The following is a 1,153,433-nucleotide window of genomic DNA, read 5'->3' as shown; positions in this document are numbered from 1 at the left end:
TTTCTAAGAATTTTGTGCATTTTATAGTTGTTTTAATGGAATCTATCTTTCTTACAGGCTTAAGATTTATGTGAGATTATTTTATATCTTGCACCTTTGCTCAGAAAATTCTTCTAGCCTACTATTCCCCAATCACGTGCTTGTAGGATGGAAAGTTTCAGAGCCATTTAGAAGCACAAAGTAAAGGCAATGAAGTTAATACTCAAATTTAAAAATGTAAAATGTTCAACTTTTATCAAAAATCAAAAATCTTGGAAATGTTCTTTTGATGCAGGTGAATTAAAACATGAAGATGCCTCCTCATCCCTAACCTATTTCCATATATAACTCTATAGTAGGAGATACTTAGGAAATACTTATTTTCATGATTGTAAATGTTAGAATACTCTTTCTCTTTGATGGCTGTTCTCCATTGCTTTCTTCATTCTTACTCTATACTTATCTCATACAAGTTAAGTAATCAAAGCAAGTTAGATAATTAAACTGAACAATCATAAAAGGCAACTAAAACCCCTAAGTAAAGTAATATACAGCCCAGAAGATCTTTGATATCAGTCCTATAAGAAATATTTGTCAAATTAACTGCAATTGGGAAAGAGCTATCATAACAGGTTTCTTACTGCTGTAATTCTTAGGTCAATCTTATATGATCATGTTAACTAATAAGTTGAACTATATCAGAGGTTCCTATTTTGTGTGTGTGTGTTTTTTGTGAACCCCTTTCAACAACAACAAAAAAAAATAATTGTGAATCTTCAGGTTGCTTACAATACACTGATGTTGTACTCCAAAAACTTCAAATTTAAATTTATATTATATAATGTCATAAAATACAAAATTTTATTCTATCTGCAATTATGGAAACTAAATATAAAATAAACTATAAAATATATGTAGTTATTTTATATGGGATGTTCTGTAAAAATTAGTTTCTTGTTTAGTCACAAAAATAAAAAAAATTATATATAATGTGTGAGATCCATACAAAAAAATAAATATAAGATCAACAAGATTTAGCAACTGATTAGGTATGTATAATTAATGAGAATGAGCAGTTGAGAATGACATTGTAGTTGTGAACCTGGAATGGAAGTTAAGAGTAAGAGAAAAGATCAGCAAAAGAATGATTTAAGAAGGGGAAGGGAGATGATAAAGTATGATTTCCATGGTTCCTATTCCTGCCTTCTCAAAAAAACAATCAAACTCAAACCCAGATTATTCAAAACAGAAATCACCATCTCCCTTTTGAAATCCCATCCATTTATTCTGCCAGAGAAAGTCTTCACATACTTGGGGTAGACATCCCCCCAACTCACTAGGTAACTATTATTCTCATCAGCCTAGTATAGTGGAAAGAATGCTAATTTTGGAATCAAAAGGTTTTAGCTAGACTACTAGTTCTTTCCCTCACTCTCTGTGTAACTTTACACAAATCATTGAATCTCTGAGGACCTCAGTTTTCTCATCTGCAAAGCAAGGAGTTGGACTAAATGATAATCTAAAAGTATTTATTAAGCAGGATTAAATTACATAATTCTATAAGAAGCCAAGAAAGGAGATGGATAGAAGGGCAAAGACAAGAAATATTATCTCATTTGTCTTATTATATTCATTCCATTTATTATTAATTTCTGGACCTACATTTTTGTTCAACCCAGAAGAGTTATAAATATAATTATCCATTTTACTTCACTATGTTGAGCTAATGAGTAAAAATAAAAGCAGAATATAAAGCATTCATCCATATGGAATAAATTACTTCTTGTAGGCTACCAAAAGCAATTTGTTTTTTAAAGTGGATGGGGAAGAATTCATGCAATTATTAGTCACATTTTTTAAATTTAAAAAGGTATTCACTTGCTTGAGTTTTCATTACCTAAAATTATTCATTTATCATGTTTTATTCACTTTTTATCTCTGTGGGATCTTTCCCTAAATGCTTAGGACCTTAGCAGCTAAATGAGAATTAAAACTGATGAATTTTTATGAGATTTTGATGTTGAAAATTCATGCTTTAAAGTATCTCTGTAATATTATAATTTTTTTCTTTTAAAAACTCTCTTAAAAAGGAAGAAAGCAATTAAAAACATCAACTATGCTTCTTGGCAGAAATTAACTATAATCAATTCTAGAGTATCTATGGAAAATTCTTAATCCCAAATTTGTTTCTCCCTAACACCCACTTTCTTCCTCTGACTGTTGCTGTGTACTATAGAAATGAGTGTTGATTTTTATATTTGCCCAAGAAAATCATAATTAAAACAAGAAGTTGGAACTAAATGTATTTTTTAAAAATACTGGAGATCTTTTTTAAAAGTCCTTTTGCTTTCTAATACTTTAGATACTATAATCTGGATGAAAGTCACATGACTTTCAATTAGACCATGTGTTAGTGCAGACATAAATAAATACTGAGGAAGAAAAATATTCATAAGGATTCCCTAAAAAGCAGCTTTAAAAATGTTGCTATGCACAGCTGTAGAACTCTTAAGGACTATGTTTACAACTATTATACATTATTTCTTTTCTATTTCAAGAGCTGGATTGGGAATGAGAGATTGGATTGAATTATCTGTCTGCCACTTATTACCTGAGGGACTTCAGACAAGCTTTCTGTTTTTCTCTTTTATAAAATTATATAGGCTCAACAACTCTAAATCTATTATCCCATGACAAGTAGCCTACCTGTAACTGATCTTTAATCCAAATGCTTTTGTCCTATTTATAGTTCAACTCTATTAGAAATAAATTTTCTAAATAATTTAAAAGAACTAAATGTATAATGATAGACATTACAATCTGTTCTTTGCTTGATGTTCCCTTTGCTTTAGGGTAGAGAACTCTTACCATTAGCTCCTCTAATCCCTTTAATTTATATCTGCTCTTCAATTTGGGGAAAACCCTCCCCCCTATTTTTTCTTTCTACTCTTTCATATTTATCTTGCTCATATTTTCCTCTCCTTAATGCTTACCCACTTTGTCTTCTGGAATTCTAGTGTTTTTGTTTGTTTTTCAATTAATAATAAAAATTTTAAAATAATAATAATAATAAAATTTTATTTTCTCTTCCACTTGAAAAAAGAAAAAGAAAAACAAAACCCTTGTAACAAATATTCATAGTCAAACATAATAATTTTCCTTATTGGCCAAGTTCATAAATATTCTGTACCTTGAATCTATCATCTCTTTTTTAGGAGTTGAGTAAGATGCCTCATCATCTCTTTTAGAATTGTGCTTCATCATTGTATTGATCAGAGTTTTTAAAAATGTCAAAGTTTTTATTGGAAAAAATTGTTCTCTTGCTTCTTTGTACTTTATTCTGCATCATTTTCAAACTTTCGTTTTCTTGAGAATGTTTTTTGGTCTATATTTTATTTCACAACATGACTAATATGGAAACCTTTTGCAAGTATACACATATAACCTATATCAAATTGCTTACCTTGGCAAAGAAGATTGGGGAGAGAGGAAAAGAGAGAATTTGAAACAAAGTTTTAAAAATGAATGCTAAAAATTGTTTTTACATGTAATTGTGGAAGAATACTGTACTAAATAAAGCTAACAACTACTATAGCTGTCATTCATAGGGGTGGTCCCACCTTGCTTTTATCATCCCTTGAAACTTCTCCACCTTCTAGAAGCTGAACTTTTAAATTCTGAACTTTGAGCCCAATCTCCTGTTCTCGAGCCTCTCCCGCTGCCACTTAAACCAGTTCTTCATGCTCCCCTAAATCTTTCATGTCTTTTAATCCCTCCCTGTTCTCCCAGTTCATCTCCAAGTTCTGACCTCACTTCTCATTCTTCAATGACTTTACCCCAAGTCAAAATAGATTTCTCCACCCTTGAACCTGTTTGCTTTTGCGGGTGTTTACACCCTTGATGACCCTTTACCTTAGTCCCGGCATCTACACTCTCTACCCAAATTCTCGAGCCATTCTGCAATATTGAAGGAGTAACTCATTCAGATTAGTTTAATTCTCACTTTTAAAAATCAACTGAACCATTACTGACCCTTTTATGCATTATGTATGTATGACTACACTTAGAAAAAAAAGTTCTCTTCTTCTTTACTACTCATCTATCTCTTCCTAAACTCTATACTCTAACTTCACTTCTCCATTGTATCCTTCATCACGTGCCCCTAAGTCCCCTACCCTCCCAACATTTCCAACACATTAGATTTGCCGCCATTCCCTTCTTCTTCCATCACTTTCCATTTACTGGCTCCTTCACGCTGCTTACAAATGTGCCCATCTCTCCCATCGTTAAAAATCCTCCCATGATCCTCCTGTCCCTGATAGGACTTCTTCCCTACTCTCCGTTCCCATCATAGCCAAAGTCCGTGAAAAGGCAAGTTAGTCTGTTTGATGTCTGGCTCTCCTGTCTCTAGCGCGGTTTGTGGATTCCATCTCCCCTAAATTGGAAGCCAGTTCCATCCGGTTAACCTTAATTGGTGTCAGAACTGGGATTGGGCAGGGAGTTGGGTCACTGGACTCTGTACCTGCGGGAACAGTTTAGGACCCACCCGAGATTTATTTATCAGGAGTCCAACACATACACACACACACACACACACACATCTAGTGAGTCCTCTGCCCTTGTCCCTGCTCCCATCCTCAGACCTGCCTTGGGTGAACTTGACATGTTGTGTAAGGAAATGTCCAGGACCCCTCCTGTAATCTGGTTCATCCTAGATCACTCTGGTAAGGATATTCTTTCTTAACTTTATACTTCTAAGGGCAGCTAGGTGGCGCAGTGGATCGAGCACCAGCCCTGAAGTCAGGAGCACCTGAGTTCAAGTGTGATCTCAGACACAACACTTCCTGGCGGTGTGACCCTGGGCAAGTCACTTAACCCCAATTGCCCCTGCCAAAAAACAAACAAACAAACAACTTTATACTTCTGTTCATTTGCCTTTCTGAACATATTTTTAAAATTGCAACTAATTGCATGTCTCAATAACTTGTGTGTCTCAACCAAACTGGTTAAAATAAGAATCACAACTGCATTCTGTTAGAATTCTTTGTATGTATTGTTTTATCATTTTGTCTGTAAAATGTAAAATGTCTGCTTCCGTTTTGTATTGTGAGATAGTTTCTGTGACCTTTAAATATTTAAATTAAATTAAATTTATATAAATAGAATTAAATAGATAAAATATATGTATATATATAATAAAAATAAATATAAAATTAAATATTCTGCAGCTAGTCAGAAAAACTTCTAAGGGTTGCAGCCATAGACTTTAAGCAATGGGAAAGATTAATGAACTCCCCTGTTTTAAGTAATTGTCCCAGTAAGCAAAACTACCTACCATTTCAGGGTTTCCATGGGAGATTAGATTAAAAGAAAAGATGGGAAAAAGTTTGCAGGACACATTTCAGCTTTGGCTTTGTTGGAATTACAGAAATAAAGTCAGATATTCAGTTTGTGGAACTACTAAAAACATTTTAACAGATTAAGGAGTTTGAAGGATTTAAGAGTGAAGGAGAAAATTCTTGAGACTTTGAGTAATTCCAAAAACTAACTCTCTTCTGAAATGTACCACTCTGTAGAATGTAAGGAAAAAGAAGGATTAAATTTTATAAAAGTTAAATGTAGTTGGCATTTAAAGATTTAAAGATTAATAGTTTCATTCTTCCAGAACAATCAAAGAAGGCAGCTAGTTTAGAAGTAATTCCAAAGTGAAGGGGGAAAAATATAAATGGTTTGCCCCTTAAGGCAACCTCATTTTAACCCTTTCTTGACATTTCTGGCCATGAAAAGAGAAAAGACTTTAAACCAGAGACTCCTATGACTCCCCCATTGAGACCGTCTCCCTGTAAAATCCTCTCAACCCATTCAATCTCATTGAAATCCAGATCAGAATCCCAAATACAGATGTTAAAAAAATATGAAAAAGTGTAAGGTAACTTGTATGATATTCTGCCCTTTCGGCCACACAGTTCATTGCTCAGGGCCAGCTGGTGGAGAGAAGGCAGTAGCCAGACCCCCATTGCTCCAGTAGCCCTATCCTTCTGAGCAGTCTGTAGCCTGTCCTTCTAGGTGAGCCTGAGAGCATCACCCAGGTACAGTACATACTGCCCACTCTGCTCTAGCATCTGGCCTTAGCAGCTATTGGGGCTGGGAAGGAATGGTTCAGTTTCCATGGCCAGCATCTGCTTTGCCCTGCCACTACCACCAAGGAGAAGGTCCCAGCACCAAGTACTCTAACCCTAGGATTCCCACTCTGCAGTCTGTGCCTTCTGCCACACATACCCCAAAATGCAGTCAGTGTCTCCAAGGCAGGGTCAGCCCTCAGGAAGACTACCCAGCTTCTTCTGTAGCCTGAAAACTGCCCCAATGTGGAAGTATGGGGGAGAACAGCCAGTCTCTGCCCTTGGTTTGCAGACATTTTTTAGCTAAGTAATCTTAAGGAAGTAATCTTATCTCTGCCCCAGTTTTCTGATCTGTAAAAAGAAATATAATAATGGTACCCATTTTCCCATGGCTGTTATGAGGATCAAAATAATGTAATGCTTGTAAAGTGCTTACCCCAGGGACTGGTTTATGCTAAGCACTACATTATTATTTCTTTAATTGAGTGTAATTGTTCCATATTGATAATTCCAAAGTAGTCTGAAGATATCAAAAGTAATGATATTAATGATTTTTATGTTAATTTAGAAATACAATTGATGTTATCTGAAACTTATTTGTGCTATTATTGTATTACTAAATTTTCTTATATTGTGAAATTTGAGACACCATTGTAACAAAAATACTATAAAACAAAACAACTTTTTAATTTGAATGCTATTAGATATGAATTGGGCTTTTAAAAGGAAGGATGTGATAAAAATAGGTTATTTGAAAACTTATTCAATGAAGTATATTTTGTAATAAAACTGATAACAGTAATAATGTTTACTATAACAGTGAATTTTCATTTGAAAATCTTGACTATATGAAAATATGTAGGATGGTTTAAAGATGTAGCTTCAACATATGAATGATGAGTCAACTATCAAGTATGCTGTTATGCCTGAATCTCCAAAATATGAGTTTTAACTTATAAGTGAAAGATAAATGAAATGCTAACTCTTAGGGAAACATCATCTCGGTCCCAGAAAAATCCCAGAATTGTTTCTAGTCAGGAAGCCCTGCTATGATTAAACTTTTTTGCTGTTACCTTTCATTGTTATGGCTATTGCTAACCGTGCAGCCATTGGTATAAATATTGAAATCTCCTCGCGCTAAAGTGAGTATATAACATAATAATATAACATAATATATATAATATAATAATCACATACAGTGAATCCCTCCACTCAGAGCAAGGGTCCAACTCATATGTCTTTCTTTCAAGCCATCTGAAATAAAACTTCTGTTTGATTCCTGACTCTCCTGTCTCTGTTCGACTCCAGCTACAAGTCAGGGGCCAGTTCTGTCTGAGACTTCTAAATCCTGTTAATGATTTTCAATCCCATCATTCAGCTAAAACTGCCTTCTACAAATTATCAAATTATCAAATCTAATTCTTATAGCATCTGACACTGTTGAGCATGACTTTCTAGAAACTGTCCCATCACTAGATTTTCACAGCACTATTTACTCTTGATTTTTTTCCTCCTTTGCTCGTCAAACTTCTCTGTCAGTTCTTCATGCATGTTACCTCTACTCTGTGTGAGTATACCCTAAGGCTGAGGTTTCTTTCTGCTTCTGTATTTTCTTGCTTTGTATCTCATCAGTTTAATCCTTAATTTCTACAGAGATCATTATCAGATCTATATATCTAGCCTTATTCTCTCTTCTTAGCTCTACCTTTTAGAATATTAAATTCAGCATATCTCAAACAGACAAATTAGCATTCCTTCCAAATCTTTCTTTCTTCCTAACATCCCATATTACTGTCAAGTGCACCACCTTCTTCCAGGCTCAGAACTTGGTGGACTCTTCACTTTTACTCATGAAACACAGCCAATTTATTGCCAACTCTTCTCACTTCTATCTTCAGATGCCTTATATGAATGAAAGCAGAATAAAGTAAGCAGAACCAGAAATTTATTATGGAGTCAGATTATATATATATATATATATAGTCTAACCTCTTCACTCTTTGCAAAACTATTATTATAAATTAGAAGCAGCAAACATGTAATCTGTATTGCCTTTGGCCTACAACACTCCTGAGTATAGCCTGGATCAGATTAAAATGTAATTGGGAAATATTTAACAAAATAAATAAAAATACATAGACAAAACATAGATATTATGTGATTTTCTAAGTCAATATTCAGATAGCAGTGAATTATGTACTATTTCTATTTGAGTTTGACATCACTGCTTAAATGGAAATAACATAAAAGGGACTTCCGGTTAAGATGGCGGAGAGGAGGCTCACAGTTGCATAAGCTCCGCGCTTTCTCTCACTATCCACTTCATTACAAGCCTCTGAATCAATGCTTGACTGAAAAAAACCCACAAATAGTTACCAAGAGAAGCCATCCTTGAGATCCGCCAAGAAAGGTCTGTCTTTACTGGAGGGCTGGGGCGGTTTTAGATCGGGCGCAGGCGGCGGGCAGCGGCAGTGAGAGCACGGGAGCAGACTGGAGAGGGGGTGGGGAGTGATCGCAGCTGTCTCTGCGGGGAGAGCTTCGCTACAGGTTTGGAACCTGCAGCAAGTCAACAGCCCAGCAGAGAAGCTAAAAACACCGGGGCTGAAGAATACAACTGCAAACAGCTGGAGTCTCTCAGGACCTGGCCGCCCCCCCCTTCCCCCCCCTCAGTGACTCAGCACGCTTTGGGATCTCAGAGCGCAGGCGCAGCACAGTCCTGCTAGTGCCTCACTGCTGCCCCCTGCAGTCTGTAGAGGAAGCTCGATAACACACCCAGCCCCCCCCCCCCCAAAGAAAGACTCCAGTTTTTTCTGTTTTTCTTTGGTAGTTTGTCTCTGATTAATAGACAGAATGAGCAAGAAGCTGAAGAGGACTTTAACCCTAGACAGCTTCTACACAGATAGAGAGCAGACTCTAAATCCTGAGGAGACTAAAAACAGGCAGTCCCCAGGTGATTCCCCAAAGGAGGAGATCGTCTGTTCCTCAGCACAGATGAACCTCATAGAAGTGATTAAAAAGGCTCTCACAAGGGAGCTAGAAGAAAAATGGGGAAAGCAGAGTGAGGCTTGGCAAAAGGAGAAGGAAGCTTGGGAAAAGGAGAGGGAGGCTTGGCAAAAGAGCCAGGAGAAGTCAGTTAAAGAGAGAGTGGATAAAGAAGTAAAATCCTTGAAAAATAGGATTAGTGAACTGGAAAACAAAATTGGCGAAATGGAAAAAAATTCCACAGAACAAAAGAACTCAATTGGACAATTAGAGAAAGATTTTAAAAAAGTGAGTGAAGAGAATACTTCACTGAAAATCAGAATTGAACAAGTGGAATTGAATGACTCGAGGAGACAAGAAGAATCAGTCAAGCAAATCCAAAAAAATCAAACAATGGAGAAAAATGTGAAATACCTTCTGGGGAAGACAACAGACCTGGAAAACAGATCCAGGAGAGACAATCTGAGAATCATTGGACTCCCAGAAAAACATGATGAAAAAAAGAGCCTGGACACTGTCTTCCAGGAAATTATCAAAGAGAACTGCCCAGAAGTCATAGAAACAGAGGAAAAAATAAACATTGAAAGGATTCATCGATCACCCACTGAAAGGGATCCTAAAATCAAAACACCAAGGAATATAGTGGCCAAATGCCAGAACCCTCAGATGAAAGAAAAAATATTGCAAGCGGCTAGAAAAACCCAATTCAAGTATCAAGGAGCCACAATAAGGATCACCCAGGATCTGGCAGCATCCACATTAAAAGATCGAAGGGCCTGGAATATGATATTCCGAAAGGCTAAGGAACTTGGTATGCAACCAAAAATAACTTACCCAGCGAGAATGAGCATCTTTTTCCAGGGAAGAAGATGGACATTCAACGAAGTAAGCGAATTTCATCTATTTCTGATGAAAAAACCAGAACTTAACAAAAAGTTTGATCTACAAATATAGAACTCAAGAGAAATCTAAAAAGGTAAAGATTAATCTTGGGAACTATATTTTGACTATATAGATGCATAAAGAATACATGTATACCTTGTTCTAGAAATTGATGTGGAAAGGACATTGTACCAGAAAAAGGATAAAGTGGGGGTAGTACATCTCATGAAGAGGCATAGGAAACCTATTATATCTGAGAGAAAGAATGGAGGGGGATGAATATAGTGGGTATCTTACTGCCTTCAGAATTGGCTTTAAGTGAAAAATCTTAAGACATATTCAATCTATGGTGAAACTTCTCCCATCTCATTGAAAAGTGAGAAGGGAAAAGTGGAAAGGGAAGGAATAAGCTAAGCGGAAGGGAATACGGGAACTGGGAGGGAAAGGGGTAAGATAGGGGGAGGAACTCTAAGGCGGGGGGAGGGACACTAAAAAGGGAGGGCTGTGAGAAACAAGGGGTGCTCACAAGCTTAATACTTGGAAGGGGGGAAAGGGGAAAGAAGGGAGGAAAGCATAAACCGGGGTTAACAAGATGGCAAGTAATACAGAATTGGTCATTCTAACCATAAATGTGAACGGGGTAAACTCCCCCATAAAGAGGAAGCGGTTAGCAGAATGGATTAAAAGCCAGAATCCTACAATATGTTGTTTACAGGAAACACACCTGAAGCGGGGAGATACATGCAGGTTAAAGGTAAAAGGTTGGAGCAAAATCTACTATGCTTCAGGTGAAGTCAAAAAAGCAGGGGTAGCCATCCTGATCTCAGATCAAGCTAAAGCAAAAATTGACCTAATTAAAAGAGATAAGGAAGGACACTATATCTTGCTAAAGGGTAGCATGGATAATGAAGCACTATCTATATTAAACATATATGCACCAAGTGGGGTAGCATCTAAATTCTTAAAAGAGAAACTAAGAGAGCTGCAAGAAGAAATAGACAGTAAAACTATAATAGTGGGAGATCTTAACCTTGCACTCTCAGAATTAGATAAATCAAACCAGAAAATAAATAAGAAAGAAGTCAAAGAGGTAAACAGAATACTAGAAAAGCTAGATATGATAGATCTCTGGAGAAAATGTAATGGAGACAGAAAGGAATACACTTTCTTTTCAGCAGTTCATGGAACCTATACAAAAATTGACCATATATTAGGACATAAAAACCTCAAACTCAAATGTAGTAAGGCAGAAATAGTAAATGCATCCTTTTCAGACCACGATGCAATGAAAATTACATTCAACAAAAAAGCAGGGGGAAGTAGACCAAAAAATAATTGGAAACTAAATAATCTCATACTAAAGAATGATTGGGTAAAACAGCAAATCATAGACATAATTAATAACTTCACCCAAGAAAACGATAATAATGAGACATCATACCAAAATGTATGGGATGCAGCCAAAGCGGTAATAAGGGGAAATTTCATATCTCTAGAGGCCTATTTGTATAAAATAGAGAAAGAGAAGGTCAATGAATTGGGTTTGCAATTAAAAATGCTAGAAAAGGAACAAATTAAAAACCCCCAGTCAAACACTAAACTTGAAATTCTAAAAGTAAAAGGTGAGATCAATAAAATTGAAAGTAAAAAAACTATTGAATTGATTAATAAAACTAAGAGTTGGTTCTATGAAAAAACCAACAAAATAGACAAACCCTTAGTAAATCTGATTAAAAAAAGGAAAGAGGAAAATCAAATTGTTAGTCTTAAAAATGAAAAGGGAGAACTCACCACTAACGAAGAGGAAATTAGAGCAATAATTAGGAGTTACTTTGCCCAACTTTATGCCAATAAATTCGACAACTTAAATGAAATAGAAAAATACCTCCAAAAATACAGCTTGCCCAAACTAACAGAGGAAGAAGTAAATATCCTAAACAGTCCCATCTCAGAAAAAGAAATAGAACAAACTATCAATCAACTCTCTAAGAAAAAATCCCCAGGACCAGATGGATTTACATGTGAATTCTACCAAACATTTAAAGAACAATTAACTCCAATGTTATATAAACTATTTGAAAAAATAGGAATTGAAGGAGTCCTACCAAACTCCTTTTATGACACAGATATGGTACTGATACCTAAACCAGGTAGGCTGAAAACAGAGAAAGAAAATTATAGACCAATCTCCCTAATGAATATTGATGCTAAAATCTTAAATAAAATATTAGCAAAAAGATTACAGAAAATTGTCACCAGGATAATACACTATGACCAAGTAGGATTTATACCAGGAATGCAGGGCTGGTTCAATATTAGGAAAACTATTAGCATAATTGACTATATCAATAACCAAACAAACAAAAACCACATGATCATCTCAATAGATGCAGAAAAAGCATTTGATAAAATCCAACATCCATTCCTAATAAAAACACTTGAGAGCATAGGAATAAATGGACTTTTCCTTAAAATAGTCAGGAGCATATATTTAAAACCATCAGTAAGCATCATATGCAATGGGGAAAAACTGGAACCTTTCCCAGTAAGATCTGGAGTGAAGCAAGGTTGCCCACTATCACCATTATTATTTAATATCGTATTAGAAACACTAGCCTCGGCAATAAGAGTCGAGAAAGATATAAAAGGAATTAGAGTAGGCAATGAGGAAACCAAACTATCACTCTTTGCAGATGATATGATGGTATACCTAGAGAACCCCAGAGATTCTACCAAAAAGCTATTGGAAATAATTCATAATTTTAGCAAAGTAGCTGGCTACAAAATAAATCCCCATAAATCCTCAGCATTTTTATACATCACCAACAAAACCCAACAGCAAGAGATACAAAGAGAAATTCCATTCAGAATAACTGTTGATACCATAAAATATTTGGGAATCTATCTACCAAAGGAAAGTCAGGAATTATATGAGCAAAATTATAAAAAAGTCTCCACACAAATAAAGTCAGACTTAAATAATTGGAAAAATATTAAGTGCTCTTGGATTGGCCGAGCGAACATAATAAAGATGACAATACTCCCTAAACTAATCTATTTATTTAGTGCTATACCAATCAGACTTCCAAGAAAATATTTTATTGATCTAGAAAAAATAACAACAAAATTCATATGGAACAATAAAAAGTCGAGAATCTCAAGGGAATTAATGAAAAAAAAATCAAATGAAGGTGGCCTAGCTGTACCTGATCTAAAATTATATTATAAAGCAGCAGTCACCAAAACCATTTGGTATTGGCTAAGAAATAGATTAGTGGATCAGTGGAAAAGGCTAGGTTCACAAGACAGAATAGTCAATTATAGCAATCTAGTGTTTGACAAACCCAAAGCCCCTAACTTCTGGGAAAAGAATTCAATATTTGATAAAAACTGCTGGGATAATTGGAAATTAGTATGGCAGAAATTAGGCATGGACCCACACTTAACACCATATACCAAGATAAGATCAAAATGGGTCTATGACCTAGGCATAAAGAACGAGACTATAAATAAATTAGAGGAACATAGAATAGTTTATCTCTCAGACTTGTGGAGGAGAAAGAAATTTGTGACCAAAGATGAACTAGAGACCATTACTGATCACAGAATAGAAAATTTCGATTACATCAAATTAAAAAGCCTTTGTACAAATAAAACTAATGCAAACAAGATTAGAAGGGAAGCAACAAACTGGGAAAACATTTTCACAGTTAAAGGTTCTGATAAAGGCCTCATTTCCAAAATATATAGAGAACTGACTCAAATTTATAAGAAATCAAGCCATTCTCCAATTGATAAATGGTCAAAGGATATGAACAGACAATTTTCAGAGGATGAGATTGAAACTATTACCACTCATATGAAAGAGTGTTCCAAATCATTATTGATCAGAGAAATGCAAATTAAGACAACTCTGAGATACCACTACACACCTGTCAGATTGGCTAAGATGACAGGAAAAAATAATGATGAATGTTGGAGGGGATGCGGGAAAACTGGGACACTAATGCATTGTTGGTGGAGTTGTGAACGAATCCAACCATTCTGGAGAGCAATCTGGAATTATGCCCAAAAAATTATCAAAATGTGCATATCCTTTGATCCAGCAGTGTTTCTATTGGGCTTATATCCCAAAGAAATACTAAAGAAGGAAAGGGACCTGTATGTGCCAAAATGTTTGTAGCAGCCCTGTTTGTAGTGGCTAGAAACTGGAAAATGAATGGATGCCCATCAATTGGAGAATGGCTGGGTAAATTGTGGTATATGAATGTTATGGAATATTATTGTTCTGTAAGAAATGACCAGCAGGATGAATACAGAGAGGCTTGGAGAGACCTTCATGAACTGATGCTAAGTGAAATGAGCAGAACCAGGAGATCATTATACACTTCGACAACGATATTGTATGAGGACATATTTTGATGGAAGTGGATTTCTTTGACAAAGAGACCTGAGTTTCAATTGATAAATGACGGACAAAAGCAGCTACACCCAAAGAAAGAACACTGGGAAACGAATGTGAACTATCTGCATTTTTGTTTTTTTTCCCGGATTATTTATACCTTCTGAATCCAATTCTCCCTACGCAACAAGAGAACTGTTCCGTTCTGCAAACATATATTGTATCTAGGATATACTGCAACATATCCAACATATAAAGGACTGCTTGCCATCTAGGGGAGGGGGTGGAGGGAGGGAGGGGAAAAAAATCGGAACAGAAATGAGTGTCAATATAATGTAATTATTAAATAAAAAAACTTAAAAAAAAAAAAAAAAAAGAAATAACATAAAAAACCCAAACTGAATACTGTTAAATTATAATGACCAAGTTTGGTCCCAGAGAAGAGATGGGGAGACACATCTCCCTCCCTTCTTTGCAGAAACAGACAACTAAGGATATGAAACATCAAGTATACTGACAAATTCAGTAAAAGCATTGTTCACTTTTGATGAACTATGTTTTTTCTCCCTCTTTCTTTTTTCTTCTTTGTTATAAAGGATGAGTCACTGGGCAGAGGAGAAAGAAGAGATATATTCAGAAATGGAAATAATGTAAAACCTAAAATTAAAGAAAACTTATAATGTTACATAAACCTGAGTTATTATTCATCTCCACTCACTACCCCCACAAAGGAAAAATAAGAATTTCCTTTTTTTCTTAACATCCCTAATGTTGTCAGTGATACAACCTTTCTTCTCAACATGTTGGCTAAAATCTTCAAGTCATTTCTTTTTCCTTTCTTCCTACCTGTCCCTTTCTCACTGAACGACTACAATGGGCCTCCCTGAAATCCATCCTTCACATAGCTGCCAAAGGAGCAAATTTGATCAGGTCTTTATTGTTTAAAAAAAAAAAAAACACCTTCATTGGTTCTCTAATGTCTATCAACTAAAATCTAATTTCCTTAGCATGGCATTGAAGCTTTTTTTTTAATCTGACTCCAAACACCTCTCCAAGTCTATTTCACACTACTTCCCTTTATATATTTTATTCCCCAAATGATATGGATCACTAATTGTTCCTTCAATGTATCATGCCATATCTTGCCTTTCTATTACTTGTCCCTCCATGACCAGAATACAATCTTCCAACTTTTTAGAAATTCTTCTCTTCAAGATTCTGTAAAACTTCTGAACATTCCAACTGGAAGTATTGCTTCCCTCTACAAATTTTCCTAGAACACTTTTTATAGAATTCTTTCATCTCTATCACATCCCACATTTTATCATACTTATTGATGCATGTGGGCAGCCAGGTGGTTCAGTGGATAGAGCATCAGGTCAAATCCAGCCTTAAAACCTTAACATCTGTGTGACCTGGAAAAAGTTACTTAACCCTACTTGCCTCAATTTCCTCATCTGTAAAATGAGCAGAAGGAAATGATAAATTCCAGTATCTTTGCCAAAAAAAAAAACCCAAATGAAGTCACAGTCAGACATAACTGAAAAAACAACAAACAATAATAATGTTATGTGTTGCACATTACCCCTGCCCTATATTAGCATTTAAGCTTCTTGAAGGGACTCTATATTCATATTTTTATACTTCCAAACCTAGCAGAATACTTTCCATATTGTAGTCACTGTTTATTGAATGAATGAATGAATTCCAGCTATTTTCAGAGAAGCCTTTATGGTAATCATTTTCCAGATCATGCAACTGCCATGATCTCAGAATAAGCGAGTCCTATAGTCCAATAAACTTATTGTCCACTTTCTTTCCATCCCCCACATATTGAGATCCAAACCAGAAGTTTATTCTCATCTGTTATCATATCCTAAAAAGTTGTTATCCACTACCTGACATAAATATATGCATGACTTTGTTATGTCTTTTTGAACAAAATATCAAGGCTGAAGTTATTTTGTATGCTACCACTAAGTCCACATTATGATGTATTGATCTAGGCATTCCTTTTATGACATAGTAAACATTTTCATGGCCAGAAATTCATTTTAGCTGTTATATTGAAGATCATATCTTATTTACTTTTTACCCAAAGCTAAAAAGTCTAACCTAGACAATCCCATAACAAAAGTGTAGAGAACAGTAGATAAGATACAATAAAAAAACAATATAAGTAACTCCAAAATAAAGAATATATTTCATAATATAACAAAAATGGCTTTTAAGTTATCAACTGCTTTGGACTATCTTTATGGCTGCAGTATGATTGAGAGAAGAAATTTTACAGACCCAAACACTTGTTCTAATCATTATCCTGGATATACATAGCACCAAGTACAATTTTCTAAATCGTACACACCAAAAACTTCTGTTTAGTGGTTGAATTAGCTGAATTTGTCATCTCTAATGAACAGAAAGGACCTTAATAGTGAGTGCCCAGAGGTAGCCTAACAAAATAGTTTCTGATCTCAAATTCCAATGTAATGAAGACTAGTAGGAAAAAATTCGAGAAGTTTAGCCTAGAGGATAGAAGACATAGGGAAATTTGGTATCTGTCTCTTAAGTATTAGAAGGGTTTCTATGTACAAGAGGGATTAGATTCATTCTATTGTCCATAGAGGGCAGAACTAGAAGTAAGACTAGGAAGCTCAAAAGAAATAAATTTAAGTTTGAAGGAGAGGAAAACAATTAGAGCCATCCAAAAATGTTCCTGGGTTTCATCAAAAAGTACAGGAATCTTTCCTTAAGACTAGATAATCATGATCTTAAAGGATTTCTTTTCAGGTATGAATTGAACTCTAAAGCCAATAAGATCCCTTGTAATTCTGAAATTCTGTGATCCTAATTTTGTGAAATAGACCAGGCAATTGTCACATCATCCATTCACTTTCATGATGACCGTGTGTCACTGAAATTTTTATAAACTTCAAATTTAAGATGCTCTTTATAACTAAAGATAATACTGGTTGAGGTTCGGTTAGTGCTGCAGAATTTAAAAGAACATGTTCTAATAATGGATTTGCCTTGATTCATTCAGAGTTTCTCACCTAACTGTCCTTGCCTTCAAGGGCATTTATTTAAAAGAATGCGTTCTAAGATTAGAAGAGCAGTCTAGATCCTTACATGGGAGAAAAAAAGTGAAGCTAACTGAAGTAAGTGAAAATTAGGTCTATGACCCTTACTTCATAAATATCCACTGAACTAATTAGTCCATATAGGGAATTAGATCCCTTTAAGCTAAGTGAACATATAAAAAAGCCAAATTGATAAATTAGATAAATTAAGGAGTGATTATGTGCCTTACAAAGAAATTTTTTTTTTCCTTCAATAAAAGTCTAATTCATGATGATACTCCTTTAAATGTACCTAATATAATTAAAACTAGATTCAGGTTTTTAAGTGATCTCTACTTATCTTTCAGAAAAACACAGTATGCATGTGCTTCCTCTTTTTTGATTTAAAAACAAAAGTCTTTAATAATGAAAATAAAATGTTTTTAACTTAGGAAATAATTATCATTACTTAAGTCAAGGTAGTAGGCATTTATTAAGCACTTCCTAAGTGCTTGTGCTAATCATTGGGATGCAAATGCAAGCCAGTAAGGTAGTCTTTATACTATGGGGAAAAAAATAACACATAAAAGAGAACTGAAAATTGGGGGAGGGGAAGGAGAGGGAAATGTTAATGTACTGAAGTGAGAGAATAATGGTAAAGTTCAAGTAATGAAGAACAACTAATCTAAAACCTTCCTCCATATGGAACCTCCATATGAGGAAGAACTCATGAACAAGAAAAGGGGCCTTGGACTTGTGTACTTAGTACTGGTTCAAATTTCAAGTATCCACTTCTTCTCTTTCTAGTTAAACTAGGTCTGTATCTTCGCCCAAATCTTCTAGAGGATCCGCCCATTTTCCTCTAAATAGTTTAATATATTTTTTTAAACTAAGAAAGTACCTATTCCGTACTCAAGCTATTAATGTTATCTGCTTTTCTCATTATATTACTGGTCCAACTTCTCTTCAATAATACATTTCTTGAATACTATTTTGTAGCTTATTATTTCTATAGCAAGGGTCAATAATTTATGTGTTATATTAGCACAATAATTTTCATTAATCAACCTTCCATCTAGTGATGTATTAAATTTTTGGTAATTTAAAAAGCTATTTTACATTTGAATGCAATATTTCTGAAACTAGTAAGGGCATCAGAAAGGATCTGGTAGGTTTTTAATATTGTGTACATCTTTACTATCATATCACTGACTAAAAAGTGTAGAAGATACAAAGATCCCAGTATAATTTTTGTTTGTTGATTTTAGAAAACCATTTGATTCAATAGAGGTAATTTTACTCTAATGACTATCTTCCTACAGAGTGTCTACCATGCATATGTCAAGATTGTAAAAGATTTCTTGAAAGATAGTAACCTTGTATGATGACCCTCTGGTAATAAATGTCAGTTGTAGCATAAAATTTGGTGATACTCATCAAAGGTTTTTGTCACTTTCTTGGAGTAAGGTCCAAGGGCTGAATCTAAGTCAAGGAGGAATTGTCTATGGATGATAAATTCCTCCACATGTTCCTAATGGCAGATTATATTGTATTGAAAGCATAAAATTCTGGAACCTTGAAGAAACTCTTAAATGAGTTCCCCAATCCTTCTAAAAAGTTATACATACTTTTGATGTAGGAAAAATAAAGTGAATTATCTTTGTCCAAGTTGGTCCCTTTTATAATGTAAATACTGATGGATTGTTAAATGCATTGTGGGGGGGTGGGGTACAATGGGAGGAGAAATATATCAATACTGATAAAATTGTAGCTCTATTTATTTATTTATTTTTGTTTGTTTTTGAAATATCTATATTTCTTAGTATGGAGTGAATAAGATCCCAGCAAAAGACATATCCCTGCTATCAAATTTGTTTCTAGGTGGGCCATAGGGAGGTGTGTTGATCAAAGAAAGCTTTTTGTCGAATTTAAGTTGGCCTTTGTTGCAGTGAGCCCTACCTAGTTGAATTCTCCAGCTACTCCCCAAGGTAAACAGAAAGAAGCATTGACAAGAATATCCTGTGATTCCTTGTTCAATTCCTAGCATTGACAAACTTATCATGATCCCACAATTACTGTATCCAATTAGGACCAGTGTGATGTGAACTTCTGAGATTATTTTTCTCCTATAAAGGAATTTACCTTTACTCCACTTCATTCATAAAAGCTAATTTCTTTAGGGTTAGTCTGCATACTAAACATTACAGAAGCTAGTTCATAGAAATTTAGCCTGACTTAAAGATATCCTTTCTTTGCTTATGGAATTCCAGTAGGGGATTCAGCCCTCCTCTTTTTGTTAGTTGCTAGAATTCCCTTTTGAAACTTAAGCCTGTTAGTCAATGGCCTAATAATAAACACCTTGCTTCTTGATTTGGAGAAAGTATAAGCCTTACAAATTCTTTTGATATACCTCGTGACACTAACATGAAACCCTAATATACTTTTGGGGTTCAACCCCTGCTCATCAACATTTGGTCGCCTGAGTAGGGAGAATCCTAAAGCTCCAATATATTTTGGAGAGTTAAGTGCTTTTGCATTGCTCCTCATCCCATCAGTACCATGTAAAATACTAAAAAACTAATTTTTAATATTAAGAATGTGCATACAAAATGTGATATACTGTGTTTTTACATGAAAATGAAACTATATATTTGTCATAAGGAATATACATTTTTTCCAAAATAAGGTGTTAAAGAAAGAAAATAGATTTCAGTTTATTTTAAAAGTAAAATAATTTCAAAAATAAATGTTGCAATAAATCACTGTCTTAAAAGATTCTTCAGTACATATAATTCCATGAGGCAGTGTGATATAATTCAGTGGAAAGTGCTGAATTTAGATTCCAACAGATCAGAGTTTGAATCCTGGCTTAGTCATTTACCACCTGGGTCACTGACCTTTGCAAGCCATTTAATACATTGGGCTTTGGTTTCTTCATCTACAAACTGAGAAGGTACTAACAGATGGCCTCTAATCCTTTCCAGATTTGTAGCAATGGTTTTATAATTTTATATTCTTTTCAAAGAGAAGGAATTGGATTTATCTGATTTGCATATGTTTGATTACCATGTCATTCTTTCAGAAGTATAGGTAGTCATTAAAGAATAGGAATTATTTGGCTGTATTTTAGCTTGAAAACAAGAGGCATGTGATGCTATTATTAAGAAATGTGCTATATATGGTGGTTTGTTGTTTTCCCCCTTACATTAAGTTGGACTTCTTGGTATGTAATAACAATTTTACTTCATCATAATTCTTTGAAATAATTCATTGTAATAATTGTACTTTAAAAGCTCAAATTTCATTGTTTTAAAAGATCTATACAGAGAAGACCTCAAGCCTAGTGGCTTGTAGAGATAAGATAAAGAATAGTCTACTGGACTGGTGATTTTACTGTTGTCAAACTCAAATAGTAATGGGGGCCAGTAAATTATCATAAGGATCACAGATTAATTTAGAAAACCACACATTATTATTATTGTTTTTATTTTTATTTATTTTATTTAATGTTCCCCTGTTACATTTTAATTTATTTCAGTGACACTCAGGAATGTGGCAGGACTTGAGTATATGTTTTATACTTCTGCCATAAGGAACTCTGGAACAGAAATTCCCTGTAGAAATGTATGCCATATCTTCTTTCTTTTCCGACATAAAGAGTAGCCCAGAGTGCATAAAGAAGTTAAGTACTTGATTTACTCAAGGCCACATGACCCTTACAGTGCAGAGACAAAACTTAAACTAAGATTTTCCTGGCTTCAAAGTCAGCTTTCTATCATGGCCTTTTTACACTTCTCCAATGAGACAACTGAAGCTGCAATTCATGCCATACAACATAATTCAATTAAGAATTTAATTCTCCTGCTAAAGTATAGAAAGCTTGCTGTCTGAACCTATAGAATATAAATTATCCATACTAATGAAATCAAATCTATTTTAAGGAATAGCAGTAAAAAGAAGGAACTACAGTGTCTGACTGACCCTAGAAAATAAAGACTAGCTCCTTTTTCATGGGAATGTTATATTACTTCAATCTTGCAGGTGGGACAAGATACATACCCTTATCCAAAAATAAATCTGTGTTTTATTTTCAGTAGGCTATTTAAAATCTGTCCATTATGGTATTGGGTGATGAAAATGAATGTATTCTCTGCAACCTCTTTGTTGACCTATGAAGATACTTTCCCTTTTTTATTCCTTAAATGTCTCTTCATAAAAATAAAAATAAGCAATGGGACTATTTTAAAGTACTGCTCAGTTTCCTTCTTTCTCCTTTCAACTTCAAAGCACTTCTTAGGTAGTGGGGTGGGCATCAGGTTTTATTCTGCTGCTAACTAACTATAAACTCACTTCCCTTGTTATCTCAACTATAAAGTGTGGAAATACTATATAAAGCACTTAATGTTTTATATATAGGATTAATTTATACATAATTTATAAAATCAACCTTTAAAAATAATTTTTATCTTTATCTTTGTTCCTTCCCTTCCTCCTGCCTCTGTCATTCCTTACAACAAAAGTAGAGGAAAAAGTTCAGCAAAACTAATCTACTAACTAAAGGCTAACATAATATGTTCTGTACTTCTGATTCTGATCCTATATGAGATGCCTTCTAGTGTTGTCTTCTTCTTCTTCTTCTTCTCTCTCTTTCTCTCTCTCTCTCTCTCTTTCTCTCTCTCTCTCTCTCCAGTTAAGTGATTTGCCCAAGATCACACAACCAGGAAGTGTTAAGTGTTTGAGGTCACATTTGAACTCAGGTCTTCCTGACTTCAGGGCTATAGCCACCTAGCTGCCCCAGTATATTCTTCAGTAGCAAGCTTAGTCATTGTAATTTTAAACTTACTCACCAACTACATTTGATGAGCAACTAGACTCAAGTCTCTGGGAAATAATAGCAACCTCCACACTACTGGCTCAATCCATAAACTTTATAAAGTAACTATAACATGCCAGGCACTGTCCTAAGCACAAAAGATACAAATACAAGAAAAGAAAGTCCCTGTCCCAAGGAACTTACAATATAATGGGGAGAGGCCACACACAAAGGATGCTGAGAGGGAAAGGAAGAGGGAAGAAGGAAGGTCCTGGGCAGCCATCACTGCAAGAGAACAATCACTGTATAGATGAGGTCTTCCTATCTTTCCACTACTAATACCAACTGCTAACCAACTGCCAGTGACCGACAAGTAAGTCTGAGTGCTGAAGGCGGCCACACCCCTCAGTTCTGGAAGCTATCATCCCAAAACAACCAGCAGGGAGTGTGACCTGACAACAGATTCTGCAAGCGCCATCTTGGGGAGCAGAGTACTTGCCACCAAAGTGCTTGGCTCTGTCAAATGATTCAACCTCATAAGTTATTATGATTTTGTCAGGAAAATGGATGTTAAAAATAAAATTATCTTTTGTTTCACTGCTGTATCCTAAGGGTGATGGGACTTTTTCATTCAACTTCGAGCTCCTCCTTCTTAAATGTTGTTTTTACCCTTTTTAATGAAAGCTTGAGAGGAGACACTGTCTTCCCTATTTGTCACCTCATTTTTTTTTTTTTGCATAATATAAGCACTTAATAAAATCTTTTTCATTCACTCATTCATGGTTTTTTCCATTTACATTGTTGTAGTCACAATATATGTTGTTTTTCTGCTTTCCATTTTCCACATTATCAGTTAATACAAGTCCTCCCACACCACTTTGTAATTTATCATTTTTGTTTACATTTTTTCCTAACATCTTTATTTAAACTTTGAATTCCAAATTCTATGCTTCCCCCTTCTCCTATCCCTGCCCTGAGATAGTAATCAATCAGATATAGGTTATACATGTGCAATTATGTAAAACATTTTCATATTAATAATTTTGTATGACTTGAATAAAAAAAGTGAAAGAAAGAAAATGAAAAATATCATGCTTCAGTCTCTATTCAATCAATATCAGTTCTTTCTCTGAAGATAGATAGTAAGCTTCATCATTAGTCCTTTGGGATTGTTTTGGATCATTTTATTGTTGAGAATAGTCATATCATTCACAATTCTTCATTGGAAAATATTGCTGTTACTGTCCACTTCACTATGCATCAATTCATGTAAGTCTTTGCAGGTTTTTCTGAAACCATCCTACTTGTTATTTCTTATAACACAATAATATTCTGTCCCAATATTTTAGCTTTTAGCCATTCCCCAATTAATGGGCATCCCTTTGATTTCCAATTCTTAGACAAAAAAAGAGGATATAAATACCTTTGTACAATAATATTCGCTTTGGGGGGATTTCTTTGGGATATAGACCTATCAGTGGTATTACTGAATCAAAGAATATGCTCAATTTTACAACCCTTTAGGCATAGTTCCAAAATCCTCTGCAGAGTGGTTGAATCAGTTCACAACTTCACCAACAGTGCATTAATATTCCAGTTTTCCCACATCTTTTCCAACATTTATAATTTGACTTTTCTGTATTTTAGTCAATTTGATAGGTATGATGTGGTATCTCAGAGTTAACTGGCATTTCTCCAATCAATACTGATTTAAAATATTTTTTCATATGACTATATATACCTTTGATTTTTGTTTGAAAACTGCCTGTTCACATATATCCTTTGACCATTTATCAACAGAGTAATTACTTGTTGTTTTTTAATATAAATTTGATTTAGTTCTCTATACATTTGAGAAATTAAGCCTTTATTAGAAACACTTTTGTAACTTTTCCCCAGTTTTCTGCTTTCCTTATAATTTTTGTTACATCAATCTTGTTTATGCAAAAAACTTTTTAAGTTTATGTAATCAAAATTATCTATTTTACATTTTATAATTCTCTATATATCTTTTTTGGTCCTAAATTCTTCCCTTATCCATAAATCAGATTGAAAAACTGTTTCATGCTCTCTTAGTTATTATCCTTTATGTATAAATCATGTACCCAATTTGACCTTATCTTGATATATCATGTGAGATGCTGGTCTATACTCAGTTTCTGCCATACTGTTTTCCAGTTTTCCCAGAAGTTTTTGTCAAAGAATGAGTTTTTGCTCCAAAGCTTAGATATTTGGGTTTATCACATTACTAGATTACTACAGCCATTTATTGTAATGTACATTGTACTTAATCTATTCCATTAATTCACCACTCTGTTTCTTAGCCAGTACCAGATTGTTTTGATAATTACCACTTTTATAATGCAGTTTGAGATCTGATACAATTAAATTATTTTTCCACATCTTTTTTTTCCACTGATTCCCTTAATATACTTGAGCTTTTATTCTTCCAGATGAATTTTGTTATGATTTTTCTAGCTTCATAAAATAATTTTTGGATAATTTACTTGGTATGGCCCTGAATAGATTTAGGTGGAATTGTCATTTTTATTATATTGGCTCACCCTAACTATGAGCAATTAATATTTCTGAGCTAATTAGATCTGACTTTATTTGTGTCTGAAGTGTTTTATAGTCATGTTCATATAGTTCCTGGTTTGTCTTGGGAGGTAGACTCCCCAGTATTTTATATTGTCTATAATTATTTTAAATGGAATTTCTATTTCTCACTACTGAATTATGTTGGTAATGTATTAGAAATGCTGATGATTTATGTGAGTTTATTTTGTATCCTGCAACATTGTTAAAGTTGTTAATAATTGCAAGTAGTTTTTTAAGTTGATCCTCTAAATTATAACATTATATAATCTGCAAAGAGTGAAAGCTTTATTTTCTTATTGTCTATCTTTAATTTCTTTTTTCTCTTACTTCTATAATTAATATTTCTAGTACAATAATACTAGAGGTAATAATAGGCATCCTTGATTCAATCACCGCTGATTTTAGTGGTAAGGCTTCTACTTTATCCCCATTACAGATAATGCTTGCTGATGGTTTTAGATAAATACTCCTTGGCATTTTAAGGAAAACTCATTTATTCTTGTGCTTTGTGGTGTTTTTTAAAAGGAAAAGGTACTTTTTCCTCAAAGGCTTTTTCTGCACCTGTTGTGATGATCATATGATTTCTGTTGGTATTGCTATTAATAAGGTTAATTGTGCTGATAATTTTTCCAATACTGAACCAGCCCTGCATTGTTGGTATAAACCTCAGTTATAGTGTATGATCTTTGTGATATATAGCTGTAGTCTTTTTGCTAGTATTTTATTTAAAATGTTTGTGTCATTAAGGAAATTGGGATATAATTTTCTGTCTCTGTTTTGGCTCTTTCTAGTTTGGGTAGCTGCACTACATTTGTGTTGTAAAAAGAATTTGATAGGCTTCCTTCTTCATCTGTTTTTCCAAATGCTTTATATAGTACTGGGATTATTTGTTCTTTAAATGTTTGGTAGAATTTGCTTGTGAATTTATTTGGTTCTGGGGAATTTTTTCTTAGGAAGGTCATTAATAGCTTGTTAAATTTCTTTTTCTAAAATACTGAAGTATTTTATTCCATCTGTTAATCTGGGTAATTTATATTTTTTCAGATATTGATACATTTCAATTGGATTGTGAAATTTATTAGCATATAATTGGGCAAAATAGCTCTGAACAATTGTCTTATTTTCCTCTTCATTGTTGGTGAGTTCACCATCTTTTAAAAATTGAGATCTGGTATAATTAAATGATCTTTTTTCCACATCTTTTTTCCCACTGATTCCCTTAATATACTTGAGCTTTTATTCTTCCAGATGAATTTTGTTATGATTTTTCTAGCTTTTAAAATTTTTGTTATTTTTATTTATTACCTCAACGTCTTTCTTACTTTTAATTTTATTCTCTCCATTTAATTTTCAAGATTTATAACTTGCCATTTAATTGCATGTTCTTAATTTATTTTTCTAGTTTTTTAGTTGTATGTCCAATTCATTGATCTTCTTTTCTCCTATTTTACTGTAAGCAATTAAAGATATAAATTTTCTCCTAAGTACTTCTTTGGCTACATCTCATAAATTCTCATATGTTGTCTCATTTTCTTCAATGAAAATTTTGATTGTTTCTATAATTTTTGACCTACTTGTTTTTTAGAATTAGATTATTTAATTTTTAATTATTGTTTAATCTCTCTTTTCATTGTCCATTATTGAATGCAATTTTTTATTGCATTATGATCTGCAAAGGATATATTTTACTATTTCTGCTTTTTCTGCATTTGGTTATGAGGTTTTTATATCTTAATATAAAGTCAGTTTTGGTGTAAGTGCCACATACTGCTGAAGAAAAAAAAGTATATTTCTTTCTATTTCCATTTAATTTCCCCAGAGATCTATCATATCTATTTTTTTTTCAGAATTTGATTCCTTCCTTAACTTTTTAAAAAATTTATCTTGTTCTAAGATGGGAAATAAAAAATAGCATGAAGGAAAATATAGTTAAGTATCATTATCTATTTCCTTCTGTAAAAATACTTAAATAATCCCATCTTAGAAAAAGAAACAATCCCAATACTACATAAATTATTTGGAAAAACAGATGGAGTTCTACCAAATTCCTTTTACCATATATAGTGTGATATCCAAACCAGGAAGAATTAAAACAGAGATAGAAAATTATAATAATTAAATAATGCCTCAAATGTGTTTCTTCTGAGTATTAGCCTTGATGTCAGGAGGACCTGAGTTCAAATCTAACCTCAGATATTTAGTACTTATTAACTGTGACCCTAGATAAGTCACTTAAACCCAATTGCCTCACCAAAAAACAACAAAGAAACAAACAAACATGTTTCTTATAAAGATTCTGGTTTTCAATCCATTCTGCTATCTATTTCTATTTTATGGGTGAAATTATCCCATTGACATTAACAATTATGATACCTGTATATTTTCCTTCATGCTGTTTTTTTTTTATTTATCCCCCTCTCTTACTCCCCTATTCTTTTCCTCCTCATAACTATTTTACTTCTGATTACCTTCCCCATTATACTCTTCCTTTTAATCATTCCACCCTTCTACTATCCTCATTTTTTACTTATAGGGTAAGGTAGGTTTCTATATCCAAGTACTTCCATTTCTATTTGGCTAATTGTATTTTTTAGGAGATGTTTTCCTCAGTAAAATTTTGTTCATGATTCTCTTGCATTTCCTCATTTCCCCAATTTTTCTTTTCTTCTCTAATTGCTTTTTTAAAATCCCTTTTAAGATATTTCAGGAATTATTTTGGGACCTGAAACCAAATTACATTTTTCTTTGATACTTCACATGTAGTGATATTACTGTCCTCTTATAAGTTTATGCCTTGATCCTCTTTACCACCATTGTAACTTTTGATATGAAGTTCTTTGGGTTATTGTTACTTACTTTTTGCTCATTTTTTCTACCTTTTTTGTGACTTGGTATTTTTATGTAAGAGTTGAGGCCTGGTCTTGCACTGTCCCAAACTTTTTGTATTGGAGCTCTGGGTCTTACTGCAGGCTTTCACTAAGCTTCAGGGCTTGACTGTTGCTTTCCCTGAAATATAGACTTCCCTTCTGGTTTATAGCTGGGAATGGGGGAGGTGGAGAGACACAACGCCTCCCTGTTGACTTCCCTTGAGTTTAGCTGCAGAATGCTCTAGGGGTTGTGTCTTGCAGCTAGACTGCTATGATAACAAAATCTTTCCTGTGGCAAGTCCTGGAGGAGAGCTCTTGTTGCTACCCTCTGCCCCAGGGGTGGGACTTTGAGGCCATTTTGCTATGGAAACAGGGTCTCTGCTGGTAGGCCCCACAGGCAGGTATTGCTGTTGGGAGGGGGATAGGGTGCACTTCACTGCAGATCAGCAATGCGATTAAAGCTTTACCTGGTGGCTTATGCTGGAGGTGGGATCACTGGGTAGGGTCCTGTTGTGCTACATAACCTGCTCACTTGCCTAGAGGGCTGCTACTTGTATCCATCATTTCTTACAGCACAATAACATGTCATTAGCTTCATGACAAGATTGATTATTCCTATTTAGAGAGGCATTCACTTTGTGTCCAGTTTTTATTATAAACAGTACTGCTATAAATATTTACTCTTTATGGGACCTTTCTGACCTTTTTGGGGTATATTCTAGCTAGCGCTAGAATCCTTTGGATAAAGCTACTTTGTTTATTACTAGAAAAATTGGACCCATTCACATCTCCATCAGCAGTGCATTAATGCATCTGTGTAAAATAATTTCATTTACCGTTTTGTATGTGTACAACTAAGTAAACATAAGGTAACCTCCTAAAAAGAGAGAGGCTATCTTGTTTTTGTTAATTTTCCTATTGGCCCCTAGCAGAGTTTGGCACCAAGTAGGACTTAAAAAATACTTGTAAAATGGAGTGACTCATAATATACTGGATAACTTATTAAAAAATATCTTTCTCCATTTCCTCGCTCTCCCCCCACCCCAATTTCTTTTAGCATCTTAGTATCTAGTTCTCTAGTATTTCTTCCACCTGGCCCAGCCAAATGCAGGTCTGAAAATCGTCTCTGGAGGGCTTGGGTTCTTCCTTCCCGTCCCCCTTTCAGTCTCTCTCCGTGTCTCTGTCTGTCTCTGTGTTTCTCTCTCATCTCTCATCCATACTAGGGAAGGAACAGAGAGGCCCAGTGAAACTTCTCCGTAGCCTAGTCAGCGAAGCGCCCAGGAGTCAAGTCGGGGCACCCTCCCCTCCCTCCAGCAAGCAGCTAAGGAGCCTTTGGCACACCAGCCGGAGAGCTGCGGTGGCCCGGCTCGGGCATTAGGAGGAGCAGTGAGATGACTTCGCTTTCTTTCCCCTTTCCTCCCTCCCACTCCTCCCTAGCTGGCTCTCCGCTTGGTTGTCTGGCGGTAGCGACACACACAAGCACACTACACACGCACACACGCGCACACACACACACACGCACACACGCGCGCACACGCACACACACACACACACACACCTCGGTGTGTCAAAGCCCACGTGTTTCCAGCCGGAGAGAGCTAGCGAGCCAGCGAGAGACCAGGCAGACGCACGCACCGAGCCGGTGGAGGAGGTGGAGGAGGTGGTGATGATGGTGGCGGCGGCGGGGGGGTCCCCAGCTCGCAAAAGAGAAACCTCCGGGCCCCAGGCGCTGGAGGCTCCCGGGCCCAGCCCTCCCGGGGCGGCAGCGGCGGAGGCGGCGGCACAGGCAGCTCGGTGACAGCGGCCAGAGGTGCTCGGCGCGGGACCCGCAGCTTCCAGCAGCTGCAGCGACGCCCGAGCCGAGAGAGCCCCCCACGTATCCCCGCGGAGGAAGAGGAGGTGGAAGAGGAGGAGGAGGAGAAAGAGAGAAAGAGAGGAGGAGGACGAGGAGGGAGAGGAGAGAGAGGAAGGCGGCCCTGGCCGGCCCCAGCTCCGGGCCGGGGCTGGCTTGTTTTTGTTTGCGCCCCACATTTCCTCTGCGTGGTGGCGGTGGAGCCTCGTGCACGCGGTTATTTATTTATTTCCGGGCCCCAGAGCTCTTATAATGGAGAAGCTGTCAGCAGAAATTGCTGCTGGTGGTGGGGGTGCCGCCGCCGCCGCCGCCGCCGCTGTCCCTCCTCTTTTTTTCCCGGCAGATCATTGTTGTGTGGGAGGGCAGCGGGGATGGACTTGATCTTTTGGATTTCTTGCTAGAACAACACCAGGCGGCCCAGAGCGGGGAGCAGCAGAGGAGAGCTGCCCCTCGGCGCTGCTTCATCTCCTGAGCTCAGATCCTCTCCACCCATCCTCTCTCGCTCGCTCTCTCTCTTCGTCCTCCCTTTTATTTATTTACTACTACTATTATTATATATCTTTTGCTCTCCTGTTTTTCATTTCCTCCTCTTCCCTCACCTTCCTGCAGAGTCTCTTTGCTGCGGCAGATGTGTGTGGGGTCACCACACAGCTGGGACTATGGTGAAATTTCCAGCGCTCACTCACTACTGGCCCCTTATCCGGTTCCTGGTACCTCTGGGCATCACCAACATAGCCATCGACTTCGGGGAGCAGGTAAACTCACAGCGAGCAGCGCGGCCCCTTCTCCCTCATTCCCCTCAGATAAATGCAACCCTCCGCTCGAATATATAAGTAGGATAATATATCTAAACGCTGCTTCTTGAGCTGTCTTTTGAGATCCATACAAGCTCCAAGGCACGCAGGTTCAGGTAGTACACCGCCACCCCACCTCCCACCCACCCCTCTTTCCCCTTCCTCAGAAATTGGACAGTCCCAGGTGGCACACCTGTTTTGCATTTGGTCCTCTTTTAGCAGTCTTTGCCCTTGGGGATTTATTTCTTAATTCAGATATACAGATCTGAGTTTGCCTATAGTTAGTAGAGAGCCTGAAAAGAGATATTTACAAAGAGAAAACTAAGGAAGATTCAATATAACACAGGTATATTCACAAACTCATACTTAGCGGATAGTTACCATGCAAATTTTCATTTGTTGGAGCAAAGACCTTTCTCCCTGTTTTGTGTCTTTTTAACCTGGATGTTATGTGATTGATTTTGTTACTCACTTAAAAAGGATGATCTTGTTTACTGTCCTTTAAAAAATATTATTATTATTCATTAGACTTTTTCAATTCTCCGATGAATGTCGAACACTTAATATATAAAGGGAAAGGTTTTCAGTGCACAGGAAGATTATGTAATTTATGGTTATATAACCCACTGATCTGTATCTTAATTAAAAACTAGTTTTCAAAGGCTAATACTGTTGTATTTGTATTTATCTAAGGGTGATAGGGACAGCTTTCTGTTGTAATTTTGCAAGTTAATATCCCAAGTGGAACTGATATTTTTTAAGTAGGAAAGGATTACTTATAGCCAAGATAGGTACTGCTTAAGTTTACCTTTGGTCACTTTTTGCGTCGTAGTAGTGGGATGCAGAATTCCTATCTTTGTTTTTTCTGCTCCTCTTAAAATAATTTCGCTTTTTTTTTTCACCCATTCCTCTTTTCTCCATGTGGCGTCATTGCAAATATAGTGCTGCAGCCTCCTCAGCAGCCAGTGGATGGGTACCTGCGCCCGTTGGAACCCCTGATAGGGAACCAACTTATTCTGCTGAGTCTAATGCTAGATAGAATTTTGTGAGTTGAAGTAGCGAGGGGCTTTTTGATTCTTGAAATGCTATTTCATTCAAAGAATTCTTTTTTAAATGTCAGCTTTACTACAAATAGGACTCTTAGTGGTCATTTTATTAAAATATATTTCCTAAAGAATACTTGTTTTATCTGGACACCTAAAACGTGTGGATGCACTTTGTATTAAGAAGTGCACTCGTTTTCAGAACACTTAAGGTGAAACCTAAGGCTCAAGTGTTAACCTTCAAACGATAGCAGGCTGCTTGCATTAGCTTCCCAGTTTTCACAATACTTTTGATTCATTGCATCTGCATAAAGCTGTAGACTTTCAGTGATGCGGCCCAAGGGAAAATTTGCTTCAGTTTCCTCTTTGGAAGGCATTTACATTTAAAACATCAAATGCTCCTGGACCCAACCTGCCTTAGCAGTTAAAGTTTATAGATGGAAATTTTGAGATTTATTTTAAAAATTTATTCTAATTATGCTTTTATTCTATGGTCTCTTTACTTGTATATGATAGAGGAGTATAGGGAACAGCTGCTATTTTGTTTGGTAAATCATTGTTTTTCTCTTCTTTCCAGATCCCTTCCCTCATCTTCTGGCTCATTCTCATAAAATATTTATTGGCTTCTTTGATAATTAATTGACACCTTTGTCTATTTCTTATGTTTTTGTCAGTTATTAAACCCTAAATTTAGAGCGTTATAACCTTGGCAGAATTGTATATTGTTTATTTACCTGGAATTTTTATTCTCTTAGCTTCTCTTCTGAGTTTTTCAAACATGCTAAAGCTCAAACTACAATTTTTAATATTTTTAAAAAATATATTCCTTATAATTTCCCTAGGAGCACTAAGTGATTTTTTAAAGAGGCAGTATAGTAGAATAAAATTAGTTGAAGCATGATACTGTCTTTGCCTCATGACTACCTTAATCTAATAAAAGGCTGTTCTAACATGTGAGAAGTGATCTTCCTAAGACCAAAGGACTAAGGAAGATCAGCATAGGCCAGATATAAGCCAATTGTGTAAGTGTCTTATCTGAATAAGAATTATAATACAAATTCATTATTAAAATTCTAGCAATCTGAAGACAGGCCTATACTTGGGTAATAAGGAGAACTTCCAGAAAAACAGGCAGCTGCTATAATCAAATGTTGGTTTGGGATGATTGCAACTTAAACTCTGGTGTGCTCAAGAAAAGAATTACTTTGTTCTGATGATATTATCGCAGAGATAGGAGTTCAGGCAGGAAAGGAAAATCATTAGGTTTACAAAAACGTGATTTGCCTTTTGGTGTCAGTTGATAATTGTTTTTGCAAAATGGGGGATGAAGGAGCAATGAAGGGGAAGGGAGGTACATTGCTACTCCATTGTCAAGGGGAAGTGGGACAACTGCAGAGTAGCCATATGGATAACTAGGAGAACATTTTACAATTATTTAAAGCATTCTAAGACAGACTAAAATCAGGACCATCATAATCTTCACTATCTACCCCTTGCTTTCAGAGGGGAAATTGGAGCTATTTCAAACTGCCTATTTTTAAATGACATCTGCAAATGCACAGCTACTTCTATCATCAAGTTCTAAGCTGATTGACAAACATAAATATTAACTAAAAATGGGTCGATGTAGAAGAGTGGGCATGGGGAGAATCATATAAGTGTAATGATGCGTATTTCAAATTAATTCATGTTCAAAGTGTGGACTTCTACTCCACATTCTTCTTGACCCTGCATTGTGACCACAAATGCTTTAATGCTGATCAGGAAATGCAAAATCATAACTAACAATAAAATATTTTATTGGCTTATTTAAGCCTATGACTTAATGAGAATACATAGGCTACTTAAAATGTTTTTTTTTAAAATTTTCTTAAGGCTTTGAAAAAATATTACTAAGAACTTTTTTGGCTGCTGCAGATTATATATGAGTTGGACTTTAAAAATATAAATCAATTTACATGTAATACTATTGTGATCAGGGCAAGTTGTATTCATGTGACTTTGTAAAGGACCTATAAATAATTATTGTAAGTGTATTAATGGTATATCTGGGCCAAGAAGAAATACCTAATAGTAAATATGCATATATTTCTTAATCTCTTATGTAAGCATTAATAATAAAGGGAGTATATATCTCAAATTAATACTATGGAAATAACTATAGTATAATTTAGGAGAAAATAAAAATATCATGGGACTGGTATTGAACCCTTTCTTTAACCTTTCTTTTATTATTATATTTCACATTGTACATAACAATACAATATTGATTTTAAAAAAATATTACTAATATTAAAATTTTAAACTTTTCCCCCAAAATGTTTGAATAAGATGATCATCTGAATTAAAAATATTTAAAATAAGTATACTAATATATGAGATTGCATATATATTGTTTTCAGATGTGTCTGATTTTGTGATGCCATTTGGGGTTTTCTTGGCAAAAACATGAATGACTTGCCATTTCCTTCTCCAACTCATTTTACAGGTGAGAAAATTGAGATTTAAGGGACTTACCCAGTTCCTTTTAACTAGTAAAAAAAACTCAAGATAATTCTGATTGTATGCTAATGCTCTATCTAGTGTGCTTGTTAGCTAAACAGTTAAATTATTGAATATCAGATTTGGAAAAAGACCTTCGTTAAGTCTTAGGTCATAAATCAATTTTTAAAACAAATAATCCCTGACCTTTAAGGAACTTAAAATCTAGCAAAGGGAATAAAGTTTGTGCACAAATTACAATTACATAAAGCAGAATGTGTGTGTAGGAGAAGGACCAGATATTATAAGTGAGCTGACAATGAGAAAAATATTTCCATTAGGAGCCTCATAATAACCTAATGACATTTTGTTTATCTCTTAGTTGCTCAACAACTCTTATAGCAATTATAGAAATCATGTAGGAAGCAGTTAGTGTTTTTGTCCTCATTTTCTAGATCGAGGCATCATGAAGCTATGATTAGCTACAATTTATCTCACATCTGTGTACATATGTGTATGTATATGTACATATACCCAAATATACATACATATACTACACACACATATATAAATGTATTTATGTGTGTATACACATACACATATATATTTGTACATAGTTCTTTTCATGTTGTCTCTCTTGCTAAATTGTGAATTCATTGAAAGGAGACACTGTCATTTGCCTTTCTTCATCACATCCCTGGTACACAGCACTGGGCCTAGTAGGCACTTAATAAGCATTTACTGACTGACCATGGCCTAGCCAAGATCCATTTTAAATCTAGAGTTGTCTCTGAGACTTCTTGATTCCCGGTCCAGTTACAAATCTAATAGACTTCACTATTTTGAATCCAAAGGATTCAGCAGGTTCAGGAGAATCCTGGGAAGGCTTTTGTAGGACAAAATATTTGTTGGAAAAGAGCCCATGACAGGACATCTATTTTTACCAACTAAATTATCCTCCTAATTGCATCTTTTTAGTTTTATTTTAAAATTTGGTAACTACAGACTTTGATTAGGGTAAGAATAAAAGCAAAACATGTGAAGTGATAAAAAATGAATATTTCTTATAGTGAAATAATTTCAAAGTCATATGGAATTATAAGTTGAACATAGCTAATAATAGCTAAGAAGATAACTAGGTGGCACAGTAGGTAGAATGCTGGTTCTGGAATCAGGAACACTAGAATTCAAGTCTATTCTCTGGCACAGAAACTTACTGGACCAAGTTACTGAATTTTTGTTTACTTCAGTTTCTGCAAATAAAAAATTTGGATAATAGTACCTATCTCCCAGAATTGTTTGAGGATCAAATGAGTAATATTTATTTATGAAACACTTAGCACAAAGCTTGGCACATACCTGCTAAATATTATTATTATTGTTGATATGGTGCTGATATAGAAAAGTGTTCACATGTGAAATGATTTTCTGAAAATATCTTTATGCAATGTCCTTTCCCTAAATTTTAGTACCAATTAAAACCAAGCAAAGTTTTAAAGAAGGCAGTATAATGTATTTATACATTAAGAGCATATAGGATGCAGTATATAAGCAGATGACCTATGTTAGGTCACTTAATCTCTCCAAGTTGTCATTTCTTTATAAGATGAGGGAAAGAGCATAGCAGGACTTATACTACTCAGGTCACAAGGTGATTTTGTAAACAAATTAGAAAAAAAACATAATGCAAATGCCTATCACAATTTTAAAGCAAGCAAAATAGACAAAGGAATAATTTAAAAGATAACTGCAGAACAAGGAAAATTTCTACTTTTCTGGGGTGACTTTGGAAGAAATAAGGTGTAGGCCTCTTGATTTCTTGATAAAGGGTACTCTTAGATAAGGAAACTTCCTTTAGCCATTGCATTTCCTCTGCCATGGATAAGCTTATTGAGTTGCTCAGAACTGAGATTATATAATTTGTATGGGGTCTCAGAATAATTTGTGTTCATGGTGGGTCATGAAACCATGGCCCTTTGTCTCCAAGGCCAACTCTTTCACTTTGCCACATTGTCTCTAGAAAAGTTCAAAGAGTAGTTTATGAGAGAAAAATGAAGATATTTTCTACTTGGGTATTAATTTGCCCTGGTAACTTAAATCAAGGAAAACTGTGGCAATTATGTTATTAGTTATCTTTGAGAATATGTTAATATTTCTATTGCTTTGGGTAATTCTAAATGATTCCTTGAATTTGGGCAGGGCTAATTTGACATTTTGAAAATTATGCTTATTAGTATGTGGGTGGCTTGTGTAATTGTATTCTGACACATATAGATGTATATAATCAACAAAGACTATAATGTCTTTTCTGTTATAATCTTTAATAGTGAAGTTATATTATATATAACATATTATATTGTTATTATCTTATTAAAGTGCCATTGGTTTTTCACAATTTAAGAAGGATCTTGGAGAAAAAGTTAAGGCACAATGTAGTGTGGCTAAAGAAACACTTCTTCTGAAGTATAAAGCTGTAGGTTCAAATCTTGCCTTTGGCAGTGACTACTTGGGTGGCTTTGGATACTTCATTCCTTCTCCCTGGTTGTCAATTTTCTTCTTTCTGAAATGACAGAGTTGGATTGGATGACCTTTTAATTTTGTAAAATAAATTCTAAGGAACACATGTCACCAGAAGGGGAGATGACTAAAAAGTGGCCATTAACAAAATGTCTTAAAGGATTTGAAAAAAATGTTTAGTATAAGAGGGACTTATTGTACTTCTTCATGGAAGACAGAATTAAAAAGGGAGGAGAGTGGAAAGGTTCATTTGAAGTAGGAGATTGATGCTATCAAGCAAAATTCCCTGGTAGTATGGGACTAACCATAACCAACTAGCTGAGGGTCTCTCAGAAAAGTTGTGAGCTGCCCCCAACCCTTAGCAGAGTTCTGGCACCTACAGTCAAATCTCATTGTATGCTTGTTGATTTGATTTGGGGTATGTCAAGCACTGAAATAAAATTCAATTAAGATGTCCTCTCTTGTCCTAGGTTCCTACAGTTCCCTTCTTTAGTCATGGAGGGAATATCGAGTAGGATATAACATACCTCGTGATACATCTGTTGGCAGTTCTACAGATCAGTGACTTTTTTGCCCTTTTAAATTCACTCCTTTTACTCTGTAAGAACTTCTATTACTAAAAAAATCTTTGGCTATCCCCCAGACTTGGTGGGTTGGAGAGGAATGCAATGTCAGGACTTCCTTGATAACCAGTTAGAACTATATATAGAATAGGACTGGGGAATAGAAGAAAAATAGTGGGTTCTTCTGTTCTTTACCTGAATAATGCTGTCCTGTTATTCTAAACACCAAACACTGGTCAGGCTTGTGTTTTCTCCTTGTGTTCAAAGACCACTTTTCACCAGTGAATACTTTTACTGTTCTTCCAACCTAACAACTCAAAAAGACCAGTTCAGTTGCCATTTTTCTACCACATATTTTTCAAAAATGCTTTGTATGTGTGTTTGTGTGTATGTTTGTCTGCAGATATACCTGTTTTACTTCTCTGGATTCTACAATAGAGGGATTCCAAGGGCTGTGGTATCACAGACCCAGAATAATGAATAGGTTGGCTCTTCCTTACCCAATGCCTGGACTTCCAATAAAAAGAATAAAGAATAGTAGGAATTCCATTCACATGCAATAATAATAATAATAATAATAATAATAATAATAAGCTCCCTGGTTTATTTCCTCATTCATGAAAACTGGTGAAAAGAAATGAGGTCATACTTTTCTTTGAGGCCCATATTTTAACAAGTACATTTGCAACAGTGTTTATCAGATAAAAACTAAGCTTAATATTGGGTCTTTCTATTTTTCTGTAAATAGACTGATGGGTATAAAGATAGCTGAAGTAATAGACTATTTTTAAGTGTCATTTGCTTTGGAAATAGAAAGTTATTTGAAGATTAACTTTAGCCTTATTTCCTCAAAATACTACTTTTTTTTAAGCATATTTTTTCAAGAAAATATTTTGAAAATTTGAATTACTATTGAAATATAGTCTTACCAGTGTCTAATGTTCTGTCAATAATTTTAATTTTTGGTGAAACAAATTTTTTTTCAGGACAGTGTGATATAATTTATGGCACTGTGTTCAGATAGGGAGATATGTCTAGTTTTGTGCTATTTGAAAATTATTTGGCTACTTCTCTGATTAGGAAAAAGGCTGCCCGTTCATTTTGGCCTGAAAAATCTACTTCTTTCGAGTGTTTAAAAGCACATACTTGGCCTGAAAGAGTTAATGTGCCTTATTAACATATATAATATATATTATGCTAATACATACAGGGGTCCTCAAACTATGGCCCACGGGCCAGATGTGGCAACTGAGGACATTTATCCCCCTCACCCAGAGCTATGAAGTTTCTTTACTTAAAGGCCCACAAAATAAAGTTTTTGTTTTTACTATAGTCCCGCCCTCCAACAGTCTGAGGGACAATGAACTGGCCCCCTATTTAAAAAGTTTGAGGACCCCTGTATAACATATTGGGGAGTAATTAAGGCTCTATCTTCATGAAGCATCTGAAGTAAAAATGAAAAAAAATCATCAGGTATTAATTTAATACCTGTTTTGTGCCTGACATTGTGCTAAGTGTGATGGGGACAAAAACATTCTAGGAAGACATTCTTTATTGTTCATCTATATGAAAATTTTTAAATTTATTTTATTTACTCTTTCTTTTTTATGCTAAAGTCATTTCTTGATATACTGCCTTATTCTCATACTTGTCCCTTAAAACAAAGCAAAGCAACTTCCAAAAGCAACTGCTGTTATCAGTAACTTTTGGCATCTCTAACCTCCTGGGAAAAAGGAGAGGATGTTTTTAATTTTTTTTAGGTAGTTGAAAATACCTCTTTTAAAATACCACAATCAATTTGTCTTAATAATTTTAATAGGAATTTTCAAAGGATTATAGAATCTGAACTGAAAAGGACTTTAGAGGCCTTAGATGTCTCTCAGAATATTATTCCAGCTGAGGAAACTGAGGCATAAAGAAGTTAAATGTATTTTTCCAGAGTAACTTCTAAGAAGTGTCTTTCTGAGGTAGGGTTGTAATTGACATTCTTGACTTCAAGTGCAGCACTCTCTCCACTATGCCATGTTGCTTCTTCCTAAGTTATACTGCATATTTTTCCTACAACCTGAAAACTATATATTTATATCTGTAAAGCTACAGAACATAATTTAAATGTTCCTGATGACTTAGATTCATCAGTGTGAATATGCTGTGCTCTCAGGCCCAGCGCTATTGAGGTATGTTTTTCTCTGCATGAGATGGACTATTATGTTTGAAGATATGCTTTTTATAGTTGTCTCCTTTCTTGATATAAGAGCTGTATTATTTCTTGTTACTTCCTTTATTTTCAACTTCCTTCTTATAATCTACTATGCCTAAGGATTGAGATAACCAAAATTATTAGAACTATATCTAAATAGTTGATAATTCGTGTTTAGCTCCTCTATAACTAATGCTATAGATTTTTTTTTGACATACTGGGGTTTTTATAGTACATTCTGGCTTTTTGAGTTCTTAACTTTGGTTGGTGTATAAGGCACTGTGTGTGCTCACAAAAGACTAATAATCTTGTTGAGGAGAAATACATGAATGATTGAGACAATAAAGTATACAGTAAACTATTTGATTATGCATTGTTTTAATAGCTCATAAAAATGCTATTGTATTTGGGTAGCAAAGACAAGTGCTGCTGAAAGTTTAGGGCTATAGAAAGGAAATAACTAAATGATGGATTAGTTTTCTCACTTTTAAAATCTGGATGTTTTGAAAGCAGATTAAAGGTTTTTATTTTTCTCAAAGTTCTTATCACTGATGGAAACATATAAGCAAGGTGAGAAAATATATCCCATGAATCTGAAATCACATTCGTCAATCTTATACCAAAACAAAATCTAGCAAATGGACTTTAAATTATAAGTGCAATGATTTTGGATTTGTCAGTCATCTGTAAGAGTTAAAAGTTATTTATTATTATTTAATCATTTTTCAATCATGTCTGACTCTTCATATCTCCTTTGGGGGTTTTCTTGGCAAAGATACTGAAGTGGTTTGTCATTTTCTTCTCCATCTCGTTTTTCAAATGAGGAACCTGAGGTAAACAGGGTTAAATGAATTGCCCCGGCTCACACAACTAGTAAGTATCTGAGACCATATTTGAACTTAGAAAGAGGAGTCTTATTTACTCCAGGCCTGGCATGCTATGCATTTTACCTTCTAGCTGCCCTAAAAGTTAGAAACTAGAATTCAACTATATTTCCAATATTTGGAAACAGTACATCAAATACTTTTGTAAATTACTGACTTGCCCGAGAAAGGTTATAATTATATTTTCAGACCCAAAAGGATATATATTTCTAAATAAGAACAGAAGTAGGTCTTGTGAATTAAATAGCTTTTTGCAATCATAAAACTGGCAATATCTCTGTATCTTGTTATAGGAAGGACACAAGTTAGCTAATGACTAGCTGTCTAGCTTTGCTTCTAATGAGCTGAGCTTGCACATTTTGTATTTAAGCTAGTTAGCAGTAGGTCAAGGTTGCTTAGTGAATTTCTATAGTATTTTGTTAGCATGTGTAAGGCAAGACATTTGACAGCCCTGCAGATTTAAACATTGACACAGCTTATCCTTTTTTATGAAAGCCACAGAAAAAATTATTGCCCCTAGAATCAATGGATGCCTTAGCCATTAATTTTACCACCACCACCATCATCAGAACATGTGTTAAACAACTAATCATGCATTTCTTTGTTAAAGGACCATAGAGACAAATATCTAGTGAGGACATCTGTTATGAGATCAGTCGGTGAAGGAGCTTGAATGTTTTCTGTACTCAATTAATTTTGACATATAAATTTTAAATTGTCATGTATGAGACATGTTTGGAGAAGCAGTTGGAGATACTTAAAATGTTCCCTGTCCTCAAGAAACTTACATTCTATTCTCTAGTGATATGGTCCTGAACAAAATGACTTACTAAGCCTATTTCCTCATTTACAAATTGAAAGGGATGGAGCAGCTGGTCTCAGAGCTCCCATCCAGCTCTGCAGTGTTAATTTTGGAAGCTGACAGAGGAAAACAGAATTGCTTCTACCAGCTGATCCTGAAACCTTAACTCACAGAACTCCAAGTTCTTTGGCCACCACCATTCCCACCTGCTTTAATCACAGTACTCTCTATGGTTCCTTGTGATTTCTAATAGCTCTATCAGATACCATCAGTGGCCCTTGTTTAGATCTCTCCCTGGCATCTCTGCCACCCTCCTGTGTCATGAATCAAAAGATTTAAGGGAAAGAAACGTAGCTCTTCCTCATGGAGTGATGAGACTCAGGTTTTAGAATTGGAGTAATAGCGAAAATGAATCTCTGCAAACCAGAAACTCGGGGAAACTATGGGGGAGAATTGATGGATAGAATGGACAAATTGAGGGAAATGAGCCATGAACTAAGAGCAATAAAAATCAACTATTCTTCCTCTGTTGTTGATTATTAACTCATGTTATCATATCAGAAACTCATACGTGAGCATTGGGTTCTATAAGGGACCTAGAAAGAAACATTTGGATGAAGAAAGATTGGCATTTCTTACATAAAATAAGACCAGGTCATCATCTAACTGGAACAAATTATTCACCCATGGTGATTGTTTTTTCCCCTTGAGTTAGTAGCTAATAAGAAGTAAAAGTATCCATATTGTCAAAAGTTTAAACATTTCAGAAATGCTGCATAAAATTTAATAAATTTAGTAATAAACATGTAGGAGAATACTTGTGGTTTTTGTGTTAGATTGTTTGGCCCAAGTGAAGTCATTTTACAATTGGAAACCTACATGTGAGTAAAACAAAACATTAGGATGTTCTTTAATCTTGCTTTCAAAGCAAAGCAACCCAATAACTTTTTTTAAAAAGGAAAAATGCAAGGTAAAAGAGGGGAATGGTATTAGTGTAAAATTAAAGTAACAGATAAAAAAACTATATCTGTAATGATATTTAGTTGGGAAACTTATATTAAGGCTGTGCAATATGTGACAGTGGGAGGGGGAAAGGCGGGGGCGGGGGAGGAGAGAGAGAGAAAGAGAGGGGGGGGGGAGAGAGAGAGAGAGAGAGAGAAATACCAACAAAGAACTAAAAAAAAAGAGGTTAAAAAGGAAGATGGACTTTCTGCCTCTTTTCATATCCAGTCAGTGTTAATGTCCCAGTAAGTAGAAAGACATTTTGATCTTCAGTGATGAATAATATTCCCTTCCCAACTGTTTCCCAAAGCTTATTATTTTGTTCCTTTAGAACATTAGGCTTTTCTGTCCATGAAGTACCTTCATCTGAAGTTCAAAGCCCTTGATATAACACTCTTAAATTCTTTAGCATTCCAAAGAAACATGGAACAAGTGTTTATTCTTCTCCTTTATTCGTATAGGTTGCATCACCTGGGAGGATACCTGTCATGTTACCTAGCTTGGAATGAAGTGTACCTCATTTTTCCTCCCACATAGAGTTATGCAGCTATTAGCTGTATTACACCCAAATAGGGATGAAAGGCTCATCCTAGCATTGCAGATGGTCACCCCATAAAACAAAGCTTAGAACTTTTCCCTAGACCTTCTCATACACACTGGGATCTTAGCAATGAAACTTGAGACTGGTAACTGATCTGCAGAGTATACTTTTTATCCTTTAATTAAACTTTTTTTTTTAATTTCCCCATAACCTGTTTTCTTTTTGGTTGAAACTGTTTTCTTTAAGGGTCCCCACTGGTAAACAAAGCTTTGCCAATTTTTCAGACACAGAAACATTCCATGTATGTAACTCATTTTTGGGTAAGTGTAAGAATTATGTACTACTTAAGAAAGATAATGCCCATTCTTTTCCCATCTGCCAAATATCACCTATTCTTTTGTTTTTGTTCTTTTCAGGGAAATATAGGAAGCTGGGTATGATTCATTTCTTACATTAAAAGTATTTCTTGCTTTTATCATACTTGAGATATATTATGATTATGGCAATTTTAATTCTGATTCGGACCTCAATCATGCTAATTACACCATTGCACTAATAAGTTAATTGAGAACAAACAATGTAAATGTGTTTGAACAAATATAAGTTCAACTAGTGGAACAGATAGCTTCTCTGGATGAGATCTGCCTCCCTCCTTAATATCTTTATGGTATTATTCAGCACTGCAAACGAGACTGCTCTAAACCATGGAGGAGTGAAATCCTTCTGTAGTTTCGTTTTTTAAAAATTTAATGCATGATTATGCAGAGATCAATGACCTTTTCTATAATGTAATTCCTTTAAGCTGTTTGAAAATTGTAATTCATTTCTATGGACAAATATCCACAGACCACATATTTTCCATAGATTTGGTGTGAAGAGAAGAAAAGAATTGTATTATATTCACAGAAAATATCTGCTATTACATATTCTTAGGCATAGAAAGAACTCTGAATGAACTATCTACCTTTAGTATAACTCCTTGTGTGTGTGTGTGTGTGTGTGTGTGTGCGTGTGTGTGTGTGTGTGTGTGTGTGTGTGTGTGTGTGTTTATGTGTTTATTAGGGAAAGGCAGAGATGACGGTATTGAGGGGGGAAAGAACCTAGAATGGTTTTTCTGTCTATCTCCTAACATCCTAAATCTGATTCCTGATCAGCTTCCTCATCTTACATGAGTTAGAGAAGAAGAAGAAAGAGAAAAGACAAGGGAAAAGATGGTTGTTTATTTATTTATTTTTTTAAAAGAGATTCTCAAGGATTAAGAACAAAATGACTCCAGTAAAGTGTTATCTAACATTGAAGCTTTAATCTCCTCTCCTCATCCTCAAGTAGGTACTGAATTCAAAAAGTAAATTCCTGCCAGAGTACTTCGTGCTTATAGCACTAAGATTTGGGAAAACAATGGAGCCCAGCCCTGATTTTACTATTTATTTGTCTTGTGACTTTAAACAAACTATCTTGACTTCTAGTTTTCTGATCTGCTGAATCAATGTCAATGTTTAGCCCATCTAGTTCATGGGATTATTTTGTGGATTAAATCAAGTAAATGATATGAAGCACTATTAAAAATCATATTCAGTACTTTAATTTAAATATAGATAATGCTACCTTACATAGAATAAAAGATGTAAGACATTTCATATAATGTTTCATATTATATAAAGGTAAGAGAATATTATTTATTAATAACCATAAATAATAATGATGCCATCCAGAGGATCTTTTGTATCCATCCTTGTCAAACATCTCCATTGGCTGATCAACATAAGAGACTCCTTATATGTACTTAAGCCAGGAAAAGGAAAAGTTCTGGTTTACAGAAGGAAGGCATGTTATTTACAGGAACAGAGAGTTGGCAATGCTCCCATATCTGAATCCACCCTCCCCTACAGCTGGGAAAGTATTGAATTTAGGCTTTTCCCATTGCTTTTACTGTGTATCCAGGTATAAGTCTAGATTGATTAAACACCCATTACATTAATTACCATTTGTGGATTCTTCACAGAAAACAATTACTAACTAATTTGCCCAATTAGATCTTCTGCTGGATTATATATCCTTCCTAGTAAGTGGAATACTCAGATTCTCTCTGCGTATCATACCTAATGACCCGCTGCATCAAGTCACTTGTCCCTTCTAAGTGAGGGGCAGTTTGCTTTTTGTTCTTACTTTTCATTGGGACAAGTAGCTTCAGTGCACATGCTTGTTTGTTTGCATGCTCAAATAGCTGACTTTTCATGCTCTGCAATAGCTTGGTGTTTAGCATAAAAGATGTTTCCTAAAACTAGACCCAGCTGGGTTAGGTATGGGCAGAAGCATGTCAAATACCAGATGCCAAGAACATTTGGGCTTGGACTGGGTAGAAATATTGTTTTTGTCCCTTTTTCACTTTTGGGAAAACACATCTACTTGTGGTTTTAACCATTATTGACTTTTCCTCCTCACCCCTAACCCCCACCAGTTGCTAGGATTTTAAGTAGTGCCATGCATAGTGAAATTGCAGCTGGCAGTGTTTTGCTTCCAGTTTAGGTTGTGATTTCTCACCTGAGGCGCCATCCTATTCTGCTCCCTGCTTCCTTGACTTTAGATACAGAGTGGGTGACAGTACATCTACTCATGCTGACAATTACCATAGTAGTGTATGTAACATGGCAACAGTATAAAAGGTGATGATGATCCAAAAGCTTAAATATATTTCCAGTATAATTTATTGTCAGAGAGTAATTCAAGATTTCAATAATAGGAGGAATAAAGCAAAATGGTAAAAACTGAAGAATGAGACTGCTAAAATTTCTCACGTTCATAAGAAAAAAGAAATTGAATGAACTGGAATGGTAGAACATAAGTATGTAAAGCTGTTGATTTCTATGCACTATTTTGTTTTTTGTTTTCCAACTATTTTAATAAGGTTGACAGAATGACAGTTTTTAGAGACTTGACTTTAAAGTCAGGAAGATTTGAATTTAAGGCATATTTTGAGTACATGCTAGCTATAAGACAATAGTCAAACCACTTAATCAATCAATGTTTAGCCTCTAAGCAGCTTCTTTCTTCATCTTCTTCTTCCTCTATTTCTTCTTCCTTCCTCTTCTTCTTTCTCTTCCTCTTCTTCCTCTTTCTTCCCCTTCCTCTCTTTTCTTCTTCTCTTCTGTTCCTCTTCTCCTTCTCCCTTTTCTTGTTTTCCCCTCCTCTACCTCCTTTTCTTCCTTCTCCCTCTTCTCCCTTTTCTTCTTCCTCTTCTTTTTCTTCCTCCTTTTCCTCTTTCTGCTCTTCCTCTCCATCATCATCATCTTTGTTTTCCTCTGTTTTCTTCTGCTTCTTCAATGTGTTTCTTTTAAAAACATATATATTAATATATATATATCAGTTTTTTACATATGGCTTATTTGGTCCTTTTTTAGGGTAGAAAATATTTTGTTTTCTTTGTTCTCTGTGGCATATTTTTTACTTTATTTTTTTTCCCCCTTTCCTCTCCTCCCCTCCCACCAAGCAGGCTGCAATTAAGCACAGATATATATATATACTATATATACCTACACAAATATATATGTATATGCATACATACATATATCTTCACACACATATACATATGCATGTACATTTAAATCTATATTAATATGACTGACATATAATGTAGATTTTTCTCTTGTTTGAATCTTTAAGTTAGACTTTGAGATGAATGATTACTATCCCTACTCTTTTTCTAATAAATTCTACTTCTGATTATTGTTATGTTTATGTATATCTCTTATTTCCTATCCCTGCCAACTTCTCTTCTGTTAATTTGCCTTGTTATTGCTTAATCTCCCCAACCTTCAATCCCTTATCTTCTCCCTTTACTTTCTTTCCTTCTTTTATCCCATTTCTATTCATCGGCTTTCCTTATCCCACTCCTATTGATTTACACACACTTCTTTCTGTACCCCATCTTATCCTATTCCCTCCCATCTTGTTATCGTTTCTTACTATCACAATTCATACATATAGTATAATTACTGTTTTGACCTTTTCTTAGAAGTTTTGCTTTTTAGAGTGACATCATACTTAACTCTACCCAATCTTTCTTTTGGACTATCCAGTTACTAATTGTAATCTTCTCTAAAATATAAAGTTCTCTGAGAGCAGGTTTCTTGGGGGGCTTCTGGAGGCAGCCTTAGTTTCAGTTCAGAGTAATAATCACCTCAAATTCAGCCAAGAGTTAAAGTCCAAATCCTTTATTGTTTTCTTTTAAGTCTTGTCTCCTTCCTTGGGCTGGTTAGTTTTCTTAGAGGCCTGTCTCTCTCCTTGGTTGCTGCCACTAGTCCTTTGCCTCTGCCAGCTTCAGCCTCTAGCTCCCTCCAAATCTCCAGCCAGCACAGGGGTAGAAAATGGAATGAATCTGTCTCTTCCTCCAAGAGAGGGTTTGTCTCTTAGTAGGCATGTCCTTTAGTGGGCTCGTCCTTTAATGGGCTCCTCTTTATACATGCTCTCTTAAAAGTGTGAATCTTGTGGAACTCTAGTAAGTACTAAGTATATCTGGAGAACTGTTAAACAATCTTTGTCTCTATTAATTCCATTGATTTAGCATAGCACTTTGTAACAATTCTAACAATTAATGTCAATCTCAGACATATGGTTTACATTTCCTGTAAGACTTTCAAAAAATACTTAATCTGCAACCTTATTATATTCTGCTTAGAATAAAATTCAGTTGGTATGTGTTCCCTGAGTACATATCGATTGATCAACAGAGAATATAACCCAAATGTTTGTTAGCCACAAGAGCAAGCCAGCCAGGAAACCAAATTTGGTTTTGAAGTATATATACTATTATATATGAAATGTATTACACTTTCACTAATCAGGTACCTATTTTGGACAAGGCCAGGGGCTATGTATAAGAGTGTATAAGTCCTTTAATAACAAGTAACGGGCTATTATCACAAAGTTTCTTATCTATGATGTCATATAGAATGTCATCCTTCAGATTTTATGTTCATCAACTTTCTAAGAAAATATTTTTCTCATAACATCATTGTGCTTGGGTTCCATAATAGCTCAGAGAGGCTAATTTAACCTAAAATACCATATATTCACAAAATGTGCAATCAATCTGTAGACATTTATTAAACTTCTGCTGTGTGCCAGATTCTGGGGATAAAAGGACGGAGAATGAAATAATGTATACTCTCAAATGAAAAGAACCTTTGAAGTCTGTCATCATAATGCTTTCATTTCCCAAAGTAGGTAGTTATATTTAATAGTTGGAGTACCATTAATTTTTTAATTGTCTAGATAACAGGTCCTTGTGAAAGAACCAGTTTCATTCTAAAAAGATGTTGAGACAAATGGAGGTTAGAGATTATGATATGGACTTGGGGGAATTTTGAAGACTTTGAAAGCTTACAATCTAATTTTATCAAATTTGAACCTAAGATACTAATTTTTTCCTGATGCAGCTAAAACTCAGAGCTCCTGACTCAGAAGTCCAGAATTCTGTCCACTAAGCCCTATTACCTCTAAGTAAGCAGCTCTTGCCTTATAGCATTCATCTATAAGCATCAATTTTTGGCTTACTAGTAGAGAGGGGGGGGGAATTTATTGAGATAATTGAAATGTTTACCATATTTACTGCACTATCCTATATAGAATACTTTTCTAGGTCCTGTGGAGATGAGTAAGACCCAGTTCTTGCATGCAAGAAACACACCTCAAGGAGTTAAGTATAAAAGTTATTTTATTTTCCTTGTAATATATAATGAAATGCCATAAAAAATAAAAACAAAAAAAATTGAAAGAAAAAACACATGTGAATACAGGGAATTTAGAGAATTGAGCAAAGATTTCACAAAGTATGTAGCATTTGAGAAGGGCTTTGGAGGATGAATAAGATTTGTAAAAGTGGAGATGGGAAGAGACATAAGGAGAGGCAAGAGTAATAACATATGCATCACGCATAAAAATGGCTTTAAATGTACAAAATGCCTCTCCCACAGTAATAATATGAAATAAGTACTTCAAGTAGTATTATCTCCATTTTACCAGTTTTGAAAGTGAAGCTTTGAAAATGTTATTCTTAAAAGCTTCACTTTTTCCCAAAGTACCTGAAGTAGGATTAAAACTCATGGCCCCACTCTCCCACTGCTATCATACAAATCCATTTTTCCCCCCACCTCTAGCAAAGTGAAGAAATGGGACTGTGTGACCTCTCAGTTCCTTAAATTATAAATCTATGGTCCTAGTCATGCTGCTCACTTAGAGGCAATGGAGCTTAGTGGACAGAATTCTGACTTGGAGTCAAGGAGCCTTGAGTTTTAATCCTACTTCAGGTATTTTGATTGGGAGAGGCATTTTGTAAATTTAAAACCATTTTGTTCACAGCAATGAACCAGAGCAAAATGCCTTTCCCACAGTAATAATATGAAATAAGTACTTCAAGTAGTATTATCTCCATTTTACCAGTTTTCTCACACACGCACACACACACACACACACACACACACACACACACACTCTGACCAGTGGAGATAAAGTAGAAATTACTTTGGATGAAGAGAGATATCAGAGCTGTTTTGGGGGAAGGTAAATATGGTAGTTGTGTATAAGAGGGACTGAGACCTGGGGTGGGGAGAGACCCACGATTATGTGCTAGATTTGAACCCTGTTTGCAATACTTTAAATGAAAGGTATTGAAACACTTAACTAGAGGGTAGTAGTGGGAATGGAAAGGAAGAGAAGAATGTGAATAACATGTGAGAGAAAGAGGTGACTAGAGGGTAAAATTCATTGAATTGGAAGAAATCAAAAATATAACAATGCGAGAAAAAGGGTGATAATGAATGGTTACCTTAAAGGAAGAAGAAGGGATGTGGTGTAGATGAGACATGGGGTGTCTTCATTTCATTGAACTTGCATAAAGAAAAAGTATTTTATCTTTAATTTTCTTGTGATTTTAGCAGTTTTCCTTCAAAAGTTCATATTTTAACTAAATTTTGTTCATAAAAATAATTTTTCCTGCTAGGTAAGCTTCAGTAACCTAATTATTATTTACATCCAAAAAATCATATATATGTATATTTGTATAGATATGTGCATATATTTGTATGTATGAGTGAAAGTACATTGGACTTGAAGTCAGAAGACCTGGGTTCAAGTACTTGGAACTTGCCATATCATCTTTGATTTATTCATATTTTATGCTGAATGAAAATAACTATTAGGCTTAATCATATAAGGTAGGATTTAGAATAACAATTGACAGTTAATCCAACAGCCTCATCTTACATATAGAAAACTGAGGCCCAGAAAGACTTTCTCAGGATTACTCAACCACTGAATGATTAAGGGTTAAGCACCAGATTCTTCCCACTCCCAATCCAGTACTCTATATCACCCATGGGTACATTACCCTTTTTTCACTTGCTTTGGGCCCATTGGGTATTCAGGACTACACCACTTGGGAAGAGGGTGAAGATAGTGTGAAAGGTAAGCTAAGTGATTGTGATACTATTTTTAATATTGGTTTTGTAGAGAAAAAATACATTTTGAAGTGAAAAAAAAAAGCACAAGTTTTTCCCTGCCAGGCTGAATTATGGCTTCTGCCCTCTGCATCTAAGATAGTCTTTAGCTAGTAAGAGAATTCTTTTTTTGTGTGAGAAAGAAAAGACATCCTTCTTGCACCTTAGAAATTAAAAAAGAGGACCACAGAACAGAATGACTTCTTCAGGGACACTGTAAGTAATGGAACTACAGTGAAACACAATCCCAGCAATAGTTGCCAGAGCAAACCATTAGCTAGCATCTTCTTTTCCTTATTTCCTAGTCTAGAGTTACAGTTTGACTCTTCCCTGTTTACTTAAATAGACCATGTACTTCATTAATTAGGAGGACCAAATAGATCCTCTTAGGAGCTCAGCTCTGGCTTAGTGCTGTTTCAGTGCACAATTTAAATATTCAGCCCAGTCCCTGCTGAAGTAACCATTATTATTCATATTTCCCCCAAAAATACATAATAGACTTTTAGATTTATTGAAACTTTAGTTTCTTGTATCCTACAAACAATATTCCCAGTTTTCCTTTTTCTGTGTGGCTGTCAGATCTACTTTCTTCAAATCTAATCAGTGGGAAAATCTCAGCTATATGCTCTATAGTCATAAATCCGCTCTCTCCTCAAAGATATTACCTATTTCTTTATTTTTCATTACCTTTTCATAGCCATCAAGTGATAGAACCTGCTCTTTGGTGGTTTTCTTTAAAAAATACGTCAATTTCACAGTGTTGCCTTTGTAGATTTCTGTAAAATATCTGTTATTTCTAAATCCTTGTATTTCTGTTATAGATCTACTAACTTTTCTCATTAATTCATGTAACTTCTGCATAGGGTTATTAGGATAGGGAACTAGAGATAAGGGTAGAGAAATTCGAAAAGATGAATTGCTTTGCTCAAGCAAGGTCAGTAATCAAAACAGTGAATCTAGATTGTCTAAATACTCTTCCCCTTTATCCTTTTAACTATACCAAATGCTCTAAAACTATAGAGTTTATTTGGAATTGCAAGTAATGAAGAACCAACAAAAGGGTCCCTAAAAACGGTCCACATTGCATGAATTTCGCCCTGTTTTTACTAATGAGGAAGAAGATAATATTTTAATATACAGCTTAATAGAGCCATGTTAGAAACTGTTAACTTCTTTTTGCTCCTCTGATATTAAATCTATAACAGTTTCAGGCTCAGTAAATTTTATTAAACAATGGAGTGCTATAATGCATCAAGACTGATGGTTTTGGTAAACTGGATGGTAAACTGGAAAAGAAAAGTGTCTTTGTTTTATTTTTTTGGTAGAAAATCACTTTAAAATGAAACTTTGTCTAATGTGTGAGAGTATTTTAAGCTTTGTCTTTCAAGTTAGGTCTTGTCATCTGAAGCAAAGGACATTTCCTCTCTGAGTCCATGGAAAATGTTCCGAGGTTAGGACTTGCTAAGATGTTATCATAGAATCTCAGGCCTGGAAAGGCCCTTGAGTTCCACAACCACTCTTGATATTTTCCAGTGTCTAACAGCCCTCCCATTAACTTTTTGGAATGTTTGGGAGCCTCAGGGCCAAGAAACAAAGAATTCTGTAGAAATTGTAGAGAAAACCTTGAAAGCAAATATCCCTTGGTTGTTTTCCTCCAGTGTCACTAATGGCCTGCCTGACTTTTGGTTCTCTTGTTTCATAGATAATATGAGGTCACTGGGCTTGAAGGACTACATTGAACAAATTTCACACTAGAATGGAACCTAAGGAACCATCCAGTTAAAGGGATCATGAGTGTGGAGCCTGTTAGCCATTACAAAATAATATGTCCTTTTGAGCCAAAGAGTAAGATGATTGTTAGCTTTGTGAGTTGTGAGCTTCTCAGGTGCTGATACTCCTTACAATTTTATTTCTTGAGCATAAGGTAATAACAAAATTTAGGGGTAAAAATAAACCATTCATCTTAGGGAGTCTAAATTTGGTACATTGCTAAGTCACATGAAGAAAATGAGGTCAAAAACAATGCAAAAGGGAATCCTCCTTTTATGTGAAGAATATGGGGAAAGTAAGTAATAGGAAAAATAGGCTTGGGGTTCAACTATAATGATTAGTTAGAAGAAAACTTTCTGGTTATCAATATAGATCTTTTTAAAAATGGAGCTGGGGATAAAGATTAACAGGGCAAAAACAAACAGTGGTATGATTTTAAAATATATTATACTATCTTGCAAATTTTAATGCTGGCTTGTTTATCCTGTACAAATCCTACTTGTTCATGTTTGGAAATTTTTTTTAAATCAAAGATTTCTTCTTTGGAGTTACTTGATTATAGATGCTGATCCTTAACAAATATGCTATTTTAAAAAATATTTTCTTCAAAGTAATATAAAATCTTTTCAAATTGATTTAAATAAGATAAATATAATCATCAGAATTTACAATTTTTAATGAACAACAGAAGGCATTACCACCACATTAATATTCTGATATCTTGGCTTTTTAAAAAAGAATTTCTAAATTAGACAATAGTAGTCATAATCTTTTAAAAAGTAGTTTATCTATGATAGTCTTTTTTGTATTTTAAATTCATTAGTTAGTTTACATTATTTAATTTCATTTTTATTAAGAAAATGTAGGGGAAAAAACTTCACTTCCAGGAATGGACAGCTCCTGAGTAATGAAGCCTTATTTATTTTTCCCTTCTTTCCAAAATTTCCTTCTTTTTTGGGGGGATGAGAGGGGAAGAGCAGCAGGGAGGATACAGGGTGGAAGAAAGTTAATATAATGCTCTAACAAGCCCTTCACAGTGTGATTTAAAATTTTTTTGTTTTATTTTTGTCAAGAAACCTAGAACTATAAAAAATACTTTTTTGCATTGATGACAGGTTGCCAGGTTTCATAAATACACGCACAAAATAGATTCTAAATCTATTCACCCAATCTATTTGGCCATAGGTATTTGATATAGTTTTTGAATATTTAGTTACAGCTGAAATAAAAGGATTCACCTTGCCCTCATCTGGTTCCTAGAAGTGTAGATATAACCCATGATGGACCATCATTGTTCTTTTTCCCTCCAATCCTAATGTTCTCTCAGCAGATCTGTTTACTCACCCTTCTTCCTACTCTATTTACTGAAGCAGTAATGTCCCCAAAGGATTCATTTTACTCTCTGGGTCTCCTAGTGCACAGCTGTTTGCTAGGAACAACACATCATTGGCGCAGACATCAAAGGCCCTTTTAGTATCCAAAAAAGAGATCATTCCTAGTGATCTTCATGCTTTCATTATCAACAACCTATGAATTTGTTTTTCTTTTTTAATTTTTTTCTCTGTTTCTTTTCTGAAAATGAAATGGAAATAAGGAAAGGAGGTATTTCTCAATGTGTGTCCCTTAATATGGAATCTTTTGTGGTTTATTTATTGCTAATGCATTAAATCTAATTAGGGATGATACATTTTTTTGTACAACTTCTAAGATCACAGCTTGAGGAGATGCTGAGTTTGGGTTCTGTTCTTAGGATGTACTCTCAAGCAGTGTGCCAAAATAAGACTTCTAGAAGCAGAGGAAATGTATGCATATCATATTTTCCCAATAGTTAGACATTCCTTGAGGCCCCCCAAATTGTTTAATTCTGTCTTTGTATCCCCAATTTCTAGTACCCTTAGTAGGCACTTAACAAATGCTTTCAAAACTTAGTGACATTTCATTTAATACAAATTAAATAATCCAGGCCACATATCAATCCTGAAAAACACTTAAAAATCATAATCTCACATTTAAGGATTTCTATCAAAAAAATAAAAGACAAGCATTTAAAAACACTAACTTTAAAAGGTCACTAGCAAAGCCTCTGAATCCACCTTTCCCTTCAAATAAATAAATACCTGTTCATTTTTTTAGATAGAGTACAAATGTGGAAAACTCAGGCTTTGACTAGTAAGTACATCCCAACAAAATTTGGATCTTACAATATGTAGTAATTACATAAATTAATGAAATGCTAGCACCACAATTACTGCAAATGACAACATGTAAATTCTGGCATATTAGAAAAACAAAATTCTGTCAGTATCAAAAAAATTGGTAGTATGAAATCTTATATTAACTAAAAGCTTCTTTTGGACTTTGTTTTAAGGGAAGTGAAAAATTTAAACAAACAAAAAAAAAAGTGGTAGCCACCTAGATCAATGGATATATAGGTGAGTGGTGGTTGGAGAAGCTGATACCATCATAGGTTTGGCAGGTAAAGCCCTACCCAAGGGGAAAATAACTTTAAGCAGAAAACTGACACCAAGTTTTATTGCTAAAATCTTACCCCAAGAAAAAACTAAGAAGCAGTATCATCAAATTTCTCGGGTTTAGACAAAGAACTCATTATATAGACAGCAAAAGGGAAAAAAATTGAACACTCCCCAGCCCAAAAAAACCACCAAAAACCCTTAAAGTGACAGCATGCCAACAAACAAATCTTCCTAAACTAACATCACTTTTAATTGTGAAGGAAATTTTTTAAAAATACAAGGTCTATAAGATGCTAGTTTTTCAACAATACCCTGGCACCCAACCAACTGAGCTTTGCTTTATGACCTAAAGCTTTAGATTTTCATTGTCACTGACATGTATTATTTCTTTCCTTTTTCTCCTGAATACCCAATCTTCATCAGTAATACTGAGATACAGAGGACCTTTAGAAAAGAAAAAGAAAGACTGAATAGTTAACTGGCTTATTATTATCCTTAATAAAATTTGAATTATACTTAGTTGATGCATTATAGGGAAAAGTGCAATTAGCTAAGCACTGCCAACAAAAGGCTTATAGGGCAATTCCAAAGTGCCTAGGCAGGGTGAGAGTCAAAGTTATTATAGAAATAATGTTTATCCTTATTCCCTGACTAAATAAGATTTTAAGTTACAGCTATTTTATGTTATTTTTTGAGCTGGTAGTGAAGTTATTCAAGCTTAGTACAAAAATATGACACATTTCTGAAAATACTGAAAGAGAAGATGAATTACCATTCTCAGAAAAATCTTTCCTGTTTATCTTTCCTGGGAGAAAGAGTAGGCTGTCACACAAGGGTGAATAAAGGTGCCTTAAGATTTTTTAGGCTAGAGGGGATAGAGAGGCCAGGAAAACATCAGCTCAGGGTGTGGCAGGAGATGGAGCTAGGAAAATAAATTTAATGTTCATATGCCTTACTGGAAGGGGGTGTATTGAGAAAGCAGGCATTATGATAGGAAAGAAAATACAATCCCTGTGTTCAGAGCACTTACATTCTAACAGGGAAAACACTTAAATGCACATACATATATACCAAAATTTAAATCCTGCCTCAACTAATTATTAGCTGTGTCATCCTGAGCAAATAAAGGAATCTCTCAGGCTATTTCCTCCATCTGCAAAATGGGTATAATAATAATCCCTATATCACAAGACTGTTATGGGGATCAAATGAGATGACATAAGTCAAGCTCTTTGCAAATTTCAAAGTGTTTTACAAATACTAGATATTACTAAAACTTTTTCTTTATATCCCTAATTCTTAGCCCTTAGATTAATAAAATATGTTGCTAGATTGATTTAAAAGAAGGAAATACTAGCTAAAAAGAATAAAGACAGGCTTTTAGTAGAAGCCTCAGCATGAAATAAACTGTGAATGACTCTTAGAATTCTAAGAGGAGGGTGAAGAAGGAGGATGTCCCAGACATATTAGGAGGTGGTAACCCAGACAGAAGCTGGAAATAGAATCCTGAATACTGCATACTACAACTGAATCCTAGACTATATTAAAGGTAATGATTAAAAAATAGTCTAGAGCAGTAGGTAGTTAAATCTAGATTGTGAAAGGTTTTAAATGACAAAGTGAGGAACCATTTTGTCTTAAAGGCCTTTAGAACCATTGAGGATGCTTGAGTTGTGAGTTGTGTGTATTTACAAAAGATTTATATTAAATGTGTATGTTCCATATAAAAGGTTCAGACCTTGTCTAGCAATTTTCTGTTGAAAACTAGAACTCAAGGTGGTGATTTTATTTTCCTCTGCTACAATTCATTTTGGAGTTGAGCCTTTAGCAATGATAAGGGTACCCGCTATCATAACTAGAGCCACCCTTGAGAAGGAATTAAGAGTTGTCTTCATAGGAGGATGTAAGCTCCTTGATAACAGGGCTTTATATTCCTAGTATCTAATTCAGGCCTCTCTTTGTAGAAGGCATTGAATAAATTTACTGAATTTTTTTTCCTTTTTTTTTGCTCTTTCTCCTGTTTTACTTTTATTGATTTGGCCATGGTCTTATCAACCTTCCATTTGCTCAGCTCTGTTTTATCTTCCAATTTTCTAGTCCCTCTTTGTGCAGTTTACTTGCTCAGTTACATCAGATTGGTCTTTTTCTCATCTCCCTGATACCACAGATTGTTTCATTGAAGCCCTCATTTCCCAGGGTCAAGTACATTATAAGGAGGCTGGATCTATATCAGTCAGCAGTGTCCCATTAATGGCTACTGTGTGGCCCAAAAAATTCTGGGTAGCTGCTGCTTAGGTGTGGTAATTAATATCCTCATGAAGTAATATCCGTGAATATGCTAATCACCCCAAGGGCAGCAAGCTACATCATAGAGAACAGTGGCTTCTCTGGTGATGCTTTCAAAATAAGCTTTTCTGTGTTATGGCAGAACCACAGCAAGAGTAGAGCATACCAAAAACATGAGATAATTGTGATGGGCAGGTTTTCTTTACAGGAATTTTTTTGCCTAGTATGCTCTGTTCTGCCATGCAGATCTAGGAAGAACATTCTGCTCTAATTGAATAGATGATGCTGTCCCCAATCAATTTATTTTCCAATTAACTCCAATTTAATAGGATTATGCTCATCAAGACTCTTCCCTTATCCACCCTATGATATTTATCTAAAACTGATCTGATAGTTTTACATAGTCTTAATATTAAATGTTAATTTAATTAATTAAATATTAATATTAAATATTTTGTACTTCTCACAGGAATAGGCCCCATGTATAAGTTAGCCATTTCTTCTTTCTGGAGGTCATTAAGCACTCATACCAAGAAAATGTAGCCTGTGTCATGGAAGCTTAAGCTGTCCTGAGGAATGTTCTGTTCTCCTTCCATACTGACTAGATTTCACAGAATTGTAGCATGTTAGAACTGGAGCGAAGTTTAGAAAATAATTCCCCTCCTTTTTATTAGAGTTAAGGAAGCTGAAAGTTTGAGAAGCTGTGACTTACCATTAGTAAATAGCCAAATTAGAACTCAAATCTATTTTTTTACTATTCCACACATGAGTTTCCTAGTGGGCATAATCTAATATTACCCGATTCTGCCCTAAGTTGACATTTTTTTTTTAAATTTAATTTTATTTAATAATAATTTTGTATTGACAGAATCCATGACAGGATAATTTTTACACATCATTATCCCTTGCAATCATTTATGTTTCGTTTTTTCCCCTCCCTCCCTCCCCCCCCCCCAAGATGGCAAGCAGTCCTATATATGTTAAATATGTTGCAGCATATCCTAGATACAATACATATTTGCAGAACCGAACAGTTCTCCCGCTGCACAGGGAGAATTGGATTCAGAAAGTAAAAATAACTCGGGAAGAAAATCAAAAATCAAATAGTTCACATTCATTTCCCAGTATTCCTTCTTTGGGTGTAGCTGTTTCTGTCCATCATTTATCCAATGATACTCAGTTAAGTTTCTTTGTCAGAGTAATCCACTTCCATCAGAATACATCCTCATACAATATCGTTGTCGAAGTGTATATAAGTTGACAAATTTTGAGAGAGTGTGTGTGAATGTTCTGTGTTATCATGAGTGATCATGGAGTCAGACTTGGAACTGAAACCCTATCATTCTGTGGACAAAGAATTCAGTTAAAATGATATGCCAAAAATACATAGGGAATAAAGGAAGAGAGCTTGGATTCAGATTCAGGTCTTCCATTTAGTATAATTTTCCAGTGTAACCTGTTGCCTTCAGTTGGGATCTCAGATCAGGTTGTTACTACTAACCACCATCAAATTACTAGAAACGAAAGATAGCTCAACAAAATTGGCTTGGGTTACCATCAGATTCTTTGCTTACCCCATAGATTAACCTTAACACACACACACACAATATTCATGTATACACATTCTTTCACATATGTGTATATATATATATATGTATGTATATATATATATATGTATAGTGGTTTTCCCACATCCATTACATAGCATGGCTCTAAATGATCTTTTTTTGGCCACCCCTCAAAGGTGACATGATATAATTATTACATTATTAAAGTTTTCAAGTATATTGAATATAGACAGATGATTATATCCACTTTGGGGAGGTAACAAATTAATTGGGACTAAAATATATAAAATTAAAACTATTAAAGAAATTCTTAATAATATAAGTCCTCCTTTATAGTTCTATACCGAAGAATTTTCCTACCCATATGATACATATTCATATTTTCCTCCTGGATCAACTCTTGGGATAAGATTTTCTTTTATATTTGGGAGGAAGAAGGTATGAATTTTCATAAATTTATTATTTTAGTAGAAACTAATACTTCTTTTTGTTCTAAAACTACATTGTTCAAACTTCAGTCTTGCCCACAAAAGTCCAGATTTTCTAGGAATTTGGGAACAAGTTTCTGTTCACCCTATTCACGCCCTTCCTAATTTTATATAGCCACCAAACCCACTATTCTACTTGTCATGTCAATGTTAAATGTCAAATGTTACCTGAGGAAAGCTATCAGGACAACTAGTTTTGGGTGGAGAATGAAAGTGTTCTGACTTGTGAACAATCCTGTCAGGTTGGAAAATACGGAAACTGATTGGGGACAGAGTTGAGATCTTTATCTGATATTATACTGAAAAGTTGCTTGTTTCTTATCTGATTTCCTATTTTACATACAATTAGACATGTTTTTAGTCACTTACCACACATCTGGACTGTCAGATTTGATCTATTGTGTACGACTAATCTTACCAAGCTGAACAACCACTGAGAAATTTACAGAATTAACATTAGGCTAATATAGATCTAGAATTGCTAATCCTTGGATGATATATAAACTTATGTCCTTTTCATTCTTCTCTTCTTGCCATTTGCCACATTAATATCTGTTGAAACACTTTTCTTCTTTCAAGGTCTACCTTAGGAGGCCCAACCTTATATGAATAGCCACAAAGATGATAATTGTGAATCAGACTTATGTGTTCTACCTTCTAATTTGAAAACAAAAATCAACCTTGAAATTTGCTGCTCTAAGCTCACCTTGAGAACAGCTACCCAAAATCCAGGAAATACCAAGCTCAGTTCATTGTGGATCCTATTCAGAATTTCCCTGCTAGGTCACTTAAGCAAGAAGTGAAGTCATTGGGATTTACCTTTATTTCCAGGAAATGTTGAGTATGCTTTGTAATACTTTGATCAACATGTTTAATTTTAATTCCTAAAAAAAATGGCAGCGAGAGCAGCTAGCATATGTAGACTTTGTGTACAGACATAGCAGGCAGTGGGGAACAGATTGGTCACTGAGAACCATGGCAGAAGTATAGCCTTAATCCTGTTCCTTGGGGAGAAATCTTAAGCTAAAGCTTAGAGAAGCAAAAGGAGAGTAGGAAAAGGGAGAAGAAAAGATGGCATGTTAAAAATAGAAAATGTTTGCTACATAACAAAAATATCCTATGTCAATATTCAGTTCTTAATATTTTTTCAGTATTAATTAGTAATTCAGCAACTTCAAAAATTTAGTGATATAGTAATATAACTGAAAACACACATACACATAAAAACATACAACATGGTCAGATGAAGTATAGGATAACATAATGGTGGTCATATTTAGTTCTATCTTGCTGTAGTTAATTCAGAGAAACTGTCTTGTATTGAAAATGTTGAAATGATCCCTAGAACATGACAAAACCAGCATCTGTGTGTTTTATCTGTATCCCATATCACATCCATTGTATTAATTCAACTGAATGGATATTTATTAATCACCTACTATGTGTAACATATTGTTGCTTAAAAGAACATGCTCTGAGGCAGGTCCTGTCTAATGTCTGATAGGTCCAGACAAAGCTCTAAGAGAGATTTAAGCTTTTTCAAAAATTGGATGAGGTAAAATCTCTTTTCAACAGATGTTAATGTAGAAGAAGGAGATTTCAGGGAGAGTTGAGATTATAGAGAACCAGAAAAGGCAGGAAAGAATTGGGGGAACAAATAGTAGTAGTCCACTTAGGTTAAAATGTTGTACGTACAGTAGGTTTTTAAACTCAAAACTTTAAAATAAAATTGGAAAGATAGGCTGTAGCCAATTTGTGGAATACCTTAAATGCAAGGCCCAAGAGTTCATATCCTTGGAGAACCATGAAAAAATAATATCACAGAAGCCTATAGAGGAAAAGAAAAAAGGAATGATTGTGAAATGGCATGGAAGGGTGGAAGCAAACACTAAAAGGAAACATATTAAAAATTATCTTGATATGTAATTGTGGAAAATATTACATTAAAAATTTTTTAACACTAAAGGGGGGGTATACCTCCTATTTTTCCCACCTATTTTTCTTCTTAAACTTATATTGGAAACTTTGATATGGAAGTTGTCTCAACCCCATTTTATCTTTGAATAGTAGAGATGCCAGAACAGCCCCTGCAGCATTTTTTTCCTAATTAAATGAGAAAACTTGGGCATATGGATGCTTGTACAGTTTTAGATGTCAAATGGAAAGACCCCCTGGTCTTCCAGAAAGAAGATACCCAGTATTCATCCATGTTTAAAGTGGCTTAAAGAACTGCTTCTCTTAAATCTGACATTTCCACACAAGCCTAAGAATGAAAAAAAAGATTTCTTTTGGAATGAGAAAGGGAAAAAAAATGTCTGCTAGATATTTCGCCAAAATAATTGCTTTTGTTGAATATGGGAACATACATTAAAAGAGGTTTCTACGGTCTTTACATATGTCTTGGAGCCTACATTTTCCCTTGTGGAATATATCTCTGGAGAGGAAAAGAAAGAAAAGAAGGGTTTTCTCTTCAGGAAATCTGTAAGTCAATAGAAATACATTTTGGCATACAGTAACATTAACATATGCACTGGAAGATTGTCTAATGTAAAGAGCTACTGATCTCCTGTGATATATTAGTGACTGAAGGACATTTCAAAATTGGAAAAAGCAGGGCATCATCCCACAAATCAGCAAGATATTTTCACTGTTGTCATCCTTACAATGATGTCTCCAATAGCAGTTAGCATGAGGATCCTGAAGTACTGTGGGTCTAGTTTTCTTAAAACAATATAATTCTAATTTGTCTTTGTCTTATTTCTTCCCAACCTTACAGAGTATTAGGCACAATGCTTTTTTGTTTGACTTCACTAAATGACTCTAAGAGGTTTCTCATGGGAAAAGAAAATTATTAGAACATTATGTCACTGGTTGTATTTTTTGGTTCAGTAAATCTAAGAAGCCACAAGAGAACAGAGGGAGGTCCATTGAAGTCCATTCTAGTCTCAATCCTGGAGCAGCTCTTCCACTCTCAGGAAAGATGTGGAGTTTGATCAGGGGAAGATACAGATACCACTAAAGAACTTGAGGAGTGACTTCTGAAAGGACCACTTCAAAGAATGGAAACTGTGCATAATTAATTTTAATATAATATGCTCTCCACTGAAAGTACTTTAAATCTGATTTGCTTTTGACTTTCATTCTGGCTCAAATTGTGAATATTTTTGATGCTCTGGGGAAGAGTTTGATGGTGACCCTTAATGTGAAGCAATTCTGGAGTTCATTAGGAAATATCTAAGATAGTAAAAAAGTTAAAACATGTTAGCAATCATCTAGTCTGACTTCATCAGTTTGATAGTGTGGAATTGTAAAGTCACAAAGTGACTTTGAAAAATCATCTCTTCTTACACCACTTTATAGATGATACAGAATTTAATATTTTTTGGTCAAAATCAAATATGACATCTATGAAGTGGTCAATTGGGAACATGAACATTTAAGGAATACTCTAATTGGCTAAAAGGAAAGCAAGTAGGCAGATTCATTTACTTAAGGAAAAGAAACAGCATTTCTGGATTAAGAGAAGACTTTTGCACATGTCATGGATGGCATTAAATTTGATATTTGGGAAAAATCAAAATCTTAACATGGAGTGATTCTGTAGTCCCTGTGAATTTACCATAGATGCTCATTATTATCAGAGAGGCACAGCCCATCTGCATAGACAATTTCTTATCAAATTGGACTAAAGGTGAACTGAAGACCTTTGTTGCCTACAAAGATTTCGCCTTGCATGAGTCTCCATGACCCATTTCTGTTAATGTTTTTTTAACTAAGTTGAAAGAGATTTCAGGTTCAACGTAGAGAAAAACTCTTAAGACTGAATTTCAGTAAAGGTGGACAGAAAATTTTTATAACTATCAGAGATCTCATCTTATATGAGTCTCCATGTCTTGGTATATTGCATCTGTTACTTGTTGGCATTTTTGAACTAAGATAAAATGGACTTCAAACTCATCCTAGGGAAGAACTCTTAAAATTGAAATACAGTAATCATGAACATCAGACTTATAAATTGTCATAAATTTCACATGGCATGTGTCATTGTATATTGCACCTGCTACTCCTGCTGACAGTTTTTAACTGAGGTTGAAAGGGTCTTCAGACTATATTAGAAAAAAAAAGTTGTGTTTCCAGCTGATTGTCACCAGAATCATATTCAGGAAAGATGGGAACCAGCTGAACTTCAGGGATATTTCTTTAGTTACTTCTGTTTTGTGGTATTGATCTTGAGGGATTATGTTGTTTCTCTAACCTCTGATTCATTGCTGAAATACACCACTAAGGTTCATTCTGGGACTAAGGAGATAATTGCAGTTCCTGATATAGGGTTGTGACAAATTTTAGATTTTGAAATTCAAATTTATAGATATTTAATATAATTTCTCTTCAATAGTATCAGCCTGGCTGAAATACTAGAAGCACTGTGTATACAGTGAAATGAGGATAAATGAAAAGGGATTAAGGAAAATGAAAAGGAAAAAGGGGAAGAATGAGAGTTGTCCAGTGATTCGGGAAAAAAAAAATGAGTGCAACAGCAATTTTATATCTATATCTATCAGCAATTACATAGCGGGCTCTCTCTCTCTCTCTCTCTCTCTCTCTCTCTATATATATATATATATATATATATGTATATATATATATATATTATACACATATAAAATGTGGGTGTATACATACACACACATACACAGACATATATATATATATCCTCAGTAAAACATAAGAGTTTCGTTGCAGTTGCTATAAAGAAGCTATATATTGCTATTATTGAAGGGGAATAATTTTTGAATTTATTATATTATCAGATGTACAGAACCATATGGTCACCTCACCATACAGAAATAGCCATTGGTTTATATGTTGGACAAAGAGAGGGAGGCTCAGGGAGTGGGGAGGTAGTCTTGAATTCCCTGGAGTGGGAAGTATGGCATTCTAGGAATTTCAAATGTCTGAATAGCATTTGCCCAAGACATTAAACTGAAAATGAGAGCAAAGTAGAATGAGGAAAGTGCTTCCTTAGTATGCCAAGGACAGGTTTATTTTTTTGGGAGAAGGGGTTCTGAGATGAAGGATTAAATATATGGTAAGTTATATAGATTGTAGCTTCTTTCATGTTTTCTCTTGTAAAAATTGAACTCAGTTACTATTTATGATTGTTGCTCTGTCCAAAAGGATAAAGAGGTGGTTCAAAAGAAACTACTGCTAAAAGGACATCCCTGTAATATTCAAAGAAGAAAAGAATATAGCTATTTAGCAATATAGCAGCCTCTTGCTAGGCAACGAAAGTGAAGATTACAAGAAAAATTCTGCAGTTTAAGTGTTAATGAAATAAAACATGATTCAATCCTTAAGAGAGAGAGAGAGAGAGAATTTCTAAGTATTTTAAGAACTACTTACAGTGGAGAGAAGGCCAGGCCTGGAGTCAGGAAGACTCATCTTCCTGTATTCTTTGGCCTCAGACACTTACTACCTTTGAGCCCGTGGGCAAGTCACTTTACTCTGTTTGCCTCGGTTTCCTCATCTGTAAAAATGAATTAGAGAAGGACATGGCAAACCATCTGGTATTTTTGGCAAGAAAACCCTAACTGTGGTCACAAAGGATTGGATGTGACTGAAAAAAACACACTAAAAAACACCATATATGATGAGATTTATTTTCAAAAACATGTTTTTGAAAGATCATATCACTTCATAAGTGAGAAAACTAAAGCACGTTTTCTGTCAGTCAGTGGCTGAGCTGACATGATAGTTCATAAAAGTCTTGTGGATGCCAATCTCCACTCTTGCTACTATCTTAATTAGATGTCTGGAAAGTGCTTTGAGCATTTTGGAGCAAAGCCTTATATCAATACAATGTATCATTATTGCTGTAAAATTTAGGAGTGGCTAAATGCCTCTACAGTGGGGAGTTAATTTTCCTCCTTTGCCCCTGGAAATTTAATCTATTTCTGGTGGGTAATATTTTGGCAAGAACAGCCTATCTCTTGCCTCAGATATTTTTCATCTCAAGTGAAAATTAGATTAGATTAGTAAAAATTAAACCTTAGGTTCCTTTGTGTGTAAAAGTAAAGTCCAGATCCCATTGAAAACCATGACATAGGAAGTATTTTGGCTACAAAATGAGAATTTTGAGTCTGCTCAACCAAAAGAGGACAACTCTGATAAACCTTTTTTCTCTTTTCCACTTTTACTTTCTTCTAAGAAAAAAAAAAAAATCCCGGGCTTGATATTTTTTGAGTCTTGGTAAAATTTACAGTTCAAGGAAAATGCATTTGTAGAATGATCAAAATCTAAGCTGCATTTAAAACATTATATATATATATATACTTTATTCTATACTAAGAAAAAAAGAATGCCTCTGGGTATGTTTTGGACTTTTAAACATTTAAAAAAGAAAAACAGCTTTTAAACACCTTAGATTAGAGCATGTACCTTGGCAAAATACCACTATATATATCCCTTTGTTAGAAGGTAAATTTATTTTTAATTAAATAAGCTTTCTAAATTAAATACTGAGTCTGAGAACTTATGTGTTTAATATAGACAATTATAAATGTAGATATAGAAAGCTATAGTACCTCATTTATTTCTTATCTTTTTCTTCTTGTTGGGCTGGGACTCAGGAGGATATAGTTATAGTCTTAGTATATGTATACTAATTGGTCTTCTTTTGGGGGGTCAATAGACTGTAGAAATCATTTTATATCATTTAGAGGTGTCAGGTACCATAGAGATCTTCTAAATCAAATCCCTTATTTCCTATAAGAAAATTGAGATCTGAAAATTTAGCGACATCTTGGTCATCTTGGTCATACAGATAGTAAGTAGCAGTATAGAGATTCTAATTGAATTTTATCCATAATGTCATAGTCAGTTAACCTGTCAGGACCTCAGTTTCCATATCTATAAAATAAGACTCATCCTAAAGTTTTCTATTCTGAAATAATAGGCTTACCTGCATAAAGGCAAAATAACCAATATGGATATTGCAATAACTAAATCAACACACTCTAAGATGCTAGCTTTATAATAATAAATAATAGTTTTGTTTTCCAGTTATTAAAAAGCCATTTGCTTAACACCCACCCAAAGCCCCACTGTCCAAAGCCCTCAGTGTGGTCTTCTTTCCTATGGATAGATTTCCTGTTCTTCAGCCAACCCATAAGCACCTGGAATGTGTACACTGGCAGAAAAAAAGTCACACTAAGGAGTGTTTTGTTTTGCTCATTAAGTGATTTGTTGAAAAAACAAACTGCTTTTAAGCAATCATTTATCAGAAAGTATTCAAAGAATTGTCTGCCAAATAAAATAGTTCATTTGGAATTAAACAACTATCCCTCCAGGGACCAGTTGTTGATATGAATGCTTCTTCTGGGTTCTGCTATCTTCCCACCCCATCAGATCTGCAAGAGGAATGACTAAAATGGTTCTTCTGTGATGTAGGCTTCTCCCCCAGCTGCTGCTGTTTGCATTTTGCACAGTAGGAATTTCTTATTTCCATCCAGTGCCTAGAAAATCTTAACTCCTGAAAGCACTACATAGTCTTAGTGAAGGTAGATAATTGTCCCAAATATTAGATCATACCATCAGGAGACATAAAATTGTTGAACAATAATGCAAGTCAAAATAAGAGATCATGAAGCAACAATATCATAAGCTCTAAACTTATATATCATCTTAACCATATGGAGTCAATGTGGAGAGCTCACTGGCTTTGTCGTCGGTTATAAGATCACAAGTCTGGAAAGCTATGCAGTTCAATCTCTTCATTTTATAGATGAGTAAACTGAGTCCATAACAGACAATGGTTGAGTGGCATTCAAGTCATACAGGGAATAAATGATAGAAACAGGATTTGAATCCATTTGTCTCTTACTCTTTGTGATCTGATTTGGGATTTTCTTGGCAAAGAAATTTGCCATTTGCTTTTCCAACTCATTTTATAGATGAGTGAAGTGAGGCAAATAGGGTTAAATGACTTATCCAGAATAACAGAACTGATGTCTGAGGCTACATTTGAATTCAGATCTCCGTCCTAAATCTATGATCCTATGATCTCTATTTTTGAAAATACCAAAAGAATCAAAATTCTTAAAATTAAATGAAATCTACTGTTTAATAGAGTAGAGGTAATCATGGTCCATTCCTGTCCCAACTTTCACTGAAATACTTTCTTTAAAAAATTGTCAAAATTATTTGGGGTTGTCCACTTGTGCTAAAAAGTGATTTAGTCTTCTTCTTTTAATGTAATTTGAACCTGCCTCAGTGGTATGGGTTAATTTTGGGGGAGATAAAACTGTAGTCAGAAGGTTAATGATGTTGAAAACCTAGCCCCTGTGGCTGTACGTACAAATAAATAAACTTGGTGTTCTGGCTTCTGGTTTGATTTTGTCTGTTTGCCTAGTGGAGTCAATTCCAAGTCCTCTGTGTGGCTCTTGGAAGTGTTGCTGTGATAATACAAATTCAATAGGATTAAAAGACTTATTTGAGGTATTTGAACAGGGCATAGCAAAGTCCCCTGCACAGTGGTATGCTCAATAAAGAGTTCTTGAAGAAGGAATCGGATTATGTATAACATAGCGTGATGTGGTTAAGGTTTTATTTCTTGGTTTTATCAGAAGGTTGTCCATGCTTAATATTATTGGACTCCATTATTTTCATGAGGCAGCAGCATGGGATAATAGTCAAAGCCTAGAGGCATAAGGTTGAGTTTTAGCACAACACATATTAGTGAGGCTTACTACACTGTGTAAAAATGGATAGAATCATATTTGAACTATTTTCCTCACAGGATTCCTGTGAGGAAAACACTTTGCAAATTGCTAAATACTATCATTTTGAATTGTTCTTAGTATCAGCGTGGTACAGTGGGGAGAATGCTGCTGGAGTGAGAAGAGTTGATTTAGCTCCTGCCAGGCACTAGCAAGTTTGTACTTTAGAGCATTTCTCCAGATGGGGCTTACAGTATGTCACAGTATCATTGTGAGGATCCTATGAAATAATGTATATCAGCATTTTGTAACTCCCAAGACACTATATAAATGTTTATTGTTTGTTGGTAATATCAGAATCATAGATGATTATCTTAGAGACCAATTCTTTTTTTTTTTTTTTTTTTTGTTAAGACTGCTCTTAAATCACCCTATAAAAGTGAAACATGGTCTGTGTTATTTATAAAGATCTCTATTGTATTCTCCAACTCTCTAAGCATGGTGAAGAGCCTTAACAGTTATGGGAACTTAATGAAATCCTTATCCCTGTTGCCCTTCATTTGGAAGTACTCCCTCTTCTATTGGCCTTCTGTGATCCTCCTCATTGACTTCTGATTACACACTGTAATGATGCATGCAATTTTTACAGCCTAATGAAGAACAAGAGTATATCAGCCACCTGCAAAAAATATGTTCATTGGCTTCTATCCTAAATGTCCTTTGCATATAAAAAATAATTCTTCCTCTTTTAATTTCTTTTAATTTTCATCATTCTTCCTTATCTTTTCCCCTTAATTTTTTCCATTAATATAAGAATCTTCTTATTCTTTAGATTCTACTGTTTATGTTTTTTTAATCATTTCTTCCTGTGGATTTTTTTCTTCTAATCTAGCTTTTCCTACTTTCACTTTGTAATAGTTTGATGATACCTCCTCTCCCTATTACCTTTATAGAAAAGTACTGTATTTTTATTTATATTGTTAAATTGTTCCAAAATTAACTTTAGGTTTTAGATTTTTTTAAATTTCATGGCATCTAGAAATTTGGAAGCAAATTGTGTCTCAAGAGCAAAAAATTATAATGACTGCTCTAAACTGTACTTTTCAAGGTATTTTTTCCCCATCAGATGGTAGATTTTGAATTTAAAGGGATCTTAGAGGCCATTAAAATCAACCTTCTGATCCTACAGATGAAGAAATTGAGTCAGAGAAGTGAATTGACTCTAGTCACAACTATTATGTTTCCAAAGTCCAGATTTGAATTCTGGTCTTCTTTACTCCAAGATCAGAATGTTTTATACAATATCAATCTTTCCTTTCTTATTTAATCGATAATTACAACACAGATGCTGCTGAATGAACTAAACTTGCAGATAACGTTATGCTGATGGCATTGAGCCCTAGAATGCTATGCAGCCTCCAGAATGATAACCATGGCAATTCCAGTGATAATCTGTTGAGCCATCTACATCAGGAAGAAAAATACAGATAATACATAGTTGGATTAGTTTATTAGTATGTATATCTTAGACTCTACAGAAGTACTCTAAGCTGAGCTCAGAACTGAACAGGAAGAAGAAATTTAGGTTGATTTGCATTGGAGAAATTATACAGCTCTTTCAATGATCCAAACTAGTCACTGTTGCTGAAACTTATCTTTTTTGCAATTATTTTCCAAAAAATGCCATATTGATATGAATCATAGAATGCCATGATCTTAGAAAAGGTTAAATTGTAAGTGAACCAAAAATGAATGTTTAGTATAAATTGGCTGCCATATATTATTAGTGATGACTTGCACGTGAAACATGTACACTGAGAAAATAAGGCAGATTGCTTAAAGGATCAGAATGAAAGGTAATAGCTAGATGTCCAAGCAGTAGAGTAATCTCCATAATATTTTAAAAGAATGAGAGGAAAGCCTCTAACATGTTGTATGGAGGGTTTTGTTTTTTTTTGTTTTTTTTTGTTTTTGGAGAAAATACAGAAATAATGCAAAGAATCTCACAAAATGAAATGATATGGATAAGAAATTACCACTTCTTCCAAGTAAGGAAGTTCCTATGCCAGTGGAACCATAGATTTATTGAATTATTAGATTCTAAATTTAAGTTTCTTAAAGATAGGATTGACTACCTCTTATCTACTGTTGTAATGATTATGTAGAATCTATGTACATCTATGTAGGTATACATAATAGGTGCTTCATTGTGTTTTTTGTTGCTGCTGAATAATAGCCTTTGTGGCTAAAAAAAAAAGATTACATAAGCTTAAAATGAATAAAACTGGTAATTTTCACTATCTTGGGAATGGGGGAAGATAACTTCTTACTTAAATTTTATCATATATTAAACTTCTGAAACAGTGTGTCTTAGTTTCTGTCCCCTCTTCCCCCCTCATGGTAACAGATTTCAACTGTATCTAGAAATAGACTATCTAGAATTTAGAACAAGATAGGCTCAATTTGAATACCCCATTTCTCCATCTTGAAAAGATAGGTAAACTTTACATTAGCTTTGAATGAAGCCAATTTATTTTAGAATGAAAAGTGTACATGAAATTCTTTAGGACATTAAAGGCCTTACATGTAAACAGTATATGATGCAAATGTTACCATATGATTGATAGATTTTTATCATTGAATGGTTTTCTGTTATAAATTTACATTGGTACTAGGAAGTTATTTCTCTTAGACTACTAATGAAAATATTTTTTAATCATATCATTGGGAAGCTAATAGAAGTTTTTAAAAATATTTTTATAGTTATCCTTTCAAAAATTGAATATTATAGATTCATTTTCAATTTGAACAAATGCAACAAAGAAATGTACAATTTCCCTAAGTTATTTAATTCATTAATTTAACTAGCCTTTAAGTACAGAGCTTGTTATGTACAGTTTATTATGCTTTTGTTAAATGAAATAGTCTGTTGTTATCAAGGAGCTTATGATATAATTGAGAGGATAAGAGATCCAGATATTAAATTTGCATTTATCTTACCTATTATCCATATTTATTCCATTACATTACTTTTTTTTGAAGCTTTCCTTCCAACTTTTAGTTCTTGATACAAAATTGGTTGAATTTTTAAGAGCTTTAAAAAAAAGATTTCTGTGTTGTTAACAGATGCTTAGGAGGGGAAAAAAATCTGTTCACAAAGTCAGTGTTTTAAGTTACAAGCCAATGTGTATTTTTTCCCAGTGTTGTATAATAAGTCTCTGAAAACAGAAACTATAGTGGAAGCTTTCTTCTAGCATCATGTCCATCTGCAATTTGATATAGTTTTGGTCTCACGGATAAAAAGTTTGATAATAAATTTTTGCTCTTTTTCTACTTAAACATAGGTTGCTTCTTTTAAAAAGTAATAGCTCAATTAAGCAAAAAGTATATAAAAGTAAACTCCTTGTAAAGGAAAACACAAAAATCCCCAAAGCAGTTTTGAAAAGACATAACTTTCTTGAATGTATTGAGAAACAGAGAGAGAAAGAGAGAGACAGAGAGAGACAGAGAGAGAAAGTGTGTGTGTGTGTGTGTGTGTGTGTGTGTGTGTGTGTGTGTGTGTGAGAGAGAGAGAGAGAGAGAGAGAGAGAGAGAGAGAGAGAGAAACAGAGAGACAGAGAGAGAGTGAGTTAGTTCTGTAATGCTTACTTGATTTCTTCCATGTAAATAGTGAGAGAGATAGTATGATATAGGGGCAAGTACAATGAAGTGATTTAAAAAAACTACATTCTATTCCTGACCCTGAAACTTACTAGCTTGTAGAAACCTAGGGATAAAACTTAACTTCTCTGTTACTTTTTTCAATTGCAAAATGAGAATTTAATACTTATCTATCTCTCAAGATTTGTTTGAGAAAAGCATCTTGTAAACTTAAAAGCACTGTATAATTATAAATTGCTATTTTTGTCAAAGTAATGAAAAATTAATATGATCTTAAATGTCAGAAGAATAAAGTATCTATAATAAAGGATTACTACTATAGAACTCATAGGAACAAACCCCTAGTCAAGGTTCCATTTGGGAATCCATTGGTGCTTTTTCTTAATTTTGAAAATTTGTACTTTTATTTTGAACTTAAACATTAAATAAATTGTTTATATCCATATACATTGTAGAACCAAAAGTACTTCACATGAAATGGCAGGTTTGTATTCTGTAGAGTTAACTTTTCAAGTGGGTAATATGTTCAGCCTGTAGCTTTCAAAGCTGTCCTGCTTTTTTCTGTTTCTTCCTGATTTTCCTTCCTTTTTTCCCTCTGCAATTAAAAAAAAAGATATAGTAATGATCTTTTATTTATTTTTAAAAACATTTTTCAATCAGCAAAAATCTGCCTTCTGATTATCTTACCTGAATCCACAATCCTGATTGAGAACAAAAGAAAAACAGTAGAAATTACATATACTCAACATTACAATTATGTATTGCAAATATGTAAAGTCACCAAAATGGAGAGTTCCACACTGGCCATGTCCAAAAAATAGTTCTTTTATTCTGCACCCTTATGCATGCATAATCCTTCATCTGTCTAGCAGGAAGAAGGGTAGCATATTTCAGCACTATTCTTCTAGAATCATTTTTATTTGTTACACTAATGCTTCCTAATTTTTTCAAAGTTGTTTGTCTTTTTCATATTGAAGTAACAATGTGAATTTTTCTCTTGGTTCTATTCACATCATTCTCCATCAGTTCATATATATCTTCTCAGGTTTCTTTGAAGCTATATCCTTCATCATTTCTTTCAGTACTCATATTCCATCATATTTATATGCCATAATTTGTTCATCCATTTCCCAATTTATGGGCATTCAGTTTTCCATATTTGCCATCAAAAACAGATATAAGTATTTTTATATATCCTTAGACTTTGTTTACTTAAAAATAATCCTTCTCTTAATTTATTCTCCTTTCTGTTCTTCCACTTTCTTCTTCTTTTTCCCTCCTATTTACATGAATGAGATGTACTTCTTTATCCAGCTTCTTGTGTGTGCTCTTATTCTTTCCTCCTTTGAACTGTTCAGATTAGAGTGAGGTCCAAGTATCAGCTCCTTCCCCTAGTCATACCTGCTTTTTTGTCTATTTGTACAACCAGATAAGAAATATAATTTTCCCTAACCTGCTTTTCTCTTTTCCTCTTCCCAGGATTCTTCTTGCCTTTTCTTTGCCTTCTTTAAAGATCATCACACCATAATAGAACCGCTCCCAGTCTCTCTGTGTAATTAGATTACCTCTGATGACCACTGATTATGATAGAGTTCTGAGAGGATAAATGTATCATCTCTCTCATAAAAAAAATGTAAACAGTTTATTCTTTATTAATCCCTTATGATTACCCACTCATAGTCACTGTTTTATGCTTCTCTTCTCCTTTGTTTGATCTTCAAAGTTTCTGTGCAACTCTAGTCTTTTAATCAGGAAGGCTTAGAAGTTCTTTATTTTATTAAAGGTTCATCTATTTCTCCTCTAGTATTTATTATACTCAGTTTTTCTGAGAACGGTTATTTTCTTAATAGGGTTTTCTGAGTAAATTATTTTTGACTATAAGCTTATATATCCATAGACCAGGAAAATTATATTTGAAGTTCTGTGGATCTTTATTAGTGGTAGTTGCTAAATCATTTCTGATTATGACTGAAGAATTCTTTCTGATTTCTTGCTGTATTTTTTCCTTCTAGCCAGAAAACTTCATATCTTGAATGCTTTGTAATGTTCATGGGAGTTTTCATTTGGGGTTTCTTTGAAGAGGTAGAGATCCATGTTTTAGGGGGACAGTAATGATTTAGAATCCTTCCAGGGAAAGCCAAACAAAATTGTTAGAGAACTTGAAAGGATTTCTTCTTATGATTAAAATGGGAATGTTTAGCCTACAGAAGAGAAGACTTAGAAGAGCAAGATCATCACCTAAGTATTTTAAGAATTGTTATGTAGAAGAGGGATCAAAGCCTCAAAGGAAGAAATGATGGGGAATCAAATATTGGTTTAAAAAGAATCCATCTAATAATGATAACATGATCATGAAATTATCAATTTTGTTGCTCAGTTGTTATTTATTCCATTTTGAATAAAACAGGATCAAAACAGAAGGTGAGACGGTTGGAAAAATTTCTTAACAATTAGAATGAGTGGGTGAAATTCTTAGGACTGATGAGAAAGCAGAGGCTAATTGACTTTTTAAGGGGAAGAGTAGATGGGATTAATAGTTTACCCTTTGAACTAGATTCTTTGTCTTCTGTTTTTTCCATATTGTTTTTTTAACAGTTCTAATTGATATCCAAATAAAGGCTTAGACTTGTTTTCCCCATATTTAGGAAGCACACTAACCTATAGTGACCAAGTAATAAAATTAATTCGGTGAATTCTTTTATATAACCTTCAGATCATTTCCTTTTAAAAGGACAGCTAACTCTCCTCAGTAACTCTAAATACTGCCGTATCCCACATCCTTATCAGTACATTACCCTACAGAGTAGTAAAACCTTGTAAGAAGGTTAAGCTAATCTTAAAAATACTATGCAAATTATTTTCTAAAAGGAAACATTAAAATGTATTGAAAATAGCACTAATTTTAATTTCTTAAAAAAAATAATTAAATGCAAAGCAATTGAATACTATCCCAGTTACTATAACTTTGTACTTTCTGATGCTTTCTTCAAAAAATCTCATCATTCTCACAGTTTCTATTATTACCTCTGTCTGAAAATTCCTAGATCTCTATCTCCAACCTTATTTTCTCACTGGAGTTCCAATCTGTATCTCCAACTATCTCCTGAACATTCAAGTTGACTAAAACCACATTTGCCCCTTTGGGGTAACTTTTCCAGCTTTTCTGTTTCCGTCAATAGCATTGCATTTCTACTGATTATCTAGACTTGAAATCAACAAGTCATCTTTGAGCCTTTTCCTTCTAGCCTCCTACCCTTTTCCTCTTAAACTATCTCTCTTGCTTATCAAGCTTTACTTTCTAAAACGAAACATTAGAATGTATTGAGAATAACACTCATTTTAATTTCCTTAAAAAATTAAATGCAAAGCAATTGAATACTATGTCATCCACTATAATCTTGTACTTTCTAATGCTTTTTTCAAAAGATCTCATTCTCAGTTTCTGTTATCACATCTATACTGAAGTTTCCCAGATCTCCAACTCCCAACTCTTGTTTTCTCACTGGAGTTCCAATCTGTATCTCCAACTATCTCCTGAACATTCAAGTTTCCAGTTTGTGACTCTTGACATTTTTAAATACCTTTTTTCTCCTCCCTTTGTTCAGTGCACAGACATTAGGAATCAATCCTATGTATTCTTCACCAGGAGAGGGAACAATGAAAGAAATGCCCTCATCCTTTTTTTCTCTGCTGTAATAAATGAAAGAGGTTCAAACAGATAAACCAGGATTCTGGTCACATAGCAGACTTCACATACTGCTTGTTTTTATATCATAGCTGTTTTTTCCTATAACCTCTTTACTCCCTTTGTAACAAATAAAAACATTTCAGAAAAGCAGCCAGTAGTGACCTTAACTGGCTGTGTGCATACTGCATTTCACATCTGGAACCAAATCTTTCTTGAGAAAAGAGAGGTATATATTTGTGTCTGAGATTGTTCAATCCATCAACAAGGATTTATTATTAAGCACTTATTCTTCTGGGTATTGCATTAGACATGAGTGGAAGGGGATACAGATACAAAAAAATGAAACTCTTCTAGAAGCTTGCATTCCACTAGGGAAGATAACATTAAATATCTAAGTATATGGGCCCCTTGATGGTGCAATGGAAACAATGCTTAGCCAGGAGGCAGATTCTTCTTGAGTTCAGATCTCTCATCAGACACTCAATGGCGTATGACCCAGGGCAAATCACTTAACCCTGTTTGCTTCAGTTTCCTAATCTGCAAAATGAGCTGGAAAAGGATGTAGAAAACCACTCCATTATCTTTGCCAAGAAAACCTCAAAATGGAGTAAAAAAGAGTTGGACAGAAAATGAACTGAATAACAATGTTAAAAATAAATAGAGTAGAATAAATACAAATGAGTTAAATACATAGTAATTTAGAAGGGAAGGTCCTAACAGAATCAGGGAAGACTTCTTATAGAAGGGGGTGTTTGACCTGCTAAGGGAAGTGGAGGGATTGTTAGAGTATATGTCAGACTTGAGGGTAAATGGTACAAAAGCACACCAATGGGAGTTGAAGTGTTGGGTAAGGAACAGAGAAGTCAGTCTATTTGATTTAAGAGAGTAGATGAGGGAAGTAATGTCCAATGAGTCTAGAAAGATGGGGCCAATGTTGTTAAGGACTCCACAGGAATTTGTATTTTGCCCTAGAAATAGTATGGAGCCACTGATGTTTATTGAATTGTGTGATGACATCGTTAAGATCTGCACTTAAGTACAATTAAGGAAAATCCCCTTAAGGAAAAAAGACAAAGCCAGGAAATAAATTAGGAAACTATTTCAATGACTAGATAAGAAGTGATAGGAAATGAATATTAACCCCCCCCAAAAAAAAAAAATGGGGAAGGGCACTGTGATTAATTTGAGAGAAAAAAATTGTCACCAGGCATTTTAATCAGCTTTATTGTCATGCTCCTTTGCCTACTTACCTGAAAAGAGCTCTGATTTCCCTTTCTGATTCAATAGAAAGAAAGGTTGTTTGAAATTTTTATGAATTGGTAACCTTTCTTTTGTTTAGGCTTATTTTAACCTCTCTTGTATTGGTACCTGGACTGCTCTGTACTCCCTATCTTGGTATATATTTCTTCATTAAATCCCTTCATTATGTTTATAATTAGAAGCAAGTATTTTCTCCATTTTATAGGTTAACTAAGATTAGAAATATCGATAACAAAACAAAGGTTAAAAAACTGAAATTCTTAACAGAAATGAGATCCAGTCCCTGAATCTGCTTCAAAACTTTTAAGGGTATCATGGAAAAACATAATCATAAATATTACAAACTAAGAATTTATTTCTTTTCCAGATGCCTTGCACAATTAAATATTTCTTTAGTTGATTTTTCCTCATTCATTTTTTGGGTCATTAAATATAAATTGATAATTGCCATAAATGAACAGTTTTGAACAGTTCTTGCTTGTTGAAAATCTGTCATGTTTCCTTCCCTGCTATCCTCTCATTTTACCTTACAGTAAACCCTAAAAGTGAAACTGACATTTATTTATACAATGGAAAGCTATTGAAATTTTAAATATTTGAAATATTTGATTAACTTATTAAATTAAAAATATATTAGTAAACTAATGTCATATTTTAGTTTAGTTTATATATAGTTTATATTGGAAATAAATTAGATGCCAGTTGTTTCTGGGATTGGTGGTTTGTGGGATTTGTAATATATGGATATAATAGGATATTACTGTACTGTAAGAATGATGAATATGATACAGAGAAATTAGAAAGTTTTATATGAATTATTACAAAGTGAAATAAACAGAACCAGAAAAATAGCATACACCATCACTACAAAAATAAAGATAAAAAAAAAATACAATACTATCAAAACTAAATGATGTGTATTTATAATGACCAATTGTGACTTGAAAGAGAAATAAACTTCTCCCTTAGCATATTTCATATGCTATATTGGTTAATTTTGCTGAACTGCATTTTATTTCTTTTTGTTACAAAGATTGTGGGGGAAGAATATATTTAGAAATAAAAATAAGATAAAACATAAGCCTATTAACTGATTTTGTAATTGAAACAGCCCAGGCAATAAAATTCAAGACAGCCACAATGAGGAAGATTTAGAATTTATTTGGTACCGAGCTCGGGCCGGAGTTCTAATCGAATTCCATGCTTTACAGAACTAAAAACAGCCTTATAAGCATTTCTGTTTGGCTTGTTACATTTAATTTGTGATTTGCATTTTACAACAGGAGGATAGGGGGTTTTACAGGATAAGAGGAGAATCCCACCAGGGCATTATCAGAGATAGATAGTTTCGGGTACCACCATCTCGGTACCACCCTCCCGGAACAGATATCCTAAAGAGCATTGTTGAGCCGGCCTTTTGAAATACAAAACAAATCCCCAATCTAGCTGAGCAAACTTTCTTCTGCTGGCCGGAGGCGGAAAGGAGGGATTTGTCCATTTCAGTAATGTTTTAAAATTACATTAGAAATTTTATTGGAATGACTACTTTTTCTTAAAGTGGATTTTTAATCAGGAAATACTTTCTTTTAGATTATTGACTACTCTCTCATATCTCTGCTTCAAAAACAGAACACTTTCCTGGATCTCCCCTTTTCTCTAGTTATTTTGCTTCTTACTTCCTGGGTCCCTTATTCTCTTTCTAAACCCTTCCCCCACAAAATCCTGGCCTGTCTTGTACTTTCTGTCTATACCTTTTCTGGTAGTTTCATTCATATGTAGAGCTTCAACAACTACCTTTCTTTGAGATGACTCTCAGATTTGAATCCTGACTCCTGACCTCTCCTGAGCTCAAAATCTACCTCTCCAGCTAAGTTTTCTCCATCTGACTGTCTCACCAGTATCTCAAATCCTACATGTCCAAAGCATGGCTGATCTTTGCCTTGAGACCTCTCCTTCCTTCTTGACTCTACTACTTCTGTCTACAATACTACCATTGCCCTGTCTACTAAGGTAAGTTTGACCTTGACTTTCAATTTTTCTTTTCCCTTTTCTTCAATATCTCCCCAGGTCCTGGAGATTTCATATCCACATTTTGTTTTTCTCTTCTCTAATCTTCCTACCTGGACAGGTGTAAAAACTTCCTAACAGTTCTTCTCTTCTCAAGCCATTCTTCTTAGTAGGACTAGTATAATCCTCCTTATTAGCTAGATCTCACAGTGTCACTCTACTACTCAAAATCAAACAAAACAAATTTCAGTATTTCTTTCCTATTGTTAATTTATTAAAATAAAATCTAAACCACTCTGCCTGACTTTTACGACTCAGCACAACCTACTACCATCCTGTCTTACCAACTTCATCTCATATTATTTATTTTAATGTTTTTAGAAAAAAAATTGATATCCATTAAAAAAAAAAAATCAGTCATTTCCCAAAGCCTCTCCTTTTCCCTTCCGTTCTCTAGTGCAGTTCAATGTACTCAATAGATATATAATAAATGCTCTTTGTTTTGAATTGAAATCCTCATTTTAAAAAATATTGTTCTACATGCGCTGTTCTAAAGGTTTTGTCTTTTAAGGAAACTTCATTGTAATTTTGTTAAATGAGCCATCTTAGTAGATATGTGATGAAGGGGGTAAAATAGGCTGTTTTCATAGATGGTGGTAGGTCTTTAAAAGCTAAAATCTTATGGATGCTATTTGACTAAGAGTCATCACTTCTTTCTATTTTTCAAACATTGATTTTCCAAGTAAGTTTTTTTTTTTTATTTCAAGACTCAGAAAGAAACAGTTAAAACTATTTGTACTTTACACATAGTTGATCAGATGTTTTAGTAGCTAAATTTGAATTCAGATATCCCTCTTCATTGCTCCCTGGAACTGAATCATTTTTTATAACAAAGAAAAACAGCTAAACCAAAACATCTATTGTATAAACATTCTCTTTCAATAGTCCCAGAACTACCTCTATGCCAAGAGCATGGAGGTATGTTTCAATTTATTTGGTGGCATCAAGTTTATTTATTATAGTCATGCAGAGATTAGATTCCTTTTAGTTTTCTTTTCAGTTACATTATTATAATGATTGGATGTCTTTTTTTGCTCCTGCTTATATGATAATGTACCAATTCATACCATTCATCCCTTTCTTTGAATTTCTCATATTCATCATTTCTTATTATGCAGTAATATTCAGTACTTTGAGATGAACTGGTTTACTATTACAAAAGGAATGAATTTAATTTAATGATATTTTATTTTTCCCTAATTCTTTGTCATCATAAAACTCTCAAGTTTATTTGATATTTGCCTTCCAGTAACCTTGAGAAGTAGTCCTATAATAATAATGACCATTCCCAGTTTATAACTCTTTGAACCTCAATGTCTTTGGGTGACTTGACAAAGGTCTGTGAGCCCATTCAGGGTTTTTTTGTTTGTTTGTTTGCTTTTTGTCTTTTACTTAAATTCTTGGCAATTTTCTACTATACTGCTTCTTGTGTGCCTTTTATTATAGAATGTCCTTTGAATTTAAAAATACTTCTAATTGAATTCTCTCCCTTTTTCTAAGGGGGAAAAAAGAAAAAAATTAAAGACAGCCTCATAAATACACACACATTTATTGTTTTAAATTAAGTACAATTTTGCTACCAACCTAGATTTGTGACCTTGATAAAGTCACTTTATCACTTATATTTCCTTTACCACCTTTGTTTCCTCTTCTATGAAATGAAATGAGAGTATTGAATTAGATGATCTCAAAAGTTCTTTGTGTCCCTTTTATGCCCTAGGTGTCAGTTCTCTAAAAATAAGAATGCTGAAAAAGACTTAACTGATTGACTAGAGATTAAAATTAAGCACTTCATTAATACGCAGCAGCTTTAAGATATTTATAGAAAATTGGTCTCAAGAGAGCAATAAGATCTAAAAACTACAGAAAAGATACATTGAGGGAATTTCCTCATAAATCTAGGTAATAACAGATGTGGTAGCAAAATTGTATTTAATTTAAAATAGTAAATGTGTGCGTGTGTGTTTATGAAGTTGTATTTAAATAATTTTCTTTTTCCCCCTTAGAAAAAGGGAGAGAATTCAATCAGAATTACTTTTTAAATTCAAAGGACATCCTATAATAAATAGGAGTTGCTTCCTATGCTGATAAAATGACAGGTCTCAACCACAGTCTCCCTCAAAAAAGAAAAGCTTCTCAACTTGAATTCCTTTCTAGGCTTCATGTAATCATCTCAAGGCTGCTAATTGAGAAAGAGATCTTTATATTACTAGCTTCCTTCTAATGTAAGGACTTCAATAGCTAACTCAATTCAATTCAAATTCATTATACTCTTAGTCTTTGCAAAGTATTAGGCCAAGTGTTGGGATTGTCCTTGGAGAGTTTGGAATCTAGTAGAGGAAAATGAGACATATACTGAAGAAACACAATTACAAAGTGGAGTATCAAAGTATATGAAAAAAATTAAAATCCCATGATCTTCTAAGAAGGCAAATCATTTTTGACTGTAGAGATAAAGGAAAAGTAATATTGAAAGGTACATGGGATTTTAAGTAACTCTTTTTAACTTGTTTAGGATTTGTCACAAAGAGTATATCTCAATTACAACCAAGCTTGTTTTTCTCTTTTTTGTTGTTATTTTTTTCCAAAAGAAAAAAAATATGCAAACCCACAACATGGAAAATGTTTTAGACCAAAATATTCAGGGACATATTTGGAAGCCACTTCCTTTCCTCTACTAGTGGTTTGTTTGATTTGGCCTCCCACTTCACCAGAAAAGACTGAATTTCCCTCTCTATGTCATTCCAAAAGATTTGAGGAGTTTATGTGGGTGTGGATAATTGGATGAGGGACAGAACACAGCTCTTGGGGCCTTCTGGCATAAAATAATTACCCTACCTTGTATTCCTTTGTTATAGGTATGATAGCCCAGTAAACCTATCTAGCAGTGAAATGTGCCTGTTGTTGAAACTGCTGTCTCAGACAACCTAGGAAAAACATTTGTGTGTTTGTATGTGTATGTACATGCATAGAAAGAAAACATGATTCTTCAGATATTTGAAGCCATATAAAATATACTACATATTCTTTTTGTCAAAATGATTCTAACATATCATTTAATTGAATTGCTTTTCAACTTAAAATACTGTCAATAGGATCAAAGGTGAATCCATATTTTGTTCTAATAGTAAAATTTCCCTTCACATTTACATTAAAGGAATGCTTAAAATTACATGTAATTTACAATTTTCCCTCTCCTGTCCTATTATTCCAACCAAACTATTAGCTCCTTGAAGACAATGACTGAAATATACATTTCCTGATGTTTCTCACTATGCCCTTTTTGTACATAATTAATTACTAATTAAAAACTTGTTGATTTGATTCTCTGAGATTTCTCCCCCCTTGCCAAGATTTCTAAGATACAAATATCATGCAGTAACACATATTATACATTTTAGCATGCACCTATCTAACATAACATGCAGTATCATCTCACCAGTAAAGAATTTTCAATTTTTGTTTACTTGCTATTTAGAATTTCAAGCCTGAAAAGTTCTTAGAAATTGTAAGATTAAAAGATTTAGAATTAGAAGAATGAATCTAGAGATAATCTGATCACCCCCTCTCATTTTGTATTTAACCAGGTCTTCACTTTATCATTCAAAGAGAAATATGAGACCTAGAAAAATTTGTGACTTTCTCAGAACCACACAGGTAATGAGAGATAGAACTGAGGTTGGATCCAAGGTCCTTCAGCTCCTGATGCCAATCTCTGCGCTTTTCATGACAACAAATGAATTGCCTAACCATATTTCTTGCTTTCCTAAGGTAATATGTTATGTATAAACTAGAGGATATGATACTTCTCACACTTGACACTGAGTGTTTTGATATTTGCAGAGTAATGTGACATGTACTAGAGGCAGCTCTCAAAAGAATATCAACACAGTTAACTCTTTCTTACCTTTGAGAAGATTAGTCTCAGTAATTTATAGCACCTTCTAGATAAATTCTCAGGCTGAGGAACAAGGTATTTGTCATAAAAAGGACTTAATTGTATGAGTGCTTTGGGTGCTTAGATAGGATTCTGATTATTCAAAGCTAAATATAAAAAAAATTAGATTATCTGATCTTTGTTATTCTTTGTTTCTTTTCTCATTTAAAATGACCAGGAACTACCAATATGTAAAAGAATTCTTAATAAATGGGAAGTTTACTCTAGTATAAGTGCCAGGGTTTGTTTCATGGATACACTTGATAGGCAAATTCTAATGTGACTTCATAATTCTGTAGCTAAATCCTTTTGTATGGGGTCTAAGAAAGATCTGCCTTATATTGAATAGCTAAGTGCTATAGTGAATCATTTCCTTGCATAGCCTAATTCAGATTGGAAGTAGTCTACAGTAAAGGTCTCAAACATACAGCCTTAGCATTGTGACATATAACGTCCCTGAATGTGGAGGAGCTGTATTAAAATAGCATTGGAAAATGTTTAGCAAAATAAATAAAAATATAATAGAACATGTATAGTTTTCTAAGTCAATATGAGCCCCAAAGGCATCCTTATGTAAGGTTGAGTGGCTCCCATTTCTATTTAATTGATACCACTGGTATAAAGCAGAGGGGTCAAACTTTTAACCCACAGTCCCCAAGAGTTTTCCTATAAGGGTGACTCCAGAACTAAATTAATTTGTCATTGGGAAATATTTCACAAAATAAATAAAAATATACCATAAGAATATATAATATATATATATATATAATAATATTATATATAATAATATATAATAACCATAATGTTACTTTATGATTTTTGAAGAGACTATGTATCCAGTAAGATATGTTTCTGAGTTTAGAATTACTGGTCTGGAGTAACTTTCAGAGAAGATGAATGGTAATTTACCCAGGATTATTTATCTAGTGTCACAGGTAGGGCTAGAACCCAGATTTGTCTGCTCCTGATTTGGAGAGTCAGTGCTCTTTTCATTCGGCTATCTTTTTCATTAGTTTATACTTTTATTTTTAGATATCAATATGTGAAAAAGTTAAGTGATTCTCTTTTGTTATAAACCATACTGTGCCATTGTGAAAAATTTGTTTAAAGCAATAAATCAGATTAATCAACATTAGCTTAAGAAGTAAACTTAGAAGTCATATACTCCTATATCATTATTTTTATATTTTTATATATATATATATATGTTGATTGATGCTATGACTTCACTAGGGTTACATAGGTTAAAAACAGTAATAAGTGACAAAACAAGGGTTTGAACATGGGTCTAAATTCTGACTATAGCTCCAACTTTTTTTTCCATGTGTGCAAAAACACTATAAACAGTAACCTAAGGAAATTGTTATCTTTTCAGGTTCATGTTGTGCACAGATGGCTATAAATGCATAAGCAAACCTTTGCACCAACAGTACTTCCAGTTTTGAAAGAGCAGGTTTAGTTACAGTCAAGAATAGCAGGTCATTAATGGAGAAAAGACTGATCCATTCCAGGTTGTTCACCTTAACTGATGCAGCTCACATTAATTTGTGATGAACTAAATGGTTTGTCCAGGATCCTCAATATGCACACACTTGGAAAAAACCTCTCATTGTGCGCTCAGTCTTCTAGCTCTCTGGGGCATGTTTTAATTTATTGATTTTATCAAACATGTCTGTCACAAGTATTAGCTATGCAGATGCTGCATGAGTCTATATGGTAGGAACCATATAGAGGAACCCCGGCCCTCTATGGCAGTTGAATAGCTTCCTAGAAATCCAACATTTGCTTATGACTTCTTCATTTGCATTGAAACTTATTTAATATTCTAGTATTGCTATTTAAAAGCCTAATTCCCTCTTATATAATTAGAACTGAAGGGCATAAAAAGATAAAATCCTGGATTTTTAAATGTATAATCATTTTTAGTAGAGTAATATAAAGCACAGGAAAATGAAAAACCAGATTCTGTTAAAAAAAAAAAAAAGTATTTAGTAAGGCAGTATATTCAGTGCTGAAGATGCAGACAGATAAGGATTTATCCTCAAGAAAGCTTAAATTTTACCAAGATTGGAATGAGACTGTAGTGTATACGCATATGTGTACATATAAGTATATATTAGTGTAAAAGCAGTAAAAATTTAAAACTCCATTTTATATCCCCATACAAAATATAATAATAAAACTTGAGAGAAAATTAAGGACTTCAAGGTGAACACAAAGTACTTTGGACATGTCCAAGAAAACACTAATCACTGGAGTAGGAAAAGGGATCAAGGAAGATTCCATGGAAGAAGTAGTACTTCAGGAGAGCCTTGAAGAAAGATAAGAAATTTCAGAAGTAAAAATATAGAAGTAATATATTTCGGCATTAGGTGACAACCTACAAAGAGGAACAGGCAGTTAAATGGCACAATGGATAGAGTGTGCATGTACTAATTGTGTGACGCCAGGCGAATCACTTAACCTCAATTGCCTTGCCAAAAAGAAAAAGAAAAAAAGAAAATTGGAGAATTTTAAAAATGTGAATTACTTCATTAGAAAATAGTTGTTCTAACTATATTCTATAGTCTAATTATAACTATAGTTTTGAAGCCAAAGTTGTATGTAAGTAGATTTTTATACTCATCTTTGATTTGTTCAATCTTTTATTTTTCTAACTGACTTGGGTATAATCAATTGCTTTTGTTTGTTTTTTAAAATAAAGCTAATTTTCCCTTTTATCAATTCCATAAAATTTATTACATACTTTTCTATATAATTACAGAGATTTGTATAATATATTTTATTAATTAAAGCATATTGGAAAGCAAAAAACTTGAGTGTGATAGTAATAGTATTTGTAATAGTAAAAGATGAAGAGGGAAGAGAACAAATTTTTTTTTAGTTTCTCAGTAATATTTTATTTTTTCCCAATTGAAAGTAGATGGTTTTAACATTTTTTTGTTGTTTTTCACAATTTTCACAATTCTAAATTCTTTCCCTCTCTTCTTTACAAATTCCCTCCCTGATATGATTTGATGTAGGTCCAAATGTGAAGTAATGCAAAACATATTTCTATATTAGTCATGTTGTGAAAGAATATACAGACCCTCCCCCCAAAAAAGTGAAAAATAATATTCTTCAATTTGCATTCAGACTCCATTAGCATTTTTTCTCTGGATATGGTTAACATTTTTCATGAGTCCTTTGGAATTGTCTTGGATCATTGTATTGAAGAGAATAGCTAAATCATTGATGTGAATAGCTAAATCATTCACAGTTGATTATGTTATTATCATATTGCTGTTATTATGTACAATGGAACAGGCAGTTATTAAGCACCTACTATGTTCTAGGCACTGTGCTAAATGCTTGAAAAATATTATCTTATTTGCAAGCCTGGTAAACATAGGACCATGAGATTTATAATTAGAAAGGAATATAGAAATCACCTGCTTTGAATTTGTTTGTTCCAACCTGTATAGTTAAATTAAGTTAAAACAACACTAGAACAATCATTCATCTAGTAGATGATGGACTAATTTACATGTCAGTAATGGAAGAGAGAATACCTGTAAATGGAGACTTGAGAAAATCTGATATAGTAGAGAAAGCATTGGCTCAATAACTAGCCTAAGCACAAAGCTTATTCTTCTGTTTTTTGTGTAGCACCTGTATAAAGTCCTTAGTCTAAAATTTTAATCTATCCCTCTTTTGCTCCCTTGCTAAAATGGGCAAGATAAATTTAATGAAGCTTAGGTTATTACAATGCCCTATCAAAATCAAGTGAGAAAAAGCTGCAGATAGGACCCAGTAATTGACAAATGACTTAAAAAAAAAAAATACCAGTCAGAAAGTCACAACTCTTTTAAGAATCTTCATTGTAAGATTGTTTCTGATATTTTTAATATCTTTAACTATGAGAGATGGCCAAAAAATCAGAAAGCCTTGAATTCAAGTTTCATCTGTGTTGTGTATTCTATGATTCAGATTGAGTCTTTTAGCATCTCCCTGCCAAAAAAGAATATTTGGGGATTTACAATTCGGAGCTAGAGTTCTATGAAGCCCTTCATATAAAGTATCTAAAAACCTGTTTTTCATCTCTTCCTTTATCTTTCTTGTTTTTTTTTTTTTTAACTGTGTAAATTTTTTTTATTGATAGGCTTAATACCAACAAGTCTCTCCTAGGACAAAATTGTGGCTTTTTCTCATGTCCAAGTTCAACTACACTATCAATTTTTTTAAATTATTAATCTTATTTTTTATTTATCTTAAAAATTCCTTCCCATGGGAAAAAAAAGATAACCAATATGGGAATTTGTTTTGCCCTTATAGTTCCTTTACTCTCCTCATGGTGTCTCTCTGAAACCTGGATGTTGGTAGAATGAAGGTTATTTTGATTTTTAGCTTTGTGGAGGTGGAAAGTAATGGATTTTTTTTTTCTTTAACTGAGGCTGTCTGAGGATTTTGCAGACAGTCAGTGTGGGATGTTTTTGCACACACCTACTTGTTCAGTGGGTTTCTGTCTGCTGCCTGTTTATCTGGGCTGTGATACCACAGGAAGAAAAGAATTTTTTTTTAAGTGGAAATGACTTCTTCTGCGTCAGAGGATATGAACTTGAAAGTGATTGCTCGTGTGCATCACCAATTTGGTTGGAAAAAAAGCCACCTCTTCCCAGTCATCCTACCATTTATTGAGTCAGGCTAGGAGTGTCTGCCATGCAGACTTGTTGTCATGCTTGCTCCCTTGCCATAACAAAATAGTAAATGAAGATTGTGCCTTCCACAGTGAATCATTCATTTTATAGACATACCATCCTACTTTTTCCTCCTCTTCATCTTTTTTTTAGAAGTGTAAATATTTTACTTCCAGAATTAATTTTACCACTTCCCCCCAATGTCCTGGTAAACTGGTAAATTGACAACTCTACTAACACTACACTAACTATACTTAGGTTAGAGAAATCAGTTTCACAAAAAAATAAGTTTTATTGTGTCTGAGTGCTGAAATCCACATAGGAATAGATATCAGATAGCTGAGGCAGGAATGGGGTAAATATTACCTCTAATCTCTGAATGTCTCTCTGTGCCCTTTGAAATACTCTCATGAAATGGATATTGGTCCAGGGTTACAAAACTATTTCCTGGTGTTTGTTTTGAAACACAAACCATACCTGCTGTTAGTAATATTTTAATGGCAAGTATGCATTGGTCACAGTATTGGAGCGAGAGTGGTTTATGTGTTATTCATGATTGAAACATTGCTACCACACTTACATTATGTAAAAGGAGGCTTTCAGACCTTGACATTAGTAAGTTGCATCTGAATTGATGGCCTGGCTATCAGTTGATCAAACTAGAAAGGAGTTAGAAGGCCTGGATTTGAGTCCTAAGGCTAACGCTAACCATGTGGTTATGCACTTGTCTTTCATCATCTATAAAATAGGAATAACATTAGCACTACCTCCTTTCCTACTTTAAGAGTGTTGCTATGAGGGAAGTGCTTTGTAATGTATAAAGTGCTAGGTAAATGGGAACTGCTATTATTTAAATCAAAAGTAGTAGCCTCATTAGGGAGTCAATGATTACATGTCTGCCAAAGAGGTATTTATGAAGTGTATAATAATCCTTCTATTCAGGTGATTTTTAAGAAGCACAGCTGTAACCCACATTCATTAGAAATTAAGTAAATCATACAGTGGATTTTGTTGAATTTAAATATGTGTGCCTGTGGGTATGTGTATTTTTTTCTTATTTTCAAGAAGAAAAAGATCGTTCAACAAATCAGCTCCAGAGAGCACAAGTAGAAACAGTGATTAGAGGTTTTAGACTGCATACAAGGCAAAACTTCCAAACAATTACATCTTTCCAAAAGTGGAATGGGCCCTCTTAAAAAGGGGATGTTTGTTCTCTATTACCAGCAGTCCACAAGGAAAAGTTGAATAGCTACTACGAGGGAAGGTTGAATTTCTATTCAGGTAGAGGTTGGAGGAGTGAGATTCTAAGATCCTTCCCAGTTCTGGGAATGTGTTTCTCTCCATTGAATCTGCTTTTATGCCCAAATATGTGTGATAGTAAGAGAAGAGTTGGGATTAGAAATTTTAGAGGTAACAAATAATTTAAATACTATTGGACTTCAAAATAAAATATTGGTCAGACTATTGAGATCTTGACTTCATTGGGGGAAAAAAATTTTTTTGTTTGTTTTTTGCTGAGGCAGTTGGGGTTAAGTGACTTGCCCAGGGTCACACAAACAGGAAGTATTAAGTGTCTGAGGTCAAATTTGAACTCGGGTCCTCCTGACTTCAGGGCTAGTGCTTTATTCACTGTACCACCTAGCTGCCCATCCCCACCCCCTCAAAAAAAATTATCTTTTAAAGTGGAAAGTATAGAATGGTATACTATGTGGGATGGCACTTGATCAGAAAAATTTTACTTCAAATCTTAGCTTTGTCACTTTTCACTATACATTTATGAGCAGTCACCCAAAATGCAAAGTAAATTGATAAAGGAGAGAGGGCTAACAAGTAATGGAGACCAGGGAAGGCTTAACAGAGGAGGCAGCAACTGAGCTGAGTCTGAAGTGTAAGACAAGATATCTTGAGAGGTGAAAACAGAGTGGGAGGATCCTCAATGATGGACAGCAAATGCAAATGTATATAGGCAAGACATGTATCAAGTTCGGGAACACCTGATAGTTCAGTTGTGAAAGAACATAAAGGTCATCAAGAGCCTTATGCCAAAATAGGCAATTTATGTCCCAACCTTTAGATGAGGGGTTCTCATTCAAGGTATGTGTGGAGAGTTTAAGCTGTGAATGTGAACTGTTCAGACTTCTGTTTCTCCCAAATTCCCCCCAAATTCCCATTTAATTTCTTATGCTAATTGATGATAAATCAGAACCAAAGTGGGGAAAGTCACGATGTGGAAGGGGGGGATAACTATATTTCAATTTCATTATTTGATCCAGAAAATAACATCTTCCTCCCAGAGTGGTAATGAGGATCAATGAGATAGCATATATGAACTGCTTTGCAAACTTTAAAGTGCTATTTTAAAATTAGCTCTAATTATTGGTTTGGATGTTATTGTTATTCTTGACAGAGATAGATGTTCATGGTTATTACTTTCACTTGTCCTTTAAAGAAGAAAGTTTCTCTACAGAGTACTTCAGGTTGAATTTAAATGATTTTGTTATCTTTATTATGTCAGGAAGAATTTTTTTTTCATTTAAAAAGTTAGAGATTTTCAGTTAAGTGATATATATTAGGATTTTATTAGCCTGCGTGTTTCTCTGTGTGGTAGAGGTAGGGGTAATATATATACCCCTTATTCCTTCTTTAAGACTAATTAAGACATGAGCTAATACATTGGTGTTAAATAGTTATTAGCACTATTAGTCCTAGCAAACTGATCCTTTTTTTCCAACTCTTTTTTTGTGGATGCTTGTATTATTATTATTATTTAAGCTTTTTATTTTTCAAAACATGCATAAACAATTCTTCAACATTAGGCTTTAGAAAACCCTGTCTTCCAATTCTTTCCCCATTCCCCCACACCTTCTCCTAGATGGCAAGTAGTACAATATACGTTAAACATGGTAAACATATATGTTAAATCCAATATATGTATACATATTTATACAATTATCATGCCTCACAAGAAAAAAAGAGAAGCAAAATAAAATGCAAGCAAACAACAACAAGAGTGAAAATGCTATGTTGTGGTCCATATTCAGTTCCCATAGTCCTCTCTCTGGGTGTACGTGGCTCTCTTCGTTACTGAACAATTGGAACTAGTTTGAATCATTTCTTTGTTGAAGAGAGCCATCCTGCTGATGAATGCTATGGAATACTATTGTTTGGTAAGAAATGATCAGCAGGATAATTTCAGAAAGGCCTGGAGAAACTTAAACGAAATGATGCTGAGTGAAATGAGCAGGACCAGGAGATCATTATATACTTCAACAACAATACTATATAATGATCAATTCTGATGGACATGGCCATCTCCAGCAATGAGATGAACCAAATCAATTCCAATAGAACAGTAATGAATGGAACCAGCTACACCCAGAAAAAGAACTCTGGGAGATGGCTATGAACAATTACCTAGAATTCCCAATCCCTATATTTATGTCCACCTGCATTTTTTGATTCCCTTCACAGGCTAATAGTACACTATTTCAAAGTCTGATTCTTTTTGTAAAGAGAAATATCTGTTAGGACATGTGTACTTATATTGTATTTAATTTATACTTTAACATATTTAACATGTATTGGTCAATTTGCCATCTGGGGGAGGGAATGGGGGAAAGGAGGGGAAAAATTGGAACAAAAGGTTTAGCAATTGTCAATGCTGTAAAATTAGCCATGCATATAACTTGTAAAGAAAAAGAAAAAAAAAGATGCAATGGGAAAAAAAAAAAAAAGAAATCATCCTGCTGGTTGGTTGTTACAGAATAATGATATTCTATAACATTCATATACCATAATTTATTCGGCTATTCTTCATTTTGATGGGCATCCATTCAGTTTCCATTTTTTGCCACTACAAAAAGGGCTGCCATGAATATTTTTGCACATGTGGGTCTCTTTCCCTCCTTTAAGATCTCTTTGGGATATAAGCCCAGTAGCAACACTGCTGGATCAAAGGGTATACATAGTTTTTTTTTTTTTTTTAACTTTTTGAGCATAGTTCCAAATTAGCAAACTGATCTTGTTGAGTTTGTAGCAGGAAAAGTTTATTTAACAGTCAACCTAAGTGATTTCACTCACCCACCCCCAGCCAACCCTTGAAAAATCATCATCTCTGATTCTCCAAATCTCAAAATTCTTCACAAGAGTTATTCTGGGTCAAGCACTGAGACATTAGCAATGAGTCACTACAAAACTATAGGGGGAAATAAATCCATCAATAGCAGCTAATGATAATTGAACAGTTGAGTAAGACTGAACAAAATGGAGTTGAGATGTTGTTTTATCAATAATAACTACTGAGTCTGTAAACAGTTGTGTTTTAGGTTTTTAGAGGACCATTATAGAAGTAAATCTTGAAATCTTTTGTGATGATGATGAAGACAATGAAACTGGTGACAAAGCTTAACCATGTTCCAACCACAGAATTTCATTTTATTGTTTTCTATTCCTTGCAGTGCAATTGAACTTCCAGATAGAATACCCTAGACAATTTTTAATCTTGGGATGGCCCAGAGATGTGGCAAGCCAGAAATCTTGCCTAATTGATTCTCCAAGCTAACTTATTTGTTCATTACTGTGAGATTAAAAAAAAGATTTTTTTTTGCTTCTCATGGTTTTGAAATTAGTACACAGAAAATAGTTTCTAGTTCAGTGTTTCATTTTTCATTCAGTCTGCCCTACCCATCAAAATAAAACTTTCAACAATTTGCAAGTGCGTCTTGAAATTTTCAATTGAAAGTAAACAAGAACTTTTGGGTCTTATTCAGTCTAGTTATATATCTCATAGAGATCCATGCACTGCTTGAAACTCACTTCCTAATACATCCTCAGCTTTCTATGTGATATACATGTACCTTTCTTTCCAAAGAGTTGAAATCAAAGATGTACAATGATAGAAGGCCCTCCATTGTGAATTTAATCTTACTACTGAAAATGAGGGGAAGAGCAGAGAAAAAGAATTTCTAGGCAGTTTAAACTCTGGAGTGAAAACTAGAGCTACTAAGAAAGAAAATTTAGAGTTGACCAGAAGGGAAGTAAGAGAAATCATGCAGAAAATGAAGAAAAAAGCTAGAGATACTCTTAACCTTTTATGAGTAGGAGAACCATTTTATACTGTCAGATGTAGCTGTGATAGCAGTTGTGATTGAAAAAATACATAATAAACTACTATGAATTTGGTCATTTTGTAAATTAATTTGTACTTTATTAATCATAATGTCATTTATATACATTAGAAAATTAGCAATATATTTGTATAAAAAATATTATTTTATAGATAGTATTTTTGCTTATTTTTGGTTTTACATATGGATTCATGAACCAAGCTCAACAACTCTGTAGTCTCACCAGGAACTCACAGCCCACATATTGAGAACCATTGCTCTAATGCATATTCCTAAAGCAGTGACAAAGGACTTCAGAATTGGAATGGTTCCCAAAAATTTGGCTACCTTGGACCTGAACAAAACTTCTCTCTTCAGTAAACCAAGCAAGTGGTCTTCCAGTTTTTACTGAAAGATCTCTAGTGAGGGGAGTTACACTGCCTCTGGAAGCAGTCTCTTTTACATTGGACAGCTCCACTAGTTTTTCTTCATATGCAACCTAACTTCCCCCTGTAGTTTGTCCTCTTTTCCATAACAACCTCTCAAATATTTAGACAGCTATCATGTACCCTGACCCCAATTTTACTTTTCTTCAAACTAGATATCTCCAGTTGTTTCAACCTATTGTTCTGTGGCTTGTTGTCAAGGCTCTCTGTCCATTCTACTTACCCTCCTTTAGATCTCATCTAGTTTATCAACATTCTTCCTAAAATATAATGTTCCAAACTGAACCCAACATTCCATACTGGCTTTATCAGTCAGAGTGCTTTGGAAACATCACTTTCTTGATCCCAGATGCCCTGTCTCAATGCAGCTTAAAATCACAGTAGCTATATTTGGCTAAAATGTCACATTCTTGATTCATAGGACCTTCAGACCCCTAATTTATTTTTTGAAATGAACTATTATCTAATCATGTTTCCCTTATAGCTTTGATCATTTTAACCCATTTAAGCTTTATATTTACTGTGATAAGATTATCTTATTTTATTTGATCCAAAAGTAAAACAAGAGAGAAATTTTAAAGTAAATTCTGTAGGGGAAAGATACTAGAATGGAGCCACTGACTATACATCTTTGTTAGATCAAGAGAGTTATAGGAAATAGTGAGGTTTATGGTAACTTTAGAGATGTAAATACCATTTGCCAAGATGAGGATTCCAAATGTGACATGTGAAACTTGTATAATTCAAGAAAAAAGTTCGTGTCATTACAGAATATTTTTTGCTTAGCAGACTCAAAGAATCCAAAGAGTATAAAACATCCATCATTCAAACGTGTGTGTGTGTGTGTGTGTGTGTGTGTGTGTGTGTACTTAGACACAGCAAATTCTGGTTTGCTGTACTTGACCATTCATATTTGCTATAAATGGGTTTTTTTGGCTTACTTTTTTTTTCTTTTTCAGTAGAGAGGAAAAGTGGGAAAGAGTTAAGATAAATTTTTGTTAATTTACTATGATTTTTAAAGCTTAAATTAAAAGTTAATTTGAAAAAAAAAGTCTCCATAGTTTGGTTAGTTAACATTGCCTGTGCTAATATCAATGTTGAATTTGAGTAATTCTTTAACAGTGAAACAATATTGCCTTGTTTGTATATTAAATCTATTGGTTTTGGGGGTGGGACAATGTAAAGTTAATCTTTTTTCTGAGATTTTGAACTAGCAACTAGCAAGTAAGGTTAGTTAAACCATTTATCCAACTTCTTGGTCTATTTTAATTCTTTATAAAAACTCATCCCTATGGAGTGGGAAGTGGTGGACATTCACATCAATATGCCATTTTGAGGGTTTTTAGGAAACTCTATATATGGACATCATGGTACACAGAAGTCACTTTGTAGGCCTAGGAGACTGTACTTCACTTTCCTGCTATTCCCTGGAAACCACAATCTTGCGTGTGTGGGTGTGAAGTACTTAGATGCTACTCCAATTGAGCAAAATGAAGGCGTCTTATTTGAAATTGTGTGGGACCTTATGAAAATAAAACACAATTTGGAAAGCTGCCGGGACACAAGTGATCTGAATTAACCAAAACCACTTTTTAAAATACAGGGAAACAGAACAATAACAGTGGAAAGTTACAGAGTACCAGACTTCTGAGATGATCAAAATACAAATATAGCAATTATACATGGCTGAGAGACACCTGGAGGTTAAGTTCTGTAGTTTTTCAACTTGATTAGTGTGTTAAAGAAGAGAATAAATATTTTAAGGGGTTGAGATTGGCAAAGGTTAAGGGGATGAGAAGAAAGATTCTCTCTTCACTTATATTCAAAATGAGAAGATTAAAACAATGGTAATGTTTTAGGATTACTGAAATTACAGATCAAGTCTTCTTCCTGTTGAATGGATTAGATTATATTATGTAGACTTCTTCCATGCAAGACAGAATCATTGCTTATCACTTACGTATTCCACTAAATTGCTGGATCCAGGAGGAATCAAGTGAAGAAAACATTCATCTTCAAGTAAAAGACTGTCAAAATGATATACATTAATTTTTTGATACATCAAGGAACAATTTCAATTAAAGTTTCAGTGTATCACTGTATCACTTAGTTTCCCCAAGTTTCTTTTCTTTTTTAAAAAAAAACTCATTTTCCCATAAGAAAATATTTTTATTTCCTTCCCCCTCCTTTTTTTTATATTACATGGCAATTTTTGCAAGTTTGAAATCAAGATTTGGCCCTTTTCACTTCCTCCTGAGTGGTGTGGTTGTCTCCTTGAATTTTTTTTTTTTTTTTTTTGCACATTCAAGGACCCTTCTTTCTCATCTTGTACTTTGCTTGCACTAAGCAATTTGGACATAGAGACCTCATCTGTCATGGTCAGCCAGCAATCTACACATATACTCTCAAGAGCTGTACACTCTCAAGAAGAGCTCTTATAACAATGGTCCTTTCTATAAAAGTGTTTATTCTTCATTTCTCATAGTGGCAACTTCTGTCACAAGATTTTAAACCTTTTAAAGGAATAACAATATTTTTTTAGAATCTAAATAGACATCCCAGTGTCCATATAGATATTCCAAATGAATGAAAACAAATGTATATCTGCTTAAGTTTTACCTTGAAAACATTTATTACTCTAATTGTCAATCAATGAATATTTATTAACTGGGTTTTTCATGTGCCCAGGAGTTGAAATTTTATGTAGACATGGCTGCCCCTGAATAGTCTAGAACAGGTAAAATAACTATTGAAGACATAACTTCATATAATTATATTGTATGTTGTTGCCTCCTCTATGCCTTAATTTCCCCATCAGTAAAAATAATTATAATACCTCTTTACCTCATAGGGATTTTGGAAAAAAGAATGAAAAATATATGTAAATTTCATAATAGAAAAAAAAGGAAATACATGGTTTTTTATTGTTGTCATTTTGTATATATGTATGCAAAATAAGCTTTTATAAATCGAACCTTACAGTTCATAGTATCACATAGCTAGAGACCATGATATCCAAGCCCTCTCATTTTATAGACAGGGATACTGAGGCATAATGAGGATAAGTGACTTGCCAGGCTCACGCAACTTGGAAATGCCTGAAGTAATATTTGAACTCAGATCTTACTGACTTACTGAGAATTGTTCTTTTCGTCTGAACTACCAGGCCGAAATTATGAGAGATTACCCAAGAGACAGGAATTAAAGTAATTCGATGTGCAGGAGAAACATGTAGGATATGAATGTGTAGGTTATGATGTGTGAGATAAAAAATTTTTTCTTCTTGAGTTTACTTAGTGTTATCACATTCCCCATTCACCCTACTCTGGTTTTCATTCCTCATTTCTTCTCTGATTAAAACAACTTCTGACTTAAAAGCCAGCTAACTCCTCCTTTTTGTAACTTATCTATGCTTTGAATGTGTTCCATTCTGTCAATATTATCTGTAAAAATTGTACCTGCCCCTTGCTTTGCTATGAGTCCTAGAAAATTCTCTAAATTAGTAAGTCCTAATGTACTATGAAAAGATAATTTCCTAGGCAAAATATTACTGAAGCTCCCATAGACACACACATACTTAGCTCACACTGGATGAGAACCCTTCCCTTCTGCAATGTCTCCCCTTAGAAACAAATTGCCTCTCACACATTTATTTCCCTGATCACAGTAGGCACTTGGGTATCACCTGCTACTGTTCACAGATCAACCCAAGATATTTACATGGTGATAGGTGGTGGAAGTTGCAGTAATGACTTTTAGAAGGGAATAATAACTGAAACTTTTTGACAACTGTGGCAGGTAATACTGTCAATTTGAAAATAAAATTTAAGCCCCCCCCCCCCACTAAAAAAATATTAAAATCCCAGCCCTACCATAGGAAAGGAGTAGAACCTACAACTCTAGAGGAGAAAAACTCAGGGAGAAACGCTATGGTAAAGCCAGGAATCTATGTTAAACAATAATGCTTAGAGATTTCATAGCATAAGTGTAAGTCTATACTAGGCCAACTCTGAATAAGGACAGTCAGACATATTTGTGGATCATACTAATATAATTTTTTAAAGTTTGGGGTGACTTAGAATCATCTAATTTAGAGCTAGAAGGAACAGTATGGATAAGTAAAACTTCTATAATTTCTAGATGAGATGATAACAAGTTAAGGCTTATCACCAAAATTATACAGGAAATAAGTAGATCCAAGATAATTCCTACTCTGAAGCATAGGATTTTGGTAACATAAGAATATTATTTTAAATAGTCCTATTTAGACACTGAAATCCTTTTTTGAATCATAGAATTGATGATACTAATCTTTTTTCTTTTTTTAAAAAAATTATTAATTTTTGACATTTATTTTTATGAGATACTGATTTCCATTTTTTCTCCTTTCTTTCTCTCACCCCTTCCCAAGATGGCAGTCAGGCCATTATAGGTTAATACAATCATATTAAACATTAGTCATGTTATGAAAAAGGAATCAGAACAAAAGGGAAAAGCTATGAGAAAAACAACCAAAAAAAAGTAAAAATGGTGTATTTCAATCTGTAATTATATTCCATAGGTCTTTCGCTGAATATGGATATAGCATTTTCCATCATGAATCTTTTAGAATTGTCTAAGATCATTGTATTGCTGAGAAGAGCTAAGTCTAAGTCTATCAAAGTTGAATGATATTATATTTTCTTTTCTTTCTTTTTTCTTTCTTTCTTTGTTTTCTTTCTTGCTTGCTTGCTTGCTTGCAATTGGGATTAAGTGACTTGCCCAGGGTCACACACCTAGGAAGTGTTAAGTTGTCTGAAGCCAGATTTGAACTTGGGGCTGGTGCTCTATCCACTGCACCATCTAGCTAGCCCATGATACTATATTTTCAAAAAATAAGATAGTATAAAATTTTGTAGCCATTTCATAAAAGTCTCCATTTGACATCTAACATTCTGTACAGTTTTATAACCATTAAAAAAAAGCCACAAGTCACTGAATGTTAACTATAAATCAGGTCACTAATTCAAGGTATGTCTTAGGGACTCTCCTTTGAAGCTGATTGACCACGCATATATTACTAAGTCATTTAACATTTAAAAACCTCCCACTGGGTAGCTAATACTATACTGAATTATGAGGATTACCATTTCTCCATCTCTTCTTTGAAAGCAGGAGTGTGATGTAATTGATTATGTACATCTTTACAATCTTTTGAGTCATTTGAAATCATTTTTAACAAACCTAAACTTTTTTTTATTTTATATGACTTTTATTTCTAAATATATTCCGTTTCTACCCAGTAAGTCATTCATTGTTCCAAATTACTATTTACTTTAAAGTGTACTTACTTTCAAAAGAACATGGAAATAATAGAGAATTATCCATAAGCTTCAAATTGCTTTGTATTTTTTTTAAATATAACACGTTAGGGCAGAATTACCAACCACACACTGTTAATTTTGAAAACATCTATGGCCTCTTCTTTTATATAGTAATTCCAAAACATCTCTTCCCTTTTTCAAGATAATAGCAGCTTTTCTTTTGCTTTTCCCTAAAAATTTAAGAGTGATTGAATTGTTTTCCTCATTATCAAACATTTAATTTCAATTTGAATCCATTCTCAATGGATGATCCAGTATTTGATTTCTCTGTGTATTTTAGATATATTTCATTAGCTATGTAATATTTCCCCATTATATTATTATTTTGTGTGATTTCTAAACAACATATGAAACTGCCTTTACTATGAAAATAGATCATAAAATCCTTGAGTCATGTACTGTCAGATATTCATTTTATTATCCTACACAGTACTTCCCAGTTTCTCAATTTGCAGAGTACTATTTTGTCCCAATTATAGTCTGCTGTACAGTACTAAATTCCTATCAAAATTAGCTGACTTTTCTTTCCTATTGATCTTTTTAAAAAATTAACAAAGATATACCCATCTGAAAATCCAGCTGCCATTTTGTGTTCAGTGAACTAATTCATATACTGAATTTAAGGCCTATCTTGAAACCCCCTAGTAATATAGATGATTCATATAAATCAGACCGCTCTGTCAAAAGTTATCTTGGAGGAGAAAAATGCAAATACAAAATGGCAGGCTGTCAATTTGAAACTGCGACCTCACTTCTTTCAATAAATTATTTTCTACTTATAGCACATCATCTATGTCAGCACCACCTAAGAAATTAGAATAAGGCTGTACATTTGCCTAGTGCATTTGCAAGTTGAACCTGACAATAAATGAACCATAAATGGAGTGAAAGATTAAGGGGACCGGGGAAGTAACTGTCTATTTGTCAGTAATGTTCAGAGAATAGCATAGCATTCCATTATACACAGGAAAATGTATTATTGGGTTTGTCTTTTTAAAAATATTACAACTTAGCCTACATTTTTATTATTTTTAAAACATCTGGCTATTAAAGCAATCTTCCTGAGTAAACTTCTAAGTCAAAAAACAAATCTTGGTCCGATTTACTCAGTTATGCTGCTAAATATTGCAGGTCAGGGTTTAATTGCTTAAGGAAATGTGAAATTAAGTGACTTTTTATTAATATTCATTTTTAGCAGTTATCTTGCATGTACTTGACAATCATTAGTAAAAGAAAAAGCATAGATGAATTTATATAATTTAATCTTTTCCTATCCTGGCTTTCTTATTTGTCCATCATCCTTTGAATGTTATTTGTCACTTATAGGGTAAGGTACCAGGTGAAAGAAAAAAGATTGGACAGGGAGGCTCAGGAGACTGGGGTTCTAGTCATGGATTTGCCACTAATTGGTTATGAGACATTGCCTTTGTCACATAAACTTTGAGGTAGACTAGGTTCTGGTAGCCATGGGTCATTATGGTAGAACCAGAAGTTAGCCAGTTCAGGCACTTAGTAGCTGTGCACCCCTAGGTAAAGCCAAAGTTTTAATTTCCTTGTCAATAAAAAATGAGGAATACATGTACTAATATCGTTGACAAGGGGTAGGGGGAAAACAGCTCTGAACCCAAGGGTATTAGGAGTTCCTTCCTGATGAAAACACCCAAGATTTGCCAAGAAGTTATTCTGGAGGGTAATGGAATAAAATGTGGTATTCCTCAGGCCTGATATGTCATCACAGGATTGTTTCAGAAGTGGTTGATCTGTGAAAGTAATACTGATCCTGACTGTCTCTCTCCAATGGAGAATAATGGATTATGTCAAAGATATGAACAGATGCACCTGGCTCTTCTTAGAAGCTTTGTGCTTCATCAAAATCTTTTTTGTCCCTTCCACCCCCGTGTTTTTTGGTGCTTAGTCTGGGCAGCTTGACACTGGTAGTCTCCATGCATGGATAACCCTAAAAGGTCAGAAACTTGGACAGAATGGAGGCAGGAAAGATAAAAACAAATACGTTTCATATGTTTTATCACTGCAGAAATGCTGTAGTATGTAGTCGTTGTCCCTTGGAGCACCAGCAGGTATTTGTCCTTTCTGATATGTATTCTGTAAACCACAGAATACAAAAAAGAAAAGAAATGATTGGGATCTCTAATTTTGGATAGTAATAAGGACGCATCCCTAATATCCTTTTGTTTAAAAAAGGACATTTTATCATTAAAATGTCTCATATTTATATAGTATTTTATAATTTAAAACATTTTTTCTATGTCAAAACAGCAAATCTCAGAGGAAAATAGTACAAATACTAATTTTTTTTCATTTCATAGATGAGGTAAAACAGCACAGGTTAAACAATTTGTATGGGGTCATGCAGCTAATAAATACTGAAACTGACCCTCAAAATTTTATCTTTCTAACCACTGCATAAAGGATGGATTTAGGCATTTAAAGCAAAAACTCCGTAAAAGAAGTCATTTAAACATCAAACATATTTTTTAAAAGAAGCATTTTAGGATCTTTCTGCTATTTAATTTTCAATTATAAGTTTATTTAGGATGACTAGATGTCACAGTGGACAGAGTGCAGGACTTGGAGTGAGGAAGACCTGTATTTAAATGCTCTGTGACTTCAAACAAATCACATAACCCTGTTTGCCTCAGTTTCCTTGTTTGTAAAATGAACTAGAAAAGGAAATAAACTACACCATTGTCTTTGCCAGTAAACCCCTCTTCCCCAAAAGAATCAAAAAGAGTTAGACATGATTGAAAATGACTGAATAACAAAAATCTACTTGTTTTCTGGACATATTCAGAACTCATGTTTAATTGGAAATGTTGATGGGGATGATTTGCTGCATCAGGGTTCATTGGGCAGGGAAGAAAAGTGGTATTGGGGAGAACCCAGTGCTTCTTAATTGCTTCCTAAAATGAATACTTATTTTGATGCTTTGCCCCATTAATTCATAAGCATGATTATAATGCAGATTGTAAGTGTCATGTGTGATTCTTATCCACATCTTTCTACAAATCCTTTTTGCAATATCTATATAAATGTACTGTTACTTTGAATATTTCAGAAATTCCAATGTACCATGAGTTACTTCTTTGCAATACATGAAAAAAGATGGGTCACACTTGTCCTTGATAATATTAATTTTTATGCCATTTCTCAGGTGCAAGTTATTGTTCATGTGTCATACTCGACTCAAGTCCATCACTCTTCTTTTCTTTGTTCTTTGTAATTTGGATTGTTCAGAGATTGGAATATTATCTCATTCTCAATCATATTGCATCTCTTTTCTGATCTCACTCACCCAATTGCTAGGGACTTTTCTTCTAATTATCCTATATCTTCCATATTTATTCTGAATATACTTAGATTTATACTTGTTCTCTCCCCTAAAAAAAGGTAAGCTTCTTAAGAAGAGGTATTCTTTCATTCTTGTATTTATAGCCACAGCCCCCTAGCACATAGCACTGCTTATTGGATTATGGGTTGACTAATAGGAAAAAGAAGCTTAGAGCTTAAAGTTGTGAAAAATGTCTTTAGTGCATTCTTACTCCTCATTTTTCAGGATTTTGTGGTACAGTTTGTTGGGAGGAAAATGGAATAAAGGAGTTGAATATGGCTTTATAGCCACATCATTATGGCTAGTTAGTTTTACACAAAAATCTTGCTCGCTTATCCATTAAGTATCCTGTAGTCTGTGTTGACCATACACTTAAAGCTCAATATAGTGGAGAAGGCACCTGTTTTTGGTCACAAGAGCTGAGTTTAAGTGTCAGTTTTCTATATTCCTCTATTCTGGGCCTATTTGCAAATTGGCCCACCTCTCTGAGCCTGAATTTTCTCATCTTATAAAATGAAAGTAAGAGAATTTGTTCTGACCTCCCTGGTTCTCAGATTCTGTAAAATGAGGTAGTTGGACTAGATGACTTCAAAAGTCCCCAACAATTCTGAATCTGTGATTCTAAATTATAGAAGTGATGTGAGGAAATATTTTTATAAATCATAAAGCAGTAGACATGTAAACTATGGTGAACAATAATAAGATGACATGACTTCATTTTCCCCACATTTAACTTTATTTAACCATGGTTACACAAAAAACTGTAAATTTGTTGTGATTATAAAAGTTAGATCTAATCATTTTCAGTATCTCACTTAAGAAAGAAATCTTAGCATCTTTTCTTCCCAGATTAAACAATATTTGTATTTTAAAATTAGTTAAATATTTAACCATAAAACACTCCACTAGGATATTGGAGCAAGGTTTACTCTATATGTAATTTAGCCACAAATCATTTCTCTTTTTCTCCTCTCCTTCTTTTTCCCTTCTCCCCATAGCATTCACATGCAGAAAAATTCCTCAAACTATGGTACAAGACACTAAGTGATTCTCTTCTGAGCATAATCTGATAGTACTGTCCCATACAAAGAAGCTATGATATTGCAGTCATTGAGTCAGCTGAAATTTTTTCAGACTTGGCCTCTTAATCAAACCTTATTAATATATATCTTGCTTTCCTGTCCATTTGCCTCCTTGGGATCAACCATGGATCATCAATAGAAATAGAAAATGGAAAATTATGTTAACAAATACCCTTAGGTAAGGTCAATTTGTATCATTTTGTCAAGGAATAGACCTCCCAAATTGCCAGTATGAAGTCTAACACTACAGTATTTAAATATGCTAATATGTTTTATGGAAGTATTCTAAATAATTCATCTACCTTTTGTGGAAATCAACACCTTGGGAAGGGATGCATCAAAAAACGAATCATATGGCCTTAAGAAGAAAAAAATCACTGAATGACTGAATGTTAGAGATGGAAGAGGACCTTAAAGTTAATGTCATCTTACATATTGGGAAATTGACACCCAGAGAAGAACAATAATTGACTTGAGAACTAGATCCTAGTTTGGTTACTTTGAAGATATCATAAACACATGCAATATTATAAGTAATTATAAAATTATCTCATCATGCTGACACTCTTGCCAGTATGAAAATAAATAGGATGCCATTTTTCATATTTTGCCTGTAAGCAATAGATGATATGCACAAAAGTGGATAAAGGGATTACAGCCAGAATTATGAAAGGCTGGGAACAAAATGTTCATGGGTGTGTGGGTTTTGTTCTGAACTAGATGTAATTGGACGTACAACAGCAAATTAAATTGATGGGCTTTCAAATCCTATAGGTATGTTTTGATGCATAACCAGAATCAGCCCACTCTCCAATCTTTCCCTTGCTTTATATAAATGTTGTCATCAGAGCTCCTGAGTTTTAAGATTTATTTTAGAGTGACTAGACATAAGAGGATCTTTGGTGAAGTGCAAAATAATTCATTTAACAAAGTGTTTCATGACAACTTATGTGTTATTTAAGAAATGGAGATAAGAGTCTTCTAACAGTTTTTAAGCTATTACTTTAAGGAAATTAAAGAAAACTGGAAGTAAAAATGAACATACCACATTAGCATTCTGAATAGCTTTGTCTATAAGATGGTACTGAATTGCAGTAGCTTCCCAGAATTCTTACTTTTGATTGTTCTGAGCGTATCTTGCAAGCATTATTCCTCTATAAATATATTTATTCTTTGGGATACTTGTGTATAATTCTTTTTCTTGTCAGTGGATTGCTCCTCATTAAATGCAGTGAATAAAGATACTCTCCCAAGAAAATTGGAATCTTTTTGATTCAAATAAAATATTTGTTGATCTCCTGCTCTATATGCAGGTCACTGCTCTAAGGAATGAGGTATGTTCAAAGGTTAGATTATATGTACTCACTTCCTCTGGGAGCTTTTTGGTTCCAAAATGCTCCACCTGTTGCAAATTGTGTACTAAAAATTGTATATAAGCAAAATCACATATTTTTAGGTCTCAACTCAATGTTTATGGATGGTCTCTGAAATTGAGGTTAGTCTTACAAATAAATATGTAGAAATAGTTTATCACTATGGGCTAGGTTAACTCTTTTAATAAGGTTATAAATTGTTATACATTTCTCTGAGAGCAAACAATTAAATCCTGTTATATCTGAAACATTCTGTTACAGGATAATTTGTTGACGTACTTAGGAAGAAGTTCATCCCTTTTATCTATGACTTTCTCCAATTTATAATCTTAAAGAGTTGGCTAGAGAAATAAGAGGTTCAGTGAGTTGCCTGGGATTTACATAGCCAATATACGTATCAGAGAATGATTTAAACCCAAGACTTCCTAATGGCTAGGTTGTCTTTCTATTGACCACACTATCCAGCTTCTAAGATACATAACTAGTATTGGTACAACACATGCAAAAAAGCAATAAAATGTAGTAAAGAACTGCAGGTTGATTTTTATTAAATTTCACCTAAGTTACCTGAAGAACACTGATTTTGAAAAAGAGACTAAGGAAAAGAATTTATTTTTTTCTTTTGAATTTAAATAAAAGATATTGGGATTGTAATAGATTTCTATATAAGGAATGATAGTTGGGAAACATAATTTCAAAAGAAAGATTCCCTAGAGAAAGCATCACTGTGAGCTCAGGATAGTGTCCTTTTCAGTAGTTGCACATCGTTCAGAACAAGAATCCTGGCCCACTAATCATTGCACACAGCAACAACAGGATTATGTGATGATCAATTCTAATGGACAATGAGATGATGCAGGCCAGTTCCAATGATCTTGTGATGAAGAGAGCCATCTACACCCAGAAAGGACTGTGGAAACTGAGTGTGGCTCACAACATATCATTTTCACTCTTTTTGTTGTTTGCTTGCATTTTATTTTCTTTCTCATTTTTTTCCCTTTTTGATCTGATTTTTTTTGTGCAGCAAGATAATTGTATAAATATGTATACATATATTTGATTTAACATGTTTTAACATATATTGGATTACTTGCCATTTAGAGGAGGGGGGTGGAGGGAAGAGGGGAAAAATTTGGGATACAAGGTGAAAACTCATCCATGCATATGTTTTGAAAATAAAAAGCTTTAATAATAATAATTTTCAAAAAAGAATCCTGGCTCACTGATGTCTGAATTTTGGGTCAGAGGATTTGTCTTTTAAAATCACGTCACATATTTTAAAATGATCATTTCATCCAAAGATATAATTTGATGGCTCTATGGGACAAAATTTTCCAAACATATTAGAATTTTCCAAGTTTGAAATTTCATGCCAAGAACAAGAGCTTAGTCAATTCAGTACTGGAACAAGCTGTTGTTAGTCAACAAGTAAACAAGCTGTTTACTCTTAGGAGACTTGGGCTTGTTTCTTAATCTAATACTTTCTCTTAATTTTAATGGTTATGGAACCAAATCTATGATTTTCAACAATGGAGGGAATTCTTGGAGTGTTACTCCTCTCCAAAAGTTCAAATCAGCAACTTGGACACTAAGCTGGTCCAGTATCTTCCAGACAAAGATAATCAGGTTGCTACTGTAGGTGTTCATTTTTACCTCCAATTTTCTTGAAAGAGCTTCACATATGGGCATAGCAATGGACATTAATTCTCCTGTCTGAAGACTAACCTTGGAGGCTCCTCACAATTTTGGCTGATCTATGCTGGACTTTTGGCCCTAGCAACTCCTAAAAACTATATTAAAGAGTAGAGGAGTTGAATTCTGAGCCAGTAGCAGAAATGCATGTCAATGAAATCATACATCTTTGAAATCTTAAAGAATGTAATTGATCAAATTAAAATTGAGATTCACAGGGTGGTAGTGTGTGATCCTAATTGTTTCTATAAGAACATTTAAATGTTTTTTTAATATTTATTTTATATTTTATTTATATTTATATTATTGTATTATATGTTATATAATTTTAATATTTAAATTTTATTTTAAAAATTGAATTTCCTTTGAATACAAATTATATATCTAAACCTATTATTAACTTTTGGTTTTCTTTATTTTTTTCCCCTTAACTTTACAGGCCTTGAACCGAGGTATTGCTGCTGTAAAGGAAGATGCAGTCGAAATGCTGGCCAGCTATGGACTGGCCTATTCTCTGATGAAATTCTTCACAGGCCCCATGAGTGACTTTAAGAATGTGGGTCTGGTATTTGTGAACAGCAAACGAGACAGGACCAAAGCTGTTTTGTGCATGGTGGTAGCCGGAGCTATAGCTGCTGTTTTTCATACTTTGATAGGTAAGATGCCACTGATTTACTTCACAATCCATTTAATGCCTAAGGATCCTCTTTCCCTAAACTTTGTCTTAAGATACTTCTAGTACATGCATAATTTAATTTAATTTAATATACAAGCAATAAATATTTCACATGATAAATAGCAATAAATATAAATAAAGTAATGCATATCCTATGTCTCCCATGTAAATTTAATTGCCAACAGAAAATGCATTTATCTTCAAAGTTACCCCATAGCTCCAGAATCAAAAACCCCCTTTTTTCCTCTGGAAACCTGTGATTCCTTTTCAGTTTTTACTGATCTTAGTAAGATAGTAAGTACCTCTGTGACTTTATTCATATTCATCCTCAATTAAGATTGACTGTATTTGATATTAACACAATCACAATTTCTTTTGTTTGAGGTACTGGTAATTGGTTAAAAATAAGTGTGCTCTGTTACACTCATATTTGAATTTGGAACAAATTTAATCATGTACAAATTTTTTTTTTTTTTTTTTGCTTAAGGTAGTGATCATAACTGTATGAGAATTATCACGGATACATTTATTTGGATCTATTAAAACTTAACTTTCAGTAGATTATCATAACACTGTGCTGGTGGCCTATAAGCTCAGTATGAATAGTGCAGCAGAGCAATTTTGTGTTGTATTAAGAGAGGCATGGAATTCTGACCATAGTAAGAAATAGTCCTTCTGTGTTTTTGAATTAATTTCTGAACAATTTAAGGAAAGATACTGAGGAGCTGAATAACACCCACAGGAGGGTTGCCAGTTTGGTTAGGGACTTCATCAAGCTATAAGAGAAAGAGTTGGAAGAATTGATTAATTTAATTAGTTGAAGAGAATAACAGTTGAAATTTGAGGGGAGCAATTTTGTTACACTGGAATACTGAAGTGCTGTCATATGGGAGAAAAGTTAGATTTTTGTGAGTTTGACCTTAGAGGAGAGGAATAGGACTGAATTGATAGGCAGGTTTTAGGGAAACAGATGGAGCTCAATGTAAAGAAATAATTAAGAACAATTAGAGCTAAGAGTATTAAAAGGCTATCTTAAAGGAAGATGGGTTCCCCTTCACTTGAAATCTGAACACTAAGACTTGATATTTATCTGTTATGATCTGAAGAGAATTCTTTGTCAGGTATGGATTATAATAAGTGTCTCTGGAAAACTTTTCCAACTCTGAGGTCATGGGACAAACAGTCCTCCTATAGTCTTTGCATAACATTATACATCATTGTGTATACATGATTGTTCTGCAATTTAACCAAATCCTAGGTCTATCAAGGTCTTTAGATAGGAGTTTTACTCTAGCTGGCTTCTTGGGAGGTGATAAAACCGGTAAAGACATGATTACTGAAATCCTTGGCTTTAATCCGGCTCCATTCATTCATTCATTCAACATAGAAATTGATTGGCACATTTATAAAACCCCATTGACCACAAAGACCTGTGACTAACACTTTACCAATCCATTGTTTACTTCAAAATTGGCATTGATTTATGCAGGAACTATGAATATGAATTATAACTAAAGGAGACAGCGGTTTCCCCTAATCCATTTACAATGTATTATGAGTAGTGTATGTAACAGCATACAATGTCACTTCTTATGGAAGATCTCTCTTCTTATTTTTGTTTAATGTGTCATAGCTCCCATGTCAGGGACAGAATGCAAGACAGCATGCAGCCTTTCATCTTGCTTAGCAAATATCCAGTCCAGTTTCTAGTGCTAACTATTTGCACTCACAAAGGTCTTGGCAGAAAAGTTGCCTGCTTCTTTGGACCTGTGCCCAAGGCTCTGTATATATGTCCTAAATGTTCACTGGAATCATTGTTTACACATATATGTGCAACTTCAGTGATTTAGTGATATCTAAGTATTTGCATATCAGTTTCTTCAGCTAATGTTATCTTGGGCCTTTTCCCAAAAAATGTTTAAATTTCAGACCATTCCATGTTTAATATACAACAAAGGGGTTTCTATACTAGTTAAAAGAACCCCTTTTGTTTTTGAATGCTTTTTAAAGTTTGACTTCTGAAATAAATGTATCAATTACTCTCTTCTATCTTTTTTCAAAAAAATGTGTGGAATGGATTCAGAGGTCAGAAGTCTGAGCCTGTTTAACAAGAAATCATAGAAGAAGAAGAAATTTGAGGTGCTATCCCACTGAAGCTTAAGAAATCTTTTGCCTTTCAAGAAGTCATTTCTATAAAATTATCATATTTTATATATTAAAATTGGATTCTATTTTCAAGCATATTATTTATGAGAAGATAACTTAATCATATAATTGAAAGATAGTAGGGGATGGGCTAGACCCTTTTCCCAAATTAATTAATCAGAGACATCTTCAGGTACAAAGAGAAAGTATTTATTTAGTCCTGGCTGGGAGAGACCCAGCACACCCAGGAGGCATCCCAGCTCCCACCATGTGCTCGACCTGACCAGCAGGAAGTAGAAGACCCAGTTAAAACCCAAGCCTTTTCATTGTATAGACTAAAAGAAAGTAACCATCATAGATTAGTGGTCATTAATGTTATTTGTTTCCTATGGGTCACATCACTTCCTGTGGGTCATATCACTTCTTGTCACTGACTTGGGTCTAACCTTTAAAGACCTTGGCTCAGAGATCATGTGACATCCTGAAACCTGAGGCCCAAGACCTCAACTTGCTACTCTGGGTATAGGGATCATATAACTTAGTCCTAGCCTCATAAACTAGTCTCATAAATTGAGAAAACAGTCCCATTCAATATTCTGCATATTAGAGGATATTCCATGGATTTGTTTTTATCATAAAAAGAAACTTTCAACTTTTTCTGATCATGGCAATTACTTAAAATTAATATATATACAAATTTTTTTATGTATATTCTATGCTGTACTCTCTGGACATTTCTTCTCCTGAATCTGTTATTGCTTTATGTATTTGAGTATTTCTGTTGATATAAATAGTCTTTATCACTAAAATCCCTAAAAATGATTTATTTATTCTTTTTCATGTTCCCTTTTATGAGACTTGACAAGTTTTCTTATAACCAAAATTTGCTCTCTTCTAATCTCAGCAAATTGATTGTAGTTACTGTGTTTTCCCAATTCAACAAACATTTATTAATTGCTGTGGTAGGCACTGGGAAGTACAAAAACAAAATAAAAGACAAAAAAGAGCCAACTTTCTATTAACTATGTGAGTGCAAGAGAACTGAGGACTAATACAAAAGAGTGGATAACTTAAAATATACTTATATTTAATTAAATATTACATCAGTTGATGAGGTTACTCATATTTACTGTTATAATTACACTTTGCTTGGGCCAAAGGAGTTTGCATTCTCTTGGCACCACTTTTTCGGTGATCCATACAAGGGAAAAGGCTAATGTTTGAAAAATTCTTCATTAAATAATCAACTAACCAAAACATAAAAAGTATCCACTAAGATAGTCACATTAGCATACTTGAAAAATACCATCAAGTTCTCACAAGAGGATATATACTTCGGATTCTCTTATTCAGGCTAATCTGTTTTAATTCCTTTTTTTTTTTCCCTTAAAAAAAGAGGCTCAACACATATGATTTTACCTGTGTGAAAGATTCCCAGGGTAGAAGCCCTGTCCCCTACAGATCAACAGCTGGTTTCCAGTATAACCTTAGTCATTGTTCGTGGACATCAAAATGTTGAAGTCCATCTCCAGTGAATATCAAGAATGTGAATGAATATCCAAGGCCAGGTAGAAGATAAGGTTTGCAATCTCCATTTATCAATCAGAGCCAGCATTTATGTATCTTTTAGGCTAGTGTTACTTTATTACTAGCTAACTTAAGGTGTCATCATATATCTTTCAGGGTTAATGCACAAACCATACTTTGACATTTCAGTTTCTACCTTAACTATTAATAACAAGGTACTTATCAATACAGAATTATAAAATAGCATAGTTGTGATGCTCATCAATACCAACAGAATTGTAAATAGTGTGATATTTATCAATACCAAAGTATTGGTCAAAACAGTATTAAATGGAAGAAATTATCATACTAATGTATTTACCTCAAGTATGTCCTTAATTCATTGTTAAGGAGTAAACAGTATAGCTGAAATCCCTTGTTCCTATCTTATGCATTCTCCATCAAGATTATCCTAAATTTATCTCAAGGATATCTTTAAAATTTTTGGGAGGGGAGATGGTGAGCCAATTATTTGAATAGCTTTCTCTAACAGAGAGCAGGTCTCAGGTAATATCTGGTTCGGACTCTTGCTGTTCATGGAGAGGGTCAGTACTGGCCCTGTACATCAAAAAATGAAGGGAATTGTCAATATTCACAAAACTAGAGAGTGTGGAGGTAGTTAAGTGGTACAGTGGATAGAGCGCCATCCCTAAAGTCAGAAGGACCTGAGTTCAAATGTGGCCTCAGACACTTCCTAGCTGTGTGACCCTGGGCAAGTCACTTAACCCCAATTTCCTCAGCAAAAAACAACAACAACAACTAGAGAATGTGTGTCCTTGTTCTAAGGCTGACCACCTCCCCAACACTATAATGTGCCACTGTTCCTGATTTCGATCTTTCTTTATAGGATTTTGTTCCAACCTTTTGTGTAATTTTTAAAGATTCCCCATGTAAATTTTATAATATGTAGCATTGAGCAATGTTTCCCTTGCTTCTTTCTAATTTTTCATATTTTTCTATAATAAAAGAATACAGAATTCTGCTCAGTACTTCAATAGAATTTAGTATTTTCAAATGAAATGATATGCTGAAAGAAAAGTTTTTCCCTACTATGTTCCTCATGGTTCAAATTGCTAGCATTGTTTTTTAAGGATATACAGAACCATCTTTCTATCTAACTCTTTCACTTCAGGAAATAGTCACTCACCTGTATCCCTTATTTCTGCTTTCCCATCAATTCTCTACATTTCTCTACTTTTTACTTACCCTCTGGATTCTAGGTGAACTTTGCCAAATTGATGCCCTTTGGAAGATGTGAGATTTTTTTTTCCATTGAAATCTTCCAAATTATAGTCATAATATTACCATATGCTGATTAAGTACATGACAAAGATAAATCCATAAAAACACTAAACCATAATTAAAAGGAAGGCAACAAGTATTTACCTATTTGTTTTTATTATTTAAGTGCCTACTATGTATCAAACACTATGCTGAATCCATTACTACCACATACTTCTGGAGTGGCCCCTAAACACATCATCTTACCAATCAATGTCCTTGATAGCTCTCTAACTATGAGTTACAGAACAGTTGCTGATCTGTATTAATAGATAAAATATCTTCATCCAGAGTCCTCAATACAGATGAAATTACAGATCTAGACTAAAAAATAATAATAATAACATTTATTATAGCTATAATACATCCATTTGCTAGGATGTCTGGAGCATCTTACCTATAATTGGTAACAGTGATTTGAAGTCACACCAAAGTGTAAATGACTTACAACTTCTTTTCCCCAACCCTAACATTCCTTCTTATTCTTCTTACCATCTTTACCTGCTTTCTTATCATTCCCTGATAGTCTATCTTTTCCTCTTTATCCTCCTAAAACTACTTTGAGAGTTCTCTGATAAACCTCTAAAAACAATGGAAGATAATTAACCAGACCCTCTCTATATTCAGGAAACCTTTGGACTGGGTATTATTAGTGCCCCAATTAACAGATTTGCCTATGCTTATATACTTGGGATAGATAAGTGGAATAGTGAATAGAGTACTGGGACTCATATTCATGAGTTCAAATCTGGCTTCAGACACTAGCTGGGCAAGTCACTGAAGCCTGAAAATGGAAAACTGCTGTAGTGTCTATCTCTTTAGTATCTTTGCCAAGAAAACCCTAAATGAGCCCATGAAGACATGACTGAGACAACTCTACAGCAACAAATATATTGGGAAGTAGAAGAGAAAAGAGCTGATGCTTGAAAGTACTCCCCTTCATTTTATACCTTTCAGAATATCTATCTTTTCACCAGTTGGTTTGAGGAATGGTGATTAAAAACAGAATTTTGTTTGAATTTAAAGAATATAAATTCTAATTTTGCTGTTTGTTATCTATATGATCTTGTACAAATGATTTCTTTTTTGGGTATCTTTCTTTGTAAAGTAGAGATTAGATGATCTCCAAGTTCTCTTGTCACCTCTGAATTCTGAAGTCATAAGAACATAGAGTTTATTTGGTTGGATTGTATTCAAGTGCTTGTATTCAAGTGCTTACAATTTCTATCTAACTGTCAATACAAGAACAATTGCATATAACAACTGTGTCAGTTGGAAGTGCTATTTGTTCCCATTACATATCCTCTTGAGTCTTCAGAGTGTTCACATAGCATGGCTGTTTGCTTATAACTTGACAAAGGATTAGAAGGAATATTGATAGGAAATCATATGGTTTGTCTGGTTAGACTTGCTTTTGGTTAGGAAAGGTGCACTGAGGGGAAAGATGGAAGTTTTGTACCAGTAAGCAGTACCAGCTGAGTCTCATTTCTCAGGACTAGTAAAAATATAGAATGTAAGCTCCTTGTGAGCAGAGACTATTTCTAGATGTCTGCAGGCCCTAGTTCAGTGTTTTGTATGCAGTAAACATCAGTAAAAGATGAATTGGTTATCCAGGAACCTAATGTTTACCTGTACAAGACAAGGCTGTCAAGTCTTAAAATGCTTTTTGAATCATGTTGGGGGAAATGAAAGAACCAATTAGTAAGAGAGACAGGCAAAGTCCCAGAGTTGTTTTCTAAAACCTTATTAGCATTCCTCTAACATCCCTGGAGATTTTAAAACCTAAGAAAAAACCCAGGAGCCTTTGCTGACTAAAGCTGTTTGGTTTTTTTTTTTTTTTTTTTAATCTAACTTATAAAGGAAGGTGATGTTGACTTCTTGAAGACTATAGCAAACCAGAAAGGACTTGTAAGTCTGTAGCCCATGGGTTGGGTGAACTCAGAAAGGTTTATTGATAGTTTGGTCGCCACAGGGTAGGAAATTTTGTAATTTCATGCATTTTTCTGAGTTTCTACTAAGTTAGAGAGAGACAGTGATCTATAGTAATCTATCCAAAAATGCTAAATGCTAGAGATGCCAAAAAAAAAGGTCCTGCCCTCAAGGAGCTGGGACATGTTTGTGTGTGTATTTTATATAAGTGTGCATATACTATATATATATATATATATATACACAGTGGATATGTGTGTGTATGTATCTATATACAGTGTGTATGTGTATATATATAATATATATATATATATATATACAGTGTATATGTGCATATATATAGTGTATGTATATATCTATATACAGCATATGTATATATGTGTAATGTGTATGCATATATATACAGTATACGTGTGTATGTATATGTGTATATTTATATATAGTATACATGGATATGTATATATCTATATACAGCATATGTGTGTGTATGTATATATGTATAATGTGTGCATATGTTTATATACAGTATATATGTATGTGTATATATACAGTGTACGTGTATGCATATACATATATGTGTATGTGTGCATGTACAGTATATGTGTGTATGTATATATATAATATATTGTGTATTTATATATAAATGTATATACATATACAGTATATTGTGTATGTATATAGCTCTCTATATATAGTATGTGTGTTATGTATATATCTATATACAGTGTGCGTATATACATATACACACACATATACATATACAATATATGTATCTACAGTGTATGCATATGAACATATATATAGTATATGTGTGTGTATATATGTATATAGTGTGTGCATATATTATATATGTGTATATATGTATAATGTGTATATATGTACAGTATGAATGCATATGTGTGTATATATACACAATATTTGTGTATATTTATCTTTATAATATATATATGTACAGTATGTGTGTATATCCATATACAGTCCAAGTGCATGTGTGTATGTACAGTACGTGTATATCTTATATAGCCCATGTGTATATATATCTATATATAGTGTGTGGGTGTATTATATATGTTTTTTGTTTGTTTTTGCTGAGGCAATTGGAGTTAAGTGACTTGCCCAGGGTCACATAGCTAGGAAGTGTTAAGTTTTTAGATTCAAAACTCTATTATATGCTATATCTGCTGCGCCACCCAGCTGTCCCATATATGTTCATGTAGTTTACATGAAATATGTTCTTCTAAATACGGTAAGCAATCTACCCTTATTTAGATTAGTGGTCTAGATATAGGTGCCATTACCCTTGTTTAATGTGTTATATATATAAATGCTATCAGTGACAGAAGCTTCCTGACCTAGTATTTAATTTAATGGAAGAAATTCAGTCCATCTTTGCTTTTTTAAATGCAATTATTCTGTATTGAGATTTAACCCCCTTTCTTGCTTTGAGAAACTATATTGTAAAACATTATGTGAAAAAAATCAGTGTTCAATTAATACTCAATTCATGCTGTCTATCCATTTCCAGCTATTTGCTTTTATACTGTAACAGTTTTTACTCATTGCTTATAAAACATATACCAAAACCATTTACAGGACTAATTGCACAATTTGGCATAATTTAATCTAACTGGGTAAGGAAACTGAATTTAAAAGCTTCTGGATGATTCCTAAGATGGGAATTAAAGAATAAATTTAGCACCTGTGTAAAATATTACTTCACTTATTTCATAATTGGCTAACCAGCACATTGCATAAAGATAATGTCCTGTTTTTATAGTACTAATAAAAATATTTTTCTGGAAGATTTTTAAGTTTTTTCTTGCTGCAATTATATGATATGACCTTCTATTATATCTGAGGAGTATCTGAATGAAATTGCTCCTGGTGAAATAATTGTACATCTAGAAGGTATTTTCAATAAAAATTAAATTTTACCTATAACAAAGACCTGATTAATATTATATAGAGAATTATGGTGGTTTTTTTTCTTTGCTTTTTACACATTGTAAGACCATAAATGTCAGCCAATACTTGCTTCAATTGGACATTTGTGGTTTTTTCTTATAGTTATATTACAAGGAGCAGCTAGGTGGCCCAGGGGATAGAGCACCAGCCCTGAAGTCAGGAGAACTTGAGTTCAAATGTGGCCTCAGACACTTAACACTTCATAGCTGGTGTGACCCTGGGCAAGTCACTTAACCCCAATTGCCTCACCAAAAATAAATAAATAAATGAATGAATGAATAAAAGTTATATTATAACTCCCAAATATTTGATCTCAGACCTTTATCTATATTACTAACATTGTTCTCTACATCTTCCTAAGAATTTTGATTATACCCAATTAATCCAAGATCATTTTTTACATTCCTATTCTTACCCCCAGCACTAGCTGTATGACCATGGATGAATACTAAAAAACTAAATACATCAAGGTGTTAAATGCTAAATAATTAAATGTCATTTCTTCATCAATCAAAGGTCTTATTCTGTTTTAAAAAGCCATTTTTTAGCTTAGTTGTTCTAGAACTGTTATATAACATTTAGTGAGGGCTTTCTTATATTCTCTTGACCTCTTGGCTTTATATCCACACTAATCTAAGATATATTAGTCATATGTTAAAGTCCTTGGGACAGAGACTTTTGTTTTAAATTTTCACCTCCAATTCCTTACTAACTAACTTCTTTGCATATTTTTGAATTGTTGAAGTATTAATTGAGTTGATTGGCTTGAATTTTGTTCTTCATAAAAATGGCATCATATGACACAGTAGAAAAACTTGGCTTTACCCCTTCATGGACTCAGCTTTAAAAGGGTTAGATAACAGTGATTTTATTTTGTTTCTTTAAAGATACTTAAATTTTAGCTCCAATTTTCTATAAGTCCCATGTTCTTTCATTGTGCTGTTTTAAAATATATCCTGGCAGGCTAAGCATTTGGATAGTGTAACATGCAGATGAATTATGGTGTGTGCACATGTCCCATTTCACAAGTAAAAAAACCAGCTCATTCAGTGTGAGGAGCTGTCAGCCCTGCTCCAAGTATGGTGCCAGTAATTTTTTTAAAGAAATACATTTGCAATACATATATGAAATCATCACCATTTATCTTGCCCAGACATAAAAAGGAAAATGATGGAAGAGCTCTAAGAGCTTTGTTTTTTGACTAGATAGTGACTGAAAAGTTTGTTCTGAGTTAGACAAATAAAGAACATGGTTAGTTAACATGTTAGACTAACATTATTTTCTTGCTTGCCTAAAGTCAAAGCTAACAATCCTAATGGGTTCGAATAACCTTAAAGTTCTCTTCCTATTAAGGATCATAAGATCATAAACTTAAGATAGAAAGGTATCTTAGAAATGTAGTCTAACTTCATTCCCATTTTATAGGTATTGGAAACATGGACCTGGAGCACTAAGCAGAGTCAGGAAGATGAGTTCAGTCTTGGATATTTTACTTGTGATCATTGGCAAATCATTTATTCTCTGGTCTGCCTTAGTTTACTCATGCATAAAATGGAAATGATAATATCATGAGGATAGAATGAGGTAATATTTATAAAGTGCTTCACCAATCTTGAAGCATTCTATAAACACTAACAATTGTGTTACTAGTACATGGTTATACATATAACAGCTGACACAACCAGGATTAGAAGTAAAATCCTCCAGGCTTTGAAGCCATCACTGATCTCTTTGAGAAGTTCACTTACATTTAGTCAAGTTTATCTGCAAATAGGTTAATTGTGGACTATGTCATGGAACCAATTTAAATTTGTTTTTTAAAACTTTATTCAACTTTCATTAAAAATCTTTTAATTTCTAAGATATGCAGATTCAGGAAGTAGTTACTGAAGAACTGTTTTACTGAGAAAGGATTGTAGATAAGTTATTGCTAAGGTAGCCTAGCTGAGAACTTGTTAAATAAGTTCTGTATACAGATTAGTTTTAACAATTTACACCTTGCTAATTTCTCACACTAGAAATAAGTAATGGGTGGGAAGAAACAAAAAAAAATCATAAAATACTGTTATGCAACATTATGTTTCTCTGTTTTTACTACTTTGGTCTCTCTTAAGATGGCTATTTGCAAGACATCTAAACGACTCAATGGATAAGCACTGGGCCTGGGAAAGATCTGAGTTCAAATATGTCCTATCTGTGTAAACCTGGGAAAGTCACTTAACTCCTGTTTGCCTTAGTTCTTAGTGAGGATACAATAGAGAAGGAAATTGCAAACCTATTTCAGTATCTTTGCCCAGAAAAACTCATGGATGAGTCCATGGGATAACATAAAGTCAGATACAACTGAATGACAAGGAAAATGCTATTTTCAGGAGCAGTATAAATGTGAATCAATCAGAAGGTTTAAATAAAGGTACCTTCATTTTATTTTTTTCTACTGTAATATTGTTAGAATGTTTACATCATTATATTAGGAAGTGCTAACCTGTTAGAAAATCATCACATCTTAGAAATAAAAGAATCCTAAGAGCTCCTTTACTTTTTTGAACAGAACTTACCTAAACCTGTCCACAAAAAATAAAGATATAAGTAGGTAGGTACGTAAGTAGAGAGATGGAGAGAGAAGGAGGGAGCAAAGAAAGGAGGGAAGAGGGGAGGAAACAGGGAAGGAATAAAGGAGGGAAAAAAGGAAAATGTAAGAAGCCAGACTAATCTATACCATGAAAAAGAAATTGTGATATTATAGAAAAGAACATTTATATTTCTCTGAAAGTTACCTGTATCTACAAATCTAGTTAGTGAGAGGAGTAGTCAGTAAAGCACTCATGTTGTAGTCAGGAAGACTTCAGTTTGAGTCCCACTTCCTAAATTTGCTAATTGTATGCCCCTCAGCAACTCCTAGCCTCACTCTAAACAGGAGTAATATTAGCACTTATCTCATGGAGTTTTTATGAGGGTGAGGGTGACATGTGTGAAACATTTTGCCAACCTTAAAGCACTTCAAAATTGTGAACTGCTCCAGGCATTAATAATAACTTTGTCTTATATTCTTGCAGCTTACAGTGACTTAGGCTACTACATTATTAATAAACTGCACCATGTGGATGAGTCAGTGGGAAATAAAACTCGAAGAGCTTTTCTTTATCTTGCTGCCTTCCCTTTTATGGATGCCATGGTGAGTGAAGAAAACATTTCACTTTTAACCAAGCTTTCATAATCCTTCATTTTATGCTTTGCAACTCATATGTTAGTAAAAGAATTTTTTAAAAAATATATTTTTTCTAGTTCTGAGCGTATGTGCAAGCAGCCAGAAAGAGCTATTCAAATATTCTTAGGTTCAAAGGATCAGAGATGAATCTTCTAATGTGATTAAACATATATAGTATTATTTTAGCTTAGGAAATCACTCGCAGCTAAGGTGAACTGGTGAAGATGCTATTGCTTCAGTAATTAGCTTTACTATATTTAGTTCAGTGCTCATCATCTTGACAGCCCAAGCTTTCCATGTCATCATACAGGCAAGTGTTCCCATGAAATTTTATGCTTAGACTTATAGATTATACATAGATAGACACAAAATATTACAGATAGCACAGAATCATGAGAAAAGAAAAGCCACTGAAAATTATTTCCAGGACTAAAAAATAAACCCTTCTTTTAGATTGCAACTTAATTCATATCAGTCTTAGAGATTATTTTTAAAAATCACAAAGTCTAAGAATCTAAAAAAATTTGTACTAACCCCCATGATATTCACCCTGTCATCTTAAAATTCTTATTACTCTGAATTGGTTATAAGTGTTTATCACTTGTAAAGGACTGTTGTCCTTTTTACATTTCAGAAAAATCTTCAATTTGAGGTCAAAAAGAGTATCTCTGATTGTTCTACATCATTATATCTAAATATTTCTGCTTCTTGGGCACATTTACTTCAATTGTATGTAGCCTTTAAGGCTTTTCAATGGAAGATAAAACCTCTGCTATAAGAATTACTGCATCTAAATGTATGTTTTTATGTGAATTTTCAAATGCATCCATTTCAATAGTTTATGTATTTTCATCAAACATTGAACTGAATTCACAGAGCTGAGTTCTCCCAAGCATCTAAATTTATTTAGTGCAAAAACACTTCAGAGCACTGAAATACCACCACTAGCATTCATTAAGTGTATCCTTTTGTGGCCTTCAAAGAGTTAACACCTTTCACTGGTAACACTGGGGGGGAAAGAGTAATAAAATTCTAATGAATATCATCAAATCCACATTTGAAATGAAGGCTTCTTACTCATAAATGAAATGCAGTACACTATCCAATGAATTCAAACCTATTGAGACAATTTGTTCACAAAAGTACATTTGAAAATCTTAATTATCCAACCTTCTGATTCTCTCTGCCTGTTTTTCTCAGCCATAAGAGTGTATTTCTAAGGAAAAGTACATAACAACAAAACCATAATTGTATGATATTTTTTCTATCTTTATATACACATGCTCAGGAGAATATAACACAGCTGAGCAAAGCTGCTATTAATAGCATCTTAAAAAAAAAAAAAAACTACAAAAAGTGCAATGAACTTGTTCCCCCATGGCTCTGATATATTTGTTGAGGAGCCAATATTTGAAAAACCACAAAATTTATTAATCATACTGATAGCTTTTAAGCCACCAGGCAGACCACAAGATGCTATTCATAGATGTGGATACTGTGAGCATTTCTTTTAACATGTGTAATTCTACAAACCTGCATGTTTCAAGATAGGGCTAAAGAAAAAACAAAATGATTAGAATAGACAATTATACCCAGGAAACCCTAAGAACTCAGGAAATGGGTGTCAAATATGTAATAATTTTCAACTTGCTTAGCTGTGAAGATCTTCTGTCTCTTAAGTATAGGTTCAAATCCCCAGCCACTAAGTCTAAAGGGAGTCCAGTACTACAGAGAACTGAAGCCCTTCACCAACTTTCACACATAAAGTTTTGGTTTTATATAGTGCCTCAGTCCTACTTTCCCTTGAAGATGCTGGCAGTCAGATGTAGTCAGGTTGTGCCCAAACTTGTAGCCAAGAGACTAGAAGACTCCCCACTAATCAGTAAATAAGAATGTATAAGAATTATAATTATAATGAACTAAATTAAAGAGTCTTGATTATAGCATAGTTTCATATAAAATTTAAATTCTTACTCTTAATATGCTCTTATATAAAAAAATCAGGCTGCTTATAAGTCACTCTTACCTAGGAATAGTGATCATAACTCCTTTCTTTGTAAGCATTTCCTCATAAAAATGTTTAATATTTCAGAGTACACAATTGCATTATTGGATTAAATAAGTAGCATTGGTTGCTGGGTCCTTATGAGTCACTTAGTCAGGAAAGACCATCGACCAGCATACTCACCAAAGCATAAAAAGCCAGAAATTCTGCATTGCCCTAGCAGCTTCAATGCTGATTCATTGGCCATCTGTTCACTAAGAAACTGAAGGTGTCAGTCACCTAGTTAATTCTTCTTAAAATATGCTTTCATTTGGAATACATAAGTAATTGAGGTAGAAATATGATATTAATTTCATTGAGTTTATAACCTCTTCAAGGAAGGAAAAATCTGCCTTTTCTACTTCATTTGTATTCTCCCCCAGTCCTTTCTACCCATACACATTCACATGTTGAGCAACTACTTGTGTCCTAGATATAAATGTCTTTCAGCAGCTGTCTCAGTTTTTCAACTTTTAGTACTTCTGTATACTGAAGATCTGGCCATTTTATAAGACTTGATAAATTCTCTAATCTGCTGACACCTAAATACTGCTTATTGTATTAAAATGATAATTTGATAAGTAAGAATATTTGTAAACCATAAATTAAATATAAAAGTAACTTATTATAGATTCATTTTTCCAGGAAGTAGGAGGAATATAGAAATAGAATATAGGATAGAGTGCTAAATTTAGCCTTAGGAAAACCTGGACTCAAATTCTGCATTTGACACTAACTATATGACTATGTGTGACAACCTCTCTGTTTCCAAGATAACTTCCTAATAGACATCTCTCAAACCAGAGATAAGTTAAATTGATAAAAGAAATTCCTATACTAGAGTTCCCTATCCTGATGAAATCACAGATCATTCACATAGTCACAGATTCTGAAGAAATAGAAAATTATTTTAAAAAATAACACATAATTAAATAAACATGAAGATGTCTTTTCAGTTAGATATGTTCACTTTATTTTTTTCTTTTGTGACAGGCATGGACCCATGCTGGCATTCTCTTGAAACATAAATACAGTTTTCTAGTGGGATGTGCCTCAATTTCAGATGTCATAGCTCAGGTAAGAAAGTCATCAATCTGTTCCTCTCTTTATATTTATCTTATTTGATGTGATTAAAGGAACATTCCTAATGAAGGCCATTTCTGATGTTCCAGAATAGCCACAGTTCTGAATATGTTCCATATTTCCTTATATAGGTGTATGATGAAAGTATTCTTAATCATGGGCTAAATCATCTGAGATTTGAAGCAGCTGAAATTTAAGAACTTTATTTTTAAAGATGTGACTGTAATATGAAGTCTTATTATAAAATAATGTGGTTGATCCTATAAGTCCCATACATCAATTTGATTTATTTAGTTTCAACTGCAAGCATCTTCCATGAGTAAAAGTTAAAAAGCATGTATTTGGTTTGAGTTCTTACCAAATCTTAACTATAGATCTTCTACAGGATGAAAAATAGGCCTAATCTTTTAAAAGAGTGAACTTGTTACAGAATAGTAAAAAACAACAACAACAAAAAAACAAAACAAAAAAAAAAACACCTTATTTCTCCTCTTAATACATGTTTATGAAAGAAAGGGTAATTTTAGTGAATGAAATTAGGAAACAATTTTTATTTACCCTTTTGTGATCTTGAGAATTGATCATACTACCTTGGAAAAACTGAAAACTTGCAGACTCTCATAAATAGCTCTGAAAACATCTACACAAAAAACCTGAAGTTTGGCACAGTGCCTCCTCCACCCTGAAAGCAGAACCTAACTTTAACATCAAACTAAAAGTCTAGTAATAGGCTCAAAAAACAAACACAAATATCCTGACCATATAAAGTTACTATGGTGACAGGAAAGCTCAAAACAAAATTTAGAAGACAACAAAGTCAAACTGCATATCCAAAGTCTCAAAGGAAAATGGGCATTAATTTCATGACCAAAATAATTCCTCAAAAAGGATTTTTGAAAATCAGTTAAGAGAGGTCAAGTAAACATTGGGGAAAATGAGAGTGATATCAGAAAATTATGAAAAAAAAAGACACCAACAGCTTGGTAAAGAAGGCACAAAAATTATGAAGAAAATAACTCCTTAAAAACAGAATAGACCAAATGGTAAAATAAGCACAAAAATCCACAGAAGAGAAGAACTTCATAAAAAGCAGAATTGGCTCCATGGAAAAAAGATGTACAAAAATTCACTGATAAGAATTTCTTCAAAGCAGAATTGGCCAAAGGCCCACTGAAGAAAATAATTCCTTAAAAATTGAACAAGGGGAAGCTAATAACTCCATGAGACATCAAGAAACAATAAAAATCAAAAGAAGAAAAAAATAGAAGAAAATATGAACTATCCAGTGACCTAGAAGTAGATCAAGAAGAGATAATTTAAGAATTATTGGACTGCTTGAAAGCCATGATCAAAAAAATAGCCTGGGTGTCTTATTTCAAGAAATTACCAAAGAAAATCATGCTGATAGTTTAGAATCAGAGTTATTAACTAAATCTATAGATCACCTCCTAAAAGAGATCCCAAAATGAAATGAAATGAAATAAAGACTCAGGATTATTATAGCCAAATTCCAGATGAAGGTCAGGAACAAAATACTGCAAGCAGCCAGAAAGAAACTTTTCAACTATCATGGTGCTACAATCAGAATAACATAAGATTATCAGTTTTTACACTAAATCAGTGTTTGGAATATGCTATTTTGGTAGGCAAAGGAGCTAGGATTATAACCAAGAATCACCTACGTAGTAAAACTGATAATCTTTCAAGAATAAAAATGGATATTCAAGAAAATAGAAAACTTCCTGATGAAAAACTAGATATGAATAGAAAATTTTACTTTCAAATAAAACACTCAAGAGAAGCATAAAAAGGCAAACAGAAAATGGAAATCATAAGGATACAATAAAGTTGCCTTAAGATTAAATAAGGTTACATTCTTACATGGGAAGATAATGCTTATAACTTGTGGTATATGATTGTGATGGAATTCTATTGTACTATAAGAAATGATAAGTAGGATGCTTTTAGAAAAACCTGGATTGATTTAGATGAACTGAGTCAAAGTGAAGTAAGAAGAACCAGGAAAACATTATACACAGTCTAAAGGCAATATTTGTACAATGATGAACTATGAATGACTATTCTCAGTGGAGATAAGACAGTTCTAAAGGACTTATGATGAAAGATGTTATCCATCTTCAGAGAAAGTACTGATGGAGTTTGAATGCAGATTAAGGCATACTTTTTAAAAACTTTCTACGTCTTGTGTTATTTTTGTCTTTGATTTGTTCCCCCCCAACAATATGACTAATGTGATGGCACATATATAACCTGTCTCAAATTGCCTGTCTTCTCAGTGGAAGGGAGGATAGAATTAAGAACTCAAAATTTTTTTTAAATTAATATCAAAAATTGTTTTTACATGTAATTGGGGGAAACAGCGCATATATATATATATATATACACACACACACATACAAATATCTACAAATATATATGTATGTATTTAATAATTGTCTTCATCTTAAAGTAATACCGTTTTTCCTCTACTTTTCTTTTTCTGCTTTTCTTCATCTTCTCTCCCATAATCATAAAAGCTCCAGATCCAGGTTGTCAGCACAATATCATAACAGATACCTTCATGACAGAAAATCAGAGAGATCATTAACTGCCTTAATTATTTTCCTCCCAAAAGTTGTAATGAGTTGACTGTCCATGATATTTATTTATTGGAAAAAATGGATTAATTGGCATCTTCTAGCTCTTAAGACTCAGTGAGTTTTTTTTGACGCTTCTAGCTTTCCTCAATATGTACTCTAGCCTTTCATCCCTTCAACAAGATCATCTATTGTTGAATATTTATTTCTTCCTTAAAAATTCAGAGTTAGCATTCTACATGCACTGTATAAATTCTATAAAACACTACTTTCAAATTACTGATCCTGACACCTTTTCCATGTGCTTAAATAATAGATGATGTATTTGTTTTTATTGTACTCTACTCTTATTTATTAGCTAAGAAATTTTTTCCCCTTAGTCTTCCCTGTTTTTTAAATTTTGCATTACAAGCCTCATCTAAACTGTCTTGACTACTCTTATAACAGCTTTATTTGACGCAAATAATTTACACTCTTAATAAATTGACATTAAAACTCAGAAAAGCCAAAAAGAAATTAAATTTGCATATGCTAAATATATTTCACATACCAAATAAAGAGAAAATGTATGGTATTGAAAAATACCATTATTTTCCTCCTTAAATTTAAGGTCCTGCTCAATGTGGCAAGGACACTAATGGGAATGGTTCGAGTAGATATCAGATGTCATTTGCCTTTAGACTTTGTGAATTTAATTTTGTTATTGCTGAGGATTTGAAAAAGACAATTATATATGCTCTGACAATGAAATTCCTCTTAAAATTGATTTTAATATAGCATTTCTATCCATTAGATTATTTTAAGCCTTGTCCTTTGTGTTTATTCAACTTGGTGGAATACATTTTTTGTTGACCATTAATCCCACTCTCTACCACAACTTCTGTGTTTGTACATGCTCATGTGTGTGCTTACACACACACACACACACACACACACACACACACATACACACACACATTATACTCTTTTATTATACAGTGACAATTTTGCTTTTGTGATGTGCCTGATTTTTAACTGGTCAGGTTAGTTTACTATTCACTGTTTAGCTATTTAGGAAGTTCACATTGATGTAAAACTCATTCATGGTTGAATACTAAACATATAACATCTAAATAGGTGTTTTAACATCTTTTAAGTTTTTTCAGAACTTTAAAACTTTGGGTCCCCACTTTTCGCTCTTAATCAAGAACTCTCCTGAATTAGTGTAAGAGATGTAATATTTCAGTTAGATAATACTTTACAAAGTTGCTATTTTTATTATAACATTTATATGTCCTCAGTTGGTCATATATTGACTTTACCAAGGAATTGTAGAAAATACTTCTTTTTCTTATTTCCCTGCAGTCTAGAATTTTTAGATCTCCTATTTCATGCTGGCAAAATGGCATCTCTCTAATTGCTATAGTTTCTTTATAAAGTCCACTATTCACAAGGGTCACACACACACACACACAATGAAACTTTGAACATTAAACAGGAGGTAAGAAGCAGGTGTTGTAATTGGGGTTTTGTTCTTAAGTTTTTACAGTGACTTAAGTGAAACCATTGAGCAGGTTTAAAGATTGGATTTTACAAAGAATATAAATTATATCTTATAATAGGTCATTGAAGCTAATTTGGGAAATAAGGGTAGGATGCATTGTATTGAGTATAGAACAGTCATAATATGTCAGTTTGCTTTGTTCAATGACCTCTCTCATTTTTTTTTTTTGGCCCTAATTCAGCTAAAACTTTGAAGAATTTATAACTGCCTACTTTTTTTGTCTCACAATATTACTTTTTTTATGTGTCTCTAATCATTCCATTTATGTCTCAAAATTATACCATGTATAGGATCATGTATGAGAACCAGAGTAGACCAGTTTTCAGTTCATTTATTAGAGCTTATGATTCTATTGAGAAATCTAATCTTTCAGAAAAAAATATTGTTTTAATTACAGTTCTTAGTATTTTAATAATGCATTTCAATTTCCTCAGTTATGTTAGTATTATGTTAGTATTTTCCTATCTAAAATCGAGGAATAGTATTGTTTATAAGCTTTCACATTACTATCTTTTAAAATAGAAAAGCATAAACAAAACTCTGATCCATTAATTTACTATTATTGCCTTACTATAGACAATTCAGATATGATCTATCTTGATAATGTCCATATTAGACTCATTTTGGTTCAACAAATGATCACATTATTATAATAGATTGTTTTCTTTGGGGAAAATAGAATGTATAGCCCTTATGGGATACCTTATAATGTTCTTAAACAACTTTTAAAATGTAGCTAGAACTAGGGCTGTCCTCTGGGTTCTAAGTTGGCATAGGCCAAAAAGCAAACAAATTAAAAAGGCAATTTTCTTATTGTAGTGCTTAGGTAAAACTCCTATATAAATTATTGTGAGCACATACATGTTATAATAATATGGGTTTGTCTGCTGGATTCATCAACAATGACCTACTCTTCAGAAATGGTTTGTTCAGTAAGATGGCAAGAGTTCACCTTTTCCATATTTCCAATCTTAAAATTTATGCTTTTTGCCTTAGTTAGTAAGGGACTAGCCTAGTTCTCTTATTTCCTTATAGAATTTTTTTCCAAATCATTACTTTAAGCTTATCACATTATATGATAATTATTTATATTTGAATCATATCTGCCCCTGGTATTTTGTTCCCTGACTACTTTGGGAATAGCAACTATGTTGATTCTTTTGTATTTGTAACCCCAGCAGCTAGAACAATCATTCTTCAGCCAATCCTGTACTTTTTTGAGATGAAAATTAAGGTATGGGAAATACATCGAGAAAAGAAACCAGCTTGGTCTCAGTGTAATATTGAATCTTCTTTGTGTGATCACATTATTTGAATTCATACTGCATATTTCTACTGGACTGGAACCAATAACTATATTTTATATAACTGCAACTTCAAATAATGCAAATTCAAATACATACAAGTTCTTCAAGGGTTTTCTAATTAAAACTAATTGTGATCTATGTTATTTATTGTACAAGCATGGTGAGAGAAAATTGGAGTTAAAGTGTACTTTTTAAAAAACTTTCCCCTAGAGCGCAATTTGGAACTATGCTCAAAAAGTTATCAAACTGTGCATACCCTTTGATCCAGCAGTGTTTCTACTGGGCTTATACCCCAAAGAGATATTAAAGAAGGGAAAGGGACCTGTATGTGCCAAAATGTTTGTGGTAGCCCTCTTTGTAGTGGCTAGAAGCTGGAAAATGAATGGATGCCCATCAATTGGAGAATGGTTGGGGAAATTGTGGTATATGAATGTTATGGAATATTATTGTTCTGTAAGAAATGACCAGCAGGATGAATACAGAGAGGCTTGGAGAGACCTACATGGACTGATGCTAAGTGAAATGAGCAGAACCAGGATATCACTATATACCTCAACAACAATACTGGATGAGGATGTATTCTGATGGAAGTGGATTCCTTTGACAAAGAGAAGATCTAACTCAGTTTCAATTGATCAAGGATGGACAGAAGCAGCTATACCCAGAGAAGGAACACTGGGAAATGAATGTAAACTGTTTGCATTTTTGTTTTTCTTCCCGGGTTATTTTTACCTTCTGAATCCAATTCTTCCTGTACAACAAGAGAACTGTTCAGTTCTGCACATATATATTGTATCTAGGATATATTGTGACATATTTAACATGTATAGGACTGCTTGCCATCTGGGAGAGGGGGTGGAAGGAAGGAGGGGAAAACTTGGAACAGAAGTGAGTGCAAGAGATAATATTGTAAAAAAATTATCCAGGCATGGGTTCTGTCAATAAAAAGTTATAATAAAATAAAATAAAATACCCAAAAAATATAAATAAATAAATAAAAACTTTCCCTCAGTTCTTACAATATAAGTACAAAAAGCAGTAGCTTCATCCTGTCTTCTGCTCCAAGATGCTTATAGGTACTCATGCCCCTTTTCCATCACTCCCCTTTTTTTGCCATAGCTGACCCCTCTTTTAATTTTCTACTTTCAGGCTTTTCTTTTTCAATTCTAAGCCTCTGATTTCTTCAGAATTGGCTCATTGAGTCTTATATGGTGTTGAGGATGTTATCTCTCATTGCTGTTACCTGGTTCTTGAATTCCTTACTCTTTCCCCTTTCTGTTTCTCACGGGTTATGTTTGTCCTTTTAAAATTTGTGTGTGATTCAAGTCTACCTTCCAGTTTAAAATCTTGATAGTCTCTTTAGTCTAGTCCAAGAGGGAATATTTGTTCCTCTCAAGTACAAATCTCAGTGTACTAGTCAGTTTTCAAATTCCTATTATAGTAGAATGTTAAAGATATCTTAAAGGTAAAGCAGAAAAGGCATAGAAGACAGTTTATAAGATTATTCATGGAAGCGAGAAATAAAACATGAAGTTTAATAAACAGTCCAGTTAGGCTGGATTAGAAAGGATGGAAAGGGAGAATTACATGAAATAGCCTAGAAAGGCAAGTCAAGGAGATATTGTAGTTGTCCTTAAATTATAGCCTGAATGGGTTTTTAAATATATTTTAGCACCTTTATCCTAGAGCAATAGTTAGTTGGTAGAGATTTTTGAGCAAAGGAGTTAACATGACCAGTCTTCTATCTAAGGAAATTATCTTGGCAGCCATGTGTGTATTGAACTGGGGAAAAGGTTGAAAGCAGATTTAACAACTAAGCAGTTATTACAGTAATTCATATGACAAGTGATAACAGCCTGAACAAAGGTATTAATTGTGTGAGTGAAAAAAAAAAAGATCACCTAAAAAAGAGAGGAGAAGAAAGTTTAGGGCAGAAACTTAGGCATAAGTTTCTATGCTTACTTAGGGTGAGAGAGAAGGATGATTAGTGATTGATGAGTCAGGAAAGGACACCAAGAAGGAGAATCAGAGAAATGGAAGGAGAACCAGAAAAAAGTAGAGTCATAGAAACCATTGCTAGGCAAAAATAGTTTGGAGCTTCAGAATTCATTTGTCAGGTATTTTTTAAGTTGTCTTAGTATTAGTTACTAGACTACTTAGTCTAGTATTTTTAGTTGTCTTTTTCTCTGTTGTGTATAATATACATTATACTATTACTTTTATACACTTGTATATATAAAAACATTATAAATGTCCCAGAAATTTAATAATATGAACTCAGTGCTATCAACTCCTAGAACTTAACACAGGTTCAGGTTTTTTGAGTGACCCAGTAAATGATCAAATGAACAGATTTTATTAGAGAAGTATGTATTGGAGATAAAAGACAAATAATGCATTTTGTATATCCAGTGGAAGTCCTTCAGAAAGGTTTTTATCTAAGTGCTTTGTGGTTTGCAATTCATATTTTATGATTCATTTCCACTTGAATGCCACAAATATGAGAGAAATTGGTAGGTTTTATTATGTTCAATGGTAAAATGGAGCATTGCTCAGTGTGTAAGTTCTCCTCTGCTGTTGTATATAGTCAGTGTCTGTCCTGGAACCTTTTTCTATAACCACTATGCTATAGTGGTGCCTTTGTCCTTTCCTTTAGGGCATCTGTGGCTAGTTTGATCCCATTCATGGGTCTCAGAAAAGCGATACTGGTGCCAAACTCTGTCCAGAATGCAGATAAATTAAGTAGCATTTATTATCATTATTTCTTTGAGAAGTACTTAGATAAGATGTATTTTCTATGTCTATTTGATTTCTTGATTTTTTTCTTTGGTTTCTTCATGGCTGCAAATGTCCTACTATCACAAACCATACTTGTTCATAAAGTTCCTTTTGTTTAGCTTTTAGTTGCAATGTGTTTATGGTAACTGGGATTAATGTGTATTTTGGCCTTATGGTCAGCATTACCAGATTTTCCAGTACTTCTATTTTATGGACCCTTTTTTAAAAATTAGCATTTTTCAAGTTGAGGTGCCCTTTCTTGATTATGCCTGCTATTGTCACATTTTTGGCATGCCATGGCCTCGTGGCATTCATTCAGTACATTTATTGAATGCTAATTTTGTTCATGGCATTGCAAAGAATTTTGTAAACCCTAAAGTATATTTAAATGTTAGCTATTATTTTCTGACTATCATTATTTATGAACTAAAAAAAGTTCATATTCTACTGGTTTGCTACTCATCTCTACCAGTATTTCACCTTTCAGTATTTCACAGCAGATTTGATTACTAATTTTGGCTTTGTTTTCATATGATAATTTTAGCAAGCTCCATCTGTTTGTCTCTTATATAAATAATAATGTCTTATTATTGTTGTTATTAATTATTATTATTATGCCTATAGTCTCATTAATGGGAATTATTTAACTTTCTTTCTGGAAAGTTTCCCAGATTTGGCCTTCCTATGATATTATGCATTTGTTCTAAATGGTCATTAGTCCTGATGGGATGGGGGATCTAGGGTTGGGAAGAACATGTTGTATTTTTGATCAGTTAAAGCTTCTGAAAAAATCTTAAGCAGAGACAATTTATAATATTTATTATGTTGACAAATCACAGTTTTTCCAGATTTCACATTAATGAGGATGATTGCATGCTGCTTGTAGACAGAAAAATGATCCTTTGCCATATACCTTGAATTTTAACTCAATCTGCAGACTTGCCTTGAGATGGTTTCAACGTTGTATGTAGCACAGAAACTGATATATTCCTGCTTTATATCCTACTCATTTAACCCTAAATTACAGAGGGATCTTATCTTGGAAAACATTCTAAAACAAAACTCCCTAAAACAAGATTATAGAACAGTTCTATTTGTATCAAAGTTTTCTTTCAATGAAACATGTTTTAAAATCAAGTAGAAACTGTTTCTTTTAATTTTTTCCCTTTGACTTATTTTTTCCCCAAAATTTCTCAGGTTGTTTTTGTAGCCATTTTGCTTCATAGTCACCTGGAATGCAGAGAGCCGCTTCTCATTCCTATCCTTTCTTTGTACATGGGAGCACTTGTTCGCTGTACCACCCTCTGCCTCGGTTATTACAGGAACATTCACGACATCATCCCAGATAGCAGTGGACCTGAATTAGGGGTATGTTTTGATGAGCATATGCTGTGATGACTTATAACTTCAATATCTCATGCTGTAACAAATTAATAGTTGTTTTAATTCCATCTCTGTAGAAATGAAGAATTTGGGCAACAAGCTTATGTCTCGATCACCATAAAAAGAACATTTAGTATTATTATCATAGTTCATGTTTACATAGTGCTTTGAGGTTTGTTTTTTGTTTTATCAGTGACAAGTAAGAAATAAATAGTAAAGACTATGTAAATATGAGATTGACAGATAATCAATAAAAGAATTTATGAGCATCTTCAAAAAAAAGCAAGGATAATTCCATATATTGAACAGTGTCAAGAATATGATGATAAAATATGCATGTTGACTGACCAATTGAACTCTCTGTGGCAAACTTAAGGAAAAATGTAGGTAAGAATCACACAAGTTATACAATTATGGATAGGCTATGATCTACATCATTGGAGCAAATACCCACCTTAATAAGCTCACATACAGAACCACATCAAATATGAGAATATTTAAGGGTGATAAAGTGCTCTCTTCAGTCAGTCAGTTAATAAGAATTTAATAAATTCTTACTCAGGGCCAAGCACTGTACTAAGCTCTAGGGATACAAAGAAAGGCAAAAAAAAATTCTCTGCTCTCAATATTATGACCCACATAAGTCATAGCCAAAAGCCAAATGCTGAGTGATATTCACATGACAGAATAAATAGTAGCATTAGCAATTAGCATCCTCTTTATGCTTCCATTTTCAAGATTAATTTTGTATTTGAAGAAGTAAAATATGGCATCATTTAAGTTGTTTGTACCTACAGGTAAGTCGTGTTTTTGTATTCATAAGTAGATTGAAATGAATTTCTCAGCAGGAATACATGGTCTTCTATTTGCAATTTGTTTATTAGCTACTGTGTGTCAAGCACTATACCAAGTACTGTAGGAGTTACAGAGGAGGGAGTTATGGTCTCTGCCCTCAAGAAATTTAAAATTCCTGGATTAGTAGTTCAAGATTAATATTATGAAATAATTAAAGGACAAATCTAGACAAAACTTGGTGAAATTTTAAATTGTATGCCCTATTAAGGAGATAATCGAGATGAGTTGTCAAGGAAAGTTCAGTGAATGAAGTGAGATATGAACTGATTTTTGAAGGTTGGGTAGAATGTAATCACATTGTAGAGCAATAAATATATCAGCAAATAATGGGTCTTCTCAGTTGAAACATAAATAGAATGCCACTTTCTGAGTTTGGTAATTCATAGTTTGGATTAAACATGCTAGATTCATAGAATAGCTTTAATACTACGAAAAAACTTATGTAATATTTCATAAAACATTACATCTACTATATCTATGGTATACCATACCACAAAGCATGGAAGGCCATAACTTAATAATTAATGATACCATTTGAACATCAATAAAGAAAGTGTTGACAGCATCATATCAGTCATTCTTATCAGGATAACCAAATTAAAATGACTTTCCAGTAATCAGTCCATTACTGTCACTCACCTAGAAAGATAAAAGATAATTATTCTTAAATTGTTTGATATAGAGTAGTCCCTATATCATTTATGCTCTGGGGAAAGCAAGCAAGAAGCTACATAAAAACTGGGCATCATAGAACAATGGGAGCTTCTTATTTTGAGATACTTTAGCTATCTCATAGTTATGAACACTTTACAAAGTTGTTTTGCATTCAACTTGCCTTCTCTTTGATTCTAATACTAACTACTCCTATTAGGTATTTGAAATTGGAAATCTGTCTTATTTCCCTGTACTTTCCATAATCAGGTTAAGATTTAAGTTCTTTGGCACTAAATATAAAATAAATCCCAAATATCCTTTATCATTGTTACTGGCCAGACAGTTCCATCATTAAATAGAGACCAATTTCAAATTTATCCTTCATCACAAGCTGGAAACGAGATGCTGGGCTTGTTAAGAAACATGTTTCCTGCATGGAAAACAGGGTTTTGGATCCACTTAGTTTGATGTTTGTGCCTTGCCAACTATATGAGTTAATTTCCCATAATATTCTATGTTTGTTGGCTCACCTAAGGAGATTTTTCTTCCCTCTATAAATTGTAAGGGTTAGTAATGAATTGATTTGATTGATGCTTTAGAACCATAGGAAGAAAAGATTTTAGCTGAACTTTTAGTTCTTTTCCATAGATAAAGTTGAATAAACTTATGTTCTTACCTCTTGATACAGGGAGATGCTACAGTAAGGAAGATGCTGAGCTTCTGGTGGCCTTTGGCTTTAATTCTGGCAACTCAGAGAATCAGCCGACCTATTGTCAACCTTTTTGTCTCCCGTGATCTTGGGGGCAGTTCTGCAGCCACTGAGGTAGGTTCATCTCTGGGAATTGGGACTTACTTCCATCGAATAGTAAATTTAAGGATTTACAAATGTATTTGTAGTAGTCAACCTACTTTTTAATTAGAAACTAGTGGAAACTTCCTTCTGGAAGATTTCAAAGTATCACTTAAGACTTTTAAGAGGTAGAAGGAACCTTAGAAATAATGTAGTCCCATCCTCCCTTTGCTTTAAAGGTAAGAAAGCTGAAATCCAAAAAAAGCTAGTTTTTCCAAGTTCACTCAGCTACTTTGGGAAATTAATCCAATGATTTTTTCCACTGCACCATACAGTGAGTTCATCACTTTTTTACTCTGGCTGCCAAATTCATAACATTTGCCATAAAATTGCTCTTTAAGGTAACATCAAAGGAAGCTTGGGTTGAAGCTGTTCCTTCTCATTTCATCACATTGTACCATTCCTCAAACTTTGTTCTTCATGGACAGTGTCTTTTTTTAGTGATATCAGGTCTCTCCCAAATCTGTTTACCTTCTAGATTCATCTAACCCAATGCTGAAAAAATATAATTCAAAACAGAGAACAGAACCATTTTCTTCCAAGTGACTAAACAGCATTACTTCATTTCTTCTCCAGTACTAAATTCTGAGGCATTAATTCTGTCCTCTTTAACTAGAGTTCTTTAAGAAAAGAAGTTGGCTGCCTGAATGTTTTAGAAATTACTATTTCTGGATCTGTTGCTTTTGAAAAGGAAGGGGCAGGACTGAGCACTGAAACGCCTTGTCAGCATGTATCCTGTCCCATGTATCCTGCCAGTTTCCATGAACTGGGAAGCATCTCACTATTGGCATGGGAGGAAAACAACTTCACAAATCAAGAGCATATTAGCCTTTATGCCCCAGTTGGTTCTTGGATTTTATTTTAAAACCATGGTTCTCATCTTGGGTGGTTTCTGCAATAGCAGCTTTCCCGAAAGCACATTTCAAGTTGCCCATAAAGAAAAATGTGACAGCCAGCCTTTGCCCAGGAATTGGAATTCCATCATCTCTTGAAAAGAAAATCTGGAGCATAATTAAATATTAAAGCAATTTCTAAATTAGCCCAGAGGGAATCCAGGCCACATAATGAGATGAGAAAGAATGTGATATAAAAATGGAAGATTTGTTTTTTTTATTTATTTTATTATGTTTTTAATCATTGTAAGAGAGCTAGTTGCTTCCAAAGGTTATAAAGTCTGTAATACTTTGTATATTCATACTAAAGTTGTCTACTCAGTTATCACTTCAAAAAGACACTATGATTAGGCAAAAAATTATATCCTACAGCAAAAACTCATGGAGTAATTTTTCTATAACTTAATTAAAACACAATGGCATTTCAACATGCAAGAATCCAGAATTGAAAGCTACAAAAGCCATATCCTGAAGCTTATATAGGCAAGCTCCATAATCTCTCTTTTGACTTCTGTTTTTATTGTCAATTTAAACATCTGGCTTCCTATCACATTAACAAATGGAGAAAACTTACAAACAAAGCAGCAAAAAAAAAAAAAAAAGATTTAACAGCCTGAAAACAACAAAGGACAGGGTGAAAAGAGGACAGGGAAAAACCAGATAAACAACCTAATAGTCTAAAAGTTTAAAAACCTAATACTATGGGCTATGAAATATAACATCATGCACCTCTACATATTACAACCATTGTGAAACATGAATTTATGAAAGCACAGAAAAAAAATTGATGACCATGATATAGTTTTGAGTCATCAATAAAAAATTATGTAGAATGATAAAGTCATTCATTCATTCAAAACATTTTTGAGCAGTTATGGAAGGTAAACAATAACATCTGATTTCAAATTCAGTATTCTTTTAAACATTCAAGACAAAAAAGTATTAATGGACTTTTAATTTTATAATTAAATGATTAGCATGTAAAAAATAGTTACTATTTTAAAAATTAGCTAGATACAAATGAGTTGCAATTATCTAGAAATTTCGTTTTTCTGGAAAACGTTCCCCAGATAAATAGAATACTATTATGATATATGATTAAATTATTAATGTTGTCCTATTCATTTAATTACTCTTACTGTCATATAATAACCCAGTAAATAGGTAAGAATCAGCTCAAGCATGGGTCATTTTGGGAATTTTGTTGTTGTTCCTTAAGTTATTAACATAAGGCAATGTAGTGCAATGGAAAACATCATATTTGGTATCAGTTTCTACATTCAAATATTAGTTTTCCTGCCACATGACCTTGAACAGTCAGTTAACCCTTCTGGACCTTAAATCCTCAACTCTAAAATAAGAAGGAAGCTCTAAGTCTATGATCCTATGATGAAAAACAACTTCATTTTCATAGAGATGAGATAACAATTTTCTGGTGGAAATTTTTTAAATTTCTAATGCACTTTAGAAATGTTCTACATTCAACAGGTTGTCTGTGACTGCAAAGTAATGGTCAAATATTCACTATTTCCACCAGTATATCCATTCTAGTCAACAGAGTAACATCAAGGTAAAATTAGCTGGCAGTAGAACTTTAAGGATGGTTTTATTTTTTTTCCCCTGCCCTGGGCTTAGGTCAGGGCTTAGATTATATTTTACCAGGACAGATTGCCAGATGTCTTAAATAAATGGAATAGATTGTGGGAAAAGTCATATTGTAAACTGCCTATTGGACCCAATTCAGATAAATGAGTAGAAGAGTTCCAAAAGCTGCTGCTGCTTCAGAGATCCATTTTTAGAGGTGCTATCATTCTGGGTTTTTTTACATAATTATCTTACATAAAAAGATCAAGTAAACTAAATTGCTTAAGAAATTATTATTTTCCTTAGTACAGGATTCCTATTAAAATTATAATGAAAGCAAAGATTTTGCGTTGGCCTTGCTGGCAAGATATTCTAAGATAATTTTAATAGATGAATGCAAAAGCAATTATTTTTTATTTCTCTCTTAGAACCTGATGTTCTGAAGTCCAGGTTAGCTAGCATAGAGACTGTACCTAATCTTTTCTTGCATTTTGTACTTTTAAAAAGCAGTCTGGGCATTTCTTTTCTGTGGAGAACAGAAATTCTGCTCTTTCTGTTTGTGAAGAGTTAATCTCCCAGTGAGGTATGATGTCTCAAAATTGCTAAACCTGAAACATTCATTTGGTACCATCTCAGAGGGCAGCTTCTGAAGGCACCCTTGCTGATGCCAGACTAAGTCTGCTAACTCTTCCTGTCTAGGCGGTGGCGATTCTGACAGCTACATACCCTGTGGGTCACATGCCATATGGTTGGCTGACTGAAATTCGAGCCGTCTATCCTGCTTTTGACAAGGTGAGCGCCTGTGGTGTAGAGTATCTCTCGAGGTCCCTCCCTCACTCTCTCTCTCCCTCCCCCTTATTCCATCATCCCTCACTTCTCTCTTCCCCTCCCCCCCTTTACTCTTTACTGGGTTCTACTCTCTCTCCCACCAGCCTCATCCTTTCAATTTCACCTTCAGTATCAAAGTTATTACAGTATTTTGGTAATTTTACAATTTTCTAATCCAGAGACTCAGACTTGGTTTCTGGGTAACTGAGAAGGATTTTTCTTCAGGAAACATAAAGCATCCTAATAGTGCAGTTATCCCTGTAGCTCTCTATTAAATCACTTTAGCATCACCCTATTAGAAAACTAACATATACTCAAAAGTCTAGGGGAGGGGGATTTAATATTGAAATTCCACTTGATTGTAGCCTACCTACATAACTATCTAGAGATTGGCAGAGATACCATAGAGATTAAATGAGATGATATATGCAAAGCACTATATAAAAGTCAGCTATCTCTATTACTATCTAAATCATGTGCTTCCTTGATCTTACATTGCACAGGGAAGAGTAAAAGCCACAGATTAAATTTAGAAATAGAGCTTCAACATACATTTGATTCTTGGGTTGTGAGAATGCATGTGAGGGAGTCTGCTTTTAATTTGTATGTCCAAGACTTTTTGGATCTTGACCCAATGAGGTTAGTAGTGATATTCATTTGCCCTTTGTTCAGCTGTCATAGAAATGAGGCATATCCTACTTTTGGACTCTTCCCATTGTTGAATTGGCTAGATTTTAGAAGAATTCTGTGTAGACACAAATAATCTATTTTGATATAGCATGAAACGGGCACCTAAAATGAACAGATTCCCAACTACTACACATATAAATGGGGGACAATGGAACCTTGATTTTTGTGCAGTGTTTTATAGTAAGAATTTAAAACAGAGATTTACATAATTATTCATAACCTCACCTTGCTTCTGTGAAGTAAAATGTGATTGTGTGTCACAAATTGTTCCAGGTGAAAAAGATCTCTCCAGTCTGGCTCACCTGTGTCAAAGCAAAAAGTCAGTCTCTAACATCTCTGGCAAGTCTTCATTCAGCCTTTGTGTAAAGAACTCCACGGTGATATTCACCCTGTTTTTTTTAAACAGCTTATTTCATTTTGGAATACCCATAATCATAAGGAAGTTTTTCCCAGCACCAAATCTAAATTCATGTCTTTGCAGCTCCCACATGTGGCTCCTTGATCTTCCCTTTGGGCCTAAGCAGAGCATGTTAAATTCTTCTTTCCAATGGAAACCGTTCAGCTCCTTGAAGACAGCTATCATGGCCTCTTCAGAACTTCTGTTCTCCAGACTTAATGTCTTCAATTATTCAATATTCAAATATTCAATATCTCCAGACCTCAATATCTTCAGTTCATCTTCATATGTCATACTCTTCAGGAAAATTTTATCATTCTTATTACCTACTTCTCAATGTTCTCCAGCTTAGCAATGATGTTCTTCCAAAACTATGACATCCACAATTGAATCCAGACATCCAGACCTAGTCTGATTAGGGAGAAAGACAGCAGTAAGGCTGTCATCTCCCTGGTCCTGGATAGTAGGCCTCTATACAAATAAACAAAGGGCATTTGCTGTTGAACTGTTTATCTTATTTCTAACTCAATAATTTATGCCAGGAGTTAGTTCCCAAGATGTCATTTGTGATTGTAAAAGAGATATCAGTGGTGAGTTAGTTGATCCCAGAGCCATAAACTCCAACCATACTTTCAAATCTTTGTAGGTTGTGGATCTAGAAATAAAATTTAAAATGGGACCAGAACAAGAGCAGCCAGCAGCCCTTGCCTCTTCATGCATTTATATTTAAAAAGAGTAGCAAATTACACATAATAGATCTGCAGTTTTCATGTCCAATCATCTTTTTTTTTTTTTTTCCTATTCTGCTATTTTGGAAATGCTGACTCTGTTAAGTTTAAAATAAAAAAAAAAAAAAATTCAAGATCCCTGGAATTGCCTACAGGACTTAAAATTAGCAAACTTCAGACTGGCCCATCTAGATTATCATAAATTATTGATAACTGAGTTATCTTTCATGTTGCCCCTATAAAATAAAGATAATATGAAAGGCCTCAGGAAGCTTCTGAAAAGGAATAATGGTCTGAAGAGATTCTTCTGTAGAGGGATGTCTACAGAAGTAGAATTTTTATTATTTGTAATAATAAGGAAGAAATAATAGAGGATAGAAAGTGCACTTTAGGATTAGAAAGACATGGCCTCAAGTCCTACCGTAATACATACTGACTCTGTGACCCTAGGCAAGTCACAGAAACTGGCTTAGATGCCAAGATTTAGGGGGGAAAGGAGCCCATTTGCATGGTCAGGGAGAACTTTTTCATCCTGAGTTTCCTGTGCTACCTCCAAACTCATTTCCACTTATAGCAATAGTAATACACAGAGAGGGCAATGAGAAAGTGATTTGAGTGAAAGTTACAACTTAAGAAAGAATTCTTAAAAAAGTATTCTAAACAGGCTGGGTTAAAATGCATAATCTGATAAAATTTACATGTTTATAGAATAATTATATAAGTGAATAAAGTTAGATGATCTATTCCCTGGCAAAAAATAATTTCACAACAGAAAATGTATGTGCAGAATAAAGACTTAGAAAACCAAAAAGAGAAGTGGAGGAGTTAGAGGCTTGGGTAGAGGAGTGCATAGAATCTCATACTGTTAAGTAAATCCATCAGAATAAAGATTTCATTTCTACCTTTCAGAGAATATTAGATGACAACTAAACCTGCTGAGATAGAAAGTACTAAAATGTCAGAGCCTCCTAACTGTGAATGTTTCATTTTAAATGGTTTTTGGCTACTATGAAATAATAAAACTGAACAATACACACACTGTAGGGTTTTGATCAATGGATCCAAGAAAAATATTGTTTTATTCATGATATTGTGTCACTCACTTTTAAGCCTAGAAGATGAAAGCTTTGAAAAATCCTTTTAACAAGCACAGCTCCAGCCAGAAACTCTTGTTATTTAGAATCCCTCTAAAACCCCACCCATTGTTTCCAAATATCCCAGTAAGCTGTAACCAGTTCCATATATGTGAACACTGCTGCTTATTCACCATAACGGATATTATCGCTAATGCATTTGCAGCTCCAATCTTTGATTTACTCTCATATTAGAGAATGAGAGTTCTCATAATTTCACCAAATTCAGCTAAATGCACATTGAGAAGACATTTTTAGCTAGTGTTAACTCTATAGGGATTACCTATGCTTATTGTTTATTGATACAAAGCAGAATTTCTTTTTAAATAGAACTAACAATTTAGGGATGGAATAGGTCTGGAGCGATGATTTCCTTAGTATAACAAGCACCCAGGTGAAGAAACTCCATCCAGGGTAGTTTGGCACCTTGCCATATTGTCTTATTCATTAGATCATCTATTGGAGGACAAATACCGGGTATTTTTGCCATTCTTTGTTGCCCCAGCACTTAGCACAGTGCCTGGAACATAATAAGCATTTAATAAATGCTTGTTGACTGACTGGCTTAACTTACAGCCTTAGAAAGTTTCACACAGTCTTGAGAGGTTGTGATGTATCAGAGATGGAATGGGGCTTAAAAGTGAGTGACACAGTATCATGAATAAAACAATGTTTTTTCTTGGATCCATTGATCAGAACCGATAACCCTCAGTCAGAACAGTGCCTGACACATAATAAGAAAGCACTTCAATGCTCAATGACTTGACTTAAGCACATCAAAAAAAAATAGTACTAGTGCATCTGACTGACCATAATGACTAAATCATTAGACTCTCTTTTGTCTCAGAAATGTAGTATTACTTAGAATGAAGATCGACCATTCTTCACCTATTATTATGGAACATAGAACTAAAATGTGGGGGATTCTAGTTTACCCTAAATTAAAGCTTTCTGGAGGGGCATATTTTACATGGGAACCTTAGCCAGGCCATCTTTTGCCACAGTACTGGCTCCTACTTGCTAAGATGAGTTTAAAACTTCCATGATATGAGATAAACTCATTTCTATATCAGCCACCTGATTTATTCCAGTTACAGATTTGATCCTAATTTAAAATGGAGATGGAAATATCCTACCCCTTAAACTATTCTCTGACACACTATAGTGGCTCTATTCTTTAGAAGAACAGATATGTCTCAGTTAAGAATCTAATTGTGATCATTTTCACATTCAAACTATTGGGATGGGTAATGGGAAGAAAGAGGAAAGGCAATTATCTTAGTTTTTGATTTTCCTTTAATACACAGCCTATATCCAAAATGGAACAACTAACAGCCCTGATTGTGTATACTTCATTAGGTTGAATTAGTGGAGCCAGATGTTCCAAAGGGTTTGTTTATATTAGCCATTTATGTGACTAATTTTATCCAGGATGAGCTTGGGTAGATATACATATTTACACACACACACATATTAATATATACATATTTATATGTCTATGTATATGTGTTGTATATATGTGTGTGTTTATATATACATATGTATATGTATTTACGTATATATGCACACATACATGTATAAAAATTACTTTTGTGGCAAGAGGTCTTCTTAGGCATTCATTCAACTGCCACCAATAGAAAAGTAAGCCTAAGAGCCCAATAGCAGTGGTTCCCACAATCCAGTCCCCCATCTAGCTTGGCCTTGAAGCCATTATCCAAGGGAACAATCCCTCTGGAAAGGCAGTCCCCCATCCAATCTCACAATACCAACTGACACTGATAGGAATCAAGCCAACCTAGCCAAATTAGCTTATGCCAGAAAAGGCAAGCTACTTCCACTGCTTTGGCTACCATCTTTTTCTGACTGACATGGGAACAGTCTAGGACCCCAAGCCCAGGAATCCTGGGAATAGTAGGACTTATTCTCTCTGTCTCTCCCATTTCTCACCCTTCTCCCCCCCCCCCCTCGTCAGTCCTGCTTCCAGCCCAAGTATCATCCAGGAAGCATGGGGATATACCCCAACAACTGCCTCCTCAGGAGCTACAAGGAATGAAGCCTTGGTTCTCGTTCTAGCTGTCTCATTGGTGTTCCATCAGAAACAGATAGTCTTATAGATGGGAATAATGTTAAAGAAGCAACCCTACTTTTTGAACCTAAGATTTTTCCATTTGACTTGCATCTGAACCCTCCTCTATTCTCTGTTAGAACATAAACTCTTCTAGAACAGGAACTGCCTTACTTTTTCCAGTGCTTTCTTAACACAGTGCTTTACACATAATGAAAACATAATAAATGCTTTTACCCCATCCCCATTCTTTCATTCATATGCAAGATGACTGAATATTAATAGAATAGAATATTAATACCTTTCTCATAGGAACTAATATAACTCAGAACATCTTACTCTTCTAGCTAGACTCTACTTATCTATTCTTCCTCACATCTGATGATCCAAAAACAAGGAGTTTGCAATTTACTGTGCAGATGCAACATATGCACCTATTAAATATGAAACCGAAATATGAGGAGGGAAAAAGTATATTGCCAGGTGGCTGCCTGGCAGGAGCATGAAAGGAGAAGTGAGGAGGGCCTGCTGGTCCCACCCAAGTATTAAGATTCTAAATTATGTCACCCTTAAATCAAGCAGCAGATATCCCAGGATGCAGAGGAGCATTGTCAGAGCTGTACCACACACGTAGTTGATATTGTGAGAATAAAATAGAGACATCCAGAAATCAAATGCTTGATCACTGATATTTTTAGCACTGATTCTCTTTTTCTCTCCTAGAATAATCCTAGCAATAAACTGGTGAGCACTACCAACACGGTGACGGCAACACATATAAAGAAGTTCACCTTTGTCTGCATGGCCTTGTCCTTGACGGTAAGATGTCTATGTGTTTATGGTGTACAAAGCAGAAAATTATTTTATCTATCAGTAATAACATATCCCATAATTCAACATTTTGTAGTAAGATGATTGATAATAACTTTTCGGTTTTTTTTCTCTTGAAATAGTAACTTAATAGTGTTGTCTTTTTTTTTTTTTTTTTTTAATTTTTGGAGAGGTAGTTGGGGTTAAGTGACTTGCACAGCTAGTAAGTGTTGAGTGTCCAAGACCAGATTTGAATTCAGGCCCTCCTGATTCCGGAGCTGGTACTCTATCTACTGCACCACCTAGCTACCCTAACAGTCTTGTCTTTGAAGAAAAGAGAGACTATGGGAACAGTACATTGTGAATAATTAAGGATGTTCATTTGTAGACTTTTTCAGTCACTTCTTAGTCTCCTAAGAAAAGGAGACTTCACCTTCACCTTGTTTCATACCATTCCCATGCAAGGTACAGCTATTGTGTGATTAGTGCATATGATTTTATTAGTCCAAATAATTGTTCAAATTCACACTGCATGTTTCCATGTGTTAGAATAAATGACCATATGTTGCATTATGATAACTTCAAATCATATAAACTCTAACACATAGGATCACTTCACAGGTTTTTTATTTGTTCATGGCTGTATATCATTGGTATAGAGATATCTCCCTGGAAAAAAATTCTTCTACCAATGTAGATCAACAGCTTTTGTGAAACTTGGCTTTTTAGAGCATTATCTAAAGCTTACTTACTCAGGATCATATAGCTGGTAATGGGCAAAGAGCTAGAATGCAGGTTTTCCTGACTTTGGAGCCAACTTTATATCCACTGCACTATCCTGCCCCTTTGATAGCTTAAATTATCATCCAGGCTTAAACCTACAAAGGTTATTTTATGACTTTCCACATTCCTTTTCCAAATTTTGTGGGGTTATTTGAGTTTCTGTAGTAGAACTTTCCTGTCTTCCTGACTCCACTTGTCCTGATGTAGCTGATCTCTGTTTCTAAATACAGAAACAGATTATGTTCCCTAGCTAGAAAAAGATGGCATACTAGACTAAAAATCAGCAGATTACATTCACAGACCATAAGACCAATTCATTACCTGGCTGTAGATAATCATTTAGCCTTTCTGTACCTTCATATTCTCGTCTGTGAATGAAGATGTCATTTTCTCTTATCTAAACGCAGGAATCATATAAAAATGAATAAGATGATATTAAAAAAGCAGGTATTGGCTTTCAGAAAAATCAGTCAAAATGTTTTTTTTTTTTTTTTAAAAAAAAAACATCTAAACATTTACCAAGTGTCTATTATACACAAGACATTGTACTGGATACAAAAAATAAAAGTATGAACAATAGTCCATTAACCTTTGGGAGCTTACAGTTTCTTGGGGAGGAAGATTGGAGGGTTGATGTGTGTGCATTTATGGATGTGCATGTACATATACACACATAACTGTATATGGCATATTAGAATGAGATAAGTGCATAAAGGCACGAGTATTGGTGGAGAAATAATTCAATAAGTTGGGGGAGAGCATCAAAAATGGAGTTGGGGAAGATTTTATTTCATGGAGACATTTTTTGAACTGGACCTTGAAGGAAGAGATTTTCACCAGATAGAAATGGTAAAGGATACCCAAGGCAAATTTGGGGAATGGTATGTAAAAGTAGGGAATTAGGAGCAGGGGGGATGGAATTAAGTAATGTGGAACACTGAGCTTAAGCTCTGAGGGAAATAAGATGTTTACATAGGACAAAGCTCCTAGTTTCTCAGAGAAATAACAATCTTACAGATAGATTTGTAAGTTTGAAGGTAAGGATACTAGTTAGAAGCTTTTGCAATAGTTCAAGGCTGGAGAAGGAAATGGCAAAACATGCCTGTGTCTTTGACAAGAAAACCTCAAATGAGATCACGAATAGATGATTATGACTGAAGCAACAGAGCAACAACAGACCAAGATAAGAGTAGGAACATCAACAGAGACGCGAAAATTCAAGGTGGAAGGAAAAAAGGGCATGTGCATATGCACACACATACTCTCCTATCTTGGCAGCTGATAAAAGAATGTAAATGTGAAAATTTGCAAGATTTTTAAGGCATCCAGATAAAGATGTCCCCTAAGGAGTTGGAAATTTAAGACTCAAAACTCAAGAAGAGGTCAAAAATAGAGATACCAATTTGAAAGTCATATGCTTAGAAGTGACAAAGTCATGAGAATGAATGATTATCTATGAAAAGAATATGCAGAGAGAAGAGAATAGGGTGTCCATGCAAAACCCAAATGAAGGAGGCCAAGGAAGCATGATCAGAGAGAAGATTAGAACCAGGAACCAAGAACTAAGAATATCAAGACATTTGGGCAGTTGGCTTTCAAATTTTGTAGAAGAGTCAAAGAAGGGAAGAAAAAATGATTTACTTTGAAGATTAGGAGGACACTTGTCTGAGATATATATGGTATTTATAATTATGAAGCAAATTAAATAATTTTTTTCTTTTACATCAGTAAACAAGCTTTTATTAATTGTTTATTCCATGCTAGTAACTGTCAGGCTGTAGAGATAAAAAAAGACAAAAATCCCTGCTTTCAAGAAGCTTACATTCTATTGAAGCAAAATTTAGTTTTGAATCCATTTTCATTTATGCATGAGTTTAACACATAGCATTTAACGATTCTTTGTGTCTTCACATATCCAGATTTCCTATTCATTTCCTGTGAAAGATTACACTTTGATTCACTAGAAAGCATTTGTTTAAAATAGATTTAGTGAGTGGTTATATTTTTAATGTATTCTCTGCAGACATCAGATCTAATTTATAATAAATATTAAAATGCTGAAACAGATTCCTTTCAAATTTTCAATCATTGCCTAAAAGAACACAGTGTATAATTAGATCCATGGTTACTGTTTTCAGATGACACTAGTTGCATATGCATGTGACAACTTTTAAAAATAATACCCATTTTTCTCTCCCAATTCTGTTACTAACACTCCCCATGTTTCTCTGTATCAAAACAAGTACACTCTTTAACTCGGGATCCTTTTGGCAATGGATGAGGAAACATTTGGCAGCCTGAACACCACTGAATAAAAAGACAATTTTGATGGGGTGGGGAGCAGAATTTAGTGATGACCAGTGAGCACATGGATTTATTGTGGAAGAGGAGACTTTTTTTCTCAGTATAAACATACATATGATCACAAGCATTTTTATAAATTGCAAGTGTAATTCCTAATGGTAATCCAAAGAATATTAAGACAAAAAAGTCTTTATAAAAATAGGATGGTACTGAACTACCCTTCCTAGGATCCAGTTGCACCTATTTTGCCATGAAGATATAAGAAGTCCCAAATTCAGAGAAGAAAAAGAAAGGTAACAGAGAGGTAGAAAAAAGAGAAAAATAAAGAAGAGGGAAGAGAGAAATTTAAATGTAAAAAATTAATTAAGAGACCTAAAGTATTAGTAGCATGAGTAGAGAGAAGTAAAATTAATAAGTCTTAGCCACTGATTGAATATCTGAGGAAAGGGAGAATGAAAATTCAAGAATAACATCAAGGTTATGAACTTGGCTGATGAAAAAGAATGGTGCCCTTGACAGAAATAGAAGAACAAAAAAGACATGCATTTGAGGGAAGGATAATAATGAGTTTAGGACATATTGACTTTAAGATTTGAGATGCCTAGATTTAAGCTTAAGAGATAATTAAGATCATAGATACAGAAGTGGAAGAGACCTTGAAGGTCATCTTGTTTTACGGATGAGGAAACTGAGTCTCATTGGAATTTGAACTGAAGTTCAACTCTAAATTTGGTGTTCTTAATACTACCCTGAAGCTTAATCTAGTCCCATGGCTCATTGAAGCCTATTTATGTGAGATTTATTGTTCTGACAGAAGCTCGTCCAGAAGGAGGCAAGTTATTATGCAGTGCCCATTCCATAGAGCCAGAAAATATGGAGGTGTCAGTTGACAATTATGATATTGCCAAGCATATCTAGTGAAGCAGGCAGGTTCCTAACCGAATTTCTGTCATTGCCATCGTGTGAGTTATTTAATATGTTAGGAAGGCCCTTCAAAACCTAGACCCTACATAAACAAAGTTAGTTACACATATTTTTTTTGTCTCTGTAATGCACTTTAAAAGAAGAAAAAAAAAGCCAGCCTAAAGTTATTTATCAAAATAGACAAAGCATATGAATGTCTTAAATTTGCTATTTAGTTCTATTTAATATTATTTATTTCATTACCAGTTCACATTCTGCCCTTCCCCCCTTCCACTTTCACTGACTCACATGTGTACAGTGTTGTCTGTACATATTAGAATGCTGTGTCATGGAAGAAACTTAATATTGTGTCTGTCTGAGTCAGCACCTGTTACCCCAGGCGACCTTCAGGTCTCCGCCCCATCCCCTACTGCTTTCCTGTTTTGTTTTTTTGCTCTCTGCAGTATTTAAGGAGAGAGAGGAAAAAAAGAATCCAATGATACCAAACTGTTTAAAAATAGTTCTATAAAGTAAGTTTGGGCAAAACATTAAAAATCTTGAAGAGACTATAGGATTAAAAAAACAACTAGAAACCCTTCTGTTCCATGACCTTGGAAGACTGTTAAATGACAGGAGAGGTAAAGTTGAATCTTTCTGTGTACTTTCGTGACTTAACTCCCATTAGATCAAGTCAACATGCATTTATTAAATGCTTGCTCTTCTAGGTACTGTACTAACAGCCCACAAAGTGAGTCTCATAGAACTCATCAGTTTTCCACTCACATTTTCTACTATGTGCTTTCCTTGGTCTCCATCCCAACTCTTTTCCAAAAGAAAAATCATATTTTAAGGGGAAAATACACTGCAATACATTTGAATTTTAAAGTGATTTTAATACAAATATAATATTTTAATATAACTTCAAAATGAATATAAATAAATTATCAGATAAATTTAAGATATTTTTAATATAAACATAAAATATTCCAGTAGTTTCTGTTTAGGTACTTTTTAAAAATCCAACATAGACAATCAAATGTGTTGCTATGGGGGAGAGAAGCCCTTCACCATGGAAGCAAAAAACAAATAATTTTAGCACAAGAAAGAACCTTAAGTATTATTTGGTACTTAACATCCTGATTTATGTTTCCATAAGAGACTTCATTTTTTTTATTTGCAAAATAAGGAAATTGAATTCGATTATAGAATCATAAAGAGAAAAGGAATCTTTAAGGCTGTCTAATGCAATTTAATTTACAGGTGTGAAAATTGAGGCTTTTAAGAAGCTAAAAATCGTGCCCAGGATCATATATTAAATTGATTTCAGCTCAGTCTACACTCCTTCAAGAGGTCTTTCAGGGTACCTATTTCCTCCATCGCAAAATTTTTTATATAAGTTGTCATTGTGGCACACATAGGACAAAATATACGTAACCATAATACCAGGTGGCTAGTGTTCTATATAAATAGTATAATAGCAAAGCAAGTGTATTCCTTCAAGATCTTTAGCCGTCCCTTAATATCAGTGTTCAATGAATGTTAACACTTAAATCCTTAAGCTGTCTCCATGCTCATACAAATTGGACAGTTCTGCACCATGACTTGGCTTAGAATGCTATTTCCTTAGTTGCTTCCTTCTCGAAAGTCTTCACTATAACTTTGTAACTTTGATTCTTGGAAACAGGTGTGGATTTGTGTTTTATTTATTTATTGATTGATAAGAACTTAACAAGCCTTTGAACTGCAAAGAAGTAGGTTGAAAGTTTGGGGTAGACAGGACAAACAGTATAGTTGGAGCAGACATATTAGAGTCTTATGACCTTCTCTTCTTGATTGTGAAAGGAGACAGCAGCAGTGAAGGTATTCATACATCGTATTTGCTTTGTTCTTTCCCCATCCTGTTATAAAAACCATTTTCTCGTCTCTCCAATCACCTTTTTGTTCTTTTTTATTTTCCTGATGTTTCTTGATCACTGTTCTATCTTGCTTTCTTTTCTAGGTATTGTCCAATTTAACCCAAAAGGCATTTATTCTAAGTGGAAAGAATACCAGGCTTAGGAAACACTGGACTGGGTACTATGGTCCAACAACATCCCATTCCCCCACCCCCTTACTATGTAAATCTGGGAAACTCACTTAGCTTTTCTAAGCCTTTTTCTCTATCTGTAAAAGAAGAGAGACTAGATAATTTCCAAGATTTTTTCTAACTCTTCTACTTTGTAATTCTGTTAACCATAATGTTCTCTGAAAGCTATTCATAACTAAAATTAATCACATAAAGTGTGAGATGTCTCGCTATGTCATAGAGTTTCTTAAGGTACAATCATAAAATTTTGCTAAGAATTAAAGGTAAGCTCATTGGCCCATAGTTTTCAGACTCTCCATTCTTACCTCTTTTAAAATTTAAAATTTCCTCCCATTTCCCAAGACCTTTTGAAAGTCACTGACTGTAGCTTAGAAATTATATTTTCCAGTTCTTTCAGTATCCAAGAATATAGTTCATCTGGGCCTGGTGAATTCAAAATGTAAAATGATTCCTCTTTATACTTAAATACAATATATTCAACCACTTTTCTCCTTTTTGAATACATAAGCCAGAAGACTAGTTCTAATTTAAAATTTATGGCCCTCTCTCAAAATCCTTTCATTTGTTATAATTTCCACCCAGATTGTTTTTACTTCCATTTAAGTTCTGCCATGTTTCCTGATAATATGGAGGAACCTAGGTTCTTGGAGATCATACCAATGGCACTCCAACTCTAGAAGGCCTCAGCAAGTTGGAAAGGATTCAATTATGCACCTCACAATGACTGGTGCATATTTTTGTGAGGACCAAAGTAAGGTGGAGAAATTCTTCACCTGAAGGTGAATAACAAAATGTTTTGGCCACAAGTCACAAAGACTAAAGAGATAGGGTTTGTTTTGTTTTTTTTTTTGGGGGGGGGTGGAGGGGTTGGCATGGGGGGAGAATGGAGGGAATGGGAAAGAGAATCACTAGATTTGTAGTCAAAATGGCCTAGTTTCAAATCCTAATTCTTAAATTACCAGCAATTTGACTATGAATTTTGCCCCTCTGAGACATCTATAAAATGTGCATGTTTTGTGCCATTTACTAACTTCTAGTTTTAAGAAAAGTGCTTCTTAAATGTTAAAAATATATATATATATATAAATATAATGTAAAATTTTTTGATTGTTGACCTGAAAACCAAGAACATCTGAGTCAAGCCTTATCTCTGACGTATACTGGCCTATGACCTTGGACAAGTTCTTACTGATCTTGGCAGTTCTCTGAGCTGCAGAGAAAATGCCAACCTGCGTTAGTAGAGGAGGTTTCCTCACCCAGGGGAGTTGTAGTTCCAGATCTTATTCTTATATAAATATAAGCTGTTATTACAATTATTATTATTACATGATAAGGATGCTGATCTCAGTGGAGAGGGGGCCTACATAGAGAACACTAAGTTCAAGAAATCATTTATTTAATGCTGTGTTTTCTAAACTTGAAAGACTTTTAGAATGGAAGTGGATTCATCACCAGAATTAAAAATGACTTATTTCCACATATTATTTTATCAATATACGTCACAAACTAAGTGTTATCAGAAACTTGGTGAGAAAGAAGCTCCTGGTCCATTGCCCTAATTTGCTTACTCCTTGCTCTGAATGAGAGCTTACTGCTCTGGGAGAAGACTCCAAATCTTAAAATAAAATGCCCAAAATGCTTCTGAGGCATTCAGGATTTTCTAAAATATAAATTCCATAAATTGTTTTTTTTAATTCCTTACTGAAATTGTACTTTAAAAGTATATAAAAAGTTAAGTAATCCATTTTAAAAAGATATTCATACAAAAAATTTAAGATTAAATTTTGGATTTCTCTTTTCTTCTCCCCATTAATGCATTTCTCTCATTTTGAGAAGTAGAAGGGAAAGTTGGGAGGGGTAAGAGGGTCTCATGTGAAAACATTTTTTCATCCTTAAAATGTGTTTGTTTTGAGAAGTTGCAATAATGTGTAGTAGCAGCAATCTAAAAGATATTCTCACAGGAGTCTTTCCAGAAATTCTTTCACCTTGTTGTAGGAAACAATGCAAGAGGCTTAAATTATTTTCTTGTCTTCTCCTTGTGACATTTTTAGCCATTTGTACTTTCTACCCTCTCTCCCACACAAATCCCAAGCTTTTTTCAGTAATGCAAATTTTCTCTCAGTGAAGTTCAGTGCCAGCACTTCTAGTCTCTCTGCCCTTGATGCCCTTCTCTGACCTGTCAGCTTTAAACTGACCCGTCAACTTTAAACTGATCCTGTAGTGATCTAGAAGGCTGCTGCTGCTATCTGCTAACTGTGTACTTGGAAAAGTAATGTTATAGTTCACAGAGAATTGCTACATTTTTAAAACTACTGAGTGTTTTTGATGGACCTGTTTTCCCTTCCTTTCCTGAAATTATCATCTCAAGTTATTATTAATGTTGAGGGTCAGCAGAAATAAGGGCAAAATTGGTGACTGCCTTATTTTGCTTTTTTTCTTTATATTTAGTTACTTCTAAAATAGGAAAAAAGCATAAAAAGATTAAAAAACTGAAAAAAATTAATTTATAAAAATGTTTTATGAATAGCAGATAGAATTTTAGCTAAATGAATTGATAGCTATTTTTATTAGCTATATAATGTTAATTTAGGCATCTCTTTTTTATTTGAGGGGCTCATGCTCTATAAACATGCATAAAAAATCCTAATATATGTTTTTCAGATTTTGTAAGGTCCTACATAAGTGTTAAGAATATATTTACATATTTCCTACAAAGCCTATATATAGAATATACATTAAGAACTTTTATTACCACTATATAGTCACAATTTCTCTAAATGTCAGTTTGGGGCATTTTTTGAGCAGACATAATAGACCCTAATATATGACTTACTAAAATGAAAATTCTGCAAAAGGCTTTTGATTTCTTATAAGAATTATACTGGAGTCAGCATGTAAAAAAGTAATTCCATCATATATTACAATTGAGCTTCTTTCTGACAAATGGAGGCATGGAAAAGGAAAAAAAAAAAAAAGAAACCATTCTATGAAACTCCTTTGTTCTGCATAATAATATCTTATGACATCAGAAAACAGTGAATTTTACTGTTTGGCGATCTAGTTCTGTTTTTATTAAGCCTTTCACTCAAGCTTTGATCTTTCTGGATGTGAGTCTTGAAATAAATGGGTGGGGAGGAAGGAAGCACATACAACATACACTGCTCTTCCCCAAAAGCAACAAATTAGCAGTGGGAGTTCTGGGAAAATATGTGTATATTTATTTTTTGTTGCAATAAATTGACCTGATGGAATTTCTAAAGAATATTTCACTGTTGCACTAAGTCTTCAATGCATTCTATGCATATCTGATGTGATCTAGGAAATGTTTCTGGAAAGAAAGCACCTACTGATCAGCATTAGAATCAGTGACTGATCAAGGAACCTTTAGCTAACCCATCTCTCTCTGTGTGTCTCTGTTTCTCTCTGTGTGTCTCTCTCTGTCTCTGTCTCTCTCTCTCCATCCTCCTTTACTGTCTGTTATAGTGTTTACTTTCTAGTTTTACTGTTTTATTTACATGGCTTCACATTCGTCAGTGGGTTCTAGTGGATTTTTGTGATCAGTGTCTGAGTACACTCAGTAGGCGCACCTTGGTGTATTTTGGTAGTTTATGGGGTCACAGCGTGCCTCTGAAAAATGCCACAACAGGATTGTGGTATGTTTTTCATTTAATTGAATATTCACATACAGTGAAAGCCTTTCATTGATGTCTCTTGGAATCAAGTTATTGTGTAACATTTTGGAAATTAGGCACAGACCATTTGAAAATGTAAGCCACAAGAACAGAATCTAATTTCCAAAAGGCTATTTCTAGTTTAATAAAGATGTGGGTCTTCACAAGCCCCTTACACAAGTGTAAAAGCAGGTTTAGAGTTAGCAGGACATCAGCTTTCTTGTTCTGCTTTCACATGACAGGATAGGTAGGTAGTAGTTTTCTAAGTATCCGTGTCTAGTATTCCAGAAACATTTCCCTATTACTTCAAAAAAAATTACATTCATTAGAAACAGCTTACATAGTTGAAAAGTCCATTATCTAACAGGTTAAGTCAATCTTACTGATTTATATTTTCCTTTTCCTTGGGATACATTACATAGGTGTGTCAAAACCCAAGAAAATAACAGAGTTCTGTGGTAATTGGGCTGAGCTTTGCAGAGTGGGATTTAACTGAACTAATCAGCTTTGTTTCATAATCCATAAGACATTGTATAGGAAACAAAGGCTACACTGTTCAGGATTTCTCTTTGTTTTCTTTGTTTCTGTACCTGTTCAGATTCTCCTAAGAACTTCTTGCTGTGAATGTTTTATTTAATGTTTTATTTAAGCCTCTAAGAATATGGTCTTGTTACTAACAGAATGCTGGTAGGCCAGAAAAATGCCCATTTAGAAGCAGGAGCAGATGCCTCCAAAAGTCATGGATGGATAGATATTTCACCCTAAATAGAGACATGTGTTTAATATAGCATAGATTATGGAAAAATATGAAATATGGCCCCAAATTTGGGACTTGAAAATGAAGGACTTAATCACAAACTGCTAGTTTTTCTATTTATGATTGAGAATAAAGAAGGGAGGCAGGAGAATCATTGATCAAAGCAATTTATTTTGCTGCAGAGATATGGAACAGTTTACCTTTCCATAATAGCTTAGAAAGGTACAGAGTCCTATTCCACAGACATATTCTAAAAGATAATAAATGCTTGCCTAGGTACTAACAGTTTAATTTTTTTTCCCTGCAGACATGCATCTACTTTTATGTTCCCATCTGCCATGAGGTTAAGTGTATTTAAAAAGTGATCAGAAAAAGCCATTTTAACTATTAGATGATTCTTGCTTGGTTGTCTATATTTTTTATTTGTAAAAAGTTCATGATTGCATTCCAAGCTGTGCTTCTAATTAGCACCTTCTTCAGTCACGGCTATAGTAAACGTTTTTAAATGGTGGCATAAATGAGTGAGCAAGCAGTTCTTTTCACTGCTTCTGTCTGTTCACAGCTGCAAATCATAAAGAACGGATGCGAGGGAAAGTGTGGGGTGGGGAATGGTGCCACATGAACATAATCACCATTAATCAGGTATGGGGTTACTTTCAACGCTGTTTCAACCTGTGCAGTAATCCTGGTTAAGAGACAAGCCTTAATGGATATGGCAGGAAAAATAAATTGGCTCTTACAATTAAAAGAAGTTTCCTTTAGAGATAACAGTGAGCACATCAATACTTGTGCTTCAGAAATCCTCCCATGAATCACCTTGACCAAATCCAATGGAAGCTGCAGATTTAGGGGAAGATATTGCAACACTGTCTACCCACCGAGGCCTGGGTGGAGATGGGTGGAGGGAAAAGCCTGAATATTCTCTCCAATTTCAAGGTGATTAAACATAATTAATTATATAATCAGTTATGCTGGGCATATTTCCAAATCATATAAGTAGAGGAGTTGAGGGAAACAATGAGTGTAGCCAAATAAAAACTTATTGCTAAAATTTGTGGCCTAGCAAAAGGGAGCCTAACTCAAGAGCCAAGAAGACATGATTTTGAGTTTGGTCTTTGATGCAGAGAGTATTGTCTAGGGGAGTCCTGACCTACCCTTTAACTTCTTGGAGCCCCAAACAGCTTTCTAAGATTCAGATGGCACAGAAAATGATCCATATCAGCAAAGGAGTTTCTCATCAGAACATCCAATGAAAGCACAAGTTCAGATCTTTCTCTTTCTTTCACGCTTCCATTCTTCCCCCCAAAAAAAAATTATAGGGAAATAAAACTGTAGGTCTGAAATTTTCTAACAATTTTTTTTAATTTAAGAGTTAATTGTCACTTAACCCCAATTGCCTCAGGAAAAAAAAAGAATTAATTATTGGAAGTTGGAGGACTTTGTTAAAAATATTATCTTAACAGTTTTTCTATCTGTCTTTTAATGAGATGGAATAATTGTCTGTCTCATCAAATCTCATTATTTGTCATCTGTTTAAAAAAAAGTTATATAATGATATAACTTTCATATATAAAAAACGTAGTGAGACATAGTAGCGTTCACCTGTAAACAGTTGTTGGAAGCAACATTTAAGCTTCTTCTTTACTGGATAATCCTTGAAGGCAAGGACCATATTTTATTTGTTCCTGTATCCTCTGTGGCATCTGGCACACAGATGCTCTTCTGCTGAATGAGGTGAATGAAGAAGTCCCTGGTCTCAGTCTAGGAACTTTAAAAAAAAACAACAAAAAGAAACAGTACCTTTAGAATCTAAGGAAAAACTTATTTGTCATTTTGGGTGAAAAGAAAAATAATATGACACATTATCATTCTTTAGGTTATGTTTTGTAAGTCATTTGAATGCTACATTAGTTTTTCAGTGTTTATTTGTACATTTCCTTGCAAATGCTAAATAGTCTCACTTCCATATCCATCAGTCATCTGGGGAAATACCTCAAGTCCTCATTCCAAAGTAACAGGCACACAGTAAGCCCTTACTATAAAGGCTTATTAACTTGTTTAATAAGTTGTGAAGATAAAGATAATTGACAGTGCCTTAAGTTTACTAAGTGCATGATGTATTTTAATTCATAATTATTTCTCTTGTAGAAGAGATAAAAAATACAAATACAAAATTTTACCCCCTTTTTACAGATGAGGAAAGTAAGAATTGGGTTAAGCAGTTTGCCATGGTCATACAGACTCCTAGTCAAGCATTCTCACTATATCTTGTGGTTTTATTCACCTTTGTCAGTTTGAACCAGAAAAGAGGAGGTGGTAATAACCAAAGTTATGAGAGTTGGAATATAAAATAGGGTGGCTAGATGTTTTATGTTTGAAGGTGAAAGAATTCACAAGTATATGATTGACTAAAGAATATTGGGAAATGCAGGTTAAACTGTATTGGGGGAGGGGAGGATTACAATTCATTAAATGGCTTTATTCAAAACATTACTCATTAATTTAACAATTTTTCCTCAGTACTTACTATGTGAAAGGCACTCTGCTGGAAGATACCTAAAAAGGAATTTAAAAATGAATGACAAAGTCCATGCCCTCAAGAAGTTTATCATCTTGTAGGGGAGATAAGGCATGTAAGCCAATAACTTCTACACTTAGTCTTTCACTTTTAATATCCCTTACTCTACCACTCCTGAGATCGTGATGATCCTTTTCATGTGTTTGAGCACGATTTTCTCAGTTTTATCATGTAGTAGATGATGAGAGTGAAAATATGTTAATTATATCAACCATACAGACCAAAAGAAAAAAAGATTTACATTCTAAATTGCCTCTGCAAATTGAAAGGGTAAATCTAGAGAGCAAAGTTCAAAATAGATACATGCAGGTTAGCATATATAATAGAATCTAGTACAATGACCATAAGTATATATTTAAAGGGTGTGTGTGTGTGTAAGTGTAAGTGTGTAACAGAACTAGAGGTTCCAGAGTAAACATAAAAAGCACATTAAAAAGACACATACATAAAGAGAAATATAATATAAAGTAATTAATTTAGAACTAGAAGGGATTTTAGAAATGAACAGTCTAGCTCAATCCCTTTGTTTTACAGATGAGAAAACTGATTCCAGAAAATAATTCTTACAGAGAGTAAACAGATGAGAAAGGATTCAAAGCTAAATCCTCTAACTCCAAATCCAGGATGTTTACTCCTAGATTACACTCTCTCTACCTTATTTATATTCCTTGTAGTGAGCAGTGCCCCATCCTAATTCCACAATGCAACTTTGTTAAACTTTCAAACATAAACTGAGAGTCTAGCTCATATTTGGAAGAACACTACTGCAAATACCTAACGTGCAAGAAGGTATCCTGCCAAGTTAGACAGTTGAGTTTGCTGTGGAGAGTTATAGAGAAATAGTAAGAGAGTAATGGAGAGTGAAGTTTAGAAAATGAGACTGAAGAAAGACTGGAGCATTTGCATTTATTTAGGTCAAAGAAAATACTGATAAAAGCCTCCATGAAGAGCATCAATCTCATCATGAATAATTTTTTGCAAAATAGAGTGATCAGAATAAAATAAGAAATGTCTCATTTCCCTTGAGAATAAAATAAGAAATGAATTTTAATTGTAGAACATGGAAATTCAAATAGGTATAATGAAAAATTTCTTGTCAGTAAAGACTATTACAATTGGTTGTTAAGGAAAATTACAGAAATTCCTTCCATGATGGTTTTGAAAACAACAAGATGAACACACACCTTCATGGTAAAGATAATTTATTTGATGGTAAGAACAGAGGCTAGTGACCAGACCTGAAAATTCATTGTCAGAGGGAACTCTCAGAGGAAAAAAATTTTTACTACCAATCCAATCCAAGTTAGCACCTTTCCTACAATTTAGGACAGTTGCTTTGAATACTGAGAGGTGAAGGGATTTACTCTGGGTCAGATAGCCAGGATGGACTGGAATCTAGGCCTTCCTAGTTTCAGGACCAAATGTCTATGCTCTAACATACTGTCACTTAATGACATCTACCATTGTTTGCCTATGGATTTATCTAGGGTGGAAATAGTTATCTGGGAAGATCTTTGACAGAAATGTCCCTGTGGGGCTTTGTTATCTATTCTTACATTTCGGGCCTTTCTGTAGTTAAAAAAAAAAAAGAAAGAAAGAAAGAAAGTTATCATAAAGTCAGATATTAAGGTAGATTGTAAAGAGTTTGCAAATGGCTCTGGAGTTACAGAATCTGGGTTCAAAGTTCATCCCTGATGCTTTGTGATCTTAGGCAAATCAGTTACCTCCCCTGGACCTCACTGTACTGAACTTCCGTAGTTACATACACATATACTGAATCAGATACATGTAGACAGACAGACAGGAGCAGATACATACATAAGAAAACAGAAGATATGCCCTCTGAGATATTTTCTAGATCTGTGATCCTATTATTAAGAGACTTTCCATGTGCCATTTTGCCACCCCTATAGTTTCATTCATGGAAAGGATCTGTTAAAACTTCACAGAATGGAAGGAAAACTAAAATTGCAATGTCAGAAAGGGTAACAAAGAGAATGAGAGGATTTGGAAAGCATATCTCTGCTTTAGGGAAATAGTCCTATCTTTCTTCTGTGAAATTTGAATTTTCAAGTTTTTCAAATGCTATTCTAATGAACTAAAGTTTTAGGGAGCCTACAGCCAGTGCCAAACAAGAATACTCTTCCTCTGAGGTGTGACCTCTTGCAGCCACCACCTTTCCACATGCTCTCCCCTGAAAATAAATCAAACACATGCACAACTACCTTTGAACTGGCAGCAGGGTTGCTTGCATGCTAAGGTATTTATAGTGCAGTTATTCCAAATATAACCTTTGGCTCTGGGCCATCTCTTCTTGTGTGAAAGCTCTTGGAGGACACCACCAATAGTTAAAAGTAGATCCTTTTGAAGAGCTTTGCATGGTAGGTACTTCATTACAAACTGATTTTCTGTGAGTCTAACCCTGCTCCCTTTCATTGTCCGGGAATCCAAGGACAGTGGCCACCATACCTGGCTGGTAAGGGCACTGGTTTCCTTGGTTATACTGGCCTAGAACTGGACAAACAAACAGTTTCATTTTTATTTTCAGTTAAGCCAAGATTGGAATGTTTTAAGTGGAACTTTACTAGGAAACAAGAGGAAACAAAAACAAAAAAAAAAAAAATTGGAAAGCATTGAAATAAATGAGTTTAGAGCACATGGGATCCTTAAACTAGGTTAATTAGAGTCTAGCCCCAGGTTGACTTGGCTGGCACAGCTCATGAGATGCTTAGCCCCCATTCCTATTCCTTCTGCTGCCTGAAGAACCTTTATTGAGAAAGATTCTTCCCAATCTGTTTTATTAAGTTCCTTCCCCTGCTTCAGATTATCCTCTACTGACCTTAGATCTGGAAACATCAATAGCTCCTGCCCCTGGATTCAGTCTTGGACCATTTTTGACCTGTTTTTCTCTGTCTGGATCAGTTTGCCTGCAGCATGCTCACTAGCTAGTTATTAAGGTTGGGTCTACCCTTAGATGAAGCTTTGCTTCTTCACCCATTATTTTGGAATAAAACGTGCTGTCATTCCTGTATTTTGTCCACATAGAGATAAAAAGAGATTAATATCTTTCCCAATTCAAATCCATATTCCCTTTTGGACCTCTCACTAAGTTTCTATGTCCATTCTCAGATGGAGACAGATGCCTCAGAAGTAAACCATCTCAACCCTAAGTGATTTAATCTTTCCTACCTCATGTTACCAGTCCCACTTCCCCTAGCTTCCCATTCAGGTTCCTCTGTCTATACTCCCAATCTCTGCCCCCATTAAAGAAGTGGCTTTTCCTGAATCCTGCCATTTCATGTTTATAATTGAAGATTCTTTATAAATGTAACAGTAATAACTTATAGTTTTCACCAATAAGAAAAGAAAGATCTTTTTCTCACACACTGACTAAAATTGCATGAATCTTCATTTTTATATATTTTTAAAATGGTGATCAATTTAACATGAGATTTTTTAAACATTCAATTATGTGTTTGTCTTGGATCAAATAATATTGTTAGTGTTGGCAAATTTACAATGGTCATTAAAGTCACTTGCTGTCACGGCAATATTTGTTTTATCTCTCCTATGTATACAACATGCAGCATCTTAAGCCCAAATACTTGAACTGTTTTCTATTTGTCTTCCATCATAGATCCTCCCTCATGTGCTGTTTCATGAGATCATGGACTTAAAGCAGAAAGGGACTTGGGAGGTCACCTATTCTAGCTGAGTTGCTTCCCAGTTTGTAAATGAGGAAACTTAAGGCTGAAGTGTTCTGGCCAATATCACACAAGTAGTAAATGGCAAAGCTACATATTGAATATCCACTGATCCACCTGAGAACTTTCTATTCATAACTTCATCCTGTTGCTCCAAGCTTGTTTTAGGGTGCAATCTAAGCTAAGAAGCAGTGGAAATGTCTATCTAAGAGAGGTTTGTTACTTCAGAAGTCAAAAGTTCAAGTCATAACTGGGCCCCAGCCTCCTTTCTGGGTTGCTGACTTCAGCTGAAGCCTTAGCTTTTATTCATCCATCTCTAGAGCCAAATACTAGTGGCCATTGTACCCTGGTAACCATTTGTCTCTGAACAAGGCCGTTTTTGAGGATTTGGTTTTTTGCCCTTATGAGGTAAAGACCACTTACTGCCTCATTGTTCCGTATTAGCCAGTATAAGAAAATGATTCTCTTGTGCATGGAGGGAAAAGGAATGAAAGGAAAAGAATAGATTCTGTATTTTCAATATTGGTGTCCTAGAATATTTCCAAGGGTTTGGGCTGGGAAAACTTAAGTAACACCAGCATTTATTTGGTCACTGAATCACTAAAAACTTGTTTAATGCAAAAAAAAAAAAAAAAAAAATTAGAAATGGAGTATACAAAATAGCTTGTTTAAACTTTCATTATGATATCCCAGGAGAAAATGGTCCTATGGCACCCCAAATTTCTTAGTAAATGCACTGGGCCCTCAAACCTGCCTGTCTGAAAGCAGAACTGGCAGCCCTAATCAGGTAGAGATTAGAGAGACTTTAGCATTCAGGAATTAAAGTAACTAGCTAAACAGCAGCTGTAGCCTCCGACCCTCTGTAGATGTTTCTGACTGTGTAAGGATTACTTCTGCAGGGCCGTGCTAGGAATACATGTGAATCAGGCCTTGCATGAGCCAGCCTCCCTTTGGAGATGTCAGCTCTGGCCAAGGATGCCTTCAGCCTGAGCGTAGGGTTCCCCCTGCTGTTCACAAAGTTCTCTTCTTTGTTTTCATGTACACAGGTTACATGGATTCCTTTATTCCTCAAGCATTTATTAACAGTTCATCTTGGCACTATGCTAGGCACTGGGCATGGAAAGATGGAAACAAAAATCTCTGGCCTCTCTCAGGGAGCTCACACAGACAAATAAATACAAAATGTACAAAATTACTGGCTTGGTAGTCAGAGGATTTGAGTTTCAATGCCCTATCTGTTAATTAGGGCCTCTCTCAGTTTGGCCAAGGTACTAAATAACCATAATATCTATGAGCTTCAGTTTCCTAAGCTGTAGATTAAGAGGGTTGGTACCTTCTAGCTCCAAATCTATGATACTGTGATTCTAAATGCAAAGTAATTTCTGGAGATTGATTGGGGAAGACACGAGTATCTAAGGAAACTCAGGATAGACTTCAAGTAGGAGGTGACAATTGAGCTGAATCTTAAAGGAAATTAAAAATGACAGGGCAAAAGTGAAGAAGCAGACTATTGCAAGCATGGAGTCTGAGTTGGGGTATGGAAATATTCACTAATGATTACGATCGGATGGTAGATGAGAAAACTGTTCCATGAGAGCAACTTCAGGAAGAAACTTCCCATTTCTGACTCTTGTGACCCTTCAGCAGAAGCTTCTATTCTTGTCACTATTTAAAGTAGGTCAAGGTTAGGATTTTCAGTTTTTCAGTTTCCTACTTGGAACTCCCAAATTTACTTTCCCCACAGGAACAATGGAAACTTATAGGCTAGGTCATACTATACTTTAGCTATATTATGGACTAAATTGGCTTCTTGGGTTGGTTTGGCAATCTAAATACAATAGTACTATTTATAACAGTTTCCAGGATCAAATATGCTACTTCTAAATGATCTCTTGGTCTTGGAGCATATCCTACTCATAAGTTGGAGACTTCCTATATTGTTAAACTATCAAAATTTGGGGAAGCTCTAGTTAAAAGGAGTTTTACAAAATAATAACCTTCCAGAAATAAAATGTCACCTCTACCAATTGATTCAAGCAAAGAAAGCACTTTGGGTGAGAGAGCAGAGGCAGCTAAATAATATAAATTATTTATAAGAATTACAAAGAATCTCTTTTTAGAGGATTAAAGGGATTAAACTTTGATTCTAAAGAAATATAGGGGGGCAGCTAGATGGTGCAGTGATAAAGTACCAGCCCTGAAATCAGGAGAACCTGAGTTTAAATCTGACCTCAGATATTTAACCCTTCCTGGCTGTGTGACCCTGGGTAAGTCACTTAACCCCAATTGTCTCAGCAGAAAAAAAAAAGGAAGAAAGAAATATAGGCAAGATTTTGCCTCCCAGTTTTGCACTTGAGCTTAACTCTGCAAAGCACAACTTTCAAAAAATGTTATGCCCCTTTAATCACTTGTTAAAGGACCAAGTTTCCTTTCAGCCAGGTCTTTAGAAGCTCTGGATCATGCAGGATTCTTAAGTCCCTTACTGACAGAGACTCTTAATGGGTTTTTGCTGCCTTAAATCCATCATCTCAAGGGAAAGACAAATGCGATAAACTAATTCTATTTCCTTTCAGGAAGACCCCAGCCCTCCAAATGCCCCTCCCCAAATAGTAATTCTTGTCCCTGAATATTTTAATTGCTGTTTTCATATCTACCCTCAACCACAAATACATTGGCTCTCACCCATGTTATGGGTTATTATTCACAGCACTAGAACTTATTAAATCAAAGAGAACAAGATTACTTATGCCTTCTTTTGAGGGATAATACAACAGCAACCTTGCTACTTGGGCTCCAGAAAACTGAATGTTGCCACACCTCTGTGGAATTAAATATATTTATTGGTGGTGGTTGATTAGGTTTTTATTTTAGGCAGGAAAATGATAATGTCATTGAATCCTAGCAGCATTTGAAGACTAGAGTCATTCTAGTGAAATTTCTGCAGCATTTCTCATAGGGTTTAATCATACATTTAACCAATATTTACTAAGTACCTAATGAGTGCCAGGCATTGTGCTTAGATGAAAACCTGAACTGACCTTTTGCTGGGGAAACTAGTGGTTGTCTGATCACTGTCTAATGAGAATGACTTTCTAAAGACCCCAGTTTCCTTGGATGTTATGTTTTAAAATGAGGTAGTATTAGCTTAACTCAAAGCCACAAAAACCTTGATTCAAGACATATTCTTCATGTGTGGGCCTTGCAAAGTTATTTAATTTTTCTAAGGCAAAGGTTGTTTCCCTGGGATCCACAAACCTCAAAAAAAAAAAAAATCCATAAGTTTTAGGAGTTGTATGAACTTCAATAGGAAAAAATTCATATTAGTCTGTGAAATTTATCATTTGCTTCAGTTGTTTAAAAACAATATTCTGAGCTGGGATCCACAGGCTTCATCAGACTTCCAAAAGAATCCCTGCTGTAACACTATAAATTGCAGAAAAGGAAATCAACAAGTGTTTATTAAGCACCTATTATATTCCAAGTATTGTGTAAAGTCCTAGAGATACAAAGCAAGGCAAAGAAATAGTCCCTCCTTTCAGGAAACTCACAGTCTGATGATGTGCAATGATGATTGCACAACATGCAAACAAGATACATCCAAGATATATAAAAAGAGAAACTGGACATCATCACAGAAAACAAAGCATTGAGCTTAATGAGGAACGGGAAATGCTTCTTGAAGAAGGTAGAATTTTAGCAGGAAGCCAGGGAAACTAAAAGGCAGAAAGGAGGAGAAAGAGAATTAAAAGTTTGGGGGATAATCACTGATAATACCTAGTTAAGAGATGTAATATTGGTTCATATCACTAGTTTTTAAGAGCACATTAGTGTGAGTTAAGGGTCAGAAAATGGAAAAAATAGGAAGAAGCCAGTTTATGAAGGACCTTAAAAGCCAAAAAGGGGTTTTTTATATGTGATTCTGGAAGTAAGAGGAGCCACTGAAGTTGATCAAATGGGGGATGGACATCATTAATAGCTGAATCAGGGTGGACTGGAGTAAAGAGATATTTAAGGCAGGGAGACGAACTAGCAGGCTATGGCTGTAGTTTAAGTGTGAGATGATAAATCCCATACCAGGTCCAGTGATGATGTTGGAGGAGAAAAGGGGGCATATGTGAGAGAGGTTAGGAAGATAGAATTGGATTAAATATGAGGGGGCAGTGAGTGAAAAGCCAAGGACCGTATCTCTTTTGGCAGAGACAATTTCCTCAAGTTCCCTGTATCAATGAAATCAATACCTAGTCCCAGTTGTGAATATATTTAAACATGTGGAAATCAGGACTCTGTTAGCAGATAATCTTTTGGTGTAATGGTTTTAATTGGACTTAAGTAGTTTATTTTTCACTAAAAAAAAAAAGCTATGTATTCTTCTCTGAGAGTTTTTAAAAACAGGGAACTATACTTCTTTGGTAAAACTGCAAAATTTATTTAAAAAAGATATTTGTAATTATAATTTTATAATGATAAAAGCCAGTGTATTACCACAAAATCCAGGAGTCAAATTAAAGAGGTAGAGTTTTTTTTTTTTTTTTTTTAAGTTTGGTTTGTATTTTTACATTAATTTTTTTTTCAGCGTGGGCTTTCTTCCTAAAGCAGATTCTTTTTTCAGGTTCTCTAATAATAAAATCGTAACAACTCTAGCTGTACTTTGGAATTGTGTTGATGAGGACTCAGAGTACATATCTCTGAGGCACAAATTCATGATTGGGCCAATCGGGTTACCTTCTGAGAACTTAGCTAGTAATGACCTGGGTGTAACAACCTAGTGCTTACTATGGGACAAAGGCATGGGATTGTGTGAATGGAACACTGAGCAACAGGGCCAAACCAGCCCCGTTCAGCTGCCCCATAACCCTGACCATGAGTCACACCGTGTTTCCCTGAGCCAAGTGCTGAGATTATCATTGAAATTCTCCAACTGTATGTCTAGAGCAGCATGTCTAACATGTTACAATCAAGATCTTACTGGTAGTTATTTTTAAGATTCCTTTTCTGAAGCCCCCTTTTTTTTTTGGCCTTTTAATTTCTAAAAAATATTTTTAGCTCTGTGTTGTTAGTAGTATTATCACTGTATCATGCTAATCAAGGTCAAGATTGTCCAAATCCTGTAATTCATAGAATCTGAGTATCTAATGGATCCAATCTCTGGGACAATTCTCACCTGTCTGGAATACTTTAGAGGATCATTAATCTATGAAAATATTTTGGATTAACCAAAAGCAATGTTGGAGAGGTCTTAGTCCTTGCCAGAATGGAATCTGGCTGCACAAATGCTGTGCTGTAATTGCTTCAGCATTGTCAGAGAATATCATTAGCCATAGGGTATGACCAGTGACACAGTCCCACACATATAGATGATAAAGTCCTTGTGCTAATTTGCTAGAGTTGTAGAAGTGCTTTTCTTTTCATGTCAAAGATGTGATTTGAGTACTTACATCCAGCATGAGTGTTAAATTACCCTCATTTGTCACTTTTGAATATCAATGTGACATCCTTCCCAGGTATTTAAAAAAAAAGAAAGAAAGAAAACTGTCACCCATTTTGGGTGTAATTTAGATAAAACAGTTTTTTTTAAAAACAATAATTTCAGTGATATAATTCTTGTTAAGACACCTAAATCCTTTCAAAATAAAATTAATTTTTTTAAGTATTTAATATTTTGCTTGTGTCTGGGTAAGACAAAATAACCAGAAAAGATATTTCCACTTATTTAACAATATTTGTTTATGCTTCCTTAGTTTTCCTTTTTTTTCCTTTTTTTTTCCCTCTCCAAACCATTTGAAAGTGCTTGAATTTTCTTCTTTGTTCATATTTTTTTATTGCCAGAATACTTCAGAAGCACACAAGTAGCATACAGGGAAAAGACAAAAAAGTCCATGCAGGGACCAGCAAACTTTGTAATAAAAATGGGAAACTTAAAGTATTAGGCAAAGGAATCATTTACCCAAGAGTAAGTCAAAGGAAAAAGTGGTAAGCTACTTTCTTAGTTAACTTTGCCTTATTGTTAGTGGAAAGGTTCTTGTGTGGCCTTCCTTCTCACTAGAAGTTAGGTAGATATATTGCCAAGAGGGAAGTCAGGAGAGAAGATGCAAGTTAGCCAGGAGCCATGGTTTCATTTCCTCCACCACTGTTGGGCGGTCCCCAGAAGGTCCCCTTTAGTATAATGTGGTTAAAGAGGAAGGTCCCCTGTTATTGAGGAACCAGAAATTTTTAGAACAGAGTGGGTGGAGTAACAATGAACTGGGCCCTTTTGGCCCAGAGTAGTTAATAAGGAAGAAAAATATATTAGACCAATGAGTACACTAGCAGTGATATGGGTACTGCCCAAGGGCCAGGTTGGTACAGTGTTTGGATAAACTGGGGAGAGGGAAATCTCTTTACTTTATTCTACTTTATACTTATAACTATACTATTAATGTGTGTAAACAAGCATTTTTCTACAATACTATTTTGCACACAGGATATATCTAGTTAAGGAACTGTCAATTTGCAGTATCAGACATCATAAATATAGATTTCCTTTAAAGATGTTTGCTTTCATAGTTTTTTTTTTAATGAAATACCACAACATCCCTATGTAATCTGTCAGTCAACAATCAATCAGCAAATATTTATGTGTCAGTCACTGTGCTAAGTGCTGGAGGCAGCTAATGTTAATAACCATATTTCCCCAGTAAGAAGCCTGAAGTCTGAAGAAATCATGATCTGGAAAAGTCTGACCATCCACAGCTTGATCTAGGAGTAGACCATGTATCTCCTGGCTTCCAGATTAATAAACAGAGAATTATTCTAATCTCTAACAAATTGCCTTGTCTTCTCTGCCTTTTATAATCAGCCTCTGGAAGCCCACAGAAGCAATCATTGTTGATGCACCAGAACTATTTCACTAATCACATGCTTGACTTTGTGCTTTCCTACTTGGTTTCATGATTTCAGTGAGAGAGAGTGTAAAATAAATTGAGAAGTATAAACTATAATATATGCCTAAATATTATTATGACATCCATTGAATAGCTTTAAATGTAGGACTTGTTTTTTCTTCCCTGAAGGCTTCAGGATAAAAATGTGATTTTTAAATTTATGTCAATTTAGTATAACTGTAAAGAAAAAAGTGATACTTAAAAAGATAGTAAAAACTCCAAACTTCCCTCATTCATTCTATTAACAAGCATTTTAATGTTGATCTGGGAAATCCTTTTAAAATGCAGTGAGGTTTTTAACAAGAACATGTTGTCATTCCCACCCTCCCATATTTTATTAATAGTACCTTCGATTTGAACTACAATCTACACTTTGTAGAGACAACTGGAAGATAGGGTTAATAATACTTGTGCCACTTACAGTGTAAGGCACAAGTATTATTAACTCTATCTTCCAGTTGTCTAGTTTAGACTCACAAGAGTTAAGTGACTTGGCCAGGATCACCCTGTTAATAAGTGATCAGCACTTTCTCCAATTGATCCTGCTGCCTCCTTACTGACCACAACTCTCTTAAGTTTTTCCCATATCTGCTGTGCTCTCCAAGTTCCTTGCAGGCTGAGGTACCACCAAAGGGATACAAGTCAATGAAAAGTACTGCACTTGCTTTAATAAAGAATTCTAAGTGATTCATAAATTTTAGAAGACTCAATTGGTCCTCCTGCAACTCATTATGGGAAAGTAGAATGATGATGGCAGCTATATAGATAGCACTTTCTTTGCACGTTCTGCTATTCACCATATTCATTGATTCATTCAGTCATTCATTAGGTGTTCTTGTGCATGCTGGTGATACAGTGATAAACAGAACATTCCTTCCCTAAAAGAAGCTTTTGTTATATTCTATTTGTTATGGCTCGTAGCTTTATAGAACAAGTTGAAAGAGACCTCAGTGGTTACCTACATCAAATAGAATCATTTTGTTTCAGATAGGTACGGTGGTATAGTGGAATGAGCAATCGACTTGAAGTCAGAAGGCTGGGTCCAAATTCCACATCTGACACTTAATGCTTGTTTTCCTCATTTGTAAAGCAAAGGTTTGATTTTCTGGAGTCTATCAATCAATGTATTTTTCTTTACATTACTGAGATCATCTTATACATTGCTCTGGGTCTTCTTCCTTTGTTCAATTTTAATTCATTCAAGCCTTTTCAAATTTCTATGGATAACTACTTTTCAAGGTTCTTATGAGGAACAACAGTAATATTTGTAAATTATTAAGCTCATTAATAAGCATATATTCACTTTGCTGACTTCCCTTTTTTTCCATTCTTTTGCTACTACCAAAATGGAAAAAAAAAACAATGCACTTATACTTATATATGGGATTTTTTCACTCTGTGTATGACCTCCTTGTGATAAATTCCTAGTTTTGAAATGTTGTGTCAAAGAATATATGCAGTTTAGTGGGAATTTTTTTAGTGTGACTTCAAATTGTTTCCCAGAAAAATTGGATCAATTCAGAGATCTGCCAACAGCACATTCAGAGTGTCTTTCTTCTTACAGCTTCCTCTGATGTTTACCATTTTCATTGTTGCCATTTCTGCTGATATAATTGTGAAATATAATCTCATTTATTTTAATGTATATCTCATTAATGATTTGGAACCTGTTTTCATAAAATTTTTAATAGCTTTCATTTCTTTATAGCTCTGTTTTGTGATGTTTTGGACCCCCAATGTTTCAGAGAAGATTTTAATTGACATCATTGGAGTGGACTTTGCCTTTGCAGAACTCTGTGTTATTCCTTTGCGCATTTTTTCCTTCTTCCCAGTTCCAGGTAAAGCTTTGTAATTCCCTTTCCTTTTAGCTTTCTTACTTTGGGAGTAAATATCAGTACTACATTTTTGCAGGAGATTTTATAGAAGAAAGAAAAAAAATTAAAAATAAAAAAACTACTACTACTACTAATAATATAACATTTTAAGTACTTTGCATGTATTATGTCATTTGAGACAAACACAGGTGGCAGTTTAAGAGAAAACAGAGGCAATAAAATGGGAATCAAATAGCAAGACTAGGGAAGAAATCTGAGGTTGTGACTTGGAATACTAGGAAAGAAAATAATGATAGTTTAAAATAATTATCAAATCAGTACACTGAGATGACCAGAAGACAGCAAAAAAGCTGTGGATTAAAAATATTCAAAAGTGATTAGAAAAATACAGCATGCATTTAGTTATTACTTGCCTTTAGTATATAAGATCAGAATAAAGGAGTTGAGAAAGAATCTCTAAGTTGTGATCATTTTTAGATTCGGTGACATTTTAGAACTTAGCTATAAGCTTCTACACATGCTGTTGCTTTCATTTTCTTGGACATCAGCAGAAACTGTCAAATGAAAAGCTAAATGCAACTTAATAGAAGAACCAAACACTTATGGACTGTTGCTCACTGGACAGTGATTGAACAGAACAAAATATTGAATTGTTTAGTACACAGAAGTGAGGACTAGCTGTATTGTCAGGAAATAAGACTTGTCCTGACCTTGTTTGCTCAAATAGATTTGTAAAGAAGGCCCAGTGTTCAGATTAAGAACATTGTAGTCACTAATTTCAACTGTAATGAGGCATCTGTGTGTCTGCAATTTAAAAGCATATTTCTTGTCTAAAAACAGGAATTGTATCTTTCTGGGCTTTGGTTTTCTCTTCCCTAAAATGAAGGGGATTGAATTAGGTGATTTTTAAGGTCCCTTGTAGCTGTGAAATTCTGTTTCCTTCCTTATGTTGTGGCTAATCAAGCGAACATGTGGTTTGTCATATATCACACTTGTCATATTAACCAGATAAAATAATGTTCCGGTATTGGAAAAAGTAAAATGAGCTTTAAAACTGGTCTGTCCATTGGGAAGTTATTGTACATGGATACGTTCAGCCCAGCAGTGAGCACTCTTTCTCCACTGTGTATTTGCTTGATGCTGACTCAGCAGAGGCTCAGGCCTATTGTCAATTGTTTAACCATAGCTGGTTGCTACTTTTGAAAAGATATAAGTCTACTGTGGCCTTTAAGTCCTCAAGATTCAAAAATGTAAGGCGGTTCCACATGGAATAAACAAATTTTCTGAGCTTTCCTAACTAAGAAAAATCAACTCTGTCTTTCACAAGCAAGAATCCCTTGTGCAACACTCTGTGTATTTTTTGAGTTCCTAACTTATACCTACAGTCTATGAGAGAGATCTAAAAAAAGCATAATGCATGACCCTTGCCTCTATGTGGAGCTTAGGATCTAATTAGGGTGATAAGATCAGCACACAGGAAATACACTGTACAAAGAAGCATGTTAGCAAGAATCCCTTGTGCAACACTCAGTGTGTATTTTTTGAGTACCTAATTCATACTTAGACAGTCTATGAGAGATCCTAAAGAAGCTTAACACATGATCCCTGGCCCTACCTGGAACTTAGGGTCTAATTAGGGTGATAAGATCAGCACACAGGAAACATACCCTACAAAGAAGCATGTTATTTAGGACCAAAGAAAGCTCTGCGGACAATGTGTTATAGATCTTCAGAGAAAAGAATACTGACATAGAAGGAAATGGGTCAAAGGAGCTTTGGGCAGAGGAAGAATAGGACCTTATGGATCATGGGGAGGGAGGGAAGACTGAATAGGCTAATGGGAAAGAAAAAGAGGGGCACTGGAACAGAGCAGAGATGAGATGAAATGGAGCTTGATTTTAATCTGACGGTGATAAAGTCTGAAGGTCTTGTAGGACAATAAGAAGAATTCAAATGGAACATAAGACTGGATAAGTAGAATATGCAATGAAAAGGACAAGGTAGTACTAAGCAAAGTGTTTTATTAAAATTTTATTATTACTATTTTATTACAATAGGTCCCTATTAATCCCTTTAGTGAACCTAAAAAAGGAAATTAAGCAGCATTGGGCCAGGAAATCAAGCAGAGAATATGGGATAGACCTTAAGGTTTAACTACCCCTTTGTCTCAGCTTAGAAGCCTTCATAAATAATCCATTAGGAAAGAAAATATCCTCCAAATATTTAGTAATCTGTACTTGTCTGTAAGTGGAGGATCCTTAGCAGAAATGGGGGCAATGGAGTTCTCAAAAGGCAATTGCTGATGTCATCCCCCATTGTCTCCAAACAGTCACGGTGAGAGCACACTTGACCGGTTGGCTAATGACCCTGAAGAAGACATTCGTATTGGCCCCCAGCTCTGTGCTTCGGATCATTGTCCTCATCACTAGTCTTGTTGTCTTGCCTTATATGGGGTAAGTAGCTTTTCCAACTTCTATTCCAGGTGCATCAGGGCCATCATCCTCATTTCCTTCATAAGTGTAACATCCAGACTTAAGCTCTGCATTTTCATGTATAAGTCTCCAGTGTATCTGGATTTAGAACTCTATCTTTGAGCTAGCAAATCTGATCAAAGGAGGTTTACAGTCATTTCTGATCAATGAGGATAACAATCACTAATTACCAAGTGACAAAGTCTGCACAATTCTGTTCCCCTGTAATGAGAAACCCCATGGATAGGAAATGGAAAATCCCATCACAAGGGAGTTTTAGAATGTGAACTCTGTCATTAAATATCAGGACTCTTTACATTCTCAACTTTAACCTTAGATGGTTTAAAATATTTGCTACAATATTTATTTTATGCTGACTATATCTTTTATTTGCATCATGTTTTGGGGTTATATTTTTAAGGATACATTTTTCTCTTATTTTCAGGGTTCATGGAGCTACCCTAGGAGTAGGGTCACTCCTAGCTGGTTTCGTGGGAGAATCTACCATGGTTGCAATAGCAGCTTGCTATGTCTATAGAAAACAGGTAAGATGTTGATTAATCTCAGCAGAGAGCTGCTCCATGTATAACCAGCCAACAAATATTTATTAAGATAGATGCTAGGAATACAAAGCCAATAAGAGAACCAGGTATACACCATAGCTCATGCTAAATTAAGACTATGTTCTGAGAGACTTTTCAAGCCCACTTTGCAGTCACCTTTAGGAAATCAATATCATTAGAAAATCCTTAGGGAAAATTACTAATTGCTCTTTAAAATCCTCCTTCTCACACCCTCTATCTTCGAGCTAAATTAGCTTACATGAAATGTCCTTTCATATCTCTGCCTGCCTCATACCTGGAATTTTCTTCTTCCTCTCTTCTGTGTCTTGGAACCCCTAAATAACTTCCAGGCTCAGCTCAAGTACTTACTATTTCTTGAGAGAGCTTTACTATTCCCCTAATTATTTCTGGTGATATCACTGGTGATATTTTGAAGTGTCTCTGACAATTCTTAAGTGACTTAAGTGATGTAGAATTGTACGAAGTCATTAACCTCACTTTCTCTTCAAACTCTAGTAGCAGAACAAAAGTCAAGACAGCTGGTTATGGTCCAGGATGCCAGGATGAATGGGGTTTCCAGTGCCTGACCAGGCTCTGAGCACTCCACAGCTGCCTCTGTGACCTCTGAACAATGTTTTCATTTACCCATTCTACCACTGTTAGTACATAGGCACATGGGCCAAAAGGACACTAGCATTTTAAAGTACCTCCTGTGTGCCATACACTATGCTAAGTGCTTTACTTGCTCTTTGATCCTTATACTAGTCCTGGGAGGTAGATAATAAGTGTCTAAGGACAAATTTGAACTCAGGTCTTCCTGACTGGGCTCACTCCAGTGTGCCGCCTAACTACTTAGTATCACCCACCCCCAATTTTTTTTCTTAACCTTGTATTTACCTATCCATGAACATGCATCCCACAAGTTAAATACAAACTCTTTGAGGACTTGCATTTACATCCTCAGTTGCCAAGCACAATTTCCGAAACAAAGTGTGTGCTTAATAAATGCGTATTGATTGATTGCTTGATTCCCCACCTAACTCTCCCTCTATTTGACTTCCTTACCACAAAAGCAAATCCACTTAATCATATTTGAAAATAATTTCTAAAGTCATAACATCATTTGATGTTTAGGTCTTAATAATAGAAAAATAGTTCTCTGCCCAAAACAAAATAAACAGGACCAGAAATGTGTACATAATGCATTATAACTGTTTACTTCTTTTCTTTAGAGGAAACATTTTAAACAGATTTCTACAGTCTTGCTATTCTTGCCACAACAGACTGAAATCATAGAACATAAATAACAGAATATAAATTCTCTTAAGTTTTCATTTTGTCTTTTTTTCTTTACATATTTTTGTTATTTTTATTAAAGCTTTTTACTTTTAAAACATATGCAAAGATAATTTTTCACCATTGATCCTTGAAAAACCTTATGTTCCAATTTCTGCCCCCCTTCTCCCCACTCTCTCCCCTAAGTGGCAATTAATTTTGCCTTTGTAACCCTAGCACATTTAATAGTGCTTCATCCTCAATATATTTTTAATAGATCCTTATTGGATTAGGTTGAGGAAATCCTGAAGAAATAATTCTTTTGGGATTCTTCTTTTCAACTTGACTAGAGAACTTTGCCTTTAAAGGATGTCACCATAAAAGGTGTGTATATTTATGTGCGTATAATAAACCATTTGCCATCTTCCAAAGTGAAGCACAATGCACTTTCTAAATTTTTTCCAACAGCTGCCTGCTTCCTGAACTTCCTATGACCACTTATTTTTACGTAGATCTTGTCACTTAGAAATGCCCCGTCATAGATTGTCCTCTAATCACTTGATGGTTATATATTTAACCTAACAAAATTGTAATATTCTTAAGAGGAGCCCATGTCTACTGTATAGCCCTCACTGCATGTAACCACAGTATAGATAAACAGTATTTAATAAATATTTAATGCGTTGAACTTAATTTTTGGCCAAATTGATATTTATACCTTCAGTATCGAGAGACAAGTGGATAACATTCTGTCTCATGAACTGTCGTTGTTCCATGGCTAACTTGCATTGGCCCCTTGGCTCTGCCTTGTATTGATGAATTCTTCTTTGATCTAGAAAAAGAAGACTGAAAATGAGTCCGCCACCGAAGGTGAAGACTCCGCCATGACTGACATGCCTCCAACAGAAGAAATTACAGACATCGTAGAAATGAGAGAAGAGAATGAATAAAGACACAAGATGACATGACTGACCCCCGTGCCGCAGAGACCGTTGGAATACTACTTCAGCATCTTTTCTTCTTTCATCCTGGTTTTTTTTTTTTTTGTTTGTGTGTGTGTGTGTTTTTTTAATGAAAGAGGCCTTGATTTAAAAGGTTTCAGATAAATTCTCTAGCATACTGGGTATGCTCACGTTGATGTGGGACCTAAAGAGAGGTCTTTTCTTTTTCTCTCTTTTTTTTAATGGAATTCATTTTTCTGCACCATTAAAAACTAAAAGACACGGCTGCGTCATGGTACAAGTTGTCTCCATTGTTGAAGCCTTCACTTCCATTGGACAATCTGCATTTGTCTACCAAAGGACTGCTGTGTCTCTGTGCCATTGGCTACAAGGCCACCCGTGCCCTCCGGCCACAAACTCAACTCCAGTTGTTTTTTTTTTTTTCCTTTCCTCCTTTTTAGGATCACAAGGTTGAAAACAGTATCTAAACATTGTTTTCTTTTACTTGCTTGACAATAACTTGGCTGTACAAACAGATATAACCCTTGTGGCCTAATATATTCCTCTTGCCCATGGAGTTAAAAACTGCCTGCTATTAAAATTCAGAGGGTCAAGAGGCTAAATTCAGGAAGAGTCAAAGCCTATTCAAAGGAAAAGATTGTGAATGGACGTCATTGAAATATGGAAATAGTTTTTTTTTCCTGGTCTGAGACATCATTGGGGTAGCAAAACTATTTCATTTTACATAGGAGGATTCCAGTTTTGTTTTGTCTCTTTAATATCCTGCTATATACGTCAGTGTTTTTTAGTCATCTCATAGCACCAAATTTCAAGTTTTTTGCATGCCATTACCTGCTTTTCATTCTCCTATCCTGAAGGTGGCACTACAGGTAGCCGAATGGAGCGCTCTAACTTTTTTTTTTTTTTTGGTTTTGGTTTCTTCAAGACAACTGAAAGCTTTATCAAAGTCATAATCTAGCGATCTTGTGCTGGATTGGGGTATTAATAATTTTTTAGGTATAGTTTATTGTATCATTCTGCCATTCTTATAACTTTGTGGTACCTATAACTCATGGAATGCACTAGGATATAGCCCTTTCATGCCATACAATAAAAAGAAGACACTTTATAAAATTACTAAAAATCACTATGTGATCTTCCCTAAAATTAGGCATTTGGAATCAATTTAGTAAAGTATATTTTTCTAAGTTTCAAATATTTTTTTTCTTTTTGAATTTTGGACATATTTAGTTTACTAAATTCTTGGCTTAGTCAAAACACTTGAAAACTGACAAAACCTAAATAAAATATTATTTTAAATATATATATACTGTATAGGTTATGTAATTTATTTTAAGCTACAATACATTTCCTATTTTTGCATTTTCAACGAGATGTCTTTAATGCAATATGTTGGTTGCCTGTATGCAAATATGATTAGTTAAAACATATTGTATCAGTGAGCATTGTGTCTTAGTTGCAGTAGTTGTACTTGGTTCATTACTTGTACAAAAGCAATTAAGATTGAGTAAATTTCAGGAGGAATATTTTTCAGTGTGAGTGAATGGGGTCTAATTAATTGGTCAGCCTAAGCAGAAAACATTGGGAACAAAATGGTAACAATACTAGATAGGCAAGGAATACAAAGCCCTCTGGCTGGAGTTTTTAATTTTGTTTTCAATGTTGTACTTAGATTATTCCTCATAATAAATTAACTAAGATGAATAAAGTCAACCTTGTATAGGAATAGTGTTGACATTTAACTCTCTGGATACATAATATCCCTTGGGCATGCCTACATTGTATAGAGGCCTATGTACTTCCTAGAGACCTGACCTGTTGTCATTTTTTTTTCTTATCCCACATAGTGAGAATTAAGATGTACAGCTTTATGACAACAGTAGGGGCAAAATTCAGGAGTGAAGGATGGGGGAGGAAACGAATGGGGACAGAGATCTTATATTTTTGTTTTAGGGACATGGCTAGAAATTTAAGTAGCAATATATTTTATTTGTGAGTGTTTGGTGCTTGTGGAATTGAAGCTAGATTTTTTTAAATTAAAAAAGTAAATTCATCCCTAAAAATCAGGTGATTAAAGTTTCATTATTTTGAGTTATGCAGAATTGTTGAGTTGTTAAAACTGAACTTCAGCAATCCCCTTTCAAATGTGACCATTCTTGTTAAAATAACCAAAAATACAAAAGAGCAACAATGAATCCAAAGTGGGAGAAATGATTCCAGTGCTTTCTTGGAATGCTACATACCTTTCCCAGGGGGATGCATCTTGAAGAAGACTTCCTGTACTCCCGTCAAAGGAATGGATTTAACACAGACTTGAGTTCAAAGTTGAAAGTCTATGACAGATGTCATCTTCTATTGTGAACGAAGGCTTCACAGAAAGAAAAAAAGAATATGAAAGTGAGGAATGGGGATCTAGTAGGACTAGGGATAGGCAAAGTAGACAACAACTGGGCACACTGCTTAATCTTTTATTAAAATGTCCATTTTATGTCAGAAAATCTTAATCTCTGTGAAATACAGGTATTTATCTTGTTATAAATTAAGCCACATATCCCCTCCCCCACTAAAAATGTTCTTAAGCCTCTGGTGGAGAAGTAGCCCGTGTAATTTTTCATTTCTTATTTAGGGCACCAATGTTTTGTCTAATTTTAGGTGCAACATGTTTGCACATTTTCCTCCCAAATTGTTGAGAGAGTTGATTCCAGTCCTCGGGCATATTGTCACTAAGTATACTTAACGTGAAAGTCAAATAACTGAGAGAGTGATTAAATAGATTATCTCCCTAGTGAAATAAGAGCAAGAGCTATGGAGATGATAGGATTGGCTCTCTATTATTGGCTCTTTTCAACGTTTAAAAAAAAAATAAAAATAAAAAAGCCTGAAGGATATTTTCATTTGAAAATTTAAACGTTAGCATCTCTGACAGATAATTATCCTGAGCTAGAGAATCTTCCTGTTTCGCATTTTTTTTTTTCTGGCTAGTGGAGGAGGAAGTTATTTTTTATTTGGTTGCCTTCAGTATTTTTTTTATTAAGCTGATACAAGGAAATAATCCTGCTTAAAGGAGGAACTTGTGTCTCCTGGCACACAAATCTTGCTGTAGAAAGGAAATGGACCTCTAATAAGATATGGACATGCCAGCCAAATATCTCAGGGATTGTTGAGAAATTTATTAGCAGGAAACCCATGACTTACCATTTTATAAACTTGGGGATGCAAAGTATCTGTTTTGCTTTGCTATGGATCATTCACCCAGCTCTCCTCTGTTTTCTGGGCTTGAATCTGAGATGATAGAATGTACAGACATAATAAAATGAGATAAATTCGTTCATTTATTTTTCAACTTAATTCAACACCTTACTATTATGCTATGCATTGAAATGTTATATAGATCAGTAGTTTTCCAGAGATAGAAGGGCAGAAAACCTGTCTCATATATATTGGCTCTGTGTCCACGGACAGGTCATTTAACAGAGCCCACACACAAGTCAAAGACAAAGTTCCAAATAAGCTGCTGATCTATATTAGAGGAGAATTTCCACACTAGGTGTGTGGATGAATGAAGTCACAGGTCTGGACCAAAAATTTAAAAAAAAAATTCTCATTTGTATAGAAAGCATATTGTTTGTTTTTGTTATCATACCAGATCTTCAAAAGAGATTTGTGAAGTGATAACTTAGGCATTTATCCTCATTTGATGAGGAAGCTGAGTCTTGGCAGAGGTAACTGGTTTGTCCAGTTTTATGACTTATACAGTAAGTTAGAAGTGAAGGTAGGACCTAGACCTCAATCACTGAGCCCCATTGGGGGTTTGTCTGTAAACTCCTCTGCATTTAAAACAGGAGCTGTGTGACCTTGCCTTGGTCCTCTGACTCCCACTCTGGCTTCCTCAGTAGTTTGCCTATAAACAGCAGAGAGGTAATATAAATTCACATTTATGTACAGAAGGACTGACATTAAATTCCTAAAATACTGGGGAAGGAAATCGCTTGTTATGAATACTTTTCCAAACTTTTTTGCTTTTTATTTCTTCTTTTCTCTGAACTGAAGATTCCTCTCAATTTCTAATTTAGTTAGTTTTTCTTCTGAGGGGAAAGTGGAATTTGCATGTCAATTGATTGTCTGGAAATACCTTGATTTTAAAAATTAAATAGCTCTCTGGATCGTTTTTTTTTTTCCTTATCATTAAAGTAGTAGGATGAGAATATATTTAAAAAACAAAAGGGCAAACTATATTTATATAATTGTAATTAAAGCTATTCATTTTAGAAATATTTGTATTATATTTTAAAAAATCTTTCCATTTTAATGAACTTTAAGCCAATACTTAGGTTAAACTTTATTGGTTAAGATTAGAACTAGCCATGGAATTAGAGCTAGCTATCTTCATCTAGGGGTGAGCTGGTCTCTGAGCTTGGAGTGGGATGCAGCTTGTAACAGGACCATAAATTTCTATAAACCAGAAAAAGAAAGGGTTTCAAAGGCTAGCATGTGTATATGTGTCTGTGTGTGTCTGTGTGTCTGTAGTACACCTTTCTTGAGGAGTGTAATTATGGCTTTAAAAAACATAGAGACTCATAGGTATGGTAATACCTGCAATGCACTTTCAGTTAGTATCACAAAAATTGAAAATAATGGTTACCTTCAGAAATCAGTGACTTTCACCATTGCCCTCTCTTACACACACACACACACACACACACACACACACACACACACACACACGCTCTCTCACATTAGAAGAATTTAGCCCTAGATCCTCCCTGTTAAAGGCATGCTTCTTGTAAATGTATTAACAAGGTTTTTCTGTGTGTGGTTATTCTGAATCTCTATTTCTGTAATTTGAAGCATCAAAGATATCATGTGACAGATCAGATGATCTAACCACTTAAGAAACAGGATGTATAGCAAATCTGGAGAAAATATTTCTTTAAAAATATGGTCATTCCTTGTTCCTTATTTTTTCCAACAAAATAAAGGTTTTAAAGTTATTTAGAAGCATCAAAATATAAGTGAGATGTTCTTTTTATGCTTGCAATATTACTTCATAAAGTAGGAAGAGCATAAAAATTAAGTTAATCATTTGATCTCAAAGAAGAAAGGGAATAATATGACCTTATTTTTCAAGAGGTTCACTTTTCTTCTCTTAGGGAAGATCAGGCAAGGTTAGGCTTGTTCTGCTGCTATATTCTTTCTCTAAGAACTACACCAAAGGAAGAACTTCTGGATCAGTTTAAAAAAACAAATAAATAAACCTCTTTTAAGTCCTAGTGGCTCTGGGGGAACTATAGCCAGTAACTTCAATAATAATTTTTTCTTTTTATATTTTTCTGCCTCATTTACAATCAACCAGGCTCTACAAAAGACTACATATATGCATTTTTCTAAAATGCTTTCAACACTAGGTAGAGTCAACAACTTTGTTTTAATATGATACCTGGTTTTAGCTTAGGTGATGTAGGTAAAAGTGCACTTTGCTAAAATGAGACGACCTCAGCCAGTGGCAGTATGTGTATTTCAAGGAAAACTAGAACTATGATCTCCTATATAACAAGTGGTTTCTTAATTTTTTTCCTTAAAAGAATGAACCAGCTAAAAGTAAATCCATTTGTTTTTACCCTTGCACTCTATGGGAAATTATTTAGAAAATATAATTTTTTTCCTAGGAAAATTTAAGAGACAGGCTCCTAACTTTGGTCCTGGGGGGTAGTAATGGTGCCTTGGGGAAAAAAAAATGAAAATTTCTATAGGAGGGCCAATTCCTAGAGCCTAAACATTTCTAAGGAACCTAAAAGTTCATGTAAAGGACAGCCAAATGAGTTATGAGTTTGTTACTAAAAACAGTATTGGTGCTTCAATAGCGTACAAGTGTCACTACCTGCACATCCTACGAAGTCATGTGACCTTCAAGAAATGGTTATTGTACAAAGGAGAAATAAATAACAAGTAAATATATTGTTGTAGAACTCTACATGAATATTATTGGGTTTTCTTAACCATCTTCCAAGGTAAATGAGACTAAAGTCTAAAATTAGTAAGAACGAAGAATTGGATATAAGAGTTAGAATGGAATAAATCCATGAAGATAGGAGGTTTTTCTGTGTAAATTGAGTGTCAGTTTCTTCCAAATGATGAAGCTTAATTATTTTTGAGAAAAATTTCCAAAGACTCAAGGGCCCATAGCTAAAGGATTTGAGTCCCCACAGGATTTAGAGTGTGGCACAATGAGACTAAAATTGGGGAGCAAGAGGAAGGGGTAAGAAGAGCATGGGAAATGGGAATTTTACCTCGTTCATCATTTTATATCTAAGAAGAGATTCAGTTGTGTTGTGTGTTTAAAAAACTTTTTTAAAGGTACATTGGGAATCGTGTATGTGTGCTTTAGCTGTCAGTTTATACACTTATTTCACATCAAAACTGGGTTTAATATAAACCATTGAAATCACTCACATTAAAATATTTGTGCAGCCTTTTGATTTAAAAAATGACTGCAGAGGTCAGTACAAAGTATGTATTGCATTAATGAGTGCTGTTTATGTATTTAATAGAGAGAGATGTAAGTTTTTGCATTGTTAAGAAATTTATCTATGCTTTTCTCCCTTTTTTTGGATTTGTGCTCAGATATTGTCAAGTAGCTTTCATAATCTAATTTACTTTAAGTAAAGCTCAACAAGTTTGCATATGATTGAAATTGTTTTCAGTTTTTTCATTCTGATATTCTAATCACTTGTTCACTGCCTCATTACTAGCAATTACTGAGTGCTTAGCTATACAACCAAATTTAAGCTTAATCACAGTTTCCTCCAATTTTAAAAACTACAGTAAAATTCCATTTCTTTCCATTGGTAAATCTTCCAAAATTTAAAAACAACAAGTTCTGTCTAGTATATTTTTTAATTCATGTCCATTTCATATAGATCTGTCTCCTGTGGAAATGACTTTATTCCCTATATTTTTAAGAATCTACATTAACTCTGGAGATATAAATAGAATAATAGTCTTCTAACACATTAGCTTTTCAGTCAAGGATTTATGGGAAAACACAGACAAAGGGAATCAAGTAAAATGGGGATCAGATTGTACAATCTGGATTGTCAGAGAAAGAACCCACACAGAGAAAGTTCAAAAATCATCCACTTGGTTTTTGAGATTTTTCTATGATTCATGATTTTAAAATATTCTTATCTGTTGCCCACTTTTGTAATTTCTGTGAGCATTTCCTTCAATTATTAATTTTAAAATAAATTCAGAGATTCACCAGATTGCCTAAAAAAACCAAGATACAAAAAAGATTAAGAACTATTGCCTCTACGATTAGAGCTGTCAAACATTGAAATGAAATGGACTGTCTAGTAAATGTCTCCATTACTAGAACTTTTGCATGTTTATAACATCTCAATAGAATGTAAGATCCTTGAGGTCAGGGACTGTTTTCCACTGTTGCCTTTTTTTTTAATTCCCTACATTGGTACCTTATACTAACCGGATACTTAAAACTTATTGGATTAGCTAACATAGATATAATTAATTAGAATAATATTCCTATTAGATAAGTAGAGAAAAGAAATTTCTCCCGTTACATGGAGGAGGAAAGATAAGAGAGCAGTGCATATAGGTATGGAATACCATGTATAAATTAGATGTCATCATAAATACCTTTTTTTTTTTAAATATGAGCTCCTGAATGAGCAAGAAACCATACAAAGTCACTTTTTTAAAAAGCGATCCAAACACCCAAACATATATTGTAATTGTTTTCTAAGAATGCAAAGGTTTTGTCTACATATAGTACATGGGACCTGAAATCCAATTTAGTTCAAGATTTTTGTTGTTCAGTGATATCTAACTCTTTGTGACCCCATTTGGGGTTTTCTTTGTACAGATGTTAGAATGTTTGGCCATTTCCTACTCCAGCTCATTTGCCACATGAAGAATTAAGAAAAAAGAGTGTTAAGTGACGTGCTCAGGGTCACACAGCTAATAAGTGTCTGAGGCCAGTTTTGAACTCAGGAATATGAGTTTTTATCACTCCAGGCATTGTACCCACTTCACCACCTATCTGCCCCAGTCAGAGATAAGAACTGTTTTTTATAATGCATTTAAAAACAAGAACAACATTCTCAGCTTTCAGGATATACAAAAAAAAGGCATAATTTGCTGATTTGCTCTGGATACACTCTATAGCATCCACACTTGAATGCAGTACTCCAGGGCACAACAAACCAGTACTATCTTCTCTATCTAGACATATTTTCCTGTTAATGAAGTAGATATTCACACAGAGCATTTTGGTTCTCATACCATTCTGCTGATTTCTATGATGCCTTTAGTTCACTCAAACCCCCAGATTTCTTTCTGATAAAACTGCAATCTAGCTACACCTTCTCTGCTTTGTGCTTATGGAGCTGAGTTTAACTTTAATATGAGGCTTTAATAAAATGAAAATTAATAGCAATAAATATAAATTCAGCTCAGTGCATATGCATAATTTCCTGCAGAGGGTGAGTTTCTCCTGATACTTCTGTTTATAATGACAATGACATTATGCTGATTATATCAAGCCCCATAATATTGCAAAGATTCCTAAATAAGATTAATACTTACTCAAAGGTGTTAGGCACCATTATCCACAAATAAAAAGGGATGACTCATTTCCACTTAATGATCTCCAGTTGGATGATCAGCCTCTTAAAAAAAAATCATTTCAGCTGAATGTACCAACATATCAATCACATCTGACTGCAATATTCCATATCCATAGTCCTCCATATCTTGAAGTTTGGAGATATATTTTCTCAGTGCTTCTCCAGATCAGTATAATTATAAAACATTCCGTTTTGTTTTTGTTTTTCTATTTATGTGTATTTTTACATTCACTATGTATATATTTTCCCAGTTCTATTTCACTCTGTATTATGGAATAAACAGAACTAGAAAAACACCACATAAACATATACACATATTTTCTTATTTCTCTTAATTCTTAATTTTTGTGACTTCTTAAGGTGCATAACATTCTTTTACATTTAGATAGCACAATTTATTCATCCATTGCCCAATCAACTTGTACTTACTTTGTCCTTAGTTCTTTGGGGTATATATGGGATTTTTCTACCCTCAACCTTCGTGAGGCATATGTGTGTGTATCAGTAATACTTTTGCATCAAAAGTTAAAGACATCTTAGTGACCTTTTGTTAACATAATTTCAAGCTACTTTTCAGAATCTTGTCTTTTTTAATTAAAAAAATATTGTTTTAATAATGCAAAGTCTATCTTTTCATCCTCCACCCCAGCCTTCTCCCAAATTGAGAATACAAGAAGAACAAAAAACAATGCAAACATCAATTAAATTAAATCAATTAAAACAAATTTCTACATTGACCATGTTGAAAATTTTTTTTCTCATTTTTCATTCTGAGTCCTTAAATTCTATCATGAGGTAGATAACATGTTTTATTATTGGTCCTCTGGAATTGTGGTTAGATCATTATGCTATTAAAAGATCAGAAAAATAGTATTTTATCTCATTTGATATGTCATAAATCATCCATCTATTCCCCAATTGATGTACATTCCTTCAGATTCCCATTCTTTGCCACTTCAAAGAACTACAATATTTTCTACATTTTTAAAGTTTGTTTTGCTTAGGATTAATCCTTCCCTTAATCTACCCTCTTTCAAATTTCTCTTTCTCCATTTTCCCCTTTCCATCTGATTTCCCTGCTGAATGAAATATATTTCCCTGCTCATCCCTTCTTTTGATAAATTCAGAGAGAGAAGTTTAAGTGTCAGTTGTACTCCTTTACTTTTCCCCTTCTTATATGAGTAGATATTTATTTGTGCACTCTAATTATATGATAATTTCCCTCAATCTTCCTTTCTCTTCTCCTTAAATCTCTGTAATCCCCTTTCCTCTCTTTCCATTCTTTTAAGATCACTATGACTTAGCCTTTGATCTAACAATACCAACAATATCTCTAAGAAATCATTAGAAGAGGGAGAGGACTGACATACAAAAATATTGATAGCAACTCTTCTTGTGGTGGCAAAAAACTGGAAACTGAGAGGATACCTGGAAATGGCTGAACAAGTTGTGGCAAATGAATGTAATGGAATTCTATTGTACTATAAGAAATGACAAGCAGTCAAATTTCAGGAAAATCTGGAAAGATTTACATGAACTCATTGCAAAATGAAGTAGGAAGAACCAGGAGAATATTGTACACAACAACAACAACAATTATTATTGATTTAGTTCTCAGCAATGTAATCAATGATCCAAGACAATTCTAAAGGCTTCATGCTAGAAGATGCTACCTAAGTCCAGAAAAAAAAAAAAAAAAACTGATGGTGCGTGAATAAAGATTGGAGCTTATAGTATTTTTATTTTATCTTTTTTATGGACTTTTTTCTTTTTTTTTCTTTAACAATATGGAAATATGGAATAACAACATGGACTAATATGCTCACCATATAAGGAGAGTGAAAAGGAGGGAAGAAAGGAAAAAATTTAAAACTCAGACTTTAAAATGAATGTTATAATTTGGCTTTACATATATCTGGAAAAAATTAAATACTATTTTTTAAAAAATCACTAACTATAACTTATCAGAACCACTTCCACAGCTTGTCTAATTGGACTCCTGTAACCTTTGGTGATAAGATTCCAAGGGAACACACATATAATTTTCCTATATTAATATGTGAGTAGTTTTTTCTTGTTTAATACTTTATCATTATTTATTCTTTGTTTTTGTTGTTTCTCTTGACTTTGTATTTGAACTTCAAAATTTCTAGTTACCTTTTGTTTTTGCATCATGAATTCTTGAAAGTCTTCTATTTCATCAAAAATCTATTCTCTCTCATCAGCATTATACTCAGTTTTGCTGGGTAAGCTATTCTTGAATGTAAGCTCGTATCCTTTACCTTCTGAAATATTCTCTTCTAAGTTTTCCATTCCTTTATAATGATGACTACTAAATCATATGTGATCCTGACTTGAACCCTTCAGTAATTGAATTCTTTCTTTTGGCTACTTTTTTTGATCATTGATTGTCCAATGATTCTTAATTTTTTTTTCCTTCTCTCTGTTTCCAGGTCAGTTATTTTTCCTATATGATAACCTTACCTTTTCTTCTATTTTTCCAGTCTTTTGATTGTGTTTAGTATTTCTTCTTGCCTCATTGAGCCACTATATTCTATTTGGTCTATTCTTCTTTTCAGGTAGTTTGTGAGTTGGGCAAAGTTTTGTACTTCTTGCACCAAACTGCCAATTCTCTCTCCAATTCCTTCTTCCATTGTTCTCATTTTTTTTCAATTATTTCTCTCAAATGCTCTCATTTCATTTATGAAAACATTAAACACTTAAAAAAAAAAAACTCTTTTTTCATTTCTTCCAAGAATTCTAAGTGAATTTTTGCCCACACTTTTTCTCTGAAGATTTCTTGTAGATTTCTTTTGGGGAATCATTTTCTTCTTCTAAGTTTGTGGTTTAAGCTTCCCTACCACTACATTAGCTCTTTATAGTGAGATTATTTTCTTGCTTGATCAGTCTTTCAGCTTATTTCCTAACTCCTAACCTGATATTAGGGCTAGGTGCTGTTGCATTTCTAGAGGGAAGGTCTGATCTGATCTTGTTTTTGCTTTCTTGGGAGTATGCCGATCTCAAGAATAGTCTAGGAGTGTATACGTTTAGGGCTTGCCCTCAGAGTGGTCTAATCAGCAAAGTCTGATTGCTGAGTCCTGGTCTGAGCTCTGCAAGTTCCTGATCTGTCTTGAGTCTAAGAAAGAGTAGATATCAGCCCCTATCAGCCAGTAGGACAGTTCTTTTGCTTCAGAATGGCAGAATTGTTGATTCTCCTTTGGTTTGAAATCCCTGCCCTGACTATTCCTCTGCAGGCTGGGCTAAATGCTGGGAATGAAACTCTGCTTTGTGCCTGCGGGTCTGAGTCACATCAATGCTGTTGCTACTACTGTCTTTTGGTACTACTATACCTTTGTTGGTAAATCACCCAAGGCCTCCCGACTCAGTAATGCCATTTGTGCAGAGGTTACCCTTTCACTTTTCCTTGGGTTTATAACTTGAAATTGGCTAGTTGCCACCTGTTCCTGCTAGTGCCCCAGCAAAGGTCTGGTGGCTCTTCAGTATAGGTTTGTGTCTTGCTATGCTGAGCTAAGCTAGTTAAAAGCATATTGCGACCTTTACTGCATTTCCCAATCAAATCTGGTCAGGTATATTTTCTAGATTTGTTTGGAGGGATTTTATGGAGATTTCAGCCATACAGGTTTCCTACCATTTTAAACATCTTGGCTCTACCTTCCTTTTCAAAATCTTTAAAATTGATTCCTAATTCTATCAAAAATGTTCATTTTCCTGGCTTAACTATTTTTGTCAACTTTGTCAATTTTTTTTGATATTTGTATTTCTCTTTCTGCTGTCTACTTAACCAACTGTTCACATTGCAAATTTTCTGTTCTCTTCTGAGGCTTTTGCCTTCAATCAATGAAAACACCACCTGGATTCCTGTGGTCTTCAGTTTCTAACTCAAGATTTTGTAATCTTTGGCAACACATTCTAGGTTCCTTCTGGCAGTTTCATTTATAACATTATACATTGCCAGTGGGCAGAAGTCATCTGGTTTTGACAGGTCTTGGGAAGATCTCTGTCATTTGCTTGGAATATGTTTCAGAAAGATAACAGATCTCTCTTTTGTCCTTACCAGGCTGACAAATAGCTGCTTCAATATTCCTCAGCAGAGTCCCAAAACAGACAAACAACAATAAACAACAATGAGTCTCTTCTCCCTCTGATCCTACCTGGATGGATAATCTCTTGCTGACACAACATGTGTATTCCCATTATCAGTATTTGAAGCATGACCATCTCCTTATTCCCTAGGAGGTTCATTCCTTCCTCTAATTGGAAAACTTTATGCTAGTTCACTATTTCCAAGTCTTTTGTCCTCTTTCTTTGCCTATTCTTCCCTTTTTAAAACCTTCTTCTTCCACCCTTCAGTCAAGATAGCCCTCTATCTTACCAGATATTTTCATATTAAAGCCCTATATTTATTTTTTTCGTTTTTCCCCAATGTCTCATTTATTTCTAACTCAAATGCAAAAAGAAAAAAGAAAAATCCATAGATAGAGCAGAATACAAAAAGAGGATTCAATATGAAATCAAGAATCTCTTCATTTCACAATATTTACTTTTTTTGAAAAACCATGTAATAAAACTATATTTTCCCAAAGATACCCTCCTTTTCTGCATTTCACTTTGAGATTTCTTTTTTATCTAATCTGCACTTTTTTCTCTCCCCTTTCTTCCCCAAACTAAAGGCCAGCATTAGATATAGATATGTATGTGTATGTGTATACACACACACATATAAATGTATGTCTATATAAATACCTATATACATATAAAATCATATTATACAGGTTTCTATTTATCAGTTTTATTCTCTTTCTCTTCTACTCAACACCATCACATACATAGTTTCCCATTCTAAATCTACTCATTTCTTTCACTGTGCTCTCTGGTTTGTCTGCTACATGAGTAATTAATTAATCTAACATTTATTAAGTTCCCACTCTTTTAAGAATATTTCTCTCCCCCACCCCACCTCATTATCTGCCTCAGTCTCTAATATTTTTTTTCCAGCTTCTCTCTACCTCTTGGTTTCTTTCTCTGTTAACTGCCTCAGTCAGTTTTTATTGCTTCTTGTCTTTTATGACTTGTTGACTATTTCCCATTCCATATTTATTTTCAACTTTTTTTCCTGCTGTCTTTCTCCTGGATCTTCTTTCCAATCTCCATCTCTACTTGTAAAGAAAGCCAGATGGGAGCCAAGATAGCAGAGAATATATAGGACTTTACCTGTGCACCTTCCTGGATTCCCTCAGAATCAACACTAGATCAAGCCTTTGAACAGATTTTGCAGTGACAGAACTCACAAATATTTGAAGTGTAATAAATTTCCAGCATACGATAACTTGGAAGGATTTCAGCAAAGGTCTGTATCCATTGGAAAGGGGGAGGGATGCAGCCCAGCACAGGCTTAGCAAAGGAAAGCCCAGAGTGGAGAGCCCCTGCATGGGAAAATAGCCAAAATACAGCAGTATTAGCTACTCTGCCTGGGTTCAGAAGGCCAATGGATCAGTAGACTAGCTGTGAGACCTTAACACAATGACAAAAGGCAAATGGTAAGCCTCTAAATCCTAGTATAACAGGCAGAACTTGGCCAAGCCCACCCAGCAAGGGGGAAAGCCTGGAGCACTACCTGCCTAGGGCAGTGAGAAGCCCCTGTCATCCTGTGGGACAGGACTTCCTCTTATAGAGGAAGCTAGGGACAATCTCCTCTGTGTCCTAGGAACAGAAGTCAATCTTTAAAAATGATCAAAAAAGCAAAACGAGCTTTGGCTACAGATAGCTATTATGAAGACAGAGAAGAACAGAACTTGAGACACTAGAGGCAAAATGCCTCCAGATGAAGATTTGAAGGGGAATATGAACTGATCTCCAACTTAAAAGGCTCTCTTAGAAGAATTCAATAAGTATCTTAAAAGAGAATTAGAAGAAAACTGGAAAAAGGAAATGAGAGCTCTGGAAAAGGGAATAGAAATAGAAGAAAACAACTTTTAAAAAATGGTAAAATAACAAAAGAAAACACCATGAAAAATAGAATTGGTGAAATGGAAAATGAGAACAAATCCTTTAAAAAAAGAATTTTTGAAATTGGAAAAAAATCCAATGAACAAAACAACTCCATTATTTTTTAATAATAGTTTTTTTATTTTCAAAATATATGCTATGATAGTTTTCAACATTCATCCTTGCAAAATCAAAAATGTTCCAAATTTATTCCCTCCCTTCCTCCCACCCTCTCCTCTAAATGGCAAGTAATCTAATATATGTTAAATGTGCAATTTCTTTCATGTATACTTCCACAATCATCATACTGCACAAGAAAAATCGGATCAAAAAGGGAAAAAAAAATGCGAGCGAGCAAACAAAAAAGATGAAAATACTATGTTGTGACCCATATTCAGTCTGCATGGTCCTTTTTCTGAAGCAGATGGCCCTCTCCATTACAAGTCTATTAGAACTGGCTTGAATCACCTCAGTATTGAAAGGAGTCATGTCTATCAGAGTTGATATTCATATAATCTTGTTACTGTGTACAACATTCTCTTAGTTCTACTCACTTCATGTAAGTCTCTCCAGGCCTCTCTGAAATCACCTTGCTGATTGTTTCTTACAGAACAATAATATTCCAAAACATTCATATGCCATAATTTATTCAGCCATTCTCCAACTGATGGGCATTCACTCAGTTTACAGCTTCTTCCTACCACCAAAAGGGCTGCCACAAACATTTTTGCACATGTGGGTCCCTTTCCCTCTTCTAAGATCTCTTTGGAATATAAGCCCAGTAAATAGATAAAGGCCTAATTTCTTAAAATTATAGAGAATTGACTTAAATTTATAAGAATACAATTCCTTCTCCAACTGATAAATGGTCAAAAGATATGAAAAGACAATTTCCAGGTGAAGAAATTAAAGCTGGGCTGGTACGATTTGGCCCGATCCAGGCAGAGGTTACCCTTCTGTAGAAGAGGATGAGCCTGACACTGGCAGCTGGGCCCTCTCTGGGGTGGAGCCCTCATCTTATCTGGAAAGGAGAGAAATGGGACCAAAAAAGGGTTTGTATGGACTACCCTTTCACTGTCCTGGCCACTAATGGAGCTAGATTTGTGGCCAAAGGTTCCCAATAAGAAGAAATAAGCTAATTGTCTATAAGACCAAAAACTTTAAAAGGGTATCAAATTAAGTGATGAGGGATAAAAAAAGTAGGGGATAAAAGAGAGTCCCCACCTTTAAGAAGTTCACAATTTAATGGGAGAAGACAATGAACAAACAAAGGAAACTTTATACAAAAGAAATAGGAAAGTATATAACCTAGGAAGACACTGGAATCAAGAGAGGTTGAGAAAAGGCTTCCTGTAGGTGGAATTTTAGTTGGGCTTAAAAGAAACCAGAAAAACCAGTAGGCTAAGAATACCTAACCCTTTCCTACCTTGCCAGTCTTCTTACTCCTTACCCTATCTTCTTCCCACACAATTTTTGATCAGTGACACTAGCCTTCTTGCTGGTCCAGGAAGATGCTCCACTTCTTAGTTGCAGGAATTTTTTGTCCACCATGGCTGGAATGCATCTCAGCCTACAATCTCTCAGGTTTGAAGCTTAGATGTTGCCAGTGACTCGCACTTTCTCTCAGCTCCTGTATTCAATCTGTGACCTTTTGATTTTACTTCTGCAACATCTATCACTCATCCATCTCTGATGCCATCACCTTAATGCAGGACTTCATCATTTCACACCTGAACTATTGAAATAGCCTGTAGGTGGATCTATCTGCCACAAGTCTCTCTCCACTCCAATCCATCCTCCATTCAACCACTAAAGTAATTTTCCTGAAGACCAGGTTCGACTGGGATTTTCTTTCCTTTTTTTGCTCCAATTTCTTTTTTATTATTATTATTATAGCTTTTTATTTACAAAACACATGCATGTGTAATTTTTCCAATATTGACCCTTGCAAAACCTTTTGTTCCAAATTTTCTCTACAAAGTCTCTCCAGGACTCTCTAAAATCATCCTCCTGATCATTTTTTACAAAACAATAGTATTCCATAATATTCATATACCATAATTTTTTTCAGCCATTCTCCAATTGATGGATATCCATTCAGTTTCCAGTTTCTAGCCACTACAAAAAGGGCTGCCATAAACATTTTGGCACATGTGGGTCCCTTTCCCACCTTTAAGATCTCGTTGAGATATAAGCTAAATAGTAACACTGCTGGATCAAAGGGTATGCACAGTTTGATAACTCTTAGAACATAGTTTCAAATTGTTCTCCAGAATGGTTGATCCATTCACAGTCCTACCAATAATATATCAGTGACCCATCAACTGGGATTTTCTATTTGATACTAGAGGTGATAGCTTCTGGTGTTTACTGAGTAGGGGAGTGACATAAGAACTTCTGGTAAAAATAGCAAGTAGTTTGAATGAAATTGGGTTTAGACCAACACCTTGCACCATATACTGTATCAAGTTCCAAATAGATATATGACCAAATATTTTTCAAATCACTTCATAAAAAAACTTTAAGAGAACCAAAGGGGTTAAGATGCCCGGTGGAGTTGATAGCTAGGAGGAATTCTTATCAAAGGATAGAAGTGATTATAAACGACAACATAGACCATTTTGATTACATAAAACTAAAACACAAATGTCTGAACTAAATCAATGCAGCTACAGACTAGATGATTGCATGAAAGGATGGGGTAGGGGGACCTTTGTATCACATAGGACTGGAATATGTAAGATATATACATAAATATATAAGACCATTTCTTAGTAGCTAATAGTCAAATTCTATTAACAGTTTTCAAAAGAATTGCAAAATGTTAGCCATCATGTGAAAGACTGCTTCAAATTAATAATAAGTAAAATGAAAAATAAAATGAAGTTTTACTTCATATCTCAATTAGTAGAGATGATAAAAGATAGACATTGTCTGAGAAGTTGCAGGAAAATAGACACATTATTATTAGTAGCATTATGAATTGTTCCAACAATTCAGGAAAACAACTATAAGAATATGGGAGAGATATATAAAAATGTTTACAGCTGCAAGGAACTGGAAACTGAGTGGATACCCATCAATTGGGGAATGGCTGAATAAATTATGGAATATGAATGTTACGGAATAGTATTGTTCTATAAGAAACGATGAGCAGGATGATTTCAAAAAGGCCTGGAGAGACTTTTATGAACTGATGCTAAGTGAAATGAGGAGAACCAAGAGGACATTGTACACAGAAACAAGAAGACTATATGATGATCAATTCTGATGGACTTGACTTCTTTCAACACTGAGATGATTCGGGCCAATTCCAATAGTCTTGCGGTGAAGAAAGCCATCTTCACACAGAAAAGGGACCGTGTAGACTGAGTATGGATCACAACATAGTATTTTCATCTTTTTTATTGTTTGCTTGTTTTTGTTTTCTTAATTTTTCCCTTTTGATCTGATTTTTCTTGTGCAGAATGATAATTGTGGAAATATGTATAGAAAAATTGCACATGTTTAACATATATGGGATTACTTGCTGTCTGAGGGAAAGGATGGGGAAAGGCAGGGAGAAAAAATTTCAACAAGGTTAAAAACACACATTGATAATTTTTAACATTCACCCTTGCAAATCTTGTATTCCAAAATTCTTTTCTCCCTCCCTTCTCCCTCACCCTCTCCCCTAGACAATAAATAATCCCATATATGTTAAACATGTGCAATTCTTCTATAGGTATTTCCACATTTACCAAGCTGCACAAGAAAAATCAGATCAAAAAAGAAAAAATGCAAGCAAACAACAACAAAAAGAGTGAAAATACTATGTCATGATCTACACTCAATCGCCACAGTCTTCTCTCTGGGTGTAGATGACTCTCTTCATCACAAAATCATTGGAACCAGCCTTAATCATCTCATTGTTAAAAAGAGCCATGTCCATCAGAATTGATAATCATTTAATTTTTATGTATATCTTTTTTATATATTTTATTTTATTTTATAATAACTTTATATTGACAGAATCCATGCCAGGGTAATTTTTTTACAACATTATCCCTTGCACTCACTTCTGTTCCGATTTTTCCCCTCCCTCCATCCACCCCCTCCCCTAGATGGCAAGCAGTCCTATATATGTTAGATATGTTGCAGTATATCCTAGATACAATATATGTTTGCAGAACCGAACAGTTCTCTTGATGCACAGGGAGAATTGGATTCAGAAGGTATAAATAACCCGGGAAGAAAAACAAAAATGCAAATAGTTCACATTCATTTCCCAGTGTTCTTTCTTTGGATGTAGCTGCTTCTGTCCATCATTTATCAATTGAAACTGAATTAGGTCTCTTTGTCAAAGAAATCCACTTCCATCAGAATACATCCTCATACCATATCGTTGTTGAAGTGTATAATAATCTCCTGGTTCTGCTCATTTCACTTAGCATCAGTTCATGTAAGTCTCTCCAAGCCTCTCTGTATTTCTTACAGAACAATAATATTCCATAACATTCATATACCATGATTTACCCAGCCATTCTCCAATTGATGGGCATCCATTCAATTTCCAGTTTCTAGCCACTACAAACAGGGCTGCCACAAACATTTTGGCACATCGGGAAGGTTACCTTCCCTACTTTAAGATCTCTTTAGGAGATAAACCCAGTAGAAACACTGCTGGATCAAATGGTATGCACAGTTTGATAACTTTTTGGGCATAATTCCAGATTTCTCTCCAGAATGGTTGGATTCGTTCACAACTCCACCAACAATGCATCAGTGTCCCAGTTTTCCCACATCCCCTCCAAAATTCATCATTATTTTTTCCTGTCATCTTAGCCAATCTGACAGGTGTGTAGTGGTATCTCAGAGTTGTCTTAATTTGCATTTCTCTGATCAATAGTGATTTGGAACACTCTTTCATATGAGTGGTAATAGTTTCAATTTCATCATCTGAAAATTGTCTGTTCATATCAATTGGAGAATGGCTTGATTTCTTATAGAGTCAGTTCTCTATATATTTTGGAAATGAGGCCTTTATCAGAACCTTTAACTTGAAGATGTTTTCCCAGTTTGTTGCTTCCCTTCTAATCTTGTTTCCATTAGTTTTATTTGTACAAAGGCTTTTTAATTTGATATAATCAAAATTTTCTATTTTGTGATTGGTAATGGTCTCTAGTTCATCTTTGGTCACAAATTTCTTTCTCCTCCACAAGTCTGAGAGATAAACTATCCTATGTTCCTCTAATTTATTTATAATCTCCTTCTTTATGCCTAGATTATGGATCCATTTTGATCTTATCTTGGTATATGGTGTTAAGTGTGGGTCCATGCCTAATTTCTGCCATGCTAATTTCCAGTTATCCCAGAAGTTTTTTATCAAATAATGAATTCTTATCCCAAAAGTTAGGATTTTTGGGTTTGTCAAACACTAGATTGCTATAGTTGACTATTCTGTCTTGTGAACCTAATCTTTTCCACTGATCAACTAATCTATTTCTTAAGCCAATACCAAATGGTTTTGGTGACTGCTGCTTTATAATATAATTTTAGATCAGGTACAGCTAGGCCACCTTCATTTGATTTTTTTTTCATTAATTCCCTTGAGATTCTTGACTTTTTATTGTTCCATATGAATTTTGTTGTTATTTTTTCTAGATCATTAAAATATTTTCTTGGAAGTCTGATTGGTATAGCACTAAATAAATAGATTAGTTTAGGGAGTATTGTCATCTTTATTATATTTGCTCGGCCTATCCAAGAGCACTTAATATTTTTCCAATTATTTAAGTCTGACTTTATTTGTGTGGAAAGTATGTATATCTTTTTAAAATAAAAAGCTAAAAAAAAAAGAATTACGGGAGAAAAGTCACTCAACTGTCCATAATTTTTGACCCAGAAATCTATTAAATAAACAGCCCAACTCAAGTTCAAAATCAGAAAAGGGCCTGTGTGTTTCAAATTACCTAGAGTAGTACTTTTTATCTTAGGGAAAAATAATAATCTGGAAACAAAGTGGTTATTCTTCAATCATGGAATAGCTCAACAAATTTTTGCGTATAATTGTAATGAAATATGATTCTGTAATGACAAATGTTAAGAATTAGAGAAAACATAAGAAGACTTAAATGATCTGTTAAAGAGCAAAATAAACCTAACAAAATATATTGACTACAATAATATAAACAAAAATATTACCAAACGGCAGATTAGGTCTGATGCAGTACAATTGCTAGGCTCAGTAATGGAAAACAGCTCATTAAAAATTCCTTTCTTCTCAGTAGAGTGGTGACAGACTAGAGACATGGAATGTAATATATGTTGTCAGATACAATAAGTATATGGTTCGTTTTGCTGAAATGTTCTTTTTTGTTACAAGTGAGGATTCACTGGTGAAGACAGTATTAAGGGGAAATGAATGTGGTACCAAAAGAAGCCATCCATAATTTTTCTTCATTAAAAACAAAGCAAACAAAAACACTAGAAAAGGATGGAATGAAAATAAGACCTTTTGTCCTGCATTACTGTAGCTACATCCAATTCTTATTCTCTGCTTATTGACAAAGAGCAGTGTTTTAGATTTCTGCTTCTGGTCAGGATTAGCATCTTACAATACTCCTTAGGATTCCACTTTCTCCTGTGTCCTTTGACTATCAGAGACAGAGGAAAGGGAAATGAGAGCTTTGGGCTTTTTTATTTAGATTTACTTATGTTTAAATTTTTTTCTTTATGATAGAAATATTTAATTTCTCATTAAGTATGAGAAAGGGAAATGTTTCCATGGAATTCTTTGATAAGAGATACCTGATGATAACTACTGGGATACACAGGACATCAAAAAATTCTGATGCTTTCTCTAAATTATTAAGCATAAGAATTAAAAGAGACTTTAGACAACATGTAGTTCAACCTCCTTTTATAGATGAAGAAACTGATTTTCAGACACATTCATTAAGGCAGCAAGAGTCTAGCAAATCTAGTGTTCTAATCACTGCATTCTTCCTACCAAAATAATATCACACAAAACAATGATGAATCTCAACCTAAAACTAATCAATGCCCAGATTTCAAATGGGATTTTCAATTATTTTAGTGGAACTGTAGTTTCAATGATAAAGGTACACATCACAATCTACCCATACTTTCTAATAAGATTTTTGTTTATGCCTTTCTATAAATTTGTTATAGTTTATCTACCCAATTCTCTGAAGGTCTTTCTCTATAGTCTCTATATTTTCTGACATTATATATAGTTTTGCTACAGAACCAGCCCATCTCCTTTTCTGATTATACATCTCATGGATGATTATTTTTCCTAACACTTCTTGTACCCATGCTTCTCTCCATTGTCCTTAGAATGAGCTATAATTTTGATTATTCTGAGATTATGGTGTTCCATAATTTACCATTACAGAGTGTAACTAGAAGAATATTTGGTATTTTAAACATGTAACTTTAATCCAAGGGAGTATGTTGGGAGCATTAAAAACATTGTGCCATCTCCAAGACACAACTCATCCTACTATCTTCCTCTCCCTCCATTCTGGACTCAGTTCACTGTCAATCTACAGCACCCCTACTGATGAACCAACTCACTTCATCGCCTGTCTGGAGAAGAAGCATTTTTTAATCCCTTTTTTGGGGGGGGTGAGGGGGTGGTGTGGATTATTTCCTTTAGAGGCCATAGATCTCTCTGGAGAATGTTCTATAACATTGTGGGACTTGATATAAGTAGCCCAATATCATTCACAAAGAAGGAACATCTAGCGGACCCCCCCATCTATATAGCAAGGATCTTCACTGTGTTGTTTTTTTGACATCCTCTGGCAATCTGGTAGAGTGGATGGATCACTTCTAAAAATAATGTTTTAATGCATTACATATATAAGATTCCAAAGAAAACCAATCCTACTGATGGATATGGCTCTTTTCAACAATGAGATGATTGCGGCTAGTTCCAATGATCTTATGATGAAGAGAGCCGTCTTACATCCAGAGAGGACTGTGGAAACTGAATGTGGATCACAACATAACATTTTCACTCTTTTTTGTTGTTTGCTTGCTTTTTTTTTTCTTTCTCATTTTTCTTTCCTTTTTTGATCGGATTTTTCTTGTGCAGCAAGATAATTGTATAAATTATATATATTGGATTTAACATATATTGGATTACATGCCATCTAGGGAAGGGAGTGGAGATGGGGGGGAAATCTGGACCACAAAGTTTTGCAAAGGTCAATGTTGAAAAATATCCATGCGTATGTTTTGAAAATAAAAAGCTTTAATTAAAAAAAGAAAGAAAGCCAATCATACTGAAGTAGTTATCAACATTTTTTTTTTTATATTTACAGACTCTGATTAAGAACCCCTTTGTATCATGAAACATGGCAGTGGCAAATACCTTTGATGGAAAAATTCCAGTTTTATGTCCCCCTTAGTATAGCAAAGTCATGTACATTGTACAAATATGGCATGAACTTAACTTTTCAGAGGAGACACTTTGATGGAGAGTAGTTGCATTTTGTTTAACCAAAATAAATTATGCTTTATGATCAACAAACAATAAACATAGTGAAACCTTATATACGCTAAACAATGATTATAATGTCTAGTCTGCTAAAGGAAATATTTTCTAAAAGCCTGACTTTTCCAACCCATATTATGAGCAAGGATACTACCTTCAATACATCAGATATCCCTTTATCATCCCTTTAACTTCATAAGCTTCTATAAAGGTTCAATTGTTAATATCAGACATTAGGAAAATTAGTTCAAACAGAAATTAATATGTATTCTCAGAGTCCAGCCAAGTAATTCCTGGGTCATTCTATGTTACAGGGAACCTAGTAAGGGCAATTTGAGACTCTTGCTAAAAGATAGATTCCAATTCTCATGATTTTCCCAATTAGCAGCATCTTCATCATCCGAATTATGTAAAATTCTATTTTTTTAAACTTAGCCATTGATAAAATTTCTAGAAGCCCCCAGATCCAAGTAAATTAAAAAAACAAAAAAAGGAATTAACAAGTTACACTGTTTTCAAATCCAATGTTGCATCATCTGTCTACTTTTCATGTGTCTTGGATATACCAAGAGAGGTGCATATGTTTATATGAGCATAGTGAGTGCAGGAACTATTTTCATTTTTGTCTCTGAATCCCAGTTCTTAATATATAGGAAGCGTTAATGTTGTTTTTTCATCTCAGTCATAGCCAACTCTTTGTGATCTCATTTGGGGATTTCTTGGTTAAAATACTGGAGTAGTTTTGTCATTTCCTTCTCTAGTTCATTTGACAGATGAGCAAACTGAGACAAAGTTTGGTGACTTAGCCAAGGTCACACAGCTAGTAAGTATCTATGTTCAGATTTGAACTCAGGAGTATGATCTTTCTGACTCTAGGCCCAGCACTCCAAACACTGTGTCACCTTGTTGTACACTTAATACTTACTGATTTATTACTCAATCAGTTCAAATCTGTCTGCTTACACCTTACCCCAATGTACCCTGCCATTCATTTAACAATACTGGCTTTTTTTGCTGTTCCTTGAATAAGACAACCCATCTTCAATTTATGGACACTTTCATGGGCTTTCCCTTGCGCCTGTAATGCTCTGCCTTCTTATTTCTGCCTCCTACTTTCCTTTTAGTCCAATCTAAAATCTCACCTTTTACAAGCTTTTCTTGATAGCCCTAAATTCTAGTATCTTCTCTTTGTTGATTATCTCCAATTTATCCCATATATATTTTGTTCACAAATAGTTCTTTCATGGTGTCCTCTCTCACTAAAATATGAACTTCTTGAGAGCAGGGACTATCTTTTGTCATTCAATGTATCCCTAGCACCAAGTAGTTCCTAGCACACTACAGATGTTCAATAAATACTGGTTTACTGATTAATTTAATAGGTGAGGGGGTGGTTCAAGGTTGACTGTCAACAAGCTGTAGAAGGGAGGAAGATTTCCCCAGAGTAAGAAGGTAATTGGTGAGAGAAAGAAAAGGCAGAAGAATTTAGTCAAGAGATTAATAAGAGGCCTGGGAATTCTTGGCAGTTTTAAAACTCCTAGTGCAATTCATTTCCTCCATTATCAATAAAATGCTGTTATTGGCCCTTTACAAAATTGTATGTGAAATCCTGTCAAAAGAAGAGTTATGTGTACAGAAGAATGGAATACCATAGCTAACTGTATACACTTGGATTTTACCTCCCTAAAGTGTTTGCTCATTTAAGGACATGGATTTGACACATTTCCAAGGTCCCAGCTCACCAGTCCTAGTCAATTCAATTTCACAAACATTTATTAAGACTAATTCAAACATGGCAATGGATTACTAAAAAGCAAAATGGCAAAACCAAACTAAACAAAAACAAAAGCCAAAAAAAAAAAAAAAAAGAAAAAGAAAAAAGAAAATTGAAGGTTATTATCAGTATCCCTATCCTCAAGAAACTTCTCTAAAGGAGTTTTAATAGAGACTTTGGAAATAATGGGCTACCTTCCCACTCTCTTCCTGGATACAAAGTTGCCCTGGCCCTACTACAAGAAGACTCATAATCAGGGCCATCCTGAATTATGAACCCCAATCAGCAGGTCTCTCAGGTTATGGAAACATGACAGCCCATCCCCAATTGTGGTAGAAGTAGTGCATGATTTGTCCTGATCTTTTGTCCTACCATTGTGAGCTCCAATGTTTTCTCATTTGAAAAATGAGGTACACTACACACCTCTCAGCTTGTCTTAAGATGACAGGAAAAGATTATGATGACTGTTGGAGGGGATGTGGGAAAACTGGGACATTGATACATTGCTGGTGGAACTGTGAAATGATCCACCCATTCTGAAGCAATTTGAATCTATCTTCAAAGGATTATCAAACTGTGCATACCCTTTGATCCAGCAATGTTATGACTGGGTCTGTATCTCAAAGAGGGAAGGGACCCACATGTGCAAACCTGTTTATGGCAGCCCTGTTTGTAGTGGCTAGGAACTAGAAACTGAACAGGTTGTCCATCAGTTGGAGAATGGCTGAGTAAGTTATGGTATATGAATGTTATGGAATATTATTGCTCTATAAGAAATGATGAGCAGGATGATTCGAGAGAGACTAGAGAGACTTACATGAACTGATGCTGATTGTACATGGCAACAAGATTATGGGATGACCAATTCTGATGGATGTGGCTCTTTTCAACAAGGAGGTGATTCAGGACAAAATAAAATCTCTGGGTCAAAAGAGAAAAAAAAAAAAAAAAGGCAGGCTGGTGTGTCCCCCCAGGAAAGGGCATGATCCCATGCCAATCTGGGCTTGGTTACCCAGAGGTTACCCTTCTGTAGAAGAGGACAAGCCTGGCACTGGCAACTGGGCCCTCCCTGGGGTGGAGCCCTCATCTTAACTGGGAAATATATTTATAATTGCACATGTTTAATTAACCTATGTTGGATTACTTACTGTCTAGGGAAGAGGGTTGAAAGGAAGGGAGTGAGAAAATCCTGGAACACAGGGTTTTGCAAGCCTGCATGTCGAAAATTATCTTTTGCATGCATTCTAAAAAAAACAAAAAGCTATTATTAAAAAATTTTAAAGAAAAAAAAAAAGAAAAATGAAGGTTAGTATCAGCATCCCTATCCTCAAGGAAGAAAGTGCAGGGCAAACTGAGATGTACTACATAAATAAAGGTAAGTTATTATATCCAGGGAGAGAACAGCTGGTAGAATCACTTGATTATTTTATATTCAAGACTGTAACAGAAGTCTCACTAAAACACCACTATTCAGGCAAAAAAATACACATTTTATATATTCACTAAGAAACCATAGTCCTAAACTAACTAGAATTCTAATTTAAATGTTTTTTATCTGCTAGCAAGATATTACCAAGTTTCTTGAAATAATGCTATTTAAACATGAAATATTTGGAACTTTCATATCAGTACTTCAAAATCTTGTGCTTCACCAGTACAAGTACTACAATTGTCAACACAGATTGAAAACCCTCCTGAATGTAACTCATGAATTTCTATGGACAAGAAAAAAGAGACAGAAATTTAAAAAGTTATTAGCTGGTGGTCAACAATCTGGTGATGAGTCTCTCTTCTTAGGCTGGCCAATACTCAAAAATTTGTAAAATCTGTCATTTACTATCTTACCCAAATAGACTGCAATATCAAATTTTAAAAAACAATTAATCAGCATGAATTCCAAGAGATTAAAAAAAAATAGTAAAAGGACCTGTAGGTAAAAAAAAGAAAAAAAAAAAACTATAGCAGCTCTTTTCTCAGGGCAAAGAACTGGAAACTGAGGGAATGTCCAACAATTGGGGAATAGATGAATAAATTGTGCTATGTGATTACAATGGAGTATTACTGTTACATGAGAAATGATGAACAGGATGCTCTCAGAAAAACCTGGCCAACATTCCAGGATGATCAGCTGTGAACGACTTTGCTGTTCTCAGCAATACAATGATCCAAGACTACTCTGAAGAACTTATGATGAAAAACTCTATCCATGGCCAGAGAAAGAATTGATTGTGTCTAAATGCAGCCTGAAGCATACTTTTTATTTTTTAATTTATTATTCTTGAGGGGGATTTAAGGAAGAGAGAGATATTTGTTTTCTTTCTCAACATGGCTTTTGCATACTTTCACATGTGCCTTCTCATTTAGGGAGGATGGGGAGAAAAGCAGAAAATCTGAAACTCAAAAGTTTTAAACCCAAATATAAAAAAATATCTGACATTTAACTGAGGAAAAGAAAAACATTAAAAAAAAAAGAAAAACTACTTAAGATCTTTCATAAGTAAGAAAGCACTATATAAGTCCTACCACACCACACTATTCAATCAATAAGGATTTATTAAACACTTACATGTATAAAATACTGTGCTAATGGCTGATAGAAAGTTATTTTATTTCATGAATTTTTTTTTATTTAAATACCAGATCATACTTAGCACTAGCAAAAATATTAGGGATCTGACCATTCTTTTTACAGGCAAGAAAAGTAAGGCCCCACAAAACAAAGAGGATTACCCAAATTAACACAGGTAGTATACAGTAGGAGGACTCAAACCGAGGTCCTGATACCAAATCCTGGATCTAGCCACTATGCCATATTAAACATGCAGTCTTCTAATTTCATTTTATTTAAAACACCAAGAATTCAGACTAAATAACTTCCTTTGCTTTTTCACCAAGAAAAGGAGCTAAGTTAATAGAGGGAATACTCCAAAGATAAAATCATGCAGACTCTGAGGAAAAAATTCAGAATTTTTGATGTCTAAATAGGGACATTTAGAAAAATTTATTAATATTTGATAGAAGAGAAATTATTTTAAATTCCAGAAAACACATTGACTAAAGGATGTAAATGATTATTGAGTAGATGAGGTAGGTACATGAACAACAATTGAATTATAACTTTACTAAAGATTAAAAGAAAAATAGTTCCTTAGGATATGTTTATAATAAATCCCACCCTTATCTGAGTCTGCTTCTCTTAATGTATTATGGAAAATGTATATTTTAAGAGTGAATATTCAAAATAATTTAGGACTTCAATGATAATTTAACTAGCATAAAATTCAAGGCACTTAGATCTGCCTCTTCATGAAAAATGTATAGGAAGATATGAATAAGAATCACACAGGATAAAATGTTATGGTTGTGTTGCAACACAGGAAGTAAGCTTCAGAGCAGAGACTGTTTTCATTTTTGGGTCTTCAACTATTCACAGTGTTTAGAATATGGTAGTGGACAAGCAAGTTCCTTAACTGATTACTTAAGTGGTTGTTGAATCTACATCCAAAGGAATACCTACATTGATGAGATAATAGCTCCACTGAAGTATTTTTTAACATAGAATTTAAATAAAAGCATTATTTTTTTTTATAACTATCAGATTTTTCTAAATAGTTCACATTTTTCAAAATAATCTTTGGCTTCCAAATGGCAACAAAAAACTAATACATATATAAACTACCTTATTTTTTGGCATTAAAAATATAAATATTTTGCACCAGAGAAAACAACTCAAATCTGTGTAACTCCTGTATGTATAAGTTTAATAAAAGATGATGCTTGGTTTTTAAATGCAGATGAAACACAGAAATTCACTAATATTATCCACATGTACAAAACTAGAATACTAACACATTTGCTATAAAAAAAATAGCACCTTTTTAGCTAATGGGACTAAAAAGCCCTTAAAAAGTGTAGCCAGCACATTAGATTACAAACACTGTTTATTCCCACAGTAAAGTTAGTTTTTTTATTACACAGAGAGCCTGAGATTTTACCTGCTAAATTATATAAGCGGGAATTAAAAGGATCCCAAAGCCCATGCCTTGATAATATAAAATGCCAGTCATAAAATGAACGAAAGAAAGGTTTCAACAATCATACATTTTTGGGGAAAAAAAAGATTAATGAGATTTGAAAAGCATTTCCAGATATTACATGCACACTAATATTGATTTTCCTATGGATGAACTTCAAAGCATTATTTTGTATTCTAGATACCTGAGGTTGATAACTCGAAGTAAGAAACTATGTAACAATAGCTTCTTTCTCCCATTTGCACTGTACTGATCTTCCTTCTGTATGAGTGAAACCAGTAGGTGGTCGATGCACAAAAGTATAAGATTAGGAGGGGAGAAGGAAACATGCTGATACAAAGGTCATCAGAGTATGGCATATCAGGCACCAAGCTGCTATTGATTAAAATGTAGTTTACAGTGAGACAAAATGTTCATTGACAACATTGTACAAGGCACAGAGATTCTTTCAGCAGCTCAATTGCTTATGTGAATACCTCTGACCTTTGCAGTCAACTTTGGGGTAGTGAGTCAGTGTGTTGAGAGTTCCCACCATCTGTTCCTCTTACATAACAGTGATCACTGTAAATAGAAAAGCTTTCCAGGTATGCCTGGGTCTTTATCCAATTTCAATTGTGTTATTGTAACTCAATTTACCAAAAAACCTGCTCTCCCTCCTCCCCAAATAAAAAAGACCAGCTCATAGGTTATGACTCACAAGAGGGCAATCAGGAAATGAATTTCAATTAAAAAAAAAAAAGTGATTTACTCAGTATTCCCCCAAATCATTACCCTCTTAACAAGCATCTTCTGTCATCTTCTCCTTATCTCTTCTACTTATTTCAACTTCTGAAGTGACAAAGTTTACAAATGTCTGGGACGATTGCCAGCCAAAAGTATATAGAAGAGCATAACAGATTTACTCTTTTGAATATTTTCCATCTTTGATCTACATAAGAATGGGATTTCTACATTTTATTATTTAGATTTTTCACACACACATTAAAACATGGGACAAAAGGGGGAAGATAAAGAAAACAATTATAGTAGTAAAATCTGGTGGCTCCAGTTCAAACATGAAGTCTAGCATTTGGGAGAAAAAAGCAGTTCATGGCTTCAGAATATTCAACCTCATTACCAAAAGGTACCAAAAGGTATCACAGGATGCTACCCCGTATGCCAAAATACATTTAGGCCTGAGCATCCTACATGCTTGCCACCTCAAATATCATCCATTCTATTAGAATTCCTGGGCCAGAGGGGCATATTAAGAATTCTTTTGTATGGATAAGATAAAAACATTAAAAGGGAACCCAAACCAAAAATTCAGTATAACTATTCTCATAAGGCTTTCATTCACAACACTACTATATACCGAGTGAGAGGAAAAAAATGTACAGATCTGGTCCCAGCCTCTGCAGCTCAGTCCAGTTCAATGGAAGATGTTGGCATTATCTAGGAAACAGAATTTGAGTCAAAGGGTTTTAACTATAAAGTAAACATGGTAGCAGAATCAAGCAGTGACTGCATTGCAGTAGGCAACATCTAAGCAGACTAAAGTCATATAGTAGAGTTTGCATAGTTAATATGTTTAAAGTTCTCTCCTTAACCAAGAACCTCAAATGTTAAGTATTAGATATATTACTTAAATAATAAATTTAAACCAACCTCTCCACCTTAAAAGGGATCATCCAAAATCAAATTATTTACCTATATCTAATAACAGACAAAATAATTATGAGAGAAGAGTGAATCCCTCCAATCACATTCCTACTGGGTCAATACATTCATTTGGACTGTGTCGATAAAGCCATAAAAGTGCAGTGGATTCTCTCATTCCTCTGATGAATACCCCAACTGAGATAGTTCAAAATACCACAGATAGGTTTCCTAATTTCACTTCTTCCTTCTAGGCCTATACAAATAGCCACCATAAGTTGTCATTCACAATCTGAGATAGTCTGTCATGCTTCCCACTAAACCAGCTTAACTATCACCAGCAAATCCACAAATTTGCCTAGCTTCAAACAGGTGTTGCTGTACAACATTGCTCTATTTTTCAAATTAACATGAAAGTAGTATATAACATTATTCCTAGGTAAAATTATAACACTCAGCTTTGAAAACTGGATTTGATTTATTTTCTCATCCCAAGGGAAAAAAAAAATTTGGCAGGAGGAGCTTCCAACATGAGATACATTGAGTGTCCCCACTGGCTATAACAAAATCAAGTTGAGAAAGATCATCTAGTTCAAATCTCCTTTTAAAATATAAGAAAACTGACGTTAAAAGATTTGAGTAGGGTCACATTTAGGGTCACTGATGTAAAGCTGGAAGGGATTTCAGAGGACAGTTAGTCTAAACCTCTAATTTTAGAGAAGGAAACTGAGATGGCTATATTTAGCTTTCGAATAGAGATCTTTATGCACATGTTTACTATCTTCCATATCTATCCTCCCTTTTTCTACTTGGTGGCAGCAAAGAGCGAGTCCAACAATTACAATAACTTAGCCAATCAAGAGTTGTGATTTACCCCAAGTCCACAGTTTGAAAGTCAGAGCTGAGACTTGCCCCTTGTCTTGTTTTTATGACCACACAGCTCTAGAGATCTAAATTAAGTAACAAGTATCTTTCTTCTCAGATTGCCTTCCATTTGTACTGTCTTTTGTGTATACATTTTTTTGCATGTTATCTCCCCGATTAGAATGGAAGTTTCCTGAAGTCAAGGACCATGTTTTTGCCTTCTTTGTATCATCAGCACTTAAAGACACAGTGCCTAGAACAGAGTATAAAAATGAATGTTTGTTGATGGATGTGTTTGAGGAGACTTTGAATGAACAGTAACCCCAAAGAAGGAGGTTACATATCCTAGTAACAATTCCTATGATATTTTCTCCTCCAAAAGAACTTTCTAAAATGCTTTTAATACACCCATTTAAATCTAGTTCTTAAACTTCTATGCTGGGGATTTTGTTTTGGTCCAGAACTGAGAAACCATCATTGTGGAGAACTGCTAATAATGAAGGTCCCTCTACCAATGTAGATCAGCAATTTGTCATTAAGAGTCTTGGAGAGATGCCTGAAAGGGCTGAGATGTTAAGTGACTTGTTCTTTCAAACGGTTAATATGTGTCCAAGGCAAGATTTGAATATGGGTCTTCTGACTTTGAGATCAACACACTTTTCTTATACCATGCTGCCTCTTCTGTTACAGATTGTTTCAAAATACCTTTAAGAAATTTTTCAACCCAATTTTATTCCCTCTGCATTATGTAGAAGAAAATGCCAGCAGTGTAACAAGACTAGGCAGAAAGAGACTTATTTCCAACATCCCAACATTGCATAGACAGGTTACTTCAAAGACTCATTACTAAAAGAAAATTATTTACTCTCTCCTTAAAAAACAAATTACCAATTTATCATGACAAGGGATTTGACTTTGGGATTCTTCCAAATTAATTCCATGATGGCACAATATAAAATATTTTCCTTTTTTGAGAACATAGTTTTACACCAACAGGTGTATTACTCTGAAGGCCTCTGAAATTTATTGCCTTAGAAGGAAGGGGGGAAAAAGCTTATATACAATGTTATTCCTGATAGCAAATATTTAAGTCTTTAGGATATCCCTTTGAGATGTCAAATTCAGCTCAAAGAGGATAAAGATGTCTCTAAGCCACATTTCAAGCCATAAGCCTAACAAGTCTCTCTCTCTCTTTATCACAAACTTGTCTCCTCACATACTCTGACAGGGATATTATAATGCCTGTCATCCTCAGCAATCAGAGTCACCACAGGCCAGTCCTTGGGTGGATCCGTAGGATAAGATGTGATGAATTCCTCAGTGTTATACTTCGATAGTCGATAAACTTGTATGGTGTGATGTACTGCATAGGCAAGAAGAAACATTTCAACCTAGGGTAAAGAGGAAAGAATATTTTTTATAGTAAATTTATAGAATGGAATCTTGAAGCTTAGTGATCAATTATTTCAAACAAATGAAGAAAACAGAAAACCAAAACACCAATCTCTAAATAGCTATATTTGGCTTGGAATATAGCCCTTTATGCTCATATGTTTACTATCTTCCATATCTATCCTCCCTTTTTCTACTTGGTGGCAGCAAAGAGTCCAAAATTACAATAATTTAGTCAATCAAGAGTTGATCATAAATGTGGAAATATGATTAGAAGAACTGCACATGTTTATATTGGATTATTTGCTATCTGGGGGGGGAATGGGGGAAGAGAGCAAAAAAATTGGAACACAAAGTTTTGCAAGAGTGAATGCTGAATGAGGTGACTGATTCATGGCAATCCCCATAGATTTATGACAAAGAGAGCCATCTTTATGCAAAGAGAAGACCATGGGGACTGAATGTGAACCACAACATAGTATTTTTACCTTTGTTGTTGTTTGCTTGCTTGCTTTTTTTTTCTCTCATTTTTTTTTCCTTTTTGATCTGATTTTTCTGATGCAACTTGATAAAAGTGGAAATATGTTTAGAAGAATTGCACATATTTAACATATATTGGATTTCTTGCTGTCTAGAGAAGGAAGGAGGGGGGAAGGAAGGAAAAAAACTTGGAACATAAGATTTTTTGCAAGAGTTAATGTTGTGGAGGAGAAAGAAATTTGTGACCAAAGATGAACTAGAGACCATTACTGATCACAGAATAGAAAATTTCGATTACATCAAATTAAAAAGCCTTTGTACAAATAAAACTAATGCAAACAAGATTAGAAGGGAAGCAACAAACTGGGAAAACATTTTCACAGTTAAAGGTTCTGATAAAGGCCTCATTTCCAAAATATATAGAGAACTGACTCAAATTTATAAGAAATCAAGCCATTCTCCAATCGATAAATGGTCAAAGGATATGAACAGACAATTTTCAGAGGATGAGATTGAAACTATTACCACTCATATGAAAGAGTGTTCCAAATCATTATTGATCAGAGAAATGCAAATTAAGACAACTCTGAGATACCACTACACACCTGTCAGATTGGCTAAGATGACAGGAAAAAATAATGATGAATGTTGGAGGGGATGCGGGAAAACTGGGACACTAATGCATTGTTGGTGGAGTTGTGAACGAATCCAACCATTCTGGAGAGCAATCTGGAATTATGCCCAAAAAATTATCAAAATGTGCATATCCTTTGATCCAGCAGTGTTTCTATTGGGCTTATATCCCAAAGAAATACTAAAGAAGGGAAAGGGACCTGTATGTGCCAAAATGTTTGTAGCAGCCCTGTTTGTAGTGGCTAGAAACTGGAAAATGAATGGATGCCCATCAATTGGAGAATGGCTGGGTAAATTGTGGTATATGAATGTTATGGAATATTATTGTTCTGTAAGAAATGACCAGCAGGATGAATACAGAGAGGCTTGGAGAGACCTTCATGAACTGATGCTAAGTGAAATGAGCAGAACCAGGAGATCATTATACACTTCGACAACGATATTGTATGAGGACATATTTTGATGGAAGTGGATTTCTTTGACAAAGAGACCTGAGTTTCAATTGATAAATGACGGACAAAAGCAGCTACGCCCAAAGAAAGAACACTGGGAAACGAATGTGAACTATCTGCATTTTTGTTTTTCTTCCCGGATTATTTATACCTTCTGAATCCAATTCTCCCTACGCAACAAGAGAACTGTTCGGTTCTGCAAACATATATTGTATCTAGGATATACTGCAACATATCCAACATATAAAGGACTGCCTGCCATCTAGGGGAGGGGGTGGAGGGAGGGAGGGGAAAAAAATCGGAACAGAAATGAGTGTCAATATAATGTAATTATTAAATAAAAAAACTTAAATTAAAAATAAATAAATAAATAAATAAATGAAAAATAAAAAAAATAAAAACAAAAACACAAAAAAAAAAAAAAAGAGTTAATGTTGAAAACTATCTTTGCATGTATTTTGAAAAATAAAAAGCTATTACTATTTAAATAAAAAAGAGTCAATCATTCAAAATCTGTCAAAATTCTAACGGAAGCTTCTCTCCTCAGAAAATACTTAAAAGCTTCCTCCTTTAAAAAAAAAAAAAAAAAGTTCCCCAAGTCCAGCCTACCTTCCAAAGCATTGTAATAGGAGGAAAAAAAATCTGATTGAATTAAATGATACTTGTAGATTAATAAAGAGTTTTCCATATCTGAATTTTTTAAAGAAGAGGATATTTATAAAACTTAAATGAACTACTTAATAAAATGTCAGGCAGAGGTATCAAAAAGAAGTGAAAAATTTCAAACATGATAGAAGAAAATTTTGGGAGTATGTCAGTCTTTCTGGTACTCTAACCCTTGGATCAAAACTATTATGTGTATCTTCTTTTTACAATAATTTCTCTTGTTCTACTTCTAAAGTAAGAGAACATATAAAACCTCCAAGTTTTTTTCAGGACCAGTCCTTTGTGAGCATTAACAGGGTTTATAGAAAGAGGAGGAATGGTCATCATGTCATGGGCAGCTAGGTGGTTCAGTGGATAGAGTGCCAGGATTATAATCAAGAAAACTCATCTTCCTGAGTTCAAATTTAGCCTCAGATACTTCCAAGCTATGTGATCCTGAGAAGTCACTTAATCCAGTTTGCCTTGGTTTCTCATCTTTAAAATGAGCTGAAGAAAGAAACAACAGACCATCCCAGGATTTTGGCCAGGAAAACTCCAAATGGGTCATGAAGAATAGAGTAGAACATGACTAAACAATAAAAGTCATGAGTCTGTATATTTGGTTATTATTAAGGATTGCTCATATTTGGCTGCTGTACAATAAGAAATCATGTTAAACAGAAGCATTATGTGTTTGCCATTAGTGAAGGAAAAGTCTAAAGCTTTACTCAAAACATCTTATAGTAATAATGTTGCTCTTACATTTTTAAAAATTGGTATACTACTTTTGGATTTACTAAATCATTCCATTACTGTCTACACTGAGTTAAAGATATCATCAAATACCAGAAATCAAAAAGTGGTCTAAAAGGATCATGGCAATGTGAGAGGGTGAGTTTGGAGAGATTTTGAACAAACAAGTATGCTTCTTCCGTTCCCAAGTTTTAATTTTAAAGTATGAAAACAATGCCAAAATAGCATATAGTTTTTATAAGCTCTCCTCTCCACTTTACGCCACCCCCAAAAATGTCTAACATCCAGAGGAAGAAATGTATTTTTATTTTAAAAACCAGAGATAATTCATATGAATACCGTTATTTGTGTGCTGATGCTAAACATTGTTTTGTCTAAGCAACAAAACAGAAATGTGTCCTTTTTTTCCCTACTAGCAAGGAATGGTAGTGTGAGAGGTAGTTGTCACCTAAAATGGCAAGCATGAAAACCACCATTCACTCTAGCCACAGTAATGCCCAACACTATCCTGCCATTCAGACTTTTTTCTAGCCAAATACATTTCAATGGGTTTGTGGAGTTCAATGGGTTTGATTACAGGTTTGAACTAAAGATCACTTTATTGGGGTTTTGAATAAATGTCTGACTACCTTTTAAAACAACTGTATTTTCTCAGTATTGCAAACTTATTTTTCTGAATGATAGAAGATAGCTTTTTAAGTTTGCTGATGAGTAATGGTTTATGCCATATCTTGATGTGGTGTGTAGGGCAAAAGATCTGGCAAAAGGATATAAGTGTATTTGGTTTCCGATTAAAGAAGCCAACTTAGCAGAGCAATAAAAAGCTTTTGTGGCCTGCAAGGTGGTGGGGGGGAAAAAACACTACCAGAAGAGGATCAAAATAACCTAAGGTTACATGATCCCAGTTCTTAAAAACAATTTTGACCAGAGAAGATTAAGATATGTATTTCAAGGGCTAAATTTTTATTTGCAACCTGACACTGTCTAATCTATTGATTTTAGAAATACACTAAGAAGCCCATGGTCTGAGATTTTCCAGGGTGATGACAGCTTACCTGCTCCAGGCCACCAGAATGACCCACTTGATTCAAGTGATTTCTCAGCAGCTGAGCAGGGTCGCCTGAGGTGTCCCGAGCAAATAGAAGCACAGAGAAGAAGGGTACTTCCTTTCCCTTCTCTTTATCATCGTATAGTTGAATGGCCTTGCTCAGCATCAGAAATTTCACAGCTTCATAGAGGCTATATTCTTCCTCTTCATTTCGGAAAAGTTCATCACAAGCCACCTGCCTCTCTTCTGCAGTTCTCATTGCAGTCAAACTTGCCCACTACAGGAGAACATAATCACAAGTGAGTCAAGAAACTTCACAGAAATCTACAAACATTCAACATGAGAGGATGGGATCATCATCCTCAGATTCTGATGACAATAAGTGACAAATGAGATGCAGTTAAAAAAGGATATCACCACAAGTTCATAACATCAAGTCAGCATTAAAGCTAGAGCTGATTTTCAGACTGAAAAATTCCAAATGCCAGATGCTGCATTTGGTTGAAACAGGACATTAATGAGAGGAAGTAATAGCAAGCTAATTGAGTCTAAGTAACACTGCTCAGAATCACTGAGACAGCTAGGTGGAGCTCTGAGTCTAGAGTCAAGAAGATCTGAGAGCTCAAATCTGGCTCTGACCTTTATAAGCTTATATGACCTTGAACAAGTATCATTTAGTCTGTGTTCCAGATACCTCAACTATAAAATGGTTGTGAAGACCAAATTAGATATTATTTGTAAAAAGCTCAACACAATGCTTAGCACATAGTAGGTACTTAATAAATTTTTCTTTCCCACTTTTCCTTTTTTTTTTATCTCCTTTCTTTCTAATGCAACAAGACTGAACCAGTCCTACAAATATTTACTAAGCAAACAGAGATACAGAGTACTGTGCTAGATATAGCTAGGGGCATACTCAAGAAAGGTAAGAGAGGATTCAGAGCTCAGAAATATAAACAGGCTCTGAAATACTAGTGACTTGCACATTTAGGCAAAGGAGGATTGAAAGGTCTTTTCCAAAAGTAATTTTTTCATTTTAATTTTCTGGCCTTTGATTAAGTATGAATTAGACAAACAATAACTAAATCTTTATTGAGCACTTACTATACACAAGGCATTCCACTAGGTATTAGATAAAATTCAAGATTTGTTCCTTTGAACTTTTAATAAATAAAAATATTTCTCTAGATTAACATGCTTCAATCAGCGAAGAAGTAAGATGTGTGCATATCTGCTATTAGAAAAAGACTTTGGCATGTATTTGTCTCAAAAATTAAATGAAAATAATAATGGGAGGATATTATAAAGTTGTTTCCCCATCTCTCTGAGAGTAATTCTATATGTTGGCCAGTAACAGGCTCATTTCTTCTCCTCTATTCCCTACCTTACGAGTACATTAAGAGCTTGGCTGTGGCTACTATAGAAACCCTTTGCATGATTGCACATGTATAATCTATATCAAACTGCCTGCATTCTCTAGGAGGTAGAGGAAGGGAGATAATTTGGAATTCAATTTTTTTAAATGCATGTTAACAATTTTTGTTTACCATGTAACTGCAGACAAAATAAAATAATAATTAAATGATTTTTTTTTTTAAATAGGCTGGTCCATAGACAATAAACATGCAATATGTTACTAGATCCGTGCTCAAAGTCTTTTTAAACTGTAGGAGTCTGCTGGAGCTTAGGCTCAGTCAGCAGACTTTGAAAAGTCAAGGTCACTTTCAATGGAGGAATTATTAAGTATCAGAGAAGACAGATACTTCATGTTATTTAACTACGTATGTCTGACCAAGGTTACGTGTATAGGTAGGAAGGTAGGATTGATGAACAGACAGATCTCATTTGGTTCAAGAAATGTTTACATTGGTCTGGATCTATAATTCCATTGTGGTAGGGAACTCCTTGGAGAGGACACTCTTTGTATCAATAACTGCTCTGCAGCCTGGGACACACATATTAAGTGACTGAGTTACAGAGTAAATATGTACCAGAGGCAGGCCCTGCGGGTTCTTCTTTAATTAGGTGATGCCAATTTCTCATTTGGTTCAAGAAAAGTTTATGTTAAAAATAAATAAATTAGTACATTCTACAAATTGAAAATTTAAGTCATTCATAAGGAACAAAAGTTTACTTACAGCAGGCAATTCCAAGAAACAAATATCAAGTTCACAAAAGCTAAAAGGGGTTGAGGAGACAGGAAGTAAAGACAAATTCCACAGACCATATAAAATTGAAGCTTCACATGAACTAAATGGTACATGGGATACTGTCCTCAAACTCTTCTACTACTTATATCTGTCAGATAATACCTCCGTGTTTTATGGAAATTTGTCTCCTTCCAGCATGCAAAAATATAACCCACTCTTCCCCCACCCCCTTAATATCAGAGAAAAGCTACAACTTGTGAAATGATATAATACTGGCAGTTAGGTGGAGCAGTGGATCGAGCACCAGCCCTGAAGTCAGGAGGACCTGAGTCCAAATCTGGCCTCAAGACTCTTAACACCTCCTGATTATGTGACCCTGGGCAAGTCACTTGATCCCAATTGCCTCAGGGGGAAAAAAAAAGAAGAAAGAAATGATATAATACAATACATAATATATACACTATTCACTTTTATATAAATAAATGTATATGTAAATTGATATATAAATAAGCATTTATTAAGGGCTTGCTATGTTACATGGCAGGCACTTTGCTTGTCTCTTAAGACAAAAAAAAAAAAAAAAAAAAACCGATTCTGATAATCAAGGACCTTATAATGGAACAGGGAAAATAATATGCAAAAATGCACATGAATGCACATATTTGTGTATATTTATGCAAAACAGATACAAGGTAACATTGAGCAGGAAGGTATTAAGCATTTAGTTGAATCTTGAAGAAAATTAGGGATTACCAGGGATAAAGCTAAAGAAAATTATGTAGAATAAAACCAATCTGTTTGATTATGAAAAATGGGAAGGGAATTAATATAAACAAAGTCTAGAAAGGAAACTTGGGGGCCAACTTGTGAAGGGCTTTAAATATTAATAGGAGTTAATATTTTATTCTAGAGGCAAAAGAGGAAGGGTTCTAAATCTATGGTTCATGAACTTTTATTTTTAATATTTCAGTACATATTTCAATATAATTAGTTTCCCTTGTAATCTTACATGTTTTATTTTATGCATTGAAAAACATTTAAAAAGGGACTTGGACGCCTTACCAGACTGTTAAAGGAATCCATAACACAAAAAGAGAAAAGAACCTCTACAATAGAGGGTGACATAGTCAGAACTGCACGCTAGGAAAAACAATTTGGCAATCAAAACAGGAAGAGACAAGAGAAGAATTTATGCTTATATTTAATCTATCTAACTCAAGCTTTAAGAACCTAGAAGATAAAGATCATGTATTGAACTTTATTGTGTATTCCTCAGTGCCTAGTATAGTGCCTTTTTCCACTCCTCCAGCCTAAAACAGCTTATTTGTTGATGTATCAATATTACCATTGCTTAAAAGAAAGCAACCTCATGATTAAAGGTTTAAGAGTATACTCTGACGAAATAAAGAAAACAGATGGTAGATAATGAAAGTTATTTAGAAGCTAAGCAAACTTTAGAAAGTCAAGCTTTACTTTACAATTCCATAAATTCAACTAAATTCCATATTTCAATTCAATAGATTTATAGATACTATTAATTTCTTCTAATGGTAAAAATCACGATCCAATCATTCATGATGCTTTTCTCAACCTGTGATTCTTAAAGGTATTCTAACTCAATTTCATAAATTCAATAAAACTTAAAATGTTTCTCAAAGGACAAGTTGCCAGATATTCTATAATAAAGCAAATGTTAGAAAATGGAAATGGAATTTTCACTCAAAAGAAACTTAAAATCTTAATGTAATATATAGGAACTCCCCAGATATAGGAAGTTTATTTTTTACTTCATATCATTTGGAAAGACTGCTAGTAGTGCAGGCTGATGAAATAATGATTATAGATTTTCCCAAATTTCCTTTTGAACTTTCCTTTGTCTTGTAAGTAACTCATTTTACAATTAGCAGGGTACTTTATATGCCATTTGGTCTTAAATTGCATCTCTTAATTTTATAAACAGTTTAAAGGACAACTTTTTGAATTCATATAAAATAATTTGCTAATTCTTGGACTACTAAAAGTAATACCTATGTTTTGTTTTTACAGATATCAGATAGAAAAAAGAAATGAAAGACTTAAGAGGTAACCAAATGGAAAAAAAATCATAAAACTAAATGATGAAAATATGTTTCAAACCTTCTTCCTTAGTAGAGATAAGGAGTCTTTGATTTTATCTCCCAGATCCTCTCCCTTTCCATCAAATTTCAATCCAAGCTTCCACTGCTTGATCCAGTTATATCTGCTTATTAGTTCCTCTGGCAACTATAGTATCAAGAAAACAGAAAAATAAAGGTGTTAACATTCAGAGGTTCATTAACTACCTACCACAAAAAGAAAAAAAATCATAATATTTTCTTGATCTCTTTAATAAATTCAAATTCATCAAGGAATACCTAAATCTCATATGCCACCATATTCCACCCTTTCTTCCTTGAATTAAAATTTGGGGAGGGAATATTACAGAGATTTCAGATGAGACACAAATATGAAGTCCTATATGACTATTCTAATAATCATTTGGGATACTTAATTACAATTGGCTGAAATAAACCCAGTCTGGGGCCAACAGTCTCTCTTTCAGTGAGGTGCCTTTATAAAGATCATCCAAAGGCTTGAGAGATACAGGAATGGGGGTAGATAGAATATTAATTGCAGGTGTTTAAGGATATGTGGAATGTTACATTATTAAAAATGAGCTTCTTGCTTATGGTTAGGAAATGTACTATTCCTAACCAAGAAATTATATTTTTTCTTCCTAACTGGAAAAATTATGTTGCTGTATTATATTAGCAGGCTCAGGTCTTCCCCTTGAAATAATGTATCTATGAATCTATCACATCATTCAATCTATTAATTTTAAAAGCACTTACTATATTCTAGGCACTGTATTAAGAGTATTAGAAATATAGAGACAAAAATCATACAGTCTCTGCCCACAATAGAACTTATATTCTATATAAAGAGATAACACATAAATATGTGAATATAAATAAAATGCATACAAAGTAAATACAATAGAAATATATTAGGAGAGAAGGTCAAGAAAGATTTCACAAAGAAGTTGGACCTTGAACAAAGTTTGTATGTACTCCATCTTAAGGAGATGGAGTGACTTGCTCAAAGTTACAGAGCTAAATAAACGCTGAAAGCCAGATCTGAATTCTGTTCTTCCTGACTCCAGGTTCAGTAGTCTATTCACTGCACCACCAGCTATTTCTAAAAAATTTGCAAGATTCACTTCTAAATTGAGAACCCCCCCAATTCTTTAGTTTTTGAAGAATTCATTTAAATCTCTCTAGATCCAATTTTTAATACTATATTCCATTTTACCTTTTTAGTATATAACAATGTTAAAGTGATTTAATATGTCCATAAAAACAAAACACAAGGATGTTAATGACATTTCAATCTTTTCCAAAATAATCACATATAAGCCAAACAAAATAAATATATAATGTGTTTTTTGAAATACCCACCACAAAAAGCATTCTATTAAAACAGTAATCACTAAGAAAAGGAAAAAAATCCAAGTTTTCCATTTCATTTAAAAAATTAAACATTTAAGTCATAAAAATGCATAACAGAGTTTAAGGCCAAAAGAATCAATTTATTACACTAGGTAGACTTCTGTCTCTATGTCTCTTTTTTTATCTTAATGATGTTTTAATAGTTTTATCACAAACATATTATGATTCATTTTCATTTTAGCTCTTAAATTATGAACTGCTATAGCCATCAAGTGGCAAGAATATGAAATCACAAGTTAAATAAATGTATAAAAATCTTTGAGGATGTACCTATTAAACTAGGCACAGAAATGATTCTGAATCTGAAGTTGAATATAAATCTCAAAGCAATGAGTAAACAAGGAATAATAAATGAAACACATAATTCTATTGCTTAAAAAAGTAAATATGACATCAGAAAGTGCAAAAAAGATACTATGACTCCCTATTATCCCAAAAAAGATGAAACCCTTACTAATGAGTGACTAATTAGAAGGCTATTACAGTAGCTAGATGAGAGCTCAAACTAGCATTAGGGCTGTATGAAGAGAAGAAAGAAGACAGATATGAGAGTGGTTGTAAGGATGGAAATAGTAAGAATCTGGATGTGTAGAATGAGAAGTTATGGTTTTGAGACTGGAAAGACTGGAATTGAATAATTTGGAATAGGTTTTGGGGAAAAGATATTAAGTTCAATTTGGGACCTGCTTGTTAGGATTCTTATAAGGTGCTAAGTTGGTTGCCTAATTTAGCATGGTACTTAACAGTTCTCTAGTTCAGAGTTCACACCTTTAAGAGATCATATATAAGGAGCTCCCACAAGCCCACTCTCTCGGAGGAGGAGTCAGATCCATTAGATATTCTACCATTGTGCTGGCTGGAGGCTTTGGAGTTGAGAGTTGAGCTAGAGGCAGAAGCTGGAAAAGCAAAAGGACTAGCAACAAAAGCTCTTGGAACCAAGGAGAGAAAGAGGCCTCTAAGAAAGCTAATCAGGCTATTTTGGAACAGACAATAAAAGACTGGATTTTAACTCTTGGCTGATTATTACTCTAAACTGAAACTAAGGCTGCTTCCAGAAGTCCCCCAAGAAACCTGCTCCCAGAGAATGAATATATTTTAGAGAAAAGAAAATTATACCTGCTATGCTTGAAATGCTTATGCAAGACTCAATACAAAACATCCAATAGACACTTGATAAAGAAACTTTAGCTCAAGATTGGGAAAGAACCTAGGGCTAGGTATATACGCATACATACATCTTTGAATCAGATTCATAAACAAAAATTATTTAATTCATGGGAGCTAATAAACTCCCATAGTGAGAAAATAGAGGAAAAAGAAGAGGGAACAACACAGATCTCATACCCATCAGTTAGTAGGCATGATATGGATAAATACCCAGCAAAGGAGACAGAGAAGGACTGATCAATTAGGAAGAGAACCAATTAGGAAGAGATCAATTAGGAAGAGCAGTATCACAAGAAATCCAATATACTCAACTGTGTCAAACACTATGAAGTAGAAATGAAGGTCAACAATTGGAAGACAAAAGGCCATTAAATTTGGCAATTAAGAAAACATTGGTAACTTTGGAGAAGGAAATTTTAACTGAAGGATATTATAGGAAGTCAGGCTGTAGAGAGTTTAGAAAAGTGGTATCAAATTCAAATAAAAACAAGGATCCCTGTGTGTAGCACAATAACTTAGAAAACTACACATTAACATTATCTAGACTCTACTGCAGCTTAATTTACTTCATTAAATATTTCCCATCTATATTTTACTCTGGTCACTTTTGAGTGTTACCAATAGCCAATCATATATTTATTTGAATGTCCAATTTAGAAGGTGGTAAAGTAGAAGCACTGAACAGTTTAGCTAAATGTATGGAAATTCACTTCTTAAGAAAGGGAAAAGAGATATAGGATAGCAGCCAGTAAGAGGCTCTAGTGAAAGAGTTTTTTAAGGAATAGGAGAACTAGGTTGTGTTGGTGGCCAGAAAGATATAGAGAAAGGAAGTTGAATAGAGGAGGCAATTTTCTGGGCAGGAGGAAAAGGGGGTGGGGGGAAGAAAAAGAAAGGAAAGGGAAGGAGGGAAAAGGAGAAAAGAGGGAGAGAGACATTTTAGAATAGAGTCCTAGATAAGACCCACACATGGGAGCCATACAGGCGTGACAGAGCAGTGACACAAAAAATGAACAGAAACAAAGGGTGATGTATCAAATGGAGATCAAGAAGGATGAGAATTGAGAAAAGACCATTGAATTTAGCAATTAAAAGAACCTTGATAACCTCAGAAAAAATATCAATCAAGAATAGAGAAATAAATAATGTCCCTCCCTTCCTCTGAATTCATATAGCATTATTAATGATATACTTATATTTGTTATGCATTGTTATATGCATTATTGTCTATCAGTTACCTATTTTTACATCTTACTCCATTACCCATTATCTCTATAACTTCCATTAGAGAAAGAATTGTGTCTAAATTAAAAATTGTATCTCTAACATAATGCTCTGCCAATAATATTTAAATGTCAGTTAAAATGAACAGAAAAAAAAGACAATAAAAGTAAATCTTTTTCTTTACATCATCTCCATTACCACAAGAATACCATATTGTAAGCCTCATCCACACTGAACATGTAAAAGAATATGTTAGGCAGGTGTATACAGCAATACACCTTTATATGCCCCAAATAGACATCCACTGTCAGGGGACGAGATGTGACTCCTTTCTGTTCAATTAGATGAATATCTAATTATTAATGTGTGGAGAATACCATCCTAGATGTTGGAAACAGAAAGCATAGATATGGTCTGACTCTAGTAGAACCACTATTTTAAGTTAAGCAAAGTCAAGATATTCATCCAAGGGTCAAAAATGACAAACCAAATTTTCAAGTCATGGAGTGAAACAAGGCCAAGTTACAAGGTCAGGGCCTGAAACACAGTGATTAAAGTATAATAATGTCAATGAAGAAGCCACAGCAACAAATTAGAACCAAGGTTAGGATAAAAGGAGTTTGAGAAGGAAAGGTAGGGAATTCAGGAAATCAATAAGGCTGATTCCACATCAGATTAAAAAATAACAGGTTCCAAAGAGGTATACAATCAAAAACCAAAAGCACATTAAAGATTTTAAAGTCCTACTTATGCTAAGTCTGGGGTTAATTTACCTTTACCATTTCCCAATAGGATCTTGACATATATATGAATACACAAAGAGATACTGTATACATCATACATTTTGACTTTACAAAATGAAGTTGATACATCTAACACGGATGATTAACAGTGATCAGAGGGAATTATTTACATACCTACTGCAAAAGCAAAGCAATTAAGAATTTCATAAGACCATTTCATTATTTAAAAAGTGGAAAATGATGAAGGGAATTGCCATTTAGGACATAATTTTGACAAAAAGGAACTTGTTGCTAGAGTAGGAAAAATAGGAGCTTTAGAAAAAGAGGGCCATTCCATCTAGGAATCTATGACAGATAAGAGGAAAATGGGCATAATCTGCTATGTACCTGGTTTGGATAAGCAAAAAAAGATTTTAAAAGAATATAGAGAAATGATGGGTAAGATCTTATTTTTAAAAAATCTGAGAAAATAAGTAAAGATAGGAATTAAGAATTTTTTCTTTTTTTTCCTTTTAAATTTTCAATAGTATTTTATTTTCCAAATACATGTAAAGATAATTTTCAGCATTCATTTTTGTAAGATTTGTGTTCCAGATTTTTCTTCCTCCCTACTTTACCACTACCCTCTCCAAGACAGCAAGCAATCTGATAACAGGTTAAATATGTACAAAAGAATTAAATTTTATAGGCAAAGGCAAAATCTAGGGCAAGTATGAAAGCAGGACAGAGTCTAAGTATCAGAAACACTAGAATTCAGAATGTATAGTAGGGTAAAAGTAATGCTAAGAACAACAAAAAAGGCTTTTCAATATAATTTTAATTTATTTAATAATTTTCCCAGTTACATTCAAAACAAATTTCTTTTACGTTTGCTTTTTAAAATTTTTAGTATATCGCTCTCCCTTATTCCCACCCACAATTAAGAAACCACATGTGAGGTTATGCAAAACATTTCCATAAAAGTCAAGCTGTGAAAGAAAACACAGATCTCCCACCATAATGAAAATAAAAAACCCTTAAGAAAAATTAAGTTAAAAAGAAAAAGATAGAAAATAGTGAATACTTCAACATGTATTCAGACAATATGTACTCCTTCTCTGAGTATGGATAGGATTTTTCATCATAAGTCCTTCAGAGTAGTTGTGGATGATTGTATTACTGAGAACAGAAAAGTCATTCACAACTAGTCATCCCAGAATATTGCTATTACTTTGTATACTATTATTTTGTACACAGTACATTTCACTTTGCTTGAATTCAAATTGAATTGAATGAATGGATTTTCCAGGTTTTTTTTTTTCTTTGAGTGTTCTGCTGATCATTACCTACAGAACACTAATATTCCAAAACAAACATTACCAGTTTATTGAGTCAATCCCTAATTGATGGGCATCCTCTCAATTTCTAAATTTTTTTTGTCCTGAGGAGGGCTATGAATATTCCAAAAGAGCTTTTTAAAAGAAGCTATATGGGCAGTGGAATAAAAAAGGATGGGATAGAAAGAAGAGGGAACTTAACTTTATTTCTCTTCTGTTTATTCTGCCAAAGAAAAATCCTACTACAAATGATAACAGATGTGAGACTTCACAAATCGTCAAACTCTCACCTATGCAGGGTGGCATCTTTCCTGCAACTGATAATTCTACAGATGGGCTCTTAAAAGTATTTGTCCAAGATCATAAGTAGAATTTGAATCTGGCTCCAAAGCTAGATCTCAGTATTCTAGATCCCACTGCTAGGAAGAACAAGGGAGGAAAAAAAGGCTTAAAAATTAGGAATCTAGGTGCTCACTTAAGTTCATATCACCAGGCACAGGTGACTTACATTATCAGCAACTGTAATAAATGGAGTGAGTGCTGAGTTAATGAACTTTGAAAGATTGTGAGACAGTGCTCCTAACTAATTGATTGACAATGGTGAAAACAGCAGCAGTTATATTTGAGTTTGTCCTTCATTTCTGAAGAAGACTAAAGACATAACAAGGTGATGTCTTTGCCTCATTTAAATCAAATTTACTTGTGAGTCAAGTAATACAAAGTCACCAGTCTCACCCTTTCTTCCATAGTCACTGAAGTCCAATAGTAAGGCAAAAGTCAAAACACCCAGCAGTGGCTCAGGATGCAGATGACCTTGGCATCTTCATTGTCTGACTGAACACTAAGAGCTCCATAATTTCTGCTTTAGCCACCTTCATGGCCATTGGAACAAAATGTTCTTATCCACCACTTTCCTAGAGGAAGTCTTCACAGCAGCATTTATATAGTGCTTTAGGGTTTGCAAAGTGTTTTCTTTACATGTTATCCTGTTTGATCCTCACAACAATCCTGTGAGATGCTATTATTACCATCATACCACTTTCCCCTCCCAAAAAGAGAGAGAACAGTATCTATTAATTACTAACAATTAAAATAACAATGTAAAAGAAAAGACCACTAAAAGAAAGTCCTGGAGAACAGACAATAAAACATACTTCTCTTTCCTCATGTCGAATGAAGGACCATTAAGCCAGAATATTTTTACACTGTCATACATGGCTTGTGTCCTGGGTTTTATTTTTTTCTTTATCCTAAGATAGGCTCATTCTGAAGACAGGAGAAGTATAAATGAGTATCAGATTAAAATATCAAACATGTTTTTTAATTAAGAGGCAAATGTGAAAAGTCAAGAAACAAGGTAAAACCATTCTGACCATGAGAACTGGAAATTTAATGGTATCACTTTACATTAACAAGACTTTGTTTATACTATTTATGTGCATGCAATAGAGATAGACAAAAATTTCCATTATAACTGCCACAAGTGAGACAATGTCATTCAATATTTTTAAAAGCACTTCACTAAACTTTCTCACTGATAAAAACTTAAGCAGAGAGAAGCACAGCCAAGATGGCATAGAGGGAATATCTTTTTCTGAACTGTCCCCATAGCCCTCAAATTAACAGCAAATTTAATCTCTCGACTGATTTTGGAGTGACAGAATGCATAAATATTTGGAGGGTAACAAATTTCCAGCAGAAGATAATTTGGAAGATCTTCAGAAAAGGTCTGTTTCAATCAGGCACATCTCGTGCTGAGTGGGAGGAATCTACAGCAGTGTTGGCTACTCTGTCCTGGTTGTAAACTAGCAGATTATCCATAAGACATCCAATACAAATACAAAGGGCAAATAGCGAGACCCTAAACTCCAGAATGTGGACACCTGGCCATACCTACCCAGTATTGGAAGTTAGTTAGCACTGACCCAGTGCAGCCACTATCGCCTGCAGAGGAAGCTTTAGTCAATCTTCCCTTTGCCCTAAAAGCTGACTTCAACTTAAAAAACAAAAATGAGCAAAAAAGCAAAAAGAATTCTGACCATAGATAGTGTTTTTTTTTTTTTTTTAATGGAGAAAGAGAAGAGATTTCAAACCCAGAGGACACTAAAAGCACATTATCTCCAGATGAAACCCTAAGGATGACATGAATTGGTCCCCATCTCACAAGGCTCTCTTGGAAGAATTCAAAAAGGATCTTAAAAGACAGTTAGAAGAAGGAAAGAGAACTTTGCAAGAGGGTTTGGAAAAGTAAACAGAAATTATCTGAAGAAAACTTCTCACAAAATAGATTTAGTGAAATGGAAAAAGCATATAACTCCTTACAAAACAGATTTGACAAAATGGAAAAAGAAAACAACTCCTTGAAAAATGGAACTTGTGAAATGGAAAAAAAAAATACACAGAACAAAACTCATTTAAAAATTCAATTGGCCAAATACAAAAGCTAAAAAAGAAAACTGAAGAAATTTTTCAGAAAAGAAGATCGACACTCAATGATAAAGGTGAATTTTATTTATTTCTGATAAAAAGACCAGAGCTGAATAAAAAAATTTGATCCCCAAATAGAGAGTGCAGGTATAATTTCATTTTACTGTGATAATATAAAAAAGAAATTAGAGCTGGAAAAGGGATAGTAATGGAAAAAAGAGGAAAATGGAAGTAAAATGAGGTTAATTACATCTCCTGAAGAGGCAAAGAAGTCTTATTATAAGTGAGGGAAAGCAGAGAGGGGAATGAACATTGTGTGAATCCTACTTTCATCAGAGTTGGCTCAAAGAGAGAATATTAGACGTATTTAGTATCACAGAGAAACTTGTCTCACTTTATAGGGATGTGGGGAAAGAAAGAGGAGGACGGAAAAGGGGAAGTTGATAAAAGGAAAAACAGAAGTAGTAAGGGAAAGATATAAGAAAGGGGGAAGGTCTATAAAGGAGGAGGGCTATTTAAGCGAGGTAGTGATCAGAAGCAAAATACTAAGGAGAGAAAGGGGGAAAGTAAAGAGAAAAGCAAAACTTGGGGTAAATAAGATGTCAGGAAATACAGAATTAGTCATTTTAACTGTGAATGTTAATAGGATGAATTCTCACATAAAACAGAAGCAGATAGAAGACTGGATTAAATGCCAGAATCCTACAATATGTTGGTTACAAAAACCACATTTAAAGCAGAGGGATACATTTAGACTAAAGGTAAAAGGCTGGAACAGAATCTATTATGCTTCAGGTCAAGTTAAAAAAAAACAGGGCTAGTGATCCCAATCTTAGATCAAGCAAAAGCAAAAATAGATCTAATTAAAAGAGATAAGGAAGGAAACTATAGTTTGCTAAAGAGTACCATAGATAACAAAGCAATATCAATATAAATATATATGCACCAATTGGTATAGAATCCAAATTCCTAGAGAAGTTAAGAGAGCTGCAAAAAGAAATAGACAATAAAACTATACTAGTGGGTGATCTCAATAAATCAAATCACAAAAAAAAAAAAAAATTAGAAAGAAGTTAAGGAGGTAAATAGAACTTTAGAAAAGTTAGGTATGAAAGCTCTTTGGAGAAAATTGAATGGAGACAGAAAGGAGCACATTTTTTTCCTGGAACCTATAAAAAAATTGACCATATATTAGGGCATAAAGATCTCAAAATGAAATGCAGAAAAGCATAAATAGTAAATACATTTTTTCAGATCACCATGAAATAAAAATTACATGCAATAAAGCCAGAGGAAAAATAGAACAAAAATTTATTGAAAACTAAATAATCTCATTCTACAGAATGAATGGGTGAAACAACAAATCATAGATCCAATCAATAATTTTATCTAAGAGAATGACAATAATGAGACAACATACCAAATTTATTAGGGAAAATTTTATATCTCTAGATGCTTACTTGCATAAAACAGGAAGAAAATATCAAGGAGTTGGGCTTACAACTAAAAAAGCTAAAAAAAGAGCAAATTAAAACCCTCCAATTAAATACCAAATTTGAAATTCTGAAAAGGGGAGATTAATAAAATTGAAAGTAATAAAACTATTGATTTAATAAATAAAACTAAGTTGGTTTTAGGAAAAAAACAACAAAATAGATAAACCTTTAGTTAATTTGATTTAAAAAAGGAAAGAAGAAAATCTCTCGAACAAAAATTAGAAGTTATTTTGATAATCTAAAGAAAATGGAGAAATATCTACAAAAATAGATTAACAGAAGATGAAATAAGTTATTTAAATAGTCCCCTTTTAGAAAAAGAAAGAGAACAAGCTATTAATCAATTCCCTAAGAAAAAAATCTCCAAGGCCAGATGGCTTTACATATGAATGCTACCAAACATTTAAAGAACAATTAATTTCAATACTATACAATTACTTGAAAAAAAATAGGGAGAGGAGGAGTCCTACCAAATTTCTTTTATGAAACATGGATATGGTGCTGATACCTAAAACCAGATAAGATGAAAACAGAGAAAGAAAATTATAGGCCAATTGCTAATATTAGCAATATCAAGAGTTCAAGGGTAGGCCAAGCGAATATAACAAAAATGACAATACTACCTCAATTAGTCTACTTATTCAATGGCATACCAATCAAATTCCCAAGAAATTATTTTACAGATCTAGAAAAAATGATAACAAAGTTCATCTGAAATAAGAAAAGGTAAAGATTTCAAGGGAAATAATGGGAAAAAAAATGCCAATGAAAGTGTCCTGACCTGTGCCTGACCTAAAACTCTATTATAAAGCAGCAGTTATCAAAACCATTTGGTACTGGCTAAGAAACAAAGTAGTCAATCAATGGAAAGGTTAAGTTCATGGGACAAAATAATCAATGACTATAGCAATCTAGTGTTTGACAAACCCAAAGACCCCAGCTTTTGGGATAAGAACTCACTATTTGATAAAAACTGCTGGGAAAATTGGAAAATAGTATAGCAGAAACTAGACATTGACCCATACCTAATACCATATACCAAGATAAGATTGAAATGTATTAATAATTTAGACATCAAAAGTGATATTATAAATAAATTAGAAAAACATAGGATAGTTTATCTCTCAGATCTGTGGAGAAGGAATTTGTGACCAAAGAAGAACTGAAGATGGTCATTAGTGATCACAAAATAGATAATTTTGATATATTAAGTTAAAAAAAGTTTTTTTTTTCTTTACAAACAAAATGAAGACAGAAAATATTAGAATGGAAGTAATAAATTGGGAAGATATTTTTCCATTCAAGGGTTCTGATAAAGGCCTCATTTCGAAAATATATAGAGAACTGATTCAAATTTATAAGAATTCAAGCCATTCTACAATTGATAAATGGTCAAAGGATATGAAGAGACAATTTTCAGATGAAGAAATTGAGACCATCTCTAGATCATTATTGATCAGAGAAATGCAAATTAAGACAACCATGAGATACCACTATACACCTGTCAGATTGGCTAAGATGACAGGAAAAGATGATGAATGTTGGTGGGGATGTGGGAAAACATGGGCACTAATACATTGTTGGTAGAATTGTGTGGATCCAGTTATTCTAGAGAGCAATTTAGGACTATCTCAAATTGTACATACCCTTTGATCCAGCAGTGTTTTGTTTTTTTTAATTATAACTTTTTATTGACAGAGCCCATGCCTGGGTAATTTTTTTACAGCATTATCCCTTGCACTCACTTCTGTTCTGATTTTTCCCCTCCCTCCCTTCACTCCCTCCCCCAGACGACAAGCAGTCCTATACATGTTAAATGTCACAGTATATCCTAGATACAATATATGTGTGCAGAACCGAACAGTTCTCTTGTTGCACAGGAAGAATTGGATTTCGAAGGTAAAAAAAACCTGGGAAGAAAAACAAAAATGCAAGCAGTTTACAATCATTTCCTAGTGTTCTTTCTTTGGGTGTAGCTGCTTCTGTCCATCCTTGATCAATTGAAACTGAATTAGATCTCTTTATTGAAGAGATCCACTTCCATCAGAATACGTCCTCATACAGTATCATTGTTGATGTATATAATGATCTCCTGATTCTGCTCATTTCACTTAGCATCAATTCATGCAAGTCTCTCCAACCCTCTCTGTATTCATCCTGCTGGTCATTTCTTACAGAACAATAATATTCCATAACATTCATATACCACAATTTACCCAACCAGTCTCCAATTGGTGGGCATCCATTCATTTTCCAGTTTCTAGTCACTACAAAGAGGGATACCACAAACATTTTGGCACATACAGGTCTCTTTCTCTTCTTTACTATCTCCCAAAGAGATCTTAAAGGAGGAAAAGGAACCCACATGTGCAAAAATATGTGTAACAGCCTTTTTTGTAGTGGCAAGAAACTAGAAATTGAGTGGCTGCCTATCAGTTGGACAATGGCTGAATAAGTTATGATATAAGAATGTTATGAAATATTATTATTCTATAATATTCTATTCTATTAGCAGGATGATTTCAGAAAGACCTGGAAAGACTCACAGGAATTGATCTAAGTGAAATGAGCAGAGCTAGGAGATCATTGTAAATGGCAACAGCAAGATTACACAATGATCAGTTCTGATGGATGTGGCCCTTCCAAACAATGAGATGATTCAGGGTAGTTCCAATTGTCTTGCGATAAAGAGAGCTATCTCCACCTGGAGAAAGGACTGTGGGAACTGAATGTGGATCACAACATAGATCCTTTTCACTTCTTTTTTTGTTTTTTCCGTGAATCTTCTTTTCTTTCTCATTTTATTTCCTTTTTGATCTGATTTTTTTCTTGTGCAACAAGATAATTGCATAAATATGTATGCCTACATTCAATTTACATATATTTTTATCATATTTATCATATCTTGGAGTACTCCCCTAGGTGGGAAGGGTGTGGGAAGAAAAAAGAGGAAACTTGGAACACAAAGTTTTACAAGGGTCAATGTTGAAAAATTATCTTTGCATATGTTTTCAAAACAAAAAGCTTCATTAAAAATAATAATAATAATAATCCACATCCAAAAAAAAGAAAATTGTCCAAAAAAATACACAATTTTTAGTTCCCAAAATCATACATTACTGATTAGATGTATAGTATCCAATAACACTATTACCTTAATTTCATAGCAATGCAAAAAGTTGCCATTCTTAGTTGTTAACCTGAAACCTGATGCAGTGTCTTAAGGTACCATGTGTGAAAATGGAAGCTAACAATTGCTTTATTTTGCATGCTATATTATTAGGGATTCTAATGTGTTATGTTTCAATCACTATGTGTTGATTCACTATAACAACACTGATGTAATGGAACTGATTTACATTGAAGACAAAAAAATAAGAAAGAAAAGACAAAATGAAAATTTAAAAATATATATAAATATATATAAAGTATGGAGTGAATAAGAAAAGGTTCCATGGCACTAGAGAAGTGCTCCTTCAAAAAAGGACAAGGCAGTCATCAAAATAAAAGCCTGTAAATTTGGCTCTGATTCTGGTAAAACTCTACATCATGTGGTCAAAGGGATGATAATGTGTAGAACTAGAAATGGAAGTAGTGATCACACAGAACCCGCATAACTTCATCAAGTAAACATAATGCCAAATTAACTTCCTTTCTTTTTTTTTTTGACAAATCATCAGACACCTAATAGATTAAGAGAATGAAACAAATATAGTTTAGTTAAATTTGAACAAAGTATTTCAAAGTCTCTAATAATATTTCTGAAGGAAAAATAAAGAAATGTGTCCCAGATTAACAGTACAATTAGATTAATTTGGAAGTAATTGAATAGCTGGACTGAAAGAGAAGTTATTAAAATATGGCAGTGTCTATATATAGAGGGAAGTCTCTAGCTGTCTGTACCAATATAAAGCTGTTCAATATTTATCATCAGGAACTTAGTTAATGGTATAATGACATGCTTATCAAATATTAAAAAAAAAAAAGCTTGAGGAATATGTTAATATGTTGAATGAGAGAAATTAAAGAAAAAAAATCTAACCAGCTAGAATGTTAGACCAAAATCAATAAGATGATATTCAATTGGCATAAACATAAAATATTATAACATTCAAAAAAAAAAATGAACTTCACAAGTATAAGATGGGGAAGACATGGAGATAGCAGTTCTTTAAAAAATATTAAACAGTTTTAGTGGAATTCAAACTCAATTTGATATGACACCACAAAAATTACTGCATTTTAGGCTACAATACATTATGAGCAATGTTCAGAAAGAAAGTGACATAACCACTCTATTCTATCTTAGTCACACCATGTCTTCTCCGTTTTATTCTGATATCCATATTTTAATGAAGATTGATGAATTGGTGAGTATCAGAAGATAAGAGTAGTAAAAATGGCATAAAGTGACATAAAACATTACATATGCGGATCAACTGAAAATACTTGGAATGTTTGGCTTGAAGAGGAAACTTAAAGAAAGACATAATAAACTTCTTCAAGTACCTGAACAGTCACCACATAGAATGGATTTATACCTATGCCCAAAGGGTAGAACTAAAAACAATGAGTGAAAGGAACAAAGAAGCAGATTTAGGTGTGATTAGGGAAAAAAACTCTTAACATTAAAGCTCTCCAACAATGGGTAAGTTTCATGAAGAATGTATTCTCCATATTGGAGATCTTCCAAGCAAAGACTGAATAAGAATATTTAGTAGTGATGTTTTGTAGGGAATGCTTGGTTAAGTTTAGTTTAGATCAAGTTTTATCACTTAAGGCTACTTATAGTTTATTAACAGATATGGATTCACCAAGGCATTCCTCATAAATAGTTATACAAGTGATGATGAACTAAACAGAAATCAGTCATCTCCAGAGAGTTTCCAGATTGATTACTGAATCACCATTTCTATTCAACAGCCCAGCTTTGCTCCAGGATCTAGCTACCTTGCTGTTATCTTGGATTATGGGAGGGAAGATTAACATATATGCCGATATCAAAGGGATTTCCAATACATTTGGGAGTATTCAAGCCTCAGAAAGATATCTTGTTTGGTCCAGCTAATGTTGCTCTAGGATTCCTAAGGGAAAAAAGCTAAAGACTCAATGCTCTGGAATGATTATTCCAACAAAAGTCAATGAAAGAAAAAGAGTGTTTACAAAGAATTAGGTCAAAAAGGATGAAGTTAATTATGATGTATCAACCTCTTCATTAATTGCAAAAATAAGCATTTATTACTTATTTATCAAGTGCTAGAAAATTATACAAACACACATAGAGAGTTAACTTCAGAGGAAGGCATTAGCAAACTGGAGACAGGAAGTGAGGTTAGTATGCAAGTTAAGTTTTCAAGGAAACCAGTGACTTTCAGAGGTTGAGATGAAAAATGTGTGCATTCCTGACATGAGCAACAGCTAGTACAAAAAAATAAAAATAAAAAATGGAAAGTCATATATGAAGAAGAAGGAGGATAGTTTGACTAGACTAATAGTATATGAAAAGTAACATATATATACCAAGGGGATAGGTAGACATGTTGTGAAAAAGCTTTTCAAAGTTGTGAAAGGCTTTAAAACATTAGTGGAGCTTGGATGTGACCTTAAAGGAAACAGAGTCATTGGCATTTATTGAGCAGGGGAGAAGCGTGGTCAATCAAACTTGTGGAAAATCACCTGGGCAGCTGTAAAAATAAATGGAGACAGGAAAAAAATTAGGACAGAGAATCCAACCAGGAGACTACTATAATTAATGTGCAAGCAAGAAGTATTAAGGACTTGAACTGGGATACGAGCCATGTGAGTGAATAATAGTATTTACAATTCATGCCACGCTTTATTAAAGGATATGAAAAATATAGTGGAGGCAGATTTAATACTACTCCACAACCAACTATATATGTACAGGAAGAATGAGGTATCAAGAATTTTTCTAAGTTTGTTGAAATTGAGTAACTGGGAAGACAATGGCATCCTCAAAAGAAATAGGAAAATTTAGAAAAAGAGGTGGATTTTAGAGAAAGTTCTATTTTGGACATGTTGAGTTCCAGATGCTTTTGTAAAATACACAGAACAATGAAGATTGCTTGTCATTAATATTTAATATGTGTTGTCAAGAGAAAAGATGGAAATTTTATTTCATTTTTTTTTAGCATTATAATGTTTCGCTACACCCAAAGAAAGAGCACTGGGAAATGAATGTAAACTGTTTGCATTTTAGTTTTTCTTCCCGGGTTATTTTTACCTTTTGAATCCAATTCTTCCTGTGCAACAAGAGAACTGTTCGGTTCTGCACACATATATTGTATCTCAGATATATTTGACATATTTAACATGTATAGGACTGCTTGCCATCTAGGGGACGGGGTGGAGGGAGGGAGGGGAAAAGTTGGAACAGAAGTGAATGCAAGGGATAATGTTGTAAAAAATTACCCAGGCATGGGCTCTGTCAATAAAAAGTTATAATTATTAAAAAATAAAAAGAATTATAATACTTCAACATTTGATATATATGTTACAACATTAAACATTATCACTCCTTTTTTTTTTTAAAAAGAGCACACTAATCCCATACTAGATTAGCTTTTGCTGTCTCCCTTTGCCTTCTCCCCTGACCCTATCCCATTTCAGAAACTCTTCATTTTTCTTACTTGTATTCTCAACAGTTAGCTTAACACTTGATATATAGTAAGCATTAAATGTGTTTTTCCATTCATTCATAAATATACAATTATTCCCAGGTTGCAACAATTTATCTTTTGAAGGGATGTTATTCCTATAAGGTAAAGGAGATTAAAAATAGAATGAGATTTTCAAAACAACATATCATGACTTATATACCATGTATAAGGCTTATAATTCACTCCCACAAACTTTTTAAAACAAATGTTTCTTTTACCCCACATATGAAAATAGGACAACTCCAAATTATACTATAATGTTAACTATGTTAGGTGAGTAAATATTAAGTGATAAAAATAACTGATATTTTATAATATTTTAAAATTTACAAAGTACTTTACAGATTACTATCTGACAAATCTTTTTATTAATTTTGGGAGTTAGTACAAGCATTATCAGCTTCATTTTGTAGATGAGCACCAAGAAAGTCAAGTAACTTGCTCAACAAGGCAGGATTTAAAATGTTATCAAGATCAGTATTCTGTTCACTATACTATACTGTCTATGACATGAGTAGATAATTAGTGGCTGATATTCTATAGAATCCAATCACTCTAATGAAAATGATAAGCAAAGTAACACACATCTTTCTAAAAGCAAACATCAGCCTAAATGACCAGCTTCAATCCTACTTACTCTGTCATGCCATACTTTTCATAGTCTAAGATGCCCCCTACTAGAGTAATGACAAGGGAATCTGGCATGGTTCTAAGGACAATTTAGAGAAATAAGTTCTCTGAAGGAAGGGGATTCAGTGGAGGACAGAACTGGTTAAAGTATAATGATAGATCTAAAATGGAATGAAGAGCTGAATGGTGATGAGAATCAGTTACAAAAAAAATTTCAATAAAACTATTTAAAGTTAGTGTTTTCATTATTCTTCTATGCAATTTTCCTTTGATTATATTCTGTGGGGTAAACTTGTCTGCAGAACCACTCAAAAAATTTTAGAGAAAATATCTGTTAGCATCACCATATCATTATAAACACTTTCATGAGGAAAGAAAATAAGAGAATGATATGTCTTTCAGTCAAATGAGAAGTAGAAAAGGATGGTATTATTTCTTCAATCATCACTTAGCATAAAACTTAAAAATCCTAGAAAACAAACCTATAGGTAGGTATTATAATATTTGTTCTCTTTCTTGATGCTCAATGAAGAGTTTAAGATATTGATAACATAAAATTACCAATTAATTAGATAATTTCTAGGAGCCTTAATGAGATTTTGAGAAAATATATTCAAACTATGAGTACAAGAGTGGTACGCTGAAAGATTTTCATTATATTCAAGTTAAGTCATTACCTATACATGATGCTCCCAAAGTCTTAATGTGGCTTTAAGTTAGAGACTACACTTTTTTTGTTTTTAAGGATGGGTGACCTTGACTAAATCAATTAAAATTAGATTATTATATTTTACTTTCACAATTATTTATTTTTTGAAAACCATATTGTGTTTGATACAATGAGAATTTAACTTTACTAAATGAGAAATTGAAACTCAATATTTTGATTATCTTCCAAATATTAAGCTAAGTGTATTTATAGCTCAGTATATTACACTATCAAATACCTAACAGATGGAGGGCACAGGCAAAGGAAAAATACTAAAAGAAAGCTTTTTTTTTTTTTTTTTTTTTTAGTAATTTTAATTGATTTAGTAATCAAATGAAAAACACATTCAAAGGAAAATCAAAGAGTCAGAGTAAAAGATTGCTCAAGTCCTTTCCAGGTCTTAGTATATTATAGTTAAAATACATTACAGATACACATATACACATACAAATTTTCAAGACTACATTTATATCCTGTACAATAGAATATCCACTAAATAAAACAGTAGCCTTCTATTCAAACCTCAATGTAATAAAACTGCAAAGGTCATCATACAGCAAAAAGGTAAATAAGTAAATCAAAATCTAAAAAGAATCAAGTGGCATGGGAAATTTCCATCACTCTTATTTACTTAATAGATAAGTTCAACAAACTCAGAATCATAGACACTTAAAACTGAAAGGGACTTGAGATCATCTAGTCTAGAAATAGCTTCTAAAAATGACTTCAGAGGTAAGTTTTAGTGCCTCATCCAGCCACTAAGTACTTCCTTATATTGAAGTCTGTCTCTCTATAATTTCTATTGGAAATACTCCTGTCCTCTAGAGCTTCACAAAACCAGTGTTGACTATATTATCCCTAAAATGCCTTCTAACTCTAATTATCCTAATGAATTCTTTTTGAATCTATGTTCTAGAATTTACCTTTGTCCCAATTAAATTTCATCTTTTTCTTTTTTGACCTAATATTTCAGCTTGTTAATACTTCTACCATTCACTACATCCCTCCCTAAAAAAAGAAAAGGGAACAAGAATTGTTTAAGTCTTCTACTAAGTGTCAGGCACCATGTTAAATGCTTTTCAAATATTATCAACTGATCTTCATAAAAACCTTCTAATAGTTGAGAAAAGAGATGATACAGGCTGATTAAAGGCCTAGACTCTATCCACTGACCCATATGGGGCCTCAAAGATAAAATCAAAGATAGAAAGAGAAATTCCCATTTAAAATAACCTATGAAATACTTGGGACTGTCTAACTAGAACTCCAAAACATTTTTTTGTACAAATAAAGATAATTAACTAGAAAAATATTCATGGGCCATGGACAGAATGAGCTAATACAATAAAAAGTCCATTACTATCAAAATTAAATTATCCCAAACATATTTTATTGAGACTTTTTTTTTTAAATCAACTGGAAGAACAAGGAAATAATGAAAAACAAATAGGAAGGAAAGGAGACTTAGAATTACCAGTTCTCAGAGTATACAAGAAAGCAGTAAAAATCCAAACAATGTGGTACTGAGTCAAAACAGAAAAGTCATTTAATGGAATGTGTACAGAGAAGCAAGTAAGTACAGTATCCCAGTAGTTGATAAATTCAGATTCTAGTAGCTGGAGTCAAGAACTCATGATTTGACAGAAATTGGTGGGGAATCTAGAACACAGTCTGGCAGAAAACTGAAAAAGGACACATGATTTGCATTTAAAAGATAAAATCATAAATAAATTAGAAGAACAAGGAAGAGATTACCTGTAAGATCTCTGGATAGTATAAAGAAGATCCCCAAGGAATAGAGATGTTCACAAAAGTAAAATGGATAATTGTGATTATACAGAATTTTTAAAAAATTTAATCAACTAATGTAACTAAAAGAGAAGATGAATGGAAAAAAATTTTTGCACCAAGGTTCTTTGATAAAGGTCTCAATTTTAAAATTTATAGAGAATTGATTCAAATTGATTAAGAATAAGATCTTCTCAGGGCAGCTATATGGAGTAGTAGATAGAATACCAGCCCTGAAGTCAGGAAGACCTGAATTCAAATCTGACCTCAGGCACTTAACATTTCCTAGCTGTGTGACCCTGGGCAAGTCACTTAACTCCAATTGCCTCAGGGGGAAAAAAAACCCCACACTATTTTGTAGTCTTAAGCCACTATCTGGTACCCAAAATAACTAATTAGAAAAATACAAAGGTTTCACCTCATACCTACTGAATTCAAATCTGGCCTCATACACTTATTACTATGTGACACTGGGCAAATCACTTAACCCTGTTTGCCTCAGTTTCCTCATCCACAAAATTAGACAGAAAAAGAAATGGCAAAGCACTCCAGTTTCTTTGGCAAGAAAACCCTAAATGGGGTCACAAAGACTCAACATTCTTTGACTGAGCAATAATCCTTAGTCATCAGATTGGCTAAGGCAACAGAAAAGGAAAATGACAAAGGTTGTAAGGGCTGTAGGAAAACTTTAATGTACTACTATGAAGCTGTGAACTTGGTACAACTAGTCTGGAAAGCAATTTAGAACTATGTCCAAAAAGCTATTAAATTGTTCAAGTATCATTTTGACCTAGCAATACTGCTATTAGATCAATATAGACAAAATTAATCAGATGAAGGGATCCAAATGTGCAAAAATAATTATAGCAACTCTTATTTGTATAGGAAGAAAAAAAAAGGAAACTGAAAGGATACCTATCAATTGGGGAAAGGCTGAATAAATTATGGCCTATGAAAATAATGGAATACTATTATGCTTTAAGAAATAATTAAGAAATTATGCTTTAAGAATGGGAATGGTTTTAGAGAAAAATGGGAAGATTTGATGAACTAATGCTGAGAGAAGTTAGCAGAGACAGAACAATTTATATAATAAAAACGGTATTGTAAATACAAAATTTATAAAGACTTTAGAAGGCTCACCTATACAATGACCAACTAAGATTCCAGAAAATTCAGAGAAGAAAGACTGGCTAATTAAAAAAATTAATTTAATTTTAAAATAAATTTAGAACAGCAGAAGAAAAAGATATTCTGAAAAGAAGTATTTTAAAATATTTACTCTTTTAAAGTATTTCAATTTTTAGATATGTAACATTTCAAAACATTTATGTTTTTATAAAAGCAAATTTTAAACATACCAGCGTTATATCCTGATTCTTGAGCCAGTTAGGAAGATCAGTTGATTGGCTCATTGCCTGGAACAAGGTTGCCCTGAGAGCACAGTAATTATCACCTCGGACTCTCCTTATAGAGGTAAATTTCTGAGAAACTTCTTCATAGCCCTGTGTGAAATTGTTAAAGAAACCAACACAGTCACTACTAAATTCAGGTGGCTTAGAAAGTTTTACTCACATAGGAAAAATTCACTCCAGGTCTCAAAATTTACAGCTATTCTTTAAATAAACAAAGATCTCTCAAAAAAGGAGGGAAGAGAAGATGTAGGGAACCTCTGATCTCCCTACAGAGAATTCAAACACTTTTATCAAAAAACTAAAAGTAATTTTTTCTCCAATTCAACAAACATTTTTAAGCATTTTTCATATGTATCTTACAGTGTAAAAAAGGGACAAGAAACAATGACAATTACAATATGTACTATTAGGATAACCATTAAGTAGTTTCCAAAACAAAAAGCTACATATGTTAGGGCAGTGAAAGAAGGTTGTTTGTTACCAGCACTAGAGAGGAGAAAGGGAAGGTTTCATGGCAAAATGATATTTAAATTGGCATTGTAATGGATAAACAGTGTGTTACCATGCAAGGATAACTTGAGTTTCTTGCTGGCTTAACATGGTTTTCAACATATGATCAAAGGAAGCAAACAAATTCACCTGTAGAAATAAATTATTTCTAAGAACTAAATTCAATGATAATTTTTTTCTTGAGTTCTCATAATTAAAAAACAAAAAACAAAAAACTGGGGAGCAGGTGTAGAAAATATCTTCACCCATGGTTTGCAAAAAACTGTATCCAAATGAACATTTCATCTATCAGGCAGCCTGATGAAAAAGAAATAGCATCTACCTAGGAGTCAAGAGACCTAAATTCTAATACTGGATTGATTATTAAAAATCTGGGTGACTGGGCAAGTCACTTCTCCAAACTTCATTTTCCTCCTCTGTGAAATAAAGGTGGAGGACCAGATGTTGGCCGTATAGTGCCTCAGGCTCCAACATTTTCTGGCCTCTACAGAGTTAAAGGATATGGCATCAGACCAGAACTCAGCAAAGCTGTTTATTTCTCCAAAGAGCTAAAATAATACAGAAGAGATATTGCTTTCTGATTATCTAATTTCATGCAGTGAAAACTCAGAAAACCCTTTTAAATGGCCATTTTATATGTCTATCAAGCTGCCTTTCTCAAATATCAGTTTCTCAATTGCATCTCTGGCAGATCACAGTCTGCACAAAACTATTCTCTAACAAGTCCCTATGGTGCAGATATTTATGCTATTGATTAAACTTAGTCATAGGTTTTAAGTATGCAGGTGTGCAGTAAGAAAAAAAAATTCTCCATCTGCTCTGAACATTTAAGAGTTAGATTTGTATTCTTGCCCAGAGGGAAAAACCAACTCACTTCAGCTGAATGTGGGCAGCAGGGGTGCCTCAGATAAAGCCAAAATTTTCTCTCATAAAAAAGGGCTTTGAATCTTCTTAAACATAAAGCACAGATACATGTACTTTTGGATAAATTCCCAGAGTTCTAGTATGGATGAAAATATTTTAGCCAGAAAAAAATATTAGAGCAGATGTTTGCAACTGGTTATCATATCTGGAAGGTACCTTCAAATGGCCCATGCAGGATGTTCCATTTTTAAAAGAATCCTGATGAGTTAGATTCAAAAAACATTCTGCCTCTGAATCAAGAGGGTAAATGAACTCTTCTGTCAGAAAGAGTCATTTAAGACTCCACTTGAATGGTCAAAGAAAACTGCCAAATAGAACTAATTTTGTTTTCACATAAGGGATACTGAACTGCATCGTTTAACAAAAAGTAACAAGGAAAAAGGTGTGCCAAGAGTTTCTCAAGACAAATAGTAATTTGTGCTAGCAATCAATGGCTTTTCTCTAATGATGAGTGAGATATGGAGCAGTCCTACTATATGGCACCCAACCAGATCACAAGCTCTTTTGAGGGTAAGGGATTATGTTCTATACTCTTTTTGTATGCTCCACAGAAGCTGGTGCTAGGCACACAGAAAATGTCCAGTCAATACTTATTCAACTGAAATTGAAGCCATTAAAACAATCCCAGAAAACAGGGATTACCTGCTCACCCATACCCTACAATTCCGATAAGAGTCTAAGAAGTAGTTCATATGACTGACAGTCATAAGAGATATACTTTTGGCTTAAGCCACTGTTTTTCTTTGAGGAATAATTAACTTTCAAAAGAAGATGGGAGGATCTAAACCTCCCTAATCCTTGTTCCAAGTTATTCTAAGAAAGGACCTGAGGGATCTAGTTCAGGAACATGGACTACAGAGTAGATCCTTGAGGAGAAAAGCAAGTGCTTTATTCCAGGGAATCCCTGGATTTTTAGGACTAATAAGTAAACAGTCCTCTCAAAATTCCATAACTTTCTCAAGGTCCAATAACATAAATCAGGAGCCAGCAAAAATCCTTTAATATTATAATAGAAGGGTACCCTTCTCTCGATAGATCCCGAACCATGGAGAAAAGCAGTGTCCTCAAATTAGTTTAATCTAAATCTAACCTAAAGTGAAAAGTTTCAATACAATAACAATTAACTTATAAACTAGAAGCAGCTGGATAATTTACTAAACATATATATTCAGGATCCAAATATGAACAAGTTCCTCATATATGATTGGACTCTTGTTTCCTCACCCATAAAATCAGAAACAACCTAATAACTATACCTTAAAAATTTTCTGTAAACAAGAGTTGCAGGACCATCACTGGAAGAAGACACAAAAGCACACACAGAGTACATGCATAAGCACACATGTATACATGCATGAACATATACTTAGTTTTTAATCACACCTTTTTCATCCGTTTTGCCATTTGGGTATTTCCTCTCCATTCTTTTTTACAATAGTCCATGATGTCCATTTCAGGAGCTACACTTAACTTCGGCTCTGTTAAGTAACAAATACAAAACAATAATAATCAAGGAAATATAAAATAAAATAGCAATCTCATAAGAAAGGCAACAATCTACTCTTTCAATAAAATGGGGATGTTCTCCTTATCCCAGGAAATACTTCCCTGCTTTACAGTCTCATCTTGTATAGATGGTCCACAAAAGCAAAGTAATGTGTCACACTGCAACAAAGAGATTTATATGTCTCATTATAGCAGGTTGTTTGTAGCATATCAAGAGCTACAGGGATATGACAGACCTAAGGAGGCAAAACAAGGCTACCAATTCCTCAGACCCTTCCCCAAGCCACAAAGCTGGTCAAAACATCCACAAATAAGTGGTTTTCCTTCTACTTTTTCATATGGTTCTTGTCACCATCTACTGTTGCTTCTAGAATGCTGACGATTCCCAGAAGCAGTACCTGCCCAGCACTCTAATACTCTCTGTATACCTAAAGCCAATGAGTAGGAACTAACCACTTCATTATATCCACTGGAAGGCTCATCCAGTGATTACAGAAAAAGTAGTGGTTTGGAATACCATGATTGAGAAAACAAGTTTGGATCCATGTTTTAGAGATTAAGATTGGACTTATTATTTAAATAAAATCATCGAACAATAAATGGTAATATTGCATCATACATCTCATGCACAAAAGACTTTTTTTTTGGAAATTTCTCAATTTTTTTTTTAAAAGCATGTACAAATAAGCATACTAAACCAAGTCTTTGAAACAAGATGTTTAAAACACATTTGAAACAATATACTTTTTTTCTTCTACTAAGAGATCAAATAAAATACATAATTGAGAAAATTTGCATTCAATTGATGATAAATGATGTCAATTTAAGGAATTTAGAAAATATGCTTAGAATCCAAATTAATTTTTTTAAAGCCAAAAAGTAAGATTATTTAGAAGTTGCAAACAAAATGAAGAGATAAAATAGGCACAAGGAGTGGCAAATAAAGAAGTGCATTGGGAAAGCAATAGGGTTACCAAGGAAAGGAATTTGGAAGAATCCATTTAAAGAATATGCCATGAGGCCTGGGCATGCCATTGACATCCATAGGAAGTTAGCAAACTAACCGAAATTAAAATTTCTTAGGGAAGCACTGTATTCCTTCATATCTTTCAAATGCTTAAACTAATTCAAATGTCATAATAATAAAAGCAAGATGAAAAATGTGACATTTATGAATGCATAGAAGTTAGAAAATGGCACAATGAATAAAGTGCTTGATTGGAATTCAGGAAAAATGGAGTTCAAATAAAACCTCAGACAATTACAAGTTTTGTAAATCAAAGGCAAATCAATTAATCTCTCTCAGCCTTAATTTCCTTATCTGTAAAATGGAGAGAATAATAGTCTTAATTCCCTAAACTATTGTGGGGGCAAAATGAGATATTTCAAGTACTGTGAAAATCTTAAAGCATTATGAAAATCTTAGCTATTATTGTTATAGTTGTTCAGTCAGTCAAGAAACATTTATTAAGCATCTATTATGTGTCAGGCACAGTTAGGAATACAAAGAAAAAGAAATTCCTGCTCACAAGCAGCTTAAATTCAATGAAATTTTATACATATAAATGTATCAGTATTTTGTGAAACTAGCTGTGAATTTTATTATAATTTGTCCTGTAAATATGAAGTACCACACATCAACAAAATCTCAAACATACCTGATAACCCTCTTTCCCGTACCAGTAATTCTTTCTCTTTTTCTATTTCATCTTCAGCACGATACATGTCCTCCTCCCTGAAAGAGCATATAAGGCATTTCAAATACTTTTTCTTTTTATGCTTATGTATGTGTATGTATGCACACACACACACACACTTTTTAAAAAAATACATTAAAATTTTTCTAGTTTCTATATTTTATCTTAAGTGATATTATTGAAGGCAGCTAACTAGTAGAGCAGAAAATGTCCTGGGCAATTCTTATACTCTAATAATATCTCAAAATATCTATTGATACCTTTCCCAATATTCAACAAACAATAATAGTAAGCTCCTTGAGGACAATAATTTTCAGTCATGTTTGATTTTGTGACCCTGTTTAGGGTTTTCTTGGTATACATACTTAAGTGATTTGCCAATTCCTTCTCCAGCTCAGTTTACAAATGAAGAAACTGAGATTAAAAGGACTGACTTCCCAGCATCTTACAACTCACAAGTGTCTGAAGCCAGATTTGAATTCAAGGAAATGAATCTTCCTGACTCCAGGCCTAATACTTTGCCTACCTAAGCTGTCCACAAAGATAGTAATTGCATATTAGTAAAATTATATATCTTTCCCAGTGCCCAAATTTTTCTACACAGAATTCAGAATTCAACAATATTTTTTAAATGTTCATGTGCCAGGTACTGAGAATACTAAGACAAAAATAGAACAGCCCCTGTCCTAAAGTTTATAGTCTGCTGAAGAAAGGCAACATTTCACAGAAATAGATTCAAAATACATACACAAAACAAGTGAAGTTTTTAGAAGAGTAAGCAAGAGGGGAATACCAGCAATTGAGGGGAGAGAATCAGAAAAGATCTACTATGCTACAGGAGGTAGCATTTGAAATGAATCTTGAGGGAACTAGGGATTCCAGAAAACAGAAGTGGAGGAAAAAAAACATTTCAGATAAGGCATACAACCCAATCACAAAGGCACAGAGAGAGGAGATAAAATTATTAGTCAGGAAGTAGAAAATAGGTCCATTTAGTTAAATTACAGGATATGTGAACACAAATTCTTAATTATGAAAGTTTTTAAATACCAAACAGAGGAAAGTTTGTATTTTAGAATAGAGAGCATAGGGAACTACTGAAACTTCTTGAGCAAGGTTAAAAAAAAATCAATTATGTTCTTTAGGTACATACTTTAGAAGTTAGGAGGAGAGAGTGAGGAGACAGATAAGTTAAGAGATACGGATACAAATTAGAAGGCCATGGAAGCAATCCAGGGAATAAGGGTAGAGAATCTGTACAATCTGTAGTTATGGAGTAAATAACAGGGTGTGGATAAGAGAGATGTTGAGGAACTAGAACTGATGATATTTGGCAAAAGACTGGATGATTATGATACATGAAGAATAAAGAGGTAAGGATGATTTCAGAATTGTGGACGTGAAAGACTAGGACGATAGTGGTCTAAATAGTAATAGAAAAATAAAAATAGGGGAAAAAAAAGGAATACATTAAGGAGGGTGGGAAAGAGGGCCTTGAGAATAGATGAATTCCATTTTGGACATGTTGACTTAATAAAACTTATGGAGCATCATGATGGAAATACCTAGCAAGCAGCTGGTGATATAGAACTGGAGCTGAGAAGACAGATACGTGGCTCCAGAAAGTAGAAATAGAAACAATGGGTAAAAGAGAGTTTTAGGCTCAATGTAAGGGAAAAAACTGAAAATGGTAGCTTCCCCTCACTGGAATGACTATTTGAAACTTAAGTTAGAGAAGATTCTTGCTCTGACATGAGCAGAACTGAAAGCTTCTAAGGTCCCTTCCAACTTTGAGATCCTCTGACATTAAACAAATGCAGACAAAGACAACGTCTTGCTGACCAGGAAAGTACACCTAGAGATAAAGATACTAGGAAAGGGAACTAAATTTCCTGATACAGGCTGTAATTTTTTTTACAGTGATCTTTTTGAATTCCCTGTTTTTTCATTTTAATAAAATAAATAAAATGCATTTACATTATTTTATTAATCAAATACTTTGATAGGTTACCATGACTACATATCCACTAATCAAATGCTTCATCTAATGAATGAATGTGACTACGGTCTCTCAAAGGCCTTGACAGTAAATTGTGGTAAGTCTTTCTAATCTATTAAGTCTCTGAGTCGGACTCAGCATGCCTGTCAGAGGACTAGCCTTGCTAAGTCAGGAAAAGTTCCTTATTAGGTTGACTGCAGAATGATCAATTTTTGTCCAGTAACTCATAAAGAACCCTTATACAGTGGTAAGTGCTGTGGTTTACATTACAGAAGAGAATGCCACACAGGTAAAATGATGGATCTCTGAAGTATAGTTAAGTTTAGGTCTTATCCAACTAACCAAGAAATTAGCATACAGTCACCAGCATATTAGATGCTCAATTAAATATTAGTTACATTACAATTAATGAATCTGTCATTAGTGTAAGTTGTCCTATTCAGTGAAACAGAACAGGAAAGGGACCTTTTGCCAACCCACCCTTTTTTAACTGCCTCTGAGTAAAAGTCACTTTTCACTTTCATAACTTATTAAGAGATATTAAAGAACACCATTTATGTTGGGAAAGAGGCAAGGGGAAAAAGGGTACTTTCCAAGAACATTGGCTTTGGTAAGATTTTAAGTATAAGGTGTGATGTTGCCTCCTGAGTCTATGCCAAAGTCAAAGCAAACAGAAACTAGATAGTCATAGGGGACTGGTGCATCAAAACTTAAAATAAAAACTGACCTATATGTCAGCCCCTCCCTTACTTAAAAGTGATTCTCAGAAGACACAATTTAGTTTTACAAAAAAGACAAAACAATTCTTATTATGAAAAACAGGCTTTTATTATGTTTCATAAAGGTATAGAATACCACTGCAGAATCATCTTTCTTTCATAATGATTAGAGATTCCACTCCAAAAGAATTTTGTAGTTATCTGGTGATGTGTTCTTTAAAATTAGGACCAAATGAACCAAAGTTCATTTCTTAGGATCACTAGGTTGAGTGACTAAATGTAAATAAGTTTCTACCACTACACAAACACTCATGAATCCATGAAAACCTATTTAAAAGGAGTAAAGATAAACTACATGGAATGGTGGAAAGCAATCCATATTCTTATGTAAGGAAAATGAGAATGGAGAATATTAAATATGGGGGGGGGGGGAAGAAAGCAGTTAATGGGTAGAAAAGACAGAGTTCATTGAAAATTCTCAAAGCAACTAATGTATTTCTCTTAGATCTAAGGCATACACTAATTCTCATGCCCACCAAATAGTGTAAGAAAATTTTTACATAACCTTTATGTCTGCATTTAAAATGACCCCAAAGCTATATATTTACCAGGAGAAGGGTGTGATTTGAGTTGAATTACAATTGAATAACACAATTAGTCAGTAAAATACACACACACATAGACACACACACACACACACAAGTGTAAAATCTTAATATGTATGAACTTAGGAGAAAATAAGTATTTCTATATTTCAAAATATATAATAATATAAATATAAATATAAATATTTCTATATTTCAAAAGTTAAAATAATAAACTCAACTAAAAAAGCATAAGGGAAAAGGGGAGGAAGGAAATAATTCTACCACTGAAAATGGGTATAATTTTTTGAATTGAAAACATTTTCTTTGCTTAGCCTGGCTGCCAATTTTAGTTTGGAGTTTGGTTTTTTTGGTTTTGTTTTGTTTTTGTTGAAAAGGTAGCAGAATGGGGGCGAACAGTTTGGGTAGAGTTTAAGGAAAAATTCATTCTACAGCATAAAATAAAACCAGGCAGATCTAGGACTAGAAAATCTTGCACTAATCTAGAAAAGCTTCTTAGACCTTCATATAACAGACACCAATTACCTCCAAAGCTCCCTACTAACATGCCTATCAAACTCAACTCCTTTCTTTCAACAAGTTGGAAAGCAGAAAAGTAATTTTCTACAGATTAATAAAGATGCTAAACTCCATCTTGTGGGTATCTTTGCGACAGTAAAATGTGATATATGAATGAACTATGGGAACAAAAATTCAAAAGGAATAATAAATTTGCAAAAGGAACAGTGAAACAGCTTTACATTGCAAAAGAATATACCTGAGAAAAACCACGAACTGAAAAGATAAATATGATGTATAGCACTTGTGGGAAAAGGATAAACAAGAGTTATGTTATAGTAAAATAAGCTATACAGACCACCAAGCCAGAAGAACAAAATGAATTACTTTATAAAATAGACAGCAAACTCTGCAAAGAGATGGAAGACTTCAACTATCTGGACATATATTAGAGTTTTCTTGCAGCTAAAAGGAAAGCAGCAAAATTTTTACATGTTTTAATAATAATTTCATTTTTTAAAAAGGTAGAGGAAGTGATGCAGGGAACTACTATTCTAGACTTGACTTACCGCAAAGAAGGAACTGTTTACTGAAGTAGAAATCACAGGAGCCATGAGAGGAAGTAGCCATAGCACTATAATTCATGACAGATTAGGAGGAAACATTAAACTTACTTTGAACACTCTAGATTTTAAGATAGGAGATTTAAAAATTCAAAGTAGAATATGTAGAATCCATTTTCCTAAAAATCCCACAAGAACAGTTGGTCTCAAAAGGGAATGCTTTTAATTTAAACAGCACAAACATAAAACAACTACAGTAAGTAAAAACTGATCAAGTAAAGTGAGCAGAACAAGAAGTATAATTTATAATATAACACCAACACTGTAAAGACAATGAATTTTGAAAAATTTAGGAAATCTGACTAACCACAATCCCACAGGATAAAATGTGGAAGAATGCTTTCCACAGGATAGATTATAGAGGAATGCTATCCACATCTGGACAGAAAGATAATGGGCTCAATATACAGAATGAAACATATATGTAGAATGAAACACATATTTGGATACAGACAATGCAGACATTTCTTTTACTGAACTAATGTATAATTGTTATAAGGGTTTTATTTTTCATTTTTTTCTCATTCCCCTTCCTATGGGTAGGCAAGTGGAAGACAGAAAAAATAAATGCTTAAATGAAAAATAAACCTGCAAATTAAAAAGAAGAATAATAATAATGAAAGAATTAATATGGAAGTACGGGGAACTCATAACTCAACTTAAAATTTTTTTAAAATCATACAAAGAAAATAGAAGGGCTTGTAACTAGTGATGAAATAGCTGATCAATGGAATAATAAACAACTAATCCAAAATAATGAAGATGGAACACACTATTCACCTTCTGACAACTGATAGGCATGAACTTAAAATACAGAGACATATTAACAGACATGACCAATGTGAGAATTTGTTTTGTATAACTATGTAACTATACATGTTAAGGACTTTATTTTTCAGGATTTTTTTTTTTCGGGGGGTAAATTTTATTGTGAGGGAAAGGAGGACAGATAGATAGTTTTAAAATAGGATGATAGAGTAGCGCAGTTCCATTAACAATAGTATCAGAAGAATAGCTCAAATCAGAATGAGTTGATGCTATCAATGAATACAAAGAATAATAAAAAGGACATTTTTTTTTTTTGGTTCCTTCTGTTAAAAGTTACATTTGGGGGGCAAGAAAAAACAAAAAGAAATGAGTCATGCCCAGGATGAATAGGTTGATGATCCTAGATGATAAAGACTGGACAGAGACACTCAATTCTAATTGTGCTTCTGAGTCCTCTTTCCAGGAAAAAAAATCTTTAGACTGGAAAAGAACAACAAAAGTAAATAAAAGGGAATTAAAACCTAAGGTAAACAAATTAGTTGGCAAGAGAAAAAAGTTGCTAGCTGCTGTCAATTCACCAAACTCAAACTATCCTGAGGTACTGAGATAGAAAATAGAATTCCTGAGCTGTTGTCAGGGATTTCTTTCCAAACTTCAGGGAACAGGAGAAAAGTTACAACTGGAGATGGGCAAATGTTCCAGTGTTCAAAAAGGGGCAGAAAATTCTTGAAACTAAAGCTTCTTTTCAGTTTTTGAATACTGGAATGTGGCGACTTAAAAAGGAAAATGGTGATCACTAAGAATAAACAGAAAGCTTACTAAGAACAATCCAAATTGACCTTATTTCATTTGTGACAAGGTTATGAGATTGAACAACTAGCGGAATGTTGTATATACAATTTACCTTGACTTTAGCAAAATTTTTGTTGTGGACAAGGAAGAGAGATTAAACTAGATGACAGTATATAAACAAGACAAATGGCCTGATACAATGTATATTCACTTTGTGTATGCCAACTGGAAGGAGTAGAGTACCTCACTCTATTTTTATGTTTCCCACTTGGCACTATAAACATTTTTATCAATGATTTGTGTAAGAGCATACATGGCATATATGTCAAATTTGAAAAATGACACAAGGGTTAGGGCTAGTTCCTTATCAAGTTAAAAGGCTGAGCCAGATCCAGCAAGGTGAAATTTAATGAGGATAAATAAAGTCCTGCATTTGGGTTCATAAAAATAATTTCACATCTACAAGATAGGCAAAATGTGGCACAGATCACATGAAAAAGATGGGGGAGGATAGAGTTTGAAGAGTTCAATGAATTGTTTACCACACAGAGCACATTAAAGAAAACACAATATCCAGATCATCATCCTGCTCTGGGCAGCCCATATCTACAATATTCTATTCAATTCTGGGGGGAGATCACAATGTAAAAAGATTACTAATAAGCTGGGTCACATCTAATGGAATATAAGTAGTAAATGTAGAAGAAAACATGTCATACAGAAGAAACTGGAAAAATAATCTATAGCAGAGAAGATCTAAGATGAACAACACAACTGCCTCATATATTAGAACTGTTCAGATACTATAAGGCATCACTATCTGAACAGTTCTAATATACAAGTATTGGATTTGTTCCAATTTAACTTAGCTTACCCACAAAGAGAAGAACTAGGAACAATACAAAGAAATGAATAAAAAGACAAATTTCACCTAGATACCAAGTAAACTCTTTCTAGCAATAAAATTTGCTCCAAAGTTCAATGGACTGTCTTGGTAGGGAATGATTTCCTTATCATAAATCTTTAAGCATATAATGGATAACTACAAGTCAGCCAAGTTTTAGGAGTTTCAGAGATAAACTCTTGAGGTTTTGTCATTGTATGATTCACAAATCACCTACAAAATTCCTATCCCCATACAATTTTTAAAAAATAGAAAGGTTTAACCCAAGATCCTTATGAAAAATACATAAAAACTGAAAAAGTAAAAAATTAAGTTAAATATGAATTAATTCAGAGTATTTTAATGTGGGACGTGCTATTTTGCAACTTTGAGTTAAACATTACTTTTTAAAATCATGAAACAAAAGAAATAACTCTTGATTCATAAATATATAATTCATCTCTTCTATAAAAGAAAAAATGTTATTTTAGAAATTTGATTAATTTTTTCACATTATTTTAACATCTATATAAAGTTAACTTATATTTAGAAATATTTACATGTCTCCATTAAGTTAGGGATGAGATTCATAATAAATTCATAATACTGAATAAGTTAATACATAAATCTATATAAATTACCTAAAAGGAAAAACAAAACAACAAATCCCTAAGTACAGACAAGGTTCCACCTCTATTTAAAACCAAGTGAAATAATAAAGGCTACCAGCATTGTAATAAAGAATTTTTCCCCACCATATTATTTTAGTTGTAGAAAATATACCCAATTCTTTGTATTCTGGCTTCTGTTCCTACTATTCTATTAATTATGATCTTTCAAAAATAATTAAGGGCCTTCTTATATGATAACCTGTCATCATTCCTTATCTTTCTTCAGCTTTCTTCAATGTTTGGGACCACAAAATTCTATTCCTAGTTTTTTATATTCTTTTTTAGACTAAGTTCTTTAAAAAAAAAAAACAAAAAACAAAAAACAAAACATGATCACTTTGTGATCAATGCTAACAAAGACAATCACAATCTGTACCCAATAAAGACTTATTGATTTAAATTCTTTCAGTCTCCCTAGGTATCCTTAGACACGTTTATGGTAAAATATTTCTGCGGATAAATCCTAAATAATCCTGAGCTCCAGAGCATTTCCAATTGCATACTGGATATCTCCACCAAGATGTCCCAGAATTAATATTAAGGACTTACTTATGGGCCACCTATGGATACAAATACAAAGACTGCAACAACTTCTATTTGCAAATACTTTACATAGGACAAAAAGTCAATACAAATACACAGCCTATAAAGAGGATTCAAACTAACACCAAGTCATTAAATACAATGTAGTTTAGAAGAAAGGGTTGAGGGAATCAAGAAAGCCTATATGTAGATTCTTGAGATACATCTTGAAAGAAGAGAGGAATTGAAATAGAGGTGAGGAAAGCATGCATTTTCAGGCACGGGGTATAGTCAGTACAAAAGTACAGAGTGTTCCTGGTGAAGAATATAAAGGCCAATTTGCCTGGTTTTAAAAGCACAACATCCAATGACATTGCAAAGTTATGTATACACTGTTTTTAAAAACTAAACAGTTTAACAATTATCAAACAGAAGTCACTCTAGTTGATTGAGTAAAGGAATAATCATGATCCTATTTGCTTTTAAAGAAAATCACTTAGACAACAGTAGGATGAGATAGTCAACAAGCATTTATGAAGCACCTACTATGTACCAGTTATTTATTGTTCAGCCACACTTGACTGTGACCCAGTGAACCACAGCATGCCATTACTGTCCATGGGGTTTTCTTGGCAAAGATACTAAAGTGGTTTCCTTCTCCAGTGGATTAAGGCAGAGGTTAAATGACTTGCCCAGAATCTAGTTGGTGAGGCTGCTTGGAACTCCAGGTCCAGTGCACTATTCACTGAGATACCTAGCTGCCTCCTCCATGTGCTAAGTGTTGTGCTAAGGAACAGGGATACAAAGAAAGGCAAAAACAAACTAACAAGTGAAAAACAATCCTTGATGCCCATCAATTGGAGAATGATTGAGTAAATTGTGGTATATGAACGTTATGGAATATTATTGTTCTGTAAGGAATGACCAGCAGGATGAATACAGGGAGGACTGGCTAAGAGACTTACATGAACTGATGCTAAGTGAAATGAGCAGAACCAGGAGATCATTATATATCTCAACAACGATATGTTTGAGGATGTATTTTGATGGAAGTGGATCTCTTCGATAAAGAGAGCTAATTCAGTTTCAATTGATCAAGGATGGACAGAAGCAGCTACACCCAAAGAAAGAACCCTGGGAAATGAATATAAACTGCTTGCATTTTTGTTTTTCTTCCCAGATTATTTATACCTTCTGAATCCAATTCTCCCTGTGCAACAAGAAAACTGTTCAGTTCTGCACACATATATTGTATCTAGGATATTCTGTAACCTATTCAACAGGTAAAGGACTGCTTGACATCTGGGGGAGGGGTGGAGGGAGGGAGGGGAAAAATCAGAACAGAAATGAGTGCAAGGAATAATGCTGTAAATTACCCTGGCATGGGTTCTGTCAATCAAAAAGTTATTTTAAAAAATAAATAAATAAATGAAATTTAAAAAAAAAAAAAAGAAAGAAAAAGAAAAACAATCCTTGATCTGGAGGAACTCACAGTCTGCTTGAGGAGACATGAAAACTATTTACAAACAAGCAATATATGGGATAAACTGGAAATAACCAAGAGAAGAAAGGCACTAGCCTTAAGGGTAATTGAGAAAGTTATCTTGTAGAAGGTAGGATTTGAAGGACTTAAAGAAAGTGAAGAAGAGAGAGGGACAGAAAGGAGGAAATCTGGCCTTTGGACACTAGATTTTGTAATTGGTTCTAAAAATGATAGGAGCCACTAAAGTTTACTGGCATAGAAACCAATTAGAAAACTACTGCCGTCATCTAGGTAAAAAGTGACAAAGGTCAGAACCAAGGTACTATCTGTATGTATTGGTGGAGAGGAATTGGATGTGAGGAGGGATGTTGTAGAGCTAGGAATAGCAAGAAGTGGCAACTCATTACATGTATTCAAAACCAAACTTATCTTCCACATTACCCAACTGATTCCTCCTGATTTTACTACCTCTTCTGTCATTCATAACACCATTTACCCAGTAACATATAGTCACAATTTCTCTGCTTGCTTTTTATTTTTCTTTAACCAGTTACCAAGTCATATCCATTGAATCTCCATAGCCTTGCATACATCATTACCATACCGTTTCAGTCCCTCATTGCCCCCTTGGAACTAGAACAACAATTTAATAGATCTACTAATCTCTAGTCACTTCCCACTTCATAAACTGCCAGATATGTGCAGATATAATTGTGCCATTCCTGTCCCACAAATCTTTCAAAAGCTCCCTTCTACTTACTAAATGAAGTCTGGATTCCTTAGCCTAGCATTCTGAGACTTCATAGTCTGTTGCCTCACTTTTTTAGTCTTATCTGAAATTTCTCCCTTTTACCAGTCCTGTAAGGGGCTGTTATCCACATAAATCCAAAACTTTCCTGTCTCTGTAATTTTGTTCCCCTTCATGCTTAAAATAACTACCCCTGCTTCATCTCCATCTTGGAAAATGCTACTCTATCTGTTATGGGCCAGAACTCTGAACTTGAAACAAAGGATTCTTACAAAGTACTAAGTCAATGGAATTGATAGAGACAATAGTTATCTAATTTAGCATGGTTCAGTATGATTGATCTGATCCTACAAGGAGAAGTTATGGGCCAGAACTTCAAACAAGGTACTAAGTGGAATTGAGGAGAAAATGGTTAAATATAGTTTAGCATTGATTTAATCCTACAACAAATAATGGTTTCCTAGTGATATAATGATCGGTTTGTACTCAGTGTACAGCATATAAGCAAGAAGCTCTCAGGGCCAGAAGGGACAAGCGCACTAGAAGTTCTCCGAGGCTGAGACAGATTCATTCCATCATCCATCTTTGTGGTGACTGCAGGCTGAAGCACAAACCTTTGGATTTGGGGAGCTTCAGAAGCCAGAGAAGGAAGGCAGGTGGGAGCTCAAGCCCATGGAAGCAAGGAGAGAGATAGGCCTCTAAGAAGGAAAAGAGACAAGACTTTGAAAGAGACAATAAAGGATTTGGACTTTAACCCCTGGCTATTCCTGTGGTGATTACTGAACTGAAACGAAGCTGGCTCCCAGAGATCCCAAGAAAACCTCAACAGAGAACATTACATTTTAAAGAGAATATTACACCTATCATTTAAAATCTAGTTCAAAAGTCCATTGTCTATGAAAAGTTTCCTGAGCCCATCAGCTGGATTTTTTCATTTCTAATGTCAAAGAGCAACTTGTGCATCACTATCTGTATAATGTGGCAGTTTTATTCATTACATTTCCCAGATAGGAGACTATATAATAAGGACTAAATTTTAATAATCTTTTTTTCTTACACAGTCCCTAAAACACAGTAATTTATACGAGTGATTACTTAAAGAATGAATAAACATTAACAAAACAAGGTAACCTAAGGACAATATATCTGTTGTGTGGAAAAGAAAAACTTCTTTGTGGACAACATTCCATTTTGGCACAATTTTGGCACTTAGTATTTTAAGATATCAATTATATAGCTCATGTAAACACTACATATATTTATATATATATTTTAGTTTTTCTCTAGTCCAAATTTTTTTTATCTAATTAAGAGGCAATGTGGAATAGTGAGGAAAGCACTGAACTAAAACCAAAAGACTTGGATTACAATACAGGCTTTCCTATTTATTAACTGTGTGGCGATAGGCATATCAAAAAATATTTCTAAGCTTCAACCTCTTCATATATAAAATGGGAATCACACTTAAGATTACCTGGCTCATGGGGTAAAGAGAATAGCGTTCTACAAAGTACATAGCTCTTTATAAAGGTGAGCTGATGTTAACATATCTACTAATCTGGCTCAAGTTTATTCTTGCAATTTTAAATACAGCAACAAAAATTTCAGGTATGATTCTGTTACTGTATTTCCTGAAATTACCAGAGATCCAAGTTAGTAGCAAGAGCTCATTAAGGTACCAGCAGTGAAATGCTCAAAGAACACTAAGGTGTGAACCACAGACCAATGCCCCTCCTGAATGTCTTTTTTCTCCAACCTCCTTTCCAGACAGGGCTGAAACACTGCATAGACTACACATTGGAGGACAGACAGTTGGAGAGATATTCAAAATTCTGGAAAGTACCAAAATTCCTTTCCTCTTCTAAGAATAGTTTTATTTTATTCATGACCTTCAAATTAAGACAAATCACAGAAAAATCATATAGAACAAGAAAAAGAGAAGACAATCTTATCGCTCTGTTACAACAAGTCAATTTGATTCTCTATGGGGATTTCTTGGGTGCTGGGCCAAGCCTGCCTTCCTTCCGTAGAGGGGATGATGATAAACTGAAAGTTCTCTTTTGCAAGACAGAAAGGAAAGGGGGAAGCAAATGGAAGTGGCTGCTATCACTAAGTCATTCTAAGCAGCACAAGGCTCCCAGCTAAAAACCATCAGGTAGTTAGGATTGTTCCTGTCCCTGATTCAAGGATATCAAAAAAAGGCAGGGTTGCAGGTTTTTCTCTCATCCACACACACAAGGCACTTCTCTTTAAACTAATATCTGTCACGACATGGCAATTCATTCACCACTACTCAAACAAATTAAAGTCAAATACATCAGGGCTTTTTAAAAGGGCTTCTTTTCCACTCACATCCTCTTTTTGCCAAGAAATTTTCACATATCCTCAGGAATATAAACATATTAAGTGGATATACAAATCAAACATTTCCTGATAATAAATTCTAATTCTGTGACCCCTACACCAAGTCATGCAACCCCATTTGGGGTTGTGAACCACAAGTTAAGTTTTGAATTTTACCACCTGCCATTCCACCACTTTGGCTTAGCTGTTTTGAATCTAGACTCCCCCATCTTCAAGTTCCTCAAATGTGGAATTCAAATTTTCCTGTGAAAGATAACTTAAAATTTAAACACCTAACAACTTAGCAAAGACTAATAGCTAGTAATCAAAGTCAGCCATGAGAATAAGAACAAGACAGATTAGATGTGGGAAAATAAAACCAAAGAAATAAATTGAAAACAATTATTATGCTGTGGTTCAATTCTGACAGTTCCTCTACCTCTCAAACTCATACCTTTCACTATTTATAACATAGGATGTTAAATAACTCCTGATAACAGGATAATCAAACTTGTCAAAATAATATCACAAAATAGTTTTGCTCATATGGTTCTTGATTATACTTTTATCTAGTAATATGTGATAACAGAAAAAGTTTTAGGAACTTGGAAAACCTTTCATTAAACTCTTACATGAATCCTCTCTATCTACTAATTAAAGAAATTAGAAAAGCTATGATACTGAAACTCCTAGTGAGCAAAATGTCCTAAACACACAATTAATTATTCTAAAAATGCAGAATTATCACATGTATAATTTGCGCATATAGCTACATAAACTACCAATGCCAATTGTATAAATTTAAGGATAAAATCACAAGACATTACAAATACTTAACATTTATTTTTGAAACTTTGTTACTTATTATTTAACTGAATTCTTTTGTATATCAGGCCAATAAAACCTATTTTCACAGTAAAGGAAAAAGTCTTACATACAATGACATAAAAAATTATAAACAATTCATTTAGACAGAAAACTTTTAAAACTTATCTTAAATTTGCTGAATTACATATATCTGCAAATATAAAAACTGACATGTATTATTTACTTTAATAATATAATCTAGCAGAATAACAAAGTGTATACTAAAAAATAATACCATCACAGGAAAGGGGAAAAAGGAACAGTCCAGTATGCCTAAAATGTCTGATGTGATCATTAGATATCAGGTTCTGAAAGTTCAATATTAAATTCCATTTTCTTTGTAAGAGTAAGAAACAAAATGACCAAAAGTATTTCAAAGAAAAAATGAACTCAGCTCCTAAATAACCCACAAACTAAACTAGAAAAATTTGTAGTGGGAGAAAAAAAAAATCAAGATTTTTGCTACATCTCTAGATAACTTATCCAGATCTCATTAAGTTCCTGACTATTACTCATTCAATGTGATAGGGTTTATAGTGGAAAGGGCACTGGGCTTAGTCTCAAATCAGGGTTCTAAGTTCTAGATTCTGATGTTATTTGACCAATATGATCTTCCATAAATTATTTCATTTTCCTAGCCTCATTCTCCTCATCTGCAAAATAAGGATGTTGGTTTAGATGACTAAGATTCTAAGGGATATTCCTGAATCAAGAAGTCCTGGACTGCCGGTCAGAGCATCCGAGTTCAAGTTGTAGCTCTGCCATTGACTATTGATTAGACTTAGACAAGTCACTTCAGTACCCCATTTGTTCATTCTCTTTCTAAATGAAAAAAGTCTACTATACAATCTTTAAGATACCTAAAAATTCATTAAATTGTGAACTTCTTAAGAGCAGGGACCAGTTTGGAGTTTTCCATTTTTTTTTGTTTTTTATTTGTTTGTTTTGCCTTTCTTTATATCCACAGACTTTAGCACAATGCCCAGTATATAGCAGATATGTAAATGCTGGCTGACTATGGATAATTTCTAATCCTTGCACTTTTTAGTACCATGAGATACTTTCCCCCCTCTAGCCAATGGAAAAGAAACAATGTAGGCTATATCTGAAGTGCTACTAAGGCCTAAGAAATCTGAGCATCTTAACTGCTACTGTATAATACAGAAGAGTAACAAACAATAGCACCCAAATGCAACAATAGCAAGTAAGTGGCTGATGCTCATTTAGTCTTATCAGGACAAAGATTTGACTCACATTGTAATAGAGTCTCAAGAATTCTCACTCGAGATTTTTTTTCCTACCAAGGAAACCACTAGAAAAGATTATACTGAAGCTCACGGCATTGTAAATTTAGGTTGTGTCCGAAGCTAATCTACCTCAACTTCATAGACTGCTGGTTCAATCAACTGATCAAATCTATTTAGCTGCTCTGGTTGGTTTGTTTATAGATGTATGTGCATACATATATACAAATACATACATATTCACATACATGCCTAAATGCAGACAATATGTATAAGAATGAGGATGTATGCATATCTATATTTACATATGCATCTTGAAAAGGTCTGTAGCCCATGGCAACAATATTATGTGACAATCAATTCTGATGGACATGACTCTTTCCAACAATGAGATGACTGAAGCCAGTTTCAATGATCTTGTGATGAAGAGAACCATTAACACCCAGAGAGAGCACTGTGGGAACTGAGTGTGGATCACAACATAACATTCTCACTCTTTTTGTTGTTCTTCGCTTGCATTTTGTTTTCTTATTCATTTTCTTTCTTTTTTGATCTGATTTTTCTTGTGCAGCAAAATAATTTTATATATATATATATATATATACATATATATATATATATATAGGATTTAACATATATTTTAACATATATAACATATTGGATTGCTGGCCATCTAGGGGAGGAGGTGGGGGAAGTAGGAGAAAATCTGGAACACAGGCTATGCAAGGGTCAATGGTAAAAAAATTATCCGTGCATGTTTTGAAAATAAAAAGCTTTAATAAAAAAAAAAATTAAAGAAAAGGAAAAAAGTCTGTACCCTACATATAGAATTGAGAGTTGGAGATGGTACTAATCCATTCCAAAGCTGAAAAGACATCAAAACCATTTATAGTATCAGAGATTTTGAGGACAAGAGTCCTTTGAGATCAGATATATATATCCAATCCTTCATTTGCCTACCTGAGGTTTCAGAAATAAAAGCAGATTTTCTGACTATCACACCATATTCTTTTCAATTAAATTAAATTTAGTCTTTATCATGGATCCAATCTTAGTTCACACATTCATAGATTTTGCATTGGAAGGAACCTTATGGAGCCATCATTTCAGATTCTCCAATTACAAATGAGGAAATGGTTCAAAGAGGTAAAGATATTTGCTCAAGGTAATAAGTTGCAGAGTCTGGATGAAGATCGTTCCTTGGCTTTCACTTAACAAGTAAAGTTCCTAGCACTGGGCAAAAACCGTAATTTCTTTTGAACAAAGGTGTCCAAATCTAGCACTTTTCCGATCTCATCTATTTAACACAGTCTTACACAGCAGGAAAATGCTGACTGCACAACCTGTTGATGGATACTATCCTGAGATTAGATCTGGAAATGTGTATCTGTCCCATTGCTCACAAGCACTAACTTGCAAGCGCAGGCACATCGCTCGCACGGACCATTTAAGCACGGATTTGATTATTCCTGCCTATTGGGTCAGGTGCATCCGTGTTTCAAGTTAGGAGAAATTTCTCTAAAATGTTTTCCAAAAAGTCGGTGAATTTTTTATCTTGTGACATTGCAGATAGAAGAAACCCAGTTTGCCAGAATCTGTAGAAAGAACACTATGTCTTTAAAGAAGTATAATAAATACTTTCAAAACTGTGTCGTTTAAAACTTTAGGGCTCATTAGGATTTTCGAAGTAGGAAGCACCCCCAAGTTCTCGTCACCGGGGACTGCATCTCTTTCCCCGACCCTCCCGAAGCCGGACCGGGCAGGGCTGAGGACCAGTTCCCGAGAAGCCCCGCCATCAGGCGGAGAAGCCGCCTCGGCATGTTCGCTCTTCCCCCCCACCCCTCTTCTTCCCGCCCCGACCCCGAGCAATGTACTTACTGCTCTCCCGAATAGCTCCGGAGGGGACAGGAGCCTGGCTCCCCCGGTGCGGCCGGCCCCACTGGCGAGTCCTCCTTCTCCACTCCTTTCCCACGGCCTAAGGAGGCGGGCTCTGCCTCCAAGTTGGGCCCCTCTGGGCCGCCTGCCCCCGGCCACCTCCCGGGCTGGGGCATCGCTCCCTGACTCATAAGGAGTCGCGAAATGAGCCGGGAGTCTCCGGCAGGAACGGAGACCGGGCTCCACCGGCGCGATCAGCTGCCCAGCGACGAAGCGAAGCTGCCATAAGCGCCGCCCGCGCAGCCGTGGCGCGGAAGGGGTTAACCCCGCTCGGCCCGGACCCCTCCCGCCCCGGCAAGAGCTCCGGACCTCGGCTGCCGCTCAGCTGAAGTGGCCCCAGCAAACGACTCTGCCGGCACTTCCGTGCCACGGCACGTTACGTCACTGCACGAAACGATAGTCCCGCCCCAGAGCCTCTGACCCGGAGGGGGCGGTGGAGGGAAGGACTCTATGCCTGCGTTCCCTTCAGTGCACGCGCTTCCGGTTTACACTCCCGAGCCGGACTACAAGCTGTTGGGCGCATGCTCGTGAAACTCCACGGGAGTTTCCACAGGGCACAGTACTTTCTTTGGCTTAAGAAGAGCGGGAGGGAGGCGATGCGGGACCTTGGGGTAATAGAGGGTTGATACAGTCTGCTGCGCACGCGTTTTCTCCGTTTGGGAGATTAGACAGGTGGAAAGTCACTGTACTCCTTTTCACAGAAAATAAGCATGCTTTGGTACTGGCAGTAAGAGACACAAAATCAGGGAACAGAGTTTTTGGCTGAGGATCAAGCATATGGTGCCCTTTCCTTCTCTAGAACTGCCTATTTACTTTTACACTGTTGAAATATTTACGCAATTCTAGTTGAAAATGCTTAGGAATGGAGTCAGACTAGATATGAACTCCAACTGTATCTGAGATAGCTATTTAGTGCTGGGATTTCCAGTATAAGTTTTGCAACCTACCTTTGTACTTGTGAGATATTTGGCAGTGGTAAAAAGTATCTAAATGCTCTATGATATTCCATCAAGATTTAATTCTTTATGTAAAAATCAACAAGCACGATCCATCTCATTAATATGCAGATGTACTTTTGTCTTTAATAAATGGTAAAATTATATGTACACCAAAGAATTGTCTTAAAATAAATGTATGATTTATTATCAGTAAAGTTTAATTTTCATATCTTTTATATAGCTATATATCCAGGGTTACACAAAAATTTCTTAGTCTAAAAGAGGTCACAAGTGGAAAAAGTTTAAGAAGCCCTGCTCTACACAGTTCTCTTAAGACTAAGTTGCAGAGAATTCTAAAAAAAAAAAAAAAAAAAAAAAAGACTAAGTTGCAGAAAAAATGTCAATCTGTTTGGTAATGTGAGTTCCTTACCTGAAGTTCCTATATTAATGAAATCTTAGGTCTAGTCTCTCTTCCTAATTGCATGTTTTAATGTAAAAGTCCTTTAATTGAACCTGGTGATGCTTTTGGAAGATTTGGATCTACAAGAAGCATTTGGAATTAAAACAGATAGTACCAAACATGGAATTCCTGCTTTGCTTTCAAAGGGTTTAACCAAATGAGATTGCAAACCAAATGAGGGATTGCAAAATAGTAGGGTATTTTTGTTTTGTTTTGTTTTGTTTTTACACTTTTTTCCCCTTTAAACATCCTTACTACAGTATTAAAGATGGTTCAAATATTATAGAATTTCAGAAGTATCTAGAAAATATCTCCAAGAAAAGCAAAAGCAGATTAAAAATCTTTCTCATGCCACTGAGAACTTGATAAAGTTATTTTTATAATAGAATTTTCTTACATCACAATATGAGATGATACTTTTCACATTTAATTCTCATTCAGTCTCTATGTAGCTCTTAGCTCTTTATAATTACCTTCATTGTTAGTTATTGTTTTTTAATCCAATTATACCCCTGCAGGTGCTTTCCCTATGTTGTCTTCACTAAATAGAAACTAATTCAGAAAACTTTTCCTGAGTCTTAAAAAGGATTTGTTTGCATTTTCTTTCAAAAAATGAAAGTATTTTCTGAGATATTTGCCTTTGGGAATTGCCACTAAGGAAGTAGGTGGCTATGTAAGTATAACTGCTGTGAGTTAATTTCGACTTCTGCAAAGAATGTTTTATGTCATTTCACACAAGACAGAATTGTGATTATTAGCATTTCTATTTTGATTACTAACCTCCTGTATACAGTAACATACTCTTTTCTGTGAATGTTTATCTAACCAGTAATGGAAAGATTATTTCTAAAAGGCTGAGAAATTGAATTTATTTTCTGTGACTGGTCCATTATTTATTGATGTTTCATCAACTTTCCAAATAAATATTCCTATACCAATTGTGAATTACTCATTATTCCTTTTTTTTTTTCTGTCTTTACACATTTGCTTACACTACAAGTTCCTTATATCTATAACTTCTTCACATTTCTTTTCTACCTTTTAAAACCCCAGGCAAAATACCATCTCACCTAGGAAATTTTTCCTGATCTCCCCCATTGAAAATACTTTCCTCTTTACTTGGCATTGTCGCATCTTATTTTACTCTATGAGAGTAATCACCCAATCCCCAATTAAAGTAACTACTCTTGTATAATTTCACACTTATCTGATTGGCCAAGATGTCTGGAAAAAATTAATGATGAATGTTGGAGGGCATGTGAGAAAACTGAGACATTAATGCATCATTGGTGGAGTGGGTAGGGTTGGTGAATCTATATTCAAAAGAGATAAAAGAGGGGAAAGAACCCACATATGCAAAAATGTTTATAGCAGCTCTTTTTTGTAGACAAAGAATTAGAAATTGAATGGATGCCCATCAATTAAGGAATGGCTAAATAAGTTATGGTATATGAGTATAATGGAATATTATTGTTCTATAAGAAATGATGAATAGGCTGATTTCAGAAAAACCTGGAAAGACATAAAAGAATTGAGGCTGAGTGAAGCAAGCAGAACCAGGAGAATATTATACACAGTAACAGCAAGATTAGGTGATACTCAACTCTGATAGACTTAGCTCTTCTCAGCAATGTAGTGATTTAAGACATCTCGATAGAATTGGGATAGAAAATGCCATCTGCATCCAGAGAAAGAATTATGTCAACTGAATGAGGATAGAAACAAAATATTTTCACCTTTTTTTTGTTTGTTTTTGTTTTTGTTTTTGTTTTCTGATTGTTTTCAATGCTTTTTCTTTCTTATGTTTTTCTCTTCCATTTGGTCTGATTTTTTCTGACATAAAATGGCAAATATGGAAATATGTTTGAAAGTGTTATACATGTGTTTATCAGATTGTTTACTGTCCTGGGGAGGAGGGAGGAAAGGGAGGGAATAAGAAAAATATTGGAACATAAAATCTTACAAAAATGAATATTGAAAACTATCTTTACATGCATTTGAAAAAAAATTGAATACTATTTTGAAAAAGGTAATTAGTAAATGAATAAATAAATCAACTACCTTTGTCAGGAGAGAATAACTCCATCAGTCTATCATCAATCAGAGGGATGAACTAATGGAACAAGGCCTAGAAATCTTGATTCATTTAATTAGTCAACTAATTTAATTAGACAACTAATATTAGTTGTCAAAGGTGCATGAAAGCTAATAAAATGAAATGGAATAACAGATATTATAGAACTGTACCAAAAAAATTGTATTTGGATTGACTCAAGAAAATCAGTAATTCCTCTCTTGTTTTATATAAAACACCAGACCAATGTAGAATCAGAATATCTGAGCTGCACTATTTCATCAAACCCCTTAAGGAGGAATTTGTTGGTTGGAGGGGTAAGGGAAGAGAAGAGAAGATCCTCTGTCTCCTTAACTCTCCTCCTTCTTACCTTATAAATTTCAGAGGCTTGAGGGATTTAGGCCTCTCATCTTAGCCCTAGCAAGGGTACCATAGGAGTAGTAGTAGCCATATTCTGTCCATCAAATTTGCCAAGGGAGGGAATAGTTGCCCCAGAATATTTGCTAGACGTTTTGCACTTATAATTTTCTCATTTGTGTGATATGTGTGTGTGTGTGTGTGTGTGGACATTTTATTTCCCTTTGTTAGATAGAAACTCTTTGAAGCCAGAGTCTGTGTCTTCTTTATGTCTCCCCTAACAATTAACATCTTATCTTTCTTGTGTAGTAGATACTTTAATAGTTTGTAGAATGCAATGTTATTCCTTTAATGTTTATTCTGGCTTATGGGATATAGTAGTAATCAGGTACATGCTCCCCACCTTTTATAGATTATAAACATATTTCTCAGCAAAGATAAGATGTGCTATGTTTTCCCCTTTATGGAATTCCCCACTGTTACAATAACAAATGAAATAGATAGCAGGTATATTCTGAATATGTATTTCTAAAGCACTTTGTCATGCATTATTCATCCCATATATGTATTCAAACATTACAGTGACATAGGGGAATTGTTAACCACTCTAGGAAGATCCAAATGCTACCTGGATAGCCTTTCACTTCCAGGTGAAAAATTTTTCAATTTGAATTTCATTATTCTTCCCCAAATAGAATGAGACCCAACTTCCCCAATGGAGTTCTGAGGTTAAGAGGAACAACTTTGAAGAAGATGATTAGGTCAAATCAAATAGAGAGGAAATTTTGGCTCATGTAGCAATTACTTATATGTGCCAGAAACTCCCCAAAATTGCCCCCAAATTTTAAAATTATTAAAATAGGTTATGGGTCATAATGAAACCTGTTACTATGAAAATGAAAGCATTTGGTTCCATGAAAGAAAGGATAATGCAAAAAATTAGTTGATCTGAAAGTTATCTGATTCTTCCTAAAAGTGTTATCTGACACTCTTCTATCCTAGTTGTATAGGATTAAAAGAATAAAAACAATCCAGAACAAATGACTTACTTAAATATTTTCAGAAAAGAAAGCTGTTTACTTCAATCACTCATTCCTGATATCTCTTCAGTGGCTTCCTAATGCAAAGATTCAAATTCTACAACTCATACTTAGTACTTATATTACTGGAAAAATGTCACTGGGCAGCTGGATGGCACAGTGACAGAATTCCTGGCCTGAAACCAGGAAGTCTCATCTTTCTGAGTTCAAATCTGGCTTTACACACAAATCTGTGTGACCTTAAGCAAGTCCCTTAACCTTGTTTGCCTTAGTTTCCTCACCTGCAAAATGAGCCAGAGAAGAAAATAGGAAACTACTCCATTATCTTTGTCCAAAAAAAAAAAAAATCTCACATCTTATATTGTGAAGAGTGAAACATGATTGAACAAAACAAGTCATTCAGTCTCTGTGAACCTTATTTGTAAAATGAGGAAGTTGGACTAATTGACTTCCAAGGTGTCTTCCAGCTCTCATTCTATGATCCTATGATTATGATTCTGTTTAATCTCCATGATGAGGGTATTTTCCTTTTTCCCTATTCATTCACATTCGAGAAATTACCCAAAGGACCAGGAGAAGAAAGCAATTGAAATAGGCATGTCAGAGGGTTCTTTCTCCATTAGGTTACTAAATCTATTTTGATAGAGCATCAGGAAATCTCTACCTCATGTCCACAGGGATTCTCTACTAAGTTGTCAAATTGATCTTTCTAAAGTGTAGGTTTCACCATGTCATTTCCTGAGTTAAGAAATTCTACTCCTCAGCTAGGAAATGGCTAAATAAGTTATGGTATATGAATGTAATGGGATATTATTGTTCTATAAGAAATGATGAACACACTGATTTCAGAGAAGTCTGAAAAGGTTTACATGAACTCGTGGTAAATGGAGTTAGCAGAACCAAGAAAAAATTGTATACAGTAATGACAAGATTATGCAATGATTATCTGGTATAGATTTGGCTCTTTTCAACAATGAGGTGATTTAAGGCAGTTCCAATAGAAAATGCCATCTGCATCCAGAGAACTATGAAGATTGAATATGATGTAAATGATGTCTCCTTTAATCTTGGGGGGAGGGTCAGAAAGGAATCTTTGAGGGAAGGGTGATTTGGGGTCTCAAACCCTCTCAACCTTTAGGAGGGGCACACCCTGGGAGGGAAACTCCCAAGATAAATAATCTCATTCAACTTTGAATTGAATTGAATTGAAAATCAGTCTCTCAGATTTATCTGGAGATTGGCCTGGGCATTGGGCCAAAGATCAAAGAACCCCAAACCTCAGAAGACTAATAAAAGACGACTCTGAACCCCAAATCTTTGCTAAATGCCCTTCTGGACTTAGCCCACTGAATCTTTATCAGTGTAAACCTTTGCAAAAATAATCCTAACAGGATTCCTTGACCACTAAGAAACCTGTATTCTTAGTGTAAATAAATTCCTTTTTGCCACAAACTTTGGGATTGTGAATTCTTTCACAAAGAATCTGTGACATCAACCAGAGGAGATCTCTTACCCTCAATTCTCACACCTCAACAAATATGGATAGTATAGCATAGCTATATACTATAGCATAGTATTTTCACCTTTTTGTTGTTGTTTGTTTACTTGTTTTTCTCATTTTTTGTTCTCTTTTGATGTGATTTTTTTTAGCATAGCATGAATATAAAACTGTTTAGAATAATTGCATGTTTAACCTATAACAAATTGCTTGCTATCTTGGGGCAAGAGAGGAAGGGAAGAGAGAGAAAAACTTGGGATACAAGATTTTAAAAAGGTAAATGGTGAAAACTATCTTTGCACATATTGGGAAAATTAAATTCCATTTTAAAAAAAGAAAGAAAGAAATTCCAGTGGTTTCCTATCACCTTCAAGGTCAATTATTGAAGACCCAGAAAATAAAGTTCTTTTCACTTGGCATTATGAAGTAGTTCAATATCAGGAAACCAATTTGATTTTGTCAGTGGAAATAACATTAGAGAAGAGGCAATTTAAAACAATAAAGGTACTTGACATTATATCCTAGGGTCATGGGATTTTCCCATCTAACTGACAACTGAAACCTTCCATATATGTTGTCTTCCCTATTAGATTGTAAACATTCCAAAAGATAAGACTATCTCAGATATCTAATTGACATCTTTACTTCTGTTTGTTCAGACATTCTGACTCTAGCCTCCTAGTAAGAATTTAGAGTTCTTCCCACCACCCTGCTAGAACCGAATTTATGGTCCATCCCTGAAACTTCCGCTGCTTGCTTCCTGCCTTTGTTTCTCTTCTTACTAGAGTCCTATTTTAAAAACCTGGGAGTCTCACATTCACCACTGGATACTTTGAGATGAGAGTCCTGTCCAGTCAATCAATTAAGCTCTCCAATAAATAAACTATTAAAACTCTCTAATCTCTATCTTGCCTCAGATTCTCCAGCATTACATTATTCTCCCTATTTTACAGATAAGGAAACTGAGGTAGATGAAATTAAGTGACTTACCCTACACAGTTAGTACTTGTCTGAGGCAGAATGTAAACTCAGGTAATCATGTAGGACTTCAGACAACTCTCTACCTTCCCCATTACACCACCTCACTACCAATCACTATGTTTATTGTTTAGTGGAAATTATTTCATCTGGGAGGACCAAATGCTTCCTTAAACGCTCTTCTCTAATATCTTCCATACATTTATTCAAATTACACAAAATATCTTGAAAGGTATAACAAAAAGGATGGAGAAAACGATAAATTTATTTGAAAACTCTCTGAACATGCATGCAAAGCAAGAAATAAAACAAGGAGATATGTTCTAAATATTAATATCAATGGACCTAAGGACCATATACCTGAAGTCTCTTACCACCTGACATTATATATACCTGAAACTATATATTTTTTGTGCCCCCCCCCTTTCATTAGCATTAAATTCCTAATATGGTAAAGAATGTGTCATTAGCTGGTATTCTTTGTTTTTGTGGTAGATTTTTAGTCTCCGGGTAAATTTGTGGTTATAATGTAAGCCTGGATTCCTTCAGGAAATGAGATCATAGGTCAGAAGGGAGGGAGGCTTTCTTGTTAGGTCTATATAATCCTGTATTTTCAGCTTCTGCTATGTACTGCTCTACTGAGGACACCTTTCTTGTGAGATCGTAATAAATCCTTTTTGCTTTTTATCTTGAGGGTCTCTTAAGTTTAATTCAGGTAAGGGCTATTGTCCCACACAAGGATGATTTCAGAAAAACCTGAAAGGATTTACATGAGCTGATACATAGTGAAATGAACAGAACCAGAAGAATATTATAAATAATAATGTCAATATTTTTCAATGACAGCTATTTTTAGCAATACAATGTTTCAACATGATTCCAAAGGACTAATGAAGAAGCATATTATCCTTCTCCAGAGAAATAACTGATATTGACTGAATACACTGAAGCATGCTATTTTCATTTTCATTTTTTTCTTTTATTCTAGTTATCTTGTACAAAATGACTACTATGGAAATATTTTATATGATTGCACATGTAGGACCTATATCTGACTGCTTACCATCTCAAAGAGTGGGAAGAGGGAAAAAGGAAGGAAGGATAAAATTTGGAACTCAAAACTTTAAATAAAAATGTTTTTAAAATTGGGGGAAAAAACCACTACTAAAAAGATTATCTGACAAAATTTGGACTACTACTAATATATTTCCTGAAGATCTTTCTTTTCTTATCCCTCAAATGACGTTGTGGATTTTCCTCAAAATCCCTTCTACATCTTCCAAATATTAGGTCCAGAACTACTGTCTTCTATTATGAATTTGACTAGAGTTGATTTATCTTTTCTTAGATATTATAATTCTGCCTATGCATAAGGCCAGGTGACTTTATGATGAAGAAATGTACTATGGCTGATATCAAGGAAGATTTATGGATTTCCCATGTCCTGGAAACAGTGGAGACTGGAAATAAATCCTCTAGCACTGGTGAAAAGTCACTCTAATAATATCTAGAGTAAGGTGGGAGGTGGGGGAAGAAGAGTCTCATTTCTCTTTAACTGGCTTAAATATTGGCATAAATTTATAACTTTATAATGCCAGAGAAACTGAGGCAAGACAGAGTTTAGAGATTTTTTAATAGTGGAGAATTGGACTGGTGAAGCTATATTAGCCAGCTGGCTTGGATGGCTCTCTTGTCTCAAAGCATCCAGCAATGAACGAGTAATTCCAGAAACTTTTATAGGGCTTCAGTAATGAGGGAAACAAAGATGGGAGGAGGGGAGAAGCAGAGCACTGGTGAGTGGAAATCCCAGGAAGGACCATAACATTTTAATTCTGACAGGATGGGGATGAAGAAGGAAGGATCATAAAATCTGATAAGTTGGGAGCAAAGAAGCTAGGAGGCAGGAAGTCTGGGCCCAGGAGATGCCCAAACATTTGAGATGAGCCATCTGGATTTTGACTCTGAAATGCTAGAGTGGCCAGAGTTCCAAAGCCCTAATTATCTCAGTCCTAATGGCCAGGAATCCCTTCTTGGGAGGGAGAGGGGGAGATTGTCATCAGAGAAACTGAGGCAGAACAACTCAGGGAAACTGAGGTAGGGAAAATGAGGCATAACAACTTCATGTTTTTATCCTTTATATATCTGAAATGCATACATTTTTTCCACTACAACATTTTTTTTTTTTGCCCAAGAATTTTTTATATACCCTTGGCATATATATATAAAATATGTGTACAAACCAAACATGTGCCCACAACAAGCCATGATTTTGTAACACCCACATTCAATTATATGACCCCAGATAGAGTCTTGACTCAATTTTAAGAAATTTGGGGCTATAGTTATATCGTTACTTACCTTTTTTTTTTTTTTAATTCAGCAAATCATATTCAACAAACATTTGTCTGCATCTACTGCACAAATGGCATTGCTTTTGCAAAGCCTATCACTCCTCAATTATCAGACATAAATCAGAGAAATAGAATTCATTTTAATTTATCTAATTGTTAGAAAATGAAGTTCAGCTGCTGCTTAAAAAAAAAAAAACCCTCAGTTTTTGTGTTTAGTTCCTCTCTCACTAGCCTATTTCAAAAGAATTCCTTCTTTCACTTCTGTCACCAGAATATTCATCTGGCTTCCTCTTGGTTCATCACATCAGTATTCAGTTTTCAAATATCAAAAATTAGGTAGCTCACTATTCTTTATTACTTTTACCCACCTAGAACTAGATAGCTTCTGAAGTTTCTTCCAGTGCTTGAGATGCTGTGATTTCCTACAGGGAAGGAACAAGCTTAATGCTTTCTCTAAAATAAGTAGATAATAGACTTTCAGCAATTCAAATAGTAGCTCATATTAAACTTCCACCTACCAGTTTTCTGCCCCTAAAAATAGTTTCTATGGTCTGAGGCTGAGACTGGATCTCAGTTCCTCACCTCACAGTAAAAGGTGAGGATAAGAAGAGAGGGTGGGGAGGGCAATAAGGAACAAACACTGGGGAGATAAAGAATCTTTTCTTAATACTTTTGAAAAGCATAATGAAAAAGTACAGTAGAAATCAGATAAGGTTTACTTTACAAGAGAAAGTAAGTGGAGTATTGATTGGATTTGGAAGGGATTTTACTTTTGACCTATCCTTCTCATTTTACAGGTGTTATAATTAGGTTCAAGAAGTTAAATGACTTGGCCATGGTCATATCGGTATTAAGGGATAGACTTCAAATTTGGATCCAGTTTCTTTTATTCTAAGGCCACTGCTTTGTTTACTCTATCATATTTGAAAGGGACCATACTATTAAGGTTGGGAAAGGAACCCCAAAAGGTTGGGGTCACAGACCACTATCACAAAGTATCTCAAAAGAATTTGCAGGCTTGAACCCATTTCTTAAGTCAATGGGAGACATTTATTATAATTGTAAAGCCATTACAAGTAGTCTAAATTCCAAGAGAATTTAGCAAAGAAAAAAAGCAAAGAGACACATTTATCTAGTTCTTCATGTTATAGATATGCTAATTTTATGGCCAGAGGTAGGACCAAGTAGTGGTCTCTGGAATTTGGTTCTCTTGGACCAACAGATTATGTGATAGTCAACAATGAACTGAGGAGTACTCTATTCACTATCGTCTCAGGAATTTCATCCATGGGACTATTCTGAGGCCACAAAACTTCAGAATAAGACAGATTGTTATTCTTAGATTGGGTTTAGGAGTCCCCTGGGCCAGACTCCAAAGCCAGAGGACTTAGAATTATTGACTTGTTGTTAGAACAAAAGCCCCCTACGGTCAGGGGACCTTAAAATCATTGCTGTCTCCCCTAGAAGCTATATTACATCAATACCAAAAAGGAATATAAAATTCCTTTCCTTCCCAACTCTGAGAACTCTTCCTTTCCAAAACCAGTATTACCATTAAATTTACTATGTGCACTCGGTTTCAGGCAAAGAGGAGTGAAAAGTACAAAGGAGTCTCTACAAAGGTGATCTTTTGTATGTAACTCAGGAATATTTGTCTGTCTTGAGAGACCCAGTGTCCTGAAAGAAAGAGGAGTGAGTCCCACTGCACTAGTTAACCCTGCTCAGATCACATTTGAATATTATTTTCTGTTGTGAGTGGCACATTTAAGTAAGGGAATTGAAAAGATTCTAGGGGAGAGCATTCAGAGCAAAGCAAGAAGCATGGAGTAAAATTTTAAGACCAAGACGATAGGTTGAAGCAACTGAAGAAGACCAAGTATGTACTCAGTCATTTATAAAGTGCTTACTTTATGCCAGGCATTATGCTAAGTGTTGTGGATATAAAGAAAGACAATTAACCAATTATGCGTTCTAATGAGGAGACAGAATGTAAATAACTAGGTATACATAAAATATAATATAGATGAAGATAATCTGAAAGGGAAAGACGTTAGCATTTGGAGGAACCAGAAAAGACTTCATGCAGAAGGTAAGATTTAAACTGAAGTAGGAAAATTAAGAGGCAGAGATTGTAGAGATACAGAACTCTGGATAAGTATACTTGAAACAAGGATACTTACAACCAGGTGTTAACTCAGTGGAATTGATGATAAAGAAATGCTAGTTTTGTGACCCAGGACCAATAACATAACTGTTTGCCTCAGTTTCCTCTTTGTAAATTGAACTGGAGAAGAAAACGGCAAACTACTCCAGTATCTTTGTCATATTGTTGTTCAGTTATATCTGACTTTCTGTGACTTCATTTGGGATTTTCTTGTCAAAGTTACCTCAAAATGGTATCACCTCAATGGGCTCATGGAGAGTCAGACACTAATGAACAGCAACATGCCAAAGGTACTGAAACAGTTTGCCATTTTCTTCCCCAACTAATTTGTTATAGATGAAGAATTGAGGCAAATAGGATTAAGTTAACTTGTTCAAGGTCACACAGCTTGTAAGTGTCTGAGGCCAGATTTTAATTTAGCAAGAAGAGGAATCTTCCTAATTTCAGAGCCAGCACTCTATCCATTGTATTACTTAGTTGCCAAGAAAATCCCAGAATGGAGTCACAAAAAGTTGAACATGACTGAAAAGATCAAATAGAAGCAAGTCTTTTTTTTTTTTAATAATAGCTTTTTATTTTTCAAAATATATGCAAAGATAGTTTTCAACATTCACCCTTGCAAAACTTTATGTTCCAAAATTCTATCTCTTTCCCCACCTCCCACCTCCCCTAGAAAGCAAGTAATCCAATATAAGTTAAACATGTGCAATTTTCCTAAATATATTTTCATATTTATCATGCTGCACACACACACACACACACACACACACACACACAATCAGATCAAAAAGGGAATAAATGAGAACGAAGAAAACAAGTAAGCAAACAACAACAACAACAACAAACATAAAATTACTATGTTGTGATCCACATTCAGTCCCCACAGTCCTCTCATTGGATACAAATGATTCTCTCCATCACAAGTCTATTGGAATTAACCTGAATCATCTCTTTGTTGAAAAGAACCAAGTCCATCACAGTTTGTTTCTGTGTACAGTGTTCTCTTGGTTCTACTCACTTCACTTAGCATCAGTTCATATAAGTCTTTCCAGAGCTTTCTGAAATCATTCTGCTGATTGTTTCTAATAGAACAATAAATAGAACAATATATATTCATATACCATAACTTATTCAGTCATTCCCCAAATGATAGTCATCCACTCAGTTTCCAGTTCCTTGCCACTACAAAAAGGGCTAAATAGCCAATCTTACCAAGGAAAGGAGCTGCCTCTTAATTTGAGACTAGAGGAGATAGTAGAGGGAAATATTTAAGTTATGAGGAGAGAACTTGGGGGGGGGGAATTCAATTTTTTCAACAAAGTTTGAATCAATCACATCTGTGTTAAGGGTGAGGGGGAAGAAGGATATGGAACATTTAAGGAGATCTAAAACTCTCTACAACTGCAGTATAGAGTGAAATATCAGATCAATTAAGAAAGAATAGAATATTTGCCTTGCTGAAGTAAGAACCCAGTTAAGAACAGATAATGAAAATTTGTAGTATGCTTAGTTAGTATAGTTTCATATTTTCCTCCAGCTTCTTTCAGCAGCAAGGGAGATGTATAATAAGACAATAATTCAGCTGTTTTCCAGTTTCTGGAAAATAGTCTTTTGCAGTAGAGAGATTGACTTGTTTTCCTGAACCCCAGGGGGCAGAACTAAGCGTAATAGGGTGAAGTTTCAGAGTCAAATATAGGCCACATATAAGTGTAACCTGCTTTTAGTTCCACCAGATTCTGTGATGACACAGGAGACAGAAAGAGGCTTGCTATCTGACAAGAAAGTTTACCCAATATTTCCCAAATTTCATGGGACTTGAGTGACTTTAGGAAAAAAAGAAAGAAGATGAAAAGAAAATGCCATTTCCAGTATGAACCAAAAGAAACTATGATAATACAGCTACTAAGGAGTCATCAAAACTAACTGAGGACCTAGAAAAAAATAACAACAAAGTTCATATGGAAAAACAAAAGGTCAAGAATTTCAAGGGAATTAATGAAAAAAAATGAAATGAAAGTGGCCTAGCTGTACCAGATCTAAAATTATATTATAAAGCAGCAGTTACCAAAACCATTTGGTATTGACTAAGAAATAGACTAGTTGATCAGTGGGACAGGTTAGGTTCAAAGTACAAAACAGTCAATAACTTTAATAATCTAGTGTTTGACAAACCCAAAGACCCCAGCTTTTGGGATAAGAGCTCACTGTTTGACAAAAATTGCTGGGAAAATTGGAAATTAGTATGTCAGAAACTAGGGGTAACCTACACTTAACAACCACACACCAAGATAAGATCAAAATGGGTTCATGACCTAGGCATAAAGAATGAGATTATAAATAAATTAGAAAAACATAGGATAGTTTACTTCTCAGAGATCATTATTGATCACAAAATAGAAAATTTTGATTATATCAAATTGAAAAGTTTTTATACAAATAAAACTAATGCAGACAAGATTAGAAGGGATGCAATAAACTGGGAAAACATTTTTACAGTCAAAGATTCTGATAAAGGCCTCATTTCCAAAATATATAGTAGAATTGACTCTGATTTATAAGAAATCAAGCCATTCTCCAATTGATAAATGGTCAAAGGATATGAATAGACAATTCTCAGATGAAGAAATTGAAACTATTTCTAGCCATATGAAAAGATGCTCCAAGTCATTATTAATCAGAGAAATGCAAATTAAGACAACTATGAGATACCACTACACAGCTGTCAGATTGGCTAGAATGACAGGGAAAGATAATGTGGGAATATTGGAGGGGATATGGGGAAACTGGGACACTGATACATTGTTAGTGGAATTGTGAATACATCCAAACATTCTGGAGAGCAATTTGGAACTATGCTCAAAAAGTTATCAAACTGCATACCCTTTGATCCAGCAGTGTTACTATTGGGCTTATATCCCAAAGAGATTTTAAAGAAGGGAAAGGGACCTGTATGTGCAAGAATGCTTATGGCAGCCCTCTTTGTAGTGGCTAGAAATTGGAAACTGAATGGATGCCCATCAATTAGAGAATGGCTGAATAAATTGTAGCATATGAATATTATGGAACATTATTGCTCTGTAAGAAATGACCAACAGGATGATTTCAGAAAGACATGGAGAGACTTACATGAACTGATGATGTGAAATGAACTGGACCAGGAGATCATTATATACTTCTACAACAATACTATATGATGATCAATTCTGATGGATGTGGCCCTCTTTAACAACGAGATGAACCAAATCAGTTCCAATAGAGCAGTAATGAGTTGAACCAGCATTATCCAGCGAAAGAACTCTGGGAGATGACTATGAACCACTATATAGAATTCCCAATCCCTCTATTTTTGTCTGCCTGCATTTTTGATTTCCTTTACAGGCTAATCGTACACTATTTCAAAGTCCGATTCTTTTTGTACAGCAAAATAATTGTATGGACATGTATACATATATTGTATTTGACTTATACCTTAACATATTTAACATATTTAACCTGCCATCTGGGGGAAGGCGTGGGGGGAAGGAGGGGAAAAATTGGAACAAAAGGTTTTGCAACTGTCAATGCTGAAAAATTACCCATGTATATATCTTATAAATTAAAAGCTATATTTAAAAAAGGTTTTAAAAAACTATTTGCGGTATTTAGACCAGTGTTTCTTAAATTTTTTCCTCCTTTTTGCCCAATAAATTTTTATGCTACCTCAGGTATAGAGGTATACAAAATAAGTATCCAAATCAATTATAAAGAAAATTGTTTTAAAACAATTATTTGGTACACATATAATTTTACATTTATTAAAATTAAAGCAAATACTTATGAAAAGGATGTTCTTGTTTATTTTTACATAAAGAATTAAATTTTGGAGGAATATTTGATAACTTTTGCTGTTGCCAAATTTTTTTGCAATGCACACATTCAATTAAAGTTTAAGAAATTTAAGAAGCTTTGGTTTAAAGCATGGTGCAAAATGTGAGGTAGGTGCACAAGATAGTGACTTGCAGCCATAGTGGTTAAAGACCTCAACCTCAATCCAGCTAATAATTTCTTCCTGCCCCTATGTTTTTCACCCAGGGAAAAGAATATTCTGCTGCAAGAAAAAAAAAAACACTTTCCTATTTTGCTTTGTTCTGTTTCCAGAGACAAGAAAAGTTGGAGCAGTCAAGGAGAGAGAAAGGTTTTAATTTCTAGAACTGTTTTGCTTTCATTATCCATGTTATTTAAAATGTTAATGTAATACTGTTTCAAAAGCCTTTTCCACTGAGGCTCTGAAAACTGTTACTGTATCTTTAAACAAAGAAACTAGGGGAAAGTAAATTGTATAAGAGGATGTTCTCAGAAGTGAAAAGAAGTGATCTGCAATGGCTTTGAAGGTTTGAGATAACTAGCTGTGCTCTTTCTCATAGTTTAAATATTGTAAATAATTATTTTTGATTTTATAATTAAGATTTCATTGTTGATAAATAGTATATCCAGTGACTAACATTTATTTAATCTTAGGACATCCCACACCCACTCCAACGTTTATCATTTTCTTCTTTTGTCATATTAACCAATCTGATAGGTATGAGATGGTAAGGGCTTCTTAAGGGCTTAATCATTGCCTGAATAACCCAGATTCAGAGAATTTCTGAAATGGCATTTACTTCAAAGGCCACATAATCTAATTCATGATTGACTAAGCAGTTCTTTTACATCACTTGGGACAAGTGGTCATTCAGTTTATATTAAAAAATTTCCAAGAAGCAAGAGTTCTTTCTCTACTAACCATGGGAGCAAAATTTACTTCTGTACAGTTCTAATCATTGTTTTCCTTATACAATCACCAAGGAGAGCTTGTGGGTGATTTTGGTCACTGGTAACCATCACTATAGTAGCTTAACTATACATGTTCCATAGTTTTTGGTCTTCTTTTCACCCTTTAGGATTTTATTTTGAACTATCTGTGGGAAAGCATGCTATCTAAGTTTCTAAAACTTAGGCAACAGTGGCCTTTTCTCTTTACAATGCCCTGTTTTTAAGTTAGCTGTCTTTAAGAACAAAACAAAGCAAAACAAGAAATGTAAAGGGGATGTGGGAGGGAAGCAGATTTATTTCTTCAAGACTTATAGAAGATAGACCCTCTGCTTCTTTAGCTCAAACCTGCAGCTCAGCTTTGCCAAACCAATTGTCTCCATTTTTGAAAAGAGAAGCCTGTTCTCACTTTTTGACAAATTAGGTATATAAAAAGCATCTGAAAGCAGTATTAATGATCATTAAGATTTGTAATGGGCTGAGGCTTGAGTTGATACACTGAGGTCCCAAGCACATGAGGCTAAATATGAGACCATACTCTATTAATATATAAGCTTGGAGAAAGAATGGCCCCCACCCATTCTTTGTACAAGTCCTGATGTGTTGTATAGGAAATGACGATTTTGGTGGATGGAGGTAGGGGAGCGGAAAAGGAAGGGAAAGGAGAGACTGCTTGCATTGTCAGTGTGACGGCTTTTCAGCTCATATCCTCCTCTGTTAGCTGGCTTCCTGTCGCAGCTGCCCATATTGCTATCGCAATCTTTCTTGCCCATATTGCTATTGCAATCCTTATTCACCTCTTCACTTCAATAAAGATTGAAGATTTTCCCCTTAACCTGAATTCCTGACTCCAGCTGATTTTAAATACGCGGTCATTACAAGGATTTATGTAGCAGGGTTAGAAGGACACTCCCTATGTGAAAGTGTGCTTCATGGATCACTACCCTTATGGGCATTTTACAAGTCAGTCCTTGGCTACTTAATTAGTTTTTTCCCAAATGTAAACCTAATCTCATGGACTCTAGGGCAATCCAGGAATGTATTTGCATTTTAAAAAATTAATTAATACAATTTAACTATTTCTTTTAACTAATCATCTAAGTTCAGGATCTTCATTGCAATCCATGAAATGTTTATTTAATAAATTGGAGAAATACATTTTCCCATGAGAAAGTATTCATACCTTTTTCTACATTATATTCTCTATATTCCTTATTGCATAAGGAAAATAATATTACAATTGTACAAAATTCAATTTTACTCCCATTAGTAGAGAGTTCTTGTTCCTTGGAATTTTTAAAATATAGATTGAATGACCACTTGTCCCAAGTTGTTATGTCATGGGAGCTAACTGACAGTGGCTGCTGGAGATCCAATCCAGACCTGCAGAATGGATGTCCTCATGTGAGAGGATGATATAAGGAGACTGAGGCATTTGCTGTTCTCGGACTTCTCTGACTGAAAGGTCATAGCATTGTCTGATCTCTCCTCTCTTCCCTCTGCCTCCAATTTATCTCATTCCCAGGCCACAACATCTGTGTCAGCAAAGGCTACCCTGCAACTCCTTCAGATATTATGATCCACAGTTGGGGAGGCTCTCAGATAAGTGACCTGTCCCTTAACACCAAGTGATGTAAAAGTACTGCTTAGTAAATTATGAGTTCAATTATATAAACTTTTAAGTAAATGCCGTTTCTGAAATTCTCTGAATCTGTGTAATTTAGGCAATAATTAAGCCTTCAAGAAGAGTTATATCTCACCACTTCATACCTACAAGATTGATTAATATCACAGAAAAAGAAAATGATAAATATCAGAGTGGATGTGGGAAAACTAGGTCACTAATCCACTGCTGGTAGACTTGTGAACTGATCCAAATATTCTGGAAATCAATTGAAAACTATGCCCAAGGAGCTACAAAACTATGCATACCCTTTAATCCAATAATACTACTACTAGATCTATATTTCTTTTTTTTTCTTTTTTTAATTTATTTTTATTTTATTTTATAATAACTTTTTATTGACAGAACCCATGCCAGGATAATTTTTTTTACAACATTATCCCTTGCACTTGCTTCTGTTCCAATTTTTCCCCTCTCTCCCTCTACTCCCTCCCCTAGATGGCAAGCAGTCCTATATATATTAAATATGTTGCAGTGTTAGATCTATATTTCAAAGAGATAATAAAAAAGGAAAAAAACTCACACGTACAAAAAATAACACCTCTTTTTTGTGGTGACAAAAAATGGAAATTGAGGGGATGTCCATTGATTGGGGAATGACTAAACAAGTTATGATATATGAATGTAACAGAATATTATTGTGCTATAAGAAATGATGAGCAGGCAGATTTCAGAAAATCTGGAAAGACTTACATGAACTGATATTGGGTGAAGTAAGCAGAACCAGGAGAACATTTTACACTGTAACAGCAACACTATACAATGATCAACTTTGATAGACTTAGTCCTATTCAGCAATGCAATAATAAAAAGACAATTCTAAAAGATCCATGATAGAAAATACTCTTTATATCCAGAAAAACAACTATGGATCCTGAATGGAGATGAAGCATATTATTTTCACTTTTTCTGTTTTTTCTTTCTTTTGGTTTCTCCCTTTATTCTGAGTATTCCTTCACAACATAACTAATGTGGAAATATGTTTCATAGGATTGCACATGTATAACCTATATCAGATTGCTTGTTATCTTGGGGAAGTAATGAGGAAAGAACAGAGAGAGAGAATGTGGAACTCAAAATTTCATAAAAGAAAATGTTGAAAACTATCTTTACATGTAAATAGAAAAAATAAAGTACTATTTAAAAAGAATAGCCATACTTGAATCATCTTTCACCTCACACCTCAATTAGAACCTAATAACTTGATTGGCTTTAACAGGAATACTAGTGGCAGGGAAATCATTATGGCAGCGTTCATCTCATTTGGGATGGAAGGTAAGCACATTTAATAGGGTCCTTAGAAGGTACCACTGATCATCAAATCCTGTATTACCTTTGACATGTATACCATATGTGGTAAACTTGTCACAGAAAAATCTGACCATATGTTATAAACCATGCAACAAAGCAGTTTCAATTTTTATTCATCATCTTATGAAGTTTTTTCTAGAGTTACATGAGAAATCATGGATTTTAGACTATAGAACCTTTAAAGTGATCTAGTTTATAAACCTGTCGAATTCTGTCAACATCAAGACAAGAAGCCATCTAGTCTTTGTTCAAACATTCACAGGAACAAGTTATTCATTGCTGATGGAAATAGCTCTTTCCATTTTGAAGTGATTAGAAAGTTTCTTCTTATATTAAATTCAAATCTGCCTTTGTTGAAACTACCACTCATTGCTTCCAATGCTTCCTTCTGGACCTATGCAGATTAAATGTAGGCCCTCTTCTCCAGGACACTTTTATATATGTAAAGTTAATACATCAATTATCTTTTAGCTTTTCTCTTCTTCAAGCTGAATATTACCACTTCATTTAACCAATTAGAATGTGTGTTTAGTTTTTTTTTGTGTGTGTGTGGCCCTCCTTTGAATTAGAATAATTGCTATGTAAGTGTCTTTTAAAGAATTTATTTTTGTAGTTTTCTCTAATACAGTGTTTCAAAAGTCTCAGTGCAGTTTCAAGCTATTAACGAGCTAAAATTTTTGGAACACCCTTATGTTTACTTTTGTTCCAAGAAAACAAAATAAAAATGTAGCTCAAAAGAAACATTAAAACTATAATATTAATTCCCCCATACAATAGAACTTTAGAAACAAAAGGACCCTTATGGATCTGAGCTCTTATTTTACAGGTGAAGAAACTGAGATACCCAAAGAGAAGCTGATTTGCCCAAAGTCATAATCAATCATTAGATATGCAGCTTTTTTTTTATCTTCTCAGAAGAGCAAAGTGACACTCTCATCAGAGCACGATTGATAATATTCATATACAAGGAAGTGAGATGTCATCTCTCTTGATTTATTATTGTTGTTGTTGTTATTGTTACTTTAGCCAAAGCAAAGCTATAGCCTCTGTAGCCAGGAAGACCTGGGATCAATTCCTGCCTTTAGTGGTTATTTGAAACTGAACAAATTATTTAATCTTTCTATGCCCAGTTGCCCCAGAATTGATAGGAGTATTTTCCTTGGGAATTTCCTACATAATAAAAAGCAGAGTACTGACCATCTAAGCCAGGGGTCCTCAAACTACGGCTGCAGGCCATATGCAGCCCACTGAGGACATTTATGCAGCCCGCCGGATTATGGCAAAATCAGACCAGAAGTGACGTTTGACCTAAACTCGGGTTAACAACGCACACTTCTAGCACTGGGCTGAGACAGCAGAGACAGAGTGTGAGGCAATACTGAGGTGAGGTGAGTTCCCAGGCTGGGATGTGTGGTGTGGGGAAGGGAGAGAGATGCAGAAGATGGAGAACTGACAGCCCACAGCCTTGTACTGTAATGGCAGCCACCACAACAGACAGGCACGGGGATGTACAGTCCATGCCGCGCATGTCACGGCTCTGCAGGGGGAATTCACTGCAGCAGTGAAGGTCAGAAGCGGGAGCACGAAGAGCAGGAGAGAGAGTACAGGAAACAGAGGCATCACAGAGCATCACAGAGGCAGCTTAGAGGAAGTTGGGCATTGCAATCTGTATGTCTCTGTGGGGGCAAAGTTATTGCTGGTATATTGTTTTTGTAGTGCTGTATGCATATACTGGTATTTTACTAATAGCAATTTGGAATCCCTAGGAAATAATGATGTCAAGAAAAAGAAAAATTGAATATAGGATATTCAAAGAACAGTGGATTTATGATTACTTTTTCATGCAGTGCAAAGAAAGAACTGTGTGTCTGATATGCCAGACACTATATTCTGTGTTCAAAGAATATAATTTGCGTTGACACTATGAAACTCAACATAAAGATAAATATGATTGTTTGGTTGGAGAAGTAAGAAAGATAAAATATTAAAACTGAAAAATACATTGACAACTCAGCAAAATACTTTTGTGAAGCAGAAGTAGCTAAATATTTCATCACTGCGAGCAAGTTTTCAAGTTGCCAAGCTAATAGCACACATTGGCAGACCATTCGTGGAGGGAGAATTTGTTAAAGAATGCCTTCTTTCTGTTGCCAAAGAGATGTGTCCAGAGAAGGCCGATTTATTTAGTACAGTGAGTCTCTCAGGACCTACAATTACACGGAGGAGGGAAGAAATGGGAGACAATCTGCATCAGCATTTGCAAAACTCCATAACAAAAATTTCATATTTTTCCTTGGCACTTGACAAAAGCAATGATGTTCATGATTCTGCACATCTTCTAATTTTTATTCGTGGGACGAATGATTATTTTGAAGTCATAGAAGAGCTTGCTGCACTGCAAAGCATCAAAGGAACAACTACAGGAGAGGATATCTATGAAAACATTTGCCAAACTATGAATGGTTTGGAACTGGACTGGGCTAAATTAGCCAGCGTGACAATTGATGGTGCTCCTAGCAGGGTGGGGTCTAAGAAAGGAGCTCGCATTAACCAAGAGATGGACAAACATAATCATTCTCATCCAATAGCCATATACTGCCTCATCCACCAACAAGCGCTGTATAGTAAATTACTGAAGTGGGACTGTTATAAAAATTATGGTATCTTGTATGTTAACTTCACTAGATCTAATGCACTAAATCACAGACAATTTCAGCAATTTCTGTCTAAGCTAAATGTTGAGTATGAAGATGTTCTATGTCACACAGAAGTCCATTGGCTGAGTCGAGGGAGAGTTTTGAAATGTTTCTCTGACTTACTTCCACAGATTACAACTTTTCTGCTTTCAAAAAACAAAGAAGTACCAGAGCTCAATGATTCAGAATGGAAATGGCACCTTGCCTTTCTGACAGATGTAACAGAGCTACTCAACAATTTCAATATGCAACTTCAAGGAAAGGGGAAGCTCATCTGTGATATGCAATCACATGTCAAAGCATTTGAAGTAAAATTAGGCCTCCTCATCAAACAAGTGAAGGAGGAGAACTTCTGCCATCTCCCCACAACTCAAAATCTGTTAGCAGAAAAACCACTGATTGCATTCCCAAACAAAACATGTGTGGATTCACTGGAAAAATTGCAAAAGGAGTTCCAATTTAGATTTGAAGAGCTTCATCTCCATGAATAGGACATACAGCTTTTCTGCAACCCATTTTCTATTGACATTGAAAATGTGGATACAATTTACCAAATGGAACTGGCTGAACTGCAGAATTGTGACTCTCTGAAAGACGCATTCAAGTCAAGCAGCCTTCATAATTTCTATGCATCTCTCCCCTCTGAGACATATCCTCATCTCAGGGACCATGCGTTTAAAATGGCAACCATCTTTGGCATCACTTATGTCTGTGAACAGACTTTTTCTAGAATGAAACATTTGAAATCTCCAACCAGATCAAGATAACGGATGCACACGTGCATCATTGTTATGACTAGCAGTGACAAATATGGAACCAGACATTGACCATCTCATTAGCCAAAAGCAGGCCCCTAGTTCCCATTGAAATACTGGTAAGTTTGTTGATTTAACCTTGCTTCATTTTAAATATTGTATTTGTTCCCATTTTGTTTCTTCATTTCAAAATAAGATATATGTAGCATGCATAGGAATTTTTTCATAGTTTTTCTTTTTACTATAGTTTGGCCCTTCAACAGTCTGAGGGACAGTGAACTGGCCCCCTATTTAAAAAGTTTGAGAACCCCTGATCTAAGCAATAGAAAACTTAGGAGCAATCTGACTGAAATCTTCAAAGATATAAAACCCTCCCTCTTGACAAAGGATCCAATAAACCTTGGACACCTCTAGACTTTGATGGTTTGTTTGCCCCCATCTAAGTGGAACCTGGGAATGTTAATACTCTACACTCTTTACACTAGTACAATGCCACACTCTCAGTAGAGGCAATCTGGCATAGGAGGGTACTAGAGATCTAGAGTAGAACGCATAGCTCTAAATCCCAGTGTCTTGGAATAAGACAGTTAGGTGACACATTGAGAAAGTGGAAGCCTGAATTTGAAATCTATTTAAGATTCTTACTAGCTTTGTGACCCTACACAAATCAATTGATCTCTCTTAGCCTCAGTTTCATCCTCTGTAAAATAGGGAGAATATTAGCAGCTTTCTGAACACATTGTTGTGAGAATCAAATGATATGCTATATGTGTATAATTCTCTGCAAACTTTAAAGTGTATGCATATATATGTATATGTATATATATATATAAAACATAAAATATACATGCTATTTGTATTATACATATATGAGTACACATACACACACACACACATACTATATAAATGCTAACAATGATTATTATTCCAGTCTCAGCTCTTCCTTTAACTAGCTATATGATCTTGATCATAACATAGTCTTTCAAGGTCAGAAATGAATTATAAGAAGTTGAAATGAATATATCATATAGAGTAAAAGAGAAGTTAACAGGAAGCAACCACTGTTATTTCTCTGTTTTTTAGAAACTTTATGCAATACTGACCTAAGAAAACATAGTGCTTTTTTTAGGACTTCTATTATAAAATTAACTTATAAAATATTTTTAAAAATCTTGTTTTCTCAAGTATTACTGATGCATATGTAAACTAGATTGAAAATAAATTATGAGAAGATTGGATTCATTTCTTTACCTCTTTGATATTGCAGCAAGTTTACAATTGAAATCAAAGCAAATTTCCTTTGCTGATATGTAATTGAAAAGAATATGCCTACAAGCTAACAAATCTTTTATTCAGATGATTTTTTTAACCCAATGCAATCAGTCATATACAGTATTCTTTAACAAGAAGAGATTTGGGGGCAGCTAGGCGGCACAGTGGATCTGGCCTCAGACACCACTTCCTAGTTGTTTGACCCTGGGCAAGTCACTTAACTCCAATTGCCTCAGCAAACAAACAAACAAAGAATAAAACAAGAAGAGTTTTTTTTTTCTTTAATTCAAACATGCCAGATATTTATATTTGCATTCTCATGGTCTAAAATAAGTATTTTAAGAATGAAGATTTAAGAGATTGATACTTCCTTATAAAGATGTTTCATAGTTTAAAATCAGCATTTTACTCCAGACTGAAACATATCTAAATTAGGAGTATTAAGCTCATTTTTGGAAATTAATTCAGTAATTACTGGTCACTGGTTTAAATGCATTGGAAAAAATGAACGCATACACACACACACACACACAGAGCTTCCTATAAATGATCAAAATTAGACTAGTTTAACCAGTGCTCTATACATAGCAGGTGCTTAATAAATGTTTGCTGAATTGAATTACAGTCATAGCTTACTATCTGTTTGTAGTAAATGGACTTTATATTTGAAAGGGAATTTGTGGAAATTCTTCATATATTTGACTTCATCATTCCTAGCAGTCCAATTAATTCTGTATTTGGTGTTTAAAATGAAGTCTTAAATTATGAGTCCTGTTTTGGAGATAAACATATTGTTGGTTTAAAGACCAGCATTGGGGTGGATATGATTTAGAAAATTCATAAATGTATATAAACACTTGCATCACACCGGTCAGCCTCTTTTTAAAAGTCAGTTGATGTTAATATTTTTGTATCTTGTTGCTGTATTTTTTTTTTTTTTGTATTTCAGCACATCAAGTTACAATAAAGTTATTACTTATGCAGAAAAAAAAAAAGAAACTCTATGCAAGACTGTGGAGCTGAGATATAGAATGAGAGTTTGAACTTCAGAACGTTCCCTGCCATCTCTAATCCATCTGCCCTTATTTAATGACTAATAACATTTAATAGGAATATCTAAATGGTGTAGGGGTAAAGTTACAGGTCTGGAATCAGAAAGGCCTAAGTTCAAATTCAAACCCAGACACTGGCTATCTGATTCTGGACAAATTATTTAACCTTGTTTTCCTCAGTTTCTTCATCTGTAAAAATAAGCTAGAGAAGAAAATAGGAAACTATTTTAGTATTTTTTTGCCAAGAAAACCCCAAATGGTGTCACAAAGACCCAAACATAACTGAAATGACTAAACAACAACATCCAATAGAAGTGCTCCTGAGCCAACAAAAACTACAGCCCTGAAGTCTATACCATGTCATACAATTTCTGTGGAACGATGAGATAATATTTGTTTGAGAAATGTTTCAGTTACTTGGTTCCCTTAGAAATGGTTTTTACTTCCCCTTTAATTAAGATTTAAAAAAAATTTATTTTAACACTCCAGAAAATTCTTAACTATGGTCACTAGGTGGCAACATAACAACTTTTTTTGCATTGCTTTGTGGCTTCAAATAGCTCAGCAGGAGAATAAATGGCTTTTCCATTTAGGGCATTTGCCTTTCTTTTATTGTACAAGAAGTATAAATTAAAAATACTTTTCTTTGTCACTGATTGACTTCCTACAGTGAGTAAAATGTGGCCCTTCTTAACAAGGCTAATTCTTGAATTTATGTCCTTAATCTTATTCCTCCCTTTCAATAATTTTTTCTCTTTTATACTGTTTTATTGAGTTTCTCTCTCTCTCTCTCTCTCTCTCTCTCTCTCTCTCTCTCTCTCTCTCTCTCTCTCTCTCTCTCTCTCTTTCTCTCTTTGTGGTTAGGCAAGCGGGTTTAAGTGACTTGCCCAGAGTCACACAGCTAGGAAGTATTAAGTGTCTGAAGTCATATTTGAACTCATGTTCTCCTGACTTCAGGGCAGGTACTTTATCCACTGTGCCATCTAGCTGCCCCAGTTTTTCCTTTCTATTTATTCTTTCTTTTCTACCTCATGCTCAGATTTCTTCCATGCTTAAACAAAGCCAAAATAAAACCAAAAAGTTTAACTTTACCTCAGGTTATCAGCCTATATTCCTTTTTCCTTTCACAAACTCTGAAAAATTCTATATTCCCTCCCTTTCTTTCTTCACCCTGGCCTCTGATAAATGAATTTCCTGCTATTCTACCCCGAACCAGGCCATCACAACACTTGAGGCCAAATTAAACCTTCCAATTCCAGCTCTCCTACTTATGAGTAAAACTCCTTGAAAGTACAGATTATCTTATGGATTGCATTTGTATACCCATCAGTTAACATACTTCTTGGCACATAATAATAACAAAAAATACTTTTTTTATTCATTCATTTGTTTTTCAAACTCCAGCAATTTCTCTTCTGATCTTAGACTATTGAAACAGCACACTCAAAGATTTTTTTAAAAATATCTCCCAATATCTAAATCTGATTTTTGTCTTGGTCTTTATTCTCATTGAATTTTTGCAATGTTTAACTGTATTGGTTGTTCTTGTCCTCCTGAAGAATCTCTTTTCCCTTGGCTAATTTAATATTTCAATAGTATCCACAGCACCATCTCCCCATACTCTTCCCCTTTGTCCCCCAAGGTACTCAACGTTCAAGGTATTATATGTGTCTAAATTTATTAAAAAGCATAGCTCATGAGCCCAAAGTAATATTCTTTATATACTAGTAGCCAGAGGAAAATATTGTTCAAAGCAAATGTATTTAATAAAACAAAGTAATAAGTAGCAGTAGGTCCTTCTTATGTGAAGCTGGGCACATTCTCCCACAAATAAACACATAAACACTCAAATGCATACACACAGATATACACACACTTTTAGTTAGAAAAGTGGTATTGTTGTATGAGTGAGGGATGGCCAAACCTATAGAGAAGATGTATATCTAATATATAAGCAGGGAATAGGACACGGAAGTAAAAATACACATTTTGCAGTGCCCCTGATGTCTTCTGTCATTGCAGCTCTACTAACCTTGCTTTCTATGGGCATCCCATTTCTCCTGCTCTCCCTCCCACTCTCCTTGGGCAACACTCACATCCCCAAGACTCCTGGTCTCAATCTCTCTATTTTTCTGCTCTCCCTGCTTCCATTTACTGCCCAATCCTCTATTGAGGTGGGATTGGTTGATCTCTGGTTCAGTACTCTATGGCACACATCTAATTTCTGCTGTTACCTTAAATAATAACATATTTTCTAGGAAATTAAATTTCAAATTCTTTGCTTTGGTCACTTCTGAAGGCCTTCATCATGCCATTGCCTCAACCAATGTCATTCATGTGAGATTAGGTGGGAAAGTGAGGTGGTAAAATAGATGGAACATTGGAAGTTGAATCAAGAAGACTTAAGTTCAAATCTAGTCTCAGATACCTACTGATTTTATGATTTAAGCAAGTTATTTATTCTCTGTCTGTGTTAGTTTCTCCATCTGGTGACTAGGGATAATAATAGAACCCACTCAGAAGTAGATGATATTTGAAAAAAAATTTTTTTTCAAACCTCAAAGTGCTATATAAATGCCCGTTATTGTTTCCTCTTCCCTCCTCCCACATGCCTTTGCATGTGACACATGAGCAGTATACATGTGTGAAACTCGAAGCATATGTGATATATGTCAATATATTTGTATATATACATATATATGTATATACACACACACACACACACACACACACATATATATACATATATATACTTATATTTTGTGTAAAACCCTGCCAGAAAAAGAACATATGCATATACACATGCATAAATCCTTTTCTAGCAGGTTTTTTTGTTGTGATTTTTATGGGGCAGACCAGTTGTTCTATGACGAGTCACTTAAGCTCTTGGTCCCAATTTCCATGTCTTTAAAATGAAGGGCTTGGACTAAGATGGCCTCTAAAGTCATTTTCAATTCAAATGGTTATATAATGATTAATTATATTAATGATATATAGTGATTATCCATCTCCTTTTGAATATAGGTTCTACCAAAAAACTACCCAAGGTTCAAGATATCCTTGGGTTCTGCATTCATGCAAAACTATAGTTTATGAAAACTAATGTTTTCTTTTGCTAAAGGATGAAATTAGTTAAACAAAGATGTTTAATGGATGAAATTAGTTTTAAAAAATGTATCTAATGGAATAGGATAATAACAAATGCAGCAATAGAATGTTCTCACATGAATCTGAGGTATATTCTCACAGAAATACAAATACCATCAACAGAAAGAATAGACATACATAGATATTGATGAGGTCCTCGGTAGCTAGGTGGGGTTAACAGAGAAAGCCTGAAGTACTGGTAAGATTACAGTACTTCCCAAATCAAGCAGGAAAAGGCACTGATGGAATCAGTTCCCACCTATGGTGAAGGTCTTGGGAAATCCCACCTAATTGTACCCAATCAGAATGCCAAGTGATTATGTCAAACTCCCAAGGCTAAATTTCCCCTATAAATCTGCCCTTGGCCTAGACCATTTTTTGCTAAATTTCTTTTAAGGTTAGCCAGCTATGGCATTCTTCCTCATGATACCTTTCTCCTTGTAATAGCTAACTGACTGTTAGGCTGCTAAACTCTTCTATGGATTGAGCATGCTATTAACTGGCATACCCCCACCTCATGGAGTATTTTCCTTTTCTCCGGGTTAACTGTGAGTTCCACTAGCAACTTGCCTTTTCCCTTGTTAATTATGAAAACCCCTTTCCTTCCTAATTATATGCTTTCCTGAATTCATTTTATATTTACCTCTTCGATTTGTCTGTAACCTCTTCTTGTAAATAAAAGATACCCTTTGGCAAAGGGAATGCCATTGTGAATTCTTCACATGTGTCTTGTACCTCATACTTTGAATTAGGAATTGCTACCCTGACCTCATTACATGTATGGATTGAAACTCATGTAGGAAAGATATATTACCAGGGCACATATTTGGAGGGGCAGATAGGCATAGAAGGGAAATACATATAAGAAATACATGTGGCTTATAAGGAATATATATGGTCAGTACCTATGCCTTTAGCATCTTTTGGGAATATTACCATGTTCCTTTACTGGGCCTGTTCCATGATAGCTTCCTATTTGTCTAAATCTCTGCTGATATTTCAGCAAATACTGTTCTAAATTATTTGTTTCACTTACAAATATGTCCAGCAACAAACAGACCTCCTTGGCATTCAACCCCTTTTATAGTCTTTTCTATTTCTCCTACTAACCCATCTGACCATTCCTCTACAGATCTCCATCGATAGATTTATCATCCATCTTCTGTCCCACTATGTGTAATCTCCAAAGATTTTGTCCTAGCCTTCTTTCTCTTCATTCTTCTCTCTCCTTCAGTCATCTGATCTTGGATTCAGTTGTTTATTTCTTTGCAAATGATTCACAGATCTATAATAAAAAGCCCAGTCTTTCCCCCAAAAGCCATTTTTGCATCTCCAGCTTCCTGCTGGCCACCTCCTTCTGTACATTTCACAAGCATTTCATGCCCCAAATTGTATTTGTTGTATTTTATAAACTAGAACCTCCCACTACTATTTTCTCTTTCCCTTCTAATAACAAGAGTATTCTCAGCAGATAGAATATTGGATTTGGAGTCAGGAAGACCTGAGTTTGAATTTTGCCTCAGATGCTTCCTGTGTGACCATGCGTAAGTCACACTTTCCACCTCAATTTCCTCATCTGTAAACTGGACATCATAATATCATCTACCTCTCAGGGTTGTTGTGGGGAGCAAATGAGATAATATATGTAAAGCACTTTGCAAACCTTAAGTAAAAGGAGAGAATATACATTTAATAAGTCCTTACTACATGTCAGGCACTGTATTAAGCATTTTACAAATATTTTCACAAAGTCCTCACAGCAAAATCCTAGAAGATAAATGCTATTGTGATTTCCATGTGTGTGTCAGGAAAATGAGACAAATAGTAATTAAATGTCTTCCCTAGGCTTTACAAAGCTGGTATTTGAAGTCAAATGTGAACTCAGGTCTTCTTGACTCAAGCTCAGCCTTCCTGAGCACTGCACCACCTAGATGCCATTTATATAGCTGCTATCTAAAGATTTTTGGCTTGTCCCTCTCCATCATCTTACACATATAATCTGTTTCCAAGTTCTAATATTCTATGATTTTTACCTGCCAAATATCTCTCTTGTTCCTGCTTTTCTAATCTTTTCCTCTTTTGGGGACTTTGTTATTATTGCTCAGGTAGTTTTGCTTCCTCCTGTTTCTTCTCTAATCCATGCTTGACTCCACTCCCCAAGAAAACTTTGAATACATTTTTCAGATCCTATCATTGTTCTCCCCCCAAATCTTCAATGTCCTCCCAAATAATGTATCCTCTGCTGACAATGACATTAAAGGCCCTCCACAATCTGACTCTATTTTACCCTTCCAGCCTTATCTCATATTTCTCCCCTCCATGTGTTCCTCATTCTCTCCAAACTGAACTACTCTCCATGTTCTTACCATCTCCCAAAGGCTTACTTCTGTTCACACAGTCTCTCAGACCTAGAACAGACTTCCTAGATGTCCATCTCATTCTTTTCAGTGTAGATACTCCCTTCTATATTCAGATTGCTCCCCACCAGCCCATCCACCCTAGTCCTTTGTTCCCAGTTACTATAAACGCTCCCTCTCCAAATTTCTTGGCATTGTCCCTCTCTTTTATTTCATCTTCTTAGTGATTTATATCCAATTCCAATAAAGAAATTGGAAAAAACTTTGAAAGCAGGACCCAATCCCACCTCTTTGTATTGTCAATTCTTAGCATATGTTAGACATAGTAAAAGCTTATTAAATGTTTTCTGAGTTAATAGAATTAAATTTAATAAAGTGATTTTATTTTTTAAAAAAGCAAAACACTTAACTTTTTTCTAGCATATTATATACTTCATAAGCCCTTAATAAATGATGAAATAGAACATTCTGAAGGTGTGTTTTAACCAGTCTGTTGAATTAATTTTTCAAGTCTGTTGATAAAATCAAATTGAAGAACAACTATAAAATCAACATGTAAATCATTACAATATAAATCAATTTCTTTCTAGATACATACAGATTTTTATTTTCTATATTTTCAAAGGAGTAGATATTGACTTTGCCCATATTGGTCCATTATTTGTGATTTCAAAAGAAATCAATATGTCAATCAACCAATCAACCAAGAATTTATTAAATACCTATTATGTGTAGGGAACAACTAAGTGGCTCATTGGATAGAATGCCAAACCTGTAAGTAGGAAGACTCAGATTCCTGAGTTCAAATCTGGGGTCAGACACTTATTAACTGTATGATCCTGGACAAATCACTTAATTTTGTTTGCCATGGTTTCTTCAGCTATAAAATGAACTAAAGAGGAAACTGGCAAAGTACTCCAGTACCTTTGTCAAGAAAACCCCAAATAGGCACAGAAAGAGTCAGAAAGGACTGAAATGACAGAACAGCCAATATTACATATTAGTAATTAGTAATCTGTGATTAGTGCTGTTTCAAATAATGAAGCAATCCTTACTCCCAACAAATTTATATGCTAACTGGAGAAAACAAAAACTCAATAGACATGTACATAGAATAAAGATAAAGAGCATAAACATAAATAAATACAAGGTAATTTTGAAAGATGTCATTAGTATTTGGTGAGCACTAGTAAAAGTTTCATTTAAAAGGCTTTTAATGCCAAAATCCAAAGTTGTCCGAGTGAGTATCTCAAAGGAAGAAAGAAATTCTTTGGGGTAGAAATGAAGAGAGAGAGCTTTCCATGAATTGAGTTTTGTCAGTGCAAGTATTTGTCAATATGTATTGCTGAATCTTTTGTGTTTTAAATATTGTTATAGAATTTATATAATGAAGATTTTTCCATAAGGAAACCTTTCATTTCTCTTAGGGAAGACATAGACATGAAACATAAATGAACCTAATTTTTAGAGAATTTCCCTGGAATTTTGAGAGTAGGGAAATAATACAAAGAATGCAAGAAAAGTGTGATCTTGAGGGACTTAACTTGATCAACATGAGTCAACAGTTAGACTTCTTTTTCTAGGAAGGGAACTTCTGGGCCAGGAGAAACATTTTTACCTTTTTTAAAAATTCTCAGAATTGTCCTTATGACTACTGTTAAGTCCCCAGGAATCTCACTGGATATCTTCATCTTCTTTCAGAAGTAGTAATATTCATATGCTATCTCTTTTCCAGTTCTCAAATCTTCTTTTAGCCACATGGTTTTTTTCTTCCTCTACTTAATAGTACTTTTTTCCAAATACTTGTAAAAATAGTTTTCATCATTCACTTTCATAAAATTTTAATTTCCACTTTTTTCCTTCCCTTCCCTAAGATAGCAAACAATCTGATATAGAATATAAATGTACAATCATATTAAAACTATTATCACATTAGTTGTGTTGTTAAAGGAGAATGAGAACAAAAGGGAAAAACCATGAGAAAGAAAATATACACAAAAAAGGCAAATAATATGCTTCTATTTGCATTCAGGCTCCAAAATTCTTTTTCTGGATGTGGAAAGCATTTTCCATCACAAGTTTTTTTTTTTAATTGTCTTAGATCATTATATTGCTGACAAGAGCTAAGTCCTTCAAAGCTGATCATCACACAATGCTGTTATTACTGTGTACAATGTTGTCCTATTTCTTTAGTCATATACTTGTAAAGATGATTTTTGTTATCCAGATGATTGTACATAAATTTCATCTTGTTATCTTCATGTTATTATCTTGTTTCATTTGCTCAACATTGTATAGATTATTGAGATATTTTTGGATTTTGTCATCAATCATGTTAAGTATCCCTCTCTCCTCTGAAATTTTGTCTGAATTACAAGTTTGATAAGGAAATCATCTATATCTTTACCCAAGTCACTAAAAAAAAAAAAGTACACAAAACCAATCCCTGAAGTATTCCACAAGTCATTCTTCTAAGATGATAGTAAGTTAATTATGACATTTTTTGGCTCTGACTAGTCAACCATTTCTGAATCAACTTAACTGTAAATGAGGTATTTCACATCTCTCTATGTTGTCTACAAGAATAGCATTTGGCACAAGAGATTGCCAAATAATTGCCTAAAAATCTAAGCAAACCTTTCCTTCCTTCTACAGCATTTCCTTAATCAATCAGTTTAGTCAAATTGTCAAAAAAAAAAAAATAAGGGCAACTTGGCATGACCTTTTGTTAATGATGCTATGTAGCCTCTTTGTGAATATCCTTCCTTTTCTCAATAATATGTTGAAGTCAAGCTCACAGAACACTCCACTTTCCCTCTTCCTTTTTTTAAAAATTGGGATAACAGTTGCCTTTCTTTAAGTCATATAGCACTAGTCTTTACATTACTTAGCTGGAAAACTGTCTTGATGATTCTGGTCCTCGGTTTCCCCAATTATAAAATAAGGAAGTGGGACATGGAAACCATCTTAATAATGTTTTTACATAAAGCATTTAATGGTTGACAAAAAATACATTATTTGATTTGATCTACAAAATATCTCTGTGAAGTACTTAACACAAATATTGTTATCTTTATTGTATAATTGGAGTCCTGGGGTTTAGAGAGGTTAAATGACATTTCCCAGTGTCATAAAGGATAGAAAGAGAAGAAGAGCCAAGACTCAAAGTAGATGTTTGGATTTCAATCTAGTGTTCCTTCCAATCGACCACATTACTATTCTTAGACCCTTCTAATTCTAAGATTGGATGAATCAGGTACATACACACTGATAAACACAGATAATTATGGCAACTTCAAGTCTATGTGGGGAACAGAAGGTTGAATGGGAAATAAATGATTAATTTGAAAACCCAAAGCAGTTTCCATGAAATGGATTCTGATTGCTTCTGTAATTTTAAAATCATTTCAAGTTATTTATTTATTTTTTTGTGAGGCAATTGGGATTTAGTGACTTACCCAGGATCACAGAGCTAGAACATGTGAAGTATCTGAGTCTGAATTTGAACTCAGGTCTTCCTGACACCAGGGATAGTGCTCTATCTTCTGTACCATCTAGCTGCCTTTCATGTTACTCATTCATTAAAAGGCCTTGTTTTATAATAACTAATATTTAAAGCCAGTGGAGCTAGATAATTCACAGCAGGAAAGTTCTTTGTTATTTTATTAAACAATAGTTAATATTCTTTCTTTCTTTAAAATTATTTTCTATCACCCCTGGAAAGTAGAAAAGGGAAAATAACCTTTAGAATATTCACTGCCTTTGAAATGGAAAGATATCACGTGACTATTTGAATTGTGGCATGGTCCAGGAAAACTAGAACTGGCCATGTGACTAACTAGAACAATAACAAAATTTTGTCACCCCAGGCTTCTATTTCCTAGTACTCTTGTATTCCAGTCATTCAAGTATTAGAAGTACCAGAGAATGAAATAATCTGGAAAGCACTAGAAAGATTTGTAGGAAGTAATTTATGAGAGTGCTAGTTTCCCTTCCTGGAAACTTCATATCCTTTTTGCTATTATTTCACAAAGGAGTGGCTTTCTTCTGTCCAAGATTTGGCATCTGGAAATGGAAATGATTTTTCTTTCTTATTGTAGCTTTCTTTTCTTATAACATGAAAGCCATAGAATTTTAGAGCTGGAAATTATTTTAGAGCTTATCTAGTGCACTCTTTCATTTTTAAGAAAAAGAAATTGGGAACCAGAGAGATTAATTGACTTGTCCAGAGTTAGACAATTAATCATTGTTAGGGAAAGGATTTAAACCTACTTCTGAATTCCATATTTCCTAAATATAAGTCCAATATTTTCTATATACTGATTGTCCTTTATTTAAAAGAAAATTGTACCTTCTTATGACATAATCTATTCATTTACAAATGAATTAGAAAGCCAGGTACCCAATTCATGAAAGAAGAAGTTTATGTACTTCTTGAGTATGCATGAACTATTCCAGGAAAAAAAAGGACAACAAAAAAAGGAAAATCTAATATTTCTACTCTGGCCCTACATAAATGGTCCATTTCTTTATGTTGGTGCTGTTTGTCAGGCACTTTTATAGTTTTTAAGTATTCTCCTATTTCTTAAATTTAGGAATTGATTCCTAAATCCTTCAGCTTCAGGTATAATCACAAAAAAGAAGAGATGGTTAATGAGGAATTAAACTAAATTTTAAAATGTTCTGCAGTTTACTGTCTTAGTTACCTGGGATATTAAGATGTGACTCTCTAAGTCATTTCAAGGGCATCTCTTAGGGTTCCATAGCCAGTATATGTGTGACTTCCAGGTTTTTGTGACTCTAAGCTTAGCTCTTTATCCACTATGTCTCATTGACTTTCAAGGCATTCAGTTATCCAGTTTTATAAAGAGTATTCTATTAGGTTATAAAAAGAGCTTACCATACATTCAATCAAATTCTGTTATTTTACATATTCTCTTTTACATAAAAAGAGAAACTTTCTATCTGCCACCTAGAATGCCCAGAACAGGTCCCACCGAAGTGAATCTTAATGTTTAATATGAAACAATCTGGGCAAGAGGAAAGAATACTGGAGTTTGGTTTTCAGTCAGAAGATCCAGATTCAATTTTAGCTGTTGTCAGTGGTCTAAAATTTCTACAACTGTAAAATAACTGTACTATCTACCTAATAGGATTCTAAAGGGAAAGGTTCTATGGTAAGAAAGACCTGATGGATCAGTCCCTTGGTAGTTTAGATATGATATTCAATAGAAATAAAACTCTCACAGAAGATCTGATTGAAAGGCCATTTCCTTAGTCATTTTAGAGGAAGTTCAACAAGCATATTCAGCAGGATTCTAATGATTCAGCTAAGCATAATTCCCATCTTTCTTGTGATGACCACTGGATAAGCATCAGAGAGGAAGTCCAGAGTCTTTAGTCACCTGAGGCATTTAAATCTCAAGGACAATTTCAATACATTTTAAGGAAAAGATCTAGCTCACATATAAATGTAAACGGTCATTATCACCATCAATGTCATCATCATCATTGTTATTATCATTATTATTTTCACTGTTATTCTTACATGGCATTCTATCACTAATCTCCAATTTTCTTTAAATTTTTTTCCCTCCCTTAATAGTATTTTATTTTTAAAGATAGTTTTCAGCATTCATTTTTGTAGAATTTTGAGTACCAACTTTTTTCTCCCTTCTCCCTTCCTTCATTTCTCCTCAAGACAGCAAACAATATGATATAGGTTATACATGTACAATAATTTTAAACGTATTTCCATATTAGTCATGTTGTGAAAGAAAAACCAGAACAAAAGGGGAAAATACAAGAAAGAAAAAGCAAACAAAAAAACTGAAAATAGTATGCTTTGATCTATATTCAGTCTCCATAGTTCTCTCTCTGCATACATATGGGATTTTTTATTCCAAATCTACTGGAATTGTCTTGGATTGCTGAATTTTTGAGAAGAACTAAGTTTATCATAGATGATCATTATATAACCTTGTTAATGTGTACAATGATCTTTTGGTTTTGCTTGCTTCATTCAGCATCAGTACGTATAAGTCTTTCTAGGCTTCTCTGAAATCAGCCTGCTTATCATTTCTTATAGAACAATAATATCTCATTACATTCACATACCATAACTTATTCAGCCATTTCCCAATTCATGGGCATCCACTCAATTTTCAATTCCTTGCCAACACAAAAAGAGCTGCTATGTTTTTGCATATGTGGGTCCTTTTCCATCTTATATGGTGTCTTTGGGACATGGACCCCATAACAAAGGATATGAATAGTTTTAAAAACCCTTTGGGCATAGTTCCAAATTGCTCTCCAGAAAGGCTGGATCAGTTCACAACTCTACCAATAATGCATGTGCTCCAGTTTTCCCACATCCCCTCCAACATTTATCCTTATCTTTTCCTGTCATCTTAGCCAATCTGAGATATATGAGGTGGTACCTCAGAGTTGTTTTTATGTGCATTTTGCTAATCAATGTGATTTAGAACATTTTTTTCCATAGGACTATAGATGACTTTAATTCCTCATCTGAAAATTGTCTGTTTATATCCTTTGATCATTTATCAATTAGAGAATGATATACTTTTCTTATAAATTTGACCCAGTTCTCTACATATTTTAGGAATGAAGCCTTTATCAGAAACATTGGCTGTAAAAATTGTTTTCCATTTTTCTGCTTCCCTTCTAACCTTGGCTGAATTGATTTTGTTTGTTCAGAATCTTTTTAATTTAATGTAATCAAAATTATCCATTTTGTATTTCATAATATTCTCTATTTATTGTTGGTTTATAAATCCTTCTCTTCTCCAAAAATCTGGCAGATAAACTATCCTTTAATCTTCTAATATACGTATAGTATCACCCTATATGCCTAAATAAAGAGCTCATTTTGACATTATCTTACTATAGGGTATGAATTTAATCTCCATGAATTAGAGGGAATGAAACACAGTGCAGGAGCTGACTAAGGATTTCAACTCCCTAGTGTATGTAGCCACTATGACCAATGGGATGGAGAAGGGAAAGAAGGGAAAGAAAAAATCTTGCTGGAAGTCCAAGAAATAGTTTTTTTGAATCCCACCTTCCCCACTTCAACAGTCAACTCAAGAACTGTCCTCTTTTATTATGCTTTCTGACACATTTGTTCCATAGGTAACAAATAAACTCTTACATTTAAAGACTTTTTAGGTTTCTTACTCCTACCAAACTCACTAAAATCTAGCTCTTTTCTAAAGACATAGCCTCCATGGTCAACCTTCCACTTGTGGCTTTATTGCTCATATCCTACAACTCAATAGTGATAGAATTGGAATGAGCCTTTTTTTTTATTTCCATGTTCAACCATTATTCAGTCATCTTTTCTGATTTAAATCTCATTTTCATTTGAGCAGGAGAGTTACATAGCCAGGACCATACTTAAATCATATTAATTTTGCAATTGAATGGAAGATATATTAGAGAGGGTGAAGGCATAAGGCAGAGAGACCAATTTGAAGATTATTGCAGTTGTTCAAATAGGAGGTGATGAGGGCCAGAGCTAGGATGTTAAGTGTACTTCTTTTCTCCCCCATTAGATTATAAACTTCTTGCCAGAAGGGATTATTTCATTCTATACAAAATATATAGATATTTTAAATATCTACAGATATTAGAATATGTATATATAATAGGTATACAAATCAAACCTTAATTGATAATAAATCATAATTTCTCAACACTTTCATTCACTTACAATTTGTATATCTATTTTATATACCTATATAACTGAGGTCATATAAAAATTTCATGGGCAAAAAGGGGTCACAAGTAGAAAAAGTTTAAGAAGTCCTGCTCTAATCAAAGGATATCATTTATCTTTTTGGTTCTTCCTTTACAAATTGTCAGACTGATCTCTTTTGAAAGTCCATGGATTTCATTGACACCAGTAGTTTATTTGTGTGTGTAGACATATTACACAACAACTTGTCCATCTTTCCTTCATGGTCTCTAATCATATTTGGTACTAATATCTTTAACATCTGTATCAAGAACTCCATTCTCAAGGCTTGGCTGGGGCTTCTCTGTGAATAGTTCCATGTCTAGATGACTATAGATTTAGGCATATACATGAAAGAGTAGTGACAACTTTTAGTAGTATTTTCACTTACAAACTGGGAAAGGCAGAGATACTTGTTGAATTCATTAAAAGCACAATATTAAATAAAAATGCTTATTAGTTTGTCAGGATAATCTAGGTTTATTTAAGCTGACCTTGGCTAATTTAATTGATTAGCATTATATTTCTTAGGAAGGAAGCTATAGTATAATATAGAGAGTGTAAGACTGGATACCTTGGATTCCAGTTATTATTCTGCTATAGTTTCTGGAAAATATCCTGGAAATAGAAAAAGAGGATTTCAGATCTGGGAGGATTGGTTTATTGTTTGGGCCTATCTGAAAGAAGTGAGGCTGTATTTGATCACTGATTAACTCTCCCATGTACCAAGAAATCCCCATGTGCTCAATGCTGGTTTAATTAGTTGTACTTAGAAGATGAATGCGGCAACAAGAAGACTATACAATGATCAATTCTAATGAACATAGCTTTCTTTAACAATGAGATGATTCAAATCAGTTCTAATTGTTCAGTGATGAAGAAAGAGAGAGACCCATGGGAACTGAGTGTGGACCACAACATAGCATTTTCACACTTTCTATTGATGTTTGCTTCCATTTTGTTTTCCTTCTCAGGTTTTTTTCCTTTCTAGATCTAATTTTTCTTATGCATCAAGATAGCTATATAAAAATATGTATACACACACACACACATATATTGTATTTAACATATTTTAAGATATTTAACATGTATTAGACTACCTGCCATCTAGGGGAGGAAGTGGGGAAAGGTGGGAAAAATTTGGGACAGAAAATTTTGCAAGGGTCAATATTGAAAAATTGCTATGCATATGTTTTGTAAATAAAAAGCTTTCATAAAAAAATAAGATGAATGCAAGGTTCTATTGATCATAATCAGTTTAGCAAACTTCCTCTAATCCAAGCATGCAAAAACCAACTATGTTGTGCTAAGCAATAAGGGATACACATAAGAAAAAGAAAAACAGTCTGCCCTCAAGATGCTTACAATCTTTTGGAGAATGACAACACACACACACACACAAAGCTGAAAAGTGAGGAATAGGCAAGGGATAACTGGTCCTGGAGATTTGGGGGAAGAGCTCTTCACTTTACCTTTCAGTTAGAGAAGCTGTTTGGCAGAGCATACTTATGAGGTATAAATATTAAGGCTGATACAATTTTGGATTCCTGAGGTAGGGCATAATGGGGAGAAAGCCAAAGGAGTGTAGCTAGCTGGGAAATAAGAAACGTTTAAAGAATTTCTTTACTCCTTCATCCTAATTCTCACAGAAGTAAAATTTTTTAAAAATTCTTTTAAGTAGCCTTGTTGCAGCACTAATGAATTCATCATGATACTAATTCACCAAAAAAAGCATTATTGATGGTAAACATGAGATTACAACTTCTCACATCTAGTCAAATACCAATTCAATGTACCTACCACAATTTCTAAATCCAAGATATTTTAGGTATCTCCATGAAATCTAATGAGCTACTAGATTGATGTGGGAATAGATTGAATTAAACATGAAACTTAAAAGTCTGGGTATCACACAGGTTATAGAATTTCCCTGTAACCACTGTCATCCATGGCTTCTTTTTTTAAAATGCTAAATGTGTTAATGGTGCAATAAAATTTTTTTCATCAAGAATATAGATATACAATAGCAGTGATAATGATAAGAATATTTTACTTCTGTGAGAATTGGGAAGAGCAACTAATAATAACTACAGAAATAGTCTAATGAAGAAAGCTCTATAGATTATAGGGCTAACTTGGAAATGGAAGCTTGAGAAGAGAAGAAAATATTTGGAACAATTGTTCTTTGAAATGAAATATGTGATGAATTATGTAAAAAGTGTCAAGGAATAGTGAAAATCTATTATATGATATGATTATGTCATATTATATGTTATATATTATGATATGAATTTGAGAAAAAAGGTTTTGTGATTTTTCTATAGAAGCCCTTAGCAACCCTATTGTGGGTAGCAATGGCAAAGTTAAAGTGAGGCCCTGTTCTCTAGAACAGTGGTTCCAGCATATGAGTTATATTCCATAGAGGAGAGAGGAGGCCACAGAATTATTTCAAGGAATCAGTAAAGATACCTACTGTAAATCGAATTTATATCTTGCACACACACCCCCACACACATATTACTATTTTCAAATGTTATAAATACCTTGTAATTAATAACAAGCAATTTTTTCTTTTTTTATTATATATTATATATTAATTATATATTCTAATCATAATTATATTATAATTATAATTAATATATAATTATAATAATTAATTAATATATTAATATTATATATTATTACAAAACATATGCATGGGTAATTTTTCACCTTTGACCCTTGTAAAGCATTCTGTTCCAAATTTTCCTCTCTTTCCTCCCACTCCTTCCCCCAGATGGCAGATAGTGCAATACATGTTAAATATGTCAAAACATATGTTAAATCCAAAATATGTATACATATTTATACAGTTATCTTGTTGCACAAGAAAAATCAGATCTTGAAAGAAAGAAAAAAATACCTGTGATGGAAACAAAAATGCAAGCCAACAATAATAGAAAGAGTGAAAATGTTATAACAAGCAATTTAAAAAAATCTTTAGACAATAATAGTTTAAGTACATTATTTTATGAGTTTTCATCTTTTTAAATGTTAAAATAGAGTTCTAATACTCAAGAAGATTGGAAACCTTTAGCCTAAATGTCAAAAAAATCCTATGACCTCCTAGAGTTTATAAAGCAATGAAGAAAGACTTCTTGGAATCTTTCCTCCTCCTAGGCCATTTCCTAAAATCAAGGAAATTTCTAGTGATAATCAAAAGGTATAAGTAAGAAACTTCAGAATCAAAGGTGAAGTCTCCTTTGTATCAATTCTATTGACTTTCTGATCACAGAAAAGGAGGTCAATCTCAACATTTTTACTATTTGGAATATGTGGAAGAAGAGGATATGTGTCAAGCCACTAATGTGTTCTTTTCAAAAATTTGCAGGAATGTAAAAGTTAATTTAAAATTTTAACCATTTAGAGTTTTCTACATTGCTCTTTCCCTGGATTATCATTTTTGTATGCAGAGTTCATTTGAATTGCTCTATTAGTACTTGGTCTTGAATGGGACTAAGTCATATGTTGAATCTTATTACTTTGATTCAAAATAAGGTGATGAAAAAATAGAATGCCCATGAAACCTCAAATGGAAATCCATTCAGGTGAGAAGACAAAGGGTAAAGCAGTGAAAACTGGACACATGAGAAATGGAATTCTGTTCCTGTATCTATTTTAAAATGTCATTTTAGAAAGGGTATATTACTCCTTCCTTTCTTCCAAACCACAAATTGTGATTTGTTCACCCCCCACAGCAAGATATTTAATGGCTCATTTTATTGCTATCTTACTCTTTAATAGATCTTGAATATTTGTCCCCACTTCTTTCTTTTTTAAAAGGCCTTTTTTAATCCTCATCATAATTGCTTTTACAAGATTCTGAATGAATGAGATCTGCACATTTTAACTACTAGCTGAATTTTGGTGAGGCTTTCCATAGCTGATCAAGAAAACAAAATTTTAAAATCTGTAGCTGACACATGAAAAGATAATATGTTTGACCCTTTAAAAAGCTATAGTTTTAAAAAGCTAGTTTGGAGGTAAGATAAAAATCAGAACTTTTCTTTAATAGTTAAAAAAAAAAAAACCCTAGAACTTATTTAGGGGTAAAACAACAGCTAATCATAGTAAACATAAAATTGGACTAAGATAAAGTTATTGTGAATTATCTACATAAACTCAACTAATCAAATGTAGGAGAAGAAAGAACCAATTTTCCATTGCTGTACAAAAATGTAATACCTGAAATTAGAAACTGTCAAATGAAAAACAATACATATAGGAAGTCGTCATGGAGCTTGGAGGAAAGAGACAATGATAAAATTAAATAATAGTAAATGTTGAGGCATAAAACTTTTGAAAACATGATTGGTCAACAGATTGAGAAAGATCATGATATAATAGAAAACATGCTGGACTTAGAGTCAGGGTTTGGGGCCAAGATTAATAATAGCTTTATGATTATAGTGAAGAAACGTGACCTCTCCAGACTTGGTTTTTCCATCTCAAAAATAAATGTTATAGTATTCAAACTACATTCCTCACTCACACTCTTGTAATGAAAGCACTTTTCAAACATCAAAATGCCAAAAAAGTAATAAAATTATTACTTAGAGATGTACCTTATTCTGTTAAAACCTGCGAGAGTGAATAAAAGAAAGTTTTAGAATACTTAGAATACTGGGTAACCTCTGGATTCAACATCCCAGAGCAAGGTCAGCTACATTTCCTTCTTAAAATTCTTGGGATTCAAGCTCCCATTTTAAAATGATACTATTAAAAGCTAGTAACTAACACCCCAGTGCTATTTAACCAATTAGCATTAACAAACTTTTTATTTTTTATTTTTAAAAAATTTTAATAGCTTTTTATTTACAAGTTATATGCATGGGAAATTTTACAGCATTGACAATTATCAAACCTTTTGTTCCAATTTTTCCCGTCCTTCCCTCCAACCCCTCTCCTAGATGGCAGGATACTAATACGTGTTAAATATATTAGAGTATAAATTAAATTATTCTCAATTTTATTCACATAAGTATATACAAATATAAAGTTCCCCTAAGAACTGCTTTAGCTGCATCCCATAAAATTTTTTTTCATTATTATCATTCTCTTTGATGAAATTATTGTTTCTATGATTTATTATTTAACCCACTCATTCCTTAGGATTAGATTATTTAGTTTCTAATAATTTTGGGTCTATTTTCCCCTGACTCTTTATGACATAATTTTTATTGCATCATGAATTGGAAAATATGCATTTACTGTTTCTGCCTTTTTTGCATTTGATTGTGAGGTTTTTATGCTCACATATATGGTCAATTTTTATGTAGATGCCATGTACTGCTGAGGAAAAAGTATATTCCTTTTTATCCATATTGAAATTTCTCCAAAGGTCTATCATACCTAACTTTTCTAAAATTCTGTTCATCTCCTTAACTTTCTTTCTTGTTTACTTTGTGGTTAGCTGTATCTTGTTCTGATAAAAGGAAGTTGAGCTCCTCTACTATTTAGTTTTTTTTTTTTTTTTTGTTATTTTTTTTTCACCTCATTTAACTTCTCCTCTAGGAATTTGGATAATTTAGCAGTTGATACATATATGTTTGTTATGGCTATTACTTCATTATCTATGGTACCTTTTAGTAAGATGTAGTTTCCTTCCTTATTTCTTTTAATTAGATGTTTGGGCTTTTACTTGATCTGAGATCAGAATTGCTACCTGTGCTTTATTTTTTTTTAAATTTTAGCTAAAGCATAATAGATTCTGCTCCAGTTTTTGACTTTTACTTTATGTATTTCTCTTTTTCAAATGTGTTTCTTATAAATAACATACTATAGGATTTTGGAATCCTATAATACATTCTGCTACCCATCTCTGTTTTATAGGAGAGTTCATCCCATTTGTATTCATAGTTAAGATTACTAACTCTGTATCACCTGCCATCCTATTTTTCCTAAGTTATACTTTTCTCTCTCCTTTTACCCTTTCCCTCCCATTTTGTTTTTGATCACTAACTCATTTAATCTGCCCTCCCTTTTTTTCAGCCTTCCCTTTCTTATTCCTTTTTCCTTCTACTTCTGCCCTCTCTTCTATTATCATCCCTCTTTCCTTTCTCCTTTTCCCTCCTACTACCCTGTAGGGTGAGACAAATTTTATAACAAACATAAGTATGTATATTATTCCCTCTTTGAGCCAAATCTGATGAGATTAAGGTTCAAAAATGCTCATCCCCCCTCCCTTTGTTCCCTCAGTTGAATTAGGTCTTTTATGCCTCTTCATGTGATGTAGTTTACCCTATTTTACCTTACTTTTTTTCCTCTTCTCCCAGTATTATCTCTTTTCCATGTATCATTTTCCCATTTAGGAATGTACACATTTTAACCTTTAAAAACAGGTTTTTTTCCCCTTCTGTTTATCTTTTTGTGTGTGTGTGATTCTCTTAAGCCTTGTATTTAGAGATCAAATTTTCTGTCCAGCTCTGGTCTTTCCCTCAGAAATGATTGAACATACCCTATTTCATTGAATGTCCATCTTTCCCCCTCAAAGATAATGGTTAATTTTGCTGTGTACTTGATTCTTTGTTGTAATTCAAGTTCATTTGCCTTCCAGAATATCTTATTTCAGGCCTTTTGATCCTTTAATGTGGAAACTTCTAAGTCTTGAGTAATCCTGATTGTGGCTCCTTGATATTTAATTTTTTCTTTCTGGCTACAAGCAGCCAAAAATACAAGAATACAAGTAGTATTTTCTTCTTGATTTGATAATTGAATTTGGCTACAATATTTCTTGGACTTTTCATTTCTTTCAGGAGGTGATTAGTGGATTCTTTCAATGGTTATTTTACCCTATGATTCTTTTTTTTTTTTTTTTTTTTGCTGAGGCAATTGGGGTTAACTGACTTGCCCAGGATCACACAGCTAGGAAGTGTTAAGTGTTTGAGGCCAGATTTGAACTCAGGTCCTCCTGTTGGCAGGGCATGGATTAGTTAGGAAATGACCTTGAGAGTGGAAAGGCTGGGAGGAAGTGCTGCCAGTATGCTGTGGGAAGAAAAGATGTCTGATTCCAACTGAGGAAAAAGTGCTACGGGGGCATCTAAAATGCAGTGAGAGCTATTGGGGATGAGGAGAAGGGTATGACTTTAGCAGAGCAAGAGAACTAAGTTAAAGGAGAGGGAAGACAGGAAGACTCAGTGAGACCCACCATCACTCTAAGCAGACACAATAATGACAAAGGGGACCCTTTGACCCCAGCCACCTGCTCAAGAAAAAGTCCTGTTGTAGTTTGTCATAATACTCCAACTCCATGGAAATAAACCCATAACTGTATGTATGTGACTATAGTGGGAGGGAAGCACATCTCTTAGAAAAGGCTGTACTGAAGTTCTTAAATTCCTGGGCATAGATAGGTCCTACCTATGCTCTTCATGGGACAGCAACTGGATCATCAATGAACTCAATCCTATTGTGAAAAATCTTTATGTTGTGGCTGTAGTGGTTTCCCTTGGTTTTGAGTTGACATGTAGGTAGACTTATTTTCCCCACAAGGCCTAGGGTTTTTTAATGCATAGTACAGTGACTTTTAGGAATGCATAAATCAAATCAGAACCATCTAGAGAGATCTCAGGCAAAATCCTTATGAAAGAATCCATTCATCTAACTTATTAAATACCTATTATATGCAACCAAGTGGGGATAAATAAAACATTTAAATAAGATAGTCTTTGCCCAAAAGAAGCATACAGTCAGACTAAATGTGTATAACAAATGGCGATAGAGGAGGAGTCAATCAATCAATAAGCATAGGAATGGACCTGTGTTTTTATTGAAACAGAAAAATCATGGCTGAGGAAACTCCCTCTGCAAGTACAGGTCATCATCTTCTTTGCAACATAGAGACTTACAGTTATTTGAGCACAAAAAGTTAAATGACTTTTTCCCTTGATTCACACAGCCAAGAAGTATCAAAAGTAGGATTTGAACTCTGATCTTCCTGGCTCTAATTTAAGATCAGTTCTCTATCTACTCTATCCAGTATACCACTGCTGCATCTAAGTGTGTACAACACTATGAGTAAAATATAAATTATCTATAAGAATAACTAACATTTATATAGTATTTTATAGTATTTGAGATGCTGTACATATCTCATCTGTGCCTTATAACTCTGAAAGGCAGATATCATAGGATGAATTCTATTTTGTATATGAGGCCACTGAAGATGAGCACTTGTCTATTAAATATCCAGTAAATGTCAAAATAAAATTTGAACTCTTCTTCTTTTTCCTCTAAACCCTCTTTTCTTGGTGGCTGAGGGCACTCACAGTCACCCAGGCTTAGAACTTCAGTGTGATCCCATCCTATACATTAGGTTTATTGTCAAGTTTAGTCATTTCTACCTTCACAACATCATTTTATCTTCTCTCCGCTCTCACAGAGGCCATCTTTAATACTGGCCCTTACCACCTCACACACCTAGTTTATTGCTGAAGAGTCTTAAGCCTATAAAAGTGCCCTAAGTCTGGAAAAGTAGAGAGGAAGTGGGATTTTCCATAAAGATTAGTTGTTTTCATTGTTCATGGATTCCAGGACAACTCTCTCTCTCTCTCTCTCTCTCTCTCTTTTTTTTGTTTTTTTGCATATTTTTGTCATCAAGTTAAATAAAGTATGACCTATGTATTTATATTGGAGCTTGGGGTGCTTTTCCCTTTGTTTGTAGAGACTTAAATATGAGATAAATTCTACCAACCTTAAGGACTACTCAGAATAGGGGTACAATGATGAAACTTCTGAGAGTCCCAGGTGCAAGAGCCAAAGAGACTTTTGAGAGATCATTCCAAAACTGAATCCAATCTTTATAAACCTAGAGCTCTGGGCCAATGTAGGGATAATTTGGCTAATGAGAGATATATTAAGCACAAAGAAGTATGAAATCGAACAACCACAAAAATTCCTATAATGATATGCTTTTTCTAATCCTTGAAAAACAGAATTCTAATGAACAACTATTGCCTTCAAAATGTCCTATCTGTCACATTTTGTCTTTAAAAGGCACGTCTCCATTGGGGGGTGGTGGTGATGTTTGCCTATAAAATCCAGGCACTGAGATGATAAGGCAATCCTAGGACAGAGCTCTCTGACTGCCACTGAACTGAAGATCATTCTTTGTCCATGAAGCTGACTTGTGGAGGTAGAATAAGCAATCAAACAGGAGAAGAAATCCTTCCAGGCAACCAGTCTCTCTCCTTTTCTCACTATTGCTTAAAAGAACCTGGTCACCTTGTAAGTATGTAAGACTACATACAGGAGAATTTGTGCTATCCTTGTTCTTGTAGCATGTGCTTTCTCTTATTCTCTGCTGTCCATCAGCTTGGTCCATAAAGATTCAAAAACTATTTCCTAATTTTTTTATTTTGAGTCAGAGAAGCATTCCAAGGACCTGGCAGATCTATGAATAATTGGGGAAAATGCTTGAGAAGCCCTAGATAAGGACTCCTCTAATTAAGTACATTTGTTAGAAACTTTCATCAACATATTTACTTTAATTAGAAATTTCATAGGATTTTTTCAATTTAAAAACAGTACCCTAAAACAGTCTACCATTACTGCTTATTATCTATTTGTCATCTTCCATATTATACCTTTCTAATTAATAAGATGAAAATTATTTTAAAATTCCATGTTTATATGTGCTGATAGTCCTAGTGGAACAAGCCAAAAAGATTTTGTGAGATGGTTCCCAAGACTGAATCTAATCCTTGCAAATTTGGAGCTCTGGGCATGAGTTATTGAAGGATACCTTAAGCACAAAGAAGTATGAAACCAAATGTAATTTCAAAAATGATACATTTGATGACATTGTAATGTCATTACAAAAAAAAATTCCTGTAAATTATGAACAAATAGTACCTCACAAAACATATCCTCTATTAATGAATATAAATATATTTTATTTTAATGAAAAAATATTTCTAAATTTCAAATTACAACATGCTTCCCAAGGACATGTACTGTTCTAAATAAGGGATTATCTGTTTTTTAAAGACTTTCGTAGCACATTGACTATAAATATTAGGATGAATTTTTATTGATATCTGATATCTTAAGTACCTGATAGCAGATACTTAAAAACATTTAAAGAATAACCTTAGTTAAACAAGACTCTTTTAATGCTACCAGATATAGAAAATAATGTTTGCACAAATGTATGTGACCAGGTTATAAATCTTTTAGGATAATTTATCATCTAACAACTGTATCTATATATTAATAAATGATAAAACTATGCCTCAATGACACATTTAATAAGTGGCACAATAAATAGAACATCAGACTTGGACTTAAGGAGACCTCTGTTCAAATTCTGATTCATACACTTATTAGCTATGCAACTATGGCAAGTACCTAACCTGTTGCCTGTTTCCTTATTTGTAAGAATGGGAGGGGGGGTGGGAGATTGGACTCAGCCTCTTCAGGTCCATACTCTAAATCTAGCATCCCCACAGGGATGTTTTCCTTCTATCATGAGTAGCTAAAAAATAATAAAATAAAAAAAAACACAAGTGAAAAAAAGTTCCTACCATAAGGTATGCATAAATAGGTGGGGTTGATAAGGGGGAACGAAAGAAAGGAAATGAGGGAGGCAAAAGGTGCTATATGGTATTAGAGGTGGCAGCCTGGGAAGATACCTGCATGATATGGTACTTGGAATCACATGAAATCTGGATCTTAGTTCTGATTCTGGCATTTAATAGATGTAGGAAGGGAAAAAGGGGAAGGAACAAGAATGTATTAATGCTTTACAAATATTATCTCATTTAATTCTCACAATAATTCTGTGAAGTAGATGCTGTTATCCCCCTTTTTTTGCAATTGAGGAACATGAAGAAGAATCATGAAAGGACTTTGCTAGGGTCACAGAGCTAATAACTACCTGTCTGAGACTGGATTTGAACTCAAGAATTCCTGATTCAAGATCCAGTGCTCTATCCATTGTATTATTTAGCAGGCTTATATAAGGAAAACACTATCTGATCTGCTACAAAAGTATTCCTAATAAGTAGTATCTCACTGAAATCTAGTATCAAGAAACACAAAGTTTTTTTTTTTAAATAAAGTATGTTCTAAGGTTAAAGAACAGAAATGAAGTCTCTGAACAAATGATCCAATTTATTCAAAAGTGAGATGTAGAAGCTGATAAGGACAGAATCTAAAAAAGGTCCTTTCTGGACCTTCATTCAACTTTCAATCCTATAAACTAACTTTAGCTACAGGGTAGGGCAAAGGATCTGGCCTACAATCCAGATATACTGCCTCCACTCTATAAATGCACCTAGAAGTCAAGCCCAGAATATGACTTTGTTCCAGATATATGGACCTAGAGATCTGATTTGGTTCAATACCACAGACTTACTTTGAATTAGCCAAGCGAAGCATTAGATTGCAAAGGATTTAAGGAGCTACTTTGGACTGGACTTTGGAACTGGAATAGGCTATTATTAATAATAACTCACATTTATCATACTACTTTAAAGATTTCTAAGTCTTTTGCAGATATTAGCTCATTTGAACCTCATGACTTCGGTAAGCTAGGTACTAAAAATATTGTTATCTCCATTTCACAGGTGAGGAAATTGAAACTAAAAGGTTAAATGCCTTACTTGCCCAGGGTCACACTGTTAATCAGAATCAGAAGTGGATTATGAGCCCAGGCTTTTTCAATTCTAAGTCCCATACTTTATCAACATAAAATGAATATAGGCACTAGTTAGGGAATTAAACAAATCTCAGAGTGGAAAGAATATTTTGAATATGCATTCACAGGAATTTTCATTTGTACAAGAATATGAATTAAGATTAAAAATAATCTTGATATATTACATATAAAATTTTACACAGTGTTAAAGCAAAGACTGTGAAAGAAAGACATTCAGATGTTGTTAAAATAAAGGAGGTTAAGATTTTCCCCTAATTCATATTCAGTAGTAATAGAGTTAACAAACCATACCAGTCAATTAAATCTGGTTAACTGAATTTATTAATTACAAATTAAAGGCAAGAGTTTAATTTTTGATGTTTTGGCTTTCCCAAATATATTCAACTTTGTAAAAGGTCATTTGGTTAATACCTGATGTTTCATACTTTCAGAACTCAGATGCTTTTCCCTTCCCCCTCCCTGACAATTCTATCTCGAGTCTTTTTTCTCCAAATCATAAGTATGAAAAAGACATGTTGGGATTAAAGATTTTGAGATGGAATCTTAGAAATCATAAAATTCAATATCTATATTTTACAGATAAGGTAACTGAAGCTGTGATGACCGTGTATTTAAAATCAGCCTGAGTCAGGAATTCAGGTTAAGGGAAAAATCTTCAATCTTTATTCTCAGTAGAGGTGAAGAAGGATTGTGATAGCAATATGGGCAGCTGCAACAGGAAGCCAGCTAGCAGAGGGGGATCGGAGGTGACAGGCGGTCACGATAGCAATGTGAGACACCAGCCAGCAGTCTCTCTTTCTGCTTCCCTTTCCGCTTCCCTGCCCATCAAAACCATCATTTCCTATACAACACATCAGGACTTGCACAAAGAGTGTGCGGGGGCCATTCTTTCTCCAAGCATATATATTAATAGATAATGGTCCAATTACTATTTGGCCTCATGTGCTTGGGACCTCAGTGCATCAACTCAAGCCTCAGCCCATTACATGAAGCCAAGAGAGTCTAAGTAAGTTGCTCAGGCTTACTCAGCTAGGGTTCGAGATAGGATTAGAAACTTATGTCTTCCAGACACTTGAGTGTAGCACTTTGACTTACACACCACTCAGCCTCTCATTTGACTTTCAGTTTTCTGGTCCCAAATTTCAAACTGATGTGTCACATGTAACTAGTAATATGTAAATTTTGAGGGCTTGACAAAGGGAAAAATATTTCTTTTCTTTCATGAGGCAATTGGGGTTAAGTGACTTGCCCAGGATCACACAGCTAGAAAGTGGCTAAAGCTGGATGTGAACTCAAGTCCTCCTGATTTCAGGGCTGGGGCGCTATTCACTGTAAGATCAAACTACCCTGTTAAAAAATGTTTCTTAATGAGAGCACCCCCACCCCCACCACGAGGGGGCACTATAGAAAGCATGCTTAAGTTGATCAAGGGACAAGGCTTAATTATAACTTGGTTGCAGATTGCTAGACTCTTGGGTACACTAGAACGCATGTCAACTTGGTTCTTAAAGGAAGAAGAGATGGGGTTACATAATTGGAAGCTGGTAGGAGAGCAACTATGTGACTACTACAATACTTTCCAGAGGGTGGAAGGCACCAAATAAAATGTTCATATATTTTTTGGTTCTAGGGCTGGATTTGGGAGGACTTGTAATTTCAAAAGTGGTTCTGTCTCATGAATAAATAGTAAAAGGCATAGTGGTCAAGATGATAACTTGTTTACAAGCAGAAAAGAGAGTGACAATTAATGGTACTCAGAGAGTCTAGTTGACTGGTTCTATTGGCAAAGGAGAATGTTCCACTTGGACTTTTGTTTTTGAAAATCTGTGTATCCAGAGAAGGGGAGAAGAAGGAAATAGAGGAGAAGGAAAGGAGACAATACAATTTAATTTCAGTTTTGCCACATATACCACTCTCCACAATCCTGGGAGCCACTCCATGGAGTATGTTCAAAGTTGCCCTTCCTAGTTCTACTCGACCAAGTAGAGGGGTTTATGAGCCTTCTTCCAGTCGTGTGGTATTTTACTATTATGTATTAAAACTTTAGTTGTCCCTTGGTCCTCTTTTTATCCCATGACCATGGCAGGGGCACTGAGTACTATAGCAATGAAAAGAAAAGACAATTTTCAGCTCAATATGTTTTGCATCGAGTACTCCATATGGCAAGTATTGGGCTTTCTCTCTAGATTCTCTATGGTGCAGTGACGAGAATAAATTGTTATTTCCCTCTAACCCCTCACTGTTTCTCTGTGAAGATGGGCTCAAATAAGAGACTTTATATCCAGTCCCCTCTTTTCCTTTTATAATTTGTGCTTATTTTCTCAAGTAGATGATAGAATATCAATGTTGAGATGGACATACCCAGGTTTGGAGATGTATTTATGACTTCATAAAGTCCTGAGGTACTTCCTTGGTCCAGGAATAGCCGATGGCAGGAAAAATTTTGTCATTAGTGAAAATGATCATTAACATGAGTATTGGCTCAAACCTGTACTGGTAAAATTTTTATATGCTACAGATAAGAAGTGAAATGTAAAATGCTTAATCATCAGCCCTGAAAACTGCTTCATGTTCTGATAAACTTTATAAATAGCACTCTCCCAGTAGATGACAATACTATTGTGTAGAAAAAAAAAATACCTGTCCTATATCTAATTCACATTATAGACAAAGCTGAGTCAAAGCACTGATGTTGGTTTGAGTACTTAGGGCTAATTACCAATTGGACAATACTCTATGGGCATGTGCTTGGGAAATGGCCCTTCCCACTATCCTGTGCTGGTTCAATAATTGGTGTATACAGAGAATTGTAGGAGAGACTAGAGGGTGAAATAAGACTAGGTAGGGTCACTTTGGTGGTAAACAAGGAGAAGGAAGCTCACAGAGATTCTGCTTCTATCCAATTCAATCTTACCTCTAAAGACCAAGAATAAAGACCAAGGACTTTTGCTTATTCTGACTCCAACTGATTCTAAGGTACCCAGGGTGCTAACGTGGTCATCACAGTTGGTGCCCAATGTGCGGACCAAGGACCCTAATTTCACTGAAGAAGTCTCTGGTGACCAGGAAATAGGGCAAGTATTTTAATAGACAAACAGGGAACTTACTTTGTTAAGGGCTAAATTAGTAACCTTTTGTAGCTGAACTGGGACAGATATTGGGAAAAGATTCTCCCCTAGCCCCACCCCCACCCCACCCCTGACCCAAGGGGGCGCTATAGAAAGCATACTTAAGTTGATCAAGGGACAAAGCTTAATTATAACTTGGGTACATTAGAACACACTCCCCTTGGTTCTTAAAGGAAGAAGAGATAGGGCTAGATAATTGGAAACTGGTAGGAGAGCAACTATGTGAATACTACAATGATAAAGGTCCTCATCCAATTTCCAAGGAAACATTCTATATATACAACATAATACAACTGGCCTTAAAGAATCTTGCAAGTTATAGAAAAAAAGAAAAATTTTCAGAACAGCCAAATGAGGAAGTGTGAGGGAAAAGAGGAGGACAAAGAACGGATTAAAAGCAATATCACTGGAGGGCATGAGGAGTTAAGTGAGGATGAAGGGCGTGGTGAAGGGTGTGATGATTCTCACTCTCACAAGGCAGCTTCAACCCTGCCTAAACAGGAACTGGTCCTTGCCACGCCCCTATCAACTCCATCTTCAGGGATGGAGGGAGGAGGAGTAGTGAGAGAGGCAGTGACACCACCAGCACCTCCCCCTCCCCCCAAAAAAATCACCCCCTCCTATGAGTAGATTGCAAAAGACAGTACTTAAAGCCACAGAGGAAGGGAAGGATATAGCTGAGCTGGAACTAGAAATGTATCCTGTGATTGAACAGTTTAACTTTTCAGTCAAGAAAGTAGAAGAAATACTCCTTTTGATATAGAAATCCTCAAAGACCTGAAAAAGGCCTGTACTCTTTATGGTGCTACATCAGCTTATGTTAAGATGTTATTACAGAATTTGGCTTATGAAGTCTTAACCCCTAGGGATGGAAAACTATACCAAGGACATGCTTAGAACCTGGACAAAACTTGTGGCTTTCTGAATATAGTGAGTTCTGTAGGATACAAACCCAACTAAACAGTCATACTGGAGTTAATCCTCCAAACACCTATGACCAACTAACAGGTGTAGGTTCTTATGCAAAAATTTCAGTACAGATGAATTACTCCATAGCAGCATATGAGCAAATTGCTGCTGTTGCTATCAAAGCATGGGCTTCTCTCCCCAATAAAAATGACAAGGGTAAAGCCTTCACAAAAATAACACAAAGGCCAAATGAACCCTTTGCTGATTTTGTGGGATGTTTGCAGACAGCTATAGTACAAACTAATGATAAAAATGCAGTAACAGACATTATGATAAGGCAACTTGCTAAAGAAAATGCTAATAAGTTTGTAGAAGAATTATATACTAGGACTATGCAAAAATGCTCCTTTAGAGGAGATCATAAGACACTGTGCCTCAGTGGGCACAAATACCTTTTATAGCCAGGCTATGATGCAGGCTCCCCAAGATCCAAACATGGGAAGACAGGGTCCCAGAGAGACTCGTTAACGCTTTCAACGTGGGTAAAGTAGGCATCTGAAAGTTCAATGTTGGCATAGAGACAGAGTGAGAAAACAAAGTGGGAGAAGAAGACCAATACCCCATGTCTAAAATGTAACAGAGGCTTCCATTGGGCATCAGAATGTAGACAGATTCAGGGAAACGGAATGAGGGGCCCAGCCCCAGGGCCCAAGACAAAAAATACATGGGGCATGATGGCAGCTGATGCTATACCCAGAGAGTATCTAGAAGTTCAGTATTCAGACATGACCAATCAGCCAGGAAGCAATTTGATGGGAGAAAGGTATTACAACTGGGGAGAATAGAGTTGTATGCAGCTAAGACAACTGAGATACCCCTGGAGAGGTGAAATCTGTTCCTCTCCAGCCTATGGATCCCTTGCCTCCAGGCACAGTAGGCTTAACCATTTCATCTCCTGAGAGTATGTACAAAACAGTGTCCATCCATACACTGATGTGGGAAACTGGGGAATGTGTAAATAATATCCCAGTCACTAATATAGGTAGACAATGTGTGACTTATCAACCAGGAGAAGTAGTAGCATCAGGTTTACTGATACAGACTACTAGTCTGGTGATAGTCGCCCAGATTCTGACTCCGAGCAACAAAATCCAGGAATATACTGGACAGTACTTCAGTTTTTAGGCAGGACTGCTGTTGAAGGCCTGTCAACACTTTCACCTGTTCCTATCCAATGAAAAACTGATACACCAGTGTGGATAGAAGAGTGGGCCTTAGGTAGCAATAAAATTCAGGCCTTATTAGATGACCAAGGACACTTACAACCTTCTGTAAGTCCTGTAATTCCTTGGAATTTGTGTAAGAAAGAAATCTGGAAAATGGAGGATGTTGACTGATTTAAAAAAAGTAAATGAACAGATGGAAACTATGGGAACTCTTCAGCCTGGACTTCCATCTCCTACTCAATTGCCTAGAGAATGGCCTCTTTGGGTTGTAGACATTAAGGATTGTTTCTATTCTATCCCTCTAGATAAGGAGAATATGAAAAGATTTGCCTTTCAGTGCCCAGCATTAAGTTAGCTGAGCCTTATAAAAGATATGAATGGACAGTTTTGCCACAGAGAATGAAAAACAGCCCTACTGTGTGTCAAATGCATGTTGCTGCTGCTCGTGCTCTAGTAAGAAAAGCATTTCCAAAAGTTATGTTATTACATTATATGGATGATATATTGGGATGTGCAATCTGAGGAACAAATGTTAGAAGCCTGTCTACAAAAGACCATGGAAATACTAAGGTACTACAAATTGCACATAACTCCAGAAAAAATTCAAAGACATGCTTCTTTTCAATATTTAGGATATGAAGTATGTCCTAAGGTGCTTACAGCACAAAAACTTTCCTTAAGAACAGAGAAGCTAAACATCTTAAATGACTTTCAGAAATTGATAGGAGATATCCAATGGATGTGTCCAGTGTTAGGCTTGACTACCTATCAATTACAACCATTATATGACATTTTAAGGGGAGACAGTGCTTTAAACTTACCATGCCAGTTTACAAAAGAAACTCAAGAGGCTTTGAGAGAAGTTGAACTGGCTTTATCCAATGTGGTTGAGTCACTCAAAAACCCTTGGAAATATCAGTTTTTACTACACAAGAGGCACCCCATAGCAGTCCTTCATCAAAGAGATAGTGTGATAGAGTAGGTGAACCTCCTGGCACAACCTGAACAAAACCTTACTCCTTACCCAGTGCTTGTGACTAGAATTTTGTTAAAAGCCATTAAGTGAGCAGTACAATTATCTGGGAAAAGACCTGACAAGATATACATCTTTTATACTAATACACAAATTAATGTATGCTGTGAAACCATCCCAGAGTGGCAAATTTTATTAGCCATGGCTCCAAATTTTACATATGGGTCTCCATTAAAGATAACCAGACTAATACATAATTGGCGATGGATTCTTGAAGAAAAGATTTCTAAAGTTCCTCTTAAAGGAACAACTATCTTTACAGATGCATCCAAACATAATATTTGCACTGTATACTCTCATGACTTAACTATAAAGAGAGTAGTCAGAACTCCTTTTCAGTCCATTCAGCAGAATGAATTAATTGTATGCAATCATTCTGGCTCTTGCTTATTATCCAAGAGATATAAATATAATATCTGATTTGGCCTATTCAGTAGGTGTGGTACAAAGAATTGCCACAACCCAAAATAAATTTGTAGCCTCTAATATATATCAGCTCTTTAAGAAACTTCAAGAGCAAGTGAGAAAGCATCCAAGTAAGATATATCTTGCATGTCCACTCTTATACTGGACTTCCAGGTCCTATTTTTGCTGGTAATTCAAAGGCACGTAGCCTTCTAACCATGTTGGTCAATACTCCTTTATTTCAGGAAGCCTAAGAATCTCATTTTAAATATCATCAGACTGATCGAGCTTTACGTTTACAATTGGGAATAACAAGAGAGGAAGCAAGGAGCATAGTAAAACCCTGGACAGCTTGCATTCCTTTCCATGCTCCTACACTACCTTCAGAGAAGAACCCTCATGGTTTGAGACCCATTGAAATTTGGCAAATGGATATGACCCATTATAAATCTTTTGGTCATCTGTCTTTTATCCATGTTGTGGTAGACACTTTTTCAGGATTCACTTTTGTAATATCAGCAGCAAAAGAGACAGTCCAAATGGTCACTGAATTTCTTATACAAGCATTTGCAATTATGGGTGTTCCACAAGCAATAAAAACAGACAATGGACCTGCATATACTTCTAAACATTTTGCACACTTTTGTGCCACAGTATAAGATTTTACATACCACTGGCAGACCTTTTAATCCTCAAGGACAGGTAATAGTAGAGAGGAGAGACAGAAACATTAAGATGCTGCTCCAAAAACAAAAGAAAGGGGGAGACACAAGTAATCCTAGAGAACTTCTAAATCTAGCTCTTTATACTATTAACTTCTTGATTTTTGAAAAGATGCACTGGCTCTGGCACTCAGGTTTTATAATCCACCAGCAGGGCAGTGTCCAGTGCAAACAGCTCCACTATCTTTAGATAATTGCCAGGTAATGTGGAAAGATCCAGAAAGCGGTGAATGGAAGGGACCAGATAGATTAACTGCTTGGGGGAGAGGGTTTGCTTGTATCTCCATAGATGGAGAAGGAATCAGATGGGGGCCAACGAGCCGTATTCGCCTTGTCTATCAAAGAGAGATGCAGCAGACCCTTGAAACGAAGGAGAAGATCCAAGAAATATTGGGGGGTTTTGTTCCTGACTGTGACCACCACAGAAAGAGCCTGGCAGTTATAGTGTTTGATTCAGGGACATCAAAAATTGTTGGAGTTCAAAACCCTCAGGAATCATTGGATTCTCTGAGATATGATAAGACTGTTGTAGTACTTGAAAACCCTCAGGAATCACTGCATTTTCTGAGAAATGATAAGACTGTTACAGGACTTCAAAATCTGCTGGAATCATTGGATTCCATAACACATAAAAAGACAGTTGCAGGACTTCAAAAACTTGAGGGGATCATTGGATTCCCTGACACATGAAACAATGAACAATAGATTGGTTTTGGACTATCTCTTGGCTGCTGAAGAAGGTGTATGTGTGACTTCTGTTTACATACCCTCCTTCTAGGACTTCTGGAAATCTTTTACAACACCATGTTGATTTATATTGTTTGTTATATCACTACTTGCATGTACAATTCATGTTTATTACACTACATTGAGCCTGCACTGGCTGTGGGAAGAGTTACCACTAATAGCCTGTGTGTTATTGCTATGTGCTTGTGTAATACCTCCCATGCTGATGGATTTGTGCATATCTGTTTCTAATAAGACCCTTCAGCCCAGAAACCCACTAGCAATCCCAACTTCCCTTTGGTGCTTTTCATCTCCCTTCCTGAGATGTCAGGGAGGGCATGATCATCTCCTTTTTAGTGCTTTCCCTCCTTTCCTGAGAAGTCAGGGATGGCGTGACCACCTGTGTTCTAAAACAAAAGAAAGTGGGAGATGTAAAGGGATGAAGCTCGTGAATCGATGTACTGAGATCGGTTCGAGCACTTAAGGTTAAATACCAATTGAACAATTCTCTATGGGCATGTGCTTTGGGAATGGCCCTTCCCACTATCCTGTGCTGGCTCGATAATTGGCATATACAGAGAATTGTAGGAGGGACTAGGGGGTAGAGTAAGACTAGCCAGGGTCACTTTGGTTGACTTTTGCTTATCCTGACTCCAGCTGATTATAAGCTATCCAGGGTGCTAACGTGGTCATCACACAAAGCAACTTGTAAACTCCCCCCTTTTGGAAAAATCCTAGGCATGAGCCTACATTTAAGCTTTCTATAATTAATCTCCGAGATACCATGGTGGTGGTAGTGGTGGTTAAAATTGGAAGTTAGGTTCCCATAGGACTGAATATAGTCTAGTATTTGTGTCTGGGCTCAGAGCAAATGGATTCTTTAAAAAGATGAGCGCAAATATAGTTCACCATGGACCTAGAAACAGTTCATTAATATTAGATCAGAAAACATTATTTGGGATACTACTTTCAGAATGAGAGATGCTGATCCCTGTGGTAAGATTTTGTCTTTTCAGTAGTATGTAGGTGCTGGAATAATTGAAGTGAAGACTAATACAAACCCAGGAGTAACTTAAAAATTCTGAATTCCTAGTTTTAAAACCTTAACAGAATGTTTTGCCACTACTTTTAAAATAATGAGCAGTACTGCTATGTATACCAGAGAATAGCTAATAACTTACTGTCTCAGTCAATACCCAAAGATAAAAAAGCATAGATTTAGTAAAGTCAGCCAATTATATCACACTAATATACATTTCAAAATGACTTTTTAGTAGAAAGAATTTTAAAAGTTATTAATCAGAATCAAAGAAGATATGAGCAGCCTTAGAGATCACAAAGTTAATAAAATCCAATCCCATGGATTCTATATATTGAACTGGATTATATGAAATATAAGGAATACAAATCTTCTTGATTTGAACTTTCTATTGTTAAGCTAGGAAACAAAAAACTACACAACAACTTATGAAATATCTCTCATAAGTCTTAGTTTTTTTGAAAATATTATATTAAGGTTCTTTTAATTGTGGATGTGACTTCCATGCACCATAGCATTTGTTAACATATTCTTTTTCTTACATGTCACAGTAGCTATTCCTCACTATATCTAAGGAGGAATAACTATGTTGAATCCTCATACCTTTCATTAAGTGAACAACTTTGAAGTAGCAAATGTTTGGTAGGTTTAACTTAAAAATTTATATTTTTGAGCATAATAATGATATTTGATATAGATGGCAGAGAAAAATGGTATCATTCAAAATAACATTAAATACAAAGAGAAACTTCAAAAAGCATGTAATTCCCCATTAAAATTCATATGATGTATAACAGCTTGACATTTCAGAAACAGTACAGTATCTGTATCATGTTTGCTTCAAACTATGGAATATTTAATAGAAACATTCATTTTTGCACACATAATGTTAAATCAATTAGATCCAGCCACAAAAGTTGAAAATAATATAAAAAAGATTCATACAACATAGCATAAAAGTAGTTTCCCCACTTGCATGCTCTTTTTTTTCTAAAAAGTCAAGAAAATGATTGTAGAAAACCAAAGTACCATGGAGATTCCTGATGGATGGAGATGATAATGCTAAGGTCAAATCAATAATAAGCAATGGAAAGATTCCCAAGTAATATTTTTCTTTTACTGAGGTTATGCTTAACAATGTCCCAATATTTTTAGCTTGTATACTTGTAAAAAGTCAGTTTTTCTACATTAACTGTAGACTCATTTTTTTGATCAACATTCTGTGCCATTCAAAGGCATTTTGAACAGCCAGATCCCTTATGAACTAGGTCAAAAAATTCCAATAAATCCTAGTTCTCAGTGTCCTTTTGAAGAAACCATACACCCAAAATAATAACAAAGGTATTATCCATCACAACCTATAACACCAGAAGGGGAAAGAAAAGCATTCAGTTCCTTTAGTGGCCAGACATAAGCTTTGGTTTTCATGCAACACTTTATTTTAAGCATGTTCATTGCTATTGTAGACAATAGTACCAATTCTATCTCATACTTGGAAGACAGGAATATGGTAGTGGCGGTCATTTTCAGTCAGAAGGCAGATCTCAGGCCATTCTCTGTGGCGTTCTTCTGGATAGTAGACTTGAAAGTCTCTGGTATTAAACTTAGACAGTCTAAACACTTTTATTCTGACTTCAAGAGAGTGTCCAAGAATCAACATGTCAATCTGGTAGAAAGATGAGAGAAAGATCACAAATGTACAATATTATCCAATTCCTGTTCTTACCACAGAGGAGGAAAACACTTTAACAAAGCAATCTTTTTATAGTCCTGTACATAAGACTAGGAGTAAATCAAGAATTAGGAGCAAGTATCCAGAATTTATCTTAAACTAAGAGTGAAAATTATAAGAATAACTCTACATAACATGAAGAGATCATATCTTTTTTGTAAGAAGGAATAGTGTATGGAATAAGGATAAACAAGCAGTGTGGAAGATGTACACAAAAGATGAACCGTCTTCCAATTAGTTTTAGGTCAACTTATAAACAATTAATATAGGAAAAAAAGATTTCTAAGCTTTCTAAAGGGGAAAAAAGAGTCAAAGAGGAGTGAAGGGAAAGAACAAAGCAATAAATTTTTAAAATTTGAAAATAAATAATAATACAAAGCAAACAACAAAATCAAACTAATTTTGAGTATTACAAAGGAAAACAATTAATATTTGGTCAGTTTCTGTTATGAGAATATAATATTTCATTTGATAAAAAACATTAGAGATTTTTGAGAGACTCCTTTGTGAAGGATCACAGATGAAGCACCCTGTGGTTATAGATCTGAGTAAAAATTTAACTGTCATGAGATAGCAAGATAAAGTATCTTTTGTCTTTTATTATGAAATCTTTAAAATCATGAATATCTTTAACAAAGCCTTACATATAACAGTAGCTAAATAAAGATTTGTGGACATGATCAATATGAAACTTTGCTTTGTCTGACTAGGCATATTTGTCACATATTGTGATATTTTTTCTTTTTATACAATGCAAAATGCAAAAGAAAAAAAATTATGTTAATTGAAAAAATTGGTTTAAGAATAAATATTTATTGAATTGAATTGAACTCCATGCTATCTTAAATACTACTAGTACCTTCCTCTGACATTGCTTGATATTTACCTGTTGTAATCCACATGTATCACCTATAAAATTCAGGTGATTCATCATGAAACTTAAAGGATCTGAGGATGTTTCCCTGGAAAACAGGAGGCGATAGAGACTGGGAATGGCCTTTTCACTCTTCACTTGTTCATATACTTCAATCACTTGATATAACATGATGAATTTTAAAGCTTCATATAGCTTGTATTCTAGGCTCTCATCAGAAAAAAGGCTGTTACACATGTTCCCTCTCTTGTGCTGGTCCTTAATACCATTAAACTCTGTCCACTGCAAAAGAAATTTTAAAATAAGCTTAAGAAGGATTACAAATACTATTAGAAAGACTAGACTATCATCAGCAGTCCTTAAATATCACCTAAGTACTCTGTCAAGTCATGTACTCAAAGAGTTGAACAGACCTGACCTCAAGGAGTTTATGGTATAAGTCAACATTCCCAAATCACTCAAGCTTAGTTCATAAAACAACTTAATTTACAAAACAACACCCATTGTTATGTAAAGGATTATAGGGATCTGATCCTTTTCACTATTATTCAAAAGAAGAGAAAACTCTCAATGAAAGCATGTTTTCATGGTTCTCACGTCAAATTTCATGTTCTCAAATCATTGAATGTTGCCACATAAATTTAATTGTGTCCAACCGTCCAGAATTGAATGCTACTAGAGGCAAGTGGAATATGAGTAGGATAGGTCTTAGTGAAAAGATTACAAAGCAAAATTTGAGGGGACCAAAAGCCCATTTGATGAGAAATATTTCCCTCTTCCAGATTCCCCATCATCCTGCCTTGGAGCCCAGACCCCTCTTGCACTTGTTTTTAAGTTTCTATTCATATCACTAATGAGCTAGATCAAAATTGTGGGACCCCACTTTCCTAAAAGTAATAGCTAAGATGCACACAAGTACTTATTACTTGGATAGATTATTTAGTTTTGGCACATTCCTCCCTAATGGTTTTTCTTCAAAATGAGGAGGGAGAAATAGGCAATTTCTATATTTCCATCTAATCCTAAAGTCTATGATTCAAAGGAGAGAAATATGATAGATAAATCACATAACTATTTTTAAAAAAAGGCAGTAGGAGGATAGACTGGAAAGCTAATAAATTTCATTTAATTTATAACCTTGATTTTGACTATTGGAAATAGAACCAGCCCATGTCACTATAATTTGTAAGATTATTGCTCTATGGATTGTGATATGTTCTATATTATCTGGGATTGTCCCAATGTCAAATTAATTGTCTTTGCAAGACAATATTTCCCAATTTGAGGTTTAAAAAATATAGTCAATGTATTCATGAGGCACACTTTACTTAAGTACACCCCCCCAACCCTGTATGTTAGGCTATTTTTTCCTTAAAAGTTCTGGAAACTATTTGAGAGAATTGAGTTGCTCAGGGCACAAAGGCTTAGGGCCACTGCTATAGTTTCCTGGTTACTTAGGTACAAAACAGTCAGGATATAAGAAGCTAGTGTTCCTTTCTGGGGCTTCAGATCACAGATCAACAGCCTGAACAAGACTGGAATGCTGTGAAAAATTGAATCTCTGCTTTATCCTGGATGAATATCTCTTCCTTGCCCTGAGCATCATCCCCCTGATATAGCTAAATAAGTCTCCTTTTGTTAGCTGTTAGATTAGATTATGAGTGTTTTATTCAATTCCAATTTTGGACCTAAAGTAGCAAGAGATCAGCTTGAGTCAGGCCCAGTCTAGTACAACATAAAAGAGAGACAAAGCTACCTAAAGTCAAATAATCTTACATTCTTTGTAGTCTGTTCTGCTCATGTATACTATGAGAAACTTAACAGGAATTATCAGAACATACATTACAGAGTGAAATAATTAAATCAATACAAAATATACAAATCTAGTATCAGTTGAACTCAAAGAGTTGAACAGACCTGACCTCAAGGAGTTTATGGTATAAGTCAACATTCCCAAATCACTCAAGCTTAGTTCATAAAACAACTTAATTTACAAAACAACACCCATTGTTATGTAAAGGATTATAGGGATCTGATCCTTTTCACTATTATTCAAAAGAAGAGAAAACTCTCAATGAAAGCATGTTTTCATGGTTCTCACGTCAAATTTCATGTTCTCAAATCATTGAATGTTGCCACATAAATTTAATTGTGTCCAACCGTCCAGAATTGAATGCTACTAGAGGCAAGTGGAATATGAGTAGGATAGGTCTTAGTGAAAAGATTACAAAGCAAAATTTGAGGGGACCAAAAGCCCATTTGATGAGAAATATTTCCCTCTTCCAGATTCCCCATCATCCTGCCTTGGAGCCCAGACCCCTCTTGCACTTGTTTTTAAGTTTCTATTCATATCACTAATGAGCTAGATCAAAATTGTGGGACCCCACTTTCCTAAAAGTAATAGCTAAGATGCACACAAGTACTTATTACTTGGATAGATTATTTAGTTTTGGCACATTCCTCCCTAATGGTTTTTCTTCAAAATGAGGAGGGAGAAATAGGCAATTTCTATATTTCCATCTAATCCTAAAGTCTATGATTCAAAGGAGAGAAATATGATAGATAAATCACATAACTATTTTTAAAAAAAGGCAGTAGGAGGATAGACTGGAAAGCTAATAAATTTCATTTAATTTATAACCTTGATTTTGACTATTGGAAATAGAACCAGCCCATGTCACTATAATTTGTAAGATTATTGCTCTATGGATTGTGATATGTTCTATATTATCTGGGATTGTCCCAATGTCAAATTAATTGTCTTTGCAAGACAATATTTCCCAATTTGAGGTTTAAAAAATATAGTCAATGTATTCATGAGGCACACTTTACTTAAGTACACCCCCCCAACCCTGTATGTTAGGCTATTTTTTCCTTAAAAGTTCTGGAAACTATTTGAGAGAATTGAGTTGCTCAGGGCACAAAGGCTTAGGGCCACTGCTATAGTTTCCTGGTTACTTAGGTACAAAACAGTCAGGATATAAGAAGCTAGTGTTCCTTTCTGGGGCTTCAGATCACAGATCAACAGCCTGAACAAGACTGGAATGCTGTGAAAAATTGAATCTCTGCTTTATCCTGGATGAATATCTCTTCCTTGCCCTGAGCATCATCCCCCTGATATAGCTAAATAAGTCTCCTTTTGTTAGCTGTTAGATTAGATTATGAGTGTTTTATTCAATTCCAATTTTGGACCTAAAGTAGCAAGAGATCAGCTTGAGTCAGGCCCAGTCTAGTACAACATAAAAGAGAGACAAAGCTACCTCAAGTCAAATAATCTTACATTCTTTGTAGTCTGTTCTGCTCATGTATACTATGAGAAACTTAACAGGAATTATCAGAACATACATTACAGAGTGAAATGATTAAATCAATAGAAAATATACAAATCTAGTATCAGTTGAACTAAAAAAAAATGTACAATTAAGTATTTATATAAAATAACAAACATAGAAATCTATCAAAAATCATCTCCATATAACAGAAAATGGAATCATTGTTAATAATCTTAAAATTATGAGACAATTATCTAAAGAAAGAAATTCATAATGCAGTCAACAAATATTTATTTACAATTTTTCTTAAACTGAGAGAGATGGGAGAAGTATGGACAGGAGAAGGAGGAGAGGAAGAGGAAGAGGAAAACAGAGAGAATGGAAGACAACGGAGATGGCAATAGGTAGAGCCAGAGGGAGAGTACCCAAAACAGGACTGGTGAACTAGATAAAGAGACAAACAAAGATAGAGAAAGAGATACTCAAGACAGACAGATACACCCCACCCTCCACCTCCCCCCACACAGAAAAGTCTGTAAGATAGGTTTTTTTTCCCCCACCTGCACATTGGAGCAGAAAAATGACAAATAAAAAATCAGCTGCATAATACTCTGAATACCTGCCAGAAGGAAATAGCTCTGACCTTCTGGGCTATTCTCTCTCAACTACTTGAAAGAAAGGGAGGAAATACAAGAGCAATACTAGAAGACTATTCTTGTCAAGATACTATCTAGAAGGGAAGAGATCTGTTCAACTTCTTTTGTGGAAGCAGTAAAACCTTGCAGGTGTTCACACTTGGTAGGAGGAAGAGATGTGAACCTAGACAGGAAGATAATAATGGATAGAGGAAACACTTTCTTTTCTACTCCTTTAAATGCAACATAAATTAACGTGCCTGAGATCAGGAACAAAGACAATGAAAGTGATGACAGAACTGAGACATTACTACTTCTGAATGTATTTTCCTCTTCTTAGTCTGTTTCCAAGCACTTACCTGACTCTTTAATAATTCAACACATTTACGTAATTTCCCAAACACATTTGGGCCTGTATATTTCTCAGGGCCAAAGCTGTATTGTTGAATCCAATTACAACCTTGCGAAAAGAGTAGCTTTTCAGGAAGCTTGGGAGGGAAAAAGTTATAAATGCTATGAAAAAATCAGTATTTTGTCACAAATAAAAGACACAACAAATACAAACTAGAAATGATAATATCCAACTATAGTTAGCCAAATTAAATAACTGGCTGTAACTCAAAGATATAGATAGAACATTATTAAAAAAAAAAAAAACTAAACAACTTTTTATAATTCTGTATAAGACATTCTTATTTAAAATTTTTACAAGTTCTAACAGTTCAAATATAACAAACAAAAAATGTATAGGTGACAGATCAAATTCCTTTCATTAAAATAGCTTTAATAAAAGCTATGGAATGATTCATGTTAACCAAGCAATTTTAAAATAAACAGTAATTTTAAGTGAGTAACTTTAGACATGATACAATACTTTTTCTCACATATTCTCTATCCTTAAACATCTTAGTTTTAGTTCAGCTAAACAAATGGGTATTAGAAAAAGGAATACTTTTTAAATGGATTCTAAGAAGAATTTAGAAAAATTTTGCCATTTTAAGGGTTATGAGAAATAGTGTGTGTGTGTGTGTGTGTGTAAAAGAAACCACATATAAAATCAATCAATTATCTAATTATGGATTTTAAGGAAAAACCCAAGCAAGATCTTTCTGGAATAGTTTGAATATAGTTTTACATAACAGCCCAGGAAATGGATTAAGTAGAATCTCTCAAGGTTCCTTTTAAACTCTGATCATTTTTTTTTTATAAAAAATATGGTAGTTGAAGATGTTTGTGCTACAAAATTTCATTTCACAGAGGGCTATACTAGAAATATTTTTTGACTTAAAACATGACATCCTACCTTTACAATGTCTTTTTCTTTCATCCAGGATGGAAGAGAGAGGCCCTGGCTGAGTATCTGAAATAGGACTGATCTTAATGCATCATAATTATCTCCTTTGACTTGCCGAATACATTTAATATGATGACGCCAAAAGAGTTCCTCATAAGCCTATTAGGAAGAAAATATATTTCTGTAATTCTGAAGGAGAAAAATCTAAAGAAAGGAAATAAAGTCAAATTTAACCATGAGATCCAAATAGAAATAGAAAAACTTCTTCTAAAAGTCAAGCTATTTCACATTTGTATTGTTTCATATTTCAATGTGAAGGGATATTATTTTTGTTGTTGCTCATCTGTGTCTGACTCTTCTTGACCACATTTGGGATTATTTTGGCGAAAAAAACTGGAGGAGTTTGCCATTTTTTTGTTCAGCTTATTTTTACAGATAAAAAAAAAAAAACTGAGGAAAACAGTTAAATGGCTGCCCAGCATCACACAATATTTGAGGCTAGATTTGAAGTCTTGAGTTTTCTTGATTCCAGATCCATTTGATTAGATTCCTTTTCATGTAATATTAGAAAGAAAGTAGACAGCAGAGACCATGAAGTATAATCTATATATAATAATGAGAACCAAGATACAGTTGCCTATATGTTAAAAAACAAAAAGAGTAATCAGAAAAAAGTTTAGAGCAAAAGTAGGTAAGCACATTACCATGAATATCAATGTTACATTCAAGTGATTTGACCTAATATAAAAAAGGAAATGAAACAACTGGAATGAAAATTAATTTGGGAGGTAAAAAAGAAAATGTTAAGAAGAGGTTTAAAATCTCTTCAGAGAATTCTCCCTGCCCTGATTTAAAAAAGCCCACCCACTATACTCTATATGTCATTGGGCTGTTAATGGCATCTAGCTAAGCTAGTTTTGCTAAAATGTTAATTTAGCATGACTTCCACATTCATTATGAGATAAGGAGACCCCTCTACATAGATGCTAATAATAATCAATGCTAATAATTGAATTGCTTTGCCTGGTTGGAAGGAGAGGATTATTTCTGGATGTTAATTATGTCAATTTTTGAAAGCAAAACACATTTTCTATAGCTTCACTGGTCAGTAGGACAGATTTTAGTCAAAATGCCCAAGTGCTTCATTCTTTTATATCTACTGAAAAATCTGTTTGGTTATAGGCTACCATTGTAACCACTTGAACATTTATCCTCCATTACCTCAATTTCTTTTACCAAAGGACTTATGTTCACTACACATTATATATATTTCAAACAGATCATAAACCAACATATTTTACTTTATACAAAGTAAAAAAAAAAGGCTTTTTTCTCATCTTAGTTTTAGAAATTATAAGAAAGTGCTTCATTTACAAAAACCCAACAACTAAGGTTCTTTGTATACAATAACCTTGTATTAAGAATTATATCCATATTCTCTAGCACCTACAAAAAAATGAAAGAGGCTCAGTTCAAGGGCTCAGAAATTTAATTTTAATTAGATTAAATGAAATTGCATTTATTTAGGACCTGTTAGGTATGTGTAATGGAAGTTGAAAATAGGAAGATAAAAATGAAAGAATCTCTGCAACAACCTACTGGAATAAGGAAGGGGGTTATAATATTTACTCAGCAAATATCTAATATTAACTTCTCCTTGTACTATGACATTTCATCTCCCAACTTTCCAATTCTACTCAGCTGGTCACTAGGCCTGGGATGTACTTCCTCCTCATCCCTACCTTACAGAATCCCTGATTTTCTTCCAAGTAGACTTTGAATGCTCCTACCTAAATGAGACTTTTCTAGATCACTTCAAACTCTTTCTCCCCTCTTACTTTGTATGTACTTCTCTGCTTATGTGTATTATATCGCTCCCTTTGCCCAATGTAATTTTCTAGAAGGCAGGGACTGTTTTGTTTTGCCTCTGTGTCCTCAACATCTAGTAGTATGTGATAAATGTCCACTGAATTATAATGAATTTAGCAAACATCTGTTAACATTGGAATTTCCTGAATTATGGAACCTAATTTAAATGGATTATTCTTAACAGCAACCATACCAAAGTAATAGTTTTAGAATATGTTAGAATGAATTGACAACATATGACTCAAGGAGTTTTAATGAACAAAATAGCAAATATTTTTAAGTACTCTTTGGGCTTGACAATAAATAAAGTTGGATGGAGTTTGTTTCTTCCCTGCTTTTAAAAATAGCGATACCTTCCTCATCAGCTTGGCTCGGCTTGTTTCTCCTTTCCATTCTCTTGCACAATAACCAAGGAGATCAACTTCTGCCTCCACACTGAGGTTTTCTAAATCAAATTGAACATAAAAAGCTATTAATTTTCCTTTTCTTCTTCCCTCAACTTCCCCCTTCTTTCCCTTCCATAACAGGAACAGCAGAACTGTGAAAAGCATATTTACTTTTGAATTTTCTCTGCAGGTATCCACTCCACCTGAAATGTTAAAAAAAAAATAATGTCAGATGATGATTTGTGAAAAGTATCTGCTTAAAAAAAAGGCATTTAAAAAATAGATAAAATGGCAAAAGAACATACCATTTCAACCGGTGTCCTAAATATAAAAATAGACTTCTGAAGTAGCAGAGGGTGGCAGCGAGAAATGATATGCCCAACATCACTGGTCCCTTTACTGTTCTCCATGCAACATCTAAAGCTTGGTTTGTAACTGCTGTCCAAGGTTGAATTTTATGGTTCCCTATAATTAAATAATAGATAGATGGATGGGTGGATATAAATAGAAATATATGATTTAGTCTTTATGTTTCATTTTTCAAGAGACCATAAACTTCTCTTCTATAGTATAATAATTACTCGGAGGAACAGTAGGTAGAGTACTGTGCCTGAAGTCAGAAAGATCCATCTTCCTGAGTTGAAATCTGGCCTCAGACACTTACTAGTGATAATGATCTTGATCAAATTACTTAACTCAATTTACTTCAGTTTCCTCATCTGTAAAATGGAGAAGGAAATGACAAACAATTCTAGTATTTTTGTAAAAATCAAAAACAAAAACAACCAAATGGAATCATGAGTTAGACATGACCAAAACTACTGAACAAAAACACTAAAAAAAATTTTAATGAGATTCAGAACTTTTGATAAAAACATGCCTTATATGTACTGTTGGTTTTTGAAATCTCACATGTATTAGCATCTTCATTCAGAAAATGTCACAGTCCAAATTACAAAGGAAGCATTTTTCCTGCTGCTTTGCTCTCTAGAATAATTTCTTTGTATATGTTTGAATTAATATAGGCCACTTTATAGGCAACTTTAAAGTAAGTAAGAAAATACACCAACAACTAACATTCAGATAGTTTCCTCACACTTAGTCCAAGTAAGAAAAATGAGCAGTAATACTGGTCTTTATATAATGCTCAATATGCAACTTAACAATGACAACAACATCAGTAGCAATAATAACAATGGGTACATCTGATTAGACTTGGCTCCTTTCCTCAGTGGTAGGAGGGGAACATGCAGAGAGAAATGGCTATTGTGATTTAATGAGTCCACTAAATGAAACCCCTTAAACCAAAGGAATTCTACCCACCTGTCTAGAACCCAAATACCCTAGTTTAATATTTGTAAAGGGCTTCAATTCCATTTTTCTATCATGCACATGTACAGCATACATGCATGTGCATTATGTATAATTACATTGTACATATATGATACACACATATATGTCCTTCTATGTAAAGTATTATATGTAAATAAGTGTGTGTGTATAGGTATATAATTATACTATACATGCATAGCACACACAAACACATACATATAACCTTATATGTATGTATGTTTACACAATTACATTCTACATATACAAATAAAATATATACATATACACACAGAGATTCATATACACAAAGGCATGATTTTTTTTCTTTTTTCCAATGAGATGAGGAACTATGCTTTGGAGGCAAAATAGTCTCACATAACAGCCACACTAATAATAGCTTGTATTCATAGAGTATTTCATAAAAATAATTTTTTAAAAAGCAGATAAAATACAGCTTTGTAGTCTCAATCAGGGAAAGAGCAAAGACTTTTCCCTCTCTTTGTTTCTTCTTTTCTTCAGTTATCCATTCAGTACCACAGAGGGAACATATTCATTGCTTTACCATTCTTAAGGTCAGCAAGATTATAAGCTTCAAAACTGTATGGGGTGGATTCAGGCACTGGAGGTACTATCATCAGAAATGTCAAACAAACTGCATACCACATGCTCTCCCTGATAACATATTAAACAAGAACTTTGATGTCTATCACCCATGACTGGGGATTTAAAGCTAACTTGGTTGGGTTATATACATGTCAAGCAAATTAATAACTTTTAAAATGTAATTCTAAAATAGTAATACAATTTCTTTTTAAAAAATATTTACAAATCCTTTACCCCTACTACCTTTAAAAATATATGGTTTAATTAAAGCTGGCATCTGCCAAGTGATTTTAAACATGCTGAAGTTTACATATAAAATAATAACATTTTGCATTATATTTTATTATGTGCAGACCATGTTATTCTAGAAGGCATAATGTATCAGTGTGAAAAATAACAGGATCATGGAACTGGCTAAAGTCAAAATGAGGAAGAAACCTTTGGAATAAGGATGGGCTCTTTCTTCCAGTTAGTTACATAATAATTTCCTCTATTCCATTTGATTCAGTAACAAGTAAGTGATACAAGAACAACAAAATCCACATTAATTTTGATTGTAGGTATGTAAAATTCATGGTATTGTACAAACTGGTTTACTTTCAGTGTAATGACCAACAAAAAGCTGGCTAAACAAACTGAGAGCAGAAACAAGATTTCTGGGAGGTTTTAAAACTTACTAAAAGGATTTCCCACCCCTGCAAACATTTAAAAGAGTTCATTTACTTGTAAGATTTAATTACCTAATTACAAAACATTCTTATGTATCCATTTCTTCACAGCATTTAGTAAGCTGCAATTTAGTAAACTAGTTACAATTACTCTATGTAACTAAAGATAATAAAACCACACTTCCTCTAACTCTGTAACTCAGGCTACTGTGGCAATTAGTCTGAATTAGAGAGGTTTCATTCTATGTTTTTAAAATGACACATTTACTATTCATATATATAGAGGAAAAAAAATTAAAGCTTTAAAAAAAAACCATCTGGTATTTATTGGTGTTTTTTCTTAATATTTTTTATGTAGTCTGTTCATCTCCAAATACCTTCTCTTCTGACGTCAATAAATATTGAAACAAATAGTTTTTTAAAATTTCACAATGAAAAACATCAGTTTCATAACTATATATTTATATCATTTGCCTATTGTGTGAAAAATATTCTATCAATAAAAGCATTACTATAACCATACTAAAAACAGTCTTTCAGATTTAAAAAAAATTATTTTAAAGTCTATTTTAAAAATATAAAAGCAGATGTTGGATATCTGCAGGTATTTCTTTTAGGGCTGTAAGACATCATCACGGAACTGAGACTGGTAGAAAATATACCTATAATCATCTTAATTTTTGGAGAAGAATACAAGTTCAAGAAAGAAAATTTAATATCCTAAAGTCAATTTCATTTATTATTTGATTATAAGTATGACATTAATCCCTGCAAAAATCTGAGAACATGTTATTAACAGGTGATATGTGATTATTTAGAAAGGAAAATATGATGATTATCATGTATCAGGAAGGAACATAGGTTCACTAAAAATTTATATAATGCCAGTCTTATTTCCTTTTTTAAAATTTTAATAAGATTAATAGACTGGTAGATTAGGAGACTGCTATAGAAATAATTTATCCATTTCAGAGAATGACATAATGTGGCGACTGATGCAGTAAACTGTATCTGTTTCTATCACTGTCTTGTTATGTGATAGCAAGTCCCTTGATACTTCTAAGTCTTTCCATATGGGCAAAATAAGGGGGGATCAAATAATTCCTAAAGACAGCTATAACATTATGTGATTCCAAAAATTTAGTTTCACCACTTTATAATATCCCCCATGGCGTTTCCATGTAGGTATTCTCATGATTTTCTCATCTTGTAAAGATTTTTACTCAAGCATAGAGCCTCCTGCATGGTCCCTGAGCTACCATTTGTAATCTGTGAATGTGATAGAAAGAAATGCATAAATACAGATTTTTCTTTATAGAAGAAAAGTGAAAGACAAAGTGAAAATTTTCTGAACTGTAATCCAAAGAATCAGGTTAAAGAATTACATTCCAGAGTCAGGGTTTATTTATAGTTAGTTCATTGTCCAGTTTTATGTGTATAAAGCTATTTCCTGGCATGCATTAATGCTTATTTATTTATTAGGGTCAGGTAATGAACTGGTATCTAAACAAAAAAGCCTGGCCACTATTTTTAATGTTGTAGTTAAACTCAAACAATAAACCATTCTAAGTCACAGGAGGGAAGGAGGGGATTATTGCTAGGGTCTCATTCCCAAATTCCAACTTAACATATTGTTCTCCATGCCTTAGCTATACAACCAATCATGTTGTCATCACCCTATGACATCACCAAGCATATACCAACTGTATTATTTCCCTATCTACTCTGCTCTATTCTTTGTTCTAATCTTATAAAATGAAACTGAGTTCTCATCTCAAGGTCTTTGGCTTAAATTGAGACAAATCATTGAGCCCTTTATTATGAAATTCATGTCCTGTCAATAAGTGTTATGTTACTCAGAGAAAGCATGCCACAGTCTACTTTCATTGAATTTTATTTGTGAGGATCTCTGTAGGCCACATATTAACTTCATTAAAAAACATAATGTAATATATGTTTTACTGTATTTTTACTCATTTTGTTAAATAATTTCCAATTGCATTTTTATCTGTTTCCAGCTGCCCTCAGGAATATTGGTGCATGACATATGTTTGACAACTCTATACCATTCTGCCTAAGCAAAGCCTAAGTGAAAAGCTAAATATTTTTAATTCTAATTTGGTATTCCTTGAACTGTTGGATGCTATTCTTATGCATAACTTTTCATTATTTAATGTCTTGACCACATCTAGTTTAAAATTATATTTTAAAATGAATATTGAAACACTCAGTAGGCATTAAAGCTGAACTAGCATTAAAGGTAGCAAGTAAAAAGAGACCAAAGTGACAGGTGTTAAAGCCAATTCACTTCTCATTCCTAGAAACACAAATAGCTTGGTTTTACATATTGCTAAGTCCCCATTTTCCACAAATACTGTTACTCACAAGAGCTTTTCACTGTCATTGTATTTATCTTCTCTAAAATAAAAGATAGCTATTGTATTACATTTTAAAATATCATCTCTAGAGCTTGGGTCCAAGTGGCATTTCCTACATTTTGCTATTATCTATTCTTTTCTGTAATTTATAAAGATTCAAAGAAAAAGAAATGTGCTATAATACTCAGATTTTTATTATTTCAAATACTCTTCAACAACAAAATAACCCTACAGGGGAAGTTGGCAACATTGTGTTTTGACATGGCATGGCATTTGTCTTAAGTTATAATGAGTTGATCTTATTTTTCTTTAAACTATCTTCTATGTTTTACTCAAAAGTAAAAAAAAAATGAGCTTCCCTTCAAAAATAATGAATTATGTCATAATTATTGATATCATTTGCCTGAATGATATTCCAGTCAATAGATTCCTATACCCACAAGGAGCCAATAATAACATTTTAAAATTAATAAGGGTTTTCCAGTAGCACAGAAGAGTTTAAATGGGATCCATAGTTCTTGTCACAGATAATATAGCATACATAACATATTTACTCTATCTCACCCCTTACCTTGAGAATCATAACATATCACCCTTTCCCAGTTTTGAAAAGTAGATGTGGTTTCTTTTTTCCCCCTTTATAAACAGGTTGCTGTGATTTTTGGAAGATTTCCATAAAAAACATTTGAAAATACAGAAATGATTTTTTAAAAAGCAAAATGAAGCACTGTTCATATCACTTCAACTCCTCTCATTTTATCTACATTTCCACTTCAATAATCATTGAGTAATCCCTTAGGTATGCAGGCACTAGTTCTAGGTACTAGAGTACAGAGCTCCAGGTACAGAGCACAGTTTTCTAGGTACTAGAGGAATTTTTTAAAAGCCTGACTTCCTACAGTTCACAAAATAATAGTATATAAAACATGTAGACAAATAATTATAACACAATGATAAAGCATGATAATTAAATAGGAAATGTACAAATGTTAAATGGAGTCCTTTAGAAGATTAACGGGACAAGTATAAAAATTGCAAAGATTGAGGAAAGTTATGGTTGGGAGAGCTTCATGGCAGGGGTGGAGATGGACATTTGTATTAATAAAAGCACAGATTCAGGGAAATAACAAAATCCAAATTTCTTTGGACAACAAATAAATCAATGATTTAGGTAATTGTTGTAGCTTGCTGTGATATCAGGTCCTGATGAAGTCATTCAATATGTTATTTACATTTCCTATCTTTGTATCATTTGTGAATTTAATAAGCATGACATTTATTTCTTTATTCAAGCCACTGATAAAAATGTTGAACCTCAGTGGATGAGCTGGAATTCAATATGGAATATGATTAGAAAATGTAAGTAGTATATAATAGAAAAAGTACTGATTTGCATTCGGAAGATGAGTTTGAGTCTATTCTGTCACTTAGTATTCAATTGTCTAGACCCCCATTTCTTTAGATATAAAATGAGATTATCAGACTAGAATCTAGGATCTCCTAGTTGCCACACCATCCCTAAGGTCTTTTTTAGTTCTAAATCTTATGATTCTAAATGAACTTAGGAGTCAGAAGGCCAGAACCTGTTTTGCTAATTATTACTTTTTTTTGGTCCTAAGATTTTGAAAGACACAGTCTCTGAGTCGCAGTTTCCCTATCTGTAAAATGGGAATACTGATACTTACATGCATATTTTACATCAAGTTATAAAAATCAAATTAATGAGTTTTTTTTTTTTGTTATAAAACATTTATAAACAGAACTATTCTCAGTATTCTGACTCCCATTGTCCTTTCCACCACCATACCCACCCAATTGTATTAAATTGCCAAAGCTTTTTCTGGAGACAATCTCTCAGTCTTATTGATGAAGTTTAGATTTGGGGAACCCAAATGAAATTAGGTTTTTGGTGGTCAGTGAGTTAAATGAGGTCTAGTGGCAGGTTCGGGGTTCAGGGAATCAAATGGAAGGGTTTGTCTCTCCTGCAACCCCTTGGAATTCGGCACAAGTATAGGTTCTCTGTAAAGGAATTTACAGACCCAAAAACCTGGATTGATAAAAGAGGTTTATTATGGGAATTGGAAGTAAGGCTAAAATCTGATTAAGGAAATAGGTGAGGGTAAAGAGAAGAGGGCAATGGAAAAGAGTATTCCAGTGGGCAGAAACTCCTTGGAGTGCCAAGCATGCTATGGCTGGCATGTTTGGAACCTCTGCAAAGAGAGGGTTTTAGTTTGACTCTTTTATAATAGGGGACTTTGGCTACAAGCTGAAGGGGGCTGGTGGGTGGAGTCCCAAGTTGGCTCCTAGCTGGGTTTCAGCTTTGAGGTCGAACTTGAATTGAATTCAGTGGGTTTCAGGACTGAGTCGACTCCACCTAGATAACAAAGATGAAACTGTGCTTCAGAGTGGAGTCCCCTCACTGAGGCAGAGTTGAAGGAGATTTTCTCTTTTAAGGATTTTCAGAGTTTTGGGTCCCCTCTTCATTATCCCTTGAGCTTTGGGGTCTAAACCGAAGCAATCATTTTGGCCAGATAGAAATGAGAATTGTTGATAGGCTTTGCAGTGTATTATATGGAATTATAGTATTTGGAAGAAAGCTGGATCTGCTGGGTGAAATACTCTTTGTTAAGTATAAAGACAATTCATCTATTTCTTCCTTTAAATATTTCTTAGTTGTTAATCTTTATATGGCACTAATAGCAATGATTCCATTGCATAAAAGGAATGGTTTGACAAAATAAAGTGTATGAAAGGTGTAATATTTTGCAACAAATCACTTCCTTTCTCTGGGCCTCAAGATTCTCATCTGTAAAGTGATGACATGAAAAAAATGATCCTTGAAGTCCTCCTCTGAAGAGAATAAAAGCCTTATGAAGTAAACTTTCTACTCAGTTTCACTAATAAAAAGAATTAGGAAAAAAAGTTATCTTCTCTAATTTCATCCTGTTTCAGACTATCCCAAAACAGAAAAATTCCATCTTTAAGCATCCTAATGATGCTGTCCTGATACATGGGATTTCATTACATTATGAATAAAAATCATATTTCCCCACAAATGTTTAGGCATTTAAATTTAAAAAGTGAAAGCCTGTTTCATAGTCAATAACATTGATTAACAAGTTCAAATAATAGCAGTAATAACAAATATTTACAAAAGTCCTAGATTTTACAAGTAGAAGAGATATAAAGATCATTGAGAGTCAATTGAAACTCAAAAAAAGTAGTTAAGGGGATTTGTACTTGGTCACATGTTAGAATCCTAAGATAAGATCTGAACCCAGATTTTCCCAGCTCCAAGTCCAGAACTCTATCTACAATACCGCAACACTTTAGGATTTAAAAATTACACAGGGAATCAATTATATTAAAAAACAGTCTCAAAATAATAAGTAAGTTCATAGACTCCAGATTTAGAACTGTTGTCTTAATTTCTCAATTAAATTATTTGTCCAGGGTGACAGTGGTGGACTTGAATACAGATCTTTCCTGACAGTTTTCTAGCCAGTAGGAAACATTGTTTTTATGATTTAAAATAAATGTATCATGTAAGATTTTCAACTGAATAGAAAGTAATGTTGACCACTCTTATCCAAAAAGCTGTTTTGAATTTTTTTCCACTTTCTAAACTCTACAAAGCTGAAATGAATACCGAACATTAAACAGGAAACCTCCTCTTCCAAAAAAGAAAAAAAGAAAGCAAAACGAAAAGACACTTAAATCAGGAAGTCATGTGATTCTTCAGGCTGTAGTTGTAAAAATCCTCCTAAGCATATTCTAGTCCCCAATTCATTTCATTTTCTTCCTCTTGCTTCTCCTTTGAAGTTTCCAAACACATTTGGTGCAATATTTCTTACAATCTTTTTTTTTTTTTTTTTTTACAATACATACTGCCCAGGTAGTCTTCAGATATTCTAACTTCTATTCCAAGCCCAGCCTCATTCTTAGTCTCAGTTTCTGCTAGCACAATTTTCTTATCTCCAACTACCATAAACAAAGTGAAAATGTATCATTTTTTTTCTTCTACTTAGAGTGGTGCACCTTTTTCCTATTTGTGACCACAAATCCAGAAGGGAGAACAATGTTTAATCAAAGGTTACAAGGAAATAAAAAGAAACTTAATTTACATGAGTTTTTATGTCTTTTTTTTCCTAAGATAGAGACTCAACAAATTAACCCCAATTTAAATATTTTAGCAAGGTTCATAAAACTATAGAACAATAATAATAACTTTTGCTAAATATGTGCCAATTTTTCTTTACGCTTAAGGAAGGGAGAGAAAAAGGAATAGAAGATGTCTCTTCTTTGGGCCTCAGTTTGCTCATGTGGGAAATTAAGGGTTAAATTAGTTGCAATCTCTAAAGTCCCATCCACTTCTATGAGAATTTGAGGAATTAGGGAAGGAAAGGGAAAGAAATTTAATTGGAGAGAGAAGATGAGGAAGCAGAAAGAAAACCACATAAAGCTATGCATAGAAAAACAGAAGATAGAACAAGAAGAAAGGATAGTGGGAAAGAGGAAGGAGTAAAAGGTGTATAGAGGGGCCCCAGAAGTAGTAGGTAAGGTGTTTGCCACATCCTGAGCTGTGTAACAAAAGAGTTATCTTTTGTCAAGATTATTGTGGACTGAGGACAACTCAAGACTAAGAGTTGGGAGGTTTTTATTACAAGTGATAGAGGGCTATCTATCACTATCATCTGAGAGAAAAAAATATTCTCTTAATGTAAGGCAAAGGGGCTTATGGGATAAATGTCCCTTAATATGCTTATATGTGTTCACACATCCTCTAAAGGGGAAATTATGTCAAAGGGATATGGGCCCAAACTGAAAAGGAAACTATCCCTTTACTTAATCAAAGTGGACTAATTGGTGGGTCAGATTTTAGTCCAGTCATACAGGAATAAAGAAAAAACCTAATTGACTACCTTGCCAAGGATTGGAAAACTTTCTGAGGAAATTTCTTAGAAGTTAGAATTGCAAGGAACCTCAGGGATTATTTTTGCCCACACCTTCATTTTATAGGGAAAAATAGATTCTGAAAAAAATTTTTTCAGTGTTATACAGATAATAAATGGAAGAACTAGGCACTAACATTCAGTTCTCCAATCCTAAAAACCATCTTTTCTGCTAGATCTTGTTTTCCTCCAAGACAACATGAAGATTGAAGCTTATCCCCTCCACCATGTTAATTGGTGAAGCTGTTCAGAAAGGACTTTTTATTAATATACAAGAGAATGGAACTTGAAACTAAGTGTTATTGGCTCTTACCACTCATATATGTAGCCATTTAGCAACTGCTCCCAAATTTTCAACTGTATTTATGGGGTGAGAGACAGGAGAGAGAAGTTTAGGAGAGCATATTCTGAGCTCCAAAGCAAAGACAGTGGACAATGGAAACCAGATGTAATCATTCTTCATTTTGAACCTGGCCTCTAAACTACAGTTTTTTAAAATTTGTCCTATAAACCTGCTCATTTGTTTTGTGTATGGAATTTGCTGTTTAGTCATTTCAGTTGGGTCCAATTCTTTGTGACCCAATTTGGAATTTTTTGGAAAAGATACTAAAGTGGTTTTTGATTTCCTTCCCCAAATCATCTTACAGATGAGGAATTGAGGCAAACAGGGTTAAGTGACTTGTCCAGGGTTACACAACTAGAAAGTATCTGAAGCCTGATTTGAATTCAGGAAAATAAATCTTTCTGACTCCAGGGCCAGCACTCTATCCACTGTGCCATCTAGGTGACCTATATATGGAATAATCAGAATTATAATTAATCATTAGCAATTATATAACCCATAAATAAGTTTGGAGGAAGGTGAACAGAGTAAACTAAAGGAGCCCATCTCAATAGGTGGAAGAAGTTTAACTTTATTAATTAATAAAGATATGATTTTTTTTCTCATAAAAGTCAAAAAATCTCATAAAAAAGTCAAAAGTCTCATAAAAGTCAAAAGCCTATGGATCTCTTCTCAGAAGAATGCATAAATTAAAATGTAAAGAAACCAATTATATTGAATAAAGATAGAATTTTCTCTCATCAAAGTTCACGGACCTCTTTGAAATCTATCCATGAACGGGCCCTAGATTAGGAACCTCTTGCTAACTAAGTGCTGAGCTCAATGGTTTCAAAGTGCCTGAAGGTCCGAAAATGTTCTCAAAACTTTTTAAATCTGAGAGCACTAGGAAAAAATCCTCTTTACCAAACCAGTTCTAATCATGGGATTAATTATAGTTTTGCTTAATGTTATTAAGCAATCATTTGGATAGTTAGTTCATTGAGTACTGATATCAAAAACATAAATCTGGGACAAGCTCTGTAGATGAAAAATAAATGGGGGCCAAACTTGAACAAAGAAGGAAAGATGGAGCTGAACTGCCCTAGAGAATTTGCTCATCTTTTTAATACAAATATCTTTGGAACAATGGCATGGAATTGAGAATTTTGGACCACCAGAATATACACATAATCAAAATGGTGGGTGACTCAGAGATGAGTGAAAAGACAAATATTGATCAAACAAGAATCAGCATATATCCAATAATGACAATAGTAAAAGAGTAATGAAGACATCATTGTGGAATTGTATGATCAAGAAAAGGAGAGAGTCAGTCAAGTAGCAAGACTGAAGGATAATATACATCCCAAGTGCTACATGGATATCCCTTAAATATTAAATAAAGACTAGAAAAGAGATTCCTAATCTAGGGCCCACTGATGGATAGATTTCAAAAAGGTCCGTGAACTTTGATGAGAGAAAATTCTATCTTTATTCAATATAATTGGTTTCTTTACATTTTAATTTATGCATTATTCTGAGAAGAGATTCATAGGCTTAATCAAAGTGTTAGAGGAGTCCATGAGACCAAAGGAGGCTCAGAAGCCCTGACCTAGAGAAAAGCCTCTAATTGCTTGTGTAGAGCCTATAAAATTCAATAAAAAAGAAATACCAACATTACCAGGGTTGACAAACATGGATATCTTGTCATGTAAGGAATATCTCCATCTTGAACTTATATATCACTTGAAATATTGGCATAATTCTAGTATCCACTGTTGTGATAACTCAAACCATGTTTTTGTTTTGTTTTATTTTTTTAATCTACTGTTCAAAATCTTGAGATGTTTATTTCCTTTCTTTGGCCATATCTACCAGATCCTCTCTTAAAAAACAAAATGGAAAAAAATTCTCTCTGTGTACTTAAAAAGCCCTTTATTCACCCTCTAGTCTTTAGTCCATTATACTTTGCTTTTCTCTAAAAGGCACACACTTGCACGCACACACACACACACACACACACACACACACACTTACTCTCTCTCTCTCTCTCTCTCTCTCTCTCTCTCTCTCTCTCTCTCTCCCCACACACAATGGCAGGATCATAAGTTCTCTGAGAAGACAAATGAAAGCTTAAAACTCAAGCACTGGATAAAAAAAAAAAAGCCTTTTCTCTTCCTTTCTCCTAGTCCCTCAATTTACCTTAGGGGATTGGCAACCTTGCCTACACACTTGCTTTCTAAGCACATTTTCTTTAACAATTGAGGAAGGGCCCTGAAAATTGGATTAAAATTCCTCTAAGTGTGAGGTACCCTAATGCCAATGCATCCTTAAATACTTAAAAATGTTCTTCAGTCAAAGAAGTCTAGGAATTATTGATGTCTCATGGCAAATGCCATTTGTCCCCCATTTATTCTCCTATTCACCTATCTCCAAAAGGAAAGCTTTAAAATAGAAATAACCTTTTTAGATCTTAAGACTACAGGAAGAAAAGGTTTGGGCAATTGGGCAATTTTGGGCAAATCTCTTAACTTAAAGATTCACAAAAATTTCAGGAATGTCATTCAAAAATAGTATCAAACAACTGAAGGGATTTAAGTTATTAAAAGACACAACAAATGTTTTGAGGTCATGAAGCTGCAAATAGTTGGAAGAGAAATTACTTAGTACTAACCTAACTTTCTGGACTTTGCCTCCTCTCCAGCAACATTTCTCCTTCAGGCACCCTCTGTCTTCACCTTCCCTTCTTTTCCATTCCCCATTAATTAATTTTAATCTAATTTCTAATTAACTTTACTAATATAATTTCTCCCATTAGAATGCAATAGCTTCCTGAGGTCAGGAACTGGCTTTTTTGCTTGTATTTGTATTCCCAATGTTTAACCCTTAGTACCTGGACCATAAGTGGTGAATATTCTTTATCTGTCTAAGAATAAAGACAAAGAGAATAGTATAATTATGATCAAATTAGCCACCTTTCCATCTTCTGGAAATACCTTGAAACAAAATGAATAGGAAATTTTTTTCTGCAGAAAAATTCATGAATGTTCTAAAAATTGGAAAACATGACAATACTACAAGACAAAATTTTTTTCATAGTTTTATGTTAGAGTAGGATCACAAATCCAAAGATTTAGTGGTAGGAGCAACTTCATGTCTTTAGACATGAAGAAAAAGAGGTACAGAAAGATGATGAGATTTTACTGCAATCTCACAGGTGAACAGAAGAGATGGTATATGGCTAGATGGTGCTGTGAACAGAGCCTGGACTCAGGAAGACTCATCTTCCTGTTCTCAATTATTAGCTATGTTACTCCGGCAAATTACTTAACCCTATTTGCCTCGGTTTTCTCATCTGTAAAATGAGTTAGAGAAGGAAAGGGCAAACCATACCAGCATCTTTGCCAAGAAAACGCCAAATGGGTTATGAAGAATCAGGTATGACTGAAATGACTAAACAATAAAATAGTCCCTACTTCCCAAAATTGTTGTGAAAATCAAATAAGATAATAATTGTAAAATACTTAGCACAGTGCCTGGCACATAGTAAGTACTACATATATGTTAACTATTAAATGTAAAATCATGTACTCTCACTATTAAGGTTGCTTGTAGTAGGTACTCTTAAATTGAGTCATATTCTGTCACCTGGTAGTATCTTTGCATTAAAATGTTTAAAAAGTTCCAATTACTCAGTAATTATATCTTGAAATTAAAATACTTTTATCTTGGAAAGAATGACCAGTAAGATGTTCAGTAGCAAGTTCTATCATGAACCTACTGCAGATATTAGTAGTCTGATTACAGGAATCAGCATGTTTTATCTGACATTCATGTGAAACCAAGACCAAGAGAATCAAGTTAATGAATAGAATAGGGATCTGCTCCTTGACAAAAGAAATTGAGAGGATTTTTTTTTAAAACAACCTTATAAGTCCAATATTTCCATTACCCTTTTGCTGAAAACACATCCTGAAGCCATTCAATTCAGCCTATCATATTTTGAAAAAAAAACTTGATTTTTTTTCTCATTCCTTTACCAGTGGTCTTAAAACTAGGGTGCAGAATGTCTTAAAACTTCTGTTTACCAAATGGTAAGTGAGGTAGACTGCTCATTGCTGGTGATTTCTAATTTCTTTACCATTATTTGATACAAGAAAGATACAGACAAAAAGTAATTCTAAAATTTCTTTGGTCTTGGAAAGATAGCACACCAATAAGTATTATAAGTTAAAAAAAAAACTAAATTAAACATTTTATAACCTCAACTGCAAAGAGAAAATCTAGGGAGAGTAATGAAAATGAAGAAAAAGTGGTAGCTAAGAAAATCCATCATATAAATCTGTTTAAAATTTGGTGGAGTCTGAAAACTTTGTTTCGTAAGCCTCTGCTTTCTCAATTTTGAAAGTACATTCTTAGGGTCAATATTTCCTCTTATTTATTCAGATTTTGTAACCAGAATAGATCTTACATTCTGATATCCCCATTTTAGAGGTGAGGAAACCAAAACTTGCTAAGATGTATATGTGGCTTATACACATACTTGTGGCTTGCGAACAAACATTTGTCAGGGTAATGGTGGCTATTTATTGCTCAAAAAGGTTTCCCTTGCAGTGGTTTCTTTCCCAGATTTGCCTGGGGTTTTGATTAAAGCATCCTGTTACATGAAACTCAAATTTCATTGGTTCAGTTGACTCACTTTAAGGAACCTTATAGCAAAGACAGCAATGATAGGGTGTGTGTGTGTTTGTGAAAGAGAGAAAGAGAATGCAGACAAATATCTTTCCTTCTTCAAGTAAATAACCATAATTAAAAGTCATAACTGCATAAAGCAACAATACTGCATGATAACAAGCCATGTCATAAATTATTTCTATCCTATGGGAACACCAGAGGTCTACAATTTCTGGATTAAAATATACATACCCATGTGTGAACATATGCATATATGTAACTTTAATACAAATAGATGAAATTATAGACATAAACCCATATGTACCTATATTTCTCTTGGGCAAATCATTTAGTTCTCTGGGCCTAAATTTCTCCATCTGGAATATAGGAATTCCAATCTTGAAGGATATGAGGCAAATGCTTTGTAAATTATAAAGTGCTAGGTGATACACACACACACACACACACACACACACACACACACACACACACACACAATGTGTTCCAAAAGTTTTAGTCCTATTTTAAGCTTTACTAAGATTTTTGTAAGTATATGTATATCCATATTTTTTACCATGACAACCAGGGGGAAGGGAGCTATGAAAAGCAAAAAGGTAAATTTAGTTTTCTCATCAGGTCTTTGCTTAAGTTCAGGCAAGAAATCCAAGATCATACATAATCACAATTTCTATATCAGACAGACACACACAGCTTTAATTGTTAAAAATCTAGTATTCACATTAAATATTAATTTGAAAATAAGTAAAAAGATAGTTTTTGGAATTTATACTTGTAGCACACATAAGTAGCTTTGTTGAAATGTTTAGCTTCTTCTTCCTTTTTTTTCATCCCAAATTACAATTTATTTTTCTAGATTTGGTTTTCTTTCCATTTTTAGAGGCTCAAATTCACAGTATTATCACCTTAACTTTTCACCCTAAACACAGTTTAAGAAGGTACCAAGATTTTTTAAAGAGAGGATAGGACAGGCAGAGTGAAAGCCAGCCCCAGTCAGGAAGACCTGGGATTAAGACCCTCTGATAGACACTGGCCATGTGGCCCTGGTCAACCCCCTTCCCTTCTCTCTCTCTCTCTCTCTCTCTCTCTCTCTCTCTCTCTCTCTCTCTCTCTCTCTCTTTCTCTCTTTTTAATAACTTTCTATTAACAGAACCCATGCCAGAGTAATTTTTTACATTATCCCTTGCACTCACTTCTGTTCTGATTTTTCCCCTCCCTCCCTCCACTTCCTCCCCCAGATGGCAAGCAGTCCTATACATGTTAAATAGGTTACAATATATCCTAGATACAATATATGTTTGCAGAACCAAACAGTTCTCTTGTTGCACAGGGAGAATTGGATTCAGAAGGTATAAATAACACGGGAAGAAAAACAAAAATGCAAACAGTTTATATTCATTTCCCAGTGTTCTTTCTTTGGGTGTAGCTGCTTCTGTCCATCCTTGATTAATTGAAACTGAATTAGCTCTCTTTATTGAAGAGATCCACTTCCATCAGAATACATCCTCATACAGTATCGTTGTTGAGGTATATAATGATCTCCTGGTTCTGCTCATTTCACTTAGCATAAGTTCATGTAAGTCTCTCCAAGCCTCTCTGTATTCATCCCGCTGGTCGAAATGTTTCACTTCTTAAAAATGATAATAAACTGTTAGTGGAATTGTGAACACATCCAGCCATTCTGGAGAGCAATTTGGAACTATGCTCAAAAAGTTATCAAACTGTGCATACCCTTTGATCTAGCAGTGTTTCTACTGGGCTTATATCCCAAAGAGATACTAAAGAAGGGAAAGGGACCTGTATGTGCCAAAATGTTTGTGGCAGCCCTGTTTGTAGTGGCTAGAAGCTGGAAAATGAATGGATGCCCATCAATTGGAGAATGGCTGGGTAAATTGTGGTATATGAACGTTATGGAATATTATTGTTCTGTAAGGAATGACCAGCAGGATGAATACAGTGAGGACTGTCGAGACTTACATGAACTGATGCTAAGTGAAATGAGCAGAACCAGGAGATCATTATATACCTCAACAATAATACTGTTTGAGGATGTATTCTGATGGAAGTGGATCTCTTCAATAAAGAGATCTAATTCAGTTTCAATTGATCGAGAATGGACAGAAGCAGCTACACCCAAAGAAAGAACACTGGGAAATTAATATAAACTGCTTGCATTTTTGTTGTTCTTCCCGGGTTATTTATACCTTCTGAATCCAATGCTCCCTGTGCAACAAGAGAATTGTTCGGTTCTGCACACATATATTGTATCTAGGATATACTGTAACCTATTTAACATGTATAGGACTGCTTGCCATCTGGGGGAGGGAGTGGGGGAAAGGAGGGGAAAAATCGGAACAGAAGTGAGTGCAAGGGATAATGCTGTAAAAAATTACCCTGGCATGGGTTCTGTCAATAAAAAGTTATTTAAAAAAAAGAAAAAAAATGATAATAAACAATAATAAAACAAATAATATGTTTTCAATTACCATTAGCAAACACCAATTCTTCAGAAGTAACTATGAATCATAAAAATATATACTGTATTTAATGTTAGTAAGTTTCTTTTTTTCTTTTTTTGCTCATGCAAAGCTGTGATTTCCTTGATATAAAGCACTCTCAGGGAGGAAACTCCCTTTATTAAAGCAGACCTACACCTGTTTGCCACATAAAGAGTTGCTGAGTTCATTGAGAAGTTACAATATCACACAGCCAACACTAAGGCTGAACTTGAATTCAGGTATATTGAATTGAGGGAATCAGCTTTGTATATGTTATGCCACGCTGTCTCTCAATAAATTAAAGATAATTTCAAAATCTGTTCTATATAAAATACAGAAATACTTTTGTGGTTTATGTTCTATAGCCACATAAATTCAAGACAAGGTAAGAGATAATATAGTGGTTGCTGAGGGGTTGGTCTGCTCCAAAGTATAAGAGGCAACTGGTGGAGTCATGTATGGAGCTCTAGCCCTAGAGTCAGGAAGACTTGAATTAAAATCCAGGCTCTGACACTTATTAGTTGGGTAAGTCACTTAATCCTCAATTGTAAAATGAGGATAATAACAGCATCTACCTTCCAGAATTTCAGTGAGAATGAAATGAGATAATATTTATAAAAAGTGCTTAGCACAGTGCCTGGTACACAGTCAATCTTCTATAAATGCTTATTCCCTTCTTTTCCCTAATATCATGGGCAATGGGCAAGGTGTAAGGAACTTAGACTCTAATCCTTGTTTGATCTGGTTAGTGATTTGCACAATGTCATTTCTTTCTGGACTTTAGCTTATTCATCTCTAAAAATATATTTTAGAACTGGATGATTCCTAAAATCTTTGGCCCTAAAATTTGGTAATTTCCCATAAACCATCCAAATTTCACATCATTCAGTAGACTATTTAAGGAATGATGACATATATGTACTTTATGATTCTAAACTATTGCAAAATAACTCTAAAATTCAACTAAAGCCAAAACAATGAGTCAAAGACTGTAACAGGAAAGATCTTCTCAGCTGTTTCCAGAAGATTTATTGTGTGTTGACCCAAATCACACAAAATTTAGTAGCATCATACTTAAATCACATATTGTTAGTATTCTCGGTCTTTTAAATCAAGGAGTTCCCAAAGGCGTTTCATTGCATAATATTTCCTAAAAATCAAGTCCTACAATGGCAGAAAACAATGTTTTTTTATTGTTACAAGAGCAGTTCAATGAAGGGAAGAGAGAAAGATAGCTTTGTCTATCTTTTCAGAAATGACTTTGAAATAAAAACAAAAGGCATCAAGAAAATTCATTTTTAAAAATTAATGTTTTAAAAATACCTAAAATTGACCAGAAAATAAAAACAAAAGTGAGCATAGGATAATAGATGGTAGGAATGCTAATGTAGTGTCAAAATAAGACAGCACAAGAACATAAATTCTGTTCCTGCCAGAGCATATAACTGAACAGCTAAAAAGAAATTAGTAATCATTTTGAAATGGAAACAACAAACTGAGTAGAACTAAGCTGATTATTCTCTCTCACACATTTTAATTGATTTTTCACTTTGTTTTGGTTTTAATGAAGCAACCAATAAGACAAACTTTGTATCATTTGTGTCGGCATTTCAAAAACATGATCCTTGGTTTTATGTTTATATTGTTCTGGTTTCAGTTTCAAATTGGGTAGCCAGCTTGAAGTTTAGTTTGGAGGGAAGAATTAAACTCACTTTTAAATATGCCAAATCAAATGTAGTCCAGCTCTTCTTGTCTGTTGAAATCATTGCAATCTGGAGTTTCATTTTTAGAAAGCAACTAATTAATTTCAGTTTAAAGTAGTGACTTTCAAGCTTTTCCAGTTCTGAATCAGCCCATTTTCCTCCCTAAGCATTTCCATCACTTTAAATAAACCATTCTGGAGAAACAGTGACACTCCATTCTTCCACTTACACCAGGGAGGATGAAATGAAATGGAATTCCTATCCGTGCCCTCCTGGGCTCTCTACTCCTAGCATAAAGCAAAATCAGCCAGTTTTTCTTAACCAGAGGAGACTGTTAATAGAACCCAAGGAGAATTTCCTAAAGCATGTTGCGTCTACTTCTAACTTGCTTCCTCAAGCTATTCAAGATTGATTTTTGTAGACTAAAGCCACGGAAGGAGAAAATGCATATAGCAATGCAATGTCACTAATTGAATTGTTTGTGTTAGTCTTTATTGATCTACTGAATATAAAGTTCTTGAGAATAGTGACTCTCTTTTACTGTTGTTTGTATACAACAGTGCACAACCCAGTGTCTGGCACTTAGTATTGCTTAATAAATATTTATTGACTAATGATTAGATAATAAGCTTCATGAGGGCAGGAGAGTTTACTTTCAAATCTCTATATCTTTCTCAGATTATTATCTAACCTACTATACAAAAAGCATAGATATAAGCTTGCTGTTGTAGAAAAAAGAGCATCAGAGGAGGTCAAAAGATATGGGTTCAAGTTCTAACACCAGAAACTTATTACTTGTGTGCTGTTAGGCAAGTTCCTTAACTCCATGAGCCTCAGTTCCCTCATATGTAAAATTAGGGGGTTAGACTAGATAGTTCCCAAATTGCTTTCCTGTTCTCAATCTATTTTCTTAAACTCAATATATCTAAAACAAAATTAATCATTGTTCTGTAAGAAATAATCAAAAGGATGATTTCAGAGAGGCCTGGAGAAGTGATGCTAAGTGAAACAAGCAGAACCAGGAGATCATTGTACATGGTAACAAGACTATACAATGATCAATTCTGATGGAAGTGGCTCTCTTCAACAATGAATTGATTCAGACCAATTCCAATTATTCAGTAATGAAGAAAGCCATCTACACCCAGGGAGAGGATTGTGGGAACTAAGTGTGGGAACACAACATAGCATTCCCACTCTTTCTGTTGTTGTTTGCTTGCATGTTTGTTTTCCTTCTCAGGTTTATTTTTTTTCTTTCTAGATTCGATTTTTCTTGTGCAGCAACATAACTGTATGGATATATATATACATACGTTGGATTTAACATATTTTTTAACATGTATTGGAATACCTGCTATTTAGGGGAGGGGGTAGGAGAAGGAGGGGAAAATTTGGAGCAGAAGGTTTTGCAAGGGTCAGTGTTGAAAAATGTACAAAAAATTTGTAAATAAAAAGTTATAATAAAATAAAAAAAAAACAAAATTCATTATCTTCCCCCCAAATCCTTCTCTCATTCTATCTTTTTTTTAATTCTGTAGAAATCACTACCATCTTTGTTTTTACCCACATTCAAAAAGAGTCATTTAGAAAGCCTTCTTCTTCCTTACAACTTGTATCCAATCAATTGCTAAGTACTGTTGATTCCACTTCTTCAATATATGTCATATTCTGCTTGTCTTCAGTTGTTTTAGTCATGTTGGATTCTTTGTGATCCCATTTGGGGAGTTCTTGGGAAAGGTACTGGAATAATTTGCCATTTTCTTTCCTAGCTCATTTTTCAGATGTTGAAATTGAGGCATAACTTGTCCAGGATCACAAAGCTAGTAAATCATCTGAGGCTAGATTTGAATTTAGGAAGACGAGTGTTCCTGACTCCTATCAACTATACTACCTAGCTGCCTCCCTCCATATTCTCTTTACCCATTCCCTAATTCAGCAATTTGTCACCTCTCACCTGGATAATTACAACAACCTCCTAACTGTTCTATCTACCTGAAGTCTCTTTCCTTTCCATCTATCCTCCATTCTAGTGCTAAATTGATATTATGAAGCCATAGGTCTAGTTATGTCACTTCTCTGTCTAAAGAGCTCCAATGGGTTTTTCTTGCCTTGATGATCAAAATCAAACTTCTTTGTGTCACATATAAAGCCTTTCAAAATCTGGTCCCAACTAACATTCTAGTTTTATTATACATATTCTTAGTCATTGGCACACTCCAATCACACTGGTATTTTTGCTGTTTTTCTATTTCTGTGCTTTTATATATGCTACCTGTCATATCAGGACTCCATCCTTATTATGCTTTAAGTTTCTTCTAAAGTTCAGCTTAAATGCTCATCCTATAGGAATTCTATTTTGATCTACCCAAGTTGCTATCATTCTCCTTCCAGAAATATTTTGGACTTATTTCTTTTTCTCTATTTGTGTTCTTGTATAGACTATAATTTTCTAGGGGCCAGAAACTGTTTCTAATTGGCTTAATATTCCCAGATTGCAACACAGAGCCTGACACACAGTAAAAATATAATAAATGATTGCTGAATTCAATCGTTGTCCACTCAACCAATCACTAAACACTTGACTGTTCTTATACTATATTCCCTTTGCTAGAAGAAACGTTCTAAAATTCATACCATTTTACTTGCTTCTAATTGTGTTTCTCCATGAAAATATCCAGAACCAACATCCTCAGAGAATAAGGCTAATGGATTTTTAAAATTTTATTTTATTTTATAATAATTTTTTATTGACAGAACCCATACCAGGGTAATTTTTTTTACAACATTATCCCTTGCACTCGCTTCTGTTCCAATTTTTCCCCTCCCTCCCTCTACCCTCCCCTAGATGGCAAGCAGTCCTATATATGTTAAATATATTGCAGTATATTCTAGATACAATATATGTTTGCAGAACCAAACAGTTCTCTTGTTAAGGCTAATGGATTAATAAGGAATAGTCAGCCTCCAAAATTCAAAACTTATACTGAAGTTTCTATAGAAACTTTTTAAAAAATGAATGGTTCAAAAGCATTTTTGCATGGAGAAAGGATTATTTGCAAATTTTTTAATTAACAGATTACAATGCGAACAAACACAATATTCTATATGATAACAAAACACTAGAAATTCATATCCTCTAATGATGAATCTCAGTAATAGCACTTTTAGACTATTGTCTACAGTACCCTAGAAGTGAAAATAAACAAAATTTTATTATTCTCCTAGCTTAAACCTATTCATTTTAGCAGCTAATCAAATAGAAAGATAGAAAAGGGAACTAAGGAAGGAATAAAATGTTTCTAGAAAGCTAGAGTCCTTTTTAAAGCATATGGAAAGTTGCTTTTTCAATCTGTTGTGCAGCTGCATTAAAATTTTCCATGAAATAAGCAGCTAGTTGGATAAAAGTCCAAAAGATCATCTTTAATAATTAACCACTTCACAGATCTCCATTCTGTCATCTAACATTGCTAGAGAACTTTATGGAGAGAAAGTGCCTGAACCAATCATTCTTTTTATTTAAGTAGCTTCTCTGAAAAGGTAAGTTGAAAGTTAAAGCTAGGAGAGACTTCAATTTTTTTTCTTGATAGTACTTCTGTTCCAGAATCATAAACAGCTGAGAATTGTTAGCTATAATGCCAGCTATATAAAACAAGAATAGTCAAATTTTTGCTTTTAAAAGCTAAACTGGGGCCTATGAATGTAATGGAATCTAACTATTGGGCAATTAAAAATGATGAGCAGGCAGATTTCAGAAAAACTAATAAAGACTCATTCATAATGGTGCAAAGTGAAATGAACAGAACCAGAAGAACACTGTACACAGTAACAACAGTGAGTGATGATAATAACTTGATTCTTCTTGCCAATACAATGATAAAAGACAATTACATGGGATTCATGATTGAACATGCTATCCACATCCAAAGAAACAACTGATGGACTCTAAATGCAGATCGAAGCATATTATTTTCACTTCTTTGTTTTCTTCTTTTTGATCTATTCCTTCTTTCATAATTGTGATTAATATGGAAATACAATTTACCTTATTGCATACAGATAACCTATATCAACTTGCATTAGGGAAGGACAGAGGGAGAAACATTTGAACTTCAAAATTTTCTAAAAAGTAATGTTAAAATTGTTTTTACATATAATTAGAAAAAGTAAAATATTATTTAAAAAAAATAAACGACATGCTATAACATTGATCTTTGAAATTGGATAAGTTTCTCCAGAAATTGCTGCATAACTTATTTCTCTTCAAATTCCCCTTATAAATCCTAATATAAAACTCTGGGCAAAAAAATCATCTCTTACATATGGCTTTTTCTTTTTCTACAATGCCACTGCCTTAGTACAAATTTTCACAATCCATTAGTCTCATGGGTTTTTCTTTCTGACATTCTATCAATTTTTTGATGGGACAGCCAATATAATCTTTTCTGTGTAAAACTCTCTGTCCAAGACACATCCTTCCTCCCCTTAAAAATCTTGAGTGCTTTTTAGTCTGTACCAAATAAGTGCCAACACACACACACACACACACACACACACACACGCACACACGCACGCACACACATACACACCCTTAACCAATTAATTTCAGACTTCTCTATCTGTATCTGTAATAGTACTTACAAGTAGCCTGGCTTGTATACTTACAGCCAGTATACTATATGACAAACTGCTGAGCATAGCATTTCTTTGAGTATCACTAAGAAACCATTTTTTTAAATTCCTAGATGAATGATAGCAGAGTCCCTGTAAAGATAAAATGCACTATTTTTTAATTCCTTTTTTTTTTAAAAAGGAATTAACTCATATGTATCATGAAATGAATGACTTGGATGCAAGGAAAGAGCAGAAAATCAAAAGTAATATTAAAGAGAAGAGCAGAAAATCACTCAATCACTACAAATACCTTTATTTTAAAAAAGGGGAAAGAGATTCAATTATAATAATTACAAAAATGACTTTCAGATCTATATATCCAACCTTCATTTCTCTCCTAAGCAACATGCCCATGTCTTCAGCTTTGTGGTAGACATTTCCATCTTGATGCTCCATAGGCATCTCAAACTCAATCTGTCCAAAACAGACATGATCTCTCTCCTGAAATTCACCACCTCCTCATAATTTGACTATTCCTGTTGGATGCACTAATCTTTCAGTAATATAGGTTTTAAACCCTAAGTCATCTTCTACTTTTCCCCCTCACTTTCCCTTTATCTAATCATTTATTTGGCAACTTTTATCGAAAACTAATGTTTGTCAGGATTTCAGAAAGCCTGGAAAAACTGACATAAACTGATGCTAAGTGAAGTGAGTAGAACCAAGAGAACATTGTACATAGAAACAACAAGATTATATGATGTTAAATTTGGTGGACTGAGCTCTTTTCAACAGTAAGATGATTCAGGTCAGTTCCAATGATCTTGTGTTGGAGAGAGCCATTTGCACCTAGAGAAAGTACTGGGGGTACTGAGTGTGGATCACATAGTATTTTCACTTTTTTGTTGTTGTTTGCTTGCATTTTGTTTTCCTTCTCATTTTTTTTCTTTTTGAGCTGATTTTTCTTGTCCAGCATGATAATTGTGGAAATATATATGCAAGAATTAAACATATTTAACATATATTGGATTGCTTGCTGTCTAGGGGAGAGAGTGGGAGGGGAATGGAGGAAGAAAAAATTTGGAACATTTTGGGTTTTGAAAAGTGAATGTTGAAAACTATCTATGCATATGTTTTGAAAATTAAAAGCTTTAAAAAAAAAGAATGAGATTAGTCTTAAGGATCTTCCAAGAAAAAAAAAATCAATGTTTGTTTTACCTCCAAAATCTGTCTTGAATTTGTCTCCTCATTTATACCAAAATCAATTTCATTAAGACCTTCATTACCTCCTAACTGATCTTTCTCTAATCTCTTCCCAGTCTAAAACATCCTCCAGAGAGCTGTCAAATTAATATTTCAAAAGTATAGACCTGACTACATCCCTCCTGTATTCAAAGGTTTGTTTTTTTTTAATCTCTAAATAAAAAATAGATCTCTGTCATTTAAAGTCCTTTGCAGTCTGGAGTTAATCTAAGTTTTATGTGTGATTTCACAGTGTTTCCTCTCATGCACTAAAATGAACTGTTATTTCCTGGGTGCTACACCCAATCTCTAATTTCCATGCCTTTATATTGGCTGTCTCTTAGGCCTAGAACCCTTTCCCTCCTCACCTCTGCCTATCAGAAGCCCTGCTCTACTCAAGGCTCAGTTCAATTGAAACCTCTTACATGATCTCTAAAAGATTTTCTTGTCTTAGCATCCCACCTCCACTGTATAATTATTTTCTATCTTTATCTTTCATATATTTTGGATTTACTTATATAACTCTTGCCCCAGAGTCAGATAGTATAAGAGTCTTTCCTCACTGGTGGAAATGAATAGCCTGCACTGCATGAGGAGTTGGGTGGAGATGGGGAGAAAAGTAGGGCTTTAGTCTAAATCCTCTTTTAGATTCTTGAAGGGCAATTCTCTTTAAGAATTTTCAAGTACCACTCCTCTCTAGGACTCTTCAAGCTTTAGGATTTTCCAGTCACTTTGAATACTTCGGGTCTTCCAGCTTTAAGGAAGAACAGTTCAGACTGTGGATGGAAATGCCCCAGGGAAGAGATGAAAGAGATGATCAGACATTCTCCATCATGTCCCCATATCCATCTGGTTATGCTAGAGAATTTGGGGAATTTTCTCTTGGATAAGATTTAGGATTTTCTATCTTTGTTGAGTTGAATTATCTTTTTCCACACGGAGAGCTCATTCATTCAGTATTGTCTAGTATATATTCTCCTAGGTATACTTCCTATAGTTTCTATTTTGCTATGATTTGGATAAAGGGTTTTTTTTGTTATTCTTTCTGCATATCCAATGTGGAAAGGGTGTTTGGTGAGAAAGGGTTTGTCTCAGATACACAACTTGTAATCCTTCTTCCCCTCAAATAACAAAGCAATCAGAAATTACTTTGAACTTGATATATTCCTTATACTAATAATATTTAAGGGAGAAAATAAACACAATTATATCCTAGTACCCTCTCTTTCTGAGAGCAGAATGGCCTCCAATCCTAACTTTCAAGCTTTAGGACTCTAATTTTCCTGTCACTTGGAGTACTTCTGACTTCTACATTGAGAAAAAAAAATGGAAGAAGCCAACCCCACTTCAGACTACTGACAAAAATGTCCTGGGAAGAGATGAAAGGTGCAGGTATTATCCATCATGTCCCTCTGAGAAGAAATGAGTCTTCCTTGGAGAAGAGTGGAGGGAGAAGAGGTTAAAGATATCTATTTTGTATCCCTTTAAGCCACACAGTGACAGTTCTTGGTACACGTAGGCCCTCCCTACATATAGGGCAGGAACTGTTTTCATTTTTGTCTTTATATTCCAAGCCAAGTACTTGGACAAGTAGTTGTTTCATAAATGATTGTTGAATTGATTTAAATTGATTTTTAAAAGTTCAGTGTTTTCATAAGATCTCATATTAATTTCTAAAGGAAAGAGCATTGCAAATAGCCCAGTGAGGAGTCCTTATCCTTATCCCCAAATGTTATAACAATAAATATGTTTATGTGTGAATTACTTAGGACAAGCAATAATTCCAGTATAGCTTCTTTTGTGAGTGACAGCAGTGATTATAGGTGTGAGCTTCTAGTGAAGTTAGCTCAACTTATGACATTTGACCTTACTAGATAGAACTATATTGAGATGATTTTTCCCACCTCTAATTAAGTATCTATTAATTGAATGTAAGATTTTGGGGCATACATATATTTCAGTGCTCCCTTTTTCTGCATTTTTAAATTCTGTGGTTTTTACTTTTTAAAAAAATGCAAAGTTTGTGGCTCTTAAAAAAAACATATTTCATTGACAAAGATATTGTAGTGTCTATTTATTCAGGGAAATCAAATATCTCAAGGATCATTTGTGCCTACAATAAAACTGCATCAATGATATAAAGTGTAAAGAAAAGGTGAAAAACAAATAGAAATACCAAGAACTGAAAAACCATTGCAATAAAACAGTTTAATTAATCTTCAGGGAAAAGTTGCTATTAATTCCATTATGATTAAAGTTTGAAGACATTGAAAAGATTAAGGGGGAAAAATTGCTAACTGAAGCAATGAAGGGAAAAATGTCTTGGGAAAACAACCTGAGTATTAAGTATTATAAAAAAGTAATTTTTCTTGATGAAACTCATTTTTTTTTATGTCAGGCTATCTTGAAATCATCATCAAAAGTTCAGATGAGCCTTAGAGATATGGACATCTTTATCAGATTGTAAAATAACCACTCCAAAATAATATTTCAGCAATTTTTAGAATCTGGGAGGAACAGAAAGTAACAAGCATTTATAAAACACCTACTGTGTGCCAGGTACTATGTTAAGCACTTTACAAATCACTTATGTGATCTTCACTTACCTGAAAGGTATGTGCTATTATTAACTTCATTTTGCATATGAGAAAACTGAGGCAGACAAAGGTTAAATGACTTGCCTAGGATCACACAGCTACTAAATAATCTGAACCTGGATTTGAACTCAGGTCTTTCTAACTCGAGGCCCAGAATTTTCTCTCCTGAACCACCCACTGGCTTTTTGTGCTTGGAAGTCTTCTGATTTCCCCTTGATAAAAATATTGATATAATCTAAAAAAGTATGTAACATACTTACAGAAATTCCCAAATGGTGCTAGAATACTACAATATGAACTTGTATCATGACACATGTCACAAAAGGTTAAGAAATAGATTAGAGAAGATAATGAATATGCTTCAATAGCCTGGGGAACTTGTCTACTTTAATGAAAAACTTAAAGGCTATAATGAAGGATAGACTCAGGAAATGAACTTCATCAAAGGCATGTTTAATATTTAATATATAAATGTTTCATGAAGAATAATTAAAGAATGTGGCAAAATTTTGTTAACTCAATTCCAAATAACTTAAAACAAATGACTGAAACAAAAGGGGGGCATATTATATATTGATTTTTTCTAAGATGTAAAAATTGATTATTGTATAAGTCAATAAATTTAATTATTTAGTTTTATTCTGGTTAATTTACATTACCCTGTACTTGTTCCCTGTCCATAACATTCCATGCCCCACTTCTACATTTAGCATTGATGTTGTCCTTTGCCTGGAATGTTTGCCTTTTTCACCACTTCCTCTTGGAATCTAGCCTTTTTCAGGTCTCAGCTAAAGTGTCACATTTTCCATAGATCCCTTTCTGATTCCTCCAATTAAAATTGTCTTCTCAAAGTTCCCTCTTGCTCTATGTTTGTGTATGTATGTAACATACACACACATGCATATATGATAAAAAAAGTTAAAATGCTAGATTCTGAATCAGAGAAATGGATTCAAATCCTACCTCCCACACTTAATAGCTATATAAGCCAAGAAAGTTACTTAACCTCTGAGTTTTGGTTTCCTCATTTGTAAAAAGGAATAATAGCAGCAGGATTGTTGTGTGACTCAAATAAGATAATGTGTATACATCACTTTTTAAACTCTAAAGTATTATTTAATTATGAGATTATTATTGACTCATCTAGCATATGTTGTCTCAGGTTGTTTGAAGGTAGAAACAATTCTGATTTTGTCTTTGCTGCCCTACCCCCTAGTGCAACGTCTGATATGCAGTAGATTCTTAATTTGTCTAATATAATAGATTAATGAATCAATTCTTCTTTGCTCCAAGGAGACTGAGGCAAAAGGAAAGATTTCCAGAGAGTATGCCCCAACCCAAGTCACTTACTTTTCAAATATTCATTGTAGCTAGTCACAAATGAGGCCATTTTGAGCAATAAGAATAGATTGCTACAAATCTATTATTTCTCAAAAAATTTCAATAAGCAGATGTTATTAAGAAAGGATCAAGAGGGGCAGTTAGTTGGCACAATGGATAGAGCACAGCCCTGAAGTCAGGAGGACCTGAGTTCAAATTTGGTCTCAGACACTTAACACTTCCTAGCTGTGTGACCCTAGGCAAGTCACTTAACCCCAATTGCCTCAGGGGAAAAAAAATTGATCAAGAATACTTTAACAACCTATAGTTGTTATTCTATATTCTATAGTCACCCACTTCTGCAGTTATGTAATTAAAGACTTTTCACTTAAAAACATACTTTAACATCACCCAATTTCCACTATATACTCTGGATATCTTTAAATATATAAATTTATGGTATTTCATAAAAATACACCAAGTAATTAGAAATGTGATCTCAAGCAAAGCCACTTAACTACACTGCTCAGTTTCTTCATCTGTATACAGGAATTAGATTTTAGTTCTAAAGTCTTTTTGGACTCTTTCTGATTCTAAGATTCTCTTTAGGGAGGGGGAAGAAGGAGAATACAGCTACACAAAAATCTTTCTTATCCAAAGAGCTTTTATAGTTAGGATTTTTATTGTTAAAATAATCTAGGGTTAGCATTATCAAAAAATTGAGCCTTGGTTCTTTTCTAATTAAAAAAAAAACTGTTTAAGGATAAGTAAAAGTTTCTCCTCCCACCCATAGATTAGCAGCCAATTTTAAAACATACTTGATGCCAAACACAACCAGCAAAGCAAAGAAAGTATGCTTCCAGGTCCTTAGGGCTCAAAGTTTTAGGACCTAGTGTGGAAAAGTTTTCCATAACCTGTTTCTAAAATCAATTTTCCACTCTTTCACTTCAACTTCAAACACCACAATGTGAAAAACAAATAATACTTTTGCTGGCATTCTTGTGACCAAGTAGGGAAAGGAAAAAGTCCCTGTTTGTTGGAGTAGTTATGTCCAACTAGAAATCTTTCCTCTTTCCAAAATGTCTTTCTCTGGCTATATCCATACTCTTTTCATCTCTCCTTTCTCTGCCAAAATAAGATGGAAAAGAAAGAAGTACATAATAAAAAATTCAAATAAATACACCCACAGGGAAATATTTGGCAAATACTATAATACCATAAGGTACAGAAGGGATGGGCAAACCTAATTTGTTCCCAATTTTTTTAAAGAAGTAAGAAATATGAAAAAATATAGAATGTTAAAACAGGGAGAGGTCTTGGAGATCATCTAATCTTTTCCATTCATTTTTCAGATAAGCAAACTGAGGTCCAATTAACCAAGGTTAATCAAGTTCAACCCAACAGGAACTAGAATCCAGGTCTTTTGACTTCTAGAAGCATGAGGAAAATAGAACAAGCACTTTTAGAGTACTTACTATGAATCAAGCATTGTACCGAGCACTTTATAAGTATTATCACATATGATCCTCACAACAGCTCTTTGAGAAAGATGCTAATATAGGGCTGTTTTCACTACCCCGTCCTGTAGGATATCATGAACCAAGAACACCAATAATTTTAAACTGCAGCTAATAAGCATAGCCCTATCCACTGATAGGGCTCCATAGTCTTCAGTATACAGTGGGCCAAATTTTAAGTGATTGTAAATAAAGCATTTAACTAAAGTAAAGATGCCTTTAATGGTTTGGTTATCTGTGACAAGACTATAGATAAATAAGATTCCAGTCTCTATCTTCCTCTCTCTCTCCAGGCACAGTGCCTGGTTCATAGTAAATACTTAAAAAATGCTTGTTTCACTTCCTCCTTCCCTTTTTCTTTCCTTCCCCTCTTTCTTCCTTATTTGCCTCCTTACTTCCCCTCTCACTCCCTCCAGCAATCTCATTCTTTTTGTACCTAGAATCACAGCACTGTAGTAGAAAAGATAGGTGAAAAACTTACCTATTAGGTCCTATACTCAAGAGCTAGACAACAGTTCCGAGAAAGAGAATTGAAATTTTTAGAAAACCACAAATTTAATAACATTCAAAAGTAAGTCATGGCAGCCCCAAAATGTAGTGCAGTCTTAGGATGAATTGAGAGATATAGTGTTTTATAGATATAGCTTTTTCTCCCCTTGAGGAAATTGGAATTAAGTGACTTGCCCAGGATCATACAACTAGGATGTATTAAGTGGCTGAGACCAGATTTAAACTCAGGTCCTCCTGACTTCTGGGTTGGTGCTCTATCCACTGCACTACCTAACTGCCCCAAAGGCAGAATCCTGCTGTACTCTGCCTTGGTAAGATGCTAGAATACTATGGGGACATGTGCACCCCCGCATACACACACGTGTGCACACACACACAAACAACAAAATTGTTCAGATTATGAATATGAACAGGTTAGTAAAAGGCCATATTATGAGAGCCAGAAACTATGTCTATTTAGCCTACAGAAGAGAAAGTGGTCAATAAACACCTGATGGATTGAAATGAATTGGAGAAGGCAGAGGAGAAGGGAATGCAGTAATTGACATAACTTTCTTAGTCCCAGAGAACAGAATTCAGAACAAAAGATGGACGCTGAACCCAGACTGAAACTCCACATTAAAAAAAAAAAAAAAAAAAAAAAAAAAGACTACCTAACAACTAGAACTATCCAAAAGTAGAACTGATTGTCTTGGGAGATAGGGGTTTCCCTTTTTCACTAAATAAAGGTCTTCAAGCAAAAAAGTAGATGATCAATAACCATTTGCTTTGATGTAATGGAGGGGATTCCGATGGCTAGATTAAACAGCCTTTGAGATCCCACCCAATTCTGTGATTCTGTTTTCAAATGTGTATAGCTTTATTCTCTGTAGGGAAACTTTGATTCAGGGGTGTGGTTTTAAATAAAAGTCAGTCTTGTTATACTGCAGATTTTTTTTTATTCCTTCAAGGGAGGAGATTTTGTGCCTGGGCGTGGGGAAGGGGTGGATTTTAGGAACAGCCACAAAACAGAGCAAACAGAAGAGTTCTAAAACCATTTTCCTTTAACTAATTTTCCAATAGTCTGTAGAGTGTTGAAGGCACCTTCCTCCTTCCTCCTCCAGGCTGCCAGCTCATTATCATAGATTTACCGGACCTCAAAAGCCATCTAATCCAACCCACTTTAAATGAGGAAGCTAAGCCCCAGGAAGAATCAAGATTGATTTAAGGTCTGGACGGCTATTAAGTATCTTAGATCTCTAAGATTTCTAAGATCTACTTTCTCTAAGATCAGTGTTTTATATATATATATATATATATATATATATATATATATATATATATATATATATATATATATATATATATATATATATGCCTCTGATTATTACAGTACCTCTAGTACAAAGAACAGTCATCTTCCCAATAAAAACAAATTCTCTTTTTGTTGGGAAAGTAACTTCTCTAGGATTGGAGAAGTGGTAACTCACCCATCACAACCTAAGCCCGAAACAGTTCAAATAGTATGAACATCCAAGAGTTTTGTTAAGTAAATACTTTCTTAGGCTTTCTCATTATTAGTCAACCTACTCATTGGCTCCTGAGAATGTTTTAGAGGCTCCATCGATATTGCTGTCTCTTGGCTACTGATAGCATTTCTTTTTTCTATTTCTCTTTCAAGGTCCTGCTCTGCCACTGCTACCAAAAAGGTAGGTAGCAGAAGGATCTAAGGATTCTGCCAGCAAACTTCTCAGGATTTCAGAGCAAGTTTGACGTGCACTCTCCCTATTCCCTCTACCCTCAGGACAGTCAGTCAATAAGTATTTACTGAGTGTCTATTAGGTACCAAGCGCTGCGATAATACTCTGTCAAAGATAAAGCCTAAGAAACTGAGGATTTAGGCACTGCCGCTGCAACTATCGGACTCTGCTGTCTCTCACAGCCACTACTGCTGTCACTTCAGTCTCCTTCCCTCCCACCCACGGCCGCTGCCTCTCCGGAGACAACTTTCCACAATCCACAAAGAAGCTAGGCTGACTTGGGACGAGGGGGAGGAGGGGGGCGCAACTAGTTAGCAAACGCTTCAGCAGCAGAGATGCAGAGACCCCGGAACCGGGAGCAGCAGCAGAATCCCATCCTCGCGTATCCAGGCTACCATCAGCCTCCCTCACCCCACCAAATGAATAAATAAATAAATGAAAATTCGCTCCCAGCCTCCTACGGAAAGTCAATTCCTGGAAGGAGAGGGGGAAGCCAGAGATCCCAAGCATCTCTTTCTCCTTTCCTTACACCCTCAAACCCGGCCCCCCATCCCAACTCCCCGGGGAAGAGGCACGGAACGAACAGGAGATTTTGCAAAGTCCGAAGAGAACGTCACCTGCTGCAGGAGGAAGCTGGTACTTCTCCCGGGCCGAGTGGTGGTTCTTTCGGGCTGCCATCCCAGGCTACTGGAGGACGGGCGAGCGCCTTCTTAGAGCCAACTCGGGGAGCAGCCTCCTATCACCGCCGCCTCTCTGCCTCCCATCCCTGCGGGGGCCGCCCGCCGCAAGGGGACAGCGGCGGCCACCTTGGGGATCTCCTCCCCGCTCCTCTAGCAGCCTCCGCTAGCTTCGGGCCGCTGCTCTTCCCTCCAGTACGCTTGGTGCGCCGCCCTTCCTGGCCTCTCACTTACTCAAACAGACTGGAAAATCAGCCAATCAGACCCCTCCTTTTGGAAGAGAGAAAGAGGTTGGGTGTGTCTTAGAGCAGCACCTTGTGCTCTTTTGTTGGGGTGGTGGTGCTTCTGAGGGTGTTTTCCTGCCTCGCCCAGAGGTAGGGCAACGTTTCCAACCACTTAGAATACTTGCTCTACTCCAAATTGAAGAAGCCCATATATCCTCTTGCATGAGGAAATGTCTCGTGAATCCGCAGCCTCCTCGTAGGTAGAACAGACCAGACCTGCTCAGTCTTATCTGGCCCAACAGAGACTGCCCCCATGGGTGTTTCCTTGTTAACTTTTCTCCCACGTCCATCACTTTTTCTGAATGACTGGTGTGGTGTTGGGTGCCTAGTCTTGGGGTACAGTGAAACGAGCCCTGACTTTTCTATCAGTGGACGAATGTTCAATCCCCATCTTCGACAACTTTCTTTCTACCTGTGTAATTTTGTACAAGTTTTGTACAGCTACAATTTGTAGCTTCCTCGGCTATTAATTTCCTTAAGGAAGAGGTCTGATCAAGCTGGTTTTTAAAGTCCTCTAACTCTGATCCCATGGGCTTTCTAAATGGAAAACTCCTGGGATTCTCCTCAGAAAGCTCTTGAATTTTTGTAATGTTCTCTTCCCTGTTACTTATGTTCAATTAAACTAATCTGAAATTCCCAGGGCTATAGTAGAAGGCAAAAACCAAGACTGTGTTCTTTCCATGAAATTAGACTCCACATTCAAATTTCTCTTTGTTATTTTCCACTAGATCAGCAGAAAAGAGTAGTTTTAGTAATGTGTACAGCAATCACCTTTGTAATCTGAAATTCCCTTTGTGTGGGGGTATATGAAGCACCTAGCTTTCTCTGAGGCAAGAAAAGCATTACTTAAAAATAAACCCCATGGTACACTGCTTTAGAAAAAGAACCACGGATGACAGAAAATCAAATTATTTAGCACATTCAATCATCAAAAAAAGTTGAAACAAATAACCTTCGTCTTTCTCTCTTCAGACAAATGGTATTCTCGATAAAAGACAGATGGAAGAAAAAAAAAGTCCTAGTATCATATCTGCATTCTCTCTCACAATTTCACAACATAAAGAGAAAAAGAACAAAAAAAGGACCCGATTTTTGGCATCTACTGAAACATTTCATAATTTAAAGAAGATTTGTTCATTTCTTTGAATTTTTACAATTAAAGGCAAAGTTTTGAGTCAATCTCTTCCTTGTGACACAGAGAGCTAAGTGGCATACAGGGTGATGTTCACTTTGTTGTAGTCTTTGTTGTTGAATGAAAGAAAATGAAAATATAGTCAAGCTCTACTTTGTGTTTAGGGAAAAAAAAATCCTACCACCCAATGAGGATTTAAGGTCATCAGAATAGTTTTCAGTTTCCATAAACCATGAGTTGCATGCATGAAGCCACGTAGCCAAAACAAAATAGATATGCCTTAAAGATACTGTTTCTAATTAAATCTAAACAGAGATGTTAGTAATGAGATTCTAAAGTTCATTTGAGAAGTGGAAAAAAAAACCTAATACTAATTTCTCTTTGTTATAATAAAATAAAATTTACTTACATCCTGTGATGGCAGAACTAATAACTCTAATTGGCCAGTTTTTCTCTTCTACAGATGATATTTATTAGTCCATTTGCTTATAATTTATCTGACACCAGTGCACTTAACTTAATCTTTCATGGTTAAAAGAAGTTTTTATTGTGCTGATTGAGGCCTAATTTTTTTTTGTTACTACTATGTTTATCAAAATTTTTATACATAAATACAATATAATAGGACATTTGTTGCATCCTAAAATTTATGAAAACAATTCAAAAAAGTAACCAAAAAGACTATTAAAATTTCAATATTCTATGTAATGATAAAAACAGATTTTAGAGCAATGAATTTGTTCCATTGTTCTTAAGCCTTTGAAGAAAATTTCCAAAGAATAAAAGTATTCTGGAAAAAGATAACTTTTCAACCTATTTCTATAACTGAAAACTTAAGTGAACCATTAATGAGAATGGGACAATTAAAAAAATAAAGTTTTCTTTTGTTTTTGTCCTTTCCTTGTTTGATTTTCCTAGACTCTATGTTCTTCTTTCTTACATTATGCTAACATTTCCATAGTAAACAGTTACTTCTGTTGGCAGGTTGCAATGTAGGTATGTAGTGGAGTTATATTGTCTGGAAAAGTGGCAAACTAGATACACTTTATTGGAGCTGACCGTGATGCGAATTGAATTTAGGGATCAGGTAGACTCTTTCATTTGACAGATGAAGAAACATAAGCCATATTATCCAAAGTCTCAGAAGTAGTATGTTACAGAACCAATATTGCAGAACCTAGACCTCTCTATGCCTACCCATCTGTAGTTCATATTCATTAAAAACTTCTGTGGCTCCTGATAAGTACTGAAATAGCACAGGATAAAAAGAAACCCCCTCCTCCAATTATGGCATTTACTAAAACTTCAAATTTACAATAATATAATTCAAAAAAGAAAAGTCATAGCATTGGATTATATCAACAAGTTAGTCCAAATCAGGAAATTCAATGAGTTCTATCAGAGTGGGCACAACTAAAACATATTCTATTCCAGGTATAACATTAGCGCAGCCATTATTTTAAAAATCAAGATTACAAAAGCATCAGAAATTATAAGAGTTGAACAATTTATATTGGATTTTTAGTTAGGAGATTTGGATTCAAATCCTACCTCTGACCTGTATGACCTTGAATAAGATATTTTACTTCTCTGAACCTCAGTTGTTACACCTTAGAGTTCCCTTCTAGCTCCAAATCTATTTTATGTTCTTCTGGACAACTCAAGACTCTTAAGTTACTTTGAACATCTTAAATAATTGTGGAATGCAAATTTTACTTCCTATGATTTTCAATTATAGGAAAATCCTTCTGTTCTACAATGTTTTAAAGTTTACAATGGGCTTTCTTCATGGCATCCCCACCCAAGAATCTTTTTTGTTATTTTAGAAATATTCTATAATTAGGCAAACTTGCAGGTAAATATAACTGGTGGTGTACTAATAGTGATTAATCTTTTAAACTATCTGAAGTATTGTTGTTTAGTCATTTCAGATATGTGCCACTCTTCCTGACCCTGTTTGGGGTTTTCTTGGCAAAGATATTGGAGTGGTTTGTCATTATAATTTTGAAAATGACTTCAAAGAAGTGCATTTTCTGGCTGCAATGATCTATCAGTTAAAGGCTCACCTGGAATCTTAAAACCCATGATTTATGGAGGAGGGAGGAGACTAAACCAGTGATTTTATGGGTCTAGAAAACTCCCAGTGGGGGGGGGGGAATATTACATCCAGGGGTTCTAATAAAAGCCTCACTAAAATATATAGAAAATTGACTCAAATTTATATGAATAAAAACCATTCTCCAACTGATAAAACGTCAAAGAATATGAATAGATAATTTTCAGATAAAGAAATTAAAGCCATTTCTAGTCATGTGAAAAAAAAAGTCTAAATCACTATTGATTAGAAAAATCCAAATTAAAACATCTTGGAGGTATCACTTCATACCTCTCAGATTGACTAAAATGACAGGAAAAGATAATGATAAATGCTGGAGGGGATGTGATAAAACTGGGATACTAATACATTGTTGGTGGAGTTGTAAACTGATCCAACCATTCTGGAGAGCAATTTGGAACTCTGCCCAAAGGGCTATCAAACTGTGCATACCCTTTAACCCAGTGGTATCTCTACTGATTCTGTATTCCAAAGAGATCATAAAAAAGGGGAAAGGACACACATATGCAAAAAATGTTTGTAGTAGCTCTTTTTATATTGGCAAGGAACTGAAAACTGAGTGGATGCCCATCAATTGGAGAATAAGTTATGGTATATGAATGTTATGAAATGTTTTTGTTTTATAAAAACAATTAGCAGGATGATTTCAGAAAGGCCTGGAGAGAATTACATAAACTGATGCTGAGTAAAGTGAGTATAATCAGGACATCATTGTACATGGCTACAAGATATATAATTACCAATTCTGATGAACATGGCTCTTTTCAACAGAGAGGTGATTCAGGCCAGTTCCAAAGGTTTTGTGATGGAGAGAGCCATCTGTATCCAGACAGAGGACTGTAGGGACTGAGTGTGGATCACAACATAGCATTTTCACTTTTTTGTTATTGTTTGCTTGCTTTTTGTTTTCTTTCTCATTTTTTTTCCCATTTTGGTTTGTATTTTCTTATGCAGCATGTTAATTGTGGGAAAATGTATAAAGGAATTGTACTTGTTTAACATATATTGGATTCCTTGCAATCTGGAAGAGGATAGGGAAAGGAAGGGAGAAAAAATTTGGAACACAAGGTTTTGTAAGGGTGAATGTTGAAAATTATCTATGTATGCATTTTGAAAAGTAAAAAGCTATTGTTGTTTTTTTAAATCACCTATCAGAGCAAATCGCCACCTGATTTTTCAGTTTATAGTTTATAAAATGTGCCTAGGATCAAATGATCTGCCCAGATATATAGTCACTATTTGTCATGTTAGAAGAAGAATTGTTTATTTCTAAATACATAAATAAAATAGCCATTAATATATAGATTAAAGAAGAATCAGAGAGATGCTTTGTTTAATACTCCATCATTCATTCCTAAAAATATCTCAGTGAATTACTTTACATGAAACCCTGTGAATTATTTTAGCTTTAGATTTTGATAGCAAAATTCCAAAGAGACAGCCACTTGAGATAGTTGGCTAGAGACAACCTCTCTGCATTCTCTTCTCATTTTCAAAGATGCTTAATCCCCATTACTAGGGATTCATTCTTTGGTTTAAGATTTGGTCTTTTAGGGCCTCAGATTCCAGAACTTGAATTCAATTTCTGCCTCTGACAAATACTAACTATGTGAATTAATGTCTTAATGCTCCAGATACTCTGCTAAATTATAAATTGCAAAGACTTGTTGATCTGTACTGATAGGGAGAGTTTTCTGAGCAGGGAAGACTTATACAAAACAAATTATAGGGAGGGACCTCTTCCCCCTCATCAAAACAAAAGCAAATATTCCTGGGAATATTAAATCTTATCTGTAATTGGAATGACTTTTCCATGTCCCTTCTTAAGAGCAAAATAGGGTTTGATAAAGGGAAGTAGGGAACCTTGGGGTCTGTTAAGAAGGAAGGAGGAAGTACTATGGAGGAGGGGAAAGGGAACAGAAAGAAGAGGTATGTGGTGAAGGGGGCAGGGAAGTCCTATGGAAACAAACTGCCTACTTTACAATTTTCCATATGGCCAGCACCAAATTCACCAATGCTTTTCTTTGACAAGAGGCTAATTCCTATTCTCTCCCCAACACACTACAAACTATTTTATAACTCTTAAAAAATTCACAATCCAAGTTCATCTTCATATCCTCCTTTGGTAGATGAGTCTCCAAAATCCATGGATGTCCTGTCTTTTCATCTAGTGTCTGAGTAGTGAGACAGAACTGACCTTTTTTTGAGAGAATAACCAAATGGAGAAAGATTGTACTTCCTGTTTCACCTCGGGTAGGCTTTTAAAAGTTTTTCTTGAGGCCGCAAAAGTTTCTCCAAACAGAATCCATGGAAAGAAAAGGAAAAGTTTACAACCTAAACTGGCAAAAAAAAAAAAAAAAAAAAAAAAAAAAAAAAAAAAAGTTAAGGAAGAATCTATCACCATCTTCAAAGACTGAATATGAAAGACCACAAATCAAATGTGATTTCTATTGCTGCCTATGATTTTTTAAAATGTTTGTTATATTCTCTCTATAATAAAAATGGATACATTTTCTTATAGTTTGTGTGTGTGTGTGTGTGTGTGTGTGTATGTGTGTGTGTGTGTGACTGGATTTGTAATTTGCTTGGGTAAAAGAAACTCCCTCTACCAAATACATGTTGATACTCAACAACAGTCTTAAAGAACTGCCTACAACACCAGCATTGAGAAGTTTAATAATTTGCCCAATGTCATATGTCAGAGGCATTTTAGAACAGTTTTCTATATATTACATCATGATGCCTCTTTTCTGATGATTCACTTTAAAAATTAATATATAGATCACCAATACAGTTAGAATGAATAAGTAAAAAAAAAAAATTAACAAATACTTACTATGTCTCAAATACTGTGCTAAGCACCAAGGAGAAAAATAAAAAGTCAAGAAGTCCTCAATATCCAGGAGCTCACATCTCAATTAAGGGGGCACAGCCCTTCCAACTGACTTCATCTTCAAGGCAAATGGAAAGACTAATGGTTTTTAGAGTTCAGTGGTACAGTTAATGACAAGGCCCAGGAAGCCTTAGAATACAATAAGTTATAAGGCAATGCAATTTATTGAGTTTATTGTTGTGTTTGGTTTGAAGTTTGGATCCAAATCCTTTTTTTTTGGCCATCAGCCATCCGATTTTCCAGCAATCCTTACTAAATGATGATTCTATTTTCCTGGTTTTTTGGTGCAGGGACACATAGTTTATATTTAGTGAAAAACAATCCCTTTGCCTTTATTAATAAAGTATATTTAGGAGAGTCCAACCCAAGTTGCTTTTTAAAAATGACTCATTTCTTTCTGAAGAGCATTAAGTTATGCCCCACATTAGATTATTGGTTTGACAACATAGACATCCTGCTTTATTAATGACCTAAAGCAATTATTTTAAAATTTTATTTTGCTATTCTAAACTTGGTGAAAACCAACATGAATATTTTCATATCTAAAGAACAGAAAAAAGAGAACTATATATGAAACTATAACTCTATTACATACAGCTTATTTTTTAAATATATAAGTTCATTAATTTCAAAGCTGTTCTTGTCTATCTCCCTTTGGACATTTTTTGTCCTCTTCTGTATATTTTTAAAAAATGCTTTGTTGGTGAACTATTATTTCTTTTCCCTTTTAGTATCACTATCATTAACTGTTTTCCTCTCTTAAATTTTCTGCTGACACACAACAATTAAAAAAAAAAACTTCTCTTTTTCCAAATTACCTTTCATTATTTCTTTTATCTCTTTGGAATATTAAAATGGGGATGCTTGAGAAAAAGTAAATATGCTAAACTAAAAAGAACACTGAATTATAATGTGACTTCATAACTGAAACTCTGAAATCACAGTTCTGCAACTGACTAGTTGGAGGACACTGGTCAAGTCACTTCCCTTTCTGAGATTCAGTTTCCCCATAAACAAAATGCAGAGTTTTCATCAATTGATTTCTGAAGTCCCTTCTAGATCTTATAATCTTTATATAAATTAAAAAAACCTATCAAGTTTTAATTTGGCTTTTCCCATATGTATATATGTATAGCTATGCATTCTACTGTGAAAATATATTATTTGCATTGACCTTGGAGCAAGAACTCCATCATTGTTCTTTCCCCAGATTGTTTAATATAAAGAGATTAGGAAGATGGCAGAGAATGGACTAAATTTATTGGAAAGAGGAGAGTTTTTATTTTTTTATTTTTTGAGCTAAGAAGTTTCTTATCTCCAGTGTGTTCTTACTAAACTCCCTACAGCATATAGAGAAAATAAATACTCAGAAAGTGCACATCTTCTCTTTATAGACTTTACAGACTCTTTACAGACAATTTTGAATAAGCAAAAAACCTATAATGCTAATGTGAAAATATGCCCTAACAGTTGACGATTTTACTCTGAATCACCAAAACTGGTAGGAGGCTGAAAGTGGGGTAGTGAAATAGATGGGGGATAGGGACGTATTCTTAATCTTTTTTGTGTCATGCATCTTTTTTGACAATCTGTCAAAGACTCTGGGCCCCTGTTCAAAATACTACTTTTAAATTCATAAAATAAGATAGAATTCCAAAGAACATTAATTACATTAAAATATAGTTATTTTTTAAAATTCATATACCCCAGGTTAGGATTCCCCTGCCAAGGATCCTGGTTACTTTGCTTTGATCAGAAGGAACAATATCATCCTCCTCCTGGTTTATAATCTATTTAACACATTTTCTCTGTACAGTTATGATATCCAAGACATGCATTAGGATATGGTTCAGGGCTTTCTTCTATATACTTTTTTCTTTTTTTATATCATTCCATCAAAGTCAATTTTTATCTGCACCCTCTGTCTATGTATATTCCTTCTAACTGATATACTAGAAGTACAGTTCCCAATAATTATAATAAACACCACCTTCATGTATAGGGATACCAGGAGTTTTCCTTGTTAATTTGTTGAACGATGATATCCAGGCTCTTTTTCTGATCATGGCTTTCAGGTAGTCCAATAATTCTTAAATTATCTCTCCCACATCTCTTTTCCATTTAAGTTGTTTTTCCAATGAGATATTTTACATTTTCTTTTATTTTTTTCATTCTTTCAATTTTGATTGATTAATTTTTGATGTTCCATGAAGTCATTAACTGCTACTTGCCAATTTTAATTTTTAAGGAATTATTTTCTTCTGTTAGCTTTTGCTTCTCCTTTCCCATCTGACCACTTCTACTTTTTAAGAAGTTGTTTTCTTCAGTAAATTTTTATAGATCTTTCTCCCCTCATTTTTTGAGCTTCTTTTCCTAAGACATTGACTCTGTTTTTATGATTCCCTTGCATAATTCTCATTTCTTTCCCCAAATTTTCTTTTACTCTTCTTATTTGATTTTTAGAATCCTCTTTGAGTTCTTTCTAGCTTTTTTTTCTGGGGGTAGGGAATGACCTGAGACCAACTTATATTTCTTTTTGAGGCTTCACATGTAGGTGTTTTGACACTGTTATTTTCTTCTGAGTTTGTGTTTTGATCTTTTTTGTCACCATAGTAACTTTCTGTAGTCAGGCTTTTTTTCTTCTTCTCAATTTCCAACCTATTTCATGACTTTTAAAGGTGAGTTCTACCCCTGGTGTACAAGGGGCATAGATCCAAATTTCTTGTGCCTAGGGCAAGGGGCCTGGCTGCTCTCCTGTTCTGATGGGACTAAGGACCTCCCACTGGCTTGCCTAGACACTGCCTGCACTGGACTGCACTCCCCTCTTACCCAAATAAAATAGAGCTTTCCTGAAGTCCTGAACTGAAAAGTTGTGTCATCCAATTTCTTTATGGATTCTGCCTCTCCAGAATTCATTAGAAACCTTAGGCAAGTTCTTTCCTTTTCTCTCCCATCTTGACTCCTTGTCTTCTGCATAATGACTTATTAAAAATAAGTTTTTTATTGATAATGTTTATTTTTTAATATCACCATGGTTATTCCAAGCATCCCTTCCCCTCCCAGAGAGCCATATATGTGATATATGATAAATAGTACTTCTTAGAGAGGAAAACAGCTCAACTGTTTCATACATTCATACATTGAGAAGATACAATATTTAACACCTGTAGATCTCCCACCTCTATGAAAGGTTAGGATGGGAATGTTTTGTCAAATAGCATTAGTTGAATCTTACTTGATCTTCATAATTTTGTCATATTTACTTTTGATTCTTTAGTGTGTCATTGTTCTTTCCGTTTATATTATTATAATCACTAAATTTAATGTTTCCTTAGCCCTCCTTACTTCACTCTGCATCACTTCAAAAAGATTTTTCCATGCTCTCTGTATTCATTAGAGACATCATTTCTTACAGAATAGTAGAATTCTATTACATTAATATACTAGGATTTGTTTAGCCATTTCTCAATTATTAGATACTGACTTTGCTTTTAATTTTTAGCTATCACACAAAGTGCTGTTATAAATATTTTGGAATAGAGACTTTTTTTTTTCCCTGATGAGTCCAGTAATGGAGTCTGATTCAAAGTATACGTACATTTTAGTAACTTTATGTGTATAATTCCAAATTACTTCCTAAAATTGTTAAAGCAATTCACATCTCCACCAATAATGTATTAGTGTATTAGTGTGCTTATCTTTTCAAAACTCCTCCAATGTTGATTATTACCATATTTTGGTAATTGGGGGAGGGGCAACAATTTACAAGGTGTGAAGTGAAACCATAGAGTTGTTTCTGATGTGCAGTTTTCTTATTATTAGTGATATGGAACATTTTTTTTAATGTGGTTATGATATTTTACACTTCTTTTTAAGAACTCTTTGTTCATATTCTTTGATCAGCTAATGGGCAATTGTGTGTGTGTGTGTGTGTGTGTGTGTGTACACAGATATATACTTGGATACCAACTTTTATCAAAAAAGTTTGATACATAGAGATTTTTTCCAATCAACCACTTTCCTTGTTATTCTTGATGTATTAATGTTGTCTGTGCAGAAGCTTTTTACTTTCAAGTAATCAAGGTTATCTATTTAATCATTTACAATTGCCTCTATCTCTTGTTTGCTTACATAGGTGTGAAAGGTATATGGCCTGTTTCTCTTTTAATTTTTTTATAATGTGATTTATAATATTAAGGTCACATATCCAATTAGAATATATTTTCCAAATATTTACTTTAAGGAATCCTGCCCTTCTTGCCCTTTTCAGCAATCTACCATTCCCAAACTTTCTTTGCTCTTCTAGCTTCTTTGGGGAAATTATTCTTAGGAATGGCTTTCAGCCATCTCAACACATGTAGAATGTTGAATTATGTTTCTACTGCTTGCGTATGGGCTCTTTCCTTTATTAAGGGGAATAGGGAAGCTTCCTAAAAAACACATACATGTGTTTCTCCACTTACCCCTCATCTTCAGCCAGCCAGATCTTTCAAAAAGGGCTCTCTGAACCCTCCTGAGCTGCATGTCTTTGAACTGTATTTGTAGGGGACTGAAAAGGAAACTAAGTTCCTACAGCTAGTTGACCTATTCCTAGCTAGGCTGAAATCTCTATCAAGTTCTAGTTTTCTAGTTGGAAGATTTAGTTTAGCAAAAGAATTAAGTGCTTTGGTGCTTTTAGAAACTGGTGCACCCTGAGCTCAATCAATGAAAACTAGGAATCCTACAGATATTTTTAGCATTATTTCTATTTTTCTAAGGGTAATATAAAATCCAGAATAAGAAATGCATTTTAATGTGGTTTGCATGGGAATTTATTTTCTTTACCATACTTACGTGTTACAAAAATTTTTCCTTCTTTCCTTCCTTCCTTCCTTCCTTCCTTCCTTCCTTCCTTCCTTCCTTCCTTCCTTCCTTCCTTCCTTCTTAGTGAGGGAGGTGAAAAGTAGAGGAAAAAAACTGGTAAATTGAAAAAAAAGTAAAAAATTATTAAAAAAAAAAAAGCAGGAGAACTAATGAAGGTATGTAAGCATATATAATGCCCTGTGGTGGAGTGAGTGGAGTCTTTTTTCTAGACTCTATGGCTTGTGGCAATATAATTCAACAAATATTTATTAAGAGAAAGGCTCTGTGAAAACCAGAATAATCTTTCTCTTTAAAGAGCTTACAATCTACTGAAATATAATCTAGAGTAGAAAAAAAAAGGAAATTTCTGAGTAAAAAACCTTTCTACTTTTTTTTTTGATAACTACCAGAACATGAAACCAAGCTCTGAGCAGATTCTGGAATGAAAGAACCTACAAAGAGAGGGAATGGCACACTTTCCCAGTTCAAGATAGCTTGGAAGGACTTCAGAAAAGCTCTTTCTTACTTGAGTGAAAGGGGAGCATAGTTCAGCATAGCTGATGTCCTGGAAAGCCAGTGGGAGGATCTTAGTCAAAGCATAGAGCAGCAACTGAAACCTCTCAGTCCTGACTCAGTAGAACAGTAGCACAGTAGACCAGTGGTAGAGCCTCTATTCCTAGCATGGAAGGCAAACTGATATCCTTGGAGGTCAGGAAACAACAGACAAGATTAGGTCAGGCTAATTGCAGTGCCAAAGGGCCCCTGTGCTCAAAACTAAAATTCAAAGTTGTACAACTGTGCTCCCTGTGCCCAGGATTGGATCCTGAATTTAAAAACCATGAAGTAGGGGGCAGCTAGGTGGTATAGTGGATAGAGCACCAGCTCTGAAATCAGGAGGACCTGAGTTCAAATCTGACTTCAAACACCTAACACTTCATAGCTGTGTGACCCTGGGCAAGTCATTTAACCCCAATTGCCTCAGCAAAAAAAAAAAAAAAAAACCATGAAGTAGAGAAAGAAAGAAAAAGGAAGGAAAAAAGGAAGGAGGGAGGAAGGAAAAGAAGAGGGAGGGAGGGAGGGAGGGAGAGAATTGGTGTTGAGCCCAAACAGCCTTCTTGGAAAAACTCATAAAGGATTTTAAAAGTCAAATAAGAAAGGAAAAAATTGGGGAAAGAAATGAGAGGTATACAAAAGAGAATCAACAATTTGGAAAAAAAAGGACAAAAATTGACTAAAGACAGCACCACTTTTAAAAGTATACTTATTCAAATGGAAAAAGAGGCACAAAAGCTAACTGAAGAAAGTCATACATTAAAAACTTGAATAAAGCAAATGGAAGCTAATGACTCTATGAGATAGCAAGAATAGTGAAACAGACTAAAAAGAATGAAAAATAGAAGAAAATACCTCATTGGAAAAATAAGCAATCTGTAAAATAGATACAGGAGAGACAATTTAAGAATTATTATACTACCTGAATGCCATGATCAAAAAAAAAAAAAAAAGAGCCTGGACATCATCTTTCATGAAATCACTAAAGAAAACTGCCTTAATACACTAGAATAAGAGGAAAAAATAGTGAGTGAAAGAATCTATCCATCATTTCCTGAAAGAGATTCCACAAAGAAAAATCCAAGAAAAAAATGTAACAATTCCAGAATTATAAAGTCAAAGAGAAAATATTAGAAGCTGCCAGAAAGAAACAATTCAAGTATTGAGGAACCATATTCAGGATTATCCAAGATTTAGCAGCTTTTAAAATAAAGGATAGGAGGATCTGGAATACCATATTCCAGAGAGCAAAGGAAATTGGATTACAACCAGGAATCAACTACCAAGCAAGACTGAACATATTCTTTCAGGGAAAGAGATGGGCTTTCATTGAAGTAGGAGACTTTCAATCATTTCTAATGAAAAGACCAGAACTAAACAAAAACAAATAAGCTTTCTGACTCTACTCCTTCCTACTAGTATGACTGGTACAACTTTTTTTTAGGGTCTCAGTTTCTTCATCCATAAATGACAGAATCAGCCTTAAGCGTCTCTGATCTCTTCAAGTTCTAAGTTACATAAATGTCTATTATAAAAGTCAAGAACAACTAATACTTCATCTTCTTTATGGTGAAGGATTCCAAATAGCATCAGAATAAGGGAGAGAACTAGGTTTGGGTCAATCTTTTAAAATTATTTTGACCTGCAAACTTAAATGCATCATAGTAACAGTTGTATTTGTAAAATCAGGCCAGAAAAAAGGCTGGAAAGAATACCAATCAATGAGATAGAAAATTTTCCCATTTTCCTATTCATTTCTGCAGCTGATACTAAGAGTTTGTTAGGGAGATGCACTGAACCTCTGTTAGTCACCATTTTGTATAATGCCTTCTTTTACCTTCTCTCTCCTCCCCCTGCAGGGAAAGGAATTAGAAAGATGTGAGATTTTCAGTTAGATAGTTGATGATTTCAGGTGAAGTACAGGTTCAATGGTTCCACATAATGAATTTCAATTTTACTGTAAGAAAGCTAAATTAAAATTACTTGTGGGGGAAAAATAAATCAGGTACAAAAAGGAACTTTTAATAAATTTCTGAAGGTGTCACAAAAAGAATAAAGAAAAGAAGAATTAAGAGAAAAAATACCTGACAGAAAAAAATTCAGTTGCTTCTGAAATGCTACTAATATGGGCAGAACATTTTACTCTAAGAATAAGTCAATTATCTGACTGCACAAAAATGAGTCAGAAAGCAAACACAAGCTCCTAGATACACATGCCTTCTCAAATACACTCACTCTCTTGAAATGCAGTAAAATTCAATGACTTAGAGGGGTAGAAAGCTAGGAACAAAGAGGGTTTCATTAAAAGCAACCTGTTTATAACAAAATGGCTACAGAAAAACAGAAGAAAGGATTTTAATCCTCCAAATAAATGAAGTACCAGAGCTATAATTTCCAGTGTAATAGGAAGGAAGTTTGGAAGAAGCCAGCACTAGCCAAGGGCCAAGTCTCCAGCACAGCATGTTTATGAGGCAGGGCAGAGAGCTGGGATCATAAAGTATACAAATGCCATGATCATAAATTTGGAAATGGAAGGAACTTCAACCCCTTAATTTTCACAGATTAGGAATGGTGAAAGTGGGGGACAGGAGAGATTTCTAAAGAAACTTAAAATGATATGATAAGACATCAAGAAAATGAATATAGATCATTTTTTAATAGGGCTGGCCCTAAATGGAACAAGAATAGATTTAAGAATTTACTTAATGTACCCATACTTTATGATAAGAAACTTATTTACTCAAGCAAGGATAACTTTTCCCCCAAGAATGTGTCATGTTGATCTTGAGTGCTGAATACCCTGTAATTCTACCAAACAACTAGTATTTTTCACCTGGCACATTGGTTCAAATATTACTCTAATTCATCATCCAGCCTCACTCTTTCCAAAATGACAATATATTTCACATCAGCTATAGCCATCCACCTATAGATCCATCTAGTTCTGCCTTCCTCTGGGAATACAAATAAGTAACAAGATGATCAAGTGGGTAACAGGATTTCTTAAGATATTTAAAAGTTATATCCTAGCTAATAGGACTAATGATATAATGTCCCAGGAAGATAGAACAATTTAATTCAACATCTGCTATTTCTTAGGTAATGATCACTCAGCAAATTCATTGAGTCCTATTTATACTTCTGTTGGTACCTAAATAATGTATCTATTTGAATAATGTTCACCTGTCTTCACTAAATATCAGTAACTATCAGTATCTCATATAGTTTAAATTTACAAATTTATCTCTGTTCAATTCCTTTAGCTTTATTCCAGCTAGGTCAATACTTAAGAGTGATATATTTGTGATAGGACATCTACCTTTTCTCCCTTTTTATCTCTCTCCAGGTTTAGTGAGGTTTAGCATCTTACTATGTCAATATTGGCTATGTCTATATTAAAAGATATTTCAAGACTATCATTTCCTCATTGTGAGAACTCCATTCCTGATACCTCTAGAAATTTTGGGGGGCATAGTTTTATTTATTTTTTAAAAAGATGATTACACATGAAAATGAAATTTATTATGTACAATTTGCTATTCTTTTAAAAAAAATAATAGCTTTTTATTATCAAAATATATGCAAAGATAGTTTTCAACCTTCACCCTTGCAAAACCTTGTGTTTCAGATTTTTTCCCTCCCTTTCTCCAATCCTCTCCCCTAGACAGCAAGCAATAGAATCAGTTTTAGAACTGGAAAAAGATCTTAGACGTCTAGTTTAATGCCATATATATATGTATGTATATATACATATCTATATATATGCATACACACACACACACACACACACACACACACACACACACACACACATTTACAATGAGGAAATGAGGCCCAGTAAAATTAAATGAATTATCTGCATTCACACAGGAAAATAACAGAATTGTAATTTAAATTTAGATTCTCTGATTTTAAGCCTATTGCTTATTCTATTACATGAACTTTGCTGTCATTGTAGGATAGTCCCATTGGTTTTGTATTAATTTAATTAGGAGTCAATAATCATTTGTTAAGTGCCTTCTATATCCCAGACACTATATAATTACAAAGAAAAGCAGAATTCAGTCCAGCTCACAATCTAATGAGGGAAAACAACAAATGAAGTTGAAAAAAAGGTAGAGAGAGAAGGAGAGAGCAGAAGAAGTCCAGAGGAGTATAGCAGGATGGGAAATGGTGAGGTGAATGGATATCTTGGACAGCCTCTTTAAATGGATGATCTGGGAGGAGTTCTCTACTGATCATCCTTTACATTCTCCAATCAGAGTGAGGAAGAGAACCCAAGAACAGAGGGTACTGATGTAATGTCAGTTTCAACATTGATATTGCAGAATATTGAGGTTCCTGGGGGTATGATGGGGATCATAGAAGTGTATCTGGGTAGGAATGAAGTACCTTCTGTCCTGGGCACCTCCCTTAAATTGAAAATCTGAGAATAAATGCAAAAAATACATAGAAACCTCTAAGGCTTTATCAGTCAGAACATTTGCAAATGAGAGAAGAGATCTATACTGAAAAACAATCTAGGTAAAATGGCAGGATAAGACAGTGCAAAGAATACTGAGCAGAGTTTCAGTCCTAATTGGGCCATTTACTACCTGTGTGACTGTAGACAATCAATTAATCAGAAAGTGCTTATTAAGCACCTTCTGTGCCAGGTAATGTGTTTGACATTGAGACTACAAAAACAAAAGATGAAAACATTTCCATTCCCAAGAAACTTAAGTCACTCAAGCTCCATGGAAGTTTCCTTATCTTTAAAATAAGAGGGTGGGACTAGGTGATCTCTTGCTATTATAGAACTGTATAAAATTAAGTGGTACTATAGTTAAAACTAAAAAGCAAATCCAGTCAATGCTTTCAGGAAGGGAACAATTAGTGAAACCATAAATTATCATTCTGTTTATACATCCATTCCAAAAGCTAGTTGTTAGTTTAAGTAAAACATTGTGTATGTTGCTAACAAGGCCAAGAACATGAGCTTCACTCCTATGTTAATCCATTGGCTTTGCTCTGATCCATGGCCAAATTCATGCCTAACTGTGATTAGGCTCTTAAAAATGAAAACAATTGGTCACAAATGGAGCTGAGAAAGAGAGTACTTCCATACACAACAGCAAATTCTGTTGGAAAAACAATTCATCGCATATGTGTGGTGAATCAGTAGTTCCATGATCACAAGTCCTAAACTTTGAATAAACTCTAAATATTCCTTAACTTTCATCGGCATTGATTGCTGTTGAAAATTTCAGGAATTAACTTAGTTTTCAGGTTAAGTCGATGGTTAAGATATATGTGTATATGTGTATGTAGGAATTGTTTTCTAACAGAATATCAGGGAGAATGGGGGACACTGAGAAGAAAGAAGGCATAAGTAGCATGTGGGAAATTCACGGGGGAAACTCCCTGGGAACAGATAACTGGAGTGTAGGTTGAATGGCACTTGTAACTCTGCCAGAGTATGTAGGTGAGTCAAATAGTGGGAAGGCAGAGAGTGTGTCATTGATCAGACTGGTCTATGTTTGATGGTAAGAGTGAGCAGAATGAATGCAGGGGAAATACTGGTTTTGGTTGGGAGGTGCAGGGCAGCTATGGTGGTGATGTTGTGTCTAGCATCTTTGGGTCCTCCTTGTTATGAGTGGGGGTGTTTATAGGAATCTATGCTGTTCCAGGCTTGCTTCAGAGTCCAAACACAATGTACTGTAGATTTCCTGAATGTAAAAATAATAATAGTTAACATTAAATAGCATTTACTATGTGCCAGGCACTGTGCTATGCACGTAACAAATATTATCATATTTGAACTTTACAATAATCCTGTGACATAGTTGTTTTTATTGTCCCCATTTTACAGATGAAGAAACTGAGGCAAACAGATGTGAAATGAGTTGCCCAGGGTGAATTCAAATTTTCCTGACTGACTGCACAATGCTCTATGCACTGCATATAATATTATCTTGTGGTGGCAATGATGCCTGAGGAAGTCAGAGCAAAGGAAAAGACTTGTATGAACAGAATCTAATGGACAATATACACAAGAACAATAATAATATAAAGGAAAATAAAACTAAAAGCAAAATTTGTGATATGTGGGCTGAGAAAGGATTATTTTTTTTTTCAGACCACAAATTTACGTCAAGATTAGGTCAGATTAAGGGTTTTAGTTTTTCTTCTTTAATAACCAGTTGTATTTCAAATCATCACAATAGATACATAATTGCATTATTGTGACCATTGTGTGAACTGTTCTAGTTCTGCTTATTTTTCTTCAGTTTATATAAATCTTCTAGTGTTTCTCCAAATCCTTCATAATCATTGAGTTTTATGGCAATATACATTCATATGCTATAATTTTTACAGTCATTACTCATTAAAAAGGTTCTCAATCAATTACTTTCTGTTTTCTTAATACAAAATGTTTTGCTGTGAATGTTTTGATACATACAGGGCTATTCTTTTTTCATTTAATCTCCTTAGTACCCTAAAGTACATGCCCAGTAATGGGAATACTGGTTTGAAGAGTATAAGTTTTTAGATATTTTTACTCTGAGATCAAAATGAAATAAGATCTCATAATTCATCAATTAATTAACAAAAAAGAAATTTATTTAGTCCTATAAGGGGAAGGATATTCAAACAGGATAAAGTACAGATTCAGATTAACATAGCTTTCTAGTCTTGTTCATGTTGCTTGTCTATGGTATGATACTTCAAATCTAGAGGTTTAGACCTTTATGTTCTAGGTGTTTTGTGTCCAGATGATTAAAAAGCTACACCAATGATCTGAGCCGTAATCCATTGAGATAATCAAATCTTAATGACAATTTTAATTCTTTTTAATGAAAAAACTAGCCTAACTTGCATATTAGTAGGCTGTTCCTCCCACTAATGTAATTGAGCAGGAAGTGAAGTTCAGTAAAAAGAGTGCTGTGAAGTCTAAGGATCCAGATTGAAATTCCTGCTTTGTCACTTATTACCTATGTAACCATGGGCAAATCATTTAATCTATCTGGGATTCTAGGTCCTGTTTTGATAAAATGAGGGTGTTGGACAGCCTGTAAGTTGCCTCCTATCTCTCAGTCTATAATCCAATGATGTGTTATGGAAATTGATAATTGGGAAGATTTGGTGCTCTGTAATCTATTGGTGGCAATGCCATATCAAGTAAAAATTTCAACATAATTGATATTTTTAAAATGAAAATTATATAATATGGGAGAATTATATTGGATTCTACAGTGACAGAGCTCAATTGATGTTAAAACAGAACACAATTCTACACAAAGTTCTACTTTAAAAGTGGCTCCTTGCCCAGTTAGAGCACATTATCTGCATCATACTCACTTGAATTGAAAAACATGAAAAACTACATATGGTTTTTCAATTTGTATAGGAACAGTCAACTTTATTTTTAAAATAGTTCATTAAGATGAAAACTGTTTGCATAATTTTGTGACAATATAGTGGCAGAACTTAGGACATTATTATATTATAAAACAAGATAGTTTTTTTGTGTAAAAGTATTTGTTTGAGGTAGAAAAAAATTGTCATATGTCCTAGTTGAAATAAGAAAGATTAAATGCATTAATTTTATATCATAAAATTTGTGTATTGATGGATATTTTGGAAAGATGATTAAATAAATCAATACAATGTTCTCAAATTCATATTCTGACTAAAAGAGATAAAATTATTGCTCTAATGAATACATTAGAGCTATGGATAATATATCTTTAAAATATTTTGGTAGGTTTTTCTATTTTAATTTTTAGCTTTTCTGCTAATAAAATAGAAATAAAAATCTGCATGTTAACTATTTGTACAATCTATAGAAATAATTCTCACTTTATTTTAAACACTGATATTTCTCTAAACATTAATACATAAGGAACCTATTTTTCATGGACAAAAAATCATTTGTTGTCATTTTATCTGATCAAGAAAGGTCTGTAAGACTTGTTTAGTGAAAATATGTTGAAAAGTATTTGAACCTAAAAATCTTATATTTTAACAACAGGTAAATAAAAAGTTCTCTGGCTTATCAAGTAAAGCAACATAAATTTTATTAACATTTCTAACATCTTTGTGTGAAATTGGACTTTCTGCTGTATTTGTTGTAAAGACATAATTATTAAACTGGATTAATGATTGAAAAATAATTATAAGTAGCTATATCATTAACACAATGCTTTTTGAAAAATTTTGGGCAGAAAAACAAGCCTTTCCATCATATTAATAGTAACATTATTCCAATTATTATTTTTATAAGTTTTAAATATGAAAATTATAAAGGATTTTAAAATATTTATATTTATTATGTTTAAAATTTGTCATGTAGACCCACACCATCATATACCAAGATAAGATCAAAATGGGTCCATGATTTAGGCAAAAAGAATGAGATTATAAATAAATTAGAGGAACATAGGATAGTTTACTTCTCAGACTTGTGGAGGAGGAAGGAATTTGTGACCAAAGAAGAACTAGAGATCATTATTGATCACAAAATAGAAAATTTTGATTCCATCAAATTAAAAAGCCTTTGTACAAACAAAACTAATGCAAACAAGATTAGAAGGGAAGCAACAAACTGGGAAAACATTTTTACAGTTAAAGTTTCTGATAAAGGCCTCATTTCCAAAATATATAGAGAATTGACTCTAATTTATAAGAAATCAAGCCATTCTCCAATTGACAAATGGTCAAAGGATATAAACAGACAATTTTCACATGATGAAATTGAAACTATTTCCACTCATATGAAAGAGTGTTCCAAATCACTATTATCAGAGAAATGCAAACTAAGACAACTCAGATATCACTATACACCTGTCAGATTGGCTAAGATGACAGGAAAAAATAATGATGAAAAATTCTGAATCTAGAGTGAATTTATAATATTGATTATGTATGGATTTTCTTAAGGGAGCTTTCTTAAGCCTATGATCCTCCATTACTAGTTTCTCTCAAACTTTTGGGACTTGTGAATATTTTTACTTTAATGCATACAACATTGACACATTTGTTAATATTAGCTAAAAATTGAATTTTTGGGACATGTTTATCATGTTTGAGAATGGAAGAGAGGAGAGCTCTTCAAACTTTGAGTCTCCTTAGATATCTTCAGGCTTTGAGGGCTGTAACTACTTTGGAAGCTTCTAGGTTTCCAGTTTTGGAAGAAAAGATGGAAGAAGCCAAGCTAATTTCAAGTTATTGAAGGAAAAGATCATAGGAAGAACCTAGCATATCATAACTCAACATGGGGCAATTTTGTGGTTATAAGAATAAGAATATATAAGAATGTGGAATACTTCAGGGAGTTAGCCTGAAAAGATAGCAGATGAGGTGCAGAAAAGGGAGAGAAACAGAGAGAAAGAGAGAGAGAGAGAGAAACAGAGAGAGAGAGAAACAGAGAGAGAGAGAGAGTAGGAAGGGAGGAAAAGAGAGATTAAAAAACTTTCAAGAGAAGGCACAAGTCCCAGAGAAGATATTTTTCTAGATTGTTCTGTTTGAGATTAAGGAAATTGTGACAATTGTTCAGTAATGAGTACTGAGAATCATTTTTGAATTTTTCAAAATTTAAATTCTAATGTAATTAAATAGTTTACTATTTCACTGTATGATTTCTGCCTAGTCTATTAGTAAGGTACAAGCTAACTTCAGGAATTTCAAGAAAACTGGTGTGGAACTCAAGTAATTTCCTTTGTTGTGCCACAGTTTCCTTTTATTGTCCCTCCTCAGTTTTCCTAAATCATCCTGCCTCAGTTTCCCTAAGTGATCCTGCCTCAGCTTCCCTAAATTGTCCTACCTCAGTTTCCCTGAATTGTTCTGCCTCAGTTCCTTGAATTGTCCTGCCTCAATCCCCCTGGTTGTAAACCCCCTTCCTGACCATTAGAACTGAGATAATTAGGGCTGGGAGCCCTGACCATTAGCATATCCAGGCAGATAAATTACTAAGAGATATGCTTACATATCTCTAAGTTCCAGACTTTCTGTCTCTAGTGAATACCTCCTAAACTCCCAAGTTATCAGAATTTATGGTTCTACCTCCACCTGTATGAACCGAATTGATGGTCTCTGCCTAGAAATTCCTGCGCTCACCAGTGTTGGACAGCACCCGTTGTCTTTGTCTCCCCTGATCACTTGGAATCATAGATAAATCATTGGAATCTCACATTTGATGCTGGATTCTTTGAGACGAAAGTCCAATTCAAGCCTGGAGGCAGAATGGATTCTGCTCTGCCTCCAGACTATTTCTCTCTCTCAGAAACCCAAATAAAACATTAAAAACTCTCTAATCTCTATCTTGCCTCAATTTCTCCAGCAATAATATAAACTATTATAGTAAGAGTTATGGTTTATTACTTAACTGAATAATTAAAAAAGACTTTCTACATACAGATATGCAGATATGTTTATATAGAAAAAAAACCTGCTAGATTTAGATGAAAAGATAGTCCAGAGAAACTGAGACAAGACAGAGATTGTTTTTTAATCTTTTAATGTGAAGAGTTTTAGGCTAGCTGACCAAATGAAACTCATGTTCAAAATCATTCAGCCCTGAGGAAGTGAGGCAGGGAACTTTTATAGGGTTTTAGCTAAAACAAGGATACATAACCTGAGTATATAATCTTATGGGAGAAACAAAGGCAAATAAAGAGAGCAAGGACCCTGGGTAGGTATATAAGCCATAATTCCAGGAAAGGATCATAACTTAATCCTGACAGGATAAGGGTCAAGATAATAAGGTTGAGGGCAGGAAACATAGAGGTGAGGGACAATAATCAAAAGGAGGGATAATTATCCCAGGTAGGATTGAGATAAAGCACCTGGAGTTTATGATTCAATGATATGTCAAGATTTTTCTTGACTCAATTCTCTCAGTTCTAATGACAAGGGAGGGAGTTGGCCATAATAATTTTATTCAGGACATAACAATTCAGGGCATAACAATAGATTGATTGATTGATAGATCATATATAGAAGGTGCACTTAAATAGCTATTTAAAGATCATAATGCTTGAGCCCCTTTTTCAGCTCGACCACTTCTCAGGAACAGCATGTGGGAATCCATGCTTCAATAACTTAGTCTTGTTGTGTCACAGTTCCCTTTTATTGTCTTGCCTCAATTTCCCTGGTTGTAACCCTCCTTTTCTGCCCATAAGAACTGAGATAATTGGGGCTGTTGAGATCTGACATTCCAGAAGATAAGACTCCAGATGTCCTATTTCAGATACCTAATTGGCATTGTTTATAACTCTAAGTCCAGACTTCCTGACTCTAAGCTGGACACCTCCTTAACTCTCAGTTTGTAAGAATTTATGGTCCTACCCCCCAATCTGTCAGAACCAGATTGATGGTCCCTGCCTGGAGATTCTTCAGTGTTTGGACTCCACCCCCTCCCTTTGTTTAGCTACCTGAGCTAAGAGCTATAAATATGTCATTAAGAACTTACAGAGCTGGATGCTTTGGACATCAGCCCTGGGGCCATCATGCCCCCAGCACAATCTCTCCCTCTCAGAAATCCAAATAAAATATTAAAAACTCTCTAATCTCTCTCTTGCCTCAGTGTAATGGGCCAGAACTCTATACTTGAAACAAGATTCTTACAAGGTGCTAACTCAGTGGAATCGATAAAACAATGGTTATCTAGTTTTAATAGTTCTCTAGTTCAGTATTATTGAATTAATCTAACAATAAATAATGGTTCCCTAGTGATATAATAATTGACTTATACTCAGTATGATAAATGGATTTAACTGTAATAGAGCATATAAACTGGGACAAACTCAGCTACAGACATTCATTCCATCTCCCCCCTTTGTGGTGGCTAGAGGCTGGAGCACAAGCCCTCGCACTCAGAAAGATGTTCCATCTTTGGTCAGGCTTCTGGTGGCTCTCCTTCACTTTTCCACTGAAACCAAGTCCTGTCTGAAGGCCCTCCAGAAAGCTAGCCAGGCCCCAAGTGAAGGAGACAGACTTTGAAGGAGATAATAAAGAATTTGGACTTTATCCCTGGCTATTCTCGTGGTGAATACTCAGCTGAAACAAAGGCTGGTCCAAAGACCTACAGAACACCAACCAGAACCTACACCTCAGTTTTTCCGACAATACAGTCTAGACAATTTTGGAGGTGCCTTCCAACTTTGAAATTCTATTTTGAAAAGGGCAATATGACAATTGATTAGAGCATTGCTTCCTATGATTTCTGTAATTATATAAGACACATTGATTTGGACCAAGAGAATAATTTGAGTTGTTACCAGCATGATTTGAAAGTTCTCTTTGCATAAATCTGTTGTGATTTTCAAAAAAGTTTCCTGTTTTTCAAGAAAATATTTATGGTGAGATTTTAAGGTATTTTCTCCCTTTGCCTCAACCTGGCAGGTATTTTGTTTAGAGACTGCAACAAAAAAATTAAAAATCAAGATGAATTGAATGCCTAAGAGTTATGCAAAATCAATTAAATATTTCATGAAAGTGTCAAAATATCCATAGATTTAGGGCATTTTGTAAAAAAATCTAATAAAGCTTGTTGATCTCTTCTCAAAATAATGTTCATAAATGTATAAAAATATACAAGGTTGCAAAGAACCAATTATGTTGACATAAAAATGTAATTTATTTCCCTTTCAAGTTCATTGATCACCTAAGATATATCCAGGGATTCCCCTTGGGTTTAAGATGGATCTCAGGTTAAGAAGTTTTGTTCTAGATTATTATTTTTTTTTGAATGAAGAGTTCAGAGACTACAGAGAAACTTTTAAAAAAAACTTTCATTTCTTCAGGGTAATTGGAGAGTGTATTTGTGGAAGGGGAAATTAGGGGGGAAATTGAGTCTTGGAAAGAAATTTCAATTATAAAGTAGAGGTGGAAGAAAGGAGTTCAGCGAAAACTAATTATCTTTGTCCAAAATCACACCCTGTAGGAAGAATTAGTTCATCTAGTTTCTTGAAAACAGGTGGAAAACTGGGAGCCAGAGATATTAAGGCACCTGTCCAATTCAATGGCCAGAGCACTAAGCTTGGAATCAGGAAAACTCAATTCTGATTCAAATCTGGCCTCGGACATTTACTAGTTCAGTGACCCTGGGCACATCCCTTAATCTTTGCCTCAATTTCCTCATCTTTGAATGAGAATAATAATAGCGTATACATTGCAGAATTGGTGTAGAGATCAAATGAGATATTAATTATAAAGTACTTAGCACAGTCCCTGGAATATAATAGGCACTTAATAAATACTTACATTCTTCCTTCCTAAGCAGGTATCTATTGGCATTGGGAGTTTCCTCACTAGGAGGGTCACTTAACAGCTCCATCAACAAGGTAAAAAAATACCATGCAAGTTTTCCTATAAATTATTCAAAATTATTCTTCCATTTTAAAATCACCTTTTACAATTTGCATGGTGTAAAAAAAACCTTCAAAAGTTTTTTTAAATTTACATCTCTCTTGAAATTAGCTATTTAAAGCCTATTTTCACGTAGTTGGTTATAGTATGCAATTGTTTGCTCATTTGTGTCAATTCTCCATGTATTTTTAATTTTAGATTTTTATTGATGATATTGGAAGCAGACATTATTTTCTTTTCTACTATTTCATTTTTAATTCAGTCATACAAAAGCTTGTAATTTCTATGTTGTTAAAATTAGCCATGTTATCTTTTATAATCTGTACTGTCCTTTATTTGGTTCAAAGTCTTCTTTCTCTAAACCCTCCTCCAGCTACATTGTGAAAAGTCTCTTTTTCTTTTCATTCTCTTCTAATTATGATGTGACCTCAGGTCACATATTTGTTTTGAGCTAAATACGGTTTATATGTTGGAAAATAAAATGGTTTTTCAAAGTGCTTCACAAACATTATTATTGAGATATAAACAACAATTACAACTAGGTTTTATTATAAACATAGGCTCAGGTCTCAGACAAAAAAATTGTGAATGAAGATTAATATTCTAACAAGGCTTCTTATAGACAAAATCATATCAGAGTGACAGAGAAATAATTTTTTACATATCACAATCTTGTACATTCTTTTTAAACTATAAAAATTAAAGGCAAATTTATAATCCCATGCTTCTTTCAATATCATAAAAGTTGAACAAACAGTTAAATAGTCATAATCTCATATATCTCTTTAAGAAACAAATTTAGTTAAACAGACTCTGTAGGGAAACTAAGTCAGATTGTAGATTAAATACTGAATTTACAAAATTCAATGTTTACAAAACTGTAAGGCTATATTTCAAAGAAGTGAGCTGATGGGGACTAATGGGTTTGCCTGTCACAATGAAAGCATTAGGGAAATTCTTCCACAAATAAAATATTTTTTAAATGTTTTAAAGATCGTATATTGCCTTCTTCCTCTCAGTTTCTTATCTCAGGAATGAAAAGTCTTTTTTCAACACTATTATTCCACGAGTTGAATTTTAGTCAGGTAAGATTAATATTAACAGAAGACAGGCTTTCTTAATCAAAAGTTGCAGAAGGAATGACCCAAATAATAAAAACTAACCAAAAAAAAAATACAAATTCTAATTAAAAGGCCTTTGCATGCACACCAAATTCTGGCTCAGCAGTCAAAAAAACTTCTCTTTAAGACATGGTTGGTTGGTTGGTTGCTTGATTGTTGTTCTTTGTTCTTGAAGAGGACCAAAATGATATTACTATCTTAAATTCAATTTACTGTGTCGGATTGTGGCTGAACAGACCAATATGAGCTTAGAATGCTCTGCCACAGGTTGGATATAAATAGTCCTATGAACATTTTGGTAGATTCTCTAACTTTGTGCATCTTGCATTTCTTTTAAGCTAATTCAATTACATTTTTTAGTGTTTTAATTGCAGGTGGGATCTCTGGCTGCCACAGTAATCAGGCAGTGGGGTAAATTACAATTTTTAGGGCCTTTCTAATTTCTTCTTCACACCTAAAGATAAGCAATATAATCCTTAAAAAGTTGGTTAGACACTCAGGGGGCTGCTGAATCTCACCGTTGCTTCTTGTGAGATGATCGTATAATATCTGGGGTTACTTATGCATAGGGTTGTGACTACAGCTCCTAATGTATCTACACTTGCTGCTTCATTATTGGCCCATTGGCACAGGACTTAGAGATAGATGAGAAATGGTAAATGGTATAGTGATATCTTTTCATCAAAGATTTCCTGTGTAATTAGTACTAGTAAAAAAAGCATTCTATTCAGTGAGAATATGAGTCCATTGTAATATTTTAAAATATAATTTATGACATGATTTTTTTTCCTTTTCATCACATTGACAAAGAAAATGTGAATATTTCATGCACTTAATTTTAAACCCCAAATCCCCACTGTTGATACTTAAAAATGAATTTCTATGTATGTGAACATAACAGTGTACTAGTTATTTGTCCTGCATATCTTTTCAATTCCTCTTTCTTTACTGATCTCATTATCTCAATGACATTATAAGTACAAGCTAGAAAGAAGTTTTTTAGAAGAGTGCTGTTTCTTCTTCAAACTTGCACAAAATAATGAAGAATGAAATAAAAGAACCAAGAAAAAACTGTATAGAGTAACAGCAATATTGTTTTAAGAATGATTTTGAGTGATTAAACAATTTTTACTATTATAAGTACCCCAAAGAACTATAAAGGACATACGAAGTAAGATACTATCTATACCCAGAGAACGAACTGATAAATAAAAGTATGTCTAGAAAATTTTTACATATAACAAACATACACATACATACATATGTGTATGTGTGCCTATATATACCTCTCTCTCTCTCTCTCTCTTTCTTTTTTTCTCTCTTTCTCACTCACATCCATACACATACAATAGGGTGGGGGAAGAGGGAAGAAAGAAAAGAAATTTATATAAAAAATTTGTTATATATTTTAAAAGAATAGCAAGTTGTATGTGGCAGATTTGTAAGAGGCTCATTGGAAGCCTATTTTTTGTACTTTAAACTTCAGAGAATAATGTTATGTGTAGTGTATTGACCAAAGAATTTGACTGGTTTTGCTTTGTAAAAATAATGTTTGCTAGATGTTCATAATCACTGTTAATTAATTGAATTTTAACAACATATTAAAATGCAGGCCTCTAATATCTTGAAGGACCAACAGTATCACCTATATATATGTACAAAGTATCCAACATTTGATAGGTGATGGGTTAAGTTGACATCACTTTTATCCTTCAGTAAACATTTAACCTCGACACGAATAAACATATGAAAAAGGTCAAATAAACACACAAACATTGTTGCTTATTCAGAACTTCTGGTAAAATCTTGCTTAATTTCTCTGCCCTTTTTCTCATTTAATTGCTGTAAGTTAATATGGAACAGATGATATCTTACAGTTTTATTAGGCTAGCTAGAGCTAGCGTGACAGACATTTTAGGATCTGGAAGTCAGACAATGAAAAAAAAAAAGTTTCATTAGTACTTGTGTCTGGGTCTTTCAGGCTTCTCCAGTAGAGTCAGGAATGGAGATATGGAACAACATTCACAAGGGGATGTGGAAATGATTCTGAGTTTCATGTATTCTTGCAAATTTCCTTGTGGCAGCAGCCCTAAGTAAAATGGTAGGTGAGAAGGTGGAAAAAAGGAAAAATTGTTGCACATCTGTTGGAATCCTTACTAACTACTAACTAATTAGAGTTGATCTAATCTTACAAGAAGATGTTTTGGGCAGAACCTGAAACAAGCTACTAAGTAGAACTAATTAATACAAGGCTTGTGTTCACACCTTTACTCATTGGAGTTCAATGAGTTCATACCTCCCTTGAAGCTCTTTGGGCCAGAAAGCACTAGCATAAATAGAGCTTCAATGGGCCAGTCAAGGAAGTTCTTCAGAGTGAAGAAGCTACAAATCGGGATTTCAGCAGAATTACGCCAGAAGCCCTCTCTTCAAGGCAAGACAGATTCAACTTGGTACTGGCTCTGGAGGCTGAAGAAAGCAGAGGCAGAAGCAAAGGACAAAAGCGACAAGAGCTCTTGGAACCAAGCAGAGAGATAGGCCTCTAAGCTAACCGGGCTATATTGGAGATAATAAAAGATCTGGCGCCCTGAACGTGGGGCTAACAGACCCCCTCAGTGGATTTCAGTGGAAAAGCTACGATCCTGATTCAAGTGGAAAAGCCTCTGATCCTGATCCAGTGGAAAAGACTCTTCAACCCAGAAATTAGGGTGAGTGCAACAAAGAAATTTTGTTAGAAGAGTTAAAGTAGAATTTCATCTAAGATGGGACAGATATTTAGAAAACAGCCTGTTTCTGTTCAAGGAAAATGTTTAGACAGCATTGTCAAAGTTATGGAAAGCCAAGGTTTAATTATAATTTTGGAGCAGATCACTGAACTTTTAGAAATTGTTAAGTACATATGTCCTTGGTTTTCTACAGAAAAGGAATTAGATTTAGACGAATGGAAATTAATCAGAGAAAAACTGGGTGAATGCTACAGATCTAATTCAAACTCAATGCAGTGGACATTAGAAAGAGAGGATCTTTTTTATAATAGAAATGGACCTGACTCAATTTCCAAAGACATAATTAATACATATAATGTAATACAATTGGCTATAAGAAGTTATTTAAGTGATAGAATGATGAAAAGGAAAGTACAGGAGGAAGAAGTACCAACTTTACTAGGTGAAAAGGAGGACGAATCAGATGAGAATGGAGTTAATTACAATTCTGAGTATGATACTTCACAGCAGGAGGAATTAGGTGATTCCACATCTCCTGACCCTCCCCCCGCAATTAACCCTTCATGGGTGGAACAAGGGGGAGGGAGAGAGACAGAAACACAGTCAGCTTCTCCTGTAAAGCAGAATTTGACAAGATTAGAAAAAGCATTAATTAAAGCAAAAAATGAAGGAGAAGATATGTCTGATTTTATAAAAGCATATCCTGTGATTGAAGAGCTCAACTCCTCAGGTCAAAAAGAGAGAAAATACACTCCTTTTAATTTGGGAAAAATTAAAGATTTGAAAAAGGGTTGCACTCTTTATGGGGCTACATCATCTTATGTGAAGATGTTACTGGATAATTTGTCTTATGAAATCTTAACCCCGAATGACTGAAAATCCATCGCTAAAACATGTCTTGAACAGGGACAAAATTTATTGTGGCTTTCAGAGTTTCATGAATTATGTAGGATTCAAGCCCAACGCAATAGGCAAACAGGAGCTATTGTACAAGTTGCTTTTGACCAACTAGCTGGTGAAGGTCAGTATGCAGAGAGTTCAGAACAAATTTATTATCCCATAACAGTGTATGAGCAAATTTCTAAGGCTGCAATAAAAGCTTGGAATTCTCTCCCTGGACAGAAAGATGGAAATAATGCTTTCACAAAAATAGAGCAAGGTCCCAATGAACCTTTTGCAGATTTTGTGGGACGTTTACAAACAGCTGTAATAAGAACCATTGGAGATAATGCAGCAACAGAAATAATGACTAGACATTTGGCTAAGGAAAATGCCAATGAGGTTTGCAAAAGAATTATATGGGGGCTAGACAAAGATGCTCCTTTGGAGGAGATCATAAGACTCTGTGCCACAGTGGGCACAAATGCTTATTATACCCAAACTATGATGAATATGGGAAGAAAAGGTCCTTCTTGGCAGAGGGATTCTAGAGAGACTTGTAGATGCTTTCAGTGTGGAAAAGTTGGACATCTAAGAGCCCAATGTAGAAATGGAGATAGAGTGAAAAGACAGGGTGAGAGAAAACCCAAAATCCCATGTCCAAAATGTAACCGAGGCTTTCACTGGGCCTCTAAATGTATATTGACCCAGAGGAAGGAGAGGCAAGGCCCAGCTCCAAAGTATCAATCAAAGGACAGGTGGGGCATGATAGCAGCTGAGGTTACACCCAGAGAGACTTTAGAAATTCAGAACTCTGATGTCATCAACCAACAGAAAAGCAATCAGGATTACAGTTGGGAAGAATACAGGCCTTTTAAGACAACAAGGCAATATCCAGTGCAAATGGCTCCAATGTAATTACCAGATGATGAGGAGAAATCCCAAATTTAGTAAATAGAAGGGAATTAGGTTAATTGCTTGGGGAAGAGGATCTGCTTATATTTCCACAGGTGGAAAAGGCTAACAATGAGACTGTCAAAAGAACTTTAAAATCTTCAGCTTTTAATTCCTGAAAAACCAGCAAGAATCATTGGGTTCCCTGAGATGAAAAATTGTTGATGAGACCTTTTGCAGTACTTCAGAGCTTACAAGAATTATTAGATTCCTGGCACATGAACTAATGGACAATGGAATCCTATTGAACTGTTTCTAGGACTTATGGACATGTGTAAATTTTCAGGATGATTCATGTTATTTGTTACATTACTACTAGCCTGTGTTATATTGCTATGTGCTTATGTAAATTATGTATAATGCCTCCCATATTGATGGATTTATGTATACCATGTATATCTGTTACAAAGTTCTGGCCCATATTGATGGATTTATGTGTACCCCCTCAGAAACCCCCTATGTTTTAAAACAAAAAAAGGGGGAGATGTTGGAATCCTTACTAACTGCTAACTAATTAGAGTTGATCTAATCTTACAAGAAGATGTTTTGGGCAGAACCTGAAACAAGCTACTAAGTAGAACTAATTAATACAAGGCTTGTGTTCACACCTTTACTCATTGGAGTTCAATGAGTTCACACCTCCCTTGAAGCTCTTTGGGCCAGAGAGCACTAGCATAAATAGAGCTTCAATGGGCCAGTCAAGGAAGTTCTTCAGAGTGAAGAAGCTACAAGTTGGGATTTCAGCAGAATTATGCCAGAAGCCCTCTCTTCAAGGCAAGACAGATTCAACTTGGTACTGGCTCTGGAGGCTAAAGAAAGCAGAGGCAGAAGCAAAGGACAAAAGCGGCAAGAGCTCTTGGAACCAAGCAGAGAGATAGGCCTCTAAGCTAACCGGGCTATATTGGAGATAATAAAAGATCTGAACTTTTACAAACTGTAAAGGAGTTTTGAGAAGAAAAAGCTCACAACATTTTGGCGCCCGAACAGGGACCGATTCAGATCCATCTGAACCAGATCACAACACACATCTGTCCTCTTTTGTCCCCCAGGCCATGAAATCATAAATCACAACTCTGTCCATCACTGATCCTCCACATTCTATATTATATATTCTCTATTTACCTACTCTAGTTACTTTTTTATGGCTGATCCTAATAAAAAGTGACATTTATAGGATACTTTAAGATTTGCAAAATGTTTTACAAATATTATTTTTGTTCTTCCACAAAAAAACTGTGAGCTTAATACACTGCCAGTAGTTGTATTCACATTCTATAGATGAGGTGAGATTAAGAGATATTAAGAAACTTGAAAATTAGTTTCTGAGATAAGATGTGTCCCCCAATTTTTTTCTGCTCTATATCTACCTTCTGTCTATTATCCCACACTGCAAATGCTGTAGTTTCTAGGTTGATAACGATGATCATTTGATCTCAGAACCTTTATCATCTTCAAATCCATTAGGACAGCTTGACTATCATCTTCCAAAATGTTGAGAATAATCAAGGCAAAGAGAAGATAACCTATTTCATAGAGGAAAATGATATTTCTCCTATTATTCCAAAGTCATAACTTCCCTATATCTTTTCTCCTTTGACCCTTGCACAAATGGAAATCTTGATTAATCTTTTTAGGGAGAGTTGTTTTTTTGTTTGTTTGTTTGTTTTTTGTTTTTTGTTTTGTTGCTTCTATCCATGAAGGACAAAACTTAAAAGTGCATGGAAATAGAAATGAAAATGAAAGAAAAGGGGAAAAATTGAAAATATCACAGAGGTGATAATTAAAACTAAGAGCTTTTTAAAAAGAAAAATGAAGGGAAGTAGTCAATTTGTTGTTCCTGAAGAAGAGGAAAAAGCTATATTACCAAAATTTTAAAAAGGAGAAAGAATTTATAATGAATGAGTAAAAAGGAAATTATTAGAAACTGTCTTACCTTGTTAAACAACAAACTGACAATGAAGATGAAATGGATGAATGTTTATAAAAATGGAAATTATCTAGATAAACAGAATAGGAAGAAGGGAAATTAAATAGCCCAAGTACAAAACAAAATTTAATAAACTGTCCATACAGTCTTAAAGAAAGAAAAAACAACAGATATTGGATTTATAGGACAATTCCATTGAACATTTAGTGAACAATTAACCACTATGCATAAAAATAGAGAAAAAAGAAAGTACCTCATTAAACTCGCTCTAGAAGATAAATATAGTTGCAAAGCTAAAAACGGGGAAAGAGAAAGAATAGAGAAAGAAAATTAAACATTGATATTACCAGCAAATATTGATGTGAAAAAATGAATAAAATATAGCTTAAGGAGTTATTATAATACATCAAAAATTATTCATTATGTTTAAGCTGACTTTATACTAGAAATGGTTACACATTAGAAAAACTAGAAATATAACAAAATCATATTAAAAACAAATATAATAAAAAAACAAAATAAAAATGAAAAATCAATTTATCTCACCTCAGAATTTTTTCCTAACTTGAAAGATATTACAGCTCAGTTAGACCATCCCACTTCATTTCATAAGAGAAAAAATTCAATTCTACAGAAGATAAGTGTTTTAAGATATTAAATAGTTAGATTGCTACTATTATATTTCTGGGCAACTAGGTAGTGCAGTGGATAGAGTGCTAGGCCTAAAGTATGAAAGACTCATCTTTCTCAGTCCAAATCTGGCCTCAGATATTTACTACCTGTGTGATTCTGGCCAAGTCACTTAACTTTGTTAAGTGCCTTGGTTCCTCATCTGTAAAATGAGCTGGACAAGGAAATGGCAAACTACTCCAATCTCTTTGCCAAGAAAACCCCAAATGGAATCACAAAGAGTCAAGCATGAGTAAAGAATACATTTTATCTCGAGATATCTAGATGTTATATAGTTAATAATGCGATTGGTTAGTGAAGACTATTATACCAAATGAAGAGACTTAGGAATGATTTCCATGTCCAAATCTAGTTCATCTGCATTTCCCATTTCTGGATCTATTTGGAGTCTTTTGTTGACTTTTCTTGAAATTTTTTTCACTTCAATTCAGTTCTATTTGACTGATTAAAGCACTGATTAAATGCCTGTCTTATACAGGCATAAATAATGTTAAGCTCTGGAAATCCAAAGACATATGAAAAAATTGTTTCCTGTCCTCAGAGAATGTAGAATGTAAATTCTATAGGGGAATTCAACATAGGTAAGTAAATGAAGGAGAGAATGTACTATTGATTACAGGAATTCCAATAGGGAAGTAGGAAATGACACCTGATTTGAATCTTGGAGGGTGAAGCTTCTGAGAGGCAGAGATGGGAAGAAGGTACTGTCTAGAACACTAGACACTAGAAAGAGCTGATTCAAAGATCTGAATGCAAAGTTTGACAAGTAGCAAGTGGATCACTTTGGGTGGACCCACTAAAGTGGAAGAAGCCCAAAAACTTCAGCTGGAGCCAGATTGAAAAGAATTTTCAATGGTAAGATGAGAAGTTTGCATTTTAGCCTATTAGAACTCTATTATACTCTAGACTCACACTGCAGTAGTTCTCAAACCTTTGTTCTCAGTATCTTCATGTTGTTAAAAAAAAACTATCGAGGATCTGTTCAAAGAGTTTTTGCTCACATGGGTTATATTTATAGCTATTTACTATATTAGAAATAAAAAATAATTTTGAATTTGTAGACCCTCTGAAAGGGTTTCAGAGACCCCAACAATTCTTTGGACTACACTTTGAGGACCACTGCAGAGCAATGGAGAGATGCATGTGAGAGGAAAATCACTGATCTGTCATAGGACTGACCTGTTCATTATCCTTGAAGCAGGAGCTTCCATGAAGCCTACATTCATCAGTGATTGAGGAATTTTCTGTTTAAAGTAACAGTCCTTTGTCAAGAAGGAAATTTGGAGAGATAAAACATGCAAAAAATTGACTTGAAAAGAACAAGTCAAAAATGTTTTATTTCAGATTGATTTTGTGAAGGTGTGAACGCTCATAAGAGGGAATTAAGGGAAAAGTATTTTTTCCCTCCTTACACATTTGAGGACCAAGTAGGAATCCAAAGAGAAACAAATCTTAGCAAATTAGCAGGTGTAAACTAGAGACAGTTCAAACTAGCTTGGGAAAGTAGATTGTTCAATTTTCAAGGTAAGCATTTATACCCCAGAAATTGGAAAACACTATTAATTATGGTTTGATTTCTTGTTTTATTGATTATCTAGGCTTAAGAAAATGATGGAAAATTGTTCATAAATGTAAAAGTATGTCATGGCTACTTTTTTTCCTCAGAGAATAAATTGTTAACCTTTTACCAGAATACCACTGCCATATAAATAGCTATAATATTTGATTTATAGCATGGATAAGGTGTTGCTCAGAATGCTACCAATCAGCTAAGAGGAAAGATATCATTTTTGGAAAGAGAAAAATCTGCAGTCTCTAATTAACTCAGTCATCCTTAAGGTCAAACAAATAGTGTCTGTTGAGTAACCAGAAAGGAAACCTTGTGGCAGAAAGTAATTCAGCTTTGCTGTTCTGGGATGGTTTGGAGCTTCCTTTGGGCAAAGCAGTCATGTATCTCCCTGTAGTTGAGCTTCAAGTGGCTTAGGCTTATTGTAAAAGAAAACAAAAGCATAAGTAGCAGTGTCTATGGGAGAAAATAAATCTGAAGCACTTTTCCTAAGGCCTAAGGAACATGGGGGTTAGAAAATTAGAATTATCTTGAGCACTGTGCAGTGTGAGCTGAAAATTTACTAGTGGCAATTCACCTGTTGTGCAAAAGGGCATAGCTAACTTCCTTAATTTGCAGACTCTATCACGGTAATGGAGGAAGTCAACACGTTGCAATATTTTCCATCGTGGTTGACCTTTCCACAGGACAACCACATAGATACAGACTTCAGAGGGAGCATGTCCTGCCTTCGTGTGTGTGTGTGTGTGTGTGTGTGTGTGTGTGTTGGTGAGGAGACAGTGAAGATGCAAAGATAATGCTGTGTATCACCACATCCATTTTGTATAGGTGAAATAAGTTTTAAATGACCATTAACAGTAGCCTTAAAACAGAAGTGGGACACCTTTTTTTCTACCAAGGTTCAATTTGGATATTTATAACACCATTTGAGGATCATACAAAATTATCAACTTAGAGAATTCAAGAAGTGGGAGGTATTTAGCTTATAGCTCATCATCTTGGCAGGGCCAGACCATATGATTTGGGGGGCCTTATACCACTAGTGAGCCAGATGTTCCCTACCTGTCCCTTAAAGGGAAGTTACAAGAAGGTATATTGTGGGGTAATTATGAACAAGGAGAGAAGAGCCCCATTTCTTTATCCTGGAGAAGAAAGATAATTTATTAGCTGACTATATTTAAGGTAATATAAGATAATTTTAAAATATATCAATTACTAATGATATTTTAGGTTAAGTGTTCTGAATTGTTTGAGGAGTATGTGTGTGTGTGTGTGTGTGTGTGTGTGTGTGTGTGATTCTCTCTGGAAGTCTGATGAAATGTATGAACCCCCTTAGAATAATGTTTTAAAATACTTTCAATAAAATACATAGGAAGCCAATTATGTTGAAAGGCAGTAATCACAAAATACATATTTTAAAACGATTTCATCCCAGATTAAGAGCCACTCTATCATTAATAAAGAGTAGAAGCAAGAAAATTAGTGGCATAGGAATACTTACTGGAATATAACTCTAAAAAGGTGTGCAGAAGGAACAGAACAAAGAGAATTGAAAAGAAGGTAGCATTAAGAAGTCAACAAGCATTTATTCAGTACGTGGTCTACAATACACTAAGCACTGAAGATATTAAAAAAGGCAAAACAAAAATGCCCAGAAACTCTCTGATCTCAAGGACTTCACAGTCTAGTGGGGGAGAGAAAGTGTATATAATTATGTGCAAACAAGATATATAGAGGTTGAACTGAAGATAATCACTAAAGGAAAGGTACTAGCATTAATGGGGTATTTTGCATAATGTGGGTTTTTAACTTAGACTTGAAGAAAGTCAGGGAAGTCATGAAATTGATATAAGGAATAAGAGCATTCCAGGCATGGGGGATATAGCCAGTAAAAATGCACAGAATTAAGGAATAGAGTGTCCAGCAAGATGGTCAGTGTAGTCATGACAGAGTACATGGAGGGGCATGAAGTAGAAATGACTGGAAAGGTAGGAAAGATCATAAAAAAGTTTCAGATTGAAACAAGATTTTATATTTTATCCTGGAAATAAAAGAGAGTCCCTGGGATTTATTGAATAAGGGAATGACATGGTCATACCCGTGCTTCAGGAAAATCATGGTGATTGATGGCTGAGTGGAAGATGGTTCAGAGTGGAGAAAGACTGAAAGACTTGAGGCTGAAAGACCAATTAGAAAGCTGTTCTAATAGTTCAGGGTGTGTGGGACAAAGACCATTGACTCAAATAAATTAAATAAATTAAAGAGATTTCTCAAGGCAAAAGCAGAAAGGAATTTTATTACAATCTCGTGAGGAGAAAGGACATCTCCCTTCCCACAAGCAGTTAGGCAAGCAGAGGCAAGGCCCAGTTAACAGACAAGAATTATATAGGGGCCTGGGCTAACACTCCCTATAGGCTGGATCTTTGCCCTGATTAGCCAGGACAAATAACCTCACATTCTAAGTCATCAATGAGGAAAAACTTTCAACCTAACCACATCTTTAGGATGACTACATTACCTTATATGGGAGTTTCAATATCAAGGTGGCCCCAACTTAGTCTCACAAAGAAAAGATCCCACTCCTTGTAAACCATGTTATCTCTGGAGAAAGAAATCTGGACCTGAGGTTTACTCAATTTTTACAACACTGTCCATCTTGTAAGACAGCTTTCACTGTTCACTTCATTCAAGGATGATGGAAATGTCAGAGGAGAAGAAAGATGTTGAGAAATGTTACAAAAGTTCAACTAATTGGTTCAACCAACAGATTGAATCAAATGGGAGAGAGATTGGAGTCAAAGATAACACCTAAATTGTGTGCCTGAAGGGTGATGCCCTGCATAGTAATAGAAAAAAAAGGAAAAGGGCAAGGCTTGGGGGGGGGGGGAAGATAATGAGTTCAATTTTGAACATATTGAATTTAACACGTCCTTGGGGTAGCCAGTTTGAGATGTCTAATAGGCTGTTAGAGATATGAAAACAGATGTGAGAGAAGACCAACTTGTGAGAAAAAAGGGCATTTTAGTACAGTTCTCTTCCTTTCTACTCCCCTTTCTTCCCTTTCTCTCCCTCCTCCCTCATACATTTTCTGACTTCAGGCATCAAAAAGACATAAGTGTAAGTTGGGATAGCTTTAGGGAATAATGAAAAAAAAAAAGGGCAGCTGTCAAAGATCCCATGTAGTTTTATTCTGGTAGGACTTCAAAAAAGGATAGAAGCATCCTTTGGGGCTAATGCTCTCTCCTGCTTCAAGTACAAGACAGCTATACATCTAGACCTTGTTTTTTTACCTAGGGCTGAAAAACAGTTAAACAGAGGAGAGTGGGGAAGGAAGAAGAAAAAGCATGGACAGCAACAACCTCTCCAAAACAAATCCCAAAACAAAACACCCAAATGAAGAAATTCAGAAAGGAGAGGAGGGAGTTAAAATAGAGATCATCTGGTTGATCAACGAAGGGAGATATGCTACATATATATACATATACATAACATACTACATTAGGCAACATTAAAAGAAGCAATCAAATCCAGAATGAGGGAGGTCTCAAAACCATAATAGCATTATAAATCTAGAACTGGATAGAAGCTTTAAGGCAATCTGGTCTGACCTCATTTCATAGAATAAGAAAACTGAACTCTGGAAGGATAAACCTAATGTCACACAGGTTGTAATTATTGAGGTAAGAATTGAACTCAGGTCTCCTTACTAGGGGCAGTTAGTGACACAGTGGATAGAGCACTGGGGCTAAAATCAGGAAGAATGATCCTAGATTCAGATCTGATCTCACATACTTATTAGCTGTGTGACCCTGGACGAGTTATTTAAATCTGTTGTCCTCATCTGTAAAGATGAGCTGGAGAAGGAAATGGTATCTTTGCCAAGAAAACCCCAAATGGGATCATAAAGAGTGATCTTGACATGGTGGAAATGACTGAAAAAACAACAATTCCTGAGTCTGGCATCAGTGTTCTTCCCACTGGGCTATGCTCATTGATTGTCTTGTTCTAACTTATGATGGTCAGACTTGATTCAAAGTATTTTGTTCTTGGTATTGTATTTTAGGAAGGATATTGATAAACTAAGGAATGGACAAATTAGGATAACCGTGAAGGCAAAAGGCCCTAAGATTGTGCAAAACTGGTGTTTTACTTATCATAGAGAAGTTTTAGGAGACCAAATACTATCTAACTTCAAAATTTTATATGGTTATGACATGGAAAAAGAGAAAAATGTTTTCTGTTTAGCCTCTGAGCTAAAAGCAATAGAGTTGTAGAGATGCAGATTCTCAGATTCTTTGTCAAATATTTCTTCATCTTAAGAAATCGCTAACCATATACATATTTTAGAGGAAATTAGTGTGGAGTCATTTTTAAATTATGTAATCTAAAATTATCTTAAATCATGAATTCTTAAATTTGGGGTTTGTGAACTTAATTGTATAAAAATATTTTGATCACAATATTTTAGTTTAATTGGTTTCCTTTGTAATTTTCTGCCAGATAGCCAAAGGGATCTCTGAGGCCAGAAAGGTTAAAGAATACCCCTCTTTTTTTTTTCTTTTTTTTAAGAACAAATACTCTTCCTTGCAAGATATTTTTAATTTCCTCGTCTAGAAAACATGAATCATATTCATCCTAAAAAATGAAACAAGTTAAAACCTGAATAAATTGCCATTCTCTAGACTAGTTTTGTCATATTAAAAGATCTGTTGAGTGGAAAATCAAATTAAACTGTTAATGAGCTCTTTTGAGCAAGTCAAGATTTCTGATGTAAGTCTTATGAGTCAAATTGACAACATTAAGAAATTTTACATCACCAGTAATATATTTAATTTAGGAGGTAATTTAGGAACCAGTGAAATTCAAAATATCAATCAAGTCAATCAATTTATTAAATGCTTCCATATGCCAGTATTGAAGTTGGGTATACTTTTTATGCACACACATATTTTGTTGATGCTCTTTTATAGACCACTGTTGCTACTCTATCCTATGATAAATACCCCTTGCAATAAAAATACAGTTAATAAAAGCAAATTAATGCACTGGCCATAGCCAATAGCATAAACCATTTTTCCTATATTCTGGAGTTTGTTGGAGCCAACTTGTACCAACTCATGAAAGATGATTGTTAAATTTTCATTGTGAGCATTTATACCTCAGAAATCAGCAAATGCTACAAACTGGGGCTTGGTTATTGTTTTGGTGATTGTTTGGACTTAAGAAAGCAATGGACAAAATGTTAATGGTGAAGATTAAAATTTTTCAATGAGTCAAGTGTATATTTTTTCCTTTGAGAACCAGTAGATAAACATTTCATAGTTTACCACTTTATTCTTCTATAGTTTGCATCTTTCTACTGAAAAGGGGAGGCACACTTCAGAGTCATACCAGATGTTTCCAAGATGTAAGTAATTAGTCATGTAATCATTTCCTCCAAGATCACAAATTATTCCTCAAAATTGGAATTGAACTTCTGAATATTTTCCCTAAACATTTAAATCTATAAGTCTCAGGTTTGTATTATACAACAAAGAAGACATTTTGAGAGAAAAATTTTTATTTTTTTAGGATGTCATATCTGGGAGTTATTTTTCAAAAAACAATAGGTAAGAGTAGAGTTATAAAGGATAGTTGAAGTCAAGTTTTTGGGGAGTGATGTGTGAAGAATGTAGACTTTGAAGTACTGCCAACAAGAGATGTTAGCAGACCTACTTAGTTAGCAAAACACAAAAAAATATTTCAAGGCTATTTTGTAGAAAGAAACTGCAGAAGAGAAGAGTGAAAAAATCAAAGTATATGTTAAAAACTGTGCTAAATGCTGTTCCTGTTGAAATCATTAACATTAAAAAATAGTCAAAATTTGAGTATTTTTATAAATCTAAAACAAATCACTTTACATCTATGGACAAGAATTTCTTAAAACAAATATAATTGAAAAAGATACAAGATCCCCTATTGGCCAAAAGTCCTTTTCACTTCTAAAGGAACCATGTTTGGGGCCCAAGGAGAGTTTGATCATTTTAGCATTTTTAAAAAATATTAATACTTTCTTTTTCCTTAACCTAATGAGTTTGGTATTTTGCAAACTTTTCATAGAAACATATCATAGAAAATATATATTCTAAGTGACCACAAAAAGACTTTGCAACTTGAAATTTAAATATAGTTGATGATATCCAAAAGTGTGATGGGTTGCTTCAGGAGACAGTGACTCCTTCCACAAATGTCCTATTCTGATATCTTTTCATAGCATGGAGGTGATTCTAGGTTTGTAGAGGTTGACAATGGAGCCTATGGACTTTTAGTACGCTCCTAGTGCATGTGGTGTCTGGTATCTGAAGAAGAGCCTAGTTAAATATGGAGCCTTATTCATCAAGTAATGAGCATTCAGTTGGTAATGAATCACTTTACCCAAGCAACTCATGAAACAAACAAAAAGAATCTAGCTCTTCTACTTTTTTTAGCTTGTTTATTTATTTTGGGGTTAAGTGACTTGCTCAGGGTCACACAACTAGTAAGTGTCAAGTATCCAAGGCCAGCCTCTTCTACTTTTACAATGAAGTGAATAAAAGCTCATGGATTGCACAAAAACCTCTCCTCTTCCCCTTCCCCCCCATATTAAATACTAGCATATTTTAAAGAAAAAAAGTTCCCCTCTATGCTATCAAACTGTGCATACCCTTTGACCCATTAGCATTTTACTGGGATTATATTCTAAAGAGAAATTAAAGGAGGGAAAAGGACCCATGTGTGCAAAAATATTTGCGACAGCCCTTTTTGTAGTGACTAGAAACTGGAAAATAAGTGGATGCCCATCAATTGGAGAATGGCTGGGTAAAATGTGGTATATGAATGTTATGGAATATTATTGTTCTGTAAGAAATGACCAACAGGATGAATACAGAGAGGTTTGGAGAGACTTACATGAACTGATGCTAAGTGAAATGAGCAGAACCAGGAGATCATTATACACTTCAACAACGATACTGTATGAGGATGTATTCTGATGGACATGACTCTCTTCAACAATGAGAGGAATCAAACCAGTTCCACTTGCACAATGATGAAGAGAGCCATCTACACCCAGAGAGAGAACCATGGGAACAGAGTAGCCTGTTCCCATGAGTACAGCATAGCCTTCTCATTCTTTGTGTTGTTATTTGCTTGCATTTTTTTTTCAGTTTTTCTTTTTCTTCCTTCTTGATCTGATTTTTCTTGTGCAACTAGATAACAATATAAATATACATGCACATATTGGATCTAACATGTATTTCAACATATTTAACATGTATTGGACAGCTGGGGAGGTAGGTGGGAGGGGAAAAAGGGGAAAATTTGTAACAAAAGGTTATGCAAGAGTCAATGTTGAAAAAATTACCCATGCATATGCTTTGTAAATAAAAAGCTTTAATAATTTTTTTTAAAGAAAGAAAAAAGGTTCCCAATCACTAATAAGGGAAATTCAAATTAAAGCACTCTGGTTTCACTTTTACATGATGATAAAGACAAAAAAGGAAATAGTATTCAAAAAGTTATGAAAAATAGTGTACATCAACAATGTGTTATTTACTTTAGAAAAGCACTTTACAAAAGTTAAAATACTATGTAAATGTTAATCATTATTAGAAGCAGAATGGTGTAAAGGGTAGAAATCTAACCTCAAAGGCAGAAAGAGGAGATTCAAATACCACTACACTTTTGACACATCCTGGCAGTGTGACTTGGGGAATACTTTCCTCAGTGATACAGGCCTGGGCTTCTTAAACTTTTTCCTCTAGTGAACCTTTTTTAGTCAAGAAATTTTTAGGCAACCCTGGTGTAGGTATATAAAATAGGTATATAAATCAAATATTTACTGATAATAAATCATACATTTATTTTAAAACAATTTTTGATACATATATAATTTTACATTTATTATAGATCAAAGCAAATTTGTGTGCTAAGAAATATGTTAGTTTATTTTTACATAAAGAATTAAATTTTGGTGGAATATTTGATTCTTTAGGGCATAGTTCATCCAGAAACCTTTTACTATTACCAAATTCTTCATGATCCACACAGTCAGTTATGAGATCCCTATAGGGTCAAGAACCACAGTTTAAAGAGCTTTGGTCCAGGCCAGAAGTATCAAACATGACTCACAATACTCCTAAGTGTGACTTGAACCAAATTAAAATGTGGTTCCCATTTGTTTTTAATGTGATGGTGTATTAATAAAAAGATATAAAAATGTGTGGTTTTCTAAGTCAATATACAGCCCACTGGAATCCTTATCTCTGGTTTACTAGTCCCTGTTTTTGACTGAGTTTGATAGCTTTGCTGTAGGCAACTCTGTAAGTCTATAAATTATAGAGAATTTGGCCACTTGCATTTCTATAGGGGTTTTCCTCACTTGGAATTTCCTTTTACTAGTGGAAACACAGGTCCAATTCCTATCCCTATTACTATTATCTATGGCTTTAACTTGTAATGTAAAGCAGCATAAAGTAAGCAAGGATTTCTTAGGACATTCACTCTGCAGGAGATCTGCCAAGCTGACTTGGAACCATTAACAAGAATCTTTGAGACAGGTCATTCATCTGCTTCTGAACTCCTCTAATTGTATTATAATTTGCCATCTTTTACTTTTTTTTCCCAAAAGAGTGGCATAAATTAACTTATGGAATGCTCTCCTAAAAAACCTAGATGATTTATATTTATAGTAATCCTTTGATCTACTAGGCTGTCAGAGATATCTAAGAAGTGAAGAGAAGAAAGTGTGAAACATGGGATTAAGAAGATCTGAGTCTGAATCCTACCTCAGACACTAACCTTGTGACCCCAGGCAAGTCACTTCACTTTTGTTATCCTCAGTTTTTCCATCTACAAAATAAGAATAATAGTAGCACCTGTCTCACAGTGTCATTGTGAGGATCAAATGATACAAAGCATGTTGAAAGAACTTGGCAAATCTAAAAGTACTAAGGAGATATTAATTATTCTTATTATTGGTTGGTTCGTCCTATTTGTAAAAAAAAAAAAAAGTAATTCAGGTTTACAAAACAAGGTTTGTTCTTAATGAAACTGCACTGGCTCTTTATAATCACTACTTCTTTTTCTAGATTTTCACTGACTATTTCTTTAATGAATATTTTAAGAAAGATCAAGATTTCGGGAATCAGAGTTAAGCTTACTGGTCTATGCTTTGCCTTTTCTGCTCTCTTTCCACTTAAAAAAAAAAAAAATGAAACACTTGCCCCTTTTCAGTCCTTTCTTGTTTTCCCAGTCTTTCAAATGTTTCTGATAGTGGCCCCACAATCCCACTTGCCGATTCTTTCAGGTTGTTCTATAAGAAGCTCAGTTGGTTTAGGTGATTTGAATTCACCTAAGGTATTTAGGCACTCCCTTATTAAAACTTTACTTCTTTGGGGCATCAATTCTCTATTAGCTGGTTTTTTGTCTGTCATTTCCAGTTCAAAGGTCATTGTCCTTAACAGAGAAAGCAAAATCATATTCAAGAAATTTTGATACCTCTCTGTAGTTAGTTATCATTGTTGTATTCACCCTAAGTAGTTATACAATCCCCTTTTAAATACTCTCATTTCCTCTAACATGACTTTAAAAAAAAAACTTTTTTTTTTGGTTAATCTTAGTTTCCCTCACCAGCCTCAGCTCACTCTGAACATTGGCTTTCCTACCCTATTTTTTTTCAGGTCCATTTTGCATCTGTTTCCTTCTATCTTCTCCACAATTTTAAAAAATCTAACATTATTTTTTTTCCAGACAACAATTGTTCTTCCTCATTGAAATTGTTTCCTTTTTTCTGTCTTCAAAATTTTATTTTTGAGAATTTCAGATCCTTTATGTGCTAACTTCCCTTGTAGGCTGTTTTTAGTTCATAGAATCTGGCCTATCCTTCCTGTGAACAATTTGAAATCTGCTTTCTTAAAATCTAGAGTTCATGTCAGACTTTATCTGGTTTTCTTCTTCTCCACCACAGATTTTAGAAGAAATTGGCCTCTTCCTCCCAAGGTTTCTGTCATTTCTACCTCAGGAACCAGTTCCTCCCTATTAGTGAAAAATCAGATCCAGAAGAGAATTTCTCCCTTGTTGGTTGGTTGGCTATTTATTTATTTCTTTGTTTATTCATTCATTTATCTATTTTATTATTGTTTTTGCTGAGACAATTGGGATTAAGTAACTTGCCCAGGGTCACACAACTAGGAAGTTAAGTATCTGAGGTCAAATTTGAACTCAGGTCTTCTTGACTTCAGGGCTAGTTCTCTATCAACTGCACCACCTAGCTTCCCTTCTTCTTGGTTATTCTAACTGTAGTTCTGCAATTTTTCTTTCTTCACAATTTCCCCTCATGTGGCTTATTTATGAAAAATAAACTTAGTAAGAAGAAAACATGTTTAAGCACTCTTCAGATCTCTTTATTATCCTTACTGATGATTTAAAGGAAGATAAAAGACACACCCAGTGACCTTTGCTCAGCCAGAAATATTTATTCTCATGACTCCAGAGCTCTATCCTTGATGTTGTTTCAAGTATAAGACATCTGTTTAAAAAAAGGTTGTGGGGGAGAGGACAAAAATGCAAGCAAATATTCTCCTCCCATAAAGGGATGATTAAAGTTGGTAATTTTTTTCCATGACCTGTCAAACAATTTTTTTCCTCAAGTGAATTTATTTAAACACAATTTGTACAAACTTTATGCTTGTTCCCAAAAGACTGTGGAGATTTGTTGTTGTTGCAAAATTGATTCAAATGTCATATGATAGTGGATGTCTAGGGTCAATTCTTTTGTAAAGAAAATAAATAGTTCGTGAACTATGGACTTTATAAATTCAAATTTTCATATATTGGATTTATTCAAATCCATTACAGGATTATTTATCCTTTTAACTTCAAACATATTTTAACACCTGAAGATATACACATTAACTTTATCTTTTTGAAAACTCAATGCAAGTTGGTTTTTGTTTTTCTTAAATGGAATTAGTGGCTTTCACTTCTAGTATGTGGATATTCTATTACTTATAGTAAAAGCAGTTTACTGAAGTGAAAACAAAATGGCTAGCAAGAAAAAAATAAACAGGGAAGCTTAACTGGTTAAACAGGTTAACAAAAGGATATAAAAAAAAAAAAGTGGAAAGCCTAAAGAAAAATAGCAAGATATAATGAAAAGAGTTCTAAATTGGAAGTTCTAGGATCTTCATTCAAATACTGGCTTAAGTACTTATTACTCATACAGGTGACAATGGGAATCATTGTTTATATCCAAAAAGAGAAAGAGCACTGAATTTTGGCCTGTAGGTCAGGGGCCCACAACACTCTGGAGTATTGTGAACTAGATTAAAATGTGATCAGTAAATATTTAAGAAAACAAATATATAAATTAAAAAAGAAATCTATAAACAGGTGTGGTTTTCTAAATCAGTATGGCCCACAGAGATGTCTAGGTACAGTTTAGTAATCCATGTTTCTATCTGATTTTGATACCACTGGGCTGGATGATTTGGGCACTACATCTGTAATCCTTAAAAGAAAAAAAGGAATTCTGGAAGGCCCAGTAAATTAGCAAAGCACATTTAAGAATTCTGTAAAAGCTATAGAGTATTTGTGTTTCCAAATGTGAAGAAACAAATGTTACATTAAAAAACGACTTGTTTATTCTAATGAATAGTGGAAAGTCAAGGCCTGTCTATGGGGGAAATATTAATAGTCAAATGCTGTAATTAAGGCAATCTGTTTACTTTTGGACTTGGCTCATAATATAGGGCCCTTTTCTTCCTTTTTTAATAACTGAAGGTTACTTACTTATTTAAGAAATATAAATATTGTTAAAGCTCATTAGGGAAAATAAAGGAAGTCTCTAGTTTATAAATAGGTCCTATTTCAAAAGTTCATTTTTAAGTTGATCATTTGGAACATGGAGCAAGTTGTCCCATGGAAACAATGTTATAAATGTATTTGGGTCCCCAGGATAACCCCCAAATATCTATTTTCATCATATTTCCAGACAGTGTTGTGAAATGGCCAGCATTTTCTATGTCCTTAGGGGCAAAGATTGAAGTTGGAAACAGAAAGAGAAGATAATGGGGATGGGAAAACAATGCAGGGGAAAAAGGAGCATCCCTTTGGGTTACATTAAGATTTAAGAAGTAAGGACTTTGAAATTAAAAATCTTGAGGACCAGTAAAAATGTCCCATGACTGATTTATGATTTAATCCATAATATAACTGAAATCATAATGTATATACATTTATAATGAAAAAATGATAGAAAGCAATGCCATTTTTAATGCCTCATTATTTTGGTATAACTGAATCTCAACAGTAGGACTATTCCCTCCATTTTTGTAGATCACAACTCTTCCATATTTTCTTATACTATGAAATTCCTGTTCACATTCTCCCAATTAGTTTCCACAAATGATCTATCCACTTTTACTGAAGGTCTTTTAGCTTCTGTTTTTGTATTAGATTTGAGAATACTAGAGTATTACTTAGGCTGTATGTATTTTATCTTTCATTCTTAATCCATGATTGTATGTGTGCATATATATGTATATGCATGTATATATTATAATTATACAAACATATATACATGTATTTTATATATTTATATTCACATATATTATTACTTCTATAATATGTATATTATGTGTTTATATTTATATTAATAGATAACCATTAATGTTTATCATGTTCACATATTTATATATAAATTACATATTTACATTTACAGTCACACATAAATATATAATATTTTATAACATTTATATTATGTGTGTTCATATACATACACACATATATTACATAGGCTCATATATTTACATTATAATTACCCATACACCTATGTATGCATGTTACATGTGTGAACATTTATAATCATTCACATAAACATACTGCACTTATCTGTATATTTATAATATAATCATTTTCATGCACTGTGTGTTTACACACACGTGCTACACATATGTTCCTATATCTAAGTTATAATTGCTTGTGTATATATGTACATGGATGCTACATGCAGGTTTATATTGCGTCATATTATATTGTACATATATTCATGTGTATACATATGAATATAGGTTTATATGGCCACACCATACTTATATATGCTCACATGTGTGTATATATAAATGTATGCACACTTATTACATACATGTGTTATAATTGTACATGAATGCATTACATGTATTGTGTATATTTGTATCATACTTATATATACACCTACATATATACACACATGTATGTGCATATATAAATATGTAAATGGTTATATATTTGTGTTGTAATTATATATACCTATATAGATAAATGCATTTATACTACAGATGTTTGTATTTTTATAGTATAATAATATATACACATATGTAATGTTTGGGATAGCTTTCTGGAGGTCCTTCAGAAGGGCCTTAGTCTCAGCAGGATAGACACCATGAGAATGGTAAAGAATAGAGTTTAGATTCTTTATTCTGGCCCAGAATTGATCTTAGTGGAGGAGGCATGAGAGCCACCAAGAGGCTGGTCAAAGATAAAATGTCTTTCTTCCAGTCCTTGTTGACCTTTATACACCTTTTATTGTAATTACATCATTACAGCATACTGATTATTGTGAACTTAGAGAACCGTTACATCACCATACTAAGTATTAAGTGTATATGTGAACTAGAGAATCATTATCCCATCAATTCCACTGAGTTAACACCTTGTTTCAAGCATACTTCTCCAGAGTTTCAGCCCTCTACACACATATATGTATATAGATGCATACATATACTACAAATGTTTATATTATAATTATAGATATACACATGTGTGTATATATGTATATATACATATATATACTACCATGATATTTATATATTCATATTATAATTATATATACACATATATACATACATATACTACCATGATGTTTGTATATTTATATTATAATTATATATATGCATATGTGTGCATATATCCATATACACTTATATCTGTATCTATCTATATATGCTTACTTAGTGTTTCTCCTCAATAGACTGTAAGCTCCTCAAGAGCCTGGCTGTCTTTTGCCTCTTTTTATATCTACAATGCTTAATTCAGTGCCTGATTCATAATAAGTGTTTAGCATCTTCAGAAAAATAACCACATTAAAATATGGATTTTTGTGCCAATGAACCTCATGGAATCATTGAAAATATAGCACATCTTCCCAAGTGAAATCCAACCTACTTTCTTCCTAATTGATTCTGAACTATTTATTCCATTGATAGTGTTTTCTGATGTGCAAACATAATATTCTAGGCTATTTAACTGCCTGAGCAACTAGGTGATGCCATAGTGTATAGAGTGCTGGAGTAGGAGTCAAAAGGCTCATGCTCCTGAGATCAAATTTGGCCTACAACACTATTCTAGCTATATAACCCTGAGATAAGCCTGTTTCTCTCAGATTCTCATCTGTAAAATGAGCTGGAGAAGGAAAAGACAAACCACTCCAGTATCTTTGCCAAGAAAATCCCAAATGGGATCAAGAAGAGTCAGACATTACTGAAAATGAACTGAACAGCAAATTTAATTGCTTGCCATTATCTGTATAAAATATTTTTTCATTGAATTCCATTTTTATGTGAATCATTACATTGATCTCATTGGGATACCTTATAATATTTTAGGATTTTATGCAGTCAGTGTCAGTTGATGTAAACAGAAGCATCTGGAGGACCTCACCACTTATATGTATTCTTTTTCCATTTTGACTTGCAATAGTTATCATCCATTGTAGTGGCAAACACCTTTGGCTAACATATTATTCTTGCTGTATGTCTTACTTGGTATAATGGTGGCCATCAAACATTGTGCTCTCTATGGTTTAATTTATCATGGTAAATTCTATAATCTTAAAACATACATGTTAAACTCCTTAATAAAAGAAATCCTATTAAAAAGACTTATTATTCAATTGAGTCAAATAGCTGTATTAATCATCAAACAATAAACTCAATAAAATTTAGAATTTTTTGTATCTTTTAGTCAGTTGTATTAACTGCAACAATATAGTCTGCTATGGAAATAATTTGTAAAAAACCTGAACCTTCTCATATTAAAAAAAAAAAAAAAAAGAGTTTTATTGCTGTCTTTTGTTTTTTATACCGGTTATTTCCTGACATTCTACCCTGCCTTGAACCTTCCTTTGTAATATATTATGTTATGCTTGAAGGATTTCCTGATTCCCCCCACTGCTCATGCCCTTCCTCCTTAAACTATTTGGTATTTATTTTGTATGTACTCTCTGTAAATATATCTGACATGTTATGTTACCTGTGGAATATAAGGACTGTCATTTTTAATCATTGAATCCTAGTTCCTAGTATAGGGTCTGACATACAGTGAGCACTCTAGATTGATCATGTTATATGTATGTATGTATGTGTATGTATATATATATATGTGCGTGTGTGTGTGTGTGTATGTTATATGGAGACTTATGGATTGATATGTTATATTCTGTTATAAAAAACAAATCAATAAAATGAGCTTATATAGGATTTTGCATCTGAAGTTGGGAGTTCTCTATTCAACAAAGAGAAAGTTTGTTTCATTACAGGTTTCCTAGAAACAAGGTCGGTCATCACCATGAATCTTTGGTCAATTATCTTTTAGTGTTACTTCTATTTATATTATCAAATGAGATAATTTTCATTAAAAGCACCTGGCACATTGTAGGTATTCTATAAATACTGATTCCCTTTCCTTACTGTAATAAGTGTACATAGTTTTCCTGTCTGTGCCTATTTCTCTCTATATTAGTTCATGTACTTCTTTTAATTCCTCCTCTTCATTAATTCTTACAAGAGTATTCCAGAACATTTGTACATAGACATTAGTATCCTATCATATTGGTTCAACATAATTTGTTCAGCTGTTTCCTACTTATATTTTCATTAACGATACTTTTAATATCTGTATAGATCATTTTCATAAAGCTTTTTCAGGGATGAAAAATTAGGCATATGGGCTGGCAGCGTTTGCTGTTCTCGCAATTGGAATTTAGGGCAATAATGCTTTCTATGATTTCCCCCCAATCTACTGATATCTCCTCCTCTCTGAGATAAAAGGTCCTTCAATGTTTTCAAGACTAGGCCAAGTAAATGATCCATTTTCTTGTGTCTCCAGACCTTCAAAGACTTTTTGATTCAATGACATTGGCCTACATGCCATTCCTTGAACAAGATACTCCATCTCTAGGTTCTGGGCATTTTGACTGGTCCTCCCCGACTCCTAGAAAGGTCTCTCTTCATCTCTACTTTCTAACTACTCTGACTTCCTTCAAATCTCAATTAATTCTCAATCTCAGTAATTTTGCTTGAAGCTTTTTTCATTTCTCCTTAACCTTAGTGCTTTTCCTAAGTTGATTATTTTCAATTTATCCTCTATATAGTCTGTCTGCACATAATAATTTACATGTTATCTCCTCCATCAAACTATTCACTACATGAGAGCAGGGGCTATTTTTTGCTTTTTTTTTTTTTTTTTTTGTATTCCAAGTGCTTAATCCTATATTTGGAACAAAGCAGGTGCTTAATAAATATTTATTAACTGAATGACTGACTCAGATTATATGATTTTGTCCAAATACCTGTATTATTAAGTATCATTTCAACTTATCGTTGCAATACTAGTTTTTAAAAAGAAAAACAATAAAATTCCATTAAAATAATTCTTGAAATTGTTTTGAATTCCGATTTTGAAGGAAAAGGAGAATGAAGACATTGATGAAAAATTTCATGTCACGTCTTGTTAGTTTAAAGGGTTTTATAAGATGATTTTACTGGTTATTAAATATATAATTTCTCTGGAAAAATCATGACTTTCTTTCCTTGATACAGGTATATAATTAGAACTATTCTAATGCTTATTAGTCATGATTATGCTCTTTTTTTTGGCTCACAAATTGAACAAACAGGGAAAGAAAGAAGGAAAGACAGTAAAGTAAGCTATGTTCTGAGTTTCTGTGAAGAATTCCTATTGATGGTGAAATTTTCTTCACATTTCCCTTTAAAGATGATTTTGTACAGAGCCCCAGAACATTTCAAGGTTCTCTCATTGGGACCAGATATCTATTAGAAGATGCGTCCTTGGTCATATACATTGAAAAAAACAATGTTCTCCTTTAGTGGATCTGTGATCTAAGGAACATGACCAGGTAAGTGTTACCTACATTAAAAGTGGTGCAAAGGGAGTCTGGTCCTCCTTCCAGAAAAGAAAGTAAATTCCCAAAACTTGTCAAACCAGAATAGTAGTTCTCTTTGTTGTTTTGTCCACCTTTTGAAGTCTGGAATTATTATTAAGGTGAACAAAGAAATTACTAGTTTCTCTGCTTTTGGAGAAAGAGAGAGGTCAAATAGATGTACAAATATTTGAAGTCTGCCATCATTTAATGAAATTACTAGCATGGGGGAGGGGCAATTCCCCAACTATTATTACTTGATTGTCTACTGCAACCCTATGTATATTGGAATACTAGGATTCCTGTAATATTTTGACTTGGCTCTTAGCAAACCAGCAAAACAGAACCAACAATATAACTACATAGTTTTGCTTTAGAAAGATAAATACTTAACAGAGATTTTCAGGTAATTTTTAGATCAGCAATAAATATGCTAATCTAACATAAATTGAACTACCAAGCACATATTCCAAGGAATATTAGGGAGCTAACATTTTACTGGAGGAAACAGTTATGTGATATTGAGCAAATCACTTAACTGCTCTATAGGATTCCCCATCTAGATTGTACTGAATTTGAACTTTATAATCTCTAATGATCTGGCAACTCTGGCTTTTTCTGGCCATACTATTAATTTCCCCCCCTGTGTATGTGTATGCCTAGTGTTTATTCCTCAAAGAATGAATTAGTCTGTGTTTGATGGAATAAGTTCTCTGCACATCTGCAACAAGAAGAACATTACATTTTTACAGAGATTCATCATAATTAAAGCTGACAGAATGAACTCTGGTAAGGTAATGACTTATTCTCTTACCACTGTGGGGGCCCTAATCATGAAGTTGAAGGAAGGCAGAATCTTTAGGAATGTGAAGCTTGACACTCAAACTGGGAAACAAACAATAGGAAGATATTGATATGACACATTTGCTAAGAAATTATGTTCTGTATTTCAAAGCTGGAACTGCTTTCCTACCCATTGGTGTTTTTACTCCTCAAGGCCACATGAATTATCCTTGTTCTGTATATAACAAGGGAAATAAGTTGACTCCAAGTCTTCTCACTAAAAACAGGAAGCATTTTAGAAGGCAGAGGAAGTTCATTTAGCTGCCTTTCCAGAATGAGAGTGCACAAAAACAAAATCATTAAAAAAAAAAACTCTCCATTAGTATAACTTTAAGTACAAGGAAGTAGCAAATTAGACAGGCTGGTGGATGTGACATGAGACAACGATTGCTTCTTTTCTAAAAAGCCTGTGGTTCAGATTTTGTCTAGTTAGGTTGAATAATAGCCCTGAAGTATTAACTTATAGTTTCAATGCATCTAAACATTCAAAATCAGTGATTAATTTTATTTGAGTGATCAAGACTGGATTAAATACTGAACTTACTTCTCTGCTGCACTTTTTGATACTTGGTTGGGAATGATGTTCTTGGTGTGTTCAATGGCCCAAGTTGCATAGGCTCATTTGCTAATTTTTATACACAATAATTACAGAAATGTAAATGAAAACAAAACTGAAAGGCAGCTGATCACACTTGTGCTTGGAGAATAGATGGTAAAATACCTTCTCTTTTGTGGAAGTAAACAGGAGAATGTTGATGTGGAATACTGAATACTCCTAGAGACAGAATCACAGTAGTTAGTGGTTGGTTTGGTAAATTTTTTTCCCCCTTTTATTAGGAAGGGCTCAAGGGGTGGGGGAAGGGAATACATTCTAGGGGATGGGAATTTTAAATATTTAATTAGGACAGTGGATCAAAAACCACATATTGAGTACTTCCTATATATGAGAGACATTGCTAAGCACTGGGGTACAAAGAAAAGCAAAACCAGTCCCTATATTTGGTGTAAAAGCAAAAAAAAAATTATTGTACAGTCATTTTTTCAGTGATGTTTGATTCTTTGTGACCCTGTGGGAGTTTTCTTGGCAAAGATACTGGAGTAGTTTACGACTTCCTTTTCTAGCTCATTTTACAGATAAGGAAATGGAGAAAAGGGGGGTAAAAATTACTTGTCCATTTAACATAGTAAGTGTTTGAGGCCAGATTTGAACTCAGGAAGATGAGTCTTCCTGATTTCAGGCCTCATGTTCTATCTACTGTACTACCTAGCAAAAGGTACAGTACTTAAAAAAATCGTGAGGAAGATCACCAGTTATATTGGGTGGGAAACCCTGTGGAAGATTTATAGAAAGACACAGAAGAAAATGACACCCAATGAGAATGTGTGGATGGGTTGCAGATGGCAACCCATTAAAGTATCCATCCATAGAAGACAGATCCATTAAAGTATTCAAGAAACACACAAAGTAACTCATGCTTGAAGGCTGGTATTATATCCTGGCATAGAGGCCAGCTTAAATGTTTTCTTAGTCCATCTTTCTTGTAAAATGTAATATAAACAAAATCAATGAGACCATTCCCCATATCACCCACTACTCATCTTGAGCACACTGTTCTTAAAAGATTATTTGAGGATCTTTGAATTATGAGTAGCCATAGAAATTGTAAATTTCTTTTCTCTTCTTTCCCCCCATTAATTCAGAAAACTTATCTTTTAATTGACCTTGAGGGTTTTTTTGGTAAATGGGAGAAAAGACAGGGGTGATGAGGTAATAGAGATGTCTTTGTTCAGGATCTATTTAATCTTGTGTTTTGGAGTTTGTGCTTTGCTCTCCTCTATTGACACTTCATTTGTTGGTAGTTGCTCTTTCTCCAAAGATCATAATAAATTCTTTTTTGTCTTTTTTTTTTAAGAGTCTCTGATTTTAATTTGGGTAAGAGTCACTGTCTCACATATTGTTTATGAGGATAAAATGAGATAATATTTGTAAAATGAACTGCAAATCATGAAGAAGTTTATAAATAGCTGAATTCCTCACATGACAGGACTGGGCAAGGTAACAAATTTTTATTGTGATAAATATGTGTCATGCATTTTGTTAATCACAGAGTATTTGAACACAAATAAAAAGCAAGTTTTTTGAAGACTTTACATACTAATGAGGAAGACAAAAAACCAAAAGGGGTTTGAAATCTGAAAATCAGGAGAAGTAAGAGTAAATGAGGTTATCATTGAAGTCCTAAAAGTCAGTGGCAGAGTCATGTGGAAAATGAAGATTGGCTTGCCTGAGACTTTCCCCAAAATGGAGGCCTCCAGAAAAAACTCACTCCTTGTACTGAGGAAAATGGTGGGACAGTGGAGAGAGAACTAGGGCATGGTGGCAAAGTCGAAAAAGTTAGAAGCATAGCCAGGAAGCCCACTACATCTAAGCAGTCTCCAGCCAGACATTACTAATTATCTAATCACTTGATATCTTTCTGCTATGGATTTAGCCATGGATTACCTCTCATCTTTTTTTTGTTTCTAAAAACTATGATCAAATCAATACTGCCATTGTTAGTCAAAAGATTTTAGTAGTTTACCTCTCTAAACTTTATATATTCTTATAACTTTCTAAACCATAATATCCCTTGTTGGAAATGTGTTACAAGGATAAAAAAGATTCAGGAGTGTATGGAATAAGTTTATTTCTTGCAAGCCAGAGATCCATCAAAGGGGTAATCCCTGGGTGGATCAATCCTTACAGCTAGGAGAATGAGCCTTTTATTTCTGAAGTACAAGATCCCTCTCTTGTTATTCCATTGATTGGGGAATAATGAAGTATACAGACTTCCTATTGTATGTTCCTCCTTGATATGTTCTCCCTCCCTTATCAAACAATCTATGTTCCAAAAAATGGCAGAAAACTCCTCCTTTGGGGAGGAGAAGTTAATATTAATTAACTCATTAAGCATGCATAGTCAGTGTTTGCAATTACCTTTCACCCACTTCTTGTTTTGGTTGGTTTTATTAGTTCAGTGGCTCAGTATCTTGTTTTGTATAACTAAGTAGGTCAGTTTATGTGGTTTTTCTCTAAGTCTTTGTCCCTATATGGAAATATAATTCTATAGGGTTCTCACACCCCATCTTGGATACCACTCTCCTATTTAATACCACTCTCCTATTTGTCTTCCCCATTTAAAATGTAAGCTTTTTCAAGGCAAGAATTATCTTTCTTTTGGTTTTATGTGTCCAGCATTTGGCACAGTCGTTAACTGGTACTTGATAGGTGGTTAACAAATGCTTTTCCACTCATTTATTCATATAGTCAGAATTTTTAATTTTATCTTCTTTGACCTACTCTATCACTTGTTTAGTTAAGAATTTACTTCCAATAAAAGGTAATTGATTTTATTCTTGCAAATTTGTCTTTTATGGTACCATCTTTTAAATTTAGGTATTAGGTCATTTTAAGTTTATTGTAGCATGTGGTAAAGATGGTGGCCTAAATATAATTTCCATTGAACTGATTTCCATTGTTTCAACAATTCTTGCCAGGAAAGGAATCCTTCCCTTGGTATTTCTTATTCTAGATTTATCAAACACAGTATTACTTTGCTTTGATTGCTTTTGTTTCTTCCTTAATTGATTCTATTGATCTATTTACTCTTTTTTTTAAACCTACTACCAAATATTTCTCATGACTGGTTTTATATACTATAGTTTGAGATTTGGTAAAGCGATGTCTTTTTCATTTGTATTTTTCTTATTTTTTTTGGAGATTCTAGAGGTATTGTTTTTTTGAATGAATTTTTTAAATTTCTTGTCTAGTTCTATAACATATCTTCTTGGTAATTTCATTGGTATAGCAACACATCTCTTATTTATGTACTATTATTTTTTTTATTATGACCTAAGAATGAACCATGAATGCCTCCATATACTTTTGTTATTTATATAATGTTTTGTAGTCACACTTATGTTGTTAGAATAACTCCACAATATATTAAGCATATATTTTTATTATTTATTTATTTAAATATTATTTATTTACCATTTATTTTATTTATTATTTTTGTTAATACAATTTCACCTATTTTCATTTATTCTTGGATTTTGTTAGTGTTATACAGATGTTCCTGATTTCATTGGGTTTACTTAATATATTTTTACCTTGGCAAAGCTATGACAATTATTTTCTTTGATGATTCCCAGATACCTTCTAAGTATACCAGAATGTCATCTACAAATAGCAACAACTTCACCTTTTCTTAGATAATATGTATACTTTTAATTTTGTTCTCTTGTTTTATTTTTGTAGATATATATATTTTTTAATGCCAAAGAATAATGAGGAGAGGGCTTATCTTACTTTTACTTCTTTTTGTATTAGGAAAGCTTATAGAGTGTCTCTGTTGAAAATAAAGTCAGTATTTAGTCTTTGTAGTTTGTTTTGCTTACATTAATCTGATTTGGTCTCTCCTCTTCAATTCCTCTGCTGCACTTTACCCTGTGCAACTCTAGACTCCTTGTTTTTATTTTAATTGTTATTCTTTTTTTTTTTTTTTTTTTTTTTTTTTTACTTTTCCTTTTAGAAAAAGTTATTTTATGTTGTGATCTAGTTCAGATGGATCTGAATCGGTCCCTGTTCGGGTGCCAAAATGTGGTGAGCTTTTTCTTCTCAAAGCGCAGCCAGGTGATCAAAGTTCAGATCTTTTATTATCTCCAATATAGCCCGGTTAGCTTAGAGGCCTAACTCTCTGCTTGGTTCCAAGAGCTCTTGCCGCTTTGTCCTTTGCTTCTGCCTCTGCTTTCTTCAGCCTCCAGAGCTAGTACCAAGTTGAATCTGTCTTGCCTTGAAGAGAGGGCTTCTGGCGTAATTCTGCTGAAATCCCGACTTGTAGCGTCTTCACTCTGAAGAACTTCTTCGACTGGCCCATTTGCCTATTTATGCTCCTTCCAGAGAGAGGGATTATGGGTTTTCTCCCATAGTGCTCTCTGGCCCAAAGAGCTTCAAGGGAGGTATGAACTCATTGAACTCCAATGAGTAAAGGTGTGAACACAAGCCTTATATTAATTAGCTCTACTTAGTACCTTGTTTCAGGTTCTGCCCAAAACATCTTCTTGTAAGATTAGATCAACTCTAATTAGTTAGCAGTTAGTAAGGATTCCAACAATTTTATTTTTTTATTTTATAAGCATTTATTTTCCTGCTCCATATCCATAATTTTATTTGATTTTATTTTTTATTTTTAATTAAAGCTTTTTATTTACAAAATATATACATGGGTAATTTTTCGACAGTGACCCTTGCAAAATCTTCTATTCCAAATTTTCCCCTCTTCCCCCCCCCACCCTCTCTCCTAGATAGCAGGTAGTCCAATACATGATAAATATGTTAAAATATATATTAAATCCAATTCAGTTATCTTGCTGCACCAGAAAAAAAAATCTGAGAAAGAAAACAAAATGCAAGCAAAAAACAAAAGAAAGAGTGAAAATGCTATGGTGTAGTCCACATTCAGTTTCCACAGTCCTCTCTCTGGGTATAGATGACTTTCTTCATCACTGAACAATTGGAACTGGTTTGAATCATCTCATTGTTGAAGAGAGCCACGTCCATCAGAATTGATCATTGTATAGTCTTGTTGTTGCCATGTATAATGATCTCCTGGTTCTACTCATTTAATTTATCATCAGTTCATGGAAGTCTCCCCAGGCCTCTCTGAAATCATCCTGTTGGTCATTTCTCATAGAACAATAATATTTGATAACATTTATATACCATAATTTATTCAGCCATTCTCCAATTGATGAGCATTCACTCAGTTTCCAGTTTCTTGCCATTATAAAAAGGGCTGCCACAAACATTTTTGCACATACAGGTCCCTTTCCCTTCTTTAAAATCTCTTTGGGATATAATCCAGTAGAAACAATGCTGGATCAAAGGGTGTGCACAGTTTAGTAACTTTTTGAGCATACTTCCAAATTGCTCTTCAGAATGGATGGATGCGTTCATAGTTCCAACAACAATGCATCAGTGTCCCAGTTTTCCCACATCCCCTCCAACATTAGTCATAATCTTTTCCTGTCATCTTAGCCAATCTGACAGGTGTTTCGTGATAACTCGGAGTTGTCTTAATTTGCATTTCTCAGATCAATAGTGATTTAGAACACCTTTTTAAATGACTATAAGTAGTTGCAATTTCGTCATCTGAAAATTGTCTGTTCATATTCTTGGACCATATATCAATTGGAGAATGGTTGGAATTCTTATAAATTGAATCAATTATCTATATATTTTAGAAATGAGGCCTTCATCAGAACCTTTGAATGTAGAAATGTTTTCCTAGTTTATTGCTTCCCTTCTAGTCTTGTCTGCATTAGTTTTGTTTGTACAAAACTTTTTAAATTTAATATAATCAAAATTATCTATTTTGTGAGCAATAATGATCTGTAGTTCTTTTTTTGTTACAAATTCCTTACTCCTCCACAGATCTGAGAGTTAAACTATCCTAGTTCTTCTAATTTGTTTATAATATCATTCTTTATGTCTAGATCATGAACTCATTTTGACCTTATCTTGGTATAAGATATTAGGTATGGGTCAATGCCTAATTTCTGCTATACTAGTTTCCAATTTTCCCAGCAGATTTTGTCAAATAGTGAATTCTAATCCCCAAAACTGGAGTCTTTGGATTTGTCAAACACTATATTGTTAGAGTTTTTGACTTTTTTGTCCTGTAAAGCTAACCTATTCCACTGATCAACTAGCCTATTTACCAATACCAAATGGTTTTGATGACTGTTGCTTTATAATATAGTTTTAGATCTGGTACAGCGAGGCCACCTTCTTTTACTTTTTTTTTCATTAATTCCCTTGAAATTCTTGACCTTTTGTTGTTCCAAAAGAATTTTGTTGTTATTTTTTCTAATACAGTAAAATAGTTCCTTGGGAGTTTGACTGGTATAGCCCTAAATAAATAGGTTAGTTTAGGTAGTATCGTCATCTTTATTATATTTGCTTGACCTATCCAAGAGCACTTGATATTTTTCCAATTGCTTAAATCTGACTTTATTTGTATGGAAAGAGTTTTGTAGTTTTAGTCATATAGTTCCTGACTTTCCCTTGGCAGATAGATTCCCAAATATTTTATACTATTGACAGTTATTTTAAATGGAATTTCTCTTTGTAGCTCTTGCTATTGGATTTTATTAGTGATAAAAATGCTGATGATTTATGTGAATTGATTTTATATCCTGCAATTTTGCTAAAGTTGTGGATTATTTCTAATAGTTTTTTGGTTGATTCTCTAAGGTTCTTTAAATGTACCATCATGTCATCTGCAAAGAGTGATAATTTGGTTTCCTCATTACCTACTCTAATTTCTTTAATCTCTTTTCTTCTTTTATTGTCAAAGCTAGCACATCTAATACAATATTGAATAGTAATGGTGATAGTGGGCAACTGTTTCACTCCTGATCTTATTAGGAATGGTTCTAGTTTATCCCCATTGCCTATGATGCTTGCTGATGGTTTTAAATAGCTGCTTCTGACTATTTTAAGGAAAAGTCCATTTATTCCTATACTCTTTAGTGTATGGATGTTGGATTTTATCAAATGCTTTTTCTGCATCTATTGAGATAATCATATCATTTTTATTAATTTGGTTATTGATACAGTCAATTATGCTAATAGCTTTCCTAATATTGAACCAACCTTGCATTCCTGGTATAAGTCCTACTTGATCATGGTGTATTATCCAGGAGATAATTTTCTTTAATCTCTTTACTAATATTGTATTTAAGATTTTTGCATTAATATTCATTAGGAAGATTGGTCGATAGTTTTCTTTCTCTGTTTTCTTCCTACCTGGTTTAGGTATCAGTACTATGTCTATGTCATAAAAGGAATTTAGTAGGAGTCCTTCATTCCCTATATTTTCAAATAGTTTATATAGTATTAGAATTAATTGTTCTTTATATGTTTGGTAGAATTTACATGTAAATCCATCTGGCCTTGGAGATTTTTTCTTAGATAGTTGATTAATAGCTTATTCTATTTCTTTTTTCTAAAATGGGACTATTTAAGTAATTTATTTCCTTTTCTTTTAATCTGGGCAATCTATATTTTTGTGGGTATTCCTCCATTTTGCTTAGGTTATACAATTTATTGGCATAAATTTGAGCATAATAACTCCTAATTATTTCTCTAATTTCCTCTTCATTTGGTGGAAAGTTTTCCCTTTTCATTTTTGAGACTAACAATTTGATTTTCCTCTTTCCTTTTTCTAATTAAATTAACTAAAGGTTAATCTATTTTGTTTTTTCCCCTTAAAATCAACTCTTAGTTTTATTTATTAATTCAATAATTTTTTACTTTCAGTTTTATTAATTTCTCCTTTTATTTTCAGAATTTCAAGTTTGGTGTTTGATTGGGGTTTTTTAATTTGCTTGTTTTCTAGCTTTTTTAGTTGCAAGCCCAATTCATTGATCTTCTCGTTCTCTATTTTATGCAAGTAAGCATCTAGAGATAAAAATTTCCCCTTATTACCTCTTTGGCTGTATCCCACAAATTTTAGTATGTTTGTCTCATTGTCATTCTCTTAGATGAAATTATTAATTGTGTCTATGATTTGTTGTTTCACCCATTCATTCTTTAGTATATGATTATTTAGTTTTCAATTACTTTTTGGTCTATTTTCCCCTTTTTATTGAATGTAATTGTTTTTGCATTGTGGTCTGAAAAAATGCATTTACTATTTCTGCCTTTCTTCACTTGATTCTAAGGTTTTTTATGTCCTAATGTATGGCCAATTTTTGTATAGAACTACTGAAAAAAGTAAACTCTTCTTTTTCCATTCAATTTTCTTCAAATATCTATCATACTTATCAAAAGATCTATTTCTAGTCTTCTGTTTATCTCTTTAACTCCTTTATTATTTATTTTGTGGTTTGATTTATCTAGTTCTGAGAGAGCAATGCTGAGATCTCCCACTCTTATAGTTTTGCTGTCTGTTTCTTCTTGTAGCTCTCTTAACTTCTCCTTTAGGAATTTCCATGCTATACCATTTGGTGCATGCATGTTTAGTATTGATTCATTATCTGTAGTACCCTTTAGCAAGATATAGTTTCCTTCCTTAACTCTGTTGGAATCCTTACTAACTGCTAACTAATTAGAGTTGATCTAATCTTACAAGAAGATTTTGGCCAGAACCTGAAACAAGGTACTAAGTAGAACTAATTAATACAAGGCTTGTGTTCACACCTTTACTCATTGGAGTCCACAAGTATGCTAGCTTCACAAAGTACACTTTCTAACTTCAAGGGAGTCCACACCTCCCTTAAAGCTCTTTGGGCCAGAGAGCACTATGGATGAAAACCCATAATCCCATTCTCTCAGAAGATTCACATATAAGGCGAGACAGCCATTCCAGAATACATTTTTTCCTCTTGACTGGCTGATGGCAGACGAAGAGTTTACAGAGGAAGAAGCTACGAGTGGAGAGTTCAGTGGACAACCAGATTCATCTTCATCTCACACCACTGTAGTTGGTGCCTGGGCTCCCCAGAAGGATACAAGAGAGACATTCCATCTCTGTGTTGGTTGGAGGCTGAAGAAAGCAGAGACAGAGGCTGAAGGACACAACCTTTGGATTTGGAGATATTCGGAGGGCTCTAAGCCTCTAAACCGGCTGTGTTTTGAGAAGAACAAGAACTCCAACATTTGAACTCATAACATAACTCTTTTAATTAGATCAATTTTTGCTTTTGCTTGATCTGAAATCAGGATGGCTGCTCCTTCTTTTTTTACTTCACTTGAAGCATAATAGATTCTGCTCCGGCCTTTAAACTTTACTCTGTATGTATCGCCCTGCTTTAAATGTGTTTCTTGTAAACAACATATTGTAGGATTCTGGCTTTCAATCCAGTCTGCTATCTGCTTCTATTTTATGGGAGAGTTCACCCCATTCATATTCCAGTTAAAACTACTAATTTTTTATTTCCTGCCATCTTATTAATCCCAAATTATACTTTTCTCTTTCCTTTTCCTCTTTCCCTCCTCCCCAGTATTTTTCTTATGAGCACCATTTGCCTCAAGCAGCCCTCCTCCTTTAAAGTCCCTCCCCCTTTCTTATACCTTTCCCCTATTTCTGTTTTCCCTTCTATTTATTCTATCCCTTCCCTTTTTGCCTTTCCCCTCCCACTTTTTATAAGGTGAGAGAAGTTTTTTTGTGATACCAAACTTGTCTAATATTTTCTCTTTGAGTCAAATCTGATGGGAATAAGATTCACACAATGTTCCTCCTCCTCCTTTCTTTCCCTCAATTATAATAGATTTTCTTTACCTCTTCCTGAAATGTAATTTCCCTCATTTTACTTCCATTTTCCCTTTTTTCCAGTACAATGCCCTTTCCAGCTCTAGTGTCTTTTTTATATTATAACAGTAAAATCAAATTATCCATGCACTCTCTATGTATACCCATAATAAAAATACAGTTCTCAAGAGTTCTTTTCTTTTTACTTTTTTTAATGCTTCTCTTGGGTCCTATATTTGGAGGTCAAGTATTTTGTTTAGCTCTGGTCTTTTCATCAGAAATGAAAGGAATTCACCTGTTTCATTGAATATCCATCTTCCCTGAAAGGAAATGCTCAGTTTTGTGTGGTAGTTTATTCTTGGCTGCATTCCAAGTTCCTTTGTCTTTTGGAATATCAGATTTCAGGCCCTTTGATGCTTTAAGGTAGAAGGCGCTAGGTAATCCCTATTGTGGCTCTTCGATATCTGAATTGTGTTTTTTCTGATTGCTTGTAATATTTTTTTCTTAGTTTAATAATTCTGAAATTTAGCCACAATATTCTTTGGAGTTTTAATTTTAGGGTCTCTTTCAATAGGTGTTTGCTGAATTCTTTCAATGGCTATTTTATCTTCTGATTATATGACATCTGGGCAGTTCTCGTTGATGATTTCCTGGGAAAAAAGTGTATAGGCTCTTTTTTTCATCATGGTTTTCTGGAAGTCCATAATCCTTAGATTGTCTGTCCTAGATCTATTTTCCACATCAGTTGTTTTTGCAAGTAGGTATTTTACATTTTTTCCTATTTTTTCTTTTTTCTTTTTTGGTTTTGCTTGACTGATTCTTTATATCGCATTAAGTTATTCATTTCCATTTGTTCAGTTCTGATTCTTAGTAAATTGTCTTCTTCATTCACTTTTTTAAACTTCTTTTTGTATTTCTCCAATTGAATTTTTAAATGAGTTGTTTTGTTCTATGGATTTTTTCCCTATTTCATAAATTCTGTTTTTTAAACAGTTATTTTCTTTTTCCATTTCACAAATTCTGTTTTTTAAGGAATTATTTTCTTTTTCTATTTCACAGATTCTGTTTTTCAGGGGGTTGTTGTCTTTTTCCATTTTACAAAGTCTGTTTTTCAGAGAGTTGTTTTCTTTTTCCATTTTGTCAAATCTATTTTTTGTAAAGTTATATGATTTTTCCATTTTAATATTTTGTAGTGAATTTTCTTCAGATAATTTCTGTGTTGCCTTTTCCAAATCCTCTTTTAAATTCTCATTTCCTTTCCCATTTTTCTTTCAACTCTCTTTAAAGATCTTTTATAGTTTCTTCTAGGAGAGTCTTGTGTGATGGGGACCAATTTATATCACCCTTTGGGACTTTATCTGGAGACGATTTGCTTTCAGTCTCCTCGAGATTTAAAATCTGTTCTCCTCTTTCACCATAAAATCTATTTATGGTCAGAGTTCTTTTTGCTTTTTTATTCATTAAAAAAAAAATTGAGATCTGTTTTTAGGGAAACAGGTTGTCCAAGCTTCCTCTCTGGCTGTGTTGACTCAATGCTGATTCATTCCCTATGCTAGGTGAGCGTGGCCAAGTCCTGTGAGTTTCTGAAAGAATTTCCTTGAGGTGAGTCCTTTCACTTTCCTATTAGGGTTGACATTTCCACATTTAGGGGGTGCTTAAAATAATATTTTGTGGAGTGGAAGAAGGATTTACCCCAATATACTTCTTATTCCATCATCTTCCCAGAACATTGCACATTAAGCTTAATCAGATTTTGACTGTATGAAAACGTTAGGGATTGAGAACAGACCTAGACCTCACACTTCTCTATATATGCTCTTCCTCATTGGGATGGTTCTACAAAGGGGTCCATCCTCCCTATGAGCAGACAGCTTCACAGATGGATTATGGACTGAGAGAAATTGGTAACCCCTGCCCAAGTTAATTGCTTTCTCCTTGTTGAACAAAAATGAGTTGAAATAAAAAAGCTTATATCATCTGTGTGTGGAAATAGAAACATTTTTTTCCCCTCAGAATTTTCATAGGTTTATAGGTTCATAGATTTAGAGTAGAAAATGATATTAGAGGCAATGTTGTACAATTCCCTCATTTTACAGATGAAGAAACTGAAATTCAAGGGTGATGAAGTGGCTTGAACAAAATTGCCCTGGTAGTAAAAAGAGGCAGGATTCATATTTTATGTTCTATGACTTTTTTCAGATTCTTTAAAGAGAAAAAAATAGGAAAATGTTACTTAAAGTGGCTTCCTCTGAGGATACCACATTAATTTTGTTTTTATAATATTATTTAGCAAGGTCCTAAATCCCAAAATGTTGTAGTCTATTTTAATCCTTCTCAAAAAATTGCTTGACTGGAAAACTGGAAGTCCTGGTTCTTAAATATACTGGTTGTGATGTCGATGAATAAGCCACTTAACTCCTAACTTTCCTCAATTATAAAACAGGATAATTTTATTTGCATTCTGCTACAAGATTTTTGTCAGGAAGATTCTAGGTAAATTATAAAGAATTATGTAAATTAGTTACAGGCAAATTCTTAATTTGCATCAGTAAAGGAAATTTCCATGCTGGACATTCCCTATGCCAGTAAAATTCTGGGCCAAAAGGGAAAAAAAATACATCACACCAGATACATAATCGGGAGCCATATTTTGAAGTCACAATGATGACATTTTCCGGTGAGTAAAAGATGGATAGCTACAGGGTTAACATTTCTAACCATATATTTCTTTTTAATTATCATCCATTGCACTAGGCTCAAATTCACTTCCAGCTTGTTATTATAATATATTGTCAAAAATTCCTTCCTCCTCCCAGGATATTGGTGCTCACCGTCCAAGTGTTCTTGACTTGTTTATAGTTTAGAACTAACAAAATATGATATGTTTATTTCACTGGAACAAACATGACTGCTATAAAACAAAGAATAAATGAATGGTTCAGATGTGACCTCCCAGTTCATCAGTGGTTCCATAAACTGCAAGTTTCCATTAAATTTAACCCTCTATTCCCTTCAAAAAATCCCAATAAACTCAAATACTCCAAATGCGCCAGTGGTGGACTCTTTCATGTCTCTTTCAACTTTAAATCTATGATTTCTACTCTTATTATGATTTCTTACCCTTGTTTGTATTTTCTTAAAACAACATTGGCTTATACTGTTTCTTTTTATCTATTGAGTCCTGCCCTTTAAAGTTATTCATATATGCTAAGATTCTGGGGTCTATAAACTTATTTTTAAAAATATTTTAATAACTATTTCAATATAATTGTTTTTCTCTGTTATTTTATGCATTTATTTTCATTTAAAACAATAGTCTGAGAAGATTCTATAGGCTTCACCAGACATAAAAAGACAAGAATCCCTTCACTGAGGAAATAAGTTTTTTTTTATAATATGGTTATTCATTCAAACATTGCGTTCTAAAGGCTAGAATATATAAGAAATAATGCAGGTGCAGGCATAAAGGACAAATTTTCTAACTTCATTTTCATAGGATGCTCAGTCTGAAGTTAATGTTTATATTTAAAGTACTTCCTGTACTTTGAAGGACTTTAAGAAAAGCTCAAGGAGTCCCTGAAGTGACTTTCATTGCTTTGTATGAATGAATGATTAGTCCATAAATACTGACTGACTCAGTTTTCTGAGAGATGTTATAACAACCCATAATATTTACAAAAATAGTTCACATTTAGACATTAGCCCCATTTTATAGATGAGGATGGTAAGATTCAGAAGGATAGGAAAATTCATGCATCTATTAAGTTGCAGAGAATGAACTCAAAGTAAGGTGTTTCAAGTCCCCTATTTTTTTCATTAGGACATGCTTGCTTTTCTTCTAGTTCCAATATATGTAACAAGTATAAGAATATTATCCCCAGCTACTTGGTCAGATATCCCTTTGGTAAATTATGTTTTAACTGTATATAAATTATCCTTATACTCTTGGGGCCTGAACTCTAGTTCACTTCCTTGATTTAGCTTAACTGAAACTTAGGTGGTTTGGCTGTTAAGTTAGAGTTACTCTTTAAAATAACAAGACCATGGCATTTTTGTGCTAGAAAGGCTTGTAAAGGTCATAGTCCAACCTGCATGAGGAAGCTGAGCCCAAAGATGAGGAAGCTGAGCCCCAAAGAGACTCAGCTCTGTCTATATATCTGAACCAAGATTTGAGGTAGGGAAAATTGGAACTAGAACTCTTTTGTGCTGCGCCCCCTTCCTATATGCTTCTCTTCTCTCTTCCCTTCTCCCTCCCATTGCCTTTAGCTTTCAGGAAGAAAAGAGGACAAAAGAGAGAAAAGGAAGGTAGCAGGAAAGGCAGAGAAGCAGCCTTGAGCAGCTTTTGTTGCTGCCAGTTTGAGGGAGTACAGATAAAATGGCAAGATCTGCTTTTCCATCACCCCTCCTGATCTCAAGCCCAGGCATCTGTATATTTACAGAAGTAAAAAATAGTTAGGCCTCCTCCTATCTGTTTTATCTTAACTTGAAGCTGATATTAAAAGCTTGATAGAACTGGCCCAGTGCCTTGCTATTTGGATTTTTAAATTCCACATGATGCTAGATTTGTGGCAAAGGGCTTTCTTTCCATTTAAAAAAAAATGCTTTGACAAAAGGGTATTTCCTGAGAAAATACAGCAAGTATTGAAGCACAAAACCATCTTCTGAGATAGGGATATACTCTCCTGTTCTATACATCACTCCCTAAAGAGAAAGGGCTCAAAATATAGGAGATTGATGCAAAATGTTTCTCATGCCACTCTAGCATCCAGGCAAGGTGTAACTTATGAGTACATCTCACCCATATTTGTAGGACATGGTGTCTCAATTGTCTGGAAATTCCACTGCTGGGTTAGATTGATCAGATCAGTCAGTCCTCACTGGTCTTGGCAGATGGCAGATTCTACTAGGACTCCCAGTTCTTGGACCTCTGATAGTTCTTTGGATGTCTTGAAACTTATAAGGTAATGGCAAAATCTATTCTATCTTTATTTATTCACATTTATTTCACAATGAAATATAGAGACAGAAAAATAGCCATACCTTGCATTCTTGGTTTCATGGTGAACTAGGGAAAGGGTGACCTAGGGAAAGAGCATCCAAGGCTCCTCTTTCCAACCCAGGGGTCCACTGCACTTCATTTTGCTCCTTCAAAGCTGCCAGTGAAAGTTTAAAAAACTCTTTCTTTCCCCTCCATCCACTTCTGCTTAATCATTTGCCCGTTTTTTTCAGACTACAATGAATGCTCTCTTAGTCTGCTGGCAGAGGTAATCTGTTGTGATAGATAATTGAAATCAAGGATGAATCAGAACTAAAACTGTTTAAAAAATGACTAAGTAGTCACCCAGAAGAGGGATACTTTCCTTTAGACCATGCTTGGCCAGTATCATGTGGAAACAGTCCTTTAGCAAGTACTGTTGACAGGAAAATTGATGACTTTTATTTATATTTATTTATAACTCAAGCAAATTATAAAGATATGTAGATATATTCTTTTCATAAGGAGATTTCATAAGGAGATTTTCATAAGGAGATTCAATGTCCTTCAGTGTCTCAGTACATTTCTTTGTGTTCCCCAGGTAGAACAATAGGTCTAAGAGAAGGAAGTGATCATAGTCCGTGTGTTGGGCAAAAAAGGAGCTCTTTAGGTAAGGAGCCTCTGTATTTGAAACTCAGAAAGACTGCTCTCTCTCTCTTGTCGCTCTCTCTCTCCATTCCCACATCTAAATCAACTGCTAAATCTTGTCTATTCTATCTTTATTCTTGTCAACTGACAAGTTGACAACTTTTGAACCAGTCTCTAATATGTGGGTGGCTGGAGCTGAACAGAGCACGCTAGAGACAGGAGAGTCAGGAAACAAACAGAACTTGAATTTTGAAACAAGGGTAGTAGCTTGCAAGCAAGGAGGGCTCTAGACACATGTGCCAGGTCCCTACCTCTTCTGGGGGGGTGGGGGGAGAAGCAGACAGTGTGAGGAGATTTCAATAGTTAAATAGTTGTTCAATGAGCAGTATCACTCATCCTGACAATGAGTGATAATAGCAACAATGTGACAAGTTGGATTCAATGTGACAAGTTGGTTTCATGACCAGAACTTGCTTGAACTCAGAAAACACCTGGTGCTGGTCAAAGCAATACAATAATTATGTGATTTTGCCAGAGGGTAAGATCATCCAGGATGAGTACAAAGGTTTGTTATGTCAAGATCAGGGCACAGCTTGCTTACTGGGCCTTAGTTCTGGAAAACGATGTGTCTCCTAATATCTTGACACTGCCTACACATCTCTACCACTGACAGAGTCACTACTCTATTTCATATGCTTATTTCTCACCCAGACTATAAAAAGAGCCTCCTAATTGATTTTCCTGCCTCCAGGTTCTTCTCTGTAAAGGCAGCTGGATGCACTGTGGTTAAAGAGCTGCTCCTGGTCTTAGGAACAGAAGTTTAAATGTAGCCTTAAACACTAGCTAAGTGATTGTGGGCCAATCATTTAACTCCTGACTCAGTTTCCCCAACTGTGAAGTGGGAATAATAATAGCACCTATCAAGCAGAATTATTTTGAGGATCAAATGTAAAACAGTTTTAAAGTACTTAAAACTTATATAGTAGGTACTTAATGTTTTCTTTCTTCCCTGCCTCTTAAATCCATCAATCATAGTCCCATCCTTGTTCAAGAAATGGCTTCCTGTTTTCTTTAGAAAACTGCTTTTCATTTAAAGCCCTTTGCAATATTATTCCAACATATCCAAACTAATTTTCTATTATGTTCCCTCACACATTACATGTTCCCCAAAAACTGGCTTCCTGCCTATTCCCTGAATATGAAATTCCATCTCCAGCCTCTGTGCTTTTGCATCTTATTCTCCAACTTTGACCTTCTTTCTTTCTCCCTTGCTGTTTGAACAAAGTAAATTTCCTTCCTTCAATGACTCATGAGTGCCTTACTCCCTCCCTCCAACATTAAGCCTGAATTTAGAGAATACTAAGGTTAGAGCTGGACCTATAACAAGAGTCAATCTTTTTAACCTTTTTTGGCTTGTTAAGATCCCCCTTCTGAAGTACAATTTCAGTGGAAAATCAATAAAACAAAACTTAATTTATCTTTCCTATCTAGAGTCTCCCCAAAAGAGTACTCAGTGTATAAAACAGCTATAAGGTATGAGACAGTGACTTGTCTCTTCTACCAAAAGAAAATTTTTGAAACACAAGAGACCCCTCTGTTGTGGGTTCTCTTCTGTTTTTCTTTTTTATTATTTCACATGATGATCTCATTGCTTGCATGGATTCAACCATTCTCTCTATGCCAATGATTCTCAAATATGCTTATCCAACCCTAATCTCTCTGTTAACCTCCAGTCTTAAATCTCCAATTGCCTATTGGACATTTCCAATTGGATGCCCTGTAGACATCTCAAATTCAACTGAAATCATTATCTTTCCCCTGTCCCAACCCTCCTCTCTTTCTAACTTCCTTATTATTGTCGAGGACACCAATTTCTGTCTCCTAAGCTCCCAATCTAGGTATCATCTTCATCTCTTTATTTTCTTACTTCCCCCATATCTAATTTATTGCCAAGGTCTATCAATTTATCTACATAATAATATCTCTCACATAAATCTCTTCTTTCCTCTGACACTACCATTACTCTGGTGCAAATTTTTATCATCTTATACTTTGACTATTTAAATAGTTTCTTCAATGGTCACCTTGCCAACCATTGGAAAGATATTTCCACTCCAGTCTATCCTCCACTCATCTTCTTAAAGTATAAATCTGACCATGACCTTTCCCTACTCCCAATGCACTCCCCAACACCACCTTTATCAAAAAATCCTCTCTTTGATGTTCAAAGCTCTTCATAACCTGCCCCATCTCCAACTTTCTAATCTTGTATTTTATACTAACTCCCACATTCAATTCTACAATTTAGTGGCTCTGACCTCCTAGCTGTTCCTCAAATAAGACACTCCATTTTCTGACGCCCAAACATTTTTACATGGCTGTTCCCCTGCCTGGAATGCTTTCCTTGCACACCTTCATCTCCTGGATGTGAAATCTCAGCTAAAATCCTATCTTCTACAAGCAGTAGTTGCAAACTCAGCTAGAAATGGAATTCTGTGGTGACATATTGACTTTGAAAACCACAACCTAACATTATCTATGTTTTATTGTGTGTGTGTGTGTGTGTGTGTGTATAATTTTGTTAAACATTGTTTGAATTGTTTAAAATGTTTAACATTTGTTTGATATAGTTTGAACACATTCAGGTGTTTTACAGGCTTTATGTGACCAACAGGCTGATATTTCTCTCTTACAGAAAGACTTTCCCTATCCCCTTAATTCTAATTTCTTTCTTCTGTTTATTATTTCCAATTTATCATATATATGTATTTATACATCTTTGTTTCAATGTAGCTGCTTATATGTTATCAATTATCCTGGGGGTTCCTTGAAAAGGAGAAACCATCTTCTGGCCTTCCTTGGTATCACCAGGACAACACAATGCTCATTGTTGGTGTTTAATAAGTGTTTATTGACTGATTACTAGACTGTGATTACTAGACTGAATACTTAACCAGAAAACAATTAGCCATAACACTTATTGTGCTGTCTCTAAAATGCTAAAGCCCTTTGTGAGACTTCATTTCTGCCTTAGGCAGTTGTATAAGCAATTTTTACAAATTCCAAATAAACTGGCCACCCAGGGACTCCTCTTTAAGCCTCCGGGTTCAGGGTTATCTTGTTATTCTTTTTGGAAAAGAATCACCTCCCATTAGACAGCCAACACCTGACTCTGGAATCCTCAACCTTTTAAACTCATAAGATTAGCAACAGAGTTATGCTCTGTTGATCAGTTCTTCAGAATTGCTGTTTGCTGACTTGTGCTCAGGAGGCAGTCAGGGCCTTTAGGTTCAGCCTCAGTTTAACTTCAGCAAGAGTAGTTCCCCCTACCAAGTGCTTGTCCCATCCAATGCTACTTGGGGGAATAAGGAAGGCCCTTCCAAAAACACTGGATGATTTCAAAGTAGCAGTGCATGGACATTCTTTTATAACCCCTATACCCCAAATGATCAGCACTTCCTAGTTTAGCCATTCTTTGTCTTAATCCCAGTCAAGGGGAACCAAAGGTCCAATCTGTAATTGTAATATCCATGCTTTGTAGCATTTGAGCAAGATGTCAGAGCACATGGCCTACAGAAAGGGGCCAGAATACATATCCAATTCCCTGAGAAGTGCCTCAGTCCACCCTGCCAACCTTTGTTTTTAATTCTCTTTAATACCCCTCTCCCCAAAATCTAAGATCTTTGAGATCACGTAGTTTTTTGTTTCTATCTCCCCAAAGTCATGCACAGTGCAAAAATATCATAGCAGATGTTTATTAAGTTGTCTCTTGAATTGACTAATAGCCCACAGACTGACCATCATACCCAGCATCAAGCTCGGAATGCACAAAGAGTTTTTGCTTCCAACTTGCAGATGGAATTTAGGAATAGGATTATAGCTTCTTTGGTAAGAGGAAGGTTTATTTTATTCTCTGACTAGACTGAAAGAAGTAGAAATAATATAAGAATATGTGAAGACTTTCTCTATCTTTGATTGCTTGCTAGACCAATGAGCTCATCACCTGTCTCTTTCTTTCTGTTTTTCTCCCTCTTTACTCTCTTCCTCTCATACTCCTTTTTTTGTCCTCAAACAGCACTTACTTCACCAGGTTTTTTGTGAAGGCAAAATAAAAGAATCTATGAAGTGACTGGCAAATCTGAAAGGACTTTAAAAAGATTAGTTACTATTATTAATCTTATCAATCCCTTCTCTCCTTCAGGAGGAATGAAGAATTATCTTTAGGATTATCATAAAAAAAATTATGCCCTCTATTTCTATTATTTTGAATGAACATGCATCTTTGGATGGCACTAGAAAATTTCCACTTTAAACGGTTTCAATACAGTTTCGGGCCATCCATTTAGGTCCATGTACCACAGAGGCCAGGGTTCTCTGAGGAGTAGGATCCATCGCTCTCATTTCCCCTACTCCTCCTTATGGCTCTACATGATGGATTCTTTCTTTTTTCCAAGAGTTTTCAAAGCTACTTTCAAAAAGTCCTTGCTCTTGTGACCCAAAGATCACACTTTGATAGACTATGAGTTCTTATGATATTTTTCATTGTTAGGGTTACCTATTCAAATTGAGCCTTTTAAGATTCAGGATGTACTATAAGGTTAGTAAAAATGTAGTTTACATAAACTAAGACATGAAGAAGGGGTAGTCTTGTGATTTCATTTTATATTAGAAAATATAAGGGCACTTCCTCTGCTGATATTGGTTGGTACCTTGTCTGAAAGGTATAGACTTAGAGAATTGCCTAAAACAAATTTGTCAAGCTTATCCTTGAATGCTCCCAAGAAACTATATTAAAATATAATCAGGAAAGAGTGCATCCTTTTTGAATATTTTTGGCCTGCTGTAGCTAAATAAACCACTGTTGTTAACTGTGGAGTAATCTGTGAAGTCATATTTCATTCTAACTGAACATGAAACCACCAAGTGACCCGCCTGAATTAAGCCCAGGTCCAAACAAAAGCCAATGGCACTCTGATTATACTTGATAATTAATTACAAGCAGAATGCAAACTCATGTCTTAGTTCATTGTACTTCCTTGTTGTCAAGACAGTGAAATTTTTGCTTCAGCTTTCATTCATCATGCTTTGAACTTAGCATTGCTCAGTACTTATACGTTAATGCTTTAATGATCTCTTAATTTATAGATGTAGGTCTTCCTTCCCCCAGTGCCAATAGTAACTTGGCCAAGTCTTACTTGGTTCAATATAGCAGGTGGTTCAATGAGTTACAGTTGAAAAACTTCAACACTTGGTGTTTGACTTTTAAGTAATGAGCCTCTCTAAACTTGATAAAGTTGGTTTTCTTACCATCATTCAGAGTTGGCTACCAGGCTGCACCTGAAGCATTTCTAGATTGATTAAGATCTTCTGGGACCTGTGCTCTATGGCCATACCTTTTGAAAACCCAAGATTATCTTAGTGACCAAAAAAAGCCTGAGTGGAACTCAGGCTTAATGCACAGAAAATAAAAGTAATTAGGCTTTGAAAGATGAATGTATCACCAGGTTACCTCCATCCCAACTTTCTGTCAGGCAACCAAATAAAGGAGCTAACATTTTACCAAGTTACCTAACTAAGGTTCTGAAAAGCAGTACTTAAAATAGAATTTATTTTATTGGACCTTTGTAAAGAGACATTTAGAAACCATTATTAAAATATTACATTATTATTTTTCTTATTAGTAGCCTGTCAAAATGTCTTTATTAAATACTCACTATGTGACATACACACTGGTGATACAAAACAATTCCCACCCAGAAGAAGCTCACATTCTAAAACTCTGGTCTTCAGTTCTAGATTAGACTGCTCTGTGTTGGTGGCCAAAATAATTTGTTGGTTTTTTCTTCTTTCCATTTAACTCAGTCTAACCTATGTTCAGCCTCAACTGAGATACATATTATATTGAGCAATTCTTGGTATTAGAACAGGAAGAAGAGAAAAGAAACTGTTTAGTAGGGTAAAGGTTAACAAATAGTTCCTATGAAAGATGAATAAATAAAGGGATCCCACAGAGGCAGTCAGAAATAATACTTCTCAAATGATTTGATAATTGTTAACCCACCTAGATAGTTTTTACTGAATACACAAGGAAATTCATATACAAAGAAACCATTAATATTGTTTTTCTAGGAATCCCAGATATTTATAATGACCTGGGGATCTGGGGATCATCCTATTTTCTGACTTGCACTCCACCCAGGTATACTGTGGTTCATTTTATATTATGTGTCTGACTCATTTTGCTTTTCCAAAACATCCCTACAGCCTTAACAAGAACTCTAAACATAGAAAAGGTTTTATTTACATGGCAAAAATACAGAAAGGACTCATACCCATTAATCAAGAAAACTTTCTCACTTTTCAGAGAAACTTACAGTTCTTATGACTTATTGAACTATCTTCTGTGATTTAGGTTACTGAGAAAGGACATCCCCCACCCCCCACCCCCCACACACCTTTTCCTGCACAATCTACACAACTCACAGTATCATCAGAGGGCAAAGTCCAGGTTGTTTTACCACAACAGAGTTTTATGCTTTGTTGCTTTTCCTGGGTTTTAGCTATTCTTCTGGAATATGATTTCCAAAATTCCTTTCTTTCAATGCTCTGTTACTTTGCTGCCACTTCAACATCCTATGGAATCAGTTATAAGATATGGGAGACACTGGCATAGGACCATGTATCATGGCGTCCCTGCATTGTACTCTATAGGGCAAAGCAGAATTATAATGGTTCAAAAGAAACATGACATGTGCAAATTTAGAGCTATCTCCACTCCAAATGTTTATGTGATCTATTTGTGTTCAGCCAATGGTAGAGTTATTAATTTGTATTAATTTGGTCAGTCACAGTTGGACACACTATATCTTGACCTTAAGTTAGGAAAGTCATTTGAGTCCTTTTTGAGCATGAAGGACAACCAACTTTGACATCCTCTCTGTTATCAGCTGTTTTGTTGTAGGGACCACAAGGATTAAGTAGACTTCAGAATAGACCTTTGTTCACCGGTAGCTGTCTTTCTAAACCAGGAAGACTCTAGGATCTTGAGAAATAAAAGCATCTAAATTATAATATGAACTTGAGGCTTGAGAAGTTTCTAAGAGTAGTATTTTACAGGAAGAATAGATATTTAAAATGCACAAATAAATTTGACTAGCCATACATATGCAAATTAGGTTTAAATAACTGCCTTACATAATATAATAACCTGCTAACTAGCCATTCCCAGACTTGTGGTTAATATTTTGAAAACATGTATTTGATAAAGAAACAGTTCTTAATTATATGCATTAACTGGAATAAGAAGAGAAGCCAACAGCTTAATTACCATACAGCACCCCAGTCTTGTTTCAATTCTATGATACAATTAAAAAATATTTTTTCTGTATTCCAGATGGTGTTTCTTTAGGGAGCAGCTAGTACAATGCTTGAAAGTTCTTAGATTTCATTTATAAAAGTTTGCTTCATATTATGTTCTTAACCATATTTTATCAGTTCCTTGTACATAATGGACATTTAATAAGGTATCTTGCATTGAGCTTTATCAGTTAAGCTATGAATGAACTTTCTTTAAGGATTTGTTCCCTTTCCAAAAAAACCCTGCCCCAAATGGAAGGGAGAGGCTATGTCAAAGTCTATTTGTGATATGCCTTTAAATTTTTTCCCTGGGAAGTTTAGATAATAACGTAAACATTTTCCTACTATAAAATGCTCTTATTGATCGCCCCCTGGTGGTTACAGACAACCAGTGTTATATATTTGAAATATTCTTTTTTTCCATAGAGGGAGTAGGAGGGAGAAAAAATAGATTTCTGCTAAAAAATTTTAAATACAGAAGTGAGGGTGTTACAGAACTGAAATCTTGCTTGAATTTTTAGATGAGGTCATTGTGTTATTAATTTTGCTTAACTATCTTGTTAAAAGGATGGAAATATAGTGTAGAAAATTTTGGTTCAAATCTTCATACTGGTAGAACTATCTAAAAATGGATTGGACAGTCTTATAAGATCATGGATTCCCCACCAATAAATTTATTTAAGCAGAAGGATGTTTTAGAAAAGAATGTCCACTTGGTAAAGAAGTTTGAACTAGATGACTTATAAGGTTCCTTCATATTATAAACTTACATGATGGTCGAAGCTGAAAGTACTTACCAAAAAAACCTTTTCCACCTTCATTAAATCCTTTCAATTATCTCATTAAACGTACATAAATAACCCCTCAGAAGTGAATTTCAGATCCTATAATTGTGACTACAGATTCTTGCGGATCTGATTTTTGCAATTCTTAAAGGGTATCTATCAGGTTCCTTGTCACCTTTCTAGCCACCTTGGTTTACCTGCTCCAATCAGAATTACTAAAATTATATTTTATTCCTTTTCTTTGTATTCCTCTTCTTAAATAATTTTAAGTCTTTGAATTTGTTTTGGAACTTAATTTTCAATGAGTTAACAAAATTATGTCTTATTATCTTGTATCCTAAACCCTTCCTATTTCTTATCTTCCTTTTTACTGTAGGGCAATATCATCTTTTCAGTCCCTCAGGTTTGAAATCTAGAAACCATCCTTAACTTTTCACTCCCTCTCACCCACATCTCCACCCCCATATCCTCTGCTACTATTACTAAGACCTGTTAAATTTCACTTTTGCAAAATTTCTCCAACATACCACTTCTCTCTTCTGACACTGCATCTACTCCAGTGCAGGTCCTCATCATCCCATGTCTGGCATATTAGAATAGTCTGTTTTGCATTCCTCAAGCTTCTCCATTCCAATCTACCATCCATTTAACCATTAAAGTAATTTTCCTGAAAAGTAAGTTTGATTTTGTTACACTGTCCCCAATCCCCAATAAATTCTACTGCCTCCCAATCACCTCCAAAATCAAATACAAAATTCTCTGTTTTGCATTGAAAATTTTTTGTAGCTTAGTTCCTTCCTACCTTTCCATTCTTCTTACCCCCTGTTCAGGGGCATCTAAGTGGCACAGTTGACAAATTACCAGACTTGGAGTTAGAGAGACTCTTCTTCCTGAATTCAAATCTGACTTCAGATTTGCTAGCTAAATGATCTGGGTAGGTCACTTATAATGTCAGAACTAGCTCCCTGGATACCTCAGGATCAGCCTGAATCAGGATAAATCAAAATCATGGGTCTTTAAGGGGAGAAGTAAAGGAGGCAGGCAAGCTGCCAAGAGGCTTGACAAAGATGTATCCTAGAGTCTGAAGTCTCCAGCCTCTTTCTTCCTCATTCTGCTGCCAAGTGCTTCTGCTTCTCTCCCCCAGCCCTCCAATCCTTCCTATAATTACCTCACTACTGTCCCATTGAGCAGACCCCAAACATGAGGAGAGCCATCATTTAAATATATGCTAATAGTCATTATCTTAACATCAACTAGGTAATTAACCTTAAGTGCTCTCTTGTCTGATTCAAGCACACTTTTTTTTTTTTTTTTTTTAGCGTTTCAGCCCTCTACAATCACTTAATTCTGTTTAATGAACCTCTAGTGTGGGAGCTGCTTTCCACATGAATTTTCCACACTGCTTTTCCACACATAATGTTTTTAGGCATGATCCTAGAGAGATGGACTGAATACTTCCATGATATTCTCTTTTTTTATTGGAGTAAGTTTATTTCTTTTTAATATAAATTGCTTTATGAATCATGTTGGGAGAGAAAAATCAGAACAAAAGGGAAAAATCATGGGAGAGAGAAAAAAAAAAACAGAAAAAAGAAGTGAACATAGCATGTGTTGATATACATTCAGTCTCCATAGTTTTTTTTTTTTTTTTTCTAGATGCAGATGGCATTTTCTGCCCAAAGTCCATTGGAACTGCGTAGGATCACTGAACCACTGAGAAGAAGCAAGCCTTTCATAGATGGTCATCACACATTCTTGCTGTTACAGTGTACAATGTATTCCTGGTTCTGCTTGTTTCGCTCATCATCAATTCATGTAACTCTTTCCAGGCTTTTCTAAAATCAGCTTGTTCATCATTTTTTATAGAACAATAATATTCTATTACCTTCATGTACCACAACTTGTTGAGCCATTCCCCCATTGATGGGCATCCACTTCTTTTCCAATTCTTTGCTACTGCAAAAAAAAAAAAAAAAGTTGCTACAACATTTATGAAAATGTGAGTCCTTTCCCCTTTATGATTTCCTTGAGATACAGACGTAGTAATGGCACTTTTGGGTAAAAGAGTATGCAGTTTTATAGCCCTTTGGGCATAGTTACAATTTGCTCTCCAGAATGGTTGGATCATTTCATAACTCTATTAACAATGCATTAGTATCCCAGTTTTCCCATATCTCCTCCAACATTTATCATTATCTTTTCCTGTCATCTTAGCCAATCTGATAGATGTGAGGTGGTACCTTCGAGTTGTTTTAATTTGCATTTCTCTAATCAATAGTGATTTAGAACATTTTTTCATATAAATACAAATGGCTTTAATTTCATCATCTAAAAATTGTTCATATCTTTTGACCATTTATCAATTAGGAAATGACTTGTATTCTTATACATTTGACATAGTTCTTTATATATTTTAGAAATGAAATGTTTATCAGAAATACTGGCTGTAAAGATTTTTTTCCTACCTTTGTATTTCCCTTTTAATCTTGTTTCTATTGGTTTTGTTTGTGCGAAACCTTTTTAATTTAATGTAATCAAAGTTGTCCATTTTGTCTTTGATAATATTCTCTAGTTCTTCTTTGGTCATAAATTCCTCCCTTCTCCAAAAACCTAATAGGTAAATTATCTCTTGTTCTCCTAATTTACTTATGGTATCATCCTTTATGCCCAAATTATGTATCCATTTTGATCTTATTTTAGTATAGAGTATGAGATGTAGATCTATGCTGAGTTTCTGACATTATTTTCCAGTTTTCCCAGCAATTTTTGTCAAATAGTTTATTCCAGAAATTGGTGTTTAGGGATTTATCAAATACTACTTTGCTGTAGACCTCAATTATTGTGTCACAGTTATCTAATTTATTCCACTGATCCACCACTCTATTTCTTAGCCAGTACCAAATGGTTTTGATGACTGCTGTTTTATAATATAGTCTTGGGTTTGGTACTGCTAAGCCACCATTCTTTGTATTTTTTTTCATTAATTCCCTTGATATTCTTGACATTTTGTTCTTTCAGATGAATTTTGTTATTATTATTTCTAGTTCTATAAAATAATGTTTTGGCGGTTTGATTGGTATGGCATTAAATAAGCAGACCAATTAAGGCAGAATTGTCATTTTTATCACATTAGCTCGGCCTAGCCATGAACAATTGATATTTTTCAATTGTTTAGATCTGATTTTATTTGTGTGAGAAGTATTTTGTAATTGTGTTCATGTAGTTTTTACTGAGATCCTTCAATGGCAGTGGAATAAGATATCAATGCCATGGCAATGAGGAGGCCAAAAAGATCCTGGGGATTAAGAGAAAGATTTGATTTCTTTACAGTATTACAAAATATGTTTAAGAAGGGAAAAAACAACAAACAGCCCTGACCTTCTGGCCTACCAGCAGCAACTTGCTCGTGAGTTTGAGCTCCAGGATCTATAGGAGGCCTGAATATAGCTAGGTGGTGGTATATGAGGACAGGGGTCAAGAATCTTTGTTTATGACTGGTGTTGAGAAAACTTCAGGGCTCCCCCAAACCCTGATACTTTTCAAGAAGCAGCTGAGTCTGAAGGGCATATTGCATATGCCCAGTGAGACTAGGACCTAAGTAGATAGTACAGTGAAGCTAGTCATCAATCTGTGGCCAAGAGAAAAACAAAAACTCCCATGTTCTTCCATGTAAAACAACCAAAACAACCAAAGCAACATGACTGATTAACTGCAAAGCCTCAAATCAAAACTATTGTCCTTAAAAATTTTGCTAAGATTTGAAGTGTAGGGAAGTAGTTCAGTTTTTATTTCTTCTTCCCATTTTTAGCCTGTCAAGTGTTTTTTCCATTGTGGAAGGATATTTCTAACTGCAAGGCAGAAAATGTCTGTTGTGAAATAATATTTTATTTTGTCTACAGAAATTTTAAATGGAATTTCTCTTTTTATTTTTTGCTGATGGAATTTGTCAGTAATGGATAGAAATGCTGATTATTTATCTGGGTTTATTTTATAGTCTGCAATTTTGCTAAATTTATTGTTTCCAGTAGATTTTTGGATAATTTTCTAGGATTCTCTAAGTATATCATCTGCAAAGAGTGATAATTTTATTTCCTCATTGCCTATTCTAATTCCTTTAATTTATTTTTCTTTTCTTATTACTAAAGCCAACATTTCTAGGACAATGTTGAATAATAATGCTGATAATGGGCATCCTTGTTTCACCCCTAATCTTATTGGGAATGCATCCAGCTTATCTCCATTACAAATGTAATGATGAAGCCTTGTTATAGGTTTTACATAGATACTGCTTATTATTTTATGGAAAGCTCCCTTTATCCCTATGCTTTCTGTGTTTTTAATAGGAATGGGGTGTTGTATTTTGTCAAAAGCTTTTTCCTGTATCTATTGAGATTATCATATGATTTCTGTTGGTTTTGCTATTAATATGGTTGATTATGGTAGTAGTTTTCCTGATATTGAACCAGCCTTGCATTCCTGATATAAAGCTTACTTGGTCATAGTGTATAATCCTGCTGATAAGTTGCTGTATTCTTTTTGCAAATATTTTATTTAAAATTTGTGCATCAATATTTATTAGGGAGATTGGTCAGTAATTTTCTTTCTGTTTTGGCCATTTCTGGTTTAGGTATCAGTAACATATTTGTGTCATAAAAAGAATTTGGCAGAACTCTTTCTTTACCTATTTTTCCAAATAGTTTACACAGTAAATTGGAATTAATTGTTCTTTAAATATTTGGTAGAATTCACTTGTGAATCCATCTGGCCCTGGAAATTTTTTCTTAGGTAGTTCATTAATGACTTGTTCGATTTCTATTTCTAAAGTGGGACTATTTAAGTACTTCATTTCCTCTTCTCTTAACCTGATCAATTTATATTTTTATAAACATTCATCCATTTTAGTTAGGTTGTCAGACTTGCTGCCTTAGAGTTGGGCAAAGTAGCTCTTAATTATTGCTTTAATTTCTTTTTTCATTGATGGTAAGTTTACTCCTTTCATTTTTGACACTGGTGATTTTTTTTCTTTCCTTTTTCCGATAAAATTAACCAAAGGTTTATCTATTTTGTTAGTTTTTTTTTTTTTTTTTTTTTTTTTTGCAAAACCAACTTTTAGTTTTACTTGTTAGTTCAACAGTTTTCTTAGTTTCTATTTTATTATTCTCTTTTTTGAGTTTAAAAATTTCTTATTTGGTATTTAATTGGTTTTTTAAAATTTGTACTTTTTCTAGCTTTTTTAGCTTCATGCCTAATTCATTGATCTCTTTCTACATTTTATTTATGTAGCTATTTAGAGATATAAAATTTCCCCTAAGAACAGGTTTGGCTGTATCCTATAGGTTTTGGTATATTGTCTTATTATTGTCATTTTCTTGGAAGAAATTATGGATTGCTTTTGTGATTTGTTGTTTGACCCACTCATTCTTTAGAATTAGATTATTTAATTTCCAACTGGTTTTTTAGTCTATCTTTCCTTGGTTTTTTATTGAATATAATTTTTTATTACATTGTAGTCTGAAGAGGAAGCATTTATTATTTCTGCCTTTTTGCATTTGATTGTGAGGTTTTTATGCCCTAATAAATGGTAAATTTTTGTGTAGGTACCATGTACTACTGAGAAAAAAGTGTATTTTTTTTCTGTCCCTATTCAGTTTTCTCTAGAGGTCTATCATATCTAGGTTTTCTAGGATCCTATTAACCTCCCTAGTTTCTTCCTTGTTTATTTTGTAGTTAGATTTGTCTGATTCTGAGAAAAGGTTGAGGTCCTTCACTAGAATAGTTTTGCTGTCTATTTCTTCATGTAACTGGCTTAAAATCTTTATTAGGAATTTGCCTATTCTACCACTTGGTGTATACACATTTATCAATTCTACTTCATTATTTATGGTACCCTTTCTCAAAATGTACTTGCCCTCCTTATCTCTTTTAATAAGAGCTATTTTTACTTTTGCTTTACCTGAGATCAGAATTGCTACCCCTGCTTTTTCTTTTTTATTTCAGCTGAAGCATAATACATTCTATTCCAGCCTTTTACTTTGATTCTGTATGTCAGATGTGTTTCTTGCAAACAATATATTGTAGGATTCTGTTTTTTTAATCCACTCTGTTATTTGATTCTGTTTTATGGAAGATTTCATCTCATTCACATTAATAGTTATAATTACCTTCTATAGTATTCTCAAAAGACCATTGTAATGTCTGGGCTAGCTTTCTGGAGGATCTTTGGATGGGCCTTGGTCTTTAGGTAGAGAAGTGATGAAGATAGGGAGAGCTACCATGAGGCTGGTCAAAGATGGAGTCCTGAATCTGGAGTCTGAAGTCTTCTCTGTGTCTGTGATTGAGACTCTCTCATCCCAGGCCTCTCAGCCTTTAAATAATTCAGTACGATTACATCACTACAGCAACTGAGTATGTGCCAACTGTAGAACCATTACATCACTATATTACACTAAGTATATGCCAACTAGAGTGATTAAATCATTACATCACATTAAGTATATGTTTAACCATTATCCCATCAATCATACTGAATAGGTGCTTAACTATAAGCAACCTGCTGTCCTTGATTCAAGTATACCTTTCCAGAGTTCCGGTCCTCTATATCTCCTGCTTTCTTTTGTTTTAGAATGTAGGTGGTCATGTCCTCCCTGACTTCTCAAGAAGGGAGGGGAAAACAACAAAAAAGGAGGTGATCACCCCCTCCTTGACTTCTCAGAAAGAGAGATGAGAACACCAAAAGGAAATGGGATGTCAAAACAGATATTGTTAGCAGGTTTCCTCTGTGCTGAAGGGTCTTACTTGAAACAGGATTTATACATAAATCCATCAGCAAGGGAGGTATTACACAAGCACAAAGTAACATAACAGACTAGTAGTGATGTAACAAACAACATTAATCAACATGAGGAATTATACATGTCTATAAGTCCTAGAAGAAGGGTATATAAATAACAATTACACATACACATCCTTAAGCAGCCAAGAGATAGTCCAAAAGCAATCTGTTGTCCATTACTTCATGAGCCAGAAAATCCAATGATTCCTGCAAGTTTTGAAATCCTTCAACAATCTCATCATGTATCAGAGAATCCAATGATACCTGCAGATTTTGAAATCCTCCATCAGTCTCATCAACAATTTTTGATGTTCATGAGTCAATTGCCATACACATAGGTCAGTCTCTTTCAGTGACACACGTTGTCAGAGATAGAACATATGATATTTCTTGGGTCTTCTCCTTTGTTTCAAAGGTCTTTTCCATTTCTCTCCTATGAGCAAGGCAAATATGGCTCGTTGGCACCCATTTGATTCCTTCTCCATCTGAAGAGATACAAGCAAACCCCCTCCTCAAAGCAGTTAATCTATCTGGTCCCTTCCATTCACTACTTTCTGGATCTCTCCACATCACCTGTCAATTATTTAAAGATAGTGAAGCTGCTCATACTGGACACTGCCCTTTTGGTGTGTTATAAAACTTGTCTACCAGAACCAGTGCATCTTTATCAAAAATCAAAAAAATTAATAGTATAAAAAACTAAATTTAAAAGTTCTCTAAGGTTACTTGTGGCTCCCCCTTTCTTTTGTTTTTGGAGGAGCATCTTGATGTCTCTATTTCTCCTCTCTACTATTGCCTGTCCTTGAGGATTAAAAGGTATGCCAGTGGTGTGTAAAAAATGATACTGTACACAAAAGTGTAAAAAATGTTTAGAAGTATATGCAGATCCATTATCTGTTTTTATTGCTTATGGCACACCCATGATTGCAAAAGTTTGTATAAAGAATTCGGTGACCACTTTTGCTGTAGGTATTGCAAAAGTAAATCCTGAAAAGGTGTCTACTACAACATGGATAAAAGACAGATGACCAAAAGAGTTATAATAGGTCACATTCATTTGCCAAATTTCATTGGGTCTCAAACCATGAAGGTTCTTGCCTGGAGGGAGCATAGGAGCATGAAAAGGAAAGCAAGCTACACAGGCTTTTACTATTATTTTAGCTTCCTCTTTTGTTATCCCAAATTGCAGACATAAAGCTTGAGCAGCCTGATGATATTTAGAATGAGAGTCTTGGACTGCCTTAAATAAAGGAGTATAGGCTAACATGGTTAGAAGGCTATCTGCCTTTGTATTTCCATCAAAAATAGGACCTGGGAGTCCACTATGAGCATGGACATGAAAGATATAAATCTTACCTGGATGCTTTCTCACTTACTCTTGAAGTTCCTTAAAGAGCTGATATATATTAGAAGCTACAAATTTTATTTGGGCTGTGAGCAATTCTTTGTACCGCACCTACTGAATAGGCTGAATCAGATATATTTACATCTAGATAATAAGTAAGAGCTAGCATGATTGTATACAATTCATTCTGCTGAGTGGACTGAAAAGGAGTTCTGACTACTCTCTTTATAATTAAGTCATGAGAGTATACAACACAAATGTTATATTTGGATGCATCTGTAAAAATAGTTGGTCCTTTAAGAGGAACCTTAGAAGCTTTTTCTTCAAAAATGATCTTTTAAAAACTGTACAGTATACATCTCCTTGGTTCTTTAAGAAAAAAGAACTGGATCCAAATGAGTGGAAATTAGTAGGAAAGCAACTATGTCAATTCTACAATGAAAATGGACCTGACTCAATTTCCAAAGACACACTTAATACATTTAATTTAATACAATTGGCTTTAAGAAATTATATAAGTGTTAGAACAAGGAAAAAGAAGAAAGAGCAGGAGGGAGAGGAGCCAACTAAACTAGGTGAAAAGAATGAAGAATCAGATAAGAATGGAGTTAAGTACAATTTTGAGTGTGATACTTCACAGCAGGAGAAATTAGGTCTTTCCACATCCCCTGACCTACTTCCCTCAATTAACCCTTCATGGGTGAAGGGAGGAGAAGGGGGAGAGGCAGTGACGCAAACAGAAACACCTATTAAGCAGCCTATGACAAGATTACAAAAAGCACTGGTTAAGGCAAAAAATGAAGGACAGGATGTATCTGATTTAATACATGCATATCCTGTGATTGAAGAGTTTGACTCTTCAGATCAAAAAAGGAGAAGATACATTCCTTTTGATCTGGAAAAAATTAAGGATTTGAAAAAGGGTTGCATTCTTTATAGGGCTACATCGTCTTATGTTAAGCTGTTACTACATAGTTTGGCTTATGAAATCCTACCCCCCCAGTGATTGGAAATTCACAGCAAGGACATGTTTAGAATCTGGACAAAACTTGTTGTGACTTTCGGAGTATCATGAATTATGTAGGATTCAAGCCAGATGCAATAGGCAAATAGGATTTAATGTACAAATCACTTTTGACCAAGTGCCGGTCAAGCTGGTAAAGGTCAATATGGAGAGAATTCAGAACAGATTAATTAACTAATGCCTTTTGTAATCTTGTCATTGAGGGTGAGTTAAATAAACTCACATAGGGCAAGCCCAGTATGGCATGCCTTCATTAGAGAAGGTGGTATTGTCTATGCGCAAAGCAGAATCAAAGTAGCTCAAAAGAGATAGGAAAATCCAACTCTAATGTTCACATCGACAATTTGTGCCTAATCTGTGGTAGAGCATTCTGAGCTCATATTGATCTGATCAGTCCTAGCATTAAGGTGTGAGAATTGAGGGTTGAGAGATCCTTCTGATTGATGTCCAATTCTTTGCCAAAGAATTTGCAAACCCAAGTTTGTGTCAAAAGAAGAGCACTAAGAAGACAGCTTTCTTAGTGGGCAAAATCCTGTTAGGATATTTTTGCAAAGGTTTACACTAAGAATGACCCAGTGGGCTAAGTCCAGAAGGGCATTAGCCAAGATCCGGGGTTCAGAATCATCTTTTTATTAGCCTTCTGACGTTTAAGGCTGAGGTTAGAGGCTGGGGAGATTAAGAGCTAATTTTTGATCCAATAGAGGGTGATAATTATTCCCCAAGCCAAGATCTCCAATTGAATTGTAGGTAGAGATTCCATCTGGGAATTTCCCTATGAACAGGGGGTCCTCCCAGAGGCCAGAAGGGGTCCCAATTCAGGCCTTTCTAACTCAGATTCACCCTTCCCCCATGAATAAGGGAGACACACTTTACATCAGGGCCTTTCTATTCCTTCCCCCACAAAGATTAAAGTGGACACAGTTTACATCAACAGTTGGACACACTGTAACTTGATTGTAACATAATGATGTCATTTTGATACTCTTTGAGAATGAAGGATAACAACCAATACTTTATTCCCTTACACTGTACTCTTTTATCTAGTGACACTGGACTCCTGGCCACAAATAAGACACTCCATCTCTCTGCTCCAGGAATTTTCTATTTTTGTTTGTTATGCCTAGAATGCTTTCCCTCTTCAACTCAGTCTTCTGATTTTCTTGGCTTTGTTTAAATGTCAAATAAAATCCCATTTTCCACAGAAAGCTTTCCTCTACTCCTCTTAGTTCTAATGTCTTGTCTTTGTCAATTATTTTCTACCTATACTATATATATAGGTTGCTTTTTATATGTTTATTTGCATGCTCCCCCATAAAATTGTGGACTCTTTGAGGGCAGGGATTTTTTTTTTTTAATTTCAAGAGCTGAGCACAGTGACTGGTGCTTAGTAAATGCTTACCAAATGTTTATTGATTGTCTGAATAATTAATGTAACTTGACTCATTTTAAACTAAAAACTCTTACCCAGATCTTTTGTTTTTTGCTGAATGATTAATTAGGTTTTCGATGTGTTTAAGATTTAAAAAAAAAAATTCCCTCACGTTTGGAATGCCTTGGGATAGGATTTTACTGCTTTTATATTGTTCTCAAGAAAGCTAGGATGCTTAATTGGTTTTGATACAGTGCTAGTAGTAGTGGAGAGGTGTGAGAATTGAGATGGGGAATCTCCTCTGGTCAGTGCAGGTCCTATGTGAAAGAATTTACAAACCTGAAATCTGAGGCGAAAGGAAATTTTATTGGCACTGAGAAGCTAGCTTTGCTAGGAAGACAGACTTCTTAGTGCCAAGGTCCTGTCAGGGTAAATAACAAAGGTTAACACTGAGATGGAGGTAAGAATCCTGGTAGGCAGCTGTGCTAAGAAGAGAGCTTCTTGGCAAAGCATAATCCAGTTATGACTTCTGCAGAAATTTGGAGTTCAGCATTATCTTTTATAAGTGATCTGAGATTCGGCTTCCATTCAAAATTGAATGAGAATCCCTCAATGTTGTCAATGCCCCCAGGCCTAGATCACTAGATGAAAAGAGATTACTTAGTTTCAAGTCACTCAATAGGAATATCAGGTCCAGATCTCCAAATGAATGAGACCACTTAACTGGGAGTTTGATCTACTGGGAGTGGTCCCAGGCTAATCTTCAACTCAATAGAGGGTGTGACCACATCTCTGGCCAGATTTCCAATTGAATGAGACCACTTAACTGCCCTGAAGGATGGGTCTCTGTCAGAGAAGAGTTTCAGGGTTCACCCCTATCATTTGGAAAGTTTTTGGGTTCACTAGCATCAGTTTTGTATTTAAATTTCTTTCTTTCCTCTCCATTATATGTATGGAAACTTTTTTTGAAATCCCTTATGCTCAGTATTGCTTCACTGAAGGGATAGCAGAGTAAGTCCTTAATAAATTTTTGTTGATAATTGATGTTAACAGCTACTGAAGATTGCTCTGTCTATATAAACCAAAAAGTGGTAGCCAAACCTTGAGTAATGCAAGATCATTTAACTGAGCATATATAAGAGCACATATTCACTTCAAGCTTTTCCCAAAGCCTCAGATTTTACATTAATCTAAGGGCATGGATTAGTTCTTCAATAAATTAGGGTTATTCAAAGCATATTCTACACACAGTTTTCTTTTATTGTCCTGACTCAGTTTCCCTAATTATCCTGATTCAGTCCTGCCTCGGTTTCACTGCTTCTCAGTTCTGCAAAAGCTCCCTTCCCTCTTTATCAGAATACTTGATAAGGATAAAAGATCTTATGTTTTAGAATATCACAATGCCTTTTCCCATCCCAAGTTATCAGATACTGTCTTATCAAGATACCTCTTCCCATGTCCGGAGTGCCTCCTTCTGATTATGTCATCCCCTCTCCCAGTGGCTCATCCCACTCTGTCAGAGCCCTGTCACTGCCCTCAGTACCCTGACTCCACCCTGCCTCAGTCTATCCCCTGTATCTGAGACATGTGTATGTATATGTCATTGAGAACTCTGATTGTTTGCTGGATTCTTGGAGACTATAGTCTCACTCAGTTCTGGTACCAAACATGGCTCCATTTGATCCCAGTGTATCTCTCCATTTAATAAATTATTAAATGCTCTCTAATCTCTATCTTGCTCAGGTTCTCAGGCTTTACAACTTGAATATCAACACAACCCCCAAGTACTCACTCAATGTTTTGTTAAATGAAAACAAAAGTAAACACTTGTCAAGTTTACATCTGAATGGAGTGAATAAGATGCTACAGTTTCTTAGGAAGTCTGAACTCACTCCTCCCACAACCTTTTCCCCTCCCTAGTGTTCTACATCCTGCCTCTTTGTTATTGTAGATCGGGGCAGAAACATCCAAAGAACACATTGCCAAGGATTTTTGATCTCAAGGTGAGAGAGGAGTAGTGGTTTATCATATTCTTCTTCCAAAGAATTACTGTTCCTTGAGACTACATTAGCTCTTGGCTGGCTGGCTGGCAAGTGAAACCAGTAATTAGATATTTCCACAGACAAGTTTTAAGTAAATTATTATCTTCTTTTCACCCCCTCTCACCAAACTCCTCAGGCTAGCCTCAGGGTCAATTTCTTTCTTTGCTTTTTTCTTCTCAATGCATTGTAGACACTAGAAGCCAGAGAATGAATACCATCACTATTCTGCAGTGCCTTTGTTAAAAGTTTCATTAGAATTCCAATTTGACAATTTCCATTTATTATTCCCTGAAGCTCTTCCAACTGTACCCTTCAATTTCTCTTTGAAACCTAAAATTTTTACCACAAAACAGCAAACTCCTTCACTTAGAATTCTAGAGTGTTAGGGCTGGAAGAGATCTTAGAGGTCATCTCCTATAGGTCCTTTATTTTATAGATAAAGAAATTTTGACTTTGAACATTAAATATCTTTAGTTTTTGCTTTAAAAAAAAACAAAATTTTCTTGTATGTATGTATCTATGTGGGTCATGTAACAGCAGAGGGAGGACACTAGCTTTAAAGGGCATCAAAAATGACTTCTTGTAAAGAGTGAAACTTTGATTGAGATTTGAAGGAAGCAGCAATCAGGACACAAGAAGGGAAAAAAATTCTAGATATGGGGAAGAGTCAGTGAAAATGCTTGAAGTCAGAAGATAGAGTATCTTGTATGGGGAATGTATCTATAAAGTATGTGGAATAGCAATAGAGATGTTCAGAAATTTATAGGATATATAATCTCTTCTTCCCTCCCCCCCCCCCAAAAAAAAAGAAGGCAGCAATAATGCCCCATGATTTCATTTGACAAATTACAAAGACAAAATAAGAGTAAGAAATAAAACTAGAGATCCTATTATGAGGTAGTAAATTTGATTTTAAGTGTCACTGAGACTTGTCTTTGTAAGAAAACACAGGACTGTGATTCTGAAAGAGCATAGCTTATTCAGAAAAAATAAGATAAATAAAAGCGAGATGAAGATGAGATTGGAGCAGAATTGGGGATTAAGAATATTGAATGAATGACTGATTTTTTTTTGAAAGGCATCAATAATTAAAAAAAAAAGATAAACTCACAAATAAATACAGATACTACTAGTAGAAAGTAGGGTCAAAAATCATTTGAGGAAGGTAGAATCAGAATGATATTAGCAACAGAATTTACTATAGATCTCCTGGACAGATAAAAGAAAGGTGAGTTCTCAGAATCACAAGGAAAGGTAGAGTCATAGCAATTTCAAAGGAGATGGCAAACTTCAAATATACAAATACCTACTTAAGTTCTCTGTCTCTCTCTCCATGTTCTTTCTCTCTCTTCCATCTTTGCACCAAAATAAAATAGCCATTAATTTTTGGCTTGATTAATGTTAATTCCAACTGATATAATAGGACTCTGTCCCTTGGATCTTTGTAAAGGGGGGGCCACCTGGCCTGGGGAAATTCCTAAAAATGATCCCAACCAAAACTCAACCCTTCCCCATCCTCCTACCACCTCCAATTGATCTGGGAATCACCTTGGTCTGGGAAACAATCACCACCCTTATTGATTTGGAAATTAGCCCCTAACCCCAAACTAGCTCCCTAGCTCCAAACCATAGAAGGCTAAATAAAAATTAAGACTCTGTGTCCCAAACTTTACTATCTTCCTAATCAGGAAGTGGCCCAGCTGCTCAGTGAAAATAAATCCATTTTCGCCAAACCTCAACGAGGCGGGAAAGATTCCTTTCTTTGTGATTCCCAACTCCCCCCTCCCCCCCAGTTAATGAATGTAATTACCCTTTAACTCACAAATCTTGGTCCCTTTGTATTCCGATAGAAGATCTGGACCTGATTGGGATCTGAGCCAACTTTGGGGCTACACCCAAAAGCCCCTCTAGCTAAATCTCCCATTATAAAAGGGACACGCTGGGACCCCCTCTTTGCAGAGGTCCCAAACATGCTAGCCATGTCAGGATTTTCTGTCCACTGGACCCTCTGTCTGGTGTCCTTCTTATCTCTACCTTCATCTATGCTTTAACCTTTCTTCCAAAACCAATAATAAACCTCTTTTATCAATCTAGCTTTCTGGCCGATAAATGCCTTTATTGGGTACTCGTGCTGCTACTAGACCTCATTTACTGCCATATCCTTGCACCGAATCCAAGGGGATTGCAGGGGAGCTCTGTTTGACTCTCTGTACCCCAAACCTGCCACTAGACCTCAACTAAACCCTAATTTCATTTAGGTACCCCAAATCTAGACTTCATCATTGGAATTGCGAATTCTTTTACAAAACCGGTGATACCAGCCTGGGGACCCCTATTGCTGTTAGGATATCTCTCACTCCTCCACACAACCTTCAGAAATAAGGAGAAGAATTGTTTCTAGATAAAATGCATACCAGCAAGTTAGAACTGGTCATTGACATAGAAATGATGATACTTCCTCCCTCATTTCTTGAGAATTTAATCTTAGGATTTATGGTGGAAAAAAAATCATCTGACAAGCATTCTAGATTTTGGGAAATAATGCTTCAAAAAAATTCAGAAAAGACAAATACAGGATTCTATACATTAAATTTCTCCATGAGAACTGAGCTCCAAAAGGATAGGTCGCTCAAGAATACAATTCTGAAAACACAAAGAAGGAGCAATTCCAACGAGGAATAGGAAGTCATAGGAAGCACATACATTTATCAATCATGTGTATGCAGAGGAAAATCATCAACCAATTTAGACTTTAAGAAGACATAAAAGTTACTAGAAAATGAGCACAAATAGAGAATGAGTACAAATGTGTAGCTTGGCTATATAATAATAGTATCAGGAGTGTTAAGACTCAGAATAAGGTCAAGTGGAGAGGAATATTGAGTTACAAAATGTCTTTTGTTGTTTTAATCTTTAAAGGAGGAAAAGATTGTGAAAAAAGAATTAGAAATCTTACTTGGGATAGATAGTGTTGTGCTGAAACAGATACGAGATAAAACACAATAGGAATTTGATTTAGAGGTTTATTATTATTGAATTATTATTAAAACTCAGAGGTGTGCTGCAAGGGGGATCCGAGCAAGTCTTAATAGAAGGAGCATCTACTTTATAAGGAGTAAGAACTAAGAGGTTAGCTATAGTTGTACAGAAGCAAAAAGCCAGCTATTAGTTCCTTATCTGGGAATTACCAGAATGCCCTTAGGCCTCATGCTGCCCAACACTTTCCAGGGAGTTAACAAAGGAGAGGGCTTATTGAAAAACAACTTCTTGAGGTCTAAAAGAAGGGGAAGCTTTCTGCAGGGGAGCCAATCAGTGTACCTTCAGGGGGATTGGGCACAGAAATTTGTGCTTATCCATTGTGCACAAGGGGTTCATGAGGAATAGAGACCTATGGGGTTTTTTGCACAGAGCCAGGAGGATGTCTCCTGTTGTCCTTGAGGACAGGTAAGTTAAGTCATGTGGGCTACGGTGAAATAGCAGATTTCTTTTCAGGGTCCTAGGGGTGTCACTGTAAATTATCCAAACTTCCAGAGTTAGGCAAGGGTTAATTTAAATGTTTGCAAGGCACTTAAATAAGATAATGATAATTAACAATAGAAAGAAGTTTGGGCCACTGAACTTTTCTTTTTCTTTCTTTTTCTTTTTTTCTTTTTTTGCCAAGAGAACAAAAGCAACAATGATTGGGAGGAAAAAAAAAACCCAAAAAACAAATCAATGATTAATAGGCAGTTGGCACCCAAAATAGACAGGGAAATGATAAAAAAGCACCACCCTGCCCTTGATAAGGTCAATACATTTAACTGAAAAAAGCTGCCTCCCAAGATACAGGCATAACTATAAGGTTTTATTGCTGAGGTACTAGTCAGATATTTGAAAACTCCTGGAGAATAGTAAAGGTGTTCCACAAATAGAGAAAGACAAATATTGTCTAGAATTTCAAAACAAGAGAAGAAATTGGACATTTGAAAAAAGCATGGTGATTTTAATTTGAATTCCTTGAAAAATTCTAGCTCATTATAAAAGGGCTGGTCAGCAAATATACAGAAAAGAAAGCAATCATCACAGAGAGTTAGCTTCCCTTTTTCTCAAGAATAGATCATGCCAGACTAACATCATTTCCTTTCCTTAATAGCACAACTAGATTGGTAGAGTGAGGAAATGCTGTAGATAACATTTATCTCCCAAAGCATCTGCCACAATTTTTCATGCTAAATTTGTGTACAAAATAAAGAGATGTGGAATTTGATAATAGTACCATTAGGCAGAGTTAAAACTGCTTGAATTGTCAGATTTTACCATTGTTCTTCAGTCACACAGTTTCACAGTCTGCTATCCTAGACTTAATAAATTTCTTCACTCCCTATATCTGGACACCTGCCAAGACTTGTCTATTTGGCTTCCACAAGATCACTTACATATTTTTTTCTGTCCACTCAAAGCACAGCCCTCTAATTCAATCTCTTATCACTTCTCACCCACACTATTGCAAGAATCTTGGGTTTGGTCTTTTTTTTTACAATCTCCCTTCTAACCAATAGAATTTCCACATAGTTATCATATTTTTGTCCTAAAAAAAATTATAAGACTACTTGCCACTATTCTTTCTAACAAGGTCCAGAAGATCTTTATTGTCATTTTGGTGCAAAATAACTCCAAGGTAGTTCAATTCAGAATAGTTAGGGACAAAAAAAATTCTGGTGGAAAATAATGTTTGAGCTGCATCTTGAAGTAAGAGAAAGATTTTATGTGACAGAAATTAGTAAATAAAATATTATTGTTGTTTGTCATTTTAGAAGAGGACCATGACATTAGGGAGATGGTACCATGATGTACCAATGATTTGGATTTAGGTGAGGGAGGATATTGCCACAATGGAGGATGATCATTGTAAATGCATGCAGATGGGAATAGAGTACTTTGTATGAGTAATGTAGAAAAAGTCAAGTCTGAGAACAGGAATAATTTGCAGGGGGACTGGATAGAAAGCTCTAGATTGAGTGGCTTTAAAAATCAAAGTGAGAAGTTTAAATGTTATCCTTGAGGCAGTGGGGAGCCATGGGAGTTTATTGTCTAGGGAGGTGACAAGGTCACATCTGTGCTCAAGGAAAATCATTTTAGCAGCTGTGTGGAGGATGAACTGGAGAAGTAAAATGCTTGAGGTTGCAAGACCAATAAGGAATCCATTACAATAATACTGGCTTGAGGTGATAAAAGCATGAACTAACATGTGAGAAGATAAAAAAGGAGAGAAAAGAAGTCAAATATGAGAGGTGTTGTAGAAGTAGAAATGACAAGATTTGGTAAATAGATGTATGTTTAGAATGATTATACATATATATACATAGCTGGGTCTAATAGTAGCGAGAAAGAAAAAAAGAAAAAAGAAATTTACATGATATCACATATTTAAAAGGACTAGCAAGTTGTACATAATAGATTTGTGGTTTTGGTACAATTATCTTTATAAAATTTATACTATGTTATAGAAGTGCTTGTTTTATTCCACAAATTAAAAATAAAATAAATAAATAAAAATTAAAAAGATTTGGCATCTAACTGAAGATAAGGTGAAGTTAAGACAAAGTGATATTTCCTTGTGACAGTCCAAGTTCCGAAGGGCAAGAAGATTTTTTTCTCATAGTTTTAATGCAGAATATTGTAGAAATTATACTGTAGAAATAATATTGGCTACAAATCAGAGAAATCAGGTTCAAACTTACCTCTTGTCTCCAACATATATGACCTTGAGGACATTATTTAATCTTGTGAGCCTCAATTTCCTCATCTGTAAGATAAGTGTTTTGGATTGGATGACTTGTGTTCCCACTCTCAAGCTTTGATTCTATGTTTTTGTCCTATGAGGTACTGCGAGTGATGTCAAGAAATGCCTCATGACTCTAGCCATCCTCCTCAGTGAGTCTCTTCTAGGTGTGTTCTCAGATTGGCTGAGTAGAAGAGACAATGGTCATCTGGAACATCCATTATAAAATTTAGAGAGTAAACAGGAAATTATACAGTAGCTACAGTCTCTGGAGGGAAACTTTCCTTCCTCCTCTGGGAGCTTTTTGGACTACAGAGAAGGTTGTAGTCACTATGAAACTCTTGCTTGCTAAAAATCTTTTAGGCCAGAAGTAGCAACACGTCTTATTGGGGGAGTACTAGCAGAGACTAACATTCAAATACATAAATAAAAACCATCAGAATAATGGAGCAATGAAATTAGCTCAGTAAGTTTGGGGTTAAACATCCTGACTGACCCAAAGAATTTGTCTGTAATGATTTTGCTTTTCCTTTATGTCTATGCTTAGTTTTTGACCTCAAGGGACAAGCATTTAGATTGTAAGTTATGTCTCCTGCCCTCCATGGCACAAGATAAAATGCTTTATAAAGTTAATGGTGAGGCTGGATGAATTATCCCTTTAAGCATAAAACAAATTAAGAGTCCATCTGCATGTTGTACAGTGCTAAGTACTGCACAAAGTGAATTTAACAGAGCTGGTTGCCTGCTGCCCTCTAAGGTAGAGATTCATTTCAATTAATTCAACAAATATTTTAAAAGCTCCTATTAAGTGTTAGGCATTGTGCTAGAGGCTGAAGAAATGAAGAGCAGTCCTTGTCTCCTCTCCTCTCCCCATCTCAGTTATCTCCTCTCTCCATTCCAGTTAAGATATTTTTTCCTTGAGATGATGAAGCTGTCCCAGAACATAGTGAGCCCAAGGACTAAGATTCAATCTTCGTATGTCTTCTCACAGTCTTCTGATAGTCTCTAGCAATATTAATGTAGCTTACTTCTCATTGAAGGGCATAAAAAAGGGCTCAATCACACAAAGCTAGCACTCTTTGGACTTGACAGATGATCCAATTGTTTATCCTGTATAGGTATGAAACAAGCATTTATCCTTTTTCGTTTCTTTATCCTGGATTATACTTTCAACCTTCTTCTTCTAAGCCTGCTTTTGCATTGGAATCATTGAACATTCATATGTGTCCATTTAATTTAGATGATCTTCGTAGAACTTTTTTCTTTTTTATTCCCTGTATTACATGTAGTCATATGAACTTCAAAGTTCTTTTTGCAACAATAACATCTTCTTGTTATTATATCCATTTGTTATTTGCATTTACAATTTACATTTTAAAATACATTTACAGTGTAATTTTAAATTATATCCATTGTAATTTCTTGGTATAGTGAAAAGAGTCCTGGATGAGGAACTAGAGAACCAGGGTCTGAATCACAGCTCTGTTGTACTTGCTGTGTGACTTTGGGCGGGCTACTGTGTGGGATGGGTGCTAGATCCCCTTTCCCAAATTAACTAAACAGAAACATCTTCAGGTACAAAGAGAAAGCATTTATTTAGTCCCTCAGGGAGAGACCCAAGCAAACTGGGGAGGCATCTCAGTTCCCAACATGTGTCGGCCCTAACAAGCCAGAAATAGTAAAGATGGTTAAATAGAAAAAGACCCAAGTCTTTTCATTGGATGGACTAAAAAGGAAGTAACCTTTATTGACCAATGGTCACCAATGTTATCTGCTTCCTGTGAATCACACCACTTCCTGTCACTTCCTAAAGCTGACTTAGAGGGTGACCTTTGGAGACTTTGAGGCTTTGAGATCATGTGACTTCCTGTAACCCGCAGACTTTTGGGAATAGGGATCACGTGACTTAGGTCTAAGGTCTGATCTACTTCATCTCATAGATTTTTCTGGAAAACTTCACCTGGTCTCACTCACTACTTAATCTCTCTGTACAATGAATAATCACATGACCTGTGGAATCTTTCACAGCTGTGATGTTATCACTTCCACAATGTACTTTTTGCCTATATTCAGCATGAGCACCAAAAGGCCAGCTTCAACAGGAAATAGCTCCTCCACTAAAATCTTTTCCTCCTTTCTCTTGGTCTAATCTCTTTCTTTTAAATGAGCTGGAGAAGGAAGTGGGCAAACTTCTGGCATCTTTGCCAAAAAAACCCTACCTGGGGCCAGGAAGAGTCAGACAGGATTAAACAACAAGAGGTTGGGACCAAGAGATAAGGCGGGAGCAAAATAAAGGATGGTAATTAGATTTAAAGGAAGAAATACTCCAATTATAGTTAGAATTATTACTTGTTCGCCTTCACCTGAAGCATTTAGAGTTGGATCATTATCAGCCAAAAGCAGTACCCTCTTTCCCATTTTCTGAAGGAATTAGCGTTATTGATCTTTTTTAATTACATCTGGTCATTTATGACAAGAAAGATAGAATACCCTTGAGGGGAATAATCACTGAGGGATTGAGTATTTTTAGCACAATGACTTTCTAGGGACTGCTAGAAGGATTGTAACTATTGTTCTATTTGATAAAGTAAAATGTTAATCCTGAGCTGTTATTATGTTTTATCATAGTGTGAAATTTTCTCATTTTCAAGAATCCTATAAATTCAGGGGTCCTCAAACTATGGCCGCAGGCCAGATGTGGCAGCTGAGGACGATTATCCCCCTCACCCAAGGCTATGAAGTTTCTTTATTTAAAGGCCATAAAATAAAGTTTTTGTTTTTACTATAGTCCGGCCCTCCAACAGTCTGAGGGACAGTGAACTGGCCCCCTATTTAAAAAATTTGAGGACTCCTGTGAAATATTATTTTAAAATCTTTGAAGGAAAGATGTCTGAGAGAATGAGGGAAGTCTATCAGTTTTAATATTTCTCAAGCAAAAAATGCTTGCATTTAGGATAAGGGTAAATTAATAAATTAGTAAAAATGTTTCTGGCAGGCTTGTGCTTCAACACAGAGTACAATGTTATTATTATTACTAGCAATAGTCATATATAGTTTAAATATGGTGGGATTTTTAATGCTTTCTTCTTTCTTTTTTCGGACACTTACCAGCATTGAACAGGAAGAGGGTTACACAGCACTGAGAACTTTTTGCAGTTTTCTTTATTTACTGGGTTGCCATGGCCAAAGAATTCATCAGTTAATGGAGTGCCAAAGGCAGTCTTTACTAGCTCAGTGTGAGCATTTATACCCTAGAAATGGGCAAATACTACAAATCAGAGAAGGGGAAATGAATGAGCATTTGTTAAGTGCCTAGAAAGTTCCAGGCATCATACTGAGGGCTTTAAAAATACTGTTTCATGATCTGCATTTGCACTACTCAAAACTATCAGGAGAAATGTTTAAATTTCTACTTTATGAAGAAAAGAACCAGATTATTAGTTCTGCTTTTAAAACAATTATCAGTTTACATAAACAGGATGCATCATAAGTTTTAACTTTGTTTCATGTATTAAAATTTTATGCATCATTTTAAAAATACCCAAGGAATTATTTTTTTGCTTTGAATGGTACATGAATGGAAGTAATGCTAGTTGGCAGTATTTGATTCCAAGAAATCAATAAAAATAATTGTTTTATTAAAAAAAATGAAAATATTATCTCATTTGCTCCTTGTGACAACTCTGGAAGATAGATGCTACTATACTAATTTTTTAGTTGAATAAATTGAGGCTGACAGAGGTTGTGACTTTCCCAGGATCACACTGCTAATAAGTATCATAGTCTGTATTTGAACTCAGTTCTTCCTGATTCCAAGCCCTTTAAGAATGAACTTGAACTACTTGTTATAGGAAAAACTCTCTGGATAGGGTAGGGCAAAGGATTCTGGGGAAAATTATGGTGATATAATAATAAAGGTATTAGCAAACACTTATTTAATAAAAAAGGATCAGCTCAAATGCCATCTTTTAGGCCAGGCCGCTCTTAATCCTTACTTTTTAGTTGAGACCTTTGCTGATCCCTGCAATTGCTAGAAATCCTCCAAATTATTTTGAATTTATGTGCTTATTTTCAACTTCTTTTTTACATATTTATATGCACATCTTGTCCAGACAATAATACAATATTTTTGGATCAGATTTTTTCTCTTTTTTATTAGTGCCTGGCATATATTAAGTATTTAATACTTGTTAATTGATTAATTGATTCATCATAATGGACAGTGCTTAGTACAGTTCCTGGTGCATAGAAAGAGCTTAATAAATGTTTATTGACTGACTATGGACTGAAGTTTAAAACCTTACTGAAATGATCATTGAATCATAGGATCTAGAAATGGAAGAGACCTTAGAACTTATCTAGTACATCTCCTTCATTTTACAGATGGGAAAATTGAGGCCCAAACAAATTCAGTGATTTGATCAAGAAGCCCAAGAATCAAAAAAAAACCAAGAAACAAAATAAAGTAAGTGGGTGCTGCAGCAGGTTGAGGATCTTGATCTAAGGCTTAAAGACTGAGCCGGGATAGTGAGATAAATTGAATTTGAATTCCTTGGGTTCTTCTCATGGCCAAGAAAATTCTCATAACAATTTATCATAATTCAAAGATGAACTTGGGAAAAGATTATAGTTGTCTTGAGGACTCCAAACTAAAGGCTTTGGGTCCAACTTTCTCTTTGAATCTTCTATTGTTCTTGTGAGCAGGAGGGTTGGATAAGATGTACTCGGGGTCCGGTGAAATCCAAAAGACTTTATTAAGGAGAATTAGTCATTTAAAAATCTGCCTAGGAACTCCACTTGGGAAACATCTCTAGTGTTACAGTTATGAAGTTGCTCTTTATTCATTCATTTAATTGAAATGATTACTTATTGAAAGTCAGTCCTCTGTGCAAAGTACTGGATTAGAGACTGAGGAATATAAGGAGATTTTAAAAAAGTCATGAGGACTCTTCCTAGCTTTAAATCTGTAACACATGTCCTTTGTGGGGCTTACCATCTAGAAAGGGATAAGCTGTAACTTCAAGAATCTGTCATGATGAATAAAAGCCTGAAGTTATGAGAATACAAAGTACATTTGGGAGACAAGGAAGGGAAGGGAATAAGCATTTATAGATCACTTACTATGTGCCAGTAGTCTCAGTTCTAAAAAAGGGCAGTGCCAAAGAATTTTCAAATTACTCAGTAATTGCACTCATTTCACATACTAGCAAGATTACACTTAGGATTCTGCAAGCTAGGTTTCAGCATATTGCAAATTGAGAATACCTGAAGAAGAGGCTAATTTTTAAAGAGGCAGAAGAACCAGAGACCAAATTGTCAACATTTTCTGAATTATGAAGAAAGCAAGAAAGTTACAGGAAAACATCTACTTCTGCTTCATTGGCTATATCAAAGTCTTTGACTCTACAGATCACAACAAAATATGGAAAATTCCCAGAGATGGGAGTACCAGTTCATCTTTTTTGTCTCCTGGAGTACCTATATGTGGGTCAAAAAGCAGCATTCAGAACTGAACATGAAACAACTGATTGGTTTCAGATTAAAAAAGGAGAATGATAAGGCTCTAGGTTATTATTTATTTAAATTATATAAAAAGTACAATATTTGAAATGTTAGGCTAGATGAATCAAAAGCTGGAATTAATGTTTTGGGGAAAAGATCAGCAATCTTAGATATACACATTAAATGACTGTAGGTAGAAAGTGAAGAGGAATTAGTAAGTCTCATGATGAGAATAAAAGAAGAGAGTCTAAAACCTGTTTTGAGACAATATTAAAAAGCAAACCAAAAAAAAAAAAAAAAAACTAAGATCTCGGCAATTGGTCTCATTACTTTTTGGGAGGAGAAATGGAAGCAGTATCAGATTCTTGGTCTCAAAGATTACTGGGGACAGAAACTGCAGCTACGAAATTAAAAGATGCTTGTTCCTTGAAAGCAAAGCTATGGAAAATCTGGACAGCATACTAAAAAGCAGAGACATCACCTACCCCACGAAGGTCTTATAGTCAAAGTCTTAGTTACTGAAGTGACATGGTATGGCTGTGAGAGCTGGATTGTAAGAAAAGTTGAACACTGCATTACCGACACTTTTGAATTGTGGTGCTTTTTATATATACATAGCTAGTATTTGAGGTCATATTTGAATGCAGGTCTTCCTGATTCCAAGTCCAATGTTCATTCCACTGCATCACCAGCTGCTTGCTAAGACTGAGATTGAGCTAGTTTGCTTGGAGCAGAGTATACAAAGAGGAATATTTTAAGATAGAACTAGAAAGATGAGTAGATATCACATTGTGATGGCTTTCAATTTTGGACAAAGGAATTTGAATTTGACATGGTATAAGAAACTATTAAGATTAATGATTAGAGGAATGCCATGGGTAGCTCTGTATCAGTCATTTAATATCTAATTATGTGCTACAATTAAACCTTAGTTATGTGCCATGTCCTGTGCTGAGGGCTGAGGATACAGAGACAAAAGTGAAAAGGGCTCTGCTCTCCAGCAATTTATATCCCAATGGGAGAAAAAGCATGCACATATCTAAGTATAAGAGGAATAGAATGAATACATTAAAAATAAACACAAGGTAGTTTGGGGAAAGAAGGCACTAGTAGTTTGAGAGGTCAGGAAAGGTTGTATAAAGTTAGTGCTTAGAGAGAATCTTTCAGGAAGTCTTCCAAGAGATGAGGGAGTGTAGTCTAGGATTGGAGTATAGATAATGCAAAGACAGAAATTGGAAATATAGGGTGTGTGTGTGTGTGTGTGTGAGCGCGCTGTAAAATAGCAAACAGGTCAGTAATCTTGGATTGTAAAGTTATATGGAAGGGATTAATGAATAAGAAGATTGGAAAAGGAAGAGGGGTCCATGTAGTGAAGAATTTTAAATGCCATTTGGAGAGTTTATATTCACTTGATCCAAGAGGTAATAAGGAATCACCAAAGCTTATTAAATGGGTGTGGTGATAATGAGATAATCACTGTTTCCTATCTTTAAGGAAGGTAATTTTAGCAATTGTGTGGAAGACAGATTGGCATAGGGTAAGATTTGGAGTGAGAACACCAAATAGGAGTAATGTCAAGCTTGAACTAAGGTAGTGGCTATGTGAGTCCAGAGAAGTGTTTGTAAGAGTTGTTAAATATATGGGGTTATAGTGAGGAGTTGATGATGACATCATATGCCAGTACTTAGCACAGTACCTGGCACATAGTTGAAGCTTAATAAATGTATATTAAATGAATTGAATAACACTAAGTTGTGGGTTGGGGTGGCTGGGAGTAGGGATGGTGGTGCTTTTTAGAGGACCAGTAAAGTTCAGAAGAGGTATTGATTTAGAAGAATTTTTAGAATTTTGATATATAGATGTTAAATATGAGATCAAAGGTCATGGATATGGGAGATGGAAAGGTAAGGAGACAGAGTAGGAGAAGAAAGAAAGTGAATTCAAAGGAAGACTTTTAGAGTGGGGAAAACCTGAGTATGTTTTTAGGCAGAAAGTCTTCAAGTGGTAAGACTAAAAGTGGGAGGAGGCAGGAGGAATGATTAATGGAGCAAAGACCTTTAAAAGATAGAAGAAAGTTATGGAGAAGAGGAGAATGGGCTTGTTTTGAGAAGGCACAGGGATACTTCCACCTCTGAGGTCAAAGATAAGTAGTAAAAGATTTTTGGTTGTTGAGATGAAGGTCTTCTAGTAGGATGGTTTCAGTCTTTTCATTAGTGGCAGGGTCATCTGTTATGAACCCTGGAAGCTACAGTACAAGGGCTTCTGTGGAATAGTTGGGACCTGGCTAACATCTGTAGGCATATATATATATATTTCCTTCTATCTATCTATAAATATATCTTATATATATATATGTATGGATATATATATATATATATATATATATATATATATATATGTGTATTTTTTTTTTTCCTAGCCTTGTCTCTACAGCATCTTTGCTAGTAAATTATTTGCATGCATGTGGACTTAAATTAATATTCATATTAAGGTCCTGCTCATAAAAGGCCCAAATAATTGGTTTAATGTTTTATCTGCTCCTTATTGTACATAGCTATATATTAAGCAAGCATTCAGTCAGAGTAAGTTGATCGTCTCATTTCGGGAGTGTGAAGAGCAAGAGATTCATTCAAAATCATATTAGTATTGGCTCTTAATTTTGTCTTCATTGCTAAGCCTCCTGGGCCTTGCTACTTTGATATGAATAAGTCAATTCTCCATTTCCTGAGTTTAGGCATTTACTCTATATAAGAGAAGGGTTTCAGTTGAAACAGAAATATCTCACCTTAGGATTTCAGCCCATAAAAGGAGGAAAAAAAGCCTGAAGACCCCTCACGAAAGTTGGTACCTGACAATGCAGATTATTTATTCTTATAATTTAATGTCTTAAGACTTGTTTTGAATATGCATAATTCCTCATTTGTAGAGTATCTTACATTTTTGTACCTCTCCAAGAGCTATGCTGAGATGTTACTGTGTGATCTAAAATATTTTAGGACTCTTTGAATGTGCAAAAGAAGAATTTTTAAAAAGACAACTGAAAAAAAGTGATGTCTCCTTTTGCTTATTTGGTCTTCATTTTAATAAGGCAAGTGGATTTTATTAGACCTGAGAATCTTCTAGAATAGACTTAAATAAAAACTGTTCTTCTGAGTAGTTTTCACAACTTTGTATATAGTATAAAAGTAATTAATCAATATTTACTGGTGATACTAAAGAGAATATTAACCATTGGAGGTAAGCTGGGTAGTGCAGTAATTAGACCACTGAACCTAGAGTTCAAATATGGCTTCAGACACTTATTAGCTGGATGAACTTGGGCTAGTCACAAATTATTCTTACCTAAGTTTCTTTAATTGTAAAATGGGGAAAATAATAGCACTTACCTCCCAAGGTTGTCCTGAGGATCAAGTAAGATAATATTTATTTATAAAGTGCTTAGCACAGTGCCTGGAACATGGTATGCACTTTATAAATGCTTTCCTTTTCCCTTTCTTAAAGATAATATCAATAATTTGAAATGCTTTCAGAAATGGAGTGAGGAAAGAGGATTTGATAAACTGAGTTGATTTGGTCTTCAAAGGAGAGTTCATACATTATTCCCAAAAAGTACTCAAAAGATGACTATGGATCAAAAGGTCAGTGCTGGTTGAGAATGGTTGGGAATGTTTAGTCCAGTGTAATTTTAATGAAATAAAGCTGAATAAAAGGCCTAACACAAAAATCAGGCAAATATGTCAAATATGTTTAATCTTTTAAAATAACTGATGGCAAAATAAAATATTTACATCACATCATACTGTGTAAACACGTCTCTGTACAAAGAAATATACATGCAAAATAATGTAAAAATTTAACTGAAATAATAAAAGAAATAATACACAAATAAAAGTTATGAGGTTACGAATACACATCCAGTTTTGAATTCATTTTTTCTCTTAAAAAGTTTCTGTACAATTTTACAAAGAAGAAACAAAAAACCCAACAAAACTAATAAATAAAATACATTGGAAGTTGCAAAGCTAACTAAGTTGGTTTATGGCTCAAGACCCAGATGTCTAACTGGCTTGGGGATGCAGGCTGGTTTCCTATTTATTGTACTTCACACAGTCACAGATAAAAAGACATCCAGGAAAATCCAAAGTAGCCCAGAAGCACATCCCTCTTCATTGAAAATACCTCCAACATCACCATTACCTTGGCCACAGTGACATAGGCATTGGATTCTGGCCTCATGATGGCTGACTCTTGATTGGCTTTCTTAACCAAAGAACACAAAATTCAGCCAATTATTGTACAGAAAGTAAACAGATTCAAAAATATTAAAAAATACTAAATGTCAAGATTGATTTTGGGAAAAATAATACTTTGGCATTTTGAATAATAGTATAATAAATTTTAAAATGTTACCCTATTATCCAGTTTTAGATTTGGAATATGAAATCACTTTTTACAGTCCTCAAAACTGACAAGAATTTTTGCTATGTGTTAACTATCTTAAAAACTAATGGCACAGTGATACAATCCCTTCGCCCACCCCCACCCCCAAAAAAAACCCCTTTAGTCACACACACAAAACCATAAAGCTCACCGTACTAAGTATGTGCTTTTTCTATATATTTATTACAGTTACAACAGAGGTCCTCATAAATAGTTGCATAAAATGTTAAAGCCACAACATTGCACATGATATGAAATCAAACAGAAAAATCCCAATGAGTGCATTTACAGTATTTTCATCTGGCTGTATACTGCTCAACAATCTGATTGATGGGTTTGGTAGGATATGGGAAGCGGTGGGGGGAGACAGGAGTTGGATCTGCCCTTGGAGTCCTTTTTCTGATGGGCTAGTAAACTTTGACCCCCAACTGAAGGGCCTAAATAGTGGTATATCACTATTTAGGATGTTGAGGGGGTAGGATAAGTTGAGAGGGAGAATTACAGACTGAAGGCAGGAACAGTCTATATACAAGTAAGGCCTACATTTTATCAGAGCAAAACGATTCATTCTATTTGTATGCAAAAGTTTGAGGTTGGATGCACTCAAAAGACAAATCTGGTCTCAGTGCATTGCTATGCAAGATACAGATAGACGAGGCAACTGGACAAGCTCTATGACCCGGTTGAAACCAAGTTGCAAATGGAAAGCCAAATTAATGGATAACCATTTGGGTGAGTCTTCTCCAGATAATGTGTCTTTGTTTTGTTCATTAATACCAGTGGTTTGAACATAGGCATTTATTTTTCTTGAATAAATCTTGAAAATGTTAATTTTGCAAAATTCTATTCCTGTTCATTTTTAAAAAAAGTATCTTTTTTTTTTTTTTTTTTTTTTTGCAGAAACCTGAATAAAATACTGTGATACAGCAATGCTCTATCTGCCTTTTTGCAGAGTATAATGTTAAAGTCCTCCACCCCAGCATAGCTTGCATCTATAAGTCCCAAGTACTGTTACTCACAGCTTACTTGGAATGCAATTTCACACGATGAACATACTAGCAGCTGATTGGCTGTTTTTTTTTTTTTCCTCCTCAAAATTCAAATTAACAGTTGATTGGCAGGTGAAAGAGAATGAGAAAGAACTTCAAGATAGGTCAAACCCTAGGCAAGAGCCTGCTCTGTAAGAAGTTTTTGATGCTACGAATGGGTCGAACATCATTCTGGTGTTTTCGCCGCTCTATGAAAGAAGTCAGTCTTGATATATCAAGGCTATCAGCACTGTTGTTAGTGCCCAGCTGCAGCCACTGATCCTGGAGGGAGAGTGCAGCAGAAGGACGCTGAGCAGGGTCATCTCGTAGTAAGAAACATACAAAATCTTTGGCCTTCTGGCTAACTCCTTTAAAGTAGTCATCTGGGAAACTAAAGTCTAAGCGGCAAATGTTTAGGCACGTTTCTTCTACACTGTCATCCAGGAAAGGAGATACACCACTAAGAAGGACGTACGTGAGCACTCCAATACTCCAAGTATCTGAGGTAAGGGAGACAGGATTCCCAAGGATGATTTCGGGAGCTGCAAATTCTGGGTTCCCCAGTAACTGGTGGATATAATAAGTTGTGTTGAGTTGGACTGCATCTCCAAAATCAGCCAATTTTATTGTTGGCTTAGCCAAGCTCTGATCCACCAGAATGTTTTCAGGCTAGAAAATACAAGAAGGAAACTATTACTTGAAAAGTCAACCATCCACTCCTCCATCCTCCTCCACTGCCATTACCAAATAGTTAGCATTTAGATGTTGCTTTAAAGTTTGCAAAGTATTCTACAAATATTAACTTGCTTGAGCTTCACAACAATTCTGGAAGGTGGATGATATTATTATCCCTATTTTGCAGATGAAGTTAATGAAGGCAGATAGATGTTAAGTTACGTGCTGAGGATCACAGAGCTAGTAAATGTCTGAGGTCAAAATTAACTTCAGGTTTTCCTGACTCCAAGTACTATGCTTTAGTTACTGTGCTAAAAAATTCTCCACTTTCCTCATGCCCATCTAGGTTAATTTTATTATAACTCAATTCAATTTAATAAATTATGTGTATCAGGCACAACAGGAGATAGAAAGTTAAGATAGATGCTACTACAGTTGAGAGGTAGAAGAATAATCAAAACCATTTACTTAAAGAGGAGGGTAAAAGTCTTTCTTCCTATTCAGCACAGAAGCCCCTAACATTGCCAAGGAGAGGAAGAGTTCCAATGTGAGTGAATTTTTTTGAAAAACCTGAAGCATCTATGCCATAACTACCATGGATTATTTATATGCCTGTGAATATACACTTGCAATGGAGAGATAGAGTGTAGTTTTTGATATTGACATCATACTATGATATCATAGTAGACACATAGTTATAATATCAATATCTATCTATATGTACCTTGCCTACATTACCAAAAAATTATAATCCTAGACAAGGGAATGTGAATTGTATGGGCATTGAAAAGCATATTATGTTTTATCCTTATCAATGTATTACCATATTCTGTATTACTCTTATATCAATGAGATCACAGGACTGATCAACTGAAATACAGTGCATGCCAAAAGTCTTAGTGTAGTTTTAAGCTAACTTCTCCAGGATTTTTCCTCAGTTTCTCAAAGGAAAATTCCCTTGTTTTAATATTCCCTCTATTTGTGGCAAATCCAAAATTACCTTTTACATTTAGGATCTCTCATTCATTTGATGGAAAGCTTAGCTTTCAGCAGCTTATTGACTATAGGATGTTTGTACTGGGGGAGAAATACCACAAATATGTATCCAAATGAAGGACAAAGATGTTTTGCTTTCTAACTAACAATAAAATCTGTCTATCTATGTCTGTCATACTGGAACCCTGAAATAATACTATTTATCTTTGAGTAGAATTCAGCATATCACAGGTTCCTCTTAAAATCTACTTTAGGTAGTTTATGAATTAAAATGTCAAAAGGCTTGAAATGATGTGGCTTGATCACTAAGCCAGTCCCAGAAAATGGTTTTCAGCATACACAGGGAGGATCCATTGTTCCTAGTCTACAAAATTACTGTGTTCAAGAGAAAGTGTATATTTTTTGTAATGTAGGCAAGGTACATATAGATATTGATATTATAACTATGTGTCTACTATGATATCATAGTATGATGTCAATATCAAAAACTACACTCTATCTCTCCATTGCAAGTGTATATTCACAGGCACATAAATAATCCATGGTAGTTATGGCATAGATGCTTCAAGTTTTTCAACCTTGCTCTCTGTGATTTAATAAGAACTAAATTTTTATCCCAAGTCACCAGAACATTGTATTTCACTAACCTTTAGGTCCAGATGTACTATTCTGCAGTTATGAAGGTACTGCACAGCTTCCAGAATCTCTCCAAGATACATTCTAATCTTCCCTTCAGTGAGGTTCCCCCATCGCACAACACAGTCTAGAAGACGGCCTTGATCAGCCCTAGATGTATAAAAACATCTGCTATGACACTGTTCCTATGTACAATTCTTTATTTGGATTATGAAAAAAAAAGTATATCCTGGATTTTTTGGGTCTCCCTTACAACTTTTCGTGATTAGGCCTTCCTGCCTACAGTCCGTACTGTTGATCAATCAATTAATAAATATTAAGTATTTACTATGTACCAGTCACTGGGGATACAAGGACAAAGAATGAGCCTGTCTCTTTCTGCAAAGAGCTTTCATTTAAATGGAGATAAGTACATACAGAAATATGTGCATCACTAATATAAAATGCATACATATGAATATGTACAAAGTAGTTAATAACAAAGGAGTTTGGGAGGGAGGGTATTAGCAGTTGAGGGAATCAAGAAAGGTTTCATACAGAAGATAGTGCAGGCAGTAAGGCAATGGAGAATAGAATCCTAGGAGGAGTATATCAGACATATGGGAAGAATAATGCAGAGGCATGGAGATGGGAGATAGAAGTGTTATATATGAGAACAGGGAAAAGACAGCTTGGTTGGATTGCAAAGTGTGTGGGGAGAATGAAGCTGGAAACAGAGTATGGTGTCAGGTTGTAAAGGATTTTAAATAATGTGGGATTTGTGTGAATGGAAATTAAGATTGGATGAGAGAAATATGGAGATAGAAATGACAAGCCACGGTCCAGGATAATGTTGAATTATGAACCAGGAGACTGCCAACACTAGATTTTGTTAAATGTACAGAGAAATGGAAAGACAGGAGTAGCTAGTAACTAAAGTGCTGGATATTCTTTACCAACTGAAGCTCTTTCTCTTTGAGAAAGCCAACATTTAAGAAAAATAATGGAAAAATTGTCTTAAGAAGTTGATTCTGGGGCTCAAGTACAGTTAGATCTTATATTTGAGATAAGACATGAAACCAACTGGACCGTAGAACATTTTGAGATTATCAAATTCAGGGGTGTTTCTCATAGCAATAATTCAGGGGTGAGTTACCTTTCCAGGGTCCCTCTGAACTCAAGCCTGCTTAGAACCACCTGGATTCAGGCTTGTGTCACCAGGATGGTGGGGAACCAGTCTATAATGGCTGCAGAGGGTGTGTGACAACAGAATTTGTTAGATACATATGGTCCTTGGTCAAACTGTTCATAAGATTTTTTGTTTATGTTTTAGGAAAGCTCTAAACCTCATTTTTATTTCCAAGTTATATATTTAAGGAATTCTGTTGAGTCTTGAAAGAGTCTATTTTTTTTTCTTCCCATCATTTATGAGGAAAAAAAATCAAGAAAACATTAAAAGCAAAGTGTTAGAAAGTGGTAAAGAATATCAGGTCATACGTACATCTCTAAGACCAGGACATAACTGGTGGAAGTTTCAAACGTATCAAGGAGGCTAATTAGCAGGGGATGCTGGAGATTCTGCATCACTCCAAGTTCATGGGTAACTTGGTCTCTTTTCATCAACTTCTTGTTCACAAACTTAGTGGCTACTGATCGCTTGGTTCCTTTCTGATCACATTTCTTAACAACAGAGAACCTGCCCCTAAGAAAAAGTTTCAATGACAGAAAAGATTATTTTAGGGCATTTGCTATGGGAAACTTCTTACTCTCTAAGATTTGATTATATTAACCCATTTATTTATAATTATAACACAAGTCAACATGCAAAAACATTTTGGGGCTGTTCAGAGGTTATATTATTGAAACATATATTATTGAAAATGATAATAAGTTTAATTTAAAATATACTACAACATAATTAATAGTTGATTGTAGGATAGTGTAGAATATTACATTTAGGTTAAGCCAAATAAGTGGCTTGATTTGCTAAATTTTACAGAATGTTTCTTGTATTTCAGGAAGTTCTTATATCATACCTGCCAAGCTCAGCCACTTCACTGTAGAGGGAATCAAAGTTGTCTTTCCAAATTACCATGATCCCATCACTTCCTGGACCTAAAAATAAAAGGAATATATTCATTATTCTTTATGTAGTACGAAAGCTTCAAATCCTGTCAATTCCTAATTATTCCTGTCTCACATCATCATCTGACTGGGGAATGAGGTGGCCTGGTATAGTGTTGCTCTCTAATGCAATGAGTAATTGTTAATAGTTCATTTATCTTTGTAGCTTTTTATCCAATTAATCAGATGGAACCACCAATACTGTAGATCCTAATGCAATTTTATTATGTGATTAATTTTAACTGAACTTTCTCTCCTAAGTACTGCCATATGAAATACTTTAAAAATATAATAATTTTCTTTCAGTTCAAAAAACATTTATTAAGCCCTTTTTGGGTGCCAGGCATTGAAGATAAAAATAAAAAAATGAAACTATTCTGGTCTTCAAGGAATTTACATTTTATTGGGAGAAGAGGGAAAAAAATCAGAGGCATTCTAATTCTTAGTTTGTGTATAATGAGGGCTTTTAACAGAATCATAGCTTAGGGTTTTGGAGTGTTAGTGCCTCCATACTGGGGGTTACTGAAAGGATGGTGGTTCTTTCAACAGATATCGAAAAGTTGTTTTCTTGGAGAAATATATGCATGATTTGAATCTTTGATGTCTGTGGCACATCCAGTTGGAAATGTCTATTAGACAATTGGTGATGTGAGAAAAATTCTATTTAGAGAGTGGGGATAGATACACAGATTTGAACCCAAGAAAGCTGATTTATCATCATGCAAGTTTCTATAGAGAGAGAATATAGCTTCTATCCTGCAGTATACCAATAAATAAAGTGACATTTCAGCCAAGGAGATCATAGCAATGGATGATCTGGCTACATAATCATGCAGGTAGCTAAATGTCTTCTTAAAAAAAAGAAAAAGAAAGGAAAGGAAAGAAAAACCAAGATGCTGAGAGTGATGAACATGGTAGTTTTTTTTGTTTGTTTGCTTTTTGTTTTGCTGAAGCAATTGGGGTTAAGTGACTAGTTCAGGGTTACTTAGCTAGAGTAGGTTTTTTTTTTGTTTGTTTTTTTTTTTTTTTTTTTTTTTTTTTTTTGTTTTGTTTTGTTTTGTTTTGTTTTGTTTTTTTGTTTTGGTATAAGACATTTTATAAAATGGGAAAAATACCTCAAACCAACTTGTAGCAGCTCGAGGTTCAGTTAGGTATCTCTTCCACACATACATGTGCTTGCCTAAAACCATCTTTCTGCATTGCTTAGATTTATAGAATTTAAATTATCTAGGTGAAAGGCACTTAGAGCCATTCCATTTCTTTAATTTGTGTCTGAATGAAGGCCCTTCCCAGAATCATAACTGAGGGGTGTGTGGAGTATTAATACCCCCAAATTTGCATTTTATTTTAGTTTTTTGTTGGAAGTTACCATTTGTGCCACTTACAGGCCATTAAGAATACTGGTTCTCTTGTAAACAATTGGCTCCCTTAGACCTAAAACAGGCCAGATATATCTATCAAATGAGAGCTTTCAGTTTCATAGACAAGGTGTACCAAAAGTTCCAGGGCAGTTTGGAAATTTAAGTAGCTTAAAGTTTTAATAGATTAAAAGTGCTGGAAGACTTTTGGGACACCCCTTATAAGACAGACTAGAACAACTATATAATAAATATGATACACACTATAGAATAAGTACTATTTTTATTCAGTGTTTCTTTTTCCAAGGGATCCCAACTTTCTATGGTTCTTCTTGCTGGGTCCCACCCACCATTATTTAGGCTTTTTCACTGCCAAATTTCACAGCCCATTATGCTACTGAAACCAACAAATATCTTACACCTTTTGATCCATGGTTTATTAGTTAATGTGAAAAAGTAATATACTAATACTTTTTTTGAGGACAGGAACATATCTTATTAAGAATGTAAGCATCCTGAAGGCAAGTACTATCTTACTTTTGTCTCTGTATTCCTAGCATTTCATAGTGCTTAGCCCATACAGAATTGATAGATGTTAAATAAAGGCTTTTGATTTGTTCATTCATCTGTCTTTCTTTTAAGACTTATCAAACACCTGTTAATTTAACCTTAATAACAGAAAAAAGACTGGGTTAAGAGTGGTATATTTTAACAGTGGCATTATAGAGATAAAACCTCTGCCTTTGTTGTTCTAATCCAAGGATCATTAATCTAGACTCCTGGTTCCCTCTAAGCATGTCACTTTCTCCACATCCATCTCTCCACTACTTGGGACAGTAGCCACCCAGCTGTTTCATTGGGCCCACCATCCCCAAGATTTTGTAAGAACAGGAAAAGCCACTTTATTTTATTTTATTTTTATTTTTGCTGAGGCAATTGGGGTAAAGTGACTTGCCCAGGGTCACACAGCTAGGAAGTGTGAAGTGTCTGAGATCAGATTTGAACTCGGGTTCTCCAGACTTCAGGACTGGTGCTCTATCCACTGCTCTACAGATCACCTTGAAGCAGCTAAATGGTACAGTGGATAGAGTACTGATCCTGGAGTCAAGAGGACCTGAATTCAAATCCAGTCTCAGACACTTACTACTTATGCACTGTGTCCCTGGGCAAATCACCTGACCCCAATTGCCTTTCAAAGAAAAATAAAAACAAAAACCCCAAAACCCACAAATCAAAAAAAAAAAAAAAAAAAAAAAAAGAAATTGCCTAACCTTCTTCTAGTCCTTTCATGACTTCATTTTGTGAATTTTCAGGCAATTAGTTATCTTTCCAGACAAACAGGACATTATTGTATTTCTTTAATTAAACCACACAAGTGACTAGCCAGGCTTATAATGTAGGCTGGCCTACTTGTATAGAGAGAGAATGGCAAACATCTTCACTCTGAAAAACCTAAAAAAGCTTCAGAAATTCTAGCCAACATTTGTGTAGCTTACCTAGAACTCTCAGACTGGCTGATGATGATACTGAACCCATGTCATTCACAGCTATACAAGTGTAGATACCATCATCTTCTGTGGTCACACCGATTATTTTCAGAGTGGCCTCTCCTAAATCACTGCCAAACACAGCAATGCACATATTAGAATTTTTGTCACGAAGCAGACACTGGAAACCCTGTAACTCATCCTTATTTTTCCTCCATGTCCATTTGAGATCATCAGAAAATCAGTACAGGTTGTGAGTGTATGTGTGTACATGGGTGCACACAAACACACACAGATGCACCACCCAAATGGAGGGGCAGTGAGCTCTGATGGAGAGTTTGCCCCCCAGTTTGGGAAGACTGGTCTCAAATCCTGCCACTTATTAGCTAAATGATTATGGGCAAGTGACTGAACTTCTCAGGCATTGGGCAACTAACTGCTACTTCTATAGATCCTTCCTATAATCAGATAAATACAGTGAACACAGGTATTTTTTTTTCTTATTCATATTCTATCACACATTTCCCTTACTAAGTGAAGCTAACATGAGATTAAGAATTGCATACCTGTATGAGATGCTGTAGCGTCCATTACTGCTCAATGTGTTGTGTTCGGGGCCCTTCCAAATTATTGAAGCTTTGGGGCGACCACAAACTCTACATCTAAGAACAACGGTCTCTCCTGTCTCACACGTTACCTCACTCAATGGTATTATAAATTCTGGGGGAACTGAAAAGCAGAAAGAACAAACTGATTACCAGTGAACTACCTAGTTATTCCATATTCTCCTTATGACTCCCCTGCCCCGAAGCAAAAGAATGAGGATATTTAATTCAAATAACTATGCATGTCCTAAATTCCAGAAAAGAAAATACCCTTTTAGGACACTTCAATGATCCAGAAACTCTCTTCCCATCAAATATAATGAATTCTAGAAATGAACAATGCAACTTACCATCATAAATGTAGTTGGGATTAAGAAGCTGAAACAGAAAACAAAACAAAACAATTTTAATTCAAAGAATGGATTATTTTAAGGACCATTGATTTCAGTTCCTATACTATAATTATTTCCTATAGACATAAAAATGAGGAATTTGACCTAGAAATAAAAATGTTTTTGATTATTTTAAAACATAATGTGGAAGTTTAATGCTACACAAATGTTATATTTTGTTTTTGCAGGGTTTTTGTTTCACCTCAAGCAGAAAAGTGATCCTTAACTTAATAAGCGTGTTTTTTTTTTTTTTAAATGTACTATTATTATGGTATAAATTATTTTCCATTTACTAATTTTACTCTGTATCAGTTCAAATAAGTCTCCTTTTAAATTGTTCTTTTCATAATTTCTTAGGACACAACAATACTTTATTATACACATATACTGTAATTTGTTCAACTATTCCCTAGCTGATGGCATCTTCTTAGTTGTCAGTTTGGACATGAATAATGTAGATATTTGTTTTCTCTGATTATATGCACATAGTAATGAGGATTACTATCTATAACCTATTCATAAAAGGGTGGCCAGCAGTATTTCTCACACATATCTATATCTATATATATCCACATATGTAAAAAATTATACACATACATTATATATACATACATACACATGTGTGTGTACATTTGTGTGTGTGTGTGTGTGTATAAAAATACTGTGGAAAAGCTAAAGCAACACCAATGGCAAAGCTTAAGGCATAGGAAGGAAAAAAGAAAAAAGGGGAGAAGGAAGGTAATGGAAAGATGGAAGGAGGAGTAAAGGAAGAAGATAAAGTAGCAGACTAGACCTTATGGAATAGACTGTAGTTTTTCTGACAATGGCATCTGGTGAAAATTCGAAAGGGTTATGGTTGCTACAATGCAGCTAATTTATCAACTGTATATTCTTAGCTGTCTTTTGCTTGACTTGATTAATCTCTTAAATTAAATGTTGAGTATGCATTTGGAAGAACATTCAGAACTTCCCCAAGATATTTTCACTGACCTTCACAGAAACTTTGTTGGTAAGTCCTTCTCGTGATTTGCGGTAACCATTTTCTAATTTGCCTTCCCTTTTGCCGTCTTTATCTTTTTTCTCAGATTTTTTCCTTAAACGGAGTGCTGTGTGCCAAGATGTTGACTTCCTAGAAGAAAATAAAATGTTCTGTTAAATACTGTTTCCTTTTTAAACATGTTAAAGATTCCAAAGAATCTTTGACTAAGAGAAACAATTGTAGAAGAAAAATATTAAACTGACAAGTAAGAACTAAGCAAAAAGCACTCAATTAAATAATTTTTCTCTAATAGAAAAACAGCAAAATTTCAAGAATTCCACATTATCAGTCTCATATTCAAAAAGCATATAAAATAGAAGTTGAAATTTTAAAAATTAAGATGCAAAAAGGCCTACGAATGGAATTATTTTCCTTTTGGGAAAATAAAAATGATAAAAATAAAAAAAAATATGATCATAGACTGAAAAAATTATGCTGATCAAAATAAAAGATAAAGCAGCTCACAGAAACCTAGGAATGTTGTGGGACAAAAGAACAAGTTTTGTGACATATTTAACATGTATAGGACTGCTTGCCATCTGGGGGAGAGGGTGGAGGGAGGGAAGGGAAAAGTTGGAACAGAAGTGAGTGTAAGGGATAACGTTGTAAAAAATTACCCTGGCATGGGTTCTGTCAATAAAAAGTTATTAAAAAAAAAAGAAATACTATAGTATTATGACAATAGTCCAAACTGTATGGAAGCATGACTGCATTTAGTTGGTAACATAATTGCAATGAACACTGTAGAGACTGATCATTTAAAAAGTCTGTTCATTTATCTATTAGAAGATGATTGTTTTTTCATCTTTAAAGACCTATTTATGCTTATATTTTATGGGACCAAGCAAGAAATTCCACATGGCTAATTCTCTACAGTGGCATAGTGCTTCAGAGAAAGTTGGGAAAGAAAGAGGTTTCATTATTGCTATAATGAAGCCAGAGACCAAAGTTCCTTTTTTGCTTAAAATTATAGTTACCATAGCCATTGATAGATTTCCAAATGTCTAATTATTGAGATTGACCAAGGTGGCTTATTTTCATGAATAAATTGTAGACCCAGTATCTTTACCGTAGTCATCCATCAAACATCACCTCCTCAGACTTGTTATATAACATTAGAACATGCATTAACATTTTTAATGGCACTGGACGGAGTAATTTTCTTCTAGGATAAAATGAAAACTGTTTGCTCTTCCCCATATAGTGTGTCTTGGTATTAGGCTGTTGCTCATGCCTGAAATACATTCTTTCTCTTCTCACATGTATATGCCTTCCAGAATCCCCAAACATCTTCAAGTTTCAGCTCAAATTCAACCTCCTAACAGCAAAAAGGTTTTTTTTTTTTTTTTTTTTGGGCTGAGGCAATTGGGGGTTGCTCAGAATCACACAGCTAGAATATGTTAAGTGTCTGAGGCCAGATTTGAACTCAGGTTCTTCTGATGTCACATGCTCTATCCACTGTACCATCTAGCTGCCCCCCAAAAGGCCTGTCCCAATCCTCTTTCCACAAGATGGTACTTTGTGTTTTATATTATCTGCATTTGTGCTGTTTTTCATGAAGAGAACAAGAATAGTGGTTGGCACATATTAAAAGCTTAATCAATGCTTGTTGAATGAATGAAGACTGTGATCTGAAACTTTTTTTTTTGGATGAAATGAAAAATCTATTCACTTCTGAATGCAGAGTAAGTATTTTCTAGTAGACAGATCAATTTTTTGGGACAAATACACTGATTCTTGAGTTATGAACATTAAATTTGAACCAGGATGTGATATTTATTAACTGTGTGATCATAGATAGATCATTTAACTTATGTGAAACTCAATTTCCTCATCTATAAAATGAAAATAATATTTGCATTCCTGACTCCATAGTTGTTCCAAGAGAAGTGCTTCACCAACGTGAAAGTGCTATCGATGTAAATTATTAACATCACCTCTGCAGAGACTGTATGCTGTTTCCCAAATTATATATCACAATTAGAATTTTATCTTGTACTAACAGACCCCCAGTTCCCCCCCCCCCCCAATGTAATTCCTATTAACTGTGTAATCACAGGTCATTTAACTTATGTGAAACTCAATTTCCTCATTTATAAAATGACTATAATATTTGCTTCTTGACTCCATAGAGTTGTTCCAAGAGAAGTGCTTCACCAACCTGAAGATGCTGTAGACCTCTACAGACTTTCACTATTTTCCAGACTATATATCACAATGAGAAGTGTATCTTGCACTAACAAGCAAATTTTTTTCAAATGTAATTCCTACTTTGTCAGTAACCTCACTGGCTTCCTATGCTCCTATTTTCCTTCCACCCCCCTTTTACGGGATTAGAAAGATACTCACTTCATAGTGCCATCAGGATTCTCTATGATGACTGCACTGGTATGCCCCAGGACATAGCCGGGAATCCAGCCCTCTGCTGCGGGACATTGGTCAGTGGCGGCTCGGAACACCAAAAACATGTTCTGTTGGTTGCTGGCTAGAATTTGCACGACCTCTCCTTGATAGACATTGATCTCATCCTCCTTCACTGCCGTGTAATCGTGTGTCACCAGCATGGTGGAGATATTGCTACTGCTGCTACTTTCACTCTACAAAAGGAGAGGGGACAAGATGTGATGCTGACCAGGAGGAAGTCAGTTGTTAGTCTGCACCATGGCTACCACGACCTAGAGTCATACACAGATATTCAGAGAACGGAGTCTGGCTTTTCCTTCAGACCTCCGTTACTCATCTCAGTCACCTTTTTCAACAATAGCAGCACAACAACAAGTCCGTACAGCTTTAGAATGGTGTTTAAGAAGCCTTAAAAATGGTTCCATTACTAGTCTTTGGTTCATTCTGAAAGATTTATTGATGGCACAGGCTTATCTTCTTTTTTTTTTTCTCTGACAGAACATTGTTCTTCTGGAGACTGATATTAGAAAGCTAAGGACAACATGATTTTGAGGAATTCTAGAAAAAATATGACTGTAGTTGATTGTGTGTATGGGTGTGTGTTTATCTAAAAAAACGATTATTTCATGATTTTAAAAGCGATGGCTGATATTCCATTGAGTGCAATAGAGGTATCTAAATCTAAAAGCAGTTCTAAGAAAGTATGGGATGGGTACCAAATGACTTAATTTCTTGATGTGCTGTTAATACTTTAAAAAATATTTTTTCTGTGTCTATTCCTTGGCAAACAACATCTGGAAATCCATTGCTTACCATTTTGTTTTCATACAAGGTTTGTGGTTTACCTAATAGGCTCCCAGAGTCCCAAGATGCTATATGTGCACTGGCAGCAGATATATATCATGCAGCATAGCACTGTTGGCACGTGGTGGCAGCCAATGCTGCAAGATAAGCTTATCTCACTAGGTATATAATACAAAAGACAGAAAACATTATGCTGAGTCCTTCCCCTTTATTTCTCTTAAAAAAAATAACCCATGGTAGGAGAAAAAAAAGCCAGTATACTTTTGACAGGAATAGAATATATTACATATAACTTTGTAAAAATTAAGTCTTGGAGCATAGATACCCAAGGGATAAAATTACCATCCTTCTTCAGCCATACTAGCTGGATCTTTGCCAAAGGGCTGTCATCATAATATCCCTAAAGTTCTTACTGATTGTGTGTATGGGCTTGTATTTCTGTCCCACACTTTACAGTGGAATGGGTCTAAGTTTCTGAGTGGAGGAAAGGAGTGGAAAAATGTCCATCATTTTTCTATTTCCTTTTGCAAATGCATTTCTAGTCTGAGGGGCAAGAGGGCTGTACCGAAGTCGACAGACCTTGATTCAATCCTGTTTGTGGTATTTCCTAGCTGTGAAATCATGAAGTCACTCAGATTTAGCTTCCTCATCTATGAAAAATGCACATATTATTCACTTCTCAGGTTGCTATGCAAGTAAATGGAATAATGTATGTGAAGTTTTTTGTAAACCTTAAAGCAACATATAGCTATTATTATTAGAAAAGATATGGGAGGGAGGAGGAAGCAGAAATTAGTGGCTCTTAAAATATATCTTGACTGATGCTTCTTTCACCTTTCATCATTGCCATGGAATCATGTACTACCATTATATACATAATGGTAGTACTTCCCCTTCAATAACTGAATTGCTGTAGAAATGATGATGATGTAGAAATTCCTTATCCACAGAAATCAAATTTCTTTGCTTCTGATATCCTACCAGTGATCCTCTGAGTACAAGATTTGTTCAAGATTTTGTGGTTTCACAAAATTGTCTTTTAAGGCCCTGGATATAAGATCATTTAAAAAAATAGTTCACTTGGATCTGTTGGAAATTTACTAGTAACAACATTCTAAAAATGTGTAAGCTAGGATCATTTGTCCCCTGAATTCAAACATAGTATTAAAAAGATTTTGGTTTTGTATTATTAAACTTCAATCTGAGAAAAACTTTCCTACCCTGTTTTCTTACCCTGAAACTATTTAAAATCCTATCACCTCCCTCTTCTAATGTGTTTTAAAAGCTAATGTATAAATGAAGAACTGAATGAGAGACTGATATCCCTACCTCAAAGCCTCAAGAGGATAACATAACATAGGCACTGAGGATATTGTAAAAGTTCCCCAAATATGTCTAATAAGAGTTGAGGTTCAGAAAATAGCCATTAGGGGATACTTTTATGATCTTCAACTATCAATGTGGAGTATGACATCTAAGAGTATTGGTAGGGATCGGTCAGTGTATTGACAATAATGTATTCAATTTTACTTAAAATTATGGGACCCTGGTATCCTGATTACAAAATTCATTTACTTTTAACTAATTTTGGTCTACCATTAAAGACAGATTTGTAAATGATTGAATATCAGGGTTAGAAAAGATCTTAGAGATCTAGCTACTCCTACTTCCTTTTAGAGATGAGGAATGAAGTTCCAGACAGATTTAGCAACTTGCTAACAGTTACCCAGAAAGTTAATGGTAGAACCTGGGTTAGAACCTAGGTTTTCTGTCAGCTCAAAGTTCTTTCCATTACATCATGCTTTTTAAATGTGCTCCATTGCTATAATTAACTTAATTGTTGCTGGAGATTTCCCCAAAAAACATGTCTTTAGAAAAATTTTCTAGGAAAAAAATAAAATATATAATTCGATTGTAGCAAAAATATGTAAGATATCATGTTGGCATAATTTTTGTTATGCTTTTATAAAAATGGAACCATAGAACAGTTTATAATTGTAAAACTAAACTAGATTTTCTTTTAAAAACATTCACATTTTATTTACATCTTCTGGTTTTATTTTATAGTGTTCTAATCTAATCTTCAAGCAAGTGTATAACAATGGGATATGTAAAGGGGTAAATATTTAGAAGAGAACTGAAGTTAGAAGACTTGAGTTCAAATTTCAGTTCTTGTACCTACTGGCTTGTATGAAATTTGGAGATTAGTCTCACCTGTCTATGCCTTCATTTCGTGACTGCAAAAAGAGGGCACTGCACTAGATGCTCTGTAAAGTTTCTTCAGTTATATAAAACTCTGAATTTTAAGGCACAATTTTCTCTATTATTAAAATATATCAGCTTCTGTAGGATATGTAGTTGTAGTTATGTATACAACACAACATATGTATCTAATACACATACCTATAAATAATGAAACTATATGTGTTATGTATGTATATATGAGTATGTTGACAGGTGTAGAGAAATTTATATATGCATTCTGTGTTTATATACATATCATGTATGTATGTATATAAAAGTTGATCCAGTACACAGGCCTATATTCACTTTATAGATTAACTCTTGCTTTCTTACTGTTTTTTGGACATATTTTTCCTAATGTATTGCTTAAATATTGGGAAGTGATTACCAAAATTCCCAGGCTATCCACTGAAAGTTAAATGGAATAATTAATGGATTAAGGATTTAGGAGGAGAAAGTTATTTTTAGCCTTAATGTGTAAAGGACTAAAACATTTAAAAGTTGATATATGCCGTGATATGTGGTAGAGTTTCTTTAATTTTTCCACCCATTTCCCCTTTGTGTCTAAGAAATTTTTCCACGAAACCATATATATAGGTATTTAAAACAGCTATGCAAATAATTTTTACTGATAATAAATCATAATTTCACAACCCCCATATTCAGTTATGCAACCCCATATGAGGTCCTGACCCACAATTTAAGAAACATTGATATATGCTACTTACAACACTAAAAGGATAATTAGTTGTCTTAGGTTTTCCATTTTTGTTAGAGGAATCTTAAGTACTTTCCCCAAACACTTACTTCATTAATGAGGTTTTAGGATAGGCAATTTTACCTCCACTAAATAACTTTTTTGATAATTGCCCCTTCTCTTGCCATAACCAAATGAAAAAATCACAATTATGAGAAAATGCAAAATAAAGGAGCAGGTAAACCTTAAAAATGAGGTTCCTTTTACTCCCATCCCTATCTCATTGATCTAAATAAGCCTGTGTGATTTCTGTATTAATAGGCTGTGCTTGACATGTAGTCTGCTTTACCTGAGAATGTAAATTCCTAAAAAGAAGAGGAATGTTGTGAATATCAAGCTGAACAAGCTTAGTAAGAATCCAACTAGCACCAAGCAGAAAATGATGATCTATTAGGTCAGAGATTATGCTTTTCATCCTCTAAAACTTACACTATAATACTGTGGAAAATCCTTCTTTAATATTTTTATTTTTAGATAATGAGAAAGTGTCGAACTTAGGGTAGGTGTTGGTCCCTATCTCTTTCACAAGGGATAGTATTAAGGGATAGTTTAAGAATAGAAGCAGTTTTTGGACAAGGCTACATACACCTTTGCAAGCCTGGACAATTCATCTCAAATTTTCATTAGTTTTTATATGTGTGATATGGTTAACTATCTTCCCATTTAACATGCTATTTAAAATAATTTACCATGTATGAAGTATCTTGAAGATTTTTTTTAAGGGCTATAAAAGCTAAATAATTTTTGCTATTCCCCAAAGTGAAAAAAAAGTTGATTCTATTAATAGATATTAAGACTACATTGTAATATAAGCTCTAAGGACCAAATTCTTAATTTTTTGACCAGTTCAATCTAAAAATTGATTTAAATGATATTTTTAAAAGAAAAAAAAAGAAAAGACCAAGTTAATCTAAATGAACCTTCAACAGAAGACCAGAAGGAAAAGAGAATACATGCAAAGCAAGGTTGATTTTTTTCCCCCAGGTAGAAATACCATTTTTTTTAAAAAAAGGAAACATACATAAGAAATTTAAAAAAGAAATCAGAACATCTACTCATTAAAACAGTTCTTTCAGGTGCATGCTTTTAGAAAAGTGTTACAGGCTAAGTGACAGTCACTGAAACTGAGAAGGAGCTGTGCAAGATAGTAAGGAAATCCCCAAAATGAAGGAAAAAAATCCCAACATATCAACCAACCAATCGACCAATCAATCAACCAACCAACTTGCAAACACAACACTGAAGTGAGGGGTGAACAAGGACTTCAAGGCACCAGAACATTCCTCTCACATAGGAAGGGGTGCCCCCACCAGGTAACCGGCTGGGTGGGTCACTGGGCATTAAAATTGCCATAGGCCCCCTGGTGGTAGTTGCTGTTTCACAGGGGAGTGAGGAAGGGGCATGTCACCCAGAGTCTCTTGATAATCCTGCTTTGCCCTCTCCCCCTACAAAAATATGCAGATGGTTGAATCTCCAGATGCCCTCAAACAGACTCTCTCTCTTCTGGAGTGAAACTTTGGGTGGAGAAAATATTTTCACTTGACAGATTATTTTTTTTTGGCAGCAATTCCACTCCCCCCACCCATTTTGTCTCAGTTTACTTTGCTCTGAGTTGTTAGTTGGAAGTTTTCTTGAGTTTTTGTTTTTTAAAAATTCTCTCAGCAGATGAGTCAAAAAAAAAAAAATGCTGCAAAATCAATTAGGGTTGAAGGGAGCAAAACCAAGCAGAGTAGCAAGTGTAAAGTACAGGTCTCATATAAATAAAGGAACAAGTGTAAAAATAATTTCCCTTCCCCTTCAAAAAAAAAAAAAATGTGAGGAAGGGAGGTAGAGGGGAAACAAAAAAAAAAAAACCCCAACACAGTTTGCTAGCTGGAAATATAAGATTTAATGACGGCACATTCAGGAGGTTAATTATTTGCCTTCTCTAATTAGGAAGACGAAAATAGAGCAAGGAGAGCAGTTAGTAGAAATCAGAGCTAGTGATTTATGTTTTCAGCAGAGGCAAGGACTCACAACTACGGTTAGAAGGCTTTTGTATTCCTGTGTCTGTATACATACGGCTCAGGTTTGGGGTTTATGTATACACACACACACACATACATAGAAGCTATATATGTGTCTAATGTATCAAGGTACAGGAGGTACTGCGACAGTTGATTATTTCAGAGCAGGGCAGCACTGGAGAGCCAGAAGTTAGTATGAAGGAGAGTGACGGGAACACGGGAAGGTTTTAGAAGAGCTCGCAGGACAGAAGTGCTCCGCGCTCTTACCCCATTACTCTGGGTGGAGTGCACTGACTGCTCGCTGGTCGAGGAGCACGTGCTCATGCGGTCTGTGTCCTTGCTGTGTGACGAGTGGCGATGGACCTGCCTCTGGAGGGAGTCACTGTCCCCGGGAAAAGTGAAGGAGCCCGGGCGGCTGGCAGGAGATGCTGGGATGGAGCTCCAAAAGGAGCCCCCCTTCTGAAGGGGGCTGCTGGGTGGAAATAACTCTTTGCCAAAAGGAGAAGGAAAAGTTGTGGAGAGGGGAGAGTTCAGCGGGGAGACGGCTCCGGCTCTCGGCTTCCCCAGCGTCAAGGATCCTATGCTGCTCCTTGAGCGGTTGTCCTCCACGCTCCCTCGAGTTTCCTTGTGGGGTCCATCCTGATTTGGGCTGGAAACATTCCCAGGGGTCTTCCGGGGACTCTCAATGACTTTCATCTTGGGAATTTTCTCCGCTTCTCTCTCTGGACCCTCTGGCTCTCCACTGGGAGGATGCCTGTTTGGCTGGCTGAGGCCAGTTTCTAAGGAGGTGTTGCTGTGAGATGGCAGGGGAGGATTGGGAATGGACATACCTGACATCTTGTCTGCCTCTGCCTGGGCTGAGGCTGCAGAGGAGACCAGGACGGGGGAGTGGTGTCTGACAGGCTGCGGGATCCGGGACGGCCTGCTGCGGCTGGAGCTGGGGATTCCGCTGCAGCTGCCGGGGCCGCCGCTGTGGTTGCTGCTGCTGGGACCAGGGCTGCTGCTGCCACCGCTGCCTCCGCTGTGGTTCCTCTGATACTCAATGGGTGAAGTCAAGGCTGCGGCAAGGGCGAGAGGGAGACGAGAAGATTAAGCATGGGGCCAAAGTCAGTCCCAGGACACTCATTTCAACTTATCGCCTAGAGATATGAAAAAGGAAAAGTCACTGCTGGTGGAATAATGAATACACCTCAGGAAGACCACTAACAGCGGCTAAAATTTATATAGTGTTTTCTCTGAGCCAAGCACTGTGTAAGAGCTTCACAATGATTATCTCATCTGATCCTCACAACCACCCTGGGAGGGGAATGCTTTTATTACCCCATTTTACAGATGAGGAAAATATAGCTAATATTTGGATGTCATTTAACCTCTGCCTGCCTCAGTTTCCTCAATTGTAAAAATGGGATATTGATGAATCTACTTCCCAGGGTTGTCAAGAGGATCAAATGAAGTAATGTTTATAAAAGTACATGCTATAGAAATGCTTATTTCCTTTCTTTTAAAAATTTTTTATTTATGACTACAAAAGAACTTTAGGAAAAAATGATGTTAAATTGGCAGTCTGGACATGATATTTGGGTTAACACAAATCTTATTACAAGTACCACTCAAAGATGATAAATGACCTTTATATTTTGCTGAGTGATTATTTACCACACTTTTATATAAGATACAAAGTGTGGAGGCGGTGTTATTATGACAGTGAACACTTAAAACAGCACTGTTAGTTTCGGGTGTATTCATAAAACATAGGAACAAAATGTTCTGCCAATCAATCATCTTCCACACTGTGGGCTTAAGACAAAATGTTTTAGAAAAGCCTTCTGTCTATGTCTTCAACAAAGATTCAGGAAAAAAAGACAATTGTAGCCTGCTGCAAAGGAAGGGAAGTCAGTTGTAAGTCTAGGACACTCAAATCATAGCCAAAACTAGGGCCACATCAGGGTTTCATAGGATCCATTTTTCTTTCTAGTTGTTTTGTAATTCTTTTGTGATAACTCATTTCATAAGAATGACAATACCAGCTCTTGTTTCTTAACAGAGGGGGTGTGGGTTGGAAACACAATTTAGTGGTTGGAATGCAAAACTCTCCAGATCCATTTCCAAATCTGTAAATGTTTTCCACCCCCAACATGAACTGTGGCCAGTTTCTTTTATTTCCTTAAAATGTTCATGTACCTAGCAACACAGACTCTTCTCTAGATTACAATACTATCACAAGGTGAGTAGAATTACCAAATAGTTTTTTTTTAATTATTAGAAATGGAAACCCAATAGAGAGTTTCACTTTACTTAAGATATCTGAGCAACTAAAAACTAGGATGGAAAAATTCTCTAAGAGACACCAGAAAGAAGAAAATGGGGTGAATTGGTGGTGAGGAGGGAAAGATATAGCTATCTTAAGACAGCAAGTATAAATAATCGCTTTACCATTTAAAAAGTTGCGCTGGTTTTCCAAAATTTGGTTAATTTCATGGATCCATGTTTGCCGGACCCCTGGACTGGAGGAATGTAAGACAAAGGTCTCCACGACATCCCCAGTTCTTGACGTCAGTGCAAATTTACAAGGATCATTGTCCACATTTTCCTCCAAGCAAAGACAACTCACCTGCAAATAAAAAATTGGTTTTTTACAAATTAATTCCAGTGCAAAAGTGGCTATTCTTCATTTCCAAGAGTATTTTAAACAAAAATTAAATATGAAGTAACTTTTTCTTATTGAGCCACAATCTAATATTTCCAGATTTGAGTTTCAAGCCACTGTCACGGATTGGTGTTTTATTTTTATTTTTTCAGGTACTGGGGGAAGGAATCAGTAATTTCATCTGTGGAAGGAATTTCTTCCACTAATATAGGTCAACAGCTCTTTTTCAACTTGAAATTTGCAGCCATAACAAAAGTGGGCAATGAGAGGTTAAGTCACTTGTTCCTGGTTATGAAGCCAATATAGATTGGGTATGAGACTTGAACCCAGGCTGCTTTCTGTTCATTATGTCATAATGGTCCTCTGAAGTAAAGACATGGTTTAAATGTAACTTAATTAGTGGCTTAGGCAAATGTACTAGAAATGGTATTGTAGGGTACAAAATATAGCATCCAGAGTGATGGAGATGATAGTTCTACTATATACTCTGCTTTGATCAGATCATGTTTAGGCTCCTATATTTAATCCTAGGTACCATATTTTAGGAGATTTTGATAAACTGGAATATTTCTACGGAAAGGAAAAAATACTGATGGGACTTGAAAGCAAGCCAAAGGAAGTAATTAGGGTTGAAGTAATAAGGGATTTTTAGCTTGAATTAGAAAAGATGGGGGTGAAGGGGGTGTAACCATTAATGCTTTCTTCATGTTCGAAAGGCTATTATGTAGAAGGATTATATTTATTCTGGTTGACCTTACAGAGCAAAATGAGGATGAAAGGGTGATATGTATTAGGTAAAGTGGTTTTGGCTCAATAGAAGACCTTTTAATTAGTATAGCTATAAAGAAAACAATGTTCTCTCAAAAAGAGAATACTGAATTCCTGAGGTTTTCAAGCTAATGCCGAATCAACAATTGTTGGGGATATCAAAGAAGACATTCATAAAATAAGCAAGAGGCTGGATTAAATCTCTAAGTTCACAAGAACTGGAAAGGTCCTACGAGGCCACTGAGTTCAAACTCCTGTTTTGTAGATGAGAAATTGAGGTCAAGAAAGGTTTGAATCACACAGTTAGTGACTGAGAAAGAATTTGAAGCCAGTTTTTTTGTTTTTAATCCAGTACACTATCCACTATATCATGCTACCTCTCCTTTACTCTTTTAGAATGCAATAATTATGTGAAAGTCAGAGAATAGAACACTAATTAAAAAAAACACACAAACACCAAAACTTGCTGAGTGCAGTTGTTATATTAAGGGAAAGAGAAAGAAAAATTTGAAATGGTCCCTTTTTTTTTTTTTTTTAAAGAATTCTGAATATATTTCCTCAAGTCCCATTCTGGTACTTATTTAGAGTGGACGTGACCTCAGGTTCTAGAAGGGAGATTTCTCCAAGTTTCTACTGGATTGTAAAAGTTTTAAGCAGGATCATGGAAATATTCTAAACATGTACTTTAAGGACAGCTAGGTAGCACAGTAGAAGGGTGGGAGGTAGTATAGGGAGCACCTGGCCTGGAATCAGGAACAGCTAAGTTCAAATCTGGCTCCAGATGCTTACTAGCGTGTGACCCTGAACAAGTCTTAACCTACTATTTGCCTCAGTTTCCTTATCTATTAAAACTCCTTATCTGTAAAAATCTATAAAATGTAAAATTGTTTCAGTTTCCTTATCTGCAAAAAATAGTCCCAATCTTCCAGGGTTGTTGTAAGGATCAAATGAGATAATAATATCTGGCAAATATTAAGTGTATATAAATGCTAGTTATATTATTATTACATAAGCACATATTCCTGCCTACAATTCTGTCATATGCACATGTTCTTTACATGACACTTAAGGGGCGAGATCACAAATATGATTTAAAATCAAGTATTCTCATGATGGCAAAAGGACTGGAAATCTCAGACTAATGATTATATATATCAGTCACCTGTTTAGACAATAAGTAGAGTTGAAAGAAATGAGAAAAAATTCTAAAGTTACTGACATAATTATGAGTATAATTGGTTGTTTAAATTATATGCATAATTATAATACAGGCATAGGCAAAAGGAAGTACTTTAAATGTGTCATCAAAGTTCAAAGGTAACAGCAAAAAGAAAAAAAAGAAATACGTTATATTATGCAAAGTACATTTTATAGTGCTTGTGGATGCAAATGCATGTAGAACTCCCCCCTCCCTGATACACATGCAAGCACACATTTACCTTGATGCTATTTTTAAACAAGAATCCTGGCATGGAGAAACCTTTTTTTTTGTCAAGTGGCTCACTGAATATAACGATTTGCTCAAAGAGAAAAACACGTCTCTCTTTGCAGCGAGGCAGAAGACCTGCATCCTGGTCTGTGACCAAGAATGTGTCCTGTAGAAGCAGCTTACCCTGGGCTACAATTTTACCCTGAAACAAGAAATTACCAGTTAAGATTTCCTCAAGCTTTGATTAGACTTTCTCAAATCAAAACAATGTTCCTTCTCTACTGATGACAAAAATTAATTTGCAGATCTTTTCAGAATAGCAAGATGCTCAAATTAAAGACGTATCTATTCCAAAAATAACTGTCCTCAAAATCACTACCTTTATCTGTAACAGAAATTCATATTATGATACTAAAAAATCCTAACACACAGAATTCTTGAGAAATTCAAATAAATACTTATCTATAACAATAACAACAAACAACAAGTTTGAGTTGTTTAAGAATTCTGGGGCAGAGATTGAGTTAATTGGTTAAGCTGTCTGGACGAGAAATTTGTAGGACTTAAGATGAATCAAGAGTCCAACAGGTCAGTCGAAATAATTGCTGTTAACTATAAAAGGGGCTAGTTAGCAGATGGGTTGGATAATTAGAAATAAAAATGCCTGAAGACAGTCCACTTTCGGTTCACATGATACTGGGCATTAAATACTAGGAATTAAAAATACAGTCCTGCAACAGCAGAGGGCCCCAGATTCATATTTGCCCAGTTTGAAGAGGGAAGATTTCACAGAGGAATGGGAAAGGCTATCTTTTGACTTTCTTTGTATTGCCAAATACAAGGCACTTTATACATGCTTGCAAATTGAATGATAACATCAAATGAATAGAAAAAAAGTCAAAAGAAAACTGTTAAGAGAAAGGTAAAACAGAACCCTGGAATAAAAGATCATTTTGGCACTAATCTAAGTAAAAAGGAAAGTCACAGAAATCAGAGATGGAGTTCTTATAAAAATATCAGCATTACATCAAATCCTTGTAGGCGACCAACATTCATCATGTCGTTGCACCGCTTTGGGACTATACACATGACTTCTACAGCTCTCTGTTGGGAGTGGGGAGAAAAACAAAGGTTGATTTTTTTTTTCAAGAGTCATACAACAATTAATAATTAAATATACAGTAAATAAATAGCAATAAAAATACAACCCAAGTGTCATTCCCCTATTTACCTTCCCACCTCTACACCTCCACCCAATGTGCAAGAGATAAGGAACCACAGGAGAACAATTCAATTAGTAACCCATCCTCTGCTGGATGGTCCACAAACTAGTCTATGTGCTGAGAAGTAAGCAAACCTAGGGGGAAAAAAAAGGCATACCTCTAACTCTGTTGTGTCCAGACTAGCTTTTTTGGAGTATTTGAGGAAATCCTATAAAGCAAAAGGAAAGTTATTTGGACTTAGGGCTGCAGTGTTTCAAGTTAAAAGCAGATAACATCACCACCACCACCATCATCATCGCTAATATTTACATAGCGCCTACTGTGTATCTGGCATTGTTCTAAACCTTTTACAGACATTATTTCATTTGATCTTCACAACAACCTGGGAGGTAGGTGCTATTATTCTTTCCATTTTATAATTGAGGAAACTGAGCTAACTAAGATTAAATGATTTGCTCCAAGTCACATGTCTACTAAGTATCTAGGACCTGATTAACTCAGATCTTCATGATGTTAGGCTTAGTGCTCAATGTATGACATTGTCTAGATGCCTAAAATGAAGTTTGCTCTTTCTATGCTTCAAAAGCATTAAAATGAGAGACAACAATAGATAACTGTACTTATTTTAACCTAGAATGACTATGTATTCCTTATGACAACTATTTCTCCTATTATGGCTAAATTCCAAATATCATACCACAAGAATGAGGGAGGAAAATCTATGTCTATAGAACCCTATATGCAAATATCTCTCTATAATATATATATATGTATATGTATATATATATATATATAATGCAAATCTCTATATAATAGTGCCCTTACTCACACTTTAGATTTTAAAATTATTTTAAGTTTACCATCAAAAAGGAAATGGCAGGAGTTAGAAGCTGTCAAAGACTCTAAAAGTCTAGAGACAAAAAGATGAAGAAAAATATATTTAAAGTAGGTAGAATAACTTCTTACAATTATAGGACACCTTTCATTTACACTGTATTGCTTTTATATGTGTAGAGTTGTTTACATCTTGTCTCCCTCATTAGAATATGAGTTTCTTGAGGGCAACAACTAAGTTTTTTCTTTCCTTGTATCCCAAACCCTTGGTATACAGAATAAATATCTTTTGACTACTGATAGTTTACAAAGAAAATAAAACATTGTGTTATTTCCAACTGCTTTCATTCTTTCTTTTGTTCCTTCCTTCCTTTTACTCATTGGCACATTTTTGATTTGGGAGCCAGGAAAATATGAATTCAAATCCTGTCTCACTTAACTGTGTTACCCTGGGCAAATCACTTAAAATCTCTGCATCTCAGTAGTTTCATCTATAAAGTGGAAATAAAAATGACACATATTCATAGAATTGCTGTAAGAATGAATGACATAACATCTGAAAAGTGCTTTGTAAATGTTTAATTGCAATATAAGTGCCAGTTATTCTTCTTCCAGTGTTGGTCACTACTATCTTACAAAGTGAGTTCTTTAAATCCTAAAAATATCCTTAGAAGATACCTAATGTGATCTCTCACCTTCAGTAACAGTTGGTATTTCATAATTCTTTGCACTGGTTTTATTAGCAGATCTGTGAGTTGTAATCTATGGCCCAGTCGTTGCTTTAAATCCTATGGGTGAAAAAACAAAAAGGGCTTTAGCTTAAATTTGTTCTCCCTGCCACTCCCAGTTAACAGTATTTAATTTTTTCAATTACATGTAAAGATAGTTTCCAATATTTATTTTCATAAAATTTTGAGTTTCAAATTTGTCTCCCTCCATATCCTGTTCCCCCTCAAAACAGCAAGCAATCTGATATAGATTACACTTGTATAATCATACATTAGCTATCTTGTGAAAGAAGATTCAGAACAAAAGGGGGAAAAAACAACAGAAAAATGAAAATAAAATGCCTCAATCTTCAGAGTCCATTGTTCTTTTTCTAGATGTGGTCAGCACTTTTCATCATGAATCTTTTGTAATTGTCAAAGAATACTGTATTGCTGAGAAGAGCTAAGCTTAAGCTGATAATCATACAATGTGGCAGTTACTATGTACAAAGCTTTCTTGGTTCTGCTCACTTCACTCAGCATCAGTTCATGTAAGTCTTAAATGTTTTTTAATGGCCTATCCTACCTTAGTTATCCTGTCATTACAACTTCAAAACAGGCAACAAATCTAATCTTCAAGGATCTGAAGCCCCACTCTTTGCTTGAATATAAACTCCTTTTTGGATCACTTTAAATTCAACTTAGTGTAATTTTAACTTCTCAGAATTCCCAAAGTTCCATGTTTTACACTTTTTGAAGTTGTTGTTTAAACTCAGGCTTAGTTGATTTTTTTGGTAACAGATTTCTTTTTTGCTGGAAATGAACCAGTTTTATATGAACTGTAGAATGGGGTTAAAAGCCAGAAATGATGCTGTTTTGAGTTCATGGTAAGAAAAAAAGCCTTCAGCTAAAGACTGGCTGTAGCTCCAGTTTTAACTATGCTTTCTGAAAGCAAGCCGTTATGGTTTACATTTACATTTGGATTTCCTGTTATAGGAATGTCAGGTGCAAGATTCATATCACTTGATCTGAAACCTAGAATTCTGAGGTTTAACTAAACCTCTAGCGAGAAAAACACTAATTAGTTTTGGAATACAAATGTGTCCAAAAGCCCACGCTTTTGTCTGTTCCATGTGACTTACCTCAAAAAATGTATCAATGTATTCTGAGACAATGTGCTCAGACTTTGGTTTATTTTGGCAATAAACTATGTACATGTGCAACCGTCTCTCCTGTGAATTAAATTTAAGAAAAGTAAACAAGTCAGCTTAAAAGGCAGGAAATTTTAGGGAGAATATTCACATTTTAAAAAGGAATAATTTAAAAAATAAAGTTCTGTATTAATAAAGCTCTAGAAATACTTCAGATGTACAAATAACTAGCATATTCATTGTGTGCATGTAGTAGGTACTGCAAGAGTATATCAATTGTCTGATGTCACACAGTATAAGACTGAGGGTGGAAAGAGACTTCTTTTTTGGGATGATACAGGAGAAAAACTATTCTTATAGTTCACAGAGCTCTTACAACTTCTCAATTTTGGAAAAATATGTTTCAGTATCTTTAAGAATTAGAATGTGGAGATGAAAAATCAGGGAATAAGTAAATAAGCCCCAAGACAGGAACAAGAACATTTTCCCATTGTTAAATCATATAACTAGATGACATGTGTGAACAGCCAAACTATTAATGCTTCCCACATGTTATTCTTCTAAAGATCCGATGTGATACTCAGTTCTGCTATTTCCCCTTAGTTACAAATTTTCTATTCAATTAATCAGACTCCTTTCAAAAAATAATAGAGTATTTTACAATAGGAAGTAACCAAAATTTCATTTTCCTGAAGCAGAAATGGCCAGAGATATTCCAATATATCAGGTAAAAGAATGGATAATCAACTTGATCATTTGTGCTAATGGAGATAAAAAAAGGCCAAATCAAAAAAAAAAAATTAGTAGAGCATTTGCATTTGATATTGGAAGACATCAATATGAGACATCCAACTGGATTCACACATTCATACTGATTTAGATGGGAACTTGATATAAATTAGTCAGGGACCCAGTTGGAAATAGACAATTAAGACAGTGGTTCCTAATTTTTTTTTCCCTTTAGAGCAGTATTTCTGGTCATGGGGTGCTGTAGGACACTGAAAATTTTATTTGGCAACAATATGAGAGAGTTCAAAGATTCATATGTATAGTTTACCTTGAAAACAAAGTCAGTTCTTTATTTTTAAAAGCTCTGCTATTTCAGGATCTGACATGTTTAGGATTTTTTGTATTCAGGGTAAAGGCAAGTTTTGTTTATTTTGGGGATAGTTATTACCATATTACATATGCCAAATGAGAAAAATTTTAAATTAGAAATCACCTATAAATTTTTGTTGATCTATCATAACATTATATTCAAATTTTTGCATCATACCTAGAGAAGCTTATGGCATGCTTTTTGTGAACTACAGGTCTTCAACAGAAATAAGCCACTTTTGACAACTGCTGGTTGATGCTATTGATAACTCAATGACTTAAATGTATATTTAATTTTAAAATGATTACAAACAATAGTGAACATCAATAAAATAAATTTAATTTGTTTTGCAAATATTTGTTAAATGAATCAAAACATTAAATCCATAGTATTAACTTAAACTGAATTTTCAACATATTGTTTTTATTCCCTACTTGATCTTGTCACTAATTTGTTAAAATGATTAAGCATTACTTATGTTACTTGAACAAAATAATGAAAATCAACAGAAATACAGTACTTACATGCTTAACAAAAAGGGATCCCAGTTTTTCTGGATCTTCAAGGCACTTTTCCAATTCTCCCAAAAAGAAGCTGAAACAGAAGGGAAACTATGCTTATTGACTAGCTCTGGCCAAAGAAGGCTATTAAAATGGATCACAGATACAGCAGTAGAAGGATGCTTATCAAGTATCTGGTCCAACCTCCTCATCTTTCTGATAAGGAAACTAGGCCTAGAGAGGTGAAGTGATTCAGGTAGTAAAAGGCAGAGGCAGGATTTTCATGCAGATTGTCTAATGCTAGATTCAATGTTCTTCCCATGACATGATAATTCTCAAGAAAATTGAAGCTGGTGGAGATGGAAGGGATGGTCACTCAGATCTTCTTGATTTTCAATTAGCACTTTATATATTAGGTTACATTATGGCTATTCCAATTTTCTGTTTTCCTATTCACCTTATCCAAAGAAGTTTTTGATTAATATATATTTTTAAAATTGCCTACTTTTGCCAAGAACAAGAATGGGCAATGTAAAATGGAATGAATCCTGAATACACTTCTCCATTCCATTCTCTTTATTTCCATTGTAACTTAATAAATAGAAAACATTCTGATTCTCTCTTTCTCTCTCCATAATATACAATATAAAAGTTACATTATATATAAATAATATTATACATATATAATATATACATATACATATATATATATATATACATATACACATATATAAATTACCTATATTACAATGCAAAGCAGGTAGCAAAATAAAGTAAATCAGCATTTATCTGAAGTAAAACAAACATGCACTCATCAAGTAACTTAATTTAATTAGAAATTAAATTTACTTAATTAAAATTGAAATTGATTATGCTATACATACTCTCTGTGCCAATCATAAATCTGATGGATGTTGCCAAATACAATCTTATCTTTTCCTTTCATGTCATCAGGGACACCATCTTCTTTCATAAGTGCCATATATCCCTGTAATTGGAGATTTCTTTTTAAAACTCATTTTCAGTCTATGACATGACTCAATAATACAACAAAATTCTTTCCCCTCATAAAAACTAAACAAAATCCCCAACTCTATAGTTGCTTCCTTATAAAAATTTATTTAACTGTATCGATTTCAAGACCAAGATATATACTTCTTTTCTTATCACCATTTCATTTAAAATAAAAGCAACAATGAAATGTAGCTATAACTCATACTAGAAAGGTATAATGAGATTAGTTAATACTATTATTCCTGATTCAAAGTTCATCTAAGGAACTTATGAAGTTTTACAAATTTGAAACAACTCAAAGACAAATTCCCTTATTATTATGTGAAGGAGCAAACATTATATACTAAGATATATGTGTGTGTATCTACACATACACATATGTATAGATACACATACATATATGCATGTATATGTATCTATCTATATGATTACATACATATATAGTCACCTCAAATAAACCATATTTCTCATTTTACATAATTAATATAATGAGGATTTAAAAACATACACTGTGGTCTTGTGGGTACAAAAAAGAGGTGGCAAACCCAATTACTCTTTAGAGTTCAATAAAAACAAAAATATACAGCTCAGACATGGTCTTAAAATGAACTTAGTGAGAACTCAATGCAAAAATTATTTTTAAGTTCACACTATTTCATTTTAATAAGTTAAAAATGTGCTAAAAGGCAAAGCGTGTATTTAACTTGGCATGATTTCGTGTGTGTATGTGTGTGTGTGTGTGTGTGTGTGCGCAAAATCTTTATATATCTATATCTTACTACATAGCCTAAGTCTATATATAGAAAAGCTTCTAATATTATATGATCAGTTTTACTAAACTAATGGCTGGGATAGAATATATACCTAAATACTGCCCAGTAATAGGCAAATTTTCAAAGCTGAAATTATATTAATAATATACTATAAAATAGCACATTTTAAACAAAATGGGCCAAAATAGTTATGATACAATCATAGATATTTATAAAACCAATGGACTTGGGCTTTAGACTCATTTTAGAAATAGCTCTTCATCTAAATTAGAATGTTATTTCTGGTTAAATCAACAAAAGTAGGTATCAGCTACAGGAAGTACTGAGTAACTGTTCTCATGTAATGATATATTATTTGTTCTGTTCTCAACTATCATCAAATTGCTTGAGAGTCTCAAAAGCTATTTTTTGAACAAAGTCTCCTGAATACAAGGATTAAGTTAAAGATGGAATAAGATCTATAGCTGTGGCATACTTTGGCTCAGAGGAATTAAAAACATTGTCACTTTAGCTTTATGAAAAACATTTGCAAAGGGGATAATTAAAAGGCAAGTCTCTAATGTGACAAGCACTTAGCCCAGCACATAACAGATGCTTAATAAAAGTTTATTGACTGATGCCTCAATTATGGCAATAGATGCCACAATTCAAATATTGACAAAAATTAGACAAATAATAAAGAAAGAGTAACTGTTAAGATTAAATAAGAGAATTTTAAATTCTGCTTTCTAAGTTAAAGGGCTACAACCTGTTTGTTCTTCTGATGAATAATAATACTTTTAGAAACCTATGGAAAGTACCAATGTTAAATTTTTTTTTAAACACAATTACCTTTAAACACAGTTACCTTTGGGTAACTAAGGAAAAAAAAACACTCAGATGACTACGATAACATGTTTGAAATACTGATGAAATATATATACCTCAACTACATAGCCTAGGTCCCGTACATAGTCCCGCTCTGTTTCCACTAATTCCTGTAGAACATAGCTGTAAAAAAGGAAAAAAATAAGTTTACCAATAACAATTATTTATAGACTGAGAAATATAATGTTTAATGGGAGTTCTGTATCTTGGCTATAATAAGTTTTGAAAATGGGTGTTTACAGTTTCTTGTGCATTGAATAATGTACAAGTTTGAATAGCTAACCTAAAGGAGTCACTATGATAAATACTAAGAAAACTTTTAATGAAATTGAAATCACAGAAACACATTCTAATTGTATTCCACTAAAATCCAGATTCATTGCCATAAGGCAGAAAACAAAATTGGATTGGAATATATCTTTTCAAATTGTCATGTTAAAAGGAAACACCAAAGTCATTATTTTCTTAACAGTCTAGTGATACTAAGTTTTCACAGGAAACAGAAAATGAGAGCAAATTTTCGACATATATGATGCTACGATTCTAACTATACCATTTGGAATAAAATGAGATATTATTTGTAAAGTACCTATTACAAAGCTTGGCACATGGTAGACACTCATTAAGTGTGTGTTCCTTCCCTTTCCTCTCTGGAAGCGCATCCTTAGTGAAATTTATTAACTCTATAAGATCACTTAAATGAAATAACTTATTTCATGCTAAATGGAATTCTGAAAAAGCTAGTGAGTGTCCATAAATGAAGAATTTTACTTAATTTCTAAGAAAGATTTAGATCCTATATTTATATATGTAAATAAAATAAGTACATTTTAATATATTAGATTTTATATTTTTGAAGTTTTTTTTAATAGTAGTTGCTATCTTATGATAAATGATTGGCTATTATTATAAAATATTTTTATGCAAATCCTCTAGGATTGCAAAAAATTTATAGGTAAAGGTAGAATCAACATATCCCTGGAACTAATGGAAGGCTATTTCTAAGTAAAAAAATAAAAACCAAGTATCACACTCATGCTTCAAGCTTTGATTCCTGATGAAAAACTTTATGACTTCTAATGACATTAATTCAAAATGGTAGCAATCACTAAGGTTGCAGTTTAAGAAATAAAAACAAAAACATTTTAAAGGAAAGTCAGTCTTACTGTCGTCTTTTTAAAGAGCTGGATTTTCTTTCTTCCATCTCATCAATGGGTGAAGAGGAAGACAAGAGAGAATTATCTGAAGGGTTGAAAGATGGACTACTACTATCACCTTGATCTACTAAGAGTGAGCTGGGACGATCTTCCAGTGCCTAAACCCAAAAGATAAAATGACAAAGGATATTTATTACTAGCAATGCCATTTTCTTTTATATTGACTGGTACAAGTAAATTCATTAGGTCAGAAATTATATAACATATGTAACAATAATTATTGTATAATAATATATTAATATTAGTACAATATTAATTGATATTATATAGCATTTGTACTTAAATATATTTTTAAATAAAAGCTGAACAATTGAAAGTAGGTAGAGAAGAAAGAAGGAGGGAACATAAAGACATCTAAACATAGGCAAATCAATATAGTTTGCACTGTAATAAATAATGCAAATTATAATAGCTTCAGTTAGTTCTTGTACCTTTCTGATATTTATTACTTTTAGATTCATACAATATTTATCAATTTTAGTTAATTCTTTACAGATGTATCTCTGACAAATGAGAACTTAACTTATTAATTTGAGATATGTGCAGTGTTCCATACTTCTGAGTTTTAACGGGAATTTTTCTGATAGCAATTATCTTCCCTAAAATATATTTGGCCACAGATTAAATTAATTCATAGGGATCATAGGATTCATACATCAAAGAATTAATATCTTTTTAAACAGTTATGTTATAGATGGAGAAAGTGAGTACTAGAGATGTTAAATGTTAACCTAAAGTAACCTAGATAAAAGGCACAGTTCATAGTGGATTAGATTAGCTGCAAATGCATTGCCTTGCTGTACTATAATCACTCATTTAAAAATTCTGAAAGCTATTATTTCATTCTATAGTAGTGATATATATTTACAAAGGTTAGACTAAGCCAACTAATACTCAAGACGACCTTTTCCTCCTAACTACCAATGCACTACAAGTAGGACCTCCGAGTTTAGTATATGATACTTTTCTCATTGTTTCATGTATGTTAGTTTTGTCTCCCTTAAAGGAAAATTTCTCTTCTACTTTTCTTTACAATGATCACAATTTTCTGTAGGCCCAGAGTAGGTATTCAGTAATTACTTGTTGATCGTGTGGATGAATTATAAAAGTGCAGAAGATGGACACAGTCATTCTTGTGATACATTCCTCTTGGACAGAATGCTTCATATAAACTAAAGGAAAAGTTGTTATGACTATTATGTTTGCTTAGGCTTTTAATATAAATTGGATGCTTATATCCTAGAAAAGCCAACAGTACAAATTTTTATTCTTGCATCTCTCAATCACAGCTATGGTTTTCTGAACAAAAAAGGAAAACACAGCAAAATCTTATTCATATGAAAATAACAGAAGTAAAAGCAACTAGGTTTATATTATGTGTTGTTTTAGCTGAAGAAGATTAGTCTAATCTAGTCAGTTGGGGAAATAATGTTTTCTTCAGATTTAAAAATATTTTGAATAAACAGATCTTGGCTTATACTATAGGAAGAGTATCCTAAATAACAAATCTTGACTCACGTGGTCCATGTCTTATGAATTCTTTGAGAGGACAACTACCAAGGTCTGGAACAGTAAGTGGGAGAATATTTTGGTCTTTTAAGATTGTCTGGAGTTACAGAGAAACAGCTGAAGTTCATTAGGATGATTGTCCACTTGAAAAGAAAAACAACAATCTGGCAAAAGTGCCAAACCCACCCCTAAATACAGAGGAAGAAGCTAGAATGACTCCACTAGGGACAATCATTGAATTCACTCATGCTAATTATAGTCCCCGAGGGGGAAAAGTCTGAATAGAGATGGTGGCAGAAGATGGCTCTGTGGAAAGTTTCCTGTCATGAGAGATTTTGATCAGAAAAAAAAAAAAAAAAAAGCCACTGATAATAGAAACTGTAAGGTTTAACTTCCTCTTCAAAAAAAAAAAAGTTTATTTCACATACAGGAAGTTTTCTGAAACTATCCTTCTATGTCTTGTCTCTTTACCAAGCAGGGAATCCAGAGGCCTAGTTGGGATGAGACTACAAAGTTCCTGAATGAATTTTAACATCCTATTAGTGATAGCCTTAGAAAAGGGGCAAACCTGAAACATGCCAGTAAACATTTAGTTACTAAATGCAACTGTATTTTCTGTCCAATGGGTCATGTACTGCATAAAACTTGTATTTGTGATTTCTTATATGCAAGGTAATCTAACTGACAATTAATGTCATTAATTACACCCTGGGCTTGAATTCAGAAAGAGCCCTGTTTATAAATTCACATTCCTGAGTCTCACACACTAAATAGGTGTGTGATTCTGGGCAAGTCACTTAACCCTGCTTGCCTCAGTTTCCTTATCTGTAAAATGAGCTAGAGAGGGAAATGACAAACCACTCCAGAATCTCTGCCAAGAAAACCCCAAAATAGGGTCATGAAGAGTAGGACACGACTGAAAATGGCTGGACAAAGCTACACACCTAACTATTTCACCTTTATAGACATCTTTTCTGTAGTTGTCCCCTATTTCTAGGAGATTTTCTTTTCTTATCTCTTGCTCTTAGAATCCTAGATTTTCTTCCTACCTTTCCCAGTTCCCCTAACCTGCTGCTAGTTCCTTTCCTGTCTGTTTTGTATGTTTTATCTGTGCCTGTATGTGCACAGACATATATAGTCTTAGTGGACAGAACACTGAAGGAAGAACTGATTTCAAATCTTGTCTCAGATACCACTAGCTCTATATGCCTTTGTTTCCATTATTTATAGCTCAGCTTGAATGCTAACTTCTTAGAAGACATTCCCATTCTTGGACCTTAGGGTCCTTTTTGCTCCTCTTCAGCTTTCAATCTCTGATCCTAATTAGTCTCTCCTATTAGAATACAAACTCCTTTTAGCAGATATCATTTGTAAGACACTGCACCAGGTGCTATGCTATAGAGAAACAGCAGAGAAGACAGTCTCTCATTTCATGGAATTCAGACTGGTAGGAGGATGTAGCACCGACAAATATATTACAAAGTAATAGAGGTCAGTTCATTAGAGAAATACAAATAAATGCTGTAGGAGTTATGACTGGGAAGAGGAGGGAAAGTCTCCTGAAGAAGGCAGCATTCAAGCTGAGCTATAAATAATGGACACAAATTCAACAGACTCTTGAGTGGTGGGAGGAAGGGAGTAGGCAATAAAATAATTGTGTGGTTATAGGATACTGATTTATCTATCCTGCTTGGTTGGAGTGTAAACTACAGTGGAAAGGAATAATAATGACATGATCCTCAAAAGGCAGGGTGGTACCAGATTGGGGAGGATTCTGAGTGCTAAATAAAGCTGCCTGAACTTTATTGGGTCGTCCATGGAGATCCACTAAAGGATTTGGAAGAGCCAGAGACAGAGTTATGTATAAGAAAGAGCACTTTGAATTAATGGTATTAAGATTTGTATTGGGAAGATTGTAAGGAAGGTTATTTCAATAATCAAGATAATGAATGCCTTACAATATAAAAGAGAGGAGAGATGACAGCTTTACTCTGGAGAAAGAATTAAATAATGCAGTGTCATCAACAGGCACTACAGCTACATAGTATTTACACTTGCCATTCTAAAGTGCTCAGTCATACCACATATCTCTAGTCAAGTATATGGAGGTTGTCAGTTTATGAATTTCTAAAATAGTTATTGTTTAGTTGCTGAAAATGTTGCCATTGATATGATGTTAAGCTATCCATTTTCTCCAAAAATAAAATTAACTAATGAGATAAAAACATTCAAAATATTGTAAACATTGCATAATGGTCTGATGATTATGTAGATCAAATACTATTACTGCTGATTGAACTGAATGCCATTTGCACTGGAAGAACATGATGTCAACATTTAGATTTTAATGTTCAAAACACTTAAGCCTAACATATATTTAAGTAATTCCCATCAACAAAATTTTTAAATGTCATTAAGCTTCAATCACCATTATTGAAATAATTGGTCATCTCTATCTTAAGAGATGAATATTGGGATGTTGATTAATAGTCACTAGAATCTAGCAATGTCAGGACTAAAAAAGAAATTGAACCCCTTTCATGATTTAGTTATTTGAACATGATCTTGTGCATTTGAACGGAAAAAACAAACACTTTATGTAACTATTGGATTGGAAATTATGGCCTCAAAATTAATTTGATATGTATCATGTGAAATAATTTCATGACAAATCTGAAGAAATAAAAATAAATTAATTTTAAAACTTTTAAAAAAAGAATATGGAAGTAGGATGGGGCTAGTGGATAGACCACCAGCTCTAGCATCAGGAGATCCTGAGTTCAAATCCAGGTTCAGATATTTCCTAGCTATCTTAACCATATCATTTAACCCTGATTGCCTTCAAAAAAAAAAAAAAAAAAGAATTTGGAAGTTAAGGACACTAGAAATGTAAGCATTTGGATTCAGCCAAGTGACACAATGGACAGAATGCTGCAATTGGAGTAAGAAAGACCTGGATTCAAATTTATCCTCAGATACCAACTAGCTATATGATCATAGGCAAAACACATAACTTCTCTGTGTCTCAATTTCCTAAACTTTAAAATGCAGATAATAATAGCACCTATCTTCCCAGGGGTGTAGTAAGCACAAAGCAAACTATGATATAATGATGATGGTGGTGATAATAATAATGAAAATAAATAATACAAAGAACACTGAACTTAGGAGTCAGAATAAATGAATTGGAATTCTGGCCCTGTCATTTACTTAGGTTTTTGAATACTTTGATCAAGTTATTTAAGTATATCAGTTTCCTCTTCTGTAAAATGAAAAGGTTGAACTAGAATCTAATATTCTTTCCAGTGCTAACGTTTTGTGAAATGGCAGGAAACCAATACTTTCCTGGGACAAACTGACATACAGTATGAATCTTGGCTGCTAAATTTGGAGTTTGAGTTTCCTTGAATGTTGGCTATTTGGTAAATGAACCACACCCCATGATATCATAGACAACATTTTATAGGACATACTTATTTAGTCGACCTAATAAAAAAGATATGGTTACACTGCAAATGACCTCCTAGGAGATCAGCCAGAAGAAAATGAACAAGAGTGATTTGGGATTTGTGGCAAGAAGCTCACCACAAGGGAATATGTACAGCAATGATTCAGACTCATAGGATATGGGTATATCCTGTGAACGTTACAATGAGTCATAAGCACTGGAAGTTTTCATTTATGAAAACCTGTTGTTTGGAATTAACCCACATTTGGTCCGTGTTTCTTTCATTAAAAAAAGGGAGGTCAGAATACAAATGACTCTCTTCAAGAGAGTAGTCCCAGATAAAGTAAATATTCAACAAGTTAAATGTTCATTTACTATTTTGCTTAAAGTTCTTAGAAAACTGAAAAGTGATTGGAAGATGACTTAAAGAAAACAGAAAAATTAACTTCAATATTTTATTTCAACTAAAAATGAAGGAAATGACTTGGTTAAGATCATATGAATTTCCAAATTGAGAAGATCTTAAAAATTATTTATTCCAATCCACTGTTTTTAAATAAAATGTAAGATTGCTATTACCTTCTTAAAACTGACTCTACAGCATTTTAAAAAGGAGGCACCAATATAATAAAATTTAAGGCCTGTCAGAATTAGACAAAGCATTAAAGAAAAATTTTAAGATAGGTAATTTTAACACATTCATGTACATTAAAAAGTTGCAGTGGTGACACACATAGAAATCTTATGGATTTCCTTAAATAAATAGATAAGGATGATTCTAATGACCACATAATTTTTTGTAGATGACTACTCCTAAAATGTTTAAGGGATTTTGATATCATTTCAAATTAAATATCAAATGAAAAAATGAAATTTAATTTGTTCTAGCAATCCCTTTTTTTTAAGGATAGCACCAGAATAAATTTTAGCTTAGACCTTTCTGAAGTAGCACAGATTTCTTAATCAGTAGAATCAATTTTTGAGTAATCTATTTAATATTACAATTACACTTTTATCATCAAGATAAAACAATTTATAAGACTGTGCAAAAGAGATATTTTAAAGAAAAAGGAATTGAATGAGTAAAATTAACTTTGAGTATGGATGTGGAAATTAAGTTTCAGCGTCATGTCCTGTTTTGGACCTTTACGGATCTTGGAAATCATTCTTTCCCTCTTTGAAAAAAAAAATCCACCAGGGCTCATTAATTTCTGAAAGGGAACTACTTTTATTAATTGTTGGCCTATACAATTTTGCCAATTAGTTGTTCATTTCTTTCTCAAATCCATTTTGATTCCTCCCTTGCCCACCTCACTCCCTATTCTTGTAGTTATGCTTACCTGTGTACACACTGGATTTGCTAAGCAAAAGGAAGGGATCATTTTTTTTTTTTTTGTCTTTATATCCTTAACTCCTAGCACAATGACTTTCATAGAGTTGATGTTTAAGGAAAGCTTACTGAATTGATTTCATTATCCCATAAGCAACTCTTTGGATACAGAAGGTTTCTGCTAAAACTTATAATATACCTGCTATTTAAATTGACCCTGACTTGATGGAATATGATTTTCTTAACCTTAAAATTAACTTTTTAATTTTTAAAATATGGAACATAGGTACACCATTGCTGAATATAAGTATGTAGCACTAATATTTCTATCTTATTGGGTTTTTGAACTAGATATGCCAAATTCAACATGTTCAAAAGAGAACTTATTGTATCTTCTCCCAATCCTTCTCTTCCAAATTCCTTATTTGTATGGGTCTCTTTCATTCTTTTATCTACATAGGTTCATAACCTCAGAGACAGCCTTGAATTTTCACTCTTCCCTCATATCACATAGATCTAATCAGTTTCTACTCCCATAGACTTTCTTGCCTCTTTCTCCATTACCTCTACTCTAGATCAGATCCTCACTGCTTCCTTCCTGCCTGGACTGGTAAGTGGTGTTTCTGACTCAAATCTCCCCCTTCTCTAAATCATCCTTCATTCAGAAGCCAAAGTAAAATTTCCAAAGTACAGATCTGACATATCATTCCTTTCCTTAGGAAGTTTCAGTGGCTCCCAAACACACATAGATAAAAAAAGCCTAATTTCTCTCTCTAATGTCACACTTTAAGAACTTTGTTATAGTTTAACTTTCGAGGTATATTACACATCATTTTCAGTCACATATTCTATAGTTCATCAAAATCTGCCTTGTTGCTATTCCTCTCTTAAATGAAATTTCATTTTTCTTCATGTCTTTGCAATCATAGTCTGTTTACCACACAAAGAATAAATTATTTCCTCACCTCTGCTGTTTAGAATTCCTAGTATTTTTCAAAACTAGCCCAAATAATGCCTTCTATCTGAGGGTCTTGTTAACTCTTTTAATTTACTTTGAAGATATTTTTATAAGCTTATACATGCATGTTATTTCCCTTGATTGAATATAAACTCCTTTAGGACAAGGATTATTTAATTTTGGTGTCTGTAATCTTAGCACTTAATGTAGCCCCGGACTAAAAATAATAATAATAATAACAATAACATTTATATAGTGCTGTGTGCTAGATACTTTACAATTATTATTTCATTTGAGCCTCACAAAAAACCTAAGAGATAAGTGCTAATATTTTTTCCATGTTATCTCCATTTTATCATTATTTCTGAGGTCATTAGTAAGTATCTAAGGCTGGATTTGACTTCAAATGATCCAGACTCCAGGCCTGGTGCTTTGTGTACCGTGTCACCTAACTGCTTGTGCTAGGTGCTTAATAAAGGTTGATAATACTGATTTGTAGGTAGAAAAACTAAAGAAACACTAAGATATTAATTGATTTCGATACACTCAGAAAAGAAAGGCTTTTTAAACTGGATTGAAAAATATCTGTAACAGATGAAGAAGGCATAAACTATCTGAGAGTAACAGAGATGGCATATGGTTTTCAAGTAACTACAGGCTCTAACATAGTGTCTCTCCAAATATTTATGGGACCTGCTCAAATGGCAGTCATTTTTAGAAATAAAAGATGGTAGCATCGTATGGATGCATTTCCTGGTAAATAAGTATGGCAGATTAGAAGGAATCTGAATTTGGGCACATTACCCCACAGTTAAGACATCTGCTCTGCTGTAGCACTTGCACTTAGGCTTACTTACCATTTTACTTTTCACAAGCTCTTCGATGGCGCTGACAAGTTCTGCTGCGCTGGGTGTTTCGGAGCTGGTAGGACGGACCAATAACCGGGATGATGTCTGTGGAAAAACATAAGGGAAGAAAAAGGGAAGGAGAGGGAGGAAATGCTTCCAGTTTAGTCACTCAACACAAAATGATTCCTTCTGCAAACGTCTCTTTTTAAAAGTAATTCCAGACAGAAAATCCACAAGTTTTATTATTTTTTTATTTATTTAAAATCATCCTTTCCAATTTACAATATTCAGACATGAAATATTAAATGAATCCTGATCTGGAATACATGTGGAAAGCAGACCACGTCTGTTTTAAATGGACAATCTAAATTCATAATATTTTTCAAAGAAGTGATTGGGCATGGGAATAGTCTTAGTCTAGTTTTCTCAAATGATTCCTGCATAACATATAAGAGGAAAAATGTACAATACCTGATAAGTTAATAGAATAGAGACTTAAAAACATTCTAAAGTGCAAATCCTTGAAAAACCAGAAAAAGAAAAAATGACCACAAAGTGCATTTACTGTAATTCTTCAAAATAAATAGATAAATACAAGGAAGAAAAGGAGCTGGGGCACACTGACCAACCAGACTGGGAAGAGAGGGGGGAACAAGCTCACCATTTTCTGTGCCATCCATTTTCCCCAGTGATTATTGCAGAGTACAGAAGATCTCTGGCCTCACAAGCTATAAATAAGATGCCAATTTATGGCTAGAACTGAGGGTAAAAGGAGTTGACAGCAAAGGAGTCTGGGTAAGGGGCCATTAAGTTCAGTTTCAGTAATTAGCAAACATGGTGGGTTTGCAGATTACTTGTATCATTAAATAACTTGAAACTAGAAAAGGGTATATAATATGAACCTCACTTCATATTAAGGACAGCACAGATGCATGCAACAGAGGTTAAAGCTGTCCCAACAATATGTTCCTGGACAAAATGGACACATACAAATTTATACATTTACAATGATGCTTTAAAATATATAAATCAAAACATGCTCTTTGGATGACAAAAAGTTGGTTCATTCTAATGAAAGAGGAATATGGAATGAAGGAAAGGAAAATATTTCAAATGGAAAGGTAAGGAAATTGAGCCAAAGCAGACACAGAACACAAATCAACATAGTGCTGCAGTGAGTTTACAAAAAAAAGAGAAAACAGAACAAAACAAAAAATTAGTCACATGGTAATATATTAGCTGTCTAGAAACATCACTATACTTTTATTTAAAAAAATAAGGTTCTATCAAATTCACTCAATGAAATACAATAACCAATAAATGATTCTACCAAAGAGAAGAGTAATGATGTTTTAAATGGAGAAAAAAAAAAGTGATCTGATTAGGTATATAAGAAAATGCTGCCTGGCAATTACTGGTTTTAAAAAACCACAGAAATTTAAAAAGACATTTTTCTCCTTTTAAAATAGAAGTTACCTATAATGTTAACGAAGATGGTTATTAGCTTGGAGGTAGACAGAGAGACAACATGGGCCCAACTTCATGTTTAGTTATATTATGTGTAAATGGCTACATGGTGTCTTGCCTCAGTTCCTCCTACTTCCTTTTCACCCAACACACAGATATGTGTGTGTGCTTGCACACACTCAAGACATGCACAAAAAAGTCAAAGGAATCAAACCCAAACTAAGTCCTTTAACTTACAATGGTTTTTTTCTCCCTAAGATGTGTAGCTCTCCTAACTTGTAAGTTTAAAAAGAAGGGGAATAGTGAGGGAGAAAAAGAATTCCAAAAGAAATGTGGCTAAAAAATCCTTCTAATTTGGATTGATTGGCTCAATTTGGTCTCAGCAATTGTTCCTTGGAGATGTAGTTGTCAGTGACTGGATTGTGATAGGTCTTAGTTCAGCAAACATGCAGGAAATTGATCTAGGCACAGTACAGCAAAAGATGTGGCAATCCAGCAACTGACTACTTCAGTGATGATGACAATCATTGGGGGAAAAAGGATAGAAAAGAAAGAAGGGGGAAAAAAAACATAGCTATTGAAAACATCTGCTTTACTCAGAAATATTAATTACTGCCACCATCCCCCCTCAACCCATTTGGGGAAAAAAAAATCACTAGTAGTGACTTCATACTGCAGTTTTCAACACTTGAAAATTTTAAGCAGCACAATGGGAATTCAAGTGGGAAAGGACATTCAAATTGTATTTATCAAGTTTCCATTTTGATGTGCTTTGTTTTAGGGCTTTGTAATTACTACAGTATTTGAAAAATATCCCTTTGGATATACCCCCTGAATCATTCCAGGTAAAGATTAAGAGGTTTAGTTTACATTTCTGTATTCTTATAGCAATCTCTCAAAATGAACATTTGGACGTAGTATGTTGTATACATACTGAAGACTTTTGACATGTGGGGGCAAAAACTAATTAAACAAATACTACCACAATTTCATTTTAGAACTATAAAGCTAAACATTAGCATTATCCAAATCTCAAAAAGAATTGAACTAAAATGTGAAAAAATATATTTGGGGGTTTGAATTATCTGCTGTTTATACAAGTTTCACATAAAACTCAATTTATTCTATTAAAGACTACATCACTGCACTGGATAAATGAACTGACATTAGTAAATCAAAAATCTATAAAAATCCTTAATTTGTCTACAGTGTAACAATCTGTCTCTATAAGAGACCAGTAGAAACATAAGGGAAAGATGATTTTAAATTTCTATATATATAGGGAAAGAGAATTTAATTAGTTTACTCTACAAGGCAAGCATCTGTACCTGAAATTTGAAAAATAGATAATCTATAGAGGTCAGCATTGAAAGTGCATATGCTGCTTCCTATTTCAAATGTGAACTTTTCATAGGTATATAATTAGTGTTTATTTCTCAATAAATTATGCATGTCTAGAATAGCTGCAATTTGCATGGATTTCTTTCATGCACTGCCCTATCTAGTCTTTTGTCTGACTGAGTGACTTTACCCACAACCCCTATGCAAAGTAAACCCTACCCCTACTCAGCTATAATGGTCCTAAACCTGACTGCCTGGGTAGCACCCTTTCATTTTTTACCTTATCATCCTGGGAGTCTGGCTGAAGGAGGCTGTGCTGCTGAATTGCCATTGGTGGTGGAAGGGGAACTGAATCTGCACCTTCTTCCCCTTCTTCTTCCCCACAACTCTGCATTCCTGAAGAGGAGGACTTGGAGAGTGTACCACTGCTTAGCCCCTCATTCCGACCTCTCTGCAAGAAAATGGGAAAAAAGCTTCATGACCTTTTGGGCCAATTCTGTCATCATCAGTTAATCCCTGATGAATGCCTAAGAATCACATGGAAAGAGTGGAATAAGGCAGAAAGTCAGAGAAAAGAAATCTAGAAGAAATGCAGCGACAGAATCTCGATAGTAACTTTTTGTCTTCTTCTTTCAAGCCAGTGTCTTGTTTTAGTGTCCTGTTCACCCTCTTAGAAAAGAGAAGAAGCAATCAAGTGGTCTCGAGCCCTTTCTTTTTTAGTACATATTGCTTGGTCTTATCAGTCAATTTCCCCAAATTCTGCTCTTGCCTGCAAATAATATATTGCCATAAAAAAAAATCTATTAAGCAAAATCACTTGATATAACAATCAAATGGTCTCACTGGGTTTTTCATAACATGTATAACAAAGTCCAAAGATCATTCTTATTAGGACAAAATTTCATGGAAATACTGCTCTTGGCTGGAGAGGAGAAAAATACAGTCAAGGTTACATAGTAAGAATATGAATTATGTATCACAATCTTTATCACTGTTTTAAACTTAGCAAAATTAGAACTTTAGAGGCTACTAAGCAGACATAATTGGTAAGTGAATTTATAAGACACACATGTATTTAAAGAAACACAAGCACTATTCAAAGTCAATGATGTAATTACACACAGAGGAAAAATCTACAGCAGAAAGTACATATGTACAAAAGAAATTAAATGATACATCCCTTATATCCTTTCCTCTTCATTAAAGCTTATGAGGGATTTGGGAAACCACATATAATAATTATTATCCTTTTGTCCATGACAACATTTCCCAAGGCAGGGAGTACTGATGCCACCAATGCTGAGGATGGCAGGGCTAGATTAAATAGGTATTAACTGTTCTTTCCTGTGGAGTTTCCTGGTTTTCAGGAGGAAGGGAAATGAGAAATCTCCTGACTTACTTAAGTATGTTTATTTCTCATGAAGGGGAATGATGTAGTGTTTGCAATTGGGCTAGCATAGAAAACTAATCTGATATTTCTCTTCATAGGCTAGTATATAAATTGAAGGAAAAAAAAAAACAGGAAGAAGAAAAAACACTCCATACATCCTTTCCACTAAAACTGAAAAAACAAAGCAAACGAAACCTAGTACTTTATTTGAAAAGTTCTGGAAGCATGTAGTAGTGCTATGTGGAATCCAGAAACATGATAAATGCTAAAGGAATGACAAACATTCTACAAGATTGAGTGGCAATTTCTAGCACCGTCTGTGTGCTAAATACAATGGACAAAAGGGCCTGAAATATACCAATATTTAATATGATTACTTAGGTAGACATATGGTGGCTGCTCAGTCTCTCTGATTGTCAGCAAAAATCATGTAAATGGTTGTGAACATGCTGAACTGCTCTGATGCTCTTTGTTATTCTGCACTAGCCTACTTTTCTAAGCAAAAATCAGTAGGAATAAGGGATTTGGGCACTATTATGTAAAGGGGAAGAAAATCAAATTAATTTAACCATGAGGCAAGCATTTGAATCTGAAATTTTACATAAAAATCTAAGGACACAGGCCTTTTAATTTTCTTAATGTTGGGGGTAAATCTGAGTTTGTAGCTCAAAGGAGGATACTGACCTCTTCTATTGTCTCATCCTGCGGAGTAGCAGCACTATCATCCGAATCTTTCTGAGAGCCAGCATCTGCACTCTTTCGGACTTCTCTGCTCTTCTTATGCTTATGGGCAAGCTTTTTCACATGCCCATCTGCCTTCCCACTGCTGAGACGCCTCACAGGGCTGGTGAGCCATTTCCTCAGGGTGTTACCTGGACGCTTGGGACCTGGAGAACTTTGTGCCCCAATCATATGAGGCTGAAGGGATGTGACAGAAGCAGGAGGGCTGGCGTCATTACTGGAGACAGAAAGAGAATCTGAAAGGGTAAAAAAAAAAAAGTCGGGGTTTTAGTGAAACATCTAGATCATGGTGCAACAAAGTCTTAGAAAGAAAAAAAAAAGTTCAAACCAAATACTATTTGAGAAGAAAACATTATAAGGACAAACAAGATTATTTTTCACATAATTAAAAAAAAAAAGACATTCTAAGAAACTTGTCTTTTTCCTAACTTAAAAGTGTGAACAACAAAAGAATATATATTCTTGATAATCACAGGGATATTACGAGCCCATTTATTATACCCTGGGTCTGCCTAGTTTCATTACAACATGTAGTAATTAAAAGATAGTAGTTATAAAAAAAAATGGTCACAAACAATACACAGTCCACTTTGACTTGATTGAAGAAAAGATTTTTCTTGAATTAAAGATTTTAGTAGCTAAGTGACTCATCATCAATATGGCACACTTACCTTCAATAAGAAGTAGGGTTAGGAGTGGGATTTGATTTATTCTATTAGACTCAGTTTCCTTTGGGACCAATAGAATTTTTAAAATTACTAAATAATTAAGTTTTAGCAGCCAATGTCTATGAAACAAAGGGAAGCTAAATGGCTTGGCTTTATTAATTAACCCTATGTTCTGATGAAACTAATCTGTATTGTATAGGTTCAATACATATAACATAGAATCACAGGTTTATGGGACAACTCTAATTTTACAGTTAAAAACACTGAGGCTCAGGAATATTAAGTGGTTTGTCCAAATTCGCATATGTAGTATCAAAGGTGACATTTAACCCCAAGTCTTCCAAATCCAGAGATAGATAAGATAGTGTGCTCTTTCCTCTGTACCATAGTGCCTTTGTTTTAATTCATGTCAGAGTTTGTAGAAAGTAAGAAAAAAATCTTGTGAAACCAACATCTCAGCAATGAAAAATACCCTTCTCAAAAATGCTACCATTCCTCAAAAAACAAAAGCACAAAACCAAGAAAATAAATAAAAAAACTTGTGAAAACAAGAAGTCATTAGATAATTTACCCTTGGTACAAGAATATTATCTCATAGCAAATATTCTCACCTTAAGTTAATTGTGGTCTGAGTTTTCAGCTAGAGAAATTCCCCAAATGTATCTGATACAACACAAAGTCAGTGAGGTTCTACATGGTTGGTTTGTAATTTGGAAATAAGAAGCTCAAAATGGCTCTTTCACTAATTAATGGCTGTGGGTTTTAGCCACAGTTTAAATAGAATAAAATATTTTGCTTTATTGGTCTTAAGCAGTGAAGAAGAATAAAAATCATTACCTATATTTCCTCTTTAATCTTTTCTAAATCTTAAAAAAAAAAAAAAAAAAGTAGATACATTTAACGGTCTTTTAAAGTAGTCCTTTACACCAATACTTGGATTAGATGTATTTACTTCTGCTGCACTGGAGGCCTTTTTCTTCTTCAATGAAAAAAGCAAGAGAGTTAATCCTTCTCCAATCTAGTGATTACATGTACATAGAACCAACAGCATTTTCCCACCAACATTCCAGACACTGGGACTACACAATGGTTCCTCCTTTTTGCGCAATCTATGAAGTATCAGGTAGTGAAGTATTCATCAGCAAAGAGTATAATTTTCTATAAACAGATGATGTATTTTAAGGATGATTACCATTAAGCTTAAAAATCTAGCTTTTTCCCAGACTCCATTAACAATTCATGTAGAGATTCTATTCATTTTCTAAGAAAATGAATAACTGAAAGCCAGGGATTTCAAGACCCCTGTCATGTTTAGACAAGCTGCAACTTTTCACCATTAAACAGAAAAGTCAGATCTTACAAAAATATTCCAACATCTAGAAATTTGTTTTATCAAATGCAATGACAATTAAAATGGGGGTGGGGAAGTGGGGGGAGAGAAGTATTTCAATGATCTAAATAGTAAACTGAACATTCATTCATTAATTTATTCAAAGAGCATTTACAGAGAAGACCAGGTAAAAAGCACTGGTAAACACAAAAATAACTGTACCAGGCAGAATGTGAAAAATGTCATATTAAAAGTCAAATATGTATATTCAGAGAAAGAAAGGATCCCATCTTTTTTTTTTTTTTTTTTTTAACGGGAAGATAGTCAAAAAAGGAGATGGCGATTGAGCTGAGTCTCAAAGGAACTGGAAATGAAATAAACAAAAGTTAGCTAAAAATAAACCATTTATGCATCAGTGTATCTGGCTTTCAACTTATGTCAAAATAATTGTTATTCATGCATTCTTTTCAGAACATATTTAATCATCTGAATGCTATGTTACTTGATATTTCAACAAACATTTTCTAAACATCTATTAAGTGTAAAGTACAGTTGTGCTAGGCATTATTCAGATAAGAAAAAAGAAATGAAACAGTCTCTTTCTCAAGGGGTTTACATGCTACTGGAGGGCGGGAAGGAGACACAGTATGCACACAAGTTAATTAATGAAAATTTTATTTATAAATACAAAGTGATTTCAACATGAACAGTTGGGAGTGAGGGAAAATCTAGAAAGGTTCTGTGTGGCAACTAAGCTGTGCTTTTAAGGAAGATAAATGAAGCTAGGAAATAAAAGAGAAGTCCATTTCACAAATGGAGTACAGACTATGCAAATCATGGAGGTGGGAGATTGGATATTTTGCCTAGGAAGCGAAAGTAGGCATTTTGTTTGGAATAAAAACCGCATAAAAAGGGTAAAAAAAGGAGAGTTAGAGGAAATGAATGGAAAGTAATCAGATTTTGTGAAACTTGAAAAACTGGAATACAAATTTTCATATTTTGTCCTAGAAGCAGTAAAGAATACCGAAGATTTGCAAATAGACGAATTGAGTTATTTAGATATCATTATATGTTATATAATGACATTAAATAATATAGCACCTACTATATGCCAGGAATTGTACTAAGTGCTCTACAATTATTATGTCATTTGATCCTCACAAGAATCATGTGAAATAAGAGCTATTATTATCTCTTAATTATAAATAATAATAAATATAATATATTAATAATATATAAAAATTATATACATAAGTAAATGGGGGATTAATAATAGCTCTAGCCTTACAAGATTATTGTTAGTTTCAAAGGAGATAATAAATGTAAAGGACTTTGAAAATCTTAAAATGCTACATTTAGCTCCTATTATATCATAGTATCTGGCACACAGGAAGCACTTAATAAATGCTTATTCCCTTCCCTTTTCCTTATGCTCTGCCATATACTTTCAGGAACCTTAGTTTACCTACATTCCATGGAGAAGTACTGGAATAAATTCTTAATGAAAGCCATCCCAATTGTCTGATTAAATAATGAAAAAGCTAACTATAATCTTATGATGACTATTTATATAGTTTATAAAACTATAATAATAACTACTACCTCTAATTAAGTTTGAAACCAATGCCAAATATTAATTTTCAATGTGCCATTCATTAAATTCATGTTTTTTTGGTGGTCAGAACAGAATTCTATAGAACTTCAATAATAGAGATAAAGTTGACTATATATGACCTCAACATGGACATAAAACCATTTTCAACAGTCAGACTTTGCAGGTGGAGAGAAGAGTGGGGAAGTTCTTTGGAACAAAGAATGAATTATGATTCTGCTTCTTTGTCAGGACCCATAATCATCTTACCCTAATTCCAAATGTGCTTATATCATTCTGCAGTCAATTTGGATGTAGATACAATACAGAATGAAGAACAAGATAAATTCTTACAGAAGTCTTTAGCCTAGCCTTATTTGGGAAGGGTGCCGATATGGCTTATTTCAATTGGTACATTAACTAAAAGAAATTAATACACATTCCTTCTCAGTTGTGTATACTTTTGTTCTCTGACCTTCAGGAGGTATGTTTCTGAGACATTTCCTCTTCATCTGGCAGGTCAAGTATAGTAAACATATTCATGGCCTTAAATGTTTTACCACATTACTAGAAATGGCACTGTTCTATTCAAGGTCAGTGGTTCACTAGAGCTGTTGACTGAACATATGTGATCAGGGGGCATTGTAATGCTAAATGAAATGTTTTGCTGTTTTGGTTCCCATGTGGTACTTTTTAAATTAAATTACAATAAGTGGACATACTACATCAGTTTACTTTATTGGTATACTTATGGTTAAGAAAGAAGCTATCAGCTATGGATAATTACAAAGTTGGGATGAGATTAAAAGTTAAAATTGTTTCCTCATTTTTTTTTCTTCTTGAGAAAAATTCAATGTTACATAAAGGGAAAAATATGCAGAACTTGGAACGAGGATAATTTGGCATAGGAAGTAAACATTTCTTTTCTTAGCTTTCAATCTAATATGCCACAATTTGACAGTTGACTACCACAAGACAGGGCTATTCCCTATGGCTATTTCAGTTCTTCAGCCATGTGACTCTTCATGACCTCATGGACTACAACAAGCCAAATACTGGCTATACAGTTTTCTTGGCACAGACACTGGAGTGATTTGCTATTTCCTTCAGGGTCACACGGATATTAAAGATTTGAAGCCAAATTTAAATTCAGGTCTACCTGATTTCAGAACCTCCAGTGTTCTATCTATTGTGCCGTCTTGCTGCCTCTAAGCTGGTACAAGGCACTATATACATGTTTAGGATTAATATGACAAAGATGCTTACAAGCTAGAAAACAAGATACCAATCAAAGTGTTAATTTGTGTCAATTCAAATATTTCCATCTAGGATGAGAAATTTTTTTTCCACTTAAAACGAAAACTCAAGATTATATACGAGACAAGTTCTTCTACTCTCCCCTTCTCCCCAGCTTCTCTTCCCTGTCTTTAAACTCTGTTGCATGGGGTTCTGGGAAATAGGAATTGGGCAGTATGGTTTAATAGGCTGGGCATAAAACCTAGATTTTATTTTTGATTCTTTAGAGAGCTGTGTAAGCTCATTTGCATTATATACCTTAAATTCATTAAGCATGCTCACAGAAGACTCAGACATTAGTTAGGCAATCACAATTATGAATATTCACTCAGTTTTCATCCTTTCCATTTTAAATGTACAGGTTCTACAAGCTGGTTTCCTTTGAGTATGAGAGAGAGAAAGAGAGAGAGAGAGAGAGAGAGAGAGAGAGAATTTAAGGTAAAACAAAAAATTAACCACCAATATTGCATTCCATTGATCTCAAAAATAGAAAGAGGAAAGGTACAATTTAGACTAATTTCAAAACTTGGCAGAATTTTTTGAGAAGCAGGATGTTTGAGTTTGAGTCATTATTGATTCACCTCTCCTAAATCATCATTCTGACTAATAATTTTAAGTTATGTCCCATATGAATGACAAAATAAATCTCAGAATTCCATCCTTGTTTCTAAAATTACCCAGGTGTGCACATGAGAAAGTAATTTTATTCCAAAATGCTGATCTACTTGAAATCTCAAGAGCTTTAGTTAAAATCCACACTATCTTTACATGAAGTAAAGCCAAACAGACCATTTTTAGAGTTCACAGGGAGACTATGCTAGGATTCTACTATAAAAAGAAAGAAAGAGGAAAAGAATAAGGAAAAAGGACAAGCAGCAGGGATCCCTGCCCTTCTAGCCCTGAAGGATAAGATTTCAGAGAATGTACACAAAAATTCTTAAGCTATTGGAGGAAGGGAGATTTTTTTTTCCCTATTCCCAGCCCCTACTTCCCAAGTCTTCAACATCTGTGATTAATAACAAAGCCTTTTTTTTTAATTAAAAAAAATAAATTTACCATATCCTGTTAGTTGATGGCTAGGAAGACTTTTAGCTTCACATTAACCCTATCCTAAGAGTTTTCAACTTTAAGATGTTTTAAAGAAGGCTATAAGGCAACAAAATAGGGAGGAAAAGATAATTACATGTAATAAATTAATAGTGATAATATTTTAATTTTCATTAATAGTGACCTGGATATAATCTAGTCCTAAACCTAAGAACAATTTAACTGCATTTTTCTATTTTTTCTTTGCAACAATGAAACATATGTTTCAATACATGGGAAAGGTCAACAGAAAAAGGCAGGGAAAAAAAACCTATCAAAAGGTTGGTTGAAAGATAAATAGCCTTTCACTGACTGATAGCCTAAAGGAATAGCCAGAAACAATCGAAGTTCACTCTAGGGAATGGTTGCTGAGAGTGACCCTATCTACCTTATAAATAAGCATGCTATGACAGGGATCGTTCATAAAATGTCAGCCAAATTCACACATGCGGGAGTAATACAAATAGCAATGTCATCTTTGATTATGGAATGTCATCATACAGATTTATGCATTAAAAGCTGGAGGATTTTTCCAATAAGTATCTGTCTCAAGTTCTAATTCTAATCTGGCCATTATTTTTTGAGATGTCTCATAACTTAGTTTCTAGTTAGTCAGATTTAAGGAAAAAACATCCTCAATAAGATGTCTTGCTGATTTCTCTACTTCAAACAAGATAAGCAATATATAGAAACCAATTCAATTCAATGTAACAAATATTTGAGTGTTTACCATGTATAAGATACAAACTTGCAAGGCAGAGGACTAATGTAAAATCCTAGTTGTTAAGTATTGAAAGCAATGTTCATCTATAGCAATAGCTCTTTGCTAAAGAATTTTAATTATTCTAATGTCAGAAAAATATTTCTGTGAAACCAAACTTATAAAGCAATAATTTTATTGTACAGGTAGGGCCTGATTAGTGTGAATGATGAATCTAATAAGTAGATTATTAGAATTCTTACTGCATAGGTCCATTTGGCTAGAACCAATTTTTAATTTTTTTTTTACATAATTGGATCTTTGATTAATATGAATTTGAATTCATATGACTCTATCAGAGGATTCTTATTCAAACCAGACAGATCTAGGCTACTGGATGTATATTAGGGTTCAGATGCAGAATGACTAAATAAGTGTATGTCTGCCAGCATTTCTGATAATTGGAAAGATGATCTTTATATGTTGATGTTTCTTGATGGAAAGTAAGCCCAATCCATTTTTAGATAGCTTTCGTTTTAGAAAAATGTTCCTACATTTGCTTCTTTGCAATTTTTATTTATTGCTTAATGGTTCTGACTTCTAAGACAAAAGAAAAAGAAAGAAAGAAAAGAAAAACAAATTTTAATCCTTCTTCCATGTGTCAGTCCTTCTAATACTTGAAGATGTTATAAACTATTTAATCTTCAACACTGTGCCTCTATTAATGTAGCCTAAGATTGCATTACTAGCTATCATACCACATTATTGATTCATACTGTAAAGTCCATGAAATTCTTCATTTCTTTTAAAGATAAAGTATTGTCTAGTCATGCTTCCTCCTTCTAATATGTTGTGAAATTGATTTTTTTAACCCAAGTGTAAGACTAAAAAAATCAGTCAACTAAATTTCATTTCAGCTCAAGGATCACGTCTATCAAGATATTTTTCTGTCCATTTACTAGTTATTCTTCCCAGATTTTTTTATTTTGAAAGATGATATTGCATTTGTACACTAATAAAAATAAGAAAGACATTCTCATGTATATAAAGAACCTGACAATAAAGTGGGTGCCATTTGACTTGAATAAAACAAAAATGATATCACTATGTAGGGTCAATCTAGTGTATTTGACTATGGCTGATCAGGACCATAGAGCTCAGAGGGCTCTACCATAGGTAGGCACAAATAGCTGTATGAATTTGGAATGGAGAGATCTTTAAATTTGCACCTCTCACCTTTCTTTTGAATTACTGTAATTCTGCCTTTGCTTACAAAGTTCCTGCAATTCTGTTTTGAGCAGAGTACCTTCTCTGATGTAGGCATGGGGAAGTACTATGTCTCCCATGTCTCACAATTGATACCAAAGTTCTTCACAAAGACCTTGAGAATGTCCTTGTATTGATTATTCTGACCTCCATGTGAGTGAGTGTCTTGTGTGTGTTACATAAATTTAACACTAAAAGACAAGTGAACTTTGATTTAACTATAATGAACATTATTGCTCCTGGAGAAATATGATGAAAAACACTTCTTTCAACTAGGAGACTATAGGTATGAAATGAACCATTACTGTAGATTCTGTTAGTCAAATTGGTTTAACTGTTTTTCCATGTTACAAAGAAGGATTCAAAGTGATTGTGGCACATTTCAGAAATTAATTGTGAACAGCATCAATAAAACTTTAAAAATAAACATGCAATATAATTACATACATACAACACACTTACATAATATAGTTAAACTGTATAAAAAGAATTCCTCTGGCCTGCTTCTAATCTACCTACATATTAAAAATGTGTATTGGATAATAATTTCTCAATATATTTATACGAGTCTCTTTGGATGATTCTCCCCTTTTGCTTGAAATAGTTTTTCTTTGTATCTTCATAATTGTTTGCAAAAGTTTTTCATTGTTCTTGAACAACTTGGATTCTCTTGTAGAATTATAGTTTCTGGTTTTAGGTGATTTTTTTTTTCTGGAAAAACACTCTGAAATCTACTCTTCCATTATTTAAGATTATTGTTAATTTAATACACAATGCCGACTTCAATACACAATGCTGCTTACTTGTTTCTTTTCAATAAAGGTCATATTCTCTTCATGAATCCTATTCCTAACAATACTCAGTGATACCTACAAGGTTAGAGAGGTTAACTTTTCTTGTTTTCTTCTTCTATGTTAGTTCAACTTGCTTGTTACTGATACTCTATTAGAGTAAAGACATCTAGGACAATGGAATTTATTAATGATTTCTTTTTTTCCCCCTTCTATGATTACTGTGGACTTTTGGACATCTCTACTGAAATCTTTTCTTGATTCAATTGCACTTTATGGTGTCTATCTGTTGAATAAGTACAGAAAAATTTCCCCTCTCATTTTTCAGGGTAAATTCCTTTTAATTAGATTTGTAAGACTACAATGTATCAAATGTTATTACTAATTCTTGTTAGGTGTACTTCATCCTTGATCAGGAGTTGGTCATTTTTAAAATTTTAAGCTATGATCCAGAAAATTAAATCCCAATTTCAAACACCATCTTTTAAATCTGATGTTTACTTCCAATTATCTAAAAATGGACATTTCTAGAAAATACTGCCTCAAACTTTTGATTTATTGGAGAATTAATTATGTCTCTCTTTCCTCTGAAAGTTTATTTTTATTCCTCGACTACTCATCACATTGGAAGTACCCTCTGCCTCAGAAAATTTCCTCAAGACTAATTGGTTTAGTTAGTTCCTAAAACTGATTAGCTAGTTCCTCAATCTCTATTTAAAGGAGGAAGCCTAGCCATCAAAGAATTCATTCCATAGCAGAGCTGCACTTTTGATTTTGTTCTGCAGGATTTTCTCTTCCACATATATTCATTTCCAACAATCTCTACTTTTAATCTTCTCAAGCCATTAGAATTTACAATAGAATGTGAATTCTTTGAGCCAGGGTATGTCTTTCTGTTTGCAGTGGTACTTAATAAATGCTTGATAATCATTTTTTATTTGGCTTGCAGATCTACCAGCTCTACATACCTACAGAATAAATAAATAAATTACACACACACACACACACACACACACACACTTTTTTTTTTTCCTTTTCAGCATTACACTAATATAAAAGCTTTAGTTCAGAAGTGACAAATATGCCATTGGACTATATGTGGCCTCAAAATCTCCAGAGAGTTCTCAAACCAGATTAAAACATAGTTCTTATATGTGATGTTAAATGTATTCATGTATTAATAAAAAAGAAATATGTAAATGTGTAGTTTTCTAATTCAATATGCAGCCCAGAAGAATCTTTATGGTTTAATAGCACCATTTATATTTGAATTTGACACCACTGCTTTAGATTATTTTTCAAATATTTAGCTATTACTAATTTGATGCAGTTATGGACTCAATGGTATAGCTTGAAGGGTCTTATAAGACTCAGTCTTTGCAAAATTTTTACTTCTCACTCTTGCTCCATGTTCCTGGGATTTCACCTAGTCTTTTGGTTTAAAACATGGTCTCCGAAGCATTTCTATTAAAATTCACTCTTACCCATGTGACGTAACAGAATTATAGTGAAGATTGAGTAAAGAGGGACTTATGAACTAGCTGGAAATTATAAATCATAACTTTTTAGCTTAAGAAAACATAACCAATTAGTTATCTGTTTGACTGTCACATAATAGATGGCAGGTCCCTGAGAGAAGAAGGCACACATTTTTTTATGTTAGGAAAGTAGTAAAGGATCACAAGAGCTACATGATGGCAACTGGGCACCTGATAGGGTAAGACAAAAGCAGCTGAAGAGGATGATGAGAAGAGCATCCATAGCAATATTTACTATTGCTTTGGTTGATGAATATGAAGTATGGACTCTTTAAGGTGCTGCTATCTGTATGATTTTGACAGCAAAGGATTAGGGACTTAGGACTTTCAAATATGAAGTAAATGTTACAAGGAAAAGAGAATGCCCCCTTTAAAACTTTGGTTTCAAGTAGAGGCTTAGTATAGGAACCTCAGAGTGGATCAGTTCACTCAGTAATTAAGAACACATGGTCATCGGAGTTTGCTAAAGCACTAGGAATGATCAAAACTTGCAGCGCTCAATCAGAGTTTTCCTAACCACCTGAATTCACAAAGGACTCTGACTATTCATAGACAATCCATCTCTGACTGACACATGAATGTACAGTGTATAAGTCACCCTACTCATATCACCAATGACTCCAGTAAGCAAGATCACAATACATGTCTCTTGAGGAAACCTCAAATAGAAAACAGAAATTTTCCAGGCTTTTCCCATAACATAGGTAGGTCATATTACTAGAAGAATTCCTCTACTATACCATATTTAACCATTTAATACTTTGAATACTGGAAGCCCAAGATTTGTAGTGTGCATTTTTAATAAAATCACCCCTTTCGCTTACCATTATGGACTATTTTCAATGCTACTTTGTCCTCTTCATAACTTCTAAGGACAGAAAATATTGGCAAAGATATCCTTGCAAAATGAGAGATGTGTGTGTATCTGTATCTGTGTGTGTGTGTGTGTGTGTGTGTGTGTGTGTGTGTGTGTGTTGCAGTACTTTCCTGTACTTTTTTTGGATTGATCACATGGAAAGAGGTAAGACTTAACAAGGTGAGTAGTTGTAAACAAATTTTAGTTCAGATTTCTTTCCTTTCTACACTCTCCCCCTTTTCTTTTAAATACAGAAAGAATTAAAACACGGAAGCTTATTCTGTGCTTGACTGTACTCATAGAAAAACCAAAATGTATTATTCTGAATTTCCAGAATTCATATAATAGAGCTCCAGAAAAAAAAGAATTCAAAATACTGTGTGACACTTGAGTATATTTTGATAGTAATGAATTAATGTTGACACAGATCACTTTTCTACTTTTAAAATAAGAATAATTATCTTACTAAAATTTTGTAAAGAACATTAAAGAATATTTAAAAACTCCCACCAAATCATAAGAAAAAAACGATTTTTGTGAGATTGTAAAGGGAGTGAGGAGTAAGAAGCAAAGGTAGAGTTATGAGGGTGGAGAATAGAATCATAGGATGTTACAACTATAAAGTTTCATCTTTTAACCATCAATGAAGGAAGTCCTTTTAATGCTTTCAGGAAGGATTATCATATGAGCCAGAGATTTTAATCTCAAGGAGAAACTTGTACACAGGATACTGATTTAGAAAATTACAAATGAACGTTTCCAATATTGCACCATATTTTTTGTTTATTTTGTTAATTTCCAATTATATTTTAATCTAACTCAAGTTCCATTATGGGAATTTTGAGGTCTCTAGTTTGAAATATCTGGTCTAGTCTCTGTTACAATACTTCTAGTGATAGGTTAGAAAACTTGAGAGTCAGGGTCACACTTGTCCCAATTTTAATAACTAGATGGAGCCTACAAACACTCTCAGCCCAAGAATAAGGGATAATGAAGGGTAAGGAAGCCCAAGGTTATTCTAAGGGGCATCAACTCAATCTTGCTTAACCCTGATCTGATGAAACCCGAAGAAACATAATTTTTTGGAGCTCTAATTGGTAGGACAGTTTAGGTTTAATGTGGATTCCCCAAAGATATAAAGTATCATTTGTTTCTTCAGGGATCTTTTGAATGGGCCCTAATGTCTCTACAGCCTCTCAAAAATCACCTAACAATATGAATGTGATCACTGCTTTTATTTATGAAGAAAAAACTACTTATAGAGATTGTTATGTGTTTTGGGGTGGAAGTTAAAAGTAAATAGAATTATTCTGTATAAATTGTGGTGTGATATTCTTTCTACGTGAATGAAAACCTCATTTTGAGAAAAAAATTAAAAGCCCTGAGCATGTTTCCTTGAGCTGAAATTATAATGTTTGCTCAAGAGGTTTATTTTTATGGGAAGGAAATCTTTTAGTTTGTAAACAGAATTAAAGTGAAGCGAAGAGAGACTTATGAACTGGCTGGCAATTATAAATCATAACTTTTTAACTTAAGAAGACATAAGAACAAAGATTAAGGATCCAGATTGAATGATTACTTTTGAATGTCAGATCAAAGATTTAGCACTGGGAGGAAGGCCAGCTCAGATCACCTATTTTAAGTTCCTCATTTTACAGATGAGAAAACTGAGGCCCAAAGAAAAGTGACATGACTAAATTCAATAAATTGAAAGTGGGAGATAAAGAATTAGAACCAGAACCAGGCCCTTTTATGCCAAAATTTTAGTTTTTCCATCTCTTTTTCCTTCTATTAAAAAAAGTGGGAAAATCATACATTTTTTAGGGAGAAGAGTTTTTAGATATCCAGAAAGTATTTGTATCTGAAATCTTTATTTATACATGAAATCAGGTTATACATATTTTTACCTCCCTTTCTCTTGACCTTCAGAATCACATCTCCAGGTGCCTACTGGCAGCTTTGACTAGATGTCTTATAGACATCTTAAAGTCAACATTTCCAGAATTGAACTCGGTATCTTCCTTCGTTCTTCTTAACTTGCTTTTCACTTCTGAAGCTACCACCATCCTCCCAGAAGTGCTGGAGGCCAAGGATCCTTGTCTTCTCTTTCTCATTCCCCATATCTAATCTGCTGCAAAGTCCTTTTATTTCAGCTCTCATACAAACCCTGTCTCTTCTCAAACATTGCCATCAAGCTAGTGCAGGCCCATCTTAATACAAAGATAATGCAACAGAGTTCTGGTTAGTCTATCTGCTCAAGTCTCTTCTCACTGGTGTCTGTCTTGTATTTAGCTGTCAAAATGATTTTCCTAAAGCACAGATCATACATTTATTCAATAAAGTCAAGAATCAAATATACAAGGCCTCTGGTTTTTGAAAACTTTTTTTAAGATGGCTTTTTCTTATCTTTCTTTACTTAATATGCTTTCACCTCCCCAATATGTAATCTGGGATTTAGTGACACTGGCATTCTTGATCCCCTTCATATGCAATGTGTGTACTCTCTTTGTCTGTCTGTTTCTCCCTTTTTTTCTCCTCATGTATTTTTACTGGCTGTACTCCATTCCTCTTTAATTTTACCTTCTTAGCTTCCCCATATTTCTTTAAGAAACAAATAAAGTTCTACTTTCTATCAGAAGCCTTTTGTAATTTACCTTAATGCTAGTGCCTTCCTTTTAATTTTCCCCAATTTATCCTTTGAGTATCTTGTATGATGTACTTCTGCTTGAGAGTAGAGACTGCTTTTTATCTTTCTTTGTATCCCTAGTGCTTAGCACAGTGCTTGGAATTGGGTTGGCATTTAATAAATGTTTGTTCACTTGACTTTAACTTCCTATAAGATCATATAATCTCCAAGTTGGAAGGCATCTAAGAGCCACTGATTTCACTCAGGGCTAAACAAGAAATATCTTCTATGGCATAATTATCAAGAGGTTTTTTAGTCTTTGCTTGAAAATGTCTAATGATGTAGGATTCACTGTCTTCTCCAGGTAACTTATTTTTATTAAGGTAGTTTTAATTATTAGAACTTTTTTTCATTAATCTTAAATATATCTCTTTGACCATTGGCTCTTAGTTCTGCTCCTGGCCTCAGGTCCAATCAATCTAAAATATTTGGGCAATTAACATGTGCTCTCTAAATCTTCTCTTCTTCAGGCTAAATAAATATTCCTAGTGTCTTCAACTGATACATGTACAGAATCATCTTGAGATAATTCGCCATTAGACTCTCCATCCAGCTTATTAATGCCCTTCCTAAAATGTGGCACTCATAATAACTGAAAGCAATACTTTAGTTGTGATCTAGCCAGAGCAGAATAGGATGGGATGATACTATTACTGTTTCCCTGTCCTGGATACTAGGCATTGGCAATGTAGCCAAGGACTAATTGCATTTACTTTTTTTTATTGTCATATTACATTGTTGACTCCTATTGACCATTGCTGCTATCTAGTTAGCAATCTATCGTCTATCTTGTAGTTGTAAGTTTCATATAGTATAGCAGAGTGGATAAAAAATTAGTTTTGATACCAGAAATACCTGGGTTCTTCTTCTTCATCATCATCATCATAGCAATTGTTTGGACAGTGCTTTACATATGTAATCTAATTCGATTCTTATAACAATCTAATAAAACAGGGGGCTATTATTATTCCCTTTTTTTCTGATAAGGAAAATGAGGCAAACAAAGGATAAATGGCTTAGCCAAAGTCATACAATTAATAAGTAAGTATCTGAAGTGGAATTTGAACTTGGCTCTACTTGACTCCAAATATAGTGCTCCATCTGCTATGCAATCTACCTGCCTCATATTGGCATGTAATGTTTTTTGTTTGTTTGTTTGCTTTTTACCGTGGGCAACTCACTTAAAAATTTTCAGTATTTATGAGTTGCAGAGTTAGTGGGAGTTCCCTGCATTAATAAATCATGGTCTAGTTCTTTTCCTCACATTTCTTTTTATTGGATTCTATCCATCAAGGTCAGATTATTTTTGGATTTATCCAGTTTACTATCTATTTTCAGCTATATGTCAACTTTAATTTTGATATGCCAGCCATGTTTTTCAATAGCTATACAAGTCATTGGTAAAAATGTTCCTCTAACCCCAGAATTTGAATCCACAGGATCCTACCTATTCTAACAATTCTTGAGGCAAAGGGAAGTGAACAGAAATAGGGAAAGAAAATATATAATGATTTCAACACTGTGAATGCAAAGAACAGCAACAAAACATTTGAAATTGTATGCCTGGACATTATAATGAATTAGTTTGGTCCCAAAGAGAAATGCAGTTGACTGGAATGGAATGGGGAATGGGTATAAGGCAGGAGGATAACTTAGAAGACTACTGCATTATAATCCAAAAGAAAGGAGAGGATAGCATGTACTAGGGTGGAAGCTGTGTGAATGGAAAGATAATTTATACAAAAAATGAAGGTTCAATTTACAAGATTTGATGAGATAACTCATACCACAGTAGTATAAGTGAGAATGAGGTGTTGAGGATGACAATGAGGTTGAGTGGCAGAATGATTGTGCCATTAACAGAGAAAAGAAAGTTAGGAAGAGAGAAGGCTGGGGGTGGGGTAAGATGATAATGAATTCTATTTTGGACATGTTAAGTTTAAGATGTGCAAAGGGCAGCTGGTAATGCAGGACTGTAGCTCAGGAGAGGTACCAGGGCTAGATATATAGATCTGAGGGTAATTGGCATGGAAATGATAAAGATGGAATTACAAAGTATGCTTTAGAGAGAGAAGTGAAGGGACCAGATGAAAGCCTGGAGAATATCCATGGTTAGTGGATATGATACAGATGAAGATCCTGTAAAGGAAAGTGAGAATAAATGGTCAAACAGGAAAGAAAGCTATCAAGAAGGAAATATTTTTGTCAGAAAGCATGGCTCTCTGATAAAGTAAAGGAAGACAGAGATATTAGGGAACATGAGTAATTTAATAAATTTTATATCAATAAATGTTAATTTTTTTTTTTTTTTAAATAGAATGGGATTTGCTCTACTCAAATCTAGGGCATGTGTAAGATTGTGTTTGAATTTCCTTTCTTATGCCACATATGCTAAGATGCAGGGGTAGCTTCTCTAAAAAGTTTTTCCATTTATTTCTTAACAACTATTTTCTTCTTGTTGATGTGAATTAGACCAAGAGCAGGCATTCCCCTCTTTAATTCTTTCACCTTTTGAGGGAGGAAATGATCATTAAGGGACATAAAAACACTGTTCACTGCTCTGGTTTGGGTAGAGAGAACAATGACAGGCCCACATAATCAAAATCTCCATCACTACTAAATTGTACTTCATGCCTCATTTATAATCTCTTTCCTAAAATCCTCATTTATTTTCTCTTTATGACAGTACTTTGATTACAATATTGTCACTGCTTTTGCTTCTGTTGTATATCAATCATTTGCTTTTTACCAAAATTCTCCTATTTGGTATCTGACATTTTTACTGTATTCAAACTATTAGTTCTTCCTTCTCTACTGTTCCTCTTGAAAACGGTATAATCTTTTAAATAAAGTTATATATAAAAGCAACAGGACTTGAAAAATTCATCAACAGTCAAAACACCAAGAGGTGAAAACACCACAAAATAAATCTAAGAACAAAGAAAACTAAAAATATCTACTGCAAAATAGCTTTTCCACTCTTAAATAAAATGCAAATTATGACTTTCCCTTCTAGTTCCACCTACTTTGGAAGGATACCTTCCATTACAGATGAAGAAAAAAACTACAGTTGAGAAATCCTGAAGATTACCTTGCAAATAAACATACAAAAAGGTTTAAAAAAAAAAAACAAAACATGAAGAGAACATGCTTTTAGGACCTCAGATCTTTATTAAACAAATAAATAATGCCCCTTGCCCCTCTTAAGCCTCAAGAAAACATCAAAGTAAAATCTGAAGTAATTTGAGAATAGACAGATGAAGCAGTGATATATGATCTGATAATCTCTCAATCATTGTTGAGAGGTGTTTGTATTACAATCTTAGACTTTATTTCATTCCTTAGGCAGTATATTATTTGATTATTATTGTACTGATATAGTCATTGTTTGGGGGTAAAGGAATTATTTTATGAGGAAAAAGGCAATTAGGTGATCTCTTAAATGTCCTCCTTTCCCTGGATGCTATGATTATTCAATTAACAATCAATAAGTAATTATGAAGTCACTACTACACAGTTCTTGGCATATAATAATCACTTAATAAATACCTGCTGACTAACTGTATATCAGGCACTCTGCTAAGTGATGAAGATAGAATGAAACAACCTCTTCTCACAATAAGCATCCTTTCTAATGATGTTATAAACTTTCAAGCTGAATATGAATATGCAGCTCATGTAGCATATGAGACAGACCCTGTTAAACAGGAAGCACTAAAATATCTCTAGAACTTACAGCTAGAGAAATTTTTACATATAAAACAGGGCTTTTTATTAAGAGTAGGCATCATGAACTATTTTATTAAAATCGTAATTATCTGTCACATATCCATTATTAAAAAAATACACTGGACCAGCTGATTGTCTAAGTAGGAAAATCAGTGCAATGACACTATATATGATAAATAGAATCCCTTGTCATTCAATTTTCAATGAATTTATAGTGTTAAAAAGGAACACACATCCCTTCTCACCCCTTGCACCACACCAATGTTTGAAATGGAACAGTTTGCTACATTCAGGACATTAAGGGTTAGGGAGCCCCCAAACTACACAGTTGATTTATTTCAGGTGATGACAGATTTCTTTTCCCAGTTATTTCTTTGATTAAGAACAGGCCTGGAATGTCAGGGCAAAAATTATAACTTTTATCTAGATTCCAGTAAGCCCATGAATGGAATCAGAATATAGCTCAAACATGGCATAAACTCCATAACTTATAAATATTCTAGTAGGCCTATATAACAGCACTTACTAATTCATTAGACAGTATTTACCAAAAGAACTGGCCTTGGAATGTGCTAAAATATACTGCCAAGCAGTATCGTTCTTCACCTTGTCTAAAGGGCAGGTTAAACAAAGTATCATAATCTCAAGGGATACACTATTAGACTAGAAGTTTGTATGGCTAGGGAGAGAGGAAACAACTATATGGCTTTTGACCAAACCACAACTAATATAAAGACCTAGCACATTAAACTCTGGAGAACATGACTTTCCAGTAAAAATTCTCTGGGAATTCTATTTCAGTGTATATTTTACCCACCCTTTTTCCTACTTTCACATGCCTCCCTCTGCTCTGCCTTACCTCCAAAACTCCTTATATATTGGCATGCTTAAAACAATCCAATTAAGTTAGAATAGGTTTTTAAAGTAATCTTGGAGTCCACATATAGAAGGGAAAAAAAAGTCATGTATGCACTGCTTTTACTTTAATCTATTAAGATATCACCTTCATGGGGTTTAACTACTTGGCTTCCTGCCCCACTTCCTAAAAAATGTTCTGTAATATTTATTTGAAAAGTCAGAGTGAATTAAAATTAATTGTGTTTTTAAAAATTCCTTGAGAATTCCACATTAGCGCTTGAAACAGAAATTAGGAATGAATGTATTCATCTATTCAGAACTCATACCGAGTTGAATTTGCCATTTGCAACATGATCTTTTTTCTTAAACTATATTAAGAGTAATTCAATAGCAAGTCAACTTTCTAAGGAAAAATTCTTTCTAATTTTTTCATTGAATCATTCTCTGTATGCCCCACCTCTCCTTCCCTTTTTTCACTAAATAAAGGGCCACAATAAGACCAATAAGGGAAAGGAGGAACAGGAGCTATTCTAGGCAACAAAAAAATATTAAAAGCCCACAAAGAAAACAGAGTGAAAAGTACAGTTCTGTTATTTAACCTTGGTTAAAAGTACAAATTTTAATCTTTGCATTAATTAGTACACTGTATAATAACACTTCATCAACTCAGGTGTTGAAAGATCTAGTAACATCCAATAATAAAATCAAGAATAACTTTTTAAGATAAGAGAATAAATTACTTAGTCAAAAGAAACCTGAAGTAATTTTGTTTTGTAGGGGAAAGGTACAAAAAAAGAAAAAGACCTTCAGTTTATGACAGCAATCACTGCTGTTATTTCATTATTAAAAGATCACCTATTAAAATCATTTATGTGCTCTAGCTCGAGCTCCTCTTCTTTAATAAGTGATTATCATTAAGACATGAAAGAAGAGCAAGAAGTTAATATTCTTTGTTCCTCTATTCAATAACTACCTCTTCAGAGAGAAAAAAAAAATGCCTGGAGGATTTTAACTTATATTGCCAGATCCATTTTTAACAGAATAGGAAAAGATAAATCAAAAAGGAAATAAACGATAAAGATTTCTTCAACTAGACAGCTACAGGGCAATGTATAAGGATGCCTCTGGGTTTATTTTCTCACTGTAAGCTTATCCCCCTTCAACCCTTCCTTTCAAACCCAATTTAAAAAGTATGTAAACAACACATCATTTAAAAATGATGCATTCAGTCCAGATTTGAGTTGCCCAAGCTTCTTCTTATATACTTTTTTTTAGAGGTCAGAACTGTACAAAGTTAATTAGAAGCATCTGGACTGCTATATTTTTCTCCCTATTTGGAAACAGGAAAAGGAAATCGGTCAAGTCTAGATGGACACATTCCATGGCCTATTACAGCCCTATCCAGGCAGTCTGGCTTATGCTTATGATCCTACTTATTCATTCTTGAGGGAATTCTTCAGAATGAAGAGCTTTAAATGACATTGCCCTTGAACCTGCGCAGAACTGATGTATTTAGAAATGTGCTACACAGCAAAGGATGTTAAAGCTAAAAATCGAGCAGCTATATGGCACAGTGGATAAAGCACTGGTTGTGAAGTCAGAAGTACCTGAGTTCAATTCTGAACTTAGGACATTTAAACACTTATTAGCTGTATGATCTTGGACAACTCACTTAAACTCAGCTGCCTTAAAAAACAAAGAAACAAAAAAAAATATCCTCCCCCCCAAAATGTTTAAATGTGTGTTGTTGTTGAAAACAGGATGGAGCTCTCACTGGCTTGTTTAACTGACTTTACATGGTATATTACATGGAATATTTTAATACTATCGCTGAAGCTGAGTTTACGAAACACAGAAACAGATAATTAACCCCTCTGAATTTCTTTCTAAGAAAATGTATCTAGTACAGATTTATATTTTAGAGATTAACTATATAATGTTCTCACCTGAATATCCTTAATAAGATTTCATAAACATGTTGTTATCACATACTTTGCCAAAGGAACAGCACAAGATACCCACTCAAACTCTTTATCCATATATATAGGAATTAATAAGAGATTATTCCTTGAATTTGCCCCCAAACAAGCTTCTCTGGTAAAAATTTATGCCCAGAATATCTAATAAATTTAGAGATGAAAGGGACTTATCCAGTCCAACTCTTTCATTTCACAGATGAGGAAATTAAAGTCCTTACAGGTTAAATAACCTGTCCAAAATCATGCAATTAAAATGTAGAAGAGACAGGATTAAAATCCAGTTCCTTTGACACCAAATTCAGTGCTCTTTCCACAGTTTCAGATTTAAAGAAGAAATAATAATTTAAAAAACAAAACAGAAACGTAGCCACTAACAGCATTCTGACATGTTTAACTTGAGAGAATGTTGCTGGATTCTTTTTTTCTTTCTCTCCTGTTTTTGTTAGAGTCTGTACAGCACTGGCAAAACAACTTCCATCTGTGCTGTAAAAGACTATGCTTATTTCAGAATGAGAATAAATTCAACAGTTCTACCACCTTATCAGTGTTACTGGTTTCCCTACTGGGCCCCAGAAAGAGCTAATTTATAGTCCTTCTGGACCTTATCTTCTCTTGGGCTCCATTTCCCCACATTTGCTTAGCCATAAAAATTTCTTGGCTCACGGCAATATAAATTACTTGGTCTTAGAAACATCTGCAAATAAAATGGGCAAGCAAACAAGAGGTTAATTTAATCCATATAGATTATCCTGAGCGCAGCTAATTCACATGTGGACAATGAGAGTTTCCCACTGAATATGTACAGTAAGTACTCTATAAAGCACCAGAACAGCATTTTCCCAGGGTACAATAAAATCATGTGACTCTCTGGCTCCTAGTGGGCATAAGAAAGGACTTTGGTAGAAGGGGGGTGGGTGGGATTCTTTAATGATTTGTTGGAAATTTTAAAGGTTACTTTGGGATTTCTTTCTTGGATTTCATTCATAATTATTTTTCCATTTCAAAACTGAAGCATAGATTTTTTCCTCCCCATGATTCAATGGGTAACTACAGCCAATGGGTACTGCCACTTCCTCTGAAGGTACATGGCTACAAGAAATATGGGTCAAAACAACTGTAACATTTGCTTACAGAAAGTAGCCATTATATTATAATCTAGTCTCTGCTATGGAAATGTTTATTAAAAGAGGGCTGCTTTTCTTATATTTAATATCAGTGGAAATTCTAATTAAGAGCTCTGGTCTACAAATCTGTATATGTCCTACAACATCATGAGTTTAGAATGTCCCTTCAAAAGAATTCCCAAGACCATAAATCATGAGTGTGATTTAAAACTTCTTTGGCAGTGAGGCTGGGGAAGAGGACCATATTCTATTGAAATTCTTTCCTTAAAAAAAGTTTTCTTGGGACAAATCACCATTTAGAAATTGTTGAGTATTCAGGGAAGTTGGTAATAATACATAAAAGTAAACAAACAACCCCCCCCAAAAAATACCCCCAAAGCACAGGGTGTCCTTAATTCCTTTTCTTTATACTAATAGCTAAATCTATGAAATTTGAAAAGAAAAAATTTCCACCAACTGGAAACTCTCTTTGTTATTATCTGTTATAATGCAGAAAGTTACAACAGAACTAAAGCTTTTTTTTTTTTTTTTAGTTCCTGTCCTTTAAATTTAGAATGAATACCACAAAAACACAGGATTTTTGACCCAGAAGGGAATTCATCAGCCATCTAAGCCAACCTGCACCAGAAAGAAATCCCACTATAATATGGCAAGTGCTATGATTAATTATCTATTTGTCCAACACACCTCATTCATCAACCAAACCACTTGAGCCATATCAAATAGGGAGTTTTCTTCAATTCCCAAAGAGGAAGAAATCCAGTCTGAAGAATGGAATTTCTCGGGGTAATTGAAATGTGGTGATGATATGGATATGTTAAGAGCAGGAAATGATAATTCACATTTGCAAATCTCAGAGCTTGCAAATCTCTAGAGTAGGAGTTGTCCAAAGTAATCTTAAATCCAACCAGGATCTCCTGGCTGCCTGTGACAAAGTAGGTAAATGGAGCAGAAGAACCTGGGTCTTTTTGAAGAAAAACCAATGATATTGAATGTCAATGTGTTTTTTGATACAAAGAAGTCTGCCTAAATTGAGAATACCATACCATAGTGCATAGTGCATGGATTACTTGGAAAAGTTCACTTTGTAATGTAAGTGACAAATTCTTTAGGCTAGAAAATTCAAGATAGCTTAATTTCCTAAAAATGGAAAATAACATGCAAATGTATTATTTACCTAGATACAACAAAGATAAAATTAATATACGTAGGGAAAAACAACTAAAAAAAAAAATCTCTTTACGAGAATTATCTCCTCATGTAGTGCTTTTACTTAAGGACCAAAAGCAAAACTGGACTCATTTTCAAAATTGTTATTATAAATTAACTTCTGTACATTTGACTGGTTAAGTTTTATGACATTATATAAATTAGTAATATTTGATATGATGCATTTCTAGGAAGATACTTAAAGTGAGAAAAATCTGGCAGAATTAATGGAAGCAAAGTAAGATAAGTCAAATCCAAGTAGCATTCAGTGTTGGCTGAGAAGATAAGGTGGGACAAGTAGTGGAGGGATAAGTGAGTGAACATTTAGTCCCATAAATTAACAGCACTAGATAAGTGCTGTCTTGGGTGTTGGCTGCAAAGGTATCTGCTGGTGGTCTGTTTTTACTTAAGCAGAAAGCTTAAGTGAAGAATCATTGAAATAACACAGAAAACCCCCCAAATTTTGCAGTAAAGAACCTTTCGAAAAGTTCTGACAAGCCCGGAATCAAGAAATAGAAAAATTAGATAACAGAAATCCTAGTCACACACCAGTAAACATAAAATTTTTGCAGCCAACACCTTGTAAGCTTCATATTCTAAGGGGATTTCATACTTTTCTCTTTAGTAATTTCAGTTAAAAAAAGTAATTTATAAAGTATCAGTTGCTTTTCATATGCCAGTGCATGCAAAGGATCTTTTTTGCTTTCATAATAGTTTTTTTTTTCCTTCCTTTGGCCACTTTGTTTCTATCCCAAACCTTGCCCCCTTATTATAAACCTATATACATCCCTTTCAATTTGGCAGTGCACGGAAAAGCTCAGGAGATTGGCATGTGTTGTCATACTTTAATTTGCCCATTTTTAGTGTATTCATGCTGATGGCAGGCCAGGCATTTAAGTGAACAGGGTCATTTGAATTGAATCACGCACTACCTGAATCCACGAGGTAACCATTCCAGCTGCTGCACAGGTTGTAGCATTTGAGAGACATTATTTTAAAGGTTGCGTTGTCTTGACAGATGTCAAAAACTTCTGATGAAAGACTATCATATTTTGGGAGCTGCAGTGATCACAATATAGTCAGAATAACAGGAAAAATAGTGTCTTTTGGGAAAATATACAGCATAGTTTTGCCTTCCCCATTAAAAAACTCCTTCCTTTTTGAGTACCAATTAATTGAAGGAATCTGATTTTGTCTGTTCAGCTAATGATTTTTCTCTCCTTTTAAAATTCTGACCCAAAATAAATTACTAGAGAGAGAAATCTATATGATTTACTGTCATGCATTTTTATGGGTTCCTTTTTATAAGAAAAGGGAGTGGGCTTATCTACATTCAGACAACTTGGGACTCATTTTTCTTCCTTAATTTTTAGCCAACATAAAACAAAACAAAACAAAACAAATGTAGGACCATGTAAAAGAAGAGAGCAATCTGCAGTTCGGCTTACTTTAGCTTGCCTCTAAGTTTTCTATAAAAATTTAAATTAAAATATAACCATATACTCCCCAAAGGTAGTCAATTTTGCAAATGCTCTATGACCAGACAACTAATCAAACAAATATCTATTAAGTATCTTATGTACAAATCGCTGTGTTAAGAACTCTTTTCCAGTGGAGCAGTTTTATAGATTAGAATAATTTATCTTTATAATCCCACTAATTTGTTTAAGGCAGGCAGCTAACATACATGATTCAGTTTTTTTTTTCTTTAAGCACAAAAGAATTATTAGGCTACCCCACTGAATTTTTGTAAAAGCCCCCAAAGAAAAATGCTATAGCATCTTAACTCATATTCTTTACCTAAGTCGAGGATCCAGTATTTACAGCTTCCAGGCTGCCCGTTGCTGCAGAAAGTTGAATTTACAGAGGAAAGCGAGTCCAGAGAATCTATCGGCTTAATTCCGTTGGGCATGGTAAACAGCTAGCTTGTTTTGAGACTAGTAGTCCAAAACACCTACAGTACATGAGGCAGAGTGCTAACTCTGCTGCAAATATTCAGAGAAAATAGTTCCACAAACAAAAGAAAGGAAGAATACAAAAGAGAGAGAGAGACTGACAGTCAAAGGCACTGACTGACTGATAGACAGTAAAGAACTGATGAGAGAGAAGGCAGCTAGCTCTCAATTTTCCAAGCCCATATGTTCTGTCTCCGAAGCAGCTCCTCAGCTGGAGGAGATGCTCTTCTGACTCACTTCTAAGCACTGTTCCCCACAGTGCTGTATCACATCTGGGAATATCCAGACACACTCGATTACATTTTACCGTAGTGACTCTAATTGGAGCTCAAGAAAATTCTTAGGACCTATGGTAAACCAGATGCTTCTATATTTCCCTCCTCTTGCAGACATTGTACTTTATTTGGTAAAATATAAAACGATAGGCAAACTCAGGCCATTCAATCTGGACTGGTTCACTGAGTGTAGGTTCTGTTAATGTTTGAATAAGAATATTACATCTGAAAAAACAAAATGAATCCATGCCTTCCTGATTTATTGTAGTGAATAGAAGAAACAAAAACCATTTAGTATTCCAACTAGTTGTACTGCTATGATAAAATGCCACTCCTTAATTATGAAAACAACAATATACCTTCTTTACAGGAGAGGTACACAAAGAAAATGAATCATTCACTTGATTTTTTCAGATCATCTGTTTTCTTAGTAAATTTTAGGAAAGTGGATTGTAAAATCTCATCTTCTATTTTGTCCCTGGGTGTGTATTTTCTCAAGCTTCTAGCATATTTCCTTACTTAGACAAGAGCTTCCATGTGTTCCTTCCCATGCCTTGTCAATGCAATAAATAGTTTCATAGGAAAACAAGAAACTGTTTCAAGTTCAACTATTTTGTAGTGCAACAATGCAACTTATATGTGTGTGTTTGTATACATAAACATACACAACATATTCACTGTTAAAACCAGTCAAGCCTACCTCAAGCATAGGTAATCTTATATGCTAGGAATTAGGAATACAAAAACAGTAAAGCACTGCCTCCTTTAAAAAAAATTACATTCTATTGTGTAAAATAACATAAATAAGTATATACAACAAATATACGCAAGATAATTTTTGAGAAGCACTAATAGCTGATAGGATTGAGGAAAAGTTACATGCTAGAGGTATTTCTTTAACTGAGCTTAGAAGGAAACTAACAGCTCTAACAAAAGGGGGAAAGGGTGGGATTTCAAACATGGGCTTCATCTGTGTGAAGACACAGAGAAAGTAGAGTATTAGATATGAAGATGAGCAAGATGGCCAAATTTGGTTAGATTGAAGAGTGCACGGAGGAAAGATATTATAGAATCAGTTTGTGAAGGATTTTTGATGCCAAAGGAGCTATTGTTGATCCTGGAGGAAATAAGAAGCCATTGGAATATTTTGAGAAAGGGACTATTCAGATTTGTTTTCTTTCATTTGTTTTATCTTATCAGCTATGTGGGGGCTGAACTGAAGAGGGGAAATTTGAAGCAGGAAGACCAATTAGGAAGCTCTTATAATAGTCCAAGCAAGAAGGGACGAGGGCATGATTAAGTTTGTGAGTAGAGAGAAACAGACCTATGTGAGAGATGTTGAAGAATCAGGCTTTCAAACTGACAATATGGGAGATGAAGGAAAGGGTTGAGGTTGACTCTAAAGGAGCAGATCTGGATAATTATAAGGATGGTATTTCCCCCAACAAAAATAAATAAATTTAAAAAACAGATTGGGTAAGAGTAGTCTTGATCGGTGAGAGAAGATAATGACTTCTATTTTAGAGCTTAGACAATGACTTCTATTTCTATTCTGACTAATGCTTCATTGTAGTGTGGAATTCTTGAAAGCTATGTCACCAATGGCTAAGTTCTGAATAATCCAAATACGGAAATTTAGGAATTACAGGGCTGAGAGATTATCTAGAAATAGGTAGGTCCTCTAGAACATTCCCTTTGAATGGCCACCCACAGTCATTTAATTACCTGCAGGGAGAAGAATACAAATTCTCCTAAGGAAGCTGTATTCTCTTTTGAGAATACTTACTTCCTTTATTCTCACTCCATTTTTTCACTTATCTTTCTAAATTTTAATCTCTTGCATCTGACATTCTGACCTGCTCTTTCTTTTCTATCTAGATGGTTCTCTTCTAGTTTTTCTTCTGTCTAAATGGTCCTAATCAATCTGCTTTGCTCATCTTTGATTATCTATATCATGTCCTCTGAGGTTATTTGCCAAGGCTACATTCTAAGTCTGTCTGACTCTTACTGTTTTTAATACCATCCTTTTCCTCTCCATCCCCACCTCTCTTTTGGTCAGTGACCTCATCAGCTCCCAGGGGTTTAATTATTATCCTACACACAGGTGACTCACAGATCTCTATATCCAGCTTCAGTTCTGCATCACTAATTACCTATTGGACACTTCATAGGTATCCCAATGCAACATCTCCAAAACAACTCATTATCTTTTACCCCAAACCTATCCCACTTCCAAACTTGCCAGTTTCTGTCAAACACCACAATTTTTCTAGTCTCCAAGGTTTATAACCTGGGTAAAATCATGATTCCTCATTCTCTCTCAATTCATATATTCAATCAGTTTTCAAATGTTGCTAATTTTCTCACAACTGACCATTTCTCTCTTTTCACACAACTAGCATTTTAATTTAGGCATTCATCCCATTACCTTTCCCTCTCTGCACCCCCCACCTCAGCAGATAATGACAATTGCCTCCTTTTGTCTCAAAGTCTTTTATCACTTCACGCCATCCTTCATACTTCTGTGAAAATGAATTTCCTTAAGTGCAAATCAGATTACTCACTGACCCAGGCTTTCTATTGTTTCTAGATTCAAATACAGGAGAAAAAGAAGGATCTGGAGTTAGAGGAGCAGAGTTTGAGTTCACTGCCATTTACTCCTTTTGTAACCTTGGTTAAACCATTTAACTGTGTGTGTGTGTGTGTGTGTGTGTGTGTGTGTGTGTGTGTTTGTGTGTGTTTTCATCTGTAAAATGAAAGGTCTGGATTAGATTAGTAATTTCAACCTCAAGTAGAAAGGGATACCCAGACAGTATATTGATTTATAAAATCACAAATTAACATTATCTGTGTTAATCTATATTTTCTTTAATTTTTTATTCATTTTGTCAAATATTTCCCAATGATATCTTAATCTGATTCCGGACATGAGTTTGACAACTCTGGACTAGTCAGTGCTAAGGCTTCTTTTAGCTCTTATAATCCCTGTTCATTATTTTAGTTGTGTCCAAATCTTTGTGTTTTTTTTCAGTGAAAATAATGGAATGGCTTGTCATTTACTTCTCTAGCTCATTGTACAGAGGAGGAAATCAATGCAAACAGGATTAAGTGACTTGTCCAAAGTCATAAAGCAAGTAAGTGTCCAAAGCCAGATTTGGAATTTTAATGACTTCAGGTTGGGTGTTCTATTTGTGCCACCTTCATGTCTATAATCCTATAGTCCAATTATGTAGTGTTTATAAAAATGCAAAGTCCTGAATTATATGGATGGATTATGATTTTACTCTGGTGGAAGAAATACTCATGTTGGTAAAATCAACAGATTACACTAGAGAAAAGATCATATAATCTATGTTCTTGGGAATTAACAATCCTGTAAAATCACATGGACAAGGCTGATAAAAATATTCAATGGAAAATCTACATGTATAGAATTATGATTTATTCCTACATGTATTTTTTTACTGATTTATTCCTACTGTAATTTCACAGTAGGAATCACAGTAACTGAATTACAGTTAGCGTATCAGGTCATGACTGGGAGTAGATCAAGAAAAAAGAGGTTTGCACCAACATTAGGATAATTCTACAGGTAGTACAGCTGGAGATGTAATTTCATCAGCTGTTGCCCCTCTTGGAAACTATGATCCTTATAATTACCAGCCATATAGTCTTTTCTGATGTTAGTCATGTGGTAGGCTGTCTTTCATGGATTATGAAGACAAAAGTAAAAACAAAAACTGTGTAATTCCAAAGCCAGGGCAATCAAATAGGAAATGGTGTAATAATCACTCACATTTCTGGGGTCTCTTTATCTAATGATCTTTGTATGACTTTCTATTTTTCCCAGATCAACTCCTGTAAGACTGGTATAAGAGAGATTGGGTTCTTTCCCTATGTCCTGGGGAGAATGGAAACTTCTTGAGAGAGAGAAGGCTAATGAAGAGATGCAGGTGATCTGTGTCTAGAAACTGCCTGGTCAGAAGTGAATGATGAACTAAGGATCATAACTATTCCCAGTTTAGACTCTTGTCTGAGATGGTGATTGGCTACATTAAGAAATGTTTTTAAGTATAGTGAGGAACTAGGAAATCGTCCAGATTTAGACAACTAAGATTTGGAAGGGAATATCAGAGAGAGATCAAAAAGAATGGACAGGCCTGAGTAAGGTTATGATGAAATAAAAGTGGCTTATTAGAACTAGTTTAATACAGAAAACTAAAGAACCTAAAAATCTAGGCATCTACAGCAGGAAAGTAGGAAAATAATAGAAGTTAGAAATTGGAAGCTTTGAGCCACAGTGTTTTGAAGTGAAAGTATTAAATATACTAAAATTATCTACATTGTAACTGCACAGTTAAAAAAAGCATTTGTAAATCAGTTTAAAAAGATGTTCATTGATGATAATAATGATGGTAAAATTGCTTATGATATTAGTGATAAGTGGGAAGGAGAAAAGTGAAACCTTATTTAAAAAAAACTGAGTCACACATGTAGAAAATGGATGAACTTCCAACAAAAAGGGGTGGCATAAAGAGATATTAGGAAAAGTATAAAGTATTTTTTTTTAAAAAGGAAGATAATTCAGAATTTCACAGATATGGCTATTATTTTTTGTTTTTGTTTTTGTTTTAGATTGTTGGGTTGCTTTTTTGACTAAGTTTTCTATGGACTTTTGAAAAACAAAAAAATCTTTTTTATGAGCTTTATTTTTAATAATTAATTTCTGAAAGTTAGAACCTTTATTGATGAGAAGATATCATTAATCTGGAAGACATAAGCAAGTTACTATTTTCCAACAAAGCAGGTCTTTGGAAACAAAATCTAAAACATAATTCCATATCTGTAGTGTGCAAATGATGCTTTTTAAATAGAGTGCTAAGTATAATCTTTAAAGAAGTTATATGTAAGATTAACAGTTGTCAAAAAGATTTTAAACCTTTCCATTATGATTATACTATTTTAGAAAGGCATACTTGGAATTGTGCAAACTCAAATAGAACAGAGAGGCCACCCAGGTCTCAAAAGCAAAAGGTCAAACATATAAGACAGTTAATTAACTGCTAAACTCTTACATTAAAATGTAAACTACATGAACTTTTAGGAATTTTATTTATAATATGAATTTTTTGCAAAATACCATAGTTGGTTTTTTTGAGCTAATATATTATCTATCATGGGCTAAAAAAAAAAAAATCCTTATTATACTAGTAATTAAAAAAATAGCAAATGATTCTACATGTATAGAAACTGAGAAGTTAAAAGGAAATTATTTTATTAAAGTAGGGACTTTGGGCCTCTTTTTTGCCTCTAAACTCCTTTGCTCACCTCCCCTTCCTCCCTTCTCTCCTCTTTTTTTTTGTGCTTTTTTCATTCTGCACAATATATGTACAGATTCAGCATTTGAAGCACAGCTGCATCCATTGAGATTTAGTTTCTCAGGTTCCATGTACAAAGATATCCCTGTTCTAGGAAATTTTCTCTAGTTCCTTCACCCTACAGATAACACTACCCAGACTGCAAGGATTGGGATGACGAGAACACTGCTTCTTAGGGCTGTATTCAACACATTATTTCCTGTTGCTTCCTAGTACGACTGCCAATCCACAATAGCACCTTTATTAGGGCCTTTAAAAACTGCATTTGAGTGCCAAGAAGCCAAAAGGACCCTTTTTGGTCCCTTTATTTACTATCTTAAAAAACCCCAACAACTATCTAGGCCCTTCTTTCTTCCTTTTTAACAAAACAAACATTCAGTCTCTATTTTTTTTTTGGTGAGGATAACTAGAGGATCTCTATGACCTAGCCCCATTCTACCATTCTGTATTCTGGAAACTAAGTCATTTAATACCACTCCCTGCACACACCAGAAGTATAAGCAATTCACAGAACTGCAACAGAAGATAGTAATATTACATATGTACATTCTAAAAACTAGGGACGCCTAAAAAAAAAAAAGAGCAAAAAAGAACAAGGTCTGAAATGTTACCAAATTCAGAGACCCTATAATAGTGAGGAGAGCACATACACATAAAATAATGGAGCAGTTGTATATAGTGTGTTTTTCAAAGAAGATGACAATTTTTTTTAAAAGGGAAAGAACATATGAGTATATTTTAATTAGTTATAACTTACTGGATTTGAGAAAGACATCATTTTTTTGAATTCTAAGGAAAACAAAAACCTTTTCAATTTTTGTCTTTGAATTAAAAATTTGATGTAGAAAATATGTACACAATTATACTTGTTTATTTTATTTGATACTAAGTACTTACTGTATTTAAGGTTTCATGTTTGAGTACAATGTGGGATATAAAGATGAGTGAAGGGAATTTCTAAATAGGCATTTCCTTTAGGGTGCCTGCCTTTTCAGGGATAAAGAAACATTATGGGTTTATTATCATTATATCGAAGAATTAAAATTGGTTACTAGTATACTAAGGATATTAAAGATTCAATCCTGGAAAATTTTTTTAGCCCATATTGGATAATATATTAGCTTAAAAACTCTCTGGTAATTTGTAGAAAATTCATATTATATATAAAATTCCTAAAAGTTTGTGTAGTTTACAAAGAATTAAAATCTATAGCAAAATTCAGAAAGAAATTTCTTTATTTCCTTGAGAGACAGATTGGGCCTTGTATGGTCACTGTATAAACTTTATAAGGTTACTTATGAAAATTTCTAACTAGCTCCAGAAATTTTAGAGTTACAAATGGTCATTTTAGGAAACAGAAACTAAGTTAATTTCCTTTATTTCTTCCCTTGGCAGACAGCAGAAATTTTGTTCAGATTGAGGGCTTGGACTATGCAAAGCCTACCTGTACTTTGGATGAGATGCCAATATACTGGTTCGATAAGCCAAAACCCAAAACAATCAAACTTTTGCAAGTGTCGGTGGGAATTCTTCCATATACTCCATAATGCTTCTAGCACATTTGTTATAATCACAAGAATGTACTTCTTGACAATGAAGGAAAAAATTAAGTAAATTCCAGTATTGCCTTGTAGTGCAGCCAAGGCAAAAGTGCCTGTACACCATTCCCCAAAATGTTTGAAAGGGCCCTTCAAATAATAAACACTTTGGTGTTCATTGTCCTATGTTTAGCTGGAAAGGCTTTGGGAGAATAATGATTCCCTTGAATAGTCAGCACTGTGGAACGACCAAATTTTCTGAAGGATTCCAGCCACTGTCAACCAAACCACAATGAGACCAAACTCAGACAATTGAGAGACTGAATAAAACTCTAAGACAGCTAGGTTGTGATACATCTAAACAAGGAGAAAATAAGTCTACTCAGAATAGGCTAAGACAGAAAAAGATGAACCATTGTTCCATCTTCTTTGCCTATCTTCAATCTATATGAATAATGCCTCTGTCATGACTATTATTATTTTTCAAGCATATAAAATTTTGGAGTTAAAAAAAGAAGTAATTGAAAATTTACAGTAATTAAGTTTAGGTGTGATAGTCAATTTAACTATTTGTAAAATGGTAGTGTTTATAAGAATAGTTAATATGAAGTACATAGGGAAATAGAATGAATAACCATTTCTTTCTAAAAGTTAAATCATTTTAATCACATCAATATTTTTCTTAAAAGTAAAGCTGTGTTTTGGATTTAGAAGTATCATCTTTAGACTTTTAAAGAGTAGAGAGTTGTGTGTGTGTGTGTGTGTGTGTGTGTGTGTGTGTATGTGTTTAAATACACATATACTGACAGGAGCTACTCTTTCAGAAGAAACAATACCCATGTGTTTTTTATGAGATTGGATATAGAGTTCTTGTACCGCTTTGAAAGGACTTCTTTTCAAAAATGCATGGAAAACAGAGGGAATTATTTTAGATTATACAGAAGCATAAATTGGTACACATTAAGAAAGAAAAGAAGAAAAGTCCTATGAGTCTTAAGATAGCTGGACAGTGTAGTGGACAGAACACCGGACCTGAAGTCAGGAAGACCCTGAGTACAAATCTGGCCTCAGACACTTTCTAGCTCTGTAATCCTAAGCAAGTCACTTAATACCTCAGTTTCCTCTTTTGTAAAAAGGAGATAACATGTACTATCTCTCAAAGTTGTTATGAGGATAAAATGAGATAATGTTTGTAAAGTGTTTTGCAAATCTCAAAATGTTAGATAAATGCTAACTGGCTAATATAATAACTAAGGATAGTGGATTAGAAAGGAAAAATATAATTGCCTAGATTAGAATGTAGATGAACCACTCAGGCCATAATCCTCTTATAATGATAGAACCTCATTTTCAGACTCCTTGAATGATAAGGTACTAGTCATGAATAAATAGTGTTTGCCAAATGATTTTCCGCCAAACCAGAAAAGATCCTCTCTGTTTTGCCTCACGTTAATGTGTTATGACTTCTAGGGTTGGGTTCTATGAAATAAGCTCTTTAAAAGTCTGACAAGTTAAAAACAGGTTGGTTATAACACCTAGGATTTATAATAGATCTAAAACAATAACATGAATAATAATACATGAATAATTTCTATATCACTATGTACCTGTTTCAACTTTTAATTTTTTGACCTTTCACAAGCAATGAAGGAAAAAAATTCAACAAAAATCTAATCAAGAGATCAGCTATCTGAGGAAATGATGAAATTTATTTGAATTATTTTAAGAAGTAAATTTCCTAAAATGGGGATCCTAAAACAGATAGCAAATTTCAAGGCAGGATTTGTATTCAGGTCATTCTTACTTGAGATTCAATACTTTATCTACTGTGCCACCAAGAGCAACCTGGAAGGTTTTTGAAAGTCCCAAATTATACTGAGAAGTAGAATTCAGAAATATTAAGCTCTTCTGCCACTATTTTGAATTGAATGACAAAGATACAGACTTAAGTATGGCTCAAATTTCATAACTTTATCACAATGAAAAAGATATCCATAAAATCTGGGGTTATGTATGGCTTAACATATTATAGTCAATGGAAGTCCAGTTTATAGTTTTTGGTAGACCTGGGTTTTTTTGTTTGTTTAAAATATTTGTTTAGGAAAAACATAACAATCAGGCTTTCTCTATGTTCTTTATAGAATACAGAATTACCTAAAGGACTTTCCCTTCTCTTTTTTTCTCCATTCTTTGGAGAAATATTCTTTCATTAAGCACAATACTAATGATTTATACCCAACAGGATATTGTTTAGTCTATTTCTAGCACGAGTATTTATAGGAAAGGAAGCTCTAGAAACATGTATTAATTAACAAAATCAAATGTCATGCTTATTGCAAGAGGTATAGAGCAAATAATAGGATGGCAGCATGTGGGAAGAAAGTAAACACTTCAATTTTGCCTACCTTACCATTTGGCTGGCTACTTTCCATTGTATTAAATGTCTCACCAGACAATAGGTTAAAGATTATCTGGGAACAGATGTATTCTCTTTCTGATTAAGCAGTATATCTTTGTCTTTTCATCTTAGGCACACATAAACTCTTAGTAAGTCACTTACTGGAAAATGCTACCATGTTAAACTTTCTGATCCTCTTTTTATAATCCATGGTATCTGAGTTGGATTAAGAGATTTTACAACTAAATTCCAAATGCTTAGAAAAATCTTTCCAAATCTGGTGTTTACAAATAGGTAGAAAGTAGGAAGGAAGAAAACAAGCTTTTATTAAACTCCTTTTAACAAATATTTTTTTCATTTGATCCTATCAACAACTCTGGGAGGTAGAACCTATTATTATCACAATTTAAAGACGAGCAAACTGAGGCAAAAAGGAATTAAATAACTGGCCGAGACTCACACAGCTAGTAATTAGGCAGGATTTATATTCAGGTCTTTCTGACTTGATACCCAATGCTCTATCTACTGTGCCGCCAAAAGCAACCTGGAAGATTTTTCTTAAGTTATCTGATTATACTGAGAAGTAGAAAATATTAAGCTGGGAAGGCAAACCCAATTTAGGACTAAAATTCACTAGAACATTTCTGCTACTGAAAATATCTAGCTTCTGATGACCTCTTTGTAGTCTAATTATATATTTTCCACTAAATATCACTTCATTGAAATTTAAAAACAAGATTGGGCTGGTGGTCAAATACCCTTATTATACCTAATATTTTTCATATATAAGTTTAAGATCATTTAATATGAATATTTAAAATAGCTACATAGGGGTTTTTTGTAATGCTTTAATAAACAGTTTGATTTAAAGTTTGATTAAAAAAAAGAGCCTCAACCATGAAGCATTTACAGATAAATAGTCGACTTGTGTGACTCAGTAATTATACACTATATGTACAACTTTCCATAATAACATGTCTTGAATTTAACTTTTAGTCTTTGGTACAAAGTGCACAGCATAGGAACAATTTTTTTTCAATTCTTATTTCAGCTCCATTGTGTTCAGTTTTACTTCCCATAGAGATGCACATTAGCAGTTTTTCATGCAGAATGAACTCAGTTGTTTGCCATGATAATTTCATAAGATTATAAAAAAGACCTCCATATAAATTCATTTCTTAAAAATATACTTTAAAATACAGGTTTAAATTTTTGAACAGTTAAAAATATGGCATTGTGGGGGAGAGATTTTGTGTTCTGATTATAATTCTGGTATATAGAAACACACAGGTGACCACAGTTCTGTTCTGAGGGTTCTGGGAATATTTAACAATTAGCAATGTATAAGGGGGTGATGTTTTTTTTTGCCTTGAATAGATTAAAAGAACCCTTTGAATCTGATCCATTAAAAGACTATCTTGTTATCAAATCAGAATTATGTGCACTGGTGACATTCGTTTTCTTCAAACTTTTAAAAATTGAGTATACTGAGTTAAATTAGTTAGAAAAGTGATTTCTCAAAAATACATTTAAAAACTTCAAAAATTAACCAAATAAAAGAATCATTTCGTAATCTAAAAGTGCCTCCCAAAACAACTGCCCTGAGATGCAATATTCCAGTAATATTTTAATTACTATCAATCAGTTAACTTAAAAAATACGATTTATTAAGTAAATACTCTGTGCCTGGCAGTATATAAAGTTCTAGAGAATATAAAAACTCAGATACAACAGGTCCTCAAGGAACTGATATTCTAGAATGTTCAAAAGAAATTTAAGGTAATTTGGGGAGTGAAGCAGTAGCTGATGAGAAAGGATAGGAAAGCAGGGTATATTATGAGCTGAGATTTGAAGGAAACTAGGCTGTGTGAATGAAAGAGAACATTGCAGGCATTAGCAACAACTTCTGCAAAGATATGGTGAAGGGAAATGAAGTATCCTATGTGAGAAAGTGCAAGAAATTTAGTTTGGCAGCTAGGTGGCTGAGTGGATAGAGTGTTGAGTCTGCAGTCAGGAAGATTCGAGTTTAAATCCAGTCTCAGACATTTAATAACTCTGTGACTAGACAACTGTAAAATGGGAAGCCCCTATGATTGTTGTGAGGATCAAATATGATAATATTTCTAAAGCACAGTGTCTTTTATATAGCACATAGTACACAGTTACAGAGGACAAGCATATTATTTGGCATACTTAATAAATACTTTTTTCCTTGGCTGGACCAAACAGTTCACTCAGAAGAGTAATATATATCAATCCCAGAAAAGTAGGTGAGAGAAAGATTATGAACTGTAATTATTTAATTGTATTAATTATTTATTTTATTAGTTTGTATTATTTATTGTAATTATTTAATATTGAATAAAGAGAAATCCACTAAAGTTTACATAGTAGGGTAGTAACATGGTCTATATAAAACTCAAAAATTCATCTTTTTCTTTTCCTTTTTTTTTTTTTTTTTTTGGTAACAAATGGCTTAAAGTCTGCTTGTTCCTACTGATATAGACTTTCTGTCTTTGTTTTGCATATCCAAATGGCTTTAATTCTATAACAAATTGAATGTAGTATCACTGAGATTGATGGGTTTAATACATCATAATTCTCAGTTAAAAAAAATAGAACCTAAAGCACTTTACTGGGAAAAACAACAAGCATAACAGACATTAAATTCTAAACTATGTTACTGCTAATGACCAGATCCATATTTTCTAAACCTAACCAAACTAAACTCATTGGTTTATTTCTAAGTATTTAAAACGAGAAACTTTTTTTCTCCTCCCTTTTGATTGTGCCCATTTGATTTAGAGGGAACTTTTAATCCAAAGACTCTCATAGTTAAATTACTTGTAACTGCTTCATTATTTTAAGAAAAGAGAGCAATTTGACTCATATTGTGAGCAACTAATTTTGTGCTTTAGCACAATACAGTATACTTATTTAAAACCCTTGTATTGGTAAGATTAGATTGGCAAGGTACCAGCAGGGTTGAGATTTTATTTTATTTTCCAGTTCTTTATTCTTTTCCCTTTCTCATGTCAAATTCATCTCAAATTAATCATTCTTTCAATGCCTCCAAAGTAAATTGTAGGTACTATACTGTACATAATTCAACAAAGGAGAAAAATTTATCATATTAAAACTCTGAGGATGTTAAAGCTAATTTCTTCAGAAATGGTAAATGCTATTTTCACCTTAATTTTATTATGTGGGATCTATCTGGGCTTTAGTGATATGTCTTACAAGAGAAATCAGAAAGAATGTAGATGAAATGAACAATACAACAGCTATATAAAAGGGTAAAGAAATACAGTATCCCATGGAGATGACCTGCCTTCTCACCCAGCTTCCCAAACAGTGATTATAAAAGTCCCTATTCAAATGTTACAAACCTCTCCTGTTTCAAAATTGCCTTTGAAAACAGCAATTTGCTATCAAACAATTCAATGTACCACTGAGTTTCTAAACTGCTCCTACCTTTCAAACTTTGCTTCCCATTGAGGATGGAGATCATGTCCCCAGGCTGTTGAAGGTCAAAGGAGAGTTTATTTTTCTGATGAAATAAGCCCCCACCTTTATTTAGATTTTTCCTTGCCTTCAGTTCACTGATCAAGAACCTAAAATTGAGTTCTAATTCAAATGAAAGTCAAAGCCATCAATAAGAAAAATAAGCACTAACTAGTGAGTGAATTTATCTTCTAGGAATCATACTATATTTGAACTAACTATATTTTGTTCCCCATGACAGCAAACATTCACATACTGGCTATTCTTTCTGGTTTCCTTCTCTCCTCCTAGCCAAGTTCAAAGAACCTATGAAATTTATTGATGGATCCTCGCTAACAACCTGTAGTTTATGGAAACATTCCCAATAAGATCAGGGGTGAAACAATGTTGCTCAGTTTCACCATTTACTATTCAATTTTGTACTAGAAATGTTAGCTCTAGCAATAAGAAAAAGAAATTGAAAGAATTCAAGTAGGTAGTGAAGAAACAAAATCATTACTCTTCGTAGATGATATGATGGTATACTTAGAAAAGCTAGACAATCAACTAAAAAACTATTAGAAATAATTAACAACTTTAGCAAAATTGCAGGACACAAAATTAATGCACACAAATCATCAATATTTCTATATATTACCAACAAAATCCAGCAGCAATAAATACAAAGTTATTTAAAATAACTATATAATATAAAATATTTTGTGAGTCTACCTGCCAAGACAAAGCCAGGAATTATATGAACACAATTACAAAATACTTTTCACACAAATAAAGTTATATCTAAACAACTGAAAAAAATATCAAGTATTCATGGATAGGCCGAGCTAATATAATAAAAATCACAATTCAACCTATATTAATATATTTATTCATTGTCATACCAATCAAACTGCCAAGAAATTACTTTACAGAACTAGAAAATATAATTAACAAAATTCATCTAGAAGAAAAAAGATCAAGAATTTCAAGGGAACAAATGAAGAAATGCAATTAATTTAAAAATTACTAAAACTATGTTACAAAGCAGCAGTCATCAAAACCATTTGGTACTAAAAAATAAAGAAGGTGATCAGTAGAATAGGTTAGTTTTACAAGACAACAGTCAATGACTATAGTAATCTAGTGTTTGATAAACCCAAAGACTCCAGCTTTGTCCAGTTTTGTCACCATTTGACAAAAATTGTTGGGAAAATCAGAAAATAGTATGGCAGAAACCAGGCATTAACCATCACCTAAAACCCTATACCAAATTAAGGTTGAAGTGGCATTCATGATATTATAAGCAAATTAGGAGAACAAGATTTTACAAGGATGAATGTTGAAACCTATCTTTGCATGTATTTTGAAAATAAAAAGCTATTATTTTAAAAAAAGAACCTGTAGTTTAGTCATATATATATATATATATTTACAGCATTGAAAACTGAGTTTAAGTGTATTTCACAAGGTATGTCACAGAGATAGGATTGAAATTCAAGTCATTTAACTTCAAAATCAGTAAATTTCCCAATACACAGCCCTGTATGCAGGACACTATACCAATAACTTTTTTTTTTTTTTTTTTTTTGCTAAGGCAATTGGGGTTAAATGATTTGCCCAGGGTCACACAGCTAGGAAGTGTTAAGTGCCTGAGACTAGATTTGAACTCAGGTCCTCCTGACTTCAGGGCTGCTGCTCCATCCATTCCGCCACCTAGCTGCCCCTATACCAATAACTTTTAATAAGATTTAATTAATGAACCAGCATCTATTTATTCATATCATTTAATCACACTCACAATTGTGTGTGTGAGCATATATATATGTATAAAGATATTATGAGAAATAAGGAAAGATACAAACAGTGAAGATGACTTAGAATCCAAAGGCTACCTTTCCAAAGAAAACTTTGAGGAAGAAAACTATTAATAGTCAGATCTCTATACATGTTTTTATAGAACACTGAAAGCATTTCTCAAGAGAATAATAATAAAGACAGCTCACATTTATATTGTATTTAACAATTTATAAAGTGTCTCAATGGCCTCATGACCCTCTTATATTCTTGGGCTTTATTTCATGCTTAATATTTCTTGTTGAAGAAAAACAAAAGTTGTATAATTCACTTTTGTCCAGTTTAATCAGATGTATTAAAAAAGTGTGTATTATAAAATATAGTACATTACTCTGCATATTGAATATTCAGACTGTTCTGAACCCCATCTTACTACTTAGGTCCTGCCTAGCTTTTTTATTCACTTTTTTATTGACTACCTCTCAAGTCTATAATAGTTATCCTTTTAGTCCAGAACTGAGTAAAAATTGGAAATAAACTGTAACTAAATATGTTAAAAATAACTCTCAAAGAGACCCTCTCCACTTTTAACACTAAAAGCTTTTTGACCAAGGAATGAACTGTTTATATAGAAAGGTGACTTAGCATTCCCCCTTATCAATCACATTTTTGTATTTAGATTTTATATAATCTATTTAATACTTTCATATAGTTTAATAGAAAACATTTTTCTACATTAAAAATATGCATATTTTTGATTATGAAAGTCATAATAAAAAGGGAAATTTAAATAAGCAAAAGGCATCAATAAACATTTTTGTTAAAAAGGTCATAGTGGTAGGAATAATAATTTTTTAAAAACCCTACAAAATCATCTTCAGTTTATGTCAAATCATTTGACATATTTGCCAAAAAAGAAAATATAAATTTTCATTTATTGCTTAAAATATTTTCCCCCATAAAATTTGTTGATTTTATTTTAATATCATAATCACTTCGGGATAATACTTGCTTTATTCCCACCTATAAATAAAACCCTCACTGGAAAACAGAAAAACATTACTTAAATTCAAAGGGTATTAGGAAAAAAAAAAAAAGGTGACACTAATAAAGCAACAATACTCCAAAATATGTAAGTCCCATAGTGGATGTAGTAGTTGTTTAATAAATGTATGATGAATTGAGTCTATCTTTAGCCATATACCTATATAAGACTTTATATACACCATTTCATTTGATCTTAAAATCAACTCTGTGAGATAAGTAGCTTAAGTATTATTTTATTATCTATTGCCATTTTACAGATGGCCTTATAGAGACTAAGTGAATGGCCTTATAGAGACTAAGTGAGTTGCCCCAAATTACAATGCAGGGTAAACAGTGAAGCTGAAATTCACACCACAGTCTCTTGATGTCAAGACCTGTGGTATATAGAAAAACTGTCACTATTATTATTGCACACACATATGATATGATGAAGGTATAATAGTTACACATATAAACTTAAAAAACAAGTCTTATTTGATATTGTTGGATTCAAAATCACTCTTTCTTTTAGCGGGTTAACTTAAAAAGGGAACTGGAACTTTTTTTCAACTTAGTTCCCAAGAATTACAAAGATAATGTGTAACTTTAAAAAAAAAATCTTTTTCCTCCTGCTAAGAGGTAAACCAAACAGATGACTATGTGTGCTCAAGGCCTGAACGATGGCAAAGATGAATGTTGCTCTGAGCATATGGGGAATTTCACCGGAAATTAAGATTTGTACTCTAGTTTTTGGCTCAGCTCTCAAAGGTCTTAGCCTTTCTCTGCAGCCTCCAGGGGAAAACTGTAGCCAAACTAAACCCACTTCTTACTGAGGTGGCAGCAAATCCACATTTAAATCCTGAGGGATCAGGTATAAGGTTAGAGACATTGAAATTGAACTTAATGGATAAAGATCTCAGCTGTCCTGCTAAGCACCCCACCCCCCACCCCCAATCCCCTTTTATAAACAATATGGCTGATAGTTCCATGGTGTTAAGCAGGTCAATGAGGAGGAGGCTTGACAGAGGTGCACCACAGGGACATGAGTGTTGGTGAATCTGCTGAAGGCTGAGGAAGTAACAATTTTAAAAAAGGAATCAGAAGTCCAAAACAAATAGCATTAAGTTAAATGAAACCAAGTATTCTCGAGTGCCTTTGGGAAGGAAAAACAAACTGCATATATGCAAAAGGGAGAATATCAACTATCTGTTGGTATCTTTGTAACAGACTCACCGGCCTGTTGATTAACAATGTATCCTTAGAGTTTAGAAAGCAACATGACATTAGTTGATGAAGCATAGTAAGACTAGTATGTGACATTTACACTATTTAGTTCTCAGTTAATGCTGGCTGAATTGCCCAAAATTATATAGCTAATGAGGTAGGATTTGAACATAGGTACTCCTAATATATTTCTGGTACCTTATCTAGTGTGCTATGGCCAATGAACTACATTTCAATTACTTGCAGTTTTGGAGACAGATAATTAAAAAAGGAAAGCTTGTGAATACTAGTACCTTGTCCGTTATGGGGGCTTTCACAGCCAAAGAGAAATACTGAAGACTTGGAGAATTATTAAAGTTTGAACAAATAATGAGGGAGGCTTAATAGCATTAAAAAGATTTAACAGAGAAGAGGAAAGACTGAGGATCTTGGATGATTGTCTCTACCAAGAGAGCCAAACTAAATATTATCTCTCCTCTACCCATATTTAGAGTGAATGGAATCATTATTCACTGAATGAACAGAATTAGAGATTTTTAGCAATGGAAGAAGATCACGTGTGGGATCATTCAAGACAACTTCTTCATTTTTCTGATAAGAATTACTAATGACCCAAGAAGTTAAATTTATTAGTAATGGAACCAAGTCCACATACACATTCTCCTGACCCCAAGTTCAGAATTTTCTAAGTATCGCTGCAGAATTCTATTTTAAGGCCATTTGAAGGCTTTTCTTCTGGTAAATTATTTTATTCACCTTTTGCAGAAGCCTCCAGGTGATCTGGTATAAGGAATATTACATGAAATGAACAAATAATATGGTTATTTCCCAATTTAAATAAAAGGCAAAACTGATTTTAAATTTTACTATGAAAATAAAACTTTAAAAAACATTATCACCTAAAAACAGTGTTCATAGTCATGAAGAACATTTGTAAAATACTTTAATGCATCACTGAAAGTAAAATTCTTAATAGGAATCCATTTTTTCCAAACAAAGATGGTCCTTAGAAGACTTAACAGTAACAATATCAAGATCCTATCTAGATTCCCAGTGATGGGGAACTTATTCTTACCACACCTATTAAGATTTCACTATTTATTGTGTCAGAATTCTTTGTTTCATTAGTTTTGCTTAAGCAAAGAGTGACTTCTCCTAAAGGAATCCCAACAAATACTTACCCATGGCCCTACTGTCTCTTAGCTCATATCTAGAATAGGACTCTTCCTACCTACAGTTGGAAATGGTCTCTTTAATTCACCTATTATATTGAGTCTAACTCTTTCTGGATCTTGCACTAAGCTTTCTTTCTCTGCTGTGGGATACCTTGCAATCAAACTATTAAAATGTTTATATTTTGGTTGCCACATTTTTTAATGTTTATTTTTAATGAATATAAAACTTTTATAGGTTCATATATATGAATCATGGAGGGATATCAAAAACCATCTAGTTCAACATGTTAATTTTACAGATGATGAAATTGAGACCCAAAGTGGTTAAGTGACTTGTTTACCTCTACCCATGGCAGAGATAAATTTGAATTCAGGTCTTTAGAATTCAGAATACAATACTCTTCACAAAGCCAGCAAGGAGGCAGGATCCATTAATAGAGTATATATTTCAGCTGCTGGTGGCCTCTAATTGCTAAAAGGAGAATAGCTGGAAAATGTCTGACTTGAAAAGTTGCTGATTTCATCCTTCAGAAGTGACAAGGGAAACTACTATTCTGGAACTGACTCTGACTGCCCTAAACTTTGGCAAAGATGATTTCTGAAGCAGCCAAAAACAGGACAGGTGGATCTTATGGTCAAAAGCTTTGACTTCCAAGTGGAAAGTCAGCTCCAGAGTTATGAAATATTCTGAGTTCATAGAAATCCCATGTGGAAGTAAAGCAGAAGCTTTCTAAAGCAAAGAGCATGGAGGTCCAAAGAAATTTTGATGAACCAAAATTTTAAAAAGACAAAAAGATGAAAGCAACTGTTTTCTCTTCACCACTAGTTTGGCAGGTAATTAAGGAAGAATACCAAATAATGACATATTAAAATGGTGTCAGGAAACATAAAATACAAAAATTGAGGCTTCTAGTGAATGAAAAACTGAAGCACAGAAATAAGTGGCTTGCCCAAAATTATATAGCTAATGAGGTAGGACACAGGTCCTCCTTTCATATTTCTGGTACCTTACCTTATCTAGTGTGCTATGGCCAGTGAACTACATTTCAATTCTTTGCAGTTTTGGAGACAGATTATTAAAACAATAGCTTGTGAATACTAGATATAGATTAATTTCATTTTCTGGCTTTGTATTTCCAGCCTACCAAGTGTTTAATAAGTTCTTGTTTACTAAGTGCCAAGGAGGTTTCAATAAAAACAGGCCATGACAAACTTCATTTCTATTTTTGAAATGATCACTAGAAAGGCCAATTAAGTGTGAAGAAAGACTACCTGGATTTCAGTAAGGCACTTAACAAAGCGTCTCACAACATCCTTTTGAATGATATGGAATGTATTTGGAGCCAGTTAGAAGAATCAGATAAAAACAGTGATAAATAGACCAAAATCTGCAGTCTCCTAACAGTGGAGTGTTGTAGCAATGAGTCTGTTATTTGGTGTCACTCAAAGTTTTACTGATGACTTGAATAAAGGTAAAGATATACTTATCAATTTTGCAGACGACATAAGATTGGGAAGGAGAACAAATATACTGATAGAATTAGGATACAAAAAATTCTTGACATACAGGAACAATGGGCAAAATCTAATAAGATGAAATTTGATACTACAAAGGGAAAGTCCTAAGCATTACTAAAAAAATTACTGTCCAGAAACAGGACAAGTAAAATTTTGCTAAACTACTTCATGTGAAAAGAATGAGAATTGGTTTTTACCCCCTCTTACAGGGCAATATAGCCATTCCTAGTGGCATTTATCTCTATAATATACCTGAGAAGTAGTAACCCAGCCCTCATAAAAGAATTACATTGATATGAAATTACCTATCTATCCAGAATGTCTATTCCATTTTATATGAACCATTGATAAGAAGTTTTTTGTTTGTTTGTTTTTTAAGAGGTCAGAATTTGACTCTTAACAACCTTGGATCTAGTTCTCTACAGCTAGTTCCTTCTGATATTAGTCTCTTGCCTCCCCCCCCCCCCAAAAAAAAAAAAAAAGTTTACTTTATCTTCCATATGACTTTAATCTTTCAAATATCTTAGAAGATACTATTACTTTGTCTGACCCTTCTCTCCCCAAATTTTTTCTAATCCATATTAAATAACTTTATTTCCTTCTACTGATCTTTGTCTAACAGATTTCAAACCAAAGAATTCTAAGCATCAGAAGAAGGTATAAATGTCACAAAGGAATAAGAAATATGTGTTCCAGAAGACACCTGGTTATTTACAGCTTGTTTCCTACCTTTGTGATTAAAGATGCCTTCCATTTCCATGCTGCTTCTAGAGTGGGCAATACAAAGGGAACCACAAGGAACTAGGCCTTCTGCAGCAGGGGACCGGTCAGTGGTTCGGACAAGACACCAATCAGGCTTGTCATGTGGCCTCTCCAAAACTTCCACAGTTTGGCCCCGGCGGATGGTCAGCTCATTGCTGTTACATGCTGTGAAGTCATGGATCACTACTGTCAGCTCACAGCCACCAGACAGCTAAGAAAGAGAAAGAGAAGAAAAAAAAAATGTTTAGACTTGTTATGTTCTCTGGAAGGCAACTTTTAGCAGGAACATACCACTTGTTCCTAGGAATTCTTGAACTCCATGACACTTTTCCTTTCAGAAATACTCAGATGATGATTTACATATTGATGTTTGACTAAAAGTTTTACCATCATTAAGATCCCAATCTTATTTTGGCTTAGGGAAGTGCTCAACTCCCAAAGCCTCGTCCATTAAAACTTACATTTCAGCAAGTCTGATCACTCTAGAAATATTTTGAATCTGAGCCTGGAGATGGACTTTAAGTCTGTTATCTGAGGACTAGTCAAAAACTAACAGGTTGGTTTTAGAGGAGTAAATTCTGTTGCAACAGCAAATTGCAATAGTAGTCCACCAAACTAAAATGGAATTGCCATCTTTGCTGATTGAGGGAATACTGGCACTGAGGAAATTCTAGATCTGTGAAGCAGTCATAATTATTACTTGATACTTTTCTGTTAAGGAGTTCAAATGGCAAGATCTCTATGCTTTGAAAAGTATGGATGATTTTAATTTCAAATGACATGGAAAGGATATAAGAAGTTCCTCACTGTTTTGTGACAGACACCAAAAGTATTTTTCAAAAAATTACACAGAAATCATTCCGTCTTCCCAAAATGGCTGATGATGAAACATTTTGGTGGGTTCCTCTTTAAGTAGCTTTAGTAATTTAAGACTGATACAATTCAATTTAATAAACATTTATTAAGTACCTAATATGTGCCAGGCACTGAGCTAGGTGCACATACACCCCAATGCTTTCTGGAGTACTCACTGTACTTGACATTTTCTTGCTTGAGCTCTTTAAAAATAATTATATATGGTTCATACCATACCTGATAGAAAAAAAAATAATTGTGGCTCAATCTTTATACTACCAAATCAACAACTGATATTCTTTTACCTTTTATATCTGGGGCCTAATAGTGGCAACTGATGACTGTACTTGATGGTTAGACTTTTATGTCAAAAGCTCACTATTATTCTTAGACTGACAAATAACAATTTGTTCATAGTGCAAATGCAGAACACCCCTGAGAACTCAATCAATATATTTATTTAAATATTAGAACATTATCACAGATCAAATGGATGCCTATGAGCACCTAGATATAAAAATAATACATATGAACCAAAGAATTTTTGGTTTTAAAATACATAATACCACACCATATTCATCATTCCCTAACAATATGGGATAAAAACCTTTTAAAATATAAAGACAAAAGACAAGAATTCAAAATTAGGTAGAAATGGGATGAGATGCTGAAGTTGTACTGAAGATGATTTCCATGAATCTACAGAGAAGAAATTTTGTCTTATTATTTTACTTTTCTTTAACTACAAAAACCAACTATTTCATTCACAAATGCAACATTAATACAAACATTAGAACATTAATATAAAAGAAAAGTAGAAAAATAGTAAATTGTCCCAGGATTATTCAGATTTGCATTCCAATGAACAATTTGAGATGATTGAGACAATAATAACAATAATACCAATAAAAAATAATAGCAGCATGAGGCTCAAATGGGCTTCTTTGGAAATATACTTAAAATATAAAAGGATAATGGTTTTTCTCTACTTCTTAAGAGCTATCTAGAGAAGTTTATCAAAATAATCGTGTGTGAGCAGAAAGTAGACAAAAGCCACCTCGCCACCCCCCCCACCCTACACACTCTTACCACTTGAGGATTTAGTAATGGTATCTGAGATATTTAGATATTTTTCAAATTCTGAAAAGTTTTATGCCAGTGTTTCTTCTGAATACAGTAACTAATATAAGCATGTTACTCATTATGAGGGTATCTCATAACTGTTTTTGATGCTGGTTTGCATTATTATGTTCACCACTTATTAATATGATGTATTATAATGAGGGGTTTAAATTTCAAGGGCAGCATGACTTAAAAAAAAAAGATAACAGAAAAATACCTGTTTTGAATTATATATTTTGGAGGAATTTTTCACTGATGGGGATGAACGATTTTGGGAAGAGAAGGCTGCTTATGATTAGCAAGGACAGATGATACAGAGGGTCTTCTCCATGAATAATTTTGCCTCAAGGATCTAAAGTCTTGTGTGCTAAAGATCAGTTGCAAGTGAATATCTTTGGCCAACTTTCTGTGGGGAATTTTTAAAAAGGACATGGAGGAAAGCATGCTAATAAAAGCCATTTCTCTGTACTTTTATGAACAAAACACCTCCAAATTATTATGAAGGCTCATTCACTCAGGAGCCTCACAAAAGTGTCCTATGAACTAAAGGAGGTTTCATACAGAGTTAACCAAAAAAAGTAATTTATTTGGTAAAAGAGATTAGGAATGGAGACATTTAAAAGTGTTGGCAATAGCCACAATAGAATGACTTCTAAGCACAGCTAGTACAATTTCAAAAATAATGCTGTTCTATACCCCAGATCATCACCCCCTCACATTTCCTCTGTGCAAAATAATTTCATGAAAGTTTAAGGCTTATTAGTTACTTAACCAATAATAAGACACTGCTTCCTCATACTTTACATTCAATTTTATATTGTTTTAAATGCCAAGTAAATCTTACTTTTATCATATTCCTTTACTTTTGGACTAAGTAATACAGTGAAGTATGTACTAAATGAGCAGGGCTGTCAGTGGCAGATTCCCTTTCCATCTTTGAGGTACTATGATAAAAATTATCAGAGCATGACAAATGACGAACAGACATCTATAAGTACTGCTTATCACAAAAATGATCTGAATGAATAGGATGATTACTACACTTTCAACCATATATCATGCTGTAGACAATAGAATTTAGTTTTTCATTTGTAAAAAGTTGGAACAAACTCTTTTAAATTAATATGGATCCCATTTAGGAGAGTCTACAATGTTATAGGGAAAGACAGAATCAGTACCATATCTTCTGAAGACAGGATTATGTGCAACAATTTGCTTTCATTAAAAAAAGTCTTTTTTCTTCCATTTAGATTCTGCATGCAACATTCTCCATGATGGTGGTAAATAGATTTGATGCAAGTATCCCTGTTTTATGCCTCCCTTGATGTCAGTGATAAGAAGACCAATGAACAAAGTTATTTCTATTACCGAATCTTTCAAGTACAGTTAGGTAATACACTGGATGGAGTGTCAGACCAGGAGTCAGTATGATAACCTGGACACATGTAGATTACTCTTACATTTTGTAATAATAATAAAATAGGTGAGTTAGTAGTTACTGCTATCTTGCTTGCCTTTTTCATTAGTGATAGTGTCTGAGATATTTCCCATGAATTTCAACAATCTTTTATTCCTTATATATCTTGAGATATCAGATATCTCTCAACATCCTCAAATTTGTTCCACTTGCATCAAGGTCCTCTGAGTGTGAAAAATTTGGTCCAGCTACTTTTATCAACACTAGTTTCTTTAGTGCCATTTTTAGATTTCATATGTCTTAAGAGTCCAAATGTGCAAGCCAAGTTATGATTTTTTGAACTATGTTACAGTAATAGTTCAAGATTTTTTTTTTTTTTTTTTTTTTTTTTTTTTACCATTTTTGGCTTATGCTCTTTTTTCATTTTCATCCTTAAATGCTTTGGGGATGAGCTAGCTTAAATGAATCACTCATCAAATTTTCTGTACATTTTTTCTCTCTAACACTTCTTGCTCTTTCTTATGAAAGAGTTGAACTTCCTTCTATGTTTAAGGTTCTATAAGTCAGGTCATATTCTTCAATAAAATCTGGCTGCCATATTTCTCCAGTTGGGAAGTTTGCCACTCTGGCAAACTTTTAGATTCTTCTTGGCTTCCTCACTGTGGCAAATAATTGACATCAGCTAATCTGGTTAAGGAAATCATGGTAATTTGAGTTGATATCTGTTCTTTTGCCCATTATCCATTCTGGGACACAAATAACTTTTAAAAAGAGTTTCAGTTAGAATTTCATTAATTATATATCTGTTTTTCTATTTATAATTTTATTATGCCTTTTTATTAATATTGTGTAGTTTTCCACAAACAATCCCTAAAGTACATTTGCAACAGTAGGTGCCATTACCATCTCTGTAGTTTACTAACATAATAAGGAAGGATGTATGATTTACCTCAAATGATTTTAAACCAAAATTGTCCATTGTATGTAGCCTGTGTTTTGTTGCATTTTATTATTTTTAGATTGCTTATTTACATGTAAATGATTGAGTATATGATTCTTAGTCCATATAATTTCCATATTTCTCTGAACTCTTCATATTCATTGTCTTCTATGGCAACCTGTATCTTCTAATTTTTACTCTTTTAACTTATTATTCATTTTGATTTTTATGTTTACTGATAATTGATTTGGAAAAGACTCTTAATATTGATAACTATTCATTTTCTAACTCTTAAGAAAGTAGATTCATTTTGTGTGCTATTATGCAGAACTTAGTGTGTCCAAAGCCTCCTAGATCTCTTTTTGAGGCATTTATGATATACATCATTTGTAAGCCTTTGCATTTTATTTTTTCTTCATCTTCACCCTCATTTTCCCCCATGTATCTTGTGCCCAATTTAGGATTGAAAACATTAAGTATTACTGCATGTTTAATTTGGAGGGTCTCACTGTGTTCTTAGTAGAATTTTTCTACTTCCTCATCCTGTGAACAGATGTTGGCACATAGACAGCAATTATCTTCATGGGTGGTCTTTTTGCTCATACTCATCCTGAGCAGTGCAAGATGAGATGACCAAGTTTCCTATGAAATGATTTTTCTTGTTTGGTTGTATAATAAAATCAACTCTGCCAATTCCTTTATTCACTTCTTAGGGGAGAATCCATGAGCCATCATTCCATTTAGTTACAACTTTCTTTTTTTCTCATTTCAATTAGAGTAAAAATGCAATTTTTCATATGACTGAGGGTCTCACATTTAGAGCTCCAACAATCAAGTTAATGTCTGTAGACAGTTTAAAACAACGATTCCTAGCAGCTATGCCCCACTTTCTGTCACTATATCAAAATTACTTGAACTGGAAAGAGATCTTCATAAATCCAAGGGCCTGTGTATTTTAATTTGTTATGTGAATCACCAAGGACAAGAATTCATCATCTAGTGGTCTGTGTCTTAGGGAGGAGCTTCTCTGTTTTTTCCACAGGATATCTAACCATGATGCTTCATAAATAAAATAAGTAATAAGTAGTAATATTTGCTTCATTTGACTGCATATGCTTTTTTATGAGGATTTTCTTTTTTTCTTCTATAAGACAGGAGAAATAAAGAAAAAAAATACTTATTAATTTTAGTTGTAAACCTCCATATATTCTGATTAAAAAGGAAGAGAAATGCTGGGATAGATTTCCAAACAAATGGTTGAAATTTTAAACAGTTTTTTGTTCTTTAAGAGGTCAATCCTCTGCTATCCAGGAAACTCAATTACATAAGGGTTCTGAAGAGTCACCACTGCATATTATTTTCCGAAAGACTAATGCAGAGCATATAGAAGTTATTCACAAGCAAGAGTTCCTGACATAGGTGAAAATTCAGGTTCCTCTATTTTATGCAGCAAATTCTTCCTAATTTTACCTCATAAATGGATTATTATTTCAGTTAAATAAACACCATTGCTCAGTCATTTTGAATGGACATTGGAGAAAAAAATATTTTCTTTCAAGTCTGTAAAATTTCAAAAATGAATTATATTTAAAGATTTAGTGGTCTGACAGTGACCTTTATAATTAACATGTTTTCAATTTATGTAAAGCAACTGGGCCAATCCAATCAAATTCCTTGATAAAAAAAAAAAAAAAACTTTTTTGTTGATATTTTAAAAATTACATAAAACCCCAATTCCCTAGCTCAATTTTACTGTCTCATTCTCAAAATGATTTAAACAACTGCAGTTTAAATATACACACACCTAACATCCCAGAGGCAGTTCATGCCAAGTCTCAGACCCAAGTGAATTGTAACAAGTAATTTTAAAAACCTATAAAAAATCAGAGCGATTTTACCTTAAATGCAACAAGACAACTTAATAACTGGAGAACCCTTCTGGCTTAGGTTAGCTTTTCTACAGGATACACCTGATGTTACCAAAAGTTTTGGTGACTATTTTTGCTTCTTCAAGTTGTTGTTGTGCTATCTATGTGCTATCCTATTTCTGCTTTATGTTACACATGAAACACATTATCAAGTTAAGAGATGATATAGAACATATAAACACTTGCTTCAAAACAAAACAAAGCAACATCAAAAAAAAATCACTGAATAACATGAAGAAGCAAATGTTTCAATTCTGAGTTCTAATTCAAATTCTACAGATGAGTTAGTATACAGTCTACCATGTCTAAACAAGGAAACCCTTCCAATGGCAGATTTTCTTCTCGTCTCCTACCACTGACAGAGCAGTTCCAAGGGAGAACAAGTGATAGCAATTTTATGGGAAAAGGAGAATTTGTATTTAGAAGTAACTGGGAATGATAGAATGATAATGTGCCATCTGGAAGCTGGTCAGGGTGCTTTGAGTGTGGTACTTAGGAGCAGAGGCTTTCAGTGTTTTCAGTATGTGGGCTGCAAGTGTGTGTTTCTGTGAAAGAAGATATGACTCAGTGTGGATCACTGGAGGCTGATAGCTTGAGGAGTGCAATTTGATAGTGAGAGACAGAAAACAAGACTGAATATAGAAAGTGGTCAACTCTGGGGTATCATAGGGCTTGCCACAGATTTCCTTCTTTTACATAGACATCATGGTGTGAGCCCAGGTCAAAATTCTGGTCTAGTTCCTAGTATCCTATCTCCTCCAGTATATATCAGTTCAATCAAATTATTCATGAAAAGCTGAGAAATCAGATTTTTGTATAGTGTATCATCTGAATCTAAACTTGTTCATAGCTAACTAAACTTGTTTCTGAACATGTTTCAAAAAGATTGCCTGGGGGCAGCTGATTAACCTACCAATGACCATGGACTCTAAATAAGGGAGAGTTTTTTCTTTCCATTAGCCCTTGGGGTTATAAGGAAATGCTTGGATAATAGTCATAATGAATGAATGAGAGCCCCAATAACGTCAAGATTCCTCCCCCCTTTTCCCATTGTTTTATCCTTGAGTACTCAAGACAATGTATAGAATCTTGGGCCTGGAATCAGGAAAACCTGAGTTCAAATGTAACCTCAGACACTTATTAGCTGTATAACTCTGGGAAAGTAATAACCTCCATCTGTCTCAGTTTTCTCTTTTGTAAACTGGCAATAATAACAATATCTTCTTCCCAGGATTGTTGTGTAGAACAGATGAGATAATAAATGAAAAGGGTTTCACAAAGTGCCTGGCACAGAGCAAGTGCCAAATAAATATTAATTATTATTATAGTTAATACTACGATTACTACTACTATCACCAACAATTGCTATTACTACTAGCATAAGTATCAGAACAATGTCAGACATGACATTATTCTGATTCTCTGTTTATGACTTAGTGAGCTTTAAAAAAAAATTATATTAGATACCTATTCCTCCATTCCTTAGTCAATGTTACAAACTCATTTTCTTACCATTGTTGGTGATAATGACAGGTAAAGGCGAGGAAGAGTAACTCTGTCAGTGCTTAAGTCCCATGATCCTCTTCCCTGTTCTCTCTCTCTCTCTCTTTCTATCTCTCTTTCTCTTTCTCTTATTTCCACACCCCACCACACACAATATTTCAGGCCTATATTGCTGAGTTCAATTTAACAACAGGAGTAATGGTTTCTCTCCCCATTTCTTTTCCCTCTCCCCAAAAAAGCTCTTAAAACAGCCCAGTCAGATAACAGTTTCTAAATTAATTTAAAACAATAAAAAACACTATCTGTTTTTGCTGTTAAAAAGAATAATTCTGTCCTAGATGTGCTAGATCCAGCCTTGCTCAATAGGCAATTGCTTGCCTATCATATGCAAAGCACCAAGTAAGATAATGGATATCAGAGGAAGGAGAGAGATAAAATAAAGAAGATGCAGATCTTGGTTCTAAAGAGCTTATAATCTAGTGATGAAAACATAATTATTTATGAAGCATTGATACATATATAAATAATTACAGTATAAGACAGACTATGTGCCATAGGATAGGCATAAGAAATGTGTTTTGGGGGTTCAGAGGAGGAGGAGATTCCAACTAGTTGAATAGATCAGAGCTAACTTCACAATGGAGGTGGGATTTCAGTTTGGCACAGAAGAATAGAGAATATATCTCCAGCTGCAAAGAAAATAGTTTGGCTCAAGCATGCTATTAAATAATCTAGGAGTGGACAAATTATTGATTGCATCAGAATCTCGTTGCTGGCTTTACCACTGTCTTGGAAGGTGGCCTTGAATATGTGTGCAATATAATCTTTGCCTCAGTTTCCTCATGTTTAAAATATAATTAGGCCCCTCTCCCTTCCCTAACCAGAGGAATGCTTTCAGGACAAATGAGCTCAGAATCTGGCAAGCACTCTAATGTTTCTAAAGCATTCTAATGTGTCTAATAATGACACATTTTCATGTGATCATTGTTACTTATCATATAAGAATTATGAAAATTGGCAGTAATAGGCATGGAGAAAGTTAGTGTGGACCATATTCTAGCAATTCCAACAAGCACAGAAAAAGATGTATTGCAAAACTGATATTTTCATAGAAGGAAATGTGTTTGTTTAAGCTAAGGCTAAGTTTTGCTCTGATGATAATGTTCCTTAGGAAACTGGGTCTCTCCGGCACCTCCTCCTCAGCTGCCTTTTTTTTCTAGCAACCTTTAGTGCCTCATCTGAGAATTATTAAAAGCCCTGGTCAAATAACATTTTCCTTAGGAATTCTCCAAGAGGCTGATTCAATTCCTTCCCCCCACCCAACATCTGTAATGAAGCCAAACTCTGTACTAAAACCTAACCCACAACAGACATCATAAATTAAGTCAAGCAGGCAGGAGATAGTTAAATAGTTTTTTTCTTGCCAGATCAATCTGCTCTAATAATTTGGAAAGAGCCTGCAAATCGAGACTGCAAGCATATAATGGTAGAGGGGCCATTATGATTTATCAAGAAGGAATGTTACCAAAGACAAATGACTGTTATGTTAAAGTCCAGGGAAATAGAGTATTTAAGTGGGATTACATCTTAGCTTGGTGAGAGCTTTGTTCTCACAGCTCTCAAAATATTTACCCCTTACACTTACAGTCCTATCTTTAAGCTATCTATTCACTCTTTTAATGTATCCATTCCTACCAAAAAGTACTCAAAGTTAACAACAATAAAAAACCCAATGGCCTGTGCGAGAACTAATATCGCTGCCCTTTTAAATAAAATCTCACTGACTTCTATCTTGATACTGGCTTTTAAATTTACAGCACTGACTGTGAGGCAATTTAGTTTGACACAAAATGAAGTTCGGAAGAACTGAAAGGTAGAAGAGCATTGTAATGCCCTGGTAGTATAATTCCTTTATTGAACTTTATGAACTTAAAAAAAAAAGCTGAGTTTAATTGGTGCCTTTTGTTTTTAACTACAGTAATTTCTGGAAATACCACTCCATCTCTCTCAGAGGGAATGCTCCATAATAACAAAGAAAAGCAGGCAAACAAAAATATCCAATATAAATAACATTTTGCCCTGTGGTACATTCCCCTGTTCCTTTTCTGAAAGGACAGATCACTTTAACTAGTATTTTTGAATTTAATGAGTGGGATTGGAGGGCTAACATATACCCAAACTCCATTTATAAAAACAGAGTGAGTCTTGGTTCAGGAACAGGTAAATAAAGTATTATGACAGCCTTGTCATCACTAACTTTATTCCATAAGCACCTGCAAGGCTCTCTTAGGGAACTGAAGTAAATTAGGAAATAGTTCTAGAAGCAGATGTAGATTCTCTAGAAATTCAAGAGCTAAGAAATGAAGTTTAGAGGATAACAGATTGAAAGAAAAAAAAATAAATCAGTAACTTATAGCCATAAGGAAACATCTGAAAATCAATTCTTAAAAAAAAAAAAAAAAAGCCATTCTGTAAAGACTCCCATAAAAGGAAGATTAATTTCTACAAACACACAACTTTTATTTTTGGAGAGAGATGGAATGTGGTATCAATGTTGGGTGATAAAGTGACTTAGCTATATGACACATTAAAAGTAAACACTGGGATAATCACAAAAATATTCATCTAAAAAGAAGAATATAGGCAATAACCAACTTAGTAACCTGTTGTGTTAGAAATGTTCATTTCTAAGTGAATTTAAAATTTGGAATGCATTTTCTCAGAGACAATGTTGAAAATGGTTCCCAGTTCAGTCTATGAAAAAAACAAACAAAACCTTTACAAAATTTCTCGTATACACACTCTATTCTCCCTTGGTACTGCCATAACTCTAGTGAAGGCTCTCATCATCTCACATTGGGACACTTGCAATAACTTGGTGGTGGGTCTACATGCCTCTAGCCTCTCCCCTCTCAAATTCATCTTCCATTCAACTGTCAAAGTGATTTTCCTAAAATGATGGTGCAACTATGATTCCCTCTCTATTCCGTAAACTCCAGTATATTGCTACTACCTCCAGCATCAAAAGCAAACTCTTCTATTTGTTATTCAAAGCCTTTCATAATCCAGCTTCCTCTTATTTTTCCAGTCTTCATAAACTAAACTCCTCCATGTATTTTTTAATCCAATGACACTGACCTCCAAGAAATTCCATCTCACAGCTTTGGATATTTTCTCTGGCTGTCTCACATACCTGTAATGTTCACACTCCTCAAGTCTTTCCCCTAGCTTCAAGTTCCAACTAAAATTCCATTTTTTACAGGAAGGCTGTCCTGGCCCCTTTTAATTCTACAATTTCACTGAAGGTAATTCTACCTTCCATATTGCAAGGTTTAAGAGTGAGGCGTCCTCATGTTCTGAAAAATCTATGTAAAATTTTTGCTCCTCCCTTTGTACCAGAGAAGTCTGGATTAATAAAAAATATTTATTGATACTAATACAGCACTGTATATATATTTTATGAGTTTATAAACTTTTTCAGTTTCATCTTCGATAAAACTTCCAAATTTCCATATAATTTCTTATACTGATTGCAATAAGTTGAAACATATATATGTGATGAGGAAAATGGGATGTTGAAGGGATAATTATTGGGTTTTCCCTTTCTTATTTATTTTCTATTTATCCTGCACATAGTTTGCTTTGTCTATATTTGGTTGAACATTGTCTCTCCAATTTGATTAGAAGCTTCTTGAGGGCAGGGCTTGTTTTTTTTCACTCTTTTTATATCCTCAGTGTTTAGGACAGTACCCTTCACATAGCAGATGCTTAATAAATGTTTACTGATTTACAGATTGCCTTCCACACCTTGAACTTGAACCAGCTCTCAAATGTTGATTTAGTTATGTATTAATATCTTGGTAATATGTATATATTACATATCAAGACTGATTTATTATTTTGATTGTCTAAACTTAAGGAAGTGATGCAGAAAATGTTAACAATGAAGATTAAACTTAAAAGTGTGAGCACTTTTTCTTTTATTGTTCCCCAGCCTCACCTTCTCATCCAGAGAGCTATTTAAACATTTCCCAGCAAATTCCTGTTTATATTTCAGCCTCCTTTTACATTCTCTCACCTGAATGAAACTCTCACCACTAAATTCCTGGGCTCTGACTGCCTCTGAACCTTAAGGGGCAGCTAAATGGCACAGTGACTAGAGCACTAGGCTTATAGTCAGAAGACTTGAGTTCAAAACCTAGCTTCAGACATTTACTCTATGTTTGCCTCAGTTTCTTCAAATATTAAATAAGGATAATAAGAGCACCTGCCTACCAGGATTGTTGTGAGAATTAAATAAGAGAATATTTGTAAAGCACTTAATATAGTGCCTGACACATAGTAAATACTATATAAATGTTCACCATTACTATATTACTATCATCCTCCTCCTCCTCTTCTTCTTCTTTCTCTTCCTCCTCCTCAAGGTCCACTCTTATACTTAACAGGGTTGTCTTAAGGTGATCAGTTTGTACTTACCATCCCAAGTCCTTTTCAACTTTGACTTTTATATACCTTGTCTTTCTTATTAAGTTCCTTGTGAGCCCTATTTACCTATTTTTTTCTCTCTCGTTTTTAGCATAGTGTCTGGAACACAGTAAATGTTTAATAATAATAAAAAATTAAATAAATTAATAATTCCCCTTTACCCTGCCTTCTTCAAAAAAGAAACCATACCTACTTTCAAAACATATATGTGTACATGTGTATGTATACATATTATATATATATATATATATGGTTTATTATGCATGTATATACATGTGTGGGTAAGTGTGTGTGTGTGTGTGTGTGTGTGTGACACACACACATATAAAAATATATGTATATATTTCACCACTAGGGGAAAATTGTACTATTACAAAGAAAGATTCACTTATCATGTTAAAGTATTTGTGGCAATGATGATAACATGCCTCTTCTTCCCTTTAGGATTGAGTTTAATATGATCAAACAATTTTAATTTTAATGATTAATATACTTAGTTCTTTAAAAAAAATGTAAAAGATAATTTTTTAAAAGCCCACATATTTCCTATAAGTTTAAAAGAGATAGCAGTCAAAGGATGAATCTATGGCTTTGAGCTTTGCTATGTCATCCCTGAATTTTGCTCTGATTTATCTAGTAGCTTAGTTTATTGGAATTACAAATGTATTTCTTTCACATTCAAAGTCTTCTCTCCCAGTTTTCCTGCCTATTCTAATTTCCTCATTCAGTACATACTAATGTTTTGAAAATTCTTTGCTTTCCTATTGTCTTTTTTGCTGTTTTCCACATATTTAACTTCATTTGACCCTTGAATCTATTCTCACACATTCATTTTTCCTTTAAATGTTTCCCAGAGAAAAAACTTTCCTCACTGTATGTAAGTGGCCAGAGGTGGGGCCTGCAGAGAGAGAAATGATACCAGATGCTAAGTGCATTATGCCTGAACACGTCATTTATCTTCTGGTTATTATTACAACAACTAAGAAACATTTGTGGAAAGTCAAAGTACTAGGAATTGAATAAAGTAAAATAAGATATAGGTTTGCCTAAATGTGATCATGCTTTTGGAGGTCAAATCTGCGGGTATAAGAATTTAGGGGATTCCTAATTAAGTTGTTGCCGTTAAAAAAAAATTACAAAACTAGGAACGTCTTTAAAAAGGAACATCTCTCTAAAAAAACAATATTTTTATATCTCTTTATCTAAATTCATGATTCTTTCCAACACAGAGCTAATGTTCTGAAATGCTAATCCTGGCCAATTTCTAGATAAGAGGTACTATTATACTGAGGCAAAACGAATTCCTTAAACAATACAATTTCATCATTAAATATATTTCATATTCACACCAGAAATATGACACTCACTTTAGATTTTTCTCTGTGTAATTCTCACAGTCCAAAAGCTTTAATTTCTTTCTTTTTTACTGTGAGATAGTATATTAAAAAATAAGAAATAAAAACCTCAAACAGACTGGACTCATTGTGAATTTCTAGGGGACAGTGAGGCAGAAATTTTTCCTTTATATAAGCAAGCTGGTTTCAAAAGAAAAAACTAGACAAAGAGAATATTACTTATGATCATTAATAAGTTTTGTTTAACAAGAATAAACAAAAATAAAACTTAGATATTATACTTTAATAACTAAATTCAATCCTTCCCTTTATCCATATTCTTCCCATTCCTGCTTCCCCCTCATCCCACTACACCTTCAGAGGTATACTTTCAGTTAAGTATTTTATTTTATTTTTTTACATTTTAAGAAAGATACTATAAAACTGGAATCTATATCTCAGTTAAGAGTGGAAATTTCATTCATATGTAAGCATTGTCATTTTTCATAAAATATATTTTCCCTTTCTATGTCCCCTCCCCCACTAATTAAAATGCTTCTTGGATTATACTAAGAAATAACTATATTTCTTCATATTGTTCCATTTTGAGATTGATCTGATGCCCTGAAACTGAAGACTGGGATATAAAGGTAAAAGTAATAAAATATGCTTTATTTCATTATTCAAGTTCCGCCTGTATATTTCCTTAACTTATATTTATGTATCTGGGGAAGGACAAAAGAAAAAATTGTCTAATAACTACAGAATTGTTCCTATAACTTGAGATTTAAAACCTTTTCACCTTGATAGCATTTTAAAAGATTGCACATACTACTATACTATTGTACCAAGTAAAACGTTTGGCATATAGTCATGGTTCTAAAATGCTGATCATTTAATTGATAAAAGATCTATGAATAGAAAAAAAGAGTTGCTTCACCTCACACTGGAAGCTAATCATTGAAAACCATTGAGTGTAGTTCTTTTTGTGACTTACTTTATCACTGTCCAGGGTGTTTTGAGAAGTACGAGAAGCAATTGAAATGGTATCAGGCTGGCTGCTGCCATCACCTTGACTATCCAAATCCTCTCCATCCCTGTGAAGATAAAATTGACTTTTAATTACTAGAAATGTCATTTTTTTTTCCTTCAGAAAAAAAGAACAATTTGAATCACTTATAATTTATTTGGAATATAATAGATTTAAAAAAAATTCTAGTTTTTCCCTTATGCTACAATGTATATTACAAGAGTTAATATTGACTTCTTCATTGTGAAAACTTTCATAATCTACAGAAAACAGTCATTGTTTATATCCTATCAAACAATATCACATAAGTATCCAAAAGTTGTTTTTGTTGTTTTGTCCTTTATTCTTGAAGGGAACCATGACATCAGGCAAGTGATGCCATGACATGCAAGAGAATTGGATTTTAGGGAGGGAGGGCTGTGCAAAATTACTTGCCTCACTTCCTCCCCCAGTGTCAGCTGGGTCCAGTGACCAATATAGATTAGGACCACTGGAAATGGCTCTGGTATTAGTAAGTGATGGAGGGGAAGAAGAAGAGTAGAACCTACAGAATTAAATAAGAGCCTAAAAACAATCCTTTATTTGCTTGCATTCTAATGCAGACAGCCATTCTGCACATTAAGATGACCACATACCTTCTTCCCTTCTGTTTAGCTGTTGGAGCTGTTTTAGGAATATGAATTGGCTCTTTTAGTGCTCCTTTCAAATGAATGGTTCTTTCCTGTATCACCTCTCGAATATGCTTGATCCAGTCCTGCTTATTCTCTATACTGGAAGCCTAAAAGACAAAAACTTATGAATCTATTTTGAGGCAGAATAATTCCCCCCAGAACTTAAAATATACCAGGACATACTACATTCATATAACACATACACGCCATTTCAATTTCTTGTTTCAAAACAACTACACAATACAACCAAAAGCTGTTTTTGCTTTTGTGGTTAGATAATAACTTCTAATTTCTAACCATTCCTTTGCCAAAAGTTTTTTTTTTTTTTTTTTTTTTTGCAGTTGTGCAGTCATTTCAGAAGTGTCTGACTTTTTGTGACCCCATTTGGGGTTTTCTTGGTAAAGATATTGGAATGGCTTGATATTTCCTTTTTCAGCTCATTTTACAGATGACAAATTGAGGCAAATAGGATTAAAGTGACTTGTCCAGGATCACACTGCTAGTGGGTATCTGAGGCCAGATTTGAATTTAGGAAGATTAATATTCCTGATCAGGCCCAGCAGTCCATTTACTATGGCTCCTACTTGAGATTTAAGTTTTGCCTTATGTTTACCTAATATTATGATACTTTCCCTGTGTCTATCACCTGTACTGTCCACTTAAAAATAAGACTATTTAAGTGTCTGCAAAGGCCATACCTTTATACTTAGATAATACTTCAGATCCACAATAAAAGACAGTGGGTACTTCTGTCATGCTCCCAAATCAATGACTTTTTTATTATCAGCATAAAAATCACAGAGAATAGGCCGTCTGGACATGCATTACAGTACATGAGTCACTAAAGAACAAACAATGGCCCCAGGATTAGAAGTAGTCACTCCAACTGGCTTTTAGTTTAGGGCTCTGTCAACTAGTTCATTGTTTGGCTATTAAAATATGTATTATATTTGCTCTTTGATTGAATTTAAAATATCATTTTATTGCTCCACTAAGAACTTAAGAGAAATATTCTGAGAAAATACCTATCTAATACTCCCAAAGAAAATGAAAACTGATAGCACAATTTTTAAACTGTCTATCCTTCTCCCTCTCTTTTTAAAAAAATCAGTTATCTTTTGAAAATCATCTACTACAGAAAGTAGTTCTATAGAACTATTTGTTCTTTATAGCAGTAAAATAAATGAAGGGAAAGGAATGAGCTGGCCTTTGACTTCCTCCTTATTCTTCTTCTTGACTTAGTCTCTCTCACCTCCCCCACCCTCTTTTTCTAGCTCTCTTTCGTCCTCCCATGAAAAAGTATTCTCAAGAGAGTCAAAGAAGGAAAAAAAAAACTTCGAAAACCTCTGATCTACTGGAATTGGAATGTCTCACGAAAACAATCAGGAGTTAAAAAGATATCATCTGTGTTAGGGCAAAAAAGAAACAATTTGGCAGAGACTGGAAACAATCAGGAAAAGAGAAACTTTAAACTTGTCTTGAAAAATTATAATGCCAATTATTTAAAAGGGACTTATTAAGAACTGGATTTAGAAACAATTATAAAAAGTTAATTTTTTTAAAACAATTAGGTAAAAACAAAAAGGGAAACAATTTTATAAAGAAATAAGGCTCATTTTCAATAACTGAGCAAAATGTTTCACATGCTGAAGGAAATGGCAAATGATTAGTTTTAAGCTATATATAGTGCTGCAGGTCTAAGTAAATGGTAGATACATTGTTTTCCTGCTATGAAAGCAAACATAACAACTCTATGCATAGGAATTTCGGGTTAAGAAATTATCAATGATTTCCTCACATCATAGAGTCTTTTAGGTTCCCTGGGTAAAATTATGTTTTACTCTCTTGGAGAAAGTTAGAAACTCTTGCCAAAGATTCCCCACAAAGTATTCAGTTCCTCTGGAAATATAAGCTTTCCCAGAAGATGTTCACTCTGTTCACCCTCTGTAACATACAGGAAGTCTTATTTTTGAATTGTGTCATGATTCTTTTATAATATCTTAAAGGCACCATATTTGGCAATGATATCTGGAAAAATTTCCTAGATGCCTTTTTAAAATCAAAGAACATATGACCATTTTGAGAGAAGTATCTTTCCGCCCAGAGTTGAAGACAGGGGGTGGGCCCTACATAAGTTTTAACACATGCACATAAATAGTTCCCTCTTGGCCTCTGCACATGAAGCAGCTATGGCTATATATCTTTGTAAAGTTTATGGTCCCATAATACTCATACTCATAAACTTCAAAAAACTTAGAAATCACATTTACCTAATATTTAGCAATGTGTTAGCTGATTTGTAAATGACATTGTGCCAGAGATATGATACAAACACTGACTTTGTGATTATCCAGATATGTATTGCTATATAATGCATTCCTGTATGTAATTGGTCAAAATTAAGTAAAATAACAAATTCTACAGAGGACTTGAATACTTATAAAATCAGTCCATATTTAAAGAAACTGTTCAATAGAAAAGTTCTTGAAAGAACCAAAGATTAAACTTTTTTTTTTTTAACTTTTTTAAAGTCAAATATGAAATAGTTGAAATTCTGATTCACACACTGGAGGCTCGTTAAGCATTTGGCTTTTTCCCCAATATTTCTCTGTAATAAATCTCCAGCTATATTTTTCCCAATCTCAGACATCCTTGAGTTGCTGCTTTAGTTTCTGGTCCTTCTAAACAACTCAGAAGAGAGCTCCACCTGCATTTTAAAAAACTCTTTGTAGTTCTTCACTAAACAAGCCACTTTCCGACATGACTTTAAATAACTCTTCAATAAGAGCCTAGGAAAACCTAAACTTTTTCCAGCAATCCATTAAAAAAATCATGCTACTTCTGACAACACACCTAAAGAGCACCTCTGAAATTATCCTCACTTTTATAAAAGTTAACAGAGAACATGATTTCCTTCCAATAACCTCAAAGGAGTAAGCTAAGAACCTTTTATGCCAAGAGTTACCAAGAATCTCTGCATACTTAATAACCAATTTTTATCACTGTAGCCAAACCAGTCATACAGGTAGAGCCTTTGTCAACATTTGGGAAACTATCCATCAACTTGTTAAGTCTGCAGTCTCAGGCCCATATCTCACTTCTCCGATTGCCTATAAAATCAGGCCATTTGATTAGCAGTGCAGGAATGAGGGAAATAAAAATGACTATTTTCTCTCTCTTTCCCCCATAAAATTAAAATATAGCACCATTCATTAGTTGTATTTAGTCAATATGGGAGTTTTATTGTTAAGTTTCCAAGCAAGACAATTACTGCTATTTTGAAAATCAAATGTTTTAAAAAAGCATATACATAATTTTGATATATATTTTTTCATATGAAACATATGCAAGAGGCCACTCCCCCATTTCTCCCAGCTTCTCTCTATTGCTGTTAAAGGCACAAACATACTGCCAGTTATATAGACTTATAACCTGGGGAGTCATTTTCAACTCTCATGTTTAATTAATTGCCAAGTTGACCTAATCTCCATTATCTTATATTCAATGACCCCTTTCCATTGCCATTGCAAATACTCTGGTTCAGGTCCTCATTATTTCTTGCCTAGATTACTATAATAGCTTCCTATTCCTGTTCATTCCTATCTCCATTCCCTCTTCGATCAATTCTTCACATTCCCCATTGACTAGAAAATAAAGTATAAACTCATGAACCTGGTATTTGGACCCCTCCACAATCTGGCTCCAATCTTGTTTTCTAACATTATATCCTACTACTCCCCATGACATCTTCTGTGTTTGAGCCAAACTGGCCTATCTGCCATTTCCTTTTCTCATTTCATCCTCTCCCTTTGTTCACACCATCCCCAATGCCTCAAGTACAGGAATCAGAAGAAAGAAATCTTTATCCCATTTCTCCCTTTCCTTCAAGGGTCAGGTTAGTTGCCAACTCTCCCATTAAGCCTTCCCCACTATCCTTTGTGTCAAATGAAATGGAATCCTTTCTGAATTTCTTACAGCACTCTATCTATTGCCATTTATCACATTGTCCTTTGTACTGTAGGTCTTTGCTTGCATGTTGTTTCTCCCAGATATATTACAAATTTCTTGAGAATAGTTCTATCATGTTTATCATATTTTGCTTCGTAATCACACAGTAAATACTTAATATTTGTTGAACTGAACTACTGAACATATTTCCAAGTGTCATTCTGACATACCTTTAATACAATTTTATTATCAGAAGTTGGGGTCCTTCCTACCCACAGTGCAAATTTGCAAGGATCTCCTTCAACGTGTTCTGTAACACCCAGTTCTGAGGTCTGGACAAAGACAAAATAATAGATACAGAAACAATTATATATGACTTCAAATAAACAAAACTGCAGCAAAATTTAAAGGTAATTCTATAGTCAAAATTGGTAGAAAATAGAAGAGTTCTAATTTTCAACAATGGAGAAAGTACCTGTACTAACAAGATCAGAGGTCTAAGTATTTTTAAATATACATGATAGACAATAGTGATATAGGCGTATTAAAAATCATAAAATCCTAATTTTCAGCCAAATGTTTCAACATCCTCTTTCACCAACTGATTTGCTAGAGTAGTTTAAAAAGTGTTTAAATCCATTACTTTTAATTTCATTTTCTTTGATTTCCTCTGACCACTCTTGGGAGAATTGATGAAGAATTATAAAATAGCTAAAATGATGGTAGATATAGGGAAAGAAGAGGTTAAGTGATCTGGAAAACCATAGGTATCAAAAGAACAGAATTTTTTTTTTTTTCATTTTTAATGCAGCTCAACCAGTTTACATTGTGAGAATTAATGAAAACGATTTTTTAAGGCAAAAAAATTGAAGGTTAACTTTGTGTCATGTCTTAAAACTAAATTAAAGAATATCTAATTATAAAATATTTCATTATCTAATTGTCAGTAGCTGTTTTAAGGGTTAAATTCCTATCTGTAGACTGTAGGTTAACTGACTAATTTGTATTTGGAGTACTAACTTATCAGTATTTTTTCCCTCTCCTAAACAAGTAAACTCTATATTTCTTCTCTTCCAGCAAAAGGAAGTGAGTCACAATCTACAGTCCTGGAGGTGAACTCTGAGGGAATCCTAAAATACAAAATAAATTAAATGAAGATGTATTGGCTTCTAAAACATATTAGCTTAGTCTCAAGGGGTTGTTTTAAAGCCAAGGAACTCAAAGTGAATTACTACTCAGCAACGTTGCTTTTTCTTTTCCAGTTGGAATGTGATCTAAAATGATGTAAGTTATTCTGTAAATTGACATTGCCAAAAAGAATAAGCCTGATGAAACTGCACAAAAATGATGTATTTGAGCTTGTGAGTTGCAGAATGTTTGACTCTTTGAATGTCATTAAAATAACTCATAGGTATTAAGAACAACTATTACTCTGTGATTTTGGGTAATAAATGTGTGTGTGTGTGTATAAAATATCTTGGTTTAAATACATAGTGATAATTCAATTTGTCAAAAATCCACATATTTTTACCAGGATGTGTGAATCAGTGTTAGTGACCCTAAGAAAGAAGAAAACACAAAACCAAATTTTATTCTTTGTATTTTCTCTAACAAAATTGATGAATAAAGCTCCCATTTACATCTAAGCCCCCAGGACAATTATATGTTGATTTCAACATAAATGAGCCAGGAAAAAATAAAAACAAAAATTTAGAATCTACCATGGATGACAGACATTTTGAAGAAAGTATATGGTTAATAGGAAAAGATGAAAATCTTAAAATATTATATTAATACTGACTATTCATATTATTATTCCTAGATTCAACTACTAAGGAAAAAGGGCACCATGTGTGTCTGTTGAAAGTTTATACTGATGAGAAAAATTCTACAATGAGACAGTCTGTAAACATTTTTCTGTTAATTAATGAAAAGTGAATAAATATGTAAAAAAAAATCAGACAGTAATATGGCTTGTTTGATAAACTAAGTTAAATGTGACATGGGGCAGAAATGGTTTAAGTTGATGTCAGAAAACTTAGGTTCAAATACTACCTCTGACATTGTGGATAAAATACTTAATTTCCTTCAGTTTCCTCATTTATAAAAAGAAGGGACTGGCTATCTTGGATTCTACAGTTCCTTGATATTCTGATATTTGTGATTTTAACGTTTTTCTATGATCTTAGTAAATAATTCTCTGAACACTGGAAAGCAAGTTTCTAACTTGAGTTTTCACAAAATTGTATATGAGAGCCCTCTAGTGATCCAGATAGTATCAGAAAATTGCAGTGGTGGAGATATGAAAACAGTTTTTAAAAGATGATTTAAAGTTTAGTAATATTTGAGAAATTAAACCAACTAAAAAAAGTTTTTGTTCTTTATCTATAACATATAATAACAAACTTTTTATATTTAGGCTTCAAGATTAGCATTCTGGGTAACTATACTTACAAAGAGTTTGCTTTTATAAAGGTACTTGCTTCTTCCACTGGAATCTTTCACCTCCTTACTGAATACTAAGGACATCTCAAAAAGAAAGAGATGCCTCTCCCGACCCTTTCGAATTAAAGTTTTTGGGTCCCAGACTTGGAAGGATTCCTGAAGGATAAGTTCTCCCTGAGATTCAATATTCTCATCAAACCCTGAAAAATGGAGAGGGAGGAGGAGAAAGACAAATAAATTGGAAAGAAAAAGTAAGAAATGTCAAACATAAAGGTTTTAAAAATATTATTTCAAGACTTTTAATGTACCTACCAACAGCTGCTAAAATCTGTTCCTCCTAAACTACCATTTATCTTGTTATAAGATAAGCTAGATGGTGCAATGGATGAAGTGCTGGGCCTGGACTGAGGAAGATCTGAATTCAAAAGCCCTCTAAGTAGCTGAGTGATATTAGGCAAGTCATTTAATTTTTCTGTGCCTATAATAGCATCTACCTTCTAGGGTTATTGTGAGGAGAAACTCAGGTAATATTTGTAAAGCACCTAACACATAGCAGTTTCATCCTTTTTTCCTTTTTCTTTCATACCTCTTTCCTTTCTTCCTTCCTTCCCTTTTTTTATTCTTTCCTTCCTCCCTGTTTCTTTCCTTTCTTCTTTTTTCTTCCTTCCTTCCTTCTTTCCATCACATCTTTTTGTTTATGCTTGTATTTTCATAGAACCAATAAGTGATGATAGTTGCTTTTGTTCAAGGAGGCAATAATTTGCTAATTGATCTTTCTACCTCCAGTCCAAGTCTATTTCATATCTAGCTTAAAAATATGAGTAACAATCTACAGAAAACAAACACATTTAGAACATTTAAACTGGATATGCACTGTAGGAGACTAACTTAATTAGATAGCTAACTGCATTTCTCATCTAAGTAAACACTAACATACATAAAAAAACTAATAATTCTTAGGGAGAAAAACTTTAGCGTTAGCATACACCTTACATGTGTAAGTTTTCCTCTCTTACAAGATTTATTTGTTGGATGTCAATCAATCAATTAGCTCTTCATCTGAATCTTGTAACTATGTATAGGAAGGATGGCGATCTTCCTAAAACATCACTTTGTACAAATCATTGACTCCAAATTCAAAATTCTTCAACTGCTTTCCATTGTCTATAGGAGCAAGCTTTTTGGCCTAAAATTTAAAGGGTTTCAGGAAATGTTCCTTGTTGTTAGTGTTTTTTTCCTTCTGAAATTACCCTGGATTTACTTTTCCAATTTTCCTCCATTTACACAATTAAGTCTCTAATGGATATGGATATTCCCATATCTAATTTTTATGTTTCAAGTTAGATATCAAAAATACACTGTCTTACATTAACTTGTTTTTAACTTGGAACTATGTACTGGGAGAAATGGAAACTTTATGGTTATGATTTATTAAATGAGGTGATACAGAAATAACATTAGAAAATATATTTTTTTAAAATTACATTGAGCATAGGATGGCATAGGGGTACCCATAGGTAGAAGACCAGACATCTCTGACCCATGGTGGCTATGGGACTCTGAGTGGTCACTTCATTTCTTAGTTCTCTAAAGAACTCTCAAAGCTATCAACTTCTATTAATAGAGGGTATTTCCTCATCTAGGGATTTCCTATAACTATGTCTTAAGAAATAATGAATCTTTTTAGGTAAATTTGACAAAATCATTAATGGGAAAATGTGTTGCTTATCCACAGGATTCAATCTGGAATTGCCAGTGAAAGATAAAAAGCACTATATTTTTGGTCAAAGCAGGTTATAAGTAGTAATAAGTGTAATCTCTTTAAACTCTTCTACCTAAGTGTCTTTTTAGAGATTCCCCATAGAAGGCAGTCTTGCATCACTATTAGTTCAAATGGTTTTTTTGAAAAATTAAATATTTTTCATTACCAAGTACTTTTTTTCCTTCCTTCCCACTTGTAAAAAAGAAAAGGCAAACCTCTAACAATAAATAGGCACAGATAAGAAAAACAAACTCCCAAATTGCTCAGAATTCTTGATCTGTTTCTAAAAAGAGCAAATGGAAGAGATGAAGTAGTCTTTTAAGATTGTTGTTGACATTCAAGGCAGAGCTTAATCAATGGGCTCCTGTGCAGCTCCCATGCTATTGCACTAGTATTCGAGGGAGGAGAAAAGCATTTGCCCTAAGGAATACAAATCTACTCTCAGGCCAAGTATCAGAAAACCCAGTATGACCAGACTAACACATCTTTGACAGGTTTGTAAGGTAAATAAAAGTTTAAGAAGTGGCTATCTTTAAATAAAATGTTAAACCAGAGAATGGGAGATGGGGGAAGAAAAAAGTAGATTTCTACAGTATTGGGGGGGTTGGAACAAATAATGCCAAAGTTCCTACCAGCTTAAAAGTGTAAAATGAGCAAAAATCTAAACCACACTAAAACCACAAAGCTAAAAGTTAGGCTAAGTAATAAATAATAGCTCCAGATTTCCAGTAATTTAGAACATTCCTTTACAGGTGACTCATATAAATATAGATATCATACAGGTGCTTCTCACCTTCAAGCATGCTAAGATGCATGGCATCATTGGCTCGCTTTGGCACACTGAGCATCACCTCAAGGCCATCTTTAATTTCTCCTTTGCCTTCTTCACAGCAGGTGAGCAGCTCCTATAGAAAATCAATAATCATGAACTGACATGTATTGAACAGGTTCTCAAGGAAAGGATATTAAAAAAATGAAAGCCATGGATATTGCCCGAAAATGCTCTACCAACAATCTTTAGTTTTGCTGAATTGAAACAGTATGTGGGAAGACACAGCCCAGGTGGATTGGGGTTATTCCTCAGAGTAAGAAAGACCTATTTTCACTGCCTTTAATGAATTTATTATTTATTTTGTTTATCATTTATTTTTTAAACATTCAATTAAACAAATTTCAAGTTCTGAATTCTCTTACTCCCTCCAGTCTCTCCATCTATGGAGAAGACAAGCAATGTAATATCAATTATTCATGTGAAATCATGGAAAATATATTAAATGCTATGTCTGACCTGCATTGGCTATATGATCCTAGGCAAGTCACTTAATTAAAAATCTGTAAGATTAACAATTGCAGAACAGCTGTAGATCTGAATTAGGAAAGAGAATTAATTGATTGATCCATGAAATCATGGATCTGGATTTAGAACTGTCATTAAGATGCCCCAATAATATTAATATTGCAAGAGTTTCCACAATGAAGGTGATTCACTTTGTGTAGTGTTTATTTTTTCTAAGAAAAACTCAAAGTTTAAAACTAGATTGTCCTTGGGATACTCATGTGAAATTACATTTCAGATTTTCCAATGGGAGCATCATATTATAGAGTGAACAATAAAGCAACAGAAGTCCATATTCTGTTAATTCCACAAATATATTATCAATTCATCTTCTTCCATTATTATTGTTGCTGCTGTTGTTATTTGTCAGATTGGTGATTTATTTCACTAGTGTTGGGAACAGCAGTAAGCAGTAAAAGATTTTTGTTATTATATGACAATCAGCACCTTTCTCTGTGACTTATCAAGTCTGGCAGAATTGCCTGACTGAGGGGGTGAGAGGGAAGAAATCACACTGTCAATATGTGTCAGAGGGAATACAAATGAAGGTGTCATTTCTCTGTTACACTATGTTGCTGTTACCATCATCAATAACGAAAAGTATTTCCAGAATTATCATTATTATTAATGATGAACGTAGTGGAAGGAAGACATAAGCATGAGGCATATTTGTATAATACTCTCACTTCCACATTAGGTCACAAGATTATAGAATTAAAAGCTAGTCTTTAAAGATCACCTGATCCATCAGTATCATTTTACAAAAGGAGAAACTGAGGACAAGAGGGACCCAAAGACATACCCTCTAATAAAAAATAGAACCAGAACCAGGATTTTAACTGAAGTCTCTTGATTCTTTATCTAAGACTCTTAATAACAATGTAGGAGAAAAAGTCATTTAACTATACTGAAAAACAAGATTATTTTTAACCAAATGGCACATATACATTATTTTACATAATACAATTAAAAATAGCTTTAAAAAGTTGTTGTAATATCCTAATTTTAAATTAATAACACTAAATTTATTGCCAGAAAGCCCTTTTTAGAAGAAATTCAAATAATTTAAAAAAATATTACCTTGCTGAAACATTAAGAAGCACAAAATCAATTTTAAGAATAAAAAGAAATTAAAATTATTTGACTATGAGAATATATGTGAAATATTCTTTACAGAAATAACAAATAAGGAGACAAAAAAGTTACTACCTTTTTTTTAAAAATAAAAAATAGAATCACTAAAGCCTGAAGGGCATATTTTTACATATAAATTTTAACTTTGCCTTTCTTCCTGCTCCTTAGAAAGCCCTCTTTACATCTCCTCCACTGTCTTATTTTCAGTCCATGCCTCAGCCCTGAGAAGCTAAAATCATAAAGTGAGATTATGAGGATTGCTTGCTTCTACTAGTCATTTATCCATTTTTGTCTCTCATATTGTAACTTTTAAAAATGCTTTTTAAATTACTTTTTTCTCATAAAAAATATTTCTCCAAGTCTGTTTCATAAAACTATTTCTTCAGTAGCTAATATATTTTGTCTTGAAAATTTACATATATAATTTTCAATATATGAAAAAGCCTGGCAGAATTCATAAACAACTTATTAATATGAGGCAGCTAGCTGGCACAATGGATAAAGTATGAAGCCAGGAGTCAGGAAGACTCATCTTTCTGAGTTCAAATCTGACTTGACTAGTCACTTACTAGCTGATTGACTTTAGGCAAATCACTTAACTCTGTTTCCTCAATGAGCTGGAGAAGGAAACAGCAAACCATTTCAGTGTCTTTGGCAAGAAAACCCCATAAGGGGTAGCTAGTTGGTGCAGTGGATAGAGCACCAGCTCTGAAGTCAGGATGACCTGAGTTCCAATCTGGCCTCAGACACTTCCTAGCTGTGTGACCTTGGGAAAGTCACTTAACCTCAATTGCTTCAGCAAAAAACAAACAAACAAACAAACAAAAACCCCATAAGGGGGAGTCACAGAGTCAGACAGACTAAGGTGATTCAACAACAACATTTAATACATTTTAAATTATTTCTATACATTTAGTCAGTACTATGTACTGATGATATGTATTTTATTCTAATCCATTTGTCATATTAAATTCTTAGGAAATTTGTGAATTAAAATTTGTGTATGTTTTGTTCTTACAGATAATTATGTTCTGCTTGCCATCTAGGAGAGGGAGTGGGGGAAGGAAGAGAAAATCTGAAACACAAGGCTATTCAAGGGTCATGTTGTCAAATTATCTCTGCATATGTTTTGAAAATAAAAAGCTTTTTAACAACAAATAAACAAACAAATAACAGACAACTATGTTCTAAGAAAGATGGTTAGCCTTGATAGAAGTTAATACCTATAAACGAGGCATAATAAAGTCCGAAACTAGCAAATGATTAGTTTTAATAAAATTTGTTAAAAACACACAATTAATATTTTGTCTTTCCAGTTTTCTGAGAAACATTTATAGAATATAAACTGAAGTAAAATGTTAAAATAGTAGAAGGGAGTTTTATGCTCTAATATATAGTTTAATAGTTCAGAAAAGTCTATAATCCAAATATCATTGTACATACTTTTAAAAGGAGCTGGTATTTTGTTATTCGCTGGACAGGCTTAATAAGGTACGAAGAAATGGAGTTGGCTAGTCCATGCCGTTGTTGTATCTCCTGTAATAAAACAAGATTTTGAACATTTTAATTCAGGAAGACAACACTGAATGTTGCATAGATTCCTTTTGAACATCAAATAATTTATTATATACACACAACACATACTACTCCTTGATCTCTACAATCATATATGGTTATGAGTAAAGTGAAAATTTTCTTTGATATATTTTTCATTAGTGACAATTTAATTTCTCAATCTTACCATCCCTCCATATTACATTACATCATTGACAATTTGACCACGTAAATTTAATAACCTATTCTCAAGTGACTTTTCTTTTTATGCTGTGTCAAATCTGAATATTCTTGACCTTTGACTGTGACTTTTGATTCTTGTTTGCTTGATTTTTTTAATAATCCACTAGCTTAGTTAATAATCTAATATATAAGATTTCTAATTTCCCCATCTACTTAAATTTTAATGGCACAAATTATAATTTTATTAATTTTTTTCACTTTTCTTCCAGCTATAAAATATTTTAGAAAAATATGTAAAAAGTTAACCTTCCTAATTGTTTCTATTTCAAATTGGACATCAAAACTATATTCAAACATTTAAAAATATTTTACAAAACTATACGTGTATTTATGAAGGTATCTATTTGAACTAAACCAAACATGAAATATATATTTGCTTATGATTAATCAAGCAGTGTTTATTCATGAAAAGACAATGAAGGAATGACTTAAAAAATGATTACTGTTGTAAAGCCACCAGGGGGAGAACTATGCCAAATTGCTAAGCTTTTATGTAGGGTGTAGGTAGCTATGTTGATGAAATAATGCTGACAAAATATGCAATGAAATTTCTGTCCTTCAATTAAATGATACAGCTTAGGTGGGGCAAAAGAAAAACCTAGAATTTGTTTCAGCTTCAGTAATTTCAGTTCAACTTAGCTAATGTTAATTATTAAAATGTTCATATATTAATGTTTCAAAAAAGCAGAATTTTAAAATAACAAATGAATTAATTTAGTATACTGATATAGAAAGCTGTCATTATAAAGTATACAGATAGGGATTGGCTCTGTGATTTCAAAGACATAGGGAACCTCTTGGATGGGAAAATTCATCCTACCAACATAGTCTGGTACCAACTCTTCAATTTATAATCTTAGAAAGTTTGCTTAGAGAAAAGCTTCTTAAACTGTGGGTTGTAATCCTATATGGGGTCACATGACTAAATGTGAGGGTTGTGAAAAATTTGAAAAGGTATCAAATATTCCATCAAGATTTAATTCTTTATGTAAAAATAAATAAGTACATCCATCTAGTATGCAAATTTGTTTTCATCTTTAATAAATACATTATACTAAATGAAATGTATACCAAAGAACCAATAATATGTATACTAAATAATAAAATTATATGTATACCAAAGAATTGTTTTAAAATAAATTTACAATCAGTAAATGTTTGATTTGTATACCCATCTTATATACTTATATACCTGAGTGTCATATAAAAATTTCTCTGGTGAAAAGGGGTCACAAGTGGAAAAAGTTTAACAAGCCCTGCTTTAGAAGATTGGTGTCAAAATTGAATATAATAGAAACCACTAAACCATACATAAAGATCCTGTGGGTCACATACTGACAGTTTCAAGATGTAATATCATCTATGTTTTATGGTATTTTTATTTCTTTTGTTAAATATTTTCTAAGTATATTTTTATGTGATTAAGGGGATGTAGTCAGTCACATGAGGCAAGTGAGGCATGTGAGCAGTAAGATGTTACATGAGTTTGTGCAAAGCCTTACAATAGACTATATCAGAGATAATACTTGAATTTACCTTCCTAGCTCCAAGGACAGCTCTCTAAGCATTGTCACAGTGACTCTCAAGAATCAGAGTGCATTTTTGAGATTTTGTTAATTTATTTACAATTTGTTATAGGATTGTATATATATAACCTATATTAGATTGCTTGCTGTCTTGGGGAGGAGAGAGATAAGGAAGAGAGGGAGAAAAATTTGGAACACAAAAGTCTTACAAAAGTGTATCACTGAAATGAAAACTCACTTATGAAGGAAGTTTCTAAAATCAAAAAAAAACAAAAAACAAAAAACAACTTTGCTTCTCTGAAAAATGTCCTAAAAACATGATAGTAAATAGTGTAGGGAAAGCTTATACTACTCAAGAAAATACCTCTTCTCAAATTTTCAACTCCATCATAGAATCAGAGAAACTTAAACCTGGGAAGAACTTTAGTGATTGCCTAACCTCATTCCTTCATTTTACCTGGTTCTACACTCAGTGATTTGTGTGAGAAGTTATGAAACAAGAATATCTAATCCAAGATCACACACATATATATATATATCCATATCCAGATAATAGTGGAATAGTGGACTCCTAGTATTTAGGTGCTTCTCTTATTTAATAATAATATCTCACAGTTCAGTGAGTTATTGCTTTACAATACATTATTTTATATGATCCTCATAAGGTATGAAGTAGAGGGTATTTTATAAATGAGGAATCTAAAGCACAGACTGGTTAAGTGATTTGTCCAGGGTCACACAGCTATTATGATGAAATGTGGACCAAAGTATTACTGATTACAAGTCCAATGTTCTATCCACTATTCATAGTCCATTTTTACTTTGTTACTTAAGTATTTTATTTTAGAAAGGTAAAAAGTTCCTCAACAAAATGCAAGAAATTATTTATATAAAAAATATACCACTTATTTTTCTTTCAAATAAAGTACATTTTTGTAGGTGGTGGAAGAAGGGGAAGAAATAAAAGGATAGCAATGTCTAATGGTTAATATGTCCTTAAAAGAATCTTTAAAATAAGTCAGTCTAATGACTGTTCATATAAACCTGGATGGAGCATTCATTTACATTTTAATCACGTACTGAATATCCTTCCTTTGATATGAACATTGATCACAGAACATAGTTATTATAAATCAAGCTCAATGGGATTTTTGGAATTAGGATTATGATATATGACTCAAGTGAACTGTATCTATCCACAAGAACATACTCTCACGTTTTTCCTTTTTTATTTAGTTCTTGTCATTCTAAATGAAACATGATTCTGCTAACACCATTTCTCACAAAGATAAATACTTGTTGACTGATAGCTTTTTTATAAATCCCTCATTAGTTACTATATTCCCTATCATACAATCTAAGGAAAAAATAATGAACTTGAGGCAAAGGAGGGAGCTACAATAGAAAATTACTTTAAAGAAGTTTCTTTTAAAATTCTAGCAAGATACTGATAAAATCTTTAAAGCACACATTTATAAGTTCACTTATTCTTAAATTCAAAGAATAATGGAAGCTTCTAAATATTTTTGTTCTTTGAATTTTAAATGTACCATATGCTACCATAGCTTAAGCCTCTAGAAATAACTCTTCCTTTGTGCACAGTGTCTTTGGGTTCAATACAGTCTTGAAGAGACTTCAGTTCATGTGAAACTTTAAAGCTCTCACACAAAGACAAAAATAGCACGGAGCTTCTAGTAGATTTAGAATGTATTACCATCAGCTGCAAAGATAATAAAAATACTAAGATTTCACGGCATCTGAAGGAACATGAAGAAGCTATTTATTGGAAGGTCCACATTTAAATCCTGTCAAGATCCTAAAGATTAAGAATCCCATCTTGTGATGCAAGACAATTCTGATTGACTTGGGATGGAAAATGCCATCTGCATCTAGAGAGAGAACTATAGAGACTGAATGTGGATCGAAATACAGTATTTTTATCTTTTTTGTTTGTTTATTTGCTTTTTCTTTCTCATGTTTTCCCCTTCTGGTCTTATTTTTCTTTCACAACATGACAAATATGGAAATATGTTTAAAAGGATTGCACATATATAACCTATATTATATTGTTTGCTGTCTTGGGGAGGTAAGGAAGAGAGGGACAAAAATTGGAATACACAGTCTTACAAAAAGTACATTGTTTAAAACTATCTTTACATGTGTTTGGAAAAATAAAATATTTTGAGAAAAAAAAAAGAATCCTACCTTAAAGAAGAGCTTAAGGAAAAAGTATTACAATGTTCCTTGGTATAAGCACAAAGATAATGATTATAGTAAATTCCTCTTGTCTATAGTGTAACTTCTCATATGGCATTTGAGTAGCACATCAGATGGATGTTATTATAAGAGAAATTCAAATGAGTCTATCTTTTAATTCACAGTAGCACCCTTTGGCTAACAACTTGAATTTCATCTAATTTGTCTAAGAGTTGAGAAAGTCATCAAACTTCATGCCTTTTCATACACAATGATCTTCCCTAAGTTTTTTTTTCCCCCTGAAACAGAAAGACCTTAACTTACCTTGCTTCAAAAGACAGCAAGGTTTATGAAACTGATATAAATCTACAGTTTTCTATGGTGCCAGTTTGCAGAATTTGTAATCTTGTGCTATATTTGGCCATTGATGCCAACAGTAAAACAAAGCAGAAAGAAGCTATTTTTAAAATTGAGGGACAGTTCCACTTTAAAGTAAGAAGGTAAAGAAGGTAGTATCATATTTTCCACCATGTAGGTTCAATTCAATAAAATCTGTAATATTATCAATGGCTATTAAAAAGTAAATTTATGCTTTTAGACCGATAGATTTTACTTACTCCAATATAACTCATCATTGCTAAATAATTTCCTTTAAAATCACATTTCATGTTTAAATGTAAAATAGTATATAAATCACTACAAAATAGCTTAGTTGTAACTTAAAATGCTTTATATCAAACTCAATCTACACAACTTCTAAGGGCTTATTGAATAGGACTGAAATATAATTGGAAAATGTTTATTAAAATAAATAAAAATACAATACAACATGTGGTTTTTCAAGTCACTAGAGAAGGAAATGGCAAACCACTTTAGTATGTTTGCTAAGAAAAACATCAGGGATAACACTAGCATGATAGGGTTTATAGGGCCACTAGTTTAGAATGAATGAATGACTGAACAAAAAGTCAATGATAATCTGCAAATTTCTGTTTCTATTTGGGTTTGCCACCATGGATTTGTTTATGTAAACATCATATAAAGTTTACTTGTCAATTTGGTGTGTAAATTGCATGTAAAATTTCAATCATATGCATGCTACTTTTAAAAAATGATCTTGTACTTACATCAAAATAGGATCCTGCATGCTCCAGTATTAGCTGAGTAGAATCTGGCTTATTTTTACAATATGTGACATACATCTGAAATTTGTCTGCCTGTAAAAAACAAACAAAATATTTTATATAAGAAGAACCTTTCTTGAACTGTAAGAATGAAAAGTATGAGCAAACATTTTGTGAAAAGCAACAGTTCAAGAAAAAAAATGCCTTAAATAAGAATAACAGAATCTGCTTAATGACAAAAAAGCTTCTAAAATCAGAAAAGCGTACCCTGCTAATAATCACTGCTTCATTAACTGAACTATTAAAAATAAAGTTAACAATTTTTCCCTCAAAAATACCCTGCTTTTAGAATGTAATTTCAGGAGACACTGAATTCATTTATAAGTTATATCCAATATTCAGCAATGGCTGGGTGGATGAAGTAACAGATATCAAAGAGCAATAAATATCCTTTGCACTACCCCATCAAACATTAGGTTTTCCTGACCCAACAATGGCTTGGATTTTATTACCCAAGTAACGAAGCAATGTCCAACATCTTCTGGTAACTGCTCATATTTTTCCAGCTCTTTTAAAAATATGCTGCAGAGAAGAAAAAAAAATTATGAAAAAGACAGTTTAATAATTTGATGTGCCAAGAATCCAGGATTTCACCTATGTGCTAACCAGCCCCTACTCCAATGCAAATCACAACCCTTCCATGCCCTTATATATAACTTCAGGAATTATTCTATCCAAAAAAAGAAATAGAAAAGGAAAAAAAAGAAAGAAAGAAGGAAAGGAAGGAAAGAAAACATTCTTATTTAATGGCTAACCTCATGGTGATGAACCTTAAAAGAGGTGTTCATCTCAACTTCACCTGATCAAAGAACTCCCAAAGCATCCCAATCAAGTTTCTAATAACCAAGAGGCTTTTTCCTGACATAAAACATTTTAAGGTTCACTTATGAAGCAGATGGTGCAAGTGCAATTATTCTTTTTTTACAGATACCAAAACAAAACAATGAGGCTTAGAGAAGGTATAAGACATGTCCATATTAACAGTAAGTGTTAGAATTACAATTCCAATAACCTCAATTCTCCTTATTTATCTTTAACCTGGACTTCTAAGCTTCTGCCTCTGATTTTTTACCCCTGCCTTTTGATTCTATACACCACTTCCTGATTACTCTATAGAAACAGCAAAGTTGCAGTGTATGAGGTGAGGACCTCAAATCAGGAAGACATGAGTTCAAATGCTGTCTCTTGATATTACAAGCTGTGTGACCCTGGATAAATTCTTTACTCTGTGTACAGCAGTTTCCTCAACTGTAAAATGAGGATTATAACAGCACATATTAAGAACACAAACCAGGGTTGTTATGAGGACTAAATGAAGTAATATTTGTAAAATGCTTAGCACACTGCCTGGCACATAGCAGGTACTTAATAAATTCTCTTCTTCCTTATGTCTAGCATTGGTTACCTCACTTCTGTGTGCAAAAAAATGCTCAAATGCCTATTGAATTATACGCCATTAACAGAATATTCAAAATATCCATACTTTTGCCCAACCTTTATTTTCATACTTTATTCTCAACCTTACCTTTCATTCCTCTCTCAATAACCTAATCAACCCTACTCATTCTTTCTTAAATAAATCCTATATTTTTTGTTGTCTCAATTTTGATCATGTTATTTCTTTCTGTCCTCTTCTACAGCACCTGACCTGCTGACATAATACCCAGTTTAAAAGTTCAGTTCAAAATTTCCTTCCTTCATAAAACCTTTGCTGGTCCCCACAAATGTTATCTCCTATACCTCCAGAATCCTCATAGTACTGTATTTATAATTCCAGTGACATTTTCTGCCTTGCAATTGCAAGTGCTTGGCACATAGGGCATTTAGAGGAAGTGCATCCACTTTTTTCAGCTAGGAAGAATGATGGGAAAAAAGCCCTCCTATCAGCTGCTTCTTCATGCCTATTATCTAAAAGGAAATTATGAGTGGCAGCCAAACTGATGGAGAGCTTGGTCCAGCTATAGCATTCCCTACTTCAACCTAATAAAGTTAACCAGTCACTGTTGCTCACTGAGAAGAAAGGAGCTACTGGGCTTTCTATTCAGATATTTCCCTAGTTTCCATCACAGTGAAAACAAATGCATGAACTGCAGTTAATCTGAAGGTATGGATTTGTTATGCAGTTAGTGATGTGCAGTTAGATGAAACAGAAGCTATTGAAATAAATGCTAAACACAGATAAAATTTCTGTTTTTTAAGGGAAACCTCCAGAGAAGTATCTTAATTTCAAAAATAACATGTTTTTCAAAGATTAAAGTCACTTACTTATTATGAAACTCATAGATTTCCTGCATGTTTCCGAAGATAATATGTTCTTTATTTACAATGCCAGGTGGAATCTCCTCAACACCGCTGGTCATTTCCCATAAATATGTCTGAAAGGGAAGGGAAATAAATAGATTATATCCAAAGATATCATATTACCAAGAAGCAGCTATTTTTGACACTTAAATTACTACTTATTACTAATGTGCAAAGAGAAACAAAAGTTAAGATGGTAATTTTTAAAAGGCCAGATTTTTAAAAGAAGTTCTTAAATTGGTTATTTCCACTGAACATGGTGGCTATAACTCTCACTCTGAAGCTTTCTGTAATAGCATCAGAATACCAGAATTAATATGCATCATACTATAAGAAGTGATCATATGGTATAACAGCCACTGCCTAATGTTATTTACCCATTATAATTACTGGTCAAATTTCATGAAATGGCTCAAAAATTCTATGCAAAAAAGGATGTCAGCCAGTCAGCCATGTGATAAACAGAATGAAATAATTAATGCTGTATCATGTCTATTGAACCCTCAAACAAATTTAAACCTTTCACAGAAGGGGGCAGTCATGAATTATTGCTCATAAGGTCTCTGAAGAATCTAAATGACTGGAATTAATAAAAGTTACTAATTCAAACAAAAACAAAACCAAAAAATAACAAAAAAAAAAACTTACATCCATACATTCCCGAAGGTCTCTTACATAAGCCTTTTCAGTCTGAATTAATTCAGCCATTATAAACCTTAAAGTGAACAAGAGGATATATTACTCAAAATAACTTAAATAGGTAACGATATTTAATACAGTCTTTTCTCTTTTGCTAATATCAATAAAAAGAACATTATTAATAGTTTAAACATCAATGTGGTACATATGACATATATACTACATAATAAATTCAAATTTGAAAAGATTGTGTGTGTGTGTGTGGTCACCAAGGAAAGACAGATCTGTAGGAGATTTCACCTATCACTTCAGAGAAAAATAAAGATGTAAGACTAAAATTACTAAAGAAAATTAAAGGAGAAATTCTTTTTTTTAAAAAAAATTTGATGTTATTCATTTTCTAAAAGGTCAACTCTTTGCACTTTATGCCTATAATTTATCTTTGTTTGAATAGCTTAATTCTACAGCTAAGTTATAATATGATAGTTTCAAAATAACCAAAAAAAGAGTTGTCAACACCCAACTAAAAAGGGGATAGACAAGTGAGAGGGAAAATTATACTAGTTCTGAACTAGGTAAAAAGATAGGTAGAATGATTGTATGTGAAAATCAAAGAAAACTGTGGCACCTAATTTCAGAACACACATATATTAGATAACAAGCTTCATTCTCTGTATGAAGGACTAAGGTTAAATCTGCAAATGCCTTACTCTTTTCTTCGAGCAGATTTTCGCTTTTCTTCATTAAGTTCATGAGCAGCATCTCGCAGTTTGACTTCTGATCCTGGGACACTGGCTGGGATTATATCCAACTGAAGGCTTTTACTCTGTGTGAAAAAAGGGGAGCCCAGTAGAGTTGGGGAAAAAGAGAAGATGAGCTGGGTTATTTAACCAGCAAAGGGGTCATTAAGTAGAATATACTTGATTTATTCACTCTGCAGAGGTAAACTTACCGATTTATTGGAATCTGATGAGATCCCCAGAGCCTTTTCCAAAGAAGTCCTATATTTTTCCATCCGCAGAGAGAAATCTCTGTACCTTTTATCCACAGCAGTGACACATTTTTTAATCTCTGCTGCATGGGCATGCCCCTTTTCACAAAAGCCATCAGCCAGCTGTATCAACAGCTTCACTCTCTCTTTGGTTTGCTGTGAAAAAACAAAAAAATAAAAAACAAAAACCAGGAAAGTATTGTGAAGCAAATTCAACTCAAATGCCAGAAATCTGAAATATAATGGCTAGTTATCTACAATTTGCTTCTTTAAAAATGAAAATGACTGCTTTTGGTGAGAACTTAGAATGAAATCATAGAGGACCTGGAGAGTGACATCAATCCGTGGCTCCAAACAGGACTACTCTCATTCATTCTGTATTAATAAGCATGTGATTTCCTTTTTTAGACATTAAAAGAAAGTTCTATTGTCTTCTTCAACAATATGTTTTAGTATCAATAGTCTTCATTATTATCCTCCCTTTTAAATACTGCATTCCTCCTTAAAAACCTCAATTCTAAATTCAAATACTCCAGTAATCAATCCACAGCTGACTCTGCTTACTCCTTTAAATGAAGATGCATACTTATATGTAGCTGATTCCATGTGATTTGACAACAGCAGCCTTCAGTGATTTCATGCATGAATATTCTATGTAGTCTCCTAGGGTTGGGGGGAAGGGATGAGTAGGAATTATGTACCTTTTCTTCCCTCTGTTGTGGTACTGTGGACATAGTAGGGAAAACTAAGGGTTAAAGTTACTTTGTGCATCACACCAGGTCCTTATCCTCCCTTTTCTCAATTCACAATGGACCTGAATCAAAATTGGCTCACCTGTTAGAAATTATCTCAAAAAAGCTTTTTTTCTTATCTACTCTTTGCAATGTAAATATCTTGGTGACATAAATGTAGAAATATACCATGATTCACTGAAACAGAAATAGTTTATAAAGTACTCTAATGGAAGGGACATTAGCTCTAGAGACAGTTACAAGGGTTTCAAATACTTCTTCTATCTGCATGATCTTCAGCAAAATTACTTAGCCCCTAAGGGTCCCAGTTTCTTCATATGTAAAATGAAAGGGTTAGATTAACTCCTTTCCAAACCTGTAATCCATTTACTGGTACCCAAATATACACAGTTAAATTTCAGAAGGAGTGTGGTGTATTAGGAAAACTGTGGCTATGGAATCAAGATCTTAGTTTGACACTGTTGTGTATCTCGAGCAGGTCATTTATTTTCTCTGGGCCTCAGTCTCCTAATCTGTGCAATGACAAGAGATGGACTTGATGAACTATGGTCAATTCTGGTTCTAATCTATGATACTATTAAATTTGGGGCAGTAAGTTCACAAAATTGAATCTACTCAGAATGTTGTTCTGATAAATCTATTTCATTTATTGACATTATGAAACTCCCATTGCTATTTTCAATCAGTAAAATTAGACATTCTATCTGCACACATTCTACTGTTGGGCATAATTTCTAGTCAAATTTTGACTACATTATCTTTTAGAACTGGCAAGTGAAAAATGCATTGAAAGTAAGCAAATCCTGGGATGTAGGTCAGAGTTCTAAATCCACAAGGAAAATTATCTTCTTCACTTAGAAAATAAAGGGATTTGATCCTACATTCACTGAGAAGCCTTTAAAGTGTTTTCTTTTTTAAATATTAAACATATATCTAGCAAGAACAAAATGGCTTACAAGTCTCCCAGCATTTGGCTCTCTTCTCTAGTATATCATAAATGTTACTTTATTGGGATGGTAGATGCTTTTTAAAAGGCATCTTATGAGTGCTGACATCTCAAATAATAAGTATGCAAAAACAAAACTCAGAATATGGAAATATGACCAATCTCACTCAAAAAAATCTATTAAGTGCTGACTATGCAGATACTAAAATCACTTAGAGTGATGGCAGGATATTGGATGAAAAACTTTAATTTAATTGTTAAAGTCACTGAAGATAAGGAAGAGCATTCTGGAAATTAAGGCAAGAATGAGAAGATGCTACTAGCGGATAATATTGTTGGTTTTCAAATAAAAGACGATATATAGAGAGAGCATAGGGGAGGCATAGAATGGAAGTGAAAATTATTTCATATTCCTCCTTAAGTAGTCTATTTTGTTTTAGATGGAATGAGAATAAGAGTAGAGATTGGGATCTGTGACTTCACTGGCACAGAAAACTCTCAGTGAAGAAACTCTCTCTACCAGTGAAGAGCTCCAACCATTCTACAAATAATCTTAGAGAATATTTATTTTATATTCTAGACAAATGTGATCATCTGCTATCTCTGAACATGTTCTGGGCATTCTTATAAAAAATAATTCTCTCCTCTTTAAGGGGTTTACATTCTATTGGAAAGGAGCTATATGGCATGTAACACAGGATAATACAAAGTAAAATAAGGAATAAATAATGAGTTATTAGAAGATCAGTTTACTCCTTGAGGAGGAAATTACCTCTAAGATCCCTACATTTGAAGTAACACACATAGCCATAATCTGCAATGTGTCCAACTCTCATTCCTCACAATAATAAATTTCTTCTTTTGTCCTTATTATGATCTTTGACACTGCTCTAACTTTTAAAAATCTATCTATCTTTTCCACTCTGGCATCATCCACCATTTACCACAGTAATAAGTCACTAGCCACCATCCTAAAAAGGCTGCATGGTATAACTGAAAAAAGCCTAGACATTAACTGGAGAGATCTGGTCAAATCCATCCTGATTCTTAGTAGTTATAAAAACATGGACAAGTTTCATGTGTTTCAATTTCCTTATCTATAAAACAGAAATAGTATCTACCCAATCATGTTTTTGGAAGTCATCAAATAAAATAACTTCATTAAATTATAAGTTTATAGCTTTAGATGCCATATATAAATGATCTCTTATTTGAATACATGGGAGAGCTGCTGAAATACATGGGAGCCACCTGACAGTGGCTGCTTGGAGATCCAACCCAGAATGGATCTCCTCTTGTGAGAGGATGATACAAGGAGACTGAGAGGCAGTGGCGGTGTCTGACCTCTCTCCTCTTCCCTCTGCCTCCAGTTTATCTCGTTCCCAGTCTGCAACACCTGTGTCAGCAAAGGCTGCCTTGCAGCTCCTTCAGATGCTATGATCCACAGCTGTGGAGATTCTCGGGGAATTGAACTGTTCCTTAACAATCTCTCCCAGCATTCCTGTCTTTCTAAACTGCTGAACTCCTAATCTGCATTTTTCCTATCACCCAAGTACTTGGATGTCATTCCTGAGAATCACTATATGAAATATGAATGAAATGATTTCTTCTATAATAACATTTATGACACATAATTACAGTGGGGCCTTTGCTGTTGCTTGGCAATCTCATTCCTAGTGACTGGATAGTAAGCAATGATGGACTCATTGAATGTTTGTAGGTGGGGAGGTAATGTGATTTTTAAAAAGATTAATCTAGCAGAAATATACTGGATGGACCAGAGAGGACAAAACCTAAATGCTGAGAGATCCTTTGGGAAGTCACTTGAATAGTGCAGATAATAGGTTGATGAGAGCCTCAGCTAATAAATGAAAAAAGAGATAAAAATTCAATTAGAAATAAAAGAATTTGGCAACTGTTTAAACGTGTGAGGGGGAAGGAAGAGTCAAGGAAAAGTTTGAGATTTTGAGCATGGATAATAAAGCAATCAGAATTGTAGGCCTAGAGAAGATCAGATAAGTTAGTGCCTTAAACAGTAATATTCAATATTTGTTGAAATATATTGAATTTGGCTAAAATACCATTTTATCCTGTTATAATTTCCTGCTTCATAATTTCTTTCTTCTCACCATCATCCCCTCTATTGCCTCATGATGTCTTTTCTCCTTGTTATAACTATCTCTTTTAGGATGCTAAATCCTTTTTAGTGTTAATCCACAAGTCAAGGATGTAAACCCCTTTCCTTGCTGACCTCTTTTGGAGTTAGTCTGCCAGCCAATAGCCTATTCCCACCTCATGAAGTATTCTCTTTCTCTTGAATTGTGAGTTCCACTAGGAAACTTATCATTTTTATTGTTAAACCCCTTTTCTTGCTAACTCTAATATTGTTTCTACTGCTCTCCTGAACCTATTTCATATTTACCACTCCTGGTGTTTATCACTTCATTTTGTCAGTAACCTCATCTTGTAAAAAAGGTATCTTTTGTATATCCATTTATCTATATACAGAAAAAGAGACAGAGAGACAAAGACAGAAACAGAGAGATACAGAGAGTGAGAGTGAGAGAAAGAGAGGGAGAATCTGTCATGGTTTGATATAGGGACTTTCTATTGCAATTTTGAGCAAAGCAAGCAGGAAAGACAGAAGCATTTAGTTAGTGGAATATACTTTTCTACCTGATACATGAAGAAACTGAAGCTAGGGGATCACTTGAGTTCAGAAAATCTGAGCTGCAGCAGGGTTAACACAAGAAGAATTGCACTAAAGTTTGGCACAAATATGATAAGTCCCTGGGAATGTAGTAGCTACCTAAGGAGGGGAAAATTATCCTACTTCAGAAAAACCAAGAAGGTGAAAGTTTCTGTACCAATCAGGGTATTGCAGGCAAGATAGGGATTCCAACTTCTGGTTCTTCTCCTTTGTTCCCTTTATCAGTAACATCCTCCATTCCCTACATCAGCTCACATGAGCATCTCTTCTGTGAAGCTTTCATTTAAGTCTCAGTGTCTTTGTATACAAAATGAAGATAATATTTTTACTACCTACCTCACAAGGAAAAATGTTTTGTGAACCTTGTAAGCACTATAGAAATATGATTTGATTATTTAATGTTCAACTCTTAGGGATTTACCTTATCTGATCTCATAGTATTTTGTAATTCTCAAAAGCCTGTTTATCATCCATGTAAAATATATTATTGTCTCTACTAGACAAGAGTGAAGGCAAAGAATTGCAAAAAAAAATTATCTTAAAATTTTTTTTTCTCATCTTCTAAAGTTTTTTCCCTAAATTCTTCAAAGAGGTAATTCTGTTAAGTGTTTAATAAATATGAATTAATTATTGTAGCAAAATTTGACTGACCTCAGAGTGGCTTACTACAGGGAAGGACCAAAAAAGTGTAATGAACATTTCAGAATCTAGAAGTTAGAAGAATTAGGTAATAATAATCAAATATGTGAACAAAATACTACCAATCCAGTTCAATTTCCTAAGCATTAATTGTCTACTATGTGCAAGGCACTATATTAGATTTTGCAGATAAAAAGACAAAAATGAAACCATTCCTGGCCTCAAAAAGTTTACATTATCATGTGCCTTGTATATGTGCATCATAAATTGTGTATATAGCTTATCTGTACATTGTACAGGCAAATACATAGACACACACACACACACACACACACACACACACACACTTATATTATATAACATGTGTATCACACCTAAACTTCGAGGCACATACTCCATTTTAACAGAATGCTAAAAAATTGAGCATACATGATGGGTATATTGTATTGATTTGAATGCACGTTTGATAAATAATATCTCTTCAAAATGAAAATATATATATGCATTTATATATACATGTAAGTGTGGATAGTAATTATATAAAATTACAAATTAAATGTCTGATATTTGTAGGGAAATTCATTTTTATAGAAGTAAATAAGTTTCATTTCATAAAAAAATTTTCTCAAAATTAATTAAGGGAATTATTGGTTAATTAATTTAATTGAGGAAGATTAAAAGTGACAAAATATAATAGAAAGTTAGGCTCTATCCAGATGAAGTGGAAGCTAACAGTAGGATCACTCATACTTGTCCTCTTCTCTCACCCTTACTTCATGACACTTTATAGACAACCCACTGACTTGATGGCAAAGCATAGAAACTCCATGCCTCTTCCTTTTTCTCTTTCCTTTTTTAGTCAATAAATAAATAATATAGCCCAAAGGAGAAATTCATACAAGTGGGAGATGAAGTCCAAATCTTGGGATAAAGTACAAATCCTTTGGAAAAGTAGATGATGGTTCCCATGGATTTTCTACTATCACTCACTCAGGTATCATGAATTCAGGGGACGAATCTATTTAAAGATTATGTCTCAGTTTTATATTCTATATTTCATTAGCACAGAAATCATAAATGCTATCTAAATCTATATAAATTGAATGAGAATCATAGATCAGAGAGTCTGTTGACCTACCAATGTTAAAAAATATTGACTGACATGCAGAAAGTGACTGAATAAGGAGAATACAGCAGTACACAAGGACAATTACTACTCCATTCAATATAAGAAATTCAGCCAAATAAAAATTACCCACCCACAAAACACAAAGTAGATTTTTTTCTTTATCATTACAAGGAAAAGAGAAAAAAGAAGATGAAAAACAATTGATTGATGAAGAATATTCTTTTCATAATATTTTGAAATCCATCAGTTCCTTAGCAGCACAACGCAGAAAAAACTGGTATTATCTGAGGAACCAAATGGGAGGAGAGACTTTATATATCAAGGCAATAAAAAATCTCAAATACCAAATAAGTAGATACCTTGTCTCATGATGTCTTAAAAAAACACCACATATACAAATATTTCTTTGGTTTCCAATAATTACAACTAGAGGAGGACAAAAGGATAAATTTAGGGACTTTAATTTAGGAGGCAGCCCAATGCAGTGGGAAGAAAAATGGACTTAGGAGACTGATCTGACACTTCAACTTGTGTGATGATTAAGTCACTCAATTAGCTTAAAACTCACTTTGTTCATCTGTAAAATGAGGATGATAAAACCTATATCACTTACTTCATAAGGTCATTGAGGGAGAAACACTTTGTAAATCTCAACAGTACTACAGAAAGAGTAGTTTTTTAAAGTATCTGCAAATTTAAAACTACTAAAGGGAAAAGGATTAATTTAATATTTAAATAAACTGTTGGCAATAACAAAATGTGGATAGAAAAAAGATATAGATGTCCACCACTGAGGTTTGTGATAGATTCTGAAACAATAGCACACAAAGGAAAGGCAAATAAAAGAGAAACAAAAGCTGCTTGGTATGACAAATTTAAAAAAATACATAGAATAACATATACACATTCATTTGTGGATTCATTCAATAAGCAGTTATCACATAGTTCCTGGTATGTGATAGAAAGGGGAAGGGTTGAATACATGCATGTTGAATGACTTGAATGGTATGACTACTTAAAAAAAAAAAAAAAAAAAAACACCTAAGGGGGGGGAAAAAAACCTGACATCTTAATAGACATGAGGACTTAAAGAATGATTCATTTTCTTCAAAATAGTTTCCTAACAGGCTATTCAGGGAGAGACCCTCTATTTGGGATTTGCCTTCAGAACCATTTCAAATACAAGTCATTTAAAAATACCAACCTCAATATTTTTAGTCACATTTTTGTCCTTGACATTAGTACAATAAATCAATTGTTGGAATCCTTACTAACTGCTAAGTAATTAGAGTTGATCTAATCTTACAAGAAGTTGTTTTGGCCAGAACCTGAAACAAGGTACTAAGTAGAACTAATCAAGACAAGGCTTGTGTTCCCACCTTTACTCATTGGACTCCACAAGTATGCTAGCTTCACAAAGTACACTTTCTAACTTCAAGAGAGTTCACACCTCCCTTAAAGTCATTGGGCCAGAGAGCACTATGGGAGAAAACCCATAATCCCATTCTCTCAGAAGAGGCAGATAAAAAGCCAGCGATGAAGGATCTATGGCAGAACACATTTTTTCCTCTTGGCTGGCTGATCGCGCTAGACTCGAGAGAAACGACTCTGCTGCAGAGAACACTTTTGACGGACTTCAGTGGAGCTACGCCAGAAGCCCTCTCTCCGCGGCAAGTTGGTGCTGGGCTCCCCAGAAGGAGATAAGAGAGATCTTCCATCTCTGTTGGAGGCAGAAGAAGGCAGAGGCAGAGGCTGAAGGACAGAACCTTTGGATTTGGAGACATCCGAAGGGCTCTAAGCCTCTAAACCGGCTGTCCTCTGAGAACAAACTCCAACATTTGAACTCTAACATTTGTAGTCAGAACTCCTTTTCAGTCCACTCAGCAGAACGAATTATATGCGATCATGCTAGCTCTCACTTATTACCCAGGCGACATAAATATAATATCTGATTCAGCCTATTCAGTAGGTGTGGTACAAAGAATTGCCACAGCCCAAATAAAATTTGCAGCTTCTAATATATATCAGCTCTTTAAGGAACTTCAAGAGCAAGTGAGAAAGCATCCAGGAAAGATTTATATCCTGCATGTCCATTCACATAGTGGACTTCCAGGTCCTATTTTTGATGGAAATTCAAAGGCAGATAGCCTTTTAACTATGTTGGCCAGTACGCCTTTATTTCAGGAGGCCCAGGAATCCCATTCTAAATACCATCAGGCTGCTCGAGCTTTGCGTTTACAGTTTGGGATTACAAAAGAAGAAGCTAGGAGCATAGTGAAAAGCTGTACAGCTTGCCTTCCCTTCCACGCTCCTACACTGCCTCCAGGGAAGAACCCTCGTGGTTTGAGACCCAATGAAATCTGGCAAATGGATGTGACTCATTATAAATCTTTTGGTCGTCTGTCTTTTATCCACGTTGTGGTAGACACCTTTTCAGGATTCACTTTTGCCATACCAGCAGCAAAAGAGACAGCCCGAGTGGTCACTGAATTCCTCATTCAAGCATTCGCAATTATGGGTGTGCCACAAGAAATAAAAACAGATAATGGACCGGCATATACCTCCAAACATTTTGAACACTTTTGTGCACAGTATAAGATTCTACACACTACTGGCATACCCTTCAATCCTCAAGGTCAAGCAATAGTAGAAAGAAGAAACAGAGACATTAAGACACTCCTCCAAAAACAAAAGAAAGGAGGAGCCACGGGTAACCCTAGAGAACTTCTAAATTTAGTTCTCTATACCATTAATTTTTTAATCTTTGATAAAGATGCATTGGCTCCAGCAGACAGGTTTTATAACCCACCAGAAGAGCAGTGTCCAGTGCGAGCAGCTCCACTATCTTTAGATAATCGCCAGGTGATGTGGAGAGACCCAGAAAGTGGTGAATGGAAGGGACCAGATAGACTAACTGCTTGGGGGAGAGGATTTGCTTGCATCTCTACAGGTGGAGAAGGAATCAGATGGGTGCCTACGAGCCGCATTCGCCTTGTCCATCGCAGAAAGATGGAGCAGACCCTTGAAACAAAGGAGAAGACCCAAGAAATATCGGGTGGTTCTGTTGCTGATTGTGCTCACAAGAATTATTAGATTCCTGGCACATGAACTAATGGACAATGGAATCCTATTGGACTGTTTCTAGGACTTATGGACATGTGTAAATTTTCAGATTGATTCTTGTTATTTGTTACATTACTACTAGCCTGTGTTATATTGCTATGTGCTCATGTAAATTATGTATAATGCCTCCCATATTGATGGATTTATGTATACCATGTATATCTGTTACAAAGTTCTGGCCCATATTGATGGATTTATGTGTACCCCCTCAGAAACCCCCTATGTTTTAAAACAAAAGAAAGGGGGAGATGTTGGAATCCTTACTAACTGCTAAGTAATTAGAGTTGATCTAATCTTACAAGAAGTTGTTTTGGCCAGAACCTGAAACAAGGTACTAAGTAGAACTAATCAAGACAAGGCTTGTGTTCCCACCTTTACTCATTGGACTCCACAAGTATGCTAGCTTCACAAAGTACACTTTCTAACTTCAAGAGAGTTCACACCTCCCTTAAAGTCATTGGGCCAGAGAGCACTATGGGAGAAAACCCATAATCCCATTCTCTCAGAAGAGGCAGATAAAAAGCCAGCGATGAAGGATCTATGGCAGAACACATTTTTTCCTCTTGGCTGGCTGATCGCGCTAGACTCGAGAGAAACGACTCTGCTGCAGAGAACACTTTTGACGGACTTCAGTGGAGCTACGCCAGAAGCCCTCTCTCCGCGGCAAGTTGGTGCTGGGCTCCCCAGAAGGAGATAAGAGAGATCTTCCATCTCTGTTGGAGGCAGAAGAAGGCAGAGGCAGAGGCTGAAGGACAGAACCTTTGGATTTGGAGACATCCGAAGGGCTCTAAGCCTCTAAACCGGCTGTCCTCTGAGAACAAACTCCAACATTTGAACTCTAACAATCAATCATTTATTTTATTCAATAGATTTGGTTTAAGATAGCTTTGTGGCTTTTTTCAAAAATCAAACTGACCCTCAAACCACAAAAACTTGCCAAAATTGAGGTTTTTCAAAAAATAGTGTGACAAACAAATACAAAAGAGGAATCTATCCATCACTAGGTATGTGAACTTCAGAAAATCACTCACCCTCTCCTGGACTCAGCTTCTATCATTTGCAAAATGACAGGGCTGCATTGGATAGCCTCTAAGGTCTGTGACACTATGAAGCCCCAAAATGTTCTAAGCAACAATGACTATTATTAGAAAAAGTTTATGGCCTCTCAAAGTGATAGCTATGAAGATGGTATGCTAATTGGAGTTATAAGATTGGGTACGTTTTTAAAAATTCAGTCACATTAATTCAGTTAAAATGTATATGTCTGTGCATGTTGTGGAATTTCAATTACTAAAACTTTATGGTAAAGACATACATCTGATTAAGAAAAAAACCCTATTAGGGAAGTAGTGCAATAATAGTTATTTCTCCTTTACAGAGAAGGAAATTATTCTCTATCTGAACTTCTAAGTATTACAGTTTACAAATAACAGTTACAACTCAAAACTTAGTTTTCTAAGATTAGTGATTTTCCATCCTGCTGTTCTTTTTAGCAAAAGCACAGATAACCCTTCCAGGAAATAGTAATATGAATAGGATTACTCCAATTTACATGTGAGGATTCACATAATCCAGAGGTAGAAATAAGACTCAGGTCTTTTTATTGAATGACTGTTCTCATCATAGTATTACATTATCCAAGGGACACAGATATACAAACAAACATAAAGATACCCAGCATGCTTGAATATGGATTGATTCTATTATCAACTACCAGGTAAAGAATAATTCAAATTTCAACAATAACTCATATTTAAGAGAATATTTTAAGAATTACAAAGAGCTAATGAAGAATTATTTTGTGAGTTACAAGTGACTGATAGCTCTAAGTAAGCTATAAATTTTACAAATCTGATAAATAAGGGATACTGCAATAGTAAATGAAGTGCCAAAGAGAGTGCACAGAATCAGTGTAGTCCTATTGTATAAGTACATATAGGACAGGAAGAACATTAGTAAAATGGCTTCATGAGTGCACCAAAGCTTTTAACACTTCATAGGATACAGTACATACAATGGGAACTCAGGAAACAATTTGGTAAAGGAAGAAAACAGTAAAAAGGAATAGCAAGAGGAAAAGGTCAAGCAACAGGAGGAACAACAGCAAGGAAGAGGGAAAGTGGAATGAGAAAATAGCAGAAGAAAGAGAAAGAAAAGCAGGAAAAGGCTCTGGATAGAATTTAACTCTATCATGTTATTGTATTTATATATAAAACAACCTACTTAACTCAACATGGAAATAACTGGCTTCAATGTTTTTAAAGCTGCACTTCTCTCTAATATTTAGTCACACTCATATCTTTGTTGTTTTGGGATCATTTTACAAAGATCAAAGAGGATCAAGAAGCAATCAGATTCAGATGTATTATTAATTTTAATTTACCTTTGCAGTAATCTGAAACTCTTCGTGTTCTTTCAGCAGTTCTTGAGTGTGCTGTATACTGGAACCAGTGGAAGTGTGTGTAGACAAATAAAACTCTCCATTATCATGGATCCATTCTAGAGCCTACAACAGAAAAATACAAGAGAAAAGAGTTTTTAAAAATGAGGTAGAAAGTTTTACAATGGAAGCTAAGATAACTCTCTTTACTAACATGAGAAATTACTGTCTGGTACTCACCATGAAACATTCCCTAATGTACTAAAAGCTTCTGAAGCCATAGCCAAATAGTCAGAAAAAGTCACCAATGCTAAAAATGAAATTATGGCTGTGTGCTTTGTGTAACAACAACTCCAAACCCTTATAACTGTAACCTTGAAGGTACAATAAAGGAAACCTACTGTTAAAATCTTTCTGTAAAATAGGGAGCAAAAGGAAGTGGGGATGAGAGGTAGCTCTAGTTTCTCCACTCATTGAAAATCCTACACATTCAATGTTAAAATCCTATCAAAGCTTCAGGGTCTCAATGGGATGTATTAATTTCAAAAAGAAAGCAGGTGCCTCCTACTCTTCTAATACAAAACTAATGATTTTTCTTTGCTATATTACACAGCATGAAGAAGGAGTAAAAAAGGGCTTGCCTAAATTTCCTGTGCAATTCTTTTCCCTGTTATCATAGAGTTAGAAAAGGGGACATGGAGAAGATGGTACATGCTTTCTGAATAAATCTATTACTAAAACAACTCAGCAGAACAAAGATGCAGCTCCTTTACTAGGTTTGTGAACTTAAGCGAGTCATTTAGTCATTGCTTCTGTTTTCTCATTTGTAAAAACAATACCTACCTTTTGGTGCAGTTCTGAGGTAAAATACAAAAACAATTTGCAAACCCAAGTGTTACCTAAAAATTCTAGCTATTCTTAGATAATTCTCAGAGTTTGTCAAATTTCAATTGAAGTAAATATCATCAAAATAAAGTGATCATGGCAATACTACCGAATTAAGATTTCATAGGGCAGCCAAGAGTATCCTTTAATCATGATCCAACATATATAAATATTGACAATGTTGACACTGATATTATGTGCAAAAATTCAAGCCCAACCAAAGTCAATAAAGGCCCAGAGATCATTTCTCTGTGAGCTAACTCCCATTAACAATGATGGCCTTTGGTTTACCACCATTAAAATTTTAAAATGACAACTTTAAAATGAAATTTGACTCTTAGGCCAATTTTCTGCTATCAGTTATCAATATATAGATTACATTCCTGAGATTATTCTGTGGTATTAAGCATAAATCACATGGAATGTTTCTCATTTTATCATCAGATTTTCTTAGGAAAAAAAAAAGTATGACAGTTGAATGTTCTATTGCTGTTTGTCCTTCATTCTTGAAGAGGACCATAATGTTAGGGAGGTGATGTCATGACATGTAAGTGAATTTGATTTCAGTGAGGGAGGGCTAGGCAACATCACTGCCTCACTTTCCCCTTCAGAGCCATCTGGGTCCAGTGGCCAGATACAGATAGAAACGACTGGAGATAGCCTTAGATGTCAAAGGAGACAGGTCTCAGTTTGACTGAGGCAACCCCTGAGCAGTTATTAAAGCTAAATATAAAATGAGAGAGAGAATGGCCTCTTTTATCAAATCAAAATATATTTTTTTCTTTCCCTTTCCTCCATCCACATTGTGTATCATCTCCTTACCTGCAGATGTTCTGCCCAAAGGATACAAATTTTGATCCCTGAAACCTTGCAAGATCATCTTGGGGGGTTTACACGTTATACTTGTTAGGGATCTGAATAGAGGGCCTTATTGTGGTCACTTGTTATCCCACTGCCCTACTTTGGGACATTTCCAATGTTTCCACTAAGTCACAGGAAATTCATTATTTGGCTCCATTATGAAAAATTCCATTAGTTTAAGCAAGTTCCCTCATCGGTGCCCTCTGTTGCTTTGATTGGAAGGTGGGGCCAAGACCTCTGAAATCTCCACTGAAGGAGGAATATCAGCTCCAAACAGCTCTTCATTTCTCACCTGTCTGGAGTTGGTACCTTCCCTGCTTCCCACTACCTTTTGTGTGTTAGCTTTCCATTAAATTGTAAGCACCTTTGAGGGTGGGCTTTTTCTTTCTTATTTTTTCTTATTTGTAGCTACAGAGCTTAGCACAGTACTTGGCACAGGATAGACACTTAATAAATGTTTCTTTCACACATCTGTGGTTATTTATGTTAATCAAAAATTATGTAAATATGTTTAATAGCAGCTGAGCTCTCAAAAAAGCGATTGCAGAACTGACTCAGAAGCTGAAATCTGAGTTAAGTAGAAAAGACCTGTAATTCCATCAGAGTGTAAATGTTTACAGCACTTTCTAGTTATCACAAGAAATCTTTAATCTGTAAATGAGATTTAAATAGGCTGAGAGGTAAGAGGCCTACAGTGAAGTAAAAATATAGACCTCAGAGAAAGGAAATTCTGGATTCAAGTCCTGTCTTTCCCACATACTAGTTGATTTCTGGCCTCATGCTAGCCAGACTACTAATTACTAGCTACTAGCACAGCTCATCACAAATCCTTGGTTTTTAAGGACTATGTCCTAAGGAGGCCAAAAGAAGGTTAAGTATCTTGCTAAGGTCGGTGCCCTGCAATATGCCAGGTGGGGCTTGAACCTAAGACTCTTGCATGCAGGCTTAGTACTCTAGCCATGGTACTGCACTTCCTTTTATAAAAGTAATTAAAAAAACAAAACAAAATAAAACAACAATAGCATTATCCACAAACCACAGTAGCAAATACAAGAACAGGGACAGGACCTAGGTCTTGGTTTTCACTGGTATATGGGACTTCTAATGAAGAAACTCCCACAACCAATATTGGTTGAACCGTCATTGCAATTTAGTCTTGAGGCAGTTACATAGCACAGTGGAGAGAGGTACTGACTGGAATCCCAAAAACCTAAGTTCAAATTCAGTCTTGCTTACTTAGTGGTGTGATAACAAAACAAGTCAATTAATTTCACCTCAGGTTTTTTTTTAATCTGTAAAATGGGGATAATAATTGTATTTACTTCCCAGGGCTGTTATCAGGATAGAATGAGATAATACTTGTAATATAATAATTTGAGGTTGTAAACCTCAAAGTGCTTTATAACTGGCAGCTAGGTGGTTTAGTAGCTAGAGTGTCAACCTGGAGTCATATGATCTCAGATCCTTCCTAGATGTGTGACCCTGGAAAAGTCACTTTAACCTGTTTACCTCAGTTCCCTCACTTATAAAATTAATTAAAAAAGGAAATGGCAAACCACGATACTATTTGTGCACAAGAAAACACCTAAAAAGAGGTCACAAAGAGTAGGACAGGACCGAAAAGGACTGACCAACAACAACACAACAAAGAGCTTTATAAATACTACATCATCATCATCATCATTAAGGATCTGTCTAGAACATGTTAATGATAAGTGAATTGTTAAGGTTCACGTAACTATTGTGTGACAGAGCCAGAATTAGAGTCCATGTTTTCCTCTCTTTGTTATACCAGGTCACCTTTCAGGCTATTTAAATCCTATTTAATTATTTGAGATATCCCGTGATAAACAGAAATTGCTGTTTGATTCAACAGGTTTTCAGTTCACCTTATCTTAAGAACAAAGGTCTGGCTTGAAAATATGACACATCAATGCAAGAAATGTATCCCTGAAAAAGGAGAAAGGTCAGTCACATTACAAAAGCAACAAAAAAGGTAAGACAGTCTGAATGTTAAGAAGTTGAGTTCTTAAATCACTGGTCTATGGATCCCTTCTCAGAATAAAATTTGTTCCTCTACATTCATATAGATGGAAATGCTAAATTTCAATTAGAGAGAATTAAAATAAAGACATTTTTTTTTTCTGACTAACTTCACAGATCCCTGAACTCTATCCATGGACTGCTTGGGGAGTCTGTGGATTACTGGTTAAGAATCCTTGATGTAGAGGAAGATTTGTAGTCTGTTAGGGAGATCCTTAATAGTGGATTAATAAAGGTAAGCATGGATGGGTTATAATCCACAACAATCGAAGGAGGACCACATTAATGAGATTACAGATTCACTGAACTATATAATATTCATTATAAAGCTAATTATCCCAATCACAAACGTTCAAAAGTTAACATAACTATATAGCTGTATTCCCAAAGTTCAAAAAGAGGCAAAGTGAATTTGAGTGACTTTTTTGGCTGATGGTCAGGACACTTGAATGATAAAGTCTGAACTACAACTCAGCAATTCATGATTCCTGAATCCAGTTTGCAGAGTTGTGATTCAGTCAAAGTGTTGATTAATTTTTAAAATCAATTTTAAAGGGAAGAGTCTATGGAGAAGATAAAGAGATATGAAAAGGCCTAAGTGTACAGAATTGACTGCATTCAGGGATCATGTCTGACCTGTTTGGCACTTCTTTCAAAAACCACATACTGCTGGCACTGGTCTAATCTTCTCTTTCTCATGGTCCAGTAGTGCAATACCCTGTTTTCCCGTTGGAAGAGTTCATTCAAAATATCTGAAAAGATAAACACAATTCAATCTTTAGTATTTGTCATAAATAAGAGGAATAAAATAATTTACTACCTTTAAGGGAGACAAAGGAAGGGAATAAGCATTTATATATTACCTACTTGGTGCCAGGAACTCTCCTATGTATTTTGGAAATATTATCTCATTTGATCTTCCCAACAACAATCTGAGGTAAATACTATACCCATTTTATAGTTGAGGACACCAAGGCAAACAGAGCTTAAATATCTTGCTCAGGATCACATAGCTTGTTTGAGGCCAGATGGAGCTCAAGAGATGTAAACAAATTTTTCTGACTCTAAAACCAATGCTATATTGTGGCATCTAGCTACCCATACAATATGTTTCAATAAGCATGAATTTAAAATTTTTCATTTTCCTTTTAACGTTAAGACATGTAAATTCTGCCACATACAGAGAAAAACTAAAATTCCATTATTCCTTTCTCCAGTGGTCTCAAAAAGTATGGTGAGTCTCACTACTCCCAATTTATTCTCTGACATATGATATAATTGTGATAATCCAGACTTAAAGTGACTAAACTTGTTCAGGTAAAGAACACAAGGACTTCAGGGAAATTGGTCCAATTTATGAAGTTCAAATTAAAATGAGGGCTGTAATTGTACCTGTAACAAACTGTTTAACTAAATTTCATGATTAAAATTAGAAAACAAAAAATTATTTAGCTGTCAGAGATTCATTAGGAATAGACCCTGAGACTTTTTTATTATTGGGAATTCCCAGGCAAGGCAATTCTCTTTACTAATGCAGATCTGTTACTTTTCTGAAATTTGTAATCTCCAGAGTTACCTACAGCACTGAAAAGTAAGTTAACAAATATTTTTTAAAGCACTTTCTGTGTACCAGGTACTGTGCTGAGTGGCAAGGATATAGAAAAAGGAAAAACTATGGGCCTTTCCTTTGAGATAGCACCTTGTTTTCATGTCCAAGATCACACAGATATTGATGGGTTTAGGGTCAGCTTTCATTCTATTATATTATCCTACCATTTTATAATAGTTTGATCAGTTTATTTCCCTGGGTAGCTATTTTTTATATATTGTGAAAACAATATATTTTCTTTAGAGCAAACTCAGTTCAAAGCTCTTATTCTTCCCAAGCTCAATTATTTTTAATGTATCTGTTTCCACTCCACCATGTCTCAACAATTCGAATGAATTTATTTTGTGATAATATTCTATGTTACCTGCCTCCTAACTTAACAAAGCTATTATAAACTTAGAAATTTTGTGCTAATTTATTGTGTAATTTATTTCCTATATATAAAAGATTAGCTAATTACCTTGAAGGTAGAATTCAAGTCTCATTTAAAATTTTGTATGAGTGTTAGCAACCAAGAGAATTCTCTGCAAAAAATCAGTACTTTATAAATGCTTGTTGACTGACTGAAAAGAGAGCTAAATGAATATGAAATGAAGATGGTTTTAAAAAGCTTCCCTACAACATATTATAATGCAATTTTACGGAGTGTCTTCCCTTGCTTTAGTTCAAAAACAAGCACGTAACTTCCATTTGTAGAGTCCTTCCTGACTTGTGTTCAAAGGGTAAGTTAGGCAAATACAGATACGATCAGCATTGCTAATGTATAAAGGGGCTGCTCTTAAAGCAGGGCTTCTTAAACTTTTTCCACTGGCAACCCTTTTTTGTCCAAGAAATTTTTATGTGACCCTAGGTATTAAAGTGTATAAAATAGATATATAAATCAAACATTTATTTATAATAATCATGATTAAGTGACCCCCATTCGGTTACATGATTCTATAAGGTGCCAAAGTTTAAGAAGCTTTGCTCTAAGGTACTCACTTTTCACTTGTTGTTCAGGAGCTTTGATGTGGGTCACCATCCCTGGCATATTTACACTATTCCTGTGTAGGTATTTCAAGAAAACATCAGCATTCCTTCGAGCAAGTGTGCAAGCCTATGAAAAAAATAGATGGTCTGTGAGTACTAGTATATTATGGAAACTTATATAGGGTTACCACCTGAATACAAAGACAACTTCATCTCACTCTTATATAAATCTTAGCATACACCTATACAATTTATACATACTTCTCATCCCAACTAGTTTTAAAAACATACAGATATAACAATTTCTATTCTAAATAAACACCAATTACCTCAGTTCACTTACATAATAGCCAATGCAACAAAATAGCAGTAGAATAAGAGTATTGCATACCTTTGTACTGGTATCACATAAAATTAATTTTTTCACTAACCAGTCAACAGAATTCTTAAATTTTTGAATTTTAAATTTAGAATTTTAGAAATCCTGATTGGGATCTATTCCTTGGATAATGGGAATTTCTGATTTAGAAATTTCCCCTGCAAATACAGGGGATCATCAGTAATCTCAGAATAGTTTAGGAAAGTGATAAAGTAACAATAGTTTTTCTAAGGCAACAAGATTAGGATCAAAGGGAGGACCTGAACTTACTTTTTTTTTTTTTTAACCCAACACATTAAGAGTTCTTGCTACTACATCCCATGCAGCCCTTACACGAGTAATGCCAAAATCACATTTAGTAGAGAATATAAGTCTTAATAGCTTACATATTTATCTGATGCAGAACATTTCTAAGCTTTTAAGTCCTGGCCTGTGTAAATTCCTTAGTGCTTATTTTCTAGAGATGCTGAATGACTAGTCACTTCAAAACAAAATGATTTTTTGTTACCTATATATGCATTACAGCTTGGTAAGTTTCTAGTTCTAAACAAGATTTAATTATCAGAGGAAGGTATTTTAAGCTACATAAGCATTTTGCTACATAAGATGTTACCTTTTCCCCTGGAAGCAATGGCTCAGTGCCCTCAATCCAGGAATAAAAGATATTTGGGAAAAAATCATCCTTGAAGATTGTGGATTAATAGTCTTATTACTCCCCAATCTGGAACTTTCAATAATGAAAAATCTGAGGAAATTCAGGACTCTGGGGCAAGTTAATTCTGGATGAATATATACTCTGCCATAATTAAAGCCTCTATGTTTTTCACAGGCTGTTCCACAGAACCAGAATACCCTCCCTTTCTCTCTGTACTTGTTTAGATTGTAAATACTTTGAGGATAGGGACTGATTTAGCATTTCTTTGCATGCTCCGTGCTTAACACATAATATGCATTTAATAACTATTCATCTTTCAAATCCCAAATTAAAACCTGCTTTCTCTTCATACTGTCTTCAATGTTCATCCCCATTAATAACAACCCTTAGATTTTATATTGCACATATATTGCATGCTTCCCTACCAGTAACCTATAGACTCTAAGAAGAAAGAAATATGTTGTCTAAATTTTACATTTTCCCTAGTGGCTAACACAATTATCTGTACATAATAGGTATTTAATAAAAAGTCTATCATACTTTTAAAAACAATAGGACCATGAAGTCCTAATAATAATTTTTTTTTTTTTTTTGCTGAGGCAATTGGAGTTAAGTGGACACAACTTTTTATCCTCTTTTAAAAAATCAACAGAATTCTAAGGTTTGTTGTTGTTGCTGTTCAGTTGTGTCCAACTCTGAAGTTTGTCATTAATTTTTCCAGCTCATTTTACAGATAAAAAAATTGGGGCAAACAGAGCTAAATAAGAAGCCCAGGATCACATAGCTACTAAATGTTTGAGGGCACATTTGAACTTATGTGTTCTTGATTCCATCCACTGAGTTACTGAGCTACCTTTAATTGCCACACGTGTTTTTACCAAATGTCAAAAATCGTGTGAAGATCTAGGAGTAATCTCTCTGGAGGAATGCACAAATTCATGCACTCTCTCTGTGCACTCGGGAGTCCTTTATAAAGGATTCATCATGATTCCTTTGATGGATGCTAATATACATCATAGATTGAATAGAATTTTTAAACTTAACTACAAATGACTTCGCTTTTGCAACAAACAATAGGAACTGTCAATTATAAAATCCTTTATTGGTGTTGTCAATAAAAAGTTATAATAAAAAAAATCCTTTATTATTTATAAAACACATTCTTCCCAATAGACTGGTGATGGAGGCCTTGTGAGGAGCCCAAGGCCAAGAAAAACATAAAATTAAAAAAAATATACCTTTAGGAATGCTTCTTTTTGTTCCAGGTGTTTGCTAATCATTGGGGTTACATGGTCTGTCTCAGAATTGGGACCCAGTTTGTCAGCTCCTCCACACCAATCTTCTTCTCTCTTGTATTCTTGTTCCAGACTCTCTAAGACACTACACACCTGCGAAGCACCAGAAAATGAGGCTTGAGTACATCTTTCAAATGTCCCCTTGCATTGACAAAAGCATCAGAATTAGTTTTTATTTTTGGGGAAAAAAAAATGCCTGAAATTCTTTATGAGGAAAGCCAGGCTATTTTGTTGGCACTATTGAAGGAGCTAAAAAACAAAAGGCAAAGTAGTCACTTTTCTCATCCTTGAAAACTAGCTTCATCAGATGCAAAGGAAGATAAAGAGCAAAGTCAAGACTGGCTTTAGCTAAATTCAATAAAGCCCACATTTGTCTCTATTATATGTTAGAGGCAGGTTTGAAACAAGAGTAAGAGAGGTCTCTTCTCCGTTGTTCTCAGCATTCCTTCGTAGCATGGCAGGCAGTATTTTAAATAGGATTTGCTTAAAGCACCAGAATTTTTAAAGCTAGTTGCTAATAAGCAAATTATTTAATTAAAAGGTTCTTTAACTAACTGAATCTAAAGGTAAAGAAAAGCATGCACAAGCTAGAAAAAGTTTTTCTACCTGTTCTGATGTTTTATAAAAGGCAACAGAGGCATTGACCAGCTTGAGGCGATCTTCCATCTTGAGCATGAGTTGCTGCCAATGAGAGGCTACTTTCTCAGCACAGTCCCTGATCATGTCCATGTCATAGTGGTTGGCTTGAAGCATAGCCTCGGCCTTCTGTTGTACCTGCAGGGCACTCTGATGTGTCTTCTGGTGAAGAAAAAGAAGGGGAAAAAAGAATGAAATCACTTCCCACAAGGAGTATTACTCATTCATTGGAATAGAGTTGGCACAGGCTCTGGCTACTTTGTTGCTCTCCATCTTCTAAAAGAACATAATCATGAAAGACTAATTCTTTCTCTGGATGAAAATCCTCAACATGGTTAATTTTTTTATTGGGATATTTTTAATAGAATTTTTATTTATCCATTTTTATCAGAATATTTATTAGAATTTTCATTATGGATTTATTAGAATTTTTATTTATTTTATCAGAATATTTATTTATTAGATTTTTCATTATTGACTTATTTATTAGAATATTCTTAAAAAACTGATGGAAGTTCAGTAGAAAATACTTTTGTTTTTCAGGAGAAATGGGCATTTTATACTCATACTGTGGTTTAACTACTGTATATTGTAGGGGATATGAGAAAAAAATAGAAAGAGTTTGGGAGATAGATGCAATATTTTAAATAGTAACAGACATGTTCCAATTTGCTTATTCCTTAATCTCTTTTCTATGCTGATCTTCAATATATAATGTGTGGGGAGAGGGAAAAGTGATTGAAGTATGAATTCTAATTTTTATTATGTCAAGTGAAAATATTGTGCATTATTAAAAAAACAGACAAATATAAAATTTCAATTTAAAAGCCAGAATAAATTGTAATCTTTGAGGGTTTTACTTAAAATTTATTTCTTAAAATCCCAGGGTTTTTTTGTTTTTTGTTTTAATCCACAGACTCAAGTCTCAGATTTCCTCTCTGTTTATCTTTGTAAATAAGTATGAAAAGTCAATGAAAGATTGTAAATGGGTCAGGACAACACAGGAAATGGATTTGTGACTTTGGTGGCATAAGGAGCTCTGGGGAAGGAACTTCCTCCTCCCAATATGGAACAGCACCATCTCTGTAACTTTTGTTGCCCAGAGCAGTGACAGGTGTAGTGGCTTGACCAGGGCCATACAAAAAAGGACTGACTGATAATAAATCAAGTTTAAGGTGTGGAGTAGAGAAAAGTTGAGGGAAATCATAATGGAAGGTGTCAATCTCAACTAGGAAATCAGAATAGAATAAGGGCTTGAATGGGGGTAGGGGAGGAATGTCTGAAATAAACTCTGGTAAATTTCTTTTGCATTTATAGTAGATTCAACAGATTTACACAGATCTGTGCCTTTCCCCTCCCAGGACTATTGCCAGCATTTCTTTCGCTTGTGGGAAAATGTATTCTGTGTTCGCCCTGGTGAAGATAAACTATACTTGACATTACAAACAGATGAGCTTAGAGCTACAGCATGAAGCTGACACCAGCAAAAAATAAAGGATAATAAAATGATTTTATTTCAGGAAGATTTTATGTATTCCCCCTTCCCCATCCAAACTAGCAACAGAATCATGAAAAGCTTGGGAACAGGTGTCAAGAATTCTTCAGCTCAAGGAAAGCCATTTTTATCTTTTTACTTCCCTAGATAACTCTTGAAAACTAATGAGCTGTTGATCTGCACTTGTGAAGAAAGTTTCAATAACAGAAGTTCTCAATAATCAACGAAATTAGATATCCCAACCAAAATTTTTAAAGATTGTTCAGTCAGTTATTTAGTGCAAAAGCTAATTTTATGTGAAACTATTATGAATTCCTCATTTTACTGTAATTTAGTTGCACTGGTTATTACTTAAGTGAACTGGGGTAATTGATGTTTGGGAAATTTTATTTGTTGAAATAAGGTCACATCTGTATTTTTAAAACTAGTAGATTTATGAAATATGTGTAAATTCAAATGATATAAAATCTAAATGTCAATTGATAACTTTATATTACCAAGTTTAAGAGATAAGAAGTAACAGACCACAAAATTTGTAAAAGATGCCAAATAATATGAGACATAGAAAGACAAAGGCATCTAATTTAATTCATCTGACTCTCCTGACATCATAAAATAAATAACTGACAAATTCCTGTTTTGAGGGGATGTCATTACACTGGTCCTATTTCACGGCTGCTGGAGTAGTTACAGATCTTCAGAAATTTAAAAAAAAATCATTATGGCTTTATTCTGTTAAATATTGTTTTTGGTTAAAATTATTTATGACAGGCTATTAAAATAATTTTGAAGAAGAAAACTAACTAGGAATGAGCTAGTTAGTAATACAAGGATGTTAGCTAATGTAAATAAATGGCACCCAAGAATTCTTACCTCAATGGCATGCTGGAATTGCTCATGTTCTCGCTGTAGCTGTTCAGCCTCTTGCAATGAGCTGGCTGTGATGAGACCAGCATTTAGCATGGATTCTCCATTGCGGATCCAACCCAGCACCTGAAATTGCAAATTCAACTATTTACAGGGCTGATTCTTAGCATGCAGTCTGTGGATTGCTGTTACCTAAAAGAATTCTAGATGCTTCCCAAAGACCACTTGGTTTTTGTGTCTTAATGTTTATCTTCAACACAAGATCATGGGTATACTTATTGTTACAAAATCACTTTGACTGTAGCCTTCATTGGGATCTCCTTAGAACCATGACCATTTTGTGAGAGGTTTTAGCAGCAGCAAATGGAAAGTGCTGGGAGTAGTTATTTATGGGACTATTGACTATATTTGAAGTTGACTTTAAAAATTTAAAATTAAATGCTTTTCTCTGCTATTAAAGATGTTCTATATCTCTTCAGCTTTAACAAATCTGTGACAAGTATGACATTCAAAATGAAAATGACTTCAAGGCATTTATTGTTAAATTTTAATCTTTGTTTTTTTTTTTAATAGACATTGACATGCCATAAAAAGTGGTATAAAGAGTAGGAGACAACTCAGTCTGTATTATTACTTGTAGCTGATACAACTGATTAATTATAGGACTCTGAAATCTCTTTCTTTTGCATGATTCAAAATAAGAAGTTAATTCATGGCTTTAAAAATTGTACAAATTAACATAATGAAAGGTAATGGTGCCAGTAAGTAATAATGAATATGATGACTAGAAAGAAGCATGGGAAGATTCAAATGAACTATTACTGATAAGTAAAGTAAACAGAGCCAAGAAAAAAAAAAAAAACATACAAAATGATGCAACCATATACATGAAAAGAACAAGAGAAAGAAAGAAATTGAAGTGCTGTAAAATTATAAGGAAAGGAAAAAAAGAAAGAATGTGAGAAGAAGCCTTACCCTTACTTCTTCATAGAGATAGTTTTTATTGCTGTTGCTGTTTTGAGGGGATGTTATTTGTTTTCTGGATAAATTGAACAGTACTGACATTTTTCCCCCTCCTTTTTATTAAAAATAATGCTTTGTTATTTGGAACGGCTCTTTGGGATAGGGGGAAATTTAAGCAATGTAAAAAACAAAAAGATGACAGTAAAAAAAATTTTTTTTAAAACAAATTTGACCAGAAATGCAAGATTAAAAAAATAAGTGATTTGAAGTTTCTGCTAAAGGAAAAGGAAAAAAAAAAAAGAAGAAAAAAAAAACTTACATTAGTTCTGCTCTTAAAAAAAAAAGTCAGAAAAATTCAATTAGGATTAGTGTAATCCATTACAGTAGCCTACATACCACATAGAGGATCTAGATATATTAAGTATAAAACGTGGGGCTCCAACCTGGGGAAAAAAATGTAATATAATCAACAGTATTCTGGAACCAGCTCATACCTGCTCAAGAGAATCAATTGTTAAATTTTTGTCCCTAAGAAATTATCAAATCTACAAATTAGGGCTTGAATTTTTATTTTGTCGATTGTCTTGACTTAAGTTGCTGAAAACTATTTTTAATATTTTAAAATTTAAAAGTGGGCAATGCTTTTTTTTTTTTTTTTTTTTTTAAAAGACAGCTGATTTTTAAACATTTATCAGGATGTAATATAAAGTGTACAAGGAGGTCTGGCCAAGGTTTGTTTCTAACAGTTACGATCTTACTTCAGCTCTTTGGGTCTGTTTCCTCATCTGTAAAGTAAAGAGATAAGGGTATTGGATTGGATGATCTCTAAGATCTCTTCTTTCACTAACATTCTATGAGAGCTACTAGCACATCTCAAATGAGAAATTATCCTTCCCTCTAGCATGCTAGGATATTTTTGCTTCCCAGGGTATTCTACAGATCATTAAACAAAACCTAAAAGATGGATCAGGTACACATGGCTTCCCACTCTGTAAAAAATAAACCTTTTTAAATGTTTAAAATTTTTATTTTCCAACCTGCTCTGCCTCTGATGGAATTATAGGCACCAGATGACAAGAGAAAAACTACAGTCTCATATAGCATGTTATCCTGTCCAGGTTGGTGACAGTAAATTTGGCAGGAAATCACAATAATACCACCAGGAAGGAATGTGCTCATATTTTTTAGGCACAAAATACAAATAACAAAACAGACTCAGGAGGAGGTTTATAATGTCACGCTTCTCTCAGATGCTGCTATCTGTAGTGGCCTGCCAAGGTGTAAAGCATTTCCCAGTTAAGAAGGAGCAGCCAAATATCTAATACATGATCTCCAAAATTATACAGTGAGCATTGTTTTATTAGGGTCAAAGACTAAAAGGATAAGAAGAAAGTAGCAATAGATTTTTGAGACTTTTTGATGGGATTAGGTCCCTGAAGAGTGGAAATATGGTATCAAGAGCATAGATAGATGGGTTAGCCTTAGAAAGTACATGTTTTTCTTCAGTCATTTCAGTTGCGTCTGACTCTTCCTGACCCCATTTATAAATAAGGAAATTGAGACAAATAAGGTTAAGCAACTTGGCCAGCGTCACACAGCTAGTAAGTGACTAAGGCTGGATTTGAAAGTAAGATGAGGAGTCTTTCTGGCTCAGGAGCTGATGCCCTATCCACTGTCCAACCTAGATGCCGTTAAAATGTGCAAAAGGTCCTTTTTTTCTTAGAATTTCTATTTTTCTAATTTCCCTCTTCGTAGGGAAAAAGAAAGAATGCCTTGGTTTCTTTAAGATTTGATTCAAACACTACCTTCCAAAGAGCTGTAGTGATCCCAGTAACTTTTACTGCTCTTACTTCCTAAACAACATCATATTTATTGTTATTTATGGTAAGAATTCATCATAAAATCACTAGATTTAGAGATGAAAAGAACCTAAGTTCATTAACTCCAACTCTGCTTCCTTCTTTTACAAATGAGAAAATTGAGGCTGAGTGGTGACATCACTTAGTACTGGGTCACAGAGCTTTCTTGAGCCCTATCCACTATACCCTTCTGTCTTTCATGTTTTCTGTCCCATTGGAAAGTAAACTTCTTAAAGGCAAGAACAGTTTTTTTTTTTGGCTTTTCTTTGTATTTCCTGCACTTAGCATTATGTTTGATAGAGTAAATATTTAATAAATGTTTATCGACCAAACAATGGATGGGGCAGTATATGAAAGTGATTTGTGATTTTGTTGATATGAGGAGCTTCTGGGGAGGAACTTTCTCTCCAATACAGACTAATACCCTCTCCGCTACTTTTAATTTTAGATAGCTGTTGCCCAGAACACTAAGAGTGTGAGTCAGTTGATCAGGGTAACACAAAAAAGGTTGAATTTACTGATAATAATAAAAAAATGATGAGGTATGGAGAAGAAAAGTTGAGAGAACTCACAGAAAATTAGGTGGCCAAAAATCAGGTTTAATAGGGGCATGAAGATAGCAAAAAAAAAAAAAAAAGAAAGAAAAGTTTGAAATTTCAATTGGATTTGTACTACATTCAGCTAATTAATACAAGTGTGTTTTTCCACAGGAATACTACTAACATTTTTTTTTTTCAAGTGGAAAAATGTATCCTGTGTTCCAAAGGGCTATCTCAGAAATACATTTGGGGAATTCCATCAGGAAGGGTATGAAGTAGAAAGGAGTAGATGTTCTATGAAACAGAAATGCATGAATTTCCTATAATACCTAAGAAAATACAACCCTTGAAATACATGCATAAGAAAACACATATAACATGGTAAGGAGAAATAGCAAGAGACATAATACAGTGGTGGGGATAGAGAAGGAGTACCAGGGCTAAAAGCTAGAGTAAGTAAAGGTAGTTTGTTAGTTGAATGTTCATCAAGTGGATTTCAAATGAAAAGGGAACTGTCTCTAGAAGCACTTTTTCAGGTGTATAGTGGAAACGCAAGGTGTTCCTACAATACCACTTACTACTCTACATCTGGTTTTCTGCTGCCCTGCACGTCATTGGATACCTGTTTAACTTCTGCCTGCAGATGGCGCAGCTGTACACACTGCTCTAAGTGTTTCCGATGCTGCTCTGCTGCCAAATCCAACTCCTGCTGTTTTTCATGAAGAAACTCCAATAAGTCCTGGACACGGGTCGCCATATCCACATCTCTATCACAGAGCAACTCCACGCCTGAAAAAGTCACAAGAGATGCTAGAACTAAACCAATTTCTTTCTTTCTTTCTTTCTTTTTTAATTATAGCTTTTTATTTACAAGTTATATGTATGGGTAATTTTTCAGCATTGACAATTGCCAAACCTTTTGTTCCAATTTTTCCCATCCTTTCCCCCACCCCTTCCCCCAGATGGCAGGTTGACCAATACATGTTAAATATGTTTAAATATAAATTAAAAACAAATTAAGTATACATGTCCAAACAGTTATTTTGCTGTACAAAAAGAATCAGACTTTGAAATAGTGTACAATTAGCCTGTGAAGGAAATAAAAAATGCAGGCAGCAAAAATATAGGGATTGGGAATTCTATGTAATGGTTCTTAAGTTATCTCCCAGAGTTCTTTCACTGGGTGTAGCTGGTTCAGTTCACTATGGCTCCATTAGAACTGATTTAGTTCATCTCATTGCTGAAGATGGGCAGTTCATCAGAACTGATCATCATATAGTATTGTTGTTGAGGTATATAATGATCTCCTGGTTCTGCTCATTTCACTCAGCAACAGTTTGTATAAGTTTCTCCAGGCCTTTCTGAAATCATTCTGTTGGTCATTTCTTGCCGAACATAATATTCCATAATATTCATATACCACAATTTATTCAACCATTCTCCATTTGAGGGGCATCCATTCAGTTTCCAGTTTCTGGCCACTACAAACAGGGCTGCCACAAACATTCGTGCACATACAGGTCCCTTTCCTTTCTTTAAAATCTCTTTTTGGGGTATAAGCCCAGTAGTAGCACAGCTGGATCAAAGGGTATGCACAGTTTGATAACTTTTTGAGCATAATTCCAAATTATGGATATATTCACAATGGAACCAATTTCTTAAAATTCCCAATACATGTATAAATAAGTTATCTGATACGAGAATCAATAATCCCTATTTGCCTCTTCTGCAGAGCAAGGCCCCTGATTGATAAAATTTGACCAAGACTGGCAGAGAGTATACATATGTATACATACATGTATCTGAATCTGTGTTTGACTATGTACCAGTTATAATTTTCAAGTATTTATAAATTTTGATTATTCATAGTCAAAAGGTGACCAATTAAAGAGCTCAATTCTTACAACTCTATTTCCTGGGACATCTCTCTGCAGATCAGTTATGTGGAGAGGCTTTACATCATTTCAGGACAATGAAACTTTGTCTCATTTGCACACTTGGCTTGCATTTTAATAAGTATTGCATTAGACCGGATGATATAAAATAATGTAGTAAGTTTCATGCTTTAAGTTGGTGAAAACAGTACCAATATTGTAAAGTATTAGTAGGACATTCCCCTAATGCCTCTAGTGACATCTACTGGTGAAATAAAAATTAAATGACAACTAAAAAATTAGGAACCCTGAAATATAAAAACTATCTTAAGGATGAGGTTACATTGCTGAGGCACAAATATGTAAAATAATCTCATAGTGTTATTATTTTGTGGAATTACTTCTTAGAGTTTTGAATGGTTCATAAGAATTTTAAGGGTTAGTTCAATATCTATATTTACATATTTGATTAATCTGAAAAATTGGAGATATTTCACTTTAAGAATTAAAAATATCTGTATTTGAGTTATACTAAAATTATATTCTGAGAATATAAGTAACTTTTAGCCATACCATTAAAACAAACTAAGTGAATTCATGTAGCGACATGAAGAAACTCCAATATGACATAAAAGGAAATGGTAACAACAAAACATCTTCCCCTATCTTACCAGAGGCTTGTACTTCATTGACATACTGCAGGAGATCTTGTCCTTGGTGGATAACATCAAAGGTCAAATTATTCATTGTTAGTGCTTTGTCTGCGTGGTGCTGGAGCCGCTGTTCTGCTATTGTGAGATCTTCAGTGTCAAAATCATTCATCTGCTGAGAAAGCTCATCATTCCAAGATTCAAGGTCTGAGATGATCTAATAGAGGGGGAAAAAAATTCATCTGAACAACAAGACACCCATACACATGCTGAAAGCAGATCTTCAGAAATGATAAAATTCAAAAGACAACCAAAAAATCCATTATAGAGATAGACTTTTCAATTTCCCATCCTACACTGCATGTTTTTGCTAATACAAATCAGAATAGTCAAACAATATTTGTAAATTCCAATGCTTGTCAACACCAGTAAGGTGGACTTGAACAAGTTTGCTGAGACTTTAGGGGATTTACAGAGTGGAAGAAAAAGCATTTAATAAGCATCTACTATTTTACAATACTGTGATAAGTACTTTACAAACAGAATATCCTTTTGATCATCCCAACAACTCTGCAAGATAAGCACTATTCTTATCTTCATTGTATATTTAAGGAAACATCAAAAAATATATTTGCTAGGCCACAGATCTAGTAATTATCTCAGGTTCAATTTGAACTCAATCCTTCTAGACATAAACTTAGAAAATTCTATCCACAGTGCTTCTTAGCAGCTAAGAACACCAGTTCTATTTTACTGATCTTCCTTCTCTCAATTCTTTATTAAGTTTTTTTTTTGTATAATACTGGTGTGCTTGTGTGAGTGTGTGTGTGTGTGTGTGTGTGTGTGGTATTTATTTATAAAATACGTAAAAGAAGCATATAAATAATTATAAATCAGACTTGAGCTTGAGGCTAACCAGAAGAATTTTAAACAAAAAAATAATTATTACCACAATTGCTTTCTATATTGTTGACTTTTTTTTTTTTTAAATTTTGTCACAGGGATAAGAGTTGGGTCAAAAGTACTGGGAGACTAACTGAATTTAACAAAAAAATTTACAAAGCGATAATCCCATTTTTTAAAATTATTTTTTTAATTAAAGTTTTTTATTTACAAAGCATATGCATGGGTAATTTTTCCAAGATTGACCTTTGCAAAACCTTTTGTTCCAGATTTTCCCCTCCTTTTATCCACTCCCTCCGCTAGCTGGTAGGTAGTGTAATGTTAAATATGTTGAAATACATATTAGATCCAATATATGTATATATATTTATACAGTTATCTTGTTGCCCAAGAAAATCAGATCAAGAAAGAAGAAAAAGAAAAACTGAGGAAGAAAACAAAATGCAAACAAATAACAACAGAAAGAGTGAGATTGCTATGTTGTGGTCCACACTCAGTTCCCACAGGCCTCTTTCTGGGTAAAATTGGCTCTCTTCATCACTGCACAAGAATTAGTTTGAATCATTTCATTGTTGAAAGAGAGCCACATCCAGCAGAACTGATCATATATATTGTTGTATGTTTAATCCCATCCTTTTTTTTTTTTTAAGTTTTAAATTTAATATAGAAAAATATATAGGAAAAGGTGATTTTTCACTTGATTTCTTTAAATAGGGAAAAGAATAAGCTTTGCTTTATAAAACCAAAAAATAGGAATTATATGATAATGTTAAAAAAAAAAGCAATTTTAATTTCTAATGATTGTCAAGTCACTTAAATCTCCCTGTGCCTCAGTTTCTGCATCTTTTAATTGAAATAGTCCCACTTTTAAACAGCTCACAAGGAATGGGTAATAAACTGAAGCTGAACATAGTAAATGAGACATGAACTGAAGATATCCATTGGGAATAGAAAAACTCTAGAGGCAGCCATGATAATGGATAAACATGGAAAATGCTGCCACAGTGTTTATCAAGAACTCTTGGTTACTAAATACAAGAAAAACAAAGAAACCTACTGAGACAACAAAACTCAAAAAAGGGGAAGAAGATTTCTGGATATTGATTTTTCATAAAAGACAGTTTAAATAAGATAACATTTTTTTTTTAATTTGAGAATGTTAAAGAAAAATTCATTATTTCAATCTAGCATTATCATCCTTTATTGTGATTATTCACCAATGCAATTGAGAAGTTGTCCGTGAATTTCATAGGTCAGAATTTGCATTTAGATTCCCCCTAGCTTTCTCCAGTGCATATTAGCAAACCATAAAGAAGTTTCAGAACACCTTATCCACTCACACAATTAGTGATGAATTGTAAGTTCCTTTTCCCTGAATTTCCATATGATCCAGCATTATTTAACAATTTTTCAAAAGCATACTATGATAGTTCTTGAGCTAGAAGGGAACTCAGAGGTCATATAGTCTAACCTCCTTCATTTTCACAAATAAAGAAACTGAGCCACAACAGAAGATGCCCCAAATCACACAAGGTAGAATAGAAGCAATACTTGAACCCAGGTCATTATTTCCAAAAAGCCAATGATCCTTCCATTGTTACACTGCTATAACAATGATTATGCTGGTTTAGATTAAATTTTTCTGTTTTAGAAAATAAGATAATAAGGCCATGAGGAACATAAAAATATTTAGGAAAGCTAAAAAAAGATGAGTAAGAAAATACTATAAAAATCTTATTTTACAGTTTTAAAAAGGTGGAATATATAAATAAGAGGAATAGAAAGAAAATGAATGAGCTACAGTCTGATTTCTAACAAGCATAGAAGACCATGTTTTCCAAGAGGCATGAATATTCAAAGAAATTCAATTCAATAAACATTTATCAACTGTCATCATTGTACTAGTTACTGGAAATACAAAAACATAAATGAAAAACAAACAAAAGAAATAATCCATTCCCTAATGGAGCTTGGATTCTACTGAAGTAAATTTCACCAGATCAAAGAGGAAACCAAAACAGACAAAAGAGAAGTTTAAAAAAAAAAAATCAAAACCAAACCTGACACTGGCTTTTTCAAGTCTTCCAGCTTCATGTTTCTTTAAAAAGAAGTACAGAAGTCATGGTGCCATGACAAGAGTGCTGGCTGGCAATTAAGAAGATTCAAAAGATTGGATTTCTTTTATGTATAATACACTGAACAAGCCATTTAATCTCTGGACTTCATTTAAAGATGTTTTACACCTATATACACCTATATACAACCACTATACAACTCTCAGATTGGCTAAGATATCAGGAAAAGTTTGAGGGGTGGAGGAAATCTGGGACACTAATATATTGTTGATAGAGTTGTGAATGGATCCAACCATTCTGGAGAGCAATTTGGAACTATGTTCAAAAAGTTATCAAACTGTGCATACCCTTTGATCCAGCAATGTTTCTACTGGGCTTATACCCCAAAGAGATACTAAAGAAGGGAAAGGGACCTGTATGTGCAAAAATGTTTGTGGCAGCTCTTTTTGTATTGGCCAGAAACTGCAAATTAAGTGGATGCCCATTACTTGGAGAATGGTTGAATAAGTTATGATATATGAATGTTATGGAGTATTATGGTTCTGTAAGAAATGACCAGCAGGATGATTTCAGAGACTTACATGAACTGATGCTAAGTGAAATGATTAGAAATAGGAGATCATTGTACACAGCAACAACAAGATTATCTGACAAGATTATCTGATGATCAACTGTGATGGATGTGGATCTTTTTAACAATAAGATGATTCAGGCCAATTCCAATGGTCTTGTGATGGAGAGAGCCATCTGTACGTAGAGGACTACAGGGACTGAATGTGAATCAGAGCATAGTGTTTTCACCCTTTAATTGTTGGTTGATTGTTTTTTTCTTTCTCATTTTTTTTTTCCTTTTTGATCTGATTTTTCTTGTGCAGCATGATATTCATAGAAATACGTATAGAAGAGCCGCACGTTTAACATATATTGGATTGCCTGCTGTCCAGAAGTGGAGTTGGGGAGAAGAGAGAAAGAAAACATTTGGAACACAAGTTTTTGCAAGGGTGAATACTGAAAACTATCTTTGCATATATTTTGAGAATAAAAAGCTACTATTTTAAAAAAATGAAGATGTGTGCCCTTCATTCTTAAGAGGACTATGACATCAGGATGGTGATGCCATAACATGGAAGTGAATTGGAATTAAGTGAGAGAGGGCCGGGCAGCTAGATGGTACAGTGGATAGAGTTCAAATCTGGCCTCAGACACTTACTGTGTGACACTAAGTAAATCATTTCACTCTGTCTCAGTCTCCTTATCAGTAAAAAGAAACTGAAGAAGGAAATAGCAAATTAGTTCAGTATTTTTGCCAAGAAAACTCCCAATAAGGTTACGATTAAATGGACATAAATAAAACAATTCAACAGAAGTCCTTTCTAGCTTGAAAATCACAGGACCACAGATTTGGATTAGGAAGGGATCTCAAAAGATATGGAGTCCATTCCTAAGGTAATGCAGTCCATTCCTTTCATTTTATAGATGAAGAAACTGAGAGTAAAAGTACTTGTCAAGGGTCACATAACACAAGTTTTTCCAATTCTAGCATTCTATTTTGCCACCTAAATTAAAACCAAAACCAAAACCAAAAACAGAACAAGATAATTTAGATAATTAAAGCCTAAAATTTTATTGCATGAGTGCTGTCTTTGCCCTTTAATGTAATCACTCAAATTTGAGCAAATCTAGTTTTATAAAATTACAGTAGAATTTTAACCCTGATTTGGTGTACTGATCTGAAAAAGTTCCTAATTTTATGTCAAAGAAATGGAGAGATAACTATTTATTGACAAAAGGATTACATATTGTAGGGACTTTGTTCTAATGGTACAACTCTCTTTGTCTAAGGTTAAGGACACTGAGGTCAAGAGAAATAGAATAATTTATCTAGGGCAGCAAGTGCAAAAGACAGGATTTGAACTCAAGGTTTTTTTTTTTTTTTTTTTTAAACTACAATTTCAATACTTGATCTCCACTGAACCGTAATGTTAAAGCAATGGAATTTCTGATCCACCTTCCAAAACACATTTCCGTCAGATAATGGCCCTCTCCAAATTTAAAAAAAAAAAAAAAAAAAAAAAGCATTATTTTCTCATTTGGAGTTGCATCAGTCTAAACAACAGGTGATTTTTCAAATACCAAATTGATAGTACTTAGAAATTTCTAATGGTACCTCTGTTTTGTTCCTCAAGTAACATATCCAATCAAAAGCAATAGATTTAAAAAAAAAAAAGGGAAGAAAACTTCTTTGAAGTAAAGATAACGAAAGAAAACAGGAACTACTCGGATTTTATTGTTTATCCAGTGCTCCTCTATAGAGTCCCTCTGTCCATTCAGACCTGTGACCCTCTCAGGCAATCTGGCTTTCATGGTGTTACCAAAGATCATTCATTTATTTGTGACTAAGTTTCAGTCAACATTAGATTTTTCATAAAGCTTCAGGATTTTTTTTTTTTTACAAGCTATATTAAAAGTTTTCAATTTGCTTTTAAAAAACTGAGAGCAAACATTGACTTTTAAAGTAAGGCTTCTCCTGGTGACTTGAAAGAGATCTTTAAATGCTCATCAAAATGCTCACCAGAGCCTTGACTCCAGTTCTAAATGGGCAGATGTCCACATTGCCCAACAAAAACAGCTTTTACAGTTAAGAGCTTTAGGTGGTAGCTCTAAATGAAGACAAAGGTCACAAAACTTGTGGGGGGAGGGGGCCCCCTAAGCCAAAATGGAAACCCACTAGTAAAAAATTATTGAGACCACAATCCCCGCACTCCAAATTCCCACTGATGATTTGACATGTAAATGAGACGGTGGTCAGGTTTAAATGTCAAACAAAACATTTTACTACAGGTAAATAGTAAAAACAAGCATTGTGATATAATGTAAAGAATACTTCTGATACCTGTTTTATGACCATTTTCTGAACCTTAGTTTCCTGATTAGTAAAAAGCAGATGACATCTGAAGATCTTAATAATGTGAACTCCTTGAGGAGAGGGGCAATTTTTGCCTTTCTTTATATGGTTCCTGGCATACAATATGTACTTCATAAATGTTTGTTGATTGTGAAGTCATAGGATTTTTGTGAAGACCAAATGAAATAATGTATAAAAAATTCTTTTGTAAATTCAAAGTATATTACAAAATAATGTCAATATAAGAGATATCATCATTATTGTTAAGTCATAATGCTGTGGTGACACAAATTCTACAAATTTTAGATATCACTAAAAAGCCTTAGCTTCTTGAAAACAACTCAAAGAACTGCTACAGTTGTCAGCAGGAAGAGATATTCAGTCTCATTAGCTTTTTGGGGTTTGCTTTCCTTGGAAATATTACTTCAATTTAAGTTTAAGTGTGTTTCAATTCCTTTCATCATTATCCACAGTCAGTTTCAATTTAGTATCACCAAATTATACTTATTCCTGCTTGCACCTCCCCAATTCAAAAAGAAAGAAGATATTTTTTTCTTAATACAGAATTTACAACTACTTTCTTATTTTTGGTTGAGGAAAGATAGAGATCTTGTGCTCCTTTTATTTTATTGTAATGTAAGGTGCATTAATCCATTTCTAGTTAGCAATTGAATATGAAATGAGACCTCTATATATTAAAAAATAAAATAAAATAAGACTTCTCTTTTCTACTGTATTTTCACCAGTCCTGATACTTACTTCAGATTATCTACTTCTGCTTATTTAACTCTACTGATAACTCAGAGAAAGGAGTATTACCTTATATACAGTCCAGACATATTTAAAGTCACCATGTTAATAAGGTATTTTAAGCTTCTTTTTGGGGAAAAAAAAAGTCCCTTTTATTTCTTTTCTATTCCTCTTTAACCAACTTCTTTTCCTCTAGAAGTAAGATATTCCCATCTGCCTTCATTTTTCTTTCTTATCCATGTCTTTCAAAAAAGACATGTATGGTCAAGAACTTCTGGGAGTATGCCATAACAACTCAGAGATGGCCTTAGGAACTCATGTTAACTATGTCTGTAATCTTATTTTTACCAGCTTACCTCTGGGGAGATGAGAAATAGGGATTCACTTAAATAAGGCATGAATGAAAAAAAGATTAGGAGTTCACTTGCATTTCATCATCCTCGGGAGTACATTCATTTTTTCCTGTTATCAAAATACTAGAAAAGGGAAAGGAAACAAAACTGAAACAGCACAAAACAAAGCTACTCACTTCTATGGCATCCCTTTCAAAAATACGCAATTGCAAGAAGAGTTCAAGTTTGATCTTTCGCTCCTGAAAAAGTTCCTCCATCTGAGACTGGGCCTCATCCAGCTGCTGCAAGACTGTCTCAATATGATTGATGGAGCTGTTGTGAGGAGTTTTGTTACTAGAGATGGCAGAATCCCTGTTAAAGAGCAGATGAGGGAAATGGGGATTTAAAAAAGACAAACAGGAATTGAGTGAGAAAGTTCTACATTGTTACTAGCACAGGACCAGATCCGGCAACTAAATACCTCAGTGGGAAGAAAGCTAGCAGGAAGTTGGACTTCTTGTCTTAACACATGTAATAAGCCTACTATCCTCAACAACAAAGTTAAGCTTCTGTCCCTGAGCAATCCCGTCACAATATCAGGGTTTAATTTTTTAGTTTTCAATTCTTGTACTGGTTCAAATAATTCAATTTTACTTTTCAAAGATAACTGAATTTCTTATTCCCTACTTTTTAAAAATTAATAAAAATACACACACACACACACACACACACACACACACTTTCTACAATTTAAGATTTAAATTTTTTGGGGGGAGGAGACATTAAAATTTAGATGAATCAAATAAACAAGTCAAACATCTACTATGTACATAGAAACACTTTTTTACTTAAACATGCTGGGGAGAAAAATATAATTCTCTTATAAATTTAGCAAGATCTTGTAAAGAACTGAATTCAATGAATGAAATTTTTAAAAGAAATGAAAGGTAGCTCTGTGTTTTTGTAAGAGAGGGAATTTGCCATACCAAAGGGGAAAAAGAGAGAAAAAAACACATTATGATTTTAATAAGCATGATACTTGACATATGGGTGACTTAAACTTGAGTACTGCCTCAGTCTGAGTTATAAGAAGATGTTCTAGAAAAATAGGTGTTTCTCACACTTGACCAAGGTAATTTATACTCTCTTTCACTTGACAGACAAGTTCTGAGTAGACTCAGGTGAAAATAGACAGAAAATATGAGTTTTGCATTTAAAAGGGGTAGGTATTAGAAGAAAAGATAAATACATATAAATATATAATATTATACATATTTATTTATTTATTTTTGGTTCTACAGAAGGGCAGTGATATAAGAATGATGAGATGATCAAAAATGCATATATAAGAGAGAAAGAAAAAGAAGAGAAAGAAAAGAGAATATATTAAGTTGTAGTCAAGAAAGGAGGGAAAAGGTAAGAGATTTTTATTGTCCTCTATATCCAAGGATAACACTGTTGATGGTGCAGGTGGGTTGAGGATAATACACAGTGGCTATAAAAAGGAAGTATGCTGCCAGGATTTCATGATCTATGGCTTATGAAATGAAAAGGGCAAACAAGGAACTCACCTCAGCTGTTGGATGAGATCTTCCCCCTCCTTGATCACATTGACGGTGACCTGCAGGGTAGTCTGCTGCTGTTGGCCAAAGCGTTTGATCAGATCCTGAACAGCCTCTACCGATTCCGCGTAAACATCATCCAGCAGCTCTTTCTGTAACTCTTCTAGCCATGTCCAGAGCTAGGAGGGAGAAAATGAGAATAAACTGCACAATGAAGTGGAGGTTCCCGACTTAACTACTAGGCAGAGGCTGGCTGACTTCAGAGAGAGGGGGCTGGTGCTACAGCTCTGTGTGACACTGACTGGGAGGGAAATGGTGGTATAATGCTCCCAGAGAGATGGAAGGAAGGAAGGAAGGGAGAAGCATCCCAACAACAGTCAAACTGCCAGAGTGACATATGTACAAAACACACACACACACACACACACACTACAGAGCTGAAAGTGTGTATTTATATGTATTTGTGTGGGGAAAAGACAGGGATAGAGAATCAGAGAAAAGTCAGAATGAAAATCAGAAACAAGGATGTCAGAAAAAAGAAAAAAGTTAATTATTTAAAAAAATAAAAAGGAAAGCATTCTTTCTAATATTTTTTTCCATGCTCATTTGGGAGCACAAAATAAAGTCCTCAGTTGGGAGTACAAAGTAAAAAAAAAGTCCTTTTAATAGAAACATCTGTTAAATGTTTTAAGTAACAAATCTTGAAACATTTTATATTTATTTTTTGTTGTTCAGTCATTTTCAGTTCTGTATGAATCTTTGTCATCCAATTTGGAATTTTCTTGACAAAGATACTGGAATTGTTTGAAAATCCTTTTTATAGATGAGGAAACTGAGGCAAACTGTGTTGGATGATTTGTCTAGGGTCACACAACTAACTAAGTGCCTGAGGCCAGATTTGAACTCAGGAAAATGAATCTTCCTGAGCCCAAGCCTGACATTATACATTGTGTCATCTTTGTTGTCCAGTATGATTATTTAGCAGTTGGTTATTTTCTCTTACAAATGGGGTCAGGAATAGTCAGATACAAGTGAAAACAACTGAACAAAAACAACAATTTTACTATATTATTTTCAAATTGTTACAATTATTAGTTACTTCCTAGATCATTCCTCTGAATAAGATAGGCAATTTATACTCCCTAGGACTATAGAAGGGAACAGATTTGAGGGTTTTTAATAGTATCCCCTATCTTAGAAAGGGATTATATACCAGCTCAGTTTCAATGAGACTACAACAAATCAATGACTGTGTTAAAACTCCATTATGAAAATTATCTGCTGATAAAACCCACATAGAATCCTAGAATTTAGGAAAGTAACGTTAGTCCAACTGTGGATCTAATTTACCATCCAATTATTTGTGTTTTTTGCATTCTAAAACAGTGCTCTTTTCATTAAGATCCTATATTCCCTTCAAACACCACACTCCAATACATTTTAAAAGCATTTATTGCAACTATTATTTCATATGTCACATGGGAGGTAAGTAGATAAGGATAACTTGTAGCAACTGTGCAGCAATAACCACACTGAGTATGATACTGCTGGGAAGATAGAAGTAATTTGTTCATTTTCTGCATGTACATTGATTCATTCAGATTTCTGTGGTACCATTTGAATTAGGTAACATAAAATTAAAATTTGAAGAAAGAATTGAACACATCCAACAAGTAAAAGCGAATACCTTCACAAGAATGTAATAAAACAATTTTGTATCTTTGATATGTGAAATTAAAGGTGCATATCCCTCATGAGTCAACCAACTTAGATTCATAAGTGTTCAGCAAATTAGCAAGTCCCCCCTCCTTCGTTGACTTTCATAGATTGTTTTACTACTATCCACCTTTCAAGGCTAATAGGACATCAAAACTGTTGTATTTTTGTTGGAACAATTTATATGGATGCTTAATCTTTGTTTCCAAACTGCTGCTAATCTTAAAAATGAACAAACCCACAAGAAACAAAAGTATTTTTGTTTGCCAAGAATTATATAAAACACTAAACAAATCATTAGTTCAAAAATGTTGACTAAGAGACCTTAAACACTTCATAGGCACTTTATAACTTCTATTTTCAAAAGAGAAATTTAAAAACAAAATTAAAACTATACAGTCTAATTACTATTTAATATTGTACAGAGGTAAATTTATTTTACCTCTTACTAGAAAACTGATCATAAATTATATATATTTAAAATGAGAGTATAGAGCAAATCCTTATTTTTCATAGCTGGATCAACCAGAATCTTAAGGTTTTTTTTTTTTTTTTCCTAAAAATCAATGCAAAAACAATTGTTCATTTTTGTACCTTTTCTCTCTATTAATTTATGAACTATAGAGATGAAAGGGATTAGAAAGGTCAATTAATTAGACTACTAATTATTAAAAAAAAATGATGAAGAGAGTATAAAGTGACTTGCTTAAAGTTCCAGAACCAGTTAATGATTGAAGAAATGGAATCAAGTCCCCCTAAATTCCTGTGACATTCTTCTCATTATATCATATTTACCTTGAATTCGGAAAACTCAGAACAAATATCTCAAAATACTAACTATAAAAGTTTAAATAAAAATGTGTGTCATGTTAATAATATCTGTTTCTATAGTAGTAAAAAAGCTGTTCCTGAGATAGTAAAGCCCAAAGTAAAAGATGGAGATTATAATTTCAAGCAGATGTGCCTTATCTACTCAATTTGTACTTCTAAAAGGATGAGCAGAATAGCCATATATGATTGTATACTGGTTATATGGAAAACAAAATAAGAAATAGTTTATTTACCTTATTCTTTCTATTTTAATACTTAACCTATACTTCTCTATTCTGGAAATGCCTGAGTGAATAGTCTTGTTACTATTTATTTGCTAATTTGAAGGTATCCTCCAATATTTTATTATACTGAGAAACATATTGGAAACTTCAAAAGGAAAATGAGTTTTCTTTTGGTGTACACCTATCTGCTCATCAACCCCCAGAGCTGGCAATTGGGCAGAAAGGGATGAATACATAATGAATTTATACAAGAATATTACACACTGCATATTAAACACACAGACCTTGTCACACTGCTGTGAATCCAGAAATGGGGCTACCTCAAGAATGTATTTTTATATTCAAGTACTTAAAAGAGTTTAGTGAAATATTGCTTCCAAAAACATATCTTAAAAATAATTTGGCTAAGACTTTCATTTAGAACTAAATGTAAAACAAATTAAAAAACAAACAATAACTTCTAAGTAATAATAGCTGGTTATATGGTTTTTCTATGATTTAGTTAAAATAGTTTTTCTATGATTAGAATTTTTACATTCTGAGGGAGATGGTAGATTGGGGATCAATAGATTGAGAATGGGGGATAGGGAAGAGAAATAGGAGATGTGATACCTGGAAATTTTCTCAGGTACAAAACTATTTAATTATTCTCTCATCCCATCTTCTCCAACCTGTAATCACTTCTCTTTCAGTCTATCTCTGAGCAATTCATACTTCGCTTCATCATTTATAGTTCAGTGCGTATATACAGGATGGCCCAAAAGTCTTGGTGCAGTTTTTAAAAGTTTTAATAGCTTAAAGCTACATAAAAACTATTGGGATACTCTGCATTTGTCTGCTTATCTGATATATCTTCTTTCTCTTTCTGCCAATATCCAGCACAATGTACACAACAGAAAGTTAACACCTATTTTCTGAATGAATAAATATAAATTCCTGTCACAACAAATAAACCTTAATATCTTAAAAGTGAAATGAAATTTTTAAGAAGTTAATAAGGAACTTTAGAAAATAAGCACTGCTAATTTTTTTTTTAATTTCATTTTCCTGGATCTTTATAAAATGTTCTTTGGAATCCTAACAATAGTTTACCATATATACCACTGAGGTATACATCCCAGATTTAAATTTTTTTTCACATCTAAATATAGTAACGTCTGAGAAACAGCTGCTAGAATCAGTCTATATCCTGTATAAAATGCTTCCCTGAGATCTTGGGGGGGCTGCCATCTGTACCTGTAGGTTTTTTTTCTTTAAAAAATTGCTTATTCATTGCAACATCCTGGCAATTTCAATATGTTTCCATGGTGGACCTCACCCTGGCTTAACTGTTGGCCCTGTGAAATTACCAAAGAGTGACGGAAGAGCCCACAAAGGAACTGACCCCAGGGTTATGCTACTGAAGAAAGAAAAGAAGAAAAGAAAGGTAAAGGAAAAAGCCTTTATCCATGATGTCACTGTGCCTAAATGATATTCTTCCATTTAGAATTCTTTCTATTTAATATGCAACAAATAAAAGATTTTTATTGTTGCTTTGAACAACAACAAATCTTTTTTGTTAAATCTTATATAAGGAGCAATATGTGATAAACTCATGATATTACTCTGAATAACTGAAATTTTACAAAAATGACTCAAAAATATGATTTCTATTAATTTTGTTTTGTAGGAAGAAGCACCATTTAAAAAATTTCTTTGAGCATATTGCTGAGTTAAGAATAATTAAAGATCAGGTTCATGGATTGAGCCATGCAGAAAAAGGGATCATTAATGAATTGATGATCTACCATTGATAGCATCCACTGAGTGCTAAAAGATCTAGAGGAAAGCCTTTGGAATATTTGGTATATATTTTTGGTTGATGTTACAGGACACGGAGCAAAGTAACTGTATGAATATGTACACATATATTGTATTTAACATATTTAACATGTATTGGTCTACCTGCCATGTGGGGGAGGGGATGGGGGGAGCTTCCCAGAGGGGAAAAATTGGAACAAAAGGTTTTGCAAGGGTCAATACTGAAAAATTACCCATGCATATATCTTGTAAAATAAAAAGCTATAAACACACACACACACACACACACACACACACACACACACACACACAAATGTTACAGGACATGAAAAAGAATTACATATGAAAAGGTATGATAAACTACAAACCTTCAATTTTAGCAAGATAAACTTCCTATCATAAGAGATTCATCCCAAACATGATAATTGGCCTAATTTTTAAAAAATGCTCATCTTTTTCTGACTCTATCCCAAATCATATTAAAAAGTTTACCAAAGCCCACACCCCAGAAGTTTATACTAGAGAAACAATAAATATTTGAATTAAGTATGATTAAAGTCCTCTCTGTCCAATCCATAACAACTCAGTCAACAAAAAATTATTAAGTCCTAAAAACTAATATTAGAAAGAAAGATCGAAATACCCATCCCCTCTTTTCAAAGAGCTTACATATTAGACAAAGGGACAACATATAAATAATTAGATAAATAAGATAAATATACTGAGAAGACATAAAACAATTCAAAAGACAAAGAAACAAGCAATTGAAAAAAGTCAGAAGCCCTGGATTTTAGTTCCATATCTTCCACTTAAAACATTGAACAAGAACATGCCAATAGTTTCTGATCAATGCATATAAGATGATAATGTATGTAAAAGTGCTGTGAAAAATTCCAATGTTATATAAAAATAAGCTTTTACATAATGAAATCATTATGCTTTTTTCCACTAACAAAAAAAAAAAAAATAGGTCCTCTCAGTTTTAAGATAAGAAAGCGGTATAAGATAGGCTAGTAGGTATAAAAAGTACCACTTCCTAGAAGAATCATTTTTGGCAATAATGTCCTAGCAGATTTTCAGGGTCTTGAAAATGGAGTTAAGGAAAAGGGAGAAGAACAATAGCTCATCTACAAGCTAGGTTTATCAACTGGCTACCATCTGACTGAGTTTGCTGATGAAATGATCAAAGAAGCTAAGGGCATGCCTAATAAATGTAATGCATTAATGCTTGAATGTTTTAAATTTTGTCTTTTTTAATCCTTCTTATAACCTAGAAAAGAATAGGTGTTATCCTGAAATTATGTAATTATATTATATATAAAATACAATAATTTGTACAGAAAATATTACCTCCTTTGCTCATTAAAGAAAGTGAAAAGACTCAAGAACATTCCCCATTCATCTTAAAAACTAAAAGAATCCTTAGACACTATTAGATGGGACAGATGGGGAAAAGATTCTGAGGGGATGGAGACTATGAAGGCTAGTTTCAAGAAGGTGAAAACTAGAAGTTAACCCAAGATGAATGAGAAAAATTGATATTTTTGGATCTATCCAAGCATATTAAGTAAAAGGAGAAAAGATGGAAAGAATTACAATAAATAGGTAAAAGAGAAGCCAGAACTTTTAAAAAGAACAACAGTTAAGTTAAACAAGAGAATGAGATAAGGTTTGCAAAAAAATTTTAAAAGACCAAAAGAATTTTCTCCCTTTTAAGGACAAAAAAGTAAACAGGTTGCTAGTATTCTCTCTTATCTCTCTAATTATCTTTGTGCATAAAAATGTCCTTTCTCAATCCCCTAAATAGAATATAACCAATGAAAAAGAAGAGAACATTTGGGTTTCTCTATTTCGTTGCTTCATGTACTATTAATAAATCCATCTAGAAGATAGTGTAATGTTAACAGAATTAATTACTTAACTCTACTTTTTTTTTTCTACTGACTTTTCCATGAAGACAAACTTTTTACAAACCCGAAAAAATAGAAGGAAAAAAAGTTGTCTGGACTAAATAAGAAAGCACCTACCGTAACCACTTTTTGAAAGCACTCAAATTGTCAGTTCCATCCCCCATCTCTTGCTAAGCTCAACGACAAAAAGCCATGACCAATAGCCAGAACCAGCTGTTTGGGAGGGAGCCTAGTGTCAGAAGCAAGAGCAAGGATTTCCAGGACCATGGTGCAAATCAGAATTAAAGAGTAAAGGAGGAGACAACTGAAGTTGAAGTTGGGGAGTTCAGGCTGGGTCAAGGAAAGCAGAAAAACAGGTTTGGGACAAATATAAGACCATCAGGGCAAGTCAGGGTCAGAAAAATTAGAAGAGAAGTTTGGGGCTTGCAATAAAATGAAAGTTTGTAGCACTCAGCTCATACTTGGCATGAACTAGTTGCATTATTTTCTAATTCTTAAAGGGGTAGACCTGCAAGATTCCTTAAACAGAATAAAATGGGCCCAGAAAAAGTATGACTTAAGGATACTCAAAAAAAAAAAAAAAAAAAAAAAAACTTATAAGCATGATGTAGCCTGTCTAAAATCTTTAGAAAATAATGGAAAGTGGGGAAGGTGCTAATAGAATAGAGATTGACAAATGCCATTTCCATCTTCCAAAAAAAAGATTTAAATTTGAGAAAATTAAAAAAAAAAAAACAGCAAACTTAGTATCTCCAGGAATATTTTAATAGTGTGTTTCTGAACTGTGTTTCATGGAATTCTTTTCTCTGACATAGTAGGAAGAAAAAGGGTGTATTTTATAACACACCATACATCTTCAAGTAAAAGAGAAGGGAAAAAGGAGGGGACATAGCACGAATAATGAGATTATTTAAAGAACATTTTAGAATTTTCCACAAAAAATCCCAGTCTCAAAATCCTGGTATATGTTTCATAGTCACTCATTCTTTCTATTGAAATTATAGAAATCCCACAGAGATAAGAGGACCAGATGGAATACATGCAGAGCAATTAATTGTATTGCGGTTATGTGGCAGCATATTAAAGTGGCAGGAGATGCAACATTTAAAAATAAGAAAGGACTGTTACTTCTGTAGTCTCTGTAAGACTATTAAAGAGGTTAAAATTTTGGTGCCTGACTTTAGGTGGGTTGAATAACATGAATTAAGTCTAGTTGAATCTCTGAGGTTTACAGAGTCAAGTTCTTTGATCTACCTCCTCTCCCTACTACAACTATAGAAGGAAGTTTGTCATGAAAATCAAGATGTCCAGGAAAAGGAAAAGATAGTGAGACATTAGGAACCTCATTCTGGCTGTCAGCACATCTTTATCAGTCATTTTCTGACAATGCAGTCATATTGTACCTAAGCCCCATAGGCTTACCTGGGTTAGAATCTTGCTCTTTGAACAAACTCCAAATGCCTAGATCATGACTAGCTCAATTATCCACCACCAATGCTTAATACTTCTTTCTAGAGTTGAAAGAATGTCTTCTCTCTTTGCCCCACTTAAACTGCAACACAATTGCCCATCAGATGTCTCATCTAGTCTCCACAATCCAGTATGTCCAACAGAGACAATCAATCAGTAATTATGAATGAGAAACCAGAATTTTGAGAGATTTTGGGAGTGTGTGAAACTTTATTTTAACTTTATACTATATTTTATTTTAACAATCTCATTACTTACCCTATATTCTGTCTGTCCTATATCAAAAATAGTATGCAAGATTCCTTAAGTTTCTCTCTTTCATTCAAGAAGACATGGTAATAGAGATTAAATGTTTGAGGATAAAAGACAATAAGAAGAAAAAAGATATTCACATGTATTCTTTCCTGTCTGCCTTAATTACTGTTTCCATTTAAAATAATTACATGGATTAATAATACTTCCTCTATCAAATAATGATGAAAAGAAAAAGTAACAATAATTTATTAATAATAATGAATTGATAAATATTTTTAGTTGAAATAATGGCAAAATGTCAAAGCTATAAAAGAAAACATAAAATATAAAATGCTCCATATGAAATGGTATATCCAAAAAAGTCTTAAGCAATAAACAACATTATGCACATAGCAAACTACTTGAATACTTAATCTTAACTCTACAGTTGGTCATCTCTGAAAACTGCTCATTAAAATAAGCATTTTAAAACTTCATTAGCTGTGAACTTATAATGAAAAGCTACATATTCCCTCTGTGCTGTGAAACAAAACTTTGCATTTTTTGGCCCACTGGGAAGGACACTGATTAAAAAAGTGAAAAGGAATTTTACAAGCCATACTACTTTATATTATTCTGGGTTTGTGATTTCACTAGTATAGATGATTCTTTGTCAGTAAAGACCCTCTATGAATAGAGAGTAATACTCTACCACCTTGAGCAACTTTATATGATGTCCATATGGGACCAAAAATTATTCTCTAAAACGTTGTCAAAGGGCATGAAAAAAACTTGAAAAAAAGCAAAAAGAATTACAAACTATTTGCAGTCACATGAAAAAATGCTCCAGATCACTAATAAATAATCCTGAGATTTCACTTCACAATAAACAAATTAGCAAAGATTTTTAAAAAGGCTAGAAGTCAGTGCATTGTTGGTGAAGCTATGAATTGACCCAATCATTTCATTCTGGAAAGCAATTTGGGAAAATACAAAAATAATGATTAAAATATCAATAAGCTTTGATCCAAATGGAGTAGATAGAATGCTAGGCCCAGAATCATGAAAAGTTCAAATCTGGCCTCAGACATTTATTAGCTGTATGACCCTATGCACATTAGTTAACCTCTGCTCAGTTTCCTCATCAATTAAATGGAGTAATAATGATAGCACCTACTTTGCAGATCTATGATGATGAAGTGAGAAAATATTTGTAAAATACTTAACATGGTGCCTAGCACATAATAAGCACTATATAAGTGTTATTCTCATTATCCTAAACAAAGGTTTAGTATGGTTATATATGTGCTTGTAAAAATGATTGTGGTTTAAAAAACAAAAAGCATCAATATTAAAAGAAAGGTCTAGTCTTTTGAGGAAAAAATGCAGGTAAGATGGAAACCTGCAAATTAAAACCAAATAAATATCTGTATATTCTGTAGTTTTAAGAGAGGAATTACTGACATCAATCAACATTCAAAGAATATGGTATAAAGAAAGAAGCTATAAACTTAAAAAAAAAACTTCTGATTGAAAAACAAAACAAAAAAACAGTATTAATGAAATCATCTTGCCCCATAACAGGGGTAAGTTTGTGTGAAAGATTATTTATAATATATATAACAATTGTGAATCTATCAATCTATATGTGTACATATTTAACAATCTGTGTATACATATGTAACAATGTACATGTATATATAAGTAATAATATATATGTAATGGTAATTTACTTACTGAAATTATTATATGGCATTTCACCCATGTGGACCTGGGAGAAAGCCAGTCATAATTCTGAGTGGAAGGAAATGACTGAATTTCTAGTTAAAAACTAGGTGGAAAACATTTGCCTTCTAGTATAACCATTTGACTAGTTTTATTGCTAGTGGGATCTAACAGCCAATGAAACTTTGTAAATTTAGGAGGAATGAGAAAGTGACCTAGATAGAAGTCATGTTGGAAGCTTATAGAAGAAAAGTTGTGGGAGAAGTATTCCTGAGTCACAAGGGAAGGAGGCTTAAATGTTACAGAAGAAAGACTGACTGGCTGAAATATCTGGCCAGTGGAATAGTTGAGATAACCAGACATATCAAGAGCCAAGGAGAGGATCTATTTTCTGAAGGGGTAAGAGAAGTAAAAGTGTTGAAACTTGGGGATAGTACCTTTTGGGTTTAGATAAGAGTCATTCCTAGTTTCAGATTGCAGGAACCAAAGAGCCTTGCTTTAGGTGACAGTAAAATATGTCTACACTTCAGAGCAATGGATAGTCATTTCCTGATTAGGGTTAGAGTTTGCAGACACAGGCAATGTGGAAGAATGTGGGAAAAGCAAATCTAGAAGTCAGTGAAGAACAGCTTTGGCCAAACAAATTCAGGGCCATCACAGAGGTGATATCACCTTAAATGAAAAGCACAGAGAGTGGTATTATGTCTTTTGATATAGAGAACAGATTGCTGGTCCCAGAATAAGGAAGATCCGAGTTCAAATGTGACCTTAGACACCAAGTTGTGGGCTTCTGGGCAAAATTACTTTTCCTCTGTTTGCCTCAGTGCTCTATCCACTGTGTCACCTAGCACATAATAGGGCTTGTAAAAATATTGGCTTATTAAGTAAAGTATAATTTTAACTTGAAATAGACTAAATAACTCAAAGATTAAAGCTATGAAATTAGCCAATCTAATCACTTTATGAAGTTAAATAACAAGATTGCATACCACCATCTAGTCATATAGTATGACTCCAAAATATTATAATACCATGGGGAAAAAAAAGTTCTTATGCTACAAACAGCTGAGTATATATTGTACTATTAACATAATTTCTGGGGCAGCTAGGTGGCAAGTAGATAGAGGACCAGCCCCGAAGTCAGGAGGACCTGAGTTCAAATCTGGTCTCAGACACTTAATACTTCCTAGCTGTGTGACCCTGGGTAAGTCACTTAACCCAATTGCCTCGGTTGCAAAATAATAATATAATAATGATAATTTTTACTTGGGATCAAAAAGATAAAAGGAATAATTGGGAAGATATAACTTTAAGATTTGAGTGACAACAGTAGATATATACTGTATACATAATAATAGACAGTAAGTCAATATAATGTTTAAAGAAGTCGGGAGATTTAAAACCTATTCCACCTTTAAAGCCTTTGTGAAATTTCCTACTCTTTGGAACACACAGACTATCTACCAACCTGAATTCTCAGTGCTCCCAAGAGGCTCTATTGTGGGAATATTTGCAAAAAGGCTTTGAAAATTGTTCAATCTAAACATAAGGTGATTTATTGATCATCTTATTCCTACCATTTATTGAAACCTTAGCTCAGTTTCATCATACTCACGATAATCTTCTAGACTTGTCTAAAGGGGATAAAAGGATGGTGCTGGTCTAGCCACAGATTAGGAAGAGATGGAAAAAGTAAAGGGATTCAGTGGAAGCCCAACTTTCTGTTGGAGGAAAAAGCAGAGAGTCCTTACATGGCCATGATCTTTGATCCCCCATCCCCTTCATTTCCACTTTTCTCAATCTAACATTACCATGGGTACAGAAGATTCATGGTTCACTACTTTCTTTTACTATTACCATGGATAACTAAGAATTGAATGTAGTATAAAGGAAACAATTCTGAAGAATCAACTTTTAGATGCAAAAAACAAAATGAGATTGAAGTCCCAAGACAAAAAGCTACAGGTGGTTGGAGGGGATGTTATTTTTATGTCTTTTAAATAAAATGGAAGGTTCCCAGGCATTAAATAAAATAACAAAAGCCTGTCCCAGTACACTTTGCATATTTGTAGAGGCTAAGAAGGAAAACTTCTTTACTTAACTCAGCAAGAATCAGTGAGATTCAAAAATGAATGATCTTTTCTGGGAAACCTAAGCAGCTGCTGGGAAACTGATGAACAAAACCCAATGCAAGGCCACTGAAACAATTCCAGAAACAAATCCTGGCCAAGTCCTCAATGTCACCACCTGGTTCCCTCAAATGACCTAAAAATTTCAAAAGAACGTCTAATAATCCAGGGCCTAAAAATGTAAAATGAAGTGGAACAAGTAAAGATGAGATCAGGTTGATTTTTCCTTCATTTGAAAATAGAAAGTATTTTCTTTGATCATTCAAACTTCTGTGGTACCAACAATATTCCTAATTTGATCTTGCTCTTCTTCTAGTATATAGGACAATCTCAAAATGGACGGGGATAGAAAAAAATCTAATCAAGATTTTTAAGATGAGCAAGAAAAAGAGAAATATTAAATACCACATTACCAGACAATTCAGATGAGCAAGCTTTTGTACTTTTTATTAAAAGCAGATAAAAGATTTTCTCCTTCCAATCCACCATGTCTAATTTATCTCAACATTACTATTCACAAATTACTTACTTGTTAACAAGAGCAAGATTATAGATAAGATTCAGTAATCTAGAATGTTAAGATCAAAATTACAGACAGTAAGGGTTTGAGTGTGTGTGTGTGTGTGTGTGTGTGTGTGTGTGAGAGAGAGAGAGAGAGAGAGAGAGAGAGAGAGAGAGAGAGAGAGACAAACAAAGAGGGAGAAAGAGAGAGAGAGAGAGAGAGAGAGAGAGAGAGAGAGAGAGAGAGAGAGAGAGAGAGTGTATATGTGTGTGTATGTGTATAGACAGAGACAAAGAGACAGACCAACCAAACATTTATTTTACTATCACACTGGCAAATACCACACGGAAGGTGTAGTCTTATATCCCAATACTAAACTCAGAAATAACTTCTAGTGAAATTCACTTTATTACATTTGGAATACTCATGCATCATTTGTAAAGCTTGTTATTCAAGTGACCAGAGAGGGAGGTAAATGGTTTGCAATCTTTGTTACAAAGTGAATGTCAGGTTCGGATTTTGACTAATAGCTGTAGATTCTACTTTTGGTGCACAGGCTGCAGGCTCAGAAATGATTGCTCCTTGTCACTCATCCTTCACCCCATTTGCTACACAACAAGCATGTCTGCTGCTTTTTCTTTTCCAACAACTACTGGTTGTTGTATGTAATGGTTTTTCTTTTTTCCAGCCTGGAGCACACCCCAAAACCCTTTGGTTTTATAGAATCTCTTTATATAATTCTTCACCCCCCCACTTCTTAAAACCATTTCTTCAGGCATTTCAATAATCTTAATAAGAGGCATCTGCTTTTAAGTTTCTCATGAGTTCCCCTACAGGTTACAGAACTTATTACAAAAACAGGACCTCCAGTATGAGATGAGCAATAGATTTTAAAATTTATGTTATATCATTTAAAAAATTTATAATATAGTTACATTTCCATTTAATTAAGGTTAATTTCTCATTTGTCTATTTCATATCTATAAGCTGAAGCCACCTGCCAGAAGCTGGGGAACATTCCCTTGACTTAGAATAATAAAATTTTAAATTGCTTAATTTATAAGAAATGTAATTTTCTGATAGGAAAAATGCCATCAAGTCTGACTTCACAAAACATACAATCTCTTAGAAGTGTACAGGATGACACAGGAATTTCCCTATGAGAAGGGCTTTCTTGGGAGTGTTCTTTAAGATGGTTGCCACAACTATAACTTTTCTAAAATTTCCCTTTGCTGCCAGGGAGTCCCAGTAGGAAAAGGTACTGTCTTGACTGCTCTAAACATTCTGGGAATTTTAATGACAACCCCCTTCTCAAAAACACAAGCATTCATACAACTTTGGGGAAACAACAAAAAACTGCTTGTCCCAAAATCCTCTGGAAACCTAATCTTTTAGTTTTCACATCAATTTTACTTGTCTGGACAGTATTTGTCCAGAATCTCAGAATTGCCAGTGAACTTGGAGACTTCTAATGCAAGTAATAGCTGAACACCTCTAGAGAGAGCGACTCCCTTATCATCCGAGGCAGTTCATCCTGCTTCTGGACAGCTCTAATTAGCAGGTGGTTTTGCCTTGGTCTGAATACTCCAATTTCATTTGTCCTCATTTTTCTTCTGATGTCCATAGATCAAATCTAATAGGAAGAGTTCATCAAATACCATGGAGATGAAAGGGAACTTTGAGGCCACTAAGTCCAAAGTTTTCAATTTATAGATGAGAAAACTCAGCTGAGAGAGGTTAAATGTCTTTCCCTGGGTCAAACAGCCAGTAAGTGTACAAGCAAGATTCAGACTCAGGTCGTCCTGCCTCCAAGTGTTTCTTCTGTTGGACCATTTGACTGCTTCTGTACAGTAGCTATCATGTCCTTCTCTTCTCTAGGCTAAACATGCACTCCTATTATGAAATTAACTTGTAAATTGAGAGCAACATTCTAAGTCTTTCTTCCCATATTAGGCTAGTTTTCCCCAAAATATTATTGTGACCATTCTTGAGACCTGGACACTCCAGGGACTAAAGACTTCCTCTTTGCCTAATACAAAAAAGCCACAAAAATTCCGGGTGCTCTCTCTAATGCCTGACTAATGGAAAGTGATGGGCAACTCAGGGAAGGAAACTTCATTTGGCTGAATCAACTCTAGGTGTCCCTAATCCTTGTTGGCTATCCTTCTGTTATGGCTGGGCAAATCTCCTTCTGTTAAATGCTGAATGACCTACAAGTTGTCACTTTGTTCTAAAACCAAACAAAACACTATGTAAGGACTGACCAGAGTTAACTCAAGTCCCTTCACTACTCTAGCTGTTTTATAAGTAAGTTATTAGCAAAAATTAGCATTTATTATATATTTAATATTAGCAAAATCTTCCCAAATTGTGGGAAAATGGAACTGAAAACAATAGCTCGCTTATTGTTTTATAAAAGCAAAGAGATTCTATTACCTTGTCATACTGGACACTATGCTTCTCTTAATGTAACCTCAAGAATAAATTAACTTTTTTGGCAACTATCTATGACATTGTTTCTCCAATGAGAGTGTGAGCTCTTTGAAAGAAGGGATTGCTTTTTAAATTTTCTATTTTTAATCCCTAGGGTTTGGGGATAAGCCCTGTGCTTGGCATATAAGAAGCATGAAATAAATATTCATTCATTCATTCATTCATTCATTCATTGGTGGCTCATGGTGAAAGCTTGCATTCTACTAAAATCCAAAAGTTTCACTTTATTTTGTTTTGAACAGGTTGTTACCTTGCTATATTTCATCCATCTTGTGCTAAATAGTTAAATATATTTCCTGAGCAAGTGTAAAACTTTATATTTATCTTGATTCAGAAAAATACTCTAGCCTGTTTAAATCTTGGAGATCAATACCCAATGCCTTTAAGTTAGCAATGAACTATTAATGAATATTCTTTGGGTCCTGAAAATATATATGCTTTTAATTGCATTGTTGTCTAGCCCAATTGTTCCATCTTTTTTACAAGTTAAGTACTAGGACTATAACAGAGTATCTGGCACACAATATGTTTGATGTTCAGTTTTTCAATCTTGTCTGATTTGTCATAATTCCATTTGCGTTTTGTGTGTGTATTGTTTTTTTTTTTTGGGGGGGGGAGGCAAAAATAATGGAATAGTTTGACATTTCCTTTTCCACCTCATTTTACAGATGAGGAAACTGAGAAAAAAAAGGGTTAAATAACTTGCCTAGGTCATATTGCTAATGTCTATGGTGGGATTTGAACTCAGATAATTTACTCTTTCTCACTCTATGTCCTGCACTCTATTCCATTGTAAAACCTAGCAGTCCCAACATGTGTATGAAAAGCAAGTAGTAAGTGCTTGTTGACTGACTCTTAAGGGAAATCATTATTTCTTCTTTGTACTTAACAATGAATTATTCAATCAGGACCAAGATTTTTCCCCTTTTCTACTTCCTCATCCAGAAATCAACCAGTGGGGGAAATCTTGTTCAAGACTAAAGATCTAATCAAAAGAAAGTAACAGAAATTCTAACTTTGGGCTAATGGGAGGATGCCTGCTCCTTGTGTTTACCCAGGGAAAATGTGGATTCTCCAGTGATATGGAAATTGATAGATCTTTCATCAAGATTTAGATAATTCAAGTCACAGAATCCTCCCCCCCCCATCCCCTCAACTCTCAATATAACATAGCCTATTCCCATCTCCAGCTCCAGCTCCAATGGGAATTTTTTGTCACTCCCAGGAATACTTGCCAAGGGCATATAAACTCTGAGCCCTCCGTAAAAGTCTCTGGCATTTGGGGATCTCTTTTTATGAATAAACCTACTAGCTTTATTAAAAGAATAATTAAATTATCCAGAACCTATGTCTTTTGAATTTTTTCAGTGTCACACTCTATCATTCTCTGAGTTAAATATCTTTTCCAGCTTGGTGTCATCTACAAATTTGGGCAGCGTGCCATCTATGTCTTTATTTAAGTCATTGATAAGAATGGTTAGGTAACACAAATCATTGAAACATTTCACTAGAGTCTATGCAGGATCACAGGCTGGGCTGAAAGGAACCATGAAATACACCCATCTACATCAACTTCCTAATTTTGCACAAAGGGAACTAAGATTCAGTGAGATTGTTACTTGCCCATGGTCACACAGGGTAGTAAGTGGCAAAGCCAGGATTCAAATTGATGCAGAATCGAGTGTCCTTTTCACTGCTTTGCCTTCAAGTTGCCAATGAACTATTAATGAATATTCTTTGGGTCCTGCCAACCATTTCCATATGTTTCTAATTGCATTCTTATCTTGGCCAACATTGTTCCATTACTTTCCCAGAATAACATAAAAGACTATGTCAGTGCTTTGCTAACATCTAGGTAAACTATAACTATGGCAGTTTCTTGACTGACAAGTCTTGCAACCTTCTCAAAAAAAGGAAATGGGATTACTCTGGCATGCCCTGTTCTTGATGAAATCATGCTTCATTAGCCAGTGACAGTAATTTGCATGCAAATTCAGGAAATACAAACATAGGAAACCATATCAGAGAAGCATATAGCCAAAAGGTTTAAATTTGTGAGCCCATTTGAGAAATTTATAAATAACAACACAGAGATTAAAAAAAAACAACAACAAAAACCCTCAATTCTCAACTTGACTAAAACAAGGCAGGTGTGGTTCTTAATTGTTTTACCTATAAATTTACTATTTTTTGATTTCTATTTTTTTTTTAAAAACCAAGTATTTACTGTTAAGTATGAACACTACAACCAGGAGAAAAAAGATCTTTGCTTCAGCATTTTGCAATCTAATCAAACCCTGACAACTTAAAGGCTGGAAAATCACGCAGCTACTGGTGAACAAATTTGTATTAAAACAAAGCTTTATTTCACTAGCTACAAATCCTGTATTTTACAATGCAGATGGCCAGCACATCAAATACTATTTTCCCAATGACCCAAAACACACACTTGAATATGAATTTCATTTTACTGCTTTCCAGTAAATGGACCACAAAGATATAGGCTACAGAGAATATTAATAGATATTATTATTTATATCATAAGATTAGATACAGTTTTTAAATCAGGACATTCTTTGATTAATTGCTTAGTTTGTTAATAGTATATCTCTGTAACTAAAGGTATAATGTTTATTGCAGATGAAGACCCTATCTATTAAAAGCATCTGACACTCCTTGATGTGGACCAAATAGATCCATGTAAGAAGAGAAAAAAGAGAATGGGCAGAAAGAGAAAGGCAGAGAAAAGTAATAAATAGAAGGGAGAGGGGGAAAAAATGGAATGAGTAGAGAGATAGACAATAGAAAAACACAGAAAGGAATCCCCCTGGGTATTGTCCTATTTTAGACAGGAAAGAGATGGTGTAATTCAGAGCAAATATTCATTCATGTCAACCAAGGGACATCTGGGGTCCTTCCATCCACACTGCAACTGAGCTATCATTTTATACATTGTTTCCCATATTAGAGTAAGTTCCTGAAGCAGGTCTCATGTTTACAATTATTCTCTCCACTGCTTAGCACAATTCTTGCCACATAATAAGCATCTAAAACAGGATCCAACTTCATTCACTCATCAAAAGAGAGGTATATATTTTTCCTGTATGCACATCATTATAAAGGTGTGAAAGAAATAGGAAACAAAGGAACATAGACTGAGGTGGAAGATAGATGGGTAGGTATCTCTCTGTAACATTCTTTTAGTATAGGACTAAATTAAGCAAAATAAAATACGTTTATTGTTCAGTCATTTCTGATTCTTTATTATCCCATTTGGGATTTTCTTGGCAAACATACTAGAGTGGTTTGTCATTTCTTTTTCCAGCTCATTTTACAGATGAGCAAATGAGGCAAACAAGAAACTTGTGGCTTGCTTAGAACTCCACAACTAGTAAATATCTGAAGCCATATTTGAACTCAGAAGATGAATCAATCTGCCTTTAGGCTCAGCACTCTCACTCATATGCCAAATCCTTAAATATAAGAAAGGGACAAGAAAAAGAAAGATATTATGAACCACACCAGAAAAAGAAATCAAGAGCATGAAATGAGAAATCCAAAAGAAAAACAAAGAGAAGAAAAGATAAATGAAGAGGATATATTTGAAAGAATGCAGAATAGAGTAACTCTGATAAAAACATAGTAACAGAGTTGAAAATGGATAGTAAGAGACAGAAGTGGTAAAATACAAATGATGAAAATCCCAATATGCAAAAAACATTATAGCCATATTTGACTAATTTAAAAATGCAAACTACTTGCAAAACACACACACACACACAACACACACACACACACACACACACACACACACACATCCTTAATTAATTAATTAAGAATAGGGCATTCTCCATTGCTGGGATTTTTTTTGAAGCCAACCAATTAATTTTGCAGATTAAAAAAAAAAAAAACTGAGGCACAGAGAAGATTCATAAGTGGGACCTGAATCCAGAGCTTCTAGATTCTATCCAGTATACAATTCTTCCCAATCTAGAACTCTCTCTCTCCATCTAGACTCATTCATATGCTCTTAGCTTATTCTTTCTCAATTGGATATACTCCATGTGAAAATTCTTCTCTTAATAATCCAGCAATAAGAATACCAATGTTATTATTATTATTTTTTATGAATAAGAAGAATAAAAATACTTTAAATCAATATTGGAAAAGTTTTCCTTAGAAAACCACACTAACATTTTTTGTCTTTAGTTCTTTTTTTAATTAATTAATTTATTTACAAAGCATATGCATGGGTAATTTTTCCAACACTGACCCTTGCAAAATCTTTTGCTCCAAATTTTCCCCTCTTTCCTCCCGCCCCTTCCCCTAGCTGGCAGGTAGTACAATACATGTTAAATATGATGAAATACATGTTAAATCCAATATATGTATACATATTTATATAGTTATCTTCTGCACACACAAAAAAAAATCAGATCAAGAAGGAAGGAAAAGAAAAACTGAAATAGTTCTTTTAGTTCTATCTGACTCTTTATGACTCCATTTGGGGTTTTCTTGGCAAAGATACAGGAATGGTGTGACATTTTCTCCTCCAGCCCATTTCACAAATGAAGAAACTGAGGCACACAGGGTTAAGTGATTTAGCCAAAGTGACACAAATAACATTATAAATAAATGAATTCAATATTCTACTGTTCATTTATCTTGTTAAATATTTCTTAATCATATTTTAATTGTGTTCTGGCCATGCATACTTCTACTTTACCAGAGAGAAAAAGGAGTTGTTGAGCAGGCCTTAGTATATTTTCTGTATTTCATCTATCTTTGTAGTTTTATAGTATCAACACTGCAGGATCATCTGAGAACTGGCTACTGGAAACATGAGGGAGTTCTTTATCTGAAGGAAGGGAGCAATGGAACAAACGAAACCATACCCCAAACAGTTGGGAGCTGAGGCTAATTTCTGTAATAGTCTGGGTGAGGAAGCCTTTGGCACTTAACTCTATGGGGCTCCAAATGCTAGTGTAGCTGAAACAAGGCAAACCTGCATTTTCTAGCTTCATATCCTCGATTTTAAATTATATGCTCTGTCCAGGAGGAACTGGTCCACATTTTTCAACTGGTCTACTTTTCCATTGTCTGTCTTTAATGATATCATGGTGAAAGCACATTTAATTAGCTTTTTTGCTTCCATTGTACATCACTTCACTTTTAAATTTCCTATTAAACTAATTAGGGTAACAGCTTTGCAATATGAGTTAAAAAGATGGTTCCTGAAAGATGTGCTTTAAAAAAAAAAAAAAAAAAAAAAAAAAAAAAAAAAAAAAAACAACCAACTTTTGCTTACCAAAAAAAAATACAAAGAAATGTTTGCCTTCCTGCACAAACACCCCCCTGGAGTCCCCACTATAGAGATTTCTATGGTAATAAAAGCTTTATGTAAATAAACTTTTTTTTTTTTTTAAACCTTTGGGTATCAGGGAAAATAAATAACTAAAGACCGACTGTCTCTAACAAGGAGCCAAATAGTATCTGGGGGAATAAACAGGCAACATTCCAAAGCACCTGGGTAAACTTACCTAAATTTTTGCACTGTAAAAATAAATTTGTCCTTTTGTAAATTTCACGTGTCAACTCTTCTCCATTTTATTTATGAATTCTTACTTGGCCATCACTCTGACCAAAAGGACCATTTCTTGGAACTCTGATAACTCTGAAGTGCCAGAGAGCCACATAAAATAACAGAATGAACTAGAGGATTCCAACACAAGTAAATATAAGAAATCTAAAGAGGAGCGGGATAAGCATGGAGAATACTTAAACTTTAAAGGCAGGTTCAAGGCTCAAGGCAATTTCAGGATATACTATTGGACTTTTAAAAAAATTACACCAGTCACCTGACTATTGGTTTCTAAAATTTAAAAGTCAATTGAAATTAAATCTAACTTCATTTAAAACTGCTTTCCTAATATATGTTGACATAGTTAAGATAGTTTGCAAATCAGAAGACTTTGGCATCAGAGATAAACCTACATTGGAAAAATATTGCTATTGTGAAGACAAATGAACATAAACTTAGCTATGATGGAATAGTTTCTTTAAAACACACATATACACACACACAAAGTTTTCCTTTCTTTTTTCTTTTGATAAGGTCAAAAAAGTAAGTGGAATTAACATTAAGAAGTGACATGATGGTAATGATTCATTCTGACAGAATTAAATGCCAGGCTGAAGTAGTAAGACAAGTACAAGACATGGGGTCAGAAACCTGAGCTTAAGTTCCTGTCTTACTATTTATTAGTTGCTTGAATTTAAAATAGATTTCTTGGAACCTCAGTTTCCTCATCCATTAAATGGGGATAATAATATACCTCATTTAAGTTGTTTTTCGAGGCTCAAATTATATAATGCTTTTTTCTTTCAATAACCCCCAAATGTAAGTATTGTCATTATTTCTACTATTAATTTATCTCTGTTAAAAACAACTCAGTAAACATAGGAAGGGCAGTTTTTGTAAAAGACACTGTACTTGTCCATCAGGATGAAAAAAAATGCTATTGCCTTTGACAACTTTGCATTCTAATAAAGGACTTAAAAACTATCCAGAAAGTATTATAATCTATGGTTGAGCATGATGAAGTCAAAGGAGAGATTCAGGGAAGGATTCAGGGAAAAGCTGAGAATAGAGACAGTATTTTCATTGCAGGAGAATCAGGAAACGTTTCATGCAGGACACAGTATTTGAGCAGAACTCTGAAAGCTAAGAAGAATTTCAATAGACAGATATTCAAAAAATATATTCCAGACACAAGGACACAGCCTACACAAAAATATGGTGGTGGGAGATGACAATTTGTGGAACAACTAATAGTGCTTTTTGGCCAAACTATAGAGTAGGTAAAGGTATATATACATATGAGGCAAGTATGGTTAGATTGGATCCCATGATAAGACCATAAGGAGATCTTCCTTTCCTGATTCCCCCAAGTGCTAGTGCCCTGTCCCATAAAATTGTATTTTTTTTCCTTGACTTATATTTGTGCATCTTATTTCCTTAGATAGAAAGCTAATTCCATGAAGATAGGGGCTATTTCATTTTTGTAGTGGTTCTCCCCAGTGCCTAGTATAATTCTTGGCACAAAGTTCGTCTGTTAAGTGAGGAATGTTTAATTAATTTTCCATTGTCTCTCTTTACCATCTATTCTGAAGGTATTTATTCAATTACTTTCCCCCAACTTGCTCTAGTCAGCAATCACAGAACATGATAGTTAGAAGGGAGCTTAAAAATTACTCAGTCTAACATCCTCATTTTATAGCTGAGCCAAATGAAACATAGAGAGATTAAGTACCTTATCCAAAATTACCAACATAGATAGCAGATCTTTTTAGACTATGACTCCATCATCCTTTCTACTACTCCCTTGTTTCTTCCCCTATGTGTCCTTGTCTAATGGTGTCCCCTATAAGTTAGCATGAAGAACTGTCTGCCAATTTCTTCCTCATTTTCTAGAGAGTTGTTGCAATCATTTCAGTGATGTTTGATTTTTCATGACTTCATTTAGGATTTTCTTGGCAAAGACACTGGAATGGTTTACCATTCCCTTCTTTAGTTCATTTTACAGATGAGAAAGTGAGGCAAATAGTGTTAAGTGCTTTGCCCTGAGTATACGAGACTATATTTAAACTCAGGAAGATGAATCTTCCTGATTCCAGGACTGACAACAGAGGGCTTTTAAAATGTGGGGGGATTTGGATACAAATTCTGCCTTTAACCTATACTAAGTTGGAGAACACAAACAAGCCATCTAATCACTAAGTATTGCAAATGATTCTCCAAGAATAAAAATTTCAGAAAAGGTGATGATTTGTATCACTAAAGGTAGTTTCCAAATTGGGGCCTTGATTAAAAAAAAAAACAAAAAACAAACTTCCCTTAATTACAATCCATTGGTGACAGTTATAAAGCAGCCATGCTCTTAGAGCTCATTTTCCTTGCTAGTAATTTTTCATACACACACCCTATTTACAATGAGCTTCTTTTTTCTCCCACTACCTCGCTTGTTAGTTACTTTTTCCATTTCTATTCTTCAAAGAAACTCCTTTAGCCACGCCTGATAAACATTAATATTGCAAAGAATATTGATATTTCTGGTTACAAAAAAAAAAAGGCAAAGTTTTGAAGTGAAATTAGAAATAATGAGGAACCAGTCCCATAATCTCTGAAACTTTTGAAAGTTTATAGAAATACCCTTAGGCATCTCCTCAAAAGTTTCCATCTACTTCCCCATTCTTCTCTGAAATTGCTTTTATTCTTTCTCATGTCTCAGCTATTAAGACAAAGCTTTTTTAAAAAAACTTCTGAAAGTTTTTTGAAAGATCACAGATTTAGAATAAAAGATCACTAGTTTAAAATTTTGTTCAATTGCTAATATTTTGATATTTTCTACTTTTTTATTGCAAATGCAAAGTACTTCCCAGATTTATAGACAAATTGGCTATTATTCACCTGGTAACATCACTAGCAAACATGATATTTTCTTTAAAGGAAAAATATCTTGTGAGTACTTAAGTGATTTTAAAATGAAATTTAGAACACAACCCATTTCAAAATTGGGAGGATACTGTTATAGTTAGTTCCAAAGCTTATATTTCTGAAAATATTCTCCTCTTTTCCTACAGATGAAAAAATTGGGCTTTAGATTCTTTAACATAAATGGGAATAATAAGATATTTGTAGTGTTTATTTCACAATGTTATGTGAGGGTCAAACAAGATAATGTAGCTAAAGCATTTTGATAAAAGCTCAAAGTATAATATGAATGTCAGCTCTCATTATCAAAATCATTTTCTCATTTTACAGATGAGGAAACCAGTCCAGAGGTCACATGGTCCCTAGGAAAATAATGGCCAGGTCTGCTCTCTTATCCAAATGATTTCTCCTAATGTTACTGTCATCCCAAATCTGCACAAATTTTACAACCTGATCTCTTAATCCTGAAATATTATATTATACTATTATAATGCAATAGATCTTTTCATGAGGCAGGAAAAATTTCCATTCCTCACAATTATCAAAGACTGAAATCACAGGAAGTGACACAGTGAGGCAGTTAGCCTCTGTTTTGTCTGTTACTCATTCTTGGCATTCTAAAATTTCACTAAATTTGATTTTTATTTTGAAAAGGAACTTATTCATACTCTATTCTCCTAGAAAGGGGGAAAATTCCATAGAAAAGCATTTTTCCTGGAAAATAGCAATTGAAAGTATTGTCAAACCTATATCCTTTCCTCTTCCATAGCTAATATAAATCCTAAACTACCACCATGTGAAAAACCTTTAAGACTATTTCTCTCCAAAAGAAACCAAAAAAATTGAATTAAATTAAAATATAAAATCTTTCTTTGATGAACACAAAGCAACTAGTAAGCCTTCTATATAAAGACTCAGAAAAACATAAATATAGAATTTGTCATGTGCTAAATAATATATTAAATAGCTGTCTCCCTTTGCTGTTCTAATAGATTTATGGGAAAAAATATAAAAAATAAATACTAAGTTGGCAAGTTAATATCACTAAGTTAATCTTAACTTCTCTACATTTTCTTAGATGCCTCTCTTTATACTTTTAATATTAGTCTGCATTTGACTGAGGAGCTATTTGGTATGATAAAATCTGGAGGCAATGATGATTTCAACCACATGACAAAGATTCAAACTCTTATTTAAAAACAAAAAAACAAAAAAAAACCCACCACAATAACTTAGAGGTCTCTTATAAGATTCCATGTAAGTATGAGAAGTGATAAGAACTGAAGTAAACCAAATCAGATAATCCTTCATAACCTACAACTCAAAGACAATCACTCTCTTAATCTACTTTCATAAACTATACTTCAACAAGATCCAAATTTGCTCCTAGAAAGGTTTTTTGATCCAGTTACAAATTTATGTAAGAAATATCGGGGCTGCAAAAACCTTACCTCCTTTACATGTGTGTGGAAAGAAACAGACATGTCTAACAGGATCTTGCGCTGCTCAACCCGACGAACAAAATCTTGGATCCGGTCTTCAAGCTGATGGGCTGCTTGATAGATCTCTTCTGGGTCACATTCTCCAGTCTGAGCTAGCTGTTCAGCTGCTTCCAGTAATTTATCAGCATTGGTGTATGTGTTCTGCATAAGAAAGCATGCAAAAAAAAAAAAAAAAGTAAATAAAAACAAACTAATAAGAGCAGGAGTCAGAGGACAAGAAGAGTATACAGAAGAGCATACAGAAGAGCATCCAAATAGTCAGGTTTTGATATTTCTGTAATTCTAATAGAAAAGAAATACTGGAAACATTAAAGTAGTAAGTCACTAAAGTAATTCATCAATAACTTCTTCATTATTGTAACATTAAGTAGCTAAGTATCTGATCCTATGGCAAAGTCCTTCCATATTGAGCAGTAAAAAGAATCTACTGGCTTAGCTGTTCCCTTAAAAAACCAAAGAATAAAATGCCTTCTTGCAACTGTACAGTTGGCTATTAACATATAGGAAGGAACAGTAAATATCTACTTCACTTTTTTTTCTTCCAGTTTCATAACAGTTATAAAGTGCTTCTTTTTGGGTGGTCCATGTATCTTTACGGTAATTCCCAAGGTGCTGATGAGACAGTTAAGTTCCCAAAAGATATCCGTTCCTATGTTTCTCATGTATGTATTTTAAGTTTTAGTGAACTTTTCCTTTCTTTGTGGCCGAACAGTTATAACAACAATATTACTATTTTTCCCCATTTCTTGAAAAGCTAAAAATTAAGCTTTAAAACACTTGAAAAGTCATTTTAAAAACCTATTCCATGTGACTATTAAGAAACTGGAAATTTGTTATTAGGTCTTTTAAATTAAATAACCACAAAGAGGGCCTCTTACTGGTGAAGTAAAGTAATAGTGTGAGTGTCCACTGGGAGGAGCAGTTGAGACAGGACTTTGAAACTAATGAGTTGGTTAAGGAGACACAAAGTTTAACAGAGTGCAGATTTAGAGACTACAGGCTAATTAAGAAGTTAATTCTGATTGGGAAGCAAAGAGAACAGAAGCAAAGCTGAAATCCAGGTTTGTTTTTGTTTGTTTGCTATTCTTATATTCAGTAAGAGTATCTTAGAGCAGAATTAGTCAAGTAATACTTTAGCACAGATGTGGATAATACTAGGGAAAAGAGCCAAGCAAAAGGGAAGTGCAAATATGCATTATCCTCTTTAGCAACACTAAAAGAAATAAGGTTGCACATTCACACTGAAGTTCCACACTCTTTGTTTCCAAGTTTCCTAGGGATTCTCCCTTTCTCCAGGCTGCCCCCCCTTCCTTCTAATTAACAAAGAATGATGAGAAGTGTTAGCATTCATTTTGCATTAATGTTCTAGTGGCTATCTGGCTTCACAAGAATTGCTAATAATAGGATACTATTGAGGAGAAAGACAGCAATATCTGTGATGATTCTTTGGAGTTATGTCTTCTAGGTACATAAGAAATGTTTCATTGTATAAGATTTAAAAGCACAAGACAAGGTTACATGAACTTTGATTAAAATGTAACAGATTTGTTGACAGTCATACTAGTGGAGTGATAGCTGAAGAGCTAGTCAGTGTCAAGGACTCCTAGGGTTCATGAAGGATGTGAGATGGATTTAGCTTTGGGATCCTTAACCTCTTGGTGCACCAGTCAACTCTCTTAAGGCAGGGCTTATGCCATGGCTACCTTTGGCAGAATAATATTTGCACAGCACCAAATATGTGGGATTGCAAAGGAAACCAATGACACTTAAACAGTTATCAACATTTTTTTTTTTTTAAGTAACATCACAGGTTAAAAACTCCTGCTCTAAGGATATACAGAGAAGATGCTAACTTGGAATAATAAAGGCAGTTTACTCACAGACACCTCCCTAAATTTATCAAACTATAGCTCCACTGCTAAATGAACATTAATTATTCTACAGCACAGGGAAGATTAGCAACTTGACTAATTCCCAAATGTTTGGAATAATATGTTATGCATGTATAATTGTTATCAAGGCTGCTCTGAGAGGCAAGTTATCCCCATCTTAATTCCAATGTACACCAGACCAGTGCCATCTCTTTATTTCTTAGGAGTTTGGTGACTGGGAGCCTCGTGGTTAACTTTGAAAAAAGAAAAACAAACTAAGGTATTAATATCAATGGGCAGTAACAATTGTGTTTCTCTCATCCATACCAGCACACAAGGTATTTTAACAGATTTTAAAGGGTCAGCCACACAATAGGGGTGTATTGTAGGCTGTCTTTCACATATCACTATGAAGCTGTTGGCCCACAACCCAACAATTAACAAGTAGTTCTGCAATATATTCATTACAATGCCAGGTGCTGCAGATACAAAGACTCTATAGTCCAGTAACTTTGGCTTCCTTGTTGTTTCTCAGTCAGTCAAATCAGTTAGTAAACAAGTATTTATTAAATACCTGCTGTGTGCCAGAAGAGGACAGGTAGGTGGTGAATGGATAGAATGCTAGGCCAGGAGTTAGGAAGACGTATCTTTCTAAATTGAAATTGTTTCTAGGCAAGCCTCCTAACCCTCTGAGCCTCAATTTCTCATCTATCAAACCAATCCAGTATTTTTGCCAAGAAAATTCCAAATGGGGTCAAAAAGAGTCAAATATGACTGAAAGAACTGAGCAATATACTAAATACTGGGGATACCCCCCCAAAAAAAAAGGCAGCTTGTGCTCTCAAGGAGTTTAAAGGGAAAGTCAATAGGCAAACAACAATGAACAAACAAGACACCGACAGGTAAGTTGGAGATAATCAAAAGAGAGAAGATGCTAAGAGTGAGGAGGACTAAGAGGGTCTCCCTGCAAGTGGGATTTTAAAGATAAATTAAATGAACCAAAAGGCATAGAGAAGGAAGTTCTAGAATGAGGGACAGCCAAGAAGACTGCTCAGAGCTGGGACACATTGTCTTGTTCAAAGAATAGCAAGGAAGCCAGTGTCCCTGGATTGCAGAGCATGTGGCAGAGCCTAAGGTGTAAGAAGATTATTTGGAGGTCATATTTTTCATGTCAGGGCTTATTCTGAATCTGTGAAGTTTGGCTTTGATAAAACATTCTGTGCTTTTTCCTTCTGTTCCTCTTACTACACTGGTAAATTTTCCCTGGTCTCACCTTTACCTCCTGGCTCCCATCAAGGCTCAGCTATTTCATCTTCTGCAAGAAGTCTTTTTTTACCCACTCACATTTATTTTATTTTTAATTTATGGAATAAAACAAATATTTCTATAAGAGTATAGTAAAAAGAAAATGATTGCATATGACACCACAAATCTATTGTGTACAATTTGCTATTCCTTTTAAATATATAACAAGCTATTATGCAAATTTCTTTTTTCCCCCCTTTTTCCCCCTCTTCTGCGATGGAATACTACTATGCTATGAAAATGATAAGCTGTTTTTTTGTTTTTTCTCTTTGTTTCCTTTTGATCTGATTTTTCTTGTGCAGAATAATAACTGTGGAAATACGTAGAAAAGAATTGCACATGTTTAATATATATTGAAATACTTGCCATCTAAGGGAGCGGGAAAGGAGGGAGAAAAAATTTGGAGCACAAGATTTTGTAACTGTGAATGTTGAAAACTACACATATATTTTGAAAATAAAAAGCTAAAAAAAAAATACTCTATGATCCTGGGGGGGAAAAAAATCTTTCCAAGTAGTGCCACCTTCTGAGAATACCACTAATTTAAGTCTGTATGTGTCTTGTTTGACTTGATTGTTTGCATGTTGTCTCCTCTATTAAGCTCCTTAAAAAAAAAAAAAAAAAAAAAAAAAAAAAAGGATTGCTTTTGCACTTCTTTCTAAGCTCAGCATTTAGCACAGTTCTTGGCACATAAGTATGTGTTTAATCAATATTTACTGACTGACTGGAGGATGGATGGAAGCAGAGAAGAGACTTGAGGCAGAGGGAATAATCAGAAGGCTTCTGAAATAGTCTGAGCAGGAGGTAAAGAAGGCCTGAACCAGGGCTATGATTACTTGAATGGAGAGGAAATAGATGTGAAAGATGTATAAATCATGGGATTATTAAGGCATGTGCTTTGAACTATTTTCAAATCTTGGTGATGGATTTAGGGGACTAATTCATTCCCATTCTCTTGCCTGATCTGTGCTGTGAACAATGATATACATTTGCAAGATGAGTGATTTCAGACTTGAAGACTGTACTTAGGTGGAAAAGGAGTTCAAAGCCGTGGAAAAAGCACATGTTCTGGGTGATGGTATGCAGCAAAGCTAACTATATATTTTGGTCAGAACACAGAATTCCAGCCTTCTGGCTCAGTCCAGGGCTTCTTCTTATAAGGGAGACTCTACCTGAATAGTTTTTGAGTATCAGCTGATATTCATTAGTCAGCTTGACAGGCAGACAGGCAGTTGAAGCCCTGAACAAAGAAAATCTCTTGACTTATTGCAATCTTGTCAAAACCCATTCCAACTCTACTGAATTCCTGTGGCTTCTGGATTCTCACTTTTGGTCTGTTCCTTTCTTAGCACTTTTTACTGGTAGTTCCTACCAGTGTTATTATGGACTACTCCTTCACAAAGATTACATAGCTTAGCACTTGGAAGAGACAGATTCAGCTACATTACAACACCTTTTGCAAATGAAGAATCCTTTTGTAATCACATTATTTTAAGAATTAGTTTAGCCTGGAGTTAGGAGAACCTCAGTAAGAATATTTACTACCTGTGTGATCCTGGGCAAGTCATTTAACCCCAACTGCACACACCCCTCTTCACCTAAAGGAATTTACATAGTGACAGCAACATGGTAAAATTAAGCCACTTTGAAAGGCTCTAGAATCTGGATCAATTCACTAGACCCTCATGATTTTCAAGAAAACTCTTAATGAAACACACCTCCTTTCACTGTTGGGTGCAGAGAATAAGACACACATTTTTAGATAGAGTTAAGGTATTGATTTGTTTTGCTTTTTTATATTATATGCTACAACTGAGGGCTTTGATTTGGGATGGTGATCAGAGGAGGGCTGGAGTTGAAAGGTGGTGATAGAGATAAGAAAAGATAAGGAAAAAAAGAATACCTATGAAACAGTTTTAATACATTTTAAAAAATTAAACTGTTTCTGAGAAGTTTTATTCAGAATCCTCTTTTCTTGTTCTTCTCTGCATACTGAAATGTTTATGTTTAAAATTGATAATAAAACCAAACATTTAAAAAATTAAAAATAAATTGAGTTCTTACATAGAATTTTTTTTAAGTAGATAGGGATTCAATTGATATAATTCAGAAATAAAGGAATTAAATGACAAAAGCCAAGATTGACTTTAGGCCTTTTGCAAACTGAAGTGATTTCTGATTTGTCTTTCTAGTATACTATAATAAGGGGTGGCCAATCAGAATTGAGTGTAAGCATAGGAAGCATTTAATCTTGTTAGACTATTACATATTATCAAGCTTCTATTTTGCTGCTTGATAGATTTGTTTGCTTTTTAAAAGAAAATATCCAAAAGCTTTTTTTTGGTTTTTGGAAGGTAATTGGGAAAAATATAGAAACTGATTAACATAAAAAATGATAGGAAATGTCAAATTAACTTGAAGATTAAATGGGAGATCATAGTGACCCAAGTATTGCCATTAAAAACTACCACAGAAAAAGAGGAAATGGCAGTATATTTGAAGTCAGAAGACCTAGAGCCTGCCTCTTTCTAGATGTGTAAGATTAAGGCAAGACTTATCACTTATTTGTGCTTCAGTTTTCCTGGCTACTCCATGAGAATAATAATAAGCATACTACTTACGAATATTCATGGAATTTTTGTGAGAAAAAAGACTCCTAAACTGCAAAGCATCATATCAATATATACTAACATTATCATTGCCATTAACCTATACTTCCCTTCATGGTATCTTCTTAGAAAGCCTCATTCCTTTCAAAATTTGGCTTCAAACCTTGCCTGATTCCCCCTCTTCCCCCTCCCCATAAGACCTTTCCTGATTCTTCCAGCAGCTGGCACATCCCATCTCCTCAAGTTATCCTTTTGTAGATAGTTTTAAAAGTACATGTGCTTCTCCTCTCTTGATTGAATGAAGCTCCTAGTTGGTAAGGATTGTTTCATATTTGTCTCTGTGTTTCTACAGATAGCATTTTATAAATGCTAATATAGACCATCAATCACTAGAAAACTAGATTTAATTCCAAGGTTCATCTTTCAATACTGGAGTATCTATGTACTAGATATGATAGGAACAATATAATAATATGGGCAACTGAATATGCCAATGCAGAATTGAAGTGTCTACATATGTGTGTATGTGTGTGTTTGTGAGCATTTATGTAATAAATGTGTATATATGTATATCTGCATACATACAAAATATAAGCACTGAAAAGTTCTACTTTTGGATAACATGATAAATCAATTTTACCTAAATTTTCCAGTACTTATATATAAAGATACACATTTTTATCTCTACAAAGACTAAGATTTTTTTTTTTTTTAAAAAATTGAACATGTTTTGCCCAGAGAAGAGAAACTTTAAGTAAGACACAAAAGCACAGTATAACTGGATATTCACAGAACTGATCATGTTTCTTTCTCACTATCTTCTTGCCACTCACTTATCAAGAATTCAGTCAGTCAAATAACTGTTCAACCTCTTCACCCTGGAACATCCCTCCACCCCTAGACTATTCCATATTGTCATTGAGATCCCACTTTCTGATTGGCTAACTCCTCCCAGAACCTCCACTTTAAAGAAGCAAGGCTAAAGATATCTTCATTCTTCTTGAGGCTACATTGCTGACATCTCCAGAAGATTTTCTCTATCATGCTCCCCACACCTGGTATCTTTTCCAACTTCTACTTTCTTAGAACTCCTTTTTAAGTGTATGTAGCCTTCCCTATTAGAATGTTAATCTTTTGAAGGCAGAGACTGATGGTTTTTATGCTTCAATTTGTATTCCTGGTACTTAGCCCAGTGTCTGGCTCACAGTAAGAGTTTAATAAATGCTTGTTGATGGTTTTAGACTTGCACTTTTTATTGATCCTCCAAACCCCTAACCAGATGATCTGGCTTTCAGCTTGAGAGGATCTAAATTATCCCACAGTGTCAATGAAGTATCAACAAGAGATAACCTCTCCAAATCCAAAGTAATAGTGAAGTATAAAATGAAATGGAAACTGCAAAGGATGAGTATAATGAACTCCTTTCACTTTTCTTTTTGTCTTGACCATAAAGTATTTCTATATTTACATACATATCTACATATCAGATTCAGAGACAAAGACACTCACTCTTTATTTTTTGAGGCAGATGCTTCTACCAAACCTCTTACCTAACTTCCTCAATTATCTCTTCTCTCCAGTTTCTTCAATCTCCCACTTTCTGTTCGTATCTTCACTTAAAACTTTAAGAATATGTGGATTCTGGAGCAGCTAGATAATGCAGTAGGTAGAGCACCAGACCTGAAGTCAAGAAGACCTGAGTTCAAAACTGGTCTCAGACACTTAACACTTCTTGGCTGTGACCCTGGGCAAGTCATTTAACCCCAATTGCCTCAATCAAAAAAAAAAAAATTTTTTTTATATGGATCCTGTTTCTTTTGAAAAAAAATTTAACTTAATCTTTGTTGCACCATCTAAATATTTATTTTGTTTTGTTGGGGGACAAGAGATTGAAAGGAGAGTTCAGATTCCATTCAATTCCAAGTGTGGAAAATTCTTAGAAGCCTTGGTTTCCTAATATGGGGCACTGAAAAGTCATCTGCGTCATGTCACACAGCTAAAGAAGGGCCTCAATGGAGAAAGCTGCCTATCTGGCTATTAGTCTATTCTTCTTTCTCCTTTCACTATTAAAATTCTTAAATGAAAAGTGCCTACACACACATACACATACACATTTCCAACCAATTCCAATGAATTTTCAAATGGTTTACTGGTACTATTTGTCTTTATATCATAATTTTTTTCACCCTTCTTCCTAGATTTAACGCTGCATTGTGACAAAGAAAAGCAATTAAACAAAAACATCTCTCTATGAGGGCATCTGACTGTATGTGTACAAACACACACATTTACATGCATATGTGTGTGAGTGTATATGTGTTCATCTGTATGTGTAATCTACATTAAGTCTCCACCCTCTTTGCCATGAAGGAGGGATATTTCATTCTCCTGTCTGAGAATTTCATTAGTTTTCAATTTTCCTTATAAAGTTATTTTTCTTTATTCTGTGGTAGTCGAGTATTTTACTCTCTCGGTTCTGCTCTTGGTTCTGCTTAATAAATTAAGTCTCTGAATTCTCCATTTTTCATTTATTACTAAGCAATAATATTCTAACACATTCATAAGCCATAGTTTTTTCAATTATTCTCCAATCAATCAGCACTTATTTGTTTCTAATTTTTTGCTACAACAGAGTTGCTATGAATATTTTTGCATGAATTGAACTTTTATTTTTGTCCCATTTGCTTAAATTTCAAAGCAATTTCCTTATTCTGAATGTTCATGAAACATGAATCCCTATTTTAAAGTTTGTACTTTAAAAGAATATTTTAAATTCAACACATTAGTTTCAACCTACTAGTTTTGCTTATCCATATCTCCTTCTGAATTTCCTGTCCTATTTTTTTTTTAAGTGCTACAGTAATCTTTTTTTTTTTTTTTTAGGTGGGATGGGATTATTACTATTGCTGTTAAAAATATTTTTGTAAACATGTGTCCTTTCCGTCTTTCTTTTATATCTTTTGGGTCTATGCCTGGTAGTGCCACTGACTTTTTAACTGTCTTCCTTCACTTCCCATCTACTATTGAAGTTACACCATCAGCCTCTACACTGCCACTGACTTCTTCTGCATTTATTATCCTTGACTTTTTTTTTTTTTTTTGCAGTATTTGACATTGTAGGAATCACTTTCCTTTTTCCATGACATAATTTTAGTTTTTCCTAATGTCTCTGAATACTCCTACATATCCACTTTATCCTGCCATCTTTCCCAACATCAGTTCCCTGCTCTATAAGCTTTATTCTATTTATATTATCTCCTTGAGGAACTTAACTATTTTTTTGGCTTCAACTGGTAGATGACTTCTGAGCTTTTTCCCAGTGTTAGATAAACTGAGCCTCTCTGTGATAATTAACGGACACCTTTTAAATATTCAAATGTAAATGTTGCTTCTCTCTGGGTCTTCACACAGATTTGTGCTCAGATTAGGTTAGTTTTTCAAGTTATTTCTAAGATAGTTTCTCAAATAGTCACTTAGGGTTAAAATGAAATCTGGGCTACACCATGTGCATCTGTTCAAATATCTGAAAATAGATGACTGAAATTTTTCATGTCTTTCAAAGTCCTACCTTAGGTACCACTTTCCTAATCTGGCCAATTAGAAGCAATGTCTCCCCCAGACTTTGGTGCTAAACCATCTTGATTGGTGAGTTAAAAAGAGCAAACTCATGGACAAGTGTAATTAGGTAGCTCCTAATCATTCTTCATAATCCATCTGCCTATATATCTTGCCATTCAGATTACCAAACATACAAAGACTGTATCCTAGGGAACTTAAAACACTAAAATTTGGAACTTTAACCAAAGAAGTAAGCTGTCCTAATTGGTTAGTGAGTGAGCACAAAATTCATAAAGTTCAGCATATCTTAGAGGGCTCCAGATCATGCTTCACATCCGATCTATGCATTTACCTCAGTTATCTTCTTTCCCTCCACTCTAAAATGGCACATATATCTACTCTACTAGAAACTATAATTAGAGCAATAGTAATAATGTCTGTGTATAAGGTACAATCAATCAACTATTTCATGACTGACTCTACTCACCATCTTAATAATATTCTAAAGGAAAACACAATTCCTTGACTTTTATTTCCCTATATGATTTGTGTTCTCCTATTAGAATATAAGTTCCTTGAGGTCAGAGAATGTCTCACTTTTGTACCTGTATCACAAGTACTTAGCACAATGCTTCAAATTCATTTTCCCCCCAAATATTTTATAGTCCTTTATGGAGATCATAGGAGCTTAGCATAGTGCCTGAAACACAGTTGACTTAAAAATGATTCAATCTCTCCTTTAAAATTACCTCATTAAGCTTTTTATCATTTTTGTCATTACATGTCTTTCTTCCCCATCCCTTTTAAAGGATATACATTCCCGGAACATATATATTATAAATGTATTAAACAATCATAGATTTTAGGAATGGAAAGAACCTTAAAAATCATCTTAGTTCAACATCTTCATTTTATAGATGAGCAAACTGATATTCAGAGAATTTAATTAAGTGGCTTGCCCATAGTTATCCAAAAAGTAAGCAGTATAAATGAGATTTAAGTGCAGGACTTATTCCAAATGCGTGTCCTTTCTGGCATAACATACATTCTTCCACTTGAATAAATATGCAAGATGACTAATTTAAATGAGACATTTAGATGCACGCATTTTGGCATAATTGAATTGTTTAAAAAAAATTACCTTATCACCTTGTTACTTCCATTTGACTTTGAAACTTATAGTATGTCTAGATGTCAAAAGCAACAAATGTTTACCTCCATAAACTACTTAGTGCTGAAGAGTTCTACATTTTCCATTAGGTGGTAGGCTCTCATGAATCTTCTTAAACTTATTAATTCTCACCAAGTTGTTCTAACTGGACCAGTTCCTAGTTCCCCAAACCCCAAGGTGAGAAAATGATTCTGGAGCCTTTCCAATTACATCTGGTTCAAAGAAATCAATGAAAATTCCTCGGATAGGAACTGTAGAATCAATCTACTTCCACTAGAATTTCCCTAGTCATTAGGTTATAGGGTTCCTCCAAAGTTACCCAATAACCACAGTCACAAATACAACAAAAGTATCTACCAAAGTAGCTTTGGGCTACTCAGGAAACTTTGCCGTAGCAGCAAACGACAGTTATAACCCAAGGGAAATTATTGGATTCTAAGATCTGTAGGATTGTATTGGGTTAGTGTCACAAATATATGCAAATGACTACTATGTCCTAATTTACTCTACCATTCCTCAAATTCTGAAATGTGTATGGGTAACATTTAAATCTTGAGAATTACAGGTTTTTTTAAGAGAGAGATTTCTAAAGAAAAATAAATATTTGAAAGAAATTCTTGATAGCAAGCAGTTTGTCCAAAGAGGCTCTCATTAACAACTTGTCATCAAATGATAGAACTTCTGTAGATAAGCTAATCTACAAGCATGATATCTTATAGCAATATAAAAATATACTTAACCCCCAAAGAGTAACGAGCTGCATACTGTAAAAACTTTATCATCTGTAGCAAATCAGAAATTTCTAAAACAGTTGGAATGTGAAAATACATTCTACAAGCCCATGACCTCTCAATAAAAGATAAAAGGATTGAAGTAGATGGAGAGAATAAATATGAAACTAAATTATCACCCAGTTTAATGTGTATAAATGCAGAATAATAGTAAAACTTGCCAATTTCTGTTTTACTTATCTCCTTGAAGTTAAAAGATATTTAAATGGAATGAAAAGGAAGTCAATGGAAATGGCAACAGAAATTCACCCTAACAGGAAAATAGGATGAGTTCCTTTGGAGATAATAGGTGAGGAAAGTGTTAAGTTCAAAGAATGACCTCATATTTCTTGAAGAACTATGTCCTAGAGATTCATTATCATAGACTCTGGAAATACTATCAAAATCAGCTCCTCCTGTTTTCAACTTTTGGCACTGTACTTCCTGATCTACTATCTGCATTTTGAAAAATAAAAATGATGCTGGAACAGATAATTATTTGGTTGACAAGAGAAATATTCACCTTAGCTGTTTCTTTTAGCATGTCTTAGAGGAGGATACAAACTAAGAACTATGACTCACTATGTAACCTGTCATGAAATTATTTGGGTCTCGGTCATTTAGAACAATATATGTGTTTGGAATTATTTGTATGATACAAAGAAAAGGAATGGCATTTCATCTGCGACGACAGTTTGTCCTTGGCTACATAAATGTGAGCAAAACTGACTGATATCCTTTTTTATCTGACTGTCAGGGATATCTGCAACAACTCCTTAAACTTGGGATACTCAACATGGAGTATAAATCATAGTCACAGGGTTGCCTCAACTTAGCTATATCTAAATATGAGGTGTTCCCTCCCCCCCCCCAGATTCTCATTTTTAGCATTATAGAATTATGTTATACAATACTTTTGGTCTATTTTAAAGGAATTAAAGTGATAAAGATTTTTACTATTTATTTATTGACTCTGTCACCCTTCATTGTTTATTCATATTTATATGAATATAAAAAAAATTCTATTTTATTCAGTTATATGAAATACTCAAAAAAAAAGTTAGTTTCAATCAGTGAATAACCATTTATTAATTGACTACTATGGGTCAGGGACTAGATGCTTTGAATGCAAAGAAGACAATAAATAGTCTTTGCTTCCCAGGAGTTAACAGTCTAATGGGGGAGACAGCACTCAACTATACACAAACAAGACATCTAGGAACTAGCAATAGAAAGGATTAATCAAGAAAAGTTTCTTATATAAAGTGAAGTTTTAGATGGGACTAGAAGAAAGCCAAGAGGTAGACATGAAGAGGTAGGGAATTCCAGGCAAGGGAGACAAGCCGTGGACACTGCATAAAGTGCTGTGGTACAAAAAAGGCAAAAAACAGTCTTCAATAGAATGGCAAGAAACATTAAGCATATATAAACAAGCTAAATACAGGATAAAGAAGAAATAGTAGAGGGAAGGCACTAAAATTAAGAGGGTTTGGGGGAAAAAAAGTATAAGATGAGATTTTAATTGTGTTTAAAGGAAGCCAAGAAGTCAGTAGGTAGAGATAAGGAAGGAGAACATTCCAGGCATGAGACATAGAGAAAAATCCCAGAGCAAAGAAGTGAACTATCTTGTCCATAGTACAAGCCAGAAAGCCAATCACTAAATCAAGTATTAGGTGGACAAAAGAGAAGAAAACTGGAAAGACAGGAGTGAGCTATGTTATAAAGGGATTTGAAGGCTAAATAGCATTTTGAATTTAATCCTGGGAGTGATCAGAAATCACTGAAATTTGTGGAGTAGGAAGGGTGACAGGAGTTGAAATGTGCTTTTGGAAAATCACTTTTGCAATAGTCTAGATGTGAGGTGATAAAGTTATCACAATAGTGGCAATGTCAGAAGAGGAAAGGGGTATATTTGAGAAATGTTTTTGACAAAATATTGGATATGAGGGATGAGAGAGATTAAGGAGTTGGACATGACATTTAGGTTGTGAACCTAAAGGACTGGGAGAATAATATTCACCTCATTTATAAGAAAGGTGTAAGGAGATGACAGTTTAGGGGAAAGAGGAGTTAGATTTTAGACATGTTGAACTTATGGTATCTATTGGACTATGGGTCTGATGTCTGCAAGGCAGTTGGAGGTCAATAGATACGTAGATTTGTAAATTGTCAGCATAGAAATGGTAATTAAATCCATGGGAACTTGAGATCATCAAATAAAGTAACACTGAAGGAAAAGAGAAAAGGTCCCAGGGCAGAACCCAGTGGGACATCTCCAGATATAGGACATGATCTGGAAGCACCTACAACAGCATATTTGCTTAGAAAGATTTTTTTGATCATTCTTCATGTTTCTATTTGATGATCTTGAGACCCTCACAACATGACACAGTTTCTCAGACTGAGGAAAAAAAAGGTACAAAGTCCTCTGTTCTCTCTCATCGTGAATTTAATTTTTTTCTTAGTGGAGCTAAAGGATAATTTTGCACTGGAAGAGAGAAGGAAAAAATCAAATCAGCGAGTTGGAAAGAGAATACATACAAAATGAAGATTACTTCACTACGAGACTTTCGGTTTCATACTTCATATACTTGCTTCTGAGGATTTTTGTAAAAAGAAAGGCTTAGAGCCCAGTGGACAGCTGGAGGAAGGATCCTTTATTGCTGCATAGGGTATATCTATTCAAGGCTTCACTGTCAAAATTCTTCTATCAATGTGTCTCCTTTTCCCCCTGATTACCACTCTTCTCTAGAATGGACAGCAAAAACTACTTTTGAATGTGTTTGTTATGGCATGAAAAGCATGTCACTGTCAGCAGGTCCAATTCAAGACTCCTAAACAAAAATAAGGTAGAGTCTGATTTTCTAAAATTCTTTCCAAAATCACAATCCTGTTAATCCAAACCAGAAAAATCTCATTTTCAAGGTATACTCATCTTGCAACAAACTTTCTAATAAAATGTTTCTGCCACACTCAAAAAGGAACTTTTTTTTTTCCTACCAAGTCAAATATATTCATCACGATTGGTCAACATAATCTAAAGATTCCATAGAGTTTAACATTTTTATCAGTGATACTGATAAAGACATAGATAGTATGCTTATCAAATTTGCAGATGACACAAAGGAGGGAATGATAGCTAAAACAGTGAGTAACAAATTCAGAGTCCAAATAGATCCTGACAGGATGGATCAATGGGTGGAATACAATGAGATGAAATTCATTGTGGATATTAAATGTAAAGCCTTACACTTGGATATAAAAAATGAACTTAACAAATATTGCCTGAGTGAGGCACAAACAGAAAACAGTAGCAATGGCATGGGGATTTTGAAGGACTGTATGTTCACTAAGTCAGCTATGTGATGCTGCAGCTTAAAAAAAAAAAAAAAAAGCTTATGAAATCTCGAGATGAATTCAGAGGGCTATAGCTAACTGGAATGATGAGGTGACAGTCCTATTGTATTCTGCCATTATCAGACCTCATATGGAATACTTTGTTCAGTATTAGCTGCCCATTTAAGAAGGATATGGGCAGGATGGCAAGTATCCAGAGAAGAGAAAACAAGAAGATTCAGAGTTTTGAATTCCCATCACTTGAAAGAAATGGGTATGTTTAACCTGGAGGATAGGAGGCTCAGAGAGTTCATGACAACTGTTTTTTTAAGCAAATCCTTCAGATGGTTTGTCTCATGAAAGAAAGAATAGACTTGCTTTGTTTGGCCTCAGGGGCAATACGTGGAAGTTGCAAGGAGGCCAAATTCTGTTTAGAATCAGGAAAACTTCCTAAGAATTAGAGCTGTCAAAAATGAGGTGGACTGCCTACTGTTAGGTTCCCACTCCTTGGAGGTCTTAAAGCAGACAAATGAATAACTCTTTGTCAGGTATGCTAAGTGGAAAATCTTTTGTTGTGTGGGATGGACTCAAGGGCTTCTAAGATTTCTTCCAAATCTCAAATGGAGTGTTTCTGCTTCCCAATTGATCACCAACAAACTCTTTTGTACCTGTATTTAAAGTACCTCTACAGTCAGGTTGTGTTTAGCAACAAATACAGTCCTCAAACAAAGACATGAAAAATTCTTGACATAAGCACATGCCCACTTCAATTTATTTTGACAGAAAGTAGGCAAGGACAGGAAGGGTGAGAGGGGGCATCTGCTGAGGCAATTTATCTTAGTGTGCTTCATTTCTCCGATGATGAAGAAAGAATAATGTTTATTGTTTGCCCAAGACAAGGAGATTTTTCAGTGAATGAATAGTACTATAAATACACAGCATTATTCTGCCCTGCTCCTGAGGACACTGCCTGTCTAGACAACATTTATATACCACATCTTAATAAAACTAGGTCTCCTAGTTAAGTTTTTTGAGCACCATGACGTCATCAGAATGGAAATATTGTCCCAAATAAAATCATTATTAAGCAAAAGATGATCAGATAGAGAAGTTCATCTTATTTTCATAGACCATTCTAATTGAAATGGACAGTCAAGATCATTTAACTCTAATCCTCAGTTTGCAAAGGAGAATTCTGAGACTCTCTCTCTTTCTCTCTCTCTCTCTCTATACATACACACACACACACACACACACACACACACTTATGTGTGTATATCTATATTTATAACTATATCTATTTGACTCTCTTTTTATTCCCAATGTTTGGCACAAGTGGGTGCTTAATAAATGCCTGCCAATTAATTTTAATACCTGAATCTGGTATGTTGAAAGTATGTACTAATGTATGATGTTAGCATATTTTATTCTGATTTCAAAGAAGAATGTTTGCCCAGCAGGGGGAAGGTGAGAAGGAAAGAATAGACATGTAGTAAGTAATAGAGCTGAAATCTGAACTCGGGTCTTACTGATTCCAAGTTTTTCTACTACATCATATTTTCAACTCCTCTCTTACCTTCATGTTAATAACCAGTCTCCATCTGTGGACTCAAAAGCAAAGACTTCAAAAAACTTCAACACAAGAAGAGGTCAGAAGGAGTTTCTTTACAATAGGTAATTGATATGCCTTTACCCAGACTGAACTCTGGGCTTGAAATGTTACCTCTCCTCAATTCTGACCTCTTAAAAGGGTTAGTCCCCTTCTTAGAATAACCAGAACATTATCACTTACATGAAGCCCTTTCCTCGCTCCACCATCCCATACTGGTTGTTACTATTTTTCCTTGATGAAATTACTTTGCATTTATTTTGCATCTATTTATGTAATATTTATATAAATTTATTTTAAAAAATTATATAAATACATGGTGTTTTCATTTTTGTCTTTATAACCTTTATAACCTCAGCACTAAATAGCCCATAGCTTGAAACAATATTTTGGGAATATAAAGACTTCTGACAACTACCTCCTTTCACCCATCTAAAAACCTCACTTTATATAAGAAACTTTTCTTGATTAATCCTTCCTATTGCTGGTTCCTACATGTCTTGTTTGTGTACAGTCAAGTGCTGTCTCCCCCATTAGACTGTTAACTCCTTGGAAACAAAGATTATTTCTTGTCCTCTTTGTATTCCAAGCATCTAATCCCTGACCCATAGTAGTCATTTAATAAATGGTTATTGATTGAAACTAACTTTTTTTTTAGTATTTATATAACTGAATAAAATAGAAATTTTTTTATATTCATATAAATAGTGAGTCTAGGAATACAATGAAGGGTGACAGAGTCAATAAATAAATAGTAAAAGTCTTTACCACTTTAATTCCTTTAAAATAGACCAAAAATATTGTATAATATAATTCCATAATGCTAAAAATGAGAATCCTGAGGGGAAAAAAACACCTTATATTTATATATAGCTAAATTGAAGCAACCCTGTGACTATGTCTCCTCATACTTCTAAGAAATTACTTTAGATACCCTATCTCCATAAATAGTTTTAGATTAGGATTTTTCATGTGATTGATAATAACAATATCATAAAATATTATAATCTCTTGTATACTTCTGAAGTGTGACATTTTCACTAAAGAAGTAAATGAGGGGGCAGCTAATTGGTGTAGTGGATAGAGCACCAGCCCTAAAGTCAGGAAGACCTGAATTCAAATCTGGTCTCAGACACTTAACACTTCCTAGCTGTGTGACCCTGGGCAGTCACTTAACCCCAATTGCCTCAGCAAAAAAAAAAAAAAAGAAGAAGAAGAAGAAGAAGAAGAAGAAGAAGAAGAAGAAAAAAGAAGAAGAAGAAAAAAGAAGAAGAAGAAGAAGAAGAAGAAGAAGAAGAAGAAGTAGTAGTAAATGTGTAGGGACCATCTGTTATTATATACTACTATTTTTGCTTTAAACATGAAAATGTTTGAACAATGCTTTACTAGAAGCCCACAGGTATCCCTGGTTTCTCAAAGGCTGTCAGTGAAATGCCAGCTAGCAGGCTGTTTATTCAAAGTGAACAAGCTTACTTGCCAAGCTGTGTTACCTGAAGTTCATGGAGCTATAGCCCTAAAAGGCTGCCATGACAACCCAAGCAAGGAAATAGTCAACTCAGGCATGAAAGGAGGAGCACTATTTCAATCAGTAGTGTAAGCCACTAATTTAAAGACACCCAGGTATGAAATTTATGTCTGCAGGTGTGAAATCATGGCTGCTGTGGATATGTACAGATAAGAGCAGAGATGGGATGTCTCAGAATTATTCTGTAAAGAGTAGGATTAGAATATGGCCAGTTTCCAAGGACTCTGCATTGCCTCTCAATTACTTGTTGTATAATCTAACCCTTTAATTTCTAGTCTCAAATCCTGTTGATAAGGCATGAGAGTTTTTCCAGTTACTTTTTATGAGGTACTAAATCAAGCTGTCTGGACCAGTAAATTCAGCTGCAGAGAAAGAAAAGACCATAGGCCATATCCCCTATAGAACAATTCCCTTTGCACAGGAGAAAAAAACCAAATAAACATACCAAAATATGTGCTGCAGCTGTAGATGACATCTCAAGTCCAGTTAAAATAAAAATGGATGAATTACAGAGAAACACAGGTAAAATGGCAACTTGGAATCAGCATAACCTGTCGTGATCTCTGTTATTTAAGTATAAATATTTCATCAAAATAAATCACAAAATAAAGATAAGTGCCATCCCTCTGGGATGGTACTAATTTATCTTGTTTGTACACAGTGATTTGCATGTAGTCTTCCTACTTTGATCTGAGTTCAAATTTGACCTCAGACATTTACAAATTATCTTTTTTGCCTCAGATTTCTCAACTGTAAAATGAGAACAAGAACAGCACCTGCCTCAAAAGTTTGTTGAAGATCAAATGAGATAACTGTAAAGCACTTCACACAGTGCCTTGCACATAGTAGGCACTACATAAATGCTTATAAGAAATGTGAGTTTCTTGAGAGTATGAATTATTTTTTGCCTCTCTTTGTATTTTCAGTGTTCGGGACAGAATGGGTGCTTAAAAAATGCTTGCTAAATTTAAGACAACTCTGAGTTACTATTACATACCTCTCAGACTGGCTAAGATGACAGGAAAAGATAATGATAAATGTTGGAGGGATGTGGGAACACTGGGTTATTAGTACACTGGAGTACTAGTACTGGATATTAGTACATTAGTATTAATGTAATAAAGTATACATTAGTACACTATATACACTAACTGTGTATACAATTAGTACACAGGACAACTGTGGAGTTGTGAAGTGACCCAACCATTCTGGAGAGCAATTTGGAACTATGCCCAAGGGGCTATCAAAATGTGCCTACCCTTTGATCCAGCAGTGTCTCTACTAGGTCTGTATCACAAAGAGATCATTAAAAAGGGAAAAGGACCCACATATGCAAAAATATTTGTGGTAGCTCTTTTTGTAGTGGCAAAAAATTGGAAACTGAGTGGACGTCTATGAACTAATGCTAAATGAAGTGAGTAGAACCAATATAACATCGTACACAGCAATAGCAAGATTATACAACAATCAATTCCGATGGACGTGGCTCTTTTCAATAATGAGATGATTCAGGCCAGTTCCAATGGTCTTGGGATGAAGAGAACCATCTGCATCCAAAAAGAAGACTGTGGGGAATGAATATAAATCACAACATAATATTTTCACATTTTTGCTGTTGTTTGCTTGATCTTTTTCTCATTTTCCCTCTTTTTGATCTGATTTTTCTTGTACAGCATGATAAATATGGAAATGTATATAAAAGAATTGTACATGTTTAACATATATTGGATTACTTGCTGTTTAGGGGAGGGGGTGGAAGAAAAGAAGGGAAAAAAATTTAAAACACAAAGTTTTGCAAGGGCGAATGTTGGAACCTATCTTTGCATGTATTTTGAAAATAAAAAAGCTATTATTTTTTAAAAGCTTGTTAATTGATTTTAATGTCTGAATAATTTCTAATGCTGGCATATTTTATTTTTGATTTCAAAAATGAGCATTAATTACCATAACTCTTCCTTCTCTCTCTCAGATCTTTGAAGCTGACTTGGTCTCAGAGAAGAGCCCAGGTGTAAAGGGCTTAACCTCTGAGTAGATACACTGGAATCAGATGACCGAGCACTTAAGGCTAATTATTTATTGGACAATACTCTATTAGCATATGCTTGGAAAATGGCCCTTCCCACTATTCTGTGCTGGTTCGATCTTTTGGTGTATACAGAGAATTGTGGGAAGGATTAGGGGGTGGAGTAAAACAAGCCAGAGTCACTTTTGAGGTGGATGAGGAAAAGGGAGGTAGTGGAGAGTTGTGTCCATTCCCTTCACTCCCCTCCCATGCTCTCCCCTCTCCCCCGCCAAAGATCAAGAATAAAGACCAAGAACTTTTGCTTAACCTGACTCCGGCTGATTCTAAGGCATTCAGGGGGCTAACCCGGAGTATGTGTCTCCACTGTTGAGGATTATTTCAATCTAAGCCCCCCAGCTTTAGAGCCTCCTCTGGGTGCTAGAACAGAAGCTGTCCCATGACCAACTAGCTTCATCCTAAGAATGCTTTGGTCACAGGACATCCTATCATCCACTCAGTATCTAACTACTGGCTGAGGCTTTCTACAGAAGATCTAATCAGCCCATACAACTGAAGTTTCTGTGTTTCTCTTGCATGAGCTCTTCTGTCTTAGCAGACAGAGGCAGTAGCAGAGGGGGGTAAAAAAGAATCTTGGACTTAAAATTAGAAGACATCTGGGCTCAAATTCTGACTGATTCTTACTAGATGTGCAACCATGGGCAAGTCACTTAGCCTCTATAAAGCTCAGTTTCACTCTCTATAAAAAGAGGAAGACAATAATACTCCCTAAACATTTCCTTAAAAAATTGTTATAAGAGTCAAATGAGATTTTTTTTGTAAAGCACTAGATCTACAGTCAAAAAGACATGAGTTTAAGTCTAATGTTACACAATTCCTAGCTGTGTGACTTTGGGCATGTAATGTCGCTGCTGTTTGCCTCAGTTTCCTCAACAGTAAAATTGGGATTATAAATGTACCTGCCTCTCAGGGTCATTGTAAAGATTAAGTTGCATAATATTTGTAAAATGCTTAGCACAATGAGATATTCATTAAAACTTTTTTTGGATACACACACACACACACACACACACACACACACACTCACACACACACACACATACATTTTATATATACATATATACATACATACATATATATATATATACACACACATATACACACATATACATACATACACACACACACACACACATATATATAGATAGTGGATTTTTCCTTAAGAAGGTAACTTAGATGTTTTTAGGAAGTAGAATGTGGATCTAAAGATAATTCCTTTGTAAGTTAAAGAATATCATCAAGAATAGGACTATTTTGCAATCTTCTACTAGCAGCCTTACTCCTGACATTTGGGGCCTCATTACTTTGGAAGCCACAGACTGAATAATTTTAAGGACTGATTTTCTGTGTCTTGAAGAACTTGAACCTATGCTGTATAAAGATATTGACTTGTTGATTTTAAGTGCACATATTTTTGTCCATCATAATTCTCTGCTATTTGGTCTCTTTCTTTGGAGAGGAAGGGGCAAACGTGACTTCATTGGTGTATCCCCTTCCTTTTGAGGAAACTCCTTATGTCAACACAGAGCTGCAATTGTTCTGCAATTTAGAGTTGTCTGGGGGTCATGAGAAATTCAATGACTTGCCCAGGACCACAAAAACAATGATGTATCAGGAGCAAAACTTGAACCCCAGGCTCCTTTTATGGAAGCCAGCTTCTCTAGCTACCATACTGTGCTGTTTTCAACTGCTGCTCTCCAACATATTAATGTATTTAGCTAAGCATGGATTGCTTGCTAATCATAGGAGCTTAGGTCCAGAACTTGAAGGGATCTCAAAAGGTTTCAGGTACTAATGGAATGTAAGTTCTAAAGGATTCTTCTATAATTCAACTTCCCTTTTCTTAAATTAGTGTTTTGTTAAATCATTTGATACAAGGCATGAAAATTCTGTTTACCTGTCCTGTGGTAGGACTGATGAAGCTAAAGGATAACAAATGGAAAACATTTTAAAAGCAGCTACCTTCCTGTGGCTTCTTCATGTTAGTAAGAATAAGTTTGCTCTTTGAGTCTATTTGTAAATTCAACTTTGGTGCAATTCAAACATCACGGGGCCAAAAGATAGTGTTCTTTAAAAGATTAAAGAAAGTAGTGAAAAGTTAACTAGGAATGTGGTTTCCTAAAGTACACCTGGCTGAACCATACCAGTAACCAGAAGCAGACCACTAATAATGCTCAACTGATGTTTCTGTTTTTCAGATATTATGCTTTGCAAAAGAGCTAACTAACTGATCTACTTCTTAACTCTAAGGAAGTAACTTCAACAAGGCTTGAATCACTTTGTATTTGTAGCCCCAGCTCTTACAACAATGCCAGATACACAGTAGGCAATTAAATGTTTATTGATTTACTGAAAATTAAGGGAAATCCTTATCAGAAATCATCTTCCAATGCATAGTGGTAAGGCTTCAGATGCATGTTTAAGCATCACTTTAAGCTGAGATATTAACAGATAATGTCAAGATACTAATTTATAAAAACAAAACAAAGCAAAAACAAAGAGGACCACTAGTAAATGCAGAGGCAGGAAAAATTGACTTACCTGTGCTACCTCCTCGAAATCTTCGTGACGTTTCTGCAACGCTCTGGCCCTGTGAAGCGATTTGCCCACGCCAGTATGTTTGCTTAGAAATGCTTCTCCATGGTTTTCAATCCAGTCCAACACCTAGAATGGAATACAAAATGATGTCATTATGAAAATAACAGCTCTCTTAATGCTTCTAAATGTTGGTCAGTAAATATTAAATTTTGCCATGGAAAAAACTATGATAACAGGATCCAATTTTGAATAGAAATTCGACTGCTGATGACAGTGGTATACAATGGGCTTTACAGTCAAATCTTATATCATCTTTTCCGTTATAGGACTTTAATCAAATCTTACATTAAATGCCACACTAAAAGTAGAAATTTAATTATTTAGATATTACATGAACTAAATAGCTGAGAAGACTCAGTTAACATTGAACTTTGTAAAATAATTTATAGCTTTGAAAATGAAAATTAACACTCAACTTGTACATCAACCAGATAATTTCTAATGTACATTAAGAAAATACAAGTTTATTAACTAGATCATAAGAAAACAAAGAAGTAAATCCAAAAGATGATTTAGACTCTCCTTTTTATTTAACCAACAATACAGTTCAAAGACGAGGGTTTTCAGCTACAATTCTATAACTGAATTATTTTATTTTCTCTTCTTTCTAACCACTGCATAAATACGATTAGTCAAAATAAAGAAGTTAAGCTATTTAATGACAGCCATTCTCACTTATCACTACAATACACTGAATAGTTTGCTGGCTCTCCTTCACCTAAAAAAAATCATGGATAATTAACTATACCTAAATATAATGCTTTTATTATAATAACTGCATATACCTTCTGACTCTCTTTTCTTCTAAATGTGATGAATGAGGATTGAAAGCATATAACTATCATGTAAATCACTAAATTAAAAATGGAGTTTTTTATTCCAATAATTAAATCATAATTTAACAAAATTACCAATAATTAAAAAGTACAACATATAATAATGTCTGAATACTGCACTATAATTCTGACCATCTTCTGTATTATAGTAAAATTATAAGAATCAATAGTCATCATGAAAAACTGGATTGAGTATCTTGGTAATATTTATAACTTTGATTAGCAGATCAAAATGATTCTTTTAGAAAATTTTTTTAAAATGGTGACCACAGAACTAACACTATATCTTCTGGGACTGACAGCAGCATAGGGATATAAGATCTCTTTATACTTTGTTAACTGAAAAATAGAGATCTCTCTGCTCTGCACTGTGGGAGCTAATTGAGTGACAATTAGGCCTCCGGAGAGAAAGAGGAAGCAGCTGATGGAGGCTATCTCCATAACATTCAGAACTTTCCCCAAGCAAACCAGAGCCAATGTAATTAACTAGCAGGCAGCTATGGGACTATTCTTCAGACATTAGGTAACTCTTATGCATTTAGTTTTTCTCTAAAGTAAATGTCACATATAATACATTTGTGATGCTTTAGAAATCTCTGAAATTACTGTCAACATGTCTTGTTGGATAAGCAGAAACAGAAAAGAGGCCAGGTTTTAAAGCCCCAATCTTGATATTCTAATTTCTAGGTTATTCTCTTCAGGACCTCTAACTTTAGGCCAATTTAGGTTTTAAGGAAATAGGGAAAGTAGGACAATAAACCTATGAACATAAGGGTATTCTGCTTTATACTCGAAGCTGGTTACTCAACAATAGCCATTTTTCCAGGCACCTGGAATCAAAAAATAATTTAATAAATATTCCCATCTTTTCATCACATCCTGCTGGTTTTTCCTCTGTAATCTTTCTTGAATCTATCTTTTACTTTCCGTTCTCATTGCCACCACTTTAGGTGACATCCTCACTACTTCTGGACCACCGCCACAACTTCTGGCTGGCCTACCTGTCTATTACTGTCAGATTAGTATTTCACAAACACTGCCCTCCATCATGTCACTTCCCCATTCAAAACTTTCAATGTTTTCCCATTACTGGACAGGGGAAAGTAACTAGATACGAGCTGGCATTCAAAGCCCGCTCCAGCTGACTCCATTCAACCTGACACCCCAACACTAAGCCTCTGCTGAAGCCAGGCCAGCCTACTCATTGTTTTTCCCAGACTGATTATCTCCTGATTCATTCAGCTAAATGCATTCTACAAGCCAAACTCAAAGCTGACGTTGACAGACTTTGTTAATGTATTCTCCTTGCCTGAAATACCTTCTACCTTGTATTTACTTATCAATATCCTCCCCATCTTTCAGGAAGCCCCATCTCCGTTTCTTTTCAATCACTACATAAAGTACCCATTACTTATACTGTTCATTTTAGTACTTGGGGAAAAAAGGCAGAGATCTCCCACAGCATCCAGAGCCATCTCCAGTCATTCTGCTCTGTATCTGTACTGGACCCAGCTGGCTCTAGTGAAGAACCTGAGACCGGTGACTTTGCATAGCCCTCCCTCCCTTAAATCTTTTTTTTCTTTCTTTCTTTTTTTTTTTTTTTCCCCTTTTTTGCTGAGGTAATTGGGGTTAAGTGACTTTCACAGGATCACATGGCTAGGAAATGTCTAAGGCCAGATTTGAATTCAGGTCCTCCTGACTTCAGGGCCGGTGCTCTTTCCACTGCACCACCTAGCTGCCTCTCTTCCCTTAAATCTAATGCATTTACATGTCATGGCCTTGTCTTCCTGATGTCAGGGCCTTCAAAGGCAAAGGATAGACACCACCACCACCATTTAAGAACAAAACTAGATATACTCCTGAAGACTGAGGACAGAGACTTGAAGAACAACACCTATATCTAGTACAAAAGTCACCAAATGACAAAGAAAAATAGCAACTAGGGTTAGGAAAGAAACCAGGATATTTTCCTATCCCTGAAGCCACAGTTTTAATAAGGTGAAGAGAGTTTTAAAAAAAAAAAAAACCGCATTCAAAAACAAAACAAACAAACAAAAAAACCCTTTAATTGATTTTCTCAGAAAAAATAATTATGACAACGTTGTAAATCAAAAGGGCATTTGATACAATCAAAACCAAATGGAATTTTTAAAAATTATTCACTATTTCTGAATACTTAATAAAAAGACAAACTATGTAGCACTTTATATAGAGTTCTGAGCCTGAAATCACAAAGACAAGAATTCAAATATGACCTGAGACACTTAACTAGTTCTGTGACTGAGCAAACCACTTGATACTGTGTACCTTAGTTTCCCCAATTGTAAAATAGTAATAATAATACTATCTATCTACCAGGGTTACTGTGAGGTTCAAATGCAATTAATATTTATAAAGCCCTGAAATCAGTAGGCACTTAATAATTTCTTGTTCTCTTATTTCCTTGCTTAGACCATTGTTTCTCATCATGATTCAGGTCAGTTCCAATGATCTTGTGATGAAGAGAGCCACCTGCACCCAGAGAGAGGATTGTAGTGATTGAGTGTGTATCACAAAATAGCATTTTCGCTTTTTTTTCTTGTTTGCTTGCATTTTATTTTCTTTCCCATTTTTTTCCTTTTTGATCTGATTTTTCTTGGCAGTATGATAATTGGGGAAATATGTCTAGAAGTATTGCACATTTTAACATATATTGGATTACTTGCCATCTAGGGAAGAAGATGGAGAGAAGGGAAGAACCTTCCCTTGTGTTCCTTGAACACAAGGTTTTGCAAGGATGAATGTTGAAAAATATCTATGCATATGCTTTGAAAATTAAAAACTTTAAAAGTGTCCTTAATGAAATGGACTTAACCCTAGCAACTGAAAAGTCTATTATCCAAATTGTGTGACAGAATATAAGCATATCACAGCATAAAATGTGTTAGGGTGTCAAGAAAGGTTCTTGTTGAACTCCAGCTAACCCCTGCCTTGAGAAAATATTTTGATTCTGAGGAAAATGGCAAAAAAAACTCCACTGGGATGAATCTGGTCTGGGAGATTATTGATTACTCTTGCTCTGAGACTCCCTCAAAAAACTTAGTTTTTTCCCCCAGAAGCTACTATGGCATGATGCCAGAATTGGGCTTCAGAAGACCTAGATTCAAATCTCTCATTTGACATTTACTGAGTGATCACAAGTAAATTATTTAATTTCTCTAAATTTCAGTTTTCTACAAAATGAATATCATAATAATTGGTACTACATATTTTACAGGGTTTGTTGGGAGGCTCAAATGAAATAATATGTTGGGTATTTTACAAACTGAAAAGCACTATATATAATATTTCAAATATAGTCCTACCAGTTCAGCCCTGTGGCTTCTAGAAACATCTTTCTACAAATCTGCTAAGTGAATCTTATCTCTTATTCCTCTAGTTCTCTTAGTTCTCTAGTGGAGAACTCTGGATTGAGATCAAATACAGGTTCTTTCTTCTTCTTCTTTTTTAAAATTAAAGCTTTTTACTTACAAAACATATGCATTTCTCAGCACTGACCCTTGCAAAGCTTTCTGTTCCAAATTATCCCCTCCTTCCCCTCACCGCCTTCCTAGATGGAAAATATTCCAATACATATTAAATATGTTAAAATATATGTTAAATCCAATATATGTATACATATTTATACAGTTACCTTGCTACAAAAGAAAAAATGGATCAAGAAGAAAAAAAACAGGAAAGAAAACAAAATGCAAGTAAACAATAACAGAAAGAATAAAATACTATATTGTGTTCCACATTCTGTTCCCTTGGTTTTCTCTCTGTGTGTAGATGTCTCTCTTTATCATTAAACAATTGGAATTGATTTGGTTCATCTCATTGTTGAAGACAGCCACGGCCATCAGAATTGATCACTATATAGTATTGCTGTTACCATGAACTCATTTCACTCAGCATCAGTTCCTGTTGGTCTCTCCAGGCCTCTCTGAAATCATCCTGCTGGTCATTTCTTACAGAACAATAGTATTCCATAGCATTCATATACCACAATTTATTTAGCCATTCTCCACTTGATAGGCCTCCACTCAGTTAATACAGGTTCCTTCTAAGGCTACTCAGGCCTATCTCCTTGTCTGACTCCAGACCTTCAAACTTAACTTAGATGCATTGATTTTATATGGTCTCCCAAATGACACTACCATCAGATTGCTATGACATTTTCCAGGTTAAGCCTAGACTTGATACTGAAAGATGACTGAGGGAATACCGTATGATCAAATTCAGTGAGTCTGCTGTCGTCCCTATTTAAAAATTCTATTATTCACAACAGTTGAATTTGCATTATGTCTCATCTTTCCTCATCTGAGTAAGCATCTTGAAGAGAGGAACTATATATCTGACTTCCTAGATCCACAAAAAGGAGTATCTCCCTCTTAAATGCACATGGGTCCTGTCATTAAAGCTGATTGTTAAGTGGCTGTTCATATAGAGCTAAGCATTTTTTCTAAAAATTTTAAGGAAACATGCCCTCAGCTGGGACTTCTATATTAGTCACCTGACTTAAAGGCACATATAAAAAGCAGTTAAATTGTTTATGTGACTGAAAATCCTTTGAGGACACATTACGAAACTTGGGCATTGCTCATTCCTAAAGAAATGTCTCAATGACAACTTCAAGATCTCTTAACCTCCAAGTCTGGATTTAATGGAATGTGTCCCTGGGCATAACGCCAATACCAGGCGGAAGAAAACTATCAAATATTTTAAGCCTGAAAGGAATGTAAAGAGATGCATAAATAATAGCTAGGCTACATTCAACTTTTAAAATTTGACAGAAAGGCCACAGAGTCCATTTCATTCTTCTTAGTTACAACACAATCTGTCTACCCTGCATTTCTTATATATCTAGTTCTTTTCTAACAGAAAAAGGGAGTATGTCATTAGCAAAATGGGCAGTTAAGTGACTCAGTGGATAGAGTTTAGGGCTTGGGGTCAAGAAGACGAGTTTAAATCCAGTCACAGACAATAACTATATAATATATGACAAATCACTTAACCTGTGTCTTGCCTCAATTTCCTCATCTATAAAACAGAGATAATAATAGCACCTGCCTCTAAGAGGTGTTGAAATGATAAAAAGAGATACTCTTTGGATAGCCCAGTATCTACACGTTGTAGGTGCTATCTTAAGGTTAGCTATTATTATTGTTATCACAAGCAAAATAAAATACAGGTAAATAATAAATCCTAGAACATATATTATGTAAAGCCAGTTTTGAAAATGAAAAAAAAAAAGGAAAAATAACAAATCAAGGAAGATCAGAAGATGATTTTTTTTTAATGGCCAAATTTCTTTTTAAAATAAAGTTGTTTTTTTAAGTTTTTAATAAAGTTAGGGCAGCTAAATGGCGTAGCAGATAGAGCACTGGCCATGAAGTCAGGAGGATACGAGTTCAAATCCAGCCTTAGAAATATAATACTTTCTAGCTGTGTGATCCTGAGCAAATCACTTAACCCCAAATGCCTCAGCCAAAAAAAAAAAAAATAATAATAATAATTAAATAAAGTTTCAATGATGTAATAGAAAAAGTCAGCTATTGATCAGTTTTTTTTTCCCCCCAACTCCTAGTCCATTGCCTGATATCTTCTTCATTCCTGGCCCCCACAAAAAAAAGAAATGCTAAGTGCTAATAAATTTCCCATAAAGGCAAGAAGAATTCAATCAAGCAGTCAAGAAAGACAAAAGAAATTCAGTCCATCAACAAAGGCCTACTATGTGCCATGCATTGCAAAAAGAAATGGTAAAGTGTTAATAAATTTCCAACATGATAAGAGGGATTAAATCAAGTAGCCAATAATTAGATCTCCAAAACCATGACAAAGGAAATTAGATCCATTAACAAAGACCTACTATGTGCCATTAACTGCAAAAAGAAATGGTACCGTGCTAGTAAATTTCCAACATGACAAGAGGGATTAAATCAAGTAGCCAATAATCAGCTCTCCACCCCATGACAAAGGAAATTAAATCCATTAACAAGGGCCTACTGTGTGCCAAACAACAAATACATTTTTTAAAAAGAACACTGAAATGTCATACAGGGATCTAAAATAATTAAAGACAGTCATATAATCAAAGTTGATATTCAACACCAAAGTCTCCCTGGGGATGCTCTGTGTTTGGCAGTTTGTAATAGACTTCGCAGCTTTCCAAAGAATTCCTCATCAACAGTTGTAACTTAAATCTGTCCAAATAACATTTTAAAGAAATGCTTGTTAAATTTTTCAAGCCAAAACATTTGCAGAACAAGAGGTTTCATTCATCAAAGCCCAGGGCTCGGCTGGCTAACCACAGGCATTTCCCAATCTAGCTCCTTCCCCCAAGCCAACCCAAGTGGAGCCAGTAGCACTGCTGCTTATCTGGGCGCCCGGTGACCCTCCCTAACAAAAGCACTCACATCCCAGCTGCTGCTCTCCTCCCAGGCGCACCAGCCGGGTCGCTCTCGCCAGGGGCAGAAGAACCAGGGGAGACAGCCTACATTCTTCCAGGGGGGGTAGCGGTCCCAATGCTGACTCCTTTTCCTGTTCAGATCAAGCAGGAAGCAGCAGGATGTGATGTGATTTAGGTTCCTCTGTTTCAGTGCCCTCTAATGGATGAAATGGCACCTTCGGAGGCAAGGGCTATTCCAAAAGCCCAGGCTTTTGTCAGGAGAGCTGTTAGAGGGATTTTAGGCCTTTCCCTCCACCACAATGATACATAGAATCAAATCTCACAATCCTAGAGTTAAGGCTAGAAATGACCTTTGATATCTTCAAGTCCAACCCAGAGGAAGTTAAATGATTTTTACAAGGATAGGGATAATAAAAGCTGACTTAGAATTTGAATGTTGGTCCTCTGATTCCAAATTCAACAGCCTTTCTACTGTTCATTCAGCTTGAAAGCCTGTGGTTTAGTGGTCCACTGCCTGAGAAATATCAAAAGCTTATAATGTCTCACCAGCAATGTGAGGGAATTAATTTTCCTTTAAAAACTTGTATTTCGACTGTTTTGGTTGGAAATCTTTTCTAAATCCAGTAACATGAATTAACCTTTTTTTTTTGATGACAGCAGCATCACTGTAAAACATTGTTTCTATAATAAATAGCCTCAAACAACTTATATTAAAAAATATTTTGTGTACTTATGATTTTTTCCCCCTACCTATTCCCTCGATGTCCAGAAAATGTTACTTGCTGTTATCTATGTTACCTATTTTCTTTGGCTCTCCATGATTCCAAATCTTGTCCCCACATGCATCTTTCCTAGGTTTTTTTTTTGTTCATATTCTATGATGGGCTGAGGAAATCAAGCAGGTTAGAAATGTGTCAAAAAGAAAAATAAACACTCTCCAAATGAAGGCCTGAAGGGATCTGTTTATGAGGGCTATTTCACAGGTTTTATTTGCTTATTAACTTAATTATTTGTTAAATTATCAAGATCAATAGCATCAACAAATATTTATTACACAATTTCTATGTATAAAAGATATCAAAATATGAACATATGATGCCTCAAGAAGTAGCTAATTGGTAGTAAATAAAATACACCATGTATATTCTTTATTAACCAATCCCCAATGATCCTGGGACAAAACCAATAAAAAAAATTTCCAAAATTATTATATCATCTCTTAGTTTGTCACTTTTAAAGATTTGGAACTAAAAACAATCACTGAACTCATGGGAAGTCATTGGCATTTGACAGAAAACAAATATAACATTTTCAGCATCCTTTTATTTGTAGGCAATAATTAGCAAAAAATAATTCAACTCCCTGAGAAGAATTTAGAGGAGAAGGAATGATGATGATGATGATGATAGCATAATAATAATGACAGCTAGCATTTATATAATACTTTATGATTACAAAGTCCTTTATATCTTAATTCATTTAATCTTCACAACAACCCCATAAAGTATGTGCTATTATTATCCTCATTTCAAAGTAAATGGACACAAATGAGGTTATATGAATTTCCTAGGGCCACAGAACTAATGATATCAGAAACAAGATTCAAACTTAGGACCTCCTGACTTGAAATTCATATTCTATCCATTATGTCAATGAGTTACCTAAGTGATGAAGATACAGATGGTTTTTGATATATTAATGGAGACAGTATGAACACGAATGAGATCAGAAATATATTCCAGTATAGAAGAAACCAGTCAAAACATAAAATACTTTAACAGATGTATTGGAATTTTAAATGGACAATGCAATGTATGAATAAAAGTAGCCAAGTGTAGGAGAGAGACTTTATATTTCACATTTAATAGCAGACAAGATAAAATGAGTTTTCAAATAGATACTTGTGACTTTAAAAAATAGCATTAAATGAAAAGAAATAAAAATAAACACTTAATTGGACTGTTTTAAACATTTTTGACACTGAATTTGATGTTCTTTTTTAATACAACATCAAATCTTTTTTCCTGTTGCAAAATACTGACTTCCTTTGTGCTCCACCCCGAATTCTCTATAAAGCCAAAATTAACATATTTTTATTTGTTTTGGTTACTTCCTTGTTGAAGTCCTGTTGGCTTGGATAATTTAAATCATCAGTGATGTCATGTATTGAATTATTTTAACTTTAAAATGCTTTATTTTCTATAAAATGTTTTTGGAAAATCCTGTTAAAACTTATTAAATGTTTTAATATCTATGATTTTTAAGTTTATCAAATAAAAGCTATTTTAGATTATGTAAAATGAGATCAACCAATCTGACAGCATCACTTTCAACTCACTAAATACAAATTGGTGAACATTTCATTCTGAAAATGTCAATTCCCAGTGGTTGGCTCTGGGTAACAATCAGTATTATGTCATTATGAATTCAGAAAAAAAAGAAAATCACAGAATGAACTTATCTTTTGTTTTTCACAGTTGACATACAAAAATTTAACCAATTAGTGTCCCAAAAAAACAATTTTAAGATTAAAACTGTACTCAGGTTTTTGGTCTGCTTTATAATATAGCCAGTATAAACACACCCACACTCATATACCCCTTGTATATGGACATATGTGTATGTATATTTATCTATGTGTATGTATGTACACACATACACAGTTTCTGAAAGATAGCCTGTGCATTTGTTTTCTGATATATGAAGAAACACTTTATTTCAAATAGAAGTGGCCCATTTAGTCATGCTCTTCTATTTCTAGTACAGGCCAGGCTAAGCAAAGCCACATCATCCATCTTCTCGTGGTCCTCAATAAATTGGACACAGAAAGAAAAAAAAAAATTAGCTGACTAGAATAGAGAACTGGGGCCTTAGATTACTGATGAGCTTCTTTCCTACAAGGAGCCTGGGAACTCTGCCAGAGCAATTACACCAATGGCCCTCTCTTTTCTTCCTTTCCATCTCTTTCTCTAGGTATCTATCACTAACCTTCATCCTTTTTTTCTAGTACTACAAAGACAGACATGTCTAACTGGTTTTATGCCCTAGGTTTAAATTAGAATACCTGTGTAACTAGTTAATTCATTTTCTTGGATCTAAATTCCATAATGTGTAAAACAAATGGCTCAGAACAGATGGCTTGAGATGCTTTCCAATGCTAGATATGGTATTCTATGAACTATAACCCTTCTATTGCCATCTTGATAAATATTACATAAATCTTAATTCTCCTTCCCAAGGAACACAAATTGTTATTTAATATCCCTTGAATGGCTCAGAATTTATAGAGTTTAAATGATGCCTACAAAAATTGCATCATAGAAAAAGCCCTGGATTGAGATTGAAGAGATCTATCCTAGCGCTGTCATTTGTTATTTGAATGCCTTTGCAAGAGTATCTTAATCTTATACGACTCAATTTCCTCATCTATCAAATAGGTATTAGTGTTAGGCTGACCAAAACCTATAAATGTTGATTCAAAGAGTTCTGAAGGTTTAAATAATCAAGGGATAAAAAGGCTTCAAGGAAGTTTTAGAGTAAAGTAGATAAATCCAAGGTTAATTTCATAACTAAAATAAATAGATACTAAAAAGTAGATAAAATCAAGGTTAATTTCATAACTAAAATAATGTAGCAATAATAAGTTTTTTGATATATATACATTTTTACATGTAATATTTTAAAATATATTTTGGATAATTTTGGATAACATGATTAGAATTCAAATTTCCTTATGGAATCCTTAATCACATTATATTCAGAACATGATTCAGGAAACAGTTTATTAGATGATCACTGAAGCCCTTTTAGTTAAAAATTCTTAGAATTTAATGAGATATACTGTAATTAAAAATACAGTAGCAGACATTTAGTCTAGCCATGTATGATTTTTTTCCTATAAACTTAATTTAAGTGTGCTCAATAGTGTTAACATAGGAGCCTTCTCAAAAGTCATTGTTTCACTATTATCCTCTGTATTGGGACCCATAAGCTCTTCATTTTTTTTTTTATCCAATTTACTTTAAAATCAGAATTCAATATATTTCAAAAGAAACATCCAATCCATGGAGGACCTTAAAGTAGATGGAATTAGATACCCTCAAAGATAGAAAGGTTAATACTTAGTTGAACCTAGGGAATGAAGAGAAATATTCAACAGAAAAATTCAATATTCAAGTAAGTTTAAGAGAAAAATAGCAAGAGTGTGAGACAGGACAGAAACATTCTACATTTCAAGTACTACTTCTGCACGACCAACATAGGAATATTTTAAGTGGTAGGCTTTTTTTGCTCCATGATTATTTTCTTACCTATATGTAAACGAGGGGGGAAATGGAGGAAAGTAAAGAGGTTAAATTTAAGAGGGCAGTCTGTCAAATTCCACATCTATTTCCCATTTTTTTAAACTACAAAAGATCATTTTCTCTTTAGCATGTGAACTATTAAGAGTTCTGTAATTAACAAATAATCCTTTATTGTTACTAAGAGCATTTATGTTTTACTTTATTACTTACTATTTAGTATTTACATTCTTAATAAATTAGAATTCCTAAGCCATATAGAGTTTTTAGGGAAAGCAGTATGATGTGGCAAAAAGGTAATTAGAGTAAGTCAGGAGACCTTTATCAAGAGCTAACTCTGCTACTATGTGACTGTATGAAGATTCTCATCATCAGGTTCCCAATCTACAGATAAACACTGCCTATTCCAGTGCCCCTCCAGAGCAAAATAAGGAATTCCTAAAAGAAATCACTCTTTCATATCAAGAGAAACAATCAAAATTTATATCAAGTTTATGGCCAAGACCTGAACTGAATGGACTTTAACCTCGCTGAAGGATATTTAATCATTCTGATGAACACATCTACTTAAACTCATCTTTAGAAGTAATTGGAAATAAATTGAGATCACAATCATAGGCAAGGTTCTGAAGGAAATAGTAGAGTTAGTAAATACCAATTGAAACTTCACTACTGATGCAATGCTTCTCTGGGAATTAACAACCAAAGGCATTTTATGTTAAAGGCTTCTGGGAAATTGCTTCTGTTGACACATCAGGATAGCTGTTATGGAAGCTAGAAGCAGAACTGCCAAGAAAGCTCACCTCCCTTTCTTTACAACTCTCTCTCTCACATTTGGCCTGTCTTCTCCTGTGCCTCCTGTGCCCTCCTTTTGGCCATCCTTTTGGTTTCAAAACCCTTCACTTGTAGATTACATTTAAAGCTGGGCTCCATGATTCAGAATATTCTTTAACAATACCTTCTATCCCATCCCTCTCCAATTTTTCCCCCCTCACTGAAGCATTTCATGGTTGGATGTTTAACAATTATCTGAAGGTGGTCCAGCACTTTATTAAAGTAGTTCTCACCAAAGGATTAATGATTGATTAACCAATTATTAACTGATAGACTCAACCTTCCCAGGGCTTATTTGCATTTTAAAAGAGAAGCTTGTTAAGCAAAATGAATCTGAAATGAGTGGGATGCACTTGTGTAAATTTGAGCATCCCTACCTTCCCACACCCTCTCTTAGCACAAATAGCAAGAGTTGAGAAATCTAGCGGTGCACTTTGGAAAGACTGCCTGGCCCTGAGTTGAGCAGGAGATTTTTAACCAAGGATTTGTGAACTTTAAAGAGTTTTGACAACTATTTCAATATAATTAGCCTCCTTTGTAATTTTAAGTATTTTATTTCACCTATTTAAAAATATTACTGAGGGGGTGGGGGAGTGTCTATAGTTTTCACTCAACTCCCAAAGAGCCCCATGATACCAAAAAAAAAAAAAAATTAAGAATCCTAGCTCTAGAGGATGTCCAAAAGCATGGTAAAGAATTCAGAAAGATGGTTCAGTGGGAATGGTGATTGCTACAAGATTTCTGAGCCCTCCCCCATCTGTATTCATCTACACAGCTGCTTGACAAGTCAGGTACTGTAGAGAACCAGCCCACTTAGTGAAAGCTAGAGCTTTGGATTATATCCAGCATGCAGCAGTCCACAAACTTATTTGAGTTATCTTAGTGTAGGTCTTCTTGTGGCACAGAGGTGAACGTGGGTTCTAAAAGGCTTTGTAAACAGAACACAAAAAAGATTCTACTATGCTGGAAAGGAGCATTCTCACTGCTTTCTGTGTGCCAGCCTAGTTAAGTACAGAATTCTCTTTGGCCACCAATGTAGCAAAGAAAAATATAAAATGCTCTTCAATCTAGTGTGGCCTTTTCTCCTTCCAGAAAGTATAATGTCACAATGATGTAAAAGGGGGCAAATTGTGCTAACTATCACAATAACACTAGATTTGTCTTAGAAATTTTAGATAGCTGTTTATATTACAAATGTGAAATTCCTGTTCAAGGACCACTGGATACATATACTAGTGAAGGAATTGAATCATATAAATCTTAAGATTCTATAAATAAAGTAGGAAAACAAAAGGAAGTGGTAGAGAAATAGAAGTAGAGGTCACAGGTTCTCCTGGGAGAGACAAATAAGTGAGTTGGTAGCAATGGTTTTATGATGTGTCCAAAGGCAACAAGAAACATTTCATGAGACAGTCAGCTATTTCATATTATAGACCTCATGATACGCATTTACAAAAATAGCCCCATGAAAATAATTGTAGATTATGAGTCGCAGAAGATGAATTGGCAAAGACCATAAAGACCTAAATAAGGCTCTCTAAATTAATAAGTATTTAGTATATGTTAATCCTCATTGACCTGAAAGTAAAGGTCAGCATGGAAAAAGATAAAACAAAATTATTCACCATGTTCTCAGAAAATTTATTCCAATAGAGAGGCCAGAAGAGCATAGGAGACAATTTATTCAGCAACCATTTGATTTCCTTGCCAAAAATGATATGGTAGCCAAGGCAAAAATGATTAAAAACATAAATGCATTAGTAAAATCTCATGGAGAAATATTATGAAAGATTATAAGCAGCAAAACCTCATAAAATAGGAAAAAGCAGTGAAATAAAAATAAAAAAAAATTATAGAAAGCTTAAAGACTCAAAGGTGCAAAAGAAGCCCAATGACATTCAAAAGAAGATCAATAGGCAAAAGAATGGATGAAAAAATGGAAATAACCAATAAAATTTTTCATAAAAATAATTTCTCAATCACCTGCAATGAAGACAACACATTTGGCCTTTAATATAACAAATCATGATATTCTGAATTATGAAATAGAAACAGCAAAGAAAAGAAGAATAGCTAAATCAGAATGCTGTGGAGAAGTTTGCATAGAAAATGACATAATTTTAAGGGTTCGATTCTCAATCTATTTGAAAGACCAGAAAATAATAAAGCTTAAGGAAAAAAAAAAATCTTGGAACTATTCATTATCAAAAAGGTCACTAGAGAAAATGATAACAATTATTGACATGTACACCTCCATTTCAACAAATTTTTTTGAGAGTAATAAGCAAGATTATTCTTGATAAAGGTTTAAAATGAGAACAGATATGATTTTGCAAACAAGAATCTATAGTGAAATAAATCTGCAGTTATACAATTGACCAAAAGGTATAAAATAAAGTATCCTTAATAAATATTGTTTGTTCATTATTTTTAAGTACATGTTTCTGAAGAGCACAATATTGTCTTAAAGATTCTCTTTTAGCAAGGTATCTCTCAAGCATATATGGAAATGAATCAAGATTCTTGAAAGATAGTAAGACATAATTGTGTTCAAAGAATCCTGGCTTATTAATATTTAGGCACAAAGGAAGCAGACCATGTTAGACAGATGTGTTTGCCATTTCTCTGGAAGAGATCAAGCTCAGATTCCAAATAGAAGAAAGGGTCCCTTTACAGATGGTGAGATCCTCCAGCCTTTCCTAAGTATAAATGGCTTTGTACTAATTGCCTCAATACCGGAAACAATGAAAACCCAAATAAGTTCCCAATGTCTTAAGAGATATAGAGATTTGCATAGAAGTTGGCATTTAGATTCCCAACTTTTCCTTGAAACAAAGTTCAATTGTTATATTAAAAAAAATAAATAAATACATTGATGTTGAATGACTCTGAACCACGGAATGTCATAGTCAACAAAAAAAGCTTCATATTACCCTAAGGGAAACAGAGGGACACATGCTGGGCATGAATATCTTGTAACACATTACTGAGATATATAGGAGAAGTAAGGTAAGGAATGTAGAAGAAATGGATGGAATATGATCAATATCAATTGAAAGGAATTTTTATACTAAAAGGATCTATCAATTTAACTTATTAATGTTAAATTAATTACCTATTAAACAGTAACATGTTTGAAACATTGAACAAATAATGATAGCCTCTGACTTCAAGTGTCTTGCATTATTATTACTATTATTATTATTTTTACTAACCTGGGATTTCATTACAAGTTGTCAGAAACTCCCAGTGAAAAAATTCCCTTTACCTGGGCCAATCAAAACCTATTGTTCAATTTATAGTTTTAAGAGTTCCTGGTGCAGTGAGCAGTCTGAAATCCTAACTCAAAACTCATCTCTTTAAGCCATGGCTGGAGGCAGGATATAAAATGTATAAATATTAACAAAATACAAAGAAGAATGTGAGAGGACCAAAGCGATCCCAAGTATTTTAAAGAAACACAAATCCTTTTTAACTGAAGCTCTCCTGTCACTCTAATAAAAGAGGGTTTAAGATTTGGGCCTTAAAATGGAGAAAAAGATGTAGAAATACATTCCAAAAGAGAGGAGGGGAGAGAGTGCATGATAAATAAGGGATATAGCTGATAATTCAGTTTCATTAAAAGAATACCATATAAAAGGGAATATTGTAAAAATTAGGCTAGAAAAGTTCACTGAAGGCAGATGGCAGAGGGTCTTAAAGTCCAGGAAAATGACATTTATCCTATAACAACAACTTACATTTATATAGTGTTTAAGAATTAGAAGATGTCCCATAATGATGTGAAACAGATAATCTAGACAATATCATTCCCATTTACCACAGGAAAATATTGTGACTTCTGAGAGCCTGTCAATTTCTAGAGGTCATAAAGGAAAAAAGTCAGGCTTGAAGCCGAGTCTTAATGCCACATATTACATCTTTTCCCTTATATCAGCATTGCCTTAAAACAGTGGTTTCCAAAATGAAATCCTAAACCTCTGGGGATTGTGGAATGATCCCAAGAAGTACAAGATTAATTTATTATAGGAGAGAGTGATGAGTTACATTCCACCTTCCTAGCAATACTCAATTGTAGTACTTTGTGTTCACCAATTATCCTCCTAACATTCCTCAATCCACATTTCTCCACCAACTTTTATTTCTCTTTCTGCTCTAGAATAGGACCCTCAGGATGGCTGGACCTCCAGGATGATTGAGCATCCTGTTGAGAAAATGTAACCCCCTTCTCAAATGTACCCCTACTCTGTTCCCCAGATGATTTTGTGGTTTCCCTTCTGAACTGGGTCAGTGGCTGGCGAATGAATCCCTTTATCTTTTTTTGTAATTTTCCCCAATCTTCATTTGGACAGACTGATTCATACAGGTTGAGCTAGCAAGTAAGAGGCCACCAATAACCTTAAAGAGATAATTTTCAGTACAGTTGTATGTACATAAAAGAAAATGTAAAAGTGAGGTATAAGTGGATTCTGTACCCTTCATTCCACCTCCAACCAACTTTTCAAGCATATTGTCCCTAACATTCTCAATCTCCTCTCCAATCTTCAACTTAATTAGATTCTGTTCCTATTATCTACAAACAATGCTCAAATGTTTTTCATGTTACAAAAAAAAAAAAAACAAAACAAAACAAAACAAAAAACTCTTCATTAAAACTTACCATTATCTTCAATCAGCCAACTGTCCGGCATTTCTCCTCCCTTTCATAGCCAAACTCCTAGTAAAAACTACCAACACTGTTTCCACTTCCTCTCCTCTCACTCACTTCTCATTCTTTGCAATCTGTTTTCTGACTTCCTTACTCAACTGAAACTGCTCTCTCCAAAGTAACCATAATCTCATGATTTCCAAATCTATTGGCCTTTTTTCAATCCCCATCTTTCTTAATTTCTCAGAGGGCTTCAACATTTTACAACCTTCTCCTGGATACTCCCTCCTGAAACTGTTCCTTTTTGGTTTCCGCCTAATTGACTGTTACTTAATAAACTCCTTTACTAGATCTTCCTCCATATAATAACCTCTGACTGTGGGCATCCTCAAGTGTCTTTCTTGGAACTTTTCCCCTATATATACTCTCACTGGGTGATTTCATCAGATTCCATTGGTTAAATTATCATCTCAATGCAGATATAATTTCCAGGTCTATATTTATTTTCAGCTCTCCTTTCTCATTTCAGCTCCATTCCCACATTGATAACTTCCTAATCAATATTTCAAATTAGATGTCTAAAAAGTATCTTGATCAAGATATCTAAAAACAAAACTAATTTTTTCCCCCAAAATTTATTCCTAATTCATAACTTCCCTATTTCTATTGATAGAACCACTATATTTCTAATTACTACAATTCAAAGTCTCAGTGTCTTCCCTGATTTCTCACTTTCACTCATACGACCTATCTAATCAACTGTCAAATATTGTCTTTTTTGCCTCTGCAACTTTTGGCTTTTCTGTCCCTTTTGCCTCTATACATAGCTACTCCACTACTTCAGACCTTTCATAATCTTTTATAGACTACTATAAGAGCCTACTCATTAATATCCTTGCCTCAGATCTCTCCATTCTCTAATCCATCCTTTACTCAGCTGTCTAAGTGATCTCCTTAAAACACAATATGACCATGTCACTCTTCTACCCAATGAAATTTGTTGATCTTTTTTACCTCTAGAATCAAATACAAACTCTTCTTCTTGGCATTTAAACTCTTTGCAACCTAACTCCAACTTTTGACACATCAAAAACCACTCTCTTCAGGCACTCTATGGTCAAATCACACTGGTCATTTTACTGTTTCTCCTTCATGACATTCCATCTCCTACCTCCATGCTTTGGCAGGACTGTCCTGGAAATTTACTTTGCCTCTACCTCTGTTAGTAGCTGAAATATTAGAAGGAATGAAAAAGTTTGAGAGACATAGTTTCTGGGTAATCATTTTATTAATTATGCTTACAGATAATTAATAAAAGGGATCAATGGCAATCTTGAATGCCAAAGACTCCTCATGGAACTCACTCAGTATCTCTCTGCTTTTGGAAAAGTGGGTGCTCCTAAGAGTGGAAATCAAACCTGATTAGGTAACAATTTATGAGAGAATGAATATTATAATGAGAGGCTAGGAAACATGACTCTGATCATAGTCTTGGACAAAGACATTTTTCTATATCCCTATCACCCCAATCAGGGAAGTCTAGACAAAAGGAAGGAACCTACTTCTACTTCAACCTGTCCATGGGCCAAAACCTACCAATTCACCTAAACTAAAATTTCTTTACCTTTTGATCAGATCTAAATTTACCCAACTGGGTGTGTCTTATCCAATATTTCATCTCATTTTTAGTCTTGCATTTCAAAGACTATCTAAATAGCCTAGAAAGGCTGATTTCTAAATGAGGAAAAGGGGAAAAAACCTTAGTCCTAATTCAATAATTGGCTATTAATAAAAGAGAAAAATAATCATTTCTCTTACCTCCAACTTCTTAGAATCTTTAGGAATCTTAAAAATAAGTTAATCTCACCTTCTAGATAGTTTTCTCAAGCTCTTTAACTCACAGTATCTTACCATCACAAAATGTTCTCTCTCTCTCACACACACACTCTTCTATTATGTAAAACTATTTTTGCTAATGGCCTCTAAGACTTGAGAGAGAGAGAGAGAAAAAGAGAGAGAGAGAGAGAGAGAGAGAGAGAGAGAGAGAGAGAAGAAAGTGCAGACTATTCTTTGTCAAAGATTAGCAGTGTGGCACAAAATGGCTGTGAAATCCTTTTCAAATCACTTAGCTCTCTCAGTGCTCCAAAAATTCCCTAAGATCATAAGTTGAGAGAATGATGTTGACTTTAATTGGCAGAGAGGCAGAGAGGGTTTCCTCTGGCTAATAAAATTGCAGTCCCAGTCCATCAGTGAAGGGGGAAAAAACTGTAGGATGATAGTTGGAGACAGGAGGAAAATTAAGGGAAGGTGTTATTCTCTGTTTGTTTTTTAAGGTTAAAGGGATACTTTGAATGCTTATAGGCAGAGTAAAAAGAACCAGGAGAGAAAAAGGAGATGAAGATGAGAAAGAAAGGTGATTGTCAACAGACCAAAGTCTGTAAAGGGATGGGAAAAGATGAGAACAAAGGCAAACGGGGCAAACATACTTTCTAGGATGGAATGAAAATACTAATTTTGTTGAATGTTTGAACTGACAGCATCCTTCTAATATTTCAGCTACAAACTGTCATCCTATTTCAATAATCATTCCAAAAATAAATTCTGTGTCTTATAAAAGACTTAAAATCTTATGACTCACTGCAAGATACTAGGACGTTTAATATCAAGGAAATGCGATAGAAAAAAATTATTTCATAGTCACATTCTTAGGTATATTGGAGATGATAATATTTTCATTTTTCTTTTGCCTTTTTTTGTAAAACAGCCTTTACAAACCATATGAGTTTTATTATTACTTTTATTATTAATCTGCTATCATTTAGTTTTTATTATCTGGCCTTAGTGTCATGTCCTATATTAAATGAGCTTCTTTGAACAATTAAATGTATTAAAAAGGCAATTATTAAGAGCTTGCTATACACTAGGCAGGCAGCTAAATGATGTGGTGGATGGAATGTTGGGCCTGGAGTCAAGAAGATGCATCTTCTTTGGTTCAAATTTGGCCTTAAGACACTTAGTCACAAGCTGTGTAACCATGGCAAGCCAAGAAATGGCAAAGCACTCCAGCATCTTTGCCAAGAAAGCCCCCAAATGACATCATGAAGAATCATATAATACTGAAATGAATGAACAACATATACCAAGCACCAGGGACATAATTCATCAAGATAGTCCCTGCTTTCAAAAAGCTGACATTCTGATAAGGATGCTAGGGTTGGAAGAAAGAGGGAAACAGTCAGGAAGAGGCAAGATGGTCACATTCTGGAAAATAAGTAACAGCTCCCTTATCAAAGTCTCTAGCCTTAGGGAGGGCAATCCAAATTCCAGAGGCAAGAAGAAAGCTGAGCAATCACTGCGTGAAAAAAACCATTATTTCAAAATTTCCACTCCCTTTACTTCTCTTTCCAAATAGATTGTACAAGACTTCCCTATGCACCTTTCATTTGAGTTTTAGGGGGAAAATAATTTTGAATTTGTCTCCTATCTACTTCTTCAAAGAAAAACAAGTTTGCTTTCTTTAATCTTATCAACACTTCTCATCACTCCCCAAACCAAGCCCACTTGTAATTTCCTATTTTCTCAAGAGAACAAGTCCAAACCATTCCTGATTAAATGTAAACTACAAAACAGCACTGTTTCCCTTTAAGGGCAATTATATATTTTATATGGTAGGGTAACAGGACTGTACACATTACATCTATTACAAAATACTTTCTTCCTTTGACTTCCAACCTGATATATCCTATTTGCTGCTTTTGGAGGGGAGGGGGGGTGTGGGGGGAGAGGAAGCTGGCTAAGGGAACTGGCCTACATCCCCATTTTAATTATCTTTCTGCATATTGAAATTAATATTTGCTGTTTTAAAATTCCAGTCCATTAAAAATACTTTGCCCCCAAAGCAGGCTATTAAGAATTCTCAGGCTACATTTTAGTTCCTCCTTTGTAATTTCTAGGCCTTCCTTAATGAGCCCAATTCTCTCCTTACAGCACCAATCAAGTTGGTGTGGGGGAGTGAAGAAAAGAGGAAAAGAATCCATTCAGAGGAAGGAGACACAACCTTTTCCTTCTACTTGGTAGGACAGGAAATGATTTCTTCTATTTGTCATAAATCTAAGTAAGATTTTTACCTGTGAATTTGGAACATTTCACCTGCTGATTAGAGAAATACACTGGATATTAAAAGATATCCTCCTCCTAGGAAGATAGCATATGATATATAATTGCTCTTGGACAATTGATAGTAAATGGAAATATATGTAAGTCACTGTTGTATGCCGATTTTCATAAACTTTCCTAAAATATATATATATAACTTATACTAAGTCACAAAGCTAGTGTCTGAGACTGAACTTGTGCCCAGATCTCCTAATTATAAATGGGAAGCATTCCATTATGCCATTCTCTCTTTCTACCATGCCAGTTTTGTAGCATACAGTGAGAATGAGCAACAATATCAGAATTTGATTATTAAGTTATACACAGAACATTCACAAAAAGTATTACAAGAAACAAAGCTTAATAAGTAGCATTAATAATCATTAAACAATTATAAGTATTTAACCTAACTGGATTTAATTACAGCAATATGCTCAGGCACTCAGGGAGGGAACTTTGGGTTGATCAAGAAGACAGGAATAGACTCAACCATTCTGGAGATCAATTTGGAATTATGCCCAAAGAGCTACAAAACCATGCAAACTCTTTGACCCAGCAGAGGGATATAGACCCAGACCTAGCTTTGTCTACTGGGTCTATATCCCAAGGAAATCATAAAGAGGGAAAAGGACCCACATGTGCAAAAATGTTTGTAGCAGCAAAGAAATGGAAAAGGAGTAGTTAGTTGCCCATCAATTGGGGAATTAGTGGAAAAATTGTGGCATATTAAGGTAATGGAATATTATTGTTCAATAAAAATCGATGACCAAGTTGATTTTAGAAAGGTTTGTAAAGATTTACACAAACTGATGCTGAGAAAAATAACCAGAATTAGGAATACATTGTATACAATAATAGCAAAAATGTGTGATGATCAACTACAAAAGATTTGGTTCTTCTCAGCAGTTCAGTGATCCAAGGCAAACCCAACAGACTGGACAGAAAATGCCATCTGCGTCCAGAAAAAGATCTATGGAGATTGAATGTAAATCATCATATGCTATGTTCACTTGTTTGTTTTTTTCTCTCCCATAGTTTTTCCTTTTTCTTCTTATTTTTCTCTCCCAACATAATTCATAAAATAATGTACATTAAAAAATTAATTAATTAAAAAAGACAGGAAAAATGCTAATATCTTAGTTCTTTTAAACATAAACCATGTTCCCCTTCAGATGGCTTTTTAAGAAAGTTTGAAATATGAGCTAGTACATATTTTAACAATACAATTTCTCATCACCTAAGGATGGAAGCATTTCTTTTAGTCATGTCACAAAGGCTTAGCACCATCTTTCTTTAGATCATCACAGGATTCCTTGGTTATACATTTCAATTCCTCATTCTCAAGAGCTGACAACTGATTTAAACCAGTCTCCTCTTCTAAATCACTCAAAGCAGGTGCTTATGCCTGATTCAACATTCACATAATCATGTATTATATGCTCTTTTTAATCCTCCAAATTGTATTAGAAGTGCAGTTTTCATTTTCAGGATTAAAAGACTATAACAAGGATATATTATTGGAAATTTTTTTTTAAAGACAACATTACAATTAATTTAATGAAATCACATATACTATTTATCTTGCTTCATTTTCTTTATAAATTCTTTGCTACTTAATAATATTTTTTCTTTTTAGAGAAAAGAAAAAACAATACTATTAAGCATTAATGAATAATAATGAATTACTAATAAATCATAATGAATGCTATACATTCATTAATCAATTATTTAGTTTTCATGGGAGATCTCAATAAAAGATCAGGGAAAATTTTAAGTTCTAGTTGGTCTAACTGCTAATCATTTTCACTGCCACATTATTAGAAGCTTAGTATATATTTAATGCTTCCCCTTCCTCACCATGTAATCTTTCCTGTTTCTTAGATTCTGCCAGCTGTCCTGAACACTCAACTATAATTACTCTCTCCAAAGTCAGTTATGAATCCTAAATCACCCAATGCAATGGGTTTTTTGTTTAGTGCTCATTTTGTCATAGTGCTCAGAACTCTTTAGAAGTTTTCACTGTTAAGGAGCTATCTCCTCTGTCTCTTCTGACCCTCTGACATTTTCTTCTCCTTAAATTTTTGCAGTTGATATAACCAAAGCTTCTTTTTCTCCTTTTATTGACTCTTCTTCTTTATCTTGACTTCTAATATTGTCATCCCTCAACTTTTAAATCCTTTTCTTTCTTTTCCAACCAAGTTATAAAGCATTGGCAATTCCACTGTCTTTGGCTATTACCTTTATTCTAATAAATCTTATAACTATATTTTCAGTTCCAACTTCCCTCCCCAACTTCAACTATTCATTTGTAGCCACCCAATAGAGATTAATTTCTGGATATTCTACTGACACCTAAAATGTAACAAGTAGAATACTTAATCCCCCCCCCAAAAAAAAACTTACTAAGTTCTTTAAAAAACACATTTAATAAATGTTCACAGATTTTTATAGAAGCATATTTTTGGTTTTATTTGTATATGGAAATTCTTTTGTTTCTTGATGACAAAAATCACAATTAACAAAACAAATCTACTCATTCTCTTGATATTCCTCTTCCTAGTGATAGTCATAGACTTAGAGGAATAAGTGTTCATATTCTAGCTGTACCAATTGTGAAACCTCAGAGATCAAACCTCCTTAATTTAGAAATGAGTATTTGAAGTCTGGAGAAGGAAAGTAACTTGTCCAACTTCATACAAGTAATAAATGGCAGTAACAAGAGTGGATGGAACCCTAGTCCTATTATTTCATAGGCAGCATGCATTAAAAAAAAAATTAAGAGGCAACTAGTGGATAGAATACTGGGCCTGGAGCCAGGAAACATGAGTTCAAATCCAGCCTTGGAGTTTATGATTCCAGACAAATCTTTTCATCACAGTCTGCTTTGGTTTCTTCAAATGTAAAATAAGAATAACAGTAGCACTTATCTCCCAGGTAAGGGAGGCGTTATAAGATTCAAATGAGATAATATTGGTAAAGCACTTAGCACAAAGTTTTAAAAGTGTTTATTTTTTATTCCTCGTTTGCCATAAACATTTCAGTTTGAATCTTTGAAGTCATCTTAATTCTACCTTTTAGCTTGCTAGTCACTTCTAATCAGCTGTCAAATTTTCCACAATATCATCCCTTCTTGCAACTGTGTCCTGCATTTCATACCTTTCCCCAGCAGTCTATCTTGTAGATTATCATGTTTTGAATAGATGACTGCAACTGCCAAATCTTTCTCTTAAATCCAACTTCACAATACCACCAGACTGATTGTTTTGTTTACATGTCTTTGAACACTTTCTCCCTCCATTTAAAAACTTTTGATGGCTTCTCACTGCTTCTAATATAAAGACTAGTTTCTAATTTGATTTTCAAAATCTTTCAAAATATAGCTCTTCACTATTTTAGCAGCCTTATTTCACAGGATATAGGAGAAAGAATCACACCAAAGGACAAGTGTTCAGATGTTAACTATACTAACTCTAGGTTTGTAAAATGAGGGGGTTGGTTCACTAAAGCTTTTTGCAACATCAAATCTAAGATCCTATGATGTAACCAAACTAGACTTAAGAGAAATATAAGCTTTGCTTTTCCACCTTTGTGCCTTCATTCAAACTACTTTTTATGCCTGAAATACTTTGACTTCTGCCTCCTGATATCTTCCCAAACCTCACTAAAAAAATCTCACTTGCCTCATAAAGCTTTGCTCAATATGCCTCCCTGGACTCTACAGACTTTTCTTAACTCAAGAGGCTTAGTTGCCTTTAGGTCACTGCAGACATACAACAGTTATTAATGTTAATGTGTACATTCTTGCAACTAATTTGTAACATATATCATGGAATTTTCCTAAGAAGACAGGCGATAGAAATTATTGAAATCCTAATATACAATTTTCAGAAGGAAGAAAATATAGCATAAACAATAAAACTGCAGAGTAGTGTCAAATTGCAGCACCACTGTAGCTTATAATAATTACCAACATTGCAATGGAAATAGAGATGCATTTTAATAATAAAAACTTTTATTTATAAGGCATTTACAATACACTTTTATAAAAATTATTTCAGTTGATCCTCACAACAACTTTGTGATTTAAGTACTACTATTATCCTCAATGTAATGAAAAGTAGAGCAAGGATCAGAAGCTATGAGTCACATACCTCTTAAATATCTGAGGTAGGTTTTGAATCTAGACCTCCAAGTTCAGTTCTTTATCTACAACATCACACTATCACTCCTCTGTATGTTTTCATCATCCTTATTTTCTGCCAAATATTACAAAACACTCCAAGCTTAATAAATGACAGACCTATGCAATGTCAACAACTTACCTGTTGAACGTCTTGTTGGAAAACACACAGCTGAAGTCTCTGATGCAGACGGACCTTTCGGTGCTGCCAGATGTTTTCTAGCTGTCTCTGATGGTGAAGAACTTCATGGATGACATCAAGAACATGGTGCACAGCCTTGGAGTAGTTTGCAGAGGCTGTCAATGAATCTGAACTGCCAGGAGTTAAAGGTCGTTGAAGCTTGTCAAGCAGTGATTTCCCATCTTGGCTTACCTGTCCAGGAATAAATTTAGTATGTTTATTAAAGTTGAGGGCTCTGCTCAGCAAGCACTACCTTCTTATGGATTTCATTCAATTCAAATGAATTTTTCTATTAAAAAAATAAAACTTTTTATCTGCTATCTGATGACAAGAAACAAAAAATAAGTTTAAAAAAAGAGCGATCATACCTTAGCATAAATAATACATTAGAGATTTATCTGTGTGAGTGTGACGGTGTAATTATTAATAAATTGACATATACCATTCTTTCCTAAAAAGAATCGACTGAAATTACATGGCTACAGAATCTGAATTGATCAATGGCTGGTCCTCCAAAAATAGAGCTCATTAGGATAAGTAAACACTCATATATACAAACATACATATATATTTTCACATACACATATGTATGTGTGTATGTGTATTTAAAAAACAGATATTACAAGGCAGTATAAAAAATTATCACATAGCAGTTTCAAAGGTCTGTGATTTCCTTGGTATGAATGTTCCTTCTACCAACACAAATCAAAAGCCATCTACAACTTAAGTCAATAAATATTCAGGATATCCAAGAGATTTTATGCCTTGCCCACAGTTTAAGAGGAAGGATTTAAACCTGGATTTTCCTATTCCAAGTGTGATATTAAATTCATTATGGCATACAAACATTCTAAAGGACCACAATACCACAAAATAAAAATGCTAAGTTTGGAAAAACTTAAAAAAACAACAATAATACTAGTGCTGGACATATATCGTAAGTGCTTAAATTATTTGTCGATAAAATTTGATAAAAATTTTATATATGTCACACAAATACTAGGAAAATTAAGAGAGTCAAGTCTAAATCCAACTAAATAAAGTTCAGAATTTTATTCAGTACAGAAATTAGTCTGAAAATTTTCACTTTAAGAGGATATTCCCATAAAACACTGAAATGCTATACTGTGACAGCTTATTATCAAACTAAAATTAAATATGTAAGTATATTGTAAATGTATTTCTCCTGTGTATGTATGTGTGTGTGTGAGTGTGTATGGTAGAAGTCTTAAAAGTAGAATATAAGAAGAAACATAATATATGTATTTAAGCCTATTCAATCAATCAATCAATATCTATTAAGCAGCTACTCTATTGTAGGCAATACTACATGATAAAAGTGAGTAGCATTATGAATCATTTTGACAAACATGGCAGAAAATTCTGGCAGCAAAACCAAGGAGATATCAATGATGTGCCTAAAATAGAGGGGTTGTTATTTGGATAGAAGAAAGAAACAGAGTGATTTCTAAATACATACTTCTTTATTATCTTTCTAGTCAGATCCTTCTAAAACTGAAAACACATGTTAAAGGCGTTTGGCTCCTTTATTAAAAGAGGGAAATAACTTGGGATAATTCATTTACAAAAGAAATGAGTACCAAAAAGGAGGAAAATACAGTGACTGTCTGAAAGGATAACATTATAAGGATAACTACTACAAACAATAAATAGCAAATAAGGAAGGCAGTATTTTGTAATCTTTTTTATTGTCTTATTTCCAGGGAAGTTTCCTAGAATGTCACTTTCCCCTTCCTAATACCTGTATGTTAGCTCTTTGATTAAAGTGCTTCTATATTCATGAAAGGTGATCATTACTTGTTCACCATTAAATACATGAATACCAGAATAAGACTTTTGAAAAAATATGGCTGACCTACGAGACACATAAATGGAGTTGTGCCCTTAAGCAGCAAGAAGTAAAATATAAATGACTGAAATAGAAAAACCCTTTAAGGCTTATTATTAATAGCAAAGGTTAAAAAAAGAATGCTTCCAGAGTATTTCTAACATATTCCTAGTCCAACCAAAAGATTATTTAATGTCAGATTATGGAGTACCAGCCCAGTGGGAAGATATTTGGGACTTTCCCTGTGAGAATAGGGATTACTTAGCTGTTTTAGCAGCTCAGAGAGTGAGAGTGTGAGAACCCCACTTCAGTCCTTGCCCAACAACTGAAATGTGAGCCCAATTCAAGAGTATATTGATTAGAGTTTAGTAGGATAGGGCAGGGGTATTCTGTCATACCAAATTTTTAGGGGAGTTGTCAATTTCCAAAGTAAAAAACATTTTTCATTTTGTCACAGGATTAAATAGCTCAAAAAACTTTCGTCAAAGACATTGTACAATTAACCATCTACTTTAGCAGTAGATTTATACAAATTTATATAAATCCTTAACAAAGGATTTACAGAAACAAAACAATTACAATACATTTCTCCAGAAAATTCAATAAAGGCATACAATGATTTAATGAAACTCTTATATTATTTGTTTTTTTCCAGTCTTCCTACACCCTGTTCACCTCAATATAGTCTGTGATCAATTAACACTGGTCTACTTGAACAAAAATCATCATCTCCTAAATGTGGTCTTACCATTTGTTCTATATTATGACTAGAATTCTCTCCATTCTCATCTCCAAATATGAGCTTCTTTGCCTTCTTTTAAATTCCTGCTACAAATCTTACCTTCTGCAAAAGCCTTTCCCAATTCTCTGTAATGCAAATAGTCTCATGCCTTAGCTGATTATGTCCACCTTATCCTAGCATATATTGTTTTTATATAGTTGTTTGCCTGTTGTCTTCCCCACTGGATTGAGAGTTGTTTGATAGCAGTGTTTTTTGTCTTTGTATCCCCACTGCTTAGCACAGTGCTTGGCACATAGTAAGCACTTAATAAATGTTTATGACTTACTGACTGACTGCTGATGCAGAAAAAAAAAAAAGTGCAGCAGCAGAAATTTTTAGGGTCAACAACTGAAATGTTAGGAAACTTAAATGTAAGGAAACTGGGAAAATAAACTCGCTTTTTTTTTTTAAACCTCAAAAACAACCTTTTGGGAATATATTCCAATTCATTAGAGGAATTCCTGTATGCAATTATGCTGACAAGAGTTTATATAGTTTAAGGGAATTAGATTAGCACAACTCATTTCAATAACTCAGAAAAATCTGTTTTTTCATACCCTTAGTAAAAAAGTATTCTATGGCCAAGATAAACATGATTATTTTATAGTATAGTAGTCTATTTTGCAAAAGAAGATTCCAAAAATAAATGTATAAATGTCCTTCATCCTAGCATATCCCAGAAAGAAATGAACAGAAGGAATTATTGCAAAGAAAAAGGGAGGCCAAATAAATTATATATAATTTAAACAAAAGCCTAATCCAAGCAATTAATAAAAAGCTCATGATGTGCTAAGTACTTCAGGATTGTTTTGATTCTACTTCCAAATAAATTCTCATGTAGTCAAAAAAAGCTTAAGTCAACAGAATTTCAAATTATGCTTTGTCTCTAGGTATCTTTGTAAGGAGACCAGTTAGCAAATTTCACATCAATTTTTTATTACAATAAGTCTTCTACCATTAATTTATAGGCTGTTTTCCTCATTTCAAACTAGGGTGTGTGTGTGTGTGTGTGTGTGTGTGTGTGTGTGTGTGAAAGAGAGAGAGAGAGAGAGAGAGAGAGAGAGAATGCACATGCATGTGCGCATGTTGGGGAAGGTTAAGAAGATGCTATAAGTTTAAGTTGCATGCTATAAAATTAAATGTTTTATAAATAACCAAATCAGTAGCAAATATTTATAGCTAAATGGAAAGAAAATGAAAAAATTAAAGCAATAAAAGTCCGTAAATATTTGATAAATAGTACTAACTTGTCAAGGGAGTATTTGCCTCCAATATTTAAGAGAAAACAAGTATCAAGAATCTAAGTGAGCAATTAGACTATTTTAATGAAAAGTAAATAAAGAATAATAACGTTAGCATTTACAGTGCCTATTACATGCCTGGCACTGTGCTAAACATTTTACAAATGTTATCTCTTTTGATCTTCACAACAATCTTGGGAGGTAGGTACTATTATTATCTCTATTTTTTAGATGAGGAAACTAAAACAGACCAGAGGACTCGGTCACAAAGTAAGTAAATGCATGAGGCTAGAAACAGATTCGTGTTTTTCTGATTCCAGACCCAGTGGTCTAAACATTGCACTTTAAGCTGCCACTTTTTCCTGCCATACATGACAAAATAAAATTGCACAAGAATTCACTGTCAAGTTTGCCAATTTCTATTTCTGGTATCTGGATCTTGAAATTTGCTATCAGACATAATTGTGGCTAAATGACTCCAGCAGGAATATCTACTTTATCTATCTATGTGCAAAATGTCAAAGTTTCATAATCTAAGAACAAGAAGCAGTATTTAGGGTTTCTGGCTATGGCTAAACCTGACATAACCATCCAAACATAGTTCAAGACCAATCAATTGAACATCAGGTAAGTCTGTTTGGTTTAAATCTGACATTTTAGATCTAAAAGGAAGGTTGCAACCACTCTATGTTCCAGAAAACAGAATGCAGTTTCTAATGATTTGATAAAGAATGCTAATTAAGAACAAAAGATTCTGACAGCTGAAGATATAAATAATGAAGATTAACTTTTCTTGGGAAGATAGCAATTTCCTTTCTTGGGGGGATGGAGAGGGAGTAGAGGAAAATAAAGGAATAAAGAAATCCCTAGGAGGAATAAGTGAATTAATGAGATAACACATGCACTGGCAATCCAAGGGGCACAAGTATTCTGGTGTTTTGTTATTTTTAGTGGGGAAACGGGAAAGACCTGGGGTCAGAAGTAACAGCTACTATTCATAGCATAGAAGTTAATATTCATCTTGCATTTGGTATAAAAATATCTATTCTCTTTCTCAACTCTGATTTAACATAATCCTCTCCATTTTATTTTCCTGAAAAAAATCTGAAGAAGTTTGGGATAGGATGGAATTCAAGGATCTCAAGTGATTACAAGGAAAGAGATTAGCATGGTCAAAGTTATTCCATATGCGCCAGATTCGGGGAAGCAGACAATTAATACTGGTAAAAAATTGAAAAAAATGGGGTGAAGTAACTTCTCTAAAAAGTTAATAAAAATTCAGTCAAAAGGTTTACACACCAACTGAAATATTTTTCTTTGTTCAGTTGAGGGCAATACCTGCAGTAGAATTGAAAGCTAACTGTATGGCTATCTCTAGCCTCTCAGGCCTTTCTGGAAAATCAAACTAAGTGCAAATGTAGCTTTCAGAATAAAATTCCAGAATTTGGATTTGTAATTGAGTGTTTCTGCTTCTGGTTTGTTGCACAAATGAACTCTACTGGTACACAAAACAAGACTGTACTTTTCTTCAGCTTACTCCATTGTGATTCATCTTTTCTGCAACCTTGTGGCAGTTACTTCTTGTTACTGTTCATTTTTCAGTCGTGTTTAACTCTTCATCATCCTATCCGGGGTTTTCTTGGCAAAAGATAACTTGACTAGTTTGTTATTTCCTTCTCCAGCTCATTTTATAGATGAGGAAATTGAGTTAAACTGTGTTAAGGATATATATGTTCAAGGTCAAACAGCTAGCAAGTATCTGAAACTACATTAGAACTCAGGAAGATGAAATCTGACTCCAGACAAGGTGTTCTAGTCCTTGTACTACCTGAATTCCCAGGTAGTTACTAAAACTATGTAGGACACAACATTACTCTTCTACAATGGCCCCAGGTTGATTTTATGGGGGATTTTTTTCCCTTTCTAACACTGCAGCTTGGAAACATCTCAACTCTCTAGGAGATATTTTTAAAGGAGAAGGGAATGGAAAAAGAAAAACAAGCACTGTTTTTGAAACTTACCAACTCTGATGTGATGCCAAAAATTGAGTATAAACTATTAAATCCAATGCAACACTGCTTTGTTTGATGAGGCTTTAAAATAATTGGTTTATAAAGTTACTATCAAGGTAACTGAGATTCTATACCCATAACAGAGGTGTAACTTTATAAAGCTAATGATTGGAGTGACTCATATATTTTGCTGTTTGTTTTTATCTACCTAATGACAATAATAATATCATCCTGTATTTATACAGTGCCTTGAAGCTAAGAAACACAACAGGCTTTGTAGAGAAGAGCTTATTAAACTTTATAAAGTCCTGTTAAGGCATGTGGTGAGTCAGTGTGTTTTTTTTTCAAATGAAGAAATTGAGGCAGGGAGTAAGTTTGCTTAAGTTACATAAAATAATAGGATGTTGGAGCAAAAAGAGTTTTAAGATTTGCTCATCCAATTCACTCTTCTTATAGATGAAGAAACTGAAAAATGAAGTGAACCAGTCTGAAGTCACATGGGAATTAGTGGTAAAGCAGGAATGAAATTCCATGTTTCGTGGTATTGTCTAGTTTTGTTGGAGTCTTAGCACTTCAAGATAAAAAAGCCTGTCTCCTGTTCTGATCCTATAGATTATTCTTAATGTCTTAAAGTGGTAAATGGTTTTTAATGAACAATTTGTTTCATTTACTGATTTTAATGTATTCTAACTGGGATTTTTAATCTAGTAATTTGGTCAAGGGCTAATTGAGAATTGATCAACTTTTTACAAACAGAAAATGTTTAGTATATTTCTACAAAGCAAAACAGAACTAACATATAATATCCCTAAAACTATAAGTCAAATGTGTTGGTTCATTTTGCTTAACTATGCTTTATTTTAAAAGGATGGTTCTAGGGAAGAAAGAGACAGAGATGTTCTTTTTATTTTCCCTTATGTTTTCCTACATCAATACAATATTTAAAAAAGTAAAACTACAAGTCATGCTAACTCTTTCTGTTTACTGCCATCTCCATCTGGGTGATCAAGTACATTAGCGCCAAATCTGGCAAGCTGAAGCAAGCAAACGTTTATAAGACTCAGGTATGCTCCTGTTGTTGAAATACAAACAGGATCAACATGGGGCAAGTCTAATTAAAACAGAGAAAAGCAGGTGTTTATGTAAAAAAATAAATTTTACTGGCAAGACTTCTTATTTCCTAACTACACCATCAATACCACTCACTAGAAACAAGAAAAGTAGAATGATAGTTTAAATTTTCTTTTTTAAAATTTAAAAGGATTTTACTTAAAAGCATAAGGTGAATATTTGACTTGAATCTGAACATTTCCTCACCTACAAAAAGAAAGATTTGTTCTAAATGATTTCTAAATTCTTTTGCACATCTGATATTCTGATTCTATAATTCCCAGAGCCAAAGAATTAACTCAATACTTCCACCCTAGGGAGAAGTCTGAACAGCTTAAAAGAAAAAGGAGATCACTTTTAAAAAGATGCATGGGGGTATCAGAATTATATTCAGCTCTATGTAAAGTTCTATCAGTTTTTTTAGAATTAAGCTAAGGCCCCAGGTATGACCCTTGTATTCTCTCAGAGCAAAAACATAGTTCCCATGGCTACAGATCACATTCCTGGCCCTGGCCCTAGCCCTACTCCTGCATCTATCTAATAAACATGTGCCACAGGTCACAGGAGTGACCAAACAGTCCAAACATTACCACTTAAAATACATCTCAGATATTACATTCTATTCTCAGGAAATGAGTAGTGGTTCTGATAGGCCAAAAAAAAAAAAAATTATGATCCTTCACTTTTTTTTAACAACAGGAAAAACTGAGATTCGGACAAATTTCTCTCTCTCTCTGATAGCTATCAATCTATCTAGATAAAGATCTATCTACACACACACACAGAGAGAGAAAAAAAACAACAGTCATTATTGGAATTTTTAATTCTTAAAACCACACTCGACCTTCAAACATTAGTTAAGATTTATTCAGTTAACATCTTTTAAATTTTTTGCTCTGCTCTAAGGAATAGGATCAACATGCTCTATAAGGGAAAAGCCAAGGTGGAGGAGGTGAAGGAGGAGGACAATAGTGTTGAATTTTTACATTTTATAAACATGTACTAAACAAATACTACAGAGTTTTACAGATTCAAAAGAAAAAAAAAAAACTAACAAACAAAACCTAACTCAAACATGTCTCACTTCTGATCAAGAAGAACCTTAAAGAGGACAAGCTGACCCAATTTCCAAGATGAAGTTTAGGTAAATTAGGTGTTTGTTTGTTTGTTTTTTAAAGAGGGAAAGGACCAAAGACAAGAAGAATACTTATTTGTAGCTTAAGATTTCTATTTAATAATAAATTGCTCTAACATTTGGTGTTGCTGAGATTTTACTTTCATAAACAGTTTCTCTCTGTCTCTGTCTCTCTCCCTCTCTCTCACTATTTCCATACACACACACACACACACACACACACACACACAGACATATTATATGCTTACATATATATCTATACAATAATTTTTTAAAAACAAAAATATAGTTTGGCAATTTAGGGATGATACTTTTGAGTATCATCAAGAGAGATACAAGGTGCCCTCATGAACTCTACAAAAGCACTTTCCTCACTTGGCTATTGTGCAAACATTGAAATATCAGTAAGCAGTTCATAAGTTCGGGACTTAAACCCGAGACTTAAAAACTATAAAACTAGGTCACAGAGGTAACTTTTTGACACCCAAGAATATAGATTTACATAAATTATTATTCAAATATTCTATTTATGTTAAACATGTCATAAAAGTAAATTCTGAAATTATCAATGTTTTCTAAAGGAATACTGGGTTAGAAAGTAAAAAAGCCTTTGGCTTAGGTCCAGTTCTGCAAGTCTGATGAGAAGCTACGTGACTATGGGCAATTCATTGAACCTTTCTACATTTCAGTTCATTACTGATGAAATGGTAATAAAATTTGAAAAATCTAATTCAAATTAGATTCTTTAAATCTAATTCTTTAAAAAGCACTTCGTAACATTAAAATAGCATATATAAATATGAATTGGCATGAGATAATCTAATTTATGAATTGATAATAATATTAGCTGGTATTTATTTAGCACTGTGTGACAGGCACTATGCTAAGCATTTTACAAATATACTTGATTTTAAAACACACATTTTATACCCCAATCCTGTATCTGCTCAGAAATAATTTAACTTAACATGAAAAAGAATCCATTTTAGAGCATCAGAATTCAAAAAGGGAAAAACTATCACAAATAATGTAATTTTAGTAGGTTTTCAAATAATTCATTTGAATAGGTTTAGTTGGAGAAAAATTTTTTTTGAATAACATCTATGAAAAGAAAGACATTTCAGACATGAGACCCTTTCCTAGAAAGTCTTATTTAGAAGGATTAGAAAGAAGAATTATGTTAAATAAATATTGAGTAATTACTATTACAAACAGGAGTTTAGAGAAAACTTTAATAAAATGAAAATGACCTAACATAATAAAAATATGTATTGTGACTAAAAATCAAGTTACTTAAGATTTAAGGTTAGTTGTTTACCTAAGGCAGATGAAAAACACCAACAATAAAGCAATAATTAATTTAAAAGAACAATTTCAATAATTGAAATAAAGGAAATCCTTTCTCTTGGAATTGCCTTCAAAAATCCTAAAGATCCTTCCCAAATTATTCATAATTTCTTATCTTTAAACTTCTGAGGGCATGGGGAAAAAATGCTGTAATACTGCTGCAAAAACTTTAATTCAACAGATCACTTACTTCAGAATAAGCAAGAGTGATATGTTCATATATTCCTTGGTGATGGTGAATTGCATCTTCTAAATCTTGCAGCTCAGAAGGAAGTTCTACCTCACCACAGGCTTTGCACCATGAATCTACGTTGCTCATGTACTAAAAAGTAAAAAAAAATATATAGATTACCTTTACCCATTATAACTTAAAACTAGTTAGAAATATACATTTTGAAAGCAATTTATAAGGAAGAACAATTAATAGAGTATCTCTTAAGAAAGAATTATTTATTTAAAATACAGTCTAAATGGTTAATAAGCTTTAGGGAGCAATGAAATTAAATGAAAAGTCCTTAATCCACTATATTCTTACGGGCACAGAGCAGAACTCCAATAAGTATCATCACTTTCCACCAAAGTCAAGGCTCCAAAATATCTCAACTACCTGCGCCACTTTTAGCCCTATTCTTCCTCTCTAAGATTTAAAGACTAATAGAAAAATAAAAGCAAATGAAGCCATTTACCTAGCATTAACAAGAAGGATCTGCTTAATTTTTCTACCCACTGTAAAAGCAGTGAGCAGAACGACTAAAATAAAACCACAGAGGAAACTGAACTTTTCAACTGAGGATGTTGAATCAGGGAAAGAGATGGGGCATATGGAAGCAGTGAAATCATTGGAGTCCTAACCTAATTTGCATGTAAACTAGAACAGTCTTAGCTATACTAAACAGTTTAAAGAATATCAACTGCAATCTCCAGCAGTTGAAAGTCATTCCAATCTCTGTAGTTTTTCCTTGTTTTATTTCCCTATTGTTAATCAAACAGCTGATAAATCACTGCCAATTTTCTCATGGGATGGTCTACTAGAATCTATGACAGTAAAGTGTCTAAGACATGCACACAGCAGAAGGTCCAATTAAGAAACCAATTCAATTAAGTTAAAGAGACATAAACTTTTTTTTGTCTGTTTTAAGTTCTTTTATATTTTTTTTTACTAAGACATTTTCCTAAATATAAGGAAAAGCAAAGATGACTGGTTATATGAATAAAGGAAAGAAGTATTTACTAAAAGCCCTAATTATGCTGGATAGCTAGTGGCACAGTAGATAAAGTTCTGGGCCCAAAGTCAAAAACACTCATTTTCCCAAGTTAAAATCTTGCCTCAGATACTAGCTATGACTCTGGGCAAGGTATTTAACTCTGCCTCAGTTTTCTCATCTGTAAAATGAGGTGGAAAAGGAACAAACTACTCCAGTAGCCTTTCTAGGAAAACAAATGGGATACTAGACAGAAATGAAATGACTAAACATCAACAACAATTTATTTGCCAATCAGGAAATTTTACTATATGCCTTTCAAAATGTAGCATGAATAATCTATTTTTTCCCATCATGACTCTATATTGCTCACGTACAAGAAAGTAAAATGATAATAATGAAATTTATTTTTCTTACTCATAACTTAAACTAGCACATTTTCAATGCACACTTTGAAAAATAGACTAGAAGAGGAATTAAAGAGTAATTATAATTCCTTAAAAAATAGACAAGGTATTTAAATTCTCAAAGTAGCATCATTGTAATCCTGTGTTTCCAGGAAAATCCAATTCAACTGAAAATGCATTAATTCAGTGTTTTTTTGTGTGTAAGGCACTATGCTAGGTTCTGGGGTGACAAAGGTAAGAACAAAGAAATTTTTTCTTTCACGGATCCTATAATCTTTTGGGATAGGAAGAGAAATACAATACTTAATCAGATCAATAAAATACAATCTGAGGAGGGAGATACTCAAAGGCTTTTGACAGGAGACGGCTAGAATTAAACATAAATTAGAAACTAAATATCTTAAAAATGGAAGGACCTTTTAAAAAGTATGTTAAAAAAAAAAAAAAGACTTTCCAGTCTCCTTTACACTTTAACTTTGCTGTGCTCCATAATTTGCCTTGCTATTCCTATAAACAGGACAAATGACATCCCATTCCCATACTTCTTCATTGACTGTCTCTCATCCCTGGAATATTCTCATTCTTTATCTCTGCTTTCTGGATTATTATTTTTTTCTACAATTTTGTGTCTGTAATGTTGCCCTAGGATCCAAAGCTATAGAAATCATATGTATTAGTATAAGAATCTAAATCTCTTCATCAAGTCATATATATTGAAAAAAATAATCTGGGGATCACCTGGGAGAACAGTTGAATGGCTCTATAGTAATTTACTGAAATGCCTTGGGAGAGCTAATGGACACAAAGAACAATTTCAAGTGAATATATATTCTAAACTATGTTCATATCTATCATATAATCTCAATAAATGAACATATTTCAGAAAATGTTGGGTTTGGGTATTTGATAGGTGCAATAAGGATTTTTTAAAAAACTACATTTGAAAAGATAAGGAGGGTCAGGCTTAAAAAAATTGGAGAATAATAATAATGATAACTACATAGCAAGCAGCAAAAGAGAAATTTAATGATTAATTAGCAGGTTTATTTTCTTTCCATCTGTGAGAAGACTAAGGGCCACTAACTGTAAAGCACCCTCCTACCTTTCTGCCTACTACTACCCACAGTTATATTCAGATATAGTTCATATATGCTTTACAACTAGTTAATCATATAGGCACCCAGCCCTACCCTATGATATAGCTTATGCTGAGCACACATAATTGATTTCGTTTTGATGAAATTAGAAACTTTCTAATATGTGACAGAGGAAATTTCACTCAAGATAATGAAAGCCTTATCTCCCAGCTCCATTGTAAGTGGGCAATTTAACAGATTCTTGGTCAAAATGAACTCATAAATAGAATCTTTGGTACAGACTGTCTCTTTGCAGTTAGTTCTTTCTTTTCTCTTCCTACTTAAGGGGGAAAAAAATTCTCCATGTAGTCTTTTTCAGAGTAGGATGTTCAATTCTGAGAAGCACAATTTTTTGTTTTGTTGCTATTCAATCATTTCGCTTGTATCTGACTTTTGTGACCTCATTTGGACTCTTCATGGAAAAGAGAGTGGAGTAGTTTGCTATTTCCCTATCCAGCTCATTTTAAAGATGTAGAAACAGGTAATTTTCTTCTTTTTTTCAAAGTTGATTTTGTTTTGAGAACTGACAAGCTAAATTTAAGTTCACCAATTCTGCTGACATAAAAAAAATTAACTTAGTTGTGTTGAACAATTTTCATACTTTTTGTTTTTTTCATTTTATCCCTTTCTCCTGTAATTTTTGTTATGTCCTCTTTTTGTGCCTTTTGAGGGAGTTTTTGCTTTAATTTTTGAAATTCTATATTCAAGTTGATAAATCTACCTTTTCTTTTATCTTAATATATGCTTTTAGAAAAATAATTTTTTTCTTTGAGGATTGTTTTGAACATATCAACCATATCCCCCAAGTTCTGTGTATGTTATTTTTTTTATTCTTTTACATATTTATAATTATTTCTATAATTTATTCTTTAATCCACCTAGCAAAATATCTGAATATGCCACCTACAGAACACATAAATATTAATAATCTAAAATTTCAACTTATTAACTTGAATATTGCTTGTTCATTCACGACTTATTTCACTAACTGCCTTCCTGGAAATGAATAAGCACATTGTAGACTTCATTCATTCATAAAAACTTTACACTAAAATGCTCTCTAAAATTTTATTTAGTATCCAAAGAATTACAGAGTAGGAAGAAACATAAACAAGCAATACATTTGTTACTTGAAAAATAATCTCTGTATAACATATCTAAAAAATTATCTAGTTTTTTTCTTAAAGACTTCCAAAGGGGGAGATCCCACCAATTTCCCAGGAAACCTATTCCAATTCTATATAGTTGTAATCATTTTCTCTTACATCAAGACTAAATTCTTTTCTTGAAACACAGTTACTAATTATGCTTTATGGAGTTATAAAGGGCAGGTTTAATCTCTCCTTTACAAAACAAACATACAAGTATTGGAAATTTCCATCACAACTTCACTGAGCATTTTTTTTTCTTTTGGGGTGATCTCCAAACTAAATGTGTCTAATTCCTTCAACTAACATGGCAATCCTCTTAAATCTCTCCAAATTCTCAATGTCTTAGAATATTGTGCTCAAAAGCAAAACCAATATTTTGCTTGTAGCCTAAGAAAGACCAAAATGATACAATGGGACTCTAATTTCCTTATTCCTTGAAATCTTCTCTTAATGTAATCCAAAATTAGGTTAATTTTTTTTGGTCACTTTATCACCATATGATTTTATATTGATCTCACAGTTTAAGACCTTTCTCAGACAAACTACTACTTAGCTGTACTTCCTCCATCATAATCACATGAACTTTACATTTACCTCTAATAATTTTGGCTTAATATGCTATCCTGTTGAGATTTTTTGCATAATAAGTATTATTAAGGGCTTATGGTACTGAAAATAAAAATAGAAAAAAATATCCTTGTACTTGGCAATGAGAGCAAATACAATTAAAAAGCAACTCTCTTGGGAACAGCTAGGTGGTGCAGTGGATAGAGCAACAACCTTGAATTCAGGAAGACCTGAGTTCAAATGTGACCTCAGATACTTAGCACTTCCTAACTGTGTGATACTGGGCAAGTCATTTGACCCCAATTGCCTCAAAAAAAAAAAAAAAAAAAAAAAAAAAAGCAAATGTTTTTTCTTGGTTATCAATTATTGTCACCTCATCCATTCTACTCTTCAGCAAATAAAGTAACAGCATTGTTATATGATTCATGCAAATATGAATTTGGCCTCCATTCTAGCTACTTCCTGGCAAGTATTAGTATTCTTTAAGCAAGCCCCCATAGTACCTCTGCTCTGGATTAACTTATTTATTTTACTGTGTTTTTTTGCAAGTGTGTGTGTGTGTGTGTGTGTGTGTGTGTGTGTGTGTGTATGTGTGTGTATGTATTTCTCTTTACACATTTTTAGCAAAATATTACTGTGTGAGTAAATTTCTATATTATTCCAAAATTGATGTGAATACAGATTAAACTCTCTAGTTTGTACTTACCATTATATGAAAAGATCCAAATATATATGTGTATATATATTTTAATTCTAAGGAACTTATGTCACATTTAGAATATTTTCCACTTCTACTGAGCAATTTATTCTGTGTGAATTCCCCACGTCTACATAGAACATCTTACATTGTGATTGTTCCCATTAAGTGACATTTTACATTAAGTGACAATTACAATGCAAGAAACTATGTTCTTTTCATTTGTTTCTTCTGCTACTAAGCAGAAATAGCTGTATTAGTTAGGCTAGAGAATCCCCACTCGCAGCTTTTTCGTGCAAACTGGTATGAGTACTTCTGCCCAAAGTAAGTCAATCTTCTTTCCAGCTTTTTATTTGGACTGTGATAACTGAGATCACTGCTAATTAGTTTCTTGTGCAACATCTATTTTAGTGGCTTCCTGAAACCTTATGCAAACCCAGGCCTTTATCTATTTATATTGACTTCAGCACTCTTTCACAAAGAATAGTCTCAGATTAGATTTGTCTTGGAAGTCAATGGGAGCAATGATACCTCTTAAAACTGGGCTTTCCCTTTCCTTTTCCCCCAAGATGACTTCTGAACAAGAAATCTGAAAATTTCTTCTTAGAAAAGTAAATTAACTAACTTTACTTCTTATCACATTCATTACTAAGAGCTTCATGCTTCTGAGATGACACTTTACATTTGAATGTAATGAGTCAAATTTATCTATTAAAAAGTGCTTCACTTACAATATTCTCCTTTGAGTCAGAGAACATCTCAATAACGTAGGCATTTAGTGAATCATTATGACCATTTTATAAATGAGAACAGTGATCTCATAGTTCCTCAGGTAGGAGGAAAGCAAAAATCTTGAACCAAGGATTTCTAATTCCATATAACAAACTGCACCATTCATGTATAAAGTTTGACTCATTCCTTCAGAACATTAATTTATTGTTCCTTATAGCATAGACAAAGGAACATGTATGGAAGGAGAGAATTCGTTAAAAAAAAAACTTTAAAAAAATTTAAATCCAGCCTCCCAGAAGAGATTTTCTTTAAACCAAGTATATTTGCAAAAACCCATAAACCACCCCCCCCAAAAAAAAAGAAAAGAAAAAAAACACAATTTATGGTCACACTAAAGATATCTAAGAACAAATAAGAAATGAAGCAAATATCTCATTCACATAGAATGAAAATGAACTTACATTTATGTAGAGTTTTAAGTTTAAAAATTATTTCACTTTAATTAATGAACTTCAAAATAACCACATAAAGCAGGCATTATTTTTACTGACCCATTTTACAAAGGAAGAGAATGAGGCTCTGAGAATTTAATTGGTTTGTTCAAGGCTATAGATTCACAAAATAAGTCATGGTCAAGACCTGAACCCAAAGCTTTTGATTTGAATAATTTGTTCTTTACATTTAATCCCCCCTTTTTTCCCCCACCCAAAATTCTCAGGATGATTGTCTCTTACAGCAGCATGGCCACATTGACTATATATTTTGAGCTCTAATTAGTGGAATAAAAACTAAAACACATGTGGTTACAATCTATACATATACTGACCTTTTCAGCCTTCTGGTGAAAGATGGAGGACATGTCCAGTAAGGTGCTTCGTTCATCTAAGGCTGCAGCAAAAGCCTTCCACTCTTGCTCCAGCTGATTGGCAATCTGCTTAATCTGCTGAGAAGCATAATGGCCAGACTCTACCAAGCGATTTGCTACTGACATGATGCGGTTTATGTTTACATACACATTCTACAGAAGGGGGGAAGAATAGGATCCATTAGAATGGGATAAACAAAAGACTTCCTTTTAAGAAATCCAGATGGTTTTCCCCCAAATACAACCCATTCATGCAAGTATCAGGTGTATAATAGAAGAATCACTTAATATACATTATTTTCTGTCTAAATTTCAATAAAATATTGTCATTAATTTCTATATTTAAAACTATAAAATTAAAAATCCGCTGGGTTGAAAGGCATAATTGTTAAGTAGACAGCAATCACACACACATATGTGCACATATAAATATAATATTACTCATTCTTTGGCCTTGAGTACTGAACACTGTCCAGATGGCAAACTCAGTGAGAAGTAGTCCCACAGAGCTGAAGAAACCTGATGTTTCATATTCTAACGAGAACCCAGAAACTGAAAATCTTTACTTAGCAACCAAAGGCTATTTGTTGTCACACAAGTTTCCATTCTGGGCAAGCTTAAGAAGCTTCATGGGGACAGGGAGAATGTGTTCTGAGAAAGAGAACTCTAATTTCTCCCAAAATACAAAACTGAGAAAAGAAACATAAAAAACCCTATTTGTTTTCTAATTCTAAGTCTATTGTTAGAATTTCTGTCTTTGAGTTAAACTGGATTTATTGTCAGAATGTGAGAATGAGGTGGGGAGGGAACAAAACAAAATTTTTTTTAAAAGACAAAAGTTCATAATCTTTTTTAGGTCAAGGCTTCTTTGGCAGTCTGGTGGAGTTGATGGGCATCTTCTCAGTACAGTGTTTTTAGATAGTCACATAAAAACCAATTGTATTGAAATATAATTATCAAATTAAAAAAAAATTCTAGATACCTTTAAGAGGCCAGGTTAAGAACTCCAGATTATAAATATATATTTTTAAAATTAAGAAAAAAATTTGATATTAATTTTTGCTGATAAAATCATGCCTATAAAGCACAGAATACCATAATCATTAAAAAATGAAAGTGACCAGAGGACAATGTAGATGAGCTACAATATATTTCCAAAGATAAGTTGCTTACAAGAAGTAGAAAAGAAGAGATCAACATTCTTCCTTACTGAATGAATGCAAATAACTTGAAGCAGTGATTGTGTTAGTTACTTTTGTCTTTGTAGACCTTGTACTACCATCATGCCTTCTATACAGTAAGTGCTTAATAAACCTTTGATAAATTGAAAATACATCCATCAATATATGATCAAAAGAGAAGGCAGTCTAGTCATGTGGTAAGAAGGAAGGAAAACAAATCCCAGAGATGAGAGAGGAACACATAGAAGCAAGGAATGATAGAAAATTGGGAGATCACTCAAGAAGGATTCATGAGTGACCATGGACAAACATCACACAGGATAAAAAAAGGTTTACAATATTTAAAAGAGATATCCACATTAGCAGAGATCATGAATATACTCAAGTATTTAAATATGTTTATTTAATATTTTAATAGTTTACATATATGAACTAGATATCTATTTAGAAAAGCACTTGAACCACTCAGTCTATTAAAGTCATTAAGTATGACTGAAGAGTAAATAAAATTAAGCCACTTGTGAACTAGTCTTACTACCTTTAAAATTCAATAAAGCAAATTTCTAAATGCTTAAGTCTTACAAGTACTTTTTAATGTACTTACATAATGCAGGTTTTCTGCTTTGTTTATTTAGCATACTTTAAGTCAAGAGATAATAAAATGCCATATACATTACTTTTCTATCAAAGGTTGTCTAGCAGGTGGGTTTTTGTTGTTGTTGTTGTTGTTGTTGTTTTTTAAATAACTTTTATTGACAGAACTCATGCCAGGGTAATTTTTTACAGCATTATCCCTTGCTCTCACTTCTGTTCCGATTTTTCCCCTCCCTCCCTCCATCCCTTCCCCCAGATGACAAGCAGTCCTTTACATGTTAAATAGGTTACAGTATATCCTAGATACAATATATGTGTGCAGAACCGAACAGTTCTCTTGTTGCACAGGGAGAATTGGATTCAGAAGGCATAAATAACCCGGGAAGAAAAACAAAAATGCAAGCAGTTTATATTCATTTCCCAGTGTTCTTTCTTTGGGTGTAGCTGCTTCTGTCCATCCTTGATCAATTGAAACTGAATTAGCTCTCTTTATCGAAGAGATCCATTTCCATCAGAATACATCCTCAAACAGTATCGTTGTTGAGGTATATAATGATCTCCTGGTTCTGCTCATTTCACTTAGCATCAGTTCATAGCAGGTGGTTTTGAAAAGTACAGAAACATTTCTGGAATCAAGAATGATGTAACAGTTTGGAACAGCCTGCATTATGTAATTGCTGGGTCCCATTCATAAGAATTGCTGATACTTAAGTCTCCCTCTCCTTAGTTTTATGGGCACTTTAACCATTTGGCATTTAATTTGATCATTTATTATTTCCTATGTATTAATTTCATCTCCCGAAAGGAATGACTTCCTTTAGCACCTCTATTTCTTATTATGTTTCTTAATACCTAGCACAACGAAGGAGACAGGAAAAAAACCTCATAAATAATTTCTAGATTGACTCATTCAACTAACATTCATAAAGTATTCACTATGGGTGTAGTGCTGCTATGAGGCAAAATTGAAATAGTCCCTGTTTTCAAAGGGTTTACATGCAATGACTTGATTTAAAAAAAAAGCGTGCCCTGACTAGTCAGGTGGCACAGTGAATGGTGCACATAAGCCTAGAGTCAGAAAATGCTGAATTCAAATTTGACTACGAACAGGTAATAGACATGTGATAATGGGCAAGTTACAATTTTTGTCTACCTCAGTTTCCTTTTAAAATGGGAATAATAATAGTGCCTATAGCTTTTGAGAGAATCAAATAAGATAATATTTGTAAATCCCTTGACACCTTGCTGGCACAAAGCTAATCTTTTCTTTCTTCTTCTTTGCCTCTTTTCTGTTCTTCTCTTCTTCCCTTTCTACCTGTCTTCTTTCTTTTCTTTTTACCTATCTTCCTTCCTTTATTCCTATCTTTTTTCTTTCCCTCCTTCCTTTCGATTATGTTTCTTTGTGATAATAAAGAAATTTTGCCTTGCTATTCTTTAGAATTGAAAGAATCAGACTTGTTTTCAATAGCCGTTTTGAAAGATTGTGACATTCCAAAGAAAAGTTGATGTCTTGATATTTTGCCACATATTTTGAGAATTTTAGCTGTAAAATAATTATCTAATACAACACTGAGTTACTTAGGTATTGTTACAGAGAACTAACTATACTGGATTGATTGGAATTTTTTTTTCTTTTAAGCACATGGAAGAATGTCAAGGGATTCCAAGAAACCAAAAAATGTCATATATGTTTGGGTCACAGCATAGTCCTATGCCATTCTGACATTTAAAGCTTGTAAAATTTGACTGATTTGATATTAAGATTCTCCCCTCCCTCCCATGTAGCAATGCACTGATTTAATGCTGAAAAGGACCATCATATTCTTTTATGTTTGTCATTGAAGCCTCAATGCCTCATAGTATTTAGTACATAATAGGTGTTTAATGCTTAGTGAATAAATAAATATCATCTAGTCCTACTCATTTATTTTATAGATGAATAAATTGAACTGCAGTGAAATTAAGTTGTTCGTGTCATCCAGATCATATGTCTTACGAGCAAAAAATGAAGCCTATTATAAAATGAAAATTTTATGGATTCCGTTTTCATCTTAAAAGGAGGAAAGTGGTATCACTTTCTTCATGTGAAGATGGGAATGGGGACGAAAAAAACAAAGTTTTGGATTCCTTTTTTAAAGAGAGTATAGGGGTGGGGCAGATAGGCAAAAGGGTACCTGGGCTAGAGTGGAGATATTTCTAAACTCATATTGTGAGAGACTTCTCTCCCAGTCATTTAATTTAGCAGCTTATACAACTTGTTTTCCTGTGATTGTCTTTAAAAAAAAAAAATCTGATTTGCAGAGGAAAGATAACAAATGACAGGTTTGTTTTTTGTTTTTTTTAAAATTAAGAAAGAACAGAATATATAATAGATACATTAAATTTACCTCTTTGGATTAGCTACGGTTAAAAAAAAAAAAAAAAAAAACACTCCTAGAAACATCAAGTCTGAGTTAGGATGATAGCAAGATGCTTTTCTAAGAAGTGGCTACAAAAACTGAATGTTCCAAAAACCTTATCTCAATTCTCCTTTATTCACTTCTTTGTCTATAAGAGAATAAACACATACTCCAAAGTTGGCCCTAGTCTAGATATTCTAGAGACGCTACAAGATGAAACAGACAATATACTTTTCTAAAGTTCATTGTAATGGCATTCTTTGCTCTCTTAATACTACTTTGAGCCAAGACTAGACCAACCTCCTACTGATACTGGGGGCTGAGGCTGGGGAAAGTAGAAGCATTTGTCCGTGTGACTTTTTATTCATACAAGTTTTTTGTTTTTTTAATTAGTATAAATAAGTAAACTGAGGGAACTAACATTTTGGGAAGCATTAGTTGTCTACTATAAAAGTAAGAAACCCTATCTTTTTCCTTCGAGGATTATATTTACACATATATTTAGATGGTATACCTTTCTTCTCAAACATTTCAGGAAATGTATTCTTTCAGACAAAGCTCATAAAATACAAATAGAGATAATTATATTTCATAACATTTTTGGAGAATCACTATTTTAATACCCTGGGATTATATGTATCTATATAATGAAAAGATTTGAATTCTTGATAATACACATGTATTTATAATTTGTGTGAACAGAATATGTAGGCCATATTTCTTCACTTTGCTCTCTCCAATTTAAGCTTCATTCCCTATTTAATAAATACTTCTCATATTATTTGCCAAGATTATTTAATACTTTAGTGAGATGCTTATGAAAATAACTAATAATTCTAGGAGGTTTTTTGTTTTTGCATAATGCAGAGATTGTAGGACATAAAAATTAATTTGCCACTGCCAAGCACATAGGCATCTTAATCATGACGGGATCAAATTAAATCTGTAGATGTTATACTGAGACACAGGAAAAGAGAGAAAAGAGCTATTTTTGGTTCTTATTAACATTCTATAAATTAATAATTTTGTTAAAGTTCAAAAGGCAAATAAGTGCTTAACTGGCAAAAGACACCAAATAAAATAATGACATATCACTAGTTCAATACTGCACTTCTCACAATTTCCATATGTTCTAGCCATTCTGAGGCACTATCTAGTTCTGATTTCTATAAATATTAATAAAGTTCTCAAATACTTCAGAACAAGTCTTTTATGATTCAGAGAGATGGTCACACTTATTCATTTTCTCTTTCCGTAATTTTAATGAAAGATAATATTCAACAAAATATTATTAAATCACTTCTTAGCTCTAAAATCTTCATTAGCTCTTTAATGCCTATAGGATAAATTCATATAAATTTACTGTACACAAACAATATGTGATATATAACACTAGTATAAACTCAAATAGAAACAGGGGCCACCAAACTATACATAAAGATACCTATGGCCCATATATTGAGTTGGAAAAACACATATTAATAAAATCTACATCTTATTGTAGTTTGATTTATTTTGTTAAATATTTCCTGATAAAATTTTAATCTAGTTCCCTGCATGTATGATACTTCTGATTTATTGAACAAAGTCTTAAACTTTCAGTCAGGAGACCTAGATTCAAATTCTACCTCAAACTGTGCAAATCACTTAACTTCTCAAAAATCTCCATCTCATCATCTATAAAATGGGGAAAGAAGAACAAAAGAGAATAGAGTGATTCTAAGCCCAAGGCTTATTGAATGATTCTCCTGAAAGAATTGGAGGGAAAAAAATTCCATTATTTCCACTATCCTGCCAAACAATCCTTGAAAGGAACAAACTGTAAAAGAAAAGCATGACACTTCTGCATATTTTTTCTTTGAATCCAATGGTGTTTTTCAATAATATTGAAAATAGATATGGTCAAGTGAAGAGCTGATGGAAAGAGGGCCTCAGAGACCTGAAGGCAGATCAAATAAGCCCAAGAGGGTAGCAAGTTTAATGCACAAATTTATGGTAGCTGGAAGTTATGATAAGATGATAAGCAGCCACAGGCTAGCTGTCAGCTCAATACTTCTTGCCTTGGGCAGAATTTCTGGAAAACCTCAGACTAAGAGGGAAACTCATCCATGAGGACATTTTTGAGGGAAAAAAAAAACAGAAAGAGACTGGAAGACACCCATTTTTTTCCAGGACTAGAGGTTTAAACATGTTGCCAGAGCAGCTGGATTGTGGGGCTCAATACTGGAACAATATACCGTGTAATGACAGAATAGGGACAATTCTATTTTTTCTCTGACCAAAGGAGTTCCCATTGAAATAACTCAGATATAAAGACTGGGACTTACCAAAAGGGCAAATCACAGCTTCCTATGATTCTCTGGGTAGGGCTGGAGTAGTAAGGCTCAGTCTGTGAAGTCCCAGAACAGCAGACACTGAGGGAATGGACTGCTCTGAATCACAAGGGCCTACTCCATGGCCTAATACCATTAGCACTAGTAGAGACTACTGATTGTCATGACAAAACATGGACACTCCAAGACAAACATTCTAAATATAACAATATTGCAGACATCCTCTACCTAATTTTAATTATTTACTAGCAAATAATAAATGTTGGTTAAATTAAATCCCTAGAAAGAAGAGAGACTACACAGGATAGATATTTAATCAATCAAAGGAGCAGGTAACTTTCAGAATGTGTTTCCAGAATGGACCTAATTCTTTTTGGAAGATTTCTCTTCTGGACCATTAAAGACTAATTCATCTTCATTTCGATTGCTCACTTCTATGTAGTATGTGCCTAAATGGTGTTTTTCCTAAGATGAGACGTCCCTTTGCCTTTTATAGGGCAGTCTGCCAAACCAATGATATTTTCTTATGACAAAAAGGAATTCATGAAACCTATGAAGAGTGGTTATTGTATTTAGGGGAGAAAAAAGATATTAGTCCTTGGTCTTATTTATTCCTTTCATCTATAGGCTCAAGTCTTTGCCGCTATACCACAAATCCTACCCTCTTTTTTTAAAAAGGAAGGTCTTCAATCTTTAATAGACATTAGCTGTTATACCTTTGAAAACATGATAATCAAGCATAAATCTAACTTTTCAAACTCCTAGGCAATTCTTACAAAAACCTCTGTGAATAAATATTTATAAGTAGCTTAAGTCAGTCACAGGTAACACATTTTATTGCAAAAGAAACATAAGAACTAGAAGGAACTTTATACTCAGAATTTGTCTCGTATAAAAAAAGGAAGCAAAATAAAGAAAGCAAATACTCTTTGCCTTTGGAAAGTAGAATAATAGATTTAGAGGTGAAATGATCTTAGAAATCAACTAGTATCATCTTCTCATTTTATAGATTAATCACTTGCCTACAATCAAATAAGTATTAAGTGACAAAGTCACTAGGTCCTTAGATGTTAAATCTAATGTTGATTGCACTGCTTTCTCACACAAAACTTTTTATCTTGGGGCTTTTGCATTGGTTTTATCTCATACCTACAATGCATTTTTCCTCATCTCCATCTCTTGGAATTCTTCATTTCCTTCAAGACATTGCTCAAGTACCACCAACTTTATGAAGTCTTTCCTGATCTTCACAAACCCTCCTCCCCAAAATATTTTGTATTTATTTTGCACATATGCAATAGATACATATATTTATAAGCCTTTACACTATTACACTATCAAGCCCTCTAAAAGGCAGGATTTGTTCTTCTTTCATCCTTATGTTCCCAGAGCTTAATATATATGGCAATGCCAGCCCATATTTTTGTGATTTTTCTTCTTCTCTCCTGCATTTTTTCCCCCAAAAGAAATCTGAACAGACAATTCTAGTCCTTGCCTTCATTTTGAATGTAGAGTTAAGAGATGACGGCCAGCTGGCATTTATAATACAACTTCATCCTTCTGCTATTTTAGCAAATCTTTTATTCTATCCAAACTCTCGTCATTTTAGCCAACAAAAATTTAACTGGGAAATTACCTTTAGGTTCTATCTTCATGCTACTTCAATTACCTGCTTCAATTCAGATATTAAAGACTGTTTCAATGTGGATAATCTCTCAACTATAGAAGAAAATTCTCTACCATCAAATATGTTCTTGTTAGAATTACTACTAAGAAAAATCTAGTAGTTCTTAGCTTTCAAAGGAACAGTTCTAGTAGCTTAGGTCTTTCTAGAAATAACCACATTCTCCTTCAAAAATAATTTTAAGTTTAGTCTATCTATTTGTAGGATTATTTCTGAAAAACTATTCATTTTTTTTGTGATTCAACAATGTGATATTCATACAAAAATTCCTCAGGTTCAAGATAACTATCTTGTGGATCAGGTGAATGTTGCTGATGTTAGATGAATTTTTAGATAATAGTTTAACCTAGACTTTTACTCTATGAATGATTCCACAATTTGTTTTCTTTTTAAAAATAATTTGAAAACTGTGTCTTATATAATTGGTATCCTTTGTATTCCTAAATATTTTATTGTATTAATTTAAAAACATTCTGAGAAGGTGTACATAAGCTTCAATAAGACTGTCTGGAGACAAAGATCTGGCTCACTCCAGTCCCAGGATGATCCATTGTCACCTCTGAGACCCACAAAAATCATTGTAACAAGGCTGAGTCACTTTCTTCTTTGGAGATCATTACGATGTTTTGCTGGAGATTCCTGTGTGTTTTCAGGATAGCTTGAAACCATAGTTTAAGAAATAACCATTCTGAATTGGAAAAATCTTCAGTTTTAATTTTTATCAGTTTACTATTTTTTCCTTATCTATTCTACTTTTTTTTAAGAGCTATTTAAATTGGAAGTTTAGGGAAACAAGTGACATTTAGAAAAAAGCTGCTACATTCAAAAAGGCCATTCCTCCTGAAAACTCAATATTCTTTCTCACAGGTCCAAGACACCATCACACTCAAAATACAAAGCTATCTCAGAATATCTTACCATACAATTCATGGCAAAGTGATTGTGCTGCGTCTGAAGTTCCATAGCATGTGGATGACTTGTTCCAATCTCAGTGTAGCTGTTTAAGAACAGGCCTTTGTTGTGTGTGATCCAGTCAAACATCTACCAGAAAGAAAAAAAATCAACACACAATTCAAGATCACTTTGCAAAACAAGATGGTATATTCAGGTACAATGTTATCAAGCTAACGTGATAAGGCTAGGTCTAGAACCCAGAGCAAATTCAGTTTAATGTTCTTTCTTCTAAACTTCTACTCAGTTTTACCACATTATTCCTGAAATAAAGAATCCAATAGTAATAATAATAACAATAAAATAAATTCTAGTTTTTGAATGGATTTCAGGGTATGGCTAAGTTTTTAAAATTAGGCTCTTCCTTACAAAAGGAATTTTGGAAACAAAGATGATAGCTTTCATGGGAGTTCCATACAGACAATCCTGAGAAAAAGTTGTCAGTTGCAAAGGAAGTATCATTACACCCAAGGGACCAGTTATGGGGACTGGAAATGAATATCAATTAACAGCTGGCCAGACTTGAACCACAGTGCCAGAGTTGCATATCTGTTTTCTCCATAAGCAGAGGAGGAAGACACTCCTTAAAAAAATAAAACCACAAATATGATACATCTATTAAATATTTTCAAAACACTACCGTATATTATGTGATCTACATCACTTACAAGTAATTGTTTTGTTTCACAGATGTAGATCTTATTTTTCTCCAGACTACAAAATATCCTTTCATCCATGAAGAAATTTCAATGAACACAAATTAAGAGTGACTAACTCACCCCATGTTTGGGGCTCACAACACATTTCTATAAATAAATGCTCTATTTTCACATATCATTGCAGTTGAATTAGCAAGTAAATGCCTAGGGTTGACTTTCACACAACTGTTCTGTCTAAAATACAAGAATAAAACATGACACTGTGGGTACTTATTTTTTATATTACCCAGACAACCATTTTTAACAGGTTTATTAATTCCAGTAACAGTGTCCCTCTGCTAGAAAACTTAATATTCTATCACCACTTATGAGGATATTAGTCATTAACAGTAAACACATTTAATTGCTTTCAGTAATCCATTCTTATAATTAAAACAGTACATCGTCCTACTCGAGATGGTACTTAAAGACCAAATGGTCAGTAACTATTCAATCAAGATTTCCGAGGCATAAAAATGTAGTTAAATGACCAAATAGGAACTGGATTTTTAACAAATAGAACTAATACAGACTATCATTTCCTACTTTTTGTCTTGTCTCTCATTTCATTAAAGAAGCTAAACTAAATCCTGGTCATGAGAAATCGGGGTACTGTTCCCTCATTCCCTCCATCTCACATTCTTTCTCTGTATTTCTCTTTTTTACCTTTTCAGCATCCTGTTCAAACAGCCTCAGCTGAAAACACTGGTCCAGTTTTAGCTTCCTCACATGCCACATCTGATGCAGATGCTGCCGTGTAGAGTGCAGTCTATCCAACATGGTGGACACTTTGGGCAAGAGATTCTGCAAGTCTGCATTCCCTGACCCAGAGTTCTTTTTGGGAAAGCTATCGCTGCTCTGTATTCGCTGAAGTAGCTTCTGTCCCTCCAAATCCAAGTCCTCTATGGGGGCTTTAATCACTTTCTTCTTCAACTGAGAATGTTCCTCAATCATATTGCGAGCCCCCTCCAAATCCTGAGGCAGCTCCTTCTTTGCTAGGATGTCTTGAAGTTCCTCCAGCCTAGAGAGCATGTGAGTTGCATTGCTAATGTAGTCTTCAAAAGCCACTCTGATTTCTATCCATTCTTCATGGTTATATTCCAGGCAGCCCTCAAATTCAGGTGTTAGCTGAGAAGGATCAACTACTTTGGTGAGGCCTTCTAAAGAGACCATATTTGTCTTTATTAAAAAAACAAAAAAAAAGCATAGATGAGAAAATTAAAAATTCACATTTCTGTATTATAATTTCAGTGCTATTTTTTGTTGCTCTGTCATAGATTTTAAAATATTTAGAGGGCAAAAGAAAAAAAAATAACCTTGGTTCCTTTCCCATAAAAATAAAAGCAGCATGGTCAGCAAGAGGGTGAATTCATAAAAGCATCACGTAAATGTTTAGAGAGAACATTTCCTTTGTGGAACCTGACATATTTTGATTGGAGCCAGATTAGGAATCAATTAGTTTCTTTCCGAGAAATACTGACACTAACTGATTGGAGGCTATTTAACCATGACATGAGTTCCCAAAATGTAAGCATAAGGCAGATGTAATAGAATTTCACTTTTACTAATTTCTTTCTTTTTTAATATGTTAAGATATATATTAAGTCCAATATGTGTAAGTATATTTATACAATTCTCTTGTTGCAAAAGAAAAATCAGATCAAAAAGGAAAGAAAATGAATAACAAAACAAAATTCAAGTGAACAACATCAAAAAAGAGTCATTAGTTTCTTGACCTTCAGTCTCCCTCCTTTATAAACTACGCCATTAGAACTATCTCTCTCCCTACTGAAAACTCTGTGGTAATTACAGTGGAAAAAATGTAAAGAAATCTGGCTCTAAAGAGAATAGTTAGAGAACCCGACACTTATGAATTGTAGGAATGTGGGCAAAATTACAATGTCATTGGGACTCAGTTTCTTCATTTGTAAAATGAGAAGGTTGCAAATGGCCTTTGAGGTTTCCTGCATGTGTAAATCGAGTATTCTATTATTTAAAAAAAAAAAAAAAAGCAAACAAACTCTGATTTCAGACTTTTCCAAAGTTATTTCTGGCCTACAAACTGACATTTCTCTACTACTCCTTAGGCGATAGGCTGGATGGCTCTTTCCAAACAAACTTCAGTTTGTCTGCTCCCAAGTCCTTTATCATATACAAGAAGACAATTATATAACCTGCTGAAACTAGCAAAAATAATTTAACTAAGGGATAGAAATGATTAGTTTAACACAATACCCAATTCACAATATACACTATGTAAATATTTATTTCTTTTCCCTTCTCCTTTTACAATAGTAAAAACACAAGGAAAGCTAATAATCTAGTTCCCTTTTAAAAAGTGAATACCAGAAGATAGCAGGATGCATGGGAAAATGTTGATATGGGGGACTGAAGATATGGTGTGCAAATGATTCCAGTACTTAATGTTTCAATGACTTTGAATAAATTACTTTATTCTCATTGAACCTCTTCAATTGTAAAATGAGGGGAATTGGCCTAAATGACCTTCAAGAGCCTTCTCTTTTCTAAATCTATGTCCTTAATAGCCATATGTTTTAATAATTTGTACAATATTCTGACCTGAGGAAAATTTGAAGAGTTTTAGTCAATTATTACTCAAGCAAGAAATAAATTTATAATTTTAACTTCATCTGGCTAATTGTAAAAAAAAGGATTAATCTTTTCTGCTTTACAAGGGAGGTGTCATAGGGAAAAGAAAAGGAGAAAAAGCAGACAAATCAGAAAATGAAACTAGTTTACTAATATAAACTACCTTACTCAAAGATATAAATTAGCTTATATAAGTAAACTAGGAAATATATTAGCATACCCATATATACTAGTTGTTCCCAGTATGTAAAAATAGGTTTGAGTTAAAGTCATCCTGTTGCTAGTTCTGGTTCTGCTCCTGACTCCAAATGCCCAGTAAAGAAGACAGCATCAGTTTTCAAATTAAAGCTCAGTACTAGACAAGACCAGATTTCTACTAAACTAGCATTTGTGCCTGTAAGGTTGCTGAGGTTAAGTCTCACCCCTAGGGAGCCAGATTCATTTACACTGACTTAATAACTTCCTAAAGGCAAAATCCTGGAGGCAATCACCTGCCCAATCCATATCAGAGAGGAGAGACAATATACATATACAATGATGGAAAAACTGGTGAAGGAGATTTCAAAAATCCAGAGAGAAACTCAGTAGAATGCTCCCAAGTTTTGTGTGAATTACACTTCCAAATCACCATTTTCCCTTTTCTGTGGGAGAGTAAGGCAATACATATAGCAAAATGCATCTTCTTTGTGGAGTCTAAACTTTTTAATGAAAAATACGTCATTAAAATCTAGTAAAATGTTATCCAATGATGATTCCTTCTTAGAATGATAAAAATTATATACCATATGCAAGATGATAGCATAAAATTGACTAATTTCATTTTTCTTCCATCTAAGCTGGTGAAGCTAAATTTCCTAGTCCCATATTGACTCCATATTTAATTATAGGATAAAGGATAAATATAAAAGCAAAATGGGGAGATCGGGGAGGAGTGAGGCAGAGAGGCACAAGAAGTTATACTTAACTCTCATACTGGATATAACTTTGGACTAAAACTGTCCAAATCTATCATGAAAAATAAAATTTACAAAAGCAATCAAATTCTTTTAAAAACATTTACAGAATAATAGAATTCCTTATTTGCATTATCTCTTCATTAAACAACTTCAGAGGATGTTAGTAACTAATAGAAGTGAAATGGTGAAAATGAAGTGAGGGAAAAAAAGGACTAGTACTTATTCCATTGTTTAAGAAGCTAGCAATTAAGTCAACTGGGATTATGTTATACTTTTAAGTAGATGCCACAAACTGCTTTTGATTCAACCTACATATCATTAAAGAAACACTTTCTTCTCTACTTCTCTCTCCAACCCCGTGACCACTACTTTTTTATGTGCACGAAAAGGACTCCTAATTAAAAAAACTAAACATGCTAAACTACTCTTTTCTCTACCATTCATCTGGGGTCAGTCTTGGGAGCTGCAAGGGATACTGCATTCTTTTTTCATTTTTAACCACTAGGATACTAGAATCCTTGTGTTCCTCTTTGGTTCTCCATCATCTCTAAAGGAATAACTTGGTAATCTTTCTTTTCCCAAATACAGCTAATACATCATTTTTGTGAAGTGCAAAATTGCCATTGAATTAATTAAAAGGCAAAAGCCATTTTTTCTAATAAATTTTCATTTTATTTGATTCACAGAATGGTCCTTCTATACTTCAGCTCCACCCCATTTCTCATTCACTCTTCCCAATCTTCCATTCACTGTTAAGCAATATCTAAGGATACATCCTCATATGTACATTAGGGATAGATACCGACAAGTTTATGACTATTAAAAAAACAATCTACTCTCTGACTAAATAATGAAAAAGAGTCATTATATAATTAACTATGACTGTCAGTTTGGCTAGCCTTGCTACAATAGAAATTACCTCAAATTCAAATTTAGAACTGCCAAAGTTAGTCCTCTGTTTCTGCCAAAAGTTGTCTGGCTTGATTATCAGTGCAACATGAATACAACAAGGAAAGGATTCTTGCAAAATCTTCAGTAGAGGCTTAATAGAATCCCATTTAGATCCACGCATGTCCACAATAACTGTGAATCCTCGTTTACAGACTTCTTCACTGTGGAAAAAGAAAATTAAAAAAAAAAATAAATACATACCTACAGAAGAGGTCAACTAAATAATTATATGACACACTGGTAACTTAATATGATTTGGTTTTTAACTATTCAAGAAATGATCATTTAGTTTGCTAATAATGTATTCTATACTTCAGTGCAATCAAAAAATCAAGGAGAACCAAGAGAACAACAGAAAACAAAAAAGAGAAAAGGTTTGAAATGAAAGTTTATAAATATATGTGTGTGTGTGTGTGTGTGTGTGTGTGTGTGTGTGTGTGTATGAACATGCAAAAATTGTGTATTTTATTCTAGATGCCCAAACTGGAGAGGAGAGGAAAGAAGGAAGGAAAAAATGACTGGTTATTGACATGAAGTCAAATCAAAACCAACTGTCCTATGTTCAAACAGATCATCAACTAATTAGGAAAAAAGGCAAAATTATACATCAGGAGAAAAATAACAATGAGATAACACTATATAGAATAGTTTCAACATAACCTGTTTAAATGATCTATTGATGTTTCTTTGCCCCTCCCAACAAATAGGGGAATGAAACCCCCAAACCCAAAGATGATGGCTTTGAAGCGGGTTGTGGTCCCTTTAAGAAACTATATTTGTGATTTCTTTCACATTGATTTATTCCTTTCTGATTCCCAACCCCTCCTGGATGATGCATTATCAGTTCAGGAAGCCTGTACCTTTGATTCACAAATCCTGGTCAAAAGCATTCCTTTGAATTCCAATAGGAAATCCGGATTGTTCCAGCCCTCATTGAATCTGAGCCAATATGGGCTGTCCCAGCCCTCATTCTAATGATCTTCTCGGGCTTCCCAATCCCCACCAAGACAAGCAATATAATGAACGTCCATTACTAAGGCTTTTGAAGATGGACCTTGGCAGTGCCCTTTATAGCCAGGATCTTTCTGCCAATGGAATACTGTTTCCAGTGCTATCTTCTCTTTACCCTCACCTATTTCCTTAACCAGACTTTAACCTTACTTCCAATCCTCATAATAAACCTCTTTTGTCAATCTAGGTTTTGGGATCTGTAAATTCCTTTACAGAGGATCTCTGCACCTCCAGAAGGGAGGCCCCAAAACTCCTTACCCTTGTGCCGAATCCCAAGGGGTTGTAGGGGAGCTCCATTTGACTCCCTGAACCCAGAACCTGCCACTAGACCTCATTTAACACCCTGACCACCAGAAACCCTAATTTTATTTGGGTTCCCCAAATCTAAACCTCATCACTTTCACCATCACAAAGTTCATGGATTCATATAAAAGATTTTTTATTCTTGGTATATCAAAATGTTGGTTGATTAAGTTGTTAATAAAAATTCAATTAATTAAAAAAATGATGGGAGTAAGCAGAATGCATCAATCCACTACATATGTGTTAATGCAATTAGACAAATTTTAACTTAGGTCTCTCCCAGTTTCAAGTCCAATATTATTTTTTTTTTTTGACTACACTGCACTACAAGTCACTAAATGACCCTGTGTAGAGGGCTGAAACTCTGAAAAGGTGTACTTGAATCTAAGACAGCAGAGTAATTCAGGCTATAACCCCGAAGATTGCTTCTAGCACTAAATCTATATCTTATGAAATCGGTTTTTGTTCCCAAATTGTGAATTCTAATAAAGAAACTGCAAGGGGTTATTCTTATTATTATATAATAAATAAGGTAATATGCCTTTCATAAACTGAATCATTTTTCCACAAATATGTTTTTTACTATTTTTGAATGTATATAGATTGTATTGTGATTAAGAAATTACAGATTTCTTTAGAAACTAACCAAACAACCAATAAAAAAAAGTCCAGAGAACTGAAAATGTCAATCCAAATGAGGTTTGACTAGTGTTCTCTTAAAATCATTTATCAAGAATCATCAAGATATATTTTAACACATAAATATAACCTTTTCTGTATCTCTTCAGGGGAAAAGGAGGGATCCTGTATCTCTTTAGGGGGGAAAGACTGTAAAATTCTTGGCACATGTGGATGGTTTTAAAAATAATTGTTATTAAAATAATTAACTTCAAAACAATAGAAATTCTGGTCTCCAATGTTATTTCCTTGTTTTGTGTAAAAGCATTCCTCTCATCAACTTTTCAAGATTTTCCCTATTTTCTTTAAAATACTTCTTTCAATTTCCTCATTAAAGCTCTTTGGCAATGGTCAAATAAACAAAATCTTCAAGAAAAAGTTAGGAGCAAGCAATTTGTGCATCCATCATTTTTCAACATTTATTTTGATCAATAAGCAACATCTTTCTTTAATGGTTGGCTTGTAGGGGAAGGGAAGGGAATAAGCATTTATACAGTACCTGTTACGTGGCAAGAACTATGCTAAGCACTTTACAAATGTTATCTCATTTGAGTTTCACAACACCGTTGGAGGTAGGTGTTATTATTATTCCCATTTTACAGTTAAGCAAATTGAAGCATACAGGTTAACTTGTAATTCATGAAAGAATCAGACAAAAATATAAAGATATCTCTCTCTCTCTCTCTCTCTCTCTCTCTCTCTCTCGCTCTCTCTCTCTCTCACACACACACACACACACACACATACACGCGCGCGCGTGCACAAAATCTATTTTCTATTTAAAATTTCCTACAATTCAGGCTGAAAAGAAGTGCATATGGCTTGGTATCCCTTGTTAAAAATCTCAGGTGTTATATTAGAGGGAGGGCTTTGTGATGGTTTCTAAGATACATCACAGTTAAGGGACGATTCTAATTCTATTCACTAAAACAGCTTGTGTGGTCTAATGGTGTTGTTGCCAGGTCATTAGCTAGATAATAATTGTAAAGTACTTTGAAAATGCCAAAGTACTATGTGAATGCCAGTGATAATTTTAGGTTTTCAACTAACTTGAACTACTGCTTTACTGTGACAATGGAGAAATCATCTGACATCTAGCCTTAGGCAATCAACCTTGGAAACTGGCCTAAATTTAAATCTTTGTAAAACTAAATGTTACACCTAAGTGTGGATTTTCTGCTTAATTACATCTTTAAAATTATCTTCTCTGTGCCTTTTAACACAGAATGCTAAAAAAAAAATACATTCATATTTAACACTTGTATGTGTATACACATATAGAGACATAAACCCTAACCCACTTGTTTTTTATTTTGATTTATACTATGATAAATCTTTTACATTGTAGGGTTTGAGTTAAGATTAAAGTTCATATTATATCTATTCCTATGCGGATGACAAAATGAGTTAAGAATGAGTCTTTATTAGCATATTTGTTGTATGACTCAGCTGGATTCAGTCAAACCCGGATTCAGTGAAGTAGAGTATTTCCATGATTGAAGGAAAAGATAAATTTGGCAGGAGCTACCATATTACCCCCTTTCATCAAAGTTCTCTAAATGATTGATTCCCCATTTAAAACTTTTGATACTCATATAGCTCACTTTCATATCATCATTTACTTCTACTTCCACTTTCTATTAGGAAATTTCAATTCAGGTAACATCATAAAAGGAAATACATTGCGTTTCATGGCTAAAATTGCAAAACATAAGGTATATAGACATGTTAAAACCAACTGATCTGAGTATTGTTACATTTTAATGGGAGTCAGAATGCTAATTTTCATTCAAATATTTACTTTAGATTTACATAGATCAAAATACAGAACTCTATTAAGGTATATAATGATGTATTATTACTTCTATGATTTACTATAGAATGCTATTGCGACTGAAGAACTTAACTCTATGCAACTACTATATCTACATCCATATACCCAGTAAATATCATTAGGAAACCTGCAGTCATATGTTTTATTAGTTGGCTCCACTTTAAATATTAATCTTCGTTAGATCAAGATAGATTTTATTATAGACAATCTTTTTTTTTTTTTTTAACATAACCGACATAACACTACAAAGCTTTCTCACTTAAAAAAAGGCTTAGAAGGAATCCTGAATAACTTCAGGTTGTGTAGCAAAACACTTGGAGAACAATAGATTGAAGATAATCTAGAACTTGCCAAGTATTTTGTACTCTCTAAAGAAGGTTTAACTATTCATCATCACCAACAATCAAATAGTTACTACACAGTTGCTTCAAAAAAATCCTAATCCATCTATTTATTTTCCAAGTAGAAAATGAAATGCTATTTAAAGAGTAATAAATTACAGTCATCTAAGAGGCTGGTTTATATTTATAGGCACCTAATCAACATGCACAATTCCTACCAAGAGAGTGGTTACATGCCAGACATTCATATAATGGTCATTAGTTCAAGACATGTGCTATATGACCCACATCTGCCTATTTGCCAGTTGTTTCCAAAGACACTTTGCCCACACTCTTTCTTTACTTTAAGATAAATGGAATCCCAATTTAAAGTTGATGTTCTCACTCAAAATAGTTTTCTTTTTTTCCCTTCAAAATAGTTTTCTAAAGGAACAAAAGTTCTATTTTACTGGGCACAGAAATGAGGAAAGTAATTTCCTGTTTAAAAACTGAGGGATGAAAGTGAATTCAAGTCTTCAATCTACAATAACTATGATCTTAAGCAAAAGAGCAAGCACTACATCAGAAGAGATTACTTATAAAGCCACCTGTAAATTCTTAAAAAATGTAAAATCTCCCAGAATACATTTGGCACAGTCTTTAAAAATATAATAGGTTCCAAAATACATTTGGTACATACAGAACATTTAAAAGTTGAGACAAGGGAAAATTCAATCAAAGTCTAGAAAAGAACCAGAACTAGTATTATTATAATAGTTGCTGTAACCCTACAGACAGAAAACAGAGTAATATTTTCATTGGCAAAGGAAAGGATTCATCTAGCAATTTGTATCCCCTGAAGATTCATACAGGTATTTCAATGGGAGCTTCACAACTTCATCTATTAGCACCAAGTGTAGCAAATGAGGGAAACAGAAAATTAAACAGCATAAGACAGGAGTGGTAACTCTCCCCTTCCCCCGAAAAAATGTCCTACTCTGTTCAAATTGAATGCAGAAAACTGACCAGCTCTGTGTCTCTCAATTTAAAGACATCAATAAACTGGATTATGTTCAGTGGGATAACAAGGATAAAGAAGAATCCAGAAATCATGTCATATGAGGAATAGGGGTTTAAACTGCAGGAGAGTTGCACAAAGGAAAACAGAGACATAAGATCATAGATTTAGAACTGGAAAGGATCAACTCCCTTATTTTATAAATGAGTTAATGGGACCCAGAAAAATTAAGTGATTTTTCCAAGTTTACATAGCTTGGAAACCACATAGGCAAAGTTCAAACCAAGGTCTTGGTTTGAATTCTGAATCTTCTCCTCTTTCCATGGTAATATGTAAAAGCTGTAATGTAGAAAAGAGAGACTTGTGCTTTGTTCTAGAAAGTATAATTAGATTCCCTGGACAGAAATGACAAAATAAGGGTTCGATAGCTTGTGTCAGAGATGTTGTAGGAGGGGCTTCCTACAATGGGAAGGAGGTTGGATTAGACAAACAGTTTATAAGATCCCCTTCAATTCCAGGATTCTATAATTCTATGGAATATTAAAAAGCAGGAAAATTAAAAGGAGAGGAGAAAATGATGACCATTCCTCAAAGAGGTTAAGTAGAACTGTCATTGCAGGTAAGGCATCACTGATAACTACATAAAACCTACCATAGTAGGCTAAGCCATAAAATTTCAGTATATTACCTCTGAAAATGGTAAAAATGGATAGGTTATACAAAGGTATACTTCTCATTGGCTAGTGTTATTTGTCCTAAATTTATTTTTGTCAAACTTGAAGGAATACCTTCACATTCTAGTATATCAAAATTGGATGAACTCTTATCATTCCGCTTCATATCTTAAGTGACCTTGATTATGTCTCCTGAGAATCTTAATCTTTTTTCCATTTGTTCTCCTATACATAGATATAGTAAGTGAATGCATAAGAGCTGATGAGATTGTCAAGTGAGAAGTTTAAAAGGAAAAAAAACAGAGAAATCCCTGGACAGAGTCTTGGAGGTTAGTAGTGACAAACAAAATGAAAATCCATCAAAGAAGACAGAGCAAGATTGATCAGATGGGTAGGAGAACCAGGAGAAAAGTATCACAAAAACCCACAAAGAAGAAAATATCAAAGAAAACACAGTGATTGATAGTATCAAAGACAGTAGTAAGGATTGAAAAAAGAATAAGGATTGAGGAAAAAGCCAATGGAACTGGCAATTATGAGATTATTGGCATCTTTGAAGAGAGAAATTTCAATTAAGTGTTGAGTTCAGAAGCTCAAACATAAGAATCAAGTTAGAGGAAAGAAAGTGAAAATACCTATTATAGATGACCTTCTCAAATAGATTAACCACAAAAAGCTAGGGAGGCATAGGATGATACTTGAGGAATGAACAGATTTATCAAGTGAGGGTTTTTTCAGGATGGGGCTAACATGAAAGTGCAATAGAGAAGCAGGCAGTGGAAAGGAAGTTTTATACACCTAGAGTAAGAATAAATAGATTCTTCACAAAAGTATCTTTTACAAAGGTAAGCTTTAGGAATCAGCAAAACTGCTGGGTAATCTATGGGGAAAATAGACTTAATTTTTTCTAAACACCAGCATTCATACCTACCAAAATCACCCGCATTCATACCTATCAAATTATGAAATAAACTGTCAGAAATTTTGAAGAGTAATTAATAGTTAAATGGGAATTCATACTTTAGATGTTTTGCCTCTAACCCAGGTATAGATATATAGAGTAGTGACAGTTTCTATATATAAAATTAATTTAATTAACTTAATACATTTATAATATGGTCAGCGAGAGAAAGGATTTATGGTTTTGATTGTTTGATCTAGATCTGTGACTTCATCAGAGTAAAAAACTCCCTCCTACCAATGTAGATTGCAAACTGTTTCAGAACTTATACAGTCTTAAGAAGATTACTTAGATAGTACTTGAGAGGAAAAATGACTTGTCTAGGGTCACAAAGTTAGTATTTATTGAATACAGGACTTGAGGTTAGATCTCCCCAGTCCCAGGGCTTCTACCCAGTGTGCCATACATACATTCTCTGTGTGTTTATGTTAATGACAGTAAATTATTAATTTTTTGTTGAGAGATCAGTATATAAGCAATACATGATTACGATTTTTCCTCCCAATGACCTGCTTTGCAATATAGTAAAATCAATACATAGCATGTCATTAGGATACTCCACTTCCCCCTATTCTGAAATATTTTAATAATGCAACAATAAATATATCAGAAACATCAACAAGAAAAATTAAGGAAATCATCATGAATTTGAGTAGAAGTAGTTGTTAGGGACCAATCATCGATCAAAAAACATTCATTAAGTTCCTATTATATAAAGATCGTTTTTGCTAGGCACAAGGAAAGATATTAAGGTGACAAAGATGCAGACTGTAGTCTCAGAGAATTTATAATCTACTGCAAAGAGAAAGCATACATAAATTACTGCAAAATCAAATATTAAAAGATAAATCTGTAAAAAAAAAAATATGAAAAAAGTTCTATGACCCTTTATTAAGTGGGTAGAGGAGGAAGCAGGAAGAGATTACTTTTAATTGGAGAGGACCAGAAAAGTTCCACATGAAGCTGATGATAAAGGATAAATGGGATTTTTAACAGGTACAATTGGGATCAGGGGTGAAAGATGGAGAAGGTATTTAAAATGGCATGACCAAAAATGCAGAAGCATGAAAATATAATTGTGTTGTGGTGGATAAGCAACTGAAATGTATCTAAGTATCAATGGGTAGTCAGTGAAAATTTTTGAAGAGTGCAGGAGTGATATAATTGAAAGATTCATGAGAGGGGCAGCTAGCTAGGTAGTACAGTGGATAGAGTACCAGCCCTGAAGTCAGGAGGACCTGAGTTCAATTCACTTAACCCTTCCTAGCTGTGTGACCCTGGGGAGGGAAGGAGGGAAGGAGAGAAGGAGAGAAGGAGAGGAGAGAAGGAGAGAGGGAAGGAGGGAGGAAGGGAAGAAAGGAAGGAGGAAGGGAAAGAAAAAAGGAGGGAAGAAGGAAGAGAAGGAAGGAATGAGGAAAGGAGGGAGGGAAGGAACGAGGAAAGGAGGGAGAGAAGATTCATTAGGAAGACTAATCTGGTTGCAATTTGTAGGATAACCCTGAAAGAGGAAGCAGCTGAAGACAGGGAAGCCTGGTAATAAGTGACTGCAATAGTTCAGGCAATAGGTAATGAAGAGCTGAATTGGGGTTATGGTTTTGGGAAGAAAACAAACAAGAATAAAGAAAAGAATATTTTGGAGATTCAAATGAAAGATGCAGAATTTAATGGCTATGGGAATTGACAAGAGAACATTAAGGATAAAACACTCATGGGTGACTAGGCAAATGATGACACCATTTCTATGCTAGTAAGATTAAGTAAATTACCAGAATGTTTTACCTTTTATAAATTATGAGAGACAAATCACAACTTACCTAGGAATACAAGCTAAGTATGAAATTAGTCTTCTCAAATCTTCCTGTCGTATTCTATCATGATTGCTGCGAGCTGGAAAGGTTAAAATAGGACCTCCACGTTTATCTCTACCACCTGTAAAACATTCAGAAAACACTTAGAAAATATATAGAAGGCAATAATAACAAACCAAAGAAAACATGATTCTGTTTTTGGATTTTTAAAAAAGACTTCATTTCCATCCAACAGAGTGATACAAGACATACTGTGAAAAGCTCATTTTAATCAAAAGCAGCCGTCAGGTACAGCAATACCAACAGCCAAGAGTTCTTGTTGCATACCTGTACTATTTCTAATCTCTTGGCAGCTCATCGAATGAAAAATGTCAGTGGGTCACCACACAGCTCTGCATAACATTCAATTTTTATGGATTGTCTTTTCAATGCGTTTTGTTCTTTCTTCATCTGAATTTTTATTTTGGAAGAAAAAAGTTTGATCTGTGTATGTACAGAATAAATTCACCTTCAGTAGCATTTAACTTATTTCCTTTTCTACCAAAGAATAATTCTGCTTCTAGCTCTGAAAGAAAAAGGGTGGGAAAAAAATCACATCTACAGGTATTGCATCCAATCCTGATGGTCCTAAAAATGTGTGAAATAGTTGGCAGTAATCTAGAGCTTTAGGATTTGTAGAGAGTCTTGCATTCATCAGCTCACTTGAGTCCCAACAGCTCTCTCAGGTAAGTCCTTAAAGTACTATGTAAGTGTTATAGGTGAGAAATCTGAAGCTTAGAAGAAATGTAGAAAGCGTGTGTGTGTGTGTGTGTGTGTGTGTGTGTGTGTGTGTGTGTCTGTCTGTATCACATCATCTGTACATTCAGGTGCTTATATATACATCATCTGTACATTCAGGTGCTTATATATATATATCACATCATCCATACACAAATATACTCAGGTGCTTACAATCTGGTTGGGGAAATGGAGATAACAATGCAAAGCAATATATGCATGAACCTTAATCAGTGCCACAGACAGTGGTCACTAAATTCAAGAAAAAAAAATTCTAGATGGAAATGCTCAAGTTTCATCATAAAGGAAGAGAGGCTGTAATTGGACTTTCCAAAATAGGTAGAATTGGATAGGTAACAATTGGAAAGAAAGATGGGAATCCACAAATCACTTACAAGGGAAGGCTTAACACATAATTTATTTGAAGACTTCAAACCAATGACTTTTTTTTTTAAACCAACAGTTTTAACTAATCTTTTTTACTGCAAGATCTGATCAGACAGAAAGGAAGAGGGACAGAATCCACATGCTTATTGCTCCCTACTACCTCTACTAAGCCTTGGTTCTGTCACCCTAATTCAACAACCTCTTCTGCTTCAAAGTTCATGCCATTTAACTAAACACTCTCTCCTCCTAATCCTTGTCATTTTCCCATCAACTACAACTTCTCACACCTTTCTCCAAACTCTGATATCTGGTTTTAAAGAACCTTGATCAATCCTTATCATTCTTAAAAAGTGTGATATCTACCCTGAAAACCCTTCTAACAAGTTTTTGAAATTCTAAAATCCCATTTTTATTCTTCCTCAATCAACACATTCCCCAACACAATGCAGTAGCATTCAGAATGACCTTATCTTCAAAATCTTGAACTTTGAAATGTCCTTTTGCAGCAATTTTCTTGCTTTCTTTCTACTTCTCCTACTTCATTCTTTTTCCAATTTTTGCTTTTCTTTGTATACCTATCCCTTAGCACCATTCCTGACGCGTAATAAGTGCTAAATAAATGCTTATTGACTTGACTGGATTGACACTGCCTCCTTGTACTTTTCATCATATCATTTCCCATTATGGTCCCATTAATCACCTCTCTTATCCCAATACTTTGGCAATGTTTCCTTCTACTCATCTTGAAGACTTAAAAACATGTTAAGGTCTCTTTTATCCTAAAACTGTACTCAAAATAACATCCTCTCGATTCTCTTTATTGGCAAATTACTAGACATAATAATCTACACAATATTGTTTTGGCTTCTTTATTACCCAGTTAACCTCATAGCGGAAAGTATGAGAGGTTCCTTTGCCTTTCCAGCTCTCCTTTCCTTTAACAGTTAGTCCTGTGGTCATTAAGGTAATTTTGGTATGTATGTGTGAATAACACAATCAGCTGAGCCATGCAACTCTGTTAAATCCTAATGACTCTGTTCCTAAAATATCTCTCATGTGGCTTTTTGTGGTGGCAAAGAATTGGAAACTGAGGGGATGCTCATGAGTTGAGAAACAAGCTGAAGGCATGTTGAAGGGAACAGTTTCAGAAAATCCTGAGAAGATCTGAATGTATTGATGCAAAGTGAAGTAAGAAGAACTAGAAGAATTTACATTGTAACAGCAATACTAAAGATAATATACTTTGAAAGACTTAGAAATTGATTGATAAAATGACACAGAGCCAAAGGACTCAGGATAAAACATGGTACCCACATCTAGGTAGAGAACTGATGGACTCAGAGTACAAACTGAAGTCTATTTACTTCTTTTTATTATTATTATTATTATTATTATCATCATCATCATCATCATCAGACATGGCCAATACAGAAATAGTTTGCATGGTTATTCATATTTTAATGGGTTTGGTTTTAATTAAATGCAATCAACAATATATCATTTGCAAACACTTTCTAATATTTACTATAAATGAAACTCTTCCTCATTTACAAAAGTCACCTCTTTCAGCTTAAAATAATATATTTTTCTTCTTAGTCTTCTACCTTCAATCTACTTTTGCTCTAGTTCATCCTTTCTTCATATAATTTCATAGCAATTTTCCTATTGCTCTGATTATGTTACTTCAAACTAAAAAATATTCAATGGCTTCCTAGTCCTTATCAAACACAAAGTCTTGATTTTGCCATTTAAGACATTTCATAATCTGGTTCAATCTCATTTTTCCCCAACATTTATAGAACCAGATTTATAGAATCAAAGTAGGAAGGGACTCCATAGACCGATTACTCCAATCTACACTTGAACAAGCATCCCATCTATAAAATCCCAGAAAATAGTTAGGAAACCTATATTTGAAAAACTCTATTGAAGAGGAACCCAGTATCTCCTGGGGTTGTTCATTCCATGTTTGTATAGATTTTTAAACAAATTTTTCTGAACATCAAATCTTTGCCTCTGCTATACCTACCTCGAAAAATTCTGATCTTTTTTATTTCACAGTTCAAAAATAATGGAGAACAGTTTTCATGTCTCCCACCACTTTCATTTCTCCAGTGTAGATATCTCAAATTCTTGCAACTTAGCTGCATAGCACTCTCAAGTCTTTTCAAGGGATTAATCACCTTCCTCTGGAAACATCTCTCACTTACTAGTGTGCTTCCTAAAATGTGATGTTCAGAGCTGAATACAACATGAAAGAGGTGTTCTAATCAGGGACAGTACAGCTGAACTCTTACCTCTCTTATCAAACACTAGAATTTTATTTTTGCCTGCACTATCATACTGTTGATTAATATTATACTCCCATTAGAGCTCTCAGATCACATCTGGATGAACTATTATCTGCTTTGTACTTCTAAATATGATTTTTTGGAATCCAAGAATAAGGATTTACATTTACACTAATATATCAATGGATTAGTGATCTAACATCGAAACTATTCTCTCCAATGACGCTAATCACTCCTCCAACAGTCAGATCATAGTCCATTCTCAGTTTATAGTGGCTGACTTTTGACAATGCACTTCGGTCATATGAAACAAGAGGTATATTCAATGTCTTCCTCTAGATCTCTTGACATGATGTGGGTACCCAAAAGGCTGTCCATCCTTTTTGGCATTCAATACCAGAACAAATCTTTTTTCTATTACATGTCTCTTTCTACTCTTTCAATGAAGATGACTATTCTGAGATATTCAGATACAGTTCAAAGAAAACTAAATGTGTAGGGAAATAACCAATTATAGAGTCCCAGTTGTGCTGCTAACGAGTTGTGTGACTATCACTTAATTTTTCTGAACTTCAGTTTCCTCATCTATTAAATGGAATTTATCACATTCAAATTATCCATCACACAGGATTCTGCAAAATGAGATAAACCCTAGACATGGCTAATATATTGATTTCTCCCCCTTGGATTTTATGCAATTTTCTTTACACAGGAGGCTTTCTACTCAAGTTCTTCCATTAGATTATGAACTCTTTGAGAAAAGGTTTCCTTATATTCTGAGCATTTAATACAAAGTTGGCACATGACATAATAATAGTTAATATTTATTTCACACTTTAAAGTTTGTGAAATACTTATGTCTATTATTACATTGATTTTCTAAAATGCACAGAATAAAAAGTATAGATATAATAGTGTTTCTATACTTTAAAATCATACACACACACACACACACACACACACACACACACACACACACATATTCTCTTTAAAAAAAAGAGAGTAGATATAAGAAGAGATCACAATTTCTTATATAATACTCTATTCTTGGCTTATTGAAATGTTTGTTCTTTGATGATGACTTAAATTCACAAAAAAGGGAGAGTTTTAATTATTTTTTACAATGATAATTATCATCAATGACCAAAACATAGACAAAGGTAACATACTCTTTAAGTTTGTTATGGTAGTCGGTCCATTTCTTGATAGGAAATTAATAACATTAATCACAATAATAATAATACCATTAAATTAATGATTTTTCAGGAATTCTGAATAAGAGAAAATATGAGAGTTATAAATAATGCATGTTTGGAAAGTGGGGAGAATATAAAGACATACATTTCTTAAAATACTTGCAAGTATGTATTTAGCTAGTGATCTATATTAGCTGTTGGCAAACTCTGGCAAGAGTTAAGAATGACTTTCATCTTTTTTTAATGCAATAAAATTTTACATTAATATCCAAAACCATTCTTAGCTTGGGATTGTTCAAAAACATGATGTTGACAGGATTTGGCCCATCACCATAGTTTGCTAATGCAAAAATCTATATAATCTTTACTCTATGACAGTAAGTTCATAGGCTATTGGAGAAATTTAATTACACTTCTATTTAAACGTCTGCTTAATGTGGGGGGGAAATGTGGTGTTAATGTAAAGACTACCCAAAAATTCAACTCAGAGAAACAAATAGATGTCAAGAATTGTTTTCATCATATACCCAAAGGCAACAAATACAAACAAACAAAAACAAAACAAGATACTTGCAACTGCTCACAAAGAGAATAAACAGACCACCATGAAGATGACTGCAGTTTATGAATCAACAATGTAAAGAGTGAAGAAATGAATAAGTTCGCTGAAGAATTTGGCAAGATATTCCAAAATCAATATATACTTGAATATTCTGTAATTCTAGTATAAATGTATGTTGAGGGATAGGGAGGAAAAACTAAAAACTATGTTGGAAAATATGGTTTGGGACCAAGAAATTATAGTCAATGGTTTAGAGGCTATTTATGCCTATGTAACATGAATATTTTCTCAAAGAAAAAAGTTGGAAGGTGCTAGACTTGGCAAAGACTGCTTGACATTCCAAAAAAAACCAAAATTGGCTGCTGAAAAGTACCTTAGAAATCATCTAGTCAAATATTTATCTTTGTAGAGAGAAATTGAGGCTCAAAGATGTTAATTAATTTGCCCAAACTTTCACAGATGGTAGAAAGTTGAAGTGTTTGGTTTCAAGTCAACATCTTCTGATTCCAAATATATGGATCATTCCACTAAAACATCTAATGACTTATTACAAATATTCTAGTCATCTCAGAATCAGCTGCCCAACTACAATTAGACATCTAAATGATTAAAGCAAAAGTCAAAGTAAATAGCAAATTGAAAGAAAACAGAAAGATGAAAAAAAGGCACTTTATACAATTATAATACTCCAACTTGACCTTCAAACAAGCAGTCTTTAAGAAATCATTTGCAGAAGTAATTGGTGAATGCAACAGGGATACAGATTTAGATTTGGTATAATCAAAAACTTGAAATGGAAGAATAATTTACGTGATAGCCAAAATAATTGTAAAGGACAATAATCCTGAAAGATTGTAGAAATTAGATCAATGCAACGAGCACTGTGGAATACTAAAAGCATGTCTCCCACCTCTGGGAAGAGAGGAGGCATGCTGAGAGAGGGAGTGAGACTCACATCTCCAGACAAAGCAAATAGGTTTGTTTTGCTTGCTGTATAGATTTGTTACAAGAAAGGGTTCTATTGAAAGGGGTAGGGAAACAGGAAAGAGAACATTGGAAAATGACACTATTTATTAAAAAAAAAAATAAGAAAACAAAAACAACAACAACAAAAAAACTTCCTAATCATTAGTTATCTAAAAGTGAAAAGAATGAAGTGCCTTAGGCTATGGTTAGTTCCTCTCCATTGGTTATCTTTAAACAAAGATTTTCTAACCTAAATTCAAAGCATCAAATAATTCTAAAGTGCTCACTTCCACAAGAATCCTATCTAGATGGCCACTTGTATAATAAAATAGACACCCATTCAGTTATAATTTGAATTAAATGGCCTCTGAAACCCCTTTAAAATCAAAAGCAAAAAGTAAAAAGTAAAAAAAGTAAAAAGACAAAAGTAAAAGAGACAAAAGCAAAAACATTTCTTATCAAAAATTCAGAGAATAATAAACTAGAATAGTCCAATCCCCTAATTTAAAAAAAAATGTATTATTTTTTTTATTAGAAACTTCAAGAGGTCTTACAGGGTTAAGTGACTTATTCAGGGTCAGAGAGGTAGGAAGTACCAGGGTTAGAATTTGAAAACCTGGATTTCTACCCCCAAATTCAATGTTCTTTCTACCACAACAAAGAGTTTCTAAGTAATGAAACACAATTTCCCCCCAAAAGAGAAAGAATACATATAATATTCTGAAAGAGAGAGGGGTGGGGAGAGGGGAGGGAAGAGAAAGAAGGAAGGAGGAAAAGATTCAGAGGGAGAATATCCAGAATAGTTTGGGCAACATTCGTTTAGAATTTCTAAGAATTATAAATATATGGACTAAGTACTTAATAAATACTTGTTGACTGAGAATAAAAGAAAACTAAAGGGATATTTCCTCACAAAATGTCAAAAAGAAAAGAAAATTAGCTTACAGAAAATCTGTCCATATCATCAGAAGAAAACCAGAAGGATCACATTAGACAGAGGATGATAAAGATCTAGATTAGGTTTGTGTATGTTTGTGTTTGTGTGTATATTCATGGTCTGAGATATTTTTCATTGGTGGCAATCATGGAAACTCAACATTTAAGCTCTATCATTTCAGGATCACTTAGAGGAAAAAGTAGCAATAGCATTTAGATAACAGGAAGAGCTTTAATAATATTTTTCTTTCTTTCTCCCCCCTCCCCATGACTACTCTATCCCTTGCTTCCCTCTCTTTCCCATTAACTCCTCCCCCCCCTTTTTTTTGAGTTAAATTTTATACTTTACAATGACTATATTTCTATTGATGACTCACAGTCACTTGAGATAAGTCTGGCATCAAAGAAATGAGGTTTTATGGAAGAGAGCATCTTAGGATCAAGTAGTCCATAGAATTTAGAATGGACGCTTTCCCTAATGTAATACAACTTGATCTTTTCTTTTCACTCAATTTTCTGACTCCTCATTTTCACAAAATCCCATCCTCTTTAGTTCCCTGTACCTGTAAAGTCAGAGAACACATAATCATTGTAAAATATTAATTAAATATAATCCAAAAGGAGCATAGGGATGGGAGAAGATAAGAAAGGGATAAGGAAAACCCCCCCAAATAAGGGTAAAAAATAGGATCATGTTTAAGTGAATGAAGAGAAGGAAATCTAAAAAAAAAAAAAAAAAATTACAAATAGGACAGTTTTGAAAATTACATGGTGAACTGGATTATACAGAGTATCCCAAAAGTCTTAGTGCTATTTAAAACTTTTGGGACACTATGTTTTGAAAGAAAATCAAGTTTTAAAATATAAATATTTTCAAGTACAATTCTCTTTTTCTAATTTGTATAGAAATATCTAATTTATTGGTATTGAAGGGAGCCCTGAAACTCTAAAACTCCTTGAAGGAGAGATTCTCCTTGGACCCTGTGTCTCTGGGACCTTGCTCCAGTGAAACAAGATAAACAAGCTGTACCTGATCTAAAATTATATTATGAAGCAGCAGTCACCAAAACCATTTGGTATTGGCTAAGAAATAGATTAGTTGATCAGTGGAAAAGGTTAGGTTCACAAGACAGAATAGTCAACTATAGCAATCTAGTGTTTGACAAACCCAAAGATTCTAACTTTTGGGATAAGATTTCATTATTTGATAAAAACTGCTGGGATAACTGGAAATTAGTATGGCAGAAATTAGGCAAGGACCCACACTTAACACCATATACCAAGATAAGATCAAAATGGGTCCATGACCTAGGCATAAAGAACGAGATCATAAATAAATTAGAGGAACATAGGATAGTTTATCTCTCAGACTTGTGGAGGAGAAAGAAATTTGTGACCAAAGATGAACTAGAGACCATTACCGATCACAAAATAGAAAATTTTGATTATATCAAATTAAAAAGCCTTTGTACAAACAGAACGAATGCAAACAAGATTAGTAGGGAAGCAACAAACTGGGAAAACATCTTTACAATTAAAAGTTCTGATAAAGGCCTCATTTCCAAAATATATAGAGAACTGACTCAAATTTATAAAAAATCAAGCCATTCTCCAATTGATAAATGGTCAAAGGATATGAACAGACAATTTTCAGATGAAGAAATTGAAACTATTACCACTCACATGAAAGTGTTCCAAATCACTATTGATCAGAGAAATGCAAATTAAGACAACTCTGAGATATCACTACACACCTGTCAGATTGGCTAAGATGACAGGAAAAAATAATGATGAATGTTGGGGGGATGCAGGAAAACTGGGACACTGATGCATTGTTGGTGGAGTTGTGAACGAATCCAGCCATTCTGGAGAGCAATCTGGAATTATGCCCAAAAAGTTATCAAACTGTGCATACCCTTTGATCCAGCAGTGTTTCTATTGGGCTTAGACCCCACAGAGATACTAAAAAAGGGAAAGGGACCTGTATGTGCCAAAATGTTTGTGGCAGCCCTGTTTATAGTGGCTAGAAACTGGAAAATGAATGGATGCCCATCAATTGGAGAATGGCTGGGTAAATTGTAGTATATGAATGTTATGGAATATTATTGCTCTGTAAGGAATGACCAGCAGGATGAATACAGAGAGGCTTGGAGAGACCTACATGGACTGATGCTAAGTGAGATGAGCAGAACCAGGAGATCATTATATACGTCGACAACGATATTGTATGAGGATGTATTCTGATGGAAGTGGATTTCTATGACAAAGAGACCTAACTGAGTTTCAATGGATAAATGATGGACAGAAACAGCTACACCCAAAGAAGGAACACTGGGAAATGAATGTGAACTATTTGCATTTTTGATTTTCTTCCCGAGTTATTTTTACCTTCTGAATCCAATTCTCCCTGTGCAGCAGGAGAACTGTTCGGTTCTGCAAATATGTATTGTATCTAGGATATACTGCAACATATTTAACATATATAGGACTGCTTGCCATCTTGGGGTGGGGGGGTGGAGGGAGGGAGGGAGGGGAAAAAACGAAACATAAGCGAGTGCAAGGGATAATGTTGTAAAAAAATTATCCTGGCATGGATTCTGTCAATACAAAGTTATTATTAAATAAAATAAAATTTAAAATTAAAAAAAAAATTTGATGGGGAAAAAAAAAAAAGAAACAAGATAAACAGCTTCATTCTGTTATCTAGCTGAATCAGGAATTGGAGATTCTAATGCCATTGAATTGGAGAAACATCCATTCAATTTTCCAAGATTTTCTATTCAATTCCAGCTCAAGTTGAAAACCCAGTCCCCATGGAGCAGGCCTCCTTTGTAGGGAAAGCTTCTATTAAAAAGAGCCATTCTTAAACCCTTTCTTTGCAGAGGACCTAATATGCCAAGGAGTCTCTCTTCCTGGCATAGCAAGCCTCTGCTCACTGAGATAATACTCCCTTTCTGCTTTACTCTCTCTTTATCCTCACCTATTTCTGTCGGGACCTTAACTTTATATCTCTCTGTCGGGACTTTGCCACTAAGGAATTTAGTCTTTCTATTCATGCATAGCAAAGGCTAACTTCCAAATGCCAATAATAAACTTCTTTTTTTAGTCTAGTTTTTCAGATTCATAAATTCCTTTATGAAGGACCTCTGTGCCACCAGAAGGGGGGTTCCCAAAACTCCCTATCCATGCGCCAAATCCCAAGGGGATTTAGGGGAGCCAAACGTCTTCCTTTGGTTCCTTGAACTTCAATCCTGCCACTAACCTCATCATTGAACTCCCTGACCATCAGGAACCCTAATCTCATCATTTGGTTCCCTAAATCTAATCTCATCAGTAATTAAATCCAAATTTTTGAAAAATTAAACAACAACAAAAAAAGTAATCCAAAAGACAGGAACATATTGGGCCTAATTAAGATGTAACATATAAACAAAGATGATTTACATGCAAGTAGTGACATAAAATATATTATATAGACCATGTATTACTAGTCCCATAGCAAGGATGGTGAGCTTTAAAAGGATGGCAAAAGAGCTACATTAGTCAAGATATTTTTTAAAAGAGATAAAGTTTGTAGCACATTGGTTAGTTGACTTGAAAAGAATTGATGAAAAAATATTGATAGGAACTACATGGAACAAGAAGATATTGAAGGGGCTGCAGTTTTCAATAAGGGGGGGTAGTTGCACAGAAGAAGTTAAAGAATCATCAACGTATATATGGCAAATGGTAATTATAGAAAAATCTTGACATTCTGCAAACAATGTTCTTTATCAAAAAAAGGCAGGTTTTTTTTTTTTTTTCCTTTTAAAGAAGAGAGTTGATGAGGTAAGAAGATAAAAAAGAGGATTCAGAGAAGAAGGAAAATGAGATAATAACCATTCCAAGGTTGGGAACTTAGACTTTCCTCTTTCTTAATATTGTTTCTTGTACTAGCCAAAGTGCTTCTTCTACATGTAGCAACTCAAAGTATTGTTCTCTTTACTGGGTCCCTAAATCCATCTTAGGGTCAATTTATATTTTTCTACATCCTTTGATCACATCAGCTCAAATAGGATTGCTCTTTCCTTTGTATTAGCATTTGCTGGATATAGACTCGTATTGCTAGATATATTTTCACTTATTTATCTTATGTTACAGGCTAAATTATAAAATTCTTTATGCTGTACTTAAATGTACCAAAAATTACACTTTTAAAATGTACCAAATTTATATAAGCTCTTTAGTTTATGTGTATGTGTGTATGTATATATATAAATACATACACACACACACATATATATAGGATATATGAAGTAAAAATGTGGATAAAGAACAAAAGAAATAAAGAGAATGAAAAGCAAATATTCTTGTACCAACTGAAAATTTATTGGAATTCAGTAACTTCACTAAAACTATCTAAAGCATAATTCCACTTGCAAACATAATTATACAACTTTTTAAAAATCTAGTCATAGAGTATGAGTTAAAATTATTCATTTACAGTAAAGCTCTATCTTTTGTAATTGCTGTGCAAATTTAGTTTATGCTTTTTTTCATAAACATAAATTAAAGAAAATAATTATTTTTTAAATTTAACACTTCAAAAAAAAAAACAGATAAAATCTGGAATTTACCAAGAATTTCATCTTATTTTATGCCAATCTTTTAAAAGCCAAATTTACTTATTTTTTTCTTATTAATACATACATAGAGATTATTAGCTTATTCATGAGTATCTTGGCCCAAAGCCTAGAATTTTATTGATTAAACAGACATTTTCTTCCAGGACATTCTCCAAGGGAGGAAGAGAGGGTGAGAAATGTTATATTGAAAAAACATAGTAAGACACATATGGGAAGACGCAATTGCTTTTCATTCAATTCATAACTTTAGATCCCATCAGACAGCTAAATTATTCCTCAAAATGGGATTTAAGTACATTCATATAAGTAAAGTATAAAACCATAGGACTTTAGAGTTGGAAGTTGAAAGATTATCTACTGTGTTATCCCTCATTTTACAGATAAGAATATTTATGCAATTTAATTATACCAGCTAAATACTAAAATTAAAAGTCTTACTTTTTTATTCCATTGTATATTTTAAACATGGCTTTTTTTTTAAAAAGTGGACTCAAAGGAAGAGTCATAATTGTAGGTATATATAAAGCCCAAATAAAGGGAATTTGGGGAACCTGCTCTCTTTTGCCTCATAAAAAGATAATAAATTTACCTGTATCTCATGCTGTTCATCTCTGGCAAAAATACATGGCAACAAAAATTCAACGCAATTACTGCAATTGGCTGAAAAGAGCATTTCAATAAGCTCTGTTCAATTTTTAACTAACCTGCTTCTAACTTCTGAATATCCCAAGTCTTCTCTACCCCAGTGAAACAGCAAATATCTATTTCAAATACATAATCCTAGAGACTTCAAAGTTAAACTAATGCCAAGAATCTAAACCAATGGCATTAGAAATTATTAAAAATATTCAGGTGACTGAATACAAATACAGTCCAAGTATCACAAGATACCTTTTTGTATGAAGTTTGAAAATTTTTGGTTTAGAGCTCTCCCACAAACACATCTCTGTAATAGAAAAGAAAATGCAAACAAATGAAAAAAAATTTACACTTCTTTGATCTGTTATGGATTGATATTTAGGATATAAGGCATCATAAACTTTCTCTCTCTCTCTTTCTTTCTCAACACTGAAAACATGAGTTTACTCTAATGCATTCTTTCCCCTTCTAATCTCTTAAAATCATTGCTGTAAAATGTAAAGCAAAGCTATGCAGTCTATTTCCCTTCTTAGAGTAAGAAACTATAATTCATTCTTTTAAAGATAAGGCACTCTTACAAGATGAATGCAATTTTAAGGATTTGCTTCCTTTTTCTATAGCAATAATTATTGCAAAGAGGTGGTTACAACAAAAAAAATTTGTTGACAGGTTCCATTTGAGAAGCAGCATTAGAGGCAGCTAAGTGGCACAGTACATAGAATTTCTGCGGGACTCAAGAAAACCCACCTTTCTGAGTTCAAATTTGACCCAAAAAATGGACTGAGTGACTCTGAGCAAGTCATTTAACCCTGTTTGCCTCAATTTCCTTATCTGTAAAATGAGATGGAGAAAAAAATGGCAAATCACTGCATTCTCTTTGCCAAAAAAACAAACAAAAATAAAAACAAAACAAAACAAAACTAAATGGTGTCATGAGTCAGACTTGACTGACATAAATGAATAACAACATGATACATAGAAAGGTAGCTTAAGGTCAAAAAAGCCCAAATTGTAATCCAACATGTGAGACATAATGCTTTTGTGATCATTTAACCACTTGCCCAGGCCACTCTAAGTTTTCTACCCAATGAAATCACAGATCCAAACCACTTATAAATAAACACACACTATTATACCCCAAATACAAACTGGTAAATAAACTTGGGAGCCCAAAAAACAGGGAGAGGGAGATGAATCTGCGAGTCACATAAGTTTTCATAGAATACAAAAGTATATGTTGGATTTAGGATATAATAACCAGCGCTACGTGAAATAAAGCAATTCATGAAAATTATTGGGATATGTTTGTTGAAAGAACTTGACAAGCTAATGAGTAACAGTTGAATTCTAGGTTCCCCTTAGTTCAGAATATCTACATGGTCCATGGTCCAAAGTCAAAGAAAAAAAAAAGCTCTATTCAACTTTCTTCTCTCTCTCTCTCTCTCTTTCTCTCTCTCTCTCTCTCCTCTCTCTCTCTCTCTCTCTCTCTCTCTCTGTGTGTGTGTGTGTGTGTGTATGTGATGGGGACGGGAGGAGGCTATAGAGGAAGATATGCTGTTGAGACTGTCAGACTAATCCTCAAGTTTCTTGGGCATCAATGTGGAACCCAGTAGCATAGAGAAAGAATTCTTCCTTGACACTGGAAGAATCTAGTGCCCTTTGGCATGTGAATGTTCTAGTTGATACATGAAATTTTCACAATAGTATTTATTCATTCATATTTTTCTGGCTTTTTCTTACAAATTAGGTATCATTTCGTTTGTCAGCCCAACCTACCATAGATAGGAACACTACTCCCCTCACTATTATCCTTGCCAAGCAAAAAAACCCCTTTATTCCTGCCTCATTGGCAGAAACATACCCATGCCAAGTGCTAAATTTGAATTACGGATGAAGTGGCATAGCAAAACATTTTAGTCATCTGGTGATATTACTTGAGGAAATGCAATAATTTTCACCAACAAGAATTTAATCTTAGTGGCATATGATGTTTCCCACACTTTATGGGTGCAAAAAATGAGGAACAAAGATATTTTTCCATAGTGAAGTCGGGAACTTGATTTCAGACTTCTGTAGATACCTCTCTCATTCAGATTACTCTGTATTCCTCTTATTCATATCTCAGGTATTATAAGATTTTACTCCTGCCTCTAAAGTATTATAAAACAAAACAAAACAAAACAAACAAAAACAAACAAACAAAAAAAAAACTGAAGCCAAAGGGCAAAATCACTTCTTTTCTTTTTTTGGACAAAAACTACTGTGACATGTAGATTAAAATTTAACTTAATTTTTGAGAGAACAAATTTAGTAATATATTAGTACATGAGTGTAAATTACAGTCAAAGACTGTCTGTTGGCCATTAATTCCTATCCTCCTAACTAAAGTAAAATTCCCAATGATGGAAACAAATGTGATTACTATAGTTAAAAGGCATTTAGTGGCCTAAAAAAGAGAACATAGATCTGTAACTAATGACTATAACTGTGATCTTTTCCCTCAATGGACCATTTAAAAATATCTGGAGAATTGTGTTCAGGTTTAGGTGGCACATTTTTAGAAAAGATTTTGACAAATAAGTAATCTAAAAAAGTTAAAAGCTTGAAAACCTTCCATACAAATATCAACTGAATAAATTGGGAATGGTTAAAATAAATAAGAGAAGATGTGAGTATGTTGACATTTTTCAAGTAAGCTGAAGAATTGTCACGTGGAACCAGAGACCAGAAAAAGGAATCATGGATAGAAAGAGAATAGACAGGAGGAAAAATTTCCTAAAAATTAGATTTATGTTGACAAAAAAAAAAAAAAGGTGAAATGGGCAACTTAAGAAAGTGGCAGGTTTACCATCCCTAGAGATCTCAAAATAGAAGCTAATGCAAAGTGGACAATTCTTTTTTTCAAGGAGATTGAATTCATGACTAGAGGCAAAGATCTTTTCTAATTCAGATTCTTTGTTTCTTTGACATTCAGTATAACTAGTATTATCAAGGTAAAAATAAAACAAAACAAATTTTAAAAACAGGCAAAAGTTGTTTTTTCTCATTAATTCTCAATGAAGAATTTCTAATAATTAGAGCTTGCTAAATAGGCAATGAGCTGGTTTGTAAAGTAATAAAATTTCTCATTGATGCAATTGTTCAAGCACTAATTGTAAAACTCTCAAGGAATTTGGGCAGATGAACTTTAAGATCATCAGGAAGTCTAGGGACTTGGTTATGTTTTTGTACAGGAAGTAAGGGTTCTAGTAAAATCAAAAAAGTGTTTAAATATGCTCACATAAGCTGCATTCATTCCCTAAATAATACTGATTAATACTGAATAATACTACATTGTGTTAGGCACTTATTAATCATTGTCCAGATTCTAACCTTTTCAGTGTCTTCCTACTGCTTATTAAAAAAAAGTCCAAACTACTGAAGCTGACATTCAAATTCCTTTTAAAATCTTTCTCCAAATTACTTTTTTAATCCATATTTTCTATTACTCATTTCCTCCATAGTTAGAATGATGCCACCTGACAACATTCCTCTAATCTACATTTCTCTTGCTTCTTCTCCACCAATTCAAATCCTTGAATTTGTGTTATGAGTCAGAACTTGAAATAAGGGAAAACTCAATGGAATTGATAGAAACAATGCTCAAGTTAACACCTTTGAGAGTTCACACATTAACTCACACATTAGTTCACACATTTGAGAGATTTCAGGGTTCAGTATGACACCTCCCATAATCCCACTCTCAGAGGAGGAGTCAATTTTTGAGTTTATACCTCTAACAAGCAAAAAAGAGCTTCAGTCAGTCAGTCAGTCAGTCAGTGGAGGAGATTGAGAAGCCACCAGTCGGAGTTGAGCTAGAGGCAAAAGCTGGAAGAGCTAAAAGAGACAAGCGGCAGGAGCTCTTGGAGCCAAGGAGTGAGATGGGCCTCTAAGAAAGCTAACAGGGCCCAAGGAAAGAGACAAGACTTGGAAGAAGAAAATAAACGTTTGGATTTTATCAGCTGGCTGCATTTGAAGTGATTATTACTCTGAACTGAAATTAAGACTGCCTCCAGAAACCTCCCCAAGAAACCTGCTCCCAGAGAACCATTATAGTATACAAAAGAGGAGAACACCACAAATTTGGTCCAAATCAGACCCAAGTACTATCAGTTTTCACCATTAATAACAATAATAACACTGACTATATCTATAACTTTATATATATACACACACACATACAGGAAGAGAAGGAGGAGAAGAAAAAGGAGGATAAGGAGGAAGAAGAGGAAGATGAGAAGGAGTAGGGGAAGAAAGGGAAAGAGGAAAGAAAGGGGATGGGAAAAGGGTAGAGAGAGGGAGAAACAAAATGAAAGAGATCGATAGGGAAGCTTTCAAGAAGTAAGACAAAACATTCAAGAGAGTAATTAATCATTCTTTATAAACTTCTCCAACCTCCAAGGGAAGAAATTGTGCAACATATATAAAGTAATTATAATTAAATGCACAAGGGATAAAACAACCCCTAGACAAGCTGAAAATTTCTTGAGTTCACATCAGTGAATTATGATATTTAAAGTATTCAGTGCTTACCCTACAAGTAAATAGCCAGGCTTCTTTGTCTGGGATCTCAGCACTAAAGCAGTAACCCCACTCCAGGTGTTTGCTTGAGGTCTATCAGAAAACAAGCCTTTCCTCCAGTTATCTAAGCAGAATTGACAGGCATTGATTTTACATGAGCCTACTGAAGTAAAGAAAGCAGAGGTGGAATCCAGAAGCTAAAAAATAAATCTGTGCATGTGTCTGCCTTGGGCCTGAGGGGAAGGGTGAGAGGAAACCAGGTGGAACCAGCTTCATTCCTTAAGAGTTATCTAGGGGCAAGAATCCAAGATAACATACTCCCTACCCCCTGAGGCAAGGAAGCTGAGGCAGCCCAGCAGGCCAAGTTTAGGTAGTTTACAGCATTAGAGAAAAGAGAGAGTGATCAGGGAACAGATGATAAAAGAACACTAAAGAAAGGACAAAATGCCAAAAATATCAAAAGAAAAAGCTTCTATAAAATCCCAACGGCACACACACACACAAATAAACTAACAGAACATATCATAAAAGTGGAATTTTAAAAAATGAATAAAAGCACAAAGAGAACCAAAGTACAAGTGTTAAGTAAATAATTTCATGTGAAGGAGACTGCTTTACCAAAGACAGAATTCTGAGTACTCTCCAGAGATCCAGAACAACAAGAAGAAACTTCAGAATGAATCAAAGAAAAATCAGATTATTAAAAGAGAGTTAGAATAAATTTAGGTCTGAAAACATGGTTTGCAAAGTACTTTTCATACATTATCTCTTTTGAGACAACCAATAAATTTGTGAACTAGGTACTAGAAATATTATCATTTCCACTCTACAGGTGGAAAAAAAATGAAGATGGGGACAAGTAAAATAACTTAAATTTGGTCACAGAGCAAGCATTCAAAGGTGGAATTCAAACTTAGATCTTTCATGAATCCAAATTTAACATTCTTAAGGTACACTATGCTACCTCCACAGCATGTAGTCTTCTCAACTCTTATGGAACTTTTTCTGTTCCCATTTGTCACCTAATCATATGCTTCTCTGTATCTATTAAATTCTTTACAAATTCATATATTACCATGAGAGTAAATTTCTAAATTTGTGAAGGGTAGAATTGTGTCATACACAAATCTTTATTTAGCACGCTGCTAAACACAAAGTGCTCATAAGTGCCAGTTGAATGGATAAATGAATAGATGAATTAAATTAATGAAAATGTTCTTCGTCTTCTTTTTTTTTTTAAATAACTTTTTATTGATAGAACCCATGCCAAGGTAATTTTTTATAGCATTATCCCTTGCATTCACTTCTGTTCCAATTTTTCCCCTCCCTCCCTCCCCCCACTCTCGCAGATGGCAAGCAGTCCTTTACATGTTGAATAGGTTACAGTATAACCTAGATACATTATATGTGTTGCACAGGGAGAATTGAATTCAGAAGGTATAAATAATCTGGGAAGAAAAACAAAAATGCAAGTAGTTTATATTCATTTCCCAGTGTTCTTTCTTTGGGAGTAGCTGCTTCAGTCCATCTTTGATCAATTAAAGCTCTCTTTATCGAAGAGATCCACTTCCATCAGAATATGTCCTCAAACAGTATCGTTGTTGAGGTATATAATGATCTCCAGGTTCTGCTCATTTCACTTAGCATCAGTTCATGTAAGTCTCGCCAGTCCTCTCTGTATTCATCTTGCTGGTCATTCCTTACAGAACAATAATATTCCATAACATTCATATACCACAATTTACTCAACCATTCTCCAATTGATGGGCATCCTTTCATTTTCCAGCTTCTAGCCACTACAAACAGGGCTGCCACAAACATTTTGGCACATACAGGTCCCTTTCCTTTTTTTAGTATCTCTTTGGGGTATAGAAAATGTTCTTCTAATGAAATTATCATATTTCTTAAGGTGATTTTACCTGCCTTCACAAGAATAAAGGAAAGACAATTCTTCCTTCATGTGCTCTGACTCCAATTTTGCAACTTTGCTTATCTTTCCTCAAAACTATTATTATAGTAATAATCACTCTCTATAATCATCAAAGTGATAAAACTTTTGATTTGTAAATAGGACCAGGGGAATATAGGAAAAACCTTTAAAAAGGGACAAAATCTTTAGGAAGAATCTTAGATCTTAAGTTTATAGATAGAACCTCGAGATCATCACATTCAGTTCTTAAACTTTTTGTATCATGGATCCCTTCTCAAAATGTTTTTAAATCCATTAAATGAAATATATAGAATTACCAAAGAAACCAAAGAGTAGTGAAAATAAAGGTGTAATTTATTTTTTTCCTAATGAGTCACAGACTCTAACCATGGAATCTGAATGAATATTGAAATACACTATTTTCATCTTTAAAAAAAAAAAAACTGTGTTTGCTTTTCCTTCTCATGGCTTTTTCCCCCTTTTGTTCTGATTTTTCTTTTACAACATGACAAATATGGAAATATATTTAAAATGATTATATATGTATAATGTATACACACACACATACAGGAAGAGGAGGAGAAGAAAAGGGAGGATAAGGAGGAAGAAGAGTAAGATGAGAAGGAAAGAGGAAGGAAGAAAAAAATTTAGAACTCAAAATTTTACAAAAAAGAATGTTGATAAGTATCTTTCCATGTAATTGAAAAAATAAAATACTATTAAGGAAAAAAAAATTTTAAAGAACTCTTGATCTAGTTTAATCTCCTGAATTTATAGATGAGGAAACTTAAGACCTAGATTAAATACATGGAATGCTCAGGATCAAATAAATAATCAAGCTAAGTGAAGTGAGTAGAACTCAGAGAACATTGTACAAAGCCACAACAAGATTATATAATGATCAATTCTGATGGACGTGGCTCTTTTCAATAGCAAGAGACAAGCAAGAGAAAGGAACAAGCCAGTTCCAATAGTCTTGTGATAGAGAGAGCCATCTACAACCAGAGAGAGAACTGTGGGAACTGAGTGTGGATCACAAGATAGTATTTTCACTTTTTTTATTGTTTGCTTGCATTTTTTCTTTCTATTTTTCCCCCTTTTGATGTGATTTTCTTATGCAGCGTATTAATTGTGGAAATATAGAGAGAGGAACTATGTTTAACATATATTGGATTACTTGCCATCTAGGGGAGGGGATAAGGGGAAGGGAGGGAGAAAAAAACTTAGAACACAAGGTTCTGCAAGGGTAAATGTTGAAAACTATACATGCATATGTTTTGAAAATTAAAAAAAAACTTAAAAAAATAATCAAAAAACATAGTTACATAGCCAGCAAAGTAGCAAGCTAGAGAGTCAAACCTTGGCCCTTTCATTCCTTAAACCCAATGTGCATTCCACTGCACCACACTAGCCCATTTGAAAAAGATATATTCTCCACGTCACTCAAAGTTTCCTAGGTTCTTCTGTGGATTTGGAACACTTACAGGATGTGATTCTAACTCTGATAGTTTAAATCAGCACAAGATGCTGCAATAAAACTTCCTCATGCAGAGACTGGAACATGCAGTCTTGCAAATTCCAGAGAAAACAACTCTGAGTCATCTATAAATCCATAATCCATTTGCTGAACAAGTTTTTTTGAAATTTTGCAAAAGGCAAAAAAGAACAAAAGGGATTGTACACTAACAAGTGTGCTAATTTAGTTAACATGGTGCTTTGAAAAAGAAATACCTGCATTTTGATGAATTTGTCACTGTTAAAACATTACCTCATTTGGGGTTTTCTAAGATAATTCAAGACATTTTGTAATTTTTATCCAATTAATCCCTTCAATATACCTTTGAGATAAGCTAGGGGCCATTTTATTTTTAACTTATTGATAAATGTCCAAATCAATATGGGTGATAATGAGTAATATGGGAGAAATTCAATCAGAGACTAAAGAAATGAAGAACTGATAGGAGGATCATTGTTGTGATCCTAGATCCAAACTTTAATCATGAGAGACCTTACAGTCTGTCTAATGAAGAAACTAAGGTCCCAAGGAGATTGAATCATTAAAATTTCATTCAAAGAGGAAATATGATTTGCCTACACTTATTCATTTAGTCAAAGGAATATTTCTTACTATCAAGATAAAGTTCAATCCTTCAACCTCCTGTCTGGATCCTGTTGGGTAGTTTTCCAAACACAGACTTGAAAACAATTGCTGATGCCCCTTCCTTCCCATGTATACATCTCTGATCCTTCTGCTCTTCAATTCAGCTTCAGGAAATGGATGAGAAAGAATGGATATAGGGGACAGTAAGAAGGAAAATACAGTTACCCACTGCATTTGCGAGAACCTAATCTTTATATTTCCAAAGAAAACAAAGGTAACATGTAGAGTAATTTTCATTCTCTGAAGTCTCATCCTTTTCACATAAGGGATAACCCAAGCACCACAGAAGCATATTAATTCCACTCAGATATAGTGCCTAACATTGGTTGGGGGGGGGGGGGGAGATAATTATTTATAGACCATCATTCTAAATTTGGCTTTTTGTTCCTTTTTTTTGTTTCAACATAAAGGGCACAAAATGATATGTTCTTGGAGGGTGGGGGTAGGAGGGAGGGATAAATATTTGATAGAATGCCCAGTGTTTCATGCTTTCCTTTCAAAGTATCAGTGTGATATTGTAGCAAGCATGAGGGCCTTGGAGTTAGCAAGCCCAGAGTTCAAAGCTTGTCCTCTGATGCTTATCAGCTTTATGACCATGGGCAAGTTACTTTGTAATATATTTTGCAAACTTAAAAGGTTTAAATAAATGTCAATTGTTGTTATCTTGTTCTTCTCATCTTTGATGGTATTCAAATAGAAACAGTCCTAGGATATTATTATTCTGTTTCATGGTCTATAGATTATTGTGCAGTTGAATAAATAGGCAGCTTTTTGTAATTGATAAAAAAAAAAAATACTGGAATTATTCACTCTAAGCCTTTTCAGGACAACTCTAGTAATAGAGTTCTAGAGGCAGAGCAATACTTTCTAGTAATAGAAAGGATGATGGCAACATGTACATTAGCATATATGTTCTCTCCAGCTTAAATTTGCCGATTAGGTCCCTACATTTAAAAATGAAATTCCATAGAGTGTGGAGATTATGAACACTTGGTATGGAACATTTATCAAAAGACTATTCTTAAAGTTTTATGGACCAATGTTATTATAAGGCATTGGGAGAGGAAAAGAGAGAAGAATTAGACCTATGATTTTAAAGCTTAAGAGACTGCCAAACTAAGGAAGATTTTTCTATCAATGCAAGTCAGCACCTTCTTCCCAACTAATAATTTTAGAGATTTGTCTAAAACACTCAGAGACTGAGTGACTTGTCCAGATTCATAAAATAAATAGATGAGATTAAGTTTTCCTAAATCTGAAACCAGCTTACTACATGATATTGCCTCTCTCAAGAGTTTAACACTGCCACTGTTAGGATAATTATTTATTTATTTTTTACCATTATTATTAATAATAATAATAGTAATTAGCAGCATCAGCAGTAACATTAAGGGATTCTTTATCCTGGGTAATATTATCAGAATCTGGAAACTGTCGGTAAAAATATTTTGGTGGTTAAAAAATTAGGAATCTGAATAGTGCACAACCATTTTATTCATTCTTTAATGGAGAAGAATATTGAAGGAGAAAGAGGAAGGTTGAGCCTGACTCAGCTGAACACTTCTTCAGCAACAATGATCTTCTTTGCAGAAGGCATTCAAAAGGTGTATAATTCAATGGCAAGCTTAACTCAGGACAAATCACCTTCATGTTCAGGTCATCTGAAACTTATCACAGAAATTCAGCTGGAGCTGGAGATTTAAGGTAGAAAAAAAATAAGAATCTATCCTTTATTCAATGTTACAGTGTCATAAAGTGAAATTCCTGAGAATTACTTTATAACTTTATCCCACCACCAACAAAAAGCATTTACAGACATCTAATTACATGTGGAGAGGCAATCTGGCACAGTAGAAAACACCTATCTGAATCCTACTCTATAACTATTTGTATAATTTGTATATAACATAACTTGTATATGGCCTTAGTTTTTTCATCTGTAAAAATCAGTCTATCAATTAACAAGCCAGGCATGATGCTAGGCACTGGATATAAGATGAAAAAATAAAGCAAGTGGTCACTGACCTCAAGAACTTGTGCACTTTTATAAGAGATTTTATATATATATATATATATGCACAAATCATATGTATAGGTATTGTATAAACAAATAAAAACAAAATTATGAGAGAAGTGTTGTACTAAATTATCTTCAAGGAAATTTTAAGATTTAAAATTCCATAATTCTAGTCTCCATAAATGTTCATAGAACTGAGTTGAATAACTAAGTCTACCTTATTACACTCAGCAACAGCAGTTGTCAAAAACTCTAGCGAATATCTTTTAATGTTTCATTGTTTTGATCATTAGGAAAAAAAACTAACTTTGCATTTGTATCTGTTAACAAATTTCTTTCAAAGTTTTAAATATGAGGAGGGATGACATACACTCAGATAACACATCCTGTCTATATAAGTACTCTGTGTGTATGTGTGTGTGTATGTATATATGTATACATACACACACACACACACACACACACATAAGTCAGAGCAGGTAATATTATATTGTTAAAATGTTAAGGATAATTTAAGTCTTGAAAATTAATTTTAAAGTATTTATTGAATCTATTAAAAATACTTTTTATGAAATATGCTGTACTACATTCTTTCAAACAGAAGGAAGATTCTATACAAGTATTATAATGAGTGATAAAGAGGATCAAATGACATAATATACCAAAATGCTTCACAAACCTTAAAGGAACATATAAATGTTAATGATCTGTATATGATAAAGTTCTACTGATATATCTGTCAGCAAATGACATTATGCTTAAAGTCATAGATTGGGAACTGAAAGGAACCTTTGAATTATATTACCTAATCCAACACCCTCTTTTTGAAGAAAAGGAAACTAAGATCCATACAGGTTAAGTGACTCAGTGAAAGTCATAGAAATAGCAAATAGGAGAGGCAGATTTAGCCCAGTCACTCAAATGATAATAACCTTGTGATTGCTACAGAAAAAGTAAAGAGGGTTAAGAAAGTATAAAGGTCAATGGTTAAATGAGCAAACTGCAATGCTAGTACATCAGAAGTCTACATCTTGGTCAGGTATTATAGTTAGATAACAAAGCAGCCTCAAAGTTCAAGGGATGAAGATCAGGCTAGATAACATTTTTTATATTACGCAATGTTTTCAAGTGATTCTAAATTATTCCCTGCTGCAAAAGGCCATCAATTTTTCACAGCAATATACTCTTCCTACATTGTTATAAAGTTGCAAGTCACCTAATATCATGATATTAGAAGAATCAAAAGGGTCACAGAAAGATAATGGCAAGGCTAAACATTTTACAGCAATATTGCCAATGATAACTTTCATGTAAGAAGCAGAGTAAAAGATAACATGTAGGAGGGAAAAGAAGATAGCATCTGGCAAAAAGCAAGATAGTGGATGGATAGTCAGGGTGCTATAGTATCTAGGTAATACTGAAAGAATGAAAGAAAGTCTTTCAATACACCAGGATGATACTTTATGGAAAACACAAAAATTCATGAGCAAAAATAACACAGGATTTGATAGTTTGCATTCTTCACTGGTGGAACGAGATTATACATCTATCAAAATATTTCAGATATGGTCATCATAATGCTTACAAATTGAATCCTTCACACATTAAAGATATTGGCAAAGATGGAAAATAATTCATTTTCTTCCATTATAGTAAGCTAACAAGAAGCCACAAAACAATTACTATACAGATATCTTTAAAAACCACCACCACCACCATCACCAAGAAATGAGCATGAAAGGAATTGTGGCAGTTCTAATGAAAATTAGTTCATGGGTCTACTTGAAATTATCTATTAGATATATTTTTAAAAATTGAGTTCAGAGAAAAATTAAAAATAGATTATCTATGGAGAAATGCTTGTATTTTCTTAGCTTAACAATTTAGGAGAGGCGGAAAGGTAATAATGGCTTGCTGAAGTATTACAGTAATTATACACAAAGTCAGGACAAAATTTTGTGACTCAGAAAAATTTCTGATGTTGTCAAGATTTTTAAAAATGACTTGTAAAATTGCTCCAAAATAGCACTTGGGTTTAAGACAATGAAAATTAAGGAAGTTCTGAGATAATGACAAATGGGAAATAAGAAAAAAAAAGTAGAAAAATAATAACTGTGGCAGACAAACAAATCTCTTAGGCACCTTTTTCAACAATATTTTAAAGTGACCAACTAAGTACCATAACTCAATTAGATATTAGTTATTCCCACAAGAAATAGGGATCTTGACTTTATAGTTGATTGGATGCAGAAGAAGTAAATGTGAATTTGCTGGCAGCTTCCTTGTGTCTGAGAAAGGGAGTTTCCTCAAGAGTGATGATAGACAAAGCAAAGCAACTGTATTTTTTTCAGTTAAGTCCTGCTACGGGGCATATAAAGACAGATCCAGTACATTCATTCACTTAGAATTTAGCAGACTAGAAAAAAAGAGGAAAACATATGACACCACAGCATTGGCATTTCAAATGAATTAAAGCTCTCATCTTTCACCTAATAAGATTATTGTTAAAGGGTAAGGCATAATTGCTTGAGGGGTTGAATTAAATTTAAACAAATCAACTAAACTTTCCCTGCTATCATTATTTGGAGTAGAACAGTATAAAACCTCATATTCAACAAGAGAAAATATTCAGAATAAATTATAAGTATTCACTGGGAGCATAGTGACCAATAATCAATAGAATCAAGGGGCAAATATTTGCTTACTGTTGGGCAATAAGTATTTAATAATCTATCACTCAGCACAGACTCCCAATATTGCAAAGAGTTCACCAATATTATTCTAGGAAAGCTGTTTACTGCTACCTACTTGTGAAACATCTGGAATCTAATCCTTGGTTTCAAAAGCACTCCTAATCCCATACTTCAAAGGACAATACAAGAGTGATTTTGGGCCAGAGTATCTCCATTCATTTGGAAAGATAATATAACCCAGTGAAGTCAAATTCAAATAGAAACAGGGATTCTTGTGAGCTATAAATTAATTTAGAAAACCACAACTGAACACGATTTTTGTTGCCTTAATTTTTATTTGTTATTTTATTAATTTTGTTAAACATTTTCCAATTACCCTTTAATTTGGTTCTGGCCCCTCTTAAGAGTTTAACATCTCTTATGTACTCCAAATTCCTTCTTAGAAGATATTCCTTTCAGTTGAATTTGATACAGTTTAGTAAGGATATACAATCTCTTTTTTCCCCCTCAATAGTATTTTATTTTTCCAATTTCAACAAAGATAGTTTCCAACACTCATTCTTAAAAAAGATTTTGTGTTCCAAATTTTTCTCCCTCCCCCAAACACCAAACAATACGAAAAAGGCTAAACAGGTATAATCCTTTCAAACAGATTTCCATATTTGTCATGTTGTGTATAACCTCTTAAAGCCTGTTTTACAATTCTAAAATTCTATGACCACCCTGATTCTTTGTGACAAAGACTTTGCCCACATAAAATTCACAAATGAATTTCTAAATACAAGTACCACCAGAGACTGGATAGAAAAACAAATGGTGTTTATGGAAAGATTGTACAGTCAGTCTGTTATAATTGTGCAGATGGTTTGAGGAAAAACCTGGGAAGACTTGTATGAACTGATGCAGAATTAAGTGAGCAGAACAAGGTAAACAATTTATACAATAACATCATTATAGATACAAACAACTTCGACTCAAGAAATCTGATCAACGATGATCAGACCATGATTCCAGAAGACCAATGATGAAAAATGCCATTCATCCTGACCAAAGAGATATGTGACCAAAGAGGGAATTTGTTTTGCTTGATTATACATTATCTCTTACAAGGATTTTGTTTTTCTTTCTTTCTTTCTTTTTTTAATTAAAAATTTTTTTTTTGTAATAGGGAGAATGGAAAGAGGAAACTAATACCTGTTGACAAGGGGGGAAAACACTAACAACTTAAACAAAAGAAATAGTACACAGGTAGCAGCTACCCTTAATAGTGAATACCTCTATTCCAACCAGAAATGGACACTCTAATTGGAGCATGTATTCACAGTGAATTAAAGCTATCTATGTTCAATCTTTTAAGCACTTTCTAAATCTTTCTCTTAGTTCTTGATTAGTCTTAAAGCATGGTGGCTGAGTAATTACTTTTAGCTTACATTCCTGGTACAGTCAACAGTGAGGGCAAATAGGCAGTTTTCCACAGAAGTCAGCCAGGAGTGATAGCCACAAGAATTAGCCATGTGATAAATATGCTGATTAAAATCAGCAAAGGAAAAAATGGGGGAAAAAAAAACAAATAAAACCTTGGTTTTACCATTGACTTTAAGCATTGGGTTACAGAATCACTTCATCTAATTTAATTTAATTTTTGAATGGAGGTAGTGATTTTTTTCTAACTCCCAAAACTCAATGAGTATTCAGTCGTTTTAGAAATGATTTGCATATCCACATAACAATAACACTCCAATTAAAGGAATTATTACTGGTGCTTAAAGGGTATATCTTGTGAACCTACTATGAGTTTCTTAGTATTTTTGCTTTTTTTGCCTAATGAAAAACAACTCAAGTTATTCCATGTAAGCTTTCCCAATTTACTAAAAATCATTCACTTGGAAAGCTTTTATGAAAGTCACAATGAGTAATAAGTGAAAAAATGGGGTCAGAGGTAGAAACTAATCAAAAACCATTGGGCTGACACAATTTAAAATAGACTCAGTCCACGCTAGTTTCCAGAAATAAGAACCACTGGCCACGTAATTGATTTGTTCTTAATATTATGATTCCCCCCACCCCCTTTCTCTCTCCTAAAAGAGATAATTGCAGCTCTAAAGGAATCAGCAGTGAGCTCATTCTAGCAAAGCTTGCCAATTCTCTGTGTCATAAATTAAGAAAGATTTTTAAAACTGTAGTGGCACCTATTAATGTCATTTTTTTCCCCCAAAAGACTGATTTATATATCCACTAGAAAGTCTTCTTTCCCCAATGTCTTAAAGTAGCTTCATATTGATTTATTATAAGAAAAATATTGATTAACCCTATAAAATGCCATGGACAAGTAAACATTATGAAAAGCTACTGGTTTTATTTCTTTTACTAATTGAAAAGAATGAGATTATCATTAGATTGGCATGTCAAAAGAGAAAAAAGCAGGCCAGTAATTTGCCTTGAACTAAACTGCATACCTGTGAATATAGAAATGCTCACTCTTTATTTCACACTGCCATTTCAGATGTCCTTTTTGTTTATCTAATAAGAAAGAATCAGGAATAGTGCTACAGAGAATAATGGTGGTGAAGACAGCATATGGCACCATCTCAGCTTCAGCTTTCAGAGGAAGCAAGCTTGAAAGGAAATGAATATGAGGTACCAGCTATCTATACGTTTCCCTTTTCTCATACCACAAAGTTTACAAATAGAGGGATTGAATTATAGTGCCTTTAAAATGCTATTTTTTGAACCACAAAATCAGTAGTGAGCAAAAATGGCAACAGTCCTTTCTATGTTGTTTTATCAGTGTGAAATTTTAGAAAAGCAATTGCTGCTTTTTACCCTAACATTTTAGAATCATTTTTAGTAAGCCTGAAAAATGTCAGAGTTGCAACTCTAGTTCATGAGAATTCAAAACCTACTCATCCTTTTAAATTTCATTAAATTGTGATGGTATTTTAGATTACAAGGCATTTGCTATATAAACCTTCTTCCCCACTCCTACTCTCTAAGCCCTGGAACACATGAGATTTATTCATAATCAAATAGAACTTAGTAGAATTAAAGGAATATGAGGTAGAATTTTAGAGATAATTTAATTCAAAATTCTTATTTTATATATGAAGTTAATTAAGAAGCATAGATTTTAAATAATTTGTTCAAGGTCAGAAAGCTCCTGTCTCCTCCAGTGATTGCATTCATTTCACCTCTACTCTCTTGCTTATGTTCAATCTCTCCCTGTCTACTGGCTTCTTCCCTATTGCCTACAAAAATATCCATATCTGTCCCATCCTTAAAAAATCCTCATTTGAACCTTTCAACTCTTGTCTTTTCTGACTACCCTTTTCATGAAAGCTGTCTACAAAAAGTGATTCCACTTCCTCTTCTCTCACTCTCTTCTTAACTGACTACAATTTGACTTCCAATATTCAACTCCAAAGAAATTTAAAAAAACCTGACACTCCATATCTTGGCTCCAAACATTTTTATGGCTGCTTCCTATGCTTTAAATACTCCCATTCCTCAACTCCACCCTACTGATTTCCCTGACTTCCTTTATTTTTACCTGCCAAACAACTATCTTTTACAGAAATTCTTTTCTAATCACTCTTAATTCTACTGTCTTCCCTTTCTTATTTAGTATTTATCCTGTATATAGCTTATTTGTATGTTTGCTTGTTGTCATCCCCCTTAAATTGTAAGCTCCTCGAGATCAAGAATTATTTTGTCTATTTTTGTAACCTAAAGTTTAACAGAGTGATTAACACATGGTAAGCTCTTAATAAATGCTTATTGAGTGATTGATTGGCAGTGGGTAAATAAAAGAGCAAGAAGTAGAACCCAAGTTTCTCCACTGAAACCTTCAGTGTTCATTAAAAAAAAAAAAAAAAGATTTATTGAGGAAAAAAGCAAATGAAGGAAGGGCCAACCATTGGTTCAAGAGTCAGAGGCCTATATTTGGGGTGTACTTTTTGCTATTTCTGCAACTTTGGAAGATTACATAAATAAATTAACAGAAAGATAGGTAGGATAGATAGATGAAAAATGATGAATCACAGACAATATTTATTAAGTAATATATGTATCAAATAAATATCAATAAAATCAATAAGTATGTATCAAACACTGTGTTAAGTACTGGGAATACAGATATAAATGACACCTGCTGCTCTTAAGAAACATTATATTCTACTGGAACTCTAACATTCTAAAAGAATATCTTCTTTGAATATGGAAAATAGCACAAGGACATAATAAGAGCCAGAAAAGGAAGAGAGGTGCTACCTAAAAGAGGCATGGCTTAAAAATGGCTTCCAAGTCAGGTGAAGGCTTGGAATTTAACAAAGCCCAAAGTAGTTCCAAGTACCCATATTTTTAGTGGGGAAGAGGTAAGGATGACAGACAAAGAACAAGTGGAATGATTTATGGATGTTCAGAGGAATATATCATTTAAATGTTATCAGTTTCCCCAAATATAAAATGTAGGACTTGGATTAGATGACTCTTTAACTCCTTTTCAATTTGAAATTTATGCTCCAAATTTTGTCCTAAAACATATAGGGCTACCTATACAAGGAATATAATTGATATAATAATTTGTATAAATTAAAATATGTTCAAAACAATACATCAAAATACTATGAGGATTTTCTTATTTAAAGAAGGTGAAACTATGACTAAAGAAGTCAGTAGAGTACAAGTAAAATGGATACCCTTATTGACATGATTTCCTCTAGGTTTCCTACCTACTGATACAGAAGAAAAATCTTTCAAAATGAAATTTGTTAACAGGAATTGCTAGAGCCAAATTATTTCCCATAGGTAGGGTAGCTCAAATATGTAAACAATAAAGTCCTAAATCTTTCTTCCACATGAAAAGCAATGGTAGAAGATTTATAGCCCTGAAAGTCTTGATACTTCACTTTACTGTGACATATTAAAGAATCCAATTCCGGTAACAGTGAAGATGTCTAGGCTAGCCTCAAGCAAACTGGATACATAAACTTACTTTATAACTAGGTCATAAATCAGGCTTAGGGTCTATGAAGTGTACCTACAAGGAAGCCCTGTTCAGAAGCATAGTCTATGACCCAAGTTCTCTTAATTTTACTTCAGGAAATAATGAAGAAAAAAACAAAAAGATAACTCACAAAAGCAAAGAACATTAGGGAATATGCAGTTATAGAGAAGAAAAGGAGATTAATTCAATCTTAATTTGACTGATTAGAAAAAACTGCTTTCTTTTGTCTTTACACTCATTTCATATTTCTCCCTAGATTGAACTTCTCTTTGTGACAAAGAAAACAATTTAACGACTATCCAAACTTCTTTCTGTTCCATGAAGGAGAATGTCTTTCATTGGCCTTGCCCCGAACCATAATTAGTTTTTCAATTGCTCAAAATTTCAGTTTTTTAAAAAAAGTGAATTTTCATTCACATTGCTCTAGTCATTATACATATTGATCTAGTGTTTCTGCTTATTTCACTAAATTAATTCATATTAATTCTCATGTTTCTATAAATTCTTCATACTTATAATTTCTTCCTGATAAGAATATTTCATTACATTTACATATCATACTTATCATATATTCATTCCTCAATCAATGGAACTCTACTTTGCTTTTAATTCTTTACTAATAAAGAGTGCTACTATGAATATATTGGTATATATTGGACAAGTGTTTCTGTCTTTAACTTTCTATGCCCAATAACAAGATTTCAGGACCAAAAACTAGGAAAGATGTAGATAATCACTCCCTCTTGCCTAATTCCAAGAAAATCCACTAGCACATATGTATGCCATCTTTCACAGCCCCTCCTACCTTGTTTCATATCTATTATCTTTTCAATGTGTAAAGTATGAATAGTTTTCATTTGTATCTCTCCTACTATAAATGATGTTTTCATGTGGTCACTAAAAGTTTTTAATTTAATAAATAATTGTTGGTTATATCCTTAGACCACTAGTATACTGAAAATTGGCTCTTGAGATTATATCCTTGTGTTTGTCACACACACACACACACACACACACACACAGTACATTAGACTTTTATTTGTGATAACAAGCATATATATTTCTATTCAGATAGTTTGTCTTCTGGTTCTATATCTGGCTGTACAAAAGCTTTAAAATTCTGTATATTAAAAATTGTCTTTTTCATACTTTTTGATCTCTATTCATTGATTATTGTTATTAGCCACAATTGTGAAAGGTACTTCATTGTATTGTCTTCCAACTAAAAAATGTTATGTTCTTTTATATTTGGGTCAAGAATCCATTTTGAATTTCTAGGTATATAGTGGCATATGGTACAAGATGCTAGTCTGAATACTAAATTAAATTTCTGCTACACTGTTTTATAAATTTCCCAACAGTTCTTGTTTTATTTTTAAAAATGGGGGGAGAGGAAAGTCCTTTCCCCAGAAATGTATCTACATAGGTTAGCCAAAGATCAAGCTCTTTTCCCCCAATACTTAATATTCCTAATTTATCTAGCCTATTCTAATGACCCAATAGTTTATTTTACTTAATATATAATAAATAGTTCTGAAGGTGTGTTTTATTTATTTTTTTTTTGAAGGGGGTGGCAAGGTAATTAGGATCAAGTGATTTGCTCAGGGATACAAAACTAGTAAGTCTTAAGATGTCTAAGAACATAGTTGAACTTAGATCCTTTTGACTCCAGGGCTAGTGCTGTATCCACTGAACCATTTAGCTGCCCCAAGATGCCTACTTTATAGTATGGTTTGAAACCTGAATGATGTGGGTGTGGTCCCTTTAAGAATTTATTCCTTTCTTTCTGATTCCCAACCTCTCCTAGTTGATGCATTATCAATCCAAGACCTTTTTTGATTCACTAATCCTGATCCCTTTGAATTCCAATAGAAGATGCCTCCGGCCCATGTGAGCCAACTTGGGACTCTACACACAGGTCCCATTAGCTAAATCTCTCATTATAAAAGAGTTAAGCTGGAATCCTCTCTTGGCAGAGGTTCCAAACATGCCAGCCTTAATGCTTGGCATGCCAGGATTCTTTGTCCACCAGAATGCAGTTTCCAGTGTCCTCATCTCTTTATCCTCATCTATTTCCTTAACCTTACTTGCAAACCCCATAATAAACCTCTTTTATCAATCTAACTTTTCGGGCCTAAATTCTTTTATAGGGAACTCTCATGCAGCTTCTAGACCTCATTTAACTCCATATCCTTGCGCCGAATCCTAAAGGGTTTCAGGGGAGCTCTATTTGACTCCCTGTACCCCAAAACCTCAATTAAACCCTAATTTCATTTAGGTACCCCATATCTAGACCTCATCACTGATAATCCTATGCTTCTCCCATTTAATCTTTTAAAAATTCTTTCGAACCCTTTGAAATTGTAGACCTGATATTCTTTTAGATAACATTTGCTATACTTTTACCTCATTCTAAAAAGTATCTTCTCATTTGATTGACATAGTACAAACTTTGATAGATGTATTCTAATTTACTTAATTCAAAAGAAATATATGAATACCTACAAAAATATAAAATATCCAAATTGCTTCCCTTCAAGAAGCTTACATTCTAAAATAGAGAAACAAAACTCATAAAGGAATGAAAGTCAAGAAAGGTTGCAAGCATAGGGATAGTGAGTAATGTCAATGAACAATCATTTTTTTTTTTTACCTTTAACCTTTCAAAACCTTGATTTGATTAATATTTCTAGAACAAATGGTAAAATACTTATGTTAGAGTGGGGAAGAGAGAGTTACCAGGAATATCATGTGGTTGAGTAGCTAAGAAGCTAGACATAGTGAATTTTTATCAATTACTATGGCCCAAAGATATGAGGTCTTTTGGGAGAATAAAATAGAAGAAGTAATAAGCTGAGCAACATATCAGATAGATAGATGCTTAGTTTTGTGCATGTATATGTGATAACTTCTGCTAATAATTTTTATTTCCTTTCTGATTGTTGTGAAATCAGATATTTACTTTGTATTTTAATAAATTTATTTACCACTTACTTTTTCTTAATCAGATTAATAGTTTTCACAGTTTGCTAGTATTCTAACCATAGCTTTTAATTCTGTTTATCAGTTGTGTAATCTATTTTCAAAATTTTCTTATTTCTTTTCTGATTTTCTATATTTTCTCTTGACTTGTTTTAAGATTAAAATTTTATTTATTTTCCAAATATTTGACTTATATATCAAGTTCACTAATCTTCTCTTTCAAAAAGTTGTAAATATATGTTTTCAGAAACATATTTTTCTCTATTAAAAAACACACTTTTTATACTTTGATCCATTACATATATATTTAACAATAAAATTATTATTCTAATAATAACATTCTAATAATTCTTTACTGATATATGATTTTCAATGTCATAAGTTAGTCTTCTTTTGGGTCCATATCTTTGAGTTACATTTTTATTTCTTTATTACTTTTATTATATTTTGGTCTAAAAGGGATATATGTACTGTATTTGCCTTTAAAAATTTTTATTGTTCTTTCTAGTTTGTGATCAAATTTTTAACATGAGATTGTATTGTGGTACATCATTTAATACTTGCATTCCTTGACAATCCCAATAAAAGTCACCAAAGGTCAGTATTTTGTTTTTATTTATTTTTCAATTGGATTTTTCAAGATCTGAGAGAAGCACATTAAAAGTTTTCCACAATTTTTTTCCTATTTCTATTTTCATCTTTTTTTTTTTTTTTTTTTTGGGCAATCCCTAATTTCTTTTTAAGTTAGATGCTATGCTTTGTGGTACTTTTTCACTTAATTCTGTTATATTTTCAATGTCTATGGTGGCTAAGAAAAAGTTTCCCCCATTTTCTCTTATTACCTAATTTTTTTTTATTTGAGATTATCATTATAACTCCTACTTTTATTATTGTCACCCGATGCATATCTGATTTAGTTCTAAATAGTTTCACCCTCTATTTGTCTTTATTTTAAATGTGTTTCTTACATGTGGCAAATTATTGGTTTATATTTTCTTGGTCATTATTGCAGGAAATCTAAGCAGCTGCTGAGTAGGATCTATTTTCCACCTTTATGTTTAAAGGTAGAATCCTTTATTTCTGAGATTTTTAAACCCACCTGAATTTCTTTGCTTTCTAGGTTGAGCCCCAGGGGTTGGTTGTGAAAAACCACTGGAGAATTTCTCATGATAAGGAAGCCAGAAGAAAGCATTATATTTGCATATCTTTTCCACCTTTCTCTTACCCTCTCAAATAGCTGTCTATGTCTTTTGTCATACATCATTTTAAAATTTACCTAAAAAAAAAATAGACCTTTATGGGCATGCAAATGAATAATTTCCTCTACAAAGATCATTAGTCTTCATAGTCTTATAGAATTGACAGGGACACTAAGAAAGTAAGTAATTTGGCCCAATCACCAGCCAGTACAAAGCAGAGGTGGGGCTAGAATCCAATTCTTGCTCCTTAGGACAATTCTACTCACTCCAACATACAGCTTTTCTGTATTACCACATAAAATGTATTATACAAATAAGTGCGATGCTACACACAAATTTGATCAGGGATCTGAGCTGAACTTGAAAAAATAGGAAGGAATTCAACAGGTGAAAAGAAAAATGGGGAACAGACAGATAGAATAAAACTAGGAAAGCAATGGAGGTAGGAAACAATGGCTGTTTGGGAACAAATTTTTGGTTGGAGCATAAAGAATAGAATTACCTAATATCGAAGACCATGACATGTAAGGTAAAATCATGAACTAATTTCTGATAAGCTGATATGGTTAAAAAGAATTAGTCATATCAGTTGATTTGTTTAACTAGTAAATTTACTGAAATGGTAAATTACCAGTAGTTTGTTAAATGAATAAATAAACAAAATTTAAAATCCCATGATTAAGTGACTTGAGTACATCTTTCAATCAGAATGAACTAATTTGTATATTAAAATTCCAAAGAATGCAAGAAGAAAAAAACTTTTATGAAATTGGTTGTTACAAAATGAAAAATCCTTAATGATGCCAATTCCTTAATATTTTGTGGTAGATGATCTTGATTTCAAATATTTAAGCAATAGCTGATATATGTCAAAAGCATTCATAAAGAATAACAAGGCAATTTTTAAAAGTTCAACTTTACCTGAAAGATATGCAACTTTTTCCTTTAAAATTGGCAGTACATCCATAGCCTTCATTTCATCATTTTTGCGAAATCCTGGAATATATAAGGAAAAAATAAAATCAATAGATTATTAAATGAAATTAAACATCTAAGATAATTCTAATGACAAGAAAGGAAGGAAAAAGTATGTATTAAATGTATCAAGCACTTTACTAAGTCAAATATTATTTCAGGTGATCCTTACAATAATACTGGGAAATTGGTATTATTGTCTTCATTTTACAGCTAAGGAAATTGAGGCAGAGAGAAAGTAATTTGCCCAGGGTCACAGTGCTAATAAGTGTTAGAGCTTATACTTGAACTCAGATCTTCCTGACTCCAGGTCTAGTTCTAGCTATTGTACCATCTTCCTAACAATTTAGACATATACAAATTATTCAAATTCCTAGAAATAGCATAATTTAATATAATACATTAATTGAAGTCCACATTTTATATTTCAATATAAGATGAAATTTATTTATAAAAATGTATAGTTATGTTTAAAGAGTTAGGTAAATAGAACTGGTTCTTAATTTTCTTTTTAAGAGTGGAAGAAAGTCATACATGCTATGTTCAATTCTTTTTTCTGTTTCTCCCCCCCCCACATAGTTTTTTCATTTTGTTCTGATTTTTCTCTTCCAACATAGGTATTAATGTGTATTAAAAAAAAATAGATTTTTTAAAAAAGAAAAGTATATCCAAATGATTTGATGTAAGAAGTACCAGAGAGAAGAAGACTAGCAAAGATTTGGATGAGGATAAAGAGAGGGAGAATCACATGCTTTTGTGAGATAATATTTTCTCCTTCCACAGGTGAGAGAAAAATCAATGAAAATTTTAGGAAAAAAAAAAGATTATAAACATGGACATGGGCATTATGGTATAATGCATTCCAATTGTTTATCTGGGAAACTAGTTAAGTTTGATCTTTGTCAACAAATTGGAAAAAAAAAAAGAGTGGAAGAAAATGTTAGTCATTTTCCTGTAATGGGATGAGGCTCGAGTTGATGCACTGAGGTCCCAAGCACGTGAGGCTAAATAGTAATTGGACCATATTCTATTAATATATATGCTTGGAGAAAGAATGGCCCCTGCCCATGCTTTGTGCAAGTCCTGATGTGTTGTATAGGAAATGACGGTTTTGGTGGGTGGAGGCAGGGAGGCAGAGAGGGAAGTAGAAAGAGAGACTGCTGGCTGGCTTCTTGTCACAGCTGCTTACATTACTATCGTGACCCCCTTCACCTCCAATTCTTCTTCACCTCCACTAAGAATAAAGAGCGACGATTTTCCCCTACCCTGAATTCCTGACTCCGGCTGATTTAAAATACATTTGGCGCCCAAGCATGGGAATCAAGGACCCTACTTTCACTGAAGAAGTCTCCAGTGACCAGGAACTTAGACAATGTTTTTCAACACAGGGAACTTATTTTCTCAAAGACTAAACTAGTAGCTGAAATGGGACAGATGCTAGCTAAAGATTCTCCATCCCCCCTTTCCCCCCAAACTCCCCCACTCCCACCCAGGAGTGGCGCTATAGAAAGCCTGCTTAAGCTGATAGAAGCATAAGGGCTACTTATAACTTGGGAATAGATAGCTAGACTTCTGGGTACATTAAAACGCACTTCCCCTTGGTTCTTAGAGGAAGAGCAAATCTCTCCAGATAATTGGGCAACAGCTCTCCGCATATTACAACGAAAACGGCCCTCATTCAATTTCCATCGAGGTATTCTATTTATATAATATAATACAGTTGGCCTTAAAAAATCATATAAGTTACAGAAGAAAGAAAAAAAGCTCTAGGAATAGCCAAATGGGGAAGCCTGAGATAAAGGAGGAAGACAATGAACAGATTAATGACCATATCCCCACAGGGCATGGAGACTTAAGTGAGGCTCAAGAGTGTGGTGACTTTCCACCCCAGGAGGCAGCTTCAGCCCCACATTGGGTGCCAAATGTAATGACCTCATATTTTAAATCAGCAGGAGTCAGGAATTAGGGGAAAATCGTTGATCTTTATTCTTAGTGGAGGTGAAGAAGGATCAAAGGTGAAGGGGAATTGGAGGTGAAGAGCTGCAGTGATAGCAATATGAGCAGCTGTGACAAGAAGCCAGCCAGCAGTCTCTCTTTCTACTTCCCTCTCCGCCCCCCTGCCTCCACCCACCAAAACCGTCATTTCCTATACAACACATCAGGACTTGCACAAAACGTGGGCAGGGGCCATTCTTTCTCCAAGCATATATATTAATAGAATATGGTCCAATTACTATTTAGCCTCACGTGCTTGGGACCTCAGTGCATCAACTCGAGCCTCATCCCATTACATTTTCCCAATAAACAAGCAGATGAGAAGAGAAGAGAAGAGAAGAGAAGAGAAGAGAAGAGAAGAGAAGAGAAGAGAAGAGAAGAGAAGAGAAGAGAAGAGAAGAGAAGAGAAGAGAAGAGAAGAGAAGAGAAGGAGGAAGAGGAAGAGGAAGAGAAAGAGAGAAAGAAAGGAGAGAGAAAAAGAGTAAGAGAGAGAGAAAGAAAAGAAAAAAAAAGGCAAAAAACAACAAAAAATAACAAAACCAAGATAAGAACCAATCCAGGTGTCATAAATTTTCATTCTTTCTTCACCTGACAAATGAGGGAGGAGGCAGAGAAATGACTCAATAACTGCATGGTTTAAGCCAAGAGGTTGACAGTTCCTAAGGGCATGGCAGCGTTCATACTTTTTATCTTCTTTTTCACTGAGCTCATTTTCAATCTTTACATATTATATCTGAGACAAGGAAATTGACCCAGAATCAGGAAGACCGGAGTTAAAATCTTACCTCAGACACTAGCTGTGTGACTCTGGGCAAGTCAATTAACCTTAAATTGCCTCATTTCCTCATCTGTAAAATGCAGATAATAGCACTTAAGCAAGGTTGCTGAGCAGATTAAATGAGATAACATTTCCAGAGTACTTGGCACAATAAATGGCACACAATAAATTGGCTAAGATTATTATTATCATTAAACTCTATTTGGTTCAGTTTCCTTATCTATAAGATTGGAATAATAATAGCACCTATCTCCCAGGATATTTGTGGAGAGAAAATAAGATAATATTTGTAAAGTATTTTGAAAGTTTAAAATGCTATGCAAATGCTAGTCTTTCCCCTAAAAAGTATCTCTCAAGTTCCTTGAGATCAAAGACTAGTTTTTTTGAGGGCTTTTAAAAATATATATTTATCTTTGTATTCCCAGAACCTAGAATTTTTGTCCATGGTGGCCATTAATAAAAGTTTTTGGACTTGTGCTTAATAAGCTGCTAAGTACTAAGAAGGTAGATAAACTGATGTTAAAAAGCCTTATATTATAAGGCACATTCAGTCACAACCCACTCATTTTATACCCTAAGAAACTAAAGTTTTGAGAGATGAAATTCTTTGTCTGGCATCAAATGGTTCAATGGCTCCAGAATCTCCTGATTCCTAACCAGTGTTATTACCCCTAAATTGGTGATGTCACTAATCTCTAACCCTGATGGTAGTATTTGGCTGCTTTACTGAGCTTTCTGAATTTTTTTTTTTCCTAGCATAGGAAATGTAAAATATCATATCTAAAAAAACTTGAAGCAGTTTTTATATTCTGAGTTTATCCACAAGTACAATATTTGCTTCCTTCCTCAGAGACTATTTATCCAATAAGCAATAACTGGGGCTTTGTGTGAATTTATTTATCTCCCTTAAGAGTCAAATCCTATAATTTTCAATTCCTGGCTATTCTAGTAACACCTGTGTGATCTTTGGTAAGTCAATTAAGTGTCACTCGGACTCAGTTTTCTTATCTGTATAATTGAGAATGATGGACTGGGTAAGTTCTATATTTCCTTTTAATTCAAAATGCATGACCCTATGATCAGATGTGTCCTAAAACTAGCCAGGTATGAGGGGCAAAAGCATAAGAAATGGTTTTAGATTCAACATGAGAAGTTCTCACTTGAACATGTGATTCTGGGATGTCCCAAAGTCCAAACTGTTAAGGGGGAAAGAATCAGATAGTCTTTTCCTTTTTACCACCCTGATTTCATTTAAACAAACAACAAACAATGTTTTTTTACCCCCAACTACTTAATAGGTAGATATTTTGACAAAGCTTGAATTCAACAAAGACTTCTGAAATTCCATCAAGTTTTTAAAGCAAGTGCTAAACAAAGGAGAATTCTAACAAAGAACCATGAATCAGCTTAGTTTATTTCATAGATGTTTCTGATGATATAAGAGCTGGGAGGGTGTCCAAGGAATAATTCAGAGAATGAGAAAATCACAAATCCTACTGCTTAGTCTGCTTTAAACGAGAGCAAAAAAGAACCTTTTGGTGCATATGTATTCCTGCTACTCATTTTTATGAAATAATAGTAACACACTAAATAGAGAGAATTCATTTGGCTGACCTATGCCTATAAATTAAATTTTGCCAAAAAGTTTTATCATTTAATCACACTCCACTCTGAATCTGCTACTCATTCCCTCTAATTTCATCACCATGCTGCTAACTGAAAGTTTGAATAATCATATTTTGTAGGCAGAGTATTAAACTCCTCCCAAAGCTTTCTTTTACAGAGTGCAGAAACTGGACATTGAGGGTCACTTCACAAGCATTTGCTACTCTTTCCTGTGCCAGGTACCCCAGATCCTTCCTAACCCACTTGTCTCCTTCCCCAGTTAAATTGTAAATTCCTTGAGAAGAGGAACTGTCTTTCTTTTTTAAATTATATCTCTAGAGCCTGGAACATAGTAGGCATTTAATAAATGTTTATTAGATAATAATTAACAATCTTGAAGAAACAAGCTTGTAATATCTGTGCCCAATGTGGTTGTCAACCAAGTAGTGTTTTTAATCATCACTAACATCTGCCTATATTTTAATTGAAACAGGCCTGATTCAATTAATTCTGTAACTTTCAATAAAGAGCAAGAAGGATTCAGCTTGCTGCCCCGGAGACATATGTATGTAAATGGTGTGTGACCATAAAGGAATTTTTAAAATGGCTTCTGTGCAATTAGAGTGATTTTAGATCACTCTAAACACCCACATCATCTGTTTTTAGCCTTTAAGACCTAGAGCTCACTAGTTTTCTCTCCAAGCAATGAAATACTTTATCCATTATTTCTGAGCTTATGAAAGTAAAAGGGAAACTAAGCAGTAATGAATTATGTCACCTGAATTGTAAAACTACTCTCACATCTTAAAACTGAATAGATGGGAAAAGTCCACATTAAAACAAAGGTTTAGGAGATTTCTTTCAGTTACAGACCCAGACCAGGGCACACTAGCCTTTTTACTTTTCCAAGTTCCAATGGCAGGTTTAACTAAATAAAACTTGTTTGTACTAAAACTTACTAGAAGGGTTAAATAATAATGAATGGAGATAGAAAAGGGGAAAGGATGAAGAAAGTAAAAGAAGAGAGAAAGAAAAAAGGGAAAAGTAAAAGAGAAAAAAAAGAAAAAAGACGTGTAAAAAACAACAACAAAAAACTATTCAGAGGCCACATATTTCAATGTGGTAGCTATGATGGAATGACAAAATACATTTTTCTAGTTTAAATGACATTTTATGAGACTCCAATTATCTACTGAGTCCATTTCTACTCTCTTTCTCCCTACACCCTTTTTCTCCATTTCTGCTCCCTTCATTATCTCTTCTTCTCCTCTATTCCATTCTTTGAACACATGGCAAAACCCTATCACCTTCAGTGATAGTACTTCAGTGGCTTCCTATTACATGTAGGATAAAATACAAATATCTTAGCCTGGCTAATTTAAACCTAAATTATGGGGGGAGCAGAAATTAGCCTTCTAAAATTACTTCACCTGTGTTCTTGTCAAGTACTCTACCTATTCAAAATGGAACTTAAAACTTGTCTGTCTACCCTCTCTCATACCTGCAACACATTCCAACTACTAACACTAACCTGTTGAAATCTGGTTGAAGTCAAAGCTTTACTTGATGCTTTTACTCTTGTTTTAAAGACTAGTGCTTCCATAACTTTTATAAAAAAAGTTAAGAGTATAAGTTTTTTATTAAAAAAAAAAAAAAGAGCAGCTGATTCTGCTTTTCTAGATCTTGAGAACTAGATTGATATTTAAGAAACACACATTTGAGGTCTCCTCAAGTTACCCCCTTGAGAGACTTGATCTGAAGGTTCACAGACTCACCTACTAATCCATGAATTCTAATGTCACTGTCTTACACAGAATGAGAATGTTTCCTGTATTCTTAAGTCAATGAAGAGAGTAACAGAGAACAACCCATGGCTTTAGGGTAGAATAATACTTATCATTCTTGTGATAGGACTATCACAAGGATATTATATCATATCATATTGCTAAATAAACAATATTTACCAGCATTTCTCTGGTAGTTGAGTGGCACATGGGTAGAAAGCCAGGTCTGGAGTCAGAAAGACTCCTTTCTGAGTTCAAATGCAACCTCTGACACTAGCTCTGTAATCCTGGGCAAATCACTTAAATCTACTTGCTTCAGTTTCCTCATTTGTAAAATGGGCTGGAGAAGAAAATGGCAAACCACTCCAGTGCTCTTGTCAGGAAAATTCCTCGTCCAAAACTTGTCCAAAAAGTGAAAAAAGACTAAACAACAAAAGAATTTCCCTATCATAATTTTTTTTTACATATAACATGAAATAGATCTAGGCATACAATAGATGATTAATACTTTTTAAATTTAATTGAAGAAACATGAAGTAGGGTCTCTCCTTAAGGAATAACAGCAACAAATATTCAGTTTCTAAAGTAACTGACAAAAGTCATGGAATCCAAGTTTTCTTAAACTTTTTCCACTAGAGACTCCTTTTCACTTAACAAATTTTTACAAACCCCGGGTATACAAGTATATAAAATAGGCATACAAATCAAATATTTACTGATGATAAATCATAATTCATGACACACACACACACACCCCTCTCCCAATTCAGTTAAAAGATTCAATATGAGGTCACAAACTACAGTTTAAAAAGCTGGAATCTAGTCCAGAGATATCACATATAAGTTGGAACAAAATTAAAATATAACTAGGAAATATTTAGCAAAATATTTAACAAAATAAATAAAAATAAAATAAAATCAATATTTCCTTTTTAAAACTAAGTCAACATGCCTGCTGAAGTGATCTTTATGTATAGATGACTAGGCCATATTTTATCTTATTTTATTTAACAGTACTGATATAGTCCATTTAGCCCCTCATTTTATTCACAAGGAAACTGAGATCCAGAAAGGGTCAATTATTTTTTCAAATTGAAACAAACACTGAATGTCAGTGGTGGGATTCAAATCCAGGTCTCTTCCCAAATTTCCACTCTTCACTGTATCATATTGCTTAGAGAGTGGCTCTTGTGGAAATCTTTAAAAAACAGAAAACTGAACCAAAGGGATACCTAAAAGAAGCACTGAGGAATAATCTAAGTGGGAAGTAAAGGGGCTGATATTTTTTTAAAAGGAAGAAGGGGCCTCTAATAATAGAAGCATATAGTTGGAAAAGCACTGAGAAATTAACTAGCTCAGGCAACTAGGTGGTGCAGTGGACAGAGCACCAGCCCTGAAGTCAAAAATGGCCTCAGACACTGAACACCTCCCAGATGTGTGACCCTGCCCAAGTCACTTAACCCCAATTGCCTCAGGAAAAATAAATAAATAAATGAATGAATGGCTGGACAAATAAATAAATAAATAATAGAATTTACTAGCTCAGCTCTTTCATTTTGTAATGAGAAAATGAAACTCAGAGGAATGATGAAGCACCTTGGACTGGATCAGGCAGAGAGTTGTAGCAGACATGGCACTAGAAACCAAGTCCCCAAATTCCCTAGTCTGCTTGGCCACTACGGCATAAAGTCAAAAACAACAAGCATTTATTAAACATCAACCATGTGCCAAGCATTATGTTTACCACTGGGGATACAGAAAAAGGCAAAATATAATCCTCGCTCTCAAGGAGTTCACAAGCTAAAAGAGGAAATAAGAAGCAAAGAACTATGTACAAACAAGAGACATAAGAAGGCCAACTGGAGGTAGTCTCAAAGGAAAGACCTTTGTTCTCCAAGAGGACCATGACATCAAGGAGGTGATGCCATAACATGCAAGTAAGTTGGATGTAAATGAGGGGCTGTGCAAGGTCACCTGCCTCACTTTCCCCTCAGAACTCTCTGGGTCCAGTGGCCAGATATAGATTAGGATGACTGGAGATGGCCCTGGATGCAATGGGAGACCTTATTCTTTTTAAGCTAAGATCTTCAACAGGTCTCAATTTGAGTGAGGCAATAACCCATTCAGTGATTAAAGGTAGGTAGAAATCCAAGCAAAGAATCTCCTCTTTCTTCATATAGTCCCCCCCCCCCCCAAAAAAAAAAAAAAAACAACCCACAACTAGCTAAATAAATCTGGAAGGGAAAGACCCTGAAGGTTTCTGATCAAAGTAGAAATGACTGCTGCTTAAATCCAATTTGAGTTCATCATGATCCAAACAATGACCAAATGGGCCTTGGTCTAGCACCTACTGGTAGCCAATTAGAATCAATTTGGTTTCGATTTGGGTGGACCTTTAGCTCGCAATTGGAAAGAAGCCAGGGAAGCTCGGAAGTAGAGATGAGAAGGGAAAGGATTCTAGGTATTGGGGAAAGGTAGCTAGTGAAAATATTCCAGATTAATAGAGGACCGTGTGAGAAGAAAAACAGAGACTAGTATTACTGGATTGTAGAATCTGTGGAGAGGGATTGAGTTGTAAGAAAACTGAAAAGGTAGGGAAAAAGTCAGAAAGAAGTTTTTCTATTTGATGCTGAAGGAAAAAAAAAAAAAAACCTGAATTCCAGTAGATGACATGGTCAGATTTGAGCTTTAGAAAGATCAATTAGAAAGTGGAGAATGGTTTAGTGGGAAGAGACTTGGGTCAGGAAGACCAATCAAACAGCTATTGAGATGGTTCAAATGTAATATAAGGAGATTTTTGTTAAGAAGGTGGTATGAAGAGTCAAGAATGACATTTAGGATGTGAGCCTATATAATGGAGAGGATGATGGTACCCTTATGGGTATTAAGAAAGTTAGAAAGATGGGAGGATTTTAGAGAAAAGATAATGAATTCAATTTTGGATATATTCAGTTTAAGATGTATTTGAGATGACCAATTGGAGAAGTCCTGCCAACAGGCAATTGGAGATACAAGCCTAGAGGTCAAAAAGGGTCAAGAAGGTTGGACAAATAGATGTGAGAACCATTAAAATTAAAGGAGAGTTGCTTATATCTAACCTCTATAGACCTAACAAAGGAGTAGATGATTTCTGCTCATCAAGTATTAAATTACAAAAAACAATCATAATTCCTAAAATTTTGAATTTTCATTGCAAATAATTAACTTCATAAGAGCACAAGATTTTAGAGTTCCAAAGTAATCATCTAAATTTAATCCCCCCATTTTACAGTGAAGATAATGAATTCTGAAGAACACACACTGAAAGGCAATTAGAAAACAATGAATTGAATTCCATTTTGAAAAATCATAATGACTGAGATTTCAAGAAAGGACAGATTCATGAATGACAGTAGAAACAGTCCACAAGATTTAGCAAAGTTCTGATTTTAAAACACACCGTACAAACTGGGGTGGGAGAGAAAATTCAGGCTAAGAAATCAGATTTATATCAGTTTATGAGAACGAATACTGGAGACATAGATTGTCATAGAAATTACATACTGGAAAGGACATTAGAAATAATCTAATCTAATTCTGTCATTTTTTAATTTAAGAAACTGAGACCCAAAGTAGTGAAACAACTTGTCCTCAGAAATTCAATTTTGGGAAAGTAGCTATTTGTTAATATTAAATATATTTTCTACAGAAAAACCAATACTAATAATAAGATCAACAATTGAGAACTGTGTTTTTTACAGCGTAGTTTTGTCAAAGAAAATTTTTAAAAGCATTTTATAAAGTAGAACTTGTACACTTAACATAGGACTCCCACCCAGTAGAAAAGAAACAGCTTCCTACCTAATCTGCAGATGTTGACATCATAGCTAAAGACTCACATCTAAGATGATGTAGTATCCAGAAATGGATCTTAATTTCCTAACCATGAAATCAAAATCTCTAAATAGTGCTTCTACAAGAAACATGAAATCCTGTTATAGCAAGTTTCAAAAACTTAATAAAACTATTTTGTTATGCTCAAGATTAGCCATATCTAACACTGCTTGAATGGTTAGAAAACATTTTCCAGATCATTTTCCTAGATTGAAATTGGGCATGAAATAGCTGTTTTTCATTTTAGAGACTGATAGTAGTTATTTTTAATTTCAACGTGTAAAATTGTAATGTTTCAGCATGTTGTTAATTGAAAATAATAGTTTTGTTGTAATCTTTGAAACAATCTCAACTTGATATTAATATTCAAATTGTGACAATTTGAAAAGAAATTTCAAAATCATAGTATAGTGTTCTCAATAATTCATACTTTATGCAGTAAGGCTCTCATAACATTCTAGACACTGAATTTAGCATTGTTCTAAAATCAACGTGTGGATAAACTAATCACCAGCTTGAAGGCTTTTTGGCTTAACTCTTAATAAATTTTGCCACCATGTTTGTTACCATAATTCACTTATCTTTTTAAGCCCAAAGTTCAGATTTTTGATGTAACATATTGCTAGGTGAAAGCAGCATTGACTAATTGTAACTAACAACTATAAGATAATGTCTCATCAACCTATAGTTACTCCCAAATAGTTTAGACAACAAGCACAATATTTCATCTTCTTCAGTTCTGGGATAGTTAGGAAAACAAACATTACAATAAGCAGTTTATTTTAGTTACAAGTCATCCACCTGAAAAAAAAATTCTACAAATGAATTATTTCTGTAGTATGGCTAAGTTTTGGGGGTTTTCTTTTGGTTTCTTAAAAATAACCTCTTCTCTGTGAAAAAATATTCTATAAAGCAGTTATCTTTCTATAAAAAATAAACTTTTACTGAATGAATAACTTGAAACTTGAATTACATAGGATGCTACTATTTATATCAATAATGCATTAACTTTTTAAGAGACTTTGAAATGAGTTGTATTTAATGCATTCTAGGGAATTTGGAATAATTAAAAAACATTTTTTACTCCATTAATCATATAATGTTCATTTTTATTTCATCATTCTGTTGGTACTGGATTTTTAAAAGAAGTACAATTATAGAAAATATTTTACATGTTATATATTGCCTTTTAAAATAAAAGATTTCACACAAACATTTTAGCAGTGGCCAAAAGCTTCTATGCAACAAGCACAGTATCAATGAAAAATGTTTTATTTTGGCTAATTAAAATAAAGTTAGATAAGTTTATCTTACTGTAACTTTTCACTAAAACAGAGAAGTTTTTATTATTACTAATAATATTCTCCTGAACTTCTCTTTGGAATATCTGGCAAGCACTTGTTATAAATTTTTGCATAGTTCTCAAATCAAATGACTCACATGTTGATTTAGGGTTAGAAAAACCACAATTATTTCCTGATCACTGGATCTGCCAATGAAAATGAACTTTTTTCTGCATGTCTGCCCTGCTTCCTTTATGTGGAATTGCCCTTATAAGACAATGTTGAATATAAACTGTATTGCTAATTCTTTTTCAAAGGTCTCATTTGCCTGTGATTCCCTAAATCATAATCTTCACTTAAGGAGAAAATCATCAGTGAGGTATTAAAAAAAAAATCAAATCCCATCTTCAAAAAAGCAAAGAGGTTTTTTAGATCAATAATGAAAACATAAATTAAAGGTGGCATATTTATAAATTTTAGAGGATATAGTTAATAACTGTTTAATCCTGAGAAGAATTATAGAATTTTAATAATGAGCAAGTATATTTAAAGAACACATATACATACTATGCACAGAGATCCCTGAATATACATAAGAATTTCTGAAATATCTGCACAGCTTGGCAATTCCTGTGCCAGTAGTCCTTATCGCACATTAATGGAGGTGATGTCATCCTTTCAAACCAGGCTGGTCTGCAGTTCCTACTACCAACGTTTTCACTGCAGTGCCTGCAGTATGATTCACAGGATGTGAAGCGTGCACAGGGTGGCAGGCAGGATGTGTGAGCTAACAAAGCTTGTAGTTGTGGAAGCAGCTATTTTAATGTATGTGCATGCACATTAAAACCAAATCAAAACAAAGAGCATTTTAATTAACTAGGTTGAATTTTTAGATCAGATTTTGAAAGGAAAGATAAAAACAGGTTGCATAGAATCACATAATCTCAAAATTTCAGGACTAAGGAAAAAAAAATCAATCAAATACATCTAACCTTCATTTTTTACAGATGAAAATGTAAAGGCCCAGAGAAGCATGAAATGATTTGACTAAAGTCATATTTCTGGCTAATGACATAAGAAACTACATCTTCTATTAGCAAAACTCAGATTCAATCTTGGATATTAGTCTGACTTGGCTCACTATTGTTTCACTTAAATATCTAAAGTTTTAAAGTGCAAATCATTGCTGATATTCCTGTTAAAACCAGACATTATAAAATGGCAAGAAAGTGAATAGAAGATACAAATCCAGATCTCATAATCCCAGATATCTGCAAATCATGCCAAAATATGGATTTAATTGTGGAGCATTAGTCTGTCTATCTATCCATCCATCCATCCATCCATCCAATCTATCTATCTCTACACACACAGACACATACACACAGGCATATATACCCATTTTCACTAGAGTTGCAGATTTTTTATTTATCATTTAATAAATTTTAGATATTATTTTTGGTCACAATCTATAAGATATCAGAACTCTAAGGAAAATAAAGGCTGACTGTACTATCTCTATAAAAGGACACAATTGTTACAGGGGTATAAGAGTCAACTGCACACAATTTATATTTTTTATTAAAGCTTTTTATTTTCAAAACATATGCATCGATAATTTTCAACATTCATCCTTGCAAAACCTTATGTTCCAAATTTTTCCTCTTTTCCTCCCATTCCCTCCCCTAGATGGCAAGTAATCCAATATATGTTAAACATGAACTACACACAATTTTGCAGTGCTTTTTATTTTATTCCATAACTAGCATTTTGGTTTAGGGTAAAAGAAAAAGAACAAACCAAGAAAACAGAAAAAAAATAGCATCTTTAAAAATAGGGATATTTTAGCATATGATACATCCTCTGCACAATTTCTTAACTTTCTTATTAAGCTTGGTATTTTGAATAATATTAAAAACAGAAATCACTTAAAGGACACGGATGGGGAAATGAAGTAAGCTAGATACTAAATCATTTGGACCTTAGTCATGTCTTAAACTATCAACTAAAGGTAGTTATAGACAGTTCACTTGGTGTTCAGTTTATTTATCTGAAAAATGAGAGAGATGAATGAGATCATTATAGTCCATTTCAGCTCTAACATTACTACTCTACATTTAAGAAGTATATTTCAATTGGCTTCAATTAATACTTCTTTAAAAAGTGAGAATCTTTCCTTAGTAATAATAATGTCAGCAAAAGTGATGATAGAATTTTTTCCACTTGCATATACTGTTTCATTTGATCCTCATAATAACCCTGTAAGTTAAATAGTATTATCATCTCCTATTTGCAGATGAACTTCTTATAGATTTAAACATTTACTAAATACCTATTATGTGTCATTCATTTACTATGCTAAGTGTTGAGGATGTAAAAAGAAGCAAAACACAGTACCTGCCCTCAAAGAGCTTGCAATCATAATAAAAAAGAGATCCATGAATGATCACACAAACACCACCAGTATTGATTTGGGTATTATAAATAAATTTTAGTTTAAATATTGAATCTTTGAATGAGGATCAACTGTATTTCCACCTATTGGTAGATCAATACCTAATTCTAGATTATCTATTTCTAGATAAATATTCTCACAATATAATGTTGCTAAACTTTGCTACAAATGACAATTGGCTATACTTTATCTTGCCTACTCCTGTCTTTGTCAAAAAGTAAATGTTGGCTGGTTACCTTCTCTGATGCTAAAGTAAACCACTATACTTTATAAAATAACTTACAATAGTTTTATGCATATCAGATTCTGTTACTTTTTAAACAATAGGAGGTACTGTACTCTGAAAACAAAACAACTGAAAATCCTTAAGAACTGAAAAGTGACACTCTTCATCATAGAGACTCAATATAGTTTAAATATCAACAGATTTTACACTAATAGTTTTACTTTACAGGAATAGTTAGGTGGCCAAGTGGATAAGGTGACACATCTGGAGAAAGGATAATGCATTTTCCTGAGTTCAAATCTGGCCTCAATTATGTACTGTCACTTAACCCTGTTTGTCTCAGATCCTCAACTGTAAAATGAGTTCAAGAAGATTTACTCTAGTGTCTTTGCCAAGAAAACACCAAATGGAGTCACAAAGAGTTGTATATGACTAGCAGGATAGGAACAATAACAAATTATTTTAGAATTGATAGTTTGATAATAGATGGTGACTAAAACAATTAGATTAAGCCAGTGAGCCAGTCAAGCACTAAATACTGATTAAGTTCTTATTAAACATCAAAAACTGTGTTAAACCTTGCAGGTTCAAAGAAAGGCAAAAATGATAGTTCCTTCTCTCAAGGAGCTCAGAGGCTACTGGAAAAGACAGCATGCGAACAAGATATATACAGAATAAATAAGCGATAATGAGCAAAAGAAAGAATCTAACATTATCGGGGATGTATATGAGATTGTTTGTATGAAACATCAGGATTTAATTACTTATTTTTATGTTCTCACCACTGCCAGGATTAACCTGAGTTGTTAAAAATGGATAAGAAATGATTAAGTAGAAAATAGAGAAGCCTGTTGAGGCAGAGAGAAAAGTATGAGCAAAAGCAGTAGAGAAAAAGAGGATGTGAGTTTGAAGCCCAAGATTTGAAGCAAGACCTTTCTCCCTTCTGGACTTCAATTCACTCTTTGTAAAAGGAGGGACTGAGAGGAAAGAGTCTCTTAAGTTCACCTCCAACACTAACATTTTGTTAGCTGAGTTATCTAGTACGTGGGTAATCGAAAGATCAACTTCATTGAAGCAATGTTAAGTGTTTATTTTTGGCACAAAATTAAGATGTTATAACAACCAACAATAAAACTAGGAAACCCCAATAGCTTAATAATTCAAATGATGCTTTCTTTGAGAATACTAAAGATATAGCAATAGACATAATAACATATATAATCCCTAGAATTCATTGGTTAAGAGCAATGCATCTTATTTGTAGCATTAGATTGATGATATGGGTGCTATATCCACAGCACCCAACACAGTGCCTGGAACAGAGTAGGAGCTTAATAAATGCTTATTGGTTATTTGATAAACTTTGATTTCATACTAAATTATTTAGTACCTCAAATTCATGGAACTTTTCAATTATGAAATAAACTGAGTTTAGAACATAATACTTAAGTTTTCTATGTATTAATGTTCAGAGGTTGTTACACAAATCTTCACATTAATAAAATTTCTTTAGGTGGAAGAAAGGAAGTACTTAGAGTACTTTGTAGACGTGAAATCAGGAGAAAAAGAAGGAAGAAGAGGAGGAGGAGGAGGAAGCTTGCGAAGTGATGGGGTTTTATTTTTCTGTTTCTTACAAATCAAATATATAATACAGCATGTCTAAGTCCATTTATCAGGGAGCAAAAGTAGTTTTTGAAAGGAAGATAATAGAATGTTTTTATAATTAAAGGAAGTATAGATTATGAGGTCCCAATATATACTTCTTTATACTTAAAAGTTTCCTTTTTTTTAATCCAAAAGGTACATATTATACACACACACACACACACACACACACACACATCATAAATCAACTATAGTTACCACTTTTACCACAAGATAATAATATGGTGTGATAGACTAAGCAGGATAGAATTACCTAATATAAGTAAACATATATACATATACACACACATACAAACACATGTCTACTGAAAAGTCATTTATATTTTTCCATTGAAATATTCATTTTTAATATATTAGGCTATCTTTTCTATTCTATTTCTGCACTTAGAAGACATGTATGTATATTTTTCTATACTGCTTTTCATGGCATCTTAATGTATGACAGGCCTTCATAAAATTACATGACACAAATAATAATATTTCAGATAGAAGTAAGTACATCATTGTTTATTCAGCAAATCTTCCTCTTAAGTCTTGTGGATATGAGAAGGGATAACATAAGGTCTTTTAAATTAGGTTGCAATGGCTAATTTTTTTTTTCTTTCGATGTATAAGAGAAAAATAGCACTAATTACCATCTCTGGACCAATATGACAGTTTAAAAATACAGTCAAGCTCCAATTATCTGAATAAAGATCATATACATGATGCCTCATCAGGCAGCAGGTGGCACAGTAGATAGAACCCTAGGCTACAATCAGGAAGATACTTACTAATGGGGTGACTCTGGACAAGTCACTTTAAAAAAAATCTCTATTTGTGTCCGTTTCTGCGAAATGGAGGAAAATGGAAGAGATAAAATAACACCTACCTCACAAAGTTATCATGAAGATCAAATGAGGTAATATTTATAAAAAACTCAGCACAGTTCCTGGCACATGATATAAGTACTTATTCCTTTCTCCTCATGCTCAATGCAATTTCTCTTGGTATCCCACACAGTTACATCCCCACTCCTAAAAGTTAGATATAAGACCCCTACTAATGGATATCTATAAAACACAGGGAGGATTTACCAATATAACTGCAGTTGCTATTCATTTGCTCAATGTCTTTTGAGCAACCTATCAGAAAAAATTTATTGATTGCATAAAAACTCCCAATCATTAGGGGTGGGAGGGAGACATATAAATGTGAGTTGATTTGCCTTACTAAATGAATAATTAATATGAATCACTAATAACTAACTAAATCAAACATGCAGTATGTTAAAAAAAATTAAAGCCATTTCTTCTAATACAATGTGATTTCACAAACTGCAAAGATTCTCTTAATCTACTACAAATTTTAAAAGTCTTCAATCACTACTTTATTTATGCTTAATATAGTCTGTCCTATGAGATATTAACCATTGATGAAAAGAAAAGTACTTTTAAAATTCACTGAATTTGGCCAGGTAGGTAGTGCCATGGATACAGTAACAACCCTGGAATTGGGTAACCTTAGTAAAAATCTAGCCTCTGAGATTAACTGCACGACCTTAGGCAAATCACTTAACTCCAATTGTTTACAAACTAAAATTCAGGGAATTAAAAATTATTTCCCTAAGCACGACTTTAATTCACAAAATTGAATAGAAAATTTATTTTTGATAGTTTCAACCCTTGATCAAGGAGCAAATATTCAAAAATATATATAATTAGTATTCACATAGCAAAGTAGCTAGAGTAGGGATGCATACATTTATCTGTAGTATTCTCTGCCAGAGTATAAAGATTTTTTTTAAACAAAACTAATATGTTCCTAATGTCTAGTAACTTTCACTCTAGAATGGAAACACTCCATATATAAAAAAGATTAAATAAAAATTAAGTTAAATACTGAATAAGAAATAAGAAAGTAAAAACTTAGTATGTATTATATTTAAACACAAAATATTTACTTTTTGAACATTTTCTATCTCTATTTTGAATATGTGGTTTTTTATTCTATTACAAATAGGGAAACTAGAGAGAAGGAATAGACAAGAGGAGAGTAAAAGGTCTTCTAATGCAAGAAGAAAAGAAACTTGGGTGTTAATCTTTATTTTCCCTTCTTTACAACAAATCTATCCTTCTCCTATTCTTACACACTTCACCAGACAAGAGAAAAAGAATCTAATTTCAAAGTTACCTTTACATGGACTACAAAAGACCCAGAGAAATTTTCATTGGTGTGGAGCATAAATGAATTTTCTCAAGGATGACTCTGGGATGAACTTTAATGAACTTAGGAGATCTGCTACTCCACATAAATATCTTAACCTCTTGATTTTCTCCCAGGCTTTTAGCTTAGTAAATGAAAACAAACAGGGATTTTAATGACAGCCGTTCAGAGGAATGTGCCACATGCCTGCAAAGGCATACATACACCACCACCAAAAGTCCTATCCCTGACACATTTGGTTTTCTTTCAACTCTGACGCTTCAGCAGACTTTTTTCTAACATTTGTCGGGATAGTTTTGAATCATCTGCTCAAATAGTTTTGAAATAACAAAGACATGGCAACACCCATCACAAAAAGCTCATACAAAATAAGCTCTAAATTTAAGCCTTAGGTTCCACAGCTCCCACCACTGCAGCAGAAGTGACTTCTATCTGGGGCTATGACATTGTGTCTTCTGCCATTAGCCATTAGGATTATAGACAGCAACCACAGAGGTAGAGCACCTTGAGAATAGTTTGTTTTTGTTTTGTTTTGTTTTTAAAGTAGGCATGTCCCTTAAAGGCTTCAAAGAAACAGACCACAGTTCTATTATGATTACTACTGAATCAGGACTTGGATTTCCTTTGCTTTCCTTAAGAGAGTTTGGGTTGGTTTGTTTTTTTCATGGCCTCAGATATAGCATTTACCTAGCATGCATAAGGTCTATGACTAAAAAGAACAAATTAAGCATCCTCAAGCCATATAAATTGTGGGATACCCATTCCCTTATAACTCTGACAGGTGGTTTCCTGAGATTTCAAACTTATTCTAGTACCAGAGCCAGAATACATCTGGGAAATAATAACCACACATAGTTACACACAAAAGCATACTACTTGTTTACTTTCATTGCCAAAGAATCAGTTTCTCTGAAAGATTTTCTATTCAAGATTATACCATCTCAGTATCTATGAATCTCTTTTGGTCTCACTTTTGGATAACACTTTCCACCTTATTGGTAGTTACTTTATCATAACAATATTCACAATCTGAGTGGTAGGCCAGATGATCACTGCCTGAAGTGTTGCACACTACTTGACCCAAGATAATAAGTTCTTACCATTTACCACAGGACTTTGTTTTCATAATGAATGCATCCTGCCAAGATCCATACTTCTTTGAAAAAATTAATTTCTCCCCCCCAATACCTCATTACAAAATCCCTACTACCATCTCTAAGATGCCTAGACAATACATCCAGGATCTGAAGGACAATGAATCAGTCTTAAAGCCAGGAATTTCTGAGACTCAAATGAGATAAATGCTGTAAAACACTGAGAAATGTTAAAATGTTATATAAAAAGTCATTATTCTTAGGTTTATTATTGTTGTTATTAGCCTCCAGTCATCAGGCCTCGAGTCTAGTGATGACTTCTACTTCAGCCTTCTACTTCACTCCTGCTGAGTTCAAACTATGTTTATAAAGCAAGGTAGGGATGTGGTGGTAAATAGTTAGTAACCTGATTGAGGTGGATCCAGGGGACACATACGTGTGTGGGTGGGTATACACACACACACACACACACACACACACACACACACACTCACAAGGCACTTTTAAGTTTAATCTGTTTTATTAATTTAACTTTCTTAAGTCTAGACAATTGATAAAACAATAAATCAAGTCTGGATTTGTAGCAATTTCTGAGGTTTACTCTGAAAATTTAACAACCTGAACTGGTTAGAGTTGGCTCCGGCACAACTTACTCATTACTCACCTTGGATACCACCAAACCTGCTCAGACATGATATGAACTCTATCACTAGATCCTTGAAAAGTTCTGGCAAGTAGGAAAGATAAGCCGAGCTGCTTTTAACAAAAGACCTCCAGTATACTTGTCTCTACTGCAAGCTATAAAGTTGGAGTCATCAGGACTGTGTGTGTGTTTCTGTTTTAGAACTCTGCTCCAAATTTGATAGAAGCTCATTCAAGGATTTTTTGGTATCAGCTTTGGAAACTCTTGAGTATCTACCACTGTATCCATCCCTAACTTGGCCACTTTTAGTATTAGCAGAAGTGCAAGGGGCACTAGGGTATCAGATCAGCAGTATCAAGAGTCAAATACAATTCTCAACAAGTAAGGAGTGTATAGATCAGAAACCTAGCCCATAGGATCCTTCCCAGAACCTCCATGTTTAGAAGTAATCTATTACTTCATGAGCACCCACATAGTCCTCATTCATCCCATGGGATGGGAAAGTCTTTTAAAAGGGGCATATTGTTGACTCTCAATGCTGCTCTTACAAGCTATAGTATAATTAAAAGCAACCAGAGGCTGGGAGCTGTCCACAGCTGAAGCTTGTGCAAAAGATAAAAAAAAGATCAGTACCAAACTTTCAGATTCAAAAGAATACTGTCCTGATCACTGAGCCAAACAAGTTAAATTGGGAAATATTCATTTTTGTGAACTCAAGCTCACTGGATACCTCATATTGTTACACGACTTTAACCCATGCTTGCCTGTTTTTTTCTTTAGTTGCCAATGCTGTCACCTTAAAAACTAAGTTCCCCATCTAGAACCGTCTACTTATCTGGTCTCCCCTTACTTTTAACTTGTGGAGTAACTGGTTCTTTTGCTTTTATGACACTCTGTTTGCTGCTAGTTCAATCTTAACAGGAGCATCATCCCTGCAGAAGACTCTATCCAAACAAGTCTGCTGTCAGCACCTTGGAATGTTTTAAGTTGGAATAATGCACAGGGTAAGTCCTTTTCAGCAACACTTTGGTTTCCTTTTGTATCACTTTCCCAGAATTTTCACATGAACTTAACCTGAATTGCCTTTGATATGCCCCAGCTATGACAAACTACTCACTCCCTTTGTATTATGCCTCAAGATAGTTCATGAAGCTGAAATCTCTTGAAATGTTGCTTTCTCCTGAAGGATCAGATACTCTTCACTGGGTAGTGGCTATTTTGGTGCTACAGATATAACCTTTATCTATGAAACAGAGTTTTTAATCTCTGTAAAATAAATGATGCAAAGAAATGAGATTTAAATCAAATATATGCAGAAAGTTTCACATGCTTTTTCTGTCTCTTCTCTTATCATAAGGCTTCAGAAATCATCAACAAAAATTTTAAATACTGCCTAGATTCAGAAGTACATTCTGCAATGAACAAACATAAATAAAGCTTGAGATTAGTCTCACATATCATGCTACATTCACCATACCTTAAGAATTTCTTTTATTCAGAAATAACTGAAATAAAAATATTTTTATAAGATTTCTTATACTTATAAAAAGTAATGAGCCCTGTCTAAACACATTTAGGCAAGTTCAAGGATCAAGGAAGAACCTGATATGAGTTACCCAACTAACCATCCCACACTCAATTAAGAAACATCAACAACAACAAAATCTGAGCTACTTAAAATTAAGAGATGGAAAAAAAAAAACTGGGTTTAGAATTAGTTGCTTGAAAGGAAAGTACTTCTTAAACATTTTGAATAACTTTAAATAACTATTTTGCCTTACACAATAAGTTTTATTTATTAAAGACAGATACCCAAATGGCCAGTCTTATACCCAGACTTGCATAAATGAGTATACACTTAAACTGATTTTCACAAATTATTATATACTGAAAAGAGGATTGCAATATTTGATTATGTCACCAGAAGTGAAGTGAATAAGAAAATAAAGGCAATCAATACATTTTTTAGCATCATTTGTTGTACTATACAACAATTGTATTTTGCTTTTTTGGGCTTTTTATCTTGACAGAATAGCAAGCTAAATTTTCATAAACCTTTAAGTTTTGAAAGACCACAATTGGTAAATCAAGAACAGGATATTACAGATGGCCCTTCTTTAGATTTTTCTCTCAAATAATTCCATAATAATTTTAACTAGTTACACTCACTTATATATATACCAAAACGAAGTTGCAGTATTTATTTAGATATTTATATAGCAAAAATGATCTGCTCCTTGGCTGTTGTGAGATACAGTTTGGTATTCTTCCATATATTATAAATAATACTTAAGTTTCCAGACAGAATAGAAATGCCTGTTCCCTTTATTCCTCTTTTTTCCTATCTGAGCTCTCAATCCTAGGAGTGTGGAATACTGTAGTATAGGTTGAAAAGCAAAGAAAAGAAATGTGAAGAAGAGTATATTGTTCTCCATTTTGAGCACTGGGTAGCCTAGAAAAAATACTGGAAGAGGTAATACTTACTTTGGGCAATCTCTCACTAGCTGCTGTGGCTTTATTCAGGCCCCTAGTTCTCTCAGAGAATCCTAAATTCCCTGACATGACACCTTTTCTAGGCCTTTCCTTTGATAAGCTAGGTGCTCCAAAACAATCAATATACCTCCTCTTCCACTCCAATCAAAAAGTTCATTTGCACAATCAAGCTAAATGCAGCAAATTCAGAGGTTCACAAAGAATCAATAATTTTCAGTTGGAAAGGAGATTCACTACCATCTCTTTTTACAACACCTCTTTTTACAAAAGTTGAAACTGAGGACTAGGAGGTTAAATATCTTACCTAAATAAGATCACACTCCGGGCTATATGCTTAATCACCTGAGCAAAAATCGAGGTAAAAAAGTGTAGGAATAAATTTAAATCCAAGGCCTTTAAAGCTAAATCCAAAGGAATATGATTAAGCATATAAATGACTCCAGTTCCTCCTTCTCCCATTCTATGCACAGGTTCATGTTCTGAGAAAAATGCCTATTGTGTATAGGTTAGCACAGTAGCTCCATGGAAATAATATCAGCTCAATAAATTTTTCATTGTTGATTATGATAATAAGGTTGAAACTCCCTACTTCACCATATTTTTCTGTTTTAAATGAGGAGGTTTATTAACTCCAATGAAACTAGTGGAATTTCAGCTGAAACGAACTTAAAATGTTCAGATAACACAAGGAAAAATACATTCCAGCAAAAGTACCACAGAAAAGGCCAAATGGGAGTCCACTCTCAGGAATGAGTATTCTTAAGAGATTAATTATATTCATAGCTCCCTCTCTTTCTCCTCTTCTATATTCAAATGTTTCCTAAAAAAACAAAGAAACAATAACAATAACATCACCCTCCAAGTTGTATTTTTTAATGTGTTTGCTTTTCTTTTCTTTGGATAGCAGGGTGTTGATTGTTTTTATATTTAGGTCAAGTGTAAGTAAGTCTGAGGCTGTCTGTACTTGCCTGGCAGACTGTTATAGAAATTACCCTAAGGCCACTTTTCTTCTCTAGGATTATGAGCTAGGATTTTAAAAAGAGAGAACAATCTTAACATGATGATGGCACAAATAATAAATTAATACTACTTATTTAGACCTTGAAAGACAACAGTTTAAAGAGAGATATTCAAGATATTGGCTTATCAACTAAATATTCTAAGGGTATATGATTTAGTGGATAAAGGTATTCCTTCCAACAATGCAGGTGGCTTAGTAGATAGAGCCCTGGGCCAGAATTCAGCAAGACCAAGTTGAAACCAATCTCTGAAACATATTAGCTATGTGAACCTAAGCAAGTCATTTAACCTTTGCCTTGGTTTCCTTATCTGTAAAATGGAAATAATAATAGGACTCACCTCCCAGGATGATTGGGAGGAAATAATATTTGTAAAATACTTAAGAGCCTGGCATCTTTAAGTGTTATATAAATATAAACAATCAGTATTATTATAACTATTCTATTAAACTCAGAAAATAATTGTGAAGAGTTATTACATTTAAAAACTAAATGCGGACTAGTCATGTGTGAACTTCCCAGAACTTGGATAGTTGTCCCTGGGCAACAGAAACATTTTTTTTCCTCTATCAGGTCAATATTCTAAGCAATGGTGCCTTGGCAGGATGATGTAGAGCTTGTATGCCTCAAGCATCAAAATAGGACTTTAATGGAAGGCCAGCTGAACAGAAATAGATCAGGGAAAAAGCCCTGTGGAACTGCCTGTGTTAAAGGTCTGGATGACACCACACTATGAAAGTTCCAAAACTCTCAAGGGATAACATCAGTTCTCTGATCTGCAAAACGTTTAGGTTATTTGTGGAAGACTAACTGAAAAATCTAGTTCACCATATGCTTTTATCACTAAACTTGGGTTCAGAATGACACAGAACAGTTAACATGAAGGGTCAGGGCAGAGTCTAGTGTGATCATCAGTATCTACATTAACACTGTATCTGACAGGTTAGAAGATTTAGAAAATACTATGAAAGAAAAAGCAATGAGAACACACACATAACTAAATAGATAAAATAAAGGACACATATTTTGAAAAAGAACCCATAGTTATTTGCATGGGGAGTCCAACTATGGTGAAGGGTTATATGGAAGTGTCTATGTGTTTGATCAGGGGGATTTATTAAAAAGAAGAGGAAGTAACTCATTCTTTGTGATGGAATCTTATTTTGATGATAAGATAAAACTTTTGTTGAAGAATAAAATTAACACTAAAATAAAGATTACAGCAGAAAGAAAGAACTTATACCTTCTTTACTTCTATAAATAAGCTACAACAATATATTGTTAAAGAATGTGTCAAAAGCAAAAATAGCTGCTTAGGTCAAATTTTTTAAAAAAACATAACCTTGGTAAAGTCCCTATGACATAAATTTTTTTTTTCAAAAGTTAACATTCACAGGGATATTGTGGGGGAAAAAAGTATTTTATAAATTACATAAATGTGAAAAAAAAATCAAAAAAGGTTTGCTGTTATCTTAAGTGACTAAATATTAAGTCAAAAGTTTGTCATAAACACTGAAAATCTGATCAAGTAACGGCATGTAACTATACACAGTTATATACATTTGGTGTTTTTATTGAAATCTGAACCTACTATTTAGTGTAGTGGAAAAAACAGGAACAAGAGTGAATGTGATTCAAATCCTGCCTCTTACCCTTAGTATTATCTGTGCAAACACAGGCATGATCATTTAACTTCCCTGACCCTTGGTTTCCTCATCTATAAAATGGGGAAGACAAAATCTTAAGTGCCCAGTCACCAAGGAATTGTAAAGATCACTTAACATATTGTTTGTAAATTGCTTTGAACACTTAAAAGATTTAATATCCATTATTATTATTTTTATAGTTTCGTATTGTTTTAATTAAGACTCTCTTCTCTTTAGAACATTAGTAATTTCTGAAGACAAAGACAGTCATTTTCTCCCTCAAATCTCTCTTTCTAACTACCAAAGTAACTTTTCTTTTTATCCCTGGTGCTCTATATATAGTCGAATTCAATAAATATTTTTGACTTAATTTCTAAAATGCAACATGAAGACAATAACAATTGCAATTTAATCCACTTAAATCTCATTTTGTCTAAAAGTTGCCAGAAAGATGACCAATTTTATCCCTGCAAAGCACTCTGACCCCCTCAGATTAAGGTTCCCTTGGCTTTTAATTACATAGAAGTTAATGACTCCCTCAGATTAAGGCCCCCGGCTTTTAATTACACAGCAGTTAAATTCTGTCAACTTCTATCAAGTCTTCAGGAGCTAATCACAATCTGTATTGGCACATTTAAAACAAGAAGGTCACCAGAGACTTTAAGCCTAAACCCAATTCATGATGCTTCTAACAGATTAATTTGTTATTATAATCAAGGTGTTTTCACTTCAGAACTCATAAACCATGAAATCAAGCAATACTCCATAATTTGTTCAACACTCGTATAGAACAGTGTCTAAATGTTATAATGTAATAACAGATAAGGAGTCAGGTCATTTCTTGTCCAGGAACTGATACTAAAGAAGAGAAACAATTTTTCAAAAAAAGGATAAAACTGGTTCTCTACATCAGGACATATATTCTATAAAGAAGGAATTCACACAATCATAGTTTTGGAGCTTGAAAGCCACCCGGAAATAGTCCAGTCATACTAATTTTATGGGTGTGGAAACTGAGATCCAGAGAGAGGAGGTAATTGATTTGTCTAAGATCACAAAGATATATAATAACAAGAAGTAGGATTTATATAGAGGTTTCAGGTTTGCAAAGCACAACAATCCCATGAGTTAGGGATTATTAATATCCCCATTTTAAGAAAAAGCTACAAAGCCACAACAGGACAGTTAAATAACTTGCTCAGGATCACAGAGTTAAAGCATCTAAGGAAGGATTTGAATACAGATCTTTCTAACTCCAAGATTCACATTTTCTGTACTAAATCACTCAATTACCTAAGATGTGGCATTCAAACTCAGGTCCTCTCACATGAAATCACTATTTTTCTAAAACAAGAACTATAAAATGAGCTTTTTCCTTACCTGTTGTTCTGCATGTATATTTCTTTGTCATTCTTCCAGTATAGTTGAAGAAGTGACCAAAAGGATCTTTAACAAATGTGTTTAATCTTTCTTTTTTCTTTAAAAGGGAAAGTGAATAAAAGGAATTGAATAATATTTAGCTTGGGGAAGAGGAGGGAGGCCAAAAAGAGAGCCCTGACAGCTGTCTTCAGATATTGGAAGAGCTGTCAATTGGAAGAGAGATTAGATTTGCTTTGGCATTATCCAGAAGTGAATCAACCTTCTTTTGGAAGTAATTGGTCCCCCACTATGGGAAAGCTTGTGGGGAATGTTGTCAAATAAACTGATGTTAATATCTGGATTTGACTAGCTGGCCTCTGAGGTCTATTCCAACTCTGTAAGATTCTGTCATTAGATTATTTCTCTAACAACAACAACAACAACAACAACAACAACAAAAAGGTGTTTTTTTTTTTTTTAATTATTGAAAACCTATTTTTTTTTTCCTTTTCCCCTCAATCCACTGAGTGGAAGTGGGAGGAACAGGAAAAAAGAAAATTTTCCTCTAATAAATATGGATAGTAAAAGCAAAACAAATTCTAGCAGTGGTCATGTTCAAATAATATTTGTCTCATTCTGTGCCCTCAATCCATCATTTCTCTGTCAGGAGTGGGAAGTGTCATAATCAATCCTCTGGATTCATGAATAGCTATCTGCATTGATCATAATTCTTACAACTTTCAAAGCTTTGTCTTTACAGCTTTGTTATTATATAAATTATTTTCCTGATTCTGCTAATTTCATTCTTCACCAGTTTGTCAAAATCCTCACAATAATTCATTTACATAATATTTGTGTTATAATACAGAATTTTCTTTTGATCCATAACTGAAATTCAGGGAAAGGGTAAAAAAAAAAAGAAGAAAATCCTAAACAATTTCCTTCCTTCCTTCTTTCTTTCTTTCTTTTCCTTTCTTTCTTCTTCTCTTCCTTTCCTTCTTTCCCTTTCCTTATTTCCTCCTTCTCTCCCTTCTTCCTTCTTTCTTTCCTTCCTTCCTTTGTCTTTTTTTCTTTCATAACTGGTCAAATGGTTGCTAACAGCAATTTTAATTCTCCCGAATTCTAAACCAATAGAGGAGCAGAACCTCAGCAGCTATCTATACTATTATTTTATTATCTTTCTTCATGAAAATCATCCCTATTATCTTATGTGTATATGACAGCATCACTCCATTACAAAACATATCCATATAAATACATATAGATAGTATGACTGAAAGAATTTAGAAAACACTGAAATGGACAGATCAAGGCACAGTGACAGCAATTCAGTTGAATTACAAATGTACAGAGGCTCCTGAGATGATGAAGCATAGCAGCACTGAGGTATCCAAGTGAAGACCAATGACAGAATGCTTGCCACGTGGTCAGCTGCTAAAAGGATTACATCATCTTCTTTGTGCAATGCTGAACTATATGAGAGACAAATTCACATTTAAGATCACGGAACCATTCTGTAGATACAATCCTGTTTCTTTTTAATGCTACTCCATCTTTCTTGTCTAAAACATAAAACCTGACCTAAAAGATGACAAAAAGAGACAAGAATATTTCAGTAATAAACTAATTATTCATATTTATCTTTCTCTTTTTCTTCTCACTGTATTCCCTCTTTTTGTCCCTCCCTCATTCCAGAAAGAAAACATCCATCTCTTAACAATGCAATTGAAACTGAAACTGAAGGGGGAAAAAAGTAGCATTTTATGCTTAAAAACAATTTTTAAAAAACAGATCATTAATCCATATTAAAACATCTATTTTAACTATTTCTATAAATTTATTCCAACAACATTTGGTTTTTCACCCGTGGTAAAATTAAGCAGCTCCACACTGAGTTGTATGCAATAATAAATGCTTCTGAATAAGTGTCCTTTGCTACCTGTCCAACAAATTTACAAATGCCAACTGCTTTCCCTAAGCAAACAGGGAAAGCCATCATTAACTTAAGAGGATGTTATTTCTAAGAAATTCACAAAATATGCTGTGAAGGCAAATATGGGTAGACTTCATAGATTAGCTAGGACACCATTATTCACCCTAGCAAGCAAGGTATTTCATCTAAAATGATTTGACTGAAACACTTGCAAAATTAATCTTTCCTTAAAATAGAAGACAAAAGAATATAATATTTTAACCAATAATTTTATACCCACAGTCCATGAAAAGTTTGTTGTTTTAGAAATTGTGGCAAAATTTCTCCCCTTTTTACCTGCCATTTGTATAAAAGAAAAGCTTTTTTTACCTAATAGGTGAGCTGAAAATATGATTTTAATAGGTTGGCATAAAATTTGTTGTTCATGTTTCTTTAAACTTTTATTGATAGTAATTAATACAAATAACATTATAGTTATGAAGTGCTTTATTTACTTTCTCTCATTGGTTCAATAGCTTTGTGAAGTAGTAAAAATATTTATCCATATTTTAAAGATAAGAAAACTAAAGTTCAGAGAAGCTAGATCATTTACCCCAAGTCGTTCAGCAAAGAAGAGATAAAGTCTGAATTCAAAATTAGGTATTTGGTTTCTGAATGTAGGTTTATTTCAAGTATACCACATGTAGTTCCATAATGCCCATTATATCAGAAAAAAAAAAATAAAGATTCTCCATTTAAGATTCTGCTCCCTTATGAAGTGTTTCATGAAAAGTTGAAAAAAATGCTCTTCGAGTGTTTAACATCAATTACAACATGCTACAGAGCTAGATCAGCAAATTCATTCTCATTAAATGACGATTTAGACTTAATGTTGTTAAAGTAGGATATTCATCGTTAAACATGCTTATATCCTCATGAAAAATTATCATGCAAGTCTTCATCTTTACCACTCTTTTTCATATATCTTTCTTCTGCAAAAAAATAGAAATTTTTGTTCTTATTCAGGTCTTTCAGTTGTAGCCAACTTTTCCTGACCCCCTTGGAGGTTTTCTTGATAAAGATAGTGGAGTTTGCCATTTCCTTCTCCAACTTATTTTACAAATGAAGAAGGTAAGGCAAGCAGGATTTGAACTCAGGTCTTTCTGACTATCCACTGTGTCAGCTAGCTACCCAACATTTCTACTAAGTGAAAATTCAAAAAGATATTTTGTCATAATTTACTTTTATTTTTTTTTTTTTAATCTTTCCAAAAGTCCAGAGCCAATGTATGTAGAAAAGAGAAAGCTGGCCTTATGGGGGAAAAAAATGATTTATGTCCATATGCTGCAGCCTTATATTAGTTATGAGACCATAGGTAAGCCATCTAAACTTTGAATGTCTTCCTTCAATTGTCCAAGACAAGTTACATTTGGTATGCTGTTTCTCACATCAGTCTCACAAATTAACTCAAGTACTAAAAAGAGCATGGGTCCTGTTTGACTTCCTGTTGCTATAACAAAAAAGTTATGCACATATTTCTTCTTAAAATTTCAACCCCAAAATGAGCCGATTTAGTTTTTCTGATGCCATCCTTGTAGGGGAAAAAAACCTATAAAATCTGAAATGACTGAAATTTTAATCCTGTGTAATTTATATGATAAATTGGGGCATAGGAGATAAGATTTTGGCCTGCAAATAAAGCATAAAATATTTTTTTTTACATTGCAAATTTTCAGGTCTCACTAATAAGGGAACCTAACTGAAAATTGATTAACTTTTTCAAACTAATGCTTTGAAAAATCAAATATTCTTTCAATATAATTTCAATTTCTACATTCTAAAATAGGTTAAGGAATTTTTAAAAGTTTACAATAATTACAAGGTAATAACTAAAATTTGTTAATGCATTCCTCATTTGAATGTCATATGGCCACATTTCTTAAATGTTCTTTCTTAAAATTATTCTGAAATTTTTTTTTTTTTCTGACAAAAGTACCACGTTTAATACAGGAAGGGAAGACTTAGATTCCAAAATAATTATCTCAAGCTTCAGCTTAAAAGTTCAAACCATATTCATATTCCATACTTTGCCACTTATTCTATTCTTTTATAAATGGAGCTAGACTTGAAAATCCTCACCTAATTTAAACCCCATCAATTCAAATTTCAAACTAAGGGAAAGTGAAAATATAGATATCTTTCCAAAAATCAATTTTATAAATAAGATATATAAAGTTTTTTGATTTTTATTTTAAAAGATTTTAATGAATTCTGAACCTTAACCTACTGCAAATCTATTTAAAGTACTTGACTGTTTTTTCCTGAAGGCTGCAAAGACAATGAAACAGTGTTTGTATCTCAGACCATTTGACAAAGGAAATGTTTTAAGGAGAGAGGAAGTGAAATTTACAACTAATTTGAGTAAGCGTAGATAGTTATATATTATAATACAGTGAATTTTCAGAAAGTTCTTAGTGTCCAAAACACTACCTCCTCTCAAGTGACTTCATCTTTTCTCACCTGGGTTGAAATTACCACTATTCTGTTAAAACACTGACCCACAACCCCTGGATTCATGTCCATGTTACTAAATTAGAATAATGCTCTCTCAAAAAACTGGCATCCAGGAAGTCAAGTCCTTGACATACTCCTGTAAAGTGCTGCCTTTTCCTTATTTGGATATTTCATTTGTTGAATGAAATGACAGTTGTATTTTTTAAAAATCACATAATTAACTCTTAGGAAAAAGTACTTAATGAAGGCAAAGATGGCCAAAGATGGTCCTGTTTTCTAAGAAACTAATTTATATATGTCTCTTAATAAATACTTTTGGGTTCACATATGAAAAATACTAAATCAAAGAACTGTTTGATGAATATGGGATGATTATATATTGCCTATCTGTGGTCTGGCTAAATCTGAAATGTAGATTTTGTTTCTCACCATGAGATAGAGATGAGTAGCTATATATGAGATGACCCTATCTTGAAGCAAGGAAAATTGAACTCAGATAAGAAGAAATTTCATGAACAGAATTAAGAGGTTAGAGTCTGTCTATATTGTCTTCTGACTGAAAGACAGGCTTGTTAGTTGCTCTTGGGAGATGATCTAAGCTTAGGGATCAAAGAAGGAATGAAGTAGGTACAAAGTTGGACAAACTGCTATTGGAAAGAACATTTCCATCCACTGTTTGACAGGTAGAAACCCCTCATGGCCCAATCAAGGGAAAAATTCTTTAGTACCCAAGCTGAGAGTCCTGTTTTACTATAGGAGCTTAACATAACATGTCATGTAGGAGACAGAAGAAAAGCAATCCTAACTAGAAAGACAATACAGATCCCCCAAAAGAGAGTAGTCTCGCCCATGAGTGAACTGCTTTACAGATTCTTCCAGAAAGGAAAACTGGACAAAGCCCAGAATCTAGAGTTGTAAATTGCTCCTACACACACATTCTCAATTTAAATTTGTGTGCATTGATGGGAGAGTGTATTTCATATTTATAGGGAGAATGTGATATTTTAATTACTATTGCTTCACTTTCTGTTTGGTAAATGTTTTTGATTAAAAGTTCTGAGGGTAATGTTAACATGACATTAAATGGGAAGCAGACTGGTAAGGGACCAAGGTGCTCTTGTTTGGAGTAATTATGAGTAAAAGTACATTCCCTCCACCAGGGTTATTCTAAAGAACCCTGAGACTGAGCAAGGTGACCATTTATCTGGGAACCAGTGAGCTGGCTAGATATTCCAGAGAGAGAAAACAGAGAGCTGTCACACTCATATCAAGTGCTCCTGCTAAACTTCTGAAAGATTTTCCAGTTATGTCAAACAAACAAGCATAAACCACTACCTATCAGATATGTTGGGCTGAAATACTTGCTTTAAAAAACCCAAAAAGCACCTTTTTAACAACCTTTTCCACCAGCTGTTTTTCTGTAATTTTTGTTTAACAGTAAACATGCTACCACGTGTGATAGTGGGGATTTTCTCAAAGCTCCTTTATGGTAACATACCACAGAGTATTGGTTGTTGACAAGAGTGGTATATAGCTATATAAACCTCTTCTTACAGCAGGATTTTTCCAAAACATGATAAGGGAATCTTTTACCCAAATGGTCTCACATAAATAATATTCACCATGTTTAAAAAAAAAAAAAAACCAAAAACAATGACTATCACAGCTCCAAGAACAATATGACTTATTTTTGATGACAGCTGCCACAAAATGATATGAGAAGTGAGAGGAGCAAAATGGGACTGTAACTCTTTGCTGAATATCAATCTTTGTTGTTGGAGCAAAAGGAAATAAATCACTTGAAAGCTGTGCACTGAGCCTAACACATATACTCAAAAAGAGTGATTGAGTTGAAACAAGAAACCTCATTGAAAGAAGGTCTCAGCTTTATAGGATTTACTAGCACTGAGATCATGGCAATGCTTTCAACAGGTGGACAATGAACCCCCACAATACTATAGTAATATAAATTTTAATACAGCCATGAAGATGTTGTATGGTGTGTTGAATGAAGAACAGGAGGTAAGTCATATTGGAGGAAATGTTCCACACAATAAAGATTGTATTTTCAGGAGATCAGAAAATCCACAAGCTTTGGCTACTCTAAATGTTTCATAATTGTTATCTGAATATTAGAATAAATTTACCCATGTGAAAAATGGAAATTATATTCTAAAGTACTATAAGCCCTAGGGTTAAAACCTAATTATCATTTATAACATTATTTCTATGGAAAATGATATTTAAGTATCCAAACAGCAGATTTACAAATAAACTTTTGGAATGAACCCATTTATAAATTGGGAATTAGTTATATTTTTTAAAGGATTATCATGCAACTTTCCTAGGAATGCTGAAAAAGCTTAGATTGAAACAATCATCTAAATAGCTTCCAAATAGCCTTATGGAAAACATCTGTTGTCGTATAAATACTATATACTTTCAGAGTAGTAAAGGTTTAGTAATTTTTTAAAATGATACTTGTTTTACTTAAAGTAAAACCAACTTAGCCAAAAAGCCAATTTCCTTGCTTTACCACCTATGTGAAGGAATAAAGGAGCCATTCCCAAAACTATTTCTCCAAAAAGTGGCTAGTTTCAAAGTATAAAATCTTTAAGACATAGTAAATTGTGATAATTTTTAAAATGTTTTATTTTCAAAAGTATAAAAATTAAAGCACAATCAACTTTTGTTACTATAGTATGCTTAATGATTTCAAAGCACTTTTGAAAAATAGATATTATTGCTAAAATATAAATATATTTCATACAGGTATAATCAATATTGCTTACCTCATCAAAGGGTGGGAGAGGGAAAGGAGAGAGAATTTGGGACTCAAAAATTTTTAAATGAATGTTGAAAATTTTTTACATGTAATTGGAAAATAGTTCATGAAATAAGTTAATTCTTTTAACTAGTATTCTTATTTTAAATCATGGAAAATATGAATAAAATATTGAAGTGACTTTCTTAAATCATTTATTGCAATAAATTCAATTGCAATAAACTTCAAATAAACCAATGGATAATAATTTTTGCTTCTACTTCAAAAACTGGATTTTACTCTATCTCAGGAGTAGGATTTGTAGCACATTTGTCATTGCCCACATTTGACATAGGAAAAAGCTATTTTTGCTAGGCTGTAGTCCAATGGATTTTTTTCATCATGCCTTTCAACTTCCTTTTAGGTGTAGTCTTACCTATTAAATTGTAATCTCTTTGAAGGTAGGCACTCTTCTCTTTGTATTTATCTTCCCAGAATTTAAAAAAAGTGCTCAATATGTAGTAAGCACTACTTAAATGCTTGTTGACTAGCTGACCATTAATTTGAAAATTAAAACTGAGAATGTAGCCTCCATGCCTTTGCTAGAAACATTACCTCACAGAATTAAATAAGCTCAATGTTGCCAACATTTCTATATCAAAAACCTCATACAAGATACCAAAAAAAAAAAAAAACTATAATTTAGATAACTACTAACCACTCAAACATAGAAATATACTCATATTCACAAATAAAGAATAAAATACATGCACACACATATAAAATAAAAAGTGAGTTAAGTTCACAATGGCCCACATTCAGAGAAAGAAATGAAGAAACAGATTTTTTTTAAAAGATGGGATTTCATGAAGCAATATTGTAGTTTTGAATCTTTTAAGTTATTGTCATTAGAGACTTAAAGCTGTGATGTTTTCACAACCATAGCCACACAGAGGACATCATTTTAAAAAATACATACTAGGAGGTAAGGAAGTTAATTCTGGCCAATGGGCTGGAAATTCTCCAGCCAAAATATGATTCTGTTTAACTAAATTCAGTAAGATTTTATTATGTGCTTACTAAGTACCTAGGAAGATAGAGAAAAAACAAAGACAAAATAAATTAGGGTTGTATTACAAGATGCTAATATTATCATTATTATTATTATATAAATGAATGAATAATAAAAATTAACAAATTAATTGATATATAGTAATTAAACAGATACTAAAGGATAAGAGGGGAGCCTTTGCTTTACAAGTTATACACTCCTAATCATTTATACTAATAAAAGGAAAGGGAAAGTAAAGATAAGTTCAAGTGTTTGAAATGCACATTTAATCTTTTAGAAGTTATTTTCTTTCCCTTTTCCCTCCCCTTTGTTAGTATGGGAATCCAAAATCATGTAAATAATACCCAACACAAAATGCAGCTCTTCAGGTAACCTGACTGTCTAAAATATTCGAGTTCCAAAAACAAATAATTTTTTAAATTCACAATTTACCACACCAAAGCTATGATTCTCTTTTACATCATAAAAGCAAGGGCTGATTGTAAACATCATCATTTGTCAATATGTGGGATTTTTCAAAGTATTTTTAATATGCCTGGATCAGTTCTGAACATTTCCTTTATTTCCTCAAAACCCTCCAACTGCCTAACAAATTAAATACAATTCCCTTCATTTGGCACTTAAAAATCTCATAAACTTGGCAACATTTTATCTTATGTACCATTCCTTTACCATGTGCTAAAAGCCTACCAGATTGGATGATTAGTTGTAGACATCCTGTGCTTTTCTTGTCATCATGTTTTCTTTCCTCATGCCATTCCTAGAATGTACTCCTTTCTTATTCTGTCTCTGCTGAAATCCTATCCATCCTTCACACCCTGGCTAAACTACAACTTTCTCCACACTGCCTTCTCAGATCCCTGGTTATCTTTCTTTTTCTTGCTTAGAGTCTGTCTAGCAACTTTGTTTCTTTCTTAAATACCTACTATGTGAAAATTACTATGTCATATCTTCCTACTAGATTATTAGTTTCATGAAGTCAGAAAACAGGTCCATTTAATTCAATAAACTATTTTTTGAGACATGAATAATAAGCAAGTATAGCAAGATATCATATATAACCCAATATAAATTATATAAATATAAAATATATGTATAATATCTTGCTGTATTTTATGTGTACACCTATATATGTATACACACACACACACACACATATATACAAACAATAATTAAGTTACAAAATGCAATAGGGTAAATGGATAGATGATGTTCAAACAGATTAATAATATTCTAGAATGGAGATTTCATTTCTAAATGGAAAAAAATCAAAGGTGGATTTGTGGAGAATATGAAACCTAGACTCAATCTTAAAATAAAATCAGATGCCTCTCTAAAAGGAACTGAGAGCTAAATATGAAGCTGTAGAGAAACTGATGATGGAAAGAAACAGCAAAGTGTTAAGGATTTTTAACTATTTTTAAGAGAGAAAATCACACTAAATTGTTTCTACCTATGTTTCAATGTTAGATTTTTTTCAAAGGGACTTCCTGTTGCAAGGAAGAAAGAGTATATGATTCCTTTAGTCGCAAAACAGCATTTCCCCTGAAGCTTCTGGAATTCAGACCCATCAAAAGACCTTTTCCCCTACCAAGGTATCAGCTTGAAAGCCCAGTACAAGAACCTGGACAACGAGGACAGGTAATGATTGGCCAGGGCAGAACATGTCAGGGTATTCATTTGCCTGATTGTGTATCCTATCTCCCAAAGTGTCTTAGACAGGACTTTACATATATTAAGCATGTCATAAATGTCTGTTAAATTAAATTGCTGAATGTTTTATCCAATGAAGCTATGGGCAGGATATTTCTTTTTTATTTGCCCACTGGATCAAGTATAATGGGAATGCAATAAAAATATTTTCTATTGGTTAATTCTAGTAAACATACAACAAAATATCCTGAAATGATATATCATTCTCCCTCTCAGGATTCACATATCCAAGATCTTGGATAGAATGATAAAAAGCTACTCACTATGGCATAACAACCTTTATGTTCTTTCCATAATACCTCCAAAATGAAAAGCAAATGAAATTTTAGTAACTTGTATTAATAAAACAAGTTCATAAAAATGAGTGACTATATAGAGATTTGTACAGTTACCTCATACATATGTTCTAAGATATATTTTGCTCTGAACAAGATTTAAAAAAACCCATGATAACTTGGCTTTATTATATATACATTCCTAAATAGTAATTCCAAAGCTCTTCTCTTGTCAGACCTCCAATATCACCTCCTCCCTCCTGTCTCTAAAAGATCTCACCTCTTATTTTATTGAGGATTTAAAAACCATTCACTTCAAACTCCCTCTTCTCTTCTATTCTATACCTCAAAACCCATTTTTCATTATCCCCATTCATTCTACTCTTGATCCACTCTTTGCCATGTGTAACCCCTCCATTTTTCCTTATGATTCTATCATAATCTAGAGCTTATCCCTATACTCAATCTCTTTTTCTTTCTTTTTTTAATCTCCACTTATCTAATGGCTTCTTCCCCACATACTTAAAAAAAAAAAAAAAAGAGTCAAAATTTCTGCCATCATTCACTGGCCCTTCTCTCTACTCAAAAGCAATTTAAATATTTTCTTCCTTTCAGAATCAGACCTCATAAAGGATTGTCTACCTTCAATTTTGGTAATCCTTCACCACCAGTTCATTTCCCAGTCCCTCACAATCAGGTTCTTTAGAATTAACTGAAGTTTTAAAAGTTAAATCCAATGTCTCTTTCTTAGTTCTCATTTTTCTTCTTGACTCTTCTTCCTGTTTTAACATGGTCAATAATTCCTTCCTGTAAATTATTCTCCATCAGTTTCTATGAATATTGCTCCCTTTTGGTTCTCCTGCTTATGTGACTATTCCTTATCAGTCTCCATTAATGCAATATCATCTTTATTCAATTAGTATGCATGCCCCTGATGATGTCAACAGCCTTTCATTCATCTACTTTCACAACCATGAAATCATCATGATTCGTCCCTCTTTTAAAACATCCAAACCCAATTAGAAGGCAAGTTTCATTGACGTTCTGTGCAGAGTTTTTTTTTTTTTTTTTTTTGGAGGCCAGGGGGCTGGGGGGGTCAGCGGGGGAAGCATCTCTCCCCTATTCTCCACAGATGATCTAGACAAGGTCAGGCCATAACCTACAGTAATAGCCTCCACATATTCTTCATTTCCCTGGCCTCTTCCTTCTCTTATTCACCCTCCAAAGATCTGTCAAGCTGATATTTCTTATATCCAAATCTGACTAAGATTTTCCCCAGTTTCAAAATCTTCAAAGGATCTTCATGTGACCCCATGATAAAATACAAAATCTTCAACCTGTCTTTTAAACTTCTCCACAATGACTCCTACCTGCCGTCTAATTTTTTTTTTTCATTTTATTCTTTATACACTCTCTCTTCTAGTCAATAATGTCTACTAGCTGTTCCTAGGATACAAATTTCATTTCCTTTCCCTGTGCAAAAGCACAAATGATTTCCTATATCTGGAATCTCTGCCTCCTCCCCTTTTCTTCAGAGCCCACTGGCTTCTCTTACCCAAAGAGGTCTTTCCTCTTTATTCATTCCTACTTTTATCCTGGCATTGGTGCTCCTCTCCCTCTTTTCATGTTATGTTGTCTATGCCTGCTTCACTTTTTTTTGAATGAATTTTTTATATACCATCTCATAAAATGTTTACTCCTGAAGGGTAAGAAATGTTTCCTTTTTTGCCCCAAACAAAGACTTTCTTACAGATAAGTATTTGATTTAAATCAACAAATTTGCATGAAACACCTATTATGTTCAAGGGATTCTGCTAGACTCAGGAAACAAAAGACAAGATGAAGAAGAAATATTTCTTGCATTGCAATAAAAATAAGTTTTTCTGATTCAGTATAAAAAGTCATTCAATATTTTAATGACATACATTAGTTTTAATTTTAGAAATAAATAAAATAAATGTAAAGAGCCTTAAATCTCCTTTTAAAATTCTCATAATATTACTTTCTGAATTGACAGCCAAAGGAAAAAGAAAATTGCCTTTTGACTCTGCCACTTAGATTTGTGATTTTACCATTAATAAGTAACTAAATCATAAGCAAGTGGAATAATAAAGAATATTTTATATTACAAAAAGAAAAGGATTCTTGTTTGTCAATTTTATTTTTGCTTCCTGTTTTTCATTCCCCAAAATTATATTGTTAAAAAAAACCACAAAATTTAAAAATATATCATACAATAACAGTCTTAAGAGACCAAAGTGAAAAAAATTTCTTGAAATCACAAGAATACTTAAGGAACATTAAAAAGGAAAAAACTATAAAGTCATTATAATATGATACACAGAAGGAGAGGCACACTCATAACAAAAGGGATAAGAACAAAAATTCCCCCAAAGATAATTCATTAATTTTTGGCATGACAACACATGCATTTAGAAAATCAATGTTCTATGGAAATCATTATGTTCACTCAATGTATACTGCTGCATTCTACAAAATGCTTAAAATATTGTTGTGACTTAATACCTCAGTTAAAAATCAAATGACAAAAGTGATACTGAGTGATATACCTCTTCACTTTCACTGAAGATGATATTCTTCAGTCTAAATAGTCTTTAAAATACTTTGTTAAATACTTTTCAATTTTTTAAAATACTTTTTATTACATGTTATTAGACGCTAAAACTTCAAAGAAAAAAAGAAAGAAAATATGGAAAACTGTCATTTTCAAAAATTCCTGACTGGTAAATCCATAAATATATTTACTTTCTCCTATATTTTACTTATTTAAACAAGATTAAATTATTATTATTCAAATATGGATGCCAATAATATAAACTAGTTAGCATTCCAAAGAGGCAGATTTTAAGAAAAGTCATATTAAAATCATGTCACAATATTACTAGAAACAATTATGTCCAGAGATAGTATGTGATTTTGCACATACATTCTTCCTCAATGAGATTCATTTTCTTTTACCCATTTCATTTCTTGGTCATAAAGTGTAGTAAAAATGCTCCCACATGCATACCACTGTATAACTAACTCAGCTTATGACAAAAATAAAGGTTTTATTAAATAGGAAGTTATGACAGCTCCAAAAAAAGCACACTGTTAGTTTATTCTTAAAATTCAGGCAATGGAAAATTCAATTTGTCTTGGATCAAGCCTCAGCTTGTTTCCCTCATAGCTTATAAAACTGTTATCCTTTTAAAACATACTCCAATTGAAAAGTGATTATTACAAACTGGTCATTCTGGTTAACAGGTTAGTATTTATGACTACTCCAAAACTCGCTTGTAAAAAATCAAGAGAATTGTTTCTTGTACCCCACTTACTAACTGGTTCTCTTTAAAATACTCTGAAAAATAAAGCTAAAAACAAGCAATTTTGAAATTTATATGTGTGTGTGTTTGTGTGTGTGTGTGTATAAAAAATTCATTTCCTCTTTCACTCCTGTTCAAATAGCATATCACCCTTATATTTAAACAATACATTTCTTCTTTTTCTTCTCATTTCTTAAAACAATGAAACCCACTGTATCTGTATAGGCATATCATTTTACCTGTTACATATAAGACAAGTTGTGATCCATCATCTTATTAGTATTTTTCTTAAAACAGATATTGAAGCAATACTTAATTTATTTGTAAAACAAAAATAAAGGACAATGAACTAAAATCAAAGCAGGGAAAAGGGGGAAGAGACAACTAGTTAATAATGAAAAGAAAACTACAAGATACTTAGATATTTATAGACATGCTTGCAGGTTGCAAAACTGGGGACTCCATTACACATTTACTTATTTGATAATGACTGCTATGATCAAGCCCATAAATTAGAGTTTAGGAATAAAAAATGCTGGTTTTGAAAATAAAAAGAATCTAAATTAAAAAATGAAAAAAGGAATCACATAAAATTTATCTTGCTTTATTCTCACTTATTGTAAAAGCCGTATTTATGAAGTTGACATATATGCAACAACTGTAAACTAGAACATAAAAGAAAATGAAATATGGGAGGAAGGCATTGGAATAATTTCCTTCTAAATTATACACATAGTTGTTTTCATTTATTAGCTTCACATAACAAAAACCCTCAAAGGATGTGAGGGAGTATTCTTATTTTGAATACAGTAATAAACAGTAAGAAAAAGACAGTAAAATTTTCATTCTTTCCACACACACCTGAGTCCACTTTATTCACCATGTTATCCCATACCCTTCCATCATGAAACCTAAGTAACATTGTAACACTGTCTAATTTGGGAGGGAAACAAACTTCAAATTTAAGCAATATTATTTCCAAAACACTTTTTTTTGTAGTATGAATAGAGAGAAAAATTCATCTGTTATGAAAATAACATTCAAGAAACTAGAAAAAGATCGAAGACTTGCTCTCCCAGACTCTAACCATTTTCATAAATTTTAGATATAAGGTCAGAGTCCCTTTAAGAAAAATAAAATCTCCAAAGAAAAATCTTTATTTTTATATTTGGATTTCAACATAAAGAATGACCAAGTAGAGACCCAAAATGTTCCCTTGTTTCTAAATATTGCGCTATATTCTATAGACATTTCCTCCAGTTCACACAGCTTGCCAAAATGTCAGATTGGTTAACAGTTGCTCTGCTTGGATTTCCTACCAATAGGCTTTGACAATAATTGTTCTGAATCCCTTATAATGCTCAAATGCAACTGTTTCTTAGCAAAGATGTAGAGGGGAAAAGGATGGGGGAGAATGGAGTTTCACAGAAGAAGGAGTAGAATCTAAAGATACTACTGTGTACAAGGAAGAGTAAAAATTAGGATTTAGGATAATAACTCTGATAAAATACTAAAATGGATTTGACTTCAAACCCATTTCAGTTATATTTTTAACCACTTATCCAAAAGACAAGTTATTCATTATAAAGAGATATTATCTATTAGAATCTTATTCTCTAAACTTCATAATTCAAAGAAAATAAAAAATTTCAGATCTAAGAAAGATCAACTATAAATATCCCGTAGTATATCCTGCTTTATTTTGTAAATTAAGAAACTAAGACCCATTCAGGTGAAGTTAAACAAAGTGCTGTAACTAATTTGGGGGTAAAAGTCATCTACGATATTCTAATTTGTTGTAACAGATTATTTCCATTATTACACAATATGTCTATGCAAACTTCATTCTATCAGTAATAAATTATTATTGTAAAGCTTTTTTTTTTTTTAATTGATTTTGTGGTTACATAGTCTTCAGGCTCAGTGATTGATCATACAATTCCTTTGAATGATACAATTGTATGATACAACTCTTTCTCCTATCAGGTTTGGAGGAAGATGCCTACTATGTTCGGTGTACATTCAGTGAAGATCTAAAAGGACATGGATAAAATTTTACAGCACAACAAACTACGAGTGGATCATGAACTGGACCACTATAGTGAGAAATCAAAGAGATTTAAATCTGACATTATATATCACTTAAGTCTTTTAATATTTGCCTGGCAAGGGTGTATATTTTGGATTTTAAAAAATTTTAGCATGTATTTTTCTTATTATAGCTTTTTATTTACAAGTTATATGCATGGGTAATTTTACAGCATTGACAATTGCCAAACCTTTTGTTCCAATTTTTCCCCTCCTTCCCCTCATTGCCGCCCCCTCCACCCCCATGGCAGGTTGACCAATACATGTTAAATATGTTAAAGTATAAATTAACTACAATATAAGTATACATGGCATGTATTTTTCTCAAATCATTTTAGGCTTTAGTAAAAAATTAATAAAAATTGGACAGAAATATTAGTATAAATTAACTACAATATAAGTATACATGGCATGTATTTTTCTTAAATCATTTTAGGCTTTAGCAAAAAATTAACAAAAATTGGACAGAATTATTAGTTCAGTTAGTTCAATGTTAAAAGCAAAATATTGTATTACACAGACAACTGCATTTACCTTTCTCTTCTAGAAAACAACATAAAAAGTTTTCTGTTTTTTTTATTTCCTGTAAAATTTCTTTTTCTTTTTTTGGTGAGACAATTGGGGTTAAATGACTTGCCCAGGGTTACAAAATTAGTAAGTGTTACGGTCTGAGGCCAGATTTGAACTCAGATATCCCTGACTCCAGGGCCAATGCTTTATCCACTGCACTATCTAGCTGTCCCTCATATAGAATTTCTAAGTTTTTAATTAATTAATTCACAATAAGGCAATAATTCTACAAAACTCCAGAAAAAGCTACTGCTGATATATTTTTAGAAATCTCTAATGAATCCAGATCCTTCAGGGATTTTCACCAATATCTTAATAAAAATATCTTTATAAGCTCATCAACAAATATCTTGGTTATTTAACTATACTTAAAATATGTCACAGATTGTATCATGAAGTAATCATTACTCGATGCCCCTATTGGACTCAATCCCTCTAAATTAACACTGATACCAATAGAATAATTTTTATGAGAATCTTTTATAAGAAGAATTTATATAATATATAAATAAATACTATATAAAAAATAAATAAATATACAAAGCAAAAATGTATATATATTTTATATATTGGAGATAATGTGGGCATACTAACATATCAATGTGTGTTTACTCATTTGTTCAGTTAAAAGTAATAGAGTAATCAATATTTTGAAATTTAAATATTTTAAATAAAACTTGTTATTTCAAGGAAAATATTTAAATATTTTAAGCAAAATATTTAAATAAATTATATTTTGATTCCATTTTCTTATAAAATACTATGTTATATGTGTAAAGAAATTTTTAACCTAAATCCAAACCCCCCCCTAGATTAGAAGTCTATTTCAGAGATAATTCAGAGGAAAAAAAAACATTATTTTATTAAAAACAAAAAACAAATAATACTCAGCAAAACAAATTGATGTAATAGAAATTTATCATGAATTATAATCATAAATTACTGTTCTCTCTTATATGTAATTCCTAAAATATTAAATTATTGCAATACCTTCAACTATTCCATTAGATATTTAAAAAATATTTCATCATGAAGCACTGTGATGATAAGAATAATTGTGTATGGCCATCACAACCTTCAAGTGAATCTTTCTCTCTACTCTTCCCTAAAAGAAGAAAAAATTGGAGAGATGTGAATCAATTATATTTGTTTCTACCATATCACCACTTGAGTGGTGGCCAATGTTTGTTGTTGTTTAAATAAAACTGAAACTTCAAAATATAAACTGGTAAAAACAAAACAAAAAAAAAAAACAACAATCACACACACACACACACACACACACACACACACACACACACACGCTGTTATTAATGAAGCTGCTTTATAGAAGAATTACCTATAAGCATTTCTCACTAAAAAGCATTTGTGCTAGAGCTAAGATTCTGATTCTATGTTCTACTGCCAGTATAAAGTCTCACCAATACTACAGAATTGATATACAGAATTACCTATACCAAGTCATTCAATCAACTAGCATTTTTAAAGAACCTACTAATTCCAAGCTTAATGATAACCACCAGCGAGGAAAAAAAGAAAGGCAAAAACCCAGTCAGTGTTCTCAAGCAGCTACCGTACAATGGGGAAATACAATATGCAAACACCTCTCTACAAACAAAAGCTATACAGGGTAAATTCAAAATAGTTCAGAAGGAAGACACTGAGACTAAGGACTGAGAAAGGCTTTTAGAAGAAAGGCTTTAGTTGCGACTTGAAGGAAACTAGAGAAGTCAGGTGGGGGAGAGGTGAGGAACAAGAGAATTCCAGGGATAGGGACAGCCAACGAAAATACAAAGAATGAAATCTGAATATTTCAATCAAAATACAGTTTATACTGAAATAAGAGTAATTACAACATTTAAAAAAAAAAAAACATACCTTTGCAAAGTAGTTCGAAAAACAGGTCCTTTCACTACCTAGAAAATTTCACTTTACTTTCTCCCATTCCAATATAAAAAAAATGCAAGGGACCAGTTAACAAAGAACAGCCATGATTATGCTATGTCAAAATAACATCTTTTCCTCAAAATAAAGCAAACACATTTTGTTTACAGAAGTAAAAAGAAAAGTGATAAATTTCTAGAGACAATAATCAAATACACATGCTTAATTACATTAACAAAAAAAAAAAAACACTGAAAATAATGATTTATTTTTTTTGGGGGGGGGGGGGAGGAAACACAGGCAATTAAAGTTAAGTGACTTGCCCAGGACCATACAGTTAGTAAATGTCAAGTGTCTAACTCTGGATTTGAACTAAAATCCTACAGGGCCTGTGCTGTAGCTACAATACCATCTATCTATCCCCTAAAAATGATTTCTTGATAATTAAAGAAGATAAGGGGAAAAAAGCCTGAAAATTCAAAGTTTTTAAGTATGACTTTTTAATACTTCCATTTTTGTATTTTAAAAACAGGTAAATCCTGAAAATTAAATTTATTATAGCAAATATTTATTAGGTCTTAATTTTGTCCATTTCAAGATAGAGAAGATTATTCAACCACAATAATATTATGGTTTTCTGATTTTAATATAGGAATGTAAATTAGATGTAGGAAGCCATAACAAACATTTGGGGGGAAGGAGAGTGAGAATTAGACAATAAAATTTGATAATGGAAAATTTTGTTTCCCATTTAGAAAAACCTAACTTGACTTTTTGGTATAAAAGAACTACCAAATAATGTTATAATTTAGAGAGAAGTAATGAGATAAATTGGAGACAAGAAAGTGAAAACTACACAAAATGAAAAGTTTAAAAAAAATTGATGAATGAAGAAGATTCAGGCTAGAATAAGACAGATTGATGACAATATCCACATTCTCATTATGTTCTCTGGTTTGTCTTTATGTTTATGGTGTAAGAACCCAGAGCTGGAAGAATTATAGTACTAATGAACAATTATAGTAACTAATGCCAGACTTTTTAAACTGTACATTCACAGCTATATGAATGACCTGAATGAGAGATTCAGCAACTTTGGATACCATATATTTGGATTCAAGTTTCATATAACAATCAAGCATATAATTGGAAAGTAACTATCTTTTAGATTGTAAATATTTTAAAGAAATGAGCAAATTAAGGAGCAAGTTATGATCATTATCAAGCAAAATACAATGTATTTTCTGCCTTTCACCACTAAGTTTTCTTCAACACAAATGAACTTTTTTTCATATACAAATATATGAAATAACACATAAATACATACACATGTAAGTAAAATCTTTGGACCCATTAAAAATGTTTTATATAAAGTCATCAGTTTAGAAAACTAAATAGAGTCTCTTTTTTTGCTTGTTTCTTTAACTTCATTTGAAAAACTGATCCTAGTTGGAATCCATACCACTAAATGAGTAAAAATGTGTTAAACAATGATTATCCCAACCACTATACACATGGATTTAATTCAGGCAGGGTAAAAACAGAGGAATGTGTCTACTTTTTCTCCATAAAACTATTTCCAGTAAATATATCCAGTGAATAAAAGCAAGTCTAATACTATGGGAAGGAAAAGAAATATTCTCAGACCGTGAATTCCACTTCATGCAGCACCAATTGCTAAATAAGGACTATACAAACAGGCTTGGGCTCACTATGTAACTGGATATCTAACTTCCTTCCTTCTTCAGCACTTGACTATCAAATCCTGACCTATATTATTGGCCAACTAATTATTTATTAATCAATGGACCTATTTAAGCATACATGAGATTGCTGAGTTCAGACAACCAAAGAATTATAAACAACATACTATCCACCAGCTGAAATAAAGCAGGGCAGGACTACATAACACTGAAAGCTCAGTGACTATATAGGGAATTCTCTTTCATTCTCAACTGTCTGACCATACACTCTTCAAATACATCAGGACTGCAAATGCTAACTCCATCTAGCAACTGAAATTCACAGGCAGATGTATATCCATATGTCCTATTAAACTTGAAGGATCCCCACTCCCATCAAAATCCAATTTCTACTGTCAAATAATAAAAGCAATATCAATAATATTTTTTTTAACAAAAAGTCATTTCTCCATATAGAAATTATATCCTCTAACATTTATATTTAAACTCTTGAATCTTGTACAAAAGAGAAGATAAATTCCCAATTACATTAAAAAAAAAAAAAAAGGTTAGGTACAGAAAGAAGAATGTAGTGCCATGAGGGAAAAAATGATTTTGGGAAGTTTCACCAGAGCCCAGCTTCTTATCTATAAAATGAGATAGTTGGACTAGGTGACACATGAAGTCCTTCTAATACTAAATTGTATGTTTTTGTCTATATCCATATCTCATGCTAGCATTTAAAAGAATATATAAATTAACCATGAAAAAGTTTTGAGAAGAACCAATTACAAAAAACAAATTAATAATTGTGATTACATGAAACAAAAAATTTTCACATAAACAAAATGAGGACCTTTAGATGCAAAAGAAAACAGTCAATTGGGAAGAAAAAACTTTATGTAAAATAACTGTGAAAAGCTCCAATATCCAAAACCTATAAATAACTCATAGAAATATATGACAAAAGCCATGTGGTAAAAGCACAAAAGAATAAACAATTCTCAAAAGAAGTTCAAACTACTAATAACCATATAAAAAAATGGTCCAAAACATTGGTAAGAAGAGAAATACAAATCAAAACACCTGACAAACTGGCAAAGATGGACAAAAAGGAAGAGTCAACATGAAAAGAGTGGTGTAATCACTAATACACTAATATAGTTAATGTAGCTGTGAATTAGTACACCCCATTTTACAAAATCAAAGTTGTTAAATGTCCTTACCCTTTGACCCAGTGATTACAGAAATAGGCATATATACTTCAGAGAGGTCATTGGTTAAAAGTAAGTTTCCACTAATACTAAAATGTTTATAGAAGCACTTTTTTTGAGGTAAGATAGCATTGGAAAACACGAACCACTGACTGGAAAGAGCTAACCAAATGACTGATACACATAAGTTCATGACTATAATGGAATAATTATTGTGTTGGAAGAAATACTGAATGTGATTAACATAAGGGAAGGACTTATGAACTAATGTAAAAGGAAGGAAGCAGAGCTGGGAATAGTAATATGCATAAGTACAACAATCAAAAATAAATATTATGAAATTATAAAGAACAAGCTAGGTCTCAAAGAATAGTTTTGAGAACAGTTTTTCTCCCTCCTTCAGGGACATGGGAAATGCACAGGTGCACAGGTGAGACATAACATATAATGATATATAATATCAGACTTTTCCAATTTATTGATAAGTTTTACTGATTTTTTTCTCCTCTTTCCTTTTTCCCTTTAAAAATATTCTTTATTGTAAGATTGTTCTCTGCAGAAGGGAAAAGAGGAATAGCAGGGGAAACTAATCAAAAAGAAAATATTATCTATAAAATCTTTTTTGAAAGAGGGAAAAAACAGAAGTTTGTGAAAAATATCACATACTAGCTTAGAAAGGTGAATTATTTTATATTAAATCATACAATGCAAAAGTTAAGAATCAGCTTTCAATTTTTTTCATGATAATCAAGAATACTTTCAAGAAAGTAAATTTAAGATTTTTCTTTCCATTAGGTCAACATGTTTTAAAACTTGTTCTATTCATACACAAATAAAAAAGGAAAAAATGGAAAATGAGAGATGACAAAGCCTATGTCTCTCCCCCTTCCCCCACCTGAATTAGCAATTTTCTAAATGGTAAAATGGTAAAATTCTTTTCTGCTCAAATATTGAGTTCTTGTAGGAATTAAATTTTTTCTTTCTTTTTAAATCCTTTCTTACTGAACACCAAAACCCGGCTTTATTATATTAGAAAATGAATGACATTTAAATTACTAACTCTTTTCACCTAAGAAAGCACATTATTAATAACAACTCACCATGGAATTTGACCATAAGAAAAAATTCAAAAATTCTGTTTACATGACAAATGAGCTCAAAAATAACAGCTTCTGTTCTTTTACATAAAAACTAACACTAATAGAAAGCTTAAAGAAAGATTATCAGTCCCTACCACTTTAGAAACTTAAAGGCTCTAGAAGAGTTTTTTTTTTTTTTTAAACTGCCTCATTTAAAAAAAACAAAATGCCCTAAATTATATAGAATTTGGGTCTCAACTATCTACAAAGAACTTTAATGTCCTATCATCTGTATCATGGTTGCCTCTAGAAATGAATTATTAATAGTTTGCTAGGGAGAACTCATTTGAACCTATAAACATGTAACTTATATTCACCAAGACTCTACAGTTTCATCAAAGATCTGGCAAAATGTTCCTTCCAATTAAACAAAAGTTCTAAAAAATGTCCCTTTGAATCCATTCTACAAACACATGCTGCTGAGTTGAAATGGGTATGCAAACAAGGCATTACATGGATGATTTTCATGTTTTAGCTTCTGGAAAAAAAAAAAAGAAAGTTTCCTTTTTCTAAAAGATTTCCACTTTGTGTACTATTAAAAGTATATGGAACTCTTTTAAATGAATCAAACTATATGATGACAATAAGTTCTTAGATCCTTGGATTCATAAAGTAGAATCTTGTACAGGGTAAAACTGGAGTTGATATGCAAGCTAATTTCATTCACAGATAATCAAATTGTGCTTTCAATGGAAGGCAAACTGATCCACTGGGCAAAGTACCAGCTATGATAGCAACTCCTTGTGTGACCCTGGGAAAATCATTTAAATATTCTGGCCCTCAGTTTTCCATCTGAAAAAAAGGAAAGTTAGATTAGAAGGTTCAGTAACATCTATTTCGATGATTTTATTTCTGAATATGATTTTATAGTTTTAATTTATTTTTGAATTTATGATCCCATGGTTCTAATGTATTTCTGAATAAGAGCCACTGTACTCATTCTAGTTAATGAAAATTCGCTGTAATAATTATTTAATATTTCCTAAAATGAGAATAAACCATTTAAATATGTAAGCCTGTATACATTAAAACATACAGCATCAATTTATAAGAGAAAATCATCATTTTATTTCAATTCTCTTGGGATTTTCATATATACATACATATATATTTATATGTGTGTTTTCAATACAGATAATAAGAATTTATAAAACAGTAGATTTAGAAGGTACCTTAGAAACTGTTTAACTAAGGCTCCCTACCTTTGTTGTTATTGTTCAGCTGTTTCAATCATGGTCAGGTCTTCATGATATCCTTTGGACAGAGATGCTGAAGTGGGTTATCATTTCCACTTTCAACTCATTTTACAGATAAGGAAATTGAGGCAAGTAAGAGTAAAGTGACTTGCCCAGAGTCACACAACTAGTAAACGTCTTAGAAGACTTCACTAGAAAACGTCTGACTTCAGGCTCTATTCACTACACATCTAGTTGCCAAGCCTCCGCTCCTCTCAATCATAAAAAAATATTTTCTCTATTTTAAAATAGCAATAATACTTTAATACTTTATGTTGAAAAAAAACATTTCATTTAAAGATCAAATAACACTATGACCACATGAATTACAAATTCCTGTATGATTTCTCTACAGCAGCTAAGTGATACAGTGGACAGAGTTACAAAAATCTGAATTATACTCTACCTCAAACACTAGCTGTATGACCCTGGACAAGTCACTCATATTCTGTCTGCTTCAGTTCCTCCTCTGCAAACTGAGTACCGACTTCCCAGTATTTGGGAAACCATACATATTATTACTACATAAATATTAGCTATTCTCTATCACAAAAGCATTAAAATCTTTAAAAAAAATAAAAAATAAAAAAAGAAGGGAAAACCCTATATTTAATCAGCAGAGAAAGTCCAGGGGATATTAAGCTTTAGACAGTATTTTCCTGAACCACTAGCAAAAGTTTCTTCCTTCACTGAAAGCCTAAGGAGTCCAAAGAAAGAACCATATTATGAAGTATAATGCATCTTGAGTAAAAGAGTGAAGTTGCAATTCTGACTCAAAAGAGCTCAGTCATTAAATCTATAAAAGTCAAATGGCAAAATCTGTTAAGAAAACTATAAAGATTAAGGAGTTATAATCTTAGTAGTGTTACTTCAAAAAAAAAAAAAAACCAGAGTATATGGCAACAATGAAACCTTAATATTCCTATCAAAAAGATTCAGCCACTTTGATCTAGAGGAAAAAGTTAATATTTCTTTGTTATTTAGTTCTCTGGTTTACAGAACACATTAATCAGTACTAACCACAGCAACTTCATAAACATCATGGGTCAGTGTTCTCTGATATTACCTTAGGTTTAAACAATTTCTAAAAATCCAAGGCTTACACATCACAGAAGTATCAAACTAAATCAGAGAAGAAAGACTACTAGATTAATGTCATTAGGAAGAACAATTCATTTTGCTTACAGCATTTGTATTTTAAATCATACACAATTATTCCATAATTACACAAAGTATTGTTTCATAAGAATGCTATGTGTAGCTTGTTAAAACTTATCAAGTAGTGCTTTATGACTAGTTCAGTTTTAGACATATTGAGTGTGAGATACTGACATACTGAGTTTGAGCAATGGGCATTGTCTGGCTTGGGCATCTGAAAAAGGGGTTTGGGGCTTCAAGAAAACCCTTGGAATGAGGGTCGTGAGCATTAAGCAGAAGGACAATACCAGCATGGAATCCTAATGTATTTTAAAAGGAAATAAAGCACACAAGTCAAACTTCATAATTGTTTCATTAACTGTCCTTGCCATATTGAAGAAAACATTGCAAGAGTAGGTAGGAAGCATCTCTTCAGGAGAAGGAAAGATGGAACAGTAGAAAGAGTTCTTGACATAAAACTAGAAAGACCAGAGATCAAATTTAGAAATAGACTGTTGTGTGACACTGAGCAAATCATTCAACCCTGTTTGTCTCAGTTCCCCATGGGCTAGAGAAGGAAATGGTAATCCACTACAGTATCCTTGCCAGGAAAATTCCAAATACAGTCACAAAGAATAAGACAGAATAGAACAACAAGAAGGGAATGACCATATAGAAATCAAGAGTAATTTGGTTTCTTTTCCTTAGCTAGACATTATTTTTTTCTTGCAGAGAGATAAAATGCCCAATATATTTGCTATCAAACCGAAAACACTAAACAATGAATAGAGAGAAGAGGGATATATTTACAAGTGTGATACAAAATTAAAAGATATTAATTTAAAAATTAAATAATTAGCAAAATTGAATTCACCAAGAAAAAAATACAAAAATGAAAAAATTTCCATCCCACATATCTGGTCACATGTCTACTTAGTGAAGGGATAGATCAAAAAGGTAGAAAGGAGAAAATAGGGGGGAAAGGAAAAAGGAGAAAGAATGTAGTAGAGAATGATGAAAAGAAGTAAAGAACAAATACACATGCATGCAAAATATTTGGAGGAGTGAAAGAAAAGAAAAAAGATGAGGAAGAAGAAATTCATACACAGATGGAAAGAAAGATAATAAGAGAAAGAGTTAGGTAACAAAACAAGGCTTACTAAGTTCTAAGGTGAGCGTTAGTCATAAGAAAACTGCTTTGGTAAACTTGTCATTTATCTGGGCTATGGTCTTCAAAATTAGTTTTAAAATTTTTATGAAAACATGTCTTCCTAGGTCTTCAACTGTTCTATTTTTCAACCTGAGTAGATGAAAAACTATAAAGCAGGAAGAAAGAATACTAGGTTCTGATTGTTTCTGAAAGGGAAACATGCTGAATGATATTGACACAATAGCATACCACTGGATGAATTTGAATTTGGAATTTTGGCATCATATTATCAAAACAAAATTCCCTAAAAATTATGAGTGAAAGCTAAAAGCCAGATGCTAGAGTTCCCAACTCTTGATTTATGATTCCTCCTTTAACTATAGAAAAGCCCAGAAAAGAGATCACTCAAGTCAAAAAACAAAGTAATATAAGAATTTGTTAGAGAAGAGTCAACTTCTTTCCAAGTATCTTTTTGTTTTTTAACTTAAAGTCTATTTTAATTTTAAATATGTACATTTACAATGAAATTATGATATTGTTTTGATAACTGCATTTCAATTTCCTTTAGTGCTATTTATTCTCATTTTATTTTAATTTATTTTATTTTACATACATACATTTCCAATCCCATTATGTTTAAATGTTAACCTAAGTCCAACAACTTCGGTATTAATAATTATAATTTGACACATTAGTCAACTTACATTCTTAGAATTTAGATGTCTAACAACCCCTTAATTTTACTGAAAAAAATTTTTTAATCTAGTAAAATTCTACAATGTTTACTTTGTTCTTGAAGAGGACCAAACTCTTCCACTATGTTCCACTATGTTAAAATCAAGTGGAACATAATAAAATAAACATTCCTTTTTACAGGTTTAATAAAAAGAATGTAACTACATTCAGAGAATATAACTACAGTAAGTCAAAAGGGGAGACCAATAACATGTACATATGTGTGTCAATATATGTATACATGAAAGTATATATATGTAGTTAAATCCTCAGGTAAGTATATGTGTATAATATATGATTATACATATACAATTAAGTCCTCAGCAGCATACAATGAAAAGAACTTTATCAAAACTTATTTCAAGGCCAACTGATAATTAATCAGTTATGTTTTATATTTTCTCTCAAACATTCCCAAGCCATTTGTTTTCTGATGTTGATCATCCACCCTAAAATGCCTGACATGCTTGCCCCAAAGTAGGGCCATATGTTAATGGTTGCAGAATATCTTTTTGTCTACTTCAGAAATTACTTGCAATCTTCTACTTGGGGAGTGAGGGTGGGGTTAGGAGAGAGCACAAGAACACAGAACTAAATGTAAATAAAGTTTAATAATTGCCATATCTAACAAGAGAAAGTTATTTGCTATAACCCCTATCATATAATATTGCATCTGAGACCTACATCAGCCTTCAAAAATTATAAAATAAGTAATAGGTAATGGTCTGTTTTAAAACTGTAAAAGTTCTTCGACTAAAAAGAAAAATCCAAAGAGAAGCTATGAAACTAAACAATGGATAGTTTTCCTGATCTCAAATCTAGGGAACTATCTTTGTCTCTTTCAGAGTCCAGATGCTGCCAGTATAGAATTACTATACTCATTCAACAATGTGTGATACGCTGTTCTAGGTCTAGAAAAAAAACATTAAAATAATATCCTATCTCTAATCTCAAAACTCAATAAATATATATTCATTTTATCAGCGACACCTATTCTCTGTTTTATCATTTAAATAGAAAATAGTGACAATAGTGGAAATACCTTATAATAATTTCATATACCAGAATAAAAACCCACAAACAAAAATTTGTTAAGAAATAATAAATTATTCTCTTAGATCACAGCATATTAATTAAATGTCATAAGAAACAAAGCTAGGAACTGTGATTCCATATTTTAATGTCATGGAAATGAATTATGCTATTTAAGTCTAAGTACATATCCTAAATAAATTTGCCTGATAATATCATATTTATTAACTGTGCATGCTAACATGCTAAGGATACAAATTGTATTCTGCTTCTTGAGTTTAAATCTAATCTTCTTAATTAATGTATAAAATCCTTTAGAACTGAGGTTGTACCTTTGGTTACAGCTCAATCATTGGGCACTATTCTCAATATAAATATTTTCTGATTCATTGAAGTTAACTACAAAGGAAGGAATACTACATTAATCACCATATTAAGCAAAAATCAAGGTAAATACTCTTAAGCATATATCACAAATAGGGAAGCCCAATCTGCATCCTAATATGGCAGTGATAAGAACATGGATTCAGGAGTAAGAGAATAAGAATTCAAATCTTGCTTCTGATGCTTATCTGTGTATCTCTAGGCACATGACTTATCTTAATTTTACCTGGCTTCAGTTTTCTTATTTTTTATTTCAATATTTCTTTGTCAGGGGGTTGAGAATAATTGGCTTCTGTGCAGCTCTAAATCTATGCTTCTATGATTAATCAAATATTAAACTGAGAATTCCTTTCATCCACCTACATAGAACTCTCTCTGTTCTTTACCATGTGTCAGTAGTATGAAGTTTCTTTTACTTGTGCTTCCTAGGTAATACTTCCCAATTAACCTTCCTATGAAGTTATAGTTAGGGTCAGTTAATTTAACCTATTTCATCAAAGACTGTAAGTGCTTATCTGTTATACTATGATACAAGCTACAGGGCATTCAGCTACTGATGTGGATGGAAAAGGAATATGCTTCACTGGATATGTGCTGTTGGGTCAGGTACATTTAGAAGGTCAAGAATGTGGATGTTTTCCATAATCAAACTCTTCAAATGCCTCAAGGTAAAGATTTAAATTAAAATATTCTGATAAACTGAGCTCTCTACACGACTTGACATTTTCTTGTTTTTTTTTTTTTTTTGTAAGAACAATTCTAAATGGATTTAAAAGTAAGGGATGTCCAGTTTCTTAATACCTTAACAAAATTATTGGTAAACACATTTTTTTCTGGTACTTTCACAGTTTAGGGAGGATTTAAAAAAATAATAGCCTTGTGAAATAAGTAAGGAAATAGTATTATGCTAATTTTATTGCTGATTAAACAGCAATATAACATAATAATGATATTATGATGTATTTTAATGCATATAACAATCATAATATATAATATATAAGATAAAATAATAAATCATACAATTAATTTTTGTTACATTATATATTTAATATCTTAACAAACTTAATAGTAAATACATTTTTACTAGCACTTTCAGTTTAGGGAGCACTTAAAAAAATAATAGCTTTGTGAAATAAGTAAGGAAATAATATTATGCTAATTTTACTGCTGACTAAACAGGAACTTGTCCACAGTTCTGGAGATAATAAATGAAAGAGCTGAGGCTCAAACACAAATCTCCAAACTGATCTATCAACAAACACTAATTAAGTAGCTAATATATCCCAGGCACTATTTTTAGTTCAGGGTTTAGGGAGAAAAAGAAGGTTAGGGTTAAGGAAAAGAAAGAGAGAAGGAGAATATAAGATCTATGATTTCATTGATATAAGGGAACTCCCAGGTAAGAAAATGCCCTCTACCAATATAGGTTGGGTCCTTCTCTGAAACTGTCTTTGAGTTAGGTTAAAAGACTTGTTCAGGGTCACACAGCCAGTACATAAAGGAGAAAGGACACAAAGAAAAAAGCAAAAGTTCCATTCTCAAAGGGTTTGCATAGATACATAGAAATAAAAAAATAAAGAGAGAGGGTAATTAAGGGGGAAAGTACTGTAACTCCCAATTTACCGATTTTTTCCATTATGCCACAATCCCTTTTAACATGGTGTGATTTTAAAAGAAAAGCTGTTTTGTCTTATTGTCTCTGAGTTCTAAGAATACATTTTGTTCTGATTGATTTGAGCTATACCTATTAAATTGTTCACACGCTTAGACAGACTAAGCTATCTATATATATGTACCTATATATGTATGTATTTTATGATGTATGTTTATAAATATTTATATAAAATCATATAATTAATTTGTGTTACATTATATATTTCATATTCATAACAGCAGGCAGCAACCAGCACAATGCTAACATGTAAAATGAATATAATAGCACCTTCTATTCAATGTTTTTGTAAAGATTATAACAATGATAATAGCTGACATGTCTATAGCACTTAACTATGTGACAGGTACTGTGCTAAGAGCTTTATAATTATTATTTTATTTGATCCTCACAAATCAAATGAGATCAAACTAGAATCTGCTATGTGGCACCGTCGGTGAAGTGCCAGCACTAGAGTCAAACCTGCCTTCAGACATTTACTGGCTCTGTGACTTTGGACAAGTCACTAACCTCTTTGCCACAGTTTCTCTTCTGTAAAATGAGCTAAAGAAGGAAATGGCAAACCAGTATCTCTGCCAAGAAAATCCCAAAAGGAGACTGATTGAAAAGTGACTGAACAAAATTCAACCTAATATCATTATCGCTTACATTGTGTTCTTGGTGTTTATCATCTTTTCTTTTAGGTAAAAATCATACTTGAATAGCTGCAGAGTAGCATACTACAGACTATGAAAGACATGGCTTCACATTTTATCTCTGACATATATGATCCCCTTGATTCTGAGTTACTCCCTTCATCTCTCAGTGGTCCAGAAACACTACAACACTATAAATTAAGATGTTAATCTGCACTGGGAGAATTTCCATCATCTAAGTTCTCCATATCAGTAAAGTCACATCTTGTCCAAAAAAGAAAAAAAAAAATCACATATAGATTTTTTTCTTCCACAATTCTCTCTCTACATATTAGTACTTGAATAATGCAAAATGAAATATGAAAGGGAAGCATAACCATTTACCTCTAAACACCAATGGTTCATACTGTTAGAGGACAAAAAATAGCCGTGTCATTTACAAGCTAAAAGTTCTGCTTTCCTTGGAAAACTCTGTGCTCTAGTGATCATTGGTACCACGAACCAAACAGGAACCAAACTCATATTTCCTAACTTAATGGAAATAAAGATAATTTAATATCTTTCATAAAAATCACTCAAGTTCTATATATCTTGACAATATCATCATAATCTGTAGCACCATTTATTTTGCATGAATGCTTGTTCCTTGCTCTGTTCCTGCTTTCCTCTAAATCAGGGGTTAATAATTAAATTTTAAGGGTCAAATCTAGCCTGTTCTTCCTAGCAGCTTTTACATTTTTAAATACAATAAAACTTTACTTAAAATGTGAATATCATTCTTATTGTAATTGGCTGACCCCTGCTCAACAGAGACCCTTAATGTTCATTCTTGCACATTTGCTCAAATAGGCCTACATGATATAATGGATAGAAATATCCATTACACCAGATATGTATCAGATATCAGGGCCAGGAAGTCCTGGGTTCAAGTGCTACCTCTAATACATGTTGGATGTGAAACCCTAAGCAAGTCACTTACCCTGTCAATGTCCTAAACAAATATGCATTATAAAATTCAGAATGGTGTTAATCCACTTTATTAGGAAGAGGGGATTAAGATGAGAGAATGGCTGATAAAAAGGTAAATTTGGATCTGCCCAGATAATGAACTAGAATTTCTATTTCAATAAAGTATCTGGCTTCTGTTTTTAACCCACAAGGAAAACAAGCTAAGCTAACTGAAGCAGCAGGTGCCTTGAGGGGGAGACAGAGGTGACATGTGTCAGGCAAGTCAAAACACAATGACAACAACTATCACCCCAGCCACTATATCTCCTCTACCCCCCTCAGTCTCTGCAAAGATAGCCCAGGACCATGAGCACAAAGACACCTATACCAATGTGGGGCACTGTTTCCAACTCAGCCATCACAACCTGCAGGCAAGGAAATCAATCACTGCACCAGTCCTGAAGTCAAGAGAACATGAGTTCAAATCTAGTCTCAGACACTTAACACTTCCTAGCTGTGTGACCCCTGGGCAAGTCACTTAAAAAGAAAGAAAAAAAAGAAAAAGAACTATATGGGAAAAGTCCAGGATCCTTAGTTTGAGACCCTCAAATTACAGACCTGCCCTACGCTCCTCCCTCACTTTCCAGCCCAGCCTCCATAGCAGCCATCGTCCAAGAAATTAACCTTGATGGATATTTACCCTAACAACATTTTGCAACTCTTGTCTCTTCAACAGTAACAGCTACCAAAGATCCAGAAAAGAAATTTCTCAATATGAAAGTTCTTGGCTCTGTCAAAGAGTTCAATACCGGAAATGGATATGCTTTTATCAGTGGAAATAACATTAAAGAAAATACATAATCATCTGCTTTGGCACTGCACTCTTGATTCCCACAGGACCTTTCTATTCATCTTGTTTGTACCTGTAATCTCCTATATGTGCCATTGAACACGAGGTCCTTGGGGACAGGAGTACCTTGCTTTTCTATTTGCATCCCTAGAACTTAGCCTAGTACTTTGCACATAGTCAGTACTTTATAAATGCTTTTTCACTCATTTATTCATTCATAGTATTTATGAAGACTTTAAAAAGTTTTTTCTTTTATTTACAAAAGTAGGATAAAAAAAGGAAATGGAATATATATCTGTTTTTAAGTAGTACATTTAACTAAATAGCTAAATGAAGATTTGGAGAGAAATTCTTAAAATCCTGGTTGAATTGCAGTTGTCTGACAAGCTGTATCCCATGAGACTTGTCATGAAATAAATGCAATTTGCCATTTTGGTATGGTATCTGAGAGGGAGCCTATAGTAGTAGCCTCAAGACCACAAGACCTGGGTTCAAATCTCACTTCTGGCCCATAATGGCTTGTATAACTTTGGGCAGGTCACTTGATCTCTCATTGCTTTGGTGGTCTCTAACACTGTAAATGGCAAAGAAGACTTTCATTGAGAGAGGGAGTTTGTTCATCCAAAAGGCCCCTATATCAATGAAATTATGGATGTAGATTCTATCTCTATTCCTTATTTCTGCACTAAACTCTAGAAAATAAGTCAATGAGACTCCATTTTTTACCCTACCTAGAAAACAGGTCAATAAGAGATACCTTAAAAATCACTGGAATCCCTGAAAGGTATATATATTTCAAAATATGTGGATATGTATTTCAAGAAATCAAAATGAAAACTGCCACAATCTATTAGAACTATAAGGGAAAGTAAAAATTGAAAGAATTCACTAATCATTTCCTGAAAGAAATCCCCAAAGGAAAAGTCCCAGAAATGTCATAGGTAAAATCCAGAGCTTCTATATTAAAGAAAAAATACTACAAGCAGCTAGAAATAAAGAGTTCAAAGAACCAAAGCACAGAGTCAAGATTACATAAGACTTGGTAATACTAAGAAAGAGATCTTGCAATACAATATATCAAAAGGCAAAGAGATAAAGGCTTACAACTAGGAATAACTTATTGAGCAACATTAAGTATAATCCTTCAGGGGGAGAAATGGATTTTCAGGGAATAGAGGACTTGCAAATGTTTCTGATGAAAAGACCAGAACTGAATAGTAACTTAGAAATGCAAACAAAAAGAATCAAGAGAAACCTAAAAAGGTAAATTTATTTGAGTAATTAGAAGAGGCTATACTATGACAAATATACATTTCAGGGTTAATACTCTGATAGTTTGGAGAGAGGAAAGAAGCATATCATCTCAAAATTATGCTGCCTACAAAGGGTTTTGGGGTTTTTTAAAAATTATGTATAAGAATAGAAATTCATGATTTCATACACAATCTTTTAGTGGTTTACTTTGTAAATGCAAATCCTCTTTGGAGAAGTATTTCACAAGTTCAGATTAAAAAAATTATACTTGTCTCAAACCAAAATATTTCTCTCTTCCATATATGTATATTACATCTGTACATGTGTTATACACATACACACACAGAGTATTTATTAACACATACATAATTTCCCCCAGTATACTAAGTAAAATAATTAAACTAAAGAAATTCAAAGCAAGAGAAGTCAAATGAAACATTTAATATTTTTAAAATACAGTCTTATGAAAATATATTCCCTTAATAATTAGATTTATTATTAAAATTACATATAAGAATCCAAATATAAAACAGGAACTGTTTTTTTTCCTTAAGGAAGATACTGACATTCAGTTTAAAAATAAATTGGCTCTTTAAATACAGAAAATACAGTGTCAAAAAAATACTGTCCTTTTCTTTTTTTTATAAACCTTCTTTAAATATTTCCTTTTATTTTCACAAATATGTTGAATAAATTACAATCTCAGTGCCATCAGCAGAATTACCTAGACCTAAAAAACTAAAACCATTTTTCCTTTTTCTATGTAACAAAGCAAAACCTGATCATTATTGCACTAAGACTTGAAACTACAAAATCAGTTTTACCTTACAGTCCTGAGTTGTTATTTCACTCCCTCATTATCTTGTTTCCTTCAGTCAGTGATAAGTAAGTAAAGTGAGAAAATGGCTATAAATGCTAAAATAGGAAATCCAGTACTGGGCAGCTCTCAAACTCCAAGAATGGAAACTTAATGGATTATAATACACATATAAACTGTATTAAAATACACAATTATCATGTGTTTTATTTATTTTGTTTTCCCTGAGGAATTCAATGAATTTGAGGTGCCAAGGACTGGAATCCTCGATGACTCTATTTAGGGTTTCCTTGGCAAACTACCAGAATGGTTTGCCTTTTCCTTCTCCAGCTCATTTTACAGATAAGATAACTGAGGCAAACAGGATTCAGTGACTTGTATATGATTCTACAGTGTCTGAGGTCAGATTTGAACTCGGGAAGATGAGTCTTCCTGACTCCAAGCCTGTCACCTTATCCATTCTATCACCCAGCTGCCCAAGAAGTCAGGAAGACTCGTTAAAATCCAGCCTTAAATATTTACTAGCTGTGTGATCTCGAACAAATATTTTACTTAACTTCTCCAACCCTCAGTTTTTTTCATTTGTAAAATGGGGATAATAATACTACCTACCTCCCAGAGTTACTGTGAGTATTAAATGAAAAGATAGTCATAAAGTTCTTAACATTATGTCTGGTATTAAGTACTATATAAGAGTTCATTATTATCATTATTATTATTTTGTATATGTTTTCTTTATCTTTTTACTTTCTCCATGAAGTATGAGATTGCAAACATTTTCACTTAGAAACCACAGAATAAAATTTTAGGGTTAAAATTCTATTCTTTGGCCTTTAAGATCATTTTCTTAGACTTCACAATGTTCACTAACATTCTCAATTTATAATAGAAACTAGGTCTCAGAGAGATTAGGTGGTTTGGTGCATATAATTATTTAGTGGCAGGTTGGAGAATTTTTACCTTTGACACAAAATGCCTTGGACAGATGAATTTTCTTCTCCAAAATTATTTTCCATCATTTATTGGTTCATGGAGTCAACTGGAACTAGAACTAGTTCAACCTTCTCATTTTATAAATGAGAAAAATTAGACTTAGAGTCATCAGTGACTTGCCCACAGAAGGAAAGTTCCTAAGATGGATTGAAAAAAATTAAAATACTTTTTTGACTGATAATTGGATGCAGGATGAATACATGAATTAAAAAATATATATTAAGCTTACTTACTAAGTACCAACTTAACTTACTTTGTATTAAGCACTGGAGATATAAATACAAAAGTAAAGATTTTTAACTTAAGAAGCTAACCTCTTAAAAGGAAACATAATTTATAGATAGGAGTGGTGGCCAGGGAGGAGCATTTTGGTTTGAAATTTTATTGGGATATTTTCTATTCCTTCCACACTTTATATGTGTATGAAGGAGAATGCTTGGATAGATAATATCTTCTATAATAAAAGTGTTAAACATTAATTATGCCCCCAATAATGCTATTGACCATGGTCAAAGGAGACTAGACAATCCCACCCAACTTCTAGATTATTACCAAGCAAATAGGTCAGGGAGGGTTTGTAATCTCCTTTATTTATTTGTTCCAAAGGAAGGAAGGTAGGTTAGTGATTTCATTGTTGGGGGAAATTCCCTCAGATTAGTATCTTCTTTTCCAATTATACTCTTACAGAATTACTTGGAGCCAGAAAAGCAGTCTTTGTCAGAAATGGGATTTTAAAGTAGGCCTTCTGCACTTTTGAGATTGGTTGTCTTCTTTTGACTCCTATAAACTCTCCTTTCCAAAGGTTGCAAGAGGTAGAACATAGAAGACTAGAGAACCTTAGGTAGTTAACACATTAGCAATAGTTGAGAAAACACAAAGTATTCAAAATCCCAATCCACAAATTAGGAATACAAACAATATCAGAATTGAATTGATTGCTCTCTCCTAAAAGAAGAAATTGTCTGGTAAATCACAGAGTAGAGAAGTGAGTATTTTAAAAAAATAAATCTTTACTGCATTGGTGAAGAAATAATTATGACTTGAAGTCTTCATTTTTATCTAAACACTTTTCGTGACATGAGCACTGTTTGGATGCCAAAGGGCAATCACAGCTATAAAAGAGCATAATCTGATGTCATTAAGAAAAACAAGTTATGTGAATTAACTTTGTGAAATAAACAAAACAAAGGAAAGCAGCAGAAAAAAAGTGAAACTGCTAAGGAAAGAAGACGATACCAATAAATTCTTATTTTTCATGTCCGATAAAACAATAAAAGCGTTTATTCAATAGACATCTGTTGCTATTTCAAGAACTGTGCCAGGCACTAGGAATACAAAGACAAAAAAAAAAAATCTTTCCTTAAGGAATTTAAATTCTAGAGGTGAAACAATATGAACATAGAAAATTAAATGCAAATAGATATAAGGTAATTTCTGGGGGACCAGGATAGTAACTAATGAGAATTACAATAGACTTCATATAGGAGGTACAATTTGCCCTTGATTTTATTCAGGGGAAGTGGGGACAGTGGGAATTCCAGGTATGTGGGGAAAGTTTGAAAAGTATAGAGATGAGAGATGAAATGTCATCTTTAAGAACAGCAAGTAGATCACTTTCGCTAGAACACAAAGTGCACAAGGAAGAACATCAGAATGGTGAGGTAGAACAAAAAGGGCCTTAAATGCCAAACAGAAGACTTTGGAAATTTATTGTAGAAGTATAAGAGCTTTGCTGAAGTTTCCTCCACAGAGATCTGTGATGGTCATATATGTGCTTTAGACATATCCATCTGATAGCTTTGTGGAGGATGGATTGGAAAGGGATATAGGGATACTAATTAAAAGGCAATGAAAACAATTAGGGGAGATTAGGGGATAGTTATATGAGTGGAAAGCAGATAAAAGTTAAATTGTAGAGGTAAAATCAAAATGTTCTGACTTTTATGTTTCAATTTTATCTCTCCAAAAACATTATAAAGTGACCAAGAAAAAGATCGTGATTTGCAACCACAAGGTATTCAAATATTCTGTGAATGAAGGAATGGAACTGAAATATAGTATAAGTTTTATATATATATATATAAAATAAAAGGGAAGAATATTCTGATATTGTTTTGCATGGAGAAGAAGCATGATTAAGCTTAAATAAGTGCTCCAAACTATCATGTTGTTAGAAATAAAGGTCCAAATTCCAAATCCATACCCAATATTCAAGATTCCAAGTTACAATGACAATATGTTCATGAATAACCTCTGTAGGAAAAAAAAATAATTGGAAAACTACTTCCATTAATCAAATCAATCACAAATTACTTGATGTCTGCTATATGGAAGATACTATAGTTTATGTAAAGTTTAAGACACTACTAGTAGTAACACAAACCTAATGAAAGTAAATTGGGATTTATAACAGTACTTTAAGACAATAGAAAACAAAATCAATCATTAGAAAGCTTCTGCTTCTGATAGACTGTGGAGACTATGATCTTTCAACATTGGTCACCTTCCAGCTATTCCTTGCACACAACATTCTATTTCTCATCTTTATATCTTCTTACTTACTAGTTTCTTTGGCTTCCCAAAAGACTCAATTCAAATCCCACCAGCAAGCAAGTTTCCTTATTATATCACCCTTCTCTCTAAAATTACCTCCCATTCAGTACTGTATATATCTCATACATATATGTATATGTCTGCATGTTATTTCCTCTCATTAGATTAAGAGCTCCTTGAGGATAGGAACCATGTTTTTGCCCTTTTTTTTCTGGTGGGGGGGGAGGGGGATACTGCCAGAGCGTAGCAAAGTGTCTGATAAATAATAAGGGCTTAATAAATGCTCATTGATAATTTTATAAGAGGAATACAACAGTAGGATGAAGAAGTAATGATGGATCAAGATAGTCAAATTTCTCTTTACTAAAATGCATTAAAGAAAAAATAAATAACTAATCCTACTATAACAAATGAGGGCCTCCCCCTCACACAAACAAGCAAAAAGGATAAGCACTACAAAGGGAACTGTCATTCCTCCCTCTTCACTATGGGAAGTTACTCCTACCATGGATTTTGCTTAAAGCAAAATGAGCCTCTAGGGGGCAACCACAGACAAGCAGTTTGGGAAAAGGTTGAAGCTGTGGGAGAAGGGCATATAATCAAAGAATTCATCTCCAATACTTTAATCAAGAAGGCTAGGCAGTGGCATTTCCCCAGCCCCTTCCAGTCAGCTGGCACCGGAAACAGAGCTGGGAAGCAGGATGGTCAACTTTCATCATAATTGCTTTTTGGCATCCAGACAACACTTTTCACATTAACCAATAAGGTTCTTCTAACCTTCACATTAAAGAAAAATCTTCAAGTCTTAGGTTCCCGGTAGCCAAATTTCTATTGACTTTTATTCCATTCTTACTAAGGAAAAAAATATTTTAATTACATAAAACGAATGTAAACACCTTCTTGGAAACTATGCAACAACCAATGTCATTTCATTAACTTAGAAAATGGCTTAGGATGAGTATATGGGGGAAGACAGGATCCAAAAATCAAGAACAAATCATTATATTAAATGGATAGCTCATTTTTAAATAATGAGAACTGCTTTTCACTAAAGGAAAATACTTTTTTCTTAATGAAACACAATACAGCCCACCTCCTCCAAGACTTTCAGAAATACACTATAATTTACATATTTTATGTCTGTATATATATGCTAATCTGAAAGAAAAATAAAGCACAATTACTGATTTGAAATCAATAAACTGAAACCAATCATCTAAGATAGGATATAGTGGCAAAGTAGTTTTCTTAGTCAGAAATAAGCAAAAATATGCTTCTCCTATTTATATATGTAGACACTATTATCTTTGCAAACTAATCAATAAAGTCCTAAATAATCAACATGAAACATAACATTCACTTTAATTCATCCCTTAAAAAAATTAATTAAGGGAAGTAAGGTGAGAATATAAATTGATTTATGGGAGGTAGAGTAATTGGTTTTCATCTCTTTAGCTACAGGCACATATATTCTTTCATTTATTTATTTATTTATTTTGGAGTCTCTCCAAAGAGTTTTGCTATATTATAACTCACATTCATTTTTAACAATTGATTTTTTTCCCATTGCATAAAATCATTGCAGTTATTTCAGCTTGACCTATATTTCCAAAGAGACCAAACAATACTCTTCTAGATTAACAGTAAAGAAATCATTAAAAATTGAAACACAAATTTCTAATAGTCATTGTGGTTGTTCAGTCATGTCTAACTTGTTGTGACCCCATTTTGAGGTTTTCTTGGCAAAGATACTGGAATGGTTTGCCACTTTCTTCTCTAGCTCACTTTCCAGATGACAAACTGAAGCAGAGCTTAGTGACTTATTCAGGGTCAAAAAGCTCAAAAATCTGAGGCTAGTTTTGAACTCAGGATGAGAAATTTTTTCTGATTCCAGGCCTGGTAATCTATCTACTATGCCACCTAGTTGCCCTCACAAATAAGTAATACTTTAAATTTAAAGCACTTAAAAAAATAAAAATAAAAATAAATTTAAAGCACTTTCCTCAAAACTGCCCTATAAAGATAGTAATATCAATATGGCTGTATCAATTTTACAGATGAAACAAGCCAAGTTTCAGTAACTTGTCTAAGGTAAACAAACACTCACAAATCAGAAATGACATGAATCCAGGTCTCCTGATTTCAAGAGTCAAACCATAGTAGTTCCCTTATGAACATGTGAATTTAGAATAGCTTTCCAATGTTCCAATTGAGGACACTATTCTCATCTGGGGTGGAAGATGAGAGGAAGAAATTTCTAATTCTCTAGTAAGTAATTCTTGTCTGGTGCTCATCCTAAATAGAACTAACATCAACTATTCATTTCTAGTTATTGTGGTCATCAGAATTCAACTACCTCTATGTTGTTTTTTAAACAAATGTGGGAATCAAAGCATAGGGAAGTTTAACAACTTTAAGCAGTGTCATAACCACAAGCTATGGACCCAGCAAGAATTAGAGCTCGACAGCATTTTCCATCTATTGCTTAGCTGGCAGCAATTTGCTGTCAGCTCAAATTAATTACAAGGTTAATACTGATAAGAACCATTTCATTTTCTTTCCTTACCTTTTTCCCCAAAGGGATCTTTCTTTCCTGATTTTTAACAAGATGATATTATAAATTCTTAATTAGATTTAACTGTCTTGCTTCAATCCCTTTTTTTTTTCTTTTTTCAATAAAATAGACATACAACTAACTCATTTAAACCATGGAAACTTTGCAGTAAGGTCAAGATTTCATTAGCTTTAAATTTGTGACTCCTCACTTACAGAGCTTTGACTTGTTATATTTGACTTGTATGTTTCAATTTTATCTCTCCAAAAACATTATAAAGTGACCAAGAAAAAGATCACACTTCTTATGCAATGTTTGGTACTTGTTTGTATATTCCACAGTCGCTTAGTATCATGATTTGAACCACAAGGTATTCAAATATTCTGTGAATGAAGGAATGGAACTGAAATATAGTATAAGTTATTAATTTCCCATTAAATGTAATAGATTTCCTAATAGATAAAAGCTTAAAGGAAATGAATAGTTCTTAAAGAGATTTCAAACTACTAAATATATATATATATATATATATATATATATCATACAAATGCTCTAAATCATCAATAATAAAAGAAAAGTAAATCAAAACAACCCTTAAGTTCTACCTCATCCATACAATGTGAATTGGGAAAGATGGAAAAAAACATGTAATTTTTTATTGCAAAGGGTTTTGAAGGAAAAAAACCACACTAATGTACTATAAATTGATACAATTCTGGAAAATTATTACAAGTTATGCAAAGAAAGTTAATAAATTATCCACTCCCTTTGACGCAGAGTTTCCCTACTTAGTACATATTCTAAACAGATCAATGACAGAAAGAGACTCTGTATACATCAAATATTTCTAACAGCACATTTGTGATAGCAAAGATAAGTAGACACCCTTTACATGGAGAATGAATGCTAGATAAATTGTAGCTAATAGAAAATTACTGTGCTATCAGAAATGATGAATCTGAAACAGAGAAGCATGGAGAAACATATGAAGTGATGCAAGGTGAAGCTAACAGAGCCAGGAAAACAATATACAATGACTACAATAATATAAATGGGTGGGAAAAATGCATTAAAAGAATAAAAAAATTAATACTGAGAGACAGACACCCTATTTCCACTCCTTTGTACATACTATGATCTTACTTATAAATGTTTCCTGCCTTTCTTCAAGAAGTAGATTTTCAAGCTTTCAAATTAAAAACAAACTTAATGAAATGTCTTCATATAAAGATAAAGTTAAAGACAGTGTTGAATAGTGGACAGAGAGCTGACCTCAGAATCAGAAAAACTTAGATTCAAGTGCTATCTCCCATACTATCTGGTGACCTCTGGACAAAGAATTTAATCTCTTAGGCACTGAGTGCTTCAATGTCCAAGATTTTAAATTGTGGAACAGGTACTATTGCTAGAGGAAGTTTCTCTATGGAGAGTTCTCTATACAAATCAAACTGCTGTTCCATTTGAATAAACACTGCAACAATAAAGATAATTAATAAAATCAGTAATAAAGTGATGAGCAACTCAAAGGAGTGATTATTTCTGCTTTCCCCATTAAACTGTGAGTTCTTTGAAAACAGAAACTTTTTTGCCTTCATTTGTAACCTCAAGCTTAGCACAGTGATTGGCATAGAGTATGCCCTTAATAGGACATTATTGACAGAATGACTGACCAATTCTTAACATTTATTCTCAATAATGCTTACTTTTCAATAATATCTCTAACGGTTTATAATTTGGTAGCATTTAATATTCCCAAAGCATTTTCCCATATACAATCTGGTTTGACAACACCCCCATAGGGTAAGTTATATTATAACCATTAATATCATCAGATGCCAAGAAGAAACTAAGGTTCTGTAGGTGTGAAAGAGTTATCTCAGGGTCATGCAGTAAGTAATAAGATAAAACTAGAATCTGTTCATCTGACTTAAAATTCAGATTCAGTACAGTACAATAGGAAGATCACTGATTTTGGAATCAGAAAAACTAAGTTTAAGTTTCATTTTGGACATTTACTATGTAAACGAACTTGAACAAGTCATTTAACTTCTTTGGGCCTCAGTTTCTCAGACCTAAATGATCTATAATTTTTCTTCTGGCTCTAAATCTGTCATTCAAGAAATGATAGAGCAGAGTGGCACAGTGAACAGAGATCTGACTTCAGAGCAGGTTCTCACAAACCCATTATACTCATAGGTTTTGTGAACTTGACTCAATCAGTTAATTCTTTATGCATCAAGTGATAGAGTGAATAGATTATTGAATCTGGAGTCAGAAAGATCTGAGTAAAACTCACCCTCAGATACTTATTATCTGTGTCATCCTGGGCAGGTTACTTAACCTCTATCTACCTCAGTTTCCTGATGGGGATAATAACAGCACTTAACTCCCAGGGTTGTTGTGATGATCAAAAGAAATGTTTGTAAAGTGTCTGGTTTTTTCCTCTTAGTGCTTTGGATAGCTCTCAAAGTTTCCTAAAGTTATTACTCCCTATATATGGCAGAGAAAGTGCCAACGTGAATTGTTAAGTTTCTTTCCCTTTATCAGCTATATTACATTTCCAGTCTTTATCCTTATCCGTATGTTATCTATCCATTAGGTGTCTAGCCCTTCTTTTATTACCTGAAATCTGGGGGGTGAAAAAAGAATGTGTGCATGTCTGAGCATGTGTGTGTCTCCACAGGAAAGGAAAACACTAAAGAAACATCCTTTGTGATTCAGTACTGAAAATGACTCATCTTCAGCAATTCATTGAACTATGTACACAAGAGCTTTCACAGGGCTGAGTTTCCTTTAAAGGTGAAAAGGAAAAGGACAGTCACAGAAGATGAAGAATTAAAGTTTTTTTTTTTTTTTTAAAGATAATACAATCAGTTCTTGCTAACATGATTAACAAATAGCTCATTCAAAATCTCAGATTCCTTGATTTGATCCTCCAAAAATGTAGACAGCAAATAATCCATGACAAATGCAATAATTCACATTTATGTAATAGTCTTTTATAGCTCACAGAGGGATTTCCTCACAATAACACTTTGAGGTAGCAGTAGTATTATCTCCATTTTATAGTTAAAGAAACTGAGGTTTCAAGAAGATAAGTGACTTGGCTCTGCCTAATAAGAAGTAAAATTAAGTAGGACTTAAGCCCAGATCTGTTTCCAATTCTGTGATTATCCCATCACAATATACTGTTTCTTTTTCATGAAAAACTTCTTGGGATGCTTTATATTTTTCAATAAGCAGTTGAAAACAGTTTTAAAAAAAATTCAGAGTAATAATTTCAAAATTTTTTATTTTAATATTAATCTTGTGATTCTAAAAATGCAAATAGGATTTCAAAGTTTTTTCATTTACCTTAATTCCATTGCCATATATCACACAATTGAAACAACAGTCTGTCATGCCAGTTGCATCAAGATCCATCCAAGGTTTTTTTGAGAATTGTTTCCTGGGACCTCTTAGATATTATAGTATATACAGACACCATTAATTCTGATAACAGTGTTTAAAAAGAAAATAAATTACATTAGAAATCACTGCCTTTAAATATATCTTAACTGAGTAAAAGGAAAAGCAACATAAGAATTCATGGTGACTTTGTTTAAATTTCTCAAATCTGAACACAATTTTGTTTCCCCTCCTCCTTTCTTAATAGCCTGCTCTAGTTAGATTGATTTATGTATCAAATTACAAAACATTATTAAAGTTGCAGGGACCCACAGAGAAAACTAAAAGTCTAACCAAAGCCACAGAACAATATTAGAACCTGGTTCTTTTAGAAGCAGTACAATTATACTCATTCTGCAATATCATGGTAATTCAACTTTGCCAAGCCCAGATGGTAAGCATTCTCACCTCTGTACCTTCCAGCCTTAAAGGACCAACTAATTCAAGCCTATTTTCTTTATTCCATATCGACTATCCAACCTTCCATAAGTCTTCTCTTTTCAGAATTTAAAGGATCTTTTCCCAAAATTTAATATTTACTTCTATCACAATTTATGATTATATAAAAAGACAATATTATGGGTAAGAGCAGTGGATCTAGAAAACAAAGAGATCATTTTACATCCTATTTTCTAAAATTTACAACCTGTTTCATCTTACCATACCCCCATCCTTTCCCTAATCCAAAATATTAAGGAGTTACACTCAAAGATCTTTAAGGTTCCTTCCAGTTCTGAATCCTATGATTAGTGTGTTGGGGGTGGATGGTGGGTGGGAGAGTTTGGACTCAAGACTCAAGAATAACTGTGTGTAGCTTTTAGTCTTCAAAGCAGAGAAAGAAAAGGAAAAGAGATGCCTCACCTATCTTATCACTCTTCTTAAAATAATCCCTACCGTTGGGTATTTTTGTTACAGTGACATTTCAGTTTTAATCTAATATAGCATAAAAGACACAAAAAATGAGGTAGTTTTTCACAGTATAGTTTCTACCAATTTTAGAGACAAAATAAAAATTCCAAAAATAAAAGGTTGACTTCTTGTTTCTGTGATCTCTTTCTTATACAGATGCTAAAACAAAAAGGTTGGATTATATAGGGTTTTTTTTTTCTCCTATGCCATTACCCCTAAATATTTTATAATTTGTGAATATGATAATATTTTGTAATTTATGATAATAAAACAAGAAAACGTCCTTACCAGCAAAGCTTAAGGAATTATTTAGAAGTCATGGATTTTAGAATACAATATCAAAGATTCTCCAATGCTATCCAATAGTAATGACAATTTAGTTGGAATTAAACTAAGGAAATAATTTATTTACATGACAAAATAGTAATAAATCCTAAATAAGTACTTTAAAATAGGATTGAGCAAAGCCTGTTCACATGGTATGGTATAAAGAGTATGAACAAGCAGTTCCTTAACTCCTTCTAACTTTAACATTTTATGATTTTTATACTGTGAAGCTTTAATGATGGTAAAATTAAAGAAACAAAGAAAAATAAGATTTCATTTCTCCAAAAAGCCATCACTAGTTGTAGAAATAAGAAAGAATAAGGCTCTGATTGTCTTACTAGTATGAAAAATGAATCAATCAATAATTTGTGAATTAGGTCATATGCTAGGACAAGGAAAGGCTGGCAGGCAGACACGCAAAAGAAGCAGTGTCCAAGGAATAACTGAGAACCCAGCTGCAACTCCACCCCTGAGAAACAGACAGCTCTAGAAATTACTAGACTGCTCAAAGAAATACTGCAGATATAATGTCTTAATTTCAGGAAAACATTTAACAAAAACTGATGACAACATGATATAATGGAAAGACTGAAATGAGGAAGTTGGAAAGTCAGTTGATTGTCAGTAAACACTTGTTAAATACCTACTATGTGCCAAGCATCGTACTAAATGATGGAGATATAAAGAAAGGCAAAAGATAGTCCTCTCAAAGAACCCGTCTAAACAAGAGTGAAAATAATTATTTACAAACAAGATACACATACACATAGATAAATATAGAACATATGTGTGTATATATATATATACTTATATATATATATTTAGAGACATTCAGATAGAGACATATATATGTGTATGTGTGTGTATATATATATATATATATATGTATGTATGCATATGTATATGTAAAAGATAAAATAGAGAATATCAACAGAGGGAAAGCACTAGAAGGCTCAGGAAAGGCTTATTTTAGCTGGGATTTTAGCCCTGACTTAAAAGAAGTAAGCAGGCAGAAAAGAGAAAGAACAGAATTCTAGGAATTGGGAACAAGAACAGGACAGGTAAGGGATAGCATAGGTAGATTATTATTTGAAAACACTGGAAATATTGGAAAGGTTCAGGTCATGAAAAGACTTAAAAATAACAAAAAAAGGAGAGATTTTTATACTTGATTCAGAAGATAAAGGAAAGTCATGATACTTTACTGAATGGAGGGGAATAGAGTAGAGTTGGACAGTGGAGGTGGGAGATATGGCCATATCTTCATGTTAGAAAGATCAATTTGACCACTAAGTGGAGAAAGGATTTAAATGTGGAGACTTACATCATGGATACAAAACAGAAGACTATTTTAATAGTTCAGACATGAGGTGATGAAGAGAAAAGGGAGCATATAGGAGAAATTACAGTGAGTGGAGTACTGAGTTTGGAATCAAGAAGACTCATCCTTCATGAATTCCAATTCAGCTTCAGACAATAACTAACTTTGTGACTCTTGGCAATTTACCTAATCCTGTTTATCTCATTTCCCTCATTTGTTAAATTATCTGGAAAAGGAAATGGCACAATACTCTGTAGTATCTTTGCCAAGAAAACCTGAAAATGGGATCTCAAAGAGTCAGGCATGATTGAAATGATTGAACAACCACATAAAGGTAATATGGACAGAATTTGGCAAGAGATTGAATATGGATGTGAGCAAGTAAAAAGTTAACAATGATATCTAGATTACAAATCTGAATGATGGGGAGAATGGGAGTGCCTTCAACAAAAGCAAAGTTTGGAAAAGAGGAGTTTTGGCTTGGGAGAAAGATCAGTTTGGTTTTAGACTTGCTGATTTTAAGATGTTTACATAACATCTAGTTTGGGATGTTTAATAGGCAAACAGAGATGTGAGTCTGGAGGTTAGGAGAGGTTGGACTGGATAAATGCATGTAAGAATCATCAGCATAATGATGGTAATTGAAACCATGGCAGCTGATGAAATCAACAAGTGAAACGCTCTAGAGGGAGAAGTGAAGACGACCTAGGACAGTCACAAGAGGATCAGTTAATCCAGAATTGATCAGACATGGCTAGATAAATGTTCATATTTTAGAAAGAAATAGCATCCTGGAACTAATGGCAAATATAAAAAACTGAAATATGAGACAAATGAAATGTATAAAGTAATAGAAAAAGTAAATAGGAGAATCAGAAGAAATACTCAACTATAATAATGTAAATGAACATAATAATAAGTGACAGTTCAACTCAGATGAAATACAATGCCCAATTCTGGTGCAGAAAAAAAGAAAAAAGCTCATGAAATACTGGAAAAAACAGATAATGAAATATCAATCCCCCTTCTCAATAGAGAGGTGAAAAATTTAGGGTCTAAAATAACAGATATGCTATCAGGTACAACTTCTGCTTTTTTTTCTTTACTCAAAGGAATGTTTTGGGGAGGAGAAGCACAAACCAGCAAGTGACTATGGTATTATAAGCAAAAGCCTCCATAAAATTTTTTAAAAATGTAGGGTCTGAAAGCATGATTCAATCTTAAAAAGAGTTTATATTTCTATAAATATTCTCTCATGATTTGGAAAAACTATGTAAAATTTTTTTGGCTCTCCTTTCACCAGAGAAGTCTGAATTATTATGGTATTAAAAGATATAACGTGTGTATAAAATATTATATATGTATTTTATGCTTCTTTATTCTGAACTTTTAAAATTTTTCTATATCATCTGCTGGCCTTTGTATGTCATCTGTGACTTGCACAAATTCCCATTTAATTTCTTATGCCAATCCATGATATATAAAAACTACAATGGGAAAGTTGCAATATGGAAGGGATTTCTGTAAGCTTAAATAAAATAACTTGGAGGAATTCAGTCATTCAATAAACATTTATTGAGCATTTATTAATATAAAGGGTCATGCAAAGATCTGGGAAAAATCTAAGAGATCATCTTATTATGTGATACATAGGATATTAGACTTTAGATTCAAAAGTGGTCAGTCATCTTGACCTACCTCCTTATTTGAAATAAGGAAAATAAGACTTACAGAAGCAATAAAACCCTGGATTTATTCAAAAGTGAAAAAGTAGTCTAGTTTGTCTATGTAAAAGGGAGTAACATAAAATATAGCTGAAAAAGTCAGGAAGTAGCAGACAGTGAGGAGAGGACCTTGAAAGTAAAGTAAAGGAAGGTATTTGTACTTATTAAAGTAAATAGATTGATTATTGTTATCCACAGAATCAAGTATGAATTAAAGAAAGAATAGTATTTGAGAAATCTGATAAGAAGTTTCTACAATAATAAAGCAGGTAATAGTGAGGAATTAACTTATTCTGCATGATGAGAACTAGAAGAGAAAGAAGGAGTCAGATACTATTAAATTGAATTCATATAATGTGGTGAGTAAGTAAATATAAAAGATCAGTGAAAGGAAGAGTCAAAGTTAGAAACAAACACAAAGAGCAGTACCACAGATTGAAAAGGGGAACTAAAAAAGCATAATCAATTAAACTCAGCCAAAATAGGAAGAAAGCAGAAACTGCAGAAAAATTATTGCACCAAGATTCTCTCATAATGATCTTATTTCTAAGAAATAGGGAATGGATTCAAATTTATAAAAACAAAAAGCATTCCCTAATTGATAAATGGTCAAAGGATACAAAAAGGCAGTTTACAAGGAAGAAGAAATCTAAGCTATGAACAATATACTTTTTAAATACTCCAAATCACTAATAATTAGAGAAATGAAAGTTAAAATAAGTCTAAGGTGCCACCTCACATCCACCAGTGTAAAAGCTGACCACTAAAAAAAGCAAAATGACAGATGCTAGAGGAGCAGTGGATAAACAAGTATTTTAATGTACCATTAGTCGAACTGTAAACTGATCCAGACATTTAAAAAAAATTGAAACTATGTCCAAAAAAACTATTAAATTGTTCACACCCTTTGAGTCAGTGATACTTTTACTATGTCTATAACTCAAAAAGATCAAAGAAAAATAAAAAGAACGTGTGCAAAAACATTTACATGAAGCTCTTTCTGCTGTGGCAACGAATTGGAAACTGAAGGTGTGTCCATCAAATTATGGAACAGAAGAAAAAGTTATAGAACATGAATGTGATGGAAAACTATTGTACTGTAAAAAAAATTATGAAAAAAAATAGCTTCAGAGAAACCTGGCAAGACAAGTAGAAAGTGGTGCAAAATGAAATGAGCAGAATGAGGAGGAAAAATGTTTACAGTGACAACAATACTGTAAAGACTTTGAAAGACTTAGGAACTAAGAACAATACAATGACCAACTACAGTTCCAGAGGGCTCAAGAGGGAATATGTTGTCTATCTTTAAATAGAAAGATAACAGACACAATGCAGATTGAAGCACAAATACATATCTATATACACATATAAATATACATATTCAAATATACATACGGTATATATGATATATATATGTACATAAACACGATCAATGTTTGAATTTGGTTTGATTGAGTTTACATGGTTATAATAGGCTTTGTTTTTCTTGCTTTTTCAATAGAATAGGGTTCAGAAAAGGGAGGGGGACAGAGAGAATATAGAATAAAATTTTTTTGAGTATATAAATGGAAAAAAGTAATTAGCTCTATAATTGAACATGTAGAGCTATTCATGAGATAATAGAAAATGGACACAGAATGTTTCTAAGGTATGAGCAGGTAATAGGACTCCTTGAGGATAAGTTTTGATAGGTTTTAAATTTAATCTCTCAGAACACAATAGTTACTGGCATAGAGTAAACACTTTAAAAAATGCTTGTTGGATGTTAAATGAGTGAATGGACGTACGTATGTATGGATGAACAGATGGATAAGTAAAACAGATATTCTAACATAGGATAGTAAAATGTAAGCTCTTTAAGGGTAGATATTGTTTTTTCTGTTTTAGTATATACTATGAATATTGTACAACTCTTTTGTCATTATGGTATTTAAAATTTTAATTTATAATAATACAAAATAGAAGTATTTGTGTTATTTACAGCATATAATTGTATATAACATATTACATAATATAAATAAAAATATATAAATTTATAATTTAATAATATTGATTTGATAACTAAATGCTATTTCTAATTTTGCCATCTAATGGTCATTTGTATACTAACCATAATGCTGATAATTTTGTCTTTTTGGAGTTTAAAAAACAATCATGAACAAATCCCCATCATATATAATTTACTCCTGCTGCTCAGTATCATTATTCGTCAACCTTAAAAGAACTTTGTACCATGTCAGAACCCAAGTGAAGAGGAAATAAAGAATGGAGGAAATAAGGAATGGAGAACAAAGTCTAAGATTGCAACCTCAGGGCAGAAAAATCTCCAGGTCTAGGGAAACACAGAGAATAGCTCCCAAACAAATCAATGTAAATAGGAGAGTACTGCTGAAAGTCAGATTGCAACTTATGGTGAGAGATTTCTTCTCTTTTCTTTTCTTTTTTTTTTTAAAAGGAAATCAACTATATGGGTCACTCCATCCAGACTTCAGGTATAGCCTCAGAGTGGAGGAAAAGAAGTAAATAGGATTAAGAGCAGATAAGGATTTCCAGAGGGAATTTAAACCCCTTACCATTTGCTCTCTTAAGGAATGTATAACTCTAATTAGGCAAATTCCCCCCAAAATAGTTTTCCAATAAATTAGAGGTTTGTTTCTTTTAATTGTAAATTATATTGCTGTCATTTAGTCAGCTCAAATATCAATTCCAAGGAATTACTTTTTTTAAAAAAAATTTTCTCCTTCAATGTTTCTTTTTCAATGTTTTTTAAAATCGCGAGATATAATTACTCCTTTGCCATCGGTCTTTTCTCCCCCAAACACTGAGATAACAAGCACCATGAAACCATATTACATGTGAAGTCATGAAAAACATTTCCACATTAAACCATGCGGCAAAAAAGTCCAAAAAAAGCTTTGATTTGCACTCAAAATTCTTTAGTTCTCTTTGAAAGCAGGTAACATTTTTCATGAGGAGTCCTTTGGAATCATTGTAAAACATTGTTCTGACCAGAACAGCTGAATCTTTAGTTGATATATTTTACAATATTTCTGTTACTATGTATAATGATATCCTAGTGCTGCTTATGTCAATTTGTATAAGTTCCATCTAAGGCTTCCAATATTTTTCTGAATCCACTATTTCATCATTTCTTATAGCACAATAGTCAAGGAACTACTTTTGACCACTGAAGTACTCTGTGTTCTTGAGATTAGCAAGAATCAAGAGCAAATAAAAAGTATTATAAAATAAAGAAAAGTTGAAGGATAATACAATTTTCAAAGAAAATATAAGATCATTTTAGAAGTATTTATATTCCTGAATGTTGTATTTAGAAAAAAAAGCCAAAGAAAGAAATAATATGAACATCATGTGTTAAAACAAAAGCATTTTTATTTTGTAATTTATCTGCAGTCATTATGAATTAAACTTCATGTTTTTTCAGTGAATTTACTTCATCATACTGCAGTTGGATGATTCCTATTTTTGCCAGAAGCTTTACAAAAAGCTGTCTTACCCCCTCCCCCCAATAAAAACCCTCACTTTGCACTGACAGATATTAGGTAATATATTTCATCTGAAGGACATAACAAAAGCTGAGGAACTATGCACCAAGTGTTCAGATAACTTCTAATATTTTGATTATTTTTTAAAATCCCTGTTTTCATCCCATGTTTCAGGCTCATCTACCTCACTTCTCAAATAATGCTTCTCTCTTATTGAAATCCAAGTCTTTCTAGTCCATAAAAAGAAATAGCCAAGGAAACTCGCTGAACTCCACCTACTCCAGACTCAATCCAGAAAGTAAGCACTTCACTTATTTCCTGCAGCTGCTGTTTAGACAAAGATGTTCTGTGGATTCTCCTGGCAATAGTCTGCTTTAGGCCAACCAAATTCAGCATCTTTTCATTCACTTTGTATTTCCCTTTGTACCTTTCTATTGACACAATGTAGCTGTCACACCCATACACACAATATGGGAAAGGAAATCACTTTGTGCCAAAAAAACCTATAACAAACCAAACAACAAAACCACAAGTTTTCTAAAGATAGACTATGTGACTAAAGTCTTACATCAAACAGCAAGTTCTAGCCTTTTATTTCTTTTGTTCATCACACTGGACCTTGATGTGAGAAGTATAACTGACAAATTCTAACCAACGGATCTTTGAGTTCCTTAACACAATAAAAAAATTAAATTTTCACTAGCTTTCCAAACAGTAAGCTGTATTATACAACAATATTTTCAACAATCCATTTCAAAAATCTGACTACAATTCCCCAGTCAACATCTGTTTTTGCAAAACATCTGTTTTGCCCACTTTTATTGTGTAGCAGTTTCTTGTTGAATGTGTACTTCTATAATCATCTGAAAATGAAAGTTAACAAGAGATTCAGGATGCCTAATGAGTCATTAAAGATATGAAGGAAAAGAAAATAGGAGAAAAAAGAAAGGAAAGAGAAAGCCATGAAGGAAGAAGATATGAATGCGTCTTTAAAAAATAAATTCTTTGACTGGAATATGGAGAAATAACTCACTTGCAAATCTATCCCATCATATATCTGTATGTAATGATATAAAAAACAAGCATTTTTTCACAAAATGGCAAGTCAAAATAGTTTTCAAAAGAAGTGCCTTTTTATCTTAAAAAAAAATTCTTATAGACAGCCCTGAAGTCAGGAGGATCTGAGTTCAAATCTGAACTCAAGACTTAATACTTCCTAGCTATGTGACACTGAGCAAGTCACTTAACCCAAATTGCCTCAGCAAAAATAAATAAATAAATTCTTGTAGTCTCAAGAAATGTTCTGCAAATAATGTAGGAATGTCTTCCCAAATTCAATTTTATTTGAATATAAATATACATGTGTCCATGTATTTATGTATCTAACATATAAATATATGTTGTTATTTAGTTAGTAATTTGGGGTAAGGCAACAAACAATAAGATATAAAAAACTAGGAGCCAGCTATACTATGTGTTTACTCTCCACTTATAATTCTGTTGTCCTTTTGTGTTTTTTCTTTATAAGAAAGACATCATCCTGTTCCCTCCTGCCTTTTAACATCCTACTGGGAAAATGGCTAGTTTTTCACAACTTGCACAATCTAACTCTGAAAATCTTATTTTGGTCAGAAGGATTAATATGACATATGCCATAGAAGCCTTTTCTTATTCCTTTCTCTGCTAGAGAGCCAAATTGTCTGACCTTACCCTTACTTACACAAAGATTCTCTGAAGACAATAAAATAAGTCACTCCATGTCAAGATTTTGGCAAGTGATTCATATCCTTGGGAATGCTACATTCATATTGGGCTATTAAACATAAAAAGGCTACTCCTAAAAGAAAGACCACAAATTTAACTCAATGAATCTAATGACTAATGCAATTTTAATAAGCCTTAGGGATGGATAAATGATCTCTACTTTCTAATCACAAAGCAGGAAATATCTAACCCAAGGCATTTGGGAAATAAAATGTACTTTGTAAAAGTATCATACCTCTACCTTTTTATTTTTCAGGAATGCTGTGAAACTGAGAAGGTGCTATTTTCCAAAGCACTGGAAGACCTTGAAAGAAAAATATTCCATATCTAAGGAAAGGGACTAGAGGATTTTTTTAAAATAAATTTATTTTAGATATATTTATAATTTTTTTCTTCCCACTGCCTTCCTTTCCCCAATCAACCAAACCAGGTTTTTTTATTTGTTTTTAACAAACACACCAGAATTTCTATATCTGATGTAGAAGAATGCTGTTATGGGGGAATGAGGATAAGAATTCTGGCTCTCCTATTTAACCAGAAAACTCACTAAGCTTCCCTTGGCCTCAGTTTTCATATCTGCAAAATGAAGTTGAAATAACTTCTAAGATTCCTTTCAGCTTGCCATCTATGTTACTGCCCCCACTTCAAAGTAACCATCCTGAGAAACTACATTTATATCACAATATGTTACCATTGTTTCAAAACATTCGGAAGTCATATTTTAGAAACTATAACCAGAACATATGGGATATTCTTTTGATTTTATTTTAATGTTACTAGTCTTAATATTGTTGAAGTAACTGATTTTAAGGAAATGGCTAAAAGTTACTTGAAGCCAAGCCATAGTTATTATATGCAAACCAGAACACCTAAATTAACTACAGAATAGATGGTTGGTTGGTTGTTGCCCTTCATTCTCAAAGAAAACCAAAATGATTATCACTACATTGGTATCAAGGTACAATGCCTCTGGCTATGATTGATCAAACCAATATGAGCTCTGTAGGCACAACCACAGGTTGGGCACAAATAGTCCAAATGAACATTTGGAGTGGAAATGCATGCTTCTCACGTTTCTTTTGAGTTAGTACAATCTGTTTGTTTTGTTTTGTTTTTCAGAGAGCATAGTACCTTCTTTAATGCAGACTGCCATACTGTATGGCCCTGTGCCAATGTCTCCCATGCTGCACAACTAATTCCAAATTGTCAGTAGATTGGATGTGGGAAAATTGAAGGAATAAGTAGAAGCAAGAATGTCTCAGAAGATAGAGCCTTGAAAAATATATACACCCAGGGATGTAAACAATAAGTTGAATTAAGTTACAGGAGACAGAGGTTGTAGAAGAACTAGGAAAGAACTTTGTAATGGAAACCAAGGAAGATGAGAGCTCTCTCTCCCCCAAAAAGGATAGTCAAAAATGTTGAATGCGTCACAGAAAACTGACTTCATGAAATTGGAACCTGGCTTACACAATCTGTCTTCAACTATTCTACCCTTCCATAATTCCACATGAGACTTAAAAGAAATAAGAAAAGCAAAATGTTGAAATAGGCTACTAGAGTACAGAGATTCTTCAGGATTAGTGAATTTCTTTTAATTTTTTGAAAGGCTGGGGGTGGGGAGCTTATAAGATAACAGATTCTATGCTTTTACTATATTCACTTCCCACACCCCTATATTTTTAATCTTCCAAACTCTATTAACTCCAGGTTTGCTAGAGGAGAAAAAGTAGATACAAATGTAACAAGTAATATTTGGACTGAAAGTTATGTGGAAATTTTGAGTTCAATCTAGAAGAGACTTTTATTTGTAAATCTCAGGCAAGTCCAAAAGTTACTATATTCTTTAGACTATTCAAATGAACATGGAATTTGAGACTTGGAAGAAACCTCACACATTCTCTAATACAAACTTTTATTTTAGATGGGGAAACATGATTTGATCAAAGTTAAGAAGCAAATATAGCACTCATCTTGTTCTGACTCCCAATTCAGTATTAATAATATCATTAATAAAAAAGCTAATATTCAAATATTAAAAAAAAACTTTTTGGAAAAGTATTATGTGTGTGTGTGTGTGTGTGTGTGTGTGTGTGTGTATAATTTCATAAAAAGGGACAGAATTTGAAAGGTCAAAATACTGAGCCCTTCTAAATCTGTCAATGACCATAAAATACAGTCTGCATCTGGACCCACCTACAATGTCTCTAAGGCTTGAAATGTTGGCCCTTTCTGAGCTTTTTAATCTAAATTTATGCTTTGATCAGAAATATACAGAAATCTATATTCCAAAGAAATCTCTGACATTCAAATGGAATTAATATACATATTGTTGATGGCTCATTTTTTAAAAGGCCATCTGAACCTAAAAGGAAAATAAAAAATACTTTTCCTACAGGTCTTTCTACCTATAAAAATTCTCCTTTGACTAATGACATTTAATTCCTCGATTCAACAAAGAACACTATCATAACATCTTTAATGTCTCTCTAAAATCTGCTGAATACAATCTAAGCAAAGTCATACTCTTTAAATTTATCTGGAAATAATCTATGGTAGAAATTCACTAGTGAAGACAAAAATCCACTACTCACTTTTCAATGACATTAACTCTTGTATTGCTCACCCCCATTTTAGTATATAATAAGGATAGCATAATCCTAATAAAATTATAACAAAAATAAATGGTATATTTAAATTAAAATAATCTTACAATGTTTTAAGAGAATAATGACATAAGCAAAGAGTTACTAAAATAAAATAGATACATGCCTTTTTTTAATTGACTACTAATATATAATATGATCAATGAACCCTCCAAATTAATGACTCCTTTGAAAACTGAAACTATGAATCATGAAAATATAAACCATCATAACACCAATAGATTACTTTTGATGATAAGGAAGTGGCATAATAGCCACATTCTTTACTTAATGTGAACCAAACTATTTCAATAAATAACGGATATAACATGGAGAGAACTGAATGATTTAAAGTAGTGTGAAATATTTAAAACACCCCAAACCATATGCTGGACAAGGCATGTTGTTGGTGTTGTTCAGTCGTATCCCACTTTTTGTGACCTCCTTTGGAGTTTTCTTGCCAAAAATAATGGAGTGGTTTGCCATTTCCTTTTCCAGCTCATTTTACAGATGAGGAGCTGAGGCAAACAGGGTTAAGTGGCTTGCCTAGTTATTATCCAAGGTTACATTTGAACTCAGAAAGATGAGTATTCCTGACTTCATGCCAGGGTTCTATCTACTTTGTGACTAAGCTGTCTTGGACAAGGAATACAAAAAGGATAATTAAGAAAGAGATTGCTCTTAACATGAAATGTTCTGTTTTTGAATGAGATTAGGGGGAGAGAACAGGGAATGATGACTGAGAGTCATCCTTTTTTTTTTTTTTTTTTTTTTTTAAGAGCAAAGGATGAGGCTATGGAATGTTACAATTCTAACACCATTCTCCAATATAAACTCCAGAAAGCTCAATTAACAGAATGACATCTGGAGTGAAATTGTTGCTCAGCAACAATGGTCCCTTCTTAGCAATAGAAACAAGAGCTTGTTTTGCAGCCAGCACATCTTTATAATATTCCTAGAATAGAATAAGCTTAAATCATTCAATAGGAAGAATATTAATTTTTAAAGGCAGACAAAATAAGCCAACTTTGTGCCTTTTAGTAAACCAGATTGTCAGTCACAAAGACAGTAGCCATCCTTCTTCTGTAAAGTACATATTTCATTACTTTAAAGAAACATGGCTTCACTGTTATTCATCCCTCCCCTTTCATAGATCTTTGCTTTTCCATATTTTGGTAAACTATTTCATGAACTGCTATGGCCAAAAATGGGTCATCATCTGGCAGATAATCTTGTAGTGATGACTCTTCAAAAGTAGCTAGACTGGTCCTCAGAAGATCAATCAACATTCAGTCAGCAGTCATTGTCTGCTGTGCCAAATATTGTAGTAGGTGGTGAATATATGCAAAGAAAGAAACAATCTCTACTCTTAAGACATTGACATCTTAATGGGATAGACAGAATATTTTACCAGCTTGGTAAATTGATCAGTAACTGCCAGACCTTTTAGTGTGCTGTCCTTTGGGCCATGTAAAAACAACAAAAACTTTTTTAAAGAAGTATAATATTTGTAAAGCACTTTGTAAAGATTAAACTATTCTATAAATGCAAGGTAGCTATTATGTAAAATTACTTTCAGACTACAAATCAGAGAATGAAATAGGACTTTCACTGAGCTTTATATAATATAACATCTATTGCAATCAGAATGAAAGTTTATCAAATAGATATTATTGCAAATAGGATTCAGAAACATGGAAAACCAGTCACTCAAAACGTTTGAGATTGAGAGTTTGGGGTTTGCTCTTTCACTTCACAGTGCCTAGCCCAGTACTTCTAGCACTGGTGCACAATATAGTAGACATTTAATAAATGTTTGTAGAACTGAAGTTTTCAATCATTTTAATGAATTCATGGATCCCATATCTAAAAATGGAAAATACTACAAGTATTATACTGGATTAAAGTAACTCTTTCCTTGTTCCTGGATCAAGGCCTATTACCCTATATATTTGCTTTATAATCCTCAGGACCAAAGTGCCCCATCCTGAGCACCACTCCCTATGTAGGTACTGTCTCCCCTTTAGAGTATAAGCTTTTTGAGGGCAAGGACTATCTTGGTTTTTGTATTTGTATCACAGTATTAAATACAATGATTGGTATAGAGTATAAGAAATGCTTTTTTCATTCATTCATTCCACTAGAAGCCAATCTGGCATGAAGTCAGATTTAGAAAGATGAACAGCTGTTTGACTGGCATCACATTTCCATGACATTTTTTTGTACTCTTCATCTGCATAATTGCCACACTGGTAACAAATAAGCTTGAGAGCTCGAGCAGAACATTCGTGAAGTCCATTCTAGTTATAGAAAAATAGGTTTATTTGAGAGTGGTTCAGAGGTCTTTATTGAGTAATTCTTTAGGTTACAGTTAAAACTAGACTTTCCCTATCTTCCTTAAAGCAAAGCAATGACTATATCAAGACATAAGCAGACACAGAACAGGCAGCTATAAATGGGACATGATTTAAGCAAAATGCTTTTCTGCCCCCAAAATACCCAATTCATTTTTCTCCCCTACCCCCAAATAATTTCCCTAATAAGGCTTATGCACATGTCTGAAAGTCCCACCCTTAGAATCCTTTTTTTTTTTTGATAATAGATGTTTCTATTGCAATACAAATATTTCATATGAGAAGAATAACATACTAACCCAGATAAAGTGAAACTCAAGAACAGGACTAGAACACTATGAAACAAGCTGTGTAAGTAGGCAGAAGAGAGATGGAGAAATGTCAATCAAGAAGTATAAAGGTATAATAGTATCATGGACCTTTGAGTAACCAGTAAACATTCATTATCCTGAGTACAGAAGTTTTCCAGTCAAGAGAATATTCTCTGGGATCAATCCAACCATTTTGAATAAGCCTGGAATCAGATAAATGGCAGACTTAGGAGTATGGTTTCAGGGGAAAAAATTATTCATTATGAGTCCATCAATCAAGATGAATATGTAACTATCAATAATATCTACTGTAGTTAGGTTCCTGGAGAATATACTTTGATGTGAGAGATATTAAAACTAGAGAAAAGAGATTTTTGCATAAAATAAAAAATGGGAGCTCGCAAATTTTCTAGTATCAAAAAGACTACTATGAGCCATTTAAAATGTTTTCTTTTTTTCCCCTATATCCATGGGGAAGAAATCATATAGCTTTTGAAAGTTTCACAATTTTTTCCCATTTAATATTCATAAACATTCAATTCACAAAGAAATTCAAATAAAATGAAAGATATTCTATTCTTCAAAGCCAGCTCCTGTCAATTCTATTCTGAGTTCCCAATGTACAAATGGCTTTAAGTAAAAAGAAAAAAATCTGGGGAAACTGTTTTAGTCCCATGTGGTAGTTTCAAGGATTTTTTTTTTTAATCCTTTTGCTATCTACAACAAACTAATTTCATACAATAAAGGGCATCAGTCATTCTAAATTATTCTTTACTTTTGTCTTTCTGAAATAGTAAATAAATTACAGTTTGTTTCTTTCTTCATTAAAACAATCACCTAAGTTCTAGGAAGGGGGCACCAATAAATAAAATCTAAACACATCTCTCTCCCCTTGCTGTATGTTCTATATCATAATGAATATCCAGGTGTTAAGCTATACTTTTGCTACTCCTGGAGAGAACTGGCATCCTGTATCCCAGTTTGTGAATTCATGTAAAGCAAGAAGTTATTATGGGATATACAGACAATTCTGGCTTTCTTTAAATTGCATTATGCAAATTGGGTTTCAGGTGCCACAAGAGGAAAGCTCCAGAGGGAAGAAGGAGGTTCACAACGAGTCCACTTACTTAATGTAAGGGGAAACCATCTATAGGTATGTTGTAGGTCAAATCACATTCTCCTGTGTACAAAGTGGTAGATTATATAGTTTTCTAATTATACCATGAAAAACCTAGAAAATGAACTTTCATTCTTGTTCCCAAATATCGGCATTATTACAAGATTCTACTTAAGGTTTTAAAAAATGAAATATATAATCATTAAGGTAGCAGGGCTCATCTCTACTGAGGCTGCAAGTGATAATGTGATTTAATAAAATTCACATAGAATGTTGTACTCAAGATCTCATACTTTGAAAAACAGACAAAATGTATATGTAAGATTTAGCTTTATTTAGAAAATAAAGAAATGTACATATATCTCAGATTTGTTTGATCAGTTTTATTTAATTTTTTTCTTCTCTTTTTTCTTTTTAAAAAAATTCTTTGCTATGGAATACTATTGTTCTGTAAGAAATGACAAGCAGGATAATTTCAGAGAGGCTCGGAGAGCCCTACATGAACTGATGCTAAGTGAAAGGAGCAGAACCAGGGGATCATTATACATGGCAACAAGTCTATAAGATGATCAATTCTGATGGACATGGCTCTCTTCAACATTGAGATTATTCAAAGCAGTTCCACTTGTGCAGTGATGAAGAGAGCCATTCATACCCAGAGTGAGAACCATGGGAACAGAGTGTGAACACAACATAGCATTCTCACTCTCTCTGTTGTTATTTGCTTGCATTTTGTTTTCTTTCTCAGTTTTTCTTCTTCTTCTTTCTTGATCTGATTTTTCTTATGCAACAAGATAATTGTATAAATATGTATACATATATTGGATCTAATATATATTTCAACATATTTAATATGTATTGGACTAATTGACAGCCAGTTTGGGAGAAGAAGGGAAAATTTGGAACAAAAGTTTATGCAAAGGTCAATATTGGAAAAATTATCCATGCATATACTTTGTTAAAAAAAAAAAAAGCTCTAATAATAAATAAATAAATATATTTAAAAATTCTTCTTTTTTAATTTTTTTTATTTTATAATAACTTTATATTGACAGAATCCATGCCAGGGTAATTTTTTTTTACAACATTATCCCTTGCACTTGCTTCTGTTCCAATTTTTCCCCTCCCTCCCTCCACCCCCTTCCCTAGATGGCAAGCAGTCCTATATATGTTATATATGTTGCAGTATATCCTAGATACAATATATGTTTGCAGAACCAAACAGTTCTCTTATTGCACAGGAAGAATTGGATTCAGAAGGTAAAAATAAACCGGGAAGAAACACAAAAATGCAAATAGATCACATTCGTTTCCCAGTGTTCTTTCTTTGGGTGTAGCTGCTTCTGTCCATCATTGATCAAGTGAAACTGAGTTAGGTCTCTTTGTCAAAGAAATCCACTTCCATCAGAATACATCCTCATACAATATCGTTGTCGAAGTGTATAATGATCTCCTGGTTCTGCTCATTTCACTTAGCATCAGTTCATGTAAGTCTCTCCAAGCCTCTCTGTGTTCATCCTGCTGGTCATTCCTTACAGAACAATAATATTCCATAACATCCATATACCACAATTTACCCAGCCATTCTCCAATTGATGGGCATCCATTCAATTTCCAGCTTCTAGCCACTACAAACAGGGCTGCCACAAACATTTTGGCACATACAGGTCCCTTTCCCTTCTTTAGTATAAAATTCTTCATTGTGATATATGGCTTTCCAAGATAGATGAGGGGTACTGTACTGGAGAACTAAGGTGATGTAAAAATGAAAGATCAGTAAATTTTTTTTAAATTATGAATCATTTACATAGCTTAAAGATATAAGGCACAGGGCAGCTAGATTGTGCAGTGGATAGAACACCAACCATGAAATCAGGAGGACCTGAGTTCAAATCTGAACTCAGACACTTAACACTTCTTAGCTGTGTGAACCTGGGCAAGTCATTTAACCCCAATTGCCTCAGGGGGAAAAACATGTATGAATATATATGCAGGCAAACAGATACATGTACACCCACACTGATGTACTAACAAATACATACGAACCACCCTGAAAAATTTACAAATATTTACAAATTAACCAGGATAATAGAATATTACAATCAAAGGGATCTTTGAGATACTATAATCCATTATCCTCATTTCATAGGTGATTGTTTTTTTCATTATAGTATGCTGTCTCTCAGATACTTATAGTCTCTATAGAAATAGTCTCTATAGAAATGTTACACCAATGTACTTGGTTTAAAAACATAGCATGCTTGAGGGCAGCTCTAAATGAGTATCAAATAAAAGACTAAATATAACACAGTATTTCTCCCTGAGATTTATGAAAATTTTTTGCTTTTAAAAAAATACCTGAACTATGTGAAAAATTAAGCCCGGCATATTCAACTTGAATATGTAGCTTTTTTCTTTATCAATTGAGTGGATTTATAGGGAGAAAATCGTCTCCTCCTTTGACCCTCTGTATTAATAGGAGGCAAAGTCAATAAGACAAATTTTCATTTCGTAGAGATACATTATTTACTCATGAGGAGAGAGTGCATTCCTGGCATAGAGAACAGAGTGAGCAAAGAAGCAAGAGAACACAGGAAATATTCAGGGGACTCAGTTTAGTTTGACCAAAGCATAAAATATGCAAAAGCAATTTAATGTGTGATAAGGCTAAAAAGAGTGGCTTAGAAGGCCAGCATTTGAGTCATAAAACCTAGGTTCAAGTATTGCCCCAACACACAGTTTCTAGGTGACCACAAACATGCAAGTTACTTTTCCTAACTTGGCTATTTTTATTAAAAAACATGACTACTAGTTCAGGCATCCACATTCAAAACCTATCATTTATGATTCTCTTGTGATTCTATTTCCTCAGTGGTTGTTTGGCTTTGGGTTTTAACAAGGAAATTGGAATTAAGTGGCTTGTTGAGGGCCACATAATTACTAAGTGTTAAGTGTTAGAGGTTGGATTTGAACTCAGCTCCTGCTGACTTCAGGGCCAGTACTCTATATACTATGCCTCATAGCCACCCCTCTACATCTTCATTATTAATGAAATCTATCCCCTTCTCTCTACTCATTGTACAACCTGGGACCCTTGTTACCACATGTCTAGAGCACTGTGATAGCTTCATAATTGCTCTCTGCCTCTAGTCCCTTTTATCTCCTATTTGTTCTTCACACTGCCACCAAAATGATATTCCTAACACAATGATCTCTCTTTGTCACTCAAGAAGCTTCAGTGTATCAGGATACTATAGGATAAAATAAAACCTCTCAGGCTGACATGTAAATTCCTTCAAAATCTAGATCCAGGTTGATTACATACTACTCTTCCCTCATGAACTTTATGCTTCAGCCAAAATGACTTTTTTAAGGTTTCCCATGTACAACATCTAATCTCCTATATTCTTTGCCTGGAATGCCCTCCCTCCTCACTAACTCATTCATGAGGATTCTTAAAACTTACAGCTCCCCCTTGGTTTATCCCCTTGGTATGTCAAGAAGTGTTTCCTTATTCCACTAGTTGTTAATGCCCTCCCTCTAAATCCCTTAATATTTATTTTGAATGCATGAGATATCACTTATCTGTGAACACATTGCACCCCTGTCACAGAATATAAGCTCACAGAGAGCAAAGTCTGCCTCACTTTTGCATCTTCCTTTCTTTTTTAAAATTTTTTCAAAAAAATTTTTTAATATGTAATAAAATAAGCATTTCCATATCATGATATAATAAAAGAGACAAGTGTACATGAAATTGCAAAATTAGTATGTACAACTTACTATATTTTATAAAGTATATAATAAAGTGATCATGTAAATCTCTTCTCCTTTTTCTTCCCCTCCCCCTCCTTGTCCCAGAGATGATTTTTATTTCAAAAATACTATATGTACATTTAGTCATATGTTCATATTTACAGAAGCCAGTTCCCTATCCTCTATGGCAGGCATCTCCAAAATGAGAGTGTCTGTAGCCTTACCCCAAGGATTATGTGATCAAGAAAGTATGGGTGAATGGCTGAATGGGGATGGGATATGAAAGCACAGTTTGGGAATGGCTAGATATAATGAATTAGGTAAATTTGTTCTCATTCACCAAATTAAGGCAGCTCCGCCCCAGAGGACAGTTCTAAAAAACAATGAATTAACATCAAAGAAGGGGTTAGCCTCAGTTTCCTCATTTGTAAAATGTTTTGGTTCTTTTTAAAGCCTGCTTCCTCATCTACAAAATGGGTTATTAGCAGTACATATTTTCACAAGGTTATTGTGACAAAACAAATGTAATGTGTTTTGCAAAATTTTTAGAATTATTTCTACAACATTTCTACAACACTACAATTACTCCTGCTACCACCACTGCCTTCCTTACCATTGGGAAAACTAAATGCACGGTACTAAAAACTCACCTTCAAACTATATACGTCAACTTTGGAACGAGGTACTCGTAGAACAAACTGAGATTATGTATGTTTTAAGTAAACATAAGGAAAGTTACTCAGATGAAAATAAAGCTACTTCCATACTTCAATATGGCCTAGTGCTTTCTTATCTTGTGAAACTCTCGTCCACAGTGATCATGCAATGTGATAGGGGGCTTTCCTCCAGATCTCTTGATGTTATGTGAGAACCACGAGCACAAAGTTGTCCATCTGTTATTCCTTGCTTTCATTGTGAGGATTTTAAAAATCCCATGATCTGACAGACAGCCAGGTCTTAAAGGCCCAATCAAATGCACAAAAAAGCACCAAATTTAAGTACTGATGAGTCACTTCAGAAATATAATAGTCACAAGTGTAACTTGTATATTTTCAGTTTGGAATGTTTCCTATTACAACCAAAAAGAAAACACATGTGCTACAAAATAAACAAAATGCCAAGTACCCTGGCTGGCTCTTGGGGGTAGATTCTTCTGATTCTTCTGACACATGCAAAAGGTAGAGGTTTTAAGGATACAAAACAGATACACACACACACACACACACACACACACACACACACGAGACAAAATAGTTTGGCTTTAGATAGTGAAAGAATTTTGAACTATCAGTTGAATATATATATGCCTACAAGTCTTGGAAAATTATAGAGAAAATGTGTATTTATGAGTATTTGTGCACTTAGAGGCTTATAACTAGATTTTACACATATAAAAAAATATGGTAGACTCTACATAACCTCTACTTTAAGTGAAAAAACTTAAGATGGTAACATTAAACAGTTTCACACATTTAACTTGTGGTACATATAAAAATTAATATCTCTAACTCACTTAACCGCTGAAAAGGAAACTATTCCTCTTCCCCCCAAACAAGTTAATCTTTATTCTGGAGAAAGTCTACTATATTAGATAGCACAAAATTACTAGGCCTCTGTTCTTTCACCCTAACTGTATATTTGTGTAATTATAGAATAATAGTGTAATTATAGGATGAGTAATAAGTAGTACACTGATCAGCAATTTCAGGACAGTCTACTTAGAAGAAAATTTAGTTCATTGCCATTAGTAGTTTGGAGTGGTTGATCACCAGCCACAACCAAATGGACTTAGTTTGTATAGGTCTCCACAGTGTGCATCAATTCCAGGTTATTGGCATTCCTTACCTATAGCTTGAAGACCCCATTTACAACAATGCTCAAGTAGAGTTTTACCAACAAGACAAATAGGAATATTAGTATTTCTGGAAATAAACCCCTTAAATTATACAACATAGTAATCTTTTCAGGTCATTATTCTAGATTTTTTCATTTTTCTTTTTTAAAAAAATTATGATCATCACCAAAGACAAATGTTTTAACATACGAATAACAAAAAGAGGACTGTATATAATCCATGAATTTTACTTTATGTTAACCATATTGAATTGTATGTACACTTTTGTTTATATAAGCACTTTAAATCAGTAGATTTTTATATCAACTCAATAAAGAAATGAAGTCCAATCATCCTATTGTTTTTCTCTATGGAACTATTAGATGAAACAATTCATATCAGCTCCTAACACCAAATTAGGAAAATCTCCCACAACACCTGAGTTATACTAGAATTAGGACCCAGTGAACTAAATCCTAATCCAGCTAACAAATTCAACACATGAGAAAGTGATTTTTTTCTCTTCTCTTTTTTTAATGAAGGACATGAGAAGAATGATTTTAGAAGCACCTCTATTCTAGCATGGTGATAAGAACCAATTTTATTTTTTTTTAGTTTATAAAGCAGAACATTCTTGAGCATCATAGTTGCTCGGGTTTCTCAGAATAAATTTCTGTTAAGATAACAAAAGCTCCCTTACACATTTACACAAATGATAACATTTATTAAGTTGTAGTCTCCTACTAAAGTACTATCAAAGTGTTCCAGGGTTCTAGAAGGCTATGGCAGCAGAGAGGAAGCATAAGCAGGTCATGCAAAGCTAGAAAGGCCTCAAGGGAATGATGTTGGATTGTACAATTGTTAATATGATGTGAAGCCTAATTAAAATTTCACCAGAAAACTGACCTCAATTGATGCTTTTTGCTACAGCATTTACAACAAGAAGAACAACAATAATAATAATAGCATTTTAAGATTTATAAAGAAGAAGTTTTAAAATATTATTTCAATTGATTCTTATAATAAACACATAAGGAAATTACTATTAATCCCAATTTTAGGTCTAAGGAAACTCAAGCAGATAACAATTAAGTGAGCAGCCCAAGGTCATATAGCCAGTGACTGTCCAAGGCTGGAATTTAATTCATATCTTCCAGACTTCAGATCCAGAATTCAATCCACTTTACCACCTTACTGCCTCAAGAACCATGGATATATTGTCCTCTGCTTCAATGATGTAAAATTACTAGAAATATAAAGCAAGTTGTATTTAAAAAAATAGAAATATGTAAGGCAGTGAGTTCTTCATAAATATTACATTAAATCACTTTCTCTTATTTTATATATTAGAAGCTTAATTTTGTTATATAGTGTTTATGTTGCATATCATGCCCAGTTATAACCTCTACTTACTTAAAGTTTCAGAGATGGATTTTTAATTATAATAAATTTTTTTTACATTTTCCTCATATGTATATATATACACACATATATATATCCTTTTTAAATCATTGTTTTTTACATTCTGAATATGCCCAGTTCCTATATTTGACCTATGTTTCCTCTAATCTGCAATGATTTATTTTAAAATGTTTGATAAAAATAGAATTTACTGTAGAAATAATGAAGATCAGTGAAGATTTTATGTAAGCTTCCCAAGGAAATTAATTCATATTCAAATAACTCATTCAAAAACTTCCCTAAAGAAGGAAATAATAAAAGCATTAAAGCTTTTATGAGATATTTTTAAGGTTAATGTCCATGCTAACAGTAAACAAAGAACTGCCATTATTGCCCTTTGAAAAATTTGTTAATGCCCCAAATAAGCAAAGTCCCTAATAAACATAATAAATTTTTTAAAAAGTAGGATAATAAACATCCTACTCACAAAAAACTTTATTACACTTTCTTTTATATAATAACAAGCAACAAATTTATTATGTTACCTTCCAATAACCAGAATAATTCAGAACTCAGTGCAAATACCAAATTCCATACAAAGAGGATGGGATGGAACTAAAGGCCAACAAAGAAACTGATATACTCTGTACTCCCACTCCCCCAAGTCAGTAATCATGGCAGTTCCGCAGTGTGGTTCATCTACTCGGGGAGCTTTCAGATAACTGATGAAGCAGTTTGCTAGATACAATAATTGTATTTTGGACTCCCCATTGGAGACTAATATCTCCACTGGCTTTTTCTAAGTTTTCCTTCCTAACTTTTGAAGTTTGGGCATATGTACTTTACACCTCTGTCAGTGACCTATCTCCTTGTTTTAACAAGGATTCTAGATTATACTCATTTTCCCACTGTACTTTGTAGGGCAGCGTGCTATGTTGTAATAAGCAGAATTTGTTGTTGTGGCTGCTTTTTGCTTTGCTTTGTTGTGTTGTGCTTTACAAATCCATGGAATAGAAGAGGCTGATAAATGCTAGACAAGGTGGGTGAGTGAAGGTGGGACAGAGGGAAATCAGTGGCAATTGATCAGTGCCCTGTGGCATCTGATTAAACTGTGATTCCTGACCCACACAAGTCAGTCACTAACAATGCCCAGGAGATGAACTGGCTTAAAGGCAAAGGTTCAGCTGTGTTTAAAACTATATTCCTTTTTACTCTGGTCAGGCCAAGATAGCTCCTCACCAGGAACTAGATTATTTCCTTCCTTCCTGTGATCAGCTACCTGAAAAACAGTTATGAACAATTCATTAAGATGCAAAAAAATTTTAAAGACCCTTTAACATGAGACCATTTATCCTCTGGGGGTTCCAATAGAGGAACTCCTTTAGATACTAGATCATAATTTCAAATGATATGAACCTTCCCTTATCCTTTCATTCATAAAGGCACAGAGGATCCAGTCATAAATTTGTCCAGACTAAGTTGTTTACCACATCCCTCCTTAAATGTTAGTCCACCAAAAACTCAAAAAAAAAATCCTTCTAATGTAGTAAATCCTAATTATAATCATGAATGAGGAAAAATTAATGAGAATTTTAAAAAGTGAAAAATATTTCTTATTCTTTAATTAAAATGTAAATAAAGTAGTTAACAAACAATTTCAATTGGTTATATTGGTGTTCAATGTTAAACCTATCATTTTTTTCTTTACAACTGACAATCCCAGAATATCTTTGAGTCCAAGCATACATTAATTTGGAAACACTAAATAACTTGAGAGGCATTAGTGTCTTACCAAATATGAAGTAATCCCAAATTAACTCAAGACTATACTGCTAAATGTACAAGATTAATGTAAAGCTCCTATGTTTGATGCAAGTCTTTAAATCCACCAATGCTAATAGGAAAATGTTTTTTAAAAAAGCCACTGATGCCACAATTCAAGTTTCTGTAGATTTCCAATGATAGAATCTGGTGGTTGGGACTGAATAAATCACATTTTGTCTGAGGTAATGTAGTCTGAGTGCTTCCATCAGCTTGTTCTCCTTTGTGTGCCCAATGTCAGGCTGTCTAGGTTACATATACAAAAGTTTGCCAAATTATTCTCTTCATTAAAAGCTGAGAACTTAGCTCCACTTTTAAGTTTCTTATGTTAAACATGATCTGTGGGGACAAGAACATTTTCAGGTCAATTATATTCTTTAACCAGTCCTGAAATCCAAAACTGTCATGAAGGACCACACACTTTGGGTAAAAAAAAAAAACAAAAAAAAAAAAAAAACAAGATTAAATCTCAATTTCCTCAAATGTAAATTGAGAGCCTTGTCCTTTAAGATCCCTTTCACTTCTAGATCATAAGGTCAAAAGGCAGGGAATCCAATGTCTTCATTTTATGGATAAAATAAACTGAGGCACAAAAATGTTAAATGACTTGCCCAGAATCACAGCTAGTAAGGATCTGAGGCAGCACTAAAATCAAGAAAATTAAGTTTTTCTGACTCAAGGCCAAAACTCTAGTTCTCTAATCCTGTGATCTTACAGATGACTAGTGGTCATTAAAAGTAATTAGACTTAAATTTTCCTCCCTTAATCCTGCACCAACTGTTACTAAACTCATTAAAGTGGATTTTTAGAAGACCAATAAACAAAATCCATAACTGCAAATAGGATGAGTGAAGATAGCCTTTCAGATAAGGTTGCAAAAATTTGAAAACTCTTTAGACTTTGCAATTCATTTTGCACAGACAGTTCACACATAGAAACTCAATTTTATCTGGCCAACATCTTAATCTCTTTAGATGATTCAGAAAAGCCCTTGCAATTAGCCAAAGCAGCATTAGCTACTGTGGGAATACCACCTATAAACCAAACATAAATGATGCCTATCTAAAAGGAACTGTTAAAATTCCCAAGATTCATAATAGGAAAATAGCAAATTTTCATGAAGCTTCAAGAGATAGACATTGTCTTCTTATTTAAGGAATGGTGGGGAGGGATTATTATCAAAGGTTTACTTAGACTTTTCCTCTCTAAATGAGACTCCTACTAAAGTCCATCATCAGGGCTTTTCAACTGCACTTTGACAATAAGTCATTTTTGGCCATAAACTTGTCCCACTCACTCCTTCATGAAAGAAGCAGACATATCCAATATGGCCATCAAAGCAATCCTATTCCCCAAAAGAGCGGCAATCCAATGTGCTTCACCCCATGTCAACTTCGTCCAGTTAGTCAAGAGAAAACCACAGTATCTTGGATAAGGTCATGTACCCCTTTGGCTCTCTGATGAAGCCAATATACCCTTTTTATCAGAATGTTTTTAAATGGTAAAATACATAGGATTACACAATAAAACAATTGTATTTAAATAAAGGTTTAGTTTTTTTTTTCTATACATATTCACAAACACCTTAAAAGATACCTATATACCCAATGGGAAAGGCCTGTGGATCCAATGATCCCTGAGCGAGGTTAAAAAAAAAAAAAGTGCCTAACAATAAAGGCAGCTTTGGAAGCCTGGCATCTTCAACTTGAGACAATGACAATGATGATCACGATGATATTGATAGAACTTAAGTTTCTGCAATGCAAGAGATAATAATGTGTCATCATAAGATCTTACTACCCCCCGCCCCAAACTGATGCACTTATATATTATCCAAAAAGTCATGTCCACTTTGTCATAGTTTTTGTTTTTTTTTTTTTTTTTTTTTTTTTTTTTTGTAAACCTGGTCTGACTTTCAGATCCATCAGTTATGGGGACAAGAAAACTTTTACTCAGGTGTATTCCTACAAAAGCCCAAATTTGGAAGTTTTTGAGGAAACTAACCCTCCAGCTATTTTTAAAGGAATTTTTCTGCAGTTGGAGAAAACCCCAGCATCAACAGTTGCAATACCAACAGCAGCAAGTTGCTATCTTTGCCCAAAACTATTTCATCATGAACCGAGAAATCCTTGATTACAACCACAAGAAACTAAATCAAGCACCAGCCAAACAAGATCAGGTATATATTCTCTCCATGGAAAAGCAGATAGATAGTTGAATCTCTGCCACAATGGACCAAAAATAGAAAATCAGAGAGTATGGAAAACTAATATAAGCTAAACTAGGATTTTGAGTGATTGTTTATCTGGCAGAGTAGGATATGAGGCTAAGGACCCATAAGGAAATGATCAGGATTCTCAAAGAATACTAAATGATTTTGTGACTTACCTGCCTCATTCAAATCAAAATTGCATTATAATGGGAGTAGATAGTCTCAAAAGTTCTTTCAAGAAAAGAAGGCCATCTACTGTATATTTACTTGGGAAATTTTGTGCCTTTTGGAGATTACCTTACCTTACATTTCAAATCACTATCCCCACACTTCTACCCATTTCTGGGGCATACTTCCTGACATACTAATTTCAAATAATCCCAATTTGATGAATGCCTAGAAAAAAATGAAAGGATTTTCAGTTTTGTTATATCTCCTACCAGCAGAAAAATTGGCTTCTTCTGCTTCTCACTGTACAGTTTTAACTTATTTAAACATTAGTCCTATATAGTAATCTTTGTCTTCAAGCAAAGGCTGAATAATCATTTGTGGAATATACTGTAAAATAAATTGTTAAAAATGACTAAATAGTTCCCTAGGTGCCTTCCAACTAATTCTGGGGTTCAAAATATATGCCCCCAAAAGAAAAATTATAAGTTGCACCATCATCACTTAATTCCTCATGCTTATTCCCTAAACCCACATACATATACACAATTGACCAGTAACTAAAGGAACTTAAAGCTATACAAGCCACTCTGAATATGTTCAAAGCCACTTCCTAAAAATGGTGGCTAATGACCTGGGAAATCCTTATAGTGAGAGAGACTGAGTGTTGGCTAGGCAACTTCAAATGAACTTGTCCTGTACGCCAGAGGACTGGACCATCAAGGCTTTTCCCCAGTAGTCTTAAGTCTGATAACTTTGGACTGAACTTAAAGATAAATTCAAAACCATAACCATCAGAATCATCACCCCTTTTATTGCTCGGAGAGGAAAAGGAAAGGAATAAATAATAATTAAGCACCTACAAAGATGTCAGGCACTGTGCTAAGCACTTTACAAATATAATATTATTTGATCCTCACAATAATACTGAAGTAGGTGTTAAAATTATCCCCATTATACAATGTAATACAGAGTAAATTGAGGTAAACTGAAGTTAAATGACTTTCAGAGGTTGTGAATTCAGATCTTCCCTAATCTAGTATAGCACATGGTTCTACTTGGCTGCCTAACAGATAATCAATCTATCAAACAATACATAAATGTCTTAGACACTTGATAAAGACCCAGGATTATCCTCTAACTTTCTGGGAGAGATAAGAGCCAAAATTAAAAACTCTGTAGAATCTCAACACCTAAACCTAGTTCAATTAGTAGATAGAAGTGGCTGACTATAGATAAGATTATTTTTAGAGTCAAGAGTCAACCTAGCAAAGATAAACCTGAAGCCCTCAAACTGTAGCAAGTCCAAGATCTAGTTCCTTGTGTGCGATGTCAGTTGGTACTCTGAGTAACCTAACTGTGACCATGACCCACAGTATTATTCTATGGTTCCCCATCTAGAATTAATTGTTCCAGTGCTTTTAATCGCCAATTCTCTTCCCCTATACTTTTCCCCTCTTCTCCCATCTCAGTTAGTTAGCTCTAAGACTCCAAGGGTATCTTTCACACAAATATTTTTTGAATGATACCCATTTTACTGTGGTTTTTGAAACTAATTCTGTATTATCCTTTGTGAACTTTAAGTAGCTGAATAAATTCCAGGCTGTGACAGAAACAACCCAGTCACACACTTCCCCACCCCCTTGACAATCCCTCTAGGGGACCCTAGAATATAATAAAATACATACAGATGAAAAAGAGCGAATCTATTTCAATTCCCTATGAGTCATATTGTCACCAATAAAAAAAAAAATCTTGTTTTAGTTAGTATTACAATCTTCATTTAATTCAATTCAATAAGGATTTGAGCTGCACAAGTGCTTGAAAGAGTCATTATTTTCCAAAATAAAAAGCAAAATTGCAAAAAAAGGAGACCTAGATTGTTCATTGAAAATTTCCCCTCTGAATAAAAAAATTTCTAGAAAAATTAATAAAGTAGTAAGTTATGTGAACCATTCGCAGCTTCCTTTGTTCACTATGAATTACTCAGTTGCCTGCCTTTCTAAAGAGATTCTATATAGCAAGAGAAATCTTCTTGCAATCTGTGATTGGCTTTGACATCAAGAGTTTTATTCAATTAATTCTGTGTATTTTAAGAAAACATTAACAAATTCATTTCCTACATACATCTATTTTAGAATTTAAGATAAGTACTTTTATCTCCCATGTAATTTTTACATCTTTTTTTGGTGCTGTTCCCATCACTCATTTCTTATTTATGTTAACATTTGAGAATATTTAATATTTATTTAGAATTTATAACTACTGTAACTAAAATGTCTTCTTATATTTAACATGATTATTATATTTAAATCACTCATTTCCAAAAAAGATTTGAGGTGGCAATTTATGAGTATATTCATATTAATGAAGCCCTTCCCCACAACTCTTTTTACAGCTCTTCTACTTTCTCATCTTAACAACTCAATTCATTTCAAGGTTTTTTTTTCACATTTTTTTACTGTCCTTTTCTTGTATTTATATTTTTTCAATTCAATATTCAAGTATTAATTTAAATATATTAGTGTGATTGATTAGAGATATAAATGAATTCATATTTTAAGGTGATGACAACATATTAATTGGCACTCAATTACAAGATCATAAGATCATAGATCTAGAACTCAATTCAAATATTTCAATTTGGCAATACTAAGCAGAAAAAGGGCAACATCCCTTGAAAAATTTAAAAGTAAATGATGTTACTTTTTTTTAAAGTTAGTATTTAAAGTAATTAAAGAAACAAGGTTGATATTAACAATGACACAAACTATATATTCAGGGTCCAGAATATTAAATACATGAAATGAATTCATTATATTTGAAGGTAAGTTTTAAAAATAAAATGCATATTAGACATTGTTTATATTTTCTCCCATTTGCATTCCCTTTCTAAATAAAATTTTTTCTAGGTGTCTTATAGAAATACACAACTATCTGCTTACACTTTCAATTCCATAACCAAAGCAAAAACACTTTATAAGATGTAAAGTTTTAAATGCATGCAAGCTATTAATACAAAACATTTTAAAGTCATTTCATTAATGTCAGAAAAAGAAATAACTGAATTACATTTTTTCCTAATGCAAGAAGTTTTTTAATAAAAAAAAAGTAAATTTCATTGTATGCATAACAATCAGTAGTAATAGTTCCTAAAACTCAGTAAACTCTTTGAGGACAAAAAATTGTATTTTGTCTTTATGATCTGTCTAGCCTGACTTGCACAGTGTTTTACCCTCAGTAAGAATTTTTAAAATGTTTCGGAATGTAACTTGTTAAAGTAAAGAAAAAGAATGTGTTAGCTGTGCAATTTGAATGAGCATTTTTTTAAAATGTTATTCATTTTTGTGATAAGGCATACTTATTTGACTTATTCAATAATATCTACTTCACTATATTCACTATAATCTTCACTATAAATCTAAAAAAAACCAAAATAAACTACAGATAAAGAAAAAGCATATGTATATTTTCCTTAATCATGTGAGGTATAACCAGACTTCCTTTTCCTTGGAAGTAAGCATAATCACTTAACATTCACCAGAGGCAGACAATTATTAGGGGAAAATTAACTATGGCTTGAAGTATTGTTTCAATTCAGACTTTTGTATATATGTGATTTATGCTTAATATGCTTAAGCAATACTTCCTTAAATATATAAAACAATAGAAACCAGTGGTCTAATCTTTGGCTTGCTTTAAAAAAAAAATCTGGTCTCCACCTCCATCTTTCCACTATTATTTTAGAATCTCTTTTATCATACAAATATTTCATAATTTTTAAAAATTCTGCCATTATCTTTTGTGCTTCTATGAAGCATTTTTCTTCCGCTTGGTCCCTTATTAAATTATATGACCCTGGGCTTTTTCAGTCTGTCATCAATTGCAAAACAAAGAGTAGAAATTTGGTGACCTCAAAATTCCCTTCAAGCTCTAAATCTATGATTATATGATCATAATTAACATATTCCTCACTATCTTAAAATACAAATTCATTTATATCCTAATACTTGAGTAATTGGTTTCCAATACTATCACTCTTGAATAAAAATTAAAATATCCTCCCAATTTCTATTTGCACAGTATCTTAAGGCTTTTTGATGTATCTTTGATGTATACTGTGCAAAGATACAAAAATGTCCCTCTTTTTTTCTAAACTATCTCCAGGCCATGATTTGTTGCTGTAGTTTTTCTGTAGTAAATAAAAATTTGTTGATAAATCTTACCAAAAGTAGCTAGCTACCCATTCAAAATTAATTTATTGTATCAATTTTCACTTGTTCTTGGATTAATGCAGGAGATATAAAGACCAAGTGCTAGTTAATCTTTATAAAAGCAAAAAAAAAACATAAATAAGTATAAATTATCCTCAAATTATAATTTTGGCTAAAAAGCTAAAGTTTCCTTAGCTTATTGATTTTGCCCAGATTACAAAGCATTTGTAAACATTAATAAATGAAATGTAGCTAAGATTTCCAAGTATATTGATATTTCAAGAAAGTTTACATTTCACAATTAAGAACCAATCAGTCAATAATTGTAATTGGAATTTCTAGTAATAATGAAATTTTATCAGCAGAAACAAATTTAACATTTAACCTTTAGTAACTGACTACTAAGAAAAGAACAAGTCATGCTTTGTGGTTTTTGATTTATTTGTATTCTTTCCCTCCTTCTCCTCCAAAGTAAGTGAAATAGATGTCAAATATCTGAGGCTGAATTTGAACTTGGGAAGATGGGTCTTCCTGACTCCAGGACTGGCACTGATAGTTAGTTGTCGATCATCTGACACCAGTATTCTTAATTATCTTTCCATGCTAACCACCCGATAATATTTTAGATTGCTCAGCAGGCAACAAAAAACAAGCTATTGTTAAGAAGTTCCAGTAATGCAAAATCCTTCTTGAGAATCCTTTGTTTTCTCACTTACATAAAACCCTAATATTCTAAATCTCCAAAAGGAATTTTTGAAAATATAAAGGAGCAAATTATTTTCTAGTTGTTTTTATGATTATATAAAACACAAAAATGTACTTAAATATAAAAATAGACAATTTACAATCAATTTAGTTATAAGAAACGTTTAAAATAAAATTTAAAGTTAAAGTATAATTAAATACAAAAATAGTTTACTAGGTACCATTTCAAAGATTCTATAGAATATATAAAGGTAAACATGCCTACTCTCAGAAAAGGGAGCCCTTTAAAAGTAATTAAGCACTCTTGTACATGACAAATACCTTTTTCTATTACAAAAGTAATGAAAAAAATTGAATACGAATCTAAAAGAAAGAAAAAAATTTTGGGATGGTGTGTGTGTGAAGAGCAAACCCAAAAGAATAAGGCAGTTATATCTTTCAAAAAAGATCTTATTTTTTCAATGTGTTACTGTCAACATTTTAGGAAAACTAATGAGCTGACTATGCAGCGATTAATATCTAAAATAGGGTCAGAATAGGAAAAAAAAAATTACCAGGTGCAGAAAGGCACTGAAGTATCCCTCAGGCAATCTATGTAGGTGATCTGTCTCTACAACCCTACCCTGTTTTCCACACACAGAGCCAGAATTGTGAGGCCTATAGGCTACAAAGCAGAGCCTCCTAAAATCTTGATTTTGGACTGGCAGACCAACTTGGACTTCCTGTATTCCTGACCAAATTTTTTAAAGTTAAATTTCCTTCTCCTCAGATTCTGATCATCATAAGTCTGACTACAACCTGATAATCTGACTCCAGCTCTAATTATTGTCACCTAAGTAATACCCCCACACACAAAAAAAGAAAAAGAAACCAATACTTCATTTACCCTAAATCTAGAAACTTCTGGTTAAATACAACTTTAGTAGTATTTTTCCTATTTTTATGACATGTTATGAACTTCATTGGGCTGAATTTTGCCTGTGATTTTGATTACAGTAATCAGAAGGTAGGATAAAACCGTTTGTATGAAAAGACACAAAGGACTTTTGAAGATAGCATACAACACAAACCACTAAAAACAACCTAGAAATAAAGGTAGGCACCCATTAATTGGGTTGAACAATGTGCTGTGATAGAATGTTATTGCACTGTCATTTGAGGAATAGAGAAAATATGGGAAAACTTTATAAGAACTAATGCTGAGTGAAGAAAGCAGAACTAGAGCATTATATACAATCATTACAATAATATAAAAAAAAACTATTTTAAAAGTAGCAGCATTAAGATTAGATGCAAGGATTAATCTTAGTCTTAGTTAACTATTTTCTTTCTTTTAGAATTGAGAGTTGGTGGTGAGGAAGGGACAGATATAAATACACTTAACCCAACTGGCCTCTGTTTCCTCCTCTGTAAAATAAGCTGGAGAAGAAAATGGCAAACATTGCAATATCTTTGCTAAGAAAATGCTAAAAAATGGGTCATGAAGAATCAAGACATAATTGAACAACAAAATTATTGCTATGCAAATAATTTAAATTGCCAACCCCACTAAAAATATTGAAAAGATTAAAACATATGGCAAATGCAGTGCAATGGTGATATCATTTATGCACATCAGTTACAATTTACTTTTTAGAAGAACTATTAATATGGTAGTCATAATATAGTAATCACAACAACATAATATGTGACTTTTAAAAGGTTAACATGGATCAACTGGGCCAAGATAACTTTGTGCAAATCAAACCAGTACTACTATATTTTTGCCTTCATCTATCATTTTACAAATGTAAGTTTGTAAACCTAAGTTTACAAACATTAGTTTGACTGAAGTGTAGCTAAATATAATTTAGAAAGTAAAAACCAACTAATTCTAATGAAGTAATAAAGAAATCTTATTTGACAGGTGAAAGTAACAAAAGCTGCTCTACCACTCTAACTTCAAGGAATGATAGATAAGCGAAAGTGGAAAGGTTAGATCATGGAACAAGCAAACTATCCATATGTGTAAACCTCAAAAGAAGACTGTTGTTAGGTACACAGTACATGGATAGAAGTACAAAGATCTATTCCTCATGATGTAAATCCTAGAGTTTTTTTTTTTTTTTTTGTGAATGCAAACTGATTAAGTTACTACAGAAACTTCACAGTGTTATCTGGTAAGGGGTACACAGGTTTCAAATGAAAAAGCTTACAAGCAAACTTGGCCTGAGGGAATTCTGAGCAAAGAAGTAGTCCTGTCTGTCATTCCCCTCCTTTTGGGGAGGAGTAGAGTAAAATGAAAGTTTTTTTTTTTTTTTTTTTTTTTAAAGATAAGAGTGCAGAGCCTCAGTAGCATGATCACAGGTTACTCAAACCACTGCCCCAGGCATCTGAGTCAATCTTCAAATGAATGCACAAGAGGTTGGCAGAGACAGTGGAGCAAGGATATATTTATACTAATGTTACATTTGCCAGAACCATTTAACAAGCAGGTATTGAATTAGTATAGTACCTCTACAGATAAAAGAGAATGTCTATCTGAAGGAGAGGCTATGAACATAAAGACTTGACACACTGCCAATCCATTTCTTTCCTCTGACTTGATTCACTTTTTCCATGGGAATGTTTTAGCCAGATTTGCCATTTAGTCATATATAAATTACTCTTCTGAAGATGGTATTTCCAATCCACTCAGATGACTATCTACTAGAAGCTTTTGCCTGTTCTCCTTGTTAACAATGGCAAGTATTTATTATATAGCTAGCCAAGATTAGGGGTGCAGTCCAATCTAGGAACATGTTTCCCCACTATTAATACCTAACTAGGTAAGTAAAGATCAAAGGTTTAACCTTGTCAGATTAGCAATCCACTCCAACAAACCATTAAGATGAAAAAAAAATAAACAATCAAATTTGATCCAATAATCTCATAAGGTGCTCTCTAGTACTACTTGAGATAAGTTTTTAAACCAAGACTAGGTTAAAATATATGAAATCCATTTCTATAGAGCATGGACATAAATTGTAATCACAGCAAACATTCATTATACCTTAATTATTTTATACGATTTTCTATTTTGTCCAACCTAATACTAAACTAAAAACAAGGAATCCTTACAATATCACAATGAGTTTATGAGGTTATGAGTTTATATTGTTCCATTCTAAATAGGTTCATAAATTTAGCTTTGAGAGCAGTTCACCCACATCTCCTAAAGGAGATATATAGACCTTAAGACCTATGCAAATTAATCAAAAGAAAAACAAACACAAAATTCTTATTTTTGATTTTGTATTTTCTTAGATTATTGTATTTTCCTAAATACTGTCATTTAAAAAGAAAGGATACATAAATATGAGTGGAATCTTGAAGTAATGTAAATACACAACTCTCAAGCTACTAAATTCTAGGTATTTCTATCCATCCCCTTTGAAAAATACTATGATTAAATATATCATTTGTAATAAAAACTCAAAGTCAACATTTAAGTACTATCCCTGGAAAAATGTTAACTTTTGTATTATGTATAACCAGAAGGTATAGCACAGTGTCTAACACATAGCAGGCATATTATAAATGTTTCCTGTTTGATCAATGATAAATATACTACTTAATTGACTTTAGGCAAATAAGAACCTCTCGCCTCTAAGTACCCCAGAAAACTCTCTATAAAGGTGAATTGCAGCAAATATTCAATGATAGGAGTTCCCTCAAATAAAGTTCTCATATTAATTAATGAAATTACAGGCCCAGTAGTTTACGTATACATATGCACACAAACATACATACACACATATAAACATTTACATATACATACATAATATACATTCAAAATAATGTTACTTAAAAGAAACATCCTTTATTCATATTACTATGACCAACTATCCTTCTAAGAGAGAAGCCATAAATGCAGTAATCTACAAGGATGTGAATAAAATGGAGGAAAGTAAAATACCTCATGGTTCAGTTCTCTCTCCCCACCCCCCTGACTACTTCAATTTTTTTCTTCTGCATTCAATTTTTTTTTCCTTTGCTCAGGCAATTGGAATTAAATGACTTGCCCAAGGTCAAGGACAGCTAGGAAGTGTTAAGTGTCTGAGGCCACATTTAAACTCAGGTTCTCCTGACTTTAGAGCTGGTGCTCTATCCACTGTGCCATCTAGCTGCCCCAAAACTTATTTTCAATGTTAACTGTTTTTGTTAGTTGAAGTTTTCACTATTCCCTTTAAGATATATTCATTTGTTTTTCAAAGATGGAGAAAAAAATATTTACAGTACTTGTGAATTGATCAGTTTATTGTATTCCCCACTGAAATTAGAAAGGAAAGAAAGCCTGAATGAGGGACTTTTCATTAAAAAAACAAAAAGTACAACATCATAACATTTCCCCTTTCATCACTTTAGAATGTTCTTGCCAAAGTAAGTTTTTCTTCTCACCACTTTCCCATAGTGACACACCTAAATACTACAAAGTACTAATGTTGAAAACTGGTCTGATCTGTCCAAATATTGCTTCATATTAACATATAAAGTTTAAATAAACATGGGTGTAAACACAATGAACATTTAGTACAATCAATCTGCACATTGTAATAAGAGAAATGCTTTCTTTAATCATTGAAAACTGGCTATTTACCTATTGAGCCAATAAGATGCTATATTTTTAGAAATGAATGAAAGCTAAGCTCAAGTGTTTATGTCTGGCTTATTCTGAGTTGGCAATCATCACTCACTTGTATCCAATACAAATGAAGGAATGAACCAGACGATGGTTCAGTCCCGGCATTAGTGATAGACCTTTGCACTTCAATTTTAAACAGATCCTAATTTAGATTATGAGGCTGGAAAAAGTGATAAACTATAGTGAAGAATATTTTTGCCTTTCTTAAGTATCCTGTGGATGATTCATAGCTATATAACATGGAACAGGTACTTCAATTTCTAAAAAAGGAGAATGTCCAAGCATTAGCTGGGTCAGGCCAAAGCACTAAACCTCACTGATCTAGCAAGGAAAACAAGAGAGAATTTGGTAGTTCTCCAACTCAGTAAAATGGTTTTTTAAGAGTCAAATAGCTAGTTTAGAATGTCATACAACTAAAGATTGCAATTTATTTCCCAGAATAGAACTATGAATCTACTGAACATTTAAACAGCACTCAGCAGTGCTAATTGGGTCGACACCTTAAATGTTTGTTTAACATGCCACTCAAACATCCTGATCCCAATCTGCTCAGAAAATATTATGGAAATATTCACTAGGGTTCAACTAGGGATCCATCTTTTCCAGGAGTTAATCATGGGATATAGTACTTTAGAAAACAACAACAAGAAGAAAAAAATCAAAGCAATCCTTTCAGATCTGAGGAATAACAAAGACAATGAGTCAGGTTAATTCAGGTAACAAGTATTTATTAAATAGTTACTATGTGCCAGACACTATGCAAAATGAAATAATAGAATGCCATCCAAAAAAAAAAAAAAAGGCAAGCTTCTTATAAGTGTTATAAGTTGAATCCACTTAAGCATTATCTATTTTCATGGCAAAAATAATAACTATAATACAAGTTTATATTTCACTTTGAAGAATAACTCCCCCCCCCTTTTTTTTTACATTTTGTCTCCCCCCCCAAAAGTGCTTGAAATCCAATATGTCAAATATAAATATATCACCAAATTTACCTTTACTGAATCAAATAAGATTACAAAAGCCAAATAATAATGACCAAGAATTATTGAGACAGTGTCTACAAAACATAATGCTATCTTTGCTTAAATGACTGCTATCATCAATAAATTATTTATTATCCAATTACCATTTGGATAACAGATGATAAATTTCATACTTGGTTAAGTTTTGTAAGAGAGAAAATTCAATCTGGTCAAAAAAGGAAGGACTAGGTATGGAAAATATCATGATTCAGTTTATTCCCCCAAACCACTTTACAGAACCTAACTATTTTCATAAACTATTAGAAGTGGGAGGGACCTTAGAGATGAACTAATTCAGCCTTTTCATTTTATACCTAAAGAAGCCAACACTCATTGAAGCACGTTGCCTAAGGTCAAACAGGTCTTACCCAGATCCTGGAACTGAAATGAAGAAACAAATCATCTGATTCCTAAGGTAAGCCTTTCTACTACTCTTTATTAGATAATCAGTTCTGAAAGTAATTTAAATGATTGGATAATCCTCATTCAAGATTTTGAAAATTGCTTTATTGTCATTTTAAACCAGTTTTGACTACCTTTTCTAATTTGTCTCTCTTTACTCCTAAATATATGCCTATCCTCTTGCCTACAAAATTTCCTTCTTTTTTGACTATCTCAACATTCTCCAATCTCTATTCTGGGCAATCTTGCTTTACATAAAAAGCTGAACAGAAGAAGCCAATATCCAAAATTCTCTTGAATTTTGCCCTCAGTTAAAAGGGAGCCTACACTCTAGAAGATGAGGTAGATTTGCATATTCCTGAGCATGATGGAAGGGAAAAGGTGAAGAGAACAGAGAAGAAAGCAATATTAGAGTGCCCAGCTGTCTAATCTAAACTAAAACATATTTCAGGGCCAAACCATATCTTTGAAAATCAGCAATCAGTGACTGTTGCTATGTCTGAAAGGTCCATGCTGCCTAAACCCCTTCTATTTTTCCTAATCTTAGCTGGCAATTTGTCTTCACCGCCATGGATCAGTTAGAAACAATTTTGGGTGAAGATGACTTTGTTTTCATAGTATTTCTATTTTTTCCATTTTTAAGAGAGTAAAATTATATCCATACTATTCTACAGTGAACCCCAGTTCCTCTGAAATCCAAAGGCAAAGGAAACATTTAAGGGAAAGGGTGTCACATAGTTTTGGAATGTTTTTTAAAAGTCTTAACCTGGGACTAGATTTTAGACATTAGTTTTGGGAAAGACAAGTCTAATAAAGTCCTGCTATTACAAACTTGGCTAAAAAAGAAATAAAGAAGTAAACCACAGATCTAAGCAAAGAATAACCTCTAAGCAAACCAGATTTTTTACTTAAACTTGAGGAGTGTACTCTGATAATGTCCATTACATATCTAAGCACTTATATACTTAACTAAATATTAACTTTTAAGACTAAATAAAAAATTGAAAACCAAAACTCTTAATGACTAATTCTTCTTGATATTACATAATAAAAATCTCAAATTTTTTCTCTAAACCTTTGCAACAAAGTGTTAAGTCTTAACACTGAAAAAAGGAATTGGTAAACATTTATAATACCGACGGCTGTAGATAATGCCAGTGACAAAGTATGTACCCCTCTGCCACAATCTTACACATTGAGCATAATTTTAGGGCAAATAATAATATAATGGGCATGCGACTTTTTTTTTTTAATGTTTAACTCTATTCTTTTTTTTTTTTAAATAGCTTTTTATTTACAAAATATATGCATGGGCAATTTTTCAGCAATGACCCTTGCAAAACCTTCTGTCCCAACTTTTCCCCTCCTTCCCTCCACCCCTTCCCCCAGATGGCAGGTAGACCAATACATGTTAAATATGTTAAAGTATATGTTAAATACAATATATGTATACATATCCATATAGTTATTTTGGCATGCAACTTTTAACAATAGTTTTATTATATTGGAAAATATTTGGTTGCATTACATAGCTTTTGAAAAGTTTTATCCCCCTCTAATAAATTATTCTTAGAGTTTCATTTCATTAACATTTACAGACAACAAAAAACTATAGGATTTTTTTTTTTTGGTCGTGCACATACATGAAGAAAAAAATTAGTTCTCATCAACATACAGAAAAAAAGAGTTTGGAATACCCAAATTGTATATATATGATATTAAATATTTCTACTAATATATTAAAATAAGTATATTGAAGTACAAAGGATTTGTTTAAATAGGGTAAATTAACTTTAAACTAAAAGGTTATAATGGAGCACAGTAACATCCTAAGTTAGGATCTTTTTACAGTAAAAGTAAACCACAAAGATAGGTAATTGAAAAAGTACTCCATATCATGATGCATGGTTTTTAATATTTAAATGCATAAAACATATTTAAAATATAAAAAATCTTGTCTTTAATATTTTCCTTCAATTTCACTAGTTCATTCTGAAACTTTTTTTTTTTCTGAAAGGAAAAGAGACTCATTACTAGAATCAGAACTTACCACAGGCTTCAGATGACAGATATAAACCATGGTCTGTATGGAAAGAAAATGGTAAATGTTTTAAGATGGAACTTTTATTACAACCAAAAAAAATTAACAGATTAATTAAGATATATTTCCTCTGAAAGTACAGGTGATCTAATTATCTAGCAGTATAAGACTCCTCCTTACCAATATAGTCCTAAATTATGACAAACATCTAATATGAAACAAATGGGAAATTTTTTCAGAACAAGTCATGCAATTTTCTTGATGTGATAAAAATCGTATGTTCAAAGACTTAGCAACACTGTCAAGTGAATTTAATACATTGCACTGAAATATAAAATAATAAAGGTTCCCTTGTTTCATCAGGGATTCATGATTTGATTATTATGAAAGGCCACCAATCAATGGGATCTGATCCTAGATCTTAAATTTAGCTTCAGGAAAACAATAATATGTATGTGTATTAACATTATGTATAACTACATCCAGAATTAAGATACTCTATACTCTCATAAAGTCCACTCTCAAAACATTATAATTTTTTAAAAAGTGAGTATTTTGTATAACTATAAAAAACAATGCTAAAAAAATCCCTGATAAGTTCAATTCTTCCAGATAGTAACTTGTCTGTAACATAACAATATTCAATACAGAATGAAAGCCATACAATCTTAACAAATTAAATTAAATTAAACAAACATTTTTTAGGCAGAAACTATATTGACATATAGAAAATCCGGTGTTCTTTTTCATAGGACAGTTGCTAATTTGTATCATTCTCTCCAACAAAGTCTAGAAGATTTGTCTCACCTAAACTGTATGTGTCTACCCAGAACCTTAATTCAGTTCTCTATACAGTTGGCCTTCATAATCACTTGCTGAGTTGAAAGGAAAAGTTGTTGCAGGAGTAAGAGGAAGGAAAGGGGGTTGGAGGAAGGAGGCAAAGAGTTCAACTAATCAGCTATTCTAAATGCATGTGCATTTCATAATTTTTTATAGTTACTACTAAAGATTCATTACGCGATTTGTTAAAAATCTGGACATTATTAAATTTTCTTTTTTAACAAGTTAAAATGATCCAGTGAAATAAATTAAAAGTGAAAATGTCTCATATATAGTTTGCTGTATTCCACTGGACAGCTTAGTCCCATCCAATATGTTATCCCTAGAGGTCCTGAAAAAAAGGTGCAGTTGAGTCATACTGCTTAAATTCGGTCTGCCTACAAGAGAGAATGCAGGGCTAGGAATTTAAAAAACACACAATCCTGAAATTTTGGAACTAAAAATAATATTTAGCATGTGACTTTATAGCATAAAAGTTTGAAAAACATGCTATAAATAAAACAATAAAAAATAAAGTAGTATATTTCTTCTCCCCATTCTTTCTTTTCTTTCTTTAATCAAAGGGAATAAATAAATAACAAATAATAATGCCTTAAACCCATAAATCCTTACAATAGTTCATTAACTTAGCAAGCATATTGGGCAACATGAAATCAAGGTCCAAAGAGGCTATATTTAAAAATCACTCAGAATTATTACCTTAACCTTATGCCTAAATTCCAACCCCATGCTGCTTCTCAATAATCTAGTCATTTCCACTAGGTTAATTCCACCCCTCCCCTTTTTGAATTAATATATGTTCAAACAAAATATTTTCCTTAATCACTGTGTTTTCATAGCTTACATTATTACACCATTAGCAATTTGGGTTTTTATATGAGTAAGGCAGTGCTATTATACAGATCAAAGGCCAACATTATAATAGAAAAAAAAAATGTCACTCTGGTGATTTGGGGCTTATGGGCTAATTTTCCAAATTCAAGGCATATATCACTAATTCTAGATACATTATTTAAATATATTCTCATTTTTCACTATCATAAAGAGAATAAAGTCTATAAAAATCCAACAGAAAGGAAGCTCATAAGCCCTTTTAATTTAAAATAGGAGGAAAACAAAGCATTGGCCTAAATGGAAAAAAAATGAATGAACTGCTCTCTGGTATAAATTAATAATTCTCAGGAATTTGTTAACTCTTGCATAAGGATATTATTTAATAAATTAAGGACCTAGTTCACCATTAAAGTTAGTAGAAGCCTCTTAAAACACAGATCTCCAGGGTCACAAATATTATATTTTAACATAAGTCCTATTCCTATCAGCTAAATGAAGATGAACAACAAAGGGCTAACCACTTACAGTACAACTCATTCTCCACCCTCACTAACTGTAGAATTACAACTAAAGCAAAGCAGATAGACTGTTTATTCCTCAAGTCCCCATATTTAGTGGGAATCAAATTAGTTCTGTAGTCACTAAGGAAGCAGCTATGGTCAATGTGGTATAACTTTGAGAGGCTAATAATAGTGGCAAAATGGCCAACATTCCAAGCTCTTGCTCTCATACAAATTCTAGGTGAGTCAGACTTCCTTGCTAGGAACAAACTAAGCACCTAGCACAGGCGCTAGATTATTGCTGTTTGCCTTTAGTACTGGAAGAGAACTATTATATCAGTTCTATTATTCTATTCTATTATTCCCTATTATGTCAGGGAGGTGAAGCCATGATGTTCAAGTGAATTGGATTTTAGTGAGGGAGGACTGTGTAAAGTCACCAGCCTCATTTTCTCTTCCAGTGCTATCCAGTAGTAAGTATAGACTGGGACAACTGAAGATGGTCCTGGATACAGCAGGAGATCAAGATGTTTTAAAACTGTCTTTAATAGGTCTCAGTTTGACGGAGGCAAAACTAAATCTGTGATTAATGCTAGATAAGAAATGAGGCAGAGAAAGGCCTCTTTTACCTAGTTAAAACAAAACAAAACAACTCAATCTGGAAAGGAAAGACACTCAGGATTTCTGTTCAAAACAGAAACAATTGCTATTTACATTCACCCTGAACCAATCAAACTCAAACAATGACCAAATGGGGTTTGACCTGGGACCTATTGTTGGCCAATCAATGAAAGCCAAAGTGGTTTTACGTTATAGAGAAAGGGAAAGAGGGGGAAAAAAGAGGAAAAGGAAAAGGAAAGAGAAAGGAAAGTGAAAAGGGATAGGGAAATCGAAGGGAAAGGGAAAGAGAAAGGAAAGTGAAAAGAGAAAGGGAAAAGGAAAAGCAAGGAAAAGGGGAAAAGGAAAGGGGAAAGGAAAAGGGAAAACAAAAAGGAAAGAGGAAAGAGGAAAGGGAAAGGAAAAAATAAGAGCTGTATTGCCCAACTGACCAGTTCCAGTTGGGTGCTCAGTAGGGCAGGTTCTACTATTCCTCATAGAGATTGTTGCTAATCCTTCATTCCTAAATAGGACCACAACATCAGGAAGGTGATGCCATGACATGCAAGTGAATTGGATTTAAGTGAAAGAAGGCTATGCATCAGTTTCACTTTTTCCTCTGGAGTCAGCTGGAACCAGGGGCAAGTCATGGTCTTTTTCAAGAATGAAGAACTAGAAATAAACTCTGAATAGTAGTAGAAGCTGCCCCACAGAATACCCAACTGGAACTGGTCAGTTGGGCAATACAGCTTTTCTTCTTTCTCTTCCCTTCCACATGTCCCCATATCCTATGTCCTTACCTGTGGACTTTAGTCAAAAGACCACAGCTTAAAAAGGACAAGGTCTCCCATTGTACCCAAGGCCATCTCCAGTCATCCTGATCTACAGGGACTACTAGAAGCGAGATAAGAGAAAGAATGGGATTATTATCTCCAAGTAACACACTCTAGAAGGACTTGGGTTATATATCATCCTGAATATCCAAATCCCTACTCACTGTGACCTCTCACTATGGTCAAGGGAAGATCTGGGTTAACTAACAAGCTTTTATTAAGAAGTAATGGACCATTACCGTGCCAGAGTCATGCTATTATTTTGTAATATTTTATTATTGTGTAATGTTACAAGTAATATTATACAGTTCCACACATACATACAAAAAGACTACAATGAATAGAGAAGCATGGAAATGCATGAATTTATGCAAAATAATGTACACAAAGCCAAGAAAATAATATACACAACAATGGAGAACCTACAACCACCACAAAATAACAGAAAATGAAAATTACAAAATTATAAAGAACAAATTTGGTTTCAACGAAGAGAAATGATAAAATATTTCCCCCCCACACTTTTGCAGGGGTGGGAAGTACTTTTCACAGGTGTAAAACATTTGCATATATTGTTGCATTTTTTTCAATGAATTGATCAATTTTGCTGATTTGATTTTTTCCTCGTTTTTAAGTAGCATAAAAGTAAAGAAAAATTATTTTTTAAAAGTACTTTTTCAACATTTCCTATATTACAGAAATTATGCTAGCCACTGTGGACAGACTTGGAGGACATCCAAAGTTAATGAGCATGTCATGGATGAAGATCTATCAAGGAAGACTGAGATAATAGGAAAAACAGCCTCTTTAATTCAATGTGTTCAAAACTGAACTCATTATCTTCTCCCCAGCCTTCTTGTGAATATTACTATTGCAGAGGGACAGCAATTTTTACCACTATCCTTACTCTCACCAAATTTCAACATTTTGGTATCATTCTGTCATTCTTGACTCCTTATTCTCTTGCACTCCTCATCTGCCAAATAACATTTCTATCTTCATGATATTTCTTGGCTAGATCTTTTCCTTGCTACTCATAGCCACCATCCGAGTTCAGATCCAAACTACTGCTATAGCATCCTAAATGGATTTCTTGCCTTATGTCTCCTCAGCCTAACTCCACATATTCTCCACACAAAGTTATTTTTAAAAGAACAGAGCTGGTCATATCAATCATTGTTCTCTATTACTTTCAGAACATATAAGTTTGACTATTTTCCCTTTTGTAAATTTGCATATCCCAGTGCTTAGAATAGTGCCTAGTACATACTAATTACTTATTAAATGCTTACTGATTGATTGAAGATAAAATATATCTTTACTTCCTTTCATAGTCAAACTCCAAGAATATATGAATATAGTAGGCACTTTAAATAAATGCCTGTTGAATTGTATTGGATTGAATTGAAATCTACCAAATGATTTGCAAGAATTAAAATCCTCTGCCCAATCCCTGGCCCTCTAAGATGGGATTCTGGCCTCTTCAACTGAGAGTGCCTTTCCATCCCTGTGCCCTGGGTGCAAAAATGAACTGCACATCTTCTCTCAATTGTCCAGCTAGGAAATGGGGATGATCTTAAAGGGGAAAAAATATGGTATATTCATTCCTCCCTATACTCATAGAGGATTAGAGAGAAAAATTAATAAGAAGTTTCAAGGGTTACTTATAATCAATAGATACATATATAAGATATTGTTAGTTCTGAGTCAAAACTGAATCAGAAGCATCATGAGCTTCATGACACATTACTTTAGCACTTTAGGATCACAAGGTTAATATAATTCTGAAAAGCACTCAATTGATACCCACAGGACCTAAGAAGCATTTGCCTCATCAGAAGCTACTTAATTAGATTGTAATCATTTTCAAATATGAATTTTCAAAAAAACCATGATTTTTAAAGGCAAGAAATATTACAACTCAGAAAAGTTTTTCCTAAAGATATTTTAAAACCAAAGGAATGGCATATAAAATTATAACATCTTCCTATTTAATTATTGGTCATGAAAGGTCCAGCCTTAGACTCAGAAAGTCTTCAGTTCAAACTCTGTCTCAGACATATCAGGACAGTGTGTCTGTGGGCAAAACATTTAACTTCTCAGTAACCCCAATCAACTCTCTGAGACTATAAATGACACACAAGTTGCTGATCTTGCTTGGTGGAAGGTGAGAGTATTCCACCTGAATCTAGTTTTTTTAAAAACAAATCCACAAAACTTATAGAGGTAAATAAATACTCCTTTTTCTCCTGATTTTTTGGTATAGCACTGCCTTAAGAAAGCCATCAAAAATATTTATGTCTTCATTTAATCATGTTTTTCAAAATTATAGCGAGGTTACTCTTTTAAATGAGATAGAAACAGCTTCTTCCCCAAAACCATCTGCAAATCAAAAGAAACTGCACTGGAAAAACCAACATTTATTTAATACACTCTTTGACAGACAGTTCCTCCTCCTTCAAAGCTTGGCTACTGCCCTCAAGTTCCAGCAACAGTCAACATCAAAAATGACATAAGTGCAGCCCAAGACTTAAGCATTTCTGTCAAGCAATCAAAAGAACTGACATTACAGATGGAGTCCAAAGTTCAGACTGTTTATTCTATAAGAAATCATGACCAACAGAAGCAAAAGGAGGCCATTTGGTAAAATAACTGTTCACTCACTGAGAGTGACGGAAAAGGGCAAAGATTACAGTACAGCACAAGAGGACTTAGAAATGTTTTAAAGATTAAGGTTCTATGCTTGGCCCTATCTTTTCAACATTTTCAATCACCAAACAGGAAAAAGTATGCTTATCAAGTTTGCATTTAACACAGTGACTGGATAAATAACTAACATATTACGCTAAAAAAAATAAAATAATAGATTAGTACCATGAATTCAAAGCAACCAATGAAATTTTTAAAGGATAAGCTCTACATTCAGGTTAAAAATAAATTAATTATAATAGTACAGGAAATGGTACCATATAAATGGACAGAATATGAAAAAAACTTTGGGAATTTCATGTGATCAAAAATTTTAACAAGAACCAAAAATGAGGCCAGGATGCTAGAAAAGCTAATTAATCTTAGACCATATTAACAGAAACATAGCATCCACATCAAAGGAGAAAATAGTACCACCATACTCTGTAGTAGTCAAACTATTCCTAGAATCCTGAATGCAGTTTTAGGTGCCACACTTTAATATACTTATCAAACAAATAAAACATACAACAACAACAATAAAAAACCTGTGAATTCAGAGAAATGTGAATAGAAAGTGCAAAGGAACTAACTGAAGCTTAAGTACTTTTGGTCATGGGGACAAAGGACCAGAAAGTTGCTGCAGCCATTTTTCACACAGAGAAATTATTCTAACCATCAGTTTTTTTTTTTTTGTTTTTGTTTTTTTGTTTTTTTTTTTTGTTCAAAACTTTTATCAGACTTCGCACTGTCTCATACTACTGAATAAATCTTTTAAGGTTTAAATTTACTTCATGGAAATTAAATTCCAAGATGTCAAACCCTTCAACTCTATAATTGCCATGACCTCTAAAGCTCTTAAGGATATGTAAAGAAAGAGGAAACCACATCATTTCTTGAAAATAAAGCCACAAGTGGATAACTTCCCCAAAAGGGTATAATCATGAAAATATGCACACACCCCATCACCCACAGACCATAATAAACTTTTCCAAAAGTTGGATAACATCAGTGTGCCAAAGAATGACAAGAAATACAGTTTCAAAGTAAACTACAACTTAAATTTCCTTGTAAAATACTGTATTGAAGACAGCAATATCACATTTTTTCTAATAACTTCTTCCACTTTAGTCAGATTCTCAAGGAGTAAAAATGTGCAAGAAAGTACTACAGTTATTGCTGTTGATGGCATTACTCATCCAAGATTAAAACCTAAAAGTTATCTTTGACATTTTTCCCCATCCATCATTTTTTCCTTATCCATATTCAATCAGGTGTTAAGTCCTGTGATACTACCTCTATAGCATCTCTTGCATCTATCCCTTTATCTCAACTAACACTGATATTACCTTAAATTAGGCTCTTGTGATCTTTTGCTTAGATGATAATGATGATGATGATGATTACAGTAGTCTTATAATAGGTTAAGCGCCTAGAGCACTGGGCTTGGAATCAGGAATAATCATCTTCATGAGTTCAAATCTGACCCTAGATACTTAACAGCTCTGTGGTCTTAGGCAAGGCATTTAACCCAGTTTGCCTCAGTTTACTCCTTTGTAAAATGAGCTGGGAAAGGAAATGAAAAACCATTCCAATATCTTTGCCAAGAAAATTCCTAATGAAGTCACAAAGAGTCAGACAGAACTGAAACAAATGAACAACAATATAACTGATTGCCTACTCCAAATCATTCTCTAACATAGCTGCTAAAATAATATTCTTATGATATTGACCCATTATGCAACTACTCAGATTAATAAATCTTTGATGGCTCAAACAAACAAGGATAATTCACCTATCAAGTGATAAGTACTGTGCTGGGCAATAGGAGATGATACAAATAATTAAGACTGTCTAGTTTGGGTTTAATCATCAAAGACAACATATTCACAGGCATGGGATATCTATCAAAAATACACTGATAAGGGGGGACTAACAACTCTTGATGAAAGTAGCTCTTGTGTTGAGTCTTAAAGGGCATTCTCTATAACTTTTAGAATACAATACAAAATATTCAAATTAGTATTTGAAAACTTATACAATCTGCCCCCAATTTGCCTTTCCAATCTTTTCCTATATGCAGTAAAGGGCTGAAACTCTTAAAAGATGTGCTTGAATCAGACAACCAACCATTTAAGGCTAATTACCTATTCGCTATGAAACAATGATTCTATTAGCATATGTTTGGAAAAATGGCCCTTCTCACCATTGGTGCAGGTTCAATATTTGGGGTTAAGATAATTGTAGGCAAAGATTAGAGAGTGGAGTGAAACTCCAGAAACTCACTGAGAAGGATGAGGAGGAGAAAGATGGGAGATTCTGGACTCCAGAATCTAGAAGAGATCTTTGACTAAATTTCTGGCATTTTGCCTGCTTCTCTCCCCTAAAAACCAAGGACTTTTACTTATCCTGACTCTGGCTGATCCTGAGGCTTCTAGGGAGCTAACCCAGACTTAACAGTCTACCATCTGAACAAACTGGCCTTCTATCCAGTTCCTGAATTAATCCTTTCCAAGTAACCCATCCTTGGAATATACTACTTCCTTACCTCCATTTCTTAGAAGCCTTTGCCTTTCTTTAAGCATCTGATTCAGTGGGAACCCTCCTACAAAGTATTTCCTGAGGTCCTCAGATATTAGTGATTCTCACTCCACAAATTATCTTATTTTTTCATAAACCAATATACATATTGCTTTACCTAATTAAATATAACATTTTTTAGAGCTTGGACTGTTTCATTTTTTTGTCTATGTATCCTTATTACCTACTATAGAGCTTTCCTCACTAGTAAAGATATGATAAATATTTTTTGAGTTGAATTGAATGGAAATTTCAGTCATTCCATCTGCCAATTCATCTCAATTTTGGCTTATTCTTTCCCCATGGCTGCTGGCTCAACCAAGTAATAGCAACAGAATTGACTTCAAAATCATTGAGAGTTCAATCTTTTAATCAAGGAAGAATCTGTTCTATCAGAACATCTTGTAAGAGATTATTACCAATTCAAATATACTAGACATGAAGTTTAGTATCTTTGTAGCATCCTCAAAAATTGAAGTGAATCTCAGAAATTATTTTCATCTTTTCATGTTTTGATGAACAAATGTATAAATAATCAAAGGATATGAAAACAGTTTTCAAAAGAATTGAAAAGTATTATCAACCATGAAAGAAAACTCCCAAAACACGACAAAGGAAATGAAAATTAAAGCATCTTCTAACTTTTTACCCCATACCAATAAATTTGTGATAATTATAAAAGATGGAAATAGTCCCAAAGAGAGATAAAGTTGATGAAGCTGTAAATACAACAACCACTCCAGAAAAAATCTGGAATTTTGCACAAAGAAAGCAACTAAAGGGGTCCGTATTATTTACCCAAAGATTCTACTACCAGGCATATAGCTCAATGAGGTCAATGACAAAAAGAAAGACTTTAGACACACCAAAATACTGATAGCAGCACAGTTTGTGGTAGTAAATAACTGCAAGCAAAGAAGGTGTCCATTTATAGTGATAAATGGCTAAAGAAAATGTGATATATAAATGTAATGAGATGTTATTGTAAGTAAGAAATGATGAACATGATGAATACAGAGAAAGATTTCTATGAGCTGATACAAAATGAAGTAAACAGGAGCAGGAAAATAAATTCATAATGACAGTGATGTAAAGGAAAAGAATAACAAAAACAAAATAGTTTTTAAAAATTAACAAGCTCAGAACAAAAGAATAAATATAGTAAAACACTTAATCTTCTCATTTCCCTGCTTGTCTATTGAGTAGGATATTGACTCCAATATCAAACTTTTTTAAAAATACATTGTGAGACTTTTTTCTTTCTTCATCCCTTTTTAAAATAAGGGAATGTCTCTTTTAGTATACAGTAGCAGACAAATGATGTAAAACCTTTTAAAATGTGGTAAATAACTTTAACACAAAAATAGCCTATTTCTTCTTACTGGCTGGAGACAATTTTAAGCTAAACCACTTTTTTTTTGTTGGCAATTCATTTTCCATATTTTCTAAGAATACATATAAACAAAAACATACTCCATAACCACAAAATGAATTTTGATAAGCTTTTCTTTCCTTATTTAGACACTGGCTCCTGATTATTATTCAACCTCTAATACAAAGTATTTTTGAATCTCTTCAAGAAATTACTTTGTAAAACTGTTAATAATTCTTTTTTGTAAATACTGTATTCCTTCACATAACATAAGCTGTGTGCACAACCATTGTTTCCTTTTTTCTATAATTTGTATGTAGCACAGTCCCTTGCACATAATATGAAATTAATATATATTTAATGTAGGAAGAGGTCCCTTTCAGTGGCTACTCACAAATAGACCATGAATCTAAAGAGAAGGTAGGAGATAGTGTCTAGAAAACAATTAGAGCTAACTAGAAATGCTGAAACTAAAATTCTCAATTTACCATAAAAAAAAAGTATGTTTAATATGGTCTTCTATTGCTTATACTGATCTCAGGAATATTTTCCAAAAAGAAGTTACCTGACAGGGATCTCTATATTTTACAGAATTGCTTTATATTTCCTCAAAGAGAAAAAATAATTCATACTTCATAGCTGTGTGACCCTGGACAAGTCACTTAACTGTATGCCTTAGTTTCTCTTCTGTAAAATGAAGCAGAGAAGGACCTGGTAAATCATTCCAAGTAGCTTTGAAAACAAACAAACAAACAAGAAACCAGTGGCCTTATAAAGAGTCAGACATGGCTGAAAGAACCAAGCTCCTACCTCCTACAGTCAGGATAGCTATCAGTTTCAGTCTCTCAAGTAGCAAGTATTACAGTAATATGCCACCGCACCAGGCCTTAGTGTATCACTATTTTACTTCTTCATTTTTGATGAGCTATATCCATCAGGAAAGTATTTCTACATACACAGGAAACCAAGACAAATGTCACAGAATATTTTGTCAAAAGAAAATTAATTTGGCCTACTTGAATTTTCACACTAAAAATATCAGAATACATATAATATCAGAATATGTACCCTATTTAGAGACCTTTTTTTCTTCCAAATGAAAATGAAATTCTTAGAATATCTCAGCTAAGTTTAAGTTTAAGAAAGAGGGAACAAACATCTTGATTTCCATCAAAATACTGACATCTTCAGCCTCCTCTCACCAGTGAAGAATTCTAATAGTTTAATCCAAAGAGCAGTGTATCACTTGTATAATTATCCTCTTTTACTCCATTCCCATAGAAAACAATCTATTTTTTTATCCAATCAGAACAGGAAGCTGCAGGTATTAGGCAAACGATCAGGACAGAAATTCTATGTGAAGGAAACTAGAGAGACAAAATCAGATTGTAATCAGCTTTTGTCTAGGTTATTTCAAGGGTTTGGAGAATAGCATTCAGCCTGCATAGATGGTTCTATGCCATGAATAGATGAATAATTTCGCACTACCATTAGTCTTTGAATTTAAAAATATCTTGACAATCTTTTACACACACACACACACACACACACACACACACAATCTAGATTAAGAAAAAAATATTTGTTCCTATTAATTAATTATTCTAGTTATACAGGAAAAAGTCTTATACCACTAAAAGATTGTACTGAAAGAGACTGAAAATATTTTAGCCTAAACTTATGATTGAATCAGAATTGGTTTTTAAAAGTTGTTTCAGAACAATAATTACTGGCAAATTCACCAATAACTGATAATGGTCAGAAATGATGTTCTAATGTTGCTAAAAATTAATATATTCATGAAACCATCCTTTTCTACACAGTCCATTTGAAAAGATTCATTTAAAAAGGATATAAAGACAGGGACACTAATAGGCTGCCTTAAAATAAAAGGGACAACTGTGAGGAGAGGAGTAGCAAAAGAGAAAAAAAGGGGAAAGCCAGGAAGAAGTAAAGGCAAACAAACAATTGGTGAATCAAGCAACTTTGAAAAAAAAATCTTCACTCAAAATACCAAAGAGTTTAAAAGTTTAAAAAGACTTTTTACTCCCCTTCTCCTGTGTGGGATAGGGAGGAGGTGGTACAAAAAAAACCTCTTTTGAAATCTTGTAAGGAAAGTCAGAATACAAGCCAGATACTGAGTGCTGACAAATACTGATTCACTGCTCAAGTCACACTTAACTCATGTATGAAATGAGCAATTCAGCCATTTAAGGAGTTGTGGGGAAGGGAGGGTTTTAAAAAAAAAAAAGTGTCTGTTTTTAAACAGAACTCCATTTAGAGTATCCTTCTGATTCACCATCATCACTTATGACCACTCTTCTTGGCTAATCCTCAATGCCTTTATTTGTCCAGTAGTAAATCAAATGTGATTTTTTTTTTTCAAATCAGGAGTAAGTTTTTTTAAAATGTCACTAACTAGAAATAATATACTAATATGACTCCTCATTTCTGAGATTTGAAAACTGCAGAATCTTGGCCAAAAAAAAAAAAAAGAATTTGGGACAACTGAGTATTTAATAAAAGGAAGACCTCTCACTTTTTTTCTTTTCTTTCTTTCTTTCTTTCTTTTTTTTTTTTTTTTTTTTTTTTTTTTTTTTGCTGAGGCATTTGGGGTTACACAGCTAGGAAGTGTTAAGTGTCCGAAAGCAGATTTGAATTCAAGTCCTCCTGACTTCAAGGCTGGTGCTCTCACTTTTCAAAGGACTAAAATTGTACTGTAGGTTTCTCATCACACAAATGTAGAAAGTTAACAAACACATGGCTAAGAGAATGGGTTAACAATAATGATTCCTAAAATGACCTATAGAATAACCTTCTATTCTTCTGCTTTTTTTATTCTATTATCAGAATATTTAAGAATTGTTCATTTTCTTTTCCTATTTAAGAGACATATTCTTACTTTACAATCATCACCTAATTATTCTCTTTTGATCTATGACAGGCACAAATTCAAATAGAATTGGAATGACTTCCTCCCTCTCCTCTCCTACCCATACAACCTTAAACACACACACACACACACACACACACACACACACACACACACACACACACACACGGAATTTTTCAGTAAAATCTGCTCTGTACTAAACAACAATGGGTTGGAGAAATTTCAGGTAAAGAACACAGCTGTGAACCCTGCAAGAATAAGAAACTGGGTGGGGATAGTAAATAGTATAAATCAGACATCTGTAATCCTAGAGGATTTATAAAATCAAAATAGTCACTCAGCTATAAATAAAAAATGAAAGTGACCAATATGGGACTTTGTTTTGCTTTACTATGCTTACATGTGTGCTTCTCCCTCTCTCTGTCTTTGACTGCCTCTTTCTCTCTGTCTCTATCTCTTTTTGTCTATCTGTGTATTTCTAAGAGAAAGAAGTAAGAGGGAAACAATGAATACTAGACAATAAAAAAAAATAAAAACTTTAAAAACAAATAAAACCTGGAAAATAATGGGGTTTTTTGACAAGGCAATTGGGATTAAATGCCTTGCCCAATGGCACACAGCTAGTAAATGTTAAGTATCTGAAGCTCGGGTATTTGAACTTAAGTATTTGAACTCGGGTCCTCCTGACTTCAGGGCCAGAATACAATCCACTGCACCAAATAGCAGCCCTGGAAAATAGTGTTTAAAAAGGGAAAAAGGTGGCTAATAGTGACAGAGGGCAAACAACTTGATATATATATATATATCATGGTATTTTTTTTTAATACAGTTTTTCTTTGTTGTTTAATCTGCACAATATGCTACAGAGAAAGAAAAACATTTTTTGGGTGCAGGCAACAGGTCCAAGAGTAATGGAGCTAAAATCAGGTGAGAGCCTCAAGAGGAGCCCAATTATGGCAGTTTAATAAAACCCATTATTTTCAAGTCAGCCTAACAATAAATTTGGGACTATTTTCATTTGTCTTTGTATATATGCTGAGTATATATACAGTACATGACCTGGAATAAAGAAGATTTGATTTCAAATCTAGATTCAGACACTTACTAGCTATGTGATGCTGGACAAATCACTTACCTTTTAATTTGTGTTTCTTCATCTGTAAATACTTTCTAGCGTTGTGATGATCAAATGAAATAATAACTGTAAAGTGCCTGGTACATAGTAAGGGCTATATAAATGTTAACTATTTAGCTATTTGTCTAGCACTTAAAACAGTGTTATAAACTGGAAATTGAGTGGATGCCCATCAATTGGAGAATGGATAAATAAGTTATGGCATATGACTGTAATGGAGTACTATTGTTATATTAAAAAAATGATCAGAAGGATGATTTCAGAAAAGCCTTGGGGAGACTTACACGATGTGATGCTAAATGAAGTGAGTAGAACTAAGAGAACATTGTACACAGCAACAAGATTATGCCTTGATCAATTCTGATGGACATGGTTCTATTCAACAGAGAGGTGATTCAGGCCAGTTCCAACAGAATGGTGATGAAGAGAGCCATTTGCATACAAAAAGAAATCTAAGAGGACTTAATTTGGATCACAATTCAGTATTTTCACCTTGTGGTAGTTGTTTGCTGCTTGTTTCTTTTTCTCATTGTTTTCCCTATTTGATTTGATTTTCCTTGTGCAGCATGATAAATGTAAAAATATGATTATATGAATTGCACATGTTTAACCTATATTAGATTACTTGCTATCTAGGAAAGGGGAAAATGAGGAGGGAGAAAAATATGGAAGAAGAAAAATTTAAAGGGTAAATACTGAAATCTACCTTTCAATGTGTTTTGAAAAACAAAAGGCTATTTAAAAAAAAGACAAAACAGCTGTTATTTACTAAAATGTTTCCTAAATGAATGAATGAACTCCGTTAAGCTCCTGTCCTGAACACAAGGACAGAACTACTAAATAATAATTCTCCTGAGATGCTACCTCAAATGGAGGGAATTAATTTCTTCTAAAGTCAAAGGATCATAGGTTTAAAACTCAAAATTTAGAACACAAGAATTTTAAAAGCCAAATCCAAACCTCTCCTTTTACTGATGAGGAATTCATTTCACAAAAATCATGAGCAGATCTGCCAGCAAAAGGAAGTGAATTCTGAACTTTGCTCTTGTAAAAACAACAAAATTTAAAACACAAGTCTTAACTTTAGAAAGCAGAATATCAGACATAACAAATATCATTTAATTTCATTGCATGACTGTCAATGACTTTTTCACCAAGATTTCTGCCCATTAAAGAAACCCACTCTCTCAAAAAAAGAAATTAGTCTATGAAATAAAAGTATTGGATATGGAAATCAGTGTTCATAAATCAAATATTTTAATGAGATAATTTGAAAGACCTCAAAAGCACTAGTAAAACACAAACAAGAGAACATTTCAGAAAAATATCATATTTCTGAACTTCACATTTGTGATATTTAAATAACATGGTTAGACACACATTGTAAATGTTTGCAAATGAATTACCATAAAATATTTATCTTTTAAAAGTCAGGATTCAAAAACAAAACTTTAGATAACAAAAGATTAGAGCATACTAATTATATGTGTTTGGATAGCTCCATTTGCCAGATCCTAAAAGAAAATCATTATTTATATAGAAAGCCAAAGTAAAATTTTAAATTATCTTTAAAAACACTTCATGGAATCCAACTCAGACAGAAGATAGTATACAATGTAACAAAAATGGTTAGATTCAGTTCAAAACAAATGTATTTCCTTTAAAATAATCTTTGTAAAGAGTTCCATGTAAAAACAACAACAACAACACATGAGTTATCACTTTGTAAGTTATAACAAGATTTGAGGACTTGAAATTAGAACTATCTCTTACTTTGTAAGTCCCACAATATTAGCACAGTACCAGCAAAATAAGCCCTTATTCACAAGATATAAAGTATGATATTGCAACACAAGGAAATCACTGAGTTATTTAAGCACATTCCTAGTTAGTGTATTTTTTTTTTAAGGAGCCCTTTAGGGTAACAAAGACAGACAGATAGATAGGTAAGTAGATAGGTTAAAGATGAATTTTTCATTCTTTGCTCGAGGCATTTTTTGGGGGGAAGGGTTAATGATTTGTCCAAGGTCACACAATTAGTAAATGTTAAATGTCTTGGTCTGAATTTGAACTCAGGTTCTCCAGACTTCCAGGGCAAATACTCTATCCACTATGCCCTTGAGGCATTTTGAACATAAAAAGACCATTCAGAGAATTATCATGAGTAATAAAAAAATGTTTGGGAGTCAATATGGTATGCTTAAAATTAAAGTTTAGGAGGAAGAAAGCCTAGAGTTAAGTCCTGATTTTTCTATTGGTATGAGTAAGTGACTTAAAATTCCCTCAGCAATATAGTTATAACAACATCTGGAAACCCAACCTTACAAGTCAATGGGATGACTTTGGAAGGCTTCAAGTTGGAAGAGGAAAGATAATGATAAAAAAAAAAAACCCACTTTAAAAAATTGCTCTTTATTAAACTGTATATATTTTGCTTAAAGAACAACAACAACAAAAAAAAAAAAAAAAAAAAAAAAAAAACAACTATGTGACTGAAGTTCACAGTTCTGTAGACAATTTTTTTCCTATTATTTTTATCTTGAAATTTTTGAGTTTGTGATTGTTTACAATAAAAAAGGAAAAAAATTTAAAGGAAAAATAATCATTCTCACAATTTGGCCAAGGGTCTAGTTTGAATCTTTGCTAATAATTAGTTGAGTTATATAGGGCAAAATCCTTTCTTTCTCTGAGTTGGCTCAGTTTTCTCACCTATAAATAATGTGATTGCAACTATATTAGCTACAAGGCTTTTTTTTTTTTTCATTCTAAAGTATTATGATTTTATTTTTCTTATTCAGAAAAGAGAAGTTAGATTTTTTGTTTTGGTTTGTTTTGGTTTTCGCTGAGGCATTAAGTGACTTGTCCAGGGTCACACAGGTAGGAAGTGTTAAGTGTCTGAGACCAGATTTGAATTTAGGTCCTCCTAATTTCAGAGCTGGTGCTCTACACACTGCACCATCTAACTGCCCTTAAGAAGTTAAGCTTTGAAAAAGTTTCAAATTGTGATTAATTTTCAAGTTAAGGCAAAAATCTATGAGCAATTTTATTTTCCTCTCAGGGAGAGATATGATGCCTGACAAATGAAACCAGTATCTATCTCATATAGTGGGGAGAGTACCTGTAGATCTAGAAACCTGTGGATTTTTCTAATCCATTTTTTCCCCTGCAACTTGCTATGTAATTCTGGGCAAGTCTTTTGTCCTTTCAGGAAGTTGTTCTTCATAATATTTAGAGTTGGAAGGCCCTAAGAGATCATCAGGCCTACTTCTTTTACAAAATGAAGAAACTGAGACTTAGGGAAGAGAGGTGACCAATCCTAAATCATTAAGTGGCAAGGCCAGGATTCAAAGCCAGAACCTCTGACTCCAAATCCACTGATCTTTACTGAAATGTATAATGAGGGGGTTGAACTTGATATTTTCTAACATATCACACAGTTCTGATGCTGTTTTATAGCTCATTAACAAGGAAGAAGTTTGGGGGCTGAAAGGAGCAAAAAAAAAGAACATTTGAATTCCCCAGTTCATATCTAATTAGGTTAGTGGCTAAAAGGATCATAACTTTTACTTAATAAAAATCTTCCAAAAATCAATGAAGAACAATAGTTGTCAAATATGTGAAAAATATCAAATATGTCAAATATAGAGCATAAGCAGTTTGATTACAAAAAGGAGAAAATTAACTTCTGAATAAATAAAATGGCTTAAATCATCTTGTAATGGATATAAAGTGATGGCAAGTAGTTTGGTGAATAAAGGGAAGTAGAGAAAGTACTTTTATATACTAGAAATTTAAAAAACACAAGTGTGAAGAAATAGTTTTTAGAGGTAGAAAATGGTAAGAGGTTGAGAAGTGAGAAATGGCTATGGGACATTGTGAGTCCTCATCTACTTTGCATGATTACATTTGTTTTTTTAAAGACTTAAGAGGAAAATCTTGGAAAATGAGAAATAAATAGTTTGAAAACTATAAGATGAATGAATAAAGTCTGCTGTTTTTATAAATGGCAGAAAAGGGCAGTTTGTAATTTTTTAACTAATCAGGAGAAATGTATCAGAAGGTTCTAGGATTGAGCCATTTGATAGAAGCAATGAAGAGGAGGAAAGAATTCAGCAAGGAATGGAAAAGCTAGCATTGCTAGAGATGGGAGAAGAAATTAGAACTGGGGTGTCAGTCACTAGAAGGTTTCATCTGATCTTTCTTGATTGGCTGGATAAAAGCTGAAGCTCAATGGAAGATACTACTATTTAGTAGCATTTAAGTCTAAAAGGGAACAATGAGTGGTGGTTAAAGCTGCTTTCTCCACTAGCTTTTACAGATGAGAAAACAGGCAAACAGGATTTAGTAACTTGCCTAGGCTCAAACAGCTAGTAAATGCTAGAGGTCATATTTGAACTCAGATCCTCCTGATTTCAGGCCTGCACTCTATGCACCATATCACCTAGCTAATAGAGGATAGTGTTGTCTAAATTTCAGTTATTATTACTATTTCTACTACCACTAATGCTCAAAATGCTATCATCAAAAGACCTACTTCACATCCTTCTTCACTGAACCAACTTTAACAGCTTTATCCTTGTTCATTCTTCCTGATAACAGACTCATGCTAGCTTGTTTGCAGATGACAAAAGTGGCAAATGTGCCACCTTGGTAGCTGACAGCCAGAATTTCAGAAAAACCTAAAATCAGCTAATAAATTACTTCTTGGCCTTCTAAGTTATTTGTTTGGTTTTCTTGTTTTTAGAACCAAAAGGAATTACTCATTAGCATTTGTACAGAATGGCAATATAATACCAACATAACATGTTATATGAATGCCATCTGCAGCAGAGAGCAGATGACCAATAGTATAAGTGCTTCACGTCTTCTAAGGTTCTTTCTAATCTGAATCTGATCTAATCTGAAGTCTATGAATCTATGATTCAATGGACATTTAAAGGAACTATTAATTTTTATTAATAATTAATTATTTTATTTATTATTTATTAATAATTAAGGGAACTATTGATCTTTGCAGAGGTAAATAGTATCATGTTAAACAGATACTTTTCATGTATCTTGAAAGACTGTATAGCTTATGGATGCTGGGAATCTTTCAAGCAGCTTCTTTCTTTTACTATACAACATAAAATCTCAGCGGTGTTCTTTTTGTATTAATTGCTGTCAATTTCCATAACATTGTAGTGTATCTTAAGAAGAGAGCCAAGACTTACAGACAGTAAGCAGATCTTTATTTATACTGACCTCTGCCTTCAGGGCAAAAGTAGCCAGGACAGGCACTTTTAATGTAGAAATGAAAAGAAACTGGCTTATACTGACAGAGTTTTGGCTTTTAATTAATGACAAGCAAAAATACAATATTAGTTTAATTGGGTCAAGGAATCATAGCTTGTCTCAGAAATTTAAAGTCATTCTGAAAAATACCACCTTTCAATAGTTTCAGTGCTAGTAAAATAATATAAATAACACACATTTTATTGTGCCTTATGGTTTACAGAGAATTTTCTTTACGAATATAGAACTTGAATCCTAATGAGCTCTTGGGTTCATAACCCACATTCAACACTAACTAGCTGTGTGATCTTGGACAAGTGATACAATATCTCTCAGCTTTAGTTTCCCTATCTGAAAATGAGAATAATACCTGTAGTACTTCTCACACAGAGTTGTTGAAAGGTAAAGGCCAGATAATTTACAAAAGATACTTTACAATTCTTAAATTCTCCAATCTAACCTTTTCATTTTCCAGATGAGTAACTGCATATTCACTCTTTACAGATAGGGAAATTGAGTGAGGCAGGAAGAAGTTAAATAACTTGTTTATGTTTAGACCGTTATATGGTAGAAACAATATTCAAAACCCAAGTTTTTTAACTCCAGGCTAGTGCTAGTGGTTATAACATTAGGTTGAATCTCCTAACTTCCCACCACAATCAAGTGTGGACCTACTTGATCATGGATTTATACATCTCCCCTGAAGTTCCTCCTAATTTTGGGCTGATAAACTAATGGGATTTTAAATTTTCAAAGGAGAACAATTTTTCTAAGTTAACCAGAGCTAGCTAAGTAAAAATACAGCTAGGAAAAAGATTTACAAGGTCCTAGCATAGTATGGATTTTCTAGTACACCATATCTGACCAGGCCACTCTTTGTTCAAAAAGCTTCACTATCTTCCCATTGCTTCTTGGATAAAATAGTCTTCAAACTTTTTAAAGGAGGGCCAGTCCACTGTCCCTCAGACTGTTGGAGGGCAGGACTATAGTAAAAACAAAAACTTTGTTTTGTGGGCCTTTAAATAAAGAAACTTCATAGCTCTGGATGAAGGGGATAAATGTCCTCAGCTGCAGCATCTGGTCTGCGGGCCGTAGTTTGAGGATTCCTGAACCCTTATATAATATGTAAAACTCTTCACAATCTGGCTTTAGCTTGTTTTTCCAGATTTATTCTATCCCTTAACCTACAGTGAAGCCAAACTGACCTTATATTTAGTATTCCATCTCCAGCCTCCATACTTTTGCATATTCCCCCTGTCTGAAGTACATTTTTTTCACCTCTACCTGTTATTATTATTGTTGAGCTATTTCAATCATGTCTGATTCTTTGAATACATGCAGCTTAAACAAAAACTGGCCAAATAAAATTGAAGGGTGGGAGTAGGAGAAGTAAGGGCTTTATTCTGAATGTCACATCAAGGCCATGCCTTCTGGTTGAAAACTGACCCTGAACTTTATGGAGAAAGGAGCTACAACTTCTGAGATATGAGGATCTAGTAGGTCAAAATGAAGTACTCAGTATGACATGATTTATTTACTCTGGATCTTTATTCAACCTAAACCAGGAAACCAGGCTTGTCATTTTGCTTCTGTTTCTATGCTTATTTCATTTTCCACTAGCCATTGGCAGGCACTGTTTCCCTAAATAAAGTTTGGTTTAAAACTATGCAGAAAAATGTTTAAAAAGCAAAACAATTTCATAAAATTTAAAATAACTTTAAATAAAAATATCAATTTTTATACCAAAATTTCAACTGCTTTATACAAATATAATCCTTTTTTTTTGTATATTTTAACTTAACTTGGGTCTTACTCTTGCAAATGCTATATGAGATCTCAGCAAATCAATGTTAAAGTTAAGAAATGCTTGAATCATTTCATTTAATTATAACCAATAATCTCATTTTGGCCTTTTGTTGGATGTACCAATAAAAAAAGACATTAAGTTGAAAAAAAAAAAAGATGGATCTGAAACCACATAATCCTTAAACCTAAAATCAGAATTTTATGACACTATGCTAGTTAATAGTTTTGACTTTTGATGAAAATAAAAGTAGTTGGCTATCAATTATTCAGAAGTTTTGTAACTTGTATATAGTTGTGAATAAGCATTCTTTATGCATCTCTTCCCCCACCTTTCTGTTCCAATTAGAAGAAAAAATAAAAAATTCAGGTCAATCCATTGGGAGCTTTTTCTTCATCTATTTAGTAAAAGATATAGAGGAAGCAAAAACTTTTGAACAGATTTGGGTTTATTTGGCATACAAAATAAGATTTCCTAATGAAAGTCATAGGATCATGATTTAACACCCTCATCTTACAGATAAGAAAACCAAGACACAGAAAAACTTAAGTGATTTGTCCAAGATCACACAGATAGCAAGTGTCAGACCTGGAAGACAGGATTCTGACTACAAATCCAACATTTTCTCCATTACACTACACCTGAGATTGCTTGACTTTGATGTCCTATGTAGAGCTTTAATGTTTGTAAAGCACTTTGCCCAAGTTACCTCATCTGATCTTCACAACAACCCTGAGAAGTGCTATTATTACCCCTATTTTACAGATAAGAATAATGAATCTGAGAAGTTAAGTGTATAGTTCAAGGTCACCCATCCAAGAAGTTTCAAAAATCAAATTTGAACTCAAGGCTTTCTGATTCCAAATAAAGTAATGCATCCATCACAGTACCTAGTTGTCTCACTATCACATTCTTAAGGCCAACTCATATTGGACCTTTTCCAAATGCATTCCTTTCACTGTTCAGTACATATTAGGAGGTTCCTAAGTAGTACATTTTTTTTTAATTTTGTCTAAAGGAATGGAAAGATATAGATCTGATTCTTGTTTTCATTAATAAGTAGTCATTACAAAAATGATCAAAGAATTAGCTAACTACTATATCTTCTTAATTATTTCATTTCCAAGCTGTATAGATCTTTCAGATACTACTGGATTTCAGGCAAAATATTATGGAATAGTTTTTATTTTATTTTATAGCATCACAATGAAGAGCTGGATATACATTTTGGAGCTGAATACAAATCAATGAATGAATTGTGATCATAAAAAATGGATCAGTAACAAAACAGATGTTTTTTTTTTTTTTTTTATTTTGGAAGTGAGTTACTATTCTGGTTTTATTTTCCTTAAACATCTTTTATTTTTTATATTTTATATAAACATAATATAAATGTCCAGGAATGTTCTATAGTTTGCAATTTCATTCATTTACTCTCTCTTTCTTTCAACAGAAATCTTTACTACTACATAATTTCTTATTATTATTCTATAAGAATATCTTTAAAAGAGTAACACACATTATACCTGTAGTAATTGTATCATCTATTTATCCAGTGTTAAAATTGTAGAGCAAATGAATTATTACTCCAGAGATTTTCAAAAATATCAAGGAAATAAATGTCAACAATTGGGATATTTTCCCAAGATTTAAGTCCTCAAAAAACTTCTTCACACAAACAATGAAAGAAAATCTGAATTTTGATTTAGAGAATCTCAGCATTATCTTCAAAAGAAATGACAAAATAATTTTCTTAGGCATATGTGTGGCCTGGTCCACCTGTATTTCTCCTTTTGCCCATAAGATAAAAAAAAATCACAAGCTTTAGGTTAACTTTTAAGGTACTTCATAATTTGTTCCAACCTACCTTTGCTAAATTGATTTTTACAATATCCCTTTTTCATGCATTCTCACATTTTATCTCTGTGTATTAGAGAAAGGATCCCACATGCCTAGAATTCACTCCTATCTTCCTATCTGATCTCTGCTCAAGCAACTGATACTATTACTACTATTACAACTAATAATTGTTCAGTCACGTTCAACTATTGATTCAACCCCATTTGAGGTTTTCCTGGTAAAAATGCAGGAGCAGTCTGCCACATTCTTCTTTGACTCATTGTACAGATGAAAAACTGAGGCAGAGTTAAGTGATTCTTACAGGTCACACACTTATAAGTGTCTGAGATCACATTTGAACTCAGAAAGATGAGTCTTCTTGAATTCTTGACACTGGACTGCCCTGGACTCCATCCACTGTGTCACCTAGCTGCTGCTGCTGCTAGCATATATAAGTACTTAAACTATCTGGGCTAACTTTAAGGCTTTAAAAGTACTATACAGCTATCATTTCATTTGATCCTCACAACAATCCTGAAATGTATTATTATTATCCCCATTTACAGATAAGGCAATTGAAGCAAAAAATGGTAAAATGACTTACTCAGTGTTATAAAGTTACCAAGCATCTGGATTTGAACTTTTCTTATTTTAGTCCACAACTATTTCCTATTGTCCCATCTTGTAGCCTTTAATGCAAAGCAAGAATCTACCTCTTTTGTAAAACTGTTCTTGATCTCCCTCCCTGAGATGTTAAGAATTTTTCCTCTCTCCAAATTAACTTATATCTTCTTATCTCTTTGGTTTTTATATTTCCTCCATGTAAACTCCTAGAGAACAAGGACTTTGCTTTTGTCTTTGCATTCAATTCAATCAACATTTATCAGTCTACTATGTATCAAGCACCAGTTATTCCCTGGACATGGAGACAAAAAGGAAACAGTATCTGACTCAGAGAGCTTAAATTCTAAGGAGAGGATACAACCTATCTATAATAAACAGATACAAAGTATATACAAATTATTCACAAAGTCATACTGAATAATAAGGGAGGAAATTATCAAGTGGGTTAAGAACTGGAATCAAGAAAGGCCTAATATAGACCTGTTGGTTCCACAAATTAGGCATTAATTTGGTTTAGCATAAAAGCATATCACTGGCATCTACTAAAGTGTTGTTCAATTGCCGAAACACTAGTTTGAAAGAAGTAGTCAGTTGCAGTGTAGTATTATCAATTCCCTTATTTCTTCTACCCTTCTTTTCTTGCTGTTTTCACAAAATCATCTCTATGGTTATACATGTACATATATAATATGCATATACATATAAATACACAGCTATCTAATAGATATTATATATCTAATATAAGTGTATGTTTATATATACATCGGATACATATATATATATATATATAACCATTTGTTCTTGCTTAAAAAAAAAACAAACCTGGCTATTCTGTATTAATCAATCTTCATTCATTTAATCATTTCTAGAATCAGTGACCCATTCAACTTTGAGATCCAAGAAAGACAAGCTTATGAATCCTTAAGATATCACTATGACTAAAGTAGACACCTTCATTAATTTCCTAAAGTTAGTTTTAAATCCATTGATGATATATATTATAAATCATTAGGAATCTATTTATCTGTTATAGCTTAATCCTGAGTTATAAAAAACTATTCTGTTACTACTCCAGTAAGTATTAAGCAAAAAACTGCAAATTGCTTTGTAGGAATTTTTATATTAGTGGGCCAGGAAAACTGACTGGGTAACTCACATACAATTCTTCTTACTCTATGAACAGCTTAAGAATTTCAGAAGTCAATGTTGAAGAAATAGGATTGTAAGTATGTTTATGCAAGACAATACTCACTAGAGGAGAAAAGAAATGAAGAAAAGAGATTTGTTTCAGAAGTAGTTAAAGTAAGAAAAAAGTTTGGTTGTATCCTCTATTAACTGAAAACTAATAACCAAAGTCAATAAAAGAGTATTTTTTAAAAATCAGTGTAAAAATAAAATAAAAGGAAATAGTCCATACATCTACTTCAAATTATCTGACTGCCCCATAACAATCAAAATAGATAGCTTAAGTTAAAACAGACTTTAAGTATAATAATATATCATATTTATATGTTTTAAGACTTAACAAAGTAATTTCCTCACAATCACTCTCTAGGGTAGGTAATCCAAATATTATCAACCACCTTTCAGAGTTAAGATGAGAGGTAAAAAAAAAAATTATCCTCCTCAATAACAAACCATCTTGAGACAGAAATGAAAGAATAACAATAAAGGAGTGTCAAGAATATATAAAGGAGAAAGAATCCTGTAGGGAATGATCAACAATGTCAAACACTGAATAGAGAAAAGTCAAGAAAGATGAAAATGTTTGGTTTTGTTTTTTTTTTTAATGGGTGGGTTGGGGTGGGATAACTGGATTTAGTAATAGAAATCATTGATGACTTTGGAGAGAGCAGTTTTGGTAAGAGAAATCTGGACAGAGCTAGACTGAAATGGGTTTGGGAGTGAGAGGTGAGAAAGTGTAGAGAAGGAGTACTGACAGTCTTTCTAAATGGCCGTCTATGAAAAAAGAGGAGAGATACAGAACAGATAGTTCCATGGGATAGAGATTTGAGCATATTTATATACCACTGGGGATAAGAAAAGGTGAATATCAAGGGAAAAGAAGAATGACCAAAGAGAAAGACTCTGGAAGAAAGAGGAAGGAATGGGAACAAGGACATGAGTAGAGGAGTTGGTGCTGGCTAGGAGAAAGGGCATCTTATGGCCTGAGCTTAGCACAGAGGAACATAAACTAGGTGATGATGTCAAGCACATTTAAAGTATGGAATTAAGGAAGAGAGGAAGCTCACAATGGATGTCCTAAATTTTTTAGTTCATAAGACTGCTTTTCAGTCTGTTTGGGTGGGTGTCTCCTTCCTTGGTCACCACTCCACATGTGTTCCTCCTGTAGTTTCAAAATCAGTCAAAGAAGTTGACTTTCTCCAACAGAGAAATGTTCTCAGGCCAACTCTTTGAGGGCTATATATAGTTTTGATAACAGTTTGATTTTGTGTGTGTGTGTCATCATGACCACACATTTAACTCATTTGAGATAAAAAGCTTATGATTTTTAAAAGCAGGTTAAAAAATAAGTTAGCAAAATGAAAATGTATATTTATGCAGAACTATTATTAATGTGTTTTGATGTTTCCATTGCTAATAATAACTCAATTCCACTGTGCCCTGAATTCATTTGGGTAAACCAACACCCTAAGTAAAGCCAAAAAAAGCCCCAAAAGTTGACACTAAAGAAATATTCCAAATTAGGAAAAACAGGAAGAATGAAACACACATATAACCAATTCCAGCACTGGAAAACAGTCCCCAATAAGGGTGTATTAACAAGTTATTTTGCCATGGTGAAATAACAAGTCAGATATTGTCCTTTCTGAAAATCAACTGCATGAGAAAAAAAAAATGAACAAAGATGCTATACTGTAAATGTTGTGTTCATTTCCAAAGTACTGACTGAACAGTATAATAAGAAAATTCATTTATGAATTAGAATATTATTTAAGAGATGCAAAGCTCATTTCTTCATTAAAAGTCTTTTATTTGGGTAACAATGAGGGAGACAAAGGAAAAATGATCCGATTCTTTCTAGTATCCCTAATTCTTCCTATAAAAATCTCCAGAAAGTTAGCACTAGGATTAATTTAATAAAATAAAACAGAATTAAATAAATAACAAAAACTTGGCTGTCTTGGGATTCTTATTCTAGACAGTAGGTTCCTTGATATTTAAGTGTTGGTCCCTTTTAAACACCAAAAAATTTAATGAATTGACAAGTTTTTCTAAAATGTATTGAAGTGTTTTAGTAAAAATTAATGTTGACTATAATTTAACTTTTGTTTATTCATGATCTTCATTATAATGATACAATGTTAAAATAAAAAGATATTTCAGTGATCACCTATTGTAAATTTGTTTTACAAGTAGAGAAACATTGTGGTATGGGTATTTAATTGGTAAATAAGAAATATTTTGGGGAATATCTAGATCTGTATGTTCCTGCACTTCTTTTTGTCCTATTCTCTCATTTCTATTTCTCCTTGTTTCTATTTTTACTATCTATTATCTGTTTTCTTTAGTTTTTCTCTTTTCTCATATTTACAGATTGTTAGTGGTAAGCTTTTTTAGCAGTTTTAAATTTGCTTTTCTTAATCTTCAATAGCTTAATGTGTAAAATTAGAGTAAGATAGCTTAAAATGGCAGCACAAAGCCTCTTCTAAAAATAATATGTGTGGATATTTAACCATCTATTTCGGCTGTTTAGTTCTTTTTGTGCTTAATTTTTGATAATGCGATGGGGAGAGAATGGAATACTAGTACAAATATATCTATAAAGACCTGTACAATGCTCCAAGTCATTATTAATCAGAGAAATACAAATTAAGACAACTCTGAGATACCACTACACAACTGTCAGATTGGCTAGAATGAAAGGGAAAGATAATGCAGAATGTTTGAGGGGATGTGGGAAAACTGGGACACTGATACATTGTTGGTGGAATTGTGAATATATCCAGTTATTCTGGAGAGCAATTTGGAATTGTACTCAAAAAGCTATCAAATTGTGCATATCCTTTGACCCAGCAGTGTTACTATTGGGCTTATATCCCAAAGAGATTTTTTAAAAAGGGAAAGGGACCTATATGTAGTGGCCAGAAACTGGAAACTGAGTGAATGCCCATCAACTGGAGAATGGCTGAATAAATTGTGGTATATGAATGTTATGGAATATTATTGTTCTGTAAGAAATGACCAGCAGGATGATTTCAGAAAGACCTGGAGAGACTTACATGAACTGATGCTGAGTGAAATGAGCAGGACCAGAAGATCATTATTTACTTCAACAACAATACTATATGATGATCAATATTGATGGACGTGGCTTACTTCAACAATGAGATGAACCAAATCAGTTCCAATAGAGTAGTAATGAACTGAACCAGCTACACCCAGGGAAAGAACTCTGGGAGATCATTATGAACCACTACATAGAATTTCCAATAATTCTATTTTTGTCCGCCTGAATTTTTGATTTCTGTCACAGGCTAATTGTACACTATTTCAAAGTCCGTCTCTTTATACAGCAAAATAACTGTTGGACATGCATACATATATTTTATTTAACTTATACTTTAACATATTTAACATGTATTGGTCAACCTGCCAGCTGGGGGAAGGGATGGAGGAAAGGAGGGAAAAAGTTGGAACATATATGTATATATACCCACAAATACATGCATGTATACATATAAGTTGGTCAGTCATATTAGTCATGTTCAACTCTTCATGACCCTATTTGGAGTTTTCTTGGTAAAAATGCTGGAGTAAAAAAAAAATAAAAAAAAAAATTTAAAAAATAAAATAAAATAAAAATGCTGGAGTAGCAAAGACGTTCACTTTACAGATGGGGAACTAAGACAAATAAGGTTACATGATTTGCCTAGAATTACACAGTTATTACATGTCTGAGGCTAGACTTGAACTCATGAAGATAAGTCTCCCTAACTCTAAGTCTAGCACTCTATCCCAATACTCCACTTAGCTGTCCAAGACTTGATTCATAACAATTTTTTTTAACACACCTATTTTGTCAAAAAAAAGCACACTGGTCTTTGAATATGGAATAATAAAAACCCGAACAAGCAACAATATGCTCTAAATATTATTTCTTCTATAAAGGGAAATTTAGGCATTCATCTCGCATAGAGCTAAATTTCATCAAGTCTGTTTAATGTTTGATGCTACTGAAAAATTGCTCTTTCATTAATTCCATTACAACACACTCAAGTGTGAGCCTTAGAATGAAGGTTCACACTTGTTAGTCGAGTCTGTTCTCATAGCTACAAGGGATTCCTTTTAACTTTATAATCATGAGACAGCATCTTGGAAACCTTTAGAAGAATTTTGCCAAAAAACATGGATCATCTATTCCCCAATCACTCTTATGAATAATCCTGGCAAAGCTTTTTGTTGGTTTCTTTACTTCTCTGTTTTGCAACAATACATTCACCTTCCTAATTTCATTCTATCATTACTAACTGGTTATTACACACAAAAATTATATTCATTGATGAAGCAAGTTAGGAGAGATTTAAGTTTCTTCCTTCTGTTAAGGTAAATATACTATGGTTGAGTGTAATCAGAGTACTCATCTTGTAGAGTAGGCAGATGTAATCTGATACACAATCCTTGTCCAGTTTTAGAAGGGTCCTACTTCCAGTCTGGATAAACAGCCAATAGAAAATATCTGTCCTGGATAGCATGGTTCTACATGAGCTACTCATAACACCAAATTAAAATCTTAACTCCTCTATAAACAAGCTGTCACATCTATTTTACATATTTAGGCATATATGAAATGTCATTTTGGCAAGTGTGATTTGTAGTTTAAAATTTGGTCACAGGAGCCTAACTTTAAATCTGGAAAGAATTTTAGAAGTCATCTCATAAACTCAGGGCAAGAGAGGTTAAATTTTATGCCCAAGGTCATCCAGGTGGTAGGTGAGATAGTTTATATTTGATCCTAAAGTCTTCTATTTTCAAATCTTAACACACTTTGCAATGCACCATGCTTAAAATAGTATTTATTTTATCCAGACATAGTGTAAGTTTGTCTTTTGTTGAGATATATGCCCTGTTTATAAAGGAAAAAGGGACTGGACTAATATTAACTTCTATGATTTAAAAAGGGAAAAAAAAATCACCAAGGATATGACTACTAGAAGATGCACTCATATTAGATCACATACAACTTAAAAGAACTTTCCAGTATATGTTACAAGAAGTTAAGGAGTAGAAAAAGGAATATCAGGGGGGAAAATGAAATACATTATTAAATATTTCTTTATTTCTTATGGGAATTTTAAGAACATAACCCATCCTAGAGACAAAAACAAAAAAAGCCCAGCCACCATGGAAAAATATTTTTCAAAGGAGGAAACTATCAATAATTATCCATAACTGCTCATCTTATTAATAATTAGAGAATGAAAATAAAAACCACTCCATGTAGCACACTTTGAGCCCATTAAGTATGAAAAATCATTTCAAAAATGATAGAATGCTCATGTACAAAAAGTTAATTAATTCAGTACAAATTTGTACAATCTTTTCGAAGAAAAACTGGCAATATACAATAAAAGATATTTTTTAAATCACATCCTATGACACAATAATTCTATTGCTCAAAATATATCATGAAGGTATTATTAAATTACATACAAATCAATAAATGAAAGCAACATTAAGAATCTACAATATAGCAAGCATTATGTTAGAACTATATAGACAGAAATGAAAGTCCTTGACCAATTACTGCTCACGTATGCAATCATTCAATGATGCTCACAGCAGTGTTATTTGTTATTTTAAAAGGAACTAGAAGTAACCTAAGTTTACAATAGTAAAGGAATGGTTATTGGAGGAATAATTAATATTTAATAATATATTAAATAATAGAGGAGTAAATTAATGTACATTAATCTAATGTTGTTGTTCAGTAATGTCTGACTCTTCCTGACCTCATTTGACAAAGATACTAGAGTACTTTGTCATTTCCTTTTCCAACTTATTTTACAGATGAGGAAACTGAGGCAAACAAGATTAAATGTTTTGCCCAGAATGATACTACTGGTAAGTATATGAGGCTAGATTTGAATTCAGAAAAAAGAGACTTCCCGACTCTAGGCCAGAAGCTCTATCTACTATATCACCTAGCTGCCTATATCTAACAGAATACTATAAGACAATTAAGACTAACAGGATGAGGGAAAAAAAGAGGTTTATAAAGACATCTAGAAAATAGTGCAAAACAAAAAAAATTAAGAGGAAAACAACAAAAACAGAACATTATCATCCCTTTTAAAAAAGTAAATGAGAATGAAGGGACAGAGAGGAGTGACTGAAAAGTTAGGATATCTTATGGAAATCTAAATTAATTATAAATGAGTTGTTCTGATTTTTAATAATAACTTTTTTAATACATTTAATCTTATCAACTCCCTTTATTCATTTTTACAGCAGATCAGGAAAATACCTTTAGGCAGTTTGCTCATTATGAAATTGACTCATTAAAATGAATTGATTCTAAGAAGAATGGCCTTTAAAGCTCTAGAGATCCTAGAGTAAATTTTTCTTATTTCCTCCTTTTCTTATCTTCATTTTTCAAGCAGTAAATATGTGAACAAATATTTGTTTAATATCCACTATATGCTTGGCACAACTGGAGGATGATTAAAAAATAGAAAAGACAAAAAAGTTTGTCATCTCCCAGAGCCCTCTGTCTCTGGAGAAAAAAACAAGGAGACAACTAATTCTTAATAACAAACTGCCTTTACAGAAAAACCAATAAGTATCTAAAAAGTCCTGAGTATCTCTAACCAGGAAGACAAAGCCTCTGGTATCAGCTGGGATTTCATAGGGGGAAGAATTAGATTTGGGAACAAAGTATCAATGCACTATATTGGACTAAAAGATACATCCCTGCCAGCTAAGAAAAAGTGAGACATTGCAACCTGAAACATAAAACATTAAACAGATTTATGATTATGTATGTATGCTAATGGAGACACTAAGAATCAGATATAAAATAAGTTGGACTTCGATTCTCACCTTTATTCTGTCAAATTCCAATTTTATTTATACAATATGGACATATTTAAAAGTATTACAAGATGTCAGGGCCCATTTATCCACTATAAAGCACTGTATATACAGAAAATAGGACACAGAATGAATGCAGATTTATCTGAATGATAAAGAATGGTGAAGAATCATTAAGATACACACTATCTATCTAATATGTTATCTCCAGGGTTAAATAGAGCACGCAAAGTTATAAAATTATTTGAGATAAAATAACTGCAAACTACTGCGTTAGGGGCTACTCAGAGACATCAACTCTATCTGGATTCTAAGGGACAGTCAGGAACCAACTCTGCCTCAGAGCAAAGCCAAACAATTGTTCTCATGTCTCAAGTAAGTCATCTTTTCATGTAGATATAAGGAGATGCCACCATTCAAGACAAAGATATCCCATGGCGTTCTAGGAGGAAGTATAATTTACCTTATTTCCCAGAAGACCATGGAAAAGTTTTATTTTGAAGCACAGAGAATGTCCTATAATGAAAAGTATTGTAAAGCTATGGGACTCCAGTCTGTGTTCTTATCTCCAGCAAGATGATTTTTCAGCACTGGACAGGATAATTATCCAGCAAATTTGAAAGTAATAAGAATACTAGCAACTAATTTTTATGCAACATTTTAATTTTTAGAAAGTGCTTTATATATCAACCCTGAGGCATAGGAACTATTATAATCCCCATTTAACAGATAAGGACTCTGTTGCAGCCAGAGGTTAAGTGACTTCCTCAGCATCAGTACAGCTAGTAAGTGTCTAAGGTCTGAACTCAGGTTTTCTTAATTTCAAGTCCAGTGCTCTAGTAATGGGGATAAAGTTCTTTTAGCTTGTTTTTTTAAATCACAAGTCCAAGGAATAAAAACTATACTGTGATATCTTGGTCCTTAGACCTTGCTCTTATTGGTAAGCCAATAAATTTACTTCTCATCTCCTAGCTCTCTGATCTCCAGCCCAGACTAGCCATCTGGCTCATTCTCTTCAAATCTACCTAGATCAGCACCATATTTTTGCTGCCCCTAATTCAATGGAACAAGGATGGGAAGTATAAGTATTCATTTCTGTCTTAAGCAGTAAGGAAATAGGGTAAAAGTCCAGGAACAAAAGGAAGACAACTCAGTCTGAGTCAGTGGACCACATTGCCTTCTTTAAAGGAGTCATATGGTCTATATAAATATTATTTTTCTACTGCTTCTCAGTGAAAATAACATAAATAGACAGATTGAGTTAAATAGGCTCTGGGGTCTAGCCTAGAAATTCCAGAAAAATTGACATTTGTTGTTGCTTTAGGGAAATGAGTGGTTTCAAACAATTGACTTTTGCAAAGGATCTTTTAGAAAATGACAATATAAGCAAAGGACAACCAATGTTTCTAAATCCCCACCAGAGAAAATCTCAAGTCCAATCAAAATAGGCTAAAAAGTCCCTTCTTTCTGAAAACATTTTCTAATCATCTGTAATAGACATGGCAAAAGTCAATTTCATCAATAACAGATGGAAAATTTTATACTGTGACCCATCAAAATAAAAACTTTGTCAGTCAACAACAAATGACTGGCTTCCCAAATAAGTCAACAGAACTTGGCATAATTAGTTCTTCTAGAAAATATATTTTTTTTTCTTTCTTCATCTTACTCTCCCCACTAATGCTATTCTCAGGACATTGTATTCCAAACCCCTTACAAGCCCAGAAATCTGTTCCGCTTTAGCAGGAAATCTGCTGTGTACTAGGAAATGTGTTTTTTTCTTTTTTTCAAAAAATATCTTTAAGACAACAATTTTTAAAAGAAGCAAATGTTATAGTGATTCAGTTTGAGGCAACTATGAAATAATAAAAGATCTGTATTGTCCTGTTTCTATCATTTACCTGTGTGACTTCAGATAAATTATTTCATGTCCCTACGTCACATTTTCCCCATAAGTAAAATGAAGATTGTAACATCTGCATTATTATCCATCATACCCCTTTGTTAGGATGATCAAATGATGGATGCAAAGGAAGGATTATTCCACAGTGTCAAAAAAAAAATCTTAGAGCAGTTTAAAGCTGTAAACAGATTTCTGAGACATCCTGTAGAAACATTAAGTATTTTATCATTATGATTATCCCAGAAAATTTGAATTGAAGTATTTCCCCAATACAAGCTAATGTGTAGTGAATTAAAGCAGCTCAACATTTGATTATTTTGAAGGTTAATGTAAAGAAAAAGCCATTAGGAAAAGTTTTTTGTTTTTTTTTTTTAAGAAGCTGTTAGCTAAGAAATCTCCTAGGAAATTTGAGACTTCACTGTCTTTTCTAAAAACCACTAATCCTTGTGTCCCACTATTCTCAGCCTTTTTAGGAAATATAAACAAAATTTTTCAGACTTAAAGTAATAGTAACACTTCAAGGTAACAAGTTGTTTATCCAAAAGGAGTGAAAGATAAAGTGTTCAAAATAAGAGCATTTTCTAGATAACTGGTTTATTCTTTTTTTTTTTTTGAAAATCAGTTTCAAGAGACATTTTCTAAAATGTACTGTGCAATCCTTGTCCTCTTAAACAGGATATTGAACATGTTTTTCTTGAAGATTGTCATTATAAACAACTGTTGCTATACTGTATAATAATGTGACTGTCAACTTTTTAGGTTTTTTTATGTCCTCATTCTATATTAGAAAATCAGTTACTGCTTCTAATATCACTGTATCTAATATCACTAATTTCATGTATTTGAGCTTTCAATCTACTATGAATTAGAAAGTTAAATAAATATTACATGATACAAAATATTAATAACTTAACAAAATGATATATCACATAATTAGCATTTTTATAGTACTTTAAGCTTTTCTAAATGCTTTTTATATGCTGACTCATTTGATCCCTTCGACTTTTTGAAGTAGATAGAATTGTTGTTAAGTCACTTTAATCATATCCAATTCTTAGTGACTCCATTTGGAATTTTCTTGACAAAACTGAAGAGGTTTGCCGTTCCCTTCAGCTCATTTTATGTATGAGGAAACCAAGGCAGATAGGGTCAAGCCCAAAATCACACAGCTGGTAAAGTGTCAGATACAAGATTTGAACTCAGGAAAATGAGTCTTCCTGATTCCAAGTCGTGTGCTCTTTTCCATACCTAGCTATCCCAGGTACAATTAATATTCCCATTTTACAGCTGAGGAAATTTAAAACAGAAAAGTAAAGCCTATCACACAGAAAAAAATATTAGCTAGTTTTCCTGACTTTTCAAAAGATTAAAGTGCTAATCTGGGGGGGGGGTAGTGACAATGCTTTGGGGTGCTCAGAGGCTTTTTGGAGTGAGGACTTAATTTTAGATTGGAACTATATTTAAGAAGATCAGAGTGGACATTACTACACTACAGAAAAGCAACTTTGAAGACATACAGATTATACAAATGGCTTCAGGAATAAATGCAGGCTGACACTTGTGAAGGTAGTAAAATTCAGAATTACCTTATAAAAATATTTTTTAAAGGTGTGTATATGGTGGAGCAAGGGAGAATTGAATGAAATTCTGTGTCTGTAAGACTCCTTACAGACAGTAATCAATCCTTTATTTTTTAAATAAAGTCACAACTAAATGAAAGTCGAACTAAAGGATCTTTAAAATCTTTCAGTTCTTAAAAAAAATTATTCTACACCACTATTATCATCTGAGATCTTTTTTTTTAAAAAGGGAGATTTTTTTTTTTTTGCCTAATTTGAGACTTTAAGGAGAAGTAACAGCATATATCCGGTATGCTCAGTTTTATTTTCTATGGCTGTTTATTTGATAATCTAGAGCAAAAGACAAGAAGATAAGTCTAAAACTATTGGTGCCTTGGTACAGGAAAACAATCAATGCATTTGTAATCAATGGATATCATACTTTGCTGACTCTTTTATTAAAAAAGAGTCGTGGTTTAATGTTGACCTTAAGTTTCATGCTCAAAGAACTTCCCCATAAGTGAAGCCTCTTCATAATAAGTTAATTTGGGTATCTTCATAACATAAGGAAGACTTGTCTTAGAGTAAATTGAACTTTATGAAACTGAGTTTTAGGAGAAACTAGCTAAACTTGTCCCTTAAGGTGTTTTGGAAGAGCATTTTGGGTTTACATTTTTCAGTAATTAATTTCATCTCTATTTAGGGCATTTTCATGGCTCTCTGAAATTCCAGACCTGGATGCTAAATGGACTATTGAAAAATGTAAAGAACTCTCTAAATGAGATATGACATGGTCAAGTCAGTGCATAATCTCCAAAAGGCCTAACAAACTGACTAGAGTGAAAAAGTGAATTTGAATGAAACCCACAGTCCTGCAGCAGCTCCAAAAAGGAAATACTTCCTGTGGAGGTAATTGCCAAGCAAAGGGATAATTCTAAAGGATTATTAAGTAGGAGGGACTAATCACATCAGCATAAATGGCTTAGCTTGAAGAAACAAAATGAGATTTTCATTTCAGTTCAGGCAGATTGTAGGAGATTGGTCTCCCTAGGCTAAATGAGGAAGAAGAGCTGGTAAAGCCAGCCCTTCACCGTTTTAATCAGGTGGGTGGAAAGTTCTTTTGCCCAGCATATTCCTAAAGTAATCTCAGAAAAATTGGATCCGGGCTAAGAACTCTTTCAATTTGACATTGTGGAAGATTCTAAATCAGTTTTTTCTTGCTTAGCAAAAGTATATGAATTAATATAGCAAAAGAAACTTCTCCTCCTTTAAGCCAACAGAATAGTTAGAAAAGTTTTAAACACTAGTAAATTTGGGGGCAGATGGGTAGGATGTTGAGACTAAAGTCAGGAAGACTTATCTTGACTTCATCATGAGTCCAAATATGACCTCGGACACTTACTACCTGTATGATTTTGGGCAAGTCACTTTTAACCATGTTTTACCTCAATTCTTCTCTGTAAAATAAATTTTCTAGAAAATAAAATGGCAAACTAGTTCAGTATTTTTTTCCCAAGAAAATCCCAAATGGGGTCATGAAAGGTCAGATCTGACTGAACAAGCTAACTCTAGCTCCTTATCAGTGATGTTTTCCAAAGAGAAGCAATGTCTTTTCCTCCAGTAAAAATTTCCTTTTCTTAAATACTATTTAATAAATTATTAACAGTATTTTTTCATTGTTTCCTAACAACTTCCATTGATATGAAGTTAGCAAAGAGCTCTATGTACCCATTCTCTAGTATGAATTATATTCAGATGATTCAGGTTAAAAGTAGGGCCTAAGGTCTTATTATGATAATGCTAGGAAAGTATGCGTTTTTACAGTAAAAATAGTCACCCAGATATTTCCTTTTATCATTAACATTGCCTTTGCTACTAAGTTAACAAAACAAAGCTTTAGAAAGATGCCTCTCAACCACCATCACTACTAGCATACTGTTTAAGTAAAGGTAATTTATGAGCAGAAATAGTTTGTTCTAGATAATGTCTAGACTTAATTAAAAACAGCAACAATTTGAGAATGTTCTGTGGGACCCAGAAAATTCACTTCTTAATTTCATTTAAAAGTATCTACTGCAATGGGAGAAGAGATTCAAGAAAATGTTATATAGATATAAATATTGATATGGTAAATACTGTATACTCAAGTATTTCTGGATAAAATAATCAAATATCACCATAACACACTGGTAAATACAGTTCATATAAATACAAAGACAAGTTTTGTTTTGTTTTGTTTTGTTTTTAATGCTGATAAAACTGCATCATCTATTATTAAACTCACTTTTGGAGAGTGTATTTTTTTTTTTTTTGCACAAGTGTCCTTTGGTCATTTAAGCAATGTAAACTATGAAGAGCAGTTAAAAAATTTTCCCACAGAAGTAGAACTGCAATTAAATTATGGCTCCTTGAGAAAAAGAATCTGTGTCCTCAATTATGCGACATAAACCCTACTAGATGCACATAGGTCAACAGCCTAAGATAAAAAGGATTTTAAAAAATTAAAGTAGCAGAAATATTGTAGATTATAAAAGTATAATTGTCATATGGCTGATTCCAGCTTCAGGGGTGGAAATACGTTGTCATATATCCTAACTGAATCATTGAACAATTCCTTAGCCCATATTTCATTACCTAAGTTTTTACAAATCAAAATTTTTGGAAAGTAAATATGATGGCAGACTAGAAATAACCTGATAAAGCCTGTACCTGTGAAATTTTAAGATGGCTTTCAGGAAAATTCTCAAGAGGAAAATACAAAAATTCAAATTAGTATTCAAAAGTCAGTCATGTTCAACAACCAGGGAATGGCTAAACTAACTGTAGTACATGAATAAAATGGAATGGAATATTCTTGGGCTGTCAGAAATGACAAATGTGAAGGATTCAAGGATGAATATCAACACTCATGAACTGATGCAAACATATATAAGCAGAACCAGGAGAAAAAAATGCAATAATTACAATAATGTAAGTAGTAAGACCAAAAAAAGAGAAAAGAAAATAAAACAATTATAAAGTATTAATGATATTTGGCCCCAAGAAAGAGTAAAGAAAATGCCTAGTTGACAAGAAGGAACTGATCATGGATATGGAATGCTGCACATCAGACATGTGTGATATTCCTTTTCTTTTAAAAGATTTAGTTTCAAAGGAGAGAAGGAGAGACCAATATATTTGGAAATAAAGATAATATAAAACCAAAATAAATCAAGAAAATAATATTTTAAAATGAATAAAAAGGTCATTCATAACTCTCTTCCAATTCTATGATATAATGCTGCTATATATATGTTTCCCCTTTGGCAGCCTAGAGAAAAAAAAAGTTTCAAATGTGTGTTTCAAATAAAACTACAAATAAAAAGTAACAACAGAAACCACATTTGAGCTATAAAGGGAGAGTTCAAAAGGCTATTCAAAAATTCTTTGGATATTTCCCTTTCCCTATCAGCATTACAAGTGGAACATGTAACATTTCAAATCATACTATGTGTGGACTCTGCTTCACTTACAAGCCAGAATAATTTTATGCACTTATCACACTAGATAACAACAGAGAGTTTATAATACTTATAGAAGAATGCAACTACAGTGGCTAGGAGAGTGTTAAATTACAAGCCATCTGTTCTGATAATTTACAATGTGGCTTCTCCAAACTCTGCCAACACTACATAATATCTCTATGGCAACATACTAACATCAAATTAGGTCGCATCTTCAGTCTATTCATATACTAAGGAGCCAGATTGGTCAGCTAATTCCTGATTGAACGGGGATTCTTTCTTCTTCAAAGATTTTCAAGGCATAAATGGGTTGTCTTTTTTTTTTTTTTTTTTATGTCCAACTACCTTTATCATACCTTAGATGTGTTTTGTACTCACTCAAATGATTCTATGACTAACCCATAGATTTGAAGATTATTAGAAGCATAAACATGATTCAGTACCCACATATTCATCCCTCAATACAAAATCAAATAAGAATTAAGGATGAGAGGTACTAGATGAGAATGAGGATAACTAGTCTAAATTCTAGTTTCCACCTCTATTGCTGACTTTACTTTTTCTTAATTTCACTTCTCCTTTGCCTAAAATGTTCTTTTTCCTTAGTCAGCCCTGTATTTAGAATTATATATGTTAGACTAAGTATCTGGTATTTTAAGCATATTTACTATTAAGTATAATAAATGTTTAATATGTTTAATGTTCAGAATATTAAATATTTAAAATAATGAAGTCCAGTATTAAAAGAATTTAGAATTAAGTAAAAATTTCAGCTCTTCCAATAATTACCTTTGCGAACTTGGATGAGTTTTTTAATCCCTCTGGACTTCAGTTTCCTCATCTGAAGAATGAGGAAATTGCACTAAATTATTGTATTATTTACTGGGGATTCAAACACAGAAAGGAAAACCGTCCCTGTCCTCAAGAACTTTCCCTTCTACAAGAATCTTAGCAACAGATCTAAAGAAACACTATCTTTAAATAACAATACTTAGTTCTTTACACTCCACTCCCATTTCATATACTTTTTAAAAGGCTTAAGCAGAGAATGTTTATTCATTTTGTTTCTTTGAAAAGAGGCAGGATAGGGGCAGCTAGATGGTTCAGTGGATAGAGCACCAGCCCTAAAGTGAGGAGCACCTGAGTTCAAATATGATCTGAGACACTTAACACTTCCTAGCTGTGTGATCTTAGGCAAGTCACTTAACCCCAATTGCCTCAGAAGAAAAGAAAGAAGGAAGGAAGGAAGGAAGGAAGGAAGGAAGGAAGAAGGAAGGAAGGAAGAAGGAAGGAAGGAAGGAAGGAAGGAAGGAAGGAAGGAAGGAAGAAGGAAGGAAGGAAGGAAGGAAGAAGGAAGGAAGGAAGGAAGGAAGGAAGGAAGGAAGAAGGAAGAAGGAAGGAAGGAAGAGGGCAGCATAGATGTGTTTACACATGTTAGTTATATGCGTGATAGATATACATATATGTGCATATATTTTATCCTCTATCCTGTATTCCTGTATCTGTCATATTGATGGTGCTTAAAAGGATAAACAACCTACTCATTACATACCATTATGTAGATTAAATAATGCCTACAAAGTGCTTTGAAGATGAAAACCACTTCAAATGCTAAGCAATTTTAGACTAAGCATTTGAAATAGAGAAACAAAGATGACAGACCAAACATAATAATAATAATAATAAAGGTCACTAATCAGCAGGAGATAAATTCTATTTCACCTGGTACATCTTTGGTCCCCTTTGAGGAATTCTACACATTAGTTAAAATGTGAATTCATTTTAAGTGATCTTTTTGATAATCACAGGAAAGAGTCCAAAACATTGAAAAGAACATCTCTTTAGTAGTTCATTGAATTCAAAGGCTGCAGGTTGAATCAACTCCCAGAGCCAATCAAATTTTCTTTATTTCTGAGAGGTTTCTTTTTAAGTTTAGTTAAAATAATTTCATATGATGTGTCATCCCAATTTTAAAGTAGACACAATGAAAATTTCTGCTGTGAAGCACTTGCTATTTTATGCAAATTGAATAAAATTCTCATTTGGATTCTGTGATTTCATGTGTTCCATTTCTATGTTCAAATCCTTCAAGATAGTTTAGAGTTTCCTTCTCTGCTCAAGAATAGAAAGAAGCTACTAGTTAGAAAAACTTGGCTAAAATAAAAGAAAAAAGTGAGATATTTTTATTTAACCACCAAGCATAGGAAGTTGGGGTTTATCTTTAAAACCCCCTTTATACTCTTAGGTACTAAAGTCTCAGCTAGGCTCACTTGCCAAACAATACATTACAAATTATAGAGAAGGAATGCCTATCCTTTTCTTTATAAATTTCTAGAAGGGCCTACAGTAACTCTGAACACAATTAACAAATATTCAGGTACAGCCACCATTTTTTTCCCAAAGTTGGATATATTACTAAATTTAAGGACAATTTATCAGAATCCTTTGTTGATTAGTGGGGGGAGGAGAAATTACTGGCTTCCAGTCACTGGTTTCCTACAACTACACTATGCTTCTAGAATTGAATGATTCAACTTTGTACAAGCTGACATATGTTACCTATTCTGTTCAGCTTCCCTCTGCTTTCTAAACTATGAAAAAATCTAAACCAAGAAAACCTGACAGTTAGGAAGCTAACTGTAAATCCTTTTCCTCAGCAAAATGCCCTTTTAGAAAGGCATATTATAGAGAAAAGATGAAAAAGCAAATGACCTTGTGATCTCAATGATCAAAACTATATCTTATTCTTGCAAAGGAAAAATGCACTATTTTAGTTCTTACTGGTGAGTCTATAGTTTGGGGAACTAAACAGCCACAAAGATACTTCCTAGAAATCCAAAAGAGCACTGAAGTAAAAATGAAGCAATATTAAATCTACTTGAGGTAGTTCCAGGTGAACCAACAACTATTCATGCAAAAACTGTTTTTAGAGACATTGATATCTTAAATATTCCAACACATATAATCAGTTTGTCTCCTACATTGAATTGGAACATTAATGAACACCTAAAAAAATAAATTGTAAGTAACCCCCCCTTCATATTCATTCTGCATTCATATATCATGTGTGTGTCTGTATATATGTCTAAAACCGAAAAGGCAGAGAAAAAAGGAGGGAGAGAGAAATGACATAGATATGTCATGAATTATTATTCACTGAACTTTTTCCAAGTCCCTTTAAGCCAAGTAATTAATTTAGAAGATGTATAATATATGCTTTTTCTCATAATAATTATGACATTTATAAAAGTTGTGATTAGACTATCATTCATTACATATGCCTTTTGAAAAGACTATAAATTTCTTGAAGAGCAGAAAACACATCCTCCTCTCCTCCCCTCCCCCCGACATTTTCCCATCCCCAGTACCTCACAAATAGTAGGCACTTAATAAATATTTTTCAAATTGACTGGCATTTTTCTAGGTAAACTTCTTCTTGGTTATAACTATCAAAAGTAAGATACTAATGTGGCCTAACAGTTCTTATGTTAAATATACCTCTGGGAAGTCACAGAGCATGACTTCATTTATTCTGTTTTGGTAACTGATAGGCAATATAATAATCAAAAGAATAGTTGAGAACACTTGATTACAGATATGAATTTCAATTTAATATTAAATTAAATAGGAACTAACAATAATGACAATTTGTTGTAGTGCTACAATATTTTTGAATGATAACCAAATAGATAATAAAAATGAACAAAAAAAATAAACACACACAAAGAAAACCCATACAGCCAAACTGCAACTAAATTAACAGTATGAGCTGTATCAGACCTAAAATACATTATAAAGTAGAAGTCATCAAAACCATTTGGTACTAAGAAAAAGAATGGTCAATCAGTGACTATAATAATCAATGACTATAGTAATTTAGTGTTTGATGAATCCAAAGATCCCAGCTTCTGGAATAAGAACTCATTATTTGACAAAAATTGCTGGAAAAACTGGAAATTAGTATGGCAGAAACTAGGTAATGTCCCACACCTACCACCCTATTCCAAGATAAAGTCAAAATGGGTTCGTGATTTAGACATAAAGAGTGATACAATAAGCAAATTATTAGATAGGATAAGTCTACCTCTCAGATCTGTGTAGAAAAAAAGGGATCTATGGCCAAAGAAGAACTAGAGTGTATTATGGAATGAAAAAATGGATAATTTAGATTACATTACACTAAAAAGCTTTTATACAAACAAAACCAATGTAGACAAGATTAAAAGGGAAGCAGTGAACTGGGGGAAAAAATTTTACATCCAAGTTGTCATTTCTAAGATATATAGATAACTAACTCAAATTTATAAGAATATAAGTCATTCGCCTCCAATTGATAAATGATCAAAAGATATGAAAAGACAATTTTTACATGAAAAAATGAAACCATTTCTAGTCAAATGAAAAAATGCTCTAACCACTATTGATCAGAAAAATGTAAAATAAGACAACTCTGAGGTACCACTACACATCTCTCAGATTGACTAAAATGGCAGGAAGGAATAAAGATGAATGCTGATGGGGATGTGGGATAACTGGGACATTAATATATTGTTGGTGGAGTTGTGAACTGATCCAACCATTCTGGAGAACAATAATGAACTATGCCCAAAGGGCTATCAAACAAGTTTGATCCAGCAGTGCCTCTTGTGGGTCTATCTCAAAGAGATCATAAAAAGGGGAAAAGGACCCATATATACAAAAATATTTGTGGCAGCCCTTTTTGTAGTGGCAAAGAACTGAAAACTGAGTGTATGACCATCAGTTGGAGAATGGCTGAACAAGTTATGGTATATGAATCTTATAGAATATTATTGTTCTATAAAAAATGATCAACAAAATGATTTCAGGGAGTCCTGGAGAGACTTACATGAACTGATGCTAAGTGAAATGAGCAGAACCAGGAGATCATTCTCAGCAACAAGAAGATTATAAAATGATCAATTCTGATGGATGTGGCTCTTTTCAACAGCCAGATGATTCAAAGGCCGGTTCCAGTGATCTTGTGAGGGAGAGAGCCATCTGTACCCAGATAAAGGACTGTGAGGACTGAGTGTGAATCACAATATAATATTTTCATTTTGTTGTTGTTGTTTGCTTGATTTCGTTTTTTTTTTTTTCATTTTTTTCCTTTTTGATCTGATTTTTCCTGTGCAGCATAATTGTACAAATATATATGGGAATTGCATATGTTTAACATATACTGGATAGCTTGCTGCCTGAGGGAGGGATAGGAGGAATGAAAGGAGAAAAAAATTTGGGAACATAAGATTTTTCAGGGGTGAAAGTTTAAAACTATCTATGCATATATTTCAAAAATAAAAAACTTTTAAAAAATAAAATAAAAAATATTTCTCAGGCAAAAAAAATAACAATATAGATTTTAGTCATGTGACCTAGTTACTGGTTGTAATTTAATTTCAAAGATGTCTAAGTAAATTATTTTTAAAAACCACCTGAGCATTTCTCACAGTAAAGATGAGGTCAGTATCAATGATATTTTCTTAATTCTTTCAAACTTCAATACATGAAGTCAAAAAAGACAAACAAATATATGTTGGGGGGGAGGGGAGGAGTGGGGGGGGGGGGGGAGGTATGCAGATTTGAACTCAGGTTCTCCAGACTTCAGCACCACCTAGCTGACCCCAAAAGCAATATTTTTAAGAGTAAATTTTAGGAAAAAAAATTTGTATAAGCCAAGTAAAATTGGAATTTGAAAATTCTTAAATCAAAATAATACTTTCTGCTTATATAATGACCACCTTTCAAAATATTACCGATATTATAGTGACATGATAGTGGCTAGCCTTCCTCTTCTTCTCAAAATGCCAAAAATCATCCTTGTACATAGAAACTGATATTAAAAAGAAAATAGCAAAGAAAGTAGGAGATTGCACCCTTGCTAACACTGGTTACAATGGGGACTAGATGAGAAAGTGAGATCAATGAAAATCCATCTCCACTACTAGAAAAACTATTTAAAAGACAAGCCATACTGACCATACATGAGTTCTATCATAGCTAGTATAGTTATGTAGTGCTCTGAAAGATGCTTTACATAAATCAAATCATTTATCTTTCAAGAAGAGAGCAACAAGTTTCAATTATTCCAATGTAGAAAAAATACCAAATAGGAAATAACCTTTCTCACAACCACAGCATTACATCAAATACAGGAGCATTGTAATGAATAACAGCTAAGAAGAGAGCAGACTTAAGAGCCTCTCCACCCAGTGTTAAACTGTCTTAAAAACAAGGCTTGACAGCTTCTCTTCACTTGATTTCTTTCTCTTTTTCCTATGTAATCCCTGTCAAAAATATTTCACTTAATTATTAAATTTTTTTGACTTTTAAAGATTTTGGAATGGAAACTCATGATTTTCCCACCTTTCTAAAATGGGAATTGAGACTATTTGTCACCATCAATGACCCAGCTTCCCCCTCCCTGCTTTTTCTTTTGCACAATGGAGAAAAAGTAAAGTTCAAGATATTTTACAATGTGTAAAATAGTTTCTCTGACAGCATCCCTGTCTAGCCCTCCAACCCCCAATTATAATAAAGGAAATTGTCTTTGCCATGCTAAAGTCCAAGTTAAAGCAGCCAAAAAACTAGAGGGCTGACATTTCAACCAGCAAATTTTTACCAAGAATTTGAGGCAGGTGGGAGCAAGCTAGTGAAAATCCAACATGCCTCAATTTGAAAGAAATGTCTATGGTTAAGTTAAAAGTAGAATAATTTTTAATGAGGTAAGAAGAGAGAAGACATAAAACAACAAATTATAGGGCTCTTAATATGAGGAGAAATATTTGCTATACCTTGGAATCCTGGGTGGTGGTGAGGAAATAATGCTTCATTTTACTCAGTACAGTTTTCCTTGGAATAGCATGGAATTTATAACCAAGATGATGGAATCCACTTTTCATTGTATTAAGATCACTCCATAATCTTAATGTATTACATTTTTTGTACACTAAGGTGTAAATAGAAAGATACATACATAATAACAGATCCTGTTGTCAGAATTACAAAACAATCATAATCAGGCCTCTAGTGAGTTGCCTAAATCTCCTAACAGCCTCGTTTCCTCATTTGGAAAAGGAGATTAGATTAGATGTGTTTAAAATTCTTTGAAACTTTATATCTACTTTCTGATAATCTTACCTATATCTGTGCTTTTGCAGAAGCAGTTTCCCAGTCCTAAATGTTCATTCCTTAATCTATACTACTTGGGATGCCTAGCCTTTTTCAGCGAATCCAATCAATGTCTATTATAAAAGGCCTTTCCTGATCCCACCAGTCACTTCCTCTTCCAAAAAAATTATCTTATTGATATTATATCTATACTTATAAGCACAATGTTTAAGCACATAGTGGTTGTTTAAGAAATATTTATTGACTGATTTAAAATAAGCATGTATATGTCTTCCTAGTTAGATTATAAAGTCCTTGAAAGTAGGTACTTTTTAAATTTTGATTACTAAGAAGAGTGCCTGTAGCATAGATAATGCTTTAATAATGTTTTCTGGTTGATTGATTACATTGTATGTGCCTGGAGATGGGAAGGAAATGTCTTTAGACAATGTTAATGTCCCTTTCCAGTTAAACTTTCACCTCCACAAATAAGGCAAAAATTTTATTAGTCTACCCATAAGGGAATTATTAATTAAGAAATATAAGAGATTGAGAGTAAATAACTAACATCAGGAGGAAAATCTAGTGGAAAGAGTATTAGATTTGGAGACAAGGTACTTGGATCTAAAACCTGATACTACTTCTAAGTGACCTTAAACAAGTCACTTTACCCATTTTGTCCTTTGTTTCCTCATTTGTAAAATTAGGGGATCAAACTATATCATTTCTAAGTTCCCTTTAAACTGTAGATCCTTGATAAATCAGTTACCCCATAGGTTCCCTCCTTTTTTATTTATATTGAATTTCATTATGGTCTTTTTTTTTTTTAATAACCCATTTGACAAATAAGATCTGGTTACCACCACAAGACGCTAGCTTTATCATATCTTACAAACCCAGAAGCAGACCTTGTAGAAATAATTCGTGGTTATTCCCATACAAAGGTTTATATTGCATCAAAAAAAAATGAAGGACAAGAATGAGAAGAAAGAAGATTGAAAGCACAAAACACTATGATCCCATGAATAATATTTGTAAAGAGTTTAAGAGAGTAGAACATAATAAGTGGTTAATAAACGCTTATTCCTTTCTTTTTTTCCTATACTCACTCAGTTCTACTGGCAATAGAACTATCATGTTTCAATATGTCATATGAAATATTTGATAATTTGATTTTATTTCTTCAGAAGGAAAAAGATTAGCCAAAATCACACACCCACACACACACCCTTCACAGTTTTCTAGGACATTGAGTTATAAAATAGTGTGAACTATTCTGTCATTAACCATCAACCATTAACAATAGCATTTAGCTATTACACAACTAGTACTACTAAAATAAACAATTGCTTGTATTTTTGTAGTGATTTATGATTAAAAAGTGTCTTTACATATAATCATCTCATTTTATTCTCATAACAATCCTATGAGATAGCTAGTGCAAGCATTAACCCCATTTTACAGATGAAGTAACTGATTCTCTGAAAGATTAGCCCCAGGTCACATAGCTAGGGAATGACAAGACATGGATGCCTCATGCAACATACAATTTTCTTTCCACTGTATCTTAATGCTTTATAATCATCATCATTATTGAAAGATTAAAAAGTGATGTATATCTGGGAGGGAAACAAAACATATGGGCTGGACTTATACAGAGAAAGCAAAGAATAACTAAGCCTAAGAAATATCAAGGGACCTAGCAGAAGCATATTAAAGGGTCTTCCTGATTTTTTTGTGTTTGGTTGGTTGGTTACTTGGTTTTTATAAGATAATATGATCAAAAGTGAAGTGAAAAGCTAAGGATGGATTGTAATCTAATCATAGAGAAGAACACTCACTATCTTGTCCACAATAACTTTTATCTATTCCCTTCCCTCCACCCACACAAGTTCTGGCCCTCATCACTATTCTCAAATGATCGACTGGGTGGTGAAATGGATAGAGTACCTGTGTTCAAATTTGACCTCAGATATGTATTAACTGTATGTCTGGGCAAGTTATTTTATCTCTGCTTGCCTCCATTTCTTCATCTGAAAACTGGGGATAATAATAGCACCTACCTTCTAGGGTTGTTGTGATGGCCAAATTGGATAATAATTGTAAAGCTTTACACATAGTAAGTGCTATATAAATGTTAACTGCTATTATTATTAACATTGTTATTCTCAGCAGCATAGTCTATTGAAATAATCTTGTAATTGACTTCTCTATTTCAAATCTTCCATCACTCTAATACATCCTCTAAAAAACAACTGCCAGACTGATTTTGCAAAAGTTAAAGTCTAATCATGTCATTCTCCTCAATAAAATATTAACTCTAGAATATATAAATATATACACCTGTTTGGCATTTAAAATGCTTCACAATTTGATCATAAATTACCTTGCCAATTTAATTGTATATTATTTTGTTTCACACATTCTACATTCAATGAAACTTGGTCTTTCTCTTGCTTAAATATGGCAGTTTACTTATCTTTCTTTGCTTTTGCACTGTTTATTCCTTATGCCTAGAATACACTCCTTAGATTCTCCAGGATCCTTCAAGATTCAACTCAAAGACTGTATTATACATGAGGACTTTTCCAGCAGTTTCCAGTACTGCTGTGCACCTAATCATTCTGTATCTTAAAATACATACATATACATGTACATGTATATGCACACACATGTGGTGTGTCTTAAGTCTTAGGGGAGTTTTAAGCTGTTAAATCTCAAAACTCCTCTTAAGAGTTTTGGGACTATATACATATGAGGTATGTGTATATATATATATATATATATATATATATATATATATATATACACACACACATACATACATATGAATATATGTAGATGTGTGCATATCAACAGAAGATAAATTCTTTGAAAGCATGATCAGATTCATTTTTGTCTCTTGTGTCTCCATGTTCTAGCATAATCATTGGAAACTAGTGGCACTTAATACATGTTTGTAGATTGATACCACTAGATCACTGATTCACCAAAGTAAAGCAATTAACCTAAACAAATTCCACAAAATTAGTTAGAAACCAGATTTCTGTTTTAAATATTCTGGAGAAATTCAACTAAATGCTTATATTTTAGAAATCCACAATGAAATCCTTCACTTAAACTATTCACTATAAGGAAATTGTCTTTGTTAAAAATAACATAACAGTGCATTTTAGCTAACTGAATTGATATATAAAAGAAAAGAATTGCATAAAAGTCATCATATTAATACAATCTTATTCTCTAGGACCTATAAGAAATTAGGACAAGCTCAAATAAGATTGAATGTAAGAACAGTTCATGCTCAAAAAGTTATCAAACTGTGCATACCCTTTGATCCAGCAGTGTTTCTACTGGGCTTATACCCCAAAGAGATACTAAAGAAAGGAAAGGGACCTGTATGTGCCAAAATGTTTGTGGCGCCCTATTTGTAGTGGCTAGAAGCTGGAAAATGAAAGGATGCCCATCAATTGGAGAATGGTTGAGTAAATTGTGGTATATGAATGTTATGGAATATTATTGTTTTGTAAGCAATGACGAGCAGGATGAATACAGAGAGGACTGGCAAGACTTACATGAACTGATGCCAAGTGAAACGAGCAGAACCAGGAGATCATTCTATACCTCAACAACGATACTGTTTGAGGATGTATTCTGATGGAAGTGGATCTCTTCGATAAAGAGAGCTTTAATTGATCAAAGATGGATAGAAGCAGCTACACCCAAAGAAAGAATACTGGGAAATGAATATAAACTGCTTGCATTTTTGTTTTTCTTCCCAGGTTATTTATACCTTCTGAATTCAATTCTCCCTGTGCAACAAGAAAACTGTTCGGTTCTGCACACATATATTGTATCTAGGATATACTGTAACCTATTCAACATGTAAAGGACTGCTTGCCATCTAGGGGAGGGGGTGGAAGGAGGGAGGGGAAAAATCGGAACAGAAGTGAATGCAAGGAATAATGCTGTAAAAAATTACCCTGGCATGGGTTCTATCAATAAAAAGTTATTTAAAAAAAAAAAAGAATCTAAGAACAGTTCTAAAATAAAAATTTAATTCATTCTATCATCATGCTGCCCTATTTATTTAAAGCCATTATATTCCTTTTTATAATGTACATTAACAGTAGTAAGGATTGGTGAAAATTCTCCAGGACATATTTTAGTAAAGTGGCCATTTTATGGATGAAGATATATATATTTTAATTCTATTACAAATTATGTTGTAAAATGTGTCTCACTTATTTGGTTACTAAAATGCCAAATGCAACTTCAACTTTAAAGATTCTTATTAAGAATGTTTGTTGAAATGTACATGTTTATGCCACTATTCCAGTCAAGCAAAACCTTGTTTCTAACAGTTGTATACAATTTCAAAATAACTGTCAAAGCTATTACACATTTTACCTTAAACATTTGAAAAGTTAAATAAACTGATCTAAAGAAAAATAAACTTTTAAAAAATGTACATCTTCAAAGTTTTACACAGTTAGCAATAAAAATATAAACGAATGTACAGGAGAACAGGCAAATCAGAACAAATTAAATTTTCCAAGGTAAATATCATTTCTTTAATCAACACATCTCTCTCCATAGTTTGTGAATGTCCCAATGATTATTAAACTGAGAATTAAACATAAACAACTAGATATCAATTTTACATATACACTATTTCATGATCACTCTCCATTCTACCCTCTTTCACAAAAATGTACATAACATGTACATTGTACAAAAAATGTACAATGGCAGTCAATATTTTAAGCACATTAAATATTCACATCATTCATAATGAATTTGATGACATAAAAATAGATAAGTTTTTATCTGTTAAGTTTATGACATTACAATTCTATGATTCTTGACAACTGACTGACCCAAGATACAAATATTATTCCCCTAAGGAAAAAAAAATGTATACAGCAAAAACTCTAACCCCTCCCCCTCAAATTCTCAAGTGCTACACTTTCAAATATAAATCCCCCCCCCCCCAAATCCTAATGAATGCATTCCTGTCTATGGTCTGTCACATTGTTTAAGTCAAGTTTGAAACAATACATTTTAAGGCTTATGCATTAATCCTCAAAACAGGAGATAAACTAGGTACTCTTGGGGAATGAAGAAACCAATCAATATATACATGTGTGTATATGTGTGTGTGTGTATGTGTGTGTGTGTGTGTTTGTGCAGTAATAGTAGTAGCAGCAGCAGCAGCAGCAGCAGTAGTAGTAGTAGTAGTAGCATCTGATCTCTATCTATTTACATCCAAAGGGATATAATCTGACAAAAAGAGGAAAAATTGTTCTGCTCAGGTATAAAAGACAAAAAGGTAAGGTTAAAGGTCAAAAGATCTAATGTTAAAAGAAGTTTCAGCTCTACACAGGGAGTAGCTTTCTAGACATTCAATTATTTAATTTAAAAAAGTGATTAAACTGCTCCAATATGCTTCTATATCCTCCTTTGTTAGGCACTAAGGAATGGAATGGGATAGTATAATAAACCCCAGCTTAAGGGATCTTAAGTTCTGCTGGGGACGCATATACAATTAAATTTAAAGAATATGTGAAGTAATTTCTGAGAGCTCAGGAAGAGAGCACTAACAATTCCAAAGAGCTATACAGGCTTCCTGGAGGAGGTGTCACATCTTAGCCAATGGAGCTGTCCAAGGATGAAATAGGCTGGCTGTCTTTTACAATATGAAATTCCCAGGTGCCAAGAGTCTTTAGACTGAGAACAGATTGATTTTCAGAATTTCTGTAAAAGGAACTTTTGCATGGTATAAGTGATTGAACTAGATGACATCTAGAGGTCCTTGCAACTCTAAATTCTATAACAAAATGAACTCATATCATACATTAGTATAAAAACTATAATCAGGATTCATCTATCACTTTTGCTACATTTGAAGCTATCAGATTTGGTATTATTTTGATCTTCAATCCAGTTAGAATAAATAGGAAAACCAATGAAGATACTTTGTATACATTTTCTTAATCTAGAAAAAGTTAAAATGTTAAAACCAAAATGCCTTTATTTCAACCCTGAAACAAGAGAAAAGCAAAATTCTTAGAGAAGATCAATAAAGACTATCAGAATGCCTGTCCTACATGGATAACTGTTCCTCCCAGGAAGAGAATGCTTACTGGGGAAAAATTACATGAATTTCATATCTGCACTTAATGCCAAGAAAACTAAAGCACAGTTCATTCACCTAGTCACAGCCAACACAAAACAATCTGAATCTAGAAACCATTATTGCAGACCCAAATCTTTATGGTTAAGATTATTTACAGCAATGTAGGTTCCAGAAATTTACTCATTTATCACCAAACAAAGTGGAATTTTGCTCAATATAAATCTTTTTTCTAATATACTCTCTCTACTGTCCTTATTAATTGAAAAAGAACACAGGCATGAGTAATCAAAACAACCAGGTAGTCAAAACTGATTGATGTTATATTAAGAGTCACAGAACCATAGAGCCATCAGAGGAGGCTTTGTAATGTATATTTATACTTAGATTTGAATATGTTTAACTCATCTGAAAAATCACTTGTTCAAATAATGATTTGTGAAGACTAAAGTAACGTTGAAAAACTGTCCATTTTCCTTGTTTTGTCTCCTCTAATATCTCCAAAACTGTTCCATGGAAATTGCTTTTTTTAATTTTCAGATTAATACATAGTTTACATTCTCTCAAAACTTCTTAAAGGGGCAATAATTATGAATTTAGGTTATGAATAGCAATTATGAATCAAAATAATTATGAATTCTTTTCAGCATACACATTTTGGAGGCAGTAATACTATGAAATTAGAAAGAAACACAAAAAATATTTTAGCAGATTTTAACTTCAGAATAAACTTAAGAATAAGATTATCTATAATTAAGAATGAACTGTATTTAAGACTACTGATCACCCTCAAAAAGAGGAAAACTTAAAAACTTTATTCTGTTACTTTAGTTTCTATTTAACTAATTTCATGAGTGAAATAAAATCTGTGGCTGTCAGATGCTATGTTGAATAAAAAGTCAATAATAGAGGAAATGTTACTAAAAGAGCAGAATGAATTATTGTGCCTGAATAGTTAGCATTTATACAGCATTTACAAGTTTGTAATTCCCAATACAATCCTGAGAGGTGACTGCTAAGCTCTCTCCATCCTGTTCTATAGGTGTCTCAAGTCCAAGTCAAAGGATTTTAGAGTCAGGTTGTTTCACTACCTTATTGAAGATGAGAAAAGATAAGAAAAGAGGGGAAATACTATATAAATGTTAGTTGAATCTGACATTTTTTTCTCTCTCAACTTTTTATTTTTCCTTTTCCTTTAGAGCAATAGCCTAAGAGACTACCAACCCACATTGTTTAGGACAATACATGCTAGCCAGTGTTCTTTCTCCTGCCTTAGCCATGTAAGCTACTGTTGGTAAAAATTTTTTATTGAGACTCAATCTCCTTTATTTCACCATAAAACAACTCTAGTGCAATAGATTATAGGATAGAAGGAAACAAACAAAAGGAAATTAAGTCCTAGAATCAGGCAACAAGCATTCATTGAAAGTAAAATATTGGGCTGTTCTTGATTAAGATGACACTACAGACCTACGCATCATTGCTAGGATATGAACCCAGGGTCAGTTATATAAAAATGACTGGTGTGTTAAGTCCTACCATTTTCAAAAACTGGGAAATTCACTGGATTTGGACTGAGAGAGACTGAGTTTAAATGCTGACTCTCCCCCTACTGTTAAAATGACCATTAGCAACTAACCAGATTTAGATCTCTGAGCCTCAGTTTTCATAGGCATAAGATGAAGGGATTGGAGTATACCATGGGCTCTTGTCCCTTTACGCAATTTTCTAACTTTGCAATATTTTAATTAAATAATTTATCTATCCCAGTCAGCTAAGTTTATCAAGATTCAGTCTGATAGGAGATAAAGAGTACAATTCCACAAAACACTCTTCTGTGTTAAACCTATAAAAGGTGGAGTATCTTTCAAATTGATTTGTTTTCTATAATATAAAAAATCATTTCTCATATTTAATGGCTTTGATTCTAAAGAGTGGCTCATAAAAGCAATTAACTTATAATAAATAAAAAAAATTAATTCACCATATCAGCTCTTAAAGGATATTTATTTAAACATTTCAATTTTTTTTTGGGGGGGAGGAATTCCCATTAACAGAAGAAACTTTATTAGGCCATAAAGTATGGCTACTGATTAGTAATTTGATGATTGTCCTGACAATAATAACAAATAAAATCCCATTTTCTAAGTGTAAAACTTGTAAACATAACACAATAATAGAAATAAACAGTCCAGATATGATAATAAAATATATCTTTCACTATCAAAAACCATAAAAATAATTCACTAATAAGTTTAAAAGCATCTTCTGATTTACAGAATTTTACTATATGACGTAGAATATATTTTATTTTCTATTACAATATTCTTTGTCACCACTATCTTATCGGATTCACTACCTATGAGTAGTTAAATTATGTGATAGGAGCAGGGAGGGAATAAGTATTTATATAGATCCCACTATGTGCCAGGCACTTTGCTAAGTGGTTTACAGATATTATCTCATCTGGTGGAGGCAAAATAATATTCCATGTCAATAGAACAGTTTAAAAGGTTTCAATTAAGTTTCTTTCAATAAGCAGTAAGTTGCTTTACTTTGTTTTCTTAAAAGTTATTTATTTTTTAAAAAGTCATTTATAGGATTATTTTTGGATGATACTTCCCTTTTCTTTAAATTGAGTGAAATTGTGCCATCTCAATAAAAGACAGCTTGCCCTATCAAAGTACCTTTCCTCTAATCTTGTCGTATCTTTCTTAAAATATTGAGGTTAACAAAGAAATGTTTACTATTTTTTTCCCATAATATAAACAGATCTAATTAGATCATTCACAGTGACAACTCAAAGGAAGAAAAGAAATCACTCTAACATAGATGACAGGTTAAACATATTCATAAGTTTGGCAAGTTTAAGATAGACTATGTAAATGGTATTATAAGTATAAATGTGGCTAAAAGTGTCATTCTCAGAATAAGTTATGAACAAAAGCATAAAATTAATAATTTTTGTCATATTTTATTCTTGTTTGGAAGGACAGGGGCTATAACCAAGTGACAAGACCATGAACCAATGGAAAGAGAAATATGCTGCAGTGACCCAGTGACATTTCAGGACTGACACAAAACCTTTCTGTTCTCTCTTTTGATGCCAACCTAAAAACATATTAGCAGGTTAAAAATAATGCATTTACGTAAGCACATCACCCTTTTAAAGTCCTGTATGCTTAAATAGTAGGTCATGAAAAACTGATTTATTACCACAAGTATAAATCACAAAAATAGATTGGCGATAAAAATTATGAGTCCCAATGGAGTTTAGAATTAATGGAAGCAAATCACTGGACATAAGAGGCAGTGTCATATAGTGGGGTAAAAGTACTAAGTTAGAGGAGTCTTTAGATTTGGGTCATTATATTGGTTCCACTACCAATTAGCAACATAACTTTGGGCAAATCATTTCTGAGATAATAGGTTTTTTTCATCTGAAAAAGACTAGATTAAAAGTATTTTTCAGGTATAACATTTTATGATTTATTCTGCTACCCATGGTGATTTGTTTGTTTTGTTTGTGGTTTTCTCCCTTAACATTAGATGAGCAAAAATAATTCTTAACCAATTTTGGGGGGTGGTAAAATATAATTAAAGCATAGATACAAATGCAAAAAACAAAAAAAAACCACAAAAGTTCCATAGTGGTGGCAAAAACTCTGACCTAACTGAAATAAAGAAGTCATCATTTTATTGAATTCTTACCTATTTAAAAAAAAAAAAAAAAACTCTGGATCATTGCCTGGAGTTCAGAAACTGAGATGAGGGAATGGTGGAGAAAATAGGAGAAAGAAAGAGTATAAAAATTATGGATGAGCCAGAGGCAGAGTTCACTAGGCAGATAAAGTTCCTGTGGTAGAAGGTGGAGCACAACCTTGAAATTATTATTTTTAGCCTGTTTTTATAACTACCAATTTATAAATCTTGGACCTTGAAAATATTAGAAAACACACACATACCCCCCACACAACTACTCCTCACCAAGAATCCATTTTCCCCAATCAAGTGTTTGTATCTTAGAAAGGCACTTCAGAAATCAGATGACAATTTACTGCTGGAATGCCAAGAACATTTATTTAGACAACCCTGAATCTCTTGCTTACCAGCCTCTTTCATGTTTGATCTTCAAAACACCTTCCAGTTCTAAATTCTATGATCCTATGATTTCCATGGCAGATTAGAGTCACCTCATTTGTGCCTCCCCTTCCCAAAAAAACCCCACTTCCTTCTAATTTCCCCTAGTTATTCTAACACAAACTGATAGCTCTTCTAACTCGGTCAGATACCACTCTTCTAGATGCTAGATCAAAAGATCTAGGTCATTAGTAAGGAGTTAAGAGTTATCTTTACTAAGAAAGAAGAGCAAAGAAGCTTCAATGATGTAAAATCAGACTGCAACAGGGCAATGGCTTCCTACTTGTAACTCAAACCTACTTTGGCTCCTGGACCAAGTCATACACCTAGTCCCCAAGGGAATGCAGGAAGAATGCAAATATGTTGATTATCTGGTTCAGCTCAGGGATTGGATTGAACAAAAAAGGGAGACAAGAGAGACAGATAGACAGAGACATGAAGACACAGAGACAGACTACGAAGGAAGAGACAGAATAAGAAACCCTAATATGCATCAGATTGTTTTGGGGTCACCTAGACACTGCTTTTATGGATTATTCAGACCTAATTACTTGGTCTCCTTACTCTCTATAGTAAAGCTGTAATTTAGTCTTTTCTTGGTAGCCCCCAAATTTCATCTTTGGGTCATAAAAGAATTTCTAATGGACAACCATTAAATACAACACACAGAATCTGTTCTGTGACAGGTGGCAGTGGTGGGGTAAAAAAGGCAGGATAGAATTTAGCTTACTTAGGAGAGTGAAGTGAAACATTTTTTGATCTAAAGAAAAATGAAATATTAACCTAATAAAAACTATAAGGATTCTTCTGTACATTTCACTTAAATTTTGCATGCAAAAACCCGGCTTTCAACTTTACCTCTAAGATCAGAAGGGATAATAGAAGAGAAATCAAATCCAATTTGACACTGAAAAGCCAGCATGTATTCTAAAAACTGTCCTATTGGCCTGAGTCAAACAATCCTGCCTTTGAAAAAGAAAAAAAAAAGGCACACGCCATATATCTTCTGTTATCTGTATCTGTAGCTTCTACAGTAGATATAACTTCTGTCTCTGATTATCTTTCTGGAACTACTGAAGAAACCTAATAAATTGCTCCCTGTAACCCAGATTACTGAACTGATTTTACCAAATCTCTTGGGATTTGCTTTTAAAAGTCAACTGAGAAATATCAATTCCTTTCCTTTCCTGAAGCCATCTGCCTCCTGAGACTAGAAGTGCCTTTCTGGATCAAAGCAAAGCCCCTACTTCTTACCTCCTGCCATTTGGCTGCTTTCATGCAAGGGGTTCCCCCCCTCTGCCTGGTAAGCTCGGTCCCACATTAGCATCAAACCACCAAGCCTTCTCCATCAAACCTCACTTCTTTAACAACCTTTTCTTGAAAAGGCATCCCTTGTATAACTGCCCTTCCTTTCTTTCCTATGGTCCTCAGAGACCAATTCAATCATCACCTCTAGCCACTGGCGGCGATTTCTTCCTTAAACCCAAGTCGTCATCAGAATCTCCCCCCACCCCACCCCCCACCCCTCTACACACATACATACACACACACACACACACACACAAACAAACATACATATATTGAAGAGAGGGAGGCAAGAGCCTAGAGATAGGGACATAGCGATACCGACCTAGCCCGCCCGGTTCTCCTTCTTCGGGTTTCCAGCGGTGAGTCTGCATTTTCCTGGCCTCCTCTTCGCTTTGAAACAACGCATCCAAAGCGAGAGCAGACTAGCACAGCTTATGCTGACCCCGCTGCCGCTACCCTCGAGATCCCCCCTCCTCCTCCTCTTCCTCCTCCTCCTCCTCTTCCTCTTTGGAAGAGTGCGTGAGCGGCTGGGGATTGAGAGGGAGTGGAGCTGCTGGGAGCAACGGGAGGAGGAGAAGGAGGGGCTGCCAGGGCCAGGCTCGCGCGGGATCTGGGGAGGAGTGGGAAGGAGGAGGAGCGGGGTGCACAGGGAGGGGGGCGGTAGTCACATCGAGCGCCTCAGCCCCTGTTGCTTGCTGCTGCTGCTGCTGCTGCGGTGGCAGAGGGGACCCCCCCCCCCCCCCACCCACCGCGGCGTTGCGCTGCGCAGAGCATTCCAGGGCGTTGGGGCACTGGAGAATCCACCCGCGCTGCTTAGTGTCTCTTCAAGCAACAAGCATTTTCCCTCGTTTTCCACCTCCCCCCAACCTTTCACATCAAGTAAGGGAAGATTCCAATTTCTGCCAGTCTGTCCCACTCTCGGTTCATCCTGCTTCCCCACAACAAGCGGTCCAATGCCTAGGGAATCCAAGCAGCTCTCGCCGGCTCGAGGTGAGCAGCTGTTCCCTCTCTCCCTCCAGTCACCAGGACAAGGAAAGTCCCAAGAGAAGGGCCTGCTGTAAGAGGGAGGGTTCCATTTTCATGACGGCAGGAGCCTGTCAAGTGTTCCTCTTCTAAAAATCTACCACGATTGTACGTGACTTGCTAGCAACATTTGCCTCTCCATCGATTCCCAGGGAAAAAACATGGAAGAATTTTCCCACCGTTATGTTGACATTTTAAATGCTAACTCATTTTTCAGTCTCCCATCTCCCCCCTACTCTTAAAATGTTCAGTAGGCCTGGATTAGTATTAACAAGCCATTGCTTTCAGTCCCAGTTTCTATCCTTGGTTAGTCCATACCTCTCTTTCCTTTCTCTAACTCATGCATACATTTAAAAAGCAACAGAAACAACAAAAACTACGAATACAGGAGCATTTAGTGCAGATAGATTCAGAGTTTTATTCCTCCATTTTGACTGCTAAAAGTCATACAAAAGGACTGAACAAAGCACACTTCCCAAAAGCTATTTAAATGTTAAGACAGTAAAACATAATGCCACCACACATGGGTTCCTTACACACACCCATAATTTAGCTCAAATATAATCATAATTGTATGTAAGTAATATGACATATACTGAATATTCAAATATTTTAAAGGAATTTTAAAGAGCATTGAACTTGAGAATTACAGAAAGACCTTCAGTTTGAATTCAGCTTAGCTACTTTCTATTTATAAACTTAGGCAAATCACTTAACCTCACTGAATCTCAATTTCCTTTTCTGTAAAACTAGACCAGGTAATGTACCATATGACCTCTAATTTGATCCTCAAATTCCAATTTGACTTTTAAGATATGACCTATTCTTCCTCTTTCCTCCTTCCCATCAGCACCCCATAGTAAGATTTAACAGCCATGATAAATTAGAAGAAAAGAACTTAACTGGGAACCAGGAAACGTGAATTTTAATCCTAGCTATCAGTAACTTTCTGTGGAGCTTTAGGTAAATCACTCAAAGTCTCTGAATTTTTACTCCTTCATTAATAATAGGGTTTAGACAAAATGATCTTTAAAGTCTCTTCTAGTTCTATTAGTTATTTATTCAAAATGTTTATTCACAGAGTGTCTTCTCTGAAGTCTTAAAATTCAAAATGGGCTGGGTTTGCTTTAGAGTAGACAGCAGGATTTACTCAGATTTTAGCCTTTTCTGGAATATGCATGACTCTATACCAGATTATCATTTCCCTTAGTTCCCTCCCCTTCCTATCAACTTTGCCCCAGTCCAGACCTATTCAGTATGGAGGCCTCTGGGAGGATGTGGAGTTAGGGAAAAATCCTCTCACATATTGGCCTGAGAGCTGTTCCAGTTTCCAGTGACATGTGTGTCCACAGCCTGCCAAGTGAGCCATCAATGTTCCACTAGATAATCAGTAAAGTCACTACTTCCTTTAGATGACATATGCTATATTTCATAACCACCTTCTTTTATTTAATAAGAAAAAGGTAAAAGGAATACATTCCAAATGTCACCTTTAAGTTATCTCTATTTTAAAATGCATTATTATCCTACTTTGATGAAAGAACTTTCCATTAGAAAATGAGATGGTAAAGTTGAAAACCTCCAAAACCCAGTAAAATGATCACTCATAGTAGTGGCAACTCAGTAGCCATTCCACCTTTAGTTTATTAGGGAGTGTGAGGAGAAAAGAAACATTTGTTTGCTTGGTTTTTTTTAAACTTAGTTAGCAATGGTCAAAAAGATTTATTAATGATGACTTTGCCCCCTACTTGCTCTATGCAAGGCATATTTGATAGATCTTATTATTCTCCAATATATATCCCCTCAAATCTTATTACAATAGAAAGGCTGTACAGCTGGCTCCTTTTACCTGATAGAGGAATGAAGAAAAACCAACAGGAGAAAGGGGGATGGGGAGAGAAAGGAGGTCGAGGAAGAGGGGGCAGGGAGAGAGAATGTGAAAGAATGAGAGAAAGAGAGAATGAGAGACAGAAACAGAGAGAGACAGAGACAGAAAGATAGAGAGAGAGAGAGAGAGAGAGAGAGAGAGAGAGAGAGAGAGAGAGAGAGAGAGAGAGAATGAGAGAAAGAGAGAATGAGAGAGAGAGAGAGAGAGAATGAGAGAGAATGAGAGAGAATGAGAGAATCTCATTGAGAGCCAGTGGGAAGCCGGCATGTTTCCCTACCCTCCCAACCAGAAAAAGAGAGGGGGGTGGGGGTGGAGCTCGTTTAAGGAAAGATCACATCATCGCCTTGGGGGAGGAGGGGGTGGCTCCAAGAGTGGCAACGTGTGTGTTGCACATCAATGCATTCTACTAGAGGAGAGCCACTCGGAGGACACCGACACCCATCCAAAGAGAGAGTGGGAGGGGAGAAGAGAAGAGGGGGGCCGCCTCTTAGGCACCGGGAAGATAAGAAACCTTCAATTCAGATTTTTAGCTCCAGACAGTCCCAAAGCTGCCAATCATGACCTTCCCTTTTTCCAAGATTTTGATCCGCCCCCCACCCCATACACATACATATCTGGCCACTTCATACCCTTTTTTCTGTTAATCTGGGTACATTCTACTCAAATAAACGCACTCCCACCCCCAAATGGCAGCACTACAGTTGTTGTGGTTCCTTTGGTGGTCTTGGATTCCCCAGATCCTCAATCCCGGGGTAGCAAGTTCACTCACCAGATCTGAAAAACGCCGTGATGTCGGCCAAGTCCTTGGCTGCCTCTTCCGCCCCTTCACCTGCATTGCCTCCGCCGCCGGCGCTCGTGCTGGTGCTGGTGGTGGCAGTCGCCGAGGAAGAGGAGGAGGTGGTGGAGGCGGCGGCAGGGTTAGTGCTGCTGCCGCTACCGCTGCCGCTCATGGCTGCGGTGGCGGCTCCTCCGGGCAAGACCCCTCCTTCCCTACCGCCCCTCTCCACCTCCTCCTCCTCCTCCTCCTCCTCCACCTCCACCTCCTCCTCTTCCTTTTCTTCCTCCTCCCCCCAGCGAGCTCGTCTCGGGGTCCGGGGAGGAAGGTCCGCCCGCGCGAGGTCTTCTCTTGCAGTCCCTGCTTTGGCTCCCGGGTACCCCTGGCCGAAGCTGTTGAGGCAGGGACAGCAGTGATCCGAGGCAGCTCAACGTTGTTCTCCCGGGGCCAGAGGAGGAGGAGATCGTGGAGAAGCGGCGGCCAGCTGGCCAGCTGGGCAACCGGCAGCAGAGAGAAGAAGCAGGAGTCTGGACTGGTGCTGGCGGCGGCGGCGGCTGCTCCCCACAATGATCACAGAGACATATAAGTGTATCCGATGGAGGGCACGTAGCTCGTTGGAAGACGAAGCCAGCAAGCTCTGCTCGACAGCCTACCTTCCACCGAAGGGCCGGCTGGGGACCGGCAGGGGCTCAGCGGCGCCCGTGGGGAGGAGGCGGCAGTTCCAGACACACAATTGCAGAGGGGGAGGGGAAAAGGGGGTGGGGAAAGGTGCTTGGGGAGAGGGGAGGGAAGGGTGGGGAAGGGAAGGGGTACAATTCGTATAGCAGGAAAGGGGGGAAGGAGGAATTTGCCACTTCTTCAGGAATCAGGAACCCCAGTGGCGGCTGCTATCCTCCATCTTGATTTCAAATAGGGGAAGAAGGAGGGGGAGGGGAAAATCACAGCCGAGAGAACAAGGGTAAAAGGAAAAGGGGGGTGGGAAGGTGGGGAGGGAGGGCTTCGGGAATTTCCGGCGAAGATCGCCTAGGAACCGGAGCTTGGACTCGGCTGGTAGGAGGAGCCGAGATGAGGAGGAGGAGGTGGAGTCTGACTCCAAAGAGGTGGAGCTCCGCTCTAGCTCTAGCTGCAGTCTTTAGTGGGGGTCAGAAACTGGCAGCTGAGCTTGCCCCACGGCTTGGAATGAGAAGACTAGGAGACACGCGCACGCCCAGCGGGTGTCGAAGTTTGGGGCTGGGATCAACTTCCTTTTCCTGTGGGAGATGGAGTGTTGGGGTGTCAAGTTCAAGGGAGTAAGAGCCGCAGATGGCAAAGAGAGTAAGCACTTGAATGAAATTCGAGAGGGGGGGGTCCTCTCGTCCTAGGGCAGACCACTCCTGCCCCCGTGAGGACTGAAGAAAAGTGACTTTTTTTTCCTGCTGCTGGGACCCTAGAGAGTGGATCCCCTTTCCTTCCAAATACTTTTCCACTACTGCTACCACCCCCACCACCGTCTTTTTACAGATCGAAATGAAGTCAGATCTTCCCACCCTCTCATATTTGCCTCACCCTCATCCCACTCCCATCCGCTAAATAGATGAGAAGCTAATAGGGATGATAGGAAGGTTCTAGGGGAAAACGGGAGGTGAGGGCTCTATCTCCCTGTAAAAAAGATCTTTCTTTTATGGCGTCAGTGTCTAGCTACAAATATTACTATGCTAAGTGACAACAGAAGAGGGAAGAGGGAATTAATGGGGGGGGAAGGGCAGGGAAAGTTTCAAATTGCAGAGAATAATGGTGAGAAGTATAAACTTTAATTAGATGAACAGTCATTTATAAAAGGATAGAAAGGCAGCATGAGGATGGAGAACAATATTGGAAATAAAAAACTAGGGAATTAGTGGTACCTTAGCTTGACGGGGGTCAAGGATCAATAATATAATAGAGATTTCTGGGATATTGGTGAGGGTGTACATGCAGATGTATGCATATGTAAAACCAATTCTTTCAACACATTAAAATATAGCCTCAGACTAAGGTTATTAGAGTTGGGAGGAAACTAAGGAATCTTCTCATCCAAATCTCTCATTCTACAGATGCAGTGAGTGACCAATTGAGTGACAATTCAAGCTCCAAGTAGAAAAGTCCTCTAAGTAGCCAAAGTCAGGAATGAAAATAAAAATTTGAGATTCAACAGAATATTGAAGCTGCAACACAAAATTGATTTATGAAGGGAATATATATATAGAGAACAAGGATTGAAATTTGTATGCACAAGATGATATTTTTAATTCAGAATGCCAGAAATATTTGTTGAATTGAAAAACTCGATTGGATTGAATATAGAATCCTAGAATACTGAGCCTGGGCCTGAATCAACTGAAAAGGAAGAAGGGGAGAAATGCCAAAATCACACTGGTTCACAGCAGTGGTATCAAACTCATAGAAATGGGGTCACTAATCTATATGTAAATCTCCTTAGCATATTGACATACTTTTGGATTTTAGTGCTATGTTGTATTGTATTTTTATTTTTAAAAAAATTATTTCCCAGTTACATTTTTCATCTGGTTTAGGAGGTACTTGGGAATGTTGTAGGATGTATGCTGTTTGTGTACTGACTGACACATAACATCCAGAAAATCTGACTTGGGGCACTCAACAAGAGAACATTCAAACCCTTCTAAAAAAACCTTCTACAAGAGGTCCTATCAGAACTTGCCCAGCAATGTACCTAGTATCATAGGGCTTCCATAGTCCAGGTGACTTTAAATTAAATTGAAACTATCAGGATCTTGTGAGAACCCATGGCACAGAATTGCTGCTCAGGGTTAGATTTATGAGTATTCAGAATAGTTTTTCATATTACCTAAAATTTTCCTCATTTCTTTGGCAATTATCTTGATCAAAAAAAAATTTCACTGAAATGCAAATAAAATAATGCCTGTGGTAACACATTATTATTGTCATCATTATTTTCAATTCATTAGCATAGAACTTTAAATTTTATCAAGTATTTTCCTTAAAATAACCCTATGAAGCAAGTAGAACAAGCATTATTTGGCCATTTGACTAATGAACAAATTAAGTTTCAGAAAGTTTAATTGACCTGCTCAGGATTAAACATTTAGTTAATATGTCTGCCATGTACAAGGTACTATGTTAGGCAATTGGGCAGATACAAAAATAATAAGAGCTATAAAATATTTTAGGGGAGATAAAACATACATATATATGTACATATACACACACAGATTATACACACACACACACACATTTAATATAGGCATCTAGATGGTGCAATGGATACAACACTCGACTAATTGTCAGAAAGACCTCATGAATACTTGTTGTGTAGGCCTGCAAAAGTCATTCAACCTCTATCTGTCATACTTTCTTTCACTGGAAAATAGGGATAATTATTGCATCTACCTTCTGTGTTGTGAAGAAAAAATGAAATATTTGTCATGTACTTTGTAAACCTTAAAGTATAATATAAATGCTATCTATAAATATAAGACAACATAGAATATAAGTAAGAAAAATACTGAGAGGGAACAGTCAATTTTCATTGAGAGAGTATGTGGTGTTTAAGCTTTTTTTTTTTTTTTTTTTAAACAAGATATTTAAGATTTCAACAGGTGAAGATGGGAAAGGGAAAACATTTCAGATATATAAAACTCAAAACTGGGAAAGGTTAGAGTGTTTTTGGGAATGGGAAAGGGGAAAAGGAGAAGAAAGAGAATGAAATTTTATGTAGAACCTGCTATGTGCCAGCACTGTGCTAAACACTTTACCCATTTTTATTTGATCTTTACAATCTTATAAAATAGGTGGTATTGTTCTCATTTTACAGTTGAAGAAACTGAGGCAACAAAGATGAAGTAACTTTTCCAGGGTTACATAATTAGTAAATATCTGAAGCTAAACTCAGGTCTTCTAAAATTCTCACCCAGCACTTTTATCTATTGTGCCATTTGAGTCCCAGGACACAGAATTGTGCCGACTAAGATAGAAAAACTGAAATAGACAGAATGACAGTTACTCCATGAACCTGAATAATAGGAAGGTATGCTGAAAGGCAAATTATGACTCTTTCACAATCTTATCTAGAAAAAATTCAGTAGGAAATATGCCGTAACAGCATACTTACTTAGAACTTACCTATTATTCTCTGGCCACTAAGGTTTAGGTAATTAGGAATGAATAAATGAATCAATATTTATTACATGACAAATATATGAAAAATAAACCAATAATTCTTTGATTCTTAGCACGCTCCACTATTGTTAATATAGAAGAAATCAGCACAGGACTGGAGACTATATTTTGGCTTTTTTTGTTTGTTTGTTTGAGTTGCCATAGCCAAAAAACCCCACCATCCATGGCCAGCTTTTTAAAGTCAAAGGAAGAACTCTTGGATAGAAGAGGTGTTCTTTATCTTTCTGTAGCATAGAACCCTTTGGTAGTATTATGAGTCCATTATAGTGCTTCTTAGAATAATGTTTTTAAATATGCAATATGTTATTTAGGATTATAAAGAGTTATAGTAAAATATGATTTTAAAAACATTTTGAAAAAAGTTCACAGATGCCAGCAAATATCCATTTAACCCATGAAGGTCCATGGATATCAGACTATGAGCCACTAGGCTACAGACCTAGAGTAAGTACATGGAAAGAAGAGCCACAAGGTAACACTGAAATACTAAAGTGATGCTTAGCTGTGAAAAGCCTTGAATATTAGACTAAAGAACATAACTTTACTAGGTAGACATTTATTAGAAATAAAAAGGAACATGAATTCTATGTATAAGGAAAATTGATCTGTTGATGGTAGTTGTTGAAAGTAGTAAAATTTAGAAAACAGGAGGTTATAGACCAAGGAGAGAGTAATGAGGACTTGTCCTAGGGTAGTGGCAATGAGAATGGAAGGAAGAGCATGAATGCAAAAGATTTCATGGAGGTATATTTGATGACATTTAATAAATTATTGGATATGAGGAGTGGTATGGAAGGGACAAAGATAACATTAAGGCATTAAACAAACAAACAAAAATGGAAGGATGGTGATTACAGAATCATGAGATCATATGAATTCTGAGCTGAAAGGGACCTTATAGGTGATTTATTCCTACGTGCTCATTTTACAGATGAAGAAATTCAAGTTTTCACAGTCTTCTGCAACAGATTATATTGGATTAAGTGCTATAGTTAAATAGTGGTTTTGCTTTGCTCAGGGTAACAGAAGTAGAGAATGGCAATGGCAGGACTCAAACTTAAGTCTTCTGGTTCCAGATCCAGTACTTTTCCATTGTGGGGTTACCATCAGAAACTGATTTGGGGAAAAATAATAAGCTCAGTTTTGGATACATTTAGCTTGGAATGCCAGAAGCACATTTATTTGGAAAATGGCCTACAGGCAGCTAGAGTTATGTATCTAGAATAAAGCAGAGACATACAGATAGATTTTACTTGTTTGCATAGAGGTAATACTAAAATCATGGGAATAAATTAAATAGACAAAGAAGAGGGTATAAAAAGAGAAGAGAAGACAGATAGGAAGATTTTTGGAAAATATCCACCACAATAAGCTTGGAAGAATATGAAAAACTAGTGGTTAGAAAAGGAGACAAAAAAATAAGATCTTTAAACAAGTGTAATAGCTTTGAAGCCAAGAAAGAGGAGTATATCCAATAAGAGAAGCATGCAAAAATGTGTAATGCCACAGAGGTTTAAGAAGAATGAAGACTGAAAAAAAGCCATTATTTCTGGTGATTAGGAACTCACTGATGACTTTTTGACAGAAGAATTTTGGTAGCATATTCAGAATGTCAGATTTTAAGGGAATGAGTAGAGCTTGTTGTGAAACGAAAGTTTGACGATGAAGGGAGAAAGAGAAATGGTGTGTTTGCTAGTAGTTCTATAATGCCCTCATTTTTCCCTCAGATAAGAATTTAAAATTTTGCATCATCCCTATCCTAATAGCAATGTAATCTATTGGTTTTAGAGCTGGCTTTGGAATCAGCAAGACATGGGTTCAAGTTCTGCTTCTGTCATCGGTTGTGCAAGTCATTTAATTTCTTAGTGGTGTCAACTTAATATTGGAAAAGAGAAATTCCTCACCCAAGAGTTCCATATGTTTATAAAATCACAGTTCCTATTCTTATCCTAATAGCTTGTTATGCTTAAAATAGTAGATGCAATTTTAAAGCATTTTTTCTTTATATCCCAACTTCTATGTGCCAAATGTCTCATCTACTTTATCCAATGTGTAGTTTTGGTAGCTGGATAAAGGATAATATTGAAGAGAAAATCATATTTTACTTTGTTTTAGGAATAGAGACATGAGCATGTTTATAGGCAGAAGGGAAGGAAAGATTGGAGAATGAGGAATTGCAACCAACAATCATATATATATATATACTAACTAACCCACAAGATATTCAGGTTGCCAAGAATTAGAAATTGGGGAATTAGAAATAGTGGATGAGTAAGAATGGTGAGGCATTCAAGAGTCATGACTAGTAATTCATTAAAATTTTAGATTATTGTTCTCCCTGTATCTGCCTGGCAACTCCTTCATCTTTTTTGCTTGTTTATCATTGATGTTCTAATCCCTTACTGGTCCAGAGTCACCTTTCCTGCTCTTTTCTTCTGCCTCCTGTCTATTCACATAACAAGCTTAGGCATTACCACTTGCATAGATTATCTCAAATGCTTCATGAGCAGTATCCTGCCTCAGACCTTTCCCTTCTCCAAACCATTTTCTGAACAACTACTAGTGATCTTCCTAAAATATGGTACTACTTGTATCACTATTTCTCTATTCAGTAACTCCAGTGGTTTTCTATTACTTCTAGAATCAAATTTGAATTGAAAAGTTTTCCAACATCTGAACTTTGCCTATCTTTCCAGTCTTCTTGTCCATTAATTCCTCCATGGAAATGCTACAGATAGCAGGAAAGCAGCAAATGAGTAGAGAGAGATTAAAAATAAGTAAGAGAGTGGGGTTATATAGGAAGCAAACTGGTAGAAAAGATAGGAAGAAATAAGATCACTTATGGATATAGAGGGATTTTCCTTGGCAAAATTAAGAGTAGGGATGACAAGAAATTGAGTCACTATGAGGAACAAAATATCTTGATTTTGGTTTTGGAATTCTTGAATTTGAGCTGATAGTTGGTGTGCCTAGAGTCATAGCATAGGAGACCCTAAAAATTATAATTACAGTTAGCTTTTGTAGAAGAATATAGGATTTTCTAATATTCAAAATGATTGGTGTAAAATATGAGTATCATCATCAGTCTGTTGGAGATGCAGCTTAATATCTATATTGTTTAGCAGATACTCTCATGTATCCTCAGACCTCATATTAATTTACCAATTATCTGTGCCTTCAGTTGCTTCTCTTTAAAGAGTGTTAATTCAGGGTAGAATCAAAATGGTGGAGAAAAGACAGGTCTCTATTTGACCTTCTCCAACTTCTCTCAAACCAACAGCAGATTAAGCCTCTGAACTGGTTTTTGAGTGACAGAATCCACAAATATTTGGAGTACAACACAATTCCAGAAGAAGATACTATGAAAAAATTTCAGAAGAGGTTTATCTCAATCAGACAAGGGGACAGACTGCCAGACACAGACCACAGTATAGGGAGCTCAGGGCAAGGAGCTGGGAAGGAAAGCCAGAGCATTGCGGCATCCATGTATCAGGGAATCTTCTGTGAGGCTCTTAGGCTATTCTGTCCTGGTTGCAAGTGATAATTTAGCAGATTTACTTCAAGAGAACCAAAAGCAAATACAAAAAGAAGTCAGTCAGCAGAACTGCCCCAACGCAAATTAAAGAAGCTGGCAGGCCTTTGCCTTAAAAGGAGATTTCATCCCTTTAAAAATGAACACAAAAGCAAAAAGAACTCTGACTATAGATAGCTTTTATGAAGAAATAAAAGAACAGACCTCAGACTCTGAGGTTCCTACAAGCAAATCAATTCCAGATGAAGCCCCCAAAACATAAGCTGGTCCCCATTTCACAAGGCTTTCTTGGAAAATTTCAAAAATGATCTTAAATGAGAGTGAGAAGAAAAATGGGGAAAGGAAATGATATCTTTGCAAGAGGGTATGGAAAAGGAAAAACAGAAATCATCTGAAGAAAACTCCTTTAAAATAAATATGAAAAAATGGGAAAAGTATATAACCTTCTACAAAATATATTTGATAAAATAGAAAAAGCATACAACTCCTTACAAAATAGATATGAAAAAGAAACCAATTCAATGAAAACAGAATTTGTGAAATGGAAAAAGTATTCAATGAACAAACCAACTCATTTAAAAATTCAATTGGCCAAATACAAAAGGAGTTTTTTAAAAAGGTAACTAAAGAAAATCATACATTAAAAATTAGAATTGAACAAATGGAAGTGAATGGTTCAATAAGACTTCAAGAATAAGCCAAACAAAACAAAAACAAAAGTGAAAAAATAGAAGAAAATGTGAAATACTTCACTGGAAAAACAACTGATCTGAAAAACAGATCTAGGACAGACAATCTAAGGATTACTGGCGTTCCTGAAAGCCATAATGAAAAAAAAAAGAGCCTAGACATCATCTTTCAGGAAATCATTAAGGAAAACTGCCTTGATGTCCTAGAACCAGAAGGTAAAGTAATCATTGAAAGAATTCACTGATTACCTCCTGAAAGAAACTCCAAAATGAAAACTCCAAGGAATATAGTAGCTGAATTTCAAAATTATCGGACTGAAGAGAAAATATTGCAATTAGCTAGAAAGAAATTATTGAAATATCAAGGAACTGCAATCAGGTTACCCAGGACCTAGCAGCTTCCACCTTAAAGGATTGAAGGGCCTGGAACCTGATATTCTAAAAGGTAAAGGGACTTGGATTGCAGCCAAGATTCAACTATCCAGCTAATGAAGCATTATCTTTCAAGGAAGAAGCTGGTCTTTCAATGACACAGGTGAATTTCATTTATTTCTGATAAAAAGACTAGAGCTGAACAAAAACTTTGATCTCCAAATACAAAACTCAAGAGAAGCAAAAATAAAAAGGAAAGAACTCCTATGAACTATATTTTTGTTATGGATATACTTAGAAAGTGTAGATATAATTTGATTTTATGGTGATATTATAAAAAAGAAAGTAGAGGTAAAAAGGGGAATGAAGGGGCAGCTAGGTGGCACAGTGGACAGAGCACCAGCCCTGACGTCAGGAGAATCTGAGTTCACATCTGACCTAAGACACTTGACACTTCCAAGCTGTGTGACCTGGGTAAGTCACCTAACCCCAACTGCCTCAGCAAAAAAAAAAAAAAAAAAAAGAGGGGGAAAGGGGAATGTATGGGGGAAAAGAGAAAAATGGAAGAAAAATGAGGGAAATCATCTCATGAAGAAGCAAAGAAGACCTATTATAATTGAGGGAAAGAAGGAAGAGGGGTGAACATCGTGTGAATCTTACTCTCATCAGATTTGGCTCAAAGAAAGAATATGAGACATATTTGGCTTCTCAGAGAAACTTGTCTCACCTTATAGGAAAGTGGGAGGGGAAAAAGGAAAGGAAAGGGGAAGGCTAATAGAAGGGAAAACAGAAGTAGTAGGGGAAAGGTATAAGAAAGGGGCAGAGGCTGTAAAGAGGGAAGGCTATTTGAGGTAGGTGGTGGTCAGAAGAAAAATACTGGGGAGGAGGGAAGGAGAAAAGGAAAAAGAAAAGCACAACTTGGGGTAAATAAGATGGCAGGAAATACAGAATTCATTATTTTAACTGTGAATGTGAATAGAATGAACTCTCCCATAAAACAGAAGCAGATAGTAGACTGGATTAAAAGCCAGAATCCTACAATATGTTGTTTACAAGAAACATATTTAAAGCAGAGTCATACATACAGAGTAAAGGTGAAAGTCTGGAGCAGAATCTATTATGCTTCAGGTGAGGTTAAAAAAAAAAAAAAACAGGGATAGCAATCCTGATCTCAGGTTAAGCTAAAGCATACTATTGTAATGATTTTATAAAGTGTTTTCATTGTTCTATCATGAAAAATCTTTTAAAAATGGTATATTGTGCATGCTACTTTTCCTGCCATCTCATCTACTACATGCAGATATAATATATTCTTATATGAAATATATACTACTTTTACATATTCACTTAACTAAAAATGCCATTATCTTTGAGATTTCAAGGGGAAGCATAAATAATTTTCAAAGATAATGAAAAAGTTTAAAATATGTTGAATGGTACTTGAATATTTGTAACTAACTCTCTTGAGCACCACTTAAATCAGTTAAATTTAAATTGGCCTACAGAAATATCATTTTAAGGTCATTTAGAAAAATGTTAGGCCCATCTTACAAGAAACCAGTGTTAGAGCTAAGATCTAAGTAGTTTCTAAGAAGAGTCTCATAATATATATTAGGGATGTAAAGGGATAAAACTCTGAGCAGATGCATTTGGACAACCAAGCACTTCAGGCTAATTACTTGTTGGACAATATTCTATTAGCATATGCTTGGAAAATGGCCTGCCCCACTATTCTGTGCTGGCTCGATCTGTTGGTGTATACAGAGAATTGTAGGAGGAAATTAGAGGGTAGAGTAAGACAAACCAGAGTTACTTTTTGTGGGGAGAAGAAGAGAAAGAAGGCGTGGAGATTGCTGTGTTCATTCCTTTCAATTCTACCCCTAAGACTAAGAATAAAGACCAAGGACTTTTGCTTATCCTGATTCCGGCTGATTCTAAGGCATCTAGGGTGCTAACTCAGCCTTCACAAGGGATATATCTGTGACTGAGATAAAGAATGGAATTTGTTGGTCAAAGGATATGAACAGACAATTTTCAGATGATGAAATTGAAGCTATTTCTACTCATATGAAAGGGTGTTCCAAATCACTACTGATCAGAGAAATGCAAATTAAGACAACTCTGAGATACCATTACATACCTGTCAGATTGGCTAAGATGATAGGAAAAGATAATGATGAATGTTGGAGGGGATGCTGGAAAACTGGGACACTGATGCATTGTTGGTGGAGTTGTGAATGGATCCAACCATTCTGGAGAATAATTTGGAATTATGTTCAAAAAGTTATCAAACTGTGCATACCCTTTGATCCAGCACTGTTACTACTGGGCTTATCTCCCAAAGAGACATTAAAGAAGAGAAAAGGACTTGTATGTGCCAAAATGTTTGTGGTAGCCCTTTTTGTAGTGGTTAGAAACTGGAAATTGAATGGATGTCCATCAATTGGAGAATAGTTGGGTAAATTGTAATATATAAATATTATGGAATATTATTGTTTTGTAAGAAATGACCAGCAGGATGAATACAGAGAGACTTGAAGAGACTTACATGAACTGATGCTAAGTGAAATGAGCACCAGGAAATCATTATATACTTCAACAACAATACTGTATAAGGATGTATTCTGATGGAAGTGGCAGAAATGAGGCTTAGACCAATATATTATATCACATGTCAAGATAAGCTCCTCGTGGATATATGTCTGAGACATAAAAATTTAAATAATAACCAAATTAGAGAATCAAGAAAGAAATTACCTTTCAAACTTATAGCTATGGGAAGAGTTCATAAGCTAACAAGCAGTAGAGGGAGAGGGATTTACAGAAAATAAAATGGACAGTTTTGTTTATATAAAAGTAAAAAAGATTTTTCAATTTAACAAGTGGTTTCTTAATTGTGGGGGGGGAATAAGAGAGAGAACCTAAAACTCAAAAAAATTAGAAACAAATGTAAATTTTTTTTTGTTTTGAATGTAACTGAAGAAAAATGTCAAATAAACAAACAGATAAAACATAAAAGGTTTTGCACAAACAAAACCAACTCAGTTAAAATTATATGGGAAATAGTTCACTGAAAGAAAAAATCTTTTTAGTAAATTTCTCTAATAAAGATCTCATTTTCAACATGTCATTGATTTTATTCAAATTTGTAAGAATAAGAGCCCTCTCCCAATTGATAAATGGTTAAAGGATGTGAACTTAATAAATAAGAACTTAATCAACAAATATTTTGGAAAAAATCCCCAAATTAGTAAAAATTAGAAAAATGCAAACTAAAGTAACTCAAGATCTACCCTATATCCATTATGTTGGCAACTATTTCAACAAAGGAAAATGACAAGTGATGGAGGGACTATATTTTTAAAAAGACCCCATATTTAATTGTTTGAATTGATCAGTCATTCTGGAAAACAATTTGGAACTATGTCTCCAAAATTACTAAACTCTATGTGCCCTTTGATACAATAATATTATTAGGGGATTTGATAGTGGAAGGATGGGGAGAAACATTTATAGTGTATCTGTTATATGCCATTAACATTTACCATGTTAAATGATTTTTTAGAACTATTATTTTATTTGATTAATACTAATAGATCATAGAGCAATTCTTTTGATGGTGGCAAAAGTAAAAACTATTGAAATGACCATCAATTAATAAATTATTGAAAAAATTATGTATATGAATACATTGGAATATTATTGCAATATAAGAAAAAACCAGAAGGGTTCAGTTTCAGAGATATTCATGAAGACTTCTATGAAATGATGCAGAATGAACAACAGAACTATTTATGCAATAACAACTATAGTGTAAAGTCTGACAGACTTAAAAACTCTGTTCTAAGCCATGACATCCACAAATTCTGACAACTGGTGATGAAGCATGCTTCATATCTCCTGACAGAAAGGTAGAATGAAACATAGTTTCCTAATTTAAATTTTTTCTCAATAGCATTTTATTTTTCCAAATACATGTAAAGATAATTTTAACATTCATTTTGATAAGATTTTGTGTTCCAAATTTTTTCTCTCTCCCTCTTACCTCCTCCACAAGAAAGTTAAACATGTATAATCCTTTAAAATATATTTCTATATTTGTCATGTTGTGCAAGAAAAATCAGACCAAAAGGGGGGAAAACATAAAAAAGAAAGTGCAAATTTAAAAAAAGGCAAAAATACGATTCTTCAATCCATCTTCAATTCTCTCTGTGGCTATAGATGACACTTTCTACCCCAAATTTATTAGAATATATACATTTTCTTGACATGAATAGTGCAAGAATTTGTTATGTTTAACAACACATATTGTTAAAGAATTTTATTTCCCCCCCTTTTTTGTAAATTGTGAAAGATATACTACGAGGCTGTCATTTCTGCCTCATCCCAACATGTTGATAGATTTTCAAGGTCATTATTAGTATAGCATTCCCTTTGGATTACTTCCCCTATATCAGTCTTGAGTATGTGAAGTCAGTCTCTGGGAAGCAGCTGCTACTTCTGAATATCATGTGGGAACCCATTCCTACTACTAACTCACAAACTTTTACCATTGTGCTTCCCCTTATAGTTAAAATTGCTTTACTAAACATTTACTAAGGCATTTACTAAAATAGCAAAGTAGAAATAGTAGCTATGAAGCATTACCCCTAGAAACCTGGGATATTTCCCACAAATATCCATCTCTGAGGAGAGCAGGCAAAAATTTGGAGTACCTCAGTAGTGAAGTACACACATAGAAACACTTGTGACCAAAGCAACTCACTCATCTGGTACTAAATATTCTAATAATCTTTCTCTTCTATGAAATCCCTTTCCTTTTGAGAAATATGTCTCTCTTGGGTGAATAGCTCCTTGGGCTTTCAAGGTCTTTGTTTCTCTTGATTCTTGGTTGACAGGACTACCTGTGCCTTGAATCCATAGCTGTTTTCTTCTTCTGCCAGAGGTCCTATCTTAAAGTTGTTTTCAGCCTCAAGTGACTACACACACACACACACACACACACACACACACACACACACACACACACACACATATATATATATATATATATATATATATATCTGTTAGAACTGTGTCTTGCTTTGAATGTTGGGATGTCTCCCTCTGGATGAGTAGCTTCCCTTTATGTCTGATGCTTGGAAGGGGCAAAGAAGAAAGAAAAGAAAGTCCCCTTCTCCTCTTCACAAAAGGTAAAAAACTGGATTCTTCTCCTCTGGTTGTTGGCTTTTCTTCAAAAAAAAAAAAAAAGACTGTCTTTTTAGGCTTACCATAAGCATGACCAATCACATCCAATATATTATGTTCCTTTCTGAGACAGGAAGAAAAAAAGAGTGGGGAGGGAGAATGAGAGAGAGGGAGGAGGGAGGGGGGAAGAAAGAGAGAGAGGGGAGGGGAGGAGAGAGAAAGAGAGAGAGAGAGAAAGAGAGAGAGAGAGAGAGAGAGAGGAGAGAGAGAGAGAAGAGAGAGAGAGAGAGAGAGAGAAAGAGAGAGATGGGGGAGAGGGAGGGAGGAAGAGAAAGAGAAAGGGAGAGAGGGAGAAAGAGAAGGAGGAAGGGAGGGAAAGGAAGAGAAAATGAGAGAGAGAATGAGCGAGGCAGAGAGAGACAGTGAGCGAGGCAGAGAGAGACAGTGAAACAGATAAAGAGACACAGACACAGAGACAGAGACAAGACACACACACACAAAGACACATAGGGACAGAGACAGAAGGAGAGAGAAAAACAGACAAATAACAGAGAGAAACAGAGACACAAAGAGAAACAGAGAGCATGTTAGACAGACAGAGAGAGATAGAGAAGGAGGAAAAGTCACAGAAAGATACAGGGAAATAGAGACAGAGAGAACGCAGAACATATTTAACATTACTGTGGCAAGAGGGTAAGTGGGCTTTCTGAAAGGCTACATTTTTGTTTTGATTTATTACAATTTAAAAGGAATATAAGGACTCACAAGAATGGGGCCATATAATATATGTTAATCTTGTACAGCAGTGATCCTTAAACAGATAATGACAACATTATTTATTCTCTTTCCATAGTCTATCTACATCTAGGTTAAAGCACTGACCAGAACAGAGCCTTGGCTATTGGCAGCCAGTTCCTGTAGTTGTTTCAAATCTCTGACAGTTTTTGCAGCAGGACATAGGAACTTCTTGTGTCCCTTCATTGCCTCAGCCCAGCAGTGAGCCAAGGGACTGACCCAGGAATCAGCAGCAACTTTCAATTTAAGCCTTTTGTAACTAAACAATAGTCATCTGTGGCTTTAAAAGGAGCACAAAAACAACTTCTCACTCAGTGGGATTTCCTTCCTTGGAGTTTTTCTCAAAGTTGTCTCTGTCCCAGCTCTGTCCCAGAGATATCTGGCAGATATCTCTAGTTTTAGGGATCCTTCTGAGAAAGCAACAAAAACAAGATCACATTGGACCTTCTGAGGAAGTTAAAGCTGCAGGACACTTTCAAGGTTCATCTTAAGTCTTGACAGGAACAACATTAGCAAATTATAAAACACAGATTCTGTTTAATCCTTTTCTTGATATAGTTTTAAGGATGAATTTAGAAGATTATTATAATTTTGCATGACTTTGTATATACAATTATTGTTTTTCTTGCTTTCTCATTGGTTATGGGAGGAGTGAGGAAGGAAGAAGACTTGAATCTGAAAACTAAAATAAAATTAAATGTTTTTTAAAAGATTATTTATCTATTTGGGGATGCTGACATAACCATAAAATCCTTAAAATCATGTGTTTGTAGATTTAGGCTTAGACTATGTCTTCAAGAGTATCTAGTTCATCTAGTTCAGCTTCCTCATTTTACAAATTAGCAAACTGAGGCCTAGAGAGGTGAGACCCATTGCCCAAAGTTACAGAGAAAATAAATGGCAGTGTCAGGTTTTAAAGTTTTATCTCTATATATTATAAAGTTCTGACTCTGAATTCAAATCCAGAGTCTTTTCCATTAAATAATATTGCATATCTAAGATACTGAAGGTAGAGAAGGAATGAACTATGGCTTTATGAAAGTACTTTGGGAATGGTATTTGGTATCCATTTTAAGAAATATAATACATCTTTTGGGAGTCTACTTAGCAAATCCCTAAGAGCTCCTGAAATATTTGAGTTGTAACTTTAAAAGATATAATGAATTCTTAAAAGAAATACATACAACTTAGTGTAGTCATTCAAAATCATGTTGGTACTACCCATTTTCACTTAGAACTTTGTTGCTTCCATTTCTCAATACATTATTGGAATTGTTCTATTGAAATTAAAAATGGGATTACAAAAGTGAAAAAGATGGAAATAATGTTGGAGATACAGAAAAATAGGCACTGATGCATTGTGGGAGGAGTTGTGAATTGTTCCAACCTTCTTGGAAAACAATTTGAATTATTTTAAATAGATTTCACTGCTCCCTTTGAGAAAAGTCTATTTCCCTAGGCTACGACTTAAATAGCTTTGTATTAACTGCAGATCCATTTAGATTTCCTACAACTCATAGTAATCTTAAAGAAAAGCTCTATTCATTTACTTGCTTGACCATTTTGATAATCTTGACCATTATGATAATTCTAAATTCTAAATTTGAAGTTGCAGGTAAACAGTATCATTGCCTAGGACTATTTTTTCCATATCCATACTCTGTGACAGCACTATATCAAAAGTAGAATAATAAACTCTTAGACTTGGAAGACACCTTAAAGATTGTCTAATCTGACACCAGGAATCCTCTCTTTAATATCTTTGGAAAATGGTCATGCAACCTTTGATTGAAAACCTTGAGTGTCAGAGACTAGATTAGTCTCTGAACTAATCCATTATTTTGAGGTATAGGTTTGCTAGTTCACAATTTTTTTTTTGAGAAAAAATCTACTTATCTCTAAAATGGTGGCCCCAAGATTTGTATGGACTGAACTCATCTAAGTTATAAGGCTATGAAATTTAGAGAAGAAAAGAATGTGATAGGTATTCTCTAGCCTAATTCTATCACTTTACAAACTGGGAAAAGAGCACTAGCTCTAGAATTAGGAGATCCCAGTTCAGACCTCTTCTTTTATGCTTATTGTATGATCTTGAAATGAACTTGAGCACAATTCCCCCAAAATCTAGTGTTCTTTCTACTATAACTAACAGTTGATAAAGTCCTCAAATATTCTCTATTAGTCTTTGGAGACACATTTTATTGTTGAGACTGGGTCTCAATCAGCCAAGAAATACAGTCTACTCAGAGGCTGATCTTATTGCTTACCATCATAGAAGATTTAAATAGCTCCATTTCTGGCCTGAGTTAGTTTGACTCTTTTTAGACAACTTAGTGGTTCCCCACTCCTGAGAATGGGAGTCACCATGTTAATCCAGGACTCAGTGTAGACACTAGATTGGTTTAGTAGTGTAGTTCAGAACTTCTGAGCTCCAGCAATTCACCAGCAATGGCTTCTTCAGCAGCAGGGATAAAAGGCATGCACTACCATGACTGGTTTGAAGACACATTTTAAAATAATTAAAATACCTATAGTAGGAGAAGAAGAGAAAACAATCTTTTAATGAATTATATTTTTTAGAAAAAGTTTAAGTATTAAATGACTAATCCTTCTTCTCCCCTACTTTCTGCCTCTCATTCTTCCATTCTACCCCATCCTCCCATGCTATTGTAGTGATTATTAAAAGCTGAAGATCATCTGAATTTCTGAATTCCCAGTATTTTTTAGTTCTGTTACATTCTAAAGCAGATTATGTCACTCTTCATTTGGGTTCCACCCATTCAATGTCAAATGATATTTTAGAGAATTCAGTGTGTTATCTTTAATATCATGTAAGCAAAAGTCTACTGTTTCCTAGAGTGATCTCAGGAACTTGGCATTCTAGTCCTGGATATTTAGGATGAACGTTCTACCTACTCCCAAAAGGATATGAGATGATTTCCAAAATTAAACATAATGTAAAATAGGACAATTAGTGATAAAAACAGAACAGATGTTGACCACACATTTTGCAAAGTCAGTTGGGAAGATTTGAATGAACTGTTGCAAAAGAACAATTCAAACAAAAACTACCATGGCATAAAGAAAAACACTGCTAAAAGGAAACCAAAAAATGAATGTTTTAAAAACCAATAATGGTCCTGAAGAACCATGTAGCTCCCTCCTCATTCTCTCATGATTGGGAAGGGGGTGATGCAAGAATAGAAAGTGCTTACATTATTATGTGTGGGTAAAACTAAAAGTTATTTTTACTTAACTGGTTTTTTTTTGGGGGGGGGAAGAGGGGAGGAGTAATAAAGGAGAGTTCTATTCTGTAGTGGTAAACAGAGGGTGGGACTTATCCAGAAATTGACTGTTGATATAAAATTAATCAATAAAGCTTTTAAAAAGTCAGTTAATCTACTTTTCTGTAGTTTGTGAAGTTGGAATAATAATGACACATTTTTCAGGTAGCTATTGTGAAATATAATGAATATTTATAAAGTACTTTGAGCTCTACCATGAAAGCAGCCAAGTGTGTTTCTTAGGTAGTATTATTTTAACGTAGCTCTTAGCATTTAAATTCTACCTCTGATGTAATCAGAAATGCAAGCATAATCTTTAGATCCATGGGGACAAATAGCTTCCTAATATAATAACACACTCTAGCAGCTTACTCCACCCAAAGAATAATTACAGGAGAAATGACTAGGATGTGTGCTGACACATGCACTAGTTTCTGTTGATAGATTTCTCTTTCTTCCTTGATGATTTTCCTCTCTAGTACTGTCTGTGAAAGGTGCCAAAGTGATTGTTTCTAAGGAACTGAAGTCCTTATGTCATTCATAAAAGAGGCTCACTTCTCTTTCTCCAGAGATTTTCTCTGGAGGCCAATCAATCACCAGGGAGGTCAAACCCTACCAAGTTTTGTTGAGACTGTAAGTCAGTAAGCTGTATTTGTGTCTTTATTTTCATACATTACTACCTACCTCTTTGCTATAAAGCAGCAAAAATCCCAAGTTTTTAAGGGGGCAATATGGTATAGTGGAAAGAATAATACCTATAGAATCAGAGAACTTGAAATCAAATTCTGCTTGGATACCTTTGTGACTTTGGACAAATAATTATCCCTTTTTGGGCCTTAGTTTCCTCTTTGGTAAAGCAATGGGGTTGATGACCCCATTCTAGATGGCCTCTGAATTTTCTTCTGTTTCTAAATCCCCCTTTTCTTATTTAGAAAATATTCCTTATTCAATTTGATCAGGAAGAAGTGGAAAGAGCAATGGGTTTGGACTCAGTGAACTTCTTTGCTCAAATCCTCGTCTAGCTACTTACCAACATTGGTCTCTTTACCTGTCTGGGCCTTGGTTTCCTCACCTCTAATATGAAGAGATTGGATCAAATGACCTTTTAGTTCTTTCAGCTCTTAATAAGCTAAAAAGGTAATAAACTCTTCCAGGTCTAAATCTGTGATTTTATTAACTCTTAATTCAAGTAGGTTCTTAGAGATGGTATATTTTAAAAATTTCTCCTCTGATATGAGAGCAAGGGAAGAGAGTCCCAGATATACCAATGGGAAAATAAAGAAAATTGCACCATAAAGTGCATACTTTTTAAAAAATCAATATATGCTAATGATGAATGGAAAGATGTTCCATTTTATATCCCTAAAGCTAGTTCACATATTCCTTTGTGATGATTTATTTTTCTCCATGGTAGGAAAATGCCTCCTACTTCCATCCCCAAAACTATGACAATATTATCTCCTTTTTTTCATTTTTCTAGTTTGTAGGGTTTGTAATATAAAAAATTATATGTAATGTAATGTAATGTAAAAAAGTCTCAACTGATCCCATTCTAGAGACAATCAATGAGAAAGATCTATCTAGATTTACATTCAAAGCTTGTATTGATACTGCCATATTTGGTTGGTGAACTTTATTAGTGCTTGCCTATAATTCACAGAAAGCAATAGCTAAGTTGTTGTTATTGTTTTTTTTTATTTTAATCCACAAGACTTTGTTCATCATTTTTGTAATAACAAAATATATGGCCTTTCTGGAATGACTTGGAGCAGGAGAGGAAAAAAAAAAACCCATTGGGTTGAACTGGGAGTACATGTGCACACTTCCCTCTACTGGGTACAATCAGAACTACTCAAATATATAAATGACATATTTTGTCTCAAGGTGTAGATACAGATACCTTGAGAATATTTGTTGCATGGATCTATGTGTACATGTATATACTTGCATATTACTCACAAACCTGGGATTACATATAATTGAAAACTGAATTTGCTTTCATCTTAAATCCTTTCCCCTCCCACACTCCTTTTACTTCTAGCTTTCATAGAGATCTGACTTCCTCTTTAAGACATAGCTTTTCTAAACAACCTTTTCTAGTACTGGTTGCTTTTTTATTTGTTTCTCTCGACTTACTGGTGCAGTTTAGGAATCAGAATACTCTGTTTCCCATTGTCACTTCCAGGCTCTTCCTTACTTCCACCACTCAGGAATTTCTCATCCTTTGAGGATTTCACTCAATCTATATCTATCACCCAATTAAAATCTTGGTAGATGTCTACTCACTTCTAAGTCATACTTTTTTTTCTTCAATTAGTTCAGGATCTGGTCATAGTCTTTTTCTTTTCCTCAGTTCCTATCCTCATACTAAGAATATTTCAACATATGTATTGATACTCCTTCAAACACTTTTACCTCCCAGTTTCTGAACTTTTTTTTTTTTTTATCACCCACAAATGTTCCATTTCCATATTGATGAACTCTGGACTTCTCTTATCTAGTCACAATCCATTGTGCCTTTCCCTCTGCCTTACAAATCTAAATCCTATTCTTTAGCCTCATCATGACCCCAAAATCCTTCACTTCTTTCCTAGACTGTCATCCATATACTGCCTCTATTTGGTCTCCTTTGCTTATTTTGATCCTTTAATGAACCAGTCCGACTTCACATTGTCCTTTTCATTTGAATCCTTTGTCCTTTTATTCTTTTTCTGATATTGCCTTGTCAAGTTTCAAGTCTGGATTACTCCTTATCATCCTCTGCTTTCACTACTACTTACATGCTGCAAAACCAAACTGGTGAAAATAACAAAACTATGTTAACTGAATATACACCAAATTTACATGACATAATGTCAGCTGGGCCCTTAATAATAATTAATAATTATTATGTCTCTCACAATAGCACCTTTTCTATCTTTAAACCTCTCCTAGCCCCCCACTCTCACTTCTTCTTAGTTGAGAATCTTGCCTCATATTTCACTGAAAATATCGAAGTTATTTCACAAAAGTTTCCCATTCTCCCCTCCTCCTCAATTCACTTCTGCTAGATGCCCTTTGCTAGTATAATGGTATAACAAGATTTGGTATAATGAGATGCCCCTTCCCGCCAGGCCAATAACTTTTCATGTACAAGTGATCTCATTCCATCTCATCTTATCTAGCACATTGTTTACACCTATCATCCTCATTCTTTCACTTATCTTTAACTTTTCCTTATCTATCAACTGCTTCTCTTTACTTGAAACAGCAAGGGATGGTCATTTTTTACTGTTCTTTTACTTCAACCTACCTCTCCATCCTTTTTATACTTTCCACTTCTCAAACTCTGCAATGACACTGATATCTTTACTATGCTTTACTTCCTGACTTCTTGTTTTTTTAATGGGTTTTTCACCATGTTTAGAATTCTCTCCTTTCTCATTTTTATATTCTGGCTTTCTTTTTCTTTCTTTAAGTCTCAGCTAAAATCCTATCTTCTGTAGGAAACTTTTTCAGATTTCTTCTAATGCCTTCCCTCTGTTAATTATCTTAACTTTCTTCTGATTTGTTTGCATGTTTACAAGAAGTTATTTAAATGCTATTTCCTTCATAAGGCTGAGAACACCTTGAGAGTAGAAATTGTCTTGTTTTTCCTTGTATCTCTAGTGTTTGGTGCAGTGCCTGGCATAGAGTAGGTTTATTAGTCTATCGAGTGACTTTAATAGCTGAACTATTTTGTTCTTCAAATTTTGTTCATTGACTTATTCGGCCAACAAAAATTTATTATTTACCATAAATATAATGGTGTATTTTGTATCTTTTACGTAGAATACAAAGAACTTCAACAAAAAGTTCCTGCTCTAACTGGAAATTGAATGGATCAATGGGGGAATGGCTGAATAAGTTATGGCTATATTATTATAATGGAATATTATTGTTCTATAAGAAATTTTGGGCAGGCTGATTTCAGCAAAATCTAAAAAGACTTACATGAATTCATGCTAAATGAAGTGAGCAGAATCAAGAAAACATTATACAAAATAACAACAATATAATGTGATGATCAATTGTGATAAACTTAGCTCTTTTCAACAATGGAGTGATTTAGGGTAATTCCAATAGACTTCTAATGGAAAGTGCTATCCTCATTTAGAGAGAAAACTGGAAATTCAATGTGGATCAATGCATAGTATTTTCACCTTTTTGTTGTTGTTGATTTACTTATTTTTTTCTTTCTTATGATTTTTTCTCCTTTTGATCTGATTTTTCTTGTGTACCATGATGAATATGGAAATATAAAGAATTATACATGTTTAATTTATATTGGATTGCTTACTATCTTGGGGAGGAGGAAGGAGAGGACACAGGGAGAAAAATTTGGAACACAAGATTTTGTAGAGGTGAATATTGAAAATTATCTTCGCATGTATTTGGAAAAATAAAATACTATTAAAAAAATTTTAATTCCTGCCTTCAAGAGCTTACATTCTATTTGGGAAAATATTATATATATAAATTCATATATATGCAAAATAATTAAATTGTAATATTTCTTCCTATATTATTTTATTTGAGCTTCACAACACTGTAGGCTTAGGCCTTATAGATATTATTAAACATATAAACATAAACATATTAAACATACTGTAGTTCAGTAGCACAGTGGATAGAATGCTGGGCCTGAAGTCAAAGAGAGAGAGAAAGAGAGAGAGACAGAGAGAGAGGTGGAATTGGAAAGGGAGAGGATTGTAATCCAGGATAGGAGAAGTTTAATGAGGAAAGGATTAATAATAGAAGAAGGTAACAAAAAAACTTTGAGAACAGATTCACAAAACATTGAAGAGAATCTGAGGAGAAAATGAAACTAGCTTAAAATCTTAATGTTTCAGATCATTATAAGAGCATCTTTCTATTAAATTGGGTAAAAAACAGTAAGTAGACTGAAAATATAATAGGAGTTCCAACATTTGTATGGTGAAGTGTTTTCATTTGTACATTTATGCTGGAATCTATCACTTCTGAATATCTCAGATCACAGAATTTTAATGTCTGACATTGGTGGTTATTTAGTCCAAATCATATCTGAATTTTAAAATCCCTTTTATAACACATCCAATTATTTAGCATTAACTAAATTGACATTTACTTCTATGCTAGTGCTCCTCCTCACATTGGGACCAAGATCTAGAATTGCAACCCAGAAGTATGTATAGGCAATGCAACAGAGTTCTGCCCTTGATGCCAGCAAAGGGCTCCTGTAAATCTCCTATTGATCCATTGTCCAATTCTCTTATTGTTTGTGGACTGAGAGGTCTGGAAACTGCTACTGCTGCCACTGATTCAGTTATTTTGAGTACTGCTTCTGGTTTACTGAAGGAAAAATCACTACTGTTTCCCCAGTAAATCTCTTTCTTATTTTTAATTATTAAAATTTCCTAACATCAAGTTGAAATTTTCCTTTTTGAAATTTCTACACATTATCTCTACTTCTGACATCTGGTTGCTTGCTTTTTTTGTCTGTATTTTTAATTACATGGTAATGTGTTTTTGCATGACTACACTTATATAACTTATATTAAATTGCTTGCTTTCTTAACAGAGGGAAAGGGAAGAATAAAAAGAATTTGGAACTCAAAATTGAAAAAAAAAGTGTTAAAACTGTTTTTTAATACATTATTGGAAAAACTAAAATATTAAATAAGAAAAAAATGTTAAAATGTCATATGGGTATGAGGTCTAAGGTCTGTCTATATCCATCAGGATGCTTTTCCAGGAAAAGAATGAGAAATGATCCATCTCCTCACCAACAGTTTATATTAACAATCAGTTATGTCATAATGTCCTAGCCGAATTTAAGTCCTTTCATTTTAAATTATCATGAAGACATTGGCCATTTTTTTGGTTTGTTTTTATTTTTTACATCAAGCTTTGTCTGTAATTACAGGGGAATCTGACAGAAAACATTTCATTTCTATCAAGAAAAATATCTTTTGCCTCTGTACATCAAAACTGATCGTGTTATTTTTGGGTATCCAATCAGCTGAGTACATTTCACCATATTTCTCTATCAAAGATCTGCACTTACCACAATGCCTCATTCACAAACTGGTCAACAGGAAATTGCTCATATAACCAATAAATAACTTTGAAGAATGGAAGTAAGATATGCAGTGAGGGATGACAGAATGGAGAGCTAGCAGTCCACTAGCAGTCTTGTGATGTGAAGAGAAAATGAGCAAAATCACCAGTATACTGGTTGTGGTGACCTTATAGAGGATATGGACGAAAATTCTTCAAGATACATAGGTCTTGATAGATTGTGCTATTCATCCCTAAAAGGAATAGTCAGTGTGATCACAGATTCAATTATATATTTTAGGATGTCAAATTACTCTTTGCTTTTGTGTCTTTTCTCAAATTTTAAGACAATATAATCACTTCCCTTCAAGGTTTCTATTATTCCCATTCATCAGAACCATAATAAAAGTTGCCTTTGTTGATTTCTCTTCTTCTTGAAAGATTAAATTATCACATTTATCTATAAGTGATCAGAAAAGAAGGTAAAGGAGACTGAGAAACAGATGGAAAACAACAACAAAAAGATCTTCAGAGACAAAAGGAAATCCTGACTCTCTAGAAAGTTGAAAGTTTAAAGAATGTGAGAAAGAGGAGAAAGAGAAGAAAAAGATCCTTGAAATTTTATACCTAAATAGTAAATATGAGATTCCTCCCAAAGGGGAGACAGTATGATCCTCTGACAAAGAATCACCTTGCTCTCCAAAGAATGATGCTTTAGATTCTCAGATGCTATAAGATCAAGCAAATAAGAGTCAACCAAACAGTGGGGTTGATGAATTTTTGTTGGGGTGGAATTGCTAGCACATCTATTTTGTCAATCTAATAACAAAAATAAAGATTTCTTGTCACTGAGGATATGTTAGAACCCTCGAAGATTTGTTAAAACAGATTAGTGAGTTTTCACTCATTCAATATCAATAATTATTTATTAAGTGCCTATTAGGTGTCAGGTACTATCCTAAGCTCTAGATCATAAACACAGAAAAAGAAAGGCAGTCTCTACTCTTGAGCTCAAAATCTAATGGAGAAAGACAATCCACAAAGGGAGCCTAGAAAGATTTGTTGATCTAGAACACTTTACTTAAATGGAAGTTTTGGGAGGAGTGCTTCACTCCAATCATAGGGATAAAGGGTGCTAATGAAGTGGGATTAGTAGTATTTGCATCCATGTCTAATGATTCATGTGGACTTAAATGGTAAGAGGAAATCCAGACAACATACCACAGACAAAAAGCATGATTGAATCATTTGGATATATAAAGGAGGCAGAAATATAAGCTATATTGATATTGGAGTCAAGAAAGACAGGGAAACAGACAAAGGATTCAATGAATGAACAAAGAAATAGCATTTATTAAGAGCATACTATGCAAAAAATCATTGTGGATAAATAGAAAAATAATATAATTTAAGAAACTGTTCACAAATCTCCAGAAAACTTGATTATCTGTACATCTGCAAGAGCTCTCTCTTTACTAAAAAACAAAAGCGGCTAATAATTTCTTGACTTGCCATATGGGCAATTTCATAGTTCAAAAAAATGGAAGAATCAATCAGGATAACTTCATTCTAGAACCAATTCTCAACATTAAGGAGGTGCTGTTTTATGGTATTGAAATAACAGAAATCTCTAGAGTGACAATTTTCTTATAGAATTTGTAATAGAGGAAAGAAGAGCTGAGTATGGATTTTAGGAAGACAGATTTTTTTTAGAGGAAGAATAAAAGAAGCTGATGACCTTGAGGGAAGTCATCTCAGAAAGAATAGGAAGTTCCCAAAGATGAAATTCAGAAGACACAAACAGAAATGATCCTGATGGAGGAAAAAAAGGAAAGTTGTTTCAACAAACAAACAAAACATGATGTGGATGTACAAGAATCTCACCAATCAACTTATTTTTTTTTTCCTTCTTTTCTTTTCTTTTTTTACTTAGTGCTTGATAAACATTATTAAGTTTGAACATTTTTATATATATGGAATATAAAGATGATTGAACATGAAACCACAATTCTTTCTCTTTTTTTTACTTTGATGTTTATCCCAAGAGATTTTTAATAGCAATATTTCATAGTATGGAGCAAGAATGATAAAGTTGAATTCAGAATACCTATATTTAAATCCCTTAATCTATTCTTTTTAAAAATTCTCTTCCCCCAGCCTTCTCTCCTCCTATTTTCCCTTTTCCCTCCTACTTCCCTATCGAATGAAATGAATTTCTGTATCCAGCACTTTGTGTGTGTGCATTCTTAATTCTTTTGACTGGTTCATATGAGAGTGAAGTTCAAGTGTCAGCTACCCTCTCTGCTTCCCCCCGCTTTTTGGATATACATTCTTGTGTATCACTTTTATGTATGTGTGTATGTATATGCATACATAAATACATATTATATTTTACTTATATATAATTTAGCCTAATTTTCCTTTCCCTTCCCAATTTATTCATCTTTCCCTCTAATTTACTCTTTTATTAAAACCATCAAGACATAACAGAATAACTCTTAGGCCTTGTTTAATTGGACTTTCTCTAAGAACCCTGATTGTAATAGTATTTTGAAATGACACATGATTTGAATATAAGCAATATTTCCTTCTTTAGTCTATTATCATTTTTCATTCATATTTATCTTTTTATGTTTCTTTGTATTTCTGTGTTAAAAAATAAAAGTTTCTGTGCAGCTTTGGTCTTTTCATCAAGAATGTCTAGAATATTTGCCTTCCTTATCTTCTCTCTATAATTTCATCATTGAGAATCTGAGTTATTCAAAGGGCCAATGTATCACTTTCAAAGAATAAAATGATCATTTTTATCTGTCTCTTACTTTAGAGTTCAATTTTGGCATACCATTTCTATCAGTTGCACCATTATTTACTCAGTTTACCTCATATTTAAGATAGCCATTTTTAGAGAACTTAAACTTTTGTTATTTAAAAAAGAAGATTAAATTTGTGCTGCTTGGCTTCAGAAGACAGAATTACTTGCAATGTATAGAGGTTATAAAGAGGAGAGTTTAGACTTAATATAAGGAAAATTTTTAAATGCCTAGGATTATTCCAAAGTTAATTGTCTGCACTCAGTTTATTTCCCTTCCCATCCTTAGCCCTACATTGTTCTTTGTTATTGTCAGATGCTGGTAAGTCGTTTTGAACTGAATTGTTTTTGTTTTTTTGTTTTTTTTCCGTAAGATGTTACTACATAAGAGTGCTGCAAGTGTTTTTCATAATAGACTTGTGAACTAAGTACTGGAAAAACTCCCAAAGTGAATTGGGTTACCTTGGGTAACTCTCAAAAGAACTTTTCAAGCAAAGACCAAATGATTACCTAAGTAGGATTGAGGGATTTCTTTGTTATCAATAAGCTGGACTAGATTGCCTCTGAGATACTTTTTGACTCTGACAAACTCAGATGTAAAGGGACACGTAGTGTCTAGGACTGGGGAGGCCAAGGATTCTGGTTTATCTTTTCCTGCTTTAGTCATATCTAGAGTATTCTATTCAGTTCTGGCTGCTATATTTTAGAAAGGACATTGATAATAAGCTGAAGAGTATCAAGAGTGGTGTGACAATGGTGGATCCTCAAAGTGACCTTAAGGTCTTGCCATGTGAGAATCAATCAAACTTGCTGAGGATATTTAGCTTGGAGAAAACATTTAAGTGGTTATGATTGTTCTTATTAAATATTTGAAGGCATAAAATAATAATTATAATAATTGTCATGTATGTATGATTACGTGTATATGTATTATGTTTGTATGTATGTATGATTAAGTATGTAAGAAAGACAATAAAAAAAATATGCCAGGTACTGTGTTAACCACTTTATAAATATTATTTCACATTACCCTCATAACAGTTCTAAGAGGTAGATGTTTATGGTTAAGGAAGTTGAGTTTAAATGACTTGACCAAGGTCATAAGAATAGTAAATGTCCAAGGCCAGATTTGAACTTTTGTCTTATCTTATTCCAGACCTAGTATATTTATCCACTGTACCACCCAGCTGCTTCTAATGTCACATGGGTCAGCTGATTAAGGAGGACTCTGGCAAGAATCTTGTCAACAATGGCTAAGAGAGAGAGAGAGAGACCCCTGTGAATGTCACAGGACAATCTATTCCCTTTACTTTATAAAGATGGACAGTGGAGGCATCCTTATATTCTGGGAGCATAATCTTCTCTTGCCATATAGTCAGGAAAATTTCAATAAGCTTTTGTGTGAGCACAGTTGGATCCCCCATTTTGTAAATCTCAGCTGGAATAGAATCAGCACCCAATGCTTTACCATATGAAAGTACCCTAATGTCATTCAAAACCTTCAGTTGCAACTTCAGATAGGGAGTGATTGATTTCAATTTGAGGTAAATGAACAATAACTTCAGTATTGATTGATGATGGTCTTCTCTCTAGGATCATATTCTTATCACTAATCAGTGTGGCACCATTAGTACTGAGTAGTTGAGATGCACATAGGTCTTTGGACCATAGTCTTCAGAATATCATAAGTAACAATCATTTAGATTTTTACTATCAGCATAAAACTGAATTTCATCTGCCTTCTTATTGACCCTAGAATCCTGCATTTCTTTAAGTTTTGATTGTTTACTTTTGATGGAATTGAATGCTATCTTCTTAGAAGTGAATGAACTATCCTGCTGGTACACCTGTGAAGTTCTAGTTTTTAATTTAGCAGCTTCTGAATTTCCTCATCATTTTCACTAAACCAGTTTTAATATTTATAAATGTTCTGACCCAGATGAGAAAATGCAGTTCTATATACAAAATCTCTGAAACATGCTTAATCCTTTTTCTGCTCCCTTGTTGCCAATTGTGTGTTGACTCTACTTATCCTCCAAGTCTACAACAAACTGTTCCCTCTCAGGGAAGCATACACATTTGTTGACATTAATTCTTCTAGTAATCTTTTTGCCTTGGGACTGCAATTTTTGTTGAATATGGAAATTCAGATTGGAGAGGATAAGTTTATGATCAATCCAGCACTCTGAACCACATATTGTTTTGGTCATTCTCACATCCTGTCTGTCTCTTCTCCTTATAATCACAGTCTATTAAATGTCAATGTTTGAGGATGTATTGTGATGAAAGTAGATTTCTTTGACAAAGAGAAGATCTAACTCAGTTTCAATTGATCAACGATGGACAGAAGCAGTTACACCCAAAGAAAGAACACTGGGAAATGAATGTAAACTGTTTGCATTTTTGTTTGTCTTCCCGGGGTATTTTTACCTTCTGAATCCAACTCTTCCTGTGCAACAAGAGAACTGTTTGGTTCTGCACACATATATTGTATCTAGGATATACTATGACATATTTAACATGTATAGGACTGCCTGCCATCTAGGGAAGGGGATGGAGGGAGGGAGGGGGAAAGTCGGAACAAAAGTGAGTGCAAGGGATAATGTTGTAAAAAAAAAAAAAAATTTACCCAGGCATGGGTTCTGTCAATAAAAAGTTATAATTATTAAAATAAAAAAAGAAAAAGAAAAAAATGTTTATTTCCTACTAATATACTCATTAAGGATATCTTCACTGTGTGTGTAATAAATTTTACAAATCTAATAAAATTTTATACAGATATGAAAAAAATAAATGTCAATATTTGCTGTGATAAGGTCATGAGATACACTAGTCTTTTATAGTAAATAACCATTGCTGTTGCTGTTTTCAACTCTATTCTTCCCAAGAACTCCCTGATGTTTCTAGTAATCTAAACTTACTCTAGCATTAAAGTCACTCAGAATTATAAGCTTGTCCTCTTTTGGCACATTGATGATAAGACTTTTTATAAAATTTTTCTTTGATCTCATCAGGGTTTGTCATGGTGGGAGCATAGACACTGATTATGGTGAAATGATATTTTCCTGCAAGTGGCAATCATATTGTTATGAGTCTGCCATCTGATCCTTTTGGAAGGCATGTGAGCTGTTTACTAGATTACTTTGATTGCAAAGCCTACATCAGCTTCATGGTACTCCCTTTCACTGAGAGCCAGTGTGACTTCAGAAGGGACCAAGGAACAGCTGATATGATGTTTCCTGCCTGACAACTCCAAGAAAAATTCCAGGAGTAGAACCAAAGTCTATATATAGTATTTGGAGATCTGATCCATGCTTTTGATACTGTCAATTGTGAAGACTTATGAAAAATTATGTCAAAATTTGGTTGCCAGAGAAGTTCTTCAGTTTAGTACAGCAATTTCATGATGGCATGCTTTTCTGGCTTCTGGACAATAGTCAATACTCTTGAGCTTTCCCAGTCACCAATGGAATGAAACAGGACTGTGTGCTTGCTCCTATGTTTCTTTTTAGCATTATGTTTTCATCCATGTTATCAAACACCTTCAATGAGAACAAATATGGAATCAAATTCAGCTAAGATATTGACAGTAAATTCTTCAACTTGAAAAGACTACAAGACAAAATTAAAGTGAAGGGAGTGCTGGTACATGATTTTTTGTTTGCAGATGATTATGCATTCAATGCAGCCTCCGAAGCAGAGATAGAACAAAGTATGGATTGATTTCTCTGTTGCTTGTTCTAATATTAGCCTAACAATTAACACTTAGAAAACACAGGTCCTCCATCAGCCAGCACCACACCATCCAAATATGGAGCCATCAGTTATAGTAAATGGTTTAAGTTTTGAATGCTGTGGATAAGTTCTCTCGCCTTGGTAATGTACTTTCCAGGGATGTCCATACACACATGTGTTGTGATAATGAGATTGATACACATTTTGTCAGAGCTAGCTCAGTGTTTGAGAAGCTCTGAAGGAAAGCGTGGAAGAAGAGAGGTAATTAGTCTATCAAACTGAAGGTGTACAGAGCCATTTTGCTGACCTCATTGTCTACCAATGTTATATCGAAGAAATCAATTTGTTTTCCTTTGCCTTAGAAGGCAAAATTACGTGATATAAGAAAAGCTATCTATAGATTGCCTTGGGAGGCAATAATTTTCCTCACTAGCTGGAATAATCACAGGTCATATATAATACAGGGCTTCCTCATTCAGTAACGGCTTGGATGCAGTGATCTCTGAGATTCCTTGTAACTCAAGGATTCTGTGATTTTATATTCCAATGAATTATAAGTTCATTGAGAGAGAAAACTGTTTCATTTTTGACTTTGCATCTTTAGTACCTAGTCCAGTGTCTGACACATAGTGCATTATAAATGTGTGTCAGATTGAGTTAAATGGAGAGAAGGCAGCATGACACATTAAAAGAACACTAGATTTGGGTTCAACTCCTCTCCATCCTCAGATATTTAGACGTATATCACTAATCTTGAGCAAATCACTTACATTCCCTGAGCTTCAGTTTACTCATACAAAATGAAAGAATTGGACTTATTGGCTTCTAAAGTCCTTTTCAACTCTAAAGCTATAATCCTATGAAATCCTAGTAAATTCCTGAATTGAGATTAGAGAACCTCAGGGAAAAGTGTCACCAAATCCATTTCACTTAAACCTTGTTTCTCACCTGCATAGTAGTATCTGCTCATTCTCTTGCTTTGAAATGCATAGAACTGGTCTCACTTTTTCCTCCAAAACTTCCCTCCTCTGCCACTGGCTTTAATCTCATTCCGTACTTCTCAAAGCAATCAGCTTGGTCCCATCAGCTGTCCTAATTTCCATAGAAGTCAACTGGCCCTATCCCCTCCCTATGCTCAGCTGGCAGCATACTTGTGCAAATTAGCTCTGGTGATCATCACTTTCCTACCATAGGTCTCCCTTCCTCCCCCTTCTTATGGCTGTACATGGTAGGAACCTTGCCCAGAATTTAACTCTTTGGAAGGAAAGATGAATAAGGCTTCCCCAAATCATACTATATTATTGGGGGTTCTTTTGGTACAAATCCTCATGCATGCCCACTATATATCTTCTAACATTCCAGATTTAATATCTCTGTACTGAGGTATTATTTTGTAATTTTTTCAACTAAGTTAAATAAATTTTGTTATCGAGTTAAATAATATTCAACTATTCTCTACTCCCCATGATGCAGATCACAACCAATCCATGCCTGTCTATGAAACTTAATGTTTGTATGTATATATGTATCTATCACATCTATATGCATATACATTATATATGTATATATGTATGCATGTATGAATGTGAATTCTTTCTCTCTGATGCTGATTTAATAGTGATAATTCTGGTACTACACAACATAATAAAAATTGGTATTATAATCATAAGACATATTTTCTTCCCATGTTTATAATGCCATCTTTGTTGTTTGAAATGGTCCTACTATAAGACATCATTTCAATATGTCATGTATCTATTATTTAGTCAATATAGGCATTTCTTCCACTAATATAGGTAACGTCTCTGTAACGAAGTGTATGCTTAGGTTATTCTATAAGATGTGGACCTAAATTTACCATTTTTCCTATTTCTATACAGCTTTCCCATAGTACTTATTGAATAGTGATTCCTTTATCCATTATTAATAACTTATCTTTTATGGGTACTTGATTATGTTTTAGTAATTCTCCTCTGTCCCATTAGTCTAGGTTTTTTTAATCATCTGGTATTATAAAAGTTTTAATAACTGTTACTTTATAAAAAAGAGATTTAATGCTGGAAACATGAGCATCCAGTGTTTTTGTATTTTTAAATTGTTTTTAAATGTTTTTGTATTATTGAAAGAACTAGATAGAGTAAGAAAAAAATTTGATAAAAGCCTGATATACAAAACTGATGATACAAATTTATAAAAGTCTTAGCTACTGTTGAATATATAAGTAATAAAAATAGTGAATAGGTGCTTTTTCTTGAAAGAAGAAACACATAGTTTTAGTAACCATTTGAAAAATGTTCAAAGTGGCTAAGAGAAGGAATAAAAATTAAAACAAGTCTTAGAATTTCATTTGTATGAGAAAAGTAATTTTCTGAAGTGTTTATCCATGTAAAGACAAATTGAACAAAAGATTGCTTTGAATTTCAAACATGTGGTGGTGACCTCTGCTTGAACTCCTCCTGAAAATCCCCTTATTTGTCTTTATCTGCTTTTTAACACTCAAGTGCTAACCCATTGGCTAACACTTGTACAATCTTTAACTCCTGAGCTATTTCTTAGACAAAGAACTCAGTTTCATATAAAAAGTACTGTTCTGGCCCAAGTCTGTGAAGTTTTTTTTATCTAAGTCTACATTCTAGGATTTCCTCCATCTAACTGTTCCATTCTACAAGGCTGCAAGAGAGGCCTCCTCTTGCTATTGGAAATGTTAGTTCCTTTTTGTTATCTTTTCTATGGATTTAATAAAATTATTTTTGTTACTATATCGTCACTTTCATTGCCATGAATCCCTCTGATCCCCAATCTTAGACATTCCAAAATCCAGCACAACTTCACTTCCATCAAATCACCAAAGACAATAAAAGATGACAAAATTCATCTGTGAAAGAACAGGATGTTAATTCCTTGCTGGCAGAATAGTAGATTTGATCTTTTTAGAAAATACTGTGGAATTGTATAGCAAGAGTTAGAAAAATAGTCATATTCTTTAACATTTCATTAATAGACTTAATAGATGCCTAATAGTATCAACACAGAAAAAATGGCACTAGCTGTATTTGCAAAAACTCAAAATAAACCTTGTGCCCAACTAATAAAGTATGTTTGAATATGTTATAAATCTGACTACAAGGTATATGAGAAATAATATGACATAATACATAGATTTGAGTTTAAATCTTCCCTCTTACATGTATTGGTTATGTGACTCTGGACAAGTCACTTAACTTCTCAGTGTCTCAGATAGCTTTTTAAGACCATATAAGTAGAAAAATGGTTGTAGATGACACATCAGTGAAAGGTTTTCCTTCACCAGAAGTTTCCTTTACTACAAATATAATTACCAATATGAACCCCCCAAAATTGTAATGGAATATGGTTATACCATAAGAAATTATAATGAAGTTTTTTTTTTAAAAAGAAAGATTTGACAGGATTTAAAAATAAACTAATAGCTTGTTAAAATCCACATACACATCTTTTTTTTTTAAGACGTTAAGTATATAATTACATTTACAATAATTTCTAATCATGTTTTTCTTTTTTTCTACTTTTTTCTTTGAATTTTTCTTTTTTGCCTAAACTTGTGTCTAATCTGGAACAGTGAGACATTAAGTGATTTGCTCCAATATAACAGTCAATATGTGTCAAAATCAGTGTTTTGAATTTAATTTATCTAAAATCTTATTCATTTTTTCTTATTACATATTTTGATCTATATGTTAATTGAAATGAATACATTCTTTTGATAGTTTATTACTGGAAAACAAATGAATATTTTTTTGTGTGTGTGAATTTATTCTTCTGAGTGGAAGAGAAAGGATCAATGTTAACACTTACTCTGTTTTTTTTTTTTTTGGAATACTCAGACAAATTCCAGCAAAATTGGTACATTTTCTCTCTAAATTCTATTGCTTTGTTGAATTCAGTACTTTGATAGATTTGTGACAATATAGTGCTCTTTTCAATAGTGCAGTTCATTTAGGGACTCATTTATTATCTCTCTTTTTTTTTTTTTTTCATTGAATCCTTTGTAAATTCTAGGTCAGTGGTATCTAATTCAATTAGAAATGGGACATTAAGCCATATATAAAGATTCCTGTGGGCTGTATATTGATTTAAAAAACCACATATTAACATTATCAATGTTCTACTGTATTTTAAAAATTAACTTTATTAAATATGTCCCACTTTCATTTTAATAAGGTTCCTTCTGTACAGGGCATATAGGTGCCATATTTGCCATTTCTATTCTAGGCATACAATAATCATATATACAAAAGGTAATATTTAAATTCTTCCATTCTGGTATTTATTCCTTTAACTAGATTTTCATGTCCTGTTGGAATCATTAGAATTTCTAATATTGCCCAACACAAAAATGATTGCATGATCATGCTTAATCTTTCTTTATTGCAAATAAAAAAAATTTTTTTGGACTTTCAGCAGATACTCTTATCCAGGTTAAAAAAAATGTTATCTATTGCTATTATTTTTAGAGTTGTTATGATAAATGAATATTAAATATTATCAAAAGCTTTTTTCCTATTTATATGATCATATAACTTTTTAAATGTAGCTATGATGAATTATGCCATTATATGTTATTGAACAGTTCTTGTGTCCTTGGGATAAATTATATTTTGCTGATTAATACTTTTGCTGCATTTTTGGGTATTCTTAGACAAAATTTTATTTGAATTTTTTGTATTTATATTCACATGTGAGATAGACCTATACTTTTCTTCACATTGCCATAGTTACATGAACTGATGCTAAGTGAAATGAGCAGAACCAGGAGATCATTATATACTTCAACAATGATACTGTATGAGGATGTATTCTGATAGAAGTGGATTTCTTTGAAAGAGATCTAATTCAGATCCAACTGATCAATGATGGACAGAAGCAGCGACACCCAAAGAAAGAACACTGGGAAGTTTTAGAATAACAGTATCAGGACTATATTTACTTCAATAAAAATTTTGGGCAGTAGAACTCTGCCTCCCCTTGCCTCCCTTTCATAGAAGTTATTTGAAATATATAGATTTTTCTGTGAAAATATCTGGGCCACTTCCTTTTGAGGGAAGCAATATAGGGGATTTCTTTAATGACTTTCCCCATTTCTTCTCTGAAAATTGTATTGTTTTCTGTTGTAGCAATTTGGACATTTTATAAATAAGTATTCATACTATATAGATTCTGTAATTTATTGTCAGATATAAATAAGCCACATTACTTGTTTTTTGAAAAATGTATTGTCCTCTGAGATACCACTACACACCTATCAGATTGGCTAAGAGATCCTAATAAGCAGCCTCGTGATAGTCACCCAGGTTCTGACTCCAGACCACAAAAACCAGAAATATATTGGACAGCAGCAGTAACGGCTGACCGACCTATGCTCACTATCTATATAAATGGCCTACCATTGGAAGGATTGGTAGACACAGGTGCGGATCGTACAGTTATTAGAGGTGCCAGTTGGCCCAGTCACTGGCCAAAGATTAAAGCAGATACCTATATGTCTGGAGTAGGAGGATCAATAGCAGCTGAAGTTAGTGCTGCCCCTATGAGATGGACTTTTGAAGGCAAAACAGGAGTTTTTACTCCTTTTATAGTTGAAAAAATCCCCATCAATCTGTGGGGAAGAGACGTTTTACAACAATTGGGGTTAAAAATGAGTACTTCGGTTTTTTAAGCAGGGCTGCTGTTGAAGGCCTGCCAACACTTTCACCTATTCCTATCCAATGGAAAACTGATACACCAGTGTGGATAGAACAGTGGCCCTTAAGTAGCGATAAAATTCAGGCCTTATTAGATATAGTACAGGAGCAGCTTGAACAAGGGCATTTACAACCTTCTCTAAGTCCTTGGAATTCACCAGTGTTCGTTGTAAAAAAGAAATCGGGAAAATGGAGGATGCTCACTGATTTAAGAAAAGTGAACGAACAGATGGAAACTATGGGAACTCTTCAGCCTGGACTTCCATCTCCTACTCAGCTTCCTAGAGAATGGCCTCTTTGGGTTATAGACATCAAGGATTGTTTCTATTCCATTCCTCTGGATAAGGAGGATATGAAGAGATTTGCCTTTTCGGTGCCCAGTGTCAATTTAGCTGAGCCTTATAAAAGATATGAATGGACGGTTTTGCCACAGGGTATGAAGAACAGCCCCACTATGTGTCAAATGTATGTTGCTGCTGCTCTTGCTCCAATAAGAAAAGCATTTCCAAAAGTTATGCTATTACATTATATGGATGATATTTTGGGATGTGCACCGGAGGAACAAATTCTAGAAGCATGTCTACAAAAAACCATAGAAACACTAAGATACTACAAACTTCATATCGCTACAGAAAAAATTCAAAGACATGCTCCTTTTCAATATTTAGGATATGAAATATATCCTAAGGCACTTACACTACAAAAACTGTCTTTAAGAACAGAGAGGTTGAACACCTTAAATGATTTCCAAAAATTAATAGGAGATATCCAATGGATGCGTCCAGTATTAGGTTTAACTACCAATCAATTGCAACCCCTATATGACATTTTAAGGGGAGACACTGCTTTAAATTCACCACGCCGGCTTACAAAAGAAGCTCAAGAGACCTTGAGAGAAGTTGAACTGGCTTTATCCAATGTAGTTGAGAGAGTAACTCAAAAACCCTTGGAAATATCAGTTTTTGCTACAAAAGAAGCACCCACAGCAGTCCTTCATCAAGGAGACAGTGTGATAGAGTGGGTGAACCTCCAGCACAACCAGAACAAAGCCTTACGCCTTACCCAGTGCTTGTGGCTAGAATTCTATTAAAGGCCATTAAGCGAGCAGTACAATTATCTGGGACAAGACCTGACAAGATATATACCTTCTATACAAATGCACAAATTAATGTATGCTGTGAAACCATCCCAGAGTGGCAGATTTTATTGGCCATGGCTCCAAATTTTGCACATGGATCTCCATTAAAGATAACCAGACTACTGCATAATTGGCAATGGATTTTTGAGGAGAAGGTTTCTAAGGTTCCTCTTGAAGGACCAACCATTTTTACAGACGCAGCCAAACAAAATATTTGTGCTGTATACTCTCATGATCTAACTGTAAAAAGAGTAGTCAGAACTCCTTTTCAGTCCACTCAGCAGAACGAATTATATGCGATCATGCTAGCTCTCACTTATTACCCAGGCGACATAAATATAATATCTGATTCAGCCTATTCAGTAGGTGTGGTACAAAGAATTGCCACAGCCCAAATAAAATTTGCAGCTTCTAATATATATCAGCTCTTTAAGGAACTTCAAGAGCAAGTGAGAAAGCATCCAGGAAAGATTTATATCCTGCATGTCCATTCACATAGTGGACTTCCAGGTCCTATTTTTGATGGAAATTCAAAGGCAGATAGCCTTTTAACTATGTTGGCCAGTACGCCTTTATTTCAGGAGGCCCAGGAATCCCATTCTAAATACCATCAGGCTGCTCGAGCTTTGCGTTTACAGTTTGGGATTACAAAAGAAGAAGCTAGGAGCATAGTGAAAAGCTGTACAGCTTGCCTTCCCTTCCACGCTCCTACACTGCCTCCAGGGAAGAACCCTCGTGGTTTGAGACCCAATGAAATCTGGCAAATGGATGTGACTCATTATAAATCTTTTGGTCGTCTGTCTTTTATCCACGTTGTGGTAGACACCTTTTCAGGATTCACTTTTGCCATACCAGCAGCAAAAGAGACAGCCCGAGTGGTCACTGAATTCCTCATTCAAGCATTCGCAATTATGGGTGTGCCACAAGAAATAAAAACAGATAATGGACCGGCATATACCTCCAAACATTTTGAACACTTTTGTGCACAGTATAAGATTCTACACACTACTGGCATACCCTTCAATCCTCAAGGTCAAGCAATAGTAGAAAGAAGAAACAGAGACATTAAGACACTCCTCCAAAAACAAAAGAAAGGAGGAGCCACGGGTAACCCTAGAGAGCTTCTAAATTTAGTTCTCTATACCATTAATTTTTTAATCTTTGATAAAGATGCACTGGCTCCAGCAGACAGGTTTTATAACCCACCAGAAGAGCAGTGTCCAGTGCGAGCAGCTCCACTATCTTTAGATAATCGCCAGGTGATGTGGAGAGACCCAGAAAGTGGTGAATGGAAGGGACCAGATAGACTAACTGCTTGGGGGAGAGGATTTGCTTGCATCTCTACAGGTGGAGAAGGAATCAGATGGGTGCCTACGAGCCGCATTCGCCTTGTCCATCGCAGAAAGATGGAGCAGACCCTTGAAACAAAGGAGAAGACCCAAGAAATATCGGGTGGTTCTGTTGCTGATTGTGCTCATAAGAATTATTAGATTCCTGGCACATGAACTAATGGACAATGGAATCCTATTGGACTGTTTCTAGGACTTATGGACATGTGTAAATTTTCAGATTGATTCTTGTTATTTGTTACATTACTACTAGCCTGTGTTATATTGCTATGTGCTCATGTAAATTATGTATAATGCCTCCCATATTGATGGATTTATGTATACCATGTATATCTGTTACAAAGTTCTGGCCCATATTGATGGATTTATGTGTACCCCCTCAGAAACCCCCTATATTTTAAAACAAAAGAAAGGGGGAGATGTTGGAATCCTTACTAACTGCTAAGTAATTAGAGTTGATCTAATCTTACAAGAAGTTGTTTTGGCCAGAACCTGAAACAAGGTACTAAGTAGAACTAATCAAGACAAGGCTTGTGTTCCCACCTTTACTCATTGGACTCCACAAGTATCCTAGCTTCACAAAGTACACTTTCTAACTTCAAGAGAGTTCACACCTCCCTTAAAGTCATTGGGCCAGAGAGCACTATGGGAGAAAACCCATAATCCCATTCTCTCAGAAGAGGCAGATAAAAAGCCAGCGATGAAGGATCTATGGCAGAATACATTTTTCCTCTTGGCTGGCTGATCGCGCTAGACTCGAGAGAAACGACTCTGCTGCAGAGAACACTTTTGGGATTTCAGTGGAGCTACGCCAGAAGCCCTCTCTCCGCGGCAAGTTGGTGCTGGGCTCCCCAGAAGGAGATAAGAGAGATCTTCCATCTCTGTTGGAGACAGAAGAAGGCAGAGGCAGAGGCTGAAGGACAGAACCTTTGGATTTGGAGACATCCGAAGGGCTCTAAGCCTCTAAACCGGCTGTGCCCAGAGAAGAACAAACTCCAACATTTGAACTCTAACAGAGGGGATGCGGGAAAACTGGGACACTGATGCATTGTTGGTGGAGTTGTGCACGAATCCAAACATTCTGGAGAGCAATCTGGAATTATGCCCAAAAAGTTATCAAATTGTGCATACCCTTTGATCCAGCAGTGTTTCTATTGGGCTTATACCCCAAAGAAATACTAAAGAAGGGAAAGGGACCTGTATGTGCCAAAATATTTGTGGCAGCCCTGTTTGTAGTGGCTAGAAACTGGAAAATGAATGGATGCCCATCAATTGGAGAATGGCTGGGTAAATTGTGATATAAGAATGTTATGGAATATTATTGTTCTGTAAGAAATGACCAGCAGGATGAATACAGAGAGGACTGGTGAGACTTACATGAACTGATGCTAAGTGAAATGAGCAGAACCAGGAGATCATTATACACTTCGACGACGATATTATATGAGGATGTATTCTGATGGAAGTGGATTTCTTTGACAAAGAGACCTAACTGAGTTTCAATTGATAAATGATGGACAGAAGCAGCTACACCCAAAGAAAGAACATTGGGAAACGAATGTGAACTATCTGCATTTTTGTTTTTCTTCCCGGGTTATTTTTTACCTTCTGAATCCAATTCTCCCTGTGCAACAAGAGAACTGTTCAGTTCTGCAAACATATATTGTATCTAGGATATACTGTAACATATCCAACATATATAGGACTGCTTGCCATCTAGGGGAGAGGGTGGAGGGAGGGAGGAGAAAAATTGGAACAGAAATGAATGCAAGGGATAATGTTGTAAAAAAAAATTACCCTGACATGGATTCTGTCAACATAAAGTTATTATTAAATAAAATTTAAAAAAAATTTAAAAAAAGAAAAAAAAAGAAAAATATATTGTCATGACTTCTTTTTCCTTTTTAACTTTATTAATTTGTGTTTTCTTCCTTTTGACAAACATAGATAGGTTTTTAAAGATATCTGTTTTTTAATTTAGAAAACTGAACTTGGTTTTTACCTTTAAAATTTTTTCACTTAGTTATTTTTGCTCATTTTCTCGAGCGTTTATTTTTTCCTACTTTGGTTTAATATTGAGTCTCTTTTCTAAAGTCTGTAGTTATAGATTTGACTTACTGTATTTTTCTTTTTTCCCCCTCTCTCTCTTGTTATTATAGACATTTAACTCTATGCCTTTTCCACTGAGAATATCTTGGCTGTTAAGTTATAATTTGTATTCAAGTACAAGATCAATTTTTGTAAAATATCTTTTGAAAAAAAAGTGTATTACTTTCTTTTCCCATTTGTTTCTCTTTAATTATCTGTTTATTCTTTTTTGTTAAGTAATTTGTTCTGGTTTGTGGTATAATTTTTTTAAACTTTTTTGTTTAATCTCATTATCACATTCTGATAATGACTATAGAGAACTACTGCTATTAAATGTCTATTAGTTTTCTTTTCAAGTCAATAAGTATTTATTAAGTGCTTTCTATGTGTCAGGCACTATGCTTAGTGCTAGGATGAAAGGCAATGGTCTGGGAATCATCTTTAATATGGATATTCTGATCAAGCCAATCTCCAATTGATAAATGGTCAAAGGATATGAACAGACAATTTTCAGATGATGAAATTGAAACTATTTCCACTCATATGAAAGAGTATTCCAAATCACTATTGATCAGAGAAATGCAAATTAAGACAACTCTGAGATACCACTACACACCTGTCAGATTGGCTAAGATGATAGGAAAAAATAATGATGAATGTTGGAGGGGATGAGGAAAAACTGGGACACTGATGCATTATTGGTGGAGTTGTGAACGAATCCAACCATTCTGGAGAGCAATCTGGAATTATGCCCCAAAAGTTATCAAACTGTGCATACCCTTTGATCCAGCAGTGTTACTACTGGGCTTATACCCGAAAGAAATACTAAAGAAGGGAAAGGGACCTGTATGTGCCAAAATGTTTGTGGCAGCCCTGTTTGTAGTGGCTAGAAACTGGAAAATGAATGGATGCCCCTCAATTAGAGAATGGTTGGGCAAATTGTGGTATATGAATGTTATGGAATATTATTGTTTTGTAAGAAATGACCAGCAGGATGAATACAGAGAGGACTGGCGAGACTTACATGAACTGATGCTAAGTGAAATGAGCAGAACCAGGAGATCATTATATACCTCAACAACGATGCTGTATGAGGATGTATTCTGATGGAAGTGGATCTCTTTGATAAAGAGATCTAATTCAATTTCAATTGATCAAGGATGGACAGAAGCAGCTACACCCAAAGAAAGAACAATGGGAAATGAATATAAACTACTTGCATTTTTGTTTTTCTTCCCGGGTTATTTCTACCTTCTGAATCCAATTCTTTCTGTGCAACAAGAGAACTGTTCGGTTCTGCACACATATATTGTATCTAGGATATACTATTTAACATGTATAGGACTGCTTGCCATCTGGGAGAGGGGGTGGAGGGAGGGAGGGGAAAAAATCGGAACAGAAGTGAGAGTGCATGGGTTCTGTCAATAAAAAGTTATTAAAAAAAAAGAGAGAGATGTAGAAATCTAATAAAGAAAGGAAATGGGAGAAAAAAAAAAAAGAAAGTTGACCACAAGGTAATGCTTAAAAAAAAAAAAGAAGTTTTTCAATATTGCTTAACAGTCATCAAGAGTTGAACAATTATCTTTCCTGAGAATTTGCACAGCTAGATTGAATATGACTCTTAGAACTGTAAACCCAACCTCAGTTTCATTCTTGAGTTTCAGTCCTTCATCATCAAGTAGTTATTTGATATTTCTAACTAAATATCTTATGAGAATCTCAAACTTACCACATGTGAAATGGAACTCATCATTTTCTCTAATTCCATTTTTTCCCTAATTACCTATTTCTGTTGAAGGCATCATTGTCCCTCCAGTCATCTAGGTTGAAAACCTGATCCTCAATATTAATTCTAACTCTCCCTTATCCACTCATATCCAGTTAGTAAACAAGTATTGTCAATTTTATCACCATAACACCTGACCCTTTGTCTACTACATAACTATCCCTATACTTTGGACACTCATCAACTCTGCTTCTTAATTAATCTACCTGCTTCAGTTCACAACCCTTTCTAATGCATTCTTCACACAGCTACCAAACTAATATTCCTAAACAACAGATCTGACCATGTCATTGCCCTGTTCAGAAACCTCCAATGATCCCCTGTTGCCTCTAGGATAAAATAAAAACTTTTTGTTTAGCATTTAAAACCCTTCAAACTCAGCTTCAGTTTACTTTTCCAGATTAGGGCCATTGCCAGTTGTCTTGACACAATATGTGAATAGTAACAGTTGCTCTCTGGGTTCCCATACTACCAGTTCAAGTTGGGAATGCTGCTCATTTTCTCTTTCTCTGTCTTTCCTTTCATTCTTTCCTTCCTTCCTTCTTTCCTTCCTTTCTTCCTTCCTTCCTTCTTTCCTTCCTTCCTTCTTTCCTTCCTTCCTTTCTTCCTTCCTTCCTTTCTTTTTTCCTTCCTTCCTTCCTTCCTGCCTTCCTGCCTTCCTTCCTTCCTGCCTTCCTGCCTTCCTTCCTTCCTGCCTTCCTGCCTTCCTGCCTTTCCTCTTTCCTTCCTTTCTACTCCTTTTCCTTCTTTCTTCTTCCTCTCTCCTCCTCTTCTTACTTTTTCTTTTCCCCTTGCCATATGTGGTCTTTTCTTATACTTGAGGTGTTATATGCTTATATGAAGGTACTCTGCCCAAAGGAACATAATTTTTTATCAAATATTCTGTAAGATATATTAGGGTTTGGAGACTAGGTTTTTAGATTTTTCTATTTATTTTTTTTCCTCAAAAAGCCAAAACAATTTATTCTGCCTCAGCAATTTTCATTAATTTGTGATTTCTTGAAGTATAGCTCTGAAAAATCAGGCTTTAAAAAAGTCCATTGTGGTTCAAATGGAGCTACCTGAGTATGCCTTTAAACTACATCATTCTGGCTTTTATTGAATTGCTAATAATGGAACATAGCCCAAGCCTTTATTTCTCATTGTTTGGGTTTTGATGGCTTAGAATGAGTGCAAATAGCAATTGTTGACTGTTCTACCCAGAAACTCTGTGAATCTTTGCCTTGCATATTGATATGAAATTTTATGATGAAAACTAGGCTATCTTTTGTCTCAATTCTCACTTAATCCTTAGTTATATAATGGGTATTGCCTCACTCAAACTGAAACTTGGGAAAGACTTTAATTTAAAAGACCTGGGAAATATACCGGCATCCTGGCCCATTCTAGTCACTTTGGCTCTTGTCTTGCCATTAGATTCTGATGACTCTGGAGGAGAGAAGGAGGCTAATGACTTTGCACAACTCTGATTCACTTAAATCCAATTCACTTATAAGTCAAGACATAATTTTGTTGATGTTATTGGTCCTCTTCAGTAATGAAGGATCAACAACAACAACAACAACAACATCGCTAGATTCTTTTTAAGACCATTTTGTGAATTATTTTTATTTGTTAACTGCCATTGTTCTTAATTTGGAAGAGTTTCCTAAATTATTCATTAAAAAATAATGTTGACATTGCTTTCATTTTCTTCTCTAATAGCAATGATTTGGAGGTCTTAATCTGTGTGTATGTGTGTGTGTGTGTTTCCCCAGTTAACTTCATTTAAAAATAATAATATTTTGTTTTTTCAAATTATGTGTAATACCAGTTTTAACATTTTTTTTTTTTTTTAAGTTTTGAGTTTAAAATTCTATTTTTCTACTCCTCAGATCATAAGCAATTCCATATAGGTTTGTGTGGGACAGGGGCTAGACCCTCTTCTCCAAATTAACTAATCAGAGATATCTTCAGGTATAAAGAGAAAGCATTTATTTAATCTCTGCAGGGAGAGGCCCAAGCACACCTGGGAAGCATCTCAGGCCTCAACATGTACTCAACCTGACAAGCTGGAAGCAGTAAGGCTTAAATAGCAAAAGACCCAAGCTTTTTCATTGGATAGACTAAAAGAAAGTAACCATCATTGACCAATGGTCACCAATGCTGTCACTTCCTGTCATGCACCTAGGGTCTTGGCCTTTAGAGACTTCTAGGCCTTGAGATCATATGTCTTCTTGCAACCTGGGCCCAAGACCTTTCAGCTCTACAGACATCTGAGAATAGGGATCACATGACTTAAGCCTAGTTTCATAGACTTCTTGAGAAAGCTTTATCTGTCTATCTCATGTTACACACATACAATCTTGTAAAACATTTCTGTATTAGTCATTTTGTATAATAAGACTTGAACCAAAAAAAAAAAAAGAAAGAAAAGAAAGAAAGAAACTGAAAAATCGTACACTTTGATCTGCATTAACACAATATCAATTCTTTCTCTCAGGGTAGATAGCATTTTTCTTCATGAATCCTTTAGGATTGTCTTGGATCATTGTGTTATTGAGGATAGTTAAGTCATTCACAGCTGATCATTGCACAATATTGTTGTTATTGAATACAATGTTTTAATTCTATTTACTTCACTTTGTATCAGTTCATGTAACTCTTTTCATGTTTTTCTGAAACTCAACCAAGAATGCATTAGATTTCTGTACATAATGAAATATATTTCCCACATATCCTCCAACATTTATCATCTTAAAATTTGTCATATTATCCAATCTGATAGATATGAGATGGTACCTTAAAATTGTTTTAATTTATATTCTCTAATCAATAGTGAATTAGAGCATTTTTCATATGACTATAGATAGCTTTGATTTTGTCTGAAAACTGCCTGTTTGGATAAATTTAAATGATTAGATTTGTTTAGGCATACTCAGAAGATCTCAACTACTGATTTTTGTGAAATACTTAAAAATATTACCATCAGATTGGAAATAATTTAGTATTTGTTTTGTCCTAGAAAGATTTCTGGACATAATGAAAAATCTATGGATTTGGAATAAAAAAAACCTGTTCAAATTTAGGGTCTAGAAGTAACTCTCTGCCTTTTATTAAGATATTCCTTTTTTTTTTTTAAATTTTATTTTATTTAATAATAACTTTGTATTGACAGAATCCATGCCAGGGTAATTTTTTACAACATTATCCCTTGCACTCGCTTATGTTTCTATTAAGATATTCCTTATGGGCCTCAGTTTCATTGTCTGCAAAAATAAAAGAGTTAGAATAAGAAACCTCTCAGATACATAAAGTGTACCAATAAAATTTTAATGACTGGCCTTCAGGGGAAAAAATGTATGTGTGATATTTTTAAATTTTACCTGCATTAGTAACTTTTCTTTCATCAACTCAGTCTAGATAATGAACAAAATAAAATCAAGCCCTGATTTGTAACATTTGCTGATTTCTGAGATTGATGTGTTTAAGTTTCAGCATATCAAACAATGAGATTGGTGTACAAGCATCAAATGATGAGATTTAAGAAAGCAATTGGCATCAAATGTTAAGGTTTGGCAACAAGTATTGTGGTTCAGTCATGTGACAAATTCACAGTGGCTATTCTCTTCGCCAAAAGAGACATTTATTTAGGTGAAGAGTTACAGATAAAATGAAGAGATACAATAGACAGAACAAATGATAAATATGAAGTAGATTTGGGAAAGCATAGAGTTAGACAGGAAAGTGGTTTTAACAATTAACAAAGGAAAAGACAAATTGCCTAGTGGAACTCACAATTAACTAGGAGAAAGGAAATACACCATGAGGTGGAGCACTTATTGACCGACAGGCTTTTGGAGGAATTTAGCTTCCTAAAAGAGTTAGATAAGAAGGAGAAAGATACCATGTAGCATGAGGAAAGGGAATGGGTGAAAGGAAAGAAACCATGAAACATGACAGAAAAGTAAAGAGAAAGATACCATGAGGCAGAGTGCTATGGTGGGCTAACCCAAAAGAGATTCAGCAAAGATGGCATGGACCATGGATAGATTTGTAGGGGAAATTTAACTTCAGGGGTTTAATATAATTAGGGCTTTCTGATTAGATTCAGGAAGGTGGAGTTATCCACAACCTCCACAGGGGATGGGATTATTAGATTGATCTGATCCCCATCAGTGCTCTTCTATGATTACCTCAGGAAGTAATTTTATGAATACTTCAGATTCTCTCTGACAACTCCTCCTAGTGAAGCAGAACCTCATCAATATTGTCTGAGTTGGCTTCATCACATCCCTGTTTGTATCTCCACATTTTTTTATCCTAAGTTCAATAGTTTTATTTGAAACTGTGCTCACAGGAGGAGAATAAAAATTTCCAGAGAATTTGTAGAGAAAAGAGATAGATTACTGAAAAGTAATGGGAGGCATACAAAAATAGGCCAAGAATTATTACAGTTCCATACTATTAAAAATACACCTTTTCCTATGTAACTGCTACAGTTTTGTTTAGCATTGCCATTTGGATTATATGAGCATGTTTCAATTGATCTTTGTTGGATCTATTTTCTGAATGATTAGCATGAATAAGTTTTCTGCAGTTTTATATGGGACATTTATTTGCTTATTCTGGAAGACATTTTGATATGTTGTTATTCAATTGCAGTGACAATTAAAGAAAGCTTTCTTGATAAGTAAAAAAAAAAAGATAAGTTACAAATCTTATAGAAATGTGTATAATGAAAGCGTTTCTTTTTCTCTGCGTAAGTAAGATAAGCTGCTTATAAATCAGGAGTCTTGTAAAAAACAAAATGGGAAAATTGTGGTTGAAAACAAAAATTTTTAAATTGTTGTAAAATGAAATTGTGAATCTATCTATAGTGAGATGGAAATGAAAGTCTTTCATTTTAGCACCCAACTTTAATAATTTCAAATTATTGTCCAAGTTATATAACAGCATGTAATTATCTGCTGCATTTAGTTGTCACAATTTTTGTTTTGATTTGTAAAAATATAAGAAAAGTGTTAGGAAAAGATAGAAGGAGCTAGATATGTGTGAACTAAGAGAATATGGAAGAATGTTTATTTCTCTGAGTACAAAACTTAAAGTTGGGAAGAAGAGCCACTTCAGAAAATATTATTAGCTTAGTAGCATCCCATTTCACCATGGCTTCTGGGCAAGAGAATTATAGCCCTCTCAACCTGACCCTCATGTTCCATCTTTGCTCACATACAGACTCTTGACTGAGGAAATCCTACTTTGTAGAGGTGCCCATAGATGGAAAAAAAGTCTGACCTATGGACAGGACCAGAAGAATAAGCTAATAGAAAGATATACTAATCTCATAAATGACTTGAGAGGAAAGGGATTTCCCAATACTACAGGTTAAAAGGATTCTATGAGGCCACAACTTTGAGAAACTAACACCTGCCATTCACACTGCTAATAATTCCCCTGGTAGTCCAAGGAAGTGGACCAGTGATTGCTGGCAAAAGAACTCTCTGTTTTGCTAGCTTTCAATCCTTCATCAGTAATTGGGCACAGGGGAGGGGACTGGTGAACAAAATTATTTCAGCAGCATTGGAATAGATAGTATCTATGCCTGCACTGAAAAATTTCTCATTCTCAATTTCACTCTGCTATCTATAATGATTTAGTGAGTAAGGGTCCTGTTGCTCTATTTATGCCTTTCTCCTTTTTCAGAGGCTGATTCTTAGCATAGTTGTATCAGAATAAATGATAAGGGCAGGGAAAATGTATTTTTATTCTTATTTGCATCCATAACTTTGTCACTCTTTATCTGTTGATCAGGGAAACTTGAAATTGTAGATTTAGTTATTAAACATATTTCATAGTGGAGATTGTCAGTAGAGATTTTTTTTTTCTATATCTAATTTTGAGGAATTTGTGGCAAATTCCCTAGAAGTAGTGGCAAGAATAAGCTATTCATCAAGGACATTGTTTTAAATATGAAAAATTCTGATAGTCAAATAAGACTATTGGCTTACTTTACCTTTTTTTTTTATATTTTAAATATTCTTTTAAAATTCGTGACTTATGAAGATTAGCAAACATGAACATTTTCATACCCCCAAAATAGAAAAAGATTATATATGAAACCTGATTCTTCATTTTATATATATATATATATATATATATACACACACACACATACATATGCACATATAGTATATATATGTATATATATATATATATATATACATAAAATCTTATTTTTTACTTTAATATGAACTAAATTGAATATTAGTAGTACTTGCTAACACTCTACTGCTTATCTGGGTCCCTTTCTGAACTTCCTTTTATTCTCTTCTGTAAATTCAAAAAAAAATCATTAATTTTCTTATTTCTTTTAAAAATATTTGTCACTTTTCTCCATTTTCCAACTCTCCTCTTCAAAATAAAAACCTTTCCTTGCAATATATGTTCCATTGAGGCAAGTAAACAAATTCACCTTGGTTACTTCTGAAATTGATAGTCTAATTCTGAATCTGCAACCTGTAACCTCTTGGCCAAGAGGTAGGAAGTATATTCTCACATTGAAAAATAAATTTTTTCATGTCTGATAAAACATATATATTTTGTGTGTTTGTGATGATTTTTTACTACTGAATTTATAGTTGCTTTTGTACTGAAGTATGTCTCTCAATGCCTGGTAATTTTTCAGTACATTATAAGTTCAAAATGAGTTGAAGTTCAATTTAACATGATTAACATATAAAGGACATAAGACACAGTGTTATTTTACAATGGCAGGACTTGTTATATTTTATAAGATGATTTAATATTCAACCAAGTGAGACAGTATAAGCAATGTACTTTGCAAACCTTAAATTATTATAATAACATATGTACTGAAGTATATATACCTTTTTGACTCATCTCCAAATCTCCCACTTATACTGGCAGATCAGGATCCTAGAGTTAGGTTGCTTCTTTCCTCTTAGGGTTCAAAGAGTGATCCTGAAGGGCTTTGGAGTTCTACTTACATATCCCAATCTTGTGTATTTCCTCAATTAGTGATCAATAGTAGTGATCAATTGGTAGTGACATTTTGCCACTTGATAGCTTCTTGATATCATTAATAACCATTAGTAACATCAATAATCTTTTACCAAGGAATCTATACTAAGAATATATGGCAAAATCTAAAATCCTAAAGGATAGAAGGAAGACAGACTTTACGAAACACTTATGTGCCAAGCAATGTACCAGTCACTAAATATATTCAAAAGTCAGTTGCTGGCCTCAAAGAGCTTATATTTTACTGGGGGATGGCAACAGACAGAAGTGGTGGGGAGAATAGTATTCTTGCTTCCAAAATTAAGGAACCTGGAGCTGGAGTAGGAGAGGAAGAAAAGTGAACTAGATCTATCCATAAATTAGAAGTTTCAGGAAGAATTCAGAAATGAGAGAAGGGTTTGTATCTCACAGAGACATTCCAGGTTGATAAGACTGCAGAAACAGCTCCAAGACAAAAAGGCCACAGGTCCTGAGGGAAGTTTCAGGATAAGATAGCATGGTTTAGAGGTTTAGGAGATAGCAACAAAGCTGAGAGGGGAACGAAGAACCTCCTAAACCAGGGACACATTGTTATCAACCACATCAATCCCAGGGTATATAGTGGGATCACATTTAAAATTGTTGCTAAAAACATTCTTTCCAACAAGTTCACTTTTGGGTGTGGTATAGCTGATGGATGAATGGATCCCTTGCTTGCAGGACACTATTTTTTTGGCTGGGTTTTGGCAACCAGATTGGTTCTCAGGATCGATTCCATATTGGGCTTATCTGATGCAACTATGGGCAAACTATATGGTCACATAACTGGACTGCGAGTGGCTTTTCAGACCTTTCAAAGATCACAAGGGTGTATGCAGACTGGTCCTTTTGTCTCCAGTACTCCTTCATCTAATATCAGGAAAGAATAAATAGAGAAAGAAGAAACAATAGGGCAAGTATTCATAGCCACATGGCAGCCCAACTAAGGAGAAAAAAATAGCTATAGCAAGAATGGATATTGTCTGCTGCTTCAAGAGTACTTCTTTTCTCATTTCTAGTTCTTTACTTGAAAATCTCCAAGGAAGAAGACAGAGCTTTCATTTGTTCATGCTTTTTGGATTTACATGTAGTTCTTGCTCTTTAGCCTGTTAAAAGGTATTTGACATAATTATGCAGTAAGTTGACAGGAAGCAGAATGGGAATTACAGAATACCTGCATATCTTCATTACACATTTTTGTAAAGAAGCTTGCCAAGCCTCCATGTGGGTTGGCTGCAAGAAGAGCTCATTGAAATGCTCTAAGGAATAGGACTCTCTTAATTTCCTGTTATATTATTTTCATGGTTCTTTATGTTTGTAGATTTTTTTTTGCTTATTTTCTAGTTGTAGGAATATGAAGCAGGTTAAAGTAGAAAGATGATTAGACATATTATTGGTCAAATGACTTTGGAAACTTCATTTCTTATTTGTCTATTTTCATAAATTCCCTGGATAAAGTGTTTTTGGGTGGTAAAAGTTGTAGAATTGTACCTAGATTCCAGAAAGAAATAATTAAGTCAAATATAATTAAGTATTGTATTGTGAGCATTTTTCATGTGAAATTATGAATGTTTATTACCTACAACTTATGTTTTTAAGAGTATATAACAAAAAAAAAAAGAGTATATAACAAGGGGCAGCTAGATGGCACAGTGTATAGAGTACCACCCTTGAAGTCAGGAAGAGCTGAGGTCAAATCTAAACTCAAACACTTAATTCTTCCTAGCTTTGTGACCCTGGGCAAGTCACTTAACCCCAATTGCCTCAGCAAAAACAAAACAAAAAAGAATATATAGCAAAATTAAAATAGTAGTTCCCAAACTGTCATGTTTATCTACCACTCCCTCTGAAATTCCTTTTACTCTTTTCTGTGTATTTTAAAAATGTTTTATTGCAGTCCTTTTCTTTTTCTTCTATTGTTTTGGCATTATTATTATTACTCTCTGCTCTCCCTAAATCCCATTCTCTCCCAAAAAGTTATTTTAAATAACAGATAATAATACGAAAACAAAAAACAGGATACAACAAAAATCAAAACTACTCTATACATTTGCCTTGTCTGAATTTTTTGTTTTATTTTCTATTTACACTCAGTCCATCACCTCACTATCAAGAGATAAGAAACATAATTTAACCTCTGTTTCTGTAGTCGTGGTTAATTATTGCCTTGATCAGACTTCTTAAGTGTCTCAAAGTTATTTTCTTTTAAAATGAGATAGTTGAGATTTTCTAAGATAACTGACTGAAAGGAGGAAGATTGCCCCACTTCTATATGCCTACTCTAGCAACCCTCTAAATTTTGCACCAGGCTGAATAAAAATAAAGAAATCTGAGACACTAAAGTATGTGGCATCTTCTATACCAGAACAAAACAAAATCATCCAGAAGACCATGGGCAAAAAGAAAGGTGATCTTTCAAGCCAAGTGAGTGCCCTTGCTATTAGAGAAGACGTAAATCATGCAAATCTCTTCACACAGATAGTAAGAATGGAAGGCTCTCCTGAGAAAGCTCTTGGTTCTCAGAAAGCCAAAGTATCAGGGCCTTAAAAGCCACAGTAATAGGCACCAAACAGTAATCAGTACAGGCAAATAGATGGTGCTATTCATTGATCATTGCACCTAGCATTGGGAAGATGAGTTCAAATCTGATCTCAGATCTGTACTAGTTGTGTGATCTAGACAAATCACTTAATCTTTGTCTGCCTTAGTTTTCTCAACTGTAAAATCAGGATAATAATGGCAACTACCTCTTAGGGTTGAAGATCAAATGATAAAGTATTTATAAAGTGTTAGTGTTAAGTGTAGTAGAGAGCATAATAAATGCACCTTTCATCTATTAATTGCATTTATTCCAAGTGGTTTCTCAGACTCAGACAAGAACTAACTATATTATAACTATACTAAATCTCTCTCTCTCTCTCTCTCTCCATATATATATATCTTCTATCCCTAATACTCTGTTTTGACACACAAAGAGGACCCTGAAGATACAATTCTTTGAACCTTAAAGATCTAGAGAGAGTGCCCTTGGGATGTGAAAGTCAGCACAAGAAGCAAGGGGACCCATGTGAAAGTCACACATGACTAACCACCCTGTCTGAAATCTCATCAGGTGACATCTTGATGAAAGTGCAAAGCCCCAATTCAAGAAATAAAACTGGAAATGAGCAAATCAAAGAAAATGCCAACTAGTATAAATATTTCAAATTTAATTTCAAAACAACTACAAGTTGAGACTCAAAGAAAAACAAATGGATCCCATAAAAAAAAGTTTTCTCAGGGATTACATGATTACTAGGAAGAAATGAAACAAGACATTTTAAAAAAAGATTTTTTAGAAAAAATTGGAGACTAGTAAAACTTACCTAAAAAATAAAAATTCTAATAATTAGAATAGAATAATCAGAAAATCAATTAAATCAGAGATCTATGGGGAAAATTGGAGGAAATTTTTTTAAAAATTAAAAAAAGAAGAAAATGCAAGATATTTGATTTTTTAAAAAACTGAGCAAGAAAGAATAATGTAAGAATCAATGGACTCCCATGAAAAACAGGATAAAAAAAAGTTCATTTACAATATTTTTAAAACAGTTTATTATTTTATAATTTTCAAGTAATAAGTTGTTTTCCTCTAAAATTAAGCTGTCCCTCCTACTCTTTTCTTCTCATCAAAAATGACTTTTGAAAATCTAAATTCATATATAGGAAAATGTGTGTGTGTTGCCTACATAAGTTATTTGCAAAGAGTCATGAACAGATAGTTCTGTAGTCTCTTCTAACTTCCCCCTCTGTATGTAGTTAAGCTAGGGGAAATGATTCTTAATTTTAAATTGTACTGCCTATCTTCTCCCCCTCTCCCCACCCTCCCCCCGCCAGCTTTCTCTCTTACTGGTTTGATGTGATTTTTCTTTTGCGGCACGATAATTGTATAAATATGTATGCATATATTGGATTTGACATATATTTCTACCATGTTTAACATGTATTGGACTACTTGCCACCTAGGGGAGATAGCATGAGAAGGATGTGAAAATTAGAACACAAGCTTTTGCAAGGGCTAATGTTGAAGAATTGTCCACATATATGTTTTGAAAAATAATTTAAGAAAAAACAAAACAAAACTTCTTTCCATTCAGTTCATTTGCGTTTTTCCTGTTTTTCCCTCACCAGCTCATAATATATAATAGAAGGACTTTACCTTACATTTGTGATCTTATAACTAAAATGATGCATTTTATCTCCATTGTAGCTTTTCTCTTAGCCAGCTCCTAATCCCAGTTTCTGGTGTCTTTCCTGGGGTTTTAGATATTTTTTTGACTTATGATTTTTTTTCTTTGATTATTGTATTACTATTTGATTCCTCTGAGATTCTTCTCAGAGGAGATTCTTTTATATCTCTTATTTCCCTTTCAAGTTTAATCTCCCTTTCTCCCTGTCTCCATCTGTGTGTCTGTGTGTCTGTCTCTCCTCTCCCTCCACCATTCTGATGTAGATGAACTTAAACTTCATGTAATGCCTCAGTCTTCCTCCATGGCTATATACTTCTTAACAATAAGTTTTTATTGATGCCACTCTTTTTTATATATTACCAAAATCCCATTATCCCTTCATTTCTTCAATATAAACCCTTCCTCTTGTGACCTTCTATTACAATATGTGATATGCAAGTGATTCCCTTCCCATTCTTTCTTCTATTTTTGCTTTTTATGATCATTAAAACAGAATACAACCATCCACAGACCCTTAGTCATTTTAATTTTCTTGATGATCCTTAAAGATAGTAGGGTTCTGAAAAGACAATTGTTTCATATGCTTCTTAACATGTAGATAATCATCAATTTATCCTCCTATATTCCTTTTCCAATATACAAATATTTGGTTTTGCTTCATTTTATTTTGATTTCTCATAACATCATTAGCTTCCATTTGCTCAATTCTAATTTTTAATGAATTATTTTCCTCAGTGAGTTTTTGTTCTTTCTTTCCCAAACGGACAATTTTGCTTTTTTAAGGCATTCTTCTTATCATTAGCTTTTGTATTTCTTTTAGCACCTTTCACAATCCTTTTTAAAATTTTTCCTTTATCTTTCTTACTTGATTTTCAAAATATCTTTTGAGATCCTCCATGGCCTGAGCCAATTTTTATTTTTCTTGGAGGCTTTGGATGTAGAAACTTTGACTTTGTTATCATATTCTGAGTGTGTTTTGATCTTGTCATCATAGTAACCATAGTCAGAAACTTTTTTTTTTGTTGTTGTCTGCTCATTTTCTAGTCTATTACTCATCTTTTAACTCTTTGTTAAAGTATGACTCTATTTCCAGGGTAGAGGTGATTGTCCCAAGCTTCAAGAATTTTGTGCATCTGTTTTCAGAAATTCTTCTAGGGACCTAACCACAAGCATTCTTTTCTGCTCTGGAATTGTTAGTGGTGTCCCTCCCTGCTGTAGCTGTAAGATCTACTATGCTAAAGCAACTTTTGCTGACTCTGAGGCTATAGCTGGAGCCAGAGCTGCATTAGCATGGCCTGCACTGGGATTATGTGCTCTCACATGGTTCCATAGACCTTTTCTGCTGACCTTTCTTTTGGTGTCTTCAGGATGAGAGGTCTAGAAAGAGTTAATTCTGACATTGATTCAGAGATCCTCTATACAAATATTTGTATTTTGGCATCTGAATTTCCATTTTAAAATATTTATTTAGCTCTGATCTTTTCTATAGGAATGACTGGAAATCTATTCCATCAGAAGTTTATTTTCTTCCCTACCTGCAGTTAACAGTATCCCATATATTTTGGAATATCATATTTCAAGTTCTTTTTTACTACTATACTTTCTAAGTCTTATGTAATCCTTTTAATGACCCCCATGATAGTTGAGCTACTTTTTAGTTGCTTGGAAGCTTTGAATTTTGGTTACAGTGTAACCAGGTTTGGTTACAGTGTTTTTCATTTCGGCTTTTTTTCCCCTCAAGATGACTGGTGATTCTCCCCCCCCCCCCATTTTTACTTTTCCTTCTGGTTCTAATAATTGTGAGAAATTTTTGTTTGTGATTCCCTGAAATATCATATCTAGACTTTTCTTCTGACTATATTTTTCAGAGTTCTATAATTCTTAGAATATTTCATTTTAATATATTTTCTAGGTCAGTTATTTTTGAAATTATATTTCTTAATTTTTTTTTTTTTGGTTTTCTTTCCAATTTGGAGGGTATTCAGCCATTGTTTTATGTCTAACTACTTCTAATTTTCAATATATTTAATGCTTTAATTCTTGAGTGAGGTTTTCTATATTTGTTTTAACGTGTCATTTTTTCCTTGCAAATTTCCTTTTCAACTTTTCCATTCCTTACCTTTAGGAAGTTTCCATTCTATTGGAATGAGAGCATTCATATGAGAAGTTGATATAAAATAATTTTAGGAGGAAAAGTGTTAGCCAATGGAGGGCTTATTGTAGGAAGTAGCAGATGAGCTGAACCTTGAAAGAAGATAGTGATTCTAAGACAAAGAGGCAAAGATGGAATGTATTATAGACAATAATCTGAGCAAATAGAGGTAGGAGATTGCATACTGAGTTCAGGGAAGAGGTAGTAGATTATTTGAATTGGAACACAGAGCACATGAATGGGAAAAATATGAAATAAATCTGGAAAGATAGGTGAAAAAGGCTAAGGTCTTCTGTTGCATCCAGAGCCATCTGCAGTTGTCCTGTGAAATTTGGTCTCTGGACCCAGATGTCTCTGGAGGGAAAAGTGAGCCACATGACTTTGTACAGCCCTCCCTCCCTCACTTAAATCCAATTTAAGGATGTCATGGTCCTCTTCGAGAAGAAAGGATAAACAACTGAGATGTTTTAATTTGCAATTCTCTAATATATAATGATTTAGAGCATTTTTTATATGATCAGAGATGGCTTTGATTTTTTTCTTCTGAAAACTGCTTATTCATATTGCTTGACTATTTGTCAATGTATTCTTATAAATTTGACTCATTTCTCTGTGTTTCAGAAATGAGGCTCTTCTCTTCAACAATGAGATGATTCAAACCAGTTCCACTTGCTTAGTGATGAAGAGAGCCATATATACCCAGAGAGAGGACAGTGGGAACTGAGTGTGGACCACAACATAGTATTCTCATTCTGTTGTTGTTTGCTTGCAATTTGTTTTCTTTCACAGTTTTTTTTTTCCTTCCTTCTTGATCTGATTCTTGATCTTGATTATCTTGTGCAGCAAGATAACTGTATAAATATGTATACAGATATTGGATTTAACATATATTTTAGCATATTTTATGTATTGGACTACCTGCCATCTAAGGGAGAGAGTCCAGGGAAAGAGGAGAAAAATTTGGAAGAGAAGGTTTTGCAAGGGTCAATGTTGAAAAATTAACCATTCATATGTTTTGTAAATAAAAAGATTTAATAAAATACATACATATATATATATATATATAATATATATATATATATATATATATATATATATATATAAAGAATTGGGAAAAAAGAAAGCAATAAATACAATTATTATAACAATGACTATAATAACAAAGAATAATTACAAATGTTGGATAGTCTATATAGTTTCAGATTTTTAAAAACATATTGATCAATTATACTATTTTTTTTTTTCTTTGTCTTTTTTTTTTTTAATACTACTGTATGGGAGGACTCTGGGATAGGAAAATTTAAAAGATTCCTACAGAAACTAAGGGTGTTAAAAAAAACCAAACATGTCAAAACATTTTATTTTTTTAAAAGAATATCGATCCATGGGAAACTTGATGTTCTTTCTATTTATTCTTTGAAATCTAATTCCTCCATATCTTTAAAAAAAAAAAAAGGAAAGAAAAAAAGAATTGAGGCTTTATCAGAAACACTGGCTGTAAAGATTGTTTCCTAGCTTTGTACTTTACTTCTAATCTTGGCTACATTGGTTTTGTTTGTACCAATTAAAAAAAATTAATCAATTTTATCCATTTTGCATTTCAAAATGTTCTCTAGTTCGTTTGGTCATAAATTCCTCCTTTCTCTCTTATATTCTTATATTTTCTCATATTCTTAATAGGTAAACTATCCTTTGCTCTTCTTATTTCCTTATAGTATCACTCTTTATGTCTAAATCATGGACCCATTTCAACTTTATTTTGGTATAGAATATGAGATAATTGGTCTATACTTAGTTTCTACCATAGTATTTTCCAGTTTTTTTCAAATAGGGAGTCCTATCCCAGAAGCTGAAGTCTTTGGGTTTATCAGATAGTAGATTATTAGAATTATTAATTACTGTGTCTCATGTACATTATTTGTTCACTGATCCACCAGTCCATTTCTTAGTCAGTACCAAGTGGTTTTGATGACTGCTGCTTTATAACAAAATTTAAGGTCTGGCACAGCTAGGTTATCTTCCTTTAAAAATTTAATTCCTTTGATATTCTTGACCTTTTATCCTTTCAGATGAATTTGTTACTATTTTTGCTAGCTCTATGAAATAATTTTTGATAGTTTGATTGATATGCCATTGAATAAGTAGATTAATTTAGGCAGAATTGTCATTTTTATTATATTAGCTCAGCCTACACATGAGCAGTTGGTATTTTCCCACTTGTTTAGATTTAACTTTGTGTGAAAAGTGTTTTATAATTGTGTCCACAAAGTTCCTGAGTTTGTCTTGACAGGTAGATTCTCAAGTATTTTATATAGTCAGCAGTTATGTTAAATGGAATTTCTCTTTCTATCTTTTGCTGCCAGGCTTTGTTGGTAATATATACAAATGATGATGATTTATGTGGGTTTATTTTAGATCCTGCAACTTTGTTAAAGTTGTTTCAAGTAGTTTTTTTGATTGTTTGTCAAAGATTTTCTAAGTATATCATCATATCATCTGCAGTGTGATAATTTTGTTTCCCTATTACCTGGTCTAATTCCTTCAATTTCCTTTTTTTCTCTTACTGTTGTGAGGGATGTAGAAGACCCTTACCCAAAATGACTACTCAGAGATCACTCAGTAGAGAGCAGAAAAATTGTTTATTAAAACCTCTGGAGGATGAGCCATCCCACCACAAGATAAGAAAGAGAAAGCTCATGGTAGGAGGGCTAAAGAAGTAGTAAAGATACACAGCTTTTATACAAGAGATTACATTCCAAGTAAGAGAGCATTGAGAAGGGGACGGGGAGGCATATAATTAGTTATTGCTGTTTGGAGAGATTGGAATGGAAGGTTTCTTTCTGTTTCCCAAAATCACCTGATTTCTAGGAAACAGAAAATCAGGCCTTCAGGCTTAATCAAGCAGATAGTGGTCAAGCTAATAGACTAAATATGGATAAATGTCAAATACTGATAAATGTCATCAGCTCAGATTAAGTAAATATGTTTATAGCTGTCCAAGACTCAAGTAAATATGGGCCTACACATATTATACAGGTCATAGGGAAAACACAGAAATAATGAAAATAAAATACAGAAAGAGAATTCATACATTCCTGTAAGTTCTTTACCTTATCTCTCTATTCCACACAATGTTTTTCTCTTCTTTTCTATTGTTAAAGCTAATATTTCTAGTACAATATTGAATAATAGTGGTGATAATGGACTTCTAATCTTACCGGGAATGTATGTATTTCATTCCCATTACATACACTGCTTGCTAATGGTTTTAGATAGATGCTGCTTATCAATATAAGAAAAATCCCTTTTATTCTTATACTCTCTAGTGTTTTTAATAGGAATGGGTGCTGTATTTTGTAAAAACAAAGCAAAACAAAACTTTTTTTGAATCTTTTGAGATAATTATATTTTCTGTTTTGCATTAATGTGATGTGATGCAATTATATTTATGGTTTTCTTGATCTTGGACAGTCCTGCATTTCTAGCATAAATCCTACTTGGTCATAGTGCTATTATCTTGATGATAATTTTCTATAATCTCTTTGCTAATATTTTTTTCTAAAATTTTTGCATCAATATTCATTAGGGAAATTGATCTATAATTTTATTTCTCTGTTTTGGCTCTTCCTGGTTTAGGTATCAGCATCAAATTTCTATGATAAAAGGAACTTATAGGACTCCTTCCTTGCCTATTTTTCCAAATAGTTTATATATATTGGAATTAGTTATTTTTTAAATGTTTGGTAGATTTTATTAGCACATCCTTCTGGGCCTGGAGATTATTTTCTTACGGGGTTCATTGATTGTTCAATTTCTTTTTTCAAAATGGGGTTATTTAAGTATTTTATTTCATCTGTCAGTCTGGGCAATTTATATTTTTGTAAATATCCATCTATTTCAGATGTCAGATTTATTGCATATACTTGGGCATAATAGCTTCCAATTATTGCTTTAATCTTCTTTTCATTGGTAGTGAGTTCACCTTTTAAATTTTTTTGATACTGGTAATTTGATTTTCTTTCATTTTTCTAATCAAATTCACTAAAGACATATTTTATTGTTTTTTTTTTTTTAATATAAAACCAGTTCTTAGTTTTATGTAGTATTTCAAAATTTTTCTTACTTTCAATTTTATTAATTTCACTTTTGATTTTTTTAGAATTTCTAATTTGGTATTTAATTGGGGATTTTTAATTTGTTTTTTTTCTAGCCCAATTCATTAATCTTTTCTTTTTCTATTTTGTTCATGTAAGCATTTAGAGATATTAAATTTCTTCTAAGAACTATTTTGGCTGTATTCCATAAGTTTTGGTATTTTGTATCATTATTGTCTCTCTCTTGGCTGAAATTATTGCTTGTTTCTACAATTTGTTGTTTAAACCACTTATTCTTCAGGATTATATTATTTAATTTTCTATTAATTTTTGATCAACTTTTCTATGACCCTTTATTATACATAGTTGTTATTGCATCATTATCTGAAAAGAGTTCATCCCATTCCCATTCACAGTTGTAATGACTAATTTAGGGGCAACTAGGTGGCACAGTAGATAGAACACCTCCTGAAGTCAGGAGGACCTGAATTCAAATCTGAGCTCAGACTCTTAACACTTTCTAACTGTGTGATCCTGGACAAGTCACTTAACCCCAATTGCCTCAGCAAATAAATAAATAAAATAATTAATAATAAAAAAGTAATTACTAACTGTATATTTCCCTCCATCCTATTTTTCCCTGTTTATATTTTTCTCTCCTTTCATCCTGTCCCTCATCACCAATGTTTTATTTTTGACTCTCCATTTCCCTCAATCTGCCATCTGTTATATTAGCCACTTCCCCTTTCCCCTGTTTCTGCTCCTACTTTTTTCCTCCCTTTTATCAGCCTACCCTTTTTTTTTCCCTTTTTCCCTTTCCCTCCTACTTCTCTATAGGGAAAGATAAATTTCTATACTCAACTAAGTGTGAATATTCCCTCTTTGAGCTGAATTCAATGAGATTAAGATTCATATAATGCTCATCCTTCCTTCTTTCTCTCAACTATAATAGGTCTTTTGTATCTCTTCATGTGATACAATTCACCCATTTTACTTCCCCTTTCCTCTTCTCCTAGTGTAATACTTTTTCCATCCTTTAATTTTTATATTATCTCACTAAAGTCAAGTTATACCCTTTTTAAATGCCCTAATAAAGATACAGTTCTCAAAACTTACAAATATCATCTTCCCATGTAAGTATGTAAATGGTTTAATCTTTAAATAGCATTTTTTTCCCTGTTCATGTCTTTATGTTTCTCTTGAGTCTTGTATTTGAAGATCAAATTTCATTGAATGTCTACCTTTTCCCCTTGAAAGATAATGTTTAATTCTGCTGGGTAGTTGATTCTTGATTGTAGTCCAAACTTCTTTGCCTTCTGGAATATCATATTCCAGGCCTTCCAATGCTTTAAAATAGAAGCTGCTCAGCTTTGAGTAATTCTAATTGTGGGTCTTCAATATTTGAATTGTTTCTGGCTGTTAGCAGTATTTTCTCCTTAACTTGATAATTCTGGAATTTAGCTACAATATTCCTTGAAGTTTTCATTTTGAAGTCTCTTTCAGAAGGTGGTTGGTGAATTCTTTCAATGTCCATTTTATCCTCTGCTTCTAGATTATTAGGATATTTTTCTTGATTTTTTTGAAAGATGCTGTCAGCCTCTTTTTTTTTTTTTAATCTTGACTTTTGGGTAGTCCAACAATTCTTAAATCTCTCCTGGATCTATTTTCCAGGTTGGCTATTTTTCAAATGAAGTATTTTATGTCTTCTACTATTTCTTTTTTCATTTAAAAATTTTGAATAATTCTTGATATTTTATAACTTCCACTTCCAATGTCATTAGTTTCCACTTGTCCAGTTCTAATTTTTAATGAATTATTTTTTCAATTAGCCTTTTTAAACCTTCTTTTCCATTTTTCCAATTCTGTTTTTAAAGAATTGTTTTCTTCTGTGTATTTCTCTTCTCCCGCACCTCCACTTGACATCTTCTATTTTTAAAGGAATTTTTTTTCCTTCAGTGTATTTTTTTCCCATTTGGCTAATTCTATTTTTTGAAGAGTTGCAAAGCTTCAGACAATTTTTGTGCTTCCTTTTCCAAGATATTGATTTCCTCCTGCCATGATTTTCTCCTATAACTTTTTTCTCCCCAATTTATCTTTTTTTGAATTTATCTTCCCCCAAATACTTTTTTGAAATCTTCCAAGAGAAGCTTTTGAGCTTGAGACCAATTCATATTACCGTTTGAGGCTTCACATGTAAGCATTTTCCTCTTGCTGTCTTCTTCTGTGTTTGTGTTCTGATCTTTCCTGTTATAGTAGTAGGTTTCTATGATCAGGGTTCTTTTTGGTTTTTTGGTTTTTTGATTTTTTTTTTTTAAGAGACCAATTCAATAGTTTATTAAGTGGAGAGAGATACTGGGACCAAATGGATCTTGGTCCCAGGGCTGGACAAGACTATCATCTCAAAGAGTCCAGCCCTTTGATCATTTTTTAAAAGTTGAGCTCTCCTCTTAGGGCACAGGGGACATGGTTTTTGCAGGGTAACAGGGATCTCATCACTGGCTTTCCATACTGGGGTTGGAGGTGTTGGACATGTACCCACTGTGCTGGGTTGGTGGGGCCTTCTTATGCTCTGCCTGGGTTTCAGAGCTGTTAATTTGCCTTCTATGCTGTATCTGAGGATCTCACAGTTGGCATGCTGAACCACTGGCTCCCAAGTCAGGACTTAAGAGCTTCAACTGCTAATCTGTGCTGTGGTTAAGAGCCTCCCACTAGATTTCCTGCACCGTCTGTGCTGGTCCATGCTCCCCTTTTACCCAACTGAGACAGAGATTTCCTGAAGTCCTTCTTAATTACCTTAAATTGAAATATTGTTTTACTTCATTTTTCACTAGGTTCTGTCACTTTAGAATCAGTTTAGAGACTTGATTTAGTGTTGTTTCCAAGGTAAATTGGAGAGAGCACAAACAACTTCCTGGTTTCTTTCTGTCATCTTGGTTTTGCTGTTTATACTGGGGTTTGGCAGTGCAGAAAAGTAAGAGCAGATAAAAGGAAGAATATGCTACTGTAGAAAAGGGGAAGGAGGAATTGGAATTACTATTTTTCATAGATGATTTACATAAGAATATATAAAGAAGAAAATGTGGGAAAAATAGGCATCGAATCAACTTCACTCATCTGAAATGTATGGAAGAAGGCCAAACACACCCACATATAGACAAACATAGTTTAGTGTAGAAATATGATAAATTCAACAGAGAAATCAGGGGCTGGAAGTTTGGGGTTAAGAGGGAGGATAAAATATGAGAGCAATTGTTTAACCACTAGCTCTCTGAAAAAAAAAAGATTATTTTTATTATTTGATATCTTTTTACTCATTCTCTTGAGTATAGCTTAGTAAAACAATAAATTAAGTTCTGGATTGTAGCATTTGACAGGAGATAACTTTACTCACTCTGAAAATTTAACATTTGACTCTGTATAAGAGCAAGCTTCAGTATATCCTGACATGTTACCTATCTTCTGAAATAATTGATGAGCCCAGTTGCTCACATGAATTGTTGGGCATGCCAGTATGTCGATTCATTTTGTTTGACTATACTTATTTGTTACAAGATCTTTCTTTCTCTTGGTTAACTGAAGGAATAGGGTGAGGATAAGGGTATAGCAGTGAATAATTGGTATACCAAGTAAAAAGAAGACTATTGTTAACATTTTGAAAAACACAGAGAAAAGAAGACATGAAAATTCAGATAAAAGTGCAAACAGGAGTTTTGAAAGTTACATGTAGAATGTATTATATATGGTTTTTTTTTAAAGCAAGCAGTATGAAATGAAAATTCATAGTTTTATGTAGCATCCTCTTTGTGACCTATGATATCTTTGGAAATGTTCTTTTTTGTGTATTTGTGTTCAGAATGAAAAATAAAATAAAATTAATTTTTTAAAATGTTGTTATATAAATATTTCTTCTGATTCTGCTCACTTCAAACTGTAACAGTTCATACTCACCTTCCTAGAGAATTCCTACTTAAATCCAATTCACTTGCATGTCATGGCATTCCCTCCTGATGTCATGATCCTCTTCAAGAATGATGGACAAATAACAACATGGCTTGGTAATATTCCATTACATTTGTAATGAATGAATATAACAACCTCTGGCAAGAGACTGGCTGTTTTCAACAACCCCATAGTCTAGAAGAAGGGAATTACAGATTCACTGTGCCTCTCTCCCTACTCACCATCACTTGTAATTCTTTTCCTTTTGGTAAGAGAGGAAACTGATGTGAAATAGGGATGAATGGGATGGGAATATGTGAGAGTTTGGTGACTTTCAAGAACAGTGAGAAGAAAAAGAAGTGAGATATGGTGGTGGTACCATGATAGCAATGTGACTGGGAAAACTTGATGTCTACCATATCTATAATGCTTTTCCTCAAGATCATGAGAGCTAACCTCCATCTAAATGGAAGAGCTAAGAGATGTGTGTGTGTGAGTGTGTGTGTGTGTGTGTGTGTGTGTGTGCTCACACCAGTAGTAGGGGGCTGAAAGAAATAATTCTGCTGAACTTATTGTACCCCAGCCTTACTTTTGCTTGTGTTTTTCTTTAACTTATTCTGTTAAAGATTTGTGGGACTTAATATTATTTCTCGTAATAAGATGGGTTGGTCCCATTCTTATTGGCCTTCTCTTTGTTTGTGGTATGAGGATGCACAATGGGAGCCACAATGGGTAAGGGGATCTTTCCTGGAGCTCCACTCCTCTATGTGGGGGCAACAAGCAGAAACCACTTAATAACTACCTTTCTAAGCACAGAATTATTCTGAATATGGATTCTACTCTGTAAATTTGCCAAGTTATGAGCCAAGTTATATATTCATATGCCATAATTTGTTCAGCTATTTCTCAATTGGTGGCAATTAATTTTGCTTCTAAATTTTTTTTGCAATGATGAAGAGTAATATTATAAATATTTTTGCATCTTTCCATCTGTGATCTTGTTGGTGTTTATGCTTGTAGAATTGGGTCCTATGTATTTTGATGAATTTTTTGCATAAAGTTTCAAATTTCCAGAATTAACTGATCATTTCACAATTCAATCAACAGAACATTAGTTTGTTCACCTTTATGTACTCTTGAGCCTTCGTGATCTCACCAGCTACCATGGATTCAATTATCATCTCTATGCAAATGATTCCCAAATTCATATACCATGCTTAGTATGCTCCAGTTTGCACTGCCAATTGTCTGCTGGAACTCTCCATCTGTTTGTACTATACACATCTCAAAATCAACAAGTTTGACATGGAACTTATTTTTCTCTCTAAAACCATCCATTTCTCTTTCAAACTTTCCTATTTCTGCTGAGGATACCATGATTCTTCTACTCACCCTTTCAATTCACCAAATTGCAAATTTAAAATCAATCTTGACTCTTCCCTATTTCTCATTCATCACATTTGACCAGATTCTAAGTCTCATTGTTTCAGTATCATTGGTGTCTATTTTTTCTATACTCGCAAAGTTATAGTTCAGATCCCCATTATCTCCCACTGACTGCAATATCATTTTAAATGGTCTCCTTATTTTCAGACTTCCTCTAATTTATCCTATACAGCTAACAAATTAACAATCCTAAATCATAATCTGACTATACTACTGTTCTCAAAAATCTTCAGTGGCTCCTTACTTTCTTTAGACTTGCAGCAAGTCTTAGGCTTGTATTTTAAGATTTCAAATCTGGCTTTCACTTATATTTCCAGATTTCTTTTGTATTTTTCCCTTCAGGTGCTCTCTGTTTCAATCCAAATGACTACTACCTCTTCCCTGAACTCAGTATGCAATCTCTTGCATCTATACTTCTGCTCAGTTTGCTGCCTTGCCTGTAATATATCCCCTCTTTGCCTCTATCTTTTACAATCACTAGCTTCTTTCAAGACTCAGTTCACATGTTACTTCCTACAAAAAGATCTCTATTTGTTAGTACTTTTCCTCCTAAAATTATTTTATAACTACTTGTCAGTATCAATGCTACCTTACTCCAATAGAACAGAAGCTTCCTGAAGGGAAGGATTTTTTTTTTTTTCAATTCTTGTGTTTGCTACACTAATTTCAAAAGTTGCCACCAATAAGGAATCTTCATTATTCTCACTACCATCAAATCTTTAAACTAAAAGAACACAAATTTATTTTTTCTACAAAAATTGGGGTTAAGGAAGACTAAGTAGCTTCCAAAAATAGTGTAAATAGAAATGAAAATAATGTGCAAAGTTTACAGCTGTAGGCAAATTCTTGCAAGTCATTTATATTATCTCCTTTCCAGGTACATATTTCTCAGAGTTTTCAGAATTGTTAAGGAGGTCTTGATCTTGTATTCCATACATGATTCTTGTTTCATATTTTGTTGTTAATCAACCATATCAGATTCTAGCCACTGAAAAAAAATTATTCACAATACCAATTGATTTGTGACTGAAAGATCTGTATCCCAGATGGTGTAACATATTCTTCCTTTTGGACATGTTTTTCATGACTTCTTTGATGTTAAAGGACTCTGAAATTAATCTGCATAACATTAGTTACACCAGTCTGTTTATAAGCTTTCTTTATTAAATTTTACATAACTGTGGGATCATTTATGAAGTTTCTAGGTTTTTAATGAGATCCTTGCCTTGCTTCCTAGTGATATTTACAGATGTACATCTGCTACTTTGCCACTTTTGATACAATTATATCCTTTAAAATTTCATCATTTATTAAATATTATTTGATTTTAATGATTTTAAAATAAAATATGAATTTTCAATTTTAAAATATTAACCTTTTGTATTACTAGGGAAAAAAGAAACAAGAGACTATAAAACAGAAAGCAGAAATTCATAATGAAGTACAAATTGACATCATCATTCAGTGTTTTGCTCCTTAGGTAATATACATGCACATGCAAAATTACAAATTAAACTCCAGGTCACAATATGTCTTCTTGGATTTCCTATCTCTTTGCCTTTGCCTGATTCAGTATTTCACTCTTAGAGAGCATAGTGGTCCCTTTTGCTCCTGCTAAAAAGGCAGATGAATATCTACTTTCATAGTATATTTTATGTAAAGATGATCTGACCAACCAGAAGAAAGATGTCATATTTACTTATTTTTGGAAGCTTCAATCTATATGATTTATGGACTACATTTGTTATTTCTGCAAGTGGAAAAAAAAAAAGGAATCTCATAAAGTATCCCCTGATACTTGAATTTATTTACTTTTAGATAAATTGATGAGTTTTGGGGTTGGTTTTTTTGTTTTTTGTTTTGCTTATTTGTGTTTTTTTGGTATTTTGTTTTCTTATAGGGTGTTTGCGTTCTCACCATTTATTTCACATTCCGTTTTCCTTTTAAAGAGAGTCTGAAGCAAAAAAAAGGAAAGCATCTTCAGCTTCACAGACAACATCACAACACAAGCTATTCTTAGCCTCAGTTTCCTGTCTGTCAAAGTGGCATATTCCTTCTTTCTTGTAGGAAGACAAGGCTCAGTCTTTGATTTTAAAAAGAAGATAGTGTTTTTAGGGAATTTTTAATGAGAAGTTTTAAAGTCATCAGGAAGAAGCAAAAACTTAATTCTTAAAGCAGTACTCCCACCCCCCACTAAATATATATGTGAGTATATTATTGAAATAACTTTAATATTTCTTCTCTTTTGCATTTTGATATTTTTATTTCTTTTTCATATCAATGAAAATGTCCAAAGTCCAAGAGTTAATAGCAAATTTCTCTGTCCCCACATTTTTAACTTTACTTACTTCAGAAAAGCTCTTTTCAATGTTAGATGCACTATTGTATATTTGAAAAAGCCCATTACAATGTCACAGTTGCAACTATCACTCTATGAGTGAAGAAGCATTTTCATAATTAGATTCTCTTTTCAAATACATGAAACTTGAAAAAAATGAACTCTTTGGCTACAATTTATCTTCATAAGAGAAAAAGGTTTCCATATTTTAAAAAAAATAGACTTTTAAATACTGGGAAAAAAAATTACCATCTAGTTTTAGGATTCAATTGGAATCAAATCTTTCTGTGATTCTAAAATATAAGAATCAAAGCCTTTAAAATGTATTTAAATTTTGATTTCTGGCCAGGGCCAGAAAAAGAATCAATATCCCACCCCACATGCTGTCCCAAATTCATTCTCTTTGTATTTCTTATGACAGATGAGTAAGAACTCTGGCAAGAAAATCCATCCCCATTTTTACAGAATTGATTTTCCCATTGGACTTAAGAGAATTATTCAAGTCATTTCTTTATTGTACATCTTTGGAAATCCATCAACAATAATCTTTCTTTTTTACATAGTTGATTGACATGGAATTCTAGTTAACAAAAATTCTATTTAAAAGAGAAAATTAATAAACACAAAGCACTAATTAGCAATTTTCTAAGCAACAAAATATAAAAATGCAAACTATATCAAATGCAATTATCTTTTGTGGAAGAGTCAGAAAACTTTTATGGTGTATCAAAATCATGATTTTAAACACCAAAGATCATTATGTAGATAGGTGGAAATTCCACTACATACGGCATTGCTGATTTTCACAGAGTTTACTTTATTGAGTGTGTACATGTAGTAGCATATATTTTCATATCTAATTTTATTCCATTCTACTGGCTACTTGGTTCCCTGGGAGTTTAGGATCTGAGCACATCACAAAGAATATTACAGATTTATGGAATAATAAGACTGGAAGGTAACTCAAAAGATCATCTAATATATATCCTTTTGCCTCAGGCAGAACCTCGCATGCTGGTTGAAGCTGTAACCTATTTTAAAAGCCTGAATAACCCATCCCCATGTTTAATAGCATTATCATGGAACACAGTGAAAAACAACACATTTAAACAAGATGTATTTACTCTTTCTTAAATAAAAATTCCAGATTGATAATGCTGTTAAAAATACAATAATTCATCAATGTGAATTTGTCTAAAAATAACATTATTCACTAACTAACCACTTCAAAGGCAGGTAGAAATTAAACACTGTAAGAATCACTTCTATTTTTGTGAAACAGGTACTGAAAACATACTTTAACACAAGAAGTTTTTTTTTTTCCTTTCATGAATAAATCTGTATATTCCTACAAGAAAGAAAATGCACTAGTTAGAAAACAGAATGTTGCATACTTTGTCAGATGAGGTCTGTATCAGTTGTTTTTACTTTTATTATTTTTCTTTGTTACAAGAAAGGATTCAATTCTCCGGGCAAAAGATAAGAATATATCAAAAATAACTTTAAAGTGCATCATAATTTTTAAAGGAATAAATATCTATAGAGGAAAACTAAATTAAGCATAACACACAGACCAATTACCATATTCCATATGGAAATCAATATAGGAATATTTTATACTCTGTATAAAGAAAAAAATTCCAAGCCCAAGGCAAAAGCCTTTTCCATTTTGAACAATATTCAACATGATGAAATCCTAATAAAATGTATTACTTTGGACATTCATTTAAATTACATTGAAAAAGGATGTGAACTATACACACATATACAAATATGTATATTTCAATGAATATTTTAATAGAACATTTAAATAGAATATCAGTAATCAAGAAAATAGATTATGTCTATTTAGACTTCTTTATTACTGTCTTATTTAAAGAAAGTGGCCTTTACATTATTCAAATTATGTAACATGATATAAATTGAACTCTACTCTCCCTTCAACAATTCAACCCTTTCTAATTCCTATTGTCAAATTTGTCACAGTTTCTATTTCCCTTAATTCAAAACCTTTGATACTTTACTTTTTCATTACTTAAGTCAAGTCATCAAATCCTTCTTAGTCACATGCCAATCAGCATATTCTTTTCTGTTCTATTCTATTCTATCAATCCTATCCCATCTCATCCCAGCCCATCCCACCCCATTCTGTACTATTCACATTAAGTAGTTACTATTTGCAAAGTGTGGAGGATACAAAATTAGAACAAAACAAAACAAAACAAAACTATCCTTGCCTTCAAGTAACTTATATTCCATTGGAGGATACAAGGTGTACCAAGCAAAAAAATAGAAAGTATATACAGACCAATACAAAGTAATTTCAGTGAGAGAGTGTGATAAGACTTGAGGATTCAGGAAGAGACTTTGTAGCCAGTGGTACATTGTGCTTTGAAAGAAATTACAGATACTAGGAAATTGAGGGGAGAGAGGGAATTACAGACACATACAAAAGCAGAGAGACAGTAATCAAGGCCTTCATCTGGTCTGCCATAGAAGCTTCCTAATTGGCCTTTGCTTTAAGCTTCTACATGTTCCAGTTCATCTTGAATATAGCACAACATTTTATCCTATCATTTCTCTGTTCAATAAGTTATCATGGTTATCATTATTTGTCATTCTAGGAGCAAGCTCTTTCATGAATGGGACCTTAATAATACACAAATCCTCCTTTCTTATTGTATTCCATAACCCAGAATGGAAGCTCTGTATTGAAGTGACTGAGTTTAATCTTGGAGGCTCCTCAAAAGAAGTACTCTTTGGCTCATGACACTCATACAACTTTTCCTTGGAGAAAATAAAAAAATGTGGCTAATGTTTAGGTCTCCACAACAGAAACAAAAGGAATGCTAAATCCCATGCAAATATTTAGGCTAACAAAACATCAAATACAGGACAAGTTTTATTTAACTTGTATACGGATACATTCACACCCACTCACAGACCCAGCATATATACATAAATCTATATACATATTTACATATATATCAGGCACACACACACACACACACACACATATACACACACATTTACCCATATGTAAATATTCATCTAAAATACTATTAGTATGGCTGACATATAATGTAGATTTCTCTCTTGATTGAATCTTTAAGTTTGACTTTGTCTAAGGTCAATGCTTGTTGTAGTGTTTGTATATATCTCTTCTTTCTTATCCTGGCTAACTCTTTTGTTTTAATTCTGCTCCTTAACTTACCTTTCCATTATTTGACCTTCCTCACCATGGATTTCTCCCTTGTCTTCTTCCTGTCCCTTTTGCTTCCCCCTCCAATCACCCTTCTCCCTTTATTTCTTTATAGATTTTGGAGGGTGCTATAGCCTTCATAGTATATATGCAGTGTTGCCTATTATTTAACCTATTCCCAACTTAAGTAGATTTTTAGAACTATGAGTCCTCCTTCCCCCTATAATGTATCTCTACTTCCTCTGCACCTCATTTGTATAACGTAATTACTATTTTAACTTTTCCTAGGTGTTTTTACTTCTTAGAGTCTCATACTCAATTGTACCCCAATTTTTCTTCTGAGCTACCGAATTGCTGATGTCAATCTTAAATCATACCATATGGTATGGATTTCCATGTAAAAAACACAATATGATCATGTTAAATTCCTTGAAATTGATTTGTAATATTAGCTCTTAAGTGTTATATTTTCTTTTGAGTTTGGGTTTGATTAAAAGTCCTGAAAATCTCTGTTTGTTGAATATCCATTTTTTTTCATTCAATATTATGGATAATTTTGTTGAATATGATATTTTTAGACCCAGACCTAATTCTTTCAATTTCTAGTATATATGATTCCAGGACCTGTGGTCTTTTATTGTGATTGCTGAAAAGTCCTGCATAATTCTAATTATAGCTCCAACAGATTTGAATTTTTTTTTCTTGTTTCTTGCAAAATTTTCTCTTTGTTCTGGGGTTTTTAAAATTTGACAATAATTTTCATATATGTTTTCCACAAAAAATCTCTTAAGATGATGATCAATGGATTTTTTCTACTTCTGTTTTCCTTCACATGTTCTATTATTCCAGGATGAATTTCTTGGATTATTTCTTGCATTACTGTGTTAAGGTTCTTTTTTTTGGTCATGGCTTTTAGGTAGCCCAATTATTCTTATTTCTTCTCTTCTTGATCTGTCCTCCAGATTCTGTTGTTTTTCTTATAAAATGCTTCACATTCAGTTCTATTATTTTCACTTTTCATTTTGTTTTGTTATTTCTTGGTCTCTTATAGCTCCACTAATTCCCCCTTATCCATCTCTAATTTTCAAAGAGTTATTATCATCATTAAGACTCTTAATCCTCTTTTCTAATTGGTTAGCTTGTCCCCCACAATTTTCTTGTTTTTCTTGGATTAAAAAAAAAAAGTTTTCCCTCAATGTTTTTCATTGGATTTTTAAATTCTTTTTTGAATTTTTAAATAAATTCTCTCTGGGCAGGAAGCCATTTAATGTTACTCTTTGAGGTAGAAGAAGCTTTTTTTTTTTTTTTTTTTTTTACTTCAGTATCCTCTTCTGAAGATGAACCCACTCTTCCTTATTCTCATAGTAAATTTTTATGATTGGATTCTTTTTTTTTTTTAAATTAGAAGTATTAGTTTGAACCCCTCTAGTCCTTTGGTTGGGGTGGGAAATGTCTCTAGCTTACAGACCCTGTAGGAAAAATTAATTGATCAGAAGAGACTTTATGTGGTATAACATACTTTCAGCAGAGCATGGTAAAAAATGTTTGGAGAGTCTGGAGTGAAGAGTGAGAAAGAATGACAGTTAAACTACAAATTCTTGTCTCTCAGAGTATAGGAATCCCACTACAAATAATACAATAATTTGCACATTGTAGGGACCCAATACTATTTGTTGATTGATTTTTATTATTAATTACAAACATCCTATATCCTTTTCTAAGCTTTAGAATCCATTGGATGATTTTATTGAAAAATTTTTTAGTGTGTTGATTAATTTATTGGAAATATTTCTTAGCAAGAGCACAATAATTTGAGAATTGCTATTCTAGTCAGGATGAGCTAGACTTTGAGTCAGGAAAACGCTTACTGGTTATATAATCTTGAGTAAATAAATTAACCTTTGTCTATCTCAATTTCTTGATTTGTAATATGAGAATAATAATGATCCCAGGACTGTCATGAGGATAAAGTGAGATAACATTTGTAAAACACATTACAAATCTTAAAAGTACTCTAATAAATGTTATTATTGTTAGCTTATTAGAATGAAACCTGATTTCCTTAGACAGAAATTATTTGTTTGAGTTTTTTCTGGGATAGTATTTCTGTAGTAATAGAATTTTTGTCCTTTTCTTGTGAAGAGTAGAGCCAAAAGATTTGGAGTTGAGTTCTATCTGTATTACTTCACTATCAGGTGATTTTGGGTGTCACCAAACTCTCAATTTCTTTCTCTGTAGAACCAGGTTTTTAGACCAGATCAATTTGTCAGTGGTCTTAGACAATTCAGAAAGTCCTAGCATTCAGAAGCAAGGAGATAATACTTTGCCTTGGTCACATCATATCTTTATAACTGCATTCCTTTGTGGGTATTACATTTTAGGAAGGAAAGACATTCCCTGTATAGTGTTCAGAGGATGGCAACCAGCATGAGGTGACTGGAAATCATGTTATAAGTAATGCAATTGGGCTTAACTTGAGTAAGAGAAAATTTAAGCAGGATATGGTAACTGCTTTCAAATATTTGAAGGGCTCTTCTGTCAAAAGGGATTAAATTTTTCTGCTTCATCCCAGAGGGATGAACTAGTAGCAGTGGGTGGAAAAAAGAGTGGAGTGGGCTGCCTTGCTAAGTAGAGCATCCTTCTCATTTTGGAAATCTGTCTCATGTTGAGCAAAAGACAGATGACCACTAATGGGCATATTATAAAGGGGAATACTTTATAAGTATAGTTTTGACTAGATAGTCACTGAGGCGCCTTCTAAATCTGAAATTATCTTTTTCCCAGATTTAAATTCTATAAAGCTATAATCTCATCTAAAAAGTGTAACCTATATATTGTGAGGACTTGTATACAAATCCATTTAGTATTTCCTTATCTGTTTTCCCAAAAAGCTTACTAAATTCTTGGGGCATGTTAAATTGTATAAAGATCTATGTAACAAATGCTTTGATTTCTGAATGTGTCTTAGTAATGCTTGAATTTTAAAGCTCTTTTCAGACAAATAACATTTCTTGAATGTCCAGATTGTATGAAGTCCTTTCTATTAATAAGTATATTGTTCAAGGTCATTCATATACACAGGCAGAAGAAACAGGTGCTGAGAGGCACCACAATCTTCGATGACCACAAAAAAAAAAATCTCCTCCCACCTGCTCTGAAACACTCATTTAGAATGAATCAAATTATTTGGGTGTGTGTGTATGACAAATTAACTAGCTAATACAGTCCTATGGATTACTTCATCTGATTAACCCTTTATCATCATTCTGTTCAAAAGAGAATTGTGCCCTGAAGGAGTGCTAAACAAGAGAGTGAATTTTGTTTCTGTGAAGAATGAGGGAGAGAGAATGGGCAATGGGATTGATTCCAATGGAAAAGATAAAATGAAGTATTTTGGCTTGGGTTGGGTGCCTTAATAGAAGCATTAGATTTTAGAAGCTCAGGATAAAGAATCTGGGTATTGAGGTGGGAAGTGAGGAGCCAACAGTCAGAGATGAAATGTAATACTGGAAGGTAGTAGTAGCTGTCAAAAGAAGGGAGAAATACTAACAGAAATCTTGCTTATTTTTACAATTTTGACAATTGATAGTCCTAATTATAATATGAAATATAATTTTTTACTCTGTAATTCTTCAGTATCTATAAACATGAAATCCAATGAAACTGCAAAAGTAATATAGTGAATAGATACCATTATCTTAGTAGAACAAAATAAATATATGTCTATGAGTATATAATGAATTTAAGATTTTTTTGTAGCTCTTAATAGTTAATTCTCTGTTCTTTGAAATGGGTAAAGTTTCTCAATAGTTTGTAAATATCTTCTTTTCTAATGGAAATTCCACCCTAGTTATTTTATCAGAGCTAAACTGATCAATTATATCTACCATCAATTTCAACTTTCCTTTCTCAAGTTCTCAGTTTCCAATGTATAATGATGTATATATATTTAATGGAATAGAAAGTGAACATTTATTTTTGTTAATAGGCAAAATTATTAAGATAACTATGAAAAATACATATAATACATATGTATAATATGTATAATACATATAATATAATTCAACAATACATAAAATCAAATAATATAAAACAAAAAAGGAGTATCAGAAGAATAGAGTAAGATATACTATATGGAATTAAGAAAAAGTAAATGGGAATTAAAGGACAGAGAATTCTGCTGGGGACTTAGAGGAAATGATTGAAATAGTATTATGATACTTCATGCATTGAAATGAGCTAATTGAAATGTGAATACATATTAAACAAGTTTAGTTGTATTGATGTTCAATATGAAATTTCTAATTAAGATTTTGAATCTTGAAGTGTTTATGCTAGAATTTTCTGTTTTCCAAGGTTATACTGTACCTGTGGCACAATCTCATAACAGTCTAAACATCTGGTCATAATTCTGTTATTTTCTAGGTCAGATTAATCTTTCTCTTAGAATTTAAAAACATCTAAAGTATCTGCAGAAACTGAGTTGGGGAATGGACCAAATTAGCCTTTGGGGACTTGGAAATGTTTCTGGAAGGAGGCTGCAGAAGTAAGCTCCTCCTCCCGTGCTCCCGAATCTCCTGGGACTATTTAAGTAGGCCAGCTATTGCTTTGGGAACTGTCAGGTGATCTAAAAGGAGGAAATTCAACTGAGGTGATCTTTGGTGAGAAGATAATGGAAAATGGGAATTTACAAAGAAAAAAGTGAAAGGAGAAGAACAATAGGAGGAAGAAGGAACATAGTCACTATGGGACATCAGACACAGACCAAGTCAGAAAAACACTTGCAGGATTATGATTAGCAGAAGCCAGTATTTATAAAGGCTAATTCTCAAAGCTTAAGTATTCGTTAGGCAGATTGCTTTGTATTATATTCCTTAAGGATAAAGATGCACAGAGATGTTGTAAAGCTTCTTTTAAGGGACCTCTCCTATCTACTAATATTATTGTAATCTCACCTTTGAGAACCATGTGACATTTTACCCTTTGCTGGAGGTCAGAGTGGGTTGAAATTATTTTAAAATGTAGAATTGCTCACAGCAATTTCTTGGCAACTGAACAGCATGAAATGAAACCAAACTAAAGGAGAACATAAAAGAGAAGCCAGTAATATAGTATAGTGAATGAACTGGTGATCTACTAGTGAGTACCCTTCAGCTAGTTCAAATTTGGGAATTGTGGAATTTGAGCTGGAAGTTACTTTAGAAATTACCTAGTCCAATGTTCTCAATTGATAGCTCATAAAAGCATAGTTCAAAAGCTAAAAAGAGTCCTCAAAGATCATTTCACACAAACCACTCATTTCACAGATAAAGACAATGTGACCTGGAGAAATTTCACATTGAACATCAATACAATTAAACTTTCTTAATATATATTTATATTTCAATTTGCTCATTTCAACACATGAAGCATTATAATACTATTTCAATAATTCCAAATCCCCATCAGAATTTTGTCTTTTAATTCCCACTTACTTTGCCTTGAATGGACAATGTTAACCTATCTCATTCTTATTAAAGATTCAGAGGAGAGGGTGATCTAAGATAGAAATTAAGGTTCAAAGTACTTTCTTATTTAAACTAAGTCATGCCACCAATTCAATTCAATAGGGATTTGTTAAGCACTTTCTAAATCAAGGGTTCTTAACTTTTTGTGTATGCTATGGATCCCTTTGGAAGTCTGGTGAAGACTATGTTTTGTTTTGATTTTTTTCTCAGAATATTTTTAAGTACTGAAAATACAGGAAACCAATTATATGTAAATGTAGCTATCAAAATATAGTATTTATGCTCTCCCAGAATCAGGCTCGATTTAACCTCTCAGGTTTCAGAATACTCTGAAGTTTGTTAGGGGGTTGGGGAGAGAGTGTCTCTTCTACTATCAGCCCCAACATCTGCATTTCTCCCATTTATTAGGAACCTGTGACTCCTATCCTGGTTCCATTTAGCTATTTAACATTGAATAACTGTTGGAATCCTTACAAAGTGTTAAGTCATTAGAATTGATAGAGACAATAATTATCTAATTTAGCATGGTTCAGTATGATTGATCTGATCCTACAGAAAGATGTTATGAGCCAGAACTTGAAACAAGGTGATAATGCAATGGAATTGATAGAAGCAATGCTTGTGCGCTTGGGTTTGCACCTTTGCGAGTTCACACATTAGCTCACACACATTAGTTCACAAGTTTGGAAGATTCACAAGTGTTCACAAGTATGGGAGATACACAAAAGTAACTTTGTAACTTTGTGAATTCACACCTCCCATAATCCCACTCTCGGAGGAGGAATCAACCTTTGAGGGAGCATAAAAAGGAGCTGAGTCAGTGAATTCAGTCAGTTTGGAAGATTGCCAGAGATTGGAGTTGAGCTAGAAGCTGAAGCTGGCAGACAAGCTGCAAGAGCTCTTGGAACCAAGGAGGAAGAGAGGCCTCTAAGAAAGCTTTCTGGGCCCAAGGAAAAAAAAAAGACTTGAATGGAGAAAATAAACATTTGGATTTTATCAGCTGGCTGCATTTGTGGTGTTTATTATTTGGAACTGAAACTAAGGCTGCCTCCAAAAAACCTCCCCAAGAAATTTGCTCCTAGAGAACCATCATATATTATAAAAAAGAAGAACACCACAAATAACTTTTACAAAAGGATAAACACTTCAAAAACATAGTAAGAATAAGTTACAAACCTCCCTCATTTCCCCAATATCTCAGAAATATACTCTCCCCTACACCAACTCTGTTTTTTAAAATAACTTGACTCAATTCCTACATAGTATTGGTCCTACTGATGCGGGTGTGGTCCCTTTAAGAATTGATTTATTCCTTTCTTTCTGATTCCCAACTTCTCCTAGTTGATGCATTATCAATACAGGACCTTTTGATTCACAAATCCTGGTCCCTTTGAATTCCAATAGAAGATCTGGGCCTATCCCAGCTCAACCCGGATCTGCACCAACTTGGGACTCCACCCACAGGCCCCTTTAGCTAAATATCTCCTTATAAAAGAGTTAAGCTGGAATCCTCTCTTGGCAGAGGTTCCAAACATGCCAGCCTTACCTCTGGCATGCCAGGACCCTTTGTCCACTGGAATCCTGTTTCTGGTGCCCTTCTTATCTCTTTATCCTTACTTATTTCCTTAACTATACTTTAACCTTACTTCCAAACCCCATAATAAACCTTTTTTGTCAATCTAACTTTTTGGGCCAATAAATTCCTTTGTTGGGGACTCTCACGCTGCTTCTAGACCTCATTTAACTCTGTATCCTTGTGCCGAATCCAAAGGGGATGCAGGGGAGCTCTATTTGACTCTCTGTACTCCAAACCTGCCACTAGACCTCAATTAAATCCTAATTTCATTTAGGTATCCCATATCTAGACCTCATCATTTGGTTAGGTACCTCAGACTTCATCACTACCAAGTTCACATTCAGAACAGCACCACTGCAAGATGAGTCTTTGTCTTGGTTACCATTGGACTAGTATCCCCTCCCAAATGTTAATCTTTGCTTCTTTAGTTATTAATACAGTATTGGCTGTAAAAACCAAACCTTGTAATGATGGGATATTGAAGAAAACTCCTAAGCTTTTGAACTTTCATAGGCTCCATTCCCTTTGTTAGTCACTGTGTGTGTCAAAAGACCACCAACTCAAATAAATCAGAGGTACCTCAAGATAGAAAAATACAAGAGTTTTATTTTGGCAAATCTTGGCCTGACAGTGACAAAAGGAAGGGTTTAAAAAGGAAGCAGATCATATACATGTTGACTAACACTCCCCATAGGCTGGATCACCATTCTAATTAGTTAGAATGAATGACCTCACATTCTAAGTCATAAATGAGGAAATACTTCTAACCCAACCACATCTTTAGGATTACTAAATTATCTTATATGTGAGTTTTAATGCTGAGAATGATTAGATTAAATTCTAATCTGTTGAAATCTTTACAAACTGCTAACTCATTAGAGTTGATAGATTATTGATCTGATCTTACAAAAAGATGTTTTGGGCCAGAACCTGAAACAAGATACTAAGTAGAACTAATTGATACAATGCTTGTATTTACACTTTTACTCATTGGAATTCACAAGTATGGAGATTCACAAAGTTAACTGTGTAACTTTGTGAATTCACACCTCCCTTGAAGCTCTTAGGGCCAGAGAGCACTATGGGAGAAAACCCATAATTCCTCTTTCTTGTATCCCACAATTCCTCTCTCTCATGTAAAACAGACAGAAGCTCTCAGGGAGAGTGGAGCTGAAGATTGAGAAGGCTCTCTCAGAGGCACAACCAGATTCATCTTCATCTCACACCACTGTGGTTAGTGGCTGGGCTCCTGCACTTCCCCCACTGAGACCAAGCTAGCCGAGCCCCAAGTGAAGGAGATAAGAGATTCTGGCTGGAGGCTGAAGAAAGCAGAGGCAGAGGCTAAAGGACAAAACCTTTGGATTTGGAGACATTTGGAGGGAGCTCTTGGAACCAAGCAGAGAGACAGGCCTCTAAGCTAACCGGGCTATATTAGAGACAATAAAAGATCTGAACTTTTATCACCTGGCTGTGTTTTGAGTGATTATTTACTCTTAACTGAAACTAAGGCTGCCTCCAGAAAACCTCCTCAAGAAACCTGCTTTCTTCCAGAGAAGAACCATTTTTATATTATTGTAAAGAAGAGAAAAGAACACCACACTAATCTATCTAGATAAGTGCAGGTGAGGGGTTCAGGGAACCAAATGAAGAGGTTTATCTTGTTTATAGTTAAAACTAGATCAAAGGTTGATAAAAAGAACTCATTTCCCATGGAATCAGTGAAGGTGCAGAGTAACCTTCCAGTTCTTCTCCTCTTCTTGCTTGTTCCTTACTTTTTATCTTTCTATCGATTGTAATGTTATTCTTTTACAATGTGTTTGGTGTAATCTTGTTTTTGTTTGAATAACTAAAATTCCAGAAAATGCATTCTTCATGCAATCTCCCTTTGGGATTTGGCTTGGTAGGGAGTTGTGAGAACCCTCTTTTGGTGGTACAGAGATCCTTCATAAGGGAATTTATGAACCTGAAAAGCTAGACTGATAAAAAGAAGTTTATTATTTGCATTGGGAAGTCAGCCTTTGCTATGTATGAATAGAAATTTTCCTTAATGGAAAGGTCCTGGCAAAGAAGTAAAGTTTGTAGTAGAGAAATCCTGACAGAGAGGTATAAAGTTTTGTTAAGGAAATAGGTCAGGCGTATACTGTATCCAGGATATACTGTAACCTATTCAACATGTAAAGGATTGCTTGCCATTTGGGGGAGGGGGTGGAAAGAGGGAGGGGGAAAAATCGGAACAGAAGTGAATGCAAGGAATAATGTTGTAAAAAATTACCCTGGCATGAGTTCTATCAATTAAAAAAAAAAAAAAAAGGAAATAGGTGAGGGAGATAAAGAAAGGACAATGCTGAAAGAGAATATCATTTCAGCAGGCAGAAATTGCTACTATGTCAGGGATGGTACATTAGGTCCTCAGCAAGGACTGAGCCCTAAATTGGCATTTTTATAAGGAAATCTGAGACAGAAGTTTCAATCAAATGAGATTCCCTCAAAGCTGTCACTGCCCCCAGGCCTAGATGAGACCACTTACTGGAAGTAGTTTTGAGCCAACAATAGGAGTAGAAAATCTTGGAACTGAATACTTCAACTAGTCCCACCAAGATAAACCATTTTTATTTTGATTCCCTGAGGTGGGTCTCACAAAGGCAGGATTCAAAAAGACTTTCTTCTTGAAGGAGTTTTAGAGAGTGTCGGGGCTCCCTCGTCAAGTTACAAAACTGAACTATATGATTTCATTTTCTGTAATCACATGATTTCTGAGGAACTGGAACTTGGGCTTGAGGTACAGATAGTCTGCTCAATTTTTAGAATACCATCTCCATTTTGTGAGATAGCTTTTGTTGAGAGATGAGATCCCCAACTCTGTTAGGTTTTGCAAAAGAATTTTCAGTCCCAGTCTCCAAGTTAAGTTGGCCAAAAAAAAAAAAAAAAAAAAAAAGAGGGTTTATTTTGACACAGAATTCTCAGTGAGCTAAAATCCTGATTAGGAAAATAGCAGAGAAGTGAGAGACAGAATACAGTTTTATCCCATATTCTATCCCCTAAAGCTAAGGAGTACATCTTCATTCCAAGATCTGAGGCTAAGAAGTAACCTCTGGATGAATCAAGGGCAGTGGGCTACAAAGTAATCTTCAGATGAATTAAGGGTGGAAAGTGGTGGCTAAAGAGTAATCTCCAGATGAATAATTATTTTAGGAATTTCCTGAGATTAGAAGTTAAGGAGTAATCTCCAGGTGAATTAAGGGTAGAAGGTGGTAGCCCAAAGCCAGAAGATTCAGGGTTTTCTGACCCAGGCCACCACTAACGATCAGGGGACCAAAGAGTCCTATTACATCATTCCCCCTGCAATCAGTCACCTCCAAATTCATTTGGGGCAAAGGGATGGAGATCTCATCTTCTGGAGCTGCTTCAAGCTGACAAGGGACACAGATTTGCCCTATGCTCATTGCAGGTTCAGGCTGGGAAGGAAAGTGCATGATTTGGATCTGACAGCAGCATCTAGGGGATGTTGAGTTGTTGTGCCACAGTTCTCTTTTAATGTCCTGACCCAGTTTCCCTAATTGTCCTATTCAGTTATTTTGCCTCAAGTTATAACCATTCCCTCTTAATGTTTGATAGGATAAAGGTCTTATATCTTAGACCTCAGGTTATAATCATTCCCTCTTAATATGTTCATTTGTGTATTCAGAAAGGGCTTTCTGGATTGTACTGAGCTGGGTGACCAGATGCTGTTCTGGATCTACAAGAATATCAGAAGTTATCTCCCATATCTTCCATACAGAAGTTCAAAGGGACTCAGTTTATATTCTCTAAAAATGCAATGCAAACTCTAAAAAGCCTTAATGGGAGATTCTTTACTCTATGCTCTCAAGTCTCTAAGCACAGTTTAGTAAGGACTTGCTTGAGGGTGTGGTTCATTTTCTCCACCTTCCCAGAAGCCTGAGGACGCCAGGCAGAGTGGAGGTGATAAGTGATTTGAAGGGCCTCAGACACATTTTGAGTTATCTGAGAAGTAAGGACTAGGCCATAGTCCTTCTGAAAGGAGCAAGATAGGCCAAAGCAAAGTATGATCTCTTTTAGCAAGTGCCTTGATACCTCCTGAGCCTTCTCAGTCCTTTAGGGAAAAGCCTCTACCCAATTAGTAAAGGCATCAACAAAGACCAAAAGAAACTTGAAGCCTCTGCAAGGGGGCATATGTGTAAAATCTATTTGCCAATTTTCCTCAGGGTATGTGCCCCTTCTCTGAACAGGCTTCAGGAGAGGAGGAGGTTTAATAGCTCCTTCAGGATTTACTTGGGCAAACTGGGTTATCCTGGCAGACCTGTCTAATTGTTTCTCCCAGCTTGAGATCAGTAAAAATATGTTTCACAAAGGATTGAAGAACATTTCTTCCCAAGTGGATAGCTTGGTGAAGATCAAAACCAAATTTCCACTGACTTGCTTCAGGGCTTAAAAGTTGGCTTGAGGGTATTTAAAACCAGACAAAAGGAGAAAGGGTATATCCCCTTTCCTCTGCAAGGGCTTGTTCCTGTGAGCTATATGAATGGTATAAGAATCAAGGAGCTGGGGGATTAAAGGTGCCACAATCAGGAAGAAATGGGCAGCAGCATGAGCAGCTGAATCTGCAAACTGATTCCCCTTGGCCTGAAGTGGTGTCCTTTACAAAATATGACTGAAATCTCTCTAGGTTCCTGGACAGATTGTAATACTTTTAGAATTATCTCTGCATATTTAATAGGAGAATTCTTTGCTGTCAAATGTCCCCTTTATTTTTATATAGCCCCTTGAGCGTGCAAAATATGAAATGCATATTTGGAGGCTGTATAACCTCCATTCCCTTCCCCAGTTCCAAAGCTGTAGTTAGGGCAATGAGTTCAACTTTCTGGGCAGAAGTCCCAGGAGGGAGTGACTTAGCTTCCGGAGTGCCATTGAGGGTCACCACAGAATAACCTGCCTTTCTTTCCCCATTTTCAAGAAAACTGGACCCATTTGTAAACCATTCACCATCTGGATTGTCAAGAGGAATGTCCCTCAAATCAGGTCAACTGGGGTAGACAGAATCTAAAACTTCCTCACTGACTGAGTGTTGTCAAGGAGCAGGGTGGCAGGGTTAAGAGTATGATATACCCAGAGAGTCAGGTTGGGGGTGTCTAGCAGGAAAGTCTGATATCTAGTAAGCTACCGACTAGCAAGCCATTGATGCCCTTTGGCTTCTAAATGCTCTGAACCGGATGGGGAGTTAAAGCCTCCAGTGGCTTCCCTAGAGTGAGTTTTGAGGCTTCTTCAATTAGAAGGGCCATAGCAGCCAGTGGTCTAAGGCATGGGGCCATCCTAATGACACTAAATCCAGTTTTTTTGAGAAGTAGGCAATGGTTCTGGGATCAGGTCTAAGAGCCTGAGTTAAGACCCTCAAGGCCTGGCCCCTTCTTTCATTCACATACAGAGTAAAACACTTTTCTAAGTTAGGTAGGTCCAGGGCAGGGGTGGAGGCCAGTTTGGCTTTCAGGGTCTTAAAAGTTTTGGCCTGATTGGGACCCCAGGACCTTGAGTAGAATCATAGAGGGGTTGGCAATAATCCCAAAATTAGGTATCCAAATTCTGCAATTTGGAGAAACCAGCAATGTCCAGGAAAGTGCATAGTTGTTTCTTTGAGGCAAGGCAGAGGGAAGGTCTCAAAACAATTCTTAAGTTGCCCTCTAATACCCATTATTCTATGGGGAAAGGCGAGTGAGACCAGAGTGCTAGAGCAAGACAGAAAGAGAGGCTCCTGTATCAAAGAAAAATTCAATGGTCTTACCTGCCACATGCAAAGTTATCCTGGTTTCTGCCAATGTGATGGAGCAAGCGGGAGCCTGGCTGAACCCTGAGCCCCATCACTCCAGGTCTTGAGGACACCAGAGGGCAAAGCATTAGAGAGTGGGGTGGCTCTATCCCTTGACCATAAACAAGCTCTTTTCCAGTGCCCCACCTGATTGTACTCAGAGCAAGGGTGGGAGGATTTCCTCCTAGGACAGTTGCGAGCCCAGTGACCCTGTCCATTATACCTGAAGCACAAATCTTTATGATTCCCAGATATGGCTAAAATTTGAGCCTGTTCTTTGTTTCTTGCTCTGACTCTGTGGTCTTCCTTCTCTGCTACAGTTCGGTCCCTATTATTAAAGACTCCAAAAGCTATTTCTAACACCAGAGTCTGAGTCTGGGGAGTTTGAAGGCCCAAGGCTAACTTTTGCAGCTTTCTCTGTATATCTGGGATAGATTGGTTAGTGTTACATCTCCCCAGAAAAAATCACATTAGAGGGCAATGGCCTTAAACCCCTTAATGTATTTAGTAGGGTTCTTAAAGTAGCAGCCAAGTTTTTCCTTAATCTGGGAAAGGTCTGACATTGAAAAAGGCACCTGTATCCTGAGTGTTCCTCCCTGAGAGTTTGCGACTTCTCTCAGTGGGCTGAGCTTAGAAGGGGTGGCTGAATCATGATCTTGAGGAGGAGAAAAAAGGGTCCTGTTATGACCGCATTAGCACTCTGGATACTTTAGAATCAGCCAGAATCAGGATAAGCAAAAGTCCTTGATCTTTATTCTTTGTGGATGTGAGAGGAATGGCGACACAAATCTGGTCAGGAGTCACTCGGCTTTCTCACTGCACCCTCCTCCAAATCTCTCTGTAGGCCAACAGATGGAGCCAGCACAGAATGGTGGGTGGGCCATTTTCTAAACAAATGCTAATATTGTCCAATTGGTAATTAGCCTTAAGTGCTTGCTTGTCTGAACTTCAGTACATCTGCTCAGTTTCAGACCATTACAGGGTCCCACTCCTTGTATGAGAGGGACTGACAAGTAGAGGCTGGGAAATCTTAGGATCTGGTTCAGGAAGTGAGTGAGGGAATCGAGTTGAAGAAATATTGTTGGAACCAAGGTCCTATCTTTGATAAGAGGGTAGTTTTGAAAGAGATTCACAGGCCTCCTGATAAGGACTGCATAGGGGTGCAGAGTAGGAATCCATGTCCCTGGAGAGGTGGAAAGGAGGAAGTCATCTAGAAGGTCACTATCTATTTTCAATTCCCCTTCAGTAAATTTTAGCAGCATCCTGCATGTTGTTTTAATTCAGGATCTCGAGACAAGGCCATAAAGGCTTGGACATAGACAACTTCGTCCACTTGCCTTGTCTTCAGCAAAACAAGTCAAGCTTCTGGATAGTGCTATTATTAATTGAGCCATTAACGGGCCATTTTTCCTAGTTCCCCAAGATATATCAAGGCCAGCCAGTATTGAAAAAGAAAATAAGTTTCTTAATTTTAAGATCTTTTAGGCCAAATTTGTTCTCTGTTTTTTAAGAAACGGCCTAAGGAAGAATCCTTAGGGATAGAGACAGAGGTGGATTGCCCCATTTTTGCCACAATCCTTAGACTTTTTGAGTTTTATGGCAGATATCCAGAGAGGATGATAGGTGACAGAAGTCCCCTGGTTAAGGTAATTCTGCTGAGAAGTGCAGGAACTTCCAGGTAGGCATTCCCAGTCAAGGAAGTCTGCTGAGTGTGAAGATCCTGATAGCCCCATGCCTTCCTAGGTGCTTGGGTTGTCCCAGCTATAGCATAGAGGAAAAAGTAGGCTTACCTTAGCAAGGAGGATGTAAAATTTCAGGGATCCCCATACAGGCCACCAAATGTTGAGGGATGAGACACCCTAATAGCATTTAGGTCCCCAGGTTGGTGTCACAAGTTTTGTGAAAGAATTTGTACTCCCAGTCTCCATTAAGTTGGCAAAAAAAGATTTATTTTGACACTGAGAATTCTCAGTGAGCTAGGATCCTTATTAGGAAAATAGCAGAGAATTGAGAGACAGACTACAGCTTTATCCCATCTTCTATTCCCTAAAGCTAAGGCGTATATGTTGATTCCAAGATCTGAGGCTAAGAAGCAACCTCCTAATGAATCAAGTGTGGTGGGTTAGAGTAATCTCCAGGTGAATTAAGGCAGGTAATTATTTTAGGAGTTTCCTGAGGCTAGAAGCTAAGGAATAATATCCTTGTGAATTAAGGGTGGATGATGGTGGGCCAAAGTCAGGAGATTCAAGGTTTTTTGACCTAGGATCCCCACTCTAAAGATCAGGGGACCAAAGAGTCCTATTACATCACTTTCACAATTCACTTCATTAAGGCACCAAATTCCTTCAACAGCAGTAAGGCAAAGAGGAGGAAGGTAAGGATAATTCTAGGCCTTTTTTGAGTGATTTCTTGGTTTAAGAAACTTCTCTTCTTATGATTAGTTACCTGAAATCACTTACAGAATATCTACATATGTTCCAGTCTCCCTAAGATACTTTCTCACCTTCTCTTAGTAGAAAGATTCCAATTCATGCCAGAACCCTGTTAAAAAAAAAAAAAAAAGAGGGGTAGCTAGGTGGCACAGTGGATAGAACACCAGCCCTGAAGTCAGGAGGACCTGAGTTCAAATCTAGACTTAAACATGGAACACTTCCTAGCAGTATGACCCTGGGCAAGTCACTTAACCCCAATTGCCTCAGGGGAAAAAAAGATTAAAAATCTTCACAGTCTCCTGAGTATCCTAAATGCAAGGCATGATATTCTAAGTGAAAGGTGTATGCTAAGGGAAAAGCACATTCAGATGGGAGTAAGAATACAAAGACCAAAATTAAACTGTCTCTATCCTGAAGAAGTTCATAATCTTGTAATAGGGAATACAGCATACATGTAGATTTAACTATAACATAAAGTACTTTGAGGAAGGAGAGAATTTTAACAATTGAGAAGGTTTTGCCAAGAAGATAGCAGCTAAATGAAACTTTGAGGACAGAGAATGATTCTGACCCATAGAGGTGAGAAGAATCCTAGGGGCTAGGATTCCTACCATGGGGAACAGGTTGTGAGGAGGCACAGAAGTGGAAAATAGAGTATTGAATTTTGAAAAAAATGAGTAATCCAATTTTTCTGGAATGCAGGATGTGGAATATTAGGAAATAAGTGGAAAGACAGTTTAGAGTCAATTTGTTGAATAACAGACTAACAAATTTGCACTTTATTCTACATGTAATATGCTTTTTTGGCTCTTCTTTTTATTTATTTTAACATATTGTTATTTATTTTATTAAATATTGACAGTATTATGTAAAATATTTTTAACAATCATTTAAAAAAATTTAAGTTCCTAATTCTCTCCCTCATTCTCCCCTTAACCCTTTCCTTAAGAAAATAAGTAATATGATATTGATAATGCATGTGAAGTTATGCAAAACATATAAAAACATGCAAAACATGTTTTTATATTAGCTATAGTTACAAAAGAAAACACAAACAAAAAAGTCAAGAAAAATGGAGAATTTTTTTTTTTTAAAGCATGGTTCAATATACATTTAAACTTCATCACTTTTTTCTTTGGAGTTGGGTAATTTTTCCTTATGGATCCTTTGAAATTGTCTTGGATCATTGTCTTGGTCAGAGTAGTTAAGTCTTTCATGGTTTATCATCTGCACAATATATTGATTTTCCTGTGCACAATGTTCTTCTAGTTCTTCTCACTTCACTTTGCATGAGTTTGTATAAATCTTTCCAGGTTTTTCTGAAAGTATCCAGTTCATCTTTTCTTATAGCACAATAGTATTCCATCACAATTGTTCATCCGTTCCCCAGTTGTTGGGTATTTCCTTGATTTCCAATTCTTTGCCTTCATAAAAAGAACTTATATTTTTTGTATATCCTTTCCCCTTTTCTCTGATCTTTTTTGGATATAGTAGTGCTATTGCCAGTTCAAAGTTTCATAGCAATTTGGGCTTAGTTCTAAAATGCTCTCCAGAATGTTTGGATTAGTTCACAATTCTGCCAATTAGTGCATCAATGTCCCAAAGTTTCCACATCCCCTTTAGCATTTGCAGTTTTCCTTTTCTGCCATGGTAGCCAATCTGATAAGTGTGAGGTTCCACCTTATAGTTGTTTCAATTTGCATTTCTCTAATCAATAGTTATTTAGAGTATTTTTTGACATGTGACTACTGATAGCTTTGACTTCTTTTTTTGAAAAATGCTTTTTCATATCTTTTGATCATTTATCAACTGAAGAATGGACCTCGTTATTATAAATTTGGCTCAATTACTTATTTAACATGTTTTGAACAGGGAAAGTAACAAGACTCAAATTAGTGCTTCATAAAACTAATGTTGGCAGTTAGTGAACAATGAGCAGGAAAGAGTAGGACTTCAGGAAGGTTGTGTATGTTTAGTCAATCAACAAACATTTATTAAGTGATTGCTATGTGCTGGACATTATGCTAAGCAATGGGACAAAAAACCAAAACTATATTCTCTCACTTTGATTGGGTTTGTGCCTACTGGGGTGGAAGGTAGTCCTGGGATTAGAATAAATATTTATTGTACACCTGGTATATGCCAGAAATTTTAGAAATACTCTCTTTGATCTTCACAACAATACTGGGATTCAGGTGCTATTATTGTAATACCTACACATTACACTTGAGGAAACTGAGGCAGTCAGAGATTTAAGTGACTTACCCTGGGCCAAACAAGTAGGAAATGTTTGAGGCTGTATTTGAATTCAGGTTTTCCAGATACTAGCCTAGGGTTCTGTTTACAGAAGACAGGTACCTCTAATATGGGAACCCATTTTAATCATATCTCCAATAATTATGTTTTATGATTGTTGTTGTTAGTCATCCTTTTTTCTCAAAGAAGACCAAAGATACCATGTTTTCTGAACCCAAAATTGAAGTATTGAAGATAGACCTTGAATATGCTCAAAAAAATGTACTTTCTTTTCTTTAAACTGAAAATTTCCTTCAATAATCTGAGACATATAGTTGCTATTCCTACCTGAAGTCCATACCTTGCTCTCAGCAGGTGTGCCCCAAATGTCAAAAGACACTTAAGGAATGTGGTAGTAATGCAAGGCATGACTAAGCAGCTCTGAGGATTATAAGTAACTTAAATGGGTTTTTTGGTCAATTTTTTATGTTTTCATATTGAATTTTTTGATTGCTTATTTATCTTTAGCTTGTGACTTTTTGGTTAATGTTTACTCTCCTCATAGTTCTTTCCTGACTTGGACCCTCACTACACGGATCATTTAAATCAAATATTTCTTTTGCTGTAAAAGATAAAAGATACATATATCTATCAATGAGAAAATTATTACCATATTAACCTTGATGCTACTTGCATTTAAATATTGTTATTGACCTTCACATTCATGTACTTCATGAATGAAATTATAGATTTCTAATTCTATTGCAAACATGTAAAAATTATTTGGATTGCATAATGACAAATTGTTGAAATGGTGTAGCATTTGAATGAATTATTCTTACTAATGCACAGTGAAAATCCCCAAGAGCAATTACTTTTCATAGTTCTTTTTGATTTTCTATAAGTAGATATCATTATGCAAAGCACAAATGAAAACATTCATCTGGGTTTTGAGATCTAGAATTAGGGTCTTCACAAGCCTAAGCTTGAAAAACCTTCAGGGAATTACATTTACCTATTTTCAGCCACAATGACCAGGAAAAAAACAATCTTTAGACCATACCATTAATCACAAAGATCTATAGGGTTGTTATAATGGAATTAAATTTTCTTGTTGGTTCACTCTTCAATTAAAAAAAAATAGGATTGAAATAAATATAATAGAAATGAGCAGCTTTTAATTATTAATTTCTAAATTTAAGTCTTATTCTTTCCCTCCCTAGAGCTACAAATAAGCAGAGAGAACATCTTAAATTGCTACAGCTTTGAAAACAATTATCTCATGTGACAGAAACATCAAGATTTGTATATTTTTTAGTTTGTTATTATATATACATTGTTTATTTTATTAGCTTGATGCAGTGAAAAGACTGGTGACAAGGTCAGGAGATCACATTAAAATTTTACCTTTGACATTTATTTGGCAAGTCTCACCCTTTTGGGACCTCAGTTGTCTAATCTGTAAAAGAGAGTTAATACTATTTCATAGCTTTGTTGTGGGAAAAAGGTTCTAATAAATGAGTTGGTATTCTTATTAGTTTCTTCTATTTATTTATATTCTTCTTATTCTATTTATTTATATTCTTAGAGATGCAGCTGTACTCTAATGGAAAGAGCAATGGATTTTGAACCATACTACCTAGGTTCAATACTTTGTTCTACCCTTTAAAAACCTTTAAAATATACTTTAAAATACTTTGGGTAGGTCATTTGACTCAAACTTCAGTTTCTTTTATTTATAAAATGGGCATAATATAAACACTGCTCACTTCACAGGATTATTTTAAAACATATGAGGCAATGTGGTAAATTATGCTGGTTTGGGAAGAAACTTGAATTTGAGTTCTGGCTCTATTATCTACTACCTATGTGATTTTAGGCAAGACTCAACTTCTTCAAACTTCATATCCCAAAATTTTTAAATAAAGGCAATATGTTTCTTGTTTACCTCACAAATTTGTTATGAGTATCAATGAGAAAATGGGTATAAAAGTATGTGTTTATTTTGTTATCAAATTTTATTTCTATATTTACATATATCTATAAATCACACATACAAACACAAATATATGTATATATCCTTGTGAATCACAAAGGACAATGCAAATGTATTTTATTTTTATTATACATATTGCATGCATATTAAATGTGTATAAAGGTAGAATCATCCATTCATTTGAGGATTCAGTGAGAATTTAAGCTAAGCTCTGCATATTAGTTAAGACAACTGTGCTATAAAGCTTAGAATGATCATTTTAAGGGCAGTTACCTTGAGTGTATTTACCAATGCTTAGCACAGTGCCTGGCACATAGTAGGTACTTAATAAATGTTTATTGATTTCTTGATTTTAGGAAGAAATGATACTGTTTTTTTTATGCTTATAATATATATTTGATATAATGTATATATCAGTTTTCTAGCTGATAAACTTTTGGGGAGTTTTTGAATTTTTGGGGCAGCTTCCTAAAGTGTTGCATAAATAGTTTTGCATAGATGATAACCTTTTCTCTGTCTTTAACCTCCTTAGGGTCCAAGTTCTGAGATTCTTGAGACAAATGGATCATATACTCTACCAGGTCCTATTTGTGAAGTGAATTGACCAAGGTCATGTAAGTAATGACCAGGAGAGCCAAGACTAGTCTATGTTATGTTGTCTCTGATTAATTGCTTATGAATTGCATTCTAAAATGGGTTAGTAAATTTTAGTGTTTATTTTCAAGAATATGGCTTATATTATATACTTTCTGGTTCATTGGGATGTTGGCAAGCTAGTAAATAAGAAATAAGGTGATATCTTGATCATTTATGGAGATTGTCTCAATAGTAGTTGATGGTGCTTTAAAATGATCAATTAATAAGATTTAAATACCCAAATTCTATATGTGTTAATAACACATTTGGAGGAATGCTAGGAGGAATGGAAGATTTTGTTTAATCTAGGTTTTAGAGTTTGGTATACATTGACTGCAGAGCAATTAATATTTCAAGTTCTGGTCATCAGTGAATAAACTTTTGTTATGCACTAAGTCAGTCAATGAGAAATTACTAAAAATCTACATCAGAGGTATAAAGTTTGTGGCCAGCATCATTGCCTTGTGACTTCCTCAGTATAGTCAGAATCATATCAAAATGTAATCAAGAGGGAGCAGAGCCAAGATTAGGAGAGAAGACACATCTTTTTCTGAGCTCTCTCCATACCCTCTCACTAACAGCAAATCCAGCCTCTGAATTGGTTTTGGAGTGACTGAACCCATGAATATTGGGAGTGTTAACAAATTACCAGCAGAAGATAATTTCGAAGATCTCCAGAAATGGTCTATTTCAATTGGATCGCCCAAGCACAGGCAGGTCAAACACAGATACCAAATACAGGCAGCACATAGTCCTAAAGCAGTAGGTTCCATGACCCAGAAAATCTACTAGAAGGAATCTACACCAGTGTTGGCTACTCTGATCTGTTAGCAAGTCATAGATCATCAGACTAGTTATAAGACATTTAACACAAATACAAAAGGCAAAAAGTAAACCCCTAAACGCCAGAATTTCATGAAATCTGGCTATGACCAGCACCAGAAGTTAGTCAGCACTGATCCAGCACAGTCACCCCCTCCCACCCCCCCAGGAAGTTTGTCCAATCTCCCCATTGCCCTCAAAGCAGACCTCAACTTTTAAAAAAATGAGCAAAAAAGCAAAAAGAACTCTGACCATAGATATTTTTCATAGTGAAAGAGAAGAACATATTCCAAATCCTGAGGTCACTAAAAGCAGATAATCTCCAGATGAAGCCCCAGAGTTGATATAAATTGGTCCTCATCTCACAAGGCTTTCTTAGAAGAAATTTAAAAGGACCTTAAAGAGGGTTAGAAGAAAAATGGGGAAAGGAAATGAGAATTTTGAAAGAGAGTTTGGAAAAGGAAACACAGTAATTATCTGAAAAAAACACCTTACAAAATAGATTTAATGAAATGGAAAAAGCATTTAACTCCTTACAAAAGGAAACAATTCCCTGAAAAATAGAATTTATGGAATAGAAAAAGAAAACAACTCCTTAAAAAACACAATTTGTGAAATAAAAAAAATTCACAGAACAAAACAACTCATTTAAGAATTCAGTTGGTCAAATACAAAAAGAACTAAAAAAGTTAACTGAAGAAAATAATTCACTAAAAATCAAAACTGAACAAATGGAAATGATGACTCAATGAAACATCAAGAATCAGTGAAGCAAAACCAAAAAAAAAAGAAAAAATTTTTAAAAACGTGAAATGTTTACTTGGAAAAACAATTAACCTGGAAAATAGATCCAGAAGAAACAATCTAAGGATTATTGGATTTCCTGAAAACCATGATGAAAAAAAAGCCTAGACATTATTTTTCATGAAATCATTAAGGAAAACTGCTCTGATGTCCTAGAGTAATAATAATAAATAATAAAATAGTCTAGAATAATAATAACAATAAATAATATAATGGAGATTGGAAGGATTCACAGATTGTAATGACCGCGTATTTAAAATCAGCCGGAGTCAGGAATTCAGGTTAAGGGAAAAATCTTCAATATTTATTGAAGTGAAGAGGTGAATAAAGATTGCAATAGCAAATATAGGCAAGAAAGATTGCGATAGCAAATATAGGCAGTTGCGACAGGAAGCCAGCTAAGAGAGAGCAACGCGAGCCGAGCCAACCGTGGCAATGGCAATCCCAAAAACCTCTCCTCCCCTTCCTTTTCCACTCCCCTGCCTCCACCCACCAAAATCGTCATTTCCTATACAACACATCAGGACTTGCACAAAGAGTGGGTGGGGGCCATTCTTTCTCCAAGCTTTTCTATTAATAGAGTATGGTCCAATTACTATTTAGCCTCATGTGCTTGGGACCTCAGTGCATCAACTCAAGCCTCAGCCCATTACAACAGATCACCTCCTAAAAGAGATTTCAACATGAAAACTATAAGGAATATTGTGGCTAAATTTTAGAACTATTGAATCAAGGAAAAAATATTGCAAACAGCCAGAAAGAAACAATTCAAATCCCAAGGAGTCACAGTCAAGATTAACCAGGATTTAGCAGCTTCCACCATAAAGGATCAAAGGGCCTGGAATCTGATATTCTGAAAGGCAAAAGAACTTGGAATGCAGCCAAAGAATCAGTTATCCAGCTAAATTGAACATTATCTTTCAGGAAAGATGAGCATTCAGTGATACAGGTGAATTTCATTTATTTTTGATGAAAAGACCAGAGCTAAACAAAAAATTATGGGTGTGTGTGTGTATATATATATATATATATATATATATATATATATATATATATATATATATATAAAGAGAGAGAGAGAGAGAGAGAGAGAGAGAGAGAGAGAGAGAGAGAGAGAGAGAGAGAGAGAGTGTGTGTGTGTGCAGGTATAATTTGATTTTTCTGTCATAATATAAAAAAGAAACTAGATGTGGAAAGGAGATTGTACTGGAAAAAGAAGAAAATGGTGGTAAAATGAGGGAAATTACATCTCATGAAGAGGCAAAGAAGACTCATTATAATTGAGGGAAAGAAAGGAGAGAGATGAACATTGTGTGAATCTTATTCTCATCAGATTTGTCTCAAAGAGAGAATATTACACATATTTGACTTCACAGAGAAACTTGTCTAACCTTATAGAGAAGTAGGAGGCTAATAGAAGGGCAAACAGAACTAGTAGGGGGAAAATATAAGAAAGGGGAAGGAGCTATAAAGGGGGAGGGCTGCTTGAAGGAAGTGATGGTCAGAAGCAAAATACTGGGGAGGAGGAAAAGGGGGAAAGGAATGGGAAAAACATAATTTGGGGGTAAATAAAATGGCAAGAAATACAGAATTCATCATTTTTACTGTGACTGTGAATGGGGTGAACTCTCCCATAAGACAAAAGTAGATAGCAGATTGGATTAAAAGAGAGAATCCTACAGTATGTTATTTACAAGAAACACATTTAAAGCGGAGTGTTACATACAGAGTAAAGGTAAAAGTGTGGAAAAGAATCTATTATGTGTCAGATGAATTTAAAAAAAAAAACAGGGGTAGTGATCCTGATTTCAAATCAAGCAAAAGCAAAAATAGATTTAATTAAAAGAGATAAGGAAGGAAACTATATTTTGGTAAAGGGTAGCATAGATAATGTCTGTCAATACCAAACATATATGCACCGAGTGGTAAAGCATCTCAATTCCTAAAGGAGTTAAGAGAGCTGCAAGAAGAAATAGAAAAACTATAATAGTGGGGGACCTCAACCTTGTTCTCTCAGAACTAGATAAATGGAACCACAAAATAAGTAAGAAAAAAGTTAAGGAGGTAAATAGAATATTAGAAAAGTTAAGCATGATAGATCTTTGGAGAAAATTGAATGGAGACAGAAAGGAGTATACTTTTTTTCTCAGCAGTTCATGGAACCTATACAAAAATTGACCATACATTAGAACATAATGACTTCAAAATCAAAATCTAACAAATTAGAAAAACATAGAATAGTTTACCTCTCAGATCTGTGAGGAGCAAGGAATTTGTGACCAAAGAAGAACTGAAGATCATTATTGATTACAAAATAGATAATTTTGATTATATTAAGGTAAAAAGTTGTTGCACAAACAAAATTAATGCAGACAAGATTAGAAGGGAAGCAATAAACTAAGAAAATATTTTTATATTCAAGGGTTCTGATAAAGGCCTCATTTCTAAACTATATGGAGAATTGACTCAAATATATAAGAATTCAAGCCATTCTCCAATTGATAAATGGGTCAAAGGATATGAACAGACAATTTTTAGATGAAGAAATTGAAATCATTTCTAGTCATATGAAAATAATGTAAATCATTATTGATTGGAGAAATGGAAATTAAGACAACTCTGAGATGCCACTTACATACTTCTCAGATTGGCTAAGATGACAAGAAAAGATAATGCGGAATGTTGGAGGGGATGTGGGAAAACTGGGACATTATTGGTGGAATTGTGAATGGATCCAACCATTTTGGAGAGCCCTTTGGAACTATGTCCAAAGAGTTATCAAACTGTACATACCCTTTGATCCAACAGTGCTTCTACTGCCTTATATCCCAAAGAGATCTGAAAGGAGGGAAGGGGATTCACATGAGCAAAAATGTTAGTGGCAGCCCTTTTTGTAGTGGCAAGAAACTGGAAACTGAGTGGATGCTCATCAGTTAAAGAATGGCTGAATAAGTTATGCCATATAAATGTTATGGAATATGATCTGTAAGAAATGATCAGTATGATGATTTCAGGGAGGTTTGGAGAGACTTGCATGAATTGATGCTAAGTGAAATGAGCAGAACCAGGAGATCATTGTACATAGCAACAATAAGATTATATGATGATTAATGCTGATCAACATGGCTCTTTTTTACAATGAGATGATACAGACCAATTCCAATGGTTGTGTGATTAAAAGAGTCATCTACAATCAGAGAGAGGATTGTGGGAACTGACTGAGGTTCAGAACATAGCATTTTCACTCTTGTTGTTGTTTGCTTGCATTTTATTTTCTTTCTCATTTTTTCCAGTTTGATTGGATTTTTCTTGTGCAGTAAGATAAATGTATGAATATGTATGCATATATTGAATTTAATATATATTTCTACAACATTTAACATATATTGGACTAAGGGCAGCTAGTTGGAGCAGTGGATAGAGCATCAGCCCTGAAGGACCTGAGTTGAAATCTGGCCTCAGCCACTTAACACTTCCTAGCTGTGTGATCCTGGGCAAATCACTTAACCCCAATTGCCTCAGCAAAACAAAAATCAAAAATCAAAAAACAAACCATATATTGGACTAATCGCCATGTAGGGGAGGGGGTAGAGGAAAGGGGGGAAATTGTACACAAGGTTTTGCAAGGGTTAATGTTGAAGAATTATCCATGCATATGTTTTGAAAAATAAAAAAAAAAAAGCTTTAATAAAATTATGTTAGAAAAAATAAGTAAAATGTAATCGAGAAATATTTAACTAGAGAAATTAAAATCCAATATAGATAAGACTGATATGCGTTTTTTAAATGTAGGATCCTTATGTATGGCTCAGTGGCTCTTGTTTCTCTTTGAGCTTGACTCCTTGATCCATAATGTTCTAGTCACTATGCTAAGCACTGGGAAACAAATTAAGGGGAAAAAAAAAAAACCTAGTCCTTGCATAGTTCAATGGAGGAGACAACAATTCTATACAAACAAGATATATGCAAAATAAATTCGAGATAACTCAGGAAAGGCAGTAACCTAAAGTAAGATTGGGAAAGAAATCTTGTAGTCAGAAAGCAGAGATGAGGAAGTATAGCTTCACAATACAAAGTCAGCGGATGAAAATGTCCATACCAAGGTGAAAATATATCTTACCTGAGGATTGGACCTATTATTGGCTAATCAGTGAAAGCTAGAGTGATTTGAGTTCAAAGACATTGTAAAGCAGCTCCATTTGAGTCACAAAAGTCTCTAGCAAAGTCTGATTTTTCAGAGTTATATTTCAAGAAATCATAAATGAAAGCAGTATGAGACAAAGAGTTAATTGTCCCAATATTTTGTACCCACCTACCCAAATAATGATAACATAAATAAATAAGGAAGAACAAAATTTTAAAAAAAAATTACAATTAACCCTTTAGGCAACTTCTTATGATGATTTAATTGACCAAGACTGATTGCTAACCATCCTTTAGTAATTCTTCAGTTTGTTGATTTCCCAGAGAACCCACAGATAAAATTAATTCTCAAACTTAAGTTGCAGAGTGTAACAGGGATCCAAATAAAACTGATGCAAAATAAATACAAGTATCACCAACACCGAATTTCGTCACTCTATACAATGACAATCTAGTCTAAATTATATACTTCCTTGGTACCTCCTGAGTCTAAGGTCTCTTCTCTTATCTGATTGGATAGAGTGGAGGAGACCTTCCAGATCCTCCATTTAAGGAGGGCACCCAGGGAGGTTTTCTCATCATTTCCTATCTGAGTATACTTCTATGAGCTTTATCATGCTGGTCTTGGTAACCTTTCCATTTTTGCAGGATCTTTTTTATGTCTTCCCTATTGAATTGAGAGTGACTTGAGAGTAAGTACTGTCTTTATAGTTATACTTAGCATAGTGCCTGACAAATACTGGGTGCTTAATGCTTACTGACTAAATCTCTCTGTCTCTGATTGACAATATACATTTGCTTAATCTTTGGTACTCAGCTATTAAATTATTATAATGGTATAACAAATATTCCTAACTTAGGCTCCATGCTTATCTTTAAAATTGTACCCAATTATAAATATAACTTTTCTCTGTTTCAAAACTGACTTCAGTGACTCTATTGTTCCATTGATATGAGTTCTTTCTATATCCATGCAGATCACAAATCTTTCATACCTCATTTTACTTAATTCTTGTCCATGTCCTTCTTATAAATCTTCATAGATGATAGAACTAATGTCTATAGGTCTTCTGTTTTTTCCCCTCTCTTCCTCCCTCCCGCCTTCATCCTTCTCTCCCTCCTCCCTCCCTCCCTCCTTTCTCTTTCTCTTCTTCCTTCCCTCCCTCCTTCCCTCTCTCCCTCCCTCTCTCTCTCTCTCTCCCTTCTTCCTTCCTTCCTTTTCCTTCCTTCCTTCCTTCCTTCCTTCCTTCCTTCCTTCCTTCCTTCCTTCCTTCCTTCCTTCCTTCCTTCCTTCCTTCCTTCCTTCCTTCTTTCCTTTTTCTTTAAAAAATACACACATACACACACACAGAGGAGCAGCTAGATGGCACAGTGGATAGAGTACCAGCCTTGAAGTCACGTGGACCCAAAATCACTTTCTTCTATTCACTTGAAATGATTGGGAAAATTTTGGCATTAAGAAAGAAGTTGAGGCTGACTTTCTGCCAGGTGGCTGCCTAAATGGAAGACAGTGTACTCAGCTAGTATATGCTTACTTTAGCAAAATTTTAAAGTTTATATCATATGGAATAATGATCAAGAAATCCAAATGAGAAGCTACAGTGACATCTTCCACCCTAAAACTGCACACAAAAAATTAATCAGAAGGCCATGACAAATAGGAAAGAGATCCTGTAAGACAAAAAAAAAATAAAGCATCAGGGGGACCAATGAATAGAACACATGTAACATATAGGACTTTGTGTCTGTAGTTCTCAAGAGTGGAGGGTTCCCACTGAACCTCAGAATCTTTGGGTTACAAAGACTTCAGAAGTCATCCATTTATTCTGACTGGTAATTGAACAAGAAAGTTCTCTGTAGCATTTCTGACAATTGTTTCAACTTTTACTTGAAGACATTTAGTGAGAGAGATCAATTCTTTAAAAAAAAATATTTATTTTAAATACACATTGTTTTATGAATCACGTTGGGAGAAAAAAATCAGAGCCAAAAGGAAAAACCATGGAAGAGATAAAAAAAAAGAAATGAACATAGCATGTGTTTATTTACATTCAATCTTCATAGTTCTTTTTCTTAATACAGATGGCATTTTCTGTCCAAAGTCTATTGGGATTGCTTTAGATCACTGAAACACTGAGAAGAATCAAGTCTTTCATACATTCTTGCTGTTATTGTATATAATGTATTCCTGGTTCTGTTTGTTTCACTCAGCATCAGTTTGTGTAAATCTTTCCAGGCTTTTCTAAAATCAGCTTGTTCATTTTTTAAAAAATAGAACAGTGTATATGTAGACATCAGGTTATTAATCCTTGGACTAGTTAGTCTCTCATATATTTTCCAACTCTGAAGTTATGTGATTCTGTGAAATTAGCCTTGACCAATTAAATTTTGGTAGTTTTTGACTTTTCCAATTCTGTCATAACTCTCAGGCTCTGAAAGTGACAATCTTTATTCTTAATTTCATTGATAAGGTAGATCCCTAGAATGTAGTTACTATGTTTTATCAGTACTCCAGAAATTGGGAGGAAGGTTTGTTTTTCTAGAACAATATCAATCAACTAGCCAAGAAACAGTTATTATTTACCTACAACATTCTGTGTTGAGCACTGGGAATACAAAGAAAAAAAAAAGACAGTCATTGTCCCTTGGGGAGCTCACAAGATAGTGGAGGAGGCAGTAGTTTTCTATGGTCAAGATTCTTTTCTATTTTTTGCTCATTTTCTTTCCTTTTCTTATGGTATTTTTTTATTTTTTATTTTTGTGATTGAGCTCTACTCCTGGGGTAAAAGGGAACTGTTCCAAGTTTCTTGTATATTTTTAAGTCTTGGCTTTGAGTACAAGGGCTCCTTATGTTTGCATGGGGTAGTTTTGCCTTTTATTTTCAGGAAACAATCTGGGACTGGAGACTGCCCTACTCTGCTCTAGTGAGCTACTGAGGGTCTTAGTTACTGATTTGCTGTGATTAAGACCATTTCACTGGCTTTCCCAGAGTCTGTGTGAGTTATGCTGAATACTCTTTTCACCCCAGGGAGACTGGCCTTTCTTGAAGTTTTTCCAGTCTATCTTGAGCTGGAGTGGTTTTATTCCATCAGACTCTGTTCAGAGGCTTGGTTCCACATGTTTTTTGAGGGAAACTGGGAAAGCTCAAGCAGTTTCCTGGCTTTATTCCTCCATCTTGGCTCCACCTCCAGAAATTAAAACCATTAATTTTTGAAGTAGTCCATTTTATTTCTGGATACCTCTAGTTGATGAATATTTTTACCTTTTTGCAAATTCTACCCCTTTTCCTGAGACCTATCCTCTATGGTAAGCGTAATTCTTCTCCCTTATAATAAATATTTAAATATGTAAAGATGCTTACAGATGTTCTCCAACTCACCAATATCCTTTTTGTAATATGTGGCATGTAGAGAACATTGATATTATCATCACCTTATTGTGGGGAATGATATCTCTTTTAATATAATCTAATGATATTAATTTTTTTAACTTCCACATCCCACTGTTGACAATGTCTAGATCTTTTATAGATTAAAAGTTAACATCTTACCTTAATTATTTTGCACCCATGAATCTGTCTAATTTGAATCTGTGTAAATTTTTATGTTTATGTCAAGTTTCAGTTTATAAAATTTAGCATAATGCTTTAAGTTTGTCAAAATTAGAGTCAATGTCTTTACTATTTTTGCATTAACATTTGAATAGGATAGGTTGCCAATTTGGAATGGCATAAAGTTCCTTTTAATTTTTATTCTATTTTTTGAATTTGCAATTTATTTTGACCTTTCCTGTAACTAGTTGTTGGGGTGACTATAATAAACAACTGATTTTGAAATAATTCCCTTAGTGGTGTGGTTTCCTGTTTTATAATATATAACCAAATTTCATTTTTGTGTGTGGTATTTTGGGGATTTTCCACATTTAATGCTTTCCAACTTTTTTGGGAAAAATATTTATGATATGTAGGTGAGGGATTTTTGAGACATTTCAAACTTTTGACTTCTTTTGTCTCAATTCTGAACCATATTTTCTACATTATTATATTTCAAATAACTTTTTTTTACCATTTTTTAAAAATTTAATAATTTAAAGGTATATGCTGACTTACTTTGTAGGAATTTGTCATTGTCTTATAATTTCTTCACTTATATCTTCCTTCTAAAAAAATTGACAAAAAGTTATAACCATCTTGATTATGACCTTATATTTATGCTATTTTTAAGTACAGCAAGCAAATGTCACATGAAATGATTTTTCTTATTTCTTTTGTCTACATGATGAATCCATCTTTCTACATCAAGGAAACACATTTTCACTTAATTGCTGCTCCGTCACATCTTCTTATTGTGTCTAAGGTGAGTGATGTCAATATTAATGTATTTCTATTTTTTCAGCAGAGTATCAACTTGTTTGTCATTTGACAAATATATCATATTTACAGCATCAACATTTAAATTAATGTGTCTAGGTAATCTAAAATAGTTTGATTATTAGAATATCCTGCATGTTTTTGACATCACTCTCATTTGCAAAAACAGGATGGGGCTACACAGGACTGAGATAGTTTTGAATTTCTTGTTTGTTTTGTATCTTTCTATAGTCAAAGAATCACACTGGTCTCTAAATGCTTAATCTTAGGACTTAATGCATACTTGAAGAATTCCTACCTTTTAGAATCTAACAGAGCTTATATTCTGCTTGGATAAACTTTGAGAACTCAAATTTTAATTGCTAACAAGGTAGCAATGATATAGGCTGTTTGTTTTCTACATTTTGGCTAATTAATTTCTGGTGACCAACTAATAGTGTCCCATATTCTTTTCTGAATAGTATGGAAAAAGGTCTATTGATATATGGTTACTCTCCAATTTTCATTTTTCTAGTTGTTTTTAAATATTAAAAATGATTGTCAGATGGAAGAAGGTTTTGACTTGTCTTTCTTGATCTCAGAAGGTATAACTAAAAACAATTGGTGGAAATTGCAAAGAGCTTCCTAATAATTAAAGATATTCGAATGTAGAAAAGGCTATCATTATAAGTAATGAGCTCCCTAATTATGTGTTCAAGCAAAGCTTGTATGACAAGTTCTTGTTAGGTATGTTGTATACATGATTTTTGCTCAGACAAAAGTTGGAATAGATTTGGAGTTCTTAAACTTTTTTGCATCACAGATCCCTCTCATACTCTTGTAAAACCTTTGGGCTCCTTCTTAAAACAGTATTTTAGAAAAATGGACAGAAAAACTCAATTTCTATTAGAAATTAATGATGCACATAATATATATATATGATAATATACGTATATTTATGTATATATAATGTACATATAATGTATATGTATGTATATGATAATATATATGTATGTATATATAATGCATATATAATGTATATGTGTGTATATATGCTATGTATATATGTTTATATATATATAAAATGTGTTTATAGACACACATTTCCCATTTCAGTTATTAATCCTTCGACTAGTTAGTCTCTCATGTACTTTCCAACTCTGAAATTATGTGATTCTGTGAAATTAGCCTTGAGCAATTAAATTTTAGTAGTTTTTGACTTTTCCAATTCTGTCATAACTCTCAGGCTCTGAAAGTGACAATCTTTATTCTTAATTTCATTGATAAGGTAGATCCCTAGAATGTGATTACTATGTTTTATCAGTATTCTAGAAATTGGGAGGAAGTTTTGTTTTTCTAGAACTATATCAATCAACTAGCCAAGAAACAGTTATTATGTACCTACAACATTCTGTGTTGAGCACTGGGAATAAGAAAGAAAAAAAGACAGCCATTGTCCCTTGGGGAACTCACAAGATAGTGGAGGAGGCAGTAAAGAACTAAATGTGTGTAAACAAGCTATATTCAGGATAAATAGAAAATAATTAACAAAGGAAAGTCATTAGAATTAAGAAGGATTAAGAATGGCTTCCTATAGAAGTTGGAATATTAGCTGGGTCTTGAAGGAAACCAAAAAAAGCAGGAGGCAAAGATGAGGAGGGAAAACATTTCAGCCATGAGAGATATCTAGAGTAATTGCTCAGAGTTGAGATGGAATGCTCTGTTTGTGAACAATAAACAAATAAATGTTACTGGGTCAAAGTAGAAGGAATATGTAAGCCTGAGAGACATTTAATATTTTTTCTTTTTGCATGAATTGAAATGACTAATGAATATATTATCAAGTGAAATGATAAGTACTTTAAATAAATGAATATCATTTCCCATCACCTGTACTTTTAAAATTCTATTCTACCATCATCATCCCAACTCTCTCCTCCACCCTTCTGAAAAATCTCATCACCAGGAAACTCATCACCTCAGTGATTGTTAAAGTTTGGTACTCATATCTCATAAATATTCTCATTGGTTCCTTTCTGATTGGAAAGCTAGAGGGCAGAACAAAAAACTCCTTCCACAACCTTCATATAAAGAGAGCTCAAAACATCAGTGATGTCTTCCTTTTTTATTAGCTGTATTCTTTGGATTTTATTTCACTATTATCATGTCCTCAATCTGGGTATCTTCTCCTTCCTTTCTTTTAAGCTTCCTTTTGAGTGTTATCTTCCTCTAGTTAGATTGTAAGGTCTTTAAGGGCAGCAACTGTCTTTCTTTTTTTTAATTTATATCCCCAGTACTTTTGTATTATTCACTTAATACTTTTTATTGAATTTTGTTGTATATAAAAACAGACAACCATCTAAGAACAATACATTGAACATCCATGGAGTATAGAGATGCTTAAAAAGCCACAGAAAAATAAGTTAGAAAAGATCAGTCTGTATCTAGAGGACTTTAAAACCTGATAGAGGACAGTATGCTCTGTGACTCTTTGACTGAATGATTGGTATTCTCTGTCTCCTTTTAACTCACTTTTAACCTTATGAATACCATCTAACAACCTTCCTGATCTGACTCACTGTTCTGGAGGGCAGAGATCATTTGACAAAATCATTGGGAGAGTGTAGGGGCAAAGCTGAACAGAGATAATAAAATACACAGTTAGTCAAAATGCTGAAGTTATAGAAGGGTTCAATGTGTTGAGAGCTCATTGTTCATACTGCCAACTATTTTTGTTATTGTTTGTTTGGCTTTGACCCTGGAGGCTGTTGGTGAATCTAAATGTCAGCTTCTAATGGAGTAAACTGAAAAAGTTAGCATTTGCCTTGCTGTGCTGAGGTCGACCTACTGCAATTCTCTCCTGGAGGAAAAGGAAAATATTGTGAATTGCTATAATATGGTCAAAATCATACTAAAGGAAATGCTAACTTTCTTTACTGTTAGCTGACAGCTTCACAAAGAATGTCTTGGACAGCAGGAAACTTCAGCAAGCAAACTGAACTCTTAGCAATAAAAACGGAACCACAGGTCTTTTCAAAACAAGTATTTATTGCCTTATACCTTAGGAAGGTGCTTTCCTATGTTTACTAGGGTGACCTGATGTTCCTTTCACCTCCTTTAAAGGGAAAATTTCTTTTCATTCAACCTCCTCAACCTTTCAGATAGCAGTGATTGAAGCCATCATAGATCTATTGGAACTTCAATTAGGGGCATATTCAGTTTTGTTGCCCAGAACTAAATTTAAATCAGGAGGTTGAAACAACTCAAATCAAAAAGACAATGATCAGAATCCATCCTAAATAATTCTACATTGGGCACACAAAAGTTTGCATATTTTCAGTCTGATTCACTTCTGAGATTCTTGAAGAACACATCACATAATATCTATAGGAAGTAGCAGTCAGATACAAGGGAATATAAAGCAGGATAAACCACGACATTCTCTCTTGGAGTAAATAGAGCCTGGTTTTAAGTACTAATTTAAGAACTAAGGTTGAAAAAATGAGTAAATAAATGAAAAAAAGATTCTTCCATTAAAAAAAAACAAACCTATAATTGTGACAGGGATACCAAGAAAATTACTTCCAAGCATCTACAGAATCTCAAAGAAAAATAGAGCTTGAACACATTCAATTAGAAATCCTAGAAGAAATAAAAAAAAAAGCATTAATAGCCAATAAGAGAAATACTTGGAAGAGTTATTAAAATTTTAACAACAGAAGTACAAAGCCTTACCTAAACATCATTGGAAGAGTAATTAAAAACTTAACAACAGAAGTACAAAGCCTTACCTAAACATCAGAATGTTTAAAAATTAGGATAGAACAAATGGAAATTATAACTTCATGAGATAACAAGAATATCAAAACAAAATAAAAAGACTAAAAAAAGAAAATATAAGGTATTTGACAAATTATGTATGTATATTACATTTGATGTGAACTCTAATGGAGCTCACAGTATTCCCATTGTCAACCTTATTCCACACAAAGGGAGGCCACGTTCTTGGGACTTATTTTATCTTGTCAGCATGACCAAGGTGTGACCAACACAGCAAATCAGTAAAGACTCTGCATATAAGGTACCCTTCCTTCCCTTGAGCAGGCACATTAGAGATACTCTTGAGCCCTACAAGTAACTTTTGTGACCCTTAAAGCACCTTCATTATCCCCGGTTCCCATTGTGCAATTGCTGACATAGCCAAAATGCAAATGCTAGTTTTTTTTCTCCACTGGGACCTTCCCTAAGCCCTTCCTAACTCTCTAGACTCCATCCTAATTTCCTCTCTTTTTTCTCATCTTTGACTTTTAGATGAACCCTTCATTCACAGCCAGCAAGCAACTAGATCATTTTGATCTGTCCCTTTTGTCTTTTGTTGAGATAAACGGCTCCTTGTAGTTATAATAATGCTTTGTGAATTTTTCACATTCCCAAATTGCTCTCTCAGAATCTTGTGCTTCATCATATACACATACACAAATATGTGTGTGTATATATATACTTATGCGCAAATTAATATATACACATATATGGATGTATATGTTTATATTGAGACATATATGAAGATATGTATATCTACATAAACATATATATATATATATGTATATATACACACCCAACTGACCTGGAAAATAGATCAAAGGAGAGATAATTTAAGAATCATGAAACAACCTGAAAGTCACAGAGAAATAAAAAAAAAAAAAAAACTGACATCATAGTTCAAGGCATAATGGAAAAAAAATACCCAGATATTTTATAACTAGAAGGTAAAGTGAAAAATTTTAAAAATCCAGTTAATAAAATCAATTAAATTATGCAAATATTTATTAAGTACCTACTATGTACTAAGTGCTAGAGATAAAAAAAAACAACAATCTTATCTTCCAAACCAAACAAAATTGTTCTTGCCCTCAAGGTGCTTACATTCTATAAAGATTAATGGAAGAGGAACTCCCCAAACTTATTATTACTGATTTTAACCTGAATGAATTAAATGCTTCCTATATGCAAAACACTGTGCTAAATACTGGAGATAAACATGGAAAAGTAAGACAGACTCTTTTCCTAAAAAGTTCACATTCTAATGGGGAGAAAACATAAGCAAAGTTTTAGCTGTAATAAATCAGATGGTAAAGTCTTGACATTAGTCATTTCTGTGGATAGAATTATATCAGTTTCTGACAATGAATCATTTCATAGAGGTGGTCTTTTTTTTGGGTCTTTAGGAGCTGTGGATATAGCATCTGCAGAGTAGCAGTTGCCAGATTAATCTTCTTCAGGGGTTCTTTTCCAGGAAGATGGATGAGAGAAATGGGTTGGAAATATTGCTATTCTCAAGGTTCTTGATTTTTGGGGTCCTGAGTGGTTTTTATCAGAGTCCAAGAGGAGATGATGATGGCACCATGCTACTTTTCTTTCTTCTGCAGAGTATCTTGCTGCTTCAGCTAAGCTCTGTGAGTGATACTCAATTGGGATGGCTTTTGCTTTCTATACAGGAATTACATCTCTGGATGATGTTTAAGATGGATAGTCTGGAAATAGGACTATTGGTTTTGGGGGTGCTGATACTCTCACAATTTCTGTAATTATCTGTGCATTGGTGGTAGTTGTGAGAAATATGGACTCCTCCACAGCAATTTCTTCCCCCTCAATATTGAGTATGGGAACTTGTTTAGAAGCAGGTCTGTCTTGCTCCTCCCCAACTCATTTAAAAATCTGACAGTTATATATTTTATGGACTCAAGATTCTGACACCCAGTGAAAACTTTTTTTTTCCCAGTGGCATGTTGTGGATGTACTCTTCAAGAATGGGAATTTTATTATGTAGTCAAAATGTGGAGAATAATAATCAAACAGTTAATTTTAAATATTGCTTTCCATTTGGTATCTACCTGATCTACCTAAATCTGGCCTATGACCCAAGAAGCTGTAGCATGCCCAATGGCCACATTTTGGCAGTTGAGCTAACTCAGGTTGTGAGTAACTGAGGGGTCTCAATCCATTGTTGAATTAAGGGGATGTCTAACTCAAGCATGTAAAAAATTTCTGCTTATGGAAAGGACACATGAGAATAATTTGTTCCAAACAGCCATGAAAGCATATAAAATAGGTATTGGAGTGCTTAGAGCTTGGTTAGACATTGAAGATGCCAAGATCATCCAGGGCATGCTGAGCCATCACCACTCATTTTGAGTTTGTCCTGCCACTGGACTGTGATGACTCTGGAAGAAAGCATGAGGTAGATGATTTCATTAAACTTTGCCTCACTTAAATTTAATTTATGCATGAATCAAAAGATATTGCCCATACCATTCTACACATTTTTATCTATATCAAAGTATTGTGGCAACAAGCAAGTACCAAAGTAGGTGCAGACACAGTGGGAACTGTTGTGACAACTCTGCACATCATTGGCCTAGGGTATAGGATTATCTTCTCTTTGGAAGCAGCAGTGGGATTAGGCAGTCCCATGGTTATGTGAACAGCCTTTTAAGGACCACACTGCTTACCCCTGGAAGGGGCTAGAAAAGGTGTCCTAAAAATTGTCTGCTTACTCAACCCTGACCTATTTACCATACTAGGTGGGGATCCCACTCTGTGATGGAAACACACAACAAAAATGTTTGCAAAGATGATTCTCTTCACCATTGATAAATGAAATGTGTACATACTTAGAAACAACACAAAATCCAGTAAAGAAACACAAACTACTTTTGTGCTAAGAGAACTCAGCAGATTTCACATCCAAATAGCAATCCTGAATGAAACAAAGCTGGCAAATGAAGCCCACCTTACTGAAGACAGAGTTGAATACATATTTTTCTGAAGAGGCTGCAATGAAGGGGAACATATGAATCTGCCATGCCAGATTCATGGGGTTTGCAATTTTAGCATGATCTAGTCAACAAACTTGTGTACCTATCCAAAGGAGTGAATGACAGACTCATGACAATGTGATTGCCACTTGCAGGAAAATGTCACAGCATTATCATCTGTTCCTATGTTTCCACTATGACAAATCCTGATGAAGCCAAAGGAAAATTTTAAGAAAACCTGGAGATGCTTATCATCAATGTTCCAAAAGAGAACAAACTTTTAATTCTGGTTTTAATGGAATTAATGCTAGAACAGACTACCAGACAATGCAGGGAGTAGTTGGAAGGAGTGGAATAGGAAGCAGCAACATGACCATTGTCACTTACAAATGAAAACTTGTGCAACTCAGGATCTTGTCATCACCAATACTGTCTTCCATTTACCTAAAGACAATAAGATTTCATGGATGCACCCATGCACCAAAAATTAGCATTTAATAGTGCATGTGATTATAAGGAGAAGTGATAGACAGGATGTAAGAGTGGCGAAGACAATGTGTGGTTCAGGGTACAGCACAGATCAGGGAGCAGCAGAGAAGAGTAGGAAGATTTTAGAGATTTGGTGTCCAGCACTGTGTTTGCTCATCTGAGTCAGAACACTCAGAAACATCAAAACTGATTTAATGAAAATTGTGGAGAAATTCAGAGGTCACTAAATGAAAAATGAGAACTCCATAGGGTTTACCAGCAGGATCATTCATCCATCTCTAAGAAGGCAGCATTTAACTGAGTCACAAGTAAAGTAGAAATGAAACTTAGAAAGATGTAGTATTCTTGGCTCAGTAGGAAGGCAAATGAAATTCAATTTCATCCTATAATAATAATCCAAAGAGCTTTTGTAATGCCTGAAAGGTTATTTATGGGCCAAAGACCTAAGGTACATTTCAACTAATCAATGTTGATGGAACCACATTGCTTAGTGGTGAGAACATGATCTTGAAGAGGTAGGCTTAACACTTCCATAGTGTTCTTAACAGATCATAATCAATCAATGCCGAAGTCACTGACTGTGTACCTCAGGTTGAAATTAATTCCTCTTTAGACAAATTTTTAACTGAAGAGGAGGTTTTGAATGCCATTAGGCTCTACTCCTGTGGAAAAATACTTAGTATTACTTTTACTCTAGCTAAGATTTACAAGGCATATATGTGTCCATTTTTCACACAAAAGATGCCTGAAATTTTTGGGTTACATGGCAAAAGGAGGTCATCTCCTAGAGTGCAAGAATGCCTGTATTGCCCATCTCTATAAAGGAAAAGGAAATAAAATTTCAAATCACAGGGCTGTCTCTTTCTTAGTTATTGTTTGCAAGATTCTTGCTAGAATCCTCTTTAATAGATCGACCCTTCACCTAGAAAATGGTCATTTACCTGGGAGCAAGTATGCTTTTAGAGATGGCTGAAGAGAGGTCAATATAGTGTTTGCTGCTGACAACTCCAGGAGAAATGCCTGGAGCAGAACAAAGGTCTGTACACAAAGTTTACTGATCTGACCAAAGCCTTTGATATTTTCATTTGTGAGGACTTATGGAAAATTGTGTCAAAATTTGGTTGATTGAAGAAATTCATCAGTATTGTATGTCAGTTTCATGATGATGCGCTTGTCTGGGGTTTTGAATAATGAATGATGCTCTCATATTTTCCCAGTTACCACTAATAGAGTGGAATGTCTGTGTGTTTGCTCCCATTTTTTAAAAAAAAACATTTAACATGTTGTCAAATGTCTTCACTGAGGATGGATATGGCATCAAGGTCAGCTTTAACAGTGATAATAAATTCTTCAACTTGAAAAAGCTATAAGACAAGACTATTGTGGAGGGAGTTTTGGTGCATGATTTTTTGTTTACAGATGATTATGCACTCAATGCAGCCTCTAAAGCTTAGATTCTCTCCCACTTGTGCTCCTTTTTATCAAACAATTAACACCAAGAGAACACAGGTGCTTCATCAGTCAGTACTACATCATCCATTTGGGGAACATCATTTACAACAAATGGAGAAGTTTTGAATACTGTGAATAAGTTCACTTGCCTTGGCAGGATTGTACACAATGATAATGAAATTGACACATACATTGCCAGAGTTAGGTCAGTGTTTGGGAGACTGAAGAAAATGGTGAGAAAGAAGAGGTGTTAGAGTGACTACCAAACTAAAGATCTACAGAGATATTGTGCTGACTTCATTGTTGTATGTCTGTAAAACCTGGAAAATATACCAATGCCATGCTAGGAAATGAATTGCTTTCATTTGAATTGTCTTAGGAAGATTCTGAAGATCATCTGGTGGGATAAGGTATCAGAAACTGTGGTCTTTTCTTTAACTTAACTACCAAGCATTCAAACTCCACTCCAGAGAGTGCAATTTCATTGGGTAGCCCACATTGTTTGAATACCAAAAGTGTACTCGACTAAAACATTTTATGGAGAACTAACACAAGGCAAGTGCTCACATGGTGGTCAGAAAAAGTGATACAAATACACCCTGAAGGTCTCTCAAGAACTTTGGAATTGATTGCATGTGATGGGAGACACTGGCACAGGACTACCCAAGATATTGCTGTGCTCTACAAAAAAAGCAGAATTGAAGTAACCCAAAAGAAACACAAAGTGTAGAGATTTAGAGAATCCACTCCAAATGTTTACATAGACAATCTGTGCCTGATCTGTGGTAGAGCATACCAAGTTTATATTGGGCTGATTAGCTACAGTTAGATACCCTATAACTTCACTCTAACATAGTGATATCATTTTGGTCTTTGAGAACTTAATAACAAGCTATGTGACTGGAAAAATCATTTAACCTTGTTTACCTCAGTTTCCTCCTCTGGAAAATGAGCTGGAGAAAGAAAATCATTTCAGCATCTTTGCCAAGAAAATCTCTAGTGGCATCATGAGGATTTGGATATGACTGGAATAATTGAAAAACAATAAGCACATGCCAAATACTAGGGTATGTGCTAGGGATATAGAGTAGAAATAAAAATAATCCTTTATTTCAAGAATCTTGTATTTTGACAGAGGACATAATAGGCACAGAAATAAGACTATGCATGTGGAGCATCACTTGTGAAAAACATTGAAAAAACTAGTAAAAATGGATTATAGAGTGTATAAAATTGAGTAATATGCAAGTAAACCAAAATGTCAAAATTATGAAGATCTTTAAATGCTAAACAGAGAAGTCAATATTTTATCATGGAAGTAACAGGGATCCATGGAAGTTTTTGGCAATTGTGGTCTGTAACATGGTCAAACTTTCATTTAAAGAATATCACTCTATCAGATCTGTGGAGAATGAATTGGAATGAGTAGAGACTTGAAATAAAGAAAGCAATTAAAAAGCTGTTGCCAAAGTCCAGATGAATGGTGTTGATAACTTGAACTAGATTGGTGGTTGTTTCAGTGGAAAGGAAGCAATGATAAAAAAAGTTGTAAGGATAAAAATTATAAGACTTGGCAACTAATTGGATTTATGGGGTAAGATTGAAGGATGGAAGATAACACCAAGGTTGTAAATCTTAATGAATGGAAGTATTATAGTAATCTTAATAGTAATTAGGTAGTTCAGAAAAAAGAATAGGAAAGATAATGAACATGGGCATAATAATTTGGGCATCATAAATTTAAGATTTGGGATATACAGGCTGAAATGTCCAACTAGCAGCTATTGATATGGAACTGAACTCAGGAGAGAGTCTAAGGCTCTATATGGGATTTATCAGCATAGAAATGATAATTAAATCAATGAGAACTAATGAGGTGGCCAAGTGAGAGAGGTTAGAGAGAAAGGAAAAGAAGGCCTAGGACAGAGAGGACACCCATTAATGGATATGACATAGATGAAGATCAAACAAAGACACTGAGGAGTGATCAGATGAGAGGGGGAAATGAGAGAGAACAATGACATAAAAACTCAGAAAGGAGATAATATCCAGAAAAAGAAGAGCCCAATTTTGTTTACTTGACACTGTTTTCCAGAGCTGGCCCTGATGTTCACCCAGAGAGTGTCTTTAATTTAATTCAGGAGAATGCGTCACTAAACCTTTGCAGTACCATATGATTACAATTTGGGGCTCATTACATGATAAACTGTGGTATCACAGAAGAAAGAAGAAAAAAACAGCAGAATGTGGGATTTATATTGTATACAAAGCAGATTTTCCTAACACAGGCCTGTTAAACATTTGGATGGATTACTGAGAATGGTGGTTTATTTCCTTCTCTGGAGGCATTTAAAAACAGGATAAATTCTGTTTATCCTATATACAAACCTGTCTTTGGTCAGGGAAATGAATTAGATGATCTCATAAGACAGCTTCCAAGTCTAGATCCAAAGATAAGATAAGAGAAAATAAGGTAAGATAAGCCACTGATTGTAGGAAACATATTAAAGGTGAAAAAGAAGGCTTTTATAAGATATAATTTATTATAAAAATTGATTCTAGGTGAAAGTCCAGACCTTTGGGAAAACTTTGGTCCTTAGGTATTGCCTGGTGATTTTTAATATAATGTGCTATTTACTCAGAGTCTAAAAGAAGAGTTACTATAAGAAAATATCTTCTCTACTGAGGAGTACTCTCTCTTCCCATGCATAGTTTTGATTGATAATAGCTTTTGTTTAAGGCATATCCAGAAAACCTGCCATCACTCCTTTATTAAGCTAATTTGCTATGTAAGCTTCTGATAGATAGAAGATAGACGACCACAGATAGAACATTTCTGTTAAGAATTGTCATATGGAACATACAAGCAGTAAATAAGATATTTCATTTAATCATCTCCTTAGCTTTACCTGTTTATCATCTTTTACAATTGATGAATTAAATTTAATTCTATTAATTTTTTAAACAATTATGTTATGGATTTCTTTCCCTGAAAGTCCCTTAGGGAGAGAATCATAACTGATTTATGTTGCTCTAGGTACAATGATTGATTAGAGTCAAATGCCCATCTTAATAGTAGGATACTCCATCCTTTTGGGATGAAATAATTTGGCATATAATCCTAATATTATGGCATTTCATTTGCCTATTCTTTGTGCCTTTCTTTGCCTGGGCTGCATCTCAGGTCTGGAATTCACTCACTGTATCCTCTTCTCCATCTCTTAGAATATCTAGTTTCTTGCAAAGTCTACTTCCATAGTTATCTTTTGTATTAAGCCTTTCTTGATTTCAACTTCTAGTGCTCCTCCTGGCAAATACCAATCTTTATTTTGTATGTATCTCTAGAATGTGAGCTCCTTGAAAGTAGTAATTGGCTTATTTTTTTATCTTTGTATCCCTAGAGTCTAATATAATGCCTAGCAACATAATAAACACTTATTAAGTATTTCTAGCTTTAAGGCCTTCCTTTTTAGTCAAGCCGTTTAAAGTATTTTTCTGAACTATATTTCTAGTTTTGTCTGATTGTCTTTACCTCTGTTACCTTATTGTTTAAGTTAATTCTAAATTTTCTAAACAGCTCCCTTTTGGGTAGACATATGTGTTTATGTTGAACTCAGTATAAAAGGATGAAAAGGAGAAAGAAGTTTTACTCTATCAGAAATGAAAACAATTTAGCAGGGAAAAGTTATTGCTTTTTGCTGCCAATTAAACCAAGAAAAATGCTGAGATACAGTGAGATATCATACTGATAACCCTATAGCCCAATAACAGCTACCATTAATTTAATACTTTAAGTTCTAAAAAGCACTTATTTCATTTGGTCATGACAACAAACTTGTAAAATATGTGCTGTTATTATCCTCTCCCATTTTACAGATTAGGAAATGGAGACCCCAAAATATTCTGTGACTTGTCCTGTGGCACACATCTAAAAAGGATCTGAGAAGTTTTCGTGACTGTAAATTCAATATTCTAAGCCAGAAGAGTCAAACACATTGCCCTGTACTACAATATTCCTGAGCATAGCTACAACCAGCTTAAATTTGATAATAGAAAATGCCTAAAAAAAAGAAAAATACAATAGATTTGGGAGACTGTTAATATGTGGTTTTCTAAGTCACCTAAGACCACCTTCAGGAATTCATGTGAATGATTCAGTGCCCTTTATTTCAATTTGAGTTTGACACCATTGACACTGTCAGAAGAAAAAAATGTTGGAGAATACATTTTGAAATAGATTGTATTATTTTCAGATGAAGAAATTAAAACCATTTCTAATTATTAAAAATGCTCTAAATTACTATTGATCAGAGAAATGTAAATTAAGACAACTCTAAAGTACCACCACACACCTCTCAGATTGGCTAAAATGACAGGAAAAAATGATAAATGTTGGAAGGGATGTGGGAAAACTGGAACACTAATACATTGTTAGTGGAGTTGTGAACTGATCCAACCATTCTGGAGAGCAATTTGGAACTGTGCCCAAAGGGCTATCAAACTGTGCATACCCTTTGATTCAGCTGTATCTCTACTGGGTCTCTATCTCAAAAGATCATAAAAAAGGGAAAAGGACCCACAGGTGCAAAAAAATGTTTATAGCAGCCCTTTTTTTGTAGTGCCAAGGAACTGGAAACTGAGTGGATGCTCATCAGTTGGAGAATGACTCAATAAGTAATGATATATGAATGTTATGAAATATTATTTTTCTATAAGAAATAATTAGCAGGCTGATTTCAGAAAGGCCTGGAGAGACTTAGATAAAGTGATGCTAAGTGAAGTGGAGAGCTACAAGAACACTGTACACAGCAATAGCAAGATTATACAGTGATCCATTCAGATGGATGTGCTTCTTTTTAACAAAGAGATGATTCAGGCCAGTCCAAATGGTCTTGTGATGGAGAGAGCCATCTGTTCCCAGAGAGGACTGAGGGAATTGAGTGTAGATCACAGCATAGTATTTTCATCTTTTGTGTGGTTGTTTGCTTGCTTTTTGTTTTCTTTCTCATTTTTTCTCTTTTTGATCTGATATTTCTTGTGAAGCATGATAATTATGGAAATATAGTTAGAAAAATTGCACATGTTTAACATATATTGGATTGCTTGCCATCTAGGGGTGGGGCTAGAGAGAAGGGAAGGAGAAAAATTTGGATCACTATTTTGCAAGAGTGAATGTTGAAAACTATTTTTGCATGTATTTTGAAAAAAAAAACTATTATTAAAAAGAAATAGATTGTATTAATAATTTACAAGAAAATTGCCTGCCCCAATAGCTTACAGTTCAGGAACATTAGGAAAAAGGAACAGGAAGAGACGGAGGAAGAGGGGGAGGAGAAGAGAAAGAGCAGGAGGTGAAGGAGGAAGGGGAGGAAAAAAAGGAGGAGGAAGAAGAGGAGGGCCAGAAGGAGGGTCAAAAAGAATTAGGCATGAATTTCTGTGATTCCTAGTTTAGGTTTGTGTATTCACATACAATTTAAAGGTATTAGACACATAAGTATTTTAAAGCTTTTGTCTACTATCTGTGTTAGAGTAAGTCATGAAAATTCAGACTAGTCTAAAAAGAAAATATACAGTATAGTGATTCAAGAAGTGCCAGTAAGGGTTTCTTGACAAAGGTTTCCCCTATGGAAAACAGACATTTTAACAATGATCAATTCCTCTTCATGGTTTACCATCTTTTAAAATGCAAATACTTCTTAGAGGGATAACAGATTTAATACCTAACAGATTAGTGGGATTAAATTGATCTGATTCAATACAGGAGAAAGATGTTAGGTTCGTAGAGAAGAGGATTGTGGATAAGACTGGTTAGGGTTAGAAGCAATGCTCAAAAAGGATTATATATTTATATTTGGTAGAGACTTTATAGGTCATTTTAGTCTTTCCCTTTCCTTCTCATCCTTTAAGCTTGATGTCCACAAAAAAATCATAGTTTTTTTTTTTTTTTAAAGAAAAGCTACTATCTAACTATATCTTCTCTCCCCATCTTATAAACTCTCTTTTTAACATTTAATTTTATTATTAATACTATTAAATTAGTTTTTCTCAATTACATGTGAACACATATTTTTAACATTAAAAAATTTAAGTTCAAAATTCTCTCTATCCCTCACCTATCCTTTCTGTGAAAAGGCAAACAATTTGATATTGATCATAAAAATGCAGTAATGCAAAATATTTCCATATTAGCCACAGTGAAAAATAAACTACAGACCAAAAAATAAGAATAAGAAAGTTTAAAAAGTGTTTTTCAATCTATATTCAGATGCCATCAGTTCATTCTCTAGAGGTAAATAACAATTTTTTATCATAGATCCTTTGGAATTGTTTTGGAATCACTGTATTGCTGATAATATACATCATTCACATTGGCTTTTGCAAAATAGTCTTGTTACTGAGTGAAATGTTCTCCTGGTTTTGCTCATTCCATTTTGTATCAGTTCATGTAAGTCTTAATGGGTTTTTCTGGAAGCATTCTGCTTGTAATTCCATATAACACAATAGTGGTCCATCACAATTATCAATTTGTTCAGTTATTCCCCAATTGATGGGCATCCTTCCTATTTCTATTCTTATCCACCACAAAAAGAGCTATTATAAATATTTTTGTATATGTAGGTCCCCCCCCCCTTTTTTTTTTACATCTTTAGGGGACAAATATAGTCACGATATTCTTGGGTCAAAGGGTATTAAGTTTTCTAGCTCTTTGGACATAGTTCTAAATTTTTCTTTAATACACCAAAAGTGCATTAGTGTCCCAATTTTCCCACATCCCCAATAACATTTGTCATTTGCTTTTTCTGTCATATTAATGATTCGGATAGGTGTGAAATGATAGCTCAAGGTTGTTTCAATTCATATTTCACTAATCAATAGTGATTTAGAGCATTTTTTTTATATGACTGAAAAAAGCTTTGATTTTTTTGTGTCTGAAAACTGCTGTTTATATTCTTTGAGCATTTTTCAAGTGTGGAATAACTTATATTTTTATACATTTGACTTATTTTCCTAATAATTGAGAAATGAGACTTTTATCAAAGAAACTTTGTGTAATCTTTCCAGCCAGTTTCCTATTTTGCTTTTAATTTTTTTACTTTTTTTTCACTTGTGTAAACCTTTTTCAAATTTGATGTAATTAAAATTAAACACTTTATATTATATGTCTATTTCTTGCTTGGTCATATATTCTTCATTTTTCCATTATTTGATGAATTAAAGATTCCATGCTCCCTTTATTTGCTTATATCATCCTGTATGTCTAAATCATATATCTTTTTGACCTTATGTTGATATGCAGTATGAGATGTTGGTCCATACTAATTTCTAGCAAACTGCTTTCTAGTTTTTCCAGCGATTTTTGTTAAATATTCTTGTCCCCAAATTTTAGGTCTTTGTGTTGTCAAACACTGGATTACTATGATCATTCACTACTATATATTATGTATCTAATCTATTCCACTGATCCACTACTTTTCTTAGAGAGTACCAGTTTGTTTTTGGCAACTTGGTGGTAGGGTAGATAGAACACTGGCCTAGCAGTTAGCAGGACCTGAGTTTACCGTTGATTTCAGATTTATTTAACCCTGTTTGTCTTAGTTTCCTAGATGATCTGAAAGAGGAAATGGCAGATCATTTCTGTATTTTTACCAAAAAAAAATCCTCCAAAAGGAGTCACAGAGTTATATATGATTGAAAATGACTAAGCAAACCAGATTGTTTTGATGATTATTGCTTTGTAATACAGTTTGCAAACTGAAAATGCTAAGCCACCTTTCTTCACAATTTCCCCCCATTGATTTCCTTGAAATTCTTGACTTTTTCTTCTTACAGATGAATTGCTATTATTTTTTCTAGAGCTGTGAAGTATATTTTTGGAGTTAGATTGGTTTGACACTGAAACATTAGAAAATCAATTTAGGTAGAATTTTAATTCTACCTTACCCATGGCTTATCCATGAACAATTATTATTTCTCCAATTGTTTAGATCTGGCTTTATTTGTGTGAAAAGTATTTTGTAATTGTGTTTATAAAGATTCCAGGTTTATCTTGTCAGTGGGTATTTTAAATGGTATTTCTCTTTCTGCTTCTTCCTGTTGCATTTTGTTAATGATATGTAGAAATGCTGATGATTTACATAGCTTTATTTTATATACTGTAACTTTGTTGATATTGTTAATTGTTTCAACTACTTTTTCAGTTGATTTCTTAAGGATTTTCTAAGTAAGTCATCATATTATCTGCAAAAAGTAATAATTTTGTTTCCTCATTGCCTCTTCTAATTCCTTCAATTTCTTTTTCTTTTCTTCTTGCCATGTTCAGCATTTCTAGAACAATACTGAAAAATTGTGGTGACAGTGGGCATCCTTGCTTTATTTTTGATCTTATTGGAAAGTCTTCTAGCTTATCCCCATTGCAGATAATACTTCTTAATGATTTTAGATAAATACAACTTATTATTTTAAGGAAAGCTCCATTTATTCCTGTTCTTTCTGGGGTACTTAATAGCAATGAGTGCTATAAGTTTTTTTTTTTTTTTTTTTTTTTTTGCATTTGTTGACATGAAAGAATTGGGGGAATGAGGATAGCAAGTGGTTAATTGTATGAGTTCAGTGAACCACATTGACTCCATCTTGTGACTCGGTTCTGGAGCTAGTGCATTTCTCTTCCTACTCAATTATGGGTTCAAAACAAATTCTGTTTTGTGAGAAAACTTTATTCGAAAATTTTATTGATTTGTTTCAGTCTATTTCTGCATGTCTGGGAAGCTGGACCACCTTTACCTATTGCTCAGAGACCCTACCCAAAAACCTAGGTTATGCTGACCAGAAACTCAATCTGATTCTAAGACTGATGCAAGCGGTTTTCTCATAATTATACATTAGGTAATCCATGTTTTACCTGAAAGTTGGCCCCATATTGATCACTCAGTTATTTTTTCCATGTTTCTTTGACTGTATACACGCATTGGGGAAGGGGAGGGAATGGAACACTCATTTACTGGGAATTGCACCTATTTTATCTTCTCTCAACTTGGAAAATCCCTAATCTTTTCTCCAATTAGAAATCAGATTATCTAATGTAGTATCCTGGTTAATTTTTTTCTTTTAATTAATTGGTCTTATTTGATTGTTTTAATACATAAAAATCTGTCTTCCCCTATATTTGGGTCCAGCCCTTAGCTAATGAAGGGACATAGTTCCAATTTATCAGGTTGTTGACATACGTTACTTAATAAATCTACATATTCAGAAGTCCAAATCTTTGTTTTCTCAGTTTTTTCATTTTTCATCAACCACAGAAATGGATTAGTTGTTATGATTTTTGTTGGTTTAGTTATTGATATGGTTAACTATGCTGATAGTTTTTGTAACACTGAATCTGCCTTGCATTCATCATATAAATCCTACATGCTATAAGCATATGATATTTGTGACATACAACAATGTGTCTTCTTGCTGGCATTTTATTTAACATTTTTATATTGATATTTAGTAGAGAAATTCATCTATAGTTTTCTTTGTTTTTGTTGTTTCTGTTTTAGGTATCAACAATATATTTTTTTGTCATAAAAGGGAATTTGTTAGGACTCCTTTACTTATTTTTCCAAATTATTTACATAATACTGAATTGTTTTTTAAATATTTAGTAGAATTTACTCATGAATTCATCGGGTCCTGTACTTTTTTCTTAGAGAGCTCATTCATGCTTTGTGCAATTTCTTTTTTTGAGATGGGATTATTTAAGTTTTTTATTTCCTCTTCTGTTAATCAAGGGAATTTATATTTTTGTAAATATTCATCCTTTTCACTTAAATTGTCAGTTTTATTAGCATATAATTGGGCAAAATTGCTCCCCTGGAATTGCAATCTGGAATTGCATATAGGAAATGCAACAAGATCCTGAGCCCAGTGCCAGCAAAAAGTACCGTGCAAACTATTTCAGATCAGTTGTATAGAACTGAAAGTTTCCAGAATTGATGTTTCTGCCATGAATTATCTCCCAAGGCCCAGCCTTTGCTGCTTGTATGATGTTCTGAGCCTACCACCACTCAGGTGAGAAAGACCTTTCTTGGTGACCTCCTAAATGGTTGGAGACTGGAAAATTGTTTCATCTGACCATTTGTTGGTTCTTTTACTCCAGAATTGATTTAAGACATTATTTTAGAGTTGTTTAGAGGGGATATTGAGAGAGCTCAACTGAGTGCTTCTATGCTCTACTATTTTAAGTTTTTAAAAATGCAAATATAAGTGTTTACTTAGAAATCAGATTCCACTTGAACTCCCCTACCAATGCAGAGTAGCACTGATTTTGCAATTTATAGTCATGCAGTTGCCTGGGTCTCTGAAATAGCAAGTAATTTTCTCAGAAATTACATAGCCAGTATGTATCAGCCTTGAATCCAAGTTTTTCTGACTCCCAAGACCGTTATACCAAACTTCTTGGTTGTGTACTCCTTTCATTTTTTACCCCCAATGAATATGCTACTAGGTGTGAGGGTGAATGTGATTTTATTAATAGCACTTTTTAATTGCTGCAATGGGTTTAGGTTATAACTACCTTAAAGGGAAGATTAGAAACTTTCCTAGTTTTGCAAGGGTGCATAGTGGGGAAATATTGAGCTGGAATATACAAATTGTGGATATGGCTTTGTTGTAGATAAGATCCATGATTGGTTATCATGGGGAGTACGGAGTTTGATTTCATTTTCTACTCTTTGAATCAATGATCAAATAACTGTTCTGTGAAGAGAGCATTCCCAGGAAACTCCAATTTCTACTTTGGAGATCACTGATAAAAAAAAATAAGGAAGTGAGCCTGGGCATTTTGCTTTTCTGGGGCTTAAGTCTACTTCTGTGAAAAAATAGTTGCTGAAGTGTCTGTCTTGAAAGTTCACTTGTCTAGGGCCTAAACCTACTCAGATTTTTTAAGCAAAGCACTTACTAAAGCAAATCTTCCTCAGATAAAGTGACAAATTGTAGAATACTGAAGTAAATAACGAAGATATTACCTTAGCAATATAAGGAATTAGAGAACTTTTAGATAAATCTTTGGGAAAAATGAATGACAAGTTTTCTGTGATTATGGAAAAAATGTAATTCACTTCATTTTAAACAGAATTTAAGACTTTTACTGGAATAATTTATAAATATTTTATTGGAATAATTTATAAACCTGAAGCTAGAAGTAATGGATAGTATGGTTTTTAAGGAATAAGTTCAGTTAAACAGACATACTGCTTGGAAGCTGTTAGAGTTTGTCCACTCTTTCTCACAGTTACTAAAATGCATTGGAAGGAGAAAGTGATCTAGCTTTATATAGGCATGTGATGTATTTATTATTCCTACATTTGCCTGAGTACTCATGATGATGATGATGATGATGATTTTTGCTTTATTGTGAAAAAAGATTGTGTTTATAATATAATATGCTACTAGGCAGGAAAATGCATGTCTGTAGTCCCTACTACTAGAATATCTAGGGTTGGTGGATTGTTTGAGCTTCAACATTCTGAACTATAATGCTTAAGCTATTTGTAAGTCTGCCCTAAATTCAGCATTAACAAGGTGAGCCTCTAGGATCAGAGTGCTTAAGGAAGGATAAAGCAGCCCAGGCCAGAAACAAAACAGGCCATAGCTCTTATCTTACTTAGCATGGATCCAGGCTTGTGAGTAGCTCTTGGACTTCCAGCTTTGTCATCATAGAACTATTAAAAAATATAATTTAATGTATTATCATTGTGAATAGTTGCGTTTGTGCAAACTGGAATCATACAGTTGGGGCTCAAGAAATAGAGTAGTGAGTAGGAAGGCATATCCTTCTGCAACCCTAATAAAGAGTTAGAATATAACTATATTAGTGATTCTTTTCTGGGAACTCAAATTATGAGAACAGATTGGAATGAGTGAGCCACAACACAGAATTAATGCGGGGGTTTATACTAGGAACATGGTATGGCCAGGGCTTACATATAAATACACCTAAATACTTTTTCTTCTCTCAGTTTATAGAAGAGGAAATTAAGAGGCTAAAAGTCTCTAACACAAAAGATTAAATAAGAAGTTGTTTGGAGAATCTGATTGAAAGATAATATTGAGGAACTACTTTCTATTGGCTTGTAATAGCATTTCTTCTGCTCCCTTCCCTCCTACTTTATTTGACATTTTACATCGAGGCACACTTATTCATTGTGCAATTGTATAATCTGTGCAAACTCTGGGAGATTTTATTCCAAATGTCAGCCTTAAAGGCAATTTGTTCCTAACAGACAGCTAGAAACTCTAAAGATCCTTAAATTCCACTTTCTCTCCCTCTCTCCCTTCCTCCTTCCCTCCTTCCTTCTCTCTTTCTCCTTCCCTCTTTCTCTTTGTCTCTGTCTTTCCCTACCCCTCTCTGTCTGTCTCTCTCCTATCATGTGTGTGCATGTGTCTATCTATCTGTCTTTGTATGTCTCTGTCTCTCTTTCCCTCTTTCCTTCCTTCCTTCTATCTTTCTTCAATTTTTAAAATTCATTTCAAACCTAAATAAAAAAGACAAAAATGAATATTTCCATATACACAGCATTATATAAAAAGAAGATTCAATATAAAACCATGACTTTTCATTTCAGTTTACTTCTTTTGAAAAACTATGTAATATATACTATACATCATTTTCTTTTTTCTTTTTTTTTCTTTTATTTTAATAGCCTTTTATTTACAGGTTATATGTATGGGTAACTTTACAGCATCGACAATTGCTAAACCTCTTGTTCCAATTTCCCCCCTCCTTCCTCTTACTCCCTTCTCCCCTCCTCCCCATGGCAGGATGACCTGTAGATATTAAATATATTAAAGTGTAAATTAGATACACAATAAGTATGCATGACCAAACCGTTATTTTGCTGTACAAAAAGAATTGGACTCTGAAATATCGTACAATTAGCCTGTGAAAGAAATAAAAAATGCAGGTGGGTAAAAGTATAGGGATTGGGAATTCAATGTAATGGTTCTTAGTCATCTCCCAGAGTTCTTTTGCTGGGCATAGCTGGTTCAGTTCATTACTGCTCCATTGGAACTGATTTGGTTCATCTCATTGCTGAGGATGGCCAGGTCCATCAGAATTGGTCATCATATAGTATTGTTGTTGAAGCTATACATCATTTTCAAAGCTACCTTGCATTTCTGTGCTTTCTTCTAATTTTCTTTTGTTCTCTGCAGAGTACTTTTTCCCTACTCCCTTCCTTCTCACACCTCCCTAGGGAAGGCTACCATTACATACATACATACACATACATACAGGTATATATATATATGTTTATATGTATGCATATGTATACTTATATATGTAAAACCATATTATAGATACTTCTGTTTATCAGTTCTTTCTTTGAATGTGGATAATATCTTCCTTCATAGATCCTTTGTAATTGATTTGAATATTTATAATACTTAAAGTGGCTTAGTCATTCAAAATTGTTCTTAGAAGAATATTAGTTTCTGTAATGACCGCATATTTAAAATCCGCTGGTGTCAGGAACTCAGGCTAAGGGAAAAAATCCTCAATCTCTATTGAAGTGAAGAGGTGAACAAGGATTGCGATAGCAATATGGGCAAGAAAAATTGCAATAGCAATATGGGCAGCTGCGACAGGAAGCCAGCTAACTGAGAGGGAATCTGAGCTGAAAGGTCGTCGCAATGGCAATGCGAGCAGTCTCTCCTCCCCTTCCTTTTCCACTCCCCTGCCTCCACCCACCAAAATCGTCATTTCCTATACAACACATCAGGACTTGCACAAAGAGTGGGCGGGGACCATTCTTTCTCCAAGCATATATATTAATAGAGTATGGTCCAATTACTATTTAGCCTCATGTGCTTGGGACCTCAGTGTATCATCTCAAGCCTCAGCCCATTACAAGTTTCTATTTGTAACATTCTCTTGATCTTGCCCATTTAATTTTTCGTTATTTCATGCAAGTCTTTCCATGTTTTTTCCCCCTAAAATCAACTAGCTCAGCATTTCTTATTGCATAGTACTATTCTATCACAGTCATATGCCACAACTTGTTTAGTCATTCTCCAATTGACAGTCTTTGTCTCAATTTCTAGTTCTTTGCCCCTACAAAGAGAGTTGCTATAAATACTTAAGAGCACATAAATTCTTTTCCTTTTCCCTTTATCCTCTTGAAAAACTGACCTAATAGGGGTATTGCTGGATTAAAGCATATACATGGTTGTGTGCTTTAAGCAAATTACCAGATGGTTTCCAAAAAAATTGATTTACAGTTCCATCAACAGTGAGTGTCCAAAGTTTTCCACATGTTCCCTAATATGTCTTGCTTCTCTCTTCTATCATTTTGGTCAATCTCATAAGTGTCACATAATATGTTAAAGTTATTTTAATTTGCATTTCTCCAATCCATAGTGATTTAAAATATTCAGAGCATTTCAATATAAATTATTTTGATTTTCTCAGAAAAACTGCTTGTTCATAACCATTTGCCATTTGGGCAATGACTCATTTTCTTACAAATTTGAAAAATTATATTTGAGGTGCGATCTTTATCTGAGAAACTGTTTATAAAATTTTTTATTTTCAATTTTCTGTTTTCCTTCTAATCTTGACTACATTGGTTTTATTTGTACAAACCTTTTCAGTTTAACATAATTGAAAGTAACCATTTTACACTTTGCAATGGTCTTTATTTCATATTTGTTCATAAATTATTCTTCTATTCTTAAGTTTGACAGGTAATATATTCCATGCCCATGTTCTTCTCATTTTCTTATATTTACCTTTTTATCTGGGTCATATATTATTAATTATAATTATAATTTTACATTAAATATAAATTAATGAAATTGCTTTACAATGTCCTGTTTTTGCTCTTCCTTGTTTAGGTATCAGTAATATATATGGTTTATTTGCCATAAAAGGGGTTTGATAGGACTCTTCTTTTGCCTATTATTTTAAATAATTTTTTAAAATGATTGAAATTGATTTTTAAATGTTTAATAGAATTCACTTATAAATTCATCTAGCCCTGATGCTCCCCTTCTTCCCCCCCACCTTAGGAAACCCATTTATGGCCTTCAATTTCTTTTTCCTAAAATAATTCTATTTTAATTATTCTATTTCCTTTTCTGCCAATTCAGGCAGTTTATGTTTTTGTACGTATTTTTCCATTTCACTTAAATGGTTAAATTTATTAGTATAAAATTGGCCAAAATAATTCTTTATAATTTTCTTGATTTAATTTTTATCAAGGTATTTTTACCTCCTTCATTTTTAATGCTAGTGGTTGGTTTTCTTCTCTCCCTATTAAAAATAATAGTAACCTGTAGAGGGTCACAAACAGTGGGGAAACTTTGGGTGAGATATAAGCCCCTTCAGCTCAGAGGGAACCTGCTAACAGTCTGGTTTGGCTCCCCATCTCCCCTAAGAGCTCTGGGCCTTCCTGAGAAGTCAGGGGATGGTGACAACCTGTGTTGTGACTGAAGCAGGTAGAAGAGTGACACCGGGTGGCAAACTACATATCTTTATGTGATTTCATGTGGGCAGTATACACTGGATACATGCCCAGTGTTTTTGTGTTTGTTTTTACTTAAGGATACAAAAAAGGGAAAGTCCTTGAAATAAAGGGACTCCATTTTTCCACCATCCTTGGGAGTCCCTGCCTCATCACTTCTCCACTAGGAAGGTATACTTTAATCACCCTAGTGTGAGAGCTTTAGAAAGCATGGTATGTTTTGTCACCCCAATTTGGGGGCTCCTGAAAGCAGGACACAACAGTAACCAATGATTTTTCTATTTTATTTTGTTAATAAACCACCTTTTAGTTTTATTTACTAGTTCAATGGTTTTTTACTTTCAATTTTATTAATTTCTTCTTTGATTCTCAGAATTTCTAATTTGGTATTTAATTGGGAAATTTTAATTTGTTCTTTTTCTATTTTTTAAATTGCATACCCAATTCATTGGTGGTTTCTTTCTCTATTTTATTGATGTAGGAATTTAGAGAAATAAAATTTCCTCTAAACACTACTTTAGGTGCATCCAGTAAATTTTATTGTCTCATTTTTCTCATTCTTTTTAATGAAATTATTAATTTCTATGATTCATTCTATAATCCACTCATTCTTATAGATAATATTGTTCAGTCTTCAGTTAATGTTTAATCTGTGTTTACATGGTCCCTTACTAGTCATAATTTTTATTGTATTGTGATCTTTTAAAGGATACATTTGCTATTTCTGCTTTTTTGTATTTAATTGTAAAGTTTTTATACTCTAATATATGGTTAATGTGTGTAAAAAAAAACTTGTACCATGAGAAAAAGGTGTATTCCTTTCTATTTCCTTTCATTTCTATTCCTATTCAATTCCCCCCATATTTATATCATATCCAGCTTATCTAAGATTCTATACTATTTCATCACTTTTTAAAAAAAAATTATTCTTTGATCAGATCTATCTCATTTGGAGAGGGGAAAGTTAAAGTTTTCACTTATAATTCATTTAACTTTTTCTTTAAAAATTTAGATGCTATACCATTGGGTGCATATACGTTTAGTATTTATATTTATTCATTTTCTGTGGTGTTCTAGCTTACGTCTTTTAATTAAATCTATTTTAGCTTTAATGTTGTCCTGAAATCATGATTGCTCTACCCATTTTTTCTTAAATTCAGCTGAAGTGTCATAAATTTTTTCTCCAGCCTTTTATTTTAACCCTGTTATCTCTCATTTTAAAGTTTATTTATTGTAAACAACTTATTATTGGATTCTGATTTTTAATCCATTTCGCTATCTGTTTCTATTTTATGGGTGAATGTATCCCATTCACATTTAAAGTTAATTACTAATTGTGTGTTTCCTCCATCCTATTTTTCCTATTATTCTTTTCATCCTTTCTTTTTACTTTATCCCTCCTCATAAATCTGATTTATTCTAATCATTACTTCTCTAATCCTCACTTAAAAAAAAATCCATCTTTTATCCACTTTCATTATCATCTTATTCTTTAATCTACCCATGCCCTTTAGAGTCTGTGCCTTATCCTCGCTTGCTTCCCTCCTATTTCTTGATTTACATACTCTTCCCTTTAAAAAATCCACCCTTCCTTATGTTATCTCCTTGCCCTCCTATTTCTTTATAAATTTAGAAGTCTTTTATTTCTTTGGATATATGTATATGTAGATGTATATGTAATTTTCTCTTTAACCCAGTTCTGATGAGAATAAGTTTTCAGTACTACCACTTCTTTGCCCTTTCATTTACATCTTATTTTCTTGGGATAACTGATCCATTTTATCTCTCCCTACCGAATTTTATTTTTATAGAATCATCCTATAATTCTCCATTGAACCCTAAGTTTATCTTTGTATGCTTTTTCAAACTGCCTAAGTAATGATAACATTCTTGAAAGTACAATCTTTTCCCATAGAAGAAATAAACAGTCCCTTATAATTGGTCTTTAATGTTTACCTTCTGTTCTCTTAAATCCTATGTGTCAAAATTTTTGTTGAGTTCTAGGTTTTTTTTTTTTTTTTTTTTTGGTCATAAATACCCCAAAGTCTGTTAGTTCACATTCATTTTTTTCCCCATTCAGAATGACACATAACTTTACTAGTAAGTCATTTGTTGTTACAACCTCAGCTCCTTTGTACTTTGAAAAATGATGTTCTTAGCTCTTTGGTTTTTTAATGTAGAAACTGCCAGATTTTGTGATATGCTGACCATAGTTCCATGGCATCTAAATAATTTTTTTCATGTTGTTTGTGGTATTTTCTCTTTAAGATAGGATCTCTAAAACTTGATCATAATGTCCCTGTGATTTTTTCATTCTGATATTTCTTTCAGGTTGTAATTGTTAGATTTTTCTTCTATTTCTATTTTACCTTCTTATTCTAGAATTTCAAGGAATTTTTCCTTAATATTTTCTTAAAGTATTTAAAAAATCCTAACTTTTAGGTAGAAAAACAATTCTTATATTTTCTCTTCCTGATCTGTTTCCAGATCAGTTATTTTCTAATGACTTGCTTCACATTTCTGTTTTTCATTCTTTTGATTTTGTTTTATTATTTCATGATGTCTTACAACATCATTAACTTCCCTTTTCCCATTTTAGTTTTTAAGTTTTTTCTTCCTTACATTTTTGGAACTCTCCAATTGGTTGACTTTCTTTTCTTATTTTTCTTGGATTACTCTTATATCCCCTCCCCCCATTTCCCTTCAACTTCTCTTATTTAATTATTGAAGTCTTTTGTAGGATCTTTCAATTACACTTGGGTTATGACCATTTGGCATTTTTTAAAAGTAGGAATGGCTTTTTATTTATTTTTTAAATAACTTTTTATTGATAGAACCCATGCCAGGGTAATTTTTTACAGCATTATCCCTTGCATTCACTTCTGTTCCGATTTTCCCCCTTCCTCTCTCCACCCCCTCCCCCAGATGGCAAGCAGTCATGTTGAATAGGTTACAGTATATCCTAGATACAATATACGTGTGCAGAACTGAACAGTTTTCTTGTTGCACAGGAAGAATTGAATTCAGAAGGTATAAATAACCCGGGAAGAAAAACAAAAATGCAAGCAGTTTATATTCATAGGAATGGTTTTTTAAACTTCTATCTTCTTCTTCTGAGTATGAAGTCAGATATTTTCTATTCCCAGAATAGTTATCTATGATTAGATTCTTTCATCTTTCATTACTCATTATTTATTTTTTAGTGCTTTAATATTATAAACAGGTTTTAATCCTGAGGTGTGGGGAGATGATTTTTCAGGTTTCAGGTTTTTCATACTGTTGTTTTCTGAACTCTCCCTGGGGGCCCAACCTCAGGCATTCTTCTGTGTCCTTTAGTCATAGGTAGGGCTCCCAACCACACTATCACCACAAATGCTCTTGTCCTTTGTAATCCCTCAGGTTGCTGCAAAGTTCAACTCACTCTGCTGTCCTGGATTCACAACCAGGACTCTACTCTCCTAGAAATGCCTATAGCCGGTATGGTCTTTGCCTCTCTGCTACTGTATTCACTGGGCATGTGCTTGCTCCTCCTTGCCCATAGCCACACTCCCAGATGGCGTTTGATCAGCATAATTGGGTCTGACATCCAGTGACAGTATAGGGTCCTTCAACCTTCTATTCCACTGTCCAACTCCACATTGTCTAAAAGGTGAAAATTTCTTTTTCTTTTTCTTTTTCTTTTTTTTTTGAATGTCATTTCATTTTAATTAAAAATGGCCATGACAAAAATAGAAGTCTGTGACAAAATTACACAAAACAATGTAAAGTGAATTAATCAATTCTGGTAAAACAATGGCACTTAATAAATATAATAATATAAATGAAAGGAATAACAACAAAACAGGTAACACTAAATGCCCAGTTTTGATTACCTGAAGTAGCTTGTAATGTATTTCCTAAAGAAGTAAGCCAAGCATTTCTAATCTAAAATTAATAAAAATTAAATGGGACCTTTTTTTTAAAATAACTTTTTATTGATAGAACCCATGCCAGGGTAATTTTTTACAGCATTATTCCTTACACTCACTTCTGTTCCGATTTTTCCTCTCCCTCCCTCCACCCCCTCCCCCAGATGGCAAGCAGTCCTTTACATGTTGAATAGGTTACAGTATATCCTAGATACAATATATGTGTGTAGAACCAAACAGTTTTCTTGTTGCACAGGAGAATTGGATTCAGAAGGTATAAATAACCCGGGAAGAAAAACAAAAATACAAGCAGTTTATATTCATTTCCCAGTGTTCTGCTTCTGTCCATCCTTGATCAATTGAAACTTAATTAGCTCTCTTTAACAAAGAGATCCACTTCCATCAGAATACATCCTTAAACAGTATTGTTGTTGAGATATATAATGATCTTCTTTCACTTAGCATCAGTTCATGTAAGTCTCGCCAGTCCTCTCTGTATTCATCTTGCTGGTCATTCCTTACAGAACAATAATATTCCATAACATTCATATACCACAATTTACTCAGCCATTCTCCAATTGATGGACGTCCTTTCATTTTCCAGCTTCTAGCCACTACAAACAGGGCTGCCACAAACATTTTGGCACATACAGGTCCCTTTCCCTTCTTTAGTATCTCTTTGGGGTATAAGCCCAGTAGAAACACTGCTGGATCAAAGGGTATGCACAGTTTGATAACTTTTTGAGCATAGTTCCAAATTGCTCTCCAGAATGGCTGGATGTGTTCACAATTCCACCAATAATGTATCAGTGTCCCTGTTTTCCCACATCCCCTCCAACATTCCCCATTATCTTTCCCTGTCACTCTAGCCAATCTGACAGGTGTGTAGTGGTATCTCAGAGTTGTCTTAATTTGCATTTCTCTGATAATGATTTGGAGCATATTTTCATATGTTTATAAATAGTTTTAATTTCTTCATCTGAGAATTGTCTATTCATATCCTTTGACCATTTATCAATTGGAGAATGGTTTGATTTCTTATAAATTAGAGTCAATTCTCTATATATTTTGGAAATGAGGCCTTTATCAGAACCTTTGATTGTAAAAATGTTTTCCCAGTTTATTGTTTCCCTTCTAATCTTGGCTGTATTTGTTTTGTTTGTACAAAACCTTTTCAATTTGATATAATCAAAATTTTCAATTTTGTAGTCAATAGTGATCTCTAGTTCTTTGGTCATAAATTCCTCCCTCTTCCACAGGTCTGAGAGGTAAACTATCATATGCTCTTCCAATTTATTTATAATCTCATTCTTTGTGCCTAGGTCAAGAACCCATTTTGACCTTATCTTGGTGTATGGTGTTAAGTGTGGGTCAATGCCTAGTTTCTGCCATCCTAATTTCCAATTTTCCCAGTAATTTTTGTCAAATAATGCATTCTTATCCCCAAAACTGGTGTCTTTGGGTTTGTCAAACACTATATTATTAAAGTTATTGGCTGTTTTGTCCTTTGAACCTAACCTATTCCATTGATCAACTAGTCCATTTCTTAGCCAATACCAGATGGTTTTAGTAACTGCTGCTTTATAATATAATTTTAGATCTCGTACAGCTAGACTACCTTCATTTGATTTTTTTTTCATTAATTCCCTTGAAATTCTTGACCTTTTGTTTTTCCATATGAACTTTGTTGTTATTTTTTCTAGGTCATCAAAGTAGTTTTTTGGGAGTCTGATTGGTATAGCACTAAATAAATAGATTAGTTTAGGTAGTATTGTCATCTTTATTATATTTGCTCACCCAATCCAAGAGCATTTAATATTTTTCCAGTTGGTTAGATCATGCTTAATTTGTGTGGAAAGTGTTTTGTAGTTTTGCTCATAAAGTTTCTGATTTTCCTTTGGCAGATAGATTCCTAAATATTTTATACTAACAGTAGTTACTTTAAATGGAATTTCTTTTTGTAACTCTGTTGGGTTTTGTTAGTGATATATAAGAATGCTGATGACTTATGTGGGTTTATTTTATATCCTGCAACTTTGCTGAAGTGTGGATTGTTTCTAATAACTTTTTAGTAGAGTTTCTGGGGTCTCTAAGTATACCATCATATCATCAGCAAAGAGTGATGATTTGGTTTCCTCATTGCCTATTCTTATTCCTTTAATCTCTTTCTCAACTCTTATTGCCAAAAGTAGCATTTCTAATATAATATTAAATAATAATGGTGATAGTGGGCAACCTTGTTTCACTCCTGATCTTATTGGGAATGGTTGCAGTTTATCCCCATTATATATGATGCTTACTGCTGGTTTTAAATAGATGCTCCTGATTATTTTAAGGAAAAGTCCATTTATTCCTATACTCTCAAGAGTTTTTAATAGGAATGGATGTTGGATTTTATAAAATACTTTTTCTGCATCTATTGAGATGATCATATGGTTTTTGTTAATTTAATTATTAATATAGCCAATTATACTGATAGTTTTCCTAATATTGAACCAGCCCTGCATTCCTGGTATAAATCCTACTTGATCGTGGTGTATTATCCTGGGGATGATTTTCTGTAGTCTTTTTGCTAATATCTTATTTAAGATTTTAGCATCAATATTCATTAGGGAGATTGGTCTATAATTTTCTTTCTCTGTTTTCAACCTACCTGGTTTAGGTATCAGTACCATGTCTGTTTCATAAAAGGAATTTGGTAGGACTCCTTCATTCCCTATTTTTTCAAATAGTTTATAAAGCATTGGGGCTAATTGTTCTTTGAATGTTTGGTAGAATTCACATGTAAATCCATCTGGTCCTGGGGATTTTTTCTTAGGGAATTGATTGATAGTTTGTTCTATTTCTTTTTCTGAGATGGGACTTTTTAGGGTATTTACTTCTTCCTCTGTTAGTTTGGGCAAGCTATATTTTTGGAGGTATTTTTCTATTTCATTTAAGTTGTCGAATTTATTGGCATAAAGTTGAGCAAAGTAACTCCTAATTATTGCTCTAATTTCCTCTTCGTTACTGGTGAGTTCTCCCTTTTCATTTTTAAGACTAACAATTTGATTTTCCTCTTTCCTTTTTTAAATCAGATTTACTAAGGGTTTGTCTATTTTGTTGGTTTTTTCATAGAACCAACTCTTAGTTTTATTAATCATTTCAATAGTTTTTTTACTTTCAATTTTATTGATCTCTCCTTTTATTTTTAGAATTTCAAGTTTAGTGTTTGACTGGGGGTTTTTAATTTGTTCCTTTTCTAGCATTTTTAGTTGCAAACCCAATTCATTGATCTTCTCTTTCTCTATTTTATACAAATAGGCCTCTAAGGATATAAAATTTCCCCTTATTACCGCTTTGGCTGCATCCCATAAATTTTGATATGATGTCTCTCTGTTGTCATTATCTTGAGTGAAATTATTAATTGTGTCTATAATTTGCTGTTTCACCCAATCATTCTTTAAGATGAGATTATTTAGTTTCCAGTTACTTTTTGGTCTATTTACACCTAACTTTTTGTTGAATGTAGTTTTTATTGCATTTTGATCTGAAAAGAAAGCATTTACTATTTCTGCCTTCCTGCATTTAATTTTGAGGTCTTTATGTCCTAATATATGGTCAATTTTTGTGTAGGTTCCATGAACTGCTGAGAAGAAAGTATACTCCTTTCTGTCACCATTCAGTTTTCTCCAGAGATCTATCATACCTAATTTTTCTAATATTCTATTTACATCTTTAATTTCTTTCTTATTTGTTTTGTGATCTGATTTATCTAAATCTGAGAGTGCAAGATTGAGATCTCCCACTATTATAGTTTTGCTGTCTATTTCTTCTCACAGCTTCTCCTTTAGGAAGTTAGATGCTATGCCGCTTGGTGCATATATGTTTAATACTTTGCTTCATTGTCTATAGTACCCTTTAGCAAGATATAGTTTCCTTCCTTATCTCTTTTAATTAGATCAATCTTTGTTTTTGCTTGATCTGATGGCTACCCCTGATTTTTTGACTTCACTTGAAGCATAATAGATTCTGCTCCAGCCTTTTATCTTTACTCTGTATGTATCTCCCTGTTTTAAATGTGTTTCCTGTAAACAACAGATTGTAGGGTTCTGACTTTTGATCCAGTCTGCTATCTGCCTCCTCTTTATGGGAGAGTTCATCCCATTCACATTTATGGTTAAAATAACCAATTCTGTATTTCCTGCCATCCTAATATCCCCAGATTATACTTTTATTTTTCTTGCCCTCCTTCCCTTCTTCCCTAGTATTAAACTTATTGGTCCCACTATGTCACGCAGCTCTCCCTCTTTAGTATTCCTCCCTCCTCCCTTTGAATCCCTTCCCCTTTTTTGTACCCTTCCCTTATTACTCTTTTTCCTTATTCCTTTTCCTCTCCCACTTTTTAATGAAGTGAGAGAAGAATCTCTGTAAAACAAATATGTCAATTGTTTCCTCTTTGAACCACTCTGATGAGAGTAGGATTCACACAATGTTCCTCCCCCTCTCTAAGTTCCCTCATGTATGATAGGTTTCCTTTGCCTCATTGTTGCATGTAGTTTCCCTCTTTTTATCTCCCCTCTTCCCTTTTTCTGACACTATCCTCTTTCCATTTCTACTTCCCTTTTTTATGTTATATTGGTAAAATCAAATTATACATAATTTTTTATGTATATCCACAACAGAAATACAGTTCTCAAGAGTTCCTTTTACCTTTTTCTACTTCTCTTGATTCCTGTTGGAGATCAAATTTTTTATTTAAGTCTGGTTTTTTCCTTAGAAACAGATGGAATTCCTCTATTTCATTAAATGTCCATCTTCTTCCATGGAAAAAAATACTCAGCTTAGCTGGGTAGTTTATTCTTGGCTGCATCCAAGCTCTTTTGCCTTTCAGAATATCTGATTCCAGGCCCTCCGGTCCTTTAATGTTGAGGCAGCCAGATCTTGCGTGACCCTTATTGTGGCATCTTGGTATTTGAACTGTTTTTTCCTGGCTACTTGTAAAATTTTTTCTTTAGTCTGAAAATTCTGAAGTTTGGCCACAATATTCCTCTCAGTCTTTATTTTAGGGTCTTTTTCAGAAGGTGTTTGATGAATTCTTTCAACGCCTATTTTCCCTTCTGGTTCTATTACTTCTGGGAAGTTCTCTTTGATGATTTCCTGTAAAATAGTATTTAGGCTCTTTTTTCAATCATAATTTTCGAGTAGTCCAATGATCCTCAGGTTATCTCTCCTAGATCTATTTTTCAGGTCTATTGTTTTTCCAAGTACATATTTGACATTTTTCCCCAATCTTTCATTTTTTTGGTTTTGCTTGACTGATTCTTGATGTCTCAATGAATCAGTCATTTCTATTTGTTCAGTTCTGATTTTTAGTGAGTTATTTTCTTCATTACCTTTTTTTTACTTCTTTTTGTATATGTTCAATTGAATTGTTTTGCTCTATGGAATTTTTTTCCATTTCACTATATACATTTTTTTTTTTTTAGTGAGTTATTTTCTTTTTCCAATTCGCAAATTCTGTTTCCCTGCACTTCTTGGGAGTTTTTTTATCTTTTCCAATTCACATTTTAGGAAGTTGTTGCTCTCTTGCATAGCTTGTCTTTCCTTTCCCCATTTTTCTTCTAGTTCTCTTTTAAGGTTTTTAATAGTCTCTTCTAGAAGAGCCTTTTGTATTGGAGACCAACAATTGTCTGTAGACTCCCTGCTATTAGTCTCTTCAGGGTTGAAAAGCTGTTCTCTTTCTGTATAGAAACTATCAATTGTTCTTTTGGTTTTTTTACTCATTTTGTTAAAGCCTGTAAGGTCTGCCTTCAGAGCCAGGAGGTTACCAGCTTCCTCTGCAGAGCAGTGAAAGGTGTATGGACTGGTAGCTGTCCTGCCAGCCGGCTACAAAAAGCAGCGAGGTACTGGAGTGTTCTGGGAAAGAGTTCCCCACCAGGGAGTAACTCAGGCTTGCAGGGTGGAGCTGGGAAAGTGCCCTTCAAAGAACCTCGCTATGTGAGATAAGGACTGCCCTGGGCTAGATGCTGAGCAGTGAGAGTTTCACTACCCCCAAGCCAAAGCCTGCCCTGGGGCTGTGGGTGTTAGCAGTTGAGCAGGGAATGGATTTGCAGGAACCAGAAGTGTCTGCCTGGGAAGCACAGTCAGCTGGGGAGGTTCTATTGCCCCAGGCTGAGCTCCCCACTCTGCTGATTAGAGGCTGCCCAGGCTGTGCCCCGCTGCAGTGCAGATTAGTAACTGCCCTTGCAAAAGCCCTGAACTGCGTGATGTGGCTGCAGGGCTGCATTACAATCTGCCTGAGTCACTTCTGGGTTTGAGGGGTTACAGCCAGATCTCGTTAGGTTCTGGTGTTTTTTAGAGTTCCCTCTGTTTTAGGCTTTAACTTCTCTGCCAGTTTACTGCATTGTAGTCAAGGCAGAGTAGTTAGCCCACAGCAGAGTGGTCCCTATAACTTCTCTAGCCACAGAGATCACCCCCACCCCAGGTCTGCTCAGGACACTAGCCTCTCGCTGCCTGTGCTAGTCTGTTCCTGGCCCCTCAGGACAAACCTTTCCTGGCGATCTTCGAAATTGACATGGCTAGTAAATTGTAGTGCTTCTAATCTTCATGAATTTAAGCAGTGAAGAGTTATTTTTGAGGCTGGATTAAATAGTTGGTTATGAGGGGAATGAGAGGAGCTTAGAGAGTCGTGTGTGTTCCTTCTCCGCCATCTTGGCTCCGCAAGTTGTGAAAATTTCTAAAACTGAAGCTACCTTCCACCCAGCTGCCCTTAATACTAGTTGTTTGTTGATTCAGTGAAGTCTTTCTGTAGATAATTGCACACCAGTCAGCCAAACCTCTGTGCTTGGAGGTCAAATCTTTTTCTAGGATCCTCCCAAGTTGTTTTAGGACAACAGCTTTACCTGATCTTTAAGTATTTCTGCCACACAAAGTGCCCTTGAACAACATTTTTCCTTGTTTATAGAAGAATTTTAGAGACCCCTGTGTTTCCTGTGCAAGTTGGTTCCTACACCAAAACTACATATTTCCTTCAGGATTCTAGACATCTTTCTTTGCGAGGGCTGTGTTAACTTCAAATACTAGTTTGAGCCCCCAATCAAGTATATTCTCTCCATATCAGTAATCAATGATATGACTTTAACCAATTAACATAAATTTAGGTTTCACAGGATAATTGCTGAGAACAGATGCATACAAAGCAAAAAGTACAAACATATTCCCTTTTCCTGCTCCAAATGGGGCACACTTTCTTTTGTATCATCTTAGTCCCTGGATATAGTGGACTAAAATTTAAAGAAGTTGCCTCAAAGTATTTGCCCCACTAACTTTCTAATCACATCATAGCTGATTAACAAAGTCTTTCCCTTGTTTTCTGAAGGCTCAGAAGTTCCATTCAAAATGACTACAAAATGTATTACATATCTTATGTTTAACATACCAAAATGAATGCAATATTTGTATTCATCTAATTAGATATATTGATGATTTGAGTACTCCAATTATAGTAAGGAAAAAGTGAGTTAAAAAACCCTGCAAAATATATCTATTAACTACTCATTTTATCTCTAAGTCTTAGTTTCTTCATCTATAAAATGAGAAGATAGAATACAGTGACTCTAGAGGGCAGTACATGTTGAAGGCAGGATTTGTTCCCCATTGTTCATAATGCTGTTAAGTCTCTTTCCACTACATGATGCTGCTACTTCAATAAAGTCATGTTAGTACTTATATCAATTTATAGATTTATTGTTGGTCCAATTAATTATTAAGAGGACACTTTATTGAATTGGACAGTATGATAACATCTACTTAGAGGAATAAATGATCTTAAATCTTAAGGGAAAAATGAGGAAAAAGTAGATATGAAAGGAGAGTATGTTACTGTACCTCATATATTACAAAAGAGTACTCATAAAAAGTATTGGTTATTGATTAACAAATAAAAAAGTATGTTGATGGAAAAGATTGGACAAGCAAAACTAGTGTTTGAAAAATCCAACAATATGAATTATTTTAACAAGAACTATTGAGAAAACCAGAATATAATTTAATAGAAATTAGAAATTGGATCAGTATCTTATATCACATTCTATAACAAATTCTAGATGATATGTAACCTAAATACAAAATGTCATATCATTAAAAATATTTGAAAAGAATCAGAGAAATAAACTTTTTCAACTATGTTTTGGAGAATTAAAAAAAAAACTCCATATCTATATTCTTTCCCTCCCTGGCCACCCTCCCTCCCAATTGACAAAGAAAGAAAAACAAAACCATAATTACAAACATGTATGATCAAGTAAAAAAAAAAATTCCTGCTATTTCCATTGATCGTGTCCTTCTACCTTCCCAATATATTTCAACTTGAACTTTGAGTCCATTGACACTCTATCAGATAGCTTATAGAATATTCCATCTTGAGTCTTCTGGAATTGTAGTTGGCCATTTGCTTTGGTCAGAGTTCCTAAATTTTCCTAAGTTTTGTGTCTTTGAATTATTGCTTTTATTGTATAAATTGTTTTGATTCTGCTTGCTCTAGTCCATTAGTTTACACAAGTTGTCAAATTTCTTTGAATTTTCTCTCTCATGCAGTGCAGAATGAACATCTGACCGTCAGTCTTGGTTCCTTGTTTCTCTTGCAAGGCCTTGTTCATGTCTTCTTTTGTCTTAAATTCAACATAGGCAATTTCTTTGGGTATCACATCCTTGGTGTAGAGCAATCTAATATAAATAGAATCTTCAAACACTTCCTTGAGTTCCTCTTGAATTACTTTATAAGATAGATTCTTGATGAAGAATATCTTTGCACCACCATCTTTTTTAATTTACATTTTGCCATTTTCAGTTTCATTTCAGAGCCAAGGACTTTGGAGTCACTGAGTTTAAGAACTTTTTCATGTTTTCTGCTAATTCATTTTCCACATAGCCAGATTTCCTGGTTGCACCAATCAGATATCCACAATTGAAAAGGGACAGTTCTGTGAATCATTTAACTTATACAAATTTCTTATTAATTATGCATAATTAAAATAATTGTACTTCATGTCAATTAGTGTCTTTTAAAAAGCAAACATAGATATTGAATCATTCATATAATTTCTAAATAGGGTCAGGGAGGCATGTTTTTGAAACAAATAAAAAAACATGCCTCCCTGACTCTACTTATGCTAGTATATTAACATGACAGTGCTTATGTTGAATCTGTGACTTTTCAGAGGAAAATGATGAAAACAAGATTTTGTTAATGCTATCATTATTTCTCTGCCATCATCAGAAAAATATTATGACAAATTTCTGTTATTAGAAAGGAATAACAAAAGAGAGCAGTACTTTGAAATGCCGTAGAGGAGAAAGTAGTAAGATGGAAAAGATGATTGACCACTTCAGCTTGTACAGACGTTGAGAAAAGAATTTGGCAATTTGGCAGTAGATTTGGCAATTAAGAGATTCTTTAATAAAAACAATTTCTTTTTATGTATAATGGTTTAGTGATTGTTCAAAGACAAATGAAGACACTGGAGGGATAGCTAGGTAAAGCAGTTAGCATCAAGTCAGAAAACAATGCTTGACACATAGTTAAGTGCTATATAAGAGTTATTATTACTATAAGTATTAATTAGGAAGTGTAAATATTACATGAGCACTTCTTTTTTAATGTGGACTTAAGCAGATTTTTTTTTTTTTCTGTTTATGCGGTGAGGTGGGCTAATGGAGACTTTATTTGAAGGTACTGACTGTACCTTTACTAGTGTGAAAACAATAGAATTTACTTAGGACAAAGTTGGCAGGAATAATTAGTTAAAATGGGATCCTACCAGATGGCAAGCTGCAGTGAGTGATTCCCTTTTGCCACTCCTTCCCTTTTACTCCTTTCATTAGGGTCACACACTTGTGTGTCAGAGTTCCTGTCATTCCTTCTCCTCAAGAGCGCTAGATTTGTGGTCCAAGAACCAAGGTTCAAATTCCAGCTCTTCCACTTCCTATTTATGTGATCTAAATAGCAAGTCACTTAAACTCCTTGGGATTTGGTTTACTTATCTGTAAAATAAGCAAGTTGGATTTAACAACCTCTAAGTTCCTTTCTAATTCTGAGAACATGAAACTATGAACTGAAAACACACTTTAAAAAATTCTGAACTTAATATAAAAGATAAGGTAGGCATATATATATACATATATATATGTATATATATATATATTATATATATATATATATATATATATTTGCTTTTAAAACAATGTGATAAATTTAACATTTAATTTTCAGAGCTTTTCTACTATTGGATCTTTCTGTTCTCTTTATCCTAACACAAACAAACAACCCCCACCCCCACCCCAATGCTTTAATTCCCTCCTTTTCATTCTCTTTCCCTCCTTTTCCCTTCTCTTTTCCTTTCCTTTCCTTTTCCTTTCCTCCCCTTCCCTCCCTTTTCCTTTCATTTTCTCTTTTCTTTTTATTTCTTTTATTCTTTTTTTTCTCTATTCTACATCTAATTTCCCTTTCCAATCTACCACCTGACTCCCACTGGGAAAAAGAAAAACAAATTTGAGAGAATACTTCATATCATTTGCCCTAGGTTATAATTTAAGCTATTTACCCTTGATGGAAAAACTCTTGGTTACATCTTTTTTTTTTTCTGTAATTTTAATTTAAATTTTACTTCTCCCCTGGCATGCTATGAGTATTCCTTTTTGCTTGTGATTTTTTATTTCTGTATCTTTGACTTAATGCTTCCTATCACTCCAGTTCTGACTTATTGTGTTGGCTTTTTGAACTTGGTTGATACCTAACCATTATTATTCTACTTGCATTCTGATTAATTATATCTGGGCCTACACTCAATTGGACCTAATTTTTCTGACTACGGTCTCTCAGTTCTTTTGTCTCTGTGATCAAGCTGGTTTTGTACCTAAGCCTTGCCTTATAATATTTACTTTTGGTTTTCAGTCACAAAGTTGCAGTTCAGAGAAGTAAACCAAATCTGCCTCTTGCAGCTTGATCCTTTAATGGATTAGTGATTGCATTTGATTAATTTGGATACTTTATCCATGCAGACCCTAACTACTCTCCTTTGTTCATCTCCATAGTTCATCTCACATAATTCTTATTTATGTCATTCTATAAATCTTCAGTAGAAAATCTATCCAATGAGCTGCAGACCTTCCTTTCATTCTTTTAATGTTTTGAGGGTATCAGTTTAAGTATCCATTTATCCACCTGTTGTGCAATTTTCACATCATGACTGGCTCATCTCTTTTTCCTTTCACGTATCCTTGAGAGTATCTTGTTATTATTTCTCAGTGATAATAGGCTGTTTATTATTTCTCAGTGATAATATGCTATAGCCTACATATGCATATCCTTCACCATTCCACTATTATTTTGCTTATATGTAATTTTGATTTTTTCTAGATTATTGTGTTCCATGGTTTACCACCATCAAACATCACATGGAATCTTTGCTATTAAAGACATTGACTTTTGTGATGGTGAATAATTTGATATCATAAAAAATTATGGTTGTTTCCCAAAAGTGATACAACTGTACTTAATTCTAGGTTCAGTAAACTGTCCCTTTGTAGAGTTGATCTAATATATACATTAATTGGATTGACTTTACAAACTATCAATAAATCTACATATCATAATCGGGGTTATACATTATTTTCATCCATTTTGTTTTTCCATGGTGGATGGTTAGACCCATCTGTTTTACATTGCTATTTATATCATTGAGGAGACTTTTGTGGTATAGCTAATAGTGGACACTATATGCTAATGAAATTGCATTCCAATAGAGGAAAGAGATGAAGACACTGCTACTTTACATATAAATATCATCTTACAAGGATGTTGTTTTGACAATTTAAAAATAATGTGAATTAGTCATCTGCCTCTACTTAGTTGACTTTACAAATGGAGAATATTTGGAATCTGGAAGTGGTGAGTGAAAGAAAGCTAAAGAATTTATCTTTGAACCATAGCTCCTATATTGTCATAAAGAGGTAGTGTCCACTTATTTTCATCATAGACTAGCAAGCTCTTTCTTCTGGGTAAGAGTATTTCAAAGAATTAGAAAATTTTTTTTTGAGGACTGCCTAATCTAATACATTTTTGGGCAAGAGATAGTACTTTGTAAGGACAACCAATTAGGAATAAGAAAGCTGAAATGTGATCTAGATCTCTATTCATGAATGCCTATGTGCTGAAAAAAAAAGTCTCTTTAATGAGTAAGAAGAAAAAGGTTTAAAATCTTTCGTTTCTCAGTAGGAGTCAATTAAGAGGTTAATGCATTGCTTTCCCATTTACTTTATTCAAGTTAGAGAAAAATGAGGTATTATATGCTTTAAATATAGTCATTTTCTTTCTTTTTTCCTCCATATCATTCAAATTTCAAAGCAGGTCTTGAATTTTTCATCTTCCCACACCCTATAATCATATCCTGATTTAGTTTTTAGGTTTGATTTTGTAACAATGTTTCTTAAGCCTAGCTTGAATAGTAATTATTTGAAAACATTTATATGTTTTTTAATGATAGCTGTAAACTTTCTTTGAAGGTCCTTATCAAATCCTTATGCCTCAGATGGAGTAAGTACCATTCTGCTTGAAGGAAGAAGGTGGAAAAGGAGTCTCTTTTGATTTCCTTCCAGACTTAAAACTCTATGAATTAAGTGTTCTTTAGAGCTCATGAGTAATTTTCCTTGCTTAATTAACTTGCAAGTTAACTCCTAGATTTTATGCAGCATTGTAAAGATATGAACTATTTCTAAGACCTAGGGGAAAAACTGATCTATGGGTAACATAACCATCTAAGAATACAGTTCCCCAAACAAGGGAAAACATGTTGCTACAATCATATATTTCTCACCTTCTCACATTTCACTTTAGCTGTTTGTTTAAGAAGAGAGCCTTACATCACTTGCAGTATTTGCAGAGTCGGTAGCACTGCGGACACCCTGCCAAACAAACAGCTGCAATACTTGGGCCTTGCTAACTGTGTCACCCTGGTAACTGTTTTCCCCATTGGGGTTATACTAACCAATAGCCCTTCCTCTTCCAGGGCTCTTTTGCATTCCTGACCTGTGCTAAAGCTAGAACTAAAGGATACACTATTTTTACTTGACAAAAAACTTCAGAAGGTTAACATGAATAATGTGTGCCACATGAGATGAAATCTTAGATCCAAAATGCTATCAAAATTGTATAGAGATACTGGAAAAGCCAGATGTTATCCCTTATTTCCTTTTCAGATTTGGATGTAGTGGGGAAAGCTGTAGGAACATTACTTGGAAAGATAAAATTATCAAAAGAGTGCGTATCTTAAGTATCTCCTCAAGTGTTCTGAGGAAGTAATGTTTTCTATCTGGTTTTGATAACTTCCAGACTAAAAATTTATTTTCTCAGTTTGAAGGTGTACCCCCTCATGGCTGTATTGGAGTACTACATGGGTTGATTTTTAGGTTGTCTTTTTTGCTTGACCTTGTTATCCCAGATTGAAATAAATAAATAATAGTTCAGCTGAGAAATGATGATTTGAAAATGGGAAAACTAAAAAAACAAACAAACAAAAAAAACTCATTATTTTCTTCTATAAAAGGTTGAAAATATGGACAAACTTTTTGTTGCTTCTAGAGCCAGACTTTTATCCTTGGATTGTTCTCATAGTTATGAACTTTCTTTTTTTATTAAGATGGAAAGACTCATTAGTAGCTCAATCAATAGCTGGGCCTGGGGTCTGGAAAAATCATCTTCCTGAGTTCAAATACAGCCTCAGACACTTGTATGTCCCTGTGTGACTCTAGGCATGTCTTTTAACCTTGTTTGCCTCAGTTTCCTTATCTGTAAAATGAGCTGGAGAAAAAAATGGCAAACTACTCCAGTATCTTTGCCAAGAAAATCTCAAAAGGGATCACGAAAAGTAGGACACAACTGAAATTATTAAACAATAACAATCTGTCTTTGAAATTGTGGAAGCATTCAGAGTTGGAATAAGGAACAAGTGATCTGATATACCTGGGATCTGACTAGAATAACTTCTAGATAAATTCTGGATAGCAGGAAATAGGACAGGATTCAAACAGGGTGGTGAAACATGATGCTTGGGAGCTTCTGGCTAGGAGAAGAAATATCTAGTAACTAATCAATGAGCATTATTAAGTTCTTGCATTGTGGTGGGTACTTTACTCAACATCATGAATAAAAGGACAAAAATGAAACAGTCCCTACACTCAGGGAATTTACAATATAACAAGGAACACATATATATATGTACAAAGTAAATGGGAGGACACGAGGAGCTGGGGATGAAGTAAGGATCAAGAAAGGCTTCAAGTAGAAGAAGATGATACTTCAGAAGTAATCAGTCAGCTAAAGGTTAGGTAGGCAGTTAATACTAGAAAGTCTGACAGAAGCAATCTTGCAAGGCAGGTGAATGTAAGGTGACTTTAAGGAGATTTTGATATGAGGCAAAAGATGAAGCTTAAGCAAGTTGGACGTGAGGGATTTCTGGCAGCAGATAATAAATCATGGGATTTTGGCTCAGGGGCAGTACTCTCAGTCTTCTGAATAAAGAATGGTAAATTAGGGTCACAAGATTAGAGAGAGTAGTCCACAGGGTAGGAAAAAAAAAAGGCCTAACTCAGTTTGATTCAATTAGGTATCTGAATAGACAATTAGATATTAAAGACCTCTCTTCATCCTGAGAACTATATTAAAACCCAAAGTTCTTATTTCTGAAACTTTCCTCCTTTAAAGATTTGACAGGCTTATACTTCATGATGGTAGAACTGAACCTTGGGAAACCCACTCTCAAGATAAGATACTTTATTTTCTTGGGATCCTTCTTTTACAGGGACTAAGAAGGAAGGTTTTGCCTTGCTTAGGTGAAAGATAGTTTCAGGTAGTATGATGTAATGTAATTTCATACAAGGTTTAAAAGTCAAACGATGGGACAGCTCTTTGGCAATTTTAGTTTTGTATTGGGAGGCAGAGATCTATTTTGAGGATACCCAACACCCTGAAATGACAAATTCCTTTAAATAAATATTCCTTATTGAGAAATCCAGATAATCTCTAATGTTTTCCTTCCATGTCCCTGGAATATGATAAGCACCTGAATTGTAAAGCAATCTTTAAAATAACAAACTATTAGAGTGTTAAGTTGGACAGCCAGCATTTACATTACAGTGCCTTTGTGCCCCAGAAATACAGTAGAGAGCTGTTGCTATATTTTAAAGAGCAAGTTCCATTCGTCATTAATGAGGCTGTTCATTAGTGGAAACAAAACCTTGTTTCTTGAAACTGAAGAACACTTTGATCCAACTGATGAAAGCTAGTTTTGAAAAGAGTAACATAATCACTAGAAAGCTGTAATGAATCTAGGAAAGAAGGATCCTTTAACTATTTAACATTGTGATTGAATTGGTATTAATAGATTTCTGAGTAGCTGTATTATTACTATTTATTATTCATGCAACAAAGATAAAGAGAGGGTGAATGATATAATGGATAAAGGATGATCCCTAGAACTAGAAAAGAGGTGAGTTCCAGTCCGACTTATGAAAGAAAATAGATATGGGAGCATGGACAAATTGCTTAACCTTTCAGTGTGTTAGAAAACTCCCTAAAATATTTACATATGAATTGCCTACTTACATCAGATGAGGAAATTTCCATTTTGGGAGCTCCTCAAACTAGAAAAATTACCTATCAGGATCAAAACCAAACAAATAAACAAAAAAAGTTATTGAAAAGAAAGATAGAATAAACAAAATGTTTATTTAAAAGTTTACAATTTGATAATATGAACAATATGGTACATGTAAAGAATCACATTTTTGTTCCATTTCATTGTTGGGACTCAATGCTCCAAGTAGTTCTCTATTCTTGACACAGTTGCCAAAATGATTTAATATAGATCTGTTTTCCCTTACTCCTTGTACTCAACTTCAGTGGCTTTTTATTACTTCAAAGACCAAATATAAACTGTTCTCTTTGGCATTTACAGATCTTCAAACTGGGCTTTCTTCCTACCTTTTAAATCTTTTTATATATTCCTTTCCATGAACTCTGTGTTTCAGTCATACTGACCTCCTTGCTGTTGGTCATGCACTATGTCTTATCTCCCATTTCCATGCCTTTGCATTCCAAGAATGTGTTTACCTCTATCTCTTGGAATTCCTGGCTTCCTTCAAACCTTGATTTTGGGCATCTGGAGCCTTTCTTGATTACCCTTTCCCATCTACTCAGTCTTTCCCTCACTATATCATCTTGTATGTATTGTATCATATGCACATGATATCTCTCCCATTATTTAGATTGTCAGCTGCTTGACATATTTTGTTTTTATATTTGTATTTCCAGTACTTCTTGTTGTTTGTCCTTCATATATCAGACAAATGATGCTATGCCATACAAGTGAATGGGATTTCAGTGAGGGAATACTGTGCAAAGTTACCAGCCTCACTTTCTCCTCTGAATCCACTTGGGTTCAGTGGCAGGATATAGATTGGAATATCTAAAGATGGCCTTCTCTGGTGATAGTATTCCATTCTTCATCATGGAGTATAACAGTTTCCAAATAAAGCTGAGGGTCACCAAAAGAACAAAAGAGAGGCATGATGGGTATAAGCAAGTAGTAACACATTGCTAATAAAGAAGCAGACAAAAGAAGGGATATCACAGATGTCAAGGAAAAGTAGCCCTTAAAAGAAAGGGGGCTTTGCATACACCCATAATCCCAGTTAACAGGAAAGCTGAAGCTGGACACATGTCTTCAACTTGAGAGCTGGCCCTTCTCTCAGCACTTAGGAGAGTTCCTGGAACATAGCAGGAGCTTAATCAATGTTTGTTTACTGATTTTGAAAAGTCTTAAAGGAAGATATATGACCTCACTAACTCTTCAGCACTAAGAATAGATTTGGAGAAAATAAGAAAGAGCAAAGTATATATTTTACTTGAGAGAAATAAATAATTCTCAACCATTGTTTCATTAGTAGTAATTTCTCTATTCAATTGGATGAGAGGTTGAGATGGTGACAGGTTGTTTCAGGATATGTTTATTTTACTACTTTCAATAGAACAAGTGGAAAAGTGACATGCTTTACTAAACCATCCAGTAGAACAGGAATTTGAACTGTATTTGTTTGGTAGCTTTAGAATCTCCCATCTAAAAATTGTCTAGAAGAATTTGGAAGAGTGACAAGTATAATTTTCATGGTTTTGTGGTTAAGGACGGTCTATATGGCAAGGCTTATCTTTTTGGCTTGCATTTAAAATAGCTATTTAAAAAATTGTTGAAAGAAACAAAGCAGATTTCTACTTAAAAAAAACTCTCAGGTAAGCTTTAGTGAAAAATCTGAATTTTCTACAAAAAAAAAGAGAAATTTATGTATTTTAAACATTTTAAAGGAGTTTTAGTGAGAGCAGTTTCTTATCTAGACTTGTAATTTAATCAGTCAGGAGGGAAGGCTGGTATGAATGGAAATTATCTTCAATTTATAATTTTATTGGGGCACTCAGAGGTTGAGTAACTTGATCTTGATCACCAAGCTAGTGTGTGTCACCACCAAGATTTGAAAAGAAGTTTTCCTTATATCTAATAACAAGACTGATTCTCCATCTACTAATCCATTCTGATTCTTTTAAATTCTATGTAATATAACTATGTTAAGAATGTATTGTTTGAATAAACTGGGAAAACATTTTTACAATCAAAGGTTCTGATAAAGGTCTCATTTCCAAAATATATAGAGAATTGACTCTAATCTATAAGAAATCAAACCATTCTCCAATTGATAAATGGTCAAAGAATATGAACAGACAATTCTCAGACGAAGAAATTGAAACTATTTATAGACATATGAAAATATGCTCCAAATCATTATTAATCAGAGAAATGCAAATTAAGACAACTCTGAGATACCACTACACACCTGTCAGATTGGCTAGAATGACAGGGAAAGATAATGGGGAATGTTGGAGGGGATGTGGGAAAACAGGGACACTGATACATTGTTGGTGGAATTGTGAACACATCCAGCCATTCTGGAGAGCAATTTGGAACTATGCTCAAAAAGTTATCAAACTGTGCATACCCTTTGATCCAGCAGTGTTTCTACTGGGCTTATACCCCAAAGAGATACTAAAGAAAGGAAAGGAACCTGTATGTGCCAAAATGTTTGTGGCAGCCCTGTTTGTAGTGGCTAGAAACTGGAAAATGAAAGGACGTCCATCAATTGGAGAATGGTTGAGTAAATTGTGGTATATGAATGTTATGGAATATTATTGTTCTGTAAGGAATGACCAGCAGGATGAATACAGAGAGGACTGGCGAGATTTACATGAACTGATGCTGAGTGAAATGAGCAAAACCAGGAGATCATTCTATACTTCAACAACGATACTGTTTGAGGATGTATTCTGATGGAAGTGGATCTCTTCAATAAAGAGAGCCTTAATTGATCAAAGATGGACAGAAGCAGCTACACCCAGAGAAAGAACACTGGGAAATGAATATAAACTTCTTGCATTTTTGTTTTTCTTCCCGGGTTATTTATACCTTCTGAATTCAATTCTCCCTGTGCAACAAGAAAACTGTTCGGTTCTGCACACATATATTGTATCTAGGATATACTGCAACCCATTCAACTTGTAAAGGACTGCTTGCCATCTGGGGGAAGGGGTGGAGGGAGGGAGGGGAAAAATCAGAACAGAAGTGAATGCAAGGGATAATGCTGTAAAAAATTACCCTGGCATGCGTTCTATCAATAAAAAGTTATTAAAAAAAAAAAAGAAAAGAAAAGAATGTATTGTTTGGCAAAAATCCTAAGGAAGTCTGCTTCAAGGAATATTTGAGAATTTTCATTAACATAACAATGCTTTATAAATAACTAGTACTTTGGTTCTAAGCAAAAGTATTTGAACCAGTTGAGATTGTTCTCTTAGGGAAAACTTATTCATACTTAATTTATTTAGCATTTTTTTTTGGGGGAGATAACAAAGTGGCAAAATTCATTCTAAGGCTTATCTGGAAAACTATCTAGAGTCTGAATTAATGAGGAATTGCTTAATTTATGAAGTTATTAGGACTATTCTCTTTAATGGCACCTCAATATACTGAGCCGCAGAATGGATCACAATACCCTTACTGTAGGCAGAAAAATCACATTTATGAAGGAGTGAACAATGACTGCCTCAATATTGGTGGTGACTAGGGGCTTATTATAGTCATATCATTGAGTTTTATTTGATCAAGTTTTCCTATTCTTTAAAAATCTCTTTTCATATCTATCTTTGTAAATTGAATAGTTTTTTTCTTCTTGTCATGGAATGATGCTCATAATACAACCAAATCTGAGGAAAAAGAATATGCCTGACAGCTCTATTGTCAACTAGGTTGCAGTAATGCCAGGAGAATTTTCAAATTAACATTCACATTTATTAAGCATTTAATAGGCACAAGGTAGATAGCTAGACATTGGATACATTAAGGCAAAAATGGAATGTTTTCTTTCATCAAGATTATATTTTATTAGGAGGCCAAAGGGACAACATATACATAGAAATTGATTCCAAAGTTTATACAAAATAATCCAAAGTAATTTTAAAAAAGAAAGAGCACTTTTTTTTGGGGGGGGGTGGAGATCAGCATGGGGATTGTATAGAAAGTAGAAGCTGGGCTATGCCTTGAAGGAAATTTGAAATTCCAAGAAGCAGAAATGAGGAAGGAACAAATCCTAGACATGAGTCATGTGTATAAAGGCATGGAAGGTGTGATGCCTCTGAAAAAGAATTGAGTGTAGTTTAGTGGTAAAGGAACCTGCCATGAAGTCAGGAACACTTGGGGCACAACTTCTGCCTCTGTAATTATTGATTGTACAACCTTGGGTGAGTCACTTAATCTCTTACTCTGTGTGCTAGCAGGACTCTAAGATTATAAATTATAGAGAAGGTGCTGATCTATATTAGAAGAATAAATTTTCTCATCTGGGAGTTTCCAATAACAATGAAAATCACAGGTCCAGTCCTCAAAACAATGAAATCACAGGTTCAGTCCATATCATATCCTTAAAGTCTTCATGGTACCTTGCACATAGTAAGCCCTTAATAAATATTTGTCCTGGTTGAATTAAATGAGCCTTACAATCCTGGCCAAAGGATCTCAACGTTTTTTGAGGTAGCAAAGCAAATATTACCCAAGAGTCAGGAATGTTGAGTTTCAATCTTGCTTTAGACACTTAATAGCTAGTAATACATTTAACTTTTTTGTGTCTCAGTTTCCTCATTTGTACAATGAGGGGGTCTTCTGAAGTCTCTTCTGACTTAAATGTATGATTGTTCCTAAGACTATCTTTAAAAGGAGATAAATTTCTCCTTTGCTTTCTAATACATAAACATTTGCAACATTCTTTCCACTATGGAAAAAACAGTTGCTACATTGGTATATAGACATTAAACTTAAAATTGAAAATTTACTACTTATAGCAAAATCTGATGGGGATATCATTTTTGAATGCCCCCACAATTTGCTAGTAAAAATGATAGCCATTCAGATTTTCTCATGACATGCAAAAAATATAGAAAGAATTAAACCAAAATGTAGAGGGAGAAAAACAAGCTATTTGTAATATGCAAGAGGAAGGAAGAAAATGAATGAAAAAGATGGATGGGTGGCATTATAGGAACCATATCTTTTAAGACTTGCTATCCATTTCTGCTTTAATAGCAGACTGAGATAGCATTGTCTCAAATCATCTTTTATAGACAGGTGAAAGTATTCTGTTGTCTAAATGCCTAGGATTAATTATTATCTGGTACTTTGAAATGGGATCTTTTGGTTTTTCTTTCTGTAATGAATTGTCAGATGTCTGTCTCTGTGATCTACCATCTTCCAAGACTGTCCAGGGTCTTTTTCTCTTTTCTCTCTACATTTTCTCCCTTGGTTATCTTATCTGTCCATAATGATTCAATTATTATTGCTATGTAGACAACCTCAAATTAGGTAATCAGCTATAATTTCTACTTTGAACACCTGTCTTATCTCAGCAATTTGTTGTTGAGTATCTCTACTTCAAACCCAATAGGTCTAAAACTAAAGTCGTCTTCCTTTCTAAATATGATCTTTCTTTAAACTTTCCAATTTCTGTTTAAGGTATCAGTATTTTCCCAGACATCTTCATTTGTCACTCTGGAGTAATTTTTAATGTTTCCTTTTCTCTTACCGCTTCACATCCAATAAATTGTCAGATTCTTTCAATTCTACTTCCACAATCTCTCTCCCTCTCCCTTTTTTTCTTTTTCTCCCCTCCTCTCTCCCTCGTTCTTTTTGTCTCTATCTGTTTGTTAGTCTAGCTCTTTCTCTTAAATGCTTTGGATATATTTTACTCCATTAAAGATTTCCCAATTACATTAAAATCAACACCCATTAAAAAAATTTTTTTTTGAGTTTTGAATTTCTCTCCTTCACTCTTGTGCCTCTCTTACTCCTTAAGAAGCCAAGTAATATGAAATTGATTACCCATAGGGAGTTGTAATGTTCTAGTTAGCTTTCGGGAGGTCTGGGGACTAGCCTTGGTCTCAACAGAATAATTATCATGAGAATAGTAAGGAATAAAGTCCAAAGTCTTTATTTCATTCACAGTCTGTCTCTTTCTGGGGCCCAGCTAGCTTTCTGGAGGTCCTCCGGAATGGGTCTTGTTTTCACTGGAGGAAATGCAAGAGGCAGGAGAGCCACCAGAAGCTGGTCCAAGAGGAGTGTCTGTGGCTGACTTTGTCCTCAGTGTATATACGCTATTACAATTACATCATTACAGTATACTGAGTATAAACCAGTCATCATATCACTAGGGAACCATTATTTGTTGTAAGATTAAATCAATCATACTGAACTAGATAACCACTGTCTTTTCAATTACACTGAGTTAACACCTTGTTGCAGAATTAGATCAATCATACTGAGCCTTAAGTATATTTCTCCAAAGTTCCTGCCCTTTACATGGAGTCATATTAAACATATTTCTATATTAGCCATGTTGCAAAAGAAAACACACACAAAAAAAACAAGAAAAAGAAAACAAATGAAAAAAAGTATGCTTCAAAAATCTGTACTCAGAGTTCATAAATTCTTTGGAAATGGATAGCGGTTTTTGGGTCATAAAGTCTTTGGGATTGTCTTGGATCATTTTCTAAGTCTTTTACAATTGGTCATCCTTAAAAATTGCTGTTAACTTGTTAACTCTGGTACTCTGTATAATGTTTTCTTCTTTCCATTTGCTTTTACTTTAGTGATGTATAATATAATGCTTCATATTCATCTATAATTTTTAGTTGAAGTGTTCTATAAGTATATATATCATCTCATATGCAAATATAATTTTATTTTCTCATTAACTATTGGTATTCCTTTAATTTTGTTTTCTTATTGCTGTAATTAGCATTTTTAATGCAATTTTGAATAATAATGGTGATAATGAATATTTTTACTTCTAATGTTATTGGAAAAGCTTCTAGTTTGTCCCTGTTTCAGACAATGTTTGCTCTTGGATTCAATTTACACTACTTATCCTTTTAAGAAAACCTCCATTTATTTCTGTGTTTTTTAGTGGTTTTTTTTTAAAATAAGAATGGGTATTGTATTTTGTCAAAAGCTTTTCTTCACCTCCTGATGTAATGATAGGATTTTGTTTTGTTATTAATATGATCAATATAAACCTAGTAGTGGTATTACTGGGTCAAAGAATTTACATAATTTTATAGTTTTTTGGGAGTAGTTTCAAATTATTCTCTAGAATGGTTGGATTATGCTTACAGTCTTCCTAATATTGAACCAACTCTGAATTCCTGGTTTAAATCCCACCTAGTCATCATGTATGATCTTTGTGATGTATTAATAGAATCTCCTTGCTGGAATTTTATTGAAAATTTTTGCATTGGTATTTTTATAAGGGAAATTGATATATACTTTTCATTCTCTGTTTTGTGCTTTCTTTTGCAATACACTTCTTCTTCTTTTTTTTTTTTTTTAGTTTGTTTATTTTGCTGAAATAATTGGGGTTAAATTACTTGCCTAGGATCACCCAGCTAGGGGGTATTAAGTGTCTGAGAGCAGATTTGAACTCTGGTCTTTCTGACTTCAGGGCTAATGCTTTATTCACTGAACCACCTAGCTGCCCCATTGTAATACACTTTTTTTTAGGCAGTTGGGATTAAGTGACTTGCTCAGGGTCACACAACTAGGATGTGTTAAGTGTCTGAAGCCAGTTTTGAACTCATTTCCTCTTAACTTCAGGGCTGGTGCTTTATCCACTGTGTCATCTAGCTCCACACTGTATTTGCCTATTTCAAAACTTTTGTTCCTCCAATTCATCTTTCATATAGCAGCCAAAATCATCCTGCTAAGACGTGAATATGATTATGTAATTCCTCTGCTTTAAGAACCTTCTATGACTTTCTATTGTCTCTACCATAGGGCTTCTTAAAATTTTTTCATTGATCCCTTTTGTCTAATGAAAACTGTGGCTTTTTTCTTAATAATACTTTTAAATGAATAAAACAAAATATACCAGATTACAAAGGAAATCAGTCATAATTAAATTAAAATATATTTCTTTCTTATCTAGTTTCATGTATCCAGATTAAGAATGAGCTACTCTAATACTTCTTTAATTTGGCATTTAAGGCTCTCCTAAAAATGAAAAGGCCAAACTTTTGAGAAGAATTCCTTGGTTGAAGGAAGATTTTGTGAATTTCAGAGGATGGCAAATTTGGACTTTTCATTGGCATTCTAGTAATAAATTGGCAGGATACTTTGAATATCTAATACAGTATCTATAATTGAAGTAAAAAACAAAACAGCCACAACAAGGAAATAAAACAAAACTTTATTAAGATCCTAAGGAGAATGTCACAAATATTTCATGAAGAGAAGAGAATTCAGTAGTCAAGAGCTGTAAGTTTTCTTTCAATCATACCGTGTTTCCCCGATAATAAGACACTGTCTTATTATTTTTTTGGACAGAAAAACACCAGAGGGCTTATTTTCAGGGGAAGGCTTATTTTAATGAACACTGACAGCAATTTTAATAAACAGGTAAATGTGAACAAAAAAAAGTACCTTTATTCAATAATGATCATGTCATCTTCTTCAACAACATCGTCATAAGTGTCCATACACTGAATTCCGTCCTGGATGTCTTGCGCCTCTATTTCCTTCAGAAGAAGTGGACCCCATCTGTCATGTCCAGCAATATAGCTCTCTTTAAATGAACATATCTTTCCAGGTAACCTGCTCGTAGTGCCTTGGCGACACAGCTATCAGTAATTTTATCCCATGACTTCTTCACCCAAGTCACGACTTCTTGCAGACAGGGCTTCACAAAGTTTCCACGCTGATTTCTTTCCATTCTATTTTCAATGTAGTCATTGACTTCCATGTGCAAATGGTCCTTGAATGGCTTGTTTATTGCAATATCAAGGGAGTGGAAATAGGCAGTCATTCCTGCAGGAATCATTACTTGATCTATTCTTCTTTCTGCAAGGAAGTTCTTCATTTCTTTAGCATGGTGAGTGCTGGCTGAGTTCTTCTTTCATCTTCCATCATGCCCCCTGAGTTCTTCTTTTATCCTCCATCATGCCCCTTTTATCCTCCATCATGCCCCCTCACTCCCGCTTACATACCAGGTTTTTATGTTGTCCTGCCTCAGCTCTCCTCCACGGCACTGCTCTCAATGGTGCCAGCAAGCAAATCACTGGGGAAGAACAGGATGACACGCTCACTGCTGCAGCTCTGATTGGATGCAGCGCGTGCGTTTCATTCTGCGGGGGGAGGAGAGGAGAGGGGGCGGTGCATACAGAGGGTACCATAATGTAGCGTGTAGCGCAGGGGATCACTTTCACTACAGTAGCAATCTCAATAGGGCTTATTTTTTGGGGGAGGACTTATTTTAGAGGAATCTTACACAGTAAAGGGAGGGCTTATTTTCGGGATAGGTTTTATTATCGGAGAAACACAGTATGTGCTCTCAAAGGTTGAGCCCATTTTCCCCTTGATTCTGTTTGTACTGATGGGAGATTTTTATTATAGAATCCTGGGGGAAAGGGAGGGAAATGTTTTGTACCAACTGTTCTTACCTTAGTAAACATCCCTATCTATGAGTTTAATTAGGCTGACTAATATCAACAGATTCTAAAGCATTAGAATGACAATTATCTGTCCTTCATGTTTACATCTATAATTCTGAGGGGAAACATAATAGTCTTTCTCTGAACCTCTCACTCAGGCTTGCAGGCTAAGTCTAAGTTGAGTGGAGATTAATGGAGTAGATCCACTTCATATGTTATTAACAATTAAATATTGTTATATTTCCAAAGCTTTCATTTTTGTTCTGGAATTTTCTTTTCAGCTATTTTAGTTTTGGTTGTATTTAGCTGCATGTGGAAGGTGCTGTTAATAATAAAGTACAAATATTTTTTTATGAAATTTAATGATCTTTGTTAAAGTAGATCTATCCTGGAAAAAATATGAGTTGGGGGGAGGGGCATTGTCAAATGCCAATTTAAGGACTGAACTTGAAATCATAAAACCTGAGATGTAATCTTGATCCTACTAGTTATTACTACCTGTGCAATGTTTCTCAAATCATTTTAGGTCTTTAGGCCTTCTCAATATCAAAGAGACAGAGACAGAGAAACACATGGAGACACAGAGATAGAAAGAAGGAGAGAAAGAGATATACACAGAAACACAGAGAGACAGAGAAAAGGAGGCACACACATGGAGACAGACAGACAAAGATAGAAAGAGAAAGACTAATTTTGAGTGTAATTTCTTCATTGTTGAAGAGGGCCACATCCATCAGAATTGATCATCATATAATATTGTTGTTGAAGTGTATAATGATCTCCTGGTCTTTCTCATTTCACTCAACATCAGTTCATGTAAGTTTCTCCAGACTTCTCTGAAATCATCCTGCTGGTCATTTCTTACAGAACAATACTTGTAAGAAATCAAGCCATTCTCCAATTGATAAATGGTCAAAGGATATGAACAGACAATTCTCAAATGAAGAAATTGAAACTATCTCTAGCCATATGAAAAGATGCTCCAAGTCATTATTAATCAGAGAAATGCAAATTAAGACAACTCTGAGATACCACTACACACCTGTCAGATTGCCTAGAATGACAGAGAAAGATAATGCAGAATGTTGGAAGGGATGTGGGAAAACTGAGACACTGATACATTGTTGGTGGAATTGAATAGAAGAAAATATAGATGGCATAGGCATCAGATTAACCTGGATCCTTTCTCTTGGACTTGACTAATGTATAGATTTATTTTATGTTTCTATGCTTGTTAATTTTTTCCCCTTTATTCTCTCAGTTTTTTTTAAATAATGGAAAGTAAGGATTGGCAATAGTGATGCCAAAAAAGAAGATCCATCTAAGCATTAAAAAAATACACAGAAGAAAAAATAAGGAAATTAGAAAAGAAGCACACACAAGTAGGATGGCTTTGAAAGTAATGTGCTTACAAGTGCTGAGAGAGAATATGTCCCAGACTTATGGGGATTGTATCTGTAACAATTATCTTAGCTATATTAAATTCCCTTATCTAAAAACTAATTAAATTGGCTAGTAATCACTGGATTACATTGAGAACTCCCATCCTCTTCAATCTACCCTTAGAATCTTGAGGGGAGAAGGAGATGATTGTTTTCTGTAGATACCACAGCCAGTTAGTGTGGGAGTTGGGGGAATGAGACTGGATAGGGTGTTTACTGACAACAGTATTCTATCTTCCTGCCTTCATGAAAATTAGACTAGTTTTTCCTTAAAATATCCTGAAACCATTCTTAAAATTTTGTTGGTTTAGGGGACTGAAGTCTCGGGCAGTTGTATCACTTCCCTATTACCTGAATACAAACAGATATGAAATTTTTGGGAGCTTTCTGATGCTTTTTTATTTTATTTAAAATTTTACTATTATAGTATATTATTTTTCCATGTACATACAAAGATGGTTTTTAACATTCAGTTTTGTAAGATTTTGAATTCTAAATGGTTTTTTTCTCTCTCCCTTACCTTCTCCCTCTCTACTCTAGCATCCAATCTGATATAGGTTATACATGTACATTCATTTTTAATATATTTCCATATGGGTCATGTTAAAAAAGAAAAATTAGAACAAAGGAGAAAAACCATGAGAAAGAAAAGAGGGTGAAAATATGATGCTTCCCTCCCCCCCCTTTAAACAACTGATGATTTTTTTTTTATTATAGCTTTTTATTTACAAGATATATTCACGGGTAATTTTTCGGCATTGACAATTGTGAAACCTTTTGTTCCAACTTTTCCCCTCTTTCCTCCCACCTCTTCCCCTAGACAGGTTGACCAATACATGTTAAATATATTAGAGTATAAGTTAAATACAATATATGTATACATGTCCATACAGTTATTTTGCTGTACAAAAAGAATCGGACTTTGAAATAATGTACAATTAGCCTGTGAAGGAATTAAAAAATGCAGGCAGACAAAAATAGAAGAATTGGGAATTCTATGTAGTAGTTCATAGTCATCTCCCAGAGTTCTTTCACTGGGTGTAGCTGGTTCAATTCATTACTGCTCTATTGGAATTGATTTGGTTCATCTCATTGTTGAAGAAGGCCACATCTATCAGAATTGATCATCATATAGTATTGTTGTTGAAGCATATAATGATCTCCTGGTCTTGCTCATTTCACTCAGCATCAGTTCATGTAAGTTTCTCCAGACTTTACAGAACAATACTATTCCATAATATTCATATATCACAATTTATTCAGCCATTCTCCAATTAATGGGTATCCATTCTGTTTCCAGTTTCTGGCCACTACAAAGAGGGCTGCCATAAACATTCTTGCACATACAGGTCCCTTTCCCTTCTTTAAAATCTCTTTGGGATATAAGCCCAGTAGTAACACTGCTGAGTCAAAGGGTATGCACAGTTTGTCCAAATCATTCTCCAAAATGGCTGGATGTAGTCACAATTCCACTAACAATGTGTTAGTGTCCCTGTTTTCCCACATCCCCTCCAACATTCTGCATTATCTTTCTCTGTCATTCTAGCCAATCTGACAGGTGTGTAGTGGTATCTCAGAGTTGTCTTAATTTGCATTTCTCTGATTAATAATGATTTGGAGCATATTTTCATATGGCTATAAATAGTTTTAATTTCTTCATCTGAGAATTGAATGTTCATATCATTTGACCATTTATCAATTGGAGAATGGCTTAATTTCTTACAAATTAGACTCAGTTCTCTATATATTTTGGAAATGAGACCTTAATCAGAACTTTTGACTGTAAAAAATGTTTTCCCAGTTTATTGCTTCCTTTCTAATCTTGTCTGCATTAGTTTTGTTTGTATAAAAACTTTTCAATTTGATATAATTAAAATTTTCTATTTTGTGATCAATAATGATTTATAGTTCCTCTTTGGTCATAAATTCCTTCCTCTTCCATGGGTCTGAGAGGTAAACTATCCCATGTTCTTCTAATTTATTTATAATCTCATTCTTTATGCCTAGATTATGAACCCATTTTGCCGATCTTGGTGTGGGTTAAGTGTGGGTTAATGCCTAGTTTCTGCCAAAAATGTGATGCTTTTTAAGAAAACTATCATGGGTATCTCAGGAGCAGGGAAGGTTTTATCAAATGAATCAACTCAGGGAGTCCTTATAAAACTCAAGGAGATGCCTAAGCTCTGTGAATCATCTTCTCTTTATTCTGGTTAAGTAAATATTTTGTCAACTGTTGAATTACTTATTAGTGTCTTATTTCATTCCACTATTAGACTTAAACTATGAAGGGATTGGCCTTAATCATACCTAGCTAGGGTCAGTCTTCATCAGACCCAGTCCAGAACAGTATGCCATATACAGAATACACAAATATACACACATATACAAAGTGGTTGGAGTGGGGCAAAACTAAGTGAGAGAATCAGAAGTGACTCCTTAAAAGGGTCACTTGAGTCTTGAAAGATTTTAAGAAACAAAATAAAGGTGGATGGCATTTCAGAAATGCAAGGCAGCTTTTGCTAAGGCGGGGGCGCAGGGAATGAGTGGTTTGAGGGTAGAATGAAAGAAAGTGATGTGTACTATTTCTGGAATGATAGGAAATAATGAACACAATTTTGATTAAAAAGATAAAGATATTCAAGGCAAATAATGCAGGATTTTAAGTACTCAGGACAGTAGTATGAGGCAAGTAAGTAGAATTCTCGTTTTGGATTCAGGAAGATAGATTCAAATGTGATCTCAGACACCTACAAAAGGTTATTCTTTTAACCTCTGCTTGCCTTAATTTTCTCATCTGTAAAATGGGAATTAATAACAGCACTTATGTCCTAGGGTTTTTGTGAGGATGAAATGAGGTGATATTTATAAAGTGCCATATAAATGCTGGCTGCTATCATTATTAATAATGATAATTTATTTTTTATTCTTAAGGCAATTGGGGAGCCACTGAAGCATTTTTATGTGAAAGGATCAACTTATGCTTTAGGAATCTGAGTTTGAGAGACAAATGACTGTATATAGTAAGAACAATCAGGAATCTATTACAATTCTCTGTTAAGAGGTGAAAAGGGCTTGAATTAGGTTGGTTGAGATCAGATGTTGAAAAGGTGGAATTGATAAAACTCAATAAGTGATTGAAGATGAGAGATCTGTGAGAGTGAAGAGTCTAGATGACTCTGGGGTTGTGAGTAGAGTTGCACTCTTATTAGGCTAACTTTAGATTTACTGATAATATACAAGTTGTCATGATATCCACAAATGTACCCAATTTCTCAGCTGTGTTTTTCCTCATCTCTGAGAAACAAGGCAACATGTATGATATAGGCATAGCTTTACTTTGTCCAGAACTAGGTTATATCTGAGCTAGTACTAACAAATATCATTTTACACCCAGGAGAGCAAAGATAGCTGCAATGTACATATATATAATTCAATGTCCCCACCCCAGGGTAAGTAAGCCTTGGGAACCTTTGGAATATATATATACACACATTTTATATATATTTACATATATATATATATATATATATATATATATATATATATATGTAATTTATGAGCTAGCTACATAAAAATATACACAGGAGTTGACTGTGTGTGGTTTTTTGTATTGTGTATGAGAGAGACAGAGAGACAGACAAGGAGCAAAGGAGAGAGAAAGAGACAGAGACAAGAGACACAGAGACACACACAGAAGACACAAAGAGAGAAAGAGACAGAGACACACAAAGAGACAGAGACAGAGAAACACATGGAGACACAGAGACAGAAAGAAAGAGCGAAAGAGATATACACAGAAACACAGAGAGACAGAGAAAAGGAGGCATACACATGGAGACAGACAGACAAAGATAGAAAGAGAGAAAAACACAGAGATAGAGACAGAAACACAGAGAGCAGAGAGACAGATACAGGAAGACATTCACAAAGACAGAGACAGAAGCACAGAGACACAGAGAGAAAGAAACACACACACAGAGAGACAGAGAAGCACAGAAAGAGACAGACAGAGATACAGAGAGTGACACACAGACAGAGCAGATATACACACACACATGTTATGGGCCAGAACTCTGAAATAAGGATTCTTACAAGGTATTAAGTCAGTGGAATTAATAAAGACAATGGGAGTTCAGTACATGTAAACCCGAACCAAAAGAAGAATAATACACACACACACACACACACACACACACACACACACACACAGAGCGAGAGCAAGAGCGAGAGCGAGAGCGAGAGAGAGAGAGAGAGAAAGAGAGAGAGAGAGAGAGAGAGCACACACACCCATGTGCATGCACATTTTAAAATCAATCATCTAAATATCCCTTCTATACCTGGGGAAGGGACATAGTCTGAGTAGATTGTATCACGTGCTACAGGTAGTGATTTTTTTTTTCTTGATGTGATAATAAGAGATCAATTGACAAGTATTTAAAATGAGCAATTCCACAGACTCTCCCATAATGATTACTAGGAGGATCAGAAAACACTAGTGTTTGGATAAATTGGCATTTGTTCAGTAAAGCAAATGCAGTGATTATTTTTTGAAAGTAAACATTGAATTCCTTTCCCATGAGGGTAAGCCTTTAAGTAAGTAATCCTCTAATTTTCTAGTTGATATTATTGCTTAACTCTTTTCCAAATCTTTGATAGTTCATTGCAAATCATAAGCATCCTGACACTTAGTATATATGAAAGCATCAAAGGTCTTAAAAGAAATGTTTACTTTAAATCTACAATATTTTAAATGTCCCTTGCAATCATTTTCCTTTAAAAAACTCCGGATTTTAAAAATTAAAACATATCATCAGCTTTAACATTTAAGAACAAAGGACAAACAACATCTGTGAGTAGTAGTAGCTACCCCAGTTAGACAATGCTCTTTCTCCTCCCTCCCTTCTTCCCTTTCTTCCCTTTCCTCTCCCTTCCTTCCTTCCTTCCTTCCTTCCTTCCTTCCTTCCTTCCTTCCTTCCTTCCTTCCTTCCTTCCTTCCTTCCTTCCTTCCTTCCTTCCTTCCTTCCTTCCTTCCTTCCTTCCTTCCTTCCTTCCTTCCTTCCTTTTTTGTCTCCCTCTCTCTTGGCTTCTGAGGTATCCGAATCGCCTCAAGTCAAGTCTTTCAGTTGTCCTGATCTATATCTTGCCCTTGTACCCAGATAGCTCCCGAGGAGAGAGTAAGGCTGGTGAGTTTGTATGTACTATCCTTCACTTTAATGCAATTCATTTGCAAATCATGACATATCCTTCCTGATGTCATGGTCCTCTTTGAGAATAAAGGACAAACAACAGTGGTCAGCAGATGAAAATTTTCTACTGTGGAAGCACTTATTCTTAATTAAAAAAAAAATCACAGAATACCACATATAGAGAATTATCTTGTAAACAGAAAAGCTTTTGTCCTCTATTATGTGCAAAAAAAATTTGTAGCTTTGCTCAGTATTATTATTTCCAGAGGTGGTTTAAGGAAAATTTGTGAAATTTTGTGAAATTTGTGGTCTGTCTTGTGAAATCTTTTACCTTGTGAAATAGGTAGTTTGTCTTTCCTTTGCTCTTCCTTTCTTGTGATGTCCCTTATTGTTTCTTTAATGTATTTAATTCCCTGGCTTTGGAGGTATCTGAATCACCTCCTCAAGTCATTCTGTCAATACCTTCTAAGGATAATTAGCTAAAATGATAAAAAATCTGTTAGTGAACTAATGAAAAAAGCCTCAAAGAGAGACTTCAATGCTATAAAAATCATATTTTTACACAGAAACATGGAATTTAGAATTGGAAAGTACATTAGAGGTAATTTAGTTGCAAAGTCCTAATTTTATAGGGAAAGAAAATGAGGTCCAAAGAAAGTAAAAAAAAAATTAATCAAAGTGTCATTAGTAAGTGGTCAAGTGAGATTTAAGTAAAGGATCTTTCTTTCCAGATCCAGTTAGAACTATTTTCTCTGTAATATGCTGTACTCTTAATGTATTCTGGAGAAAATAAGCTCCTTTTTGTCAACCCAAATTCTATCGATAGGAGGATTTCAAATTAGAAAGCAAGGAGAAATGATGCCTTGGAAAGCCAAGGAGGGGAGTAGGAGAAATTTGTGTGACGGTGAGATTTTTATACTGACCTGTCAAATAGAAGGAGTGATCTACAAAGTCTATTAAACTAGTGGCCAGTCCTGGTTTCTTCTTGAGTACACTATTACGGAACAAATTTACTGAATTCTAGAGTTCAGCATATTTTGGTGATGATTCAGTGATTAGGGAAATGCTAATAATAGTACAAGGCATGATGCAGGTTCTTTTCAGTTAGGCAGTGATTAAAATTATTTCTAATTTTATTGGAGAATTCTGAAAATTATCAAAGTACATTGGTTTTTAAATAGTTATTTTTCTAGTGAGAGATATTGTGATATAGTGTAGTGGTCTCAAACATAAATATAAATAGGGTCACTAAGTCACATAAAGATTTCTGAAGACTGCACTTGACTTAGAAAATTATTTTATTGTATTTTTTAATATTTCATAATCATATTTTAATATATATTTAACATAAGGAATTCTTCTTTTGCATAAAATAACCCTATACCCCTTTAGAAGATATAGTTCTGGAGGATGATGTATTTGATACCTCTGTGAAATGGATGATGGAATGGCATTGGAGTCAGGATAAGGAAAGTAGGTTCAGTTCTGCTTTTGGCATCTACTATCATTCTGACCATGGAAAAATTTTAGCTTCTTTTTGACCTAGACAATTCTCTAAAACACTCGCTGATCATGGGATCCAATGATCATAGATCTAAAGCTGGAATAGATTTCAGAGACCATTTAATTCAACTCCCTCATTTTACAGATCAGGAAATTGAAGGTGGGTAAGTGACTTGACCATAGTTATACAGAAAAGAAATAACAGAGGCTAAAGTTAGAATATCCCCTTACTATAGGAAAAAAAATTGTGGACCAAAAATATTCCTTACAAGAGTATACTTTTGGGTATCATTTTAACAATCAGTTAACATGCACCAACTAGAACCATGTATATGTGCATTATGAGAGAATAAAAAAAATTAGATGTTATTCCTGCCTTTACATAGTTTATAATGTGAGTTCTTTGATATTATTAAAGTTTTTGGTTTTAATTGGTATGGCTGTCTGGCCCTTTGAAGGTCAGAGACCTTCTCAGCATGGAGGCAGAAGGGAAAAACAGAGAAAGAAAGCCTGATGAAAGGATGGGGAAACAATTTAAATACAGAGAGACATGAGAAGACTAAAGTTACTTTCTCTTTTGAATGTTTTGAAGAACAATCTTTTGCTGTGGATGAGGCTAACCCTGAGTTGTACTAAATAAAATCCACTTGGGAAAAATATCTTTAGTTCTTAAGTTTATTCTTTAATGAACAAGACTAAAAATGGGAACTTTGGCATCATAGGTTTTGGATTGTAACATGTGAACAATTGCCTTGTACTGATAAATTTTTATTATCTACTAATACATCTTTATTATTGCCATGAGATTGAGTTTTTTCCAATGAAGGAAAGGGCTAAACGAGATTAAGTTCAAAGTTAGTGTTACTGATGATATTCCATTGAATTCTAATCAGTAGTAAATTGCTGATAACTGAAAAGGAAAGGGAACTAAATATATTTGAAAGCACCAAAACTCTAAGAAGAGATGCTAATTTAAATCTGGATTATTTTAAATAGCCCTTTGCAACTATTTTCTTTTAAAACATACTGGGATTTAAAAATCTACTTAAACAGTAGTACAAATGAGTGGATTATCTGTATATAGCTTGCTATGACAATTAGGATGAGCAGGCTACCATTACCAATTTAACTTAAACACAATGCTTGCAAAGATTGCAATGAACGAAACCTGACTAAAAAAGATAGTACTTCAGCTTTGTCCTTTGCATACGGTCTGATTGCAGGTGGTCTGCAGAGCAAGTTGATACAAGTTGCTAAAGCACCAAGGAGAGGAAAGCACGAAACAAGGCAAGAATGTGAAAGGGAGGAGGAAGGAGGGCGATTGTGATGTGGAGTTGAGTATCTGAGTATTCTTGATCACCATGGCAACAGTGTTAGCAGCAAACAGCACAGTATATAGTAAGAGGTGGCTTGACTAGTCAGGGTGGACCGGAGGCCAAGAGAGACTAAAGCTGCAGCAGCTGTAGCAGCGGGAGCACCTGGGACAGGTAGGACTCTAAGAAAGACTGAGAAAAAGCTCGTGGAGTGCACCCGACAGAGGAAACAGACTTCTGAAAGACGACAGGAGCCATGGAGAAGGACAAGCTGGTATGGTGCAAATGCCTTTTACTTAAGACCCAGACTGGCTCGCTCTTTGGAGCATGCTCAGCTGGAGAATTAGAAACCCAAAGCAATTTCCTCTATCCGGTTTTTTTTTTTTTTTTAAATAGTAGGAGCATTGGTGAGGGGGACTGGTTCTTGCTTAGAGCTGAAGTTGACCACAGAGATTTCGGTCACAAAAACAAGTATTGCCTTGACTGGGTTTAGGTGAAAATAGCTACATTGACCTTCTTAAGTCAAACTGGATACTGACGGTAGAGGCAAATCTTACCCTCAGCATTTGCCAGTCTCAACATTCACCCCATCCGATAGAACTTCGGGATATGCTCCGCTGTCTCAACAAGTTCAGATTCAAACTGCCCTTTGTCAGTGGCAAACATGAAAACAACCTATATTACCTCCTAGATTACCGCCCTTTGTGCTGGTTTGGGGCTTCTAATTACAAATCAATAAATAGAGAAATAATAAATATTGAAAGAAATCTTTCAATAGACATTTACCTATAACGTGAATATTACTCTATATGCTTTCCTTTTTCTTAATCCACTTTTGAGAGGTACAGCACTGCCTAGTGTGTAGTCACAAAGACTCAATTAGGAAAACTCTTTCTAGGTTCAAGTTTCACTTATTTTCCTAGGTTCAAGTTCCACTTGTCTTTTTGACTCTCTTGAAGACTATATATTCAGAGCAGGAATCAGTCTGCATAGAAGTTTCCTCACTGGAAGTTCTCTATATTAATTGAAATCAGAGATTCTATTCCCATTCTCCCCGTCCCACCTGCTAAACATACAATGTTATACTCATGACTTCATTAACAATAGAAAGTTGGGTGCATTCTCCTCCACTTCATTGAAGAAAGTATTTTGAAGATGTATTTAAATTCACCCTATTGCTTGGATTCCCCCTTTATTTCAGTAGCTTTACTGGATGGACAACAGTGACTATTTTGTTCTCTGTGTAAAAAGTTTGGTCCTGGGGAAAGAAAATGGTTTGGAGAGGTTTGTGCAGAAGTGATCCAATAATATTGCCTCATTTCTCCATTGACACCTATTTTTGTGTAAGGTAAAAGTAATTGTTACATAGTTAGGAAATCTATTCTCCTATTCAAATAAGAATTTGTTGTCTTTGATCCTGGTACACTTATGAATATAAGATAAAGCTATAGCTCTTTAGTAAAAATAGAGCATGAATTCAATTTTAAATTATGTATGAGAATAAGAAAAGATATTCCTAGTTATTGCCACACCTGGACAAAAGATAAAATTCTCCATAACATTTCTTTAGTTCATAACTATGCTGATTTTGGAAGATAGATGTGATTCTATATAATTCATTTCTAAATTTGAAATTTCAATTTATAATTATTGATCATTATCAGAAAGATGTATAATTGATAGTTACATAAAGACAATATCAATTTTATATTTAACTTTAGATAGATAATATGATATAGTGGAATGAGAGCCAGTTTTGTAATCTGAAGTTCTGAGTTAAGCCTTCACTCTTGACACTACTGGCTGTGTGACTCTGGGTAAGTTTCTTTACTTCTTTATTTCCCAGGCAACTCTAAGTTGGAGAGAAGATGTCAATCTGATTTGGCAGAGTGTCTTCATTGAAAGTTCCTTATACCTATGACATTTCAGACCTGGTCCAAAAACTACAAATTAACAACCACAAAAAATGCAGTGGGTATCTGTAGTAAATATACAAAATCATAGTTTAGTAAAACAAAATATTAATAATTACATATTAGTGCACTGCTAAAAACAAATTGGTAGATTAATTTTGTGCAAGTGATCATTCAGATTTTTCTTTCTTGTTGTCATGTTTAACTTTCTTCAGAATTTGCTATTATCATTATTGTTAAAATCAGCCTTTAAAAGAACCTGATTGCTTCTTATTTCAGAAGAATATTCTCATATTTATGATATTTTATATATAAAATACAACTTATAGGCCTCTTTATAGACTATGGCATTTCATTGATGAAAGATGCTTTCTCCTTCTCCTAAACTTTTATGGGGAACTTTTTTTTTCAGCTTTTGACTTCAACACAACCTATATACTATAATCCACAAACTATAACCCTGAAATGACATTGTTGTTGTTAATTCAAATAAACTTTCCTTTATTTGTAAAGTCTGCATTCAATAAGGCTCCTTTCTTTTTATAAAATTTGCCCCTCTACTCAGATGAACAAACTTAGGTGGTTATTAAAAATTCTCTTTTGTGCTAATATTTTACTAATTACTTTTGCTCTTAGAGTTTAAGTGAATAAATTGACTTACTGAACTTTTACTCCAAAACTATTATAACTGAAGGTAAAATAATCTAAAAGGAAAGAAATGTTTATACTATTTTGTTCTAAAGAAATGTACCATGACATGAGAAATATGTTCTCTGTTTTCAACATTACCTTTTACTTTGTGTGAATCTTCATGCAATTCACACACTCTTGTAGCTAAGGAAGCAACACAGACATTTGAAAGTGAAAAGTGCTGAACTGGCAGTGTCAGCTCACTGAGAAATGCAACAGGAAAGAAGGGAAGGAAAGCCAGAACTCATTTCTTTCAGTCCATTCCCGAGGCAAATCATTGGCCTAAAGCTCATGTTGGTTTTTCTAAGGGATTTCTGCAGCCCTTGCATAAGTATGTCTTATATTCTGCATAGAAAGATTTTTATGGTTAAATGTTTTGGAGAAAATTATGAGGCAAATGTATACTGAAGCAAAATCAAAGCACACAATTCGGAATGAACTTTTCCCCAATTTTAAAGTATGACCTCATACTAGACTTTTCATTAGGCCAGCTTATCACACAGAAAAAAAAGACTATCTGCTTCCCTTCTAAATTTGATCTGATTGCACCTTGAAGTCCAATCTTAGCATTCAAAATGAGATGATTTACATGCATATATTTCTAGGAATTGGTTATCTACTTAGAAACCCTAGTAGGAAGTTTACAGATGAAATTTCATTCTTATAGTATGCTAAAGTTGTTTCCTGGTATAGGGTGCAATGTAGTAAATGATCCTCTTTGTTTTTCCTCTATAGTGTTTGCACTTGATTTTAGATTTTGTATGCTTTCCATTTGTCAGACAAGCAACGAGTTGAATGGTTGTTCTCTTCCTTTATTTTTCTGCTCACAAAAATCAGTTGCTTAAAGTTAAGTTATGCCCTATGCTACTCAGGGATGCTTGAATCTTTTAGGATTGTTGATGTCACTCTATTTCAGTGAATACATTAACCAGGGACTTTTGCCATAACCTTAAAAAAGAAAACAGATATAGTGACATGTTCATCTCATGTTAGAGCAGGCACAGAGTAGTTTTATTGTTTGCTTTGTGTTTATATATGTGGGCTATAGAAGCATGTACAAGAGTGAGAGAGAGAGAGGAGGGGAGGGAGGGAAGGAAGGAGGAAAAGAGAAAGAGGAGGAAAGAGAGAGGATAGTGAGAGGGAAGAGAGTGGGGGAGAAAGAGAAAAAGAGTGCGCAGAGGAGGAGGGGAAGGGGAGAAGAAGAGGGAAAGGGAGAAGGAGAGAGAAAATACAGTATTTGGTCCTGATTTATTTCACCTATGTATTAAATTCCCATTGAGAAAAATCCTATCAATGCAACTGTTTTGCAACTTCAGAATCTTGGAGAGTTGGCTAGAGGCACTGAAAGTATGTTTTTGCTAGTGTCACACAACTAGAATGTTTCAAAGACAGGACATGAATCCAGATCTAGATATAGTTATAAATTTAGATATATTCAGGTCTAGAGATTCACATATATGTAGGTATGCAATATATTATCTAACTATCCATCTCATCTACCCATCTATCATTTGTCTATCTATTGCCTACCTGTGTGAACTTGGCAAGTCACCTCTCAGTACTTCTAGATTGCTTAGTCCAAGACTAAGTGGCAAAAGTTCTGATTTGTACTAATCCCAAATACATACATATACATATATATGTATACACACATGCATTCACACGCATATCTGCTCATATACATAAATACATAAGAATTATGTATATTCTTACATAATGTTGAGTGAAGTAGAGAATTTGACAAGCATTTATTAAGCACTACCTATGTGACCTGTGTGTCAGACACTGTGTTAGGTGCTGAAAATACAAACAAAAATGAAGTAGTTCTCTCAAAGAACTTAAATTCTGCTGACTTGAAGAGAAAGAGATAGAATTTCATATAAGGGGAATAGTAAATAGGTCTATTTTTCTAAAACATAGAGCAAGATTTGGGGACTAATGTGTAATCTGTCTGGGAAAAGGCTGGAACGAGGTTGTGAGTTTATATTTTGAGTATGTAAATGCTGGAGTTTGTATTTTATCCTAGAAGAATGTTGTGAAATTCTTGCCAGAGAGCATTTTCTTCACTTTTTAAAGCTTATAAACTATGGCCCTGGATGCAAATTTAAAACTCAAACTCAAACACATGCCATAAGCTTTACAGGTATTTTAATGTGAAGCCCAAAAACATGAAGGTAACTATTATGTGGTAGTAATATAATAGGAGTGGAAACAGTCACCTTTTAAATTAATTCTTTTTTTTTTTTTTTATCACTTTGAGTTTTAATTGTATTCCAAGCCTGCTAAGCCTGAAAAAAAAAATAGCTGTAGTATGGTTTCAGGACCAGAGGTATAAATTGATTTAATTAAGGGATTTTGAAATGCTGATGACTTTATATGGTTCTTTATTCATTCATTAAAAATTATGTAATATTGTTCATTTTATTCTCTGGCCTTTTTCTTTTCAACAAAATCTCATTTTTTCCCTTTCTGAACCTGGTACGGTTCTAACAACAAAAACAATCACACTGTAGTTGGAGATCCTTTATTAATGATAAGGATCTCTCCATTTTTACTGGAACAAAATTATTACAAACTATTGATTTGGTTTACAAAAGCATATAAAACTAAATAAAAGAGAGCTAACCAATCACCAGATTTCCATGCTTGAGACCTGAAGATATTTTCTTATTAGTCTGTATCTATTTTTCTGTAGGCCCATTTGTAAGGTGTTTTTCATACCTTATTTTTGTTAATATCAGTACTTCATAAATACCTCACTTGTGACTGCTTTTTCTTCATGTCTTTCTAGAGACATTGTAGAAAATCTTTTTGAGACCCACAAAACTCTTGTTTTAAATATGTTTTTCTGGTTACTATAGGAAATAATTTTCAGATATCTTTGAGGTATTATATATATTATTTATATATATGTGTGTGTGTGTGTGTGTATGTGTATGTGTATGTGTGTGTATATATATATATATATATAAAATTAGGTATTTCATTTTTGTGTGTTGTAAAAAAACTTAAAATCTAATCTACATTTACATACATCTGTTTCTATAGAAATTAATTCTTCAATTCAACTTAACCTATCAGTTTTACATTTCCCTAACAGGTAAATACTATGTACTAAGAATTTAAGTATTAAAAATGAGAGAGCCCTAACCCTTAAGGAAGAGTAGTGGCAAGATAAGGTATGTACATAGCTATACATTCTCCATGGCAGAAGTGCAAAGGAAGGCTTCAGACAAAATATAATTATTAAGAGGATTTGTTGTTGCTGTTCAATTATGTTCTTCATGGCCCCATCTCAGGTTTTCTTGGCAAAGATACTGCAGTGGTTTCTGATGTGCTTTGAGGACCAACATGATGTGGGGATGTAGATGCCAGGTGATGGCAGGCACCAAAAGTTGGGGTTCGATCATGTGAAGAATTCACAATGGCCACTCTCTTTGGCAAAAGATAGATTTATTTAGGTAAGAGGTTATAGACAAAATGAAGGGATACAATAGACACCAGGACTGGTAAATATGGAAATGGAGTTGAGAGAGCATAGAAAGGGGTTTTTCTGAAAGAGACATATTATCCTGAAGGAGTTTGTTAGCTGTAAAGAAGAGAAGTGGGATTGGGAAACAGGGGAGTTAGGAGAGAGACCACACAGCATGGGGGAAGGGGAAAAAGACTGTGAGGTAGAGTGTCATAGTGGGCCAACCCAAAGGAAGGCAGCAACCATGGGATGTCCCATAAGTATATTTTAGGGGGGAAATTTAAGTTCAGGACAATTCTGACAGGGCATGGCAACATGAGATTGCTCAGGATCCCTATAGGATGGGTCTCAAGAGTTTTACACAACTTGAATTTCAGACTGACAACCTTCCCAGAGAGACCATGGAGCTAAACTGATTTCTATTAGTGCCTTCTCTGTGCTTGCTTCAGGAATCAATTCTTTAGTTTCTCTGTATCAAAACACCATTCAGGACCTCATCAGATTTTATTAACTTCTCCAGTTCATTTAATAGGTGAGGAAACAGAAGCAAATAGGATTAAATGACTTGCCATTGTCACTCAGTTAATATCAGGTTGGATTTGAAGTCAGGTCTTCTTGACTCTAGGCCCAGTGCTCTTATCTGGCTGCTGGCAAAGAAGATTAATCACTTTAAATTGAAACGCAAGGAATTCATGCACAGTTCATTCAAGAGGTAGTCCCTAGGTATTATGCTTACTATAACTTTCACAAGGTGAATGTAAGGGACTTGGGGAATAATGGTTTAGAGCCCATTAGAACTGTATTTATAAGCATTTACAAAGCTTATGGCAGACTTGGAGATATAAGATACTTAGTACATTATGACTTGCATTAGGGCAGGGGAACCAACCAATGACATCTTTTTACAATATTATCTAGGAAGAGTTAGCCAATTTGTTGCTTTTTCCTTTTCCTCCATACTTCCAAAGATTTTAAGAAACAGGGAAGAAAGGGGATTTCCATTTTTACATGTTCCTTCTTTATCTTTAAACACTGTTAAGGGATCCCATTTTTAGGGGACACCACTGGGAGTATAGAAAGCTGAACATTTGAAAAGATAAAGCTTCAGAAATGTATTACTCAGAGATTGTAGGTCTTAAGTGTGGGTAAAAAACTGGGAATATGAGATAGAGACTTGGGTGTTGGTCATCATATCTGATGTTCTTTAATGGTTAGAGTATTTGTGACAGTACAGACAAGTTAGAAGTGATGTGGATTCCCCGGGTGATCATTGTATAAATTCTATGATCTAGGAATCAGGGGGATTGGTAATATTTAAAGTGACTAGTTGTGGTTTCTTCTTTGGTGTAGTGAGATGTGGGGTAGGGATGCTTTTCCCAGTTTTAATGAAATATTCATGTGTGTGTGTGTGTGTGTGTGTGTGTGTGTGTGTGTGTGTGTGTGTATAGTTGAATGGTATATTGCCTTTGGATTAGGGTACAGAAAATGGCTTTTGGAGGGTGAATATTTTTGTTAGGGTTCTTCCTCACAAATCTGGCTTATTGTGTGTGGGTGTTTATGTGTGGGTGTGCGCACGCCTGCTCATATAATTTTATTACTTATTTTAATTATTGAATATTTAATTTCTCTTTCCCCAACTAAACATTAAACAAAATAGCAAAAATGTTTAGTCAGGCAAAGCAAATTCTTACATTAGCTATATTTAAAATACTGTGTCTCATTCTATATCTTAAATCCATCACTTCTTTGTCAAAAAACCAGACAATTTATTTAATTCCTATATGGTGTTAAGCCATGGAGATAGAAAAAGAAAGACAAAACTAATTTTTGCCCACATTAAGCTGATAAATCTAAATCACATAAATAATCATATGCAAACATGATAAATACAAGAAAAATGTTGGCAATATCACAGGGACCAAGAGAGGCAGCAAGGATTTTAGGTGAGACTTGAAGAAAGCCAAAGAAGTAAGGAGGCAGAGAGGGGGAGAGGCTAATTCCAGATTTTGGAGTGGGGAGGGAGCAGTCAGTGAAGATTTTTGGAGTTTAGAGAGTTTGCAACATTATGCAAATAAGATAATAATTGCAAAATACTTGGCACATGATAGGTGCTTAGTGGATTCTTGGTCCCTTTTCTCCTCCCTTATTCAAAGAAGGGCAAGGAAGTCAGCACCATCAAATCATAAAGTATATTGAAAGGAGTACTGTACAAGACTAGAAAGGTTGGAAGGGATTAAATTATAAAGGTCATTAAAAACCAAATAGGAAATTATTGTTGATTTTGGAGGCAATTAGTGACTACTTGAGTTTATTGGCTGGGGTGTGTGTGTGTGTGTGTGTGTGTGTGTGTGTGTGTGTGAGAGAGAGAGAGAGAGAGAGAGAGAGAGAGAGAGAGAGAGAGAAAGAGAGAGAGAGAGAGAAAGAGAGAGACTGAGAGCCAGAGAGCCAGAGAGCCAAATTTACACTTTAGGAAGATCAATTTGATACGTCAGTGGAGGATAGACTAGAGTGGGAAGAGACTTTAGAAAGTGAGAACAACCTATAAGTTATTGTAATAGTTTAGGCATAAGGTGATAAGTGCCTTCATCACATTGATGGCATTGTAAGAGGGGAATAAAGATTGTATATGAAAGATACTACAGAGGGATATTTTGGGAAGAAAAATGAATTTGGGAGGAAAGATAATGAGTTTTTGCCTTTAAGATGTTTATAGGACATCTAATTTGATGTTCAATAGGAAGTTGAAATTAGATTAGGAGAAAGAATAGGACTGGATAAAAAAAATTCTGAAATTTATCTGCATAGAGATAATAATTGAAATAATAAGGTAACTAAAGCAAATGGTATAGAACGGAAAAAAGAAGAGGGCTCAAGGCAGACCTTTCAGGAATACCCAGTGTTAGTAGGCATGGACTGGACAGAGATCCATCAAAGGAGATGAAGTCTTCAGATAGGTTGAAGGGAGAACTAAGAGATAGAAATGTCATGGAAACCAAAAGAGAAGATAATATCAGGGACAATAGAATTATTGACAATGACAGAGACTGCAGAAAAATCAAGAAGGATAAGGAATGAGAAAAGGCCAATAGAGCTGGCAATTTTAGAAATCACTAATAAATTTGAAGAAAAGTTTCTGTTGAATTATCAGACCAGAAACTGGAAGGCAGAGAGGTGAAGGAAAGGAAATAAAGATACAAATTTTTTTTTTTTTTAGAATTTCAAGTTTAGTGTTTGACTGGGGGTTTTTAATTTGTTCCTTTTCTAGCATTTTTAGTTGCAAGCCCAATTCATTGACCTTCTCTTTCTCTATTTTATACAAATAGGCCTCTAGAGATATGAGATTTCCCCTTATTACCGCTTTGGCTGCATCCCATACATTTTGGTATGATGTCTCATTATTATCGTTTTCTTGGATGAAGTTATTAATTATGTCTATAATTTGCTGTTTCACCCAATCATTCTTTAGTATGAGATTATTTAGTTTCCAATTATTTTTTGGTTAGAGATACAAATTAAAGTAGGCCTTCTCAAACTTTGAGTTACAAAATGGAGGAAAGCTCTAGGATGATAGATAATGATACTATAAATCAAGTATGGGTTTTCTTCCTCCCCCCACCCTACCCTCCCCCTTTTTTTTTTTTTAAAGGATTGGGTGTGTTCAAAGACAGTAGAGAAGCAGCAGAAAGAGAGAAAAGACAGCTGACAGAGTGGAGATGATAAAGAGGCAATCTTCTGAAAAAGATGGAATGGAATCAAGATACTTGGGTATACAAACGAGTTTTGCTTTTCCAAAGAAAAAGTCACCTATTTCTGTGAAATAGGATTGAAGATAGATCAAAGTATCTGAATGTTGTGAAATGAGGCAGAGATGACAGAAGGAAACTCATATTGATTGGCTTCAGGTTTTTGTTTTGTTTTTTTTTTTTTTTTGGTGAAATATGATGCAAATTTCTCAACTGAGAAGGTGGGAGAAAAGAAGCCAGGAAGTTCAGAAGGTAATGAAAACAGTTGGAAAAGCCAGAGGATAAGTGGGATAAGTGAATCATTTAGGGAAGTTTCAAAGGATTGCTTTGCAACAATAAGAAACTATTTGTGATCATGTAACAAAAATTTATAGTGGACCCAGTCAGCTTAGTAGTGTTATCTCTGGATGAAAAGGTATGTACAGTGACTCTTTTTAGGCATAGTTCCAAAAAGTTTTTCCAGAATACTTATACCAATTCATAACTCTAATACAATAGTGTGATGATTTTTTTTTTTTTTGCCCCTTAGTCTTTCCCACAACTGTCACTTTCCTCTTGTCATCTTTGCCAATCTAATGGGTATGGTGGAACCTCAGATTGATTTTAATTCTCTATTAATGATTTGGAAGATTTTTTTCTAGCAGTTATTAATAGCTTGAATTTCTGTCTTTGAAAACTGCCTGTTCATATGGGAATGACTCATTCTCATAAATTTGAAAAAAGTTCTTGATATATATGATGAAATGAGAACTTTATCAGAGAAACATGCTGCAACAATTCTTCCTAGTTAGCCAGGTTTCCTTCTAACTTTAGATGTGTGATTTTTTTTCCCCTTCCAAACTTTGTTTGTAATTACTATTCTCTACTTTGTTTCTTTTGATTTCTCAATTCTTGGTTTAGTCAAGAGTTGTTACTCTATAAAGTGGAATGACAATTTATTTCTTATTTTTCTATTTTGTTTTTGATATCACTTTTAATGTCTAAGTCATATGTAGCCTGTTGGAGTTATTTTGGTGAAAGGTTTAAGTTGTTGAACTATGCTTGTATTTGACCAGATTGCTTTCCAGTTTTCTTAGGAGCTTTTCCCCCTTGTAATTAATTCTTATTTCAGAATTGGAGCCTTTGGATTTATTTAACCCTAGGCTAAATTGTTTACTTGTTTCTGTATGTTGTATATAATTACTTCTGTTTTTTGTATACCTAATCTCTTTAAGTGTATGGCTTCTATTTATAAATGAGTTTTTAAAACTAGTTTTGATGATTCCTACTCTTTAACATATTTTGATATCTGGTGTTGCTAGGCTCTCTTCCTCCCCACATTATTTCTCTTGAGATTCTTGACATTTTTCTACGTGACTTTTATTAATATTTTTTCTTTCTAGCTCTATATAATAATCCTTTGGTAGGTTGATTGATATGGCTTAACAGATGTTTATTATTGAATATTTATAATTTTGTTTAGATTGAATCTGTTCTACATTTCTGGTATAAATTCAATAAATCACAATGATAATGCTTTTAAAATGCTGTTGTAACCTATTTATAAATATTTTATCTGAATTTTTTTGCATCATCATTCATTAATAACTTTGTTTTATACTTCTCTGTTTTGTCTTTCTTTGGTTTGAGTATCAAAACTATAAAAGAGATAGAAAGCTTCTTTCTAGTGCTTTTATTATTTTCTTGCCAATGGTTTATATAAAATTAAAATTAATTGATCTTTCAATACTTGTTACAGTTCACTTGTAAATACAACTGAACCTAGATTATTTTCTTTTTGAAAGTTTATTTATGGTTAGTTAAATTTATTTTTTCTGGCTTATTTTTGTAACTTACTTATTCATCTGTTGACCTTGGGCATTTCATATTTTTATAAATATTCATTTTATCTGAATTATTTGTGTAGGGTATATAATTGGGCAAAATAGTTTCTAATAGTTTCCTTTATTTCCTCTTCAATTACTAAATTGTCTTTTTTTTTTCAGATTTGAACAATTTTTTTCTCATAAAAATCAGCTACCTTTTAATTCATTTTATTATTTTTTAAAAAGTTGCTAATTTTATTGTTCAATTCATTTTTTTTTGCTTTTAGTTTTAATTTCTACTTTGATATTTAATTAATTTTTGTTTTATTTTGTTTCTAGTTTTTTAGGTGAATGCCCAGTCAGTTGATTTGTTCTTTGTCTTTTTTGTTGATAAGAACATCTAGAGATAGAATTTTTCCTCCTGAGTATTGGTTTATCTGTATCCCTTAAATTTTGATATATCATTTCATTGTTATCTTATTTGATGAAATGTTCTATATATTTATGTTCTTTGACCCATCAATTGGTCAGGATAATTTAATCCTGATACATTTTGATACATTTAAAATTTGTTTTTCAAAAGCCCTTTATTGAATACAACTTTTATTGAGTTATGTTTCTTAGTTTTTGGTTAGGATCTTCCTCCATTTCGCTCTCCTTTCTCCTCTATAATGTTTGGGCTAGCTCCGTGGAGGGTCTCAGAATCAGTCAGGGTCTGGATCAATCAAGGTCATTGGTCTTTAGGGGGGAGAAAGGAAGGAGGGAGGCAAGCTGCCCCATGGCTTGCCAAAGATGTATTCTGGAGTCTGGAATCTGGAGTCTCCAGCCTCTCTCCTCCTCATCCTGCAGTCAAGTGACCCTTACCTCTCTCCCTCAGCCCTCCAATCCTTGCATATGATTACCTCATCAACTACCCATTCAGCAAGCACAGATCATGAGGAGAGCCATCACATTATCATATCATCTAAATATATGTATATAGAACCATTGTCTCACATCAAATAATTAGTCTTAAGTGCTCTGGTGTTTGATTCAAGCACATCTTTTCAGAGTTTCAGCCCTCTATATCCCCTATCTAGTACATTATCATAAAGTGCTGTGCATATATGGAAAGTGTAAATTCCTTTATGTTTTCTTTCAGTGGTTGCCAGAGGTCTATTATTTCTAATTTTTAAAATTCTATTTTGTTCCTTAACTTGATTATTATTATTATTATTATTTTGATTAGATTTGACTAGTTCTTAAAGGTCACATTCAGTTCTATTATAATTTTAATTTCTATTTTCCCATACAATTTGAAATTATGATTACTACCAGATTTTTGCTGGATAATGCCTTTTAAATAGATTCCATTTTTTAGCTCTGCAGATAATCAAAAGCGAATTTTCTTATCATATGCTTCACAGACAAGGACAATTTATAAAATATCTTTACATGCTGTAAGTCTTTCCAAGACACTTTATAACATGTCATTATATCTCTTTTGGAAGAAGGCTTGCCAGTCTTTTTCATGTGGGGAATTGTATTAGCTGAACATGCTAATGCCTACTAATACAAGCTCAGTTTAGTATCCAGTCCCCTGTTATACAATAATCTCTACTACATTCTTATAAGATCCTTGAGAGGCACATATACCAATGACTGATTTTTTCTCCTTAAATAGACACAAAATCCTTGACTTGAGTTAGGTCCCATGGAAAAAAGATGAAGCTCTTGAAAAATTATTTAGAGATGGAACTTTCAATACGTTTGGCAGAATATTGTTATTGGTAAGGTTAATAAACTCAAGCTTTAAGGGATTAAGATGTTTCTCAACTCCATTTCTATTTTACAAAATCAAATTACATTCAGGTTCTGGTATCACAAACTTTTCATTTTTTTTTTCTGAGTGCTAACAAAACCCATGTCTACCTAGTTTATACTTATAACAGAATATAGCTCTGCCTCTCTAGCTGAGGTCTGTTGGGAGGGTTCTTATATCCAACCACTAGGACATCTTGTCCCATGGTCCTTCTATCTTTCTGAGAGGACAAATATTGCCTAATTTTTCATTGTTCATTTAATTTTCCATGGACTTCTGTCTTCTGAGTATTTAGGAATACCTTTTCAATTTTATTCCTTGGCCCATATATAAGAAAGATGTCTTAGAGACAGCTAAAGGCATTTTTCTTTATTTGTCAGACCTCATTTTGTGCTCTTAAACTTTTTTCAAATTTGCTTTCCACAGTAGCTGGTCACACTCAATCTGCTTTTCATCTCTTTCAAGAATGGCCAGGTGTGTGGACAAATCCCTCTTATCTAGTCATTTATTGCTCATTTGGGATAGTCTGGTAGCATTCAAATATGCCATCTTTCTGGCTACTTTGATTAGCAGCTTCTGGAGCAGCCAGTTTGCAAAGTATATAAGAATAGAGTTAGCCATAGGTCTAGTATAGGGTCTCAGTTTTCCCAAACTACTTTTATAATCTTTACCAACATCACAACCCTATGAGTCCTCTGGGACCTATGATTTCAGATTGCAAATGAAATGAAGCTGATCTCTTGAAGCTTTCCATTAGTTGCCTCTCTTTTTCAGTATCAATTTCTTGCTATTGCTGGAGTACTTCAGTGACCTATGCTATTTAGGATTTGAATGGTTCTTCTCAAGGAAAGGAGCTGCCAAGTCTTATTTATTCTATCCCCATTATCTGTACATCATTTCTTCATCTCCTCTCCCTTCAAAATATAACCTCTTTGAGACCCTTATTACTAGCTATCTCATCTATTACAACAGTCTTTTAATCGGTCCCTTTGCTTGTAGTGTCTTCTTTTTTTGATCCATCCTCCACAAAGTTGCCAGATTGATTTTCAGTACAGATGTAACCCTATCGCTTCCATGCTCAAGAAACTTAAAAAGACTCCCTATTGCCTTTAGGATTTTTCCCTAGACAATTTAGCTTTTTTAGAGTCAGATCATATTCAGCTCAGCCAATCTTTCTTTTGAGTTACCCCATTACTGATGCTAATCTTAAACATATGATATACGTTTCCATGTAAAAAACACAATTTGTCATGTTGAGTCTCTTGAAATTAATTTTTGGTGTTGGCTCTTATATATTAAATTTTCTATTAAGTTTGGGTTTGGGTGATAGAAAGTTCTGAAAATCTGTATGTTGTTGAATGACCATTTTTCTCATAGAAAATTGTAGTTTTTCTAGATGTGATATTTTTGGCCACAAGTCTAGTTCTTTTGATTGACACTATAATTCCAGGACCCAAAATCTTTTATTGTAGCTCCCGATAAATCTTGTACAATCCTAACTGCAGCTCCAGCATATTTGAATTTTTTATTTGGTTTTTGTAAAATTATCTTTTTGATCTGTGGGTTCCAAAATTTGTCAATAATATTCCTATGTTTTCCATTTTAACCTCACCCTACCCAGAGATCTCTCTCTTGTCTTCTTTCCTCACTTTTTGCTTCCCCATTTGCTATTCCCTTTTTATTTCTTTATAGATTTTGGAGGGTGTTATACCCTTCATGGTATATATGTAGTATTTTTGATGTAAGTAAGTTTTCAGAACAAAGAGCCTTCCTTCCCCCTCTAATTCCTCTATGTCTATTCTTCTTCTGCATCTCATTTGTATAACATGATCACTATTTTTTACCTTTACTCTGCCAATCTTTCTTTTAAGCTTACCTTACTGTTGATGTGAATCTTAAACATGAAGTATACATTTCCCATGTAGACAAAACAAACAATTTGTCCATGTTAAACAGTCCATGTTGAGTGCTTAAAATTGCTCTTTTATATGGGCTCTTATCTGTTAAATTTTCTGTAAAGTTTGGGTTTAGTTGATAGAAAGTTCTGAAAATCTGTATGTTGTTGAATGACCATTTTTCTCATTGAAAATTATAGATAATTTTTCTAGATGTAATATTTTTGGCCACAGACCTCGATTATTTTGCTTGTCTGTAGATATGCTTCCAAGACTGGCAGTCTTTTATTGTAGCTGCTAAGTCTTATATAATTCTAATTATAGTTCTAGCATATTTGAATTGTTTTTTCTTGTTTCTTGCAAAATTTTCTCTTTGATTTGGGGGTTGCAAAATTTGGCAATAATATTGTGTGTTTTCCACAAAGGATCTTGTTGAGGTGGTAATTGGTGGATTTTTTTCTATTTTTACTTTCCCCTCATGTTCTATCATTCCAGGGCAATTTTTTAGAATAATTTCCTGGATTATTGTGTCAAGGTTCTCTTTTTGGTCACAACTCTCTGCCAATCCAATTATTGTTATATTTTCTCTTATTGATCTTCAGATCTGTTGCTTTTCTATGAGATATTTCACATTCTCTTCTATTTTCTCATTCTTTACACTCTATTTTGTTATTTCTTTGGTGCACATAGTTTCACTGGCTTCCCCTTGCTTTATTTTAGCTTTCAAAGAGTTATTTTCATCTTTGAGGCTCTGTACCTCCTTTTCTAATTGGTTAATTTTTTTTCTTCATAATCTTGTTTTTCTTGGATGGTATTAATTTTTTTCTTTAGTTTTTCCTCAATGTCTCTCATTTGATTTTTGAATTCTTTTTTGAATTATTCTATAAATTCTCTCTAGGCAGGGAGCCTTTTCACATTACTCTTTGGGATAGAAGTTTGGGTTTTTTTTTTTTTTAACGTATCCTCTGAAGATAAATTCCAGTCTTCCCTGTTCCTATAATATGTTTCAATGGTGGAGTTCATTCTTCTTTGCTGGTTCATTTTTTTAAAATAAGAGGTATTAGTGTAAGCACCCTAATTGTGGGGTAGGGGGATGATGTCTCAAGCTTCCCTTCAGCTCTCCATTCCGACCAGGAAATACCATACCAAGAGCTCCACCCTCTTGCAAGTGCCCACAGTAACAGTTGAGCCTAGCATTCTTAATTGGTTGAAGTTTCCTGGATTCAGACTCTACAGGTAGTAAAAATTTCTGTAGTTTGAGCTGAGACTCCAGCCTGAACCCAGTTTAGCCCCAGGGCTTCTCACTTTCTGTTTCTGTGGAACTAGTCAGGAAGGGTTTACCCTTCATACCTGTTAAACTCCCATTCTTTGGGTTGGTCTTTGGGTCTTCTTAGGTTGTCCCAGGAGGACCTCTGTTCTGCCCCAAGTTTTATTGTTTTTCATAGATTTGTGTTCATCCTGAAGTACAAATTTGTTATTGAAATCTGGACAGCCTGAAATTTTCTGATCTTTCTCTTTCACCATCTTCCCAGAATCCTTCCAAACTTTAATATAAAATGCAATCCACTTCTATTGGCTATTAAATGCCTTTTAAATCTGGTTCCAACTTATCTTTCTGGACTGATTTCCTGATATTTCCACTAATATACTCTATATTCCAGTTAAACTGACCTCTTTGCTGTTACTCATATGTGACATTTTGTTTCTTGCCTCTATGTCTTTGCAGATACTGTCCCTCAGACCTGAGCTGGTCTCTATCCTTGCCTCTCCTTCTTGGTATGGAACTCTTCAAGGCTCAGTTCAGCTGATAGCTTCTTACATAAAGCATTTCTTGATCTACTCAATTGTTAGTACTTTCTATTCCACTCTCTCATATTATTTTGTATTTACTACATATATTATGTTTTTAATTAATATGTTGATGTTCTTCCCAACAGAATGTTTCCTTTTTTTTTTTTTTTTTTTTGTCTTTGCATCTTTAGTCTTCCATAGGTCCAGTACACAGTTTAATAGACAGGTACTTAATAGAGGCTTAATTTGAATTGAATGTTGCTTCTCTGAGAAGTGCTTTCATTTTGATTTAATGAATTCTTTGAATTTGTAACAGTAAGAATAGGGGCTGATCTTCCTCTCCAGTTCTGCTTCTAATAAAAATATGAAACTCCTCCCAATCAGATATCTTATATAATACATTTTTTTTTCCATGAGGATTTTGTACCTTCTTCCTCCTAATTCTTAGTGGGAGGTCTAGTGACCAGTATGCATACAGTCTCTTTAACTCTTCTCCCTCCAGTAATGCTAGAATACACTGGTGTTCTACCTATGTCACAGAACATAGAGATTTGTTTGCCTTCTTGTATACTTTAGCTATTACTTCATACTCCCTTAAATCATCCAATAGAATGGTGATGATGGATAAACAACCACCTTTCCTGAAAAAGAAACACATCAGAGAGGTGTGTCATGACATACAAGTGAATTGGATTTAAGTGAGGGAGGGCTACACAAGGTCACCTGCTTCACTTTCCCCTCCATGGCCATGAATCTAGTGGTCAGATATAGATAAGAATGATTAGAGATGACCCTGGATGAAATGGGAGACCTTGTATTTATTAAGCTAAGGTCTTCGAAAGCACTTTTAATACTCTTGTCTCCATAGTTAGCAAGTATTCTTAAAGCTAGGGGGATCTAGCATTATGATTTATCTTTTCTACAATATTTGAAAGATTTAACAACCATTTTGTTTAATTTAGCTTACTAGTTTACAACAGAACCCAACAAATGTGAATGTTCAATAATACATCCATATAATAGTGATTAATGACTATCATTATTTTGGTGAAAAAGAGGGTCTCAGAAGCAACAACAAAATTTCTGTCAATCCTGCTGAAAATAGGGAAAAAATGAAAAAAAAAACTTTTCAACCAAAAACAAATATCATAGTCTGTTCAAGTATTCAAATGTTGTAAAACTGCAAAAACAATGTTTTCCTATATAATAGTCTCATATAACATATTTGGGCCCCTTAAAGATTTGACTATAAAGTAATATGGATTTCAGTCAGCCAGTACTTTATTCCCACAGATATAATGGGGTCTCTTATCTCTGAATATGTCATTTAATCTCTGTTTTAGTTTCAACACACAATTCTGTTTTCCTTATCACAGTGTTGCTTTATTCATTTACTTTTTTTCAAATTCATAATTTTAACTCACAGATTAACCACCTAAGTAAATGAATAGTAAAATAAGGAGCATTCATTTTATAGTCATGGGAATTCTACTTAATTCCTTGATCTAATTTCTCCTAAGTAAGCTTCCTTTTCTTTCATTTCACCACAACTAATTGCTTTCTTGAGCAGAAACCTTTCTATCATAGCAATCCCACTGATATTCTCTTCTATGGTTTTTCTCTTAGTTCCTCATAGCTGGAAAGAGAATGAGGGAAAAAAAAGATAAATCTTGCCCAAATCCTTGCTTTAGATACATTTCTCAAATCTAGGTCCAGGAACTGAAGTTCTGGAAAGGTCTGGCAGCCTTTCTAGTTTATAGTAGTTGCACAGGTCTTGGGTATTCTATTATCTTGGTTTTCTCCTTTTCCTCTCATCCTGATTTGTAACAACATTTAGCTTGGCAATAACTGTAGTTCAGAGGAGAAGCTCATTTGCGGTCATTTTTCTCCCCCTTTTCCATGGAGAATTGGAAGAACTTAAGAAATTCCAGGATATCTACTCTTTGGCCAATACTGAGCACTCTGAACTGTCCTATTGAAATCAAAGCCAACTTGATCCATCCCAGTAGTGGAAATCCCCACTCAAAACACTATTTGGATGAGTCAAACTGGCTTCATATCTGCATTTGTCTTCAAAAGTAATTAATATTTTTCTTACCTTGGGAGTACTAACTTGTACCCCATCTTCATTCATGGGTATCCATTCTCATTTTGCATATAAAGAATTGGGTAACTAGATACTTGTGGTAATGAATTGTTACCTTTTTTTTTGTATATATTTTGTGTATAATATAAATATATTACATTTATATTATTATTATGATCTCCAAACACAAAGTTTTATAATGAGATTTGAGATTAATATGTTTATTAAGATTTGCAAGTTAGAGAAGAGACTAATTAATGAGGAAAATTGACACTATAAGGTGATGTGAAGAGGTCCAAATAATGGAAGAGGAAGAATTCATAATGTTTAAAAACAGAGATTTTTAGAAAGCTGTATATATACAGAGTGATCTGAAACTTACCCAAGAAGTAATTATCAAAATTTCAGGATATATATTTACATCACAGAAATCAGCAGAGTACAACTTAAGACTGGATTTATTATTTTGTTGTTTTTCTACCAGAAATATGAAACTCTCAGTTTGGACCAAAATAAAATATAATTGGGAAGTGTTTAATAAAATAAGTAAAAATACAATACAATGTAGATACTGTTAATTGTAGTTTTCTAAATCAATATGTGGCCCACAGGGATCTGTTTTTATTTGAGTATGACACCATTAGTCTTGTGTTAATCATGCAGATTAAATTTAAAAGTGTGTCATGTGAACACTTACCCCTCCCCCAGAGCCTGTTATTGAACATTTACTATCACACCACTGGTTATATTTAACTATGGGATATTTGCAAGTAATATTGAAATGGATTTGTTAGACCATATTAAACGACTAAGATACTGCTTGAAAAGGAATTAGCCCAATTCTGTATTTTACTGAAAACAATGTACTCTGATTATTAGATTACTGATAGGAAAGATGTAAATATGCTAGTCATTTAAAAAAAAATTGAAAACATCCAGGTGTTGTACCATCTGGAGTACTTATTTTTAAATTACGTTGTTTATAAAGGAAAAATCTACTGCCCAGTTTTCAATTGCTATTACAGTTAATTATATTTAGTTCTTTAGAATTTTTTTTTTTTTGGTCATACGACCTAACAGCTGTTTCTTTAATGATACAAATGTGAAGAATTATTGAAGTACTTTTTTATTTTTAAAAGAACAAAAAAAGTTGAAGTGTGGTATATAGAGATTTTTAAATTAATTAAACAAATAAGTAAATGGCAAGTTTTAAAAAACAGTTCCTAATATTGCCCTTGAACAATTGTAAATTTCCATTTCTAGCTAGAAATTTTGATTCAGTGGCAGAAAAATAAAAATGTCTAGTTAGAAATGGAAATTTACTAATGAGTAATGGCTGAATGAAATCTCTTAGGATAACACATTGTTTTTATTAACCATTTAAATAATAGTATAACTTAATTTGTCAAATTCCTTCCCTCCTTAGCAGTACAATTGATGCAGTTTGAATGCTCTCAATGCCACTAACCTCTTGACCACCAGGAATGAACAAACTACCTAGGGCCATCTGCAAAGACCTTAGTTAAGGGATGCTATTATATTGGGTATCTTGGTGGGGGCTGGGTCAGCCCAAACTGAATCTGACCAGGATTTCTCAATTGAATGAGAATTTAGAATTTATATGGGAGTTGGTTTGCCCCCGAATAGTATTGCTTCTTTTATCCTGGAAGGGTGGGTCTTCTCTAGACTCCTTGGAGTCTGGGAGATCCTGATCTCTGAGATCAGAAAAAGGGACACAATCTCTAAGAGTGATTAAAGGGAACACTTTCCCTCTCCCCTTCACAATGAGAAAATAAAAAAAATTAATGGAGGTAAAAGACTGGGTGGATTTTGAGCATAGGACATTGTATGGCCAACACAAGGATACTGGGTATGTGGGAAATGCATATGGCTGGCAGTGGGAAGAAAGTAGTAAATTTGGAAATAATAACATGAGTGTCAAAAACAAATTTCTGCTATTTCATAATTTTTTTCCTCCTAGGACTGATCCTGATGGAAGCAAAAAATCAGATAATTAAGAAGCATTTGTTAACCATCTACTGGAAGCACAGCACTATTTAGGCACTGGGGAATGCAAAAGAAGACATGACCTGGCTTTCAAGAACTTTATCAAACATTTAAAAAAATAATTAAATAATTAAAAAAAACCCTCAAAACATTAAGTTCCTACTCTGTCAGGCACTAGGGATACAAATGCAAAGAATAAAGCAATCTTTATTCTCCTTACATTCAAATGGGGAAAGATAACAAATACATATATGTATACACAAAATAAATATTCAAAACCAAAATATAGATAAAGACATTTTAATTAAGTATAAAGTAGACTGGGGGAGAGTTTATTGGCAATGGGGAAGATCAGGGAAGGTTTCAAGCAAAAAGCAGGGCATTAAGTAAGGCTTGAAAAAAAAAAGACTCTAGAAAGTAGAGGGGAAAGAGGGTGGACATCCTACTCATGAGAGAATGCCAATTCAAAGATAGGAGAGAAAGTACAATGTGTGAACACAGAGGCCGACGGTTTTGTGTGTGGGAAGAGTAATAATGTTCAACAAAACAAAAATGATAGGTTGGGGCAAGATGGAGAACTTTGATTCAATGGACATCCATGAACAATTTATATTGCATGAGAAACCACCTGAGGTCTACTGGCCTCCCAGTGAAAGGATTTTAACGATTCACTGGGAGATGAGAAATCGAATTTTCAGCAAAGGAGAACAACTACATGAGGAATGGCATGGTGAAATTGTTACAAAAGGAAGTGAAAGTCAGCTTCCATATATTTATTTTTTAAACATATTTTTCCTACCTAAAACAGGGTTTTTAAAAATGTAGAGGTCATACCATACTTTATTCTGCCATGAATTTAAGTGTTTTATCCTTCCCCTCTTACCAGAACTTGTAACTAAAGAACTTTTCCTGGAAAATTCCAACTTAGAATTTGAGATTACCATATTGGTTAGGGCTGGGTTGAGAAGAGAAGTTGGTGTGTGCCTATTATATGTAAATATATTTCCTCTCTATGTCTCTAACTGTTGGCCCAAAAGTATAGGATGCAGTCCTTTCCGCTAGGGTTTTCCAGAATATTTTTTTCCCCCTTCTATTTTTCTCTAGGATGGAGGTAAGTTTGTCACGTAAAATCATCATAAAAGATCAGTGGAAAATAGGCTGGATATGAAAATGAACATTATTTTAGCTATTGGTGGGAATTTATTACCTCATCTGCTGGCTTCTGGGAAGTCTTTGTATCTACAAATTCTGGAAAGTCCTTTCTTGGTAGTATAGAGGCCAATGATCCTATATTTAAAAAGTCACTACTCTATCTTTAGGAAATCTTGAAAGTCAACTCAACTAGCCTCTAATTGCCCATGTATTTACTACTTTGTAAGAGGCGATATTTACATGCCTTTAATGACTTTTAATAAGGCCCAAATAAATTATCCGATGAGTACTGAAGTATTACAGAGGAGATAGATGATACCCTCAATGGAGTCCTGGGGCTGGAGTATAGAAGATTGGAGTTCAATTCTTGCCTCAGATATTAGCTGTGTGACCTGGGGAAAGTAATTTAATCTCTACTTCAGTTTCCTCAAATGTAAAATGAGCATAAGAACAGAACTTACCTCATAGGGTTGTGAGAACCAAGTGAGATAATGCTTAGTGCAATTATCTGGCACATAGTAGGTGGTATAGAAATGCCTTTTCCCTTCCTCCTAGGCTGATGAAATTGCTAAACTATCAGTGATTTAGAATGGAATAATACAATATGGGCTCTAGAGTTAGAGGACCCAGATTCAAATTCTAATTCTGCAATATACTACCTGTATTATTAGGGGCAAATTACATTTTTTTTTAGGTCTCAAAAATGTTCAGGTGACTGGATTAAAAGATCTTTTTAAACTTTATATTTGTCTATTCTGTGAAATTTGAAAATGCCATTTTTTAAATGGGAAGAATAGTATTTGTGTGTCCTTGATTTTGCTCATAAAATTGTAGAAATTATTAAATGGATGGTAATATTAAAAGTAGTGATCTAAAAAATTTAGAATGGCTTAATCAAGAACTATTAGTTTGATAATTAACCAAATTCATTTCTTTTTTTCCTTTTTTTGGACAGTTATCAGTAAACAAGGGGAACTTTGTAGAAAATAATCTAGATTTTAGCACAACATTTGACAATCTTCCATACCATTTTTCCCCCTGAGGCAATTGGGATTAAGTGACTTGCTCAGGGTCACACAACTAGAAAGTATTGCCTAAGGTTGGATTTGAACTCAGGTCCTCCTGACTTCAGGGCCAGTGCTCTATCCCTTGTGCCATCTAGCTGTCTCTTCTATATCATTTTTGTGTCATAATGAAGAGAAATGGGCTTGATGGATTTGTAACTACTTGAATGACTAGGCTTAAAAGAATAGTCAATAGTTTGGTGTTAACAGGCATTTATTAACAGCCTACTATGTGCCAGAAAGGTTCTATTCTGTTGTCTTGGAAGAAGATATCCAGTGGTACAAGTTTCTTTTTTTTTTTCCAGTGGTACAAGTTTCTTTGCTTGGCCATGTACTATAAGACAGGTAAAAAGCTTGTCACATTTGAAGAAACATAATTAGAAATATGGGTAACATGATAGGATCTCCCCAATCTAAATAGCCTAGAATTACCAAAATGAATTTATACTTATTAAATTTCATCTTATATGGCCCCAAATTCTAGACTGCATCTAGAGTATTGTGTTTACAATACTGTGTCCCAGATTAGGAAGAGCATTAATCAGAGAAAATCAAAGTATTGTGGAAACTATTTTGGGTTTCAAGTTAGGTCATGAATTCAAATTCTGATTTTGCCCTTTAGTAGCCATGTGACTTTAGGTAAGTTGCTTAATCTCTCAAACTCTTGTCTATAAACCTATGATTTTATGATCACAGGATCTTGAAGGATCTCAAGATTATGCCATACAAAAATTGTTTTAGGGAAAACTAGAGAAGATTAGACTGAGAGGTAAATTGGAAGGGGGACATGAAAGCTGCTTTGAAGGGTTGGGTGCCAGGTCTGGATTCATTGCTTCCACTGCTGTCAGAGGGTGACAGAGGCAATTTTTTTTGATGGGTGAGAACGAAGTTCATAAATTTGGTAGGTTTTCCCAAATCTATAGTTCTATTTGTCATAGTGTGACAAAAGAATACTAACAGTCTCTTAGAAAACCTAGATTCCAATTCTCTTCCAAAAGAGCCTGTGTCCCTGAGCAGGTCATTTAATTATATTTGGGCTTCAGTTTCACAAATGAAAATAAGGAGTTTATGTTGCCTCTGCCAGCTTCAGCCTCTCCTCCTTCTGAATCCAAAGCCTCCAGCCCACACAAAGGGTGGAATAGGGAATGAATCTGTCTTGCCTCTGAGAGTGGGCTTGTGGGTTTCTGGTGAATCTCCCGAAGTGAATCCTGACTTGTGAATTTCCTGGAGTCTCTAGTTGGCTTGTGGGAGCTCCTTATATATGATCTCTTAAAGATGTGAACTCTAAAGGTGTGAGAGGTCTGAATTCTAATGTGTGAGCTAATGTGTGAACTCTCCCAAAGGTATGAACTCCAAAGGTGTGAACCAAGTACATAAGCATTGTTTCTATCAAATTCCAGTGACTTAGTACTTTGTTTCAAGTTCTGGCCCAAAACAATGAACAATTTACATTAAGTTAGAAGCCCTGGGAGGTTCACTGTTTTCCCAGTGAAAGGATTTCAGTGACTCACTGGACTGTTGGTAGAAACAGAAGCTGACTTCATGCACTTCAGGAATCATTTGTTCATTTCCCGTAAGGTGACAAGTGCTCACTGGCACTTAGCCAGTTCTGTGGCGGTCTGCTCCAACTAGTGTTTCAGTACTATAGCCCCTGGATGGGGTTAGAGAGGTTGAGGGCTCCCTTGTGGGCAGCTGGTATGGTGATGAGCTGGATTGGTGATTTGGTAAGAACAATACTGTCAGATCTCTGGCTCCTGGGATCATGAGGCTGATATATGTGGGTAATTAAGGTCAACCAAGAAGCCCTGAGGGAAGAAAGACCCTTTTTTAGAGAAGAGGGCATGTTCTGAATTATCTGAGATTATAATAAAGCAAACCACACTATGTCTAGCCAGATACCACTGTACTATAAAGATCAAAAGAAGGATGCAGCAGACCAGAAATGGACTACGTAGCACACAGGGCTAAGCTGACAGTTATGAGTATGTCTTGACAAAAACACTACAAAGAGCTGAAGTTGCAGGGAAAATCATTCTGCATTTGGAGTCAGATAATGTGGTTCTAACTCCCAACTATTCCATTTTACTAATTGAGTATCTTTGAGATAGGCTATATTCCAGCTGCCTGACTGGACTGTTCCTTTCACATGGGCTTGCTTTGTAACCATTCTTTCCAATCATGGCTTTTATAACTCCCATCCCTATTATGATGGGCCACCTAGTATTAATAAGGGATCAATTATTGGTACTAAGAAAAGCTAGGCAGCTGTAGCCCTTCTTCAGCCACTACCTTCCTCTGCTTTTCCTTTACACTCCTTTGTAGTGTGGTACAATGGAATGTTGAATTTGGAGTCAGAAGTTCTGAATTTGAATTTTGACACTACCCTATAAAAATCCACTAACTTTGTAATAAGATTTAGGTTCAAGTCCTGGGTTTGGCAATTACTATTTGGACAAGTAATTTAACCTCTCCAAATCTCTACACTATATATGTGTTCTTAGAAAATGAAGGAATTGTTCTTTTAGATCTTCTCCAGTTTTACTTCTACAAAGCAATTTACATTCCCTCCACCTTCTGATGTTCATTAAAACTTAATTTTTTTCCTGAAGACACCACGATTTTGGGTTCTCTTTTCTATGGTAGATGGTCTTTTCCAATGCATAACACAGGATTGAACATCGGAATTGGTACACTGTTCCTCAGTATTGCTTTCAGACACTGTATTAGCACTCACTCCCACAAGTTCATAGGATGAGATTCCATATCTTTAATAACCATATCCTCTGACACACTCTACTTCAAATCCTCACTAATAGGAGTGGTCCACCATATTTTAGGGTAATAGAATTCCTAGTTATGTCTCTTCTTTGGACAAGTTACTTAGTGTTTCACCACCTCTCGGATCCCTTCTAGCTTGTCCTAACAAAGGAAATAATAGTTGCAGGCTTTTTTCCCTATTCATGCAACTTCCCTGCCCCAGACAGTTTGCTTTTTATGACTGTGGCATAAAATGGTACAATCCTTTGCATTAGCATTGCCATTGGGACAGAATAGAGATGAGCACACTGAAAAGTTGCAGCATTTAAATGAGTTAGAGCTGCATGTAGCCAGTATAAACATCAATAAAATAGCAAGGCATATAACCAAGAGAGTGGTCAATGTGGACTGTGCATTATGTTTGTAGCTTTCAGTAATGCTTCTTGGTTGTACTTCCTATTAAATAAGAAGATTGCCAATAATGAAACCCTGGAATCAGACTGCTAGAATTTAATGCATATTCTCTAGAATTTGTGTCTTAAGGACAAATACATAAAAAAGTTTTTAGTAAAACAACTAAGCATTGGCTCTAAGAGAAATTTAAATGATAGAACTGCAAACAAGTTGGGCAAAAGAAACGTCATATAGAAAGTTTGTAAAAACAATTACAGGAACAGCAATAAAATGTCATTGCTTATTTTTAGGAAAGAATTAGAGCCTTAATAAAGGGCTCAATAAACAGAGGTAACTAACCACCGAGAATAACAAACAATCATCAGTTTGGAAAGGACTGTATTGTGGGTCATACAGTTTTCTTTATCCAGGCATATACTAATGCAGCAAGACTGTCAGATGTATGACAAATTCTTAAATCCTTTGAAATACACATTGTCATCAAGCCATTTTGAAGCTTTGTGGGTACATTTTCCTACAGTATAGATCTCAACCATTCTGAGCTACTTATATTCTATAAATTGCAGATAATATAAGGTCAAAGAATATTGACATTAAAAGGCTTTTGTTGCAGTAATTACAGCAAAAAGTGTTGATTTCACACCATCATTTGGGGTCATTGAAGGTGACTGAACAACTTCCCACATGAAATCCAGTTCTATTATTCAATTCTTGGTCAAATTTGTTATTCATATGCATCAAGTGTCTAATGTATACACATCCAACTGCATGGCAATCAATGTTTTTTCCATCCATTTTGTTTTTTGATTGTGAATGCTTGAACTGAATTGTGTAGGTATTCCTAGCTTCCGAATTTCACTGAAGAGATTTGGTGGCATTTTCAAACTTTATCATTCTAAGACAAATTCTGTGTTATAGAATAGAAAATGTAGCTATAAATCACAAGTACATGTACTTGTAACATACAATACTAACCATATTTAGGTTATGACTTTTTGATAAGATCCTATTTTTCAACATCAATGTAGAATTCAGCTGAAGTATAATGGATTTTGCTCTAGATCTTTATTTTAACTCTATGTGAAACTTTATGTTTCAAGTGTGTTTTCTTGTAACAACATATTGTTGGATTCTACTTTCTAATCCAGTCTCCTTTCTTTATATGTTTAATGGGTGAATTTATCCCATTCATATTCATAGTTATGATATAATTATTTTAATTCTCTCTCTATATTTTTTCTTCTCATGTCCTTTCAAGAGGAGTATGGGTCAACTGTGTTTTGTCTTTTGCATGATTTTTGTTCCTTCTTTTAAACACTTTGTGCTTTAATCTTTGAGGTTAGAGTTTTGTTTGCTTATGATTAATGCCTCTCTAAATCTAGCACTTTATTTTCTTCTTGTATGTATGAGTGCATATAAATATGTATTTGTATGTATAAAAGGTAACACATATGTACATATACACATTTTATATACACACACACACACACACACACACACACACACACATATATGTGTTTTATCTTCCTTTGACTTGTTCAGACGAAAGTGAGATTCAAGTGATTTCAACCCCCCCCAACATTTTTTTTCCTTATTTATATGTTCTAATTGCAAACCCCAGTATTATGAGAAAATAAGTTCTCCTACCCTTCCTTCCTTAATAAATTCTTTTCCTCTTCCCTTTCTTCTTTTAAAATAATCAAAACACAATAAAATCACTCTCATTTCCCATGTCTTATTAGAATGTATCTATAATCTTGATGATAATAGGATTCTGAAGGAAAACATGTATCATATCCCTATATTGGCATATAAACAGTTTATCCTTGTTTAGTCTCTTATGATTGCTCACTCATATTTACTTTTTGATGTCTTTCTCATCCTTGTGTTCATATTTCAAAATTTTTATGTTGCTTTAGTCTTTTCATCAGGAATGCTTGAAAGTTCTCTATTACCCTCCCAACCATTTCCTGGTGTTATATTCAGTTTTTTGTTGTTGTTGGGATAACTTACTCTTCATTGTTTTTCCTTTCTTTTACCTTTTGGAGTATCACATTACAAACTCTCTTCTTTTTATTGCAGTTGCTAAATCTTATGTGATCCTGTCTATTGCTCCTTAGAACTTGAATTCTTTCTTTCTGGCCACTTGTAGTATTTTTTTTTTTTTTTTGTTGACCTGAAAGTCCTGGAATGTAGTTGTGATGCTCTTGGGAATTTTTGTTTTGGGATTTCTTTCAGGAGGTGTTTGGTGGATTCAATATTTATTTTGCCTTCTGGTTCTAGTATATTTAGGCAGTTTTCTTTCATGATTTCTTGAAATATGATGTCTAGAATCTAATTCTCAAGAACTTAAAAATTAGTTCTCCTTGGTTTGCTTGCCAGGTATGTTGCATTTGATATAAGATACCTTATATTTAGTGTGGTACTTTTACTTTTTTTTTTTTTTTAATATTTCTTGTCTCATGGAATTAACTTCTTTTTTACTCATTCTAATTTTCAAGGAATTTGGTACTTGGGTAAGATTTCATTTCTCTTGTACTAATCTATTAGTTCTTCCAAGTCTTCCTTTTAGAGCTTATTTCTTTACTAGTTTTTCTCTAGCATTTCCATCTCTAAGTCATTTTAAACTCTTAGGAAAAAAACTCCTGATTTATTTTAAGAATTCTAGCTGATCTTGGGAATTTTTTGTTGTTGTTTTATTCTAAGGCTTTATTTTAGGTATTTTGGAGTTATTTTCTTCTAGGCTGTGCCTTATAAAATCTCTCATACTGTACAATCTTTTTATCATGAGCCCCCCCCCTTTTAAATTATTATTCATTTTCCTAGCTTTTCTTTAACTGAGACCTTGTATTAGGAGTAGCCTTGGAAGGAGTCTGCTCTCAAGAGAATTTGACTTGTTTGGTCCAGATTTGTATTTTTTTTAATAAGAGTCTTGATGATGTTTTCTTCAAATACTTCAAGTACTGAGTGTTATGTTCCTTAAGGATTCCACGGGTGACTGAGGAGTTACAAACTTATAGTGTATCCACAGTAACCTGACCTAGTATGAAGTCTGATCACTTCCCTCTTGATCTGAACTTTGCATGCTCCTGTTCCTAGTTTGGGGCTGGACAATACATTTGTAGGCTTATCTCTGGATAGAATGCCATTAAAATGTAGCTGAACCCAGACACCATCAGCTTGCTGGGAGGTTATCTAGCTTCAGAGCAATAAAACTTCATGCTTTCCACCATGCTCACTCATCTACAAGTCTTATCTGGGCTTAGTGGATGTTTTTTGCTGTATCTTTCTAAATCAAAATGACACAGATGATACCTGGCTCCTTTTCCCAAATCCTGAAAAAAACAAACAAAAAGCAATGTCAAACTTTGCTACATCTCTAACTTTTGACTCCCCTAAAACAGCAGCTAAAGATCAACCATGCTCATACTCATAGGTTCTTCTCCTCAGGCCATCTTGGATCTAGCTGCTGACAGGCTTCTGTTCCTGTTCCATGAGCTGGAGAAATGGCTCACTGTTTTTTCCTTGGATTTCCCAATTATTCCTCAATGTAGCGATCTTTCTAGATCTTTGTTGGAGTGGTTATGAGAGGCAACTGTGTTGTGCTGCTTCTTCCTACTTTGCCATTTTGCCTTGTTTCTCTAACATAACCATTGTAAAATCAACTTTTTCATTATGATAGAATTCCTTTATAACATTAATAGTGAATAGAATGAATACTAATCCAGTCATTTTTATGATATGGAGCTAGAGTTTTTTCTTTTAAAATATTTGTATATATTTTAAAACATACATGAGATGTGCATATACTTATGCATACATGTATGTCCACATAAACATAGACACAGGTGTATAGTTTTACAGACATGTGCACATGCACAAGTGGACTTGTGCATGTGTGTATGTGTATATATATACATATATATGTATATATATATACATAAATGTGTGTTTGAATGTATACCCATATATAGAGAGAAGAAAAAGAAGAAGAAAGAAGAAGAAGGAAAAAGAAGGAAAGAAAAGAAGGAGAAGGAGGGAGAAGAAGATTAAAGAGAAGAAGAAGAAGAAGAAGAAGAAGAAGAAGAAGAAGAAGAAGAAGAAGAAGAAATAGAAGAAAAAGAAGTAGAAGAAGAAGAAAAAGAAATAGAAGAAGAAGGAGAAGAAGAAGAAAGAAGAGAGATTTGTTGATATTCTAACTAGTAGCCTAACTCAATCTATTCTTGGTTCTTTCATCTGCCTCACACCCTCAAGGAGGAATGAATGGTACCCTTTCCTTCTATACTGGGTGGATGATTCTACCCTCTCCAATCTCTATTTCTGCAGGAGTAGAAGAAGCTTTTTTTGAAGGGCTTTTGTGATGTTAGCAAACGTATTACTTTGTATATTTACTGGATCAAACTAATTTGACAGAATTTGTACTAGCTGAAGAAAAAAACAAACTTTAAAGTTATGTTTTAGGGCATGGATTTGATTTGGTATCTTTTTAATGATATAATATACAATGAATGACTTTATAATGGGATTCTGCTGTATTATCTTTGACTATTATTCTCCAGGGTATGCTATTTTACTAAAGTTTCTGATAGCAAATTTCTTAGCAGATAGCTTCCATGATTCTTCTAATATTATTTGCTATTATAAAGGTAATGATTGGTATTGCTGTAGGAATTTAAATGCATGAGATGTGTAGAACTCAATCATTGCCTTTTAGTCCAATGAAATTTATTTATATTTTAGTTTATTAACACTCATATTATTAGGGAAAACATTTATTTAATCAATTAGCATAGTGCCAAGTTTTTCATGCCTGGTTTAAGTACTCAATAAATGTTTGTGGTCTGAAGTGTTTTAATAAGTTCAAATCCAAATGGACTCCATTTTTATTACATGAGATTAAACCTGCTGATTTACAATGTTTGCTGTGGTTTTCTGTAGAGAAAAAGGACATTAGTCATAATCTTTAGGTACACATTGCTCTTTTCTTTCCCAAGTGTGTAGCTGTAAACTAAAAAAATGAGACCTTCGTGAAACATGAGTTGAAAGGAATGATCTGTTAGTTTAAGGTCATGAACTGACCGCTTCTCTCTTGTATGGATCCTATTTCTCAACAGTAGCTTCTACAGAAGGAAAAAAACTTCTTGGAGACTTTCATTGTAATGATAGGATCAAAGATTAGAGGCCATCTAGTTCAACTCTCACACTTTGAAGATGAGGAAACAGATCCTGGGTGATGTTGATTAGTCCAAGGTCCCATAGCTAGAAAGGGTCAGAATGTATACTTGAGCATAGGGAGTATTGTGTTTTTTATATTTCTATCTCTAGTAATGGCTTAATAAATGCTTATTGGTGGATTAATTGATACAGATAAATAACTTAAGTAGGATAAGACTATTTTGACATACAAATCAAGGAAAAATTGTGGGTTCCTTAAAGTGTAAGAGAAGGTTACAAAATGTAAACACTGGAACAGAAAGTTGGGAAGTGATTACGTGTATAGATTATTTAATGGAAAGCAGCTCCAAGTTAATGTAGGACCTAAGTTTTTCCCAATGTGTCATTACTTCATTGAGTTTTAAAATAAGTTTCACCTGATTAAAGGGAAAATTTAAAGAGTACAATAAAACACAAAACTAAACTTCTTTCTAGCTGGGAGTTAGTGATTACATTTTATTTGTTGATTACCTTCCTAATGATTCTCAATCTAATTTTGCCTTTATTGCAATTCTCCATTCTCATTTTAAAACACTAGACTATGCACATAGGTCTTGATAAGGAAAATAATTGTGTTTCCAGGCAAACTATTTGTTATTAATAGTGGCCAATTATCACAGTATATGTTTATTACTTTATCTTGGCTTATGTCTGGCAGCAGAAATATTCTTCAAGGGTGTTAATGAATGACAGAAATAGAATTTCCCTACTTAAAAGAACTTTGGTGATTATAGGACTAATTAAGCCATCAAAATAGAGTAAATGGGTCACTGACTAGCAATGGCTGCAGTAAGAGTTATTTATTTTTGATAAAAAAGGCTGTTCTCTTTTCAACAGTGGGTTTCCATTTACTTCTTGAGGATCAGTATTCTGTGTATCAAATAAACTAGTCTTTTAAATATTATTAGATTTTTTTAATGGATAATTATAGTTTTTGCCTTTTTGATTATCTCCACTGGTAGAGAAATAATCTACTTGATAGAAATATACCAGTAATTTTGAATTCTTTAATAATTCAATTTATTTGATAGACAAAATTGAAGGCTGAATTTTTGTGCATGTTCAAAATATTATAACACAATTTTACTATGATAGAAGAAAATTTATAATTATTGCTGATGTATTTAGGTCTCATTGGACCCTTTCAACACCAAAACCAGGCACTACTTTTCTTTTCTTTCTTTTTTTTTTTTTGCTGAGGCAACTAGGGTTAAGTGACTTGCCCAGGGTCACACAGCTAGGAAGTGTTAAGTGTCTGAGGTCAAATTTGAACTCAGGTCCTCCTGATTTCAGGGCTGATGCTCTATCCACTGTGCCACCTAGCTGCCCCTGTCATTACTTTTCTTTTAGAAAATAAGGAAAATGAAACTTAGGGAGATTTATTAACATGTACAAGATCACACAACTATTAAGCACAAGAGACAATATTCAAACTCAAGTTTCTTTTGATTTATTCCAGGACTCTTTCCATTGTGTGATTATAGAACAACAAGAGGACAGATTATGGTGTTATAATAAAATAAGAATACTTCAATAGAATTTAAAATATTAAGTACAAACTATGTATAAAGTATTGGAGACACAAAGATAAAAATGCAACAGTTTCTGCCTCCAAAGAACTTACATTTTACTGATAGGGTATCATGTAAAATGAAAAATGAATACAATGTAATTAGGGGAGAAAGGAGAAAGAGGAAAAGACACAGAGAGAGACAGAAAGTGGGAGAAGGAGAGGCAGAGGGAGCGGGAAGAAGAGCAATCTAGTACTGCAACTAAGAATTGCTGCACAGGTACCAGAGTCAGTTATGAATATATCAAGATCAAGAACATAGACATATGAATCATGAACATGAAAGGCCTAGAAGTAGGAGACTGCAGTATCTACAGTGGAGACAAGATCAAATCTTTGAGAAAAGGCTTTATCTTAATCTGCTGCCATTGTGGCCATGTGTTGTACCTCTTTATGGCCACTTAGCACCAACCAGCATTTTCTTGGGAAGTTGTCCTAGCTAAAGTGCTCCAGCTGCTGCCTCCCTTTTTCTACACCTTGAAAACAACTGTGTTCTCAGGGAGTTCAATAGAGTAGTTGCAAAAAGAGTTCAATACCTGTCAAAGGACCAGGTAGACTAAACATGTAGCTTAGCCATTCCTAATTGCATACCAACATCTGGGCAATATGCATCATCTGTTTTGTTTTTTCAGTGTTGATGGCTAGGTAGATTTCTTATGACTGAATATAGATCTCATTGAGGAAGCTCAGTAATTCTTTGAAGCTCAATATAATCAGCACAATTTTATTCACAAATTAGTCTTTAGGAACCCTTGTCTTATATAGAGAACTACTCTTCTAATTGCATTCTTCCCATGTTATACAGCATTGGTTATTACTTTTAAGAGCTTTTGTTTCTGTATTTAATGCTTGAAGATATTAATTTTAAGAGTATCATTGGACAATTACCGCTGTGATTACATCTGTTGTGGGAGTCCTCTATTAACCATGGTTTTATTCAGTTTGTTTTTGGTTAGGGCTAGCTGTTCTTAGCTTGAACTTGATATTGTCATTCTCATGGGACTTCAGGGACTAAGGCAATATAATCCATCACTATGGCTGATTTAAACATAAATTAATAGAGAAATGCCGGATCTGTTCCATTTCATGGCTATTTGGTCTTCTCCCAGCTTTATTGACAAATGCTTTCAGAACGATCTGGCTTTGGTAAATCTGACACCATATTCTTTGACATACATATTGCCCTCAAATATTTTTCTTTTATCCTCTATACTATTTTCCAATATTGTCTTTGTTGGTGTTTCTGTTGACTCCAAAGATAGATGAAATTGGTAAAGAGAACAAATATTTCCTGAATGCAGGTGATCTATATTTTCTTTCAGTACCCTTATTGTATAGAACATTTTAATTTTGTTAAACTTCCCTAAGAAATGTCAATAGAATGTTTTTATTTTTGTTCATTTTCCATTTTTTTCTGAGTAAACATTCTACTTTTATAGATCAAATTGGAGCAACTATAACTCTGGGCAGTGTCTTATTTTTTATTTTTTACTTCGTATATCTTGATCTTAGTTTTTGCCTTTAGTTAGTGATCTAGCTTTACAGAATAAAAACCATAGAATTTCAGAATTGAAAAGGATCTTAGAGATTATTTAGTCCCATTCAAAATATCCTGTTTGTGATATCCCCAATAGATGATCATCTAGTCCTCACTTGAAGATTTTTGGAGAAGGAGAATCTCATTATCCCTCAAACTTATTTCACTTTGGAATAGCTATGATTGTTAGGAAATTTTTCTTCATTCAAGGGAGTGGCACTTCAGAGTCTAGGTTCTATTTGAAAGAAAGAGTCAAATAGCAGGATGTTCTGAGATATTTGGTTAACTGTAAAAGATATTGCTATTCTAGGTGATCTCTTTATGATACGGGAATTATTCCCCTGAGTGAATCAAAAAGGAAGTAAAGGGTAAGACTAGGAATGATAGACCATACTTCAGTGTGACCTTTAAATGTCAGGTCACCAACTCCAGGAAAGAGACTGGAAGAGAGACACAGCTGCCACTTCCACCCATTGTACCTAGATCTGTCTTCTGAGGCCAAGAGAGAATATGTCTAATTCTTCTTCCATATAACATCACTTCAAATACTTGAAGACAGTTGTCATATCTGGCTAACCATCCCTGGTTCTTTTACTTAGTTGCAACTTCATTATTTCTTCTAGTTTAATTTATAGCAAGCATATCACTATGGATGTGGTTCAGTTTTCCCAGTATTGTAAATTGAATAGCCAGAGTTATATTAAATTATATATAATGTCTAAGAATGGAATGTTTCTTTACCCTCTTTTCTACTATTTTGCCACCACTATTGGATAAGAAGAAGAAGTTGCATAGGATTAAGAACAATTCTGTATTTTAAAAAAATCTGTTTTATGGACTATAAGGCTAAAAAAAATCACTATCTAGATGCCATTTCTCTAGTGACAAGCCTCTCTATACTTAAGTGAATTCGATGCTTGAGTACTTTTTTATTTTTAATTTTTAATTTTTTAATAGCTTTTTATTTACAAGTTATATGTATGGGTAATTTTACAGCATTGACAATTGCCGAACCTTTTGTTCCAATTTTTCCCCTCCTTGCCCCCCCCCCCATGGCAGGATGATCAGTAGATGTTAAATATATTAAAGTATAAATTAGATACACAATAAGTATACATGACCAAACCGTTACTTTGCTGTACAAAAAGAATTGGACTCTGAAATATTGTACAATTAGCCTGTGAAGGAAATCCAAAATGCAGACAGCCAAAAATTAAGAGTGCGTTCAAGTGAATGACTGGACCATTCTGAACCATACTGAAACCCATCAAATCTGGTAGACCCCATCAGAGGTTAAACTACACTGAATCAGGCCTCGAAAACCCAGTTTACCTCCATAACAGGAATCCAAATTAAATGAGGGAAGGAAGGCTGAGATTGGAGTAGGGATGATTTGATCAAAACTTAAATTAAGCTATGCATTTCAAATGTATCAACAGAGATTTAATATCCAACACAGGTGTTTCCTTCTCATTTTATTTCAGCAATTCCATGTGATCCCAGTCAATTTAAGAAATAATTTTAAATGCCAGAAAGCAAGTTTCTGAAGTGGTTTTTCAACCCAGTGCTTCCCAATTCCAGGTCTAGCTTTCTCTGTTGTGTTACCAAATGGTTTGTTCAGAAGCACAAAGCTAATAAATAATGTCTGAGATAGGATTTCAACCCAGTTCATCTGCTGTGCTGTTTGAGTCAGCCTTGTAACCTGGAAAATCTGGCTTCACATACTGCCTCTATTCTGAATGTATGAATCTGAGTAAATTATATGATTCTGGGAGGCCCTCTAAGACCATAAGTTTCAGAGAAGGTGTACAGTTGTGTTGGTGGAGAGAGTTTGCCACCTGGAAGTTCTCTATGTTGATAAAATCACAGGTCCAATCCCTGCTTATATTAAATGCTTACTGGGTGCAGAGCACTGTGAGAAATACAAGCAAGATGTAATTCTTGTGATGCATATAATCTAAGAGAAGGACATACACATTCACACACACACACACACACACACACACACACACACACACACCACAATTGGTCAAGTACTTTAGAGATGTAAAAAAATAAAAGGGCTATATGAGGTTCAGAGTGGGAAGAAGTTTCTTTGATGGAAAGAGTAGTAAATTTTAAAGTAGAAAAACTCTTGTATTGGTTATATAAAGATGGGTAGGAATTCAAGAAGAGAGAAAAGGAAGTCCTTTCAAATATAGGGAATTGTGTGAACAAGGGCACAGAAGTAGTACAGAATAATTGTTTTTAGTTAATGTATAGAATATGCAGAACAGAGTAATTTGAGCTAAGAAGTAATATGAAATTAAGTACATTTGATTAAGAGTAGGAAAAAAAAAAACATGTCTTTGTGGCATTCTTTTATCTTAGCTTCATTTTGTTTTTCTCCTAAATAATTTTCTTTCTTTGTAGTTAGAGCTTTTCAAATCCATAGAGTCTATCTGAATAAATTTTAGTTTGTCAAAATGGCAAATACATCACAATTAACTGATGTTAGTTAAAAAAAAAAAAAAAGACCAAAATTCTTCTGGTTGCAGAAAATAGGCAGTGCTAAAAACAAAAACAAAAACAAAACAAACCAAAACAAAAACCCAACATGGAATAGAGAAAGCTCACCACCTAGTGACTTTCCTGCTTACAGAATTGTTCTTAATCCTATGTTCCCTGTAAAATGTGAGTCAATTGGTATCTTCGTTTTTAAAATTAGCATTTTATTTTATTTTAGTCATAAATCAATTATTCATCATTAAAAGATTATATGACCAAATAGCTAGGTCAGTTTGTTTTTCTTTCTCCCTTTGGGCTTTATTTTGCTTGGAAAGCTGGATTATTTTCGACTAAGCTTACTTTGTGAAACATTTTCACTTTTTCACACTTGTACTATAGATGTGATAGGTTACTTATACTTCAGTATTGAAGGATCTGAGTTTTTTTTTTTTTTTTTTTTTTTTTGTCTAGGTGGTAGCATGGTGTAGTAGAAAAAAAGCAAAGATGGGAACTGAAAGATCAAAGTTTGAATTCTACTTCAAAACAGCTTATCTTTTCTTTTTTCTCTAAACTTCATGTTTCTCATCTGTAAAATGAAGTTAGTATTACTTGTACTTCATAGAATCATCATAAAGTTCAAATGAATTAATATGTGTTCAGTTGTTCTATTATTAGTATTTATTCAGTAATGATTTATGGCCCTTAATGAGTTGCTACTTCTGAAAAAAAGCACTACTCCTTTTTAAGGTTGGGATAGATTTTTCTTAAGTGAGAGGTTTTTTTAGTGACAACTGCAATTTTGTCTCTGCTTTCATGCTTAAAACTTTGCAAGCTCAGTAGAAGCTATCAAACCTGTGTTTGGTATAGCTATTGGAGCCCAAAATCATCTTCTTACTGGAGGTACCAACAGAAGGTAACACAATGATATTGAGATGTCTGTAGAATTCATTTGCAGACATATTGATGATTTAATATTTCTTTCTCAGTTAATTTACCCTTAAATTCTAAGCTAATTAAAAATATAAACCCCAAAATCAATGGTGTGGTTCTTTCTAAGAGATAATTTAGTTTTTACATTAAATGAAGAACTTATTTAAAATATAACTCAGTTAATCATTCAACGAGTATTTATTAAAGGCTAGACAATACCCTGGGTACTAGGTATACAAAGGCAGAAATCTAAATATACAAATTAAGTAAAATTTGTAAATGAAATCCAATCTGTTTTCTCATAATTCATGAGTCTTTGGGAGACTAAATACAATAATGAGAGGGTAAATCTTCTTCTGCTGGAAAGTGGCTAGTTTCAGCAACAGCTATGAATTTATTGTTTGGAAACATAGAAAGGATAGGGAAACAAATGGAAGTCTGAGAGCAAGGAGAAGCATAAAGAAGAAAAACAACAGAATGCTTGCTGCTTTTATAATCCCCTCAGTTTGACATCTCATTTGGTGAAGGGAACTTGCTACTATTGTGGGAGTTGAAAAAACATCCAGATCTCTCCGTCCATAATTGGAATGAACTTCTTCAGCAAGCCTAGACTTGAAGGGCTGAAAATGAGAAAAGTGATTCAGCCCAAGGGTAGTTACCAAGCTGTTCCAAGTTTGCTAAAATTATCTTTTTAAAAACATTTATTTGACTTTTATCTTAAGTAATGATTACTCAAGTTAGAGCTAATCAACAACTCTCTGAGGAGCAGCTCATTTGCTGCTTGGTAATTTTAATGAAGTTTCTAAAATTTAGTCGGCCCTTAACAGGGTTACATGGAGAACAGCCCCACCGTGTGGAAAGATATTGAAAAAGATATTTAATGAATTCAGAACTGTAGTCCCTTAAGACTGAACAATTTAGACAACATATTTTTAGCATATTTTAAACCTATTTAATCCTTGATCTTTGCTGAGATTGCCTTGAAATTTTACATAATAGGCACTTGTTTTTAAGGAAATAAAAAAGTTTATTTGTCATAGGAAATGAGCTAATTATATTTGGTGATAACAGCTTTTTTGGGATTGGGAAAAATATATGGTTCATTTTTTTTTCTGTTGTGGCATATTTAATTATTTCATTTATACTGTGTTTTTATTTTTTTGCCCTCTACACTTATAAAGGATGTTTTACAATTGTACCCACGAAGCTAGGTGGTATAGTGAATAGAGGATTGGACTTAGAATCAGATTGATTCATTTTCATGAATTCAAATCTGTCCTCAGACATTCACTTGCTGTGTAAAGTAGCTTAATCTTGTTTGCCTTAGTTCCCTCCTTTTATATTGGGAGAAGGAAATGGCAAACTTATCCAGTATCTTTGTCAAGAAAACCCCAAATGAAGTCACAAAGGGCCAGAGATGATTGAAATGACAACCAAACCCCTTCACCCCCAAATTAATGTAACTTATAGTATGATCTATGCTCAGATCCCTTTATCTTTGATAATGTCTCTGATTTAGTTATAAAATCAATCAATTATAGGAATAAAGTGCATATAAGCTTGCTTTGAACACTTCTTCTGAAATCTAACCAGAAATATAAATTAAGTATAAATCTATTTTTAATATATTTTGGTTAAGTCAAATTCTCAAAACCATTTTATAAAACCATTA

The 1,153,433-nt window shown here is 34.1% G+C and overlaps 4 protein-coding genes and 1 long non-coding RNA gene across 7 annotated transcripts; 2 read left to right on the top strand and 3 right to left on the bottom strand.

Moving 5' to 3' along the window:
• The first annotated feature begins 29,246 nt into the window (after positions 1–29,246).
• On the top strand, positions 29,247–179,366 carry ANKH (ANKH inorganic pyrophosphate transport regulator). Of its 2 annotated transcripts, XM_051969863.1 has the most exons (13): positions 29,247–29,603; positions 30,166–30,311; positions 105,317–105,533; positions 117,496–117,614; positions 120,685–120,768; positions 130,197–130,367; positions 132,580–132,714; positions 135,918–136,010; positions 141,783–141,878; positions 167,284–167,413; positions 169,740–169,863; positions 170,327–170,426; positions 172,556–179,366. In XM_051969863.1, exons 2-13 carry the CDS (start codon positions 30,216–30,218, stop codon positions 172,667–172,669), a joined length of 1,479 nt encoding a protein of 492 aa, XP_051825823.1. In that variant the 5' UTR covers positions 29,247–29,603; positions 30,166–30,215; the 3' UTR covers positions 172,670–179,366. The 2 variants fall into 2 exon arrangements, with proteins under 2 accessions (XP_051825823.1, XP_051825822.1); XM_051969862.1 differs by lacking the exon at positions 29,247–29,603 and having other exon boundaries at positions 29,614–30,311.
• A 16,207-nt stretch (positions 179,367–195,573) lies between these two features.
• On the bottom strand, positions 195,574–256,500 carry OTULIN (OTU deubiquitinase with linear linkage specificity). Its single transcript, XM_051969861.1, has 7 exons — positions 256,101–256,500; positions 239,419–239,495; positions 237,638–237,732; positions 234,767–234,910; positions 213,838–213,963; positions 209,559–209,828; positions 195,574–205,539 (listed from the first exon to the last, which is right to left on the bottom strand). The coding sequence occupies exons 1-7, from the start codon at positions 256,286–256,288 to the stop codon at positions 205,345–205,347; spliced, it is 1,095 nt and encodes a 364-aa protein (XP_051825821.1). The 5' UTR covers positions 256,289–256,500; the 3' UTR covers positions 195,574–205,344.
• Positions 256,501–316,468: 59,968 nt separating this feature from the next.
• On the bottom strand, positions 316,469–359,342 carry OTULINL (OTU deubiquitinase with linear linkage specificity like). The gene is made up of 8 exons (XM_051969860.1): positions 359,088–359,342; positions 326,092–326,251; positions 325,958–325,989; positions 325,754–325,845; positions 323,541–323,690; positions 322,597–322,725; positions 318,343–318,612; positions 316,469–317,390 (listed from the first exon to the last, which is right to left on the bottom strand). The coding sequence occupies exons 1-8, from the start codon at positions 359,146–359,148 to the stop codon at positions 317,211–317,213; spliced, it is 1,074 nt and encodes a 357-aa protein (XP_051825820.1). The 5' UTR covers positions 359,149–359,342; the 3' UTR covers positions 316,469–317,210.
• A 104,554-nt stretch (positions 359,343–463,896) lies between these two features.
• On the bottom strand, positions 463,897–949,451 carry TRIO (trio Rho guanine nucleotide exchange factor). Of its 2 annotated transcripts, XM_051969858.1 has the most exons (58): positions 949,213–949,451; positions 887,997–888,029; positions 778,039–778,113; positions 742,201–742,315; positions 733,556–733,748; positions 729,737–730,249; positions 728,340–728,462; positions 719,192–719,383; positions 712,664–712,795; positions 702,960–703,190; positions 677,377–677,499; positions 654,951–655,142; positions 629,981–630,150; positions 628,607–628,781; positions 621,466–621,661; positions 619,543–619,709; positions 615,566–615,685; positions 613,168–613,359; positions 612,505–612,654; positions 610,245–610,359; positions 608,291–608,406; positions 603,869–603,991; positions 592,148–592,342; positions 591,906–592,021; positions 591,205–591,271; positions 590,521–590,630; positions 588,708–588,777; positions 588,199–588,288; positions 582,996–583,088; positions 579,876–579,987; positions 577,330–577,520; positions 575,106–575,207; positions 570,892–571,034; positions 570,224–570,323; positions 555,607–555,850; positions 510,350–510,642; positions 508,556–508,726; positions 505,477–505,572; positions 497,324–497,472; positions 496,214–496,280; positions 494,388–494,491; positions 493,528–493,597; positions 491,896–491,985; positions 490,742–490,834; positions 489,370–489,420; positions 489,016–489,093; positions 488,000–488,191; positions 485,579–485,756; positions 483,413–484,203; positions 477,281–477,528; positions 474,883–475,021; positions 473,851–473,878; positions 473,462–473,624; positions 472,905–473,026; positions 469,963–470,041; positions 469,428–469,628; positions 467,959–468,097; positions 463,897–466,309 (listed from the first exon to the last, which is right to left on the bottom strand). In XM_051969858.1, the coding sequence occupies exons 1-58, from the start codon at positions 949,391–949,393 to the stop codon at positions 465,767–465,769; spliced, it is 9,345 nt and encodes a 3,114-aa protein (XP_051825818.1). In that variant the 5' UTR covers positions 949,394–949,451; the 3' UTR covers positions 463,897–465,766. The 2 variants fall into 2 exon arrangements, with proteins under 2 accessions (XP_051825818.1, XP_051825819.1); XM_051969859.1 differs by lacking the exon at positions 887,997–888,029.
• Positions 949,452–1,113,503: 164,052 nt separating this feature from the next.
• Positions 1,113,504–1,134,787, top strand: LOC127543636 (uncharacterized). The gene is made up of 3 exons (XR_007949270.1): positions 1,113,504–1,113,707; positions 1,115,280–1,115,404; positions 1,134,611–1,134,787. It is a non-coding gene; the product is annotated as an uncharacterized LOC127543636 (long non-coding RNA).
• The last annotated feature ends 18,646 nt before the right edge of the window (positions 1,134,788–1,153,433 follow it).

This window comes from Antechinus flavipes, chromosome 1, assembly GCF_016432865.1.
Source record: "Antechinus flavipes isolate AdamAnt ecotype Samford, QLD, Australia chromosome 1, AdamAnt_v2, whole genome shotgun sequence".
Lineage (NCBI taxonomy): Eukaryota > Metazoa > Chordata > Mammalia > Dasyuromorphia > Dasyuridae > Antechinus > Antechinus flavipes.
This window is presented reverse-complemented; position numbering and strand designations above follow the sequence as displayed.

Excerpts from the sequence above, each read along its gene's own strand:
- ANKH (XM_051969863.1), top strand. The coding sequence starts at position 30,216 with ATGGTGAAATTTCCAGCGCTCACTCACTACTGGCCCCTTATCCGGTTC. Across the intron at positions 120,769-130,196 it reads TTTCAGATGTCATAGCTCAG|GTTGTTTTTGTAGCCATTTT; the intron begins GTAAGAAAGTCA and ends AAAATTTCTCAG. Across the intron at positions 141,879-167,283 it reads GCATGGCCTTGTCCTTGACG|CTCTGTTTTGTGATGTTTTG; the intron begins GTAAGATGTCTA and ends ATTTCTTTATAG.
- TRIO (XM_051969858.1), bottom strand. The coding sequence starts at position 949,393 with ATGAGCGGCAGCGGTAGCGGCAGCAGCACTAACCCTGCCGCCGCCTCC. Across the intron at positions 619,710-621,465 it reads CAATGAAGTACAAGCCTCTG|GCGTGGAGTTGCTCTGTGAT; the intron begins GTAAGATAGGGG and ends TGACTTTTTCAG. Across the intron at positions 555,851-570,223 it reads ACACCCTGGACAGTGATAAA|CTGTCTGGTGGCTGTGAGCT; the intron begins GTAAGTCACAAA and ends TCTCTTTCTTAG.
- OTULIN (XM_051969861.1), bottom strand. The coding sequence starts at position 256,288 with ATGAGTCAGGGAGCGATGCCCCAGCCCGGGAGGTGGCCGGGGGCAGGC. Across the intron at positions 239,496-256,100 it reads CGGAGCTATTCGGGAGAGCA|GGAGGAGGACATGTATCGTG; the intron begins GTAAGTACATTG and ends ATGCTCTTTCAG. Across the intron at positions 213,964-234,766 it reads AGAATCAGGATATAACGCTG|TTGCCAGAGGAACTAATAAG; the intron begins GTATGTTTAAAA and ends TTGATACTATAG.
- OTULINL (XM_051969860.1), bottom strand. The coding sequence starts at position 359,148 with ATGGCAGCCCGAAAGAACCACCACTCGGCCCGGGAGAAGTACCAGCTT. Across the intron at positions 325,990-326,091 it reads TTAGGACACCGGTTGAAATG|GTGGAGTGGATACCTGCAGA; the intron begins GTATGTTCTTTT and ends TTAACATTTCAG. Across the intron at positions 318,613-322,596 it reads TTGAATTATTAAAGAGTCAG|TGGACAGAGTTTAATGGTAT; the intron begins GTAAGTGCTTGG and ends TTTCTTTTGCAG.